Below are 1,093,435 nucleotides of genomic sequence, written 5' to 3' on the forward strand. Positions count from 1 at the left end.
GGCTCCCATTGCACTTTGGGAGGAAAGCCAGCTTTGCTTCGGAAATAAACAAGAGGAGTTTAGATGGCAGCCAACTGCAATACTGATGGTTGCTTTTATGAAAAACTCTCCACCAGGGACTGGAATAAGAAGATCCACCAAACTCTGGCCTCTCCTGAATCACTGTAAATGGAAACAATTTATAGTCCCTACTATATTGGATAAGACTACAAACAAAAATGATACTATTTATGGTTACTGGTTTAAGTATTAAAGAAAACATTAGGCAAAAATCTCAGAATCATCACTTTGGGAATGATGTAATGAGAAAAATAATCTCCTTGGGAAATAGTCAATTAGCTAGGAAGTATTCCCCTGGCAAGCAGACCTAGTAGGAGATGTTGGTTCTCTCTTGCCTTAAGGCAGATTTGCAAATAATTATACACTATTTGCCACCCCACACACAGATCTGCCCATTGTCCTTTTTCTCTCTGGAAATCCTAAACCCATAATTAGCATTCTTAGTGGTACTCTGGGGCACACTGGGCAACTGGCAGAGCAGCAAGAGAGCTCTTAGGCAAAGTATGATTTGTTTCCAGAATTTGAACTCCAAATGCACCCTTACTTCTCTGATCATTGAGATGAGGTATTATATATATATATATATATATATATATATATATATATATATATATATGTATATCTTTAAGCAAGAGGAGAGAACCCTAGTCTAACCTCTGGAAGGTCCATCTGGGCTTGAACAATGACAGAAGATACCTCATGTCCTCTATGAGAATTTACATGAGGGACCCAAAAACATTTAGAAGTTACATTAAAAAGTTTGGTGAACACTAAAGGTTGTAGCAATCTACAAGTGTGCTGAAGGAAGGCCCTGGAAGGAACCACACCTCCTTCACAAAAATCTTTCAGGCAGTCTTTCCTGGAAGATGAATTCCAACGACCCTTTGAAGTAGCAAGGCACACTCAGGATCTCATCATTCTACAAGGCTAATGGGTAAAAAGTGACACCTTTCATCTTTAAAGCTTTCAGACAAATGTTACATCATTCAGATTCCCCAAGCAGTTCCCTTTCCCTTTGGCAAAAATGGCCATTTCTTTTTTTTTTAATTAATTAATTAATTTATTTATTTTTGGCTGTGTTGGGTCTTCGTTTCTGTGCCAGAAACGAAGTTTCTCTAGTTGTGGCAAGCGGGGGCCACTCTTCATCGTGGTGCACGGGCCTCTCACTATCGCAGCCTCTCTTGTTGTGGAGCACAGGCTCCAGACACGCAGGCTCAGTAGTTGTGGCTCACGGGCCTAGTTGCTCCGCGGCACGTGGGATCTTCCCAGATCAGGGCTCGAACCCATGTCCCCTGCATTAGCAGGCAGATTCTCAACAACTGCGCCACCAGGGAAGCCCTTTCTTTGTTTTTAATTTAAAAAATTTGCATGTGTGTGTGACAGAGCAGATGGAACATCCTGGGTCTTTCCCTCTTTTGTCTCCAGGCAGTGTGTCAGAAGTGTCATTATGGAGAAAGGGAATCCTGCACATCAAATTTGGTCTGTCACACTGTGCCTTCAAAGAAGACTTAAACTGAGTTGCACATACTTTGGTTAAGCGAAGTCAAAGGTCACATATCATTTCTGAAAATACAGGTATCAAATACTTGATGGATTGAGAAAGTATGTGTCCATATAGCAATAGGTAGAGCTGATACTATGACCAGTAAATTCTTGATTCTTTGTCATAATTAAGGATATGGGCAGTGAAGGGTGCACTGAACAAATAGTTAGGAAACCTTGGCTTGAACCCCTGCTACTCCAATAATCTTATGAGACTTTGAGTCCCAGTTATATTGTCCATAAAATTTGGGCAACACTCCCATATTGGGCAACACGCCACGATTATTATGATGTTAAAAATGGAAAACAAAAGTGAATATATTTTGCAAATTAAAAAAAAATGTGCATATATTTAAAAGCACTCTGGTACTATCAATTAATGTGATTAATGAAAAGTTACTATTTCCAATTGTAACTTTATATTGGATTATATGGAGAATATATGAATCTCACTATTTTAATAAAAACCTCAAACTAAAATGTAAAAAATTTTTTTCCCAATTTTAAGAATACGGGTCAGGCTTCTTTCTTTCATTTTATCTAAGTACCTCTCTCCTACCAGCAGATAAATGCTTTCCAGGAGATACATACCCGAGGAGCAGGGACTAGGTCATTCCTTGAAAACTGCTGCCTTGGACAAGTTTATAACCAAGAAGAAGAAACACTATGTCCAGTGTTATTCTTTGCCCTGAGGACTTGGGGTGTAAGTAAGAAGACTGATTTGGATCCTCCCTTTGTCTTTTTTTTTTTTCTAAGTGAAAAATAGTTTATTAACATGTGCAGCATGCACACTTATGGGAGAAAGTCTTCTGCCAGTTGTTTACTTGGATGTTTTTGTGTTTTTTTTTTTAACAATGTAAAATTAATTTTTTTTCTTTTTTTTTTCCCTCCCCTTGTCTGAGTTGCCCTCATCTAGCTCCAAACACTTTTCTTTTGGATCTTTTGTGTAATCGTTTTCACTCCTCTCAGTACTTCAGGGGCCAGGAATTTTAAGCTCACATCTTTGGAGGAAGCTGGCTTTTCTTCAGAAAGTGACAAGCTGATTCTAACACTAATTTGGAAATTCTAGGGATATGGAATAGCCAAAACAATCTTGAGAAAGAAGAATTAAGTTGGAGTATTCATGCTTCCTGGCTTCAAAACTTACCACAAAGCTACATTAATCATGACTGTTAGTTACATAAGAATAGACATATAGATCAATGGAATACAATTGGGAATCCAGAAATGTACCCAATATTTATAGGAAATTATTTTCTACAAGGGTGCAAGACAACACAATGGGGGCAAGAATAGTCTTTTCAACAAATGGTGCTATGAAAACTTGATAATCACACGCAAAAGAATGAAGTGGACCACTTGATTTCATCATACACAAAAAGTAACTAAGAATGGATAAAGGCCCTAAATATAAGAGCTAAACTATTAAGCTCTTTAAGAAAATATATGTATAAATCTTTATTCCCTTGGATTAGGCAACCAAAAAACAAAAAAAGCAGATAAACTGCACTTTGCATACTTTAAAAACTTTAAGTGCCACTATTGAGAAGTAAAAAAAAAACCAACCCAATCACAAGTCTACTACATTCCATTCCTTCCTTCCTTCCTTTCTTTCTCTTTCTCACTCTTCTTTTTAAATTAATTAATTAATTTATTTATTTTTGGTTGTGTTGGGTCTTCCTTGCTGTGCTCAGGCTTTCTCTAGTTGTGGTGAATGGGTGCTACTCTTTGTTGTGGTGCATGGGCTTCTCATTGCGGTGGCTTCTCTTGTTGCCGAGCACGGGCTCTAGGCGCATGGGCTTCAGTAGTTGTGGCACGCAGGCTCTAGAGTGCAGGCTCAGTAGTTGTGGTGCACGGGCTTAGTTGCTCCCCGGCATGTGGGATCTTCCTGGGCCAGGGCGTGTCCCCTGCATTGGCAGGTGTATTCTTAACCACTGCGCCACCAGCAAAGTCCTTGCTCTTTCTTTTTTTTCTTTTTTTTTTTACAAATGCAATATGTGAAAAATGGTACCTCTTTAAATTTATATTTCTTTGATAATTTTAACCTAATATCTTTATATATTTGCTAATTTTATTTCCTCTTTTGTCAATTGATTGTACCTACCTTATTTGTATTTCTCTTCATTTTCTGTATTAATGATGACAAAGCATTATAAATTATATACTAATTCCAAATGTATATATTTAGAATTTTTTCTTTAATAAATATTTACAATTTTATTAAATATTTAGCAATCGAGTAAACATTTAGATTTTTTCTTTCTTGGAATGCATATTAGGTAATCTTAGCAGATACTTTTGGTGCTCTGCCCAGATTCCTTTAAATCCTTTTACCATTTTTGTGTGACCCTCCTCTGGTTGCCATGTGTTTTTGCTCTGGGTGGAGATACTGTTACTCTTCCTTGGGAGACAAGCCTCAAGGTACCAGAACCTCCTTGACTGAACACACAGGGAATCTGAAATCTCTGGGAATTTACATTCCCATCAGGGGTGCTGTTAACATGAAACCAGAGTTAGTCCACTTGTTTCTGGTTGGGACAAACTCTGGACCTAATTTACATTCCCATTTCTCCTACAGAATTTGGCTGACACCTTTTTTTCTGTGAGACTTGCTAGGTTCTTCCCTTTTCTGTTCCTGCTTCCTCCATTCCCTAACTAATCCTCCCTAGGACTGCACACAAATCTTCCTGGCTGTATGATTTATGACAGTAATGTTTTACTGTAAAGAGCGAAGAGAAAGAATGCTTTGGAAAAAGGTAAATTGTGGGAAATCAAAAGAATTAAAGCTACAAAAAACCTTTACACATTAACCTTCGAACATCAAGTGAAACTCATCCTTTATTTTTCAGATATGAAAGCTAATGTGGACTAAAAGAGAGCATGTAGTTTTTGCCTAATGACACACATGCTGGGCTAGTACTAATATTTTATTTGGCCACTTACAGGGGATCAGCTTAGTACATGATCCTGGAGACATACTGATTTAAATGAAGACTGGTTCTATTACTATGATCTATGTCATGATCTATGGTTCTATTACTATGATCTATGTCATGATCTATGTCATTTACCTAAACTTCTCTGCTTCAACCACCTTGACTATAAAACTACTTTATATAGTTAATGTCATTATTAAATGAAATAATACGTACTAAGGGATTAGAACAGTTACTGACTAATCATTACTAGAGAAAAAAAGCTACTTAATTCAATATTCTTTATATCATGTAAACTTGGGCTAATTAGTTTAAAATGTTATTGCAAGTTAACATTTCACAGAGTACTTTAATGTAAGTTCCTTTTATTCTCACAAAAACTTTTATATTTCAGAAGAGGAAGTTGAGGCTTCAAATGGAACCATCTTGATATCTTGCGACCTGGTAGAGTTATCATTCCCCCGTATCTCAGCTACAAATGACAACAAGCCACAAAGAACATAAAACACCAAGATACAGAAGGCAAGTGATGCCTTCTATGACAGATCCTAGGACAAACTTATTGGCACAACCTGGGACATCAGTAATGCTAAGTACAGGTCATGTAGGCCACTGCAACCCAAGCAATGGACAATTGGGTGGTTATGCTCAGAAAATGTATTACAAGGTCCATGAATTCCTCTTAGAAAATGAAGGAAAAGCTGGAATAATCTGACAACCAGATAATTCATTCTATGAGGGAGAAGAGACACAATGCGGATTCCTGTGTTTGTGAAGATGTCTGTGAAGCCAAGCCTGGGTAGTTTTTAATGAGATTCAGCGGATGCATCTCACATGAAAATTGAATATATGACCATACAATGTCCATTACAAAAAAGCACTGTCATAGGAACTAGAGAGTGGAAATAAGTACATTTTCCTTAGATACCCCGTCAATCCAAACTGAGATTGCTTTAACATTCAAAACCTGATTGAGGCCCAGTAATATGCCTGTTAAGGGTACCTGACTGCCAGATCCCCATTGTGTGAAATAGCAGCAAATGAACGCTGGAAGAAATGTTAACTTGCAGCCAGAAACAACACCAAATTGCCATTTCTAATGCTCAGGAAAGCCTAGTTCATGTAAGTTCTCAAACGACAGATTTTCATGGAGTCATGAGCTGTGTTGCATTATACAATTTTCCTTTCGTTTTCACTTTATTTATTTATTTTTGCTTTCATGTTAAAGATTTGGCTCATAAATAATACGTAAAGATGGAACAAAATTTTACCTGGAGGCTTCACTATCCAATAAGAAAATGCTACTGAGGACTTTCGTGGTAGCTGGGGAGGACATCTTTCTCACAAATATATGATGACGGGGCTGCCATATTCTAGGGGAAAGATGCTTTCCTGACTTCCTATTAGTCAAAATCCACGCAATTTAAAAATAATTCAAAGATGGTGGGTAGATCTTTTCAGCAGCTAAAATGGCACAGCCATGTTGCAACAGGGTGAATACAACTTACAGTTCACTCAATTCCTCAGCTTTGTAATTATGTAATTCTCAATGAAATTTTAATTGAATAAATTCACATTACTTCACATTTTGTGCCTACATTAAGGCTTTATTACTATTTTATATAGTATTATTTTGAATGTGCAAAAAATGTACTCACCCTTTATTAGGTAACTGTAGTCAGCATTAACCACAGGAGGCAATTTTTAGGATGCATTCAAGGCTTTCTCTCCAAACCTTGATCCCTCTTCTCTCACCACATAAAAGAAGGAGATTTTTATAGTTCAAGGATAAGTTATAGTTCAAGCTATTTTTATAGCTCAAGCACAATAAATCAGATATGAAGGGAAGGGAGAGGAAAGTGTCAAGGATGACCACTAGATTTCTGGTTTGGCTACCTGTTTATATGATGGTGCCTTCCTTGAGAATAGGGATATTGGAGGAAAACTACATTTGTGGAGTTCATAAATTTGGTTGAGGGAATATTGAGTTGGAAAGGCCTATGGAGCAGTATAGTAAGTAGGAGCAGTATAGTAAGTTGGATATAAAAGTCTGTGGTTCACAAAAAGTGTAAACATGTATATAAACTAAGAGTGCCAAATTAATGTTTTATTTGCGTTTATTATGTTTGGCATTATTCTTATACTCGAAAATGTGTCCTTGAAAAATAAAGGAATGAAAATTCTGAACATGCCAAGATCCACGTGAAAATTCCTCTCAATATAAATCAAATATGACTTTGTTGAAAAACAAATAGACTTTAATGGGACAAAATTTGCCTTCAAATTCTCAGGGACTCGGAGGTCTCAGAAGACAGACTATCACCTGAGTGAAGATTATGTACAATACGTACAATTCATCCACAGGCATTGCATCCTCACGGAGTTATGTCAAAACATCTGAAGTACAAAACAATTTCTTATCAAATATATCCTGAGCCATACGGAAAACAAAAATAAAACCAAAGTTTATTCCTCTAACCAAAAATGTTATTTTTATTGTTTAAAATGTTATTTTTATAGTTTAAGTTAGAGTCTGTCTATAGAAAATTTGGGAGATTTAAAGACTGTCTTATACTTTGTAGTCATATATTTTTAAGAACTGAAATTATAGTTTAAAGTATTTTATTTCTAAGCATTGCTCTGTCAAAAAAGAAAGTTATACCGTCTCAAAAATTTTCAACTTGTATACAACAGTCGTTATGATAGTTGGTATTTTCCTAAGTGACACTTTTTAAAATAAGTTAAGTCCCATCTTAACCCTGTTCTCTCTGTAGTGGCTTTTGTTCATAACCCATGTTAAAATAAAGCTACTTCATTTCTGTTGATGTGTGATGCTAACTCAGCCCTTCCAACCTGTGATTCTCTTTCTAGTATCAACTCTGTTCTCTGCCAAGTGATTTATAAGCATAAGCCTAGAAATCTAGACTCAGATTATGACCATTTGCAAGGCTAGTAACTTCGATAGTGGGACCTAGTGCACTAAATCAAAGCACAGAAGTGCAAGTATTTGCCTGACTGGACAGGGAGTTTTATAAATGCTGTATAATTACGGTGCCAAATAAGAAGATAAATGATTCGGTGTAAGCCAAATGTTACATTTTTGTTTGTCTTGAATATAAATACATGTCTGGGAGAGTAAGAGAAGTATGTTAGAAATAACTCCAAACAAAGGAGTGAGCTTGAATTCCAGCTCTGTTTCACACGAAGTGTGAAGCTGTGGGCAAAGAGATTGCATGTCTTTGAATTTAAGATCCTCATCTGTAAAAGGGGATAATCATGCTTTCCCCAGGTGATCATTGGGAAGACCAAATTTCATAAGCCTGACCTGTGCTCCCTTCGGCATGTTTGTGTGAGGATAAAATACCATGAAAATAATGGTTCCAGGAAAGACAATGTTTATAACAAATGTATTTTAGGTAAGTCATTAGGGGGGAAGAAATAGAGTCACAGGAACCATTACAAAGGTGACCCCTCACTCACTCCTCTGGAACTGCAGTTCCTTTCAAATTCTTCCAAAAAGATGTGTCACATATACAGGCATGTATCGTGTTAGATTAAATGCCTTTCAGATCCAGGGACAGAAATTCTTCTGCCTCCTTTCATGAATGAAGGTGCAAAAAATATCAAAGTGGCTCCGTCTTTAGGGAAACACATTTCTATAGGAATTCTTGTCCTTCATCCAAAGACAGTTTGTGTGGAAATACTCTAGAGACTGTATACCATTACATTCTCAGTCTGGCCCCTTCCCTCCAAAATTGGCCCATTATCTTTGCATGAAATCTGTGCATCTTGACCCTCTCATCCCTCCTGCTCACAGTAGGACACTTGATCCCTTTTGTAAATGAACAGAAGGTGGATTTTTTTTTTTTCTTCAATACCTGAGACCTGGAGTGAACAGTGCTTAGTTTTCAAGCTGTATCTTCTGGCACATATATAAAGCATCCCTGTCCATGCTGAAAATGGCTAATTATGACATCACTTTAATGATTTAGTTATAAGACTTCCCTATGAAACCCCCTTGCAACAAGAACATTTTCTCTCCTCAGCCATTAACAGCCATTCTTTATAAGAGATATAGCCAATATTTCTTCACTTGGCCTTATAGTATGGGAGAGAAAGGCTAAATTGTTATCTGTTGGGTCTTAATCTAAAAATAATTATTTTTTAGTTTTCTCTCCTCTTCTTGATAGACATGTAAAGAACAAATTTCTCTAGTATTTAATCCTATTTTTTTGTTTTCTAAGAATTTGGTCTTTTCTGGAATCTGTCATACATCCTTTTTCTCCTTGAAAACTAACAACTCATAGATAAATCTTGTCTTCAATTGCAGAAGCTTCCCATGGTCTTTATTATCTGATACATTTAATCTCCTTAATATTGTGCATGCTGACTTAAGCCATTAAGTCAAATGATCCAACAGTGCACGGGTCTGGGTTTAGCACAAGAAAGCAGAAGCACTTTCATTGGTGATAATGATCTAAGGACCCCCTTTCTCTCATCTTTTATTCCTATTTCTATCCTAGTCTACTCATCCCTGAGTAGACTAATTCCATTTTGCAATTTGTAATCGTTCCCTGCTCTTCTTTTTTTTTGCGGTACGCGGGCCTCTCACTGTTGTGGCCTCTCCCATTGCGGAGCACAGGCTCCGGACGCGCAGGCGCAGCGGCCATGGCTCACGGGCCCAGCCGCTCTGCGGCATGTGGGATCTTCCCGGACCGGGGCACGAACCCGTGTCCCCTCCACCGGCAGGCGGACTCTCAACCACTGCGCCACCAGGGAAGCCCCCCTGCTCTTCTTTTTGCTGACTTGATCTTGCCCCACTCCTGGGATTTTTTTTTTTACTATTTCTATTGCTTCTTTCCACTTCTGACTTCTTTAAGCAGCATCACCTGCCAGAGTGTCAGTTCCCCGGTGTTTAAATTCCCATCTGGAGAAGCATTCCAGCTGGATTTGCTGGACATTATTGAACTCTTGCTCTGTTACTTTAATAGTCTTATTTCACATTTTTTTAAATTGTATGCTGCCCAACTTTTTTAGAGGTAGGCAGCAAATAAGTAATAAAACATTTACTTTGAACATCAAATTCTTGAGCCAAAAATCACCCATCTAAATTCTAGTACAGGGCTTCCCTGGTGGCGCAGCGGTTGAGAATCTGCCTGCCAATGCAGGGGACGTGGGTTCGAGCCCTGGTCTGGGAAGATCCCACATAGAGCAACTGGGCCCGTGGGCCACAACTACTGAGCCTGCGCGTCTGCAGCCTGTGCTCCACAACAAGAGAGGCTACGACAGTGAGAGGCCTGCACACCGCAATGAAGAGTGGCCCCCACTCGCCGCAACTAGAGAAAGCCCTCGCACAGAAACGAACACCCAACACAGCCAAAAATAAAAATAAATAAATAAATTTAAATTCTAGTACAACTATGTCAAACTCTACCAATCAACATGTAAATAAAGAAAGATCACTAACTTAGAGAATGACAAGTTTGGAGAATGGAATGTTCACGAAATCACTCTCTTCTCCCTGCGGAGTTCAAAGGCCTGTTATTCTTTTAGGATGGCCTTTTTCCTTCAGGCCAGAAAGGAAAAAAAAAAAAAAAGCAGTGTTTAGTATAACAAAATCTCATGACAAGGAAATAAGGAAAAGCCCACAGAATTTATTATCGTATGGTAATACATTTGTGTACAGTGTACGCATGCAACTACACAGTACTAATTGGGAGTGATTGGAGAGGACTCCATTCCACTTGAATTTCAAAACTTTCAGATAATGAAAGAGTTTCAAAGAAATATAATTTTTATCATAATAAATACATTCACTGACACAAACTACTGGTGAATTGCTGCCAAACTGATTTCCTGCCAGACTTGATTTAATAATTAAAACATTCCTTATATTTAAATGTGTCTTTAAAACAACCAGGAAGATGAATAAAACAGCATATTTTCCTCAAACAATTCATAGTCCAGAAAGCAGAGAGAGAAAATTCTACATAAGCACACCAGCAGGGACAAAAGCTTGAGAGAGACAGCTGCCACAAGTGAGGAGCACACAGAATTCTATAAAAAGCCCAAGGAAAGTGACCTAACTTGCATGGGAGCTTCAAACTTACAGTAGGATGCATAGTCCTTGCACAATAAATGTTTGATTTCAGTCGCAACTTTGTGTTGTGTGTCAAAGTGTTAGGAAAGAGTTGGAAAGGGACTCAGAATTTTCTGTTTCAAAAATTCTCATTTTACAGATAAGAAGAGTTTTGAGATCAGCTCTGAAAATGGAGAGATGAAGAGGAAAAAGAAAGAATTCCAGGTAAATAAAAGAACTCAAGCAGAAGTAAATATGGAAAATAGAGATGAGAATTATTAGAGTTTTGAGGAAACAGGTCTTATGAGAACAGACATATTTTAAACACCTCGACTTTACGGGTTTCCTATGTCTTCTGATTCATCTTTGTAACCCGACACGAACAGTTTCAGTGAACTGGAGGAAACAAGCTGCTACTAATTTTATGTCAAGTTGGAATGCTTTAAAAAGGTATGTTGAGGCCACACCGTGGAATTCTGGTTTCATAGTCCATTGTGACATCAGTTACCACCACATTCTACTCATTGTTCATATTGGCTGAACTGGTCCAACCTGAGCTTTTAGGATGGCAATTGGTATTCATTCATTCATTCATTCATTCATTCAGTAACTGACATCTACTACGTAGTGGGCCTTTAACTAGGTACCGGGATAAAAACCAGTGAAATTAATAATTAAAATAATTCCAATCTTTAATTCGGATCTGTCAAAAAATCTTCATAATATTAAAATAAACTTGAAAACACTCATCTCTTTCTCTCCTTCACAGTTTCCTCTCACTTAAGGCTGCTCAAGAGCTAATGACTCACCACCACTCTAAAGCTCTCCCCCATCCCTGAAGCACCCACTCCATCCCTGCCTCTTTATTCCCACCTCTTTCCCCCAACCCTCTCAGATCTGTACCATAAAGATTCACTTAGCCTCATTGTCTTTCAGCTTTTTCTCTTTTCCCATTTCTCAGGCTGAGTCCTCCTTTGTTCATTTTTTTGGATACATCTGAAAGTTCTAAAATCCATTTTTGTAGAAAGCCACACATCTTAGAGGGTGGGGAAGATGAAGAGTCAAAATAGGCAAAGATAACATTGCCCTGAGGGATTGGAGGGAGGAGGTATGGCTACAGCACCGCGAGTCCCATTTTCCTTTCTCCCTCCCTTCCTCCTTTACTTCCTTCCTTTCATCTATATATGTTTTACCATGTCATAATGTTCTCCCGATCAATCTTTGATGACTCTCTTCCTATCTCTTTCTCTCTCTCTCACACACACACACACACACACACACACACACACACACACACACAGAAATATAATGTGGCTCATTGAAGTTACCCTTATTTCTATGAGAGCACACTTCTTTATGAGAATGCATGTAAATAATGTTAGATGCCTTTGAAGATACTACCAGGTATGGTTTGTTTATAATCTTATAAAAATCTTTTATATCTTTTTTAAAAACTTGAAATCGGTGGCTGACTGGCTTCCTGGAGAACAGACAGAACACCATCAGCACCTCCCACTCAGAATCTCTATGCATTAACCTGCTCAAGGTTATGTGCTTACCAGTTGACAACCCTCCCAGTTTCCAGCTGCCACTAGATGTCCCTCCTAGCCAATGCTGAAATGCAATCACACTTTCCATCCTTCCTGGGGTCTCTGAAGTGTAAGTGGCTAGATGCGTAGGTGCACCTGACCAGCTCCACCACAGTGATAGCAGATTAGAAGGGGCTATTTCCAACCTGGTCTTGATTCTGCCTCTGGGAACGTTTGTACGGCTCTGATGGGTATCGAGGAACTTGTTTATTCATACTAAATCAGACATGGCTTTTTGGTGATGTTTCTTTAAGAGAGTCGTATCTGCTTTATTTCAGTTCTCTCATGTCCTCATAGTGCCTCAGGTCTGAGCTTTATTACTCATCCCTGCTTCCCAGTCACTACATCTACCTTTGTCCCACGCCTGGCTTGATTTTATAAATGGGAAAACTTTGAAGTTCTCTGGAGTAATAATGTAGTCCAATATAGTTTATTGAATGACATGGCAGATATACCCTCTGGTAACCCATGATGAGTCACACCCCTGTGTCATCCTCTCCCCTTCTGTGCTGTGGAATCTGGGACTTTCTTCTAACCGATACAATATGGCAAAGGTGATGGGGTGTCACTCTCAGGGTAGGGTAAAGATGAAAGGATTTTACAGATATAATTAAGGTTCCTAACCTGTTGGTTTTGAGTTAATTAAAAGGGAGATTATCTTGGGTGGGCCTGACCTAGTCAGGTAGGCTTTTTTTTGTATTTATAGCTTTATTTTAAAATAACGATAATAAACTCATGACGTGGTAACATTTAACACATTATTTTTTTCCCAAAATCAAAACGAACAGATAAGTCAACTGGCATTGTTGCATTTTTTTTTACAGCTCTTTTTTCTCTCTCGCTAAGCAGAAGACAAGGCAGAAGTGTTTTTCATAGTTTTTTGGTAATGGTGGATATTCTTTGATACTGTTCCAAAACTCAACCAACGGTTGTCTTTTAAAGACTAGTTGCAATGTAGAATCTGAAACCATTATCAATGAACTTTTCATAATCTACTTTGGATGATCTTTTATCCATTGATGAATTTGTGAGAGCAAAAAGATATTAGTCTTTGGAAAATACTGATTCACTGAGCTATATAGATCTTCCAAATGTTGCCTAATTTCATTATGTAATATCTAGAAACCACATTTGTTAATATCACTAAGAGTATTCAGGCCTTCCCTGAAGTTAGGGGCTCCAAGTAGCAGAGACCTTCATTCATATTCTCTCTCTCTCTCTCTCTCTCTTCTTTTCTCTCTCTCACTCTCCCTCTCTCCCTCTCTCATTCATTCACTTGGATGAATCAAGCTGCCATGAAATCTGAAGTTGTATGACCCTGAGCCCTGCCAACAACCTGAAGGAGCTTAGAAGTGGATCCTTCCCCAGTCAAACCTCCAGATGGGAACAGAGTCTAACCAACACCTTGATGTGAGTCTTGTAAGAGTCTGAGCTCAGGACCCACCTCACTTGTGCCCAGACTCCTGACCCACTGAAACTGTGAGACAAGAAATGACAAATGTTTTAAGCTACTAAATGTGTGGTAATTTGTTATGCCAAAAGTAACATAACTACTCCTATTAAATGCACTCAAACATATTCAACCTCGCTGCTTGTGAGTAGCCAGAAGTTTTATCCTGCACCCCATCCAAATATTATGCATTCTTCCTGTTTTTTAGCCCAAGTACAAAAATACAGAACACTTATTCCTGTTACTGTCATAAAGTTATTTTTTGGCATTAGAATTCCATTACTATCATGAATTCATTTCAGTATTCTTCAGAAAAATTTCAGTCTTATGGCTCCTGAAAGATTTTTGCATATAAGCAATGACATTTCTTCCTCTCTGAGCCTGAGCCTCTTTACCACTGTTCTATGGATTAGACAGTTTTTGTTTGTTTGTTTGGCAGCAACACCTAATCCCAACAATAAACTGCAAGTTTTCTTTGTAGCTTTGCAGGTTGACTACCTCATCGTGCTACAGGTTGTGAATGGGACTCAGGTTCTAGGACCATCAGTCTTGCTGTGTTCTTCTCAAAGTGGACAGCATGTGTGGAGGAGAGAAAAAGTACACATGAGTGTCGCTTAACATCTTCACTCAGTGGTGGCACTCGATTTCTCAGAGTGCTGTGGACTGAATTATGCCTCCACCCATTCTCATGTAGAAGCCCTAACCCCCAATGTGACAATATTTGGAGACAGGGACTCTGGAATATGATTATGTCGTAAGGGTGGAGACTTCATGATGGGATTAATGCCCTTATGACACCAGACATGAGATACCTTTCTCCCTGTTTCTCTGTCCCTCTCTGCCATGTGAGGACACAGTAAGAAGGCAGCCATATGCAAGCCAGGAAGAGTTCTCACCAGAACTGAACCATGCCGGCACTCCCTTCTCAGACTTCCTGCCCCCAGAGCTAGAGAGAGAGAGAGAGCTAGAGAGAGAGAGAGAGAGCTAAAGAGAGAGAGAGAGAGAGAGAGAGAGAGAGCGCTAGAGAGAGTTAGAGAGAGACAGAGAGAGCTAGAGAGAGACAGAGAGACAGAGGCAGAGAGAGCTAGAGAGAGAGAGAGAGCTTGAGAGAGAGAAGGGGGGGAGAGAGAGAGAGAGAGGAGAGCTAGAGAGAGAGAAGGAAAGAAAGAAGAAAGAAAGAAAGAAAGAAAGAAAAAGAAAGAAAGAAAGAAAAAGAAAGAAAAAAGAAAGAAAGAAAGGAAGGAAGAAAGAAAGGGAAAGAGAAATAAATTTCTGCTGTTTAAGCCACCCAGCCTCAGGTACTTTGCTGTGGTAGCCAGAGCTAAGACACAGAGTAAGCTACATGGCAAAACCCAAAGCAAGCAGAGAAGTATATTCCATCCCACTGGCGTGGGAGAGAGGAGGAGTATATTTGTTAATAATACGATGAATGGTATTACAGATGTTGAGATCATGTTAAGCCCTTGGCATGCTACCTATCACTAATGTCTTAACTTTAAAGTTACAAGTAACCCATATCATCATCATTCCAGAGTCTGTTTAACTGATAAATTATCTGATCTTGATCATGGAAGCAAAGCAGAAGTCTTGAACAGATAAACAGGTAAGACCTTCTCTTGATATCCATGTGATATCAATTGAAGTTTGGAAAAATAAAACAAAACAAACCATACACTTCAGCTTTACAGTTCATGATGTGTAAGGTACTTTGCTGAGTTTTGCCTAAGTTATAGAGAACATACACAAGTTTGTGTATTTGGTTAAAATTTTAAGAAATAAATAGGGCCTTTTTACAAACTATGAAAATCGTACTAGGCTATCATCCTCTCAGGAACTCTTCAACATTTTTGCATAATTTCTGATTTGATGGACTCATCCTCATCAGTTTCATTGTTCCAACAGCTTAACATTCAGGATGAAAATACACTTTGACTCACATTTACAGTGATGACTTCCATCCTGACTGAGTATAGCTGGGTACTGGAGCTGAAATCCTGCATGTTAGTCCCACAACATGTTACCCTAGGAAACCAAAAAGATGATTCAGCCCCAGAATGATGTTATTTTGAGGAAACATAGTTTACCACCCAAAAGTATTTAAAGAAACATACAATTCTTTACTTTTGCTTCTCAAAGGACATCAGAGGGATTTCCTATATTAACTTTAGTCACATAAGCTTATACCAAACTATTTTCCTCTCTACCATCTGAATAACTCTCAGATGGTCTGGTTCACTTCTCTTCAACCTTCAGTATCTATGTCCCTATTACACTCTCATGACTCACCTACTTTTTCCTTATGCAGATTAACCTGTCCTCTCTTGTAGGAAAGTAGCATCCTTGCCCTTGAGGATGGGCAGAAATACGGAGCAAATAGGGCTACAGGCACATCATTATTTTAGTTGACTCAGGGTGTCTGTGAACATACTCATGTTCACAGTCCTAAGCACTGAGTTTTAAGACCTAATTGGCCATTTCTTATAATCTCAGAAACCAAATTCTGGAAGAGACTTTATTTATTTTTAAATATGTTCTACTTTCCATTTTTTTTTTTAAGATTTATTATTTATTTATTTAGTTTATTTTTTTGGCTGCATCAGGTCTTAGTTGCAGCACCTGGGATTTTTCGTTGTGGCACATGGGCTCCTCTCTAGTTGTGGTGTGCAGGTTTTTCTCTCTCTAGTTGTCACGGGCTCCAAGGCGCATGTGCTCTGTAGTTGTGGCACACAGGTTCCAGAGTGCAAGGGCTCTGTAGTTTGCGGCACGCAGGCTCTCTAGTTGAGGCGAGCGGGTTCAGTAGTTGTGGCGTGCGGACTTAGTTGCCCCGCGGCAGGTGGGATCTTAGTTCCCAGACCAGGGATAGAACCTGCGTCCCCTGCATTGTAAGGTGGATTCTTTACCACTGGACCACCAGGGAAGTTCCTGTAAGAGACTTTAAAGTTGTCTAGTCAGATCCCCATTGTATATCTCAATGTGCTCTGCCATAATATCAGTTAAGGAAATGAGGCTTAACCACCACCAGCAACACAAAACTAGATGTAGAGACATCTGGAGTCAGACTGTTTCATTATCTGTTTGGTTTGCTCTAAAGAAACGTCCAGCATGTATTCAGAGCTGACATCATCTCAGTGTAAGTTCTACCAACAATCCTAAAAGTATCACTTAAGAATATATTACCAATTTCTCTTCTATCTGACAGTCCTTTAAATATTTGAAGATGACTCACACGTATAATCGGACTGAATAATATTATTTCAAATGCTCTTGTATGGACTTAAGTGCCCTCATCATCATGATTGTCCTACATCAAAGCGATATTTTTCTGTAATTTTCATTGTTTGCCCTAGACTCTAGTAGTCTGGCAAGCAGAGTGTAGAAGGGGATCCATTAGGTCCATGTCCCCATACACTAGAGTCTCATTAATTCAGTTTAAACTTCAAAGAATTTTGGGAGGGAGAATAACATGGTTTTGTAAGAGCTCCAACTTGGAGTCAGACTACCTGGGTTCACAGGCAGAGTCAGTCACTTACTAGCTGTGCGCCTGGTTTCTTCATCAATAAATCTATTCAATGCAATTGTATGGGTTTTGCAAGATTTCAGTAAGATAATGCTCACAGAGAACATGCAAAATATCTGGCACAAAATAACAGCTCAGCCAGTATTAATTATTACTATTATTGTTACTCTGAAAACTCCCAGTTTTAGAACTTATAATCGACTAAATCTCCCAGCAACAGACCTTATAGTCCACATTTTAAAATACTGTTATTGCCTCTTTATCATGTCACATTTATGGGTAATTCTGCTTATTCAGTGACTTACATTGCCAAATTAAACCAAAGATCTCTCTGCCACAATGTCATTTGGTATCAAAGGCATCTATTCAAACGTGGACATTACCTTTGAAGAGCTAAAATTTGATCTCTTTGCATAGAACAGCATAAAAAGAGTAGCAGCAATAATAGCACCATTTATTGAGTGTTTTCTATGTGCCAGGCTTACACACAGACACACACAGACACACAGACAGACAGACAGACACACACATTATCTTGTTCTTGGTTTTCCCATCAATAATCTGAGAATAATGATCCTAACAGTGATAGTAATAGCAGCAGCTGCTCCACTTCCTTAGTCACAGGGACATTTGAGGGATAAAAAGACAATATCTGGATGTGTCTTTCCCAGGATCTGCCACATTTGCCAGCAGGATTTGCATTCGTGATTAGAACTGTTTCACAGGCAATTTCTTTCCCCATTGAAAACATTCCCACAAGGCCATTCCAAATATCAGCTCAGCTTCCATTTGGCAAATACATCACAACTCATAACATTTCTATAGAATTTTAATATTAAAAAGTGCTTTCATAAACATTATCTCATTTAAGCCTCAGTAAAGCCCTACAGCAAGGAACCTGTAAAGAGCTTAACAACACTTATAGTAAAGCATGCGTGGTCACCCATCAGTTGATGGAATTAAGGCTTGAATTCATATCCTTATGCTCTCTAGAATCTTCTCATCCCATTATTCAGGGTCTCTGAGAGCCTTGGCTTGGGAACCCTGTGGCCCAACCAGGAATCCTGTTTCTACCACTCAGCCTGTGTGCGACCATGGGAAAGTCATGTGACCTCTCTTAGAATCTGCTTCCAGTTTGGAAATGGTCAAATTAACCTCCATCCCATAGAGTCTCTGTTGAAGGTGACTGTGGATAAAAGCACCCTGCAAACTTTCAAGCGGTTAACAGGTTCATGGGTGTTCATAACACAAATATAGAATGTGAGTGTAATGTCTTCCAGAGATTTAGGACTGATTTCCATACTGTTAGTGTGATAGTTACAGGATAATTATTGCTTTCCACAGTCTGACTCACCATTTTGAAGTATATGTCTAATAAAAATGTACAGACTACTTGTAGAGTCATTGATAAATATGTAAATACAAGACCTGACTTTATTTTTTAGTTTGAGAAGTCATTTCCAATATCTGTTAATTTCTTTGACTCATCTTATTTCTTCCCTATACTTTTGCAGATGAAGAAAAGCCAATAAAATAAGAGCATTGCTTTTGCCTCCTTACAAATCAATCTTGAATAAATATATAAAGTTGCATAGTTGCAGTAGGTGATTAGTGTTGTTTTGTATTTCCTTGATGCTATAATAATAAGGTATTTTATCTATGTCAGCTTCATTTTCATTTTGTAGATCATGGGTATAGAAAAGATGTAACTATCAAATTATTTTAAAATTATAAGGTGTTATAACATTTATTATTGTTATTATTATTATTTCCAAGATTGCTTCCTAGTTTAATAAGCCTTGCTTGGGAACCTCAGACTTAAAAGAAAAGTTAACATATGTCTTCTGTAAAATTTGTTGATTCATTTATTCAAAAAGTTTTATATACTGAAGAAAAAACATCTAAGCATCAACCAACTAGTGCAATAGTTTTGATCAAGTAGTTCATCTGTACAATATGATTTATAGTGAATAAAGTAAAAACATTTTTTAAAAGTGCTTTGCAATTTTCAAAATGCCCTTATCATACACACATATTATCCACATACATAAAGCACACACACATATCAGGGAAAAATTATTAAATATCACAGTGTGAGAACTGGCTAGCTGTATTTGCCTTATATGGCAGTGCCGCTGGTAAAGTGCTTAGGATTTGTCCGATGCACCTCTTGTTTCTTAAGTCACAGTAAATGAGGCAAAACCTTAAATAACGCTTACCAATTCCACTAATCCCATTAAAGTTAATAAAGCAGGATTTCAAGATCTTTTGCACAGCAAGCATCAGTTACAGCTAACCAAATATTACTGAGTAAAAAGAAAAAATGTGTTTGTTATTCAGTTTTCCAGGTCTTTCTCTTTCTTTAACTAATCAGTTTATTCTCTTCCAGTATAATCCATCCCATGGAATTAGAGTGAATCAGTTTAACACTTCAAGCAGATTACAGGATCAGTAGAATTAGCAGAAGGAAAGTCAGTGCATTTGCTGTTTTCGTTAATAACTAATGATGGAGGGGCTTCCCTGGTGGTGCAGTGGATGAGAATCTGCCTGCCAATGCAGGGAACATGGTTTCGATCCCCAGTTTGGGAAGATCCCACATGCCGCGGAGCAACTAAACCTGTGCACCAAAACTGCTGATCCTGCACTCTAGAACCCACAAGCCACAACTGCTGAGCCCGCGCGTCACAACTACTGAAGCCGGTGTGCCTAGAGCCCATGCTCCACAACAAGAGAAGCCACCGCAGCGAGAAGCCTGAGCACCGCAATGAAGACTAGCCCCCGCTCGCCGCAAGTAGAGAAAGACTGCGTGCAGCAAAGAAGACCCAACACGGCCAAAAATAAATAAATAAAATAAAATTTCTTTAAATTAAAAAAACTAACTAATGATGGAAATGTAATGAGATATACAGCATAATAAGGCAGAGAACCACTAGGTTTAAATAAACTGAAGAGTGAAAAAATGTCTTAAAAAAAGCTATCCTGCTTTCTTTCTGTTTTTATGCTGAAATCTCTAACTTCATACATATTTTTCCCTCAACCCTCATACTACTTGGAGCAATCATCATTACTATCTCTGTTTTCTTTCACCCTAGACTTCTGAATCAGGAAGTTTTCCTCCTGACTGTCTCTGCATTCTCAGAATTTACTCATTCTCAAATTCCTTTACAATCCAGCTTCCAATAGTTTTCTCTCATTAAAATCACCAGCTTTTTACGTGGCCACAAAAAGCTCCTTTATGCTAAAACTATGATCTAGTTTCTATTCTCTTTCTCTTTGATCTCTATGGAGTTCTTTATTTTCCACATTTTTTCCCTTAGTATTTTTTACTCCCTTAGCTTAGCTTCCTTAGCTATACCCTCTCTTTACTTTACACTCCTACCACCTTTTTTTTTTTAACATCTTTATTGGAGTATAATTGCTTTACATTGTTGTGTTAGTTGCTGCTGTATAACAAAGTGAATCAGCTATACGTATACATATATCCCCATATCCCCTCCCTCTTGCATCTCCCTCCCACTCTCCCTATCCCACCCCTCTAGGTGGTCACAAAGCACCGAGCTGATCTCCCTGTGCTATGTGGCTGCTTCCCACTAGCTAGCTATTTTACATTTGGTAGTATATATAAGTCCATGCCACTCTCTCACTTTGTCCCAGCTTACCCTTCTCCCTCCCCGTGTCCTCAAGTCTATTCTCTATGTCTGCGTCTTTATTTGTGTCCTGTGCTTAGGTTCTTCAGAACCTTTTTTTCTTTTTTTTAAGATTCCATATATATATATGTTAGCATACAGTATTTGTTTTTCTCTTTCTGACTTATTTCACTCTATATGACAGATTCTAGGTCCATCTACCTCACTACAAATAACTCAATTTCGTTTCTTTTTATGGCTGAGTAATATTCCATTGTATATATGTGCCACATCTTCTTTATCCATTCATCTGTCGATGAACACTCAGGTTGCTTCCATGTCCTGGCTATTGTAAATAGTGCTGCAATGAACATTTTGGTACATGACTCTTTTTGAATTACGGTTTTCTCAGGGTATATGCCCAGTAGTGGGACTGCTGGGTCATATGGTACTTCTATTTTTAGTTTTTTAAGGAATCTCTATACTGTTCTCCTTAGTGGCTGTATCAATTTACATTCCCACCAACAGTGCAAGAGCGTTCCCTTTTCTCCACGCCCTCTCCAGAATTTATTGTTTGTAGATTTTTTGATGATGGCCATTCTGACCGGTGTGAGGTGATACCTCATTGTAGTTTTGATTTGCATTTCTCTAATGATTTAGTTCTCCTACCATCTTTTAATGTACTTCTTCTAGGCTTCTGGTCTGGTCCCTACCCCACAAATATATACCTCCACCAGAAATCAATTTTCAATTTTCTGCTTATAGAAGTCTATATACTCTTCCTGTGAGATTTCAGGCATCTATTAATTTTTTTCACTAGGTAATCATATTACATTGCTAACATGTTTAAGAATTGTGTTAAAAGCTATGGGATACAAAGATGAAAGTTTCCAAAAAAGAGCTTAATTATCAAATTACCACCAACATGATTATATTCTTTCAAATCTAAATATATTACTCTCACTTCTTTCCTGAGAATCAAAAGGTACTGTCTCCCTGGCCATCACTGCTATAGCTTCACTCTCAAAATAGACCTAAAAAAGAACTCATTCTCTTTCTTCCAACTTGTCTAATCCTCTGAACTCTGTTCTAAGATACAGCACTGTCCCTGTCACTCAAGCTTGATGTATTAAAGTCACTGTTGACCTTTTTCTCACATCCTCAACATACTTAAGTAGTTAGTAATTTCTATCAGCTATTTCTGAATCACAACTGTCGCATCTATTCCTTCCTTCTTAATTTTAGCGCTACTCCTCTATTGAGATCCCCTCACAAGAACTCAGAGCAATTACACCTGCAGTATCCAGTAGCTGCGCCCAAACCCAGCTCATCCCCTTCTTCTATTCTATTCTATTCTTTATTGCTAGAATTACCTAGATAAATAGTAATTAGAATCAATTTCTTCAAACCCTAATGATTCTCCACTGTTTAAATAATCACAATTTTGGGGGGCCCTCCATGAGCTAGCCACAGTCTACTTTCCCTTGCTCAAATCCAGCTGTTCTCTTTCATAAACTTGAAACTCATATTGAAGGCATTCTAGATCCTACCATTAAAATTCCATTCTCAGGTCTTATTCACATGCTGAGCCCCATGTTTGGAATATGCTTTCCTCCTCTCTGCTTTCTTGATCATATTGTTCAATCAAGATATACCAACTTGTCTTTTAGTAACTTATATATCATTTTTGCCAAATTTTACATCCTCTTTTTTTAAAAAAATATTTCTTTCTTTATTTGGCTGCACCAGGTGTTAGTTGTGGCATGCAGGATCTTTAGTTGCAGCCTGTGGTATCTAGTTCCCTGACCAGGGACCGAACCCAGGCCCCCTGCATTGGGAGCGTGGAGTCTTAGCCACTGGACCACCAGGGAAGTCCTCATACTTTTTTCTATTACACTTCAGCCATTGACTCTTTCCCATAACTGATGTCATACACTGCTTATTATTGTCACCATTTATTTGACCACTGCAATCATGGATTCTCAAACAGTTATTATACTTCAATCAAGAATTGTGGAATATAGAAAATGAAGAATATGCAATAAGCTAGACAGAAGATACAATAATAGCCCAGCCTCTCAGAAACAAATACAACCAACGTCTTTAGATGTCTCCAATATTTTTGCTCTACTATGCTTTCAACAATGTAAATATGTGATTCTCCATCTCCAGTTGGGCCGTAAGACTGCTGAAAGCTGGTCTAGGTTTTATTACCTTTGTTTCCTCAGTGCTTGACATCTAGAATGCACTCCATAAGGGTTGATTAATATTAAATACTGGATGACAATTACACACACAGCCAAAATTAAAATTATATATTCATTTTTGTGTAATGATCTTTAAACATTTATCCCAATAGTCAGTACATGTCATGACGGTAGGGGAATAGCAACTCTGTTTAGTACTGCCTACCTAACAGCTACCACAGTACCTGAAACATATCACACAATTGTTGAATAAAATAATGAATTAAAATCACACTCTAGAAGACATGTACTATAGAGGATTCAAACAGAAACCTCCTGTGAATCATCCATTTATATAGAATTATCTCTTTAAATATTACTGTCAGCTTATCATGTAGAATGTAGCCAATGTAATATTTTAGATGATAGTAAATATTGTCATAGCCAATATTTTGGTTATGAGAGAGAGAAAGAGAAGAAAAGAAGCAAAATTTCCGTTTTGGGAGCTTCAAAACCCACCAAACGGATGATGTTATTAATTAGGCATTGGGGGGATATGATTGCATATACAATTCATTGATAGATATATACCAACAGTGTACAAATCAGATATACTAAGCAAGGAATATTTATGTTCCATTTTGTTCAAAACAGTAGAAATAATTATGAAATGGATGACATTAATATCTAGTGAAAGCATAATCCAACCCTTGTGTTAACAAGCCTCTTGTGGTCCTCATTGTCTCAGATTGTGCAACAGTAATGCCTTCCACTGCCCATCTCTTCCATGAGAATGGCCGGAGCCCAGGACAAGGCCAGTCATTGGGCTGCAATTCTAAGGGGAACAAAGCTGAGTGTCAAGAGCAAAGGGTTAATGCTTTCTCTGCAGGTTTATTTTCTCATGGTCAACTAGTTCATCCACTCCTTTTGGTCAGCCTCTCTTGGAACTCATGATTTTGTGTTCTTTACTGTCTCCATTGCTCGTGAAAGCCCACTGTAGCGACAATTTCACTTTTGTTTAAATCCTTAAGCCTTCCGGCACTAGGTAGAATGTCTTTGATATATACAGGCAGGTAACTCAGATTTTTAGGGTAAACTCTGGAGGTAATATCCAACAATTCCTCCCTGTAGTTTGACTGGCCTAGCACTGTCCTATCTGTATCTCCTCTGTGAGATACAGGATACAAGATACAGTGGTCCTCCCATGTCTCTGTGACTGCCTGTGGCCATGGTAGTTGGCTCGTCTGCTTGAGGACTGATACAGGATTAATTCCTGAGAGCTCACCATTTCTCACGCTTCACTAGGGAAAAGAATATCATGAGGTACTAGTGGGATGAGAGCAGCATGTGTAGGAAAACAGATGTCTGACTTCATCAGGCTTATTCGTGTGGGTGTCTGGGTGCATGTAATTGCACCTGTCAAAGAGGCTTGAAAACTGCCTATTATTTGATGCATACACCTCAGAACAGTGACGATCAGCAAAGAAAATTTGCTTTCCCAGAACAATAGCAGCAACAGCAGCAGCAACAATAACAGAAAACCAACCAAATTATCGTCACGCCACTCCTAAATCAATGCATCTCAAACACTGTGATTACCTTTTTGTATAAAATTAATGTGAATTTTGGCCACAGCCATACTTTCCAAAACAATTATAAACCCAGGATGTCCGTAGGTAGAATAGGGCTAAAGCCTTATCTTAACTCAACCTCTTCATTTTGATGGGAAAAAAAGCCAGAGGTTTTAACTGGGGATGAGATTAGGCCAAACTTATGCAACTAGTCAGTGAAAGAGCTAATATTACACCTTGTTTCTTCTCTAAACCCAGAGATTTAGCCCCTTCACCAAATGGCTTTTTCCCCTTCCCAAATTATTCTAAATTCCAGTGGTCTTTCTCATTTAAATAACACATCAAAATTTAGGGACACATCAAAAATATCATACATTTTAAATGTCAATGTAGATGTCTCTCACACATGTATATGATATATCTATTATTATCTTTATTCAGTGTTCAATTTTATGCCCTAAATGCAAATCACTTATCATTTTCTCATGTGGCAGAACAAACAAGCAAATTACCTCAGAAACTAGTGCAAAGATATTTAGCTTTTCACAAATTAAATCTTTCTCTCTCTCTTTCTCATACACACACACACGCACACACACACACAAGGTTGTTGGTTGAAATTAATCCTCATTTTAATTTTCCAGGTCACTGAATATTTGTCCATAGCCTCCTGCTACTTCTCCTTGATTAAAAACTTCTTTCTCTGCTCGAATATTGCTTCAGTTTTCAGTACACATATATTTTGGATTTAGTCAAAGTTCAATTGCAGAGGCCTAGCAATTTGAATATTATATAAATGGAATGTGTATGTGAAATTTGGGGTAAATTCTGTGATAAACTCTTCTGCGGAGGTGAGACCTTCCCTTTTGCTCTGGCTGGAGTACCTGTAGGTTCTGCCATACATTGCATTCCAAGTGTGGAGGGTTTTAGTTAATTGGAGGCTTTTGTTTTGCTAAGAGGTAGGAAGGGCTAGGTTTATATATTAAATGGGACAGAAAAGAGAGAGAAGGTGTGATTTGCTCATGTTAAGAACTTTGAGGATGAAAGAATGAATATGTCTAATAAGGATTTTAAGTCTGTGCTGTGTGTTATACCTTTTCTTCCCCATCTACCCATGGGATAAATCTTCAGTAAAATATCCATATTTTAATGTGTTAAGGGTTTGAATCAGTTTTTGAGTTGTGCCAAGTGTTTGTCTTGTTTCAAGGTGAGTGGGGGAATAAGAACAGGAACAACCTATGCTTGCCCCGCCTTCCCTGCCCCACCTTCCCTGTCCCGCCCCGTGTGTGTGTGTGTGTGTGTGTGTGTGTGTGTGTGTGTGTGTGTGTGTGTGTGTGTGTGTGTGTGTGTGTGTGTGTGTGTATCTGCAATGACCTGTATTAACCAAAATCTCAGAAATGGAGACCTGATTGAAATACAAAGATGCCTAGTTGGGGTTTATTAGGACTGCAGCCTGCAGCCCAGGAGACACAGGTTCAAGAAGCACTTGGATTGTGTTCCACCCAACTACAAAATAGGGGAGGCTTATAAAGGCGAAAAGCATAAGGTTGGGACTTCCCTGGTGGTCCCGTGGATAAGACCCCGTGCTCCCAATGCAGGGGGCCTGGGTTTGATCCCTGGTCAGGGAACTAGATCCCACATGCCACAACTAAGAGCCCGCCTGCCACAACTAAATATCCCGCATGCCGCAACGAAGATCCCATGTGCCTCAACTAAGACCCAGCACAGCCAAAAAAAAAAGCAAAGTTACAGTCAGTTACATGAGTTGTTTATCAAGAATTATAATTGGAGCTGGCGAGAAGTAAGGGTGTTTGTTAAGTTAGGGTTGGTTAGGGTCTGAAATGGTTGCATAGTTACAAGGAGAGAACTTGAGACCATAAGGTTGCAGCTGGGAACTATTCTGAATATGGCTGGTGGTATCCTTGGTACAGTTCAAAGAAAGTTCAAGTTCTCAGTGATACAAAGATGAATCTGAGACCAGATCGTCAATGGCCGCCCAAGCCCGTTTTTGTATGCCTGAACTGCCATCACTCCATTATAATTTCAATTTGTCATCACCTGGAAACACCAGGGAAGATGAGTTCCCAGACATTGCCAGTCTGCAAAATCTAGAGGACTCAGGGGGTTTTAAAAAGCCCCAAAGCCAGGATCTGACCTCCATATTTCAAGAAGTATAGGATACCTTTGAACACATCCTTTATGGGGCTGGGATAGAGGAGAATATAGTAGCCACATTTTTGACCTCCTTCTGCCATATTTGCAGGCCCACCCCAACTTTACTCCCCTCTAGTTTGACAGGTTAGTTTTCAGGGGTCTGAGCACTACCTTCCATTGAATGCTAATGCTCTACACATCACCAACACAACATGTTGATAAAGCAAACTGAATGAATTACTTATCTCAGTGAAGGAAAACACCACCTCCACAGAGCTCTGTAGTTCTCAGAGGAGAAATGGCAGGACAAATTTGTTGAAAATAAGTTTAGTTTAAACTGAGTCTTTCAATGAGAGGACTAGATTGGGATTGGGAAAAGATCATGCTATAACAGTTTAGAACTGCTGGAAATAGCAAGCTGAAGATTTTGAGGTGAGGGATTCAAAACATCTGAAGACCTAAAGTATCTGTTGATACTTCCTTCTGAGGGGAAATTCTAAAGTTTGCAGAAAGTCTTGTAATGAAGAATGAAGTTATTTGCCTGCACAAAAGTTTCCTGGAATGGTAAAATTATGCTAATGAAAATAATGGAATAAATGGAATAGTAACATCCTGCTAATATAGATTATAATGTAGATGTTAAGCTGTGTGTGTTGCGGAGGGTAGGAGTAGGTAGCTAGTTTTGGAGTTTCGGTTTTCACATTCATATCCTGAGTATTAGAGGCAACCTTAGGAAAAAGTTCAAGAATTTCTTCCTACCTCAGCTCTTTTGATATTGTATTCTTGATTTGAAGAATTTATTTATTGATTATATCTTTATTCAAGGGGAAATTCTCTGCCTATAGTATTTTATTAAGTGCCTTATGAAGTCATATGTTTATGGTTCTGTTTGCACAGTTGAAGAGATGTATAATAGGATGGTGACACAGTCTCAAGTTTCCTAGGATCTCAAGTTCTTTTAAGATCTCATTTAACTTAGACTATGACTTGAGTAGCTATACCACCTATATTTAGAAAGAATCTCAGTCAAGATTTCTGCTTGTTAAGTCTGGTGGTGGTAAAAATAAGCATTTATTTCATAAACCTGAGCATATTTATTCATGTTCTTAAGTTTTAAGAATCAACTTATCATGGGCAGAGTTCTATCCTGAGAACCTCTGAAAATTCCAGATTGTGTGGAAATCTATTCATCAAAATATGTTTTGGGGATTTGCTCTGGAATGCAGAGGAATCTTATTTAAATCCTCTGTGTATAGGGGCCACTACTCAGCCAAGGTCCTTTTGCATCTATTGGATATAATCTGACATCTGTGGGAATAGAAATTATTTTCTAGGGCCTCAGCTGACTCCACTTAACAATATATCGCCTTTAGGAGAGCAAATATCAGTGTGTGGGACGGTGTTCATGAAAGTCTCAGGTGATTTTCACTATATCATTAGGCTGGCCTTATGATCTGAGGAGTTATTTCAATTGAACTGGGATCAGAAACTGAAGAAAGATATTTCAACCAATAACAAAGTCTATTCAAGGTACAGGGAAATTAAACATGGAGGAAGGACAAAGATTTGGGGAGAAGCCTATGTAAGAAGAGGGCTATACTGTTTCTTAGAGGGATTTGAAAGCCCATTTATTCCTTCATTTGTTCAACTTTCAACAGCAATGGCTTGAGGGCTAAAGGAGCTACTGAATCCTGCTGTGTTAGAGAAATAAAAAGAAGGCAGCTTGAGCTTGTGTTTGAGGAAGGCAAGACCATGAAATTTCTTGGAGCTTTGCCTGTTATAAATTTGGTGTAGGGAATGTAGGTTTTATCCTTAAACACAGGCCACTCGCTTTACTGTTAGGATGGTAGAAATGCAAGGAACTAAAGGAAGGATTTGGTGGTCAGTAAGTATATTTGGCACAGCGGAAGGAGAGAGCAAGTGATATTAGACATGTAGCTTGAGTGTTAATGGGAGGAAGGGAAATTCAGGAATTACCTGGGGATTGGGAGCTACCACCATTTAAAAATTGTGCCTGATATTTACTTTGTCATTCACAAAGAAGGGTCAGTCTGTTTGCATTATTTATAAAAATTATTTTCCCGAGGTATGGAAGCCATAGAATCATAATTAACCTCTTGCGGCGAGTCTGCAAAGATGGCTGCCATCAATTTCTTCTCTACGTTTTTGTGCGTGCTGCTTGTCACCTTAGGAGCTGGAATCTAGGTCATCTCCCCTTAAATCAGAGATACCTCAGTGATTCGCGTGACTGATTCTAATTTTAAAAAGTGATGTTATTATAGTTCTAAGGTAGGGTCAGAAAAGGCTTTACAGCTTCTTCCTAAGCCTCTTATAATGCTTGATTTGGGGACAGTTCTTCTTGGCTACAGCCACCATCCTGTGAGAAGTCCAAGCCACAGGAAGGGGCCACATGTGGTCCTCTGGTTAACCACCCCAATTCAGCTCCAAGCCAATAGCCAGCGTTTGACTACCTGTCCTGGGCGAGCCACGTCTTCATCCACCTCAGTCAAGCGTTCAGATGACGGCAGCCCCAGCCACCATCTCACTGAAGTCTCAATAGATAACTCAAGTGAAAGCTGCCGCCTGAGCTCAGTCAACCCACAGAACCTGAGAGAAAATAACACGTTGTTGCTTTAAGCCACAAATTTTGATGTAGTTTATTACCCAGCAATAGATAACTGTAACACTTCTCAATGTACTATTTATGCAGATTTCTGTCAGTTCACAGTAGGTAGATTCTAGACAATTAGAATGAATGAACAGATCTTGGAGATACAAAAAACTGAAAACACAAAAACGTCCATTGTTCCTCCTTATGTTTCCCCTGCCTACCCTATTTCCCCAGATAACACCATGCTCTGTGGTATGCAGCAATGAATTCAGACGTGGCAATATTGTGTTTTCCTTTTTCTGATGTTCCCACTTTATGATGGAACTTGTACTGCAGATTATAAACTGCTTCAGTGATCCCATTTATTTTGGGATTCTCATTGCACTGTCTGAATAATGGTGGTGGTAACTTGGTATACTAAATTTTTCTTATAGTTCCATGGAACTTTGTAAAAAGACAAAAATTAAGAAATTTGGGTAGGAGTAATTCATCTTAACATGTTAAAGGAGCAACATTCATTTCCGTGACACACCAGGTAGTGTGAAGAGGCTTAACCAGAAATAAGCTTTCCCACAGCTAGGAGAGTGGGAGGATAACACAAGCTGAAAAATGCTTTTTAAAATATTTCAGGATTCAGATGAGGGTATAATCACTTTGTTAGAATTTACCTACTCTGTGGCACCAAATTGTTAAATTGATAATAAGTTCAAAGTATGTTTTGCGGAAAAATTGAGAAATTTGGCTCATTTGACATCACTGGCACTATATGTTGTCATTTGATACACATTTTATACTCCATACTGGTAACTTTAGCTGGATATATGGTTAAGTGTGATTAGAAATGGGAAAGTGAGAGGTTAGTAACTGCTTGCCTAGTATGAACTATTGCTGAGTCTTCAGCAGTCCTATTGCCTATGCCATTTTCCCCAGATGGCCATTAAGAAATAATTTAAAGGACTGGAATAATACAGGAAAGGTCTTCTTCTCTCTTTGATATTATATTGTCCTCTCTGGAGGAACAACCTTCCTCTAACTGCCCATGGATAAGGGTAAGAAGAAAAAAAAGAAAAAATGCAGAGGAGAGTCACCTGCACACACCAACCTCACGGTTAGGGGAACTCACAGCTTTCTCTTATCCATCACATCTCCTCTGCCCCTTCCTCCACTACCATTCTCCAATAGCTCTTCTGATTTTCAAGCCAGTGCTTCTTCCACTTACATCACGTTACCTTGTTGTCACTATTATATTCACAATTTTGCTCACCATAAAATACTATCCCATATGGAAAAAATGGTTATCACTTTCAAGGATGTTAGAGTTAATACGTTATCCCTCATCATACATTCTCACTCTTGTCAGAAATCCATATATATATTCCAGATGTATCAGTATATATGTGTGTATATGTATATATATGTATATTCTTTATGTGTTTGTATGTATCTGTATGTACACACACAGTGTCAGTAAAGATGGGTTTCTCTTCTATAATTCAGTAGCGATGTAAAGTTGCTGCATAGTAAACAAAATTGCAGACAGAAGCTTAGCTGAAAAGCCACTTATTTTTAACAGAGATGCTGTTGAAACAACTAATTCAAAGAAATTTGCAGATAATTCATGCTCCCTCCTTGCAGTCACTGCCTGATCTACAAGTAATCTGAAAAATGAGACAGCCTGATAAATTTTTTTCCCTCCTGACAAATAACAGGGTATAATGTTTCTATAATTATCCTGAAATATTTTAGCAGTACAAACCAGAATCATGTCAAAGTAATTGAAATTAGGTTTACAACAGAATTCCAAAATAGCAGTGGTCTTTTAAAGGAATTTGGCCATATACATCTGGAAAAAAACAAATATTTAAAGCCTCATATTTCTGTAGTTGGACTAAGTTCACCTCAGAGAACTTTAAGAAAAGGTAGCATATATTCTATATATGACTGGATTCTTGACTAGCTAGTTCTCTCCTGGATAGAGGCAGCAAACCCTGGTGTTAGGAATTTGAAACGTACATTTTATAAATCTTAATTTTTATTTTGTCCATTATTTGCATTTTTAATTTGGGAAAATCTTAATATTCTCCATAGATGTATCTAATAATTATGTGATATCTTATGATTGGATAGCTATTTCAGAAAAAAAATATACAATTTTTATCACATTAAATCTAGAGTAGGGACTTCCCTGGTGGCGCAGTGGTTAAGAATCTGCCTGCCAATGCAGGGGACACGGGTTCGAGCCCTGGTCCAGGAAGATCCCACGTGCCATGGAGCAACTAAGCCCCTGTGCCACAACTACTGAGCCTATGCTCTAGAGAACGCGAGCCACAGCTACTGAGCCCGCGTGCCACAACTACTGAAGCCCACGCACCTAGAGCCCGTGCTCTGCAACAGGAGAAGCCACCACAGTGACAAGCCTGGGCACCGCAACGAAGAGTAGCCCTGCTCGCCACAACTAGAGAATGCCCGCCCACAGCAATGGAGACTCAATGCAGCCAAAAATAAATAGGTAAAAAAAAAATCATCTAGAGTAAAACCCTTGAGTAACACGTAATTATTGTAATCTTAATATTGTAATTCTTAAGAATTATTGTAATTGTAATACTTAAGACAAAGAAACTGAAAGTAAGAGAAATTGGGAAAAATTTTCTCATAACACACAATTTGAAAGTCAGGATTTAATCTAGGATTTCTGACTCCAAATCAATGATCTTTTCATTACAACAAATTATTTACTAACCACCCAAGAATTTATGTTGGGCTATTTTGCTACTTAAAGAAATACATTATAAGAATAAAAGTAGCATTTTAACTCTTTTTGTATAGGTTACATCTTTTAGAGTTCTAGTAATTGTATAAAACATCTCAGACAATGTCTGTCGGACATCCTGGTAGTAATTTTTAGGAATGATAACAAATGAACAGGAACATACATAGCCTACTTATTAGAGATTGTTAAATTATGAAAAGTCATCCTCTACATACGGTAGAATCTCCATAACTTACTGGCGTTCACAGTAACATCTGATAGTTGATGTTTCGGATATTCCCAAGGCTTAAAACAGCTGTTTGGCTATTATTTGATTAGGTTATTGGAAATCACTTTTCCAGGGTTTTGAAGAGCAGGTTTCAGCAATAGCTTAACCCTCTGAAGAGTCAGGGAATTTCTTCTGCCTATGCAGTGTCATACTAAAATAACCCAAACCAAATAACCCATACTAAAATGACACAAAAACCCTTTCACTGGGAGCATGTACTAAAATAACCCAAAACTAAATAATAAATGTGTATTAAAATAACCCAAGCCAAATAATCCATACTAAAATAACCAAAAAGCCCTTTCACTGGAAACATATAGAAACACATACTAAATTTTTTTCCCCTAAATTTAAACATACATAATTTAAACGTGTAACTGAGATTATTAGATTGAAAGAGAATTTCTCAGGTGCCAGGAGAAAGACAGAAGAGTGACGGAAAAACACTGAAATAATTGTGTGAGGAAGTGTTGCTGCTCTTCTTTGATGGAGGGAGGAGCTGGCGTTTGGGAGGGATTGTGATGAATAACCTAAAGCAGTTGTCCTCAAATGCGATAATTTTGCCACCCACTCCCCCTTCCTGTCCACTCCCTGCCTGGAGACATTTGACAAATATTTGGAGACATTTTTTGGTTGCCACAACTGTGAGCGTGCTGTGGTGTGGGCAGTGTTAATAGCATCTAGTGGGTAGAAGCTAGAAATTCTGCTAACCATCCCACACTGCATAAGAAAAGCCACCCAGAAAAAGGAATCATGTGGCCTCAAAGTCAGTAGTGCTCAAGTTGAAATATTCTGGCTTAATGAATGGGGGTTTATACCTATGGGGACATTGAGGGAAGACTTTGGTCCAGAGGTATGGAAGTTTAGAACTGAGACTCCCAAAATGAGAGACTTAATCCTGTAAGTGTTCTATCCCAAGTTGAAGAGAGAACCACAAAAGAAAAATCACAGAAAGTGCCAGGGAAATATTTTGTTCTTTTCCTTTTTGTCTGGAATATAAGTTAAGAAAATTCCCATGAACCTAAGCTGCCTCTCAGTTTGTGGTTCATATTTACCCCCAACATACCTTGGATTCCAAATATTTAGAAAATAAAATGAACATTGATTCTAAATATGTGATATTACAGGGGTTTCTTGCTGAAGGATACACAAAATACTCCCTGGCAGGACAATTTCAAAATCTATGCTACAGAAGAATATTCACAGAAAGAAAAGAAAAGAAGGAGAGAAATTAGCTCACAATAAAAATCTTAAAAGTTATGGGCTTCCCTGGTGGCACAGTGGTTGAGAGTCCGCCTTCCGATGCAGGGGACATGGGTTCGTGCCCCAGTCCGGGAGGATCCCGCATGCCGCGGAGCGGCTGGGCCCGTGAGCCATGGCCGCTGAGCCTGCGCGTCCGGAGCCTGTGCTCCGCAACGGGAGAGGCCACAACAGTGAGAGGCCCACATACTGCAAAAAAAAAAAAAAAAAAAAAGTTAATTTTAAAAGGAAAATAAACTAAGTTCAATACCATCAACATACATTTTTTTTTTTTTTTGGCAGTACGCGGGCCTCTCACTGTTGTGGCCTCTCCCGTTGCGGAGCACAGGCTCCGGACGCGCAGGCTCAGCGGCCATGGCTCACGGGCCCAGCCGCTCCGCGGCATGCGGGATCCTCCCGGACTGGGGCACGAACCCATGTCCCCTGCATCGGAAGGCGGACTCTCAACCACTGTGCCACCAGGGAAGCCCCCCATCAACATATTTTAAAATAATTAAAATTCTATGAAAATGCAGACACCATAAAAGAAGAATAAGTGGATCTGTATAAAGAAGCAAATCAAACTTCTAGAAAAATAAACTCAATGAAATAAAAAACTCAAAAATTTAAACAGCAAATTAGATACAAATGAAGAGAGAATAGTGAACTGAAATAAAACTTTGAGCAATTAGGCAGAATACAACAGAGATGGGGAAAATAAAACCTCAGTAATGTTAGAAAATATGAGAACTTGAGAAAGATGAAGTTGGGAATAAAAAGTGTCAAAATTCATATAGTAGGAATTTTTGAAAGAAAGACTAGAAAACTGGGTAGATATCAATTCAAAATGATGGAACTTGTAAAGATGGATTAGCCTCTTGGGACAAACTCTCATGTTGACAACTAAACCTTTTATATGAACTATGGGAAAACGTCTTTGTAAAAGTTTAGAAGAGCTAACATGTTACTGATACATTGTTGGGCAGAATCCTAGAGAACAGGAAATCCAGAGAGACAAACCAGTTACTTGGGAAACTCACTGAAGAGTGAGGATTTGCTGGTCTCAGCCAGGAGGCTAGGAATCTTCTAACAGTATATTTTCATTTCCCTCTTCCTTGTCTTTAGGCTATTGGTGTCATACATTTTATTTATACTTAGGTAACAAACCTCACAATATGTCATTGTTGTTACTGTATTGGTAATAATTTTAAAAGAGATTTAGGTAAGATGAACAAAATCTTATACATTATATGTAATCTTATATCTTAGGTACAGTCATAAATGCTGTTACTATTTCCTGTGGTTTCATCAAATTTGGGGAAATTTCACCCATTAGTTATTCAAATATTTTTTGGTCCACCTCTCCCTCTCCTTTGAGACTCTAATCATATGTATTTTAGGCTGTTTAAAGTTATCCCACAACTCACTGACATTCTTTTCATCTTTTGGATTCTTTTTTCCCTCTTGTGTTTTCCTTTGGGTAGTTTCTGTTACTAGATCAAGTTCACTAACCTTTTTTTTTTTGCCCTGTCTCATCAACGAATTATCCCAACCAGTATATATTTTTATTGCAGTTTTTTATCTCCAGAAATTTCATCCATATCTTTTTAATATCTTCTATCTCTTTACTTAAATTTTTGAACATATACAATATAGTCATAGTAATTATTATAATGTCCTTGTCTTCTGATTCTAATATCTTTATTAGCTCTGCATCAGTTTCAATTAATTGATTTTTTTATTATGGTTCATAGGTTATATTTCTGCTAATCTTTGATTGAAGGCCACATATTGTGAATTTTTTCTTGTTGATACTGGGTATTTTTGCATTTCTAAAATCTTTAGTTATTTTCTGTGATGCTGTTTAGCTATTTCAAAACAGTTTGATCCTTTTGAGTCTTACTTTTATAGTTTGTTACACATGTCCAGAGCTCTGTCTAGTAATTTCCTCATATGCATGTATTGGTCAGTACTCCGATTAATATTCAAGAAAAACTCTGAACATCTCCTGTATGAGTACCCTGTCCTGTCCACAATACCCTCTTTAGCTCCTTGGATTGTCAGCACTGTCTCTAAAACGTAGCAAGTCTGCTTAGCCCCTTCTGGATTCCCCCTGCCTGTACTGTGGCCCAGAAACATTAAGGTAGTGAGATGGGGCAGCTGTAGGACTTAACCTCATTTATTTCCTGTCTTCAGGGAACACTGTTTTTCATAGGCTACGTCCAGTGTCTTTAAAACTGTTGTTTCATATAATTTGTCTCTTTTTCTGGCTGCTTTAGACAGAGGTTATATCTGGTCTTTTTTCTTCTATCTACGACAGAAATGGAATTCCTATCCATTTTTTTTTTTTTTTTTTTGCGGTACACGGGCCTCTCACTGTTGTGGCCTCTCCCACTGCAGAGTACAGGCTCCGGATGCGCAGGCTCAGTGGCCATGGCTCACGGGCCCAGCCGCTCCACGGCATGTGGGATCCTCCCAGACCAGGGCACGAACCCTCATCCCCTGCATCGGCAAGTGGACTCTCAATCACTGTGCCACCAGGGAAGCCCCTATCCATTACATTTTAATTATCCTTTGGAGATAAACATCTAGGTTGCCTCCAACTCTATTCAATCAAAGAGAACCAAGGAAAACATTTTTGTACATGCCCATTAATGTTTAAGAATTTGGGGGGGAAGATCTGTATGCAGAAAACTATAGACACTGATGAAAGAAGTTAAAGACTTAAAGTTAAAGAAGTTAAAGAGATATACCATGTTCTTGGAATGGAAGAATCAACATTATGAAAATGACTATTCTACCCAAAGCAATCTACAGATTCAACGCAATCCCTATCAAATTACCACTGGCATTTTTCACAGAACTAGAACAAAAAATTTCACAATTTGTATGGAAACACAAAAGACCCAGAAAGCCAAAGCAATCTTGAGAAAGAAAAACGGAGCTGGAGGAATCAGGCTCCCTGACTTCAGACTACACTACAAAGCTACAGTAATCAAGACAGTATGGTACTGGCACAAAAACAGAAATATAGACCAATGGAACAGGATAGAAAGCCCAGAGATAAACTCACGCACATATGGTCACCTTATCTTTGATAAAGGAGGCAAGAATATACAGTGGAGAAAAGACATCCTCTTCAAAAAGTGGTGCTGGGAAAACTGGACAGCTACATGTAAAAAGAATGAAATTAGAACACTCCCTAACACCGTATACAAAAATAAACTCAAAATGGATTAAAGACCTAAATGGAAGGCCAGACACCATCAAACTCTTAGAGGAAAACATAGGCAGAACACTCTATGACATAAATCACAGCAAGATCCTTTTTGACCCACCTCCTAGAGAAATGGAAATAAAAACAAAAGTAAACAAATGGGACCTAATGAAACTTCAAAGCTTTTGCACAGCAAAGGAAACCATAAACAAGATGAAAAGACAACCCTCAGAATGGGAGAAAATATTTGCAAATGAAGCAACTGACAAAGGATTAATCTCCAAAACATACAAGCAACTCATGCAGCTGAATATCAAAAAAACAAACAACCCATTCCAAATATGGGCAGAAGATCTAAATAGACATTTCTCCAAAGAAGATATACAGATTGCCAACAAACACATGAAAGAATGCTCAACATCACTAATCATTAGAGAAATGGAAATCAAAACCACAGTGAGGTATCACCTCACACCAGTCAGAATGGCCATCATCAAAAAATCTACAAACAATAAATGTTGGAGAGGGTGTGAAGAAAAGGGAACCCTCTTGCACTGTTGGTGGGAATGTAAATTGATACAGCCACTATGGAGAACAGTATGGAGGTTCCTTAAAAAACTACAAATAGAACTACCTTATGACCCAGCAATCCCACTACTGGGCATATACCCTGAGAAAACCATAATTCCAAAAGAGTCATGTACGACAATGTTCATTGCAGCACTATTTACAATAGCCAGAACATGGAAGCAACCTAAATGTCCATCAACAGATGAATGAATAAAGAAGATGTGGCACATATATACAATGGAATATTACTCAGCCATAAAAAGAAACGAAATTGAGTTATTTGTAGTGAGGTGGATGGACCTAGAGTCTGTCATACAGAGTGAAGTAAGTCAGAAAAAGAAATACAAATACCGTATGCTAACACATATATATGGAATCTAAGAAAAAAAAAAAAAAAGGTCATGAAGTACCTAGGGGTAAGACAGGAATAAAGACACAGACCTACGAGAGCATGGGGAATAAAGACACAGACCTACCAGAGCATGGACTTGAGGATATGGGGAGGGGGAAGGGTAAGCTGTGACAAAGTGAGAGAGTGGCATGGACATATATACCCTACCAAACGTAAAATAGATAGCTAGTGGGAAGCAGCCGCATAGCACAGGGAGATCAGCTAGGTGGTTTGTGACCATCTAGAGGGGTGGGATAGGGAGGGTGGGAGGGAGGGAGACACAAGAGGGAAGAGATATGGGAACATATGTATAACTGATTCACTTTGTTATAAAGCAGAAACTAATACACCATTGTAATGCAATTATACTCCAATAAAGATGTAAAAAAAAAAAAAGAAATCTAAAAGTGAAACAGTAATAAGAAAACCTTTCTGTAAATAAATTCAAAGGCAGAAATCATATTTAAAATATTGATATATTCAAATATCAGCAGTTAAAAATATTTGTATTTCAAAAACTAGGGAAAAATAAACCAAAGTAAAAGGAATAAAGCTTGAAAAATATATTTGAAAATTTGACAAGAAAAAGTGGTTGTTTTTTATATAAGAAGAATTTTCATATATTAATAATCAACAGATTGAATACTCCAATAAAAATGGGTAAAAGACAGAAGTACATTATTCCATAAAAATATACAGATGGCCATTAAACTTTAGGGGAAAAGAGCTCAATCTCACTCATAATAAAAATGCAAATTTAAACGAAGAGGTTCTATTTTATCTTCCAAATTGGTAAAGATGGAGGGGGAGAGGGAATTATACACAGTGTAGCAGTTACCATTTTTAATATAATGAACATATATTACTGTTGTAACAAGAACATAAAGCAAAAACCAACAGTGAAGAAGAAATTTCAAGAAATCTCTGCTCTCCTTTCCGGACCGGGCTAGTCATTCATTTAATCAGTTAATGCATATTGGACAACTATTGCCTTCCAGGCAATGTTCTGGAACTCGAAGTCAAGAACCTCAAATCATTTTATAAGTGGATGTGGATGTGTGTTGGAGAGTGGGGTGAAGGGAGAGAGGCAAGCAAGGTCATATTTAGAACCTAGTATGATAAGTATAGGGGGCTGCAGGGAGACAGAGAAGGCCTATCACAAGGTCAGGGAATAGTCGATGGGAGGAGGTGCTTGAGCTAAGGCTCAGGACTGCCACAGACAAAAAGGAGCTACCAGTTAAGAGAGGAAGGGGAGACCTTTTTGAGGGAGGGGTTATGACAGGGAGGTGGAGAGAGAAGCCTGACCCGTGAGGGAACTGCAGGAGTTAAGTGCCCCTGACACACAGGTAAGATGACATACTGATAATGATGAGTTTGGCTGGTGTTGTCATGGAATTCTTGATTGCCAAGTTTAGGAGGTGGGTCTTTATTCTGTAACTCTTGGAGTTTCTCAAGGTGGTAAGATCTTACAAAGAGAGGAGCAGAAACTTGATGAATGCTGGGTTTATTCTATCTGCAAAGAAGAGTTTAAAACATTGAGAAAAATGTATCTGTGACTTTGCTCATGTATATCCTTCTATTTGTTTTTATTAATTCTTTATTAAACAAGGATTGTTGCACTCTCACTGCACTCTTACTGAGGAATTTGAGGGGGATTCAGCACAATCGCTGCCTGAGTGAACAGAGATAGAGAGGAGGCAGGCAAGCAGACAGGCTGCAGTAGAGTTACACTGTGTAACAGTGTAACAGATATACCCCCACTAAGAAGCGGGTGTTCGGCAAGGCTTCTTGGAAGTGGTGATGCAGTTATTACACATTTGTTGATCGAACGGCTCCATGTGTAGAGCAAGCAATCCAGAGGCAGGGTCCACACAAGGAAAAGAGCCACCCTGGTTAGATGCATGACCTCGCCCAGAGCTGTGGATCTTGAACTTTGAGAATGGATGATAGGGAAACATTTCTCCAGCTGCAGGTGCCCTGATGCCTTAGGGCTTCAGCTCAAACCCAATTAGGGCTGCCCTAACATTTTAAATTGTATTGAGGAATTCAATTGTTTTGTTCTTTTTCTTCCAGTATGTCTTTGGAAATAATTCTAGTTTTAAATACCATCCAAGGTACATTTTCAACAATGTTTATAATAATTTTCCTCCCTCTGCAAATAAACAGACTGTAAAAAAAGAAAGGAAGAAAGGAAATGGAAAAAGAAGGAGGAAGGGAGGGGAAGAGAGAAAAACAGGTGACAGAAGGAAGGAAGGGGGAGAGAGGGAGAGGGGGGGAGAGAGAGAGAGAGAGAGAGAGAGAGAGAGAGAGAGAGAGAGAGGAGAACCAGGAGTCTCCTGGGAACAGGTATCTGAGACTTTTACTTCTGGTTTTCTCTCCAGGCAAAAGTGGAGTTACTATGTTTGGAGTGCTGAATGGGGCCTCAGCCCTGGAGCTTGCCAGAGCCGGGAAATCAAAATAAGAGTCCTGAACAATAGTCTACATAACTCTCTGGCATGATGCAATTATTCCTGACTATTGTGCTGAATCTTTTTAAACATCATTTTAATACTTCTTAGTAGGAACAAAATACCTTGGTCTTTAAAAAGAAAAAAAAAGGCCCTCTCCACCCCCATCCCATTTGCCAGGTGTATTGTTTACCAGGAGAAACATAGAGATGCACGGAAATGAGGGTAAGGAATTAGCTTCTATTCACAGGCTCACTCTGGCTTGCCTCTGCCCTATGCTTCCACTGCAACCCAGAACACTTCCCAGCTGAGCTCCTGCCACCTCACTCTGTGAACAGGGTTGGCCTCATGATATTTCAACAGGAACATTCGGATCAGGCTCCCATAGAGACGCTGACATTTTTCAAGTTCATCAGAAAGGCAAACTCTAACCCCATAGTTGCTCTTTCCAGGAGCAATATTCGGTTTTCTCTGAATAGCTCAAACCTAAGTGAGCGAGAGCGAGATTGAGAGAAAATGAACCAATATCTTTCATTAGAAAAGTGAAGAATTAACCCATGCCTTTATTGATCGCCTCTCATCCACAAAGCATTCTCTAATCTGCTAGCTGGAAGGGATGTCTTACTCCACTGAACCTGAGGAGTCTTCTAACCTGTATGCCATTTATCACTTTTCCTTTACAATCTTGTAATACAGGTGTAATCCCAGTTGTACAAATCAGGTCCTAACAAAAAAAAGAAAGCACATTTAGCTGGGATGTTGAAAACAATTTGCTGAAGAGACTATTACAGAAGTATGGACAGGGTTAGGAGACCAGAAAGTGATACTGAGGTACCCAGGGACTAACCACAGCAAGAAGCCATTACCACTCTATACCTGAAGGGGAAGGATAGGGAAAGGAGTTATTAGATTCAGGGGAGACCAACAACTATGAACGGAGCTGCCATTTCTAGTTGCAGTCATAACCATTGCCAGAAACATAGTACTTAGACAAGGAGGAAGTACTGTGTGTGTATGGGTGGCAGAGTGGGAGTGGGGGATGGGTTGGGGATGAGGGGGAGGGGGATAAATATCCTGAAATCTTTCTCTTCATGACCTCTGATCTCCTGCTGGTGCCTTCTCTTCCCTTCTATTAACTGAACCCAATGAAGAACCACAGGAATGAAAGCCCAGAGTTGTAGATTCGTCAAAGTCAGTCTCTGGTGGGTCCAGAGTAGAAAAGAGATGGGTGGAGAATGGGTCAGGCATGGGAGCTGGCAGTCATAATTACCAGACCATCAGGTGAATTCCCTTAATGCATGGAATTAGTTAAAAATCCATAAGCAGGGCTTCCCTGGTGGCGCAGTGGTTGAGAGTCCGCCTGCCGATGCAGGGGACACGGGTTCGTGCCCCGGTTCGGGAGGATCCCACATGCCGAGGAGCGGCTGGGCCTGTGAGCCATGGCCCCTGAGCCTGCGCGTCCGGAGCCTGTGCTCCGCAGCGGGAGAGGACACAGCGGTGAGAGGCCCGCGTACCGCAAAAAAAAAAAAAAAAAAAAAATCCATAAGCAAATTTTCTCTTCTGCTAATGAGTCAAGCACACTTGTGCAGTCCATAGGGAAAGTATCAGGAGTAGCAGTAATCTTTGTGTAGCTATTGAGCACTATGATTACATTATTGTGATTATATAATTATGATCATTATCCCACTATTAAACTTCAAGTTAATTAAGGGAGGTATCTTTTCTTGGTTTATTTCTATATCTAATCCCTATATCCCTATTTCCCATCAGTGCTGTGGTCAGAGTGGGCACTTTCAAATATTTATAAAAGAAAACAAACATTTACAGAGAAGAAACTCTTAATTTAGCATTAGTAAGAGCATCTATTAACCAGTACATCCTCTTGGAAATATTTCTCTAAGACACAGTATTTCTGTAACTCATATCCTCGTAACATTTTGTAGGAATATTTTGATGCTTCGACCATGTTTGTTAAAGAGGACTCTGAAGGACACTTGAATCCTTGTGAAGATACTTTCAAGCAGAATAAAAAATAATGCATATGAAATCAGAAAAAAGGAAAGAAAGCCCAGTATGGAAATTATTGAAATAGACATACAAGAAATATAGATTTGAATATTTCGTTGTGAGAACAATTCCCATATTTGTATTAGAGAAACAATCATACTAATACCGTGTTATAAGTAGTTTCAAAGCACTTTCACAGAGAATAACAATTGGAAAAGAAAGTTGATCTAGATGTCTGTTAAACTTGCCCAACATCTCTGAGAGAAGTTGAGGGACACCCTTATTTTGATTGTTCTGTAGGGAAAAAAGATCTCATTAAATAATTTTGACCACAGAAAACACAGTGGGAGACAGAGAGGAGAAGCTAATAATAAATTTGAATCTTATCACACTCATAATCACTGGTCAAGACAATTAAATATAAGATCGTCCATTGATCAATGGGTGATGGATAGGAAAATGGGAATCCCTTGACCTGAACCCCAGCAAGCAATTAGAAAATTGATGCTTCATTGGCAGATAGGTTGACAGGAATTGCTATGGTTGGAGGTAAAATTCATCTGGATAGACAGCTAAGCCAGGTTCATCTGGGTAAATGCATCTGTGACCACCAAAATAATGGCATGTCCGAATGAAAATGATTAGGCAGATTACATCAGTATTAATAGTAGGACATTCTAGAGTCAGGATATGGTCTCAAAGCAGGCTTCCAGCATGAGTAGAGTGATCACAGGTAGTGATGTCTTGGATGTTATCGTTGACATAAGGGCCACATGAATATGTGGAATAAATGCAGGTGGCTGCATGAGTGTTGTACAGGTGTAACTTCTGGATGCTGGCCTCTGTGGCTGGGATGTATCATTGATACTTCAGCACGAATCGACTTTGTCTCTTCCATACTCCCACTCCTTGGTCCCTGGATCTCTTGAAGGTTGCACTTAGAGAGAGCCTACATTTATCTCCTACTTTGATCCATCAGCAACAGCATCAGTTGAAGATGAAAGGCTATGAAACAGAAGATTCATTTGGGTAGATGAAGTTGCACCCTCCAACTGGATACATTCAATTTCCTTGGAAATAATTTCTGTCCAGCCCTTTGGCTGCTTGGCACACATGACGCAGAAAAAGTGAAGGCTAAACAGTCTACTCTCTTTTGATTCTATCTGAAATATCTGAGGCTGTTGGTTCTTCTTGTTATCGTGTGGGCCTGAAGACAGTCTTAATGATAACAGCCATATGAACCGACTGCAGTTGGCTTTAGGGAGAAATAAGTGTAGAATCAATTTTTAAAAGGAAACTTTTTTATTTTGAGATAATTATAAGTTCATATGCAGTTGTGAGAAATAGTACAGAGAATTCCATGTAACCTTTACCCAGTTTCCCCCAATGGTAACATTTTCCAAAATGATAATATCACAAACAGGATACTGACATGATACAATCCACCACTCTTATTCAGATTTCCCCAGTTTTACTTGTATTTATTTATGTGTTTGTGTGTGTGTGTATGTGTGCATTTAGTTCTAGACAGTTTCATTACATGTGTAGGTTTGTTGTATATACCAGGTCAAGATACAGAATATTTCCATCACCACAAGTTTACCCCTGTTACTCTTTTATGACCACACCCACTTTCTTCCTCCCACCCTCTCCACTCTGGCAACAACTGGCAACCACTAATCTTTTCTGCCTTTATCAAATGTTATTATTTCACATTTTTAATATGAATGGAATCATACAATAAGCATTTTTGGAATTCACTTTTTTTTTTGGCCCAGCATAATTCTCTAGAGATTCATCCAAGGTGTGTGAATTGTATAGTTTTTCTATTTTATTGCTGATTAGTATTCCATGCTATGGATATACTACAGTTTGCTTAACCATTTACCCATTGAAAAACATCTGGTTTGTTTCCAGTTTTTTGCTATTACAAATAAAGCTTTTATGAACATTCATAAAAGTTTTTATGTAAATGTAAGTTTTTACTTCCCTGGGATAAATGACCAAGAGTTCAATTACCAGATCATTTAGTAGTTACATATTTTCTTTTTTAAGAAATTGTCAGACTTTCTTCTGGAGTATCTGAACTACTTTGCATTCCTACCAGCAAGGTATGAACATGTCTTCATGTCTCCAGGAATGCAATTGCTGGGTTATATGTAGTTGCATGTTTAGTCATAAGAAATAGCATACTATTTTCCATGCCAATCAGCAATGTATTAGTGATTGAGTTTCTCCGTATACTTGCCAGCATTAGGTGTTGTCAGTATTTTTCTATTTTAGCCATTTTGCATTTCTCTGATGGTTAATGATCTTGAATATCTTGCCATTTGATTATTTGACATCTGTATATCCTCTTTGTTGAAATGTTTGTGTATGTCTTTTGTCCATTTTTTTAATTGTTTCTTTTTCTATTATTGAGTTTTGAGAGTTTTTTACATTTTTTTACATTTTTTCCCCATGAAAGCTTATTTCTTCTTTTAAAATATTTATTTATTTTATTTATTATTATTATTTTCTGGCTGAGTCGGGTCTTAGTTGCAGCATGCGTGATGTTTTGTTGCAGCACGCGGGCTTCTCTCTAGTTGTGGCATGGGGGTTTTCTCTGTCTAGTTGTAGCCGGCGGTCTGCAGGCCACATGGGCTCTGTAGTTTGCGGCACATGGGCTCTCTCACTGAGGTGCACAAGCTCAGCAGTTGTGGCGCCTGGGCTTAGTTGCCCCATGGCATATGGGATCTTAGTTCCCCAACCAGGGATCGAACACACATCCCCTGCATTGGAAAGCAGATTCTTTACCCCTGGACCACCAGGGAAGTCCCTACATTTTTTTAGATACTAATCTTTTGTCAGATATGTAGCTTGCACAGATTTTCTCTCTTTCTGTAGCTTATCTTTCCATCCTTTTAATAGGGTCTTTAGCATAGTGAAAGTTTTTAATTCTGATGAAGTTCAACTTACCAATTTTTCCTTTTAACGATCATACTTTTGGTGTCAAACTAAGAACTCTTGGGACTTCCCTGGTGGTCCAGTGGCTAAAGCTCTGTGCTCCCAACACAGGGGGTCTGGGTTTGATCCCTGGTTAGGGAACTAGATCCCACATGCATGCCGCAACTAAGAATTTGCATGCCACAACTAAAGATCTCACATGCCGCAACTAAAGAACCCCGCATGCTGCAACAAAGGTCAAAGATGCTGTGTACTGCAACTAAGAACTGGCACAGCCAAATAAATAAATATTTAAAAAATCATTAACAAAAAAAAGACTAAGAATTCTTTGCCTAGAAATGATTTCCTCCTACTTTTAATTTATAGTTTTACGTATTAATTTAAGTTTTTGTTCGTCTTGCTTACGGATGTTAAACTGCTCCAAAATCATTTGTTAAAAAGACCATCCCCCGTCCACTGAATTTTGCACCTTTATAAAATTTTGGGGGGAATATTTGTGTGGGACTATTTCGGAGCTTTCTATTCTGTTCCATTGATCTATACATCTACCCCTCCACCAACACCACACTGTCTCGCTTACTGTAGCTGAATAGTAAGTTTATGAATTAGGTAGAATGATTCCTCTCATTTTATTCATTATCAAGATTGTTTTAGAAATTCTAGGGCTTTTGATATATTTTTAAAAAACTGAAGATCTTCTGTGATGGGATGAGTCTTGTTTTGGGGATGTTGGCCTGAGTCTGGATAAGGCAAGATCAGCGTACAGATCACAAAACATTTATGGTCACTGCTACTTGTCGTTTTTTAAATTTGTTTGTTTATTTTTGGCTGCATTGGGTGTTTGTTGCTGGGCACGGGCTTTCTCTAGTTGTGGCGAGTGGGGGCTGCTCATTGAGATGGCTTCTCTTGTTGCGGAGCACAGGCTCTAAGGTGCACAGGCTTCAGTAGTTGTGGCACGAAGGCTCAGTAATTGTGGCTCACGGGCTCTAGAGCACAGGATCAGTAGTTGTGGCGCATAGGCTTAATTGCTCCGCAGCATGTGGGATCTGCCCAGACCAGGGCTCGAACCTGTGTCCCCTATATTGGCAGGCAGATTCTTAACCACTGAGCTACCAGGGAAGTCCTACTTGTCATTTTTTATATTTTCTAAATTTCTGTTAAAAACTTCTAACTTCTAGCTCTGTGCATCCATTCTTCTCCCAAGTGCTTTGATCATCTTTACAATCATTACTCCGAACTCTTTCTCGGGTACACTACCTATCTCCACTTCACTTAGTTCTTCTTCTGGGGTTTTATCATGTTCCTTCATCTGGAACATGTTCCTCTGCTGCCTCATTTTGTTTAAGTTGCTATTTGTATTTGTATGTATGTGGTAGGTTAGTTACCTTTCTAGACCTTGGAGAAGTGGCCTTCTGTAGGAGGCGTTCTATGCATTCCAGCACTCCCCTCTTGTCACTCAAGCTATATGTTCTAGGGGTTCCCCTAAGAGGGCTGCTTGGGGCCTTCTGTTTTGGTGGGCTGACTATGTGGGCAGTCTTGTGGGCTTGGTTGGCCCCTAGCCTGGTTCGTTGTCAGGCTCTGCCTTGTGTGGACACTGCTGGCGGGCTGCTAGTTAGAAGGACCTGTTCAGAAGGCGGCTGACTACAGAAACCCAGGAGGCCCCAGGGCTACTGCTGGCTCACTGGTGGACGGAGTCAGGGTCCAGACAACTCCAGGGCTGTTGTCCCCCCACTGGTGGGTGGAGCTGGGTCTTGGCCCTCTGGAGGGCTAGGCTGTGGACTCAGGAAGTCTTTAGGCAGCCTGCCTGCTGATGGATGGGGCTGTGTCCCTGCCCAGTTAGCTCTTTGGACGGAGGCAACCCAGCACACCTGCAGGCTGTTGGCTGCGGCCAGGTGTTGGCGCTAATGAGCTAACTGCGCCTCCAGCACCGACTTCCGGGTGGTAGAACGAGCGCCGCTGCCGCTGCCTCAGCCGCTGCCGCAGCCGCTGCCGCAGCCGCTGCCGCTGCCTCTGCGCCGGCCCACCTCCCGCCTCTCCAGGAGACTCTCCTAGACCAGAAGGTAGGTCTGGCCCAGGCTCCTATCAAATTACTGCTTTTATGCTGGGTCCTGGTGCACGTGAGGTTTTGTGTGCGCCCTTTAAGAGTGAAGTCTCTATTTAATTCCCCACCCCCACCCCGTCCTGTGGGGCTCCCAAATTTAAGTTTGCCTGGCCTTCAAAGCCAAATGCTTTGGGGTCTCACCTTGCCGGTGCAGGACTCCCGGGCTGCGGAGCCCAAAGTGGGGCTCGGCACCCTGACTCCTGTGGGAAAACCTCTGCACTGTAATTATTCTCCAGTTTGTGCGTCACCCACCCGGGCTTATGGGACTTGATTATATCCCAAGTCTGCCCCTCGTACCTGTCTCCTTGTGGTTCCTTCTTTATGTTTCATTATAGAAAATCTTTCTGGGTAGGTTCTGCTCTTTTTCATCAGTGGTTCTGCAGATAGTTGTGATTTTGGTGTGCTCGTGAAAGGAGGTAGCTCAGGGTCCGCCATCTTGGCCGCTCTCTGAGAACGCCGACTTATCTGCTCCCTGCTGCTTGTTTCGGTCTCTAAGGTTCTGAGACAAATTCGGTCGTATAATCAAGGCTATTCAGGGATGTACTGATGCACTGGGTCCCATAATTTGGAAAGCAGTTGGAATAGCTAATGTTACCGAATCAGGTCGTAGGGACCCTGTTCAGGCCCTAGCCTGGCTGAGGCCCTCTGCTTTGGCAGGGCAGGGGGAGGGTTCTTTTTCCGCTTGGTTTCCGGCAGCCAATAAGGAAACAGAAGCTGAAATCAACACAGCACAAGCTTTATTCAGTGGTCAAAGAATGGAGAAGCGGGAACTAAGTTCACAGATCAACTTCTCACCTATATGTGAAAGGGATTTAATTTTAAAACGTAAAGACAAAGGGAGGAGGAGTGAGGCTAATGGTGGGGAGGTCTAGGCATTAGTTTACTGCGGAAGAGGCAGAGCTTTTTTGAGGGATTGGGGTGCCATCCACTTTTTATCCGTTTTTTGGTTCTTAATGTCCAGTCAAGGCCACTGGTGGGTGTGTCATTTAATATGATGATGTAGTAAAATCAAGGTATTGGGTTGGCCAAAACTTTCGTTCGGGTTTTTCCATAAGATGTTACGAAAAACCCCTAACAAACTTTTTGGCCAGCCCCAGTGAAATGAGACTCAGGGTCTGTTGGAGGTCAGATTCATGCCATCTTGGTCCCAGCTGGTTCCATCTGTTTTTATGTTGTTTATCTGTTTGTAGCTTCCTTTCTTATCTCTGATCCTTTAACGTAAAGATTTATGTTACCTGCTGCTGCAGGTGGGGTGTGGCAGGTTTTGAGCTAGGACACTCCCACTAAATGTGGGGGTTGATGGATTTTGAGCAAAGACCCAGAGCAATGCCAATTCTCTGGCAACGCTAAGAGAATTAAAGAAATAGCATTTGGGATCTAGGACCTCAAGCAGAAGAAGAAATTATTCTTTTCTTCTCTCTCTCCACCTTTTATCTCTGCTTATCTTTTCATGTTGAACTCACTTTTTGCTGTTGCAAAGAAGCTTCCTCTCTGAGGCTGGATTGGGTGTCTGACCGTAGACTTAAATTAATAAGCTTAGAATACCATGAACTCCTAGTGAGAAAGTGTATTGCTTGGGAATTCTGGAAGAAAAGTTCTGAAAAAAATTATGATTGGCTGGACTTTGGTCCAGAGATTATCCCTCAGACAATATCTATGGTGGAGGGATGGGGTATTCTTTTTTTTTTTTTTGAAATGCAAACCAGGTTTATTACTATGAATATATCAAAATCTTTTTAAAAGTAGTCATTGAATAGGGCTTTTCACTTAAAGAGAGGGATGGGGTATTCTAATTGGAATGGGGAGGTGTGACTGACATTATGATTGGCATCACACATGTCATAGTGCAAGTGGAAGCTTAATTCTGCAACCTCAGGGACGCTTTTTTCTTTCCAAAGATTGTTTTGAAAAATAACTTCTCTTCTTTAGAATATGAACCTTTTCTTGATTAAGGTACATCCCAAGTATTTTCACTATTTCTGACGTGTCTTGAAACTATCTATTTTGGTAATATAGTCTGCTATGAGAGCGATTGGTCTCATCAGTGGTCAACTGCCTTTAATGTAAATAAACAGCCCACCACTTGCTATTAAAGAAAAGTTACAGGTGAGCCCTTTAGGTGATATTTGCTCATTGTGTTGACACATGGGTCCTGGTGTGCAGAGGATTCAGGAAGGACTTGTCTGGCAGATGTGCCAACCAAAAGTGACAGCACCTGTCATAGTGACCTTTAGCACTTCCCTCCAGCTCTGTCTCTGCATGGATCAAGCTCAACCTTCCCCAAAGCCAGTCTTTGGCCTTCTCATATCTGCTGTGTTTAACATAAGGAATGCCCTACGCATCTCCCAGTTGCTGCCACTCTATCAAAGCCCAGATCGTTCTTCTCCTCTATAATCAGTCTTGTAAAAACTGTGGAATTCTTCCTCTGAATTCTGGAGTAACTTTATGCTCTTCTATCACTCTAGTAATCTGTACTCATGTCTCATACCATCCGCTACACACACACAGAGACACACATGAATATATTGTTCTTGAGTTCTTACATATTACATTTCTTGCAGCTAACAGCACGACAGATGTTTGAGGAGGAATCTATGAACTGTTGCTTTTCTTTAATTTCTTTAGAGATTCTTGAAACTCAGTCTTCTAACCTCCTAAATAGGATTGCTCCTCCCAGGCTGAGAGGGGTTAATTGGATCAGCTCTAGAGGGCAAATTCCTTTATCGTTTACCATACTCCACTAGGAGTTAGGGTGCTTAGAAGTGCAGATGTGATAGGAATGGTCCTAGTATGCCCCTGTTTCTCCCTTCTCTGTCGAAATTGTCCCAGTTTGGATAACAAAGTATATGGTCCTCTTGCCTGACATGAGGGTAGTGTGGGAAGGCCATCCACAAAAGCACTTCAGTGCCGGTCGGGCCTCATGTGGATGGGTGGCCTGGCTGGGCCGTGGTGCTGGTCTCTGCCATGGCTAATGACATAGATTTCTGCTCAGGCTGCAGTGCTTCTTTAAGGAGCAAAAGAAAAGATTCCCTCACTTAATGTGCCTTGTAAAACTTTCAGCCAGGTGTGTGTGTTCCAGCCAAGAATGTCTGGATCGGATAGTTAAAGATCTTTACCAAGCACACTTCTTTTCACCGGGGTTTACCCTGATTAGTTTCTAGGGTCTCCAACCTCAGAAAAACTTAAATCCTAAGATGTTTAATTGGCTTCCATTCTCACATATTTTATAATATCAGCTTTAGGGGAAAATCTTGATCTGTTGAAGGAACAAAATGTAAGAACTATTTACTCCAATGAAGTGCTTTTAGAGGGAGAAATTCAACTTTAACAATATCCCAAATATAATACCCATTTCAAGGGATGTCAATTTATAAAAATGTAGTATTTCATTCTTTTCTCAGCATAATGCCTAAGTCATACTTTGAACATTTATAAGTGACAACTTCGAGGCTGACTCGGTTATATTTTATTATCTAGAAGACATTTTTTAAAAACTTTATTGAAGTATAATTGATTTACAATGTTGTGTTAATTTCTAGTGTCGCCAGGTGATTCAGTTATACATATATGTATATACATTCTTTTTCATATTCTTTTCCATTATGGTTTATCACAGGATATTGAATATAGTTCTTTGTGCTATACAGTGGGACCTTGTTGTTTATCCATTCTGTATATAATAGTTAGAATCTGCTAATCCCAAACTCCCAATCCATCCCTTCCCCACACTCCCTAGGAGACATGTTTTTAATTTCAAAATGAGCATTTCTGGTCTCGATCTGTTCCCTTTGATAGATAAAATACCTTGAAGTGTTTAAGATTGTAAAATAATATTTACTGAAGTTTTCTGGGTTTTTTTTTAAGGGAACTTTGTTTAATTGGGCTTATTTACTCTAAACTTGCATTAATAATCTTATTTCCCTGAATCTTTTCATATAGCTGGTGGTTTCTCCTCTATTTGCACAAACTTACAAGTATAGTGCAATACTGAGACTTGAAATGAGTTCTCTTATGGGGTGTTTAAGTCTTGATGGAGAGAGAAGGATGCTTAAACTCAGTCAAGTTGTACTTGGCTAAATTAGGAACCGAGGTGCTTTTGGGAAGTCCAGAGAAGTTGGAGTGGGAAAAGGCTCCTTAAGAGCTCCAGGGCTATGTCACGCAACTCCGCACGTGAATGCCTCGTAGTCCTTACAGTCAGTTGATGAAGTGCCTATTTGTTTACTGGCCTGAGAGGCCTCACTATGCAGCAGCCACCACAGGTGCCTTCATAGTTTACTACCCGTATCAGCTGCTCTGGAAGCCCCAGCTCTCGGTACATTTGAGTACGGTTTTTATACGGTCATGATCTCCCACCACCTTGCTGACGATCATTCCTCACCATAACTCCTGTTGTTTGATTAGGGATATTAGCTGCATTCCTCCGGCTGATTAGTCTGTTTATTTAGTGCTTGATAATATTTTCCTTTGCGTGTAATCAGTAGGTTAGCCTTCCCTTTGGTGACCTTTGGCTATCACAATTTAATTTCATTATTAATCATCATCATAATTATTATTGTTAACAGCAGCTTTCACATATTGAGTTGTAGGTAAGTGCCAAGCAGTGTGCTACCAAGGTCTCGATGAAGTATACTGCAATCCAAACTGGATGACATGCTCAAGAAAATGACCTGGGACTTGGCACGTATGACCACGTGATCCCCAAGTTCTGTGTTAGAGTCACCTGTAAAATGGGCTTCAGTTTGTCTCCACCTCTTTATGCCCCAACTTGCAATACACAGTCTGCATCATGCTCATCTGATTTATTAGAATTACTTTTTTATTGGGGAGAGTATCTCTCATACAGCCTCCAGATTAAGTGATACAACCACTACCACAGCACTTAGAAGCTTCCAGCGTGCCCTCCACCCACAATCAGATGGCATCGTTTTCCAGAGATGATCAGTCTTTTTTTTTTTTTTTTTTTTTTGAGATGATCAGTCTTTGGATTTTGTGCACATCATTCCCTCACTGTTCATTGTGATATAACCCTACAGAATCATCTGGGCCATTGTGGAAAGGAAACTGAGAATCAAAGCTGGAGAGAATGTGTTTACGTGTCAGTGGCAAAGTGTATAAAAGCTGAAGTTTTGGGCCTTAACCTTGGTGTTGCCTGCCATCTCTGTGTGTTCTTAGATAAGAAACTTCACCTCTCTGAGTTGCCTACATGTAGAACTGACATACTGACAATGGTTACATAGGGTACCATGATAAAGCAAAGCATGTTTCAAGATCTTGCATCATGGCATACAATGTCTAACAATGAAAACCACTACAAAATATAAATGCTAAATCTAAAATGTTAAAAAAATGATTAAATGTAAGTGTATTGTTGTTTGTATTCTATTATTTTATTCCGTAATTCTTCACTAGTTGGAACTACAGGCATCCATCAGTATCTGCAGGAAGGGTGGGATTGGGTACAGGAGCCCCCACTGGTACCAAAATTCACGGATGCTCGAGTCCCTTACATAAAATGATGTAATGCAATGAATACAGTCTGCCCTCGGTATCTGTGGATGCCAAACCCGTGGAACCAGAGGCTGACTGTATTTTCATTGTTTCCTGTATAACTCCTCCAAATGGGCCTGACCAACCTAGCAACATATGTTGTCCCTGATGTAACAGGAAAGCTCTAGGATTTGTCATTCCTTTATGACCTCAGTAGTGAATCAGTCTTTCAGCACTGACATTTTTCTGTTTCTTCATCTTCCAGTAACCAGTCTTGACGTGTACTTTTTCCTTTTTCATTCTGATACGGTCATTCATTTATCTATCCCTTTATTCAACCAACAGATGTCTATTGAATTCTTGCTGTGTTCCAGGTGCTGTGCTAAGAGTTGAGGTTAGTTGAGACTAAGATCGACATGACCACTCTCTTCACAAAACTAAGCTTTTTATAAACTGAACAATTTATGATTTGACACAGCCCTGTTTATCTACCTACCATCTTGGCTCTTAACTAAGATGATTCCTTTAACTAACTCAGGTTGCTTTGAGGAAATAACCCTTTCTATTTGGGACAGTTATGGCCTTGGGATTTTTCTACTACAGTTAAAATACTTTTCTGTGAGGTTCTTTAATAGTGAAGGAATTTAACTTCACTAGCTGTTGGAAATTGTATAGTCATAGCTATACATTTACCTGAGTAACATAAATATTTTACTGTTACAGTGAATCATCTCCTTTCATAAATGCCTCATAAAATAAGAATGATAAAAAACCCAACTTTTAAAAATTCTAACAAAGAGCTTGTTTCAGGAATATGCCACATTAATTTTCTTCATGTTTGTATGAGCTCTGATCCTTCAGTTCCTAACCAATGTTGTTTCAAATGCTAGCTATGAGCTTACCTGTTCTTACGTCAGAATCCAGTAACTGTGAAGAATCATTTCTGGGTCCCTTTTACCATAGCTCTTTTAGGAAATGCCTTTTCCCTACTGAGCCTATCTTCAAAGGGACAGTAAGGACATTCTCTCCAGATCCCAACGTGACTTTTTAAATGCATGTTTTCATCTCTTTCTAGTGTCTTTCCAATAGCAGAATATCTCCTCTGCTGGAATTTGGCACCATGGTTTCCCTCTTAACTGTAAGGTCTTTGTTTGGTCTATATTTATTTCATGGCCTAAAAGCCTGCTAAATGAACCTTGGGTTATGCTATTTGCCTTACCTTTTCCTAAACTACCTGAAACAGAAACTAGTTTTCTTTTTTAATGGTTCAGAAACATGTAAATCTCTTTGCTTGAAACTAAATCTTAACTTCAGTAGAGGGTTTTGCCTTAAAATGCTGATAAATTTAAAACATTTCACAAAATAAAATAGCATGGTGTCAGATTTCCCTTGCATTCTATTTGTTTAAGAAACATACCCACAAGCTTCAATACATTTTAATAGGCTACTAAATTCTATTTTCTTGCTTTACGTATGCTAAATAACTAACCCACAACAGGAATAATGTCTTTATTCTTTTAGCTCATTAAGTAAGAAAAAGAAAATTGTAAAGGAATTTATAAAGAAAGTAAAACAGCACTAAAAATTACCTGAAATGTATAATTGACTGTTTGAAGTCTTGTTTTTGGCTATGAACCTTTATTTGTCAGTTCTTCTTTTAGCATTTAATTTTCCCAGCATTCATTCATCCAGTCTTTAAGTAAACATTTAAATATCTGTTATTCTGAGTCACTGATTTAGGCATTGTTGTAAAAGGCATGATGATCCTAGCCATCTAGGAGCTTAGAGAATAGAAAGCAAGATGGTAGATAAATCATAAATTGAAATATGCTGTAAGTGATATCAAGTCACTTACCCATCCATCCATTCAGTCATTCCTTAATTCATTATTTGATTCTTAAATATTTTGGAATTTACACAACATATCAAATATGAGCTGTACAAAGACAAATAAGACTTAGTTTATAACATCAAGTAACAGACAGTCTATAGGAAAAGACAGACACACATACACAAAAATGATGTTTCAAATATAATAATAGAGATATGTACAAGGCATTATCAGAGAAAAGAGAAGGGGAACATTCAACCTTATATGGGAGTTGGGGAAATTTTTCTCAACAATACCTGAGGGAAGAGAAAGGAGAATTTTCAAGGCCTGGAGTACAGTATAAGCAAAGGCAGAGGCATGGAACAATATGAAATATGTTTTCGTTTTTCTGGAACGTTATGCATAAAGGAGGGAGTGGTGAATTAGGCAGTCTTTCTTTGAAGTAGCCGTCCTTCTTTGTCATCTGCCGTGAGAACGAGGAGGAGATGTGATCCTCCTCAATTCCTACGGTCATCCTCCAAACATACAGTAAGTTCAGCCTCCCATTTCAGCTGTATTCTTCACATCCCTTCCTCACCTCTCCTCCACAGAAGAAAGGACAGAAGCATGAAAGCTGGCAGAATCTCGTGACTCCCCTTAAAGCTGCTGCTTGCATGTGAGGTGCACCAGGTCTACTTACATTCCTTTAGCTGAGGCAGTTTTCCCCATGCATGTATGTGTGAATCGTGCAGCAGTGATGATCAAAGCTCATAGAGCATCTGGTATGGCACGGGCACAGATCCATCAGAATGGATGCACTGGGATCAGGTTCTAGTGGCTCCTTGCTGTGCACATGTTATTACAGTAGTTGCTCACGTGGGTGGGATATTGGGGAATCCAGAGGAGAGGCTGAGTTAGCTCGAGCAGTGTGAAACTCTGGGCGACTCAAGACTGTGGGTGTTTACCAATCAGTAGAAAAGTATTTCAGTATTTCAGCAGTCATTTAAGCTACATTGGTGTGTACTGGATGACTATTAGCCTTGTAAGTGTGCATGCTTGTGTGTGTGTGTGTGCACGCGCATGTGTGTGTAGGCAGATTGAATGTGATGGTAAGGAAAATAGAGTATTCTAGGATTATTCCTGATTTTTGGCTTAGGTGGTAACTTAGTGAGGTGATGCTGAGCAAGAAAGAGACAATGCAGGAGGAAAATGATCAGAGAAAAGATAGGAAATTAGTGCTTCGGTTACATATTAATTATATATGTGCTAAAAAGTTCAATTGTTGGTTCCTTATGTCACTCAGACCTCAGAGGAGAGTTCTTGCTGGAGATAAACGGGACATTGTAGAATTGTCAAGAGGTCATCAAGACACAAAATGCTGAAGGCATAAAGGAAAGGTTGTTACAGTTGTACAATTGAAAATATACAATTTATGAATACCAAATACTTAAACTTTATAATAAAAGCCATAGAACACTTGAAGAATGTGATATATTATGGCAGATAAACTCTTAATTATTTTAATATAAAAAGCACATGCAATCTTAATAAAACACCAACCCAACATTAAAAAAATGATAAATATAAATAAATATGAATAGCTTATAAACCTATAGGATGATTCCAGCTCTCACAACTACATTAAAATGGCTTTGTAAATATTTGACTTATCAAACAGAAATATAAAAATATTTCAAAATAAATAGTGCTGAATGGGATGGAGGGAAATGCACACCCGTGTATGTTGCTGTTGGAAGTGTTAATCGGTGTTCCCTCTTTGACAACCAATTTGTTAATACCTATAAAATATTAAGTTAAAAAATTCTACAAGCAGAGTATCCTCTAATTTCTGCATATGAAAAGTGCACATACATGGAGACTTAGAAGTACATGTACATATTCTGATAGACTATTCAAGAAATTTTTGTTGTGATTGCTTCTTTGCAGAGAGACTTGGGATCTGGTGAAAGTAAAGCAGTTCATTTACACTGACATGAAACAATGTGTTTTATGTTTAAGTGTTCAAAATTTTATCATTTGCTTATGCTATTTTTACCTCTTAAAAAAAAACCATTTTAGGTACATGTAAATATTTGACAAAGCAGTGTGTGTATATGGATATTTAGATGTAGGAAATAATCATACAGATTTATAAACATGTTTCAGAAATATCCCTAACACATCAAGCAGTTTCAGAACAATGCTTCTAATCGTTTGTATGCAAATTACTCAAACGCAGATGAGCTTCTCCAGGGTCTGAAAATTTAAAGAAAGAAAACAACTTGCATGAAGATTTTTGGGTTTTAAGAGTCATATCTACACTTTAAAATGGAAAAAAACTATCTGTAACAGTATGTTCATTCAGTCTATAATGTGCCTAAGCTATCAGAAAATCTGGTGATTCTATATATTATCCCTGTGTCCAAACCACAATGAGGTTATGTATAAACAAAGTAAAAGATTAATCTCCCTGACTTTTCTGCCATGAAAACTCAAATATTTACTCTCTCCTTTTGGAATATATTTGCATAATAAAGATTTAATTTTTTTCCAGACTTCTTTAATGGAACTGGGAGAAAAACAGTTTTATCAGCTGTGAGATTTACATGTCAATATTGAATGAGGACAGAAGAAAATGAGCATGTTTACCTTATGTCAGAAATTTGAAGGAAAACAGTCTGAAAATGATCTGAATTTGGGTTTTTGGTTTTTACTGACTGGGGCAATAAAGGGAAGTTAGAAAATGTATCTCTCATTTCTCGAGTTACTCTTCAAAATTCAATACGGTGGAAATTTCATGTGAAACTTCATTTCTCTAGAAGCCATGATGCTTTATATTAAACATCCTTATTTCACCAGATAGGTTGTGCTTTGGCCAGAATGTTACAAAATCCCTCCCATTGTCCCTGATCCTGTGCTCCAACACTCATTCCATTTGCAGATTTCCACAGGCTCTGCAGATAATTGTTAGATTAGAGTTATATTATTTTAACATATATGATGTCAGATTACCACATATGCTTGTCAGGCTAGAGTTATATTATTTTACCATATGTGATGCAAATCCATAAATGATTTCCTAGGAATACGTAAATAGGTAAATTATTCCAGCCAAATGCAAAGATGACATTAGCAAATTATTAAGAAGCAAAAGAATCAGCTTTTATTTTATTTTTTTAACATCATTATTAGAGTATAATTGCTTTACAATGGTGTGTTAGTTTCTGCTTTATAACAAAGTGAATCAGTTATACATACACATATGTCCCCATATCTCTTCGCTCTTGCATCTCCCTCCCTCCCACCCTCCCTATCCCACCCCTCTAGGTGGTCACAAACCACCGAGCTGATCTCCTGCTACTATGCAGTTGCTTCCCACTAGCTATCTATTTTACATTTGGTAGTGTATATATGTCCATGCCACTCTCTCACTTCGACCCGGCTTACCCTTCCCCCTCCCTATGTCCTCAAGTCCATTCCCTAGTCGGTATGTATCTTTATTCCCGTCTTCCCCCTAGATTCTTCTGACCTTTTTTTTTTTTCTCAGATTCCATATATATGTGTTAGCATACGGTATTTGTTTTTCTCTTTCTGACTTACTTCACTCTGTATGACAGTCTCTAGGTCCATCCACCTAACTACAAATAACTCAGTTTCGTTCCTTTTTATGGCTGATTAATATCCCATTGTATGTATGTGCCACATCTTCTTTATCCATTCATCTGTCGATGGACACTTAGGTTGCTTCCATGTCCTGGCTATTGTAAATAGAGCTGCAATGAACATTTTGGTACATGACTCTTTTTGAATTGTGGTTTTCTCAGTGTATATGCCCAGTAGTGGGATTGCTGGGTCATATGGTAGTTCTATTTTTAGTTTTTTAAGGAACCTCCATACTGTTCTCCATAGTGGCTGTATCAATTTACATTCCTACCAACAGTGCAAGAGGGTTCCCTTTTCTCCACACCCTCTCCAGCATTTATTGTTTGTAGATTTTTTGATGATGGCCATTCTGACCAGTGTAAGGTAAAACCTCATTGTGGTTTTGATTTGCATTTCTCTAATGATTAGTGATGTTGAGCATTCTTTCATGTGTTTGTTGGCAGTCTGTGTATCTTCTTTGGAGAAATGTCTATTTAGATCTTCTGCCCATTTTTGGAGTGGGTTGTTTGTTTTTTTGATATTCAGCTGCATGAGTTGCTTGTATGTTTTGGAGATTAATCCTTTGTCAGTTGCTTCATTTGCAAATATTTTCTCTCATTCTGAGGGTTGTCTTTTGGTCTTGTTTATGGTTTCTTTTGCTGTGCAAAAGCTTTGAAGTTTCATTAGGTCCCATTTGTTTATTTTTGTTTTTATTTCCCTTTCTCTAGGAGGTGGGTCAAAAAGGATCTTGCTGTGATTTATGACATAGAGTATTCTGCCTATGTTTTCCTCTAAGAGTTTGATGGTGTCTGGCCTTCCATTTAGGTCTTTAATCCATTTTGAGTTTATTTTTGTGTACGGTGTTAGGGAGTGTTCTAATTTCATTCTTTTTACATGTAGCTGTCCAGTTTTCCCAACACCACTTTTTGAAGAGGATGTCTTTTCTCCACTGTATATTCTTGCCTCCTTTATCAAAGATAAGGTGACCATATGTGCATGAGTTTATGGCTGGGCTTCCTATCCTGTTCCATTGATCTATATTTCTGTTTTTGTGCCAGTACCATACTGTCTTGATTACTGTAGCTTTGTAGTATAGTCTGAAGTCAGGGAGCCTGATTCCTCCAGCTCCGTTTTTCTTTCTCAAGATTGCTTTGGCTTTCTGGGTCTTTTGTGTTTCCATACAAATTGTGAAATTTTTTGTTCTAGTTCTGTGAAAAATGCCATTGGTAGTTTGATAGGGATTTCATTGAATCTGTAGATTGCTTTGGGTAGTAGAGTCATTTTCACAAAGTTCATTCTTCCAATCCAAGAACATGGTATATCTCTCCATCTATTTGTGTCATCTTTAATTTCTTTCATCAGTGTCGTATAATTTTCTGCATACAGGTCTTTTGTCTCCTTAGGTAAGTTTATTCTTAGATATTTTATTCTTTTTGTTGCAATGGTAAATGGGAGTGCTTTCTTAATTTCACTTTCAGATTTTTCATCATTAGTGTATAAGAATGCAAGATATTTCTGTGCATTAATTTTGTATCCTGCTGCTTTACCAAATTCATTGATTAGCTCTAGTAGTTTTCTGGTAGCATCTTTAGGATTCTCTATGTATAGTATCATGTCATCTGCAAACAGTGATAGCTTTACTTCTTTTCCAGCTTGGATTCCTCTGATTTCTTTTTCTTCTCGAATTGCTGTGGCTAAAACTTCCAAAACTATATGGAATAATAGTGGTGAGTGTGGACAACCTTGTCTTTCTCCTGATCTTAGTGGAAATGGTTTCAGTTTTTCACCATTGAGGATGATGTGGGCTGTGGGTTTGTCATATATGGCCTTTTTTATGTTGAGGAAAGTTCCCTCTATGCCTACTTTCTGCAGGGTTTTAATCATAAATGGGTGTTGACTTTTGTCAAAAGCTTTCTCTGTATCTATTGAGATGATCATATGGTTTTTCTCCTTCAATTTGTTAATATGGTGTATCACGTTGATTGATTTGCGTATATTGACGAATCCTTGCATTCCTGGGATAAACCCCTCTTGATCATGGTGTATGATCCTTTTAATGTGCTGTTGGATTCTGTTTGCTAGTATTTTGTTGAGGATCTTTGCATCTATGTTCATCAGTGATACTGGCCTGTAGTTTTCTTTCTTTGTGACATCTTTGTCTGGTTTTGGTATCCGAGTGATGGTGGCCTCATAGAATGCGTTTGGGAGTGTTCCTCCCTCTGCTATATTTTGGAAGAGTTTGAGAAGGATAAGTGTTAGCTCTTCTCTAAATGTTTGATAGAATTCGCCTGTGAAGCCATCTGGTCCTGGGCTTTTGTTTGTTGGAAGATTTTTAATCGCAGTTTCAATTTCATTGCTTGTGATTAGTGTATTCATATTTTCTATTTCTTCCTGTTTAAGTCTTGGAAGGCTGTGCATTTCTAAGAATTTTTCCATTTCTTCAGGGTTGTCCATTTTATTGGCTTATAGTTGCTTGTAGTAATCTCTCATGATCCTTTGTATTTCTGCAGTGTCATTTGTTACTTCTCCTTTTTCATTTCTAATTCTGTTGATTTGAGTCTTCTCCCTTTTTTTCTTGATAAGTCTGGCTAATGGTTTATCAATTTTGTTTATCTTCTCAATGAACCAGCTTTTAGTTTTATTGATCTTTGCTATTGTTTCCTTCATTTCTTTTTCATTTATTTCTGATCTGATCTTTATGATTTCTTTCCTTCTGCTAACTTTGGTTTTTTTTTGTTCTTCTTTCTCTGATTGCTTTAGGTGTAAGGTTAGGTTGTTTATTTGAGATGTTTCTTGTTTCTTAAGGTAGGATTGTATTGCTATAAACTTCCCTCTTAGAACTGCTTTTGCTGCATCCCATAGGTTTTGGGTCTTTGTGTTTTCACTGTCTCTTGTTTCTAGGTATTTTATGATTTCCTCTTTGATTTCTTCAGTGATCTCTTGGTTATTAAGTAGTGTGTTGTTGTTTAGCCTCCAGGTGTTTGTATTTCTTACAGATTTTTTCCTGTAATTGATATCTAGTCTCATAGCGTTGTGGTCGGAAAAGATACTTGATACGATTTCAATTTTCTTAAATTTACCAAGGCTTGATTTGTGACCCAAGATATGATCTATCCTGGAGAATGTTCCATGAGCACTTGAGAAGAATGTGTATTTTGTTGTTTTTGGATGGAATGTCCTATAAATATCAATTAAGTCCATCTTGTTTAATGTATTATTTAAAGCTTGTGTTTCCTTATTTATTTTCATTTTGGACGATCTGTCCATTGGTGAAAGTGGGGTATTAAAGTCCCCTACTATGAATGTGTTTCTGTCAATTTCCCCTTCTATGGCTGTTAGTGTTTTCCTATGTATTGAGGTGCTCCTATGTTGGGTGCATAAATATTTACAATTGTTATATCTTCTTCTTGGATTTATCTCTTGATCATTATGTAGTGTCCTTCTTTGTCTCTTGTAATAGTCTTTGTTTTAAAGTCTATTTTGTCTGATATGAGAATTGCTACTCCAGATTTCTTTTGCTTTCCATTTGCATGGAATATCTTTTTCCATCCCCTCACTTTCAGTCTGCATGTGTCCCCACGTCTGAAGTGGGTCTCTTGTAGACAGCATATATATGGGTGTTGGTTTTTTATCCATTCAGCCAGTCTATGTCTTTTGGTGGGAGCATTTAATCCATTTACATTTAAGGTAATTATCGATATGTATGTTCCTATTACCATTTTCTTAATTGTTTTGGGTTTGTTATTCTGGGTCTTTTCCTTTTCTTGTGTTTCCTGCCTAGAGAGGTTCCTTTAGCATTTGTTGTAAAGCTGGTTTGGTGGTGCTGAATTCTCTTAGCTTTTGTTTGTCTGTAAAGCTTTTAATTTCTCTGTCAAATTTGAATGAGATCCTTGTTGGGTAGAGTAATCTTTGTTGTAGATTTTCCTGCTTCATCACTTTAAATATGTCCTGCCACTCCCTTCTGGCTTGCAGAGTTTCTGCTGAAAGATCAGCTGTTAACCTTATGGGGATTCCCTTATGTGTTATTTGTTGTTTTTCCCTTGTTGCTTTTAATATTTTTTCTTTGTATTTAATTTTTGATAGTGTGATTAATATGTGTCTTGGCGTCTTTCTCCTTGGATTTATCCTGTATGGGACTCTCTGTGCTTCCTGGACTTCATTAACTATTTCCTTTCCCATGTTAAGGAAGTTTTCAACTGTAACCTCTTGAAATATTTTCTCAGTCCCGTTCTTTTTCTCTTCTTCTTCTGGGACCCCTATAATTCGAATGTTGGTGTGTTTAATGTTGTTCCAGAGGTCTCTGAGACTGTCCTCAATTCTTTTCATTCTTTTTTCTTTATTCTGCTCTGCAATAGTTATTTCCACTATTTTATCTTCCAGGTCACTTATCCATTCTTCTGCCTCAGTTATTCTTCTATTGATCCCTTCTAGAGAATTTTAAATTTCATTTATTGTGTTGTTCATCACTGTTTGTTTGCTCTTTAGTTCTTCTAGACCTTGTTTAACGTTTCTTGTATTTTCTACATTCTATTTCCAAGATTTTGGATCATCTTTACTATCATTATTCTGAATTCTTTTTCAGGTAGACTGCCTATTTCCTCTTCATTTGTTAGGTCTGGTGGGTTTTTGCCTTGCTGCTTCATCTGCTATGTGTTTCTCTGTCTTCTCATTTTGCTTACCTTACTGCGTTTGGGTTCTCCTTTGCGCAGGCTGCAGGTTCGTAGTTTCCGTTTTTTGTGTCTGTCCCCAGTGGCTAAGGTTGGTTCAGTGGGTTTTGTAGTCTTCCTGGTGGAGGGGACTAGTGCCTGTGTTTTGGTGGATGAGGCTGGATCTTGTCTTTCTGGTGGGCAGGACCACATCTGGTGGTGTGTTTTGGGGTGTCTGTGACCTTATTGTGATTTTAGGCAGCCTCTCTGCTAATGGGTGGGGTTGTGTTCGTGTCTTGCTAGTTGTTTGCATGGGGTGTCCAGCACTGTAGCTTGCTGGTCATTGAGTAGAGCTGGGTCTTGGCGTTGAGATGGAGATCTCTGGGAGATTTTCACCGTTTGATATTACGTGGAGCTGGGAGGTCTCTTGTGGACCAGTGTCCTTAACTTGGCTCTGCCACCTCAGTGGCACAGCCCTGACCCCTGGCTGGAGCACCAAGAGCCTGTCCTCCACACGGTAGACCTCCAGTTGATTATAAAAGGATGTAAGTCAGGAGCAGGCAGATGGGAGAGATGCAGAGGGCAGGTATGGGGAGAGGGTGTGGACCTTCCATGCCCTCTCCAGGAGCCACTCTCCTAGCACCTCCGCGTGTTCACCAACCTGGAACAGAATCAGCTTTTAAAGTTTGAACACACTTCTGCTTCTAGGCAGGTATGTTTATTTTGCTGTTACATGTTTTCCTTAGGTTATTCAAGGCAAATTACCTAAATTTTCTTAATGCCATATGACTCTCTTTTTTCTAGAAACTTGTATTTATGTGTTAATCTGGAGGATATGTATAAAACTTTAGGTTATTTTAATTTTATTTCTTAGAAAATTTAACTCATATATACATATACCTAGGTTTTGAAATGATAGAGTTTAAATATAATACTATATTAAACTTTTTTCCAGTATAATTTTTCTCAATTTTCAGATGACAATTAAGAGAGTAAAATAACTTGCCCACGTATGCAAAGCTATTAAGAGACAAATAAGATCCCTGAGCTGCCTGACTGGGAAAACACCCTCTATTTTCACCACGTTGCAGTTCTCTTAATAGCCCTGAACTACCTTTTCTTCACACCATTAAAAGGAAGCTGCACAACTTTCACTAGGTGTTTTCATTATTTGGAAAGATAGTGTGTAAGTACTTCCCAAAACAGATCCATTGGGTTCACAGTAAGCTGTGATGAAATCCTAGAAATTAATGTGCGGTAAAGCTTAACAGATCTCAAGCCTCTGGCTGCCTTGAGGCTGCACAGTGCAGCCAAGCTTGTGTAATCAGAGTCCTCCTTCGGAACACTGTTGTAGCTACAAGGCTATGCTCCTGGGTGTAAGCTGTGGCCATGAAATTGAAGCAAGCTAAATGACCTACAAGGAACTCTTCCAGACCCAGCTCCATAAAACATTGGCATTGAGTAAAATTAATCTGTTTTCTGTGCCTCTTGCTATTGCGTTGCCAAGGAAGTCCCTGCAATCTTTTGGCCTAAAAAAAGGAAAAATGAAGCCATGGTTCTTATGTGAATCTTCATCCTTGGTCTGGTCATGGAAAAATGTCTCCTTATTCTTTTTAGCACAAAGCTCTCATAATCATTCTATCTTGGATGCCATACAGTTGAAATAGCACGCTGGAATCAGCAGGGAGAGAAATGTTTACAGTTGAAGCACTGTGTGATTAGGAGGTCTTGTTTTTACATGGGCATGTCATGAAAGATGAATTTAACTCATCTGTGCAATGGTGTTCTGAGAACCTCCTCTTCACCCCATTGGTGGAGGAGTCCTGTACCCTAAGTAGCATAAGGTGAGTAAACATGTGATGCCCAACAGTGGTCTGATGAGATTGGCAGTAGTTTATTTATTTAAATTTTATTTATTTATTTACTTTTGGCTGTGTTGGGTCTTTGTTTCTGTGTGTGGGCTTTCTTTAGTTGCGGCGAGCGGGGCTCACTCTTCATTGCACTGCGCTGGCCTCTCACTGTCACGGCCTCTCTTGTTATGGAGCACAAGCTCCAGACACGCAGACTCAGTAGTTGTGGCTCACGGGCCTAGTTGCTCCACGGCACATGGGATCTTCCCAGACCAGGGCTTGAACCCGTGTCCCCTGCATTGGCAGGCAGATTCTCAACCACTGCACCACCAGGGAAGCCCGGCAGTAGTTTATTAGTCACATATACTCACTGCCCAAACACACTGCAGCATGAAACAGAGTGGCCAGGGGAAGCAGGCTTTGTATTAACACAAGGATGGGATGCCCCAGGTTCCCATTGGAGGATGTGACTTGTTTGAATAATTTGATGGTTGGTAGGGAAGTGAAACCTATTAGGTTGTTGAGGAACCATCTGGAAGTGGGGTGCAGCTAGTCTGGCTGACAGGGGAAATAGCAGGGCTGGGGACATTTCCCACTGGGTGGGGCCATATCTGGTGAGAGCAGGGGAACGTTTCTGGTGAGACTCAAACATGTCAAAGCAGCACTTGAAATTTTAGTTTTTATGATACAAATATCTATAATAATTTTCTACCACACAGACCTCGGAGGGAAATCAGTGAGATACTTGTGTGAAAACAGTAAAATGAAATGTTTTAAAAATTCTTATTTATTCACATAAGCCTTTTAATCAAAACTTTAAAGCCTCATTCTTAGTTTATATTTATGACTCCATATCTGTATAATAGTTTATTACTAAGAAGTGGAGAATATACTTTAAATCTTATTTGTGGGTTTACCTCTGCTCCTTACCATTAATGATGAGGACAGTATATATACAGTATTGCTGTGTATAATGGCTGTCCTCCATTGGAATAAATTGGTGATGAGGACAGTATATATACAGTATTGCTGTGGATAATGGCTGTCCTCCATTGGAATAAACTGGAAATGGATTGTGTGGGTTATGCAAGTGGTAGTCAAGATAGTGACAGCCTACACTGTTGAAGAGTCTTCAACACTACTCTCAGGTTTAATAATTTGCTAGAAGGAATCACAGAACCCAGAAAAGCTATTATACTCATGGTTATGAAGTTTTACACCCAAAGAGCATGGACTAAAATCAGCCAAGGGAAGGGGACACCAGGCAGGATCCCAGAGTCAGCAGGTGTGAGCTTCTACGTGTCCTCTCCACGTGGAGTTGTTTGGATGGTGCCTATTTTTCCAACAACAACATGTGAAAATACACATGGAGTATTGCCAATAAGGGAAGCTCACCCCAGCTTTGGTTTCCAGGGTTTTCATTGGGCCTAGGTCATGTACACATGGGTGACCACCTGCAAGGCTGACCTTAGTCTCTCAACCCTTCAGAGGTTGAGCTTAGAAGTGTTCCAAGTTCCTCTGCCTTAAATTACATTATTAACATTGACAATCCGCATGTCCCGACACCTCTAGGCAAACAAAGCCACTCTTGTTGGACAGGGGGCATTCCAAGGATTTAGAGGTTACCTCCCAGGAGCCAGTGGCAAAGACCACATCTCTCTTTGGGTAAGGTTAATCCTTTTCTGCACGCTGGCATTCTCTTTCTAGCTCTACCACTAATTCACCAACTTTAATAGCATTGGACATGGGTTTCCTCACCTGTAAAATAAGAGGGTTGGACTAGATCAGTGTTTTTCACACTTAGCTTTGAGGAGGATTAGGAAACTTTTTTAACTGACTGAGATATTATTGAGTAAAGGAAGCTACTGAGAAGCTGCCTGAATCAAAGCAATTTATGTAGTGGACTTTTACCTAAGGCTTAATAGGAAAAAGTATTCTCTGATCACTTAGAAGTAGAAAATCCCTGGAAATGCATGGTTTCTAACGTTCCCTCCTTGTCTAGTATTGGAGGATATTATGGTTTTAAGAAAAGACAACCTGTTGTCAGATAATTATTTGGATACTTTGTATTTTAATGTAACATTATGAAGATAAAAATATTTTTTAATTCCAAAGTTATCCTGGACACATAATTTATTCTTCCAGAGCTGCACATGATTATTAATGATTATAATAACATTCTTGAATCGTGGTAGTTTACGTAACATAAACCTCTTTAACTTCTCTATAGATGTTTTTTGAACCCTATTATGTATGTGCCATTTTTCCATTTTCCAGATGAGTATTTGGTTTTCAAGTGTGTAAGAATTCACTATAGTCAGAGTACAATAAATAAATACGAGTACTGAATGCTTCTGTAAGAGAAATATTAGGTCCTAGTAAATTATTAGAAAATATAAAATAAATTTTAACTGGATACCTTAGCATAGGCTAAAGACTCAGAAGACAGAAGTAAATTTTTGTATTATCTGTTCCAACACCGTTCATTCAACTAGTTCAGTGGAGAATTTGAGGGTAGACCCTTGCTCGATAGCCCTTAAGTCTTTTGGACATAATTCAGATAACTTAGAATCCCAAGATGTTTGATTTGTAAACTGAAAAGAATTTGACATATTTCTCTCAAACAAAATTGCAAGCTACAGTACCAAGGTTAAACAAAATTTGGAAGACATTCTGAGGATGCATAGACTAGGAGTTAGTTGACTTGAGTGTTAGTTCCAGCTCTGAAACTCATGAATTCTGTGTCTTTGGATACTATAAAACTCCTTTCTCATCAACTTTTTCATGTGTCTAACGAGGGGATTAAGCTGAGTCTCCTGGTTTTTGCAGTGCCTGAAGTTGATTGCCTGCCCTTTTTATAGTTTAGCTAAGTGTTGGATATTTACAACCAAAAACTCAGGATGTATTTTTTTCCTTATTTTGTGAGAAATCATTTCATTGCAACTTAATGACTTGTCAGTGATTGCTTCTCACAGGGCAGCTGGGTGGGTTTGAAATCTGCTAGGACTCCACTAGTATGATTTTGTATATTTTATGCAGTTCTCAAGTCACTTTGCTTCTATCATAAAAATCTGTTTGACTGTGTAAAAGCCTTGGCATTTGTTTTCCAATTCATTTGACCTTTAAGAACAAGTACACATTCCCAGTTTTGCCACTTCTATTAAATTACCAGCAATAAAGGGCATGCATTTATTACTACTGCCAATGATTACTAAGAAACTATGCTCTGTGGTTCCAAGGCCATGCAATGTTACTGTTCATGTAATGTAGGCTATGACATCACTTCATGCCATACTCATGATGTGTCAGTCCTGTTTTGTTCCATAGCCAGATGGAAGTATGGAGGCGAGAACAGGCAATGCCTATGGTGTAACCAGATTTAGTGGTGGCTATTACAGAACCACACCACTATTATGTATTATAAAATGGGTTGTTTCACTGTAATGAGATAACATTCTTAGCAACAGTCATTCCCAAGCCCTTAATTTATCTTGTTTGTAAGCAGATGGGATTGTACATATGGATCATATCACTAATTAAGTTTTAACCTGCAAAGTGCATCACCCATTCCAGCCCATATGCAATAAATAAAACTTAACTTAAAACATGGATGTAAAGAACCAGCATGCTCAAGTGAGAATGCTACCTTGAAAGCAAGATCGTTACAGCTATCTCTGAATATATGAGCTAATAACCAATAAAAAACACAATTCTGTGTGGAAAGCTGCAATTGGTAACCAGTACTTCAATTTCCACCAAGTTATTCCATATTAGCAAGAAGTTCTGTATGTTCTCCAAACTGTATTATAAAAAGCTTATATTTAAGCTAAAATCACCACAGTAATTAAAATGCATAGTACATTTTGGGTTCATTTTGAATGAGTGAGATTTTTCAACTAACCTAAAGTAAAGCAAACCAATTAGGAAGCCATCTGGGTAAAATTAAATTTTAGGAAATGACAAGTAAAAATGTGAACCCTTAACACTGCCATGGCTTCCAGTGGTTCTCAGAAAGATCTACTGTAAATGAAGTAACACTTAACCCTTTAAATTGGCTAGTGTTTCTCAACCCTGGGTAAGTCTTATAATCACCTGTGCAAATTAAAATAAATACTAATGCCTAAGCCCATCACAGATATCTTGTTTTAATCAATCTGTTTGTGGGGTCCAGGCACTGGCATTTTTTTTTTTTTTTTTGCGGTACGCGGACCTCTCACTGTTGTGGCCTCTCCCGTTGCGGAGCACAGGCTCCGGACGCGCAGGGTCAGCGGCCATGGCTCACGGGCCCAGCCGCTCCGCGGCATGTGGGATCTTCCCGGACCGGGGCACAAACTCATGTCCCCTGCATTGGCAGGCGGACTCTCAACCACTGCGCCACCAGGGAAGCCCCGCAGGCACTGAAAAAACCTAAAAAGTTTTTTTCAGGTAATTTTAATGTATGTGTATAGTTAGGATTTATGACCCTTGACTATATGTACTTAGCATCAAATTCCCATTTTTCTCATTATGCAGTAACAAACTACATTTTCCATTTCCCTTGGTTCTGGAAGTTATATTACCAGTTAATTTACATGTTGCATATGGGCTTTTAGAATATTTTGATAAAATAAGGTAAAGTATTTTCTTAAGGCTTCTCTAAGAATGTCACCAAAATGTTAACATTCTCAAGTATTCTTACATGCTAATAATGGGTGCTTCTTTACTCCTCTTCCTCTCTTCTTCTCCTCCCCTGCCCCCTCCCCCTTCCTCCTCCCTCACGTTTCAATATTATGAGAAGAGTCCAATTTCAGAAAATCTATTTGTCGATTTTGAACTGCCTATTCTAAATGAACTCATCTCTACCTACTAAATCTCAAGCTCAACATTTTTGGATTTCTCTGAAGTATGGTGTCATTATGTCAGTTTCCTCTCCCTACTTCCTGACTGGTAGACAATAACCTCTCCAAGCCTTAATAATTATGGTTTAGGGATTTTTCCATTGCATTTCAGTGAATACATTTTGGGAGCCACTTACTGCTCTGCTGTTCTTATTTTTTGGTCCTATGTTCATTGTCAGATACACTCTTAAAAGGCTTTGAATGTTCTTGGCAAATGATATATTATTCCATGGGATGTTTGAAAGGGAACTTAGAGATTATCTAATTAAATATTGTTATTTCATTAAGGAGAAAATGTGGCTTCATTTTTATATTCAGGCTAAAAAAGAGAGGTTCCACCTTCCCCCTTCTAATTGGTTGGAATGCATCCATAATAGTTGTACTTGTGAGGTGGTGTTGGGATTTGAAGTTATTCATAACAGAGGGACAAAATAAAAAGAAAGTAGATCCCTGAGCCAGTGCCTTGCCAGTCAGCTCTGGAGCAACAATCTCTTGTCAAAGAGAAACAGAGCCAGACATTTGTTAAAGGCAACAAGACAGATTTTATTTTGGCTACTGCAGTAGGGGAAGAGACTTCAGTATAAATTGAGCTCAACTCCAATCCAGGCAGAAATGACTGGGAGTCATAGGGGAGAAAATGGGAACCGGGAGGAATCAGTAGGGTCTGGAGCAGTCAGGAGTGTGGAAAATTACAAAAGTTGGTGGGGCTGTTTTTTTTTTAATAACAGACAAGGCAGGTGTTGGCAGTTTGGTTTGGAACAAATGGTAAATTCTTCTGGTAGCCTTGAGCTTTCCCAAGCAGGAACTTAACAGGTCTGAGTCATCTTAGGATATGGCCTTGAGCTGCTGGAAATCCTGCTAATGTTTGTTCAAGTCAACTTCAGGAGTTGGGGACCAAGGAAATCTTTTGTGTTGAGAATCTTCAGTTGTTATAAGCCAAGATTTAGTCCTAGATGAGAAGAGGGTTCAGAGGAGCCTGATTAAATTTTGGTCAAGAAGAGAGTGTGTCACTTCTAGACATCTTGAATATGAAAATGAAATTAAATTCTAAGTTATTTAATACTATCGGGCTTGTTGAACAAAATTATTACTAATTGTAATGAATACAAGTTATTTTCTTTAAAATAGATTTTATTAAATATTGATGATGAGATATACCATAGCTGATGTCAGGCAGATAGTTCATATGTGATGCCGAATTTCAGGGAAAAGATCAGGACTGGGGAAGATTAACATGGATAGTATTGACAAATCTATGAAACTGAGTTTCTCAGCAAAGGATGAGAATGACTGGGGAAGAGAAAACAGCCAAGGATAAAATCTAGAGGCATGCCTACTTTTGCTTATGTCTTGAATTGTGAGGGGTTTACTTTGTTTTATTTATCTTTTTTTCCCCCCAGCTTTATTGAGATACAATTGACAATTAAAATTATATATATTCAATCTGTACAGCTTGATGATTTGAGATGTGTATGCATTGTGAAATAATCAACACAACAAGCTAATTAACTTACCCATCATTTCACATAGTTACCATTTTTTTTCTTTCTTCCTTTCTTTTCCTGTGGTAAGAACACCTAAGATCTACCCTCTCAGCAAATTTCAAGTATAAAACACAGTATTGTTAGTGTCACATTGTTGTACATTAGATCTCCAGAACTTGTTCATGTTGCATGAATTAAACTTTGTACCCCTTGATCTACATCTCCCCATTTCCCCTGCCCCCCCAATCCCCTGTTAACCACCATTCTACTCTGTGCTTCTATGATCTTTTAATCTTTCAAAAAAGTACAGGTTTTAATACATTTTTAGAGGGTGTCAAATTCAGAACCAGGCAGATCCATCTCCTGACCCGAAACATGGTCCTAAAGTAAATCGCTTGAGGAAATTGGATCCCAAAGACTACAGGTGGGGAATTTTGAAGTGTGTCCATATTTCATTGGAATCAAAGAAGCCTAACGAAAAGAACTGTGGGCTGACTCACATGATAACTTCTTTTTGAAAGGGCTATTTTATCTTGAAGATTATGAGTTTGGAGGAACTAAGGTGATTGGCAGTGGAAAGAATCAGAACATGTGAAATTCCTTAAAAATTTATTGACTTAAATAATTTTGTCCGTGTTACACATAATTTTAAAAAAACCTTAAAAAAAAAGAACAGGTTTATGCATAAAAGATGTACAGAATGTTTGATAAACACATTTAAGTGGAAGAATATCCTACCTTATTTTCTTCTCAAACCAATTCTTCCCACTTAATAGATGGAAAGCTCACTTCTCCTTGTTTTTCATTTTTTCTGCATTGTTGTCTAATCTGAATATTCTTTAAAGACTCTGGTTGCTGTGAAACAGTCTAATTTGTATTGCTTCTTTTTTATATCTAAGTGCTTCTAGTCATTGCTTTCCATCTATACGCTCCACTTGTGCTTATGTGAAAAGTGATAAATACAAAAGAGAAACTAGTTTTCATTGCAATATTAAAAAGAACTCCTAATTTGAAAAACCTTTGTATTACTGTATTGCAATAATCAAAGATGAAGCTTTATTCTAACATTATGTTGTGTATTTCTCTCAAATACCATATTAACTTTTTAATGTGCATTATTATAGTCAATGAATTTAACAATATGCAGACAGTTACCTAAGGTTAGCATTATAAGGGAAAAAAACCCTGAACATTTCCAAAGTGAAATGTGGTTCTCCATATGAACCTTCCCCGACACAACTGAAGGAATAATGAGAGTAGATATTGAGGCTTCTTAAGAGAAAACAAGTAAGCAAATAAACAACAACTCTATAGCAGTACCGTTTACATTTTTTCTAACATTGTTGACTCTGGGTGACTTGTTGATTTCTGGTGTTCAAGGCCCCACCTCTACTTCAGAGAGTTAAAACATGACCAGCCTGTTGAAGGAAAGGGATGAGGTCATCAGCCCGGAGAGCAAAATTTGGGACTCTTATCTATGATTGTCTCCTCATCTGCCCTATGGGCTCTCTAAAGACATACATTAAAGAATAAAACCATTTTTGAACGTCAGGTTTAGAAAAGAGCAATGGACCATATGGTTAATGGGCTATTGTTAATAATCCTAAATGCTTCTATTCAGTTCAATTCAATGCAATTCAATTCAGTTCATATCTTCTGAGTATTAGCAATAGGCTAAAACTTTGCTAGTGGTATAGAGATATTCACAATAAGACCCTTGTGTCTGAGTACAGTAAAAAGGAAGACTAGTAAATAACATGGCTGCAAATCATTGCAATTTGTGCTGTGTGTAGGACAACATGGTAACAAAGACAACTAACTCTTGACAGGTTTATAGAGAAAATGTGGCTTAGGGAAGAGTACACTGAAGAAATGATGCTTGGATTGAGTAGAAATGGGTGTATAAAAATCATCAAGAGAAGAGGAGGCAGTAAATGGGACAAAATGTGTGTGAGTATAAAGGAGCATGTGATGTTTAGAAAAAGTTGTCAGTGTTAAGGATAGCTTAAACAGAGATAGCATATGGAAGACAGGTAGGAGAGGAAGTTAAAAAAGTAGAAAGAGTCCATATTATTTATTCCATGATAAAAAATATACTCTAACATAAACACAATAGAAGCTTTTAAGTAGGAGAGTAACAGTTGAGATTTGTGATTTAGAAATATGATTCTGACATCATTGCAGATTAAGAGCAAGAAGAGTGGAGGGAAGAAGATGTAAGGTGGGTGTTAGGAGGCTATCACTGTTTGTAAAATTCGTGGGGGAGATTGATGTTAGTGTAAAAGTGCTCAAAGAATAAACAACTGAATTCATGTCATGGCAGTAGATATGGAGAAGGAGAAAAGAATTTGAGACACATTAAAGAGGCAGATTAAGAGAATTGATGACTGATGAAATGTGGAAAATGAGAGAGAAGCAAGTGTCTGGGATGATTATGTTTTGTGTTCGATAAAATATGATAGTCATTCAGTTAAAGACTGCAGAACAGTGAGAACTGACCTTTAGAGAATAAAGAGTATAAAAATGTAAGAAACTCATGAGTATCACAGTTTGCTCATGTAAGTTCCTTGGAACATTCTAGATAAAAAGACTAAAGCCATTAACGAAAAAAACGTGGAGAATTATTGTACAAGGTAATTCATGATGGGTTGTATTGTGCCCAGTTATTTCTGAATTTTTACAAAGGCAAATGAAGAATCATGGGGTTGTTTAACATAGTTGTTTGGTACTTGAGATAGTTAGAGCTTGTAATACATACCTTGTGGTTGACATGAACAAATAAGTTTTATTGCAAGTTTAACTTTGACATTTATTAGCTTTTACACAAATATGAACTCAAAATATTATATATGTGATGTATGAATTTGCTCTTTTAATGATATATATAATTTTTTTTCACTTTTTAAATGATATATTATTAAGTGTTTGGCACATGTAAATGACTGATGATATTCTAAATACCAGCATAATAATGAGAACTTACGTAAAGATTTATAGATGTTTATATTCAGGCACCAGTGTTAGAGAGTTTCTCAGTGGAATCTGGCAACATAGTTTCTTAGGTTAGCTTCCCTGAACAAGTTTGCAGATGGGGATTGCATGCACTTTGTTTATTGAGTAGTGCTACTGGGAACCATATCTGTGAAAGATGGGAGGAAGGATGGATGAGCATAAGAAGTTAGGCTATGATGCAATCCGAAGAAAATCTTCAGTTGATTCTACGGAGAGCTTTGGAGTTCATCCAAACTTTGTGTTTACTGTAAATTGTTCCTGATTTACATTGACGGAAAGAAATGTGAATTAATTAGATATTCAACTTTAGAGTGCAAATTTCTTATTTTTCATCTTTAAACATCTAGATCAGTTTACTTGAAAAGTGTTCTGAGACTACAAAATGTGATGTTAGAAAAATGCTGCACTTGTAGAGCTGTGTAAATCGAGTTTTCACTGGACAAGATGCAGATACAGATTGCCCGGGGAGGTTAATATGAACCAGTTACAGTATCTATTCCCCCACTTCAAATCTTTATCATTGAAGATTGCCTAAATTAAGGCAACAGATATGGGATGCTTGTGGGGAGGGATTAACCTTGATTCAGACAGCTCTCTTTGGCCATGGGTAATTTCTGGAAGGATGTAAGCTTTGGAGGAATGGTCCTGAAGGGGAGATCCGTAACAGTCCATTGTTTGTGCCTCTTGGTTCTTCTTTTATATATTATGTTCTCTCTATCTGGGAACAGGTCCTCTGGGGAAAGTTAAAAGAAGTTTAATGAAATGAACTACAGTCCCCATCACTACAGTTTGTCCTGGGGACACAACTGATAATCATTTATATTTCCTCTGCTGCTCATCTAGATTCCCCTTATCCTTCCAATAAATCCCTAGAAGGCTTGCCCAATCCAGTAACCTAGACCTTCATTTCTGAGAGGTTTGATTTCCTGGGTGATATAATCTTATCAGACCACTGTATTTGTCTATTTACCATCAAAATTAGGCAAGAAAGTACCAAGAGATGTTCCAGGGGACCACGTGATTACCAAATGTATTCTTCCCTTCCTCAGTGTGTTCTAGAAGACCTATCTTCTCCTGATGATAAGGAACAATTACATCTGACTTCTTTCCTGTCCTCCTGGTCTCTTGGCAATAGGAGCCTGAAGTGGTGGCAACTGTAGCTTTATGAGATGTTGCTGTATCCTTTGTGGAAGCATTTCTCTTCCAGGACCCTGTACTTCTAAAATGCATTGTCCAGATTTGGAGGTTAAAAAGCATAAATTTATTAAGCAGTCTATAGGAGTGATGTAAGAATTTCTAGAATTTTTATTCTAATTAACTGATTTACTCTTCAGCTATTTCACTAAATCCATTGTAATTAATACAAAGTTATGATTTACAGAAGTTATGATTTACAGAAGTTATGATTTAAATACATTTTATGTCTTCCTTGGTTTCTTTTTTCCTTTTTTTACTTTTTGTGATTGCTTTATTTTTCATCAAAGGAATTTTGCAACTTTGTTAATAATTCAAATGAGATATATCCGAAGGCATTTTTCCCATCCTTAAATTTAAACAGCATCCTTAAAGGTTTTGACAGAGGTATTTTTTTTTGTTTCTTTTTTTTAAACATCTTTATTGAAGTATAATTGCCTTACAATGTTGTGTTAGTTTCTCCTATATAGCAAAGTGAATCAGCTGTACGTACACATATATCCCATATCCCCTTCTTCTTGCATCTTCCTCCCGCCCTCCCTATCCCACCCCTCTAGGTGGTCACAAAGCACAGAGCTGATCTCCCTGTGCGATGCAACTGCTTCCCACTAGCTATCTATTTTACATTTGGTCGTGTATATATGTCAATGCCACTCCCTCACTTCATCCCAGTTTACCCTTCCCCCTCCCCGTGTCCTCAAGTCCATTCTCTACGTCTGTGTCTTTATTCTTGTCCTTCCCCTAGGTTCATTAGAACCTTTTTTTTTTTTTTAAGATTCCATGTATATGTGTTAGCATATGGTATTTGTTTTTCTCTTTCTGACTTACTTCACTCTGTATGACAGACTCTAGGTCCATCCACCTCACTACAAAAAAACTCAATTTCCTTTCTTTTTACGGCTGAGTAATATTCCATTGTATATATGTGCCACATCTTTTTTTTTAACATCTTTATTGGAGAATAATTGCTCTACAACGGTGTGTTAGTTTCTGCTTTATAACAAAGTGAATCAGCCATACATCAGGATACATATATCCCTGTATCTCCTCCCTCTTGCATCTCCCTCCCACCCTCCCACGTGATCACAAAGCACTGAGCTGATCTCCCTGTGCTATGCGGCTGCTTCCCACTAGCTATCTATTTTATATTTGGTAGTGTATATATGTCCATGCCACTCTCTCACTTCGTCCCAGCTTACCCTTCCCCCTCCCCGTGTCCTTAAGTCCATTCTCTACATCTGTGTCTTTATTCCTGCCCTGCCCCTAGGTTCATTAGAACCTTTTTTTTTTTTTTTAAGATTCCATGTATATGTGTTAGCATATGGTGTTTGTTTTTCTCATTCTGACTTACTTCACTCTGTATGACAGACTCCAGGTCTATCCACCTCACTACAGATAACAAAATTTCGTTTCTTTTTATGGCTGAGTAATATTCCATTATATGTATGTGCCACATCTTTATCCATTCATCTCTCAGTGGACACTCAGGTTGCTTCCATGTCCTGGCTATTGTAAATAGAGCTGCAATGAACATTGTGGTACATGACTCTTTTTGAATTATGGTTTTCTCAGGGTATATGCCTAGTAGTGGGATTGCTGAGTCATATGGTAGTTTTTTTTTAGTTTTTTAAGGAACCTCCATACTGTTCTCCATAGTGGCTGTTTGGCATAGGTTTTAAGATTATGTCTGTATATGTCAACCTTTCTACCAGACAATGCAAATAACAAGCATGATCTATAAACAATGGATTTGTTATACCACATTTATAGCTTGATTTTGGCATTAAAAGCAATGCAAAAACATGAAATTTTATCTAATTGTATGTTGTGTAATTAACCTGTAGGATGACATATCTGTTTCTTTCATTTAAGTAGAAATAGTGTGGAAATATGACATACAGTTGAACTAGAATCATGAATGGATCATGCTGATGAGAAGACTTAGAAACATATTCTAAGAAGAAAGTTTAAGGAAACTAGGGAAATGTGAAAATGTCTTCAAAAATCTCAAGGCTGCCAGGAGATGATTAAGTCTACTATTCCTGTGGAGCCCTAAGAAATAGAAATTCAGGTGGTACAATACAAGAAGTAATATTTTTAAAATTCAGAGCATGCCAAACAAAAAACAGTTGGTCAGCAGAAACTGTATGAATATGAGACATGCAGGAGAATCCAAACGTGGACTTGAGGACACAGGAAGTGACTAGCTGATCGTCAGTATTCTTTCTAACCATGAGCTGCTATGATTCTTCTTTTCCTCCCTTCTTTAATCCCAATTCCTACAGCAGGACTAAATTTCATGGATCTGATATGACAAGAATGACTGAGATACTTCAGGATACAAAGATAACTTTTAAAAAATGTGTGTTGATTAAAATATAATTTACATATTTTCATAACTGATGAAGAGTCAATACAAAACCTTCACACGAATGTTTGCAGAAGCTTTGTTCATAATTGACAAAAATTGGAAGCAACCAAGTTGTCTTTCGACAGGTAAATGGATAAAGAAACGATGGTACCTCCATGTAATGGAATATTATTCAGTGATGAAAAGAAATGACTATTGAGCCACAAAAGGACATGGATGAATCTTACAAGAAGCATATTGCTAAGTGAAAGAAGCCAATCTGAAAAGGCTACATATTTAATGATTCCAACTAGATGACATTCTGGAAAAGGCAAAACTTTGGCGATAGGAGAAAGATTGGTGATTGCCAGAAGGTTGGGGGTGAGGGGGGAGTGAGGAATGAATAGGTAGAGCACAGGTGATTTTTCGGGCAGTGAAACTACTCTGTATGATAATGATGGACACATGTCATTATAGATGTGTCAAAACTCAGAGAATATAAAACACAAAGAGTGAACTATATGTAAACTATAGACTTTAGTTAATAATGTATCAATATTGGTTCATTAATTGTAACAAATATACCACATCAATGTAAGACATTAATAATAAAGGAAACTGAGTGGAAGGATGGGAGTGCATGGGAACTTTCTGTACTTTCTGCTCTATTTTTCTGTAAACATAAAAATGCTCTGAAAATGTAGTCTATTCATTTAAAAATATGGATAACTACTTACATAACTTTCGTAACGGATGGAGGAAGCTTTAAAAACCCACGCAATAGGGCTACCCTGGTGGCGCAGTGGTTGCCAGTCCGCCTGCCGATGCAGGGGACACGCGTTCGTGCTCCGGTCCGGGAGGATCCCACAAGCCGCGGAGCGGCTGCGCTCTGCGCTTTTGGAGCCTGTGCTCCGCAGCGGGAGAGACCACGACAGTGAGAGGCCCGCGTACCGCAAAACAAACAAACAAAAAAACCCAACGCAATAAAAGTGATGAATGCAATATTAAATGGAGACTTTGCTTTAAAAGTTGAAAAGATAAAATACTGTACTATCCCGAGTGCTTTTTATTCTTCTTTCTTAACAGAAAAAGTCACAGGATAAATTTTACGACTAATCAGTACTGCTTCCTTAGGGATCAGTCTTCCTACAAGTTTGTTTTATGGTCCACCGTATTTGGCACAGCTAGCTAGGATTATTTACTTTTTTATTGAGGTGTGTTTTTTGTCTGACTTTATCACTTTTTTAAAATACAAGGCTCCAGGGCATATCTTGCTTTCTCTTCAATTTAGATTTCATTTTTATGTGGGAAACTCTTAATTGATGTAATTTATATCCAGTCTCATACACACACACACTAAACACTATATATATATATATATATATATATATATATGATTGTGTATTTATGCACACATGTACTAGCCCTAGAATCAGCCACGAATTACTTCGAAACTGCATTACTTCCTAATAGATGCTGTATGGCCTTCTTTCAAAGATATTTTCGATTGTGCATTTTGAATCTGCCTGAGGCACTTCTAACTGGAGGCTGGAAATCTGCTTCTCTCCTCCAGTTAACTCATGTGAGGCAGTAGTGATTGGAAATAATTCATTCTTTAAAATTATACAACATAATTGGTAGAATTTGTGCAGTTGGCAAATTGTTGCTCATACCTATTACTTTGTCTTCTCCTATGGTGGCCAAGGCAGATACACTATATTTAAACCTGGGCCATTTCTATTCTTGCCTTTGGGTGTAGATCCTGATGATGTTTAGAATTCAATTCAGCCCAAGTGAGGATTCAAACAGGAAATTTCTCTGTTTCCTTGGAAACCTAAAAGACACTTCTTTCTAACATGGAGGCTAGAAGCTTTTGGCATCAGTGTATCGTGCCTGGTTCTCAGGACCAGGCTTAAAATATTTGGATAAGTCTCTCACTTTTGAGAGTGGTGGGAGGCACTCTTTTTAACCTGATGAATTTCAACTACCTAGAACTGTGAGTTGTTGATACAGTCTAGGAGACTCACTGAAGTAAAGGTATTCACAAACATCAATGGAAAATTGTATGATTTGTCACATTAGAAAAAGGTGCTATTCCTTGGAAGGATAGCATAAGGGCCTAAAAAAAAAAGTAAAAGAGAGTAGGATATTCTTAATATCTTATTTTGTAAAGAAGTGTACTACATATTGACTGTGTTTATCTGAGTGTTCTATAACTTTAGGATCTACCAGAATCACCTGGAAGGCTTATTCAAACACAGATTGCTGGTCCCTAAGCTGGAAGTTTCTGATTCAGTATGTCTGGGTAGAGCCTGAGAATTTACATTTCTGAGAAGTTCTCGGGTGTGACTTGGAACTTCTTGAATTTCCAGATAAATTTATTCTTATTTTCTACCAGCAATAGTTGAAAGTATGTGGCATTCCATAATTGCAATCCCAAGCAATTAAATGATGGATAAGATAGTCTTCTACTTATAGGAATTCTTAGCCTTCCAGAATTGACAAATAATCATAGTTTAGTGTTGTTTTATTTACACACTCAATGCCGCTAGATTGTATTAAATGGTTATCTAATGCAGAATGGCTTAATGCAGAGGTGGGGACAGTTTTCTGGAGATTAAACCTACTAGTTTCTACAACTGTCGATTGGCATCTTCCTTCCTGCCTTGCTTCCTCCTATGGTAGAGGCCTGTTACCCTTTACCAATTCATGTGTATATGGAAAGAATTGAATCTATTTTGGACCTACCTATCTTGAATTCATAAAGCACTGAATACCTTGACTAGGATATGGCTTCTTTTTGTAGAAAAAGAAAAAACGGAAAAGAAAAAATATCTTTATTGAGATATAATTCATATACTGTGCAATTCACCCATTTAATTTATACAATTCAGTGTTTTTTAGTATATCCTCAGACTCAAGCATCTATTACCAGAATATAAGTTTAGAACATTATCATCATGCCCAAAAAAATCCCGTCCCCATTAGCAATCACTCATCGTTTACCATACTTTCAGCCCCAGGCAACCACTAATCCATTTTCTGTCTCTAAAGATTTACCAACTGTGGACATGTTATATGAATAGAATCATATGATATTGGTCTTTTGCAATGGGCTTCCTTCGCTTAGCATAAAGTTTTCAAGTTTTGTTCATGTGTTTTTAAAAATTTTTATTTTATAGTGGAGTATAGTTAATTAACAATGTTGTGTTAGTTTCAGGTGTACAGCAAAGTAATTCAGTTATACATATACATGTATCTATTCTTTTTCACATTCTTTTCCCATTTAGGTTGTTACAGAATATTGAGCAGAGTTTCCTGTGCTACACAGTAGGTCCTTGTTGGTTATATATTATATTTTAAATACAGTAGTGTGTATATGTCAATCCCAAACCCCCAATTTATCCGTCCACCCCACCTTTCCCCTTTAGTAACCATAAGTTTGTTTTCTAAGTTTGTGAGTCTGTTTCTGTTACGTAAATAAGTTCATTTGCATATATATTTTTTAGATTCTGCATATAAGTGATATCATATGATATTTGTCTTTATCTGACTTTCTTCACTTAGTGTGATAAGTTTCGTTCATGTTGTAGCATATATGTCAATACTTTGCTCCTTCTTTATGATTGATTAATATCCCACTGTATGGATATATCACATTGTGTTCATCTATTCATCAATTAACGGACATTTGAGCTATTTCAAAAATTTAGCTATTATAAATAATACTATGAACATGTACAAACAAATTTTTTGTGTTTTCATTTTTCCCTAGGAGTGCAATTGCTGGTGATACTGTAACTCTATAGTTAACATTTATGGAACTACTGAACTGTTTTCCAAAGTGACTGATCCATTTTAAATTCCCACTAGCAGTGAATGAGGATTCCAGTAATTGTCTATCCTGTTGATTATAGTCATCCTAATGGATGTGAAGTGGTATCTCATTGTGGTTCTGTTTTGCATTTGCCTAGTGAATAATGGCATCAAGTGTTATTTCATGTGCATGGCTATTTGTATATTTTCTTTAGAGAAATGTCTACTGAAATCCTTTGTAAATATTTGACTTGTCTTTTTATTATTGAGTTGTAGGAATTCTTTATATATTCTGGATACAAGTTTCTCATCAGATATATAATTTGAAAATATTTTTCCCATTCTGTGGGTTGTCTTTTCACTTTATTGATTGTATAATTTACAAAAGCAATCTCATCTGGTTAGGGAATGCATTCCATTGGTAACAGCACAACAGGGACACACTTCTCCTTCCGAAAACTCTCAAATCTTTGTACCAATTCCAAAGCATCCACATTCCTTCACAGACAGGGACTTTAATGAAAAATTAGTTTCTTTATTATTACCAAAGCAATATTTGATCTCTGTGAAAAATAAAAAAGTATATAGAATAAAAATTGAATTTCTTATCTTAATCCTGTACCCTCAACCAACCCCCTGTGTGTTTACAGACATATGATTTATTAACCAAAGAATGAGATTTCTTCTATTTAGCATTGTGATTTTAGATTTAACAAATTTTCATGCGTATTTTACACGGTAATAAACACATCTGATGTATCATAATTTATTTTGCCATCATTTTTTGATCAGTGTATTCATTTAAGATACTTTTTGTTGTAAGAAGTTGAAGTCATATTAATAAGGGATAAATGTTTTCACTGTGTCATTTTAATTCCTCCAGTAACTAATATTATTGGGCATTTTTAGTACATGAATTGTTCATATGTATTCTATGAATTACTTCTCCACTTTTGCCACTCTTTCCAGGTAGTTTGTCATTTAAATTTTGATTTGTACAAACTCTTAATATACAAAGGGTATTATTATAATTGTCTTGTTACATAACAAGCCACCCATGAAAGTAGTTGCTTAAAAAAATAACATTTATTTTATTCACAAAGTTGCAATTTGGGTAGGATTTGGTAGAGACATCTTATTTCTGCTCCACTCTGCCTAATTTGGTCTAAATCAGAAGTTAAGGACTAGAATCATCTTAAGACTTATTCACTTGCATATCTCTTGGGTGATACTGGCTTTCATCTTGGAAATTAGCTGGAATTATTGACCAGAAACCTACATACGGGCTCTCTTTGGGCCCTGGGCTTGCTTATAACATGGTAGATGAGTTCTAAGAGCTAGCACCTCAAGAGAGATTTGGGCAAAAACAGTACTGCCTGTTCTGCACTAGCCTCTAATGTCAGGCAGAGTCATTTCTGCTGCCCTCCATTTGTTAGATACAAGTATTTTAGACTGACCCATATTCAACAGGAGGATAAATAGACATTAGGCTACACCTTTTGTTGGAAAGAATGTCAAAGAATTTAAAGAACTGTTTTAAAGTCATCGCAGTTTCATCACAAACTGAAATTCATGCCTTTAGAAATGTCTCGGCTATTTCAGCTAGTCGAAATGGCTCATGTTCTGCTATATTCTTCCAGTCCCTAGGACCATTTTCATATGATTCGCACCCTCTTTTAACCTCTTCACATAATGTTAATGTGCTCCTCATTTGCCCAATACTTTCCTTCACAAGATGACTCTGGAAATCCAGTTTTTCCCACCTGTTTTGCAGAGTAAAGTTGTCCTCTTTTCTACTTGCCATTATGATTCTTACCTGAGACTCCCCATTTCACACCTAAAATGTTCATCTAAATTTAAAAAAATATTTTAAATACTTTAACATTTAGTTTTCTAGACAGTTTTAGAGTCAAGTTGTTGCATTCCTTTAAAACAATTGGGATTTGGATTTAGAATGTTTTATGTTTGGGGGTACATTTTATTGGCCATTGCCACCATTATAATCTTGCAACAATTTTTGTATATAAATCTTCCCAAGCATACCTCCTCCCGCCCTCCAGAACAATACTGTCTGTTGCTCAGGTTTTTATTGTCCTTTAGCACAATTTTATTGTTTTCCACCTTTTGGTTGTTAATCCTTTCTTAGCCCTGCTAGAAGGGTCCAACATTCCTGATTATAATAAGATACAGGGATAAGTTATTAACCAATAGGTAGCTGTCACTGCTTAGATCCCAAGGCAGGAGGACAATGTATTTTTACACTTTGCAAACCTTTGTTCTTCCCAGGTAGCAGTTACTCTCTAACACAATGGGTGGACAGTAGAGATAACCAACTCGTGAAATATCACTGGCCAGAATTAGCTGGAGTGCTTTTTGCCTCATGCAGAATTATTTTAAACATACAGGCTCAAGATACCTCTTATACTTGTAAAGGAAATTCTTTCCCTGCATCTCATCCTGTGTGGCATAAATCACTCTCAAACTCTTTTCCAGATACTCCTCAGGGTAAGGATAGCCAGCCACTAATTATTGTTTACTTCGTTGTCAAAGTTTAAGTTGATGATACTGTAATTAATGCAAAATGGAGATTCTAGTGCCAGAATAACTGGCATTGGAGGAGCTGAGTGTCAGCTCTCTTTTGAGGCACTGACTCTATTTTATTTCTTTATTTAAAAAATTTTTTTTCACATCTTTATTGGCATATAATTGCTTACAATGTTGTGTTAGTTTCTGCTGTACCATAAAGTGAATCAGCTATATGTATACATATATCCCCATATCACCCCCCTCTTGAGCCTCCCTATCCCACCCCTCTAGGTCATCACAAAGCATTGAGTTGGTCTCCCTGTGCTATGCAGCAGCTTCCCACTAGCCATCCATTTTACGTTTGGTAGTGTATATATGTCAATGCTTCCCCTTCCCCCTTTGTGTCCTAAAGTCAATTCTCTATGTCTGCGTCTTGATTCCTGCCCTGACACGAGGTTCATCAGTACCGTTTTTTAGATTCCATATATATGTGTTAGCATATGGTATTTGTTTTCCTCTTTCTGACTTAATTCACACTGTATGACAGACTCTGCGTCCATCCATCTCACTACAAATAACTCAGTTTCATTTCTTTTTATGGCTGAGTAATATTCCATTGTATATATGTACCACATCTTTATTTATTTATCTGTTGATGGACATTTAAGTTGCTTCCAGTTCTTGGTGGGGCTAATGGCGGACTCTGGGAGGGCTCACGCCAAGGAGTACTTCCCAGAACTTCTGCTACCAGTGTCCTTGTCCTCACGGTGAGGCAAAGCCACCCCCTGCCTCTGCAGGAGACCCTCCAACACTAGCAGTGACCTCGGCATATCCCACCTTATCCAAGGGAGGCAGGAGAGTCTAACATCAAGGGCATGGACCCTCCCAGCTCTGGAAATCTGTAGGGAGAAGCAAGAAGAACTACAATCCTGCAGCCTGTGGAACAAAAACCACATTCACAGGAAGATAGACAAGATGAAAAGGCAGAAGGCTATGTACCACATGAAGGAACAAGATAAAAGCCCAGAAAAACAACTAAATGAAGTGGAGATAGGCAACCTTCCAGAAAAAGAATTCAGAATAATGATAGTGAAGATGATCCAGGACCGCGGAAAAAGAATGGAGGCAAAGATCGAGAAGATGCAAGAAATGTTTAACAAAGACCTAGAAGAATTAAAGAACAAACAGAAATGAACAATACAATAACTGAAATGAAAAATACTAGAAGGAATCAATAGCAGAATAACTGAGGCAGAAGAACAGATAAGTGACCTGGAAGACAGAATGGTGGAATTCACTGCCGTGGAACAGAATAAAGAAAAAAGAATGAAAAGAAATGAAGACAGCTTAAGAGACCTCTGGGACAACATTAAACGCAACAACATTCTCATAATAGTGGTCCCAGAAGGAGAAGAGAGAGAGAAAGGACCAGAGAAAATATTTGAAGAGATTATAGTTGAAAACTTCCCTAACATGGGAAAGGAAATAGCCACCCAAGTCCAGGAGGCACAGAGAAGCCAATACAGGATAAACCCAAGGAGAAACATACTGAGACACATAGTAATCAAATTGGCAAAAATTAAAGACAAAGAAAAATTATTGAAAGCAGCAAGGGAAAAAGGATAAATAACATACAAGGGAACTCCCATAAGGTTAACAACTGACTTCTCAGCAGAAACTCTACAAGAAGGGAGTGGCATGATATACTTAAAGTGATGAAAGGGAAGAACCTACAACCAAGATTACTGTACCTGGCAAGGATCTCATTCAGATTTGATGGAGAAATCAAAAGCATTACAGACAAGCAAAAGCTAAGAGAATTCAGCACCACCAAACCAGCTCTACAACAAATGCTAAAGGAACTTCTCTAAGTGGGAAACACAAAAGAAGAAAAGGACCTACAAAAACAAACCCAAAACAATTAAGAAAATGGTCATAGGAATGTACATATTGATAATTACCTTAAATGTGAATGGATTAAATGCTCCAACTAAGAGACGCAGGCTTGCTGAATGGATACAAAAACAAGACCCATATATGCTGTCTATAAGACACCCACTTCAGACCTAGGGGCACGTACAGACTGAAAGTGAGGGGATGCAAAAAGATATTCCATGCAAATGGAAATCAAAAGGAACCTGGAGTAGTAATACTCATATCAGGTAAAATAGACTTTGAAATAAAGAATGTTACAAGAGACAAGGAAGGACACTACGTAATGATCAAGGGATCAATCCAAGAAGAAGATATAACAATTATAAATATATATGTACCCAACATAGGAGCACCTCGATACAAAAGGCAACTGCTAACAGCTATAAAAGAGGAAATCGACAGTAACACAGTACTAGTGGGGGACTTAAACATCTCACTTACACCAGTGGACAGATCATCCAAAATGAAAATAAATAAGGAAACAGAAGCTTTAAATGACATGATAGACCAGATAGATTTAATTGATATTTATAGGACATTCCATCCAAAAACAACAGATTACACTTTCTTCTCAAGTGCGCACAGAACATTCTCCAGGATAGATCACATCCTGGGTTACAAATCAAGCCTCAGTAAATTTAAGAAAATTGAAATCATATCAAGCATCTTTTCTGACCACAATGCTATGAGATTAGAAATGAATTACAGGGAAAAAAATGTGAAAAACACAAACACATGGAGGCTAAACAATATGTTACTAAATAACCAAGAGATCACTGAAGAAATCAAAGAGGAAATCAAAAAGTAACTAGAGACAAATGACAATGAAAACAAGATGATCCAAAACCTATGGGATGCAGCAAAAACAGTTCTAAGAGGGAAGTTTATAGCAATACAGTCTTACATCAGGAAATAAGAAAAATCTAAAATAGACAACCTGACCTGACACCTAAACGAACTAGAGAAAGAAGAACAAACAAAACCAAAAAGCAGAAGGAAAGAAATCATAAAGATCAGAGCAGAAATAAATGAAATAGAAACAAAGAAAACAATAGCAAAGATCAATAAAACTAAAAGCTGGTTCTTTGAGAAGATAAACAAAATTGATAAACCATTAGCCGGACTCATCAAGAAAAAGAGGGAGAGGACTCAGATCAATAAAATTAGAAATGAAAAAGGAGAAGTTAGAACAGGCACCACAGAAATACAAAGCATCCTAAGAGACTACTACAAGCAACTCTATGCGAACAAAATGGACAACCTGGAAGAAATGGACAGATTCTTAGGTATAACCTTCCAAGACTGAACCAGGGAGAAATAGAAAATATGAACAGACCAATCACAAGTAATGAAATTGAAACTGTGATTAAAAATCTTCCAACAAACAAAAGTCCAGGAGCAGATGCCTTCACAGCTGAATTCTATCAAACATTTAGAGAAGAGCTAATACCCAACCTTCTCAAACTCTTCCAAAAAATTTCAGAGGAAGGAACACTTCCAAACTCATTCTGTGAGGCCACTATCACCCTGATACCAAAGCCAGACAAACATACTAAAAAAAGAAACAAACATACTAAAAAAAATTACAGACCAGTATCACTGATGAATATAGATTAAAATATCCTCAACAAAATACTAGCAAACAGAATCCAACAGCACATTAAAAGGATCATACACCATGATCAAGTGGGATTTATCCCAGGTATGCAAGCATTCTTCAATATACGCAAATCAATCAATGTGATAACACCGTATTAACAAATTGAAGTAGAAAAACCAGATGATCATCTCAATAGATGCAGAAAAAGCTTTTGACAAAATTCAGCACCAGTTATGATAAAAACTCTCCAGTAAGTGGGCATAGAGGGAACCTACCTCAACATAATAAAGTCCATATATGACAAACCCATGGCAAACATCAATCTCAATGGTGAAAAACTGAAAGCATTTCCTGTTAGATCAGGAACAAGGCAAGGATGTCCACTCGCACAACTACTATTCAACATAGTTTTGGAAGTTCTAGCCACGGCAATCAGAGAAGGAAAAGAAATAAAAGGAATACAAATTGATAAACAAGAAGTAAAACTGTCACTGTATGCAAGCAACCTAAATGCCCATCGACAGATGAATAGATAAAGAAGATCTGGTACATATATACAATGGAATATTAGCCATAAAAGGAAACAAAACTGGGTCATTTGTTGAGACGTGAATGGATCTAGAGATTGTCATACAGAGTGAAGTAAGTCCGAAAGAGAAAAACAAATATCGTACATTAACACATATATGTGGTACCTAGAAAAATGGTACAGATGAACCGGTTTGCAGCGCAGAAGTTGAGACACAGATGTAGAGAACAAATGTATGGACACCAAGGTGGGAAGGTGGCAGGGGTGGTGGTGATGGTGGTGTGATGAATTGGGCGATTGGGATTGACACGTATACACTGATGTGTATAAAATTGATGACTAGTAAGAATCTGCTGTATAAAAAAGAAGTAAAATTAGATTTAAAAAAAAAGTTGCTTCCATGTCCTGACTATTGTAAATAGTACTGCAATGAACATTTTCGTACATGACCCAGTTTGGATTATGGTTTTCTCAGGGTATATGCTCAGTAGTGGGATTGGTGGGTCATATGGTAGTTCGATTTTTAGTTTTTTAAGGAACCTCCATACTGTTCTCCATAGTGGCTGTATCAATTTACATTCCCACCACAGTGCAGGAGGGTTCCCTTTTCTTCACACCCCCTCCAGCATTTTTGGTTTCTAGATTTTTTTGATGATGCCCATTCTGAGTGGTGTGAGGTGATACCTCATTTTTGTTTTGATTTGCGTTTCTCTAATAATTAGTGACTTTGAGCATCTTTTCGTGTGTTTGTTGGCAATCTGTATGTCTTCTTTGGAGAAATGTCTGTTTAGGTCTTCCACCCATTTTTGACTCTGTTTAAACCACACTGCCTTGCTGTTAGTACTTTTGTACTGACAGAAGGTAATCAAAGCATTTCACAGTTCTGTGCTTTCTCTCTCTTGCTTATAAAGTTTTGATGGATTTATACATTTTGCTAAGTTTTTCGGTAGCTAATTTCTCTTCTGAATGTTCTTCTTAACATAGTATTTCACATTTGTTTCATAAGATATTATATAATTTTGCTAGTAATTGATGGAGTTTTTTTCACTCTTTTAGGTGATTATTACATTTTTAGGTGTAAGGATTGATTTTTTGTTTGATTATCTTGAATATATATATTGATATATATGATATTGATATACCAATTGATATAGGTATACATGCATATATGTATTTTATATATATATCAACTGATTATGTACACATATATACGTACATATTACATAGTTTATACATGTATATATCAACTGATTTTCAAGCTCATTGACATAGAGTATTTGCCTTTTAAAGACATCTGTGTAGAGTTACATTAGCTTTCATGTTGCTATTGCTGTATATTATTTTTGGTCAGGTTGTCTGGATTTATCTTTATTGTTTTTATTTGTTTTGTTAAATTAATTAAATTTAAATTTTAATTTTTTAAAACACATTTATTTCTTAATTTATTGGCTGCATTTGGTCTTTGTTGCTGGACGTGGGCTTTCTCTAGCTGTGGCAAGCAGGGGCTACTCTTCATTGCTGTGCGCGGGCTTCTCATTGCAGTGGCTTCTCTTGTTGCAGAGCACAGTCTCTAGTCTTGCGAGCTTCAGTAGTTGTGGCAGGCGGGCTTCAGTAGTTGTGGCTCGCGGGCTCTAGAGTGCAGGTTCAGTAGTTGTGGTGCATAGGCTTAGGTTGCTCCATGGCTTGTGGGATCTTCCTGGACCAGGGCTGGAACCCGTGTCCCCTGCATTGGCAGGTGGATTCTTAACCACTGTGTCACCAGGGAAGCCCCAGATTTTATCTTTAATCTGTCTTTTTTTAAGGACTAGCTCTTGGTTTAGTTTTATTATTATTTAATATTTTCTTTTTTTAAATTTTATTTTGAATGTTTCATTAGTTTTTAGTACTCTGTACTATAGCTATGTATACTAGCACTCTGTATAGGGTAACAGAGTACTCTATAGAGTACTGCGCTTTATGAAAATGCTGTGTTATTTTCTAATAAGTGAACTGAATAGTGTATTTTTCCTCTGAATGCTATAGATGACATGTACAGAATGCTCTCAATTCTAATCATTTTTTTAAAATATTTATTTATTTATTTATTTATTTTTGGCTGCTCTGGGTCTTCGTTGCTGTGCACAGACTTTCTCTAGTTGCGGCGAACGAGGGCTACTCTTGGTTGTAGTGTGTGGGTTTCTCATTGCAGTGGCTTCTCTTATTTTGGAGCACAGCCTCTGGGTGCGTGGGCTTCAGTAGTTGCAGCACGCAGGCTCAGTAGCTGTGGCTTACAGGCTGTAGAGCACAGGGTGAGTAGTTGTGGTGCATGGGCTTAGTTGCTCCACGGCATGTGGGATCTTCCTGGACCAGGGATTGAATCCGTGTCCTCTGCATTGGCAGGCGATTCTTAACCACTGCACCACCAGAGAAATCCCAATTCTAATCATTTAAAAAAATCCCTTATTTTGGTTTTAGTTTCCTCTATAACCCAAGTTATTTAGAAGGTATACTATGTATATTTAATTTCCAAATTGGTTATTGTTCGCTATTCTTCTACAGTTAATTACATGTTATTTTATATTGTTTTACATAGTTTTTCTACTTGTTTCTTTTTTTTTTTTTTTTCTGGCTGTGCTGCACATCTTGTGGGATCTTAGTTCCCTGGCCAGGGATCAAACTCGGGCCCCAGCAGTGAAAGTGCCAAATCCTAACCACTGGACTGCCAAAGAATTCCCTACTTGCTTCATCTTTGCATGATTTAGTGCACTTTGTGTATTGCTAACAGTATAACATATATTTGTATTTAAATTTTTCTTGAGCGTCTGAATGTATTTTATTTTTACTGGATAGAAGGCCCCCAAATATAAAATATGTGAATCTTATTAAACTGTTATTCAACTTATTTCTCTATTTATTGTATTATAGCCACTTCATATATTACTTACTGAGATAACTCTGTTAAAACTTTCAGCTTATAATTGTCATTGTGCCATAGACTTCTATTACATATTAATTTTTATTTCTAACTTTTGTTTCCTATATTTATTTAGCAAGATATCTTTTAAATGGGATACCTTGTTGTGGTATAAGGAATATGTGAAATTAATGCTCATTTTTTCTAGTAAGTGATGGAAATAGAAATCACTTTAACCATATCTTTATTCTGGAAAACATTCATTTGTGTGTTCTTCTGTGTGTTTCAAGTGTAGAGTAAGAAAGTATTAACATTTTTTGGTAAGTATATTTTATTTTCCTTTAGAACAGCTTGAAAAAAACTACCTCAGTCCTTGTTATTCAACAAGTTTCACTGTGGAAGACCTGGGCAAACTTATTGAATTAACATCTCCAGTTGTGAAGTCCAAGATCCAAGGTTAGGAAGATTATTGCAATGGAAAAGTAGTTCTAACCAACCAAATTCTAGTGGTGAGGAAAGCTAGGGAAAATTCTGAAATAATATCATCTTGAAGAATGAAAGATGAGTCTAGGATAGTGATCCAGCTTTAAGACAAAAGATTATTTGTGATAGGTGGCAATACTGCAATAAGAGCATGTCACAAGACATCTGATCTACACTGGGGAGTTGGGGTAGGGGATCTTTTTTTGAGGAAGTTGAGATTTGAAGAAGAAGACCCATTTAACTGGCAGCTTTGTTTGCAGCATCATAATGCCAGAATTAAGTAGACTTTTTCTTACAAGTACATAAAATATGTTGAGCTAGCTATAACAACAAAAACAATAAAATAAATATGACGGATGTTGAAAGAAGGTTGTGGAATCCCCTTATAGCCGAAATAAAGTGGAATCTTAAAGAACCTGCTTGTGAAGTGATGTAGCAAGGAACTGGGGAAATGTCAGAAGAGGATTGAGTCTGAGGATTTAACATCTACAAAACTGGAAAGATGTGCCCACTGGGCCTTTGAAGGGGGCAGAGAACCTTGAAGGAAGTGGAATTAAAAAAGGCCAAGTGACAAAGAAGCTTGACTCTGTCCTGGAACTCTGGGTGACTCCTGTGAGAGACATTGTCATGGAGTCTTAATTTAAATACCAACATGTAGAATGTATCCTCAAGGTGGTGAAATTACTGTGAGATTATTCTAATCAATAAACAACAGCTGCAAACAACACACACACACACACACACAAACACATGCACACAAACACATGGCAGTTGGCAAGAGGAATTTAAAAACCATCTGTAGGAATTTTGTCAAAATAAAGGGCACGTTAGATTCCACATGAGGGGAATCAGCAATAGGAAGGAGATAAAAATTCAGAATACCCGTGGTGTGAGTGACTAGAACAATTTGAAAGGCACTATAAAGTAAATATGTTGAAAGGATTAGATGGATAAAATAAGGATTAGAAAAAATGGAAACTATAAGAAGAATAGCCATATTTTAAAAAGAATCAAATAAAACTTCTAGAAATAAAATTATAGCCCTTGATATAAAAAACCTCAATGAATGTTAAATAGCAGATTAGGCACATTTAAAGAGAGATTTAGTCAACTGAAAGATAGATCTGAGAATATTATCCACAATGCAGCACAGAAATGGAAAAAGGAAATTTGAGAGGTAAAAGTTATAAAGAAGAGATTGGGAACATATCTAAGAATCAATCTGCCAAGATGTACAAAGCTACTATACAGAAAACTTTAAAATTTTACAAAGTACAGACGCAAGAGCGAGGGGATATGGGGGTATATATATACATATAGCTGATTCACTTTGTTATACAGCAGAAACTAACACAACCATGTAAAGCAATTATACTCCACTAAAGATGTTTAAAAAAAATTTTTTTACAAAGTACATAAAAGAAGGCCTGTATTAATAAAGAGATATCTCACTTCATGGATGAAAGACTCAGTATCTTAAAGATGTCACATCTTCTCACATGCAAATAAACAACTAAATGTGTTTTTTTCCACAGAGCTTTAACAGAGTGATCTTAAATTTAGACAGATGATTTAGAATTTAGAATTTCTGATAACAGACAGACATGACAGTTTTAGAGCAGAATAAGGTGGGAGGTAGGTAGAAAGAAATTGCTGTACTAGGTACCCAAATATGTTATAAAGCTATGGTAATGAGAACAGTGTGATATAGGCAGAAGAATGGACTTAGAGGGAAACAACAGAATAAAGATTCCAGAAGCAAATCCTTTATGGGAACTCGGCATATACAAGTCACAGTTTATAAAACAGTAAACAAATGATTGACTAGTCTGGGCATTGGAAAATTTCTTTAAGATCCAGATATTAACTATTTTATGTATTGGGTGCCATATAGTCCCTGTCACAACTACTCAGCTCTGCTGTTGTAGCACAAAAGTAACCAGATATATAACAGGATGAGGGGTGCTGTGTTTAGTACAGCTTTATTTACAAAACTAGGCAGGTGGCCCATAAGCCACAGTTTGCCAGTCTCTGGTCTGTTTAATAAACTGCTTTCAGATATCTGACAATTTGATTTGGAAAATTATGAGATTAGATCCCCACCTTATCCTCCGGCACATAGGACAAATCCCACATGGTCTAGTGCTTTAAATACAAAACAAACAAACAAACAAAATAACCCTTTGCTTAGAGAAATATACAGGGGAGTGTCATGGTAGGATAAGGTTTTTTGAACAAGAAACAATCACAAAAATTAAAATGTAAAATATTGATAAATTTGGCATTATATTTTTAAAGTTTCTATATGTCTAAATATATGACATGAGCTAAGTTTTAAAATAGGCTACAGTTTGGAAAATGATATTAGCAACATGTAAAATGAGACCGAAGGATTCCCTGGTGGTCCAGTGGTTAAGACTCTGTGCTTCCGATGTAGGGGGCTTGGGTTCGATCCCTGGCCAGGAAACTAAGATCCTGTATGCCACTCGCGGCCAAAAAAAAAAAAAAGAAAAAAAAAACAACCAAAAACCAGCCCAGGATTAATTAAAAGAATGCTTATAGAACTTACAGATCAATAAGAAAAACTAGCCAAAATAAAAATAGAATGAGCAAACAACATCTAGAGTCTATTTAGGAAGAGGAAATTCAAATGTTGGATACATATGAAAATATGCTTAATTTCTAGTAATCAGGTAAATATAACATCTTCTTTAGCCATTCATCTGTCAGTGGACACAAAGGTTGCTTCCATGTCTCAGTTATCATAAACAATGCCATTTGCAGCAACATGGATGGACCCAGATATTATTATACTAAGTGAAGTGAGTCAGAAAGAGAAAGACAAATACCATATGATATCACTTATATGTGGAATCTAAAATATGAAACAAATGAACTTAATCTATGAAACAGAAACAGACTCATAGATATAGGGAACAGACTTGTGGTTGCCAAGGGGGAGGTGGGATGGATGAGGGATGGATTGGGAGTTTGGGATTAGCAGATGCAAACTATTATATATAGAATGGATAAACAAGGTCCTACTCTATAGCACAGGGAACTATATTTAATATCCTGTAATAAACAATAATGGAAAAAAATATGAATATATATATATATATAATATATATATATCTGAATCACTTTGCTATATACCAGAAACTAACCAACATTGTAAATAAAGTGAACTTCAATAAAATACATTAAAAAAATATTGCTTCCAAAATATATAAACAGCTCATGCAGCTCAATATTCAAAAAAACAAACAACCCAATCCAAAAATGGGCAGAAGACCTAAATAGACATTTCTCCAAAGAAGACATACAGATGGCCAAGAGGCCCATGAGAAGCTGCTCGACATCACTAATTATTAGAGAAATGCAAATCAAAACTACAGTGAGATATCACCTCACACCTGTTAGAATGGGCATCATCAGAAAATCTACAAACAATAAATGCTGGAGAGGGTGTGGAGAAAAGGGAACCCTCTTGCATTGTTGGTGGGAATGTAAAATGATACAGCCACTATGGAGAACAGTATGGAGGTTCCTTAAAAAACTAAAAATAGGGGCTTCCCTGGTGGCGCAGTGGTTGAGAGTCCGCCTGCTAATGCAGGGGACGCGGATTCGTGCCCCGGTCTGGGAAGATCCCACATGGTGCGGAGTGTCTGGGCCAGTGAGCCATGGCTGCTGAGCCTGTGCATCCGGAACCTGTGCTCCGCAACAGGAGAGGCCACAACAGTGAGAGGCCCGCGTACCGCAAAAAAAAAAAAAATGAAAAAACCCACTAAAAATAGAATTACCATATGACCCAGCAATCCAACTACTGGGCATACCCAGAGAAAACCATAATTCAAAAAGACACATGCACCCCAGTGTTCATTGCAGCACTACTTACAACAGCCAGGTCATGGAAGCAACCTAAATGCCCATCGACAGATGAATGGATAAAGAAGATGTGGTACATATATACAATGGAATATTACTCAGCCATAAAAAGGAATGAAATTGGGTCATTTGTAGAGACGTGGATTGACCTAGAGACTGTCATACAGAGTGAAGTAAGTCAGAAGGAGAAAAACAAATATCGTATATTAACGCATATAGGTGGCATCTAGAAAAATGGTACAGATGGACCGGTTTGCGAGGCAGAAATAGAGACACAGATGCAGAGAACAAACGTATGGACACCAAGGGGGGAAAGTGGGGAGGGGCGGATTAACTGGGAGATTGGGATTGACATATATACACCAATACGTATAAAATATGTAACCAATAAGAACCTGCCGTATAGCACAGGGAACTCCACTTAGCTGTACAGTAGAAACTAATACAACATTATAAAACAACTATACCCCAATTAAAAAAATTTTTTTTTTAAATTCACAATCTTAAAAGTTATTGTGTGTTCTGGCTTGAGAAGCAGTATACCTGAAACTAACACAATATTGTACATCAACCATATTTCAATTAAAAATTAGTTTCAGTTACAATATTTCTGTAAACAAAGTCAGTATTATAATCTTAATATAATACTAAGATATTATAATATCTGCTCATCAAACTGTAGAGAGTAGTGGAAGTAAATCACACTTAAGTTAGAAAGTGTTGAAGCTACCAGACATTTTTTTCCTCTTATTTAGCACAAGCCAAAACACTTTATCAAAGCTTGCTTTGGGTATCCGTATAAAGCTCCACATGGGCAAGCCAATGGAAAGGGGGTTTGTACAGGACCTATTTAAACCAAAGGACCTGGTTTCAGCATTGGAAGCCTAGAGTTGTATTTACTGGGAAAATGTAGAGGGGGGGAAACATATTGCTGCTTTAAGTGCCTACAACCATGGTGGAAAGCAATTTGCCAATATTTAATAATGCTGAAGTTGTGTGTACACTAATATCCATCAATTTCCAGTATATATTCAGGAGAAACTCTTACACATATGCATATGGAGACATATAAGGACTTTCTTGTGACCTTTTTTATAGTCGCAAAAAGAAAGGCAAGCAAAAAAGAAATATTCCTCAATGGAGGAAAGATGAATACTTCCAGTGTTAATGAGTACATTATTTTCACAGATATATTTTATGTATGTCAACATTATAACATTGAAACCTTGCAGAATTATAATATTACTTTTTCATAACAATGGAAAATGCAAAAAACAATGCAGTATATTGCTGTTTTAGTCAGAGAGAAAGAGGGGGAAAATAAATGGATTATAAATAGATAAGGATTTGTGGACTTGGCTGGAAAGGAAAACCACAAATTTCCAGAGTCTGCATGCCTCTTGAGAAATAGAGGAATGAAATTGGAGAGAAATTCCATGGGAACATTGTATTTATAATATTTTATTTTCTTAGAAGTGACATTAAGCAGTTTTGACAATGATACCTTTATTATATATGGGTGGTGGGTACAGCTGACATCACATCTTATTTATGTAGTTTTCTCCATGCTTAAATAATAATTTTCGAATAGGAAAAGAAGAAAAACAATGTGTGTTTGTCTTTTTCTATATGTAAACAGATGTATATATACACATATCCATACACATAAAAAGAGTGAGGAAGAGTGGTGGAGGTTTGGTTATTCAAGGCAAAAGTGTGCAAAGAAAGTAAAAAAATCGAGAAATTTCAGGGCTGCAGGTACAAGATAAGGTTTGAAATATTTGTAGGTAATAGATCATGCAGAGCATTGTTAGGCAACATAGAATTTCATTGAAGGTTTTTAAATTGAGGTGGGAGAGAAGTTGGTTATAATAAATTCTGTTTTAAAGGATCTTGGAGAATGCAGCAAAGAAAATATACTGAGAAGTACACCCAAACATTGCAGATTAGCTACTTAGAGATCTATTTCAGCGGTTTCAAGAAGAAACAATGGCAGCTTGTAGTAGTCGAGGGTGTAATATCAATAGAACGTGGTGATAAATTGGGTGAAAGAAATGAAAGTATCAAAATGGTTCAGAGTATTTAGCCTACACTGTGCCATCCCATTAGGCAAAGGATATAGGAAAAAGTGAAGATCATAATTTCAGTTTGAATATGTTTAGTTAGGTATGAACTTGAGACATGTAAGTGGAGATGTCAGGTCATCCCAGAGCTTAGCACAGTTTTGGTTGGAGTTTGCGAATTTTGCATATTTTGGTAATTGAAGTTATGGGCCAGTATTGTACAGCCTAGGAGAGCATAGAGTCAGAGGAAAAATGGCCCTTATCTTTAACCTTGAAGAACTTCAGTTTCAAATGTCAACGTGAAGAAGAGGTGCATGGGAATAAGACTGAGAAGTTGTCAGGGAGTTAGGGAGAAAAGCAGGCTACAGATATGTCAGTAGTATAAAGAGAAGTAAAAGGAAGACAGTGCTTCCAGGAAAAAGTAGTCAAATAGGATTGAAAGCTAGTGGGAGGTGAGATAGGATGAAGACTGAAAAATACCTACTGGACTCAGTGACATGGTTACCGTAGAACTCTTCTAGTGTCATAACAGAGGTAGATAACTGGTTTGTCTGAAAATTCGGTGAAGTATGGATAAATGAAGGTTATGAGTATAAACATTTTTGAAATTGGTTCATCTTTTTGGAGAGAGGGATGGTTATATCTAGAAAGGGCTGCTGGATCAAAATTTGATATAGTATATTTAACGGGAAATTAAATTGAAAGGAAGAAAGATGTTGAATATTCCAGGCAGAAAGGCAGACATTCTGACGTTAGTGAGAACGGGAATTCTACACATGGGTAGAGGAATCAGACTCAAATACAGGGAAGGACAGTTTATTTTCTGTAAAAGGAGGGAGGGGAGGAAGATTTGTTGGATAGTATATTCCTCAGAAAGAAGCTGAAGAATTCTGACTTTTCTCTTAAGGAAAAGTACACGCATCTGTAGGACTAGGGGTTGGGACTGAGGGGCAGAGTGTTTGAGGAGTGACGACAAGGTATAAAATTGTTACTGCAGAGAGTGAGAGAGCAGAAAGAACCAGAGTTCTTTCTTGCAGTTTTGCAGGCCCGTTTGAGAGCATGTTCATGAATTTATGGCTGTAAGGATGTGCAATGACAAGTGAAATTCTCTAGCTGCCTTTGACTCTTCAGATGTAGGCATAGACAAAGCATGCAGCTGCAGATATGCTGGGGGATGGGGTGCTTTTGCTCCCCTGGTGCAATAACGATTCAAGGTGTTTCTGCTTTGGGGCAGAATGGCCTGGAATCTAAGTTGTATACAGAGAAAGGACAGGAGAGGACTGACAGAATCTTTTACAACTGGTGCCTTCCTTTTCTGGGGGAAGATAAAAAACAAAATTGCCAGATTACATTTTTAAGGAAATTTTCCTGTAGTTCACGGATAATTAAATTTCTGAGCCCTTATTTGCTCCATATATATTTTTTTCCACACTGTGTGAACCATAATTTAATGAATTTTCAGAGAGTCAGCACTCATGTATCCACATCCAGACAATTAGAGCATTTCCAGTGCTCAGAAGAGCACAGTGTACACATCACAAATTATAGCCTCATTATTCTCCCCTAGAGATGATCATTATCCTGAGCTTTATGATAATCATTTTGTTGTTTTTCTTCATATTACTATCCATATATGTATCCCTATAAATTATAGGTTGGTTTTTTTCTGTGTTTTAAATTCTATTATATGGAATTATACACTGTGCATACTTTGGTGCTTTTTTTTTTTTTTTTTTTTTGCGGTGCGGGCCTCTCACTGTTGTGGCCTCTCCTGTTGCGGAGCACAGGCTCTGGACACGCAGGCTCAGCGGCCATGGTTCACGGGCCCAGCCTCTCCGCGGCATGTGGGATCTTCCCGGACCGGGGCACGAACCCATGTCCCCTGCATCGGCAGGTGGACTCTCAACCACTGCGCCACCAGGGAAGCCCACTTTGGTGCTTTTTGAGCTTCATTCATGCTTTGCAAGTGGCTATACCTTGATTATTTTCATTGCTATATAGTATTCCATTGTGTGAATATTGTATAATTTATCCGTTTGCTGTTTATGGACATTAAGATTGCATATATTTTGGAGCTACTGTGAACAATACATGTAATCTAATACACATGTGCTTGAGTTTTTCTAGGAGAAGTTGCTTGTGATAAGGTATTGTAGTCTTCTGATTTCTAAGCCCTTACGTATAGAAGAGTGAGAGCAAGGGGTAACTGTAAGAAACAGAGGGACATACCTAATGAACTTTTCTAAATCTGTTGGTTCCTTTGTACAATGCAGACAATGCAAGTTTATTATATCAGTAATGGACCAATACCTGTTATTTAGGAAAAAATCTTGGTGAGTTAAATAATTTTTCACTGTAAGGGATAATAAAAAATATTCTGGGCATCAACAAATAACACTTTTGCATGAATTGACTTTTCTTACTAAGACCCACTAGTTATAGTTTATTTGTTCATCTTAGTGACTTTGAGTTCTGTTTCCTCAATCTGGAGACCTCATTCATTGTAAAACATACCAGCAATTTAATAACAGCTCTTCAAGAAATAAAAAGAAAAGATATCAACACACTAAATATATACATATACTGTAAGAAATATTCCAGTCCCAGAATCATCAAGGTGAGAAATATGTAAATATTAAAAAAAAAGGAACTGTGGTGGGTAGAGGAACAGTAACCATGCTATTTCATGTGAGCAATCAGGTGATAACAGAGTTCTCTGTGGTTTGGGTGTGTGTGGGATATTGACTTCTCCCATTCTGTGGAAAAGGAAATTGAGGCTCAGAGGAGTTCAGTAATTCCCCTATTTAACAAATTGTGAAAACAGCATAGAAACATATGTCTCCATGATTTCCAATTCCAGGCTTGATTTGGTAAACTGTAATGCCTTTATGAGTCAAAAAGTATCACCACTTAATTCCACCAGAGGCATTGAATTTGGCCTACTTAATAAGTTTAGAAAAATAAACTTCATTATTTCTTTAGTGCTAACCATAGAAATGGCATCACTATTCCTTGGGTGTGAAATCAATCCCAGCTTCTCTTTGAGAATGTTTTTCAATCTTTATTCTCTAACAATTTAGCAAGCAAGGAAAATCCTTAATAACTTGGTGTACACAGGGAATGTAGACATTTTTTTCAACCTAATTGGAAGTGAATAAAAGTTACAAAGCTTTTTGTAAATCCATGTATTTTCTTTTAACTTTGAACAGAATTTACATTTAAGTACTTTTCTGCTTATCTGCAAAAAGACCACAGAACTTTTCTGCCTATAGGTAAATGCAGGTAGATTCGATGAGCTGATGGTGAACTACTGAGATTTCTCTTAGCTTATTCATGGTTATTCTGTATGTGGCTTCTAAAGTGTTCTTAGCCATTTTTTCTCTTAAGGAAAGTCATGGACCACTTCAACTAAAAGTATGCAGACACAGAGTACGTATTTTCTTTTGCTAATCCCAATTCTGAATGCATCGCTTTCCCTTGCCCTGGCAACTTGTATCACTACAAATGTGCTATTTCTCTGTTTTTGCTGCTGTCTGAACTCAGATTGTTACAGTGCTATTCGTAGAGTAATTCCTTAATAGACTATTGCTTAGAGGCATCATCATAGACTGGTGATAAAAGAATATGCCATGGAATAGACTGGGATGCAATCCAGTGTTTTCATAGTTGGTTATGTGTTCTGTCCCCTGCTAACTTCTACTTCTTCATCTCTGAGGTTGAAATAATTAATGAAATGATTACCTGTAATGAGAATTAAATGAGAAAATGTGGGAAAACTTTAACAAATGCTATAGCTACTTCTCAACATATTTCATTCTAATGAAAAATATTTTCCCTAGTCTTTAGCCTCGTTGCCTGGTGCACCTGTTAACTGACTTGTACACAAGTGTTTTACTTTCTCCTTAGAAAGGTAGAGTTTTACATCAATAACTGGGGTTTCTCTTTCCTCTTCCCTCCTCTCTCTCTCTTTCTCTCTATTCCTCCCTCTCTCCCTCCCTTCCTTCCTTCCTTCTTCTTTTTCCTTTCCTTCATAGGGAAACCAGGAGAAAGAAAAAGGATTAGGAAAATCTGGCAAATTCCAGATATTCAAGGAAAGGATTTCACGTGGAAAATGAATATTGTCTTCATCTCTAGTATCATACAAACAAAAATGAGTTATAATATCCAAATGAATTATTCAATCATTGGGAATTTAAATATCTACAGAGTCAATTCACACTCGGTAATAGATTATGGTATACTTGGATTCTTCTAGGCATAGTCTAAGTTTGTTTGGAAGTAGATGGTAGTTAGGAGCTTGGTGTAACGTATAGAAGATTTTAAAGATTTTACATGAAAGTTGGTTTCTAGCTGGGTGCTCAATAAACCCTTGCCCTAGTCAAGGCAGAAGCCACCTCCATAGGCTATGACCTTCTACTCTTTTTGTTCATTGATGACCCCCGTTTTATTCATCATTCTCTGTTGAAAACAGCTGGAAGCTTTTCACCCTATCCAATATTATTCCCCTGAGTTTTTCTTTTCTTTTCTTTTTCCCTGCTTCCTTCCTTCCATCCACAGAGGAATTGAATTGTGTAAGGAAAGAGGATTCTTTCATTGTTAAGTGGTCCTTGGGTTCTTCGGAGCCGCGTAATAGGTACTTGACCTCGCTAGTTCACTTCAATTACTTAAACTAATAAGAGACCTAGAGAAAGTTGTTTGCTAGCCTTCAACTTCTACAGTGTCAAAACCGTAGGCTTTACAAGATGATCTTTGATGCCTTTTGTAGCATACCACAGGACGACATCTACAGGTGGAGAGTCTCCCAACCCTGCATTTGTTGCTGAACATGGGTGTTGGGCATAGAGTTTAGCCACTTCCCATGTTCTTTAAAGAGGAAGTAAAACCACGCAACTAAGGTGATTGTTTATCTATATAGCTTTTTGAGCTACATACGTATCTTGAATGAATGATGATTTTTAAATGGCAGTTTAAGGACGTAAGTGATATGTGCTAAAAATGTAAATCATGAATTTTGCACAAAGTAAACTTGTAAGAATAAAATATTCTAAAAACCTATATAACAGGGCTTCCCTGGTGGCGCAGTGGTTGAGAGTCCACCTGCCGATGCAGGGGACACGGATTTGTGCCCCGGTCCGGGAAGATCCCACATGCTGCGGAGCGGCTAGGCCCGTGGGCCACAGCTACTGAGCCTGCGCGTCTGGAGCCTGTGCTCCGCAATGGGAGAGGCCGCAACAGTGAGAGGCCCTCGCACCGCGATAAAAAAACCCAAAAAAACCCCTATATAACATTAAAATGAACAAGGAATCGGAAAGGGCAGGCCACACATTTATAAATGCTGATTTATTCTTCTCGTGAGCATCGTCAGGGTGAATTTTTGAATCGAATATCAACCACACGGAGCCTCTTCCAGTGCTCTAGGATTCCAGAAAGTGGCTTGCTCACAAACAGTTAAAGAAGTTTTTTTTCTTGACTGTGTAAACAAAAGTGATCATAATAATGTAAGCGGATAGGTTAGGGGGTTCCTGGAGAAAGAGAAGCAGGAATGGCTTTCTTGACATAAGAGAAGCCATTTTGTGATCTACAACTGGCCATAATGCTTGCCCTTGAACAGGTCTCAATAATTAATGATCTTAAGGGAACAAAGGAATGCAGGAACAGAGAAAGGGCAGTCAAACAATAGTGTATTGATAAAGGAGAACCCTAGTTCCTCCTCAAGGGATATACATAATAATATATCTTTGAGTTCTTCAGTAACTAAGGCCCCCACCCAGGTGGAGAATGGAATGATGATGTTGACCCTCCTGACTTAAATCAACTAAAGCTTGGACTCTGTTGACCTTTGCCCAAATTCTATGCTGAATTCTCCTCTGGTCAAGCCCCTTCATGAATATTCAGGTACCCTTAGCTTAAAACTTCCTCAATTTTGCTGTTAAGGGGAGACACTGCTTTGGGAAATGTCCCCGTTGTTCTTACTTGGGGCAAGTAGTAATAAATCCTTCCTTCCTTCCAATCTTTGGCTTGGTTGTGTCTTTTGGCTAGACACCCACGAAGAGGCAAACCCAGTTTTCAGGTAACAATAATACCAAATATTCATTTTTTTATTTATAAAGCTTACAATATTAGTGTAATATGTGAATTTTCTTTAAAATAACAATCCAGTGTAAATATCTTATTTTTAAATAATTAGATGTTCACAGTTATTTAGTGACTCACTAAAATCACATAGCCAATTGGTGACAAATGTCAGAAGCCATGATAGCTTTCTTGAAAAATACTGTTTCCATACTAAATGCTCCCCCTTGACCCTTGGGTATGGACCTTTAGGTCATCCTTTTTGTTGTTGTTGTTTTCCCTCTAATGTTCCTTCTCCCTGGTGCTCCAAAGTGCCTACTGTTTGGATGTGGACTGAAGCAGATATTTACTGGGGACATAGTCCAAGGATCCTGACTTGGAGATCATTATGCTAGCCAGCTATGCTTTGTTAAAGAAACATTTTTTCATAATACTTGGTAAAGTCAGTAAGGATAAAGGACTCCTGCAATGAGGGTTTTGCAGTAGGGCGGAGAGATTGGGCTCAACTCCACATACAACAAGGGCTAGTGAGGATTTATAATGGGGGTTGGGTGAGAGGAAACATTGGGGTAAGGGAGATTATGGGTAAACAGAGTTGGCAGGATTCTTGCTGAAGGAAGGCCAGGGTGATAATACATCAAGGGTGGGGGATGAGGAATTTGATCAGGTGTCCAGAGTGAGGATGGGGGACTGCTAACTGAAGCAGCAGGATTCTTGCTAAAAATGGACTAAGCAGGTAAAAGACAGAACTCAGGATCAGGGTCTAGTGGAGGAGAGAGCTCCAAGGAGCCTGACTCAGGTAATGGCAGAGTCTTGATGCCAGCTTCTTTGGCCCAGTTGGAACAAAAGGAACCTTCTGTTCCTCGCTGCACTCCCAATATGGTTGTCCTTTGTCTCCATGGGAGGAAAGATGTCAAGCCAAGGGCCAAATGTTAATCTCACTTCAAACAAGCAATTTAAGATGTTCTGAGGAAAAAAAAAAAAGTCACTGCTTCTTTCAGTTGTTAGTGAACCAGTAACCTTTTTTCCTTGGACAGCATTTTAAAGAAGCCCAGGGCCGGGGAACGGCTCATTTGCCATAGGTTGGCCACAAGAACTGAAATATCCAGAGAGACCTTGAGTGTGTAGGTGAAGCTTAAGCTGTTCATCTTCCACTTGACATAGGTTTTAAAGTGCATTGGATACTTATGCAAGGGACATTGATTCTTTGTTTGCTTTTATTCATTTTTGCAAAAGATTAAAGAGAGACAAGTTGTTCTCCTTGTATTTCAAGTTACATGTATGGAATTGTAATTGTAATTCAGTTGTATTTAGTTACAGAGCCCGGTAAATTTTTGTTGTTGGTGGTTTTTCTTTAGAACCTTATATCAACATTACTCTGTGCTCTAGGAGGGAGGTTCCCCCTCTCTCCTGTGTTGTCCAGGCTGGCTCAAGCGGTCACCAACTCTCCCTGAGAATCACAGCTGAGTGGGAGTCCCAGCTTGTTATGCCCAAGTAATGATACCTGCTTGAGTGAAACTCAGATGGTCTGGGATTAGGTGTGGAGACTGTCTGCTGCTCAAAACATTCTCACTGATACTGAAACTATGTCATTAAACAGTAAATGCATCTTTACTTTTCGTTATTTTATTGTGAATTTAGAGCCTTCCTGCCGCTTACCAATTTACAGTGTTAGGGAAAGTTTTCCTTTTATTTGTCTCAAAACTGATCAGTGTCAAACCTGACCATTCATTCTAAAGTCTTAATTTTTAATCCTAGAAGATCTAGAAACTTTTGTGCTTTGGGGGAACTTGGTGGCAGGTTCCATTAAAGACATACATTTTTTGCAAATTAGATGTAGGGTAAATGTTAGTATTATAACTAACAGGTGCAGAGACATTTATCCAGTTTGGGTCTGTGCCTACAATAATGCTTTTTAATGACACAAATTATAGTAATTTTATTTGAATACATTGAATTTCACACGTGAACAATTCAGTCATGAATTTATTTGTTCATTTATTCAAGAAATATTAATGAATACCTTATAAATGACAAGCACTGTAGTGATGAGCAAAAATAAAACAAAAACAACCAACAAAAATCAGACACAACCCACAAATTGCTTATGATCCTAGTTCATTTTTTGTTACCATCTTTGGTGAGAAATAAGATAAACTGTATCAATTTAAATTGTTCATTTCAGTTGGTTTCAGTAGTTATAGAAACCTATGAAGCCACAACCACAGATAAGATACAGACCATTTCCATCATGCCCTAAAGATTTCCTGTGCACCTTTGCAATGCTCCCAGTCTCTGCTGTCATTCACAGGCAAGTATTGATCTACACAAGATTAACTTGCATTTTATAGAAATGGAATCATACAATATATACTCTTGTGTCTAGCTTCTTTCTCTAAGCATGATAATTTAGGGGTTCAGTTGTGTTGTTCAATGTATCAGTAGATGTTTCTTTTTATTGACGTGTAGTGTTCCAGCATATGGTTCCCCCACCTTTGTTTATATATTTCTCTGTTGATGGACACGTGGGTAGTTTCCAGTTTTTGAATTTTATGAACAAAGTTGTTTGAACATTTCTATACAAGTCTTTAGGTTAATGTATGTTTTCATTGCTCTTGGGTAAGTACCTAGGGATGGAATAGGTAAGTTATATGTTAGGTACATACTTAACTTTTTCAGAAATTGCCAAACCATTTTTTAAAGTGGTTGTACAATTCCACTTTACTACCAGAAACAAGTATGAATTCTAGTTGCTCTACGTCTTCACCAGGGTGTTGTTTTTTTTAAATTTTAGCACTTCTCTTAGGTATGTAGTGATATTTACGGTGGTTTACATGTGCATTTCTCTAAAGATTAATGATGAGCGTATTTACATATGTTATTTGAGTACTTTTTAATCTACCTTCTCTCATGAAATATCTGTCTAAATATCCATTTAAAAAGTTATGTTCTTTATGTAATGATTATATTATAAATGTCTTTATGATATTATACTATGTCCTAAAACTGGGTTACAAATATTTCCTCCTATGTTTTCTTAAAAGAGTTTTATAATTTTAGTTTTTACATTTAGGTCCATGATCCATTTCAAGCACATTTTTCTATATGATGTGAAGTAGTGTTGTTTATGCTGTGTAGATAACCAGTTGTTCCAGTACAAGTCTTTTTTTTTAATATTGAAGTATAGTTGATTTACAGTGTTGTGTTAGTTTCTGCTGTACAGTAAAGTGATTCAGTTATACATATATATATTCTTTTTCATAATGGTTTATTACAGGTAATTGAATCTAGTTCCCTGTGCTATACAATAGGACCTTCTTATTCCAGTACAAGTCTCGAAATTATGTTGTGTAGGTGTTCCAACTTCGTTTTTCTTTTAAAAAATTGCTTTGGGTATTCTACATTTTATGGATTTCCCTATATATTTTATTTATTTACTTAGTTGTTTGGGCTGCACTGGGTCTCCGTTGCTGCATGCGGGCTTTCTCTAGTTCCGCGAGCGGGGGCTACTCTTCGTTGCAGTGCTCAGGCTTCTCATTGCAATGGCTTCTTTTGTTGTGGAGCACAGTCTCTAGGCGCGCAGGCTTCACTAGTTGTGGCACACGGGCTACAGTAGTTATGGCTCACAGGCTCTAGAGTGCAGGTTCAGTAGTTGTGGTGCATGGGCTTAGTTGTTCCATGGCACGTGGGATCTTCCCAGACCAGGGCTCGAACCCTTGTCCCCTGCATTGGCAGGTGGATTCTTAACCACTGTGCCATGAGGGAAGCCCCTCCCTATATACTTTAGAATCAGCTTGTTAATTTTTATAAAAATGCATGTTATAATTTGTAAATTGCACTGTTTATGATGGTTATGGGCATTGTATGCCCATTTCCTAAGTAATTTGTATGTTTCAGTACATGTTTTAAAATTTTATTTTCCCATCGCTAGCTACATGTGCATAAAATACAACTGATTTATCTAAATTAACTTTGCATTCTGTGACCTTACTAACTTCACTTTTCAATTTTACTAGTTGATTTGTAGAGGCTAAAATTTCTGCGTAAACATGATGCCACCTGCAAATAGAGGTGGTTGTAATTCTTCGTGATCTTTATTGTCTTTATTTTATCTTTCTAGTTTTATGTACTGGATAGTACTTTCTCTTAGCAATGTTTTGTAGTTTTCAGTGTTTAGTTTTGCATGTCTATTATTAAATTTTTTTCTAAAATTTTATGTGTTTTGGTGGTATTGTAAATGTATTTTTAATTTTATTCTTCCATTGTTTGCAGTCATTGGTCTCTCTATTCTGTTCCATTAATTCATTTGTCTATGCTTTCACCAGTATTTTGTGGTTTTGATTACTGTAACCTTAAAAAAAATATTAAAATCCATACTGGGAGTTCTCTAACTTTCTTCTTTATTGTTCCTTTTTTATTATTTTTTGACTTTATTTTTTTAGAGCAGTTTTAGATTCACAGCAGATTGTGACATTTCCTGTTTACTGCCTGCCCCCATATATGCATAGCCTTCCTCATGATCAACGTCCCCCACCAGAGTGGTACACTTGTTACAACTGATGTCACCTTGCTTGGGTCTTACCCAGAAGTCTGGAAGTTAACTCAAGTCTCTTTATTTTGATCTCAAACTCCAGGCTTTGTCTCCATATTATGTAGCCTCTGAGATTTCTTTTCTTGGCAATTTTTTTTTAATCATTTTCTGTTCTTAATATTGAATTTTTGTTTACATTTTCAAATATTTATTGTCATTTCAGAATATTAATGGAGTTTCTTACATAGAGCCTTTTTTTTTCCTTAAATGCCTATTTTATATACTAATATAGATGCATTTTCACCGAAGTTTTACTTTACTCTCAACAGATCACTCATATTTTTCTTTCTTTTGAGTTTATTTCCCTTAGAAAAATATGTCCAGTCATAAAACAGAAGAATTTTCACCAAAATATTACTTCACTGTTCAGAGATCACGCATGTCTACTTTCTTATTGGCCATAAATTTGTGTTCGTATTACTTTTTCAATATGAGTGATGAATTAGTATTTTTAATCCATGAATTTCACACCAAAAACCATAATCAGTAGAAAAATGGGCAGAACTGTTTAATAGACATTCACAAAAATAATAATAAAAGAGCAAAAATGTACACTTTTATTCTTTAAAAATTTAAACTAAAATAATCCACATATTTTTTTATCTTGAGGATTTAAAAATTAAAAAATGTTAATATCAAGTGTTGATTCAAATGTACACCAACAGTGTTAAAGACTAGAAAGGGTATTAATGTCAAATATTTGAGAAATTATGAACTGCGTGATACGTTCACACAATGAAACATATGCAACTCTTGATAATAATAATGTATAGTTTAATGAACATAAAACACTTTTATTATTGTATTTAAAAAGTCAATATGTGTACAAAATATTGTTTACAATAAAATCCCATAAGTGTGTATATGCATCTTGAAAAATATGTGTGTAAATGTTAATAATGCTTATTTCTGGAGTGGTGGCATTTTAAACGATTTTTATTTCATCTTCCCTTTAGAATACCTTTATTTTCTAAATTTTTATAACAATCACACATTAATACACTACTGCTTTTTAAGTTATTAAAAATGTAAAGAAATTGGCAAATCAGTTATCACAGCTTTGTGTGTGTGTGTGTGTGTGTGTGTGTGTGTGTGTGTGTGAGAAACAGAAAGAGACAGAGAGAGAGAGAGAGAAAAATAAGGGAGAGAATTGTTCTGTATAAGTTTGACTCCTGGTCTGGTTGATTTTTTTCCCATTACAGTGTGCTTTCCTTCCTGTATCTGATCTGAATATTGTCATCAGTGTCAATGAAATCTGCTGATGGAAACTTATAAGTTACTTGAGATAACTTCTTGCATTGTGAAAGGGAAATTCTTTTTCCTCACTGTGCAAACCCTGGAGATATGTAGGCAACAGCCTTAAACAGAAGGCTTAATAACAATGGAGTAAGTCCTATAAATTTGCACATCCTAACCATAAAATATCATTGGAAAGTATTAGCGATTTTTCTGTAAATGGAAAACCCTCATTTATCGTTGCTCCATAGAAATGATGTTAAAAAGTTAGCACAGGGGCTTCCCTGGTGTCGCAGTGGTTGAGAGTCCGCCTGCCGATGCGGGGGACACGGGTTCGTGCCCCGGTCAGGGAAGATCCCACATGCTGCGGAGCGGCTGGGCCCGTGAGCCATGGCCGCTGGGCCTGCGCGTCCGGAGCCAGTGCTCCGCAGCGGGAGAGACCACAACAGTGAGAGGCCAGCGTACCGCAAAAAAAAAAAAAAAAAAAGGTTAGCACATTCGTTGTTTTATAGCCTCTATTTTTTATGACCATTTGTCCTTTCTCTACAGAAAGAATTGTTATATCAGCTGTTGAACTGTTTTCTTATGTCTGTTTCTCTGCTTTACTGTGGCCATACAGTCTTCATTCACTTTTATTAGATCTGCAGAAGCTGAAAAAGCCTGTCTAGTGTGAAAGTTCTTGTCAATTATTTAAAGAGGGAAAAAGCTAAGTTGGAAAGGCTTATGGAATTGTTCTGGTTTTTCTTACGTAGTTAGGCAATCCTTGCTGTCCAACCCCATAATTTAAGAGGACTCAGATTTTCTTAAACCCCATAAATCATGGCACAAAACCTTCCAGCCTAATTAAGAAGAGAGGGAAATTAGATCCAGTCCAATGGTTAATGAAGTGTGAATGGTGGTCTACATGAAGTAGAATGTAATGACCCATTTTAAAAGTTGGCCTTATTCAGAATTAGACTAATTTCTGCAGATCCAGATAGAGCACCATTCACCCTGGTTTTCTGATCTTAGTTTCTCAAGCCTGATAATAAATAACATTATTATATTTCCATTCTTTTGGGTTTAGCAACCAATTTCTTTCAGGTACGGCACTCAAGTGCCTAATCCAGAAAGAGAATGGTGCCTAGGGTATCATGCCTCATCAGTAGAGCTTCCTGAGAGGGCATAGGACCAATGTTTACATCTTGGAGCCAAGGTTAGTAAGGTCTGTTGCCTGGAAGGCAGTGAGAAGTGTCATACAAAGAGGAAGAATGTAATCCAAGAACCAGTAAGTGACACATGGATAAAGTGCCAACAGACTAATTAAGTAGACTGTGAGACTGAAAAATCAGAATGTCTGAAAAGCAAAGGGAGACTCCCAGACAGACAGAACGATCCAGCACTAATACCGCATACAGTACATTTAATTCCATATTTTTGTTGGGCTCTTAGTATTCTTTTATTTAAAACCACTTCCATCCATTAAACTTTATTAAAATAATCTGTGAAATATATACATAAAATTTACTGGTAAAAAGTGTTAATCATACTTCTGTTATACTGTATATGTAATTTTGTAGCTGGTCATGTAAGCATTATCCATAAATTTGTATTAATTAGCTAGATAAAGGTATAATCACATGGATGGTTTGATTTTTAGCAGTTTCCATACATTTGAGATATTTTTCCTATAATATATAGCACTGCCACGAACAGATTTGTGTAGGTACTTTACCTTAAAAATATTGCTGGACTTCCCTGGTGGCGTAGTGGTTAAGAATCCACCTGCCAGTGCAGGGGCCACGGGTTCGAGCCCTGGTCCGGGAAGATCCCAAATGCCGCAGAAGAACTAAGCCCGTGCACCACAACTACTGAGCCTGTGCTCTAGAGCCCACGAGCCACAACTACTGAGCCCGCATGCCACAACTACTGAAGCCCGTGCGCCTAGAGCCTGTGCTCTGCAACAAGAGAAGCCACTGCAGTGAGAAGCCTGCGCGCTGCAACAAAGAGTAGCCTCTGCATGCAGCAACGAAGACCCAATGCAGCCATAAATAAATAAAATTCTTACTGGTAAAAAAGAAAATATTGTTAAATTATTTTCCAAAGTCATTGTAATACATTGTAGTCTCAAAAGTAGAGTATTTGGCCAGTGCTTCTTGAATTTTAATGTGCATATGAGTCACCTGGGGATGTAGTTAAAATACAGATCCTGATTCACTTAGGTCTTGGGTGTGGCCTGAGATTTTGAAATTCTAACAAGTTTTCAGGTGATGCCAACATGACTGGTTTATGGACCACACTTCCAGCTGCAAAGTAATAGGTTCCATGTTCAATAAATCCTCATCCACTGTGAATATTTTCATTTTTTGAATGTTGGTTATTTTGATAGTTGATAAGGAATAATCACAGAATATTAATTCTCATTATTTTAAATTGCTGGAAAGAGTAGACAGTTTTGCAGATTCTTACATTTTTTTTCTCTTTCCTTATTTGTCTGTGTCCTTTTTTCATTGCTTAAGCAAGAGCTCTGACAAAGAACTCACTATTTTATGGATTTTAATTTTGTATGTGCTTGTCGTTTGACAACTTGCTTTAATCTCCAGAACAAGTTTGAATTTATTATAAATAAATATATTATCCATAAAATGGATAAATTTGAATATAATAATGTTAAGGAATTCTATTTATCATTTTACTTTAAAGAAAGTAAAAGATTATAAATTCTGAAAGGATTTTTAAAATGTATAATTTACAAAAGATTAGTTTCAAATATATAAATAACTCTTAAAATCAATAAGAAAAATCGAATAGAAAAGTCAGCAAAATAAATGAGCAGCATTTCAAACAAAAGAAAACACACATAGCTAAACATTTTTAAAAAATGTTATCTTCATTAGAACCATAAAAATATCAATCAAGATCCCAATGAAATTCCATTTTTAAAAATAAAATTTCAAAATGAAGCCTGACAGTGCCAATTATTAGAGGACTCATGGATCAGGATCCCCCTACACATTATTGATGGGAGTTTAAATTAGTGCAATTGCTTTGAAAACTATTCTAGAACTCTTTGTAATGCTGAACTTTCATGTATCATACACTTGGAAATTCCATTCTTGGGTATAAACTGATGAAAAAAAATATGCATATGTGTAACATGTGGCATTTACAAGAATGCTAATAATAACAAAAATTCTGGAAGCAACATACATCCACAGAAAAGAGAAGGGATGCCACAATATGTATAATGGCATATTCTTATAATGCAATACCCAAAGCTATCAAAAAGAATCACAGTCACATACAATATCATGGTTAAAGTTAGTAGTATTATATTGCATAAAAAGGAAAGTCAGAGAAGAGCTATATTACATGATATCTTTTATATACAATTTTCAAATGAGAAAATCTAAATAATTTATTGCGTAGGCATGTATATTTATATGAAGAACAGAAAGAAAGAAAGTACTCACAATTGAGTATACTTGTTACCTCTGAGCAAGGACATAAAAAGATGGGCTAGTGAAAGAAATGGGATAATCATTTTTTTGGTGGTGTTCCAGTTTATTAATTGGACAGTTTACTGTGTATTTTATTTTTTAATGTCAGGTCAAAATCTGGTTTTGGATTGGAGGCCCTGGATTACCTGGATCACAAAACTGGGCATAGAAAGGTAATGAGGGAGAAAAAAAAGAGAATTTCAATCAAATTTATAACACATGAGCTAACATATTACTCTAAGAGAGATAGCCAACAAAACCGACAAACTAATAACCAGATGATGAAGAAGATAAACTAGTATAAGAACCTAGAAAATAATTTAAAGCTGCTTATTAGAAAAAAGTAGGCAGAACTAAAGTGAAAATAGTTGGGTATAAAATAAAACCAATTAGAAACTTGTTTTAAATGCAAAACAGAAACTCTAATGAAAAATAAGGGCATTTGTTACTATTAAGTGGGTAGAGTATGAAAATATTTAACTTGTTCAGGATCTGTTTAGAAATATTGAATGATTATTAGATATATTAGAAAAAAGCATAGCTATGCATGTATATTAAGCATTTAATGACAAAAGATTCTAATATCAAACTCCTTTCTTCTATGAATTGTCATTTTATTATATTTTATTTTATTTACTAAATGTTTATTTGAAACATTTATGTTTACTTTCATTTTATTTGAATTATTTTTCATTTATGCTAATTACTTTTCATTTATGCTAATTATCTATCTGGAATATATTTTCACGTTTTACATGAAAAATGAATCTAATTTTTTAAGAGAATTTTCCACTTAAGAAACCAGTAGTCCTAGCATTGGTCAAAATAGTCCCTTTTCCCACTGATAATGACTCTACCATATATCAGTTTCCGATTATGCATAAGTTTTATAGGCTCTCTAATCTTTTCTATTTGATTATAAATAAACAAAGAAAAAAACTGTATTTATTACCATATCTTTGTAAAAACTATTTATATAGTAAATAGCAGGGCAAATCATTCTTTTTCTTTTTCATACTTTTTGTTGTTGTTACGCTTGACCCTGTGTCCTCATATTTATAACTTTCTCCATTAAAGCCTGGCATGTATTCTATTGGATATTCTTAGACCCACTGTGGATATTATGTTATTGTGAATGAAATGTTTAGTATATTTCCTAATTGATTTTGTATATTGATCTTTCATCTACCATCCCTGCCAAATTTTTTTAATACCTTAAGCAGTGTATAGATTATTTTATATTTTCTAATGTGGATAACTATATTGTTTGGAAATGAAGACAACTGTTTCTTTCTTTCCAATTCTCATACTTCCTTATTGGCTAGAATCTCTAGTAGACAATAGAAGTAGTTACAGTAGCCTTCTTGTCTTGTTCCTGACTTGTAAATTTTGATCCCTATGCAAGTTGTTTTCCTTATAATTTTCATACATACCACTTAGCACATTGTGAAAATTCCCTTCTATTCCTCATTTGCCAAGAGTTCCATTATGAATGTTTGTTGATTTTTTTATCGAATGATTTTTCCACATTATAGACACATTTTCTTCTCTTATCTATTAATATACATTTTCCTTTGTACATTGCTTTAACTATTGTGGAATTTGTAATATTCACAAATATTCACTATTCCCATTCCCTGTAAAAGGTTTAGAAATCTGCACCCATTGTCATGTGACATGATATTGCTATGCCAACGGTGGGAAGACTATATATCACCTCCTCCAACTTTGCTCTTGTCTAGAGGAATGTTTTGGTTAAAACTTGAATAGAAACACAGTCTGGAGCAAAGCTGCAGCTGAGAGCAGAGCCATAACTGACCTGCAGCCTACATGAAAAAAGAGTTATAGAGGAAATTGTCATTTTAAGTCACTGAGGCTGGAGGATTGTTTATGAGGAAGAGCTGATTAAAACAGACTTACTACGTAATATCTGTTCCATAATATTTTTTCTAGCATCATTTTATAAAGATTTTGCAAATTAAATTTTGATTCTTTTCTTATAAACATTTCCAATATTGGGGTTTATTTGTTTCCCCATTGAACTGCAAATTTCACTGTATTGTTTTAAAATATGTTGGGTTATATTTTTCCTATGAATTGTCATTTTATTATATTTTATTTTATTTACTAAAAGGTCAGTTTTAAAACAGTCTCCATGTGTGTTTGAAAAGATACTTCTGTTTTTAGAGAACATGCTAGTTATGTGTGTGTGTGTGTATTCTACACATACATGCTATATAAATCAAAATGACCATATTTATTATATCTTTTCACACCTCTATTCTTTTAGGTACTCTAATTTATCTCTGAGGTGTTGAAAATGAAGAATAAAAGTCTATAACAATCTGTAAATATCTATTTTACGCATCATAAAGGACTGACTCTAATAGTTTTTCTCCTTTTTTTTTTTTGCCTTGATTTTAATATCATGACTGTTCCTTGCTATTCATTTATAAGTATCTGTTCTGTCTTTGTCTATTCTTTGCTTTTAAACATTTATGACATCTTTTGTTTCAGATTATTTTTGTATATTTTAACACTATCTGCATTCCTTTCACTTTTAAAAGTTTTACTTTCATTTATTAATATGAAAATATGTTTAGTCTTTGTTTCTAGCATTTTCATTTGTTTCATTTTTGAGGAACATATATTCCACTTACATACTATACTTTGTTGTGTCATATGAGTTTCTTTTCTTTTTTTCTATGTATTTGTTTTCCTTTTTAGAGTTTAAAACATTTATAGCCCCTTTTTTATTTATAGCTATAACTTTCATATGTAAATATATTGATATATAGTTTTTAAACTTCTTTATTATTAACTTTAATCAGTGTGAATTTACTTGCAATTTCAATAAAAAATATAAAATCGGTGCTTTTAATCTTCCAGTATTCTCTCTCCCTAAATGCTTATCTTCCCTGGTTATATTGCTATAATCATATGTTTTTTTCTTCTGGCTTTGAATTACATTCATTTGAATAATATACTTAAACTGTTTGCTCCCTTATTTATCATATTTAGACTATATTATGTGGAATACACACTATGAAAGATGAGAGCTGTGCCCTCACTTCTTTAAGTCTCTTACCCATTTTAAAATTCTATTTTTACATTATCAAGGCTTACTAAATTTATATTCTATTTTGTCCTAAATATCCTAGACTTTTCTAGCCTTATATATTTCAATTGCTTTGGTTCTCAATAATGTTTTGTTATTTTTTTGTTTGTTTCTAGTAATAGCAACTTAAGTTAAATTTTAAAATTTGTCTTGTCTCTTGGCTAGAAGAATTTATTTTGGTGAATCTATTGAGATGATCATATGTTTTTTGCTCCTTTAATGTTGCATATGTTAAATTATATTGATTAGTGAATGTTTAATGAAACCTGTCATTCTTGGTCTGGGAAAAACTACTTGGTTATTGCATATACACTTTTTATATCTTGGGAATACACCTAGCTAATATTTTATAAAATATTTTAAATTTTGGCTCTGGGGGATATTTTTGTGGTGTTTTTTCTCCCTATTTTCGGGATCATGGAATTTCCTGCCTTATAAAATAAGTTGGAAAATGTGGTAGGCAGGATAATGGTTCCCCCCAAAGATGTCCATGTCCTAACCCCTGGAACCTGTGAATATGCTACCTTACATGGCAAAAAACACTTTGTAGATGTGAAAAAATTAAGAATCTTGAGATGGAGATTACCCTGTATTATCTGGGTGGCCCAAATACAATCATTGTTATCCTTATATGAGAGGGACATGTGGGTCAGAATCAGAGAAGATGTTAAAGAAGAATCTTGAGGGCAGCAAGAGATTAATTATGCCTTACCTATGAAACAATTTGAATGATGTATTTCTCAACAGAACCCATAGAGACCAGAAGGAAGTGGCACATTTTTTAAGTACTGAAAGAAAAGAACTGACAACCTGAAACCGTGTAACTCAGATTGGGACTTGAACCCACCAGCCAGAACTGGAACCCAGCCAAAACCCAGACTGGGGCTTGAACCCATGGTCTTTTAATTGAGATCACACACCTGGTCTCAGGACTTAATGAAGCTCAGGTTCTTCTTGTCTCAATGCAGAAGGAATTCAGCAAGAGGCAAATTGATAGGTAAGAACAACTCTATGCCAATAAAATGGACAACCTGGAAGAAATGGACACATTCTTAGAAAGGTATAACCTTCCAAGACTGAACCAGGAAGAAATAGAAAATATGAACGTACCAATCACAAGTAATGAAATTGAAACTGTGATTAAAAATCTTCCAACAAACAAAAGTCTAGGACTGGATGGCTTCACAGGTGAATTCTATCAAACATTTAGAGAAGAGCTAACACCCATCCTTCTCAAACTCTTCCAAAAAATTTCAGAGGAAGGAACACTCCCAAACTCATTCTGTGAGGCCACCATCACCCTGATACCAAAACCAGACAAAGATACTACAAAAAAGGAAAATTACAGACCAATATCACTGATGAATATAGATGCAAAAATCCTCAACAAAATACTAGCAAACAGAATCCAACAACACATTAAAAGAATCATACACCAACAACAAAAAAAAAAGAAGTGGATTTACTTAGAAACACACTCCACAGACAGTGTGTGGGCCATGAGAGGCGCCAGGGTATGGCATTGTCAGTTTTTATAGGGATGGGTAATTTCATAGGCTAACGGAGGGCGGAGTATTCCAGCTATTTGGGGGAACGGTTGGGGATTTCCAGGAATTGGGCCACCACCTGCTTTTTTTTTTTTTTTTTAACATTCTTATTTATTTATTTATTTTTGGCTGCCATTGGGTCTTCGTTGCTGGGTGCAGGCTTTCTCTAGTTGCAGAGAGGAGGGGATACTCTTTCTTGTGGTGCCCGGGCTTCTCATTGCAGTGGCTTCTCATTGCAGTGGCTTCTCTTGTTGCAGAGCATGGGCTCTAGGTGCACAGGCTTCAGTAGTTGTGGCACACGGGCTCAGTAGTTGTGGCTCGCAGGCTCTAGAGCATAGGCTCAGTAGTTGTGGTGCACAGGCTTAGTTGCTCCGCGGCATGTGGGATCTTCCCAGACCAGGGATCGAACCCTTGTCCCCTGCATTGGCAGACGGATTCTTAACCACTGCGCCACCAGGGAAGCCCCACCACCCACTTTTTGACCTTTAAGGTCTGCCTTGGAACTGTCATGACGCCTGTGGGTGTGTCATTTAGCTTGCTGATGTTTTGCAATGAGCATGTACTGAGGCTCAAGGTCTAGTGGAATTCGACTTGTCCGCCATCTTGGACCTATTTGGTTCTGATCAGTTTATGTCCTGTCCTTGGGCTATGTCATTCTTTTAAAGGTTGTGCCCTGCCCCTTTCCTGCCTGTTTCAAACCCAGAATTCTATGCCCAGAAAATATCTTTCCATAGTAAAGGGAAGACCAAGACATTCTCAGATGAAAGACAACTAAGATTTGTTACCAGCATACCTCCTCAAAAAGAAGGCTAATGAATTCTTTAAACAGGAAGGAAATGAAGAAAGAAGGCATTTTGGAACATTAATAAGGAAGAAAAAATATGGTAAGCAAAAATATGAGAATATACAATAACATTTCTCCTCTTGGATTTTAAAAATTATGTTTGTTGAAGTAAACATTATAATTCTGTCTCATGTGATTTTAAATGTATGTAGAGAATATATTTGACAGTTGTAAATGGGGAGGGCAAATGGACTAAAGAGAGATAATGTTTCAATATTTCATTCAGACTGATAAAGTCATACCATAGACAGTGATGGAAGATAATAAAGGTCTCAGTAATAGAAGTACACAAATTTGTCCAACTTATTTTTGACAAAGGTGCAAAAGCAATTCAATGAAGAAGAGATGGATTTTTTTAAACAAAGATGTTGGAGCAGTTGGCTATCCATAGGCAAAGAATGAACTTCAACTTACACCTCACACCTTATATAGAAATTAACTCAAAATGGGTCACAGAATTAAATGTACAATGTGAAAATTTAAAAAACACTTTTAGAAAGCAATATAGGCAAAATCCTTCTGGATCTGAGGATAGATCAGTAGTTTTTAAAATTGACCCCAAACCCACAATCTGTAAGAATAGTTTATAAACTGCACTTCATCAAAATTAAAACTTTTGTTCTGTAAAAGATTTTCTTAATGGTGTGGAAAGATAAGCTGTAGAGTGGGAGAAAATATCTGCGAACCACATATCTGACTAATCACTAGTATCTAGAATATAGAACTCTCAAAACACAAAAGTAAAAAAAAGAAAATCCAATTAACAAATGAGTAAAAAGATATAAACATAAATTTCACTGAAGTTGATATAGAGATATCAAATGAGTGCATTAAAAGACCTTTAACAGGCATTAGAGAAATGCAAATTAAAACCACAGTGTGATATCACTACACACATATCAGAATGGCTAAACTAAAAAACAGTGCCAACATCAAACGCTGGTCAGGATGCAAAGAAACTGAATGACTCATACATTGCTGTTAGATATGTAAAACAGCTCATCCACTCTGCAAAACCTTTTGGCAGTTTCTTAAAAAAAAAAAAAATTATACGACTACTATATGACCCTTCAGTTGTACTCTTGGTCATTTATTTTAGGGAAATGAGTATTTACATTTACACAAAAACATGTGCATGAATTTTTGTAGCAGCTTTATTCATAGCAGCTCCAAATTGGAAACAACGCAGGTATTCTTCAATGAGTAACTGATTAAACATACAAACTTTGCTACCATACCATGGTGTGCCTCTAAGCAATAAAAAGGAATTTTAGTTTATTTTAATTTTTTTTTAGCGGTACGCGGGCCTCTCACTGTTGTGGCCTCTCCCGTTGCGGAGCACAGGCTCCGGACGCGCAGGCTTAGCGGCCATGGCTCACGGGCCCAGCCGCTGCGCGGCACGTGGGATCTTCCCGGACCGGGGCACGAACCTGTGTCCCCTGCATCGGCAGGTGGACTCTCAACCACTGCGCCACCAGGGAAGCCCCCAGGAATTAATTTTTAATACATAGTTCAACCTGGATGAATCAGAAGAATTATACTAAGTGAAAAAATCCTATTGAAGTTATATACTGTATGATTCCTTTGAAGTTACATTTAAAAAATGACAAAATTATAGAAATGGAGGACAGATTAGAGGCTGCCTTGAAAGGCAAAAGTGAAGATAGAAGGGAAGTCGGTATAGCTTTAAAAGAGCAAAATGAAGAATACTTTTTAAAAAAATTTATTTATTTATTTGGCTGCGTTGGGCCTTTGTTGCTGCACGTGGGCTTTTCTCTGGTTGCGGCCAGTGGCGGCTACTCTTTGTTGCGGTGCGTGGACTTCTCATTGCGGTGGCTTCTCGTTGCGGAGCACGGGCTCTAGGCGTGCAGGCTTCAGTAGTTGTGGCACGTGGGCTCACTAGTTGTGGCTCGTGGGCTCTAGTGCACAGGCTCAGTAGTTGTGGTGCACGGGCGTAGTTGCTCCACGGCATGTGGGATCTTACCAGACCAGGGCTCGAACCCGTGTCCCCTGCATTGGCAGGTGGATTCTTAACCACTGTGCCACCAGGGAAGCCCTTGAAAAATACTTTATGTGGTGGAAATATTTTGTATCTTGACTGTATCAATGTCACCATCCTGGTTTAATATTGTAGTTTTTCAAGATCGTACCATATGGGGAAACTGAAAAAAGGGTATATGGATCTCTCTGTATTTCTCTTACAACTGCATGTGAATCTTTGCTTATCTCAAATTTAAAAGTTTAATAAGGTATAATGGAGGATGTTTTGAGCAATAAATTTGAAAATTTAGATGAAATTTTCCGAGGAAAACATGTCCAATTCATTAAAATTTAAATATCAAATTTAAAGTATCTTACATCTTCCAAAGAAACAGAATTTTAATAGAAATAGTTTCTAGAAATTAATCCTTCAGTCTATTTGTCTTCCAGGATGAATTTTTTCAAATTTTAAGCAAGAAATATTCTCCAATCTTATACAAACTCCAATTATAAGAAAGGAGGGAACACTTCCTCTGTTTATTTTCTAGTGCTGCCATAACAAATGGCCACAGATTTGATGGCTTAAAACAAATCAAATCATTCTTTCAGAGCCATGGAGCCCACAAGTATGAAATCAAGGTGTTAGCAGGGCCACCTTCTCTGAGGGCTGTATGGGAGAATCCCACCTTGCTTCGTCCAGCTTTTGGCCCCAGGGGTTCCTTGATTTGTAGCAGCGTAACTCCAGTCTCTGCCTCCATCTTCACATGGTCTTCTCTCCTGTTTTCTTGGACAGACAACTCTCCCTTAATTTAGGGCTCGCATTAAACCCAGGATGGTTTCACGTCAACATCCTTAATTACACTGGCAAAGACCTTTTTTTTCCAAATAAGGTCACATTTACAGGTTCCAGGCATGAGGACATGGAAATATCTGTTGGGGGCCATTATTCAACCTACTACATGTCCCAACATATTGTATGAGGCCAGAAGTACCTTAATACCAATATTTGACAAGGATATTACAAGAAACCTATAGGCCAATTTCTCTTAAATATAATTAAAATTTTTCTAAAGAAAATATTAGCAAATCAAATCAGTATGAATTAAAAGAAATATCACATGAAATTCTGTTCCTTTAAGGAATATAATATTAGCTTATATTTAAAAAAATTAATCATAACATTTGCTATAATAAAAAGAGCATATAACCATTACAACATTTATTTATTATAAAACCTCTTAGTAATCTAGGAATAGAAAGGAAATTCTTTGGTATAATAAAAAAAGAATTTCATTGAAAACTTTGAAAGCTTTTTCTTTGCTATCATAACTTTTATCAGCAATACAGTATAGTTCCTTGCTATTGTCATAAGGCAGGAAACAAACAGTAAAAGTCATGAAAAGGAAGAAATAAAATTGTCATTATTTCCAGACGACATGAATGTGAATGAACAAAATTCAAAAGAATCTACACTTAGGACGTAGGACTAAGTGAATTCGCAAGGTAACTGAATAAAATGTCAATATAAGAAATCAATTTTATTTAAATTTGCTGGTAATCAACAAAAAGAAAATTAAATTTAGGAAATAGTGCCAGTTAAAAATAGCATTTAAAAATCAAATACCTAAAAAAAATTTATTTCATTTTTGAAGATTATATGTTTGGTCCTGCAATTTCTGACAAAGAATGTTATCCAAAATGTTGATATGTGAAGAAAACATCCAAATCAAGTTTTTTAAAAGGCAGTCAACTAAATAGAGAAAAGAGGCAAACGATTTAAAGACATTTCACAAAGCGATCTATCCAAATGGCTGATGAACTTAAAAAATGGTGTACAACCTCATTAGTTATCACAGAAATATAAATTAAAACCGCAATGGCATAATGCCTAAAATGAAATGACTAACACCAAATAATAGTGAGGATTTAGAGCACCAGTAAGCATCAAAAGAAGCATAACTGTGGTGTGTAACTTTGTATAAACACTTCTTGACAATATTTACAGATCCCACGATTCAGCATTTCCACTCTGAAAGGTTATGAATAACCATATAATGCAGACATATGTTTATCAAAATATATGTACAGTGACATTCGCAGTGGCGTTATTTATAGTAAAAAAAATTGGAAATTGTAGAATAGATAATTTATGACATGTTCTTACATAGAATACTACAACAAGAAGAATCTAAAAACTTAAATTTGAGCAAAAGAGTCTTGGTGTAAAATGTTACAAACTGTAAGATCTCATTTACATAACCATCAAAAACTGATCAAGATGTTATTAAGAGTTACCATGGGAGAGGGATGGTGACTGGGAGGGCCAGGGATACTTCTGAGGGATAGATGCTTTTCCATCTGAGGTCTAGTTACATCCATTAAATAATTTCTGTCCATTATATGCATCATGCTTCGTTAAATGTTCACAAAATAAACACTAGAGATAATGCCAGCTATAGTTATCTAAAAACTTTGCTTTGATCTTCACATTTGAGAAAAATACACATTCGGATAAAAAAGAGCATTTTATACAAGTGGGGGGGAATTATAGACTTTCGAAAAAGTTATGTTGGAATTATTGGCTATCTCTTTGGAAGAGCATAATTTTGTTGTTCTGAACCTTAAATCATCCATTAAAATAAATTACAGATGCCTTAAAAAGATAAAAAGGAAAAGTTAACCATATAAGAATGAGAAAAAATATGAACAAACATTGCTATAATTTTGAGGTGAGGGAAGAATTTCTGAGCATAAAAGAAAAACAGGATAATTAAAGTGAATATACAAATTTAACTATATCTAATATAAATATTTTGAGTGAGTAATGAATTATCCTATATAAAATGAAAAATTGAATAATAAATAATTTATAGATTAGGCATAAGATTAACAACCTTGATATTAAAAGAGTTCTTCCAAGTCAATTAGAAATTAATAAATAGATACAAGGATATTTAGAGGAGAATCTCTCAAAGGAAAAACTAAAAATATTAATATTATAATAAACAAAGGAGAAAATGTTCACTTTTTGCAGTCAGATAAATTCAGATTAATACATGTGCTTCCAATAAACTATCAGATGCAAAACAGAGTAGAGACTGAGAGAGAGACAGAGAGAGGGAAAAGGAAGGAGGAGGAGAAAGAAGAAAAATGAAAATAACATGTCGAGTATTGTCCTGGGGTAGGAGGAAAAAAATCCCACATATGTTGGGTAGAATGTTTTATCCTTCCTTTTGTTTTAACCTTTTTAATGTAAAAACAAACATTTAGAAAAGCATACAAATGTCTAATTTAGTGGAATATTATAAAACAAACACCCTTGTAAGCACAATACAAGCCTAGCCATTGAACTCTGCCAGTCATTCCAGAAATTCTTTCTTTTGACCTCTTTTGACTTGTAAGAATCTTTTCATTGGCAGGACCCCCTCCCCCCACCCCCCCACCCCGACACACACCCCTACACCCCGTCCCTTTCCTTTCTTTATAGTTTACTAGTTAAAAATCTTGGCCTTTTAACCTGTAGGTTCCTACAGTCTTGATATTGCTGATTGCATCCTCAGTCAGGATTGCATCCTCAGTTGGTAGGACTAAAGGAAGGATAAAAACTTTGGATATCTGTCTTTTGTGATTTTAGTGACTCAGTGCCTAGACAAAGCCACAGTCCAGTAATCCTTTGGGAGGATGCCACATGGTGATGTTCAACTTTTATAACTGTTTTTTCATTTATTAGTTAGAATTATTTTTATAAAATAACACTTTCCTTTATCTACTACTATTTGATTATCCAATGGTATAATTCATAAAGAAAAGGCAGGAAAAATGTTTGATACTTTCTTGCATTTTCTTCTTTTACATAATGGATTTATTTCCAGTCATTTTCCTAGGGGGGCTTATTAGCTTTTGTTTTAATATTTTTATGAATTTACTGATTTAAACACATTTGGTGGGTTTTGATAAATCAAAATTATTAGCTGTTTGGGAGCTCAAATTGTCCAATTTCTGACCAGTCAAAGGCTCTTCTAACTAGATCTTGACATGACCATAGCAGTTATTGAGAGTTTCCTTGTTTCCTGTTATGTGAAAATTTACATTTCCTGCCTCAGACATGGAGTCAGCTCTTTCTTTAAGATGCCCTGGGTTTTTTAATAGTACTTGGTATTTCAAAATCATAATCCAGACACTAGGGTTCCTCATTACTTTTGGGTTGTTAATTATTATTTCTAGTCCTCTTCTGTTGTTAGAACAAATAAATTATACGTGCTAAAAATACAGACACACCCCCCCCCATAAATTCATATCGATACTCCAAATTCACATTCAGGATTAGAGAGATTTTAATGTAACTTCTTTTGTATTGTGTCTGTATCTCATGAGAATTCTGGTTCTTAAGGATACAATGGATGATAGAACATTTCATAATTACACATTTACCTTCTGTCCACTTACACACACATATCCATCTCAGAATAACATTGCTCATTTACCACCAACAATACACCAAAAGGAGTTAACATTTGTTTGCATATACTCTCCCAATTCTCCCCCATTTTCGTACTTGTATAATACCTACATTGCCTGAGCATGTAGCCATGACAACCTGTACTCTCTTTTTAATCCCAATTTATTCTTAGTTCTATAAGTAACTATGTTTAATGATCATCACTAGTTCTTATAAAAACTTTTAAAGTTGCTTTGTTTGCCTAAGCTCATTGTCTAACAGATTCTTCAGGAAGTGCTCACGGGAACAATATTACCAAAGTTTTATATGTTAATTAATAACAGTTGTTTTGTATGTGGTTTTTAGACTTGAAAGTCACATTTGCTGGATATAAAGCACTTGCTTCAAATTTTCTCTCCTTTAGTGTATAAATATTTCTGTTTTTTCATGTTGTTCATATGCCACTTTAGAAACATAAGATGATAATAAAATTTTCTTTCCCTTATAAATATCTTGTTTTTTTTTCTCCCTTGGTGAGAAATGATGTTTTTTTATTTCCTTTTTCTATTTCCTTTTTCTAATACCACCAGCTATATTCTAGTAAAACTTCTGGGTACGTTACTAGAAATTTTACTAGAAATTTTACTAGAATATAGCTGGTGGTATTCATCCCAGGTTGGTATTATCAACATGGGGTGGGCTCTTTAATATATATTGTAGTTTCAGGAAATTTTTTGTGAATTACAAGTTTTAATATTTGTTTTATTCCCTTGATTTGGTCTTATTCTTCAAGCATTCCTATTATTCATAAGATGGATATAGTATATTATTTGTAACTTTCAAAATTTTTGTTTTCTCTTTCTGCTTATTAAAAATTTCACCCTTTTCCACCTTCTTTTAAGGCATTGTCTATTTATTCACTCCTGTGTTCTTTCTAATTCAGTCTCCATTCAAGAATTTTCATTTATTTATAATTATTTTCTGACTTCTGTCATCTCACTTGAGGTTTTAAAATTATGATATATGTTGTTCTGTCACGTCTTGTAAGCTTTCTTAATGTCTTTTAGCTCACTTTTAAGGTGTGAATTTTGATGTTTTCTGTGACATGTCTTTTTAGTGTTCTTTAATTTTACATAGGAATGTTATTATTATTCTCCTCTTTCTGTTGTTAACTTAGTGTGGAATTTGACCTCAGTACTTTTCTATTGCTCATCTTTTGTAAAATGAATTATCCTTAACTTGTGGAAGGAGGCGTACTTCAGAAGAGCTTTTCTCATTTTTCGGAGCTCCTCTTCTGTTCTTTTCATGAAGATGTAACCGACCGTCTTGGGTCAGGAGGACCCCCAACTAGGTCCTTCCCTTGCCCCGCGCAGCTCGCGCCAGTTGAAGGAGGCCAGGTTCGGCAAAGCTGAGGAAAAAGTTTATGCCTTGATCAAGGAATTGGGAAGGGAGAGATCATGCTTTAAAGACCTCCCCAGAGGAGAGAAGAGGGAAACTTTTTATTATTTGCGGTACGCGAGCCTCTCACTGCTGTGGCCTCTCCCATTGCGGAGCGCAGGCTCCGGACGCGCAGGCTCAGCGGCCATGGCTCACGGGCCCAGCAGCTCCGTGGCATGTGGGATCTTCGTAGACTGGGGCACGAACCCCTGTCCCCTGCATTGGTAGGCGGACTCTCAACCACTGCACCACCAGGGAAACCCAGAAGAGGGAAACTTTAAAGGGGTAAGTGTAAGGTCGGATCTTAACAAACAGCACCGCGAAACAGAGGAAAGCTTCAAGTGAGCTTTATTAGGGAGCGCTCCCGGGCGAGGTTCACTGGTCCGAGAGAAAGGGGCCAGAGAAGTCGCACCCGGGCGAGGGTTGGGCAAGATTTTATAGGGGAAGAAGGGAAAGGGGTGTGGTGAATCTGGGAGGGTGCAGGGTATTCCTTATTTGGTGGTCTTTTCGGGTATCCTGGGGGACCGTTAGTCCCGCCCCTCGAAAGGCGGGAAGGCCGGGCTGGGTTCAAAGTCCCCAGGTCAGTTCCTGGAACTGGGTGGTCCGGAATGTCTCCAGGGCAGTTTCTGGAACTGGGTGGTCCGGAGAATTTCGGTCTGATGCAACCTGTGAATCTGATTGTGTTCCCCTGACTCGGGCCAGTTGGCCTTACAGTAAGAGGTGGGTACGCCATCAGAATTCAGGGAAAGGGATAGCAATTTCCTAGAAACAGCCAGAGAATGTGCAGTTCTTTGGGCTCCCTTGCACGCGGCGCTAATTGTGCCTAGCAAAGTCCAAATTTCCGCTTTGGGCGGAGATCCTAACATGGTAAAGAGGCAAAGGCAACTTTCGGACGCTCCGAGTCTCGTCTGCGCAGGTGCTGCCCTTGCGTCTCATCTGCGCAGGTGCTGCCCTTGCGTCTCATCTGCGCAGGTGCTGCCCTTGCGTCTCATCTGCGCAGGTGCTGCCCTTGCGTCTCATCTGCGCAGGCGCTGGCTAGAACCGGTTCAGGGCAGTTGAATGTTGCCTTCTCGGGCCGGTCTGGGGCCGCAGGTTTTGTGGTTTTGTTTCTGTGGCGTCTGCCTTAGTTTCTGTTAAGCCAGCATGCTGTGGGCATGGACTAACGATTGTGGTGCGGAAAAACGAAAGAAAGTAGGTCCGCCTCAGTACAGGTGTGGGTGTCTTCTTGGGAACAAAGACTTCAGAATCATGGTGGACTGCTTTATAGCATTTCCAGACTCTTACTTGGCTCATTTTTACCTGCACCTTCTCTTTCCTTTTCAGTACTATCTCTGGCCTGACGGGTTTTAATGCCACAACTAACCGCGTCTTCTGAGTGTGGATCCCTAAAGTGCCCTCCAAGGAAGGAGCCCCAGGAGGTCAGTCCTTGGGACCGTCTGGGAACAGACTGGAAACAACCGTCCAGCCTCTCCCGTCTCCATTCTCCTTGTGCTCAGCTTGAATTAGAAGCGCCGGTACCAGCCCCCAGTTTCAGATGCTGTTCTCCAATTGGTCGGCCATGTGATCCGGTAAGAATTAATGGGCTATGTTGAGAATCTATTATCCTCGCGTCTGTCAGCTCCTTCGCGGCTCCCTTTTGTTCACTTCACACGGACCCTGATGCCATGTACGCCTTGTAGCGACTGGCAGTTTGTCTTCTGCTTATAATTTGAGAGTTTTGGTTATAAGGTGTAACGTAGTTTTATTGTAAATGCTGTTCCCACGTCTTCGGTTTTTGCTGTCTATTTACTGTTTGCTTTAATAAGTGTATTTGGGGATATTCAGGATCTATGCCACCACTTCATCTTCCCAGGATACTCATGGGTGGAATTCTTAATTAATCAATTAATATTTTTACGAATTAAAGTAATTCAATAGATAATGCTTCCCAGCTTGGCCACATGCACAAAAGCCTTGGATACCTATTAGTAACCAAGGAATTTGACTTCTCAGAATTCATTCAAAGAACATAATTATGTAAGACTACAGTGATATCTGGGCAAGAGTTTCCACTGGAGTGGGTTTATAATTGCAAAAACTAAGCACAGTGTACAGTTACAATAACAGTTGAACGGTTCAAAAATAAATGAATAAAATGCTGTCTACTCATTAAGAATCTGATACAGAAACATGTTCAGAAATAAAGGTAAGTGAGAAATAAAATAAAAAATAGGCTCTGCAGTACAATACTCACAGCTTATAAATCTATATATAGACATATCTCTTTATATACGTCTATCTGAAGATAAATGTTACAGTGATTGGTTAGTATGGTGAACTTCAATAATCTATTTACACTATTAGCTTATATTTTTTAAAATGTGAATTGAGGATCCTGATCATTCAATAATCTGACCTGCATTTGGTTGTTAAATAGTCATCTAGAAGGAGTAGTTGCCAAGATGCATTAACATTGAAGTTGTAAATAAATTTCAGAAAGTCTTCTGGCATATATTACAAAAAGGATTTTCCTCTCTACTGACCTCTGCAACTTAGTTTATTTTGCAATTACTATAGAGTTACAGGTTTGCAATTTCTGATTTTGATTTGGGGTATGGAATTTGCCATTACTCAGCAAAGTCTGTGACTTTCCATTAGATTTTTGGAGGTGGAAATACTGAAGGGAATAAGATCCTCTAGTCCATAGGTAAACTGAAAGGAAATAAGAAAACAAAGTCTCTAATTTTTTTCTGTCATGTTTCATTGGTTTTTAATGAACTGTTTAATTTTATTGAGTAGCAAAGACAAGCCAGATGTTTAATGGTCCAATAAAGTAATTAATTGGTACTTCTCATTTAACAATGTTTTGCCTATCAGCCTCCCTGGCACAATTTCAAATACATTGGATAGTTTAATTGCACTGACCATGCCCAGTTAACTCTTTATCAACAACTAATGACAATGAAATATTTTTATTTATCACTTTTCTTTTACTTTATGTAATTATATATGATCATAGGAAGTTGGAAATTGAAACTTTATCAATTTCCCCCTTCCTATAACAGTTATTATTATTTGATTAATCATTATATCTTGTTCATTCTGCCACAGATTCTTTGCTCTTTTATCTATCTCTTTTGCCATTGTTGTAGCTCGGATACATGTTGTCTATATTTTGGGATCTTAAACTTGTTTTTCCTTGTTTTAATACATTTTCATGAGAATGTTCTTAATAATCCAGATCTTATATCACTGTAGATTCAAAATGTTTGATGGACCATGCATCATAACAGGGGTTGCACACCAAAAATGCCTTTGTGGGCCAGGCGGGTCAGTAGGTAACATGAACAAAAGGAGTGTCTAGACAATAGGTCCTAGAGTGCTGGGTGGCCAGTTAATTTAAAAACATCCTTCTGAACCGACGGAATGCATCTGCAGGTCAAAAAGCTACAAGTTTTTGCCCTCTGGGAAAATTGAAGTCCAAATCCAGATGCAGGCATACAGAGCACCTCATAACCTGTCCCACACTCATCTTCCCATTTGTCACTATTCTCAAGTATCGACAGTCACTGTTTCCAAATAGGCACCAACCCTCGTGCCTCCATGCCCCTGCCCCCAGTACAGACATACACTTTAGGATCACACCTGGTCATTTTTCAGTATTCAAATCATTTTTTTTTTTTCTTTTCTGAAGAATTCCCTGGCATCTTAGTATCCTCTGCAGCTGATTAATTATACTTTGAGCTGTCTCCTATTGTCCTTTGTTGATAACTCAGTTTGAATATATTATCCTTGCATTGTGATTATTTACTGATGTGAGCTTCTTAAGTTATGCTCCAAGCTTTTTGGGGAAAGGACTGTGGGCTCTTCCCCTGTTAATGCTCTATCCTTGTATCTAGTACATGCTTAATGAATACATCTGACTAAATTTATTCAGCCTTTTAATTTGTTTATAAGACAATCAATAACATTAATATTTTGTTTATTTTGTGTGTGTGTGTATTCTAAAACCTGGACTCCAGTGTGCATTTCAGAAAAATACTCACAGTGGTCCCCTATCTAATGTATGATTCTTAAGTTTGCTTGTAGCATTTGACTATTGAAAATCATCTCCAGACAGTAGGTTCATTTAGTAATAGAAGGACAGATTACGTGGATTGTAAACAGGTCAAAATAAAAACTTCTGGTTTAGTGGGAACATTTTATAAACTGCACCACAGTCGGTGGAAATCTTGGTCCCATCCATTTACTGTAATATTTTGGAAAGATGATTTTCTTTTTTCTTTTTCTTTTTCAGTCTATTCAAAGGAATTGACCATACACACTTTATCAAGTTGCTGTCAACATATAATTAGGTACTTGATACAAAGTGTTAGCACAGTGCCTGGCACATTGCAAGTATTGACCTTCTTCACAAGCCAAGAAAACGGCTTCCTCTTCCCTCCATCCCTCTGCTTGGGCAGCTGAATAGTAGCTCCTCTAACAATATTACACTGCAGTCATATCCTGATGAACACTTTCCTAGACATAATCTTTACTACATAATATCCTTGGGATCTAAGCCAGCTGTGGATATTTTTAAAAGTTTTAGAGAATGTCCAACTCTTCCTTCACCTACAAACCATCCGTCAGTTAGACCTAGTTTCAATTCAAGTGCTCTGTTCCACTTGAAATTCGAAATGTGTTCTTAATCATCTCAGGAATAAGAATCCCAGTCAGGACACCGAAATAGTTTTCACAGAAAAGGTCAGCATTTCTGCTGCACGGGAGAAAACAGGTATGCCTCTATCGCACCCTGAGCTGTCGTTACTTGTCACACAAGACGGGCACATTGGGTTTAGGACCTAAAGCAAGATGATGTGTTGACTTTTTGGACATCTTGAGTTTGAGTTGTTCACTGAACATCTTCAAATGCAGGAGTAGTCAGGGGAAGGCTTTTCACTAACACCCCTTGGAAAATAATATGAGGGAGAGAAACAGAGGATAGTTACTTATATAGAGGTGACATTTCTCATTGACCCAAACAGAGTTCCTCAGTCTTCACTGGTCTGAATTTTTCTGCTTTGGAGATTCATGAGGAACATTTGGATAATAAATATCAGTTTTACAAAACAAAACAAAAAACAGCTGCCAGCTGGTTTTAGGCTGAGGGAGGCAACCAGGTGCTGAGCACAGGTAACCAGAGCCCCAAATTCCAAGAGTGTCATGAATTCCAGTATTTCACTGTCTTGAGATTAGAGTATCTGACCACGCTATGTGTTTAAGCACACCTGAAATCCATCACTACATACAGAAAAGTATATCATGCATCTAAGAGCACCTTACGTATCATGAATATTTTTGCCACTAATTTTTGTTTCCATTTCCAAGCCAGAAATTCTTCAGCAATATGTCTCTGTATTCGTGAATAACAGAAAGAAAGCTAGCACATTCCTGTGACTCATGTTCCGAATCTGGCCTCAGTTCCCATCCTCCTCTTACCATACAGTGCCTAGCACTCTTGGTGTGACTTTTCAGTCCTGTTTTTGACTCCTGTGTCCAGTATATGATATTTCAGTCCGCTCTGACCCCAATTTAATATATCCAAAAAATGAAGCTCTGTTGTCACATACGAATATGAGATAGACAAATGTATTTGTTGTCAAATATATATCTTGGTTTCAATTTATTGACTTGCTAAGAGCAACTACCATGAGGAACAATTCAAATCTCCTAAGCATTCACATAAACAATCTTAGAAAATTTCTATTCTAATGCATTTCCTTTGTGGTAGCTTAATGGACTTCTTTGGTTTGCCTGTACAACTCTGGGAGGACTCGTCAGCTTTGTAGAAGAATAAACCTTTACTCAATTGTGGTTTATCTGTCATTCTTAATCACTTACCTTCTCTGACTGTTGCTTCTGGTTAGAATTAAGCTGTCACTTCACCACTTGATATTTGTATTTCCTATATTTTTGAATTTAGCATATTTTTCTGGAATCAAAATCAGCCACGTAAGCATTAAACTTCTCTGCTTGGGGAAACTCTGATCTTAGTATAAGGAACTCTTTTCTTTCGAGCATTTGGAGACCACACGTTTAGAGCCATTGGTAAGGTCTGTGTCAGTGCCCTTTGCAAATCAAATCAAATGTAATTTTTAGTCAAATTAGAGAATTAATTAGGCAGATGAGATTGCAATTTTTCCTTAGTATTCTGTCGAGAGCGTGAGTGGATGGCTGCCATTTGTCTTGCAATCTGTCTCTTAACCGTATAGTACCACAGATTTCTAATCAACCTTCAATTCAGTTATTCAATTTTGGAACTGATAATGGTTCTCAAAGATAGCCAGTCCCTCATTTTAGAATGAAGATGCTGAGAACTGATATTACTCAGAAGGCGAGTTGTAAAGCTGGCAACAGAAATCATATCTCCTGAACCCTCAGTTCAGGTTTAGGTTCTGGGAAGTTACTAATAAGTTAGAAAACCATCAGATTGTACTAATGCAGAGCACATTAAACATATATAACACAGAAAGATTTATAGCTACGATTAAAAGCAAAGTGTAGCATTGTTTTATTTGCTTAAGCTGTTATACAAAAGGAAAAATGAATGTTTTTATGTTTATATATGTACATCTGTTTGTGCATATGTGCCCAAATATTATCTAAAGAATGAGATGACTTAGAAGAGTGGTTTGAGGATTTCCACTATTAAAATTTAATGAGGAACATTTTCAAATACAGATGCCCAGAAATTTTTCTAGAGATTTTGATTTAGTAATATAGGGTAGAGCCCAATAATATTCATTTCCCCAAACCCCTGTCTGAATTCTGGTGCAGTTAATCATGGATCATACTGTTTTAAAAATTTTATTTATTTTATTTGTTTTATTTTTGGCTGTGTTGGGTCTTCATTGCTGCGCACAGGCTTTCTCTAGTTGCAGTGAGCAGGGGCTACTTTTCGTTGCAGTGCGCAGGCTTCTCGTTGCGGTGGCTTCTCTTGTTGTGGAGCACAGGCTCTAGGTGCGCAGGCTTCAGTAGTTGTGGCTTGTGGGCTCTAGAGCACAGGCTCAGTACTTGTGGCGCACGGGCTTAGTTGCTCCGCAGCATGGGGGATCTTCCCAGATCAGGGCTCGAACCCGTGTCCCCTGCGTTGGCAGGTGGATTCTTAACCACTGTGTCACCAGGGAAACCCCTTGGATCATACTTTAAATTACACTGATTTATAAGGTTGCTTCTCATTGTTATTGTGGACCAGTCTATGACTGTAAGTAATAGATTCACATTGCCAGCCAATAAGCCTTATCCTTAGATACCATTGGCCGTTGGCCATCCACGGAAAAAAACAAAAACACTGATGTGTATTTAGACCCTTAAGAATTCAGTAATGCTGCATTTGAGATTCAACTTGAAGAGATCTAGGAAGTCAGATTATCAGCTGAATCAGAAGGCGTCTTTGGGATCGTACCCTGATTTAATCCTGTTTCTGGGGCTTTAAACTTGAGGGGAGGGAAGGATGGAGGGGGACTTGGACTTCAGAAACTTAATAACACATTTGCTCTTTTTTTTTTTAAATAAATAAATTTATTTATTTATTTATTGGCTGTGTTGGGTCTTCGTTGCTGTGCGTGGGCTTTCTCTAGTTGGGGTGAGCGGGGGCTGCTCTTCGTTGCCGTGCGGGGACTTCTCATTGTTGTGGCTTCTCTTGTTGCAGAGCACGGGCTTTAGGCGCACAGGCTTCAGTAGTTGTGGCACGTGGGCTCAGTAGTTGTGGCTTGCGGGCTTTAGAGCACAGGCTCAGTAGTTCTGGCGCATGGGCTTAGTTGCTCCATGGCATGTGGTATCTTCCTGGGCTAGGGCTCGAACTCGTGTCCCCTGCGTTGGCAGGCAGATTCCTAACCACTGCACCACCAGGGAAAACTTGCTCTCTTTTTATAGTTTAAAAATGTACAAGCTTTCAGGTTTTACAGAAACCCTCCAAATTTTAGTTCTGGCCTTAACTTATTTAGTTTGGGTAGGGATTAGAGGAGGGGGTTGTATAAGGAGCTAAACCTGAGTCTGGTCTGTGTTTAAGGATTGGTGAGAATGAAAACTTAGAGTCATTCCAAGGTTGATTTTACCTCTGTTTATTCTCAAAATAGTTAGGAACTAGGATGATGGGTGTTAAAAGGTATAAGACAGGGAATGTGGCTCCCCATTGACTCCCCCACGAAGTTAGTATTCTTGTGGAGTTTGCCCAAACTTTGATGGTCTTAGTATTTTACAGAGAGGATACCCTTTGGGTACAGGGAGCTTAGATTGAGGGTGTGCGGTATTTTAAACTGCTGCAATATCTGTATCCACAAACTATTTATACAATACTAAAAAAATAAATAATTCTATTACTAAGCAAGCCCTGTCCTTCAAATATAAGATCAAGGTTCCAGTCTTTGAAATGGAAGCTGGACCAACACTGGGACAATCTCTTTTTTTCACCACTTGTGCTGTAAGATCTGGGAGTTTTCACTGTATATTAGGAATCCTGAATTGTGGAACACTCCTCCACCCAATTATAACACACAATTTTTCTTGTGTAGGTATTAATTCTTCCTGCTACCACAGATGATTTGTTTCTGAAACCTTACAGTGGGTGTGCCATGTCTGTGTTTGTGGAGGGAAACACAGTGTGGATGTTATAGAAGTACTGAAGGAGGGGACTCCAGTGGGACACAGGCTGCCAGGGCACTGAGCTAAAAACAACCAGGAAGAGAAAAATGAATGAATATACAAAAAAAATGAATAAAAATGAATGCTAATTACATAAGACAGGTTCATCAAGCCTGTTCCATCCATAGGAAACAAAAGGCACAAGGATTAAGACTTTTAAAGACATTACAGGTCCAAATGCAAGATTTGTGTGGAGGTGAAAAGACTAGGTGAGTTCTCATGTGTCTACAAGTAATGCTTCGAAATGAGCTGCACATGGTTATAACTTAGAAGTGAAATATGTAGCCTTGCTTTCTAAGTAGAGTTACTACTGTTATCAGTGGCATTGGCACTGTTTTGAAGTCTAAGGAAGAAGTGTATGCTCTTGTAGATGCTTGCTCAGCCGTGCCGTAGAGTTATAGATGGGAGACAAGAAAGAACAAAGGAGAGTCTGGAGTTTAAACCTGATGGGTTCATGTGGAACCTCTGGTGAGGCCACAAGGACTAGCTTACCATTCTGGCTAAGTGACATGAAGGAAGAAAAAAAAAGCAAACCTTTAATTCCCAGACTCTGGGTTATTTGAGGTTTATTATATTAACACATCCTCTGTAAGAGATTTCAACCATCGTGTACTGGTCCCTCATTCTAAAAGTGGAGAGTAGTATTTGTCATCCATATGAATTTATCTTGAAAACTCAACAGATCGCTGCCTCTTTCCTTTGCAAGTATCAAAGCATGAGGTTACACATAGACACACACTGTGGGAAAAAACAGTTGAGGGGTTCCAGACTTTAGACATAAGTACTTAAATCTTAAAGTACAAGAAGATTTCCTGAGATGCTGTTCGTACTGTTGATTGCTGTTTTATTCCCAATAATTGTTGAACTCTGTATATTTTGCATATATTTGTCATATTTGTGTATTTGTCATTGTAGGGGTGGAATAATGTTCCCTTCTTCCCTTGTAGACTCTTTGGCTAGTCTAATAATTCAATTGATATAAGACAAATTAACAGGAGAAAAACAAACAAAATTAGAAACATGCAGAAGCCCCATGGAGATATGAAGACTCAAAGGGCAGCCAGGTAATTGAAGCTTATGTTACATCCTGAGCTGAGGAAAAGATTAGGGAGGAAGGCCATTCACAGGAAGGGAGAGAAGATGTTTGGCAAACAAAGGTTATGCTGTTATGCAGATGAATTTATTAGTTAAAAAGGAATCTCTGGTATAGCTGTCTTACTGCTACGGGCCCCCCTTCCTGTGTCAATTTAGGCAGTTGAGAGGGAGGTAAAGAGCTTTTCCTGAATCTGCTGGGTTTTGATTGCCTTTAGCTCAAATAATCCTCATGCCAAAGTGGCATATTTTAGGGTGACAATTTTTGCTCCCCTGCATCATGTATGTGGCATGTGTGACTTTGTTTATAGTGTCTATACAGAAGTGTAACATATTTAGGTTAGATTTCACTTGATTTACATACTGATCCTAGCCATTATAAATTCTCCCTTTGTTTGTTTTGGGCATTTGGTTTAGTTATTAAAGAGCAGAAAATGCTGATGCAGCTACTTTCCAGCCCCTGACTTAATCTTAATTTGAGCAATTGACTTGATTTTTTTAAGCCTCTGGTTTTCAAACTATAAAATTGTGATAACAGTTGTATCCACTTCATGGATTATTGTGAAAATTAAATGAGATAGTTTATATAAAGCACCTAGCACATATTAAATGCTCATTAAATGGAAGATATTAAATATTATTAAATATTAAATATTAAATAATAGATTAAATATTATTTGAATTATCCATCACCCTGGACTATCTAGATTACATCTCCATATTATCAAAATAAAAATAAAAAATAATAATAATGACAACAAATGCATATATTGTTTATTATGTTCTAGACACTGTTATAAGAATCATGTTTACATATTAACTCATTTAATCATCATAGCAGTCCTCTGAGGTAGGAGTCTTACTGCTGGCATTTACAGATGACAGTGGAATCAGGAACCCCAAGCCATGGCATCTTTCTTTGAGAGCTTTTCTCCAGGCTTCTGCTTTGGCACTGTTGATTAAATGGTACTCTTTGTGGTCTTCAGTTATTTTCAGTTTTTGGAGTTGAGACAAAGAAACATGACAGGAAATTTTTTTCTTACAATAATAAAAAAAAATTTAGATTAAAATAATTTTAAAATATTTTTTTTAATTTTGAGAAAAATGTATTATTTGATTTTTCTTTCCCAAAGTTAGTAAGGATAGGGTTTAGAAACCAAATACCAATTTTCCTATTTGGGCCTTAATTTTTTTTTTTTTTTGTGGTACGCGGGCCTCTCCCTGCCGTGGCCTCTCCCGTCGCGGACCACAGGCTCCGAACGCGCTGGCTCAGCGGCCATGGCTCCCGGGCCTAGCCGCTCCACGGCATGTGGGATCCTCCCGGAACAGGGCACGAACCCGTGTCCCCTGCATCGGCAGGCGGACTCTCAACCACTGCGCCACCAGGGAAGCCCATGGGCCTTAGTTTTGATATATTTTGCAAGCCAGATTCAGTGCACTGATTAAATCAGTCTTGGTTTTGCTGCAGCAGCAAAGTGATGTCAAAACACACCTGCTTGACCTCAGTTCTACTGAAGCTCTTCTGTTATGCTCTGAAGACAAGGCTCGGACTTACAGTAATTCACCTCCATTTGTTTCCCTCTTGGGACAAGCCAGCTCCCTGAGCTCTTCTTCCTTTTCCTGGGCTCCAGGGAGGTACAGTCATTGATACCTTCCATTCATTGAGAGGGTATAGTTTGGAGTGAATATTGGTTATTATTTGAGCTGCTCCCTGGATTGGATTGCAAGTTTTTATTCATACCTTTTTAAAATAGTTTGCTGGAATCATGTGACTTAGATATTCTGCTTCTAATGATAGATTTCATGTCTTCAAAAATCTCCAGAGTGGTTACAGTGAAACTTGCAAAAACTTCAGGTTTTGCAGCATAATCTTTAGGAGTACATAGTTTTAATGTTTAATTGTGTGACACAAATGCAGTTTTAAAAGTAAGCCATATTTATCTCACCATATGGTGTGTGATGCCTCGGTCTCCTCCAGCTAGTTACTACTGCCTATAAAAGACCATGAAGCAAGACGTTTATGCCTGGGTGTCATCCGTATTTGATTGGGTTTTCATTTCATTTTAAAATGCCACCTGAGGACTTCCCTGGTGGTCCAGTGGGTAAGACTCCATGTTCCCAGTGCAGGGGGCCTGAGTTCGATACCTGGTTGGGGAATTAGATCCCACATGCACACCGCAACTGAGAGTCCACATGCCACAACTAAGACCCAGTGCAACCAAAATAAATAAATAAAATGCCATCTGAATCTCCTTAATTCCCCTTCATTAAAATGTGTCTATTTAAAATGCAGGGCAGAAATAGTCTTTATTGTTGAGTGTTGATTGGGATCTTATTCACTCACTGTTCATTTCAAGGAATAAATTACCAACAGATTAGGTCAAATAAGAAGAGACCCCACCTAAGTGACATAAAAGACAGCAAAGCAATGAGTTTGATTAATACCCACTGAGAGTCTGATCAACACACGAGGAGAGAGAAGCCAGGGATGGTTCTACACAGCACAAACGGACTAGGTGTGAAGTAGAGACAAGGTGTTCCCTTCTTTGGAACTACACCTCTGACGAGTACACCTCCTCCAAAAAAATTTCCTTGATTCCTTCACCCCCACTTTTTCTTTTTTTTATAAGCTTAGGTTGAAAATAACTCCTCCTTCTGCAAATATCCAGAGCCCAAAGATAATAGTCATAATAACAGTAACCATTTGTGTGCTTACTACGCACAGATCAATTATCTTATTCAACCAAATTTAAAATTTTATTCTTTTAAAAATTACTTCAAGTCTCATACCATGTGTCTGGCATATAGCTAACACTTAATAAATGATTGTTGAAAGAAAAAATAAATAGTGAGCCTCCATTCCATGGGGTCTTACTACTTCCAATTTAATCTGATTTCTGTTTCCAACACACAAGTTGGTTTTCTCCATTTATTTCTCCCCACATTTTGTCCTCTTCCATGATATTCTGGATTTATCATCTCTTTTCAGTTCCTGTGTCTCATTCCTAAAATGTGTGGAGCTTCGAGGCTAAATGGTGACTTCTACAGAGATCACCCAAATCCCTGTCTCTCTATTCCAGTTGAAATGACCAAACTCAGGAATGTAGCTGACCAGAATCTGGACAGTGCTCTCTCTACAACTTAGTTTGCTTATCTCATGAGTGTCTTCATTGAGCTACCAGCATGAGAAGAAGATCTAGGCCTAGAGGAGCCAGAGTTGGAGGACAGGAGGTCAAGATGTCTGAACACAGGGCGCATTACCCATGTATGTCTAACTGAAACTCCAGCAGAGCTTCCAAGCACAGGAGAGAGGCAGGGGTAAACCTTCCTGGGAAGAAGAAAATTCAGGAGTAATTTTGGTGTTAGATTTAAGTTTGATCACCTGTAAAATTGCTAAGTGCTGATGTCCTCAGGAAAACATTTTTAGGTTATGCTTCTTAGGTAATAAAATGAGGAGGAGATGTCCCAGAGTTGTAAAAGGGCTCAAAGTGATATGATGCCTATGATCATCAACAATAGAAGGGTGGGAAAGATGCCAGCACAAGAGAGAGTGAGGCTAGGGGTCTTTAATTACACTTGGTAGATTAAAAAAGATCATCATTTGCAACAGAAAAGGAAGCTCCCTTTAATTTCAGAGTAAAAGTAACAAGGTTAACATAATAGATTGTGTTGTGCCTAGTCTCGTATCAGCTAACATGTTTTCTCAAGAGTACACCCAAAATGTACAAAAGCTAGCATTGCAAAATGCAGAGTTTTTATAGCCTACACATCACTGCCTGGAAGAAATAGAAATTAATAACAAACCATAACATCAAAATCACACAACTTGGACATTTGTAAAGAACAGCATACAATATCTTAAATAAATGTTTGGCCAAAGGATAAATCAGATCCCAAAATATAAAAAACTACAAGATTCAAGAATAAGAACCATGTGCATAACAAATGCCTGCATTCTCACAGAAGCTTTTATTGGGCACAGATTCACAGCCTTGGGTATTTTACTGGCAAGCAAAAATAATGAAAATAAATTAAGTATTCAGTGTAAATAGTTGATAGAAGGCTTCCCTGGTGGCGCAGTGGTTGAGAGCCTGCCTGCTGATACAGGGGACACGGGTTCGTGCCCCGGTCCAGGAAGTTCCCACATGCCGCGGAGCGGCTGGGCCCGTGAGCCATGGCCGCTGAGCCTGTGCGTCCAGAGCCTGTCCTCAGCAACGGGAGAGGCCACAGCAGTGATGAGGCCCGCGTACTGCAAAAAAAAAAAAAAAAAAAAAAAAAAAAAGTTGGTAGAAGAATAAGAGAACACAAACAGAACAGGCACATTGATAAATACAGAGAAAAAAATAAAGGATTTGTAAAGAGAAAATGGTAAAAATTAAATAAAAGTATCCAGACTTATGAAGACAGATAAGAACATATCTAATTTTGAACTCGCTTCATCAAGAAAAAAGATGGAAAGAAATTGACAACTTTATAATATATGAAAATCTAACAATGTATATGAAAGGCAAAAAGATAATTCTATATATAAATTTATATTAAAAAAGAAATGAATTATTTTTTAGAAAAGTAGCACTTTAGGAAAAATAATAGTCATAACTCAAGAAAGAATTGAGGAGCAGGTAAGACTAATAACCCCAGGAGCTCTGTCTTGTCTATTTAACTGCCCACTTAGTGTCTCAAAGACATCTCAAACCAAACTTGGCCATATGGAAGGGCTGAGTTTTCTCCTAGTCAATCTGGTCCACCCACAGGTTTCCCCTACTCAGGAAATGACACATCTCCCATTATCTCAGGCTAAAAACCTTGAACTCATCATTATCAATTTTTTCCCTCATACTCAGCAAATCCTGTTGTCCTTGCCTTTGACTGCATCCAGAATCCAGACTCTATCCACCATCTCTATCCTACAGCCCTGGCAGTCTTTCATCTGGATTACTGTAATGAACTCCTTCCTGGGCTTAGAGCTTTGACCCTTGATTTAGTAAAAACTTGAATCAGATTACTGCTTACAAACCTTCTATGCTGCCCATTTTGCTCAGGGTAAAGGTCAAAACGTTTATCATCCCCTCTAGCCCTGATCTGCCTCCCAGTTTCCTCTCTGACTCCCCTCTCCTCCCACTTGCCCCGTTCCGCACACACCCATGCTTCCCACTAGCTGCCCCACTGCCTGTGGGCGTTGATATGGGTAAAACATTTTGCAGGCTAATTTGAAAATATGTATCAAAACCTTTAAAAATGCACATACCCTTTAGTGCAGCAGTTTTTTTCTGAATTGATGACATAACCACAAGTGTGCACAAATTTGCAAGAACAGTCATTATAATGCAATTTTAATATTAAAAATAGAAAACATCTTAAATATCTGGTAAAAGTAATGAGTGAATACTTTAATAAATTATAGTATATGCATTGAAAGGCACAATTAAAACTTATTTTATAATATAGGAGATTTTTACTATATATTTTTGTGACTGTTAAGATACAATATATACACTATAACCTTAATTTTAAAGACACATTTGTATTATATATATGTATTTTATATATATATATATATATATATAATCATCTGACAGAAATACTGCATAGATTTTCACCAACGTATTAAAGATATATGGCTCTTAATTATTGGATTAAGCATGAATTTAAACATTTTATATTCTTTTCAATATTTCTCCCACATTTAAAAGGAAATTACTGATTTTTAATCAGAAGATTATAATAAGATTAAAAAGAATTGAGGAGACTTTACATGAGAAGCTCTTTCGAAGTCTGCTGATATGTTCCTACCATTATTGACAATGGTAACCATTTATTGAGTGCTTATTATTTGTGACAACCACTCCCATAGAAGCTTCAGAGTTTTTTAAAGTGAACAGAGTTCTATTGTTTTGTTTCTTTAGCAGATGAGAATACTGAGGAAAAAGATAGCCCAGTGCATTATACTGATTTTCACCCTGGTACACAGCAGTTCTGACTTCACATGCTTGTGTGTCTATGTGTATGTATATCTTGACTTCACAAATAAATTGTGAACACTTTCAAAGGAGAATCGGTGTCATATGAGAACATCAAACAGCAAGCATTTTCAAGCATTTTTTGATATCAAAGCTCTCTTACTTTATAAGATGGTATCTTTTCCCCCTTCCTATCAGTCTTCTTTCATCTGTATGTATAAGTCATAATAGCTGTTTTGAAATCCACAATCCTGATTGTCTAGTACCTTCCTACTCAGTATGATGTTGGGATACCAGCAGCACTGGCCTCACTTGGGAGCTTGTTGAAATTCAGCATCTTCCTCCCTCCTCCTAGACCTGTGGAGTCTGAATCTGCATTTGGCTAAGGACCCAGTGATCTAGAGGCACATTCATGTTTGAGAAGCTCTGGTTTAAAAACTGTCTTAAAACCACAAGTGAAGAAAAACCTTTCCTTTTCTCTTGGTTTTACTTGTAAACTGATTCTGACTCATTGTCCTTGGGAGCACGAGAATTATTTTATTTTGTGATGCAGACGATCGCATTTAGATCTCTTCTGTGCAGTTTTGCTCTGTGGTGTCTCCTCCAGAGCATCTGGCTTAAAGTAATCTGAGGTGTAACAAATGAACTGTGCTTCTCAGTGCTAGGGAGACATGACTGATATTTTCGGTTTGCTGCTTTGCACATCTGTGAGTTCACCTTGATTTTTGGCTCCTTTTTTAGCTCCCACTACTTGTGTGGGCTTTGGTAGCGGGGAGGTGCACAGAGAGAGGGCCTCTGCTCCCTGCACTCTGGAGGTGGCGCGATGATACCAGCGCCTACACGACAGTGGTTGGCAGAGAAGCAAGGTATGCCTTAGAGGCTGCCAGTCATCCTCCCTCTTACATTATACCTGGCAGACTTGGAACAACTTCTTGTCTGAGGAAAGGACCAGGTTCTCACAGTGGGGGGATTCCCAGTGCCACCTTCCTGCATTTTCTCTGGACCTTGGACTGTAAGTGCCCAACCCCTCAGAAAAATTACCTGCTACAAAACAATTCACATAGTAACTTTACATAGTAACGTAAAATTTACAATGTGGTTCAGATGCTGATCTCATTTACACAGTCATATGAGGTAGGTATTATTGTTCTGTTTGCTAGATAGACCAGTTACGTCTCAGACAGTTTAGTTACTGCACTAGGTGTCACTTTAGTGAAGGATGGAATCCCATGTCCCATATCTAGGTCTCTGTCTGAGGCCCTGGCCCCAGGACTGGGAAGTTAAAGATAGCAAAAGTTGGTTAGGCACCTAAGGAATATCAGGCTCTGCTGCTTTTTGGTCACATCAGATCCCTCTCCATATCTATGCCCTCCTTTTCTCCTTTGTATAAAACTACACAGTCCTTAGGACCTATCCTAGCATCAGGCAGCTCATCTTCAGTCATGTATGGTTCCTTAATCAGCTGTTGTCCCTTAAGCTGGAGTTTCATCACCCTATAAAAGAGACATCCCTCTCGAAGAATGGAAGCATCTCCTCTGTCCCGCTCCTCAAACCTTATTGTGTCCCCGTTTCACTAACTTTGTAATTGCAAAACTCACCCATACTACCCTTCAATCCCTGTCTTCTCCTTCAGATTTGCTGTATTTTGTTGTCGTTTCATATCTTCAATTCAGCAATTCTTTCTTGGGTTTCCTAATATGCTAGGCCATACAACATGGTGTGATACCTTATATTTATCCAGAAGCCACTGCCCCAGGGGCAGTGGGTGCTACCAACTTGCCCTCTCACATCTTATAGGAAGCACTCAGATGGCTCCACCTCACACACCTGCAGCTCAATCAAAATCACATTTGTGCATCTATTTTCAAATCCTGGGTTTGTCTTTCTCTCTGTCTGATATCTTGTCTTGGTAGTATGTTTATTACCAAGAGTAGCATCTGGCCTCTGATTTCCCTATTGCTTCATCTTCTCTCTGCTCAGAGCTTGAAATCCAGGTTTGTGTCTTGGATCCCAACACTGGCTAACAGTGATGGCTGCCTACTGGTGAAGCATCCTCCTCTGTGTACCTGCCTCCTGCCTTGTGCTATACTCTCCCTCTGGGACACCTCAATCACTTTGTCTGGGTCCCTGATACCAAGGCTTACCTGTATTATGATTTATGGATGATGAGCATTTTGGATATTGTGTTCACATTGAAGGTACCCACCCTTCTTTCTTCTCCACCCAACTCCCTTATCCCGACCACTTCATGTTCTCTCCATAGCAAGAGAGTCTAATTCTAGTTCTTACTCTCTCATTGCCTGTAGTTATCCATGCCCTGACTGACTAGCCTGCTTCATAAAACAGAAGATAAGGAGAGAGAGAAACAAGTGTGAAAATATTTTAACAAACTGCAAACTTCACACTTTTTCCCTTCTGTTCAGTTTTGTGTCATGATGAATAGTAAGTTTTGATGAAAACTGAGTTACACTAACACGTCGTTGTCTGTCCTGCCCTTTTCAATCCTTGGCTGAAGATGGATGCCTGGGAAACAACTTATGTCTGGTGGGTCTTTTCCCATTTCCTTTTTCATATTCTCTCACCATTTCTGTGACACAGTGACCTGAGTGGGCATAATGGGAGGCATTCCTGTTACTCTGAGAATGAGAAAGATTGAGATTTATTGATTTTTTTTGCACTGTCACTGACTCTACAAAAATAGCCTATTCAATGTGATCAATTTTTTATCTCAAAGACGATAGCATGCATTAGGAAGCTGTCCTTTTTCTTCCTCTCCTCTTCCTTTTATTCTTTTCTTCCTCCTCCTTCCTGTTTTTTCTCTCTCTCAATAATGTAGTTGATAGGGATAAAACTTGTAAGTGTAATATACCAGAAATTTCAAACTGACTCTCAAACACGGGAGGGTATTGTACAAACCCATGATCATCTTTTCAATATACATAAAACCTGAGTCTTCTATGATTTTTCTAAATAGGTTAGCTTTGGAGAAATCAGTAGAGAAATAATTTGTTTGGAGTATTAGTTATTATCCTTGATTTCATGGTACTCATCATATGGGTATCTCAGGTTCTTCAGTTGAGTGGATGCTCTATCTTGTCAGTCCTGCTCTCAGCTATTCACTACAATAGCAGCAGCAGCAGCCTATACACTCAGCATTGACCAAAAGGTCATCCCTTAGCTCCTTCAGGGCTTCTTGCAAGATCATCATGCTTCTCTAAGTTAGCAGGCATTCTGTGTCCGAGTCAAAAATGTATGAAACCCTGTCTAGGAATCCAGATTCCTCTATAAAATCCCTGACTTGAGTATGGTATTCAAATGCATCATTTAAGTTCAGTTGGAATGGGAAACTGTGGTCTGTGATATGCTTGCTACCTTTGAGATCTTCCCAGGGTTTGAGATCCAGGACTCTAAATACAACTACTTCATATCTTCTTTTAGTTTAATTTTTGGTCTTCTGTGATATCACTGTGTTTTCAGTTATAGCAAGAAAGGTAAGTGTTATATCATCCACTCATAATATCCCACAGCTTCAAATCTTAAGTGAAGAGATGAACAAGATAAGACAGACGTATTCTTGAAAACCTGCTGTGGATTATAAGGCATCTTTGCAGTTATAACAAGGTTTTGCATAGCGACTTGAGTGTGGAGAATGATAACCCTCTGTTTTAGAGGATGTGGTGGTGGTACCTTACAGAATAAGAGAGCATATACCCATGATTTTACTAAATGAGATAGAAAACTGCCATTCTTTGTCTGTTTTATAAGATGTTATTTTTGCATGTACAATGTGTAACTTACGTATTTTTATTCCTTGTTTCCCATGCAAGGATTTGAGAACTTATTGTGGTAAATGAAAATCTTTTTAGAGTTGCTTTCATTCTGGATGACCATGGGCAAGTAACCTAGCCCTTTTTAGGCTCAGTATATTTTTAAAGTAGGGACCTAGAGCTATTTTCTTTGTAATGTTTTGTGAGAACTTACTTTGATTATGAGAGATTGTAGTAAAACCCAAAAAATGTTATGCAGCTCTCTTTCTCTTTCTCCTTCTCTCTCCCCTTCATTCACTCTCTAGTTTCTATTATTATTATTCATTTTGAGAGGAGATTATCTTCTGACAAGCATATAGTATCTGGTATAATGCTCAGTGCCTGATACATTATATAGATTGAGCATATATATTTGAATATATGCTGAATGAAGATTTGGCATCTAGATCAAGGGTGAGATGTTATATATTGATTTTAAATATAGTAACAGTATTTACTGAGCATCCACTATTTATTTGACGTGCATCTGGATACTTTATATTTTTTATTATTCTTGCTAACAAATATTTTTTATTATTCTTGCTATCATACAAGGTTAGGATTACATCCTGCACTTATCAATGGTGGAATTTGAGCCTAGTTTGAAAACTTATATATAGTCAGTAAATGTCAAAACCAGAATTTGAATTTGAGGACTAGCTCAGCACTACCCCAACTCCTGTTTCCCCACTACTCCATTCTGACTATCTTAGGAAGGTAATATTGGAAAGCATAGGTGTTATGACCACTTGGAGAATGTTTTCAGAATCTTCTTTAATCATCTGATTAATTTTGGCAGTAAACTTACTTCAGTGCATCTGGCAATAAAATTACTTTGATCAACCAAAATCCAATTGCCACGATATTTTTACTACTTTAGACTATGTTTAACATATGCTATTTAAAAAGATTATGTAAGATCTACTCAATGATATTTGAATCATAATTTCTAAAACTCCTAATTAATTAAAATAGGTGATATTTATATTGAAATCTGACCTTGGCTGTGGTGAGATGATTCAGTCACTTGCTTTACTGCCTTTTCCTGAGTAATTAGGGTCTTGCTTTGAAGTTAAGCTTTCACTGCTGGTGTCACAACTCTTCTGCCTGGTGAGACATGTCAAATAGGACCACCATATCTCTGTTCATGCTAGGCAAATATACATTCCTCATCCAAGGGGAAGCCAGTGTCAGGACATAATCTCATAAGAAGCTCTGGTTTGCAGAAGAAGGGGTGGGTAGAGCTTGGTGTCTCCCACTTGGAGTTCTCTTCAGGCGGGTTCCCAGTTGGACTCGCTGTAGATCACTGGATGGAGGAGAGACTGAATATTAAATGAAGAGAACTGTTTCATTAAAAAATCTCTTGGGATACTAAGACCAAAGACGCCCACAGAACAGTGGATGTCTTAAAGGGTGAGAGGTATTCTTCCCCATTTCTCATCAGTACACATCTACAATCACATCTGTATCTCCAGGACACCAGTATATTGGACACTGTTGTGCTCTGAGGCCCTATATGATATAGCAGCTGAGTCCAGATAACAGCCCCAAGCTAATATGGCATCCTCAGAAGTTCTCAGAGTGGCAATGTCTGATAAAAGCAGCAACAATCCCAGGCTAGGAGAGGTAGACTCTAGGAGAGGAGACTGGGCACAGAGGAAAATTTAAGAAATCACAGACCTCCAGGGCAACTGACCTGGTCATAGTTGCTTGAGATCACTGGGATGATGCCCTATCAATATCCCCTGAAGTCTCAGTGGATGCCTTAGGGCTTTCTCCTGGGCTTTTGACCCTCATTAGCAATTCATTACATGGAATTTTAGGTTGCATTAAATAACTTCATTTTTTTGTTATTTTCCTTCAAAAGTTAACAATATTATGGCTTTGGGCTTTTGGGGCCGTCTTTTTCTTTTGCTTTAGTTTTTAAATGCAGTCAATATTTCTGAACACGCCCCAGAGCACTGAATGCATTTACAGTGTATGTTGTAGCCCAAGCCTCATTTCCAGTGTAGAATTTATGATGTTATTTCAACCGAAATACAATTTTAGAAAATACAGACTTTTAGAAGTTAAAAATGAGCTGAGGGCCAGCAGTTGGTTTTATATCACAGGGTACTGTGTCACAGTTCGCCATCTTGTCCTGCTTGAGTGGAGGACAATGGACTCTATAAGCACAGTCCTGGGACCATGACTGGATATATTTCATGCCCATGAATTGGGGTGGTTCATGCTTATAAGGCTATACACCAATACCGAGAAGAATAATCAGTAACTGGTTATAAAATTCAAATGGGACAAAGGAACCATGGGGAGCTGTGACATGTGAACTATGGATGTGGGCAGAGGAAAAGAAACCTGGCTGAATTCTCTGGAGATCAGTTATCGACTGCAAAATATTGATCATCTGTAGGTTCAGCTGAGTGAAATAAGCCAATTGGAAACTGCTAGCAATGTGTTTAGGTACAGGAAAGTTAAACAACAGCATTACTCAAAGTATCTGATTCCAGCTCAATATGCATTTGACTCTTCTTTTCCCTGTAAAAAATTCCATCCTTAGTGCATTTTCCATTTCTGCAAAAACTCATGGGCTATTAACTGATTTACACATACTTCCCTGGAGCAAAGTGACTTGGAAAGAAAACCTTTAAGCCAGACTTCTCTGTCGGATATGCTGAAGTATTTTCCATACCAATAAACTACTGTGTGTCCAAGTAATTTCCTCCATGCAGCTTGAAGGTGCTCTAAGATAGGAAAGATAGTGATTTCCAGCCAGATGGATGTATAGTGATAGTAATCACCTCACGAAGATTAAACTCACTAGGGCTGCAGGGTGCTTGGTTAGAGGGTGAGTAATCTTTACTGTCACTCAGTGAAAAGATAAAGAGTAGCTGGAAGCAGGAATGGCTCAGAATCCATTACCACCCTCCAAAATCGAGGCTCTTCCTACGTCTTCCCTATTTCATTAGTAGTATCAGCTTCTGCAGTCTCCAGCCACAAATCCTGCAGTCATCCCTGTTTTCTCTATCACCCTTACCCACTCATCTAATGGGTCTCAGGTTGATCTCTAGCATGAAGAGAGCTGTGGAGTTTTAAATCATTTGGAGAGATGAGTGTTAAGGAGTTGATGAGCCAGAAAAACAAAACAAAACAAAAAACATATTAAAAGAAGAATTGACATAATTACCAGGACTGGAAGGCCTTAGTGACCTTAGTTATGGACCTCAAACATCTCAAAACATCTGTGCAGTCATATCCAGATTTATGTGGCCTATTTCAGTCTTCATCATTTATCATTTCCCAATGCTGCCAGATCCTTAAAAATCCAAATCTAAGTTAGATCATTAAAAAAAAAAAATCATCCAATGCCTATCATTTTCACACAGTGTATGGCTTCTTAGCTTCAACCCTATTCATCATCCTATTTTCCAGGCATAAAAGTTTATATATAGTTTTTAAGACAAGTAATTAGTTTTCATACTTGAATCATGCTGTTTCAGCTCCATGCAGTTTTCTTCCTTCCCAGTCACCCCTATTCACCTACCATCCTCATATCGTCTACCTTTTGCCACCTCCTGCTAGCTGACCTTGAAATTTTCTTCTCAACATTAGAGTCAACTCCTGACTCAATTTTTCCCCTAATTCTTCATGCAGAACTAAGCACTTCCATATTTCTGGTCTGATGATCATTTTATTGAAATTGCCATCACCATATGTCGTTCGCTGTATTATGATTAGCTCTGTGTATATCTGCCTACTCTGCTGGATTGTGAATTTCTAGGAGTTCAGACTTACAACTTTATCCCCAGCACCTAGCATACTGTTTGGCAAACAGTACTCAACACATATTTAAATGAATTAAAAATGATTGGTAAATTAATTGATCAGTTTACTTTTCAAGGATTTAACCCACCAGTGCTTGGTTAAATATGTATTTGGACTGAATGCCAAACCCAGGTAATGATTTTCAGACACATTTTTCTTGTTATCACTGCTTTTAGTTCCTGAGATTTCTGAGGACTGGTTTAAGTATGGAGGATTTTTCAGAGAAGAGAGAGAACAGTAGAACAGGTACAATTACCAGACAAATCACTTCTTCTTTTAAGTTCTTGTATTTAGAGAAAATGATAGTGCATACAAAGAAATGTAAATTTTTGCAACTGCTCTCTTATTGATGACCTTGGAGAAAATCAGCCCTACCTCTAGAGTTGCACTGTCCCATGTGGTATCTCCAGCAACATGTGGCTATTCAAATTTCAATTTAGATTACTTAAAATTATATAAAATGAAAAATTCAGTTTCTTAGTAGCACTAGCCACATTTCAAATGCTCAATAGCCATGTATGGTTAGTGGTTACCATATTAAACAGTGCAGACAGAGAACATTTCTGTCATCATCACAAACAGTTCTACTAGACAGCAGTGATCTATAAGATTGCCCAAACTACTGAAAGAGCCATCTTTGTTAATGCAGCATGTTTATGTCACTCTCATGCCTAAATCTTTTAGTGTCCAATATCAAATTCAAAAGCCTTAATATATATCCCTGCCCTCATGAACTGCCTTTCCTGATGATCTCTCCAGCCTCATGGCTTGTTGTAGTCCGACAATCACCCTGTGTGCTGGAGGAAATGGTGTTCTTACAAGTTGGTAAATTAGCGGAGCTCTAATCACCTATATCTACCTTTTGCCTGGAATTCCTGCCCATGTGCCTAATTCCCGCGACTTTTCCAGGCATAATAACGTGAAACTTTCCTTGACTGTGTCCATTGGTAATACCCTTATTGGTATTGCTGAATTTTCAGGTACAGTTTTCCCTGAACAGTAACAGTATGCCCTTTACCTCTATCATATGGTAAATATGGTTGATAAAGCATAATGATTATTGCTGTGGAATGAACCCGTCAATGTTAAATACAACGTCCTCTTACCATCCATCTTCAGCCTCCAAAATGGGTATAACACATAAATAGTTCCTAAATTTGGCAATATCTCTACATGATGACTGGCAGATATCTCTACATGATGACTCTACACTCTCTGGCTACACTCTTCTCTGATTTACAAATTTATGCTCTTAACATATCTTTATAAAAATAAAAACAAAGCATTTATTTTTTAGTTTAGTTATCCACTTATTTAATTTACTGATTTAAGTAGATTTCTGTTTTGCCTATACCAAGATTATGGTTACATATATTCAGAGATGCTTTTTTGAACACAAAGAATAACATAGGAAGTTAAAGAAATGTATCATGAGATGCAATATTCAGAGAAATTGGAGAATGTATTATATTGTCAACATTTAGCCATTATAATCAAATTTAATCATCAAAGCTGCCTTGGAGTCTTTAGTATCTTAGCATTAATTTCAAAATAATTTATTCTATTATTACACTGACTTTCATACTAATGTAAATGAGCTTAATAAGATGAAACTCAAATGTAATGTTAAAACAGAAACATAATAGAAATTGTAACCCAAATGAGAACACTCCAAAGCAGAGGCTTTTTGGCTGCCTTCTGTGGAGGAATTTTCATTTCCTTTAATCCATATCACAGCCGTCTTGTCACATCACCAAAAGGGGAGATAAAAATTCTAATGAAATCTTTTTGCATTTAAATGATAACTTGTGTTTTGTGTTCCTTTGCCTTTGAAATTGACTGAAATTGTTCTGAAAACGTGCATTCTAGGGTTAAAAGTACAATTGTGAGCCTGACTTGCTCACACACATACCTGCTCCCTCCCCTATATAGCCTTCATTCCACAGAGATTTTTCTGACTCTTCATCCTTATTTCTCAATTAAAGAGAAAATGATCTTTGTTTAATTTTAATTTTTAGACATTATAAGTAGTTCTCAATTAGTCTTTGTCATTAAGTTTAATCTGCATTGATTACCTGGGAAATGACAAAATTAAATGTGCCCGTTTAACTCTTGAATCCTGGATAAATACTTCTTGATGTTACTTCATTCTAATTAAAAGTGGTGAGAATATAAAACTACACCTTGAATCCAAGGCTATGCAGTGTGCGCATCTAACGTGGATTAGTCTTTGGGACTTCAGTCTCTCTGTTGTTCATCACTGTGCAAATTTCTAACAATTAGTTCATATGAACTGGGGTTAAAACTCTGGTGTAAAATATTAAATATATGAACTGTAATGTTTTGATACCCTGAAAATATATGAAGATAATATCATGACTATTAATAAATATATGATAATAGAGTACATTATTTCTCAGGTCAGGCTAATGGAAATACATTTAAGACTAATAAGTAAACAACCAAACTAAAAGAGAAAGTGAGTGATAGAACACATACATGACACAACACCTTTTATCCATTTTACTAATTGTGTCATTCTTTTATTCTGTGCGTGCATACACACACACACACACACACACACACACCCCCCTGTACAACCACCATGCCCCCCTGGACACTGAGTCATTTTGTAGGTCACCCTACCAAGTGTGAGACAATTAAAAAAAAATTGTTCTAGTCCTAATACCATTGGTTCCATGACAGGACTCAGTCACTTCTGTGTTCAAAGTGCTGATATCCGCAGAATTGCCTTTTATCCTTGTCATACTCTTTCTTCCATGGTATACATGTGTCTTTCCTTCTGTCTCTGTAATCATCACTTCAGAGGCTATGCTTGTAGATGAGTTTCCTTATATATATGCTCAATTACAATTCTTTCTAAGGTAGGAATTCCAAGAATTACAATAATCTGTGTATGCTTATAACATCCAGATCATCCAGGATACAGCTTTAAAAGCACAACTGGTTTGTAGTTACCATTTGCTGTAACATGGAGTATCTGCTCTTCTTTTACTTGAATTGTCTGTTTCGTCCTCCTAGGTAGGCTGTAATTAAGGCCCTTGAATACAAAAGGTTTGTAGCAAGAATCTATACTACTGCAATTGCTTCTGACTACAGTATCTCCAACAATAAGTTGGCTGTTTCACAAGTCCCACTTGGACTCTTATAGTTAGAAACTGTCTATGTAAGTCATATTAAACTACTTTTTTTGGAAAAGAAAATAGAATTCTTTGTATTAAGATTGGTTTTTGATGGACACCACACCTAATTAAGCACCATTCCTATAGTCTGTGGCTATTTCTTCTATATGGGTCATGGGTCACTTTGCACTAAATGTCATTAAAACATTTTGCTAAGACAGTGCAGAGTGTTGAAAAATTTTATGTCTGAAATCAGATTACTGGATTTGAGTCCTAATTCCACCTCTTCCAAACTGTGAGACCTGTATCACAGATTCCTGGGTTTTTATCAGTTTCCTTATGTAACATGGGGGTAATAATAGCACCTCCCACAGAAAACTGTGAGGATTAAATGAAATAATTCATAAAAATACTTAACAGAGTGCCTGACACAGAGTTAGCTTTCTATAAATGTTATTTATGATAATTTTGGAGAAGTGAAAAGGAAATTTCTAAGTACAAAACCTATCTACTATAATCGTGGATTTAGCAAACTGATTACATAAATGGAATTTTGCAAATGTAATTAAGTATTTATGTTAATTTGAATCAAACATATCTTATTACTCATTGCATTCCCGTTACTGGCATAGTGCATTGCATTGTACATAGTAGGTATGGAATAAGTTTTCTTATCTGACAGACACATAAATGATTTGATGGATGAATAAAAACATATGAGCACGTAGTTGAAACAATAATATAAATGGGTAAAACTCTAATAGTTTTAAAAATATTATTTTATTCATTAATCATATAAAACTAACCATTCTTCTTTTTAAATATTTATTACATTAAAATGAAGTGAAATACAGTTAGTCTGAAATCTCTGGACAGCATTGGTCAGACAAGGTCCACTGTTCTCAAACGCTTTGGCTCCAGTTAGAATCTTCTTGTCTTATCCTGTCTCCCTACACATGCCTTCTTGGCTGATTTGTACCATCAGAGAGAAATTGGGCTCTGAAGCATCCCAGTCGACAGGGTAAGGAGAAAAAAGAAGGGAATGTGATATAAAGTAGATATGTTGTTTATTTAGCATTTCTTCCTTGGAGGGACCACCTCTTTCCAAATCCATAGTCCTGGTAAAGCTATGAATACTATCCTGACCTCTGGCAGCCCAACTAAAAGGTAGACAGTGCCTCTCATCTGGACAGCCAGAGCCCTTCACAAGGCATTTCTGAGAGTGCTAGTAGGGAAGACTGTTTCCTGCTTTGGGGACATAAGGCTGACAGGATGCGAATTTGGGGCTGCCAGAGCCAACTTCCCTGACGACATGGAGGAAGCCCATATGTCTTAGGAAGGAATCAGGTCAGCCTTCAGAAAGAAATAGATCCAAGAAATTGAGGAAAAGAGAGAAACTTAGGAACTTTATTTGAAACCTTGAATGGAACTGTGTTTGAAACCATTTCCTACACCTCCTCCAGGAGCTTCCCACTTAACTGAAGCCAATACACTCTCTTTTTTAACTCAAGTTTATTTGAGTTATATTTTTGTCACTTTTCTACAGGAAGTGTCCTGATTAATTTAACTAGGGAGAAACATTAAGGTAACTTCGATTTTAATTATTCCCTAGTGTACAAGAAAAGGGAAGGAAAAATTAAAAGGGAAGCCATGCTCTAGAACCAAGATATTTTCTTCTTTCAGTTAATCATACATTTATTGAGTGCTTTATATGTGCTAGGCATTTTTTTCTTAGGTGAGATTAGTTGCTTAGGTGAGATCCATATACAAAACAGACAGATATTCTTGCTCTTGTAAAACTTACATTCTAGCAGGGAGAGGCAGGAAATAGTAAAACATAATAAATAACTATATTATTTGTAAATGTCATTTATTTGAAGGTCATATTTCCAGCAAAATGTGAAGTGGTATGGAAAAATAAAGTATAACAGGGTAAGATGTGGGTGTATTGGGGAGGCTAAGGTAGGAATTTTGTATACGGCGATCAGAGTAGGCCTATTTGAGAAGATGGGCATTGAGCAAACCTTTGAAGGAAGTGGAGGGGAAGAGCTTTCTAGTTGTAGGGGACAGCCACTGCAAGGGCCCAAGGTGAAAGCATACCTGAAATATTCGAAGGTGCCTCTAACAGAATCAGCACAAAGGAGAATAGAGGAGAAGATGCTAGAGGTGGTGTAGAACCCTCTCCCAGAAGCTTTGGCGGGCCATTTTAGTTTTATTCTAAATGGAATGAGGAATAGCTGAGAATTTTGAATAGAAGAGTGACATCATATGACCTCCAATTTAAAAGTATATTCTGCTGCTCTATCGAGATTAGACCTTGGAATGTGAAGGGCAAAGACAGAAGGAGGGAGACAGGAAGATATTGCAGTGATACAGATGCTGGTTACTTGTCCAGAGTGGACAACAGTGAAGGTAATGCGGGATCACTAATTAGCATGTATATTTGGATTGAAGAGCTTCCCTTATTTCCTTTCACATTTGGCATGGAGTGTGAAAGAAAGAGAGGAGATAAGGGAAATGTCAAGATTTCTGCTGGTATGGAGAGGCTTCAGAAGGAGTCTTTGGGGAAAGTTAAAGAGTTTAATTTAGGGCGTGTTCTGTTTGAGACGTCCAAGAGATTCATAAGTGGAGATTTTAATAGGCATTTAAATATATGTCTGTAGTTGAGGAGTGAGATCTGATCTGGAAACATAATAATGGGAATTGTTGACTCACAGATAGGTTTTAAGTCATAAGACCAGCCAGGATCGCCAAGAAAATATCATTTTTGGGTAAATGAAGAGGACCAGGGATTGGACCTTGGGGAATTTTACATAAAGAGTTAAAGTAGAAGAGGTGGGCCTAGAAAAAGAAAATGAAATATGACCGGTGAGTTAAGAAAAAATACAAAAAAGGGCACAGTATCTGAGAAGGCTTGTGGAGAAAGTGTACTAAGGAGAAGAAAAGAATGAATGAAGTCAAAAACTGATGAAGAATCAAGTAGATTAGGAGCTGAGAATTGAGCATTAGATTTAATAATGCAAGTTGTCATCTGGTGACCTTGACAAAAGTATTTTTATGGTGTGTGGGAACAGGAATGGCAAAAGCATGATCAGAGTAGATGTAGCAAGAATGAGAGGAGAGGACTTTGAAACAATGAGCATAGACAACGGATTCAAGAAGTTTCCTGCAAGGGGAGCAAAAACATGGAGTGGTAGCTGGTAAGTCAAGTGAGACTTTTTTTTTTTTTGCTTTTATTTTTTCTTTCCTTGTAAGATTGGAGAGGATAACAGATTTTTTTTTTCTGACGGGAATGACTTAACAAAAGAAAGAACAACTGATGATGTAAGTGAGAAAGGAGAAAGAGAAGTGCTGAAATGGTTTCCTTGAGTACGTGAGACATAGGATGGGGTCCTAATACAAACGTTAAACAATTGACTTTATAAAGGAACATGGGTGGTTAATTTATGGTAGCAGGTGAGAATGCAGAATATGTGGATATATGGATATAGATGTTAGTAAGTAGGTAGATTTGGGGATGGGGGTGTACAGAAGACTCAGTAGTCTCATTGAATTAGGTAGAAGGTTATCAACTGGGAGGGAGAATGGGGGAGGAGGTATTGGGGGTTTCTGTGAGAGCGGAAGATATGAGAAAGTCACCTAAGCAAGAAAAGAGAAAATGGGTAGGCTAAGCAGAGTACAGGCACTTGGTAGCGTTAAACGTCGATTTGAGATTCACAGCCATGCCTTCAAAGAGAGGTGATTAGTCAGGTTTTGAGCATTGTTCCAACTACATTCAACTTTATGAACACAGGCACGGAGCAGAAAGATTTGGGTTAATCAGCATTATAGTTTTACCAAATGAATACCGCAAAGTAAGAAAAAGTGGGGAAGTGTGTATATGCAATATAGTAATCATACTTGACCATGCAACATATCTAGGAAAAGAGGAAGCAAAGGATGTAAAAGGGACAGTTAAATTTTATAGGATCAATGAGTTTCAGGACCTAGTAGGGTTAAGGATAGTTGTAAGCCATTGTACTAGAGTTAGTGAGCTGGAAAAAGAAAAAAGGTACTTGCTGAGAGTACTCAGAGTACAACACAGATTATGGATGGGCAACTGGTATTGTAATGGTAAGATCTACCATGTATGACCAGGGGGATGCATGAATGAGGTGTGGTGGCAGAGGATCATTGGAGAGGTTGTTGAGGAAGTGGCAGGTGAAGGTACTGAAAGCATCATTTATTGTACATGTACATTGTAATTCCAAACAATTAAGGCAGAAGTGATATTAGTGAAAAATGGCAATAAGCAAGATACTGAAGTAATTGAGACATGAGGGGGAAATGGGTGTTCTAAAAGAGGAGAATAAGACAATTCCAAGGGACCCCAAACTCCATCGGGACCATTCTGAGAGGAATGCTCTATCATAGAACAATGATTTATGAGCGATATTAAAGAAGAATTACTTAATGACATTATATCTGAGTCTCAGTGTCAGTGTGGATTCTTTTTTTTTTTTTTTTTTTTTTGCGGTACACGGGCCTCACTGTTGTGGCCTCTCCCGTTGCAGAGCACAGGCTTCGGACGCGCAGGCTCAGCGGCCATGGCTCACGGGCCCAGCCGTTCCGCGGCATGTGGGATCTTCCCGGGCCGGGGCACGAACCCGTGTCCCCTGCATCGGCAGGCAGACTCTCAACCACTGCGCCACCAGGGAAGCCCCTGGATTCTTTTTTTTTTTGTTTTTGAATTTTTTTTTTAACATCTTTATTGGGGTATAATTGCTTTACAATGGTGTGTTAGTTTCTGCTTTATAACAAAGTGAATCAGTTATACATATACATATGTTCCCATATCTCTTCCCTCTCGTGCCCTGGATTCTTGATTTAAGATGAATTTAAGAAATTTGGGAAAATTTGGTTATTTGTGCATAATTGGCCTTAATGCTTCTTGGACCCAAAACCTCTGCCTAGATTTCAGGAATTGCTGTGTGGTTTGTAAGGGAGCTGGTGATCTTCTGTGTCAGGTTTAAGAACTGAATTGTTTTACATACTGATGGCTAATGAGGAAAAGAAAACAGCCAACATTTGTCCATTAAGATTTCTTTTTTCTTCCTTTTATTTTATTTTTTCTGTTTGAGAGAATGCTGCAGAGTATCTCTGAAGTCTTACGTAATTCATCAGTAGTTGATGAAGAGTGTAGTTGGGGATATGGACTATTTGGTCCAGTTAGCTACTTTAAATGATATAATTTATAACATAAATAAATAATAGCTACAAAACAGATGTGTATTCAACTGAAACTCTGTTTTTCTAACAATTTAATTTTCTTCATGAGCTCTCATGTCCACTTGGCAGGGAAAACTTTAATTTCAACACCTTCAGGAATACTCAATCTGATTCAGCAGGGTGTTCTTTTTTTTTTTTTTTTCAGTCAAATTAAGCACTTTTTTCTGATTCACTGTCTAATTCTACATTACCGCATCAATACTGCCTCTTCCCTTCCCTCCGGGTTTCCTGACATCCATGCAGAAACACATGTCACTATGAAGGTGTTGGAAGAGAAAAAGACGTATGTATGGTCTTGGGCATTGGTGGCAACTGATTCAGGTTTTTGGGATGACTTAAGGGAATGAGCGGCTGAGATAAGTGGAATGACAAGATCATTTGAGGAAGGCATTTCAAGGTACTGGAAAACTAGGATATTGTAAGAATCCTCTACATGTATGTTGAAATAGCAAAGAATTAATATTAGAGGTAACATTAGAAAAAATTATCATAGGCAGTATGTGTAGCTAACTTGGTTATCTGGAACTCTTGTAACTTTCTGGCACATAGATGGTTCTACAGAAGTTTGTGAATCTTCACTGTTACTCCAGGAAAGAGGACTGTTTCACAGAGACAGTACTTTTTCTTTTTTAACATCTTTATTGGAGCATAATTGCTTTACAATGTTGTGTTAGTTTCTGCTGTATAACAAAGTGAATCAGCTATATGTATACATATATCCCCATATCTCCTACCTCTTGCGTCTTCCTCCCACCCTCCCTATCCCACCCCTCTAGGTGGTCACAAAGCACTGAGCTGGTCTCCCTGTGCTATGCAGCTGCTTCCCACTAGCTGTCTATTTTACATTTGGTAGCAGCACTAATTTTTGATTGGGTTCAGTAATAGAGGTACTGAGAAAACTGTCCAATCAGTTTCACCTTCAGACCACTGACATTATCTCCAAAAAGAGGACTGGCCATTTAGAGGTATATAGAGTGTATTTATGATGGAATATGGCCTGCTATGAATCTTGGTCAGCTCCCAAAGACTGTGACCATGGAACCCATGAATTAATCAACCACAGTCCTTTAGCACATTCTCTTGTGCTGGTTGTATTTTGGTCAAGAAGTTATAACTAGGACAGATGTAAAGAGTAAGAAATGTTTAAATTATCAGAAATTTAAAATTTTATGGCTGCTTTTATTATCTCTAAATACCCACATAATTTAAAATGGTTTTGTTAAACCTACCAAGAACTTTCAACTCAGACAGAGGAGAGAGTGGAAATGATATTTGGTATTCCTGGTCCGTGACATTAGAAAATCCAGCATTTCTCTCACTACCTTGCTCATAGTGAGTGAGAGGATAGGGATCCCAGTTGCCCATTTTTCCTGCTTTTAGGTAGATGAAAAAGTGATTAGGACAGGTAGTGCTAATTAGTACTCACTTTCCATTCTCCTTCCTTTGTAATAAAATTCTCAGTAGAACATGGCCACCCAACTAAAGACTTTATTTCCCTTTATTGCTTGATATTATGTGTGGCTCTTCAGCTAAGTTTCAACCAATAGAATGTGAGCATATGTAATAAGTACCATTTCTGAGTCCTGCCCTTAAAGAGAATAGGCATGAGTTCCTTGGTCTCTCTCCCTTGTTTAGAAGGCAGTTATGATGATAGGAATTGAAGCAACCATTTAGACTATGAGATGGAATCCACATGTTGAGGATTGCGAAGCAAAAAAGCAGAAAGAACTTGGTCTGCAATATCAATCCTAGATTCCTAGTCTTGAACTGATGTGTGAGAAAGAAACAAACTTCCACTTATTTAAGCTGCAACATGTTATTTTGATCTCAGATGTAATAATTTAACTGATAATCTGACAATTATAGAAGAAAATAACTACTTTCTATGAGTATGTTTGAAAGGCTAATTGATTGGGGGTTATGGTACTCCGCATTAAAAAAAATCACTATGACATTCAGGTTCAGTGTCATGAGATACAGAATTTGGTGGTTTCAGACAAACATAAGCTAGCAAATTAAAAGTAGTTTCATATTTGAAAGTGAAGACTTTAGCATTCTTGTCTGTGAAGTATAGCTAATGGCCAAGGGGGAGGCAGTCAAGCTGATGCATTGAATTCATCTCCTATTTCTGTTTACTTGTTGGGGAGCACGCGGACAGGACAAGAAGACCCAGGACTTTGTTAACCAAGGAAGCTCCAAAACAGGTAAAAGGCACCTCACTTCCTTCCTTTCAGAAAATAGAAGGAGTGAAAAGTCAGTTGTGACTCTTAGAAGGTGACTAGCTGATGTGGATAGGGGCAGGAATCTCACAACACTGACATAAGGAGAACTCAAACTGTTCTCTATAGTCCTTCACAAAAACACATTAAGCATTTGAAACTGTAGAAACTGGTCAATGCAGGTGGGCAAGGCACACAGTCACTCATCCATTCATTCAGTTACATTTAACTCTGCACTTAATAAAGAATCTAAACTAACAAATAAGAATTCACTTCCATCCACTTCTTTGTACTACTGGTGGCTGGACTTGGGACCTCGTGGTTTAAAAAAATAAATTGTACCACTCCACCTTAGGAAGACTGTATTTTAGAGCCTTACTCTAGCTGTAAGACTAGAGAATTTACAACCTATTGTGTTAAATGTTATATTACTTCTTTAAATAAAGGAGATTTCTAGTTTTCATGTATTAACTGCTAATGTGCTTGGGAATTCCCATTTTTTCAGAGATAAGTAATAGACTGTACTTTTCTCTGGAAAAAAAAGTGAAAATGCTATTTCCTGTGCTTTATTTACTTTATTGAAGTACTGCCCATCTTCCCAAATACAGTTCTGTTAAAGGAATCTACTCTGCCGTTGGGACCTTTAGTAGAGCATTTATATTCACGCTATTCTGTACTAAACTAAGCATTTTGACAGTCACTAATGGTACAGTAATAAAATAATAGGTCCAATTTTCTGGTAAAGCAAAGGGAGAAAATTGTTCTACTTCTTGAAAGTGTTGAACTAAATGGGAAAAATACTTGTGGTAATCACAATGGCTTATTCCGATAAGAAGTTGGTTGCAGTGATTTTTTTTTTCTTTTACATATTGATTATCTCTGTGATGGTTAATGAGATCAAATACTCATTTAATGATTGATTGCATTTTATCACTTAACAAAAATATTTACAAGAGCTATCACAAGGAAATCTTGTAATAAATTATTTCATGTGAACTCTAAAGACATTTGGCTGTTTAGTTTATATAGCATGAAGAAAGCTAGTACTATTAACTTTGGATAGGATGTGAATATAAAGAAATCTGAGGAATTTAAATAAATCGATTAATGGCAGATTAGGATCTTTATGTAAAAAATTGTTATATTTTGAAAAGAACTTGAAATTCATACAGTCCCTATTTTACATGTGCTGAATTTTTCAGAGGGGGAAACTGAACTTAATTTACATGAAATTACTTTCTACAGATCATACAATGAGTAAGATTTGATAAGCTACAACTAGATATGATAGTGTGATAGTATTATAGCAACTTAATCATTCTCAAACTATTTCTGTTCTTAAAGTTGGAATCTGAGTTATTTCCTCTTGTCTTACAAGAATACTTTAATTTTTTTGTTCTGTATTTTCAACCAAATCTTTAATCTTCCTTGCAGAGGTCATTGGAAATTGGAATCATTATGTTTAGTTATTTCTAATATCCTATCAAAAGAATATTTCATTTTGTTTTTGTATCTGAAATTGTAATCCACTTTTACAGATGTGGAAACTATATCACAGAGAGGTTAAATAGTTTTCCTAAGGCCATACCTAGAAGAAGTTAGAATTCGAATACCAGTGTTCTGAATCCAAAAGTTTATTCTTTTAGTGCTAATTCTCCTATTCTAGAAGTCAAAGACCTAATATATTTCCAAGGTGGGTTGTGATTCACTGTTCATTTTTTTGGTCATTTTAAGTCTTTTATTTTATATATATGGTGATTATATTCGAGTTGTATGAAGACTGATAAATTTTCAGCAGTGGTCAAAACTATTGAAGTTTTGCTGACAACTAACCTATTTTTTTTTAAAGTGGATGTAAAGAGGATATAGAGCTAGACCTTCTATATTGGTGTCCTCCGTCTAAATTCCTAAATCTAAGAAAACTCTTGAGCAGCTTGGTCTACTCTCTGTTACTTATTTTCAAAAGATGCTGTCTTATGGGATAAAGAGAGCAGTCATACTGGCATTTCTCGACAGCAGTTTTCTTCGCATATGGTAGATGCCAGAAAACTACATGCTACTTGAAATGAGAGATATTATAAGCTATGATATAATGAAAAGGGTTTAGTAATCAAATAGACCTAGGTTCCAATGCTGGCTTTACTGTTGATTACTGTGTGTACTTTGATAAATTAAGTAATTTCTCTGACCTTGCACATTTAAGAATGGTAATATTTTTTAACTGTTACTCTTAAAGGGTCTATTCCAGGATTTCACAGATAATAAGTGGTCTCCATACGATTATTTTCTTTCCTAGAACTTGAAACTAAACATGAAAGGGCATCCAGGGATTGAAAGACAATGAAGAATCGATTTATCTATTTTTACCACATTATTTTGTTGCTTTTTATTGATATTTAAACCTAATCACACAGCTGTTGTAGAATTTTATTAAACTGGTCTCTAGTATCAGAAAGCTTAGGACTTTTTTTCTGGCTGTGGCCCTCTCCAACTTCGATTACCTAACTGTGCCGAGTTTCAGTTTCCTCAATTGTGAACTGGGAAATATCTTCCTTACAGTATTATCCAAAGGATTAATTATGGATAAGCATTATAAGAGTTGTAAAAACAAATTTTCAGTTATATAGTACAATATAAATGCACAGGGCATTTTTATTACTTTTATTATTACCATTGTTTCCAGTATGTACGACTTAGAAGATCTTTGAAAAGACACCTAACAAAAATTTACAGAACATTAGTGTGCTTCCTATTTTTATACACTGAAGTTGACAAAATCAAAAAACAGTCTAGAGGAAAACACAAATGCAGGACTAAGAAAGGCACTTGCATTTTCCCTGAAATAAATATGTAATTTAAGAATGTGCATACTGCATTATACAATGTGCAAATTTTTTAAAAAGAGAAAGAATGTAGGTTAAAACCTATCTTCTTTGCAATTCCATAATCAGCCTTTTCAAATATGAGAAATTGTGACATTCTATTCGATAGTGAGTAGTCTGTTAAGAATTATCCTTTCAAAATTCTCATCCTGTTTTCCATAATTCATAACAAATCACATCTATTTATGTGGGAGCTGTTTGCTCCAAATGCCACCTCTTCCTTCTGATCTCTTATAATCAGGCTGAGATGTGCTCATGCTAGAGCATCACAGCAGTAACCACAGCCAAGAGCTCAGGATTTCTAAACCTGATTAGTTTCTGCAATTTATATTTCATCATTGACATATCAGTCTTTAAATAGATCGAGGACTGTGCATGTTTGAAATGGAATTTATACATTTAACAACTGAAGATCATTTATTTCTTCAAGAAATTAATTCACTCCTAATGAAGAATGAAAGACTGTCTCAATCATTCATCAGTGTAACCTTTTTCATCTCCTAGAAATCAACCCTTCATTTATAGGGCTATACAGAGAGAGTATTATTTTCCATAAACTTAATAATTATTCAGAATAATTACTTCAACTTTTAACTGGGCATTTTGCTTTAAACATTTTATTTCACCAAGTTATTGAAACATGAATATTAGACAAATTAAGAATAAATACAATTGGCATTGAGTTAGTACTCCATGAGTCATTCTTTTGTAATTTCCCCTTAAACACTCTTAATAACTTACTGAAAGGAAAGCACCTTTAACAAACACTAAGACAGAATACCTTTTTATTTAAAAAAATTTGTTAAACTAAAATCTTATATAGGTAATAGAGTACTATACATAATGTTTTACAGAGAGAGAAAATCTGCTACATGAACCCTCTGACAGAATAGGCTTAATCCCTCTTTTACCCCCTATAGATTTAAGAGTCCAGGAATTGTACCAGTTTGAAAACTGGACCTGCATGTTCTGGTGTGTGTATGTGTGCAACTGTGTGGCCAGATGTGGTTCTTATCTATTTGCCCCACTTCTATCACTTCTCATTTTGCTAATATTTGGTAACAATATCAGCAACCAAAAAATAAGGCAGGATGTAGAAGGCCTTGGAGGTGGAATATTACCCTGTTTATTCCCTGTAATATTGGTCAGGAAGAGAAATGATGGTGCTTTATAGGGATTGCAGGTTTTATTGTCCATTATTTAGTATCAGATAATTCTAATTCATTTTGTTTCTTGATGTTCAAAAATCTGAACTGAATTGATCCAAATATTGGTCACATTTCATTAATGTTTCCATTTATAACAACTCATTTGATCTTCAGATTTGTAAGTTTAGATAATAAAATTATTATTTGATGAAAATGTTTGAATTTAAAATATTACATTTAGCAATATCATGTAATATTGAATATGCATTAAGCATGAACTAACAGGATGTCATGATTATTTTATATGTATTATCATTTTTAATATTCCCAGTAATTTTGTAAGAGAGATATGACTATTATACTTTTTCTCAAATGATGACACTTGGGTATGGAGAGGATAAATATATTGCCCAGTATTGCTACCCTGTGGGTAATGATAAGGGTAGTTCAAGTAGAGACCAAATTTGAGCCTAGATCTTCTAGTGCTCTTATCAGTGCTCTACTGCTTGTATGTTCTCTTCAGGGACACAAAGTTCTGCCTTTTATGACCCCATTATCTGTCTTCCACATTTATCAACTTCTCTGGAATATGTTTTAAGTCTTAGTACTTTTCTTCTACATTGTTACACAACAGCTTAAACTTTTCCTCCACATACAAATTCAATATTCAGAATTTGATACAGTTTAAAATCTTTGATGGCATGGTATTTTCCTTTACTTCATTTAAAATTTCAGCTTCATTTTTAATTACTTCCTCAAGAGTGGAAAGCAGCAACTTTCTCATAGTTTTTTCCTGTTTTCTGAATTATCATCATCGTCATCACTATCATTAACATCACCTTGTTACTTTTATGGTAAAACTAGTGTCTTCTATTGAGAACTTGCAATGTGTCTCATGGCTCCAATTGGAAATACCTCCATTTCTCTCATGATTTGCTGTGCGTTCAAGACTTGCCTCAGTTGGTCCCCAAACTCCATAATTCCTGTGGATGTTGTCATTTTCTAGTTGCAGTTATAATGTGTTTTCCACCCTGTTACTTTTTTCGTTTTGGTAATTTTAGTATGTTTTCACATGAGAGGGTGAGACACCTGCTTTTATGCCCCCATCTTTTCCTAAAGTCAAAGTTTCATGTCCTTTTGAAGCTTATTAAGAGTCCAGTTAGATTGCACTGAATTTTTTTTCTTCTTCCTCACAATAGAGCATTTTACGAAGGAGATAGTTGCAAGACTGTCTTGTCGTTTCAACTGATTTTTCTCTGTTTGCTCTTGTTTTTAATACATTGGGTTGGTGAAAGCTATTATTTAAATTTTACCATCCCAAATAGAGGCAGCAGGAGATGGGTTAGTTACCCTAGGGTAGGACAAATAACAAATAGACTCAAATGTGTAATTTGACAACATGATAGATATATTTTGATTGCTCCCATTAAGGTCCAGTGCAGTTCCATTTTGGAGCAGGAGAGTGGGGAGGGTGGGGAAGCTATATTTAATGTACCATTGGAGGACCCATGCTGGCAGTAGCTCTGTTACCTTTAACACATGGATTCCTGGGTTGCCATCAGTTAACAAGAAGTAGAATGATTTGGAGCAGCACAGGAAGGTTTTTTTGTTTTGTTTTGTTTTGTTTGGCTAGGTCTGGAAAAGTCACATATATCTGCTCAAATTCCATGTATTATAGCTGACTGCAAGGGAGTTTGGGAAGTATTGTCTAGATATATTCCCAGAAAGAGAAGATGTTTTTGTGGGAAATACTTAGCAGCATACTTTATTCTCACCTTCTCTATGTGGGTTTCATAACTATTTGCACAGGGTATATGCTGGGATCAAGTGCTTGATCTTCCCTTCTACTTGTAGCCTCTATTGTAAAAGATCCTTTTCATGGGGCCTCCACACAGGGAGATACTTTACATGGATAACGGAAAGATTCTCAAATACCATCCACTCCCAACTTCCAAACTCTGTTTCCAGTGTCTGTACATCATTTGTGGTTGTATTAGTTGTGTTGGGGTCTGCCCTCTAACTTTTCAGCACACTCCTTTTTCAAAGTTCAGAGACAAACATTAGTCTTTTTCTTGCAGAAAATAAGTTCTATATTTAGGAAAAATATTTAGAACTTTCTTGGTTTTAACTCTACAGTAATTCTTAGGAATAATAGAGTTTTCTACTTTTTTGATGTATCATTTAAGTGGAAAATCAGGATGGGGGTTAGTTACCTGCTCTCATTTTGCCTTCTTGCCTAGAAATAAGAAAGTAAAATAACATTTATGCAAAGGTTATTCTTGTTTTCTCAAGTTGCTCATTGTGAAGGATTTTATGATTGAAGAGTACAAGCAAACCTTCATATATCTTTTGTTTATATTTTCATTTAGGCTTCTTAATTTGCTTAAATTGAGATATACTTAAAGACTTTAATACAGATAAAAACTGGGGTCATAATTTTGTATTCTACAAATATGAGGATTTCCATTACTGGGAAGATACATTAACAAAATATAATATCCGAAGAATTTAGGAGTCCTGTGCTGCCATAGAAAAGTTTTGCCCCAACGGGCTGTGGAAAGAGATGTAGGATGAGTTCCTGTCTTCTCAGTGCAGAAGAGGTGAATGAATATGACACCCTCTGGATTGTAGAGATGTGAATGCTGCAGTTAAGGCTTTGCTCATTTCTTCTGACTTTATCTAGGTTATGCTGCCTTAGGTGAATAGCAAAGATGTGGTTAAAGTGTGTAATGATATTCATATTCAACCTTGGCAATGTAAACTCAGAAGAATTAGACTCTGATTTTTTGTTATCCTATTTTTTTGTTGTTGTTGTTATCCTATTTTAAAAGTACAAATACTATTATGCTTAAATGGAAAAGACTTCTCCATTTGATATTAATATGCATAGCATTTAAAAATTGTGTAATGTTGCAATATCAAGTACTTTTCCTTGGCAAACTATTAATAGCTTGGACATGTTTTCCAGATTTTAGGCATACTTTGTGTCCAGAAACCTTGCGTAGTCTCACACAATGGACACGCCAGCCTCGGGAAACAGTTTGGTGACCATTCTCTTTAAGGCCCCAAAGTAAACTAATCCTGAATCAACTTAATTCTGTTATTTCACTGTGTATCATATCTTTTTTATTCTGCAATCAGAAGCCATCAAAAAATGAGAATATTTTTATAGTAGCATGAACTTAATAGGCTGGGAGAAAGCCCTTGGGGATTCCTTCTGTTTGGCTGAGAGTTTTCTTGTCCGTTAATTTTTTTTATTTATTTATATTTTTGCGGTACGCGGGCCTCTCACTGTTGTGGCCTCTCCCATTGCGGAGCACAGGCTCCGGATGTGCAGGCTCAGCGGCCATGGCTCACGGGCCCAGCCGCTCCGCGGCATGTGGGATCCTCCCGGACCGGGGCACGAACCCGTGTCCCCTGCATCGGCAGGCAGACTCTCAACCACTGCGCCACCAGGGAAGCCCGTCTAGGTTGTCTTGACTAATTATCTGGCATCAGTTGGTGGGTCCACTGGCAGCTAAGTGATTTAGGATAGCCTTGCTTATATATAAGTCTGGTATAGGACAGCTTGTCAGTAGGGCACCTACATATCTATCACATGGCCTTTCCAGAGGCTAACTTGGGATCATTCGCATGGTAGCCTCAGGGTTTTAAACCCAGCAAGCAAGAAAACCCCAATGTGTAAGCTCTTTCAAATTAATATCCTGTTGGCCAAACCAAGTCACATGCCAAGCCCAGAGTCTGTAGAGTAGAGGACATTCCAAGAGAGTAAATAGAAGTAGGGGAGCATTTCAATCATTTCTGCAGACAACCTGCCATAGGCAAAACTACCTATGAGATTTTGGGGATGGAATTGAGGAAGTCAGAGAAGTAATGGGACATTAGACCCTTAAATAACTACAATAGATGTGGCACAGCCAAGCATATTCTCTTTGTGGGAATTATTGACCTCATAGGGGAGTTCTGAAAATGGAATGCATATGTGCGTTGCTTACTTCTTATTCCATGCCAGTTTTCTAGATTCTGATCTTGGTTATAGATATGCTTATATCGAGAATCCAAAACATAGTTTACTCATTTTATGACACCCATCTAAGATTCTAAATTCAAATTACATTCATATAGGTAAATAAAATGCAACTTAAAATTTTCCCACAACTGATTTGGTCTTCTTTATTTCATCTAATTTGTGTCTTTTTCACATTCCTTTGCCTTTTCTTCCTTTTCTAAATCAATATTGATTGACAGAGTTAATGTATGAATGAAATTGAGTGTCTGACAGCTCATTAAGGTAAATATAAGATTAAAATTGATGTGTTATATAATAGCATAAACATTTAGGAACTATTACATGTGTAGTATTATCACTACTCTTCCTTTCTTTTGCTGAAGAAAAAATCCTTATTTTTGTATACTCAAACACTCAAGCCTTTTAAGTGTCTACCTTTTCAAAAGTGTTCATTCTCTTTCCCTCCCTCCCTCTCTCTCTTTCTGTATGTGTGTTTCTAAAGTATTGGTAGTGTTACTTCAAATCCAGTTCAGTTCCTCAGGTTGGCACAAACCATCATCAATCATAAGAACTAAGATTTGTAAATTTGTATTCAGGGCATTGTGATGAGCTCCTTGTCCCAACGTTTAAGAGTCTGCATCCTTTTGTCAGTCATTTATACTCCTTCCCACAATGAGGGCAGAGAATTCCAGTGTATAATCAATTAGCATTTATAGAATATCCACCGTGTGCCTGGCACCATCTTTAGTGCTTTCACAGTTCTAACCAAATAACAACTCATTATAATGTTGTTGTCTTCACCTGTATTCACCTTATCCTTGTAGAAGCTTATATTCAAAAAGGTTACTTGTCTTGTTCATGGAAGGACAGAATTGATCGAGTAATATATGAAGAAATGTATTTTGAAGACATTAAGCTGTTGAACACTACTTATTACAGTACATTGGTTCCTCACTTCCTTATAAATTGTCATCAAGATAATTGGAATGGGCAATAAGTAAGCTAGGAGAAGACTAGTCTAAGAAATGGCATTCTAAAGGAGCTTTCCCTAGGTTGCTTTGCCTTTGGCTGTGATTTGGTTCCACTGACTACATAATGGGAAGAGGTAGATGAGTCTCTACTTTTCTCCTTCTGCACTAGCCACATGGTAGATAAATTCTAACATAGAAACTGAATTCAAAGAGAAAACAATAGGTCCGATCTATACATTGATCTTCTCTTAATTCTTCTAGCCAGCGTGTTCTACAACCAGCTACTCTAAGAATAAAGAATATAAATCCTAAAAACAAAAATTAATAATAATAATTATTATATTATTAATAAGCCGGGGTCCATCTATATCCAAGTTTAGGAAATAAAAGTCTCTAAAGAAAACATAATCTTCCAAGACAAAGTCTGCTGAAAGATACATTCAATTAAAATTGATAAACAGAATACAGTTTCACTCTAAGGATACAGACTCTGATAGTTTTATTGCACTCAGGTCTTCACTAGGAACAAAGAGCCCTTGCTTTACATTTGCATAATAAAAGGGCTTGCTGAAATGTACCTTCCAGAACAAAGGGACTTTCTGCTAGTGAGGAAAAATTCAGATTTAATATAGAAGGCAGATATTGGTAGAACTTTTTAAACTTCAGCTTTCCCTAATACTGGCTTTCAGTCCTCCTCAGATTTACTAGTCACACACAGGAGGGTCTCATACAGAGTATGTGTACATGTGTACAAATATGTATACAGGTATATGTAGTCTAACGTGCATGTGTGGGTATGTGACCATGTGTGTTATTGTGTATGGCTATGTGTACATGGGTATGGGTATGTGGTCTTGTGCTTGAATGTGTATGTGTACGTGTATAGGAGTGGATCTGCAGCAGTGCATTAATAGAGATCATCTACAGGTGTTAGAGTATTGTTGATTTTTTAATGCTTTTAAAAAAATTTTCTTTAAAGTGATCATGTGTTGCTTAGTTAATTAAACATTAAGAGCTATTTCAAAATGTTAAAAAAGATCTATTGGTTAAAAGCTTCCATCAACAAACTAATTGGGAGGAGTAACATTTATATAGCAATAGAACAAATTTATCTCAGTACCTCCTTCGGCAGTTAGGCTCTTCCTTTGGAGACTGGCCTCTAGCATCCCCTTGCATTAGGAGAAATTCTAAAATGTGCACTGGTAAAACTCAGCTCCCAATCTTCCTTAAAACCACCTTTCTTAACTTTCCATTCCAAATATTTAAAATATCTCAGTTTTCCTTCCTCTTCTAGCGTTTTGCATCCTGCTTCATTAGTAAGAGTTTATTAATAGATTTATATCTGCTAACTTGGTGAATGGGCAACTCACATTTCCAGTGAAGAACTCTGTAAGTAAATTTCTTCCCCAGAGACTCACATCCATTGCAAAATTCAAAAAACTTTATTACGTTTGTACTCTCAGTTTTTCTTAGTATCTGCTAAAACTGCTACACTAAATCTTGCTCCTAAGGGAGGTAAGCCGCCTCCTTAAAGAGAGCTGGAGCTTCTGGGACTTGTGGCTATGTCTCCATATAACGACAGCAAGGCTCAGTGAAGAGTGACATGTATTCCACTATTGCCTTCATCTCAATATCTTACCTTTCTTCCACTTTTGGATTCAAGGTCTGGATTCACATTTTCTACTTCAGTAAGAGTAGAAAGAGAGCTTTTTGTCACTTTTTTTTTTTTTTTTTTAATAAAGCAGAACCAACCTCAGCTTCCTCTGTGGTTCAGCTTTCTCTTTCATTCAAAATGTATAATAATATTTGGAAGAAAAAATGTCTTAGAGAAAGTTTAAGATAGTAGAATGAACAGATGAATCTAATTTTACTTCCTCCAGAAAACCACCTGACAATACAGTAAAGTGATTCTTTTCTAAAGGCATAAATTCACTAGGATGGAGAAAAAAAGAGAAGTGAGGAGAAAATTATAACAAAAGTTTGGAAGTTGGAAAACATATGGACAATTGTTACCTGTTGTATAATAAAGAGTTTGGCTGTCCTTTGTCCTTGGTTCCTGGGAGGAAAATTCTAAAACCCTTGGAATTTCCCAAATGAATACTTGTCTTCATTATTCATGAGCTCCTGTGATAACAGCAGAGTTTTTACTGATCTGGTGACCCATGATGGGCCTCTAGATAACTTCCGGATGGAGACTGGTCATCAGAAAGATAACTGTGTGGTTGGGGGTGGGATTTTGAGCTAGCCTAACCCTCCAGGGATGGGAGCCAGAGATTGAGTTCAAACATGTGGCCAATGAGTTAAACAATCACACCTTAGCTATGAAATCCCAAACTCTGGACCTCAAAGCTCATTGAAGATTGCTCTTTGGTGAATACATCCGTATGCCAGGAGGATGATTTGCCCTGATTTCACATGGAGAGGGCACAGGAGCTCTGCATTCTATGTGCCTTATTGTGTCCCAAGCACTATAAGGTAGTTTTTACTAGTTCCATTTTTTAAATCTAAAAAACACATTAATTAAATGGCTGATAACATTGCTAAGAGTGGAGTTGATCTTTCTAGACTCTAAACCTTATTCTTCTTGATTGTTTTATGATTTTTTTCTGGCTCCCTTGAGTATGATCAATAAGTATCTATTGATCTAATAAATAGGATTTAATTTTATCAAATATGCTTCATTAAACAGAATTTCAAATTAATGTTTCCTTCTCTATGTCAGAACGCTAGATCTCCATAGATTATCTATGAGATTGTAGCGTTAGTAAAAAATGATATATTCCACTGGGTGATATTTTGTTTTTTGAAGCCAGATAAATGATCGTCTCATTTTCTTTATTCGTTCTTTGAAAACAGATTTTAAATTCTCAAAAGATTATTTCAATTCCTTTAAGACCAAAGGAGAGTTTATCTCCCCACACAGTATTAGAAGTGATTCAAAAACATTCTGAGACATTGAGCAAGATTACTGAGAAATGATATAACTTACTATGCAACAGGAAGAACTCTTATATTGTTTTTGTGTCCTTAGAGCTAATTAAAAAACATTAAGCCTTAACCATAAATAGAAATATCTGTGACTAAAAGAAAGAGCAGCAATGCTGGCTATTTGTTGCCAGCTCACCTTAGAAGCTTTCATTTATTTGCCTAGAATGAAATATCTTGGAAGAAAGACACTCAAAAAAAATCCTTATTCCTTAAAATAACAAAAGATCCATATGAACAACACCAGAACAATAAGATAAGTCATACTAATAAATAGCATATTGTCTTGTTTTTGTTTAAAATAGTCAAAGAAAACATGCGGCTTTGTAAAAACCAAAGTGCGATACACTTTGAGAAAAGTTGTGTTGTCACTATAAACAGATGACTTTAAGCAATACATTGCTATTCAGTGGAAGTTCCTTGTGAATAGGCATAGGGAACCTTTCTCACTTGATGGGGTTCTGACAGCAATGATTACAGATGGGGAAAACCCACCTGCTGATCAGAGAGGTAATAGAAATTCAGCCAAAGAGGCATGGAAACAACTAAAAATCATGGAAATGTACAAATTTCACCACTTGTGGCTCTTGCAGATACTGTGATAAGTGTGCAATCAAGAAAACCAAAAATATATGACACTTTTGGTTTATAAAGGCCTCCTGCCCTGGGTAGCTCTCAGACAGGGATTGGCAGAGCATCTAAGGCAACAGAGGTCCAATCTCTAAAAGTACAGGTTGCCTCCTTGTGAGATCCATTTGCACTCAGTGGAATAAGCATTGTCATTAAACAAATCTCTCACTACATCACGCCAAGAGCGAATATTTTGCTATCTGTACACTGCCAACAACCAAAGTTTTGCAAACCTTTGTAGCCCTTGGTAACAATCATTCTTGCTTTTTTTTTTTCCTTATAGCCATGTAATTGGCAAGTGGCTGTAATCAGTTTTACAAGTGAAAACAGTAAATGCTTTACTTTGTGTATAAAGATGAGTTTTGCATTTTGAGGCACTTCTGTCAAATAGTAGGAATTATTCAAGTTGAATCATTTTTAGCTCTCCTATTTGACTTATTTATGCGCCGGTAAATATTATCTATATTCTTACTATGGATTTGCCTAGGATGCCCAGACTCCTGAAGCATTCACTCTGCCTTCCAGGAAATCATAGTTGTGTACAACCCATACACACAACAACTGTATGTAAAAGTTCTGTGCCAATTACTATGGGAAATCAGAAGGGTACCAAAAACATTGGCAAAGATAAGTCAGGGAAAGTTTCATAAAGAAATTTTCATTTGAAATAGGTTTTTTTTTAATTTTTAAGTTTATTTATTTAATTTTTGGCCGTGTTGGGTCTTTGTTGCTGCTCGCAGGCTTTCTGTATTTGCAGCGAGCAGGGACTACTCTTCATTGTGGTGTGCAGGCTTCTCATTGTGGTGGCTTCTCATGTCGTAGAGCATGGGCTCTAGGTGCGCGGGCTTCCGTAGTTGTGGTGCATGGGCTTAGTTGCTCCGTGGCATGTGGGATCTTTCTGGACCAGGGCTCGAACCCTTGTCCCCTGCATTGGCAGGCGGATTCTCAACCACTGCGCCACCAGGGAAGCCCTGAAATAGGTTTTAAATAATTAGTAGAAATATATCTCTAAGGGTAAATGAGATTAACATTTATTAACCTGTGCATACTTTCTGTGCTACAGGCTTTGTTTAAGCTGTTTCTGCTAATTTTCATGACATCCCAATGAGGAATCTTTATCTCCATTTTAAAATTAGGAAACAAATGTTCAGGTGGGCTAACTAACAAGAATGTATATAACTAATGCAAAAGTAGCAAAGCAGGGAAAGAGAAGAATCCTAAGTCCCTGCATGACCAAAAGGAGTAGGATGACCCTAATACCCTAGCCTTGTCAGACTGTTATATGAGAGCAAAATAAACCGCTATATCATTTAAGTAACAGTTTTCTCTCTTTGATATAGCAGCTAGACTTTTTCCTAATATATAATCTAACTGCTGTCTTCAGTTTCTTTTCTACGATGTGTCTTATTAAGTCTCTAGTTACCTGATGAGTAATCTATCATGACCTCACTGATTGCATCCTTTCAACAAGTTTAAGAAGGACCTGAGCATTTTGGTAATACATTTTCTTCCTCGAACTTCTTGAACTTCCAACAGTTGAAAAACACAGATTTTTGTTACCCTGTTGGTGCTCTGTAATTATGTGCAACATGCACTGTAAACCATCAAGATCTTGGCTCATAAACCAGATTACTTGGTCTTTCTGTGTAAGTATTAGCAGTGAGGAAAATGGCAGCAGATGGCGTTCCCCTGGCAACTGTATTTCTACCTTACCAGTTCCTGTCAGTACCTGTTTGAAGGTTTCAAACTTGTAGGCAGTTTAGTACCTTTGACAGACTTGTTGAAGAAACAGCTGAGAGTATCTCTGAGAGCAAAAGCTTTCTAAAACTGTCAGTTTACTGCATCCAGTTCATTCCGAGGGCATTTGGTTTTATCAGGGGTTCAGAATTATGATCACTTCTGATGCACCATAAACTGAATATAACTAGCCCTTTTTCTCCACTGGTTGGCTTGTTCAGGGAGGCAGTACTTAAAACTGTAGGGATACGAATTATTAGTGTAGTCAGTACTTAAGCTAGGTAGCCGTGTTCTGGTGGTAAGCACAAAGGATAAGTGGGTGACAGTATCTCTGAAATGTGTTGTTTGTACTTATCATCTAGTAAGATAGTAATGACCACCTTGGAAAAGTTTCTGCTCCAGTTTGGAGAAGCATCCCATCTCTGGCAGGTCAGTTCTCTAGGAAGCAGATTCTGAGGTGGTGAACAGGATGTTTATTAGGGAGTACTCTTCAAATCAACTTCATGTACAGGAAAGGAAGACAGAAGGATTGGGCAGAGGGAGAAGTTAAGTTGTGTGAACATCAAAAGCCTCATCCAAACCCACAGAGAGCTCTGAAGCCAGAATACCTGTATAGCTGACCTGTATTGTGGACAGGGGACTAGACCCCTCAACTTCTAGGTTGACTCATCACAGGATATACTCTATCGACCATTCTAAGCACCTCCACGGTGACTCCAAACAACAGATTCTTCTCTTAGTTTCAGGCCCTTCTCCTTACCCTTCTAGAAATGATGATTTCATCTCTGGAGTCATCTACAAATACCTTTTCACTATGGTACCAATGAGAAATGTATCCCAATCAGGGAGTGGCGTAGGTGACACTAGATGTCAAATAATCCCTTTACTCTGATGTTCTTAAATGTCACTAAAATGTGACATGCTCGTGTCTCTGTTCCAGTACTACCTGCAACTTCTCTTCCCTTGACTTGGTTATTCATTCTGTTATTCACCATTTACATGCCACATATTCTTCCTTGTTGAACAGTTTTCCTCCTTGAAACAAGGTTTTTATGCAAATTATTATTGGCTTCTGCCTGAACTTGTCAAAAGTATAGTGTTTCAAATCGAGACCTTTTTCTCCCTTAACACAGGACTGGTGTCTACACAGTCTGGCACCTAAGAACACAACAGTCACTCAGTAGGAGCTTGTTGAACTTAATTGAATCATATAGAATTTCTTCCCTGAAATGTGAGTGTCCAAACTATTTGTGTTTCATTTGCTGTTTCACAAATCTGGAAATGCATGAATTTCAGGAATTCAAAATGCCTTTGAAAATACCCCTTATGAGATGTCACTTTAAAAATGTCCTTTGCATTACTGAACTAATGTAGACTATTGTTATTGTTAGTATTAATAGTAGTATTATTATGGATCTTTGGTTTAAAATAAGAATCGATGTTGGCTGACTTAGGAAAAAAGATAATTTACTGTGAAATTATTGATTGACACAGAATCAAATGGTAGACATGAAAAACAGGCTGGGACATGGGCAGGGCTTAGCGAATTTCCAGCGACCCCACAAGCAAGAATTAATTAATCTCAAAAAGACATCATCATGGGAATACATGTATGCATTCTATTTTAATTATAAGTTTTTTCTTTTATGCCTTCACTCAAAATTCAAATACTAGTTTTGATTGATTCTAGTCTGATCAAGTGCCTATTCCCTACCCACACCATGATATGTCTCCTGATTCTTTTCATATTATTCATTCTGTGTTTCTCACCTCTATGGATATCTATCAATACTTATCCTCCTAGTTTTCCAAGTTAGAAATCTAGACATCCTATGACATTCATATATAGTTTTTTCTATAGGTATAAATACGTCTATTATAACATTTACATATCCTAATCTACTAAATTCTGTCCACCCTTCTACCTCTACCCTGACTCCTACCCTGAATACCCATTAGAGACTGCAAACTTTTTATAACATGGACTGTCATACCTTGTCTACTTTATTGAGTGTACATTATATGGGCACAAAAACTTGCAACAAAAACAAAAAATATCTTCCTTATCCCCAACCACTCAGGAGAGTTCAGTCACATTTCTTAACCAGAGCTTAATATTTATGCAGAGATAAATATTGTTTTCAGAATAATACATGCAAATATTTTTAAAATGTTGAATCATATTAAAAGACTCAGAGTGATGACAGGAGTTCTCTATATCATAATCCAACTACCTTTAAACAAACACTTTCAACTTTTATTTGCTATTTTTCTGACATTTTCCTGAATACATATTGAATGTGCTTTTACTAGCATTTCTCAAGTAATTAATGTTAGACTTAGGTACTGACTCCTATTATGTCAAATATGGGTGCACTTTTTCCTGGTACTTCCTCTTTCAAAATCCTCCTAATGTAGGTCTGCCCCACTTATATAAATTCCTTTGAAATCCCTTTATCTCTCTCTGTTTTCCTGAACACTCTCTCTTTTTTGCTTATTTATTTATTTTAAACTCATTTTATTTGGAGATTTCCCTCAGAAGTCCATTGCGTTTAGCTCTGCATCTTTAAGAGTGAGCTGCTGGCTAGAATGCTGACTGGAGTTGTTGTATCTATGTTCAGCTTGCTGACAGGATATGGAGTCAACATATCAATGCTTTTTCTGAGCACCTTGGTAGTCTAAATCAGTCTACCTCTCACTCCCTCTTATTTATTTAACACGTTAGAAGCTAGCTCATTCTCTAGACAGCTGCACTTTTTTCTGTGTATGTCTATTATTTTTTAAAATTAAAAAAATTTAATTAATACAGTTTTAAAGGACTTTTTCCATTTACAGTTATTACAAATTATTGGCTACATTCCCTGTGTTGTATAATGCTTCCTTGAACCTATCTTACACCCAATAGTTATTACCTCTCACTCCCCATCCCTGTATTGCCCCTCCCTCCCACACTGATAACCACTGGTTTGTTCTCTATATCTGTGAATCTGCTTTTGTTTTGTTCCATTCCCTAGTTCCTTGTAATTTTTAGATTCCACAGATAAGTGATATACAATATTTGTCTTTCTGTATCTGACCTATTTCACTTAGCATAATGCCCTTCAAGTTCATTCATGTTGCTGCAAATGGCAAAATTTTGTTCTCTTTTATGGCTGAGTAATATTCCATTGCATATATATACCGCATCTTCTTTATCCATTCATCTGTTGATGGACACTGAGGTTGCCTCCATATCTTGGCAATTGTAAATAATGCTTCTGTGAACATTGGGGTGCATGTATCTTTTCGAATTAGTGCTTTTGTTTTTTTGGATATACACCCAGGAGTAGAGTTGCTGAGTCATTTGGTAGTTCTATTTTTAGTTTTTTGAGAAGCCTCCGTACTGTTTTCCATAGTAGCTGCCCCAGTTTATATTCCCACCCACAGTGTAAGGCTCTGTTTTCTCCACATCCTCACCAGCGTTTCTTATTTTTGTTCTTTTTGATGATGGCCATCCTGAGAGGTATGAGGTGATACATCACTGTGGTTTTGATTTGCATTTCCCTGATGATTAGTGATGTTGAGCAGCTTTTCATGTGCCTGTTTGCCATCTACATGTCCTCTTTGGGAAAATGTCTATTCAGTTCTTCTGCCCATTTTTTAATCTTTTTTTTCTTTTTTGGTGGGGGACACACCGTGTGACATGTGGGATCTTAGCTCCCTGACCAGGGATCGAACCCACGCCCCCTGCATTGGAGTTGTGGAGTCTTAACCACTGGACTGCTGGGAGATTCTGGGTTGTTTGTCTTTTTGATGTTGAGTTGTATGAGCTGTTTATATATGTTGGATATTAATCCCTTATCAGTCATATCGTTTGCAAATATTTTCTCACATTCAGTAGGTTGTCTTTCTGTTTTGTCAGTGGTTTCCTTTGCTGTGCAAAAGCTTTTAACTTTAATTAGGACAACTGCATTTTAGAATTCTTTAGTCATTATCCAAGTCACAGACATATACCTCAAAATGGAAAAAAATTGAAATTAAAGTTTGCACTTGGTATGGGAAATGAGAAGTAAGAGAATGTCACAAAAATACTGTTAAGGTGCTTGATGTAACTGGAATGTGTAGATGTGAGTTTCTGAAACATTGTTTTAACTTCTTTGTGAAACTTATCCCTACACCTGTTGAACTGTACTTAACTTTCTTAGCCAGTTCCACACACCAAAAATGAACGTACTGAGTGATCTCCACAGAAAAGATGCAAACTGAGTCAGAGAAGTAACTTTTCAATTCTTATAGTTATTTTTGGTTATTTCAGCAGTGTACAATACTCAGTTTCAATGATCAATTACTGAATATTCTTTTTAAGGTTTGCCTTCTGGGCAGTCAAGGTGGAGATCTTGAAACACTTAGTCGCTTGCTCACAATTGAAAACCTGTTAAAATCTCTTCAGAATGCTTCCATACTTTGGCTTATGGTAGTGAAATATGTTAGAAATAAAATTTGGCCAGTTTGGCATGTTTTGGTTCGCCTACTTGACATGAAGGCATCAAAGCACACACATGATGGAGGCACATACGTGAAGCAGGAAGGTATCTTCCTGTCACAGTCATTGTGCTAACTTGAGCCCACATGCATATAGCCGTGAGCTATTCTTCAGTCACAGTTTCTATAGAGTAACATGGGTGTGGATATGCTTCCTCTTTTAGTAATGGCAAATAGAATTAAGAAGTGAATTAATTTTCTCCATTTAGAAACAATCTGCTAATATCATGTAAGTAAAGAGCAGGAGCTTTGACACTACTGAAATAAGTTAAAACTTCAGTTTTCTGCTATTTGGTCTTGTGGTGTTAGGGCAAATTACTAAATAGCTTAGGAATTGGAATTCCATGTGAAATGGAGGTAACTCAGTGTTTTGGCTATGCTTCTGTTTTTGTGTGAGCAGTTAACTTCCACTTACATCACAGTGCCTTGGAAAGAATTGGTACTTAGTCAATTCCTTTCCTCTATTTCAAAAATCCCAAATCCCTTCTGTATCATTTTAGACACACTTTTATTTTCTTCCTATCAAGGTCATAGGATCGATAGGCCATTGATATCAGCAAATATATTAGTCATTTTGGAAATATTCTTTAAATATTTCATTTTCAGTAGATCTTTCTTCATACAATATATGCAAAAATTTGGAAGAGAGGGACTCTCTCTTAGTCCTGTTGTAAATAGGATACAGTATTAGCAACAGAACAGAATATAGTACAATTTGCTAATGGAATCAATGAATTGAGCCTGAGAATATTCTTTAAAATCTCATTAGAGAGGATCTGAATCTTTTTGAGTATATTATAAAATAAAGTTTGTAATTAAATCTTAAAAAAAAACCCTCCAGGCCCAAACAGTATCATGGTAAAGTCTATTATATACTTAAAGAATAAATAATACCAACTCAAAAGTGTATTTCAATGAATGGATTAAGAAGATATGGTATATATCTATATCGTATCTGTATACACACACACACACACACACACACACACACACACACACACACACACAATGGAATACTACTCAGTCATAAAAAAGATGAAATCTTGCCCTTTGCAACAACATGGATGGATCTTGAGAGTATTATGCTAAGTGAAATAAGTCAGATGTAGCAAGACAAATACCGTATATGATTTCACTCATAATGTGGAATAAAAACAAACAAGCAAACAAAGAAACAAAATAAATGACCAAACCAAACCAAACCAAACAAACAGGTAGATACAGAGAACAGCATAGCGGTTGTTGGAGGGTAAGGGACAGCGGGGAGGGCAAAATGGCTAAAGGGGATCAACTACGTGTGGCGAATAGAAACTAAATTTTTGGTGGGGAGCCCAGTGAAGTATATACAGAAGTAGAAATATAAGGTTGTACATATGAATCTTATATAATATTATAAACCAATATCACCTCAATTAAAAAATTAAAAAAATCGTCCTGAGAATTGAATTGTCTAAGCAGAAAACACCAAATAATCTATAAAAGAACTCCTAGAACTAATAAGTGAATTTAACCATATTGTAGAATATATATGTATATATGTCACAACCATATACTTATATAACTGTGATGAATAAGTGGAAATTAGAATTTAAAAATACCATTTAAAATAGCACCAAAAATTAAATGCTTATATATGAGTCTAACATTATTTGCATAATTTGTATGTGGAAAATTACAAAACACTGATTAAAAAAAAATCAAAGAAGTCCTAAATTAAGAGATTATTAATTGGAAGATTCAATTTTGTTGAGATGTCATCTCTAACAATTTGATTTCTAGATTCAAGGTACTCTCAATTGAAACCCCACCAAAGTTTTTCTAGATATTGAAAAGCCAATCCTAGAATTTCTATGGAAAGAGAAAGAAAGGAACTAAAATAGACAATTCTGAGACTCTAAAATTCTGAAAATGAAGAACAAAGTCATAGGCCCCACCTTACCCAATTTTAAGAATTACTGTAAAGCTAGTATAAATGAGACAGCGTGGTATTGTCAGAAGGATAGGCACATAGATCAGTCAAACAGAGTTAAGAGCCTGGAAGTATACCCATATGAATATATTCAACTTATTTATTTATTTTTTTTTGCGGTACGCGGGCCTCTCACTGTTGTGGCTTCTTCCGCAGGGGAGCGCAGGCTCAGCGGCCATGGCTCACGGGGCCAGCCGCTCTGTGGCATGTGGGATCTTCCCGGACCGGGGCACGAACCCGTGTCCCCTGCATCGGCAGGCGGACTCTCAACCACTGCACCACCAGGGAAGCCCTCAACTTATTTTTGACAAAGGTGTAAAAGGAATTCAATAGAGAAAGGATAGACAGCCTTTTCAAATAATGAGTTTGTTTCATTCCTTACAAGCAAAACAAACAAAAAAACCCTCAAAATAGATCATGGATCTAAATACAACATATAAAATGATAAATCTTGAAGAAAACTTAGGAGAAATCCGTGTTGCAATGGGTTCATTAAAGAACTTTTAGAAATCAAAAGCATGATCCATAAAAGAAAATGTTGATTAATTGGACTCAATCAAACTTTAAAATATTTTGCTCTTTGAAAGACATTGTTATGCAAATGAAAAGACAACCTGTGGAATGAAGAAAACGTTTGCAAATCGCTTATCTGATGAATTACTTATACTGAGAAGATATAAAAACTCCCCAAACTTAATAATACAAAACCAACAGCACAATAAAAAATATTCACAACACTTGAACAGACATTTACATATATTTGGCAAATAAGCACATGAAAAGATAGTTGATATCATTAGTCACTAGAATAATGCAAATTAAAACCACAGTGAGATACCACTATACACATATTAGAATGTTTTAGAATTTTAAAAACTGGCAATATCAAATGTTTATGAGGATGGGGAGCAGCTCTCATGCATTGCTAATGGGAATTTGAAATGAGACAGTCACTTTGGAAGACAATTTGGTAGTTTTTTTTTTTAAAGCTAGTACTTCAACATCAAATTTATCTTTTAAAGATCATAGTTGTCATATGGCCCAAATTTGACACATAGGTATTAACCCAGTGAATTCTGAAATTTATCTTCACACAGCTTTATTTATGATCATCAAAAACTGGAAACAGCACTGTGGTGAACAGAATAATAATTGCCCAAAGATATCTACATCCTAATGCCTGAAGTCTGTGAATACGGTAGTTTACATGGCAAAGGGGTATTAAGGTTTCAGATGGAATTAAAGTTGCTAATGCACTGGCTTTAAAATAGGAAAATTATCCTGGATTATCCAGATGGGCTGACGGTATGGACAAGAGTCCATAAAAACGGAAGAGAAGCTGGAAGTCAGACCAGAGAACTACCAAGTGTGAGATGGACTCAGCTTGACATAGTTGACTTCGAAAAGGGAAGGAGATGGCCACAGGCCAAGGAATGTGGGTGGCTTTTTGAAGTGAAAATGGATTCTCTCCTAGAGGCTCCAGAGAGAAATGCAGCATTGCTAACATGTTGATTTTAGCCCAGTGAGACCCATTTTGGACCTCTGATATCTATTAAAAAAACTGTGTGCTACTTTAAGCCATTACGTTAGTAGTTAACAGTCTATTTACTTATTCATGAACACCATAGATGAAACGTAAAGGCATTTTACTGAAAATGAAAGGCATTTCATTTTCAGGCAAAATGAAAGTGGTAGGGATGGAAACAGGTAAGTGGTTGCCAGAGCTTGGAGTTGTAGGACTGTGTTGACTACAAAGGCCATGATACATGACAAATGCATTTGTAAAAACCCATGCAACTATATACCACAAAGAGGAAATTTTAATTGTGTACAAATTAAAAAGAAAAATCAATCAGGAAGTTAGGGAAACTGCAAAGGAAATATGTATCTTTCAATTTGATAAAAATATAAAAGCCAATGGAGAAATCACTTATATTCCTACCATGGAGAGAAGCATTGTCAACTGGTAGTGCATATATTCCCAGAATCTTTCTATTCATATAGATAGATAGAGATAGCTTGTAAATTCATGAATACATCCTGAACAAATTTTCGTATTATTTCAAAATCATTTGTGGTTTTTAATGTTTCAATTGTGCCATTTCTATGAAGTTTCAGGAACTGTCAAGTTCTCAAACTGTTTATTTGTTATGACTAAACTGGTGTCATTAATGCTGTCCTGTTAATGTTGAGATTACAAATTAGCAGTTGTCTAAAGTTGTTTGCTCCTATTAGTTAACCTATTGCTGTGATCAATACTACCACAAAGGTAGCAATTTTAAAAACATACATCTATCATAGTTTCTGAGGGTCATGAGAGGCATAGTTTAGCAGGTTTCTCTGTTTAGGGTAGCATAAGGCTGCAATCAAGTTGTTGGTCAAGGCAGAGTTCTCACCAGGAGACTTGGTTGGGGAAGGAACTGCTTCCCTTCTTGTGTGGTTGTTGGCAGTATTCGGTTCCTAGTGGTCGCATTACTGAGAGTTTTGATTTTTTGCTAGCTGTCACCTGGAGGCCCCCTTCAGCAACTAGACACCCTCTGCAGTTCCTTGCTATGTAGGGTTTCCAAACATTGCTACCTGCCTCCTTTCTGCCAGCCATGGAAAGAAAGAGAAAGATTTCAACCAGACAGATGCTGCAGTCTTATGTAACATAATCACATACATCTTGTCATATTTGCAAGTAACAGGTCCCACCCACACTTAATGGGAGTGGAACACACAAGGGTATGAACAGCAGAAGGCAAAAGGTGAGGATGATGGGGGCATCACAAATGTGTTTATCAAGAATCAGCTGATATTGGGACTTCCCTGGCTGTCCAGTGGTTAAGAGTCCGTGCTCCCAGTGCAGGGGGCATGGGTTCGAACCCTGATCGGGAAACTGAGATCCAACATGCCACACAGTGTGGCCAAAAATAAATAAATTAACAAAAAAGAAAAAAATGAGGAAATTCTGAACAGGAAAATATTCCAAATTTCTTAAAAAAAAAAAAAAGAATCAGTTGATATGGATGGACCTGGAGACTGTCATACTGAGGGAAGTAAGTCAGACAGAGAAAGACAAATATCATATGATATTGCTTATATGTGGAATCTAAAAAAGGGTACAAATGAACTTACTTACAAAACAGAAGTAGAGTCACAGATGTAGAAGACAAACATGGTTACCAGGGGGTAAGGGGCATGGGAGGGATAAATTGGGAAATTGGGATTGACATATACACACTACTATAAATAAAATAGATAACTAATAAAGACCTACTGTATAGCACAGGGAACTCTACTCAGTACTCTGTAATGGCCTATATGGGAAAAGAATCTTTAAAAAAGGGTGCATATAGGTATATGTATAACTGATTCAATTTGCTGTACACCTGAAACTAACACAGCATTGTAAATCAACTATACTCCAATAAAAATTAAAAAAAAAAAAAAAAGAATCAGCTGATGAAAGTCTCCGGTGGCATCCCATGTCCTGTGGCTTACAGTGCTGGTGTCCTCTCCAACGACCTCGAAAGAATTCTTTTATTGTCTTTAGTGCCCACCTTAGTTTCTAGTTTCTAGTTTACTTGTGGTAAGTAGTCTCTTTTTACTTCTTAGGGAAACTGCTTTCCACTTGGATCAAATAGCTGAGTGTTCCCTTCTTACTCATTTCTTATTTGTTCTTCATCTAGAAATGCCTTAAAATTTCCAGCATGTGTGTGGTGCCCAGATCTGTAGCTGATGAAACGTTTCATATTTTACAATCCTTTTTTTTTTTTTTTTTAACCAGGACTCTGGAAGGAAAGGTGATGTATCCAAATTACAATATTTATTCAGAATTCGTGGGCATCTTTTAAAGTCTTGTTTGAGAAGGAGAGGGGAGCAATTCTGTAATAAATACCATGTATCAACTAGGATATCTGCATCCCATAGTCTGAAAATCTGTCGAGTAGGGGTTAACATCTGGCTTGCAATCCCTACCCACTAGTGATGGTATGAATTTTTGTATTTGCTCGTACTTAAGAAATATCCCAAATTAAAAATATGTATATATTTTTCATATATATACACATATATGTATATGGAAATAAACAGTAAACATGACACTTCTGCACATCTTTCATGCTCTCTCATTGTTCTTTTGTGGCTAGGCTTGAGATTTTTGCTTGCCCAGAGGACCTGGTGGTAGGAAGAAGCCATCTCTGTTTTCCTCAGTGAGTCCCATTGCCTGGGACCTGAGAGAGTCTGTCAGCAGGACACATTCCCAGGGTTATCCTTGACTGTGCATCAGACAGAACTCTGTGTGTGTAGGTTGGGGGGTCAGTCAGCAAGCATGTGGGTTCTGCCAAGAGTATGTCTCCTCATGGAATTTGCAAGTCAGCTGTTTGATGAACATACAAATGACTATTTTTAACAGCATGTACCTGTGTAGTGTAAGTTAGGAGATGAAGGTAAATGTGTTTATTTCCATTTTTTGTATACCTATTAAAATTGTCCTTGACATACAGTGTCCAAAAACTGGTCTCAATTTCCAGTTTCACTTTGTTTACAAACAAAATATATATAACTCATGCAATGCTGATTACATTTTCAATGCCAGATAATGAAATCATGATGTCTGTTCAATTTATCTCATCATTTTATTTCCACTGGGATTATTGGAGGTTTTTTTTTAAAAAAAATTTTTATTGTTATAATGAGTATTTCTGTGGACCTTAGAAATATTTAGTTTTTCTCTCCTTCATCTATGTTTTCCCATTTTTCTGCCTTATCAGAAAGCCTGCATAGTTTAAGATAATAGCCACTTATGTGGCTTGTCTCAAGCAAAGCTTTTAATTTACTTTGCCATAAGAAAGCTAAGGTTTATCCTTAGGTTAAAATGTAGTTGCTTTCCTTGAAATAAATAGAATTCACCATATATTTGCATATAAAATATGCTATGAAGTATGAATAAATGCCACAGTTGAGATAAAAGCGTATCTTGATTAGATATTCATGCATATGGGTATATAATTATATACATACATCTAAATGCATATGTATCTGTATATACACAAACACAATTATATGCACTTATTTCTAAATTTACTATTATTTATGCCTTCTCTTCTGGTCAAGATTTCCTTTATATGTACTGATGGGGGGAAAAAATAAAAACTAAAGAACTATTGATTGGATTGTTTACCCAAGATCTGAAGCCCTCAGTTTGGAGCATTCCTCTTGCATTGACAGCAGCTTAAATTTAGTTCACAGTATTGGTTTTGCCACATGGAATTTTAAAGAAATACTATAAAAAAATAGTAAAATCTCTGTAAGTATTTATATTTAAGGCATTAATTCCTTATCTTATGTACCAAAACTCTGTGTCTGTTGTTCAACATTGAATCTACCCTATGTCTCTTAGTCAAATTAAATTTCACTTCTTCATCTTTTTAATGATCATCTCTGTCAGGCTTTGCTCTTGTCTATTATTAAAAACATTTCTGAATGAAAATGATACATACTATGAACTTTGTCTTCGTAGAGTGATTTCAGGTGCCTTCTCCTAGAATGAGTAGAGTCAGTGGCATACCGAAATAATCAGTTAACCTCTATCAGAAGTCCCTGCTGGGTAAGATTCTCTTTAACTTTCCAGGTCCCTTGGCAAGGACCTTACTCCTCTCTACTTGTGCTGCTTGAACGATGTCCACATTCCTTATGGATGCATTTAAACATGGTCAGGAAATGCACTTTGGGATCAATTACATTTCTTTTGTAGCCTCTTCTTTGTGAAGAACTAGTCATGAGTTTGAGAAATAAAATGGCTTCTCAAGCCTATGACTAGTTCTGAAACACTTAGTGTTATCTACTTGTTTTGTGGCTACATATCTCTTGCCTTTCTGTACTGCTTTTTCTGTGGTTTTATATTTTAAAGAAAATGGACCATAACATTGAATTTTACCATGTGTAGAGTGTTAAATATCTCTAGTCACACCATATATAATTTATAGGGTCTTAGACAAGTTAATTAAAATCTTAAAGCCTTTGCTTCCTTGTGAATAAAATAAGAGATAATTGCAGAAACTTTCTGAAAGAGTTTGAGGATTTAATTATATGTGAAGCACCTGTACACTGTCTGGTGCATGCTCACCACCTAATAAATGTTATCTATTGTTTGTTTTTTATGAAAAGGGACTTAAAGCACATGTTTATACGTAATCTCATTTGATTCACAAGTAACTTTGTGATACAGGAATTATCTTTCAAATTTTACATGGGAAATAACACCAGAGATACTAAGATACTAAGTGACAAGTTTCCACAGGAAGCGTGGAGAAGCTTGGACCATTTGCCTCTAATCTTGCATGCTTCACATTCTAGCATAGCTACCAGGCGGTCTAGAAAGGAGATATATCCTACAAGATGCTGCCTGTCCATCAGCTCCAGTTGTCAGCATTGTTTTCAAAATGTAGAAACTCCAACCCTTCAGTAATTTGATATCACTTCCACTCTACCACATTCATCTAAGGACCATTATCTGTCTATTGGATTATTGTACTGGCCTCCTTACTTGTCACTTTGATTCTGCCCTTGCCAGCTGTCACCCCAACACACAGAGTGTATCATCAAGACCTTAGATGTGCTTCATTTGTCATGATGTTTTGTAAAAGTTAAATGGATATAGGTGAGTACACAGTTAAGTGGATGTAAATGTCCTAAAATAATGTTTAGCATTACATATATTGCTGTATAATGCTATAATTGTGCATATACACATGTGTAAAACATATATATTTAGTAAAACATATATATGTAAAGCTAAACACCATATGAAGAACAATATATATATGTGTATTATATATATATGTATATATGTATATATATGTATATGTATACATATATATGTATATATATGTATGGGTATTTTATATATATATACACACACGCACACACACACGCACACACACATACACACACACACACACAGTTGACCCTTGAACAACATGGGTTTTGAACTGTGTGAGTCCAGTCATACACAAATTTGTTTCAATAGTAAATATTGAGAACTACACAATCTGTGGTTGGGGTGAATCTACAGATGCAGAACCTTGGATACAGAGGGCTGACTGTAAGATTTTCAACTCTCTGGAGGGTAGGTGATCTTAACCCCCATGTTATTCATAGGTCAACTGTATATATATTTCTCTTCCCTTTCTTTATAGCTCATACCCATCATGTAAAGAGTGTGAACTGGGGATCATTTGAAAGAACTTCCCTAATATTACAAGGGTAAACTGACTGAGACAAAAAAGACCAAAGATCTTATGGTTCCTGAACCAAAGCCCTTTTTACCACGTCACCTCTTTAGAAGAGTTATTCTTTGATTATGTTCCTTGGAAGTTGAACTTTAAATGTATGCTCTTAAAATAGGGATAAAATCTGGTTTGTTTTATTTTTGTTTTGTTTTGTTTTCTTTTTTTGCGGTACGCGGGCCTCTCACTGTTGTGGCCTCTCCCGTTGCGGAGCACAGGCTCCGGACGCGCAGGCTCAGCGGCCATGGCTCACGGGCCCAGCCGCTCCGCGGCACGTGGGATCTTCCCGGACCGGGGCACGAACCCGTGTCCCCTGCATCGGCAGGCGGACTCTCAACCACTGCACCACCAGGGAAGCCCTGTTTTATTTTTTCATGATCTAATGTTCCAGCAGGCAGTTGAGATGTAGGGAGATCTAGCTCATATTCTAGACTGTCATTTTCTCTGTTTGATTCTGAGTAAATTACTTCTACTCTCCGTGCCTCAGTTTCTTCAACTGAGAAAAGACTATATTATAATTATTTCCAAGTTGAAACATTTTGCAATTCTGTGAATAGCAATAAAGTTTAGCAAATCCTTGGAGTTGTGTTTATCCATTTAAACTTTGCAGTTCTGTAATTAAAATGATTAAATATGAGCATAAAAGAGACCTTTCCATTTACTAGGACCTTTCTTAGAGAAAACAGCCAGTCCATGATAAAAACAACAAAGCTGCTTACATTTACTGCAGAGGACTTTCAAAACGTATATTCCATATTCTTACTGCTTTACAAATATATCCTAGTTATTGTTTTATCAGTCTGGGCTCTACATTATACTTGGACTCAAACCCAGTGAGAACGTTCCTGCTCTCCTTCTATGGGATATAGCTTTGGTTTGGGGAGGCTTTGTTTTTAGCACTGATGACAACTCTAAATAAAGTCTATTTTACCTGTTTAGTTTGCATTGACTGACAGAGTCTGTGTAAGAGAAAAAAATTTCAAGGTTGCTTGGTTCAATGCTTTGGACCCATTGCTCATGGTCTGTTGGTTTCTTTGAAAAAGCCTTAACTTATTTAATGCTTGGACCACTTAAACTCACTGTCATTTCCAAATTAAATGCTTTAAAATGGAATATATGACGAATTAGGATTTAACTTCTGCTATTCCCTCCAGTATCTCTTCCCATCACTCATTTCAATGAACCTGACACTTGATAGGGAACCCAGAATTCAAAATGTGTTTTTTTCACCTTTTGTACGTGGTGGATCAGTCATTTGGTCTGAAAAGCCCAGTAAGCCTTCTCACTTTCTCGTCTCCCCCTACCCTAGCTTATTTTAGTATTTTAAAATTATATATTTGGGTGATTTCTGGATGCTCTACCCTTCCTTATTATACTGTAAGCTCCATGAGGTCAGGTAACATGTTTGTGTTACTGCTCATCACTTTAGAGTCACCATACTTTATACTCTCCCAGGACAGTGCCTATGTGCCCATGTTTATATGTACTTAGGATGTGTTTATTAAAAGGGTGAATGTGTGAATTAATACATTCTTCAAGATTAAGCAGAATAATTCTCTCTACAATACAGTCTTTGATTTTTTTCCCCCTATCTCTTCACAACTCTTATCAAAACTATTTACATCCTTCTCTGTTCTATGGGCATGTTATTTATATGCCTAGTTGGTACATTTTGTGTGTGTTAAAGATATTGGCTTAGGAAAGTGCCTTGTCTAATTTGGACTTATTTTGCTGACCACAATGTCTGGGTATAGTCATTCATGCAGCAAATATTTCTTGAGCAGCTGATATGAACCAAGTAATATTTATAATCAGAAGACAGTTTACCCATCCTTTCAAACCAGTATTTAGCTCTACTTCTGACTTACAAATAATACCCAGTGGTGGTGTGCCAAAGAAGGAATAGATGAGTCACCTTACCCCTCACTCTGTGCTAACACATTTCTACACATAAAGCTGAGTCTCTATACCACTTGCAGTAATTTAGCAAGATCGAAATAATTATGTTTTTAATGGAATTTGAAAATCATAGTTATGGTGCTTATACTAATGTTTAATGACAATCAGCTATTGTGGACCGAGTGACTTTGAAATCTGAGGTAGAAGGTACAAGGCAGATTCATCTGTGTAAAATCTTAACATTACTTAAGTATATCAAACTCCTTGTCAAATTAAAAAGAGTAAGTGATTCACATTTGTGTACGAAAATTTCTCTCTGCTTTGGTGATTTCAGTGTAGCTTATTAGTAAATCACAGTGATTGTGAGATAAATGGTGGTAAATTGATGTGGATGCAGTAACTGCTTGATTTTTATTGTTTTATTTAGTCAATAAATAACATAGTGGGTGTATGTTTTGTAGAAATTTTCTCCTACCTGGTGAGTAACACACTTCACTTTCTTTCTAAATGTATTACTAACATTGATTATAGAGCACAGCTTAATTTACCAGTGCAGGAAGCAGCAACCTACTATTTAACAAATCCAAATATACTTTCTCTCATTTAAATTTCTCTTCATACTAAATTATGTTGTATGTGTTGTTTCTGTAAAGAATTATCATCTATTTTCAGCAGCTCTCTTACAGGTGTGTAAGATCATTTTACCCCAGAATATAAATTATGCTGATATGTATCAAAATTGTGTAGATTATCAATTTTTTGAAGATTTTTATGATACTTCACAAATTAAAAAACCCATCAATATATTGTTAAAGGAAGTAATGATGCCCACATTGAGATACTGTGTTAAATAAATAAAATATTGAATTTAAATAACCAAACAGTATTTGAAGAATAAAGGCACTCGATTAATGTTACTTCCTTTATCTTCTTCCTGGGAATTATACAGCTACAAACACTTAAAGAAAAGGGAAACTAAACATGAAATAAAGAATATAATACAATAGAAATTATAATCTTGGATTTTTCCACCCACTTTTATAGCATTTTTACAATAGGAATTTGTTTTTAATTGTTATGTTAGTTAATATATAGAATTCCTAAGATACTAGTGAGTATTTTTTGCTGTGTGAGCATCTTTCACTGTGTTTGTTTTGTTGGTTAAGGATTGTTCTATCATTCAGTTTTTTTGGAATAAACTATGTAAAGCAGAAGGTTTTTTTCTCTTTTTTTTTCATAAATATTTGGTAGGAATCTCCAGTTAAACTGCCAAGGCCCTATACTTTTGTGTGGGAGGGTATGTTTGTATATGGGTATTTTGTCTGAAATACTAATTAAAACTTTTTAATGCACAATGAGCTAATCCTGTTCCTTATTTCTTCTTGATTCAGCTTCGGTAACATGCAGTTTTTAGATATTTCTTCAGTTCATGTAAGTTTCAGACTAGAACTGCTATTCCCACATTTTGATTGGAGCATGTAGTCCATTTACATTTAAAATAATCACTGTTAAGTATTTACTTATTGCCATTTTGTTCATTGTTTTCTGGTTGTTTCTGTAGTTTTTCTCTGTTCCTTTCTTTTTGTGTTCTCTTCCCCTCTGATTTGATAACTTTCTTTGCTGTTAGGTTTGTATTCCTTTCTATTTATTTATTTATTTATTTATTTGTTTTTTGCGGTACGCGGGCCTCTCACTGTTGGGGTCTCTCCCGTTGCGGAGCACAGGCTCCGGACGCGCAGGCTCAGCAGCCATGGCTCACGGGCCTAGCCGCTCCGCGGCATGTGGGATCCTCCCAGACTGGGGCACGAACCCACATTCCCTGCATCGGCAGGCGGACTCTGAACCACTGCACCACCAGGGAAGCCCTCTATTTAATTTTTGTATATCTGTTACAGGTTTTTGGTTTCTGGTTGCCATGAGGTTCATATATAACAATCTATGTATTTAGCAGTCTATTTTAATTAATTAATTTATTTATTTATTTTTGGCTGTGTTGGGTCTTCGTTTCTGTGCGACGGCTTTCTCTAGTTGTGGCAAGCGGGGGCCACTCTTCATCGCGGTGCGCGGGCCTCTCGCTATCGCGGCCTCTCCTGTTGCGGAGCACAGGCTCCAGACGCGCAGGCTCAGTAGTTGTGGCTCACGGGCCTAGTTGCTCCGTGGCATGTGGGGTCTTCCCAGACCAGGGCTCAAACCCTTGTCCCCTGCATTAGCAGGCAGATTCTCAACCACTGCGCCACCAGGGAAGACCAGCAGTCTATTTTAAATGAATGGTTTTTTAAGTTTGAGCACATTCTAAAAGCACTACATTTTAACTCTCCCACCCACATTTTATGTTTTTGATGTCATATTTTACATCTTTTTGTGTATCACTTAACTAATCATTGTAGTTTTGGTTAATTTTACTACTTTTGTCTTTTAACCTTCATCCTAGCTTTACTGGAGGCTGCTCCACTACCTTTATGGTATATTTATCTTTATCGGTGGGATTTCTTCTTTCATAATTTTCTTGTTTCTAGTTATAGCCTTTTCTTTTCCATTTAAGGAAGTCCCTTAACATTTCTTGCAAGGCTGGTTTAGCGGTGATGAACTTTTTAGCTTTTGCTTTTCTGGGACACTTACCTCTCCTTCCATTCTGAATGGAAACCTTGCCAGGTAGATTATTCTTGGTTTTAAGTTCTCTCCTTTCAGTACATTGAACATATCATGCCAGTCCATTCTGGGGCTGCCCCCTAGTTCGGGCAGGGTGGGAGCCATTTTGGAGGGGCTAGTCAGAACAAAAAAGTTAGATGGGGTGGTTCCTTCGGGGAATGCCAGGGCAGAGGTGCCAGGTGTTAGCTAGGTTGATGGAGAGTGACAGAAATGGCGCCAGCCAGTGTCAGGCCAGTTAGGTGGAGAATTTTAAAAAAAAGTGCCTTCCAATGCTTCTTTCCCCAGAGAAAATTCCATCAGATCCCTACCCCTTTGGCACACATCCTAAAATTAGTCAATTAATCTTATTCTCATATGACCCAGGCATTTTTCAAGCTACTGCTTCTGCACTAAGATTCAGAGTAAGTGAGTTTGTGCAAAATCACTTCAAGAAGAGTCATGATTTCCTACAGCCATCCAGTTCTCCTGGACATAAGCCCTGCTGGTTTTCTAAGCCAGACATTGTGGAGGTTTGTCTTCCCAGTGCAGGTCTCCTGGGCTAGGGAGCCTGAAGTGGGGCTCAGACCCTTCAGTTCTCATGAGGAACATATATGGTTGTGATATCCCTCCTGCTTTTGGGTCCCTGCACTAGGGGTGTGGGTTCTGGCTAGACCCTGTCTCTGCCTCTCCCACCTGTCTCAATATGACCTTTTTTTTATATATATCCTTAGTTGTAGGAAATCTCCTCTGCCAGTCTTCAGGTCATTCTCAGAGATAGCTGTTCTATGTGGAGCTGTTTTGGTATGTCCATAGAAAGAAGTGAGTTCAGGATCTTCTTACTCTACCATCTTGATCTGGACCCCCTCAATCATTTCCTACACACTGTCTCATTTGATTTCTTCAAGATTCTTAAAAATTAACTATTTTAGAGAAGTGGCGATCCTCATTCAAAATCACACTATCAGCCCCTAATGGAACCCATCTCTTTTGGTTTATAAGTCCATTATTCCTTCTACTACCCATACATAATTTCTATCTCTGCATCATCCAAATATTGTACTTGATATAAAAGACTAGATAATTCATGGTATGTGATCAGTTAAAATATTATACTGAGAAAAATATATAAAAAGTGGTGAACTTTCTCTTTTCTCACTAAGAAGCCAAGTCAGAAAAACAAATGTAGGGCTTGGTCTAGAATTCAGTGACCAGGAATATATTTGAAGGAGCATGAATAGAGTTTTTGTTTGATTGGTATGCATTAAGATATTGTATATTATGCCACAGATTATGTTTACAAGATCTAAAGCATGGTTTTTGATCCATTTTTTTGTTGTCTGTTTCCATACAGGAGGCACAGTTAAATAGTGGAAAGAACAAGGGTTTGAGTGATAGAAGACCTGAGTTCTGATTTTTGCCTCCCCCATTTGGTTGGAGTGACCTGGACAAATCATTTCTGCTCCCTGAGTCACTAGCTCTTTGATTTTTAATTTAAGGAGTTGAATAAGATGATTTCTAATGCTCCTTTAAGTTCTGGCACAACTAGAAGGATAGAAAAATGTTCTCAGAAACAAAATGGGAACAACAGCCACAAAAAATCACCCTTGCTTTTATGGCCTCCCTGTTGTGAGAGGGTTTCAACAAGTCTCAACTCTATCAAGCCAGCCTGAGTAGTTAGTAGTCACTGTTTTGAACAAAGTCACATTTAAGTATAATAAAAAGTTAATTTTATGTGTTTAAAATGTTTAAATGTGTAAATATATGAGAAACTGAAGAGCTATCCAGTGATGGGATTTTAATGAAAGTAATTAAGCTACTTCATCCTTGAAATATTTTTGGGGGAAAAATCTGTGCTAAAGCCTCTTCAATGACTATTAAGGGAATGCTAAGAATAAATACTAATAGGACTAAATGCCTGTTATATACATGTTTTTGTGTTATTGAAAACAAAAGGAAATTATCTTAGATTGATCAGAGAAAGATAAAAATCCATTAATTCCCTTCAGGCTCAGTGAACTGATATAACTGGTAATTTTTAATATTTCAGGAATATATCTTTCTTTTTTTCCTCTTTTAAAATTTTTTTTAGGGATTTGGGATAGCAAGAGAGTTAGATATCAATTAACCATTGATCCATTTTTCTCCTACTTTCTATATTTTGACATAGTTTCTATTTAATCGGTGAAACGTCATCAGAAATGTTTCTCAATTCTGTTATGTTTTTATAGCAATTAATGATTTCATCTAGATTCTTATGATAGTTTATTGATATGAGTCTTATTTCTCTGTATTTGTGTCTTCTACTTTTTATTAGTAAATATTTTAGTTGAAAGGAGAGGTTACATAAGCTACTGCTAATCAAATATTTAAACATCATATTTGTATTTGAGTGGGACTTTAATTTTTAAAAATTACCAGTTTTATTTAAATAACCAAATACATTAAATAAAGCATTCCATGGTGAGATCTAAATTCAGGTACAAGGAAAGTTCTATTGTATAATACTGTTCTAGAAAGCCTAAATCAGTGGCTTCCCTAGTGGAGCATCAAAAACTCGAGTCTTGGGCTTCCCTGGTGGCGCGGTAGTTGAGAGTCCGCCTGCCGATGCAGGGGACGCGGGTCCGTGCCCCGGTCCGGGAGGGTCCCACATGCCGCGGAGCGGCTGGGCCCATGAGCCATGGCTGCTGAGCCTGCACGTCCGGGGCCTGTGCTCCGCGACGGGAGAGGCCATGGCAGTGAGGGGCCTGCATACTGCAAAAAAACCCCACAAAAAAACCCTCGAGTCTTGGGTACAGTAGTGACAGAACCAATGACTCTCTGGAGTTATGTTCTATATATCTCCATATGTTTTCAATAATCCAAGGAACTTTTAATACATTGACAGAACTTTTTTTTTTGAATTTTATTTTATTTATTTTTTTATACAGCAGGTTCTTATTAGTTATCTATTTTATACACATCAGTGTATACATGTCAATCCCAATCTCCCAATTCATCACACCATTACCACCCCCGCCACTTTCCCCCCTTGGTGTCCATACGTTTGTTCTATACATCTGTGACTCAATTTCTGCCCTGCAAACTGGTTCATCTGTACCATTTTTCTAGGTTCCACATATATGCATTAATATACAATATTTGTTTTTCTCTTTCTGACTTCACTCTGTATGACAGTCTGTAGATCCATCCATGTCTCTACAAATGGCTCAGTATTGTTCCTTTTTATGGCTGAGTAATATTCCGTTGTATATATGTACCACTCCTTCTTTATCCATTCGTACATTGACAGATCTTAGAACTCTTATTCTGTAAAATAAAAAAACGAAAATAAAATGTTTAAAAATTATAATTTTAAATGAGGTAACTCAATATCCATTATATATAGGAGATATAATATTATATATAGTCAATTATTTTTCTGGAACATCCAATCAAATAAATTGAGACCTTTTTAGAAATTGCTAGGTGATTTTAAATGGTATGGTAAACTATATATGTATAATATATATATTAGAAGGTCAACATTTTTTATATAATCTAGTAAAAATGACTTGAAATTATTCTGGAAGATGCTTTCAATAATAGTAAGATTATTTTATTAAAACAAAAACATAAAGTACATAGTTACAAATACAATAAGAAATTTATGGAAAGCATAAAAAGAAAATTATAAAAGAAGACAATTTTTAAAGTCTTAAAAAAAAGAATGGTGTGGCATATACTTAAATCACCACATCACAAGCACATCTAAGCATTAGAGGAAAAAGAGATAATATTAAGACAATATTGATAAATCTTGCTACTCCAATTAAAAAATCTGTAATTCAAAAATTAACAGATAAATTTAAAATGAAAATAAAGATGTAAATAAATGGAGCATATCTTATAGAGGATAGAGTTTTAATAAAGCACTCTTAAAATTGCTAATCAGAAGATGAAAACACAACTGGAATTATTAACAAAGACTATAATAAGCCATTTACTAAAATAAATACAAATGGAAAACGGACATAGGCATAAATATTCAAACTCACTAGCAATCAAAAAATGCAATTTTAGCAAGAATGCAAACCAATTTTTTGCCTATTGATTTTGAAAAGAATTAAAAAAATCTAATCCACCAGGTGGAAGGTGAGGAGAAATGAGCACTCTGAGAAATCACAGCTGACAAGCATGTTAATTGCTAGAAACTTACTTTACTTAAATTTAGAAATATTATCAGAGGCTCTGAAAATGTTCTTGTAATTTTACTTAACAAGTCTACTTAGGGAAACTCATCCTGAGAGAGTAATCATAAATATGTACAACAATTTGGTATAATGGCAAATGGTATATAATATGAAAAAACTGGAATGAACATCCTAAATGTCTACAAAGAGGAAAGAAGCTAAATACTTTGTGAGTGTAGACACAGAAGTCCAAAACATAATGTTATTTAAAAATAACATACATAAATACAAATAAACAAACTTAATCAATAATAAAGGAAAGACCCAAGGATTATGAATAATTCAATTATCTAAGTCTGTGGGCTACAATTAAAAAACTCATTTTCTCAATTTTTGCTATCAAGAAAATAGATGACTTGGATATTCTTAGATGTACTAAAAGCTAGTTTCTTTTGGAGCATAGTAATGTATTTTAAAATAATATAAGTAAGGCTGCCTGCTAATATTTAACCTGGACTAACTAATATACTCCCCATGACAGCCCTCTAAAATCATAATGGTTTTTGTCTCTGCTGATAAATGAGAAACTTACCCATGAATTATAGATGGAAGTAGGATATAAAACTTAGTAGATTGTCTCCTGTATCTATGAGGCAAGGAGTGTCTACTGCACTATCAACAATAGTTTATCTAAATGGAAAATAAAAACATTCCTTAGAACCACAAATGGAATAATCACAGTATTCAATGACATATAAGCCAACAAAGGGTGCCTATATGTTACAAATAATTAACATCATAATACTATGTTCTAAGTCTATAAATAAAATAATGTATTTTACAATTATTTTATAATTCTATATATCATTTTTATATTTTTATATATTTGGAAAGTAAACCATAAGCTACTAAATAACATTTAAGAAAATAATTAAGAATAAATAATAAATAGTGAAGGAAATTACAATATATTCAGACATGAATCAAAATTATGTATTACATATTAAGCTCTGCATGTGTCAAAGTTTGTAAGAAACACATAGTGTTTAGAGAGAAAATTAAATACATTCATTAAGAAATATGAAGGAGGGGCTTCCCTGGTTGGCGCGGTGGTTGAGATTTCCGGGAAGATCCCACATGCCGCAGAGCGGCTGGGCCCATGAGCCATGGCCGCTGGGCCTGCGCGTCAGGAGCCTGTGCTCTGCAACGGGAGAGGCCACAACAGTGAGAGGCCCTCATACCGCGCAAAAAAAAAAAAAAAAAAGTATAAAAAGAAATATGAAGAAATGAAGGATTAATTGCAGACCAGATGAGAATTTAAATCTATAGCAGAATAAGTTCCAGAAATTCAAGTAAATTTAGAACAGATTAAAAGAAATGAGATTATAAATTAATAATACAGAGAAGAAAAATTAGAAAAATTAAATCAAGAGCTGTTTTTTGAAAATATTAGTAAGACACTCTAGCAGAAGGGATGACAAAAACAAAAATAATAAAGGAAAGAAAAAAAAGAAAAAAGAAAGAAAGAGATTATGCCATAAAAAATGATAAAGAACTATTTTAAAGACTGGACTATGTAAATTTTAAAATGTAAATAAAATCAATACATATTTAGAAAAATATAAATTGCCAAATATTGCCTAAATTTTAATTGAAAAGTTATAATTGGCTTCTAATATTTAAAGATTTTTAGTGGTAAGAATATTTCTCTAAATTTTCAGACCATGATGATTCCATAGGTGAGGTACTTTTAACTCATTCTAAAAAGAAACATTCCATAAACACACCATAAAATAGCCTTATTCATTCAAAAAGATTAATGTAACTTTAATTCCAAAATCTGGTAAAAATATAAAAAAGAAAATGAATTCTTATTCTTCACTGGTGGGAGTGAAAAATGGTACAGCCACTTTGAAAGACATTTTGGCAGTTTCCTGCAAAACTAAACATACTCTTACCATATGTTCCAACAATCACACTCTGGCATATGTTCAAATGAGTTGAAAACTTATGCCTGCACACAGATATTTGTAGCAGCTTTATTCTTAATTGGCAAGACTTGGAAGCAACCTGGATATCCTTCTTTAGGTAAATGATAAATAAGCTGTGGTATGTCCAGACAATGGAATATTATTCAGTGCTAAAACAAAAGAAAACAAAACAAAACCAACCAACCAACCAAACAAACAAACAAAACCCAAAAAACTATCAAGCCATGAAAAGACATTTAGGAACCTTAAATGCATATTACTAAGTGAAATATACTGGTCTAAAAAAGGCTGTGTACCATGTGATTCTAACTACATGACATTTTGGAAAAGGCAAAATTATAGAGACATTAAAAAATTAGTGGTTGACAGAGGTTAGGAGGGAGGGAGAGAGGGATAAATAGGTGGAGGATCTTTAGAGCATTGATACTACTCTATACGATACTATAATGTTGGAAACATGTCATTGTACATTTGTCTAAACCCTTAATGTACAACACCAAGAGTGAACCCTAAAGTAAACTATGGACTTTGGGTGATAGTGATGTGTCAATGTTGGTTCATTCATTATAATAAATGTACTGTTCTGGTAGGGGTACGTTGCTACTGCGGGCAGCTGTGCATGTGTACAGGTAGAAGTATATGGGAAATCTCTGTACCTTTCTCTCAGTTTTGCTGTGAACCTACAACTATTCTAAAACTTGAAGTCTTCAAAAAAAAAAAAAAGAAACTGAAAGTTAAATTTAATTACTAACAAAAATGTAAAGATCTTAATTTATTGAATGAATATTTCATGTAGGTAAATGTTCTAGGCTCTGAGTATAAAGCATTGAATTTAAAAAAAGATCAAATTCTTCTCAATGTGGAACTAAAAATCTAGTGAGAGAAAACAAATAATAAACCATCAGTAAGTATGCATCTGTTGGAATGAAAAGTTAATAGAGAAAAATACATCAGAGTAATAAGCATACCGGGGAAAGGATAGGTTTTTCTGTTTTACCACGAGCTGATTAGATGTTGAAGTTGATGCTGTGAGTGCCAGACACTAATCCCCAATCTAGTGATTAGGCAGAGGAGAAAGTAAACGATGAGTGTCAGTTATGGCCTTAGGATCAACTCTTGGAGTAAGGGCTGTAGTTTATCCCACTAACAGTGGTCTTGTATGTTTTCCCAGAAGATGTGACCAGCCAGATAGGTTCACTTTATCCTCTCTCCAGGAACAGTTTACTGTAATGTGAATAGGAGGTATATCTGAGCAGTGCAAGGGGTGGATAGTACTAGATGCTGTTGGTGATTTCTTAATATTCCTTCTATTAAGTGGTGTGCACATCCCCCAACTGCTAATATTGTCTAATAACAACTCACAGCTGCCTTCTTTTCTGGACAGTTTCTCTTAAACAGATGTGAGCTACCGAGTCTGAGAGGCAACCCTTGTTCTCAGGGAAGGACTTTAGCTGATGACTAACTGAGACAGAGTTGAGAGAACGGCTCCCATTCTCTCAAGGTGGGACTGATTCTATGGAGTAATTTGTGCTACAGAGCTTCCTGGTTTGAAGTGGGTACTGTAGTGTTCTGCCTCGACTTGGGACAAATATGAAGTGCCAGTCTCACTCCAGAGTTCCTCTTAAGGTGGGCGGAGGGGTTAGTTGCAATCATAGTGTGGATTACGTTCTTCCTCTCTGCCTGAATTTGAACCTTTCATTTTCTTAGAAGTGTATTTCTTGAGAGTACACACCAATAAATCTTCTGCAAGCTTTCATCTCAAAGTCTGTTTCCAAGAAACCAAAACAATGTGGGAACAAACTGAAAGGATTCTCATGTTCATTCCATATCTTTGTTTAGATGTTCCCCATCTTTATTTGGCTTCCTTCACTCCCCTTTTCCTGAGAGAACATCCTCAAGAAATAACTCAAACAAGGCTGTCTCATGCTCTACTTTTAGGAAACTGATATAAAAGAGAACATTTGATTTATGACCTGAACAAAGGGGAAAAGAAAAGAATCCTGTGTGTTTAGAGTATACCAGCCAAACAGAATGACAAGTAAATTAGGTGGAAAAACTTACGTTAAAAGAACAACTAGAAGAACAGTGTGGCTAGAGCAGAGTCAGTGAAATGGGAAATGGAAGTATTAAAAAAATGGCCTTGCAGATCTTTGGAAAGACTTAACCAAATAATTTTGGGAAGAGATTGTGATCTCAGGTGGCCTTAGCCTGCAGTGGCTTGAAGCAGGATTTAGGTTCCCGGCCAGAGACTGAGGTTGGGCAGCGGCAGTGAGAGTACTGAATCCTAGCCACTACACAACCAGAGAATGGTGGCCAGTGACAAGGCCCTGGCCTGTCAGCTGTGTAGAAATGAATTTCCACATAGGGATGGAAAGTAGTGAAACAAGTAAACTGTTTATTAGGAGGAAAAAGAGTACAGTACGTGTGGATAGACACACGGGCAGGCTCAGAGAGAGAGTTGCACCGTTGTGGTAGTTTGAATCACTTCTATGGGTCATTTCTTCTGGGTTTCCTTTGACCAATCATCTTGCTTTGCCTGGTTCTGAGTCTGTATTTGGTTTATGTCAGGGTCCCCCATGTATGCCTGCGCATCTCTTAGCCAAGATGGATTCTAGCAAAGAGGCCTATGGGTAGTTGACTTCACTTACTATGGGGTGGCACTCCCTCCCTTTTTCACCTCCAAGGAGCCTTTCTACGTATGTGTAGTCGGGAAGGTCTCCTTGACTTTGAGAATGAGGAATATGTGGTTTTTTATCTCTTATCTGGGTAGGGCCCAGCCTCCTCTCTCACTCCAGCTGTTATGGAGTTTCTGTCCACAGAGAAGAAACTTAAGCTGTTCATCCTGAGGCCCATCTGTCTCCTGCCTCAATTGGAAGAATTGGAGGTAAAAAGTTGGTTGGTATGTTTTATATTTGTAAAGGATCATCCTGGCTGTATTTAGGTTACTAGACTATAGAGGGACAAGAGAAAATGCAAAACCCTATCAGTGTGTGTGTGTGTGTGTGTGTGTGTGTGTGTGTGTGTGTGTGTGTGTGTAAATTCATCAGTACATTAAAAGATCATCCTCATATAGGATCATCCCCTGAATACAAAAATAGTTGGTCAACATCAGAAAGTCTATAAATCCAATTTACAATTTAAATAAATCTAAGAAGAAAAAATATTGTCTATTTCATTAAATCCAAAAAAGCATGATAAAGTTCACAGAATATTTATGGTAATAATTTTTGCTAGCTAAGATTTCAAGAGGATATAAAAATTTGATTTGTGTTAAATCTTGGAGATACACAACAAATATAGTAAGTGCTGCAAATTAAGGTATTTTAGGCTACTTAGTAACCAAATACTCCAAAATCTCAGGGGCTAAACATAATAAAAATTTATTTCTTGGTCATATCACATACTAATATGAGTTGGCCAACTCTCCTGAGCTATTATCCTGAGACCCTACCAGAGATGCTGCTTCCTTCCACCTTTTGACTCCAGGACCCATAAGGGATTTCTTAAAATCTTTCTCCCAGATCTCTGCATTTAGATATACAGAGAGGGAAAGAGAGAGTGGAAGATTGAAGGGAGCATTTTTTCTTTTTCTTTTTTTTTTTTTTTTTGCGATACGTGGGCCCCTCACTGTTGTGGCCTCTCCCATTGCGGAGCACAGGCTCCGGACGCTCAGGCTCAGCGGCCATGGCTCACGGGCCTAGCCGCTCCGCGGCATGTGGGATCTTCCCGGACCGGGGCATGAACCCGTGTCCCCTGCATCGGCAGGTGGACTCTCAACCACTGTGCCACCAGGGAAACCCCATAGTTTCTTTTACATCAGAAATGAGGGCATTTACTATATCCTTAACATTGTCCTGGAGGTTTGGGCCAATGCAATAAAATAAGAAAAATGAATAAAATATGTGAAGATAAAAAGGTGAGATATAGACATTTATTTTTACTCACTTAGAATAAAAGCAGTAGAATATATTGACAAAAATTGTGACTATTATATGAAAATTATACATTCAGCAGACACAGTATTCATTTCTTAGAATCAATAGTACTGTTAAAATTACCAGATATAATCAACTTGAAAATTATATAGATACATGATTCCATATGTAATATTAACTAAAAATGTAAAGTAGCTTGGAATTACCTTAAAGAGTATATAAGATACATGTAGACAAACTTGAAGCTCTTTTAAAGGGTCTAAAAAAAATCTAAAAAATGCCAATATAATAGTTATCAGCACTACATATGGCATGCATTAATATTTTAATGTTTACTTTTCTCCAATTTATTAATTTATCACAATCACAATCAGCTAATTTTTTTAAACTCTGTATATATAGATTTAAATTTATATTTATGTATACACACACATATATATATTAATACACACACAAGTACGTATCTACCCACACATTGGCATGGAAGATTAGAGTCCCATGGGGAAATAAATCAATTAAAAAAAATGGTGGGATAAGTCTATGAGATATTAAGACATACTACAAAGTCATAGTAGTGAAAACAGTAGATAATTGGTGCAAGTATAGACATGTAGACCAATGGAAAAGGATAGAAAACCCAGAGAAAGATCAGTATATGTTGGAAACTGATATATAATAAAAATAATATCACCTTTATTTTTAATTATAGAATTAAATATAAATTATATAATAAAGGTAATTTATTCAGAATTTTAAAATTCTTTGGAGACGGTAGTTTTCAATAAATTAACTCACTACAGGATAAAAATAAATGATTACAACTTTACACCAGATACAAAGATGGATTAAAAAACAAAATATAAAAAACATGTATATATATATATATATATATATATAAATTGAATAGAGACACTTAGGATAACATTTTTATGATTTTATGGTGGGAAAGAACTTCTTAAAGAAGATCTCTATTAAAACTTAGTTAGATCAAAATTAAGTGTTTCTGTTCAACAAAGGGTAACATTGACACAGTTCATGAGAGATAGATAAATAATACCTAGAATATAAAAAATATTTTACAAAGCACCAAAAGAGCTCAAAACAAAACAGGAAAACAATAAAAATAGTTAAAAGTTGGGAACAGGCAGCAAAAAGGGAGAAAACCCTTTTCTCTATAAGCATTTGAGAAGATATACTCATTTATAGGAAAAGAAATGCAAATTAAAACAACAATGGAGTGTCACTTTAGACCAATCTTACTGGAAAAATTGTAAAAATCAGATAATGCTGTGCTACCTGGTGTTTGGCAAAGCTACACAGGTTAGGGGGGAACAGTCCTTATAGATTGTCCTCACTTCAGACATCAACCATGAGTTCAGAAGTCCCCAGGGCTGTCCTCACTTCTGAGCAGCTGGCTACAAATCTGAAGTCTTGACAGACTTCCTCAGATTCAATAATTTGCCAAAACAGCACAGAACTCTGGAAATTTTGTATACTTATATACTTAAAATTACAGTTTTATTATGGAAAAGTGGTAAATCAGAACCAGCGAAAGGGAAAGATGAATAGGGAGAGGTTTGGGAGAGTTCCAAATATGAGGCTTCTGTTGTGCCCAGGGACATGTTTCTCTCCTGGCATATTGATGTGTGCTGGTATGAGGAGTGTTGCCAACTAGGGAAGCTCATCCAACTTCTGGAGTCCAGAGCTTTTTAGAGAGGCTTCATTACCTAGGCACAGGTGATTGCATCATTGGCCATGAGTCTGAACACAATCTCCAGCCCCTCTCTCCTTCCTGGAGGTTGGGCTGATATCACATGACTGAAAATCTCAACCCTCTAGTCACATGAATGATCTTTCTGGGGTAGACAGTCCCCATCCCAAGCCATCTTGTTAGCATAAGTTATCAGGTGTGGTCCCAGGGACCCACCATAAATAACAGATACTCTTATCACTCAGAAAATTCCTAGGATTAAGAGTTTACCTCCTGGGAATGGAGGGAAAAGGCAAGACAAATTCTTTTTCACACACAAATCTTGTCAGGGATATGGGCAAACAGGAAATCTTGCAAAGTGATGACAGGAATACAGACTGGTTACTCCAGTTGAGAGCCAAATTTAAAGTACTTAAGTTACCTGGATACAGGCACAAACTATTACTGAGAAATATCACTCTTGGATATATATATATTCCAGGAAAATTCTCAAACTGATCATAAACGAATATGTGTTAGGTTTTTCCCAGTAGTATTCCAAGTGCCTGGATTTGGAGACAATTTTTGAGTTCATATGAAGCAGATAGATAAAATGTGTATGCAGCAGTTGTAGCAATCATGTATATGTATAATCAGTAACATGAATTTATATTTAACACATAGGCCTGTATGAACAAAAAAGAAAATAAGATCTACAATAATTGTATACTTTAAAAACACAACAACAACAATAACAAGACTTCATATTTGACAAAGATAGCTTAAAATTCAAGCATGTATGCAAAACACATAGCAACCCCCTATGTTTGGGGGTGGGTGGCAAATCATATGGAGATGGATATAAAAAGAGGGATTTTTTTCTCTCACTGTTGTGGCCTCTCCCATTGCGGAGCACAGGCTCCGGACGCACAGGCTCCGGACGCACAGGCTCAGCGGCTATGGCTCACGGGCCCAGCTGCTTGGCAGCATGTGGGATCTTCCCGGACCAGGGCACGAACCCGTGTCCCTTGCATCGGCAGGCGGACTCTCAACCACTGCGCCACCAGGGAAGCCCTAAAAAGAGGGATTATAAATGAACTGTGAAAAGCCATTGGTGGACCAGTGTTAGTCACATGAACTGAGAAGTGTGATCAACACTGTTTTTATGATTTACCAAAAAAAGAGGCATTACTATCTCCATTCTCTTTTTGCTAAAGGGTTATTTTAATAAAGTAGAAGTATGACTACGGATGTGGAAGAAATGCATTAATTCAGTCATTCAAGAAATATTTCTTGATCACCTAATATGTGCTGGAATTCTGCTACTTGATGAGGATAAAACAGAAGTCCCATTCTCAGCCCTTGAAGACCCTAGATTCCTTGGGTACACAGACGTGTGCACCAGCCTTTCCAATACAATGAGACTCATCGCAAGGAGCTATACAAATGTGCGGGGACTGATGTATTCTCACTCCAGACCACACGTTATTTCACCACATACACTCTGTACTTTCATAGTCATAACACTAATTGTACTCATTCCAATTACTCATTTTTTGATTGCTTGAGGACAGGCACCTCGTCTGTCTTGCTTGTTATAGTATCATGAGTGCCTTACACAAAGCATAGGATCTAGTCAGTGCTCCATAAATATTCATAAAACAAATAAGTACACAAATGGCCCCTGCTGAAAATTCAGAAGTATAATTCTGTTTCTTTAGAATTTATTTCAATAAAAGAGCCACGGTTGATGATACAGAAAAATGCTGACTTGCCCAATTCTCAATAAACTAATAATGGCTGTGAAATTGCAAGTAAATTTTTTGTTGTTTTTGCCACTATCCCAGTATGTGAAAATTCTGAATTTAACCACTGTAGTTTAATGTATTCATTACTGCTAAATTGCCATACCAGCATATGATGTCATTCTGTAATTTATCTTATTTTCTTTGCCCACTTTAAAGACCATTTTCAATGCCCACTTGGAGCCAGGCATTGGGTTAGTTGCTGAGGATCAAGGGATGAGTTAAATACGCACACTGTTTTTAAGGGGCTCATAGTCCATTGATGGTGACATGTACATGAGTTCATTCACAGTATTCAGGTGTGCAGAAAGTGGTGCAAGAACATAGAGAAGGAAATGAAATTTGCTATGAAGTTGAAGAAGCCACGGGCAAGCCACAGGAAAGAGGATATTTGACTTAGGTCTTAAAAGCAGGAGTTCGCCATCTGGACAATCAGAAAAAGGCATCCAGGAAGTATAAACAACATATTTAGAAAAATAAAATCAGGGAAGAGAGCAGTATATCTTAGAAGCCTGGAGGAATCAGGTGTGGCTAAAACATAGGTTGTTCTTGTGGGGCAAACTCAGGATGAGCCTGCAAAGACAATATGGGCCCCAGTTCTGTAGAGTGGAGTTTCAGGTTTATTCAGTGGGCAACTGGAAGTTATAAGCAGCCTTAAAGTTCTTTCATTTATTTTCTTTCTAGAGTTGTAGCTTCCTGATTTACTAGGTTTCTCGTTCATGGGAAAGCAGCCTGTAAAATTGCATGTAAAATGGCTCAGAGTTCACACATCAACTAATCTCTTTTCAACCACATATTAGCACTTGGATTTGGCTTATAGCTCTAATTTCTTGCAAAACACTATTTTGATGTTCATATCTTATTTAGGGTTAAATATTCCAGAGCCACAGTGTTTGCTGAATCAGGAATATAACTAAACTATGAATAGCTCAACTTGACAAAATCTGTATTTACCCACTTGTATTCTGCTGAAGACATTAAAATTCTCTGTGGAGAATGGAAATTTGTTGCACATATATACAGTAGAGTAAATTAAATTAAAAAAGAGTAATGTGAGGCTGGAAACTCAAGATAAATGGTGTATAAATCCAGATATTAAATGTTTCACTGGGCAATGAAGAAGTGTTACACATTTGCTCTCTCCTGATGTATAAGAAATTGATTAGCTAAATTTCAGATTCACAAGGTAACTGACTGATACTCATTTTGTATAATTCCTGAAAGGGTGCCTAAGACACATGACAAAAGTCAACCATGATCTGAACGCAAAAAGCAATTTCTTGCCCATGTATTTTACACGTGAGCTGTGAGGATGCAAGAATTATGGGAAAACAGTAAGAACATGTCAAATGCAATAACTATCCTAAGAATGAGTTGCTTATTTTAATTGTCTTGCCTATTCTGTTAACATGTATATTATAGGCAATATGAATGTAAGATGCTGGCATTTTTGGTATCCTGTTATTTTAAAAGAAATATATGGTAACTATTAAGTGTGCATTATCTCTCCTTGTAGGTCTTTTAAGATATTTCCATGAGTAAGATGCTAACTCTAGAGTCAGTCCCATAGAACAATAAGGTTGGAGATATTGGTGGAGTGGGTGCATAGGGAACTGAGGGTCTCGTTGCTCTCCTAGCAACTAGTGATACAAAGTTTGGGTGTAAATATCACAGTCACTTACTTTCAGCAAGGCAATTTGAGCTCATTTATTTAACTCTTTTTTCCACAGTTCTTGTGAAATGAGTAAAAAATATGAAATAAATGTGCAGAAATAGGTATTGTTAATAATGAAGGGTTTCAGACATCAAACAGTAGCTTCCAAATTCAGGAATTGAATGTAAGTGGTAACCCACTACATAGCATAACACAGAACAAGACTGTGTGGAAAGGAAATTAAAGGAGTTCCTAGTGGATCTAGGTTCATAGGAGCAAACACAAAGAAAAAAATGGGAATCAGCAGGAGCTGAGAATCATGCAAAACTTTGGGGTGGTGAACTGAGGGTAGCTTGAATAACTTGAACAGTTCCTGACTGTACCACATCAACAACAAACCAATTTACCCTGGCACACATAGTAATTATTCTTTTAGCACAAATAAATAGATAAGTAAACACTGAAGATTACTACAACCAACTCCTAAAGGCTTAAAGGGAGATGAACAGTTCTCAGCTAACTCAGGCATGGTTGGCAAACCAGTGGACTCCCCAGTTGTGTGTCCCTCCCTTTGTGTTCTTCACAGCCATCTAGAATATCTACAGACTAGTCAAGTAAAAGTACAGTAAATGTCAGCTTTCCCATTTCCCATCTACAGTTGTGCAAACTGAGTAAAAACAGTAAACGTGATACAGTTAAGGAGGAAAATGAGGAATCTTAGGATTCAGAGGAAATATCCTGCTGTGAAATTATTTTAGTCTAAGAAACTGTAAAACATAAGGAAAACTCTAATTTGTATTAAGACTGAAGATTTTGCATTTTTAAGATAAAAAAATCAACAAAGAAAAGTTATGGATGAATGGGATTAAAATTTTTAAACTTTAAGAATTATGAACACAGAAAAACTAAAAAGCATGCTAGAGAAGTCTCATGGCTCACTTTCTCATGTCCCACTTCCTTCAGGTGTCAGCTCCAATATCATCTCTTCTGTATGACCTTTCTGATCTTTCTTTCGTAAGCTTGGAGCCCATTCTTATACTGTTCTGTGTTTTGTTCTTGTCACTCTCTAACATGAAATATATTTACTTGCTTATTGCTTGTCTTCCCCCAAAAGAAGACAGCTTTTTTTGGTTTGTTCATTGTTCTTTCACTCCATTATCAGAACTATCCATCACACGTTGCAGCTGCTCAAAAAATTGTGTGTACAACAAAGGAATGAGAGCTAGTGAGAGAGCTCCTCTGACCACAGAGGCAACTAAAACCATGGCATCACCAAAGGAGTTAACCCGTCCTTCCAGGAATGAAGGAACTTTTCTTGTTTTAAGAAGTGTATTTCAAGGAATAACAAACTGTAAACAATGCCCATCTCTCCTACCCTAGTTATTTAGGAATTGTATATTCATGTTAAATTATCTTGAGCTCCTTACATGAAATCACATAAGCTTCTCTGAGTTTTCAGTGCATAAAGCCCTAAACTTCATGTCTCTCCAATGTATTTAGGTTTCCTTTTATCGTCTTGACCGTAGTAATCTTAACCTGGGATGCACATCAGAATCATCTGTGAATATCTGACAAAGTTACAAAAGACCAGGTCCTCCCTACAGCAACTGAAATCAAATTTCTGAGTAGGACCTAGGTATTTGTAATTTTTAAGAAGTTCCCTGAAGATCCTCATATAAAGTTAATGTTGAAATCCATTGCTTTACCACTTTCCCTCTTCCCCCAGACAAGCTACTGGTTTTCTGTATTACTAGCAAAAGACAGCTGATCTCCATTCCTTGTATAGATTTTCAGTGATCAGTTTTTCTAACATGAATGCTATAACGCAACAGAGATATGATTGGGTATACCATAGAAAAGTTATTATGTTCATGACACATCTGGCTTATACAGAGATTCAGTTTAAACAGCTCTGACCTTTCTACCTAGGTCAGAGTGATTCCATAAGCTCTAGTCTATCTCAAAGTAGTGACAATTAAGATCCTCCTTTACATCAGGTAAAGAGCTCAGTGCTTTTCGAAAGCTTACAAACTGGTTTAAGGTTTTACTGAGCTGCCATCTCAGGCTGTGACCAAATGACTAGCAGGTGAGGACAGAGAAGATAACATTTCCATAGATACTGAAAGATAAATATCAAAGCACAAGAAAGGTAATGGGCCCACTCACCTAAAGGCCAGATGGGGCAAGAAGTCTCTCAGGTGAGGATTCACTCTGAGTGAGATGGTGAGGCCTGCTGCTGCATGGAACTTTCTCACAGCCAGTGGACTCCACTCCACTGAAATTTAGGGAGGCTGTCATTGGTAATCTCAAGTTTAAAACGTTATTTAGCTATTCCTTCTCTGTTTCTCTTGAGGACCCTAGAATGCTCCCTCGAAAATAGCAAACATAAAATAACCCCTTCATTCCTTGTCTTTGATGACAGAACGTGACTGTGGGAATATCTCAGACCTGAGATGCACAGACACCCATTTTACATTTTCCCTGGGAGAAGTCAGAGGGTAGGGAGCAAATTTTGGTAACTTCATTTTCCTCCTGATAAGCCTTTCTATTCATCTCCCTAATTTCTCGGTGAGTCACTCTACCAGTTAAGCTTTGGTAAGTTTATCCTGCTATATGTCTAACATACATTTTGCAGTTCAGTCCTACGCAGACTTACATATTTTATTTCTTAAGGAGGGATGTGCCAGTGGGGAAACCTAACAATACTACCTGAATCACCCAGGCTGCTTACTAAAAAATGGAAATTCTTGGACACCAAATACAGATGAATTGGAATCTTCAGGTATAGAGTCTAAGAGTCTTCATTTCTGTAAATCTAATGCACATAAATCTGAACTTCAGTGAAGTAAGGAAACAGATAAATGGGACGTCAGAATATAAATCTACAGATAGTGAAGTGCACTTGAAAACAATGTGTATTCCATATGCTAAAATCTTCCATGATGATTACTGATTTATCAGTTTCTCCATTTAATTCACTAGTTATTTAAATCTTTAGAAATTATTTTTCGTGAGAGAAAACAAGTTCAGAAGTGTTACAACTTTCTTATTTATTGACCCTTTTATCATTATAAAATGTCCCTCTTTATATCTGGGATTGTCTTTTGCATTATACAGTGATTTACTTTGGACCCTATTTTCATGAAAAGAGTTGTCCATTATTTCACTTTCAGTTATTTTATGTCCTTACATTTAAAGTGTGTCTTTTTTAAACTGCATAAATTGATTTTATATATGCATATGTATGTATATATATATATATATATACACACACACATATATATAGACACTACAATATGTATATATGGTATTAAACTATTTATATATAGTCAGACTGACATTACTTGTTCTTAATTTGAATATTTACATGGAATGTAGGCATTGATGTATTTAGTTTAAAATACGATGTTATTTGCTCTTTTTTTTTTTTTTGTGGTACGCGGGCCTCTCACTGTCGTAGCCTCTCCTGTTGCGGAGCGCAGGCTCAGCGGCCATGGCTCACGGGCCCAGCCGCTCCACGGCATGTGGGATCCTCCCGGACCGGGGCATGAACCCGTGTCCCCTGCATCGGCAGGCGGACTCTCAACCACTGCGCCACTAGGGAAGCCCCTGTTGTTTATATTACATATTCTGTGCTTCTTTTTCTGTCTTTTCTTGCCTTCTAATTGATCAGTAAGTATAATTATTTCCATTTCTTCCCTCTGTTGGCTTGCTAATTTACTAGATCTCAGAAGAATGGCAAAGAATATAGAAGGAAATGGATACAACTTGAGATTCTGCAGTCTGATAACAATGTCATCCTCAGGGAGAACAGCTCCTTGTGTACTTGAGTTTCAGTGAGGGTAGTGTCGAATCTGTATGTTGTTTTTGCATCTCCTTAGATTCAGGCATCACTTACAAAAAAAGAAAGGTGTTTGTCCTGTCAAACCAAGGTGATTAATATAGTGGAAACCTCTTGGGTTATTTTTCTAGACTGCTTGTTACTCTTACAGAGATGGCTCATTTCGGTCATGTTACTGCTGTGCAATCCTCCATGGAGACTGTGGCCTTTATCACCCCACCTAATTCTGCATATTGAAAAGACTGAGGAACTGTTAGCTTTTGAGAGCTAAGTTAGTAAAAAATCTAAAGGGAAAACACAAATTCCAAATGTTAGTGATCCTTATTCTAATACACCTTCAAGCCTCCTTTCTCCTTCATTCTTGCATTATAATACTCCCTCTAATGCATTTCTTTCCCCTTTTCTTTCCTAGACTAGCTCAAGTTAACAACTAATAATACAGAATTATTGGAGAGATCTACTATATTGTATGTCATTTTCCACCTACTGTGGAAAGTATGCTATACCAACCATAGTGTAAAATATATAATATTAACATAAGAGAAACTTATGAGCATTGTCTAGAAATCTTTAAAAACATCTGGTTTTACATTCCTGTATTCAGAGAATTGTGAGTTCACTCCCCATGTATATATGTATGTATACAAAGAGGAAAAAAGGGTGTCTATTCAAGGGTCCTAGGCTTTTTGTCTTTGAATTCAAAGAATTTTTTAATGAGTTAAATTATAATAATTTCCAATTGAGGAATACTCAAAAATATACTTGTCTTTTACTCTGTAAGTTTATATGTGTGTGTGTGTTGTGTTTATGTACATACACATATAATGTGTATATAAAATAACAATGTGGGAAAAGAGGAAATGTTCAATGAGAAACAGGTTTTGTATGTTAGTTATGTACATGTGTGTGCAAGAAGGAAGTAGCCACTTAATGTGCATGTATGGTAAACATAATGGCAATAGGTGCTGGAATTAATCATTTAAATAATGGGAGTTACTTTTCTAGATCCTAAATATCTATTTACAGATACTGAAAATAGAAGAAGACAAGTAATTAACAGCACTCTGATAGCTTTAATGATAGAAACAGATGTTCACATTTAAGGCATCAAATCTGAGTGGTTATCATTGAACTGCTGCTGCTCATGAGCAATGGTATTACGGTCCTTTTCATAGGAGAGAATATTGTAATGCAGATTATTGTGATTGTCTGAAAATATCTCCATGGCTGACAATACCTTTTTTTTTTTTCTTTTCTACTCTCTTCTTTGATAGTTAAATGGGGACGACATTTAACAAGCACAATTATGTCCTTTCTTGTCTATTTTGCTGCATTTAAGCATAATTGCTTGCAGAAAGCCTATAGAAGTGTCTTTAAACTCAAGTTTCTCATTTCCGTCAGAACCAAAGAAAATAATCTATATATTATGTTTCCTTTACATTTTATGAATTAAAAGTGAGATGAGTGATATATCTATTAAACAAGACTGAATTAAGGCTTAAAAAATAGAATCTAGGAATTAAATCTGAAAATTCTGATTCAGGCCTAGTTTGACTTTTTTTTTTTCATAGAAAAATCAAAGACTCACTCAATAACAGCTTACTTTTAGGAAATAATTATTCTATTAAATCCAGTCTTATACAGTGCAATTTTCAGTGGGTCAGAGTAGACCTCATGTAAGTGAACCAAACGTTTCTTTTTATTCCTGAATTCATAAGTACTCAATTAAGGCTTTTAAATATTTGAGGAATCTATTATGAGACAGTTTTATTTTAGTTATTCCGTTTGATATGCATAAAATAAAAATATGTAACAAAGTAACCAAAATTTAATATTTCAAGATCATTCTGAACATTTTAATTCATGTATGTGTATGTACACAGACATATTTTATTTTTTAATTAATATTACGTATTGAGACTTCCATATTAGTAATTCATTAACAGCCTAATTGTTAAAGTTTCACATTGTATCTTTATAAGTATCGTAAAATTTATTTAACCATCTTACTCTTTTGCTGGATATTTGGTTTGTTTCTCATTTTTCTCTGTTGCAGATTACACTAAGACTTGATTTTACATAAAATTTTTTTTAGCTTTGATTATTTTTTCAGAGTAGACTTTTAGCATGGCTACTAGTGGATTAACTATTAAAAATGCTAAAATCTGATGACTTACACTTAAAAATTATTCTTCAGGAAGTTTTTATAATTTAGTCTGCCAAATGAGGAGAGGAGATCAGCAATTTAATAGGTAGGAAAATATTTCATATTACTTAAATTTACATTTCTGTTGAATATGTTCAATCGGTTAAATAATTATTTAAGTTTTCCCTCTGTTATTGTTTCTTCCCTTTCATTGTATTAACCATTGATTGTTTTCCACTGTATTTTTTATAAAGGATATTGACAATCCTGAGTGTTACATCCTTGCAAATATTTTTCAGTGGTAATAGTTTGCCTTTTTATTTTAACTTAAAATGTATTTTTATAAATATGTGTGGATATTTTAAATTTTTGGTTAGCCATTTCTACTGAATTTTTATTATGTATTTCTGTATTGCTTCCCATTATTAAATACTCATTTTAAAACTTTTTTATGGAAGTAGTTAAAATGTAACACTTCATTCATTAAAAATTTTTAAACGGAGACACATAATTCTGCCTAAGCTCTCAATCTATAAAATATAAAAACAAGCTTTCATCATAAGAATGAAAATACTATTATCATCATCGGGCTTTGGTAGCTATATAAAATACCCCTAATAATGTTTCTACATAGAATATATGTAGATATTTCTTTAAATGTCACCATTAAATATGTCCTTTCACAATTTTAACAATCCATATAAATCTGTAAGCAACAGTGTTTCTATTTTAATGGTAAGATTTTTTATTTTTCCTACTTTAGTTCACTAGGTTTAGAAACAGATTTCCACTTATTATGTGAAGAACAAATGCACCAGACAGTTAAGGAGCTGGTTTTATTCAGGCTGTTGCGGTAGGATGAATGCTCATTAATGACAAATATCTCAAAGAATAGGAGGGGCCTGAAGATCTATAAAGGCAGGTATATAAGGGAGTCATTCGCCTATCTTGTGGAAGTCACAAAGAAGGATGGAAACAGGCGTTATCTTGGAATATGTGAGAGTTGGGGTATTGGAGGTTTCCAAAGCACAAAAATGTGGGGGCATTTCTTAACTCTTGCTGTTTTCCAGGAACATGGAATTCAGGTAGAGCCCAATGTCATCTGTTAGTATGTGGTATAATGTAATCAGAGACATATTTAAGTATTGACTGTTGAATTCTGTAATCACTTGTCTTGATGATGTGGAGAAATAGACAAACCTGATGATTAATTATAAATGGATAATTCTGACATTTTCAGAATCAAAAGTTTCATTAATTTTTTTTCTTTCCAGACTCAATAAGGTGTTTTTAAATGAACTATAGCTATTTAGAAAACCTTTATATATCTTCAAACATAGGGAAATTATTTCTCTTGCACCAGTCCAGGAAATTCCTGAGGGTGCTCAAAATACTTTGTTGAAGTATTCAGGTGAAGAAAGTATGTTCAGAAGGCAGGCTCATTAGTAGGCAAATTGTAGAAGGAACAACTACCACAGATTTTTGTTTGTTTGTTTCTCATGACAATGAAATTCTGCCTGAAAAATAGAGCTAAGTGACTAATTATGGCTGAAATTGGGCAATTACTCCTCAAATTAGCCAAATGCAGGTGTAATTATTATTTTAATAAGACTAATTGCTCAGTGGTAATTTGCAAAGGGGAGCCTACATTTGGTGGAGACACAAGAACTCCAGATCCTTGACATATAGAAATACGATATGATATTAAAAAATAAGGAGTAGAAATAAATTATATATATTTATATGTAGAGAGAGGCAGACAGAGACAGAGAGATAGACACAGAGAGAGGATAAACTAAAGGAAAGATCAAGAGAGATCTAACATCAAACTATCAAGTTTTCTTTGAAAATGTCCATGAAAACTTGTCAAATAGGGAACGATATTCTAGTATCTGAAGTTAAGAGAAGTATTCTGCATATGAGAAAATCCAAGCCTATTTCTAAAACCAGCCACACCTACCACAAATTATTTTAAAAATCACATCAAAAGAAAATTACCACTCTGCTTTCTCATAACCTAATACTTCTAAGCCATCATTATCCCTCACGTGGATCACTGAATTAACTTCCTAGTTAGCCTCTCTTTTCATATTTTTTCTAAAGAGTAGCCAAAATGATTTTTTAAAACTGTAGATCAGAGCAGATCACTCCCATGCCCAATACTTTCCAAAAATAACACACTTAACAAAAAACCCAAATTCGTTTTATGGCTTACCACCCAGTTCTCACTGAACCCATCTCCTACTTCCTGTATTACTTCTGACTTTCTCCTACACTACTTGACTCATTCTTTCTAGCCAGACCAGTCTTAGTATTCTCAATCAACCTGAGATTTTCTGCCCCAGGGCCCCAGGCAATCATTGTTTGTTTTATAAATAACTTAATGACTCTCTCCTCTCTTTTATTCAAATGTCATCTCCCCAAACAATACAATTCTGATGATATTCCCTAAAATAGAAACAGTTCTATAATACTTTATATTCCTTATCAACAAATAGTTCTTACTTCTTCTTTATAAGACTTAGCAGAATTTGTAATGTTCTTGCTCATTTATTTGTCTGTTTATATACCTTAGTAGATAAATGCTTGAAGGATGACGGCAGAGGTTTTGCTGATTTTTTTCATTGCTATATCTCTAGTTCCAGTAACCGTGTCTGGAACATGGGAAATTTGCAACAAATAGTTATTGAAGTATGAATAAGTAAAAGAAGTAAGTATGACCCAAGTTGGACTCTTTCAAACTCCTGAAGTTGGAGAAGAGAAAGATAGACTTTTGTGTTGAATGGAAGTACAATGCCCAAGTAAGTGGTGTGAAGTAAAGTTAAAAAACCCTTTTCAAAGTAGCAGAGTTTGTCAAAGAAAAACCAGAGCCAAACAGTAATTAAAGTGGTAAAAACAGATTTTATTCAGCAACTACTGCAATAGGGGAAAATAGACCTCAGTATAAAACTAAATTCAATCCCAGATACAGCATAGGCAAGGGATTTACAGCCAAGGAGCAGAGTCGGGGTCCTGGATGAAAAATTACTAAGAGGAAACATCAGGGGTAAAAGGGCATTCTGACTAAACCAACTTGACAAGGTTCACTGAATGTAAGCCAGAATGATCAGATACCAAGGGTAAGGGTTGAAGAATTTGATCAGATATAGAAGGTGATAAGGTATCCTATATTAAGGGTAGAGATTCTTGCTAAACTGATTTAGCAGGGGCTTTGAGGCCTCTTTATCCGTACCAAAGCAAATAAAGGCCTAAGGCCACTCTATGTGACTGTGCAGGGTGTGTGACTGCCTTTCCCAGCAGCCTACAATCACTCCAGCTCTGGACCTCCTACTGGTATACTGGATATACAGAGGATGGAAAAAAGTCATCAAATTCAGAATCTGGGTTATTCTACCAGGAAACTGACTGGACTGATATATTGTTTTTTAAGTTTATTGGTTTTATTTATATCCAAACCTTTCCTCCCACCCTCCAACTTTTTTTGTTTTTTTCCACCTCTTTTTGTAAGGCCAGCAAGCCAAACGTCCATAAAAAAGGTTTAATTGGAACAGCAGTCACATTCATTCGCTTACATCATGTTCTACATCTGCTTTTGCTTCACCGCAGCAGAGTTGAGTAGTTGCTGCTGAGGCTGCATGGCCGTCAAAGCCTGAAGTCTTTACTGTCTGAGATTTTATAGAAAAAAATTTGCTGACCCTGGCTTTAGGTTAGATAGCAAGGGGCCTCAGAGCCAAGTCAACACACATGATAAAAATGATAGCAACTTGTATTTCTTTAGCACTTATAACATCATAGGCATGTCGAACATGTTTTACATTGCATTATCTCATTTAACCTTGATATCAACACTCTGAGGGATGTTGGCCCAGAGAACAAAGGAGAAATGTTTTTTTGTAGAGGAGAAGGGTGAATTAGGAGGTGCTGTAATAAAGAGTCCATTGGAGGAAAACTGGGAATTTGAATTGTAGTGGCTTTTCATTGGTTGAGTGTGACAGTCTCTCATTGGCTGGGCTGTTGCTGGGCAAGGAGAAACTCTTCCTTCCTCTTGCTGGATAGTAAAGTAGTAATCTTTTTCCTGTTGGAGATGCAAAGGTATGTCTCTTTCTGTTAGGTCTGCAATTGACATTGAGGACTTCCTTGCACATTTATTTGCAACATCCTGTGAATCTATAATAACTTTTAAATAAAAATCTAAAAAAAACCCCCCACATTTTGCTGTAGAAATTAAATGTTAATGTTAAAAGTTTTAAACAGACAGAGCTGGATTCTTATCTGGAGCAGGACATGAGGAGCTGCTACTCAAATCTTAATCGCGTTATCCAATCTTTCTAAAGCTCAGCTCCATCATTTCTAAAATAAATAATAGTTATATTTACCTTGAAAATTAATCAACCGAAACCTCATTATAAAATGGAGTCGGGAGGCCAGAGAGGGAGCTCTCATGCCTTACCACTCAACAGTATGTAGCTTGTCTTTTCATATTTCAAACAGGTTTTTCTCAGAGCAAAGTTTTTAGTTTATCAGTTTATCAGTTTTCCCACTTACAGATCTTGCTTTTGTGTTAAGCCTATGAATTATTTGCCAAATTCTGTGTCTCGAAGATTTCTACTTTGTTCATTTCCTAGTTTTACAGTTTTATATTTTACATTCAATCTGTGATCTGTTTTTGTTGAGAGATGTACAATTGCTTCAGCACTATTTATTGAAATTAAAATTGTTTTGACTATTTTTGAGCTTTTGCCTTTCTATATAAAGTTTAGAATAAGCTTATCTATGTCTACTGGTAGAGATTTTGTCTATGCTTACAGGCTGAGATTTTGTAAGGAATTGTATTAAACTCCTAGGTTAACTTAGAATTGATATCTTTACTTTGTTCAGTCTTGCAACCTATGAACACAAAATGCCTCTCCAAAAATTTCAGTCTTTGATTTCTTTCATCAGCATTTTATAGGTTTCCTCATTCAGAACCTGTATATGTTTTGCTAGACTTATTTCTCTTATATTATTTTCATTGGAAAAACTAAATGGAACTGTGATTTTGATTTCTGTTTCCACATGTTCATTGTTGGTATCTAAAAATATAATTGATTTTTGTGTGTTGATCTTGTGTCCTGTGACCTTACTGAACTCACTTCTTAAGTCTAGGTGATTTCCTTTTTTGTAAATTCCTTGGGGTTTTCTACAGACCTTGGGGTTTTCTAATATCTGGAAAGAGAGATCATTTTATTTCTTCTTTCAAAACTAAGTTCAGTTTTTTTGTTTTTAAACATTGTTGAATTCAATTTGATAAAATTTTGTCAAGGTTTTTTGCATCTAAATTCATGAGATATAATTTTGTTTGTTTTTTATGCTGACTTTGTCTGGTTTTGGCATTAGGGTAATACTGGCCTCATAAAATGAGATGGGAAGTGTTTCCTCTTCTATTTTCTTGAAAAGATTGTGTGAAATTGAAGTGAATTTCTTCTTTAAATATTTGGTAAAATTATCCATTAAAATCATCTGGGCATGGAGATTTCCTTTTCTGAAGCTTTTTAATTACAAATTCAATTTCTTTAATAGTTATAAGACCAACACTCTATCTTCTTGGTGCTTTTTGGACTTCATTTATTTTGAGGAATTCAGTTCTTCTAAGTTGTTAAATTTTAAAAATGTCATGTTGTATTCCTTTATTATCCTTTTAATTGTTGCAAGATCTTTGTTTGCTATTCCCTGATATACATTATAGTAGTTACTTGTCTTCTTTCTTTCTATCAATATCTGTGTCAGTCTATCCAGATTTCATAAAGAGCCATATCTGATACAAGCAGGCAGTTAGTGTGTGGTCAGATCACCCAAATCAAGTCTTAGATTAAGGTGACAAGTCTTAGATTAAGGTGATTTTTAGTCTTTTGTGAGAACTATTCTGGGTAGTCCTTTTAATATACTTTCTGAGATAGATAAGAGAGATAGATAATCTAGTATAGATATTTCATATTCTGGTAACTTGGATGCAGTCATTACTTTCCTTTGAAGTTTTCCATAATGTTTGAATGATTTTATAATAAACACATGTTAATTTTACAATATGAGTTAGTGTTTCTTAAAAACCAGGAATTTTTATTGCCTTGAAATATGTAGTTAGAATTTTTAAAATTAAATGTTCTAAAATAAAGGCTTTGAAAATGTTGACTGCATTTTATTTTTTAAGCTGGCTTAGATTTTTCAATTTCAAAAAATTGCTGACTAACATTTGGGACTGATTACCAATCAGGCAGTATGTAATTTGGAAGTGAAATCCTGCTGTATTAAACTCTGACCCTTTTTAATAAGATGCTTCTAGATGAGCTCAATTGTACACTGTCAAAAAGGTCAGTATTTATTATGTAAGAGGAATATGTAATATGGTTTGAGAAAGCCAAAAGGCCAACTTGACTAAGATTCTGTCTTCCGATCAACACCCTAAATCCCCAACATTAGAGTCCCTCTGAAGACTTAAGCACTTTTTCCCCAGATGAGACAGGTAGCTCCAAGCAAAGTATAAATCAATGATGTGTGTTGAATTACAAGTTATATAGATGACAGTCATCAGCATTATCTAACATATAAATTTAAGGTTTATTTACAACTGCAAAGAGCATCACTGAGCTCGTAAATGTCCTGTCATTTGGCCTCAAATGGCAAGTATTTGCCCAAAGATTGCTCTGATTCTAAAAGATTCTAAATCTTCAGAGCTATATATGCTTTCAGCCCTTTAAGACTTGCAAAGGGGCTTTCTGTTTTGGACTGTCTCAATGCCGGAGGATATTATGACTCATATATTCCAATTGCAAATACAACCTATCTTTTGTCAAGAATTTTGGTTAACCAAGATAGTATTTGATGTATCACATCAGCCTTGATAATTAAATATCATTTTTTAAATTCTAGTTTTTAAAGATAATATGCACTAACATTGACTCTCTTTCTCTTTCTCTGATGAGAGGAGTCACAGTTCTATTAGTTTAAGCGCATTTATAGATTTGTTTAACTACCACTGCGATCATGATAGAACTTTCCTATCACCCAAAATATTCTCTCTTTGAGAATTCTTTGAAGTCACAACTTCTCTAACCTCTGACAATCACTGATCTGTTCTCTATCATTACATTTTGTCTGTTTGAAAATGTCTTACAAATGGAATCATGCATTATGGAACCATTTGAGACTGGCTTCTTTTACTCAACAAAATTCGAGATTTATCCGAGTTGTTGAGTATATCAGTATTTCATTCCGGGCTTCCCTGGTGGCGCAGTGGTTGAGAGTCCGCCAGCCGATGCAGGGGATATGGGTTCGTGCCCCGGTCTGGGAAGATCCCACATGCCACGGAGCGGCTGGGCCCGTGAGCCATGGCCGCTGAGCCTATGCGTCCGGAGCCTGTGCTCCACAATGGGAGAGGCCGCAACAGTGAGAGGCCCGCGTACCGCAAAAAAGAAAAAATTTCATTCATGTTTATTACTGAATAGTATTCCATTGCATGGCTACACCAAGTTTGTTTATCCATTAACCTCTTGAGAGACATTTGGGTGATTTACAGTTTTGACAATTATAAGTATGTGTATATATATATATGAGATATTAAGCAAGTGTGAAGATTATTTGTTGAAAGAAAAATAGTGTATGTGATTAATGGTACATGTAACTGATGGGAAGTAAATAGGTAAGAAGCATCCTGAGTTTTTTGAGGGCATTTCAATGCCAAAGAAACCAAGAACCTTATCTAACAAGCTTCTGACTATTTAAGGAGCATAAGAAGCAATCCGAGAATACTAGGCAGTGTCAAAAAAAAAAAAGGCATACACAGAAACGACACTTTAGTTGTGGCTGAAGAAGATAGTAGACAAGGAAGTTTTCTAGAAGTTGGAGCCTGGAATCTTAAGGAACAATGGACAAGACAGAGAGAATCAAGGTCTAATCAAAGAATTTTCCCCTCCTTGTTCCTGTTCTGTAGAATAATCACTAATACTGCTTTGTGTGTCCCATTCTTCTCCCTGGAATATTTATTATAGATAAGCTGTCTCTGTTCCACTACTGGATATTGGTTGGGGAGGGTGGATAGAGTAGGCGATACCTTTTGAATTCAAAGGTTACTGGGCAATGAAGACACTTTCATACTTAATGTAGAATAATACATATCAGTTGGAAAACCAGGACCAGAGCTGGATGCAGTTAGTAATGAGACTTTGGATTACCTCCGTTGTAAAGAGAGTAATGAGACTTTGGACTGCCTCCTTTGTAAAGAGAGTATATGTTCAGGGAAAGAGTGGAAGAGAGCCCTACCAGTACCACAGTCACTGCAGGATATCTGTGGCCATACTGAAAGCTGCATCTTGTTTAGGAGCAACATCAGGGATTTAAAAGTATGGGGGGAATATTTTCACTAAAATAATTCAGGCAATCAGTCAAAAAATTAAAAAGCAAATAGAATAACAAGTTCTGGGGGATTACTAGTATCCATACTTGCTACCATATATTACCTAAAATGTCCAATTTCCAACAAAAAATTATGAGCTATTCAAAGAAATAGGAAAGTATGACCCATATAGTGGGGGGAATAAGAGCAGACAACAAAAACTACCTGTGAGAGCAACCAGATGTTGGATTTAACAGGAAAAGATTTCAGTGTACCATATATATATATTTTTTCCCATAGAATGAAAGGAAAGTTTAATTAAGGACATAAAAGAAGGTATAATGACAATGTCATATCACAAAGAGAATATCAATAAAGAGATGGAAATAGAAGGCCAAGAGTAGACAACTTTCTGAAGAAGGACAACATGGTGGACTTATACCAGAAGCTAAAGCCGATTATAAAATTAGAGTAATTCAGGTAGTATGGTATTGGGGGCAGTGTGTGTGGTGGAGGATGGTAGGAAGGAGTAAGATATGATTTTAAATTGACCCATAATCCTGAATGGCACAGATTCACTCCAGATTATCTTGCATCTCTGCTACTAGCTGGTTCTGTAAATGCATCCACATTTTACTTTTCTACTCTTTAACTTTCCTACCTTTCCCAGTCATCTGCAAGACCCTTGTGATAAATGTGATTATACTTTTAAAGTTTCTTTGAAACCGTGAATTTATCTAATTAGATACTTGATCGTCACCTGAAAAATAAAATTCCCTAAAACAGAAAATTCTATAGGGGAGCCCAGCTTGAAGGCAAAAGCTTGTCAGTCTGTTCAGTAGCAAGCATAGACATGTTGTATTTATTAGGATTTGGACTTGGCTATTGATTCAGTCTGATTTCAGCCAGATTTCTAAATAATATATGCAAGTCTTTCTTACTGACTTACCCTCACATGGTAATAGAATTATACTGAAGAATGGGACAGCGTGCTGTGTATATATACTTTTTCTCTGTTATAGAGATGGAAGTATAAGAATTTGATCTCATCTTCCATATCAGAAATCAAGAGATATTACCTACAATTACAATCAGTAAAGAGAAAAGAGTATGTTATTTAGGAATATGGTAATAAGTGAGAATTAACAATTGAAAGAGCTTACGTTTTACCTCTAACTGGAATGCAGAGGTGATAGAGCAGTGGATTACTTTAAACGGTTATATATATGCAGGAATATTTTCCTATTGTATTATGTATATGCTTTATTTGCTAAAAATAAAAATTAAATATAAAAGTTAAGTTTAATAAAATTTTTAAGCCGTATACCATGCAAACACTATTTTCTAATTTATACACTTACTAAAATACCACTAGGCACTTAAGCCTGTGTGGTTTACTTCAAGGGGCACCTCTTGTGCTGATCACCCTTCATCTTCCCAATCACTAATTATCTGTCCTGTGTTTGCATGTCACATTGCTTCTCTCTATATTAACATCAGTTACATTATTCTACTTTAAAAAAAAAAAGCTGCTCAAATACCTGCCTCTATAATTTAATCACAAATTCCTTGTTGGCATACACCAGTTGGGGAATGCTCTCTCTTGTGAGAGTATTACAAGGATCTTTTAACTTATTAAAAATTTAAGTTATTTACCAAATTATGTACTCATTAATATCATTAACCTACAATTATTGTATTTTTATGAGGTCAAAGTTAAATTCAAACTGCATATTTAGATCTGGGCTAGATGTATAGTTTTAAATTTTAGATAGCTTTAAGTTTTAGATGGAGATAAATTGCCTGCCTATCATAGTATGGCCAGTCAAACTCATCTCTGCATCTGGTTACATGCACATTATACAAATCTTATGTAAATGTAATTAGAATACAAAGGATCAGGGACATTTCCATGACACTAGAATATAAAAACACTCATTTGATTATTTCCACATGGTTCTGAAGATTTTAATATTTTCAGATTATACAAAAAGCAGCAAGTCAAATTGTAAAAGGTGGGGGGAAAACTCAGCAGTGAATCATGATATTCATAATAGACTGTGCATTCATAAATTTGATCTAAAAATCTATTTTATAGCACAAGTTAGTGAGAAGATTGTAGATCAGGGTATTAGTTTTAGGTCTTTTTCCTACGGTTTCTGTGACCATAGACACTCATTTAACCTGATTCTGCCTTGATTTCTTCACTTACCATGAGGGTATGACACCAGATGACTTCCATTTTATTGTCTATTTCTAACGTTAATAGATACTAATGGCTGTAAATGTGTTTCCCCAAATAACATTTGTAATAAAATGTCATTAGCTTATGCAACTAAGGTATTAAAGTCTATTTAAAGATGTATATTTTGAAAATGATCACACCTGTTTTTAGTTCTATGACAAACTTATTCTCATGTCTTAGGGTTAATTCATTATTAATTTAATGTCTATACAGATAAGGAAACACATTAGCTGAGGAGAAACTAATGAGAAATTCACATTGAGCTAGTTAAATATTAATAATTCATTCACATATTGACCATATAATGATTCTTTAAGCTTCTAGTTTTATTGTGAGTCTGCAGGTTGGTTTTTCACTATATTTTTTCCACTATGCTGGGCCAATCATAAAACACAATGGAAGATTTTGGAATGAGAAGATTTAGAAATATGTGAGATGTCAAGTTTGCTTTACGGAAGGCAATTATTTTATGCATGGCTACATATGATCAGAGGTAATGTTTATCAGTTCTTTTGCATAGCATGCAACTGACAATTTAGATTTTATTACTATATCTAGTCTACTATAATAATTTTTTAAAGATACATATACTTAAAAGAGGACTCTAAGTAGGTTATTCACCGAGTACCTACTATGTGCAGGGCACTTGTGCATCTAGAGCTTTTGAAAAGCAATGTATTCTTCAAACTATCCCAGGTCATGATAGGGTTCAAGGGCCAAAAAAAGGGTACTTTTATTTAGGAGTGAAGGTATCAGTTTGCATCACAGTGGAACATTATCGGAGGAGGTCACTGAAATGCCTTGACCCCCAGCTAGATGGGCCAATCAGAATCTCCTTACTCTCTCTCCTGTCCTTGGAATGTGAGTTCTGCTTGCCTTCCTTGAGCTGGAAGCTGCCCCAAGGACACAGCCTTGAGAGAGTAAGGTGTTGTTGAAATCATCTGGATGGTATATTTGACTGAACCCAGTTAAGGCCTCTGTAAGATTTGTAACTTTAAGATTCCGGTGGGCAGAAACAGAGATCTACTCACCTTGTGGCCTCCCAACACAAGCTGTAAATTGCCTTGCTTATTAAAATTGCCACCCACCAGTCTGGAGTGGTTTGCCTCTTTTTGAGTCTCTCCTTGTCCTCCTTGTCCTAGGGCCAGTTTCACATTTCACCTGGGAAAGCTCTCAAGGTGAAAGCTCCAACAAACCTTTTTTATGTGATGTGCTTTCTCTTGTTGTTTGCCTGTTATAATAACATTCTCTCCCTCTCTCTCTCTCACCCACCCCCAACCCAGCCGTGTGTGTGTGTGTGTGTGTGTGTGTGTGTGTGTGTGTGTGTGTGTGTGTGTGTGTGTGTTGCATCTTTAGCACTTTATACTATATATATTATACACACACAGACACTCTTTTCAGCAGCCATAATTTAAAAAACTTTATGCCTAAATAATTATTTTTATTCTTCATAATAGCAAAATGAAGTGGAAAGGCTAGGTTTCAAATGCCATTTTCATATAATATCTGATTACTGTGGAAATGCATTTTAGAAGATTATTAAAGAAATAATTAGTGCCTTATTTCCTGGCTTTACATACTTCATCTAAGTAGATCTGATTTCAGTCAACATGGCAGATTTTTACCCCAACTTCACTTTTGCCTCTACCCTTGCTTTAATAGAATGCCTAATTTCTGATTTTCTTCTTTCCAAATTTTATTTTCTTCTTAGTTCACAAAGGTACTTACTGCACATGGGTATTAAATATATTTACCTATCAACTTGTCCGTGTGCTGTTCATCTCTGGCATTAGTAGTGATGAGCAGAATCACTTAATATTAGTCAGAAATTAAGACTGAAATAAGTATGGGTTAAACTGTAATATAAAATAAAATTAAGTTGAACTGATTTAAGCCAAAAGCTGTATTTCAATTCTGTGAAGCAGCCCCTTACTGTTTGCTGATGATTTGCTCTAATTTGCTATTGGTCCCTCAGTATGTGAGTGTTTATGTTCTTTTCTATAGTTAAATGCTTTCAATTCAGAGGTGCTACTTGTATTATAATGCAAAGATGATGAAGAATGCCTTGCCTAGAGTAGATCAAAGTGGTTAATTGCAAACCAACATCAGTATTTTGCCCGTTTGTCAGAAGAGGAAAACAGGTGGTGTGTGGTTCTCTGCCAGAACATTTCTATATAAATAATCATGCTCTTTGAAAATAATACCTGTAAGTCATTTCAAGATAATTTCTGTGTTTATAGATGTCTCTTCTGAAGGAGCCTTGAAATACTTTACATTTGCCAGCTTGGTGTTTAACCCTTTAATGTCAGTTTAATTTGGGATCATTGAGAATACTTCAAGAATCTGTTTAGCCAGAAGGGTATTGATAGTGGAACCAAATTGGAGTCAGAAGAACTGCTTTTAATAATGGCCATGGCATCTTACCAATGTAGTGAATACTATGAATATTTGCAAACCACTGTCACTATGTATTTTGTGATTTTTAAATATATTTTACATTCTTTCTCTTTATTTTACTCTTCAGTTTCTCTTTTCCCTTCCCTTCATATAAGAAGTTAGTAGATTCTATTCTCCCAACTGAATGTGAGTGAACAAGAACTGTGCTCCATATTGGTAGAATTGAAAGTGGGGTCTACAAGAGTCCCTCATGCTCCTAGTCAATCAGTCTCAGCCTCTCCCAACAGACCCTTTCTTATCACTTACAACTGCCTAAGAGACAAGGACCAAGAAGAGGCTACCATAGAACTGAGCATCCACCTTCTCCTAAGAAGCTCTCAGGACAAATCCCATTACTTCTCACATCTCTGGAGCCCTCAGACTCTGAGAGGAGGCCAAGCCTCCCCAGTCAGCCTTCATCACTGAAGATGTTGGGCCCACGTGGCTCGAACCTGACTCAGCTCTGGCCAGTCTCAAGTGCTTACTGGAAATAGATCTCTTTTTTAGCAAACCTTATCTGTATCCTCAGACTCTTCTCTGAACATCTTTTTACTTTTTTATTCTCTCAGAAACCTGCATGCTCCTGGGACACACTATTTTTTCCACAGTCCCTTTTATTATGTGGCTGTTTTCTTTCCACATTCTGTTTCATAACTGTTTATCACTAGCCACAACTATCCCTTGTCATCATTTAGGTTATTTCCATATCACAGATATAATTCATCCAACTCCCTGTCCTCTCTGTCTTGGACCTCCATATTGTACTTGTAATGCCCTAGTCCTCTATTCTAATTTTGGCTATCCTGTCAAACCCTAGAACTTGCCACTACCAAGTAATATAGACCTTCAGTTTAAAACATGTCAGTCTCTCACCACTTTCTCTTGTTTTTAACCAACTCTCAAAGACCTACAATTTCTCCACCCACCAGGACTTCCATTGACCCTACCACAGTTTTACTAATACTCACCCTCCTAACATAGTTTAGGTTAGATTATCCACTATTACAATCATTTCATTGTTTTCAGCCTTACTCCTTTGTTGTTTCCTTATTCTTGTTTATTTTCTGGCAAACTTCAGTCCTGGCTAAATCCATGTTTGCCTCTCTATTCCTCAGTATAGCTGACAAAAATCAAAGAAAGCTGCTGATCAATCTCTCCTCAAACTTTAAATGAACCTGTCAAGTCAGGTTCAACTTTCAAAGGGTAATAAGTGTCTACAGGATGGGGAATTGGGGATGGAGATGGTAACAGTGGTTTTAGCAGCAGATCTCAATAAGATAATGTTACAAAGCTTCACTAAGTAGGTAACATCTAAGAAAAGCCTTGAAGGAGATACGGACATCCAGGAGGAGAGTAAAGAACAAGGAAAGAGCCAGTGCAAGGCCAAGATTCAGGGGTGTGTTTGGCAGGTTCAAGATTTCACAAGAAGAATAGTGAAGCGGGAGTCAACTGAGTGAGAAGATAATTGGTCAGGAATGAGAGAAGAAATGATTAGCAAGGTAACTGGGATTTAGACCCCCAAAAGACATGGACATAATTGTAGGATTTTGGGGTTTAATCCAAGTGAGAAGAGAAAGTATTGTGGAGTTCAAGACGGAAGACTGACACGAACTAAATTACATTTTACAATGATCACTGCCTGCTGTGTTGGGATAAGACTGTGGTAAACAGGGGAAGAAGTAGGGTGATACATTCTGAGGTTACTGTAATATTTCAAGGGAGAGATTTTGATGAATTAGACAAGGGTGGTTGAGATGGGCTAATACTTATACCCCACATGAATACAATCCAATCTTGTGAATTCAAGCAATTTACTCCAGTATTTATCCTTTTTTATTTTCTATTTTCAGGATTATTCACATCAAGATACAGACAAGTTGTAATATTCCCTTCTAAACCAAAGAGTTTCAAAAATAAAATTAAATAAAATACCTCCCACTCCACAGTGCTCCTGTTTCTCTGCTCTTCATTATGTAAAAATTCCCCAAATTTCTCAGCTTTCTTCTCTTCTCCTGTCTCCTGCAAACAAGTTTGGCTTTGGTTTGTGTGTTCTCGCAGAAACTACTTCTCTCACAGGCACCAACTCTGAAACTTTTCCATTTTCCTCTTATATATATATAATTTTACAGCTCAATATTTTCAACAAGCTTTTTAACAAAAAGCAGCAATCAACTGCCCCACCTTGATGGCTACTTTCAATTCTTTTAGCTGTTTATTCTACTATTTGCCACCATGTTTCTAAATAACATGCTCTTTTGCTATTTCGTAATTATTTGTGCCACACACACACACACACACACACACTCAAGCACAATTCCACCTTCACTATCTTCCCAAAATAATCATGATTTTTGGGGAACTTCCCTGGCAGTCCATTGGTCAATACTCTGCGCTTTCACTGCAGGGGGCGCAGTTTGATCCCTGGTTGGGGGAACTGAGAGCCTGCACGCCACGTGGTGTGGCCAATTAAAAAAAAAAAAAAATCACGATTTTTGGTTGATTAATATTCACTAACATTAGTCTGGAATTTAAAATATTTATCACACTTGAGTCACTTTGCCTTTCTTAAATAACTTTTTGTTTTTTTCAGGAGCCCTTTCTCTTTCTGCTTGTTTGATCAGTTTTCTATGTACTTATTACTAATTATTACTAATTAATTCCTAAAATTAATGTACTTATTACTAATTAATTCCTAAATTAATTCTTATTACTTATTATTATATATTATTATTATGTTATTATTATTACTTATTATTACTACTTACTTATTATTACCTTATTACTAATTAACTCCTTATTACTAATTAATTCCTAAAATTAATGTACTTATTACTAATTAATTCCTAAATTAATTCTTATTACTTATTATTATATATTATTATTATGTTATTATTATTACTTATTATTACTACTTACTTATTATTACCTTATTACTAATTAACTCCTTATTACTAATTAATTCCTAAAATTAATGTACTTATTACTAATTATTACTAATTAATTCCTAAAATTTCTATCTCCTTTCAACATAATTAAAACATATTAGGAAAGTTGGCAAGTTCTAATATATTTCTCCTGGACCCTTCCCTCCTAGAATCCTCTTTGCTCCGATCTGGACTAGATGCTCTAGAATATAATGTTGTCCTTGAACATTTCCTCCACCATCTTCCTATGGATTCTCATCATCTCTCTGATGTATTGATCCTTTGTGTTTTGAATTTTATATTATTTTCTTCCAGTTTACGCTCTTATTTGAATGGAGTATATTCTCCAGATGTCTCTGGAAATAGGATGCATGGGAAATGATTTTTTAAGGCCTAGAATGTCTGACAATGCCTACAGTGTATCCTTTGTGGTGGTTTCTAATTGGGACAGTTTGACTAAACTGGAACAATGTATAAGAATTCATGTCCCTCACATTCCTAGGTACGTTTGGCCACAAGAAATATGTGTGTGAGATTTGGGAGAAACAGTGAAGAGCAGCCATTCTACTCTATGTCAGTGTAGGGTGTCAGGTGCCATTGCAGCTCACACACCTTGTCACTTATTTCCTGGCTCACCTTGTTCCTGTGGAGTAGCAGCCAGGTCTGCAGCTCCGCCAGCTCCCACCTGATCTCTCCAGCTTCTCAGAGTCCTGGGGCAGGTGCATGTGCAGATGTTACCTGAGATAACAGGTACCAACATCTTTTGTAGGTTATCTGTATCTAGATTGGAGGCAGTGAGAGACAGTGAAGGTTCCAGTTTTTCTCTTGTCCTCCTGTGCTTCATGTCCATCTTTTCTTCCTAACTGCCAATCCTATAGTAACTTCAGGCCCACCAGCAGACATAGAAGCAATAGTCCCCCATAAATTTGTTTACTAATTGTCTATGATATAATCCTTCTAATGTATCCCTTTATTTCATATCACTCAAGGGATTCTACTCCCTTGATCAAATCCTAACTAATACACTCACCAATTAAGTTGGTAGTTTAACCGGATGCTAGGCTGTACTTTCCTAGGTAAGAAATTCTACACTGAAAATGGTTTTATCTCAGATTTTCTGAAGCCTGCTCCACTGAATTTGATATCCAATGACCTCTTGAGAACTCTGATGTTTTTCTGATTCTCGATTTCCTATTTTTGCAAACTTAACATGATCTTTTCCTCCAAGGTCCTAAAATATCATGATTATTTGATATGTGTATTTTTTATTTATAATACTTTAACCACTATTTAATGCCTTCTCAATCTAGAAACTAAGGGCTTTTAATCCTTTACCCATTTTCTGTGCCAGCCACCATATTCTCACAAGTGACTGCTGTCTATAATTCCTGAGCTTTTAAAAAAAATTCTGTGGTACAAAACAGCCTGCTTCAGTCTTATTCACTGTTGTGGATTTGAGGTTTTTCCAGTATGCTAGTTCACTCTTTCTGGTATGCTAAGTTGCCTCTCATCTCTTTGCTTTCCAGCTCCTAAAATTTTGTTGCTGTTCTTGTTTCCTCTCTCATTGCTTCATCCTTGGAATTTTATGTGTTTTTTTGGTGTCTTTACTCCCATTAAGGCAGAGTTCCTGGAAAAAAAAAAAAAAAAAAGATAATCTCTCTCCTGTGTCTAATCCCAGCCTGCACTGTTTTCCAGGAACATTTTTAGCATTGAGTTTCCAGGGCACAACTCCTCAGCTGAGTTTCTCTCATCATATTGACCACTCAGTCTTTCTTGTTAAATTTCCCTGCTCTTTATATTTTCTTTTCTCTCTGGACTCCTCCTCATCCTGTCCTATGAACTTCAATAACAGCTATGGGACAGTGATTATAAAATTTACATCTCTAGCCCTGATCTCCCCAAAGAGCCTCTGACTTATATATAACAAATCAACACTTGGATTTTTCAAAAGCTTCTTCTTCTTTTCTTTTATAAATTTAATTAATTAATTAATTTATTTTTTGCTGCATTGGGTCTTCGTTGCCGTTCGCGGGCTTTCTCTAGTTGTGGTGAGCGGGGGCTAGTCTTCGTTGCGGTGTGCGGTCTTTTCATTGCGGTGGCTTCTCTTATTGCGGAGCATGGGCTCTAGGCGTACAGGCTTCAGTAGTTGTGGTATGCGGGCTCAGTAGTTGTGGCTCGAGGGCTCTAGAGTGCAGGCTCAGTAGTTGTGGTGCACGGGCTCAGTTGCTCCGCAGCATGTGGGATCTTCCCAGACCAGGGCTCAAAGCCATGTCCCCTGCACTGGCAGGCAGATTCTTAACCACTGCGCCACCAGGGAAGCCCTTCAAAAGCTTCCTGATCATAGTATTTCCATGGTTGATCTCTTGTTTATTTCTCCACCCTAATCTTATCCTCCCCAAATGGCAGCCTATCCGTCTAGTTGCTCAGGACATAAAGCTAGGTATCTATCTGACTCCTCATTCTTCAGGGGACCTCATATCAAATCCATAGCAAAACCTAAACACTTTTTACCGCCTCAGTGGCTCTCACATGAACTGCCAGGGCCCCTTGTCTGGATCACTGTAATAATGTCTTAACTGGTCTCACTGCTCCATTACTCACCTACAATCTGTTCTTTATAGGGAAATCAGAGGGATCTTTTAAATACCCGGGTCAGATCATGTCACTCTCTTGTTCAAAACCCTCCAACATTTTCCCATTGCATTTGACAAATGTCAGCTCTCACCATAAACTAATGTTTCATTAAAATAATTTGTCATCCCTGCAATATACCAAGGTCTCTCCCACCTCAGGACCTTTGCACTTGCTGGAGGACATTCCCCCATACACTCTCGTGTTTCAGTTACTCATATTTTTCAGGTCACTATTCAGTTGTGGCCTGTTCAGTCTTTCCTGGTCAAAGCAGCTAAAATAGCAGTCCTTGACACTATCTCATCTTATACACTGTATTTCTTTAGAGCACTTACCACTACTTAGTATTATGTATCTTGTTTATTTGTTATTGCCTGTCTCCCCCACTGCAGGTAAAGTGTTTGAGGTCAGAGGTGTTATCATGTCCATGCTAATAACTCTAGCTCTGGAACTGTGCCTGGTATATGGTAGAAATTCATTAAATATTTACTTAATGAATGAATATTGAATGACCAGAGTGCCAGGCACTGTTCCAAGCTGTGGACAAAAAACACTGAACAAGACAGACGAGGTCTCCTCTCTCATGACTCTTATATTCTAATGGTCAGTCATTCTCAATAGCATGTACCATGTTATAAATTTGCTTTTCATATGAGCCTATTTTTTTGGCTTGAAAATGATGTCCTTGAGATCATCTTGCTGTCCTGCACCTAACCTTGTACCTGGAACCTAAAGTCTTGATAAAATGTTTTCAGTTATCCTATATATTTCAGTTTGTTTACTTGTATTTATATAGAATATCTAGTTTATCACAAAATTTGCAATTGTATTTTAAAATTCTTAGGAAGAAACTACTATTGCGTAAGTCAGGCTTAGGAATTCAGTGGCAAATGGTTAATATCCCCATTTACAACTAGGAAACCACAAGAGTGTAGAAGTAACTTTCCCAAGGTTATCCAATGAATCATTGCCAGAGCTGGAATTAAATCCTATAACTCATTCTTGTTTAGGAAGCACTTTTATTCCTAGTTCTAAGATACACTGGAAGAACACTGTATCATCATCATTTTTCATTAGAGAGTGTAGAATAGACAAGGCCTAAATCAACTTCATAATAGAGGTCTTTATTTCATTTGTAATTTCAGTGAAATATGGTTAAGGATCATTAAATGTTACAGATTAGTTTAAGCTGAAATTGGCCTATTGATCATTAATCAGTAGTGAGTTCTTAAATAATGAATTCTACATATTGGAAAAAATGTTGTTAGTGGTTAACATTTGTTGTAACTACTATGAAAGATGTCTATCAATTGTGAAAATATAAAAACTATTATGTCAGCATCTGTATAATGGTTTTATTTTGCATTGACAGTTGCTATACAGAGATCAGTCATAATAAAAATTCATTTACACAAGGTGTCAGAACACTCTTAACAATCTGTAAATAATTTCCACCTCTAAAGTTGAAGGAGATATTTGTGGTAAGCATAATTACGAAACATATTACCTAAATTGAATTTTAGCTTCCTGAAATCAGCGAATACTATTTTAATCTGATTCTTCATTTTTTAACATTACATATTTCTTCCTTTTTTCTACTAGATCATGATAATTATGCCTTATAAATTATAAAATTAGCCTCTTTCCCTGGCTGCATGATTCTTCTTTTCTACCTTTTATATTGGTCAGAATGATTTTTTAACAATGTAAATCTTATCCTTCTTCTATTTAAAGAAAATTCTAATAGTTTTCCATTTTATTTACAAGAATATCTAAATGCTTTTCATGGCCTGTAATGCCCGATGTGATTTGGTGCTTGTAATTCACCCCAACTATTGATACATCTCCCACACTATACTGTTTGTTATGGTTCAGACTTGCTAGACTTCTTTGTGAATATCAAAACCTCAGACCTTAACACTATTGCATTAGTTCTTTCCTGCATCTGGAATGCTTTCCCTCTGTCTTTGCACTGCTCTCTTTTTATGGTTCAGGTCTTGCCAGAGATGACATATTGAATGTATTCTATTTAGAATATCACTTTCTATCTAATTGGTGTTTTTTGTAGGCCGGCCTTGTGATACTCTTTTTAGTTCCATACATATCTTCCCTCAACGCCTTCCCCAGAGCTCATTAGTATATAAATTCTATCAGGATTGTGCGTTGAAGTTTTTGCTCCCTACTTTTTCCCCAGAGCTTAGAAAACTGGTCCACCATAGTGCGTGCTCATTACACAGTTTGTTTGGATGAGTGAAAACTTTCTTCAGCATTTCTAGGTTTAACAGATTGAGGTAAGAAACTGAAATCCATGTTGATTTCGAATCATTAATATTATATGAATGCAACTCCGGGCCTTGATAATAAACTCATTATTTTTTTACCCTAATTAAAAAAAAAAGACTTTACATAAACTACCCTAACTGGAGACTTCTATAATTTCGTAATTCAGTATGCACAAGGCACTGTGCAACCAATGACAGAATTTAATGTCAGTATCTTGAGTCCTCTTCTAAGTTGGTTTAAATTAGATTATGGCAAGCTAGTGTACTTTGAAGTATGTAAATGCCGGCCTTTCCTAGTATCAGCATAGGTGTTTATGTTATCTTTGATTTATTTTCATGGAGTTGGGAGTTGGGCTGACAGAAAATTAGAATATTCACTTACTTCGATCCTTCTTGAAAGTCTAAATACCCTTTACAAAGCATTGTTCCTGAATGGAATGGAATGTGTGTGGCAGGAGGTCTTGTGATTTTTCAAGCTTATTTTGGCCAAGCTCCTTTCTCCGAAATACAAGACCTTCTGTAACTCCCTTCCAATTCTGCTTATCCTGTTATAAGCATTCGTTTTCATAATAGTGAGAACCATGATTATAAGCAGCAGAAAGGGTACATTTGCATTGAAGCATTAGAGGGCTTTTTGGCAAAAAAAAAAAAAAAAAAGTGAGAAAAAATTTTTCTCAATTTATTCAATAAAGTAAATTAAATCTTTCTGAAAAAATCCAGCATTAACTTATTGAAAAAATTAAAACAATGCTTAAGATTTTTAAAATCCTACGTAGTATTTAGGGAAAATAATGTCATTAACTTTCTTTTACCTTAATCACAGAATAGACTGTATAAATTATATCATCTAAGTTCAAAGAAACATCTCCAGAGGCACTCTCTCAGAAAATTTAAAAATTTATTGAGAGGAGATTTTCATTATATATATAATTTAATAGAAAGGGTAATGCAGCGTCAAATATGATATATTACCTTTAAGGGGTATTCATAGAAGCAAATCAGAGTAGCCCTGTTTGACGGCAGTTGTTTATATTTTGTCCCTTCTTATGACTGGCTCATAATAGAGCAGTGCTACTCAATGTGGTTCTTGCACCAGCAGTATCAGCACCACCTGGGAACTTGTTAGAAATGCAAGTTTTCAGACGCTACTCCAGACTTACTGAGTTAGACATTCTTTCTGGGGTGATCCTCCCTACAGGTTGAGAGCCATAGTCATATTCAGACCAACTCTGGACAATTTGTCAGATTGTTTTCCAGACCTGTCAAATGCTGACCTGTTCTAACTTGCGACATTTCTGGTAATTGATCCTATTAGAGTGTACTCATTGAAGAGAGATTTCACATCTTCATTCCAATATCTGTTTGCTGAAATATCTTTTCATGATTTTTAATTTAATCAGGGTTTATATTCTCAGTTACTTTCTATCTCACTGTGCTATAAACTTTCCTCCTACACATTCTCAATTTTCTTGTGTTTGCAAACACACAGAATCAAAATACATATAGTAGATAAGTATTGTGGAGACTAGAAGAATTAACAAGAAAATCTATTTTTCCCTTACCTCTTATACCTCTAAAATTAAAACTGCTGGATGCCATGCAAATTGCAATACATACAAATGCCACCACTGCAATTCATGGTAATATATAATAAAAACACTGGATTATACATACCAAAACTCATTTGCTGTCTTGATTGTTTTTTTTTTTTAACATTTTTATTGGAGTATAATTGCTTTATAATGGTGTGTTAGTTTATGCTTTATAACAAAGTAAATCAGTTATACATACACATATATTCCCCATATCCCTTCCCTCTTGTGTCTCCCTCCCTCCCACCCACCCTATCCCACCCTTCTAGCTGGTCACAAAGCACCGAGCTGATCTCCCTGTGCTATGTGACTGCTTCCCACTAGCTAGCTATTTTACATTTGGTAGTGTATATATGTCGATATATACACTACAACTCTCTCACATTGTCCCAGCTTCCCCATCCCCCTCCCTGTGTCCTCAAGTCCATTCTCTAGTAGGTCTGTGTCTTTATTCCCGTCTTACCCCTAGGTTCTTCATGACCATTTTTTTTTTTTAGATTCCATATATATGTGTTAGCATATGGTATTTGTTTTTCTCTCTCTGACTTACTTCACTCTGTATGACAGACTCTAGGTCCATCTACCTCACTAAAAATAACCCAATTTCGTTTCTTTTCATGGCTGAGTAGTATTCCATTGTATATATGTGCCACATCTTCTTTATCTATTCATCTGTCGATGGACACTTAGGTTGCTTCCAAGTCCTGGCTATTGTAAATAGAGCTGCAATGAACATTGTGGTACATGACTCTTTTTGAATTATGGTTTTCTCAGGGTATATGCCCAGTAGTGGGATTGCTGGGTCATATGGTAGTTCTATTTTTAGTTTTTTAAGGAACGTCCATACTGCTCTCCATAGTGGCTATATCAATTTACATTCCCACCAACAGTGCAAGAGGGTTCCCTTTTCTCCACACTCTCTCCAGCATTTATTGTTGTAGAATTGTTTTTTTTTTTTTTGCTGTACACAGGCCTCTCACTGTTGTGGCCTCTCCCGTTGCGGAGCACAGGCTCCAGATGCGCAGGCTCAGTGGCCATGGATCACGAGCCCAGCCGCTCCATGGCATGTGGGATCCTCCAGGACCAGGGCATAAACGCGTGTCCCCTGCATTGGCAGGCGGACTCTCAATGATTGCGCCACCAGGGAAGCCCCTGTTTGTAGATTTTTTGATGATGGCCATTCTAACCGGTGTGAGATGATATCTCATTGTAGTTTTGATTTGCATTTCTCTAATGAATGATGTTGAGCATTCTTTCATGTGTTTGTTGGCAATCTGTATATCTTCTTTGGAGAAATGTCTATTTAGGTCTTCTGCCCATTTTTGGATTGGGTTGTTTGTTTTCCAGTGGTAGTTTGATAGGGATTGCACTGAATGTGTAGATTGCTTTGGGTAGTATAGTCATTTTGACAATGTTTATTCTTCCAGTCCAAGAACATGGTATATCTCTCCATCTGTTTGTATCATCTTTAATTTCTTTCATCAGTGTCTTATAATTTTCTGCATACAAGTCTTTTGTCTCCTTAGGTAGGTTTATTCCTAGGTATTTTATTCTTTTTGTTGCAGTGGTAAATGGGAGTATTTTCTTAATTTCACTTTCAGATTTTTCATCATTAGTGTATAGGAATGCAAGAGATTTCTGTGCATTAATTTAGTATCCTGCTACTGTACCAAATTCATTGATTAGCTCTAGTAGTTTTCTGGTAGCACCTTTAGGAAACTCTATGTATAGTATCATGTCATCTGCAAACAGTGACAGCTTTACTTCTTCTTTTCCAATTTGGATTCCTTTAATTTATTTTTCTTTTCTGATTGCTGTGGCTAAAACTTCCAGAACTATGTTGAATAAGAGTGGTGAGAGTGGGCAACCTTGCCTTGTTCCTGATCTTAGTGGAAATGCTTTTAGTTTTTCACAGTTGAGGACGATGTTGGCTGTGGGTTTGTCATATATTGCCTGTATTATGTTGAAGTAAGTTCTCTCTATGCCTACTTTCTGCAGCGTTTTTATCATAAATGGGTGTTGAATTTTGTTGAAAGCTTTCTCTGCATATATTGGGATGATCATATGGTTTTTCTCCTTCAATTTGTTAATATGGTGTATCACATTGATTGATTTGCGTATATTGAAGAATCCTTGCATTCCTGGGATAAACCCCAATTGTTCATGGTGTATGATCCTTTTAATCTGTTGTTGGAATCTGTTTGCTAGTATTTTGTTGAGGATTTTTGCATCTATGTTCATCAGTGATATTGATCTGTAGTTTTCTTTTTTTGTGACATTCTTGTCTGGTTTTGGTATCAAGGTGATGGTGGCCTCGTAGAATGAGTTTGGGAGTGTTCCTCCCTCTGCTATGTTTTGGAAGAGTTTGAGAAGGATAGGTGTTAACTCTTCTCTAAATGTTTGATAGAATTCGCCTGTGAAGCCATCCGGTCCTGAGCTTTTATTTGTTTGAAGTTTTTTTTTTTTTTTACGGTATGCGGGCCTCTCACTGTTGTGGCCTCTCCCGTTGCGGAGCACAGGCTCCGGACGTGCAGGCCCAGGGGCCATGGTTCACTGGCCCAGCTGTTCCGCGGCATGTGGGATCCTCCCAGACCGGGGCATGAACCCGTGTCCCTTGCCTCAGCAGGCAGACTCTCAACCGCTGCGCCACCAGGGAAGCCCTGTTTGAAGATTTTTAATCACAGTTTCAATTACAGTGCTTGTGATTGGTCTGTTTATATTTTCTGTTTCTCCCTGGTTCAGTCTCAGAAGGTTGTTCATTTCTAAGAATTTGTCCATTTCTTCCAGGTTGTCCATGTTATTGGCATAGAGCTGCTTGTAGTAATCTCTCATGATCCTTTGTATTTCTGCAGTGTCAGTTGTTACTTCCCCTTTTTCATTTCTAATTCTATTGATTTGAGTCTTCTCTCTTTTTTTCTTGATGAGTCTGCTAATGGTTTATCAATTTTGTTTATCTTCTCAAAGAATCAGCTTTTAGTTTTATTGATCTTTGCTATCATTTCCTTCATTTCTTTTTCATTTATTTCTGATCTGATCTTCATGATTTCTTTCCTTCTGCTAACTTTGGGGGATTTTTTGTTCTTCTTTCTCTGATTGCTTTAGGTGTAAGGTTAGGTTGTTTATTTGAGATGTTTCTTGTTTCATAAGGTACGATTGTATTGCTATAAACTTCTCTCTTAGAACTGCTTTTGCTGCATCCCATAGGTTTTGGGTCATTGTGTTTTCATTGTCATTTGTTTCTAGGTATTTTTTGATTTCCTCTGATTTCTTCAGTGATATCTTGGTTATTAAGTAGTGTATTCTTTAGCCTCCATGTGTTTGTATTTTTTACAGACTTTTTCCTGTTATTGATATCTTGTCTTATAACATTGTGGTCAGAAAAGATACTTGATACGATTTTAGTTTTCTTCAATTTACCAAGGCTTGATTTGTGACCCAAGATATGATCTATCCTGGAGATTGTTCCATGAGCACTTGAGAAGAAAGTGTATTCTGTTTTTGGATGGAATGGCCTATAAATATCAATTAAGTCCATCTTGTTTAATGTATCATTTAAAGCTTGTGTTTACTTATTCGTTTTCATTTTGGATGATCTGTTCATTGGTGAAAGTGGAGTGTTAAAAGTCCTCTACTATGATTGTGTTACTGTCGAATTCCCCTTTTATGGCTGTTAGTATTTGCCTTATGTATTGTGGTGCTCCTGTGTTGGGTACATAAATATTTAAAATTGTTATATCTTCTTGGATTTATCCCTTGATCATTATGTAGTGTCCTTCTTTGTCTCTTGTAATAGTCTTTGTTTTAAAGTCTATTTTGTGTGGTATTAGAATTGCTACTCCAGCTTTCTTTTGATTTCCATTTGCGTGGAATATCTTTTTCCATCCCCTCACTTTCAGTCTGCATGTGTCCCTAGGTCTGAAGTGGGTCTCCTGTAGACAGCATATATTCATGTCTTGTTTTTGTATCCATTCAGCCAGTCTGTGTCTTTTGGTTGGAGCATTTAATCCATTTACAGTTAAGGTAATTATTGATATGTATGTTCCTCTTACCATTTTCTTAATTGTTTTGGATTTGTTATTGTAGGTCTTTTCTTTCTCTTGTGTTTCCTGCCTAGGGAAGTTCTTTTAGCATTTGTTGTAAAGCGGGTTTGGTGGTGCTGAATTCCCTTAGCTTTTGCTTGTCTGTAAAGGTTTTAATTTCTCCATCAAATCTGAATGAGATCCTTGCTGGATAGAGTAATCTTGGATGTAGGTGTTTCCCTTTCATTACTTTAAATATGTCCTGCCACTCCCTTCTGGCTTGCAGAGTTTCTGCTGAAAGATCAGCTGTTAACCTTATGGGGATTCCCTTGTATGTTATTTGTTGTTTTTCCCTTGCTGCTTTTAATATTTTTTCTTTGTATTTAATTTTTGATAGTTTGATTAATTCGTGTGTTGCCACGTTTCTCCTTGGATTTATCCTGTATGGGAATCTCTGTGCCTCCTGGAATTGATTATTTCCTTTCCCATATTAGGGAAGTTTTCAACTATAATCTCTTCAAATATTATTTCAGTCCCTTTCTTTTTCTCTTCTTCTTCTGGGACCCCTATAATTCGAATGTTGGTGCATTTAATGTTGTCCCAGAGGTCTCTGAGACTGTCCTGAATTCTTTTCATTCTTTTTTTTTTATTCTGCTTTGCAGTAGTTATTTCCACTATTTTATCTTCCTGGTCACTTATCTGTTCTTCTGCCTCAGTTATTCTGCTACTCAATCCTGCTAGTGTAGTTTTCATTTCAGTTATTGTAGTGTATTTCTCTGTCTGTTCTTTTTTTTTTGTGATACGCGGGCCTCTCACTGTTGTGGCGTCTCCCGTTGCGGAGCACAGGCTCTGGACGCGCAGGCTCAGCAGCCATGGCTCACGGGCCCAGCCGCTCCGTGGAATGTGGGATCTTCCTGGACCGGGGCACGAACCCGTGTCCCCTGCATCGGCAGGCGGACACTCAACCACTGCACCACCAGGGAAGCCCTGTTTTTTCTTTAATTCTTCTAGGTCTTTGTTAAACATTTCTTGCATTTTCTTGATCTTCGCCTCCATTCTTTTTCCGGGGTCCTGGGTCATCTTCACTATCATTAATTTGATTTTTTTTTCTGAAAGGTTGCTTGTCTCCACTTCATTTAGTTGTTTTTCTGGGTTTTTATGTTGTTCCTTCATCTGGTACATAGCCCTCTGCGTTTTCATCTTATCTATCTTTCTGTGAATGTGGTTTTTGTTCCACAGGCTGCAGGATTATAGTTCTTCTTGCTTCTGCTGTCTGCCCTCTGGTGGATGAGGCTATCTAAGAGGCTTGTGCAAGTTTCCTGATGGGAGGGACTTGTGGTACACAGAGCTGACTGTTGCTCTAGTGGGTGGAGCTCAGTAAAAGTTTAATCTACTTGACTGCTGATTGGTGGGACTGGGTTCCCTCCCTGTTGATTGTTTGGCCTGAGGCAACCCAACACTGGGGCCTACCTGGGTCTTTGGTGGGGCTAATGGTGGACTCTGGGAGGGCTCACACCAAGGAGTACTTCCGAGAACTTCTGCTGCTAGTGTCCTTGTCCCCATGGTGAGCCACAGCCACCGCCTGCCTCTGCAGGAGACCCTCCAACACTAGCAAGCAGGTCTGGTTCAGTCTCCCCTGGAGTCACTGCTCCTTTCCCTGGGTCCTGATGTGCACACTACTTTGTGTGTGCCCTCCAAGAGTAGAGTCTCTGTTTCCCCCAGTCCTGTTGAAGTCCTGCCATCAAATCCCACTAGCTTTCAAAGTCTGATTCTCTAGGGATTCCTCCTCCCGTTGCTGGACCGCCAGGTTGGGAACCTGACGTGGGGCTCAGGACATACATTCCAGTGGGTGGACTTCTGTGGTATAAGTGTTATCCAGTCTGTTTGTCACCCACCCAGCAGTTACGGGATTTGCTTTTACTGTGATTGTGCCCCTCCTACCGTCTCACTGTGGCTTGTCCTTTGTGTTTGGTTGTGGGGTGTCCTTTTTGGTGATTTCCAGTGTCTTCCTGTCGATGACTGTCCAGCAGCTAGTTGTGATTCTGGTGTTCTCGCAAGAGGGAGTGAGAGCACGTCCTTCTACTCCGCCATCTTGGTTCCTAATCTTGGTGGGATTTTCTAAAGCAGAATATCTTCATGTTGTCTATGGTACTTGTTCTCTTTAAGCTGAAGATTACTATGTAGCATGGTACAGCAGAATCTCTTTCCCTGATATTGACGAAAGTAATGAGATCCCAAGTGTTAAAGTTAAGAGTTGTGCTTAACTATATGAAATACAGAGTTGCAACTATCCCAACAAGCCACAGGGGTAGAGTGGCGATTAGTGTTTTGACCGTAGAGATCTATGTTCTTTATGACTATGTGTGAAATTTGGCTAAATTTTCGAATTTGGCCAAGGTGTCAGTGGCGCCATGCTCCCTCTGAAATTCTGGGTAGGGTACTTCCTTGCTTTTTCCAGCTTCTGGTGGTGGCAGTTAATCCTTGGCATTCCTCGACTCTCTGCCTCTGTTGTCACACAGCCTTTACTCTCTGTGTCTCTGTCTTCAGATGGCAATTTCCTCTTCATATCAGGACACCAGTCCAGTCATATTGGATTAGGAACCACTCTAATGACCTTCTCTTAAGTTAATTATGTCTGCAAAGACATTATTTCTTAATAGGGTAACATTCACAGATATGAAGGATTAAGATTTCAACATATCTTTTTATGGACACAATTTAATTAATAACTCCTCCCAACAAAGAGACCAACTGTGTGTTCTTCAAATTTATGGGCAACTTGGTAGGAAAGAAAAGAAATCTTCACATTCTATAATTTATTTAGAGAGATTATTTACAAAGGTGAGGCAGCATTACGAGTACCAAAAACAGCACAGCTAGCAGTAGCTCGAATTTGTTACCACCTCCAGGACTGTATGGGTAAGAGGAGGATACAATAACTATAATCTAGAGAGGAGCCATGCAGAGAACATACTCTGACAATAGCTTTAGTCTTTGATTGAGGGATTCACCCAGCCCCAGTCATCCTATCAGGGTGGCAACTGGGGGAATAAACACCTGGACCATTTATCTTGTAATCTCCTGCCATTGCCTCCTTTGGGTCAAACCCAACTGTCAGGTACCCAGGACATAGAACATGGAGAAAAAGGGTAGAAGGTTAATTTGGAGGGACAGAGAGAAAATACCCAGCATAACTCATGTAACTGTAGTTCACAAAATAAAAAAAATATAAATAGATGATAATTTTTTAATTCAAAAAAATTTCAGTGAATCTAATTATTAAGTCATAGATTGGCTGACATCATAAATTGATAATACAGATTCTTGGTAATATTGCTGGAAAAGAGGGTAATTCTGTCCGATATTTAAAGGCAAATCCATTTGATTCTGCCATTTTCTTTGTAGGAATTTTTTCTGCGTGTCTATTGGACATAGCATAAACACTCTTCAAGGATGTTCATATAAGCATTGCTTATAACAGAAGAAGCCAGACCAATAACTAAATGTTTATAAAAACAGTTTAGATAAAAATTAGCACATCAAGTTAACAGAATTTTATGAATGCACAAAAATCATAAACTAAGACATTTAGTTTAAATTTTAGGTGGGGTAAATGCGTTAACCTTCTCTCTAACCTGAAATAGTAGTTTAATTCAATAGCAATAAAAAGAATGGAATAAAGGAAAAAAATCAACTTCTATTTCAGGAGGAATAGAGGACCAAATGTCTAACTTTTCTTCTATATGAATACAATTTAATCATGAATAATTCATTAAATTTTCCAAGAGTGTTGAGTGATCCATAAATCTAAATTATTTTATACTGATTTCCACTTAAGTATAGGTCTGTTTATGAGCTCAACAATTCAGTCCTTTTTTTTGTTTGCTTGTTTTGATTTTATTTATTCTTTTGCCCATGCTTACATATGTTGCAGATATTTTCTCCCCATCTACGTCTTGCTTCATTTTCATAACAATATATTTTGATAAGCAAGGCTTTTTAATTTGAATGAACTCCAGTATACCTTTTTGTTTTATTTTATGTTTAGTGATTTTTGTGTCATCTATGAAACCTTTGACAAGGAAAGGTCTTGAAGAAACCCCTATGTTGTCTTTCAGAGCATTTATAATTTAGATTTTATATTTAAGGCTATGGTCCATCACAAATTAATTTTTGTTTATGCTTCAAGGAACGGATCAAAGTTTATTTAAGCTTCATTTGTGAGAAAGATTTTCTTTCTACTGTTGGATTGCCTCAGTGCCTTTGTGAAATAAAGACTATATTTCTCAACATTTCTTGCCATTAGTTATGCCAGTGGGGTAGAAGGATCTGGGAAGAGTCCTTTATTCTTTCCTCCCCTTTGCTACTGGAATGTGGCCACAAGGTTGCCATCTTGGGACATGAGGCAGAAGTCACATGTGATTATTGCTCTGCCAGCTTCAAGATAGGCAGAGTTCCCTGTTGATGAATGTGGAGCACATACCCAACTAACTCTGGCTACTTCCCACAGGATTTTGTTATTTTGGAGAAAGGTACATTTATTTTTGTCAAAAAAATTCATAAGAAGAGATAAAATGGAATACAAAAATAAACAATATTTTCTTTCCTCTAAATTTTCTCATTGCTTTCACATGAATGAATGTCCTTTGTACCTTTTAATATCCTTATTAGAAGCTGAAATCTCTTAGTTGGTTTTTAAATTTCAATAATTTGTTTTTATTTCTAAAATTATTTTCCTTTAAGGTAGCTTGGTTATTTTTTTGTAGTCTATAATTCTTTGATCTATTTTGTGATTCCATCTTTTACATATTAAACATCTGATATATAGTTACATTATCTCTATCTGATAATTGTAATATCTGATTTTCTTAAAGAGGTCTAAATCTTTTTTTTTTCAACTGGCTGTCAATAATGGTGGGTTCTTTACTTGTATGTTTTGCCATCTTTTATTGTGAATTCAAGTTTGGTAATCTTAATATGTAGCAGTAAGTCGGGCCTTAATGGGAGAATTATCATTCTGAGAGGATTTTAGTTTGCTTATACCTGGAACTAGGGAGCACCAATAAACTAGCACTCATCCCAGCCTCTTACAACATCCAGAAATACCCTGAATCCCACAGTTAGCACTGGATTTGGCATTGGAGAAATTTCTCTTGTAATTAAGCCAGATCACTGACTTCAGTTCCTTTGATATTCCCTTCCAGTCCGGTAATACAACTTTATATTTTATGCAACTTTAATTACTTTGTGACTAAAAGGCTTTTCAAATTTTTTACTTCATCAAATGGACAGAAAATGATATTTGAGAAAATAATTTTCAAAATAAAATATTCATTATCCAGTCAACCTGCAGTTTGATCCTTAGGCAAAATAAAGACATTTTCAACATGTAAAGCATCAGAATGTTTATCTAAGATTCTTTAACATACATACCAATAAAAAAAAAGAACTTAACCAAAAATGAAAATATTATATTCAGGAAAGAGTACGTTTATCTCTGTAGCTTAGGGATGATCTGTAACCAGAAATAGTTATACTTAGAGACAGGCTTTTCAGATTAATCCAGGCAAACAAAGAGTGGAAAGGAGTACGTTTTTCATAAGTAAGGGGAATGAATGGAACATGCAGAATAGACCTTGGGAGAAATTTGAGGTATGAAAAAAATATACATTGAGGTACCTGGTGGATGGTAAAAGAAGGGTGTAAGTTCATATTTGAATTTAGGAATATTCTCCTTATGGTACCCAGAAATAATGGCATGGATCTTCAAAAAAAGAATTATACTATAGTACACTTATTGGCTCTGCAATAAATAGATTTTACAGAGGAATTAACAGTATCTTTATTGATTTTCTACAGAAAGTATCTTTATTGATTTTCTACAGAGTCTACAGAACAAAAGCAGAAGACTTAATTATGGCTACAAAATAAAAAGTTAATTTCCACATAGAAGAGGAGAGAAATGAGGAAGGAAAGAAAACTGGAATAAAAGAATAGGTCTTAATCTCTTTGAATAACCTTCTCCCTGTGGTTGATGGTACAAAGAATGGGTGTTTCTACACGCTGTTATTAGTTGAGGGGTTGACCCGTAGAGATAAGGGTATTAATATTTAACTAACATGGGAGAATGGAAAACAATATGGTTAGTGGTCTAGATATATTAAACCTTACCATAACAGTAGAATATTAACCAAAAATAGCTAAAATAGATAAGGGAGTGGATACTAATAAAAATACATCATTTAGAAATAGAAACTTTATATTAGTTATTTATATGCATGTAACAATTTACCACAAATTAGTAGTATTATACAGCACCTACTTATTCTCTGTTGTTCCGTGCGTCAGAAGTCTGACTAGCCCATCTGGGTTCTGTGCTCAGCATTTCACAGTGCTGGAAGCTCTGTGGAAGAATCCACTTAACAAGCTCATTCAGGCAGAATTCACCTCCATGTCATCATAGAACTGCAGCCCAATTTCCCTGCTGGCTGTTGGTCAGGGGATGCTTTCTGCTCCTGGAGGCCACTTGTACTCTGTTTCAAAGGCCATCCCCATCTTCAGACCAGCATTGGGGCTTGAAGTCCTTGCTTTAAGAATTTCTCTAACTTCTTTTCTTTCTTCCCTTTGTGCCTTCCTCTTCTGCTACTAGTCAGAGAGCATTCTCTGATTTTAAAGGGTTTGTGTGATTGAATTAGGACCCTTTTCTTTTAAGGTCAACTGTGGAATATCACATAACACAATCACAGGAACTGAGTTTCCAGGAAATTTACAGGTTCCAGTGATTAGGGGCCATGGAGTCTTACGGCCATTGCTAGGAATTCTGCTTTCTACAGAATTCACTCTTAGAAATTCCAAAGAGAAATGGCTGAAGATATTTTTTTCCTGTGTGGAATATGACTGGAGTGAAGGTCCTCCAAAATATACTAGGAGTTTAACTTTCTGTTTTAAAAAAGGCAAAAATTGAATTCTGTGGTAAAATCATAAATTATCCAATCAAATTTGGATCAGTTGTATATGTTAAGCAAAAATATATTTAGTCCTCTTTTAACCACAAAAAATAAGACATAAGAATAAAATATGTTAGAAGATAAATCAAATATTTTAAAACAATTACCATAAATAAAGTTAAACAATCCAAAGCTAACGAGGATAAAGCTTGCAACTTAAAAAAAATTAATATACAGTATATCTTCCAATAACAAAAAAGACAAAATATATTAAAATATTAAAGTGACTTCCCTGGTGGTCCAGTGGGTAAGACTCCACGCTCCCAGTGCAGAGACCCAGGTTTGATCCCTGGTTGGGGAACTAGGTCCCACATGCATGCTGCAACTAAGAGTCCTCATGCTGCAACTGAGAAGTCCACATGCCGCAACTAAGACCTGGTGCAGCCTAAATAAGTAAGTAAAGAAATAAATATTAAAAATATGTATTATACAGATCATTAGAATAATGGGTCAAATATATTAACAGACAGTTCACACTGGGAAATAGAAGTGGCTTATAAATTTATAAAAAGATGTTAATCTTGGGCTTCCCTGGTGGCTCAGTGGTTGAGAGTCCGCCTGCCGATGCAGGGGACACAGGTTCGTGCCCCGGTCCGGGAAGATCCCACATGCCGCGGAGCGGCTGGGCCCGTGAGCCATGGCCGCTGAGCCTGCGCGTCCGGAGCCTGTGCTCCGCAAAAAGATGTTAACCTTATTGCTAGCCAAGAAAATGAGAATTAAGAGTAAAGTGAAATAGTATTTTGTTCAACTGATTAGCAATTAAAAAATATACACAATATACCATTTCAGGGACACTAGAAGTATTCTCCCTGACTGGGTCTATTCCTCCTAATTTGTACCTCAGTAGATTCTTGAATATTCACATTGCACTATTATTGAAATTGTAACTTTATATTTGTATACCATAATTAATATATGTCTTTACTACTTAATTTTCAGGGCTTAACATAATGTCTAGACTATTGAAACTGCTCCCTAAGCATATATTTGAATGAATAAAAAAGAACTGCTTATGAGAATATGGGATAATGCATAACCTCATGCATTTTTGTTAGGAAAAACTGCTAAAATCATTTTTTGAAATAATTTTGGAATACTTGATAAAATTATAATGAACAAACATTTGACCAGGAGATTTCATTTCTTTAAAAATTTTTTTTAAATTATTGAGGTATAATTGACATATTTATATTAATTTCATGAGTAAAACATAATTATTTCATATTCGTACATATTTTTAAATAGCCACCACAATAAGCCTAGTTAACATCCTTCACTATTCATGGTTACAGGTTTTTTTGTTGTGCGAGAACTTTTCAGATGTATTCTTTTAGCAACTTTCAAAATATACAATACAGTATTATTAACTATAATCACAGTGCTGTACATTACATTCCCATGACTTATTTATTTTATTACTGGAAGTTTATGCCTCTTGATGCCCTTCGTCCATCTTGCCGCCCCCACCACCCCCCCTTCCGCCCCCACCACACCTCTGACTCTGGCAACCCCCTATCTGTTTTCCATACCTATATGTTTGGAGTTTTTTTTTTGGATTCCACATGTAAGTGACATAATACAGTATTTGTCTTTCTCTGTCTGACTTACTTCACTTAGCATAATGTCCATTCATGTTGTCACAAGCAACAAGATTTCCTTCTTTTTATGGTTGAATAATATTCCACTGTGTGTGTATATGTGTATATATAGATATAGGTATATACATCGATATAGATATATCGATGTATATACCTATATCTATATCTGTAGCTGTATCTATACATCTTCTTTATTCATCCATCAATGAACACTTAGGTTCCTTCCATGTCTTGGCCATTGTAAATAATGCTTCTGTGAACGTGGGGGTGCATATATCTTTTCAAGTTAGTGTTTTCATTTTCTTCAGATAAATATGCAGAAGTGGAATTGCTGGATCACGAGGTAGTTCTACTGTTAATTTTTTTTGAGGTAACTCCATACTGTTTTCTGTACTGGCTGCACCAATTTACATTCCCATCAACAGTGCACAAGAGTTCCCATTTCTCCACATCTTCATCAACACTTGTTATTTCTTGTCTTTTTGATAAGAGCCATTTTTACAAGTGTAAGTTAATATCTTATTGTGGTTTTGATTTCCCTGATGATTAGTGATGTTGGGCATCTTTTCATGTGTCTGTATGTCTTCTTTGGAAAAAAGTCTATTCAGTTCCTCTGCCTGTTTTTCAGTTGGATTGTATGGGTTTTTTGTTTGTTTTGTTTTTTGGGTTTTTTTGTGCTATTGAGTTGTATGAGTTATTTGTATACTTTAGACACTAACCCTTTATCAGATATATGATTTGCAAAGTTTCTCCCATTCAGTAGGCTGTGTTTTCATTTTGCTGATGGTTTCCTTTGCTGTGCATAAGCTTTTTAGTTCTTTGTAGTCCCACTTGTTTATTTTTGCTTTGCCTTTGTGAGAACCAATTTTTAATATTTGAAGATAGGTTTGCTGACTGCATCATCTCATTATCTAATACAAAGGTAAAAACAATAATGTATTTATCAAAAGTAAGAGCCAAAGAGTAATTTGCTTAAATATTTAATATACTTTATATTTAAGATTTTAAAAAACATTCAGCATTTTATGCAGTATTTTGTCATTCAGTTGCTTTAACTTTGTTGTTTTCTTACCTTTATGAATGTTATGAACTGAACACTGAGAAATATTCTCAACTTGAAAGAGGTCAATAATCTCTTCTATGGAATTTTTACAAGTTATTTCATAAGCAATTCATCAAAACTCAGTTTTGTTCAATATCCTTCTAAATTAATTCAGTCTAGAAATACTGTCATTGCAGTAGAGAATGACATTTGATAGCTAGTTACAGTAATCAGATTTATAAAAATCCCAAATTTATAAGCCAAAGTAAGCTTTAAAATCTTCTTAAAATTGTACTGAATAAACAATCCCAACTGATGGTAAGTATCAAGTCACTTAGTACTGAGAGTCATATAACCAGATGCCATTTTGCTTCAGCATTTTTACACATTTTGCAATTAAACCTTGCACCACTTACCAGTGCCCATCTTGCTACCACATTACTTTAAAAACTAAGTAAAATAACAGAGCTTATATTTAAAGATATTATATATTCACCAATAAGAAAGAGATTTCTTTCTTTAAAAGGTAAATGAAAAGAGCTGGTGATAATTAACCATGGACTCTATACATACTGTATTTTGATTCATACTGGTTGTACTTACTGAACATGGCAACATTACACACTATAGTGTTTGTAAACTATTATATCTAACTTTTGAATAATACTGTTTGTAACTGAAAACAGTCACTTAGTAAATAGGCAAGGTGAAAAACTATACCAAGATGGAAATGCTATAAACCTTTGTTAAAAAAATCAGTATCTAACCATAAAACCTCTCCTCCCTACCAACCAATATGATCTGAAATGGCCAATATTCATAAAAAGAAAAACCTATATCAATATTAGAAATGTCATTAAATTTCAAAATGACAGGAAATAAAAGTTTCTGCCAGATGCATAGAAGTTGAAAACAGAGAGAAGAAAAACTATCAAATACACAATTAAGTGACTATGGCTAATTTATATCTAACCTAGCCAAGAATTCTTTTACTTTAAAAGTTATAAAGTACAATGTCTAACTTTATTTGTAGCATTTGGGGAATACAGAAGAGAGTTCCAGACATACTGAAACAGACACTCGGGCAATAGGGCCCAGCAATCTGTGGTTGATCAAGCCCTCCCAGGGATTTGGATGCACGTTCAAGTTTGAGAAACTACATTAGACAAATGTTTTCACTAATATTGTAATAAGTAAGGAAGTCATCATCACGTTAACTGAGGAGTTGCATTATTCATTAAATAGAATCAAATAGAGTTTAGTAAAAATAAATAGAGTGGAAACCTAGAATGGTTCCATATTCTGTTCCAATTCTGAGGTAAACAAAATGGCATATAAATCTGGCTATAAGTGACTTTGTCTTGGATACAAAAAGACCGGAAGCAGCAAGACCAGTTGCTATTAGTCCACACTGGCTAGAGATGAGAAAGATCTAAATTAGAGCAGTAGTAATGACAATGAGTTAAAGACAAAATGCCATTGAAGTGTGTATGGCACATATTTGGCAATAATTTATCATTGATTGAGTCCAAGGAATGAGTTGCAGAGCAACTTTTATAAGCTAGGATTTTTTACATTCTGCTATAAGGTGTATCCTAGGCACAAACTAAAGCTTTCCCTCCCTTTATTTATTTATTTAACAAAATTATTTAGTCCCTGCCATAGTATATGTGCTATATATTATGTCATTGTATTTCCTTTATCTTCTTCAATTGTTTAGCCATATCTTTCCTGAATTCAGATAATTTCTTTTGAACGCTTTGATAGTTTTGTAATATAGTTAAGTTCATTGATGTGACAAAGTGAGAGGAATAGAAAAAACACCAGTGAATGAACAAATTCCCTGCCTTCGTCCTTACCTTTTAATTAAGTAGGCAGAAAACAAGCAAATGAAAATATTTCAGAACGTCAGCTGATGACAAGTGTAATGAAGAAAGATAAAATCATAGGAAAGTAGAGTGATAAAGGGTGCTATTTTAGATAACAATTTGGGGATAGTTCTCTTTGAAGAGCTGACCTTTTAAACAAGACCAAAAAAAAAACCCCACAAAGGTTAGGTAAAGAACATTACAAATAGGGGAATTTACAAATGCAAATGCTCTGAAATGGACCATGTTGAACATGTTGAGAAATAGAAAGGAAGACAATACAGCTGCAGCTGAATGAGTATGGAGGAGAAAGATTGGAGATGAGACTGCACATCTAGACAGAACCAGATTACGTAGGGCCCTGAAAGCCATTCTGAGGATTCTGTTTTATGTTAAATGTGATGAGAATTCATTTAAAAGTGACTCTTAAATGATAGAAAACATTATTTAATGAATGATTGTAAAACTGTTTTAAAACAAAACATGGGAAAACATGAAGTACCAGTGTCCTGAAAAACAAAGCAGTAAATGAATCAAATTGATGGTAGGAATTGCACCAAAATGTACATGCAGTGGACACTTGAAAGATGTGGGAGCAAAACCAAAGCTGCTTCATATTAAGAAAAGGTAAATAGGAGGAAGCAAGAGCTCAGGAGCAACCAACAGGGCCATTAATTGCGGTACTGCAGCCTGAGAAGCCAAGTGAGAATGTCACTGCACATCTTCTTATCTTCTCTCCAGCCACAGATACAATTCAACTTAGTTTCTAGAGCTCATATAACCCTGGTACTCAAATTGGGCAAGGATGCAAGAGAATAAAAAATTATGGACAGGTTTCACCTATGAGCCAAGATTTAAAAACAAAAAATAAAACAGATTAAGTGCAGAGTATATTAAAAGAATATAAGTTCATAACCAATTAAGATTCATTTAAGAGAATAAGAATTATTCAACAACCAGACATCTATTAACATGTTTCAATAAATGTGAGGATTAAACATAAAAATGTATATCCTAATTTATAGAGTGGAACCATTTTAAAATTCAACACAAATTCATGTTTAAGATCATTTAAAATGTGAAAGTAAAAGTGGAATTCTTTATCTTCATTGAAAAAAATATTTATGTGAGAAAAGCATGTACACAAGAAAGCTTCAGTAAACACTATACTGTATTTTGAAATTTAAATGCCCTCTCTATAAAATCAGAAATGGGACCAGAATGTCCAGCATAGTATCACTATTCAGTTATGATTTGAATGTTGAATACAAATAACACAATGAGGAAGTGGTGAATATAGGGATGAGAAAGACAGAGACAAGACTACTATCTGTAGATGATATTGTCATCTTCCTAGATAATATAGGTAAATAACTTACAAAGTATTAAAACTAACATAAAAAAGCAACAATCTGTCAAATAACAATTAAGCATAAAGCAGTCAATTGCCATCTGTACATTTAAAAAATGAAAGAAAAAAGATCCTATTAACAAAGGCAGAGAAAAAAAGAATGAAGAAAGAAAGGGAGGAAGGAAGGAAGGAAGAAAGGTAGGAAGGAAGGAAGGAGAAAAGGGAAAAACACTTGCAGATTATCAAACAAATCTGTGTAAGAAAGTGGTGGAGAAAATTATCAAACCCTACTAAAGGACATAAAAGAAGATGGAAAATACAAGAAAACTGGATGTGTGAATAGGATGACTTAATATTGTAAAAGCGTCAAGTTTCCCAAAAGGTACTCTTTAAATTCAATTCAACAGCAGTCAAATTCCCAAACAGAATTTTGTTAGAAATTGACAATGTGATTCGAAAAGTTACCTGAAATGGTAATTGTAGAAAATTGCAGATAATTTTTCAATAGGTGAAAGCCACTTGCAAGGGACCTTGGGAAATATCGTTCCCAGTGATAGAAAACTAAGATATATATGAGAGTAGACAGGCAAATGTCCAGCACAGTCTTTTATCCTTTTAATAAAATATCCCTTTGAGTTTACACTGAAATTGCTTTATTCACAATAATATAATACATGAAACAGGGGGAATGAAAATTTGATTTTCAGCAGACTATCTTGTACAGTGATTCAATCTTTAGTGCTCGGAAGATCTGCCCCCACATCACTTGTAGCCTTTTTCAGTGATTGTTCTGAGATCTGACATCCTCTATCCTAGTTTATTTTTAAGTATTATCCTATCCTCTTTTTGTTTTCTAGGTAATTGTAACATAGCTCCTCTAGTAATAAGAACCATACTTCTTCCATTTCTTAAGAGTCATGTATGTATGTTTACATATATGAACATTTTCTATCTCGTTTTGATTGGATTTGAGGAGAAGGTATAGCTAACCATTTTCTTGCTTTATCTCTTAAAATAGAAATTCACAAAATTATACATCTGGATTTTATTTTCTGATATGAATATTTTACTGTTTAACATTTATATAACATTTTGTATTTCATACTTAATATTTTAATAGTTTATTTTGTCTATTTCTACAATGAGCATAGAGCAAAGAGCAGTATATATTTACATGTAGAAAACTATAGGTGTGCAACAAAAACATGAGTCAGAAAATTTTTTAATTTCAGTTTTCACGGAATTACTATCTTTAGATTGGTTTAATGTCAAATGCTTGAATGAATCCTGCTGTTGCTATGCTTTAGTCATTTATAGACACATTTTTATGTGGACCAAAACCCATTAACTTTATAGTGCCATTGGATCATTTGTATTGTTTAATAACTAACAATAATTACAAACATTTGCAAAATGTTTCACTAGCTTAATTATATTTTAACAGATTAATACCACATGCTCATACAATAAAATTATATGTAAGATTTGAAAAAGATGTTTGAAGTATAAAAGAGAAAGATGTCTGTTATGTTGTGTAGATTAAAAAATAAAAATGGAAACAAATATGATTCCATTTTTCAAATCAAAGGGCTGTCTTATTTTTTTCCACATCCAGACTTCAAATATCTGCCTTGAATATTTTCTTCCCTCAAATATATTTAGATGATCTATGGTATGTTATGTGAATGTCTCCAATTATACACAACCTCTACTCTGTCTTATTTCAAAACACTTAATCTTTACTTTTCCATGGAATGTAAATTTATTTTCCTTTAGACCACTCTTTGAAGTACAGTAACTACATCTCTTTAACAAATGCCACTGCTGTCAACATATTTAGCAAAAGCAGTCAGGGCAGTTTGGTTTGTAACTTCATTTTTTATATTCTACAGTATTTAAAGACAAAGGCACAAAAAGATGTAAATCTATGTTAATGGGTATACAAAATATAAAGATGTAATTTGTGACAACAATAAAATAAAGTGAGGGGGCAGCCTGTAAAGGAGTATAACATTTTTGTAAGTGACTGAAGTTAAGTTGTTATCAATTTTAAATGAAGTTTTAAATTTTAGAAAGCAAGTCCTGATAAGATGTATATGGTAAGTCCTAGAGTAAACTAAGAAAATAAAAATACAATAAAACATTAAAGGTATTAAAATGTTTGTTAGAAAATATTTGATTAATGTAGAAAAGAAATAAAAGAGGAACAGAGGAACAAAGAAGACATGAAAGATACAGGAAAATAAAATGACAGATATAAATCCAGCTTTATCAACAATAACAGTAAGAGAGAATGGATTAATAGGTCCAACCAAAAAGCAGAGATTGTCAGGCTGAATAAAAAAATAGCATACAACTATTTGGTGTGTACAGGATACACACTTTAGATTCAGAGGAACACATAGGTTAGAAATAAAAAGATGGGAAATGTATATCATGCAAACTAAGCATAAGAGGAATGGTATGACTAAACTAATATTAGACAAAATAGACTTAAAAAAATTTTATTGAAGTATAGTTGATTTACAATGTTGTGTTAATTTCTGCTGTACAGCAAAGTGATTCAGTTATAGACTTTCTTTCATATTTTTTCCATTATGGTTTATCACCGGCTATTGAATACAGTTCCCTGTGCTATACAGTAGAACTTTATTGTTTATCCATCCTATATATACTAATTTTAATCTGCTAATCCCAAATTTCCAATCTGCCCCTCCCTCACCTCCCTTCTCCCTTGACAACCACAAGTCTGTTCTCTAAAACAGACTTTTAAACAAACAAAAATGACTAGATTTAAAGAAACACCTTCTATACTGATAAAGGATCAGTCCATCAAGAATATAGAACAATTAGAAAAATATGCACCTAACAACAGACTCTCAAAATATATGAAGCAAAAATAAAGGGAGAAATAAAGAATTTAGCAATAATACTTAGAGACTTTATACCTCACTTTTAATAGTGAGTAGAAAAACTAGACAAAAGCTGAATAGGGAAATAGAAGGCCTGAACAATGCTGTATACCAGCTAGACCAAACTGGCATAAATTGAGCACTCCTTCTAAAAAAACAAAAGTATATACATTTTTCTTAAGTGCATATGGAACATTCTCCAAGATAGACCATAATCTAGGGCATAAAACAAGCTTCAGTAAATTTAAAGGGATTGAATTAATATGAAGTATGCTTTCCAACTAACATGGAATGTATTTAGAACTCAATAACAAGAGGAATTTTAGAAAATTTAAAAACATATAGAAATTAAGTTAACATTGGGTCAAAAATGCACAAGATAAATTACTTTAAGGTGAATGAAAATGAAACACAATGGACCAAAATTTATAGGGTGAATTCAAAGTAGTTACTAGGAAATTTAGAAATATAAATCTATATTAAAAAAAGAAAGATCTCAAGTCAACAATGTAGCCTTCCATCTTAACACACTGGAAGAACAAACTGAACCTAAAGCAAATAGAAGGAAGGAGATAGTGAAGATTAGAATGGAAATTAATTACACAGAGAATGGAAAAACAATAGAGAAAATTAACAAAACCAAAAGTTGGTACTATGAAAAGACCAAAAAAACTGACAAATATTTAGCTAGGCATACTTAAAAAAAAAAAAAAGAAGAAAGAAGATTATATACTATATTCTAGTACTAATACATGAGTTCAACCAGGATGCAGGGCCCAAGATCAGTATTTCAAAATATACAGTATTTCTGTATACTAGCAACAAAAAATTGAAATGAACTTAAGCAAACAACTTCATTTAAAACAACATCAAAAAAAAAAACAACATCAAAAGAGTAAAATAATTAGGAGACATAAATTTAACAAAAGAAGTGTAAAACTAGTAGTACTCTGTAAACTATAAAATATTGCCAAAAGAAATTTTAAAAGACCTAAATAAGTGGAAAGGCACCTGATGTTCATAAATCAGAAATCCTAATATTATAAAAATGTCATTACTCCCCAAATTGTTCTATAGATACAGCACAATCATTATCAAAATCCAAGCTTTATATTTTTTGCAGAAAATGACAAGCCGATTATAAAATTTAAGTGGAAATTCAAGAGACAGATTAGCCAAAACAATTTTGAAAAAGAGCAAAGTTAGAGGATTAATACTTTGCAATTTCAAAACTTAGTCTAAGGCTAGATAGAATTGTGAGTCCAGAAATAAACCCAAACATCTAAGGTCATATGATTTTCTACAAGTGTACCAAGAACATTCAATGGGGAAAGAATAGTCAAGGAAAATGCAAACTATGTCCACACAAAAAACATGTGTATCTTTATTGCAGGATTATTCATACCCCCAAATAGAAATAACCCAAATGTCCATCAACTTTTGAATGAATAAATAAGATATGATATATTCATTAATGAAATATAATTAGATAACAAAAGAATAAAGTACTGATGGATGATCCCAGAAAATTTTATGCTAAGTGAAAGAATTCTGGTCACAAAATATCACATATTGTATGATCCCACGTAAATGAAATGTTCGGAATAGGTAAATCTAGAGGGACAGAAAGAAGAGTGGTGGTTGCCTACATCTGGAAGATTGGGATAAAAGGGGGAGTGATTGCCAAGGAACAAAAATTTATTTTTTGGTGTAATGGAAATGTTTTAAAATTGATTGTGGCAGTGGTTGCACAGCTCTGTGAACATAATAAAACCATGGAATTGTACTCTTTAAATGGTGAGTTATAAAGTGTATGTATTATATCTCAACAAAGCTATTACCAAAAAAGTCCCACTTCTTTGTTGTTACTTTTAAAGACAAAAAAGAACATTTATACAATTTGTCTGACCATTTTTCTTATTGGTCTTTTAATCTCCTAAATGTATAAAATTTTCAGGAAGATAGACCACTTAAATTTGAGATTTTGTATTTTACAACAAAAATAGTATTTTTATATGCTCTTGATTATATTTAAATTCTTTCTCTATGTGAAAATAAGTCTGTGATTCATATATGTAGCGGAATGTCAGAAAAAAAGATGTTTCCTCCTATCTCATAGTTTTACTCAGCTGACGTCTCATAGTTGAAATAAGTGGGTGACAAGTGCTCACACAGTTTAAGGAGAGCACAAGGTTTCCAAAAGAGTTACTAAGATAAAAAAAAAAAGTTCTGAAACCTTTAACCCTTTATCCATCTCTTTCTTACATAAAAGATGACTAGCGGTTCAGGGGCTGCTTTGAAGAGAATTCAATGATGAGAGAAAACTATGTCATTCAATCTCAGAAATCTGATCTTCTGTTCAGTTTGTTACCTACATGCTTATAATTTCTTAAAAGTTTTTAATATAGTTGTTTTGAGTGTTTTTATTTTGTTTTATATTTTGACCACTTAAGATTTAATTGGTATAAAGAGGGATAGGATTTTTCTTGGATTGATAATGTGAAAAGTGCAATTCCAATTGACTGATGGAAGTTAGACACTGCTTCCTAATTCAGATTGTTACTGTTGAAAATACATTTTAACTGAAGAGAAGGGAACATTTCATTCAGGATATTAGCAGGAGTGAGTAGTAGTTGGGAACGCAGGTAATCCCTAAAGCCCTTTCCATATCTGTTACTCTATCACATATTTATTCTCTAAGCATTTATTTGAGGCATGTTTTATTTTTGTTTTGTTTTATCATGCCCCAGAAATGAATATTGAAAAATTATTAATCTCTGACATAGTTTCAGTTTCATACCATATAAATCAAAATCCCAATTAATAATACTATATTGCATATTTGAAAGTTGCTAAGAGAGTAGATCTTTGTAACTATGTATGGTGGCAGATGCTAACTAGACTTACTGTGGTAATTTGTAATACATACAAATATCAAATCATGTAAAAAATTTTTTTAAATCCAAAATAGGAAACACAAGGCACAATCAATTAAGATTTGAGAATAGTATAGTTACCAACAGATTAATTATAAAATAATGGGTGGATATAGGAGAACATCAAGGGTTAATACATAGTTGAAAATTATAGTAAAATATTTGACAAGATTAGCATATTCATAGCCAAGAAAAAAGACTTAATCCTAAATAAATGCAGCTGTTTTCTAAAGTTCTGGACAATAAATTTTAGATGGAATGCTGCAAACATTTCAACATCATATATAAGAATATGTTATGCTTTTATTGTGTTAATTGATAGAAGAGAGCAGATTAAGTCTTGGGCTGCTCGTGAGCGTGGAGCTTCCTAAAGGTATACTAAAGGTTGTGAAATGTGTTATAGTAATATCAAAATATTCCCATTAATCTAGAAAGCACATTGAAAGAATGAATAAACAGAGATTGCCAAGGGTTTAAAGGGACTAGAAGACTTGCATCCAGGTAATGCATGAATATGAATATGCCTCAAGGACAATACATTACAGTAAAAACTAGGTCGTTTTGCCTTTGTTTTGTATACTGGGAAAAGTGTGATGGTGAAGAGGGAAAGTAGAACCAGTCTGAGGCATCTCCTGAGTGAACATTCTGGGTAGATCAATCTTACAACGTCATTATATTTCCCCTATGTCCTATATCCATATGTTTGAAGACAGCTAATAAATGTACGCTTTTTTCAGCAGAAGAGCAGAAATTAGGAAGAGAAGAAAAGCTTGTTTCTCCTTTTACTCATTGTTTCTAGAGGCACCTTTGAAAGTAGTTGCTTCCCTTCTATGTTCCCAAATTCAACCACTGCTTCCTCTTTGGTGGACCATGTTGGGAGCTCCACTGTGATTTAAACCTAGCAGGGAGTGTTTTTCCTTCCCTGTTCTAGCACTGGCTGAGCAGAACACTGAGTAGCGCAGAACCAGGACCCTGCTGGCACTAACTCCTTGCTTAACCACATTCTCCAGTTCTAGGAATGGGAGTGGCTTCTAATCTCTAGGTATCAGTCTGCTTGTTTGTTTTATTTATTCTTCTCTAACAAATTTATCCTTTTCTTTCACACACCTTTTAATAGCAGAGTAACTGATTCCCTTTATTTAGAGAGAGTTAAAATTTTTAAAAATTAAAAAACTGTGAGTTTCATTCTATTATATTATTTTTCTGAATTGGATTCTGTCTGATCAACTAATTAATACAAAACTGAACAGCAAACACAAATCCAGCTGAGTAAGGAAAGAGTTAAGCTGATCAGAGTGTCTGGGTCATAGTTTATTTGCAGCTTCACTGAGAATTCTTCACTGAGAATTTAAAACTTCCCATTCTGGTCAAGATGATGTAAAAAGTCATGAGTGAGCTTTGGAAGACGTAGGGCCCACCACATACTGGACATCTGACAATTGAGGCACCCACATCCTTATTAGCTGCTTATGTATGATTGAGTGGTCACTTTCTTTTAAGCTCTTTTTCTTAATTAAATTTTCTGTTTTTATATTATTGTAGATTCCATACAGTTGTAAGACATAATACAGAGAAATCTCATGTGCGCTTTGTCCGCTTTCTTCTAATGATAACATCTTGCAAAACTGTAGTACCATATCGCAATCAGGGTATTGACATTGATACAATCCACTGATGTTGTTCAGATTTTCCCAGTTTTACCCATTGGGTTTATTTGTGGGTGCTTCGTTCGGTGAAGTTTATCACATTTGTAGGTTTATGTATCCCAAAACGCTGTTGCAATATAACATATTTCCATCACCACAAGGACTCTTCGTCTTGCCCTTTTGTAACCACAGTCACTTCCCTTCTGTGTCTACCCCTTCCTTAAACTCTGGCAACCACTGTTTGCCATTTTAATAATATTGTTTCAAGAATGTTATATACGTGGAATGACAGTATTGTTAGCTTTTGGGAATGGTTTACTTCACTCAGCCTAGTTCCTCTGAAATTCATCTAAGTGGCTGTGAGTATCAAGTGTTCATTCTTTTTTATTGCTGGGTAGTATTCCGTGGTTTGGATGTACCACCATTTGTTTATTTGTTTACCTGCCGAAGGGCATCTGGGTGGTTTTGGTTTTTGGTTCTTAGGAGCAAAGCTGTCGTGAACATTTGCGTGCAGGTTTTTGTATGAAAGTACATTTCCATTTCTCTGGGATAAATGCCCAAGAGTGCAATTGCTGTGTATATGGAGATCACGTTTCACTTTATTAGAAACTGCCAAACTGCAACCAGTCAGAATTTAAAATTTAAAATACTGAAAACACCAAAATGTTGGAGAGGATGCAATGAAACTGTTCACTCATATACAGCTGGTGGGAATGTAAAAGGTCACAGCCACTCTGGAAAATAGTTTGGCAGTGTTTTTTTTAACTTTTAAAAACTACTTGAAGCTAACTATATTGTGGCCTACTGCAGCCTTTCTTATACCATGGACCACACAGTTCTGCTACTCTTTCTCTTCTCCAACTGAATGAGTGATGACCTGCTAGCCAGCTAGCTCTAACACATGTTTCCAACAATGCTGACATGATAGAGAGGAAATCGCTTGCAATGTGGATATACATTAACAAAGCAGTTTTCACAGATGTCTTTGAGGAATCTTTACAGATTACTGTGGCCATTGTTAATACGCAAGAGAAGAAAATGCTAAACCTTCTAAAGCATGGGCTATTCATTATAAAATGCTTTTGTGGCGTAATGTTAGTGTGTATTTGAAAATGTTTTTAAGCAACAGAAAGAAAATGCTTTGCATCTGATGAAACAGAGAGGGTTATTAATGGGAGACTGAAGAATATAGAAAATAGCTGATTAAGGGAAAGCACTGCAAAATGCTTAAACTAATTTTATCTGCATTCTTCAGTTGAATTCTGTAGTAAAAATGCAGTTTGCTAAAGGCAAACCCCTCCAATAAATATTTTGAAAAATATAACCTATAAAAAGACATAAAATTAATCAAAAGATTATATGCTATAAATATATTTATGAATTTATATAAATTTCATTGCCAGGATTATTATTATAGTTTTTGCAATTTACATTTCAACAAATGATGAGAAGGCATGTAAACTAAGTCATTTATCCTAATGACAGATGTGGAATAAATGTCCTTAAAAGGTAAAAACATGCACATAGTAAAAGCATGTCATGAGAAGCAAATATTAACCCAATCCAAGACATATCATGAGAACCATTTGAATGCCTGAGATTTAAGCTGGAGAGAAAATTAAATTATGCCATATCTTTTCCCTTTTTATTGCAAAGGAAATATTCTTTCTAGACAAGTTTAAAATCAGATATAAGCAAAAGACTAATAGCAGTTCAGAGAAATATTAAGAATTGAGGAGTTTTGTTACATGCATTTTAAATAACATTATAGCAGAGACCTTAATATTTCCCTAAATCAATATGTTAAACAGTATTTTGAACAGCTACTTAATATTACATTAGTGGAATATATTCTAAATTAAATAAGCCTCAAGGGTTTATACTTTAGTTTACTTAAAATATTTTAATAACAGAAACACATTGCAGTAACCGTGTTTCACACAAGCACACACATACATATACCTCATTGTGTCCTTGGGTACCTGTCTAATTATTGGTTGGAAAAACTCCTAGCATAACAAAAATGGCACTACCATTTTTTCATAATTAAATTTTTGAGACACATTGCTTCCTTTAAAGAAAAGTGTCCCAATTTCCATTCCAGCTGGCGTCATGTATTCCTGTTAGTGGGTTCACATCTAAATAATCACTGGATATTTGTTTACTAATCTGATAGGGAAAACTTATTTTAATTCTATCTCTTTAATTAGTATTAAAATTAAAAATTTTCCTATGCTAATTGGACATTTTAATTTCTTTTTTTATAAAATTTGTCTAAATATTATTTCTCTAAAATGTCTTTATTGAGGTTTTATATTTTCAAATTTATAAAGGTTTTCCATATATTAGTTCACGTCCTTGTAAACATTTTCCCAGTTTGTTATTGTACTCATGGTTATTTCAGGCATAAAAATTCTTTAATCTTTCCATAGTAGAATAATATCTTTTTACTTTTTTTAATGTTTTGCTCTAGGAGTTATACTTAGAAGGCTATTTCAAAAAAAGAAGAAAAAGAAATACCTACAGTTATTTCTCTTCTAACTCCTTTGGTATCATGTTTTATATTTAAAATATTTCATTTTAAATTAGTTTTGGAAATGTTATGAAGAATTTTTTTCAGGTTTTATTAATTTAGACAAAGCTCATAATTAATAAATTTACAAGTCATTTTCTCTTTTGATTAGATGTGTATTAAAATTATAAAATTTGGTGGAGATAATAATATCTTTATAATTTGAATATTCACACTCAGGAACATTATTTCTCTCTAGGTTTTCATTCTTAAAATATATTTGTAGTGTTTTTTTAATACTGTTTAGCTACATATGCATTTAGTTTGTTCTATTGTTATTTCCTATTTTCCCATTATAATTAAAATTAATTTTTTAAAACACCAACTTTTAATGTTTGCTTTTTTGCTTTATTTATTACATTATTCAATTTTTAAAAGTAGACAGAATATCATGTAATTTTCACCACTTTTACAGAGGCTCCAGACAGGATTGCTTATAAAGGACAAATATAATGAATTGACTTAATATGTAAAATCAAAAAGTCATCCTAAAATTTTATTTCTTTCTTCTCCCTTCCCATATATAAATATTGGTAGTTTAGTGATGTATAATAAAAAAGGAAGTTCTTTTGATATGCACAGGTTTTGTTTGAATCACCAGTATAATACTTATTGATTATGTGAATTTAGACAAATATTTTAACCTCCATGGGCTATTCATTATAAAATGCCCATGGAGGTTTAGAATAATACCCATAGGTTTAGAATAATACACATAAGACAAGAGTAAGGATTAGATTAAAAAAATAAAGTATTGACTATAATATTTGATTTCTAGAAGACATTCTCTTACTTGTGAAAGATTTCATCAACACCAAAATTATTATTTTTTTAATCTACTAACTATAGGCCAAGGGCTACCATTATTTATTTTTGACATACAAGAAAACTGCATAATTAATATATACAACTTAATGAGTTTGGATATAAATATATACCCATGAAACCATCACCACAATCAATGCTGTAAATTATCCATCACCTCCAAAAGTTGCATCCCACTCTCTTACTTATTATTATTATATTATTATTTTGTGATAAGAATATCTACCATAATACCTATTCTCTTAACACATTTTTAACTATAGAATTCCAAATTGTTAAATAGCCACTGTGCTTACAGTAGATCTGTAGGACTTATTCATCTTATATAACTGAAACTTTGTACCCTTTGACTAGTATCTCTCCATTGGCCCCTCCTCCCAGCCTCTGGCAATCATCGTTCCACTCTCTGCTTCTATGAGTTTGACTATTTAGATTCCCCATATAAGTGCTATCATGCGGTATTTGTCCTTCTGTGATTGGCTTATTTCAATTAGTATAATGTCCTCCAGGTTTATCCTGTTGGCTGCAAATGGCAAGATTTCATTTTTCTTTTAAGGCTGAATTCCATTGGTGTGTGTATACCACATTTTCTTTATTTATCCACCGATAGACATTTAGGGTGCTCCATATTTGGCTCTTGTGAGTAATGCTACTATGAACATGGGAGTGCAGATATCTCTTCAAAATCCTGATTTCTATTCCTTTGAATATATACCCAGAAGTGGGATGACTGGAATATATGGTAGTTCAATTTTTAATTTTAGAAGGAACCTCTGTACTGTTTTCCGTAGTGGCTGTACCAATTTACATTTCAAGTAATAGTGTACCAGGATTTCCTTTTCTCCTCCTCCTAACCAACATTGTCACATGTTTTTTTTTTGCGGTACGCCGGCCTCGCGCTATTGTGGCCTCTCCCGTTGTGGAGCACAGGCTACGGATGCACAGGCTCAGCGGCCATGGCTCACGGGCCCAGCCGCTCCGCGGCATGTGGGATCTTCCCGGACATGGGCACGAACCCGTGTCCCCTGCATTGGCAGGTGGACTCTCAACCACTGCGCCACCAGGGAAGCCCTTTTTTTTTTTTTTTAGTAAGAGTCACCTTAACAGGTTTGAAGTGATATCTAATTTTGGCTTTGACTTGTATTTCCCTGATAATTAGTGGTGGTCAGCACCTTTTCATATACCTGTTGACCATTTGTATGTCTTCTTTGCTGATATATCTATTCAATTCCTTTGCCCATTTTTAATTGAGTTATTTGTTTTTGTTGTTGTTGGGTTATAGGAGCCCCTTATGTAGTTCGGATATTAACCCTTTATCAGACATATGGTTTGCAAATATTCCATTCCATAGGTTGCCTTTCATTTTGTTGATTATTTCCTTTGTTGTGCACAGACTTTTTAATTTGACATAATGACATTTGTCTATTTCTGTTGCTTATGAGAGTTTTTATATAAAGTGCTAAATTTTGTCAGATTTTTTTTCTGTATCCATAGATGATATAATTTTCTTTCATTCTGTTAATGTATTCAGTAGTATACCACATTCATTTTTTTTGCATGTATTGAACTGTCCTTGCATCCCAGGGATAAATCTCACTTGGTGTTAGAGGTAATGGTGTATGATCCTTTAAATGTGCTGTTGAATTCAGTTTGCTAGTATTTTTTAAGGAGTTTTTCATCCATATTCATCATTGGTATTGGCTTCTAGTTTTATTTTCTTGTGGTGTCTTTGTGTGGCATTGGTATCAGGGTGATACTGGCTTCATAAAAAGAGTTTTGAAGTGTAACCTCTTCTATTTTGGAGGAAGAGTTTAAGAAAGATTGTTATTTATTCTTTGTGAAATGTTTGATAAACTTCATCTAGAAGTCACCTGGTCCTGGGCTTTTTCTTGTTGGAACATTTTTGATTATTAATTTAATCTCCTTTTTTGTTATCTGTTCAGTCTTTCTATTTCTTCTTAATTCAGCCTTGGTAGGGTATGTTTCTTAAAATTATTTATTTTTTATAGATTTTCCAAAATATTAGTATGTAGTTTTTGTTTTTGTTTTTTTTGTTTGTTTTTTAGTGTATTTATTTGTCTGTGCTGGGTCTTAGTTGCGGCATGTGAACTCTTAATTGCAGCATGTGGGATCTAGTTCCCTGACCAGCGTGAACCCAGGCCCCCTGCATTGGGAGCATGGAGTCTTAGCCACTGGACCACCAGGGAAGTCCCCAGTATGTAGTTATTTATAGTACTCCTTTTGATGTTCTTTTAAAATTTCTTTGACATCAGTTTTAATGTCTCCTCTTCTGTATGTTTTTATTCATTTGAATCTTCACTCTTTTTTTCTTAGTTTAGCTAAGCATTTTTCAATCTTGTTTATGTTTTCAGGAATAAACCCTTAATTTTGTTTTTTTTCTGTTGCTTTACTATTCTTTATTTATTGTCTGCTCTATTGTTTATTATTTTCTTCCTTCTCCTAACTTTTGGCTGAGTTTGTTCTTTTTCTAGCTCCTTGAAATGTAAAGTTAGGTTGTTTATTTCAGATCTTTCTTTTTTTCTTAATGTAGGTGTTTATCACTAAAAACTTCCCTTTTAGAACTGCTTTTGCCATATCCCATGTTTTGGTATGTTGTAATTTTATTTTCCTCAAGATATTTTCTAATTTTCTTTCTGATTTATTGTTTGACTCAATGGTTGTCCAAGAGTATGTTTTCTAATTTCCATCTATTTGTTAATTTTTCTGTTTTCCTTTTGTTGTTGATTTCTAGTTTTATTCCATTATAGTCTGAAAAGGTACTTAGAATAATGGCAATCTTCTTAAATTTATTAAGACATTTTTACATAGTATGTGATCTTTTCTGGAGAGTGTTCCATGGAGCTTGAGAAGAATGTGTATTCTGCTGCCATTGTGTGGAATGTTCTGTATATGTCTGTTATATTCATTTGACTTATTGTGTAGTTCAAGTCTGCTCTTATTTCCTTATTGATTTTATGTCTGATCTGTCTATTATTCTAAGTGGGACATTGAAGTCTTCCACTATTATTTTATTGCTGTCTATTTCTACCTTCAGAAGTGTTAAATTTTTTATGTATTTAGATGATCTGATGTTGGGTGCATAATATTTATGATTGTTATATCTTCTTGTTTAATTGACCCTTTTATAATTATGAGATGAATGTTTTTTATCTCTTGTGGCAGTTTTTGCCTTAAGGTCTATTTTGTCTGATATAAATATAGCCACCCCTGGTTACTATTTATAAGTATAGCCACTCCCTTTTGGTTACTATTTGCACAGATTTTTTTAAGTCATCCTTTCACTTTCAATGTATTTGTGTCCTTAAATATAGAATTTGTGCCTTCTACACAGTATATTGTTGGATCTTTTTTTTAAAAATCCATTCTGCCAATCTATGTCTCTTGTTTTGTTTTGATTGGAGTGTTTAATCCACTTACATGTAGAGTAATTATTTACAGGCAATGACTTATAATCATTTTAAAAATTCTGTCTCTTTTGTAGTTCCCTGTTCTACTCCTCTGTTGCTATTTTGTTTTGTCATTTGATGCTATTCGTAGTCATATATTTTGATTATTTTCTCTGTCTCTTTTGTATCTTCTATATGTCTTTTCTTTGTGGTTGCCATGAGGCTTGCATAGCTTCTGATTGTTCTTATAGTCTGTTTTGGGCTAACAGCTTCAGTCACAGCCCAAACTCTATGCTTTTATTCCCCCTTCCCTACACTTTATTTTATTAATATGAGAATTTATTTATTTTTATATTGTGTGTCAATTGACCATTTTTTGTGGTTAGAGTTATTCTTAAAACTTTAGTCTTTTAACTTTTATACTAGTATTTAAAGCAATTTATGTACCACTCTTACAGTATTGCATTATTGTCTGTTTGTTTATATATTTACCTTTACTTGTGAAATTTATAATTTAATATGCTATTGTATTGCTCTTTAGTGTCCTTACATTTCAACTTGAAAAACAAAATCCCTTTAGCGCTCCTTATATATTAGTTTTAGTGGTGATGAATTCCCTCAGTTTATGTTTGTCTGAGAAAGTCTGTATCACGCCTTCATTTTTTTTTGGCGGTACGCGGGCCTCTCACTGTTGTGGCCTCTCCCGTTGCGGCACACGGGCTCTGGACGCGCTGGCTCAGTGGCCATGGCTCACGGGCCTAGCCACTCCGTGGCTTGTGGGATCTTCCTGGACTGGGGCACGAACCCGTGTCCCTTGCATCGGCAGGTGGACTCTCAACCACTGCGCCACCAGGGAAGCCCATGCCTTCTTTAAAGGCTGGTTTTACCAGGTGTACTAATCTTGGCTGACAGTTTTTTTTCCCTTTCAGTTCTTTGAATATATCATTCCACTAATTCCAGGCCTGCAAGATTTTTGCTTAGAAATTCACTAAATAGTTGTGGAGGGGTTTATATCGTATGTGACAAGACACTTTTGGTGTTTTCAAAATTCTCTCTTTGTCATGATTTTGTGCAGTTTAATTATAACATGTTTCTGTGCAAATCTCTTCAGGTTCTATATATTTGTGGTGTTTTAAACTTCATGAATTTGGATGTCCATTTCCCTCAAATTTTGGAATGTTTCAGTTATTATTTCTTTAAATAAGCTTTCTGCCCCTTTCTCTTTCTCTTCTTCTAGGACTTCCATAATGTGTATATTGATTTATTTGGTGATGTTACATAAATCACTCAGGTTTCCTTCACACTTTTCTCGTTCTTTTTTTCTTTTTGCTACTTTGGGCAATTTCAAATGATCTAGCTCTGAGTTCACTGATTTTTTCTTCAGCTCGATGAGGTCTGTTGTAGAAGTGCTCTTATGAATTTTTTACTTTAGTTATCGTGTACTTCAGTTCCAAAATCTGTTTTTGGTTATGTTTTGTCGCTTCTAACCCTTTGTTGAATTTCTTGCTTTGTTCATATATTGTTTTCCTGATTTCATTTAGTTATCTATCTGTGTTCTCTTGTAGCTCACTGAACTTCTTTAAGTTGATTATTTTGAATTCTTTGTCGGGCAATTCATAGATCTCAGTTTTTATATGTTTGTTTATTAGAAATTTGTTTTTTCCTTTGCTGGTGTCTATGTTTCCTTAGTTTTTTGTGATTCTTGTAGCCATGCATTGGTATCTGCACATTTGAAAAAGCAGCCACCTCTTCCTGTCTTTACAGACTGACTTAAGCAGGGACAGCCTTTCATCAGCCAGCCCAGCTGAGATTCTGTATGGACACCTGATGGGGTCTCTGGGTCGACTTGATTCCTGGATCTGCTGGGTGGGTTTTGAGCCTGGGCCTGCTGGTGCAAGTCTGGAGCATGTGTATGCAGAGGCAGAGGCCAGCCTGATGGCAGGGTACAGTATGGTAGCCGTGGAGCCTGTGTCCAAGGGGGTGGGCGTGAAGCCTGGGCCGGTGGAGTGAGACTGTAGCTAAGCAGCACTGGAGCAAGTTGCAGTCCATTAAGGAGGGCTGGTCCTAGGGTTCCTAATGGAGTCAGACACTCATTTCATTTTCATTCCCTCACAGGAGAGCTCCTGAGCAGAGGGAATCTCTCAGTGCTTCACTGTAAGGGCTATGGGAAAAGGTTATAAGAGTAAAGTGAAGCTGTCTTTTCTACCCTCCTCAATGCACCTTTTCTCATTTGTGTTCCACCTGAGTGTTGTAATCTCTCACCTGGATTCCTGAGCTCTCGTGAAGTTATTTTGTTCCATGCATGGATGTCAACTTCTTTTCTGTGTGGGAAACTATACTCAACCCCCTTTTTTGTCATCTTGCTGATGACACTCCCTCCAAAATTATTAAGCACCTATTTTATGCAGTCATTGGTAGAGCAAGTTTCTCCATTAATGGATTTAAGCTCAAATATTAAAGGTGGCATGGGTGGAGAGGAGAAAAGAAAGGTCATAAGTATGCTAATTAATTCATTAATCAATATGATAGCTCATGAACTGAAGATACTGAGAAGCATTGCAAAAATAAGTGGGTAATATATTGAGAGAGACTGGAGTGGAGGTGGCTTGAGTTGCAGTAGGGAAGCGCAGTTCCTTCAGTGTGGCTCAACTTTTATTAGGTATGAAAAGACTGAGCAACAGTAGCCCAAGAAAAGGACGATCTGGTGAACATACAATCAGGACTCTTTAAAGGGTAGGAAGAAGAAAAACTTGACTCAAACAAAGTGAAGAAATGTGCAATTTAGCAGGACTCCTATTGAAAATCAAATTATCACAATAATAAATTATCTGAGATGCTTACAGTGAATGCAGAGGAACAACAATTCCGATTAGTTAGAGATAATGTAGAAGATGTGGAGAGCAAACAATCACATTGTAAGATAGTTAACCTTAATTTTTTAAAAAACTCATAAAATGTAAGAAATAAGAGGGAGGCTATAATAGAGAATATTGTTTTAAAAAAAGTTGACTCTGTAATTCAAGAATATTATTTGTTCTAGAAAAAAATGTGACTAAGTATTATAGATAAGAAAAATATATTCTAGTTAAATTATTTAATTGTAAGTATTAAAGTAATGGGCACATGCAGAGGGGAAAAAAGTCATTTACCAGGAGAAAAAGTCAAGGTGGCATTAGAGTTCTCCACAAACATTCAATCCCAGAAGACAATTGTAAATTGTACAATATCCATAAAATTTGGAAGCAAAGAAGGGTGACCCAAGATAATAATTTATAGCAAAGCTGTCTTTTGCATACATACTGGCAAGCAGCCCATGTTCTCAAGCACTTAAAAATTAGAGATAATCATATAATATACATACATACATATATATATATATATATATATATATATATATAGAACTGCTTCTGGAGTAACAAGTACTTTATGAAGAAATTCAAGAAAATAAGGATTGAAGAAGTTGTGGTAATCAATAGGAGGTTAGCCTTCAGTTTATATTGATATGAAACTAAGGCTAAGCAACCAAGAAATTATGTTTACAAAACAAAATATATATAAATCTTGGCAATGAAGGAATAATGATTTACTAAAATCTTTGAAATGTTAGTAAAGGGAATGTTGAAGGAAGGATAAGAATGCTAATTTGATAATATTTAAAAGAAGAGAGTAAGTAGATAGTCTCAAATTAAACTGTGGTTTATTTTAGTTAAAACAATGATGTTTGATAAAACTGTTTTTCTTTCTTAACTTTAGAGCATCACTTAGCTCTAAGTGACAATGATTTATTTCGTTTAGTGATCACTTTAGTTTTTTTTTTTTTTTTTTTGCGGTACGCGGGCCTCTCACTGTTGTGGCCTCTCCCATTGCGGAGCACAGGCTCCGGACGCGCAGGCTCAGCGGCCACGGCTCACGGGCCAAGCCGCTCCGCGGCATGTGGGATCTTCCTGGACCGGGGCACAAACCCGCGTCCCCTGCATTGGCAGGCGGACTCTCAACCACTGCGCCACCAGGGAAGCCCTGATCACTTTAGTTTTACATCAGCAACAATTTTTTGTTTCTCTCAATTGGGCTAAAGCTGAATGTAAAACACTTTTCCAGAATTCTCTTTGTTGATCTTTCTGTCCATGTGCATAGAGATAGACCTGAAATAATATTCTTCTCATAATATTGATGGTCATTTCTGGTCATAGGATTTGGGTTAATAGGGTGCTTTCATTTAATGTTATTTCAAATTATACTAAACATATATAATTTCAAAATATTAGGGCCAATTTCATTTTTTCATTATAAATCAAGCTATCAGTTTCTTTATTTTTTTCTTGCTCCTGAAGGTATTGCACTGATAAGGACAGCCAGAAAGGTCAGCAGCCAATTTCCCCAGGTTCATTCTTCCTAGAGACGGAGTGCCAGCAATCATTCAAAGGCTAGCTAGGAGTAGCAGGAAGTCTTTTTAGTAATATCCCCACACATCCATCAGAATTATTGGTGTGCTGATATGTCCCAGGAAATCTTGTTGCTCCTCAGTGATAACAAGGACTCTGGATATGTCAATCAGATCCTGTCATTGTAATTATTTCCCATATTGTCATAGCTGAGTTGAGGCTGCAGCTCTACCACAATAAACATGTTATAATTAGTTCTGCTAACAGCATTTTGTAAAGAAGAGCTTATTGTTAAGTGAAATTTATTTTTGCATGGGTACCAAGTCATGCCTTCTCCATTTTGCCTGGCATTTCTTTGTTTATAATTGATAGATGAACATTTACTAGTTTCATGTCTTTGGAATTAAAGAATCAATGGCAGATTTTCAGCTGTGTGGATGATTGATGTAATTCACAGCTTGCATTTGTATAGTGTAAGGAACAAGGAGTGTTTGTCACACGTACTCTGCAAACCCCAGTCACATGGATTAGAGACATGGTAGGATGAAGAAGCATGTTGGGCATCTTAGATTCAGGAGTTCTTCATCTTGCATCCTAGGTCTTTGACTTACCTTGTAATCTTAAACAATTTACTCAATGTTTCTGAAACTCAATTCTAACATTTAAAGAAGCATAAATAAAATAAAAGTGCAGAAGTGATTCTTTCATATATCAAACAACTTTTGTTTTGACTGTGCTTTTGAAAGATTGAATTCCAGTTTCATTAAGAACATCATGACTAAGTATTTTAATTAAAGGTAGGAGTATATGATAGTGCTTCTTTATGTTGAATTTTAATGTCCACCTGGAAACTGTGATTTTTGTTTTAGAAAATGAATAAAAAGTTAAGAGACTGAACAGCTTTAAGGTACAATCCCTGTATCATATATTTGTTAAAATAGGAACACAGCAATGATTTAGGTAGACTCTTTTCTGATGATCAGTACATAAAGATACATTGTCAGCATAGTATAGTATTTAGGCCACTAAATATCCATTAGCATTTTAGTAAAATAAATAGTCCCTATTAATAAATAAAAGTGCTAGGATTATTTATTTCAAAATGCCAAAATAAACACAATGCTCACTAAAATATTTGGAAATACAAAGATGACAGATAAAAAACAGAAAAGCACATTTCCAAACCCTGTTGTCTGGACTAGATGTCGCAGCTGTGGCAGAGCCTCAAAGACTATACCAGAACCTGAACTCTAACCCTTTCCATTTTCCTTCCCCTTCCCCATGAGCTCCAAATTGGTGGCTGGAAAGAGGCAGCAGTACTTAATCAGTAATTCCTAATGTCACAGGATGCAGAACAGCTGACCCAGAGAGTGATTTTTCCTAAGTCTGAATTTACAGGTTCCAAGCTAGAGGCAAACTGCTCCTCACTGGGGGTTGCTTGCTTAGTCAGGGAGCATCCCCAGATGCAGCAGTTTGCACTGTACCTGAAAACACCGCAGAGCTTACTCACAGAATATGCACAGTCCCTTTAATCCTGGAACAGAACTTCACTGAAATATTTTGCAAAGTATCTGTCCTTCAAGAGGTGACAGAATACTAGTAGTACTTTTGTCCTTTGGTGATCCTAGATCACCTTTAACAGGATCACCATATGATCTATATTTTTAAATAAAATAATCCATCAAATCATCTTTCAGCCTTGTGAAGAATCTTCATGGTATTGAATAAAATCATAGAGACTGAGTCACGAGATGAGAAAAGATGAAGTTCTGTGTTGCACAAACTTCAAAATCCTATAATTCCTGTGTTAAAAGATTGCAAACACCAGAGTCTTTGACAAGAATAATATAGGCAATGCAGGGAGCAAGTCAAACAAAAATGGATATGCATACTACACTTTTGGAGATGACCCATTCCTCCAGAAACAAAATGTTCTGTGTCATGTCAATCAACAAGGTAAAGTGAAAGTATCATTAGGCTGAAAGAAATCGGATGCTGAAGTTCTGGTAGTAGCAGCTCCACTGGTTACTGGCAATATATCTTTGGCTCTAATTTCATAGTCCTAAATTTCCCCATTGTTTAGATGAGAGATTATTAGAGTTTTCAAGCAGGAAAAGTTATAATCTTTAGGGAATGGAGGCAAAATTCATTTTTTGCTCAATTTGAGATTCCTTTTCTTTTTACCATTATTACTTAAAAATTAGACAATCACTCAATCAGCTTCTCACTGGAACTGAGGACATTTAGATCAGATATGAAAAATGATAGTCTTTCAGGCTTCCCTGGTGGCTCATTGGTTAAGAATCCACCTGCCAATGCAGGGGACACGCGTTCGGGCCCTGGCCCGGGAAGATCCCACATGCTGCGGAGCAGCGAAGCCTGTGCGCCACAACTACTGAAGCCCCTGCACCTAGAGCCCGTGCTCCACAACAAGAGAAGCCACCGCAATGAGAAGCCTGCGCACCACAGCAAAGAGTAGCCCCTGCTTGCTGCAACTAAAGAAAGCCCACATGCAGCAACAAAGACCCAATGCAGCCATAAATAAACAAACAAATAAATAAATAAATAAATTTATATTAAAAAAAAAAAGATAGTCTTTCCAAAAGAATGCCAAAGCAGCCAGAGGAGTTGTACAGAAAAGACTGCATGCCTAGCATAAAGTAAGGCTTATGCTGAAACCCTGGTAACTTGGTTTACTCCTCTCTTTTTTTCTTGCATGCAAAACATCAGCATAGTTTGTTGGCTGTACCCTTACGATGCATCCAGGCTTCAGGCACTTCTGACTACTCTCACCATCCCACCTCAGTCCATGACCTATCATTTCTTGCCTGGATTCTTAGCATTGTTGGTGTCCCTGCTTCCACCTTTCTCCCCAACAGTCTAATATTAACACAATAGCCGGAGCCTTCCTTTAAAAGCAAAAGGTGTTATTTACTTCTTCGATCAGAATCCCTCAGCAATTTCCAGTCTTACTCCAAATAAAAGCTAAGGTCCTTACATTGACCTCACTGCCCCCTTGTTAGTTAACGCTATTTCTTCTACATCTCTGAACTCAACTCCTACCTCTCCCACTTCCATAAACTTTGCTTCAGCCACACTAGACGCTGGTTCTTCAACACGCCAAGCATCCTTTAACCTCTAGAAATGTTCACTTGATGTTTTCTCTGTTTGAACCTATTCTTCTAAATACAATTGTGATTTGTCACTCATCTGCTTTAAGGCTGTCTGTGTTCAGATGTCACTTTATGGACATACATGTGGTGGTGGCGGCCAGGAAGGAATGAGGGGCTTTCTATAATTACTTCAAAAGAAATAGCAACTTTCTACCATTTCTGTCAATATCTATCATCATTTCTGTCTTTATAGTATATACAGTCATCATTACATATTATCTTCATAATATATTTTGTCTATCTTTCCTCTCTAAGCTGAAAGGATCTTCTTTTGGCTTTACTGACTGGTGTATTTTTAATGCTTATATAGTATCTAGCATGGAGCAGATGCCCAGTAATGTCTACTGAACGAATGAACCCAGTTGGGATTGACATGTACACACTGCTGTATTTAAAATAGATAACCAACAAGGATCTACTGTATAGCACAGGGAACACTGCTCAATATTCTGTAATAACCTAAATAGTAAAAAAATTTGAAAAAGAATAGGTACATGTATATGTATAACTGAATCACTTTACTGTACCCCTGAAACTAACACAACATTGTTAATCAACTATGCTCCAGTAGAAAATAAAAATTAAAAAAAAAAACGAGAGGTACTAGGTGATGCATCCACTCCAGTCTGCTAGCCAGGGTTCTCCCTGTCATATGTCCCTTCTCTTCTTTAAGAAAAAGCTACTCTCATACCAGAATCACAACCTCCAGGAATTACTTTCAGGATATAGCAGAATTCTTAGAGTTTATATTGATAACCCATTTATTATTGTAAACCAGATGTCAACGGATTCTGATAAGTTCTTCGTCCTTGTATTCCATCATGTATATCCAGTGCAAACTCCTTCTATATTCTTTACCCCAACAAAACTCTCCACTAATTTACTCCTTCCTGAACCCTTCTGTAGTGTTGCTCTTTCATGATTGTCACACTGCTCTGTGTTCTCAGCCTACTTACTGATTGGTCTTCTTATCACCTATTTGTTTTTGCTGAAGACACTATTTCTCTCCAGTTTCCTCAAATGTGTCTGGTGTATTTTCTTATGTCCTATAAAGCAAGACTGAGGGAGCTTATCTTTCCTTTCCTTGTCCTTTTGTCTGACATTACCACTAGAAAATCATATCTCTTACATCATGTCCAACTTACAAGTCACACCATTTTATTTATGTTATAGTAAATCAGTACTATATTTCTTTCCTTTGTGGTTTCTATCAAAAATGTAATTATTTTATTAATTTTTATATAATTGCATTATTTCTCCTTGGATGTATATGACATACTGTAGGATTTAATAACTGTTTTATGAAATAATGACTTTTTTTTTTTAAAAAAATGCTTTGTGTTACTTTGAAGTTAATACTGTGAAACAACACTCTCCTTTGCAATATTGTAATTTATAAGAAACATATATTTGGTCATTCAGTTGAGAAGAATATATTTCTGATATATATTTGGTCTTTGTCCGTGGTTCCTGGCTTGCAGCTCCCAAAAACCTATGGTCAAACCCCCCAGATGGGATCTCCACATCTTTCAGAAATGTAATATATGTTCCTAAATTATTTAACTCTCCCTTTATCTGCAACAACTGTTTCCAAACTTTACTTTTAGTTAATAGGTATTTACTTTTTAATCTGAGAGTTCAATCATCATTTGCTTCAGAAAGCTCTTACTGGTTCCCCCTGGATTAATTTCCCTTGACATATATTCTCATAGCACCTTCAGTTTTTCTTTGTGGCTTAACTTATCACCCTATTGATTACTTGTTCAATGTTTAACTTTCCCATAAAAATTAAATCTCCATAAAGAATGGTTATTATATTTACCTATTTCATAGTTGTACCTTTAGTCCCAATACAGCTTTTTCTCATAGCACGTTTTCAAAAATATTTCTCTGCAATCAAAGACAATTTTCCTTTACAGCAGAAACAAGAAAGGATGAAAATGGCATCTTCTTTTCTCAACCTAATTGTCCTTTTAATCCTCAAAATCCATTGTCATCCAATTCATTAGTCAGGATGGTTTGCTCAGAGTAACCTACACTCATTGACCCTACTGTGATGTTAACACAGGCCTGTAATGAACTAAATGCACAAACTCCTCTTCCTATTTTAACCCATTCCTGCCTTCAGACTCAGTTCAAGACTTCGTTGTCCTAAGAAGAGGAAGAACAATATAGGAGGAATATTACAGTCTTGAAGGCAGATTAACTATGTTTCTAAACCCCTCTCTTCAACTTAATGGCTATGAACTTTGGAAATTTGTAATATATTGAGCCTCACAATTCTTACCCTTGTCCTGTATATAATTACAAAATCTGCCTTAATGTATTTTGTGAAGGCTTTTAAACAATACGTGCTGAAAGTGCCTGATAATATATGGACATACACTCAATATCTGTTAAATCCCCCTAGTGGAATAGGGACCTTTTCCTCTCCTCTTCTGACTTCCTTGTTTTAGCTCAATGCTGGGGGAATATCTGCCCATAAGATTAGCCCCTCTGTTTTGGAGGGCAGTTAATTTGATTGGAAAATTTTCTGGGCTAAAGTCAACTAAGGGCTGTGTATGTATGTATGTATTTATTTATGTTTACTGTGTTAAAGGAGGGAGTAGGCTCTGCTCTTCCTCTTCCAATTTTAGTTTTCTGTCATATGTGCACTCTGGGCAGTCTGTGTTCTGAAGCCAGCAATGCCATATTTGCTCATGTAATAGGTGGATTTACAGAATGCTCCATAGTCGCAACTGTTCTGAATTAAAGTAGGGCTCAAGAACCTTCTCTCAGGCTCGCAGGCCAAGGCTAGATGTGCCTGGCATTCTAGCTATGTGCTGATTTTTATTGTGGTATAGCTATTTTTCAGTTGAAGCTTTATTATAATATGTTCATTTTCATTAAAACTCTTAGCAAGTTTTTGTTCAGAGCTTCAGACGTAACTTCAGTTACTTTTTTAGTTCATTTTGGAGTTAGAAAGATTTGGGTTCAAAGCCTAATTATTTTTATTCTTATTTCTGTGAGGAATTTTTTAGGCTTATTGACTATATCACTTATGCCCTCTATGAAATGAGGAACATTACATCCACATCTAGGAAGATTTTTAATCACAGTTTCAATTTCAGTGCTTGTGATTGGTCTGTTTATATTTTCTATTTCTTCCTGGTTCAGTCTCAGAAGGTTGTGCTTTTTCTATGAATTTGTCCATTTCTTCAAGGTTGTCCATTTTACTGACATATAGGTGCTTGTAGTAATCTCTCAATATCCTTTTTATTGGATATAGTTGCTTGTAGTAATCTCTCGTGATCCTTTGTATTTCTGCAGTGTCAGTTGTTACTTCTCCGTTTTCATTTCTAATTCTGTCGATTTGAGTCTTCTCCCTTTTTTTCTTGATGAGTCTGGCTAATGGTTTATCAATTTTGTTTATCTTCTCAAAGTACCAGCTTTTAGTTTTATTGATCTTTGCTATCGTTTCCTTCATTTCTTTTTCATTTATTTCTGATCTAATTTTTATGATTTCTTTCCTTCTGCTAACTTTGGGGTATTTTTTGTTCTTTCTCTAATTGCTTTAGGTGTAACGCTAGGTTGTTTATATGAGATGTTTCTTGTTTCTAGAGGTAGGATTGTATTGCTGTAAACTTCCCTCTTAGAACTACTTTTGCTGCATCCCATAGGTTTGGGGTTGTCGTGTTTTCATTGTCGTTTGTTTCTACGTATTTTTTAATTCCCTCTTTGATTTCCTCAGTGACCTTTGGGTTATTTAGTAGTGTATTGTTCAGCCTCCATGTGTTTGTATATTTTACAGTTTTTTTCCTGTAATTGATATATAGTCTCATAGCGTTGTGGTCAGAAAAGATACTTGATATGATTTCACTTTTCTTAAATTTACCAAGGCTTGATTTGTGACCCAAGATATGATCTGTCCTGGAGAATGTTCCATGAGCACTTGAGAAGAAAGTGTATTCTGTTGTTTTGGGATGGAATGTTCTATAAATATCAGTTAAATCCATCTTGTTTAATGTAGCATTTAAAGCTTGTGTTTTCTTATTTATTTTCATTTTGGATGATCAGTCCATTGGTGAAAGTGGGGAAACATAGTCCCTACTATGTTTGTGTTACTGTTGATTACCCCTTTTATGGCTGTTAGCATTTGCCTTATGTATTGAGGTGCTCCTATGTTGGGTGCATAAATGTTTACAATTGTTGTATCTTCTTCTTGGATTGATCCCTTGATCATTATGTAGTGTCCTTCTTTTTCTCTTGTAATAGTCTTTGTTTTAAAGTGTATTTTGTCTGATATGAGAATTGCTACTCCAGCTTTCTTTTGATTTCCATTTGCATGGAATATCTTTTTGCATCCCCTCACTTTCAGTCTGTATGTGTCCCTAGGTCTGAAGTGGGTCTCTTGAAGACGGCATATATACGGGTCTTATTTTTGTATCCATTTAGCCAGTCTGAGTCTTTTGGTTGGAGCATTTAATGCATTTACCGTTAAGGTAATTATTGATATGTATGTTCCTATTACCATCTTCTTAACTGTTTTGGGTTTGTTATTGTAGGTCTTTTCCTTCTCTTGTGTTTCCTGCCTAGAGAAGTTCCTTTAGCATTTGTTGTAAAGCGGGTTTGGTGGTGCTGAATTCTCTTAGCTTTTGCTTTTCTGTAAAGGTTTTAATTTCTCTCTCAAATCTGAATGAGATCCTTGTTGGATAGAGAAAATCTTGGTTGTAGGTTTTTCCCTTTCATCACTTTAAAGATGTCCTGCTGCTCTCTTCTGACTTGCAGAGTTTCTGTTGAAAGATTAGATGTTAACCTTATGGGGATTCCCTTGTGTGTTATTTGTTGTTTTTCCCTTGCTGCTTTTAATATTGTTTCTTTGCATTTAATTTTTGATGGTTTGATTTATGTGTTTTGGCATGTTTCTCTTTGCATTTATCCTGTATGGGACTCTCTGCGCTTCCTAGACTTGATTGACTATTTCCTTTCCCATATAAGGGAAGTTTTCAACTATAATTTCTTCACATATTTTCTGAGTCCCTTTTTTTTCCTCTTCTTCTACTGGGACCCCTATAAATCAAACGTTGGTGTGTTTACTGTTGTCCCAGAGGTCTCTGAGACTGTCCTGAATTCTTTTCATTCTTTTTTCATTATTCTGCTCTGCAGTGGTTATTTCCAGTATTTTATGTTCCGGGTCACTTAGCCGTTCTTCTGCATCAGTTATTCTGCTATTGATTCCTTGTAGAGAATTTTTAATCTCATTTATTGTGTTGTTCATCATTGTTTGCTCTTTAGTTCTTCTAGGTCCTTGTTAAGTGTTTCTTGTATTTTCTTCATACTATCTCCAAGATTTTGGATCATCTTTACTATCACTATTCTGAATTCTTTTTCAGGTAGACTGCCTATTTCCTCTTCATTTGTTAGGTCTGGTGGGTTTTTACCTTTCTCCTTCATCTGCTGCGTATTTCTCTGTCTTCTCGTTTAGCTTAACTTATTGTGTTTGGGGTCTCCTTTTCACAGGCTGCATGTTCGTAGTTCCCACTGTTTGGTGTCTGCCCCCTGTTCGTAAGGTTTTTTCAGCGGATTGTGTAGGCTTCCTGGTGGAGGGGACTGGTGCCTGTGTTCTGGTGGATGAGGCTCGATCTTGTCTTTCTGCTGGGCAGGACCGTGTCTAGTAGTGTGTTTTGGCGTGTCTGTGACCTTATTATGATTTTAAACAGCCTCTCTGCTCATGGGTGGAGTTGTGTTCCTGTCTTGCTAGTTGTTTGGCATGGGGCATCCAGCACTGGAGTTTGCTGGCCGTTGTGAGGAGTTCGGTGTTAGTGTTGAGATGGAGATCCTCTGGAGAGCTCTTGCCGATTGATATTACGTGGGGCCGGGAGGTCTCTGGTGGTCCAACGTCCTGAACTCAGCTCTCCCATCTCAGAGGCTCAGGCCTGACACCAGGCCAGAGCACCACGACCCTGTCAGCCACATGGCTCCGAAGAAAAGGGAGAAAAAAAAAGAAAATAAGAAAGAAAAAGTAAATAAATAAATTAAAATAAATGATCCCTAAAATATTCCCTAAAATAAATAAAGTTATTAAAATTATTAAAAGTAAAAAAAAAATTAAGTAATTAAGAAAAAAAAGAAAGAAGAGAGCAACCAAACCAAAAAACAAATTCACCAGTGATAACAAGCACTAAAAAACTATACTAAAAAAAAAATTAAAAATCAACCAAAAAATAAACCAAGACAGACTCTTAGGACAAATGGTGAAAGCAAAGCTATACAGACAAAATCACACAAAAATGCATGCAAATACACATTCACAAAAAGAGAAAAAAAAATGTATATATATATATTAAAAAAAAAGGAGAGCAAACAAATCAATAAACAAATCTGCCAGTGATAATAAACTCTAAATACTAAGTTAAGATAAATGTAAAACTAGAAACAAATTAGATGCAGAAAGCAAACCCCAAGTCTTAAGTTGCTCTCAAAGTCCACCACCTCAATTTTGGGATGATTCGTTGTCTATTCAGGTATCCCACAGGTGCAGGGTACATAAAGTTGATTATGGAGATTTAATCCTCTGTTCCTGAGGCTGCTGGGAGAAATTTCCCTTCCTCTTCTTTGTTCACACAGCTCCTGGGGTTCACCTTTGGATTTGGCCCTGCCTCTGCCTGTAAGTCACCTGAGGGCATCTGTTCCCTGCCCAGACAGGACCAGGTTAAAGTAGCAGCTGATTGGGGGCTCTGGCTCACTTAGGCTTTGGGGAGGGAGGGGTATGGAATGCGTGGTGAGCGTGTGGCAGCAGAGGCCAGAATGATGTTGCAACAGCCTGAGGTGTGCCTGTGTTCTCCCAGGAAAGGTGTCCCTGGGTCACGGGACTCTGGCAGTAGCGGGCTGCACAGGCTCCTAGGAGGGGAGGTGTGGATAGTGACCTGTGCTTGCACACAGGCTTCCTGGTGGTTGCAGCAGCAGCCTTAGCGTTTCATGCCCATTTCTGGTGTCCGCGCTGATAGCCGCAGCTTGTGCCCGTCTCTGGAGCTCTTTTCAGTGGTGCTCTGAATCCTCTCTCCTCACACACCCTGAAACAATGGTTTCTTGCTTCTTCGGCAGGTCCAGACTTTTTCCTGGACTCCTTCCCAGCTAGCTGTGGTGCACTAGCCCCCTTCAGGCTGTGTAATCGCAGCCAACCCTAGTCCTCTCCCTGGGGTCTGACCTCCGAAGCTGGAGCCTCAGTTCCCATCCCCTTCTTGGCTGGTGAGTGCTGGTCGGCACCGATCCTCTGTGCGGGAATCTGTCCACTTTGCCCTCTGCACCCCTGTTGTGGTGCTCTCTTCCGTGGTTCTGAAGCTTTCCCCTGATGACCCCCTGTCTCCACCAGTGAAAGGGCTTCTTAGTGTGTGGAAACCTTTCTTCCTTCACAGCTCCCTCCCAGAGGTGCAGATCTCATCCCTATTCTTTTGTCTCTGTTTTTTCTTTTTTCCTTTTGCCCTGCCCAGGTACGTGGGGTGTTTCTTGCCTTTTGGGAAGTCTGAGGTCTTCGACCAGGATTCAGTAGGTGTTCCGTAGGAGTTGTTCCACATGTAGATGTATTTCTGATGTATTTGTGGGGAGGAAGGTGATCTCCACGTGCTACTCTTCCGCCATCTTGAAGGTCCCTAGGCTGATCAAGCATTTATTCTTTTATTTTTTAACATCTTTATTTGAGTATAATTGCTTTGCCATGGTGTGTTAGTTTCTGCTTTATAACAAAGTGAATCAGCTATACATATACATATAACCGCATATCTCCTCCCTCTTGCGTCTTACTCCCACCCTCCTTATCCCACCCCGCTAGGTGGACACAAAGCACCGAGCTGATCTCCCTATGCTATGCGGCTGCTTCCCACTAGCTATTTTACATTTTGTAGTGTATATATGTCCACATGCATTTATTCTTAAATGTGGGGGGAAAATGAAAAGAATATCACATTAGTGTGGGAAGAAACAAAGTCAGCTAGCCACTTGGTGCTCGTAGGTAATATATCTATGACAGAACCTCACAGAAAGGTCTGAAATATACAAAAAGAGACAAATGCCAGGGAAATACTAAACAAAATATAATAAAGTGGTGTGTGGGTACATTAATGTTAGACAAAAAAGAATTTAAGGCAGAAACAGTTTAAAAAGGACACTACAAAATAATGGAGTTCATAAATCAAAATTAAAAAGTCACATATGTAGCTAATAATATTAGACAGCAGTGTGATATACAAAGCAAATTTTCAGTGTTGCTGTCAGTTGTAATAAGCCTTCAATCACAGAGTTTGAACTAGCTATAATATCTTACAAATATAGAACATCTAGACAAAACTTAGTACAATTAAGAATGATTTAAAAAATAGTGAGCGATTATGTTTTCCACCAAGCTTGATTATATATGTGTATGTATACTCATATGTATATGTGTATATTTATTATGAATATATGTATACACATGCAATGTGTATATGTATGTGTGTAGTACAAATCCAAAACAGATCATTAACATTCTTTTCATTCACTGCATGATCAAATGTAAATTTAAAAAGTAAAATTGTCAAGCCAACATATTACAGTGTAGTGAATTTCCAAGAATTGATATCATAAAGGTATATGCTCCTGTTGATCATAATTGTACATAATTCATCCAGTAATATGATACATTTTACATGTACAATAAAAATATACATAACAAAAAGCATGCAAAAACATTAATATTTTATTAATTTATAATTAATTCATTTATTTGTTTTTGGCTGCGTTGGATCTTCACTGTGGCACGCAGACTTTCTGTATTTGTGGCGAGCGGGGGCTACTCTTCTTTGCAGTGTGCAGACTTCTCATTGCGGTGGCTTCTCATTGTGGAGCACGGGCTCTAGGTGTGGGGGCTTTGGTAGTTGTGGCTCATGGGCTCTAGAGTGCAGGCTCAGTAGTTGTGGCGCCTGGGCTTAGTTGCTCCGTGGCATGTGGTATCTTCCCAGACCAGGGCTCGAACCTGTGTCCCTGGCATTGGCAGGAAGATTCTTTACCACCGCACCACCAGGGAAGTCCTTAATTTATAATACTATAAATTTAAAAGTATTGCACAAACCAATTTACAATTATATATATATACTTAAGTGATAGCAAATTATTACACTTGAAAACTTAAGGGCTTCAGCGAAGTAGTATTTAAAATGAAGTTATTATTTGAAAATACATGTGTTGATAAAACAGTTATTTAAAAGGAATACTATAACAAACCTAAGAAAGATAGAATGGAGAATATAAAACTATGTCCAAAATTAATAAAATAGAAAATAAAAAAATAGGAAGGGTAAACAAAACTGAAAGAGGTTTTTTTTGGAGACTAGTCTCATCTTCCCCCACTTCACCCCAACAGATCAACATCCTACAAAACTTAAAAAATAAGAGAAAGATCCCAGATTGTTTGAAGTAATTCAATGGATATAGCTATGGCAAAAGTAAGGCTTTTTAAAATAATAAGAGAATAATACAAATAAAAGAATGTCAATAAATTTTGAAGAGATATATTATTAAAATGAACTAAAGAAGAGATAGAAATTCTGAATGAATAAAAAATGACATTAACATTGTAATCAGAATTATTCCTTCCAAAAGGCCACTAGATGGCTTTATATACAAGTTTGAGCAAACCTTCAAAGAATAAATAAACCCCATGTTATGCAAACTCAGAGAATAATGAAACAAGATTCTAATTAAAACTTTATGAGGTTAATATAAACTGGATATTTTATTTGGAAAAGTACACTTCATAAAATATGAATTCCTGTCACCTATAAAATATTTGGAATCATAAGTCAAATTCAGCAATGTAAGAAATGTATATACAGGAAAAGACGATACTTCGACATCAGAAAATCTTAGTACCAAACATTACACTGAGCCATAAAAGGGTGATAATCTTATGATAGCCTTAATATCTATATATTATCTATCTGTCTATTTATTTATCTATCAACCTACCTACCTAAGAGTTGAATAGTGGTTAATATCTAATATATGCTATATTATCTAGTAAATATGTGTAACTATGTGATAATTTTTATAAAACATTCAGCCCTCTATGATAAATTTTTTTTCTGGGAAATTGCTAACACGTCTCATGGATAACAGCAAGCGGCAACAGAAACATTCTTGCATATCTAGAGCAAGATAAGGCTGTTTCATATCATTGCCCCTGTAGTAAGCTAGAAAATACAATGGGAGGCTTAAAGTGTTGAAATATAAAACAAAAAAGTCATAATTTACAAAATAACTACCCATGTATGAATAACCCAAAAGTTATTGTAAACTATTAAAAGAGTCCAACATGGAGGCTGGATAAAATATTAACAGGTAAAATATATTTCCTCCTTTTCTATTAATATTTTATAAAATAGCTCAGAATATCAAGTAGAGAAAAATGGTATGAGTATATTTTACCCATCCTGTATCATAAAACTTCGATAAAATATTTGTATCTGCTTACTCCTTCCTGATCACACCAACATTCTTTCCTAAAGAGTCAAACACTTATTTTGAAAGAAGACTGCTATAGTCACACATTTTTAAGATTTTAATATGTATGTTTTTCATTTAACCAATATATGTTATTACTTTGAATGTGTTAAATGCTAATATACAGAATACTGTTGCCATCAACATGCCTTTTATTTTCTTAGTCTTCTGTTTAGATACCCATCCATGTTGTGATACTTTAGTATATTTGCACTGCTTTATGGTATTTCACTGTAAGGGCATATTGCAATATGTTTTTACATTTTCATGTTGGACATTTTATTTGATTTATATGGTTTTGTGATTAAAAACACTGCCTCTGTGTATATTCATATACAAGTCCAATTCTACACTTGTGAAATACTTACTATAGAGTTTAAATATAAATAATTGGTGAATCATAGGCTATATGCATCTTCATCTTTAGATATATTGCCAAATTCTGCCCCCAAATATGGATAAAAATTCACACTCCCAATGGCACAGTAAAATGATAATCATTATCATTGTATTGACAGATTTTAAAAGAACTTTCTGAATCTGAAGACTCTGTGGTATTAATTTTGCTTCTTTGATGATTAAGAAGAGTGAATATCTTCTCACATGCTTACTGGTCACTTGGATTTTTTCTCCTAAGATTTACTTAACTGTGTGTTTGTGTGTGTGTGTGTGTACTGAGGATTATCTTGCTCATCATACATTTCAGGTCCCTTCTAGTAGGCAAAGCCTGGGAAGTCAAATCAACAATTTCAAGATTCCTTTGGCTTGCTGGTTTCCCCCTGTCTTGCAGAATCTGACAGTTAAATGTATTCATACCACATTTTGATGTGGAAATAAATCATGTGGGGCAAGAGACAGTATGGGTTACATCATTTTGCTTATGTTGATTTTGACAAGGTGCTGAAGTTTTGAGGTCAGCTTTTTAATTTTCTCCATAAACTGCTTGTGTACTTTTAAAATGTATGCCCTGGAGTGTTATCTAGTTATTTTTCTATTGATTTATTTATCAACCTCTCCAACTACTTACCCATCAATATGTACTTCCATGTAACTTCTCAGATGACAGACGTTATCTTGAGCTCCACAATATATAGATATATATTTGTATACAGCTATTTAAAATGTTACATATATGATACATTTTCTAATATTTGTTGGCTCAATTTCACCGTAAAATAAACCAGCACAAAATACAGTCACTTATAAAACTAGGTATTTATTCTCATGCTCACAGATCTGCAGTTCAGCTGAGATGACTTCACTTCAGGTTGTATATCTATGGGTCAGCCAGGGCAGCTCTGCTTTCTGTGTTCATTCTGGAGACCAGACAAAAGCATCAGCAACAACCCAATTTGCCTATTTTGGTTACTGCACCATATCTTTGTTCAACTTTGCAGCAAAGTTCTTTGAACAGTTGATGACAGGAATTGGCAAATCATGAAAATACAAAGAGCACTGTTAAAGTAATTATGCAATTATAAAGAACAGTATACGTTTATATTTTTCTTCTTTCCTCCCTTAACTGATGTTAAAAGCAATTGTATAAAACAAATGTATGTAATTATATTATCAGGGACCGAACATATAAAATTATATTTGCTAATAAAACAAAGGAGTGGGTGGGAGCAAAGCTGTACTGCACTAAGGAAATTAAGTCAGATGATAACTGAAACCCACAGGGACAAATGAAAAGAACCATAAATGGTAAACAAGAAGATAAATATAACAAGCCCCATAAACATATACTTGCTCTCTTTTAATCTGAGCTTTAGTTAACATAAATAATATAATGTAATAATTGTAAAAATTATTACAATGTATTATTGGGTTTGTAGCATATATAAATGTAATATGCATAACAATAGTGGTACAAAAAAGAGGAAAAGGGAATTGATCTATATAGTAGTAACATTTTTTATCTCAGTGGATTGTTAACATACATCTGAAGCTGATTCTGATAAATTTAAATGTATACGGTAAGCCCTAGAGCAGATAACTCAAAAATATAGTAAAAAATGTCATTCAAGGAATTAAAATGTTACAGTAAAAGTATTTAATGCAAAAGCAAGTAGTAAAGGAGTAATAAAGGGTCAAAAAAGTCATGGTATATAGAAAACAAAAAGTAAAAAGGCAGAAGGAAATCCAACTTTATGAATAATAACATTAAATATGAGTTGATTAAATAATCCAACCAAAGGCAGAAGGAAGAAAACCATGAAAACTCCATACTGTCAAAAAGAAAATTTTACAGTCAAAGACACAAATACATTAAAAGTGAAATGATGGAAATAGGTAGATAGTAGTTACCAAAAGAGAGCTGGAGTGGCTATATTAATAAAAGCAGACAAAATAAACTTTGAAACAATGTTCAAAGCAGCATTATTCATAATAGCCAAAAAATGGAAACAACTCAAATATCTATGAACTGATGAATGGATAAACAATGTGGTATGAAAAAGTATTATTTGGTCATGAAAGGAATGAAGAATTGATACATCTCCAAGAAACAAAAACCTTGAAAACATTATGCTAAATAAAAGAAACCAGAACAAAAAGCACCATATTGTGTGATTCCATTTAGATGAAAAAACCCAGAATAGGTAAATCTGTAGAGACATAAAGTTGATTAGCTGTTATCAGGGTCTTGGGTGGGGGGGTTGGTGAGGTAAATGGGGAATGATTAGTAATGGGTATAAAATTTCTTTTTGAGGTTATGAAAATATTCTGGAATTAGACAGTGGTAATGGATTATACAGTGTTGTGTGTACTAAAGGCCACTAACTCATACACTATAAAATAATAAGATAAATCTTTAAAAATGAGCATGTAATTAAAAAGAATTGTAAAATAGAGCCATGGGGCAAATATAAAAGTAGAAAGGAAACAATAAATATAAAGTTATAATTCAGTGAAACAGAGACAGAAAAAGAAAGATAAAATTGAACGTGATTAACAAACCATTGCAAGACCACTCAAGGAAAAAGAGAGGTGATGAAAAATAGAAATAAGTACAGACATGGAAGAGAACTAAAATAATAAAAGTGTCTTAATAATCTTCATCAATTGTGAATACTCCAAAAGACTACCTGTCGATCAAGCAAAGCTAAATTTAATAGACTTACTATATAGTAAGGGAGAACAAAATCTGGATAGAGTCTTAGTAATGTCTGACTTAGAAAACAGAGGAGGGCATTTATAGGGTTTAGATCCTGGACTGAGTGATGTTGAAAGTGAGCCTTACAGGATGGGAGTGACTTGATATTGGGAAGTAATATTGGCATAATGACTTTGTATTAGTGTGCACGGTGAGGGTCTTGAAGCAAGTCTTGATGGGAAAGATGTTACTCCTGGTAAGTCAAATAGCGCATTTGTTCACACCTTAACTTCCAGGAACAGATATTTCCTAGAGCAAGCAGCTTACTTTTTACTGACCTCATTGCTGTTTATTGAAGAAACAAAAAAGTATAATTCATTCTAAATTTTTTGAGGACAGAATAGAAAATGATCTATGTCTCTAGTATTGTGCAACACAGGGACAGAAGATTATTTGATTTAAATCCTCAGACATTAGCCAAGGTAGTTAAAGGGCTAAATGAAATGTACACATTTCTAGAAAATGTAAGGAGTCATAGAGAGCCAATAAAAATTAACATCTAATAGGTCAAAAAAATTTTAAGTTTATAGTAGTCCCCTCTTATCTGGAGTTTGATTTTCCAAGGTTTCAGTGACCTTTGGTCAAACAGTCCAAAATATTAAATGGAAAATTCTATAAATGAAGAATTTATAAGTTTTAAAATTTCACCTTGTTCTGAATAGAGGGCTGAAATGTCACACATCATCCCGCTCCAAACTGGGACATGAATTATACCTTTGTCAAAGTGTATCCCACTCATTAGCACCTTAATGGCTCTCTCTTATCATATTGACGGTCAGTGCTTGTGTTCAAGTAACTCTTACTTTACTTAATAATAGCCCCAAATCACAAGTGTAGTGATGCTGGCAATTCAGATATGCCAAAGAGAAGTCAGAAGTAAAAAAGTGAAAATTCTCAACTTAATAAGGAAATTTAAAAAATGTGTACACTGGGTTTGCTAAGATCTACTGTAAGAATGAATCTTCTGAGAAGCAAGAAGAACTACAGTCCTGCAGCCTGTGGAACAAAAACCACATTCACAGAAAGATAGACAAGATGAAAAGGCAGAGGGCTATGTACCAGATGAAGGAACAAGATAAAACCCCACAAAAACAACTAAATGAAGTGGAAATAGGCAACCTTCCAGAAAAAGAATTCAGAATAATGATAGTGAAGATGATCCAGGACCTCGGAAAAAGAATGGAGGCAAAGATTGAGAAGATGCAAGAAACGTTTAACAAAGACTTAGAAGAATTAAAGAACAAACAAACAGAGATAAACAATACAATAACCGAAATGAAAACTAGGCTAGAAGGAACCAACAGCAGAATAACTGAGGCAGAAGAAACGATAAGTGACCTGGAAGACAGAATGGTAGAATTCACTGCTGTGGAACAGAATAAAGAAAAAAGAATGAAAAGAAATGAAGACAGCCTAAGAGACCTCTGGGACAACATTAAACGCAACAACATTTGCATTATACGGGTCCCAGAAGGAGAAGAGAGAGAGGAAGGACCCGAGAAAATGTTTGAAGAGATGATAGTCGAAAACATCCCTAACATGGGAAAGGAAATAGCCACCCAAATCCGGGAAGTGCAGAGAGTCCCATACAGGATAAACCCAAGGAGAAACACACCAAGACACATAGTAATCAAATTGGAAAAAATCAAAGACAAAAATTATTGAAAGCACCAAGGGAAAAACGACAAATAACATACAAGGGAACTCCCATAAGGTTAACAGCTAATTCCTCAGCAGAAACTCTACAAGCCAGGAGGGCGTGGCATGATATACTTAAACTGATGAAAGAGAAGAACCTACAACCAAGATTACTCTGTCCGGCAAGGATCTTATTCAGATTCGATGGAGAAATCAAAAGTTTTACAGACAAGCAAAAGCTAAGAGAATTCAGCACCACCAAACCAGCTCTACAACAAATGCTAAAGGAACTTCTCTAAATGGGAAACACAAGAGAAGAAAAAGACCTACAAAAACAAACCCAAAACAATTAAGATAATGGTAATAGGAACATGTCTATCAATAATTACCTTAAATGTGAGTGGATTAAATGCTCCAACCAAAAGACACAGGCTTGCTGAATGGATACAAAAACAAGACCCATCTATATGCTGTCTACAAGAGACCCACTTCAGACCTTGGGACACATACAGACTGAAAGTGAGGGGATGGAAAAAGATACTCCATGCAAATGGAAATCAAAAGAAAGCAGGGGTAGCAATACTCATATCAGATAAAATAGACTTTAAAATAATGTTACAAGAGATAAGGAAGGACACTACATAATGATGAAGGGATCAATCCAAGAAGAAGATAGAACAATTATATATATATATACACACAACATAGGAGCACCTCAATATATAAGGCAACTGCTAACAGCTATAAAAGAGGAAATCGACAGTAATACAATACTAGTGGGGGACTTTAACACCTCACTTACACCAATGGACAGATTATCCAAAATGAAAATAAATAAGGAAACAGAAGCTTTAAAGGACACAATAGACCGGAGAGATTTAATTGATATTTATAGGACATTCCATCCAAAAACAGCAGATTACACTTTCTTCTCAAGTGTGCACTGAAGATTCTCCAGGATAGATCACATCTTGGGTCACAAATCAAGCCTCAGTAAATTTAAGAAAATTGAAATCATATCAAGTATCTTTTCTGACCGCAGTGCTATGAGATTAGAAATGAATTACAGGGAAAAAATGTAGAAAAACACAAACACATGGATGCTAAACACTACGTTACTAAATGACCAAGAGATCACTGAAGAAATCAATAAGGAAATCAAAAAATACCTAAGAGACAAATGACAATGAAAACACGATGATCCAAAACCTATGGGTTGCAGCAAAAGCAGTTCTAAGAGGGAAGTTTATAGCTATAGAAGCCTACCTCAGGAAACAAGAAAAATCTCAAATAAACAATCTAACCTTACACCTAAAGGAACTAGAGAAAGAAGAACAAAGAACACCCAAACTTAGCAGAAGGAAAGAGATCATAAAGATCAGAGCAGAAATAAATGAAATAGAACCAAAGAAAACAATAGCAAAGATGAATAAAGCTAAAAGCTGGTTCTTTGAGAAGATAAACAAAATTGATGAACCATTAGTCGGACTCATCAAGAAAAGAGGGAGAGGACTCAAATCAATAAAACTAGAACTGAAAAAGGAGAAGTTACAACAGACATCACAGAAATACAAAGCCTCCAAAGAGACTAGTGTAAGCAACTCTATGCCAATAAAATGGACAACCTGGAAGAAATGGACGAATTCTTAGAAAGGTATAACCTACCAAGACCGAGCCAGGGAGAAATAGAAAATATGAACGTACCAATAACAAGTAATGAAATTGAAACTGTGATTAAAAATCTTCCAACAAACAAAAGTCCAGGACCAGATGGCTTCACAGGTGAATTCTATCAAACATTTAGAGTAGAGCTAACACCCATTCTTCTCAAACTCTTCCAAAAAATTGTGGAGGAAGAAACACTCCCAAACTCATTCTATGAGGCCACCATCACCCTGATACCAAAACCAGACAAAGATACTACAAAAGAAGAAAATTACAGACCAATACCACTGATGAATATAGATGCAAAAATCCTCAACAAAATACTAGCAAACAGAATCCAGCAACACATGAAAAGGATCATACACCATGATCAAGTGGGATTTTTCCCAGGTATGCAAGCATTCTTCAATATATGCAAATCAATCAATGTAATACACCATATTAACAAATTGAAGGATAAAAACCATATGATCATCTCAATAGATGCAGAAAAAGCTTTTGGCAAAATTCAACACCCATTTATGATGAAAACTCTCCAGAAAGTGGGCATAGAGGGAACGTACTTCAACATAATAAAGGCTATATACGACAAACCCACAGCCAACATCATTCTCAATGGTGAAAAACTGAAAGCATTTCCTGTAGGAACAGGAGCAAGACAAGGATGTCCACTCTTACCACTCTTATTCAACATAGTTTTGGAATTCCTAGCCATGGCAATCAGAGAAGGAAAAGAAATAAAAGGAATACAAATTGGAAAACAAGAAGTAAAACTGTCACCGTTTGCAGTTGACATGATACTATACGTATAGAGAATCCTAAAGATGCCACCAGAAAAGTACTAGAGCTAATCAATGAATTTGGTAAAGTTGCAGGATACAAAATTAATGCACAGAAATCTCTTGCATTCCTATACACTAATGATGAAAAATCTGAAAGAGAAATTAAGGAAACACTCCCATTTACCACTGCAACAAAAAGAATAAAATACCTAGGAATAAACCTACCTAGGGAGACAAAAGACCTGTACTCAGAAAACTATAAGACACTGATGAAAGAAATTAAAGATGATACCAACAGATGGAGAGATATGCCATGTTCTTGGATTGGAAGAATCAATATTGTGGAAATGACTCTACTACCGAAAGCAATCTATAGATTCAGTGCAATCCCTACCAAATTACCAATGGCATTTTTTATGGAACTAGAACAGAAAATCTTAAAATCTGTATGGAAACACAAAAGACCCCGAATAGCCAAAGCAGTCTTGAGGGGAAAAATGGAGCTGGAGGAATCAGACTCCCTGACTTCAGACTATACTACAAAGCTATAGTAATCAAGACCATATGGTACTGGCACAAAAACAGAAACATAGATCAGTGTAACAAGATAGAAAGCCCAGAGATAAACCCACACTCCTATGGTCAGCTAATCTATGACAAAGGAGGCAAGGATATACAATGGAGAAAAGACAGTCTCTTCAGTAAGTGGTGCTGGGAAAACTGGACAGCTACATGTAAAAGAATGAAATTAGAACACTCCCTAACACCATACACAAAAATAAAACCAAAATGGATTAGAGACCTAGATGTAAGACCAGACACTATAAAACTCTTAGAGGAAACCGTAGGAAGAACACTCTTTGACATAAATCACAGCAAGATATTTTTTGACCCATCTCCTAGAGAAATGGAAATAAAAACAAAAATAAACAAATGGGACCTAATGAAACTTCAAAGCTTTTGCACAGCAAAGGAAACCATAAACAAGAGGAAAAGACAACCTTCAGAATGGGAGAAAATATTTGCAAATGAATCAATGGACAAAGGATTAATCTCCAAAATATATAAACAGCTCATCCAGGTCAATATTCAAGAAAAGAACCCTGATCCAAAAATGGGCAGAAGACCTAAATAGTCATTTCTCCAAAGAAGACATACAGATGACCAAGAAGCATATGAAAATCTGCTCAACATCACTAATTATTAGAGAAATGCAAATCAAAACTACAGTGACGTATCACCTCATACCAGTTAGAATGGGCATCATCAGAAAATCTACAAACAGCAAATGCTGGAGAGGGTGTGGAGAAAAGGGAACTGTCTTGCACTGTTGGTGGGAATGTAAATTGATACAGCCACTATGGAGAACAGTATGGAGGTTCCTTAAAAAACTAAAAATAGAATTACCATATGATCCAGTGATCCCACTGCTGGGCATATACGCAGAGAAAACTAATTCAAAAAGATACATGTACCCCAATATTCATTGCAGCACTGTTTACAATAGCCAGGTTATTCAAGCAACCTATATGCCCATCAACAGATGAATGGTTAAAGAATAAGTGGTACATATATACAATGGAATATTACTCAGCCCTAAAAGGAATGAAATTGGGTCTTTTGTTGTGACGTGGATAGATCTAGAGACTGTCATACAGAATGAAGTAAGTCAGAAAGAGAAAAATATCATATATTAACTCATATATTTGGAACCTAGAAAAGTGGTACAGGTATACTGGGTTGCCAGGCAGAAATTGAGACACAGATGTTGAGAACAAACGTATGGACACCAAGGGGGGGAAAGCAGCAGGGGTCTTGGTGGTGGTGGTGTGATGAATTGGGAGATTGGGATTGACATGTATACACTGATGTGTATAAAACTGATGACTAATAAGAACCTGCTGTATAAAAAATCAATTTAAAAAAAATTAAAAAAAAAAGAATGAATCTTCTACCTGTGAAATTGTGGAGAAGGAAAAAAATTCACGCTAGTTTTGCTGTTGCACCTCGAACTGCCAAAGTTCGAGCGAAGGTGAGTGACAAGTGCCTAGTTAAGATGGAAAGGGCATTCACTTTGTACAGTAAGATATTTTTAGAGAGAAAGAGACTATATTCACATAACTTTTATTACAGTATATTCTTTTAATTTTTCTATTTTATTATTAATTATAATTATTAATCTCTTTTTTAAAAATTTATTTTATTTATTTTTGGCTGCATCAGGTCTTAGTTGCGGCCATGTGGGATCTTTTCCTTGCAGAGCACATCCTCTTCATTGTGGTGCGCAGGCTTCTCTCTAGTTGTGGAGTGTGGGTTTTCTCTTCTCTAGTCGTGTGCAGGGTCCACGGCACGTGGGTTCTGTAATTTCTGTAGTTTGAGGCCCGTGGGCACTAGTTGAGGCGTGCGTGCTCAGTAGTTGTGCTGTGCGGGATTAGTTGCCCTGTGGCACGTGGGATCTTAGTTCCCTGACCAGGGATCGAACCCGCGTCCCCTGCGTTGTAACGTGGATTCTTTACCACTGGACCACCAGGGAAGTCCCTATTGTAAATCTCTTACTGTGCCTAATTTATAAATGAAACTTTATCACAGGTATGTATGTACAGGAAAAAACATGGTATATACAGGTTTCAGTACTACCCACAGTTCCAGGCATCCACTGGGGGTCTTGGCATATATCCCCCTCCGATAAGGGGGGACTGCTGTAAGCTAAATAAAAGGTGTACATTGGGAAAGAGGAAATAAACCTGTCCCTCCTTCCAGACAACATTTTATATAATTCCAGTGATTTAAGAACGATAACAAACACTTGTAAAACTATACGTGAATTCAGTGAAGTCATAGGATACAAGACCAATATATAAACTCAGTTGCACTTCTATATACTCTATATTTAAAGTTATTTTCTATTTGTTGACCTGGGTATTACACGTAACACCTCTATATATCAATATAACAACCTCTTTCAGATTAATAACAATTGAATTTTAATAGTGTACAAAAACTTGGCTTCTATGTGATTCCATTTTCTCTTCACTCCTTTGTGCTCCAACACACACAGAATCACTCAGCACAAAATCGGAGATTTATTGGTACCAGTCACTTAAAAAATCTCCATCAAATAATTAGCTGATTACTAAGCTAACTGAACAGAGACTTCAATAGCCACAAATGGCAAAGAACACAGATTTTACAGAATTAGTTTATGTCAATCACTAAAGAAACAAACATCAACAACAGCAAAAGACAGCAACACCAAACTGTGGAGAGAGAATCTGATTTCCAGAGTTTCCAACTTATATTGTTTAAAATATCTAGTTTTCTGTTTCTTTTTATACTTTTTATCTCTTTGATGTTCTATATATTTTTTTTTGATGTTCTATATTTGGTGAGACATTATTGCACTTTTTTTGGCTCTTTACGCATGGTTTCCTTTAGTTCCTTTAGCATATTTAAAATAGCTGATTTGGAGTGTCATCTAATAAAAGTTCAACATCTGGGCTTGCTGAAGGATAGTTTCTATTGACTGCTTTTTTAATTTGTATGGGCTGTATTTTCTTCTCTCTTTGCATGTTTTCCTGATAAATAAATTTAGTACCTGATTTCTTAAGTTCTTGAATATTTGCAGTTTCCAGAAGCTACATTGAGCTTGATTACTGAAGTCAGCCATGAAACACTTAGCCATTCCTTATACCAGATTTAATGAATTAGGTACCGATTATTGACCCACTTTCCAAAATTTTCTCTTTGTTGTTGTGGATTTGTCTTTGAAAAGACAGTTTTCTGCCATCTAAATGACTTTCTGCAATTTCATTTATAATTGGCCATGAATAACTGAAATTTAATACTTTATTTGTAAAAACATGAAAATAATATGGAAAATAATTAATAATTGTTAAAACTAGGTAGTTAGTATTCAGTTTTCATAATCTTATTCTCTAGATGTTTTGGATTGCTATGTTTAATAATTTAAAAGCAGGTGTGGTGGTGATTGGAACTGACGTTCTTTGACTAGTTTATTGATAAAGTTACACCTTTCTTTAGATATTCAGTGATTTTTTCCCCATTGAATTGACATATGAATTCATTTATTCTACTTTAATGTCATTTCATAATCTAGGTTAAAACCTTTGTCATCTTACTCTGGGATCATTGTTTTATGTCTGTCTTTTGATCCAGTTGTTTCTTTTATTTTTTCCTATTAATTATAATTTATTCTCCACCAGTTTTCTTCTAACCTTCTCATGCCCAAATCACAAAACTTAGATTTATTTTCATTTATTTTCTTATATTTCAGTAACTCTATAATCTGTTCACAACCTGCATGTAGGTACGCACAAGTGTAAGATATTTCATATTCTCTTTGGCATCACAAACATTTCAATAGTTCTCTGAATATCCTTTTTGTTTCTGTGCTTTTCAGCTGCTCTATGCCTGGCATGCTTCCCCACCATCTTGGAAAACTTCATAACTTCAAATCCAGCTATTAAGTCACCACCCACCTCAAAAATTTACCTTGATAGCTCCCATCTCTGCAGTTTATTATTCATGTTTATTTCATAAATTTTACTGTAAAAGTTTACACTGTACTAGTCACTGACCTCTTTAATCTTAATGACCCATTATATTCATCTTTTAGCCTGAAACTTCAAAATAATATAAGTATTTTGTAGTCTTTCATGTTACCCAGTATAGTGCTGAACTCTGGAATTAAATACTTGTTAACTGATCTTCCATTTTATGGATAGATGAATCACACCATCATCAACTGATGAAATTAAATATTACTTGATAGATTATCTCACTCTTTATGTAGACTGATTGTACAAGTATTCAATATGATGGTAATAGATGAATGAAGCAAGTCACCATGTGACTTAACTGCCAAATAGCAATATTGACACTCAATAGACTAGGAGGACATATCATTGAATAATATTCCAAGTTATACCTTTTTCAGAAAAAGTATGTAATAACATATGAAGATCTATGATTTTAAGAATGTAGAGTATGGATAATTACAGGTGCACGGATAGCAAGGTATGGTTCCAAGGCTTTCCAAAAGATTAGTCTTTGATAATCAATACAGCAGATGAGTTACGTGAGTCTGGGTTGCCAGGTGCACTAAGACAGTTCCAAAAATAGCTATTATTGTCATGTAAAGTAAAGAATTAGCCTTTGTGCATTAGGAATAACAGCTGTCTGCTATCAGATCTGGTTGGAGATTGTTTTATTTCATTGGACACAGTTTTAAGAATTCATTGTATCATCTGTGACATCTGTTGTTATAAGAAGTGGCATCTGGTTGCAAGATCACTGGTCTGGTATAATCACATAAAAATTTTCTTTCATGTATTTAATATTGGTGAATTGTGTTGGAGATCTGACATATTTTAAACTATGTGTTTTTAAAAATACATGAGTACAAAATCATCTATGCTTTTAAACTTTCTGTTTAGCCTTGCTTCTACTAGGACCTGAGTGAATAATGTTTTAAAAGAGAAATTATCTGTTATCTCAAATAGAGCATTTCAGCTATTGGTAATAGAAAACAATGATCACTTCTCAAGCAATTAGAAAGTTACTTTCTCATAAGATGTCTGGAGGTAGGTCAGCTACAGAGTTGGTTATTTCAACAGGTCTAGGACATTATAGAATACCCCTTCATTTATTAATTCACTCATGTATTCACTCAACACATGTGTTCTAAGCACCTATTATGTGTCAGGCCTGCTTCTAAATACTTGATTTACATCATTAAATAAAACAGTTATAGATCATTGCCTTGTGAAAATTACGTTCCCATTGTGGATAAATGATGAATAATATACACTATACACATTAAAAAGTAATTTAGGTTGTTAGAAGATAATAAAAGCTATGGGAAAAAATGAACAGAGGAAAAAACGATTGAGAGTGCTGAGTGTGCAGTTTTAAGTAGGATGAGCAACCTTTGAGAAGGTGGCATTTGAACAGTCTTGAAGGAGGTGACGTAGTTTTCCAGGCACATATCTGGGGGCAAAAATCTAATTAGAGGAAACATCTAGTGTAAAAATCCCAATGTAAGATTATGTCTGACAAGGTAGAAGAACTCAAAAGATGTCAAGAGGCTATAACAAAGTGGGCAAACGATAGAGCAGAAGAAATCTAATAGAGAGGGAATCAGGGCTTTGTAGATAATTCTAAGTGCATTGGCTTTTTATACAGTTTGAAATTCTAAGCAATTGCCACTTTTTAATTAGAGAAATGGAATTAAATAATTCACTATTTTAAAGGATAACTCTGGCTGCTATGTAGACAGCTGACTCTAGAGGTAGGTAGAGCAAAGTTAGAAGTAGTGTTGCAGTAATTCAGCAAACAAGATGGGGCTCACAGCAGGGGGTTGGTGGTACTGTAGAACAGTCAGTGGAATCTGGGTCTCTTTGAAGGTAGAGGTGACAAGCTTTTTAAACAGGTGTAAAACATGTTTGAAAGAGAAATCACGGATGACTCCAGATTTCTGTATTTTTATTATTAATAACTTTGATCATTAATGATGATAATAATAACAGTCCTTAACAAATAGCATGACTAAATAACATATGCTTTATTATTCTGTTCTTCATAAAGTACTTCCCATCTACCTAAATAAATATTCTTATTTTAGAGAATAAATCAACCATTCAGCGTTCACCTACAAGATGATCTGGAGTTGTTAATTATTTATAAAATCTGCACAAAGTTTAAACACACGAGTACACTAGATAGCAGATGAAAATGAAAACTACACTTAGACAATCTATCTACACCCTTATTTTCATGTTTGGTTACCAAAAAAATATTCTTTTAAACAGTTTATATCTTATCATCATTCTGGATATTTTAAATATAAATTTTCTGGGAAAAACCATGTCAACAAAAACTTTATAAAATAAAACAAATAATAAAATTGCCTTACAATATATTTAAATTAACAATGCTCCTTTTACACCTAGAATTTCCCTTTCATGTTTCACATTTATAGCTTTCCCAAGGATCCGGGCTTTACTGAGTTTAATTTTTGATATTTTTCTTGTCTAGCACAATTGCAATTCTATTTCTTATTATTTTGCCATTTTTTAAGATTAAATATCATGAATATTTTCAGGTTTTCCATCTAATAATTCCTCTTCACATAAACTGATTCATAGAAGTTTATGTTTCTCTTAAATTAATAAATTACTGTGTCATTATATTATTTGCGTGTATTTTCTGGAGAGAGAGAGAGAGAGAGAGAGAGAGAGAGAGAGTGTGTGTGTGTGTGGGTGTGGGTGTGGGTGTGGGTGTGGGTGTGGGTGTGGGTGTGTGTGTGGGTGGTTCGCGGGCCTCTGACGGTTGTGGCCTCTCCCGTTGCGGAACACAGGCTCCAGATGAGCAGGCGCAGCGGCCATGGCTCACGGGACCAGCCGCTCCGCGGCATGTGGGATCCTCCTGGACCGGGGCACAAACCCGTGTCCCCCGCATCGGCAGGCAGACTCTCAACCACTGCACCACCAGGGAAGCCCCCGAGCCTATATTTTTAAGGGATAATTATAAATTTTCTAATTTGGATTCCTCAGATTCTTTCTGGATTATTACTTCTAATTTATTTTCAATATCACTTGCTACCCCAATCCAGATATGACATATGTGCCACTCTGGTCCATCTCAAACACAAGTCCAATCATGTTAATACTGTGAAATCCCAAAATGAATATTTATCACCACTATGATAAAAATTTTTCTTTTTGGCGGGTATCAAACATTGCCTTCAGAGGTGTTCGTTTCCATTGACTTTTTCAGCCTCATTTCTTTCTTTTTTTTTTTTTTTAGCGGTACACGGGCCTCTCACTGTTGTGGCCTCTCCCATCACGGAGCACAGGCTCCGGACGCGCAGGCTCAGCGGCCATGGCTCACAGGCCCAGCCGCTCTGCGGCATGTGGGATCCTCCCGGACCAGGGCACGAACCCGTGTCCCCTGCATCGGCAGGCGGACTCTCAACCACTGCACCACCAGGGAAGCCCCAGCCTCATTTCTTGCCATATTCTCTGGCCACTCTATTTGGTCATCCTTACCTCACTGTGTTCCTTCACATTTCTTGTGCCTCTTAGAAACATTTTCTTCACTAAACCTGGTTTGTCCTCTATCATAGCACTTTTCATACTGTACTACAAGAAATAAATAATCTAACTATTCATTTAGATGTAAACCATCCACTGAGGAGAGGAACAAGACATAGATATTTGTGATTGCTAATTACTCTCAAAAACAAATTGTGATTAGGTCACCAAATGTGATACACAAAATGAATATAATGGGAAATAGTTATGGAAAATAATCAGCATTGAGTACAAATGGAAGGTGGGACATATGGTTTATTTTCTTCAATTGACTTTTTTCTTTAATGGTTTAAAGCTATTTTCATCACTACCTACACACCCAGTGGTTGTCCTACCTTCGTTTCTTTTAAAGACTGCAATTTTCCTAATTACTTAATACATAGTCTAATAATTAAGCTAGTGTCTTAATATGAAATTCTAGCCTGAAATAATTTCTATTTTGTTATAAATTAATGTTTGATATAGTAGATATTATGTGAGGGAGAGAAAATCCATAGGGGACTATAAAGTCAACTCCTTAGTATCCTCATAAATAAATAGCACAGCTTACTTGGGGGCAAATGCTTAATTTATTTCCTCACACTCTTTATTATTTATCTTTTGTTTTGCCTTAATTAGCTTTTTTATAGATCAAAGCTGAACTCAGGCTTTTCTGACATTTTTCTCTCCCATTACAAGAAAGGAGTGGAAGAAGAGGAAAATGACAACTGTGACATCTTGATAAAGGAGATTTCAATGTTTAACCAATTTGCATGTCATCAGTAAATGCATTAGCACTTGAGCACCTGGCTTCTTAAGCAAACACTTTAAAAAGCAGATGGTTCTGCCTGAGTGACCATTTTAGACACTTTCTCCTTTTAAGCTTTGACAATTTGCTTGAGACAGGCTGGTGTTGCTCTTCAATTCTGTGGCATCTTCAAGACCAATCAAGCTATTTACTAGAAAAAAAATTTTTTTCCAAGATGTTAAAAATAAAATTTAAAGTATTCACCTGTATTTTCATTTAAAACCCACCTCTTTAACAAATAAGGATTTGTTCATTGCTTATGGTGTGGTATATGTGGTGTGCATGAATTACTTAAAATAATTCCTATCATGTTACCTCCCCTGCTCCATCTTAAGTAACCCTTCTGCCTCTCCTTGACATTTCCATGCTTTTCACCATGCTTTTGTCTGTATAATCCCTCCCACCTCTCCTTCTAGACATAGTTTTATCATTTACTGAGAGTTCACTGATACTTCCCAAGCCCAAATTAGCCATTCTTTTTCTATATTCCCATAGCATTTCATTCATAATGGCTATACTGGATTACAAAGCTGAATTAGAATGGAGGTAATTGCCTTTACCTGCCCGTTACTGATATGGGGCAGGAATTCCTTCTAAAATGGAAAGACATAATTTTATAATTCATATTTTACTACTTTGTTGCTTTGTGTGTGTGTGTGTTTAGAGAGATTAATTTAAACTAAGGTTTGACTTTGAGCATAAATTGAGAGAAGGGCACTGAAGAAAGGAATAGAAATATAGCTTCTTATTTTGTGTGAAGTGCAATTTATATACCAGAAAAAAGTGTAACTTCTAAGTTAGAGATGTCTACTATAATTTCATTCTTATTTTCAAGAACGTGTGTAAATCTAGAATTTTGTGCTAAGCCCACTATATGAAACTTGAGGCAGAATAAGTATAGAACTAATATTAGGTTAAGTAACATTGGTGTTATAAAATGCCTCATTCATTAATAAAATGGATTATTCATTAAGAACAAATCATTTCTGAATAAATATAAATAGAAATTCTAGAAATGTGGGCAAATGGATTAATCTCTCCAGCGAGGAAGAAACAAAATTTCATGTTTTATAATACATTTTTTACTCTTTCTAAGTGGTCATTCCCCTGGATTCTTCCTTAGAACTGAAACAAGTCACCTGGATTCTCAGAAATTTCAAGTGTTCAGATCAGAGAAAATTTTCAAAGGAAAAAATTAGTAAACACTGGAGCCTACACATGCTTCACAGCTTAAGTATTGTGTTAACACCTACCATTTATTGAACAACTACTCTGTGCTGGGTTCTGTGCTAGGGATACTTTATATTTATCCAACTTAATTCTTGCAATAGTCCTATACGGCTAAAAATAAGAAAATATAGGTTGAGAAAATATAGGTATTTTGTCGAGGTTCAAAGAGCCTTGAAATGTTATAATCAGGAGATACATTCATGTCTGAGTGAGCCCAGCATTTAGAGCTCTACTGAATCTGGTCTATGCCAAGAAGGAAATAAGAGTGATGAGTACTAATGTTTTAGAAAATATTATCAATTATATCCTTAGAAATTTATTTATAACCTATATTCTTGCCAGCTGTGTATGAGGGGTCTTGAATCTCCACTTCCTGATCTAGGCTGGGTATTTTCATATTATATTCTTACTTTTAGTTTATGAAACAGTTTTAAATGCCGATAATTGTAAAGATAAAATGATTATAAGTACACCACTCACATAAATCTTGTTGACATTACAAAATAAAAGTAAAGCGTGGATGTGGTTATAAAATTGAAATAGTAAAGGCATAACATAAAACCATGAAATTAAAAAAAAAAAAAAAAGAAACACTGGAACGGCTTCCCTGGTGGCGCAGTGGTTGAGAGTCCGCCTGCCGATGCAGGGAACGCGGGTTCGTGCCCCGGTCCGGGAGGATCCCGCATGCCGCGCAGCGGCTTGGCCCGTGAGCCGTGGCCGCTGAGCCTGCGCGTCCGGAGCCTGTGCTCTGCAACAGGAGAGGCCGCAGCAGTGAGAGGCCCGCGTACCGCCAAAAAAACAAACAAAAAAAAACATGAAATTATTCATTACCACCTACTTCAGAGTTCATCATCCCCCAAATAACTGTTTTTAGGAATTTCATGTAGTTTTCCTGAAAAATAATGCCATGACTGTTTAAGCACCTATTTCTGTAAATTACTGAAATTCAATTATCTTTTGTAAAGTTTATTAATTTCACCTACTTCTTCTACATTTGTCCAGCACATATGATTCTACCTCATTCTTCTCAACTGCTTTATTTTTTAATAACTATAGCTTCACTGATTAGCGTATAATAAATGTTTTGGTTGAGTCTATGATTTGCTGTTAAATCAGTAATGTAATGAATATTTTTGTATATTTTCCTTGGCTAATGTATACAAGTGAATTCTCAGGAAAAATTCCTAGTCATGAGGTTATCAGATCGTAGAGTCACATGTATTATCCAATATTCCTATAAAAGTATTTTATGAAAAATTATTGCTCCATGTGTGAAAACACTTGCTTCTGCACAGCCTCTGCACAGCCTTGCCAGCCTTGGATCATCAAAGAATTTAATATTTGCCAAATTCATGTGGTATTGACCTTACCTGACACATAAATACTGGACATGATTTCATATGTGCATTGGTTATTTATGATTAGTTGTTTTGTGCAGATCACTGTTTGTATTGTGAAGTGTGTGTGTGTGGTGTGCTTCTCTGTGCAAATTAACAATATTGAGCGTTTCCCGTCAACCTTGAGTCGAACTTGATTCCTCCCTTTTATACATAACACAATCAACCAATTCTATTGGCCCTACTTTCAATATATCAGAATTCTGATCCCAGGCAAAGGAAACCACCTTAATATAATCTGATTCTGATTATATCCAGAATCAAATCATTTATCATGACCTACAGTTATCATATCTCATCATATCTCATTATGACATCCTCTAACTTCTCTATTCTCTGCAGTGTATCTAGTGTGGTACTTTTAAAACATAAGACAAATCCTGTCATACTCTGCTCAAAATCTCATTCAGACTAAAACCTGGAATCCTAGATGATGTACAGGCATTGAGTCATCTAATCATTGGCTGTCCTTTTAACTCTGTGTCTCACTCTTCTTCCACTAGCTGGCCTGCTTCTTGTGCCACACCTTGTCAAGTACCCCTCCACTTCAGGGTCTTTGCAGTGGTGGTTTCCTTTGCCTGGAATGCTCTCTCAGATGCCCAGTCCCTCCCTCCCTTCTTCAGCCTTTCTAGAAGTCCTTCACCATCCTGTAAAAAGAATCAGCCTGTCAAGAATACACTCTTTGCCTTGCTATCCTATTTTTTATTATTTGTATAACAACTTATTAATACCTGAAATATTATGTGTTCTTTTTCAGATGAATTAATTTTAAAAACAGAATCATGAGTTCAAAAAAATATAGTAGAGAGGATATATAAATAACGTGTGAATTATTGAAATCATTGAGAGGTAAAGAGATTTCTAAGAGAGAATGGGATCCTCATTTATTAATATATTCTCTGTCACTGGTTATTGAATGAGCTCTCTTTTCACTACTGATTTGAAAATATTGCTTTCATTTTTACTGAATTCCCACATCTGTAGAAAACTATTTGGGGGCCACTTTATTTTAAACTAAACTGCCATGTATATTTGGATCTATTTAGGGGCATTACTTTGCATGTTGCCAAATTTCCCTTCAGAAAGATCATACCAACTTATAACTCCAACAAATATATGAGCAGGTATAGTTTCTCGTACCATTCACCAACAATCAGTAATTTACTCTAAAAAATATTTTCTATGTGCATATACGGATCATTGATTGTTTTAGGCAGGGAATTTATATATACATGTACACATATGTTTGAAAATAATATATATTTGAAATATCCATAATATATATTTATACTGACTTTTTTATATAGGTATGAGCTCCATATATACTAATCATAATTAACTTTGGTCTATTGTTACATTTCTTTAGTCAATTTAAAAATTATTTCTTTGAGTTCCTGTTCCTGATGGTTTTCATGACATAAAATTACAATATTTTTATAGAAGTTTTAATTTGATATCAGATATTTTCTGTAATTGGAACCTCCTCTTTACTATCTTACAGAATACATAAAATGTGTTTAGGTTCCTTCCTGTTTCTGGGAGTGAGACTGCTTTATTGGAGGCTACTACCACTGAATTTTCAGAAGTGTCCTTCTTTTAGGCTAGTGAAACTTTACATATATTTATTGAAGAATTTATAAATTGCTTGTCATATTGGTGTGGTTACATATTCATATGGGTTAGTCTAAATCAATGGGAAAAGAAGCTATTTACATTTTAGCCATTTTGTTTTTCTATATTGGAGTTCAGTTTCCTGGGAGGCAGTGAGGAAGTGGGCGACCAGGCAAGCCAGTTGCAGGGAAGTTCATTGATTCAAGAGTGACTGCCTTCCCTGTTAGCTGTGAAAAGCTAATGATAGTGGGGAGCATCTCACCTTCTCTGACTCCCACAACAGGTCTCACATACTACTGCCTTTGCACACCCACCCCTATTTGCACTAAATTTGGGTGGACACCTTGGCCAGTTACTTCACAAAATCCTTCTATTTGGAGCCTCACAGACTCAACTGGCACCTTCTGCTCTGAGCTTGGTTGTTTTATTGTTTTACATTTGTTTCTATTTCTGTTTAGTTTTGTCTTTGCCCTGAGATACTCTGTCTACATACTCTCCAGGCAGGATTTCTTTTACATGTTTCATGTTATTAGCTTCTCAGTTCTTCTTTCAAAGCAGCCTCCTCTGAATTTCAATTTTCTATTGATGACATCCATTCCTGTCTTCCATTTCCTTATAGAAAGGACAGATTTATTTTCAATTTTAAAATACATTTGTTATTTCAAAAGGAATATTTGAATGAAGTGAATTAGATGTATGAGTTCAAATGAATGCCTTTATACAAGTAACATGTTTACTAAATGTTAATGTACCTTAAAAGTGACATCCCCTTCCCTGGTGGTGCAGTGGTTAAGAATCCGCCTGCCAATGCAGGGGACATGGGTTCAAGCCCTAGTTGGGGAATAGGTACAACTGAGCCAGGTACTTTTTCTAAGATGTCAATCAGGGCTTCATACCAGTTACTTCAAATTTTTCAAGGTCTTCCTATCATTTTCCTCCAGACTACTTGCCTTGAACCATTCTCTTCTCATGATGTATTTTACGAAATAAGGAAGTTAGTTGTGTGTGGAACGTGATGCTTCTATAGTTTAGAAACAGGATAATGGAGTGAAAATGGCAAAACCTCTAAAGAGCGAACTTTGAATTTCCTTTTCACAATTTCATGTTTGGAATATTGAGAAATTTATTAAACTTCATAGATCCTCTTTTTTAATCTATAAAATGATGAGAATACCTAGATTATAGAAATTCTGGAAATTTAGATAAGGTGTTTAAAGTACTTGCTACGTACGTTGTTAGTTATTAATGAATGCCAATTTTCTCCTTTGTAGAAGCTTTAAGTTAAAATTGTGACTATTCTGTAATGCCTCTTATAGTTCCTTCTCCCTCTTTTTTTCTTCTTTTTCCCACCTGCCTCCTGCCTAAGGGTGAAAATGCAGCAAATGAAAATGATGTAAGTGCATTGTTAAATGTCTGTATATGGAATACAGGTAAAAGTGCATTATTATAACTGCAAGTGTGCAATGATAATGGCAAAAAGGTGCAGGGAATTGGAAGAATGATTTTTGAGTCAGTAAAGTTGGGACTTTCCTCTTTGTAGCAAATTTAGGAAGTGGGATTGAGTAAGTTGTTTGAAAGAATGGTTCAGCTCTCAATGTCACATTTCATTATATATAATTCTCTTTTTATTAATGAGGTCTTTGACTGACAACATGATTAAATTACATATGACTGTGATGTCACGTATCTGGTTGAAAACAGTCTTGATGTCTAACAGATGAGTGTTCTAATTTACACATAATGAGGCCACCTTAGACAGCTCAACTACTACAGTCTAACTTTTCCAGAATGTTGCTATTTCTTTTATTCTTCCCCAAGTTGACTCCAGCAACTTCAACAAAATTGTCCAACACTGTGTGCTTTAGAAAGACCATGTATCTTTCCATATCAAGAAGTATGTAGTAAAAAAAAAGAACACTTCCTCAAATATATTTATGAATCCCAACACTTAAACATGTTATATATATAGTATTATACATACGTGTGTATGTGCACATATATATGTGTGTGTACATATATATATAAAATGTCTCCCAAAAAATTGATGAGATAGATTATATATCCATCAATTTCTTTGGATCATTCTAAAGTATTGATATTATTAGGAATGTCAGTTTGGAAGAGGACCAAAATTGTATCTGATATCCTTTCACAACTCAATATTATTTGGAATTTATTGACCTTCCATTTTATTCTGGACCATATTCTGAACACTGTGCTGGTTCTTGAGAATTACAACTATAGGTAAATCATGGTACAAGAGATTATATGCAATCAGAATATTAATAGACTATACAAAGAAATTTTAATACAAAATTGCAATGGATAAAAATTGATGAAATAAGTGCTATGAGAACAAATAAATGAATATATTTTCTGACTGGATTATATAATGGAATAATTTGTGGCTGAAGCAGTATTTGATCTGAGCTTTGAAGAGTAAGAATTTTCCATGTAACATTGGAATAGAGAAACTATAAGCTTAAAAAGAAATTCAGGGGCTTCCCTGGTGGCACAGTGGTTGAGAGTCCGCCTGCCGATGCAGGGGACATGGGTTCGTGCCCCGGTCCAGGAGGATCCCGCATGCTGCGGAGAGGCTGGGCCCGTGAGCCATGGCCGCTGAGCCTGCGTGTCCGGAGCCTGTCCTCAGCAACGGGAGAGGCCACAACGGTGAGAGGCCCGCGTACTGCAAAACAACAACAACAACAACAACAAAGAAATTCAGTTAATAGCATAAAGAGAAACCCATTAATTGAAAGAAACATTGTGACCAGTTAGTTTAATATAAACATATCTGTATTAAAATAAAAAATATTCACTATGTATTAAATAAAATAAAGATAGTGCAGTTTCAAGAGCATATAAATTTTAGTTTAATTATTGTGAGTAATATGTGTACCACCAGTTTATCCATATAAGGACATTGACTGAAATCCAAAAGAAAATACACTAAAATATTAAGAATAACTGGTGTATCTGGTGACAATCTAAATATTCTAAATTTCTTCAGTAAACATGATGTGTTTGTGTCATAAATTTTTAGAAAAATTTTGTCACTTCATTTACTCCTTCCTTTGATCATGTTGTTTGAACTTGTGACTTTGGATAAGGTTCTAAAAGCTTGTAAAACCACAAAATAAAACATGATGAGTTCTAAATTTTAATAAGTGAGTGACTTCCTAGAGATGAAGTTTAGTTTTTAGTTAAAACTGTACAGCGAATTGAGTCAAAAGAAACAAAATGCTGACAGATGGCACAGGGGAGTAAGAAAGTCTTTTCAAGTATTTCAAACATAAAAGTAATTCAAAACATGAAGTCCCAAGTCCATTAATAAATAAAGAGCATATGAAATCTGCAGTAACATCGAAATAGCTGTGCTGTTGACCTGCTTTTGAGATGGGTACTTAATGAGTTGTTTCTTTTTAAAATGATGCAGCAAATGGTATTGCCATGTGAATTTAAAAGCTGCACAATGATGAAGATAAAATTGATAGAAATAAGCACTTTAAATATTTAACGCTAAAGAAATCATTATCTAGGTAACACATTCTAAAGGTGTTGAAAATTAGGCAATAAATGGCATTGATACGATTCTGGAAAAACTTGAATGGTCTTTCTAGTATTAAACAGATATGTAGAATAATGATTAACAAGTTGTAAGACACTAGATTTTAGGTGTGATTTTTAAAATGAGAAAGAATGTAGGCAGAGGTTTTTAAAAAGCACTGGTATGAAAATTTTAAAGTCACTTATGTTTAAGAAAAGCTTAAGTAATTTTTGTTAGAATAAGAAGTAAGATTTTTATTCGTAAATACAGATGTGGTGGTAAATGGAATTATTTCCTTAATTTTTCTTTCTGATACTTCGTTGTTAGTGTATAGAAATGCAACAGATTTCTGTATATTAATTTTGTATTCTGCACTTTGCCAAATTCACTGATGAGCTCTAGTAATTTTCTGGTGGCGTCTTTAGTATATTCTGTGCATATAGTATCATATCATCTGCAAACGGTGACAGTTTTACTTCTTCCTTTCAAATCTGGATTTCTTTTGTTTCTTTTTCTTCTTTGATTGCTGTGACTAGGACTTCCAAAGCTATGGTGAATAAAAGTGGTGAGAGTGGGCATCCTTGCCTTGTTTCTGATCTTAGAGGAAATGCTTTCAGCTTTTCACCATTGAGTATGATATTAGGTGTGGGTTTGTCATGTATGGCCCTATTATGTTGAGGTATGTTCCCTCTGTGCCTGTTTTCTGGAGAGTTTTTATCATAAATGGATGCTGAATTTTATCAAAAGCTTTTTCTGCATTTATTGAGATGATCATATGGTTCTTATTCTTCAATTTGTTAATGTGGTGCGTCACATTGATTGATAGGCAGATATTTGAAAAATCCTTGCAACCCTGGGATAAATCTCACTTGATCATGATATATGATCCTTTTAAAGTACTGTTTGCTAGTATTTTGTTGAGGATTTTTGCATCTATGTTCATCAGTGATATTGGTCTGTAATTTTCTTTTTTTGTGATATCTTTATCTGATTTTGGTATCAGGGTGATGCTGGCCTCATAGAAGGAATTTGGGAGTGTTCCTTCCTCTGCAATTTTTTGTAATAGTTCAGAAGGATAGGTGTTAAATCTTCTCTAAATTTTTGGTAGAATTCACCTGTGAAGCCATCTTGTCCTGGACTTTTGTTTGTTGGGAGATTTTAAATTACTGATTTAATTTCATTACTGGTTTGATCTGTTCATATTTTCTACTTCATCCTGGTTTAGTCTTGGGAGATTGTACCTCTCTAAGAAATCTTTCAGAATATATTATTTGACCACAATGGAATTAAATTAGTAACAAATAATGTATTGCTAAGAACTTTTATGCTCATAATGTTTAGTTCATAGTTAGAAATTTATTTTTTGACTTATGGACATTATTTCACTTCTTTCTTGTATAATATAATTTCATCCTATTATTTTTTCTGGTATTGTTAATTTTCTCCATTACTATTCAGATTGTCATTATTGTTCTTTTCAAAATATTTTGTACTCTATTGGGGAAGTTCATGCCAAATTTTAAGTGGTCTCTTTTTGAACATATACAGACATATTTATTCCTTGATTTAATCTGCTGCGGGTTAGATGGTTAGAATTTTACCTAAGATATTAGGTAAATGACTAGATGTGTTGACTTTTCCTTCAATCTGACAATAAATAAAGTAGCTGAAGTCTATAGGACTTGGAGATCCTCCTTCACTTATTTCTGTCACTTATATAGTTTTTTGGTTTTTATTTTAATGCTATATAAGGTATTATCAGACTAATATATAAGAAGGGGTTTTGGATGCAGTTGCTCAGTTTTCCATATTTTCTGGAATTCCCTTTATATTTCCACATTAAAAAGAAACTATTTACATGATCTATCTTATAATATTTTTATTCTGTTAAATATGTTACATGTATGTTGATTGATGCCTCTAGCTATCCTTCAAAGTAATGTGCAGATATAAAACAAAAAGTGTATGAAATTGTTATGGGAAAACGACAAAATGTACCACTTTTTTATATAACAAATGCTTTACGTGATTATAGAGGTTTTATTTTTGGGTGATCAAGAGTCTTAGTCATTGACTCAAGATTTTTTTCTGACTCCTAAATGATGTGATGATACCAATACACAAAAATTAAGTATCTTTAATATTTCTTTCCAAGAGTGAATCATTTTTTCCTAATTCTATGTGCTTTTGGATGTCGTCATTCCTTCATGGTATAAATATAGATTAAATTAGCAGAAAGAAATAACTTTCCATTCTGTGTTGGACTTAGGTGTTTCCAGAGGTGATCTTCCTCCTTGGAGGAAAATATCCTTCGTTCATGAATTTTTATTTGAGGTGAACTGTAGGTATATAGGTTTTGAAGACAGGCAAACTTGAAATAAAATTGCAGTTTTTCCAATTAAATGTGTGGATATTGACATTTCATACACTTGATTAGCATCAGTTTTCCCTTTTCAGAATTGAGAATGATAATGTCTATCATGGAATCAGGATCAGGAATTCTATACACACAGAACAGACGACTTACTAAAAAATACACAGCTTTGTATTGATACTTCATTCAGAATTGATACTTCATTCAGAATTTCTTTCAGATTTCCTGTATTGGTTAAATCAGTTGTTCTTTGAAGAAAGTTATTTTATTCTTTGTGTTAACCCTTAGAGTGAGGACAGATTTTTAAAGTTTGCTTTAGCTCTACCTAGGCTACTTCGTAAAGGTTTTCAGGCCTCTGACAGGTTAATACTTCCTTGGTCTCTGCATCACATCACATCAGAGGTGAAAGAACAAAGAGAATAAAGCATTTGAAAGAGAAGAAATAATCTAATATTCAGTGGTCCTGATTATAAGGAAATCATTTTGTTCTTGAACTACCTTATAAATTCTCCTGAGGATAAATTGAGTGTGTAACTTATCACAAGCTATTAGAAGTTCTATTAACAAATGCCATCAATTTTTCAGAATTGGTGTGAAAATTTCCAAAACATTTTAATGCTAAATAAACTAACCAGCAAGTAAACAAGCAAAGAGAAAAGCAAATACATTTTCTTTCTACTAAAATTTGTTTTCACACACTCCAGTTAGAGCCTTTACGTGTTATTTGTATTTATATATATAAATTTACGAATATTTTATAATTCATGAATGTATGTATTCATGAATCCATTCTGTGCTATGAGTAAGTACTGTCGCAGTCAATATAGCTATAAAATATATCTTAAAATGTTCATATTTTATTTTTTTCTCCAAACTTTTATAACTCTTCTTGTTTAAGCGCTCTTCCATATGAATTTTAGGATTTACAAAATAAGTTCCATAAATAATAAGATTAACTACATGTACATTAAATTTTAATTAACTTAAGAATATATGTATAACATTGAATCTTCCTATCTATCAGTATAGTTATTTTCAAATTTTCCCCATAGAGGTCGTTTTATAGATATCAAAAGGTCTTTTGTTGGGTCCTATAATAACAGACACCCTAAGGGATCAAACTTTCCATTATATTGAATTGGTTATCACATACCTATGCATATATGAATTAACAACGAAATGTAGTTGGAACACTATAGGTACTCATATCATTCAGTTTATCTTTCCAGAATACTTTTACTATGTCATTCATTCATATAAAATTTAGATATCACCATATCATAAGGAAATAATATATTCAGGAATGAAATTTCAGTTTTTTTCTGCAGGAGACAAATAGTTTAAGCAAGAATATTCTTCAGAAACTCTCCAAACACTGTTTTGATGGACCTAAACAGAGATGATACAGTAACACCTCTATCAAAAACTCATGTTAATATTTTGTAGATCTAGAAATTTAATCTAGTTGCCACGTATCTTGCCTAGTTTGGGTTATTCAGCAGGAGAGAGAAAAAGTCTCCCCATGGGTAATAAGGTACTAAATTTGTAGGGAGCTTTGTTGTCTAATGAAAAACATCTGTCTATTTAGAAACAGGCAGAACGCTCAAATAAATTTTTCATTTTTCATAAAAAGTGTCTGTTACCTGGCTGCAATCTTAGTATGAATTCCTAGAAAATAAAAAGCTTTCATTCATTCATATATTTAAATCATATGGGTGACTAAAGATTAGCAGAATCACAGAAGCCACTCCATTACTATGTTATATTGCAATTATAATTAACAAATTATCCTTGTTTCTTATCTGCATGTATTTTGTTAAAGTATGTATCGCTTCTTTGTTCTATTAGAAGATTTTAATTACCAGAGAAAACCCAAAAGTCCTCATTTATTTCTCAAACACAGGAAAGTAAAACAAAGAATTTTCTTAAAAATGTGTCATATATATTTTCCCTCAAATATTCTTTAAACTCTTAGAAGGAAGGTAGTGTTCAGAAACGCCTTTTGCAAAATGGCCAGCATGCCATAGATTTAAATCTATTTATATGATGAAATAGGTAATGGGATGAACATGATGATGAATTGAAATTATAGAGAATGATAGACCATAAAGTTCTAGATTACAGAACTAAGACTTTAAGTGTCCATTGGTTCATTTGAAAATACTTCATTTTTAGATGAATTAACTATACCATTTTAACTCCATTTGGAGGTTCAGTATAGTATAGGCATTCAAAATTAGGAACCACTATGGAAATTAAATATTTTACAGTTCTGTACACTATCTATAAAGAATTATTTGCTTTTTTGAGAAGAAATACTTTTATCATGGATAATTCCAAATACACAGAAATAAAAATAATACAGTGAGAGCACATGTACTTACCACTGTGCCTCATATATGATCAATTTATGGTCAATCTGTTTAATTTATGGCCCTCCAGAATCAAAACACTAGCTCATATTATCCTCTTGTTTTGGCATGGGGATATAATTCACAAATCATAAACTTTACCCTTTTAAAGTGAACAATTAAGTCATTTTTAGTATATTCATTAGGTTGATACAACTGTCACCCCAGAAAGAAATCCTAAAGTCATTAGTGGCAACTCCCAATTCCTCCCTCCCAGTAACCCCTGCAGCCACAGATCTATTTTTGCTTCTATGAATTTACCTATTCTGAATGTTATAAAAATAGAATCATGTGACATATGACCCTTTGTGTCTGACTATATCACTTAGTACGTTGTTTTCAAAGTTCATCCACATTAAACCATGTATCAGTACTTCATTCTTTCTCATAGTTGAATAATATTCAATTGTATGGATATTTCACATTTTGTTTAACCATTCAACTGATGGACATTTGGATTGTTTCCTTTTGTTGGTTACGTGAATAATGCTGCTATGAACATTTGTATATAGGGTTTTAGATGAATGTTTTCAGTTCTCTTGAGTATATTCCTAGAAGTGGAATTGTTAGATCTTGTGATAGCTCTGTGTTTACATTTTTAAGGAACAATTTTTCCATTTAATGGTTTTACACTGTTGGCAAAAACTAATTTGCTATAGACGTATCGCTCTTTTTCTGGACTGTCAATTCTGTTGCATTGATCTATATGTCTGTATGGGTTTTGCTCTTTATTCTGTTAATATAGTATATTGCATTGCTTGATTTTCATTTGTAGGACCAACCTTGCCTTTCTGGGTTAAGCCTCATTCTGTCATGGTATGATTTTTATTATATGTTGTTGGATTCAGTTTGCTAGTATTTTGTTGAGGATATTTTAGTCTCTATTCATAAGAGATATTGGTCTATAGTTTTCTTTCCTCATAATGTCTTTGTCTGCTTTTTTATTACCAAAAGGCTGGCCTCATAGAATGAGTTGGAAAGTGTTTCCTCCTCTTCTGTTTTTTGAAAAAATTTGTGAGAGATTGGTGTTATTTTGTAAAATAGTCCTGGGCTTTTCTTTCTGTGATTTTTAAAAATTACTAATTCAACTTCTTTACTTGTTATGTCTATTCAGTTTTTTTTTCTTTTAATTTGTGGGTTTTTTGTTTGTGTCTTTTTAGGAATTTTTCTGGTTATCTAATTTGTTAGCATACATGTTTTCATAGTATTCCTTCATAATCCTTTTTTATTTCTGTAAGTTTGGTAGTAATAGCCTCTTTTTCATTCTTGGCTTTAGTAATTTGACTCTTCCTTCCTTTTTCTTGGTCAGTTTAGCTAAAGGTTTGTTTATCTTATTGATTATTTTTGAATAATCAACTTTTTTGTTGTTGATATTCTCTATTTTTCTATTTTCTAATTTACTGCTGCTCTAATATATTTTATTTCCATCATTTATCTTTGGGTTTTGTTTGCTCTTCTTTTCCTAGGATTTTAGGTTATTTTGAGCCTTTTCTTCTTTTTTTTTAAAAAAAAATAGTTCACTGTTGTAAATTTCCCTCTAAGAATGACTTTAGGTTGTGCTTTAGTTTTTTTTGGTTGGTTTTCTTTTTTCATTTTTAGTCATCTCATCTAATTTGCCTAGTGATTTATTCTTTGATTCATTGGTTATTTAGGAGTATGTTCTTTAATGTCTACATAGTTGTGAATTTTCCAAATTTCCTTCTGTTGTTGATTTCTAATGTCATTCTACTATGGTTGGAAAACATACTTTGCATAATTTTAAGCCTTTAAAATTTACTGAGGCTTGTTTTATGGCCTAGCATATGGTCCATCCTGGAGAACATTCCTTGCAGTGTTGTTGGATGGTGGGCTCTATAGGTCAGGTTGGCTTACAGTGTTGTTCAAGTCATCTGTTTCCTTTTGCATCTTCTGCCTAGTTGTTCTAAATACTATGGAATTTTGAATATTGAAATCTCCAACACTTATTGTAGAAAAATTGAATTCTCCCTTCAATTCTGTCACTGTTTGCTTCATGTATTTGAGGGTTCTGTTTTTCTAGATCATCATGAAGCAAATTCTAAACAGTATATAATTTTAGCTATAAATTTCTTAGTAGTATACCTAAATGCTAAGAACCTTTTTAACATAACAACAATACCATTATCTTGACTGTTGAAATTGACAATATTTTTTAAAAATAATTGTTTATTCAGAGTTCAAATTGTCTAATTTATTTTTATTTTCATTCTATATTTTCTTTTATTTCTCTACTCCCTTTTAAAGATGCATATATCTACGTAACCACCAAGGTATGGAACATTCCCACCACCCAGATGGTTCCCTCATTCCCACTAATAAAATATTGGGTTAGCCAAAAGGTTTGTTCGGGTTTTTCCATAACATTGTATGGAAAAACCCAAATGAACTTTTTGGCCAACCCAATATCATATATTCATGTATAACTACTGTTCTGACCTCTATCACTACCTCATAAGCTTTGGCTATTTTTGAATATCAGATGACTGGAATCATATAGCTTTACTCTTTTGGGCTGGGTTTCCTTTGCTCAACATTTTTTCTTGGTGTTTTATCCATGCTGTTGCATGCAGTAGTAGTTCACTCTTTATCATTGCTCTATTGATTTCCATTGCCTAACTATAAAACTATTTATTTAATCTATTCTAATGTTTATAGACATTTAGATAGTTTCAAATAGCACTTGGTAATAGGATATACATAGAGGATAATCTCAAACATTTCCAAAGTGTTTACATTAATTTCTACTCTGGACATCAGTGTATAAGTGTTGCATTTAATAACCCACATTCTTGCCAATACTAGGTGTTGTTGCTATTTTAAGGACAGTAGGTCTTAAATTATGACTGCAGTGGTTTCTCTCTAATGCCTTCAAAGAGGTGTTGTTTTTTTTTTTTTTCCAGTTTTTGACAGGAACATTACTCCTACATAAGTATACACAATGCTTTTATACAGTTTATTTAAATTACAATCCAATAATCTCTATACATTGCAATTGATTGATTTGTCTCTTAAAGCTCTTTTAATCTACAGGTTTCCACTCCATGTTTCTTCTTCCTTAGCTATTATTTATTGAGAGAAAAAGTTCATTTGTCTTGTAGATTTTCTAACAGCCTGTATTTTACTGATTTATCCCCATGATGTCATTCATCATTTTTTCTTTCTGTTATTTGCAATAAATAGATGTATCAAGATTTATATAGCTCTGATTTGATTTTTTTTGGCAAAAATACTTTATAGGTAGAGTTACAATTTTCCAAAAAGAACATATCATCAAGTTGTCACATTTTTTATGATGTTAGTGTCTGTTAATGATTATTGCCCTGATCTTTTATTTCAGTAGGTATTGAAAATGGTGCTGTTCTTTTTTATTGTTCTTTCTTCATTTATTAACAGAATATTTCTTTAAGGATACATTTTTCCTCATCTTGCTAGTTACCATGAAGCACAATAAGGAAAATAAGGAGATATAAGTTAAACACTTGATATTTTCCCTTTATTTACCAGTTTTCTGACTGATAAGTTGAATACCTAATATCCTCCAAATATGACCGTGGGTTTATTATTTTTGTACTTTTATGGTAACCTTATGGATTTTGGTACAGATGTTTTGATTTACAGCAGTCTTTGAGAACATTCTTGCTGTGTGGTAAGACAAAATATTTCAGGCTCATCTTGTACATTACTTGTCTCAGACTTGGATAGGCTTTCTGTGCAAGAAGCTTTGGTTCCTTTTAGAAAAGAATGGTGTTTAGAGTTTTCAATATGGGCTCTAGGGATGTTCTTTGCTACTGGAATAATCATTATGTATAGGTTCTTTCTGGAAACAGTGCTAGAAAACAGAATTTTTAAGGATTAAATTTAATGTGTTAATAATGATACTTCCAAGTTGAATTCAGATATAGAATTTTAGTGTAGCTTCACAAATATTATTTCTTCTCTCCCTTTTTAAATGCTGAAAATTCTGCTTCTCAAGGGCACCAACATAATTAGTCATTTATTTTGTGCCATAGTATGCTCACAACAGTATCAGAATAACAATATTTTCGGTAACACCTTGAAAAGTATCCATATTGTAAATAGTTTCGAATTTTTTGCATGTTTTTCTTTTTGATTTTAGAATACACTTCACTAAGGTTATGCAGCAAACTTCAGAGATATAATGTCCTTTAAAGTGCTTATGCTTTCAACTAGATCACTGGTTCATTTGTTTTGTCTTTATTTCGGATTTTAGGGGTTGCTTTATAAAAGTAATTGTGTTAAATAGTTATGAAAAATATTTATATGGTTCCAAAATGCAGTTCTTTTCTTTTACATGGTATATGTCAGTACAAGTTCTGCTTATCATTTTTGTCTAATTATAATCTTCCTTATTTTATTGGAAGAAAAATTCTAATAAGTCATTTATTCATTAAGCATATATTGATATAAAAGTATTAGAATTAATAGGTAAAGATTAGAGCTTAAGGAGAAATGAGTGATTAGGTTCCTGATGTATGTAAGGAGATATATCAGGCTGTTTCCCCTACTTTCTCTCTTTATTCCCATAGAAACATTCTGATTATTTTATTTTAACATACTATTACTAAAGAATAAATTGAGGATAGAGTAGTTTAGGTAGTCCTAAAAATTCATGTAGTAGTGGGTATAAGATCCACATTTAAAGGCAGATATAATCTCAACCCTATCAAATTAAACTAATTAATATTTGTTTAATTTCTTACAGAATTATGACTTTTATAATTATGAACTTTTCTCGTGTTTTACAACAGTGTTGACTCTAAATCCTAATCTTTCTGTGTTACTTATATTTTATGTTTGTTTTCTACCTCCTTACTGACCAGTAGCATATTGGGTTGGATCTAAATTCTTATATATACAATGGGACAAAAAGCTGAGCAGAATGAGGGATTTTCTTATTTTTATATTTAAAGGCAGAGTGATATATTTTATTTACTAGGTATTCAGAAAATATTTCAGTATTCGTTTTTTTGAATATTCTAAATTGTTAAAGTTGCCAAGGTACACATGCTTTCATATGTTCCACTCTAAATTCTCTTAGTTTTTCTTCTATACACTTTAAGTAACATCACAGTTTTTTTGATTTCCATTAACAAGCACATTTCATTACAGGTGCAGTTTTTCTTTAAAAATGAGTAATGTCCTAATGACACTGAGAGCAGAAACACACAACAGATAAGATGGTTCAGTAAGGTATGTGCATTTGTTCTATCTATTGACATTGCAGAAAGAAAGTGCATTGGAAGCTGCTAATGTCAATTAGCTAAATCTAAAGGATGGCTGATTATCTGTTCTAACAGAGAATCATCCCAAGACATTGATTTAACAGCACAGAAAGCATGTGGATTTTTACCAGCTCCAAAACATGGTGCAGCAATTTACAAACAGTCTTACCTTTGTTCTCACAATGAGATTGTGTTGTTTAGCAATTGGTGGAAATACGTTCTGGCAGTCCCACGGTCCCTTGTTTGGATAAAATGAATTCCACCTTAGCTAAAGTGTTTTCTGAAATCATCACACAGAGTTAAGGATGGGTTTTTTTTCACCTTTATCAATCCTGAGCACAAAACAGGTGGATACTGAACGGAAGATACTGAAAGAGATGAATGGTTTTATAAAACCCCAATTTTCATATAAAAAAAATTCTCATTATTTTCAATATAAAACAACTAAAAAAGGAAAAGAATATCTTAACTTGAAAGTCAGACAGAATGGTTGAAAAGACATCCCAGGCTCTGCCTCTGATGTGCGAGGCCAGGCCATCAAGACCAGGTCCAAATCAGCCCCTTGTGGCCCTTTGCTTTGTCTTTGCAGGAGACAGGTTCTCCTAACATCTGAAGCCATTGAAGTGCATCAGCAGCTTTGGACAAATTTTGCAAGATCTTTGGCACACAATTCAGGAAGATTAGCATCTCCCCAGCCCTCTCATTATAGTGGCCATAGTGAATAGCATACCCTAACACTATGAAAAGAGACCTCACCAGACCTCTCTCTGCAGGATGCACACAGGCCCTAGGGAATCTGCATAACTTAGTGAAGGGTGGATAGATATGTTTCAGTTATCATCAAATATTTGGGGAGTTTAACTGGAACATAAATTGATGCTTAACTGAGGCACATTTGCTGTACACAGAACTTTATTGGAGGAGCAGTGGTTACTTCCATTACATTCAATAGAACCATCACAATTACTTTCTGAAATACGTATTCTTATTCTTTCTTTAAAAAATAAATGCATTAAATAACTTCCCCATGTTCTCATGTTTAGTTAAGTGGCAGGAACAGAACTTGAACAAAGTCTCTGTGTTTCTTGGCCCAAACTCTTTTCCATGTCATTTCATCACCTCCACTTACAGTGATTCTGTACTGAGTTATGTAATCTGAGTTGATAAACATGAGGAATCAAAAGGACAGTGACACTTTCACCTAAATAAAACAAAAAGCCACCACTAAAAAGGGGAAATTATAAAGGAAGAAGAGAGGAAGGGCCTTTGAATAAAAGCCTAAAAATGTGATTAGACCTCAGCACTCTAGTGAATAACTTCTATTATGTTGTCATTATACTCCTTGTTACACATAAATGTCAAAAAGAATTATGGTTCATTATAGTCATAATACCTTGTAAAATAATCAAAATGCTTCCGACACCCATTATCTCATGTTTACTTTTCAATAATTCTGCAGAATAGTCACTATTATTATCTTGTCTTTATAAATGAAGAAACCAAAGCTCAGATAGGTGAAGTGATTTACTCATGTACGGTGAGCAAGTGGCAAAGTCAAGATTGCAGCTCAGGTCTTCTGAATCCAAATAAAGTTTACACTTTACTTTCCTAAGTCTCCTTCTATAATAAAAGAGATTCTCTCAAGAGTGGAGACTAATATTTCCCAGGTCATAGAATTCAGTACAAGACAATAGGCAAACACTCCCAGCCCATTTTGCAGAAGTACTAAAGAGCTCATGCCGTGGGAGAACCATTGGTTGCGCAAGTCTTGATAAGAATAAAGAATTTAGGATTGAAAACTAACTTTTAAACGTGCTGGCAGTAAATTACATTGGAAATGTTTAGGTTAATTTAACTTTATATTTTGAACCAGTTTTTTTTTGTTTTAATTTTCTTTAGTGATAGAATAACCTATATGACAGCAAAGCTTTAGAATAATAAATCAAGTTATAAAGATTGTGATGTTTTCTAATCTGACTACAGTCCTTACAGTATAGAGTTTGACATGGTAAATCATTAAAAATATATAGGTGGTTCACTTTCCATATGCTTATACATCTTTTAAGTTAAAAGTCTCTGCTTTTATAAAGGATACTCTCAGGAAGATTATAGAACTGGGCATCCTGATATTCACATGAATCTAAAAAGATTTAAACTTTGAGCTTTTTAAGACGCTGTATTGGATTTAAAAGTGAGAAAAGATAGATAACACAAAACACACTTAAAGTTACAACTATCTTAAAAAAATTTGGTAACAGTCACTATGAGGATAATTCACTGTTTTTCCTTATCCGTTGTTTTAGTTTTTAACCTAAATCATAATTACATAAAAGAAAAAATTAAGAAATCTCTTGGGAAAAAAGCAGTGTATCCAAAACTTATATGGTACTATAAAAATATTCATTATTGATCTCTTAAAAACTGTTACAATGATGTGAAGCTAAGTGCAAGACCACTGCATGCTCAAAAGGCTCATTGTTTTCCTTGAGAGATGATGGTCAAGATGGTAATAACATGAACTTGGCCAAGACATTTTTGAATGAAACCTAATCATCTCAGATGGAAGTTCTTTTTTTAACTAACTTTTATAATAAAGCATTTTAAGTATATACATGAGGTTGCAAGGAAATGTAATAACAGCAATTAAAAGATTCCATTTAGAATGACAGAAGAAAAACTTTGTGAAATTTATTAATTATAAATTCTAGTCATGCTGTGAGGAAAAGCAGAAGGGAAGTCACAGTTCTTCTCAAATACGACTTTTTTCCTCCTGCAATAGTTGCTTTATTTAAAAAAATTTTTTTTATTAAACCTAGACAAAAAACATATTGCTTGTTAAAATATTGGGTTGTAATTTATGATATTAGATCTAACAAATGACATACAAAACTACAGATGTGGACAGCAATTTCTGAAAAAGCAATTTAAATGGTGATGATTAAATGTCATTACTGGCAGTAGTTCAGAAATAATTCTACACTTCTGCTGCTGAGAGAGTACACTGCTCTTGAGGAATTAAATATGAATGTTTGAATTATTTTGGTTAAACTAGAAATGTAAATTCTAACATCACAAGCTAGTGTCTTTATTTAAGCCTGTATACATTTGTAGTTTTATGGATTTCCAAATGATCATCAAACAAACTTGTAATATTGATTTCTTGAGGAGCAATGATATAACCCACCATTGAAATTTTTAGTGCCAGTAACATTAGATATCAATAAAAGTGGTTCTTGGTGCAAGTTTGCTGGCTTGTACACAACTTGACCATTTCTTAAGAATTAAGATGCTATTATTGAGAAATAAAAATTGGTAATTTTTAAATTACCTCTGAGATGTAGCTGACATCAGCCTAAGTTTATGATGCTATCTCCTCAACAAGCATTTAGCTTAATTTTTACTGTCAGTGTTTTTCAGAAAATATAATGCATGTTTCAACAGACATATAATAAGTGTTTTTCCTACAAATGTATACTTTGGTCAGTAGAACTCATTGGACATTGTATGGTTAAAAATCCGAAATGAAAGACTTGTTAATGTCTCAGAAATTAACAGACACTTGTCTGTGCCTCAGAAATTTATTTCTTTATTTAAAACTTCAACTTCAAATATATCTCTAATAAGACAGGACATTGTTAATATATGTCTAATATAATTCTGTTGCCTTAATAATCCATTCTTTTACTTAAAAAAAAGTTATTCTCAGATGTCTATCAAATAAACTCATATTGCCCTCACTAAAAATGTTAGAGTAGGAAGCTCCAAATCTTCATCTCCACTAAAGCAATGATTAAGTTGGCAAAAACTGTCAGGGTCACCTTCTTTGGAGCTCTAGAATTTATATCTTACTCTAATATTGGCGGAGAAAAAAAGGATGGTTAGAACATAGGTAAAAAATTAATCAGAAACAAGTACATACTGATGGAATAAATGATTTTATTTTAATCAGTAATTTTCAAGTTCCCTTCCGCTGTTAAATGGTTTAAAACATCAGAAAAACAACTAAAGAAATTAGAAAATCAAGTGACAATTATATACTTGTTAGAGATATTAGCCAACATTTTTGTGGATAAAGGCAGAGAAAATATCATCTTCACATATTTATGTCATAACATGCACATCCCTCAAAGGTAAAATTTAGAAAACAAGATATCTTTTTGATATTCCAAAAAAATAACCTTCTGAAAACTTAACGATGAAAATGGGGATTACTGTGGTTTGGGGTGAAAGAGCTAGGGTGCAAGACAATTTTTTAGGTACGTAAATAAACATGAGACTAGTGAGAATGAACAGTTAATGCTATCCGAAGGATTAAAAGTATAGGAAGGAGCTATATAAATATCTTAGGAGTAAAACACATTGAAGACAAGTAGGCAAGAAATTAATGATTATTTTTAAATGCTAACATATTGAATTCATTTAAAACCCTGACTTTAATAAGAAAAAAAGGCAAGAGCATTTTGCACAATTAGGTAGTAATGGGAAATCTGTAAAATTTATAAAATGTAACAAAGTGAATATTTTTTTAAATGAGCATTAAAAACCATTAGGTTTAGATAAAGTTATTTTAATGTGATGAGGAAATTATCTCACTAATTTGACAAAAATAATTTATTTTGAAATGGCAAAGTAAGGTAGAACAAGGAATGCAATTAGGAAAAATACAGGCAGTTCAGTTCTTTCATCAGAAGTGCTAGGCTAGTCTAGTCTGCAAATTATTTCTATTCACCCTACCAGAATAAAGATTTTAAAATAAACTGAAGTATTAAAGTGGCAAAAGATATTGATCATCATACAGTGAATAGAATTTATAAGTTAAAGTTGGAAGCTATCAATTGTCCTGTCTCACTAATCAGGTCCTCTTACTCCCATCCTGTCCTCTTTCTAGTATACTGTACAGAATTTCCAATGACATGCCCTCACATGTCATGGAGATGCCCCTAGGATCTTCTGTCTATAAATAAGAACATGCTGTATCTCCATAGCAGCCAGAGAAATTGTTTTATTTATTTTTTTAAAGTCCTCTGTTGAAAACGCTATGAAGATTTCTCTTAGAATAAAATTTAAAGTCCCGATTATGACTTACTTTAAGCTACCGTTTCAGCATCTTCTCTAACTATCCCTGTACATGGTTAGTAGGGCCATTCATCAGTACAGTAGAGGAACAATGTTTCCTGTGTTTTGGACTGTACTATTGCATCTGTGAAGGTGGAGTCACAGAGCTACTGTTGGAGAAACAATATGCTTACTATATAATTGCACAAATATTTTTGATGTCCATCCATGTTGTAACATGTAGAGGAATTTCATTCCTCTTTATTGCTGAATAATATTATATTACATTACTTTCTTTTATTTTATTATCCATTCATCAGTTGATGGACATTAATGTTTCTACTTTGGGGCTATTACGAATAACGCTGCTGTGAACATTTGTGTACAAGTTTTTGGAGCACATTTTTTTCATTTCTTTTTAGTACATACCTAGGAGTGGAATTGATGGGTCATATAGTTAGTAACTCTATGTTTAACAAGTTTAGGAACTGCCAAACTATTTTCCAAAGTGGCTGCACAAGCTTACATTCCCACCAACAATGAATAAGAGTTCCAATTTATCCACATCCTCACCAGTACTTATTTTTATCTCATTTTGATTGTGGCCATCCTAGTAGATGTGAAGTGGTATGTCCTGCTTTTAATTTGTATTGCCTAATGACTAATGATGCTGAGTATCTTTTTATACACTTGCTGGCCATTTGTTTACCTTCTTTCGATATTTATATCCATTCCCATTTTGCTTGGAATTTTGTTTGAGAGTTAAGGAGTCTTTATATTTTCTGGTTGCCAGACCCTTAACAGACATATGATTTTCAAATATTTTTTCCCATTCTGCAGGTTGTCTTTTCACTTTCTTGAATGTATTGTTTGCATTACAGATTTTAAAATTTTGATGGAATCCAGTTTATCTATTTTCTCTTTTGTTGCTTATAGTTTTGGTGTTGTATCTAAGAAACCATTGCCTAACCCAAGGTCTTGAAGATTTACTGCTATGTTTTATTCTAAGTTTTATAGTTTTACTTCTTACATTTAAAGCCTATGATTCATTTTGAGTTAGTTCTTTTTTTATATATAAATTTATTTATTTTTATTTTTGTCTGCGTTGGGTCTTTGTTGCTGCTCGCGGGCTTTTCTCTAGTTGTGGTGAGTGGGGGCTACTCTTCCTTGCGGTGCGCGGGCTTCTCATTGGGTGGCTTCTTTGTTGCAGAGCATGGGCTCTAGGCCCGTGGGCTTCAGTAGTTGTGGCTCGTGGGCTTTAGAGTGCAGGCTCAGTAGTTGTGGTGCACGGGCTTAGTTGCTCCGCAGCACGTGGGATCTTCCCAGACCAGGGCTCGAACTTGTGTCCCCCGCATTGGCAGGCAGACTCTCAACCACTGCACCACCAGGGAAGCCCTGAGTTAATTCTTCAATATGGTATAAGGAAAAGATCCAACATCATTCTTGTGCATGTGATTATCTAGTTGTCCCAATACCATTTGCTCAAAAGACTATTTATTCTTTCTCCATTGAATTGTCTTGGCACCTCTGTCAAAAACCAATTAACTAAGAATATATGGGTTTATTTCTCGATTTTAAATTCTATGTGATTTGCTGTATGTCAGTTTTATTTCATTGGTCTATCCTTTTGAAAAAAAACTCATTGCTTTTTATCTTTCTTATTTTCTGTCATCTATTTCTAGAAAATCCATTCCATTTGCCTGTTAAATCACAATGATTTAATTGTGCATATACATTATAATATCTGAAAGAATTATACTCCCTACTTTCATTGTTTCCTAAAAATTTCAATGTTTTTATTTCATGTAGATAAAAATTATTTCATTGAATTATAATTTTTTAATTGTTGAATTTCCAGAGAAATATTTCCCATAAATCAATTGAAAAAGAACTAAACATTCTGATGGCTCTCATGACATTCAGGCACACTATACACATATTCTCATTGTGACATTATTTATTCATCTATCACCAAAAGATATACTCTGCTATATATAAATAAATGTTTAACAATTATTTAATTTTCTGTCCTTTTATTGATTTCATTATGAACTTTATATTTTTCATCCTCTTCATTTCTGTCTTATCTTTAACTTAGTGTCTTTCATTCTCATACAGTTCCAAATCTGTTGAGATTGTCTGCAGCGTAGGCCTCTGAACTGCCATCACTCCCACTGTGTGACTGCTCCTGCTTTTTTTCCTTGTACCTAGCTAGTCCTATATGTCTCATCTTTTCTGGTCGGGACATTTGGGTAGTGCCCCAAAAGGCTGAAGAAGTTTATTGCCCATACCATTCTTCCTTTTCCAGTGATAAAAACTCTTTCTAGCTGGGAAGTTCCTTCTTGGTGCTGAACAGTGCCCTCTTGGAGAAGAAGATGATGCAGGCAAATGAAGCTGTCTTCCTTCTCTTCTTGTGCAATGCTCTCAGGCTTTTCGTTCCTCTGTGTTGCTGAAACTTCCTAAGTGGCCTGTACATGTCTTCCAGAGCTGTTTTTGTTTTTGAATAGCTGTCTAATTATTGATCTTTGTTGGGGGCAATGGAGGCTGGATTTTCCTATGTCACCATTTTGGTCTTCTCCCATTCTCATATATTCTCATTCTCTCTTTGTCATACCCACTTGGTAAAACTTCACACCTCGACCTACACTATGCCTGTGTTCTTGAAAATGAATGGTCCTAGAGTAAAACATATAACCATGCTGAGTGGACTCTAAATTTATGATGTGGGTCCTTAATGATGCTGGGGAATTAGATCACAACTTCTTAGCTGATTCAGTCTCCACGCTCGACTCTTTTGCATTTTCCCCCTTCTCCTCAATCTTCATATCTCTTCTTCTGGCGTGGCCACTCATAGCTAAAGAAGGTACCTCTTCTGTTAGGAAAATGTAAACAATCAGAACATATTTCCACAGCTACCTAAGACCAGATCTACCTATCAGCATATGTACCTATATATTTACAATTTCTTCTTGCTTCTCATGCCCAGTGAAATACTTATCATCTTCTCTTATTCTCTCTCCTCTCCAAGAATTTTTGTTTAATAAGTTTTTGAGAGCCTTTTCTACAAAGTCAGTTTTCCCACTCTATTGAATCACTAACCTTATAGGTCATTCACATAAGCTGACACATAATCTTTTTTAAATGCACCCTCCTTACCCCTTAATAAGAAGTTTCTTTCCTAAATGTAAAGTTAACTAAATTTGGACATTATATTTTGAGCAATCGTTGGTGAGAAAGAAATGTTAAAGGTACTATTTAAAGGGATAGTAGAATTCCCACGAAGTGAAAGAAAGCTGAACTAGAGGGACACTATTTAAAGCTTTTGCTATGATCCTATTTTTAGCCCCCACTTCAATTATGCCTTAGAAACATGTATTACAGTAATAACAGTAAACAAATTGAATTTTTATTATGGGTTTAAGTCCAATACAAAAAAACATTGCTTCCCAAATAATAAGAAACTTACCCTCTTGACTAATATTTCCTGAAAGCTTATTATAAAATTTATCTTTTTATTCTTTAATTACTTTGATTTTCTTTTCTTCCATTGCCTAAGGATTTCCAATCTTGACAAAAGTTTGTGGCCGAAAGCTTTCCTTACAACATAGTATAATAGAAAGAGCAGAGAAATGCAAAACTACTAGGCTAGCAAATATTTCAAATATTTACAACTTTGCATGTGAGTAAATAAAAGAGGATTTTCTCTATCTGTTTAATACTTACATGAAACAAAGTCTCAGTTGATTAGCTTTTTCAGAGTCAGTTCATTCCTTTGTGTATCATTTAATCTGTGTCCAGTGTTAATTACTAACAGATACGTGGTAGTATCCATAAAGAATCCAACTCTCCTATGAGCAGGCATTAGCATTCAGATATCTTAAAGAATTTTAAAAAATTGGTATAACAAACCCTATTAAAAGGTCAGAATTAATCAGTCTCCTTCATAATTCCCTTATGCAAAACATAAAGATATATTCTTCTTTCCAGCTCAATGGTTACTGACCATTAGAATTCCAAATATATGACACTTATTTAAATATAACTTATTGCTAGACAGGACATCTAGCAAACTCCTCAGTGGGAGATTGAATAGATAAAAAATAAAATCTAAGAGAAGAAGAACACATCTGGCATCAAAAATGGCTCAGTAGGATACAAATAAGTAAAACACGGGGATGAAATGAATTGGAACTGAATCTATTTGCATTAGGGATTGAACATGTTGTGTGCTCAGTAGGAAAGTTTGAAACACTTCACTGAACAATAGAAAAATAAGTTGAATATTTTAGCAATGTCTCAGTATTCCCCAAATGAGCTTTTATTGTACATCACGTTTCAGCCATTTTCCTTCCAAAAGTAATGGTCTTTTAATACATCTTTTTAAAAAAAATCTATGGTTTGTCCTTAACTGCAGTCAAAATTGCCAGTATGAATGAATTTTTCTCTGAGCAACCACTTCCTTTTAATGGTTTCTAAGGTTTTTTTTTTTTAGTTGATGCGGTGTTGGTAGTTTTGACTTAACTTAATTTTACCTTCCCTGGCTCTAATACAATCTATTCCTTTCAAAGTGCCTTCAAATGGGAAATTTGTGATGTGGAACAAGTTCATGATCGTTGAAGAAGATCTAACTGTGTCCTGATCCTCATCAAAGTTAATTGCGTGATAAGAAAACACTGCTTTTTGTATTTGTTTGCTTCTTTGTTTGTTTTGGCTAACAATCTTTATATATACCCATCTGTATTAATATGAAAGGCTGCCATAACAAGATACCACAGACTGAGAGGCTTAAACAACAGAAATTCGTTTCCTCACAGTATTGGAGACTAGATGTCCAAGATCAAGGTGTTGGCAGGGTTGGTTTCTCCTGAGTCCTTTCTCTTTGGCTTACAGATATTCTCCTTCTCACTGTGTCTTCACGTGGCCTTTTCTCTGTGGGTATGCATCCCTGATACCTCTTTTTGTGTGTCCTAATTCCTTTTCTTATATGTATACCAGTCAGATTGGATTAGGGCCTGCTCACATATCCTCCTTTAACTTTAATTACTTCTCCGAATATAGTTACATTCTTTTTTTTTCCCTTCTCCCTTCCTTCCTTCCTTCCTTCCTTCCTTCCTTCCTCCCTCCCTCCCTCCCTTCCTCCCTTCCTCCCTTCCTCCCTTCCTTCCTCCCTCCCTCCCTTCCTTCCTCCCTCCCTCCCTCCCTCCCTTCCTTCCTTCTTTCCTTCCTCTGTGTTGGGTCTTTGTTGCTGCACGCGGGCTTTTCTCTAGTTGCAGCAAGCGGGGGCTACTCTTCGTTGCAGTGCGTGGGCTTCTCATTGTGGTGGCTTCTCTTGTTGCAGAACACAGACTCTAGGCACGTGGGCTTCAGTAGTCGTGACACGTGGGCTCAGCAGTTGTGGCTCGTGGGCTCTAGAGCGCAGGCTCAGTAGTTGTGGCACACATAAGGTGCTAGGGGTTAAGGTTTTAAGATGTGAATATGGGGAGGATACAATTTAGCCCATAACACCATCTAGAATGAATTTATTGCACCGTGTAAATATTCAAATGAGAGAAGTACAGAAATTGTCCTAGAAAATAATTTAGACCATTATTTAATATATTATTCTATAAGGTTCTGTATGAGATCCAGCAAGAGTGGATTCCAGTACCTTATGATTGTGGCTACATACTCAAAATTTGACATAAAAAATTTCAGAAATATTTCCTTGGCAAATTTAACCTTGAATGATTTTGTAGAGAGATGTGACAAAGAGGTTGGTTATCTGTTATAAGACATAATGTATTATCAGTACAGATGTGTAAATAAAAAAGGGACTTTGCATAAGCAAAGAGATAAACAATAAACAGACTGTAGCATGAAAAAGAGGATTTAGCATTCCATGTAAACCTCATCTCTTGCCATGATCCCCATTTTGCTATTTAGAAAATTCAATAGATTGCTGCAGGTAATATACTTTCTTCAACATCCAGGGTAAGTCTTATCCAATTAGATGCTCATCTGGCCTTTTCTATCTCAACTCAGCTCAAGCAACCTCACTAGTTTGAATTGAAGCATTTCCATAGTTTAGACTACCAGGTAGAACTAACCATTCTGTCTCTTTTGCCTGTACTGTATATAAGTATGAATATATACCATGAAATAAATATAGAGAATCTGTTGACACTTTACATACAGAAACATATGTAATTCTTATTCCATAGTCAGTCTCATCTAATCCTTTTATTTTTGATAAAGCACAGACACTAAAATCAAATTAAGAAAATACCGTAAACTATAATGAAATATATATGATCTGCAAAAATACTAAATCACTGTGCTGTACACCTAAAACTAACACAATAGTGTAAATCAACTATACTTCTGTAAAAAAAAGAAAATACAAAAATTTGCTGGATTTGTAGAACTTTACCAACAATTGTATACTCCGTCCTAGTGTCAAAGACGGCATAGTAAGTGCAGAGACCTTTTCAAAGATTGGGGCTTACTCAGCCCTTGTTTTTGTTTAATAGAGTGACTTGTATATAAGTATATAAGTCCATATAATGTTCTTCTTAAATAAAAAATAACGTGCTCATTATTTCTCCATTTCGTACACGCTCCCTTCCCATTGATATGCATATGCATTTATTTATTTATTTATATGCATTTATTTATGTTTATTTATGTTCATGCCAACATATAAACTCACAAATTTTCTTTTTGCACACCTAACCCATATTTCCACCCATCTTTTATCAGCAGTAAGGCTGCTGTATTTATCTTCAACTACCTGATTTATTTGTTTCTCAAAAAGTTCAAAACTCAAATGGGAAAAACAGAGTATTCTTTATTGTGCCACTGAAAAGTAAGGGCTAACCTACTCATATTTATTGGTAACAGCAAGTCTTAGGATCATGATTACCTTGCAGCAAGTGAAAAAGTTGAATAATACCATAAGCTAAAGGACACAGGCAGAGCTGGAATATTTGTGAAAAACCCCAGTGATTCCCACTGATTCCTCACAAGCTGGCCTCTGAAAAACTCCGTAGAAACCAGGTACAGCTGAGAGTTTAAGACAGTCAGACCAACTTATGGTAGAAATCTGAAGTGGGTGTTCAGCTGAACTGGTGCTCCTTCAACCAAGAATACTGAGGTAACAGACCTGGGCTGCATACTGGGGTTCTGCCATATTATACAACTGAAGCCATATAATCTCAGGTTTGATGTCAGCTTCTTGATTTAGCCAGATGTTTGCTGACGTGATGACACAACGATGGAGCCAAGGCCCAGCTACACCTTGTTGATGGATCCACAAAGTTTTGACCCTAGACCTTGGTCACACCATGGGAGAGGCTTGTACTCTCTCAATCACTCCTAGTATGCCTTTTGTCTCTGTGAATCCCACCCACCCACCCTTCACATTTACCAGAAGGCCTAGTGTGTGTGTACGCCTTGCTTGGTCATTCATTTTTTTCTTTTTACCTTTTGACCCCCACAAATTAATTTTTCATTAGATCATAGCATAACCATTACACAACAACTTACATTTCTCATGTCCCTCTCTCCAGGTCAATTGAATTAAACAGTGGGAACCATTGGAGGTTTTCACAAATATTCCAGCTCTGTCTCCTTTAGCTTATGGTATTATTCAACTTTTTCACCTGCTGCAAGATAATCATGACCATAAGACTTGCTGTTACCAATAAAATATGAGCAAAACAAATTTGCATGTCACCTCTCCAAAGATGATTTAAGAGACAGTGGCTAAGAGAGTGAAGTTCACTTCATTCTCTCGTTCCTTTTGCACGGAAAGAGTCTATATTCTGGATGGTCACTGATACTCTTCTGCTGACATAGATGGACGTACATGGGAGCATTGTTATTTTTAAAACAATGAGATTTGGGGCATGTTACTGCAGTATAGCCAGACTATTCTGAGCCAATACAAATGAAAATGCAAAATAAAAGAAATGCAGAAATCTTTTATTTTAAAAAGTGCAGAATATGAATTTATAAAAATATATGTATTCACTTTTCAATTGATGAACGTTGGATTATTTTTTTTAAATCCCCGTATACATATATAGTAAAAATGAGTGGGTTTATTTGTATAGAGTAATATCCTTAAGTAAAATTTCTGAGTCAAATGGAATGGTTGAAGTATTCACCTTGCTGGAGCAATTCTCAATAGGAATGTAAATAGGTAATGGGCAAGGCAGAAAGACTGGAGTAATAACAATCACAAAACAATATGCTAACATATGAACAATTATTAAGGATAATTTGTTGTTTTAAGTACTTTATATGTTTGATAATTTAATCTTATTAGGTAGGTGCCAATGCAGTTCCATTTTACAGGTGACTTAACTAAACAACAAATTAATTTGTATGCCAAGGGTCACATGGCTAGTAAAGAGTAGAGCTAGTAATTGGAGACAGCTAGTAATCTAAATGAAGTAAGCAAAATGAAAAAATAAATTATGACTGCGTGGAAAATATCATAAATTATTTCTGATAATATGGCCATGAAAATTAATATGGTTGCCAAATTAAGAATTTATAAAATGAATGGGCATGCTAGTAAAGAAGAAAATACTTGAAATTGTGACTGGCCCACTAACAATAAAAGTTGTGGAGTAAATATTTAACCTTTTGAAGTGTATGTGGCTAATGTCTCTCTGCAAACAAGAAGAAAAATAGTGCTTCTTCATTTCTAACTTCAAGATTACTGCAAAGCCTAGCAACATAGAACATTTTTCCTCTACCTAAATGTACAAAAGGAAACGTGTATATCAAATCAGTTTATTAGCTGAGTATCTGCAAGCCGCTTTTGCAAAGTGAGAAAAATAATTGATTTGAACCAAATTTGTTGTCATAAAAGTTCCAGAGATGTATAAAATGCATCCCATTTTTATGACATTTAAAATCAATCAATTCAAAACTTTTTATCATAAATGCCTTAAGAATAAATTTTAAACAGTTTTATAAGAAAAGTATACTGTTTTGTTAATGTAAATGGTGTGTATAGTATACTGAAATCCAGAGAGAAAATACATAATCTATTTCACCTAAAAAAAAATCTATAGTAGCTAGACCAAGAATAAACAAAATGATGGCCATGAATACTTCTAGCATATAGAAGACTCGCAATTTATTGGTAGGTTCTCAAATATATATTGTATTGCAGAAGCAAATACTGTTACTGTCTCTCAGTAAGTTCTATTAGCTAATGAATAAATTGCAAAGCAAAATAATTTTAAATATGTTTTGATACAGTTCTAGGCTAAAAAATTGGGGGGAAAGAGCAAAATACTGAATTGAATAAATATCTGCATAGGAAACCAAATGTTCCATTAAAAATGAATTCAACAAGGCATAAAAGTAAACAGAGTTCTGAATAAAATATGTAAATTAGGAAAACAGAAGTTTCTCATTTCCAATTTCACTGTGTGGGGGGTGGGGGGGAACTTCCTAGCCTACTTCCCAGGGATTGAGGTTTGCACTTAGAGACTGTAGCAGCTCCTTAGAGCAGTGCAGTTAGCCCCCTTGTCCAAAGTACCAGTTCCTTTTTCATTGCCTCCTTAAGCAAAATTTTTAGAATGGCTTGTATCTCTGGGTGGTTAAATTTCTAGTTTCCATTTCAGTCTCCTGTTTCTCCCTGACCATTTTACCCTTTGGGTGTATACTGGATTAAGTCCTCGTGGTCTTCCTGCTACTGTTCATAAGTGGCACTTTCATTCAAGGGCATCCGATGCATAAAATATTTTTTTCCCTTTTCCCATGTCATAAGATTTTGAGCCACTTGTCTCCACATGTGTGTGCTCTGATAGTCCATCATGCCTAGGGATGGAGAGTGACAGGGACAAGGTAAGCAACAGCATAGAAACTACCAGCCCCAATAACACTTTTTTTGAGGTGCCAAATCAAATCCCATATCAAATCGCCCAGACTGGCTCCATGTACCACTCAGGGCTTTCAGTCAATCTGTGGGCAGTCTTCTGCTGCTACACTAAGTCAGGCAACAAGAAATTAGAATTTCAGGTTACAGGAGACAGTGATGTCTTCTCCCCAGGCTGCCTCCACCTTTTGGAAAATCTAATCAGTAATCCAAGAGCTGTCTAATGGCCAAAAAAAGGAAAGGCACTGATCTGACATCAGTTTGTAAACCTGAAAATTAAAGGAGAAAGAAAATAAATTACCCAGCATTATATATATGGAGACTACAGTATGCTTAAAATGCAGGCATGTCAGCTGTGCGGTGTATTCTTGGTTACCTAACCACCTTTATAGTTTGATCCTTATATTACTGCCTCATACCAGTCAATTCTACAGTGGACATTATAAATAATATTTAAATGCAAGCAGTACACAAGCTCTAATACACTAAAAATAAAGTCTGCTACAAAAATTGCCAATGAACTGAAAGTTAATTCAGTAATGGGTGTTACTCCCTGTTGAAGGCATTTAAGACCAGAGTATTTAAACAAAGGAGGAGATATAGACTCGCTCCTGAGAAACCATACAAAAATGAAAAGTTCCTACTGTTAAGTCTTAAATTTGTTTCATCATTTTGTTCAATAATTCTCTCCCCTGGAAACTGATTTCTAGAGCTTCTTAATCTTTTTTCTTTTATAATAATTTATTATTCAACTAGTAGAAGTTTACCTTCATAAAATAGAAGGAAATTTGGATAGTATGAAGCGTAATATCTAGCAATGACCGCTGTTAACATTTTAGAATGCATGCCTTTAGTCTCTTTCTTATGGAAATATGTATAGATATGTGTACATATCCAGATGTTTACAGGTGTTCATTTCATATAAACAGTGTCATAATTTTCTAGTTAAAAATATACTATGAAAGTATTTCCATGTCAAAAACAGATTTACAGATTCATTTTTAGGAGCTGAACATTCCATGATAGTATTTAGATTGTGTTCCATTAAAACGAATGTTAAAATATTCATAAACATGTTCCCTTTTTTCAACATCAGTGTTATATCCCATATGGTATGCTGGTCTAAATTCTTAGAAGTGTAAATTATTGACTCAAAGGAAATATGCCTTTAAAATTGCCATCAACAATCAGTGTGCCAACATTAACTGTACCAGCAGTATACAGAGAAACACCCAGAAATGCTGTGCATGTTACAGACCCACTAGCCATTTATGAGAGAAGTCTGGATTTATTTGTATGCTACACAAATTACATAATCTTTCCTTTTAATGTTGAGAAATTGTTTTTGGACTTCTTGTTTTTGATCTTTTAATGAAAGGATTTTGTGGGAGGAGTGCTAATTGCTAAGAGTATCCCTGGGTTCAGGAAAGTTCTGAGTCAGAGAAGAAATTGCATTCCCCAAGTAAGTGGTACTGTGTAGATATACACTCCAGGTGTCCACAAGAGGAAGAGACTTTAAAGGGACTGTAATAGTTCACTTCTCCCATTTGTCTTAAAAACCAGTGTAATCAGTCTTCATGAAGAATGTTGATTTTTATGGTAACACACTAGAAAAGAATACAGAAAATGTTGCTCATTTAAAACAGATCGGGGCTAAATAAAATCTCTCAAGTACTTGCACCTCTGATTTGAGCTTAGCCTGTCCCTTAACTATTGCTGTGTTACTGATAAATATCAAACTTCTTCACATCTAAAAGACAGATAGATTTGTATCTTCTCTAATTTAGCTAGCAAATTTATGGATATCCTGACTTATTGATATGAAATGGGATTGGGATTAGAGTATTCCATCTGGTAGAACTCTCAGTAAAATTGCATTTGGAACCAGACGTCTGTCATATATAGCAATGGAAATTTATATGCTGCATCATTACAGATGAGATTCCACAAATATCCTTTCCTGTATTACAGAGAAGGTATGCTCTGACTCTGGAGAATTTTGACTTTTGTTACTGACTTTTAAATGGGCATATGCATGTGATAGGGATTATTGTATGAATCTCCAAGCAAAGCACAGCACCAGTTGTCACTCTAAGTGCAATAAGTCAATGTATTCTATTGTTTTTTCAGGCAAAACATCAGGTAAATACTAATTCTACATAGATCACCGTTATATACAAACTTGCAGATGCTAAAGTACTGCATATTTTTCATAAATTCTATAAAATAGAGAAGAAACGAAAGGCTCTTTGAAAGTCTCTCAGCTGGGTTGGGGTTTCTGAAACCACTTAAAATACATTTTATATTGTATTTATCACATTTCAATAAGTTGTGCTCAAATCTGTAATTTCCGTTTTACAGCCATCACATTACCCAACTCAAAGGAATGTTCATGTAGTAGTGTAATTGAATGGCAAGGGATAGCCATTGGCCTGAGGTGAACGTGCCCTCTGCATTGTGCTCAAATGACTGATTACCTTATAGTTTTCTATATTCTCTTAATCAAACTATTCACATTGGTCAAATAAGAATATCCCATGACCCATGATTTTGTTTATTGCCTTTATACCTAGTGGAGTTTGGGCTTTAAATTCAAACAAAACAGAGATTGAAATAAGAATCTCAGACCTAAATCATAATAATCATCTTCAGTTCACGAAAGAAGATATTGCTGGCTCCCCAGTAGCCATTTTTAGACACCTTCTTAGTCATTAGCTTCCTCTTTTCGCAAATGTTATCCATTTTCCTGACTTTTATGATGTCACTCTTTGCTCTTCTTTGGTGTTTTACCACAAACGCTTGTTTCCCTAAATATTGGAGGGTTTTTTTTTTTCCTGTTATTTTTTAACTCTACATAAATGAAATATTAAAGTTTGTAGTAGTTGGTGACTGCTTCATGTAACAGTATGACTGTTGCATGTAATCATATTAATTTGTATTAATTTCATTACTGTATAGAATTCCATTGTATAAATACACCACTGTATGTTTATACAGTATATTGATAATTATTCTTTGGGGTTGCTTGGTTCTTATCTGTTACAAATAATGGTACTGTAAACATTCTTGCACATTTCTCTTGGTATTCATGTATATACATTTCAGGGATACATACTAATGAGTGGAATTGTTCCTCATAGGGTAGACCATTATCTACTTAGCTTTAAGTAGTTAACAAATTTTCAGAATGCTTCACCATCGTACATTCTCCAAGCAGTGAATGTGAGCTGTAGGGGATCCACATCAGGTGATCATAAGCAGTTGGTACTAGTGACCATTCAATTTTAGTCCTTCTGATAGGTGAGCAGTGGTGTATCATTAAATTATGAATTTGTACTTCCCTAATTACTAATGAAGTAAACACTTCTCACATGTTCCATATCTTCTTTTGTGGAGAGCATGTTCAATTCTCTTGCACATTTGTCTATTAACTTGTTTATTTCTCTATTATTTGAATAAGTTCTTCATGTATTCCTGACACGAGGCTCTTTACAGTTATGTGTATTGCAATGATGGTATTCCAACTCCTGCCTTTACTCCACATCTACCAGTTTGCACTAAGTATCTTATAAGCAAGAGTCCTCTCTTATCCCTTATTTGTTTATTTCTTGCTTACTGGGTGACTCACTTAAGTATTTATCAATTATTGTTTCTCATGGCTATTTCCCCCCAAAGGTCTATAATATATTACTCTTATTAATTATTTTGGCTGTAAGATTGCTTCATATATGGCTAATGGTAGCCCCTGTGTTCTTGTGACATGCTCAATAGCTTCCTCTCTCTATTTCTTCCCCCCACCCCCCGCCACACACACTCACATTTACATACACTTCCTTACCTTCTGGGGTGACAAGATCTTCAGGCTAATCTTATCCCTACACTGTCACATGTAGGATGTTTTATAATGACAATTATAATTTCATTCATTATTGAATAACTATTATGATATTCTACTTCTTGCCTCAATTTTGGTAAGTTCTACTTTTTGGCGTTAACACTAATTATATTAGCACATAGAATTTTAGTAGTAGTATATCTTTCTTATGAGTTTACATTTCAAAGCTATAAAGTGACCTGCTTTATATATAGGAATATTTTTCACCTTAAGTTTATTTTTCTGATTTTAATACATCTAAACTATTTTCTTTTGCTCCATGTTTGTATGGCATATTTTTCCATATTATTTGTTTTAACTTTCTGGTTTTTGTGTTTTATATATTCTTTTTAAAGAAGAAAATGTTATATTTCATTGGCTCTGGCTTTTTAATTCAGCCTGACTCCAGTGGATGTGAACACTCGGCTTCTGACTTAGAATATATCACAGAAAGAATAATAGAGAACAGAACACCATTCATATTGTTAGTTTATGAGGTACATGCCCTCCTTGTTCACGTAATACTTTAAAAACTAAATTTATAGTCTATTTATTCTAAGCAAATACCTTAAGTAACCAGAAGAGTTCAGGCTATGGTTATGGAGGGTTCTTTTTCATTCTGCCGTAATTTTTGTTCGTCTCAAGGTTGAAAACCTTGACTATAAAACTCTTTGACTTGGAATCAAGAGCAAAACATTTTGAGGAAGGTAACACACCCTCTTCTTTGCCCATGGAATCCAAAATAAATAGACATTTACATTAAGAGCTCTGGTGTTAGGACTGCATAATTTTATTTTAACATGGTTGATATAAAATAATTTATATCAATTTTCTCCTTTTAAATTTTTTACTCTATTAAACTTTGGAAACTTCTAGGAAAAAATAATTAACTTATTGGGAGTACCTTCTAGAGAACCAGCAAGGATGTTTATTCCTGTAGGATGAAATAGATGAAAGCAACAACTTAAGAGTGAGCAGAAACGTAGTGGTGGAAAAAAAGTAAAGGATAAAGTAAGCCAGAGTATTTTTAATTGCATGAGCTATTTGAAGTCATTAAAATGATGTTCTCTCTCTTACTAATCTACTGATTTGGTGTTTTACTACAAGACGGAACTCAATTTTATGCATAGAGGCTCGATGAGATCATATTTAAAATTCTTCAGCCTTAACAAAGAAGTGCTTTGTTTGCTAAATGGCTGGAATGGCACTAAACAACTACCTTTAAATGAAAGGAGGCCATTCCACAGTCACAGATGAGTATTTTAACAAAGAACAAAGAATGTTCTAAAATGAATTAGGCATTGAACCAGGTAAAAGTAATACAATCAGTTTAAAGAAATGCATACTTATTTATTCAAGGGCCATAAACCAGTCAATGTCTATGAAAACTGTTTAAGTAGAAGCAGAGTAATGCTGCAACTCTGATTGGTTGTCCAGTCTTAACTATAGGCAACATTCTAAAGGCATCTCAACATGAGCCAATGTGGTGTTATTTCATTAGTGGATAGCATTTCTTTTGCATGAAAGACATGACATGGGAATCTATTACTATGCTGTGTAAATACTATGAAGTTAATACTAATTTATAAAATATGAATGCATGATTGATTTTAAGTACAGTAACTTATTACAGTGAAAGTGGCAATTACATAGGGAGAGTATATTAGCAGGAAAAGACAGAAGCTCTAAGTATGCTGGAGAATGTAGAAAACTACCATAAGGAAAGCTGATGGAAAAAAAAACAAATTACAGTTTATTTGAGGACATTCTCCCAAAGACTGATTGCTAAAAATTTCCTATCAGAAACCCTGAAAGTAACAAAATATTTATAATGCAAAGGAGAGTAGATATTCTATACCAGCACCTATACCAAAATTGAGGCACAATGTGCCTGGAGAAATGGAATACAAAATAAAATAGCATGTATCAATTATACACCATCTGTTAAGTAGTTTGATAAGTATTTTAATTATATCATCTAATCTCACAAAGATTAAATATATAAGAAAGTAGTTCATATTCTATAGAATTATTGTACAGTTTTTATTCTAAAAATTATATTTTGTTGTTAAACATATATAACCGCTGAAAAGAGTCTATTCCATATATATGTGCAGCTGTAATTACACATGCATTGTGATTAAATGATTGTGATCTTAAAGATGATGATGATGATAATAGGTATATAGATAGATTTAGTTTCTGTTTTTCCTTAACATAAAGTGGTATCTGACTTGATGTTCCCCACTCTTCCTATTCAACTATTTCACTAAAACAGATATTAAATGCAAAATAATGGGGATAAAAGCAAGAAAAGAAAAACTCAACGATGTCAAAACCAAGAGAATATCTAATATAAGAAATTGCAAGTCATCTCCTTTAATTTTTAGTCTAATTAACTGGATTGAATAAAAGCTACTAAAAAGGCATCTCATGAGACAAACATCATGTAAGGGACTATGGAAAGATAGTAAATACTCCATCCCTTATATTAGAATTACTAATCTTCTGTCAACTAGAAATATAAGCAGAGAGTCTATAGGAAGTCAGGATTTATCTAGATGGGAAAAGATGAGAAGGTAGAGAAACACACAGCAACAGGTTTAAAGGAAATAATAGACTGTACTACAGTAAGGCATTGATAAAATAAGAAAATGAAGACTGGAATATTATTGTACACAATATGGAGAAACTGGACTACAATGAGGAACACTGTAAAAATAAAAATTTCATATTTAAGTTGATAGATACAAGAAACAATAAATTTGGCATAGATAAATCTAGTTATTTTTTTTAAATTTTACTGATGGGTGATTGACATATAAAAATTGTATATATTTAATGTATATAACTTGATGAGTTTAGAGTTATATACATTATAACTCTAACTCACACCCATGAAACCATCACCACAGTCAATGCTATAAACATATCCATACTTCCAAAAGTTTCCTCTCACCCTCCTTGGCTTTGTGTGTGTGTGTGTATAAGTTAAGGACACTTAACCTAAGATCTAACTTCTTAGCTAATTTTAAAGAATACAGTGTAGTACTGTGAACTGTAGGCACTATGCTGTACAGTAGATCTCTAGGACTTATTTATCTTGCATAACTGAAACATTGTACCCTTTGACCAACACCACACCATTGTCCTCTAACCTCAGCCCTTGGTAACCACCACTCTACTCTGTGCATCTATGGGTTTGACTATGTTTAGATTCCTTATATAAGTGGGACTATGTAGTGTTTGTTCTTCTGTGTCTGGCTTATTTAAATTAGCATGTCCTCAAGGTCCATCCATGTTGTCACAAATGTCAGGATTTCCTTTTTAAGGGCTGAATAATATTCCATTATATATAAATAATATATATGTTTTATATATATATATACAGGTTATATATACACAGATATATATATATATATATATATATATGTAAAAAATGCCATTGGGTTTTTAATAGGTATTGCATTGAATCTGTGTATAATTTAGGTAGTATGGACATGAACTCTTCCCATTCATGGACATGGGAATGAATATGCATTGTGGGAGTCCCAGAAGGAGCAGAAAAAGAAAAGGGGGCAGGAAACTTATTTAAGGAAATAATGGCTGAAAACTTCCCAAATCTGGGGAGGGAAATAGACATTTAGATTCATGAAACCCAAAGGACCTCAAATAATTAGAATCTAAGTTGGTCTACTCTGAGACACATTATAATTGTCACAAGTCAAACACAAAGAGAATTTTGAAAACAGCAAGAGAAAAAGGATTCACCACATACAAGAGTACACCTATAAGACCATCAGTAGGTTTCTCAGCAGAAATCTTATAGGACAGGTGAAAGTCGAATGATATGTTAAAAGTACTGAAAGAAAAATAAAATTGTTAAACAAGAACCATATACCTGGCCAAGCTGTCCTATCAAATGAAGGAGCCATAAAGACTTTCCCAGACAAACAAAAGCTCAGGGAGTTAGTTATCAGTAGGCCTTCCTTTTAAGAAGTGGTACAGGGAGTTCTTCAAGTTGTAATTAAAGAATACTACACAGCAAAATGAATGCATATGAAAGAATCAGTCTCATTCTGATTCTTTCTAAGTAAATATATAGACAAAAACAGAATAATGGAATACTGTAATGGTGGTGTGTTAATCGTTTTAACCCTAGTATAATAATTGAGAAAGTATTAAGATAACTATAACTTAAAAAAATCTGTTAATGAATACTCAATACAAAGGATGTAAATTGTGACATCAAGAAGATAAGTGTGGAAGAGAGAAGTAAAACTGTAGACTTTCTGTATGTGATCAAATGAATTTCATTCATTTTTATGGTCAAGTAACATTCCATTATATATGTGATACATATATATCACTTCCTCTTTATGCATTCATTTGTTGATGGACACAGGTTGCTTCCATATCTTGGCTATTGTAAATAGTGCTGCTATGAACATTGGGGTGCATATATCTTTTTGAATCAGTGTTTTTGTTTTCTTTAGACATATATCCAGGAGTGAAATTGCTGGATCATCTGGTAGTTCTATTTTTAATTTCTTGATGAACCTCCATACTGTTTTCCATAGTAGCTGCACCAATTTACATTCCCACCCACAGTGTATGAGGGTTTCTGTTTCTCCACATCCTCACTAACATTTGTTATTTGTCATCATTTTGATGATTGCCACTCTGACAGGTGTGAGGTGATAGCTCATTGTGATTTTGACTTGCATTTCTACGATGATTAGTGACATTGAGCATCTTCTCATGTGCCTGTTGGCCATCTGTATGTCTTGTTTGAAAAATATCTATTCAGGTCTTCTGCTTATTTTCTTTTACAGGTTGTTTGTTTTTCCGATATTGAATTGTATGAACTGTTAATATATTTTGGATATTAACCCCTTATTGGTCATATCATTTGCAAATATTTTCTCCCATTCAGTAGGTTATCTTTTCATTTTGTCAGTGGTTTCCTGTCCTCTGCAAAATCTTTTAAGTTTAATTAGGTCCCATGTGTTTTTTGTTTGTTTTTTTTTGTTGGTTTTGCTTTCATTTCTTTTGCCTTAGGAGAGTAATCCAAAAAAATATTACTACAGTGTATGTCAAAGAGTGTTCTAACCATATTTTCTTCTAGCAGTTTTATGGTTTGAGGTCTTACATTTAAGTCTTTAATCCATTTTTAGTTTATTTATTTATTTAATTTTTGAATTTTATTTTACTTATTTTTCTATACAGCAGGTTCTTATTAGTTATCCATTTTATACATATTAGCGTATATATGTCAATTCCAATCTCGCAATTCATCACACCACCACCACCCCCTCCATGTTCCCGCCTTGGCGTCCATACACTTGTTCTCTACATCTGTGTCTCTATTTCTGCTCTTCAAACTGGTTCATCTGTACCATTTTTCTAGTTTCCACATATATGCATTAATATACGATATTTGTTTTTCTCTTTCTGACTTACTTCACTCTGTATGACAGTCTCTAGATCCATCCACGTCTCTACAAATGACCCAATTTCATTCATTTTTATGGCTGAGTAATATTCCATTGTATATATGTACCCCATCTTCTTTATCCATTCATCAGTCGATGGGGATTTAGGTTGCTTCCATGACGTGGCTATTGTAAATAGTGCTGCAATGAACATTGGGGTGCATGTGTCTTTTTGAATTATGGTTTTCTCTGGGTATATGCCCAGGAGTGGGGTTGCTTGGTCATATGGTAGTTCTATTTTTAGTTTTTTAAGGAACCTCCATACGGTTCTCCATAGTGTCTGCATCAGTTTACATTCCCACCAACAGTGCAAGAGGGTTCCCTTTGCTCCACACCCTCTTCAGCATCTATTGTTTGCAGATTTTTTGATGACGGCTGTTCTGACTGGTGTGAGGTGATACCTCATTGTAGTTTTTATTTGCATTTCTCTAGTGATTAGTTCTCCTGCCATCTTTTGATGTACTTCTTCTAGGCTTCTGGTCTGGTCCATACCCCACAAATATATACCTCCACCAGAAATCAATTTTCAATTTTCTGCTTATAAAAGGCTATACACTCTTCCTATGAGATTGCAGGCATCTATTAATTTTTAAATTTTAATTGGGTCCCATGTGTTTTTGGTTTGTTTTTTTTGTTTGTTGTTTTTTGCTTTCATTTCTTTTGCCTTAGGAAGCTAATCCAAAAAAATATTACTACAATGTATGTCAAAGAATGTTCTAACTATATTTTATTCTAGGAGTCTTATGGTTTGAGGTCTTACATTTAAGTCTTTAATCCATTTTGAGTTTATTTTTGTATATGGTGTGTGGAAATGTTCTAATCTCATTCTTTTACAAGTAGCCATCCAGTTTTCCTAGCACCCCTTATTGAAGAGACTGTCTTTTCTCCATTGTATATTCTTGCCTCCTTTGTCATAGGTTAATTGACCAGAAGTGTGGGTTTTTTTCTGAGCTCTCTGTTCTGTTCCATTGATCTATGTGTTTTTGTGCCAGTACCATACTGTTTTGATGACTGTAGCTTTGTAATATAGTCTGAAGTCAGGGAGCATGGTACCTTCAGCTTCATTCTTTTTTCTCAAGATTAATTTGGCAATTCAGAGTCTTTTGTGGATCCATATAATTTTTTGGATTATTTGTTATAATTCTGTGAAAAATGTCATGGTTATTTTGATACAGCTTACATTAAATCTGTAGATTGCTTTTGTTAGTGTGGACATTTTCAAAATGCTAATTCTTCTAATCCAAGATAATAGAACAACTTTCCATTTCTTTTTATCATTTTCAAATTCCTTCATCAATAGTTTTCAGAGTATAAGTCTTTCACCTCTTTGGTTAAGTTTATTCCTAGGTATTCTTTCTGTTGCAGTTTTAGATAAATGAATTATTTATTTATTTAGTTTAAAAATTTACAGAAAAATAAAGGTATTTAAGAGGACTTTAGCCTCCATTTATTTCTCTTGTTTTTTCTTTATTTTTTCCTTCCCTTTTCTTCCCCCAATTATACTCTATTTCTTTAGTTTCAAGAACTCTATTCCTAGAGAACTCATCACCAGAATGAGAAGGGGCCAAAGATTAGTCTCATAGAAAAAATGAGGATCAAGGCAAAATTTTCATCATTTCAAAGAACCTAGTAAAACCTAACAAGAACTTATTTAATTAGTACCCTAATATATAAATATACATTCTCTGGAAGGACAAATATTTTAAAAATGAGATTGATAGAAGCACAAACATAAAAAGACAGCTGAGAAGTGAAAATAATCTAGTTTAACCATATGATTTTTACAAATGAGGAGTGCCCTAGGAAAGAGATTTTTTTTGTTCATTAATAGATTATTTATAAAGCCTGATTTAGAGCTCAAATCTTCTAATTTCAAATCCAGTTTGCTTGTTTATTTTTTTCCGTATGTCATGCGGTGTCTTTTCCCTTGTACTTCCCTACTAAGGTATTCTACTCCAGTAAAAATATAATTAAATATTTTGGAAATTTTCTATGTCATTATTTTTATTATACTTCCAGTCACAAAGTAGATGCATTATTCAGACCAGTTTTCTAGGATTGAAATTAATGTAACTTATATCTCTTTAGATGGGATCATATATCTTTCATAAAGGGGCCAGCCAACCATAGACTGTTACAGGACGAATTATTGGGAAAAATCATGTTTGTTGCTCTATGGACCACAATACACAAGACTGTTTGTTTTAATGAGGGAGGAGTGATCTACATGCATTGTTGGGTGCTCTGCAGTGAGCTGAACCAATACATCCTTCTCGAAGGAAAAGGAAGAAAAATAATCTATCAAAACTGCTTGACAGCCACCTGATCAATGTGCCATATTTGTTTAATGAAGATGCTCTAGCTAGTCCAGTCATACTCATCTATTTTCCACACACAAAAAAATTTCCCAACTTTCCCTTTGACTTTAGTGGGAGCTGGGACAATTAATGTGCAGCCTAGGAGAGCCCTACTGCTGAGCAGAACTAATCAGGGAACTCTTTTCTGAAGATGCAGAATTCTGAGCTTGCCATGTCTGATTAAGGTTAATGGTAATCACGCATATCAATGTCATATTATTTGTTCTTCTGAACGGCCTGATACTATTTGTATAAATAGCACTATCTAAAGGTTATAATCCACAGTTTGCATTTAAATTGAGGTGCATTTTTTTTCAACAAGTTAAAAAAATAGACTTGGTAATATCTACCTCAATGAGAAGCTGTTTATTCGTGTTTATTATTTTTATCCAAACAGGCTGTTGTAGCAAAACTACATCCATTTTGAACAATGACGTGGTTTTATTTTCTATTTTCTTGGGTCCTTTGGCAAGGAGACAGGGAAAGAGAGGAATGAAAGGTAGAATTTATTAAAAGCAACTTGTGATAGGTGCCATAGTAAGTGTCTTAAAATAGCAGTTCACTTATTCTTCATAACTGTGTAACAGTGCATCGTTTCCTTCCCCTTACAGAAATGGAAATAAGGTCTTAGAGAACTTAATTTATTGACAACATTCTCATAACTCTGAAATGTTAGAGCCAAGAGGAAAACAAAGTTCTGTTTAATCCACATCTCTCAGTGTTTGGATCCTGAATTAGACTATTTATATCAGGACAATCTGCTGGGGAGATGTTTCATTAGTTGTGTGGTTTTGGACAAGTCATCTTACGTTTAATGTAGCGATACTAAATCATGTATTTTCTAATATATATGTCATTAAACCAATCCAAAGAAATCTCTGAGCCTTTTTTTTCTTCTGTAAAATGGGGATAATTATAATTTCTACCTCATAAAACCCTATGAGCTGGCATATGTAAAACATTTAAAGAATTAGCTGGCATATTGCAAGTCTGTATAGATGTGGCAAGATTAAAGTTTATATAAGTAATTGGCAAGATTAAAGGCAATATAAGTCTGGTGTATAGCACAGCAAAAAGAATATATAGGCATTGATAATTTGGAGTAAACTGTGGCAGTGGCAACAGTAATAGTAGCAGTAACAGTTGAGTACCATATTACTATTATGTTAAAACTGATAGGCTAGTCTTGATAAATTAGGGGGTCCAATTTAATAAGCATGGGAAGAACTGGTCAATAGCTGGTGGCAAGATTTGAATAGTGAATAACTTTTATAGTATACAAGTAACAATCCAGAATCTCTGGGTATACACTGATTGTTTAATAAATTCTTCCATTAGGTTTGAGACTATGAGTGTATCACAGTGCCTTAGTTTTACCTTTCTCCCAATTATTTTTTTTCACTTTGCTCTCAGGCTGATCTTTCACATATACAATTTTTATCATACTCTTCACATATTTCTGTGTCTTATGATGATTTCTTCACTGAATCTTTAAGACAGTTTCTGTTCTTCTTAAAACCTGCTTTTTTCCCTTTGTTTCTGGAAACTATCCCATAGAATAGATAGAATTTCTTTAAAAAAAAAACTTAAATGGTATATTGTATTTAAAATATAGGCATGTATAGTATGTCTACTGCATTTGACTCTGAAATTTTGTTAGGCAAAAAGAAAAATAGTCATGAACTCTCATACTGATTTAATAATGACTGTAATTGCATATGCCATGCAGTGGGCTTCTTTCGAACTTCTGTATAATCACTCTGAGTCTTAAAATCTGGAAAGTAGTCTCCACGTGTGGATTTAATTTTCTAACTTACTTTCTGCTTCTACTAGTGTAACTTTACAAACAGCTGTGTCAGATATGGTTTTCCACTTGTCTTGTGGAGCTGCTCTATAATAGTGCATTGGTAAAGAAAAAAGATGCTAAGATAAACATTCATATCCTAGTACATATTCATATCCTAGTACTGATTGACCTCAGCAGGAAAATTTGTCCACACATTTTTAAAATAAAAAGCAGGTAGAAGATGTGTAAACTAAGTGGTTTCTTGTGAGATTGAAATAAGAATGAAGTTAAATACTCCTGCAGAACCATGGATAGTCTGAACATTTTAGTGTCTATTACAAGAGGAAGTGAAGTGAAGAATAGAGTTTAAAGTTGGAGAGTGGAAGGAGAGAATACACAAGTAACACATATTGCTGAAAATAAAAATCAATCCTTACATCAACCCTATTAACTAGGTAACATCATCATTCCTCTTTTATAGATAAGGAAACTGCAGATAAATTTGTTAAATAACTTGTTCAGAATTAAATATCTAATAAGTGGTGGTACTGGGTTTCCTGGCTCCTAGCACCATGCTCTTTACTACTACACCCCACTGCAATAAACAGTGCACACACACACAACAACAACTTATCTAGCAATACAAAAAGCATACAATACATTGTTATAAAGTATAGAAGCAAATAGAAAAAAAAACTACAGTTGAAATCGTTGCCTCAGGATGTCATGCCTACAGTGTCAGGAGATGTGAAGGAGGGTTCTATTGTTTTAAAATACTAGTCTTTTGGTAGTATTTTATTTTTTATTTTTAAATTAAGACTTTATTTTTAAAATAAGTTTTACATTTACAGTAAAATTGAGAGTAAGGTACTGAGATTTCCTATATAGCCCCTTCCCCAAAACAGGCAGAGCCTTCCCCATTATACAAATGCCACAATGGGATGGCACATTGTTTACAGTTGATGAGCATACATTGACACATCACAGTCACCTAGAGTCCATAATTTGCATTACAGTTCCCTCGTGGTATTGTATATTGTATGAGTTTTGACCAACGTATAATGACACGTATCCACCATTGTAGTATCATACAGTTCAGTTTCACTGCCCCCAAATTCCTCTGTGCTCTGCCCGTTCACCCATTCACCCCATTCACTCCTTCCCCGTCTGCCCACAGAAGGCAGAGCACTGAAGGCAGGTGGTGCTCTGCCTTCTGTGGGCAGACGGGAGGAGTCCCCTCTCCTCACCCACCCTGAAACAATGGTCTCTTGCCCCTTAGGCAGGTCCAGAGTTTTTCCCGGACTCCCTCCCACTAGTTGTGGTGCACTAGCCCCCTTCAGGCTGTGTGTTTGCACCCAACCCCAGTCCTGTCCCTGGGATCTGACCTACAAAGCCTGAGCCTCAGCTCTCAACCCACACCTGCCCTGGCGGGTGAGCAGAGAAGCCTCTTGGGCTGGTGAGTGCTGGTCAGCACCAATCCTCTGTTCTGGAATCTCTCAGCTTTACCCTCTGCACCCCTCCCTGTTGCTGCGCTCTCCTCCGTGACTCCAAACCTTCCCGCCCCCCCCCACTCCCCATCTCCGCCAGTGAAGGGGCTTCCTAGTGTGTGGAAACTTTTCCTCCTTCACAGCTCCCTCCCACTGGTACAGGTCCCATCCCTATTCTTTTGTCTCTGTTTTTTCTTTTTCTTTTGCCCTACCCAAGTACGTGGGTATTTTCTTGCGTTTTGGGAAGTCTGAGGTCTTCTGCCAGCGTTCAGTAAGTGTTCTGTAGGAGTTGTTCCACATGTAGATGTATTTTTGATGTATTTGTGGGGAGGAAGGTGTTCTCCACATCTAACTCCTCTGCCATCTTGAAGGTCCCCCCTAAAACATAAGTTTTTAATTTGATGTGTACATATTTTTCTACATGAGTTTTAAAGACTGGAAATCTTACATATACATTTATATATATATATATATATACACACACAAGCATCCATATATATTATAGTGTATAAACATATCTTATACATATCCATATGTTTTTTTCAGTGTCCAAAATTCCCCATTTAAAAGAAGCACTGTTGGAACTTCTGCTAGGAACATAACTGAGTGAGTCAGTATTACTCATTCGCTGCCTAAAAATCATCTAAAAGCAAATATCATTTTTTGTGAAACTGGGAGACAGAAAGAATCCACAGATTCCAACATCCACATAAGGGCTGCCAAAAGTATCTACGCTGGAGGAGTCCTCTTAGGAATAAGTAAGGACAAGAAATACAGAGGGTGGTGAGGGGGTGAAAATGAAAAGAGATATAAGTGCCAGCCTTCACGTACTCCTGCAGTGGTGGGAAGCAAGGGTATTTCTTTTGGGTAACAGTGCTATGAAGACTGTGGTGATCAGGTTGGTGTAAAAAGTCCTCCTGTACCTAGTTTTTAATTGATGGAAGCAGAGAGGGAAGAGGAAAAAGTGCATAGTGCTAGGATGTAAACATTTGCTCTTCTTGAAGATGCACCTGGGTGTTATTACCTCTCCTACACCACCATTTATATAAAAGACATGCCTGAGAAATTCAAGTTCTTCCGTGGTCAGTGTTAAAGTAGGAATTGGCACAGCATTGATACAAAGACAATGTATGGGAAGAAAAGGAAAAGTATTTTTTTAAAGGTAAATAGCATTAGAGTTTCTACTGGAAAAGTTTGGCAAAGAGAAGGTAATAATTGTGTCAAAATATATCATCAATAATACAAGAAAATTTCATGACACATTGCCTTTAAGAAGGAAAGTTTAAAAAGCTAGATCTCAGGGCAGAGGTGATGGGAGAATAAAATGAGATGAAACATGAATTGGCAAAATTTAAGAAAGATGTAGAAATAAAATCATCCCAGAAATGGGGGAAGGGGGGAGTCACAAGTAATACAAGGGAAAATACACACTGTGGAAAATATATCACAAAGCATATGGGATAGAAATGAAAAAAAAAAGACCTGCAAAATGGGAGGAGATTAAGTTGGCAGAGTAGGAGGATCCTGAGCTCACTTTCTCCCATGGGGACACCAAAATTACAACTACCTACAGAGCAGGTATCTCTGCGAACAACCTGAAGACTAACAGAAAAGATTTTCCACAACTAAAGATGTAAAGAAGGAGCCATAATGAGACTGGTAGGAGGGATGGAGATATGGTCCAGTCAGGGCACACAGACCCGGTTGCTGAGCCATGAGCAGGAGGGATATCACAACAGCAAGGTCCTCCCCTTACTGTGAGGTTACAAGTCTCACCTTGGGCTCCCCAGCCCAGTGTTTCTGCACTTGGAAGATGAGCCCTGAAAACATCTGGCTTTGAAATCCAGTGAGGCTTACATTCAAGAGAGCCAGAAGGCTGGGGAGAATGTGGAGAAACATTCATGCGCTGTTGGTGGGATTGTAAATTGGTGCAGCCTCTATTGGAAAACAGTATGTAGAGTCCTCAAAACATTAAAAGTAAAACTACCATACAATTCAGCAATTCCACTCCTGCATATTTACCCAAAGAAAACGAAAACACTAATTCAAAAAGATTTATGCACCACTATGTTTATTGCAACATTATTTACTATCAACAAAATATGGAAGCAACCTAGGTGTCCATTTATAAATGAATGGATAAAGAAGATGTGGTCTCTACAGGTATTTTTGGAGATATTTCAGGTTTGGTTCCAGACCCACAATAAAGCAAGTCACAGAATTTTTTGGTTTCCCAGTGCATATAGTGGTTACATTTATACTATACTCTGGTCTATTAACTGTGCAATAACGTCATGTCTAAAAGAACAGTGTACATACCTTAATTAAAAAATGCTTTATTCTTAAAAAGTGCTAACCATCTTCTGAGCCTTCAGAGTAACATCAAAGATCATTGATCACAGATCACCGTAAAAAAATAATAATGAAAAAGTTTGAAATATTGTGAGAATTATCAAAAGGTGACATAGAGACACAAAGTGAGTAAATGCTGTTGGAAAAATTGCTCCAATAGTTTCAGGATTGCCACAAACCTATTTGTTAAAAAAAACAAAGCAATATTGGTGAAACACAATAAATGAGGTTTGCATATCTGTATGTACAATAGACTATTAGTCATAAAAATGAATGAAATTTTGCCGTTTGTGACACCATGGATTGATCTAGACTAATGCTAAGTGAAATAAGTCAGACAGAGAAAGACATATACCATATGATCTTACTTATATGTGGAATCTAAAAAACAAAACAAAAAGAAAACAGAGTCATAGATATGGGGAATAAATTGCTGCTTGCCAGGTGCGAGGGGGATGGGAGTGGGGAGAAATAGATGAAGGTGATTAAGAGGTACAGACTTTCAGTTATAAATAAATAAGTCATGGTGATGTAATATACAGCATAAAGAATATGGTCATTAATACTGTAATAACTTTGCCTGGGCACATAATGGTTACTAGACTTACCGTGGTGATCATTTCATGATGTATTTAAATGTTGAATCACTATGTTGTCTACTCGATACTAACATAATATTATAGGTCAGCTATATAGCAATTTAAAAAAATATGCAAAACTGTATGGAAAAGAGTTGGAAAGTGTTAGGGAGCTAATGATAGATACAGTGGACAGGTACAGGAGAACCAGCACACAGGAGAGTATTCTTCCCTAAAAAAACCCTGGAAAATAGAAGGTAACTAAAATGTAAAGTTATGTTAAAAGAACATTTAGATCTGTGAACTGTAAAGAGTTCACCATGTGCTAGGCAAAACTGATTCAGAGCAATCTGTCCTGGATATATCCTAGTAAATATACAAACCTTCAGAAATAAAGAAATAATAATTTGGGCAGCTAGGAGAAAAGATCATGCAACCTCTGATTCTTTTTTCATTAAATACTAAGAGACAGTGGTGGAATACCTTCAAGATCCTCATGGAAGTAAAGTTGATGTAATTATTTTATAGACAGTTTTCCAAGTACAGAGGCTGTGTATTTTTTGAACAAACAGGAACACAATGCTTACATTTAGTGTGATCCCACCTTGAAGCAACTACTAAAGCTTAAACTTAATCCAACAATGAAGTGCCTGCGGAAGATATGGCAAAAGGACTAGCAGTGACACTTCATTAATAGTACCAATGGGATAATGCTACAACTAGGAAAAGTACTGTAATAAGCATCATACACAGATGGACTTTTCATATTTTTCATGAGTGTCATAGGTGTTTTCCCATTAAAAAATAAAGTTTTATCCATATTATATATGGATATTCGTGTTATAAAAATGCTATGGAAACTTAACTAATGATTTTTTTAATATTCAAAAGTAATAAAGTTAGAGAAAATAATAATGTATTTAGTGTTTTGAACAAATGGTTTGAATGAAATATTAATGTCTCTAGTCAATTTTAGGTAAAATTTATGAAACATTCAAACTGATAAATATGATAAAATTTATGGGTTCAAAAGCCTTGGTAGCAACTTCTTTATGACCTGAATCAATATTCTATTTTTACTAGATTTTCAAGAACAGTAATTTATCAAGGCAAAAAAATAGGGGGCAGAAAATAAAATTCACCCACTTCTGTTTTAATGTTGCAGAGACAGAAAGAAAAAAGGGCTTTCTCCCCCACTAGTTAAGAATCCCAAAGAAGAATGCTTTTAAAATATTTATGGATGTTCCCATGCTACCACTACCCACCAAGGGACATTATCAGATTTTAGGAGGAAAGGATAAATGCAGTCTTTTTAGCATTTTCTGTTGAGAATAAGCATACTGAGTCTCAGGAGAATAGATGGAAGTGGAGTTGCATGTTTAAGGCATAAGAGCCTGGGGAGCCAGAGAGAAAATAGAGATCTGGAGGAGTAGCAAATTTTCCCTGTTGCAATACGAATATTTACTAGAGGAACAAATACAGCAAGTTTCAGTTTGAAACATTGAATGATTGGGTCTGCAGCTATTTCGACTTACTCTGTCTTCCTGGCGCCCATCCAGTTGCATTCCAGCAAATAAACCATGAAGTAATGAATGTTTATGGAAGGGAATTAAGAGTAGCAAAGAAATAGATTGTGATTTTCAAAACCTTAAGCCCTAAGAGCACTCATGACAAAGGAAACCTGATGAATCAAAGGTAGGATTCCTACATCTGTTTGGATAGAATGACCTCAGAATGATGTGAGGAGGAGAAAAGATAAAGGAGAATCAAGATTGAGTTGATACCATAGGCCCTTTGTCCTCTGGGCTTTTCCAGAAATCTCACAGGGATGTTATACGTCATTTCCCATTGTGGTTCTGGGAGAATGCAAGGCCCCAGGAGTTAAATATCTCACTTCGTGGTCTGTCATAAAGGGGTTGAAGTAAATTGCGAAGTTTTCTACTCCATAGTCTGGTGTAGGAGAGGTAGAACTCGTTCTGTGTACCTCAGTTCCCCAAAGGGCCATAGATGGCCCCATGATTTTTCCTGAGGTTACTAGAACATAAAAACAAAGCTTTGAGCAGTGCATTGGAGTATGCAGAGAGGAACCCAAAACAAATGACCTCACAATAAAGATCAAGAGTCACTCAGTCATGTCCCAGGTGGATAGACTGCAAGCACAAGATCTGTCCAGGGAAACTGCCTGTCAGGGAGGCCAGCATGGGAAGAAGGTGGGCAAAGGGAAGCTTCCTTCCCTTATGCCTTAGCTTACGTGAGCTCGTACAATTTAAATGCTGTAATAAGCAAAGGAAGACAAGCTCCAAATTTACCTCTGTCAGATTCCTTCCATTGTCCAAACAGGGACTCATAATAGCATTATGTGATGAATATGAAATTGCCATTTCTTTAGGCTAATAACAATTAAATATTGGCAATTTCACAGGGTTTAACCTAATACTTAAGATCTGTTATAGAAAAATAAAGTTGCATGTATTTTTAGGGAAAGCATTCTTAACTTTTATTTTGAAATAATTATAGATTCACAGAAAGCTGCCAAAAGATTACATAGATTCTCACGATCCCTTCACTCATTTAGATTTGCATTTGAAAAAATAATTGCATTTCCACTGTTTACAGAACACTTGTGTATTTGTGAACAATTTCTGCATAATTTTCTAATACAATAATCCTTTCTGGCAGGTTTTCTATCATTTCTTTACATGTGAAAAATAAAAATTAAGTTATACAGCTACTAAGTGGTAAACTTGAAAACAGAATTTATATCTGTTTTAACTTTTATTGAATTCTACAAGCACCAAATTAATCTAGAATAATTCTTTCTGCCCCTATTTTAAAAAAATTTTATTTATTTATTTTTGCTGTGTTGGGTCTTCATTTCTGTGGGAGTGCTTTCTCTAGTTGTGGCAAGCGGAGGCCACTCTTCATCATCGCGGTGCGCAGGCCTCTCACCATCGCGGCCTCTCTTGATGCAAAGCATAGGCTCCAGACTCGCAGGCTCAGTGGTTGTGGCTCACGGGCCTAGTTGCTCCACAGCATGTGGGATCTTCCCAGACCAGGGCTCGAACCCGTTGTCCCCTGCATTGGCAGGCAGATTCTTAACCACTGTGCCACCAGGGAAGCCCTGCCCACTTAACTTCTAACTATAAGAGTGGCTGAACAGATGCAGATCTAAACCTAAATTTTTTCCCATAGTATTTTCATTTTCTCTTACTTTTTTTTTTTTTTTTTTTTTTTGCTATACGCGGGCCTCTTACTGTTGTGGCCTCTCCCGTTGCAGAGCACAGGCTCCTGACGTGCAGGCTCAGCGGCCATGGCTCACGGGCCCAGCCGCTCCGCGGCATGTGGGATGTTCCCAGATGGGGCATGAACCCGTGTCCCCTAGCATCGGCAGGCGGACTCTCAAACACTGTGCCACCAGGGAAGCCCGTTTTCTCTTTCTGATTTGTAAGAAGGATTTTTATAGTAAAGATTTTAGTCTCTTGTGTAATATGTCTCTTTTCTCAGTTTTTTCAATGTCTTTTTATGTTTGTTTATAATCATTTGGAATGAATTGATTTATTATTGTTGAGTGTATTGATGAATTCTTTACATTTTTCCTACCTTGAATTTTCTATCTTGAGTCAACCATATTTGTTTCTATTTTATATCATGTTTAATTTTGAAATTTAGTATCTTTGGAATATATATAGCTATTGGTTGTGAATGCTGTGTGGCAGGATTCACTGTTACTATTTTTTTATAGTTGATGAGAATCCCACCATCATTTATTAATTTGTTTGCCTACTAATTTGAATGCCTTTTTTCTATAAATTAAGCTGTTCTGTATAAGTATAACATAGAAGAATTTTCCCTGGATTTTTCTTTTGTTCCCATAATCTTTCTGTATTTATATTCTGTATAAGAGCCATCACAGTAAATGAATTTTTTCAACTCTAAAATGCTATAATGTCAGGAAATGCAAATGCCTTTTATTCTGTTTATTTTTTGTAAGAAAAAAGTTTTATTAATCTAACCCTAAATATACCTCCCGATGAATTTGACAATCATATTATTGAGATCAATAAAAACTAATTTGGGATTTTATTGGATTAATATTAAATATTTACATTGATAGGAATATAAAATTTGTGCCATTATAATGCTTGCCATCTAGGAGAACAGCGTTGGTTTTTTTGTTGTCGTTCCTTGATAAATGCTTTCCATTATCTATTAACTCTCTTTATGGCTTCAATTGTTTGTTTTCTTATTTAGAGATATTTTAAGCTTTTGCTTTGAAAGCATAGTTCCACATTCCCAAAAGCATATTCTCTGAGATATTAACCATGACTCTGACAAAAAATGTTTTCTGGTATTAGATCTGGGACATGCTGATTTAACTTTAACAGCTTTCTTTTCCATTTACTAGTCAGATCTTTTCATATACTGATTTTATGGCAAATTTTAAAGGAGTTTGGCTTTCCTCAAATTTATTTGACCACAAAACTCATTTCTCAAGGGTCATATTAGGGATCTCTTGTTAATGAGAATCCACTAGGACTGTTACCTTAGTTACATCTAGGATCACTTTCTTTCTACAAAAAAATATATCTCTTGGAATTTCTTTTGATAAGGATTTACTGGTGTCAAACTCTGTTTTGTTTTTCAAAAATTATTTCACTTCCGTTCTTGAAAGATATATTAGTTTGGAATATAAATGTTTTGTGTGGTATACAAGAAATTATTTTCTCTCAGCATGTTACAGATATTTTTTATTAGCTTTCATTGTTGGTGGTGAAAAATCATCAATCATTTTTTCCATTTGTACAAGTAGATAATCTGATTAGTCTCTGCTAGTTCCTTTGCACATATGTTTTATCTTTTATATTATGCACTTTTATTATATATTTAGGTGGAGATATTTCTTAGTCTGATCTGGTATTTTTTGGGCTTTCTCAATCTGAGAACTGATATCTTACCATTGCTCATGGTAAATTCTTTGCCAGTGTTTCTTTATGTATTTCACCTCTCCTATATTTTTTTTCTCTTCATTCGAAAATTTGGTAAAAATTCTACCAGTTGAGTGTATGTTGGAACTTAGCAGTCTATTCTCTACTGCATTTAGCTTCTTTTCATTACTTTCCGTATTTCTGTCTCTTTATATTGTTCTAGATAAATTCTTACTTTCTATCTTTTAGTTTTTGAATTTTCTCTTCAACTATGTGTATCTGCTCTTAAATATATCCAATGAATTTTAAATATCAATTATTGTATTTTTCTAGAAGTACTATTTTTTCTTCAAGCACTTATTGTTTCAATTAATCTATTGCCCTTTGCTCATATATTTTAATCTTAATACATGATTAAGGTTTATATGGATATATAAATTTTATACATTTATAACTTACATATAATATATAGTTATTATATAAAGTATATAAATATATAACATATATATGCAAATTAATTTTATATGTTGTCTCTGATGTTTTTAGCACTTGATGTCTGGTACAGTTGCCTGTGGTCTGTCAGGATTTATTTGCTGCAATCTCATTTCCTTGTGTGATTTGTAAGTTTTGGCTTGGAGCTCAAATTCCTTGGAAGTTTGTTTGTGGTAATTCTTTATTACTTGTATTGAAGATGGTTCCAGGGAACATTTTTTTTTTTTTTTTTTGTGGTACACGGGCCTCTCACTGTTGTGGCCTCTCCCATTGCGGAGCACAGGCTCCGGACGCGCAGGCTCAGCAGCCATGGCTCACGGGTCCAGCCACTCCGCAGCATGTGGGATCCTCCCGGACCGGGACACGAACCCGTGTCCCCTGCATTGGCAGGCGGACTCTCAACCACTGCGCCACCAGGGAAGCCCAGGGAACATTTTTATTTGCATCTTCCAGACACTTGAGGACATGACAAAAAGGGGATTTTCTTAAAGCTATATTTGGCCTAAGGTAGTTTGGACTACTCAGGCAATATTAATTTGAGTGTAAACTCATATGAGGACCATTTATGGTTACCAAATCCTATGAAACATAGATTTCCCCTTTTATTTCCTTCCACCTAGAATTATGTTTCCAGCCAAGCAATTTTTCTTAACTTTTCCTGTGAGATAAATTTACGGTCAGTTCAATTTTCTATGGTTCTATCTCTGTGATGAGTACTTCCTGTTAGGTATTCCAACTTGGTTGTGTCATGGTATCTTTTCCCTGTTTCCTGTGCCTTTCCAAGCAGCGGAAAGTAAAGCTGAAATTAGTCAGATATGGAAAATTTTTTCAGGGCACAAACTTACTTTAATAATGCTTTTCTCTTTAAGTTCAGTCTAAGACATGCGATGTCACTTCAGCTGAAACCACATAAAACCAATAATTCAGGTTTCATTTCTTGAGTGACAAGCCTAACCCCAGCACCTGGCTTCAAACAATAAGGCTGGCTCACATGGAAATTTTGGGGTATAATTATCCATTAGACTCTTATGCCCACTTCTTCCTTAGAATCTGAATCCTGGAAGGCGTCTAAATTCTGCAGTTTCAAAAATGACTTTCTGTTTTATTTCCTACCTATGGCCTATGCTTATTTTCGATGTATGGAGGCTACACACACACACTCATATATAGTGTATATATGTGTATATATATATACACATATGTACATTTTATATTGATATAAAAGTTTATTTTCTTATAGTTCACCTCTGATTTCTAGTTAGTTTGGTTAAAATGTTACTTCATATCATGAACTTTCAGAGCCATGTTGACAAGAAGTCCCTATTCTCAGTGTCTTTTATTTTTAAAACAGATCATAAAAAAACTCACAAATGCCAGCTAAATCCCGATAATAAAAAACCAGAACAGTCCACTACATATTTCAAATAGTATTTATGTAACTTAGTGGCCTGGCTGAAAGGCTAAAATTTATGGCCTATTTTTTTTTGTTTTTAAATTCTGATGGGTAGAAGCTAGGAATAAAAGATTAAAAAGAAAAAAAATAGAAATTCAGTAACCACTAAAATAATAAAACCTTGTACTAATGGTGTTATTTCAAAGGTATATCAGGTTATGTTTTCATTAGTTTGAATAATAAAATTCTCATTTGAGTAGTTATAGGGAAACATAAGGACAACACCAAGGCTGAATAATAATGCAAACTTTTTTCAAGTACACAAGAGGCTTCCCCTTGTGGTCACTCAGAAATAAATTTAGGGCACATGTGCTGATAAGAGATTTAAGTCTCCTTTACAGGACTTGGAGTAAAATAGGGTAGTATAGGAAGTAAGATATCAGTTTTGGGTTGACATACTGTAAATATTGACTATTTCAGAAAGAGTATACCTTACTAATTTGTTATACTACAATAAACTGAATCAGAAGTAGTTCCTACATCCTCTGTACCTAGTAGGAACCTCTCTCCCCCACCTGTCATTCCAATCCCAAGTCCCCACATATGCATTTTTAAAAGCACATCATAAATGTATTGATTTGCTCTCCCATAAAGAAGAAAGGAGATGGGTAACTCAGTATGAAACAAAAGGTCATGATGCAGGCAGATTTGCTAGGCTAGGGTATGCAAGGGAATTACAGAAGTTTCTCTATGGATATAGAGTGTTCAATATTCTGTACCTTTGGTAAAACACGGGTTTTATTCTGATTGCCTGAACGACATGTATCCCACTGATTCCAATCAATGGTTTGCAGGTGCTGAAAATATGCAAAGGGGGAAATAAAAAGCCTCTCTGAATAATTTATTGTCTTAGATTCCTTAAATTATCATCCATAATTCTGACATCATGATTAATAGTAAAATATGAAAAATTATTTCTTAATATATGAAAGGCTTGTTATAAAGAGTTCATTATTATAATTGAAGATAAACAATAACTCATAGAAGACAAGTTGGAAAAAATTGAGTTAATTAATTTGTCAAAATTTAATCAGCTTTTATTAGCAAGCCGTATGTAAGGGTAAATCTTTTTTTGCGGTACGCGGGCCTCTCACTGTTGTGGCCTCTCCTGTTGCGGAGCACAGGCTCCTGACGCGCAGGCCCAGCGGCCCTGGCTCACGGGCCCAGCCGCTCCGTGGCATGTGGGATCTTCCCGGACCGGGGCACGAACCTGTGTCCCCTGCATCGGCAGGCGGACTCTCAACCACTGCGCCACCAGGGAAGCCCAAGGATAAATCTTATATGAAGCTGTTTTCTAAATAATTTTTTAGGGATAAGATGTAAGGGGTGGGCAACAGTAGGATGACAAATGGCTGGAAGACCCACAAATATTATTTTTAAAAGACCTTATCAAACATGGAGTTGCTACCAAGATTACATGCTATATATTGACTTAAAATAATAAAAATATAATTTAAAACCATATTTTTCTATGCTTATTAAGAAAGATAACTTTTTATTCAAATTAAAGCCACTCGTACGTTCCTTTCTGACCTGATTCCTTCGTCACCCTGGAGATAAAGCTTCTTTTCTTACTTCACTGTGTATGTTTGTACTGCTAAACAATATATTGTTTACTTTACCTCTGAACTTTATTAAAATGGATTCATAGTTTGAAGAGCTTTTGCTCAAATAGTATGTCTTGAGATTTCTCTAGGAAATCTCAAGTTTATTTACTTTACTCTCTATTGTTCCATTTTATGAATATGATATCATTTATTCATCATCTTATCACTTCTAAGCATTTTCTTGCTTCTAAATTTGTCCTGTTAGAGAGTTCTCCTGTTTTTTATGATTGTTTATGCCTCTATTTAAAATAAGCAAGTTTCTATAATGTATATACCTTGAAGACAAAATGATGGGTCATAAGTTATTAACTTCTTCATCTTTATTAGTTAATGGCAAATGGTTTTTCAACATAGTTGTGCCAACCTGAACTAACTAATCTTATATAAAGTTTCACTAATATTTTACTACTAAAAATACATCTTATCCTTTATTTTTCAACTTTTCAAACGATAACACACAGCAGAGTGCATATATGAAAATATATAACTTAAGGTGATACGCAAACAACTGCCAGTGCAACCCAACCCATGACAACGTATAAAACATTGCAAAGAAAAGTCCCCCTTGTGACTCCTCCCAAAAACGATACCTTCCCTACCTCCCTCTAAAAAGTTATTAGCATATTGTCATTTATAATAACAATTTCTTTGCTTTTACTTTTATCACCTAAGTACACATCACTAATCGCTATTATTTTCTTTAGTTAGATTATTTATTTTAAATTTTGTATAGCAGGCATGATATAATATGTTTAATATTGCACCTAGCTTCTCTTGCTCAACTTATATTTGTAAGGTATGTTTATATTATTACAAGTAACTGTAGTTGTTCAGTTTCATTGCTGAATAAACCATACTGTGTATGTGTATAGTGCAATGTGTTTATCCATTCTATTATTATAGCTCTTTATTTGGGTTGTTTCTACATTTTTACCATTATGAACTGTCCTACTATGAGCGTTCTTTAAATATGTCTTTGTGTACAAACTTCTATTGGGTATATTCCTTCTATATGAATTGCTGGTCATAGGGTATGCAAATGTATAGTCAGCATAAATTGTTGCCAGACATCTATTTTCAAAATGATTCTACCTAGTTCCACGTGTTCCACTTTTTCATGAACACTTGGTTCAGCCAGTCTTTGTAATCCTAGTAACATTTGTGTGTGATTAATGGTATCACAATGTGATTTTAATTTGCCCTACTCTTAAACTATTTAGCGTTATCTGATTTACTGGCCATGGTTATCTGCTTATGTAAACTATATTTTTAAAACTCTACGATATTTGTGATTTTCATGTTGATTTATATGAGTTCTTTGTATTTTATGTTTGTTTTATGTCTAGAAGTATCTTTTTCCTCACTATGTCAGTTTTCTTTTTACCATTCTAATTATGTCTTTTAATCTTAATTTTAACCTAGCTCAGTTTATTAATCTTTACATTTCTGTTAGGTGTGATTTGTTTCCTTTTTAATAAAAGTTTTAACTCCTAGAGATCATGAGCATCATCTCCTATATTCTCTTCTAGAATTATTATTACATTTTGCTTTGAAACAGAATCAGATCTGCACTCCATATGGTGTAAATTTTTATGTATGACATATGGTAAAAGTCACATTTTAATTTTTACATATGAATAGCCAGTTGCTCCAGCACTACTTTTAAAAATGCTATCTTTTCTCCACTTTCTACAGTACACTAAATGTAATAAATAAATAGGCCCTATATATATGTATATATATATATACACATATATATATGGCAATTTTTTGACACCCTATTCTTCTCATTTTTATATTTAGCTATCCTTTCATCAATAACTCTTGATAAACTTCCACATTGTTTTTGTTATCATTGTTACATTGCAATTCCATATACATTTTAGAAACAGTTTACAAAGATTCATACCAAAAAGTATTGAATATGAATTGGGATTAAATTAAATGTATAAATTAATTTTGGACTGCTTTACTGACATATTCAAAATATTAGTCGTGAAATCTATAAAAATTTCCTATCTTCCTTTCCTGAACAATCTGGATAGATGATTTTTTAAGTAAATGGATTAATTCAAAGAACTGGCTTTTAGTGTCACTTTTTTTTTTTATTCGTTCCTACTTTTTAAAACATCTTATTGATTCTGATCTTAACCATTATTATTTCCTTACTTCAGCATACTTTGGGTTTAATTTGGTTTTTTGCTAGTTTTTTAAGGTGGAAACTTAGCTCTTTATTTGAGACTTTTTTCCTTACTAATACAAGTCCTTAAAGATAAAAATTTGCTCCTAAGCCCTGCTTTAGCTGTATTCCACAAATTTCGATGTGTTGCATTTTCATTACCTTCAGTTCACTATGTTTTATAAATTTCTTTTTGATTTCTTCACTGACCAATGGGTTATTTGTAAATGTTTTGTTTAATTTTAAATTATCTGGAAAATTTTCAGGTATCTTTATTGATTTTAATTTAATTCTGTTGTAGTCTGAGAACATACTTTGTATAATTTCATTCTTTATAAAATTTATTTTGTGCCTGAACATAGTCTATCTTGGTAAATGTTCTGTTTGCACTTGAAAAGAATGTTTACTCTGCTGTTGTGTAGTGAGTTTTCTGCAAATGACAATTAGGTCAAGTTGGTTAACAGTGTTGTCCAAGTCTTCTGTATTTTTAATGATTTTGTATCTACCTATCTTATCAATTAATGAAGGAGCATTGTTAAAAATCTCCAATGAAATTAGAGAGTGGCATTGACATATATGCATTACCAAATGTAAAATAGCTAGCTAGTGGCAAACAGCCACATGGCACAGGGAGATCAGCTCCGTGCTTTGTGACTACCTAGAGGGGTGGGATAGGGAGGGTGGGAGAGAAATGCAAGAGGGAGGGGATATGGGGATATATGTATACGTATAGCTGATTCACTTTGTTATACCGCAGAAACTAACACACCATTGTAAAGCAATTATACTCCTATAAAGATGTTAAAAAAAACTCTCCACAGATGGGTATTGCTTTTTCTATTTTTCATTTCACTTTTACTAGTTTTTATTTCATGAATTCTGAAGTTCTATCCCATTATTGTATTGACCACTTTATTATTATAAATGTCTCTCTTCATTCTTAGTAATATGTCTTACGGCAAAATTTCCTTTGATATTTATTGAGCTATTCCACCTTTATTTTTAACAGTATTTGCATAGTGTACATGTTGATATTTCTATCTTTTCACTAATTTATGTTGTTTCATTTAATGAGTTTTCTTTGTTGTTGTTGTTGTTGGCAGTATAGAGGAGGCTTGTTTTCTTATTTTACTAAGTATTTCTTCATGTTAATTGGAATGCTTAGGCCATTTACCTTGAATATGTTAAGTAATTTGGATGGTTTAATCTAACATCTTCCTATTTGTTTTCTTGTTTGTCTCATATGTTCTTTGTTCCTTTTTCCTCTTTTCATGTCTACTTTGTTGTTTGTGTTTTTAATAGTGTTTTTTCCAATAATACACATGTTTATTTTTTCCATCTTAATTTTGTTAAAGAAAAATTTAGAATAATTGACAAATGTAATTATATATATATTTAAAGTATACAATATAGTGATTCGATATATATATACATTGTGGAATGATTGTCAACATCAACATAATTAGCACGTCCATCACCTCACATAGTTACCTGCTTTTTCTTTTTTTTTTTTGTAAAGGTGCACTTAAGAGCTACTCTTAGCGACTTTCAAGTACACTGGCATATTATTAACTATAGTTACCATGCTGTACATTAGATCCTCACAACGTATTCTTCTTATAACTGTAAATTTGTATCCTTTGACCTACATGATGCCATTTTTCCCACCCCATAGCCACTGGCAACTACCATTCTATTCTCTGTTTCCATGAAATTGGCTTTTTTGTTTGTTTTTAGATTCCACATATAAGTGATACTGTATAGTATTTGTCTTTCTCTGGTTTATTTCACTTAGCATAATGACCTCCAGATTAATCCATATTGTTGCAAATAGGATTTCCTTCTATTTTATGACTGAATAATACTCCATTATATATATAAATATATACCAATTTTCTTTATCCATTCATACATCAAAGGACATTTAGGTTGTTTCCATATCTTGGTTATTGTGAATAATGCTGTAATGGACATGGGGGTGCATATATCTCTTAGAGATTCTAATTTCAACTCCTTCAGATATATACCCAGGAATGGGATTGATGAATCATTTAGTAGTTCGATTTTTAACTTCAGAGGGAAGTGCCATATTGTTTCCCACAATAGTATTTTGTTGAGCATTTTTGTATCTATGTTCATCAGGGATGTTGGCCTATAATTTTCTTTTCTTGTAGTGTCCTTGTCTGACTTTGGTATCGGGGTATTATTGGCCTTGTAAAATGAGTTTGGAAATATTCCTTCCTCTTAAATTTCTTGGAAGAATGTGAGAGGGATTAGTATTAATTCTTTTTTTAAATATTTGATAGACTATACCTGAGAAACCATCTGGTCCCAGGCTTTTATTTACTGGGAGATTTTTGATTATTGATTCAATATCCTTAGTCATTATTAGTCATTCAGTTTTTCTATTACTCCATGATTCAGTCTTAGTAAGTGTGTTTCTAGTAATTTATCCATTTCTTCTAAGTTAGCATATTTTTTGGCATATAATTTTTATAGTATTCTCTTATGATCCTTTGTATTTCTGTGGTATCACTTTTCATGTGTCCTCTTTTATTTATAAAAGTATTAATTTGAGTAATCTCTTTTTTCTTAGTTAGCCTAGCTAAAAATCTTTAGTCCAGTCCCTGGACTGCCAGGGAAGACCCCTTACTTGGTCTTATTTTAGGACATCACTCCTAAAATACATATGTTTAAATTATCATGTCCTACTTTCAAGGAATACTTCATGCATATTGTAAAAACCTTATAACTATATCCTTCCATTTCTCCCAGCCTTCATATATCATTTACTTGATTTCTACTTTGTTATAGCCCCAATATATTATTTTTTGCTTTAAACAATTGTCTTTTTAAGAGGTTAAAAATGAGTATCCTTGTACCACATATTTACCTTTTCTGATATTCTTTATTCTTTGTATAATCACAATTTCCATGTGATATTGTTTTCCTTATACAGTTGACCCTTGAACAACACAGGTCTGAATTGCTCACGTCCACTTATCTGTGGATATTTTCCAGTAGTAAATACTACAGTACTACATGGTCTGTGGTTGGTTGAATCTGCAGATGTGGAGGAACCATGGGTATGGAGAACTGACTACAAATTATACACGATTAAGCCCCCCTTTTTTAAGGGTCAGCTGTACTTGAAGAACTTCCTTTAACATTTATTTAAGTGCTTGTCTGTCAATGATGAATTCTTTCAACTTCAGTTTGTCTGAAAAAAATATATTTTTCTTCTTCATTCCAAAAGTTAATTTTGCTGGACGATGTATTCTAGATCAGCAGATTTTATTCTTTCATTACTGAAAAGACTTCAGTGTCTTCTGACTTGCATCTTATCTAATGAGAAGGCTAGTGTAATTTTAGCTTTGTTCTTCTAAACTTGTCTTCTTTCTTTTGACTTCTTTGAAGATTTTCTCTTTATTTTTAGTTTTCAGCAATCTACTTATATATAGTAGTGTGGTTTCTTTTATACTGATTGGAATTTTTTCTGGCCATTAATTCTTGAATATTCTTTTTCTTCACATTGCTTTTTCTCCTTCTAGAACTCCAGTTGCATGCATGTTTGACTCCTTGATATTGTCCTGAAGCTCAGATATTCTGTTCAATTTCTTTATTCTTTTACATTCTGTTTCATTTTGGATCATTTCTGTTGCCATTTCTTCATTCATTAGTCATTTTTTTATTAACCTCAGTCATTAATCTTTTCTTAATTGCCATGTAATGGTGTATGTGTGAGTATACTCATTGATATTTACATAATATTTCACATAATGAAATTACATTATGTAATTACATTACATAATGATATTTCATATAATGAAAGTTAAATTATATGTGGGTCTTTTTATATCTTACTTTTATTTTTTTGCTCTTCATGTTCACATATTTCCCTCCACTTTCTTGTATATATACAGAATATTTAAAATAGCTTTTTAAAATTGGTCTGCTAATTTTATTAAATATATAATTTCTCATTTGTTTCTATTGATTGATTTCTCTCATAATGAATGTATTTTCTTGCTTTTTGAGTGCTTGGCATTTTTATTGGATGCTTTATATTATGTGCTGGATATTTGTTCTGGGACACATTTAAATTATTGTAATCAGTTTTCTTTTGTTTGTTTGTTTTTCTTTTCAAAGGTTGCATTTAAGCATTATTAGGGTGGTACAGCCTTTGGTCTAGGGTCAGTTGGACTCACTACTAAGGCAGTGCTTTCTGAGAGCTTTATCTGAGTACTCTACCTTCATATATTTGGAAATCTTTGCACTTTGAACAGTGGAAAAACAAACTATTCCCAGGTCAATGTGAGGTTAAGATATGGTTCTGCTTCCTTCTTTCTGATTGTTCTTTTTCTGACCTTCAACGTTTTCATCACATCCATACTCAGGTCAATACCCAGCCAAAAAAGCTAAGGAATTATTTGCATATCTCTCAATTTCTATATCTCTGCAACTCCCTCCTCTTCTCTATGTTACTTTATACTTTTAGTTCCTTTGGCATCCTTGAAGTCTGAAATCTTGTCTCCTTAACTCAGTGAAAACACCTTGTTCTGTCTAATTTCCCCTTTCCTATTGAAATTCCAGGCAGCAAGGTCATAAGTGCTTCTCATTTATTTCCCTGAGATTGTTGCTCTATTGTCCTTATTGCACAATGATTGAAAACTGATGTTTCCTGGTGCATAAGACAGGAAGGTCATTCTGTTCAGTTTTCTAGTATATAAGACAAGAAGGTCAGCCTGTTTCCTGGGATATCATGGCAGAAGGAGAGATTCCAATTGGTTTTTGAGTATTGTTTGTATGCAGCATACTTGAAAACTTTTAATTTTAACTGTAGTTTGGGGGAATTTTCTTTGTTGTATATTATATTTCCTGGAATAATCTAAGTTTCATCTTTTCAATTAAACATTTATTTTTCTTATTTAGGTGAAGTGTTTAGGATCTCCTTACAATGTAGAATAAAAGTAGTGCTATAAAGCATACTTCTTTTATCATGAATGGAATAATTTTAATGTTTCAACTTTCTTTTCAATATTATTTAAAGATACCCTATATTAGTTCAAGGAAGTCCCCTCTGTTTCTAATTTTAATGAACATTTTTTCCTGAAAGAATGTTAGATTTAATTGTGTGCTTCCTTCTTTTAAATCGTAATTTTTATTTTCCTTTATGGGCATGATATTTTTTTATTATGTCCTTGTTTCAAATAGTCATTTAAGAAATACTCCTCAGTTTTAAAAATTTTGGAAGTTAGGGAGTATTTCTTTCAATAATTATAGAATCCTTGTACGTATAATAGTGAATATTTGTATATTTTTTTTCTGTTTTCTAGAATAGTTTTTTTTTTTTTAAGAAGGTGTTGGGGATAGGAGTTTATTAATTAATTAATCTATTTTTGCTGTGTTGGGTCTTTGTTTCTGTGCGAGGGTTTTCTCTAGTTGTGGCAAGCGGGGGCCACTCTTCATCACGGTGTGCAGGCCTCTCACCATCGCGGCCTCTCTTGTTGCAGAGCACAGGCTCCAGACGCGCAGGCTCAGTAGTTGTGGCTCACGGGCCTAGTTGCTCCGCGGCATGTGGGATCCTCCCAGACCAGGGCTCGAACCCGCGCCCCCTGCATTAGCAGGCAGATTCTCAACCACTGTGCCACCAGGGAAGCCCTAGAATAGTTTTTTTTTAATCAAATTTAAATTTGTTCTTCCTTGGTAGTTCTTAAAACTTGTTATCTAAACTATCTAGGACTGCTGCTTGCTTTCTCAACAGACTTTAACTTGCTACTCGTTTTTATTAATTGATCAATGCAACAAATATATTTTGAATGCCTATCCTATACCTGGCATTGTTCTAAATACTGGTTATACGCTAGCATAAAACAAAACAAAACAAAATCCCTGCCTTATGGAGGTTACATTTCAGTGAAAATGTTCAGATATGAAAATAAATAAATATATACAAAAATAAATTTACCTACTTCAACTATTAATTTGCCGGTTTCTCTTGGTAGTTCCAATAATATCTACTTTACATATCTCATCATATGTCATGATTTGCATATAAGCTTGGAATTTTTTGCTTCTGAACCCATTGACCTCTTCAGCAATAATAATAATTTATGGTAATATATTTATTTATTTTTTCTCATGTTTATATTTTAAATATTCCTCATGAAAAACATATACCTGACTTACGGATTTTCAACCTGCCTCATATTTTTTTGTTGTTGTTAAGTAGAAGCATTTAGTTCATTATCATCTATGATGTTGGGAGTTGTCTTTTTTTAAACCTCCTATCTTGTTTTATCTTCCTATCTTATATCTAGGTTTTATCTTCAGTTCCTCAGGCCCTAAGTGTTTGTGAATGAAGTTCGGCACCATCAAGGCTGAAAACCACAATGAATGTCTAGTTAAGCTCTCATTTTTGCTTTCTCTTAATTTTATCCCATAAAGTTAACTAATTTCTTGCCAGAAACTTATAAATATACTTAAATATTCATTCTTTTCCTTTTTCCTCAGCTTTTAGGACTTCAGAGCAGATGCTTAAATGACCCACTAGAAAAAAGAAAAAAAAACAGGAATAATGTCAACTTTTACTAAAGAATCACTTAAATAGAAATTACTGTGTTCCAGTAACTTTCAAAGTATTTTATAAATATTAAATAACTTAGTTTAGTTAATTTAATTAACAATTTAAGTCTCATAACAAACTTATGGGAAAAGTACTCTAGTTAGTTCATTTTGAGATGAGCAAACTGATACCTGGAAAGATTAACTTGCCCCATATTAGAGAGTTAGTGTGACATGAGGTTGGTATTCAAATGCAGGAAGTATGTGCTTTAAACTCTGTGTAACTCCATTCCTCCCATGATATCCCTTGAAGGTTCACACAACACACACATACACACACACACACACACACAGATGATTACCTGTCTTTTGTGCCTTATGTTAGGAATTGTAGTGAAATTCTGCTACTATATTTTATTGAGAAATAAGAAGAGCCAAGGAATGACTAAAATATGACTTGGCCCATCTAACTATGAAGAAACATCAGAATTTATTGTAAGATTGAACTAGAGAATAATGTAGGAAATAAATGATAATCACTGATAAGATTTGATTGTGCAGTCCTTCATCCCTAAACTTTGTCACCTCTATCCATTAACATATGAAATAGGAATTTTATATATATATATATATATATATATATGTATGAATGCAAGAAATAGAAAAAGTCAGCTTTCATAGAGAAGAAAGAATGAAATAAAAAAGAATGTTGTCGAATAAAGAAATATAAAATATTTATCACAGTTATTTCACTCTAAGCTTCTCATGTAGAAATCAACCACATACTCTCCCATCATATCCATTTATTGCTGGAATTCTAGTGAATAGAAGGATCTCTTTTTTATTAATTTTTACTATTGCCTCATTCTAACCAATCTTTCTTTCTCTGGTTTTGCTCCATCAGTCTGTTTATTAATCCATATTTCAGGTTTAATAAAATTAAAAACAAATCTATTCAATTAAATTTGTTCATTAGACCTGCATTTCCCATCAGATATATCAGTTCATATAAAGTGTTTAGCACTGCAAGACAGAAGCTTCCTGATCTTGTCCATTACAGTCTTCCTGTCATCCTCACTCACTCATCTCTCCTTGTTGTCCTTATGTGTGAATGATTAACTAAATAAGCAGATACTGCTACAACTCTGTAGTTTTTCTGACAGCAAATAGAGTTAATGATTAGATGATCATATAAGCAGTATATGGTATTCCTGAGTCTGTTTTGCATGAACCATGTTAAGTGCTTATGGCAATAGTATGGTTTAATATTCCATGATTATAAAGGTTATGGAGATGTGGAGGATCTGATAAAATTATCAATTTAAGGCAGAGAATATTTGAATGGTTTACCTGTCACCTAGACCAGAGACAAACCTTTATAAAGGGAAAAATCTTTTTGATGACCTTTCTCTTGTCACAACCCTTCACCCTGAGAAAATGTTCCTGCCAAAATTAAATCAGGACTCACTTTTTTATCAAATGCCAGACGTTCACTTAATGGGCAGTAAAGATTGTGTGCCCCAAAAGATGTCACCTTGTCAGTATGACCATGTTTATTGGCTTTATTATTCTCTCATTCTCTCTCTCTCTCTCTCCACACACACACACACACACACACACACACACGGAATTTCATTTACTAATTACTTATTGATCAATTAGGTAATACTGATAGTGAAATCAACTTCATAAGATCATTAGGACAGATAACCGTAATAATAATTTAGTTGAAAGAAAACCTAGTTTGAAGCAGCTTAAGAGTGTCGCTCAAAACAATAATATTTAATAAACAGAGTGCATACTTAGGTCTACTGAATTCAGATTTGGAGCTATTGTTCTACCTATATACTACTACATATATATAATTCATGTGACTATAAGGAAAATTGAAAATAAATTCAGTGTCGATATTCTCAGACAATTGTTATAAGGTCAGAAAGCAAAACATGTAGGTAATCTGACATTTTCTTAATTATCAGCTGCAGATGTAATAGTATGCTTTTATAACTTTGACATTCTCTGGAAATAAAATAGGTATGGTAAAATTTTTATCTAGAATTGCTTTCTTTTTATGAACCTTTCATATTTATTTTGGATTTCTGGCTGCTTCTCTCTTTTTAAGGTCTACTTTTTTGGTATAAAAATGTGGATTTTGTATGATCACTTTTTGTTTACTGTTAATTTTCAATATGGCTTTAAGATTGTGATCCTATAGAACAAACTAAGCAGAAGATTAACAGCTAAATAGAAGAATTGAACAACACTATAAAATAATTAGACTTAGGCATATGACAAGACTCTACTCAACAAAAGTAGATTACAGATTCTTCTCTAGTGCCCAAAATAGATCAACTGCAAAAATAATATATCACATTAATAATAAAATTTTAAAAATGTAAATTTCTGTAACCCTCTCAGAAAACAACTCTTCATATTCTTATTTCAGTTTCTTTACAGAATCTTCAAAATGTTCACTATTAAGTCATGCATAATATGCCATCAGGTTGTTGCCCCATAGTTTACTTAACAGCTTCTTTTGCTGGGTATTAGGGTAGCTTATAATTTTTAACAGTCATGAATAATACCGCACTGATTTCAATGCAACCTATATGAATAAAATATAATTTCAAGTCTTTATCAATATGCTTCTATTGGGATAAAAAGGACACATTTTTTTCCTTTATTATTATTCTTATAACATTAAATTATGATGTGCTAGAAATGATGGGTGGACAATTTTACTGCACCTCAGAAAATCTCTTTGAATACTGAGGACAGTGTAGCTAAAATATAAACTATTAATTTATGCTTCATTCTTTGTCAAAGTTTGTTGGTTTTTATGCATCTTAAATGCACCTTAACACATATATGCATCTCCAACACATCTCATATTTAATTAGTGATTTTTTTCATCCCTGGAAAATGAGCCTAAGCATTGTTGTGGAAAATTGTGAACAATGCAGTTTGGTAAAAATAACCCAGATTCCCTTCAAGATACATTCAAAGGCTCTTACTACCTGACCAGGTGTGTGGCCTTAAGCAAACCCCTTTCCTTTTCCCTTTATTAGCTGTGATTTCACCTCCTGCATAATAAAGTTACACAGGCCATCCTCCACACAATTCTGTATTTTTTTGAGAAAACCAGATTCAGACGAACCTCCAAGAACATGGATAACCATATATTTATTAGAACTAGAATTTGGAAACTTTTTTAGGTTTTAAGTATTTATTGATTAAATTATGTTATAACTGAACATTGCATTAAAAAATCCAGTGGTAGGATTGCGGGGAGATGAGTCGGGCTCTAGGGGAAACAATATTGGTGACTGTTGATAGTATTGAATCTGGGGAATGAGTACATGCATGACTATTATATTGTTTTATATCTTTGTCTGTAATTTAAAAATGGATTATTTCTTGGACTATTCTCATCTAATTACACCCACCTTTGTTTCTTATAACAAGATTAGCCTCTTTCTAAATTGACTAATAACATATATACTGCTTTTAGTGGAGACACCATTATCCACGGAGAGTAACCTTGCTCTGTGGTCCCAACAATCCCATCAAATTTTTAAAAATAATCTGCATCGTGTATGTGAGCACAGGTTCTGGAATCAGACTGCCTAGTTTTGAATCTTTTTTCTACCACTGTACAGCTATGAGAATCTTTCTTCCACCACTGTTCAGCTTCCTTTAAATGTTCCCACATTTAAAAGGAAGATACTAAAAATAATCCTATTTTGTTTGTTGTCACGATTAAGTCAATTAATCCACATGAAGTGCTTTGCATAATATCTGTAATGTAGTAAACTCCAAAAAATGTTAAAAATCAAACTTACCGAAAAAGAAAGTCAAACATTAAAATGTTCGTCAATTCCAAGTCATTCCATCTTAGATAACACATGTGATGCATGAGCACCACGGTACAGGAAAATCTCTCTAAATCCAGCTCATTTTCTGTTTTGTTTTGTTTTGTTTTGTTTTGTTTTGTTTTTGTTTTTTTGCGGTACGCTGGCCTCTCACTGTTGCGGCCTCTCCCGTTGCAGAACACAGGCTCCTGATGCACAGGCTCCTGACGCGCAGGCTTAGCGGCCATGGCTCACAGGCCCAGCCGCTCTGCGGCATGTGGGATCTTCCCGGACTGGGGCACGAACCCGTGTCCCCTGCATCGGCAGGCAGACTCTCAACCACTACGCCACCAGGGAAGCCTCCAGCTCATTTTCTTTCAATGATTGATCCTCTAGTAGGATATGAGTCATTCCTGCTCATCCTTCCTGCAAACTTCAGGTTTCTCAGTCCTTGATTTCTTTTGAGTCACTTTCTGAACCAGAACATACACATATATCCACATAGATAAGAAATAGATGCAGGTCAGGCACAGATTAAATGGTGCTTACAAGAGAAACATTTCTCCAAATAAAGAATAGTGACAAGCGATTCAAGACTGTCTACAACGTGTATTCCTGCTTCTCATATATTTTCAGTAAGGTGATAGATTTTTGTCTCGTTTTCACATAAGTAAGTGAGCTGTTCAGGTAGTTTTATAAGAGCAATTAAATAGCCTGCATAATAAGTGTATTCTATTTGAAGTACACTAAAGAGTATGAAGTAGCAATTTATGTTTTCTACAATTCTTATTCCACTTTCAAGTTCTTAACATCATTTTAGCCAAGGTTCTGACTCTACCTCTTTCGCTTCCTCAGTGACACACAAGAAGGTTCTTATAAAAGATATCAATAGGGCTTTCCTGGTGCCGCAGTGGTTGAGAGTCCACCTGCTGATGCAGGGGACACAGGTTCATGCCCCGGTCCGGGAGGATCCCACATGCCGTGGGGCGGCTGGGCCCGTGAGCCATGGCCGCTGGGCCTGCGCGTCCGGAGCCTGTTCTCCGCAACGGGAGAGGCCACAACAGTGAGAGGCCCACGTACAGCAAAAAAAAAAATAAAAAAAAAAAGATTATCAATATAAATTTAGTTTGAGGATCATGGCATAGGGGATTTATTTTCCCTGGACCTTCCCTTGTCTACCTTTCCAGATTCTCCAAGAATCTGCTGTTTCCTAGACACTATTTTTCATAAATACCTATGCAGTCGTGAGCTGTAAGTATGGGTATAAGAGGTAAAATTAAGTTGAAAGGCATAAGCAATGAAGGATGTTTATATTCAGAACTAAAAGAAAAATTAATTATTAAGCGTACCTCACCTCTTTATGAGTTGTAACATTACACTTTATCAGTGATCATTCACTAAATCATTAACACTGCAATGCATAACCATCTTAAATATTTAAAAATATGTAAATCTCATTATAGGTGTTTTTCATTTTCATTGAATACCTGTGGATTCAATGTCTTAATTTTTAAAAGCTGTCATCTAACTAAAGAATGCAATATACATGATAGAGAAGAAATTATTTCATGCCACAGCAATGAGTTAAAATGGGATGTTATTAAGTTACTTCAGATGATCTAAATTTTTTCTATAAAAGTATTGTTGCAATTCTCAGGAAGTAGTCTGTAACTTGTGAGAAAATATATCCTATATCTTTAAGGAAAACACAAGTCAGTTATTTGTAGCCCTGGCACATACTTCATATCAAATCATCTGTGGAGCTTTTTTCAATTCTGTTTTTTTTTTTCTTTTTTTTTTCTTTTTTTTTTTGCGGTACGCGGGCCTCTCACCATTGTGGCCTCCCCCATTGCGGAGCACAGGCTCTGGACGCGCAGGCTCAGTGGCCATGGCTCACGGGCCCAGCCGCTCTGCGGCATGTGGGATCTTCCCAGACCGGGGCACGAACCCGTGTCCCCTGCATCGGCAGGCGGATTTTCAACCACTGCACCACCAGGGAAGCCCAATTCTGTTATTTTTTAAAAATGATTAATGGGGAAAAATTTTAGGGTATAATGCAGAAAATGTGAAATTTCAGAAAAAGTCTCAGAGATACAACTCAGTTTTTGCATGTATACATACATAAATGTATGTATATATACAGTTACTGACATTCAAAGCTCTACTAAAATGCATTAAAGACTTGAGTAATTTATAAGGCAATTGCAACTATTTTGAAAGAATAACAGTCCTCAAAAAGCTAATACAATTGGAAAAGCAAGAGCAAAGAAGGAGGATTTGTCCCATCAAGTGATACAACATATTACAGAGCCATAACTTCACTCATCCTCAAAAATGTGACACTGTCACTCAAAGGTGCATAAAATAAATCAATGGAACAAGTAGGTGACCTCCAAAACAGACCAGTGTACACTGAACACTAGATATATAATAGAAGTAGCATCATAAAACACTGGAAAAATGCTAGATGCTTTTAATCATTTTAAAACTTGGATAAAAGTCTAGGACAAAGTTAGAGTTCTCATACCATATACGGAAAAGAAAAGATCTAAAACTACGAAGGTAATAAAAGAAAAACGGGGACTTCCCTGGTGGTGCAGTGGTTAAGAATCTGCCTGCCAATGCAGGAGACATGGGTTCAATCCCTGCTCCTGGAAGATCCCTCGTGCCATGGAGCAACTAAGCCCATGCGCCACAACTGCTGAGCCTGCGCTCTAGAGCCCGTGAGCCACAACTACTGAGCCCACGCACCACAACTGCTGAGACCCACACACCTAGATCCCGTGCTCCACAACAAAGAGAAGCCACCACAATGAGAAGCCCGCACGCTGCAACAAATAGTAGCCCCTGGTTGCCACAACCAGAGAAAACCCACGCGCAGCAACGAAGACCCAACGCAGCCAAAACATAAACTAATTAATTAATTAAAAAAAAAAGAAAAATAACAAGAAAAAAAAGTAGAAGAAAAACTAAGGAAACAGCATTATAATGAAAAGGAAAGGAATAATTTTTAAACAAGGGAGAAATGATAAATATGAGTACCTAAAAGTTGAATTGTTTAATTCATCCGCAAACACCATAGACATTTAAATATGAGATGACAAAATTTAGAGAAGATACCTCAGTGTTTAAGAGTAACATGAAATAAAAACTTCAAAATATTCAATGACTTTGATAAAGCAGCAAAGACAGTAAGTCATACGAAAGTAAGAGAAAGAATTAAAATAGACACTCAAAGAAGAGGAAATCTGGATTATTAATCATATGAATAAATGTTCATCTTTATTAATATTCTGAGATATGCAGATTTTTAAAAGAATGAGTGTCTACAACCTTGATAATGGCAAAAATTTTTTTAAAATTAAGATAACGGGCTTCCCTGGTGGTGCAGTGTTTGAGAGTCCGCCTGCCGATGCAGGGGAGACGGGTTCGTGCCCCGGTCCGGGAAGATCCCACATGCCGTGGAGCGGCTAGGCCCGTGAGCCATGGCCGCTGAGCCTGCGCGTCTGGAGCCTGTGCTCCGCAACAGGAGAGGCCACAACAGTGAGAGGCCCGCCTACCGCAAAAAAAAAAAAAAAAAAAAAGAAAAGAAAAAAATTAAAATAACATGATATAAAATTAAATAATGTAAAATTCAATTGCTAGCCAAAATGTGAGGAAACAACACCACATGCACTTCTGGTAGGAGTGTAAACTGGCACAGAAGAGGGCAATAAATACTTATTAATCACTTAGCTATCCCAGTCCCAGTCTTGGAATCTTTTTAACCTTGAGAAACTTTCCCAAGGATCTGTAAAGGGAAATAAATACACAAGGAGGTGAATTGCAACAAGGTGTTACCTAACATGTGGCATTCTCATTTTATTAAACCATACAATATCCAGAGTGGATTTGCATAGATCTTTAAAAAGACGAAGTTGAGCTTATCAAGTAAACAAAAGAAAAACATATCTGTGGAACATTATCATTGAAAAATTTAGCACACACAGATACATTTAAAAAATATGAACAGAAAAAAAGCGAACAAAAACCCAAAACAAATAGAAAGGAAGTAATAAACATTAGAACTGAAACCAAAAAAATAAAAAATAAATCAGCAAAGGCAAAAGATGGTTCATCAGAAAAAGCAACAAAATTGACAAACGTTTAGTTAGACTAACTAAAAAAGAGAGAAGACTCAAATTACTAAAATCAGCAGTAAAAAAGGAGATATTACAACCAACCTTACAGAAATGAAAGAATTGTAAAGGAATACTGTGAAAAATGTTATGCCAACTAATTAGGTAACCTAAATGAAATGGACAGATGCCTAGAAAAATACAAAACGCCAAAATGAGTTCAGGAAGAAACAGAAAATCTGAATATATCTATTACATGTAAAAGTATCACAATGATAAATTTTTTAAAAAATCTTCCTACAAAGAAAAGCCCAGGACTAGATGTCTTTACAGGTGAATTCTATCAAATGTTAAAAGAAGAATTAATATGATTACTTCACCATATCTTGTGAAAAATAGGAGAGAAAGAAACACTTCTCAACTCATTCTATAAAGTCGTTATTACCTAGATACCAAGACCAGACAAAGAACTTAAAAGAAAATTGCAGACCAATATCCCTTATGAATATAAATACAAAAATCCTCATTAAAATACTAACAAATGGAATCTGGCAACATATCAAAAGGATTATACACCATGACCACGCAGGATATAACCCAAGAATGTCAGGATGACTGAGCATATGAAAATCAGTCAAGGTAATATCGATAGAATAAAAGATAGATACCTTCATATGACCATCTGAATAGATGTAGTAAAAACATTTGACTGATCACTTCATGATAAAATCACACAATAAATTAGGAATACAGGGAACTTCCTCAAACTGATAAAGGGTATGTATTAAAAAAAACGTAGCTAACACAATAATTAATGGTGAAATTGAATACTATCATCCTAAGATCAGGAACAAGACAGGATACACATTCACCACTCTATTACATATTGTACTGAAGGTTCTAGCCAGGGAAATTCAGCAAGAGAGAAATAAATGCATCCAGATTAGGAAATAAAAAGTAAAACAGTCTCCATTTGTGGAAGTCATGGTTTATATACAAAAATTATAAGAGAAAATCTTGTAGGCAATATGTCTGTATCTTAAACTAAGCTTATTAAAATAAAGTTTTTCGTATCACTAAAATTTCATCTGGTACAATCAATATTAACAGTTTCTATTAAGGCAAAATTTTAACTAATTATATTTTAGAGAAGTTTCATAAAAGGCATAATTATAAGTGATTGTCTAAAATGCAGATTCATTTAGGAAAATAATGTGTAAGAATATGCATTTCCTAAAACGTTCTACCTTTATTTTTAGATCTATTTATTAAAATTCTGTTAAGTCTTTATGAATAGTAATTATCTTTCATGTGAACTAATTATCTTCTGGAAAATCCTCCATGTTTCTAAAGAGGCAAAAAAAATCAGTAACATTATAATAAAATAGAATTTTAGTACTCTTCCTGTCAAATAGGTATGCAAAAATTTTGCAAAATATTTGCTGAAAAAGGGTCATGTATAATAAAATATAAACGCACAATATTTTATGGGTTATTGGCTTGATTAGGTGAAAGTTAAAACGTAGAGTATGAATCAGCATGTTCCAGTAAGACTCCATTGTTGGAGAGCAAACTCATGCAGAGTCATTTGAGAGAACTGTGTCCAACCAAGGAAGAGAGCATTCATAACAAAAAGAGAATTCCAAGAATGAATACCACCATAGACAGACGGGAGTGAGAACTAGAAAGTCATTATACAGAATGGAGCAGATCCGAAAGACAGGAGTCCTGTAGGTAGGAGGAGGGTTAGGGGAGGAGATGGCAATTAGAAAACTAGAGGTGATAATAGATACTAAAAAGTTCAATGACTTGATTCTAAATCAGTACATTTTACTCTGATGATGCAAATGTTCATAATCTTCACTGTCCAATAGGGTAGCCACTAACTCCATGTGGCTAATGAACACTGAAAATGTGACTAGTGAGACTAAGTAACTAAGTTTTGAATTTTCTTAAATATTAATTATAATTTAAATGGGCACATGTGAAGATTTAAACAGGCTACCATATAGGGAAGCACAGATGTAGAATGTCCAGGGTCAGGAAGTAGTCTCTCCTAGGAGAAAAGAATTGTTTATTATTAGCTTTTTTTTAATGTACATTCTCAAGTCTATGAGGTTGTCTACACTGCAGTTTTGTAAGAAAACATTAGTACTTTCAGACAATGTAGAAGCTAAAAGGAACATGAAGGTTGAGTGTATATGTAACCCAGGCATTAACATAATTTGTATCAGCTCCACATAATGTTCATCATACTCATAAGTGACCTTCATCTTTATCTTGTAGGTGTTTAGGAACATTGGAGGTCTTTAGGCAGGATGTTATGATCATATTTTTATGTAAGATATCATTCTACTTGCAGTGTAGAGAGGCAGCAAATTCTTTGGGTAAAAAGTCTAGCTTTCTACAGGTCACTATTAATCTCTATCCAATCCATAAAGCAGAGGCATCTCTCTCTGATGTTATATCAGACAATTGACTGTCTCCTCAACATTTGCTCTGATTTGCCTATGTGGTTATGGCCTGTGACACTGCAGAATCACCACTGAGGGATTCGCTCCTCAAAGGAATCCAAAATTCTCAGACTACTTTCATACTGAAAGACCCAGGTATATTCTATTAAATTTTTTTTGTAGCAATAACTATTTAGATAGCCTTAAAAAACATGGTGCTATAATTAAATAAATGTCAGGATGAAATCGTAGTAGGCCTGAAAGAAAACTCAGTTGGCAAAATAATTTTTAAAACTTTGTTTTCCACCATGAGAAGCTGAATTTGTCATGTAGAATTTAATACACCTTAAATAATTTGGTATCCTATGCAAAAGAAGGTGTGTATTGACTTACTGATGACAAAAGTACTGTAGATATAAGTTCACATATGGCTAGTGATCCTAATGAAGCCTCTTTGAACTTTCCACTAATTATGTCACAGAAGAATTTTAAAACACAGATTATTAGTGAATACAAAAGCTAAAAAGTTAACTAGTCTGTGAGTAATTGTGGAATCTCCACTGAATCATATTGACAAATACTTGTATAGATGCACCTTATGGTATAACTAGATTTTACTTTAGAAAACAAACAACTGTCAGGAAAAGTAATATGGCACTTTGCCATTTTATTGTATCTCCATATATCTGTCTTTCATTCACAGACATAGGGACCATAGCTACTAGAACTTATGAAGCTCTCCTCTGACTCCCCTGGGGCACCTTTTAGGGTGGTTCTGTCCACCATGACCTGCTTTGCTCTGAATTTAAGAACTGCGGTATCCAGAACACAACTCTTCAGAAATTGAGAAGACAAAAGAAAATATACTTTATTTTCAAGAAATGCTGGACGATTTTTTTCTTATCTTAAAGGAAGAATGAAATAGATGAATCTTTGCCAATAGTAATCTTAACTTTGAAAAGACCACACTACAGTTTAGGATTCTTTTTTTCAATTAATCAGCTAACACTTTCTTTATTCTACTATTTTATTTCTGGGTTAAAATTAAATCCCATCTACACTTACTCTTAGTAACTTATTCTCTTGTTCTTAAGTTTTTTTTTTTTTAAATCAATTACATTTCCTAATTCTTGAGTTTAAACTTTAGGCCATTTATATTTATGTATTTTAGTTTATTAATGACAGGCTTTTATACTATTAATTTACCTCAGAGTATACTTGAGCTTCATTTAATAATCATCAACGGTGTCTGTTCTCCTAATCATCTAAATATTCTTAAATTCAGTTTGTTATAGTCTCCTTGACATCAGTATTATTTTATAGTTTTGTTGTAATCAATGTAATTTTTATTATATTTTTACCCTAATCTCTTTTTTAGCACTGTAGTCAGATACTATGGCCTATAAATTAGGATTATTTTTCTGCATTTTCTTTTATGGCTAAGTTTTTAGAAATCTCTAAAAACTTGTCCATCATTTCTTGAAAATAAAATATATTTTCAATATTTGTCCATTAAATTAATCTTACTGTGCAATTCAGATACCCTTTCATTTCTAATTTATGTTCTTGTGTTTGGTCTGTCAAACCCTGATTCTCATATGATTATATTTAAATCAATTTTTCTCTGTTTTTATTTCTTTCCAAAATTTTTTTCTCTATTACCAAAAAGATAATAAATTATTTACTTGTCAACAGACAGAATGTGAACCTGTCATCTCACTTTGATCATTTGTATAATGGATAAATGGTCCTTTCATATCTGGATCAGAAGTCCAGCTCCCATTCAAGTCTTTGTTAACATCAGATTTTGCCAAGTATTGCTCTGCTACTCAATCTGGCATTGTCTTTTGACCCATTGTGTGGGCCTCTTCTATACTCAGCTGTTCATACTCAAATACACAATTCAAGCATAGTCAATAATTTCATTACTCTTTTTACTTAAAAAATTGGGACAAAAAATAATTTTGTTAATTATCTCTAAGTGTCTTTTTCTAGATGTGATGGCTCCGTGTAAAACCTGACTTGTCACACCTCTTCCACTACACCCTGATGTGAACAATAGTTATTTAATTAACAAACATAAGTGCAATTACAAAAATAATGAATTGGAAACACAATTCCAGCATTGTTTTTTAATGAGTTGGAATATATTAATACTTGTATGTATTTACAGTACCAAAATTGAAAGTGCCATAAATGGGGAAAACAAAAATGAAGATGGGGGAAATATACTAGCATGATCCCCAGCAGTGTATCAGTTTTTTTCTCCCTGAATAAAATCTAGCTAGCATTTTCCTTTTCATTTGAGCCTCTGTCACAAATTAACCCTGCCTCATTAAAATGATGTATAGCCAAAGCAGATTTTTTTTTAAACATCTTTATTGGAGTATAATTGCTTTACAATGGTGTGTTAGTTTCCAAAGCAGATTTTAAGATGATGAGAGAGGCTGTAGCATGACAGTTACTGAACCAATGAGCTTGCTGACAGCTTACAATAAAATGAATGCTTTCAAATAGAACATGTAAATGGAAGTACCTAAATTTTAGAGACCCACTCAGATACATGTGAGTATGCCTATTCAGGCATATTAGACTAAGTGTAAAGACCTGACAAATTGGTAAGCTCACATTAATTCTATTTTATTCTATATTTAAGCAAGGGCAAATGACTAGTGCAATCTTCACCAAGCTTATTCTAGACTTCATACTGTTCGCTTTTAATTTTGAGGGAAGTAATTAAACCAAAAAAAATTCTCCATTGGGAGAACAAACACTGTGAGGAGAATGGAAGAAAGATTTTTTAAATGGATGGTGTAATATAAGAACATTAGACAGTACTCTTCTACATTTACTCAACTAGATAATGCTGTTTTCATAAATCTGCTACTGACCGTGCTACAAATGTCTCTCTTGCCCAGGACAATGAAATGAACCCTCTTATCAGAGTTAGCTCTGCTATTTGTTGTTAATTCCATCCCCATCTTCTTTTCTGGAATATCCCTTCATGAAGTAGCCCAACTTTTAAAAGTCTTCAAGACTGTGGCTGTGTCTCTTTCTGATTAATGATATTATATATACTTTCTCTATTTTTCTTTACTACTTCACCAGAGATCCATCAAATTTGTTTATCTTCACGATGAACAAGTTTTTATTTTACTTATCCTGTTACTTAGCTTACTATTACATTAATTTCTAATATTATTTCCTTTCTTCTACTTTTTTCACTATTCTTTTTCTAATTTCCTAAGCTACATGCTTAGCTCATTTATCTGCAGTCTTTCTTCTTTCCTAATATGTATTTAAGGCTATAAATGTTCCACTAATCATGGTATTACTTGAATTTTATGTTTTTGTATGTATTATTTTTATAATAATTTAAGTATGCTAATTTGTATTACTTGTTTCTTAGATCCCTGAATAGAAGTATATTTCATAAATTCCAAACACATGGGATATTTCCAGCTAGCTTTTGTTGTTGTTGTCTAGAATACTAACTCTGCAGTCAAAGAACATAAAGTTGTATTATTTCACTTCTTTTAAATTTATGAAATTGCATTATCACCAGGCATATGGTCATTTGGTTTGGTATGTAACCCATATGTAATTCAACAGTTTTGTTTTGTTTTTTTAACCTGCAGTTTGGGGATGCAATGTTTTTTATAAGTCAATTAAATCAAGTTTGTTCACTGGAATAATCAAATCTCCTAGATGCTTACTAATTTTTTTGGTATGCATGTGCTATCTAAGCATAGTTGTGTTAAATCGCTCACAATGATTTTTTGATTTATCAAGTTCTCCTTTTATTTATTTTAAATTAGTTTTATAAATTATAAGAGTATTTATCAGGTACACTAATTGTACATTTTTGTTGTCCCATCTCCATTCTCTTCACCTATCATTTTTCTCTAGTTGTTTCTATGTCAAATGTAGCCTGGAAGTACTTTGTTTAGTAATATAATGTATCTCTTAATATTTGCTGCAAACTTTCTCTTTGTCCATAAAGTGTCTCACCTTTAGCAGCCCACAAAGCCATTTTGTTGCATACGCAAACTTGGAATCACAAAAAAGTTAACATCTCCAGAGTTGTCTGTTGACAGAAATTCAGAAGATGCAATTTTAGCATACTAAAGTCTGTTACTAATTGGTATTTTACTTTTTTTGGACAGAGCAATGATTTTAATATAGTATAATATCATTTACCCCATCACAACTTAGATATAGTTTCTCATGAATTTTAATTGTTTGTATGTGTATTATATATGTCAGTTTCCTTCAAATTTATCTCTATCCATCTATATATCTACATACACACAATATATAGATATAAAGCAATCCCACTAAAAATCCCAGACTTTTATTGTGGAACTTGAAAAGTCACTTTGAATTTTATTTGCGAGTGTAAAGTGCCAAGAATAGCCAGGCAACTCTTGGAAAAGCACGTGTTGGGGGGACTCAAACTGTAGCAATGAAAGCATTATGTTATGAATGCAGAGATAGATAGATAGCAGCCAAACTAATGGAAGATAATGGAGAGCTCTGAAAAAGATCCATACAAGATAGCACCCAGAGGTCACACAGCAGATCAGCAGGTCACTGGGGGTGGCAGGTGGGAGAAGGGGAGAATAGGCTTTTCAATAAATGGTAATGGATCATTGGGAATCCATTTTTAAAAGATTAAAGAAATTGTATCTCTCGTTACATCACACACACACACACACACACAATTTCCATGTGTATTAAACAATGAAATGTGAAAAGGAACCCTATACAGCTTTTAGATAAATATACAGAGGTGAATAGGTCATATTAGCTGTGAGAATAAGTTGCTTTAAGTCTTTGATAACAGGTTGCTTCTCTAAAATATAAGGCTGTAGGTTAAGTATCATTCTTCTCTTTTTAAAAATGTTATTCTGAAATAAAGTTGGTTTGGAGAAGTGTTCCTTTAGTAATAGAAATCAGTAATTTAGCAAATGGAGAAGAAATAAAATGTACTTTTTCCTGCTGAGTGACATAGGGCAAAAATGCCCTGTGGTATTTATGGGATGGAATCATAAAGTCCAGTTTCTGCCTTTTGATAGATTGTTTACTTATTCACATTAAATGTAACTGTCCACATGATTGGACTTAAATCTACCATTTTGCTATTTGCTTTTATATGTCTCTCTTGTTTCTTTGTTCTCAGTTCCTCCTTTACTATCATCTTTTGTATTAAACACATATTTTTATACGCCATTTTATTTTCTTTATTGACTTCTTAGCTTATTTCTGTGCATTTATTATGTTTTAGTGCTTGTCTTGGAATTACAATGACCATCTTTATTTCAAATTAAAATTTATATATTTCTGGTAAATTATAAAAACATTGCACAAGAATAGTGCCAACACTTCTTTGAAATATTATTGTTATACCTAGTCCATCCATGTATATTGCAAACCCAAGAATATAGTGTAATAAATTTTGCTTTAAACAGTTATTTCTTTTTAAAAAAAGAAAAAGTATATATACCGCATAACCATAGCACATACAGCACATACATATAATTTTATTTTTAGCCAAATATTTACCATTTCTGTTGTCTATTATTCCCTTCATAGATTAGCACTGTCATGTCATGTCATTTCTCTTCAGCCTAATGGAATTTCTTTAGCATTTTTTGTAGTCCAGGTCCACTAGCACTACATTTTCATAGTTCTAGTTTATCTAAAATTGTCTTTGGAACTTCCCTGGCAGTCCAGTGATTAGGACTTGGTGCTTTCACTGCTGTGGCCTGGGTTCAATCCCTAGTCGGGTAATTAAGATCCCATAAGCCATGTGGCACAGCCAAAAAAAAAAAATTTGCCTTTAATTTGCATTTATTTTGGAAGCATAGTTTCACTGGATATGTAAAGCTTGGATGACAGTTTTTATTTTTTTTCTGGTTTCCACATATTTAGTAATTTATGATTCAAAACTGTACATTTTAAATAATATATTTTAGTGATGCTAAATTTCTTTTTAATCTTATGTTGATCTAGACAATTAACTTGTATAGACTCCAACTCTGAAATTTCTCTACCCTGGAGTGTGAAGCCACTGATATCTCTACATAGATTTTGTTTTATTTTGAGATTGTGTAAATATTTGGGCCTGGCTCTCTAGGAGGTTTTTCCTTGAACCTGTGTATTTTGCAGTCAGTCCATGATTTGCAGAGATTATTCTTAGACACCTAAAGTCGATAAAACTATTCTGTACCCTCTAATCTTTTGTGGGTTAGGGAACACATTAAAAAGCACAGTAAAATTGCAAGTCTCCTTAGGCTTTCAACTTTTGGTACACTCCCTCACAGAGTTTAACAGGTGAGGGATGTGTGGAGAGTATATTAACTCAGTCTTTCCATGGTTCTCTCACTTCCAAAAATGTCCTCAAGAAAGAATGCTATTCAGTTTGCTGTATCCAGACTATTTTTGACAGTTTTCTATGAGTAAACACTTTTGATATTGTTGTCTACTTTTCACTGATTCCCTGAAAAGGTTGCTTTTAATAATCTTGTTTTATTTTGTACATATTTTCTATGGAGGAGAGTATCCTAAACTCCTCATGTTGCCTTTATCATAAAGACAATCCCATGCATTAAATTTTTAATTTCTGTTATTACGTAAATCAGATCTACACTTTCCAGAGTTTTTTAATATGGAGATTTCAATTCTCTGATGAAGTTGTTAAAATTGTCTTGTACATATTAATAATAGTATTTTCATATCCGTATTGATAACTAATAATTAGGCCATCTGGTTCTGTGTGTCTATTTTCTATTTTTTCTTTTGGTTCTTTTTTTGGAGGGGGAGCATGTCTGTTAATTTTTTTTACTAAATCCCAAGTATTTTGTGTAAAAAAGTGTGAGGACTTATAGATGCTCACTTTTTTGGTAGGTCACAGCAGGGGAATCCCCTTAATCACATTAGGGACTGAAATAAGCTGCCGATCTGCCTTTTTTATAAAGCCCAGCTCCTGGGGGAAGGAACTTCAGGATTTCTAATCCTGTGGAATTTACCATGGCCTGTCTTCCTTTTAAGTTCTGAATTCCAGTTTTGAGGTTCTCAGAAGTAGGAAACTGCTAGAAAGTCTACTCTGATTTTTCTAATTCCTTTTATCTAGCTCAATTGCAGAATTTTTGAGTTTCTATGTATAGGTGTTTTGCCCTTACTTTTAGGCTAAAAATGTGCAGGGATCCCAAGTGAGAGCCTGTGAAATTTACTATGACCCACTTCCTTATATGTCCTAAACTCCAACTTTTGTTTTCTCAGCATTGGGAAACTGCTAAAAGCTCTACTCTGCTTTTTCAGTGGTTTTCTATTTACCTTCTTAGTCTTTGCCCTTCACAGTTTAAAAATTTAACAAATATGTCAAGCTAAAACTACCAGAGTGTTAGTCTTACTTCTTTGTTCTTCTTTCTGAGAACTTGGATCCTCAAGTCCTTACTGTCTTAGCAGTACCAAACTGAAATTTTAAAAATCTCGTGCTTTGAAGGACTAGGGACTGCCAGAATGTCTGCTGGTTTCTTTTCCTGCTATTTGCAGCCGCTGGTAACATACCAAAAATTGGCAAATTGTTCTAAGGAAAAATGCTTAAAGAATGTCATCTCTTCTTTCTGTAGTTCTCTTCTTTCCAGAATCTTGACTCCCCAAATCTGGGTTGACCTAGTAACTCTCATGCTCTCAAAATATTCTCTTTTTTTAATGCTTTCAAAATATTCTCTCTTTTTTTTTTTTTTTGTATTTTGGTATTTTCTTGCTTTTTCCTAAGACTTTGTCAAATTCAAGCTATAACATCATCTCAAAACTAGAAGTCATAAACATGTATTAATCAGTGATAGTGAAAGATGCTTTTCATTGTTCCTTGGCAAAATTGTTTTGAATATTTTGATATTTATATTAGTTGGGTTAATTTTTAAATTGGATTGTCAAATTCCTTTTTAAAAAATCCATTCATTTCTTAGTGGATTTGTTTTGAATATTGATCACTTTTTTAAGAATCAACTTTATAAATATTGAGACTTAAACTTTCTACTCATGACCATATTATGCATTTATTCGTGTATTTATCTGACATGTGAATTTTATGTTGGCTAAATAAGATATGTCATTTATAGTACTTTTCTTTCAATAGTTTCAATATGCTATTCTGTGGTTTTCTAACTTCCTGTCTTATAGTTTAAAAATACATATATAAGGTAGATTCTCTTTTCTTTGTTAGTAATTAGTTCAGTCTTTATCAACTTTGTAATATTAATTCTTTATTATTGGAATTCAAGAGGTTCTCCAAGATACTGCTACTTTAAAATTTTTTTCTGCCAGGGGTTAAATGAGAAGTTTTAATCTAAAGTTTCTAGTCATTATTATGTTCAAGTAATTTTTCTTCCATTATTTCTTTTATTATTACTTCTCTCCTGTTTTTTGCATTATTTCCTTTCCTTAATAATTCTGCCCCCCCAATTTAATTAAGAAAAACTTTAAATACACAAAAAAGTTGAAAGAATTACATAATGAACACCACTTTACCATGCATATTTTAACTAATTTCGGTATTTGCTTAAATTTATTATCATTAATATTGAGGTAAATTTGCAGGGAAATGGGCAAGTCTTAAGTGTACTAGTCAATAGCCCCATTGTATATCATTAGTAAGAGTCACATTCCCATTATCCAAGATGACCATTTTTTTTTTTTTTTTTTTTGCGTTATGTGGGCCTCTCACTGTCGTGGCCTCTCTCGTTGCGGAGCACAGGCTCCGGACATGCTGGCTCAGCGGCCATGGCTTATGGGCCTAGCCTCTCTGCGGCATGTGGGATCTTCCTGGACCAGGGCACGAACCCGTGTCCCCTGCATCGGCAGGTGGACTCTCAACCACTGCGCCACCAGGGAAGCCCCAAGATGACCATTTTTAAACTAGTTTTCTCTCCTCAAAAATCCCCTTACCTCCATCCTTACCTTACCCTCAGCTAATGAGTAAAAGAAGTAATCATGTATTTCTCTGGACCTGCTGTGACATTTCAATTCACTAGAGATGTACCAAGCTCTTCTGAGAAGTCAAGCTATTAAAAGGACAGGATGTAACTGTATGTTTAGTAACATGGTAGGTATAACTGATTTAGGTCAGAGTACTTTTGGTAGAATGAAGGGAAATAAAGAATTAGGTACAGGGAAGTAGACAGAGCTGTTATACACAAGTCTTTCATCCAGTTTTGCTTTGGATAGGAGGAGAAAAATAGACATGTCCTTAGGGATGGAGAAGAGGTAGTGACAGATTTTTCTCAAAGGTGAATGACACCTTAAACAGTATTCATACAGATGGTCTAGTAGGGAATATGAAGTAGATAAAAGATAAGGAACAAAGGGAAAGGAAGTCCTTGAGTCAGCAAGAGGAAGACATCACCGACCACGTGGAGAATTTGCCTTTGATAGAAATAGAGAGAGTTATTCCTTTGGATAGGTACAAAGAAAGTAATGGACGAGTGGTGTGAGGATTTACACATCCAACATGGACTGAGGTAAATATTAAGTGTAAGGCACATGGTGGGATTCAGCTATAGCTGAAATGTCCAATATGGTGACCACTAGCCACATGTGGCATTTAATTATAAATTAAAATTAATTAAAATTAAATAAAATTAGAAATTTAGTTCCTCGATCAAACTAACCACAATTTTATATGCTTAATAGCTACATGTGGCTTAGTGGCTACCATATTGGACAATGCAGATATAGAACTTTTTTATCATTGCAGAAAATTCAATTGGACAGCATTAGCCTAGATTGTCTGTTATGAAAGATTGGGCATACAGTTCATTATTTAGTCCAAAATGTAAAGCTGACAGGTAAGAATATATGTAGAGACTTTTTACTCTATACTCTCAAGTTTGAGAGGATTGAAGAGAATGATCTTGCTGGATATAAAAGACAGAGTCAAATTTCTCTTTCAGCTAAACTCTCTTATATCTGCAGAACTGGCTGCCTGGCATATGGCTTCCTTTTCAACGTTGCCAGATAGTAATTAATAGAGGTTACCTTGCTGCTGCTTCAATTTACTTCTTTAATAACTAATGAGAATGAAGTTTCACGTTAGTTTGTTTCAACTAGAGTGATTTTTCGTTTTTTAAATCCTGTATTTGTGGCATTGACAAATTTTACATTTTCAAAGCATGTTTTTGCTTAAGGACAGAAAAGATCTCTCTGTATTAGGATTTTAATACTATATTTGTTGGTTCTGAAGAACCTAGGGGCAGGACAGGAATAAGACACAGACGTAGAGAATGGACTTGAGGACATGGGGAGTGGGAAGGGTAAGCTGGGACAAAGTGAGAGAGTGGCATGGACATATAAACACTACCAAATGTAAAAGAGATAGCTAGTGGGAAGCAGCTGCATAGCACAGGGAGATCAGCTTGGTGCTTTGTGACCACCTAGAGGGGTGGGACGGAGGGAGGGAGGGAGGGAGATGCAAAAGTGAGGGTGTATGGGGACATGTGTATGCATATGGTTGATTTGCTTCGTTGTGCAGCAGAAACTAACACAGTATTGTGAAGCAATTACACTCCAATAAAGAGCTATTAAAATAAATAAATAATAAAAATGTTATTTTAGATATGCATGATTTACTTATATAATTTAGTAACTTTACATAAAGGCTATAATAAATATATGTATCATTCTACAGCTTATACTTCATTGATTTTTAAGAATTAGGAATGTTAATGTATAGAGATCTAGATTATTCCTTGTATCTAATGTCACATTTTACTATTCATCTTTCTAAGGATGGGCATTCAGTTACTTCCATTTTTTTCTGTGATAAATAATTAAATATTAAGAACATTTACATATTTGTATTTCCTTGTACACATGATCTCCTTTATTAAGGTATTGTAGCTGACATTATCAGTGCCCTACCCTTATTCTTTCAGTCCTCCTTTCTGTATGCTGAGGGCTGCTTACTATGAACACCTGCTTGCTGTGGACACCATGAAGATAGTTCCTGGATAAGAGCAATTCAGCTAGCAAATAGGGCAAGCTGGAAGTGCCTGAGTCAATGCTCCCAGAAGTAGCCCTTAGTGATGCAGAGAGTAGGGAGATAAAAACCCCAGATTACTCACCCTTGACTAGGATAACTCTGAGGGCGTGTTCTACAGTGTCCCCTACAGTTCCTCAGTCAGATGGAGCTCCAGGTGCCCACAGCCTTTCACAACTTCCTTCCCTGTCTCACTTCCCCACTGGCATTTTCTGGAACCATCTCACAAATACACTATTTGCACTGAAATTTTAGTCTCCAGGCCTGCTTCTGAAAGCATTCAAACCTAGGAACAATATACCTCGGAGTGAAATTGTTGGGTTGTGGAGTATGACTATTTTGGATAAATATAAAGTCAAAAGTGTATGCATGTATGTATGTATAATATATATGTATGTATTGTCAAGTTGGCATCCAGAGTAGTTGGGATTCTTATTAACACTGAATGACAGTTGTCTTTTCAACACTTGATATGATCAGATTTCCTTTTAATTTTTATCCATCATATGAGTGGGAAATGGTATCTTGTTATTTTTATTCCTTCATTATTAGTGAGTCTCGTCTTTCCTTATGGAATGAGTATTACATATACATGTTGAGTTAACTAGATGTGTCCTCAATATTTCTCATTTTTAGTTAATCATATTTCTCTCTTAATCTTTTCCTCTGAAAGTCATGGAGAATTCATCAGTTTTCTAACTCACTGATCTGGTTTTCTGACAAAATTAATATGCTACCACTGGATTTATTGTTTTTGCTTTTTGAAATCTGTGTATGTCTTCCTGAAATAATGCTTTCTTGAAGATACAAAGTATGTTATTTAGTTGTTTCATTTTTCTTACAACATGTTTACTTTGGTGGTGGGAGGGAGGCTTGCTAATTTACCTACAAGATGTCTCATTGCTTGAATTACTTCAACTTCTGATGTATAAGTTTTATTTGCACTAAAAATGGAAGTCTGTGCCTGTGCGTGACCAGATTTAAGAGAAACTCTTATTTGTATTAGACGGATTACTGTCTAAAACTGTGATTTGGGGACAATAAGAAAAGAACATTTTCTCCAATTTTAAGGAAAGAGACAGTTGGAAATGTATGATGTGGTTTTTAGTCCTGCCAAAAATGAGACAGAAATCCTGGTGAAGACAGCTGTATGGCAGAGATTTACCAGTAGGAAGTGTTTTCTTTTCCATATTGGTCATAGTAGTTCATCCTTACGTGGGATACAGTCCTTCTTCAGGTAGCAAAACTGCTCTTGTGATCTTGTAGACAGGATTCTTTCCTGATTTCTAATCTTGAGAGAGACTTTGCCCAATTTACCTTTGTTGTATTGGTTATTTTCCAGTGGGAAGTTGTGAAGCAGGGAAATAAATGCATGGGCTCAGAAAGCTATCTTTGAATAAATGTCTACATTTTTGAAGCAAAATTTCTACAATAATAAAACAATGATGAATGCATTTAAAATTCCCTAAGAAAAGGTAGATTTATTTTATTATTATCATTTTCTAGAAAAAATTATTAGCTCTGAATTCAACTGTAATCTAATTCAATTATACCTAAACCCTAACAATTTGCTATAAAGCTTTAAAAATTATGCCTTTTTGACATTGTCAGTATTAGCTTCTTTAAAAATCCATTTTATCTTCCTTTTGACATTGCTTTACTCCAGACCAATTACAAATGATGCAGCCTCAACAAGATTTTAAAAGCTCAAACATACTATGAAATGATGCAGAACAGAAACTAAAATTCATGTATTAATTTTCTTTTTTATTTTCATAACTATTTCTACCTAGTATGCTACAGAGACCTTAATATGAAAAATTTAAAATATTTTTCTCTCTTTAATGACTCTTCGTTCTCTAATGACTCTTTGTTATATTGGCAAAATAACATTAAAAATCAGTTGTTTATTGTAGGTTATAATATTCTATACAACTGTCAGCGTCACTTTCAATCTTTATGGTAAATTCAATGAAACTTCCTTCCTTGACCCCTCAGGAATAGTCAGCGTTTAGATAATGGCTAAAACAGCTAGGGTATTGCTCGAGAAAGAGTTCATCTGGTAGTGGGAAAAAAAGAAACTTTAATTTCTCCCAGTGCCCCATGGAATGTTCTCTTTGGAGGCCTTCCTTTGGATTTTGGTGTCTAGGGATGCCTTTCTTGTGTTCTCCTTTTCTTTCATGCAGCTGTTGCTGTAAGAGGATATATGAGACCCCTCCTGGAGGAAATATCAAGTTCTCCACCTGCCTCATTATCTTCCTTGTGAGGCTAAATGGCTATATCTAATTAAATTACATGGGGGAAAATGACACTAATTTTCACTATGAGAATTTCCCTTAACCATCATGTTGGTCCTACCAAAGAGTACCAAACAACTTGGAGTCATGAGAACTAATTTTATTAAGAAATGGGCAGACTTCCTTCTATCCTTCTGCTGTGGATATGTTTCTTCCCTGGCAAACAGTCCTCCACCTTCTTTTGGTAAGAATTATTCTCTCTTTTATGGTGAAACCATTCTGTGTCATTTAGGAGAAACTTAGTCCCTCCCTGCCAACTGCACATCATTAGGAAGTTGATTTTGACCTCATTAATCAGAGTGCCCAAATCCCAAGGCTGATGAGTGGTTAAGGAATAGAAATGTCATCAAAAGGAGGCAAATGGAGTTCTCCCCACCCAGGATACTTCATTGCTATCACGGAAGAAGCTTTCCTTATGCTGCGATTAAAACACTATTAGGATTGAAGTCTCAGGCTGCCAAGAGCCATCATGCATATCACATAGAGAAAGCTTGTCTGAGAGACGGAGGTACAGAACTTAACAATCAAACCGAGCCTGAAGCTAGCTAATGTTGGAAATTTTGATTGGGGCTAAAAATAGGTATCCTTTAAAATTAAGCCAGTTTAGATTACCTATCTCTCTTACTTAAACTGGAAGAGTCCTAAGACAACTTTGGCTTTGAGGAAGATAATATACAAGAGGAAACCCAAGGTAAAGTGCACCAAGTTTATAATTGACTATATTCAATTTTCTACATAGCACATGGAGTGACCACCTGAAAATGTAATTACACTCATGTTACTTCCTCCCTTAAAACTTTCAAATTATTCTCATTGCCATTAAAATATTATCATCTCCTTCAAAGTCTCGTTTACCTCTGCTACCTTATCTCATTCCGTTACCCCTTTTTCTCTGCTCGGCTTTTTCTCTGTGTCCATCCATTCTTATCTCGTGGCCCATAGGATTGCCCACAGTTATTTGTATGGTCCGACTTATTTGGAGGGTTGAGCTCAACTGTCACTTCACCACCAAGTGTATCCTTGATGACCCTATCTAAAATAACCAATGCACTTTCTAACTTGTTGCTTTATTTCTACATATCACTTTTACATGATGAAATTATCCTTTAAAAAATTATGTTAGGGCTTCACCCTAACACAGTGACACAGTGATTAAGAATCCACCTGCCAATGCAGGGGACACGGGTTCAAGCCCTGGTCCAGGAAGATCCCACATGGTGTGGAGCAACTAAGCCTGTGTGCCATAACTACTGAACCTGCGCTCTGGAGCCCGCGAGCCACAACTACTGAAGCCCACGCACCTAGAGCCTGTGCTCCGCAGCAAGAGAAGCCACTGTAATGAGAAGCCTGCACACGGCAACGAAGAGTAGCCCCTGCCCGCCGCAACTAGAGAAAGCCTGCACGCAGCAACAAAGACCCAAAGCAGCCATAAATAAAATAAATAAATTTAAAAAAATTATGCACTTAGTTGACTCTGTTTGCACCTGTATAAATGTAAGTTCCACGAGAGCAGAGACACTTTCAATTTCGCTCATTGCTGCATCCTTGGAGGTTATAATGGTGCTTAGTAAAAAGACACACTAAACGCAAAATTGTTCAATTGATAAATGTTCAAATACCATTTCCCTAATTTTGCTCAGGAGTATTCTGTCATTCTGACTTTATTCCTTTGTAGGTCTTTCTCGGTCTGGCTCCTTTCAGGATTTCTCTCTGTCTCTCTCTCTGTCTCTCTCTCTGTCTCTCTCTCTCTCTCTCTCCCGGGTTATCTGTAGTTTCACTAACATACATTCAGTCATAACTTTTTGGGTTACCAGCTTGGGCTGAAGTCTCATCAGTTTTGAAAAATTTGAAGTCATTTATTCTTTAAATAAAGCTTCTTCTCTATTTGGATTTTACCCTTTTGTGTTGCAAACTTTATTCTATCCACCATGTCTCTGTGTTGCTCTTCCACTGTCCTCATTTCCTCATATCTATTGCTGCATTCTGGATAAGTTTTATAAATATGAAATGCAATATATATGTATATATATTTTTATATATATTATATCTATGTAAATATATCTCCAACCCATATTATACTTCTTTCTTCAATTACACCTAGTCTGCTACTTAACGTATCTCTTGAGTCAGATATTTTTTCATTGACTGTTGTTCACATTTAAAACTTCCATTCTGTTTGCTAAAGTCTGTTTTTCTGATTTTTTGGTTTCCTTTGTAATTTTATGTATTTCCTTAAGCAGGCCATATCCAGATATTTTATATTTTAATCTTGAAAATTCCAATGTCTTCAGTCTTTGGGGATTTAACTCTGCTACTGCTTGTTTCTGTCACTTATGACTCATGGTGGTTTGCCTTCTTGTGCATTTGGTGTTCTTTATGCAGTTATACTTATGTCATCTGATGCAGTCCTATTGGCTATTAACTGAGGGTCTCCATAGAGAAGTTATCCTCTGCGGTGGCATGGATGCTGGCATTTCTTCTGCATCATTCTAAGTTTCCTACATCCAAGCAAAATTTTGTTCTGTATCCTTCTCTTAGGTCTTTTATTTTACCTTACTGTAGTGTAATAATTTCTCCATGTTCATACAACAGCTACATGCAATTACATTACTTGGAGGTTCCAAAACTTATTGAAGTAATGTCCTATTTATTGAACTGATGTCCTGTTAATAAGCATTTAGATTACTTCTTGCCATGCCAACAGTAATACACACATACCAAAGAAGTAAAGAATGAATGTTGAATAAATATGTAGATGATAGATTAGACAGATAGATGATAGATAGAGAAATTGATAGACAGAAAGGTATTTAGATAAAATTATAGTAATATTGGAACTTTCCTTCCAGACACCTGTGTGTAGGAATTAAGTATATAAAATAAGTAGATACTTATTTTTTTCTGAGTTCAGAGCTAGCTGTATCCCCTACATTTTGCTATGTGTTGTCATTTTCTTTAATTAGTAAAGAGCTTGTAATTACAGTTTTGATTTCCTCTTTGACGCATGATATTTAGAAGATTTTTTAAATTGCTGTGTTACTGCTTTTAAATGTTAGTTAAACATTTATTTATTTATTTAATTTTATTACCAGAATTATAGAGGCAGAGAAAATGGCCCATACAATTTATGCTTTGAAGATTTTATTGACATTTCCTTTGTGGCCTAACATATGTTAATTTTGAAATTATCAATTGACAGATGAAAAATGTGCATTTTTCCTACTGTGTAAAATGTTTAATTAAATATATAAGGTTAACCTTAATTTGTATGGAAATTAGATCTTTTATATTTTTGAAACTTGATTTGAAAAATTAGAGAGGAAAACATCCTGCATTATTATTTTTTTGATATAATTTTTTAGCACAGAGAGACTCTTAACAGTTACAGCTTCCTTGTGAATGGTACTCTAGTAAATAAAATGATTGACTTTGTCCCGTTTAATGCTTTTAGCTTTGGATTGTACTTCATCTGTTTTTATAGAGGTTGAGAAAAGTTCTCAAGGGGAGATAGAGTATACATCCCTTCCTTTGAATCTGGATGGACTTACCTATGCTTCAACCAATAACATTTGATAAAAATGATAGTCCATAACTTCTGAGCTAGATCATAAAAAGCCTTGCACCTTCTGCCTGGTTCTCTTGAAATTCTTGCTTTTGGAACTCTCCTTCTCATAACCCAGCCATCTAACTGGGAGAAGCCTGAGCCACATGGTGAGGCCATATATGTATACCAGTGATGGTCCCAACTGAGTCCAGTCTTTCTGTTTTCCTAGCCCAGGCTCTGCAGGTATAAGTGAAGGAGCTTCCAGGTGATGTCTGCCTCCAGGCAAGTGAATGGCCTCCAACTACTCAGGTCTTCCCAGCTAAGGTCCCAGACATCATGGAGCATAGATGAGTTGTCCCAGCTGTGCCTTGGTGACTCCTGACCTCAGAATCTGCAAAAATACCAAAAAGCCTTTTGCTTATGCCACTAAGTACAATACTAACAGGCACAGACACTAATCTTGAAAACCCTACTTTATTATTGCTTACATGTGCTTTATAAAACTTATTTATCCTTTTACAATTAATGGTGTATCATTTTAGGCATGTCTTTTGATAATATCATACAGCTGCTTACCTTTTAAAAATTTTATAAAGTCTTTGTTTTGGGGTGAGATTTTGTATTTGATAATGTATTTTAATGGAGCTATATCCTATTTTAAACTAATATACACTATTTTGGGGGTCATACTGCTTCTTACATCTATTTAATTTTGCCTTTGTCCAAAGCCCTTTGAAATATCTTCCATTCACCTTTATTTATTCAGAACTTTGGTGATACTGGGAAGATGATATGTATTTGCCTACTTCATTTTCATCCTCCACTTGCCCTGCAAACATGATCAGTGTTTCCTGGACCCTAACACTAGCTTTTCTCTCTACCTTCACTGTAATATGGTGGGTAGGCGCTCCAGGAGGCACTGGTGGTCCTGCCAGTGCAGGTGGTCCTGGCGTAGCTTACGGCCGTTCATCGTTTTCTAGTCTCTTAAAGGCTATCATCGGTGTGGCTAAAAATACTTTTAAATCAGGAATTGTTGAATATTATGAGTATTATTTGTTACCCAAAGGTTATACGAACTTTCTTTAAAACTACCTTGAAGCAAATTTTTATAGAGATTTCTAATCTTTTTTTTTCAGTTTACTTTATGGTTTGGAGTCTATCAGGTTCACTTTTCTTTTTTTAATCAATGATAGTTATTTATATGTTCTTTGAATGCCGTTCATTTCATCAAGATATTGAAGCATAATTACTATAGAACTTTATATAATATCCTCTTGTGAATTACAACCACTTTCTCATTCTCAATATTTTTAATTAAATATTTCTTTATTTTGTTGGTTTATTTAAAGAACCAACTCTTATGTATTCGTCAATACTATGTGCAGTTTTCTAATTAATTTGTTTCTCTTCTTATGTATTCATGTCTTTTGTTTCTTTGGTATTATTTTATTCTGCTTTATAGTATCATGATTTTTTTTCATTGTCTTCCCCAAAATAAAACAATTTTTGTATATAACTCTTCCTGTAACTCTTTTTTTGTTCAAGATTATTTTTAATGCTTTTGCTTAGACTTCCTCACTATTTCACATCAGTCTTGCTAGGCTTATGTGTATGCCTGAAAAAAATTTCTCAGCTTTACCTCTGATGCTTCACCTGCTGTTTAGATGAGCAAGCCCCAGGCTGAATTCAGGAGTTTTGATCTTTCTTGCTATATTTGGGCCTTCTGGATGACCTGCTGGGGATGTGTAATGTGTATGGTCAGGTACTGTGAATAAAGCACCTCCCGATATGAGCTGTTTGTCCAAGTGAGGCTTCCCTCGGAGTGGTAGTGGCCTGGAGAAACTTTGTACAGCCTGAGGCAGCTGTCCTTCTTGAACCTAATGTTTTCATACCACCTTTTCTCCAAGAAACTCCTAAATAATTTTTGCATATTTAGCACCACTGTGCTCTGGAGATGCAAGTGGAGATCCAGCAGGATTACTTAATCCAATATTAAACATACAAGCAGTCTCTTAGGAGGGTTTTTTGCAGCTGTTTAATAGAACATATTGGCCTCAAACAGTGGTTTAAGATGACCCTGAAAGATACGGTTGCTCTTTAATTAAGCTTCTGGGAGTGTCTGGAAATGCAGAAAAAGTTCACAACACAAACTGCATCCCAGGACTAATACGTTAACGGTTGCAGAATCAATTTCTGGAGATTCGAATGATCTGGGGACAGCACTGCCATAACAGAGGGGATCTAAGGACAACCTCATGGAGTTGGTAGAGAGGTAGCCACGGTGGCAATATCTGGAGCCAGTGAATGTGAGACCACATGGTTGGAGCCAGAGATAACATAGACCTACAGTTAGAGGATAACTGTACAGGAGAGGTACAGTGAACAGAGTTAGGCAGAATCAATTAAGCATCCTGGAATTCAGGAGGAAGCCAGTTAGACTGCATGGAGAAAGCATATCATTAATCCAGGTCAAACTGGGCTAAGTTTAGGGTCTGAAGGTAAAATGGGTATCAAAGATAAAGGGCAAAGGAAAAGTTCTATTTGCCTCAGACACTACTATATCCTTAGCAGAACTTTGCTTCCTCTAGAGCTATGCTGTCTAATAGCCACTAGCCATTTAGGCAGTTTAAATTTTAAAGAAAATTTAAAATTCAGTTTTTCAGTCTCACTGGACACATTTTAAAGACTCTATCTGTGGACAGCACAGAATGAGCATTTCCAACATCGCAGAAAATCCTATTGGACATCAATAGCAGGGCTGCTCTTCAGCCGTGGTCCACAAATAGAGATGTAAGACCATCTGCTGAGGATAGTATTAGAACTGCCATTCATATTTATTTTCATCTAATCTTTTTAATGTTTATTTTGTGTATATTTCATGATGCGCATAATTATTGATATACATGTAAATTCTAAAAACTGACATTTTATATTTAACTTCATTGCTTTTTCCTCCTTAGTATTTACCATAATTTAATATATATTTTCCTTATTTATCTTTTTTTATTATTTTTTGTGATTTCTACAAAGTCTAAGCTCCATGAAGGAAAGAAGTTTGGCCTTTCTTTTTTGTATTTACTGAAGTTATCATAGCACATAGATGTTCAATAAATAATTGTTGACTATTCATAGCCAACCCTTTGGATTGTTTAGGCCGTGTACTGCACAAAAGCAAGGCATTTGTATGACAGACAGGGGAGATTAGTATATTTGTTTCAGTAAGCAAATGACAAAAAAATGAATTGTTTTATCGAAACTATTACATTGGGACAAATTTCTGACACAAAAGTAAAGTCAAGGGAGAGATTCCTTTCTAATTTGCACAAAAGATCAGAAAGGCCGAGCATATATCGAAAGTATAAATACAATAGATTTTTAAAAAATGGGTCCATGATAGACAAAGTTGATATTCCTATTCTGGAGGATAGAAATCTAATAGGGGCAATGGTATTAAAAAATTCTACTCAAAAGAGCAAGTGGAGGTGCCAGTGTAAAGAAAGCCTGTGGAGGAGGACTTCGTGTCGGTTACTGTAATCAAGGTCTAAATTAGGTTGAGGATGGGAAGTTATCAGCACATCTCAGGGGATAAAAACAGGTTTGCTCAGATGCAGTCAGACACCATAAAAGCTGATAGCTTGCCATTCAACCAGCAGGTAACAAGTTCTCAATAGCACCTGTTGGCTCAAATTCATCACTCAAATGTACATTTGATTGCCATTGTGATCAGCTGTTCTAAAACACACTAGAAAATGACTCCAAAACTTATCACTCATCAGTCAATAGCAGTGCATTCTGCTGATCAGCGCGTGATTTAAAGCTTATCAGTAAGGCATGGGAAATAGTAAAATAAAATTTGAAGTCAAAAAGAACTGGGTTATAATCTGGACTCTTTCTCAAGTTGAACATGAGTACATGGCTATATATTAACCTCCGTCTGTCAGTTCCCATATTTATAAAATGACATTAGTTGTATAAAATTTTACGTCTTTCACAGGGCTGTGGAGGGTTAATTTGACCATGTAAGTTCTCTAGGGCAGTCTCTGGCATATGGTAGAGGCTCAGTGATTGAAGATTTCCCTTTTTCTTTCTCATTCTTAAAATTCTAATGTGAACCTAAAGTCTTTCTTTTGAAGTCTTCACCTCCCTTCAGAAAGATGATAGTTATAAAAAGCATAGCAATTGATATGCATTGAAATTTTACTATGTCAGAGCCTCATGCTAAGTGCTTTACACGTCGTTTAAACTACAAGCACAGTGTCAAGTTCCAACCACTTCCCAACCCTGCTGCCCCCTTGTGATGCCAAAAATCCCCTCATGGAGTTAGCAACATTGAGAGCACTAACTTGCAGGAGAGTTAAAATTTCTCTACTGGTATGAGAGAGTTTTCGTAACCTTGTGCACATCGATTTCTTAATATTATCCCCAACCTTACTCTAATCTTTTTAAAGGATTTTAAAATAAATTTAACAGACTCTAGCATCAAACTAAGGGGAAGGGGAGGTGTTAGGAATGCTTGTCCAAGGATGATGAACTGCCCTCAGCCTAGCACCAAAGGTCAATTCAGAAAGCCTGCCTCTGAGGAAGTTTACATTTCAAAAGACACACTTCACTGACTTGATAATTTTGTTGTGAGCCAACTCCAAACTTCCCATGTTTCTCTGACATGTTGACATGACCTAAATTTATAGTATATCTCAGGAATAGTAATTTCTCTCTATTTATAGAAGAAAAAACCCAGAAAATTTCAAAACATCATAAAGCGTATTTTCAGAGCTTCTGGGACGCAGGTGACCTAGAACTCCAAGAACAAAATCACCCTGTCCTTATTCTTCTGTGGTGTAAAAAGAATGCCACATAGAGGAATAGAACATGCTTATAAATGCTATTCTTAAGAATCAAATCTTCATTCTAACTCTGCTCTTACTGTTTCTTGCCCAGGGGCTGCTTTTGTGCCAAGAATGCACTAAGAAAAAGAAAACCCTGGTAAATAAAAATCCAAAGATTTCTAAAGCTGGAATAAGTAATATTTTCCAATCCAGAAAATCACAGCTTGACTCACATCTCCAGAGAGCAAATCTCTGAGATTTTAAAACTTATTTCCACATTCTTACACCTAACACTTCCGCTTTTGTGATGTCAGGCTATAGGAAAAACAGTTATATTGTCACACATTTTATCTGACAGCCAGGAAACATTCTTATTACGTGTATTGCAAGACTTTGCTGAAAGTACACTGCGTTTTACTTTAGCTTTGCATATTTAAGGAGTAAAAACTGGGCCTGGTCGGGGGCAGGATGGGGTTTCGGCTGATGAGGTTGGGTGAGGCGAAACACAATGTGTTTCCTGCCCAGAAAGATCAATTTGATATTTGTGTCTTGGAATAGATTTGTTATTTATTTATTGGCTGCGTTGCATCTTCCTAGCTGCATGCTAGGCTTTCACTAGTTGTGTTGTACGGGGGCAACTCTTACTTGCGGTGTGCGGGCTTCTCATTGTGGTGGCTTCTCTTGTTGCAGAGCACAGGCTCTGGGGCATGTGGGCTTCAGTAGTTGTGGCATGCGGGCTCAGTAGTTGTGGCTCGCGGGCTCAGTAGTTGTGGCTCGTGGGCTCAGTAGTTGTGGCTCACAGGCTCAGTAGTTGTGGCTCATGGGCTCTAGAGCACAAGCTCAGTAGTTGTGATGCATGGGCTTAGTTGCTCCACGGCATGTGGGATCTTCCCAGACCAGGGATCGAACCCATGTCCCCCTCATTGGCAGGTGGATTCTTAACCACTGCGCCCCCCAGGGAAGTCCTGATTTGTTTTTTGAAATAGCTCTCAAAGTAAGTTTACTGGTCCAAGGGGATGGAGGAGGGGATTTTATACATTGTGACTACTTTTTAAAAAAGATTAAATGTCAATATCTAACTTGATTACCCATTATTTCCCCAAATTTGATTCCGAGGGTAAACATTAAATCAGTTATGCAAAGGTAGAGATATACCGACATTTGAGGGCATTTGCAAAAAAACCAGCATTGAGACTTTGAAGGGAGGACCCTCTCCAAAAAAAGAGTTCCCTGGTAATTTGAAAATGACTAACTTGTTAGTGATATAATAAGCATTTATTGAGTTATTTCTATGTCTGTTATAACAAGCCTAGAGATGTTAGGCTTATCTTTTGAGGATGTAGCAATCAAGTATGTATTTATCTGTTTGAATTCTAGGCCAGGGAGGACCTACAGAGATGACTCAGAGCCAGAGATTGGGATTCAAAGTACCAGGGGTGAGTACAAGGGCCAGCTGTCCTGCTCATGCCTCTAAAAGCAAGATTTACACAGTTTGATCAGAACAGGGATAAATCTGGAAGACAGTTTCAGAGGTCAGAATTTAGGCAAACTTGGAACAGAAAAGAAACAAAATCAGGAGTAAACTGAAGTTGGTCCAGAATTGTAGTTGGTTCTTTTAAAATACCCACAACCTGCTTCCTTTTTTTTTTTTTTTTTTTTTGTATGGATGGTATAAGGCCAAGGCCTAAATTTTAAAAAATTTTTTATTGGGGTATAGTTGATTTACAATGTTGTGTTGGTTTCAGGAATGTACAGCAAAATGAATCAGTTATACATATATAATATATCCACTGTTTTTTAGATTCCTTTCCCATATAGACTGTTCCAGAGTATTTAATAGAGTGCCCTGTGCTATACAGTAGGCCCTTATTAGTTATCTATTTTATATATTGTAGTATGTATGTGTCAATCCCAATCTTCCAATTTATCCCTCCCCCACTTACCCCCTGGTAACCCGTAAGTTTATTTTCTACATCTATAACTTTATTTCTGTTTTGTAGATAACTTCATTTGTAGCCAAGGCGTAATGTTTTCTTCTAAGTGTCTACTGTGAAAAGGGAAATGAAAGATAATAAGATTCAGATGATGTATATGTACATATTTTAGGACATTTGTAAATATAAAATTCCGTGTAAGAGGGCTTCCCTGGTGGCGCAGTGGTTGAGAGTCCGCCTGCCGATGCAGGGGACGCGGGTTCGTGCCCCGGTCCGGGAGGATCCCCCATGCTGCAGAGCAGCTGGGCCCGTGAGCCATGGCCGCTGGGCCTGCGCATCTGGAGCCTGTGCTCCGCAGCGGGAGAGGCCGCAGCGGTGGGAGGCCCGCGTACCATAAAAAAAAAAAAAAAATTCCATGTAAGAATATTTCAGCCTCTACTTGACACCAAAAGCTCAAGCAACGAAAGCAAAAATAAACAAGTAGGACTACATCAAACTAAAATGCTTCTGAACAGTAAAAGAAATAGGAAAATAAAAAGGCAACATATGGAATGGGAGAAAATATTTGCAAACCATATATCTGATGAGTTAACGTCCCAAGTATAATATTTAAGGACCTCATACAATTCAATAGCAAAAACAAACAATCTTATTAGAAAATCAACAAAGGACTTGAATAGACATTCTTCCAAAGAAAACATACAAAGGCCAACAGGTATGTGAAAAGATACTCAACATCACTAATCATCAGGGAAATGCAAATCAACACTACAATGAGATATAACCTCATACCTGTTAGAGTGGCTACTATTAAAAAGACAAAAACAGTAAGTGTTGGTAAGGTTGTGGAGTAAAGAGAATCCTTGTGCAATGTTAGTGGGAGTATAAATTGGTACAGCCAGTATGGAAACAGTATGGTGGTTCCTTTAAAAATTAAAAATGAAACTACCATATCATTTGGGTATGTATCTGAAGGAAATCTGCACCCCATATTCATTACAGCATTATTCACAGTAGCCAAGACATGCAACCTAGGAGTACAACAGGTGAATGGCTAAAGAAGACATGACATATATATACATATATATATGTGTGTGTGTGTGTGTATATATATATATATGTGTGTGTGTGTGTGTATATATATGTGTGTGTGTATGTATATATGTATATATATGTGTGTGTATATGTATATACACATACACACATAGAGAGAGGAGAGAGGGTCAACTGGGGAGATGCTGGTACGGGGTACAAACTCCCAGCTTTAAAAATAAATAAGATCTGGGGATCTAATGCACAGCATGGTGGCTATAATTAACAATACTGTATTATATACTTGAAAGTTAAGAGAGTATATCTTAAATATTTGGTAATTTTAAATAAAATTATGTGAAGGGTGGAGGTGTTAAATAACCTTATTGTGTTAATCATTGTGCAATGTAGTTAACCCTTGAACAACATGGGTTTAAACTGCGTAGGTCCACTTACATCAGGGTTTTTTCAATAAAAGCATACTACAGTACTACACGGTCCGAGGTTGGTGGAATCTGCGGATGTGGAACTGCAGATACAGAGGGCCAACTGTAATTATATTCAGATTTTCAACTGCACAGAGAGTGGGTGCCTTTAACCCCCATGTTGTTCAAGGGTCAACTGTATATATGTGTATCTAATCATCACATTGTATACCTTGTACTTGCATATGTTATGTCAATAATGTCTCAGTAAAGCTGGAGGGAAAAACATAGTGGTTATACTTGAGTCCATAGCCATTTCCTCAATATTTTCTTTTACCTCCCACCCCAACACACAGACATGCACACACACACTCAAAGAGACACACACAGGCTGAACCAAAATAAAAATCAGTGTTGCTATCAAAAAATTCCATTGGAACTGGGACTTCCTTGGTGGCACAGTGGTTAAGAATCCGCCTGCCAATGCAGGGACATGGGTTCGAGCCCTGGTCTGGGGAGATCCTACATGCCACGGAGCAACTAAACCCGTAAACCACAACTACTGAGCCTGCACTCTAGAGCCCGCGAGCCGTAACTACTGAAGCCCGCATGCCTAGAGCCCATGCTCCACAGCAAGAGAAGCAACTGTGATGAGAAACCCGTGCACCGCAATGAACGGTAGCCCCCCACTCAGCACAACTAGAGAAAGCCCGCATGCAGCAAGGAAGACCCAACACAGCCAAAAAAAAAAAAAATCCATTGGAACTAAATATGAGTCTCCTTATTTCTTAGAAACAAATGCTTAGAATATTTATCATTCTAAACCATTTCATTGATATAAACATTTTCATATAATGTCATGTTCAGCTGATGCTGTTGGATCAGTTATATCTGCTTTGATTTTTCATCACCTTCACTAATCCCAATCTTTTCCCTCACTTGGATTAATTTAGTACCTTTCTAACAAGTCTTCTTGCATTTAATATTACACCCTTAAAATTGATTCTCAACACTGCAGGCAGAATGATCTTTAAAAAATTATTTAGACTGTTCTGATCTCTATATTACCCTTCTCTCCAAACACTAAGTTTCTATGCCCGACGCTTCTTGCTCCATATATACTTCAGCATCTGTTTATATGTCACCTCTGTAAGAAAATTTCTCTAGTCACACTATCTAAATTATACTTATGCAATATTCTTTTCCATCAAAGCATTGTGTTAATTTTCTTTCTGGCTCTTCCTAAAATGTATTTTTAAATTATTAAATTCTGTGACTAGTAGTTTATAGTTTTTTATCCACTAGACTTTCTTTTTCTTGAGTGAAGGGGCATGTCATTCCTGTTATTTTTTACAACACTAGTTAACACAAATTTCTCACATTAAAGACATTCGGTAAGAATCTGTGGAATGAATATATGAATTAATATTTTTACTTTTTACTTTACGAAAATGCTTCCAAAAAGGGTAACAAAAACATGGGTAAAAGTTTTTATAAACCAGATATTCGTAAAATCTCTAAGACAAAGAGTATTCATTAATTGCAAAAGAGAAAATGCAGTTGTTTTATTAACATCTTTATTAGAGTATAATTGCTTTACAATGGTGTGTTAGTTTCTGCTTTATAACAAAGTTAATCAACTATACATATACATATAACCCCATATCTCCTCACTCTTCTTTCTCCCTCTCACCCTCCCTTTCCTACCCCTCTAGGTGGTCACAAAGCACCGAGCTGATCTCCCTGTCCTATGCGGCTGCATCCCACTAGCTATCTATTTTACATTTGGTAGTATATATAAGTCCATGCCACTCTCTCACTTCATCCCAGCTTACCCTTCCCCCTCCCCGTGTCCCCAAGACCATTCTCTACATCTGTGTCTTTATTCCTGTCCTGCTTCATAACCACTTTTTTTTTTTTTTAGTTTCCATATATATGTGTTAGAATACGGTATTTGTTTTTCTCTTTCAGACTTATTTCACTCTGTATGACAGACTCTAGGTCCATCCACCTCACTACAAATAACTCAATTTCGTTTCTTTTTATGGCTGAGTAATATTCCATTGTATATATGTGCCACATCTTTATCCATTCATCTGTCAGTGGACACTTAGGTTGCTTCCATGTCCTGGCTATTGTAAATAGAGCTGCAATGAACATTGTGGTACATGACTCTTTTTGAATTATGGTTTTCTCAGGGTATATGCCCAGTAGTGGGATTGCTGGGTTATATGGTAGTTCTATTTTTAGTTTTTTAAGGAACCTCCATACTGTTCTCCATAGTGGCCGTACCAATTCACATTCCCACCAACAGTGAAAGAGGGTTCCCTTTTCTCCACACCCTCTCGAGCATTTATTGCTTGTAGAATTTTGATGATGGCCATTCTGACCGGTGTGAGGTAATACCTCATTGTAGTTTTGATTTGCATTTCTCTAATGATTAGTGATGTTGAGCATCCTTTCATGTGTGTTGGCAATCTGTATATATTCTTTGAAGAAATGTCTATTTAGGTCTTCTGCCCATTTTTGGATTGGGTCGTTTGTTTATTTTGATATTGAGCGGCATGAACTGCTTGTAAATTTTGGGGTTTTTTTTGCGGTATGCGGGCCTCTCACTGTTGTGGCCTCTTCCGCTGCGGAGCACAGGCTCCGGACGCGCAGGCTCAGCGGCCATGGCTCACGGGCCCAGCCGCTCCGCGGCATGTGGGATTTTCCCTCACCAGGGCATGAACCTGTGTCTCCTGCATCGGCAGGTGGACTCTCAACCACTGCATACCAGGGAAGCCCATGCTTGTAAATTTTGGAGATTAATCTTTTGTCAGTTGCTTCATTTGCAAATATTTTCTCCTATCTTGAGGGTTGTCCTTTTGTCTTGTTTATGGTTTCTTTTGCTATGCAAAAGCTTTTAAGTTTCATTATGTCCCATTTGTTTATTTTTGTTTTTATTTCCGTCTCTCTAGGAGGTGGGTCAAAAAGCATCTTGCTGTGGTTTATGTCATAGAGTGTTCTGCCTATGTTTTCCTCTAAGAGTTTTATAGTGTCTGGCTTTACATTTAGGTCTTTAATCCATTTTAAATTTATTTTTGTGTATGGTGTTAGGAAGTGTTCTAATTTCATGCTTTTACATGTAGCTGTCCACTTTTCCCAGCACCATTTATTGAATGGGCTGTCTTTTCTCCATTATATATTCCTGCCTCCTTTATCAAAAATAAGGTGACTATATGTGTGTGAGTTTATCTCTGGGCTTTCTATCCTGTTCCATTGATCTATATTTCTGTTTTTGTTCCAGTACCATACTGTCTTGATTACTGTAGCTTTGTAGTATAGTCTAAATCAGGGAACCTGATTCCTCCACCTTGTGATTACTACAAGAGATTGCTTGTAGTAATCTGTCATGATCCTTTGTATTTCTGCAGTGTCAGTTGTTACTTCTCCTTTTTCATTTCTAATTCTATTGGTTTGAGTCTTCTCCCTTTTTTCTTGATGAGTCTGGCTAATGGTTTATCAATTTTGTTTTATCTTCTCAGAGTACCAGCTTTTAGTTTTATTGATCTTTGCTCTTGTTTCCTTCATTTCTTTTTCATTTATTTCTGATCTGATCTTTATGATTTCTTTCCTTCTGCTAACTTTGGGGTTTATTGATTCTTCTTTCTCTAATTGCTTTAGGTGTAAGTTTAGGTTGTTTATGTGAGATGCTTCTTGTTTCTAGCGGTAGGATTGTATTGCTATAAACTTCCCTCTTAGAACTGCTTTTGCTGCATCCCATAGGTTTTGGGTCATTGTGTTTTCATTGTCATTTGTTTCTAGGTATTTTTTGATTTCCTCTTCGATTTCTTCAGTGATCTCTTGGTTGTTTAGTAGGGTATTGTTCACTCTCCATGTGTTTGTATTTTTTGCAGTTTTTTTTCCTGTAACTGATATCTAGTCTCATAGTGTTGTGGTCGGAAAAGGTACTTGATATGATTTCACTTTTCTTAAATTTACCACGGCTTGATTTGTGACCCAAGATATGATCTACCCTGGAGAATGTTCCATGAGCACTTGAGAAGAAAGTGTATTCTGTTGTTTTTGGATGGAATGTCCTATAAATATCAATTAAGTCCATCTTGTTTAATGTATCATTTAAAGCTTGTGTTTCCTTATTTATTTTCATTTTGGATGATCTGTCCATTGGTGAAAGTGGGGTGTTAAAGTCCCCTACTATGAATGTGTTACTGTCGATTTCCCCTTTTATGGCTGTTAGTATTTGCCTTATGTATTGAGGTGCTCCTATGTTGGGTGCATAAATATTTACAATGTTATATCTTCTTCTTAGATCGATCCCTTGATCATCATGTAGTGTCCTTCTTTGTCTCTTCTAATAGTCTTTATTTTAAAGTCTATTTTGTCTGATATGAGAATTGCTACTCCAGCTTTCTTTTGGTTTCCATTTTCATGGAATATATTTTTCCATCCCCTCACTTTCAGTCTGCATGTGTCCCTAGGTCTGAAGTGGGTGTCTTGTAGACAGTATATATATGTGTCTTGTTTTTGTATCCATTCATCCAGTCTATGTGTTTTGGTTGGAGCATTTAATCCATTTACATTTAAGGTAGTTATCAATATGTATGCTCCTATTACCATTTTCTTAATTGTTTTGGGTTTGTTATTGTAGGTCTTTTCCTTTTCTTGTGTTTCCTGCCTAGAGAAGTTCTTTTAGCATTTGTTGTAAAGCTGGTTTAGTGGTGCTGAATTCTCTTAGCTTTTGCTCATCTGTAAAGGTTTTAATTTCTCTGTCGAATTTGAATGAGGTCCCTGCTGGGTAGAGTAATCTTGGTTGTAGGGTATTCCCTTTCATCGCATTAAATATGTCCTGCCAGTCCCTTCTGGCTTGCAGAGTTTCTGCTTAAAGATCAGCTGTTAACCTTATGGAGATTCCCTTCTATGTTATTTGTTGCTTTTCCCTTGCTGCTTTTAATATTTTTTCTTTGTATTTAATTTTTGATAGTTTGATTAACATGTGTCTTGGTGTGTTTCTCCTTGGATTTATCCTGTTTGGGACTGTCTGTGCTTCCTGGACTTGATTAACTATTTCCTTTCTCATATTAGGGAAGTTTTCAACTATAATCTCTTCAAATATATTCTCAGTTCTTCTTCTCTTCTTCTGGGACCCCTATAATTCACATGTTAGTGCGTTTAATGTTGCTGTAGAGGTCTCTAAGACTGTCCTCATTTGTTTGCATTCTTTTTTCTTTATTCTGCACTGCGGTAGTTATTTCCACTATTTTATCTTCCAGATCATTTATCTGTTCTTCTGCCTCTGTTATTATGCTATTGATTCCTTCTAGAGAATTTTTAATTTCATTTATTGTGTTGCTCATCATTGTTTGCTTGCTCTTTAGTTCTTCTAGGTCCTTGTTAAATGTTTCTTTTATTTTCTCCATTCTGTTTCCAAGATTTTAGATCATCTTTACTGTCATTTCCCTGAATTCTTTTTCATGTAGACTGCCTATTGCTTTTTCATTTGTTTGGTCTGGTGGGTTTTTATCTTGCTCCTTCATCTACTGCATATTTCTCTGTCTTCTCATTTTGCTTAACTTGCTGTGTTTGGGATCACCTTTTCGCAGGCTGCAGGTTCGTAGCTCCTTTTTTATTTTTGGTGTCTGCCCCCAGTGGCTAAGGTTGGTTCAGTGGGTTGTGTAGACTTCCTGGTGGAGGGGACTAGTGCCTGTGTTTTGGTGGACGAGGCTGAATCTTTTCTTTGTGGTGGACAGGTACACTTCCGGTGGTGTGTTTTGGGGTGTTTGTGACCTTATTATGATCTTAGGCAGCCTCTCTGTTAATGGGTGGGGCTGTGTTCCTGTCTTGCTAGTTGTTTGGCATAGGGCGTCCAACAGTGTAGCTTGCTGGTCATTGATTGGAACTGGGTCTTAGTGTTGTGTTTGGGATCTTTGGGAGAGCTTTTGCCATTTGATATTACGTTGAGCTGGGAGGCCTCTGGTGCACCAATGTCCTGAACTCAGCACTCCTGCCTTAGAGGCACAGGCCTGACACCTGGCTGGTGCACCAAGACCCTGTCAGCCACACAGCTCAGAAGGAAAGGGAGAAAAAAAGAGAGAAAGAATAAATAAATAAAATAAAGTTATTAAAATAAAAAGTAAAAATTATTAAAAATTTTTTAAATTTAAAAGTGATAATAAAAGATAAGAAAAAAAGAAAGAAGAGAGCAACCAAACCAAAAAACAAATCCACCAATGATAACAAGCACTAAAAACTATACTAAAAAGAAAAAAAAGGACAGAAAGAACCCTAGGACAAATGATTAAAGCAAAGCTCTGCAGATAAAAATCACACAAAGAAGCATACATGTACACATTCAGAAAAAGAGAAAAAGGAAAATATTATATATATCTATATATATATATAAAAAAGGAGGAAGAGAGCAACCAAATTAGTAAACAAATCTACCAATAGTAATAAACTCTAAATACTTAACTAAGATAAACATAAAACCAGAAACAAATTAGATGCAGAAAGCTATCTTGAAGGTCTCGAGAAAACGCAGTTTTATAATGGAGTGTTCTATAAGTCACCATTTTTCAACGTGATTAGATTTAGTATCACTGATTATAGAACAATCTGACATTATTTATCTTTTAATATATTGCACAAAGAAAGATATAACATCCTGTGTAACATTTGCAAAAAACGTTTTACTCAAACCTAATCACAAAGAAACAGCCAGACATACACAGAATGTGCAACATGCTACCACATTTCTGGAATTCAATGTCATGAAACACTAAAAGGTGGAGGAAGGACCAGATTAAATAAGATTTTTTTTAAATAAAATGAATAAGTACAGTACATAATCTTCTGTGGATCCTGTCTATAAAATGTTCTTAGGACAGTTGGGGAAGTTTGAACATAAAATGTACGTTAGATACTAATGAACTAAAGTTATTTTTCTTAGGAGTGGTAATGACATTTTGCTTTGGTAGAAGTACATTCCTATTTTTAGGAGATTATTGTGCAGTATTTAGGGGTGAAATGTCATGATGTTTACATCATGCTGAAATTGCTCAACAAAAAGCAACTTTGTGTGTGCTTTATATGTATATATATAAAGCATAAAAAAATAATATGTAAGAACATAAAGAATAATAGATATATACATATAAATAATATATTCATGTATATACAAATAAAAAGCATGACAATATTAATGACAGAAATCGAGGTGAGGATTCACCTAGGTGTTCATCAAACTGTTCTTTCAACTTTTCTATAGGGCTTAAACATCTATTAATTCATGAACTATGTGGCATTCTGTGAAAAGAGGAGATATTTCATTCACAACACTATAGATAAGACAATTCTAAAAAGAATGGCTTCCTTATTCATTTTGTGAGAAGCAATATTGTTACACCATAACTCTATTTATGAGTTATGCATATAAAGGAAGGTGATTCATTTTGAAATAATTAGGAAAAGTTAAACACAGTGCTTTAATTATTCTTTAGTAACCAATATAGTATGGTATGAGCCTGACTGTTGTCTTAAAGGCTTCACTGTGATATGTATTCTAATATAGACAGAAAGGAGAAAGTTTTTTTAAAAAGCATGTTAATTTTAATTGTTGCAATCAACTTGGCTAACCAGTGTTGTAAAATAAGGCTTAGCAGGCATATTTGCCATGTGCTAGTGAATAAATCATCTGAGACTCTGGGTCTGCCATCTTGTGGACACTTCAGTAATTATACAGTATCAAAATTGACCTCATTTATCATAGCCATGCTGTGCTCCAAGATAGATAAGGCAGCTAAAATTTTTACCTGGAAATAGATTGTCCTGTCTCAACTCTTCATTCCAGGCTGTGGGGTTTTACAATCCTCATGATATTTTTAAGATAAAAGCTAAAAATATCAATTAATAATAATATAAAAATGAATCATAGTCATTTAATACCTATAAAAGTATCCAATATGATTAATTCATTATCTTAACAAAAATTTAAATGTGTCCTTCTATAGTATGATTGTATATACTATTCTCACATTAAGAGACCTAGTTATTGCTAGAAGAAAAAAGGAAATGATTGTCATATGCATATGTAAATTCAGTTAAAGATAATAATAGGTACCTTATAAAGAAGACAGCATTGTGCAGGGATGTGACTTTTAAGCTGTATCTTGGTTTGTTTTCCTGTGTTTATCATTTGTTTTTAATTTATTTAAAAAAACATAAATTTAAGCTGAGTTAAATTAGTCTGGGGATATTGAATCATATCCCCCTTTTCCTTCCTCTCACCTTCTCAACTCCTGTGACAACTCCCACAAGGAAACCATGGAACTTTGGACTGCAGAGCATCATTCTGCACTTTGGAATGCAAGAAAGAAAACTGCACTGCAGTTGTACTGGTCTGGAATGAAGGTTGTGTGACTTTAGCAAATGAATTTCTTCCTCCAGATACCTGCCTCAGCATTTATAAACTTAGCATATGTATGAGTCATTCTTAGTCCAAATGATCATTCTGTAACATCTACTGAGCACCTAAAAAAATTCTAGACACTGTGGAAGGCAGTGGGATTACAGTGGTGAACGGGTCAGGAATGATTCTTGCTTACAGACTACTGATGACCAAGTCAGAAAACCAGAGTGCAGACATCATCTTTGGAGCCAGAAAGAAAAACTCATCTGTGTGTACTTATTTTTCTAAAACTGTTTGGAAAGAATTTGAACTTTATTAATATTTAATATGTGCATTAATAGTACTATAGACATAAAATTGTTAAATAAGTATTTAATTTTTTGAGGTAAATGCTTAGAATTTCACTGATAAATATGTGCAATAACAAATGGAGTCTACTGGTCAACCATCTTCAAACCATATGTATGTTTATGCAAATACGTAGCTCTATAAAATAACAACTGGAAACAAAGTAGCCAAGAGTTGCAACTATAGTTATAACTATATATGTATTTATAGGTTTCACATCTGTTCATGATGAATGAGTCCAGAAGACCTAAATGTTAGATAAAAGTTTAATGTGATCTAGATGAAAAAAGTGTTTTAAATTAAAAACTAAAAAAATAGGTGATATTATACTTGGAATCAGCAGTTGAAAAATCCTTCAAACTCTTATTAATTTGCTATAAAAGCAACTCTTTTTAATGCATTATTGGAAATTATTAGAAAAATAATTTTCTCACATATTCAAGGACTCAAAAAGCATAGCAGGTATTCCCATGGCATAAAAGAAAGAAATTCTTGAATACATACTCTGATCATCAGAGAAAGATTGAAATAATGAGATAAGTCACAGGGAAGTCACAGAAATGATTTTGAAGTGAACTCAAACCACTTAAAAGCAGAAATAATTTTAAGTCTTATAAATGCGGTTGTAAAGCTGAAGAATATGGTCTAAACATTCTTCTTTAAAGATATATAGGTCAAGAGCAGTTATGTTATAATTGTGTGGAAATAAAACACAGATTATATTAAGAAACACTTGAAGTTAGGAGAAGGGAGAAAATGTGTCCTGGATTTCAAACTTCAACTCGGAGACTTCAAAGATGGAAAGATATCTGTGTTCTTGGATTGAAAGAATCAATATTCTTAAAATGACCATACTACCCAAGGCAATCTACAGATTCCATGCAATCCCTATCAAAATACCAATGGCATTTTTCACAGAACTAGAACAAATAATTTTAAAATTTATGTGTAAACACAAAAGACTCCAAATAGTCAAAACAATCTTGAGAAAGAACAGAGCTGGAAGGATCATTGTCCCTGACTTCAGACTATACTACTAAAGCTACAGTAATCAAAACAGTATGGTACTGACACAGAACCAGACACATAGATCAATGGAACAGAATAGAGAGCCCAGAAATAAACCCTTGCACTCATGGTCAATTAATCTATAACAAAGGAGGCAAGAATATACTATAGAGAAAAGACAGTCTCTTCAATAAGTGGTGCTGGGAAAACTGGACAGCTACATGTAAAAGAATAAAATTAGAACATTCTCTAATATCATATATGAAAAAAACTCAAAATGGATTAAAGATCTAAATGAAAGACTGGATACCATAAAAATCCTAGAGGAAAGCATAGGCTGAACATGCTTTGACACAAATCACAGCAATATTTTTTTTGGCTGCAATGTAATTATAAAAGTTTTGAAATAATCTAACTCATATTCACCTATCATTGATAGATAGAATGAAAAAAGAAGTATATAAATTTATCTGAATGATATCATAAAAGTTTAGATTCAGCTAACATTGTTCTAAACCCTTACTATGTATACATCAGAACTAGCTGATCAGCAGTACCCACCCCCCAAAACATTACATTACTATCTCAGTCTTTACACAGCAGAATATTTCCAATGGAACAAAAACTTAAGCACAAAGCACACAACTATAAAAATACTTGAACAAAAAGGGGGAATAAATTTATAAAGTGTAAGTAGAGTCAGTCTTTCTAAGCAGAATATAGCAATAGAACCCAGAGGCCATAAAGAAAATTACTGATGAGATTGAACACAGTAAATTAGAATATAGAAGTTGAAAAAACAAATGGCAAACTATGTGTCTGTTTTTAGGAAGGGGAGATGAATGTTTTCAAAGCATAAAATAGGTAAATAAGAAAAAGACATACCATGGAAAGACAAACCAAAAGAAGGCTGCTCTAGCTATATCAATAGCAGGCAAAGAAGAATCTAAGGCAACAGTAGTATTCAAGTAAAAAGGATATATCACTATTACAAAAGAATCGATTCAACAGAAAGATACACAATCTTACATTTGTATGCAACTAATAACAGTATCAAAATGTATTAAGCAAAAGTTGATAGAACCAAAAGGAGAAATAGAAAAATGTACACCCGTATGTGGAGATTTGAACTCATCTCTCACAGTAACTGACAAAAAGTCAAAGGCCTAATTTTCTCAATTTACAAAATGTAAGGCATTCTTCTTATTTAGCTAATGTTTTACCAACATTAAAAAGTAGGTATCACAATGGATAAATGTAGTGTTTAGGTGAGGTATATCAAAAAAGAAAATGTTTTATGACTGTTTTGCCTCATTATAAAGGGAAAAGTAATATAAGTGAAACTTTCAACTGAAAGCATAAGGAGGAAAAATAAAAGAGGTGTCAGTAATATCTGTGCCTTCCAGCTGCACTTTGGTAAAAACCAAGGTCCTTGCTGTAGTTTGTGGACCCTGTATTATATAACCCATCCTAAGGCTCTGACATTGTCTCCACCTGTCTCCCATCCTTCCCAAAAGTTCTAATCTTACTACAATTTCTTATTTTTTTCTTTTCTTTTTCAGGTTTTTTTTAATGTCACTGTTTGAATATCACCTCTTCAGAAAGTACTTGACACTTCATTTGATGCTACTCCCTATTATTTTAATTATCAAAACCTTATTAATTTCCTTCATAACACATCAGAATTCGTTATCTTTGCTTGTTTTCTGCTCTTTAAAAATCTGTGTCTACCATAAGAATGTACACTCCATTAGAGAACAGTCTATGTCTGCCTTGTTAACTGTTGTATCTCTAGCCTTTAGCACTGTGCCTGACACTGGAAAAATCATCTATGCATGTTTGTTGAATGAATGACCTAGTGACCTCAGACAGATGTAATCAGGAGAGACCGCAAGTATTTGGAAAGAGAAATGACATGTATTCAGATGTAAAGAAAATTTTAAAGTATAAATTTATACAGTCCACACCCATATAACACATCTGAAAATCTAGATAACACAAAAAATCATTTCTGAATATATATTATCGTGGTTTACTCAAACATTATTTTATATACTCCCCTACAGAAAGCCTGGGCAGTAGGCTATCTTATGCCTCTTTTGTGGATAACAGTGCTCAAAGCTCAGCATTGTTTAACATTGTTTCATAATAATGAAAAAATTGGAAACGACTTAAGTGCCCAATAAAAGTGTTTGGAAAATTAAATTATGATCAGTCCATTAGAGAAAATAAACTAAAATCATGAAAAATGATGTACAAACACATTTACTTGGAAACATATCTAATGTATAGTGTCAAATGAAAATAATACCTTACAAAACAGCATGTAAAATATCCTGCTCATTGTAAAACATACACACACTTATTTTTCTAAGGAAACACATAGGAAGGAAAAAGAAAGTCTGAAAGGAAACACCAAATGGTGTTAGCTCTTGTGAGCAGAATTATGGATGATTTCACTAACACCTTTATAAATTTCTTTATTGCCTAATATTTTTACACCGTTTATATAACTCATAATCAGGATAAAATTTCTGCTTTAAAAATTAATGAACAAATGAATAATATATCTGTGTTTCTAAGACCTTACATATTACAGTCAAATAAAAGAACATACATAAAAAGGGCATACTTATCGATCACTTTTCTTTTTGTAATCAATTTCAAACCTGTCTCTATGGAAACAGACAATGTTTCAATCAGTTTTGAAGGAATGATCCCTCCTACTGTGGGAACATGATAAATTAGGAAATTAGGGGAAAGCGTAGATAAATATGGTTCCTTTGATGATGAGTAAGCCATCGCTCCTTATGGTTCCACATCTCTTTCTGCCTCCTTGTTTATTTGAACTGAAATGTAAGTGGTTGACATTAAGCTTTTCTTCGCCGATTATCATTTCAAAACACACCCATCTTGACTAAATACATTGCCAGCTGTATGACACAGTACTAACAAAACAACCAGGTAAGGAACTAGGCCACTCTTACCCATGAAATTCCCCTGGGTGACCTAGCTAACTGACAGCTCGAGTGACTTCCTCTAGTCTGTGTTCTGATTCCCACTCTTATGCTTCAAATTAGCCCATAATGTGTGATCCTGTGAAACTCCAAGAAACCCAACCATTGGACCCTAATAAAGGTAAAGCCCCAGGTCATACCCCCATCCCCACCCCCAAAGCTACCTTGCTGTGTGACCCTTGGGCATGCTGTGTACCCTCCAGAATTTGTGAATAATAGATCTTGTTCCTCAAAGTTCCCTGATGGCTTTTTGCTGAAGTGCGCCCTGTAATCATAATAAGAACCACAAAGGCCAGCCTAGCCACAACATTGGCTCCAGTGGGGGAAATGTCTATGGGGCTCCTCCAAGTAATATGGCAGAGCAAGTGCCTCAGGCATTTCTAGCAGGACCATTACCAAAAATAGGCTGAGACCTATACAATATGAACAAAGAAAAGATACCATAACATTTTCTAAATGGCTCTAGAGAAGTGTTAATTGTTTCATAAACATGAAAGATTGCATAACTAATAGATAGACAATTTCCCCAGTAGTACAAAAGAACAGAACCAAAGGTATTAGCAAAGAATTAAATCTAATTACATTTACCTTAAATTTTCAGTTTTTTAGTTTCCATTATTTTCTATAGAAGAGGCAGCAGTTCCGAACCTAGAAAATTACCTTAATACTATAATATATTTTAAAAAGACTAATTGAAATGTGAAAATTGCCTTTTAGAACTGTCTTTTTTTGGCTGCATTGGGTCTTTGTTGCTGCGCGCCGGCTCTCTCTAGTTGTGTGCGGCGAGCGGGGGCTACTCTTCGTTGCGGTGCGTGGGCTTCTCATTGCGGTGGCTTCTCTTGTTGCAGAGCACAGTCTCTGAGTGCACGCGCTTCAGTAGCTGTGGCACGCGGGCTCTAGAGTGCAGGCTCAGTAGTTGTGGCGCACGGGGTTAGTCACTCCGCGGCATGTGGGATCTTCCCAGACCAGGGATTGAACCCACGTCCCCTGCATTGGCAGGTGGATTCTCAACCACTGCAGCACCAGGGAAGTCCCAATTGTGTCATTTTTAATGAACAAAGCAATGAGTCCACAGACCTGCACCAGAAAGGCATTATACATTCACAACACTCTGTAATCCTCAAAGCACTTTTGCGTGTTTTATTTTATTCTCCCAATGACTCATGAATCAAAGCTTATAAGCGCTTTATTGCAATTGGGAGGCAGATAGGTTTAAATAACCATGCCTTACCCTTGCATGCAGGCTGAAACTCAAATCGAAGTCTTTAGGTTCCCAGGGAAATGTTCTTTTCACTAGATTGGACCATCCAGTCTCTGAGGTAATTGGAAAGTCTTTTACTAATCACGGCTAAGCAGTGAAAATAAAGAAGCAAACATGGTCTTTCTTCAGGAAATCTAGATACAAACATTTCAATTATATACATAAGACCTAAGCTGTATGTTTCAAAACAACCTATAAACAGATACATGGTGCCATGTATATGTTTGCTATGACTAGTATTTAACACAAGGGAACGGGAAAGAACAAGAAAGCTAAGTAATTTAGTCAAGTCTTCAAGGAAGAGAAGGGCTAGATTATGAAAAAGATAATCTTATAAGGTCCAGTGTTCTGGTTAGTACTGTTAGCAATTCCGGTAGTAATATAGTAACTCAGTGTATTCCCAGTGATGTGCACTTGAAATTCTGCCTCTGATTATGATACATTAGCTACTACTACTTTTTTGGAGTCACATTCTGTCATATATTGCTCTCACTGTTACCTCAAAGCTTGCAGCTGATGAAGCTAACTATTTAATTAGGGGGCTTCCCAGCCAGACTGATGTTGAAATAGAAATCACTCCCACCAGGGAGTAACAAAGATGAGGAGGAGGCAAATGGTTTTGTGGGGTTTTTTCTTTTGTTCTGATTGCTGAGCTTTTATTTGTGATTTCCTCATCTTTTCTTTTCCAAAGTCAAATTTAAATCTAGGGGAAAGTTGTGGTGATGGGGAGAGTAAGGACAGGAAATTCACAGATGAACACTCAGATGATGTAGCAGAAAGGAGTTTGGCTGGATCTCAGGACTGCCTCCAAGCCTGTAGCAGCCCAAGAGCCCTAGGTTATTGCAGAGGCCTGTAAATGAGGAAGTTGTCCTGGTCCTTCATCAGCAGTGAGCATCAGAATTGGGACAATTTTTGTAACTTTAAATGCTCAAGGCTCATCCTGGGTCCATCAAACTTGGAGCATTCAGGTATATTTGACTTTAAACAATTCATAGATGATTATGATGTGCACCTCTGGTTCAAAGTTATTGGACTAAAAAAATTAACACTCCCCTTGGCTCAAAACCTGTGAATTTCATATGGACTTTCTTACTACTTCATTTCCAGAGGTATTTCTGAAGGATAGCAGAATTTGCCACTCACAAATATGCCACTTTGACATAATGATTATTTTGAGCTGAAAGCAATTAAGAAGCTAGTATAAGAAAAGCTCTCTGCCATCCCTCTATTTGCCTGAAAGAAGGATATAAATTTATAAAAGTGTCCATCCTCTCCTATTTACCAGGAAAAACAAAAGTTAGTCATCAGAGACAACTTTAGACCCTAATGAGCCTGGAGATGGCACCAGAGGAATCTAGATAACAAACTTTACTAACGAGCCTTTGTCTACTGTAAATTTCCTATATATTTGCCTTCCCACTAATTTGCAAATAGTGAATGCACATAGTGAATGGTGAATTAGTGGGAAGTTCCTTTTCCTTTGTCTCTAAAAATTTATTGTTCCTTTGCTAAGATGCCCAAGCTCTAGCTACCCTTTGGGTTTCTCCCATGTATATATGAGGTATACATGTTTGTTAATAAGCTTCTATTTGTTTTCCTGTTGTTAAATTGTCTCTTGTTGAAGAGCCCAGCCAAGAACCTAGAAGGGTAGAAAAGGGAAAAGATTTTTTCCCTTCCTACACTACCTTATACTAGAAAATTATAAGAAATTCCTTAGAGTTATATATGTCAGTTTATAGTCATCTTTAAAGAGAGCACTGATACTCAACTCTCCAAATATTTTACTTCTAACTGCTGCGTATTCGCTTAGTGACAATATTAAAGGAAAGCTGCTGGTGTCCTGATTATAAATCAACATGTCAGAAACCTGGAGGATAAGATGATCAAAATGGAACTACCAAAAAATTGAGGATAACTTAGGAAATTAGCTTTTTGCTATTACCTCACACTATCCTTGTTTACCATAAAAGCTCTGTAACCACACTCTAGTTGTCACCTTCTTTATGCCTAGAAGAGAGGTAACCACTATAACCAGAGTCTTATAAAATCTCAAGATTTTAATGCTTGATAGCTCCATAATTCTGACCACACTACCGATATCCTGGACTGTGAGAAGCTAGGTTCATATTCTTTTATTGTAATACCTGTATACACACACACACACACACACACACACACACACACACACACACACACACACACACACACACACACACACACCCTGAAATTCTCCTTGACATATTAAAGATAGTTTTCTGTTCCCTCAAGACTGGCGGAACCATCCTTGACTTAGCTTATTTAAATATTTATGGACACTGTATGAGTTTACTAGGGCTGCCCTAACAAAGTACCACAAACTGGGTAGCTTAAACAACAGAAATTCATTTGCCCACAGTTCTGGAGGCTAGAAGTCCAAGATCAAGGTGTTGGCAGGGTCAATTTCTTCTAAGGCATGAAGAAAGATGTGCGCCAGGCCTTTCTCCTCAGCTTATAGATGGCCATCTTCTCCCTGGGTCATCATATCATCTTCCCTCTGTATCTACATGTCTGTGTCCATATTTTCTCTTCTTCTAAGGACACCAGTCATGTTGGGTTACGCCAACCTTAATGACCTCAGTTTGACCTATTTACCTCTTTATAGATCCTGTCTCCAAATACAGTCACATTCTGAAAGTTAGCACTGGAAGTTAGGACTTCAATGTTTGAATTGGGGGGTCAGCTAGAGGGACACAATTCAGCCAATAACAAACCCCTTTTTCAATGACATCTTTCTCTGATCACTTTGGTTAGTGGTTGAATTGTCCTGATAACTTGTCATCTGAACAGGTAAATCATTTGGGAATGAGAAATTGCAATGAGCACAGTGCCAGAATCTTTATATCACTGATAATTTTGACTTTAACGAAATATAATTTCAACATTACTTTTAATCCTTTTCATCACTGTTCCTGGGACACATGATGAACAGAAGGTTCAGTAGTGACAGTCAAAAATTCATGGATTTGGAGACAAGTAATCTGGAATATGTCCTGGTTTCAACTCTAGGGAGCTTTTGGTAGATTCTCTTGTTACTAAATCATAGAAAATATCAACTCAATAGAATATTGTGAGAATTGAATAAGTTGATTATGTGAGAGTGTTCTGTAAACGGTAAAGTCCAATAGAAATTGTTTGTGAAAATATGGCTTTTGGAGTTAGCCACTCTGAGTCCAGCTCTTATCGTGGCCACTTACTTGTTTATTCTTTGGGCAATTCACTTAGCTTCTCTGAGCCTCATTTCCTCATTCAGTAAAAAGGGAGATTGTTGATGTCTACAATCTCTAAGACATATGTCTCTATAAAGGAAAAAAGTAAGGTACTGGCAATTGTAACTTTAAGCATATTAAATCTTATACCACTAAAATTGTTCCTTTTATGAGATCTGGGACTCTATTCATGAAGACAGTAAAGCCAATGAAGCCCCTCCCACAACTATCATGCCTGCGTTGAAATTTTGCTCCTTTTAATGAGACTGTAGCTTGCAACTTTATGATCCTTTCCTTTGACTAAGCTGGACCATTTGTAATACTAACCAATGAATTTAGGATAGCTGCTGTTATGACTTCCCATGAAGGCAGTAACCGCTGTGTGTGTGTGTGTGTGTGTGTGTGTGTGTGTGTGTGTTATTGCTAGGGATGGGGTGTGGGGTAGGTACCAGAGTTGAGCCTAGTGCTATAGAGTCCATCAGTATATCAAGATGCCATGTCTGAAAGGATAAAACTTCCTGAAGATGAGAAAAAGGAAAATCAGAATTAAAGAAATAATCTGGAGAATATTTTAAGCTGGAAAAGAACAAAGCAATAGAAAGTAAGAAAGTGATATTGGAAACATACAGCCAAAGATGAGATGTGGTTCACGTGCACAGAAGGATTATTCAGGAATAAGCTCTTGAATAAAGTCACCTGACATAGTGTCCTGCCAATAACCATTTTAGGACAGTTTGGTATGTTTCTCAGTACTAACATAGGGGAAAATTATCACAATGGCCAGCTTAAAAAATTGCTCCTGAGTTCTTACTGGGTAAAAGTTAATAAACAGAACTCTTTCTAGCTCTAGGGGAAGACTGAAATTAGAGACACTCAATTTATTCCTGTTAATTCCCTTGGCAAACATATATTGACTAATACAGTTTGCTACATGTGTTGTGAGGAACCAGATAAAAATGATAAATAAAGGCACAGACCCCACCCTTGAGGATCTCACAGACTTGAGGTGCGATGACCCCATAAACAGAACATTGCTGTCAGTGTACCAAGCACTCTGACTGAGCTGGTAAAGGAGGCTGTGGAGGTCAGAGTGAACTCCCATGAGCTGTCTTTAGAACTGGACAGGCCAGAGTTTCAGTTCCATACTTCAGAACCATACTTCTACTGGATGGCAGTGCTGGACTAAAATACAGGCTTTGGGGCCCGGTTTTAAATCTCTTTGCATAGTTACCTTTTAACTCTTCCTATCACAATATTATCTTCTAAGCATGCCTCTCAGTCAAGAGGAAGAGACTGCTTCTCCAAAATGATCAGTCTTGCACATTTACTTGGCTACTACTTGCAAATTTCCATGAAAAAGACCAAGGTACTAAACAAACAGGAATTATCTAAAATTCTAAAGAACTTCTTCCTAAATATCTACCAAAAATACCAAAATAAATAGGAAACATCTGAAATTATAAAAAAAATTCTGCAAAATATACTGAACATGGGACAATACTGAAGAAAATGCAGGTAAGAGATTTCACATATATGAAGAAAAAGCCTTCTTAGAAAGGAAATAGGAAGATAACCCAAGAAGAACGCTTAAATAATCAGGTTTAAAGAAGTTGAGGTTGACTACTACAGAAGTTGAGAACAGACTATGGGGCTCCTGGATAAAGAACTGGCAAATTGATTACTGAGGAAAGTTTACTGTAAGTTTTCCAAATTGACAGAGAGGAAGAGGGAGCGAGGGAAAGAGAGAGAGAGAGAGAGTCAGACTTTAACGAAAGGGATTTGGCACCAAGACTTCTGAAAAGATAAGTACTCTAACATTCTATAAAAGACCAGGTGAGAAATTTCTTTCCAAACTTAACTTCATCAATATATAAAGGCAACCATGATTACCATGCTCCCCAAACCTCACAGCAACAAATTGGAAGAGGGAAGAAGGGATGAAGTTTATAATATGAACAGGTAGACTTTAAAATAATAGCATAAAGGATGAGAGTGAGTCATTCAGTTGGGGGAAGGAGATGGTCCCCAACCAGGTTGTTGGTATTTAAAGAAGGATGCATGAATAAGATGGAAAATAGTGGGGACTTCCTTGGTGGCGCCGTGGTTAAGAATCCACCTGCCAATGCAGGAGACATGGGTTTGAGCCCTGGTCCAGGAAGATCCCACATGCTGCAGAGCCACTAAGCCCGTGCACCACAACTAGAGCCTGCACTCTATAGCCCGCAAGCCACAACTACTGAAACCTGCACACCTGGAGCCCATGCTCTGCAACAAGAGAAGCCACTGCAATGGGAAGCCTGTGCACCACAACAAAGAGTAGCCCCCGCTCACCGCAACTAAAAGAAAGCCCGCGCACAGCAACGAAGACCCAACACAGACAAAAAAACAAAAAAGAAAATAGTCATATGTGGGTATTTACAAGAATGAATATAACAGAAAACACATCCAAACTGTTTCTGAATTCTGGCATTTCATTTACATAGCTATCATCACTGTTAGGAAGCTCAAAGTTGGGTTTTATTTTCAATCTTTACAATATACTTGGTTTTGCATATTTTTCTCTTCTTACTTCAACTGTGTTTTCTCCCTTTATCCTTACTGTAGTTATTTTTATTGTTTTTATATAATGAACAAATCTACATATGTATATTGGAAATTCACATCTTCTGCATGATGCACTATGTAAATTAAAAGCAAGAGACTTGTTGCAGAGTATAACTTGAATGTGAAGAAGCAAAATACTAATAGATTCCATTTATTAATACATCCTATAGTTCAGACAGTATCCTGAGGATTTGATATTATTTCACTAATGAAATAAGTTAACAACCCTATGCATTTTATAACTTCAATTTTATAGATGAAGAGAATGAGACTTATCAAACCTAAATAACTTGTCTCAATTTATAGCTAGGAGGCAGTGAATCCCACATTGTAAGCCTATCCTTTTGACTCAAAGCCCATGTTCTTTCCTCTATTCCAGAGGTCCCCAGCCCCCAGACCACAGACCGGTACTGGTCCGTGGCCTCTTAGGAAATGGGCTGCACAGCAGGAGGTGAGCGGTGAGCCAGTGAGCGAAGCTTCATCTGTATTTACAGCCGCTCCCCAACACTCGCATAACCACCTGAGCTCCGCCTCCTGTCAGATCAGCGGTGGCATTAGATTCTCATAGGAGCGCAAACCCTACTGTGAACTGCGCATGTGCGGGATCTAGGTTGTGCGCTCCTTATGAGAATCTAATGCCTGATGATCTGAGATGGAGCTGAGGCGGTGATGCTAGTGCTGGGGAGCGGCAAATAAAGATTATTGTTAGCAGAGAGGTTTGACTGCACAGAGACCAAAATAAATCAGTTGCTTGCAGACTCATATCAAAACCCTCTCAGTGAGTGGCAAGGGACAATTAAGCTGCATCAGGTGGCAAGCTTTAACTCAGAATCCGTCACACTTTATTATTTTTTAACATCTTTATTGGAGTATAATTGCTTTACAATGGTATGTTAGTTTCTGCTGTATAACAAAGTGAATCAGCTATATGTATACGTATATCCCCATATCCCCTCCCTCTTGCCTCTCCCTCCCACCCTCCCTATCCCACCCCTCTAGGTGGTCACAAAGCACCAAGCTGGTCTCCCTGTGCTATGCGGCTGCTTCCCACTAGCTAGCTGTTTTACGTTTGGTAGTGTATATATGTCCATGCCACTCTCTCACTTTGTCCCAGCTTACCCTTCCCTCTCCCTGTGTCCTCAAGTCCATTCTCTATGTCTGCATCTTTATTCCCGTCCTGCCCCTAGGTTCTTCAGAATCTTTTTTTTTTTTTTAGATTCCATATATATGTGTCAGCATACAGTATTTGTTTTTCTCTTTCTGACTTATTTCACTCTGTATGACAGTCTCTAGGTCCATCCACCTCACTACAAATAACTCAGTTTCATTTCTTTTTTTGGCTAATATTCCATTGTATACATGTGCCATGCTTTATCCATTCATCTGTCGATGGGCACTTCGGTTGCTTCCATCCGACACTTATTTCAGTCTGCACATGGACCGCCCATTATTTTATTTACCACTTCTGTCCGCGCCTCTTTCCCGCACTGCACACTTGTCTCAGTCACCGTTTTGGTAAGCTAACCCTAGCTAAAATGAGTAAAAAATAAACGTCGCTGGAGAGCTTCTTTGAAAAGGGGCAAAGACCCAATTATGAGACAGCAGAAGACTCTGAGACTGCCACCAAAAAGCAAGCTGCATTTAAAAGAAAATACCAAGAGTCCTACTCAAATTACAGGTTCATTGCAACAGGTGATTCACATTCTCCGAGTCCGCTTTGTATAATATGTGGCCTCCGGCTATTCAATGAAGCCATGAAACCTTCAAAACTGCTTCGCGACATGGAGACCAAGCGCCCTGCATTAAAAGACAAGCCTTTGGAGTTTTTCAAAATAAAAGAAAAACATTAAGAAAAGAAGCAGTTATTGAAGGCCACCACTTCAAATGTGTCTACACTGAGAGCATCATTCTTAGTGGCTAACTGTGTTGCTAAAGCTAAGAAGTCCTTTACTGTTGGTGGAGAGTTGATCCTGCCTGCTGCTAAGGACATTTGCCGTGAACTTTTAGGAGAGGCTGCAGTTCAAAAGGTGGCACGTGTTCCTCTTTCGGCTAGCACCATAACTAGACAAATTGATAAAATGGCAGAGGATACTGAGGCACAGTTGTTTGAGAGGATTAATGAGTCACTGTGGTACACAGTCCAGTTTGACAAGTCTACCGATGTTGACGATAGGCAACAGTGCTTGTTTCAGTGGGGTGTATTTTTCAGGAGGATGTGCATGAGGATTTGTTATGTGCACTTTTGTTGCCAACCAACACCACAGCTGCAAAACTATTCAAGTCTTTGAATAATTACATATCAGGAAAACTGAATTGGTCTTTTTGTGTCGGTATGTGCACAGACGGAGCAGCTGCCATGACTGGACAGCTTCCTGGTTTCACTACTCGGGTCAAAGAGGTCGCTTCTGAATGTGAGTCTATGCACTGTGTCCATAGATAAATGCTGGCTAGCTGAAAAATTTCACCTGGACTTAACAACGTTTTGCAGGATGTGATTAAAATTATCAACGACGTTAAAGTACATGCCCTTAACTCACATCTGTTCACGTCTGTTCACGCAGCTCTGTGAGGAGATGGACGCAGAGCACACGTCTTCTCTTGTACACAGAAGTGAGATGGCTTTCTAGAGGTAGATCACTGGCCAGAGTTTTTGAGTTACGATAGCCGCTCCAGAGATTTCTTTCAGAAAAACAGTCACCACTGGCAGCACATTTCAGTGACACAGAATGGGTCGCAAAACTTGCTTGTGTGACATATTCAGCCTGCTCAGTGAACTCAATCTGTCACTTCAGGGGAGAACGACAACTGTGTTCAAGTCGGCAGGTAAAGTGGCTGCATTCAAAGCCAAACTGAAATTATGGGGGCAATGAGTGAACATTGGGATTTTTGACATGTTTCAAACATCAGCAGAGATTTTGAAAGAGACTGAGCCAGGGCCTTCTCTCTCCCAGCTGGCGCATGATCACCTATCTCAGCTTGAGCATTACTTCCCAACCACAAAAGACCCCCAAACTGGGAAGGAATGGATCCACTACCCATTTATGAATAAACCAGGTGAATCGACTTTGTCTGTGCTAGAAGAGGATCAACTGCTTGAGATCACAAATGATGGTGGCCTTAAAAGTATATCTGAGACAACTTCAAATCCCCATACGTTCTGGATTAAAGTCAAGACGGAATAAGCTGAGATTGCCACAAAAGCACTGAAAAGCCTGCTTCCATTTCCAACCTCCTGTCTTTGTGAGGCAGGGTTTTCTGCAGTGACAGCAACCAAAACGAGATTACGGAGTAGACTGGACATGAGCAACACACTTCGGGTGTCAGTGTCTCCCATCACCCCCAGATGGGACCATCTAGTTGCAGGAAAACAAGCTCAGGGCTCCCACTGATTCTGCATTATGGTGAGTTGTGTAGTTATTTCATTATGTATTACAGTGTAATAATAATAGAAATAAAGTGCACAATAAATGTAATGCGCTTGAATCATCCCGAAACCGTCTCCCGCCCCCCGCCACCACCGGTCCGTGGAAAAATTGTCTTCCACTAAACCGGTCCCTGGTGCCAAAAAGGTTGGGGACCGCTGCTCTACTGTATGATATTTCAGAAAGGACATTTTAAAGTAGAAGAGTCAATAAATACCTCTCTATGCAAAGCATTTTGACTTTAGCTTTGAGAAGTCTGATCATAAGGAGAAATTAAAGAAATACATCAGTTTCTAAGCTTAAAATGATCTTAAATGGTCTGAGCCCTTTCTACTTATAAAATATTTACTGCTTTTCTTTCTTTTATTTATCACATATTTTAAACAGAAAGTTTCATTTTGGTTTACTTCCATGTCTATACACTAGAATTATTAATTACAATGTCAATAGTCATAGATAGAGTGGAAGGAAAGTGGTGTTTGTTTACGATCTAATCCAGCAATAATTGAACCATGAAACTGAAAAACACAATATCTGCTTGAAGAAAAAGAATCTTTCAAATATCTCTTATTCATTATCCATCCAAATGTTTCATGAGCTGCTGCTCCATGCCAAATGGTCTGTTCAGCACGGGAACAATCGAAAGGTGATAATATTTATGTGCTTCCAAGGACTTAGAGTGCAGTGGAAAATGAAATCCCTTTTCAAAACAATAGGATGAAGACTACAATAACTTTTATCTAAGGTTTGTTCACTTGGCCCCAAAGAGTGACTATTAGTGACTATTACTTACAATTTCAACTGGTATTTGACTTCTTTTCTATTTCCATCTCACATAGTTAAATCTTAGTACTGTATGGAAAGTCATAAGGCAAAAATGATAAGTGATTTAAGAGTGCAAGTTACATCAAGAAAGTATATATAAAAGAAATTAAGATAAGACCATGACTCTTATGAAACATACAGTTTACGTCCGAAAAATGTATGTCCATTATTGCAGTAACAACTAGATGTAATGTTAAGTGAAGAGAAATTGAACCATAAGAGCAGCACAACATAAAATGCTGAGATAATTTGGTTCTAGAGAACCCAAGATATCCCCAAATTCAAAACAGGGTGCTATGGATGTGGGTTTAGAAACAGAAAAAAGATAAGCGGGTGTTTCTTAATGGTAAGGGAGGATCTCTTGATTTGTGTTCCCAGACTTTTTTTTTAAATAAATTTATTTATTTATCTATATATTTTGGCTGCATTCGGTCTTCGTTGCTGCGTGTGAGCTTACTTTAGTTGTGGCGAGCGGGGGCTACTCTTCATTGCGGTGCGCGGGCTTCTCACTGCAGTGGCTTCTCTTGTTGCGGAGCACGGGCTCTAGGCGTGCAGGCTTCAGTAGTTGTGGCCCACGGGCTTCGTTGCTCCGCAGCTTGTGGGATCTTCGCGGACCAGGGCTTGAACCCGTGTCCCCAGCATTGGCAGGCGGATTCTTAACCACTGCGCCACGAGGGAAATCCGTGTTCCCAGACTCTTGATTGATTCGTAAGTAAGATCCGTGGCATGCTTCAAACCCTGAAATCGTTTGCAAAACATCATGTATGTCCATTTTTTCCAGGATGAAGGGTCCAGAGCTTTCATTAGATTCTTTTAATTTACCCTCAAAAAGTTAAAGAATCAGAGAACAAGAGGAGGAAAAAGTGAGCAAAATACAGCACCTATTCAAAGAAGAATAATTTATATATTTTAAGATATTTTTCATATGAGTACATACACGATCACTTTCTCATCGTATATAAGCAAGGAAGGAAATAAGTTTTCAAATGTATACATTGAGTGGATGGCATTAAAAATAAACAGAGGTAATTTTATCAAACAGAAAACCTCAAAATGATAGAGACAAGTAGTAGGAAATTGCAGTGTTGGCCCCAAAATAATAATGATGTTTACTCTGCATGATTTGAGCTTTATGTCATTTCTACAGATTATCTGGATGTAAATAATAAAATAAATGCTTTCAGATTTGAGGATATGCACCAGTGATTGGATAAGATTATGGAGATGAATCAGTCATGAAGCACAGCTGAAGCTCATTGGTTTATTTAGGGGAGGAGTAAAAAATTACTAGACTGGGGCTCCATTCTCTGTCTCAGCATGGGCTTTAAGTTAAATTTTTTAAGTTATACAATAAGTATTACCAGTTCAGGTATATATGTTTCATAAGTGGTGGAATAAAGGCAAGTTTCCCAAGAATTTGAAAATGAGAAGTATCATGTCTGTCCCTTGGAGATTATTTTATTTATTATATAATACATACTGAATACGTCAGTAAAGAGATATGAGAAGTCACACTAAAGAAACAAAATGACCCTCCAGGAGAGTAAGTTGATGAATCCTGGTTTGCAGGACATCCAAATATGCACCAGTGGTGGACGTATTTGGAATTGTAAATTACTCTTGTGCTCTGTAATCTGTTATCTGTGCCCGCTGTTACCTATTTTGATTTACTCTGTAACTTGCCATACTTGGAGGCAAAGATACACTGACCAGGCCCCTGCCAACACTTTATCCATCTGCTATTTTCTCCACTGGCATTCTTATTTGGACGTGGTAGAACAGAGAGGGAAAGCAATGTATATCCTTGGGGTGCTGAAGTACTCAGTTATCTTTGCTGAACTGATGGAGGTCAGTCTACTAAAAGGCATTTCTATAAGGAACAGAGGAACTTCACACCCGAAGAGAGAAACATTAGGCAAACAAGCTTGCCTCCGTGTTTCAGGGGAAGAGCATTATTGTTTGTCCCCAGAATCTGTCTCCTGGCCTAGGCCCTTAATACTCACATGTGAGTTATATAGAAAGGGTTGGTAGCTATAACCAAAAACTTCAAGATCTGGTTTCCTAAATCTATGTGAGACATTAGGACACATGTGAGATTACTTTATTACTCTTTCTCAGAGGGTCACATAAATGTGGATTTGACCACAGACCACCATTGTCTTGGACACTCCAGTGAAGGAATATGCAGAAACATGGCAGGAGTGTGGTGTCATACCTGAGTGAAGATGCTGATACTGCCACAGTATAGTTGAATGGTTGAAGCAATGGGACTGCTACCCAGTCAGTGTCATTTACTTGCTGCAGTGTTCAGTAAGAAAGGTGGAGTCAACTAGGAGTTGGTATTCTATAATGGAAGCTGAAGCAGGACATGCTGGACAGGGCAGTACCCATCAGAAGTGGCTGTGGGTTACAGCAGTGGCGAACTGGACACGGCTATATGCAGAAAAAGGTGCAGCAGTGACCAGAGTTTACTGCTGTGTTCAGCACATGAGACTGTCAGAGGAAGGCTGGAATAAGAAGGAAAAGAAAATAAGAATGAGAATGAGAATAAGGAGGGGGAGGGAGAGGAAGAGGAGGAAAGAAAAGAAAAACTTTGGGAGGAACATGTAAATTATATGAGTCCTTTTGGAAACCTCTATAGTACTTGGAGATATACAAAAATATAAAATCCAAGGAAAAAATGAAAGATGGAAAAACTACTAAAACAGAATGATAGGGTGACTATCATATAGTCTGTCTCTTCAGAATATTCCTATGCCCAGATATCTTTACATGTACCTTTATCAACTTTTCAAGAAGAGTTAATTCCAGTTTTAAACAACATATTCTAGAAAACAGAAAAAGGAAAAAACAATTAGTAAATAATTTTTGAGACTAATACAATTTATTTCAAAAATAAAATAAAGAATTCCAAAAAGAGATTCATTTTGTCCATTTGCAGATTATATAACTAAAATATTAGATAACTATAAATAATAATTAGTGTATTTTAAGAAACATCACTACTCAAAAGTTAGTTGTTAGTACTGCAGCATGATTCGATAACAGAATATAATGCACCATGTTAATAGACTAAATTTTAAAAATCATATGACTATCACTAGAGGTATAAAAATAATTCTATAAAATTCAACAAGTTATAAAAATAAAAAAGCACTCATGAAACTAGAAAGCAAAAGGAACTTTATTTGGTTAAAAAAAAAACCTACAAAAAACATTATACCTAATGAAGAAATCTTGATATATTTCCGTAGAGTCTGAGAACAAGGCAAGGATGCCCACTAACACAGCAGCTATGGAACATAAAACTGGAGGTTAGAGCCAACATAATAATAATAGTAGGACAATAAATAAGAACCTAAAAAATCAGAAGGAAAGAGATAAAACTGCCATTCTTTCAGACAGTGTGGGTTTTCTACATTGGCCAATCAACATAATCAATACATAGGAGAGATGAACAGAGTTGCAGAATATAAAACCAACTGATAGAAATAAATAACAGTGGTGGAGTTAGAGGGAGGATGATGAAGTGGGAAGCCCCAGGAATTGTCTCTGCCTCCACAAAACAATTGTACTGGCAGAATCTACCACATGTAAGTATTTTAAAACTCTAAAGTTAGTTGAAGGCTTGCAACTTTCAACAACAGGCTTCAACTATAATAATTTTAGTTGATTTTAGGTAAGATAACTTTGAAAATGAAGAGCATGGAGGTGGCAGGGGGGCTTGCCCTTCAAGATTAAGACATGTTACGGCATCATAGAAAGATATATTATGGTAGAAATAAAGAGGTACTGGCATAAGAATAGGCAAATAGACCGATAGAGAAAAATTGACGTCATAAAGGTAGGCTCCTGTCAATGTGAAAACTTCTATAAGAAAGTTGACCACATAAAGAGGAAAAGAAACCCTGTTTAGTAAATGGTATTATGAAAACTATTCACTAAATGGAGAAATATATTAATGAATCTCTACCTTTTACAACATACAAAAGTAGATTCCAGATGAATTAGAGACCTACATGCAGAGGATAAACATAAGAAGATAATAGGATATTATATAGATTATGATCATTTTGAACTAGTAGAAGTGACCAACTTCTTAAAAAACACTCAAATTGTTTAAATTGTAAGGCAAAAAAATAAATTGATTTTATCAAAATTAATGGTTCCATTCCAATAATGGACACCTTGGATAAAATCACAGATAAATTATAAGAAAATATACTTTCATATCTTGAAAAGAAGTGAGCATCTATACCTAGAAAACACACGGAACTCTTAAAAATCAACAAGAAAAAATTAGGAACCCCAATAGAAAAGTCGGAAAATTATATGAACACACAAATAAGAAGAAATGCAAAGCACGTTAGTAATCAAAGGAGTAAAAATTAAAACAACGAGGTACCTCTTTATACTTATTAGATTTGAAGAAGAAGAACAGCGCGTTGGATAGTGCTGGTGTTTGTGGGGTAAAGTTTTGTAGGAATCACTTGCCCTGCTGGTAGGAGTGTGGACTAGGGCCACCATCCCAGAGAGCGACCTGGTACTATGGAGTCAATACATGGGCACGTCACTGACTTTCAGCTGGATGTACAGGAACCATGCGTCTGTTGTTAACATTCTGAAATGCTCCTGCTCTGATTGGTTAATAGCTGCTTCCTTTCAGTCCCCTAAATTGCCTCCTGCTACTGCAAATGACTTGGACCTTCCCCTAGGAAACTCTAGATCATTACATAATCCATTGTAGTGATCAGTAGCAGAGCTGGGGTCCTCCAGGAACTTGCTCCAGAACCATAGGCAGTGTCCATTCTTACTAGTCATTTCCTTTGTTATGCCAGGAATATCATTCTTGAAAACACAAGCAATGCATATAACCCAGCAATTCTTCTCTAGATTATATGTCCCAAAGAAGTCTCACACAGATCCATAAAGGACCATGTATAAGAATGTTCATTACAGTGCCTAATAGAGAGTTATTCTTAATGTAAGTGGCTATCATTTGGACAAGTTAAATGTGCTGGGTTTACACTGAATTTCTTTGTAACCACTAGAAGCCATAGATTATATGTACAAACATGGTTCCATACTAATAACATGGTACTGCATAAAATAAATTTAAAAAGAATGAGATACATATAAAAATACCAAATAACATATCAATTCTAACTTTAAAAAACTCGAACTTCTCCCCTCAAAAGAAGAGAAAAACGACCACGTTAATTAGAACTCAAAATTTTCCCACAAGGCCATAGAGAGAAATGACAATGTGAAATGAAGAAAACAAAGTAAGTTAAAACCAAAAATAAAACCAAGAAAGGCCTTGAGCAGACCAGTGATCATAGTGTGTCTTGACATGAGAAATGTGCTTAAGATCCATTTCAAAGCATAGGAAAGGAACGAAAAACAGGAAGGGGTGAGAGGGGAGGAAAGGAGGAAAAGAGAGCAAAATGCAAGGTCTATTTTATTAACAGTTTTTAAGCGTAAGCCAGAATCCAGGAGGCCAAAACACAAAATTCTGGGGGCATTGAAATCGTGGGGTCATGGGCCTGAATGGCTGACAGTGAGCACATAGGCAGGGTTGATGGATGAAGGTGAAGGCTCCTGGTGGAAGCTTGGCTGGGTCACCCTTCCCTGTGCAGCTCCTCTCCCTCAACCTCACTGTGGCTCTTCTTCACAAATCTGCCACTGGCATACATATAATATTTTTTAATAGATCTTTATTGGAGTATAATTGCTTCACAGTGCTGTGTTAGTTTCTGTTGCACAACAAAGTGAATCAGCTATATGCATACACATGTCCCCATATCCCCTCCCTCTTGAGCCTCCCTCCCATCCCCCCATCCCACCCCTCTAGGTCATCTCAGAGCACCGAGCTGATCTCCCTGTGCTACGCTGCTGCTTCCCACCAGCCAAACTATTTTACATTTGGTAGTGTATGTATGTTGATGCTGCTCTCACTTCTCCCCAGCTTCGCCCTCCCACCCCATGTCTTCAAGTCCATTTTCTATGTCTACCTCTTTATTCCTGCCCTGGGAAAACTGGACAGCTACATGTGAAAGAATGAAATTAGAACACTACCTAACACAATACACAAAAATAAACTCCAAATGGATGAAAGATTTAAGTGTAAGACCAGACACTATAAAACTCTTAGAGGAAAACAGGAAAAAGACTCTTTGACATAAACCACAGCAAGATCTTTTTTTTTTTTTTTTTTTTTTTTTTTTTGCGGTACGCGGGCCTCTCACTGTTGTGGCCTCTCCTGTTGCAGAGCACAGGCTCTGGACGCGCAGGCCCAGCGGCCATGGCTCACGGGCCCAGCCACTCCGCTGCACATGGGATCATCCCGGACCGGGGCACAAACCCGTGTCCCCTGCATTGGCAGGCGGACTCTCAACCACTGTGCCACCAGGGAAGCCCGCAAGATCTTTTTTGACCCACCTCCCAGAGTAATGGGAATAAAAACAAAAATAAACAAATGGGACTTAATTAAGCTTAAAAGCATTTGCACAGCAAAGGAAACCATAAACAAGATAATTTTTAAATAGTCCATTTATTTAAAAAATAATTAATAGGGACTGGACCAATTTCTTCAGGAGAGGTCAGTTATTGCTGAAGCATTGCATAAAAGTTGTTTGAGTAAAGAAGTTGGGGGACCGCATTCTAGGAACCATTATCCCCTATAAAATTTCACAGTTACATTTTCAAGCAGCCCAAAGCCGTATTTCATGCAGATACTATAAGCACAAAGGCAGCATATAAAGCATAATTGTTTATTGTATAGGCTGATGGAGAAACGAGCATTTCCACCAGGGCAGACGGCCAATTCAGAGCAGGCTCCCAAAGAACTTTACAGGCTCTGTGGGGCTGGCCAAGTCAGCAGAGGACGGCCAGAAATCCTGCCTTCTAAACTGAAGTTTGACTTCCCAGGTGTGAGGGATCTCTTCTGACTCAAAACTCCCAACAGACTTTATCTAACTCTCTTTGCAGATGAGCAGTCTTTTAACATAACATTTATTTGTGTCTACGCTCCCTTAAGAGACCAAGAATTTCTTTGATAAGAGAACTTGTATTTCATTCAGCCTTGTTTCTAGTATACGGTCTAGCACAGACAATAAAAGTTCTGTGTTTGGTGGTATTGACTGAATACGTATCTCTGAGGGAAAATACGCAGTTTAACAGTTTTTTGGTAACACATTTCTATGAACCAACAGAGGTTCATGTTAAAATTTACCAATCAGAAAATCATTTAATACTAAAGGTTTTTATTTCTCAGAATCTATAAATTTAAAGCATAAAATTTTAAGAAAAAGTGATTTATACCTCCATTTCCCAAACTCTGTTCCAAGGAATTCTAGCTCTTAATGTTCTGGAGAATCATAATATGCACTTACATACTGAGAGATTTTTTAAATAGTGCATTTTTTAAACAGCTTTTTTTTTAAACTTAGGTTTTTATAAATTTTATTTTATCACTGAAACTTTCTATCTAACACCTATTACCATCCCCTGTGGAAGTGATATTTCCAAGCACACACTTTGGGAAATGTTGCTCTGACAGGGGATTTCATGGGAAAAATAAAAGAAATATATTTCAGCTTGATTCTTCCAGATGTGTTTGTTTTGACAATCTTCAATAAAGAATTTCAAGATTACACTGATCCTCAGTTTACTTTTGGTAGTTATAGAACAATAAATATATTTATTTATTTAAGTTAAATAGATATATTTATTTCAGTTAAACATATATAAATGTTTGTGAAACATGTATGTGAAACATAACAATATAACAATAAAGTTATGAAAATAACTTTGGGTGGTTCTATAACATGAAAACAAAATAAAATCATCATTTGCCTACATTTCTGGCAAATTAGATTACATTATTAAATTAAATGTATTCTTGTTCTGCAATTATTTGCACCATCCCCCAAGCAACTTTCCTGGAGAATTGGTTTTTTTGGAGATGACTTGCTATTTGGTTAATGGGTGGTGGGCAGAAGTGACAGCAGGTCTGTTTTAAGTCTAACCTTAAGAAATATCATATATTTCTACACCAGGAGCTCCTGGCCTCCGCAACAGAAGAGCATGCCTCAGGTGGCCACTTCCACACCAGTGACATCTCCAGAAGGAGACACCTGCTGCAGGGCCACACCAGGCATCTGGTGGACCTGTATCCTGAAATTAAACTGCCCCAGCTGACCCACAAATGCACAAGTAAGAAATAAATAGAAATAAACATTTATTGTTTTATGTTGCTAAGACTTCATAGTTGTTTGTTAAAACAGTAATAGCTAAGGCACTGTCAAATGTACATGATCATTAACTTTTCTAAGAAACTTGTCTGTGGAATCTGTCTCCTCTTCAAGTACTCCAATGCCCCACTCAACCAATGCAATTCCTGTTGGGACTCTTGAAATGTATGTCAGCATCACCTGTTCCAGCCTTTATTTTGCCAAACCCAAAAAAACACCTGTCCTCATCTTACTCACCGTTAAACACACTTGACCTCTCAGTGCTTCTGTAAACACTACTTTCCTCTCTTGGCTTCCTTGTCACCCACTGTCCTGATGGTGTTGTTTGTTTGTTTATTTTCTTGACTTATACTGAGCACTCCATTCTGGACATCTTTGTTGGACCATTCAACTCTGCTTTACCTATTGCGATATTTAAGTTTTGGTCTTGAACTCTCTTTTTTATCTCTATCTACACTTCCTCTCTAGACAGTATCATCCAGTTCCAAGACTTCAAATATTGTGTTTGTAATCCAAATGCTAAATTTTTATCTCAGCCTCCAAAGTCTAAACTTGTATGTATAAAATGTCCACTCAGCATCTCCATCAATATGTTTAATAAGTGCCTTTACCACTGAGGGTGCTTGTTGGCAAACAGAACTGTAGCTATTTCAACAGGAATGTATTAAGGATATACATTAGCTCACAGAATCTCTTTAAGGACTAGAGAATCAGGCATGAGAGCTACAAAGTCAGGAATATGCAACATATTACCATCTGGACTACTCTGCCTTCGCTGTCACTGGGCAGCAGCACCTGAGTCCACCAGTAGCCACTGACACTCTTGCATGGACCAAGGCCAGTGTGGCCTCTTATCATTAATGGTTATTGAACAGCATGTCCTTCTCCAGATGGTTCTTTTTCAGATCTAAATATGAAGATGCATTTGATTGACAATACCTAAGTAACACTTGTGTTCCTACTGCAAAAAAAAGCTGGAAAAAGGACTTACGACTTCTAGCTTGGAAAGTCAGGACTCATATAGCTGGAAATTTCATGAACATGATATGTCAATCAAGTAGTCTAGATAATGCTGTAGTAACCAAAAAAGAAAAATCTCAATGGCTTAAAACAACAAATGATGAGGGAGTACATGGAAGGTGCTTAGCATATCTGAGACATTCTGGAATTAAGGCTGATAGGAGGCTCCAATCTCAACATATGACCTCCAAAGCAGAATAAAAGGGCGTGGTAAATTGGGAAAGGGCTCTTAAAACATCCACCTGGAAGTAATACACATTACCTCTTCTTGCAATTCATTTGTCAAAGCAAATCACATGACCATGCCTAATATTACAAAGGATAGGGAGGTGAGATCCTACCCTGTTCCCAGAATGAGAGAACTGATTTTTTTGTGAACAAGCCTCATGATTACAACATACAGGAACAGTTGTTACAAAGAGACCACAGAGCCCCTTCGACGTGTAAGTCATATGGTGAAACTTCTTCCACTTGAAGTCCTCCAATGTCTTGGCATCATTGAGAATAAAAGTCAGATTCCTTGTCATGGCCTTGATCCAGCCTCATCTCATAACAAGCCCCTTGATCACTTGTCTCCAGCCGCTCAGCATTTCTGGTTTGAAGTCTTTGAGCTTGTTTCTTTGCCTTAAGTGTTCCCCCCACAAATTTTACCTGCCTTAATCTTTTTCATCGCTCAGTTGTCAGATCACGATTTACCTTACATTCTATTAGGTAAAATTGATGGTTCTTTAATAGTACTTTTCACCAGGTTAAATGATCCTGTTTATGTATTCACTTAACTGTGCCTACCTAATAGAACACCCGACAGATTGTTGGTGCTTATCAATATTTGTTGAATGTGTAAATCAGTGACAAACTGAATGAATAAATGAAACGCCTTATTCATTATTACCACACTACCTCTAAATATTTGGACTGAGGACATTAAGTTACAATGAGCACAAAGTTTTTCAAACTTATAATTGTTGGAATTTTGGCACAAAACATTAACTCTGATATTAGTAAATTACTCTCTAAAAACTTTCAGTGATGCCCCAGATCCTTAGAATAACATAGAAAAGAACTTTATAAATCTGGAAACAACGCATTTTTCTAGATTAAATTACATTAATCTTTACCTCCTTATCCACACTAAAAATTAACCAGAATGGATAATTAACCATTTTTCTAACTTCATACAAAAATATACTCCATTGAAGGAAAAATTCAATCTGCAGGAATCATGCCTAGAGATATTTATGCATATTTGCTATTACAATGAAAGATCTTGCTTCCTTCTCTTCTCTAAGTCCGGTCCCTTCATATGTGCTCTAGATCCATCTCCTTTTTTCTTGTTGGGAGTTCATTCCCTTATGATACCTGTATCTATTTCTTTTTTTTAAACAGTAATTTTATTGGAGTATAATTGAAACACAATTAACCACACTTGTTTAAAGTGTACAATTTGGTAAGTGTGGTAAGAGCACACTTTTACACACCTGTGAGGTAACCAGGACCATCAAGGTAGTCCACATATCCATGACCCCAAAAGCCCACTTTCCTATTGCACTGTCTCCCTGGCTACAGGCAGCCACTAATGTGCTTTCATTCACTGTGTACTAGTTTTTGTTTTCCAGAACTTTAGATGAATGAAATCATACAGTATGTCTCCTTCTATGTGTGGCTTCTCTTTACTCATGATTATTTTGAGATTTGTCCATGTTGATCCATGTTATTGTTGAATAGTATTCCCTCGGTTGGATATGCCAAGGTTTGTTTATCCATTCACCTGATGATGGGCATTTGGGTTATTTTCAGTCTTTAACTATTACAAATAAAGTTGCTACGAATATCTGTGTACAAGAACACATATGATTATATGTTTCATTTCTCTAGGGCAAATATCTAGAAGAAGAATGGCTGGACTATATGGTAAGTGCACATTTAACTTCTTAAGAAACTGCCAGACTGTTTTCCAAAGTGGTTGGAGCATTTTACCTTCCACCATCAGTGGATGAGAATCTCAGTTCCTCTACAGTCTCACAAACACTCAGTACAGTCAGTTAAAAAAATGGTGGCTGTTATAATTGGTGCATAGTGGTATCTCATGTTTTGAATTTAAATTTTTCTAATAATTGTGAGCATTTTATATGTTTGCCATCCGTTTATCCTCTCTGTTGATGTGTCTATTTAAATAGTTTGCCTATATTTTCCATTGAGTTGTTTAAGTCTTCTTAGTAGTTTTAAGAGTTATTTTTGTATTCTAGCTATAAGTCCTTTATCAGACATATGATTTGCAAATATATTTATTTTTATTTTATTTGACCTCCTAGACAGCCCCATTCACTCTGCCCCCACTACTACTACTATGTTCCATAGCTTCTTACAGATACTACCTCAAAAGTATTATCCTTTGTCCCTTCCTTTCCATCCGGAACTAATAGTAGCATCAATTATTATTATTTTCTGTACTCCCTCCTGCTTATCTTATTTCCCCACTGGATTGTAAGCTCTACCAGGACATAGATTTTGTCCTGTTCATCACTGGAATCCTGACACCTGGAATAGTGCCTAGCATGCAAGCATGTATATCCTTAAAGGCCAGATAAAAAGCACCACTTGTGTAAAGCCAACAAGAAGCTCCCAAGCAAAGTTAATTTCATCTTTATCTGTTCTCATGTAGTACTCTGTGTATCCTGCTATATCAGCAATGCTTTGCATTATTATCCTTACTTTCTACTGCTGAAGGAGTGTTGCTAAGACAAGCACAGTGGCTTACTTGTTCCATGAGATACGATCTCTAAAAGTCCCTAGTGCACTACCTTCATGCATTTTATTTCCTTTATTCTTTCCATAATTTCTTCCCTTCTGTACTCATAATAAGCACATAATAAGCACCATCAATCAATTAAAAATTGATGGATATTATACATCAAATAAACAGAAACTATTAAATTCATCGAAACACATGTCCATGCATATTACAAACAGATAGGGGGTTCTGTGTATCTATATAACACATTTTCAACAAAAGCACATTTTTAAGTTTAAATTTCTCATGGATATCACATGTGAACCCAGGCAGACACTTCTGTATAAATAGTTGGATACATGTTACATTTCTAACCTATAGTTTCTGAGAGGGTGAGTATTATTTCTATATATGTATAACTATATAGAGACATCCATATAATACTACATTCATATAGCAGCCTGTAAAGCTTTAAGATATAACAAGTTGCACCACAAAAAATGGAAGATTTTAAAAATAGAAATCACAGCTTTTCACTGAAGGGAAGGGATCACACACAGTGATTTCATGAACACGTTGTGACAAGCATAGGTTTTTCTTGTGTAGTCAAAGAACTCCTGGGCAGTATACTTGATGTTGCATTTCTCAAAGTGGAGCCCAAGGGCCAGCTACATAAGAGTCCTTCTGTGTGTGTTAAACCTTCAGTATGCAGGACACCTCCCCACCTCACCGCATCAGGGTATCTGGGGATCAGACCCATGAATCAGGACGTTTTACAAGCTTGACAGATGATTCTGTTGCACACTGTATTCCGAGAATCGTCGATCTAAGGCACCCTGCCTTGGGCAAACAGCCTTGGGTTGAAGAATGAGAGGCACGATGGGAGAACAGCTGTGAGTGGGAAGTTCGATAATCTGTGTGAGGCACAGAAGGCTGGTTGCGTGGTGGGTGCTGGCATGCGCTGAGTGCTGGATTCAGCAGGGTGTGGGTGATTACAGAACAAGGATTGTTTTAACGAGGACCTTATGTTCCCCTTCAAGGTTAAGGAAGCAAGACTCTCAGCTGTCTGCTTTTCCATGTCTCACTTCCCTTTCATTCTCCACCTGTTCTTTGACCTTCCTGTCAACTGTTTCCATCAGAAATATGTTCTGAATCTTGGCAGAGCTCAGCACTGCCTCCCTCTGTTGTGTCTTGTCGTCACCTTGCTTTAGCACATCCAGACTCGGTTATGGTCAGGGGCACAGAGTGTCAGCCACTACCCAGCGTCTTAGGAAAAGTCACTTCTGAAATCTGGTGACAACTTCTCTGCACACAGAGAATATTAGAGATGAGAGGCATTTTCGAAATCACCTAGGCTACGGTAGGTCCCTCATTTTAAGCTACGGTAACAGCTTTAGAAAGCAGTTAAAAACCTGTAGGATCATAAAGCAGCCTAGCAGCCAACCCGATCCTGTACCCAGGTCTCCGCTCTCCCACATGATCTTCCAGAAATTCACTGTAATACATCTTTAAATAGAACTATTATCTAGGGTCTTCAGTGAACACCACACAAATTTTAATGGATAAATGAAGCACTGGGTGATTAATCGATCACTGACTGAAAGATGAATAAACATATTGATGAAAAAAGAGAATTAAGAATGGGTTTCAGTATCAGGTAGACAGTCTATGAATGCTAGAAACCCAAATGTAGTCAATAAACTGCATTTTAGAAAAACATTTTGTTAGCTGTAATTTGTTATTTTGTGTTTAATAATATCTACGACACTCAACCTCACAAGACACTTCCCATGTACAATCCCATTTGACACTTTAAAAAATGTTAACAGATATTCATAAACCTGTCCATAAGCTTTAACAAAAAGCTTGAGGTTGTGAGATGTTAAGAAGTTTGACATTTTATGCAGCTAGCTACAAGCAGACTTAGAATACAAATCCAAATCCATTGCATCCTTTTCATTGGCAATGAAGGAGAAAAACTACATACAAAAGCCCTTCTCAGAAAGTTTTTAAGGAAACTCAGATAGTCTGACTCTTAGATTATTTAAGCCAAATATGTTAAAAAAAAAAAAAAAAGTAAATTAACTACATTTAAAAAAAGAGCCACAGTAGCTGAATCTAAAATTTAAGAAGAAATAAAGATAGAAATGGAAAAAAGCAGTGCTGTTAAGGACTGGAATACATGATGATTGTGGTGTGCTTTGCTGTTATCAAGCATCTGGCTCCACCACCAGCTCATGCATAGCTCCCACTATTTTAAATCCAGTCCTTAATTCTGGCCACATTGGGCTACTCAGAGTCCATCAGGAAATCATAGTAGAGGTTGCCTTCTGTGTACATACTCAATTGTTTATTTAATGATATTAAATATTATTTTTTACTAAAAGTTAATATATTTCCAATATACATATGTGTTTTATGTGTTTATTTTAAAATATAGAAAATATAATTGAAATAATATATATATATAGTTTATTTATAAGTGACACTTCAGAGTTGTATATGACAATTTTTGACTTAAATATAATATAATTTTTGGCTTAAAATGATATCTTCTTGAAAAATATTTTCAATGGTGACGTGGTATTCTATCATATAGTTATTTCATAATTAATATAACCAATTCCCAATTGTTGGAGTTGCCATTTATTTCCATAATTTCACTCTTATGATAAGGATATACTAAGGATCTTTATATATAAATAATGTATCTGTTTGTAGCTATTTTCACAGTATATATTTTGCTAAAAATAGAAATACTGAGCACATCAACTCCCTATTCCCTTCGTATCATGCTGAACCTATTAACATGTGACATTGACAAGGCATTCTCTTTCACCTGAGATTGATTATAATATTTTTCTTTTGTTTGACTAAACTTAGACTTACCTTGAGCCTATAATTTTTTAAAGGTTAATATGCTTTAAATAAATTTCTTGATTTAATATAGAGAAGAAATCTAAAACTTAAAGAGATAAAAATTTTGAAGTAGATTTATCATTTGCAATCTATTTACCCACCCACTAAATATCACTTCAAGAGTATACCAAAGCACTTCCTTTACCAGTCATTGATGAAAACATTGGGGGGGTGGACCAACATTCCCAAACATGACAACGCTATTCTTTGAATGCAAGGTAAGCTGGTGGCAAATGTTGCTTTTGAAATGGGCTCCTTTATCTCACTAGAGATTGGAGAGTCATGGTTTTCAAAGGAAATATTGGAATGTAACTCAGATCCAAGGTGAGAGTGGTTAGCATATTAGGCAGCAGAACTAGACTGGCAATGAAAATGGATTAACTCACAGAGGTCTTTGGTAAAGGCTGATTGATCAGTGATTTGAATAAATGAAAAACACTCTAGACGAAGTAATCAAAATCTGCCTTTGCCAACATAATGCAACATGATATATTAAAGGTCCTCTACCAATTTCTAGGCTTGAGCCAGTTTAGAAACCCAGAGCCAATTAAATATTGGAGAGGCCAAATATCCTTGCAGGAAGACCATGTATAGCATTTCAGATGTGAACTGTGAATCTTTTGTCTATATATTCCCAAAGTCACCTTTGGCTATGTGGCTATGCATTGGGGAAGAGGAGGAGAGAAGGAGGAAGAGAAGGAGAGAAGAAAGAGAAAAATGAGAAATATCCTGATGTTTTAGAAATGATTCAACATTGGCTGTGAACTGACACTAATATTTGCAGATCCAGAATTTCAAGACATTCAACTGGCAAGAGTGGGGCTTATTAAGGTTAGGTAATCAAGAAAGCTTTTACCTAAGTATATCTCGTGGTAGGTCTACAGGAATACATAAGAGATATGAGCCAAAGGGCCAAACAAAGCTCTCTAGAGTTCCTTCACCTTGAAATAATAAAACAGTACTGTGTCCTTGGGGAAAATTCAGAGATTGGTCTCAACTTCAGTGACTTGAAAGGTACAGGTAATTGCTATTCTAACTCCATTTAGCATTAAAGTTAGATTCAAGAAAGATGGATTGAGCAAACCCCTCCTGCTAATAATAATCGTGAACCCTAGAAAGTGTTGGAAGATACTGCAACTTGACTAAAAGCATCCATAAACTAGACAGGAAATAGCTATTGACGCAAATTAGGTCAGCTTGACATTTAATCGATTTCCTTCCATGGGAAGGAAAGTTTGGATGGTGCACAGAGCATAGAGGTTAAGCAGAATTTAGAGCATAGAGCATAGAGGTTAAGCAGAATTTAGAAGTTTTGCTAGGCTGATGCATTAAAAGTTAGAGTATAGGACTGCCCAAGTGTGGAAATTGAGTAGGGAACCATGGAGAAGGAAGACTCTAGAGAAGGGAACCATGAGGTCTACATACAAATTTCTCTCATATCCTTGCTGGACAACTAAATTACATGTGGATAAGGCAACACTCCCAAAAAACCAATGCAAAGCAAAAGCTGGATGAATTGTAGAGCTAAGCAGAGATTTCAGCTGCTGCTCAGTGCTGAGGAAAGAGAAAGTACTGGTAGTAAGAGAGGCTTTTTAAACAACTTGGACTTTCCATTGAAAACTCTGAAGGGCCAGGTCTTAGGAGTAAGAACCTACTATACTACAGCCTAAAACCAAGCCTCCAAAGAATTAAGTTAATGCGCTAGTAATTTAACTCCCTGCCAAATTCAAACTCAGTATTCTTCAGAGGTAAAATTAACAAGCATACAAAAAATAGAATCCAATCTCTAAAATATGTAACTTACAATGCTTTGGGATGCAATGAAAAATTCTAGTCATGAGAAGAAGCAGGAGAATGTGAACCATAATCAAGAGAAAAATGGCCAACAAAAACAGATTCATCTGTGACCCAGATATTGGAATTGGCAGAGAGGCAATTTAAAATCACTTTCATAACTATTCTTTAAGATGCACAGGGAAAGGTAGATATAATAAGTAAAGAGAGACTAACAAAAAGATATGAAAACTTTAAAACTAAACAAAAAAAGAGAATTGATCATTATAATCTGAAATTGAAAATTAATTGAATGAGCTCAACAGAAGTTTGGATACTACATAAAGAAGTTTCAGTAAACTTGAAGTCAAGTTTCTATAAGAAATTATCCAAATCGAATCAAATTTATGCACAGTGGAATAAAAGATTTAGAAAATTAACAGAGTCATAATGACGTATTGGACAAGAGAAACCAGGCTAATGTATGAAATCTGATCTTGAGAAGATTATTAGAGAGAATAAAACATAAAAATATTTGAAGAAAGAACTTCTGAAAATTTAACAAATTTGGTGAAAAACATCAATTCACAGATCTAAAAAACTCAGGGAATACAAAGGAAGATAAATACAAAAGAAACCACACCTAGGTATATCCTGATCAAACTTCTGAAAATTAAACATAAAATGAAAATCTTAAGTCTGAGTAAACTAAAATCACGTTACATATAGACACAAACAATGAGAATATTGGCTACACCTCATCAAAGCAAAGGAGGCCAAAGACAATGGAGATATGTATTTAAAGTGGAGGAAGGGAGGAAAGGAGGAAAGGAAGGAAGGAAGGAAGGAAGGAAGGGGAAGGGAAGGGAAGGGAGACAAAAGCCCTTTTGTTGCTGGATATAGAACTTCAGAAGTCCTATATCCAGCAACAAAATCCTTCAGAATAAAGGTAAAATATTTTCAGATAAACAAAAGTGAAAAATTTATCAGCACAGTGACACACTATAACAAATGCCAAAGCAAGTTCAGTCTAAAGAAAAAATGACATCAGATGCACATTTGAATCTACAGAGAGAAGTAAAGAGCTTGTCAAATGATAAATATTTGAGGCAATGTAAAATTCTATTTTTTCTTTTCCTGAGTTCTTTAAAAATCAATTAAATAATCAAAGCAAAAATAATGCATATGAAAATTTTCAACATATGGAAAAGCAATGCATGTGAAAATAAAGCAGAAGATGGATAAATAGAATTTCACCTATATTGTATGTGAAGAGATATAATTGAATAATATTAATTCAAGGTAGACTATTTTAAGATGAGTGCATATTATAATCAGTAGAACAACCACAACAACAATATATTAAATAATATAACTAAAAAAATTAAGATAAAATGGAATACTAAAAATATTTTTTGGTGTAAGCATAACTTTATTAAAAAATTTTTTTTAATTTAAGTACAGTTGATTTACAATGTTGTGTTAGTTTCAGGTATACAGCACAGTGATTCAGATATATATATATATATATATATATATATATATATATATATACCTTTTCAGATTCTTTTCCCTTACAGGTTATTACAAAATATTGAGTAGAGTGCTATACAGTAGGTCCTTGTTGGTTATCCATTTTATATATAGTAGTGTGTATATGTTAATCTCAACCTCTTAGGAAGACCATAGTACTTTGTACTTGAATGGCTAAAATTATTTTAAAACTAAAACTGACAATACCAAATACTAACTAGCAAGCACATGGAGCAGCTGGAAAATCAGCATTGCTGGCCAGAATGTGAAGTGATGAAACAACATTGTAAACTGTGTGCCTTTTATTTATCAAATTAAATGCTCAAGTTTCAACCAGGATCCAGTCAGAGTTAGAAACCATGCCAGTAATCTAGATATGGAAAATGTGATACGGAGAATTGTTAACTGTAAAAGGCATTTAACTATTAAAAGGGCTAAAAGAGGTTTCAAAGGGGTCCATAAGCATCAAATGCCAAAAGCAGCTACTACGACAGATGGAGAGAGATGTGAACAGCAAAAGAGCTGGAGTCTTAGAAGAGGGCCACCACAGCCACTCCCTCACACACAAACACTGAAGGCACACAGGCAGACTTTTTTTTTTTTTAACACCTTTATTGGAGTATAATTGCTTTACAATGGTGTGTTAGTTGCTGCTGTATAACAAAGTGAATCAGCTATACATATACATATATCCCCATATCCCTTCCCTCTTGCGTCTCCCTCCCACCTTCCCTATCCCACCCCTCTAGGTGGTCACAAAGCACCGAGCTGATCTCCCTGTGCTATGCGGCTGCTTCCCACTAGCTATCTATTTTATGTTTGGTAGTGTATATATGTCCATGCCACTCTCTCACTTTGTCCCAGCTTACCCTTCCCCCTCCCTGTGTCCTCAAGTTAATTCTCTACGTCTGCATCTTTATCCCTGTCCTGCCCCTAGGTTCTTCATATCCTTTTTTTTTTTTTTTAGATTCCATACATGTGTGTTAGCATACGGTATTTGTTTTTCTCTTTCTGACTTACTTCACTCTGTATGACAGACTCTAGATCCATCCACCTCACTACAAATAACTCAATTTTGTTTCTTTTTATGGCTGAGTAATATTCCATTGTATATATGTGCCACATCTTCTTTATCCATTCATCTGTCGATGGACACTTAGGTTGCTTCCATATCCTGGCTGTTGTAAATAGTGCTGCAATGAACATTGTGGTACATGACTCTTTTTGAATTATGGTTTCACAGAATCAGACTTCTTAAAAGAGGATGTGGCTGATATGGGGACACAGTATTGAAGAAACTTGCCAGAGAGCTAAACTGCGAGTCTGTTGTGGGGGTGACAAAGAGAGATGCCAGAGTGTGTAAGCACTTGGGCAGATGATCTCAAAGACTTGTCTTCGATTTGGTGTATTAGTTATCTACCACTGCATAACAGATTAGGTATCTACTGCTGCATAACATGAGCTTGAAACAATAAAAATTTATTATCTTATTATTTCTGTGGGTCAGAAATTTTGGGAGCACCTTACCTTGGTCTTCTGGCTCAGGTTATCTCATGAGGGAGCAATCAAGACGTTTGCTGGGGTTGCAAAGTTCAATTTAGGGAGGATTAGCTTAAAAGCCCACTTATGAGCCTATGGCAGGTCTCAGAAGATTCGATTCCACAATCACTGGCTGTTGACTGGAAACCTCAGTTCCTGGCCATATGTGCCTCTCTATAGAGCTGCTCACAACATGGAAGCTTGCTTCCCCCAGAATGAGGGATTCAAGAGATAAATGAGAGAAGAAAGCTACAGTCTTTTTGTATCCTAACCTTGGAAGTGACATCCCATCAATTTTGCTGCCTTTTTTTTTTTTTTTCCTAGAAGTGAGTACCTAGGTCCAGCCTAGAATCAAAGGGAAGGAATTCCATAGGGGAGTGATTGAATACTAGGAGTCAGTGATTGAATACTAATATTCTAATTGAATATTAGAAGCCATGCTAAAGGCTATCAATTTAGAGCTTGAGGGAAAGAAATCTTTCTAGTTAGTATAGCCTGCAGAGCAAGGAATTCTTTCTCTTAACCCTAGGGACCTAGTCTTATCTAATGATATACAAAGTATCTGAGTCAGATCAGGATGCTCCTTCAGTAACAACAGTAGGGGACTCACAGTCAGCTCAGCCAAGATCTTGGAAAAAAGTTAAGCTTCTTTAACAATAGACTATTTTCCTTTTCTTAAATAGCTCATAGTATTCAGTTGGATCTTGGTAGAGATTGAACACATGATCTTGAGAGACCAAATGATCATGAGACCAAACTGCTTGCTCATGATGAGCTGGAAGTTGATTCAAATATGAATAAAATTAGGAGTAACAAGCAGTCTTCCTTCATCAAGTGGAAATAAATAGTATATTGAGGGCTGTGAATCAACAGGCCCTGAAGAATTGTGACTCTCTTCATTGATTTTTAGCTGAAATAAAACTTTTCAGACTTCATACTGAGATTTTAAAAGACATATTGATTTATTTAATTTTCAGGAAAGTTCTATTCTATTATGTGTGCTGTTGTCACTTTGTTCCAGTGTCTCTGATTTTTCTTCAGGGAGACATGGATATAATATTTTATCCTCATAAGTATCATTTTCTTTCTCATACTTTTTATTCATTTCATCCTTTTGCATTGAATTCTTGGGAGAACCTCCTGATGTTTCCTTCAATGTCATTGGTTTATTATTTCAAAGTGTTGATTCTTATTCTGGATGCTACTGATGGGATTTTAATTCTGTGACTATGTTTTACTTTTGTTGCAATAATTCTTTATTCCCTATAACATCTTTTTATTGCGAACTGCCTTTTTAAAATTTCATCATATTTTCTCCTTATGACTTTCCACTCCTATTTCATAGAAACTACTTCTGTTGTATTCTGCTACATATATAAGTTTTTAAACTTTGTTTTTTAATTCTTTTCATGTTCTAAAATATTTTGGTCTTAGGAATCCTTTACACTCTTAAAAATTATAGAGGACCCCAAATAGATTTTTATTTTGCAGATTATACCTGTCAGTGTTTGCCACATTAGAAATTAAAACTAAGAAGTTTTAAAATATTTGTTTAATAATTTGTTTGAAATAATATAAACCCATTACAATAACAGCTGACCTAATGGAAGAGAGATATATATTCCCCTATCTGCTCCTACATTCAGTCTATCGCAAAATCATGTTATATACTCTTTGAAGAGAGAATGAAAGTACAAAGTGCAAATAACATCTGAGTATTATCATGAAAATAGTTTTTACATAATGGGCCCTCTGAAATGGTCTCAGGGACCCCAAGGGTCCCCAGACCACACTTTGAAAATTGCTGCTCTCATATATTTTTTCAGAGGTTAGCTTTTTTTCTGAGTCAATACTATAATTTTTCATTTCACTTCATGTCATTTGTTCCTTTACTATTATATTATTGCTTGATAGGAGATGCTTTTATAACACACCATTCAAATAAATATGTTACCGAAATCATTTCAAGTTCACATGGCCAACAGAAGATGTGGTAAATTGCATTCATGTTCCCCACCAATGCTTCACATTTGTCCATCTCTGCATCCTTTGCAATATAATCTTTCAGTGCCCTCATAGGAAGGAAGATTGTGAGGCTCCTGAATCTCGGTTCTGCCATGTGACTTGCTTTGGCTAGAGGGATATAAACAGAGGCTTGAAATAGGCAGTGCTTCTGATGTCACCGTGAAAAAGACATGCCTGGGCTACTTCCCTGGTCCAAGAAGGAGGATGAGAGAAACTTGGCAGAGTTGCCAAGACAATTTAGACCAGTGAAGTTGCAGGCAGCCCACAGAGCCATGAGCTATATAGATAACTTATTATTGTTACAAGTCCCTGAATTTGTGTTTATTGCACAGCAGTTGTTAACCGATACAAAAAAGGACAAGCAAAAGGGATTGGTGTTATATTACTTGTCGTAAATGTACAAGACACAGTGCTCCTTTTCAGTCAATTAATATCATCGGAGTAGATAATTATGTTTCCCAGGTTTTCCAAACTAGAAAACAGGATAAGAAACAAAACCTAGGTCTGTATGAGGACAGAAGCCCTCATTGTTTTTCTAGAAAAGTTAATGGGACTCTATAGGGACCGTTATCAGCAAACAACAGAAATGGTGTGTGTGTTTGGACCATTAAGGATCTCTCAGGTAGTTAGCTGACTTAGCAGTCGATGTCTATGTGCTGTTCAGCTGGCTCTTTCCAACGAGATTTAGAACATGTTTCTGTGTTATCTGGAGGGTACCTACCCTTGGCTGTCCGTCATTCTTATTCTATGTATTATTGCAGCCGTAGGAAGCTCTATCCCTGACATTTCTCCTATCAAATCTCAAGTGTTTCCATCAAGAACTATTTTATTGTTTAAACTTTTGAACAACGGATCTTACCATAGGCTTAAGAGTGAATTGTTGTAGATGGAGTTGTGATATTTTTGTTCTTGTCCAGTGGGTTTTTAGAACCAGGTTTTAGTAGCTGCTCTCTGAAGGAAGTTCTGTTATTACTTGGCTAACTCTGCTAATGTCATCCATGAAGAACACAATGATTGTCTTTGATTAACTGAAGAGGAATATGTGGGATTGATATTAAACTTATTCAGTATAGACGCAGAGAGCTAAAGGATTGCTAAGAAAGGAAAGGTACAAAGGAGCAGACTTCAGATTAACAAGAGAAAGATGGTTTTTAAAGTTAACATACATCAACTAGTGAGATTCCTGTTAGTGGAGGCAATTAAGTCAAGCATGAATGATCAATTATCAAAGATATTGCAGTAAGGGGCTCTCATTCTGCTTTTATGGATTTTGGAAAAATCCCTGATGTCCAATATATGCTATCAGAAGGTCTGTGACCATCTGCCCACCTCGTAGAATCATATGACTGTAAGGTCATATGTACTTTTCTTGGAGAAGATCCACAAATGCATTATTCTCAAAGGATCCCTAAGCCTCCGAAGATTAACAGTTAGAAAAACACCCATCCATATGAAATGAAATTGGACTAGATGAACTCTGACATTGTATCAAAATGTAAATATCCTATACAGTAAGCAACTGTAATTTTTTTGGTCAACACAGTATCTATAACTGTGAGATATATATGTGTGTGTGTGTGTGTGTGTGTGTGTGTGAGATATATATATATATATATATATATATATATCACATTTTCTTTATATATATATCACATTTTCTTTATCCATTCATCCACTGACAGACATGTAGGTTATTTCCATACCTTGGCATGGAAATCTTGGCAACCTCCAATTCATATATATGGCCTTCTTAGTCCACCATCTTCTTGATGTCCTCTTATTTATTTTCTTCTGAGAAAAACAGCCAGAAACCATGGAGGGTTGTATATATCTGAGGTCCCCCTAGTACTATTTTGTTTTAAATGATGGGGCCTCCTTCCTCAGTTTGCTGTTAAGGAAGTTGACCATGCAACTCATAAGTTTAAATCAAGAATTGTAAACAGATAAGTGGAGATTTCTGTATATTAGAGCAACAAACAATCTACAACATTGACATGCTATATGGGCTTGGGTAAAGAATGCTTCCAAATACTTGGTAAAAGTGTATACTTGACTAGCCCAGCTCAGAGATGCATAATATAATACTGTGACTTAAAATAAAGCTGCATTTTTAATGTAAATTGAAGTGTTTTGTTCAAACCTAAATGCCTAAATGTACCTTGCAACAACATCTTCCCAAGGAATATTTTCAGATTGAAATTGCAGTTGTTTTTACTTATATTTTTGTTTCTAAAAAATGCTCATGTAAAAATCGATATAACTTGCCATGTCCTTTGTGAATATTCACAATTGTTTTATTTCTATAACATACAATTATGAACAAAAAGTAGATATTAAGCACTTATGCTCTTAATTATACTGCATTATATGAAGTCCTTACCTTTTCATCCTAGGCAGAGGAGGAGTATATAGGTAATTGATCAAGCAGAAGAATTAAAAAGACTGTTCTCGCCCTGAAGGATCTAGTACAAAGAGAATATAGCAGAGGAGCATGTGATGCCTTACCTTTGGTTCCACAAAATGTGCAGGAATAAATTAAGAAGTATGTACATAGTTGTAGCATGTGAGGAAAAGGCTTAAGGGTTTTATGAAATTTTAATTTTGATAAGAAGCAACAGTATGCTAGGTGCAATGAAACTGCACAATGAAGTTACAACTGTCATGACTCTTTATGCACTGAATACTCTTACATCAAAATAGATTTTTAAAAATTACACATGCAAGAAACAAACTGACAGAAAAACATTAGAATTTAGAAACATGGTAGACTTCCTTAGCTGTTGCCATGTTAAGTAGGCAAAAAAATAGATAGTAAACATTTGTATAATAAACCTTATAAAATATAAAAATAAAACTGCTGACAAAATGCATCATTATAGACCTAAAATGTCTTAATAAACATAGCAATTATATCCTAAAGGAAACTAAGAAATATATTATGAATAAGAAGGATTAATTCTAGGTGTGCACGGATGGCCCAGTAGTGGAATATACATTAATATTCTTTCTGAAAACAATAGATTAAAGAAGATACATGTTAGAATTACACCAATAAATGTAAAAAGGCACTTGCTAACATTTAGCCTACATTCTTGGTTTTTTAAATGTTAGAACAAATAAGAAGACTCAATTTTAGTCAATAACAAACTTTTAGAATGTGAACTATTGGCGTTTCATTTTGTGACTCACCGCAGTTTTCTTATACCATTCTCTTGGTTTAATTTTACCTCTTTTATAGTTGTAGATTACATTACCACTTTTTTACTTGCAAACTCTGATTATCTTTTCTCTTTGGGGTATTACATCCTGAAAACGCAGGTCTAATGTGCATGTTTGAGGAACTGTGCAGAGTGCCCTGTGGCACAGGAGGGAGGAAGCACGTGGTTTCACAGTGGGCTGGTCTCTGGTCACCGATACCCGATGAGAGGCTGAAGCTCGAGTTAGAAAATTGGAAGAAGGACTGAGGTTAGAGAAAGATGCGCATGTGTCCACTACTCTGCTCGCGTCAGGACTGGCAGGCAAGGTAGGAGAGCAGGATAGTTAGCTGGAGACCTTAACGTGCTGTTTTGCAAAACTAATGACGAGGCTTGATTGTAACACTAAGAGGTGGAATCCCTGGAAAAGTGAGGAGAGCAAAGAGGAGGATGTTGTGGTGATTGACCATGAAACAGACGAAGCACCCCTTGCTGTCTGACCCTCATACAAGGAAAGCAAAAACACAGCAGCAACAACCCCAGCTAGCAGGGCAGCCCCCAGTTCAGGAAACATTCATGATGAGAGAATACACTCCCACTGAGCTTATTGATACAGCTGCCAGGTTCCAACCAAAGGCCAGGGAAAGTATCCAGGCATGGAGAGTGCGGCTGTGAGATAAAGGTGACAATGGCAGAAGGCAGAGAAAATGAGCAATATCACTACATGCTCTGCCCTCCAGCAGTGCCTGCATGGTGCTGGGCGTGGGGGGCACTTCAAGGTACTCTCTCCCTTATAGATTGGATTATTCTAGCTTGCAAGGAGCTTGGCCCAATGTGGAGGCTCTCCCGGGGCATGTGGGACCCTGAAAATCTATAAAGGATCTACAATGAATTCTTAGGGAGTTGGGAGTGAGACAGGCCATCTATGTCCCTGCCTTTGAAAGCCCTGATCAGGCCACATTCACTGCATGAATGAAAGCCAAAATACTCCAGACCACCCCTAGTACCTGGTATGGAACACTGATATCCGTGCTGTGCTCAGCCATGGGAGAAGACATTTATGACATTGGGTTATCTGTTGCTGATCTGGGAGAAACTGACAAATCCCAGGAACAGGTATAGAGTGTGGGTAACACATGAGACAGAGAGGGAGCTTGAGAAGCCCAAAATGCTATCCCAATCAACTGTAAAGGGTCCAGTAAAAGTAACCCGGAAGCAAATGTGGTTTGACCTCATCACTACCAGGACCCCACTTGAAAAGACAGACCAACAAACCATGCTATGTTGGTTGGCGTGTGGAAAATCTTCAAACCTGAAGAATGTTTCAGACCTGCTCCTACCACCCCTAGTGCCCTGTCTGCTCCAGCAGAGGCCTCAGGCATACAGTCCTATTCGGGGTGGGTGTCTCCCATGCCCCAGGTATAAGATGTAGGCCAAGATCACCTCCAGGTGAGCACCATTGGAGACCTCATGTTGAGCTCACTATTCACTGGTCCCCTAGAAATAAACAAAAGGTGATGGCTTTGGTTGATACTGGAGCCAAATGTACTCTAATACCTGGTAACCCTCAGAAGATTTCTGGTCCCCTCAGCAATATCGATGGTTACAGATGGCATTCTGGATACAAGGCGTTTATCAGATATATGGTTTGCAGATATTTCCTCCTAGTCTGTGGCTTGTCTTTTCAATTTCTTAAGGGTGTCTTTTGAAGCACAAATATTTTTAACTTTGATAAAGTCCAGTTAACTGATTTGTTATTTTAGAAGTTGTGCTTTTGTGTCATACTAAGTACTGTTTACCCAAGCCAGGGTTATTTAAACTTTCTCCTTTCCCCCCCTATGTTTTAGTGTTTTGTCTCTTATATTTCAATCTACAGTTCACTTAATTTTTGTGTGTGATGTGAGTTAAGGGTCTGGATGTATTTGTTTTGCATGTGGATGTTCACTTGTCCCAGAATTGTTAAAATGACTCTCCTCTCCCTACTTGATTGTCTTACCACCTTTGTTAAAAATCAAAAGACCATAAATATGAGGATTTGTTTCTAGACTCTCATTTTTTGTTTCATTGTTTTCTGTGTCCATCCTTATGCCAACACCACATTATTTTGATTATTTTGGCTTTAGAATATGTTTTCAGATCAGGTACTGTTAAGTCCTCCAGTTTTGAAATTGTTTTAATTACTTTCCATTCCTTGAATTTCCAAATAAATTTGAAGATCAGTTTGTCAAATGCTACAAAAAAAAAATGCTTTCTGGTATTTTAACCATTAGACAGACTTCCAAGTCCAGATTTTCTCTCCTGCATAATCAGAACAATATGTAACAATGCCACTCAATATATTGGACATCAGGCAATGTAGGACAGTAATCACTAAGATATGGGAAACAAATGAAGTGAGCCCTTTTGTTGCACCAAATCACTGCCTGGAGAAAGTTTCCAAGTCACACAGTGGGAGAACATACCCAGGAAGAACTCAACGTACTCTCTGAGTTGAGGAGATGGAGTTGGGGGTCTGGTGATACCCAGACAACTAGTCTTTGAAGGACAGAGTACTGACGAGGAACAGTGTCACAGAGAGAAAGCTCCAGAGATCTATAGAAGGTCCTTCTTTAGTATCTGGTTGAATATTACTAATCAGCTTTTGAAAATAAAGTGAAACCTATCTCAGGTTGACATCTATATTTATAAGCCCCATTTGTTACTTTTATTGAAGTACAAAAGCAACAACTGGTGGCAATACTTAAATGACAATATTAATTAAGAATCAAAAATATAAGAATATATATTCTTATATATATAAGAATGTAATACATATTCTTATACAAATATATAAGAATAAAAGTAGAACTTTATTTTTATGACTTTATGAAATTTAGAAGATGGAAGACAAAGGAAAGGTATATAAATTTAGAAATCATTCCCCAGATCATCTAGACAACTGAAAATACAAATGAAGTAGTGGCAAGAAAAACATTTGTTGTCACACTTCCCACCACGAAAATTAACTACCCATTAACCTTTGATGAATCCAGATCTCCAAGGAATTTTTATGAATGTATAACTCATGCACTGAAATTAACAGTCAATGATATATTAAATAACTAAATACAAAGTGACTGTGCTTACTCTTCTCATTTTTTGGCTTCTGTAAAAGTAATACCTTTATGTATTTTTGAAAATGAAATCTGCAGCAATGCAAAATCAATTTTAGAACATCAGATTTTGTCCTAGCATTGCTTTATAAAGACACATTGTCATTATCAGAATGTCAAAGATGTTTTTCTATATTAACTCATTTGTCCTCCAACTGCATCTGCAATCCTGAATATTTAATGTCCTGACATTACTTAAAAGACTTTTTATTTTTATATGAGCAGCATAAAAATGGAAATGCTGGCATACATTACAAAAGTCCTGTACTTTACAGCCGCTTTGACACTAGAGAAAATTTTGTAAAATGAATTCTAATTAATTTATGGATTTCCATTATGCAATTTAAATAAATGCAATCACACTGAGGAAGAAAATTAACTTAGACTCCTACCACACTTGCTACAACAGAATAATATCTAGATTGATCAAAAGTTCAGACCTAAGAGGTGAAATATGAAGAGTTTAGAACTAAACATAGTTCAATATACTTATTCTCTTGGAGTGGCTAGAGATTTCTAAGAATCATATTAAAACCATAATGGAAAATTTGGAGAAATTTAAGTATATTAAAATAATTAAAATTGAAAAAGATACCATAAATAGAATGTAAAGAATAAATGGCAAACTGGGAAAACATATGTACAATACCCATGAAGGTTAATGAGCAAAATAATTTGCTAACTAGCTCATAAATCAATTACAAACTTGAACCCCATTAACTTAACAGAAAAAAAATTATATATATATATATATATATATACCTCTGGGTTAAGGAAAGACAGTTTATAGGAAAAGGACTAAAAATTGCATGACAGCAATAGCTTTAAATGTTCAGCCTCTCTTATTGTTGAAATACATAATGTAAACAATTAACTCAAATGTCAGCTTTGACAAGACCGAATGCTGGCAAGGGTCTGGAAAAACGGGAACTCTCAGACACTGTTTATGAGTGTGTCGATAGGTGAGATAGGCACAACTGTGTTTAAAATATTATTTTGCTTATCATTACTTCTTGCACTTTATTCCTTCTTTGTTTGATTCCTTCTCCCTGAAGTGCATTCTCAGATGTCCTTACAGCAACACAGATTTTTAGTGGTAAATTCAGCCTTTGTTTAAAAATATCTTCATTTCACCCTTCAACTTGAATGGTCATTTGATTGTAATTTTTAGATAAATATTTTAAGTTGGAAGTTAATTTTTCTTATTTGTTGGAGAAGTAAAATCTCCAGCCTCATTATTATTTTTCACATTTTATTATGAAAATTTACCAACACACAGCCAATTTGAAAGAATCGTGCAGTGAACACTCTTACATTCACCACCTAGTTTCCACACATCACATCTGTCTATCCCTCTATTCATCCATTAGTTCATCTTATTGTTGATGCATTTCAAAGTATATTACATATATCAGTATACTTCCTCCTCTTTAAACATGCATATTATTATCTAGAGCTCAATATTTGTTTGCAGATTTTTTTATGCCAAATTTAATTCAAGGGCATACACAAATCTCAAGTGTACAAGCAATGAGTTTTGACAAATGTACACACCTGTGGAACCTAAATCACTCTTTGGCCTCAGTTCTTGATGTAAAGCTTTATTATTGGAATTTTATCTCTGGTTGCCCTTACAATACCATCTTTGACTTTGATGTTTAGTACTTCACTGCAATGTGATGAGGAATAGATTTATTAAGAATTTTTTTACTTACTAATCCTCAGGTTTTGTAGCTTTTATAGGTTTTGGAAAATTTCCAGTCATTTTTTCTTTAAATACTACTTTCTGTTTTTCTCCTTCTGTAATTCATGTTAGATATATTTTTTGTCTTTTAAGTTTTTTAACCACTGATTGTTCTTGGGATTATTATATTGAATGAATCAGTGCCTTAAAATAAATCTTCTCTCTCTATATATAGCTTACTGGTTCTGTTTTTCTGGAGAACCCTGACAAATACAATTGCTCAAACCACAAAACGTTCATTTGTTTAATGTGTGTATCCCACCCCACACCATCACTAGAATGTAAGCTTTATGAGGGCAAGGATTTTGTCTATTTTGTTCACTGCTATTCTTCCAGTACTTACATTAATTACTTTCCATCTCTTGATCTCTCAGTACTGCATTCTGGATAATTTTCTCTGACCTGCTTTCCATTTAACTAATACTCCCTTCACCCTTTAAACTACTCCCTTTAAACTAATTTTAGAAGCTCTAACTCTTTTTCAAAACCTTTCCTTATTTAATTTGTGTTGTCTTTTTCTTATATTACCAACCCCTTTTGTGTTTTTAAGCATTTTAAACATTTATTTTTCTATTTCATATTTTATTATCAGAAATTAATGGTAGTCTATTTCTACTCTTTGTTTTGTCTACTGGCTATTGTTTCTGTGGATTGTTTCCCTGGGTTTTTTAAAATTTGCTTTAAATGTCAGCTAACCTTTAGTAGATTCCTGTTTTAGATTTAGGAATCTTTTGGGAATATCTTTCCTACAGTAATTTTCATTTGATTTTACCAGTACAACACTGGTGTTAATTCGTCAATTTGAAAAATTTGGACCTTTGTAAATAGTATAAAGTTTCATCTCAATCTTGCATAGGGCCAGAGTTTGACTTTCCCTGGAGTTAGAGTCATAACACAGACGTTTCATTTTCTTCTCTTTGTGCCAGTAGATGGATTTGGACCATTTTCTTTGAGGATATAGTCCCTTGAAGTTTCCAGTTTATCACAGATTGTCTCAGATCTGTCTCTCTAATTTTTAAGAGCCAAATTTGATCTCCTCATCCTTCTGGGCATTATATTCAAATCCCCTATGTTACTATGGCCACACCATTAACTCCTCCCATACCACCACCAAAACAGCGAAATTTTGAGCCCTTATTTTTGTCCCTATGTTTTTAAGTTTCTTATTAGTTTCTGGCATTTATATATATTCCTTTCTTTCCTGTGGGAGATACCACAGGAACTGAAGCTTTACCCAGGATCTAAGGTGTTTAGAGTGAAAGTATTTTCAAGTTATGTTATTCTACCATCTTGCTGGATCTAGATTCATTTCTTTCTTCCATTTCTTCTTTTTTCCCCCAAATTTGCATTACAGTATTTTAGTTGTAAAGTAGTCTATCACTGGATTTTGTTATTTTAATCCAGTTTTAGAACCTCCATCTTTTTACTACTGAGTGTGATATGTTGATATTTACATTGATTACTTACAAATAGGATTTATTTCTACTGTTTTATTTTGTTCTTTCTATTTACCTTACATTTTCTTTGCTGCTTTTCTTTTTTCTTTTTTCTTCTTTTCCTGACTTGGATATAGGATAGGTCAACTTTTTTGTCTTCCTGAGCATTAGTGTCTCTCAGTCTTTAGGATAATTATCAGTTTGAGTCCCATTCAAGTTCCTAGTTTGAGAATTCCTACAGCACCAGGTAAGGATGCATAAACTCAGCATAGGCTCAGGGCTTTGATTTCTCATGGATTTTTTAATTTTAATGTTACAATACCAAAAGGACTCTTTTGTCACTCAAAGGGCTATTTTTCAAAAGTTTCCTTTTTCTCCTTTTCCTGGAAGTACATCTCCCAGGTGTCCTGACTTTATATGAGAGTCTTAGTCCCAACTTCCCATAACTTAAAGGTCCAAGTCCTAACTTCTGTTCCCTGCATGGAAACTAAAGTCTGATTCTCTAGGATAGGGCCTAATTTGGGGTTTGATAATCATCTACAGGGGCAACATAACCTCAGTTTACTGGCTTAGTGCTCTGGTTTTCAGTTCCTTCTTTATTTCTGGCAAATGGAACTTCTGTTTTATCTTATGAAGTGAGCCATGCATTATATTTAAATCTGCCATTTGTTCAGTTTATAATTTAAAAAGTTATAGGCTTCCTTTTCCAGCATGTTGTCAGAATAAGAGAACCATTGCATAAAAATTAAAAGCTTTGTTAAAGAATACTATTTTGTTTACAAAAAATATATAAAGTGCTTACAATAACATGTACAGATGCTTTACATCACGTGGAAAATATATTAATGCTTCTACAAAAAAATGGCTGATGTATATGAGGATTTATGCACAAAAATTAATATGGCTAAAAATTTTTTAAATATATATAGTTAAATAATACTACAAAATGGAAATTAAACAGACTTTTGTTTTTCAACTCACATTGACAAAAGTTAATACAATCAATAATTATCCATATTAGTGGATATTTTCTGAGATAGGTACTCATATATTACCAGCATATGTTCCAAATTAAAAATGTATCTCTTTGATCCAGTAATTCAATTTATAATATTCTCTCCTAAAGATTTACTCAGATATTAATTACTCTTATGTTCATTGTATAACCAACATTTTGAAATAAAATGAATATTCAGAAATAGGGAATACATACCTCTACCTTCTTTGCTCTTTCAATGAGGGATCCTGAGGGACATGTTCTATCCTCACTCCAAAGATTCTGACTTCATTAATAGGAAGAGTTTTATTTATATAGTGATTAACTTGATAAATATATTCAACATTATGCATATAGGCTGATAATATTATTTGTATTATTGATCCTTTTACCGTAATCTTAATATGAGCATATTAAACAGCTGGAGTTTGAACTGGTCTTTAAGAGAAAACCGGAAAAAGAAAATAAAAAGGCAAATTTACATTTAGTCAGTGAAGGTGATTTCTTTACAATTTTTTTTCTCCTTTCAATCTTTTAGCAGCATTCCAGGAATTTAAAAAGGCAGGGTGAGAGCTCTACTGTTTTGCAATCAAGACTTGATCTCATTTTGAGTAACATTATTTGAGCATAAAAGTAATGATTTTCTTTTAAACATAGGCTTTTCAAAGATTTTCTGTACACGTTAGTGTGATTTTATTACATCTAAAGGCTATGTTTCCCCTCTGCCCCAAGAGAAACAAATTTCCATTTTATGAAGTCAGCAGGGAGCCAGGCTCAATTTATAAAAATTAACTTCACAGGGAACTTTTCCTAAGACTAACTATTGCCACATGAGGAAGTTACACTCTGGTAATCAAAGGCTCACTTGCAGAAACAAATTAACCCTCCAGCATTAAGAAACTGGTTTAAAAAAAAAAACTGAGAAAATGATGAATTATAATTTCTTTGAAAAAAAACCAAAGACCCTCATCAGATTGAAACACAATTTTGACATTTTAGGAAGGTGGTGCTCAAAATCTGTGTGCCAGGTTACCCATTGGGGGTCCAAAAAGAATATATTTTAACTTTAATTTGCATTTATTTTTCATCGCATCCCTTATATCTATGTTTTTGTGTGTGTATATATATATATATATATATATATATATATATATATATATATTAGTACAATACTACATACATACATTGAGGATGCATACTCAAAACCATTTTACATGTAGTGACATGTAAACATGAAGTGAGGCTTGATCTAAATGTTTGAATACCACTCCAAGGCTTCTAGGGAACAAATAATTGAGAAGGAGCAATTTTATACAGATGGCAGTACATTCAAATAGCGATCACAAAATCTTGCCATTCTATATATTGAAAAAAGTGACATTACTTAAGAAAATAATTCTGCATTCATTGACTAATTTTGTTTCATGTCTTCTATTTTCTAATTTACTATTGTGATGTTTTGTTCAATAGAAGAACTACGGAAGTGTGTTCGGTAGTAATCTTGTCATGTAAACAGAAATCCTAACGATTCAACTATCACAGTGGCAAACCATTTCACCATATTTGGTGGGCTAGAACCTTTCTGAAAGCTTTAAAGAAGAATTTTTGTATTTTGCCTTGAAAAAATAACATAAGACGAACACTAGGTAAAAGGTCTTCCTTTTTAATTCTGTAAAATAATTTTCCTGTTATGAATCCATTTTATAACAAATTACAGAGACTATTAATTCCCTGTTTCATTGGTTCAGAGCACATATTCTTTTTAAACATTTAATATACTGAAGGTGAAGTGCCTGTTACAATTTATGGCATCTAAAGATAGTTGCAGGCAGGTGGCCATTACGATGTAGTTGCCATTTCTTTGGCTTGTGCAAACATGAAGAGTGGCCACATCAAAACGTGCAGAATGGATTTGAGTATCTTGGGAGAGAATTCTAGAAACAAGAGTGGAGTGCTCTCTCAAGAAATGTTGCTTCTCCAATGCTCTTGATGTCTCAGTCCATGTTGGAAAAATACGTGGGCTTGATAACCCTAAATTAGGAATTAATTCAGGAAAATCATACTTTGGAGATGAAGAAGCTTCAGGAATACTTCAATCCATTTATTTTACTTTTACTTTCTTTTGCATGCATGTCCAAGAGTGATATGTAATAAAAGTCTATATTTAAATAAGCATGAGTTCTTTCAGTAAGTATAAAATAAAAATTCTAAGTGATAAGAAAACATTGCATCTTTTAATTGGTGGCACAGTTTATTTTCTTATTGGTACATTAAAATGATGATTGTACAGTCTACAGTATCTTAGATTCAATGAAATATGATACACCCACTGTAGCACATATGCACTAGATAATGAAGGAGAAACAGTTCTAGTATTTGGCTTCATTTCTTGGCTTTCTTCTGCTCTTTTCAGTTTCAGTTAATATAAGTTAATGTAAACTTCCTCATGCTGCTCCCTATGTATCATTTTTCGCGTATTGGGAAGTAAGATAAACAGAATAGAGCAAGCTATAAGACTCCCCAAGGGGCTTCCCTGGTGGCACAGTGGTTAAGAATCCGCCTGCCAATGTAGGGGACACGGGTTCAAGCCCTGATCCGGGAAGATCCCACATGCCGTGGAGCAACTAAGCCCGTGTGCCACAACTACTGAGCCTGTGCTCTCGAACCTGCAAGCCACAACTACTGGGCCCATGTGCCACAACTACTAAAGTCCGCACGCCTAGAGCCCATGCTCCACAACAAGAGAAGCCACCACAATGAGAAGCCCATGCACCTCAACAAAAAGTAGCCCCTGCTCGCTACAACTAGAGAAAGCCCACGCACAGCAACGAAGGCCCAAAGCAGCCAAAAATAAAATAAATGAAATAAATTTTAAAAAAAGACTCCCCAGGAAGAGGCATAGATAAATAATAATCAAATCAATATAATATACACTTACATAATGCAAGCAACATCAAAAAGATGAAACTGCCAATTAACCATGTCATAAGTGGTCATCTAAGCTGCAATAAAAGACATATTTTACAAAAGATTTGGAAATTAGTATAATAGAAGTGAATGTCTCCAGGTAGTTATTGTTGCAGATCTTAAAGGCATATGAATTGAATATCTTGTAGCTGATGTGAATAAGAAACTGCAAATTTTGGCATGCAAGCTTCCATCATGATTTGGAAAAATAAATTCTGATGATTTTCCATCTCCCAACCTTAATGTGCTCAAGGCACAACATTTTACACAGTTTAAAGGTATTGGGGATGCTCCTGCAGTCATCAGCCAACTGTCCACATTGGACACCATTGACATATCCATCATCCCTGCACTCATGGGTCTCTTGGGGTCCAGTAATTCTGATGATCTTTTGACACATTTGGGGTTCCTACCCTAGGGCTGGGCTGTGAATACTTGGGCTCTGAACCTAGTAAGCTTGATCTTCACAGCCAGCTCTAAGACAATTTTCACCTCCCTAGTGCACAGCCAAGATGCTGGGCACAGTTCTCTGCTACTCATATTCTTCCTAGGCTGGGGGAGAAAACTATCTCTTACTCTTCTCAAGTCACTCTCTTTTACCCCATCTGTTCTAGAACACCTGCAGTCTCCCTCCAAATAGTTTTGTCTTTTATAAAAGGCTAGAAAATTCTTAGACTTACAGAGACGCTGAACTATAAAAGGACTCTGCTAGCTGCTTAAAAGGAAGGGGGTTCTAGGAAGATCTAGGGATGACACACAACAATTACAAATTATTTTGCCACATCCACACCAGAATTTCTTACCTTCAGCTAGGGCATCTCTGGTAATTTTCAGTTAATTGCAACAATAGCGAAGAAAATTGCAGGCCAGTATGAAATGTACTTTCTCACAGACTATATACCTGCCCAAGCCACAGAATACACCACAGAACCATTATGTTTATTATCATAGAAAGTGCTCAATCATTAAAATATTTTTAGTGAAAATTTCAAATGAGGAGGTACTTTGTTATGCATTATCTAAATGTGCATTCTGTCTTCTTAAGCCCTAGATGTTATTTTGTACTTTGCATCATTTTACCACTATAATCGTCAGTGAAACAACCAAGGGGAAATGGTACAGTATGAGGAGGTTGTAGAGTACCAGTTTATGAGTTTGTTTATTCTGCAGAAATTTTACTGCTGCTCAAACTGACTGCTTCTTTAGTGCCTTAAATCACACAGCATAATCTGTGGACTCGAGATCAGAACAATAAACTTCACTGAATTTACAGACTCAGGAGAACAGAATTCAATAGGGCCTTTTATTATGACCATATCCTGACAACGTTTTCCTGACTTTCAAAGCTTCAGGAATTCATAGGAGAGATGCCAAAGCAGTATGCTGTTTTGAGTGTGGACCTTACCCCCACTGTCAATAACACCAAATCTCGAAGAAAACAACTCAGATAGGAAAAGACAAGACAGAGGGACCTCTTATATGGGTGCAGGAATTTGCTCCAATACATGTTAACATACACATTTTTTTTTTTTTTTTTTTTTTTTTGCGGTACGTGGGCCTGTAGCTATTGTGGCCTCTCCCGTTGTGGAGCACAGGCTTCGGACGCGCAGGCTCAGTGGCCATGGCTCACGGGCCCAGCCGCTCCGCGGCATGTGGTATCCTCCCGGACCGGGGCACGAACCCGTGTCCCCTGCATCGGCAGGCGGACTCTCAACTACTGCGCCACCAGGGAAGCCCAACATACACATTTTTTAAATGGAAATATAGAGCCATTTAATCAAAATGTCTAGCTTTCTCACTTACAGACAGTTGCCCATCAGAATTATTACTCATCACTGAGGTGTTGATGGATCACATACACAGCTGCTTTATAAAAGAATATAGAATCCAGCATGGCGAAGGCAGGAAGGTGTAATTTAGAATGTTTTCTCAGATTTTATATGTCTACAAAGGACATATGTCTTTTAAAATCTGACTTCCCATACCTAATTATTAATCATATATACACATAAATATATTATTGTATTAACATTATATAAATTACGCAACATACAATAGCAATGAATAGGAAAAATAGATAAAAATAACTACAAAAATATTTCTAATAATTTCTCTGGTCACTGGCTATTTTCTCTCTGTTGGATAATTGGACATTATCCAATTGGATAGTTGGATAATTTCTATTGCTCTACTTTCAAGTTCACTGATTCTTTCTCCTCTGTCCGTTCCATTCTACTGTTGATTTCATCTATTGTGGTTTGTTTGGTTTTGGTTTTTTTTTTTTTCAGTTCTGAAATGTCCATTTGGCTGCTACATAGCACAGGGAGATCAGCTCGATGCTTTGTGATGACCTAGGGGGGTGTGATAGAGAGAGTGGGAGGGAGGCTTAAGAGAGAGGGGATATGGGGATATATGTATACATATAGCTGATTCACTTTGTTGTACAGCAGAAACTAACACAACATTGTACAGCAATTATACTCCAGTAAAGATGAAAAAAATTAAAAAATAAAATGTCCATTTGGGTCTTCCTTCTATCTTATTTTCTTTTGTTGATATTTTCCATTTCTTTCCTGAGAGCTACTAGATTTTAATTTGTTTCAAGTGTGTTTATAATTACTTGGTAAAGTAATAACAAGCCAAAATAACAATTGTTATGAAGATAATAAACAGGGCTGTGCGATACAATCTAAAGAGTAGGTGTCTCTGATTTTTTTACCTTAACTGGGAAACCTAAGTTCAAATTTGTTTTGTAATTAGTGATGAAATGTCACAAACCACAAAAAAAATAATTAGTTAATCATTAAATGTCAATATAAAACATTCTTTGTCCGTTTTAATGCTTTTTGGTTTAAATTCTACTGTGATAATATAATCGCAATCTCTATTTTTAAACAGATGAAGCAATATCTGTAAGAAATAGAAACAGAAATTGGCAAAATCACAATCAGTGTAGGAAACTTGAGAATACTGCCCTCACCTTTTGACAAAACAGAAAAAATAAGGATATGGATTTAATTAAATAATACAAAACTTTAATAAAATTGTATATTTTATGTACATATAAAATTTTCTTCTGAAAGTTTCACAGAACATTTTACATTTTATCACTGACTATGCTACAAACGAAAATTTTAACAAATTCCAAACGTTAGTCATTCTTTTGCAATTAATATACATATTAAAAATCACAGGAAAAACACCACCACCTCTCAAATAAACAAAACAGCATAGAAATATGAAAACATCCTCTAAAATCATTCTTGTTCAAAGTGTAAATCAAGCTGCAATATAGAATTTAGACAAAGCTGTACACAGAGGACAATCAGTAATTCAAAATATTTTTATTATTGAGCATAAACGGCTACCAAAAATGAATTGTTTTAGCAAGAAGTTAATTTTAAAAATCTTAAAGAAAAGTAGAAAGATAGTCAATAAAACAAATAGAAATCAACTAATTAGAATACAAAAATAGGATTTATTTTGCATTTTTTATTTTCTTGCAACTTTCTGTATCTCATTTTTAACCTTTTCAGTACTTCCCAATGCTTTTTCTTCATTGAAGAGACCTTTTTCCTTCTGATTCTCAGAATCCATTTCTTTCTGCATTCTCTTAAAGATACCAGAGGTTCTGTTTTAGTTGCTTTGGAACTAAAGATGTGTCTAGAAAACATGGATTATTATTGATTATTTTGTGATTATTACTAAAACTAACTTTGTCATATATAAAAGAAAGTTGTTAAAAAATATGGTCCATTTTGGGAGTCAAATATGTTAGGTATGCAGCTATTCAATGAGCTATTACAATGCAAACACTTGAATAACCACCACCAAACTTCAAAATATAGACTGTTGCTAGTATCCCAATTGTCTTCCAGTGCTCCCCCACAAGCACTACTCTATCTTCTTTCTAAATGTAACCAAGTCCTGATTTCTATTCCTATAGTTTATTTTCTTTCCCCTTTTGGAACTGATATAAATGAAATAGTTGAGTAAATATTTTTGTGTCTGGCTTCTTTCCCATAACGTTATCCATGTGAGATTCGTACATGCTACTCTATATAATAATAGTTTATTCATTTATATCACTGCATGGGATTCCACTGTATAAATATAACACATTATATACTGTTGATGGATATTTGAGTAATTTTTAGTTTGGAACTAAGAGAATAATGCTTCTGTGAACATTCTCATGTGTGTATCTTATCGCATATATATACACATTTCTCTTAGAAATTTAATTGTTGAATTATAGAGTATGTATCTTAAACTAAAGCAGTAAATTATGAATAATTTTCAAAAGTGGTTGCAAAAACTTATCCTTCTATCAGAAGTATATGACAGTTCCCATAGCTCCTTATCCTTACCAACACTTGGTATTATTCTTCCAAGTTTTAGCCAAGTTGGTAAGGGTATGGTACTATCTCATTGTGGTTTTAATTTGTATTTCACTGATAAACAGGTGAGAGTGAGTGCCTTTTTCATATGATTAATGGCCATTTGAATGCCCTATTTTGTGAAATGGCACATCAAATTCTTTGCTTATTTTTCCATTGAGTGGTCTTCTGTTATCAAAAGGAAGGAGATCAGTTAGCTTATGCCAAATTTGTGGTGAATATGGGCCTCTTGAGTGTTAAATCACTGGATATATGAGGCTAAAACTCAGAAACAAGATCTGGGCTGCAGTAATACCAACATACGAAATTCAGTCTACAATACTTGCTTTTTTTACAAACTCACCATGGTGCTTTGCCAATCCAGTTACATATCATGTGGCAGTATTAGTGGCAGCTTTGTGGCCCAGCTCTCTGTGGATTATGCTGGAGACTCAGTGAAATATAATGACAGTAATCTCTATAAACCTGGGACAGTTATCAGCATAATTTGGAGACTGTTAATAAGCCAAATTTCCATCAAAATTTATTACTCCAACAGGGCCACCCTTGACCTGAAGGCAGACAACCAAGTAATGGCTTGTAAAATGACATTTTTAAACTAGAAAACACATTAAATGTGATTTACAGTGAAATTGCTGGAATCAGAAACTGGATTTTGTGATTCCATGTGACTTAAACCTTTAAAAAGATGTTAATGGTCTACAAATACATTCTTTTATTTAGCTTTTAGTCACAAGATGCATCCCAAATCATTAACAGATAGGATTTTACTACATATCAGAAAGGTCTTCCTAGATGTCACAAACTGAAATTCTTTCCCTGAGCCTTAATAAATTAATTCAAATTTTTCCATAATCCCAATTAAAACAAATAAGGATACTCCATTTTAAACTCACATTACTTGAAGCAATCTGTTCCTTAGAACTGGAAAATTTGTATTGCAATAGGACAAAATATTGATATTATGGAATATATTCTTCCTATCTCTCTCTCTCTCATACACAGACACACACACACAGTAAGACAAAACAAATGTGGAATACAAAAATTTTCAATATTGACCTAATTATAATATCTCTGCCTAACTGTCAAATATGTAGTTGGAAAAATCTAAAGAGGGATTTAGTATATTCTAAATTAAGGGATATATTTTCATAAGTATACTGACAATCTTATATAAATACTTCCCTTATAAATTTTCAAAAATTATATTTTTTAAAAAAAGTTTTTATAGCAGTGTGTACATGTCAATCCCAAACTCCCTAATTATCCCTCCTCCCCACCTTACCCCTCTAGTAACTAAGTTAACTGTAAGTCTGAAATGTAAGTTCAGACTTCATTCTGAGTCTGTTTCTGTTTTGTAAATAAGTTCATTTGTATCATTTTTTTAACTTCCACATATAAGTGATATCATATGATACTTTTCTTACTCTGTCAGACTTACTTTACTCAGTATGACAATGTCTAGGTCCATCCATGTTGCTGCAAATGGCATTATTTCATTCTTTTGATGGCTGAGTAGTATTCCATTGTATATATGTACCACATCTTCTTTATCCATTCCTCTGTCGATAGACATTTTAGGTTGCTTCCATGTCTTGGCTATTGTAAACAGTGCTGCAGTGATCGATACTTCTAATTGATTTAGAGAAGTAATATGGTGTAAGGGGAAGCATTGTGATAATTGGAAAATAGCCTTTTGTTGGAGTCAAAAGGCCTGGATTTAAATCCAGCTCATGATTTTCAAACTGAATTGCCTTAAATAGCTCTTGCAAACTTAGACTCTGTATTTCTAACTCATAAAATAAAGATAAAATTTTCTGCTTTTTTCCTTTTGGATGCTATGAAAATAAAATAAATAATTGTTTCTGTAAAAATTTTGTCAAGTGAGATATTATACCAATCCAGTTATTTTTGTCTCCCTTATCAATATAGGCCACTCTTGCTAGCATTTTTCAAAACCTCTTCATACCTGAAAGAACTTTCATGGCTGTGCTCAAATGTAACCACCTCTGGTTAGCCTTCCCTGGCACCTAAAGAGACAGTTAAGATACGACCTTCCCCATATGTCCATAGCATATTAAATTATCACTGTTATAACTCTTGGTTCATAGTAATAGTAGTAGTTTAGCAGTCATAGTAGTCATTTAACAATAGCAATATTAGTAGTAGGAGTAGCAGTAGCAGTAATAATTTCTGTTTATTAAGTGCATCTAAGGAAATGCATGAAGCACGAATTTAAGCTTTGCAACAATTTGATAAGGATAGTGTGTTTCAATATACGAAAACAAATTTTAGAAAGATCAGCAAACATATCCAAGATCCACAGTTCCTAACCTCATGTATCAGTTAGCTACTGCTGTATAACAACTCACCACAACATTTAGAAGCTTAAACAACAACTATTCTTTCAGTTTGTGATTCTGTTGCTTGGAAACTCTTACTAGACTGAGCTAGGAAATTCTTCTGGTTTTAGGTGGTTTCCCAAATCTGTGGTAAACTTCAGCTTGTCTCTGCAGGACTGCATCTGCTTTTGACAGTTGACTGACTCTCAGTTGGGCCACTGTAGCTTCTCTCCATGTGTGTCTGATTCTCCAGGTGTCCAGGCATGGTCACATGGCATGGACAGGGGATGAGAATGAGCAAGAAAGGGAGGATCTAAGCAGAAGGATGCAAGATTCTTGAGATGTAGTCTTAGAACCACACCCTATCACTTCTACCACATTCTATTAGCTGGAGAAAGTCACAAGGCCAGCCCAGAGTCAGAATGGGAAGGAATTAGATAGTTATAAAACAAAAGCATAAACACAGAGATAACATTAATTAATACCATCAACAATCTACCACAACCTACATCATGCTACTTCCCTAGTTCTAGATTTATGTGTCTTATTTGCATATAAGATTGAAATCACTTCAGGAGCAAAAACCAAGCTATAGGATCCCAGCACTTATTCCTTGCCTGGGGATTTATTTTAAGTTTTAATTTTTGTGTGCAGAGACAACACTTGATCCAACTTACAAAGCTAATTGAAGGAAATATTTACAGATCTATTCATTTGACTTTTACTGAGTTACTACGATGTACTAAGCAAATCTTTCTAAAGATGACTCTTCTAAATATATGCAGAATTATCATGGTGTTTATTAAAAGGCTCAGAAACACGTTTCTAAGCTTAGAGTTTGTATTTCTGTTTAAAAGCAGGAAAAAATAATCTTGGGTATTGTTAAAATCCTCATAGCACAGCTACTTAAATTCTAAGACATTCAAAGAAGCTTTGTCTCACTACATTAGGCATCAGTCTTGAAAATCCACAAAAAAATATTAGTGAAAAGATTTGCTTTTTATGATATTTTGTTTGCCATCTCCTATCCCAAATCAGCTAATCTTTATAGAAAAACTGCAGGTTAACATAGTCAGATCATAATATCAGTCTATAATATACTTTATAAGAAATCCTTTATAATCCCTAGAGATGATTTTGGAATTCAAAAGTTTAGTACTCAGTGAGAAAATTCTTGTTGTGATAAACACTCAAATAATATTTTCATAATTAAAATGAACATTGAAAAGTGTATAAATTTCTAACACATTTAGTGAGAACCTACTGTGTATAGAACTCTGTGGATATATGCCCTAGGGGGTGCTGGGTATTTTCCCCAATTGAAAGATTTGTATTCTATTGAGAATAATAGAATGCACATAACTATGAAACTTTAGTAAATTATCAGGAACCTCCATATATGTGCAGAATATTTTTTATAAGGAATAATTCACTTCACAAATATTCTCTCCCTCATAGTTGTACCTCAGCTTTTTTTGTTTGTATGTCAACAGGCATGGGCAGGAGCATTGTAAAAGACAAATTAAATTCATGATAAGAAATTGTACCCCCAAAATACCACTCGAAGTACTCAAAGAGCATGCAGCAAACATTCACTCAACCATGATTGAAACATTTTTGCAAATATTCTATGGCTTAAAAGGACTAAAATAATGGGCTAAAAAATCTTGAGCATAGTTTTTGCCTTCTATTATTATATTCACTCAATTCACACTATTACAAGGAAGCCCTCACTTAGTCTCTCTCTAGTCTACATTACTTTGCTTCTAACATCACAGTCTTACCTTTCCTCTGAAGTCTCGCCCTACCCCATTAAATGGAAAATAAGATCATTATTAACTTCAGAGCTTGTAATAGACTTTGCCCTCTTTCACTTCATTATCATTCATTAGCAGCACCTCCTCCTCCCCCCATATTCTTACTGTTCCATGTTTCTTGTTGCCTTTGGTGTGCTGTCTCCACTGTTTCCTTGGTTTCTAAGAGCAGAGGTGGCATTTGGTGACCTACCCCGGTATTAACATTCAGTTACTGCTTCCATTAAAGATGGACTAATTAGAGTAGGCCATGTGTCGGCCCAGAATTAATGAAAGGGAATGCAGGAATCAAAGCAGGGCATTGATTATCCAGGACTCTGAAATACGAAATCAGCCTCACATTTTGGAAGTCTGGGTTATGATTATTGACCTAGTTATGCATTAGTAGTATTTTCATATCCAAAGTCAGTGACTAGATCCATTTTTATCAGTGCTGTGCCAGTGTGTGTATGCACATGTATGTGCATGTATGTGTTAGAATTTATTTGATTTCTCCTTTGAAAAGAATTCTATGTGAGCAAGCATGAGAAGATTTCATTAGTGAAAATCATTAACAATACTAAGAACAAGGGAATATCAGATTGCTTGCCATCAGACTCCTTATTTTGATTCGATTCATCTAATTTTTTAAAACACTAAAGACCCTTTAATTTACATTAAAGGTCTTTCTAGGAATAGAAATGCTTGACAAGGGTCCTCGCTACCATCTCCCCTACATAATTACCAGCTACCACATTTCTAGCCTGACCTTTATTTTTTGCATCCGTTCATAGAACCTGCCTAATCAATGTCTGGGAACATCTGTCAGACACTGAGGAGAGCTCCACCCTTTTAGATGTCAACTCACTGAAGAGATTAAAGATCATTCACCATGCCCCTCAGATTTCTTCTGGGTGCTGACTCTGTCCATCCTGTTGGCCATCAAAATGCTATGAGCCACATAATGAAATGACATACAAAAGAGATGGTCAGTTAAGATGTGAAAGATGAAGATGTGGAAATTAAGAAAGTCTAAAGATTATACTTTTTTTTAAAGGAGAAGGAGTGTAAAGCTGTATTAGAGCAGTGCTTCTAAAAGTTCAATTTTCATAAGAATCACCTAAGGAGCTTGTTAAAATGCATTTTCTGATTCAGTAGGTCTGGAGTGGGGCCAGGGATTTTGCATTTTTAGCAAGATCCTAGGTGATCTACAAACTATATTTTGAGCAGCAAGATGCTAAAAGCTTTGGTGACTTGGTCGAGCAAATCAACATATTAAGATCTATTTCTTCCCCTATATTCTCCATGGTTTTATTGTAAAGAGGCATTATACTTCCAAATGAAGAATAAAAATATTGCAATCACTCCCCAACCCTGAGGGTGAGGTTCCTAAAATTTTAAGTTTTCATAAATGACAGGAGAATTTAAGAACTTAAGGTAGGGGCTTCCCTGGTGGCTCAGTGGTTGAGAGTCGGCCTGCCGATGCAGGGGACACGGATTCGTGCCCCGGTCCGGGAAGATCCCATATGCCGCAGAGCGGCTGGGCCCGTGAGCCATGACCGCTGAGCCTGCGCCTCCAGAGCCTGTGCTCCGCAACGAGAGATGCCACAACAGTGAGAGGCCCGCGTACCAAAAAAAAAAAAGAAGAACTTAAGGTAGGGTGTAGAGAAGAAGATGGATATTCACCACATGAAAATATTTATCATTATAATTTTATTACATACATAAAAAGAAAAAGAGAATAGCAGAATAAAAAGAAAGAAAATAAATTGCACCCACATATCTTAATGAGTAATAATGACCTCTGTTAAATAAGTTCTACTTAGCTTTATCTCAAGATGACTTCTGTGACTTTGATAATATTTTTAAATTGATGTGATAGTGATGGTGTTTCTAAGGAAGGAAGATAGGGAGGTGAAATTTTTTTAGGAAAAGAAGTCTTGGGAACTCTCTTTCCCTCTAATTCATGGATCTGCAAGCTCTTTGGAAGCCCAGTCCTTCTTTATCCCTCTAAATGGAAGGTGAAGTCATTCTTTGAAGCCCACTTTGCACCTCTTGGTCAATTGTGTCAACTAACTCCAGGTTCGGTTAGGACTTATGCACTTTCATAAAATATAGTCCTTGAGTACCAGGTCATAATGAACTCATTTTCAAAGAAAAGTTTGCTTCCTTAGGGTTTGTTCTGTATCAGGCAGCCTGATAGGCAAAACGAAGTTTTTGAGATGATGCAGCTATAGGCAGATGCCTGTGTTCATGCTGTCTACAGTGTGAGTATTGCCCTTCTACTGTTCAGGTCTGGACATTTCACGTTCCCACTAGTGAGAAGAATTACCTTCTGTTTTCAGTTGATCACTATTTCTTCAAATAGTATTTATGCCCCATTCTTTCCTTCTTCTCCTCTCCTTTCTGAACCAAACCTACATATATGTTAGAATATCTGACACTGACCCAAAAGTACCCAAATCTTTGCCATTTTTGTTCAGTCTCTTTGGTTCTCTGTCTTTCAGATTGAATAGTTTTTAATGATCTATCTTCATCTTCACAAATTTATTCTTCTATAACCTTCATTCTGCTAAGCCCAACTAGTGAATTTCTAATTCAGATACTGCATTTTTCAGATATAGAAATTACATTTGGTTCTTCTTATACAGTTTGTATTTCTTTGATTCAATGTGAATATGTTTTCCTTTACATCACTGAGAATAGTTTAACAGCTACTTTAAAATCCTTTTCTGCTGATTCCATCTGGGTCATCTCACAGTTGGATTCTTTTGAATGTTTTTTTTCCTCTTCCTCTCTAGACTGGTTTACATTTTCCTGCTTCTTTGTGATTGTGGGTCATATCCTAGACATTGGCAGTGTTATGTTGTGGAGACTCAGGATTCTGGCAAATTTCTCCAAAAAATGTTATTTTTGTTTGTTCATTCATACTAGCAGGCAATTAATTTCTGTCGACCCAAACTGCAAACATCTCTTCAACATCAGCTCAAATCTAATTTCAGTTCTTTATTCTTAATTCTTTATTCTGCTTGCAACCTGCCCCAGCAACTGAGGTCATTAGTCAGCCATAGATTGGGCAGAGAAAATACAGAGTTTGGGTCTGTCTTCCTCTCTCTGTCTCTTTCTCCCTCTCCCAGTCCTCACTTTGTAGCTGCTATATTACTCTAATTCTTGTCCTCCAGAAAGTCTATTGGGGTTTGAGCTACCCCATGCTGTACCAAACATGGATATCTTTCAGGCTAAAAGCTACAAAAAATGGGGAAATCACCCTGTGATATTCGCTCCTTCCAAACGTTGACTCCCCTTTAGAACCTTTCTGCTTTTGTTTGTCTTCAAGTAGTTTTTCTTTTTAATTTCTTCTCCTTTTTTTTTGGTATTTTGTCCAGATCAGTAAGAGGGTTGGTCTTTAGGAGCTTACTCAGCCATATCAGTAGTAGATTTTCAATTTATTATATACTTAGATCTATTTGTTATACAAATCTATCATTAATAATACAGGAGTTTAGACCAGAAGTTGGTGCTTCCAAAATAATACACAAAATGTTTAACATTGGCTTAGTGGTTGGACACAGATATTGCAAGTTGGAAATCTGATAACTCTTGGTATACTTCAGCATAAATAGGAAGACAAGCAGCCTAAGCATACTGAGGCTGTTGATCTAAACGCTGTAGAGAGTGGTTGCCAAAGGTAAGAATGTCAGTGTGTGTTGAGGTTCACAGCCAATTTAGGAAAACTCTCACAGGAAAGGGATAAACTTAGGCAAAATTTGTCCCAAACTGAATCAGTTATAAGAAGCAACGTAGAAATGGGGTGACTATATAATTTATCATCCAAACCAGATTATAGTTGTGAGTGAAAGGAAACATTATTAATAATTAATTGGGACAAAAGGAATAAACAGGCAATATCTACTACACACTGGCCACTAACTCTGAAGAGACAATCTTGGAAGGAAATAAAATTGTAGTATCAATCCCTTTCGTAACATTTCTCATTGATAGTCTTCTGTCAGAATGGGAGGCAGTCCAGTAATAAAAATCAGATTAAGAGGATAACCTTCTGACCCAACCTACTGCATCTATCTTCGTGAAACTGAGAAGAGAGGGATAGGCAATCCATAGAGGACAATAATTCTATTTCAAGTGAGTCTTCAGGCTTAAGAATCATGTCCAGATGAAATCTTAAGCTCTGATTTTTTACATGTGGAATTGAATAAAAACAAGTAGACCAAATTGGGCTAAATTTTGAGAGATTATGCTATCTAATAGTCATGAATATAGACAATAAAAAACTATGATTTCTCTACCTTAATGAAACACTTGAGTCTCCAAACCTATACAAGGTTATGATTTCATGGAGTGTCTGATTTGGTTTTATTTGTTTTATAGAGTTTCATGTTCAGGGTTTTGATCAAACATAATTATAATTCTGGGCTTAATTCAATTAGTTAGAATGCAGGTTTTCTTTTTTGGTGAAAGATAAGCCTTTAGGGCAGTATAAATCTGTTTGGTCACAGATTTTAGCCCTTTTACTCCTTAAAACCCTATTTTCTCAACTGCTTGCACTTTTGAGGATAATGAGGACAATGCTATAATTAATTAACATTAAAATTTATTAGTTTGTTTTATTGCCTGACCTATGAGATAGTTTTTCTCTTGTAATCATGTAATTTCCAATAGGGAGTTAAATCATTTAATATTTCCTTTGCCAGTACAATTTAATCAGTACTTCCAGAAATCCAGAAAATAAGCATACTATCACTAAACCATATTCATCTCCAATACCTTGGGATATTGAATGAAATTCTTTGGTAAGTTTAGAAGAGTAGAGATTGGTCACATTGTAACAGCTGTCCTTAACAGGATTCCCTACTTTGTAAGTTTCACAACTAAGGCCCAAGGCATGTTAGTGGTTAGTCCTAACAAATTTACATAAGATTTGAAGCAAACCAATGCATTCCATTCTGAATGATCACCTTTCCTTCATTCACCTGAGACAGAGAACATGTGAATCAGAACAGGAAAAAGGGCAACCATTCTGTCAACTACTCCTCATCCTCAGAGATTGCCTGGGCATAAAAATTCCCACAATTTTTGTTCCTATTTTGGATATTGATTTTGCACACTTGCCACTTAGAAAGGCAGAGCATAGGTAAAGGCTCCCTTATTTTTTAAATTAAAAAACAAACTGAGCTACCAGGGAGAAAATAAAAAGCAAAAGACAAGTGCCTGAGTTGCAAAATCAGCCAATGTGATTCTTTCTGAGAAGTTGGTATTAGTTTTTCTTTTAGTCCAAATTCCCTTTAACTCATAATTATATAGGAACAGAGGATACTTCCTATTAATACAATAATACAGTATTAGCAATCTTAAAAAATAAGAAAAGAATTTAATCTCCCCAAGGGGAGATATATTAGAGACCATAAGCACAGAATATCTAACAATTTGGATAGAATTTTATACAATAATTGACAACAGCAATGGAAGAAAAAACACTGACAAATAGAAGTCTTTGATCCATTGTATATTCTGGCTTCCTTTGTTATAGATTAGGTGACCATAGGTGTGTGGGTTTATCGCTGGGCTTTCCATCTTGTTCCATTGATCTATATTTCTGTTTTTGTGCCAGTACCATACAGTCTTGATTACTGTAGCCCTGTAGTATAGTCTGAAGTCAGGGAGCCTGATTCCTCCAGCTCCGTTTTATTTCTTAAGATTGCTTTTGCTATTCGAGGTCTTTTGTGTTTCCATACAAATTGTAAAAATTTTTTGTTCTAGGTCTGTGAAAAATGCCATTGGTAATTTCATAGGGATTGCATTGAATCTGTAGATTGCTTTGGGTAGTATAGTCATTTTCACAATATTGATTCTTCCAGTCCAAGAACATGGTATATCTCTCCATCTGTTTGTGTCGTCTTTGATTTCTTTCATCATTATCTTACAGTTTTCTGTGTACAGTTCTTTTGCCTCCTTAGGTAGGTTTATTCCTAGGTATTTTATTCTTTTTGTTGTGATGCTAAATGAGATCCTTTCCTTAATTTCTCTTTCTGATCTTCCATCATTAGTGTATAGGAATGCAAGAGATTTCTGTGTATTAATTTTGTATCCTGTGACTTTACCAATTCATTGATTAGCTTTTCAATAAGTGGCACTGGGAAAACTGGACAGCTACATGTAGAAGAATGAAATTAGAGCACTCCCTCACACCGTACACAAAAATAAACTCAAGATGGATTAAAGACATATATGTAAGGCTAGACACTATAAAACTCTTAGAGGAAAACATAGACAGAACACTCTTTTTTTTTTTTTTTTTTTTTTTGCGGTACGCGGGCCTCTCACTGTTGTGGCCTCTCCCGTTGTGGAGCACAGGCTCCGGACGTGCAGGCTCAGTGGCCATGGCTCACGGGCCCAGCCGCTCCGCGGCATGTGGGATCTTCCCGGACCGGGGCACGAACCCGTGTCCCCTGCATCGGCAGGCGAACTCTCAACCACTGCGCCACCAGGGAAGCCCCATAGCAGCATTATTTACAGTAGCCAAGATAAGGAAGCAACCTATGTCCATCTACAGGTGAATGGATAAAGAATATGTGGCATATATATATATATTTATACAATAGAATATTAGTCTTAAAAAAGAAGGAAATTCTGCCATTTGCAACAACATAGATGGACCTGGAGGGCATTATGCTTAGTGAAATAAGGCAGACAGAGAAAGACAAATACGGTATGATATAACTTACATGTGAAATCTTAAAAATAAACTAGTGAATATAGCAAAAAAGAAACAGACTCACAGATATAGAAAACAAACTAGTGATTACAGGTGGGGAGATGGAATAGGGGAGGGGCCAGATAGGGGTAGGGGATTATGATGTACAAACTACTATGCATAAAATAAATAAGCTACAAGGATATATTGTACAGCACATGGAATATAGCCAATATTTTATAATAACTTTAAATGGAGTATAATCTATTAAAAATATCGACTCACTATGTTATACACCTGAAACTAGTATAATACTATAAGTCAACTACACTTCAATAAATAAATACATAAATAATAAAAAGAAGAAATGAATGGCATGTTTGTAACTGGGATATAGCTGGTGTTTAGAGGCTCACAATAAATATTCCACACCCAAGACACATTTTCTCTTATTAATATTTGAATTTCTTATGCCTAACTAAATCCTGGCATATAGCAGATATTCAGTAAAACTACTCAGTTAAATGAAATAATGAACCATGTAACCTACAGGCATTTACTCACATACCCAACCTCTCTTCTAACCTGCACAGATTATCAACAAGCTCATGTCAAACAACACATTTGACTTCCCAGTAAAAAATTGCAAATATGGGCCACTGAGCTCCAATGAGAGAAATAAAAAGGTTTACCATCATCCAAACATGATTTCCTTCAGTCATCTCCTCAAAAGATAACCTTCAGGCCCCTCAGGAAAGAAACTGTCCTAAAAGATCTGCAGTATGATGGGAAAATTTACACATGGGTTGGGTAATGCTTTAGCTCTCAGCTCAGGAGACTGGAATTTCAAATCCCATGTATTCCCCCTAGACATATATATATGGCTTTTCTATCCATTAGAGAAACAAAAGAGGAACAAGGTGAACTCTAAATTGAGTCTATTTAATGGGCTGCCGCTTACAAACACTGAGTGGAAAAGTGAACTCCCCCAAGTCAGTATTGAATGAGTGGAGAGCGGCAGCTGGTAAAGATTACAAGCAATTTTTATGAGATTTATAGTAAGCTAGTGAACTGCAACATGACAGAGGCTGAAAGTGAAATTAAACCAGGTCGTATATCAGTGAAGATTTTGTTTTCAGCAGCTATGAACTTTAAGATGATTAACAAGACAAGAAGTATGGATTCCAGGGGCTCTTTGGAATACTCTAGGGCAGACAAAATTATGAACAAGCAGAAGATGGGAACAGTTAAAACTGGAGTGGGAGGGGGAAGAGAGTTCATTGTCAACATGCGTTAGAGAAACGGATTCAGTTACAAAACCGATGGGCATGACTTGAGTGTTTTGTCTCATCCCCAGGTTTGCACCCACCCTTTTCAGGTCTCCTGCCCAGTCTACAGAATCAAACCTAACCCAAACCCTTCTGCATTATTCCCCCTGGCCCAGCCTAGCTAACAGTGCATATGCCATGCCCTAGTTTACACACATGAACCACATTGACCCTCAGCCGTACTGCAGCAGTCCATATTAGTAACTTCCTGGATGCCAATTTCCTGACTGTTATTTAAGCCATATGTCTAGATTTGTTTTTTTACCCAGGACACTCCATTCTCCTGAAATAAGACTTCCTAATACTCAACTTGGGCTCTTTTCGGACGGGAGGCTTTGCCCAGTGACCAGACTTCCTCCAAGCATATGCCCTGGGTCTATTCCCCTTTTGCTCATCTGACTCTTGTGAAGGGGTTCTAGTTCTATATTTTCACTCTTCTCCTTCCTCCTTTCCGCTGCAGTTTACCCAGCACTCTGGGTATAAAACATGCTAATTCTGGCCCAGACCTGGATCAAATTGCCTGTTTACACATTACTGCAAGCATTGTAGATAATCTTCAGATACACTATCATTTCATGGCTTCCTATATTTTGTTCAAGCAGCTAAATCTATAACCCATATACAGAAAGACTAGCCAATGAATAAAATGGTCAGGCCAAACAAGCTTGGTGATTTGTAGTGAGAAAAAAATATTCTGCTTTTCTAAACCAAAGGAAGCCATCACTACAGTTTTCTAATACAAGCTTCTCTATGCTCTCATGGAGCCCCACCTATCCTTGTGCTCCTTTTTTTCTGAGTTCTAAAGTGTCTCACTTCTACCCTCTGAAGTCCCAACTACCTACAAGAACCATACTCTGAAACAGGAAAAAATTCAACTCATCCCGAGGTCCCTGGACCTCTTCCTTGTACAGGGTCAGTGCCACCCAGGACCACTCACCCTGACCTGTTGAGGCTGTGTGCAGCTATTCCTTCAGACCTGGAATGAGGAAAGAAAAAGCTACTTGTATCTTTTTTTTAATACTGTCTGCTTCTAAAGATGCCAAGAGGATGATAGATGGGATTTACCTAGTCAGTAGAGCTCCAGAGACACCCTACCTGCACCTGCACCTGCCTCTTCATCACCAAAGGCACCATCTTTCACTATTCAGAGCCTCTGAATCAGTCTTTTCCACAGCCCAGCATTTCTAAATGCATGATCTCAACTTCCTCCATCAGAACCAGCTGAGAGATTGTTAGAACACCTCACAAAGACTGATTCAGACACTCTAGAGCTGCACTTCACACATCTACATTGTCAGCAAGATCTCCGGGAAGAACCATAGCTGAGTACCCTGAAGCAGAGGGTTGTCACCAAGTGGTAATTTCAGTCAGGAGGCCAGGGTACAATTATTCATATTTTGGACCTCCAAGAGCTTAGCAGAAAACAGTATGTCTTCTAAAGAAGCTTGAGAAACTCCCTAAAATATGACAGCTGGGGTCCTACCTGTGTTGCAATTGGGGACTTGTGCTGGGAGTGGCCAGGTAGATCTTTGCATGGATGTCTTTGTAGTGATGGAAGAGCCACACAGAGGCTGAGTAGGGATTCTTGGACAGTCAGAGTGCTCCCCCTAGTGAACAGGAAGTGGTATTTTTATGGAGTTACCCTGTGCCCTTGGAAGAGCATGTACACACCTTCAAGGACCAACCTTGATTTCCAAATTTTTACCAGTTGACATGTCCAGCCAATCATATATACTGTGCTGAGTGTGAAGTGGCTTCCCTAAAGGTTGATCCATGTTTTGAACCGGAAACTCTAAGGGTCTTCAAGAGTAATCATATTGAGGTCATTTGGGACAATTTTGGAGAACCAGAGGCTGCCCAGATTTGCTGGAAAAAGAATCCTATATTGATTCTTTTTCTATATTCATCCTATATATATATATAATATATATATTAATATATATAATATATTATTATATATATTATATATATTATATATAATTATATAATATATAATATAATAATATATATAATATAATAATCCTATATTCATCTATATACACCCTAGGCAGATGCTGATGATGATGTCTTTTGCACTAGAGTCTGAGAGGTCCCAGACCTAACTGGGAACATTGGGATCTGCCTTGGAGAGGCCAGCTTTCATGGGATTTCAGGTAATTCTGTGAGAGTAGAACATTTTCTATGTGGAGTGATCAACGAAGAGCTTGTTGCCAGGTTACCACCTGAAATCTTGGAGCTGAGGAATTTTCCTTACTGGTGGAAGAGGCAAGACTGCACGAATGGTTATGTCACTAAGGGTATAAGATAGTAAAGACAGTAAATATTCCTCTCCAGAAAGCTAAGCAAGTCAGGAAGGAGCCATGTAGAGCTTATTTTGCTGTCAAAGTAGACAGAAAGAAAGCGTATGTGATTAAACAATCTCTTTGGACTAAAGTGGCCCATGGAGAGAGATCTGATATCATAAAAGATGGGAAGGATAGACAATAAAAGTGAAAAATATCTGAGGGTTTCATGGTCTATCTATTTTCTGGGTCTCAAAAGCACAATATTGGCATTTGATGCATGAGAGTAGAATGGATGGCATTTCCTGCATTGTAGACAATGCCCAATAAGTATTTGGTTAGAGAGGTAGAAAACTAAAAATAAGTCCAAGATTTTTGAAAATTGAAAGAAGTTTGTTCTCCATCTGTGTAGCAGTAATTTAGGAAAATTCCTGCAGCCAAATGTACAGCGAGGTTTAGGGATGGAATGGTATTGGAGCAACTGAGGTGGGGGACAAGAGAAAGGTTGAAGGAGACTAGAGGACAGACTTCGGTAAGAGCAAATGTAAAGCAGATGTAAAGGATGGGATAGAAATAAAGTCTACGTGTATGTGTGTGTCTTAGAAGAAAGTTTTTTGAGTGTCAAGGGGACCAACAAATTAAATGTAGATAAGGGAAAAGCAAGAAAGATATATCAATAATAATTCCAAATAATGTGAGCCACAGAGAAGAGTGGATTTGTAATGTCATTTATTTACTCATTTGTAAAACCAAAAACTTATTGAGTTCCCAGTATACACCAGGCAAAGGGCTTGAAGCTGGATGTTTGGAATGGGGGGAACTATGTGTGTGTGTGTGTGTGTGTGTGTGTGTATATCATGTGTGTATAATCCCTATTCTCATTGTACTAATCTAACCTATCCAAAAGTAAGTAATGAATTTAATATTTCCTTTCTGGAGCTTTTTAATATTCAAACACTGTTTCTATTTTTACTAATTACTAAATAGTCATAATTCAAAGATTATTATTTAAATCGAGGGTCAGCAACCTGTGGTCCATGCGTCAAACTGGCTCACCAACTCTTTGTGATTAAATGTCTACTGATACACAGCCATGCCCAATTTTATGTCCTATTTATGGCTGCTTTTGTGAAACAATGGCAGAGTTGTATAGTTGTAGCAGAGACCAAATAGCCTGCAAAGTCCAGCAAACTTACTATCAGACCCTTTACAGAAAATGTTTGCCTGTCCCTTGTCTAAACCACTATCACAGACGTGTCCACAGTTAAACCTGACAGCACATGTCAGACTCAGGACAGCCGCTTTTCCTTCACCTGCTGCCCAGGCTCCAGCTTTTCTTTCTGCTGCAGACTACCTTATGTGCTACTCTAGCACCCGGGCAGGAAGTGGGGGCAGAGGTCTCCCTCTAAACCAGACTATATAGTGGGACACAATTACACTCATTTCTGGGGGAAAAAAGACATTAAAAAATGTTTTTAAAGTCAATACTGAGAGGAAGTACAGGAAATAGCAAAAGTAACGTAAAGGAAAGTTACAAAGTTTCAGACAAACTATCTTTTTCAAATAACATGTATTCAGGTTTGTAGTAACATTAAATACCAATAGAGCCTTATGGATTTGATAGGTCTGAGAACATGGAATCTGAGCTGTCTCTGATGCCTTCTAAAATCCTCAGATGAATAGAAAAAAATATGAAAGAAATGGTCAACAACCCTAAATTGAGGGAAAGATCCCACTCACATGTGAGAAGTGTTGTGAGAAGTAGTTTCCTAGATAAAAGACAAGGGAAATCATAGCTGCAACAAAAGCTAAGGAAACAACTTCCTTTTAGAAAAAAAAAATATGGAGCTATATCACAGAGAATAAGCAGATACCATCCAACTTGGAAGAATTGTATTTGGTGATGTGGGAGACCACAGAAAATTGGATCCACCTCCCTGGCATATCTTTATGTTACTGAAAAATCAGTCAAGAGCACTGAAAAGTAGAGTTGATGGTGTGTGCATCCCCCAAAGGAGCCTGGTGCCTGTACCAAAGATGCCAAGGTGTAGTTTAACTTGTTATTTGAAATAAAGAAGAAAATAGGAAAGTGCCACGTATATGTATGGCAATTATCTGCTGATCCCGAGTAAACTCATCTTTGCTGGAGAAATATATGGCAGTCTGTTTATTTCAGATCAACCCGGAATATATGAGTTCACAGGTCTAGAACACACACTTGAGAAGTCTTCCATAATTAGGGTTGAAATTTAAATGCCACGCATGCCTGGTAGAGAAGCTCTCAGGTCACAGGCACCTGGAAGATAGAGGGGGGTGCTCTGCTCCCAGGCCTGGGGGTCAGGTCAGCCTGCCCTGGCTAGAGGAAAGCAGGAGGGCAATCTCAATGTGTGATGACCTCAGAGACCAAGGTTGGGGTGGAGAGTGCTCTCAGGAAAACACAATTCTGCTCTCAGCCATCAAAGATAATGAGGACAAGCATTCTGTACATACGGAACAGACCTTGTATAGGACAGTCCTGCCACCTATATTGACTTTGTCAGATGCCCTACATATCCTGTCATCAGATTTTTTTTTCAATAAATTACAAGAATTCAAAAATTAGATACTTTTCTGCCAGAGATTTTGGCCCTTAAATCACTTAAATACCAAGAATAGTGAAAAATCATACCTCTACAAATAAAGATCTGAACAATCCCCTAATGCCTCTCTTGCAGGTTTGGCTAAGGGACAACCAAAAAGGGGGTTGTGGGAGATGAAAAGGAGAGAGGTAGAGAATTAAAAATACTTGTTTTTCAAGAAAGGACAAGATTCTTCTCTGACCAAAGGACCAAGTCATAATAAGCAACTGCTATTAGAGAGAACTTGGGAGCAGTACACACGCTCTGAAGTCAACCTATCAGCCATAGCCTCACTCCTGGTAACTAGTTTCTGAAAGACAGCCGATCAAAGACAGTTCCACACTTCTAGACAGCAACCAGTCACCAAGTGCCTCACCCCAGTGGCCACACTCCTAAAAGCCAGGCTGTCAACAGCAGCCTTAATCCAGTGACCACACTAACACAGGTGGAAATCCATCAACCCCTAAACACTCTTGCTTCTGAAAATCAACCAATCAATCCCTGAACACCAGGCTTCCCGAAACCTTCTATAAAATCAGCTCTCGCTTTGTTAAGGAAGTTTATGCCTGACTAGTACAGCTCTCCCTTGCGGATGATCAGGAAGTTCACCTTGTTTAGCATCAGTTGCCTAATTTTTTGTTCACAAATTTTCAATCCTTTCAGCATCAACCTCTGTTAACTGTCAGATATAAATTTGGATTTATGAGTGAGAGATAATACTATAGAAGAAATGAGATTAGCAATCTTTTCAGTTCTGAGTGATTGTTATCACCTATTCTTTATTTGTGTGTATTTGAACCCAAAACACAGGTGTAAATTTTGTGATGAACCTTCTGAACAATGATCATTTATTAAATGAGAGAAATGTCATTTTATAGTTCTTTGAATAGTATGCAATTGTTATTCAGTGAGGAAAACTGAAAGTCGGTTATAAGCCAGCATATAGTGACAGCTAAGTATAAGAGATGTATGATGTCCTCAACTACTACCAAAGGCAGTGATAAAACAACGAATTTTTTAAGAGAAATTCAGATGAAGATAATTACGGTAGAAATTGTAATGGCTTCCCATGCTGTATATCATTATCAGTCTTTCAGCTCAAATGACTGTTTGAACATACTGCTACCATAAGTATATTCGGATTCCAAAATTGCAAGTAAATTTTCAAGTGCCAGGACAAAATCTGCTGCAATATAAAAAATGTAACAGCTCCTTTTACTATTACAGAGATTATCAATGATCTAAATGTCTCACCTTTTTTATGGTAGAGCCATGATTGCGAGTAATCACAATGAAAAAAATATTTTTTTCCATTGCCTGTGCAATATTTTTCTCATAGGAAAAGCTGACTTATAAGTAAAATTCCTTCCAGATGAGACTTCAGAAACAAAAGCAGATATTTGTAGAAAAACCTTATTTAATTAGGAGGTTTTTTTTAATTGTACTCTTTTTGATGGAAGTAATAAAAATACAAATTTGGGGTAAAGATGCAAACAATTTTATTCAAAGTTGAAGCTAGGCCTGACTGATTCTGTGGGAGGTGTTTGCTGTCCTGTCCATATTCTGCATAATGTTACTCAAACCATATCTGTGTCCTTTCTGTTGACTTTCAAGCAGCAGCCATAAAATTGTTCTTACTTCAGCACTGTGCGAGCTGAACAATTAAAGGGTTTTTGTGTTTTGCTTGTATTTAGTATTCTTCAGTTCTCCCAAATTCAAACACCTGTTGGTTCTCATTAACAAATCCAGTTGAGAGAATCCTCAGTTTATTTGAAGCACTGAAACCATACTAAACCATACTTCAATTCTGATGGCCCAAAACATTCTTATTGACTTTCTAAGTAATTTCATTGAGTGAAGCCTGCTTATTTCTTATTCATAGTTCTCAAGATCTCTTTAGCAAAAGCATCATGCAAATTGAAAGAAGACAGTGTTATTGAAGTACTCCATTGCTTAAAGGAATATGCTGAATGGGTTAAAGAAAGATTGATGAAAAATTTATTTAAGTGTCAAGGTTTTTCTTACTAGGCATAACATTACATATGAACAGGAAAAGAAATTCTTATTTGAAGAGGATAATTATTACTGCATTTGCCCTATCTTTTCAAATGGATTTTATCTCTTGAAGAATTCAGTTATTTTACATGGATGTTACTAAATACTGTTCCAACATGGGAACAAGTGGATTCACAATGCATAGTATTGAAGAAGAAGAAGAGAAAAATGCTCTTTTTTTCAGTGAAAAATATTTTTAAAATCCATTAACCCAGAGATACAACATGATCCTGAAAAAATGTAAAACCAAGTTATGCCATGAAATATGGCATTATAGACTTCAACACATCTAACATGAAGAGCTTTCTCAGAGTAGAAACTTTTATGACTGTGAGTATTCAGTGGCTGGCTCATAAGGCTAATGTTGAGTATATTTTCTCATTAATGAATATTGAATGGACAAAAGAATGAAATAAATTGTATGTGATAACTAAAGAAGCTGTGTTACAATATAAATGGAACATAGGCTATAATTGCAAGGAATTTTATAAACAAATTCTGCAAAACAAAGAACTATTAAAGTCAGATCATCAAGGAAATGTAATTAAAGAAAGTGTTATACAACTTAGAAATTTATCATTTATTTGAGATGAACAATTAATAATTTTTAATTTGATTATTTAGATTAATATGCCAATGTAATATTTTTACTTTATTTCAAAGTGCATATGCCATTAGAAATGATTCAAATTTAAGTAACATTCTATATTTTTATTTGCTAAATCTGTTTACCCTAATCAGAGATCTGGGCTTGCCTCGTTTGCCCAAGGTTGAGAGAGCTACCTCTATAATGTTTTCAAGAATATGTACAAATTGACTTGGGACACAGGGGTCTAAGAAAAGCCCCCTCCTTCAGAAGCCAAAGCTCCAGCTGTTGATCCAGCCAGGTTGGCATAAGAGGACAGAAAATATCATCCGCTGGAATTTCCATTAAGTTTCCCATGTTACAGATGAGGAAATGGAGGCTTAGGCAAGTAAGATCACTCACTTCTCAGTAAAGAGCAGAGCCTGTGCTGTGGTGGAAAAAAAATGCATATGCACCTAACAATAGAGCACCAAAATACATGAAGCAAAAACTGACAGAATTGAAAGGAGAAATAGACGATTCAACAATAATAGTTAGAAAGTTGAGCATCTACTTTCAATAATGAATAGAACAAGTGGACAAAAGATTAACAAGAAAATAGGACCTGCGCAAACTGTAAACCAACTAGACCTAATAAATACCTACAGAGCACTCCACCCAATGACAGCAGAGTTTACATTCTTCTCAAGTACATTTGGAATGTTCTCCCAGATACCTGTTATACTAGACCACAAATTAACCGTTCGTAAATTTAAAAAGATCAAAAACATATAAAGTATACTCTTTGACAACAATGGAATAAGATTGGAAAACAGTAACAAAAAGAAATTTGATAATGTCATACATAGTAACATTAAAGAAAAAAAAACTCCCAAACAATCAATTGGTCAAAAAAGATTCACAAGGAAAATTAGAAATTACTTGGACCTGAATGAAAATGAGGACACAACATACCTAAATGTATTGGATGCAACTAACTCAGAAATTAGAGGAAATTTTATAACTGTAAATTCCTATATTTAAAAAAAAGATGATCTCAAATCAATAACCTAACCTTTCAAATTAAAACACTGGAAAGAGAAGGAAAACCTTCTTTTTGGATAGACCAATTACAAGGAAAGAGATTGAATTAGCAACAAAACACAACCCACATAGAAAAACCCAGGCGCAGATGACTTCACTGGTCAATTCTGCCAAACATATAAAGAATTAATACAAATTTTTGCAAACTCTTTCAAAAAAGAGTTTCATGAAGCCAGTATTACCCTGTAAATAAAGTTCAGCAAAACACAGAAAAAGAATTGTACACCATGGCCAAATGAGATTTATTCCAGGAATGCAAATGCAAGATTAGTTTAACTTTCGGAGATCAATTAATGTACTATACCATATCAATAAAATTTAGGACAAAAACCACATAATCATCTCATAAATACAGAAAAATATTTGACAATTTCCAACACACTCCCGTGATAAAAAAAAAAAAAAAAAAAACAGTAAACTAGGACTAGAGAAAAACTCTCACCCTGATAAAGGGAGCCTATGAAAATCCCCCAGTTAGCATCATACTTGATGGTCAAGGCAGTCAGCGACCCCAGCAGGTGCAGGCCCTGGCCCCACAGAACAATCCACCTGGTGGCTCAGTCCTCGCAGTCCTCCAGGCAAGATGCCCCCACCCCTGCTCTGATCCTGGCTGGCTTGTGTGCCCACCCAAGGTCTGAGCCTCCCCCATAACCAGTCTGAATGCTCAGATCAGGCTGTCTCAGCACTGGTCTCTGATCCTATCGAGTTCTCTCCTGGCTCCTGTGTGGGCTCCTGCCCTTCCTTCCCTGAGAAGCTTTCTGTTCCTTTCCCATATCATGTAGTGGTTCTGCCACATCCTATCCTGGGGCAAGGAATTAACCTCTCTGAACCTCACATTTCCATAGGACAAATGGGGTGATTGCAATATTTGCTGCTAGGTGGAGGGCTTTTTTTTTACTTAGAAATTTCCTTTATTATGCACAATTGAGTTGTTTATCTTCCAGGAGCATATGTGAGAGAAAATAAGAATTTCTATTCCATTGCTCAAGAGGACCTAATGATGAGTGCAGGCAGAGAATAAGGATCAGAGATGACTGTAAGTGACTTTGAACAGTGTAACTAGAGGCAAGAAACCAAAAGATCACAGGCAGATGGGTGCAGGGAATGCATATATTATTGCACATTCTTCAAAGTTGTGCAGGCTGAGTTCTCTGTCACCCGGGAATGATGATGCTTTCTGAGCGGCTGCAGCACGTACATCGAAAGATATACTCCCCCCATCATTCAGTATTAATTTGATACCAGCTTCCTAGGTCATTTAGGGAGACAAAGAAAAATCAAATGCAGAAGAGAAATGGAACAAAAGTAATTATAGAGGTTTGAAGAAAAAACTATAACTCAGGTATTCAATAGTCAACTATATTGCGTTGCTATACTTTGGTTACTTTTAAGACGACAAGAATACATTTTTATATATAAAAGGGGAAATAAATATTCTACTAGTATTCTTCCCTTTAAAAAGTTATACTAACTGAGAGATAAATTAAAATAAAAGTACAAGTAGGTGAAACGTCTTGGCCTAAAAGAACTAGAGTGCACACGGGAAGCAGGGAAACATAAATTTAAGTGTAAAAGTAGCTATAACTATGGGTAGAAAGTGAACATCTTTGCGCAAATAATTTGTGAATTGAAGGAACAAAAACGGAGCATTACAAAAATCATATAAATTTAACAATAATAAACTGGGTCTAAAGTCACCTAATCACTCAGAGGAAGTTAAGATGAATTCTGAGAAAAGAAAGTAGAATGAAAAACAGGAAAACCCATGAAAGTAAATAAATGAACCAAAATACAAAGAAATGGACCAAAATACAAAGAAGGCATATAGAGAGAGAGCATAGAAACAAAACTAAACTAAACTAAACAAAAATAACATCTAGGAAAAAAATTGGGTCATAAGCCCAGCATTTGATCTTCTTCATCAACCAATTTTAAATGTTCCTACAATAGGAATGGGGAAATTTCTGGAGATCAGAGGGCCCTCTTATTACTTAAAACTTCAAGAGCAGACATGGGAAGGTATTCCCAAAGTATAATTTAAATAAAAATATAGGTTATCAAATGGAGTGAAGAATGACAAGTATTCCACCAGCACATCGATGTGCCAGGTACTGTTCTGTGTGCTTTACATTTTAAATTCACTTAATCTTCACAGCAACCTCATGAAGTAAACATTTTTTTTCCCTCACAGGACAGGTGAGAAAACTGAGACATAAGGAAATTAAGTTACTTTATTGAGGCCATACAATTAATAAATTCTAGAACTGGTGTTTCAATGCTAATAGTTTGATTCCCGATCCAACCAGTGCCATTTTTTCTTGTTTAGAAAGACTGGAACAACATCAAATGCTGCGAAGTTAGAAGAGCAAGGCCTATAAAGAAATAAAAGAAATGGAAAGATTGTTTACCCTGGGAATTAAAAAACAAACAGTGAAAAAATCAGGAACAACCTTGCTCATGATCAAAAGGAAAGCACCATCTATATACAAAGACCTTAAACAGAAACTGCCAAATCCTGCTGAATTAACTACTTCTAGTGCTAGTAGTGCCCTAAATCAGCTTCTAATATAAGTGCTTTTCTCCCATAACCAGGGTTCATGTGTCCAGGAATCAAGGGGTGGGAACTGGAATGGCACCACTCACCATCACCCCTGGCAAGTCTCACTATATAGCCCAATATACAGTCAGTTTTGGTAAATGTTCCGTAGGCTCATGGAAACTATATGCATTATCTCATTGGTGGGTGCAACTCTCTACATATGTTTATTAGTTTAATGCAGCTATGTATCCTTTTCTTGGTATTTTTCATGTTTTAATTTCTAAGCATTGTTGAATCCCTAGCAAGGTTTTTTGGGTTTTTGTTTGTTTTTTTTACATTTTTAGAAAATGCCAGTCATTATTTCCTCAATTAGTCCTTCTGCCCTGTTCTTTGTTTCCTTTATCTTTGGGACTCCAATTACACATATATTAGACTTCCTCACCGTATCTCACATGTATCTGACACTCTTCTTAATTTTCTACCCTTTTTGCTCTCTGTGTTTCAGCCAGGATATCTCCCATTAACCAGTTTATTGATTCTTTTTTCTACTATGTGCAATCTTCTATTAAACTCATCTGTTGAATTTTTAATGTTATTTTTATTTTTTGATAATTAAATTTTCATGTTTTAATGATATTCTCTATTTTCTTGAAACTAATGATCACAGCTATTTTAAAGTCTATTTGTGATAATTCCAATATCTGGATCATCTGTGGTTTTATTAATTGTGTTTTTTTTCCTTGGTCCTACTTATTGGAATGCTTGATAATTTTTATTAATTGTTGGACATTTCACATGATAGACTGTAGAGGCCCCAGAAGGTATTATCTTCCCTTAGCTTTACTCTACCTCTGGTAGACAGAGTGTGGGCAGATCACCTTCATCCAATCAGGGACTGGGTTGACCTAATTTGAGTTTCAGTCTTTATGAAGTTTTATTTTCTCTGTTTCACCTCTACCCCTAGACTGTAGCTTTCTCAGAGGTTTTACAAAGCCCCTCCTTTAAGTGGATTCTGAAATACAGTTTTTGTCTTCTTGCTACCATGAAATGGTAGAAAACTCTACTCTGAATTTTATGAGCTTTCTGGCTACCATTTCACATTCCTGTCCTGTGTAGTTTAAGAATTTGGCACATGCCTCAAGGACAAAACTGGTTACATGTTGATCTTACTTTTCCATACCTCCCTTTCTACCAATATCTTGCTCCACCCAACGGCCTGGCTCTCTTGGTATCACTCAACTTCCATTTTTGTCTCTTTGGCCGTGTGAGATTGCTATGGGTTCTGCTGAATTTTCTCTCTCTTAGCTACAAACTTTGTCTTGCTCTGTACCTGAATTCTTAACTACTTGCTCGGAACCAAGAATAGTCAAATGTCCCGAGGAAAAAAAAGCAGGTACAAATGTCACCTCACTCCTCCAAGGTTTTCTTCTCTCTGAGATCTTGGACCTTGAATCCTGATTGTTTTGGTGGCTCTCTGATGCCTCCAAGCATGTGCTGTTGCTATTTCATATTGCTTCTCACTGATCTCAGTAGGAGTGTTTGCCTTCTGCAAGCTGTTCCTTCAAAGCCCCAGAGTCTTATTTTAAAGGAACTTTTCAAATCCTCTACATGGATCATACTATGAACACTTTTCAGCCAATTACCATTTTTACTTGAAATTATATCTAATATTTAGATCCACACCAGCACAAACAGATCTACCTTCTTTTGTTTGACAACTACATAATATACCATTGTATAGCTAGACCATAATTTATTGACTCAATGTCTTACCAATGTACCTCTTTTCTAGCTTTTTACTATTAAAGTTTTCAACATGGAGAAAAATAAAAATAGTATGGTCAACACTGACAAAGACCTTTTGCTTGATCAAACTTTAGACAGGCTCCTGAAACTTCTCCTGCACCTATCTGTGTACTTCTTGTAAAATCTAGTTTTAGGGAGAACACCCCAACCTCAATATCTTGATATCTGATCAGGTTCCTTATCCTCTACCTTCCCCCAAGTGATGTCTCATCACCTTGGCCTGTCTTCAACAACAATCCTGTTAGATGGGTCTGGCCGTAACCCCCCTTACCCTTGATGTTTCCTCCTGGTAATTTTCCATTCACTGACCCCGACCCTGCTTGTTGGCTATAAATTCTCACTTGCCTATGTAGTATTTGAAGTTGGACTTGAGCCCAATCTCTCTACCCCTCTGTAAAATCCCACTGCAGTGGTCCCTATATCTATCAGGATGGTCCTGAATAAAGTCTGCCCTACCATCTTTAACAAGTATCGTTGAATGTTTTTTCTTTAACAACACTTAAATATTCATCTAACTAGCTTTTACAAAATGACATTTTGTCACTTTTCTGTTCTTCCTAAGCTCTTCAACATGTGTCTCCTAAGAATAAGGATATTTCTCCTTTATTACCACAATATATTGAACGGTTTTGTTATGTCTGTTGTTTTGCTGATACAAATAATGCTTTCAATAATATTCATGCATATTTTGGCTAACATGCCACGTGATAGTCTAAAAAATGGGTTTACTGGTTCAAAGTGTAGGTGCATTTAAAAATTTTGTAATAACTGGCAGATTGTTCTCCAGAAATGTTACACCAATTTGCACTCCCAACAAACAGTGTATGGGAGCTCCTTTGAAAGAGACAACTTTTGATGTCTCTCTTTAGGTGTCTCATCTGGTGATCTTGGCATCCTGTGATTTATAGAGCGTGTCAGTTAGTACTTGAAAGTCACCAACTGTATGAAGGCACTAAGGGCTTCTTAAACTCAGGGATGCTTTTCAGAACCTTAAGTATCCTGTAAAAGAAGGCAAACACTGAGAAAACATAAATGCTAAAATTTCAATTCTGATTATCTAACTATACCTAAATCATGAAAGGATCTAGTAAACCTTTCCTAGATAAAAGAGAATTTAGTTTCACAGAGGCATGATCAAAAAGGAAACAAAAGGAAAGGAGCCAAACTTGAGGATATCAGGTATAAGTTAGCCAAAATCTACATGGATATTATTTAAAGCATTATTTGTATCAGAAAAATAATAGTCACAGCAAAACTGTTCAATACATTGTGGTAATGAAGGAGAAATGTCCTTATAAGTAGGAGAATGCAGAAGAGCTCAAGAAACATGAAAAAATGTCAAATGTTTCCCCAAATTAAGAAAAAATTATAATAGCCACAAAAACATTTATTTTAGGTAAAACTAATGATTAGTAAAGCTTATTCCACTTAATTCAGATAAAATTAAGTTGGCAGACAGCAGAAGCAAGAAGAACTACAATCCTGCAGCCTGTGGAACGAAAACCACATTCAGAGAAAGATAGACAAAATGAAAAGGTAGAGGACTATGTACCAGATGAAGGAACAAGATCAAACACCAGAAAAACAACTAAATGGAGGTAGGCAACCTTCCAGGAAAAGAATTCAGAATAATGACAGTGAAGATGATCGAGGACCTTGGGAAAAGAATGGAAGCAAAGATTGAGAAGATACAAAAAATGTCTAACAAAGACCTAGAAGAATTAAAGAACAAACAAACAGAGATGAACAATACAATAACTGAAATGAAAAATACACTAGAAGGAATCAATAGCAGAATAACTGAGGCAGAAGAACGGATAAGTGACCTGGAAGACAGAATGGTGTAATTCACTGCCACAGAACAGAATAAAGAATGAAAAGAAATGAAGACACTATAAGAGACCTCTGGGAAAACATTAAACACACCAACGTTCGCATTATAGGGGTTCCAGAAGGAGAATAGAGAGAGAAAGGACCCAAGAAAATATTTGAAGAGATTATAGTCGAAAACTTCCCTAACATTGGAAAGGAAATAGCCACCCAAATCTAGGAAGCACAGAGAATCCCAGGCAGGATAAACCCAAGAGGAAACATGCTGAGACACATGGTAATCAAACTGACAAATAGACAAAGAAAAATTATTAAAAGCAACAAGGAAAAACAACAAACGACATATGAGGGAATTCCCATAAGATTAACAGCTGATTTCTCAGCAGAAACTCTACAAACCAGAAGGGAGTGGCATGATATACATAAAGTAATGAAAGGGAAGAACCTACAACCAAGATTACCCGGCAAGGATCTCATTCAGATTCAACGGAAACATCCAAAGCTTTACAGACAAACAAAAGCTAAGAGAATTCAGCACCACCAAACCAGCTCTACAACAAATGCTAAAGGAACTTCTCTAAGTGGGAAACAAAAGAGAAGAAAATGACCTACAAAAACAAACCCAAAACATTAAGAAAATGGTAATAGGAACATACATATTAAAAATTACCTAAAACATGAATGGATTAAATGCTCCAACCAAAAGACACAGGCTCGCTGAATGGATACAAAGACAAGACTCACATATATGCTGTCTACAAGAGACCCACTTCAGACCTAGGGACACATACAGACTGAAAGTGAGGGGATGGAAATCAAAAGAAAGCTGCAGTAGCAATACTCATATCAGATAAAATAGACTTTAAAATAAAGAACGTTACAAGAGACAAGAAAGGACACTACATAATGATCAAGGGATCAATCCAAGAAGAAGATATAACAATTATAAATATATATGCACCCAACATAGGAGCACCTCAATACATAAGGCAACAGCTAACAGCTATAAAAGAGGAAATCGACAGTAACACAGTGCTAGTGGGGGACTTTAACACCTCACTTACACCAATGAACAGATCATCCAAAATGAAAATAAATAAGGAAACAGAAGCTTTAAATGACACAATAGACCAGATAGATATAATTGATATTGATAGGACATTCCATCCAAAAACAGCAGATTACACTTTCTTCTCAAGTGCGCACGGAACATTCTCCAGGATAGATCACATCTTGGGTCACAAATCAAGCCTTAGTAAATTTAAGAAAATTGAAATCATATCAAGCATCTTTTCTGACCACAACGCTAGAGATTAGAAATGAATTACAGGCAAAAAAAAAAAAGTAAAAAACACAAACACATGGATGCTAAACACTACATTACTAAATAACCAAGAGATCACTGAAGAAATCAAAAAGGAAATCAAAAAATACCTAGAGACAAATGACAATGAAAACACGCCAAACCAAAACCTACAGGATGCAGCAGAAGCAGTTCAAAGAGGGACGTTCATAGCTATAGAAGCCTACCTCAAGAAACAAGAAAAATCTCAAATAAACAATCTAACCTTACACCTAAAGGAACTAGAGAAAGAAGAACAAACAAAACCCAAAGTTAGCAGAAGGAAAGAAATCATAAAGATCAGAGCAGAAATAAATGAAATAGAAACAAAGAAAACAATAGCAAAGATCAATAAAACTAAAAGCTGGTTCTTTGAGAGGATAAACAAAATTGATAAACCTTTAGCCAGACTAATCAAGAAAAAGAGGGAGAGGACTCAAATCAATAAAATTAGAAATGAAAACAGAGAAGTTACAACAGACACCACGGAAATACAAAGCATCCTAAGAGACTACTACAAGCAGCTCTATGCAAATAAAATGGACGAACTGGAAGAAATGGAGAAATTCTTAGAAAGGTACAACCTTCCAAGACTGAACCAGGAAGAAATAGAAAGTATGAACAGACCAATCACAAGTAATGAAATTGAAACTGTGATTAAATATCTTCCAACAAACAAAAGTCCAGGACCAGATGGCTTCACAGGTGAATTCTATCAAACATTTAGAGAAGAGCTAATACCCATCCTTCTCAAACTCTTCTAAAAAATTGCAGAGGAAGGAACACTCCCAAACTCATTCTACGAGGCCATTACCCTGATACCAAAACCAGACAAAAATGTCACAAAAAAAGTAAACTACAGGCCAATATCACTGATGAACATAGATGCAAAAATCCTTAACAAAATACTAGCAAACAAAATCCAACCACACATTAAAAGGATCATACACCATGATCAAGTAGGATTTATCCCAGGGATGTAAGGATTCTTCAATATACACAAATCAATCAATGTGATACACCATATTAACAAATTGAAGAATAAAAACCATTTGATCATGTCAACAGATGCAGAAAAAGCTTTTCACAAAATTCAACACCAATTTATGGTAAAAACTCTCTAGAAAGTAGGCATAGAGGGAACCTACCTCAACATAATAAAGGCCATATACAACAAACCCACAGCAAACATCATTCTCAGTAGTGAAAAACTGAAAGCATTTCCTCTAAGATCAGGAACAAGACAAGGATGTCTACTCTTGCCACTATTATTCAACATAGTTTTGGAAGTCCTAGCCATGGCAATCAGAGAAGAAAAAGAAATAAAAGGAATCCAAATTGGAAAAGAAGGAATAAAACTGTCACTGTTTGCAGATGACATGATGCTATACATAGATAATCTTAAAGATGCCACCAGAAAACTATTAGAGCTAATCAACGAATTTGGTAAAGTTGCAGGATACAAAGTTAATGCACAGAAACCTCTTGTAATCCTATACACTAACAACGAAAAATCCGAGAGAGAAATTAAGGAAACAATGCCATTCACCATTGCAGCAAAAAGAATAAAATACTTAGGAATTAACCTAGGGAGGTAAAAGACCTGTACTCAGAAAACTTTAAGACACCGATGAAAGAAATTAAAGATGTTACCAACAGATGGAGAGATATACCATGTTCTTGGATTGGAAGAATCAATATTGTGAAAATGACTATACTACCCAAAGCAATCTACAGATTCAGTGCAATCCCTATCAAATTACCAACGGCATTTTTTTACAGAATTAGAACAAAAAATCTTAAAATTTGTATGGAGACACAAAAGAACCCAAATAGCCAATGCAATATTGAGGGGAAAAAATGGAGCTGGAGGAATCAGACTTCCTGACTTCAGACTATACTACAAAGCTACAGTAATCAAGACAATTTGGTACTGGCACAAAAAGAGAAATATAGATCAGTTGAACAGAATAGAACGCCCAGAGATAAACCCATGTACCTATGGTCAACTAATCTATGACAAAGGAGGCAAGGATATACAATGGAGAAAAGACAGTCTCTTCAATAAGTGGTGCTGAGAAAACTGGACAGCTACATGTGAAAGAATTAGAACACTCCCTGACACCATACACATTAATAAACTCAAAATGGATTAATAAACTCAAAATGGATTAAAGATATATATATGAGACCGGACACTATAAAACTCTTAGAGGAAAACATAGGAAGAACACCCTTTGACATAAATCACAGCAAGATCTTTTTTGACTCACCTTCTAGAGTAATGGAAATAAAAACAAAAATAAACAAATGGGACCTAATGAAACTTCAAAGCTTTTGCACAGCAAAGGAGACTATAAACAAGATGAAAAGACAACCCTCAGAATGGGAGAAAATATTTGCAAATGAATCAACGGACAAAGGATTAATCTCCAAAATATATAGACAGCTCATGCAGCTCAATATAAAAAAAAACAAATAACCCAATCAAAAAATGGAAGAAGACCTAAATAGACATTTCTCCAGAGAAGACCTACAGATGGCCAAGAGGCACATGAAAAGCTGCTCAACATCACTGATTATTAGAGAAATGCAAATCAAAACTACCGTGAGATATCACCTCACACTGGTTAGAATGGGCATCATCAGAAAATCTACAAACAACAAATGCTGGAGGGGGTGTGGAGAAAAAGGAACCCTCTTGCACTGTTGGTGGGAATGTAAATTGATACAGCCACTATGGAGAACAGTATGGAGGTTCCTTAAAAAGCTAAAAATAGAACCAGTATGTGACCCAGCAATCCCACTGTGGGGCATATACTCAGAGAAAACCATAATTCAAAAGGACACATGCACCCCAGTGTTCATTGCAGCACTATTTACAATAGCCAGGTCATGGAAGCAACCTAAATGCCCATCGACAGATGAATGGATAAAGCAGATGTGGTACATATATACAATGGAATATTACTCAGCCATAAAAAGGAACGAAATTGGGTCATTTGTAGAGACGTGAATGGACCTAGAGACTGTCATACAGAAAGAAGTAAGAAAGAGAAAAACATCGTATATTAACACATATATGTGGAATCTAGAGAAATGGTACAGATGAACCAGTTTGCAAAGCAGAAATAGAGACACAGATGTAGAGAACAAATGTATGGACACCAAGGGGGGAAAGTGGGTGAGGTGGGGTGGTAGTGGGATGAATTGGAAGATTGACATGTATACAGTAATATGTATAAAATAGATAACTAATAAAAACCTACTGTATAAAAAATAAATAAGTAAAAAAAAATTAAGTTGATTGTTTCTTAGGTTTTAGACCCTGCTGAGTGTGAAAAGTGAAACATAACCACTTGATGAGGTAGTTAAAGCCCTCTAAGTGTTGCCAGAAGGATGGCAGAGGGAATTGGTGGAGCAGGCGTACCTTCTGATTATGACCAGCTATGCAATGAATAATTAAGTGAGCAGGATCTTTGTTTTGTTTTCTAACTTATGAAATATTTTCAACCATCACTGAAAATGATGCTCTCATGTAAGTTTATAATAACATCAGCAACTAACATTTGTAATGAGTTGACAAAATTGTCAAATGATTTGTGTATTTGTTTTTAATTTTGTCCTCAGGTTTTGCAGAGAAGCAAACAAAGGCTCAGAAAAAAATATTTAAATAGACTAGTTTCACATAGCTAGAATTTTCAAGGCTGAAATTAAACCCAGAATATGCCAGTTTATAATTTAAATATTAATGAAATTTTATAGAAGATACAGAAAATCATAAAGACTTAAATAGTACTTTTATACTTAAGACAGAATGCATACTAATATTTTTCTATATATACATGTATGCAAGTATCTTTAATAATTGTTTTCCTCATGTGAAAATAATTGTTATTTTATTTTAAAAATTTGTAGAAATAAAGCAGACCAGAGAAATAGAACTTCCAAGAATGCCACTATACAGAATTAATTAGTGTTTATATGCTGGCATATAGCTTTCCAAATTACATGTATGTATGTATACATGAATAGTAGAATGAATAAATATTTACTGTTGTAGTCTGTTATTTTCACTTAGGAATATATTGAATCGCTTCTCGGCCTTTTGGCTAAGATCAAGTGTAGGAATATATTGAGAGTGGTTTTCCATATCAGTAAATATTTCCTGCTTATATTTACTATGACAGTGCTTTTATCATTATAAAAATAACAAAGGACTTATGAATGCAAGTAGTTTAAAGAATTTCTTGTATTCCATCTCCATCAATAACTCCCATCAACAGTTATATATCCTCATATATAACATATATCCTTTCTTTTTCACATAAATGCAAACTTAGGTTATGCACTGTTCTGCATTTCCCTTTGTTCACTTAATAATGTATTATTGAAACCTTTTATTTCAGTACACACATAGAATATGCCACTGAATGAATATATCATAATTAATTTGACTGGTCTCCTACTGATAAAAATTAATGTTTCAGTGGTTGTTTTTCAGTATTATAATGTTGCAATAAATACAACTAATACTAGAAGTACCAGTAGTATTGTTAATGTTATTATCATTATTATTATCACTGTGCCAGTCACTGTTCTAAGTAATTTATGTACAATTACGTGCAATAACTAGCTTAATCCAGACTCCAACTTTACGAGGTAGTTAATATTATTATTATGCTTTTACAAATGAGGAAAATGAGGCACATGGAAGTTAAATTTTTCCCATATTACATAGATGATGTATATATTTCCACACATGTTAATAAACATAGGATAATTTCTCAGATGTGTGAATCAAAGAGAATATTCATCTAAAGTTTCAATTGATATGGTCAAATTGCCCTTTAAATGGGGCTCTATAAATTATATACTGCTTTCAACAGTATATGTAATTTTCAGAATCCTTCCACTCAGTGGTGGGTATTCTGAAACTTTGTTAATTTGTGCCAACATAATCGGTGGACAAATCAAATTGCTTTTTTTTGGTTCAGATTGCCTTTATCATAAATGTACGCAGGTTTTCATATAATTATTAGATATTTATAATTCTTTTCCTATGAAATATCAACAAAAATACATGTTTACTTCTTAAGGGCTAATACATTTTAAATGTCTTAATACCACTAAACAAGTTTTAACGATTAAACAGGTGGCATGAACAAGGTGGAGGTGAGGGATGAGAGAGAGTGGTAGAGATGAGAGCCTCTGAAGTCTACAAATTCAGATTTTTAGGAGAGCAATTTGGGGGTTACATATTAAATGGGTCCTCCAGAGCAACTGATCTAAAATGAAATATGAGCTGAGCACTGGCTGTTAAGAATCAGCACAGTGTCAAGAAATGCTATTTGGATTGTAGGACTCAAATTAAAATATCAACCCAACTTTGCTCCCTCAGTATCTGAACAATGACTTGCTTGTTAAGCCCTGTTTTCTCTCAGATTGCTGAATTGTGATAAAAAGGAGGATTTTTGGTGGAGGAGATGAAGATTTCTCTCTTGGCACGTGTGACTTCATCTGTTTGAATGAATTTTCAGTTTGTGTGACAATTTATCCCTTCCCTTATATAAATCCACATCTGAATGATGAAAAAAGATGGGTCGACCCTACTCAGGCTCCATTAGTATTGAAATAGTCTGCTTACCTAGTCCATTTAAAGAAGAATCTCTGAATGTTGATTAAAAATGCTCATGGGTTCATATATTTCAAGTATATTTTCTCCTGGAAGACGGTTATATAACTGTCATACTATGTAGATGGAAAAGTTATATCTATATGCTGATGACTCCTAAATCCTATCCCCAAGTTAAAACTCTCTTTCTGGAGCTCAGCTGATATAAATCAACTTACCAACTGGCACTTCAATTTTGGTATCTTAAAGGTACCTCGAACTAATTGCATTCTATACTGAACACATCACTTTCCCACACAAAGCTCCTAGTCTTCAAAATCTCTATCTCACTGAATGAGACCACTATCTACGCAACTTCCCAAGCCAAGGCATCCTTGGTTTCTCCTTCTGTCTCACTGCCCACAATCAAACATTCATCAAATCCTGTTGATTATGTCACTTATGTATCAGTTAAATCCATCCATTTCTCAATACCCCTTATCATGGGACTTAACCATATTTGTTATAACTGAATTTTTATATGTGAGTCTGATTGCAATTCTTAACAGTAAGCTCTTCATTTTCCCAGCATGTAACCCAAAGTCTGGAGTATATTAAGAATTTCATAAACATTTTAAAGTTATTGAAAGTTTTAAGTGAGAAAACAAACATAAATGTTAATAGAAGGTAAGGTTCTACTAAAATGTAAAATATTTTCAGAAGACTGGGAAGAGAGGTGAACATAGAATCCATTTATTTCATTTTAACATTTAAATGAAATATGTGTTTAACTCCTTTTTTGTGCTAAAGACTGTGTTGCGTACACCTGTAAAGTTACTTGTTTCATTATAAAAACCTTGTAGGTTCTTTACACATAAAATACTAAAGATTGAAAAAGATTACATACCTTATAAATAACAGAATGTCCAGTATTATCATACTTGTCTTTCACTAAACCCTTAGGAAATAAACAGAGATTTTAAAAATATCATCGTTTTCAGATAAGGAATGAAGATTCAGAGAAGATGAAACTCAAATCCCGGTTTTCTTGATTTTCATTCAAAGTTTTCTACACTATATTATGAAATGTATAAAAAAGATTGTCAAAGAGCTGGCTAACTCTAGCCAAAACTATCTAGAAGATGCTAGAGAGAGAAGACCACTTCTTGTTTCATTTTAAAGAAGAATCTATGAGTCTATGAGTCTTAACTACGATTGAATTTTCCAAACAAACAAAACCTCTAGATGCTTTACCTAAAGATATTTTATCTAACATATCTATTGAATTTGCCTTATTGTATTAAAAATGTGATTTAGAATTGACTTCTTAGTTTTTGAGTGATAACAAGTGAAGATAACAATTTAAACGGCCATATCTGAATTTTTGCATTACTCTACCTTGAGTAAAATTAGATGAAGGGATGTTAATTCGGGGGGTGGGGGGGATGCTCTACAAAATGAAAGGTTTAATCACCAAAACCCAGGGATATTTGGGTTTTGATTTATATCTATCCTCTACCAGAAGCTTCTACTAGCAGCCTGAGTTCAATCTATTGGAAATTTGGTGAAAGACTACTGACCAAAACTCAGAATACATTGTTCCTGACTGTGACTCTGAATAAGAAATGGATCTGCAACGCTGACACCCATTCCCATGGATGTGTGTAGCAAAGTGATTCAGCCCATAGCTTTAGAGACTGGCATCTTTGGTGTCTAACTTCATAATGAACTATTTTATTATCCCTGAACAAGTTACATAAGTAGACTAAACCTTAGTTTTATATTTTATAGATTTTCTGTGATTATTTGAAATACTACATGTCATGCAGTTGACAAAGTGCCTGGCACATTAAGAGTGATTCATAAATATATTAGCAGTCCTTAAGAGCAGAATTACAGACTGTCGAAGGTGGGAGAGGCCTTAATAACCACATGATCTGATGCTGCATTTTATAGGAGGGTAAACTGATTACCAGAGAGTGGAGGTAGTTGCCCAAAGTCCCAAAGACAGGTTTCCAGTACAGCAGTGGGTCTCAAACTTTGGAGGGCACCAGAATAACCTGGAGGACTGACTTAACCACTGATTGCTAGACCCTGTCCCTGGAATTTCTATAGCTCTAACTCAGGTCCAGAGATTTTTGCTTTTCTACCAAGCACCCACATGATGCCAGTGCTGTTAGTCCATGTACTGCACTGAAAATCACTGCAGTACAGAGATCTTTGCACAGTACGTTCTGTGCTACTCCGTACCTCTGTGGCATTCAGGGTGGATTGGTGTCCGTCACCAGTCGGCCTAGGGTGTGTGTTTCATATATGCCATAGTTGAAAAGCACATTTAATACATGAAGTAGTTTTATTTCATAGTAACACATTACAATCGTCAGCTTCAATATTAATAAAGTCTAAGTGGCTTCCCTAAGGTCTTACAGATGCAAAGGGCCAAAGTGTGACTGTGAGACCAGCCCATCTAACACCATGACCTATGCTCTTTTTTTTTTTTTCATGGAAAGGCATTTTATTTTAAATGTAGCAGTGTGTACATGCCAGTTCCAAATTCCCAATCTATCCCTCCCCTGTGCTCTTCCCCCGGTAGCCATAAGTTTGTTCTCTAAGTCTGTGAGTCTGTTTCTGTTTTGTAAGTAAGTTCATCTGTATCATTTTTTTTTTTAGATTCCACATATCAGTGATATCATATGATATCTGTCTTTCTTTGTCTGACTTACTTCACTCACTATGATAATCTCCAGGTCCATCCATGTTGCTGCAAATAGCATTATTTCATTCTTTTCATGGCTGAGTCATATTCCATTGTATATATGTGCCACATCTTCTTTATCCATTCCTCTGTCGATGGATATTTAGGTTGTTTCCATGTCCTGGCTATTGTAAACAGTGCTGCAGTGAACATTGGGGTGCATGTATCCTTTTGAACCATGGTTTTCTCCAGATACATGTCCAAGAGTGGGATTGCTGGATCATATGGTCACTCTATTTTTAGTTTTTAAGGAAGCTCCATACTTTTCTCTATAGTGGCTGTACCAATTTACATTGTCACCGGCAGTGTAGGAGGGTTCCCTTTTCTCCACACCCTCTCCACCTTTTACTGTTTACAGATTTTTTGATGATGGCCATTCTGACTGGTGTGAGGTGATATTTCATTGTAGTTTTGATTTGCATTTCTCTAATAATTAGCGATGTAGAGCATCTTTTCACGTGCCTCTTGGCCATCTGTATGGCCATGACCTATGCTCTTAATCTTGATTCAAATCTGGCATTTTTTCTGATATTCTACATGGAAAAACACCTTACTCCTATAAAGGAGCAAAGGCAACATGATGGAGCAAAGATAGTCTTTTCAACAAATGGTGCTGGAACAACTGAACGTTTGAATGCCAAAAAATGGCTCTAGACACAGACCTTACACTCTTCATAGACCAAAATGTAAAATGCAAAACTGTGAAACTCCTAGAAGATAACATGGGAGAAAATCTAGATGACCTCGGGTATGGTGATAACTTCTTAGTACAACACCAAAGATATAATCCATGAAAAAAATAATTGGTAAAATGGACTTCATAAAAACTTAAAACTTCTGCTGTGTGAAGGGCAATGTCAAGAGAATGAGAAGACAAAGCACAAGACTGGGAGAAAATAGTTGTAAAAGACATTGGATAGAGAACTGTTATTTGAAATATACAAAGAAATCCTTACTTTGTAAGAGAAATATGTGCATATTCTGTAATTAGTGCTAGACTTAGAGCTTTAACTTGCAAAGGAAAATCTCAAGAGTTGTTTGGTGTGGGGTAGAAGTTTTTTAGGCTTGTTTTTTATTTTTCATTTGCAAAGTTGTAAAGACAAAAGAAAGAACACCAAATTCAGGCATGGACTTTTCATTGTGTTAAAAAGCCTCTATGTAATATTTAATGTGCTTTATCTTCTTATTTGACTTTATGGGCCCAAAAATCGTGAGGGAAATCAAACTTTATCTTTTAATGGGTAAATGCCAAAGGAAGTCCCTTATCAGTTTGTCCTACTAAAGCTTTGGATATATTTTCTGGAAGTACGTAGAAAGCTGATTTAGCTAGAGCTCATAAATGAAGTTTGGATTTTAGTTTCCAGTGAGCCTATTATTCTGTGCTTTCTTCACTGCCATAGAATTCATTTTTAACCAAGCCGTAGCCTGAAATCTCACTACAAAATAAGCCATGTGAGTCAATAACAAATATTTCATACATTTTTCTCATTCATTCATTTATTCCTGTTTAGTAACAAAATCTTCCTCATATGGTTTAGAGTAGGGCCCAAGGTGTCTTCCTATGATTCTGTGAGAAAGAAACAGATGTGTCCAAAACACTTTTCATGAACTGTCTCTTCTTTTCCATGACTGCAACCAGAACTAAATACTGTCTGTAGAAATGACTTGTGGTGATTAAAGCATTTGAGAATCCAGACTGATGATTAACATCCTACCAAGACAAACTCTTCATGCAAACTCTGTGAAAAGGAGTTCTTGTGATGGGCTGAGGGAAAACCTCTAGAAGGAGGGCTTTGGTTGCCACTCATCCATCCCACCTTTCATCCACTCATTTATCCATTCATGTGTTCTTTTATTCAAGAAGAATTAATTGGCTTCTATTTAAAATAACATCTGGTCATCTATCTGCCTATGACACTCTTTTCCTACAACAGGTATTTGAAATTTAAGATGGTTCTCTTATTTTATTTAAACATAAATATTTCCATTATATTATGTTTGTTCCAGTTATTAAGTAACTCTTTCAACTCTACAAGAATTCTTCTATCTTTGCTCAGTAAAGCTGGGCTGAAACCCTGCAAACCACGTTCTTCCTCTGTCAGCTGCCTCTGAGTCTGCCAGTAGAGGGCAGTAGAGGGTGACTGCGTGGCTTGAGGAAGAGGTGGAGATGTGCTCCTTCCTATTTGCTCCCTGACTGCCTAATGTTAGAAAGAGAGACACCCAGGCTTGCTTCTTCACCCTACTAGCAGCAGTGGCAGCAGCTCAACTCAGTTTGCCATTTTCCCATCACTCACAAAACCAGCCTCATCTTTCCCACAACCTTAGAGACACCAGCACTAGCCAGCCAGTGCTCCCTCTTTCAGAGGTCTGAGTTTCAGCTCTGAGAGGCTCCTCTTCTGGGTTACTAAGTTTTAATAATTCAGGCTGCTTTCCTTTGCTCCCCCAGCCCTAGGAGTGAGAGTTGTTTCCTACAACTGCTACTACCCTGATACTTTAAAGGGTAAAAGGCTTTTTACCCTTTTAGTTTCCTGGTAAATGCCATTGTATTTAGTTCACAGTTCTTTCTATTAAATTATCTCTGTTCAAATAACTGGTATGTTCTCTGTCTCCTGATTGTGCCCAGAACTAACACAATAATGGAATTTGAAACAATGAATTAGATTTTTTTTGAGGTATAGTTGACATATAACATTATATTAGCTTAAGATGTACCTATAATGATTCAATATTTTTGCGTATTGCAAAATGATCCCCACAATGTCTAGTTAACATCCATCACCATACAAAGTTACACATTTTTTCCTCGTGATGAAAACTTTTAAGATCTACCCTCTAAGCAACTTTGAAATATGCAGTACAGAATTATAAACTATCATCACCGTGCTGTGTATTGCAATGCTATGATTGATTTATTTTATAACTGGATGTCTGTACCTTTTGATCACCTTCACCCATTTCTTCTACCCCCTGCCTCCTACCTCTGGCAACCGCCAATCTGTTCTGTGTAGCTATGAACTCATTTTGTGTGTGTGTGTGTTTTGGGTTTTTTTTAGATTCTACATATAAGTGAGATCATAGGTATTTCTCTTTCTCACTTAATGTCACTTAGCACAATGCCTTCAAGGTCCATCCACGTTGTCTCAGATAGCAAGAATTCCTTCTTTCTTATGGTTGAATTGTATCTATCACATTCTCTTTATCCATTCATCCATCTGTGAAAACCTAGGTTGCTTCCATGCCTTGGCTATTATAAATAATGCTGCAGTGAACGTGGTGGTGCAGATATCTTTTTGAGTTAGTGATTCTGTTTCCTTTGGATAAATACTCAGAACTGGAATTTCTGGATCATGTGGTAGTTCTATTTTTAATTTTTTGAGTAACCTCTATTCTGTTTTCCATAATGGCTGCACCAATTTACATTCCCACCAACAGTGTCAAGTGTTGCCCTTTCTCTCCATCTTCACTAACACCTGTTATTTGTTGTCTTTTGACAATAGCCATTCTTACAGGTGTGAAGTGATATCTCATTGTAGTTTTGATTTGCACTGAATTAGATTCTTATTTAAGAAAAACACATCTGAGATATGACTTTAGCTATTCAAATATTAAAATAATATAAAGCCAAATAAACTTACAGAATAATGATGCATTTCAAGAGATGAGAGAAGTTGGAATTATTAACATTCTGAGAGAGCAATGGACTTATGTTGAAAATTTCTCAATTCACATGAATTGTAACTTCAAATTGCATGACACCTTTGATACGCCAAGACTGACCAACATGACACTTGAGAACCTGTGATGGGTGAATTTACTAGAGGAATAACTTAGATCACAAAGAAGAAAAAAGAAGGAAAAATATGTACATTAAGTAACCTATATTTTAAATATAACATGCCATTGCTTTTTCAACTATAAAAGCAGTTTATATTCACGGCACAAAAATTGGAAAAGAAAGGCACAAAGAATAAATTCAAAATCTCGACAGCCTTCTTACTGTGCAATTGAATTTAACTTTTTAGTACTCAGGTTTTCACATTTTTTATATCATTGTTTGCATACTGTTTTGTAACGATTCTTTTATTTAATAAGATATAATCATTTTACTATGATCATAAGTAAGTAGTTTTAATGTGTTGGTATTTCGAACGTTGTTAATATACTTTTTCTCTTACCTTATCCATCTTCCTGCAGGGAGTTGAGCATATGTTTCAGAAGAAATGAGGAAGAACAAAGCAATGTACAGCTTCTGATAAGAAAACTAGTATGTTGCCACAAGAAAATTAGCTTGAAAGGTGAGCTCAGTTGAGGTAGGATTTTCAAACTTCCTTTATCTTTCCCCCATTTAAAATTGCAACAACAATGCCTCAAGGATGCGTACTTACAGAGCCCTCCCAGAGTTTGGCAGAGATATGCCTTCTACACATGCCAATAAATTCAGAATGCTTTCTTCCTGATGATAGGAGGATATGACATAGGGGATGTAATAGGAAAGGAGAAAGGTGACACAAAAGGACGGGACTGAGACAAGGAGATAGTTATATACTCTGCTTTTATCTCAGGATTGGCCCTGTCCTCGCACCAGAGAGATCTTGCTTTTCCTTGCTACCTTTAGTTTCTATGTGATACAGACACATCCACAGATGCTGCGCATCCTGCTGTGGAGCCTGTTGAAGGTGTACCAGAAAGGGAGTGAGGGGGGATCTCTAGCAGTGACCACAAAGCAGTTTTCTCTGAGTTAAACTAAAGCAGAGACATAGGCAGACCATGAAGAGTCTTATTCTGCCAGGGAGACAAGGTTGGGGGAAAGGCATATGCAAAGTCAACCAAAATGCTCTGTCCTGAAGCCCAGCAGGACCATAGAATCCAGGCAGAAGGAACGCTGTCCCAAAGACCAGCAGATCAAGCATAGATTAAAAGTTACCGTGAAGATAAGAGGACCTCGTCCCCTTCCAATGCCATGAGTTCTCCTAAATCATCCAGTCTGGTGTCCTTTCAAATACATAGCAACTTAGAGACAGAAGCAGGAGAAGGGGAAGAAATTGTGAAACTGAGTATTTTTATGAAGGAGTGACTGAATATTACCCAAAGTGACCATTTAAGTTATCAGACTGAACTGGCTTGGCTTAAAACTAGACTGAATACTGGTCATTCTTCCCACTAACCTGTGGGAGGGGACTTGAGAGAAAAGGCTATATAAATTATAGAATAAAATTAAGAAAAGTACATTTTCTCTATACTTCTGAGTCATAATTTCAGTTTAGTTTTTCAGTCCCTTTCATCATTATTTCTAACATAATTTTAGGAGAGATATGATATTTCACAAGATATATTACTTATCTATTACTGCCATAACAAATTACCACAAACTCAGCAGCTTAAATAACACCCATTTATTATCTCACAATTCCTGTGGGTCTTATACGACTGAAATCAAGGTATTGGCAGGGGCTGTAGTTCTCAGCTGGAGCCCAGGCTCCTCATCCAAGTTCACTGGTGGTTGGCTGAATTCAGTTCTTCGCAACTGTAGGAATGATGTTCCTGTTTCCTTGACACAAGGGTCCCCTTCATCTTCAAGCCAAAACAGTGCATCGAATCCTCGTGCTTCAAAATTCTTTGTCTTCCTCTCCTGCTTTTAGCTGCTGGGCTTGTGTGATTACATTGGGCATCCCCACATATCCAGGATAATCATTCTATCTTAAGATAAACTGATTAGTAACCTTAATTATCTGCAAATTTCCTTTCGCCGTGTAACATAACATAACCACAGGAGTACCACCAAGGGTGCAGAGATTGTGGGGACCATAATTCTGCCTACTACATCCAATTGCATATAGAGTAGTTTGTTTTGCTGATTTCATACCATTATCAATTCAGGCTCTTTGTTTCTTTGTTTATAATAAACAGTTGAGCAGTGAACACCCTTGTATAAAGCTTGAGCACAGGGTCATGCCTAGGAACTTTACAGAGGAGTAGTTGCTGATCATACCCCCAAGAACCATAATATATGTTAAGTATTCACCGACATTCAGCTCCCGGGGACCTTCCATGCATGCAGATAACTGGGAGTCCGTGAGAGCTGTGTGAGGGTATAGAAAATAAAGCACTACACAGCAAAGTGACTCAGTTATACACACATATACATTCTTTTTTATATTCTTTTCCATTATAGTTTATCCCAGGACATTGACTATAGTTCCCTGTGCTATAGAGTAGGACCTTGTTGTCCATCCATTCTGTATGTAATAGTTTGCATCTACTAACCCCAAACTACCAGTCCAGAAAAAAAAAAAAAGAAGAAAGAATAAGTAAAGCACTGTGCTATCAAGCACTATGGATGCGCACTCCACCGATGTCTTACAGGCTCCAGTTCTCCTGGGAGATGACATCCTGAATACAACTGCTGCCTTTTTTGCCTGTGGCATAAATCCAGAGAAAAACATCTTTTTCAGCAGTCTCTGGTGCCTGACCATACAGAATCAAGTTGGAGCTTGGTCAGGATGCCATGGTTACAATACTTGCACCAGACAAAGGCAAAGCATGTTAACCAGAAGCGCCAGGGCCCAGTGGGCCCACTGGCACCTCAGTTTCAGGCTACATTCTGTCATTCAGGCTCATACACCTGCAGGGGGCGCTGTGGAGGTAGGGAACTATTCAGGATCTCACACAAAGTTTGAAAAAAGTTTTGGGAAATTCCTTCCAACCTCCAATTTATTTTAACTTCAGTGAAGTAAGTAAAATCCCTTATGATCCTTCTGCCAAAATCTTTGTCAGTACTAAATAACCCAAGCTGGAAAATTTTTTAAAGTGTATATAATCACAGATGCTGAAGAAATTGTTATATGTAAAACAGAATTCTATATACAGCCCTATGTTAATAAATTTTAAAATCTCAATTAAGTGGATAATTATAAAGAAATTTTTAAATTATAAATTGCACTCAAGATGAAGCAGGAATGTGAATTTATCAAGTTTAATGCATATAGATGGCATATCCAATCATTAGGGAAATTATAAAATTCACTAAATGGACAGTGATAATAATTATTTGGAAAGATTTATATTTCATCTTAACTAGCATTTAGTCCACGTGGATTAAAAAAATACAATCAAATATAATACCATGAAGTACCTGAAGATGATAAACATGACATTTAAATAATCTCATGGTACATCTGTCCTTTCGAACCAAGTGAGAGGCAACCAAGTTACTTACAAATCCCTTTCAATCTGATGATGAAGAAAAAACAGTCATTTTTGGTTTACATTTCATTTAATTTTCGAAGATGATACAGCATCATGTTCACAATCCTGAATTTAGATCCTTGTCCATTCTTGTGTCTCTTGGGCAAATTCCATAATTTGTCCAAGGTGCACTTTGTGCCTAATTTTCTTCAGCTGTAATGGGGGAATAATAATAGCATTTACCCTGTAAGATTGTATGAGAATTAAGTAAATACATGTTGAGAATTTAGGACAGGGTCTGGCATGTAGTAACCACTCAATAAATGCCTGCTTTTACTCTCCCATCCCTCTTGTTCTGTGATTCCAATGACAAATAAATTAAAAATTCTGGATATATCTTCCATGTCATTTTAAATCTTTTCCCCCATTTATTTACCTCATTCTTTTCCTCTGAACCCAAGAGAACTTCTTACTTTGTCATTACATTTTATGATTTGCTTTTCTACTGAATATAATCTGCTTTTCTCTGTTCCCTTTAATTAACTTTAAATTTTTGGAAACCACATTTTTCATTTCCAGGCAAACTTTCTGGGTGTCAGATTATTTCACTTTTATTCATTGCAATCTTTTCTCTCACTCTCTTTAACTCATTCAAATTAGACTTTCTCATATTTCCTTCTTTTACATGTAGCATCCACTTCAAATGTGCCATTCCCCTTGATTCCTTGAATTGAGCCAGCCTTTTCAAACATTGAAATGTTTCTCTCTCTGGTAATTTTTTCTGTTTGCCCATCTGTACAGACGGGAGGCGGGGGAGAGCCTACGATTGACTGAGATGATCAATAAGATGATTGATCTTTCAGAGATCCAGAAATAATTTCTTTCAGGGATACAGCCTTTCCACAACTTTTAAACCTTATGAAAGAATAATGTCAGTTTAGGTTTTTATTTTTCCTTATTAATTCTAAGCCATTGCATGGAGTAGGGAAGAAATATGTATTTCAGTAGTTTGCCAAAGTATTGTTTTTCTGAACATGCTATGAAAGGACGACGTTCATGGCAGCAACGGTCCTTTCTTCTAGCTGGCAGCCTCCAAGTTAGGAGGCAGCTGTGGAGTCCCCTTTTTACATAGCATGACAGTCTTGATGTACTTGTCAAAAGCATTAGAATAGGACTCCCCTGGTGGTGCAGTGGTTGAGAATCCACCTGCCAATGCAGGGGATGTGGGTTCAAGCCCTGGTCCAGGAAGATCCCACATGCTACAGAGCAGCTAAGCTAGTGCACCACAATTACTGAGCCTGTGCTCTAGAGCCCACGAGCCACAACTACTGAGCCTGTGAGCCACAACTACTGAAGCCCACGTGCCTAGAGCCTGTGCTCTGCAACAAGAGAAGCCACCGCAATGAGAAGCCTGTTCACTGTAATAAAGAGTAGCCCCTGCTTGCCGCAACTAGAGAGAGCCCACACGAAGCAATGAAGACCCAACGCAGCCAAAAATAAATAAATAAATAAATATTTTTTAATAAAGCGTTAAAATAATTTTTTCCCCAAATCTGTCCCATGGCCCACCTTCCTCTTTTTGACACATAGTAGGTGCTTAATAAGCATTTGTTGAATGAATAACTATTTCTCAAGGGGTCTTTTTCTCCACATAAAATTAATCTTATTCCATTAGTTCTTTCCTCAATATGTTTTCCTGGTATATCTGCTGGAAATAAATGACAACCAGTAAAGCAGTCTTTATAGCACTATTTTTTGAAGAAAGTATTATTTCTCTCTCATCAAAAGCTAGTTGACCATAGATATATGGGTTTACTTCTGGTCTTTCAGTTCTATTCCACTGATCTGTCCTCATGCCAGTAACACACTGTTTTGATCACAGCAGTTTGTGGTAAGTTTTGAAAATGAGAAGTGTGAGTCTACCAATTTTGTTCTTTTCTAATATTGTTTTAACTATCTGGGGACCCTTGAAATTCTTCATGAATTTGAGAATCAGCATTTCCATTTCTGCAAAATAGGCCATTGGAATTTAATAGGGATTATACTGAATCTGTAGATCACTTTGTGTAGTATTACCATCTCAATAATATTAAGTCTTCCAACCCATATTCACAGGATGTCTTTCCATTTGTTTAGATCTTTCTTAAGCAATATTTCATACTTTTAACTTTGTATTAGTTTGCTAGGGCTGCCATAACAAAATACCACAGGTTGGGTAGCTCAAACAATAGAAATTTATTTTCTCACAGTTCTGGAGGCTGGAAGTCCAAGATCAAGGTGTTGGCAAGGTTGGTTGCACTCACTTCTTTATTGATGCTTTAAGGTTCTCTCTTTGTCTTTGACTTTCAGCAGTTTGATAATATCTCTTGGCATGGATCTCTTTTTCGTTTATCCTTCTTGGAGTCCACTGGGATTCTTGGATGTGTATGTTTGTGTCTTTTATCAAATTTGGGATATTTTCAGCCATAATTTTTTCAAATATTCTTTCTTCTCCATTCTCCCTTCTTCTGAGACTCCAATTTTGGGTATATTAGTGTGTTTGATAGTATCTCACAGGTCTCTTAGGCTCTTGTTTATTTTTTTATTCTCTTTTCCTTCTGCTCCTCATACTGGATAATTTTAATTAACCTATCTTCAAATTTGCTGATTTTTTCTTCTGCTTGCTCATGTGTGCTATTGAAACCCTCCAGTGAATTTTTCATTTCAGGTAATATGCTTTTCAGCTCCAGAATTTAGGTTTGGTTCCTTTTTATAATTTCTGTCACTTTATTGATAGTCTCTATTTGGTGAGACATTGTTCTTCTGGTTTCCTTTAGCTCTTTGAGCATATTTAAGACAGTTGATTTAAAGTCTTTATCTTGTAAGTCACACCATGTCTGTGATTCCTTAGGGACAATTTCTGTTAGTTTCTTCCTGTGCATGGGGGGACGTAGTTTTTTGTTTCTTTGCGTGCTTCAGATTTTTTTGTTGAAAATTGAATATCTTGAATGTTATAATGTGGTAACCCTAGAAATCTGATTCTTCCTCCCTCCTCACAGTTTCTTTTTGTTCTTTGCTTTGTATGTAATTGTTTCTTTGTTTAGTGACTTTTCCAAATTATTTTTGTAAGGTCTGTATTCTTTATCATTTGTTGTCTCTGAAATCTCTGTTCCTTTAGCTGGTGTTCAGCTAGTTTTTTTACCTTGAACCCCTGGAAAGAAGAAAGAAAGAGAGAAAGAGAGAGACAGAAAGAGAGAGAGAGGGGGGAAGGTAGGAAGGAAGGAAGGAAGGAAGGAAGGAAGGAAGGAAGGAAGGAAGGAAGGAACCTCTCCTAGCCTTTGCACATTAGCTCTGGGCTGGGTACTTCTTTACTGCTTAGCCAGGCTATTTTGAACTCTGTCTTAGCCTTACTTTCTGCTTGTGCTGAGCCTAGAGATCAGCAAGAGTCATGGTTTTCTTAGGCCTTTTCTGAGCATGCATGCTGCCCTGGGATTGTGTGTGACTTTCTAAATTCCCTGTTATACATGGGTGAGTTTCATTTCCCTAATTCTCCAATGAATCTCTTTCTCCCAGACTTTCAGTATGTCTATTGTTATGTCAACTATCATCTTTAGCCCCATGTGGGAGTGGGTTGTTCATTTGCCTTACAATGTTTTCAAGAAATGCCCTTCTCTGCCCTAAAAAAGTTCCCAATTATGTAAAACAAAGTGCCTTTTATCAGTGCTTCAGACAGCCCACAAACAGGTCAAAACAAACAAAATTCTTTGAGAATAAGGTCTGCTCTTTTCCCTCCAAAACCAAAGACCAAGCAAGCCCTCACCCTGGAAACCTGCGCTACTGCAAGACCACTGATAGCCAGAGGTGGGGGAGGGGCAGGGGCAGGTTAAACTGCCACAAAGCTTTCCTACCATTTTTACGTTGCCTTTTTCTTGCTTCAGTGTTTGCTTGTTTTCTGTAAACTTTCGACTGTTTTTCAGAGTTCTCACACAGTTGATTATGAATTTTTGCTCAATTTGTCAGTGTTTCTGTGAAGAGACAGACCCTTGGAGCTGCCTACTCTGACATTTTCACTGATGTTACCAAACTTATGATTTCAACTCAGCCATGCTGGACCTGGCTCTTTTTTTGCCTTTGCTTCTCAGCTTGAGGAGATTTTTCAACAGTGTGAAATTTTAAGTAGAATCATCTGGTTTTGAATTGTAGCCTGGCCACTTACTTACTAGTTGTGTGACCCTCAGTGAGTCACTCCATGAACCTTGGTTTCAGTATTTGTAAATGAGAAATGATAGCAACCACCTTTGAAGGGGTACTGTGTGTACAAAATGAAATAATCTATATGTATTTGAAAATGTTAAAATATAACATATGATAAAAATACCAATTACATTAAAATGCAAAATTTCAAAAAGCTGCATTTTATCTCCCATCTCCTCTGCCATTCAACTCTATACAAAATCTTCCCAAGTATTTGATCTTCATTTGATGACTTTTTTGTCAGTCTTTCGAAAGACTATAATACTCTTGCCACTTATTTACCATAAAAAATATTTTAAATGGGAATGTATTTGTGAGGAAGATAAGCCACAAGTATCTCATAAAATTGTTGAGTAGAATAAGATAATTCACATCTTAATATTACTTGAGGGAAAAATATATCTGGTATTTCTTACAATATTTGTTCCATTCCAAGACAGTCAAATAAATGATTCTGCTACTTCAGAAACACAACCACAGGAATTTGCTTTCCCCATTTCAGTTTCATGAGTTCAGTGTTCTCATTATTAAAATTACACATGAGAATCACCTGTAGAGGGTTTTTTCCTTTGAAAGAAAAATACAAATCCTCTTCTGAATCTGGAATGAGAATGAAGAGCCAAGCATATGTGTTTTTTAAAAAGCTCTGTAGAAAATTATAAGCAGTCAGGATTGAAAACCGTTGATTTGAATGTTTCTGTTTTCTAACATAAAGAGGATCAAGAGTGATACGGACATAGCATCCCCTGGGCCATAAGTACACCAGTCTTACATCTGCATAAAACATCATCACACCTGTTATTTTCCTTGAGTCTGATACCAACTGAATGCTATAGAGAAGTAAATGTTTGCATTTTACCATTCATCTGAATTCAGAGGCAATGAGTGATTCATCAGAGGTCAGCCAGCTAGGAAGTGAGAGAATCACAAGTCAGATCTTAGCTTGATTTTAAGACAGTTCTCCTTCCATAGCACCAGATGTGAGCTTCTGTATCATCCTGCCCATCCAGCTTTCTTACCCCTCACTCCCAACACTCCTGCTGTTGATACTTTCTGGAAACCCATGTCTCTTAAGGTATTTCTATTTCAGGGCCGTGATCTAGTCAAGGAATCATGGTTTTTTCCTTATCCAATGTAAACATTATGATTCAACACACCAAACAAACTCTCACCAAGCTCTACAATGGTTTTATCTCTTTGTTTATCTAAGATTTCTGCTCTTAAAATCTTCCTCCTTGGATCAATGCAGTCTTTTCTTCTCTGGTAATTTTTATGGATGTCTGCAGACCACTAGAGAAAACCACACTGTGAATTGCTTCTTACTCTCCATCCTCATCAAGAATATCCATGTCACTCAGCAATCCATTTCAGTATTCATGCTTTATTCACTCCCCAATGCCTGATACTTCAAAACTTATCTCACTTACTAGTCACTTTTCAACTTACTGTCAGTAGGCTTCTGTCCCAATGGTACCACTGAAAGTACCATTTGGATGTTGGTACCCTAACATACAAATCCAGTGAATCGTGTGTATTTCTGGCCTTACTTAACTTCTCTGTGGAATCTGATGCTGAACCGTTCCATTTTTTTCCTGAAACTGCCTCTTTCCTTTATGCCATTCTCAACTGATTGTCTTATTTCCTTCTTAGTGATTTTTTCAAGCTGCTTATCTTCTTCATGGCCATCGTGTAATGATGTTTCCTGAGGAATCTCTAAGGTTTTGTCCTTAACATCTTCTTACTCTGTATGGTCTCCCCAGGAAAAATCACCCCCTCCTTTGACGTTAAACATCCCACATATGCCAAATAAATCTTGCATCTGTCACTGTTGAAGGGATTGGGGAGCTGATCAAGGAAAAAAGATATGACCATGAGGTGGCAGTAGCACCCACAAGCTTTATTTTGGTGATATTTTGATAGATTTCATATGGGGGACGTACCTCACAGCATGAGACACTGGGGATGAAGGCAAGGGAACGCTTAGGGAAAAGAAGGAGGGGAGAGGGGGAACTTACCCTCTAGAGATGTCTCTCAGCATTACAGAAGGGAATCTGTGGGGCAGAGAATTCCAAAGGGCTGCAGCAGCTTGGGGCTTTAATAGCGCCAGGGGTTTTATCTATAGCTGGCAGATGTTGGGTACAGTTTCGTGGGGTATGCAAAGCAGGCAGGCTCTAAATCACTAGAAATTTGCTTGCTTGGGTTATATTTAAAGCAGTCAGATGCGTAAAAATTTGATTTTGGCATTGGCAGGCTTTTGTGCTAATGGGTCTCAGCCTGCTGTGAAGAATAAACAAGGGACTAATATACAGAGACCACTTTGGTTCCTTTATGTAACAGTATCCCAGATTTCTGGATAAACTCCAGGAACCTCAGTATCTTTCCACTAAATGTAGTTTCTTTTTCTCTTATTCTATCTCATTGAAAGGAATAGTGTGTCACTGAAGCTAAAGCAACCCTCCTTATCTTTCAAGTACTCTAACTAATCCATGACCATTTTATTAACTGTACTCTCCTTACATCTTTTATTTCATCTCTTGCACCCTATTTCAATCACAAATGCCTTAGGTCATAGTTTCTCTACATCTTGCACAGATTATGGTCAAGGTCTCTTAACTAATCCTCCTCTCTCTAGTCCTACTGTTTCCTGATACATTTTTGCACCACCATCAAGGTAATTTTTCTAAAACTCAGATATGCTGATGTCCATTTGCTTGATTAAAACCCTTTTTAAACTCTTTATAGTATAGAAGAGGGTTTGGCAAACTATGACCTACAGGTCAAACCCAGCCCTCCTCCTGGTTTTGTAAAAAAAAGTTTTATTAGAACACAGCCATTCCCATCAACTACATATTGCCCATGGCTGCTTTCACACTACAGCAGCTGAGTTGAGTAGTTGTAAACAAGAATATATGGCTCACAAAGGCAAAAATATTTACTATCTGCTCATTTACAGACAAAGTTTGTCAACCCCTAGTCTAAAAGGTAAAGTTCAGAAGCTTGGCATGACATAAAATCCCTTCATAAGATGACCACTCTACATCTTGGTTTTATCCTCACTATATCCCTCATTACTATTCTAAATCATAGCCATATGAAACTACTGGTAGTTTCCAGAATGTACCAAATGGATAAGCATGGGAAATATTTCATGGGCAGAAAGAACAATGGCATCAAGAATAAAGCATCCTGGTACAATTGATATAAACTGCTGTAAACATTTGTGTGCAGTTTTTGTGTAGACATAAGTTCTCAACTCTTTCGGGTAAATATGAAGGGGTACAATTGCTGGATCTTATGGTAAGTATATGCTTAGTGTTTTAAGAAATTGCCGAACTGTCTTCCACAATGGCTGTACAGTTTTGCATTTCCACCAGCAATGAATGAGAGTTCCTGTTCCTCCATACCCGCACCAGCATTTGGTGTTATCAGTGTTCCAGATTTTGGTCATTCTGATAGGTGTATAGTGGTATGTCATTGTTGTTTCAATTTGCATTTCCCTGATGACATATGTTATTGAGCATCTTTCCATATGTTTATTTCCCATCCTCATATCTTCTTTGTTGAAGCATCTGTTCAGATCTCTTGCCCATTTTTTAAGTGGGTTGTTTGCTTTCTTCCTGTTGGATTTTACCAATAACCTTTTACTGTTGTTATAATTATCATAATCAAAATTACTAATAAGGAGACAAAACACTTGTGAGTGTTTACCAAGTACCAGATAATGTGCAAAGTGTTTTACAAACATTATCTCATGTAATTCTCATAATCACACTAAGTTTATCCATGGATAAGCAGCTGAGAGAGATTCAATAACTTACATAAGATCACACAGCAAATAAGCAATAGGTTTGGAATTGCTACCCAATCTCTGAATCTCCAACCAGAACCTTAATCACTGCACGACATTCTTTTCCTTCCTTCTACTGATTGTGACAGGTTTGCTTCTTCTGGTTAAGCTAAAAACATCAGAAGGATAAGGAGAGTAGTATGTTAGATGTCAGGATCAGCGGATACATGAATCAATGTAATAATCAATATATCTATATCTATACGGTATCTGATTAGAAACTTGAGACAAGAAACGTACCTACATTTAAAGAGAAAACAAAAAGCCTGGGAAACAGTTCTTAACTTTTCCACTTAAAGTAGAGTACTCTGAGTGGTATTTTTTTTTTCCATTTTAAAGAAATTAAATTTCCTCCTACAGTCAAGGAGGTAACAATTTAAAGTGTAAGGTTTTTCCTCTCCCAAGTCACTAAAGACCAATTAACAATTTCTCATTTGGTCTGCTGCTCCCTTTCATGTGAATCAATTACTAATCCAAGTAAGGCGATCATCATAATCCGTTTAGTATCCTGAGGTCTTTTTCTCTTGGACACATCTCTGGACATTAAGGCGATTAGTAGAAGTTATAAATGTTATATACATATTATGTAAAAGATGAAAGTAAGGCAGTTTATTAAACTGAGCAGAGTTCTTGTGCTTATACTAACGCAGAGTGATTAGAATTCCATTTCTTGGGATGAAGACTTTTAAACCTTCAGGCTGACACTACAGCCCTTCTGGCAGCTTCAGGCTGGGCGGCTGCTTTCGCTTCTACACCTTCTTCTCTGCCTGAAAAGTGTGGTTTTGCCTGATTATTAAAAGTTCACTTCCAGAATGGAAACCAAATTCCCTTTAGCTTCCTTGGGAATGCAGGAGTAGGGAAGCCTCTCCAGTGGGGTCAGGTCACTAGGAGAAGTTTCCAGCTTTTACCTGACATCGCAGGCCCCCCAGCAAGCCCCCCAGCAGGCCACTGCTTGAAAGCCACGTGCTTTCTGATCTAATCACTGGGTCACATCTCTGTCTCACTCAACTCACTTCTCCCCTGTGCCTCAGGTCTTTCTCTCTGTGGTTACCTTTGCCTTTATTCTAAGTCTTAAATCCTCCTGCCCTTTAGTCTTCCCTCTCCACCAACCCTCCCTCCTTCCTTGTTATGGAGTATAAATGCACAGAATTTAATTATTCAACTCGTTCATTGCTGTTCTCTCTGAGAAAAGAGATGGAGAAGGATATGAAGAGAAAGTATTGAAAACCAGCGCAGGGAAATGACAAATGTCTGACAATCCATGCCATCCATGTTTTTGGAGTTCTCATCTCTGATCTATGGTCTTTGACCACTTGACCTTACATACAGAGAACCTGATGGTCTTGCATTCTCTTCTTTCCATCGGGAATATGGCTCTCCTAAACTCCCCTTACCCAGACATCAGCCCTTTCCTAAACTTCACCCTAATAAACAAAACTATTATCCTTGAACACCTACTAGGAATAAGGAACTGGGATATTGCTTTTTGCTTACGATTTCATTTTAACTTTTTTGCATATCTCCATTGTACAGACGAGAAAACTGAGGTTCAGAAACATTAGTCATTTGCCCCAAACATAAAATGCTCGTACAGTACAGAACAAGGATTTGAAGCTATGTCTTTGATTCCTCAATCTACTCTCGCTTTACTACATTATCCCTTCTCTCCAGAAATTATGTTGGAATCTTAGGTAAGAATGAGTTGCTCTTCAGATGTTCTTTAATCCTACATAGGTCATTTACTCTTAACCAGCCTGATGATACAGTCACTCTCTGTCACACCCTAATATCCCGACTCTTACAGACACGAATAGGGGACACAGTCTTGCTGAGTTCTAGTTCAGTAAGGGAATCAAGTCATTTCCTTGTCTATACTATGGACTAGTAAAATCTCTAAGGTCCTGTCTTCTAGATTTTAGGTCTTTATAGAACAGAAACTATGCCTAATTCATCACTCTCTATACAGCACACTCTATCTAGAGCACGTAAAGAACTTTGGATGCCTAGCAGGTGCTCAAGCATTTTTATTAAAAAGCTGAACTGAACTATGCACATCTATAATTCAAGGATGCTATGTTTCGTCATTTTCACAGTCAATAATAATAAAAACAATAACTGGAAAACATATTCCAAATTTAAGTAGCATCTAATTTAATGCAGACATTATGGAACACTTCTGATAAAATTTCTCATTAATTCTTCTTCCAGCCTGTCACTTAGCAAATAAGAAAATAATGAGAAAAATGAGGTCTTGCTGAATTGTCCAAAATTGTGAAGTTCTGTAATATAGATTCAAATCTATGACCTGGTTTCCTTCAACTTTTTGTTTAACAAACAGGGCTTCATTACTCTGCCTCAGAGTAGCATTGACAGAAAGGAAATAGAAGCGTCAATGCAAATTGACCTATCATACTACTTTTAGTACTGGCAAACAGCAGGATGAACTTAAAAATTTATCTCAAAATATAAATAATTTAAAAACACAAGTATGTGCTTGCAACAAATACGTTCTTTTTTATTGAAGTGTAGTTGCTGTTCAGTATTATATGTTACAGGTGTATGATGTGGTGATTCGCAATTTTTAAAGGTTATACTCCACTTATAGTTATTATAAAATATTGGCTATATTCCCCATGTTGTACAATATATCCTTGTAGCTTATTTTATCATACCTAATAGTTTGTACCCATTATTCCCCCCCCCCTATATTGCCCCTCCCTGCTTCCCTCTCCCCAGTGGTAACCACTAGTTTATTCTCTATATCTGTATCTGCTTCATTTTTGTTATATTCCTTAGTTTGTTGTATTTTTTACATTCCACATATAAGTGATATCATCCAGTATTTGTCTTGCTCTGTCCAACTTATTTCACTCAGCATAATGCCCTCCAAGTCCATCCATGTTGCTGCAAATGGCAAAACTTTGTTCTTGTTTATGTCTGAGTAGTGTTCCATTGTATTTATATACTAAACCTTCTTTATCCATTCATCTGTTGATGGACACTTAGGTTGCTTCCTTGTCTTGGCAATTGTAAATAATGCTGTTATGAACATTGGGGTGCATATATCTTTTTGAATTGGTGTTTTCGTTTTTCGGTGTTTCTTTTTTTTTAATCTATACCCAGGAATGAAATTGCTGGGTCATTTGGTAGTCCTATTTTTAGTTTTTTGAGAAAGCCTCCTTACTGTTTTCCACAGTGGATGCACCAATTTACATTCCCACCAACAGTGTACGAGGGTTCCCTTTTCTCCACATCCTCTCTAACATTTATTATTTGTGTTCTTTCTGATGATAGCCATTCTGACAGGTGTGAGGTGATACCTCATTGTGGTTTTGATTTGCATTTCCCTGATGATTAGCGATATTGAGCATCTTTTCATGTGCCTGTTGGCCATCTGCATGTCCTCTTTGGAAAAATGTCAGTTCTTCTGCCCATTTTTTAATTGGGTTGTTGAGTTGTATGAGCTGTTCATATATGTTGGATATTAATCCCCATCAGTTATATCATTTGCAAAGCAACAAGTACGTTCTTAATCTGAAATATCCCTTACACCTGAAAAACCAAATTGTCAGGAGTCACCAATTAAAGAACAACTAGTGCTCTCCTGATTAAACTTTTCTCTTCTATAGCACTTCTTAAAATTACCAACGAATTTGTGATTTAAAAGCAGTCACACAGAAGGTGGATTAAAAACTCCTATCAGGGATTTTGTAACTTTCAAGATTTGCTCAGTCTACATACTTTTATGTCATAATGTCAGGAAAGTGGTGGCCACAAGAGATGATGATACCACATAAGTCAGAATTTTTAAGTACATTCCTTATAGTACATGCAGAATCATTTGTTTATTGATATTTTAATGCTCTAGATTTATATTTTTTAATTCCTTTTGTTTTAAGCAAAGATATATTGTGATCAAGGTACTGTCTTTTATTTCTCACTAAACATAAAGATCCTCAAAGCCACTATAGTTTTAAATATAGGTCATTTAATGAAGCTGGTGCAGTGATGTCAACATACAGACTGCTCAGCTTCAAGAAAATACTTTCTGGCCCTTATCTTTCCTGGGATGAAAGGACGACAGAATTACCTGTCTCTGAAACATTTGTTTGCCTCATACAACAGCTTCTCTATTTTCCAACTTGTCTGAGGCAGGCTGCCCAGCTCTGACTGCTGAGGTAAATTGACTGAGGGGGCAGCGAGCTCTGAGTTTATCAAGGCCAGGCCTTCTATTAGCAACACAGGTGTGGTGGGACCCAAACAAAGCCCTGGCCACCAGCTTCACATAAGCTGCTCCTAAAGGCTTCACTGTAGGCAGAGCTGTGAGCTGAGCTTCAAGCTGGGGCTGATGGGATGGCTAGAAGTAGTGGTACAGGTAGCTTTGAGTTCCAGTCTAGGAAAATGCTAGATGTGACCACACTTGCATGTGTCTTTCAGTGTACTAACAGGGGTAGCCAGCCTTGGGATACGAGTCAGGAGGAAAGTAACAGGATGCCATTTTATCATCTAGAATATAGCATATATATACAAACACACATACACACACCACACCCATATATTTCAAATATATCACATCTTTTTTATAACTTATTTTCTTCACCTGAACAACATATTGTTAGCATGTTGGCATTTCTACAACAGCACTTTTAATGTCTACGTGGTATTCCATTATATGGATGTATTTGTTTATTTAACCAATCTGAATATTTGATAATTTGGTTATCTCCATTTTGAAGTTACTTTTAAATTCTGTAAGGAATAGAAATGGGAAAATATGCTTGTACACATTTCGAATGATTTCCTTAGATAAAATTTGTGGAGGTGGAATTATTAGTGACAAGTGACAAGTGTTTAGACAATTGTTAACACAGTGCCATGATGCTATATAGGAAAGTTCACACCCAACGGCAGAGAATGATAGCACGAGTTAGAGAAAACTGCCTGCTTAACATATTGGAATCTAGAATATCTTGGACTGAATAGAATTTTATTTGGGCCTTAGTGAGATCAAATAAGATTTCATAAATTCATTGAGCTCTTTGTGTCCCATCTGTTATTAATTCGTTGATTATGACTGTTACTTATATTCCATAGGTTCTTAGCCTTTTATTGATTGATAAAAATTCTGTATAAATTCTGACAAAATAACCTTTTGTCAAAGATTTTACAAAGTATTTTGCCACTTTGTAGTTTGTCTCAGATTTTAATGATGTTTTAGGATATATGAATTTTTATGTGATCAAACGTGTTAATAATTCCTGTGTGATATATGATATATTTTCTTCCTCTAATTATAGGCATAGAAATTCCACTACCAACAAGAAATCACATAATTAACATATTAAGTCTGTGTTTTACATGGAATCCTTTGGTCAATAGAGAATTCTCTCTCTCTCTTTTTTTTTTTTTTTGGTATGATGTGAAATATGACTGTATCCCCAAATTTCATCACTTGCAGAATTCAGAAACATGAAATCTCTCTAGATTTATTTATAAAGCAAATTAATGTTCTGTTTTACATCATATATGTCCATATCATTTCTTTTTAGATTTGTTCCTAGGGGAGAAATGAGAGAAGGAGAGAAATCGGGTGCGATATTTTTAAATGCTTCCTGTCCCCTTACCAATAAATGGGTTTCTTGCTCCCTGTACCCTATCTATCATTAATTTACTTTTGAGTCTAGATTTAGGAGGAAGGAGATTTAGGACTTAGGGAGGATGAAACTAGATAAGAGAAACTAAGAGAAAAAAGACCACCATCACTTTTGATCCCAATTGAATTCTACAAAGATGAGGCAGACAGGAGGAGAAAAACAATGTGAGAAGCCATTTCTCACTGCCTCTACCACCCGTGGTTTAGCAGATGGATGAGACGGAGGCAGTTCTAAAGCCCCTGGTTCCCTTCAGCCTGAATGCACATGCAGGAGACCCAGCTGCGTCCCCAAATCTGGGAGAGGATGTGAAGATACTAAAAGGGTAGGTAGGCCAGAAGTATTCTGATTTCAGGCAAAGACCCCTCAAGATATGAGGAATTTGAAACCAGAGGCAAATAATGTTGACTACAGTGGGTAGTTTCATCATATCTCCTCAAAAAGTCAGATGGAACCAGTCATGCCACAAAAGTCACCAGGGAGAGATCACTCCTGCTTGGTCATTCCATGCGTCACACAAAATGAGCCAAATAACATTGTGTAGGTTCAAGGAACCTACCTCTTCTATCTTCACAAAGTCATGTCATCTAAATTACCCCCCTCCCCTGAAATACTACTAGGAGTGATCTTGCAAAACGCAAGCATGAAAACAATCATTTGCCTGAGTCATCCAAGCAGAGAGACTCATTTTCTTTAAAAGGCAATTTAAAGTATTGGAAAGAACACAGATTATGAATTTGGACTAAATACAGTTATTTTCTTTCTTTACCCATCCCACTGGAGGATGGGAGGGAAGTCATGTAGAAAACAAGGACAGTTATAAAGGAATAAATTCTAAACTGCTTTGTACACCCCAGTTAATGAGATTGAATTTGTTACACTGATACAACACATACAGACATATGCACACACACACACATTTTCCTAACTTTTTATTTTTCCAGTCGTTTTATAATGATAACATACTGTATTTTCCTAGAAGAGAAGGAACATTCATTTTTGAAATCTGACCCTGTCTTCTTGACAGTTCCTCAGCAACTCAATACACTTCAAAAGCAATTGGAGCATTTTACTTAAAGCAATGCTCCTACATTTTTACTTCACATCCTACTTGGTAAATCTGAGTTTAACCAACACAAGTATTCTTACATCATGGGCTGCCACTGTTTATAATGCATATCTAAGATCTTCCTCAAATTTTCCATCTGAAAATTATATTTCAGAAATGAATTGGACAAGGTAAGAAAGGCGTAAACATTTTACCTTACACCTAGGTGTGATCTAATTCCATTTCTAAAAGAACATATTAGCAAACCTATTGCTATTGAAAGGGACAATTAAAACAATAAATTATTTCAAGGGACTTGAAAATATAAAACCACCTTTTCCAGACCCTTTATGAGTCATTCCTAAATGGATTTATTTCATCTTGAATTAGACTCAAAGTTGTCTTTAGATAAAAATAACATTAAAGATAAGATGATAGTGAAGTTGAAGGGCTCACATTTATTAAGCACTTACTGTGTGCCAGGTACTTAAAATGCCTTAATAGGACTTAATTCTTCCAACAACCCTTTGAGGAAGTGCTATACTTATTCATATTTTAACAACTTTAGCAAACTGGGATTCAAGGAGGTGAATTAGCTTGCCCAGGTCTGCAGCTAGGGAGCAGCAGATGTGACATTCAAGTTTGGGTCCTCCAAAACCAGAGCCCATACTTGCCCTTCTGAGTTTATCCTCAGAATATGTTCGGGTCTATGTAGCAATGGAAGCAGTGCACTTAGAGACTGGAAGCCCATTTCATGTTTTACCTTTGCTGGGACTTTGTTGCATCATGCTAAGCAAATGATCTGTTACGTGCTTTGAAAAACAAGGGTTTTTGTGAATATTAAATGGATTTCCATTTTCCTCCTCTCATAAAAGAAGGTAACACTACCTAACTCACAGATTTGTTTTGAAGATTTTGTTAGATAATACAGTCATCCCCCCTTATCTGTGGCCTTGTTTTCCTCAGTTTCAGTTAAGCATGGTTAACTGTAGTTCAAAAATTTTACTGGAAAATTCCATAAATAAACAATTCATAAGTTTTAAATTGCCTGTCGTTCTGAGTGACATGATGAACCTCATGCCATCTGCTCCATTCCATAAGGGGACGTGAATCATCCCTTTGTCCTGCACAGCCCCCCCCCCCTCGTTAGTCACTTAGTAGCCACCTTGGTTCTCAGAATGACTGTTTCAGTGCTTGTGTTCAAGTAACCCTTATTTTACTTAATAATGGCTCCGAAGCTCAAGGGTAGTGATGCCGGCAATTCGGATATGTCAAAGAGAAGCCATAAAGCGCTTCCTTGAAGTGAAAAAGTAAAAGCTCTCAACTTAATAAGGAAAGAAAAAAAATCATACGCTGAGTTTGCTAAGATTCACGTTAAAAACAAGTCTTCCATCCCTGAAGAAAGTAAAAGAAATTCACACTAGTTTTGCTGTCACATCTCAGAGGGCAGAAGTTACAGCCACAGTGCATGATAAGTGTTTACTTAAGTTCAAAAGTCATTAAATTAATACCATAAGATATTTTGAGAGAGAGAGAAAGACCACATTCACATAACTTTTATTACTGTATGTTGTTATAATTATTATTAATTATCGTTGCTAGTCTCTTACTGTGCCTAATTTATAAATGAAACTCTATCATAGGTATGTATGTATAGGAAAAAACATAGTATACATAGGGTTCGGTACTATCCGTGGTTTCAGGCATCCACTGGGGGTCTTAGAACATATCCCCCATAGGTAGGGGAGGACTATTGTATTTGGACAGCTCAGAGTATGATATTTTCCATATACAGCCAAGTCCTTGCAAATTATAGCAATTATTATTGGATTTATGTATTTAAAACCACTTCAGTTTTAAAGCACTCCATAAGTATAAGATGATGCTAGCTTTCCAGAAGTAGGCCATAGAACAATGAATGTATCCTTGAAGTGCACAGACAATGATGAACAATGTACAGTGCTTCCAGTGAGACAAGCCATGCCCTCTTGCCCTCCATGAGCTTTACCGAACCTCATGTCCCATGACCTCCCAAAAGACCCATTCTGTGTGGCCTTCAGAAGCACGAGGGTCATCCTAGACCATATTCCTTTCTTCCTGCGCTCCTTACCCAACTGGAAAGGCTCTTCCCTGTGACAAGACCTCCTCATAGCACAAGTCATGGGGCTTTGGGAACAACAGAGGTCTGGGACCAAAATGCCAGGCTAAGGACCCACCTCTGACTGAACCTATTATAGGAGTCCAGGAGACTCAGTGCAGCTCACTCAGCGGGGACAAGGCTTTCATGCTCCTAGTGAGTTTTTCCCTTCAGTGATATTCAGAGGACCTCCCTTATTAATGCATGGTAAAAAGTATTAGTTCCAGTGCAACTCAGCCCAAGAGGACATTGGAGTAAGACTAGTACAACTATAAGTACAGATTCCTATAGGAAACGTATGTCTCCATCAAAGTTACCCATATTAAAATATGTGGCTCCTTTCACTGAATCCACACATACACAGGCTTTGAAAAAGAGACAGCAGCCAAAAATTTTTGCAAATATTTCTGATAAAAGAAAGGAAAGCATTTAGTTGGGCATGCAGCAATAGTGGAACTACTCTGGAAAGCTTCTAAAGAAGTTCATTTGCACAATCTCAAAACCTGTTTGCAGCATGGAGATAAGACTCTACACACACTCACTGGCACCTACCTCGTCATTGTGCTCATTTCTAACAGCATCTGCACATGAAATTATGCCTGGGTTCTAACTAGACACGAGACAGCTGGGAAACAAAATGTAATAAAATATATAAGAAGGTCATTATGACATTCATGTCTTTATTCCCTTTACTATTTAAACAGGAACACTAGACAAGCTCGCACATACAGTGAACTTCTACCAGGGTTGATAAAACGTGCACCAATGTCCGACCAGATGTTTCACTTTCTCTTTTACTTTTAGAGTCAGTTTTTAAAAGTATAATCTCCAGTGCTCTCCTAAAATAACAATAATTTTATTGGTGAGTATCTTATGCTTATTCAAGCTTATTCTTTTCATATGCCTTTGGCTGTGGTATCATGAGGAACACTATTATTAAAAGATTCCCATGCTATTTGGGCTCTTTAAAACAAGAAATATACTGCCCATACAAAATTTTAACTAAAGAATCATGTTTTACAAGCATTATAAACCTTTATAGGCACCTTGAATTATCTTGTTTATTCAAATGTCCAAACTATACCAACATAAAATAACTATTCCACGTTTCAGTTTTTCAAGGCATCAGAAATTAATATGGTGGAAAGACTGACATATTTCTACCAGCAGGGATTCTAATATCAGATACTCCCACAAATTTACAAGACCTAATAATTCACTAATTTTAAAACGTTCACATTTGTTGTCATCTAATTTACATAGTAATTCTCTTGCACCTCACTGGGAATCATCTATGCCGCAAATAAGTTTATACTATTAACTCTCTAGAAAATCATTGTTGATGCGTTCTTTACTCACCCAATCACTTAACAAATATTTATTGAGTGCCTACTATATGCCAGATCAGGCACTGAGCTAGTTGCTAGAGTGAAAGCAATGAACAAAATTAATAAGCTTAGTTCTCATTCTTTATAACAAGTTACACATTCCCTTACTCCCCATCTCAGGGCCTCAAATCCAATCCGTAATAGCACAAGTAAAAATGAAAGTTTCAAAACATATAAAATTAAGTCACAGTGTATGTTCTCACTGTTCTGAGCTTAACAAACTCAATGTTGAATCATATACATCAAATCTCTTACCAGTCTTAATTTTTTCAGCACACTTATGAAATTACCTCCTCAAGATGTGTGTTATTACAGGAGCAACTGGATGAAAACAGTTCAAAATCTCCTGTAGAAAACAAAAAGCTATTCCCATAAGAATTCTCCTATCCCAGCAAGTATTAAACATCATGACTTTTAGGCTAGGGAAGCAACTACAAAAAGGTACATATCTCATTCCCTAGATGGATAAACTGGGAGGCTTGGGGTCCAGTCCTGGAGAAGTAGGGTGACTTATTTATTGTCCAAATCTGGGCACATATGAGAGTAAATGGGGGCACTAACACCAGGAACATAAGCCTAAACTAAGACATATAGTTACCCATGGATAAATCACTTAACCTCTTTGGCCATTGTTTTCCCTGTCAAATGGTAACAATAGCACACAAGTTTATGAAAATATGAAATATGAGAATAGGCATAAGAAACCACTTGTATATAGTGCTACACAAACTGATTTTACTGTTAATAAAAAATAATTTATTTTCAATTTACCCTGCAAACTGACTTTGAAGAGTCTTTTTTTTTTTTAATATAGATAGTATAACATCTAAGAACTGTAGTGAAATACCAAGGAACATCCTTAAAAAGTTACCAGGGCCTGTAGTACCTTTTCCTAGCTAATCAATTAGTAGCACTACTACTTTCTAATCACAGCCATTCATCAGTGAGAACAAGGGAAATAGGGAAAAGTAGCACCGTGGATGGTGATAGGAACTTGCATCCCAACAGGTGGCAAGCTGAAACACCCATGACAAACAGCCAAACCACACTGCAGTTCTAGAATGCTAAGTCCTAATTAATCTTTGGGGAAATTTTTCAATCTGCAGCTGTGAGTCTGACCTAAAATATATTTTATCTGAAAAGAACAGTACAGTAGCTTTTCAGATAACAGGCATTATTTTTTCTCTCCATAAATCATTCACTTTTATCCTAGGAAGTGCAAAAAAAAAGACCTAAAGCAGACATAAAACATTTAATTCTTTATTAGGAAAGGAAAAACAGGATACTGATATTGATGTAATCTAAAAAATCAGGATGAAGCATTGCACAAATGGAGTTCTTGTCACAATGTGCTGTAATAGTGAAATAAACTCCAATGTAGGAAGCCTATACAGGAGCAAAGGAGCAAAATGGATACAACGGCAATTAAAAAGTACTCTCTAGGAAGGAAAACAAAAAATGAAAGAAGTAAAAAATACAATAAAATAGGCAAAGAGAAAATGGTGGAAAGGAAATTAAATTACATCTTATGAAATAAAAAACATTCCTATTTGTAATCATCAAGTTTTGGGCAATTTACAAGACTGCAAGGATTTTATATGGCCTCTAGATTTATAAAATTGAAGGATTGGAAAGAGATCACAAGACCTTCCAAGAAAACTGGGTAGTCAAAATGGGAGAGCTTCCCTCCTCTTTAGTTCTTAAAACAAGATGACATTACTATCAATGTCAGAAATATGACAACATACAGGAAGTGGTAAAAGATATTCCCCATATCTCCATAACAATCACAAACTATCTGGGAGAAAAACTGCTAGTTTTTGCTCCCATGTTATTTCTCATTATCTTCCTTAGTAGTAGAACTTGATTACTGGCTAGGTGCATTGCAGCTGAGAATAAAACTACATTTGTCAGCCCTCCTTGTTAGTATGGCTAAATGCTAGACATTGGGTTCTAAACAGAATTGTCTTCAAGAATCAATCCTAACAAGAGGACATATCCAAATTTGCCTCTTCCTTCTTTCCTACTGTCTAAGATGTAGTGTGATTCCTGAAGCCCATGCAACAATGGTCCTATAAATAAATAAATAAATATATATATATATATATATATATATATGGTTGATGTTTAAAATGATGAAGCAAAATATAGAAGTGATAGTGAAGCAACCAGGATAGCTCTAAACTACAAACCCCCAGACGTTATTTACATGAAAGAGATTAAATCACTGATACTTGGGAGTGTTGCTAAAGCTAAAAATTACCCTAGTGATAAAGAATCATTGAATTAATATTAAAAGTTTATTCTTTTATGGATGATTTATAAGTATAATATTGTACAAGTGGCATTTTCCAGATGGAGTTTATTAGCTATTTGCAAATACAATACATGCATGCTAATTTGGATTCTTCATTGAACCTTGTAAATATTTGCCCCATTTGCTTGTGTTCTCTCTCTTTTCCCCTCTCCTTCCCCCCTCATTCACCACCTCCTTCCCGCCCTGCCCAATACTTTATGATATTCATCACTCAATACTTCAGCCTACATCTCTTAGATATAAAGATATTCTTCTATGTAATCAAAAATACTACCTTTATGGCTAAATTAATTAAGAATAATTCTGTAAATTATCTAATATACAATCCATAATAAAATTTCCCCAATTATGCCAAAAATATTTCAAAAATATTTCAATGCAAAACCTGTGGGATACAGCAAGCCTAATCAATTTAAAAAAAAAGAGAGTACCATAAAAAGTAAACTATATTGGGAGTGAAAAAAGTATTTAACTAGATATAAACATTTGAGATGTAAAAAAAATAAGAGTATTATGAGAAGCTCTATGATAATAAGGTTGAAAACAGATAGAATGGGAATTTTTTATAAAAATAAAATTTTGTATATCAAGAAAAAACAAAAACTTCATTAGTCCAATAATTATTAAAAATATGGAATTGCTAATAAAAATCTCCCCTATCCCTGAAAAAGCATGGGGTTCAAAAAATTTCAGTACTATTTCAAGGAACAGATAATCCTTATTTTATACAAATTATTCCAGAATCTCAAATTAGAAAGCTTCCCAAACTCTTTTATAAGGCACGTATAACCTTAATACAAACAACTGATGAAAGAAAGTAATAAACTATAATCATGGACCAAGGTTAACTTAGAAACAAACACCATAAGTAAAAATATTAATTAATAACTTGATTCTAGCAATGTGTTTTAAAAATAATAGGCCATCTATAAGTAATCTTTTTCTCAGGAATGCAATTTTAGCATTAGAAAATCTATCAACATAATTTAAAAATAAAATGAAAATGCTGTTATTTTCATGCATGAAGAAAGACTATTCAAAAAATCAACATCTGGTTATTTTACTAAAAACAAAAAGAAAAATTTAGCAGACTAAGTACAGAAGAAAACTTCCATAAACCAATAAAGAATATCCACCAAAATCCTATAGCAAACACACACTAGATACCAAAACTGTAAAAGCCCCCTGAATAAAGGAATAAAGGAAATAAAGGAAAAGGTTTCTTCACCCAGGAGAAAAGTAAACTGAACACACAAAAAGGATACAAAAACAAGACCCATATATATGCTGTCTACAAGAGACCCACTTCAGACCTAGGGACACATACAGACTGAGGGAATGAAAAAAGATATTCCATGCAAATGGAAATCAAAAGAAAACTGGAGTAGCAATTCTCATATCAGACAAAATAGACTTTAAAATAAAGACTGTTACAAGAGACAAGGAAGGACACTACATAATGATCAAGCGATCAATCCAAGAAGAAGATATAACAATTGTAAGTATTTATGCACCCAACATAGGAGCACCTCAATACATAAGGCAAACGCTAACAGCCGTAAAAGGGGAAATCGACAGTAACACAATCATAGTAGGGGACTTTAACACCCCACTTTAACCAATGGACAGAATGAAATATATATTTTTTCATCCAAAATGAAAATATCTAAGGAGATACACACTTTAAATACACATTAAATAAGATGGACTTAATTGATATTTATAGGACATTCCATCCAAAAACAACAGAATACACTTTCTTCTCAAGTGCTCATGGAACATGCTCCAGGGTAGATCATATCTTGGGTCACAAATCAAGGCTTGGTACATTTAAGAAAATTGAAATTTTATCAAGTATCTTTTCCAACCACAACGCTATGAGACTAGATATCAATTACAGGAAAAGTAAAAAAATACAAACACATGGAGACTAAACAATACGCTACTAAATAACCAAGAGATCACTGAAGAAATCAAAGAGGAAATCAACAAATACCTAGAAACAAATGACAATGAAAACACAACAATGCAAAACCTGTGGGATACAGCAAAAGCAGTTCTAAGAGGGAAGTTTATAGCAATACAATCCTACCTCAAGAAACAAGAAACATCTCACATAAACAACCTAACCTTACAGCTAAAGCAATTAGAGAAAGAAGAACCAAAAAACCCCAAAGTTAGCAGAAGGAAAGAAATCATAAAGATCAGATCAGAAATAAATGAAAAAGAAATGAAGGAAACAATAGCACAGATCAATAAAACTAAAAGCTTGTTCTTTGAGGAGATAAACAAAACTGATAAACCATTAGCCAGAATCATCAAGAAAAAAAGGGAGAAGACTCAAGTCAACAGAATTAGAAATGAAAAAGGAGAAGTACCTGACACCGCAGAAATACAAAGGATCATGAGAGATTACTACAAGCAACTATATACCAGTAAAATGGAAAACCTGGAAGAACTGGACAAATTCTTAGAAAAGCACAACCTTCTGAGACTGAACCAGAAAGAAACAGAAAATATAAACAGACCAATCACAAGCACTGAAATTGAAACTGTGATGAAAAATCTTCCAACAAACAAAAGTCCAGGACCAGATGGCTTCATAACTGAATTCTATCAAACATTTAGAGAAGAGCTAACACCTATCCTTCTCAGACTCTTCCAAAATATAGCAGAGGAAGGAACACTCCCAAACACATTCTACGAAGCCACCATCACCCTGATACCAAAACGAGACAAAGATGTCACAAAGAAAGAAAACTACAGGCCAATATCACTAATGAACATAGATGCAAAAATCCCCAACAAAATACTAATAAGCAGAATCCAGCAGCACATTAAAAGGATCATACACCATGATCAAGTGGGGTTTATTCCAGGAATGCAAGGATTCTTCAATATATGCAAGTCAATCAATGTGATACACCGTATTAACAAATTGAAGGGTAAAAACCATATGATAATCTCAATAGATGCAGAAAAAGCTTTCAACAAATTTCAGCACCCATTTATGATAAAAATTCTCCAGAAAGTAGACATAGAGGGAACCTTCCTCAACATAATAAAGGCCATATATGACAAACCCACTGCCCACATCGTTCTCAATGATGAAAAACTGAAACCATTCCCTCTAAGATCAGGAACAAGACAAAGTTGCCCACTCTCACCACTATTATTCAACATAGTTTTGGAAGGTTTACCCACAGCAATCAGAGAAGAACAAGAAATAAACAGAATCCAAATTGGAAAAGAAGAAGTAAGCTGTCACTGTTTGCAGATGACATGTTACTATACATAGAGAATCCTAAAGATGCTACCAGAAAACTGCTAGAGCTAATCAATGAATTTGGTAGAGTAGCAGGGTACAAAATTAATGTACAGAAATCTCTTGCATTCCTATACACTAATGATGAAAAATCTGAAAGAAAAGTTAAGGAAACACTCCCATTTACCACTAGAACATAAAGAATAAAATATCTAGGAATAAACCTACCTAAGGAGACAAAAAACCTGTATGCAGAAACCTATGACACTGATGAAAGAAATTACAGATAATACAAACAGATGGAGAGATATACCATGTTCTTGGATTGGAAGAATCAACATTGTGAAAATGACTATACTACGCAAAGCAATCTACAGATTCAATGCAGTCCCTATCAAACTACCAATGGTATTTTTCACAGAACTGGAACAAAAAATTTCACAATTTATATGTAAACATAAAAGACCCCAAATAACCAAAGCAATCTTGAGAAAGAAAAACAGACCTGGAGGAATCAGGCTCCCTGACTTCAGATTATACTACAAAGCTACAGTAATCAAGACAGTATGGTACTGGCACAAAAACAGAAATATAGATCAATGGAAGAGGATAGAAAGCCCAGAAATAAAGCCATGCATATATGGTCACCTTATCTTTGATAAGGGAGGCAAGAGTATACAGTGGAGAAAGGACAGCCTCTTCAATAAATGGTGCTGGGAAAACTGGACAGCTACATGTAAAAGAGTGAAATTAGAACACTTCCTAACACCATACACAAAAATAAACTCAAAATGCATTAAAGACCTAAATGCAGGGCAAGGCACTATACAACTCTTAGAGGAAAACACAGAAAGAACACTCTATGACATAACTCACAGCAAGATCCTTTTTGACCCACCTCCTAGAGAAATGGAAATAAAAACAAAAATAAATCGGAACTAATGACACTTAAAAGCTTTTGCACAGCAAAGGAAAACATAAACAAGACAACCCTTAGAATGGGAGAAAATATTTGCGAATGAAGCAACTGACAAAGGATTAATCTCCAAAATTTACAAGCAGCTCATGCAGCTCAATATCAAAAAAACAAACAACCCAATCCAAAAATGGGCAGAAGACCTAAAAAGACAGTTCTCCAAAGAAGATGTACAGGTTGCCAACAAACACATGAAAGGATTCTCAACATCACTAATCATTAGAGAAATGCAAATCAAAACTACGATGAGGTATCCCCTCACACCGGTCAGTATGGCCATCATCAAAAACTGTACAAACAACAAATGCTGGAGAGGGTGTGGAGAAAAGGGAACCCTCTTGCACTGTTGGTGGTAATGTAAATTGATACAGCGACTATGGAGAACAGTATGGAGGTTCCTTATAAAACTAAAAATAGGGCTTCCCTGGTGGCACAGTGGTTGAGAGTCCGCCTGCCGATGCAGGGGACACGGGTTCGTGACCCGGTCCGGGAAGATCCCACATGCCACAGAGCAGCTAGGCCCGTGAGCCATGGCCGCTGAGCCTGCACATCCGGAGCCTGTGCTCTGCAACGGGAGAGGCCGCAACAGTGAGAGGCCCGCGTACCGCAAAACAAAACAAAACAAAACAAACAAACAAAAAACTAAAAATAGAACTACTTTATGACCCAGCAATCCCTCTACTGGGCTTATACCCTGAGAAAACCATAATTCAAAGTCATGTACCACAATGTTCATTGCAGCACTGTTTACAATAGGCAGGACATGGAAGCAACCTAACTGTCCATCGACAGAAGAATGGATAAAGAAGATGGGGCATGTATATAGAATGGAATATTACTCGACCATAAAAAGAAATGAAATTGAGTTATTTGTAGTGAGGTGGGTGGACCTAGAGACTGTCATACAGAGTGAAGTAAGTCAGAAAGAGAAAAACAAATACTGTATGCTAACACGTATATATAGAATCTAAAAAAAAAAAAAAAATCGTTCTGATGAACCTAGGGACAGGGCAGGAATAAAGACACAGACGTAGAGAATGGACTTGAGGACACTCGAGGGGAAGGGTAAGCTGGGATGAAGTGAGAGTAACATTGACATATATCCACTACCAAATGTAAAATAGATAGCTAGTGGGAAGCAGCTGCATAGCACAGGGAGATCAGCTTGGTGCTTTGTGACCACCTAGAGGGGTAGGATAGGGAGTGGGGGAGGGAGACGCAAGAGGGAAGGGATATGGGGATATATGTATATGTATAGCTGATTCACTTTGTTATACAGCAGACACTAACACACCATTGTAAAGCAGTTATACTCCAACAAAGATGTTAAATAAAATAAAAAATAAAACACTCATTTCCATGTTTAAAAAAAAGAAATGTTATCTACAAATTTAAAATTACCAAGGTTATCCCCAAGCTGACAAAAAAAGATAATTTAACGGAAATTTAAGAGCGTAAAAGAGAATAGGAAAATTACTTAAAACAGAATAGTACATCTATAAGATTGATCTAATTAACTAAAGAAATAAAAACATAAGACATTTCCTCAGTGTTTAGGAACAACTTGAAGAGTTAAAAATAGAAATAATTTTATATATGGCTTCCTCTGATTATTGCATATGTTTCTGTACACTGAAATTTTTCACACTTTTTTTTTTGCTTAATATTAGCCCATTTTTGTTGCATAACCTTCAGTTCTTTCTGTGGGTGGCATATATTATATTATATATTTGAATATCTTACACTGTCTTAAGGAACATTTTTCTTTCAGAATGTTCTTTTATTTTCATTTCCTCAGGACGTGATTTTTAGGCCTTTTGAATTTGTTAAACGTATTGGTTACCTTTCTTTACATACCTTGAAAATTTATGTATCTTTAAATGAGAGCATCTTCTTTATCACTCCTTTAGCACCTGTTTCATGTAATCGCCAGGTGCCTCAACACAGGCCAGTAGTGGCCCAAGATCTAAGCCAGATCTTGCCCAGGTGATCAGAGTCTCTTTTTCAACAGGATATCAAAGATCAACTCTACTTAGTGCTCTGTGGTGGCCTAGATGGGAAGGAAATCCAAAAAAGAGGGGATATGTGTATACATATAGCTGACTCACTTTGCTGTACAGTAGAAACTAACGCAACATTGTAAAGCAACCATACTCCAATAAAAATTAAATATATTATATATATAAATATATATATATTATATATATTTATATATAATATATATATATAAATCAATGTCCTAAGGTCAGCACCAGACTCATTCTGTTTCCTGGGTATGTAACTGTTCTTGTTCATTCCAGCCACTCTGTCTTGGTGAAAGCTCTAGCAGCTTCAGGTTCAGGAAGCATTCAAAGATGTTTTTCAGACTTCAGTCATTCTTGAGGGTCATACCTCACCCACCACCACCCCATTTCACAAGGTATCTGGCTCCACTCCTCTGCCATATATGTACCATGTTTTATTCCTATTTCCCACAAGAGTTAAACTCCTTGCTATCACTTTCTGTGTCCATTCCCAAAATCCAGTGGGTCTTCAGCTTCAGGACCTATGCCCCACTCTGTGTTTCCTTTCTGTTTCTATTTTATGGAAATGTTTATCCTTTTTGTTAACCATTTTTAATCTCTCATCTTAATTGCCAGATGTTTACACAAGGGACAGGGAGGGTTATGGGAACTCACACTGTCATCTACTGAAAATTCACAAAAATACAAGTTTTTCCAAAAACGTATATGCTATTGTCCATGCATTTTGCAGCATGTAAAAGAAAAACCCAACTCAAAGCCACTTGGGTCATTTGGGTCACCGTCCCATATTTGCACAAGTTCAGAGTAGGGATGGCTTCCATATGGATTCATCTAGCAGTTAAATAACATCATCAAGGACTAAAGTGTCTTCATTTCTCCTCTCCTACGTGCAGAGTTAATAGTCAGTTTAAAGCTGGTTTTACCCTGGGTCACAAGGTGAATGCCAGAAGTAAATGAGGCTGTATACTTATTGGTTCACATCTGGCAAGAAGAAGAGATTCATTCCTATGTTTCTTTTGGTGTGAAGAAACTTCCCCCACAAGCATCCACAAACCTTTCCTAACCCTCATTGGCCCAAATTGTACTAACCTCTGGAAAGATAAACATGCTTGACATAATTGGGTTAGACCAGTGGTTCTCAAATTGTAGCCCCAGAAACTCCTGGGGATCCGTGAGTTCATTTTAGGGCTTCTGTGGGGTCAAAACTATTTTCACACATGAGGTGAAAAACCCAAAAAGACTGCCCAGCTCACTTGCCATAAAACGAATCTCGTGTACAGCAGCTGTTCTAAATTGTGAATGTCTAAGAGACAGTACATAATATGTAGAAGTCATAGGAATACTGAATATTAATAATAAGTGAAATAAGGACTGAAAAGATGAAACCGTTTAATTGGGTTCTATGCCCAAACCTTCAACCCTCGCTCTTACTTTGCTCTGATTGGCTTCGACTTTCTTTTTGTAATCTAGGAACTATCTTCAGATTGAAAAATAAAAGAGATTCTTGAAAACCAGAAGAACCCAGTCACTTATTTCAAATGAAATAAGATTTAAAACTTAAATATCATTTCCCCCTGACTTTGAGATATAATTGGCATGTAAGATTAGTGTAAGTTTAAGGTGTACCACGTAGTGATTTTATATGTGTGTATATTGCAAAATGATTACCATAATGAGGTTAGTTAACAAATCATCTCATATAGTTGTAACTTTGTGTGTGTATGGTAAGAACCTTTAAATGTTCAAATATGGAATACAGTAAACTATAGTCACCATACTGTACATTATATCTTCAGAACTTATTCATCTTATAACTGAAAGTTTGTACTCTGATCACCTTCATCCATTCCCCCCGCCCCTTATCCCTGCCTCCACCCCCATCCCCACCCCCTACCCCTGGAAACTGCCAACCTGCTCTCTGTTTCTATGAATTCAGTTTTTTTGGATTCCACATAAAAGTGAGATCATATAGTATTTGTCTTTGTTTGAACATAATACCCTCAAGGTTCATCCATGTTGTCACAAATGGCAGGATCTCCCTCCTTTTTATGGCTGAATAATACTTGCATTATTCATTATATATATAATCTCATATCTTCTTTACCCATCCATCCATTGATGGATACTTAGATTGTTCCCATGTCTTGGTAAATAATGCTGCAATGAATGTGGAGGTGCAAGTATACCTTCAAAGTAGTGATTTCATTTCCTTTGAATTTCCTTTGAACCAGAAGTGGAAGTGCTGGATCATATGATAGATCTACTTTTAATTTTTTGAAGAACCTCCGTACTGTTTTCCACAGAGGCTATACCAGTTTACAATCCCACCAACAATGCACACATGTTCTCTTTTTTCCACATCCTCACACTCACTTGTATCTTTTATCTTTTTGATAATAGCCATTCTACTAGGCATGCAGTGATATCTCATTGTGGTTTTGATTTGCATTTCCCTGATGATTAGTGATGCTGAGCACCTTTTCATGCACCTGTTGGTCATTTAAATATCTTCTTTGGAAAATGTCTGTTTAGGTCTTTCTCCTGTTTTTAAGTCGTATTATTTGGTTTTTTACTATTGAATTGTATGAATTCCTTATATATCTTGGGTATTAACCCCTTATCAGATATGTAGTTTGTAAATATTTTCTCCCATTTGATAGGTTGCCTTTTCATTTTGTTGATTATTTCTTTTGTTATACAGAAGCTTTTTAGTTTGATGTATTCCCACTTGATTTTTGCTTTTGTTGCTTGTGCTTCAAGTGTCATATCCATAAAAATCATTGTAAAGACCAACATCAAGGAAATTTTTCCTTTTTTTCCCTCTAGGATTTTATGGTTTCAGGTATTACATTTAAGTCTTTAATCCATTTCATTTTTGTGTATGGTGTAAGATAGGGGCCCAGTTCCATTCTTTTGCATGTGAATATCCAGTTTTCCCAGAACCATTTATTGAAGAGACCATCTTTCCTCCTTTGCACATTCTTGACTCATTTGTCAAATACTAGTTGACGGTATATGCATGGGTTTATTTCTGGGCTTTCTGTTCTGTTCCATTGGTCTATATGTCTGTTTTTATGCCAGTATCATACTGTTTTAATTACTATAGCTTTGTAATATAGTTGTGAAATCAGGAAGTGTAATGCCTCCAGCTTTATTCAACTTTCTCAGGTTTGCTTTGGCTATTTGAGGTCTTTTGTGGTTCCTTACAAATTTTAGGATCATTTTTTTCTAGTTCTGTAAAAAATGTCAATGGAATCTTGATTGGAATTACATTGATTCTGTAGGTTACTTTGGATAGTATGGACACTTTAACAATATTCTTCTGATACATGAACACAGGATATCTTTCCATCTATTTTTGTCTTCTTCAATTTCTTTTGTCAGCATGTTATAGTTTTCATTGCATAGATCCTTAACCTCCTTGGTTAAATTTAATCCTAAGTATTTCTTTCGTTTTGATGGGATTGTAAATGGGATGATTTTCTTTATTCCTTTTTCAGATAATTTGTTGTTAATGTATAAAAATGCAACTGATTTATCTATACTGATTTTGTATCCTATGACTTTCCTGAATTTGTTTATTAGTTCCAACAGTTTTTTGGTGGAATCTTTAGGATTTTCTACTTATAATATTATTTCATCTGCAGACACCGTTTTACTTCTTTCTTTCCAATTTGGATTCCCTTTATTTCCTTTTCTTGCTTGATTGTTCTGGCTAGGACTTCCAGTACTATGTTGAATAGGAGTGGTAAGAGTAGGCACTGTTGTCTTGTCCTTGATATTTGAGGAAAAGGTTTCAACATTTTACCATTGAGTATGATGTTAGCCGTGGGCAACAAATATCTTTTAAATGGTGTAGACTTGCTGTGAGTCTTGGGTGAGACAAAGACTAAAGGAGAAGGTAGAGTGTGCCTTCTAGGTTCTGGTGACTCAGCAGAGCAGAAAAGGAGAAGCAAATATTTAAATGCTGAGATTAGGAATATTACTAAATGAAATCAAGACCTTTACAGCCCTAGGTTTCCTGAATGGCCTAAAGGCCCCCAGGAATTTTCTAATTCAGCATATGCAAGTGGAAGTGTATACAAAGTAATTAAGTTATGAAAATTTAAAAGATACAGAAAAGGTGCTGAGACCACAACTTGAGCTGTGATATACACTGTTGAAAACTGGCAGCTGCTCTAAAGACACCAAGGACGTTTTAGCAAGTTTTCTTCAAATTTCTTTCCAATATGGGCATGGTAAGTATAATATGGTCAGCTACACAAACCCAGGGAATCATCCTGGTGTTAGAGAAGTTGCAAGCACACTGAGGTCAACTAGCAAAATTGCTCAAAGGTCACACACCCCAAACCCAGCTGGGTCTCCCACACAATTAGGTTAATGCCCATGTGGCAGCATCTCTGGGCACCTCTACTACAGGCAGAGGTTTGAGTAGCAGTAGTAGGAGAACCAAGCCAGGCTGTGCTGAGTATTGGTACCCAAATACTTCCATAGATAAAATCTTGCCCACTTTCTATGGCAAGATGTAACAGAACTATCTCTGGACTGAATGTCCTTTATGTGGGGTGCAAGGTGGCAAACTCCAAAAAGAAGTGGAGTGAAGGCTGCAGTGCACACTAATTCTGTGGCATACTTGGATCTGACCGGACAGGTTTTCTGACCTCAGCATGATTGACATTTGGGTCCAGATAATTCTTCGTTGTGGGAGTTCTCCTGTGCATTATAGGATGTTAACAGAACCTCTGGCTTCTACTCAGTAGATGCCACAGCACTTTCTCCCTAGTTGTGACAACCGAAATGTCCCCAGACATTGCCAAATGTTTTCCGGGTAGCAAAATCACCCTCAGCTGAGAACCACTGGATTTGACTGGCAACAATCGTCGGGACTATCTCCAGCCTCATGTTGCTGACAGTAATTGGGGAAATGTATTTAGCCAACTTTCTGCTATATTATATTGCATGTATGCATGCCACCACATAGAGACAGAAGACAGCTTCCTTCACTCCAGCTGACAGGTTTCCCAGAGTCGGATCTAGGGAAACTGAGTTTAAATCACTCCAACCTCAACAGATTTTCAGCACTTGAAGTGGGAAAGCAGAGGTTAAGAGGAGCTTTTAGGCTAGGAGCAGTGCTGTGCGGAGCCAGCTCACATCTGTTCTTGCATCTGCTTTAAGAGACAGTTGCGTCCCTTCCCAACTCTGTGTTCAGTGATGTCACATTGGTAACCTGAAATCAGCCGTGGTGAGAGTATCTATACCACAGAAACTGGCAAATGCTATAACTTTGGGATTTGTTTGTTTGTTTTGGTTTTATTTTTCCATCCAGAGAGCCAATTGGTAAGGATTTACCAACACATCACTGGCTAGGAGTGAGGTGCTATATACCCATGATGGGAGATACGGAAAAGAACAGCAGCACGATCCAGTTTTGCAAGATCCTAGACCTTTTAGGACATGCTCTTTTAGAAGGATGGCTCTGTCATAGATTAATGATTTTGGAGACCATATTAAATAATTTTTAATCAATAGCTTTATAGCCAAGTCTCAGAGGCCCTGTTTATCCCCTGTCATGGAGGCACAGCAAATCTAAAGCGAAGTTAGAATTGGTTTAGATCAATGCAGGCAAAATAATTATACCGAAGTAGATCAATACACTGTCCCTGGAATATAAGCTGCTTGGTAGTTTATGAAGGGACTCAGTAGTATTCAGAATTGGATTTAAAGAGTGGCTGGGTGAGGAGGATGGAGAGATACCCGTGATGATCAGTTGAACAGGATGCCTCAGGGTATTACCAGGGCCTCAGCCCCCTTCCAGTGGCTAAAAACCAAAAGAAAAAAGAAGGAAAAGAAACAGAACTTATATTTAAATTTATAGTTCAAAAATACTTTCCCTGAAATAAAAGAAGATTTGAATCTTGATTTTGAAAAAGTTTTATAATATCAGTAAAGTTTATATTTTCAAATTTATATAAAATAGTGACTTTGAAATACCTAGAGTATGGAAATAAAGTTTCATAATTTGACTCAATTGAATTATCCAGTCAGGTGAAGAGTAATTCCTTTCTCAAACATACATATAACCTACTGACACACAGTGTATATACACACAAAACACACATAAATACATAGCACTCACACACACACACACAATTGATCTGTTGCAGTTGAAGATTATAAATATACTGAAATGTTCTCTCATTACTGACTCAGACTTTACCTCCACAAAGTAAAACTTTATAGGTTATTGGTTTTAAAGCATGTTAAATTCAAAGTAACTGCTATTCTCCCACTATTTAAAAAATAGCAGATCAGCTCATCCCAGATAACTCAAAATCCATTTCTCCCCAGGTACCCTACATTATGAACTAACAAGTCCTATTCCATTTCGCACTGGGAGAGTCTTTGTTACACGCCATTAGCTAAGCTATTTGTTCTCCTTTGAGATTTGACATAAACATTAGTATAGCTATTATTGCAACCGTATGATACATATATGATTTATCTGCTTTTTATCTTTCAAAGAAAAAACTTCATCTCTTGACTAATATGATATTGGTATGTGTTTTGAATTTTAATCATATATATCTGGAGGACAGCCATATTTTAAATCTGTGATGCAGAAATTAGATCATAGATTTGGAGTCACAAACAAGGGCCTAAATTGTGGCAAGCAGCTGTTTGAACTGTCCTCTAGCCATGCGGATCTGCAAAGAAGCGAGAGCAGAGGGCACATCTCCCATGCGAGCAGGTGACAGTTCTCCAATGATGCACCTCACAGCCAGTTTCCTAAGCAGACAGCACCTGAGAAGAAACAGGCAAAACTTTGTTTCTCTGCCATGAAGAGTGTTATATGCAGGTTCATCCCCACAAGCAGAACTGGGGAAAGCCCTGCTTACAAGGGAGATTTCCAAGGGGCAGAATAACTGAATTGGAAAAGAGACAGCATTTAAATGGAGGGTTTTGTTGGAAAATTACGCTGAACCCACCCAATTATAACCTACCCACTGGCCATTATTGATAGGTATCCATATCTAGTGGAGAACATAATATCAGCAATGCAAGTAAAATAAGAAATGTGAAAGCTACTAACTTCTGGTAGAAAAACAGTATTATTCAGATTGGGTGTGCAAGGCCAAAGTCTGCAGTTCCTGCTTGGTTCTCTGTACAGCTGTCATATCCCTCCCACCTTCCCACCCTAGGGGAGCCACTAACATCCCTCTGGCAATCTCACCTGCCCCAGACCCCAGACTCCTCACCTGTGAGGGACTTAAAGAATGCTAGTTCAGCCCAGGTTTTATCTCAGCCCCCGGTGATAGAAATCGATTAGTCCCTCGTTCTTATACTCCAGTGACAAAAGGCCCCCTGCAAGGGGCCTCCATAGTCCCTACAAGGGTAGCTTCCTCTGTATTCTTTCCCACCAAGACCAAGTACACTGCCTTATTCATCTCATGATTTCCAAACGTCACTGATGTTTCTGAACCCTATCCCTTGTCTGGGCCCTGCCTTCTCCTACCAGGCTTCTCTGTGGCTGATAAACAACCTCACAGTCGCACATGGCCTGCCATCAGGCTCCCTAGCCATGCCAGCTCTCATCCTCCCCACTACTGTTGGGTCTATCCCACCCCATGCAAAATACCTTTCATAACTTGGTGGGCATGCCGAATCTTAGGCCACAGCATCCACTCAGTTCCTTACTTCAATACCAAATAAATTCTTGACTCAAGGATTATGCCAAAAGATACACACAAATCATCTCACGTAACCCTCACCAAAGTTCAGTGAGATGTATATCTTATCCGGGTGTCAAATATGAGAAACTCAGGCTCGAGGATACCATGTAAGCTGCTCAAGGTCTTGTTGCTAGGAAAAGGGATCCAGGAGTCAAACCCAGGCCTGTATAGATCTCTAAGCCTAACCACTATACCACGCTGCCTGTAAAAAAGACAGGCTTGGATTCTCTCCAGGCAAAATCATTCTCCAGAGACCAAGCCTCCACTCTGATTTCCCTCTGTCTTCTCAGTCAACGTGGTATTTTGTGACAGAGAACAGGTGAATTCCCCTCCCGCTTCCACATTATAAATCCTGGCCAAAATATCTATAATAAAATGCAAGAAAAAAGGTGAGTGCTGATCTGACAGCTGGAGACCGCCAGGAGCATACGCCTTTCTATAATGCCAAGGGGCTTTGCTTGAGGGCTGCACTTTTGAATTGGCAGCTGTTTCATCTTAATGTGGAAACAGCAACCACAAACAGGAGACCAACATCTTCACATGTACCAATGGTATTCTGGTATCCAGATCAGATTTTTTCCTTGAGCGAACATGGCCTTGCTGTTTTCCACAAGTAGTCATTGACCCAGGGAAAATGAGAAGTTGCTAAAATAAAAAGTTGAGAAGCTGTATAGTTTAGTCAAAGATGATGAGTTGGGAGATTTTTTCCCCTGTCTCTTTTAATATAAAATACTCACATCCTCCTTCAACCTTAGTTTCATCATTCATAATATGAGTAATTTTTTGCTTCCTGCCAAGTATTTAGTGCAAACAAAGGCAAAAATGGTTGTAGATTCTAGAATGAATGACATAGTAAAAGAAAATGACTACACAAAAGATTGTAAACGTATTCTCTATATAGGGTAGATTTGTTTGAACAATAAAATTCCAAAGGGAAATGATATAAATAGTGTCATTTGGTGAAAAAACCAGCCTTTCTTCACTGTGGACTTCGGTCACAACAGAGATTAGAGGTAAAAGTTACCAAACTTAGTGCCGTTCATTATATTGGGTTCTGTTTTGTTTTTAAGAAACTTCTAATGTCTTTGTCATGTTGGGAACTTACAATTCCTCTTGTAATATGTTAGGACACATCCACTGACATCCATCTCACGCCATCTTTCAATGTAACATCAGCTCCAAAAGATGAGGGGAGAATGCCAATGTAGAATTGTTTACCAAGAATATAATTTAATAAAATCACTCTAAATTCTTAGATTTCCAGCCAACATTTAGGGAGAGCCCTTGTCCTTTTTCTTGATTCTTGTTTCTCATTGGGTTTCAGTTTGGATAATTTCTGTTGGCCTGTCTTCATTGTCCACTGTTTCTTTCTTCACCTGTGTCCAGTCTATGGGGGGTGTGGGGTAGGGATCAAGTCAGTCTGGTGAGGAGTTGAGCAGAGTTGGGGTTTTTCTTGCTAGGTTATGGTCAGTGCTCTGTAGACCTGAATTCCCCTGGTGGTTGGCTGCTGCTACCTGCGCTTAATGTGGGTTTAGGGTGCTCCGGGTTTTTCTCAGCACAGCTTCCCTGGGGAGGCTTCAGAGGTCCCTGCCTGCCTGCCTACACCACACAAGGCCCTCTCTCCTCGGCTTGCGCCTGCCTGGCAGCAGCCTACTGGTGCAGGTGACATGAGATGCTGGGCTCCTGGTGGAGCCACGGGGTGCGGGGGGCCCTATTTCACCCTCAGTCTCAGGCAAACCAAGGGCACCAGGACCTCAGAGAACTAGCTCACCGATGAGCTCAAGAAAAATTAGGACCTTGTAATGTACTGGCTTTTCCGCTTCCTTACAGAGGGTGGAATGTGGTCTTTCGAATTTCTACATCCTATGGAAAACACAAGTCCTCTGTCCTATTTAGAGTAAAATTTAAAGTAATGCACTTTCCACAAGGGTTAAAAAAAATTCCTCTTCCTTTCTTCCAGGAGTGTGTGCCTGGGTGTCTCAAGACTCAAAGTCCCACGGTCTGTAAGTAAGTTCCCATGTATAATTCTCAAAATCTCAGCTTGAGATAATGGTCGAAGAATTTTACAAAAGCAGCATTTTCTTTTCTTTTCTTTTTTAACATCTTTATTAGAGTATAATTGCTTTACAATGGTGTGTTAGTTTCTGCTTTGTCACAAAGTGAATCAGCTATACATATACATATGTCCCCATATCTCCTCCCTCTTGCGTCTCCCTCCCACCCTCCCTATCCCACCCCTCTAGGTGGTCACAAAGCACTGAGCTGATCTCCCTGTGCTATGCGGCTGCTTCCCACTAGCTATCTATTTTACATGTGGTAGTATATATAAGTCCATGCCTCTCTTTCTTCACCTCAGCTTACCCTTCCCCCTCCCCGTGTCCTCAAGTCCATTCTCTAGTAGGTCTGCATCTTTATTCCTGTCCTGCCACTAGGTTCTTCATAACCATTTTTTTTTTTAGATTCCATATATATATTAGCATACAGTGTTTATTTTTCTCTTTCTGACTTACTTCACTCTGTATGACAGTCTCTAGGTCCATCCACCTCACTACAAATAGCTCAGTTTTGTTCCTTTTTTTGGCCGAGTAATATTCCATTGTACGTATGTGCCACTTCTTCTTTATCCATTCATCTGATGATGGACACTTAGGTTGCTTCCATATCCTGGCTATTATAAATAGAGCTGCAATGAACATTGTGGTACATGACTCCTTTTGAATTATGGTTTTCTCAGGGTATATGCCCAGTAGTGGGATTGCTGGGTCATGTGGTAGTTCTATTTTTAGTTTTGTAAGGAACCTCCATACTGTTCTCCATAGTGGCTGTATGAATTCACATTCCCACCAACAGTGCAAGAGGGTTCCCTTTTCTCCACACCCTCTCCAGCATTTATTGTTTGTAGATTTTTTGATGATGGCCATTCTAACTGGTGTGAGGTGATACCTCATTGTAGTTTTGATTTGCATTTCTCTAATGATTAATGATGTTGAGCATTCTTTTATGTGTTTGTTGGCAATCTATAGATCTTCTTTGGAGAAATGTCTATTTAGGTCTTCTGCCTATTTTTGGATTGGGTTGTTTGTTTCTCTGATATTGAGCTACATGAGCTGCCACTAAATTTGGGGATTAATCCTTTGTCAGTTGCTTCATTTGCAAATATTTTCTCCCATTCTGAAGGTTGTCTTTTCATCTTGTTTATAGTTTCCTTTGCTGTGCAAAAGCTTTTCAGTTTCATTAGGTCCCATTTGTTGATTTTTGTTTTTATTTCCATTTCTCTAGAAGGTGGGTCAAGAAGGATCTTGCTATGATTTATGTCATAGAGTGTTCTGCCTATGTTTTCCTCTAAGAGTTTTTATAGTGTCTGACCTTACATTTAGGTCTTTAATGCATTTTGAGTTTATTTTTGTGTATGGTGTTAGGGAGTGTTCTAATTTCATTCTTTTACATGTAGCTGTCCAGTTTTCCCAGCACCACTTATTGAAGAGGCTGTCTTTTCTCCATTGTATACTCTTGCCTCCTTTATCAAAAATAAGGTGACCATATGTGTGTGAGTTTATCGCTGGGCTTCCTATCCTGTTCCATTGATCTATATTTCTGTTTTTGTGCCAGTACCAGACTGTCTTGATTACTGTAGCTTTGTAGTATAGTCTAAAGTCAGGGAGCCTGATTCCTCCAGCTCCGTTTTTCTTTCTCAAGATTGCTTTGGCTCTTCGGGGTCTTTTGTGTTTCTATATAAATTGTGAAATTTTTTTGTTTTAGTTCTGTGGAAAATGCCAGTGGTAGTTTGATAGGGATTGCATTGAATCTGTAGATTGCTTTAGGTAGTAGAGTCATTTTCACAATGTTGATTCCTCCAATCCAAGAACATGGTATATCTCTCCATCTGTTTTTATCATCTTTAATTTCTTTCAACAGTGTCTTACAGTTTTCTGCACACGGGTCTTTTGTCTCCTTAGGTAGGTTTATTCCTAGACATTTTATTCTTTTTGTTGCAATGGTAAATGGGAGTGTTTCCTTAATTTCTCTTTCAGATTTTCCATCATTAGTGTATAAGAATGCAAGAGATTTCTGTGCATTAATTTTGTATCCTGCTACTTTACCAAATTCATTGATTATCTCTAATAGTTTTCTGGTAGCATCTTTAGGATTCTCTATATATAGTATCATGTCATCTGCAAACAGTGACAACAAAAGCAGTATTTTCTAAAGTGTGTCTTACAGGATTCTCCTTCCTTTGGATTATAATGGGTATTACTGTTAAATCAGAAGTCAGTGACCAGTTTTCAGTAAATGCTAGTATTATTTTTTAATTTTTTAAAGTTTCTTTACCACAAAACTTCTCAGAGCCTTACATACTGTGTGTCCAGTCCTTTGGGAGCACACACACAAAAAAAGAAAACGTGCAACGTGCTTACACATAAACCTCTTGCATATGTACAAGCATATCAGTAGATCAGTAGAGTCTAAGAAGTAGAATTCTTGGCTCAAATGGCATACTCATTTTTTGAATTTTAATTAAAACTCACATTTTGCACTGCAACAAAAATTATACCAACTTACATCCACAAAGAGTATTAATATTCCCATTTTCTTATACACACTCAGTGACCTTGTGTATTAACATCCTTCTAATATTTGCTAATTTTATAGGAAAGGAATAGTATCTCATGGTTCACATTTGCAAATAGGCAATGTGTATACGTGTGTCAGAAGTACTTAGTCTGGTCATTTTTCTATTGGGTTAATCTCTTATGTATTTGGAAAAGTTCTTCATATTTTAAAGAAGTTGGTCTTTTTCTATGAATTACAATTTTCTTCCTATTTTGCCCTTTGCCTTCAAACATTGTTCATGAGATTTGTTCTTGTTTGTAAATGTTAATTTGTATGTAACCAAATTCAGCAATTTTCTTCTATGCTTTCCAAGTTTCATGCCATGCTTTGAAAGACTTATTCAACTCTAAATTTTTTTAAAAAGCACTAAAGTATTACATGTCATAAAATTAAATTCTACACAACTGTTAAAAACAATAAGATAAATCTATATGTAGTATCCCAGAAATAGGTCCGTTACCTGTAAAGTTTTTAAGAATCTTTACCTGTGTTTCTTTTAAGGCTCACAGCACTGTAAAGTTGGTATTGTTATTTTTCCCAATTTTTCTAATGAGGAAACTGAGTTACAAAGATTTTAAGTATCTCTTAACTTACGTAAAGTTTCATAGCAAGTAGAGAAGGCAGGATTTGCTCTGGGCAGACTGACTAATAGCCAGACTGTGCTATCAGCCAAACTATTTGGGTCTACATGTGGAATAGGAAGAACCTGGTTTGGTTGTTTCCTGTTCCTGAGTGGAATTCAGCAATTAGGAAGAAACTGCAGTTTTCCAAAGATATCTTTAGATGGCTTTCCTTTCTGTTTGCTGGGTGAGTTTTGGTTGTTCACCCACTCCCAGCAAGAATGAGCCTGTCTTGCTTTTGTAAGGATAATTTTTTTTAAAAAAAATCCATCTGACATTAGAGAAAAATCCACTGCGTCTCTCTGAAAGGACAGTTTTAGTATTAAATATTCTCCAACCTTCTTTGAACCTGTAGTTTTGGAGAGCATTTTAAAGAACTAGTGTTCTTTTTAAAGTAATACATTTGGGAGAAAGAACTAAAATCGTAGAATTCTCTTTCCCAGTTTCCTTCACTTTGCTGACAACTGTGTGACCAAGCCCACTTCCTCAGTAAATAAGCCTGAAAACAACACCCTTTTAATGTTTACTGAAGGTTTAATGTATGTTTTAATTATTTTTTTAACCTTGGCCCTTTTCAGTTACTTGTGCATGGGAAAAGGTTTGTTGTTGATGTAATTTACTTTTTTAAATGAATTAAATGATTATGTGGCATTTTGCATCATTCTATTTAAGCACTTAAGATAGTCCACATTTCATTACAAGTTATGCAAGTTGCAGAGGGACCTATTTCCCTCCATCTGACTCTCCCTGTCTGTTGCTGATGTATATGACTGTGAATGAGGGCTTTCTCTTCCGCTCTCTGTGTTATCCCAGCTCAGCCTGAAAAAGTTTATATACCTTAACTGCTGCAAAGTGTTTGTGCTAACAAAATCCAGAGCTTAGGTTAATTATTGGGGGAAGTCCCTTTCCCTGGGCAATCTGCACATCTATTAAAAAATCCTTATGACGATTCATGCAAGCACAGGCTTTTTTTATAAAGGGCTTATTCATCTGCATTGATTAAATCCTACAAAATTAGACTCAGTTCAAGGTCACTAAGTACAGTGATATGTTTCTACAGAAACATTCATGTTTTTTTCACCTACCATCCATTTCATTTCTTTCTTTCTTTTTTAAATTAAGAATCGCTGCATGCCCTGTGGGCTGGAGAAACTTCATAGCAGTGTCTGCAATTCTAAGAATAAAAGCTTAGTTTAAAAATCTGCGACATTCATTTGCCCATCAGACAATTAAGAACATACTATGGGCCAAGTCATGAGGATTTTTTTTAAATAATAATAAATATATAAGACATACTCTCTTCTCAAAGAAAGCTTCAGAACCTGGTGGAGACCAGAGGGCCATAAGATATTATTGAAATTCAGGAAAACTGGTGCTATAATGGAGATAAAACCAACTCCATGGCACCAATGAGGACAGAAGGAAACCTGGCAAACTTTCTTCACATGAACTGCACGTTCCATGATAAGGAACCCAACAAAAAATCTTTCACTCGATAGGCAAGTATGTGTACAAGGTCATTTCCTCAGCATTTTCAAATGAAATCTCAATTCATTCAGCTTCACATGCAGTTTTTACTATGTTTCCATGCCAGGCCATGCACTGAAAATACACAGTCACATATATCACACTATTTAAACCTAAGGACTTTATGAGGTAATTTACTGCTCTATTTTCACGTAAGAAAGCTTATGCTCACAGAGATTAGTTTTCTCAAAGCCACAGAGTTGGGAAGAAACTGGATTACACTTTAACCTAATTTTCCTGCCTTGAGACCACTGATTATCCTGGGGTACCATGATTATGCTCTATACCAGCATCTTTTGTATGAATGAATCTGTGGATCAGGCTAGGAGAACGTAAAGTCATAGCTGGGAGACTCCTCAAGAGCTGCTTGACTTTACAATCTATTCTCCCAAGGTAGCTGGTTATATCCTTTTATTTATTTGTGGGTAAGATTCTCTATCACTCAATATTGCAAACTAGCTATATTTTCGGAGAGAAACCAGTTTTCCAAATCATAAAAGTTCAATTACTTTTTTAAAATTTATTTTATTGAAGTATAGTTGATTTACATACAATATTGTGTTAGCTTCCAGTGTACGGCAAAATGATTCAGTTTTATATAAATATATATATATTCTTTTTCATATTCTTTTCCATTATGGTTTACTACAGGATACTGAATATAGTTCCCTGTGCTATACAGTAGGACCTGGTTGTTTATCCATTCTGTATATAATAGTTTGCATTTGCTAAACCCAAACTCCCAATCCATCCCTCTCCTGCCCCCCTCCCCCTTGGCAACCACAGGTCTGTTCTCTATGTCCGTGAGTCTGTTTCTGTTTCATAGATAAGTTCAATTGTATCATATTTTGGATTCCACATATAAGTGATATCATATGGTATTTGTCTTTACCTGACTTACTTCGCTAGTGTAATAATCTCTAGGTTCATCCATGTAGCTGCAAATGCTATTATTTCATTCTTTTTTATGGCTGAGTAATATTCCATTGCATGTGTATAGATAGATAGGTAGGTACACATCTATATATATATGTATAGATATATATACAACATTGTCTTTATCCATTCATCTGTCAATGGACATTTAGGTTGTTTTCTTGTCTTGGCTACTGTGAATAGTGCTGCTATGAATATAGGGATGAATGTATCTTTTTTTTTTTTTTTTTTGCCGTACACGGGCCTCTCACTGTTGTGGCCTCTCCCGCTGCGGAGCACAGGCTCCGGACGCGCAGGCTCAGCGGCCATGGCTCACGGGCCCAGCCGCTCCGCGGCATGTGGGATCCTCCCGGACCAGGGCACGAACCTGTGTCCCCTGCATTGGCAGGCAGACTCTCAACCACTGCGCCACCAGGGAAACCCTGAATGTATCTTGTTGAATTATAGTTTTGTCCAGATATAAGTCCATGAGTGGGATTGCTGGATCATATGGCAACTCTGTTTTTAGTTTTTTGGAGGAATCTCCATACAGTTTTCCATAGTGGCTGCACCAATCTACATTCCCACCAACGGTGTAAGAGGGTTCCCTTCTCTCCACACCCTCTTCAGCATTTATTTGTAGACTTTTTAATGATGGTCATTCTGACGGGTGTGAGGTGATACCTCATTGTAATTTTGATTTACTTTTTTCTGATAATTAGCAATGTTGAGCATCTTTTCATGTGCCTATTGGCCATCTGTATGTCTTCTGTGGAGAAATGTCTATTTAGGTCTTCTGACCGTTTTTTGATTAGGTTGCTTGTTTTTTGGTATTGAGTTGTATGAGCTGTTTGGATATTTTGGAAATTAAGCCCTTGTTGGTCACATCATTTGCAAATATTTTCTCCCACTCCACAGACTTTTGGTTTTGCTATGGTTTCCTTTGCTGTGCAAAAGCTTATAAGTTTGATTAGGTTCCGTTTGTTTATCTTTGCTTGTATTTCTATTGCCCTGGGACACTGACCTAAGAAAACATTGGTACAATTTATGTCAGAGAATGTTTTGCTTATGTTCTCTTCTAGGAGTTTTAAGGTATCATGTTTTAGATTTAAGTCTTTAGGCCTTTTTGTGTGTGGTGTAAGGGTGTCTTCTAACTTCGTTGATTTACATGTGGCTATCCAACTTTCTAAAGTTTAATTAGAAATGAGACTGTCTAAAAGTTTAATTATTAACTGGAATATAAATCAATAGGGCTCTTTGTTATCTTAATTTATTTCAGTTTCTTATGCACCAGTCTCATAGTCACAACCCGTTTTGGGAACCAGACCTCAGAACATATAACTAGAGGTAAAGGGTTTTGCATGGAATGTTCTACCTCTGCTTTCTTTTACATTTATCCTAAAACATTTTTAATCTTGAAACTCTGTGCCATTCCAATTTGTCTAGTATAATTAAATTGTGTGGCCAGTATTCAAATAATTATAATAAGGTATCACAAGGTAAGTGAAGCTAACAAAAATCACTACTGCCTACTGAAAGTTAGCCACTTAGAGAAATGACCACACCAAAACGGTTTAACAGGTGTCTCTGATTATTCTGGCACTTCCCTCAAAACAAGAAACAAAAATCTAATCTAATTGACTAAACTGCAATAATAATAATTTCTATGATTTATTGAGTACCTTTATGCTGTGTTGGTTGTCTATTGAGGCATAACAAATTACCCCAAAGCTTTGTGGTTTAAAACAACAAACAGTTATTACCTCATAGTTTTTGTGGATCAGAAATTCAGGAGTGATTAAGTTGGGTGGTTCTGCTCTGGTCTTTCATGAGGTTGGTCATCTGAAGGCTTCACGGGGGCTAGAGGCTCCATTTCCAAAATGGCTCACTGACATGGCTATTGGCAGGAGCTGTAGGTTCCCAGACATGCCTCTCCATAGGGTTATTTGAGTGTCGTCTGCCTTCCTCCTGAGCAAGTGATCGGGCAAGCAAGATGGAAAGTACAATGTCTTTGTGATCTAGCCTCAGAAGTCACACCCCATCATGTCCACACTATCCTGGAGTTTACACAGATCAGCCCTACTGACTGTGAGAGGGGACTGTGGTGTAAGGACGTGAATACCAGGAAGTGAGGACCACTGGGGCCACCATGAAGGCTGCATACCACACATACTTAGCACTTCACAGAAACTGTTTCTTTGGATCCTAGTATAGCCCCATGAGATGGGATATTTACTAATACGACACCCATTTATAAATGTGGAAACTGCAACTTAGAAAGGTTATGAAAATGTACCCAAAGCCTCTGGGGAGTATGTATTAGAATTAGGTCAACCAGGTCTCCTTGTCTGAGCACTTAACTATGGACTTTGTACCCCTAAGGGTACAATCCTAGAAAGGTATGAGTGTGGTGTTGCTGATGAAAAGCTGAAGACCATTCTTTGCACTATAGTTGTGGAATCTATGTAGAAGTGAAGGTTTCATGGAGTAGAGCCAGAATTCAAGTGCATGTGAGTGCTGCTTCCACAGTGCTGTAAAGGACATAGAATCCCCATCAGCGGAAATGGACCCTTCTGTTTGTTGCCCATATCCTGCAAGAGTATCGCAGTCTCTTTACCTGGAATCCACTCCACTAGGCTCTACTACTGACTCCTTCCTTAAGTAGAGCTGCATTTCAGAAAACAATGCTCAGGATAATAGACTTAAATGTTCTAGAACCCATAAAAGAGAACCCCCCACTGTAAATTATTACATCAAGGTCTGGTATTTGCAAATCTATTTCTTAGTTTGGGCACTGTTAGGTAGCACAAACCTAAGGACAAGATCTTGCTGGTTTGCTTGGTCAAGGTCCTTCTCCTCTAAAGCAGTCAGCCAACGAGCCAGATTTCAAAACTCCGTCTTTTAGTTAAATAAAAACAGATAGCTTTAGATATACTTGCTCACCTCTAATCGTGTTATAGTCGTACCTCCTTTTTTTTTTTTTTGCGGTACGCGGGCCTCTCACTGTTGTGGCCTCTCCCGTCGCGGAGCACAGGCTCCGGATGCACAGGCCCAGCGGCCATAGTGCACAGGCCCAGCTGCTCTGCGGCATGTGGGATCTTCTCGGACCGGGGCACGAACCAGTATCCCCTGCATCGGCAGGTGGACTCTCAACCACTGCGCCACCAGGGAAGCCCCAATAGGATGTTTCTTACTTCATGGAGTACTAGTACCCAAGAACTGGAGAGTGATGACCACAATCAAGAATTGTGCAGGAAGAATGTTTTACCCTAAGACAAGTCAGCATCTTCCTAGGAACAATTCCCCCTTTTTTGAGCTTATTTAAGAAATTTCATTTTTGAAAAGTAGTTATGAACTTCAGCACCAAATCCAACTTTACTCTTGAAATCTAATCTCTGCCACTTTATAAATAACAACCAAATGAGTAATACAAATGCAAATTAAACTGCAGGGGAGGACTGATGGCTGGAGGGGAAGAAATCCATAGAGAATTGGTTTATCTCCTAGGTAATGAAGATGACAGACTGGGGTGCAGATTAGTTTGTTCTCTCCTAAGCCATGGGGAAAGCAGTGATGAGAATTGAGTGCACAGCTGTGGAATATATCCTGAAGCCCATGCACTTGGGCTGCCAAGGTTGTTCCCGGGCTTTCGCACAATAGTGTTTGATTACTACAGTAACTGAGGACTGTTCTTATTTGTTTTCCATAATGCTATGACAGTATGCCTGCTCAGCTCAGGACTGAGGGAAAATCTTTAATATGGACTGCTCTTTTCCATAAGAATGAAGCTAACCTCACAGGGATCAGGTCCTGGAAAAGCAGGTTTTCTGAAGCAGTCTAATATATTCACAGCAGTGGTCCCTCTGCAGGGCTCTTTTTTGTATTTTAGGGAGGCAGCTCTGGAGCTAGGAGTATGGAATTAAAGTATGAACTACACTGTGTCACTAGGACACAAAAGCAGTCAATATCTCTTTGCATTCCTGTATGTGCATTCCTTCATGGAGGGGGGAACATTGGTCCTCTGGACGTGTCTGAGTTCCAGTAGTGGCCAAACTAGGTTTCCTCAAATATCCAAAAGAATAAATACGTAAAATTCAAAAGTAAAATTCTGCACTTAAGTACCCCTTCCCCATCAAAAAAAAAAAAAAAAAACTACTTAAGTAAAGAGTAGTCAATAGATGAATTAATACGATATTATAGAAAGAAGTGTGGGTCAACAGCATGATGTAACTACCAAAAATCATGCCCAAAACACTGGGCAGAGCTTACTGCCCAGGGAGAGAGTGGTGTCCATGCCCCTAGACCAGCTCTATTCACCTATACTCTATGCATTTTTCTGCTCACTTCATTTTTTTTTTTTAATCAAACTTAAATTTATTCCATTTAAGAATGTAACTTATGGCACATACCTTGGTTTGGGTACCACCAAGTACAGATCCTGTGATAGAACTTTGGTGCGAGTGGTTTATTTGGGAGGTGATCTCAGGAAGCACAAGTAGGGCAGTGGGGAAAATGAGACAGGGAAGGAAGCTAAGCTAAACAGGGTGCATTAATGAGACAGGTAAATGCTGTGGGGCATCTGGGCTTCAGACCCAGAAGGGACACTAGGAAGAACCATATGAATGGAACTTTATGAAGTACCAGGTGTTTCCCTCACACAGCCGTCTCTAATCTTATCCACCCATCACTGGCTTCTCAGGGATTGCAGACTAGAGTGAGGACTTAGGTTCTGCCAATTCTCGGGTTAGACACTGCAATTTCTACCATCCCCTGACCTCATATCCCACCTACTGTGAGAGGCAAGTCCATGCACTATCACTCTTCAAAACAGTGTTCTCTGTCACCTTCAACCTATAGGTTATTTTTTAATTGAACTATAGTTGATTTATAATGTTGTGTTAGTTTGGGGTGTACAGAAAAGTGACTCCGTTTTTTATATATATATATAAATTTACTTATTTATATTTATATATATATATAAATATATTTATTTATATACTTATATATATTCTTTTTTAGATTCTTTTCCATTAGAGGTTATTACAAGATATTGAGTATAGTTCCCTGTGCTATACTGTAGGTTCTTGTTGGTTATCTATTTTATATATAGTAGTGTGTATATTTTAACCCCAAACTCCTAATTTATCCCTCCTCCCCTTCCCCTTTGCTAACAATAAGTTTGTTTTCTATGTCTGAGTCTATTTCTGTTTTGTGAATAAGTTCATTTGTATCATTTTTTTTAGATTCCACATATAAGTGATATCATATGATATTTGTCTTTCTCTGTCTGACTTCACTTAGTGTGATAATCTCTAGGTCCATCCATGTTGCTGCAAATGGCATTATTTCAGTCTTTTTTATGGCTGAGTAATATTAAATTGTGTATATATGTATGTGTGTGTGTGTATATATATATATATATATATATATATATATATATATATATATATATATACCACATCTTCTTTATTCATTCATCTGTCAATGAACATTTAGGTTGCTTCCATGTCTTGGCTATTGTAAATAGTGCTGCTGTGAACATTGGGGTGCATGTATCTTTTTGACTATAGTTTTCTCTCGATCTATGCCCAGGAGTGGGATTGCTGGATCATATGGCAACTCTATTTTTAGTTTTTTAAGGCACCTCCCTACTGTTCTCCATAGTGGCTGCACCAGTTTACATTCCCACCAACAGTGTAGGAGGGTTCCCTTTTCTCCACACTCTCTCCAGCATTTAATAATTATTTGTAGACTTTTTAATGTTGTCCATTCTGACCAGTATGAGGTGATACCTCATTGTAGTTTTGATCTGCGTTTCTCTAATAATTAGTGATGTTGAATATTTTTTAATGTGCCTGTTAGCCATCTGTATGTCATAAGGGCCATTTAAAGTAGAATATGAGAAGATAGTGATAAGCTAAAGAAGGGACTATTATACAAAAAGAACCAGAACGTTTTAGTTTTAATTCCCAGCTTCATCAGATGTCAAAAGGTACTAAATTTAGGAAATGGCTCCAAGCAAAATCAAATCCAAGATGCTCTCAAGAAAACATGGTTTAAATATGAAGCTGAAGGAGTGCACATAAAATTCTTTAAGACTTCAGAAATATCAAAAGTGCTGCTTCAGAGTGTTATTCAGTCAGATGAAAAATCTCTCTTAAGGCTTCAAGAGAGTAACTCACAGGTCCTTTAAATCAAACAATAGAGCTTCTAAGAAGCTTAAGAGTATTGTTCCTCGATAGAAGCCCACAGTAGAAAAGGGCTTATCTTGAAGAGATTTGTCATTATTTTTTATCTAATGGCAAGAACTCAAAAAAGATGCATAGGAGACCCACAATGTTTTTAAGAGAATGATATATGCAGAAGCAGCACCAGCTTGGACTGAAGGAGACAGAGACAGTACAAAATGAGAAGAGGCCTTAGGACCCTCAACATCTACAAACAGGATGCAGACTAGAAAGCTAGTCGAAGGCTACCTTTCATAAAAATGAAAGGATGACTCGGAGAGTGGAATCAAGAGCCTGGAGAATACAGCCAAGAGCCCTAAAAAAAAAAAAAACTCTGGAACAGAAGTAGAACTGCATTCTAATAAAGGAACCTCCAAGTTACATTTGCTCAGCTGTGTTTTATAATTACCATTATCTAATGACTCTTCATGCCTCCCATTTCCCCCTTTTTGAATAGGAATGCCTACAAAGGTTACCCTACACGTGTACCATCTTTAATGTTGGGTATGTGTGAGACAAATAGTTTATCTCTCAAATTTTGTAGATCAAGAGGAATTCTACTCAAAGAACCATACTCAAAGTACTACATCCAAGGAGACTTATACTTACCTGAACCTGGCTTAGATTATGATATTCTGTATTTTGAGCTGATGCTCAGATAATACCAAGCAATAGCAAGAATGTAGATAAATAAGAATCTTTATGCATTGTTAGCAAAGAAGACTTTTTTTTTGTGGTACGCGGGCCTCTCACTGCTGTGGCCTCTCCCGTTGCGGAGCACAAGCTCCGGACGCGCAGGCTCAGCAGCCATGGCTCACGGGCCCAGCCGCTCCGCGGCACGTGGGATCTTCCCAGACCGGGGCACGAACCCGTGTCCCCTGCATCGGCAGGCGGACTCTCAACCACTGCGCCACCAGGGAAGCCCAAGAAGACGTTTTTGAAGGGAAAATGGGGAAACTTGGTAAAATTAAGGAGGCTCATGCTTATAACCTTAGCCATCTTACTCCTCAATAGGGAAATTCTCACATAGGAACATAAGGAGGCATGTACAAGGATGTTCATTAAAATATTGCTCATATTAGCAAAATTAGAAGCAACCTAGATGTCATCACTAGAGTGATGAATAACTAAAATGTGGTGCAGATTTTTGATAGATTATGATGTAGCAAACAGAAGAAGCTAGAGATTTACAAACAGCAACACTATTCAATCTTTTAAACAATAAGATTGAGTAAGTAAATGAAACAAAATAAGTTCTGTAACATAACACCATTTGTATAAATTAAAAGACCCACTTGCCAAATAAAACTTTATGGTTTTCACTGAAACTATCTAAGTATAGCATATTAAATTCTCTAGAGTGGTTGTCTATGGAAGGTAGAGAAACAAACATAAAGATTGACAATAAAGCAGAAGAAGATAAAATAAAACAAAAGAAGTTGCATGCTAATGAACTATGAACTGAGAAACATGATTAACTCAATTTTCAATGTCTGAGGCCCGAAAAAAAGAAAACAGCTATAGAGAAAGGAAGAAACAAACCAACTAACCAAGAGACAAAAGGAGGGCAGAGAGGGGAAGAAGGGAAAAATGGAAGTAAAGGCAAATTAGCTAAAAGGTATATAGCTAAAAGGTACTTTTAGCTGAAGAACTCGGGCACCACAGGGAGGCATTAGCAGCTCTAGGCTCTAGCTAATCTCTTTCATATTTGACAACTATTCTGGCCCTTTTTCAGATTTTTTTGATCTGCATGAGACAGTGTCAGGAATTACGAGTACCTCAAGCTGAAGAAAAGATTTACTTTAGTTACGTTTGTTGTTTTTCTAGCTTATCGATGGAAAGAAATAGTAATAATAGTAATACCTGGACTTAGCATTATTATTATTACTGGAGGTATTATTTTACTGGAGGAAAAATACTTGAGAACCTTTATGCTCAATCAAATTTCCTGGCATAGGGGTGTCTTGAGCCTCCTGGAAAACTGACCTCATATTCTGTCCAGGGTATTGAGTCATTTGGAGTATCTGGCTCCTGAATCCCTTTTCAGTACATCAAATTCCCTTTGAACACAGGTCTGAGGGCATTTTTTAAATGACTAATTAGATAAAATTCATATCACATTCAGAAATTGTGTTTCATTAACACAGTATGAGAAGTCTACTATTAGCCACATTTATGCCTTATTAGCAGCATAAAAGCACTTAGGTAACTTGCTTGGGCAGCCAGTAATACTGCTAGCCTCTCTTGCCCATATTAATTATGAATGCATCTTGAAAGGCAGCATGATAAGGCTGGCTGAAGATGAATAGAAATATAGGACTGTGTTATTCCAATTCTCTCAGTCCTTCTTCCACTGAAACCTTGATTGTACTTGGATAAGTGGTATTCAAGAGCAGCCATTTCTGAGACCCTTAATGAGAGCATTAAAAACCAGGGAGGGGAAAAGTGTAGGTTACAAGAAACAGGCAAGGAGAGATGGCTCGTGCCCAGTAAAAAATAAAAAACGCATTGCTTGCTCAGGAAGCCAGGTGTGAAGAAGGAATTCAGTGTCCATCTGGACATTTAAATCTGAAAATAATGTGAAGGAGGAAATTCGTAGAACTGACAATGAAGAGGAGAGCAACAGATGCTAGACTGGAGAGTGAATGTGGATAAGAATGACTGTCCTAGCCTATGGAATAAAGAAAACATCACTAGGCTGAAAGATTTAGAGAGATTAAAGGCAGAGAGTCATCAAAAGCCATTTTGCACATGTGTTAACTGTGGCGATTTTTATTGTTTATGAAACTCTTCCACTAGTGCATGTCAGAATAATCTAAGATTTTGTATATTGACCATCTTTGGATTGTATTTTTATGTTTCTAAAGGGATGAGATCCTGTGAAACAAAGCAGTGCATTTTGAGGAATGCACATGAAAATGAGCAAGAATCATCTTGATAGCTTTTCTAAGGAGAGGAAAAACTTGACTCTGAAGAGTGGATAATAAGGCTCATGCATCTAAGTTCCATTCTTCAAAGCAAACGTCAGCCATCATAAAAAGCTAACCTCTTGGCTCAAGATATAATTGTGTCTTTCTAATTTATTCAGCCCAGACCCTGGACCTAAGTTGCTTGAATTATTTTTCTGCAATTTACCTATTCTATGAAAACCTTGATCTTTGGCTCTGCAGAATAAAGATAGTAGTGACCATTTGGCAGAATTATTGTGAGGATGCCAATAATAACTGCAAAAAAGAACTTAACCCGGGCTTCCCTGGTGGCGCAGTGGTTGAGAGTCTGCCTGCCGATGCAGGGGACACGAGTTCGTGCCCCGGTCCGGGAAGATCCCACATGCCGCGGAGCGGCTGGGCCCGTGAGCCATGGCCGCTGAGCCTGCGTGTCCGGAGCCTGTGCTCCGCAACGGGAGAGACCACAACAGTGACAGGCCCGTGTACCGCAAAAAAAGAAAAAAAAAAAAAAAAAAAGAACTTAACCCAGTGCCTGGCACGTGATGTGACCTTAGTGAATTGTCCCTAATTGTACTGCTGTTATCATTACCATCAGGAATAGTACCTATGCCTATAACATGCTTGGGATCAATGTTCACATTACTTGGACTTGTGATTTGAATAATGAATACTTTTTTTGAGGGCTAACATCACACTATTTTGGGAACACTGTGTTTTGGGATAATGTCTTAATCAGGTTAAAGGAAAAAGAAACTCTGAGAAGTACATCTAGAGCAGAAAAAAATGAGCTGTGAAAATTACTCTCATGCCCAAAACTACCAAAATTAACCTGTGGATCTAGGGAACCACTAGAGAATAAAAAGCACACAAGTTTCTCCAAACAGCACTTCTCTTTGATGTATCCATGAGTGACTTACCTGGTGTGTGCCTCAGAGAGAAAGGATGCTCTGTGCAGTTTGAGCCTCTGCCGGTATGACGCAAATGAAAAACTGAAAAAGTTCCAAAGCACCAGTACAGATGATTGGTGTTTAAAACAAACAAATAAAAAAGCTGGAAAAGCAAAAGGTAAAGATCCCTGGGACACATAAAAATGTTCACCTAAAGGAAAAAAAAAGATGCTCCCTCCTTATGTTGGAATCAACTTAGATGAAGAAACACCTTCCTCTACATGTTTTCATTTTTGTCACTCAAAAAACTTTGGCAGCAGGTGAGCTACTGTTATCTCCATTTCACAGGTGAGGAGATGGAGGCTCAGCAAGCTGGGGTGAGAAGGTGGAAGACCAAAGTTTGAAGCTCAGCCTTTCTGACTAGCCTGCCCTGTTTCCACCTCTCACACTCTTGACACTCCGAGACTCAATGGAATCTCTTTCTCTTGGGAACTCCAAGAATAGAGTTCACCTTTGAGAAATGCAGTTCTCTCTGGAGGGAGAATTAATGATCTCTCTCTCTGTCAAGATTCCTTCCAGCCTTTGATTCATCTGCATCCTCCTTCTCTGAGCCTGGGCTACTGGTTGACCTACTTTGGAAGCAGAAGAAAAGGAACCTGTAAGAGAGGAAGGAGTCAGCACTGGAATGTCATAAGTGCTTCTGGATTTTAATGAGGCGGATATAAAACCAAAATTTTGAATATGATGACAACACAGTGCCGAGGGGGTTATATGTAGACTGATTGACACTATTGTCAAAAACAAACTCAGAATAGAAAGTGTATACCTGTATGTCATTAACAGCTTTGAAATAGGCTTCATCTCAGTGCACAGTGGCAGCCTGTGAAACGGTTTGACCCATATGAATCCTTCATAGATATTTTTGGCATTTTCTGGGGTGTCTTCCTCTGTTGTCTGTCCTTCATACTTGCCTGGATTCAAATCAAGGCCCTACCATTTCTCAATCTCATAGTTCCCTAGTATTTTATCCACAAATAAGGATAATAGAATCTACCTCATAAGTTATTTACAGGAATAAAATCATGTTAGTATAGGGTTTTGATGATGTTCATATATATAATTACCCATTAAATGTTAACTGTTACTACTAGCTATTCTCATGGATGCCAAGCCCCTGAAACTTTCCTCGCTCTTCAGCTTAATTAATTCATGCCTCACCTACCAGGTCAATCTGATCCCAAGTTCTAAGAGCTGACTTGGCCCTGAGCACCACTGTCCATCACCACAGAAGTCAGTGTCACTTGCTGCTGTTCAGGTGTAACCTTTGGTACCAGCTCCAATAGCTATATGTATATTAGTTTCCTAAGGCTGCTGTAACAAGGTACCATAAACTAGGGGGGCTTAAAACAAAAAATTTTATTTTTTCACAGTTCTGTAGGCTAGAATTCTGAAATTAAGGTGTCTACAAAACATGTTCCCTTTAAGACTCAGTAGAATCCTTCTCTGCCTTCTCCTGCCTTCTGGTGTTGCCTGTTGTCTCGTGGTATTCCTTGGCTTATGGATGCATCATTCCAGTCTCTGCCTCTGGGGTCACGTGCCTTCTCCTTCTGAGTCTCTGGCTTCACGTGGCATTTTCTCTTCTTATAAGAATACCTGTTATATTCAATTAAGATCCACCCTAATGACCTCATTTTAACTTGATTATATATTCCAAATAAAGTAACATTCACAGGTACTGGAGGTTAAAACATTAACATATCTTTTGAGGGGACACAATTCAACCTGTAACACTGGGTTTCTACCTTGTTCATTTATTCATGCAGGTAAATTTTTTTTCTTATCACATCTTATGCAACATGCTTGTAAATAAGACAAATAATGGTTCCTACGCTCATGGAAACACCAGTCTAAGGAGGGAAACAGATATTAAAGAAATAACTTAAAAAGTGAGTAACTAACTACAACCGTAGTGAATGCCAAAGGGTGTTATGAAAGCCTATAACAAGGAGCCCTGACTAGCCCTTGGGAACAAGAAGGCTTCCCAGAAAAAGGGAACTGGAAAAAAGAACAAGCCAGGTAAGGGGTCAAGTGGGTTAGGCAGCAATCCAGGCTCAGGTAACAATACATGCAGATTTCCTAAAAGCAGAAATGAGACAGATACTTGGGAGAATTAAAAGAAGGTCAATGTGGCTGGAACTAGGGGCCAGGGTGTAGAAAGCAGCCAAACTTCCAAGAAAGAAAGAAAATGGCTATAAAGAACCTGACCTGTGGCATCCATGGAAGAATTTTAGGTAGAAAAGCATTGTTATCAGGTTGGTATCAGTTACTATTTCTGCTGAATTAAACCACTAACAAATTTTCGTAGCTTCATAACCCCCATGTATAAGCAGGATACACAAGCGTCTCTTTGACAAGCTCTCCCAGATTCTGAGATGTTCTTTTCTATTTCGTTGTCATCAATCTATCATCATTGGTGTCTGCTCATTCTGTCTAGCCTGCTTCCATATCCTCTCTATGGTCTTCTCATTCATATTAGCCAGATTGGAATCACCAGGACACTAGCTAGACCTCAAGTAAGAGAAGGTATGGAAAACTCGGTTCAAAGGCCTTTACCTTTCCATGTGCCTGATCTCACTAAAGAAGACTCAAATGAAAATCCAAAGTAAATAAACTTGGAGAAAAGTTTACACACACACACACACACACACACACACACACACACACACACACACACACAACTTAACTTGGAGTTAGCGCTTCCTTTAACAGAATGTGAATGAAAATATGAAGAACTAGAGAAATTATGTTAAACCTCATGGTTGAAAAAGATAAGCTCTCTTCACCTGATTGAAAACATCATGAAATTTTCCCAATGAATTCTGCAAAACCAATTTTTTTTCAAGTTTATAATTTGGTGACAGTACGTATACACATTTGTGTCTTGATGCTCATTTTCATTAAATGTTCATTTTATTGACTCGGAAACCTAACTAAGTGAAATCTACTTCACTTGCAACTGTCAAGCTAATGACAGACAAATTGTAGTGGTTTATCCAAACATTTGATTCACTCTGAGATCTATTAAATGTTTCAAGTGCAATGGGATCATATTCAATTCTGGATTCTAAAATACAACATAGTACTTCATTCCACTCTCCGGTCTAATGCACAGTTTTCTTGTTTAACCAGGAATCATAAATACCAAGGATTTAGTTTGAATTTGAGACCACCCAATGCCTCCTGGATTAATGCCTCCTGGCATTAAGCAGGAATATTAAATTAAGGAAAATGCCAGTCTCATAGCTTCGCTCAATGTAATTTATAGTTTAACCATCATATTAAATCCTTTAATTGAAATCTGTAAAACAAATGGCAGTATTAGTAATTCCTTTATCAGCTTCCAATTCTCTGCGTACTTCACACCAGCCTCTAACCCAGGGGAAATAAGTTCCCAAAATGCAATCCTTGAACTTGGGAAAATGTCACTGAATCTTCACATTGTGTAACCTTAATGTTCACTATTCCTGCAAGATAACACACTTTCATTTATCATACAAATGTGCTCATTTCCTTTTTGTGCTTCAAATACATATTAACGAGGCCTTTAGAGCTTACTGTTATCTGGACTTCCGGCTTACTCTGTAATTATACATAAAAAAGAATAGTCGTTCAAACAGAACAAGAAACAGAAAAACAGAATCAAAATGGCAACTAACGAGGTTAACAAAACTACAGAATAAGAGTAAAGTACCGAGTGACAGAGATGATAAGGAAAAGCTAGAATTAGCAGAATATCATTATTGTCTTCCCTAATACATTCCTTTCTGCAAAGGCCGTTGTTTGTTTTTTATAATTGGTACTTTCCAACTCAAGTGTGCGCTGGACTTTGTTTGCTACCATGTGCCTATATACAATTTCTCTATCTAGAACAGCAAGACTTGTCTAGATGTTTAAAGGTAAACACATCCTCCCACGTCCTTAAATCCTAAGCCAGGAATGCCAATAAATTCTGCTAGATAGAGGGCAGGCAGGATCAGATTGAGGGAAGGGTCGGCCAGTCCACGGTGTGTGAAGGAAAAGCCTGCCTGGGAAAGTAAGAAAAGGGACTCGAGGAGAATCCACTTACATCTATTTGCTTGAAGGAACCAGGGCCAAGGGAAAAGTGGCAAGGGTGAGGGAGGGGAGTCAGGAGGTGAGAGGGCACAGATCTGACCCTGACCCCTAGGTGGTCTTCAGCTCCAGTGCCCAGCCGCAGGAAGGAGCCGAGTGGTGCTCCCTTCAGCTCACTTCCAGTGAGGGCAGTGGCTGGATTCTAGAGAGCTGACTGCACCCAGTGGCTGTCAACAAGGGGAAGATCCAGTTAGAGAAGGTGAGCGCTGTCCCAGGCATGGGGCATTCAAGCTTTCCGCTGAAGATGACTGGGGCTCTCCACCTGTCCTGCTTGGCCTGTGAGTGTCCGTGGGAAACTATCTTCCTTCTGGCTCTGAGGGCAGGGACCCACAATGTCTCCAATATGACACAGCTTACCTCCTTACACTGTACCAACATTGCTTTTCCTCCCCACAGCGGCATAAAGACTCTCCAGGAGTATTGTTTTCAGTTTGTTACCAGTTACTATTTCTGCTGAATCAAACCACCAACAAATTTTCAAAGCTTCATAGCCCTCATGTGTAAGCCAATTTTGAGTCTCTTTGCTGAAGTTCTCCCAGATTCTGACCTGGTTTTCTTTTCTGTTTCATCTCATTAACATCATCCTTGGTGTCTGCTCATTCTCCACCCTGCTTTCCTTTTCTGTCTATAGAATTCTCATCCCTATTAGCCAGAATTGAATCACCAGGACACTATCTGGACCTCAAGTAAGTGAAGGTGTGGAACCTTGAGTCAAGTGTAAAAGGAATCCATTCAAAAGCCCCACAGTTATTGCTAGAAAACTAGAAAATGTGTTTGGAATGTCACTTGAAACCAAAAGTATGCTGCCAGAGGGTCAGTTACACACTCAGAGAGGGGGGCAGGGGGCGGGGATAGGAGAACTGGGTGTACAGCGGTGGGAGGGAGTCATGGGCGCCCCTGCTTGTTGTTACCCTTTGTGCCTCTTCTTAGCATGCAGTGAGGCTTACGTTACGGGAAGGTGCAGGAGCCAGCAGGGCAGGATGCAACTGTCCCTACCTGTGGCCCCTTCCCACCCCACACTGAGGCTGCGCCTCCCTGCACAGCACCCAGATTCTACCCAACCTTGATTCTGGGCTTTCTGCAAACCCCAGTCACGGCTGTGCTTATGTTCAGTGCCAAGAGCAAGCCTCAGAGTCTGCAAAAGCCTCTCATTGCCGCTGCCACCTGCTGATCATCTGCCAGGGAGTCAGGAATTGGGGCAGCCACCCCTCCCGCCCCAGGCTTCTGATCCAGCCCCTTGACTTTCTCAAGCTTCCTTCGAGGTCTCACCACCCTTACTTGGAAGGAAAGCCTTTAAACCTGTTAAAAGGCATCTGCTGCTGTTACATTTACCTGACAGTTGCTTCCAGCCTCCAATCTGAGGGACACATTCCCTTATATTTCGTGGTCTGACTTTTTCCTCCAACTCTCTCTCTTTCTTTCTAGAATGTCTGAGTTGCCCTCTACTGAATTCCCTTGAGATCATACCACTTTCTTCAGCAGAGAATTCACAGCCAGCCTTTGGGTCCATTTTGTCACCTGGTCCCATGTGTAGTACAGCTAGTTCTGGCTGCAGATGGCACCGCTCTCTAACTTAAAACATACTTACATTGCCTCCGTCATTTTGGTCAGGGTCACTGGAGTAGGAATGGAAGCATATGCCTTTGTTGCTGTTACTTTGTTTCATACTGATTTTCTTTTTGTTTTTTTTTTTTGCGGTACGCGGGCCTCTCACTGTTGTGGCCTCTCCCGTTGCGGAGCCCAGGCTCCAGACGCGCAGGCTCAGCGGCCGTGGCTCACGGGCCTAGCCGCTCCGCGGCATGTGGGATCTTCCCGGACCGGGGCACAACCCGTGTCCCCTGCATCGGCAGGCGGACACTCAACCACTGCGCCACCAGGGAAGCCCCATACTGATTTTCTATCTTGGTTTCTCACAGCCCTTGTTTTTAAGAATTTGAGAACATTTTCCCCGGAAGTAAGACATCCTGGCTTGTTTATCCCTGAAGCTTGAATAGCTAGTGGAGGGCAGGTTTTTAAAATGCTTCTCAAACCTGCATGAGCTGAGATTCATCATAGGGCATTTTGATGATCTCACCAAGTTATTACACCAAAAGTCATTACAGCCCACACACAATCAACAATCACCCTTGGGTAAAACACAAGGACTTTCTTCTGCATTCTCAAAGCAAGTTTCCTGCACTCTGTGGACAGGTCCTAAAAATCAGGAGCAACCTTTGCCTTCTCTCCTGTTGAGTGCCTGAATCCAAGTGATCTAGAGCCAAATCACAAGTTCCAGAGATTTCTTCACCATTTCTTGGGTCATTATGTAAAATTAGACTCCTAATAACCTTTCCTAGTAAAGCCAAAGTTCTTAAGATCATTTTGCATATTAGGCAAAACTGGAGTTGATTGTTACCTAATTTAGATTAGGAAAGGAAGGAAAAGGAGAAAAATAGAAGTTTTTTCTAATAAGAGTTTTTTTAGCTTTATTCTGTTTCTTTATTTCCTCCCATTTGACATTTTCTTAAAAACAGAGAATAGCAGAACAACCACTTTTCAAGAGCCTACCGTGTGCTGGGCCTTGTGTTGGCACTTTCCTGAAATTACTTCATCTAGTTCTCCTAAAAGCCTTGCCAGACAGGCATTTTAGATGGTTAAACTAAGGCTAGGCCAGTGAAGGAACTTGCCTAAAATCACACAACAGATCAGCAGATTCAGAATTCAAATGTGGGTGTCTGACTCCATAGCTAATCTCCCTTTCTGCACCCCACTCTATCTCTCAGAAGTTTTATCTTATCGTTAGTCTTCAGTCAATACATGGATCATTGCATGACCAAATTAAGGAGGCGGCACATTGCAGAGAAAGCCCATAGTACCCACCCCAATTCAGGAAGACTGGGCTTTTCTTTTTCGTTCCGCTAACCAGCTGTGTGACCTTGGACTATTCCTGTGGTTTGTCTGGCCCTCTCATTACAACTATAAAATTTATTTCAATAACTGGATTATCACTAAGGTCTTTTTGACACTAATATCCTATGATTCCTATATATAATTAGATGAAACTATTTGAATAAATTAATATATTGGAAATCAAGACACAATTCTTTCTGCCTCTTCCCATAATATCTCTCTCGAAGAACTCAATTTCCAGGTACTCGTGTTCTCATCATCATAGACATTACTGCTTTGACAATGCCATTTCATTCACCTTTAGAATTTAAAAATCGTCTACCACAAGCACATTTCAAAAATCACTCACAGGCAAAGGTTAAAAAGTGGCGGCTACATATAATGAATTTCTAAAGAGCATTCAGTCCCTGCTTCTAGTACAGGCACTGCTTCTCAACAATAAAGGGCCAAGAATAATTGGAAGCAGAGTCCTTAAAACACACACTTCATATTCATCCTTCATCTTTGCAGCAGTCATATTGCAACTGTACAAGAGCCTTTTCACACTTAAAGAAAACTCATTTAGCCTCTTCATTCAGGTTTGATCTTAAGAAGAGGAAACAATTAATAGCCATTCTGATACCAACCAGAGCCCTCACTTGAGTTCTTTGTTGCTAAGGTGTGTGGGTGCCCTGTGGGCCTTAGGCAAAGAGGGAAGAAATTCAGGGCAGCTGTTTTTCTTTTATCTGCCATACAGTTCCCACCGTAAATTAAGCCATTTTCAATCTTCTTAGTCCTGAGTTTCTGTGGCATTAGCATCTTCTGTCTCTACGTTCATTATCATTCCTGACAAACATTTCCAGAGAATATTGTTTCACTGTAGTTCTTGTGGCGTTTTCTCTGAAGATACTTTTTGAAGAAACTGATGCTCCAAAATGCGGAAAGGGAAAATACAACCTGAATGTGATAGAATTTGTGTTAGACACATACACACACAATAGCACCACTGTATATATTTTACAGCCATATTTATGAACACAAATTTGTTGAAACATATCTGGAAGGAGTTACAACAAACTGATAATGGTAGTTTCCTCTGAGGAGTGGAGTGAGTAGAGGGGACATGGGTGAAAGGGATATTAGCATGGTCTGAAATGTCTTAACATTTTGAAAAGATTTTTTAAAATTTTTAACTCTAAAATAATTGAGTTTAAAGCAAATGAAAAACATGTACTAGCCCCCTTTACTCTCAATGGTTAGGATGGTTCTTTGATTTCTGTAGCCCTGATGAACCATGGACAAGTTTGCTTAAGCTGTCTGCCATTTGGGGCATGACATCATCTACCTCCCCACCCTTCACCAGGAAAGTCAGACTGGCAACCCTAAAGCAAGTCCAGTAACTGTTTTACTTCCCATCTGATATAATAGAACATAAATAGGACAGATTCAGAATCTGACTTGGGCATATGTCAGGAATGGCACCCTTGTTCTCGCCCACCCTGTCCTTGGTCCTATACCCAGGTGGAGGACCTCCTGCCCATGCATTTGGGTTTCCTGCAAAGTCAGTCCTGGAATTGATGAGAGTGGCCCCTGGTTTTTGCCTCTGCCTCTCACTGCCTGCTTTCTCTTCTACCATCTTCCAACACTCCCACTGACCCTTGTACCCATTGCCAGTCTTTTTAGTCCTTCCATGAGGTCCCCATCACCACTCAGTCTAAAGTAGTATCCATTCCCCCAGCTGCTTCTTCCAGTCTTGGAACACTGTAGATCCTTCCAGCTCAGAATGTCAATATGGTAAACAAGTATATGGGGAAAAAAAAAAAAAAAATTCTACAGTACTCATCACAGCTAATGGGGAAGTATTGAACACATTGCTCCTGAGGTCAGGAAGAAGACTAAGTTGTCCATTATCACCAGTTCTGTTCAACATCGTGCTGAGGTCGTAGCCAGGACAGTAAGGCAAGAATAAAAACTTAACCATGAAAATTGAAAAGGAATAAATAAATCTGTCATTATCCTAGATGGTACAATGTTGTATGTAGAAAATTCAAATTAATCTAATTTACAGGTAAATTACTGGAATTAGAATTTAGCCGTGATTGTAGCTATGAAATCAGCAGAGAAAAATAGTTGCCTTTCTATGTAACAATAAAAAAGAGATTGTAAATATTCAGAAAGGCACCATGTACATTAGCATGAAAACTATGAAGCACCTAGGGAAATTTTTTAACAATTTTATAAGTCCAAGGAGAAAATTACAAACAGAAAATAAAAAACATATTATTTTAAAGTGATCTATAAAGTAGTTGGGAGTATTGAATATTTAAAGGAAAGGTTCCAGAGGTGACAATGAAAATATTATTCTTCAAATAACAGAAATGTCATAGGAATCATCTGTTTGTTGAAGCTGGTACATTTTTTTGCATAAGCATCTGCAAATTTTCAAATGGAAAAACAAATATAACCTATTTACCTAAAACAGTTTGGTCTCCTCTCTCTCTCTCTCAGACCAAGGTAGCTTTGAACTAAGCTGGTCCCAGTGGCTGGAGGAAATGAGTTTACCTTCCTGATTAACTGAACCCAGTCAGTTCTGAGGGCGCAGCTGAACAGGTGGCAAAGGAAGTGACTCTGGAACAATCAAAGCTCAGTGTTTCCTCAGATACACACACTTCTTTGAAGATTCTTTCCTTGAAAAATTCCTGCCATATATTTTTTAATGTAGAAATACATGTTTGCGTTTAGGAGACTAAACACAGCCCGTGTGTTTCCCTCCCATCACTCCCAAATCCCTCAAAATGACAGCAAAGACATACGGAAAGGAATTAACCTGTTACAGCTGGTAAGAAAATTGGAACCCATGAGTTAGCTCAAGACATTTTGATGAATTTCTAAGGACAAGAAAGGGGCAAGATGTGTATCAGAGAACAGATGCAGGGAGCTGATGCCTGAAAAATACAGAGAAGGTTCACGGGGATTCAGAAGCGATTCTGTGGGTACCACCTCCAAGTCTCTGATCGGTAATCAAGATAAATAGGGGAGGACTTATGGGACACCTGGGACATACATCCTACACCCCACACATGGAGAGACTGGCAGTGGTTAATATCTGTCCCCACGCTGGAGTCTAAAATCTTTTCTCTGATGAAATTACATGATCTGCCTGAAAAGAGCCAGAGCCAGTGTGGGTGTGGGTACCACAGGGTAAAACTCGTGTTGGTTTTGACACTGAGGGGAGGAAGAGGGCTGCCTATGTGCTGCCTGAACACATGCCCTGAAACAAAACCTGCTGGTTGGTTCCCGCCACACACAGAGAGAACTTCTGTCTGGTTAGCTATTGCTCCTTAACGATTTACCCCAAAACGTTATGACTTAAAATAGCAGCCATTTTATAATAGCTCATGATTGTTGGCTCAGTAATTCAGGCAGGGCTCAGCTGGGCAATTTTTCTGCTCCAAGTGGCTTTGGCTGAGGGCACTTGGTGGTATTCAGATGGAGGGTGGCTGGTCTGGAGGAATCAAGGCAGCTTCACTCATGTCTGGCACAGCTGGAAGGCTGGGCCCTGCTGGGATCGTCCTCTGGAGCACCTACATATAACCTGCCCAACCTCGAACTCTCAGAGTAGCTGGACTTCTTACATAGTTACTCAGGGATCCCAGAGAGTGTGTTCCAAGAGACAGGAAGAGGAAGCCTCCAGTCTCTCAAGGGCCAGACCCAGGAACCAGCCCATCATCACATCCACCATATTCTGTTGGTCAAGCAGTCAGACTCCATCCAGATTCAAGGAGGGGTAACATAAACCTCACTTCATAAACAAAAAAACCCACTAAGTAGATACTCTACAGGAAGGTGATTTGAGTTGTAATGAAAAAGCAGTTAAAGGGGATAGAGAGTGTCAGGAAGTTGGGAGAATACTATTTATATAGGGTGGTCTTGGAAGTCCTTACTGTTTAGATGACTTTTGAGCAGGGGTATTAAGGAAGAGAGGGGGCAACCATATGGATTTTGGTTTTTACTCTGAGTTCAGTGGGATATCACAGGGTTTTCAGCAGAGGATTAATATAATCTGACTTGAATTTTAAAGAGATACTCCGTGCTATGTGGATAATACACTAAAGGGAAAATGAATGGAGTAGTAGGGATACTAAAAGGCTATTTTGATAATCTAGTCAAAAAGTCATGGTGGCTTGGACCAAATGATACAGCAGTGGATGTATTAAGTGGCCAATTCTATAAAGATACTCTCTGGATATAGACATAGCTACAAATATCTTTTTGGGTTCCTGCACCCATTTCTAACATGTGTGGATGTGGGTGTGGGCATGTGTAAGCTTCCACACACCAACAAGCATTTCTTGGACACCAGCGGGGAATCTGAGAATTCAACTCTATTGTGAAACTATCTACTCAGAGACGGCATTAGATTCCGCAGGCAAAGGGCTCAGTCCTCCAAGACCACCCTCCACTTCAGACACCAATCACAAGCCCAGGTTGTTACCTGTACTTCCGACCAACTGGCTATAAATCAGAGGTTTCCTTGACCCTCTCCTTGGGGTCAATATGTTAATCTGAATTTGCTAGAACAGCTCACAGAAATCAGGACACCCGTTTACTCAATAGATGACCGATTTATCATGAAGGATGTTAAAGGATATGAATCAACAGCCAGATGAAGAGATACAGAGAGCAAGGAGCCAAACAAAGGTCCTCATGGAGCTTGGGGCCTGGCACCGTGGCACAGTGGCACATGGAAACATTCTGGTTCACCCACCTGAAAGGCTTCTGAACTCCATCCTTTGGGGGTTTTATGGAGGCTTCATTACATAGGCATGATTGATTCATTCATTAGCCATTGGTTAGTGAACCAATCTCCAGCCCCTCTCCTGTCCCTGAAGGTCAGGAGAATGGGACTAAAAGTTCCAACCCCCTAATCACATAGATGGTTCTTCTGGCCACCAGCCCCCATGCTTAAGTAGGGGCCAATAGTCGCCTTTGTTGTTCTCATCACTTAGGATGAGAAATTCCAAGTTTTAGGAGCTCTGTGCAAGAAATGGAGACAAAGACCAAATATATATATTTCTCGTTATAAATCACAAAGTATACTTTCAAAGAATTAACTTTTTTCATCTTATACATCATCACACATCTGTAGTCTGTGAATTATTGGTAAGAAAACAATAGTAATATTTCTTTTTTATTGAAATATAACTTATATACATTAAAGTATGCAAGTCTTTAGTGAACTGTTTTATTAATTCTCACGTATGTATCTACTAATGTAACTCAGAATCCCTCCCGTCCCTGTCAGTACTCTCCCCAGAGATAACCCTATTCTGACCTCTATCACTATAGATTTGTCTGTTTTATGCACTTCATATAAATGGAATAATATAAAATATATCTTTTTACCCCTGGCATATTTCACTTCATATTATGTCTGTAAGATTCATCCATGTTGTTCACATACACAGTGAGTTCATTCCTTTTCATTGAACATGGCATGATTTATTTATAAAGATATAGCTGAGAATATTTGCTGATGGTTTGGAAATAGGGTCTGAGAGAAAGATAGGAATCATTTTTAGTCTGAGCTTCCAGAAGACTTGGAATTGCCAGGAGGAAGGCTGTAGGAAGCAATTTTAGGTGTGGGGAATGGGAAAGAGTTCTCTTTGGGGCACGCTGCCTGTGAGATGCTTGTTAGACAACAAGTGCAGAGACTGAGGAGGCAGTTGGATATGTTAATCTGAAGTTATGAGAAAAGTCTGAGCTGAAGATCTCAATTTGGGAGTCATCAGCGAATACAGATGTTATTTAAGACCTTGGGACTGGATAAGATCTATGAGAGAATGAAGGTGGCTATCCAATAAAGTAAGCTGAGGACTGAGCTCTAAGCACTGTCAGGAGCTCAGGGGGAAGGATGAACATGGAAAGGAGACTGAGGAGGTGTGGCTGATGAGCAGAAAGTCTAAAAGTAAAACAAGAAAGAATTTCAAGGCGTGAACGGTGGCAAAGGCTGATAATAGGTCAGTAGTGTCTGGGACGAGTTGACAAGAGCTGTTTCAAGGGAGACTGGAGAAGAAACCTGGCTGTATTCTTGTGGAAGCAACTGCTAATTCCCACCCAACAGCCAGGCCCTGTTCTTCTTTAGTAACAAGAACTCTGGTTTTATTTAGGGTAAAATGCATCCAGCTATACTTTCTAATCTCCCTTTCATCAAGATGTGACCGTGTACGACAAATAAGTAGAAGTGTTTGTGGTATTTCTGGGAAGCCAGCTGAAAGGGAGCTGATTCAGCCAGGCAGCACCTTGTGTATTAGTCACTTTTGCCCTCTGTATTGGTCAGATTTTTACTGTGATAGTTCTATGAAACAAACAACCCAAAAATATCTCAATGACTTACCACATTCTCTTTTATGCTTCTGGGTCAGCAGTTTGGCTGGCTTGGCTGAGCAAGCCTGCATTCTAGGCTTTGGGTCAGGTTCAGGGCAGCTTCAGTTCCAGGCTGAAAGAAAAATATGCTGTTCCCATGGTGGGATGGGAGCTTCAAGAAGCCTTGTGGAAATTTGCCACACCTCCTAGTGCTTCAGCTCAGAACCCAAAAGATCACTTCTACCCGTTGGCCAAAGAATTTACATGATTGAGCCCAAAGTAAATGAAGAGGGTTATTATTCTTCACCAACCATGGAGAAGTAAGAAAAATTGTGTACAAATAGTAACATCTACCACACCTTCTTTTATTCATACTTTCAATGCACTAAAACCCAAAGTGATGGCTAGAGCACCAGCAGCCTTTTTGGGTCATGTGACATTGGAAGCACCAAGCTAAGGTGGTAGAGTAGAAAGATGTGACCCATTTGTCCATGGAGTCACCATATCAACCATGAACAGGCTAAATCTGACCTTGTTTTACATGGAAAAAAATAACTGCCATCTTTTAAATTTATTTTTATGTTATATTTTCTATTGCACATAGCCAAAGCTAATACTAATGGACACAAGTGGGTTTAGGTGTATGGACAATACCTTCAAGGAATTTTTCTATGCAGCATAGCAGAGAGATGGAATAGTACCTGAAGACGCAAAGGAACAAAGGGAGTTTTACTTTTTATTTTAAGTTGGAAAGTATTACAGCATGTTATATAATGATGAGAAAAAACCTAATAAAGAAAAAAGTAATTGATACAAGAAAAGGAAAATTATCGAAGTACTATCCTTGAGTAAGCAAGAAAACCTTGCCATGTGGTACTTAGAGGTGCTTTTGTTTTGATTTAACTACGGGTCAATTTATACCTATTATATGACCTAAACTATTTAAATTCCATGAATTTTTCCTGAATGTTTTCCAGGCAACTCCATATATTAAAAATGTTTTGGGCTTCCCTGGTGGCGCAGTGGTTGAGAGTCCGCCTGCCACTGCAGGGGACACGGGTTCGTGCCCCAGTCTGGGAAGATCCCACATGCCGCAGAGCGGCTGGACCCGTGGGCCATGGCCGCTGAGCCTGCGCGTCCAGAGCCTGTGTTCCGCAACAGGAGAGGCCACAACAGTGAGAAACCTGCGTACCGGAAAAAAAAAAAAAAAAGTTTTATTCATGTTTTTAATTTTCTGTAAATAATAATTGAACCTTTCCAAACCCTAACCCCACCCATGCCCACATTGTTTTTCATTTTGAATTACGAAAAGAAGTAGAGAAAAAGTTTATACTGTTTGGAATTATATGAATGATCGGAGGATGGTCCAATAGCCTAAATTTAAAGAAATAACATTAAATGGCACAAATCATCTTGCAAATAAAAGTATAAGACACAGAAAGCTGATAAAGCAAGTAAGAAAAATCCTATTTTTTCTAAGTTCCCTGTCAAAGTGGAATTTTTAAACCCACAGATGTTTAGAGGAGGTAAAAATATACTTCCTTGTTTGATGGAGCTGCTACAATTCCAAATATATAAATCCACCCACAGCATTAATTAAAGTTTAGATTTTTTTCTCTCTTTAATATGAGTAGCATAGTGTTTTTACCTGAATAAGGCACTGCTTTTCTTCCCTATTCTGCCAGATAAGATGCAGGACTCTTTTAAATACATATTTTTTTCCCAAAGGGAGCAGCTTGGGGAGAAATATCTAGAGTTCTATTTGAGACTTGTTAACTTTGAGATGCCTATTAGACATCCCAATGGAGATGTTAAATAACAAGCTGGTTATACAAGTCTGGAGTCCAGAGAAAAGGTCTGAGCTAGAGACATAATGTTGGAGTCATCAGCATTTAGTATGTTTAAAGGCATGGAGCTGTATAAGATTATCTAAGGATTTAGTGTATATAGGAAAAAAATACAGATCTTTAGACTGAGCCCCAGGGTACAGCGTTTAGAGGTTAGGGAAATGAGAAAAAATCAGCAGAAGATACTGAGAAGGAGCAGCTGGTGAGGTGGAAGGAAAACAGGAAGAGTGGTACCCTGAAGGCAAGAAAAGAAAGTGTCCAAGAAGAGATTTATCTATTTTGACTAATAAGGTGGAAATGGGGATGCAAATGAAATTGGATTATGCAAATGACACTGGAGATCCTTAGTGATCCTGATAAGAGTGTTTAGAGTGAAGGGTGGGATTGAACACCTGTTTAGAGTGGATTCAAGAGAGAATTGAAGAGAAATTAGAGACAACAAGAATAGACAACTCTTTCTGGAGCTTTGCTGCCAATAGGAAAAGAAAGAAATTGGATGACGAGGTCACGGAATTTTGTTTTTAAGTTGAGAGAAATAACAGTATGTTACTATACTTATGAGAATGACCCAGAAGAGAGGGGAAAGCTGATGATGCAGGAGAGACATGGGAAACTTACTGGAAGGTTGTAAGCTAGAGAGGATGGGGTCTGTTGCATAGGAAGAAAGCTTGGCTTTAGCTGGGAACATTAACAGTTCATCCAGAATGACAAAAAGTGTTAGAATATGTAGACACCAATGCAAGTAAGGAGTTAGATATGATGGTGGGCGTTGGTGAAGCACTTTCTGATTTATTCACCTTTTTTGGTATTACCAGCTAAGTGAGAATGGGGAGAAAATATGAGAGGTTTCAGGAAAGTAGAAAAGTAAGAAATATCTATCCAGGATAGTAGGAAAGAAAATAAACCTGGAAAATACGATGTGATCACTTGGCAGCTTTAAAGGTCCATTTAGAGCCGTCAGCATATTTGTGTGTTTTACTACAGCCGTTTTCAGCCGTGGATCCAGGTCTGGGAGGAGTTTCATCTGTGGTTTCCCCAAGCAGTGTGACAAACTGAAAAGTGTCAAGAGAGTTGTATACAAGGAAATGGTTAAAATGATTAACCATAGAATTTAAGCTGAGGTCACAAGGGAGAGGAAGACATGAAGGGGGATGAGGGGGATGGAGAATGTAAAGATGGTAACATCATGGATTGAAGGTCCAAGTGGAGACTAAAGATATTGAAGTCAGGTACTAAAATGGATGAGCAGAAAAGATGGCAGAAGAGTTGTAGAGTACCTAATATTGACATTTTGGAGGAGACACAGTTTCAGCATAAGAGCAAGGGTTACCATGAAAGCGAGTGCCGAGGCAGGGTAAAGGGCAAATCACTAAAGGTGAGGTTGAGGAACCACAGCCCAGGGGATTGGAAGGACTATCCAAGCGTCCATGTAAATCACTAAGACTTAAAACAGCAGAACTTTGGCAAGAATGACAATGAACCAGAAGCCAACACCTTCACTGAAGATCACTGGTCAGCGATAGACTACAGTGAGGATGAGTACTGATTGGCTAATCACATAATCTAATGACGTGAGATGCAAAGCTCAGGGGTTTTATGGAAGAAGCTGGGAGAAAGGCAGCAAATGCAAAGAGGAGCAGGAAGTGCACTTCCCCACCTATAAGAGCCACCTCGGGAGGGCTGCAGGGGAAGCCTTAGCTTGAGGCAAAGTGTAGGCTTCAGTTTTAACAGGAACACTTTGGTAGGGGTGTTGAGAACGGATTGAAAGAGAGCAAAGGGTGGAAGTAGAGTAAGTTAGGAGGCTACTGGGAAAATATAGGCAAAAGACGTTGGATGCTTATCCCACGAAGATAGCAGTAAAGGTGTGAAGATATAGTCAGCGTCTGAATGTTTTTAAATATACTGTAATTCTTTGTACCGTTGATTTTAAGATTACCCCCTATTTCTTTTTTTTTTAACATCTTTATTGGAGTATAATTGCTTTACAATCGTGTGTTAGTTGCTGCTGTATAACAAAGTGAATCAGCTATACATATACATATATCCCCATATCTCTTCCCTCTTGTGTCTCCCTCCCTCCCACCCTCCCTATCCCACCCCTCTAGGTGGTCACAAAGCACCGAGCTGATCTCCCTGTGCTATGCGGCTGCTTCCCACTAGCTATCTATTTTACATTTGGTAGTGTATATATGTCCATGCCACTCTCTCACTTAGTCCCAGCTTACCCTTCCCCCTCCCCGTATCCTCAAGTCCATTCTCTAGTAGGTCTGCATCTTTATTCCCATCTTGTCCCTAGGTTCTTCATGACCATTTTTTTTGTTGTGTTTTAGATTCCATATATATTGGAATTGGATTCCAATATATTGGAATACCGTGTTAGCATACGGTATTTGTTTTTCTCTTTCGGACTTACTTCACTCTGTATGACAGACTCTAGGTCCATCCACCTCACTACAAATAACTCAATTTCATTTCTTTTTATGGCTGAGTAATATTCCATTGTATATATGTGCCACATCTTCATGTAACACTAAGAGAAAAAGCAATGCTACCAGTTAAACAGTGATATAACTTTTTTATGATTTCAATTTTAAGATGCATCCAAATATCAGAGATGTTAAAATATTAAAATGTGCATCTGTGAACAGATGAAACATAATATATTGTTACACTGGTTGAATGTACTACTGTACGAAGGAAGAAAGTCTTTTCCCAAAAAACTAAGAATTAAGAAAACTGAGTGTTTTAGAGCATCTTAGAGGGCTTGCTAGAGAAACTCCCTGACAGCTGCTTGAGGAAAAGCAAGGCTGTGCTCCTGTTAGGTGACCTTCACTGGACACATTTTGCCACCTGTTTACTAATTGGCTCCTGTCAGAGAGTAACTCCGTGTTCCTTGGTATGTCTAATTAATAGCCACACATAAATTTACTCATCATTTGTGTCTCCATATACTACTTGTTATTTCTAGTTAATGGTTCATGTCTGATCGCTGTGAGAAGGTAGCTCAGATTTGTTCAGGCTGCAAATTTATCCCTGTCGCTGATGAATATTACATTATGGCCACAGGAAGTAAAAGAGGAAAACAGCAGTCTGTGCTAAGTTAGAAGTCTTTTGTTCTCCTCTCTTCTCCCATGTTGTATCAAACCAGCATATCTTTCTCGTTGGTTCGTAATCCTGACTGCACATTAGAAACACTTCAGGGTGCTTCTTAAAAATACTTATTCCTGGACCACAGCCCAGACCAGTTAGATCAGAATCATTGGAGGTGAACTTCAGGCATCCATATTTCTTAGAAAAATACAAGTGATTCAAATATCCCACCACCACTGAAGTCCATGGGTGTTTGGCAGTCTCTTCATTAATAAGTAATAAACTTTGACGAGCTCAGATCAAGTTGTCTAAGAGATATTGCTTTAACAATATAAGCCATGTAATGGTATATGGCAGGCATCAGAGATGAATACAGAATGATGTGGAAAGTTACAGTGTGTCACTCATGAAAAATAAGATTGTAGAGAGTATTATCTTAATTGAAATAAGTTGTGTCTACATATTTTTGTGTGCATGTATATCTAATTAATATCCAGAGATCAATTTACCTATTATTTTCTTCTCCATATATTGCTTGTTATTTCCAGTTAATGATTCATATCTGACCATTATGGAAATATGATTCTGAATTGTACATAATGAAAATTTAACCCTATCACTGATGAATATGACATACACACACTGATACATATACACACATGTACATATGTATCTATACACATGTATGACACATACCCATATATGGTGATGGAGTATTAAAAAATGTTTATGGTTTTAACTGCTCAAGATTACAGGAGATTTTAGTTTTCTTCTTTCTTTTGACCTCATTTTTTGCTATGTAAATGCATTTACTTTGTAATAGAAATTCATTCAGAAACAATAGCCTTATCTATTCGTTGGAGAAAATTTGGAAAATTCATAAAACCATAAGTAAGAAAATTTAAATCATTCATGGTTCCACCAGCCAGAAATAACCACTTTGGACATTTTGGTTCATTCTTTCCAAAAAAATTTTTTTTCTTTATATGAGAGTGTGTGTGGTGAGTATGTGTTTGTATACAGAATTATATACTTATACTGAAAATAAAATTTTTAAGTTTTTAACCTTTTTGTTCTCTTAATAAAAGATTTTACCATGTAATGAACTACATAGTATTTTACAACAAGATTGAGGAATACATGCAATATAGGTAGGCTTTAAGCCATAAAAACAAAACAATCCAGTAGAGTTTGGGAGGTCAGAGAGCTGTAAGACTTAACAAGCAATGCTGTGAGTGTTTGTCTTGAGTGTCCTCTGCAAGGCTCTCTCAAGAACTTGAGCAAGGAGGGCTGCAAAGCAGGTGGCACTGACATTTGTGAATTGTAGTCCTGGGTTTATCACCATATCATTACAGTGAATATCTGAGTTAATTTAGCAAAGTGAGATGGGTTAATGATAAGAGATTAAGATATGTGAAACTAACTTAGGTAGTCAGGATGCATTCATTTCTAAGGCATTTCCAAGTCCAGGATACTTACATAACAAGAACAGCATTTTATCTGGTCATCAGCACCCATGAAAAGTAAGAGATTCACCAATAAATTCAGCAAATGTGTACGTATTTGGGGGGTAAAAGCAAGACCTTTTATTGGTGCCAGGCACTGGTGGATGGAAACATTTTTTTATACCCCAGATTTTCCCTCATTAACCAATTTCTCAGCCATAGACCAGCATCATGATGAATATAAGGCCATAAATTTGCTGTGGGTTATTTGTTATTGATACGTGATTTTCTGCTCTCGTGACAGCAGAGGCTGTGTCTGTGGAAAAAATCCCAAACAAGATTAGATTGGGGTTCCAGAAGCAAAGAGGAATGAATAGGAGTGGAAATGTGTACAAAGGGAGAAGTAGAAAGAAACAGAGAAAAATAGAATAAGATGGATTATTCAAGAAAATTCTGGAGATCAAGAGTGAAATCATTATGAATTTCTAAATTGTGATTCTACGTAAACTCTTAAAGAGAAGGAATCTGGCTAGACTGAGGATTTTTTTCCTTGCTATGGGAATTTTAGTTTCCCAATTACATCTCAGTGGGAGACTTCTTGTAATTGAGTTTTAAGTTCACAGATGGTGGAGTCTGGAAAACTGTCACAAATTGACCGACACTAACAAAACTGAAAATCTCTAGCCTGTCTTTTTTTCTATTCCATTTTCTCTGCCCTCTTTCTTTCTCTCATGACACTAAATCTCTGCCAATGTTTGTCTGGAAACAAAATGTGAATCAGAATTTCAAGATACACTGAGTCTGGAAGCACTACTACTGTTCCTTGGTTATAAGGACTTACAAGGATAACAGTGATTTACCTGTTATTGCTATAGTACTCAGACTTTGTTTAAGGATTGTTGTCATTTGTTGTATTATTTTATGGTCAACTGATACATTTTAACACCAAATATCATACATTTTGACTGTTGGCACTATATTCTATTATTCCTTATGCCTCTTCAGGAGTTTAGAAGGAAGAGACTGTAAAAGACATGGAATTTAAGTAATACAGCTTTGCAGATGCTAGGGGAACATGGGGTGAAAGATATCCCAGAATACAATTCCTGAAGAGACCCATCCATTTACCAAGTCCTCGTGGAAATCTAGCCAAGACTGAGGAGAAAAAGAAGTAAAGAGTGAAATATTTTAGTAAACACTTGGGAACTCTTTAGGTTTTTCTGAGGAAACAAGAAACCACCGTAAGAAAGGGGTACTTGTAAGCGTTTAATTTTATATGTTGGGGTCAAATATGGAGCATTTTATATGTCTAGCAAAGAGGCCATTGGGTTATGCTGTCATCTGGGACATTATATAAGTCTATTGGCTGAATTTGTTTAGACAACATAGCTGAGAGTTCTTTAAGACTGGGAAATAAGATAGTTGCTTTCTTGGTTTAGTATACAAAGTGACAGTGAAGTAAAATTGACCTAAGCATTTTTTGGTCGTATTTCAGAAGCATTTCATAGCACCCTCCAAGAAACTGCCTTGAAAGCCTGCATCCCCACAGCATTGGTCTCAGATGGGCATAGAAAAACTAATAAGGTTAGGAAAGTATTGTAATGAAAGCTTACACTGGAAATTTCTGACACTCTTCCAGTCCCTTTCCTTGAGAGGAATTACATCACCACTGTTTTACATCTTACTGTTGTCTCTCACTGTTAACTCTATTCAGTTAACAAGGGGAGAACATCTGTATAATCTAGCTACATGATCTAGCATCCACCAAGAATTCAGACCCTTTTTTCCATCTTCACTGCTCTCCCTGCTTCACCAAGAGGAGAGTTTGTGATACAGACCAAGCCAAAACGCCTTTACTTCTGCTCCTGGAATTTCATGCAGGGTTTTGGGTCTCATCCTGTTGCAAATGAGGCACTTCATCCAAAGAGACCCATGGCAGGATGGAGGGAGAGGCAGAGGGGTCAAGCCAAGTTCATAGGAAACTAGGGCCTCACCTCTTAATGAAGAGCATTATCATGTGAATGTGTATATGTGTTCTCTTTTGAAATCCTTTAATATGAGGGCTTTCCTGGTGGCACAGTGGTTAAGAATCCTCCTGCCAATGCAGGGGACACGGGTCTGAGCCCTGGTCCGGGAAGATCCCACATGCTGTGGAGCAACTAAGCCTGTGCACCACAATTACTGAGCCAGTGCTCTAGAGCCAGTGAGCCACAACTACTGACCCTGTGTGCCACAACTACTAAAGGCCGCACGCCTAGAGCCTGTGCTCTGCAACAAGAGAAGCCACTGCAATGAAAAGCCCGGGCACTGCAATGAAGAGTAGCCCCCACTCGCCACAACTAGAGAAAGCCATGCACAGCAGCAAAGACCCAACACAGCCAATAATTAATTAATTAATTAATTTAAAAAATCCTTTAATATGATATAATTTCTTTAATTAGGCAACATATTTTCCTTTTAGTGGAAGGTGAATGCTACAAAAGAGAGAGATTAAAGTTTCTGTGTCCCCACCACATTAACAAAAGAAAGGGGGAAAAAGCACATGACCATCTCAATAAATGCTGAAAAAGCTTTTGACAAAATTCAACATCCATACGTGACGAAAACTTTCATCAAAGTTTGTACAGAGGGAACATATCTTGACTTAGTAAAGGCCATTTATGACTAAACCTCAGTTAACATCATACTCAACTATGAAAAGCTGAAACCCTTTCCTCCAAAATAGGAACAAGACAAGGGTGTCCACTCCCACCACTTCTATTTAGCACAGTATTGGAAGTCCTAGCCACAGCAATCAGACAAGAAAAAGAAGTCATCCGATTTGTAAGGGAAGAAGTAAAACTGTCAGTTATTTGCAAATATCATGATAGTGCACATAAAAAACCCTAAAGCCTCCACCAAAAAATTGGTAGAACTAATAAGTGAATTCAGTAAAGTTGGAGGAACTGCAAGCCAGGACATTGTCCCAGGCGAACATTGTGAACCAGCCAGTCAATGACTTATACAAGCTTCAGTGGTACCAAGTACCTTACCTACAGAGCATAATGGCTACTTCATTTTCTGTTTAAAATCTCACACAGATTGCTCTTGTGGCCAGTCCTAACCTGGAACCATAGAAGGAAGGGAATTTTGGGAAATGTAGTTCCACTTTTAGCTAAATAGCTCAAAACTGCTGCAATTTCCCAATAATGCTTTACAATTATACCCTTTCATTTCTAATCTCCATCTCATTATTATATGCTTTGTCCAAAATATAAATTGACTTTGTTAGCTATTTGTTATCTGTCAGTACTGAATACATTTCATTTCTCTTTAAAATGTATTTATTTAATGAGATGCTTTCCATCAGTATGCCTGTCTTTGCAGCCTTGTTTTAGAGTCAGGCGTGGAGTAACCCAGACTTGATGGCTTTCCCTGTCCATTTTAGACCCTTCTGTAACACACATTTCTCTTTCCTTGGGTCTTGACTGAGTACTTCCTATCTCAGCTCGACTTTGCTTCTAAACTCTGATTACAGACACATTTCTGAGCATCCTTATTTTACTTTTCTATTATCATTTTCTAATTTTTAAAAAATTAAATATAGTTTCATATCATCCATGTATAGCAAACTCATCAACTATCTCTTTGGGAGAACTGAAGGTGCATGCTGGCTATATTCTGGTAGATACTCATCTTGTCTAATTAATAAATTGTTAAAAATGAATAATAGACTATGATATATAGAAAGTTTTCCTTTTAAGATAGAGGCTTTTTGTTCAGCAAAACGGCTGGTGGGAGGGGGTAGAATTGGGGTACCTTACTATTTAATTTTCCCTCATGATTTTTCAGACTTAAAATAATCAACAAGATCTTGCTGGTCTACTTGTTATATTCCAGAAGAATAGATTTCAATAGGTAAAAAGCAACTTAGTAACAAGTGAATTGTTCACATTCACCAGATCAGCCTATTTTGAACATTCTTTTATGTTTATCCATTATTATAGTACATAAGAAAATGTCAGATATTCCAAATTACATTTCTAAAATTATACAGAGCACTTGTACTACATTTGTTTTCTTCCAGCATTTTTCAGTATGATTCAAAATCACATGCTTCTGGTTAACATTTTTCTAGTTGATGTCATTGAAGATTTCCTTGGAAATCATTTCCTAATGCCTGCAGATGTTTTATTTCTGGCCTTCTACCTCTAGGATTAAATTTCAGACACTAACCTTTCTTTGTAGAATCAGTAATGAGGTATCTGGCAAAACACTCATGATAACAAGTAGATCAAATATTTCCTAAGTAGTAAATAGGAAGTAATATTTTGAGGGAAAGAGAGCTTAATGCAATTAAATTACAAACCTTATATATGCTCTAGAGCATGTACTAGGCCTTTTTTCCATTTTCCTCAACTACTCACGATCTCACATGCTGTTGGAAGTTAATAAATATTCATCAGTGATTGATGACATTGAGCATACTCTACTCAGAGACTAATACCCTCAGATATTTACCAAGCAGCCAACATCAGTGAAATTTTCATCACATTGCTCAGCTGGGTTCCATGCCTCCGGGATATCCCTGCTGCAATCTGCCCTGTGTTCTAATACTAAATTAATCTTTCTGAAGCTCTACTTTTATCATATCACTCCCTTGTTAAAATATATATATAACGTATACTCTTTGCCAACTGAACTATGTCCACACTCCTTAACATTACTGACCAAATCTTTCATTTTTCTGGCACCATCTCCTCCCAGCCACCGCCTCACCAACCTCTCCTAGCCTCTCAACTCTACTCACTAGCCGTAATCCAAGCTGTCAAGTCTTCAAATGTACCAAATAGGTGAAGCATGCTCTATCCTTTTTCCAGGTCTTTGCTCCAGCTGTTCATTGCTTTGAACAGCCCCCCACCCAACTCCATCCCATGGTCCCCGGTGCCTAGATAATTTCTGTTAATCCTACAAATTTCAGCTGTAATATTTCTTACTCCTTGGGAAGTGTCAGGGAGGAGAAAATTTCCCCCACTACCCCTCTTGAGTTCTTGTGGCTGGACTGATAATTAAATTGACCCAAGACAGATTAACAGAAGAAAAAAACATTTTAATTCATGCACACAGAGGTCTCATAGAAATCTGGGACCTAAGAACTGGCTAATGCAGGCAGCTTTTGTACTTTTTAGACAAAGAAACAATAAATTTGTGAGGAATTGGCAGCAAAGAAACTTAGGTTTAGGGTGCTCAATTAGTGAAGAATCTAAACAGAGTTTGGGCTTGGGAAAGTAAATTAAAGAAGTAGCAAGATTTGTTTACACAGGCTTCTCTGCCCAAATTCCTGTCTCTGGTGACAAAGGTGTCCTACCTCCAGATGCAGGGAGTGCACCTTTCACATGAAAGATTTCTTTCCTGCTTTTAGGGAGACAGAAAGGAGAGTCAAGTGTCCTTTTTGCATTGGCCATTTCTTAATTAACTTTAACTTTCAAAATAAGCAATATGCCATCATGGTATATTCGGCAGCAGTCCGCCCTGAGCCCCAACAAAAGGCATCCCTGGACATCCTAGACTGGTTGGGGTGTCTCTGCTTGTGCTTCCCTAGCACCTGTACTCCCCTGTCTGAAGTAGGCTGAAGAATGACCCCTCAAAGGATCAGATCCTATTCTCTAGAAACTTTAAAGCTTGCTTTACAAGCAAAAAGGGTCTTTGCAGGTGTGATTACATTAAGGATCTTCAGACGGAGAGATTATCCCAGATTTTCTAGGAGGGTCCTAAATGCAATCACAAATGTCCTTATAAGAGGAAGGCAGAAGGAAATCTCATACAGTCAGAAGAGGAAAAGACACACAAGAAAAGGTGGTGTGAAAATGGAAGCTGGAAGAGGGAAGAAACAGATTCTCCCCTAGAGCCTCTGGAGGGACCATAACCTTGCAGCACCTGGATTTCAGCCCAGTGATACTGATTGCTGACTTTCGGCCTCCAGGACTATAAAGAGAACACATTTCTATTGTTTTAAGTCACCAAATTTGTGATAGTTTGTTGCAGCAGCCTCGGGAAACTAATACAGTATCATAGTTCTATCAGTCAGGGGTCCGTCAGACAACAGATGATAGTCAAACTGGTGAACAAGTCAAATAAAGGGAGAGTGTAGTAACACAGGGCTAATAAAAATAAGTTGCCTTTATCATTTCTGAGAGGACAGGGGAAGGGAGCCGTTTCCAGATCTCAACAAATAACTGAATGGAGACGGCTCCCCAGTGGGAGCTATGGCCTTTAGTAGGGGACCTGGTCAATTTAAAGTGACCCAGCAGGGAGAAAACCAGGGGAATCAATATCCCAGCCTCACCCTCTCTCTACCCTCTGATATCCCTCTTTTTGGTTAAACCCAGAAGCTAGGGATAAGGGAGTCTTCATACATTCCACAAAATGTATGAGTCTCTCAGAGCAGAGAGCCAAGTGGAAGGAGGTGGTAGAGATTGGCTGGTAGGGGAATTATCCTATGCAATTGCAATGGCTCATTTAGTTACCTAACTCCCTCCCTGTGCTTTAAATGCCAGCAACTACTCCATCTGTCCTCTTTATTATGAGTTCCAGTGCCTGACCTAGAACTTTACAAAATATTTGTCAGATAAAATTAATTAACAAAACAACACCCCGTAGAAGAATTAGAGACCCTTCACAATTGGGATCTAGTCTCCTGTTTCCAGTTTCATTTTCCACTATTTGCCTTTAAGAACCCTCTGCTGGAGGCCAGGATGGACCACGAAACAGTAATGAAGCATGCTTCACCCTCTCCCACCTCCACACCTCTGCTCATGCCTGCTCATCTTCCTCAGCCATCCTCACCGCCTCTACTGAATTTCTGTCGTTCTTTGAAGGCCATCTTTTAGGCTACCTCCTCCATGACATCTGTCAGGACCACCCTGTCGAAAATGATCCCCTCCTTCTTGGCACTCTTTCACCTCTCGTTTATATCTCCCTGGTAGCAGTAACTTTTTATAGCTGTGTTCTTTTGACATGTGTACACATGTCATAACTTAACATGAAGACAGTAATATCTTGAGAGCTGCCTCTTCATCTCATAAAATGACACAGGATTCTAAACAGGATTTAGCAGTGACTTAAAAGTAGGTGCACCAAAAAAAATGTGAAATAAGTAAATTAACTGTAAACTTTTTGTTAATTAGCATATTTCATGGTCACCTAGTTATCCTAGCCTCTCTTTGTTTTTCCTACTGAAAGCTAAAAGAATCTTCTTGGAATGTCAACTTTATCTCTTTCTATAATAGTAGTTTCCTCATTTAATAAAAGTCAGTCACACAAGAAAAGTCCCCACTCTTGACTTACGAAGTTAGTAATTCAGAGTAGTACTGTGTTGTACTATAAAGCATCATTAGGAAGGATCTGCCCTCCGAGGTGATGGGGGGTAGTAAGAGATCTTCAGGAATCCCTCTGGCATTTCTGAAGTTTGTCTTGAGGTCTGAATTTACCAGATTTGGCACTCCTCAGAACCCAGGGCAAGGTAAAACTGATTTTAATATAACTGCTTGTAAAAGGGGAAAAATAGAAAGAAAACAGTCATCAGGATTCAGAGGAGTGGCATGTATGCGAACCAAGTTCTATGACATTTTAATAAAAGTCATATTAGAGGAACAAATACTAGATTTAAGAAAGCTAAAATGATATATTCTGCTGCAAAATTCTGTATCTCTTAATATCAGAATAAACATTTTAAAAAATCCTTATTCACGATTACCAGGAATATTTAGGAACACTTAACAAAAGTTTATGAAATTTACTGTCCCATTTCACTATAGTATCACCTAAAAAGAGAATATAGAACTGAGTACATTTCCCCAAGGACTATTATAAAGGATGGTATGAATACCTAACATGTTGATTTTATTGCTGTCAGAAACACATACTTCCATACGTAAAAGCAATGTCGTTCAGTAACTATGTTTTGCAAATGACTGCAGCACCATAACTACATCCCAGAAACACTCATATGTGATAATGTTTGGAAATATTTAAGCTCTTTAATATTTGAATTGCTTATAAATGTTTATCTGTGCTGTGTTTTCCTTCCCAAACCTACCAAGCTTGCGTCGTTGTAATGCATAAGTCAATATTTGCATATGGATGTGAGTCAACACAGCTTTGCGATAGATTCATTTAGATGCAGTGGGCAGAATAAAATACATGTTTTCTAAAAGAATAGCTCCTCTTGGCTATTCAAAAGCAACTGAATGTTCAGTGTTTCACAGCTACTTAAACCAGTGGAGAGTTGATAGCTAAATTCTGAAAGAATAAAAAGTATTTGAAAAAGAAGAACACCATGCATTACTCAGAACTGAAGCAGCTTCCCATTCTTTCAACATGGAGATACCACACATTCTGCTTTTCAACACTCCGTACACGTACTATTACAGAACTGGGACCTTTAGACTCAGTGGCCAGGGCATCTTTTGGGTCCTAACATAACTTAGATAGGACAGAGTTGATGCTGACTAGTAGTACTAAGTCAACTTATCAAGTCAACTGCACCAGAAAGCATTAAGGAGACACTCCAAACTCAGATCAAGGAGCATTTTTGTCTCAAATGTACATAAATTATATAATCCTCCTTCCTCTACATTGGTTGTGGGCCAAATGGGCCCTCCATATCTTGTAAACTATCTTGGATTTCTAAATTAAAAGCTTGCATCTTGCTTTTGAAGATTCAAAATTTCTCAACATTTAAATACCAAGACATAGTCTCAGCTACTATGCCCATGAATGATACAAGGGACTAGCAGAGATGCCTAAAACAATTAACTTGATAAAGGGAGTGAGGCGAAAGAGCACTTGCATTTGAGATTCAAGCCCCAACATCTTAAGATAAAGTTAAACCCCTAGCAGCAAAGAAGAGAGGGAGAGATTTCCAAGGTTTCCTGCTTGCCCCCATATTTTCCTCCTTTTTCTGTTAATATGAAATTTTAGGACGTGCTAACAGGCACAAGGAACAAATGCTGGATCAGAAGTAAATTCCAATTACTCAGCCATAAAAAGAAACGAAATTGAGTTATTTGTAGTGAGGTGGATGGACCTAGAGTCTGTCATACAGAGTGAAGTAAGTCAGAAAGAGAAAACCAAATACCGTATGCTAAAACATACATATGGAATCTAAAAAAAACATGGTTCTGAAGAACCTAGGGGCAGGACAGGAATAAGACACAGACATAGAGAATGGACTTGAGGACACGAGGAGGGGGAAGGGTAAGCTGGGATGAAGTGAGATAGTGGCATGGACATATATACACTACCAAATGTAAAATACATAGCTAGTGGGAAGCAACCACACAGCACAGGGAGATCAGCTCGGTGCTTTGTGACCACCTAGAGGGGTGAGACAGGGAGGGTGGGAGGCAGGGAGACGCAAGAGGGAAGAGATATGGGGACATATGTATACGTATAACTGATTCACTTTGTTATAAAGCAGAAACTAACACACCATTAGTATAAAGCAATTATACTCTAATAAAGATGTTTAAAAAAATAATTTAAAAAAATGAAGTAAATGAAAAATGAAGTAAATTCCACACTCAGGAGTTCCCAAGCCTACTAGTGGAAACAACACATGAGAATTAAGAATTATAAATTTTCGATCAGTGGAGCTTGCAGTTCCGGGTGAGTGATCAGGCAATGCTTCATGGAGGTGGCATCGAGTTAGGCCTGGGGAAATGGGTAGTACTGGGGCTTATGGACATAGGGAAAGATTGCTACACATTGTGAAATGACTACAGAGCTTCTCTGCTTCCTTGTTCCCATGCCAACATGCTGAGCATTCTCATAAAGCACGTTTGTCCATTCCTCCTCCTGTGTTTTAGTATTTGGCCCAGAGGATTCCTAAATGATTGCACTGAAATCGCTGTGGTCCAAATGTGGCTACGTATTCACTCAAATTTTCACTCTCAGTGGCATAGTTGTGCACGTGTCTTTCGATCTCTGTTGCTGCCTCCTGCACCCTTGCTCAGTCTGTCATCTGTTCATAGTTTGTTTTCTTATACTCAGTAGTTGCTCCTTTGCTGTTGTTCTGTTTACAGTTTGCATTTTGGGTGATTAGTTGGGGTTACCAAACATTTGTAAAAGAAAAATTATCAGTAAATATTTTTTAATTCTAAATTGAAAAGAAATAGACCCATGTACATGACAAGGATGGATGAATATCTGCAAATCAATGTGATATACCACATTAAAAAAAAAGATAGATAAAAATCATATGATCATCTCATTAGATGCAGGAAAAGCTTCAGACAAAATTCAACATTGATTTATGATTAAAAACTCTCAACAGGGCTTCTCTGGTGGCGCAGTGGTTGAGAGTCCGCCTGCCGATGCAGGGGATACGGGTTCGTGCCCCGGTCCGGGAAGACCCCACATGCGGCTGGGCCCGTGAGCCATGGCCGCTGAGCCTGCGCGTCTGGAGCCTGTGCTCCGCCATGGGAGAGGCCACAACAGTGAGAGGCCCGCGTACCGCAAAAAAAAAAAAACACAAAAAACAAAACCAAAACTCTCAACAAAGTGAGTATAGAGGGAACATGCCTCAACATAATAAAGGCTACATATGACAAACTCACAGCTAACATCATACTCTGGTGAAAAGTTGAAAGCATTTTCTCTATGATCAGGAACAAGACAAGGATGCTCGCCACTTTTATTCAAGGTAGTCTTGGAAGCAAAGATAGCCTTTTCAACAAATGGTACTAGAACAATTGGATATCCACATGCAAAAAAAAAAAAAAACAGAATCTAGACTTCATACTCTTCACAGAAATTATCTCAAAATGGGGACTTCTCTGGTGGTCCAGTGATTAAGACTCCATGCTTCCACTGCAGGGGGCACCGGTTCCATCCCTAGTCAGGGAACTAAGATACCACATGCTGCATGGTGCAGCCAAAAAAAACCAAAAAACAAACAAAAAATTATCTCCAAATGGATTATAGACCTAAACATAAAGTGCAAAACTATAAAATTCCTAGAAGATACCATAGGAGAAAACCTAGATGACCTTGGGTATGGCAGTAACTTTTTAGATACAAAGGCATGTGAGGGCAGAGGTATATTGAAATTCTGTGTACTTTCTGCTCAGTTTTGCTATGATCCTAAAACTGCTCTAAAAAATACAGTTTATTTAAAAGGGGAAAAAAATCCTAGAAAGCCTACTGATGGTTAGTATTTGATTCATAAGTAGTGGTGATCCACGGAAGATTTCTATAAGCAGGGGAATGATAGAACTCTGCTTCCAAAGGTTAATCTGGGGGGCAAAGCACAATAAGGATGGGAGGGGAGAGAGTGAAAAGGAAGCTGAACCCCATGTGATTGCTCACTGGGTGGTGTATTTGGTAGATAGCAAGGAGCTTGACAATGGCAATGGAGGGAAGGGAAGAGAGATCAACGCTGTCATGGTGAAGGGACCCACATGGTTTGGCATATGGTTAGATGCCACACTTTATTAGATGCTATTTGTAGATGAGGATGAGAGGAAAAGAAGAAGGTAACAAAATGACCTGAGGGACTAGAAGAAAGATGATGCCATTAAAAGAGGTAGGAAACATTGAAGAAAATAAAAGGAGGAAGGATGTAGTACAGTTTCAGATTAGCACACATTCTATGAAGGACCTCTAGAGCATAATTCTAGATTGATACACCTAAATCATATTGTCAGAGTACACAGGCAAGTTTTGCAGATGTTTTCAATGATTGCCTAACAGGCAACCAATCTTCCCACTTGCTCTGTAGCAAGAATCCCTGGAAACAGTGTGTGATGCTCTAGAGGAACCAGTTCCTCTGCCTAGGAGGAAGAAAATTGGTTAAATCAATCATACACAGTTAATCTAAGAAGCTGTGTTCAGGAAGAAAGCTGTGCTGTCACGGAGAGGGGCTTGGGTTTTAAATCAAAGAACCTGGGTTTTGTGTGCCATTTCTGCCACTTAATGAACTTGAACCTGGAATAAGTTATTCTTCTCTTCTCTTTAGTTTTTCATTTAAAGTGTGTATACAATAACATGTACCTCATAGAATAGTAATGAGAATAAATGGAGTAATCTATGTGAAGGCATTTTGTAAAGTGCTCTGCAAAAGTGAAGGATTTAAAGTTATTTCTCCTCAGCAGAGTGAGGATCCCATAAATGATCTGGGTGGAAAAGATTTTACCAAAAGGAGGGAAACCAGCGTTATACCAGGTCATTTTTTGGTAATTGAAATGGTGATACTATGGTGGCATGTAGCCATGGGGACCAGATGAAAAGTGTCCCCTGGACTAGGGCTGCCCCACCCCGGGCATGGAGTCCTACCCTCTGCTCTGAACAGGCTCCCCTGGTACCCACACCGTGACATCTCACCTCGGTGCTACTGCCTCTCCTCTTCATGTTGCGTCATCTAAAGATTTAGATATCAGAACCATCACTCAAAACCATCCGGTTCAGTTAGCACTGATGCACAACAAACTGCCCCAAAACTTAATGGCTGAAACCAGCAACCATTTCCTACTTCTCACAAGTCTGTGACTCAGGGAGCAGGTCTGCCGATCTGGGCTGGGCTCCCGTGATCTCAGCAGGGGTCACCGATGCCTTGGGATTCAAGGGGAGGGCTGCTGGGGTCTGGCTGGTCCAGAAGAGTCTTGACTGGGACCTCTTGGCCCTCCTACACATCTCACATGACTCTGGGAGGCCAGCCTGGGTGTTTTCTCATGACAGGATCCAGGATATGTGGACATTTCAAGTGGAAATGTGCACGCACTTTTTCAAGCCTCAGCTTGTGCCATGTTTGCACTGTCTAATTTTCACTTGTAAGCACTGATGTCTGGAGTCCTGACTTCCTCTCCTTTCCAGGCCAGGCCGTAGAACAGCACTTAATTTTTTTATTTAGAAAATGGGGAAGATACTGTACCTATTGCTTCATACGTATTTTTATCATTTATTAGTACGTGACAAATTTATTTCCTATGACAAAGTATCTCTGTAGCAGGGATCAAATCCTGCCTGCTGCATGTTTTGGACAAACTGTAAGTGAAGAATGGTTTTTACATTTTTAAGTGGTAAAGGAAAAAAAAATCAAAAGAATATTATTTTGTGACACAAGAAAATTGTATGAAATTCCAACTTTAGGGTCCAAACTAAAGTTCTGTTGGGATATAGCCACACTCATTGTCTATTATCTATGGCTGCTTTTGCTCTACAGCAGCAAAATTAAATTGTTGCAATAGGGACCATATGGCTCCCCAAGCCTGAGATATTTACTACCTGGCTCTTTACAGAAAAAGTTTGCCCGGCCCTGTTCTATAGCGTGGCTTCCAAAGGCTGAATAGTGATTATTCTCTGCGGCCGTACTGTCAAGATCTAAGGTATAAATATTGAATATGGAGGTTATACTCAATTTTTAGTATAACAGATAACAACTTTGAAACAGAAATACTGTGTATATTTCTAAATTATTCCTTAGATCAGTTCTTAGAAATGGAATTGTTGAGGCCAAAGATAAGCACATTTTTAAGGCTTTGATACATGTTGCCAATTTGCCATACCTTTAAGATAGATAAAATATCATTTAAAGTATAATTTTAGGCCCAGTTTTTAAGAGTCATTTGTATTAGAAATGGATATGGAACTTGCTCAAAGAACATTTTGATCTCTAAATTCATTTGACTTTTTTTTCCCATAATGATGTAATCAATTTTGTAAATGTTCCCTTGGTCATACTGGTGGCCTAGGGATTCCCAGCCTCTCAGGCAGGGGAAACTGAAGAAGGATATCAGATCCCACCGTATCCCTTAATGTGTGTATACTAAATCATAAGACACTCTCTTTTTTTTTTTGTGGTATGCGGGCCTCTCACTGTTGTGGCCTCTCCCGTTGCGGAGCACAGGCTCCGGATGCACAGGCTCAGCGGCCATGGCTCACGGGCCCAGCCGCTCCGTGGCATGTGGGATCTTCCCGGACCGGGGCACGCACCCGTGTCCCCTGCATGGGCAGGCGGACTCTCAACCACTGCGCCACCAGGGAAGCCCGACACTCTCTTTTTTAAAAAAAAAACCATAATTTTCTTAAAAACTAATTATATATCTATAACAGTTAAGCACAGAAAGGGAAATTTTTCTCTTGACTTTGTAGGCCAGGTATTACTGTCTACATATTGATGGCCTGTCTGATAGCAAGAGACTTCTCCATCTTTTACCCACGTTCCTAGTGTTTTATTTTATTTGCCTCTTACACCAAGTTCCACCTGTTATCCCCCTACTGTTTCCATTTCAAGGCCCTGTACTTTTTCTGCAGTACCCTGTAGATTATCTACAGGTATCCTCTCTTTAGTCTGGGTTGTAGACATGCTCAGAATTCAATCCTCCCTTTGCCCCACATAGGGAAGAGGTAGACCCAACCCGGACATTTGTTAGAGGAATGAACATCAGGATCCAAAACAGAACAAAAATATGTCTGAGCTAAAGACCCAGAAAGGAAGCCCAAAATCAGAGTTTGGTGAGGTCTTGTACAAATGCCAAGTCCAAAAAGCAGATGAGTCCAAAATCACAAATGAGGTTTCCAGGCAAGATTCATGAGCCAGACAGAAAGTTATAAGAATGAGAGGCATTCCTCCCATTCAGATATTACAGGTCAATTTCTGTTACCCTCTTTAGAGTGAATATGACCTATCTTTTTTGGATACTGGAGGTGTCAGACTATTTTAAGAGTAACGACAGAGAGTAGCCACAAAGGTTCAACTAAATATAATATTTAACAAATTCCAAAAGATAATTTATAAATTGGAATAACCAATAAAGTTTCTATCTATCATTTCACTATATGGATTAAAATTTATTTCAGGAATATTTTGTACAGAAAAGTCTTTTTTCACCTTCTGTTGGCCCACATGGAAATTACGTTTGCTGTCCTTATATATTTTAAAAGGTTGAAAAGATAAATACCACTGTGAGTTCATTCAACTAAAAGTTAAGTATGTATATTACAACCACCTATTAAAAGCCATTAAGATGTAATTAGTCTGTTTAATAATCAAGTATACAGTGCATCAAAGATTCGGTTTCCTTAAGGATCAATCATAAGTATATTAACAACTCACAGGCTTGCTTAGACAATTAGATAAAACACTGAACTCTTTAACAGATATCTGTTTAAAAGAGTGCTGCAAATGAAGTGATGAAAGGGGAAGAGAGAACAAAAAACAATCCAAACCAGATAAGATGATGTCACGTGTGGAAGGACATGTCAAAGCCAGATTTATTCTCTCTCTCTCTCTCTCTCTCTCACACACACACACACACACACACACACACACACACACACACACACAGAGTAATTGTAGAACATAACCTGGAGTGATAAAGATGATCATTTCAAAGACAGTCTAAATTTCCTCCCAGGAACCAATTAAAATGGACCAAAACAGAATTAAATATAAGAGAAACATTTATATGCAATGTAAACAAGAAACAGTGCCAATTACATACTGCAACCGGGAAGAAACTTCAGCTAGGTGTAATGAATGGCTTAAATTGAAAGAAGATTCACAAGACATAAATTCATTTCTCAAGATAACAGCACTGTGGAAAATAAATGAAAAATTTCTTGAAAGCACCTAATTACTGCAATTTGGAGAGAGAAGAAGAGATACGGGTAGTAAGAGAAAACGTGGGACTATTCTACATGGGACCTGCTGCTTCACTGTAGATTCCTGGAATTCCATTAGTGGGGAGCTTAAAAATGGAGTGATTGGCCCTCCTATATAGATTCTCTCCAACCTGAACCCTTACAGTTCATGAACTCAGTCGGCTGGGGAGAGAGGCCTGCAGCACAGAGGGACAGGGTGTGAGGATAAAGGGAAGAACTTGGAACATAGTAGTTCCTGTGTTGTGAGGGAATGGAAACAACCCCCCAAATGGAAAAAAACTAGGTCTCAGGGCTTTAATCTGAGTTTTCAGAAACGAGGCAAGTGCTCCCTGACCCAAGGGAGCATTTTATAAAATCTTCCTCACATCCCCCGCCCACTTCCATCAACCTTAGTTCTTGTGTATGGTATGAGGTAAGGGTAAAAGTTCATCTTTTTGCATATGGATACCCAATTGTCCCAGCACCATCTGTTGAAAAGACTGTTATTTCCACAGTGAATTGTCTTGGTACCTTCCTCACAAGTCATAAACATAGTGACTTTTTTCTGGTCTCTTAATCCTGTAACACTAACCTATATGTCTCACCTTACAGCAGTAGCACACTGTTTTAATAACTGTAGCTTTCTCTTTTTATTGAAGTACATTTGATTTACAATGTTGCATTAGTTTCTGGTGTACAGTAAAGTGATTCAGTTATACATATATACACATATTCTTTTTTATATTCTTTTCCATTATAGTTTATTATAGGATATTGAATATAGTTCCCTGTGCTATACAGTAGGACGTTGTTTATCTGTTTTATATATAGTACTTTGTATCTGCTAATCCCAAACTCCTAATTTATCCCTCCCTAACCCCCTTTCCCCTTTGGTAACCGTAAGTTTGTTTTCTAAGTCTGTGAGTCTGCTTCTGTTTTGTAAATAAGTTTATTTGTATCATTTTTTAGATTCCACATATAAGTGATAGCATATATCTGTCTTTCTCAATCTGACTTACTTCACTTAGTATGATAATCTCTAGGTCCATCCATGTTGTTGCAAATAGCATTATTTCATTCTTTTTTATGGCTGAGTAATATTCCATTGTGTGTGTGTGTGTGTGTGTGTGTGTGTGTATATATATATATATATATATATATATATATATACACACACACATACATATACCACACCTTCTTGATCCACTCATCTGTCGATGGACATTTAGGTTGCTTCCATGTCTTGACTATTGTAAATAATGCTGCAATGAACATTGTGGTGCATGTATCTTTTCAAATTAGAGTTTTGTCCGGACACACGCTCAGGAGTGGTACTGCTGGATCATATGGCAACTCTATTTTTAGTTTCTTAAGGGCCCCCATACTGTTCTCCACAGTGGCTGCACACATTTGCATTCCCACCAGCAGTGTAGGGGAGAGTTCCCTTTTTTCCACACCCTCTCCAGAATTTGAATAAATGTATATAGTTAAGTTTTGAAATCGGAAACTGAAAGTCCTCCAACTTTGGGGTTTTTTTTCAAAATTGTTTTGGCTATTCTAGGTCTTTTGCATATTTATGTAAATTTTGGGATTTGCTTGTCAATTTCTGGCAAAAAAAAACCTTCTGAAATTTTGATAGGAAATGCATTGAATTTATAGGTAAATTTGGGGAAAACAATATTTTACTAATATTGAGTCTTCCAATCCATGTAGAATATTTCTCCATTTATTTAGATCTTCTTAATTTTTCTCAGCAAAGTTTTGTCATTTTCAGTGCACAATTTGTACTTCTTTCATAAAATTTATTTCTAAGTATTTTATTCATTTTCATGCTATGGTGAATATAAATGTATTAGTTTCACTTCAAGATTATACCAGATCTTCTTATGATAGATTTTGCAAGGGGACAAGTGGAATAAAGGAGGCTTACCTTCTTGTATCATTCAAGATTAAGATATGGCTACTGATTAGCCCAAGGTGTCAATAAATATTGTGAATTTAGCTATGTACGTTAAAAAAATTTAGGAGTAACCTTAAAAATATTTGAAATAGGACATATAATTTCCAAATTACCAACAACAACAACAAAAAATAAATGGAGCAAAGCCACACATAACAAAAGATGGGACAAAGAGGAGAGAAATAAATAGTAAGAAAGAATAAGTAAATGCTTTACCACTAAGGTCTGGAACAATGCAAGGATGTCTGCTCTTACCATTCATATTCAACGTAGTACTGGAAGTTCTAGGGATTACAATAAGGCAAAAAGAAAGAAAGAAAGAAAGAGCATACAGATTGGAAGAGAAGAAATAAAACTGTCTCTATTTTCAAATGATATGATTCTGTACATAGAAGTTCTCAAAGAATCTCCCCAAAAAACTCCAAAAACTAATAAGTAAGTTCATCAAGGTCACAGGATAGAAAATCAACGTAAAAAATCAACTGCATTTTTATACTTTAACAGTAAATGTGCAGAAACCAGAATTTAAAAACAATACTGGGGTTTCCCTGGTGGCACAGTGGTTGAGAGTCTGCCTGCTGATGCAGGGAACACGGGTTCGTGCCCCGGTCCGGGAAGATCCCACATGCAGCGAAGCGGCTGGGCCCGTGAGCCATGGCCGCTGAGCCTGCGGGTCCGGAGCCTGTGCTCTGCAACGGGAGAGGCCACAACAGTGAGAGGTCCGCATACTGCAAAAAAAAAAAAAAAAAAAAAAAAAAGAAATACCATTTACAATCACTCCAAAGAAAATTAACTACTTAGATATATACTTAACAAAGCATGTGTAAGATTTCTATGCTAAAAATACTGGTGAAGGAAATCAAGGACCTAAAAAATGGGTTTAATGTAGTTCCTATCAAAATTCCAGCAATGTTTTCTGTAAGACATTTTTATAATTTTATATAATATATATAATTTATATTTTATTTATAGACAAAGGCCCTAGAATAGCTAAATAATCTTCAAAAAAAAAGAAGGCTTACGATCTAGCCAAGTAATGCTAACAATGTGCATTGGCAAATGGATAGACATATAGGTAAATGGAACAGAGAGCCTAACAATAGGGCCACAAAAATATGCTCAACTGGTGTTTTACAAAGGTGCAAAAGCAATTCAAAGGAAAAAGAATAGCAGATGGTGCTAGATCAATTAGACATCCATAGCAAAAACGTGAAAAAAAAACCCAAGTAATTTTTATTTTTGTTGTACTTTTATGTGTTTTCTGAATTTGTGCTTAGAAAATATCTTGGCTGAAATGACAACTCTGTTTTCTGAATAGGAGAGAAAAAAATCACATTTATATCTCATGAAAGAATATGTAAGAGTACATTCTATTCATTCAGAATTTTGCCTCATGAGATAAACTAACCAAGGAGTCTTCAGCACAGTTTTAGGGTAGAAATAAAGGAACATTATATCCTGGATCTCTATGCCAGTCACATACTTGGTTGCAGTAGATTGCATTAGAGATTTGTTAATAATATGCCTTGTAGGAGTCAACAGAACAGTTAGATTTGTGAAAACATAATTAGCATCACAAGAAAAACAAAACATAAAAGCAATCAGAGGTCTTGATCCTTTGTACAAAAGTAGAAATGCAATTGTTTTCCCTGGAAAATGTTTAAAGGCCTGTTGTGTCTGCAAGGCTACTGTGTCTCAACTTGTTTGGGTACAACTGGGCTGACGATGAAAAGCAAGATGTCATTCAAGGGAGCCAGCTGACTTCTCTGCAGAAATACTGCTGAGTTGACAGACAGGGGCTGCACTGGCACACCAGCAAGCTGGCAATCAAAAGCCATATCTGTTAGGACTTGATGTAGGAAGTAGTTAAGTAGTTACAGTGTGCATTTCTCTAAATTCCACGTTTCCTCTAGCCTATTACTACTTAAGGAAAACTGAGAAATATGAACAGAAATAGCACTGGAGAAAATCAAAACCTACTGTTATAGGCTGAATCATGTTCCCCATCATTCATATGTTGAACAAGTTCCTAACCCCTAGTACCTCAGAATATGCCTGTATTTAGCGAAAGGGCCTTTAAAGAGGTAATTAAGGTAAAGTGAAGTCATAAGGGTGGGCCTTAATATGGGTGGTGTTCTTTTAAGAAGAGATTAAGATGCAGACAACACGTAGATGGAGAGGCAACCCTGTGAGAACACAGCAGGAAGGTGGCCATCTGCAAGCCCAGGAGAGAGGCCTCAGAAGGAACCAAACCTGCTGACACCTTGATCTTGGGCTTCTGTCCTCTAAAACTGAGAAAATTAATTTCTGTTGTTTAGTCCACCCAGTCTCTAATATTTTGTTATGGCAGCCCTAGCAAATTAATACTCCTAGGAACAATTGAATTTCAAAAAGCTCCTAAAGTCCTTTCTTAAAAATAAAAAAAACTCGTACTCAATATATATCAAAGAACAAAGGGATCTTAATTTATCTACTGTTTTTGGAACACATCTAGTTTTCTTGAAAATAAAATAGCAAAAAAGAAATTACACACACAGACATACACATGTTGGAACGTATTTTATACTTAGAAAGCAATTTGCCCTCCCTTTCTGATAATACATGGAGTGCTATGATCCTTGCTGAGTGCAAACCCTTATTCCCAAAGCTGCAAGTGGTGAGACTTGAAACCCCAGGAAACCCCCAGGCAAAGCTGTGTCACCGTCTTTGAAGTTTTGCTTGGAAGAGACACAAGAGGTCACATCATCCAACATCCCACCAGTGAGGGAATCTTTCAGGAGTGCCCCTGACAGGCAGGTATCTCAGAGTGTACGGGGGCCAAAACACAGGAGACCGCTTATGTATCGCAAGAATTCCAGCTGTTAGATAGTTCCTTCTAATATTCAGCTGAAACCTACATCAGTGACCCCAAGTTCTACCCTCAGATTTGTATTTGAAAATGTCGGTAGAAGAGCTGGGCACTCCCGGCTTCGATGGCAACCCCTGCGTCCCAGGCTTCTCTGGGTCCTCCTGAGATTCTTTCATTGACTCACAAGAGGGAGATTAGAAGACCTGCTTTCTCAATCTCCCACATCTAAAGATGCGAAAAAGATGATACTGACATCAGTATCAAAGGATTCTGACTCAGATTGAAATCCTTTCACTGTGGTCAAGTGGAACATTTACAGACACACAGACTTATCTAAGTTTCCATTTGCTGACGTGGACCCCAGGAAGGAGCAGCTCCGTCTTGGACCTAGAATGTTATTTCACCACTGGAATTCCATGTGGCTGACAGGGTCTTGGTGCTCCGGCCGGGTGTCAGGCCCAAGCCTCTGAGGTAGGAGAGCCGAGTTCAGGACATTTGGACCACCAAATGACCCCACATAATATCAATCGGCGAGAGCTCTCTCAGAGATCTCCGTCTCAATGCTAAGACCCAGCTCCACCCAATGGACAGCAAGCTTCAGTGCTGGATGCCCCATGCCAAACAACTAGCAAGACAGGAACACAACCCCACCCATTAGCAGAGAGGTTGCCTAAAATCATAATAAGGTCACAGACACCCCAAAACACACCACCGGATATGGTCCTGCCCACCGGAAAGACAAGATCCAGCCCCACCCACCAGAACACAGGCACCAGTCCCCTCCACCAGGAAGCCTACACAACCCACTGAACCAACCTGACCCACTGGGGGCAGACACCAAAAACACAAGAACTACAAACCTGCGGCCTGTGTAAAGGAGACCCCAAACACAGTAAGTTAAGCAAAATGAGAAGACAGAGAAATATGCAGTAGATGAAGGAGCAAGGTAAAAACCCACCAGCCCAAACAAGTGAAGAGGAAATAGGCAGTCAACCTGCAAAAGAGTTCAGAGTAATGATAGTAAAGATGATGCAAAATCTTGGAAATAGAATGGAGAAAATACAAGAAACATTTAACAAGGACCTAGAAGAACTAAAGAGCAAACAAACAATGATGAACAACACAATAAATGAAATTAAAAATTCTCTAGAAGGAATCAATAGCAGAATAACTGAGGCAGAAGAACAGATAAGTGACCTGGAATATAAAATAGTGGAAATAACTACCACAGAGCAGAATAAAGAAAAAAGAATGAAAAGAATTGAGGACAGTCTCAGAGACCTCTGGGACAACATTAAATGTACCAACATTCGAATTATAGGGGGTCCCAGAAGAAGAAGAGGAAAAAAAAAGGGACTGAAAAAATATTTGAAAAGATTATCGTTGAAAAATTCTCTAATACGGAAAAGGAAATAGTCAATCAACTCCAGGAAGCACAGAGAGTCCCATTCAGGATAAATCCAAGGAGAAACATGCCAAGACACATATTAATCAAACTATCAAAAATTAAATACAAAGAAAACATATTAAAAGCAGCAAGGGAAAAACAACCAAGAACATTTTAAAACTTTCCTTCATACAAATTAATTTGTAACTTGGTGGTTGCAGAACCTAGAATTCTGATCATTTCCAAACTATATACCAAGACAGACCTCCACAACCACAAACTCTGTTGCCTCCAAAGGATTTAGGAGGAAACCTGAGAAGTTAACTGCTTGAAATATTTCATCAGAGAATGGAGAATTCATCCATTTTCCTTCCCTTTTCTTCCTGTACCTTTAAATCCCAAGATCAACAAATCTCTAGTGTTTAATATTTTTAAATAAAACTCAAGGAATCAATGTGTATAGAAAGATTTGGGGCCAGAAACCCTGGATTTGAATTCTAGGTCAGTTATTGACAAGCTAACCTTGGGAACTATCTTCCTCTTTAGAATCTGCCCTGCCTGCCTCCCCAAAGGGTGACAAGTTAACATGGAAAAGAAGCAGGAATTTTTTGGGGGGAGGGAGTTGGAGCTGAATATATGAGTTTTATTTTAGACATTTATGACTTTATGGCAATATATATTTGATGTGCTTTACGACATGCAAGGACTTGTTAGATAAGCAAATGAGGAAAAAGTTAAGGAAAGAGTAAAGAAAAGGGGAAAAGTAACAATCAATCAACAGGGTGGAAGCAAGATGCAAAAGCTATTATAATCATTGTAGAAAGGAAAGACTTCCCAATGAGTAAACACACACATTCACAAAACTATATATTTGTTAAAAGATGAATTCCTTCCCCCAAAATGAAGCATAAAATTTTATTTTGATTTTGGTGCCAACCCTTTTTCTCTTACCCTGCACCCAGGCAGCTAAATGCTTCCAGAGAACTCAGACAAAAGGACAAATAGGAATCACCATCAATTCAGGATTGCCTCCCTCAGACGGGCCCTTGGCACCCCACATTCCTGACTACAGTTCTCTGGTCCATTGTCTCTTCTATGAACACTTCAGAACTCATCTAACCTGCACTATTGTTATGGCTAATTTTATATGTCAACTTGGCTAGGCCATGGTATCCAGATACTTGGTCAAACATGTTTGGATTCTGCCGCAAAGGTATTCTTTAGATGAAATTAACATTTAAATTAATAGACTTTAAGTAAAGCCAGTTACCCTCCATGGTGTGGGTGGGCCTCATCCAATCACCTGAAAGCCTTAAGAGAAAAGACTGAGGTCCCCAGAGGAACAGGGAATTCTGCCAGCTGATTGCCTTCAGACTTAAACTGCAACATCAGCTCTTCCCTAGGTCTCTACTGCCAGCTTACCCTGCTCGCTCTCTCTCTCTCTCTCTCTCTCTCTCTCTCTCTCTCTCTCTCTCTCTTTAGTAATAATATATATATATTTCTGGTTCTTTTTCTCTGGAGAGCTCTGACAACTACACCCATCCTCCCCAATCCCTGCTGCCATCTTTCACGCACACGGTCTCTCATCAGATGACCTGATCCTTTATTCCACATACACATAGATGCTGTGAAATTCAAAGAATATTTTTAAGTTTCTTCCTACTTGACTTCCCAGTGGCATTTAATACAACTCTTCTTTCTTGAAACACTCACGTCTGGATATCCAAAATACTCCAGAACCCTGATTTCCCTCCTCCCTCTCTGGAACCTCTTCTCACAGTGCTTTGCAATTCTTTCCTCCTCAGAGCAATCCTTCTCGATGCTGGAATTCTCCTGGGCTCAGTTCTAAGCCCTCTCTTTGCAGAGCCTACTCTCTCCCCAAGGGACTTCATCCACAAGCACAGTTTTAATTATCGCCTGTGCAACTGCTGACACCAGTCCAGATTTCTCTGAGGTCTAGATTCATGTAGTCAACCTCCCCTGACAGCTCCACCTGGATACTAAAATGTTGTAATTTTGTTTTGTTAGGTCAGAAGACTAGTTTTCTGTGGGGAGAAGGGAGCTAGCATCCAAAAGAGGCAGCTGGGTAACATTTTGCTTCACCTTTGTGCAGAAGGGTTACTTCTCCTTGTTGATCACTGCAATCTGAAGATCAGTGTGCTCCTTCTCTGACTTGGACAACGTGCTTCCAAAAATTTAGTCATTCCTATGGCCCCCAGTTCACAGAGAACCTCAGCTGAGCTCAGTGAGAGTGAGCCCAAATCCAGCCATCTCATGTACCTCCTCCAGTACAAGTTTGCCCCTAAGATTTTCAAGTAGAATTGAAAACCATCTCCAAGTGCACCACAGGCCCCACTTACCTCTGGCCCCTCTGCTCTGGTCTTTCTCTAATATTAGAGTTGCTACTAGAAGTCCCATCCATAAATTCTCGACCGATTTTGTTTTTGATGCCGCATCCATCTCATGATTTAGTCAGACTCTACTCGATGTGGTCTTGGCTACACTTTATCATGCAAACATTCACCAACATTCTGGCAGATGGGCAGCACCTTTTGATGGTTTCCTGTACCCTATTAGTCATTCAGTGGAATTCAGGATTCAGGGAGAATTTATTCAAAGGATTCGTATGCCATCTTAAACTGGAAATTCAAATTAGATTTCTAAAGATTATCCTCACTCTGATTTTTCTGAATTAATAATTCTTGCAACTTTTTCAATCCCAGTTACCTTTAAGGGGTTCCCCATTTTCCTTAACTCAGGGACACACCCATAATCTGGAACACTGGCACCTGGGAATACACTAGCCACAAAGCATTTCTAGCAAATATTATGATAAAGGACACCAATGACCTTTAGCTTTAAAAATCTTTACATAGTAGGCAAAGCCCAGTAGGCCAACGGCCGTCACTTAGTGTTCTGCCTTCTGCTACAATCCCCCAACCTAGGGCTGGGATATCTGCTGCCTGGATCTCCTCATTGCCTTCTGCTCTTAACTTTCCAAAGCATCTGCATGTTTCAGGAAGCGAAGTCTGAGTAAAATGGTGAGCTCTTTAGTACACGAAAAGATATGGAATTATCTGGTCTGGGCAGATGAGGAATCCTGATTGTGAGAGGTAGCAGCAGTGATGAATGTCTGTTGAGTTCCACATAGAAAGCCCCAGTAACTGATCAAGGGCACAGTCGTAAATAGCAAGTCTTTATCTTCATGCTTTAGAACAATCTTGCTTTCTTAGGCAGGCTATGAAGATGATGGAGATTTCCCAAGAGTGACGTTAGTTTTCAGTTACTATGTATAATATGCAAACAATTTTTACTCTTAACTACACCTTTCAAGTCCCTTTTTTTTTTTTTTTTTTTTTTGTGGTACGCTGGCCTCTCACTGCTGTGGCCTCTCCCGTTGCATGCGCAGGCTCAGCGGCCATGGCTCACGGGCCCAGCCGCTCCGCGGCATGTGGGATCTTCCCGGACCAGGGCACGAACCCATGTCCCCTGCATCGGCAGGCGGACTCTCAACCACTGCGCCACCAGGAAAGCCCTCAAGTCCCTTTTTTAATAAGAAAATATCAAGGCATGTTATGAAAATTAATCTGCATTACATTGGCCGAAAATAACCTTTTTTGGGGACAGTCACAAGGGTCTTCTCATTTTTTCTATTTATTGCTTTGGCTTTAGATTTTTAAAAGTAGCTTTGTGTCGTTTTGAAATTGGAAGCGTGAATCCTCCAAGTTTGTTAGTATATTGTGTGCTGTTATATCCTGTAGGCTTAAAGAACGGCTGATTGATCAAGCTTCATCACCAGGATTTCAGTTGAATGGTATCTATGAAGATATTTGCTTTTAGACTGCTTAGTCTCTAGCTCTTTTTTTTTTTTTTTGGTTGAAAGAGAGAATGTTTATTTGTCTCGTATATTATTTTTTAACCCCTCACCTTCACAAAGGCAAAGTGTTCTATTTAGAATGTTCTATTTGCTACTCAGAGTATAGTTTGCAGAACAGCAGCAGCAGCATCACCTGGGCGCTTGTTAAACCTACTACTCTCAGGCCCACCCAGATATGCTGAATCAGAATCTAAGAACTTCAGGAGGTTCTTGCTACATTAAAATTGGAAAAACGCTGAATTAAAGCATTAAACATCTTCTAGGTATCAATATCATGAACTGTAAAATGGGGGTAAAACCAATGGTGTCTCTCACAGGATATTATAAGATTCAAATAATACGGAATGTGACAGTGTTATCCAGTTGACAAGTATTAATATTAGTCAATGAATTAAAAACTTACAGAAGTATAGTAAAAATTAAGTGAAATGTGCATGGCTCAGTACTTGGAATACTGTAAGATTCAATCACAGAATTAATCATCCATTCATTTATCCAATAAATATTTACTAAGCTCCTATTAGATACCAGGCACGGATCCTACCTTTGCTCTCATAGATTTTAGAAGTGACAATTAGACAAGAGGTCCATATCTAGAGGAATTCTTCAGGGTGGTTAGAGACCAGCTTCTGTGGTCCAAAGCCCTTTCACCCATCAAGAGACTAGAAAGGTGTGCTTAGAGCCTAGTAAAGGTGACTTTGAACATATCCTGAGTCAGATTCCCTTCCCTTCTCAGAGTTGGCAAATCCCATTTACAGTTAACTCTTGTACAGTGATTCGGAGACAACCTAGAATGAATAGTGCAAACTAGCATGTGAATCTAGGAAAATAAGATATCTATTATCCCTTGACACTTACTCTACTCTTATGATGCATGAGGTGACAAAAGTCCATCAGACACAACCTTAGTTAATGGACATTTTCATAGAAGCAAACACATCAGGCCTGCAAGCAACGCAACAGCAGGTCAAACTGAGTAGACCTGTGGTTGGAAATGACTTTCAGAAGAAGAAATGCCATCAATTCTTGAAAAAGGAGGTTTTCTCAGAATGCTAACTCTTCATGGGATCGTAGTCTTTTAAAAAGCCTGTGGAACCGGAGAAAAGATCTAGTCCAGGTGACAGCACAAATGCAAGGAGAAAAAAGGTGGGGGAAAAAAAAAAAAACAACAAGGGAAAGAGCACAGCCAGTAATCACTGTTGAAGGGAGTAGAGGGGGACAAGTTCTCTGACTAGTTAATCCACATGCTTTTCCCACCCCTTCATTCACAGAGGGGGAATTGAGTCCCAAGAGATTAAGTCCCTCCATTTTCCATTTCACTGTTGAATTGAAAGACACTCTAACTACACTGAAAAATTCACCATCTACTTTATAAATAATCCATGTTAATAAAAACATGTCAGGTGGTACCTGTGACCTGGGGGAAAAGAAAACACTGTGATCAGGGAGTAGGAGAAGATGTCAAGAGGTGGATTCTGCATAAATAGAAAAGCTGATTCTAAAATTCATGTGGGGGCTTCCCTGGTGGTGCAGCGGTTAAGAATTCGCCTGCCAATGCAGGGGACACGGGTTCGAGCCCTGGTCCAGGAAGATCCCACATGCCGCGGAGCAACTAAGCCCATGCACCACAACTACTGAGCCTGCGCTTTAGATCACGTGAGCCACAACTACTGAGCCCACGTGCCACAGCTATTGAAACCCACGCACCTAGAGCCCATGCTCCACAACAAGAGAAGCCACCGCAATGAGAAGCCCACGCACCGCAAGGAAGAGTAGCCCCCACTCCCCAGAACTAGAAGAAGCTTGCACGCAGCAACAAAGACCCAATACAGCCATAAATAAAAATAAATAAAATAAATAAATTTATTTTAAAAATAAATTTAAAAAAAATTTTTTAATAAAATTCATGTGAAAATTCGTATGGACCCAGAAGAGCCAAAATAATCTTGAAAAAGAACAAAATCGGAGGATTAACACTTCCTGATTTCAAAATAGTACAAAGCTACGTGAATCAAGTGTGTATAATGCTAGCATAAGTATAGACAAATAGATGAATGGAATAGAATTGAGAGCCTAGAAATAAACCCTCAAGTTTATAGGTAATTGATTTTTGACAAAGTTGCCAAGATAATTCAATGGAGAAAGAAAAGTCAAAAAGAGTGGTCTTTTAAAAAAATGGTGCTGGGATAACTGAATATCCACATGCAGAAGAATGAAGTTGGACTCCTGACTCACACCAGTTAACTCAAAAGGGTCATAGACCTAAATGTAAAAGCTAAAACTATAAAACTCTTAGAAGAAAAAATAAGAATAAATCTTTGTAATCTTGGTTTAGGCAAAGATTTCTTAAATACTACATCGAAAGCCCAAGTCACAAAAGCAAAAAACAAGTAAATTGGACTACTTTAAGATTAAAATGTGTTTAATAGTGATCGCCAAACTCCAGACTAACTGCATCAGAATACCCTGGGAAAAAGGAAAGGGAGGCTATACAAAAATACTGAATCTCAAGTCACACCCTTAGAGTATGGAAAGTTGTGCTTTTTAAAAGCTCCCCAAATATTATTGACTAACGTACAAGAAGAGTTGGAACTCCTGATCTAGAGATTGAAACAAAAGTTGTAAAACAAAAGGAGGGGAAAATAGGGGGATATTTTATCATGTCAGTATGAGAAAGCATTTTAAATATGTAAAAGAAAGAAATAAATTATTCTTTGATTCATTAAATAAATATTCATTACTACCAGGCACATGCATTTTGGCTACATGAAATGTTTAAACTTCTGTATATCAAGAGTCATCACATACAATATTTAAAAACAAACTAGGAAAAATTTTTTGGAAAAATTATTTCTAATGTCTATGGTAAAGAAAAGATGTCCTTAATAAGTTAAAAAAACCCAAAAACTCTTACAGTTCACTAAGAAAAGGCAAGTGATAAAATAGGAAGTTGACATAGTCCTCAAAAGAAAGTAAGTTGCCTAAATTAAAATGCAGGTACGTGAAAAACTGTTTGACTTTTCTAACAATCATAGAAATGAAGACTACTTGGATAAAATACTATGTGTGTCTATCAAGATGTTAAATACAGAAACAAATGGGACGACACCAAGGTTGGCAAGAGTACAGTGAAAGGAGTGCTTTCTTGCATTGCTCTTGACTGTCAAAATTGTCACATATATGAGTCTCATTTTCTTTGTCTGCCAGCTTTCATTAGGTTATGGGGGTTTTTTTAACATCTTTATTGGAGTATAATTGCTTTACAATGGTATGTTAGTTTCTGCCTTATAACAAAGTGAATCAGCTATACATATACACATATCCCCATATCTCCTCCCTCTTGCGTCTCCCTCCCACCCTCCCTATCCCACCCCTCTAGGTGGTCACAAAGCACCGAGCTGATCTCCCTGTGCTATGCGGCTGCTTCCCACTAGTTATTTTACATTTGGTAGTGTATATATGTCCATGCCACTCTCTCACTTAGTCCCAGCTTACCCTTCCCCCTCCCCGAGTCCTCAAGTCCATTCTCTACATCTGCGTCTTTATACCTGTCCTGCCCCTAGGTTATTCAGAACCTTTTTTTTTTCATTAGGTTATGTTGTGGTAACAAACTACCCCTAAATCTCGTGGCTTACAACAGTAAAGGTTGACTTATCACTCATGGTCCATTTTAGCTGTAGGCCGGCTGTGGCATTGCTCCACGTGTCTTCTTCATTCTAGGTTCCAGACTGCTGGTAGGGACGTGCTGTTATCTGGCATGGAGAAAGCACAGAACTGGAAACAACAATGGCTCTCAAAGTTTCTGCTAGGTAGGAACACACACCACTTCTACTCACAATCCGTTAGCCATTGCAAATCATGTGGCCAAGCCTGATGTAAGTGGGATGGAAGAACACAAGGAAAGGGCTCTGAAAGAATGGACCAAAGGGAAGACAGCAAGTACTGTGAACAAATTATATAACCTTCTATGATCTTCCTCCCTTTGCATGAAAAATACACTCTACACCCCAAGGAAAAGTATCTCCCAAAGATCTATCTAGTTATGGCTTCTGACCCAAAGTCCAAGATATCTTTCGATAGTTTCTATACCTGGTCTATATATAGCCTCCTTTGGATATGGAGACCTGTGAACTAAAGAGACAAGTTATCTGCGCGACCACCCACCCCTGCACGTGCGTATGCACACGCACGCGCACACACACAAACACACAGAGCCTACAGTGAGGCAAGAGGGACAGGATAACCAAAACAAATACTCCCACGACATGGCAGGGGAACTGATGAGAGCCACACATCAGTTACTGATGTTACACTTCCCTCCCACTCCGTGTTTCTTCACAACGCAGAGATTTTAGCATTCTATGACTTTGTCAATAGTGTCTGCAACCAGTGAATGAGAACAATGAAATGAAAAAGGTAATAAAAATAATTATCAGAGTATTTCTTAATTTCCAAAGTGGAAGATGTGTAGGAAATGCTGATCCTGGGTATGACCTAATTTGCCTATCGTTATCTTGTAGAATTTATGGAATAGCCTTTTCTATAAATTTAATAAATATAACTTTCCAGAAATTTAATAAGTATGTGCTGTGTGTCTGTTTTAAAGTCAGCACAATAATTTAGAAATCCAGTTGTCATTAGGGTTTTCTCTGGTCATTATTGCTAACAACCAAATGTGCTGTCTTCTCTTAAAAGACCTTACCCTGAAACAATCTGTGCTAGCAAAAAAACTAAACAATTTCTAGACTATTGTTTGATTATATCCCAGCCATCATTTGCTTTATTTCCTGAATGACCTCTTTCGGGTCACTGCCCATACATGAACCTCCGTCATGCAATGACCAAAACAGCTGAATTTCTGTGGCCGTTTTTCTCTGTAAACGCATTAGTAGAGCTTCCAATAAAAATAACCAGAAAAGAAACTGCTGAAGCGCAACATTTTTCCAGGGCAATGTTACCCACCTATGTATTAAAAAATTTTCTCATTACTGAGCTTTACAGTATCTTTATGGAAGGACAAGACATTATTCATCCATTTCCTCCCTCTCTTCCTTCCTCCATGTTATTCAGCCGGAGGATGTAATCATGGGTAACCCAAGCAGGCAGGCTTTATTTCATTTACTCTCAAGAGTCCCTACATAGCTCTCTAATAAAGATAAGGCTCCCCTACATAATTAGTCATTTCCCTCTTTGCAAACTGTAAACAAAGCCAGATTCGAGTTTCGGTTGTGATGACTGTTTATCTAAACACTTGTCACCATGAACCTTTGAACAAACACAGATGCCCCAGTGACGAAAGTCACACCAGCTGGACTAGAAGCTGGAGGAGCAGCAGGGGCCAGAGTCGAGGATACTGGGACCGACTGGGCCTAGAACAAAGTCTGATAAAAGGGCTGGAGACTCACATGCAGACCTGAAGCTCCACGTGAAATGAAAGCCCTGAGGACTGGGCACAGGCAGCCTTTGCCCACGTGTCTCTGGGCCATGGATGTTCTCAAGCCAACTCGTACCAGCCTGGAAATACTGATTGTTAAATTTTTAGGAATTTTTCAAACCAGGTGTGAAATTGTTGGTAGCTTGGAATTGGCTATGGTAGGGGTATTTACACCACTGAAATTGATAAATTCTACAAACCAGGGCTCTGGTTTTCAGAGAGCCAGTTGTTAAACATTCACCAGCACACCACTGGGCCTTTGGTTACTGCTCTCAAGCTGAAATCCTTCACATCTCCCTCCTTTGGACATTTGCAACCAGATTCTGTTCAGAAAGCAGCAGAGAACATTAAGAAAGTATGACCATCAGGACCCATTCACTGATCATCACCCACAGTGTCTGTTCAAGGTCTGTTTACATATGAAGGGATGCTCAGGAGAGGTCCTCCACTGACGTTCACAGCCAGGCCACCATCTGAGGACAGCAAGTGTTGGTTCTTGTTCCAGCTCTTTCCTGTTGTTTACACTGAGCAAGAGGGTTTGGGAGAAGAGTGAGAAAAGTAAGGGCATGAAGAATATGGGCCTGACATTTGACTTGCCTGTGGTACAGCGGGTTGTGTCAGACAAGAGGAGGTAGTGAAACTCCTCCACAATGCTGCTTCATCTCTCTTTGGCCTGACACCATCGCAAGAGAAAAGACTCCCGTGTGGAAACGAGACCAGAAAACTGGGTCTTGCTCCACCTTGGACACTGACTCCCAGTCTGACCTGGAAAAAAAGACACAAACTGCCCTTGCAGGGGACCACACTGCCCCAGTGATTGTCAAACGGTGTCTGCTAACAGACCCGCCCACTTGTGGAGGTGCTTTGGGGATAATGGAAAAACAAATAAAACTAAACTGGGAGGAAAAAAAAAGGAAGAAGGAAGGAAGAGAGGAAGGAAAAATAAAAAGAGAGAGGAAGGAAGAAAAGAGAAAGTAGAAAGAAGAAAGTAAAAGAGGAGAAAGAAGTTAAAAAAGAAAAAGCAAACAAAAAAATTAGAAGCTGAAGCTAAAATAATAGGTCTTCTCAACCATAGGAACTGAAAAAAATGTTCATTTTTCCAAGATCTTCCTGAACTTAATAAATGACTTTAAAATAAGTAAACATCACAAATGTGAACTTAATAAAATAACTAAACACTAATAAAATGTCACTTTTATATATTTCTGTATTGGGTACTTGTATGTAAGGTTTTATTTGGGGAAAAAAAAGTTCCAGTGCTGAAGATTAAGTTTGAAAACTACTCAACCAGATGAATTATTTATTCAAAGTTTGATGCCAACTCTATACATTAACAGATAGGGGGAAAATCCAAACCCTCTGTTCAAGAAACTCAAAGACAGAATTACAGTCAAGGGTTCATGCTTTAAACTACCCCCTCCACTCTAAAAAGAGCATTTATATTTGAATATTCTTCATTGGATTTTTTTTTTAATTAAGACAAAACCCTTTTCAAAGAGAAAAGAAATTTCTTGGTGAACCAAAAACAAAAGACAAACCAAATGCTAAGGCGTGGAGGCCATGACCTTGTTGATTTCAGATCAAAACTATGAGTGACTGGGATTCCACTGCGGGGAATAATGGAGATCCCAAACCTCAATGGTGACGGAGGGAAAGAGCCATCCTGCCATATAAAGCAGGGCTTGGACCAACACCCTCATGTGAAACAAACTATGACCACTCCTGGGGCTGCAACTTGCAACAGCAGCAGCAGTTCTGGGAGGGAGAAGAGAAGGCTGTTGACACAGGACCAACTCCTGGGCATGCAATAGCTCTGATAGGATGGTAATACCAGCATGAGATGATAGGGCTACATGTGAGGTTCCATTTGGCAGGATGGAGACAACCGTACATCTGCTGGGCAGGGAGGAGGGAGTACAGAGGGAAGGAAAGCAAAAACCCCCACTCAGTACGAGCCCAGAGGAAACTAGAGCTCCAACACATAAAGGGAAAGATAACACTAAGAAGGATGACCAAGGAAATCAATAATAAGGGGACACATTCACTCTCAACAAAATGCAAAAACTTAAAACAATCACATACTGACTTTACAATTGGTATATTTAAGATCCTCAAAGAATTAATGCAAGAATAACATCCAATTTGAAAAGAGCAAAAAAAAATTTAGAAACAAAACAGAACAAGTCACCACAGATAAGGAATGGCAAAAGTGCCCAAGCAAAGGATCCTCCATTCCTGGCTCAAAGTCCCCGCAGAAAGCTCATCACCTCCCCAGCCCAGCACGTGGATGAATTTGAGCGCCCTCTAGGGATGCCGTGTCTTCCAGCTCTCACCCTATGCAGTGCTCAGCCCTGAGCAGAACGACTCTGTGGCAATCAAAGGACAGTCTCACAAAATCGTCGCCAGCAGAGTCATGCCGTTTCACCTGATTCAATTTTTTATCATGGGCAATAAAATTTGAAAATATTGACTCTTCTCCTTCCAAGTCGGATGTTCCAAATATGAAGAGAAATGAGCATCACCTGATTTGCACTCAGGACGGTTACTGATATGGATCTGGTCCCCTGAAACCCACCCTGAGATAGGGATCATGAGTAAGTGATTTGTTCAGGACCTACTCCATGGAGACCCTACAAGGGAGTAGGGGGAGCAGGATAGGAAACGAGAAGCCACAAGACCCAGGTGCAAGTTCAGACAAAGTCTCAGCCTGTTCTCATGTAAATTTGCATCTAAGTGATTTGCCTGCCCTGAAGTAGGGGAACTGGGTTTTCACACTCCTGTACCTGTCAGTCACTGGCATAAACTCCCAAGCACTTTCCTCTGTCTGTGCCTATGGCTAAGGCAGCTACCACAGCCCCGCAGGGAGATCTCCAAAGAAGTCCCAAGCTGTTAGAAGCAAAAGTGCCCAGAAGCCCAGGGAGGGAGTCACAGAAAAGGTAAAAGGCATCTCAGGGGGTTTAGCAGAGCTCAGGTATTCGTCTGCTGGAGTTACCTTTTCTTGAGGTCAGCAACTGAGATGGTTCGTGACGATTTTACACTTCCAGAAGATGAACTGGACCAAGAATAGAAGGAAAACACAGCATAAAATGTTTAGGTTTCATTCATGTGTGCAGCGAGTGAAGGATGTGCCATTGCTGTAAAGCCTGAATATTAATAGGACGACTTCAGGCAGGAACAAATCACTTAGGTCTAGATAAACTACAGAACTTATATTTGGTTGAAATTATCATCCAAACAATGGCTTTCACAAGCAATCTCATCTGTTTCTGAATTATTTGAAAATAATGCAAGATGAGTTTTGGAAGCAACTGATAGTTTTAGAAATTATAAAGATATATAATCTTTTATTAATTTTGTAGATGTACTTCAAATAACACTCTTGTGATTAAGAAATCTGACAAAATAATTTCAGCAAATGTGTTTCATTTGCTTAGCAAATTATTTATGATTTTTAGCTCATTGACAGGCTGGGATTGAAACAATATAATTTAGAGTCTAGTAATATTGATATCTATAGATAAAATTAGTGCACAGCAGTTTGAGACTTAATAACTTAGAATAAAAGTAGAGTTATGGATTGGAGTTTTCAGAGTTTCAACTTGTGTGCCCCAGGCATCCTTCCTAAAATAAAAGAGAGTAAAAGAAAAAAACATTATCAAAATATGTGAGTTGCTTTGGTGACCATGGACAACTCCCTGTAGTGACTTTGCCAAAGTACTGGCATAATGAATATACCCTTATATTAATAAGGGTGTGTCAACCTATGGCTGACAGAAGAGCAGTGACAACGTAGCATGGATGTTCCCAAGTCAGGCTGTAGAGAGGACACAAGGAACTATGATGAAGGCAATTGGTTAAGGTTTTCATTTAAGGCTTTTTATAATCCAACTAAAAAGTAAACATTTTCCATTAAGAAAACAGGCATAAGAGATTAATATTTTAAAAGAACCAACTATAAGTCCTGGGAAATAAAAACATGGTCAGTAAAATTGTTTTAAAATGGATTGATTCAAGTTCAATAAACTCCAGATCGGACAGAGTTCAATTAAACTGGTGAATTAAAGTGGACATCAATGAATTGGAAGCTCTCTGAGGATTTTACCCAAAGAGAGATTAGAAGATTAAAAAGTATGAAAAAGAAAGTAAGAGATATGGAGACTAGATCGAACGGCTCCAATATATGTCTAATAAGAGTTCCCAAAGTAAAAAGTAGAGGGAATGGAGAAGCAATATAAAGAAACAATGGTCAAGAATTTTCTAGCATTAAAATAGACAGGAGTTTTTAAAATCAAAAGCAAAATAAGAGGAAGAGATATAAATACACCCCTAGATAAGCTGCGATGATGATGCAAAAATCAAGAATACAGAGGAAGCATAAAAGCTATAAGAAAAGACAATTAAGTTGCTCTCAAATTCTCATAAGCAACAACAGATCTCAGAAAACAATGGGATGGCATCTCTCAGTGCTAAAGGGACATAATTGTCACCTGGAATTATATATTTACAAACCTTCAGTCATAAGTTATGGCAAAATAAATACATTTCAAGACTTAAGAAACAGAAAGCCTACCATTCACACATCCTCACTGAAAGAATTACTGAAAAATATATTTCAACAAGAAAAAAAATTGAACACACAAGTTCGTTATACAGAAAACAATAGTGAGTTAAAAAAAATGACCAAAATTTGTCTGTAAATATAATAATGAAACTATTTGTATTAAAAATATGGAAACAAAGCATTAGAAAACAATAACAAGAGAGGCAGAATAAAAGAACAGTATGTAATAAAGTGTGCTAAAGCCTTTTTCTACTTTTTCTATGTTTGAAAGAGAATAGAGAGATATTAAAATGCATAAATACACAATTAATACATATGTTCAAACTTAAGAGTAACCATTACAAAAAATATAACTAACATTGGCTTGCCAAACAGAAGGGAGAATAAGAGAAAATTAAGAAAATGTTATCAATTCAGATGGCAGAAAAGGAGATAAAAACAAATCCAAAAAGAGTTATGGTAAGCAATAAAAATTAGATGTAGAGATAAGGGTAAACAGTTCAATAATCATACAAAACATAAATGCATTAAATTTGTCTGGAAAAAAGATAATTATAGGAATTTGGTTTTTAATCTATATATATGCTGCCTGTTAGAGGTACACATAAAATAATGTAACACAGAAACCCAAACCTAGGAGGAAAGATGATCCATCAACATAAATATTAGACGAAAGATATGAATTACCAGAAATACAGATCAGGCTTTGTGAAAGTTCAAAAAACAGAGAGACTAGAGAGAGAAAGAACCCGTGAAATACAGCACTACATCAGGAAATTCTTCCTGGAAGAGGAGACATTTGAGTTGAGTCTTGAGGAATGGATTGGATCGGGCTTGGTAGGGATGGAAAAGAGCATCCATGCTGAGGAATTATGGGATTTGTAAATGGAGGGGTTGACAGCCATATGGGACTTGCCACATTAGTTTTAGGCAAAAGGAGTCACTGAAATTTTATGTATCAGGAAATAACATTATAGTCTCAAATTCCAAAGATTTTAGGTATCAATGAGTAGATGGAAGGAGGGCTATGAGAAAATGAATAAATACACACTTTGGGAGGTTCCTGATGTCACAGACTTCCAGTACAAGTTTTGGAGATTAACATGCTTGCAGGTCCAATAGAAAGTGACCTATTTTCCTAGAACTTTGTTTTTCAGCAGGACAGTTGGGAGCCTGGGTTCTAGTCTTGCTCTACTAATATGGTACAGGGTGTGAACCAGATTCCCATCCTTAGGAAATCACCGCCATGTGGCATTTCCCATACAATTCCTCCTTCCTCTAGCTTTGGTAGGGGCAGGATGAATTAGAAAAGTAAAGCTCTAGGAGCAGAGAAAAAGATACCTTAAGCTCCTACCATCTTCAAGAAACCATGTAAGCACTTCACTTCTGTATTGTGGGAGAACTATCTAAGATTGTCCTCTACATCCGTGATTATGATTTCTTAATCGTTATTTCTGTTCCTCATAGTCTACAACCAGATTTTCATCTGGCTCTGCATTTTTATTTTCCCAGAAGTCTTTTTTTCTCATTATCTTTTTATTATGATATGTTTTAAATACGTACAAGAATAGAGCTATTATGTCATCTGTAAGTATTAATGGTTAACTGTGTATCTCTAAAAGGTGACTCCTCTTTTGAAGAAATATCAACAATTCCACAATCATACCTAAAACAGTTCACGATAATGCCTTAGCATAAACACATATACAGTCAGTGTTCAGATTTTTCCAAACATCAGGTTTTTTTTAAACAGTTGGTTTATTTGAAACAGAAATCAATTTGGTTGATATGAGTCTTAAATCTCTTTTAATTTGTCGATTTCCTCTATTTCTCTTATTTTCCTTGAATGTTTATGTGCTTTGGTTTTTTGCTGTTGTTTTGTTTTGTTTTTCTGTAGAAACCAGGTCATTTGTTGTGTAGCATTTCCTACACTTTTGGATTTTGCTGATAGCATCCTTATGGTATCATTAACATGTTCCTTTGTCCCCTGTGCTTCCTGAAAATTGGTGTTTGAGCTAGAGCTTCATCAGGGTCAGAGTTAGAGTGAAGTTCTAGGAAAATAGGTCACATTCTAGTGGACCTGCAAGCAGGATGATCTACAAAGCTTGTACTGGAAGACTGTAACATCAGGAACACCATGAAGTGTATATTTATTCCTTCTCCCACATTCCTCCTTTGTGTGTTTGCGTGTGCATGTACATGCATGTGCACATACATACATAAGCAAGACTGTTTCAAAGGTGTTTATTTCCATCAGGACATACATAAATATCTGGTTGTCTCTCATATTGTGATGTTTGCCTTTTATATGCATTGTCTGACTCCATTGCTTGGATTCACTAAAGCTTTAGAGATCACAAAATGGTTTAACTCTGTCATTCTTTGAATATCAGCTGAAATTCTTCTATACAGGGAAGCCATTTCTCCTCAACCCATTATCCGGAGGAAGAAATCCTAAAATAAAAGCAGGATACATGTTTGATATTTTCCCTTTATTTTCCAGATTTTAAAGCAATAAGGTGATTCCCTAACATCTTTCAAAAGTTACTGATGAGTTTTCCATTATTATTATCATTATGAACACATGCATTGAAACTTATTTGATATGTTTTAATCCATTGCAATTATTATCCTTCTGGTTGACCAATTTGTCCCATCTTTAGCCGCAAGAACTTATTCAGGTAATCTCCTAAGTACTTTGACACATCTCTAGTAGTATTTTATAGCTTCTTTGCTATCTAGTATGACAAATTATTTTAGGCTCATCCTGAACCTTTTCTTCCTCAGAGCTGGAATCAATCAGTTCCCCAAGAAGCTCTGGGTCCTCTCAGTGGTAAATGGTATTAGAAATGACAGTCTGAACACTAGGAATGCTCACTGCTTACTGGGCTGGTCATTACTTCTCGGTCTTCTTAGTCAACAGATAGGAAAATAGTTTAAGGTAAAATACAGTTCACAACGACAATTCAGATACAGAGTTTTTACTTAACCTCATCCAGGTAACATCTTTCTCTCCTTTCAATCATGCCAAAAATCTCCGTTTTCAATGTCAATAACAGAATCACTCATTTGATTTATTCCATGATACACACACAGTCTCAGAATAACAATACTAACACTACTATCACCAGTATGATTACTGAATAGGATTTAAGATATTTTGCAGTTCTTTTTGTCTCTAGAGAAGAGACAAAATTCCTTTACAGACGTAGAAGTACTGTGTTTTAGTGTCGCTTGGAATGGTCCCTTTCTGCATTGTTATACCAACAACTGGATCTACAGTTAGGTTGATTTGTTTCGTTTTTCTGAAAATCTTTTTCAAGTTCAATTAGCTTTATTACCATCTCATCTGTTGACTTTGCATCTCATTTTCTTACCTCCCTTTCTTTGCTTATTCTTGTTTCAGAACGGCCATGCTTTCTGAAATGCATGTGTTAGGTAAATGGTCTTCTGTACCCTAACGATAAATCATTTCTGCTTCAGGACTCTTTGAAAGGCCTCATTCTGGTTGTCGTTTGCTTTGTTTTCTTTTTTGCTATTTCATCCTTCAACATGGTTCTTTCCAGAGAAGCCTAGTGTTTATTAACAGAGTGGATGCTTGCCTTGCCTGTCTCTTCTCCAACGTAGACACTGGATTAGGCATAATAATTGTTAATAATTATTGAGGCCTTGCTATGCACTAAGTATGAACTAAGAACCAAATACTATGTGCTGAGGACTAACTTAATCTCCCTTACAGCCCTATGACATGGATATTGCTATCTCTGTTTTAGAAATGAGAGATTCAAGGTGTGGAACACTTTACCAAAATAGCATAGCTATAGCAGGTGCCAGAGCCAAGAAGAATCCCTTCTCAGAGTTAAGTCTAGACGAGAGACTGATGTTCACCTCCGTGACCCCAAATTCCAGCATCTACTGTATTTCCTACTGCTCTGATTTTAGGCCTGCCTTTAAGGCAAAGAATGTAATCCCTAGTAAAAGTGAGAGTAAGTTGGGGGTTTTCACTCAACCAAATGCAGTTCATAAAAATCTGTAAACTGCTGTCTGCTCCCAGCATTCCCCATTCCCAGGGCTCACCTTTTCTCCATCCTTGTTCACAACAGCCCCCACGATGCAGTACATGACAGCCAGTCCCTCCCTAGGTGGTATATGGAAATTATAGACTCTGAACAGAACAGAACTGATCCAGTGGAAGTAGGAGATGGTGGGCAAGACCCTGGCCCCTCAGAAAGGGACCTGCCAGTTTCATGATTGTTCTTCCTATTTATCCCCCCAGCAGCTGGCACCATCCCTTACAGAGGGGACAGTGAGCAGGACCTGTGCCACCCAAGAAGCCGAGAATTCTGGGACCATTTTGGCATGCCAGGTAGGAATACTCAATTATCAGGCAATGTTATAAACACTTGCATTGGTAAGAAAAAGAGGTCATGAGGCAATAAGTACCTGGTCAATCTTTCATCAGAATTGTAGTTAGGGAAATTTCCCCCAAAACGTTAAGATGATTGACTGTTCCTATTTTCAGAACTGTTTTTCTATAATTTCATTAACATTCACATGGGAACTGGGAGAAAAATCTTTAAGAGCCGATTGCCTGAGGCCATTTAAAGTAGAAGTCCTCTATATGTTAAATAATTTAATCTTCACAACAAACCGACAAAGCAAAGGTTAATTTTCCATGTTGTCAAGTAAGGAAACTTCAACTGAGAGAAAATTTGGCCAAGGTCACATTGCTATTGAGCAGTGGAGGCTGCATTCCAGAGTGATGCCACTACACCACCCTACCAAGAAGCATCCTTTTGTCTAGAAGGAAAGCTTTCCAGGGAATATTGATCCCCGATGTCCAAGAGAGAAGCAGTTTTGAGCTTCCAGGTACAAGGCCTCATATGCTGTTAGTTATCTACTTAATCTCCAGCCTGCTTTGGAACAAGGCACTTTAATTCACAAAGACTGCCCAGCCCTGATTGTGGTGATGTCCTTAATGTCACCTACACTTCTCCACGTGCTTGAGCCCCTCAACACCAGGTACTACCTACCTATGGTCGCAAGTCTTTTCTTCCCAGTATCAAAGCAAAACACTTCCCTATCCTTTGTCAGTCTAGCTCCCACCACACTGAGCAGGAACCTGTTTTTCCTTTACCCAGTGAGATTTCACTGTGAGAAAGCATCATCTTTGATGAAAGAAAGACACATGCAATAAACCGTGGCTACTCTGGTCTTAGGCTGGTTAGTTTCCCTTGCAGGACCTCAGTTTTCCCCAAATGAAAAATAAGGGGCACATCCTACTTGTTCTCTGGTAGGTGAGGTCCTTCCCGAGGAGAATTCTGTGCCTCAAGGTACAGAAGGGGGCAATTTTAGGAGGAAGGTGCTTTCATGTCAGCCCTCTGAAAAGCGTGTTCCACTTGGCTTCAACCCAGCTGGTCTTTTCTGGTTATTAGGGGCTACGGCAAAACCATGTTAGCTTCCCCATTCTCTCCCTAAAGGCATCGGGCATATCAACAAACAAGGACAGGGGTTCCACTGAGAGAAGATAAATATTGGAATGTGCATTTGTTCTATATACAGGAATTTAAAGGCCATAACGGGCCTGCTTCTAAATGAAAGCAATAACTATGCAACCTCGAAATATTGGGGCCTGAACTTCCGCTTCCCCTCCCTTGACCCTGGCTCAGACTCCACCCAGCACAGGCACAGTATGAACGGCAGCTGCTCATCCCAGTGTGCTCAGCCAATGCGTTCAGTGTCTGCTGGTAGAGCTCTGAGTACTCAGGAATGCACTCCCTCATTGCCTGGGGTGGAAAGCCCAAGGACCAAGGTCGCAGTGAGCTGGTGGCTGGGCTAAATCTCCAGCCAAGAACAGCTGGTTCTTTGGCCTCCTCCCCCTTCCACAGTGCATATGACTCACCTGACTCGCGTCCCTCCTTAATTCCTCAGCAGAAACTTCTCAATCGATTTAACTTCTTTTTAATCAGGTCAGATAAAAATGTTTTTAATTAACTGCCCTGGATTTTATGCTGCACACCCAGCTGCTTTGTGCAGGCTGGCAGGTCCCATCTGTCTGTGTTTCAGCAGGCTGCTTCTGCATTCGTACTCCTTTCCCATCCTTTTGTTGAGCAACCCTTGGGCACTCACATTATTCTGGGTGCCGAGGAGACAAGACACATGAGGAACTACAGTCCAGAAGGGGAGGCAACACATCAACAGAGAACTCAGATTATATCCACAGGATGTGAAAAACCAGGAGGGAGTGATGACCACACTTCAGAGAATCAAGAAAGTCTTCACAGAGTAGATAGCTTAGTGCCTTAAGAACTATATTGTCCAAATGGGGGGGTGATTATTTTGTAAAAGGCAGAGAACAGAAACCTTCCTAATGGTAACCAAAGGAAGGAAGGAATAAATAAAATACTCTTCCTGTGTAATGAACAAAAAACTTGGACTTGACAGACTTCCCCTTAGGGTCTGCAAATCCCCTCTATCAAGACTGAATAAACTGTGTTCATATGTTAGTGCTAATTCCCCACATCTGGCCGGCACCAAGTTCAAACAGTCTCCAGGGAAGGGAGTTTTGAAGGAGGTGTGAGTGACAAACCCCACTTCATCTTTAGGGCACTTTGTGGGAAGGAGCTTTGGCAGAGTGACCAAGAGGCAGGGGGGAGGAGGAGGGATGAGAAAGGTGTCTAGATGAGTTGATTTCTGCTCAGGCACCCAGAGGTGGTAAGGGTGGAATGAAAGCAGCCCAGGAGTCTTCCTGTGGAAGCCATTTCCTGAGTGTCTTCAACCAGCTAGCTTCGCAGCCCAGAGCTCAGCATTTAGCCCAGCTCGTCAAATGATCTAACCTCCGCTGCCTTCTAGATCAAGACAGTGACACTCCTCTGGTATCTGCCTTTTCCTGAAGGCTGCAGAGAACCTCAAACTGAACTAGATGAGGAGGAGAGGAGGGGAAGGGGAAGAGACAGAGGGAGAAAAGAAAAAGTGTCATCTCTATTGGTTTCCACTGTAAAAATTTGCAACCAACTTAATGGCTTAAAACAATACAAATCTGTTACCTCACGGTTTCTGTAGGTCAGACATCTAGCACAGTGTGACTGGGTAATCTTCTCAGTGTCTCATAAAACCAAAGTCAAGGTGTCATCAGCCAGGCTGGGCTCATATCAGGAGGGTCAGTGGGAGAACCCACTTCCAGGCTCGTTCAGGTTATTGGCAGTTCCTGGTGGTTGTATGACTGAGGTCCCCAGTTCTTTGACATGAGAAGCCAACATGGTGTGTTGAGTGCTTCTTGTGCTTTCAATCTCTGACTTCCTCCTCTTCCTCTGCTTTTAGGGGTTCATGTAACTACATTGAGTCCACCCAGATGATCCAAGATAATTCTCCTATCTTAAAGTCGCTGATTAGTAGCCTTAATTCCTTCTGCAAAGTCCTTTTTTCCCTGTAAGATAACATATATGTAGGTATGATATCTCATCACATTTGCAGTCCCAGGAAGTAGATAATAGAATCTTCTTGGGAGTCGTAAGTTTACGTAATATACCATCTTTCTCCACTTGAGTGTTCATCACCATGCTATCTAACCTTATTTTTTTTTTAATCTGTGCCAAGAAACTTTGCTCTAAGACATTGTCTTGACCTTTAAGGAATATCCACCTTAGTTAGGGAATTTAAAACAAGACACAACAAATAATCACAGCAATCATCACAACCAGTTTATCTGTGACACCTAATAGTTCACAGCTGTCTACCCGTATTCCCTAAATACCGTGTGTCATTCCACCTTCTTGCCTTCTTTGTTCTTTTGTACTTTTCCATAACCCTCAAAAAGCCAGGCTTCATGATTTTGTCCAGATATCTCCTCCATAAAGGCCTCACTAAGGTCCTCCCAGGTCTGACCTATTGAAATGAATGTGCCCCTCTTACGGGATGACTGGCAGTGTACTTTCGAGTGTCAGCACTTGTCATACTCACCCTGAGCTCTAGCATGTTGCTGACGTTCCTGTCTCCTCCACAGTCAATGCACAGGAAGCCCTCATGGCTTACACCCACTCCCTAAACTTGGCAATGAGTTACGCTAATGAAGCTGGTACTGGATGGAGGAGATGAGTTATCTGTAGGTCACTATGGAATGTCTGAATCCTCTCAAGTCAAATAGGATATTCAATTCTGATCAAGACTTGCCTCAATATGATAGTCAAGACCTTTATCAATAGTATTAATATAGCTGGGGGGGAAAATGCATGTTCAGAAGCAGGATCTGCATGATCCTTGGAAAAGAGAGTGCAAAAACCGAAAGTCAGAGAAGTGTCCAGGGGCCCCTAAGCTGGGATGGATCGCCAGTGTTTTTCCACCTTGGATAAGACATCCCTCAAGGATCCTTATGCCCCTTCCCTGAGCCCGGAGCTCAAATTCTCTGACAAATAATTCAGCTTCCGGTGCTTTGTTGAGGGAAAAGTAAATATACCATCGTAAATAAATATATCAATAGTCTAAGCTGCGCACCAGTCTCCTGTGAGCTTTGTTTGCTTGAATAAGTCCTTGAGAACTTAGAAAAATGCCAGCTGCCCTAAGAAAAGTCAAATGTGAAGGACTTCACACCAAACAACTGCATTGATAAGGGGTCCTGTTGGGCGGCCGATCTACTTGTCGTCAGTGGGTTTTCCAAAACTGTGACTTGCACATTTCCCCATCACCAAGAGGCTGCTGGGGAAGAGCCCTGCCGCTGGGGGTTTGGGATATGAAAGATCACCCCAAACATCTCTGCCTTCCCTTTAAGGAGGTGGAACTTGTGCCCCTCCCCCTTGAATCTGACCTGGGACTGGGACTGTTTTGACCACTGGAATGTGGAAGAAGCAATCCTGAGACTGGCAAACTCCAGGCACTGAGGACACCTGAACACTTCCAACTCCACCTCTTGGAGATCCAGGCTGACCATGTAAAATGTCCAGGGTAGAGAGAGGCCATGTGGAGAAGACCCAGAGGACAAGTTACCACATGGAAATAGAAGCCTCATGGAGTAGCACCGAGAGTCCAGCCCCATCTGACAGCAAGTACATGAGAAATCCCAAAGAGACAGTAGGGGAACCAGCCAGCTGAGCCTCAGTCAACCCGTGGAATTGTGAGATATCATTAAGTGATTGGTGTTTAAGCCACTAAGTTTGGGGATGGCTTTTTAGGCAAAAATAGATCATCAAAACACCGTGTAAGCCAGTTCTTCAATCCTCCTTTCAAATGAGCCTAATAACCTGTTCACTAGATTGAGTGAGTTCAAAGCTTTACTCTGTAGATCTCACTGAATTCTCTCCTTCTGTTTGAGACCTATTTAACAGGGAAGAAACTGAGACTCAAATTAGTTAAGCAACTTGCCCAACATTGCATAGTTAGAAGGAAATTGAAAGAGATGCAACCCAAATGCTGACTGCTGTGCTGTTTCCCATTCAACAGCCCAGCGCAGGCCTGACACTCCTCTCCCGCCGCACTGTCTGGTCTTCATGCACGCTCAGCAATGGGCTCTGAAAGATTTCTCAGAACACGCACCAAGGAAGCCGTCATAAATGCAGGGACAGCCGCTCCTGATCTGTAGTCCCCATAGCTTCTAAAACGGCACTGAGCACACAGTGTGGACCCAGTAAATGCCTGCTGTTGAAAACACAGATCCATTGATTACAATAAAAATAGAGCAGATTGAAAATTTCCAGAAATGGGCCCTACCCTAAGGTTTGTTTCTTGTGGGGTTTATTCTGGTCACTCTTTCTGCAGAGGCTTGTTGTAGGGAGAACTGTTTCCATGCATTTCCTAGATTAATATAACTAAGTCTCTGATGCATGAAGTGAGTTGTTGCAAAAAATTTATTCAGCTTCCAGAGTTTTCTAGAAGAGGAAACCCCAGATCACAGGCCCACCTTTCCCACACCAGCTTTGCCCTGAAGCGCATAGCCTGAGATTGGGGTTGCATATCCTTAGCTATTTAATTAAATTGACAAAGTCAGTTCTTTTTTCGTAATCAGTACTGTGATTATGTCAGTTACCAAAGCCTGCAGTCCTTTTTCCAACTTGACAGGGTAAGAAAGAGAATAGTGCAGCCCATTCATATGGAAGCGCTGCTGTGACATATGTCCCCAAGTAGGACAGGAGACGAAAGTTCCGATCTCCTTCTGACATGAACTTCATTTAGGGTCTGGAGTAAATCAAGACTGAAGTGCACATATTTATTAACCACTTGCTGTGGGTGAAGCACTCTGCTTGCTAAGTGCTAGAAGAAATGATAATAATAAAAAAACATCTAACGTATACATTATGTTTATCAGCTTAGAAAACATTTTCTCATATCAGCTCATTCAATCCCCATAATGTTCTTGAAAAGCAGATAAACTGATCACTGTTTTGCAGAAAACTGAGGTCATAAGAGGCTATGTGATATGTCCATGGTTGCTCACCTAGTACCCAGCGGGGCCAAGACTTTAAGAGGATGTGGTGATTCTACGTTTATCACCCTTTCTAGGATGTGATGAACTGGCAAATGAACAATGTATAACAGAATCAATATATGCAGATGATAAAGGAAGGAAAAGATCGTGCGGTCTGATCGTGGGGTCTGGTTAGGCTTCTGGGATTCGGGCCGGGTTTAGAAGACTAGCCTGCCCACTGAGTGTGTCTGAGAGCCGTGGGCTGCGGGGCTGAGCAGCAGGGCTCCTCATGGACGCTGAGACCTTCCTTCCATCTGAAGAGCAGGTTGGAAAGTCCTTGAGGCTTCACATCCCCTAGACACTGCATCCTACAGACGAGCCAGGAGACGCTGTGATTATGCCCTTCCCACAGAGGAAGACCTGAGGCAGCAGGTCATCCAGGGCTGCACAGGTGGAGCCACCTGAGGCCCCTCGAGAATTCTGCCTCCCAAGCCATACTGCTACTTGCTGCATTTTCTTTCAGAAGCCCCAGGGCCTTAGTGATGCAGCCTTGTTAAATACATATTCTCCTTGTCCCTGTGGAAGACTTTCCCAGGACACACTGCCTCTTTTACACCCAGCCAACATGTCTACTGGGAGGGGTAATGACTGTAGAGGGGGTAAGGACTTACAGTCAAATCCTGTGTGGCCATTTGATAACATAGCCATAAATTCTTTTGACACTCATTCCATGGAGAGTGGGGTCTGTGTAATATGGGACTGAGTTGTGACTGCTTCAACCAGTAGAGAGGAAGTGATGCTAGGTGACTTGTTAGGTCAGAAGAAACCTTGCAGCTCCTGCTTTGGTCCTTAGGAAGGATGGGTCTCCAATAGTCCCTCTTGGGACACTTCCTCCAGAAACCAAACACACATTGGGATAAGCCCAAGCTACGTGCAGAGGCCACGTGTAGATGCTCTTGGCAATAGTTCCAGCGAAACGAGCCTTCCAGATGTGCCTCCAACCCAGAAGCACCTACAGTCATTGGAGTCTTTGGTGAAGTAGAGACAAGCCATCCCCTTGCCCTGTCCAAAGTCCTGACCCACAGCTTTGTGAGCAGAATGAATGGAGGTCATTTTACAGCACTAGAAAGTGATTTGGAGATGGTTTGTTAAACAGCAAAAGAAAACCTGATGTCTCACCTGTAGGTACTGATTGTGTGACTTCGGGAAAAATAGTTATTCATTTTAAAGAGCCCTCTCTATATAATATTGATTTTAAAATAAAATTCTTCACGTGATTTTGTCAGGAGTCAATGAGACAGAGAGAGTGGATCGCTCGGCACAGTGCACATTACAGGGCCCGACCTTATATGTGTGAGTTTCCACGGGAGGTGAAAAAGAGGCTTCAGTTTGTCCTGACAAGTGCACTGCATCTTCCCTCTCATCAGACATCCTCCCTCACATCCTCCCAGGGCTCACACTACCCATGTTAGACCTTGCAAGCCCACTTCCTCTCAGCCTCACTGCAGCTGATTGCCAGGTGGGATGAATGGACCCAGGGCAGAATGGAGGTTTTTCATGTGTGACACCGTCCTTCTCTGTGGAGAGTCTGATCTTGACAACTGTGGGGAGGGGGCTCCTTTGCTGCAGCCCACCTGGCTCCACAGCAACTCAGTGCAGGTGGACGCCCACATTCATTATAATGACCAAGTAGGGGGGCTTTGGTGCCTCTTCAGCCAACACTTCTCTCCACGTTGAATCCTGCATGAGTCTCATGATCAAAGTTCCAATACGTCAGGCATATATGCACACAGAGTGTCACAGAACTAAGAAATAATTGTATGGGTCTCTTCCCTCCTGAGGACCAGCATGAGGAAAGTCCTTTCAAGACAAGAGGAGTTTCCAAGCATCCTAGGAGGTGATAATTAACTTTCGGCCACCACAGGTTTGAGCCCATGAGTAAAGAGGGGAAGGGGAGCCCCGCTCCCTGTGTGACCGGATGGAACACTGCCACACACGCTCCGAGAGACCACAGCTCACAATTCTTAAATGCAGTGCTGAGGCGTCCCACGCGCAAGTCTCTTACTCTTAGAGAAAAAAAAAAGTAAACTTTTCTAAATCAGACTGATAACTAAATCAGAGAAACTTTTTCTCCAAGACCAAAAAAAAAAGCAAGAAACTGCAAGTAAGAAGGGCCTGAGTCTGCGTCTCCATGGTGACCGGCTCAAAGCTGGGCTCCTCCAGTGACACTCTCTTATGCTGTAGGATCAGGGTTGGAAGGTAGGGGTTTCCTTCCAAGAGACTGCTGCTCCTCCTGGAATTATGAAGGGCTAAGACTATCAGGAAGAGGTCCAGTTGTTCCTGTGGATCCAGTTACAGCAGGTTCATTACCAGAGTCAACTTCAATTTAACAGATGTTTATTAAGCAATTACTATATGTTAGGCACTGCTCTGGAAGCTGGAAACAACTGAGTGGAACTAGAGCCGACTCTCAAAGAGCTTACAGTCTAGAATAGGGACAGGCTGGAAGGGGTGAAGAGGAGAGGGTCATTGTAAGTCCTTGGCCTTGGGAGGGGTCCTCAGGAATGACCGGAGTCTTATTCCGCATTTTATTTTATTTATTTATTTTTTTAATTTAATACAATTTTTTGAAGGTTACGCTCCATTTACAGTTATTACAAAATATTGGCTCTATTCCCCGTGTTGTATAGTACGTCCTTGTAACCTACCTCACACCCAGTAGTTTGTACCTCCCACTGCCCCACCCCTATTTATTCCACATTTTAGATGAAAAGTTTCTTGGCTCTGAGTTTCTGAATTTCCACAGATCCCAGTGTAGTGACATTCTACTCATTCCTGTAGCCTACCAGTTTCAAAATACCTTGTCTACACTAGTCATTTCTTAGAGCCCTTTTCAGAAATTTTCCACATGATTAATGTTCCATTTAAAAACCTCCGTTTAGCATAGGCTTGCGGTAGATGCCACAGAGCTGTAGCTGTCAGTGGGTCACACTGTGTGATAAATTAGCCAAAACGGAACCCTTGAAACACTGTCACTTTCCTCCATTAATGCAAGAGCCTCGGAGAGTCCCTGCATCATTGCTGCTCCAGATTATACCCGAGATCAACAACAGGGCTCTGTGTACAGAGAATTCTGATCAGAGACCTACCGCTTGCTACCTCCATGGGTCAGCTATGTTGTTTCAGGATGTGGTGCCTCAGTGTCTCCATCTCTCAAACAAAAACATAAAAATCCCACTCCTTCCATTAAAAAATTCTCTAAAGACAACACCGTATAGCAGGGGTCCCCAACCCCGGGGCCGCTTAGCGGTACCGGTGGCCGCACAGCAGGAGGTGAGTGGCGGGCGAGCGAGCGAAGCTTCATCTGCCGCTCCCCATTGCTCCCCATCGCTCGCATCACCGCCTGAACCATCCTCCATCCCCAACCTACCCCCACCCCCCGCCAATCTGTGGAAAATTTCTCTTCCACGAAACTGGTCCCTGGTGCCAAAAAGGTTGGGGACCACTGCCGTGTAGGGTTCTAAGCACTGGGCAGAAGGTAGGAATACATAGGGGTTTCCTCCCACCCCTATTCCTACTTGGCAAGATAATTGACCTCTCTGGCCACTATTTTCTTCTATATAAAAGGGAAGGTCTCTTACTATTCTACTCTCTATGAATTTATAGGTATGGAATGTACACCTATTTTTGAGTTGAGGTCTTGTGTAGTTTTTCAAAGTTGTTTTATAGGCATTGTAGTAAGTCCTTCCATTTAACACCTTAAAAAATTATGTTTGCAAAAAATTCTGATAACATGTTTATAATTAGATGCACTTGTGAACACAATATGATCACAGCACTGAGACAAGATGATCTCTCCACTATTTCAATAATAGGAAATAATTATTTCCTATAACACTAAAAAGTACAGTTTTATATCTCAAAATGCAAGTGCTTTAATGGACTAAAACAGATTGTTGCCCCTTGGACTCTACTACACGTGTTAAATTATTATTATTCTGATTATCACGCCATGATTATAATGTATTCCATTTAGCACTGTGGATTGTATTTGCTAAGTAGTTCTAGATCATTTATTACTTATCCACTCAGTGGTTCTCACACAGCACCTGAGCAAAAGTTAAGGACAAAATGTAAGGCTTTAGTCTAAATAGATTTAATATTCAAAGTTGAGCCTTAGTCTGGCTGAACAGAACTGAAATGGCTTAATTCCTTTTGTCCTAGTCCCCCTGGATAATAATTCCTTAATTGCTTCTTAGATGGAAATATTAATCATGGGGCAGCCTTAAGACCAAAATTATGGTGTTTTTTATCCCCAAAGGTTAACGGGGAAAAAAAATTATTCTTCTCTTCCTTTCTTCTCTTTCCTGATACACAGCTTGTGTGACACCAATCAGTTTGCCATTTGAATTCTATTTAAGCAAATGTGTCATCTATCCTCAGAAATTCAGAGTTCCCTGAGCAAGGGAATGGTGTTTGATTTATCTCAGGATTTGCCACAGAATCTACATTCAATAAGTGAAATAGCCTGACTCTGTACAAACACAACTGATTTAAGTAAATTTGGGAAATTGCCTTAGCAGTTGTGTCACTGCTTCTGTTTGATTGTGTGATAGTTGGTCAGTTTCATGGTTGGTCAGTAGGTTGTTTTGGGGAGAGAGAGTGGGGCTTAGGAAAGCTAATCACTCAATATAAATACTAATTAAGCCTCAACCACGTGGTGGATTATGTGCTCTGCACTGGCGATGTTTCCTGCACTCCAGGAACTCACAGTGTGTTGAGCAAGATAGACTTATAAAAAGATAGGTTGACAATTAACTTATCTATTAAACTATTAAACACTATATTATAGGTAGAAACGCTGTGTTTGACCCGCAGATATTGCCCAGAATGGCTCTCTTGGTTTGACAAGTGTGTGAAAAGTGTACGTTCGTTGTCCCGGTGTAATGGTGTAAGAAACCCTTTTGTGAGCCTATCCAGCCTGTAGATGCTTAAGACCTCAGGTGTGAGAAGTTTGTTCACAGAGGAGGGAAGCAAATCTACTTGCATAATTGAGGTGAAAGTAAGATGGGTACCACACACAGAGACCTTTCAGGCAGAACTACGTCATGGTTCTTGGCTAAACATGGAAAGCAGCAGTCTGATCTACTATTGAGTTTAAGATGGAGAAAGAAGATCTGTGACAGGGTTTTGTATGTTGCAGAGATTTCAATGAAACACAGGAAACACAGTTTTGGAGAAACTGATTTAGAGAATTATCTAAATAAGACAACTAATGTGAATTGCTGGGCAGGGGTAGGTCCTATAACACAAAAGTAAGAGATCAATGTATGAAAGGAGGCAGCCGAAAAGAAAACAAAAGACAGCCAGGAGAGAGAAAATGTGTGTATGTATGGGGGAGGGGGGGAGTATGTGTATGTATGTATGTGTTAGAACTTAATATTCAACAAATATAAGAAGGGAGGAACTCGTCAAAAATTTGTATTGGTTATGAATTTGGGGAAAAAATTAACTTTGAGTTTCTCCTTAAACCATATACTAAAACTTCTAAATGAATTACAGAGCTACATATTAAGATATTAAATTCCAATTATAGAAAAATTAGACTATAAAATTGAATATCAAGAATGTAAATTTAGAAGTAATAGAAGAAATCACAAAGAGTAGATCATCAGACTTCATTACATACAATTAAAGTTTCTGCATAGTAAAAGAACCCAAAATAAAAAGGCAGATGAGAAAAGAAATGCTTCTGTAAATATGTTTTTAGAAAAAACATAGAGGTAATGATTTTATTCTGTGAAGAACAAAGGAATATCAATTTTTAAAAGGAAAATAATTAAATAGTAGATGAACGCGTAAAATATTCTCAATAAGATAAAAGGTATTTTATCACTATTCCACTGCTCTTTATTTTTACTAAATAACATTTAACAACGATTACTGCCTGGAATTATGTGAAGTGTTGAACATTATTCTGAGCCTTTCTTGTAAAAACTACTTGAAAATGGATTTACTTCCCAAGAAATGATCAAAATTAAAAATCAGATATGAAAACTGCAGGGATGATTATTTAATCTATTTGAATATGGAACTAAAACTAAACGGTTATGGAATTTAAAGACCAGAATGCAAATGTTATAAACCTTAACCAAGTAAAAGTAATAACATTACAAACAAAAATTAAGATGTGAAGGAAATGGAGATGGGAAAAAATGAAAAGTGCTAGTTTTTTTTTTTATCCCCTATAGCAAGGAGTTGGTTAATAATGTGTCTGTTTAAAAGATGTAATTTTAAAAGCTTAACTCCTACCTGTTAATATTTTATAAGCTGTTTCTTCTAAATTTCAGAAGGATCCTTTGGGAAAGGAACAATGGCATGTGATAAACATTTATCTGAAATTCAGTTCTTCCTTCAGTTCTTTCTTCTGTAATATTGAAGGAAAATTAATTTTAATGTTTTTAATCTAAAGATGGCAGCTTAAGAAGAGGCCTCTGCTTTTCTCTACTCTTAAGAGTTATAGGACAGGCAGACAGGACAGGGTCTTCCCACAGGCAGCAAGCTGTCAGGGCAGCCCTTTCTGAAGAAGAGTCTTCAAACAAAGGAATATTTGGTATGGGGAAATTTTATGTAAAGCTGGAATTTTAAATTATTGAAGTAGCTAAAATAAACCCAGTATCTCGAGAATAAAAGTAGGAGGTGAAGGAGAGGAATAGAAAAATTAAAGGGAAGGGAAAATTAATATTTCTTTTAAAATACAAAAGGGAGAAAGCAGTAGAGAAGCATAAAGGCATATCAGACCTTCCTAATTAAAACAGGGCAATAGGAGAATAAAAATATATTCTATCAAGTCAGCAGAAATAAAGACTGGGAAAGAGAGGAAAGAGTAAAAGTAAATAATGGTAAACTTTAAATAAAATGAACAAGGATAAAATCAAGGCTAACACATATTATCCAGAATTTCCAAATCAATGAACAGACTACTAGACTGTGTTAAAAAGAACACTGTATTCTGCGGTTTTTACAAAAAGGTACATCTAGGGTAGAGTGACAAGTGCTGAAAATGAGGGAGACACATAGAATACCAGCAAATGAAAATAAGCAAGCAAGCAGACAAAAAAAAAAAAGGAAAATAGCAATAGTCTCAATATCAAGCAAATCTCAATTTAAGGTCAGAAACATGTAACAGGGTAGATGGTGTGATGATAAAAGATATAATGAATGATGGCATTATAGTAGTCATATACACTGTATACCAAATAACATAGCAGCCAAATAAACTTTCCTGTAATTCAGTATAACTCGAGGCAAATACAATTTGACTTTAAAATATGAACGCACTTTTAAAATTTTATAGATCAAGTTGGCAAAACATAAAGAACGAAGATTTGATTAAGGATATCAGCATTTATTGATTACTTGGTTGATTAACTCCATTCTTATAGGCAAGGAACTTTTATAATATAATATTGATTACATCTTTAGCCAAGGAAAAAGCTTTGTCAAATTCAAATATCTACAAGCTGCAGTCTGACCATGATTCAGTTGTATTAAGAACCAACAATGACCCTTTTTCCCCCTTTTATTGCCCCTCCCCTCTTCCCTCTCCCCACTGGTAACAACTAGTTTGTTCTCTATATCTGTGAGTCTGCTTCTTTTTTGTTTTATTCACTAGTTTGTTGTGTTTTTCAGATTCCACATATAAGTGATATCATACAGTATTTGTCTTTTTCTCTCTGACTTATTTCACTTAGCATCATGCCCTTCGAGTCCATCCATGTTGCTGCAAATGGCAGGTCTTTATTCTTTTCTATGGCTGAGAAGTATTCCATTGTGTGTGTGTGTGTGTGTGTGTGTGTGTGTGTGTGTGTGTGTCTTTATCCATTCAGCTGTTGATGGTCACATAGGTTGCTTCCATACCTTGGCAATTGTAAATAATGCTGCTATGAACATTGAGGTGCAGATATCTTTTTGAAATATTGCTTTTGTATTTTTCAGATATATGCCCAAGAGTGGAATTGCTGGGTCATATGATAGTTCTGTTTTTAGTTTTTTAAGAAACCTCCATGCTGTTTTCCACAGTGGCTGCACCAATTTAAATTCCCATCAACAGTGTACAAGGGTTCCCTTTTTTCCACATCCTCGCCAACATTTGTTATTTGTGTTCTTTTTGATGACAGCCATTCTGCTAGGTATAAGGTGATATCTCATTGTAATTTTTGATTTGCATTTCCCTGATGATTAGCAATATTGAGCATCTTTTCATGTTCCTGTTGGGTTATTATGGATTATATGAAATCAGGTGTGTGAAACTTCTGAAAATTGTAACACACTGTAGAATTTAAAAAATCATTCATTCAATAAAAAAAGTCAAGGGCTTCCCTGGTGGCGCAGTGGTTGAGAGTCTGCCTGCCGATGCAGGGGACACGGGTTTGTGCCCCGGTCTGGGAAGATCCCACATGCCGCGGAGCGACTAGGCCCGTGAGCCATGGCCGCTGAGCCTGCGCATCCGGAGCCTGTGCTCTGCAATGGGAGAGGCCACAACAGTGAGAGGCCCGCGTATCGCAAAAAAAAAAAGTCAAAAAAATTACCAATGAAAATATTAAAAAATAAAGTTCTTAAAAATTAAGAAAGTCAGGCTAAATTACAAAGGAAATCCAAATTACAAATTATTTTTAAAAGAATGCAAAGAAGAACAGAACTCAATCGAACTGATGTGGGAGACAGTATTGTTTGATGCTGAGACAGGCAGCCTGGAGGTGTATGATTCTGGAAACACTACTTAACCTCTCTGTGCCTCAGGGTTCTCACCACTGCAGAATAGTGATAATGACAGTACTCCCCCAGAGGGACGTGGTGAAGATTGAACAGAATGCACATAAAACACCTAGAAGTTGGGCACATAATAAGGGTTCTTGAATAGTTTGTATCTAGTTGTCTTCATTCCTCCCTCTACTTACCTTCTTCCCTCATTCCTCTCCTTCCTCATTTTTTAAATTCTCTCAATGTGTTTCTATTACCTTTGTGATAAAAAATACGTTAAAATATCTACTGGAGCTATTTCATGGCAAATGACATTATTAATGAAAGTCAAAGGAAAAAGACTTCAACTGAATAAGAAATATAATCATTCCTTAGGTCAGCATATTCTGATATTCATCCTCCTTTCTGCTGGTGGAGGTGTGTCTGAGTGGGGAGAGGGTGCAACTCAACACGGAACTATTTGATTTTGCCTATCGTAGACAGCAAAATGACCCAGTTTCTGAGAAGGCGGTCTACTGGGACCTACCATAATTTCTACAAGGAGGGCTACAGTCTCCTTTGTCTCAGGGAGAGATGTAGCAGGATGGAAAACAAAGATGTGAGACTTACAGCCTTTTATTTCCAAAAGTCTAATTTCAAAAGAAGGAAGAGAAGATACTGGTGTAGACTTTTCCCCAAACCTCTTGTGACCACCCCCAAACAGGAAACAGAGTCTGCAGAAGATGAGCAGTGAGAGAGAGCGAGGGGGGGGAGAACATGATCTGTGGGTCCCAAGACAGGAAGCATCCAGGCAGCATGTTCAGCAACTGAAAAGATCCCAAAAAGAATTGTCTTGGGGGCACACCAGGGCAGCACCCAAGAGGACCCTATGCCCCAAGGGGCACGTAGGTGTAAGGCAGAGTGCAGGATTCAGAGGCCATGCCAAGTGGAAAGGTCAGTATCCAGCAGTACCTGACCTCTAAGGACAGGGCACGTGAGGATCAGGTGGGCACCCATTACCGGACATTGGTCCTATGGAAGCCCTGGGATTTTGACACTATCTTGAGTGTCAGGAAACTCCAGGAAAGAGTGATATCAAAGTTTCCCAGTTGCCCAGCAGAACAAAGGCTCAAAATAAAAATTAATTTGGAAAATAAAGTATCGCTAATACTTTCTTTCACACCTGAGTTTATAGTGAAACTTATACCTGCCACATTACTCTTCCCTGCCTTCAAGGCAAACCCTTTGCCAAATCGTGGACCCATGTGACATGCTACCTAGTCCTGGTGTGAGCTCTCCTCTGGGGTCCACAATCAGCACTTCCTCAACAGGGGTAATTGGTGTGTGGAAAAGGTGGGGCTTTCTCTCTAGCGTGTTTTGCAACCCCTTCTAGGAGACAGACCTTGGAGGGTCATGATCAGTTTTGTTGCTTTGTGCTGTAATTTAAGACCACTTCTGAGTTCCTTCCATTTTCCTCCCCTTCCCTTCTCCCACTTTACAGATGAGGAAATTGAGAATGAGCATAGAAATAACACCCCCAGGCCACACAGCTAGATAGAGTGGCACTGTAGTTGCCCAGTGGGGCTCATGAATGGAGAGTCTTCTCTCTTCCCAGGGCAAGGCAAGATGGTCCTTCTCACATCCCTGGGGACTCAGCCTGCCTCACCCTCCCAGGAGCTGAGGTCACCAGCCCACAACACACCCTGGACTGCTGCATGGAACAGTGCCCCGAAGACATGACTCCAGGCCCTTAATATGTTCAGGTTTTACTGCTGGTCCCCTGAGAGTAACCTGTTTGTTGCATTAGGCACAGCTCATGAGATGCAATCACAAAGAACCTTTCCCTCTCTCTCTCTCTCTCTCTCTCTCTCTCTCTCTCTCTCTCTCTCTCTCTCTCTCCTGTAGACTATCATATCCTCTGAGCTGTCCTAGGGCTTGGAATATAGATTGTACTCAATATATTTTCATTGACACTGATTCTGTTGATTTGTAATTATTACATTAACATAATAACACAATAATTAGATTCACAATAGCATCTACATATACAAAGCACTTTGTGTATGTCACCGCTAACACAGTGACCTTCTACAGGCATCATCATAGATGCTATACAGATGAGAAAACCGAGACCCAAGGTTGCACAGCAAGCAGGGTTTTGAATCCACACTCTGTCTGAAAGCAAATCAAGACCTCACTGTATAAAATGGTGATTGCTTTCCCCTCGCTAAAATCGTCTAATGCCCTTTAAATTTGCTCTGTGGGATTAGTTTTCTTCATCTGCCCCTAGGATTAATTTCCAGGACTTCCCTAGTTATTTCTGGTTATTATAAAGTCCTGTAGTCATTTGAAGTCACAAAGCTCAGTCTTGACTGTGAAATTAGAAGGTCTGATTCTGTGTAATAATCAATACTTCAATCTTAATTTGAAAATAAGATTCACCCGCGGCTAGGGTTTCCCACAGTTACAAAGCTTCTCTCTTCCTGCTCAACTCTTCTACCACTTGTTATCTGCTGTTTCTTCTAACTTTTAACATTTTGAATATGGAAACTTCCAAACTCACACAAATGTCAGAGTAGAATGATCAATCCATTACTCACCTTCAACAATTATCACCTCGCCATCCCATGGCCAATCTTGTTGCAACTATAGCCCCACCCACCATTATCTGGCCGATGTGACAGCCCCACCCCCAGTGTTGGCCAATGGAGAAGCTTAAGGGAGGAGGAAAAGGTCTTACCTGAGTATGAGGTAAGCTCTTTTGTATTCTCTGGGCCTGGCAAGTGTTTGAAGCAGATATTTTCTTTAATGGGGGAGATTTGGTGGGTTCTCTAGAGAGTCCTGTAGGTATCTCTCCCCTGCTGCCCCCTTGATGTGAACAGACACATCTCCGTTTTGGTGAGTGGCTTAACCAGGAATCCAGTGGTCCATCTCTAGGGATTTTTTCTGCTGAGGTCCCATCAGCCCTGCAGGCAGCCCTATTACACAGGAATGAACATGACCCAGACCCTCTACCTCATCGCAGAGCCTTCATCTGCTCAGTGGAAAACACTCAGGCAGCCCTTGCCCTAATAAATTCCAGAAGCACAGGCAAGTGTCAGCCTGATCGCCTCTCCTTCAGCTGGTCCATCCTGCTGCAGGCTTCTCTCCCATCCTTTAGGTTTTTCAGTGGGACCCTTACTAAGGTCACAGAGTAGTTCCATAGAAGTACCTGTTGTCATTCTTCATGTGAGGAACATAAATCAGTATTGCTCAGAGTGTGGTCCTGGCAAACTAGATACAGAGTTTGTGCTGGATTGTAAATCAATGCACTGCTTCCTTCAGCAAGAAAGTCATGCTGTTTACAAAGAAATGTCAGCCGAACTAACAGTCGAGTATAGCCATGTACTCGATTTACTTCCTGGTTCAAGTTCCTTATGTCATTATAGACTGCGAACAAACAGCTCATGGACTGGCTTGAACAGTTCTTGGCCATTTACTTTGGAATTTATCCACAGTGGAAGCATTGGAATAAAGCATTTGTTATTCCTGCCAAAATCTGTTCCTCAATCAAAACTGAGGCAGGAAGAATCCTGTTAACAATCCTGCGGTATATAAGAAAGATCGAGGACTTGGACCTACACAGATAAATTACAAAGGTCCAAATTCTAGAAGGATTTCACAGGCGTGGTTCCTGGTCTTGAGCTCCTGTTCCTCTGAGGTGGTCACTTGCAAATCCTGTGAAGTCATCTATTTCCAGTTTGCAGCTAAAACAGACCACACAGCCATGTCCCTGGTTCTTACCTCTTCAGAGCGAGCGGGCCTGAGTTCCAGCCTCGAGTGCTGTCTGCAGCCTTTCTCTCACCTAAGAGGCTACTTTGCTCTTCCAGCACAACAAAATGACTGAGGGGCTCATATATAAAGATTCTGTCTCACACTCTCCTTAAGGAGATGCACATCCTGCACTGGTGCTCAGAGTTTCCCAGTAAGGCACAGGCAAACATTCACCACATCCTGAGAGTTCTTCAAAGGGAAGATCCTTCCAGCTGCAACTTCTGGAAGGAAGCTCGCCAAGGAGCCTGCGATGCTGGCGCAGCTTGGCAACTAGGAAGCTCTCAGAGGAACATCGCGGACAAGGTGTTGCCTCTGCTTGCTTGCCCTGTGTCTGTCTCATCACCATGAAGGGCACACTACAGGCAGAGGGCCATCAAGAAGCCAGACTAGGAGAGGTATGTCCCTCGGGTCATCATAATCTTTCCGAAAGGATTCAAAGTGGACCGTTAGAAACCGCTTACCCAGCTCTTCCTGGACCACCCACTTGGGCTTCCTGTAATCCATGATCCAGGTCATTCATTGCTGACCAACAATTCCAAAGAGCATCGGAATTCTGGCTCTCACGCCCCCCCTTGCTGAGGTGATGAGTCACTCCACGGTGCAGAGACTGGCCACGCTCTTCTACCCTCTGCTGAGTCTGGTCTCCCCCTCAATGTGCCTGCCAGGTGCCGGGGGCTCCTGAGCGAACTACGCAGGTGGGCAGCACAGGATTCAAGCGCTGTGTGCAGAGACGACGAGGCAGAGGCCGTGAGTTAGAAAACTCACGATCTAGTGGGGAGACTGGTGAGAAGACAATCACAGGCAAATGTTGTGTGAATGAGTGCACGAACGACTGAATGGCAAATTGATCAGTCAGTCAAGTAGCCCACAGTATACTCTCCACACCCCGCGGAGTGTTTAGAACAGTAATAGGAGAAAATGGATACCGTGCACTTTGTAAAGTGAGGCTGATTCAGATTTTTAAGGCAGGAGTGCTGGAATGACCCAGGGAATCTCAGTACACAGTCTTACAGTGTGTCAGAAATAACTTCACCCAAACTGGAGCCTTTATTCTTCCTTCGCCTAGATGCTTAGACCTTGGCCTTCATTTTTTTTTTCAAGCATCCTGAATGGACGAGCTCCATGGTCGCTTCTGCTCCCACAAGGACTCCGCAACGGCAGGAATCCAACTCCCCACCTCTCTGCTCTATTTATACTCCTGGTGCCTCTTTATGAAAGTTAAAGTCCTCAGAAGCTGAGAGAGGCACAAATGTGCAGATAGCACTGTTGATCCCCCCCGGGAGGGGCGAGGCTGCCAAGTTGTGCGGCTACAAAGCAGCCGAAATGGCCTGGCAGGGGTCCCAGTCCCCTCCACCACCGCCCCCCCCACGGTTCTTCTCTGATCCCCACCTCCCACCACCAAAACCTAGAAGACCCTTGTTTCTCCCTCCTGTGCTGTGGACCTTCCAGACCCAGAAGCCGTCACAGCTGCGGTAACGAGCCCAGCAGTTGGTTTCTGCCATTTTTATGTTTAGGCCCAAAGAGAAAATGAAAGCAAATAAAATTCAGGCCACTGCTGTTGATCTCCAGTCATTTCTGAGTATTGCTACAGCGACCTGCAGGGGGCTTTGCAGCCACTCTTTGCTTCCTCGTCACACCCTCCTCCACCTGACTGTGTGGCCCAGGCCATCCAGACAGCATCAGCACAGTGTCCTGTCATGAAAAAGCTTCTGTCCAAGGCTTTGGAGGAAAGAACCACCCAGGATCCAGGGCCAGGCAATGAGCTCTGTCCATGTGGCCCATTCCCTGACAGGCCAGCCCCACAGCCAGGCTGGGTCCTAAGATGACACACAGAGGGAGGCTGAGCAAGAAACCGATTGCTGTTAAACACTGTTGAAAATACAGGGAGAAGGAAAGGAAAGAGACCTGCAACATCTCAAGAACTTTTACAGCCTGGACTTCCCCTGCTTCCGTCTGAGGAACTGGAAGTCAGGGAGATTTGATTTTGGTGGCTCCGCCCCCTTCCCCTCCAGGCTTTTCACGGACCCTGTGTGTCCCCACCCCCCGCTCCATCCCACCAGGGACCTGGCTTCCTGCTCAGTCCAGTGCTATCATTTTCTTTTCCTGTGATGCATCCCAGAAGGAATGGAGTTAAAATGCATGTGCTTGAAAAGCTGCTTGACATCACTAATTATTAGAGGAATGCAAATCAAAACTACAATGAGGTATCACCTCACACCAGTTAGAATGGGCATCATCAGAAAATCTACAAACAACAAATGCTGGAGAGGGTGTGGAGAAAAGGGAACCCTCTTGCACTGTTGGTGGGAATGTAAATGGATACAGCCACTATGGAGAACAGTATGGAGATTCCTTAAAAAACTAAAAATAGAATTACCATATGTCTCAGCAATCCCACTACTGGGCACATACCCAGAGAAAACCATAATTCAAAAAGACACATGCACCCCAATGTTCATTGCAGCACTGTTTACAATAGCCAGGTCATGGAAGCAACCTAAATGCCCATCGACAGATGAATGGATAAAGAAGTTGTGGTACATATATACAATGGAATATTACTCAGCCATAAAAAGGAACGAAATTGGGTCACTTGTAGAGACGTGGATGGATCTAGAGACTGTCATACAGAGTGAAGTAAGTCAGAAAGAGAAAAACAAATATCGTATATTAACGCATATATGTGGAGACTAGAAAAATGGTACAGATGAACCGCTTTGCAGGGCAGAAGTTGAGACACAGATGTAGAGAACAAATGTAAGGACACCAAGGGGGGAAAGTGGCAGTGGGTGGGTGGTGGTGGTGTGATGAATTGGGAGATTGAGATTGACATGTATACACTAATATGTATCAAATAGATAACTAATAAGAACCTACTGTATAAAAAAATAAGATTCAGGAGAAAAAAATAAAATAAAATGCATGTGCTGAGTTACAGGTGACAGTAACATACGGGCCTGGGATGGGGAGGGGGCGCTCAAAGCTCAGCTCAGGTCAGCTCTGGGGGCTGTGGGGGGCTGGAGCCTCAGCCCCTCACACAGCCTGTAGTCTAATAACAGTTGCAATCATGAGAGCAGTGCCCATCCATTCCAGCACACGTGGGTACAATGGGTATTGACTAATACCCACTCCTGTGTGAGCACAAGATGGTTGAACAGCAAAACCCTCAACTGCTGCTGGAGCGCATGGTGGATGGCGCGAAAAACTTTATGGGAAATGTCTTCCAGGCAATAGGTAGCAAGTTCAGAGCTGTTCTATTTCCACCCGAATCAGAGTAGTCTGTAAAAGCCTTCACACGCCAGCAGCACAGGGAGTGGGAGGTGTTTGTCATAGGCAACCACTGTGGCCATTCATTGCTGAGTGTATTCTGACTGAAGGCTCCTGCAGTGTCCTGATCTCTGCAGCAGAAAATAGCCACAGATGCAGCTGGGCCTGCAGCAATGTAATTCATGAAAATGCACAGCAACGGGGTCCCAGTGGCAGCCTGGTGCTGGCCCACCACCAAGTTCTCTCCACCCCTTTTACTTCTCTCCTCAGATCCCTCTAGTCGTGACGTAAATCCTTCTCTCTCGCGTGTTTTGTCCAAGATGCTCTCCTTGTCTGCTTCCAATCTCCCTGCCTCTTTGAGGCTTAGACCTTGAGAAATAAAACCATGAAGACTGCTGGCTATTTCTGCTTTCAGTTCTCCCTCACCCTTGTAGATCAGAGTCCGAGCATCCACTTAGCTGGAAGAAGGAGAAAAAAGAAACTGGGTTACTACAGGTTCTCCTACTAATCATTCTCATCATCACTGATCTGATTCCAGGTTCACCAGTTCATACCCCACAGGAGCAGAGAACTGCCATGTTCCTTCCCGAATGCATATGTGTCCTTAAGGCCAGAGACGATGTAGTTTGAGATGCGATGCAAATTTAACATGTACTTAGTGATTAAAATTAATGCTTATTGAATAGTTCTAAGTACTGTAAGTATGAATAGTTATAAGTGTTCCAGGTACATTGCATGCATTGTTCAGTTCATACTCATAGCATCTTGTAAGGGAAGCACTGTTATTGTTCTTATTTTAGAAAGAAGTCGAGACACAGAGAAGGCAAGTAATTTTCCCAAAGTCACACAGCTTGGAATTGGTGGAATCATAACTCAAATTCAGGCAGGCTGAGAGCAGAGCCTCTAGCTCTTCACCACGAGGTTTTATCACCAGGCCCCCATCCTGTCCCACCCTATCTGAGATACACTCCAGATGCCGTGGGACTAAGATAATGCAGAGGTTAGGCAGTGCCTTCCTTCCCTGCCCTTCCCAGCTGCCTGCCCCTCTGGACCCTCAGTGGGCCAGTGAGAGTCCGGTGACTGCAGGGATGGAGGAGAGGAAGGCCAGGGCTGGTGCTCAGCTGAGTTACACAGGCACAGACATGGCTGGTTTGTTGAATTTTTATAATACTTCCAAGCTGACAGAAAGTCACTGCCCAGGCCCCTCCCTGAGAACTGCTCCTCTCCCCCCCACTCCGGATCTAGCAATTAAGGGGTAACCCCTGGCCTGGTATGGGACCTCTAGAAGGCACCCCCTCATCAGGCTGCCGGGGCCCAGAGAGGTTGTTCCAGATTATCCTCTCAGCCCCACCTTGGCCCACCACTCTTCCTGAGTCAGGTGTCAGGGGTGACAAAGGAGACTGAAGCCCTCAGTGGCCTCCTGAGTGCCCAGCTGAGCCTCTTTGCCTGCCCTGGCCATGTGCGGCCTGACTCCTGACCAGCTTCGGTCTCTGGTTCCTGGTTTTTCCCAGCCCAGGCTGGTTGGCCAGGTTCCGAGGGGCGTGGCTCCTGCCAGCCCTTCTCTTGAAGCTGAGCTCTATTCCTGTTTCTCAGGCATGGATCCAGATGGGTGCCTCAGTCTGCTTCTGGCACCCCAGCTACAAGCTGCAGCTCTCAAACCTTCCCCCTCCCCCTCCCCCTCCCTCTCCCATCAACTCTTCTGCCCTAAGTCTTGGTGGCATGAATAGCAGGTCCCTCTTGGGAAGGGGAGTGGGCACCCCTGTGGCCCTCCAGCCACTAGTATGGACTGTCCCACTCCCCATTCCCTGCTAGCAGCTCTTTTTTCACCTGGTTAAATCCAGTTCAGCATTATTGGGAAGCGACTGTGTGTCGGGTGTTAGTGTTACATGACCTAGCTGAGAAAACTGTCCTATGCTCAGCTGATGGTAGTAACTGCTTAGCTATAAGAACTGTGCATCCAACACTGTCCCTAAGTGCTTTAAGTTTATTAACCTTAATCCTCATGAGATAAGAACTGTTACTAAAGAGGACTCTGAGGCACAGAGAAGTTAAGAAACTTCCCCAGCTCACACAGCAAGTCATGGAAGTGTCTGGATTTGAATCTAGCATCTGTAGCTGCAATTGCCATGCTGTGGCTGACGTCCAATAGCAAAAAGGGATAAGTACCGGGACAGGAAAGACCTAAGTTCTCCCCAGTCCTTTAGACATATGAATTCAAATCCAAATGGGCATATTTAAGAAAATGCTTAAAATTGATTGGTTTATCCCAAGACTTCTCACATCTCAAGGGTAGCTTCAGAGCAAATGGAATTGGCCAGCTGCTGGATGAGGAGCCCAGGTTTTCAGGGAGAATGTTCCTTTCTTGGTTACCCGGGAGCCTTTCACCCTGTTTCAGAGAGAGCTCCAGGCTGCTGGAGGAAAGCAGAGCATTCCGGTTAGCCCTGGAGCAGTGCCCACTGGCCACCCCTGCCAGCAAACCCAGGGGCCGCACAGAATTTTTCCTTCTCTCCAGCGAGCCCACAGGTAGAGGCCAGATTTTCTAGGTGATCACAAATACCCTCTTTCTCATGCCCCAGGAGAGGGAGCCAGGACAGCATCCTCATGGTGCAGTGGCAGTTCCTGGGGGACCTGCAGTTTGGGAACACCTCCCGCAGACAGAGCCAGCTCTCTTCAGATAACCGGCTAGATGGCGCCACCTGCTGGAGAAATGGAAAGTCTTCTCTCTGGCCACAGCATCAGTGAGCGCTGCTTCCCGTGGCCCCTTGCCCTGGTCGCTGCCTACCTCCTCCACCCCTGACCCTGGCCAGAGAGAAGCCTTCAACAGAAAGCTCGTGCCAGGAACACAGGTGTCCACCTCTGGATCTTCCACCGGATCAATCAGCACACTGTGCATTTCTTTATCTGCCCCACTTTCTTCTTTCTGCTTCTCAGGGCTCTGACCATCCTCCCAGACCATCCTCACTGTCACTCCGTGGTGAGGAACTCTAACTCCTTAAACTCTTTGAACCTCAGTTTCCTCATTTATTACGATGCAGGACTGTTATGAACAAGATAGTGCATCTGTTCCAGGCACTCAGCAAGGTTGGACAGGGGACCAGTGATTGTCACACATCGGCCTAAATGAAGCCATGTGCTGAACATACGTCATGGCTGGCCGGTGACATATGGGAAACGTATGTGGGTAGATATTCTCAGGTTCTCAATATTACTGGACGATACCATTTCCTCTGTAAAATATCTACAGAAGAACAGAGCCCTTTTGAGATAAGCGTTCTGGACTGTTCATTAACTACCTATGGGCTTGCAGGGTGCAAGTCTCAAATTGTAGCCCCAGCAAGGTAATAAATTACTAATAACACTGGGACCATAGAGGTTATAACTGGAACACTAAGTTCTACTATTTCACTTAATAAACGTTATTTTTCTTCCTTTACTAGTTTGCTCCTTGTTCCCTATAAGCTTAGTCTTTTCCATCTGTTAAGGGCTGAACTGTGTCTCCCCCTTCCACTCCCCCCCCAAAAATCATATGTTGAAGCCCTAACCCCCACGATCTTAGAATGTGACTGTATTTAGAGATAATTACCTCTGTAAAGGCCCTAAGTTAAAATTAGGGTGGGTCCTAGTTCAGTCTGACTGGCGTCCTCATAAGAAGAGAGAATATGAAAACACAAGGGGAAGCCACAGACTGAAAACAATTTTTCAAAACAAAGAGCTTGTATTTAAATTAGTTAAAGAACTCTTACAGCTTAGTTTTTTAAAAAAAGGAAAAAAAACTAATAAAAAATGGACAAAAGTTTGGGACAGACATTTCCCAAAAGAAGATATACAGGTGGCCAATAGCACATGAAAAGATGCTCAACATCACTAGTCCCCAGAGAAGTGCTACTTAGAACCAGAATGTGGGGCTTCCCTGGTGGCGCAGTGGTTGAGAGTCCGCCTGCCGATGCAGGGGACACGGGTTCGTGCCCCGGTCCGGGAAGATCCGACATGCCACGGAGCGATTGGGCCCGTGAGCCATGTCCGCTGAGCCTGCGTGTCCGGAGCCTATGCTCCACAATGGGAGAGGCCACAAACAGTGAGGCCCACGTACCGCAATAAAGGGAAAAAAGAAAAACAAAAAAAACCAGAATGTGATACTACTACACACGCACTAGAATGACTGAAGACATCAATAACAAGTGTTAGTGAGGTAGGTGAGGATGTGGGAACTCTCTCCTGCATGGCTGGTGGGAATGCAAAAAGTTACGGCCATTTTGCAAAACGATACGACAGTATTTTATAATGTTAAAAATTCATTTACCATACTGTCCAGCAGTTCTATCCGTAGGTATTCACCTTACAAAAATAAAAATATATGTCCCCATGAAAACATGTATGTGAATAATTATAGCATTATTCATAAAGGCTCCAAACTGTAAACAACGTTAAGTAATATAGACTTACCATGGAATACTACAGAGCATTGAAAAGAAACAAAATATTAGACATGCAACAACATAAATGAAACTCAAAAGCATTATGCTAAATAAAAGAAGTCAAGCAGAAAAGACTATGTACTGAATGATTCCATGTGTGAAATTCTAGAAGAGGCAACACTATAGTGACAGAAAGCAGATCAGTGGCTGCCTGGGGCTGGGGTAGAGGAAGGAGATCAAGAAAAAATGGGCACAAGGAACATTTTTAGGGTAAAGGGACAGGGGGTTTTTTTGGATTTTTATTTATTTATTATTTTACCTCTTTTATAAACATCTTTATTACATGTATTTTAAATTGAAATATATTTAATGTATAACCTTGTATAAATTTAAGGTGTACCACATGTTAATTTGATACATCTATACATTGTGATGCGATGGCCACTGTAGTGATAATTAGCACCTGCAACACATTCCATAATTATCCTTTCTTTTTATTGGTTGGAATCATTAAATTCTCATCTCTTAGTAAGTTTGATGATTATAATACAATATTGTTGTCTGTATTCACTACACTGTGCATTTGATCTCTAGGTCTTATTTACTACTTATTGCCAGTTCGTACCCTTAAACAACCTCTGTCCTAAACACCCGCCTGAAGGATTTTTAAATTAATATTTTTAATCTTGAGATTTTAAACAAGGGAAAGTGAATAAAAAATCTGTTCCATTATATGTATAACATGCCTCCAAAGGGTACAAAGAAATTAATAAACAGGGACTACCTATGGGAAGGAGGGCTGGAGGAGATGATATATTTTTATATATACGCTTTAAAAATCTTTCATATTAGAAACTTTTGAATGTATTTCCTAAAGACAAAATAAGCTTAAAAATAAGCTTTAAAATAAAATAATAAAATTACCTTTTTTTATAAAAAAGGGGGGAGAATATGTAAAATTTAATTGTAACTGGAATCACGGGTGTACAAAGAACGCCACATGGCACCTTGTTCTGATTCCTTAAAATCTACTTATTTAGAACACTTTTAGAATAGAAACATCCTCCAGTATATAGTAGCCTTCAATGTAACATTACCAAGAAAACAGAATCGAGGAGAGCGGAAGCTGAATATTCTATCATGAGCAGGCAGTGTTAGGTACAGGGAGAGCCTTGCCTCTCCTCTCTGAGCTCTCAGCACGCTTTCATACCCTCTTTCACTCAGCTCCAGCCACAGTGGCCTTCTCCCCGTTCCTCAGTCCAGCCTCAGGCCCCTTATTTTGGATGTAAAGGGACTACTGTTAATATTGATTAGGACGGAAGTAACAGGATTGTGTATACTTAACAAAATTCATTAAAGTGTATTTTTGAAATGGGTGAATATTATTATATACAACTATAACTATTTCCATAATAAACAAAAAGAGGACAAAAAAAGAGAGACACCAGGAGTGCATGCACGGAGAAAAGACAGTGTAAGGACACAGCAAGAAGGCAGCCATCTGCAAGCCAAGGAGAGAGACCTCAGGAGAAATCAAACCTGCTGACACCTTGATTTTGGACTTCCTCACCTCCAGAACTGCGAGACAGTAGATTTCTGTTGATTAAGCCACCCAGGCTGTGGTGTTTTGCTATGGCAGCCCTAACAGACTAAGACACCACCTTAGTACAATAAAGACAGCAGCTGTTCCAGGAGATAGGACTTCCATCCATGTGGAGATCAGCCAGGAGGCAGGACTCGGGCTGGGATGGACTCGCACTTACAGCCAGGCAGGGCCTGAGGACACTGGGCAGCCTGGCAGGACCGGCCCAAGGGCCCTGGAGGATGCCTGCCTGGATTTCTGCTTCTCTCTGTCCTTACTAGAGAGTCTCCGATTCCCCGTGCAGAGGAAACGACTCATAAACCACAGTGCCCCACTTTGGGGGTCACAGCAGGGCAGGGTCACCCCTCTGCGGGGCTTTAAAGAGAGGCTGAATTTTATGGCTGTGTGAGGTGTTTACAACAGGAACATTTGTGTCTCCAACTGCTCTCAGGTTGCTGAACTAAATTTCCTCTAAAACTGAAAAGTACCCATCCATCTGCTTGATGGTGACTTCCCCGGAGGCAAAGAGAGCAGAGGCTTGGGCAGCTGGAATGGGGCTGGGCTGGGAAGGTAATGACAAGTCAGGCCAAGACTGGGGTGGTACTGTGGACGTCCCTTTACAGGCAAAGCAACTGTATATTTGATCAGAATATAGTAAGAAAAAATAAAAATGTTAAAAATTGTCTCTGATTTGTGAATTCATTTGTATGATAAGTTTTACAAAGATTTATAAAATCAATAACAGTTAATTGCACATTCAGAACATTTTATATTGAACATAGTAGGTCGAGAAAGCATACAGATATCATTTTAAAACTTTTATCAATTAAATCAAGAGTGTCAGGTCTCAGCTTGAGCCTAAGCTGGATCCGGATCTGGTTCAAAAGAAGCTGGTGAACAAGGACTGGGGGCTTCCCGCTCAGCGACGGGGAAATGGACCAGGACAGGCTTGACCCAGGATCAGAGAGAATGGTCCAGGGATGTGGGAGGAGCGACCACACAGATGTTGCAGAATCCGCCCACAGGCCAGTCCCAGAAACTTGCTGGCTCCTAAAGGGAACAAAAATCAAATCAAAAAGCAGCCTTTCCCTTAAAAATGCTGAAGACCCAGGCGTGGGCAGCACCTGCATTTGTCCCGAGGCAGGTTAGACTCCAAGCATACATGGATTTGTTTTCTGTGTGCTTCCTTCCTTTCCCCCAGTTACCCTGGGAGCACCGCAAGATAAAACAAAGACTCCAAGAGACAGACACCGATCCTGGTAAAAGACAGCAAGTCTCCAATGTGTTCTTCCCAAACCAGGAGCTTTGATTTTGCTCCCTGAATTTCACTTAAGACTAAGGCTGGAGAAGGAAGGGAGAGGCTGATGGAGACAAGGACAGAGGAGAAATGTGGGGAGGAAGCAACATGGGAAGGAAAAGAAAGACCAGCAAAAGCAAAAGCCCCAGGAGCCACAACTGAAAGGGCCCCGGCACAAGCTGTCCTCCAATGCGACTCCCTCGCCAGCCCATCCTTGGACAGCAGCCCTGGACTCCTGTAAACCCCTGTGAACAGCTGCTGTGGGCCTTGGGCAAAGCTGGTGGGAGCGCGAAGAACAAACCTCGGCATGACCATCATGGAATATTCCTATGGTCCAGGGCAACGGGAGGACACAGTCCTGGTGTGACAATATTGTCTAATGCCTGGTAGCCAAAAGGACAGGGAAGCACCCATCCCATCTTGCCACAAGGTACTGCAGCGCTGGCCGGCGTCACGAGGCCTTCAGGGCCCTATGCGTGGTGTCTGGCAGAAGTGGACAGCCCCCAGTGGGAGATGCCGGCTCCTGGTGAGAGCCGGAGGGAGCAGAGAAGCAGAAAGGTCTGGCAGAAGCAGCTGCGCAGCAGAAAATGGCCAGGAGCAGAGCCAACCGTTGGGGAGCACCCTGGAGCTCCAGGAGCGCCTAGATCGAGGAGGGAGGGCCCAGGCCCTGGGTGAGCAGGTAGGGCAGGTACCCTGGAATCAGATGGCTCAGGTTAGTGTAACCCCATTTGTGCTCCCAGCCAGACTAGTGAGGAACTGGGCTGATCCAAGACACGGCTGAAAATGCAACTAGCATCTGGCAAAATCCGTTTGTCAAGTTTATGACGTATCTGATGGAGAAAAAATGATGACAGGTTCACCACAAATTATGCACATAGAAAAGTAGCGTACGGTTTTTAATTCCGGGAAAATGAAAAGCTGTACAAGAAGGAGGATGTAATCATAGGACCAACTTGACCTTTAGTGAGCAGTATTTTTCATTAAACTGAGAGGACTTGGGTGGTTGAGAAGAGGACTGGGGGCAGGAGACAGGACAGCTGACTCTGCATCAATTATCTACATAGATAATTGCCTAACACTGAGAGGTCGAGAGATAGCAGTCTAATCTTGTAATTCAGAAAAATAAATACTAGGAAAAATAGCTAAAGAATTGAGGCAGGTTGTGTTTAGGGAGCTGCACTGAGTGGAACAGGAGAAGGGGAAGCAGGGGCCTGCTGGGTCCTGCCTCCAGGCCTGTGAGTCATCTTGGACCCGTGAACTCTCCACTCTGGGACTCACTTCCCCATTTGTGTCATGGTGGTGCTGTGTAAGTGATCTCTAGTGGCTGTCCGGCTCTGGGGTGTGGGGTTCAAAGCATATGGCTTTATGGGGATGGATGCACGTGGGTACTGGGCGTGAGAATAAATGCACTTTTCATGATCATAATGACCTGAGTGTCACACAGAACTGGAGCAGACCAGCCCCAGCATGCCTCTCAGAATGGTGCTCAAACTACAACAGGCGGCCTCAGCACTTCCTCAGCTCAGCCAGAGGAAACTCTGCCCACCTGCTCCCAGGCTCAGGGCCCGGCCACAAGAAGGCACCTCTGGAGTCACTGAACCCCATTCTTTAGTGCAGATACTGACAGTCATCCCAGCAGGACCCATCTCTATCTCTGCAACCTCCTCTTCGTACTCCCAGCGCCCGCTTTGACCTCCTCCACCCCCATCCCATATTTCATCCCCACAAACAGACCATATTAGCACCCTATCTGGTGAACAGGACATGCATCTACATGTAGAGGGACCGAATGAGTGAATGAATGAATGAAATCATATACTAACTCCCTGTGCATTGAATGTCTTTCCTATGCACCAGAAGTGAAGGAATTATGGCAACGAAGAGATACCAAGCAGATGGAAACTGACATGCACACTCCACTCAGAGAGAAGAGGGAAATGACAGTGAAAAAGACATCGGATTCCTTGTCTAAGCTTCCTCTAGAGGCAAAACTATTGTGGGGAAATGAGGGAAGCAGTCCCTGTAGAAAGTAACTTTCTACAAATCTTCCAGGAAATCTTCCAGGACCTGGTACCCAGCAAAGGTGCATGTGGCCATATGGCCAAATGACCCTTTCTTTTACGCATAAGGCAAGTCAGGATGGAAAATGCTGGTTATCTTCAAGACTGAAGCTCTGAGGGGAGAAGAGAATTAGCATGTGTTTAGGACCTACTCTACGTCACCAATTTTTATGTATTTTCTCATTTAATCCTGACAATGACCTTGTGAAGCAGGAACCATGACCCTGATTTACAAATGAAGAAGCTGGACCTCTCAAAGCTAATTTCTCTTCCTTTAGTTCACATAGCTAGTGAGTGTCATAGCTGGGATTCAACCCAAAGGCCAGGTCATGACAAAACACACTGTTGTCCCTTATAAGTACCGACTTGCACAGACTTACTCCACGCGATTCTTGACCTGGCTGAGGCGGGGCATGCGGTGTGAGGCCCCGAGAGGGAATGTGTGCGAGGTGCCTTCTCTGTGCCTAGCTGCCACGTGCAGAGACTAAGCCACATTTTCCAGGCTGTGGTGTAGGTGGAAGGTCACAGAAGTTTGTTGGCCAGAGGGGGACCATGTTGAAAGGGGCACAGGAGAGGGGAATTGGTGCAAGTGTATTCCTTTAACAAATGAGAGACTCAGTCACATTATATTAGCTCTATTCCCTACCAAATGGATCTGTCCGTTTTTTCCGTTTCTGTGTATTCTAAATGCATTTAAATGAACTGATTATTTAACAATTTCTATGGGTTTTCTGGTGTTTGTTTTTGAAATTTTTGTTTTTGTTTGACAGTGTTGAATCATCACAATATTGTAAAGCATTTTTCTGGCTCACTAATTGCTACACTCCTGCCTAATTGCCTGCTGTTTCATTTCTTCTTTGTTAAAATAACACAAAGTTTTCTGTTTTGTTGCTTCCCCAAAACAAACGGTGCTGCTTCACTACCCCTCCATCTGTGCCTTCACCAGGATAACAGCACACACAGAAAATTACACAGACCATCGGTCCTGGGCAGGGGCTGGGGAGCAGGAACTGGGAAGGACGCGATGGGAAGCACAGTGGCCGGCCTCTTCCCTGCATTCCTGAAGCTCCTTCCCCAGCCCCCCGCCTCACATTATCTAATGGATCTGCTGACATCTTCAGCACCTCTTAGTTGCCTATACACTCAAGTGCCCTATGCCATGAAGCTGGTGGAACCTAGAAGCCCCTGCCTTTAGTTATAGAGATTCCACATGTAGCTCTATTTATCCATCCAGAAACTACAGCCTTAAACCAACTAGCCTCACCTGTGCCACAGAACTGTGCTCCGTTGACACCTGAAGTATGGGTCCCACGTGATGCGCAGCACATGGGCTCTTCGTAGCATCCCATGTTTCTGACCTCTCCCTGAGCCTCCCTTCCCCAATAGGAATGGGAATTGGGGATATGGATACATTTTTCTAAGCACACCTCTGCCCTTTCCATAGAACCTTGCCAAAACCAGTTGTTGGTTGGAAGCCAGTATTATGATCCTGGCCTTCTATTCTTATGGAAGAGAAAATACTGAGGCCCAATGAGGGAAAGTAGAGTCCAAGGTCACAGTGTGAGTCAATGGCAGAGCTGGGACCAGACCTGGGAGCTGGACTTCAAAACCAGTGCTATGCTAATTCTAGACTTTACTCCTGTGAGAGAAAACTCAACACCCTGATGTTCTTCTAAAGACCTGAGGATGCCTGGAAAAGTGGAGAATGTTAGCTGGGAGACCTGGCTTGTCAGCAGCATTTGTGCAAAGGGTCAGGGCTTTGGGTTGCCTGGAAGGGTCTATGAGTCAACACTATGATAAACCTGCTATAAAGTAACCAACAAATGTAGAATCAAAGTATTAATACACTATCTAATGCGACATATATATGTTATATATATACTATACACACACACACACACACACGCACACACGTGTATACATTTAGCTTAACAAAATTTTGCTGCCAGAGTAAGGGACATGATCATGTTTCCTAACCTGACCCCACGTGGAGGGTTGTGTTCACTTTAAGAGGAAAATTGACAAACTGGAGCATTCCCAAAGAAAAGCAACCGAGAAGCCAAGCTAACTCAATAATAATAATGTAAATTATTAATTTAATAATTATTAAATTAATAATAATTTAATACAATAAACATGTACCTGACCTCAAATAGCTGAAAAATGTGAAAAAGAAAACAGAATTGTTCTGGTCATTTTGGAGAGCCAAGCTGGAAGCCAAGCTTTCTCTTTGGAGAAAGATAAAAGTGAATTTTAACCACTGGAACTCTTTAAAATATGAAGATTATCATGTAAAGTAGTGAGTTCTCCATCATTTCAGGTGTCCAAGCAGAGACGTCTCCAGGGAGACACCAGAGGACTTACCGAGTGTGCTTTAGAAGGAATTCAAGCAACAGAGATGAGTTTGAACTAGATCAAGTGTATCCTGCCATCTGATAAACTCTACCTTCCTTTCCCTGAGGCTCAGAGCGAGAAGAGGGAGGAAAGAGGAGAGGGTAGTGGAGCTGAGCCTCCTTTTGGAGGTAGGGTCAGAGCAGCTGCAGGTGTTTTCACCAGTCTGTGTACCTCTTAATATCCTTCTATATTAGCCAGGATTCCTCGGTTGCACAATGTAGAAGCTCATGCATTTTTAGGCAAAATACAGGTGTTTATTGTAAGAACACAGGGTGTCTTGTGAAAACTGGAAAACTCTCTCTCTTTCCACCTCTCCCAGAATATCATCCATCCTCTCTTTCTGCAGACCACTTTATTGCATTCTCCAGGAATCTGGTAACATCATCTAGGGATGGAGAGAAGGGGGCATGTTTGAGTCAGATCAAGGAGACAAAAGTGACAGTGCTTGGCTACGGATTGGATATAGGACTTCAGGGCTGACTCCCACTTTCTGGGGTGAGTGACTGAACGGATGAGAAGGCCAGTCATCAGGACAGAGCATCTACAAAGAGAGGATGGGGGTAGGGAGACAATGAGCTCAATTGGGGACCTGTTGAGGTGATGCTGCCTTTTCAGAAACCTTCTCCTCACCACTTAAATCTTGTCTTGATTTTTATAGGGTGCCTCTTGAAACCAGCTGTCGCTTACCTGCCTCTGTTGTTGGCATGTCATGGCAGCTCGGTTTCAAACATGTGGCGATTTAGGGAAAGTATTTCATGCACTAGAAGAAAGCCTGGAGTGAGAGCAGTGTTGGGGAAATGGCACAGGAGTTGAAGAAGGCAGACTCAGTGCACCAGGAGTTTTGGTTGCTCAGGTCCTCAGGGAACTCCTTACAGGGAAAGTAAGTGAATTCTCCGTGGACAAAGCCTGCTGAATCTCTGCAGTACGGAGAACCTGCGGGGACAGAGGGAAGGAGGAAACCACAGCCAGAGGTCATGCAGGAGACGGCTGTGAAACGGTGGGAGCCCTCCGGCCAGCGTTCAACCCCAGAGGAGGCTGACTCTGGGGGCAGAACGAGTGATTTCTCCATAAGAGCAGTCGAGTGGGGTCCTCAATGCCTTCTTGCTGTCCCACTGGGCCCACAGGACAATGATGGGGGTATTTGTCCCAGGGTGGGAAGAATGAGAGGTGGAAACATGAGGATAAAGGCAAGGCGGTGCCTGGTAGGAACCACCCAGGAGGAGCCCTGTGGTCCCCAGGTGAGGTCGTGCCTTCTCCTGCCCCTCAGGGCCCCTCTCTGCGCCCCACACTGACCTCCAGTCAGGCTCGCCTGCCACCCTCCCCTGCCCCGATTCTCTTCCCATGGGAAAGCCACTACATTGGTGGGGAAAGGAACACTGCGGAAGGAAGATCTAAGGAAGTCTGTATCATTGCCTATCTGAAAAATGAGCTAAAGCCCTAGTTTGTAGTGCGTATAATCTGTGTTTTAATAAAGGTTCTATAGATAGGATTTCACGCTACAACCGAGATCCTAGAATTCTGGCATTTTTTAGGTGCTTTTATGATATGGGAGGGCATCTGGTCCTGCAACAAGATGTCCTTGTTTGGGCTAATGCCCTTGTTGACTTTTTCAGTTTTGTGGTTATTCAGCTGGGAATGTGCTGTGACATTACACAGGGGCGGCACAGACCAATTACACATAGCGCTCTACTCGGCTGGTTGGAAGTCTGGGAATTAAAACACCCTTTACTGCTCTTTATTTGATTGATTAGGGAGGTAATTTATTTATGAGGATTGCTTTAGCTGCAGTAGCATGATGGCTGGTTTTCTAATGAGACGATGACAGGATATAGAATTTTCTATGTGGTGGGGCAATGTGGTGAGGGCCAAATGCATGGGTTTTAGATCCAAGTGACCTGAGTTGGAATCCTGCCCCCATCATTTACTTGCTGGGTGACCCTGACCTCCCTGTATCTCAGTCACCTCACTTATAAAATGGGGGCAATGACATCTGCCTCATGGGGCCACTGAAAGGATTAGATGAAGTAAAGCATGTAAGATACCTGCAACATAGTAGATGCTTAATACAGGTGACATTTTGTCCCTCCTAGAGAAGCTGGATTGGAAGGACAGCAACTAGGAGCAGAGAACCTGGATCCAAATGCCATGGCCCATTCTTCCAGCTCTGAGAAGCTCTTAGTGTCTGAGGCTCACCTGCCTCATCTGTAAGAGAGGATTAGTATAATTGTCCTCTCCAGTGACTTCTCACAAATGCTATGAGGCCCTCCACTTATATGGCTGAAAGTCCTTTAAGAGCCACGAAGCCCTCTTAGTTATTGTGATGTAGAAGGATGTGTGTGAAGGGTCAAATGGAGAGCGGAGGGCATGTGTTTGTCTATTTAGGATTTGTATGTGAAAGACAGTCATTCAATATTCAACAGATAATTGTTAGTGTGAGTTTCAGCTATATCGACTCTAGGAGTTAGCATGGTCCACAGGACTGTATGGAGGTGGGATTTGACCCTGCGTTAATTCAGAGGAAGACATTGGGAACACTCTTGACATGAAGTCCCCCGGGGGGGAGACAGAATTGTGGTGCACATGCCTGGCTGCAGGCCAAGGGGCCACTATGGGAGAGGTGAGGTGAGATTCCCAGGAAGACTATCCTTCATCCCAGATGCTTGTGACAGATGTTTGAGCCTTAAAGTAAGTGAATCGGAATGGGCTGTATCTTAATGATCTTCTACAACCTAGCAGTGGCCCTGGTACCAAGCAGACCCACAGTAGTATATTTTGAATGAATAAATGTGTTAAGTGTGTCTCTGTGGGACGCAGAAAAGACAAGGCACAGATAGATTTGGAATCTAGGATGGCAGCAACATTGACTTTTAGTGCCCTTGGCATTGAGCTTTGATGCCTAATGAGCAGCAACTGGGCTTAGATGGGCACTGGGTCGTGGCCCTCACTTTTTGAGTGGGTGAAGGAAGGAGAAATCCCCATAAAAGCTGCTGGAGGACAAGAGGTAAAGTGCAGATATGTTATGGTAGCTCAGAGGTCTCATTCTCAACACTCATGTGGGAAACCTTCTGGCCGCTTCAAGAACTGGCTAGAAGGAACTTGAGAGGAATCACCGTTTCCATGGAACAAGTAGTTAGCGAAATACTTTTTGATGCCCGGGCTGATGTATATGTGTAAGGAATGTTGGATAGGAACAAAGATGCATGAAGTAGAGTCCTCATTCCTAATAGAGTTTATAGTCTGGTGGTGAAGTGGACACATACATCCTTGATGTAGGATGGAAGGAAGTATTGTAATTAGGGTCAGAAGAGAGGCCAAGGACAGGTGACATAAGTACTCAATGGAGGGTAAGTGTCACCTGGCTCAGGACATCTGTATAGGGGTGGGCTTTGACCTGAGAAGGACTGGACCAGGGAGATGAGGTAGAGGGTCATTCAGTTGTCATTCTGAATCCCTGTGAGGGAGGATCCCAGTTGTCTCCACCAATGTCATGTGTACACGTTGTTCCTCTCAACAGTAGCCAGGAAGGTGGGATCATGAGAGGAAGACTTGGCCGCAGGGCCTGTGCTTCTTGTCCCTCCACTCAGATCTTAGAGATACCATCCCAGGTCTCCCTTATCAGAGCTCTCTGCAGCTCGATACTGACAGTCTGGCTTCTACAGAGCCACCTAATTAATCTCCCAGAAGCATGACTATTTATGTCATGACTCTGCTTTCAAACTTTCAATGACTCCCAGTTGCCTCTGCAAAGATTGTCAAACTTCCCTGATGATAAAAATCACTGGAATATCAGGACTCCCCCGCAGAAACTCCACATCAGGAGTTGAATCCATTTCTGAAACAAGCACTCCAGATGATTCTTAACCTCAAGTAAACTTGAGAAAACTGCAGAATAAATTCTAAACTCATGCACCTAAGACTCCCAACCTAAGTATTGGCAAATGGCACAAGGTACCCTGAGACTAGCAGGAAAAAGAAAAGATGAAGAAAAGCTATTGTATGGGGCAGAAATCATGGGGTAAGCCAAAATATAATAACTTTTATGGGAAATATTTTTGAATGTTATTCTAAAGAGTAGGATATGATTCCTCAACAAAGAGGAAAATGATCAGAAAAATGCATCAAGTAGCTACCATATGACAACCGTTTTGTTAGCACTTTATAAACATTTAATCTCACAACAGCCATGCAAAATGTGTGTCATTAGCCATTTGTAAAAAAAAAAAGAGAAATTAGGTTAAAAATAGAAGATATTCCTAGTTTTATGCTAATAAATGACAAAACTAGAATTCAAACTCAAATCTGACTAATTCAAAGACCAGCTTCCCAGACAAAATTTTAAATCAAAATAAAGAAGATAATCTAATGATAATAAAAAATCCAAATGGGTCAAACGTACCAATTTAAAATGAGACTCCCACATTGGATTCATTAAACAATATGCATCAATATCTTGTCTTAGACACCTTTCAAACCAAAGAGCAGAGAAAACCTTAAAAACATTCTAATGGGGGAAAGACACACCAAGCAAATATTGAAGTCAAAGAAAGCTGGGAGAGCAATCTTCATACCTGACAGAATGGAATTCAAAACAAGAAGAGTAACAACGTTATATATTGATCAAAGGCAGTAGCAAAATAAGAGAATACAATTAGGAATATCCATGCACTTTACAAAACTTCAAAATATACAAAGCAATAACTGACAGAACTGTGGGGAGAAATACATAAATCAACAGTTGCAGATGAGAACTTAATACCCCCTCCCAGAAATTGATAAATAAAGCAGTAGAACTGGAGCGAAAGCATGTTGGGTTGTTATTGGGTTGCGTGTTTATTCAGGAAATGCCCGAAGGAACCTTTTGGCCAACCCAGCAGAATATCTGAATAACGCGATTATTGAATATAAAAGACTTCATACCCAATAAATACAGAGTATGCACTCTTTTTTAGTTGAACATTTAACATACGCCAAGAACTGAGCATGTATTAGGCCATGGAAGTGTCAGTAAATTCTAAGGACTCACTATCACCAAGGAATGTTCTCTACTCATAATACAACAACATTAGAAATTACCCACAAAAATGTAAGTTCAAAACCTTATGTATCAGCAAACAGGATTACATATTACTAATAAATTGGGGGCTGAAAAATCATAACTGAAGTTAAAAACTCAGTAACAACTAAGACACTCCATTTCAAAATTTGTGGGAACAGCGGAAGCAGAACTTTTCAGATATTCATAAATTCATCAAGAAAAATTTGAAAAGTGAAAGCAAATATTCAATTCAAGAAGTTGCAAAAAATATAACAGAGCAAATAAAAGAAATAAGAAAGCAGAAAATGATAAAGGCAAAAATAAATGAAATTAATAATTTAAAAAACAGACATTTAACAAAGCCAAAAGCTAGTTCTTTGAATAAATTAACAACATAGACCTTTGGCAAGACTGATCAAGATAAAAGGGGGAAAATGAAAATAAACAAACAACAGAATGAAATAGGAACTACCAACAGACACAATATAAATGAAATGATAATAAATTGAACAACTGTACAGTAAAAAGTCTAAAAACCTAGATAAAAGGAGTAGATTTCTTACCGATGCTTCTGGCAGGGGCAGAGCATGGCCCTGACCCAGTGAGCAGCATAGTCCCCCTCCCCAAACCCCTGCCCCACAGACTAATGATCTGAGGCCAGATACCAGCAGATACCCTGAGACCCATCTCTAAGAGGGCACCCACCTTCCATCACTCTAGAGCCAGAGTTTTCCAAAAGCCAAATCTGACCAGATTTTAAAATAATTTTTAGGGCAGATAATAACGTGTGAACACCCTGTCCTTAGTATTTTATTCAGCACTCTAAATAAATTTCACAATCCAAAAAAAAAAAATTCTGACCAGATAACACCCCTATTTAAAAGCCTTTGGTGGGTCTGAGAAACTGTCACAGCCAAGGGCAGCCAATGGAGACATGGCAACTAAATGTAGTATGATATCCCTGATGGGATCCTGAAACAGATCGGGGACATGAGATAAAAACTCAAGCAGTCTGAATAAAGTATGGACTTTTAGTTAATAATGATATATCAGTATTGGTTCATTCACTGTGACAAATGTACCATACTATTGTATGATGTTAATGATAGGGGAAATTGGGTGTGGGGTTCACCCAATGAATCCTCTGTTCTATCTTGTCAATTTTTCTGTAAATCTAAAAACTATTATAAAATTAAAAATTATTGAATTATGAAGAAGCTAATAGAGGAGAAAAAACCTTCAGTGGTTCTCCATCACTTCTAAACCCAAATTCCTTATCTTGGGAAACGCAGCCCTTTGTGAACTGGCATTCCCAGGGGGGCAGAGACCGGTGGCCAAACCAGCAAGAATGGAGAGAGACGGGAAGCCTGCTTCTTATCAGGCTGTGGAATAGGATGGAACATTAAACAAGACAGGGCCCAGCAGAGGCAGAAAAGAGAATTCTGAGAAACGGCTTGAGCTTGGGAGGGCCCTGGTTTTGATCAGCACAACAGCAAACGTTCTACAAGGTTCCCCAAAAGTAGCTTTGGCATGCCTTGGGGACTTGTCGTCACCGCTGGAGGGACCCCTGCTCCCTAATCTTGAGACCTAAGGAGGTGCAGCAGCCCTGGCTGGAACCCCAACATTGGCCTAATAGGGGTGCCCCCACCAACCAAACCATCTAGATATGGTCAGTCATGGTTGGTCAGATCTAAATGGCCTGCCTGGATTCCTCATCATTGCAGCCACAGATCATTTTCAGATGTCACCCTCAACCCTTGGGTCTTACCAAGCACTGGACAGTAGCCCCAGGGGTCCTTGCCCAAGCTTGCCCCTTCCAGGTCAAGTTCCCAGGGCTCAGTCCAAACTAACTCAAAGATTGCCACAATGTTGTAAGGGAAGGCTGGAGTAGAACTGATGACTTCTAAGAACATTTCCAGCTCTAAAAATATTCTCTGTATTTCTCCACCAAATCTGCACAGCTGGATTCTTAAATCCTCTTGTCCTTCCTTCTCCAGACTCCTTATCTTCAATTCCTCCATAGCCCTGCTGCAAATAAATAAAACCCCCTAAGAGCCTCCAGCTTTCTTATCACCCAGACCCCCATGAGAAGAGGATGTCTGTGCTTGAATACCCAGTGTGGGCTACAGAGGAAAAGCCAGGTGGTCACACACAGAAGCTACTTTGCAGGTTACAGACTACATTTCCATCCATATCCCCCCACTCATCTTTTGGCAAAATGCAGAGAGAGGGTTAAGAATGAGGAGGAGGGCTTCCCTGGTGGCACAGTGGTTGAGAGTCCGCCTGCCGATGCAGGGGACACGGGTTCGCGCCCCTGTCCGGGAGGATCCCACATGCCGCGGAGCGGCTGGGCCTGTAAGCCATGGCCGCTGAGCCTGCGCATCTGGAGCCTGTGCTCCGCAACAGGAGAGGCCACAACAGTGAGAGGCCCGCGTACCACAAAGCAAAAAAAAAAAAAAAAAAAAAGAGGAGGATTCCATCAAGTCAGGCAAAATTAATTAGCTGCAATTTCACTGTTGAGCTGCCAGGTAAATTTCACAGTGTGATCACTCTGAGCTTCTGCATTAACGCGACAATAACTTCTTATAAGCATTCAATATCCCATTTTACTCCATGCATGGGCAAGTCTAAGAATTAGGTACTAGTCCAGTGGCCATGCTTCGTTTGGAGCTGGGGATAATCAAATTTTATAGGCTGTTTCTCAAAGAGAAACACAGTAGCTGCTGTCGCTGTTTTTTCTCCTCCCACCTTTAAATGGGAATGATAATGTCTACCTCATTGGATTGTTGAGATACTTCTAACACAGCACCTGGCGCATAATTAGTGCTCAGTATAGCTCTATGTGGCAACCACCTCATGGCACGCACCCAACTGCAGTGAAGACATCAGAAGAAAAACTTTACAGGAGTGAGGGATGGTGGTATTTGGGTTACACTTAATGATTCAGAAAGCATGGAAGGAAACAAAGCTTGGACCCCACATATGAGGAGCAGCAGGGTGAACTGGAGAAAGGACACACGTCCCCGCTCTGTGAGCATGGCTCACCAGCAAGCACATGTCCCACACCACCTGAGCCTGACTCGGAGATCCCTAGCCACGGGAAGTCTTCTCTGTGTCAAATGAAATCTTCTTCTCAGTAAACCCGGGTGGACCCTAGCTCTTCCCTCTGCTGCTACATAGAGCAGTTTTACATCTACTTTCAAATGGTGGCCCTTCAAGAAAGCACCTCTTGTCCTCACTAAGGACCCCTCATTCCTTCCTCAGTCCCCAGTGCCCAGACTGAAGCTGTGTTGCCTTGTGCTTAATTGCAAGGGCTCTGAAGTCAGACAGATGTGGAGAGAATCGAGCTTGACGCTGGTCCAGTCATTTTACATTCGTAAGACTTAATGCCTCTTCTGTAAAATGGAGAATTAATAGAGAAGATACCTCATAGAGTCTTGTGCATAACTGAACACCAGTCTTAACTCATATTAAGCGCTTACTAAATGTTAGCAATTTTCATAAAATGGAGAATTTAAAGAAGATAAAGAGTTTTGTGCACTATGCAAGCATAAGTCTTAATGCATATTAAGCATTCCATTAAATACTAGTAAATTATCCTTCCTTTAAACTCTCTTGTATCTATGATTCTGACACCTTTAACCATTTTGATAGGTAGGTAAGTAGGTAGATAGGTAGATAGATAGATAGATAGATAGATAATAGAGAGATAGCTATACCAGAGGCTCTCTGAAAGTGTCTAGTTTTCTCCTACCTCACTGGCTGATACCAATTGGTGTCCTTTGTTAATTCAGGCTCTTTGGATACTTCCAAATGGTGGGTGCCCAGGCTCTGTTCAAGGCCCTCAAATTTCCCATATCTACCCCTGGCTTTTAATAGCATCCCTGTGCTGAAGACCACCTCCCAACCATTTCAGCTCAGATATTTCTGTTGAGCTCCAGATTTGTACATCCAACTGTTTACTTCACATCTCTCTTTGGATGTTGTGAAGTAAAGAATTTAACCTTGCCCAGAAAGAGGTCTAGTCTCTGCCCTTTGCTTCTGGGAGGTTATCTCTAAGCCTTTGAAATGTCACGCCTGACATGAGTGTCTTTATTTGCCTGAGAGTCTTGGGTCATGCAGAATAGTCTAACCATGTGATTTAGGGCAGGGGATTTGAGTTCCATGGTATCAGTGAACCCCAGAGACTGGAAGTTAAGATCGACCACATGAGCAATCGATCATGCCTACACAGTTGATGCCAGGAGAGACTCCAAACACCTAGGCTCAGATGAGCTTCCCTGGTTGGCAAAACTCCGTGCATATCGTTACACATTAATACCGGGAGAGCAATGCTCTCCTGACTGCGTGAGGAGAGGACAATGAAAGTTCCATGTCTGGTAGTTCTGGGCTCTGCTAGGAGCTTCTTCTCTTGGCTGATCTTAATCTGTGTCCTTTCCTTGTAACAAACCATAAATATGAGTATAACAGCTTTCAGTGAATTCTGTGAGTCCTTTTAGTGAATTATCAAACAAGGCAGTTTTTGTTTTTTGTGGGTTTTTTTGCTGTACGTGGGCCTCTCACTGTTGTGGCCTCTCCTGTTGCGGAGCACAGGCTCTGGACGCACAGGCCCAGTGGCCATGGCTCACGGGCCCAGCCGCTCCACGGCTTGTGCGATCTTCCCGGACCAGGGCACGAACCCGTGTCCCCTGCGTCGGCAGGCGGACTCTCAACCACTGCGCCACCAGGGGAGCCCCCCGCAAACAAGGCAGTTTTTAAAGTCGCCGAGCTTGCAACTGGTGTCAGAGTGAAGGTGGTCTTATAGACTGTGCCTTCTAACTTCACAGTGGGCAGATTCTTGTGGAAGTCTAAATGGCCTCTCAAACCTAATGTATCCAAAAGGAATCTCGATCTGCCCTTCTAAAAAATAAACTAAGGATATTTTTTAAACCTTCAAAACATGGCTCCTAATGTCACCCACCTTGCTCATTTCCATCAAACCAGCAGAAGGGACAAGGACATGGAGCGGGCATGGGGGATTTTCAGAGGCCAGGACTGGGCGGGGCGTCTGTTGCTTGCACTCACATTCTGTTGGCTGAAATGTAATCAGACAGTCACACCTAATGTCAAGGGTGGCTAGAAAATATACAAGACTTGGGCACCCAGAAGAAGCAAAAAGCTTGGGGAGTAGTTAGCCATCCCTGCCATATGTCACGCTAATAGGACTAAAGCTCAGTTCCTTATTTCTGTTCTTCAAACACACTAGGTTGATCCCTGCCTCAGGCTCTCCACTGCTGCTCCCTTTGCCTGGACCTCCACGCCTGGCTCCTTCTTGCCATTCAGATGTCAGCTCAAATGTCACCTTCTCAAAGAGGGCTTTCCTGGCCACCCAATCAAAAGTAGCCTCCACCCACCAGTTACTTTCTGGCATAGCCCCTGTTTCAATTTGGTCACACACTTAGGTCAGCATCTGAATCAGTCTTGTCATTTCTGCATTTGTTTATTATCCGTCTCTACATTAGGAAATCCATGAATGCCTGACCCTGGCAGGTGCACACTAATATTTCTGAACAAACGAATGAATGAATGAATGCTTCTGTATGCATATTCCAATTGACCAAACATCATCTCAACCATGCAGATGAGATCTCCACAGAGCAAAAACACCCATCTTTTCTCTGGTTCTGCTGTTTCTCCGAGTAGAAACCATGCTGTCATGAGCCCTAAGACTAAAACCCTCCAGCCTTTCTGAGGCAGGTCCTAAAGCTCTGCCCCTTCTGGCTTGCACTTGTCTACCTGATATTACGGTTCTAGTGGTGAACTCAGGAGTTATTCCTGTTAAAACTCATTTTATTTTATCCAAATGATACAGTTTGTCTCTGGGAGTCTATTTAATGCCCCACTGTATTTGTTCTTTCATCCAAATTGCGTCAATACATGAATGGATGCCCCCCATAGAGAATGGGAAGGTAAACAGTGTTCTTTCATCTCCATCTATTAGCCTTGCCCCAAACTTCACATTTCAGATGCTGTCCTTGTTCAACTAACTGCAGAAAAAATGAATAAGCCCTTGAGCCCACCTGTCCTTATTCATTGTGAGTCTCAGGCTCTCAGCAGCTTTGTTCCTCCTGACACTGCCTGGCAAGGTCGGCGTCCTGCCTGCGCACCTCTCCTCCCATCTCTTATGTACACATGTGCCCTGAGGAGCCTCAGGAATTTCTTCAGAGCCTTTGGGTGTCAGCCACTGGGCTTTGCATCAGACACGCCAAGATCTTAAGCACGGCTCCTTCACTTACTAGCTGTATGAGTCTGGGCCTCTATTTCCTCTTCTCTAAGATGGGGTGATCGTGCTCATTTGCAGGGCTGTTGTGAGGATTAAAGAAAATAAAATGTGTAAAGCACCGAGCCTAGCACAGAGCAGGACTCCGACAGAGAAAGTTCACATCCTCAAAATAAGATGCCCCGGGCTTCCCTGGTGGCGCAGTGGTTGGGAGTCCGCCTGCCGATGCAGGGGACGCGGGTTCATGCCCCGGTCCGGGAAGATCCCACATGCCGCGGAACGGCTGGGCCCGTGAGCCATGGCCGCTGAGCCTGCGCGTCCGTAGCCTGTGCTCCGCAACGGGAGAGGCCACAACAGTGAGAGGCCCGCGTACCGCAAAAAAATAAAAAAATAAGTTGCCCCTTATGGGTTCACTGGGTCCTTTATGGTCCTAGCATCCAGCACAGCGTGTGTTGAGGAAGGACGGTTGACTGCCCCCTTCCTTAGAAAGGTTCCACGTTGGGCACACCTCAGCCATCATCTGGTGCACTCACTACCTCAAACAGGGGTAGAGCACTTACACCCCATCAGGCACGGGCTTACGGTTCATGACAACGTCTAAAAACAGGGTTCAGTAGCCTCAGTCCCTGCCTGGGCGAGGGCCAGGGGTAAGGGCGCGGAACAGACTGCTGACCCACGCGTTCCTACTGAACTCTTCACCCCTGTCCTACAGGCCTGACCAAAATCAGGTTCCGAAGGCTCCCATAGAGCAAACAAGAGAACCCGCCAGCCACCCAAGGCATGGTCCTACAGACAGGCCCATAGCCACCATCCCTGGCTGGAGGGGGCCTGCCCTGCAGGAACATGAACTGCTTTCTCCTCACTGACTAGAAGAGAGGTGAGAAGCCTGCAGGTGTGCGGGCTGGTTAGGCACAGCCGGGGTGAAACCAGCTCAGGCCAGGAGTTGGCATACAGCCAACTCACATCCATGTTCCCCCCCAGCTCAAGGTGTCTCTGTCCTGGGGGATTCCCTTCTGTACCGGTTGCAGAGAAAAGACCAACACAATAGTGAAAGAAAAGGCAGCTCAAAGGTACTCCCTCCAGGAATAAAAGGAGCTGGAGAAGAATGAAAGAAATCTTACTCTTTTCACTGTGGCATTTTTTTTCTTATAAATCCTTGTATGGGAAGGATCACTCTTCGAGGTTGATGGCTTTCATCACAATGCGCTTTCCTAGCAGCCGCGTAGCACAGGGAGATCAGCTCGCTGCTTTGTGACCACCCAGAGGGGTGGGATAGGGAGGATGGGAGGGAGAGGCGAGAGGGAGGGGATATGGGGATATATGTGTACGTATAGCTGATTCACTTTGTTATACAGCAGAAACTAACACACCACTGTAAAGCAGTTATACTCCAATAAAGATGTTTAAAAAAAAGAATGCACTTTCTTCCCACTCAGTCGTGGGGTCTGCAGGTCACAAGGTAGAGAGGCTGACAAGGTGGCTACTCTTCTAAAATCTTAAGCTGCAGCCCTGTGAATAGCTAAAATAAAGCCTTCCGGGGCTCTGAGGCTCTGGCCTTTTTAAAAGTTGAATTTATAGGCTGCTCTGCTTCCAGATGTCCCTTGCCAATTCTAGCTTGCGCAAAGAACCATAAACCTTGAGTGAGAGGCTGGTATTCCAGAGCCTCTCAGGAGGCAGCGATTCCGGTTCATCCGTCCATGTACTCATCGTGTATCCACGCACCCATCCATCCATCCATCCATCTAGGCATTCGTCTGCTCTTGCAACAGTGATTGGCTGAGTGCCAGCCTCTGGCCTGTGAAGTATCAGTATAGCAGGAAACTCACAGCCGTGGCCCCTGGTCCTGTGGAACTGGCGTTGAAGGTAGATGGACAAGTAAACCAGTGTAGCAGGATGATTTGTTAGAAATACACTATAACCTCGTTTAGAAATAACTGTGTCTTATCCCCCTGAAGAGATAGCCAGGGCTTTCATTCCTGAAGTTTTGGGCTTCCTTTACCTGTGGCTGGCTATGTACATGAATAAGCTTTTGTTTTAAAAATTCTGGGTGAATGGTCCCTCACTGGCCACTGAGGGCCACCCTGCAGCCACTGTTTGCAGCCTGCACAGGGCTTTTAAAGACACTGGATCTGGGCAGGTGGGAGACCCCAGGTAATCCTGTGTTGATGTTAACCACTCAGCCTCTGAAGGCAGCTGGGTCTGTGCCTCTTCTCTACACGCAGTAAAGAGAATTGGGCTGGCAGTGCTTCTCGATCTTGGCTGCAAGTCAGAGTCACCTGGAACTTATAAAAATCACTATGCCCAGATTTTATCCAGACCAATTAAGTCAGAGAATCTGGAGGTGAGAGCCAGGCATCAGTTTTTACAGTTCCCCAGAGGCATCCAATGAGAACAGCTAGTCTTAGGTGAGGCGTTTTCTGCCTTGAACGTTGGGGATTGAAAGGAGTCTCGTTTCAGCCCCTCAGGATGGGCTGCAGAAGGGGAGGGTCTGGGTTTCTGTTCCTAGTGGGAACCAGACCATCATCACAGGGTCCTTCCCAGGGAAGCAGTGACAGCCATTAACAGAAGGAGCAGAGAAAAGGAAACGGGCAGCCGCCGTGGTTCATGGAAGCATCAGGGCGCTTGTCTGAGGAGAACGCAGGAATGGCTGGGTGAGCAGAAGCTCAGAGCTGGATTTTATATTGTTTAGAAAAACTAGGAAATGTGTCACTTTTTGTACCTCAAGTATCACGGAAATAATTCCTCCCTTTAGCCCACTCAGTGGTCACACAGGGTAGCAAGCGCTAAGAGCGAGACAGACCCCTGCTTGTGGTGGCAGAGGGTCACCAAGCTGGTTGGTGCTTCTCTTCTTTTACCAGCACCCCTCAGCCACCCACACCTGCCCCACCCGGCTCCCAGCCACGCCTCACTGGGTCATGTCCTCTGGGCACTTTAACTCCAAGGTAGAGGGAGGTGGTAGGTTGGGGACCTGAGGCTCCAGGCAGCCAAGTCCTTCTCAGACTGTGTTCGCCTTGTACCTGTGAATCTCAAGCCTGATGCTCTTCCTTAGGCTCCCATTCTCCTGCTCACCTGCCTGCTGTCCCACCCCCCACCCCATGCTCCAGCTCCTACCCCAAACAAGGAAGGTGAAAGCATCTGAAATGATTGCCCAGCCCCTTTCCCGTGTGCAAAAAGACCTCTCTTCCACCCCTTTGACTTTCTCCTGAAGCATGTGGCTTTAAGAACCTTCCCTTGCATACTGTTGAGATTATTTACTGTATTTCATAGAAATAAAAAACGGTAAGCTTGTTCTCTCTGTTGGCACAGCCAACAAGGAACAGCTGGCAGCTTTGTAAATGACTCCGTTAAATCCCAGCTCTGTAGTGGGCCAAAGATTTCCACAGCCCAGTGCCTCTCAGCCTCGGCTGCAACTGGAATCACCTAGATGGATTTTTGAAAATAAGGTGGCTGGGTCCACACCCCATCCCCACAGATTTTGTTTTAATGAGTCTTCAAGGGACGAGCAGGGCTGTACATGAGGATCGACTTTTCAGCACCCCAGGTGATTCTAGTGTGCCCCGGGTTGAGAACCCCTGCGGTGGAGCAGACCAATGTCTTGCCTGCCAGGACTCCCGCCTCATCATCCAAGAGAGCATCTTTGAAGTGCTATGATCGGGATGGGACATGATGAAATAAAGCCACATCCCTCATCCTCCAGGGGGCCTGCAGGTTCCCATCTGGTACTCTCACTGCCTCCAAACTCACCTCCAGTTGTTAAGGCACTAATGGGGGCACCCCATCTCTATGCAGATATGCTTTCCAGGATAAAATATCTTTGCCTGGTGTGCTTTTCAGTAGCAAACCTTTTCTTAGCATGTAGAATAAGATGGGTGCAGCACACATGAGGCCCAAGTCTGGCCAACGGGGGAGATAAGCAGGTGACCAAAGGTGACCTGTACACTAATGCCCGTAAATTCAAGGTGTACAGTGGACTTTCAGAGAAGGGACGACAGTGGGTGCTGTGGTGGAGACAGCTTCCGGGAGCAGGCAGGTCAAAGGTAGGGTAGAGTATAGAGAAGGGTAAGGCCAAAAGGAGGGCTTCCTAAGAAGAGGCAACGAAGTAAAGCCCGAGGACAAGAAAAGGTATAACAATGGGAGGAGATGATGGGAGAAACTGGGCGGAGAAAAATGGTTCTGTGGTTCATCCCTTCCCACTAACCTACCACCACCCCATGGACTGAGGCCACTGCCATTTCGTCTTCGGATTTTTGCACCTGCCTCCTCCTTCCCCGTAGATCCCTCATGGTTGGGGGACATGGGTCGTAGGAGAGGACCATGTGCTGAACCATAATCCAAACTATCGCTAGCTCGCACCCAACCAATTAACAAGAATTCCTTAGTATCAGCTGATTTCCAGACCACGTTCAAACGTGCCATGTTTCACAAATGTTCTTTTTATAGGTGATTGGTTCAAATGGAGATCCAAACAGTGTCCACACATGGCATGTGGTTGATATGTCTCTTAAGTTTCTTTTCATCCAGAAGTTTCTTTCCCACCCCTGTTATTTTGTTCATGCCTTTTCTTTTTCAAAGAAGTCAGGTTATTTGTCCTATAGAGTTTCCCTCATTCTGAATTTGGCTCTCTACATCCTCATTTGAGGTTTAATTTAAAAACACAGACAAACAAAAACTTAGGCGGAGAATCACCAGCACAGGCAAGAGGCAGGGAAGCCTACCTAAGGAATACTCTCTAGAAAAAACAGGAATAACCAAGCCATTAGCTTCCATTTAGGTTAATGTCTCAATTTGTGGTTTGAAGTGAGAAGGAAAAGTAGGATTCAGCTATTGAAGCCTACTCATAATTCCAGACTTTCGGAACGTGGTGAGAAAAACAGTGAATGGAAAGAAAGGACGCATCAGATAGGAGGAAAATGGCACTGAGGTTTGAACCAGCTCAGAAGAGGTGAAGAAAAATTAACAGCAGTGAAAGAAGTTTTTCTAGTCGCCCCATCCTCCACGGACACATTTTGGGGGCAGATGAGAGCAAAGCCTTGCCCAGCCATAGCCCGTGGCCTGCATCACTCCCACCCCCTGGCATGTTAAAATCCTTCAACAGCAGGGATGGGATCTCACCCCCAATGGAATCTCAGCCCCAGTTTCCTCCAGAGCTTTGGATAAAGCAGGAGTGTAGGAACGGCTTCCAGGAATACTCTGCACGCGGACTCATTAGGCAACCTGTCATGAAAGCATAAGACCCCCAGGCCTGTCACCGCAGGAACATGTCCTACTGCACCTGGCACCAGAAGTAAATGGAGAACGGAGGAGATGCAAGGTTTAAGATGTACTGAGCCAGAAGTCAACCTGTGAAGAAGTCTTCAAGTCATCAAAGGTATACAATTGATGGTGGCGGCCAGAATTCTCACTTGACGTTTAGTCAAAATGCAAGTTCTCTCCTCTCAAGAATAGACTCAAGAATACAGCGTATAAGTTATAAATGCACCATATATTTTCTCTGGGTTGATGGGAATTGGGTGAAATACAGTTTCTTCTGTTTTCCTGTTTGTATAGCACAATCCTGTAGCGAGACTACAGTATGTCTGTGTCTGAAGACGTATGGTTTACACATCCCAAATATCAAGACTAAAACATAAATTTTGACCAACTCTGTTAGAGGAAACAATAGCTTATCTTTTTAATTCTTTGCTTGCAAAATATTATCAAATGACAATTTTACAGAGATATGATCAAAGAGTATGAAGCCAAAAAATGTAGGAATTTGAAAGCACTATAGAGATGTGTTAGAGAGTTATTTAGTGAAAATATTATACCGTCTTTCTGAATTTGAGGCTGTTTGTGGTATTTGGCAACTTATTCAAATTTGTGTTTTGTTGTGATTTCTTTTCATATTTTAAATATTCACTTCTGTACCAGAAAAAAAAAATCTTAGGCAGAATAAAAGTGAAAGTTATAAAATAGATGAATTAAGGAGTGATAATTAGCTTTGCACAGTTTGATTTGACAAAATAATTCTTTTAAATAGAGAGTGTTCTCGTGGGGCGTTTTAATTATGACTTAGCAGAATGTTGCAGCTTGAATTGACCCGAGGTGATCTTATGCACCTTATTCCTCAGCTGAGGGAACTGAGGCTGAGAAAAGGAATCCAGGCCGAAAATCACACTGGGAGTTCGTGGCAAAGGCAGAATTAGAACCCAGACCCCCACCCCCGACCCCCAAGCCCTGTCCACATGCTCCTGCGTCCATGCGCAGGTTTACAGGCTGCGGAGAGGTGCGTGGGCTTTTCCAAGGGGTTAGTGCCGTCACTTACCCCGAAACGCACACGTTGACAAAAGCTGCCTCCACCTCTGGACCACAGAGCTAGGTCCCCCAGGCTAAGCAAGCGGAGAGTAAGGCTTTTTCACCGTAGTATGCCTACATTACACCCTCCCTATTGCCATGGTCTGAGCTTCCCACCCGTTTTTCCTGCTGCAGGGGACGCTGCCTAGGCAGATACTGCAGGTGCCCCCTGCTGGCCAAACCGAATATCACAGGCCAGTCCGCCCTCCCTTTTACAGATTCTGGCGCTGTCTCCAGCGGTTTAAAACCTTTTCGTCGATATGGGGCTGAAGTAGAGCAATTCTCTACATAGAGGAGAAGGAAGATGCTCCATGAGACTTTGTCCTGTTCATGCTCAGTTGAGACTATGGCAATCAGAACTGCACCCACAAGATCCTGAAAATATGAAGCCCAGGTAGTGAAGCCCAGAGCAGTGCCTTGAAATTTAATGTGAACAGACATCACCTGGGAATCTTGTTCAAATGCAAATTCTGATTAGCCGGGTCTAGGATGGAGCCTGGGATGCTGCATTACTAACAAGATCCCAGGTCATGCCGGTGCTGCTGGTCCAAGGACCACACTTTGAGTAGCAAGATTGTAGATGGAAGTGCTTGGACTTTGGAGTCAGACAGAATGGTCTGAACCCCAGGTTTTCCACTTACCAGCTGTATGATCTCAGACAAATGTGGTTAAGTCATCTTGAACCTTGACTTCTATGTCTGTAAAATGGGCATGCCCACGCCTACCTCACTGGGTCTTGCGTGGATTGTACAAGTGCCAGTTACACCTACCTAGGATGGTATATGCAGTACGTCATGGATGCTCGGTAAATAGTGTCTATTACCATAACGTGGGTTTTCTCCCAATAGGTTCACGTCCTCAGCAGCTTACTGCTCGTGGATACTGCTAAAAGGCTTTGATTTACTCAAACATGTAAACCATAGCATCTCAAACTTATGGACATCACAGTTTCATTTAGTAGACCCTCACTGCCAAGGTTAGATCTACTTGTAATTGTAAACCCTGAGGCTTTTGGTCAGTTAGAGCTGAATCCTTAACAGTCGTCTCAGGCGTCCCTGATGAATGTACATCTCTCACATCCAAACCGGAAAGATACAGAAGAAGTAAGATTGATGCCTCCTCGCGATACTGGAGGTGAGCCGTATTTCACATGTGCTCTAGGCAGACACTGGAACGTGACCTGCAGATAAAATCTTAAGAGAAGTGCGTAGGAAGAGACTTAGTGCTGTGAGCGGGAGGGTCTTGATTCACACACTAGCATCAGTGTTCTGTCACGGAGCCACCTCAAAAAACCCTCTAAGTTACATGAGCCTTAGTTTCTTCATCTGTAAAATGAGGTGATGAAAATAATGCATCCAGATTAAACGCAGAATGTGAACTGCTTTGAAAAGGATCATCCCACTTACCTTGGTTCCCCTTATGTGAGGGGAGTTAGAATTCAAGATAAATTGGGACCCTTTCTCTACAGTTAGTTCTGGACCCAAGGACCCAGGAATTTAGAAGCAGCAGATGTTACAGAAATATTTGTTTGTAATTAAAATATACTATGGTTTATTTTACATCAAAGAGTTTAGGTCACGAAGCGTCAAAAGCCCATTCCCCCCATCTGGGTTACATTTTGAAGCAAAGAGTGATTGAACCAATGGAACCCCATCTCCATAGCAGAGCCCGTAAAAGCCTTCTGCCCTGGCGCTCTCCATCCCATCCCTGACTCCATCCCCAGTAACTCCAGACTCCCAGATCCTCGTGCCCTGTTACACCTCTGCACCTTTTCACGTGCCCCTCCCTTGTCCTTTTCCTCAATCCTCCCCAAACTTCTGACTCAAGAACCAGTCAAGGATCTTGGTTTCAACAGAATCTTTCCCAGGTGACGTAAGCAGTGAAATCACATATCAGAGGCTATCAGGGAGCTGACAGAACCAGCTAGAAGGCGGGAGAGAACAGCTGGGCAGGTGGGGGGAAATTGAGGAAATCACAGTCAGAACCACAGCCAAGACTTCAGAGCAAAACAGCCAAGGGACGACCCCTCTGCTGCCACCAGCAAGCACTGGAAGCCGTAGGTGTGTGCATCACCCACGCCACCACCCTGGAAGGCTGGCCCTGCGCCCGCACTGCCACCATCACCGACCCAGGAAATGAAACTCAGCAGCTGCAGTGCAAGTCCCAGACAGATCTGTCCAGTTGGGGGACTTTGCCCTTCTTACCAGGAGGGCAGGAAATGGGGGTATTGGGCTTTTCAACTTCTGTGGTGGAATCCTGTATTCCAGCCAGACACACTCAGGTAAAGGGCTCAGAAGCCAGGCAGCCAGATGGATGACAGACACAAGGCTACAAGTCTGGCATCACAGTGGTGCCGAAACTTCCCCGACACACTTTTCTCTGTGTTCCCGAGCTGTGCTCCCAGCACCCCTTAAACTTGATTGTGTGGTTTTATATTTTTCTGACTAGGTTTCTGCGCCTGCCTTAGGACAGACTCCCCAAAAAAGAAGACCTTGGGAGGAGAAATCACATACAAGTAATTTATGAAGGAAGCTCTCCAGGGAAGGTATGTGAGGGAGTGGGGAAACAGGACGGGAGGAAGAGAAAGCCAAGCAAGGGGGAGATCTTGGGTGAAAGTGAAGCAGAGGTGCCTTCAAGCTGACCCCCACAGGGGACCTCAAGAGCACAAACTACACCTCAGAATTGCCTCAAACCAAGGCAAGGGGCTGGGTTCCCACACTTGATGCGCAACAGGCATGAGTTAAAGGCAGCCAGGGTTGAAGAAGGAAGGTATCAATATAAATCCAAGGCACGTCCTTGCAAGGTGGCTTCAGTTGCCCCAGCACAGTCCTCCAAGAAGAGCGGCAGGCGCGAGCTATTGAAAGCACGATGTTGACAGCAGCGACAGTCAAATGGGGTCTGAGGGGATGGGACGGAGCTCTGATGCCATCTGCTCCAGTGACCCCACTAGACTGGGAGCCCCCTCGACGGCGCTGCCTGTGGCTGATTTGTCCCTACGTTCCCAGCACCCAACACAGGCAGGAGCTTAGGAGGCACCGAGGAAGTGTTCGAAAAGTGAATAAATGCTGGCTAGAAGGGGCATCTTGCTTTTGGGCTGCAAAATGAAGCAAAGGGATGAGTGCAGACCCTGACGGGAGGCAAGCAGGCAAGGGTCCGGGAATTCCAATCTGGGATTTATAATCCCTTCGTTATCTTGCAACTCCTGGCCACAGGGTCTCAGACAAAGGAGAGAAAGAATTCATGGAGTTCGCAAGGTCAGAGGGCCTTCGTCGTCAGAAAGGATTCAATGTCGGGTGAGCACTTGTCTCTAGAAGGGGAACAAGCATTTGGAGTTCTCAGACACTGTGGCCCACAGCTACCCATTCCCTTGGGAAGAGGCTAGAAGCTGGAGCTGACACAGATGGCTTCTGAAGTCATGTATGATACCCAGAGGACATGGGCGATTTGCCACAGCAGCTCACTTCTTGTCGCCTACTAGCAGGGGGAAGGCAGGACTGGACAGGCCTGTAAGCCCCTGACGAATGCGCTTTCACAGTAGAGTCCCCAGAAGAATTCATCCAGGCTGACTCTGGAGAGAGGGCTATTTTTAATCCTATGCCTTTGAATTGGCCAACCTCAGAGAAAGAGGGCAGAGCCAGTGGGGCAGGGGGAAGGGGCAGTCTCCCTCTCCCATTTTAGGATAAGAAGAGGGTGGAGTGATTTAGCAAAGGCTTGATTTGTGATGCTAGAGAGATCTGGGTCCTTCCAGTCTGAGGCATAGATGGTAGCCCCGGGAATGTGGCAGGGCACCAAGAGAAGGGACCACCAAGTAAGGCCCTGCTTAGGGTCACCATGGCCCAGGTCGTGTCATCAGCAGGCCAGTGCTTAACACCACCATTGGCCTCTGGAGCTAAGGGCCACCGGGATGGTTAATTTTATGTCAACTTGGCTGGGCCACAGTGCCCAGATATGTGGCCAAAGATTATTCTGGACCTTTTTGTCAGGGTGTGTTTGGATGAGATTAACATTTAAATTGGTGGACCTTGAATAAAACTGGTTGTCCATGATGTGGAGGGGCCTCATCCAATGAATTGAAGGCCTGGATGGAATTAAAGCCTGACTTCCCCTGAGCAAGAGGGAATTCTGCAGCAGACGGTCTTTGGACTTGAACTGCAACATCAGTTCTTCCCTGGGTCTCCAGCCTGATGGCCCACCTTGCAGATTCACATATATAAGTATAAAGGCTACATGGAAGTGCCCAGAAGGATGGGGTCAGGCAGTGTCACAGAGTGTCCACAGACCTGGATAGAGAGAGTTCAGAAAGCAGGCAAACGTCTTCCTGTGTGGCTTACCTAGAGGGGCTCTGAAGCCAGGGCAAGACTCTCAGCAGGTACAGTGTGAACCTTATGGCTGGGAACTCAATGGAAATTTCTGCCAGGGTCCAGCAGGAAGACAGGACAGACCTCAGAGGTAAGGTAGGTCTAGATACACCAGTGGGTATTGACTAGGATGGAACATCTCCTGAATGGTAGACCCCCAGCAGCCCCATCACACACCAGGGTAAGTCACAAATGCCCCAGTGCTGTAAATCCATCCTGGGAAGAAAAGGGCCTGTGAATTGACTGACTTTAACCTGAAATAACCACATTTTATTCAGAAAATGGGAACTTGATATAAATTAGGTTCAATTACAGAAAATTAAAGTGGCATTTCTTGCACAGCTACCTGAATTATGAAGGTTGTAAGTGTCATCCATCATCACAAAGACAGCACGTCCACACTGTCCTGTGCCCCACAGGGGGTGGGGGGGAGTGGGGACACTTAACCTCAGCAACGTAGACTCCATTTCCTTAAAATAGACTAATGCAGAGGCCCCAGCCCAGACCCAGGTGTCAGCATCTCTAGAATAGAAATATTATTGTCTATTTGTTTGTTTGTTTTTAAGATCCCTGGAAACTGCTTTAGATCTTCCTATTCATTCCCACCATGTAATTCTGTGCATAGACAATTTACTGGCTGGGCAGACATAAGAAGACAATTGAGGTCCTTTCCTCTCTTTGCTAGTTTGTTTCCTTTTTGTTGTTGCAAAGTTGCAAATACAGTCAAATTAGACTCTCCCTCAAGTCCAAACTGTAGTTGGGCTTCACTTCTTCCTTCTAATCTGCCAGAAATTACACTAGAAATTTCATCCCATGCTCAGATTAACCAGTGAGGAAATGACAGCAGTCATTTTGAACGGCCATCCCCTCGTTCTGCCAAAACCATAAAATAACTACACAGAGAAACTGGACAGAGCTGCCCGGTGGGTGGGACCCAAAGTCTCCACAGTGTCCCAGCAGCAGACCCCTGGCTTCCAGCCCCAGAAGGGCCCGTGCAGGAATGCTGAGCCACAGGTCCAGGTGAAGAACCCCTAGGGATGCTCAGAGTGTACTGACTCCAAGTGTGTGCTTTTCTGATGAATCTCCCATGTCACCTACTGTTACTTTGTCTTTGGAGACCCAAAAAATGAGAAACTCTACACTGTGGGAAAAGTGAAGAAAGTTAGAAGAAGTGAAATAAACCTTTAACTAGAGACTTCAAATGATCACAGACAGAAATGTACCAAGAATGGGCTCATTGCTAAAAATGAAACTGAGATGCTGGAAAGTCCATCAAAAGCAGCATAACCAAGGAATGTCAGGACGTAGAGGATGCCGAGGTCCTCCATCCTGGGGTCCAGTGACCACCACCAGGCTGTCTACCTCCTCGGGCACGGAGGGAAATGTGAGGGTCACCTCGTGGTGGAGGCACTGAAACACTACAGCCAAGTTTAAAAGCTGGAGGTTGGGTAATGAGATATGGCTTCTGTCTTCAAAGCAAGATAAAGAGGTCCATTAACAGACTTTGCAAATGGACCTAGAAAGGTGCCAGTGGTGGATGGAACAGGAGAGCAGGCAGAGACACTATCTCTGAATATGTGAGAGGACCCATGGCTGGCAAGAAGAGCTGGGACACCCTCGGACTAACTTTGCCCCCAACCCAGTACACTCTTGGCCCTTCCACCTTGGGGGACTGACTTGGGTAGATTTCACCAAGCATTTCAGACCCTCTGGATGTAGGCTGGTTCAGCCACTGGGGTGCCCAGCAGAGATTAGAAGGAGGGAGGAGGGTGAAGGTATTTATTTCTTGCCCCAGCTGCCTCCCTGCAAGGTCACCTGAGGCTGGCTCTGTCCCTGGACACAGTCCTGACCTGCTCAAAATGGCCATCTGTATGCGTATCTCCCTCCTCATGCCGTAACTGCTCTCCCACACACCCCACCATCCTGAGGGGCTGTGGGGTAACAGCTGGGACGCCACCAAGGCACACACAAGTCACTGCACTTTCCACTGTGGGTCCCCTACGCCCCCCACTTTTGTGAATGAAACCTCATCAAATGGCCCTTTGTTGAGGCCCCCTCTTCTTTCCTGTTGGGGCCCCAGCTAATACAGACACCAACAGCCCCTCAATCTTTTCTTGGCCATTCTCAAGTGTCTGTGGCAAAACACAAATTACATATGCAATGGAACCAAAAAAAAAATGATTCCATCTGAAGAAGAAAAAGACAAGACAAAAAGCTTGTGAGAACCTATGAAATGTGTCTCTAACTTTTTCTCCCTTTTAAGTTACCATTGTACTTTTGAGTACAATTGGTTAAAAATTAGTGTTAAGAGGCTTTTTAAATTGCTGGGAGAAATGCTACCTCCCTTAAACCAATAATTGAATTGCTTAATTGAGAACATAAATCTCATTGTGAATACTGATCGTTTCTCTTAAGGGCGCTGTGTGCTACACCTACCAGCCTGGGCTCCATTGTTTTATAGACGTGTCAGGTAAGTGCTTTTAACACAAAGTATTCCTCCCTTGGTATTACTAAGTAATAACAGTTAAGTTGTTCCTAAAATGATTTTTGCGTTTCTGTTTCAGCTATGAGTTAGCGTCTGCTTTCTAAGGTTAAGAATGTTTCTAATGCAGAGCATCGTTAACTAGTTTTCCAATGGTGCACATGTTCAGGGAGCCCATTGGTTCAGCTTATCTGTTTTGCAAGTTACAGAACAGTTTTGCCAAGATGGGATTTTTGTTTAAATTCTCAGTTCCCCCACTTCAGACTAGCTGTTAGCAGAGCTTTTTTGACTTTATCAGTCTCATTTGTTTGTTTGTTTATTCCTTGTTAACAACTGAAAGTAGTGGATTCAGGATTCCAACCCAAAGTAGTCACGATGCCCAGCCTGGGTTTTTCAACCATAGGGCTCCCCTAAAGGTGAAAGCAGCCCTTTGAAATTCACACAGCCCATTTGTCCCCAACCCATAGCAAATGCAATTCGACAACATTGACTATTCCAGGCACCATAAAACACATTAGGTAAATGGCATGACCTGGCCTCCAGGACCTCACAGGCTGAAGGGCAAAACAAATACATACACAGTTAAGTGTAGGGAAGTATGGTACATTCTAGAAAGCAAAAGATCCTGCGCTCTTGTAAAGTATCTGTATAACCGTGATAGTACTTGCTTACATTTGGTTAAAATTCTTTGACAAAGAAACCAGCCTCCTTTTTAACTACTAGAGATGAGATGAGTTTCAAATTTAAAATGTAACACATTTACTTAGGTTTCTCTGACATATAAATGATGGTGTCAAAATCTTTCCTAAGGGTAGAATTTAGATAAAGCAGAGAAAGAAAGCAAAAGAATTCCTCACCTATGCACCATAATTTAAAGCCAGGGTCGGCAAACTTTTTCTGTAAAGGGCCAGATAGTAAATATTTTAGGCTTTGCCGGCCATATGCAGCCAAAGACTACGTAAACAAATAGCAAAGCTGTATTCCAATAAAACTTTATTGGTGAACGCTGAAATTTGAATTTAATGTAATTTTCACAGGTCATAAAATATTATTCTTTTTAATTTTTTCCAACCATCTGAAAATGTAAAGACCACTCCTGGCTCTCAGGCTGGAGAAACACAGGCAGAGAGGCCGGATTCGGCCTGCAGCTCTAATTTGCAAGGCTTGTTCCTCGGCTTGTGGCTGACAGTCACGCAGCATCACAAGCACCCAGGAGCTTGTTAGACATGCACAACTTCAAGCCCCACCCCAGAGCCGCTGAAGGACATTTTAAGAACATCAGCTGTGTTCGTTTGCACACCTCGGTTTGAAAAGCACTGGTGTAAGTTCTCTGCAGACTCCAAAGCCAGCCTGATGAATCCCAGTGCTGTAATACAACTTCCCAGAGAATTAAGTGGCCCTGGGAAAGTTCTGGACTTCTCCCTGCCTCACTTTCCCCAAAGGCAAGATGGGGATGATAGCATTGTCTCCCTCATGATAGTTGTGAGAATCACACACACGAGCCGCGCGCACACACAGAACCGAAACAACATTTGTAGTTTAATCTCAATCTCATGTTACGTTATTTTCCCAGCCACACTCTGAGACAGGCATTGTGGAGAAACTGTGGCCCAGAGAATTGGAGACACACGCTTAGCGTCACAAAACAAGAGTCTTTCTGCCTCCAAATTTATGCTGAGGGTACAGGAGGGGGCATACTCCCCAGGCACTCAGGTCTTCCTGCCCCTGTGTCCCTTCTAAGGATCCCCTCTCAGTAGCCCTTTTCAGCCCATGCTTCTTAGATATCCCCCCCACTCCCCAAGTGTGCAGGTCCAACTCTACCACACAGGGACCTCCCCAAATCTATACCCCAAGATACCCTTTCAGCCCTTGAAATTTATCTTCCATTAAGCTGCACAGTGTTTTCTACACCTCCTCTTTCTGGTTATAGATTGTAAATTTTCCCTCTGCTGCGTCTTGTAGCTGGCTGACTGTTCTTCATTATATTTGTCGGGCTCAGGGAAAAAAAAAAAAGACAATTCCTTTATTTGAGTATCCTGACATTTATTAGCATAATAAAACTCTCAAGATGAGATTGCAGTTTTCCAGACAGTAATTTCATTTGCAGGACAACTTACAAGGAATTTATTTTAAAGCCAGGTAAAACCTAAAATCTGTGAGACGTGCAGAAAGTGCAGGCCCCAGATAAAAGGAAATAAATGTATTAGGCGTGGAAAAGCTCAGCTGTTGTCTCTCACATGTTAATTAGGGGTGACAGGAACACCAGCTTGGGGAATCAGGTTCTCAACCCATCTCGGTCTACTTTCAAAGCTGCTTTGGAGTGAGAACTTTCTTCTTGTTAGTTTCTTCTAACACCTTGAAAATCATCACATCACATCCCCCTGACACGTCCCTGCTAAGCATGAAACTGTTGCTGCCGTTAAAGCGGTCGTCATCAGCGATACCCTCCATTTGACAGAGCTTTCGTATTTATCATTTAACTGACCTGCCAAAAGGCCTAGTGTCGGCCATATAGAAAATTCTCTCCTCAGTTATACTGAACTTTAGTGAGGTTAAGTAACAGGAACAAAGTCACATGGTTGGTAAGTAGCAGCCAAAGCTCTAATTTGATTTCTCTGAGTCTAATGGAAAGAAGGTAATTTTAATAATAATAATCAGGTTTTAAAGCACTTTACAGTTCAGAAAGCAGGTTCCCTCCATCACTTTATTGCATTCATCCAGGGGCCCTGTGAGGCAGGTAGATAGGAGAGAGGACATGGAGTCAGCATGCAAATTTGATAGTATTGAGCACGTTTGTATGATGGGTCCTTACCCTGGCTTCCCCAAAAGGCTGAGCCTGCAGCAGGTGCTTATGTGCTGCTGCTTCACGCAGGAGCATAGTCCCAGGGGAGCAGGAGAGAGCGAAAGGGGAGTGAAGCAGAGAGGGAGGAAGAACACACAGGAGGGGGTGGTACTGATCTGGCCGCTGCTTGGTTTCATCGTGACTAGTTGCTCAGTCTTGCAGGACTGTCTTGATACGTCTTGCATGTGAAGAACTGCCTCTCAGAACAGTCCCTCCGGAAGGGAAGAGGAAGGGAGAAGAATTGATCACCATCCTCTGTCTCCCATTGATCAAAGGTTCCCCTCATGGGGAGTTAACCTCCAGGCTCTCCTTGGCTGCATGGCGTCTTAATGCCTCTGCAGTAACAGAAGAGAGGCCCATAGCACCACACGAGGCAAGGCACCATTGGCCGATCAACACGGTGGGAGAGCCATGCAGATCTGGTTTCAGCGGTGGCAACTGGAGTGAAACAAGTGGCCAAGGTGATCTGAGGAACAGGTGAGGCAAGGAGTGGAGTAGAACATAAGAGATGCCTGATACAACTATCAAGTAAGGTAACCAGTTCATTGATGGCCACAGAGTCCATTCATCCTTTTATTCCCACCAAATACAATGCTGCCAGCATTATTATACTAGTCAGTTTCAGGGTGAGATTTGAACCCAAGTCTTCTTGATTCTAGAGCCTAAAATAATCCCATGATAACATGCCATATACAAATATATATTTTTTATATATATATATATATATAATCCATAAATATAAAATACGAGTATGCACAAATAGACACCATCGCTGAAAGTTACTGAGTTACTGGGAGAGTCTTCTTGTTAATATGAAGAACACACTCAGTATAAATGGACAGTAGAATCAAAATCAAAAGAAGTAGGAAGGCAGAGGTAATCATTTGAGTAACCTGCATAAACAGGACCACATCCTAGAAAGCAAAGGCCTTATCAGATGTCTACAAGCCATTCTTGAATTTCTAATTCCCCCTGGGGCTTAGGCATATCTGTAGGAATACATGAAACCACTGCCTCAATATTGCAAAACCAGGGCCAAGATATGATTCCAAGACAGAGGAGGGATGGCAGAAGAGGGAAATACGAAGGCAGGGCAGTATCAGTCATCTCTTCTGGAAGCTGGGGCTCAGACGCCTTAGGTAATTCCACTGATAATATCAATGAGAGTGACAATGAGTATCATTTAAAACACAGTATCTATGCCTTCCATATAAATCCTTTACAATATTTCTTCTCTAATCCCCATGACTTTATAAACAGTGACAAATAGAAAACAACTTACTAGAAATCGTTGCTGATGAGTGTTGGAAAACTTTCAGAAGAAGTGCAGTCATTCAACAAACATTTATTGAATGTCTACCATATGTTAAACTCAGAGTTCGGCACTGGAATTAGTTGTATAATTAAAACATGATCCTTGTATTCTAGGAATTCAGTTTAGGGCAGCCATGACAAAAAGGCTTCATCTTCTGAGGTTGTATCTAAATTTTTCAGGAAAGAGTTGCACCAGCTGTTAGCAATTTCTGTCCTGGGCACTGGGTCAGGAACCAGCAGCACGTACACCATATATTTCATATTCCTTGAAATATGCTAATCTACTTGTCCCTGTGGATGATGGTGGATCTTCCAGAAGGCCATAAGAATTTGAGCTGGGAAGTTCTTGAGTTCAAAAATAGGATGCCCCACGGAGTCCGATTGAGAAGGGGAAAAATATCATTCAAACAACAGATGGTAGTCTGGTGGGCTGTCCCTCTGTCCACAGGGTTCCTGCAGCAACTCTCCCCCTGAAACAGTGATAATTTCCTCCTAAAAGGAAAAAAAAACGGAAAATTCACTTATAATCAAAAAAAGGAAATAAAGGTCCACCAGAGAGAGACCAGTTCGAGATAGAAAGACTAAGAATATGTATCTGCCTCCTCTGCATTCAAATTTATAGAAATGGCAGGGGAAATTTGCTTTTAAAAAGAAATAAATCCATAAAAGCATGGGAAAATAAGAAGGAGGACCACCAACAGAACAAAAATGTTGGCGAACACTTGAAAACCAAAGGCAATACAGGATGAGATTGTCAGAGGAGTGAATGTGAGGCAGGGGCAAGAACAAGTGTCAGTGGGACAGGCTGGGGAACTCCAGGTGGCAGAGGGCTCTGCCTCAGGCAGGTCAGGAAGTGAGGAGAGGCACGCAGTTCCTTGGGAAACCAAAGAGATCCAACTAGTTCAGACATCTCCACGCCCAAGGATGAACTACTCACCGTCAATTCCGTCCCTCACTTCATGAACAGATTGGATTTGGGAAACAGGGACTATATCCACGGATGAATAAACAGGAATTTCAAAGTTCAAAGATCCCCTCAAAGCCCCAAATTTATAAACATTCAAGGAAGATCATAACCATAAAAGAAAGATGCCAAACTCAACAATCGAAATGACTCCCAAGAAAATATCAGGTTTATAAAGCAAACAGAAAGAGTCTTTAAGAGATGCGTATTAATCTCCTCACTGGAATAAGAAGATAAATCGTCCATGAAACAAGAATGGACTATTATAAAATAGAAGAACCAGTTAAAAAACCTGGAAATGAAAGGGATGCCCATTTAAGTTAAAAAAATTTTTTTCAGTGGAAGACCTGGAGAGCAGAATGGACGTAACTAAAGAGCAATTTAGTCGCCAGAAGAATTGACACATCAATAAGAAAGAGACATCTAAGGAGAAAAATGGACAAAAGACATTAACACAACTCACAGAAGAAATCCAAGTGGCCATTGAACACATGAAAAAATCCTCAGCATCAGTGGTAATCAGAGGAATACAAGCTAAACAACAGTGAGATACACTGCCCATCTTATAGGAAAACATTAAAATGACTGATAATCCCCAGTATTGGCAGCAGTGTGGGGAAACAGCCTCATAGAGTTTGGGAAGAAGCATGAATTGGCGCTACATTTCTGGAGGGCAATCTGGCAGATCTTTTCAAAATAAAATGTGCTTAGTCTTCTATCCAGCAATTCCAGTTTGAGGGATCCATCCCAGAGAAAGACTTGCACATGTGCCCAAAGTGACACATGCAAGCAAGTCTCTGCAGCACTGTTTGCGATCACGAAGACCTGGAAGCTACATAAGTGACAAGCAAGAGGAGGATGGAGCACGAAACTGTAAGATACATCCACACCAAGGATGCGGTGGGACATGAGAAGATCCCACAGGTGTATGTCATAACAGCCAGCATGTCCTGACAGCTTACAAATGTCAGGTGTGTTGTTTTAGTGCTTTACACAGTGATATCTTATTGAAACCTCCCAGTGACCCTGAGAGGTGAGTCCTATTCTTCAACCTACCTTACTGAGGAGGAGACTAAGGTCCCAAATTTGAATAGTTGCCCAAAGTCACACACAGTAATGAAGTTGGGATTTAAAACTTGGCAGCCCGATCTCGGGGACCATGCTTTCAAAAAATACATTCTATGAAATATTAAGCAAGTTTTAAAAAATCCAATTGCTAAGCTCTTGGTAAAGGATTATCCAATTTGTGTGAAAAATAACAAAACTATGGACATACATTTTGTTATATGCATAACAAAATTCATGTACATAAATTTCTACATTAATGCCCAGGAAATACCTGGATAGGGAAACAGCAGACTGGTAATTCAAGATGGAGGATAAAAATGGGGGCTTGAAATGAACGAGACTTTCGCTTTTTACTGTTATTTGATTTTTCTTAGAATGAAATCATAAATTAATTGTGTAATTAAAATGTTAATTTATAAAAGCTGACCACCAGATCTACACAGGGGCATAGACAAGATCTCTCTTCAGTGTTAGAAACTCAGTTGCCAGCCTCAGACCCTACATTTGGGAGAGGGTAAAGACCTCCAAAGACATCTGGTCTAGCCTTCCTATGCAGGAACCTGTCCATAGCATCTCTGAGAGACGGACATTCACCCTTCCAGGGACAAGGAGATCATCACTGCTAAGCAGCTTGTATTGGACAGAGAGAGCACACAACGCAGCTTAGAGGAACAAGCATAAGCTTTAGACGCAGACAGCCTGGGGCTTATCTCCTGGATCTAGCTGGTACCAGCCATGAAAACTTAGACAAGTTACTCAAACTCCCTGACCTTGGTTTCCTGATCTATGAAATGGGACTAATATGCCTCCCTCCCAGAGCCATGGTGAAGATTAAATGAGAACACGGATGAGAGCAACAGGCAGAGCGATCGACACAGAGAGGGTACCAATATCCACGCACCCCTCCTTCCTCTTTCCTATAGTTGTTAGAAGGCTCTTTCTGATGCAAGTAGAAATCTGCTTTGATCCTGGTTAGCCTAGTTTTCTGAGCAGTCCTCTCCTCCCAGCATCTAGGTATTTGTAATTGGGGGTTTTCTATGTGCTTTACTTATAAGTTCAAGTTAAGAGCTGCCCTAGAGCCCTGGGGACATCCATGAAGAAAAAGTAATACAAATCCAAGAGTCTCTGTTATAGCAAAAGCCCAGTGAGGCGGTCAAGTAATGCTGTGAACATTTCTACGCCTGCAAAGCTCAGGGAGATGGGGGACCCCTGAGCTGCCACAGCTCTGTCTCCCGGAATCCTGAGCCGCCCCCCACTTCCGGGTCACTGAGCTTCACCTCTGGCTTTCTCCCAGTTACTACTAATGCCAACAGCCACATTAACACAAAAGTTGTTTCTTTTTATATACATCGTTTGGAAGAAAACATCTTTCACAATGAGAGGTCCACGACAGGGGACCAAATAAGAAAAAGAGTTGTGGGAAACAAGAACATGCATACATACCACTTCACAGTTGGCGCCGTTATGTACATCCCCCCATTTAACACTCACAGGATCTGAGTTAAGTATTATTTACATCCATTTGCCCGGTTAGCAAACTAAAGCTCAGTGAGACTAAGGAAGCTGCCTGAGGTCACACACACTCTAAGTGGCAAAGCTATCGTTGGAACAAGAGGCATTGTAACTGAAAAGCTTCTCTAACCACAGGGTTGCCTGCCCAGCTAACTTGACGAAGCTGTTGAAGGCCTGCCTAGAATGTCCTCAAGAGGGACACCCTGGAAAAAGCTGGGGCTGAGACATGGGCTGGGACAGAAGGCAGGTCAACCAGCCCCTAAGTGTTGACAGCAGGCAGCACTCAGGTACTCAAGGTGAGAAGCGGCTTGGAGACGGGCGTTTGAGGTGCCCGCATGAGTAGAGGGTCAGCCAGAGAAGAGCAGTGGCCCCAGAGCCTGGTCTAGACCACCTCTTGTCTCTTCTACCAGCATGGTCTAGATCCCTGTGACCCTAAGGACCTTCTGGGGCTGCTTGCTCACTCTCCATCCCCATCTCTTAGAATGCCCACAGCCTGCCTCTCCCTGCCCACCCCCATCAGCACCCCTAAGAGAGATACCTTGTGGAAATCAATGAGATCCGTGAGCGTTGCATGGCGATTGGGGTCCACTCCCAAGAAGCTGTAAAAATCCCCAGAGGCATCCACGAGAAAATGCTTGAACCCTTTCTGCAGGCGGTAGGAGAGGGTGTAACCCCAGATTTTCTCACTGACCCGGACCAGAAATGCGCCCTCAGTCATATTCTCAAGGAGATCTTCAGCATCTTCTCGGCTGATAATTCCTGTTTTTTTTAAAAAAAGAAACAAGTCAGCAGATTCTGCAACCCCTTCCCCAGCCAGCTACCCTCCCCAGATCATTCCTGCCCCTCAGCCTTGGTCAAAGGTCTAGAGAAGGGAGGGGCCTCAGGAGCTGTCCAGCACTTCACTTATTCTACTGAGAAGACACCTTGGCCCGGAGCAACTAGCAGTGAGCCTGGGGACAGAGTTGCTACTCGGACCCCAATTTAGCAAGCTTTCCCCCAAATTAAGCCACACTAATTTGGATTAATTGGGTAAAACTGGGTAAGCAAAGAATTAGTAATGAGCTGGAATTATAGCACCTATCGATTACAAATACAAGTCAACAAGAATTGCCCTGTGGAGAGTCTTAAGAGTACTGCTTTAATGACCAGACCGGAATGACTTACGATTACTGCCTCAGTTATCTCTCTCGTACCCATGAGTGAGCACCTGAAAACAGTATTTCCTCTTAAGAAGTAAAAAGACTTCCTCTGTCTACCTGTGGACACCAGGCAAACAGTTTCTTAATAGGGGCACATAATTAAGCTCCACTTCGGCTCAAAGAACAAAACGTCCTCAGGTTCTGCAGTCCTACACAATGTGATTTCACCACAGTTAGGAGAGTCAGGTCTGACCTTGGAGGTGTTTGTACATCAGGGTCAGTCCCCCAAAAGGCTCTTCAGGAGCTGCTCTCCTCTAGGGAGTGAACGAGAGGCCATGTGTCTGGTAGGTCAGGCTCTAGAGGGGGCGGCGGTGGGAAGAGGAGGGGTGTCAGGAGACCTAGATGACCTGCCCACCTCTGCCCTCACCTGCGCATGGGACCTTCAGCCAAGCCCTCAACTTCCCCAGTGTCCTTTGACGTTTACGTGGCAATCTTAATCTACCTACTTCAAGGGCGCATCACGACTTTCAAGTGAGACCAAGAATTGAAACTAATTTCATAAACAGAAGAGCTATAGAAATGTGGGCTCCTGCTCTCAGCTGTTATTTGGGGGAAAGGTAAATTGCAACACAATGTCCTCTTACACACCTACTTGTTTGCCATCTGCATTCATTCAGCGGGATTATTTATTGCCAGTCACATAGCAGAGGGTAGAAGGTAGATGGGCTGCTCATCATCATGACCCTGAAGGCACTGCACGCTGTGACTCCCCCGCACTGCACCCCTGGCGCCATTGCCATGCTTCACTGTAGGGACACTCCCTTCCCATATCCTTCCTACTTAACAGGAGGTGTGGCAGGACTTCCTTGTGCCCAAAGCAGAGGACACAGAAGCAACCACACTGGCACATGTCCCCCTTTTAAGACAGCCAACACAAATGGGGGCCACCTCTTTCCTCCTTGCCCAGGACTTACCAAGAGGCAATCAAGCCAGCCACCCGCTCCCCAACCAGGCTGTATAAGCAGAAAACCAGGGAGAGAGAAGGAGAGAAGAGGGTGGGAAGCACTCCCACCGCGGGGTGCCCGAAGAATCACACATACATGCCATGCAGGAGGGAGGATGCTCCTTGGATGGCCTCGGTGGGTTCAGCCAGAGAGGCAGGGACAGCCAAAAGAGGACCAGCCGAAAGGGCACGCCCAGGGTTTGTCAGAAGACTCAGCACTGTCCCCCACCCTCCTCCCTGGCCCAATACCAGAGGACCTAGACCCTAAAGGTGTCTAGGGCAAGGAGGTAAGTAAGGGGAAACAGAGATGGAGCCAAGGGCTGTGAGGAAGAAGGACCAGAAGATGTCACCTCTGTCCCAACTCCAAGTACCTCAAGCTGAAGCCCAGCCTAGACTTGGGAGTTGGAGAGGAGGGGAGTGTTACAATGGGCGGAGGACTGAACAAACTTAAATATGACCTGACTTTTTAATACGCAAAAGTCACCAGTAACCCCAAAATGACAATGCCATGCATCTCTGCCATCTAAAACCCTTGAAGGGCTTCCCACTGACCTCCGTCTGGCAGAGCCTGGCTCAGGAACAACGGACACCAGGCTCTGAATGCCCGATTTGTCCCAGCTGACCCTGAATCCTCATTGAAGGATTCCTCTTTTCTCCCAGGAATCACAGGCTGCTGGTCACCTACACTCTACCTTTGTGTGGGTTAGAAAAAGATGTCCCTCTGGGTGATTGAACTAGAAAAAGGTGCCTCCCTGGGCCAAAATGGCTAAGCTCACTTTTCTGTATTTCAATCCATTCTCCCCCCAAACTAGCCCCCTTGGCTTCCCTTTATTCAGTGTACAACTTGCTTAACCCCGTCAGGAAATCATTTTTATCCCAGGAGGCTCCTAGAACGTCCCACCTCTGGACTTTTATAACCTTCTGTCCAAACTCTATGGTATATTAGTAAAGTGGCTGGGAATAGCTCAAGGACAGAGCCTGTGATGGCCGTGGGAGTGTTCTGTTCAGCCTCCCTTACAGAGAGACCCTGCTTCAAGGAGCAGCAATGCTGGTGAGCTGACAGCCTCCAGCTGCTAGTCCTTCAGGATCCACTGTGCACAGGGGGTACTATGTGCCTGACTCGGACAAGGGGTACTATGACGGAGCCCAAGGGGTACCAGAGCTGCCATGCCTACCCAATGTGGGACTCCTCTAGCAAGCAGTCTTTCCTCAAGAGCTTCCCATCAACCTGACCAAGATGTTCTCTGAGCTGCACTCCCACATCAGGTTCTTCCTCCCAATAATCTGTCCTTCCTTCCCTCTGCTCCTTCACAGGTGTCAGACCTGTACCATGTTCAGAAGACTCTCCCCATCTGTCCTGCTCTGTCTCCCCTTTATCCTTCACAGACATTTCCTCCAATAAAGCTCTTGGACTTCTGCTTCTGGAAGACCTGAACAGACACAGAAATCTTATCTTTGTATTCCAAGTGCCTGGAATGTTGGGGGCTTGTTTGGAGCAGTGATCGTGCACATGGACTAAAATCACAGCTCAAGGACTTGATCAATAGGTGGCTTTGGGAAGGTCACTTAAGCCCCTCTGAAACCCAGTTCAGTGACCTCATCTATTAAGTGGTACTGATTATAACACCTACATCATACGGTTGTTTGAGAATTCCTTACGTTAAGGCATAAATGTGCTTATCACACATGTGAATGTGCCTGAGAACATAATGACTACCCGATACAACGTAACTCATTTGCACTGGATACACTGAGTACACTACACACATGCTAGTGTTGGATGTTACCTTGAGCTGGTAGCAGCAATGGTCACAGTACTGCCAAGCTGTGCTGCTCACTACCCGCACGCACAGTCCTCTCAGACAGAGGCTGCTGAAGGTGACTTCCTCTGAAGGGGACCACTTGGGTCCCTGGGCCCCAGCCTGGGATATTCCTGGGAGACTCTCCAGATATCTCAAATAGTAAGCATCTGTGAACTCTGCCCCCTCTTTGATACCTACCTGGGGATCAGAATTGTAATTTGGCCCAAGACCAAAGGTGATACAGCCTCATAGTTCAGGATGGCAAAGAATTTCACAGAAAACCTGACTCCTAAGAGAATTAATTGGTGGCTGAGGGCCGTGTAGGATGATGGTGAGGAGAGGCTGTTAGGTTTTCCTGCCCCGTTCACTCTGCTCTCCATCGCTCTCTCTCTTCTGGATCACCTCGAAGCCAAGTGTACTAGGAATTAGCATTAATCATATCCCATCCCATCCCACCTCCTCTCTGAAATACTCTACAACCTCCTGGCCAGGGAAAGAGGGGAGGGCCTCACCTCACCACTTCTGGCTGGGGAGTGAGCTTACCGTTGGGATCATGGAAACTTTCTAACTCTGCTAATGACTAGGATCTTCTGCTGAGGGGGATGGCCTTACCAGACGATGTTCCAGGGTAAGTTGCTCTGGAATGATTATTGGAGTATGCAGCTACACGTTCTTTCTGAGCCAATTCTCACCCCCAGACAATAGGAAATGTAGTTTTTCCAGAAACACTTTCTCTCCTTCCTTCCTTCCTTCCTTTTTTCCTTTTTCCTTCCTCCCTTCAGTAAACATTCATCAAGAACTCTCTAGGAACCAGGTCCCATGCTGGGCACCTGGGAGTCAGTATTAAATGAGAAACAATTCCTGCCTTCCAGAATCTCTGACTCTGGACTGAAATCAAGATTAGCAAAATTTTTTTAAGAGCGGGCGGGGGAGGGGTGGTGCTCGCTGTAACTAGTGGCAATAAAGGCTATAGGGCGTGGGCTCAGGGAGGCGACCCACCCAGCCCTGGAGCCCAGGGATGGAAGCTCCAGTTAGACTGAAAACAGAAAGGTTAAAACAGAGAGGCAAGGAAAGGAGGGCAGTTTGCAAAAGGAACGAGCAGGCGATTCTTCATGGCTGGAGGGAAGGCTAAAGTAGGAGCTGGGGGGAATTCCCTGGCGGTCCAGTGGTCAGGTCTCTGCACTTTCACTGCTGAGGGCTCCGGTTCAATCCCTGGTTGGGGAGCTAAGATCCCGCAAGCTGCGCAGCGCAGCCAAAAATTAATGAACTGTTTTAAAAAGTAGGAGCTGGGCAGTGGCAAGATGTGTAGAGGCTGGCAAGGGTCAGGCCCCAAAGTGCTCTCCATACCATTAAAAAGGATTATGGACTTAATTCTGAGGGCAATGGGGAGCTACTGATCTTCCCTAAACAGAAGAATGTGAGAATGTTCAAGGGTGGAAAATGGATTGAAAGGTATGGATTGGAGTCATACAAGCCAGGGATTTCAACTCACTGAGGGCTTTTTCACCTAAGTGTTGCTTCACAGCTCCATTTCCACAGTTGTGATATTGGTATCCAGCTCCCAAGCCACTAGGCTACCAGAAACGGTTTCTGTTTTGAAGCAGAAAGGCAAAAGGATACACCAAGGGTCACATGAGAGGCCTTCTATCAAAGCCAGCACTGGGCAGTATCTGGGGACTCAGTGGCCCTCATCTCATTTAGCCTTCCTAACAACCCTACCGTCATCAGTTCATAACTGAGGACACTGAAGGTCAGCAAGAGAAGTGACTTACCCAAGGTCACAGAGCTATTAAGTGGTGGAGCCAGAATTTGAACTCAAGTCCTCGGACTCCAAGTCCAGTGCTCTTTGCTCTACACCAAGTTATCTCATGCAGAGGACAGCAAGTGCTGTGAAAGACACAAGAAGGAGGAAATTAATGAGGCCTGTAGAAGTCAGGGCAGGATTTATAGAGGCAATGAAGGGGGATGGGAAGTGCACCTTGAAGGCTGGGTAGATGCTAGGTGAGCAGAAAGGAGTGACGATGAGGTGAGAGGAGAGAAGAAGGGGTAAGTGAGTGAAGCGTCACAGTGAAGACCAAGAATGACACAACCATGGGATATTTATATAAATGTGACATAAGTTTAATCTACATCTCAGGAGCTTAAGAGACATGGAGAATGGAATGAAAGGTCTAACACATGTATAAGCTGAATCCCAAAAAAGAGAGAGGAGAATGAAGAGGAGGGAATATTAGTCAAAGACACATAACAGTGAAATGGCACAAAGCTACTCAATGTCTCATTTTGTCAACCGGAGAGAAAAGGCAGATTACCTGCAAAGAATAAAAAATTAAACTGATGGTTGACTTCTCCACTGCAACAATAGAAGCCAGAGGACAATGAGATAATATTTTCAGAGTGCAGAGAAAAAAATAATGGTGTTTAATGAAACTCTTTCAAGGTGAAGGGGAAAATAAAGACGCCTTCAGAAAAAAAAATTTTGAGATTTGACTACTAAGAAAATTCTAGAGGATATACTTCAATTAGAAGAAATATAATCCTACACAGAGAATCTGAGATGCTAGAAGGAATGATGAGCATGGCTACTGTAGGTCAATTTAAAAATATATATTGACTTACATTAAAATTGTAAGTTCAACATTAGTGTATCTATAATTATAATTGGTAAAGTCAAGATTATACATGGTGTGAACAGAATACTGTATAGAAACTATATGTAAGTTATTTGTCAGCATTTCATGCAAGTGTGATTATTTTCTAAGGCCCTTCTAGCTCTGGTTTTATGAAATATGTGAATGTAGTATTTTCATCAATAAAGTTTAATACGCTAAGCATTAGTTTAAAATTTGAATGAGAACAATGTTAGGTAGATATGAAGTTATTTACCACATGTTGTAATGATCATGTTTTGAATTGATTTCAATATGCAGTATTTGAAAAATGTCAATACATAAAGAAAAGGAAATGAGTGCAATTAAGTCAATATATTTTTAAAGCAATTTTTATAATTTAGCAGACATTGCATCTTAATATAAGTAACTATTAAAATCGTGTCCTTGTGAAAAAATAAATAAAAATATATATTGACTTACAAAATAATAATAATAATGGGTAATTTGAGGGTTTGAATAAGATAGAACTATAATACTGGACAACATCTTATCAGTTGAGAGAAGGGTGCTTGGAGTTTAAAAAATCTGTTTGTTTAGGAAGAGGGTAAAGATATATATTAACTTTATAATATATTAAGTATGCATGTTAAATCACCTGAATTAACCACTAAAAGATAGGCATTGTTGTTCTGTTGTTCTCCAACAACAGAAGTGGGAAAATGCAGTGAGAAAAAAATTTTTTTTTTCAGTGAAGTGTGAAACGAGCCAATAACTGAAAAATAAATACACTATAGTTCCGTTTATATTAAATTAAAAAACTCACAAAGCTAAACAGTCTAGTGTTTGGAGATCAATATATAAACAATACATGAAGCAAAGAAATGATGGACAAAATACTGAGGACAGGGATCGTATCTGGTGGAAGGAAGAGGGCTGCCTGGTGAGAAGCACACGGGCTTCCAAGGATTGGTGATGTTTCCACTCCTTAAGTTTTCATTCTGCCCTGCTTTTCACCAGGGTCAGCGGCAGAAGCAAACAGAGGTGTAACCTGGAAACTGAGGCAGAATCCCAGCATACAGATGGAGGCCCTTGATGGGGACTAAGGGGAACAGGGCACTGGACCTGAGCGGGCCCACAGGTCCCTGATGTGTCCAAGGCTTCTCGGGAGGTCAGAGGCAATCCGACTAACTGCAGCGCCCTCTATGGGGACACTGCCCAAAAAGACAGGGCCAAGGTCAGGGGATAGAGGCCCTTCAGGGCAGCAGCCCCCTTCCCCACGGTTGCATCAGGCGAGGGTGAAAAGGTGGGGCAGGCAGATGGCAGCATGTACGCTGGCACAGCAAAGGAGCCCAGGCTCCCATCACCCCCACATTAACATCACAGGCAGGAGTTTGCAGCCAGCACACCTGTGAAGTGGAGCCAGTGCTCCTGACTTCTGTCTGTTACTGCACCTCGAGCACAATTCCCGAGCATTCTTCCTGCCACCTCGCCTAATCATCTCCCTGGATTCCACACACATGCTCTCAAACACCAACTACTCCACGTTCACTATCAAAATACTCAATATTTGCTCCATCAGTGCTAACCGGTGGCAGCCCCAGGAAAGGAAAGGCACTTTAAGCATACTTGCAAAAGACCCTCTGCTCTAATGGACCCATAAATCCACATGTTAGCAAATCCTAAAGCAGACCCGGGATTCAGTTCCCAACCCCTCTGCCACCTCCGTACCTCCGTCCCTGAAATCGTTAGCTTGGAATTGAACCTCAGTAACCAAATGAGCTCCTTTTATTTCTGTTAGAGCTTCTCCACTGAAAAGAAAGGCAGGCAGGCCAGACAGGACGTTTTACTTTTTATGGTCTCAATTTATCTGACATGCGTATTTCTTAAAGCTTTCACCAAAGCTACACCTCACCAGCCAACAACTCCTCCATTACCTTTCTCATTTATTTCTGTGACTTTCCTTCCCCTTTCTTATTGCCGTACTTTCCAGATGGTATCATTAAGGGGGCTGGAATTATTAATCGCTTCATTCTCAACAGTTTCTCAGAGCATCCTAAAGCCACACAGATTGTGATGAATGAGTTCAAATGCCTTCATTTTTTATAACTCCAAATGAAATTTAGCCACAGTTAACTGCTGAGACGAGTGTTTCTCTGGACAAGCATCTTGGTTCCAGATATATTATGCACAAGAGGCACCATCCCATGCCCATGACTGCCTGCTCCAAGCTGACATGCCAGGTTCAAATCACTGATGCCGCTGTTCATGACATTGTTGCAACCACCCAGCAAAACGACTTCTGAAACTGGCTACACAAGGATCCTGTGTAGCACTAACCTCAACTGGAAGCATAAATTCATTATTTGATTCACGCCAGTCTCACTTACTGTGAGTTCCACTAGGCCAGTTATTTTCCTCAATATAGTGGACATAATTGGTCTTGCCCACTCAGGACCATTTGCCCTTCTTCTGGCAAGGGAATGGTGAGCTTCCTTTGTGAGGCCACACCATCCCACTCGGTCTATACAGTTGCAATGGGATAGACTCTTCCCTGCTCTGGGGATGGTCATGTGACTCAAGCCTAGCCAATCAGAGAGCTCATCCCTCTGGCCATGGTGATTGGTTCAGGAGTGGGCATGTGACCAAACCAGAGCCAACAAGGCAGAATAATGGGACTAATACCAGAAATTATTTGAGAGAAAAGTATGCCCTATCTTCTGTTGGATTCGAACCTAGGAGAATGAACGCACACATGCAACCACAGGCTGATGCATTGCTTGAGAATAAAAACAACATGGAGAGCAACAGAGCTGAGCGATGGAGAGAGGCCAGTTGCTAAAAACTTAAGCTCCCTGGATCAAGCAAAGCCTGAAGCTGGCCTGATGTTTGGGTTTTTCCAGTCACATAAGCCAATAAATTCTCTTTTGAGGATACCAGTACGATTATTTTTCTGTTAATTGCAAGTGAAAGTAAGCCATTCGGGGAGGGAAGTTGTCAGTTTTGTTCACCACCACATGCCCTGTACTTAGTACAGTGTCTCACAGACAACAGAAGCTTAATATTAATAATCAACAAATGATTTAACTGCCTTACACAGGGAGCCTGCTCCCTGGTGCCCCTGCCCAGGGAATTCAACAACCCCAAACTCTGACAACTCCCTGTTTTACTGCATTTACTCCATGAGGACTCCATTTATTGCATTTATGGTGGAGACTGGGATAGCATCCCTCAGAAAGTCTATGGGAGGCGGCCCCAGCTGCACGAGGAGCAAACACTTGCCCCAGCCAAGAATAAGGCATGGCAGCTGAAACAGCTGTCCCTACGGCCCAGAGATGGCTGGATGTCTCCTAAAGGAACAGCCATCTCTTCATCCTCAAGGAGACATCCTGGACTGGAAAGGAACTGACTCTCCTGGGCACTGCGTGCCCCAGGGCAGTTTCTTAACCTTTGGAGCCTCTAGTTCCTTACCTTGAGATGGCAGCAATGCCACAGTGCGTCATAGATAGGAGCGTGGACTGTGGAGCCAGACCACCAGGGCTTGAATCCCACCACCCCCACTTACTAACAGTGAACCGCAGGCAAGTGGCATCACTTCTCTATGCCTCAGTTTCCTCATCTGTGAAACGGGGCTAATGCTAGTAGCAAGCACACAGTGTTAGTATGAGCATCAAAGAAGTTAAAGTATGTGATGTGCTTAGAAGAGGGCCCCACATACTGTAAGCACCATGGACCTAACTGCTAGTATTATTACCTCTTCCAGAAAGTTGTGCAAAGGGTAAATGACATACTGGATGTTCGATATTTACTGGACACAAAGCTAGCACAAAGGAAATGGTCACTGAATTACCAGGTAAAACATAAAAGCCAGTGTGAGCCCACACGAGGCCAACCAACCACACTTTGTGGATATAGACCAGTGCACACCTGACGGAGGAGTGGTACCAGGTCAGGTACCCCCTGCCCAGGGATGCCACCAGTCCAAGTGGTGCCTCTGGGCACCTCCACAGCCCCATGCAGGGGACAGGGCCTGGAAGCAGGGAAGAAGGAGTTGGTGATAACTTCATGAGATCAGAGAAATTATAGAAAAATAAAAGTGCATTTTCTTTGTGCACTTAACTAAACTTGAAATGTGGCTACACAAATGTTGGTAATGCCTTACTGTCTGCAGGGGGCGGACAGCATATTTGTGACGATTACAGGAGAAAACACACGTTAATTGCAAGCCATGTTGATCCCCTGCAGGAAGTGTTTCCAGGAGGTTGAATCCTAAAGCAGGGGACACCCTCCTGCCCCGTGCACTCCCGGGGGGCTGATGAGGGGGAGTGTGAATCACAACACCCAAAAGCAGCATCACTATTTTAAACGAAAGCTGTAAGCAAATGACGCTGACACGTGAATGTATAAAGAACTTAAGTACTAAACAGAAGGTAATTTGGGTCTAATAAACTTTTTTTTTTTTTTTTTTTTTTACGGTACGCGGGCCCCTCACTGTTGTGGCCTCTCCCGTTGCGGAGCACAGGCTCCGGACGCGCAGGCTCAGCAGCCATGGCTCACGGGCCCAGCCGCTCCGCGGCATGTGGGATCTTCCCGGACTGGGGCACGAACCCGTGTCCGCTGCATCGGCAGGCGGACTCTCAACCACTGCGCCACCAGGGAAGCCCCGGGTCTAATAAACTTTTAATAATTAAGCATAAGTGTTACATAAGTCATTTCCAGAAAGCTTCTCAACTACTGTAGTGACCATACTTTATTCTCTAGCAAGTGTCAAAGCCGCCATATTTGTTTCTCAGATAAACAGAGAAAGCAGAGCTCACAGTAGGAAGGGGTGAGAGAGAAAAGTCGTGTCATCTGATCTAATCCCCATCATACTGGACAACGCACGCTTTCACTGTCTTGACTGAAGAGCCATCTGGCCTCTGTTTACACATCCCAGCAGTGGGTGCTCCCAGCTCCTGGAGGTAGTTTATCCCATCTCAGGACAGCTAACTGCTAAAAAGATGATCAGACTGAACCAAAGCCAGCACCTTGTGATTTTCACCCAGTGTTCCATTGCTTGAGGCCGCTGACCTTGAGGACATTAGTGGTTTGAAGACACAGCAGCTGTGCCACCCACCCCAAGTCTTCCACCTCAACCCCATGCCTGTTGTCACAGAAATGTGAGGCCAAGGGCTCTGGCATGAGCTGGAGCCCTGGGTGCCAGGGCTGGGATGAGCTTGGGGCTGGGGACTGGTGGGAAACTAGACTACAGGTCCCAGAGCCAAAAAAACCTAACGGCAGTTTCCTGGGTCTAGCCTATGATAGAAACTTCCCGGAGTTAGCAAGGTAGGAGGAATCTCTTGTAACCACCAGAAATACGATGAGACTGTCAGAAGTATATTAAATCAATTCCATCAACAGAAATCAAGTTTATTGTCACTCTGTGCTTCTATTTAATCCCAATAGAAAATAAAAAATCAGTTCTATCAAATCCAAGCCATCTAGGTCCCCCAACCCCTGTCCCTTCCCACACATTTGAGTTACCCACAGCTGTGCATCAGAAAACAATCTCAGCAAAACATCCAGACTAAAAGCGTTAGGTAGACAAGACACCAAGGGTCTGAAATCAGAAACACGGAATTATAGAGAGCAGAAAGGAAAGAGTTACAATCTTGGGAACACCATTACAGTCGATGCTTTCCTAAAGCAAAAAATAATTTCGCTCTCTTTGTAATCTTTTTTTTGATACCCTATAGCCAGTGCACAATTCTTTTAAAAAGAAGGAAAAAGATTCCTTTATTTCTTAGTTGAAACAGCTTAAGCAAGAACTTAAGAGAAAAGTAGGTCAACTGACCTACTTCTTTTCTTCTTTAGAAATGTTTGCATTTGGGATCAGAGTTGGTGGAAATTTTCCATTCCAAATTCTGCTCAGGAAAGGAAAATGAGCAATCTGACTTGACGAGATGGATCATGACATGCTAATCATCCTTCCAAATGACCCACGTGTTACCCCTCACAGCTTTTAAAAAAATTTCAAGATGGGTATCATATTTAGAATGAAAAAAAATTCAGACTTTTACTTTTTGTGGGGAAGGCTAAATATGTACCATCTTCCTTTTGTGCACAGTCGTTTGATGTCATCATTCTCTTTACTTCCAAGTGAGAGCAGTGGCATACTCTCAGGGTATGAAGCCACATTTACATGCTTCAAACCCCGATATGCGTCTCCAAAGGCTACCGTGTTGATTTATTCCATGTAACAAGTGGAAGCATTTAGTGCAAGTTCTGAACACTTTATAAAAACCATACATGTAATCCTTATAACACCACCACCACTTTCTCTACCCCTGGTTTCTTCAGCTAGTCCTTGCTTCACATGGATGTGGTGCCTGGGTCCACACCACCCGGGTCCCCCATTCCGGCTGCCACCTCTCAACAAGTTCCAAAGCCTCACGTAGTTTCCTATCCTTCCACTGATCTTGAAAGCCGAGGACAAGAGCCTAGCTGGCTCACTCTCTCCATCTCAGCCCCAGACACTCTAGCCCCTGAGAATGACCCCAAAGACCAAACAGGGCGCTCCCAGATTTCCCCTCAAGCTGGGCCAGGAGACCAGTGGCAGCTCTGCTCTGGAAGGCCCACGGATTGAGGAGGGGTGAGATTTAAGAGAAAGAACTCGGGCCGTGCGTAACAAAAGTTCAAGTGAATATACAGTAAGGGATTGTGGATCCAGAGGAGGCGCTTTTTCGCCCCAAGCTCCCTGCCTGGCGAGCAGCATATTCAAGGGGCCACCAGAGTGGAGGAAGAAAACCTGGGGTCCAGAGGCCCTACATCTTGTCCCAGCTCCCATGCTTACTGCTGGGTGAATAAGGGTGACTTCTCAAGCTCTCTGGTCATCAGCGTCTTCATCTGTAAAGGGCTAACCATGACCAGCTCGAGGAGAAGTTGAGAGCACCTGTGAGATGGTGCACGTCAAACCACCCTGCACGTCTACACAGCCAGGCAAACACACAAGACTTCACGGCAGCAGCCAGTGATGAACACTGATCAGCCAGTTCAAGCCTTTCCTGCTCGGTGCAGCTCAGAGAGGATGTGCTGTCCCGGTGCATGCAGTTGTGGGGGACCGGGGCCGGGGGCAGCGAGCGAGACCCCATTCCCACTCAGCCCCGGCCTCCCCAGGCACAATCCTTCCCACCTCCTAGGGGCTGCCGCCCTGCAGGACTCCTGGAAGGGTCATCCAGACGGGGTGCCCACTGCTGTGCCTCAGTTCCTGGACCGCAAACAACATCAGTAATAGGGACACAAATAAGGAGAAGAAGCACAACAGTCGCTGGGAGAAGAACACCTCGCTCCACAGCCCGCAGACTCCCGCCCGGGCGCCTGCTCTGCGGCCAGCCTCACGCCCTGGCCAGCCTTCCCCATTCTCCTGACCGCCTGAGAAAACTTTGGAGGTCCTGGGGCAATGCCAGCAGAATCACACTGCATCCCAGATGCTAAGGAGAGAAAGCTCTCAAGGGCCCTCGGGCCACCCATCTGAGGAGTCCAGTAGCCATCCTGCTGCCCAATAGTAGCTGCAACCACCTTTCTTCTATTTAAGTGAAATGTGTCTCTTTAGAACTCCCAGCCCCCGAGCCCCTTTAATAATCTCCCTTTCTCCAGACAGGACTCCAGAGATTGGGGAGTAGTGGCTCTGTTCCCCCCTTCTGCAACACAAACATTTCCCCAAATAATCACTAACAATGCTATGACTTCTACATTCTCCCCCCTCCCCCCTTCAAAGACATTCGGATGCGCTGTGGTCAAGAGCAAGGTGGACAAGGAACCTGAAGGGAGGGACCCAGCCTAGAACCCTGCAGCCCTGGGACCTTCAACACTCCTCTCCTCCTCGTGTGCCCTGAAGTCGCAGCATGGGCAGGTAGGAAGCAGTGCCCATTCCACTTAGGAGCTCTGCTTTGCACGGAAAGCCACGCCCGGCTGCTGGACCCCCGCAGGCTGCACCATCCACATGGTGCTTGTCAGAAAAGGCATGATGGGAACACCCCACCCGAATGCAGGACAGGCCATCAGGAGATCCACTCCGGAGCCCCAGCTCCACCATCGACTGCGCAGCCGGGAATCTGCCCCATCCACTCCCCGCCAAGCCCTAACTAAGGGCCAGTCACAGACAGCCAGTGGGTTGCTGCCAGGACAATGAACCATGGACCAAGTGTGACTGTTTTCTAGACTGTTTTCTTTTCTCAGGAAAAGAAATGGGTTCTGACTGAGCCAGTGTTCAGACAGAGGATATTCTTAATAGTTTTAGATACATGGTGAAGTCCAAAAATAGATACTTTTTTCCCCCAACGTCAAGCTTATATGCACTAGCTTTTCCCAGGAGTATTTTTGTATACCAGAAGTCTCTCTTAAAACCACTGGAACATAACAATGAACCGAGGAGAAACGAGGAAGGACTTTAACATCTTCTCTCTCTCTTTAACAGAGGGGACTTTATCAAGAACCCCGTGGTCCCAGCGGGGAGCCAGTTCCTCCTTCCCTCCCGGTCTGTGCTCTGAGCCCACGTCCCCGAACTGTTTCCCCGGGGAGGTGGGGTCTCTAGTGGCCCACCTCAGAGCGTCAGCACTCACGCCAACGGCTCGTTATGGCGGACAGAGCGCATTGTTGGCTTGATCTTCATACGTATCCTGTGGAGTCAATGTTATCATCACAGATGGGGAATTTAAAGGACATACCCAAGGTCACAGAGCTGCGAGGTTCTAGAGGGGCCCCAGGTCTTCAGACTCCTTGCCCACATTGCTCTTTGGATTACACCTCGACACATCCAAATAACGTTTGATAGAAGGGAAGAAAATAGAAGTCACAGCAGTCCTTTTTAACCTGCATCTAAAATCCATCTAAATTAACTAGGAAAGCTTTCCCCAGGAAAGAAAAGATTTATATTGGGATTGCGATCGATGGCATTATCGGCTCAAATTCTCCTCCCCTCCTGTCTCCATACCCTTTGACGCATGGCTTTGCAGTTCCTCACACGAAAGGAGCAGAAGATTTATCCCAGCGCCTCAACTCTGTGACGTATTGTGGCCAATGGCACGAGGTGAAAGTGACAGGGTGCTGGTTCGGAGGCTAGACTTCTGGAGCCTAACATGCTGCCACGTGCTCTCTGGTTCCTGAGAAGCGCATGCCTGGGCTAGCCTGCCAGTCCCAGGAGGAGCCTGAGAGATACACGGGGCAGAGCCGCCCCAGCGAAGACGCCCAGCCTAGACCAGCTGAGAGCAGAGCCCCAGCCAACTGGCAGCGGACTCCCTACCAATTAGACTGTGGGGCAGAAGGTTTCTTCTCCTGGACAGATTAACATGGGGGGGGGGGGGTCCCACCAAGGATGCTGTAGGGAATTGCTATGTCGGAAGAGAAGTTGGACCATACCAGAAGTTCCAGACTTTGGGGTTTTAGGTATAAGTAAAAAGGGTGGAAACCAACATGGGGCCGCTCCCTTTTTGCTCTTCTGAGCAAAGGCAATATATAAAAAAAAAATACTGCTTACTATCACCATCAATTCATAAGACATAGGACATTTTAACACTAAAACTGAGGAGAGGATATCATCTTCGAGTACAACACAGTCCTTTTCAAGCAAAGATAGTTGGCCACCCTCCATATGTGAGCCTTTTCCTTTCATCTTGTCACAGATCAATGAAAACTTCGACACATAGCTCTCGTCCGTGGACTAGCAACGTTCCTACACGCTTTATGGTGGAACTGTGAGAAGAACACGAAATCAGTTACGTAAATTTCGAGACTTAAATCATGGTTCTGGGGCTTCCCTGGTGGCGCAGTGGTTGAGAGTCTGCCTGCCAATGCAGGGGACACGGGTTCGTGCCCCAGCCCAGGAGGATCCCACATGCCACGGAGCGGCTGGGCCCGTGAGCCATGGCCGCTGATCCTGCGCGTCTGGAGCCTGTGCTCCGCAATGGGAGAGGCCACAACAGTGAGAGGCCTGCGTACCACAAAAAAAAAAAAAAAAAAATCATGGTTCTGTTTCTTCTGTGACAATATAAAAAGTACATGTCTTTTTCATCAGGATAGAAAATAAAGCTAAAGATAAATGTAAGCACCTCTGCCGTGCCTTCTCCGTTGGCTGCCACAAGTGCAGCAGAGCAGCCAGTGGTTCTGACAAACCCCAACCGCGACAGAACTTTTAAGTTGCACTACGCAGGTGCCCAGGATGCTAGTTCTGTGTTTCCATGATTATGATAATATACAAATGAACAGGAAAGCAGTGATGCAAATGGAACCTCTCACAGGGGCTACAGGGACACATAACAGGGACAGAAGTTAGAGGCAGGGAATCCCCGGGACCAGCTCCCGGGACACACAGCTAGGCCACACGTGAACGTCGACTGTCGACTTTCTGAGCCATAAAGAGCTACCCCATCCTTCTGTTAGGTTTGTGGAGGCCCAGGAGAAGGAAGGGGTCTGAAAGTGGATGGTGGTCCCAACAGATTCTATTACCATTCCAAACTATCCGTACCACAGATGCCAGGCTGGCTCTGGCCAGAGGAATGTGAGCAACCATGGCACACGTCAGTTCCAGCCAGAAGCTCCGGGAGCCAGTGTGTCGCTGGCCATGCCCCTCGTTTTCCCTCTGTCATGAGATCACTGGCGTTTCCAGTAGAGGCAACTCCTTCTGTCTGAGGCCCAGATTAAAGTTCACGACCAACTCCCACTGGGCGTGTCACATGGGTAAGAAATGAGTCTTGGCTGGCAGACGCCACTGAGACTTTGGGATCATTTCTCACTGTAGCATCACTAAGCATAATCTGACTGACACGATGGGGATGCTACTGAGGTGAAGAACTCAACATCAGTGGCAACAGAGAAAGAGGGTTCATTTGTCTTGGATGCGTTTCTCTACCTGATCCCTGAGCAGGTAAGAAGCGGAGGTGAGGGCTGAGTACAGAGATGCCTAAGACACAGGGCCCCGGCCCCTTGGAGCCCATGGCTAACCAGAAAGGCTAGCCTCACCTCTCGTGTGGCTGGGTTTTCTCATTGCTCCCAGATGAACCTCACTCCTCAGGCCCTGAGGGGACTCACACACCTACCAGGCCCAATGCAGAGACAGAAGATGCCTCTGAGGAGCCCTGGACGGCCAGGGAGGCTGTGAGGTGAGGGCAGTAGGCAAGAGCCACGTTCATGCCTTCCCAGCAGAGAGGGCAGTGCACGTCCAGAGCCCTGGGGCCTGCAGTCCCCTGGACTCGCACTCACAGATGTTGCGCTTGGTCTCTGACCATCTCCATCAAGGTCACTCAGTGTTTCAGCGCACGCCCTGGGGAGATCAAAGCTTGTGCCTTGAGCTCAACACACTCAGTGAGCAAAGAAAGGACAGACGTGGGCCCTCTCTCTACTCCACCCCAGGCAGGTGAGCCAGGAGCGCTGAGCCTTAGCCCTGGGAGACCGGCCAGTCTTCGTGGGGCCGGAGCGGAATTAGCGGAGTCTAAAGTCCTTGACTCCTCTGATTGTGGTGGCCCTTCAGGACCCCGCACCAACCCCAGAGGGAGGCTGAGATGTGGAAGTGATCTGCCCCTGCCCCAGGGATCCGGAAAGCCACCCTACCGTGGAACCAGGGGGCGATGGCTTTGGTGCTCCTCTCAAAGCCCGCGCGGCGAGGCAGCTGCTCCTCCTTAAACCAGCGCACTATGACTTCTCTGGAGACGGGACACAGGGGCCGCTCCCAAGTCCTGCTGAGACAGAGACCGAGTGCGGCAGAGTCAGGGAGAGAGCAGGGGGCCGCGAGAGGGGAAGGAAGGAGGGGGAGGGAGTGGGGGAGACCACTGTGAGAGTGAACAGTCCCGACGCCCACACTCACGCCTGTGGACAGGATTAAATGAGTCCAGGTACTTGAAGGCGCTTTGCAGGTCATAATGTACCAGCTGTTATTGTTTTCCCCAAAAGAAAACTGTTGTCACTTAGTTTGAAAAAAAGCCACGCAGGTGCGAGTGCGAAGTAGGATAGGAGGGGATGTCAGAGGGAGAGATAAGGCATATTTGCCCTCTAGAATGGCCAGGGCGTAAACAGCAGCGTCTATGAAGAAGGATCGTAATGTAATCGGAGCAAAATTATTCACACGTGCGTGTCCTCCGCCCTCCCCAAACCCGCACTGAAGAGAACTCTCGTTTTGCCCCTCCCCGTCTCACCCACCGCTGCCGTCTAAGGGGACACCTGGCTTGACCAGCTAGCCTTCCATGTTTTATGAGGCAGAACCAGGACAGTGAACAGCCTCAATCTGCTCTGGAAACGGCTGAGCTTCACCACCAAGAAGTAAGAGGGAAAAGGACAGAGGAAAGGGAGAGGGGAGGAAAGAGTCGCTGCACGGGCTGACTTTTGATGGAGAAGCAGGTGTGGAATTGAAGATCCTGGGAGGGAGATGAAGAGGGGCACCTGAAGAAGGTCTGAGTAATAAATTAGCTGCTTTTTGATATTTTCTCATAAGTAAGCCCAGATTTTACTTGTTATACTGTGGCTCCTGAACGTATACAGAGACGGGGCCACGTGAGACCCCGCTGCACTAGAGCCCCACTGACATGAAGCCCGGTAAGGGTTTGACAGCACATTCCCCGTAACAACACACACCACTGTGTGCTGAGGTGATATGCAGCAAGATCACACTGCACTGCTGTGTGGGATGAAAACAGAGCTTCAGCAGACTTTGGGCCCAGCATGAACAACCACAGCTTTCTCACCCTTCCCCCTGAGCGACAGCAACCTGGCACAGGCTCACACTGTCACTGCTGTCTGTCCACCTCACAGCACTGGCATTTAGAATTCACCACCGCTGTCGTCGTCTCTTATGAAATAAACACCAGCACGATGTCCCCAAGTCTTTGCATTTCCCCCGCACCAACCAACACTTCGATGCTGAGCCCAGCACTTCCTGGCAAACCCCAGAAGGAGCCCCTATTTTTACCTGCCCTAAGATAAATCCACACACACACACACAGTAGTGAACACTGTAGATTTTAGAAAAGATGCAATAAGACAGGGGGTGAGGTTCCATTGAACAGCCTAAAGCCATCATCAGTGGAGTCTGTTCTCCAAACCCCTTGCTTCCCGCTGCCACCTCTGCAGGCTTTTTTTTAACACCCCTCCAACCAGCTTTGCTCCTCTGTATCTGCCCTTGAGGATTTCCCTCTTCTCAGGAACCTCAGGTGCTCTTCCTCTTTATGAAGCGGCACACTGCAGCCCTGCCCCAGCCTCTTCCTTCACACTTGCATTCCCCAATAAATAACTGTGCTCGGGGGAAGAAATATCCTCTGGTTTCTAGGACTCATTCTCCTTAGAAGGCAAGAGGAGGTTATAAATAACAGCAAGGAAAATTCGTTCACTCTTGTCCCTCTGTTTCTAAGCAGAGAATCTGATTCCCCAGAATATAAATGCTAGGACCAAGTGCTCCAAGAGGCCACCTGGCCAGAAGCCTCACTTCTGCACCTGGAACTCTCTCCCATCAACAATGTGTCTGCCCCCGGAATAACCGGGCAAGCGTGGGCTGGCCGCCGGTGCCAGCACCACAGTGCTGAGGGCAGTGAGGCCACGGGGACCTGTTCCATGGGGCAGCCACAGGAAGGAGGCTGAGGCATGGCTTCTGGTGCCTGGGTCTGCCGCTCCATCTGCATGGTCCCTGATCCCCCTGCTCCACCCAAGGCAGCACACTGTGGCTGTCACTTCTTCTCCTCTACTGACAGCCACACACAGCGAGCCTGGAGCCAGACTGCAACACAGTTCATGCAGCTCTGTCTTCTGGGCCTGAAGGACAAATTATACGTCTCCTTTAAAAACAAAAGCACAAGAGGAAGAAGGCTTTTCTAACTATGTCTCCAAATCCAGGAAACATAAAAGAAAATCTGACCTCATAAAAATAAAGAACTCCCACATGACAGAAAACATCATCATAAAAGACAAATGACAAATTGAGGGGAAAAAATGTTTATCACAAAGAAAAGCATCCCTAATATTTTCCCTAATACTTAAGGAGTTCCTAGAAACAGATGGCGAAAAGACCAATAACACAATGAAGAGGCAGGAAGGGAAATGAACAGACAGATAGAGAAATACCAAAGGCCCTTAAACATATACAAAATACTTCATCTCACACATAAACAGAAATGCAAATTTAAATTTTCACTGAGATATTATGTCTCATACAAAACAAAAATCTGACAACGCACTGCTGGCAAGGCTAAAGGATGAGAGTGTTCCTTGGTACCACCCCTGTGGAGGGCAAGTTGATGAGAACTATCAATACTATAAGTGCATGTAGCCCCTAACCCAGTGGCCCCACTTTTGGGAATCTCTCTTGTAGATAATAGTTGCGTGTCTACAAGGTTACTCATTAAGGGCACTGTTGGTAATAACCAAAGATTTCAAACAACACCAATGCCCATTAATAGAGGTTTTGAAAAATAAATTAGAGCACAGCCAGGCAGTGGAATACTATGCAGCTGTAAAAAGAAAACTAAATAAAAATAATCAGGTAAGAATCGATATGTAAAGACCTCCAAAATTTATAGTTAAATGGAAAAAAAATCAAGATGCAGAACCATGTGTATGATAGGCAAACTTTTATGCAAAAAAAAAAAAAAAGAAGGAGATACAACTTTTCACCTTGGCAGTTGCAAAAAGGAACTGGGAGGACACATAAACTAAGAACAGTGGTTGCCTGTGCGGGGAAGAGGGAACTGAGTAGATGGACGGCAAGGATGGGAGTCAGCCTTTCCTCCATGTATCTTTTTAAACTTTCTGGTTTGTGAATCATATAAATGACAAGGAAGGAGGAAAGGAAGGGAGGGAAGGAAGGAAGGAATGCAGATGTCAGTTCTCCCTAGGCTGCAGGGAGAGGGAGGGGGTTTTATGAATAATCCTAGATCCCAATCAAAGCAAAACCCAGACAACCCTCTGTCATCTGGGGCTGAATGGACTCTTCTGCAGGTTTATTGTGGTTCAGGGAGCAGCAGGCACTCACCATCCAGCCTCTGAGCCCTCCCCCGGGCAGCAGACAATCAGCAATAATGAGGAGGGGAACCAACCTTAGGGCTGGCCTGAGGTGGGCACAGGCGGCAGGTCGAGAGGCTCCAGGCAACCTCTTGATCCTCCGTCCCAGCAATCATGGGCAGTCAGTCACCTGAGCGCCCTTGCCAAACCACTCATCAGCCCAGCGTGTAAGGACCCTCCTGCACTCAACTGCGTTCATCTGCAACCGGCTATCAGAACCCGGGATGCACCAGCATCACCTGTGGTTACAAAAAGCAGCAGCGAGTTCTGGTTCCAGGCTGCTGGGCCACATTTAACCCATTTGAGGTCTTACATTACAAGTTCTTAACCTGGGGTCTACGGATCTTTTAGAGCTTGAAATTATATGCAAACGTTTTGGGGTATTTACATATGTGCATTTCGCAGAGAAGAGGGTACACAGCTTTCTTTAGATTCTCAAAGGAATCCTAGACCCCAAAGAGGTGAAGCCTCCCAGAACTCCAGAGTTGGTAGAAATCTCCAACCCCGACTCCTCTCCCCAACTCCTGCCCCATTACACAGACTAGGGCACTGAGGCCAACAGAGGGGAGATGACTAGCCCCAAATTAAACAGCAAGTCGGAGGCAGAGCCGGACCGGATCTCTGGTGCCCTACGCCCCAGCCGGAGGCCCTCCCCCAGACACACCGCGCATGCGGATGCGGGATGCGAGGTCCGCGACTCACCTGCCAGGCACGGCCAGGGGTGAAGGCGGCCCCGGGCCCAGGAGGTGGTGGTAGAGTCTCGCCTCCTGCTCGTGGCTCTGGCCGAGCTCTCGGAACCTGGAGCTGAGGCCAGCGACCGTGCCCTTCTGGATGGCACGGAGGGAGTGGCGCCGGTACTCGTCCCGGGCGCGCTGGGCTCGGCGCCTTCTCTCCTCATCAGCCGCCTTGGACCGACGCACTGGAAAGGAATAGAGAGCGTGTTCACCCAGACCTGCAGCCCAGGCCACGCACTGAGCAAGCCAGTACATGGCCAGGAGCCCTGGGACTCACCCAGAATCCCAGGATTCATCCGGATGCACCCACGTGTGCTGCGTGGAGGCTTGGCACCCGGCAATGGCGGGCCCAACCTGAGCCAGCAGCCCTGGGTTAGCCTGTCCCTGTGGGATAAAGACACTCATGACAGTTTGGGGTGGTCCAGCTGTTCCTGTGGCCCTGTTCCAGAATGAGCAAGCAACTTTTGGATGGAAATTTACACCTCCATGTGTAGTTCTTCCTGGAGTGCCCTGCTCAGAGCAGCTTCTCAAACCCTGTGCCCTGCCTCAAGGACACCTGTCCACCTTGAAGTGGTTAGCATCTCAAATACCACTGCCACCACCCATGCTGATTACAGCTTTCTCTGTGCCAAGCCCTGAGCTCCGGGCCCTCCCTGCAATATCGCATTATAGACGCTTCCTCCAGCCACCAAGGGAGGAGGGCACATCACTATGTTTGCACAGAAACCCAGCCTCCGGGAGGTTAAGCAACTTGTCTGAAGTTAAACAGCTAATAAGGGGCAGAGCCAGGGTCGGAACCCAGGTGTGTCTGGCTCTGAAATCCATGCAGCTCTCTACGCCACTCTACCCCACCTCTCAAGCTTCCTTTCATTTTAAAATCAGGTGTATCTGATACCAGAGCCCCTGCTCTTTCCTACAAAAAGCCACAAGAGCATTTAAGACCATCCCATCCAACCTCCTCATGTTATTCACGTGGAAACTGCTTTCCAAGGAAGGACGCTGACTTGCCCAGCTGGGTCAGTGGCCAAGCCTGGCCGGGAACCACCCTGTCTGCTACCACAGGATGAGTTGCTGGAAACTCTGGAGTCCCAGTTACAGTGCCCTTTCTCTTTGGTTTCCTGTGGCCTTGACAGCTGGTGGGTGAGTGTGTTGGAGGGAAAGGAGGGGATCCTTTGACAGCTGTGTCACGCCACAGGTTCCAGAATGCCACAAGGCCCCTCTCTCTGGCCTCTGTCTTTTCATGTTCCTCAAGGCAGTGTGGACATCTGCAAGTTGCTGCTTCTAAAACTCAAAAGGGAGTCCTGGGGCTGGGAAAGTGCCGAGAGAGGGGACAAAACCTGCTGCAGGTACGGTCTAGAATTAAAACCAATTATTTTGTAGTCTGATTGCATCGTGTCAGGCCCCTGTCTGCCTCTAAAATCCAATCCTTTTGTAGAGAACTCGTGGAGCTGGCCGTGTCCTTCTCATTGTGCAAGACCTGGGATTGCCCTGGCCCAAGCAGGTCCCCCTCCCCCCGGGAGTAAAATCTTACCCACAGTCTAATTCTACTCCAATCTCCATCCAATACCTGTGCAGCGAGCACCTACAACCTACCAGTCAGAGAACTGTGTTCTGTTAGCATTTGGAGGATACAAGGCACATGGCCCTCATGCTGAAAGAAAGCGCTTCTCCTTCTCAAGTTGTCAAAGTCCACCCTCGAAACAACATCCCCCAGATCTGAGGAAGGCAGCGGGAAGTCTGTCCCTCAGAAGGTATTTATGGATGTGGAAGTCACATGCAGAGGAGCTAATAAGCTGAGAGCTCCAGGGCAGGAGGGGAATTTTCTCTGGTCTATTCACTGATGCATTCTAGTGCCTAGAATACATATGTATCAGTCAGCAGGTGATAATATGCTTGGACGACTGTGCCCAATTAAGTACTTAACTCTGCCAGGCCCTGAACTGGATATAGAGACAGCAAAGACCAGACGCTTCCCTCAAGGCACTCAGAGCCTAGCTGGGAAAATCAGACAAATAAATATCTCTAGCACAAAGAGAACAGGGACTGATCAAGTACTGTCAGAGTTTAGGGGCGGTAGCACTCACATTCTATGAGGAAGCCAGGAGCCACCAAAGGAGATGGAGCATTCCACTGTGTCTGGAAAGGTCAATAGGAGTTCTTCCAGAAAAAGAAGGAGGAATCCACCCCAGGGGGAAAAAAACCCTATATTTCCACTCTAGGTACTAAGAACACCATAGTGCCTGCTACCACAGGCTCAAACAAGGCCAGGTTTCCCAGCACAGGCTTTGCGGTCACTAGACTACAAACTAAACATAGAAGCTTGTGCCCTCTAAGGGCCAGTGACCTTTGAGTGTTGACAGCCCGAGAGACAGTCACACTCAGTGACAGAAGGAAGTCACATGCAAACTACGAAGACAGATTTTTGGAACTTGGCTAGGAGAGTGCACAAGCTGTGGGTCACAGAGGGACTAAACCCAGCCTCCTAAAAGCCAGCTCTAGTTTTGCCACTGTCTGCCTCAGAAGCCTTCAGTGGCTCCCAATGCACACAGGACAAAGGGCAAACCCCTTGGCCCCTAAGGAGCATCCTGCCCGCCCCACTTTCTTTCCCAGCCCAGTGGGCCTCTGAGCTCCTGCCCACACTCTGTGTTCAGGCGCCACCAAGCTCCCCACCATTCTGCGAACTCTCCCCTGTGCAGCTGTGTCCACCGACTCAGACCAACCGTGATGCCCAGGCAGAGGCCTGGAGGGCACTTGGAGGTGAGGATGCAGCTGAGGCTGCAACAGGAAGCCAGCCCTGCCGCCCAGGGGCTGATGTGGAGTCAGACAGGTTAACGGCAGCTCCGAGAGGGCTCTCTTGGGTCCTTTTCTTTTCTCGTGTTCTTTTTTTGAGACATAATTGACATATGTAAGCTTAAGGTGTACTATGTGCTGATGTGATACACTTAAAATATTACAAAATGATTACCACCATAGCATTAGCTAACACCTCCGTCAGGTTCCATAGTTAATTTTGTGTGGTGAGAACATTTAAGATCTAGTCTCGGGGCTTCTCTGGTGGCGCAGTGGTTGAGAGTCCGCCTGCCGATGCAGGGGACACGGGTTTGTGTCCCGGTCCGGGAAGATCCCACATGCCGCGGAGCGGCTGGGCCCGTGAGCCATGGCCGCTGAGCCTGCGCGTCCGGAGCCTGTGCTCCGCAACGGGAGAGGCCACAACAGTGAGAGGCCCGCGTACCGCAAAAAAAAAAAAAAAGATCTAGTCTCGGCAACTTTGAAGCATATAACGTATTGTTGACTGTAATCCCTAGGCTGTGCATTAGATCCCCAGAATTTATTCATCTTCTAACTGCAAGTTTGTACCCTTTGACCAACATCTCCCTAGCTCCCCCACCTCCCCCTTCACACCCCGCCACCCCCGGCCCCTGGTAGCCACCATCCTACTCTCTGTTTCCACAAGTTCGGCTTTTTAGATTTCACATATAGGTGGTATCGTGTAGTATTTTTCTCTGACTTTTTTCAGTTAGCATAATGCCCTGAAGGTCCATGTCTGTTGTTGCAAACGGCAGGATTTCCTTCATTCCCGTGGTCTTTATCCAATCATCCGTTGACAGATGTTCATGTTGTTTCTATAGCTTGGCTATTGTGAATAATGTTGCAATAAACACGGGAGTACAGATATCTCTTTAATAGCCTGATTTCATTTCCTTTGGAAATATACCCAGAAGGGGGATTGCTGGGTCATATGGTAGCTTTATTTTTAATTTTTTGAGGAACCTCCATACTGTTCGCCATGGCGGCTGCACCATTTGATATTCCCACCAACAGTGCACAGGGTTCCCTCTTCTCCCATCCTCACCAACACCCCATGCCAGCTTTCTTAAGAAAGCTCTATGCCTCTAGGCTTCACTTTACACCTCTGTCAAAATGAGAATGACATGAATGTCTGCCACACTGAGTTACTATGAAGATTCAATGAAACATAAAATTCTATAAACTATGAAGTACTTTTTTTAAAGCAATGTCTTACTAAATCAGGCCTCTGAACTTGATCCTTTCTTCAAATTTCCCAAAGCCTGATTCTGGAACCTAGCTGCCTGGGTTCAGATCTCAACTTCATTTACCAGCTGTGTGACACTGGACAAGTTACTTAATCACCCTGGGCCTCCGTTTCCTCAAAAGTAAAATGGACATAATAAGAGTCCCTACCTCATAAAGTTGTTATGAGTTGTTAAGAGAGCTAATAATATAAACCACTTAGACCTGTGTCAGGTACATTTTAAGCACCATGATAAGCGTTAGCTAAAACTTTTATTTTCATTAGCCCTGGCATTCCCATGTTCAAAATGTAGTCATAGACAATTCTTGGCCAGTCAAGGAGGGGGCACCCTTGATGCTCGGTCACATGAAATCTGGGTCTGTTTACAAGCAGTGCGAGATCTTAGTTCCCCGACCAGGGATTGAACCCGGGGCCACAGCAGTGAAAGTGCCGAGTCCTAACCACTGGACTGCCAGGTACTCCCAGCTTACCCTAAATTAAGCTTTGAAATCTTAAAAGGTTGCTTCTGTTCCTTCTCTGAATCCGGGATAGATTCGAACTGTATCATATGACTGCCATGGAAACCCTCAGCCAGAATCTGAAGTTTTTTCTTCTATCCCATTGAAAACAACCATAAGCATCTGTGCCCTGAAGCAGCAAGTATCGGACAGTCCTTGTCCCCGGAGGGCGCACTGCAGAGACGAGGGCCCCAACCGAGTCACCGGCTTCCTCCCACGGCCCAAGTTCCCAGGGCCTGCACTGCATGCAGAACAAAGGGGGGCCATGGCCATCTCCACTTCTAAGGTAGGTTCCAGGGTCTCCTTTCTCCATCTCATCTCTCAGAAATACATAAAGGCAGCTGAGCAGCATGAAAACACTGAGGACCAGAAGAAAAGCTGAATTTAGAGACTGAAAAAATGGACCAACCACAATAAGATTCCTCTTCACACCTATTTGGATAGCTATTATTTTTTAAATTTTTAAATATAAAAAAAGATGAAAATAGCAAGTATTGGCAAGGACATGGAGAAATTGGAACCCTTATGCATTGTTGGTGGGAATGTGAAATGGTGCAGCTGCTGTGGAAAATAGTACAGCAATTCCATAAAAAATTAAACATACAATTACCATATGATCCAGCAATGCCAATTCTGGATATATACCCAAAAGAATTGAAAGCAGGAATTCAAACAAATATTTGTACAGCCATGTTCATAACAGCATGATTAACAATAGCCAAAAGGTGGAAATAACCCAAATGTCCATCGATGGATAAATAAAGAAAATATAGGATACACATACAAGTAACAGTATCCAGCCTTCAAAAAGGGAGGAAATTCTGACACATGCTACAACATGGATGAATCTTAAAGACATTATGCTAAGTGAATAAGCCAGCCACAAAAGGACAAACGTTGTATGATTTCACTTACACTCCACTTATTGCACTTAGAGTAGTTAAATTCACAGAGTAGAAAGTGGCGGCTGCCAGGGGCTACAGGAAGGGTGAAATGAGTTTTAGTTTAATGGGGACAGAGTTTCAGTGTGGGAAGATAACCAACGTTGGAGGTGGGTGGTGGTCATGGTAGCACAACACTATGAATGCCACTGAACTACACACCTAAAAATGGTTAATTTTAAGTTGTATATTTTACCACAATTTATTTGGTTTTTTTTACTTTTTTGGGGTGGGGGGAGGGCCGTGCCGTACAGGATGTGGGATCTTAGTTCCCTGACCAGGGATCAAACCTGCGCCCCTGCATTGGGAGCACGGAATCTCAACCACTGGACCACCAGGGAAGTCCCCTACCACAATTAAAATGAAAAAAACAAAAGGACATTCTGGCTTGGGGAGCACCAGGCTGAGAATGAAGAGGCCAGAGCACAGCAGGGTGTCACCATTAGCTAGAAATGTCCCCAGCTGTGTCCCTGCTGCCATCCCTCCGTTCTCTCACCTGCAGATCAGGGGGAAAGATCCCTTCCATCTCTGCTCTCCTAGCACGAGGATGCACCCACATCTGCCCAGCGTGGGACCACCTCCCAGAGCTAAGACACCACCCTCCAGGACTGCCTGGCCTGCAGCCCTGCTACGCGAAAGAAACCAAGTCCCACAGTCTGGGGAGTCCAGCCACACCCATGCCAGAGTGGGAGTTTCAGCTGTCCCAGGCTCGGGGGTGGGGAGACAGCTGAGCATTCTGCTTTACTTTGCTCCTAACTCTCTATATAGCCCAGGACAAGTTTTCATCTCTCTGGGTCTTAGTTTTCCCTCCATGGAAAATAGAGACCACCCCCTGCTTCGTCCAAGGGCTGCCAGAACGGCCAGGCTGCTCTGGAATCACGTCCTTGCCTGTGCCCCAGGCTCCTGCTCAGTTCTCCAATGCTGAAGAGAAACAGCAGGAGTTGGGTTTCCTCTTGGCAGCATCTCTGGGAGCAGTTGCATAGCTCCAGAGATGTGGCCAGGCTCGTCATTGCAAGACGCAGGGTTTTTAACACTTTAAATAACACATTCGGGCACTAAAAACACACTTATTCAGCACGTGTGTATAGTGCCTCCCTGTGCCAGCTCCATGCCGTGCAGGCCCGAGCTGTGCATTGCACAACTCCAGGGGGCGCTGTCGCCCATGACCATCATTGATATGTACAGATGTGACAATTTCCTGGTAGATGGCAGTGTAGCGTCTTACAGAATCAGTGCTTTTTTCCACCGTATCAGCTGGCTGCCTGGCTAGGGGATGTGGATAGAGCAACCAGCAAGACACAGTCCACGCCCTTGGAGAGCTTACTGCCTGGGAGAGGAAACATGCCAGCAAATGGTGAATGGAGCTGTGTGGGGTGTGCACAGGGTGCCGCGGGGCCCCAGAGAGGGGACACCTCATCCAGGCAGAGAAATCCTCTGGAGAAGGACATCTAAGCTGATGCCTGGTGGACACACAGGATTCAACAAAGAGAGGCCAAGGAGAGGCTCTCCTAGGCAGAGGAGGCTCAGGGGCAGAGGCCCAGAGGCAAGCGGGAGTTGGAGCATCCCTCTTAGAATGGCTGGGGGGAAGCTCCTGTGGGGAGGGGACAAGAGGTGAAGATGCAGAAACAGAAAAGGCCATTTAGGAGACCAATAAATACCGGCTAATTAATTTTAGTGCTTTACCAAAGGGTGATGGACGCCACTGAAAGGCTTTAAGCAGGAGAGCAGGATGCCCGTTTGCACTTTTCAAAGACTGACTTGGCTATGGTGTTGGAAATGAATCTGACAGGAACAAGAATAGAGGCTTGGAAACCAGAAACCTAGGCAAAGAGCAATGGGGTTAATGTCAGGACAATGGGAAGGAGGGGAGTGAATTCAGAGAATATTGAGGAGGTCAGATCTTTACAACTTGGTGGTTTGGGGATTGGCAGCAAAAAGAGAGACCGGAATGACAGCCAAGTTTCTGCCTCTGACAGTCAGGTGATGAGGCAGGTGGGGGAAGAGGAGGATGGAGTTTGGATGTGTGGAGTGAGAGGTGCCTATGGGATTCAGGGGGAAAGGTCCAGGGGCCACAAGGTTCTGGAAGATCATTAACTGTTGCTCATCATGAGACCCGTCTCTAGAGCACTTGCCCATGGTTCTCCCTACCTCTGCCCAGATCGAAAAGACTCAGTGCTGAATAGAATTCAGATGAGCCAGTTACAGCCTGCCGAGAAACCAAACGCTTCAAAGCAACATCAATTTGTAGTAACCCCTTGGGTGAATAGCACAATGTCTCTGAAAATTAGTGACTAATCCTATATACAGGAAAAGGCACCAATAAAGATTTAAATTGTGTATGTGTGTAGATGTGTTTAAATTCTGCTCCATTTTCTGCTTCATGGGAACCTTGGACAACTTGAATTACTATACCTACACTTTATTTCCTCATCTGTAAAATGAGGGCCTCGTAGGGTTACTTTGAGACATCAATGAGATTGTACATAGATGGGGCTTGGACAGTTCCGGGCAAATGAAGGAGGTTCATTAAATATTATCTATTGTTGTTGTTATGATCATGTTGACTGTGAGATAAGGGGACTGGAATACCACCTTTAGGATGGGTCCAGCCCCATTAAGGCACAAAAGGTGGGGAAGTGGTGTAAGAATGGGGGCTGGGTAGAGTCAGGAGCTCTTGTCAGGGAAATGGGAAAAATGAAAGTTCGTGAGAAGGGTACGTTTCCTGAGCCCTGGGAGAAGGGAAACAGGTGGTCCGGATGCTGAAGGATATACATACAGGCCTCTGGTGACTCAACCTGCCGGAGCAGCCGTCACCTGGGGAGAGGACGTGTTTGGTGCCAAGACAGTGAGCTCTGATGAGCCTCGGAGAAACCCAGTGAGGCTCACCAACAGCTAAACAAGGCCAAAGTAAGGGGCTGTCTCTACCTGCACCCCGAGGCTTCTGAGATCACCTGTCAACCATCCTTGTTCTGCTTGCAATCCTGATTGCTGCCAACAGTGGCCCCCTGTGGCCACCAGGAGGAACTTCAGGGGTTCCTTAAGACCAGAGCGCTCCCCATGCCAGCGTGAAGCTCCGAAAGACTTCACTTTGGGGACAATATAAAGTGCCCAGGGATTCCTGAGTAGTTCAAGAGGGGAGCAGGACATGAATCAGGCATGTGGGGACTCACGCTGGCATCATTCTGAGCTGTAAAGCCAAAAATACATGGCACCTGGAGTTTGGGGATCAGTTCAAACTTACGTCCAAGGAGCAACTACACAATTTCCCATCCCGTCAGCAGAGAGAAAAAAAATCCTTCCGTGCCATCCTTCAGCTTTCCTTCAAGCCCAAAACTCTTCTCTGCCCACCCCGTCGGCAGACCCACACCCCATCTCCACAGGCCCCTTCAAGCTCTGCCTGTGTCAAGCGCACAGCATTTTAGAATCACTGACTTTAAACCCAGACTCCAGAGCACATGCCCTTTTATGAGCGAAGAGAAGAGAACCAGCATAACTGGACTCCCTACTGGGCCCGAGCACATATTTTCTCAGCTCTGACCGAAACCCCACAAGGCGTGCGACACTAGAGTGCTAGTTATGGGTAGGGGGGGCCCACAACCGGGATCACACAGCTCAAAGAGGGAGGGGAGGAGTGAACAGTCACACAGCTCCAATTTTTGTAAATGATACCGTTAACCAAGTCAGGCCGGCTCATCTCTAAATCTCTGGATGACTAAAGGTTATCTAACTCGCACTCTTCCAAATTCACAGTTGAGAAATTATTAAGTGAATTTCTGCCTGATATATTCAGAGCTTCTCAGAAGCCAGAGCCTGCTCCGCTGTTTGAACTGAATAACTAACTCTGTATTCAAGTGATATTAAAGGGAACAATTCCCTTTTTTTCTAACTTGGAGAATTTAATTTAGGTGTTTTATCGAAAACTGCTGCTCCCAGTAGATTAATGGCCCACTATATCTTTCATATTAAGTTAATTGAGTGCAGAATGGCTTTGCTGGATTTGAATGACAGCCTCCAGGGTTTAGCTCATCATTCTTTAAGAAAGCATAAAATGAGGAACCCAAATCATGGGCCTGAATGATCACATCTTTTCTCTGTTCAGGGTAGGTTTTTCCATTTTCGGTTGCCACACAGTACATTAATTAGCAATCAGGCAGCACTGGGGCCAAATGATTTCCATCCTCCGTCACCAATGAAACACCAGCCCAGCCCATAACTTTCCATCTCATTGTGTAGCTACAAAAAAGAGGGACACTTCGTGAGTGACAGCCCTTCACAACTTAGAGAGCACCTGTGCTTCCTCCCTCTCATTTCACCCTCAGCTCTCTCTGATTACCCTCAGCTCACAAATGAAGAAACTGAGAAACGGAGCAGAGCGAGAACTTGCTCGAGGTCACACACCAGGAAGTGGCAGAGCTAGGACCGGGCTCCCAGCCCATTGCTCCTTCCCCAGACCACAGTAGCCTCGTGTGACTTCACTCTGTGATCGTTCACTATTTTTTTCAGTATAAATTTTGTCCTGCCTTCTTTTTTCACCCATCTCTTCATCCATCCCAAATTTAAACAAATGAATTCTTCGTTCGCTCTTGCCCATCTTATCTTTCTGGCCTCATTTCCATCATTACCCACCATGAACCCCAGGCTGCAACCACATCAAAGCATGTGTCGTGTTCTATGCACGTTATGACCTTGCTTTTGCTCAGAACTGTTCCCTCAGCTGCAATGCCCTTGCCCGCCTTATTTACATCCCCACATTTCCCAAACCAAATGCCATTTCCTCCAGAAGGCCTTTCCAAATGTACAAATATTCTGTAGCAAAATATTACAGGATTCTTGCATCTATGTTTATCAAGGGTACTGGCTTGTAATTTTCTTTGCTTGTATTGTCTCTATCTGGCTTTGGTATGAGATGATGCTGGCCTCCTAAAATGAGTTTGGAAGTGTTCCCTCCTCTTCAATTTTTTGGAATATTTTGAGAAAGACTTGTATTAATTCTTTTTTAAATGTTCAGTAGAATTCATCAGTGAAGCCATCTGCTCCTGGACTTTTCTCTGTTGGCAGATTTTTTATGACTGATTCAACATTCTTTTTTTGTTTTTTTCCAAGGCCAGTATGTTTCTTTTATTATTATTATTTTTGTCTGACTTAAGATGGTTGAATGATTTCATTTTCATTTATAAGCATTACAAGAATTCCCATGCAAAAACCAAAACCGTATATGCCTAATTCCAATCGGCCAAATTCCAACCCATGAGACTGGACATTCAAGATCAAAATCAAAATGTTGCTTGACCTTTCCAATAGTAGACGTCACGGTCATCCTTTGAGAGATCGGCAGGCCGCTGAACTCCCAAACGCTACAGTATGCCATGAGTTCATACCAAAACAGGGAGCCAATCGATGCCTTGCAGCACCTAAACCTGGCAAGTAATTTCATTCATGAAGAAAGGACACCGCTACACCAAGGCTGCCACCCACAGTTATCTCCTGGTTCCTGCTGTGTAGAAAAACCTTCTTTTGAACAGGCATGGCATCTTCTATTTGGGGACTGATATTAATTTTTCCTTCCAGTTTTCCTCAAAACTCTCAGTAGAAGCAAAGAGACTTTACAAAAAAGCTTACCTCTATAATGTCAAAAGAAATACAGTTGACCCATGAATAATGCGGGGTCAGCGGCACCGACCCCTGTGACGTTGAATACCCGTATATAACTTTATGATTCAATATTCTTATTAGTAACTGGACGGTTCAGATTTTCTATGTCTTCATGATTCGGTCTTGGTAGGTTGTATGTTTCTAGAAAGTTATTCATTTCTTCTAGGTTATCTAATTTGTTGGAATATAATTGTTCATAATAGTTTCTTATGATCCTCAGTATTTTTGTGGCAGTCGTTAGGTAGCTGCAAATCAAAGTCACGATGAGGTAGCACTTCCTACCCATTAGGATGGCTATAAAGCAAAACACCACGAAAAACAAGTGCTGACAAGGATATGAAGAACTTGGAACACTCACACATTGCTTGCAGAAATGTAAAATGGTACAGTCACTTTGGAAAACAGTATGACAGTTTCTCAAAATGTTACACATAGAGTTATCCTATGACCCAGAAATTCCACTCCTGGATATATATCCAAGAGAAATGAAAATATATGTTCACACAAAAACATACACAAATACTCAGAGCAACATCACCTATAATAGCCAAAAAGTGGAAACAACCCAAATGGCCATCAACTGATAAATGGATAAACAGAAATGTGGTGTATGCACACATTAGAATCTTATTCAGTCATAAAAAAGAATGAATGACTGATCCATGCTACAATGTGGATGGACCTTGAAAACGTGCTAAATGAAAGAAGTCAGACACAAAAGGTCACATAATGTATGATTCTATTATATGAAACGTCCATCACGGGCAAATCCACAGGGACAGAAATTAGATTAATGGTTTCCAGGGGTGTGGGGGCGGGGGGAAGTAACAGCCAGTGCACAGAGTTTCCTTCTCTGGTGATGAAAATATTCTAGAATTAGACAGTGGTGATGGTTGCACAACTCTGTGAGTCTACTAGAAACCACTGGATTGAGCACTTTTAAAGGATGCATTTTATGGTACGTGAATGACATCTCGATTTTCTTAAGTCTGTTTAATGAATCTGGCAGGTGACTAAGAAGTGCTGAGGACCAGAATGCTGGCCAGCAGAAAGCACCTCACATCTCTGCTCTCCCTGCTGTGGCCCGAGGTCCTCTCACTCCCAAACCCAGCCTGAAGCATGTCACTCACCTTTAGAAGCTTCCAGTGTCCACCCATATTAATCATGCCTTTTTATTTTCTGTATTTTTCGAAGTTTTGACATCTGGGGCCTTGCCGATCCTTCAGAGACTGCGCCTCCAAGAGCTAGCCAATTCTAGTAGAGGACTCACCGGCAAGTGTGCCTTTCAAATGCAAACTAACCAATGCAAAGCCCACCTTCCAACCATCTCTTTTATCTAGTTCTTACACTCCACAATCTATCCATCTGCCGTAATCACCCCAGGGCCAGGTATCAGAGAACTAGAGGCAGCCCCTGGACCCCAGAGCCTGCTGAAATTATTCATACTAGCCAATCCTAAGCCTGTTTACCCTGCCCTACCTTACCTTTTCCAAAGAAACCACAGTGAAGGCTCTTGCCCACTTTTTCCCCTTGCTCCCTCTGTCTCCTGACTCACCCTCGTGTTTCCCCATGTGGCCCTGCTCGGCATGCCATGCTCTCCATGTCTAGGAATCTGTGAGGAAAAGCTTCTTCCTGCAAGACAGTCATTTCCATGTCTGAATGTCTAACCATACCTGATTAAAGCAAATCTCAAGAACATATTAAAACACCACCCTGCAAACCTGGCTCCACCCTCCTTTCCCACCTAACTTCTTACCACCCCTGACACTCTACAAGTTTAAGAGTCACCCCATACACCTCTAAATTCCTAAGCACACCACATTTCTTTGTCATATTCTGGGTACTCCTTCCCAAGGGCCCTCTCCAGCTTCTTTGTCTGTTACCCCTACACCGCCATCAAGCCTCACTTCGTAACTCAACTGGAACAGCACCAGGATAGCCACCATGTGCTCCAACAGAACGTGTGCATTTTCCCTCAAAGCCCTTAGCCTGTGTGTCTATCTCCTGTCTGGCCAGTGACTTCCCCCAAGATAAGGACCGTGATCCCTCATCTCTGGATCCCCAGGGCTTAGCACAGAGTCAGAAAAATATTGGTAACTCAGTAAATGTAGGGTTTTATTCTTTAGTAGAAGAAACCTCCCCAACAGGCAAGTAAGTTCCTTGAGGATGGAGCCCGTACCCCCTGGGTCCTTAGCAGGACCACACACATGGTTGACCCCAGGCAAAGGCTTCTGGGCTGATTGAGTGAACTGGAATGATGACTGAGCAAACAGACAGGTGGGAGGAGAGTGGGTGAAGAAGGCAGGCCAGCCCCCCAGTCCCCAAGAGACAAGCTCTACTCACGCTGTTCTTCCCACTCGCGTTCCTCTTTCTCACTGGGGTGGCTCTGCAGCTGGGCCTGCTTCAGGGTCCAGTAGAGTTCCTTCGCCCTCTGCTCTTCCTGGAGGCGAATCTGCTCTTCTCCTCGCTTCCTCTCCTCTTCCTCTTTCCTCTAAGATACCACGGGGACAGAATGACGTTAGGTGACGGTGACAGGGCACGGGCAGGGAAGGGCTGAGCTGTCACGGGAAGAGGTGGGCCAGTGGTGCCCCTCCAGGCTCTGTCTCTACGCACATGAAACAGTGATACTTACACCCAATCAGCCCATGGTAAGGATCAAGTGGCCTGAAATATGTGAACGATTTGTAGACTCTAAAGCTTTCTGCAATAGTAAGAGGACTTTGGGCCACCCTTGGTCACACTTCCATTCTGGGGGAAGAGGGGAGGGGAGGCATGGGGAGGGGCCAGTTAAGCCCCTCTGGGGCTTAACTGGGGGCCAGTTAAGCAGGATATGATTATATCTTAACCTTATTGTCAGCGAAGATATTTCAGAGAGAGAGCAGGTTTGGGGGCCCCAAGTCTCCAATTATTATCCTGCTTTCAAGCTCCAAAAAGGCCGTGTGTGTATTTTCCTCTACCTTTGTTTAATCAAAGCAACATGAACACACATGTCAATCATGCATTATATGCCAAAAGGCGTGTTGTAAAAAAAACATCAATTCTTCAATCCACTTCACCCCAACCTACCCCGCCCTCATCTACTGCCCAGAGGTCACCATCCTCGATTATTTTAGCTTTCCTTCGTGTGGTTACATCCGTGTCTGAATAATGCTGCTAATTCTTGATTTATCAATTCTAGACATTAACTACTACCTTTCTTTTTTGGTACATGAGTATTTAGCACTTATATTTCCCACACAGGTTCATACCCATACTTTTCCTCTCCTTTACCCTCACAATAGATTTACATCACAATTTGTGGTTAAATCAAAGATGGGTGCAGAACTAAATATAGTTCACTGTAACGCCAAATAGGGTGCTATTTCCACCAATTCTAAGAATTACATTTTTTAACTTTCTAATATCTCTAAAATATGTATGTCTTACAACTTACTACTTGCCTTTTTCATAGCCAACAGTTTTTTTCTTTCTTCTTAAAATAATCATAGATTTTACAATTAATGGCATGTGAAATTCAGTAAAACATGGCAGTGTGATGATTTTTTCTTTCGAATAATTTTCTTTCCTGAGTTACTAGTTGCTTTATCTTGAAGTAGAGTGTTGAATTTTTGCCAAACTTCTCTAAGATCTGCAGTAAATCTTTCTCTGTGTTTAACCAAGTGCTTTTTTTTATAACAGGCAATACAGCAGTGATCTTTTCCAAGGGACGCCTGCCCCCCAGATGCACCTCTCCTTCCCCATCTCAGCTGGCTGCCATCTAGGTCTCCTGTCCGTCTGTCCTCTCAGGACTCGCCTCTCAGCCTCCTGTGAGTTGAAGCCCCTGTTTCTTTGTTCCATGTTTTCTTTCTTGTCCACGTCCTCATTTTGCAGCAACATAGCTCACAACACCTCTCAGAAAAGGATGCACAGAGAGACACTTGTCTGAATACATATTTATATATATATGTATGTATTTATCTATATATATCTATAGATCGATCTATATATAATCTATACGTCTATATAGAGTCTTGTCTGAAAATATCTATATGCTACCTTCACATGTAACTTCTAGCTAAGCATAGAATCTGATTAAAAATAATTTTCCTGGGCTTCCCTGGTGGCGCAGTGGTTGAGAGTCCGCCTGCCAATGCAGGGGACGCGGGTTCGTGCCCCGGTCCAGGAAGATCCCACATGCCGCAGAGCGGCTAGGCCCGTGAGCCACGGCCGCTGAGCCTGCGCGTCTGGAGCCTGTGCTCCACAACGGGAGAGGCCACAACAGTGAGAGGCCCGCGTAAGGCAAAAAAAAAAAAAATTTTTTCCTGCAGAAGTTTCAAGACTTTACTATCTTGTCTTCCAGCATCCAGTACTGCACTTGGATTCTCATTCTTCTGCAAAAGGCACTAATTTTTCTCTTTATCACTGAATTCTGAACCTTTTTTTTTTTTTTTTGGCTGCGTTGGGTCTTCGTTGCTGCGCGCAGGCTTTCTCTAGTTGTGGCAAGTGAGGGCTACTCTTCATTGTGGTGTGCGGGCTTCTCGTTACAGTGGCTTCTCTTGTGGCAGAGCACAGGCTCTAGGCGCGCGGCTTCAGTAGTTGCAGCGTGTGGGCTCAGTAGTTTTGGCGCACGGGCTCTAGGGCATGCAGGCTTCAGTAGTTGTGGCTCATGGGCTCTAGAGCGCAGGCTCAGTAGTTGTGGTGCATGGGCCTAGTTGCTCCGCAGCATGTGGGATCTTCCTGGACCAGGGATCGAACCCATGTGCCCTGCATTGGCAGGTGGATTCTTAACCACTGCACCACCAGGGAAGTCCCTGAACCTTTTTAATAGATGTGCCTTGATGTGGATTTTCTTTCATTGATTGTGTTAGGCAATCAGGATGCTTTTGATTGGAGTGTCAGGTTCTTCTAGTCTAATACATCGCTGCCTAGAATTTTTGTGATAATTTCTTCTCCTCTCATTTTGCTTTTTTCTTTTTAGAACCCCTATGTGTCAACTGCTGGACTGCCTGATTTGACCCTATAAGTGCCTTATCATTTCTCTTTTATTTTCCGTCTCTTGTCTTTTTGTTCTACTTCCTGGCTGATTTCACTGACTTTATCCCCCAAACCTTCCACTGAATTTTTTATTTCAGCTAGCACATTTGTAATTCCCAAGCCCTCTTTCTTATTCTTTGGTTGTTTCTTTTTGCTTCGTTGCATCCTGAAATTGTGTCATGAATGCAATAGCTCGTCTCTGAGGATTTTAGAGATTTTTCTCCCCCATATTCTGATTTAGATCTGTTTCCTCTCTTCTTTGCTTTTTTGTTTTCTTTTAAGTTTGTTTTATTTGGCGCCTGTCATTCGTGTTGGAGGCTTTCCTCTGATGTCTGATGTTCCCTGACTGCTCACATTAAAGAGAAAAAGTAAGTATGTATCTGAAACAGAGACTCAGAGTGCGTAGTCAGGGTTTCCTTGAGAGATGGGCTTAACTCTAGGAAGACTGGATGAAGGATCAGCCATTTCATTGAGGACCCTCAAATGTAAGTATCTGGAGGTCCTTCCTCTGAGACTATTCATTGTCTTCTCTGTCCTACCTGGGTGGTATGAGACCACCAGCATCCCAGGAGTCTGTGGTGGGATGCAGGCTGCAGGTAGAACAGCCCTTAGACTCAAGCAAGCAGGACCCCTAACCTAAGCCCCACACTTCATGGGAAACCGATGCTTTGAGGTGTCTTTTTGCAAATTTCCCTTGCAAGTTCCCCCAAGACTGGCCAGAGATAGTACCCCCAGGACTGGCAGGGGCAGCAGTGTGGTCCAGGTAAGATGCCCCAAGCCCAGACCAGGTCCCACATGAGTCCTAGTGCCTGCTTCTCCCCTTCAAGGTGCTCTCTGACCCTCTCCTCCATGCAAGGGGTTAACCAAGTGCCCCAAGGAGCTCCAGGATTCATATTTATGGAGTCATCCTGGGGCCCAGTGGCCAGGCCCTGGTTCCAGAAGGGTGGCCCAGCAAGCAGATGAATCCTATTGGCCAACACAATATTTTTATCATAGGATCACATGAGATTGGGCCACCAGAATAGAGCTGATAGGCTGATTTTATGTAGTTCAAGTTCTTAATTTGCTATAGACAAAACCACCACCAAAAAAAAAAAAAAAAAGTTGCCAGCCCTGTACACCCTACAGGCAACCCTGGCTGCAGGTCCCACTGTTCAGAGTTCAGACCTTTGCTTGCTCCCCCTGTTTCCCACTTGGCCCCCATCTGCTCTCTCCACTCAGCCTGATATGCTGAGCCCCAACCTTGCCCTTGCAACTCCCCATCTCCTCCTGGTTAGAGGAAGGGATGAAGTAGCCTGGAAGAAACAGGTGAAAGCAGGGACCTGAGGGTCCAGCCACTCCACATAGAAACTTGCCACCAATCCCACATTCTCAGCGCCATCCTTCATGTATCTGCTGCCCCCAAGTCCCGAGCCTGTGGGGACTCTGGACTGAGTCGGTTCAGTGCCACCAGCCCTCTTCCTGCAGGAGCCCCGCTGACCCCCGCACCGCTCTCCCTCTGTCTTCCAGAAACCAAACTTCTGTGGACATTTTCTCATCTGTTCTTCCCTTCTCTCATTTTCTCTGTTTTTGTGGCTCATAACTTTTTCAGTCCACTGATATTTTAATGGATCAAAAAAAAAAAAAAAAAAGAAGACAGTAACTGTGAGTTTTGAGTCCCTCATTTAAAAAAAAAGGCAAGGATTTTGTTGCTTCTGAAATGGCACAGATTGAGGACTTTTCTCCAATTCAATGATTTTTTTAAATTCTAAAACATAGACAAAATTCCAGCTTCCTATTGACCCACTCTCTAGGAGTCAGGAATTAAGGGCTAAAGAACTTGAGCGGCTTCATCTAGTCATTCACCAAATCCTCACTGAGCACCCAGGAGGCTCAGCCTGCTCCAGGCACGGGGGATGTAGCCATGAACAAGGCAGACACAGCACCACTCTCTCGGAGCTTGCCTTCCAATGACAGAAAAACACTCATCAAGTAAAATAAAAAATATATCAGAAATAATAAAGCGTGCAGAGAATTAAAACAGGGTAAGTGATAGAGTCTGGGAGGCTACTGTAGGCTGCGTGACCAGAAGTCCTCTCAAAAGGGACTGATCTGAGACCTAAATAATAAGAAGGCTGATGAGTGAGTCTCAGGGAGAAGAAATTTCCAGAGCAAGGGAACCACAGGTGCAGTGGCCCCAGCACTGGAAACAGGTTTGGCATGTTTGAGTAGAGAATTATCCACTGTGGCTGGAAGGAAACCAAACAAAATTCTATCTTTAATGAGTTTGAGACGCCATCTGACATCCAAGAGGCCTGCCGTGGGCAGTGGGACGCGTGATCCCAGGACTTGAGGGTGAGGGCAGGCTGCAGATGTTGACTGAGAGGTCCTCTGCTCGGGGGTGATGTTTCTCAGCCATGGACTTGATGTTATCAATGTGAGAAAGAAGGTAGATCAAGAGAAAAAAGCCAGGGTGTCTTGGGGCGCTGAGCCATTTTAAAGTTGGGAGAAAGAGCTGGAGCCAGAAAAGGAGACTGAGAAGGCAGACCAAGGGGTAAGATAAAAACCCAGAAGGGGCGACGTCCGTGGGGGAAGCCAAGGGAGGAACGCATTTCAAGTAAAAAGGGAGTTGTAAGCTGAGCTCAGGCTGCTGAGACATCACAAAAGATAAGGATAGAGAAGCAACAAGGGACAGCAGGACGTGGTCTCAGGACGTGATGGGAGATCTTGTCAACAGCAGCCCTGGTGGTGCGATGGGCAGCCATCCAGGCAGCGTGGCGGAGGCAGGGGAGTGACCGCAGACAACCCTTTCAAGACATTTCCTGTAAAAAAGGAGCAGAGACAGGAAGTGGCAGCCGGAGGGGAACGTGGGGTTAAGATAGAAATGGGGAGGGACGGTGTGTTGGTTGGCTAGTTTTAAGATGGGAAATACTAGAACAGAGAGTCAATGACTGATGCAAAAGTGGAACCAAGGTCTGTCTGACTCCAAAGCAGAAGTTGAATCTTATCCCAAAGCTGTATTTCACCTTCATCAGTCACTAGCATCTCAGAAGCACAAAAATGAAGCACCACACTGGCACGGCACTTCACAGTTTATACAGTAGGTTTCTATTCCTCCCCCGGGAATCCCCAACCTGACTGTGGTCACCACATCACGCAATACACAGGGCACCAACCAAGACAGCTTCCACCCGGGGACTATAGATCCATCATGTGCCCCCAGGAGTCTTCCAGACAGGCGTGGATTTCAGGGAAAATCCAGGCAGTCAAGGCACGTCAGAGCCAGAGGGGCTTCAACCCCCTAGTCCTACTCCCTTGTAAGGATCAGGGGTGTATAACAAAGTACTTATAGATGGCCATCTCCTCCCTGTGTCTTCACATGGTCTTTCCTCTGTGTTCATACATGCCTGTGTCCAAATTTCCTCTTCTTTTAAGGATACCAATCATAGGGAATTAGGGCCCACCCTAAAGACCTCATTTGAACTTAATTTCCTCTTTAAAGACCTTAGCTCCAAATATAGTTACATTCTAAAATACTGGAGGTTGGGACTTCAACATATGTATTTAAGCGGACACAATTTAGGACCCTGAAGGGTCATGACTGGCGTACCGTAGATAAATAGCATCTGACCAACCACCTCAAATTAAATGCGGTGTTCCTACTCCAACCAGCTGTGCTGACATGAAGCAGCAAGGTCAATGGCAGTGCCCACTGCCCCGACCCCAACCCGGCAACCTCCATTCTACTCTCTGCTTCTACGAGTTCGACTTTGTTAGACTCCACATTTAAGCGAGCTCATGCAACATCTGGCTTTCTGTGTCTAGCTTATTTCACTTAGCATAATGTTCTCCAAGTTCATCCGTGTTGTCACAACTGGCAGGATTTCCTTCTCTTTTAAGACTGAATAATATTCCACCGTATATACATATATACTACTTCTTTTATATATTCTTCTGTCTATAGATACTTAAGCTGTGTTTGATGAAAAGGCACAAAGTTTCAGTTATGCAGCATGAATAAATTCTGGACATCTAATGTACAGCATGAGGACTATAATTAACACTGTATTGTATATTTGAAATTGTCTCAGGGTAAATCTTAAGTGTTCTCATCACACACACAAAGTGTAACTAGGTGAAGTGATGGATATGTTAATTAGCTTGATTGGGTAATCATTTCACAAGGTACCTGTATATCAAAACATCACATTGTACACTTTAAACACATACAATTTTGATTCGTCAATTACACCTCAATAAAGATGGGAAAAATTACTCCCAATAAATAAATAAATAGACAGATAGATAGACGGATGGCAGTGCCACTGTTCACTCAATCCTTTCCTCCTGAGATTGAGACAACACCTAAGAGCCAGAAACCTGCACCAACCTCCATCTCAAAGGAAAGCAGCTGGTACGTTACCGTGACAAAGGCAAGCTCTTCACAGAGATGCGTCGACAAAAGCAAACGCTTTCAATTACAAATAAAGAGTCCTACATATTCTCGCCCTGGTTTTGCTAAAATGCTCAACCTTCACAGCTAAAACTGCCTGAAAACTTTCACTGTTGCTGCTTTCAGAGTCATTTGGCGCACCTGTGATGACTGAAGAAAAGGCCATCTTTCTTAGGCTTGGCAGCCAAAGGCCAATGCAGCCAAAAGGCAGATAGGCAAAAACACCCGCCTTCCACCTTAGGAGTCGATTGCTTTTTTCTGGCAAGCCCAAAGCCCTCTGAGCTGTCCAGCTTATTCAATCCCCCTTCTCCTGATAACCCATCAGTAACAGCACACCGCAGGAGCCCACAGAGGCCTGGCCCGTCTCACCCCAATGGAAAATGTCACGGAGACAGATGCTTTTTCTGGAAGGTAGAGTCGTTTTCGTTTTTAGCCTGGCCCCAATGATACCATTGTGCCTTGTGGGATGATGTACTCCCAAAGGACAGGGCCAGGCCTGTGTCGTTTACTCCTCCATCGCCAGTTCCCAGCACAGGGCCTAGCAGATACTGGGTGCTCCACAACACTGACCGAAAGAGTGAGTGAATTAACGAATTGATGAAGAGAGGGTTTGTGACGATCCGTGATGGGGAAAGGGTAAACCACACCACGCTGTCTGGTTGATGCCAGCCTTGTCCAAGAGAAACTCAGATAAAGCCTACAATTTTCGAGAGAAAATGGAAATTGGAAGGTTTTCCCACCGGTTATAACCTGATTGGGAATAAGGCAGCGATAGTTTCTCTAGTTGTGGAGGATGTCACGAGGTGGCCAAAATGAACTCCAGCCTTAAAGGAGAAAAAACAAAAAGAGAGTGGCCTTGAATAGAAAACAGAGAAAAATGAAAGGACAACTTAGCTGTACGCTGTCTTCCTCATCAGGGAAACTGGGAGGAGGCGGAAGGGGGCAGGAGACTTGGAGGTGGAGAAAGGAGGTCACAGGCCCTGAGGGACAGGGAGAGAGCGGGATCCTTAACCCATGTTCTGTGGTCGGAAGCAGAGGGAGAAGCATTCAAAATCAGTCTTATGGGTTAAGAAAGCAGGGGAAAAAATGCAAATTTTATCTGGCCTCATGATCTCCTTTTTTCTAAAAAAAAAAAACTTCTATGTAAATCTCATTCAAATGGTACCAGCCACAACAGAATGGTTTTTAAACATGTTTTTAGCTGTCTGTATCTCCTATTTTGAAGTTCCCTCTTTAACCCTACACAAGGTTCTGAGATTGCTTTCCCCCATTTTCTAAAAGGAATTTCCTATGACCAGGAGAATTCGCAGAACACGTCTACATCCTCAGCACAGGCTGCCCAAAGTGAGCCCAGCCAACCTCCCTCCACCACCAGGCTTCTCATCCAGGTTCTCTCCTCTCCTCTAGCCCCCACCCCTCTCCCCCTTCTGGGTGGTAAAAAAATAAAATAAAACAAACAAACAACAACAAAAAACCCCCTCAGCACAGCCATTCCAAGCACATTCTCTCTCCTCCAAGTCTGCACCTCCTTCCCAGGTCCCCACGGTTAGAGGGTGGTGCCCTGTACCCATCCCTCAGCCTGGGGCTCAGACACTTTGCTCTCTGCTTTCCCTCATCCCGACATCTAATTGATGCCAAGCCTTGTTGATTTCACGACCTCCGTTTCTCTCTGCCCATCCCCTTCTATCTCTCCATAGTCACAGACTCTGTCCAGACCCTTATTTCCCACTTTGACCACTGCAAAGATCTCCTAATTGGCCTCTCTCTCCCTGCAAACTTTCATCACTTGAATCACACCATCCCCACCAGTTATCCTCATAAAACTTGACCCAACCATGGCCCTCTGTATCCTCGCAGGTCTGCTTTGCCCACAGAAAACAGTCCACCTCCTTAGCGTAGCATCCAAGGACTCCACAGCCTCCCTTTCCACGTTTACATCTGGCTCCACCCATTGTGTGCTTTTTTCTCTGCCCCCAGCGGACCATTCATCGTTCCACAGATCTCCTTTCCATTTCCCATCTTTGCTCGTGCAAGACTCCTGGAGAGACCTTCGCCCTCTATGGTCCCCTGGGCGTGGTTAGGGCTGAGGGCTGCTCATAGAGTTGCCTCTCCCCTGGCGCCCTGTAAGCTTTTTGAGAGCAGGGAGTTTATTACTACCACCACCACCTTCCCCCAAACAACCTGCACTTAGGTTCTCAGGGGGGAAAAAAGTATTAAATTAGATGAATGTTATCGCTGCATTGCTGCATGCAAGACTCACATTATGTTAGAATCTTGGTGTTGAAAGACACATAAAAACTATCTAAACCAATTTCTAGCCCGATGCATAAATCCCTTTGGCAAAGCTGTTGCAGTTATCTATTGCTAAGTAACAACAAGCTATCAGCAAATTCAGTGGCTTAAAACACAACCGTTATATGTGCTTGTGATTCTGTGGACTATTAATTCGGGTGGGGCTTGGCTGGGTGGCCCTTCAGCCCTACATTGTGTCAGCCAAGGTCAATCACTTGGTTGAGGTCATTGACTGGAACAACCATGAAGGCTTCACTCACGTGCCTGGTGCCTCGGTGTTCCTCCACGTAGCCTCTGTTTGGCTCTAGCCTGGGTGTCCTTGCAACTTGGCAGTCTAGGGCAAGGAGGGCTTCTCATGAGGCAGCTTCCAAAAGTGAGCATTGCCAGAGGGGCAAAGGTAGAAGCTACAAATCTCTTACAGCCCGTCCTCAGAAGTCACCCAGAGTCACTTCCACTGCATCCTACAGACCAAAGCTCGCCACAAGGCCGGCGGAGACTCAGAGCATGGGAAGCAGACTCCACTTCTCAAAGGGAGGTGAGGCCAAAAACTTACCGAGAGGCATATTTAATCCACCACAGAAACCTTTTCAGATACTTTCAGCCTACACGTAACCATTTCCTGTGATGAAGAGCTCGTCACAATACACGGGTAGTTCATTTACAGACAGCTCTGACAGAAAATATCCCAGCTCATCAACATGGACTGTCCAATGCCAGAGTCTGATCTGATGTTCCTTAATGAGCCCCTCCAGGGCCTCAGAGATGCTACCTGCACTTCTGAGGCTCCTCAAAATGTAGACATATCCGTCAGGGTTATTATGTATATTAAACACATCCACACTTAGAAAATTAATTTTTAAAACCCAAACAAACACATAATAACAACAACCTTCTTTGGAAATAACACCAAAGCCTGCATTTGGGTCCCTCAGTGAACCCGATGCCTGGCCACAGAGCTTTATGATCCTTCCATGAACCCCGACACACAGCCAGCCCACAATTTATATCCGTCGATCACTGAGGTCCTCAAGAAGAACATCAACCAGAAAATCTCTGCTGGGAACTGAGCCCCAAGACCCCAGCTCCACTGAGCTACCCTCCCAGCATCTGGGACTCAGCTCACCTCTAGGGAGGAGGGAGTCCAGAGATTGGAACAGGTGACTTTCGCTGTTGGAGACATATAAAAAGTATTGTTTTTCTTCCCCAGCAGATTTAAATAATCATATGCAAAATCCAACAATACAACCTAAATACCTCTCCACTGTGGCTTAGATCTGAGTTACTATTATGGAATCATATTGTTAATTTCAATCAGTGTGATAATGATTATTGTGGCTATGACAGGACATGTCCTTTTTCATGGAAGATCCTTGCTGAAGGGTTTGATCAGGAGGCAGCAAACTGAGGCTCCCAGGCCAAACCTGGCTGACATGCATTATTGAAAGTCTCACTGGACCACAGCCACACCCTTTTGTTTACATATTGTCTGTGGCTGCTTTTGTGCTACGATGGTCTGGGGGAGTAGTTGTGACAGAGGCAGACCCAAAAAGCCCAAAATATTGATTATCTGGTCCTTTACAGAAAATAGTTTGCTAACCGTTGGGTTAGAGTTACTATGTCTGCCACTTTCTCTCAAATTGTTCAGCAAAATGACAGCAACCAAAAAGTGCATACATGTATCTGTATGTGTGTGTGTGTGCCTGCATGCATGGAGAGAGAAGGAAAGAGAGTGAAAATGTGGCAAAATATTAATAATTGGTAAATTTAAGTGGATAATATATGAGTATTCATTTTATTTTTCTTTCCACTTTTCTTCAAGTTTGAATTTTTTTTTTAAATAAAGTGTTTTAGAGTAAATATTGCTTCACTTAAAAACTCAAAAGATGGGAATTCCCTGATGGTCCAGTGGTTAGGACTCCGTGCTCTCACTGCTGAGGGCCCGGGTTCAATCCCTGGTCGGGGAACTAAAATCCCACAAGCCATATGGTACAGCCAAAAAAAAACAAACACTCAAAAGAATCTCCTAGAAAAAAATGCAACTCATAGGAAAGTTAACTAAGGAGACCAGTAACAATATATAAATATATAATAGCAATTGCAATAAGTTTAAAAATAATGAGCACAATAGCAATAAAAAATATTAAGCCTAAAATTTAATTAGGAAAGAAATGTAGGGCACCTAAATAAAACAATAAATTTTACCAAAGTCCAAAAATTAGAAGCCCACAGGTACGTATGTCATTGAGAATGTTTGGGATTGGTGGCCAGTGCATTAACAGGTGTTTAAAAAAAAACCTATATCAAAGACAAAAAAGAAGCTTTGAATAAAAGGAAGAACATACCACATTCCTGAACAAGAAGATTTACTTGTTCATATTATAAAAATGTTCATCCTCCACAAATACAGCAATAGCATTGATGCAATTCCAATAAAAACCACCACGTTGCTTTTTTGATGTTGGGGGGAGGGGGATAGTGAGAAAATATTTCAAAAGTATCTCTAACAGGAAAAAATGGATGAGATTAGCCAAGGACATTTTAGAAATGAAGAGTAATGATAGACTCTGACTTTAATAGATGGTAAAATTTATGTTAAAGCTGCATATAATTAAACAATTAAATCTGGCTCAGGAATAATCAGTCAAGGAAGAAAAATCCACGAAAAGATCCCAAAGTAAGTAAGAATCGAGGCAGCAAATCCAGTGAGAGGAGAGAGGATGGTTTACACAGTAAATGATGTTAGGATAACGGGCTAGCCATTTGGAAGAAAATAAAGTGAGAGCCATACATCATACCACACTCCAGAGTGAAGAAAAATTAAGTGCAAAGAAATGAAATAAGGAAAGATATATTAAACAATGTAGATTAGTATTTTTATAAGCTTGTGATGGCACAGATCTTTCTATGCATAAAACAAATAATAAAGAAAATGATCGATATAGTTGGCTAATAAAAATTTTAACTTTCTGTACATCCCAAACCACTATAACCAAAATTAAGAAAATAGCAACAACAACACTGAGAAAAAATATTTGCAATAGAAATGATATTAAGGGGTCAATGTCCCCATTATCTAATCATTATGGGGGGAAAAGTTTTTAAAAATTCAAAAATGAGCAAATGCCATTAATATACAATTCACAAAATAATACAATTGTTGAGATTCAGCATGATTATCATTTTTTTCTTTTTGTTTATAGTATTTTCTGAGCTTCCTATCCCCCCAAAATGTATTATTCCTGTAGGAAAAAAAAAAATCTCAAAATAGGAACCAGGAAAAAATTTTTTTCTTTTTCGGGAAACCTAAGCTTCTTGCCAGAGGACAGTAAAGCTCCTTTAACAGCTCCAAACTCTCTCAGAATGAGTAGATATGCAAGGTTACAAACAATCTCCTAACGTGGGCAAAAAATATACATTTTTCATCTCCTCGAATCCTCCAAAAATCTCAGGTAGGGTGTTGTTACTACCCTAATATTACAGACAAGAAAGTGAAGACTCAGAGAAGTTCAGCAGCCACACCCTTTTGCTTCCTAAGCTTCCTAAGCTTCCTAAGGTCACACAGCAGTAAGCAATAGAGTTGGAACTGGATCCCAGGCTGGTCTGACCACAAACTCAGCTCTTTTCAGGCCTTGTTTCAGGACCCTTGGGTTGGGATGCAGAGGGATGAGTTCTGATCCTGGCTCTGTCCCCAACCACCAGTACACACAGCCTTCGCAAGTCTCTTCCCCTGTCTGACCCTGATTTCCTCATCTGTTCAAGGGGAAGCGGATTGGCCCAAATGGTGTGTCAAGTTCCTTCCTGCTCAGACATGCCAGATTTTTGTTCTCATAAAGCACTCATTAGCCAAGGACCGGTCGAAACCAGGGATCAACCCCAGGGGCCTGGGGGCTAGAACAGGTGGCCTCACACAGATGCCCAGGCACTGGCCCACCTTGAATTCTTCATGGATGCGCTCCTCCAGGATTTTGGCAGCCTTGCGGTCCTCCGTCTCCACTTTCCACTTCTCCACCAGGATCCGGGCTTTCTCATTGGCCAGAGCATCCCGGAACTTCTTGGTGATCTCTGCCTCCTTCTGTCTCCTTCCAAGAGAACACCAGCAGGTATCAGGAGGTATGGGAAACTGAAGGACCACATGCCAACAGAGCTTCAAATAAAAACCATGCGCAATCATTCTTGGTCTATCAGAACGGCAAATATCTGAGGTTCACAAAACTCAGTGTTAGCAAAGGTGGGGAGTATAAATCACCAGAATTGCTCTGGAAGCCAGAAGATAAAACCTCAGAAACCCCATTTCTCACTCAAGTTTACAAAGGTGTAGGGAAAAGCTCATCAGAGGGTTTTTATAACATAAAAAGTGGCAAACAACCCAAATGTCCCTCAACAAGACCAATAAATTGGGTTTCTCACGTAATGGGATACTATACAGTAATCTTAAATAACACTGTGGATCTATGTTAATCAATTTATGAAGGTGTGAATAAAGCAGCTTGCAAAGCATGTATTGCCCAAATGCTCACCATGGTTATCTTAGGTGGTGGGTACTGAGTTGTTATTTAATTGATTCTTTACAGTTTTCAATGTTGTTTACACGTTACAATTTTATGATTAAAACACTGTCATTAAAAACTGGGGGAAAAATGTTGGAGTCAACTTCATACAAATTTCCAAGTCTGGCAAAAAATATGTCAAATGTGGTTTATGAAAGAAGTCTGACCCCCCAGTATCAGTAGGGGCTCAACTGTCCATCTTGTGTGAGAAAGGGAGGTAACATGACGAGGAACAAGCAGATTTTAAAAGTGAATTCAAATTGCTCTGCTGTCCTTGGGACAACTCGGTGAGGAAAGAAGCAAAAGGATATCATACGCATTATCTCAGTAAATCCAACTACATCCATATAGAAAAGGTGTTGTGATGCCCAAACCACAGATGTGAAAACTGAGGCCCTGGATCAGCTCACCACGAATTAGTGGAGCCAGGATTTGAACCCAAAAGGTCTACCTGATGTAAGACTAGTGCTTGGGTCCCCTAATCTTAGCAGAGCTCCAAACAGCCAGCCAGCTGCCTGGCGCCCCCTCCCTCCCACCCGTAACCTATTGTCCTTAATGTGAACCCACCCCAAGCCTCCGTGTTCAGGACCCGCCCCAGTACCCATTGGCACCTCTCACCAGAGCTCCTCCGCCTCCCTCTGTGCCTGCAGCCGCGCCCTCTCTGCAATCAGCTCCTCAGAGATCTCTTCGTAGGGCTTGTCTCCAGGACCTTCTCCCATGACCCAGACCCAGACTTCGCCATCTGCCCCCAGGAGCCACTGGATGTGCTTGTCACTCGCTGCCTCACAACACAGGAAGAACAAGGAAGGAAGGAGAAACAGGTCTGAGTTGTACTGAGTCAGGAATGACCTGGGCTGGCCAGGGGTGCACAACCACCACGCCACCCTACAAAACGTGGTCATCTGCAAAGAGGATGCCAGAGAGACATTGACCTGAGTGCAGGTCCACAGCCATCTCCCTCTCCCACTCCCTCTAGGGAGCAATATGTCAGCCAAGTCAGTCTGCTGGAGCAGGTGTTCAAAGCTGGAACTGGTGTCCGAAGCCCAGAGACCCTGAAATCTTCAGCACAGAAGACATCAGGTGACAGCACTCGCTGAAGGAAGACTTGTGTCACTCCCAAGCCAAGGCAGTTAGGAGCCCGGGAGTCTTCTCTTTCTCTCTCTCTCTCTCTCTCTCTCTCTCTCTCTCTCTCTCTTTCTCTCTCCCTCCCTCCCTCCCTCCCTCCCTCTATCTCTCTATCTATCTATCTCTATCTCTATCTCTATCTCTATCTCTGTCTCTATCTCTATCTCTATCTCTCCTGTCCATTGGCTGGAAATAAGGAATTGGAGATGGTGTCATTGCAAGATGAAGCAGCTGGCCCCTGAGTCTCCCTGACCCACATCAGCCTGTAACCTGAGCAAGAAATAAACCTGTGTTGGATTAAGTCACTGAGATTTTTCAGTTTGCCTGTTCTAACAGATTCCATTGATAACCATGACTAAAATGGAAATCTAAAGTGGCGTACTGGCTGAATCAGGAATATCAACTAAGTGTCACTGCCTTACCAGTGACGTTTAGAGGCTGAATGGCTGGAGATCCACGTGATGCAGGAGCAAAGCACCTGGTAAAGTTATCAGACACTATCACTTAAAAGGCAGACCCTCCTGCCTTCTGAACCTGTCCCCCCGCTAAGGGAAGATACTGGAAAATAGAACTTTGGTAGTGGGTTGGTTGCTAGGAGCTGTGTTTGGCAAGATGTTAAGTTCAAGGAAGAATTGAGCATTTTGCAAGTAGAAATGAAAGAGAATAAAGAGAATATAGAAATCCGGGACTTTGTAGGTTTGGAAAAGCCATCTCTTTCTAGGGCCCAAACTGCAAGAGATGGGATTTTTAAAGGTTTTGCATGAGTGGCCCAGTAAAACTTTTAAGGTGAATAAAGGGCCCTAGGACACAGATCTCTGTGATGGTCATGAGAATGTGCTCCATGGACATCCCACAACAGGGAGCATAAGTGACTGTGCACTTCAGCTCCTATGCCCTTGTGTTTGCCCAAGGCCATGCTTCCAGAGGAGGCTCCCAGCATTTGACTGAGCATGGCAGGCTGGTTCCTGGGAGACATGGGACTCCACTGATGGGCAACTCCCCAGAGGCCTTGACAAACCTTCCCTGGACTGCGTGGTTACCTGGAACACCTCCAGCCAACCTGCCGTCCCCCTCTCCTTCACTCAAGGTCACGCCCGCAGTGCCATGCCACGGCTCTCCCAGCCTGCTCCTTTTTCTCTCACAGGCATTTCCTGAACAACAGCCTTGTGTGATTTTCTCCCAACCCTGTCTCTGCCCCTCACAAGCACTCTCAGACTGCAATCTCTCACACTTATTTTTCGAAGAGCCTAACGTAGATGACCTTCAGTTGAAAGGTAGAGGCATCAGGGTGAAGAGGCAAAGAAAAACAGGCAATTTGCGAAATACGTCTAGAGAAGAATCTTCGCTGTTGCTCCCGGCACATGGAAGCAAACAGATCAGAAGCTTCCCAAGTCTCTGAGTCTGGACTAAAAAAGCCTCTGATTGTTCAAGACTTAAACAACCATTGGGCACCCAGCCTCGATGACCAGGGGGCAGGTTTCAAAGGCTATACTGGTCCAAGGAGGATGCGACCCTCAACACTCACTCTGGATGTGGCCAAGGGGCATAATGAACAAGAGGAGCCTCCAGGGCACAGACAGCATCCATTCAAGGCCATCCCTTCACTGCCAGGGCAGGGGGACCTCGCAGAGCCTGACCTGGAGGATTGCAGGATGCTATAGACTAGTGACTGAGTGGGGCTCACACTCCCCCCTTTTCCATAGCGGATATTCTGACCCTGCTCCCCCACTGTACATCGTGTCTTAAAGGTGGGCCGTGTTAGGATGACATGTCTTTTTAGCCATATCAGGACCTTAGAGTGCCTAACGCAGAACACGTGTAGACTGTGAACTTCGGGTTGATGCAGTGACCGGGTGAGACTTGCGGGCATCCCCTTAAGGAGGTGGTGAGCGTATTTATGCAGAGAAGAACAAAACAAGTGAGTAACCAGAATGACAGTTTGTGACAGTGACCACGCTATGTCCAGCACCCCAGCTCCACTCCCCGAGCCCACCAGATGACCACTTTTCTCAGGTTCCCTTCAATTCCATGGGGCCACGTGACTGAATTCTAGTCTGTGGAGCGTCAGGGGAAGTGATTTGTGCCACTTTCAGGCTGAGGCTGGTTGCAATCGGAGTGCCTTTTCCACATTCTCTCTCCCATCCCTTCAGTGGGAAATAAACGACTCCAAGATGGTGGAGCAAAAAACAGCCTGATCCATGAGTCAGTGTTCGAAAGCAAGCCAGGCAGACTGCTGCTACCTAATCCACATCAAACTGTGACCTAATCAGAAATAAACCTTCATTACGTTAACCCACTGGAATTCCAGCATTTACCTATTGCAGAAGGCAGCATTAATTCCCCCGGCATTGGTATATTTTTAGTATGTTAAAGCAATATAGTAATAGAGGAATATAAGTTTAATTATGACTGATAGAAGCAGGGAAGCAACCACTACTAGAATTGTAGAACTTCCAAATTAATAGTGGGCAAAAGTAAATAAGAGGCTTACCAATCCTGCAAAAATACTTAAAGGGAAAAGAGAAAACAACAGAAAATGTGTACTTATTATAGCAGGCACCGTCAGTTACTTCCTCTTCACCCACTCCAGCCACCTTCCTGCCTTACTAAAAACCCCAGTTTGTTTTGGGGAGTAACAGAGATCCCTTGGTTTCAGGAGAGGCAGGTGTCTACCCCAGCCTCAAAGGACAAATAAAATTAGTCTAAACCCATCATGTAAATTTATTCTCCTTGGCAAGTAATCGATCTAGGAGTGACCAGGCATCCCCGTTCTTGACAAAGGAGATGCAGGCAGAAGTCCCAGTGACGGGGACTCATTCTCGAAACAAAAGGTGAAGACTTCTTAAGGTTGCTGACAAATACTGTTTGATTCCACTCATACAAGGGACCTAGAATAGTCAAATTCGTAGAGTCAGAAGGTACATTGGTAGATGCCAGAGGCCGGTGGAGGGGGCGGGTAGGAGGAGTGGGGAGTTAGTGTTTAAAGGGGACAGAGTTTCAGTTTAGGAAGGTGAAAAATTCAGGAGATGGATGATGGTGACAGTTGCATAACAACGTGAATGTACTTAGTGCCACCGAACTGTACAGTTAAATATGGTTAAAATAGTATGTTTTATATTATGTGACTTTTACCACAATAAAAAAAAACATTAAAAAAAAAAAAGGTGAACACTTCTTAGGAGAAGCCCCTTCACTCTTTACTCGTTTACCTCACCTCCTTCTTCCTGCGTGGAATGAAGAAGTGATGCCAGGAGCTGCTGGAGGACTTTTGCAGCCATAAGGAGAAAAGCCACATACTAAGGATGAGTAAGCAGAAGGACTGCAGGAGACGGGGCCTCGATGATCTTGCTGAGCAGCTAAACTAATCTATCCATTGCAGTACACCTCCAGAATTCTTATCATTTGAGAAAAATAAGGAACTCCAAGGAATAAAGTTCTGTAGTTATTCAATGAAATGTGGTAATATAAATAAATATGAAAGATTTATTTAATTAGGCAACTATTAATCGTGCATTCTGTTACTTATGGCCAAGCACATCCCTAAATGATACAGATAACAAATGAAAAATAACACAGAATCCCTAAACCCTAAGTATATTAATTAACACAAAAATGGGAAGAGAATTAATTTCCCTATTAAAGATCTGAGACTGTCAGATGTAAATAAAAAGTAAAAGATAAACACTGCTTTGGGAAAACCCTAGATGTTCTCCTTACTGGCTGCAAATAATAATAAATCCTTCCTTGGGGGTAGTGGGATGAATTGGGAGATTGGGATTGACATATATACACTAATAAGTAAAAAATAAATAACTGATAAGAACCTGCTGTATAAAAAAAATAAAATTCAAAAAAAAAAAAAGAAAGGAAAAAAGTAAAAACACACTATTTCATGTCATTAATTAAGTCATCACTTTTTGACCCTACTTCTAACAAGGCATATTTCATTATAGCTTCAGTGTCAATTTTCTCTTCTTTTACTAAATTAAAATTCCACTAGAATGGTCACTAAATTAAATCTCTACTGGTGAACATTCTAACCCTGTAATTCTGGGCATAAGGGTGTTTCACATGAGAGCTGTCCATAGAAAATGCTGCCAGTTATATATATATATATATATATATATATATATATATATATATATATATATATATATATTTTTTTTTTTTTTTTTTTTTTTTTTTTTTTTTTTGCTGTATGCGGGCCTCTCACTGTTGTGGCCTCTCCCGTTGTGGAGCACAGGCTCCGGACACGCAGGCTCAGCGGCCATGGCTCATGGGCCTAGCCGCTCTGATCTTCCCGGACTGGGGCACGAACCCGTGTCCCCTGCATCGGCAGGCGGACTCTCAACCACTGCGCCACCAGGGAAGCCCCGCCAGTTATATTTTTGAATTTAGGTTAGATAAAGTATTCCCAAGTTTTCTCCATCATGGAAAAACAATAATAATAATAATAAATCCTTCCTTCTCTTGATGGAGAAAAAAAAGTAAAATCCAATTCTGTACTATTTAAATAAAACACACATGTAAAAAAGACAAAGTTTAAAAATAAAGATCTAGTTAACAAGAGACCATACAAAGGCAAGCAAAAAGAAAGCAGAAGTGGCAATGTCAGACAAAGTAAATTCAAGGACAAATGTGTTAGACAAGACAAAAAAGTAGATTACGTAATTATAAAAGAGGCAACCCACAAAGAAGACATAACAGTTATAAAACTTTATACAACAAACAACATAGCAGACAACTGCATAAAACAAAAACTCCTAACAACACAATGAGAATTTCAAAATGTATATATACTCATGGTGGAGAGTTTCGCTATATTTATTTACGAGGCTGGTAGACCAAATAGATTTTTAAAATTAATAATATAGAGGATTTGAATAATATAGTCAACAAATTTTACTTAAGAACTACAGAACTTTACTCCTTAAACATTGACAATATACTTTTCTTCTTCTGATCTTGCAATTATGAGAAAATTTTATAGACCGCATCCTCAAATAATAATACAAAACTTAGAAATCAATGGAGTAAAATAGCCATCAAGAAAATATCTCCTAGAGGGCTTCCGGGAAGATGGCGGAAGAGTAAGACGCGGAGATCACCTTCCTCCCCACAGATACACCAGAAATACATCTACACGTGGAACAACTCCTACTGAACACTGGCAGAAGACCTCAGACCTCCCAAAAGGCAAGACACTCCCCACGTACCTGGGTAGGGCAAAAGAAAAAAGGAAAAAACAGAGACAAAAGAATAGGGACGGGTCCTGCACCAGCGGGAGGGAGCTGTGAAGGAGGAAAAGTGTCCACACACTAGGAAGCCCCTTCGCGGGCGGAGACTGCGGGAGGCGGAGGGGGGAGCTTCGAAGCCGCGGAGGAGAGCGCAGCAACGGGTGCGGAGGGCAAAGCGGGGAGATTCCCGCACAGAGGATCAGGGCCTACCGGCACTCACCAGCCCGAGAGGCTTGTCTACTCACCCGCCGGGGCGGGAGGGGCTGCGAGCTGAGGCTCGGGCTTCGGTCCGAGCGCAGGGAGAGGACTCGGGTTGGCGGCGTGAACACAGCCTGCAGGGGGTTAGTGCACCACGGCTAGCTGGGAGGGAGTCCGGGGAAAAGTCTGGACCTGCCGAAGAGGCAAGAGGCTTTTTCTTCCCTCTTTGTTTCCTGGTGCGCGAGGAGAGGGGATTAAGAACGCTGCTTCACGGAGCTCCAGAGACGGGCGCGAGCCGCGGCTAAAAGCGCGGACCCCAGAGACGGGCATGAGACGCTAAGGCTGCTGCTGCCGCCACCAAGAAGCCTGAGTGTGAGCACAGGTCACTATCAACACCCCCTTTCCAGGGAGCCTGTGCAGCCCGCCACTGCCAGGGTCCCGGGATCCAGGGACAACTTGGGAGAATGGGAGAACGCACGGCGCGCCTCAGGCTGGTGCGACGTCACGACGGCCTCCGTGCCCCTCCCTCCCCGCCGGCCTGAGTGAGCCGAAGCCCCTGAATCAGCGGCTCCTTTAACCTCGTCCTGTCTGAGCGAAGAACAGACGCCCTCCGGCGACCTACACGCAGAGGCGGGGCCAAATCCAAAGCTGAGGCCCTGGGAGCAGTGCGAACAAAGAAGAGAAAGGGAAATCTCTCCCAGCAGCCTCAGAAGCAGCGGATTAAAGCTCCACAATCAACCTGATGTACCTGCATCTGTGGAATACATGAATAGACAACGAATCATCCCAAATTGAGGAGGTGGACTTTGAGAGCAAGATTTATGATTTTTTCCCCTTTTCCTCTTTTTGTGAGTGTGTATGTGTATGCTTCTGTGTGAGATTTTGTCTGTATAGCTTTGCTTCCACCATTTGTCCTAGGGTTCTATCCGTCCGTTTTTCTTTTCCTCAATAATTATTTTTTTATTTTAATAACTTTATTATATTTTATCTTACTTTATTTTACTTTATCTTCTTTCTTTCTTTCTTTTTTCCTTCCTTCCCTCCTTCCTTCCTTCCTTCCTCCCTCCCTCCCTCCCTCCTTCCCTCCCTCCCTCCCTTCTTTCTTTCTTTCTACTTCTACTCATTCTTTCTTTCTACTTTTTCTCCCTTTTATTCTGAGCCGTGTGGATGAAAGGCTCTTGGTGCTGTAGCCAGGAGTCAGTGCTGTGTCTCTGAGGTAGGAGAGCCAACTTCAGGACACTGGTCCACAAGAGACCTCCCAGCTCCACATAATATCAAACGGTGAAAATCTCCCAGAGAGCTCCGTCTCAACACCAGCAGCCAGCTTCACGCAACGACCAGAAAGCTACAGTACTGGACATCCTATGCCAAGCAACTAGCAAGACAGGAACACAACACCACCCATTAGCAGAGAGGCTGCCTAAAATCATAAGTCCACAGACACCCCAAAACACACCACCAGATGTGGACCTGCCCACCAGAAAGACAAGATCCAGCCTCATCCACCACAACACAGGCACTAGTCGTCTCCACCGGGAAGCCTACACAACCCACTGAACCAACATTAGCCACTGGGAACAGACACCAAAAACAATGGGAACTACAAACCTGCAGCCTGCAAAAAGGAGACTCCAAACACAGTAAGATAAGCAAAATGAGAAAACAGAAAAACACACAGCAGATGAAGGAGCAAGATAAAAACCCACCAGACCTAACAAATGAAGAGGAAATAGGCAGTCTATCTGAAAAAGAATTCAGAATAATGATAGTAAAAATGATCCAAAATCTTGGAAATAGAATGGACAAAATGCAAGAAACATTTAACAAGGACCTAGAAGAACTAAAGATGAAACAAGCAACGATGAACAACACAATAAATGAGATTAAAAATACTCTAGAAGGGATCAATAGCAGAATAACTGAGGCAGAAGAACGGATAAGTGACCTGGAAGATAAAATAGTGGAAATAACTACTGCAGAGCAAAATAAAGAAAAAAGAATGAAAAGAACTGAGGACAGTCTCAGAGACCTCTGGGATAACATTAAACGCACCAACATTCGAATTATAGGGGTTCCAGAAGAAGAAGAGAAAAAGAAAGGGACTGAGAAAATATTTGAAGAGATTATAGTTGAAAACTTCCCTAATATGGGAAAGGAAATACTTAATCAAGTCCAGGAAGCATAGAGAGTCCCATACAGTATAAATCCAAGGAGAAATACACCAAGACACATATTAATCAAACTGTCAAAAATTAAATACAAAGAAAACATATTAAAAGCAGCAAGGGAAAAACAACAAATAACATACAAGGGAATCCCCATAAGGTTAACAGCTGATCTTTCAGCAGAAACTCTGCAAGCCAGAAGGGAGTGGCAGGACATATTTAAAGTGATGAAGGAGAAAAACCTGCAACCAAGATTACTCTACCCAGCAAGGATCTCATTCAGATTTGATGGAGAAATTAAAACCTTTACAGACAAGCAAAAGCTGAGAGAGTTCAGCACCACCAAACCAGCTCTACAACAACTGCTAAAGGAACTTCTCTAGGCAAGAAACACAAGAGAAGGAAAAGACCTACAATAATGAACCCAAAACAATTAAGAAAATGGTAATAGGAACATACATATCGATAATTACCTTAAATGTAAATGGACTAAATGCTCCCACCAAAAGACACAGATTGGCTGAATGGATACAAAAAGAAGACCCATATATTTGCTGTCTACAAGAGACCCACTTCAGACCTAGAGACACATACAGACTGAAAGTAAGGGGATGGAAAGAGATATTTCATGCAAATGGAAACCAAAAGAAAGCTGGAGTAGCAATTCTCATATCAGACAAAATAGACTTTAAAATAAAGACTATTAGAAGAGACAGAGAAGTACACTACATAATGATCAAGGTATCGATCCAAGAGGAAGATATAACAATTGTAAATATTTATGCACCCAACATAGGAGCACCTCAATACATAAGGCAAATACTAACAGCCATAAAAGGGGAAATTGACAGTAATACATTCATAGTAGGGGACTTTAACACCCCACTTTCACCAATGGACAGATCATCCAAAATGAAAATAAATAAGGAAACACAAGCTTTAAATGATACATTAAACAAGGTGGACTTAATTGATATTTATAGGACATTCCATCCAAAAACAACAGAATACACATTTTTCTCAAGTGCTCATGGAACATTCTCCAGGATAGATCATATCTTGGGTCACAAGTCAAGCCTTGGTAAATTTAAGAAAATTGAAATTGTTTCAAATATCTTTTCCGACCACAACGCTATGAGACTAGATATCAATTACAGGAAAAGATCTGTAAAAAATACAAACACATGGAGGCTAAACAATACACTACTTAATAACGAAGTGATCACTGAAGAAATCAAAGAGGAAATCAAAAAAATACCTAGAAACAAATGACAATGGAGCCACAACGACCCAAAATCTATGGGAGGCAGCAAAAGCAGTTCTAAGAGGGAAGTTTATAGCAATACAGTCCTACCTTAAGAAACAGGAAACCTCTCGAATAAACAACCTAACCTTGCACCTAAAGCAATTAGAGAAAGAAGAACAAAAAAACCCCAAAGTTAGCAGAAGGAAAGAAATCATAAAAATCCGATCAGAAATAAATGAAAAAGAAATGAAGGAAATGATAGCAAAGATCAATAAAACTAAAAGCTGGTTCTTTGAGAAGATAAACAAAATTGATAAACCATTAGCCAGACTCATCAAGAAAAAAAGGGAGAAGACTCAAATCAATAGAATTAGAAAGGAAAAAGGAGAAGTAACAACTGACACTGCAGAAATACAAAAGATCATCAGAGATTACAAGCAACTCTATGACAATAAAATGGACAACCTGGAAGAAATGGACAAATTCTTAGAAATGCACAACATGCCAAGACTGAATCAGGAAGAAATAGAAAATATGAACAGACCAATCACAAGCACTGAAATTGAAACTGTGATTAAAAATCTTCCAACAAACAAAAGCCCAGGACCAGATGGCTTCACAGGTGAATTCTATCAAACATTTAGAGAAGAGCTAACACCTATCCTTCTCAAACTCTTCCAAAATATAGCAGAGGGAGGAACACTCCCAAACACATTCTACGAGGCCACCATCACCTTGATACCAAAACCAGACAAGGATGTTGCAAAGAAAAAAACTCCAGGCCAATATCACTGATGAACATAGATGCAAAAATCCTCAACAAAATACTAGCAAACAGAATCCAACAGCACATTAAAAGGATCATACCCCATGATCAAGTGGGGTTTATTCCAGGAATGCAAAGATTCTTCAATATACGCAAAACAATCAATGTGATAAACCATATTAATAAATTGAAGGAGAAAAACCATATGATCATCTCAATAGATGCAGAGAAAGCTTTCGACAAAATTCAACACCCATTTATGATAAAAACCCTGCAGAAAGTAGGCACAGAGGGAACTTTCCTCAACATAATAAAGGCCATATATGACAAACCCACGGCCAACATCATCCTCAATGGTGAAAAACTGAAAGCATTTCCACTAAGATCAGGAACAAGACAAGGTTGCCCACTCTCACCACTCTTACTCAACATAGTTTTGAAGGAAAAAGCAATATTTGCTTAAATTTTGGATATGAGTTGTGAAAGAAAAAGAGCAAGAAAACTCTAACTTTTCAGCTTAAGCAATGGAATGGATGGTCATATTACTGAAAAGAGTAACATGAAAGAAACTGCTTGGATAAATCAACATTTCTGTTTGGGCTAAATTAAGTTTGAGACGTCTATTAGACATCCAATAGGCAGTTGAATAAAACAGACTTCAGAGGAGAGGCTGGAACTAAAATATAATTTTTTGAAGGCATCAGTGTATAGATATTTAAAGCCACAAAACTGGACGAGAGCAGGTAGAGAGTGAGTGTAGACAGACAACAGGAGAGGTCGAAGGACTGAAGCCCAGCACACTCCAACACCTAGATAGGAGGAGGACTCCCAAGGAGATGAGGACAAAGAAGCCTGCGAGGCAGGAGAACAACCGAAAGACAGCAGTATCCCAGAAGCCAAGTGGAGAAAGAATTTCAGGAATTAAAGGGAGGTCAGCTGTGTCAAAGGCTACTGATGGGTCATTGGGATGAAGACTTGAGAATTGACCATTGGATTCAACAACATGGAAGTCACCAATGACCTTGACAAAGGTGGTTTTATGAGTCTGTGAAAAGGAACATTTGGACGCTTGGAAACTCTTAGAGGAAAATATAAATGCATATCATTATTACTTTGGGGAAAGGAAGAATTTCTTCTATGAGACATAAAAAAATAAACTATGAGAGACAATGTTGATATATTTGAATACAGATTAAAGCTTAAAATTTCTACACACAAAAAATGCCATAAAGACAATTAAAAATCAAGTCACCAACTGAGAGAAGATACTTGAATACACATAACTGTCAAACGATTGCACCAATTAATAAAAGCAATAGTAACAGCTAACATATACAGAAGGCTTATCTGCTAATCATGGTTCAACATATTTTACATGTATTAACTTATTAATGTCTAGAACAATCTTTCTCTACTAGGGTCCTGTGAGAGAAATAAGCCCTATAAAACATAATTTGAATGGTCATTTTTTTTTCTCAGTTCTCCCAAGAATGGAATATAGATAGTACTAGTCTAGATGCATTGTAGAAAAGCTAACTCATTGCATACAGTGTATCCTTTAAAGCATCTGTTATCAAATAATTTGCTCTCAAGACCCCTTTATATTCTTTAAAAATATTGAGTATCTCAAAGAATTTTTGTTTATGTGGGTTATATCTATCAATATTTACCATATTCAAAATTAAAACTGAGAAAATTTTTAATATATATTTACTTAAAATAATAGCAACTTGGGACTTCCCTGGCGGTCCAATGGTTACGACTCCGTATTTCCACTGAAGGAAACGTGGGTTCAAACCCTGGTCGAGGAACTAAGATCTCACATGCCACAGGGCGTGGCCTAAAAAAAAAGTTACTTCAAAATAAAAAGTTTAAAGATTTTTAAGCAAAATAAAATTAAAACCCAGGGGCTTCCCTGGTGGCGCAGTGGTTGAGAGTCCGCCTGCTGATGCAGGGGACACGGGTTCGTGCCCGGGTCCGGGAAGATCCCACATGCCGCAGAGCGGCTAGGCCTGTGAGCCATGGCCGCTGAGCCTGCGCGTCCGGAGCCTGTGCTCCGCAACGGGAGAGGCCACAACAGTGCGAGGCCCGCGTACCACAAAAAAAAAATAAAATAAAAAAAATAAAACCCATTGGTTTATTTTGCACTTTGAATGGATCTTTTACTCATGTGTGGTTTTGCAACATTCCTCATTGGTCCTTGGAAAATATTGGTTCACTGAATCAAGCAGATCTTCCAAATTTATGATATTATAAAATAAAATACCTATTTTATTTTATAATATCATAAAACTGTTTGTTAATATTACTATGAACCTCAGAGAAAAGCCTTTATGTATTGGGAATCTAATAAGTTCATTGTAGCTGATACAAGTTTTCCAAAAATTCTAATTTTTGCTTGAAACCTGGAATTTTATCACTGGAATAAATTTTATCCATTGTTTTCCTTGAAGTGACAGATTCACTTTATTCATCTGCAAATACCCAAGTCTGAAAAAAGACATAGTTTGTCAGTCTTCTTTCAAGTAAAAATGGCATTCCATGAGTAAAGAGGCTAGTTCAGCACATAACTCAAAAAATCACACAGTGCCTTTCCTCAAGACACCCATCATACTTCAGAAATGCTTTATGCATCCTTCCATTTTGTCATACAATAAAATGAATAAGGTTTACTGTTTCATCAAGCAGTGAAACCATCATTAATTTTACTGTGAGTGTATGATGATGAAAAAATACAGTCATTTCACTCCTACAAGACTGGAAAGAATAAAAAAGTGTGATGACAAATTCTGATTGTTGAAAAGGATATGGAGCAATGATAATTCTTATAAATTGTTGATGGCTGAAGGCACTGATACAACCACTTTGAAGATATTTGGCAAATATTTAGTGAAGTTGAACATGCTACTCATTTTTACCAAGGAATAGCACTTCCAAGTACACACGTTGCCCAGAGAAACCTGAACAAGAAGGTTCATGGAAACATTGTCCAAAATATTAAAAATCAGGAACAACATAAATGACTAATCAAGGAAAACAGATAAATAAATTATCGTATGTTCTTATAATGCAGTACTCTATAGCAAGAAAAATAAATAGGTTTGAACAACACAAACATATCTCCTTAAAAAATGCAGAACCAATAAATTAAGTTAAATTCAGATTGCATACAGTATAATGTCATTCATATAATGATTAAGCAACCTATTGCTTACAAAATATATATTAAAGTATGGAAAAGATATAAGGATGATACATGTTGAATTTATAATAGGCTTGCTTATGGGGAAGGAGATGGGGAGTGAAATTTTAGAAAGGCATTAAAATGGGTCTCAACTGTATATGATGTACTTAAATAAAAACAAAGAAGGCACTAAGTTAACACTTAATAAAGACATTATGGGTCCATAAGTACTTATTATATTATTTTCCATTTTACCTATATGTTTAAATATTTTATAATGAGATATTTTATAAGCTTTATTTTTAAAAAAAGATGTGGGACTTCCCTGGTAGTCCAGTGGTTAAGACTCCGCACTCCCAATGCAGGGGGCCCGGGTTCGATCCCTGGTCAGGGAACTAGATCCTGCATGCATGCTGTGACTAAGACCCGGCACAGCCAAATAAAATAAATAAATATTTTTTAAAATATGAAATAAAATTTTTTAAAAAGATGTAACATGAATAAACTAAGTTCTCAATCTAAGACATAAAAAGAAGAACAATAAAATAAAAGCAGGAGAAAATAATTAATGAAAAAACTAATATTAGTGAATGCAAAGCATATACATTATAAATACAACCAAACATTTGTTCTTTGAAAAGTGTAATAAAGTAAGAAACCACCTAGCATGCTTAAATTAAGTTAAAACATATATATATGTTATATGTCATATATATGTTTATATATATATATGGAATGTGTATACAGTATATATAATATATATGGCATTAGGAATAAGAAGACAATGTAAAACAAGAACTGATTAAAAGAGAATATCATGTGCTATTCTGTGTTAACAAATTTGAAAATATAGATATAGGTATAAATCTTCATGACCTTAAATTAGACAATGGTTTCTTAGATATGATACCAAAAGCACAAACAACAAAGAAAATATATATCAATACAATTTGGACTTCATCAAAATTTGAAATTTAAAACTTTTGTGTTTCAAAGGATGCCATCAAGAAAGTAAAAGGGCAATCCAAAGAGTGGGAGTAAATATTTACAGATCATATATCTGATAAGGAACTTGTGCCCGGAGTGTATAAAAATTCTTACAGCTCAATAATAAAAAGACAACTCTGTCTAAAAATGGGTAAAGGCTCTAAATATACATTTCTCCAAAGAAGATATATAGATGTCCAATAAGCACAAGAAAAGATGCTCAAAATCTTTACTCATCAGCGAAATGCAAATCAAAACCACAATGACATAACACTTCACATCTCCCAGGATGGATTTAACCAAAAACATAGATAATAACAAGTACTGGTGAGAATGTGGAGAAATTGGACCTCTCATACGCTGCTGGTGGGAAGGTAAAATGGTGCGACTGCTTTGGAAAACAATCTGCCAATTCTTCAAGTTATTAAACATAAAGTTATCAAATGATCCAGCAATGCCACTCGTAGGTACACACCCAATAGAAATGAAAACATACATCCACACAAAAACTTGTACGTGAATGTTTATAGAAGCATTATTCATAATAGCCAAAAGTGAAAACAACCCAAATGTCCATTAAGAGATAAATGGACAAGCAAAATGTGGTACATCCATATAATGGAATATTATTTGGCCATAAAAAAAGAATGATACTGATACAGGCTACATTGTGGATGGACCTTGAAAACATTATGCTAAGTGTAAGAAGCCAGCCACAAAAGTCCAATACTTTATTATTCCACTCATATGAAAGTCCAGAATAGGGAAATCCATAGAGACATAAAGTAGATTAGCAGTGGACTTCCCTGGTGGCGCAGTGGTTAAGAATCCATCTGCCAATGCAGGGGACACGGGTTCGATCCCTGGTCCAGGAAGATCCCATATGCCACGGAGCAACTAAGCCTGCGTGCCACAGCTACTGAAGCCCGCGTGCCACAACTACTGAAGCCCGCACGCCTACAGCCTGTGCTCCGCAACGAGAAGCCACCATAATGAGAAGCTCGCACATCGCAACAAAGAGTAGCCCTCGCTTGACGCAACTAGAGAAAGCCCACTCGAAGCAATGAAGACCCAGTGCAGAAAAAAAAAAAAAAGTAGATTAGTGGTCGCTAAGGGCTGGAGCAGGGAGAAAGGGGTCTGGCAAGTACTAGTCAAGGTGTATGGGTTTTCTTGAGGTGATGAAAATATTCCAAAATTGACTGTGGTGATGGCTGCACATCTCTGTGAATATATTAAAAACCATTTAGTTGCACACATTAAATGGGTGACTTGTGTACACTTTAAGTGGGTGACTTGTATGGTATATGAATTATATCTCAATAAAGCTGTTTGTGACAACAAAAACTCTCCTGGTAATTTATATGATAAGGTAATTTATAGGGAAAAAAATCAGTTAGGGTATAGGGGTCTAAATAACATAGTGACCAACTTAACCTAACTGACGTCTATAGAACGCTCCACACTGCAGCAGAATACTTTCTTTATCAAGTGCACACAGAAACAAGGTTGACTACATTCTCAGCCATTCAATTTCAAATGTTTGAAATCAGTTATGGTATGTATTGAGAACCCGACCGTGGTGGCCAGACAATAAGCACATCCGTGAGATGATAGGATAAAAATAAATGCTCCCTGAGGTCCTGTCATTTTGAAAGGACATGAGGGAAACAGGTGTGGAAATGTACCCAAAGAATTTAAACCCCAAAGTTGAATGCAAAATCTGGTTCCAAATGCAAGAATCCTAGGAAGCTTTGCTAGTTTTTACGTGAGAAAAACCTTGAAAGCAGCGATGCTACTAGCCACTGGGAGAGATAACAGAGGGGCAGGCAGCCGCCTGCAACCTGCTGCTTCAACCCAGCTCCCCTTAGTGGGGCTGAGACCTGGCGTCAGGTTACAGGGAGTCAGGAGATAACCAGCTGGTGGCCTTTCTCAGAAACTGCCCCTGCTGACCTCCAGGTGCAAAGGGAAGCAGTGAGGTGGACAGTTAGGGAAGGAGGGAGGTGGCAGGCATGATCACCCCTGAAGCAAGGGGAGGAAATTACACCTGGGCAGCTCAGCCCAGCATCCCCAGCTGGGGCCTTGCAACAGGCAGGAGAAGGGCTTCCCTCCAGCCAGAGCTGAGCAAAACTCCATCTGTTTAAAGAGCCCATGGGCTGTAGAAAACAAACATGGTTACCAGGGGGGAAAGGGGGAGAGGAATAAATTGGGAGATTGGGATTGACATATACACACTACTATATATAAAATAGGTAACTAATAAGGACCTACTGTATAGCACAGGGAACTCTACTCAATACTCTGTGATGACCTATATGGGAAAAGAATCTAAAAAAGAGTGGATATAAGTATAACTGATTCACTTCGCTGCACACCTGAAACTAACACAACATTGTAAACCACCCATACTCCAATAAAAATTTAAAAAATAATAATAATACACAGCCCATGGGCTTTTGGCAGCAGCCAGGAGAAAGTTGCAGGGACAGGAGAACCCCATCCCCGTGGGCCCAAGCTCCTCGGGAACCTGCAGAAAATCTGTCCCTCCACAGCCATGCAGGAGAGAGAGTATCTCTTTCTCTGGATCCCCATCAACATTACTACTAGCAAACTTCTTTAACTTTTGCTAGTATTATTGTTTTAATTTGCAGTGACGTACTGATAGTTCGCTAGTGAGGACGAACACCTTTCCACATGGTCATTGTGACTCGAAGTTGCACTCCTGTGAATGGCTTGTTCATGTCTATTCCCCACTTTTCTACTGTTTGTCTTCTGCTAACTGACTTAGGAAGTTTCTTTATTCTCTGGATACAAGTCCTTTGCCTGTTATAAATGTTGCAGATATTTTTCTCTCATTTACCTCCTGCTTTGTTCTCTTTTTAAACTCCGTTCGGTGTCTTTTATCAAGAAGATTTTTAAAATCTAGTCATATTTATCTTTATTTTTCCTTTTATTTTTATTGCTGTATCTTATTTTAAGGACACCTTCGCTCTCCTCACTATTCTCTCATATTTTCTTTGATTACTTCTATGATTTTGTTTTTGCTTTTTCTGCACTGGTCTTTAATCACCTGGAATATGTCATTTCACCATGGGAGCAGCTGTGAGGAGGAGGAAGATGTGTGCACTGCAGTGGGGGGAACTGGAGCCCCAGCAGGCCTGGACCCGATTCTAACTCCACCTCGACTCAAACGGAGATAATAACATATTTCATTAATTTGAAGACACACACCTTAACATTTCTGAAACCAGGATGTATCTTACAAACAATGGTGTATCATGGTTTAATTTACAGCTTTCTTAGTAATATATAAAAATAGTGTGTCTTTCAAGCTATGGCATCTTAGATTTCATGAAATACAAAGAACCCAACCTCAGGTCCCTAAGGGGGTGGGATAAACAGGCACTTAAAGGGCCCAGGACAGGTCAGACACACAGGAGGCAAGGCGTTCCATCTGGGTGAGTTCTCCTTCATTCCAAAGAATGCAGCTGCTCTGAGGCTTCATTCTTCCTGCAGCCCTGGCCCTTCCCCCTTAGCTTCCAGAACCTGAGCCTTCTCTCTGGGAACCTCTCCAGGCTCCCCTACCAAAGGCCTTCAGCTGGACAAGGCCACACCTTCAGTTCTCTCCTTCTAGATACAGGATGCTCAGAGCTGACAGTTAAGGGCTCCACATAAGGCTGATCTCCCTCCAGAGCCAAGAAAACTGCACTCTCACCCCTGGGGACACCCACACCTGCTGGGCACCAAGAGCCCCACATGCTCTCATGGCAGCTTCTGCCTGGCTCCTCCCACTGCCTGCCTGGTGAGTCTGGGGCTTTGCAGCTTCTGCAAATGCCGGCACTGGAGATGGGGAGCCGTGGATGCTGGCAGAGCTGCCTCGGCCAGAACCACAGCGCCGGCCGGGGGAAGGCAGGGAGGAAAGGAAGTGAGCTGGTGGGCTGCAGAGGCCCCCAGCCAGGGCCAGCGTGGGAACTTTGCACAGTGGCTCCTTCAGTCTTACAGCCACCCAGAAAGCCCTTCCCTCTTCACGGAAGAAGGAACTGAGCTGCAGGGGAGCAGAGTGACGCCCTCAGCAATGCTGAGACTGTAACACGGAGGACCTCACTCACCAGCACTGCCGCCCCACCCTTCTGTCCACCATATGGAGGCCGAACAGGGCTGAGGAGACAGAAAGTGGGCTCTCCCCCTCAAGGTCAATTCCACACACCTGGGCAGAGCACCAACTGCGTGCCAGGCCCACACTGGGTCTCAGAGTCCAGGCGGGGGTAGTGGTCTGGCCCCTAGCCCCTCTCTCCACGCCCTCAGGGGTCCCACACCCAGCTGCACAGTCACAGCCAGGGTGGTCCCAGGCCACACACTGTGCAATTCCCCACGGACTAGTCCTCCCACCCACCATAATGCCACATCTTTGCTTCACCTGTAGGAAAGGTTATCAGCACCCAAGAACCAAGAGTCTCCTTTTACTGGAGAAACTGAATTTCTTGCAATTTACCCTAAGAAGTAACCACACAAGGAGGAATGATTTGACAGACACGGGAAAAGTCCCATCCCCACCCTCATCCCTGAGACTCCAGAAAAACTGAGGTTGGCCAAGCAGTGGTGGAGCTGGGCCCATAGTCTGGGTCCCATGGGAACATTCAGGAAGAGGCTGCACAGATTCCAAGGGCATCTGCCGCCAGAGGCAGACGGAGGCAGTGAGGAAAGGAAGGAGGTGGACGTGGCTTGGCTCTTATGTGCTCCGCATGGTGGCGGGAGCTTTCCCACTTGTTGAAGAAGCTTGTTGAACCCTGCCAACAACTGCTGGGGAAGGGTTATTATTCCCATTGCACAGGTGATGTTCCAAGGTCAACCCAGTAGACCAAAGATGACAATCCAGGGGACTTGCTTCTATTCCACCAAGCTAGAGACATGTTGAAAATAGCATCAACCCAACCAAAAGGTGGAGAAGTGATCTGTGACACTGTCATTTCCCACCCTTGAGCCCCTCAGGAAATGAGCTAATGGAGCATCCCTTCGGGTGTGGAAGTCTGGAAGAGCAGGCAGGATCTGAGAGCTGCAGTGCCTATCTACAGGTGACGGACACTAGGACACCTCTCTGGGGTCAGCTGGATGGCCTGGTGTCACCACAGATACACTTCTCATGACGTTCCTCTTGCCTGACTCCAGGGCTCTCGCTGGGAAGCTGGCAGCACCCCCATTGCTCATCTGTTGCCTTCACTGGTCCCTCGGACACACACTCAGCCCCAATTTACCAATTATCATGCCACAGGGGACTTTTTACCTCTTGTCTACCTTGCACAGGACTCTGGACACCCTCCTGCACCGCCAGACACCTCTTTTTCTCTCCCCATCACATATACTCTGTGAAAAAGATCATTCTCCCTCCCCAAAGAATTGTTCTTTGAATATTTGCATATGGACAGGAAACATCTTCTTGACAGAAGGGATGGGACACTACTGGTGGATAATCCGGAACCGTAAGAAAACAGGGGTGCTAGATTCCCCAGCCCCCGCCCCGCATGGCACTGTCCTAGAAGCACTGTTCCACTGTGCCCAGGAAAGGGGCCATGAGCAACAGCTCCAAAGAGCTACAGTCCAGAAATCCAGGGCATCCATGCCCCTGATTCCCCAATGTTCCTACACAGTCACCACCCTCTAAGTGGATCTACTGGAAAACTGTTGGAACTAACAGAAAAATTCACAAAGGGAGTTGAAGAAAATCAGCATGCCTACCACCATATGACAGCAAGAACAGGGACGGTGCAGGACACGGCTTCAAATGTGGATTTCCCTTGATGTTTAATAACTTCTGTGTGACATGCTGAGAATCCGAACAGCAAGGGGTGTGCTGCTGGGTTGGCCAAAGCATTCGTACAAAGGGGCAAAGGGGGAATGAAATGTTTCTCACTTTCCCCTCAGAGGGAAAAATGTGGGGTACGAGTAATACAAAGTGGAGTTAGTGTCCAAGTAATTACTGTTATTATGATTTGATTATGAAACCACCACTGGCATAAAAAAATGTCTTGAAAGATAAGTAAACAAAAAAATCTAAAATTCTTGATTATGCTAACAAAATCATGGAGACGGATATTAAAATATCCTTAAGTTTCTCATCTTCAGTAGATAATGTTTCATTCCTGATACAGGTAAAGAAAATGGGTTCAACTCTATCTTTAAAATAAGTTCTAAACTAACATATGCTATTTAATATACATGTTTCAATAGACTCCCTTAAAACAAAATGGTATCAAAAGGCGGAGTGAGGGGAAAGAAAAGATACAGGGAAATGTACACTAAGTGGATGCAAAGGAAAAAAGTAGCATTGGTCAAACTAAAATCTAAGTCAAAATCCTAACACAAGAAATGAAAAAGAAATGAGTTGTAAGTACGAATGACAAGGTGACAGAATTGCCATTACTTACATATTATAGATTGTAGTTCAGCTTCTACAATATATCCCAAAGCACAAGTATACTGGGATTTTTAGACTTTTACTGAAGATTTTCAAGGTCTAGGGAAGGGGTCACACTGCGCAGCTCACAGTCTTCTACTCAAAAGGGAAATCCTTTGATACCCGTCTCTTCTATCAAGCCCCACTGACACACCACGCATGCAACGGTCTTAGCAGCTCCCTGCCCACAACTGCCCCCCAACCATATCCCTCAGCCTTGTTCCAGACGCTGGGATGGAGGCAAAGCAGCCGCAGCCATGGTGTCACGGCACGTGCAGACTAACGGAGGAGACAGACCATAAACAGGCAAACAGATACATGAGAAAAGAGGAAGATGACGACCACAAAGGCAAATTCACAGAGACAGAAAACACATCAGTGGTTGCCAGGCGCTGGGGGAGGAGAGGATGCAGAGGGACCGTTGAAAGGATACGGGCTTTCCTTCTGGGGTGATGGAAATGATAGAGGTGGTGGTTGCACAACATTTTGAATGTACTAAATGTCACTGGATCGCACGCTTTAAAATGGTTCAAATGGTAAATTTTATGTTGTGTTTTCTTACCGCAAACAAACAACAACAAAAAACACGATACTTTCAGATGTGGTAAGTGCTTTGAAGGGAATCAGGCCAGATGTTGTAAGAGAGAGAGACTGGGGTGGGGTCCTTGAGAGCAGGTAGTTAGTGAAGAGCTCAACATTTAACTGAGAAACGAATGAGGGGGAGCACCCAGCCTCATGAGGATTTGGGAAAAGAGCATTCCACACAGAGGGACCCAAAAGGGTGGAAATCGGGTTGGAAAGTAGGCAGAGGCACCCGAAAAGCATTCGTGTTTCTTTGAGTGCAGTGGACGCCACGGAGGCAGGGAGATGCCTGAGCTAATCAGTGTGTTAAAAGGACACTTTGGCTGCTCTGGGGAGAAAAGTCATAGGACGTGAGCCTGAGGCAGGAGACCACTGAGAACATGGGTGCACCGGGAATGTCTGCAGGCAAGTACTGCTTCCCACGCCCGGAAAGGAAACACACCGAGGCTAGGAGGGCCTGGGCCCAGCGGGCAAGGTTGCCGTGGTTACTGGATGGTTCCCAGGAAACAGAGAGAAGGCAGATGCCCAGTGAGAAGGACTGTGTCACACAGCTTTCATTAGAGCATGGACCAGCCCCACCTGGGCACCCAGTCCAGGGCAGACGCCCAGCGGGAGTGGCTGAGAGCCGAGACAGGATGCTGGATCGGGTGTCTCCCTCCCGCCCCAGGTCAGGGCTGCTTGGAGCGCCACAGGCTGGGCGGGCAGAGAGAGGCGGGCCTAGCAGGTGGGAGGTGCCTCTTGACCCCAGCTGTGGGGAATGGAAGCAGTGAGGGCTGGACAGCTGGACTTAGAGCCCTCCACTGGCTGGACTGGGGCAGGCACGGGGCTGGCTGTGAGGGTGAGAATAAGGCACCTCCGTGAGGCTGCAGGTTTGGTTTGTGGCGTGGCCAGTGTCAGCCACGCTAGAGAAGAAAGCAGGAAGGAGGGTGGGGAAAGAGGTCTTGTTCCCAGGCAGATGACGTCCAGATGGATAAGAAGATGGTCACCGAGGAACCAATTTAACACTGACAGAGACTGCCAATCACAGCAGAGCCAGCAAGACCAGGCAGGGAAGCTTCCTGGGTCACAACAGCAGTAGGAACACATGTGTCCTGAGTCCTGTGTCCCAGGCAACACCCAGCTCCAGCCCCAAAAAGCTGGGATAACTGGGCCAGCCCAGAAGGGGCCAAGGGTTGTAAAGGCTGCAGCTCCTCACACAGGGTGTGGGTTCCTGCGGTGGCAAAAGGGCACGAAAAGGGGAAACAATGTTGAAGGTCATGGTAATGCTGGACGGGCGTGGCTTAAATCTAGCGAGAATGTAATGTGATAACCGCCTTCCCAGAGTCTCAACAAACAACACAAATTCCCACTGGACCTCAAGTGTTGTCAGAAATGTGACAAACAGCAACCATGACGGCAGATGGGAAAACAATGTAAGCTGAGGGTCTGTATCTTCCATGATGCGGCCGAAGACCAGAAGCTTCTCAGCAAAATATAAGGTGAAAACAAAAAGACACACCTGCATGGTCAGGGGAGTGACGTGTGCCCAGCCACGACCGTCATCTTTCACCCCAGCTTACTTCTGTGGACCCCAAATGTGTGTCTCAGGACCAATACAACCCCTGAAGTTCTGTAAAGTGGAATAAGCCCTATCACCAGTGTTTACACCTACCCTCTGCAGGAGAAGCAGAGAAGTTTTCAGGGACAGGGTGCACCTTGCCCTGCTAAGCCCTCAGGTCAGGCCCGCTAGGAGCTGGGAAGTGTCCTCAGAAGAGAGAGGGTGGCAGAGAGGTCTCAGGGGACAAGCAGGACTGGGGAGATGGATGGACAGGAGGAGGTGCAAGGTCATTCCAGTCTGACCGGAACCGAGTAAGCTGTGCTCAGGGATCCCAAGGGGCTGGCACACACATCAGGACACAGCAGATGCTTCCTTCAGGACAGACTGGAGGGAGGGAGGCAAAAGCTGGGGAGGAAGTGCCTGTGAAAGGAAGGAAGAGAAAAGATCCAGCCCATGGAGTCTGTCCCCACACACCCTGTCCTGAGCTGCTGTGCGGCTGCATTGCCCCAGGCCACCCTCCTGTCACTCCCGTTGGCATGTTCCCTGGGATCTGATCTGTCTACCTACGGACTCAAGGGCCAAAGCTCTGTCCAGTTCACCAAGGTCAGCGCTTAGTAATGTTGGCTAAGGGACTGAATGAATAAATGAATGAATGAACAAATGAACACATGAACAGATCGTCCATCGAATGGAAGTCCCAAGTTCAGGAGTGAATGAGTAGAAAAACATCAGCCACTGGACCAAGGTCAAAGTCACGGGGGGACATCCCGTCTCCATTCTTAGCAGCTAGGTGACTTTGGATGGAGTGTGTCACCTCTGTGAGCAGTGGCTTCCTCATCTGAGATGGGGTCACAGGGCTATGGGGGCATTCAGTGAGGACAGGCACAGGGTAAATATTAAAGGTCACAGACCAGGTGGAGGGTTGTTGCAATCCTTCATTGTGATCCTAGGACAGGAAGCAGGCACTGTGCACCCCAGGCCCACACTAAGAAGCTCTTCAGCCTCTGGGGCCGCGCCTGCCCCTCAGGGCTTCCCCATCTGCCCAGCTCCACACCAGGACGGAAGCAAAGAGCTGAGATCTGAGCAGGATCCTGATCTGGAATACACACACTCCTCCTCTTATCCATGCTTTATAAATCAGAAAATTAATTATCTGGAAAAGAGTCTTCTGCACCAGAAACCCGAATGAGTTTAATGTATAATTTATACACGAAAATGTAGATGTCAACGTGTGACAAATCGCTGTAAAAACATTTTTGCAGTTAAAGCTTTAGGCGTCTGTCCTCCTCGCAGAAAAGCCACCTGACAGACAGCATGAGGCCCCAGGGCTCAGGCCGGGTGGGGCAGGAAAGGCAGCCTGTCATTTTCAGTGATGCAGCTGCCAGTGCAGCCCCACCCTTGGCACCAGCCACACGCAGTCACGTCAGAGCTCTCCCTCCTTGGGGTCCTACTGTGTCCTGTTCAAAAGGGGATTCCGCGCTCTGTGCCAGCTCTGTGCTGGACCCAAGGATGGAAGACAGAATGGAGAATGTGCTCACTCCTGTGGCTTTGCGTCCCCTGGGAGAGCCAGGTGAGCAGATGATGCATGACACTGACAGTGTGGCAAGTGCTAGGGCAAAGACGGGTCCTATGTGCCGAGGAGCAAGTACTTCCCTATGCCAGTAGCATCCCCAAGAGACTCCAGGAGGCAGGGGCTAGAACTGAAGGAGTTTGTCAGGAGGACGAAGGCGGGAGAACATTCCCAATGGGAAGACTCACATGTGTAAAGACAGAGGCTAGAGCAAGGTGTCCAGATGGGTGCCAGAGTGGCCTACGGCACATGGCAGGCGCTGTCTAGCAGTGAGCCTGGAGTAGAGAGAGGGAGCCAGGTCACCAAGGGGCCTGTATGTCCAGTCCAGAAACAGGACTTTTTCCTGGACTGAAAACTTACAAACAGATCAAGTCTGCACTTCACTCTGGTCAACAGTATGGAGACCAAGAGGAGGGTTGCTGTGGGGAGTGAACGAGAGAGATGAATGGGCTTTGCAAACTGTGAAGTGCAGCATCCACGTAAAGTGCCCTTCCCGGCAGGACCTTGAGTCCCGCAGCAACTCAGCAGCCTGCCTGCGTCAGGTGCGCCGTCACTCACAGGCGCCCCGGCGACGGCCTTGACTGGCACGTCACTGTAGAATAACCACCGGAAACGTGGGTTGAACCCTTGCTTCTTGTCTGCAGTTGCTATCGCCATTGGGGTTGGTCACTCTTAGCGCGGGACATTCCCTGACACCCTCTCTCCAGAGGCCCGCTGGGGCTCCAGCACAACCCACAGCATCCTCGCACACAAGGACAGGGAGGAGGGGCACGGGCACTGTGCTGGAACCGCTATGCCGCACACGCAAGTGAGGGACGGGCGATGTGTCTTTGCTGCACCCTGGCCCTCTGTCCGGAACCACCAGTGAGGTTCAAGAACATGGCCTCGGGCTTCCCTGGTGGCACAGTGGTTGAGAGTCCGCCTGCCGATGCAGGGGACACGGGAGCGGCTGGGCCCGTGAGCCATGGCCGCTGAGCCTGCGCGTCCGGAGCCTGTGCTCCGCAATGGGAGAGGCCACAACAGTGAGAGGCCTGCGTACCGCAAAAAAAAAAAAAAAAAAAAAAAAGAACATGGCTTCTACCCACCAGGCAGTCACCAACAGGGTCTGAGCACAGTCTGAGATCCCAGTGGTGCCTTCCCAGAACCTGGGCCCTCCACAACAAGACAAAGCAAGTCCCCGTGCCCCAATGCCATCAGGGTCCCCAGGCAGTTCCCTGTGCGGCCTTGGAGCCCTACAGACCTAGTCAAAAGATAGACGCCCAGGCTAATGGGAAGGGATGCTCACAGAACAAGGGTTTCAAGCCCCCAGCCCTCATCACACCAGTGCCCATTTTGAAGAAGAACGTAGCCTGACATCGATAACTCTTCTACCTCCCGGGAGGCCAGGGGTCAGCCCCTTGGTGACTCCCACCCACATACCTCGCTTGACCTTGGGGGGCCTGAGTCCCTCGAACTGGGCCAGGGCCTCCCAAGCCTCACGCTCCCTCCAGCGTCTCAGCTGCTCCTCTCGCATCTTGTAGAAGAGGATGTGCTTCTGCACATCACTGAGCTCGGCCAGGAGCTCGGGGTCGATGTACATGTCGTGCAGGATCTGCTGCAGCATGGTGCCACCTGGGATGCACACGCCAGGAGGGACACCCCAGGCCGCTCCTCGCCCCTGGCTCCTCACGCCAGGGTCACTCCCAGAGCCTCTTCTGTGTGCAGCACCATCGCTCGGCCTCAGCTCCCGGCCAGCCACGAATTCATCTCCTCTGCTCAGGACAGCCACAGGGATCAGGCAGCAGGAAGCCAAGAGGTAGCCAGGACCTGCAAGGGGGATCCAGCACCAGGAGCTGTCCAGTCCTTCTACTGGGTCACCAAGAGCCACATCCCAGCAGAGCCTGTGTCTTGACCTCCCCTGGGCTCTGGGACAATGGGAGAGTGAAAGCCTCCAGCTCTGCGGGCAAAACCCAGGCCCGGCCCTTCCTGGCCCTGGCAGGTGTCGAGTGATCTGTTCATGGAAGGTAACGATGACACCAGCTATATCAATGACACTGCCCCAGCCAACCGGGAACCGATCTCTCCTCCACAGGTAAGAGGAGGAGGAGGAGGCAGCTTTGCCTATTAATTCCATGTCTTTTGAGCCAACGTCAAACAGGCCAGAGGAGCCAGCCAGGAGCTTCTAGGCTGCCCGGCCTCTCGCTCTACCTGCTCCATCATTGCCAAGCTTCCTCTTTTCCAGGACGTTGGGCTACTGAGGTAATGCTTCTAACACTCGGCCTTGGAGGAGAAAAGAGCTTTCCTTCTTTCTGCGTTGCAGCCAAGGAAGAAAGCAAAATAGAACCAGTAGGGCCACCCGAGGGGCTTGATCATGGAATTCAAGGACATGAAGGAGGCAGACATCCTCTGCCTTCTCCCTATAATGAGGTTCTAAGGCTATGCGTGTGCTGACAGATTAACCCTCAATTTGGGGTCAATTTTCGTTGTTGCTTATCTTTTTGTTGTTTGCAAGTACCTGGAGATGATCACAAACAAAGAATGCAAGTGTGTCTTCTCTGTCGTCTCCATGCCCTGAATGCGAAGCACCCTGGACAGAGCAGGATGTTGCTTTCTGCTTGGAGGGAGCCCACCTGTCTTTGGCCGTGAGGATGGGCAGGCGCTGCTCGTGCTGAGACCCAAAGTTCACCCTACCAGCTGCTCAGAGCTACTCCCAGCTGACCCTGTATTCAAACTGGGGTTCAGAGAAGGTAAGCAACTTGCCTATGGCTACCCACCCTGGGACTCCATCCAACTTTCAAATATGACAACCACTGGGTACTGTGAATCTTTTGATGGTTTGTAGCACTGTGGCCTAGTTGGGCTGGTGACCTTCATGTCCCCTTCCCTCCCCATGAGGACTAAAGGTGGATCAGGCACCCAAAACTGATGGAACCCGGGTGTGAGTGGGCGGTCTTCTCCTGCAAGGTAGACCCACAACAGTAAGGATTAAGCGGGTTCAGATGAGCTTTAATCCCACGGGGTCACAAAAAGTGCGGAGGGCCAGGCTGCCCCTCCCCCAGGTCTGGCTGGCTTGTCCCCGGGTGACCCAGACCTTGGAGACTCCACACAGAGGCTCTTGCCATGCAGCGCTGTGGCCCTGGACCCCACCCGCCCTCTTCTCTCTCCTCCCCACCGAAGACCTTTCAGGGCTCGGCGTCCCGGCTCGCTCAGTTTCTTAGACTGAGACCATCCGAGCCTCCGGCACAGCTCTAATCTCCCTTGTCCTAACTGTGGCTGGGTGGGAGCCCGGCGTCCAGAGAGGAAACAAGGGGAGGAAGGGCACGAACGGCACGAAGGGAGTCTAGCTTCCCGCGGGCAGCTTCTTACTTTCTGGGTCCACCAGATGCCTACAAGAAGAGGGGAGAGACAGCACAGTACGGGGCCGTAGGGATGGGACGACTGCTGTGGGTGTGAGGTCCAGTCCTCTGGCTGAGCGGTGAAGGTGTCATCCTTGCGGTGGTGACACCGTTGAGAGAGGGTGGGTGGCGGCCGGCTGGGAAGGGGCCCGCTAGCTGCCCGTTTTGTGGCGCAGCCGGCGGAGCGCTCCCTGGTAATCCCAGGTCAGTGGGGCAGGAGGCCGAGTGCGCAGCGCAGCCGGGGCGCGGGCTGGATCCGGTTTCCGGAAAGACGCTCTAGGGCCGGCGCCGGTGGGAGCTGCCTGGCCCTGATCGGCGCCACCTCTGGGCTGGCGTCCTCCCGCCCGTCGCCCTCCCCCGGCGGAGGAGGCCGCTCAGCCCGGCCTGTGGCACCCCCTGGCGGCCAATCCGAGCGGGAGCGGCAGCACGTGGGAGAGCCGGGCGCCGGGAGCAGCACAAGGTCGGCTACGCCCGCCGGGATGCGCCGGGATCTGGGTGCGGGAGGACCGGCGGTGCGGCGGGTACACGATGGCCGTCCAGGGCCCGGACCCCGGCCCGGGAGGCGCGCAGACCAAAGGAGCCCGCGGCGGTTCCTGCCCAGGCAGCTTCCGGCGACTGCAAACGAACGAGATGAGGGGCCCCGGGGTATTCACACACGCTTTTCTGCCGCCTTCCAACTGGTTTTATTTTGTTTTCATTTTTTATTGGCCGATGTGATGTGTTTAACTTTGTATGCTAAAGCAGTTCCCTCTGGGGGCGGGGTACACGCACGCAATGTTGTTATGAAAGTGACTGGAAACCACCTGAATGTCCCTCAGTGGGGTGGGGCGGGGAGGGCCCCTGGGGAGGAACACTAACATTTGTCACAGAGAATGAAGTCCATCTGTCTGCTTTGGCCGGGGAAAATGTCCAGGGCAGGAAAATGAAAAGGCGACACGCAGAATATTGTGCACGGTGTAATCCATTTTTTAAATTCTATGTTTGATTATTTTTGTATGGGCAAAGGAAAAAATATGGAAGAACACACACATGGTTTCTTTCTTCTTGGAAGGGGGAGGAAGCCCACTTTAGACAATTCTGTATTGCTTTATGCAGTGACTAAGATACATAATTCACGTGGCTGAAATAAATGTATTTCAGAAGTTCTAAAACGTGACCCAAGAAAATTGGCCTCTGGAGTTCAGTACTCATGGGGCAGGATGTGCACAGCCTCGTCCACACTGGCACCCACCCCCAGAGAGGGACATGCAGACAAAGCCAGACCTCCGTAGCCTGGGAGGCTACAGCGTTGGCAGGGATAAACCGTTCATGTTGCCAGAGTTCCTAAACTGGAGAAGGACTCGGAGACATTTCTCTGAGACAGGGGAGCAGGAGGCGGGGAGAAGAGTCAGCAGAGTCTGGCCAGAGTCTAGGAGGGAGGTGATGAGGACTGTAGTGGCATTGCCAGTGGGTACCAAGAGGGCAGAATTGGGGGACATTTCCTCCTCCCAGAGCCTCCTATCAGGTGTCTCTGCTTCCATCAAAAATCATTTTAAAACTTAGATCATGTTACTCCTCTGCTCAAAACCCTACAGTGGCTCCCATTTTACTCAGAGAAGCCCAAGGCTCACAGGATCTGCCTTCCACCCCCTCAGATAGCCCCTGGCGCCACCACTCCCGCTTCCTTGTGCTGGCTGTCCGTCTGCCCAGAACCCGGCTAGCTCATTCACCCTCTTCAAGTCTTTGCTCAAACTTTTAACTCCTCCGTAGTCCTGATCCCCCATTATTTGGCTCTATTTCTTCCCGTATCACTCACTTTGTAAAATACCATTTTACAGTTTGTTTGGTTTTGTCTCTCTCTCCCAACTTGTAACAAGCACCACAAGGGCAGGTGCTTTGCTGATGTCCTCAAGAGCACTGTCTGGCGTGCAGCAGGTGCTGGATAAATACTGTAGCTACTGGAAACAAGAACGGATGAAGGAACGTTCATACCGGAGTTGACCAGAGCCTGTGCAAATGCTGGGGAGGCATCCGGAATAGGGCTCTGGAGAGAGGTTGCTGGAGACTCGTACCTGGAAGTCGTGGGCAGATGGGCTAAGTCTGTGGAGCATTAGGTGGACTGGCCCTGACACAGGCCGCCTCCCCTGGCTGTCCCCCCATGCCCTGACCACAGGGCTCCCTCGAAGTTAGGGTCACGTGTTGGCCAGAGGACCCTGTCACCTCGGCCTCAGGCAGCCCAGAGCACAGGCACCGCGAAAAGATAGGCTGCAGGAAGGCCGTCCTTACGTTCCCCCCACCTCCCTGGCACACAGTCACTTGAGGAAGCTGGTCCCAAGAGCACATTTAGGATCTTACCTGGTCTCAGTTTTGCGATCCAAGGGCTCAGTGAAAGTCTAGAGGAATTTCTGCTTTGTCACCCGTTAAGCTCCACGGAAGAATCATGGCCATAAAAAGCAATAGTGTCCCTGTATGAGTGCAACAACTACTTAGAAAATACGATGTGAAAGAGATCCCGTTCACAATAGGAACCAGATATAAAACTCTGGGAATAAATTTGATAAATATTGTGGGGGACCTATATGAAGAAAAGTAAAAATCCTCATTGAGAGCATACCTAAGATTTAAGTTGATATAGAGACACACCACATTCACAGTCAGGAAGACCTATTACCATAACATGTTCAATTCGCCTCTGTGTTACTTAGCCTCCAAGATGGTTCCCGATGATCCCCGCCACCTGGCAGCTGTGACCTGGCGTGGCCCCTCTCACGCATATCCGGGTTGGTCTGTGTGATCAATAAGATACGGCAGAAGTGATGATCTGTCACTTCTGAGATTAGGTTATCAAAGACTTTTCTGCTTCCCCCTCGGTTTCTCTCTCTCCCTCTCTCTCTTCCCCCCTCTCTCTCTCTTTCTCTCGTCATTCACTCTGGGGAGACCATGTCATGAGACCCCTATGTCAAGGAACTGAAGCCTCCTGCCAACAGTTACGTGAGTGCGGTTGGCACAGGACCTGGTCAGGGGAGACTGCGGCCCCAGCCGGCAGTTTCAGTGCAACCTCATGAGAGACCCTGAGCCAGAATCCCCCAGCCAAGCTGTTCCTAGATTCTTGACCCTCAGAAAGAGTGTGCGATGTATATGTGCTGTCATGCAGCAATGCGTAACTAATACAACCTCAAAGAAGTCATCCGTTTAATACAATTTCGAGCCAAACCTGAAATTTAATTGGGACGTGGAGGAGAGACTTAATAAAATGATCCACAAGTTAACTGAAAGAATGAACGAACGAGAACGGCCTAGAAAATATTGTGGAATATTGAACTCCATACTGCCAGTATTCAGACTTCTAAAACAAACATTTCGGTTCTGACAAAAACAGGTAGATTGAAGTGAGAAAGTCCAGACAGTGATCCAAATACATATGTAATTATTTCGTATGTGATCAAAAGAAAGTTAATAATGGGGTGGGGGCTTCCCTGGTGGCGCAGTGGTTGAGAGTCCGCCTGCCGATGCAGGGGACGCGGGTTCGTGCCCCGGCCCGGGAAGATCCCACATGCCGCGGAGCGGCTGGGTCCGTGAGCCGTGGCTGCTGGGCCTGCGCGTCCGGAGCCTGTGCTCCACAGCGGGAGAGGCCACGACAGTGAGAGGCCCACGTACCGCAAAAATAATCATAATAATAATAATGGGGTGGGGGAGAATGGATATTTGTTCAATAAACAGAGTTGGGTTAATAGATCCTTGCCTATCACTTGTGATTCTACTATACAGCCATTGGAATTAATGTTGAGAATATCCGTTGGCATGAAAGTGTACTCATGATGTATTACTTGGGAGAAAGCGTGTGTAGGATAGTCCCAGTTTTACGTATCAGGAAAAAGAGTATTTTAACCCTCACTGCCTTCTAAGGAGAGTAAGCAGGTCCTGTTAAAAGAAAAGGCCTGTGAACTTCTGCAAACCATGCTAGGTTTGGGTATGCATATTTGGGAGGCCAAGCTGAGGTGAACTGCGTTACTCCATGTAACACAGGACTGAAAATCAGGGTTCCTGAGCCCAGAGATGGCAGTGGAAGAAGCGAGGGGCACAGCCACACACCCGAGACTGTGGACCACCCTGCCCCAGGTCTTTATCAAAACGATTTAACTCACAAAACGCTTGCTGTGAGGTTTCTTATTTAGAAAAGAAAAAAAGTGAACTTTATTCAATTCTGCCAGGACAGATGAGGGACATGAAGGGGACCATTAAGGGACATAGGAGTGGGAGGCACAGGGGCACGAGTTCCAGGAATTAGCAGAGTTCGTGGGAGAGGGCTTGGGGCTTTCCCCACCATGGAATTGCTGGGATCGGAGTACCTGTGCAGGGTGAGGACACCAATGCTGACATTTGTAAACAAAAAGACAAGAGCACGAACACACGAGTTTATGAGCTCAGCTTCAGAGCCCAGGGTTGCAGCCAGCCAGGTCTGACCGCCTGGGCAGAGCTTCTCAAGTAATCAGGGTGCTGCACAGGGCTTTTGTCAGAATCATCTGGCCAGGTTCACGGTAGGTAACAGTGGGAGTTGTTTCCTGCTCCTTCATATGGGACCTGGTTCCTCACTAACTTGGTGAGTCAATATATTAGGCAGGGGTTGTGGGTGCCGGTAGCCAATTCTGTGTCCCCAGACTCCTTCTGGTTTAAAGGAAAAAGTCCTGAGTCCCGCACAATCCCTGGGCCAGGGATTGATACACAAACACTGGCAGAAATCGGCTGATTTTCTGCTACGGTTCTAACTTGGGGCTGCTGGCTCTTGCGTCTCCCCACAGGGGTGAGGGTCTGTGTGTAGTAGGGGAGATGGGCCAAGCTGAAGAGAGGCGGAGACACTGATGGAGAGAAGAAAACACTGGGCAGTGTGAAGTCTGTTCCAGCCCCCAATGCCCCGCTCCTCTCTGTGACTGTCCCACCCTCCCTCCCTGTCATAGGAGTCCCCTTCTGCTTAACCTTGTCTGAGTTAAGGTCATTGCAACCGGCGTGTCCTGACCACCGCAGTGGCTTGGCTCGCCCTCCAATTGTCTTGCCAAGGATGCTGCGGAAGTGGACAGGACGTGACACTAAGGACCTGGGCCAGACCCTCTCTCAGGGCCCCTCCTGCTGGCCCATTTCCCACAGGAGGTCCTCCTGGGCCCCGATCTCTCTCTGATTGCAGCCACCCCATCTCCTTGCTGCCCAGCACCCCTTCCATCGCCTCCCCCGGGAAGCCAGTGACACAGCAAAGAAAAGGAGGTTTCCAGAGAAGGCCAGTCCTCTGCTCACAGGATGCTGAGTCCTTTGGCCTGCACACAGCTGGTGCAGTAGGCAGCTCCGGGTCCTCAGGTGGAGGGAGTATTGAGCCAGCCGCCCCCGTCTCCATCAGCCGGCACTCTGATGCAGACAGATGACCTATACTCGCCTGCACCCCTGCCCCCAAAACCTCTCCAGGAGCCCCAGTCCTGCTAATTAGAAAATACTCTACTCCGTCCAAATTCCCCTGGAACCAGGCCACTCAGCACAAGTATAACAGATTGACTCAGTCTCAGCCCAGGACAGATTCTTATTAACTCAAAGGGCAGGAGGAAACTCTGAGGCTGCAGACGGCAAACAGGCTTCAACGCTGGTAGCCCCCCACACAGCCCTCCCCAGGTCCCCTGGCACCTACTAAAGACCACACAGTCGGCCAGCCCTGCCTGCTGCCCCTCTCAGCTGCAGAGTCACCTCCAGACCACAAGCCCAGCCCCAGCAGGCCCCAAGGCTGTTCTGCCCGGTAGAGAGGAGAAGCAGTGCACTTGCCCTGTAAGCAGCTGAGAACTCCAGTAAGCCCTGGGCCCCCCATCCCCAGGCCCTCCTCAGAAGAGCAACCAGAGATTACTGCTAATATTTCCTACACACCCACCGTGAGGCAGCAGGCACTGTGCCAAGGGCTTTCTTCTCCTAGCTTACTTAATTCTCAGAACAAGATTATGAAGCAGGCAATTTTATTATCCCAAGGTCAATTTTTTTTTTTTGCGGTACGCCGGCCTCTCACTGTTGTGGCCTCTCCCGTTGCGGAGCACAGGCTCTGGACGTGCAGGCCCAGCGGCCATGGCTCACGGGCCCAGCCGCTCCGCGGCATGTGGGATCTTCCCGGACCAGGGCACGAACCCGCGTCCCCTGCATCGGCAGGCGGACTCTCAACCACTGCGCCACCAGGGAAGCCCCTGCCAAGGTCAATTTTATTGTCAAGGTCAAACAGCTGCTAATGCTCCAGGACTTAAACCCAAGTCTTACTGAGCCCTAACAGGTTCCTGCCCTCCCATCCTCCACTCCCACCCCGTGGACTCTTGTTCTGAGCTGGACAGCCCTTCTGGGGCCACGCAGCGGTGCCTTACCTCCCCAGTGGTCACATCTGGAGGGCACAGACAGGAGTTCGTGTGCCGTCTGCCCCCTCATCTGCTCACAGACCACATCTCTAGCCCCGTGGTATCCCACACACCCATCCACAGGCTGGGCCCTCAGTTCCCTACAGAGGGGGATTCCAGTCCCACTCTTCACTTCCCTAAGCTGTGGGTCTCGGGGCACAGACCACTGGTGTCCTCCGATACCTGGCCTCGCCTCTTCCTCCTGCACACACAGCGAGGCCTTTTCCAGCCCTGGTAGTTTGACATGGCTTCTGAGTTGTGGCCAACAGAACGTGAGCACAAGTGATGTGCAAGCCATCCAGGCCTCTTTCCTAAGATTCTCCCTCCCGGGATCTTCACCCTCTTCCCCAGCCACCAGCTGACTAGACTAGAGACTTCAAAGACCTACCAGAGGGTGGAGTCACAAAATGGAGGGAATCTGGGTCTCTGAAAGACTGCGCAGAGTGTTTGCCAACCCAGCCCCTCAGCCTTCCGCCAGAGACTGTGATGTAAGCAAAAGACATTTATTTTTCAAAGCCATCAAAGTTTAGGGGACATTTGCTATGATGGTTAGTCTATCCTGACTCTAATGCAATGGTCCTCTAACTCGAGCTTGCATTCAAATCATCAAAGGGCTGGTTCAAACAGAGACTGCTGAGCTCCCTTCCCGAGTTTTTGATTCCACGGGCCCGGAGTTGGACCACAGAATTTGCATGTTTCATAAGTTCCCAGGTGACACGGTGGCTGCCGATCCAGGGAGCCACACATTGAGAACCACTGCACTTTCAGCCAAGCTGCAGTGTAAGAATCACTATCCCCACTTTACAGAGGAAACAGTCCCAGGTTCCTGGCTCTTTCACTAGCACTGTGCTGCCTTCACACTGTGCCACATCAGTGCATGTCCCCCACACACCTGCCCGCTTCTGTGCTCACTGATTGTGTCTTTTGAGTTAGTATCCTCAGCGGGAGAGAGAACAGTCCTTGGAGTAGACATCCTGGGCTGTAAACCCAGCTCTGCCCCTCACCAGCTGTGTGGCACCAGGCAAGTCCCGTTTCCTCTCGTGTCAAAAATACCACCCCCCTGCCCAGCAGTGTTGCCCACAGTAGGTTTTTTATGAGGCTGTCTGACTGTCGCACTTCAGTAGCAGATACTTGGAACAGCAGGAACAAACGTGGGTCCTAGATGAGCCCATTCCAGCCTCACCTGTATTGCTACCTCCAAGGCCAGTGGCTGACATCTATCCTGGCACAGCCTTGGGGTGGAGGAAGGGGGGGTGGGGATGTAGGAAAAAAAACCCACACACAATCAAAAACTTTAAATGCACCTTTGCGGGGTGTAAGAATTGTGTTGCAGGGAGGAAGGAGGGGAGTTCACCAGCTGGGGGCTGGGCCGCACACCCTAGTTTCTTAGAACATCGTTACAGATTCATTTTTATATGAGAATCCTACAAAGACCCCCAGGCCCTGCAGCTTCCAAGAATGGTTTTGAGATCTGCAGAGAGGGGAGGTAAGCTCCCTTCAAAATGCAGTTATTTGAATGCACACGAAAGGTTTAACCTTTAGAAGAGGTGACTGGATGTTCTGTTGACTGTGAAGGAGCCGAGTGATACCCACACTCCTGGATTTGGCCCCTGGGTGGATGGTGGTCCCCTCAGCTGAGATGGGCGAGACGGGGAGGAGCCGGCTGGGTGTGGTTGGGATTTAGGGTTGGAGGAACAGAAGACAAGTTCAACGCGTCTGCAGGAGCGTACGGAGACATGGGGCTCTGAATAAAACCCACATGGTCTTAGACACAAAGATTTTCTCCTGGGGGGGGGGGGCCTGGGCTAGCACAGCAGGGCTCCATGCACACACACACACACACACACACACACACACACACACACACACACACACTTCCAGTCCTGCTGAGGCTGCCCTGCTTCGGGGATGCACACCCTCACTCGTCAGAGGTGGGAGATGCACAGACCACCTCCTGGACTCAGCGCCTCACTCTGAGGCCTCGGGTGGGTCCCAGCACTTCCCTGAGCCTCTGTTGTTCTTACCATGAGTGGGACCAGATGGGGTCTCCCCAGCCAAGACCCTCCCCATCCTGTCCAAACAGGTCATCTTGCTGGTTTCAGAGCATCTATTCCAGCCCTTTCTTCTTTCCTATCCAAGCTCCTCTAACCCCTGTTCTCCCCCAGATCATCCCCCCTGGAGCCCTTGAAGGCAGGCTGTGGCCCTCTGTTGGCTCCCTCGGGCAGCCTCTGCAGATGGCCTGGCCCCCTCAACAGGTGAGGACCACTCTGCTTCCTCTGGGGGCCCCAGGAACGACTTCTCAGGCTGTGTTGATTTCTGGCAGGATCCACACCCCAGGCAAGAAGAAACCCCTTCTCCCCCCTCCCCACCGCCATGACACAGAGAGCAAACAAACAGACCTTGAACTCTAGATGCCTGCGGAGCTCCCCACAGATCTAAGCCTTGCTCCTGAAAGGACAGGGAAGTGGGTCTTTTCATTTCAGTCTGGCTGGGAACTTGAGCTGTATTTCACATAACCCAGGCAGCTAAGCCTGGTGGGGACTGGTAGTTCCAGATAAAATTTCTTCAATAATTGCATTAGCAGTAATTTTGGGGGGTGCCTACTAAGTAATCTAGACCTATGTCAAAACGCTTTACCCACCTCAACCCATTTAATCCTTGAAACAACCCTGTGTTGGGGTGTTTTTACCCCAATTTTACAAAAAAAAAAGACTCAAAGAGGTTTAAGTAACTTGCTAAAGGCCACAAGGCTAGTGAGTAGTAGGTGGCTGCGGAGTCGGTAACACCTGCCAAGTTTACCAAGCTCTCATCTACACGAACTCATCAAATGGTTCCAGAAACTTTGTGAAATAAATAAAATGATCTCCACTTGACAGATGAAAAATGGAGGCACTAAGGTGTTTTGGGTTTGCGCGTGTGTGCGCGTGATTTTTGTTTGTTTTCGAGCCCCAGCTCAAACTCAGGCTCAGTGCTCTTCCCACTGCAGCACAGGCCTCACTTAATCCTTAATCCAAAGCAGTCTGCCTGGTGCTACAGAGGAAACAGATACACCGCAACCCCACCCGGTCTCCCTGGGAATGCAGCCCCACAGGGCCAACACCCCCTCTTCTCCCTTCCCCACTTACCCTGGGTTCACTGTCTAGGCACGTAGCTGCCTGTCTGGGGAAGTGGCCACGTGGGCAGGCAGAGCCCACCCGAGTGTGCTGCCCTTCTCCAGCAACCAGGCAGTGAGCCGTCTGGACCCCAAAGCCCCATCGCAGGCTGGTCTGCCGGGCTCTGCAGCTCCCTCCCTGGCAACCTCGGGGTGGTACTGGATCTCCAGTGCATGTCTTCATCGGTACACAGGGATGCCACCCAAACCACTGCTCTCCCACATGACCAGGTATCTCCGAAGGCAAAGGCGGACTGCAGGGCCACCTTGCTGAGCCTCCCTATGGAAGCTGTGCTGTTGCAGGCCACAGGCTACTGGAGGAGACGTCACCGCACCACTCCCAACTACCCCTCTTGGCCCAGAAACAGCCCGTACATCCCTGGTGCTCAGGCCGCCGTCACACACACCAGCCCCGAGTAGCCGCTCACTATGAAGCCAGCCCACCTCCCTGGAGAACTTGTTTAAAAACATGTTTTTCTTATAAAAACTTCTAGGAAGTAATTCTAATAACAAAATACCGTGGGGTTCTCATAAGCCCTTGTAAGAGCAAAACACCCCGTAACTGAAACGTCCACCCACAGGAGTTAATGGGGGTGGTTGGCAGCCTTCCCCATGTCCATCTCCTCCCACAGGAGCCTGGTTTCCCCACCACGTGGTTTCAGCGGGATGGACAAGCACAGGGGGCTGGGGCGGGGGGGGCTTCCCTCAATGGGACCACCATGCCGTCCTCACCAGAGGCTCAAGGTGGTCCTTGGTGGGGTCTTGCCTCCCTCTGCCTTGGGTGATGGGAACACTGTGACAGGCAGAGCAGACAGGGGAAAGGAAACCGGATCCTCGGCATCATTGAGTCACTCGGATCAAACCCTTAAAGTCACCCCACCCCCGGACTTTCCAGGTTCAGGAGCCAAAAGCCTCCCTTCATTGTTTAGGCCAGTTTCAACTGGGTTTTCTGTTACCTGTGACTGTAAACATAATCCCCGTTCCAGAGCAAGGTTCATTCACTCATGGCAGTCCTGCAGTGGACTGCGAAAACACACGGTGGATGCGTACGCGGCCACAGAGAAACATTTCTGAGATACACCGAGTAAAACTCATTGTAAAACACAGTTCTCATTTGTGTGGAAAATTCTCATTTGAATATGCATGGACATTTCCTAGGAGGGTACTTAATGGTGGATGCCTCTGGAAAACAGGACACATACTTTTTACACTCTGTGCTTGGATACTGAGAAAAACAGATTAGTTTAAGAGCCCTTTGAGGTAATAAAATTACAGTCCGAGGGGATAATATAGTTTGGTAGTTACTAAGCCATGGTTTTGAAGCCCCTGCTGATGTACGAGACGCAGAGCATGGGAAGAAAGCAGAGTGAAGAAATAACTCTTCCAGACCTTTACAAGGCACACAGACTTCCTCCTTTTACAAAGCTGGAGTCTCTAAAATTGGCAAGTACACCAGAACAGTATCCATTTGAATGTAGCCTTAACTTTCTCCTTCCCAAAGTTTTACTGCCACTGCCATTCTGTAGTGCCCACATCAGGTTTTCCTGAGGTGTCCTGGAGACCCCAAAAGCATTCTGAGAATGAATCTACCTTCACTGTAGCCTTTGAGGAGGAAAAGCCAGGTCTTGCTGAGTTTACAAGGAGCTAAAAAGGACCTAAAGTTGTATAATTCTCTGGATTTTTGGAGAGCACCCAGATGAAGGAGAAAGGAACTGCGGGAGGCCCAGTCTGCCCTGGAAGGCTGGGAGGCATCCTCTTGGATGACAGACAAGCACGTGGAAGCACCTGTACCAAGATTCAACCCTGGGGACAGGTTACCACAGTCTGGGGGCCCATATCCTACAAACCCTGTGGCCAGACACCTCACATGACCCCAGAGCTAGAAAGCGCCCACCCATGCAGGTCATACAGCCACCGGGGACAGCTGAGGGCCCTGGACCACAAGGTGACAAGGCTGAGCTCCTGACACCTGAGCAGGAGGATGCCCTGGGTGCTGGGACCACGGCAACAGCCCCTCCCCTTTCTCTGTGCCTCTGCAGTCCACACTCTGAGCTTGCTGGCCGAGAAGCGATCAGGTGGTCTCTACTGCCAAGACTGAGTCCCTCCGTCCTCTGCGGGCCTCTCACCCCGCCTCCTCTTCTGGGGAGCTCTCCCCTGGGGTCCCTAAGATGGCAGTAGCCTACACTCACAGGCACGCCCATTGCTGCCCCAGTGGCAGCCCCCAAGTAGCGTCTCCTGAAGAGAAAGCTATGCCCAATCCCTCACCGCCCAGCAGGCTTGCTGGGTGGACGGCAGCTCTGGCCATGCGAGGAAGTGAGCGCGCTGCTGCTCAGAGCTGGGGCCTCCAGCACAGGGTGGGGCTGAGCTCCTTGGGGATGCCATCATGCTCCCCCAAAGGTCCCCCCAAACCAAACCAGGCACCCAAATCCAGGTACAGAGACGGGGATCCGCACCCTTCCTCCAGCTGCTTGTCGACGTGCCTCAGAGCCCAGTAACTGGCTCATCCTCAGGACACCGATGCTTCCCAATCGTGCCCTTGGTGCTGGTTTTGCTCCGCAGGCGCCAAGCAGAGGTTCAGAATCAGGAGCTGGCAGGCACCCAACCTCCTATTCTAGTTGCAGGTGCAGGTTCAGGGGCAAGAGGCTCCCAGAGTTTCAACCCAGCTCTTCCAAATCCTCGATCAGCAACTTACCTCATGTTTTTAGCATAAAAATGGCTTCCCCGAGCTCTTCTGGTGACAATCTGTTTTTTTTTTTTGCGGTACGCGGGCCTCTCACTGTTGTGGCCTCTCCCGTTGCGGAGCACAGGCTCCGGACGCACAGGCCCAGTGGCCATGGCTCACAGGCCCAGCTGCTCCGCGGCATGTGGAATCTTCCCGGACCGGGGCGCGACCCCGTGTCCCCTGCATTGGCAGGCGGACTCTCAACCACTGCACCACCAGGGAAGCCAGACAATCAGTTTTTAAGTGTTAGGTACTCTGTGTACTTCCTAGGTTCCAGGAAGTTCTGGATCCATTAATTTTTATTGTTATTCATGTGGAGAAGACCAGCTCAGTCTCGTGCACCAGCACAGATGGCTTTCCTGCCCGGCTCACAGCCCTGCCTTGGGGGCACGGGAGCCCCAGGAGATAGGTGAGCCCTGGCAGGTACAGCTGAAGGTGGGACAAGGATGGGCCGGAGAGCCCTGAGAGCCCTGGCGGCAGCAGAGGACTTTGAGGATGGGGTGGTCCAGAGTGCCAGGTGCTGCAGAGGTCAAGAGAGGCATGGAGGCCGGTGACTGGGGTGTGTGGCTTTCAGTCAAGTGAGGAGAGTACTGGGTGGTGGTGGGAGGGGACAGAGCCCGGACGAGCAGCCGCCTGGGAAGGAAAGCAGTGGTGGGGCGTGGGCCGGTAAGAGGGCAAGAGGGCCAAGGCAAGCTTTCTGGGATGGGGATACGTGGGATGGGGCGAGGACAGCAGGTGGGAAAGATAACAGTGCAGAAGCCCCAGGAGGAGGTGGGCAGGAGGGTCACAGGAAGGATGAGCAAAGACCCTGAAACTTCAAAGCGAGAGTGTATGGGGGGCCAGGAGGGGAAGTGCAGAGGCACAGGTTGGCCTCTATCCCAGTCTGAGAGGACAGGGAGTGGCTGGAGACTCAGGGTAGGCTGGGCAGGGAGCGACTGGGAGGGCTGCACTGCGGCTCCACGGAGGGAGCCCAGTGTGCTGGAGATGCCACGTGAGCATCCCTTATCCTGCACTTCTTTTCTATTCTCATCCAACTCAGAGTCAGATGAGATGGCTGAAAGTGGCCAGCAAGTTCGTAAACTAATTGGAAAACAAACCCAAACTCTGAAAAAGTCACAGCTAGACTTCACCCTGAACTGGGCTGTGACCTGTGAAGACACTTGCAAGGGGTCCAGCCACCAGGTCCACGTGAATAGATGGGACAGCAGGAGCTGTTGGTGCCCACACACCAGCGGTGAGGGCCTGGGGCCACCGACTCCCCCAGGGCAGCCTGGGTCAGAGGTACCTGGCACTGCCACTAACCTCCTCCACAGATGGGCCAGCAGGTCTAAAACACACAGCTCATGCAGTGGCAGTGCCCAGATTCCAACCCAGTGTCCCCAAGCTCTTTTGCCTGGACCTTACTGCCTGGGGCTGTACAGTTATAACCTAAAATAACATTTCCTCCGGGCCTGTGGAGTCAAAGTTCTACCTTATGCTTCCAGCTGGGCATAACTAAGCCACAAGCCAGCTTGTTCCAGGTGTAACCTCCACACAAAGAATCACTGAAAGTGGCACACAGAATCTAAAAAAAAAATCACCCGATGAAATTTATTTCAGATTGTGCCAACCACCTACCTTCCCGTCATGCCTACCCACACCCGATCCCACCGTTTCCCTCGGCAGCCGAGTTCACCACTGAGATGCTTAATGCCATCTTGATATGACCCAAAACAAAAACAATCACAACAACAGCATTAATATAAAGATATATTCCATAAAAGAGTTTGGCAGTCAAAGAAAAGCATCACACTTCCTAAAAACACAAGCATTCTTCCCCTAGTCTACAGAGAAAATTGTAAAAAAACAAAACAAAACCAACATCGTCAACAAACACCCACCAGTATATACCACATTAGCATGTACACTTCGGCAAGTATGTGAAGGTGGCACTCCATCCCTGAACGACGAGGACAGAACGGGTACGAGAGCCAGAGAGGCGTTAGAGTGTAGACCAGCCAAAGATGCACGAACGCCCCAGCTCCGCCTGGGGGGTGATTCAGTACATAAGACAGACTTCATTTCCAACAGCAAGCCCCCAGTAGCCCTGACAGGAAAGGTGGACATGGTGACCACAGATATCCCCGTCAGGGGTTGGAAGGTCACCATGAAAGTGAGCAACGAAACGTCTGAGCCTCTACGCAGCTGCAGGCTGGGGTCCGTGGCTCGGCCCAGGGGCCTGGCTACGGGGCTTCTCTTTCCAGGGAGAGGCGAATGCCAGGCCGGCCAGCCGGCCCTCAGCATGTGGCCTGGAGAGGAGCCCTGGCCAAAGGGGTCCAGCTGGCCATCTCTGGCTGGGGCTCCCCGGCCTTGCAGTGGGGGAGGGTCAGGATCACGATTCAAGTTCCGGGTAACAGTTTCAGTAGCACCAAGACCAGAAGACAGTGAGGCCAAGTTGGGAGGGGAGTGGGGGTATGCATGTGGGGGGTGCACAGACGAAGGGGGAGCATGTATGTGCAGCTGGGTTACTAGGGGTGATATGGAGAAGCTGCTGGAGCTGGTTCGTGGGACACTCAAGGGAACTGAAAGGGACGGCGTCAGTCCCAGACGCCGCGTAAGGCTGTTGAGAGGAGAATGCCAGAGGAAATGAAGATGTGGTGTGAGAACATTCTTGCCCTATAAATAAACTATTTACACACTTCAGGAAAAGGAGAGCTGACTCCGCAGGAGAGCCATGCCCACTGCCCCCTCGTGCCCTCAGGGCATAATGCTGTTGAGGCTGGAGACAGTTCCCGCCCTGGGCGCCGGGGGACGACGGACGAGGCACTCCCGTGGCACCAGCCCCCGCACTGGCTCAGGCTTACTTCACTTGACATGGCCGAGGATCCTGCCAACACCCCGACCTGTGCAGACACTGCGGGCCCCCCTGGCACTCAGAGGGCCACAAAAGGTGTGGCTGCCCCCTAGGCCAGCACCAATGACATGAGCGGTGAGGAGGCCAGGGTGCAGCCACCAGAGCCGTCTGTCCCTCAGAGTCACCTCCCCCACTTAAAGACATACCCTCTGATTCCAGGCAGACCCCAGCGGGGCTGCTGGTCACAAGTCTGTGCAGGTGCGAGGGGGCCCCTGGGTCTCCAGCACCAGCAAGCAGAAACAGAGATCATGTCACGCGGATGCTGAAGGCGGGGTGCTGGCTCAGGCTGGGTGCGTCCGTTTCTCTCCCTCTGGACGTGAAGTTGATGGCGGTGAAGGGCTTCGGCCTCCACGGCGTGGCTCAGCTCTGCTCGCCCACCTGTGGCTCCTCAGAAGTGGTGGCCTGCCTTCACTGCCTCAATGTCCGAGATCAGGGTCCTCGCCAGGAAAATGCCAAATATCTGACAACAAAGCCGGCAGAGGCAGCGGCCGTCAGCATCGGGGCCGAGGGGGAGGTGGGGCAGGGCACCCCGCACTTCCCATCACCTCCACGCCCACCCGCAGAGGCTGCAGCTGGGTACGTGGCCAAACGAGACCAACCCACAGTTAAAACAAATGAGCCCGGGCTCTGCTTTGCTGCGTGAAAAACAGTGGGATCTTCCCTAAAGCCTTGAAGGGGCAAACAGCAGGCACCACAGAAGCAAAACGGACGTTCTGCCCTGCCTGCAACATGACCACGCACATCCCATATCACAGGCCGCGACTCGCTTTGTACCCGGGGTGAAACGGAAAATGACAGGGTCACCCTGACTGGTTCTGATTCCCCAAATACCAAATCTCGAATGTTTCCTGCAAACCTGGATTCCACCATAAAAACAAGACTGTCCCCGATTTGGGCCATGCTGGTGTCTGAAGCTACACCCCGACCTCAGTGACCAGGATAATCACGTGGGAAGGCTGATCTTTTCCTACCAGAAACAGACTAATGTGAACTTGGTGACCTGAGGAATTCTGCTCCCCTCACCCCCCACTTTCAATCCCTCTTGTGGCTGGTAGCTGATGGGCCAGGCCTTCTGAAGTAAGAGATCCTTGCCTGCTTTGCAAGTAAATTTTTTTCTTTCTTTTTCCAGATGCTTCTGTCTCTCGGCCTTCCTTTGAGATCAGTCAACCACTGAGTGAAGGAGGAAAAAGGTGCGTGGATGGCTGGTGACCCCGAGTCCACCCCAGTCACCCTCTTCGAGGCAAGGTCAGAGCCGAACATTTTCTAAATGGTGGGTTTTCCACAGAGCAGCAGCCTCCGCTGCCTCCGAGGCTGCCTGGGGGGCTGCCGGCTTCTCCTCCCAGCCCTGGGCAACCCTGGAAAAACTCCTGGTTTTTCTGATTCACTGAATTCTTGACTTTCTCCCACCAGTTCTTCTCCCGGGAGACACTCAGCAGCCTACTCACCCTGGGCCTCACGCGCCCTCGGCCACCGGCATCTTTCCCGGTGTAAAATCTGGCTCAAGGGAACAGGTGCGGCCACAAGGGGAGAGGAAGCCACGAAGGGCAGCGGGGGCAAACCTGCAGCAGTGAGATGGCGATGAAGACGCCGGCCACGATGTAGATGTTCCGTGGGAGCCACCCCTCCAGCGCCTGGATGCAGCCTTTCGTGAAGATGGACTCGTCCCATTTGCTCTTCAGCTGCAGGGAAACAGGACAGCGGCCTGAGCCCGAGACACGCAGGCCGTCCCCACCCTGGATCCCCAGAGGGCTCCCGCCGGGGGCAGAGCAAAGCTCGGCGGGGGTGGGGGGGAATGAGGGATCCGGGAGGCTGGTGCCGAGGACAGACGGACAGACAGAACTCTCCAGGAGAAACACGTCTATTTGCCTCGGTCTCTGCCCCTCCCCGGGCAGTTCGCATTTTATAACCTGTCTAAGCAAAGGCTCCCTGGCTGTGATCTTTAACCCCTTTCTCTTAGGGCCTCCACACATGTCAAGGTCAGCTTGTTCAACACACCTCCACAGCCCACGTCTGGAGAAAGGGGAGGGGGATGAGGGCTTGGGGAAGGAAAATGTGCCTTAAAGAGAGAAACTGGGGAAAGAGGGTTCAGCGTCTTTTGAGTCAGGAGAGGGAAGGGACAACGGCTTCTCAGAGTGTGCCCCCGAGCCCAGGTGAGCCTGGCTCCAAGAAGCAGAGCCAGCAGGAACAGGCTGAAGTCGACCCTAGCAGAGGCTCAGTCAGCACACAGGGATGTGGCCTCGGCAGACACCGTGTCCTCACCCACCCCGAACACAGCAGTCAGCCCCGGCCCCCCTCCCCTATCAGCCTCACCCATGAAACACTGACGGAACATTCATTCGTTAGCAGCGTTAGGGGCTGAATTATGTCCCCCTAAAATTCCTATGTTGAAGTCTTAACCCCCCAAGACCTCAGAATGTGACTGTATTTGGAGAGAGGCTGTTTAAAGAGGTAAATAAATTACAATGAGGTCATTGGAGTTGGCCCTAATCCAATAACACTGGTGTCCTCGTGAAAAGAGATTAGGACACAGACAGACACAGAGGGAAGCCCATGTGAGGACACAGGGAAGAGGAGGCACCATCCAAGCCAAGGAGAGGGGCCTCAGAAGGGACCAACACTGCTGAGGCCTTGACCTCAGACTTCTAACCTCCAGAACTATGAGAAAATTAAATCTCTGTTATTTTAGCCGCAGGGCCTGGGTACTTTTTTACAGCAGCCCTAGCAACTGATGCAAGTGGCGAGGAAATTGGTCACTGAAGAAGCTGATGCTGACATAGGCCCACTGCTATGAAGCGGAGCTCACTGCAGAGGGAGTTGAGGTTTCCCAGCCTGGAGGGTCACATCCCTAGTGTCCACGGCCAACAGCAGGGTGCCTGCAGTTTCCCCGAGATCCCTCTCCTTCAGAACAGCTGTCATTCACATCACCAGAGGCCACCAGAGCAAGGACTGGGGTGGGTCCTCGCCTCTTCACGTGCAAGCGCACACTCCGTACGGCCTGAGGAAGCCCTTAGAGGGCTGAGCCCTGCTCCTGCCCTGAGCCTATCTCCCTTCCTGTCAGCATGGCCTCCATAATGGCGGCTGGACCAAGCCATGTGCCTCCTGCAACTCCACCCTGAACCCCTACATAACAGACACCTCCTGGGACCCCAAGGGTCTCTTAAACATGTCGCCTTTGTTCCCCCAAACTTTCATCCATCTTCTTTCCACTAACGTAGCAACTGCTAGATTTTGTGACTGTGGTTCACAGAGCTTGAAATCACACCCATTACTGTTCCCATGAATCTCGTCTTGCCAGCGGCTCAGGGAAGGCGTGTGTGTGGCCGTGTGCTCCCGCTTGCCTGGTTCCCAGCTTCGGTGGCCTCTCTGAGCTTAGTCTCCCCTGGCTTTCCCACTCCAGTTTGCACTTGTGCTAAATCGGGAAGGTGGACCCTAGAGAATAAACCTGAAGAATTCAAAGTCATATGCATTGGAGCTCTCACCTGAGTCCTGACATCATAGCCACACTGTGTGTTCACAACTTTTTGCTGTAAGAAAAGCAGAAAGATTAGTCATTTTTGTGCTCCAGAAGCCGGTGGTAGACAGCTCTAGAAAAGTCACAACCAAACACCAGCAAACACCTGCACCAATTCCATTACAGCTCATGCCTTTCCATCATGCTGCCAACTAACCTTCCATGCTAGGACAAAGGTTGGCACATTTTTTGTGTGAAGGGCAAGATAGTAAATATTTCAAACCCACCTACGTAGCTACTATTCAACTCTGCTGTTGTAGCATGAAGGCGGCCATTGACAATATGTAAATGAACAGGTATGGCTGTATTTCAATAAAACTTTATTTATGGACACTGAAGTTTGAATTTCATGATTTTCACGTGGCACAAAATATTATCCTTCTTTTGATTTATTTTCAACCACTTAAAACGGCTGAAACCATTCATGGCTCACAAGTCATCCAAAAACAGACAGCAGGCCAGATCTGGTGCAGGGGTTGTAGTCTGCCAATCTCTGAGCTAGAAGGGAAAAGCTACACTTGCTAAAGATTTCACAGTCACGGTGGAGAGGTCAGACACCGCTGTGCAGCCTCTGCAGACCTGAACCCCTCCCGGGCTGGGGAACGCGCCTAGAGCCCCGTGGCCCAGCACCAGGCAGTGTGATGGTACTGACGGCCGTAGGGGCTCCCTTCTGCTCAGGCTAGGTTTGGGCAAACATTCAGTGCTCCTTCAAGGACACCCAAGGGAATTCCCTGACAGTCCATTGGTTAGGACTCGGCGCTTTCACTGTTGTGGCGCCAGGTTCAATCCCTGGTCAGGGAACTAAGATCCCATAAGCCATGCAGCGTGGCCAAAAAAATGGGGCGGGGGGCACCGAAGAGCTCAGTTTCTGGAACCCAAGGATGTGGTCTGTGGCCTGGGGATGAAGACAGGTGAAGAAGAAAGAACAGTGAAAGAATTCTGCACCACCCCCGGATGGCGATGTATGCCACCGCCCAGGGCTTCGGAGGACTGAGTGTTTGTTTTCTCCAGAGAAAGGAGACCAGGCCTCATTATATTCACAGCATCTTGTCCAGGCGGCCCTGAGTGAGAGCCCCTCACGGGAGGGGGACCACTGTTTTTTGCCTGCTTCACCCAGCACACCAGAGCCAGGGTGGGCCATGCAAAAACATTTATGGAATTTATAGGTATAGGATTTCAGAGCTGCAAGAGCCCTGAGGCGAGTGGAGGGGGAGCCGGGCACTCAATCCATCCGCAGAAGAGAAGAAGCCAGAGTCCTCAGGGAGGCAGGAACTGCTCCGCTCCAGAGGGACCGTCCATGCTTGGGCAGACTCACCGCGGGGTCGGGGACACAGCAGGAGAAGGGCACCCCACACTTCTCGCGGCTGTAGCTGGCGCCACTGCAGTTGAAGTAGACGTTGAGGTCCCAGTCTTCAGGGCCATATGCCCCACAGCACTGGTTCTGCAATCATAAAGCCGAGAACGGTCGGGGCTCTGAGCCAGGGCTGTCGTTGCCCCACGTAGAGTGTCTGTCTTAGGGACACGGGGTTCAGTGCACCTCTGTGTATCACACAGAGAAATCGAAGCCCGCCCCACGGACCTCCCATCACTGAGATGTGAGCGAGGTGACCCAAGTGGACCCTTAAGAAGGAAACTGTGTCCAGGTCCTGTCTGGGCCCAACACACCAGGCCGGCTCGGCAGTGCCCTGGGAGTCAGCTCTACTCCCTCCTCACCCTGGAACTTCCCCTTCCTTTCCAACTGACCCTCAACCCGGGAGAGCGGGCTTCTCGCTCTCCTTCTGATGTGGTCCTCTACTGCCCGCCGAGAGAACACCTCTTTGTGGGCAGTGTGCTTTCCTCCCCAGGAAAGGTCCAAGCTGACCCCAGTCACCTTTCGTGCCTCTTTACAGGAAACAGCTGCTGAAGTCTACTCCCAAGGAGAGTTATGGCTGGGGTGAAAGGTAACGCAAGCAAAGCTCTGCCCCTGACCCGGGGTCTCCACCCTCCCTTCCCAGAACCCCCCACTATCTGGTGAAGCAGCAAAGAAAAACCCCATTTGTCTAAAAAATCGTAAAACCAAACACAGTGAAAGCGGCACTGTGACGTCAGTGGCATCCCAATCCGAGAGCAGATGTCGTTTTCACACTTGCCCTTACAGCTCTCACGGTTATGGCCGTAATCACAGGCCCACAACCAGGATTTTGGCTTCACTTTCGGTTCTAAGGTAAAAATCCCGCCTCCCCTGCCCTGTCCTCCGTGGTTCCAGGTGCTCTAACGACTACCTGATATTCTACCATGAGGAAGCTCCATCATTTACTGAATCTCTAAGGAAAGGTATTTTTTAAAAGGAGAGGAAGGCAGTGGAGAAAACTACAATGTCGTTGAGGCCAGTGCAGAGAGGAACCGCCTTGGCATCCTTGACACCAGCAAGCCCAAGGTTATGTGGAAGTGAAGAGAGAATGGCAGCCTTGAACAGAAAAGGAAAAGGCACAGGAGGCAGTGATGTCAGCAGAGGGTGGGATGGGGACTTTCGCAGACGAACACGGAAGAGATCTAACAACAGAGGAAGGATCTAACGACACAGGAAGGATCTCTGATCACATAAATGGGTTTTGAGGGATCCTACAATACATGAAATAAGGGGTAAACAAGTTCTGGTTAATAAGGAGAACAGCTCATAGTTATTTTTAATGCTCTTCTATTTTCTCCTCAGAACAAAAGGGTTCCATATAGAAAGTTCCTGAGGAAGCTAGGTTTTCTGGCAGAGCACAGATCAAACAACAGCCTTGCACAGGCTGGCATGGTGGGGAGCTGGTTTCTCCTGGGGCCGGGGGGGGCGGGAGGGGTGGCAGGGATGGGGGACAGCAGTGGTCCCAGCCTCCAGGTACAGCCACACACAAGGCGGAGGAAGGCCTGACAGAGAAAAGGCCACGGCCTGGGACTGCTTAGACAAACCCCCAGGAACAGAGTCCAGGGAGGTCACATTCCTCTCCATATGAAGAACCTTCCTCCAGGCAGCTCTGCCCTCCCAAACAGGAAGGGGAAAAGGTCCCGAGGAGGAAGGGGACAAGAATAGCCTCAGTCGGGGAGTCACGCGCCCAGCTCTACCCCTCAGCACACACAGCACCTAGGAGACTGCAGCCGCCCGCGTGGCCAGGGCTGGAGAGACCCGGGCCCTGCGCGGGTAGAGGGTAGGGTGGCCGTGGGTGCAGCTGGACTGCCTGCCCAAAGCAAATGGGGGAGGGCGCCCTGGGAGCAAGCCTGGCCCGCCAGCAACCACAAGCAGACAAAGCTAACCTGACCAGAGTCGGGGGGGAGCACCTCCCCTGGCCTCCCGGCTGTGGGCAGAGCTGAGAAGGGAAGGCCCAGTGTTCCCCACCAGCCTGGCCCCCGAGCCATGCACACAGACTGAAGCCAGAAAAGCCAAGCTCTATCAGGGAGAAGGTGGTGCTTACAGCTTTCTGAAGGGAGTCGATGAGGTTCTGCAGGTCAATGTCATCCCGGTAGGATCTGATGTTGCTCTCGAAGAACTCCCGGAACCGGTCCCTCACCCAGTCCTGGAACAGGAAGGCCAGCACGGCCACGGCCAGCTCCAGGAAAAAGATGAGCACAATGGCACTGCAGAACTGCAGGGGGACAAGCACGGGAGCAGAAGTCACTACACCTCTGGCCTCCCAGCCAGACGCGCATCCTTGTCCGACCGAGAACCTCTGCCTGCTGCGAACAGCACGAGCTCGGCACCCAAGAGACCCACGTTGGAGTCTGGGGAATCCCACGTTATTAGCTGGGTACTCTGGGCAACTCATCCCTACTCACACTGCTGCATCGTTGGTAAGAGTCAGATGAGTGAAAGTATGAGAAAGCTCCAAGACAATGTACCAACCACCTCCTATGAAGTAGCCCCCACTCCAAGGAAACTCCATCACGGGAATGAATGGCTATCCCACCCCACCAGGTATCAGCTCCTTCAGGGCAGAGACTGTGCTCCAGACACGCTATCTGACCACTCTCCTCGCACATACAACCATCCCAGTTGCTAGAAACTTGTTACTCCTACTTTAGGGATAAGGAAGCTGAGGTTCACTCGGGTTACATACTTTAGATACAGGACATCTGAGTTCCCTGGCAGGGCTCTTTACAACTCTGGAGTTGCTAACGTTATCAGTACCTACTCTGTATGTGTGTATATGATAGTCAACTGCATAAAAACCTCTGCAGAAGCAGAGCTGTCCCTGGCCACGATAGTGGTGGAATTCTGTAAAGGCCACTGCAGTCACAGGTACACACCCCCTCCCATCAAGGTGGGGCTCCAGCCTGTAGAGCTCAAGTTATCACAGCCGTTATCACTGGCCATACAGCACACTAAGCAGCTATGCAACAACCAACAATATCTCAAAATAAGACAGGCACATGTACAAACATATACACACATAAGGCCCTCCAGAATGAAATCTCCATTCATAGAGAAGCAAGGTAACCAAACATAATCTTTAAGAGAAAAAACAATGAGAAAAAGCCCACGTGTTTTGCTTTCTAAATGAAGCCCAGAAAAAAAGGCTTGATCTAATAAATCCAACAAAAACTATAGTGCAAAACACAATTATGTGTTTTCCCCACCAGGTGCTATTTAATTTTAGCTGAATGCATTTCAAAATGAATGTGTACCTAAGTATAAAACTAAACTCTTAGTAACTCGAAGTTCTGCCAGGAAATTAAGGATTCTGCATTGCACAGCCAACAGTTTCACACACCCTGGAGGAGGGAAAAGATTTCCTAACATTACTGACATCTTTTGATCTTAGCCAGGAAGGGCAAAGGTGAGTAGCAAACAAACAACTGGAACTTCTTAAGGGAGATGAAAGGCAAGGGAAGGGGAGGAGAGCAGGCCAGGGAGCAGCCGACTCTGCCCACTAGGAGATAAAATCCACAGGGGCCCAGCCTCTCCAGAGATGAGGATCTGGTTCATCTGACTGTTCCCTGAAATCTTACCTTTCGTTAGGCAGCAGGGCACCAAGGGCTGCCTCCTCCCCGCACTGCCAGATCCTGGGGGAGGCTCATAAGAGCTGCTACCCACCCCCCAGATAAGGGCTAGGCCTGCCCGGCAGAGCCCACACCCCTACCTCCCCATCTCCTCCCACCACGTGTCTAGGGCCACTCACAAAGTTGAGCAGGCAGATGTTCTCCCGCAGGGCCCCCACACAGCCAGCGAAACCCAGCGTGAACATCACCACGCCCACCATCAGCACCAGAACCACAGGGTCAATGCCATGCATCCGGGTCACTTTGGTGAGGTCGGACAGCACCCCCTGAAAGAGGCAGAGAAAGCAGGGTAACATCAGCTTCAAAGAGAGTCGAGGGTGCCCTGGGGGGCTGTGTCCGGACCTAAATGAGGACAGGGACCCGCCTTCCAAGGCTCAGTCTTGTCATTAAAAGCCACGGCATGGCACGGCCCCTCCCCACCTACCCCCTCAGAGGCCCCTCTGCCCAGTAGATCTTTGCCTACGTCAGCCCCCAGCCACTCTCCCGTTCCTGGTCTCCATCTAGGCTGTGACCGCCTCCCAGGCAGACCCCACACTTCTTTTGTAGCCTGCAGGGTACTGACGCCAGGCCTGGGGTGGAAGAGGCCCTGAGGGGCCCTCTGGTCCGTGGTCAAGGGCACCCCAGGGCCCTGGCCTCTGGCCATCTGGTGGTTGACGTGGCACTCAATTCATGGAGCACCCCACTATCCTGAGATGAAAACAGCTTCAACATGAACACGCTTGTGAACAGCACACCCGCCAAGGACAGGCGAAGGCAGCGCCATCCACTAACTTTCTGTGATGATGTAGATGTTCTATATCTGCACTGTCCACAATGGTAGCCACTGGTCACATGTGCTACTGAGCACTTGAAATGTGGCCTGGTGGAACTAAAGAACTGAATTTTAATTTGTATTTCATTTTAATTAATTTAGATATAATTAGTCATATCTGGCTAATGGCAACTGAAATGGACAGAGCAGTTCTACAGGATTCAAAGGAGGATGGAGAAAAGAGCAGCTGGACCAGGCACCCAGCTAGAATCAGGGAGCCAGGGTAGCCCGGCCTAGGCTCAGGGCTCCGTTGGCTGAGATGCTGCTGTTCCGGAGGCGGTCACACGGTGGCACTACGAGTCATGGTTTGCACCAGCTTCTTGGTCACTAGGGCAAAGTGACATTGCACTACAAGCTCTTAAAGGGGCCCAAACCCAAAGGCAGACCTTATCCAGTTCCTAAGGCCATGGCAAGAAAGCCCACAGACCTAAGCGCTCCTGTCTCCTCCTCCTGAAAGCAGAAAGAGATTCCACTGAAGGAACAGAGGGCCCTGGGCCTGAGACTCGAGAGGAAGCTTTAGCTCCCACTGTTTCCAGCCTGGTCTCTCTACTTCCCCAGAGCCCACCTACCTGCAGAGCAAAATGTGGCACCAAAGCTCCACCCTGCCCACACCCACTCTAGTCCCATCCTTGGAGTTCCAACTGCTCCTTGTCCTTCCGGACAGTAAGAGCCTGGTCTTCTCTCCTCCTCTCTCCTCTACAGGCTGGGCAAGGAGATTCAAAGGTGCCTACAGGGCGCCCAGGGGGCACGTCCCAGAGCCCTGCTCCCTGACTCAGGGGTCCTTCCCGTGGACGAGAACAAGAGCTTCAGGAATCAACACAACTGTGTTCAGGGTCCTGCTGGCTCCCAGAGGCACAGACAGGACCCATTCCAGAAGGTAGCCCCAGGCCTGCCCTGGACACAGCTGTAGACATGCCCCAGGGTGACTCAGGGCTTCTGGGAACAGGAGAGAGGGCTCCCCACACTCACAGGGCTCAAAATCCCAACCAGCCCAACCTTGACCTCTAGCAGCGACCCTACCACGGGGAAACAGGGCCAGCAGCAGGACCCCAGGAGTTTTCATCATAAGTTCAGTAACTTCCAAGAGCCGGCTCTGTAAAGATTAATGACTACGAACCTCGTCAGGGAGGAGTTTGGAGGAAGGGACAAACAAACCTGGCGGACTGATGCTCAGGGTCCTAGTGACAGTCACACCTACCTTTTCGCTCCACGCCCATAGTCCGACACCCAGGAAGACAACTCCAGCCAACTGAGCAGGCACAGCGGGAAGAGAGAGAGAGAAAGGTAGGTCAGAAACCAGCTCCACGAACATGCTTCTCATAGGAGGGACCACACTGCTAGTCAGGGCGTGTTCCTGGCTCGTGTCCAGGCTGGGCAGAACCAGGGCAAGGCGGCCCCCTTGGCCCCTGCAGATGACAGGGACTCTACACCAGCACAACAGGACGGTGAGGCTCTTCAGATAACCCACACCTATCTTCCCAGACCATTGGGACCAATTCCTTCAACCCCAGAGGTCCCCATGCTCTGGAGAGCAGAGACAAAGATCTCGGAGCAGACTCTGTCCAGGAGAGACTATGGAGTTAAGAGACGTCAGGCCACGCCCCATTTCTTCCCCATTCCACAAGCCCCCTACTCATTTCAATGCACTCTCTGGTGTGTAAGAAGACATCACCCCTCATGATGGCTGCCCCAGGAGCCTTCATGGGCTCCCAGTGCAGGCGAAGCCCTGCCTAGGACAGAGCACCCCCTGTGCCGCCCACCTCGGGCCTCCAGCCCCGGAGACAGACTCCAAGCACAGACAAGCAGCCGCCCAGGCCATCTGCTGGCAAGGCTCAGGCTCCTCACTGTGGTGCCTACACTCGGCACTGCAGGGCATGCCTGCGCTCAGGAAATGCCTGGTTATGTTACCGAATTAAAAGAAGCCTGCACCAGGCCAAGTGCTCACCCCAGAAAAGCAGTGCCCCCCAAACCTGACCTCCTACACACAGGAACCCACCGGGGCTAAGGTGCCTCACGTGCACCATGACAAAAAGGTCAATACAAAAAGGCCCAAATACACTCCACAGATTCCTACACCCCAGAGGATTGTTTCATAGAAAACAGACACCACGTGGCCTCTACAAATTAAGCAGCCCCGCATCTTTCTGCTTAACTGCTTTATACTCTGCTGGCATTTTGCTGCCGTTTATCAGGACCTCTCGGTAAACAACAGGGCAAGGTTCTCTGTGGCTGCAACTTTCCCAAGTGTATTCTCCAGCTTTAGGATACTCCTGTCTACTTCACTGCAAGCCCGAGCAGGCTGCACTCGGAAGAAGGGCCTTCAGAGAAAGCCCCGGAGTTCCCAACCTCCTCTGGGTCACAGGCCACTTTCAGAAAATGTGCACATGCCCAATGTTTTGGAGGGAATTTCAGAGGGTTCTCAGACTCCTTACTGCGGGTTCCCACAGCAGTCTGTGGACCCCAAGTGATGGAGTCCTGCCAAGCCCTGATTCCCCCACCTAACAAAGCAGCATGAGAGCTGAGAGGGCCAGGACCAAAACTCTGAAACCGAGTCCCTCTGAAACCGAGTCCCTCTGAAACCGAGTTCCTCTGAAACAGAGTTCCCTGACAAGTTGATGATTAATCTCTCTATCCACAACTTTATTCCCTTTCTCGTCCCGCCCCTGTTTCCCTCAAGATTGAGGAATATCAAAGAAAAGGGGTGACTGAAACCGAGCAGGACCCTGCGGGGCCTTCTTGGGTACAATGAGCCCCTCTGTGCCCGCTGCTTCTTGTTGGTCTCCCCTCCCCTTCTCCCCCCATTCCAAAGAGCAGACTCAAGCAGCTACTGATTAGAACAACAGAGTCACAGGACTCCTGGTTCCTCCAGAAGGGATTTAGATAACAATATGACACTATCTTTGAGCTGTTCTGCAGAAACTAAGACCACCCCCCCCCCCAACCCTGTAGAGGATGGTGATTACCCGCTGACCTGAAGAGGTATGTGGATCCCAGACTGACTGGAACCGGAAGGCAGATGATTCAGATTCCCCAACCATCTCCCTGTTACATCACCACTAACCAAGCAGAAGGAAGTCCACAAGTTAATCATATACCCTGTGACTCTCACCCCTAACATTTCCTTTAAAAACCCTTGACTGAAAGCCATCGGGGAGTTTGGGTCTTTTGAGCACGAGCTGCCCGTTCTCCTTGCTGGGCACTCTGCGATAAACCTTGTACTTCCCTTCACCACAACCTGGTAGCAAAAGGACTGGCTTTGCTGCAAGTCGGGTGAGCGAACCCAAGTTCAGTTCAGTAACAATCCCAAGCAGTAAGTGAGAAGGCCCAGATCCCAAGTCTCTGTTTAGTTCATTCATTTACTCACTCACTCATTCATTCAACAGGCATTGAGTAAGTGCCAGGCACCATCTCAAGCACTGGAGACAGCACTGCGCCACGCGGGCAAAGACCCCTCTGCTGCCAGAACTTAGGCTCTCCGGAGCCGACACGTGGTCCTTTCCACCACATTGTGCTGATTTCCCACTTTTCCATCCTCCCATTGGATTAATGAGTTGATGAAGAGGGCTTCGTTTGCCTTGATGGGGTACACGACCAGTTCCCTTCCCTTCCCGAGTGTCTGACACTGCACGGTAAGCAAGCCTGAAGGTGACCAGTCGCCACCTGCCGAATCCCCGTAGGCCTCTCTCCCCACCATTCCTCAAGGTCTCCAATGACTCACTTCCCTCTTGCCAAGCGGGGGGGGGGGTCACGTCTTTTGCCTCAGTTTACCTGATCTCACCCAACACAGCTGGTCATTCTCTCTGTCACTGAGGCACTCAGCTTTGGGACACCAAGTGTACACACACAATTGTCTTCCACCCTCCCTGTTGTTTCTTCTCGGTCTCCTTTGTGGGTTTGTCCTCATCTTTCAGAGCCCTCTAAATGCTGGAGAACCTCACTGCTCAGTCCTGGACCCCTGCCCTCCCCTGATCCCTCTAGATGATCTCATAACTAACACGGCTGACTCACAAATCCTAAACTCCAGCCATAGCTGCTCCCGAGTCAAACACCCCAATGCCTACTTGACTTGTCCAATGAATATGACTAGTAACATTTCAATCTTCACGTGCCCCCAAATGGAGCTGTGGTCTCCCAACACCGGAGCAGCTCCTCCCCACCTCTCCCCTTCTCACCAAATGGCACCACTGACCATCTACTCATTTAAGACAGAAAACCTAGACCTCAGGCTTGACAGCTCTCTCCCTCCAACTCCACATTCAACCTATCAGGACCCCTCTGTTAGTCCTACCTTCAAAATACATAGCATACCCTCTCTGCTCCCACCTGTCCATGCTTCATCCCTGCAGGGGCCTCCCCACCGTCTCCCCACAGGTCCCCAAGCAACTAGAACAATCCTTTAAAAATATGTCTAGATCACTCCCCTCCTCAAAATGCTCCGATGACTTCCTTTCACACTTAGAATAAAATTCAAACTCCTTGCCGTAGACCACAAGAACATGGGCAGCCATGCTGTGGCGTGCGTCTCCAACACCATCTCCGACCCGGCTCCCCGGTCCCAATCCCCTTCTCTGGGCCACCCTGGTATTGTTACTGTTTCTTGAACTCACCAAACTCATCCCTGCCTCAGAGCCTTGACTAGATCCCTCAGCCTAGAACGTTCCTCCTCCATATCCCTTCCTGGCTTCCTCCCTCATTCCATTCAGGTCTCTTCAAATTTCTCCTCCTCAAACACATCTCCCTTTGCCATGCTATGTGGACGCTCCCCATCCATCACTCCTGATCTCCTTCCCTGCTAGATCTTCTTCATGGCACATATCCTAGACCACATGAGCTGTCTGTCTGTCTACTGTGCCTCCCCCCCACTTAAGCCCTCTGAGGGCAGCGGTGTTTTCTATTCTGTTCAGGGTTGCTAACCACTTTCCATGACAACCCACCCACCACCCGGTGCCAGGAGGGACAGTGAGGAAGGTCTGCCCCTCGGAAACCCTTTGCCAAATACAGTCAGCTTGAGACACCAGCTCCCTACCACCGCAACCCAGTTCTCCTTCTCTCACAACAACGGGGCTCTAAGAATGAGAGCTTGTGTTTTTTTCCATTCTGTTTTACAGGAAGAACTAAAGTTAACTTTGCACCAGAAAGACAGGAACTGGGGGGGCAGGGACCCATGTCAGATCATGGGTTCAGTGAACAGTGGTCCAAGGCAGGACCTTCAGGGACCAACAGTTGTTTTAGAGACAAGGAGACTGAGGGAGAACCAAACTGGGGAAGTGACCTGTCTGGGAGCTCACGACAGCCCCCTGAATGATCCAGGACTCTGGCCAGCTTTGCCTGGCTCCCCGTGGAGACCCTTCCCTGGACCTCCCTGGGACAGATGGTCTATGGAGCTGGGCTGTCCTCCTGGCTGCCAACCATCTGGGAGTGACAGTTAAGGTGCCTTCCAGCCTCAGAGTAACCTCCTTTGTCTCTCTTCTATGACCTGATTAAATTCCTTACCAAAGAATGGAGCCCAATTCCCACCAAGCCCAAAGGGAGGCCAGCCTTGGACCATCAGGTGCATACCCTGCGGTGGTCACCAGGGCACCACCCCTTCCTGGGTGCCAGGTGCTGCATTAAACACAATACACCTAAAGAGGCCCTCCACACCCCATAACACTGGTACTATTACCCCCATTTTTCAAATGGGAAAGTTCCGATGTAAAACGATTTGGTTATTTGCCCAAAGTCAGACAGCTAGCTGGTGGCAAAGTCAAGAAACAAACCTGCGTGTCTCTGTCCTGACATCATGTCATCTCATTGCCCTCAGGGCAGCCACCCAAGGCAGGAAGAGCGGGCACCAGCCTGTGCCCTCCACCACACGGGGCAGTCACAGTGCCCGGCGGCGTGGCAGTCCGCAGGAGGGGCTTCTAAGCTGTGCAACCCTAAAGCCAACGTCCCACATCATCAGGTGGGGAGGATCACTCTGTGTCCAGTCAGGCCCTCTTTGGGGGTCACTGTGAAGATTCAGTAGTGACCTCTCCACCTTAGGCAAAGGCCTCTGTGAAAGAAGGTGAGAGGTTTCCTGGGGGGCATTCTGGGCTGGTCCAGCCCTGCCTTGTTCCGGAAGCCACACGGAGTCCACTCACCAAGTGGGCAAGCCTTTACCCAGCAGGTCCCAGACACAGCGGAAGTGTAGACATGTAGCCAGGCCCTGCTGGACTGGAGGAGGATTTCAACGCCAAGGAGGTCAAAAGCAGCCCCTCATCACCCACGATGTAGTGGGCTTGGTCTCCTGTAAGATTTCACTTCAGTGCGCGAACGCACTTAGGCAATTCTTGCGGGCTCCAGAGGACTTTCCTCCACAAGCTCGAGACAAACCGCCAGCAGCCGCGAAACGCTTTCAGGCGTGCCCTGCCGGCCCCTGATTCTTGCAGACTCCCCTGGCTGAGGAAGGGTGACATTCACAGAACCCCTGCCCCTGGGCCACCAGAGGGAGCCTCAGAAAAAAACAAGAAGGAAACCCAAGAGCAAGCACCGAGACCCGAGGGAGTCCAGGGCAGCGCTGAAAAAATAGCATGGGTCAGCCAGTCCTGGTTCCGGCTCCACCCTGCAACAAATGACAGGACTTGTGCGAGTCCAGAAATTTCTCTGAGCCTGTTTTTCTTTGCAAAATGGGGATGACCCTTCCTGGGTCATAGGAGGGTTGTAAGAATTCAAAGAAGTATCCCGAGTGATGTGCTTACCCAGGAGCACTGAGCGAGCCCTGCCCTGACATGGAGGCAGAACAGCGGCCGCGAGGACCCTCAAGACGCCACAAGCATTTGCTGGATTGAAAGCACTCTGCGCACCATCCCCCAACGACTTGCAGCTTTGTCCTGAGACAAGGTCCTCCTTTCCAGAGGCATCTGTTTCATTGGGCTTCTGGAGACAAGAGTAAAGCAGAGTTTAAGGAAACAGATGCCTTCTGGAGGCTTTTCAAGTGAGGTGGGGAAAGGATGATGGAAAGAAAACAGGGCAGGGAGTGGAAGAAGATAGAACTGTCTCAGTTCTGTTCCTAACTCACCCTGTGGCTCTGAGCAAGCCATCCCTCTCTCTTGGACTTCAGTTTGCCAACCTGCAAAACTGAATAGGTAGAGACCAATGATCTCCAAGGGCCTCTGCACCTCCCACTGCCTAAGCTCCGCCACCATAAATCATGCCAGGTGGAAACCCAACAGTCCTTGGCACTCACTCTCCAGAACTGGAAATCCGGAGTCCAGGTCTGGGGAGTCCAGGGAACACCAGAGATGCTCATGGTCACTTGAAAGGACACCAGAGGGCACAGACCCTAGACCCAACCTGGCCCTGAGAGCCAGTGCACTGAGGGGGAGTCCCAGGCCATCTGTCGGGATCAGGAGGCCTTGCCCCTCCAGACTGCGATCACTCTGGACCCTAAACAGAGCATAAAAGGATCGCCTCTTTCAAAACAGTCCCACATGAAAAAAAAGCTTAAACCAAGCCAGTTCTTTGTGGGAGTTTGGAAGTTCTGGGAGCTGGAAGGGACGCTAAAGCCCAGCTTCTTTTCCCGGAGGGAAATGGGCCCAGGGCAGGATGGTGCCTTGCTCAGGGTCACACAGCTATCACACACCAGCTCTTCCTCCTGCCGGAAGGGTGGTTCTGAAAACCAGAAGCACATGTGCCCTTCCCGCAGAGCCAGTGAACTCCTGCGAGGGGCCCGAGGAGGAGGTGGGGAGGACTACCCACAGGGCTCTGGGGCAGCGTCCACATAATCTCCGTGCTCCCTGATAACAGGGAGCTGACGCCCACCACACTCTGCCCAGGAATCTGACTGTATCAGCCTTTGAACGAAAGGAAGGCAGGGAGGCAGAGTTCTCCAAGGGAGGTTACAGGCAGCGCCCCACGCAATGGAGAGAAGGAACCCCCACCCCAGCCTCACCCCACCCCAGCCCCTGCCATCGCTGGCACAGTTCAGTGATTAACAGTGAGTAGAGAACAAGATACTAAGCTAGGGGTTGACAGTTCTGTAAGCCAGATAGTGTTTTCAGCTTTGCCTGCCAGAAGGTCTCTGTTTCAACTACTCCACTCTGCTGTTATAGCAGGAAAGCAGCCACAGATAGTACGTAAGCGAACGGACAGGAGTGTGTTCCAGTAAAGCTGTACGTGCAAAAACAGGCAGACAGCCAGGTTTGGCCTGCGAGCCGTAGTCTGCCAAGTCCTGCACTAAACTATCACACTGAAACCATCTGGACCTAGACAGGATTTCCTTCAGCTCAGCCACACGAACCCCAGGACATCCCTATAATCCGGGTCCCCAACCCTGGTAGGTTTTTATATTACTTCAACAGGTCTTAATAGCCTAAAACTGCAAATAACCCAAATGATATATTCCCACAATGGGATATTCCACAACAATGAGAATCAACGATCTACAATTACGTACCACAGCACGAATGAATCTCACATACAAGGTTTAACAAAAGATGTCAGACTCAAAAGATGTCCCTCCAAAATTCATATCTTGAAGCCCTAACCTCCAGTGTGATGGTATTTGGAGGTGGGGAGGTAAGTAGGGTTACATGAGGTCATGAGGGTAGAGCCTCCATGATTAGAGGAAGAAAGACCAGAGCTTGGGTTCTCTCTCTCTGCCACATGAGAAAACAGCAGGAAGGCAGCCATGTGCAGGCCAGGAAGAGAGCCCACACCAGAACCTGACCATGCTGGCAAACTGATTTCAAACTTCCAGCCTCCAGAAATGGGAGAAAATAAATTTCTCTTGTTTAAACCAAAGAGCCTGTGATGTGTTGTTATGGCAGCCCAAGCTGACCAAGACAGGAAGAATACTTCGGCAGAAAAATTAGATCTAGCATCCAATCAAAAGTTACTAGATAGGCAAGAGGGAAAATAAAAACATGACCTATAACAAGGAAAGAAATTCAGTAACTATAAGACACAGAAATGAGATAGAAGATAGAATCAGCAAAGACTTTAAAACAGATACTGTAAATATGCTCAAACATTTAAAGGAAAATAAACATAATGAAGAGACAAATAGAAAATATAAAAAAAGATCCAAATAGAACTATTAGAAATAGAAAATACAACATTAGAAATGAAGAATCACTAAATGGGTTTAATCGCCAATCAGGCACTATAGAAGATGAGTGAACTTAAAGAAAAAGCAATAGGAACCTTCTAAACTAAATGGTAGAAGGGGGTTAAAAAAAACAACAACTGAGCAGCACCTCAGTGACCTGTGGGACAACAAGGAGTCCAAGGGAGGGGGGGTGTACGTTTGAAGAAATAATGATGGGAGTAATCACATATTTGATGAAAAATACAAACCCACAAATCCATAAAACGCAATGAACTTCAAACAGAGCACAGAGAAAACACACCAGCACATATCATGATAAAATTGCTGAAATCCAGTGACAAAGAGAAAATCCTGAAGTAAGCCAGAGAGGGAAAGAAAAGACACATTATATCAACAGTACGCATATACAAGACATTTAACCAAATGAAATGAAAACATATCAAAATGTGTAGGATGCAGAAAATGCAGGGCATCAAATATAGGCATACCTTGGATGTACTTGGGTTTGGTTCCAGACCACCGCAATAAAGCAAGTCACACTAATTGTTTGGCTTCCCGGTGCATAGAAAGATTATGCTTACGCTATGCTGTAGTCTATTAAGTGTGCAACAGCATTATGTCTAAGAAAACAATGTACAGACCTTAATTTAAAAATACTTTACTGCTAAAAAATGCTAACCATCATCTGAGCCTTCAGTGAGTCATAGATCTTTTTACAACAGTAACATCAAAGGTCACTAATCACAGATCACCATAACAAATACGATAATAATGAAAAAGCTTCAAACAGTCTAAGGATTGCCAAAATGTGACAGAGACTCAAAGTGAGCCAATGCTGCTGGAAAAATGGTGTCAACAGACTTGCTCAATGCAGGCTTGCCACAAATCTTCAATTTGCTAAAAATGCAGTGTCTGGGAAGCACAATAAAATGAGGTATGCCTGTACTTATACTGTAGGAAAGAAGAAAGATCTAAAAGCAATGACCTAATCTTCTGCCTTAAGAAGCCAGACAAAGAACAAAATCATCCCAAGATAAGTAGAAGAGAGAAGATAATAAAAAGAGCAGAAATCAGCGCAATAGACTGGAGGTGGATGGTGGTGACGGTTGCACAACACCGTGAATGCACTTAATGCCACTGAACTGGGCACTTAAAAATGGTTATAATTCTAAGTTTTGTTATGTATGTTTTACCACAATTTTTAAATATAAAAATATGATTTTTGAAAAACTTTTAAAGAAATTAATAAAATAAAAGCAGAAAAACAACAGAGAAACATCACCTAAACTAAAGGAAGTCAGATCGGAGAGTGAAATCTAATTTATATAAGTGACAGGAGGCAAATCAGTGGTTGCCAGAGGAAGGGTGGGGAGGGAGTGACTACAGAAGGGCATAAGGACAGTTTCTAGAGGGATGGAAACGTTTCACATCTTCATCGTGGCGATCATGATGAGAGGGGAGGGAGGATACAGCTGCCAGCTCAGTGCACTGAACACTTGAAATGGGTACAGGTTCATCCTTCCTTCCTTCCTCCTTCCTTCTTTCTTTCCTTCCTTCCTCCCTCCCTCCCTCCCTTCCTTCTTTCTATGTATGTATGTATCAGTATGTATATTAGAAGTGGATTTATTTATAGAGATACATATTCCATAGTCAGAATGCAGTCCGTCTCAAAAGGCGAGAATGGCCTTGGGAGAAATACACTCCACAGACAGAGTGTGGGCCATCTCAGAAGGCGAGAGGCCTATTCTATTTAATCTACACTTCAATAGAAGTGATTTTTTTTTTTAATTTATTTGGCTGCGTCGGGTCTTAGTTGTGTCACGTGGGGTCTTTTCGTTGCAGCGCGCACGCGGGCTTCTCCCTAGTTGTGGTGTGCCAGCTCCAGAGCGCACGGGCTCAGTAGTGGCGGTGTGCGGGCTTAGTTGCCCTACGGCATGTGGGATCTTAGTTCCCTGACCAGGGATTGAACCCCCGTTCCCTGCACTGGATGGCGGATTCTTAACCACTGGACCACCAGGAAAGTCCCTAGAAGTGATTTTTTTTAAAGCATTTCTAGGAAAAAAAAAAAAAAAAGGTACAAACAAGATGGGAATAGGGTACTCCCCCATAGATGACAGATCACCCCAGCAGACTGGGCCACGCTGACTATTTACCGGCCAAGGAAGCAGAGTTATACACACCACCAGTTACTTAGACCTGACGCCACCCTGTGAGTGTGTAATAATCATATGTCCTGGGGAATAATCACAGTGCACCATACGGCCCATCCTCGCAAATCCCTCCTGGTGGTCCCAGCCGCAGATGCGCCTGAGCCAGTGAGATCAGGAGCTGAGGCCCTAAACGGATCAGCAACTCCTAGTTCTAGCGGAGTCTCTAATTAAGCAATCCTCGCCCTCCGTCTTGGCAAGACAAAATGTGGAAAAATACACAAACACACACCCCTATGAGCCAAAAGATAAGGCGGTCTATTTCCTATGAATTGGGGCAGCCCTTCTGGAGAATATGACCATATAAATGTCAGGATGGTCAAAACGATGGACACACCTTCTGACTCATTTACTCTCACTCCTGGGAATCTATCCCAGCAAATAATTTCTCCCCTTTCCCCAAAGGGAAGAATCTGTGTTACAAAAGCTAATCACCGCTCCTTATCTAGGATAGTAGAAAAATTGGAAACAACCTAAATGTCCAATATAGGAATTTCCAAAAATACAATCAGGAAGACTGTGCGGCAACCTGGAATGTTCTACACTAGGTGATGCTGATACGAAAACGCACACTTCAAGATCACGTGGATACTCTCACCAAGATGTGAAACTATGTGTGACTGCAGACAGGAAAATGGAGACTGAAGGAGGGAACACAGTCAGGTTGGGATGCCTTGTGTAGTCTTCTAGAATTTCCATGCAGTTACAAAAGTTTAGTAAATAAAACTGGAAGGGAAAAAAGGTACCACCTCTCAGCAGTGGAAGTGAAATAGTCTACACATGTTATTAAAACACTAGACTTTCCCTTTCTGATTGCATTGAGTTACCAAGAAATGGAAACAGAGAAACCATCTGCGCTCAGACCTAGGGATCAGGCCTTGGGGTCTGATATCACATGAACAGAGTTCAGCTCAAGTAAGGGCAATTCTCTAACGGTTAGAATGATCCAGAGTCAACAGCCCATTGTGGGGCCAGACAAAGAGAGTTATGACCATCCACCCACAAAAATGCCACAAACGGGAGCAAGGGTAGGGAGCTGCCGTTAGGTCCTTCCACATCAGACTGGCTTTGCCTCTCTCGGGAAGGGCTAGGGTTAGGGACTGTCCTGGTTTGCCTGGGGCAGTCCTGGGGCACATCTGTTGTTCCGGCAAAATTCTTAATAATCTCTCTTTCATTCTTAAAAGTTTCCCAACTTGGAGCACAAATTACATGCTCACCCTACTCGTGGGAGGCATCTGTTACTTCGAAGGAAGGGGCCTCAAGCCATGCGGGTCACAGAGCACAAATGTCCATGTTTCTCACCCAGAAACAGGCTGCACATTAGGGTCAGCAATGAATTCCCGCATTTTGCAAGCAGGGAAGCTGTGGCTCAGACCTGCCCTTGTCACTGAGAAGGTCCACAGCAGAGTGGGGGGCTCTCTGTCGTCTGTGCCTACAAGCAGTCTCCGTTTTTCACTTTCAATCCACCTCTGAAATAAATCCAGGCAAGGGCTTTATCAGAATCTTTGCAGATTAAACTCAGTGTCTGTGGTGGGAGCTGCAGGCATCATCGGAATCATCCCTCGAGAGGATTCATTCAGCAAAACCAGGGAAGCTCAGATTCTCTGTGGAATCAGGTGGGGTGAGAATGAACAAAGACAAAGGCTGTAAGCCCCTCCCGGCTTCCTTTCCTCTGCAAGTCAAAGTGAGATATTTTTAAGAATTTTAATCATAGTAAAGTACACATAATATAAAACTTACCACCTTCACCATTTTTAAGTGTACGGCTCAGTGGCATTAAGTACATTCGCAGTACTGTGAAACCATCACCACCGTCCACAGAACTCTTTCCATCTTGCAGAACTGACACTCTGTCCCCATTAAGCAGTAACTTCCCATTTTACCCCCCCCGCCAGCCCCTAGTACCCACCATTCTACTTTGGGTCTCTGAAGCAGACTACTCTATGTACCTCATATAAGTGGAATCATAGAGTATTTGTCCTTTTGTGATTGGTTTATTTCATTCAGCATAATGTCCTCAAGATTCACCCACGTTGTAGTATGCATAGGAATTTCCTTCATTTTTAAGGCTGAATAATATTCCACGGCCTGTATAGACCACTTTTTGTTTATCCATTCATCCTTCGGTAGACACAGGGGTTGCTTCTAGCTCTCAGCTATTATGAATAACGCTGCTACGAACAAGGGTGCACAAATATCTATTCAAGATCCTGCTTTCAATTCTTCTAGGTATATGCCCAGAGGAGAACTGCTGCATCATATGGTAATTCTATTTTTTACTTTTTGAGGAACCGCCATCCTTTTTTTCATAGCATCTGCACCATTATACGTTCTCACCAACAGTGCACAAGGATTCCAGTTTCTCTACTTCTTCACCAACATTTGTTATTTTTCTGGTTTTTAATAATACCCATTCTAATGGGTGAGAGTGATATCTCATTGTGGTTTTGATTTGCATTTTCCTGTGTCAAAGTGAGATTTTGCCCTAGAAACTGGTCTAACACATCCAAGGAATGATTGTAATTTTAAAAAACCAGGCTTCCCTGGTGGCGCAGTGGTTAAGAATCCACCTGCCAATGCAGGGGACATGGGTTTGAGCCTTGGTCCGGGAAGATCCCACATACCACAGAGCAACTAAAGCCCGTGTGCCACAACTACTGAACCTGCGCTCTAGAGCCCACGAGCCACAAATACTGAAGCCCGCGCACCTAGAGCCCGTGCTCCACAATAAGAGAAGCCACCACAATGAGAAGCTCGCGCACCACAACAAAGAGTAGCCCCTGCTCGTGGCAAGTAGAGAAAGTCCAGCGCAGCAATGAAGACCGAACGCAGCCAAAAATAAATAAAGAAATAAATTTATAAAAAGAAAAGAGAGAAGCCACCGCAATGAGAAGCCTGCACACCGCAACGAAGAGTAGCCCCCGCTCGCCGCAACTAGAGAAAAGCCCGCGCACAGCAACGAAGAGCCAACACAGCCAAAAATAAATAAAATAAAATAAATTTTAAACTAATAATAATAATTTAAAAAACCCGAGAAAGGGTAAAAAGTGCTAGTGCCCTCAAAAGGCTGTGGTGGCAGCATTTTCCTGACATCCCTGTGATAAGATCCCCAGGAAGCCCAGCTCCATGTACACCCAGTAAAACATGCAGTTCAGAACACACACAAACACTGCGGGCATCCACATCTCTCGCCTCAAGCAAGTATTAATGGTCCCTTGGAAAAATCTCGGCCTTGAAGTTGGAAGGAGACAGCTTAAAAAGAAAAAACACAAAAAAACGGTTAGAGTGCTACAGGTGTTTGCTATAAAGAACGTTACTGTGAAAATAATTCTGGGTGGAGCAAACTGTTAAATAAAACCTCTGCTTGTTCCAGCACCTAGAATTGGTCAAAGAATTCAACAGGTTGCTTCTGCATATTCAAACCTGCCTAAGAAGCCCAAGTCCACCGTCAAGGCTGTCATCCTTCTGCTCCGCTTTCTCACTGTTAATTCATCGAAACCAAACAAAAACTCTCTGCAAAATGATCCATCTGTGCTTTGCTTCAAAATAATCCAAGGTGGGGGAAGATATAAATTAAACATGATAGGCTGAGTTGGTAACTTCTGAAGCTAGCTGATGGGAACATGGCAGCCGGGGTGGGGGGTTCATTATATTCCTCTACTTTTGTATTTTCTCCATTTAAAGAAGAAAACTTCTCTGAAGAGGTAAGGGCTTGGCACATCATCTTACTCATTTTCAACAACCTTGTGAGGCAGGCAGCAGGCAGGTGACAGCAGTATTTCACAAAGAAATCAGCTCAGGTTGAGAGTCCAGACTGGCACCCAGGAACCCCCGCTGCACCATGCACTTCCCTAAGGGCTCTGCGCCCCAATTCCCAAGCCTCATTCCACATTCCCAGCTCCTGTGCAGATGAAGACAGCAAATCGCCGCCTAGAACCCAGCAGGGAGGGGCCGGGCAGCCTCCCCCTCTCATTTTCCCAACAGAGCTCTCATGCCTCGTTTTCCTGACTGTTCCTGTTTGTCCTGTCCTGTTCTGCCCCAGTGCACACTAACTGAAAAATGATTAACTCTCGACCACAGACACTGCCAATTCTGCAAAACTCCGATAACGCTGTAGCCCCCTTGAATCACCAAGCAGACTTGCTACAATTCTGGATTCATGAACTCTGCTATGTGAATCTGGTGCTGCAAATGTATTATATTGGGCAAGTTAGTAAAGCTTCCCAAGAGCAAAGAATCTATCCCGAAGACGCTCTGAAGAAACAGAGATTACCAGGGCCCTGGGCCACAGCAGCAGCAGGAGAGTTTCACCCCAGATGCAAAAATCAGGATGAGAGTCAGAGGTCGGGATGTAAGGCCAAGCAAGCACAGCGGGCCACCGGGCAAGGGGTACAACAGGAGGGTGGACAAAGTGTCTAAAGTGTCAAACCACCTGCCTAAGCCAGGTGGCCCTCAACTGTGCACCTGGCTGGGGGCTGGGGACTCCAGGTGAGGCCAGAAGGCTCTCCTCCAGACAGGGAGCAATGCAGGTCTGAGAAGCCACACATCTTAGGGAAGGGGCAACCACAGTCCTCCCATTAGGAGGGGCCCACAGGAACCACCTCAAATGACCAGCACTGCCCTACCTCAGGGGCAATAATGAGGCTGCTGGTGAAAGGTTGTCTGGGCACCAGAAAAGTCCTGCGGTGAATGGCCAAGCCACTGAATCCCACCCTACTTCTCCAGGACAGAAAACCCCCCAAACTTTGAGATAAATCATCAGGGGGTGATGCTGGAAAAACAAGGGTGAAAGGCTGAGAGATCCTGGTAAGTCGGCCTCGATGTCAAAAGTTCCAGTCCAAATAGGAAATGCCAAAATCCTCAGTAGAGGCAAATGTGGCATCATGACCACTTATCCTGTCCCTCCTTCTCCATCAGGCCCCACCCAGACACTAGCTGCAGACTCGACGCTTGTATTAAATGAGGTTTTAAAACCCTCTGTGCACGGTCATGTCACCGTGCTCTCCTGCACAGAATCAATGTCTGCCTCCCCCTGGACCAATGCCACTGACATGCTCTGATATCTCCCTTAACCCCTTGACCAGTTCCAGCCAGTACCCATTGCTCCTCTTTAAGGCAAGAGTCCTTGAAAGAACTGTCATGAGTCACTGGTCTCCACTTTCTCATGTCCCATGGGCTCCTGGACCAACTCCAGGTGGGTTTCCATCCCCAGCAGTTCTGGTCAAGGTCATACCCTCCACCTTGTCAAAGCCAATGTCAATTTTCTGTCCTCATCCTACTCCCCTCTACATGAAGGGCTTCCTCTCAAGGCTTCCACGACACAAAATCTCCTGGTCTTCCTTTTACCTCAGGCCACTCACTCACTCACAGCCAACTTTGGAGAGGACTTTCCTCCTCAACCCCACCTCTAGCATCCCCACCTCAATATTCAGACCCCTCCTCTCCTCAGTCAATACACTCTCCTTCGATGATCTGGTCACCCCTTCCTCTGATGGTGGCCAAGACTTTCATCTCCAGGATGGCCACTGGTACGGGACACTGACATGTCCATGTGGCTGGCTAAGAGACCATTCAAACCCTTCTGCCCCAAATGCCCATCTCAGAACATGGGACCACCATCCATGCCTTCACTCTGCAGAATCACTCCAAAATCAGATGATACCATCCAACTTATAACCTACCAAGAGTTACTGACAGAAGTAGAATTCCAGCTACTTACTGGGAACCATACAGTCCTGCATGACCTGGCTTCTTCATGCCCGCGTCCTCACCTGTGTCCCCTGTGCCCTGTACTCACTCAGCTCCAGCCACATGCCCTTCTTTTTGCTTCTTGCACATGCCAAGTTCATTCCTGCCTCAGGACCTCTGCACATGCTGCTCTCCCTACCTGGAGCTTTCTTCCCAAGACCCCATATAGCTGTGTCTTCACTAGTACTCAGGTCTCAGCCTACAAGCCACCTCTCCTTAGAATGTGCTTCCCAACCACCCTGGCCAAGCAGCTTCCCCCTCCCTGCTCTGAGGCTCAGTAGGCTAACACCCCTTCTGATTGAACACCAGCACCACAAGGACAGAGTTTACTCCCCTTGTCCACCCTTACCTCCCAGAGCCCAGGACAAGGCCTGGCCCACAGTCCAATGTGCACAGAGGACCCGGCAGCTGATGTCTCATTGGGGCATTCCTGGGGTGTGGATGGAGGGAAACCGACACGCATCTGGGTCAGAGCCCCATCTTCCTAAACCCCCACGGTTGGGGTAGGGCCCCTTAATCTAGTCTTCAATCACCTTGGCCTTCCCCATCACAGCACCTGACGGTCTACTTTATAATTTATTGGGTTGGCAAAACAGTTTGTTCTGGTTTTTCCGTTTTGAACGGAACTGGATTTTCCAGTTTTTTGAACAAACTTTTTGGTCAACCCAATACTTGTCACTGGTTTCATGAGGGCAGGACCCTGACTGTCAGCCACCTCACCCAGAGCCTCATGGGGCTCTGGCAAATCAAAAGAACATGAAGAAGCATGATTTACTAATTAAGGACTACGCCAGGGAACATGGCTGCTCTCATCCACTCACCCAGAAGACGATGTTGTAGCTGAAAAGGAGGTACTTGTACCAGCAGCTGACCTCGGCGTTGGAGTATCTATAATAGTGCATCTTCTGAGAAGCAGGATCTGTGGAGAGAGGAGGAGTGATGAGACAGCTGGTTCAGTTTGGAAACATCTCCCCAAAACCTGCTCCCCAAGGAAAGAGCAAAGGCAAGATACAGACTCAGGCTCCAGAAATCCCCAAATTGTCCCCTGTGCTCTTTTACTAGTCCAGACGTGGGTTTACTATCAATGGCAGCTACAGGTTAGACAAAAATCAGGTGAAGTCAACTTTCCATAAACAGTCAAAAGAATAAGAGGAGAATTTTTGAAAGAATGGAGAACGGTGATTTTTAAAAAGTGTGTTCTAAATACCAGGACTTCTGCTGGGAACCTTCCCAAACATTATCTCATCACCTCTCCATTGGGTTGATTTCCCCACTTCCTGATGGGGAAACAGGAGTTCAGAAAGGTCATGTGGGGCCCAGGATCTAAACCAAGGCAGGGAGGTGGGGGTGGGGGTTGGGGGTTCCCCACAGTCCACATTCTTTCCACCCACGGCTACCTGGGGCAGAGCAGCCAGGAGTCGAGGGAACCAAAGGAAGAAATGAGGGCTTGACCACTGAGAACCGCGTTTAGGAAGAAGAGATGAAAGGGCAGGTCTGGACGTGACCTAACAGTGACCAGTCAGGAAAAGCCATATTTGTTCATCTAACATTTTCTGAGACAACCTCCCAAGCTCACCCTCAAAGGGTAAGGAAGGCAGAGCACCCTGGCCCGGGCAGGGAGATCCTGTGAGCCCACAGCAGCCAGCCCTCACCCTATTGCCCCTTCCTCTGCCTAACCTCCCACCTACCAGGACCACTGTTTTGGCCTCTTGGGGCTGCAGTAAAGCTTGGATTATAGAACGCTGAACTGCACAGGGTGAAAGAGGGGCCACTCTTTTTCATCTGTGTCCATCCGCCAAAGCCTGCACAAACGAGGGTGCCCTCAAAGGGGAGTGAATTCCGAGGGCCTGGTCCACCTTTACTATGTTCCTTTTTGAACCCCAATGGCAACCTAGGTGAACCCTTAACTCCTCCATTATCCCCTGCTGTCAAACAGTGGCTGAATGGTGGGGAAGGAGGCAGGTGCCTGCCTCAAGCTGACCCCCAGGGTGGGATCTAAGGCTCACGGGGAATGCTCCCCCCCCCCATTCCCCAGGGTGAGGAGAGGAACAAGATGTAACCCAGAGCCTAAGGCAAAAACGAACAAGGCTACTCTGGCAGTGGGGAGACAAACCACCCGCAACGGCAAAATCCCTTCCTGTAAGGTGGCCTCGGTGGCCTGGCCACTGGTCTGTAACGTTCTGAGAAAGTGTTGCCAAGCAGGGACATGAAAACCACATCCTTCTGGAAACGGGTGCTCTGACTGCTCCACCATCCTTCCCACAGAGCAGAACCAACAGGCAGAGCCTGGACACCACCATCCACTGGCTCCCCTCCCTCCAGGAGCAATGGGAGCGTGGTCAAGGCCCAGCTGGGAGTGTAGGCCTGCCTGGCCTCAAACCCAGCCAGGGAGGGGCAGTGACCCAGCAGCCCCATGCCCACTTCCCCATCCCACCAGCAGAGCAAAACTGCCCTCCGAGAATGCGTGTGAACACAGCCCCAGGTAATGAGGGACAATACTGGACACAAGGACACACAGGAGGCCTGAACACAGCCTGGGCCGCACAGGGTGGCTGCAGGGAGAGGAAAAGGAGCTCTCAGGCAGAGATTCCTTCCTTCAGCGACATGACCTGACCTGGGCAAGCGTCTGCCTCTCAGGGCCTCAGCATCCTCAACTAAAATGGGGCCTTAACGACTGATTCCTAATGTCACAGGAGATCAGCCGGCAGCATCAAAATGACTTACTCCAAACACAGATTTCTGGAGATTCTGATAAGCAGGTCTGGGTTGGGGCCAAGAATCTCCAGTTTTGACAAATTCCCCAGGTGATTCCTGCCATGCCTAATGGACGAGGTATCAGCTTGGGCACAGAAGGCTGTGGTCCCTCTGGGGATCTTGCAAAGGCGGAAGGACCTTGTCAGCTGTGTTTGCAGCACAGAGACTGGAGTGCAGTAGTCATGGCTCCTGGTAAGGAATTAACTAAAAGTAACCAAAATTCACCCACTTGTGTTTTGCAGATTACAAAACCCCAAAGCACTGGTTTGTCTTCCTAGCTGCAGATGAGTGAATTAATCCACACAGGAAAAATTTTTTTAATCTAAAACTCAAGTAAGTTTAAGAAAGAGAACAGCCAGCTTGGCTGGAAATGACCTATGAGGCAGAAAAATGTTTAAGTGGTAGAAACCCCGTTCTTTGTATGGACAAGACAATCCTGCTCCCTGGAAGGCCAAATGCACCTCCCCATCTGTGCATCCTAAAGAAGCCAGAAAGTGGATGGCCGTGCCCTCCATGGAACTGGGCCCCAGAGACTGGGGAGGGCTGCTCAGGCATGGTACCCGAATGTTCGGGAATCCAAGAGGGCGCTCCTTGGACATCATTTAACCTAAGCATAGTAAAGAGCTCTCCCCAGAGCTCTGAAGCAGTAAACAAAGCCAGGTTCCCTTCTTTCTCCTTGGTCTTGGCTCCACAAAGAAGCCAGCTAATTAGCACTGGCCTGTATGCTTTCCACAGCACTGCAGACCTCATCCCTACCCGCTTGCCCAGGGCCTCTGAAAAACGATGACCCTGAGGTGACACAGGGACTCTCCATGTGGAGATCCCTGGTCTCCTTCAGCTCCAGCCAGGTAAGCAGGGAGAACATGGAAAGGCCACAGGGATCTCCTTGGCACACAGGCTGCAGGGAGCCTGTGCTCTGGAATGTGGATTCTCTGCAGCGGGCTGCTTTTCTCACCATCTGCTCCCCTCTCCTCCACTGGGCTCCCAGGGTCTCACCCCAGCAAAGACTCACAACCAGGAAATAACTCTGCTTTCACAGATGTCAGGGTCCGAATCCACACCCGGAGAATCTCAACAACCATGACGTAAACCCCAAGCCCTCACTCCCTGGTAACTTAAACACTCGAAACTATACCAGCCAGGTCCATGCCAGGGAATGATCAGAGAGAAACACCCTAATCATCCATCAGATGGTGTGTCACACTCAGATATGTCCCCTTACATGCCTGCCACCCCCCTCCCCCGCCAGAGCACTCGCATGAGGACTGTGCCATTTGTGTTGGACCAAAATAACCTCATGAGGTCTTGGAGCAGGGTGTCTCAATGACACTTATTTCCCCATTCCAACCCACAGAAGAGGAAACTGTTGACAGGAAACCGTTTAGTCTTTCTTCACCCACTTGTTTATTCCTCCTCCCCATGGAAAGAGAAGGCACTCAACGAACCAGGAGGTGAGGAGAGTGACCCCAGCCCATACTTCACCTAAGGAGCAGGGAGGAAAGGCTGCCTCTCACTCCTGACCTGCTCGCTCTGTTCTGGGACCAGGAGGTGGAGAAGCAGGTCCTGAACTTCAGCCAGAAGATCCAGGTCTCCACACAGGCAAGTCCCAGAATTTAAATGGAAGGCGGTAACAGTTAGACCTGTTTGGACCCTAGCCTAAGCCACATCCTCCAACGCAGGGCCTTGGGTTTGGGGGGGAATGAAGCCAATGAGCATCTGAGGTCTGGCTTGGCAGCTTCAGAACCTCAGTGAAGGAGAAAAGACTGTGGAGTGCTCCGCAGACACCAGCCTGAGGTGTTACCCGAAATTTACCAAGGACCAAAGAACAGAAGGCGATGAGGACAGCGGCGCTGAAACCAAAACCAGATCTGACCCAAAAGTTAGCCAAAGTAACTCCAGAGTGACTGTGGTCCCTGACTTCTCACCTTCTTTGGTAACCCTAGTCACGTCAGAGGAAGGCAGAACTCAGCTCTCTACCAGCTGACCAATTAACACCAAGACCATTTACCCTAAAATACATACACAGACTAAGAACTTTGCCTGCTAACAGAAGATGAATAAACTTTTCACAAATACTAATTACCACCACAATTGAGAAGAATCTCCAAAAGCTATTTTGTGGTTTTTGCATAGAAAACAATTATCAGAAAAATTTAATTCCAAGTTCACAAACTGTCTCAACTCCAAAAGTTATCAAAACAGAATAAAGCATTTGTGGCAAATAGGAGGCATGTGTTTGTCAAAACATCAGCTTCTTAAAACAAGGGGGAAAGTCAGAATTATTTTAAGTGTTGAGATAGCTCGTTTGCGATCAGAGAGGAACTGAATAACACACTAAAACCAATCTAAATATTAAAGGCTACATGTACACACACGCACACGCACACACACACGCACCAATCTCCTTCACTTTTGAGCCAACAGGAAAACACAATCAAAAGTACAAAAATATCAATATAAAACAGGTAAGTTTTTAAATTCCCATACAATTAAAAGTAACATTAAAATTAAAAAGGAAACACAAATGATAAGCTACCTGCAGCTGCAGCTATTATGACAAAGGGTAAATACTATCTGCAACATATAAAAATTCATACTTTAGTCGATTTACAAAGTTGTGTTAGTTTCTGCTGTACAGCAAGGTAATTTTCCATTATGGTTTATTGCAGGATATTTTCCATTATGGTTTATTGCAGGATATTGAATATAGTTCCCTGTGCTATACAGTAGGACCTTGTTGTTTGTCTATTTTATATGTACTAGTTTGTATCTGCTAATCCCGAACTCCTAATTTATCCGTCCCCCACCCCCTTTCCCCTTTGGTGAACATGAGTTTATTTTCTATGTCAAAAAAAAAGAAAACAAAAAATTCATACTTAACAAAAGATCCTAGTTTTAGACAAATAGACAAAGGATACGGGCGTTATACTGAAATGGAAGGACAATACAATTCATAAATGGAAAAATATTCATAGTCACTGGAAATGAAACTTAAAGACAACCCGCAGATAGTGTTTTACACTTTTTAGTTTAACAAAATCACCACCACTATTGCTGGCAAGCCACGGTGAGGCTAGTGCATGCATACCTTGCTGGCATGGGAGTAAACTGTTACTAACTCTTTGGTAAGCAATACAGTTACAGACATTCAAATTCAAAAAAAAAAAAGTCAGACCCTTAATCCAGTAAACTCATGACTCAGAATTTGCCTCAAGAAAAGAAACCAAAAGAAGAAAAACAATATGAGTTCAGTATGAAATCTAAACATGCTGGTTTGCAATTATGAAACAATTTGTAAGCATGCGGTCAAAGGTCAAAGTGGAAACTAAAAGCGTGAAAATGGTTTCATGGGTTGGTAGACATACAAGTGATTTTCTAAAAAGGTTTTCATCATCGCACTTACCATTACCACCTTTGTATTAAAAATATAAACTGAGGGTCTTCCCTGGTGGTGCAGTGGTTAAGAATCCGCCTGCCAATGCAGGGGACGCAGGTTCGAGCCCTGGTCCGGGAAGATCCCACATGCCGTGGAGCAACTAAGCCCGTGCACCACAACTACTGAGCCTGCGTGCCACAACTACTGAAGCCCACGTGCCTAGAGCCTGTGCTCCGCAACAAGAGAAGCCACCGCAATGAGAAGCCTGTGCACCGCAACGATGAGTAGCCCCCACTCGCCCCAACTAGAGAAAGCTGGCACGCAGCAACAAAGACCCAATGCAGCCAAAAATAAATAAATAAATACATTTATAAAAAAATAAAATAAATAAAATTTAAAAGAATAAACAGAGGCCACTGCTGGTGGAGGATGCTGGCCCCCCAAGTGTGATGACCTCTGTAGGCAAAGTAAACAGGGCTCGTCTACTTTGGGATAATATTAACTTGTAAGATTCCTTCCTCTTCCCTCTTCCTCCCACCACTTTATTTAATTTAAAAAGTAGCACACGCTCAACTGTAAAATACTTGGACAATTCAGAAGTGTGCAAAGGGAACTGGCAATGAGAAGTCAATGGCTTTCAAATTTTTTACGATGGCCCACAGTAAGAAGCACATTTAACAATCAATCCAGGGCACACATAGTTACATGCACCCCTGAGTTTTGTGAAACAGGACTTCCCCTTATCACAGGCCATGTGTTCTAGATTTGCTGTTGCTTTAATTTTTTTCAAAATTGTCCCTGCACATAATCTACGAATCAGCGACTGTAAAAGCTGTGTTGAGAAAAACAGCAGATCCCAGGTCGCAAGGCCAGGCCTTGCCCTTTCCAGGGACTCCCTCAACTTCTAGCTGGTCTTGACGTTAACTTCCCAAATATCTCTTAGAAATTTCTGTATATGATATGTTTGTCTTACCATGATTACTTTTCCTAGACAACTTTTTGTTCTCTGGAGTTAATAATTCTTATTTTTCTGTTTGTTTAATTTTCTATGAATTTATTAATAGTCAACCCCCAATTCAATGCCAGTTGTCCGAATCTCCTCTCAATAAGTTCACTCACATAAGATGTCCTACTTCTAGTTCTTCTTCCAGAAGGAACCTCTCCTGGAATCCTCTGAGCGGCTTTAATCTGGACTGGGTCCCAGAACTCCCTTTTGCCTCATTTGGAATACAGCCTACGAGAGAGCCAGTCTTCGTTCACCTTTGTGGAGGAAATCTTCAGGGCAAAAGGGAAGTTTTTCAGACCCTGTATGTCTGAAAACATCTTTATTTTACCTTCATTTCTGAATAAAAGTTTGGCTGTGTATAGAGTTCTAGGTTGGGAGTCAATTCTACTGAGAATAATGAAGGCGTCGCCCTACCTATAATCCAGGGTATTGAGAAGGCTGAAACCACTCGGATTCCTGATCTTTGTGTTTAACCTGTTCCTTTCTCTCTGTAAACTTGCAGGATCATCCCTTTCTCCCCAGCACACTGACATTTCAGGGTACTGGTCTATCTTCATCCACTTGGCTCAACATCTGATGAGTCCATACAATATGGAAACCTATATCTTTCTAGGAAATTTTTTTCTGGATGATTTTTCCCACTTGCATTTTTCTCTGTTCTCTCCTTCTGCAGCTCCTATATTAATGGATATGGGAACCCGGGCTGATTCCTTAAATTTCTTACCTCTTCTGCTCTATTATCCATCTCTTCATCTTTCTTGTCTATTTTCTGGAAGACTCTTTCAACTTTATAATAATTCTAATTATTCTAATAATTCTGATATTTTTGCTCTGCTTTTACTCTTTTAAACTTTTAATACTTTTTTGTTTTCTAAATGTTCCTTTTGTAGAGTATCCTATTCATATTTCATAGATATAATATTTCTCTTATCTCTCTGAGAAAATGTCTAATTTTTTTCAAAATATTCTCTCTAAATAGAATATTTATTTCAAGTTGCCTTTTCCCCCCTACTTGTTTTGCTTCCTTTCATGTTAGGTACTTTCTTCAGATATTAGCAATCTTTGGTAATCCTCATGACTAAGAATAGATGCCTAAGAACTGACTAGTAGCCCTGAGTTCTTGGGCAGGTGAGTTTCTGTGCAGGGAGATCTGGCTGGGCCATCTGCTAAAGATGTCATCAGCATCTTTAGTTCTTTCCTCTTAGGCCGGTCAGGTTCCCCAGTGAAGTGTCTTTTAATCTCCTGCCTGAAAGGTAAGGGGCTGGCTGTCAGTGTTTTAGAAGCCAAGTGGGATAAAAGGCTGGGGAATGGAGGTAGTCTTCATATGAACCTCCCAGAACACCTGGAGTCTCCCAGGCCCTTGGTTTCTCCTTCAGCAGAAGGAATCTCCAATGTCCAGCTAAAGGGAAGAAGCAGTCACCAAGCACCACTGAGAAAGGAAAGGGCTCTAACCACATCAACTGCTTTCAAACAATTCTTATATTTAGCCACCTCTGATGCTCCTCCCCCGCAAACCCCCCTAAAATAATAATATGGTGACACCAACTCCTACATTTCAAACTGAGCCCCTCACCCATCTAATGATTGGTTTGCAAATTTTTTCTTGCTGTTGTTTCCTTTCCCATTCTCCCTGTCCTCGTAGATTGATTGCTTTTTTAAAATTCCCTTTATCTTAACTTTTGTGGGGTTTTAGGATAAAATAAAATTAGGTGTGTCCACTCAATCCACCATTTTTACATGGATCTCTAGGATGACTTCAACATTTTTTTAATTGCCATCTTTTTACTGAGCAAAGCCAAAAAACAGGAAGTATAATTTATAACCATATAAAAGAAAGGACAAATGAGATTTTGCAGATGTAATCAAGATAATCAATTTACTTAAAATAGGGAAACTGAGTGGGTCCAATGTAATTACCTGAGCCCTTAAAAGCAGAGCCTTCTCCCAGCTGAGGGCAGAAGTAGTCAGAGAGATTCCAAGCATGAGAAGGATGCAATGCATTGTTGCTGGATCTGAGACAGAGGAGCCACATGCAAGGACCAGAGAGAGGCTCCAGGAATTAAGGGTAGCCCTGGTTGACAGCAAGGAAACAGGACCTCAGTTCTACAACAAACAGCAAGGAACTAGGTTCTGCCCCAGAACCTCTTCTGAATGCAGCCTGCCTACCCCTTGATTTGGGCCATGTAAGACCCCTAAGCAAAGAACCCAGCTGAACTATGTTGACCTGGACAACACCATCCACCCATATCCCGAGATAGAACCCAAGTTATCCTGCTGGCTCCCCCCTGCCTCATTCTCCAGACTCAGCCATTCACCAAGATTCAACCTTTCTACCTGGCCTTCGAGGCTCCCAGTACTTGTACCTGCCCACAGGCCCATCCCAGGGAAGGGCAGCCATATTCCCAATGGAGCTGGGAACCCTGCTGCACCTCCAAACAGCACACCTTAGGCCCTGGACTTTCCAGGTCCTCAGTACCCACTGAGTACTGGCCACAGGAACAGGGAGGCCCAAGGGGAGAAGTCTAGGAGGAGACAGGTGACTTTCAAGGGAAATGGGTTCCAGTAGGAGAGATGGTCACAAAGGCAGGCCAGAGTAGGCTGCCTCACTGCCCATGGGAATCACACACAGGAAGGACGTCATGCCTCAGCCCTGGGGCACCGCCACCCTGAGAGGGGAAGGAGGGGTCAGGTCCACGGGCTCCCCACTCAGCTCTGACTCACCCTTAGAAGTGTCTAAGTCCTCCCCTAACCCATACCCCTCAGGACCCAACTCCCCATACTCAGAGTCTGCCAGAAACAGTGCAAGGTTGGACATGGTGGCAGCAGCCACTCACAGGGGTCTGGAAGTTTGACTCTTCACTATGGGAAGACACTACAAAGCCAGCCAGGCGTTAGGGTGGGCCACCGTCCCTTATCACAGGGTCACAAGCACAGGCCCTGCCACACAGGTGTGGGAGAAGGGAGGTTCCCAGAGTTCAGAGACACTCAGGCCCTTGACTGCCGGACCTGGGATAGCCTCCAGGTGGAGGTCCAGGAAAGCCTAGGCCACCAGCTCTGAGCCCCACCAGGCTCTCCAACGGGCCTAGGATTCTAAGTGCTGTATGAATTGGCTTCCTGTATGAAACTCTGTTCTTAGCAAACACGGCATTATGAGCTTCCACCACCAAAAACCCACAACCCCAAACCTGCTGAGTTTGAGGAGCACCAAGGGGCCCCTCACTAATCTGGTGAGGAGACATCTGTCTACCTCAGTGCTGTCACCAGGGAAGAAGCTGAGGGAGCGAGGGATGTAGGTCAGAGGAGGGAAGTGGGGAGGTGAGGGCTCAGCGGGAAAAATGCTGGGCCTGGAATGGAGGTCACCTAATGCAGCGATTTTCAAACTTACTATTTTTATTACTTTTCAAGCTACAAGAGCTTTTGTACAAAGAGACTCTGACCCAGAAACCCAGCATGGAGGTGGGCATAGCAGGCCTCTTCAAGTGGCTGGTGGAAAGGGGAGGCTCCATGAGCTACACACTTGAAAATGACCGGCCTGGTCCAGCTGATCCCAAATTCCACAGAACAGGAGAATCACTCAAGGAGCTTTTTCCAAACTGCACATAGAGACTAGTTTAATAGGACTGTGACAGACCTGGAAATTCACATTTTTAAGAGCTGTCCTTCACAGCCGTCAGTTTGAAGGGACCCCCGCTGGCCCAGTCTGGAACAATGTGAGTGTCAAAATAAACAATAATACTAATACATTTTAACTCATTGAATAAAGTAAGAATCCATGAGTCCATTCTAATATATATAAATGGATAAATAAACAAGTGGAGGAGAAGGGAAAGTTCTTTACAGCAGAATGATAAATGTAAAATTAATGTAATTAAATCATTGCCACTCAGCAACCACAACAGAAATAACTGATAATGGGTTTTCAGTCTGTTCAGGCTGTTATAACAAAACACCAGACTGGACAAAATACCACAGAGCAGGCAGCTTCTAAAGCACAGAAGTTTACTCCTGACAGTTCTGGAGGCTGGGAAGCCCAAGATTAAGGTGCCAGCATGGTCAGGCAAGGGCCTCATCCTGGTTCAAAGCTGGCACTTTTTCACCATGTCCTCACAAGATGGAGCAGCAAGGGAGCCCTGTGGGGTCTCTTGTAAGGGCACTAATCCTATTCTTGAGGGCTCCACCACCATGACCTAAGCACCTCCCAAAGGCCCCACATCCTGACATCATCAAACCAGGCACTAGAATTTCAATATGTGAACTGGGGCAGGGGATGACACAAAAACATTCAGTAAACAGGTTCTAAAACCAGTTGATCAAAGTTTGATGAGAAAGCAGCATGTTTACCTAGTCTCAAAGTATCTCCCCATAGGACACTTACTAATTACAAAGAACATAATAGTAGCTCAGCAGTGGAGAAACCCAGCAGATACCGCCTTAACAAAGTGACCACCACTGTCATCACTAGTAATGAGGTCCTCAAGCCAACATCCATCCCTCCTGAAGGGATACACTGAGGACACACCACAAAATGCATAACCCGAGTCTTATCTTGACGAAAGATCAAAAAACAAACAAAACAAATGAAGGCAGAGTCTACCAAATAACTCACCTCCAGTAAAATGTAGAATTTGTGGCCATTTTCCTTTAAACAAACGAACAAAAAAACATTTGGGCAACAAACAAGTCTGGGGCCCAAACACAGATCTTGAAGATGATTCATCAGGAAGCTTACTCAACTGCTCAGGCAGCACCAGGGTGGTGCCTGCCCACCCAGATGAGGCAGGGCCAGGTCACCCACAGCTGCTGCCCCCCAGCCTCTCAAAAGGCTGTGGGGAAGGAGGCCTGGCACCGTCCTGGCCTCCCAGCTGCCCTCCCTCTGCTGCTGCAGGTGAAGCCGCCTGCTCACGTGAGGATGGGGAGCCCTGCCGTCATGGTGTACGGCACCTTGTGCCCCGATAATCACAGCAGGCCTGTTTCTGAAAACCTAAGTGCACACAAAATGTCTACACCCAGAAGCCAGGTGCACACAAGACGTGGTAATCTGGACCCAGTTTACAGCAACATCCTCAGCATGGACAAGAACCCATGAGGCCTATGTGCTGTGACCTCCAGACCTCAGGACCCAGAGGCCTGGACCCTCTGTCCACCCTGAGGTTCCCCACGAAGGGCCTAAGCCAAGGCCAAGGCGCGACTGAAGCCGAGGGCACAGCAATCCACCAGTGCCCTAACTCACTCTGCGAGCCCCTGGGGGAAAGGCTTTTGCTGTGGGAGATGAACACCTCAGGACCTGTTTCTACATGTCCCGGCACCTGCTGCGTGCCAGGCACCTAGAATGGGGCTGTGGACACCAAGAACTCGAGTGAGACCCGTGCCCGACGCAGGGGGCTCAGGACACGCTTCCCTCTGCTAAATGCAGTCAGGCAGGGGCAGGAGGGCAGGATGGGGCCCAGGAAGGAAGGAACGAGGAGGCGGGAAGCTGGTCAGGAAATGTTCCCCACAGCAGTGGGTTTAACCGCTACAACCCAGCATGGTGGCAGCCGACAGTCTCAACAGAGCCCCAGTGTGGCCCCAGCTCTGGGCCAGGCCCTGAGGATGGCACCAAGACCCCACCGGTGTGGCTGCCCTTGCAGGGCTGACACAGTTGCGGTAGGGGCCACTCCTAACAGCAGCAAACATACTGAGTGACAAGTGGGCCTGCTCTTGGAGAGGAGTAAATTCTGCTCCAATAGCTGAGGGGAGCTGCTCCCTCAGGGGAGCTGCTCCGGTGCGAGGATGTGACCTGCCCGTCTAATGTAGGTGGGAAATGTTCTCTTTGCAGGGGTTGCCCTACCCCCACCCTCCTCTGCCCCAACACAAAGAAACTATATAGGAGAACTTAGAATTACACACATTTACTCCTTTTCCTCCATTTCTCCACGCCTGAAAGGCATAAAATACTGTGGCTCTAAGATAGTCAAAATCTTTGTATCCAAAATTGCACAGTTCACTACAATATACTGTGTTGTAAGACAACCAAGCAAGCCACTTCACTCCAGGTCAGCATTGGGAGCACCCCCTAATCCTGCCCTGGGCAGAAAGGGGCTCACCAGGCCAGGGCAGAGCCTGGCTCCTGGCCTCCGAGCAAGGCAAACAGCCTGGGGTCAGGCTCACAGAGGGAGGAAAGCAAAAGGTGAAGCCCGCTGGAGAAAAGTAAATAAATATAACAAAGTGCATTAAAAATGTAAAAGAGAAGAGGAATAAGAGGGGTGGGGGAGGGAGAAGCAGATTTTTTTAAAAATGCAAATCAATGGTGGAACTCTACTGAAAAAAGCTGAGAAGAATCCACAAAGAGATAGAAGATTACCGGCTTAGTCTCTAAAACAGTCCCGGAAAGCCAGGGCATCCCCAGGCCTGGGGGCCCAAGCTCACACCCACGAGCCCTCCACCCACCTCAACCAGAATGCAGGGGGAGGGCAGGCAATCCTAGCGAAATCAGGAGAGTCATCTCAAACATTTTTCCGCTAAAAAAAATTAATTTACAATCCCTTTTCTGGACTATTTATTTGAACTTCAACGTCTACCAAAACATCTTTATATATAGAATGCTTTGTGTTTCTACAAAAAGCAAACAACATTTACAACCTGATTTTGATCTCCTGTCGCCCAGCTGGACGGATGGGGCGGGGCAAGTGGCACCAGATGGCCGAGGGAGGCTCTGCACCCCCTTTCACAAAAGAGGGCTCCAATTACCTCCTCGGCACAGTGCCCCAAAGTTGACCTCGCCAGCAGGCTTCAGGGAGCCAGCTGCCCGCCAAGGCTGCTTCCACGATCCCCAGACCCACCTCCCAGACACCGCCAGGGCCCAGGGCTACCTGCTGCAAACTGCGCGCCCGAGGGGGTGGGAGCCACGGAGCCGGAGCTGGCAGAGCCCTTTAAAGTCGGCAGCTTTAAGGAGGGCAAGAGGGTGAAGACAGCAAAACCACAAAAGAGACAGAGGAAGGTGCGAGAGTCTCAGGGTGGTGCAGGGCGGGACGAGGTGTCTGAGCCAGTGCTTCTCAAACTTGAAAGCGCATGAAATCACCTGGGAATCTTGTTCAAAGCAGATTCTGCGTCAGCTGCTGTGAGGCAAGTCTGCAGCGCTACAGGCTCCCAGGTGTTGCCAGTGCTGCCCAGTGGGCAGTACTCTGAACAGTGGGGTGTAAGGGGCCCAAAAGAAAAGCAGTAACACTGATGGAGGGAAAGGACCTTTAAGGCAAGTCATGGGGGAAAGCCCACCCACCTAATCGTGCGTCCACTGACAGGGATGCAATCAGCTCTCTCGGAGGAATGCTTTAACTGTGGAATTTGCTCAGTATTTTAGTGCATCCCACTGGATCCTCACAGGTTATTTTTATTCCCATTTCACAGCTGTGGAAGCTACTCTAAACCAAATGTTTATCAAAGCTGGACTCCCTGCCCCTTGGATATCTTCCAAGACCACAGACCTCCTGTGACGCAGGGCAGAAACACACAGCCCAGAACAGTGACAAGGCTGATCCCAGCCCAGCAGACAATGGGAGGAAAGCCATGGGGCACAGGAGGCCTCCCAGGGGGTGGAGGCTGGGTGGGGAAAGGCAGATAAAGGGCCAGAAACCCGTTTTTGCCTCCTGGAATTTTTAACAAAATAAAGACAAAATGTAAATCTAGCCGCCACCCCCAGGACCAAGTTGGATATTTAAGGACAGATGGTATCTCTGTCTTACAGGTTTTGTTTTTACTTTTAACAGCCTGGCCTCACTTTGGTGGGAGGTAAAATAAAGAGCTTTCTTTCCATCCCCAGAGGTTCACCAAAGAGGGAATGTGGGATTTCCAAGAAAAGGGTCAATGCCATTGTCTGAGGCAGGACTATTTCTCAGTGGGCTCCTTGGTGCCACACTCAGCCCCTGAGGACTGGCCGTGTGCTTTTGGGCTCAGGATGGGTGGGTTTCACCATCACCAGCCCCTCAAGAACCTGAGGAAGAAATGCCCCGGGGAAGAGATGCCCTCCGTTAACCCCATCTGATGACATTTCCTCCAAAAAGGTACCCTGAGTTGGTGCGAGGGGCTCAGTGTAGCGACCAAGCATTTTGGACTTAGATTCATAGAACTCAAAGAGTCACGGCTCAAAAACGTCCGAAGTTCATCTGAGCAACCCTTCCATTTTCCAGAGACCTACCCCCATGGAAGTGAATCGCCAAGGTCACCCAGAGGGCCAGTCGCACAGCTGGGACCCAACCTCAGCCTTCTCCTTACTTCCCTGCGCTTTTCCGGAGCAGCGTGCTGCCTCAGTCACGACCTTTCCCACACTTGTTTGGGCCCAACTACCCTAAAAGCTGCATCTGTGTTTCAATGCATATGACTGCGAACGCAGCTATTTTTGCTGAGTCTTGTACAACATTTGCTGAAACAAGGGCACTCCAAGGGGCAACCCTGTCCAGGGCTGGGACTTGCTTCCTAATTTGCGAGGTTGGCTGATAAGAGTCAGATAAGACAGCCAGGCTGATCTCAAGATGGATGGGTTTTGAAAAGATAAAAAAAAAAAAAAAAATGCTAAACTAGTGAGAGCTCCGGAGCTCTCATACCAAACAACTCTTATGTCAAAGGCAGGGGGACTACATTTCAGATTCCGGCTGCGGTTTAGAAAGCTGGAGATGTACGAGTTGGGGCGGGCACACTTCCGGAAAGAGATGCCAGAGAGTAACCCTCAGCTTGGCCTGTGACCTCACACTGGGTGAAATCAGACCCCCAGGAGGAAGCTCCTTTTGCCCACCAAAAACTGGGAATGAGAGACATGCAGATGCAAAGGGGCAGGGGATGGATGGTTCCCCTCAGTTGGAGAAAAATTCCCACAACCACAGAGACCAAAAAAAAAAACCTACTGTTTTCTCAACTACCCCTGCCACTAAATGCTAAGAGCTTTTCCTACACGACTCTTTCATGGAGAAGGACCAGGAGGTAAAGGGATCAAAATTTACACTTGGGAGTGGCTTTTTCTGCCAAAGACCAGGAGGCTGGTGCTCCCAAAGGCATCCATGAACTCGCCCTCCCCCCCATCCTTCTCCCTCTCACACACCCTCAGTGGCACAAACAGGCAAGCCCTCTCTCTGTCCCCACTGTACAAGTCAGCATCACTGTGATCCAATAAGATGCAAGACCCTCTTTAAACAAACGGAAATCTCAGCACCACCGGGGAGCTGGGGGTACAGCTGGGGGAAGTGACGGTACAGCCGGCAGACTGCACACCATCGGCTCAGTGGGAAGATTCATGTCGTGAGGGCTTCCGCTGGTGCTGTGCACCCGCTGCCTGCTGCCTGCCCAGCCTGCCGCCGCCTGCCTGAGATTCAAGAGCCCGGAGATGGCAGAACAAAGGAAAATGGCCGTGGCTCAGGCAGCGGGGTGGGGGGGGGGTGGAGAGACTGCAGGCCGGCCTGCCAGCAAGCAGGCTTTTCTACAGCTGAGTGCTCCAGCGAGGCACAGGGGACACCGGGCTGAGCGCTGAGGTACAAAGGAAAATGGGGGCCTCAAGACTGACAGCTACCCAGGCACACGCCTGGCCCCCACCCAAGGGTGCAGCTGGGCCGGGAGAGCTCAGGCAGACACCACTCCCAGAGGCAGCGGGCAGGTGGCTGATAAGACAGGCACTGGGCACCCCTGCTCCTTGCCCAGCTGCTCAGAGCTCTCACACCCAGGGGGGTTCCAGGCACAGCTAGGGGGCTTGAGGGGGGAAGGGAAATCTTGACAGAGGTACCCACAAAGGGCAGGGCTCCTCCAGATTTCCAGGGATGGGGAGCACTGGGAGAGGGCAGGGTTGGGCTAGGCAGCTCACCCAACATCAGAGAACATGAGTGGGGCCCTGGAGTGGCTAAGATCTGTTCACTAAAGGACTTCTATTAGCATAATGGGCTCCCGCTACCAGCAACAATGGAGCCACTGGCCACCCCCCTCCTCCTCCCCTCCCCCCAAAATAATTCACAATGGGAGGCAGCAGGAAACCGGGGCAGAGCCCATGAATAGCTCCACTGTCAGTTCCCAGGCGCCACCTCCTCAGCCCCACAGGTCAGCCCTAGCTGCCACCCGGCCACAACAGAAACTTCTGTGCTGCCAAGCTCCAAGCCCCTTACAATAGAGCGGTGGGCATGGGAAGCTGTGGACTTCTCACAGGGGCGGCATGTAAGGGCAATGGTGGGAGAGACAGGGCAGGGACGCAGGCCTCAAACTCACCAGGTCAGGGTCGTATCGGGCACCTTTCTTTTTAGGGGGGCTATCTGCCAGCCAGCCCTAAAATCTCCCCGCTTCCTGCCCTGCCCTTTGTAGGCACGGGGTGGCCAGAGCCAGATAGGGGAAGATTATGGTCCTTTCTGGGGTACACGGTGGCCACAAGGATGGGGAAACAGCCAGAGCACTCTCAGGACTCCCAGAAGGATCCCAGTAGATGGCTCCAACGTAAGCCCTCTCTCACATCCCTGCCTCCCTGCCCCAACCCATCCCAGGAAGAAAACCTCATCTGCCCTCACCCCCTGCTTCTGCTCTGCAAGGAAGCCGCCTGCTCAAAACAGAAAAACCCATCTATTATTTACACCAGGTGCCTTGTACACAGGCTTTTAAAATCACAGGGTGGCAGTCAGGCCCAGAGCCCTGAAGCGGTACAAAGAAGGCAGAGCCTCTGGGCAGGCGGGAGATGGGGGATCCCAGAGCTGCGGAAGGTCCAGTGGGGCCTGGACAAGAGGCTTCACACCAACCCCTGAAACCCAGGGAGAATCTGCTCTTCTAAAAACTGATTCCCAATTCCTTGTTTGTTTCTCAGCCAGGATGCCGGACCTCACACCTGGCCCAATTCCTGCAAACTCCCAGGGCCGCTCAAGCCCAGGTACGAAAAGCCTCCCCACTCCCCGCCTCCCCAGAACCTCCCTAGACCCCATCTGGCTCTGACTGCCTCTTCACACTCTTACATCACACTTTTGGACGCACAGGCAGGCCCACAGGGCACAGCCAAGAGCTGCAAACACCAGGTGCCCTGGAAGCAGGCTGACCTGAGCTGAAACAGACAGGCTCTGACTGCAGAAACACAAGATCCCTCCAAAAGAAAAACTCTGAAATGTTCATGCTCCCTCTTGGAATCAAAACAGCGTGTTTCTTTTCTGGTCAAGCACCCCATGCCTGGATTCCCCGTCTAGCCATCTCTACGACAGACCTCTGAGAATGTACATGTGAGGCATTCCTGCAGCTTGGCTTGGAGGAACCAAACACTGAAAGCAACCTCAATGTCCATCCACAGGGGGCTGATAAAGTGAATCATGGTTGACCACACAGAGGAATAACATGCCGCCGTTAAAAAGAATGGCCTGAACTGCGTGTGCTGAAATGGAGCAATCCCAAGATAAACTTTAGGGTAGAAATCAGAACACCCTAAGTAGTGTACGGCATGGTGATAAACAAGAGGAGGCCAGAGACGCTTCACTAGACACCCAACACCTGGTGATGGTGACAGGGCCTCAGGGGAGCAGAACTGAAGGGGTCAGGGGTAGAAATATTAATTTTTACTATATATTTTTATGTATCTTTCATTATGTACTTTTTTAAAGAAAAAAGTTAAAACTAAATTGACATTTAAAATCCCTAAACTTCGTGGCACAAAAAATTTGGCTTGTAGCTCTCTGCAGGCAGTTTCTGGCATCTCCCTAGAACAAGAAGAAGGGGGGAAAAAGGGGAAGAGAGTGCCAGCCTCTGGAATAAAGACAGACTTACCAACTCAGAGAGTTCCCTGTTCACAACTCCTCCCCAAGTCCCAAAATAGAAAGCCTTCCTAGGAAGACCAAGAGCCGCTTTTGACCAAGGCAGAAGGGAAACCTAAGTTATTCCATACAGAGGACCATCTGTAGCCAGGTCCACTCGGTCCACGATGAGACTGTAAGACCCCCAGGTTCTGGGGGCACTGAGCCGCAGGCATCCCAGGCCTCAGCATGGACCCTTCTCAGGGCCCTCCCCAGTCATCAGTGAGGCTCAAGGTCCTAGTGTTACAAACTCATCCCAATTTTAGCAGCTGAAGAAAGCTATTTCAACAGATTTCTAGGCCTGGCCCAACTCCAAGAACAGGCTAAAAACAGTTTCTCCAAAATCCCAGCTCTAAACTCCAACCCCTTAACCACTAAACTTCCTGTACCTTTCAGGAAATGCAAGCTGCAAAATGGAGCTGTGAGATGGGTTTGCACACTTGTTCCTTACTAAGGGAGTACGCACATGTTGTTTAAAAGCCTACTTTAACTGACGCGTCAATAAATACTCTGCACTCAGAAGCACTGATGTATTTCCTCCAAGTGATTCTCCCCCTAAGGAACAATATAATAACCATCCCAGTCTCTCTCCTGCTTCTGAGGGGTATGACACAATGCCTATTAGAACCAGGACTGGCCAGACCGTTTGGGTGAGACCACTTGGCGGGGCGGGGAGTGGTTCCTGGATGGCGCTCTCTCTACCTAGCAGAGGTTCCCTGCCCCACCTCGCAGCCCACCACAAAGATCTCCTAATGACTCGCAGACCACCCAGACCACAGAGAAAGGCGGCTGGAAAGAGGGAAGATGTTAAGTTTGGCTCCCCTATCCTATTAGAGGCTTTCTGATGAGTGTTCAATGTTCGACAAGCAGCCCCCAAATTAAGGAGCACAAATGAGACTCCACAACAAGTAGAATCACGCAGGCACTTGGAGCCCTCAGACCTCAGCTGCTGGAGACAAGTTCCTGGGCCCTCAGGGGGCCCTCAGCACCTCCGGTGCAGAATCCTACAACCCTCCATCAACCCAAGGCCGGCCCCTCTCTGACCGCCTTTCTGCATGAGCGGGCAGTGCCCTGTAGGCACTGACCCTCAACACAACGAATCCTGCAGCCCCCCAGCTGGCACTTGCCCCACCTCCCCGCATCTGTCTTCCCACAGAGAGAGCTTCAGGACTCCCTAGCCCAGAGGGGCCCCCGACAGGCCTGCCCATCCCACCCCTCCACCAGGGCACACACCACTCGCACCTCGCTGCTCCCTCGGGAATGAATGAATACCCCATGGCTACCACCAGCTCTTTTGTTGACAGGCCCCCTTGTCCATGTTTATATCATTACTTGTATTTCACAGGAAGCAGCTAGGACACCAGGAGACGATGACAGTGGAGGTAGGATGGCTGCACAGAGCCACCGTCCCCTGCAGGGGTGGAAGCCAGCCTTCAGGAAGGGGGGAAGGCCCGAACCCGCAGCCGTCAGATTTTCTGCACACACCCTTTTTTCTCACAACAGGGTCTGGTTCCTAACAAGCTGACTGTCGAGACAGGTGCCCCCCCAGGAGTAGCAGACACACCCAACAGGGTCATCTGCGCAGGGTGTGACCAAACAGACAAGGGGGGCAAAGAAAACCAGGAGGATCGAAGGCCTTGGGCAGCGGAAGGAAGCAGCGGGGGATCAGGCCAGAAGGCCCCTGGAGCGGCATTGCGGGGGAGGGAGGGGATCACCCACTGCACCTCCCTTGGCCCAGCTCAGGCAGATTAGACAGTCGGGTCCCAGGCCTGTGGGAGAGGGAGATCCATAAAGTTGTCAGACTGGTTTGCCCAGGATGCAGTGAACAGGAAACACAAGGTACACAGGCCAAGGAAAGAGGGTCAAGTAGGGAGGGCTGTCCAGAGTCAAATGGCTGCTATCTGGCTCCCAACAGATCTGGCAACAAGGGCAGCCAGCACTGGCCTGGGGGCGGGGGGCGGGGGCACAGGGAACAAGGCCACAGGTCCATACTGTTTCCTGGATGCAGAGGGCGGTCCAGGGGCCAAGAGTGAAGGAGCCAGGGGCCAAGGAGCCAGTAGGTGCTGAAAAGAAAAGGACTAGGTTTCTGGAAGCAAGGGAGTGACGTCCACAAAGCGGGGCACCACTCCTGAGCGACAAGCGTGAGTGCCGATGAGCTCAGGCTAGTGCCTCGTACACCGACAGTGTCCTTTTGACCAAACTAGTCAGGATCCTCTGAGCCCTCTGCCCCACGAGGCCCAAAGCCGGGCTTCTGTCTCTGTCCCTGTAGAGTCCAGTTTTAGCAGGAATCCCGCTAAGGCAGTTTAGCCAGGATCTCCCACTCTCCATAGCTGATCACCTTCCACATCTGACCAAATTCCTCCTCCTCCCCGTGTAGCACCCGCCACATGACACCTGATCACCCTAGCCTGCCTTCAGCAAGAACTGTCAGGTCAGTTAGCAAAGAATTACCCTACCCTCCTATAAATTTACCATCCATCCACCCACCCACCTCTGCTCCCTTGTAACATCTGGGGTTGAGCCCAATCTCTCTCCCCTACTGCAAAACCCCATTCCCCACTGTTGTAGTCCTTATACCTATCACGACACTCCTGAATAAAGCGTGCCTTACTGTTTTCACGAGTGTCAGAATAATTTTTTTTTAAACAATATGGAGCTCCAAGTCTTCCTGGACCCCTCACCCAGAGCGTGAGAACCGCTGGGGCTGGGGCTGGCCTCCCCGACCAAGCCCTGGGGGACAGACCCTGTCTGTCTGGCGCAGGGGTGAAGGGCTGAAACCAGACAGCCAAGCTGCAGGGTGGCCGGACATTAGGGAGGTCATCTGGAGAGGAAACAGGGTCTCTTCGTGGCAATGGTCACTCAGTGGGCAACCAGGGCCTTTCCTTGGAGCAGCTGGTGGCAGCAGCCAGAAGCCTGGAAAGAGCAGGGACCTGAGCAAGCTGAGTGGGCACCCCAGACTGGGGATCAAAACACTCCAAAAGCTGAGAGTCACACATGGCCCGAACTGCTGCAGTGGGTGTGTAGGGCCCAGTCGCCCATTCCTGGGAGGCCAAATCTGAAGCTGGGGCGGCCATATCCCTTATTTCCACCTGCCACTTTCCAACAAGCCCGGTTATCCCATGGTGCCCTGATGGGCTTCTGATGCATCAGCACAGACCCTGCCTTGGAACTGTGTGTCCTGGGATATGCTGCTGCCCTCGACCCTCCCAGGCTCACCACTCAGACTTCAGGGTGTGGATGAAAGAGATACAGGGGACACTCATTTAATTCCAGCTGCTGTGAGGGCCCCTCTCCAGAGTATCAGGACGACAAATTCCTCAAAGCCGCTTTTTTTTTTTTAACGCTTCCTGGGCCCTGCAGAATAGACTGGCACAGGCCCCAGCAGCTAGTACAGGTAAACAGGGAAAACACAGAGAGAGGGTTCATCGAACCTCTCCTCAGGGTCAACCTCTGCCTAGCCCCACGTCCCGACCCCTCCCCAAACCTTACCCATGCAGGAAAGCCCAGCCTCAGCTCTCCCAAATTCCAGGACATACGCAGAGTCTGAGGCAGCACCAGAAGTGTAGCTCTGACCCAGGATCCTGATGGCCCCGCCACGGCTCGCAGCCACGCAGCACAGGCTGACAGAGCCCAAGAAGGGAGGAGCTGGTCCCTCCAGCTATCCAGCTGATAGACATCAGGGCTCTAGGAACTTCTCCCTGGCTACTGGGCGAGCGAGACGTAACAGACCTCCAGGAGCCTGCCCAGGCCCACTTACTCTCAGATTACCAGCCTGCGGCCTCCTGAGGAAAAACCACAGCAACGCCCAGCCAGGCCCAGCCCTGGCCAACCCCACCAGGCCCAAGAATGGAGGAAATGGGCTTCCCAGAATCCTTGGCTGGTGAGCACTTTGCTGAGAGCCGTCAGCGTGACGGCAGCAGTCCCAAACCGGGGTATCACCCTAACTCAGGGGCTGCACACACTGCTTCTCAAACCTGAAGGGTGTATGCTTCACAGTAACCCCACGAGGGACAGGAAGGGCAGATTCATCTCACTTCACAGATAAGAAAACCAAATCCAAGAAAGAAAGAAAGAAAAAACATCAAAGACTTGTCTAGGTCACTCAGCTAGAAAGTAGATACAACTCTAAAGCTGGCCTCACCACTCTCCACTCTAGGTGCTGGACAACATTACTCATCGTTATGTTTCATCGGCACTAAACATTTCCTACTAGCCAGGCCCTTTGCTGGTCCAACACAGCCACTTGCCCTGTCTGAACCAAAAAAAAAAAAAACCATGCCCTTAAGGGAGAAAACAGATGTTGAGACATTATGAATATCCCACTGCTATAATGAAGATAAGACAAATCAGGAATGCTGGCATTCACTTAGACCAAAGATTTTCAAAGCACGGGTCTACACAGTCCCCTGAGGACTCCGATGACCAGCCAAGAATGGGACCACTGCTGTAGACCACCATTACCTCTCTCTCTACTCCAGGTAGGAGAGAAAACAGAAGCCCTGAAAAAGGAGGAGACAAGCCTAAGGATAGTACGTTAACCACGAGCAGAAGAACCTGAAGTCCCACCACCTCCACCAGTGTTTCTTGACCCTGCTGGAAGTCACCAGGGACAAAGCCGGTGACAAACCACAAAAGCAAGGTCCACAGGGTAGCCAGCTCTTTGACACCCTGCAAGCGTGGCCCGGGTGGAAAAATGCAATTAACAAAGGGGTTCTAAACCACTTCGCAAGACAGAGAACCACCCCAGCCCCATATTCAAGCCTGTCCTCGTGTGGCTCCATCCTTTAGTAACCTCACCACCTTACCTTTCCATACCCCTAGGCCTGCAGGCTCAGCCCCAGAGTCTCACAGGTGGAAGGGGAAGGGCAAGGCCTATAGAGGTGCTTCTACATGCTCCTGCTTCCAAGAAAGGTGGCTGCCCCTACTCGCCACATACAGATAGAGCATGAGGAAGTCCAAGAAGTCCAAGGGCTCATGTGCCAGGGCAGAGAGAAAGAGCAGGAGCCTGCTTCGCTTCCCATAGGCAATAACATCCCTCCTTAAAGGCCACCAGGACCCAGCAGCAGGAAACAGGAATCCTGGAACCCAGTGTACAGCCCCTAGCACCAGGCTAGGAGCTAAACAAGTGCTTAGTAAGAATCCCTGGCCTGGGACTCATCACTAGTCCTTGGGCTCATAAACTAATGCATGAATAAATGAATGAGCAAAAGAAGACCCAAGGGGCTCAAATAACTTGCCCAGGGTCAGAGGAGCAAGCTGCTTCTGCAGATAACCTCTAACTACCCTAATAAGCATTTTTGTTCACCATACCTCTGCCCTTCAAATGTGGCACCTCAATTCATCTTTAACCTAAATGACATTTCTTTGACTAATTCATGATCGATTTCATGGTGACACAGAAACATACGACACTCAGACCCAGACCTTGGGAAGTCACAGAGACGGCACAGTGGTGGGCAGGTGGCAGGCATCAGTGCTGTTCACCAAATGTTCCCAGTCCTCTTTTGCTCCCCACCCTGCAGGGAAGTACGTGGCCATGTGACTGCTTCGACCATTGAAATGCCACTTCCGGGTGGAAGCTTTAAGAGCCAGGGTGAGATTCATCATGTTCTCTGTCCGTCTGTCCAAGTGACCAGGAACATTTCACTTAATCAGCATGGGTCCCACGGTGAGAACAACATAAAACAGACATGCGATGGATGTGGTATAAGAAATAATCCTTTGTTGCTTTAATTCTCCGAGATTTGAGGATTGTTACCACAGCAAACTCTGATCTATCTAGACAGATACAGGCAATGACTCGCTCTTACTGTGCATGGCCGTGCCGGTCTTCCCATTCCCTGGCCTTAGGGAGACAAAAGCTACATCACCAGTCAACCTGCTATGTGCCCAGATAGTTGAGATGCTTTCAGAAGAGGGAACATAAGGGCACCTGCACTGAAGAACTTACTAGTTCCTCTGTGGGCCAGGCTTGTTCAGTGTATTAATCAACTTTATTCACTTCTGAGAGGAAGGCATTATCTAATTAGGTATGAGGAAACCCGGTTCACATTCAGACCTTAAGCAAGTTACTCTGTGACCTCTCTAGGCCACAGTTTCATCATCTGTAAAATGGGACGTTAACATTATCTACCATACTGTGTCGTTTCACGGATTAAATGAATGAATACAAGTAAAGCTTCTAGGATAGTATGTGGTGTAAGTCTCAATCATTAAGTCTCAATCAACTTAACTATTACTACACATTTTAAAACCAGCAAAGGTTTCCCAGGACCGGCACAATGGCACTTTACAGGCATTGCCAAACTGAATTCTATCTCAGTTGAAGTTAAACAAGTAACAAGTCAAATCCCTGAGCGCACTGCAACCTAGAGTGAGACCTCAGGAAATGTTTCCACAAGCCAGAGCTTCCAGAACTCCCTGCTCCCTCCCCTCCTTGGGAATTCACTACCACCAGGACCTGCAGGGCAGGGCCCCCTCCTCTCCCACACAGAACACCTGCTTTGTCCTCCCACTCCCAGTCACCGGAAGGGAGGCGCCCTCACCTGTCCTCAGAGATTTGCACAGCTGCCCAGCTGGTAAAGGGGGGAACTTCCCTGGGCAGCCAACCCTTCTGCAGCCCCTTTCTTCCTAGAGGCTGCCACAAACCTCCAAATGCACCAGTGGCCTTGAACTCCTGTTTGCCTGAATAATGCTGCTAAGCAGGGATCAAGCTCAGATTAATAAACGCTACAGAGCATCTACTACATGTCCAGCCTGGGTTCTAAGACCACACAGAGCTGACAGCCAGCTGTGAGCCTGGAACAATGCTTGCAACAGCTCCTGGCACCCCACAGACTCTCAACCATGCTTTGTTGAATGAACTGAAGACCATGTTTGGTAGTCCAAAAGTGGAGTTCAGAGATGTGAGGATGCAATAAGAGGGGAGGGGAAATCCGTCTGGTAGCCTGGGCTTCCAAGGCCTGACCCCCAGACGTTATGGATCCTCAGGACGAGACAAAGCTTGGAGACAGCTGAGAGAGGAGGTGAAAGGGCAAATGGGGCCATCATGGAGGAATATGCGCTTCATTCTGAGGGTGCCAGGGCCCAGGAGGATCCCTGGAAACAAGGGTGCTTTGGCCTTCCACAGGGCTGACTGAATGTAGAGGGAATGTAGGGGTGCTGGGGTGCTCTGATGGCCTAGGCCCCAGGTTTCCCTTCACCAACAGGGAGGGGTGACCTGAGCACTCTGCAGGCACTAACTTACCCTACTTTGAGGTCAAGGGGAAGGGGGAAGGCTACTTTTGAGGATTTGGCAAGCAGCTCCACCCACTCCTATCAGCCCCAAGGCAACCCCCATCTCAGAAGAGAGAAGGACTCCTACGGAGCAGGCCACGGGAGAGAGCACACCTGCAAAGGCTCCAATGCAATGCCCTGAACTCACGGCCCAGGATGGCCGGATGCCCCCAGACCCCAGCGCGCTGCTACACAGCGCCGCAGCCAGCCGCCAGGGCAGTACCGGGGCCAACCATTTCCCGACTCCTCACAGCACCGACCCCTTCTAGCCTGAGACCAACTTCTTCGTGCCTCCCGGATTCGTGTCCCAGCAGTCCCGGTACCCAAGTGTTCCTACACACACACACACACACACACCCCATACCCACTGGCGGCAGTGTCCCTACACACACACACACACACACACACACACACACACACACCATACCCACTGGCGGCAGTGTCCCTACACACACACACACACACACACCCCATACCCACTGGCGGCAGTGTCCCTACACACACACACACACACACACACACACACACACACACCATACCCACTGGCGGCAGTGTCCCTACACACACACACACACACACACCCCATACCCACTGGCGGCAGTGTCCCTACACACACACACACACACACACACACACACACACACACACACACACCATACCCACTGGCGGCACCACCACTCCTCCCCGCAGGAGCAGTGGCCCCGGGACAAGCCAACTCCGCAGCCACAGACCCAACTCCGCAGCCACAGACCCAACTCGACCAAAGCTCCAGTTAGATCAGGAGTCGGGCTTTGCTCCAAAGCACAAACCCAAACGACCAGCACGGAGAAGCTGGATCACCACCTACTCAAACTCCGCCCGCCCCAAACCCGTGCAGGGCAGAGTGGTACACAGCGCCGGGGTGGGCGACTTGGAGCACACTCGAGGCGGGGCGGGGAAGGGGACCGCCCTCCCCAGTCCGCGCCGCCCTCCACCCCTGGCCCGAGCTCCGGGCAGCCGAGGGTCCGTGACGGAAACGAAAGGAGTGCCCAACCCAAGGCTCGAGGCTGGAGAGAGGGGCAGAGCCCAGAACCGCGGCGGTCCGACCCCTCCCTCCCCGAGTGCTCCCACTCGCGCCCGGTCGCAGCAGGCACCCGTCAGGGGACACGGACAGGGCGAGGGCCGCAGAACCCCGAACGCCAGCCGGGTCGCCCGCTGTGGCTCTCACTCCGCCCGGCGCCCGAGTTCGGCTCAGCGGGGTCCGGGCCAAGGCCTCCGGCCCCTCACGGGCGATCTGGGCAGACAAAGCCAGCGCCGCCCGCCGGGCCGCCCCCGGGGCAGGGGCGAGGGAACCGGAGGGACCTATCCTGGACATGGGGAGCAGTCCTAGTCCCCAGAGGGCGCTCAGGGGGATCGGCCTCAGACAATGAGGGCGGCAGGGCCCGACGCTCCAGCGGGGACTCCGCGCTCTACTCACCCGGGCGCGGCAGCGGCGGCGGCGGCGGCGGCGGCTACGACGACTGCAGCGGTGCGGCCGGGCTGGGCCAAGGAAGTTAGAGCAAGTTCGGCGGCGCTGGGCGGGAGGGCGCGACTCAGGCCATCCGAGCGCGGGGGCGGGGCGCGGAGGGGCGGGGCCGGGGGCGCGGCGCCCGGCGGCGGCTGAGAAAGGGGCGCCACTTCCCTGCGCCGCCTGGCGCGGCCCCGCCCTCCACGCCCCGCCCCCACCGCTCGCCCCGCCCGGCCTTCCAGCCCGCGCCTGGGCAGAGCCCGCGGCGCCCGGTCCCCGGCCCGCCCCTTTGTCCCGCTTTGGGCGGGGCCGCAGGCGGGGGGCGGCCCTGGTCGTCGCTCGCCCCTTGGGTGAGCGGGGCAGGCTGAGGCCGGACCCGCACCCAGCGTTTGGGGGCCGGAGCAATACGTGGACGCCACGTCGGCCTTGTCACTGACCCCACCGGAACCCAGCCTGAGAGAAGCGCGAGTTGTGGGTGTCACAACTCGGGGCTACGGGGGTGACCGGGTAGAGAGGTGAGCGCAGGGTTAGAAAAATGGCTGAATTGAAAGTGCTGGAAGGCATTCCTGCCGGGCCTCGGAGACTGGGGTTGGGGTTGGGCTTCAAGACTGGGTTAGTAAATTAACATTTATTCTTTGTAAACCGGCCGGTAAAGACTGGCTGCTTGTAGCCTTCGTGCTAAAAATACCACGCTCTCTTTCGACTACCTGCCGAGATTCGTCCCTCACCTTCATCCTGACAAGATGGCTGAGAGGATTCTTGCGGGGGGAGGGGGTACTGAAGGTACAGCCTGTGTTAGAGAGGTATTCGCACCGCTGGCTGGGCTCTGATGTTAAAAAGGCTGACCTCTGGGGTCTCAATCCACCTATCTGAAAAATGAGGCCCGGGCACGCCTCATTTTTTAAGGAGCCTTAAACTCATTCAGATGGAGGAGGGCTAAGCGATTTGTTCTGGGGACAGCAGGAAACTCGGATCTGTTAAAATTGGGTCAAGAGACTAGTTGCACCACATTCTAGTAAAAGCAACCAACAGGTTAAGTCCAATGTAAGGAGGAGATCTTGAACTGTTCAGTCCATTCCCAGTTTTTTCTTATTAAGGGGGATGCAGTCTGCTTGTGACACCCCAGGCAGCTCAGAGACCCCCTTGCAGAACCTGTCTGTCCATTCATCCTCTAGCAGATAGTGGGTGCTTGACTGAGCGCCTGGTCTGTGGCCAGGCCCTGTTTTGACGCTGAGGATTCAGCAGTAAACGAGACAGCTGAAGCCTCTCGCTACATAAGGCTGATTTTCGGTGGAGGGCACATTATTGCAGGTTGAAATAAATGCTGGGACAAAAACAAAGGACTGGGATAGAGAACAAGAGCTGTTTGTACTTTAGGTGGAGCCAGCAGGGAAAATGTCTTTGAGGAGGTGATGGTGAAGTTGAAGTCAAGAAAATGAGGAGATAGCTTTGGGAAAAGCCAAGCAGAGACATTCCAAGTCAAGAACTGTTTGTGCCGAGGCCCTGAGGAAGGTAAGCTGTGAATGTGTGAAGGAGCTGAAAACAAAACCTTGTGGCTGGAGTTCAGCAAGCCTGGGAAAAAGAACAAGGATGAAGTGGGGAAGTGGGCAGGGACCAGGCCATGCAAGACTGTGTTTAGGAATGGAGACTGTTTATTAAACCATCGAGGGTGGGCTTCCCTGGTGGCGCAGTGGTTGAGGGTCCGCCTGCCGATGCAGCGGACGCGGATTCGTGCCCCGGTCTGGGAAGATCCCACATGCCGCAGAGCGGATGTGCCCGTGAGCCCTGGCCGCTGGGCCTGCGCGTCCGGAGCCTGTGCTCCGCAACGGGAGGGGCCACGGCAGTGAGAAGCCCGCGTAATGCAAAAAAAAAAAAAAAAGTAAAAAAAACCATTGAGGGGTTTTATGCAGAAGACTGTGTTTTGATTTTCTGCTGTGTGAAAATAAATTGGGTGGGTGGCAGGCACAAATAAAAGCAAGGAGATAATTAGACTGTTATGGCAGGCCCGGCCAAAACTAATGGTGGTTTGGACCAAATCGGTGGCCACACTAAGGTGAGTAGTTGAAAGATGCTGTTTTGGACATGGACATTGATAGGATGGATATAGGGGCAGGGAATAGAGAAACCAAAGATAACTTCGAAGTTTCTGGCTGGAGTAAGTGGGTGAACAGTGTCTCATTTATTGGGTGGAGTAGCCTGGAGGAAAGGGACTACAGTTCAGGGAGACACATCAAGAATTCTGTTTTAGGGGCTTGCCTGATGGCGCAGTGGTTAAGAATCCGCCAGCCAGTGCAGGGGACAGGGTTTCAATCCCTGGTCCGGGAAGATCCCACATGCCTCGGAGCAACTAAGCCCGTGTGCCACAACTCCTGAGCCTGCACTCTAGAGCCCGTGAGCCACAACTACTGAGCCCACGTGCCACAACTACTGAAGCCCACGCGCCTAGAGCCCATGCTCCACAACAATAGAAGCCACCGCAATGAGAAGCCCACGCACAGCAATGAAGACCCAACACAGCCAAAAATTAATTAATTAATTTAAAAAAAAAGAATTCTGTTTTAGTCATGTTGAGTTGAGATGCCCGTCAGAGATCCAGTTCAATTGTCCAGTCACTAGGTGCTCAGAAGAGAGGCCTGGGCTGGGAGTGGGGCTTTGGGAGGCATCATTTTAATGATGGTAAACACCTTGGGATCTGAGGGAGTCACCTAGGTTGAGGAGGTAGATGCAGAAGAGGAGAGGGTTCAAGAGGGACCCAGAGGAGTCAGACAGAGGAGCCAGAGCAGGAAAGAAGACTGAAAAAGAGGCTGGGGAGGCGAAAGGAGAACCGGGAGAGTGCTATGTCCCGGAGACTGACAAAGCAGTGTTTCCAGAAAAGAGTGGTCAGCTGTGGTAGATGCTACTTCCAGCTCAGATAAGATGAAGAAGGGGAAAGATCCTTTGACTCTGGCCCCATGAATGTCATTGGTGCACATGATAAGGACAGTGTTCCAGGAGTAGTGGGGTGGCAGCCAGACCATGGTAGAGCTATAGTGTTTGGACAGCTTGTCCAACAGGGAACACAGAACAGGGAGAGGTCTGGAAAGGGATGTGGAATCATAGGAGGCTTTGCCAGAGAATGCTAGATGACCCTAATAGCCATTCTCCCCCATTTCCTTTATTATAGACTTTCCAGTTCTAGCTGGCCACATGGCTTGCCTGAATAAAAGCAAGTTTCTAGGACTCCCTCATGGCTGCGTGTGGTCACATGACTCAGTTCCAGCCAACAGGAAGGAAGTGGAGGTGTCCACGTGCAACTTTGGAGAAGTAGCTTTAAAGGGAAGTGGTGTGCTTATCTCAGCCATTGGTCTCTCCTGCTCACTGGAATATGTAAATAGAGCTGCAGACAGCCTATTGAACTTTGAAGCCGTAGCCATGTGTTGAGGATGTTAGTGCAACAAGTTAGAATAAATCCGGGTTCCTAATGTTTAGGGAGCCACCGTACGTGCTCTGGGCTATTACCTCTTGATTTTGTATTTGAGAAAAAGAAATTTCTGTCTTGTTTAATCCTCTGTTTTCCAGTGCTCATAGCCATATCTAATTTTTACTTCTGTTAGGATACAAAGGGTTTTGTTAAAATATGGAAGTTATTAGGGCAGGTTTGAAGAGTGATAGGAATGATGCAGGAGTGATGATTCTGAAGAAAAGGTGGAAGGAGATGTTATGTGAGCATGAATGGTGAGGACACCTCTGGTAGAGGGATGACTCCACCATTATTAAAAAGGAGGGTGTGGAGACAGAGAAGATGTTTCCAGTGAAAGTTGCAATTGGGAAGATGGTCATCCACACCTGATGATTTCTGGTTAACCCTGGATGTGAAGGAGGTCATGAGCCTAGAACAAGGAGGAGAGAGTAAGGCCAGCTTTGTGAATCATGGACCCGATGATGTTGGAGGTCCTGCCAGCCTGAGCAGCCTCAGGGAGACAGCTGCTTTCTGGAACAGTTGGCCACACTGCTGCAGGGCATGAAGAGGGTGAGGGGAGTGCCCACAAAACCGGCAAGGCCTCCACCCCTCCCCGACCAGGCCTCACTGACAGTTACTTATGACACTCGCCTGCCATTTCCAGCTGCCCTTTGAGACCCACCAAGCTTTACCTGACCCATTTTTACAATAATACGGCTTCAGAAAGCATCAGGGACACTCAAAGCAGGGCAGGCCCATTTTCTCTTCCTTTCTTAAAAAGTAAAAAGAATTGCAGTGGTGATCGTTTTGAAATGTATAGAAATATCAGATCTCTATGTTATGCACCAGGAACTGCCATAGTGTTGTAGGTCAGTTATATACTTCAAAAAGCAAGCAAGCTCATAGAAAAAGAGATCAGATGTGTGGTTACCAGAGGTGGGGGGGTGGGGAGAAGGGGAATTGGATGAAGGTGGTCAAAAGGTACAAAATTCCAGTTGTGAAATAAAGAAGTACTAGGGATGTCATGTACAACATGATTAATTAACACTGCTGTATGTTACATATAAAAGTTCAGAAAGTAAATCCTAAGAGTTCTCATCATAAGGAAAAAATTTTTTTTATTTTTCTTTTATTTTGTATCTGTATGAGTTGATGGATGTTCACTAAACTTATTGTAATCATTTCATGATGTATGTAAGTCATATCATTTTGCCATATACCTTGAACTCACACAGTGCTGTATGTCAGTTACATCTCAATAAAACTGGAAGAAAAAAAGTACAACGTAACCAAAAGACAAAATAAATTAAAAGAATTGAGATATGGACAGTCCCAACTCATAAGAGGGCTGTATTGTAAACAGTGACTTAGTTTCCGGGCTAGCCCCCAGAACTGTAATTGCCAAGAATATAACTGAATTATTGCACAGACTGCAAGCCTTAGGTATAGATTATGGGAACAAAAAACATTACAAGGAGGGGTAAAAAGAAAGAAGCTGAGAGTTTCTTCTCCTCCTGGACCTGGAGTTGGCTATAAATTTTAAATGGAGGAGCTTGGCCTTTATCATCCTCAGACTTCCTCCTTACCCTCCTGTCCCAGTCTGCTCCCTATCCCAGTGCTGCTTTTACTCTCCCTGGGCCCCGCTCTGTAGCGCCTCTGTGTGTGTGTGTGTGTGTGTGTGTGTGTGTGTGTATACAAGCTGGGGGGCAGGGGGGCGATGAGGGGAAGCAGCTTGAATAGAAGAGGAACTTGGTGTCCAAGTGCTCCTAATTCTCAGCCTCTGGATCTTGAGCAAAATACTTTACATCTCTGAGCCCTACTTTTCTTATCTGTAAAGTCAAGATAATAATAAAACTCACCTCACGAGCTTATAGTAAGAATCAAATGAAATAATGTTTATAAAACATGAGCTGGAAGGAACTCTTATGTGTTTTCTGGGAACCACCAGACAACCAAGGATCTTCACTTTAGTCAGGATGTTTTGGTTGGAAGTGAGAAAAACCTATTCAAATTAGCTTAGGCCAAAGGAGGGAAGATTACTGGAAGGATACTCAGGTCACACACAGAATCAAAAGACGAACTGGAAACCAGATTGACTCTGAACACTAGGGGCTGATCCTGTGGGCTGCCCAGTCCAAGACCCCCTTCCTCTGCCTCTCCTAGTGCTCAGAGTTTGCCCCATGTTGGAGATGTGACTCCGAATAACTACACTCTAGGTTGGTTTGAACAAATCCCAAGGGAGGCCTCTAATTGGCCCAGCTCTAGTCACGTGCCCAGTCTTGGACCAATCACTGTGGCAAGGGAGAGAGGTTTCCGTAACTGAACCAGGTGTAGGTCAATATTTCCATCCCTGTGGTCTGTAGAGCAACACCTATGCCAAAGAGGTGGTGTTGCAGGACCAACATCATAATTCCGGCAAAGTCTTACAGTATATGCCTGGTATTCCTCAGGCCCTAAGCTATCTCTGAAAGGTTTTAGGCAGAGTAGTAACATTATTACATTTGTGCTTTTAGAAGATCCCTAAGGCTGCAGTAGGGAGAATGGATTGGAAGGAGCAAGATTAAAAAATAGGAAGGAAACTGTTACAATGGTTCAGGAAGTCGGTGATGAGATCTAAGAGGTGAACAGATTCAAAATATATTTAGGAGGTAGAATTGAGGGGTGACTAATAGGATGGTGACTGATAGGATTCTGGCTGCATAGATGGTGATGCTGTTTACTGAGACCAGGAATCCAAGTGATTCTGTGTGTGTGTGTGTGTTTCGTGAGGGGTGACAACTTGGACCTCTTCCATTTGAGGTGTCTGGACAGAGAAAAGAGGTCCAATTTGCTGTTTGAAGTTCAGGAGAGACATATAAGCAAAAACTGTACATTTGGGAGTTGTACTAATCAAAACTTGTGTTCAGCTCCTGTAACATCAACCCAACCACATTGCTTTGACTAAATAGGGTTTGTTGCATTTTGCTGCTATACTCATTGAAAACTCTGACATAACGCACAGTCTGAAGGTAAGTAGAGTAAGGCTGGTCAGCAGTGCCACAGTCATTCAGGTCCCAGGTCCGCTCTGTCAGTCTGCTCTGGCTCTCCTTACTGGGAAGCTTGCATCCTCAGAGCCAGCTGTGGTCATACCATGGCTGCTCCAGCTCCAGCTTCCTACCTTCATTCCATATAGGCAGGAGAAAGAGCAAAAAAGGATGAAAGAGTAGCACCTATGTTAGGACAGCAAAACTTCCCCAGAAATCCCTGCCGACTGCTGCTTATGCCTCATTGGCCAAGTCTGGTCGCATGGCAATCCATAGCTCCACAGGAGGCTGGGAAATGTAATTTTTAAAAATTAGGTTATATATGTTATATATATTTTACCACAATAAAAAAACACAACATTTTAATGCTAAAAGAAAATTAGGTTCCGAGCCTGTTTGAAAGAAAGAAGAGGAGAATGATTATTGAGAGAGCTGCCCAGAGATGATGATTAAAACCATGAAAGTAGAGGAAATTATCCTGGGACTGGGAGTTGAGAAGGAAAAACAACAGAGGCAGAATCCTGATGAATGTGGAGACAACTAGGAAGAGAAAAAGGAGAGGGATTAAGGAGCCTGAGAAAGAGCAGCCAGTGAGATAGAAGCAAAGCCAGAAGGATGGTGTGTGTGCAAGTCAAGAGAAATGAATGTTTCAGGAAGGAAGGAGTGGCCCCCAGTTTCCAGTGCTGCCAAGGAAGGCTGCGAGACAAGGCTGAGGAGTGACCACAGGTGTCGGGAGCTTCAGAGAGCTGGGCCAGTGGATAGTTGGGTCACAAGCCTGTTAAGTGGGGTGGAGAATAAATGAGGATCAGAGTGAGGTCTTTAGCTGGAAAATGATGAGGGTAAGAGGCTGAGGGAGAGGTTTGTTTGTTTAAGAAAGGAGAGACTTGAATATGTTTAAATGATGTAGGGAAGAGGCAGTAGAAGAAGAGAAATTGAAGAGTCTGAAGGAAAAAAGATGATGCTTGCTGGAGAAGGTGGGAAGGATTGGGGTCCAGAACAAGAGGGCAGCCAAAGACTGGAGGACAGATAGGCCTCCATGGAGACAAGAGGATGGCGGAAGAGCTGAGTGAGATGCAGATGTTTGTGGATTTAGTGGGGGTTCCTGAGTGAAGGCTTCCTTTTTTTTTCTGAAAATAGGAGGAATAGGTCACCTGTTTAAGGAAAGTGGATGTTTGGTGGGATCCAAGGATTTCAGAGAAACTTAGTAGAAAATGGGAGAGGCTTCTGAGGAGGGGCAGACAGAAGGATTTGAGGAAGGATTGGGAGCCCAGGTGAGGATGGCGAACCAGAGTCAGAGTTACAGCTCAAATGGCAAAGCCTTCATCGGTCTTCAGCGGCTGGGGTAAGTCCAGGTGCAGAGAGCACAGGCAGTAGGATTGATCAAAGTTTGAGGGTCTGCTAGAAAGGCATGATAGAAAAACAATAGTGCAGAGGATTGAAGAATATTGGAAAGAAAGCACTGAGGTGTCGTATCATGAGTCTTGGGTGGTAGGGGAGAGAAGTGACAGCTGGAAGGGCCAGTAGATGGGAAGAAAGGAGAAGGTAGGGGTGAGGCAGGAGGGCCCTCATTGACCGCAGAAGACAGGAATGGTTGCACGTGGCTACGGTCAGACAGAGGGATGTATCCACGGGAGTGAGTGATCAGGATGAAATGGAGGAATCAGTGGCCCTTGCAGTGAGGAAGTCAGGGCCAAGAGGCCAGTGGGAGGATGGGTCACCCCAGGAAGTATGGCAGGACTTGGCTGAGCCAGGTGCTAACGTCTTTGGTAGACCTTTCACTCCGAGCTGTTTTGAATTGATGTTGCCTTTCTTGAAAAGATCAGGGAGCCCTAGAGAAAGGTGAACAGAAAAGAAATTAATTTCTTGGCCTGTCACCCAATGCCTGCCCTATTTGTTCCAGAACCATCTATTTTTTAAAAAATCTGCAGGACTTCCCTGGTGGCACAGTGGTTAAGAATCCACCTGCCAATGCAGGGGACACGGGTTTGAGCCCTGTTTCGGGAAGATCGCACATGCCACGGAGCAACTAAGCCTGTGCACCACAATTACTGAGCCTGTGCTCTAGAGCCTGCGAGCCACAACTACTGAAGCCCGAGCACCTAGAGCCCACTGAAGTGGGAAGCCACTGCAGTGAGAAGCCCGCACACCGCAGTGAAGAGTAGCCCCCACTCGCCTCAACTAGAGAAAGCCCGCGCACAGCAATAAAGACCCAACACAGCCAAAAAAAAAAGAATAAATAAAATAAATGAAATTTTTTAAATGTTAAAAAAAAATCTGCAATTTTCCAAGGGCTTCTTGCTCCTATTTGCATCTGCAGCCACAGCCCTGAGACCTCTGTCCTCAGACAGTGTCCCCTACCACACTGTAAAGATTTGTGATAGGAACCCATGTGTTAGCACACGACACAGTGGAGCATACTTTAATGATGGAGGCCAGGACTCTTATAGATGATGGTGACAAGGAGTCTTATCACCCCTTAGTTGTCCAATCCATAAACTGAAGGTGGGAGGGAGAGGACAGTTGTTTAGTAGGTAACCTCCCAGAGCCCTTCTAACCCTGACTGCCTGTGAGTCAACCCTACTGTTATTTCTCCAAATGGAAGAAGACGGTTTTGCCAAAGAAGGAAGTCCAGATGTGGCCAATAAGACAGCAGAGGGAGGAGGCCAATCAGAGAGGTCGAGAGCAAGGTCAGACTGCCTAGGTTCAACCCCAGCTTTGCCCCCTGAAAGCTCTGTCCACCAGGGGAACTGTGGACTATGTGCAAATGTGAATATCACTTGACAGTGAAAATTTTTTTTCTTCTGAAATAATCTCATGTGAACTGACTTCCACAGAGCTATGCATTTGTAGGACAAATGTGGAAAGTAGGCTCCGAGGGAGTCACTCTCCGCATAAGTGGTAGAATCAGAAGTGTTAGCTTTATGTCCAGACCTTTGTGTCTCAGTCTTCCACCCAAGACTGTAGAGTCACGAACACACGGATTTGGGGGTCCACTAAGCCCCTGGGACCCCTATGTTCAGGCCCTGCCAGGAAGGACCCTGATAGGAACCCCTAGGAAGGGGAGAAAGAGGCACCAGCCCCACCCACCTGAAGCAGAGCAGAGCACAGGTGGATGCTGCAGGCATCACAGGTGCCTCTGCCTGTCCCCCGCACGGCTCTGGGGACTTTTCCCTGGTCCCCTGGGAGAACCTGGCCTTCCCTGGGGAGCAGTGTGGGACAGCTGCTGCCGCATGCACACACTGCCATCTAGAGGCAGCCGGCTGAACTGCGTTTACGGAGCCACAGCTGGGTGTGTTGGGGCAGGAGAAAAGGTCTTTCAGTCTTGGTCTGAAGATTCCTTCCTGGAGCACTTGTTCTCCTGGCTCCCTCTTCTAGTTACCCACTCAGGCAGCACCACATATTGTAGTGGCAGGACCACGCACCTACTCCTCTGAGTGTCCTGATCTCCCCTCCCTGTAATTGTTGCTGCTCTTCCCCATGCCCCCATCTCCACAGGGCCTCTGAGGTCTCTGCTGTTCCTGTGTCTTTAGATGCCTTCCCTGGCCACACTTCATGTTTATCACCAGACTTGCTCTCTCTCCTGAGCCCCAGCCCCAGTCTAGAAGGAAAATCTGATCCCATCATCCCCTTCCCCCAGACCATGAGAAATTCATTTCACTGAACATTCTTCAGAGGCCGACCACACCTGGTCACTATAACCACATCTGAGCAGGTCTCTGTAACCACATCTCTGACCACAGGCCTCCTTCACACTCGGTCACCCAGTCTGTCACCTCTAGTGTAGTGGTGACCACACAGACTTCAGGACCAGGTATGGAATCTGATAGGGAATTGCCCCGGGTAGAAGGGAGCTACCTCAATCAGGGTTCTTGGGCCCAAAGCTCACCAAATCCCCCTTTGCTCATTTCTGGACAACTAATGAGTGATCCCGGCTCCAGCCTCCCCATGAGGTCAATTGAGGCCTCCCTTGGAATAACCTCACAGTTCAATTTCTCCCCCCACCCTGTCCTGCTTCCCTCACTTCCTGAACATAAATCTCCGGATCAGCTTCTGTTTTCTGTGCACGTAGCCTCAGCACATGTCATCACCTGAGCTCAGAACATCTTTTGCCCATTCCTTTTGCCTGTGTGAGAACACTCAGGGAAGTAGAAACTAGGCAGCCTAGCCCCTCAGCCAGGCTCTTCAGGAGAATGGGCCTGGGTGTCCCCATGTCACCAGCTCCCAGATGGTCACTCATGCTCTGGCACCAGTGTCTCACTTTGTTTCTCCGGCTCCAGCTGCTTCTGGCCAACTGGTCCCCAGCTTCCCCTCGGGCCCTGCCTGAGGTCTGCCTACTGTCTCCTCTGTGAGTCTTCAGCCCTTGCCCCCTTCATCTCTCAGAGAGGCACATTTATGTACCCCAAGAGTGAGATGCTGATTGCTTTGCTCAGCTGTCACCATCCACATCCCTTCTTGGGCAGAACTTTTGTGCCAGCCTTGCAGGTTGGCATGCCTTGCATGTCTGGCCAGCCTATGAGGTCCTGACTCAGAGTCCAGGACCAGTGACTCTGGTCCAGTCACTCTGCCCAGGACGGACAGTTTGGGGTACAGAGCTCTGGTGAGGCCAGAGCTGCGTGGCCAGCTCTCTGAGATCCCCAGGAGAGGGCAGTGATGGGTGACAAATGGGCACAGAGTGTCGTGTCTATCCAGTCTGCTCCTGACTCGAGATAATAAACAAATTTAGACCTACACCTTAGCATTTGTCATTTTCGGGATGAGTTTCGGGATGAGTATGCAGATCTGGTTTTGTGATGATTATATTCTTATTTGTCGATTTTTAAATGTGTTTGAAACATTTATGAGACTGAAGCATTAGAATTGGGAAGAGTGTAATTGATTACATTTAACTTCAATTGTTCAGGGAACTCTACGTTGTTAAAATTATAAAAAGTCAGTTTGTTAGTTATACCAATAGTATGTGAATATTTAGAGAAATGTTAACTGTTTCAGTTTTGCTACATTGCACGTGAGACAAGGTGCGGAGTTGGCTATGTTTCTCTGTGGGTAAAGAGCTCCTTGGGCATTAAAGAGCAGCTGTGGGGAGCCCATGGAGTGCTGGGAGCCAGTCCAGGGAGCAGGACCTTCACTGTCTATGCACCAGGAGGTGGGAGGGTGTCTGTCCTGTGCTCTGCCCCATGGCCCAGCTGGGGCCGGTGAGGGGCCTGACCCTGTGCACTAGGGTGAGGGGTTCACTGCTGGTGGCCCCCAGCCCTCACCCCACATAGGCCCAAAGTTACCCCAAGGTTCTCTTGAGTCACAAATGTTGGGATAGAAATGAGAGCCAGATAAGGGCAGCCAAGGCCTCTGCCTGGCAGATGCTTCAAAGGCTTTCTGCTTGAAAGGGCAAGCCTCACGGCCCACCCCAGGAGTTGGCTGTGTCTCCAGGCCCAGCTCCCAAGCCCCTCCTGTCCGGAGGGCGCTGGCCGCCTCCTCCTTTTGAGTATGATCGGTGCTGGAGTAAGGACCTGGTAGCAGAACTGGCCTTCTGTCCCCCTAAACAAGCACAGTCAGGAAGGGCACAAGGAAGGCCCAGTGCCAACTGGGTCCACTGTCAGGGAGAGCAGCTCTCCCAGCTGCTTATCTGAATTTGCATTCCTCTCCAGGCCTCTGCCTGTGCAGGCCCACAGGGCTTCCCTGGCTCCTCAAACCATACTGATTTAATAGAGCTTAATGTGGCCCAACTTTCATGCCACATCTAGAACCCTCTCTGAGGGGCTGAGGGTGAGGGCACAAAAAAACTTCTGATCAGTGAATCAGATATGGAGGTTTACTAAGTGCATAGGATAATGCTATTTTATTACTTTGTTAAAAATATTTAATTAGTTAATGCATTCACATGTATTAAAGTTCAAAAGGGCATTAAAAGGGACATTTTCCTCTCACCTGTGTTCCCAGCCACCAGTACCCTATTCCTAGAAGCAAATACTGTTACTGGTTTTTCATGTATTTTCCTATCAATATGTTATGGCAGACACTGTTGGTTGAACCCTAAAATCCATTCTGTTTTCTTTTTTTAGGGATAGAGTCACCAAAGTTTGGCAACATAGAAAGCCATCCATGAGAAAGACTACATTTCCCAACCACTCTTGCAGTTAAGTACAGGCATACCTCATTTTATTGAGCTTCACTTTATTGTGTTTTTTACAAATTGAAGGTTTGTAGGAACCTGCATCCAGCAAGTCTATAGGTGCCATTTTTCCAACAGCATTTGTTCACTTTGTGTCTCTGTATCACATTTTGGTAATCCTAGCAATATTTTAAACTTTTTCATTATTATTATATTTGTTATGGTGATCAGTGATCTTTGATGCTACTATTGCAGAACGATTATGACTTGCAGAAGGCTCAGATGATGGTTAGCAGTTTTTGGCAGTATTTTTAAATTAAGGTATGTACACTGTTTTCTTTGACATAATGCTACTGTCCACTTAACAGACTACAGTATAGTGTAAACATAACTTTTGTATGCACTGCAAAACCAAAAAATTCATGTGACTCGCTTTATTGCTATATTTACTTTATTGCAGTAATCTGAAGCTGAACCCACAATATCTCCAAGGAATGGATGTACGGCCCTTAGTCCTGGCCAAAGGGATGTGAGCAAAAGTTATATGTGCTTCTTCCAGGTCATACCTTAAGGGAAAGAAGTATGTTTAGCATTTGACAAAATTCAACATCCTTTCATGATAAAAACTCAACAAATTAAGTATGGAAGGATTATTCCTCACCATAATAAAGGCCATATGTGACAAGCCCATAGCTAACATCATACTCAATGGTGTAAAGTTAAAAGCCTTTCCTCTGAGATCAGGAACAAGACAAGGATGCCCACCATCACCATTTCTATTCAACATAGTACTGGAAATCTTAGCAATTAGGCAAAAGTACTGGAAGTCATAGCAATTAGGCAAAAAAAAAGAAATAAAAGTCATCCAAATCAGAAAGAAAGAAGTAAAAGTATCTCTGTTTGCGGATGACATGATATAGAAAACCCTGAAGACCACCAAAAAAACTTCTATAACTAATAAATGAATTCAGTAAAGTTGGAGGATACAAGATCAACATACAGAAATCAATTGCATTTCTATACATTAACAACAAACTATCTGAAAGAGAAAGAAAGCAATCTAAGCTTTCTAAGTTAATACACATCTAAGCTAATAGACATCTATAGAAAACTCCATACAACAGCTGCAGAATACATTCTTCTCAAGTGCCTATGAAACATTCTTCAGTAGAGACCATATGTTAGGCAATCAGATAAGTCTTTAAAAATCAAAAGAATTGAAATCATACAAAAAGTTTGTTTTCTGACCACAATGGAATGAAATTAGAAATCATTACCAGAAGGAAATTTGAGGAATTCACAATTATGTGGATATTAAACAACATACTCTTAAATAACCAAGAGGTCAAAGAAGAAATCACAAGGGATATTAGGAAATATTTTGAGATTAATGAAAACAAAAACACAGCATACCAAAATTTATGCAACCAACACAGTGCTCAGATGGAAAATTATAGCTGTAAACATCTATATTTTATTTTATTTTTATTTATTTATTTATTTATTTTTGCAGTACGCGGGCCTCTCACTGTTGTGTCCTCTCCCATTGCGGAGCACAGGCTCCGGATGCGCAGGCTCAGAGGCCATGGCTCACGGGCCCAGCCACTCTGCGGCATGTGGGATCTTCCCGGACCGGGGCGCGAACCCGTGTCCCCTGCATCGGACTCTCAACCACTGCGCCACCAGGGAAGCCCAACATCTATATTTTAAAAAGAAAGATCTCTAATCAATAACCTAACCTTACACCTCAAGACACTAGAAAAAGAAGAGCAAACCAAACCAGACACAAACAGAAGGAAGGAAATAATAAAGATTAGTGCCAAAATAAATGAAATAGAGAGTAGAAGAAATATAGAGAAGAAATCAACAAAACCAAAAGTTGATTCTTTGAAAGGATCAACAAAGTTGACAAATCTTTAGCTAGACTAGTAAAAAAGTAAAAGACTCAAGTTGTTAAAATCATTAATAAAAGAAGGGCCATTATTTTATTTTCAGAAATAAAATGATTATAGCAAAAAAATAAAGCAATTGCATTTACAATAGCATCCCCAAAAAACAATAAAATATTTAGGAATAAATTGAACCAAGGAGGTGAAAGACCTGTACACTGAGAAGTATAAGACATTGATGAAAGAGACTGAAGAAGACACAAATAATAAAAAGGAAAAAGAAGACACAAATAAATGGAAGGATATTCCATATTGCTTGATTGTAAGAATTAATATTGTGAAAATGTCCATCCTGCCCAAAGGAATTTACAGATTCAATGCAATCCCCATCAAATTTCCAATGGCATTTTTTAAGGATATAGGAAAAACTATCCTAAAACCCCAAATAGCCAAAGCAATCCTAAGAAAGAACAAATCTGGAGGCATCACATTTCCTGATTTTGCACTATATTACAAAGCTATAGTAATCAAAATAGTATGGTACTGGCATAAAACAGGCACATAGACCAGTGGAACAGAATAGACAACAGATGACATGATAATCTGTGTGGTTTTAAAATAGATATCAAGTTGAGGAAGATCCCCTCTTTTCCTGTTTACTGAGGAGTTTTGTTATGAGTAGGTTTTGGATTTTGTCAAATGCTTTTTCTGCATCTATTGATTTGATCATGTGGCTTTTTTCTTTAGCCTGTTGATATGATAGGTTACATGAATTGATTTTTGAATGTTGAACCAGCCTTACATACTAGGATAAATCCCACTTAATTGTGGTGTATAATTCTTTTTATATATTGTTGAATTTGATTTGCTAATATTGTGTTGAGGATTTTTGCATCCATGTTCATGAGAGATATTGGTCTGTAGTTTTCTTGTAATGGCTTTGTCTGGTATTGGTATTAGGGTAATGCTGGTATCATAGAATGAGTTAGGAAGTATTCACTCTGCGTCTGTCTTCTGAAAGAAATTGTAGAAAATTGGTATATTTTCTTATTTATTTATTTATTTTTGGCTGCGTTGGGTTTTTGTTGCTGCACGTGGGCTTTCTCTAGTTGCAGCGAGCAGGGGCTACTCCTAGTCGCGGTGCATGGGATTCTCGTGGTGGTGGTTTCTCTTGTTACGGAGCACGGGCTCTAGGCACGTGGGCTTCAGTAGTTGTGGCACGTGGGCTCAGTAGTTGTGGCTCACGGGCTCTAGAGTGCAGGCTCAGTAGTTGTGACACATGGGCTTAGTTGCTCCACAGCATGAGGGATCTTCCTGGACCAGGGCTCAGACCCCTGTCCCCTGCACTGGCAGGCAGATTCTTAACCACTGTGCCACAAGGGAAGCCTGAAAATTGGTATATTTTCTTCTTAAAATGTTTGGTAGAATTCACCAGTGAACCCATCTGGGCCTAGTGCTTTATGTTTGCAAAGTTATTAATTATTGATTCAATTTCTCTAATAAATATAGGCCTCTTCAAATTGTCTGTCTTTTCTTGTGTGAGTTTTGGCAGATTATATCTTTTGTGGAAATGGTCCATTTCATCTGGTTATCAAATTTGTGCATATAGGGTTGTTCATAGTATTTCCTTAATATCCTTTTAATGGCCATGGGATCTATAGTGATGTCCCTTCTTTCATTTCTTATGTTAGTAATTTGTGTCCTCTCCCTTTTTTTCTTAGTTAGCCTGGCTAGAGGCTTATCAATTTTATTGATCTTTTCAAAGGATAAACTTTTGGTTTAGTTGATTTTCTCTATTGACTTCCTATTTTCAATTTACTTGATTTCTGTTCTAATTTTTATTTCTTTTTTTCTTCTTACTTTGGATTTAATTTACTCTTCTCTCTCTAGTTTCTTAAGGTAGAAGTTTAATTATTGATTTTAGATCTTTCTTCTTTTCTGATATGTGCATTCAGTGCTATAAATTTCACTCTAATCACTGCTTTCACTGTACCCCACAAATTTTGTTAAGTTATATTTTCATTTTCATTTAGTTAAACATATTTTTGAGAATTCTTCTTTGACCCATGTATTATTTAGAAGTGTGTTGTTTAATCTTCAAGTATTTGGGGATTTCCAGCTATCTTTGTGTTATTGATTACTAGTTTAATTCCATTGCAGTCTGAGAGCAAGACACTGTATGATTTCTTTTCTTGAAGAACAGAAGTTACGTTTGATGGCCCAGACTATGCTCTATCTTGGTGAGTGTTCCATGTGAGCTTGAGGAGATTGTGTATTCTGCTGTTGGACAAAGCAGTCTATCAGTGTCCATTATATACATTTGATTGATGACTGTTGTTGATTTCAACTATGTCCTTACTGGTTTTTTTGCCTGCTGGATCTATCCATTTTCTGATAGATGGGTGTTGAAGCTTCCAACTGTAATGATGGATTCATCTGATTCTCCTTGCAGTTCTACTGATGTTTGTCTCATGTATTTTGATGCTCTGTTGTTAGGCGCATACGTATTAGAATTGTTTTGTGTTCTTAGAGAATTTACCCCTTTATCATTATGCAGTGCCCTTCTTTTTCCCTGATAGCTTTCCTTGCTCTAAAGTTTGCTCTGTCTGAAATTAATATAGATACTTCTGCTTTCTTTGGATTAGTGTTAGCATTGTATGTATTTCTCCATCCATTTTTTTTCTTTTAATATTTTAAAAATAAATAAATTTATTTATTTATTTATTTTTGGCTGCATTGGGTCTTTGTTGCTGCACGTGGGCTTTCTGTAGTTGCGGCGAGCCGGGGCTACTCTTTGTTGAGGTGTGTGGGCTTCTCATTGCGGTGCCTTCTCTTTGTTGCAGAGCACGGGCTCTAGGCACATGGGCTTCAGTGGTTGTGGCATGCGGGCTCAGTAGTTGTGGCTCGCGGACTCTAGAGCACAGGCTCAGTAGTTGTGGCGCACAGGCTTAGGTACTCTGTGGCATGTGGGATCTTCCCAGACCAGTGCTCGAACCTGTGTCCCCTGCATTGGCAGGCGTATTCTTAACCACTGTGCCACCAAGGAAGTCCCCATTTGTTTTTAATGTATACATGTCTTTATATTTAAAGTGGGTTTCTTGTAGATAACATATAGTTGGGTCTTGTTTTTTGGTCCACTCTTGACAATCTTCTTTTATTGGTATATTTCAAACATTGACATTTAAAGTGATTATTGATATAGCTGGATTAATTTCTAACATATTAGTTTTTATTTGTTGACTTTTTTATATTGTTCCTATTTTTGTCTTCCACTTTTTTTGCTGTCTTTTATAGTTTTAATTGAACATTTTATATGATTCTGTTTTCTTTCATTTCTTAGTATATCACTTATCCTTCTTTGTTTACTTCTTTTAGTGTTTGCCCCAGAGTTTGCAGTATACATTTGCAATTAATCCAAGTCCACTTTCAAATAACACTATACCACTTCATGGTGCAGTGTGAGTACCTTGTAATAATAAAATAATTACAATTCCTGCCTCCCATCCATTGTATCATTGCTATCATTCACTTCACTTATACATAGCATATATATAAGCATACATAATTGAATATATTTTTACTATTATTATTTTAAACAAACTTATCTGTTAGATCAATTAAGAATAAGAAAAATAAAAATTTTTGTTTTCCCTTCACTTATTCCTTCTCCAATGCTCTATTTTCTTTATGTAGATCTGAGTTTCTGACTATATCATTTTCCTTCTCTCTGAAGAACTTCTTTTAACATTGATTGCCATGCAGATATACTGGCAACAAAGTCCCTCAATTTATGTTTGTTTGAGAAAGTCTTTATTTCTCCTTCATTTTTGCCAGATACAGAATTCAATGTTGGTGTTTTTTTCCCCCACCACTTTCTTTCTTCCTTCCTTCCTTCTTTCCTTCCTTCTTTCCTTCCTTCCTTCCTTCCTTCCTTCCCTCCCTCCCTCCCTCCCTCCCTCCTTCCTTCCTTCCTTCCTTCCTTCCTTCCTTCCCTTATTTATTCTATTTTTTTGGCTGCACTGTGCAGCATGTGGGATCTTAGTTCCCTGACCAGGGATCGAACCTGCACCCCCTGCAGTGGAAGCACAGAATCTTAACCACTGACCATCAGGGAAGTCCCTCCCCCAACACTTTAAAAATTACACTTAAAAATTACACTCTACTCTCTTCTTGCTTACATGGTTTCTGAGGAAAAGTTGGATGTAATTCTTATCTTCATTCTTCTATAAGTAAGGTGTTTTCTCCCCTGATTTTTCAAGAATTTTTCTTTTTGATTTTCTGCAATTTTAATATGATATACCTAGGTGTAGGGTTTTTGTTCTTGTTTTGTTTTTGCATTTATCCTGCTTGGTGTTCTCTGAGGTTCCTGGTTCTGTGGTTTGGTGTCCGACATTAATTGGGGGAAATTCTCAGTCATTACAGCTTCAAACATTCTTTTGTTTCTCTATTCTCCTTCTGGTATTCCCATTATGCATATGTTACACCTAACTTTTAGTTGTCCCACAGTTCCTGGATATTCTGTTCTACTATTTTCACTGTGTGTGTGTGTGTGTGTGTGTGTGTGTGTGTGTGTGTGTGTGTGTTTGTTTTTGCTTTGCTTTTCAGTTTTGGAAGTTTCTTTCTTTTTTTTGAATTTTATTTCATTTATTTTTTTATACAGCAGGTTCTTATTAGTTATCTATTTTATACATATTAGTGTATATGTCAATCAAAATCTCCCAATTCATCCTACCACCACCACTGCCTCCGCCACTTTCCCCCCTTGGTGTCCATATGTTTGTCTTTACATCTGTGTCTCTATTTCTGCCCTACAGATGGGTTCATCTGTACCATTTTTCTGGGTTCCACATATATACGTTAATATACGATATTTGTTTTTTCTTTCTGACTTACTTCACTCTGCATGACAGTCTCTAGATCCATCCACGTCTCTACAAATGACCCAATTTCGTTCCTTTTTATGGCTGAGTAATATTCCGTTGTATATATGTACCACAACTTCTTTATCCATTCGTCTGTCGATGGGCATTTAGGTTGCTTCCATGACCTGGCTATTGTAAACAGTGCTGCAATGAACATTGGGGTGCATGTGTCTTTTTGAATTATGGTTTTCTTTGGGTATATGCCCAGTAGTGGGATTGCTGGATCATTTGGTAATTCTGTTTTTAGTTTTTTAAGGAACCTCCATACTGTTCTCCATAGTGGCTGTATCAATTTACATTCCCACCAACAGTGCAAGAGGGTTCCCTTTTCTCCACACCCTCTCCAGCATTTGTTGTTTGTAGATTTTCTGATGATGCCCATTCTAACTGGTGTGAGGTGATACCTCATTGTAGTTTTGATTTGCATTTCTCTAATAATTAGTGATTTTGAGCAGCTTTTCATGTGCTTCTTGGCCATCTGTATGTCTTCTTTGGAGAAATGTCTATTTAGGTCTTCTGCCCATTTTTGGATTGGGTTGTTTGTTTTTTTAATATTGAGCTACATGAGCTGTTTATTTATTTTGGAAATTAATCCTTTGTCCATTGATTCGTTTGCAAATATTTTCTCCCATTCTGAGGGTTGTCTTTTCATCTTGTTTGTAGTTTCCTTTGCTTCGCAAAAGCTTTGAAGTTTCATTAGGTCCCATTTGTTTATTTTTGGTTTTATTTCCATTACTCTAGGAGGTGGATCAAAAAAGATCTTGCTGTGATTTATGTCAAAGAGTGTTCTTCCTATGTTTTCCTCTAAGACTTTTATAGTGTCTGGTCTTACATTTAGGTCTCGAATCCATTTTGAGTTTATTTTTGTGTATGGTGTTAGGGAATGTTCTAATTTCATTCTTTTACATGTAGCTGTCCAGTTTGCCCAGCACCACTTATAGTAGAGACTGTCTTTCCTCCATTGTATATCCTTGCCTCCTTTGTCATAGATTAGTTGACTATAGGTGCGTGGGTTTATCTCTGGGCTTTTTTTTTTTTTTTTTTTTTTTGTGGTATGCGGGCCTCTCACTGTTGTGGCCTCTCCCGTTGCGGAGCACAGGCTCCGGACATGCAGGCTCAGTGGCCATGGCTCATGGGCCCAGCCGCTCCGCGGCATGTGGGATCCTCCCAGACCGGGGCACGAACCCATGTCCCATGCATAAGCAGGCAGACTCTCAACCACTGCGCCACCAGGGAAGCCCTATGTCTGGGCTTTCTATCCTGTTCCATTGATCTATAGTTTTGCTTTTGTGCCAGTACCATATTGTCTTGATTACTGTAGCATTGTAGTATAGTCTGAAGTCAGGCAGTCTCATTCCTCCAGCTCCATTTTTTTCCCTCAAGACTGCTTTGGCTATTCAGGGTCTTTTGTGTCTCCATACAAATTTTAAGATTTTTTGTTCGAGTTCTGTAAAAAATGCTACTGGTAATTTGATAGGGATTGCATTGACTCTGTAGATTGCTTTCGGTAGTACAGTCATTTCCACAATATTGATTCTTCCAATCCAAGAACGTGGTATATCTCTCCATCTGTTTGTGTCATCTTTGATTTCTTTCATCAGTGTCTTATAGTTTTCTGAATACAGGTCTTTTACCGCCTTAGGTAGGTTTATTCCTAGGTATTATATTCTTTTTGTTGCAGTGGTGAATGGGATTGTTTCCTTAATTTCTCTTTCTGATCTTTCATTGTTAGTGTATAGGAATGCAAGAGATTTCTGTGCATTAATTTTGTATCCTGCAACTTTACCAAATTCATTGATTAGCTCTAGTTTTCTGGAGGCATCTTTAGGATTTTCTATGTATAGTATCATGTCATCTGCAAGCAGTGACATTTTTACTTCTTCTTTTCCAATTTGTATTCCTTTTATTTCTTTTTCTTCTCTGATTGCCATGGCTAGGACTTCCAAAACTATGTTGAATAATAGTGGCGAGAGTGGACATCCTTGTCTTGTTCCTGACCTTAGAGGAAATGCTTTCAGTTTTTCACCATTGAGAGTGATGTCTGCTATGGGTTCGTCGTATATGGCCTTTATAATGTTGAGGTAGGTTCCCTCTATGCCCACTTTCTGGAGAGTTTTCATCATAAATGGGTGTTGAATTTTGTCAAAAGCTTTTTCTGCATCTATTGAGATGATCATATGGTTTTTATTCTTCAATTTGTTAATATGTTGTATCACATTGATTGATTTGCATATATTGAAGAATCCTTGCATCCCTGAGATAAGTCCCACTTGATCATGGTGTATGATCCTTTTAATGTGTTGTTGGATTCTGTTTGCTTGTATTTTGTAGAGGATTTTTGTATGTATATTCATCAGTGATATTGGTCTGTAATTTTCTTTTTTTTTCTTATCTTTGTCTTGTTTTGTTATCAGGGTGATGGTGGCCTCATAGAATGAGTTTGGGAGTGTTCCTTCCTCTGCAGTTTTTTGGAAGAGTTTGAGAAGGATGGGTGTTGCTCTTCTCTAAATGTTTGATAGAATTCACCTGTGAAGCCATCTGGTCCTGGACTTTTGTTTGTTGGAAGATTTTTAATTACAGTTTCAATTTCCTTACTTGTGATTGGTCTGTTCATATTTTCTGTTTCTTCCTGGTTCAGTCTTGGAAGGTTATACCTTTTTAAGAATTTGTCCATTTCTTCCAGGTTGTCCATTTTATTGGCATAGAGTTGCTTGTAGTAGTCTCTTAGGATGCTTTGTATTTCTGTGGTGTCCATTGAAACTTCTCCTTTTTCATTTCTAATTTTATTGATATGAGTCCTTCCCTCTTTTTCTTGATGAGTCTGGCTAAAGGTTTATCAATTTTGTTTATCTTCTCAAAGAATCAGCTTTTAGTTTTATTGATCTTTGCTGTTGTTTTCTTTGTTTCTATTTCATTTAATTCTGCTGTGATCTTTATGATTTCTTTCCTTCTACTAACTTTGGGTTTTATTTGTTCTTCTTTCTCTAGTTCCTTTAGGTGTAAGTTTAGATTGTTTATTTGAGATTTTTCTTGTTTCTTGAGGTAGGCTTGTATTGCTATAAACTTCCCTCTTAGAAATGCTTTTGCTGAATCCCATAGGTTTTGGATCATTGTGTTTTTGTTGTAGTTTGTCTGTAGGAATTTTTTGATTTCGTCTTTGATTTCTTCAGTGATCTCTTGGTTAATTTAGTAACGTATTGTTTAGCCTCCATGTGTTTGTATTTTTTACGTTTTTTCCCACATAATGGGCTTCTAATCTCATAACGTTGTGGTCAGAAAAGATGCTTGATATGATTTCAATTTTCTTAAATTTACTGAGGCTTGACTTGTGACCCAAGATGTGATCTATCCTGGAGAATGCTCCGTGTGCACTTGAGAAGAAAGTGTAATCTGCTGTTTTTGGATGGAATGTCCTATCAATATCAATTAAATCTCTCTGGTCTATTGTGTCATTTAAAGCTTTTGTTTCCTTATTAATTTTCAGTCTGGATGATCTGTCCATTGGTGTAAGTGAGGTGTTAAAGTCCCCCACTATTATTGTGTTACTGTCTATTTCCTGTTTTATAGCTGTCAGCAGTTGCCTTATGTATTGAGGTGCTCCTATGTTGGGTGCATATATATTTATAGTTGTTGTATCTTCTTCTTGGATTGATCCCTTGATCATTATATAGTGTCCTTGTCTCTTGTAACATTCTTTATTTTAAAGTGTATTTTATCTGATATGAGTATTGCTACTCCAGCTTTCTTTTGATTTCCATTTGCATGGAATATCTTTTTCCATCCCCTCACTTTCAGTCTGTATGTGTTCCTAGGTCTGAAGTGGGTCTCTTGTAGACAGCATATATATGGGTCTTGTTTTTGTATCCATTCAGCCAGCCTGTGTCTTTTGGTTGGAGAATTTAATCCATTCACGTTTAAGGTAATTATCGATATGTATGTTCCTATTACCATTTTCTTAATTGTTACGGGTTTGTTTTTGTAGGTCCTTTTCTTCTCTTGTGTTTCCCACTTAGAGAAGTTCATTTAGCATTTGTTGTAGAGCTGATTTGGTGGTGCTGAATTCTCTTAGCTTTTGCTTGTCTGTAAAGCTTTTGATTTCTCTGTCAAATCTGAATGAGATCCTTGCCGGGTAGAGTAATCTTGGTTGTAGGTTCTTCCCTTTCATCACTTTAAATATATCGTGCCACTCCCTTCTGGCTTGTAGAGTTTCTGCTGAGAAATCAGATATTAACCTTATTGGAGTTCCCTTGTATATTTTTTGTCATTTTTCCCTCGTTGCTTTCAATAATTTTTCTTTGTCTTTAATTTTTGTCAATTTGATTACTATGGGTCTCGGTGTGTTTCTCCTTGGGTTTATCCTGTCTGGGACACTCTGCACTTCCTGGACTTGGGTGGCTATTTCCTTTCCAATGTTAGGGAAGTTTTTGACTGTAATCTCTTCAAATATTTTCTCGGGTCCTTTCTCTCTCTCTTCTCCTTCTGGGACCCCTGTAATGCGAATGTTGTTGGGTTTAATGTTGTCCCAGAGGTCTCTTAGGCTGTCTTCATTTCTTTTCATTCTTTTTTCTTTATTCTGTTCCACAGCAGTGAATTCCACCATTCTGTCTTCCAGGTCACTCATCTGTTCTTCTGCCTCAATTATTCTGCTATTGATTCCTTCTAGTGTATTTTTCATTTCAGTTATTGTATTGTTCATCTCTGTTTGTTCTTTAATTCTTCTAGGTCTTTGTTAAACATTTCCTGCGTCTTCTCGATCTTTGCCTCCATTCTTCTTCTGAGGTCTTGGATCCTCTTCACTATCATTATTCTGAATTCTTTTTCTGGAAGGTTGCCTATCTCCACTTAATTTAGTTGTTTTTATGGGGTTTTATCTTGTTCCTTCATCTGGTACAAAGTCCTCTGCCTTTTCATTTTGTCTGTCTTTCTGTGAATGTGGTTTTCCTTCCACAGGCCGCAGAATTGTAGTTCTTCTTGCTTCTGCTGTCTGCCTTCTGGTGGTTGAGGCTCTTCAGTTTTGGAAGTTTCTATTGAGATATCCTCAAGCACAGAGGTTCTTTTCTCAGCTGTGTCCAGTCTATCTGAAAGCTCATCAAAGGCATTCTTCGCTTCCGTTCCAGTGTTTTTTATCTCTAGCTTTTCTTTTTTATTCTTTCTTAGAATATCCATCTCTCTGCTTACATTGTCTATCTGTTGTTTCATGCTGTCTACTTTATCCATAAGAGCCCTTAGCATAGTAATCATAGTTATTTTAAATTCCCGATATGATAATTCCAGTCATCCCTGCCATATCTGAGTCTGGTTCTGAGGCTCATTTTTGTCTCTTCAAACTATGATTTTTGTCTTTTAGTATGCTTTGTAATTTTCTTTTTTTGATTGCAGGGCATGGTATACTGGGGGAAAGGAATTGCTGTTTAGCAATTTAGTAATGTGGGGGTGGGGTAGAGGGCGTGTTATTAGTCCTGTGATTAAGTCTGAGTCTTTTACTGAGCCTGTGTACCTGGACTGTGAACTTCTCAAGTGCTTCTTAGTATCCCATCCCCGCATAGGTGGGACAGGTTGGCTAGAGTGGGCTGTAGTTAGGGATTTCCCTTCTCCTACATGGAAGGCTAGAGTCTGCTGGAGTAGGGTATTTCTTTTCCCCCATGCCAGCTAGGCTCTGGTTAGATAGCTCTGGCATAGTTCAAAATGGTTGCTTTTCCCCTCCCCCTACCAGAAGCATGAGGGGATTTTTCTCCAATACTTACTGTGAGAACCTGGTCAAGTTTCTGGAGGTAAAACTCACAAAGGTGTGGGGACTCCCTATGACTTAGTCCCCTGGAGTTTTTGACTCGAAGACTTGTCCACACTGCGCCTCCAGCAATTCATCAGTTACAGTTTAGGTATTCCTGTCCTAGAATTGGTGCCCACAGAGGTTTCTACACATGGATTTGTGCTTCAGTAAGTTGTAATTCTCTGTATTGGCCTGTTGGACTCTCCACTTTTGGGGCCAGCAGTTTTCCCTGTTGCCTCATGTCTTTTAAAGATCTAAGAAGAGTTGTTGATTTTCTAGTTTTTTACTTGTTAGGATAGAGTATTAACTTCCAAGCTCTTTACCTGGGGGGACTGGAAACTGGAATTCTGTTAACCTTTTATTGATTTGTAGGAACTGGTATTTGAAAAACCATCCTTTTGTGGTTTGAATTGCAAGTGTTTTTTCCCCGTTGTTTATTGGCCTTTTGACTTTTCTTATGGCTGTTTTTGCCATCCAAGGTCTATTATTTATTGAGGAACAGGCTCTATACTGGGTGCTGAGGAAACCAGGATGAACAAGATCAACAATTCCCTGCTTTCCTGGAATGTCCAGTCCATTGATCCAAGGAGGGCTGGTTCTGTAACAACAGCATAGAGATCTGGGCTATAGGTTTGACCTGATGAACGAATTATATGAACTATACAGGGCTTGTAGCTACCAAATCTAGAATAGCCCATAGATGACACAGATGAAGAAATAGGCCTAGAGAAGGAAGAGACCAGCACAAGGTTTCCTAGCAAATTGGTGTCCCAGCTCTGGAGGCTTAGTTCAGAGCTCTTTTCTCTCCATCAAAAAGCTGCTCCTGACCAGTTCAGGTCCTATAACATCATCTCCCCAGAATTCTGTTTTCCCCCATAAAGTGAGGGGTAGGATCAAGATTTTAACTGACTCAGTCTGTACTGAGGGAGCATTTGGAGTAGGAAATGGAACCAGAATGTCTTGCTGGACGTAGAGAGTAGTTCGAGGCATCATCTGCTAGGAGGAAGCTTGTAAGGAGCTGCCCTATGGACTGAGCCAGAGAGGCATTTCCAGGGACTTGGCCTCTCCCACTGGCCACACCGCAACCACTCCCATTCTAACTAGGCTGGACCAGCCCTGAGCAAGTACTTCTGTAATGAGAAACTTCTCTCATCAGCTCTTTGGTTACTGTGAAGCAACAAAGATAGGATAAGTGCTTATTTCTTTATTCTTTTCCAGGTTTTAGTATCATCCAATGAGTTTTTTATTTTTTAAGGATCATTATGAACCTATGGATATCTGATGTGTTTTAGTCCATTTTAACTAAAGATGCTCATATTGTCCCATCTTTAGCAAGAAAGAACCTTTTCAAGGTGGATCCTGGGTCCTTTCTTTCTACAGGCCTTCAGTAGTGTTTGGGAGCTTGCTTGACAACCGATATGACAAGATGTTCCAGGCTCATCTTGTACATTCGCTGCCCTAAGCTTGTAATCAGCCATTTCTCCGAGATTGGATGTTAGAAGACCACAGTCTGGGCTCATCTGCCTCTTGGGAGAGTTTCTTCTTGTGTCCTGGCTGAACAACATGGAAATTAGGGCATGGGTGTCTCTTGCCTAGCTCTAAAACAGATACTCTATTCAAGCCTTAGATATAAAAGGGGAAAACTCCTTGTACTTCTCTAAGATATCACAGTTGTTTCTCAATTTAAGGCAGTGGTTTTCCACCTTGCCTACATACTAGAACCCCCTAGGGAGCTTTAAAAAAATACTGGATCCATCCTGGATGCATGCCCAGAGATTCTGGTTTAACTGGACTAGGATCTGGCCTGGGCAATAGAATTTGTAAAAGTGCGAAGCAGCCAGATGGTGTGGAACCCTGGCTGCACGTTGTTTATCATGCCATATGTGTTGCTACACTTTACTACCTTGTGTATGGAGTTTTAAAGGTTACTGTTGTGCAGTCTTAAAAATCTATATGAATTGTATCCTACTGAGTATGCCACTGGGAGCTTGTTTTTACCTAGCATTGCTTTGATGCGTCCCAGTTGATACTTACACCTCGGTTCATTCATCGTAACTATTATAGCTGGTTAAAACCTTACTTCTACACCATCATTTTCTGCTCTCTTTTACTGCAAAATTCATGTGCAGTTAGTGGTTCAGGTCAAAAACCTTGGAGTCATCCTTGACTCCTCTTTTTTTAATGTCCCAAATCCATTCATTTGGAAATCCCCTTAGCTCTGTCTTCAAATATATCTGACAATTTCTCATCACCTCCACTGCTACCACTGGGTTCCAGCCATCATAATCTTTTGCCTGGATTATTGCAGTAGCATCCTAAGTGGTCTCCCTGGTTGATCTCCTATAATTGATTGTCTCAAAGCAGTCAGGATAATATAAATCAGATCATTCCTCTTCTCAAAACCCTCCAATGGATTCCCATCTCTCTCAGTAAAATCAAGTTTTACCTGGGCCTGCCAGAACACGGCATGCATTTCTACCATCTCACCACCTTCTGATCTTGTTACTGAGTCCAAGATCGTACCGCTCACCGCCACATGTCAGGCCACTAAGTCGAGAGAGGAGTTGTTGGGGCAAGGAATAGCAACTTTATTCAGAAAGTCAGCAGACCAAAAAGATGGTGGACTAGTGTCCCAAAGAACCATCTTACCTGTTAGAATTTGGGCTTCTTTTATACTAAAAGGGGAGGCAGGTAGCTGGTTGTTGCATACTTCTTGATGCAGGAATCCTTTGTTCTTGCAGCTGTCCACAGAGGTCTGGTTACACTGTTCCTATAAATTTCCAACAAGATAATTGCTATTTTCTATTCTGCAACTTTTTTTCTTAATTTTTTTAAATTTTTGTTGCATTGGGTCTTTTTTGCTACGCGTGGGCTTTCTCTAGTTGTGGCAGGCAGGAGCTACTCTTCGTTGCGGTGCGCAGGCTTCTCATTGCAGTGGCTTCTCTTGTTGCAGAGCATGGGCTCTAGGCGCACGGGCTTCAGTAGTTGTGGCACATGGGCTCAGTAGTTGTGGCTCGCGGGTTCTAGAGCACAGGCTCAGTAGTTGTGGTGCACGGGCTTAGTTGCTCCGCAGCACGTGGGATCTTCCTGGACCAGGACTCGAACCCGTGTCCCCTGCATTGGCAGGCGCATTCTTAACCACTGCGCCACCAGGGAAGTCATATTCTGCAACTTTTTGAAGGTCAAAGCCTTAAGAATGGGCTATCCTGTATACTTCAGACTATAGGCAACATTCTTTTACAACGGTGCAGAGCCAGCATGACTAAGCACAGGCCACAGAGCACAAGAGTTAGCACTAAAGGAATAGATCCAGTATGGAGTCAGGCTTGTTCTTCTGTTACAGTCTCATCTACCTCTGCTCCTCACTCATGTTGCTGTAGCCACATTTGCTTTCTTTTTGTTCCTTGAACATAATCCCATCCCCACCTCTGGACCTCTGGATTTGCTGTTTCCTCATTGATCTGAAAAGGGTACTGCTTTTGAGAAATCAGTGTATTGGGGAAAGGAACACAGAATCAGGAAAACAAAACAGACCCGCCTCTCACCTGTTTTCCCCATGCCGATTCACTGTTCCTCTGGTTACCTCTTGGTTCAGGGGCTTGATCCTATCTGAAATGACCTCTTTACACTGGCCACCTACCCAAATCTTCTCCACCTTGAAGGTTCAGTTCCAGCCCGGGCTCCCTCTACATCCATGTCCATACCATCCCTGAGCCTTGCCATCCAAACACTATTTTCCAAAACTCATCAGAGATTACCAGGGGCAGCCTGGTTCTGGGTAAGTTCTCTTTAAGTTGTGAGTGCTGGTCTTCTAGACTTGATGCTAAATTCTTTTAAGATGGTTCTCAACTTTGGTTGCATATTGGAATCACCCAGGAGGTTTAAGAAATGTTGTTGCCTGAGTCCCATCCCTGAGATTCTGATTTAATGGGCCCGGGTGTGTGACCGGGACATCAGAATTTTTTAAAACCCCCTCAGGTGATTCTACTGTGCATCCATTTTGAGAACCATCAGCTTTCCTACAAGGACTGTCTCGTGTATTCTCTTGGTAGTTTGAATTATTATGGATTCTCGATTAGTTTATAAAATAAAGAAAAGAGAACCTGCTAATGCTTGTCAAAGGCTAATCACAGCGATCAGTCCCCCCACCTGCTTTCTGTAATTTTCCACTACTCTGACTCTGCTCAAGCCCCCGCTTGTCTCCCCTCCCACTTCTTCATTTTCCCTTTAAAATTCCAGTCACCTTTGTACAGAGCCTGCCTGAATTCAGTTCTATACTGAGGGCTCTCCCCTAACTACAGGAGTTACCAAGTAAAATCTGTCTACACTGCCTTTAACTAGTGTTTGGCTTTTCTTTAACCATCTCCATTTAACAAGATCCTTAGGTGATTTGCATGTATATGAAAGTTGGAGAAGCACTGTTTCATAATATTTATCATTCCCTAAATGACTTCTAATAAACAGCCCTCAACTATAGACAGGAATTATTATGCCCATTCTACCATTGAGAGATTAGGGTCAGAGCTTTGCTCAAAGTCACACAGTTAAACTAGAACTTGAACCCACTACAGAACTCAGTCTGGTGTTCTTTCCATAATGCCATGCTAATTGGAGAGAGAAGACACAATGCACATAAAGACCCAGGAGTAAAACAGCTGGTGAAGGAGATCACAGTAAGGTTCCTCTCTAAACATCCATTGCAGCAGTGTCCTTGCAGGCTCTGCTCTTCTTTGGTTGCAGGAGAACTGTTTCAGAATCAAGTGTCTTCCAGGCACCAAAGAATTCTCATCTGGGGGCTTACCTGTTGGCTCCGTGGTTAAGAATCTGCCTGCTAATGCAGGGGACATGGGTTCAAGCCCTGGTCCAGGAAGATCCCACATGCCGCAGAGCAACTAAGCCCGTGCGCCACAACTACTGAGCCTGCACTCTAGAGCCCACGTGTCACAACTACTGAGGCTGCGTGCCTAAAGCCCGTGCTCTGCAACAAGAGAAGCCACCGCAATGAGAAGCCCAGGCTCTGCAACGAAGAGTAGCCCCTGCTCGCCACAACTAGAGAAAAACCCGTGTGCAGCAACAAAGACCAAACACAGCCAAAAAATAAATTAATTAATTGATTAAAAAGAATTCTCATCTGGGTTATCCTATCAATAGCTGGAGTCCCAGAGATCACAGCTACTGGGGGCTGAGTCACTGTATTGACCCTCTTCAAGTACTAAAGAGCACTGCCTCAACGTCTGCAGGAGCCCAGCACTTCAGGGGCCCCTGCACATACCACATAGCCGCCACCACATGAAGTCAGACCCAGTCCTGGTCTTAGTCTTGAACTAGCTGCCCCTACTTACTGTACACTCAGTGTCGACACGCCTGCCTTCCCAGCTTTACCTCCAACCTCAGTCTTCATCCTTGCTTTCCTGGATAAACACTGACTCCCCTCCTCCTGGCTGCTTTGGTTCCTTGGGTAAATACAATAGTTTCCCCTTATCTGTGGTTTTGCTTTCCACCCTTTCAGTTTCCCACAGTCAACTGCCCTCTGAAAACATTACATGGCAAATTTCAGAAAAAAACAATTTATAAGTTTTAAATCACACACCATTCTGAGTAGCATGATAAAATCTCGTGCTGTCCCACTCTGTCCTGCCTGGGATCCCCAGCCATCAACATCGTCTGCTGCTGACATCCAACCACTGACATTGTCATGGCTCAGTAATCCAGGATCACCTGAAGCAGACAATCCTCCCTCTGACTTAGCGTCAGAAGGTCAGTAGTAGTCTAACCCTACATCACAATGCCTACATCATTCACCTCGCTTCATCTCAGCACATAATCATCTCACGTCATCACAAGAAGGAGAAGTATGATAGATGTTTTGAAAGAGACCACAGTCACATAACTTTTATCACAGTATAGTATTATAATTCTATTTTATTATTAACTATTGTTAATCTCTTATTGTGTCTAATTTATAAATTAAAATAATAGGTACGTATGTATAGGAAAAAACACAGTATGCATAGTGTTCAATACCTTCCATGGTTTCAGGCATCCACAGGGAGTCTTGGAACATATACACATGAGGGGACCACTGTACTCCTCTTCTCTGGACTCCCATCCCCGCCTTCCTACTCCTGGGCCAATTCGGTGCCTTGAGCAGACTCCCTAAGGCAGAGCTCCCTTCAGGCTCTTGCTGACCTCATACTTACTCACATGACAAAATTTCAAAGATAACAAACCAATGAACTAAGTTACATTTCATCTTCTCTGTCCTTTTTCCTCCTCAGTCACCAAATTAGGCTAGAAAACCATCAACAGGAAAGCAGCTACCAGTTTTAAATGCCAAGTCATTCCTCTAGGAAAGTCAGTAAAATCACTACCATGAATGACAGGATGAACTTTTCTGGGCATTTGGAAACCTCTTAGATCATTAGAACTAGAGGAACTCCTCCCCGACCCTACCCCATACACATGCAGAATACTGATTTTTCATGTTCAGTGTCTTTGGCCCCACTGATTTAATAAATTCAGCCGTTATTACGGTAAATTTTTTATTGTTAGTTTTGTCAAAAACATTTGTACATATGGGCAATTTCTGATGCCTGATTTTATTAGAGCCTAATTTTACTGATCATCTCTTCTAGAAAATCAAATCTCCAAGATTAGAATGGAAGACAATGAAAAAATAGATTTCCCTTTATAGTTTACCTTTATCGAGCCATCCAAAGTACAGTCCTTTTATACGAGTATTACTTTAACATAATATAATAAATCATAACAAACCAGTGAACTAAGTTACATTTCATCTTCTCTGTCCTTTTTCCTCCTCAGTCACCAGATTAGGCTAGAAAACCATCAACAGGAAAGCAGCTACCAATTTTAAACGCCAAGTCGTTCCTCTAGGAAAGACAGCAAAATCACTAACGTGAATCATTCACTTAAAACACAAGCCAGAACCTTATACCGTTAATCTTCAAGTCAATCACCAACTTTTCTTAGATTTTTAAAGACACGAAAATGAAAATCATTTCAAATAACAGCACTCAAACACCATATATGTTTGTAATGAGGTGTAGCAGTCAACTTTAAGCCTCAGATTTTCCAGGTTTTAGCTGAAATAAGCCTTATTAATTAGCTTTTTAGATTTTTATCAGTCTTGTTTGGGGGTTATTTTGCCTTATTAGGCCTAAACAGAGTACAATATTAAAATATGTTAATTGTCTATACTGAGAATATGGCATAAATGGGTTTCTAACTCCTTAGGGACAGCAGTGGAAACACAACACATCCCATGAACACGGGTGAGAGCCCTAGTTATCCCTGAGCTGGGCAGTTTCACACAATCATTTCTTCTCTGAGGCTGCAGTCTGTGGTTTGATCTTCTTAGCAGCTTCCAGAACAGAAACTAGGTTTACTTTGTCTCCAAATTCTTTTTCTCGGTGCTCCAGAAGAATGCCCTGAAAGGAGACAAGAGGGTACATCAGTCCTCACTCTGAGTCATTCATTCATGAGACAGACACTGAGCGCCAGCTGTCCATCAAGGCCCTTGCTTGGGCAGCAAGGAACAGAGATCCGAATCGGTCCCGGCTCTGCCCTTGAAGAGTTCAGTCTTTTGGGGAAGGTAGATCAGGGGAGGCTCCTCCGCAATATTTGGACTGTACAAGCAGCACTTTGGGAGCCGGCAGTCAGGAGGCTTCACAGGTGATAGAGCACGTCTACAGGTAGAGATGCACGTAAAAGAACATTCCAGGCAGAAAGAACAGAATGAGCTTGCACAGAAAAGCCTGGAGTTGTGGAAGTAGAGCTCAGAGGTCAGACCTTGACAGGCACTAAGTGAACAGCTGAAAAGGGAGACGCTATCTTTAGTTTTCCTACGAAACTGGAGGCCACTCACTTCTGATACCATGAAGCAAAATGCACTAAGACATACTACACCCCAAAATACCCTAAAGTTGTAAAAAAGATAAAATGAGTTTGAGATCAGCATCATTTGATAGGTGACAAATTAAACTCAAATTGAATTTAAAAAATAAACATTTATAAACATGTTCTTTGTACCATTATTTATAAAGACTTTTAAAAAGAAAAGTGCCACCACACTGTGGTGACCACAGAGAAGCAGATCAGGAAAGTATATTCACTTGCTCATTAGCGCGGTTTGCAGACGTTAAAAACACTGAGGAAGAACATATGACGACATGGGGAAATGTTCATGACACGCTGTTAAATGAAAAAAGAACATCTAGTTTAGTAAGGTACCGTTTTCTTAAAAAAAAACAAAAGGCCTGGCAGCTCAGCTGTGTCCTAAGAGGTTGTCCCTGATAGCTGAGCTTATAGAATGGCTCTCCCCACCTTCTCCGTTTTCAAATTTCCTATGTTGAAAACACACTGCTTCTTTAAAGTTAAGTATGCTTTAAAGATTATTATGACAAAGGAAATCCCTACTGAGTGGCACCTGGCACAGTGGGACTGCAAAAACTCTGCTCTGAAGAAACACGGAGGTAAGCCCTGAGGCCAGGCCAGCCTGGTCAGCCTTCCACCAGGAAGGAGGAAGACAGGAGCTCCAGGGAGCACCAGCAAAGTCAAACAACACCCCAGGAGCGAGCCAGCCAGGCTTGGGCAGCCCGTGAGCACCAGGTGAGTCACTGCCAGGCAAGAGGAGGCTGGCAGGTGAGCCAAGCCCTTCCCTGGGGGCTGAGGAAAGGCAGAGATAGGAAGGGGAAGGAATCCCAGGGGCCCGGAGTGGGAAGAGGCTGAGGGATCCTGAGGAAGTGGCCTGCCCAAGTGCAAGGGTACCTGGAAGGGGTCTTTGGGAACCACCTCCAAAGAGGGGCTATGGGCAAGGGAAGGGCAGGGTCTCTGGAGCAGGACAGATCGGAGTTCCTGAGTTTCATTCCCTTTGCACCACATACTAGCCCCATATCTTTGGCTGAGTTATTTCATAGGCCCACTTCCTTACATGTAGATAGGAATAAAAATACCGACCATCCCAGACTGGTTGCAGAGAAGACAGGAGATCACGTATATGAGCACCTGGCACAAGGCAGGCACTCGCTGGCAGCCGTTATCACTAAGACATTTCGATACATTACCAGAAAGTTAGCAAACAGGTTTATGTTATATCAGACACCAATTCATGCTAGATTCTCACACAGACAAGCAACTGCAGATACCAAGGTTTAAAAGGAAGAGATTCGAAATACAGCTTAAAATTGAAGGCATTCTAGTCCCACTAGCTTTCCTCCCCAAATGGGGAAAGTATGCAGTTATCAACGTCAGTGGTGAGTTCCACCATGCAGACCAGCCCTGTCTTCTTTTTTCTTTTTGGCCGCACCATGCGGCTTTTGGGATCTTAGTTCCCTGACCAGGGATCGAACCCGTGCCCCCTGCAGTGGAAGCACCGAGCCCTAACCACTGGACCACCAGGGGATTCCAACCCTGTCTTTTTACAGACAAGCTCAAATGTTAATGTCATGCCCGAAGTTGGTGAGACGAGCCTAGAAATCAGACCATTGGGTCTTCCTGCCAGGCCTTGAGCCTGCACTCACTGTACCCTGTCCTTTCTCTGTGCCCACCCAGCCTCTGCTGGCACTGCCGTGAGTCTGACGTGGAGCATCCACCCACCCGCCTCCTGAGCCCACAGAGACCTCATCTCTCCACACCTTCCCTTAAGCCCCCGTGCTGACTCTGGATCCCCACAGCCAGGGCCTGAAATAGAGTGTGCAGAGGAGTCTGCTGCCCCTCCCGAGACAGCCAGGCCACCAGGACCCCCGCAGGGAAAGCACCACCCAGCACAGCTCCCTGCTGCTCCCCCAACAAGGTCTCTTTCCATTCCTTCTCTCCTCTTCACTTTTCTCTACTGTCCATCCTCGATGACAGGGAACACTGCAAGGGAGTAAATTCTTCACAGAGTCAAGACTCTGCTTTTGTTCTACTGTAGAAAACAGAACTTGACATCAGGAAACCCGGGTCCAGGCTCCTGAAGTGCCACTGAGGAGCCGTCCTCCTCGGTGCAGTCACTTGCCCCCTCACAAGTTATTTACCTGCAAGACTCAGACTGTGTCGCCATGTTACCGTGACGAGGGAGGGGGTCGTGTGTGAGGTGCCGAGAGAGCAGGCATGCAATAAACCATCATTTCCCTCCCTTCCCCTTCCTCATGCTCCCTGGCTTTCTGGAAGGAAGGCTGGGAGACTCCGAGCAGGGAAAGCCACCCTCCCACCCGACACATCAGGGTCTTATGCTCACAGACCCACGAGTGAACACGCTAGCAATTTACCTGCTTTCCTGGTCCCACCACAAAAACTCCCCCAAGGATGAAGCCCTCGCCTTCCAGGTTTCCAGAAAAGCCTCCACTCCGGGCCCGGAAGAAGTTGTACCAGACACCCAGACGGACAAATCCCATGAACATCATCTTCCGCCTTTCCGGACCATAGAACTTCTTCTGTAGGAGCGAGGAAGACAGACCCCATATGAGTAGCCCATATGCCTGCCTTCCCCAGGGAGGAAAGTTCCCAGCAGGGCATCTGTTTTCAGACAAAGACCCAAAGGCTGCTGGTTCCTGTCCTCCACCACCCGACACACAGCTGCCACCCAGGAGCGCTCTCAACTGCCCGAGCTAAAGAGAACCCTGTGGCCTGCCACCCTAACTCTAATCTCTTGCTATGGACGTACAGGGTTCTTGGGCCTGACAGAGTGATAACAGTCCTCCATTCTGCAGAGGTTAGTAGAGGGGAAAGAACTATGGCTGCAATGAATTAAGGGACGGGGGCTTGTGCTGGGCAAACCCCTGCAGCGCAGGGAAACCGGTGGAGCTTTCAGCTAGTTCCAAGGCTCCCATTCCCGGGTCACAAGTCAGGAAGGGCTCAAGTAATAAATGAAGGACAGCTCTTAAGTTTTTTCACTCATGCTCTGCTCAGAGGGCTAGGGGCAGCTGAAAGGGAGGCCGACTCCAACTCCTGTCCAGACATGCTTTGGGCCACCGAACTCTCCACACACCAGCGCAATCCCCAACGGTCTGTGTCCGACAGGCTCACAGCACACGTACCTTTTCATCCAGGAAGATTTCTCCTTTGAAATAAGGCTGGAAGTCCTTCACTTCAGTCTTGACGTGCTCCTTTACCACTGCGTAGAGGGGGATGCCCAGCTCGTCCAACTTGGGCTTCAGGGAGGACAGGTCTGCAGCCTCCTGCGGAAGACAGGAAAGGTCAGGGGCATGAACTCTCGGGGCTCTGCAGCCAACCAACACCCTCTTTCCTACAGGCCCAGAGCGTGGCTGGCACCGAATGCAGAAGAACAAAGGCAACAAAATGCCAAGAACAATTAAGGCCTGTGTAGACCAGCAAAAGACTGTCCCAGCTGGGCACGAGGCCTCAGGATAGAGTGTCAGGTCCCCTCCTCAGCCCAGGTTCCTGTCCTGTCCATGGAGGGAAGGAGAGGCTAGTCTCCTGTTCTGGGTGTCCTAACCATGGCCTGGGGAGCATCCGATAACTAAGAGCTTGCACCCAAACTCAGTCCTCCACTCCTAGCCACAGTGCTTCTCTCCTAATCTCCCAGCCCCTCCACTGCACTAGAGCAAACTAGCACAAGGGCCTAGCAGTCGATCTCCATGCAGGCCATGTGAACAGCTGCCTCCACACCTCTGCTCAGCTGGCCCCCTCTCATTGCAATAACCTTCCTTCTTTCTCCAGCTCAAATCCTACCCTCCAGAAAAGGATCCCTGTTCTAAAAAGTTCTCCCTGGCTAGCGCAGCCTGGAGTAAAGGCCTGATTCTCTGTGTATATCTAATCTTTCCTGCTTGGCGACTTTTTCTGTACTGAGTCCACTGGGTTCCACTAAGTTGAGCTTTGTCCCTTAAGTTCCCAAATGTGTCTCAGAGTCAGAAACTGCCTTCCATTTCTTGTATCCCTCAGTGCCTAGCACACGGCTGGATATGCAGAAGGTACTGGGTACCAGGAGGAAAGATTCCAGGTGAAGGTGGACAATGGGGAGACTGCAGCTGAGCTGGGAAGTATGGACATCCCTGATTCTCAGGAACTGCGGGCTAGATGAAAAGATGAAACTCATACATCAGGGTAGAGCTTCGATGTTAAGAACAAACTACTTTTTCACATTTGGTGTCAGAATGAAAGAAACAGCAGGAAATCCTATCAGAAGCAGCCTACTTGCCTCCAATACATTGCTATACGGTGGCAACTGCATTTAATTTTTCATGTATTTTCTAGAACAACAACAAAAGGATAGCTAATGAAGCAGAATTCATTACAATGCATTTGTCCAGAGGTTCAGTGAGTGGCAGACTCTGCCCAAGAGCAGAGAGGACTACAGGTCTGATGTGGTCAAAGAGCACCTGTGTGTGAGAGGAAAGGTTTTACTCACTTTCCCTGGGCTTTACTCAGAAAAAGTGTGAAGTGGAAACTGAGTCACATGTCTCCCCCCTCAAAGTAACTTTGCCTGCCATCCAACCATCCTTTTAGAAACGTAAGTTTCCATTAAATGCTCTACCAGGGTACGGACCAGAGCCCAGAAAAACAGGTTGTAATTAGAGCAGGTGCTCCTGGAACCTTGGGGTTTAGCTGGCCTTCAGAAATCAAGTCACAACAGGCTTCCATGTTGGTATTTGGAGGCATCAGAGATTGGACTCAAAAGCCCTGAGTTTAAATGTCACCCCCTGTGGTAGGCAGAATAATACCGCCTAAGGATGGATGTCCACATCCTAATCCCAAGAACCCGTGAATATGTTTTGTTACGTGGGAAGGGGGAATTAAGGCAGCAGATGAAATTTAGATTGCTAATCAGGTGATCTTAAAGGAGATTATCCTGTTTTATCTGGGTGGTCCCAATGTGGAATCACTAAGGTCCTTAAATGTGGGAGAGGAAAGCAGAACGGTCAGTGTCATAGTGACACAACGTAAGAAAGACTTGGCCAGCTATTACTGGCTTTAAAAATGGAGGAAGGGGGCACGAGCCAAGGAATGCAGATGGCCTCTAGAGGCTGGAAAAGACACAGAAATTATTTATCCCCTGGAGCCTCCAGAAGAATTACAGCCCTGCTGATACCTTTATTTTAGCTCAGTGAGACCCATTTCAGAATGCTGACCTTTAGAACTGTAAGAAAATGAATCAGTGTTATTTAAAGCCACTGAGTATGTGATCACGTGTTACAGCAGCAATAGGAAATTAATACACCCCCTACAGCAGTATGACATTGTCACTACCTCTGTACCTCAATTTCCTCCTCTGTAAAATGAGAATAACAACAACAAGCTGTATTTTCCAGGGATGCAGTGGGGAACCAATGAGGCACCGACGGAAAGTGCCCTGAATGTATAGTACGATAGTGCACCATGCAATGTAGGCAGATTCTCAGCCAGCCCAACCACACAAGCAGGGGAGAGCTCTGCAAGGCCGAAAGGAAATGCCTCAGGATAAGACAGGACAACCAGGGGAAGGAGGATGGCAACTCGGACAGGACCAAGACCATGACCTGAAAAGCAGGTCAAGCAGAAAGTTTTCTCAAGAGGTGGGGTACTGTCGTTCCCAGTTCTCCCCCAGGCAAAGCCGTGAACCTCGGGACCTGGGTCTTCTGTCACTGACTGTATGACCATGGATAGGTCAACAAACCACTCTTATCCTCAGTTTACCTATGTGTAAAGTGACAAGGCTGGACCCTGCCTTCCCTTGACAAGCTTCCTCACTGAACAGACGCGATGGCCTCCCTTTGAGGGGCCAACCTGGAGACCTCCCAGTCAGTGAGCCCCAAATTGCACCAAGCTCTCATGCCCACTGCACCCACACTATCGGCATGACCAAAATCCCCTGGGCTTCAGATCCAACGCCGAGAGCACAGAGAGGCAGCAGAGTCACCACATGCGGCTCTCAGCCGTCCAGCAGGGACACCAGCGGGCTCCCCAGGAAGAGGCAGACAGGCAGGTCCATTCTAAAGGTGTGGCCCTGTGCTTCCCCGGGTGCTGTAGCTGCACCACAGGCGAGGCTGCCCATGCCTGTACCAGTGACGATCCAGGCACCTCATTTCAGTAAGCAAACCCCTGTGCTGAGAACCAGGGACATGCAATTGGACCTGGTCCAGGACACAGATACTACAAGAGTGAAAGGCCTTGGAATGCCAAAGAAAAGTCAAATATGTTGCTAACCCTAGGATATGGTGAGCTGTTAAATGAACAGAAGCAGAGAATTAGGCAAAAAACAAAACAAACCTAGAGTAAATAACATAATGGGCCACTGTTGGTCCTGGCTGGAAATGCCCCGGTCCCCCCTTGCTAGGATCCCTTCCTCTGAACAGATCCTCAAATGCTCTCACCTCTCGACAGAGGAAACAGCCTGGCCTCCGCACAGCCATAATCACAGCTCCATTATTTTCCCAGAGCGCCTTTGCTTTAAAAGCCACTGGTTCTGAGGAGAAGAAAAGGGAATTCAGTATCATTTCCTCTCAGCCTGGCCCCAACCTCTAAGCACCTCATAAACAGCACCAGGCCAAACAGAGGACCTGCAAAACTATTTCACATGTGGGAAAAAGCAAACAGGAAACACGGGTAGGGAATATTCATCTTTCCAAGGAAAATGAATCCAGTGTAAGGGTCCTACTGTATAACCAGAAGGCCCCTCCCCCATAAAAATCTAGTTGTGAACTTGGACATCCCAAACTGGAACATTTCTGGAAAAATAGCATATTCCTTTGCTGTCTCAATGTAACTTGTAACAATCCTTTAGGGCAGATACATGCCCAAAACTTGAACGAGATCTTGCACTTTGGCCAAGAAAACCCCAATTCTTAAAAAAGTATTCAAAGAAATTAGGTCAAAAGAAATTAAAAACAAAAAACAATTTAACCTAAATATGTTAACTGCACCATTATCCACAGGAGAGGGTAGAAGATGTCCAACAAGGAAATTCTTTGGGTAGCAGAGTAGTGTAGCTCAAGCCCGGCTCCAGTCACGCTGAGTCCGCATCTAGGTGTGACCCGGGGCAGGCTACATCTCCGCCCTGAACCTCCATTTCCCCATTTGTAAATGCAGATGCCTAGCAGCTCCACTTTGGGCCACAGGGAGTATTAAAAGATGGATATAAAAGTGCTCTCCAGGTAATACAGAGTCAGTGAGGGCTCAGTAAGTACTATCCCTTATTATTTTAGCATTTCTCAGAGGAATCCATGTCCCTGTGGGATGTTACATAGGAAAAAAAGAAGGTGGGAGGGGATCGAAATCAAATGACACTGGGAAACGCTGGGTCGAACATAGCTAAATAGGACTCTCTCTGCAGGGCTTCTTAGTCCCTTACTGAGGTGACCTACATCATAAATCTGCAGTCACAGTTCCTGCCTTCCCTTGACAAGCTTCCTCACTTACTGAACAGACGCGATGGCCTCCCTTTGAGGGGCCAACCTGGAGACCTCCCAGTCAGTGAGCCCCAAATTGCACCAAGCTCTCATGCCCACTGCACCCACACTATCGGCATGACCAAAATCCCCTGGGCTTCAGATCCAACGCCGAGAGCACAGAGAGGCAGCAGAGTCACCACATGCGGCTCTCAGCCGTCCAGCAGGGACACCAGCGGGCTCCCCAGGAAGAGGCAGACAGGCAGGTCCATTCTAAAGGTGTGGCCCTGTGCTTCCCCGGGTGCTGTAGCTGCACCACAGGCGAGGCTGCCCATGCCTGTACCAGTAACGATCCAGCCACCTCATTTCAGTAAGCAAACCCCTGTGCTGAGAACCAGGGACATGCAATTGGACATAGTGTTTCTCAAATTTATTGGACTCAGGAGCTCCTGTCTTTGAAGATCCAGGAGCCTGGAATTCCTCAGAACACACTCTGGAACGTTTGGTTGAGTAAACAGTGGTACAATTTTACTAAATATTATGGAACGATTATCATTATATTTAGAGAGACAACATGGGAAAACGAAAAATGCTTTTGATAAGAAAAAACTAATACTCAGCCATAAAAAGAAACAAAACTGAGTTATTTGTAGGGAGGTAGATGGACCTAGAGCCTGTCATACAGAGTGAAGCAAGTCAGAAAGAGAAAAATACCACATGCTAACACATATATATGGAATCTAAAAAAAATGGTTCTGAAAAACCTAGCGGCAGGACAGGAACAAAGATGCAGATGTAGAGAATGGCTGAGGACACGGGGACGGGGAAGGGTAAGCTGGGACGAAGTGAGAGAGTGGCATGGACACATATACACTGCCAAATGTAAAACAGATAGCTAGTGGGAAGCAGCCGCATAGCACAGGGAGATCAGCTCGGTGCTTTGTGACCACCTAGAGGGGTGGGATAGGGAAGGTGGGAGGGAGACGCAAGAGGGAGGGGATATGGGGATATATGTGTACGTATAGCTGATTCACTTTGTTATACAGCAGAAACTAACACACCATTGTAAAGCAGCTATACTCCAATAAAGATGTTAAAAAAAAAGAAGAAATAGATTTTATCTCTTAAAAAAAAAAGAAAAAGCTAAAATGTAAAAGATCAATATACAAGTACACCAAGGTCATAACTACAGATTATTACGTGTACACCTGGAAAAATATGTGTGAAAATAAAAGAGATTATTGTGTTAGGGTAATGGAATTATCAGTAATTCTTAAAGTGTTACTAAATTTTTCCTAATGTTGTATTGCCTTTTCAAGTAAAAAAAAAAAAAAAGAACTACTTAAGAGAGAAAAAAACTAAGTAAGCCTGCATCCCAGCATCTTGGAAAAGTACTGACACCAGTGGAGTCACTGCTTACCCTTCTCCAGTGTTTTCAGGTCTATATCCTCCAGATACTCCAGCGTGGCTTTCTGGGGCTTGGGCAGAAATACGTCTGTGTTGGCCAGGAACAGTGCCAAGGCAGCAGCCCCTAGGGCCCCCGCACCAATGGACCACATTCCCATGGTGAAGAAACTTGGATCCTGGAGGAAAGACATTTCTGGGGATTGAGAGAAAGGAAGACGACGTTACTGCTCCCACAGGACAGCCGGAATCTGATCTCCCGGACAACAAGGCTCTGGCTGGGCAGCCAACCAGGGGGCCAGAGGCAAAGGGAGGAGAAGCAGCAGTGTCAGAGATGGGACTGGACAAGGGCTGCTAACTGAGCCCCTGCCCACCTGCCGCTCCAGGAGCCTGGGAATACAACAGACATGTGGAGGTTCCTGCCCCAGGGAGCTCACTAGCGGGTCAGCAGCCACGACAGAGGCGACAGCCTCTCTTGCTGCTCCCTCTCCCTTGCTCAAGGCTGTGTCCTCCCAGCTTGATGGCGCTCCTCCAGCCTGTGTCACTGCCCTCCTCATCAATGTCTGCTCTCTTCCTTCACAGTCCAGGAGTGGCAGCTCCCACCTCCCTGGGGAGGCAGCAGCCTCTCTGTGTGATTAGATCACTTAGAGACCAACCACCCTGTTGTAACCCTACCCTTCCTCCTCGCTGTGAATCCCTCAGACACAGAGCCCAGGTCCTATTCATCCAGCCCCCAGACAGTGCCCAGCAGGGCCTCACTCGAAGTAGGCAGGCAATCCCAGTACATTTCTCCAACTGAGAATACCTTTATTTTCTACTCATTATGCAAATAAAACAGGCTCACGGTGAAAACAAAACAAAACACCAAAAAAGAAGCAATACATAAAACCACAGCTGACAAGAAAGCAAATATCCTCTCAACATCTACACCTATTAAATTACACAGTTTAATAGAGATGGCCACTATTAGTCTGACATTTTTCCCTGTGAACAGAATTATACAGATGCCTGTCCAGTGAACAGGTAGAGAGACTGAGAGAGAAGGCAACATGTAAGAAAGAGCACGGTGCTGGGGTGTCTGCTTCAGAGGACTGGGCAACAGACAGTCTGCACTGGGCAGGGGGCTCTGTAGTTGAAACGGAGGTCCAGGCAGGTCCTATAGCATCCGGCCTCCTCCCCAGCTCATGCTTGGGGGCCTCGCCAAGGCTTCCTCCAGTTGGGAAGCCTTGTGCTTCTGAGTGGGAGCTCCTGGAAGCAGCCCACCCCTGTAACCGCAGCAAGTACCCCACCCAGGCTTTGTTTCTTGACAACCACTTACAATACCTGTCTTTCCATCTGGCCCTCTCGCCATCCTAGGATCTGACTTACGCCGGAGCCTTCCTCCCCAAGTACCTGCACGACTCTATGTGCTCGGATCACTGGGTACCGACCTGAGGTGTGTGTCTACGTGTATGTGTGTGTGTGTGTGTGTGTGTGTGGCCCACCTGACCTCATCCCACCTAACCAAAGGCTTAATTCTCCCCTGCAGGACTTGACTCAGGAGAGGACCTCTCCAAAGGATTAAGCAAAGGCCCAGAAATCCGCATGTCACTGCCAAGGGAGGGGGCTGTGAGGGATCCACTGCCATGAGGTAGGGTTGGGAGTAACTTGGTGGTGATAACTTTGGGAAGAAAAGGGTAGGCCAGACTAGTGTTTAGGCCAGCCCGGGAAGTTCAGACAAGTTCAGAAATAAAAGGGAACTTTCAGACAGGGGATGTGGAGTGTGTACTGGGAATGACCAAATGAAAATAGCCTTTAAGAAAGAGGAATTTGGCATCTGTACACTAGGGGAGAGGAAAAAGAAGGGGACTGTGTGTGTTGGGGGAGGAGGTGAGCTGGGAGAGAAGAGTTTCTTATAACCTCAAAACGTGCTCTCGCGCGCTGGCAGCATTGGCATCGTGGAGAACTGCAGAATTTCCAGCCTTACCTCAGAACTAAAAAGTCATAGCCTGCGTTCATCAGACACGGCAGGCAATTCACAGGCACACAGTAGTTTCAGAAGCATTGTCTTGGAACAAAGAATTCAGGTTTTGTGGTTGGTTGGCCATAAGCCACAGAACAAAGTACAGCCATGAGCGCAGGCTGGCCTTGGAGAGCTGGGCCTTCCTCAAGGGCCAGCTTCTGTTTCCTCAGCTCATTGTGTGAGGGCAGCCACGGAGACAACGAGAGGCAAAAACCAGGGCACAACTCCACGCCTCTGCCCGGAGTGTCCTTCCTCATTCGCTCTATTCTGCATGACTCAGACGCCTCTTCCAGGGGTCTCCTTGGATGCTCTGCCTACCCCCGTCCCCCAAGAGGGGATTATTCACCCCCACCTGTGTCCAAATCACAACGATCCTTCTGATGTGGACCTGTTTGCAAGTTTTCTCTCTTTTGACTCTTCCTCAGTTTATCTCTGAATTCCCCCGTGCCCAGCACAGGGCCTGTTTGTGGTCCACAGTGGGCTCTCCATCAATGTGTGCTAAAATGAATTCAGTAGGATTGAGTGATGAAAATGATGACTTATGGAGGACCGAAGCACTCGGGCAAAGCAGGAAAGAACATTCCACAGGCCAGCTTCCAGTTCTTTTATGTGTCAAAGTTACACATTATACTGCATTATAGTTCACAGAACAATCAGGAGGAAAACCACAGCTCTCACCTGCCTGCTGTAAACAGGAGATTCCCCGGAGCCTGGAACAATTTCTGTACCTTGACACACTTCCAAAACCTCCCTGGACTGCTGACATGTGTATATGATTAAGGCCCACATGGCACGGTCTCTGATCACAGATTTGCTAACATTTCTGCATCAGTTCGCAAAGGCCAGCTTACACCTACCCTCCAAAAGGACTCACTTCAATTCCTGGGACACATCAGAGCGTTGCAGGAAGTCCAGGGACCCTTCCAGTCAGCTCCACACCCTTCTAACACACCACTGGCTGTTTCTGGAGGCAAACAGGCTCCGGCTCCCCACTGCCCATCAACAACCATCGAGCCTGTTTGCTCGCGAGCACAAGGGAATCAGACTCAAACAGACTCAACATTTATTTCCAAACATTTATTCAGCACTGACCTGTTGAATAAATGGCAGTTTGGGATGACATAAAACTAGGTGATAAACAGTCCTCAAGGAGATACAGGCCTAGTACACAGATAACAGAAATTCAAGTGGAAAGGTATGAACACGGGGCTAAGGCAGTGCAGCGGTGAGAACCAGTTACATCCGATCTGGGCAGCCGTAGAAGAGCCCAGAAGGAAATGGCTTTGAAGCAGGCATAGGATTCAGAGAGCAGGATGGAGCAGCTAGGCCAGGCTTGGGCTCAGTAAGCCTGGGAAACAGCGGCCTGGCGGGGATGAACGTCCCAAAGGCGCCCGACACCCTACCTCAAGTTCACAAGATATGGGCTTCAAAAGCCCCAGGAGCATTGCTTAGCACCCCAGCCCCCGCCTCCAGCTGTGATCCGGATGGCATAAGCACAGAGTCACCCCTCTGGGGAGCTTGGCCCCGCGGCACTGAGATGTGAAAACACTGTCAGCACCAGAGGTGAGAGGCTGGCCTCTCCGTGAACATATCCTCCCAGCGGGCCTCTAGCAGCTGCCTCTTCTGCCAGTGGGAAGCAGTGAAAACTGACTTCCGGAAACACCTACAGAGTGTATAGATCTGGCCTCTCAGGCAAGGCCCCCTGAGCTGCAAAGCAGTTCCCATCCCAGCATGTCTTTGGAGCACGTGCCATGCAACTCGCTGGCTCTGCATCCTGCATCACAGCTATTCCCACCCACAAAAAAGGACTGGAGGTAGCAGGAAGCTTCATATCTACACGGAACAATGCATTTTCACATGGGCCTCTAAGGCTACTAACTGGAGAGATAGGGAGGCCGGTAAACGAGCACTTACTCAGCGCCACTCGAAATGCCTGCTTTCATTTCACACAGTCGTATGAGGCAGATGGTATCCTGTTAGGCAGCTGACAACACTGAAGTTCAGAGAAGTTCAGTACCTTTTCCAGTGTCACAGAGCCAGCAGGACAGTGCTGCGTCCTGGACCCAGATCACTAGGACCCCAAAGCCTGTAGTCTTTCTACTCCACAGGCCTCCCCACACATGCACTGGTGGGTTTCTGGAGGTCAAGAGGCATGACCCCTTTTGTCTTAAAAGAGAATTTTAAACGATCGACCTATTTTTTTTCAATCATCACATACAGTCAAACCATGTTTACTCTAAAGGAAATGTACCGTGTGACAGATGTCCCTTCTCTTTCCTCCCCTCTCTATCCCCTTCTGTTAAGGAAAGGGTCAGTTTCTCTGAAAGATAATAGCAAGGCTGTTTACAGAAGAGCCAGCCGCCACCTGACACAGCCATAGTATTCGGTTCCCCACTGTGGCACTTATCTGATCAGGTCTCTCCCACAGAAGAACGTGAAGCCTGATAAGACCACAAACAAGCAACAGCTGGGGCAGCTCAGAGTGGCAGCGCTGGTCTGGGATAAGCGTCTCAGGGCAGGAGACCCAGCTGGGCTCCCTAGGCCCAGATGGCTTGATCCCTCCCTCAGCCTCATTTTCCTTAACTCCAAAATGAGGGGGTTGGATGGGGTGAATGGCAAAGCTTCCAAAGCACCCAGCGACATCGTGGGATTCTATCAAAAACAGCTCACTCTGGAGCCTGCACATTCTCGGTTCCTCATCACAACTCTACCCCACCCCACCCCCATTTCAATTTCCAGAGTGTTTCCTCCCCGCTGCCCAGAGCGTCACAAGCCACCTCCCCTCCCCCACACATGGTCCCTCATCCCCAGCCTCGGGCACCAGGCACTCACCATCCGCACTCTTCTGCTGACCCACGGGGAGCTGGCAGCAGGGGAGGGCTGGAGGTGGGGCTCTGGAGTCCCGCCTATGGTCCTAAGCTCACTCCATTGGCAGGACCGGGCCACCCAGAAACCCTGGGGCTCCTTCTGCTGCGGACAATCTCCAGAAAACATCAATATGGACAGCTGCCAAGATCCCCTAGCCCTTCAAAACGCGGAGCAAATGTTGAGTCATTTGCAGTCATGCAGATTATAACATTTATCAAGCGCCAACAGACTCCCTCTCTGCTTCCCCGGGCAGGCTAATGAAGTGAAGCCCTTAATGTGGCCCTTAATGCAGCCCAGGGGTCACACTAACTGAAATCAAAGGAAGATGTCCCTTTCCCCCTGGCCGCTTGTGTAACAGACAAACAAGCCTGACACCATAGTGGATCTATTCCTTTAGCTCTAACCCTTGTGCGCTGCAGCCTGTGCTTAGTCATGCTGCCTCTGCACCTTTGTAAAAGGATGTTTCCTAGAGCCTGAAATATACATGATAGCCCATTCTTGAGGCTTTGACCTTTAAAAAGTAGCAGAACTAAAAATAACAATTGTCTTGTTGGAGGTTTATAGCAACACTGTGAGGAGACCTACATGGACAGCTGCAAGGACAAAGGATTCCTGCACCAAGAAGTATGCAACCACCAGCCACCCGCCTCCCCTCTCAGTATAAAAGCAGCCTGAATTCTAACTCGGGTAAGATGGTTCTTTGGGACATGAGTCCATCATCTTCTCGGTCTGCTGGCTTTCCAAATAAAGTCGCTATTCCTTGCCCCATCACCTCCTCTCCCGATTTACTGGCATGTCGTGTAGCGAGCAGTATGAGTTTGGACTTGGTAACACTTGTGCAGCCTGCTCCCTTGCCCTGCCCTCCACCCCACACCACTGGGGCCCCTTACCTGCTGTCTATTCTTTACCTCCCTCTGCCTTCCCTTCTTTTTCTGCCACTTCAAGACTCCTCTCAATCCACACTCCCTGCCTCCGTGACCTCACCTACAGCCAGCACTTCACTCACCACCTTGGTAGTGACTTCCAGGTTCCAAGTGCTGCTCCGGACTCAAAAGTTTCCACTTGGGGGTTCTCTAGGTTCTCTGTTGCATCATGACCAAAGCTGAGTCAGTTTCTCTTCCGGAGTTCTTTTTCCCTAGCTCAGTGAATGACACAAGCATGGAGCCAACTGCTCAAGCCAGAGACCGCAAGTTGCATTTTACTCTCTGTTCTCCCTCATTGCCCACATGAAGTCAGTCAGGAAGTTCTGACCATCCTATGACATGGGTTCGCTACCCATCCTCTTCTCAGCCTCACTGCTGCTGTCCACAGCAAAGCCCCTATTACTCTGTACCTGGCCTATCTCAGTAACTACGGAACTGAGCTTGGCTGGCTCCAGCCAGGTCCTCTTCAGCCTATTCTCCATGCTGTAGCCAGAGCGACTGTCACACTCCCTGGCCTGATCACGTGCTTCCCTTGCTTTCAGACCCTCACTAGCTACAAACCTCTCAGCACGCCGCCAGGGCCCTTGACAGCTCAGCTTCAGGCCACCATCCCGGCCTCATCCCTGGCCACTTCAGCACCCTCATCAGATCACTCAATGTGTAAGGACTGTAACATGTTTTGTTAGGCCTTTGCACTGTTGCTCGTGTTGTTTCCGTTACCCAGAATGCCCTCCCCGCCCATGCCAACTAGGGAAAGGCCCAAGCACATGTAACACTTTCTCTCCGGAGCCTTTCCTGAAAGCCCCGAAAACTGACTGCTCCCTCACCTCTAGTCAGATAGCAGGCACGTATGTGCAAACACACACATACCTTTGCACAATGCACAAGCAGATGGACTTAGTGCATTTAGTTATTTACATGTCTGTCTACACAATACGGTGGAGCAATCTGAGGGCAGGGGCTGTTGTCTTATTCATTCCTGCAAATTCAGCATTTAACACACATCTTGGCAACAAGTAGGCATTCAATCTCTGAATGAAATGATCTGAATTTTACTCCTTAAACTCCGCAGTGAGGCAGAGCTGGAACTAATTTGCAGCTGGTTTGACCTTAAAGAAACACTCAAGCCTGGGGCTTAGGTGACCTTAGGTTGGGTCCTACCTCCACTGCTCGTCGGCAGGGTGATCTGACACAAGCTATGAAGACACTGGGCCTGGGTCTCCTCATCTGTACAGAGGAGAGAACTAGAAAATCTACAAGTTCATCTCAGTTCTGACATCCAAAGACTCTGAAGTACTGCATGATTGCAACTCCAGGGTTCTGACATCCAGAAAGCCACGGGGACACCTGCCACTACTGCTCTTCTGCTGGGTGTGTACAGTCTCACCCTCTGCTTCCCCAGGCCTCATTCTACCTGTTCAAGGAGCTGCGTCTGGGCAGGAACTGATAAAGTCTTACTAAGACAAAGTATCAGCCCTGGGTGGGTTAATTCATGCCTGAAACAAGTAGAGACAGCATCATATTCCAAACATTAAGGGTACACCTGCCCAGCCAAGCCCGACCCAGGGAATCCTCCCTCCTCAGAATGAGCTGGCTTGAGGCAGACACAGGGCAGAAGGAAGAAAGGGGTCCTGAGGGAGACAAAAGGAACTAGGAGTGTACATGGGCTTTCTTGTCTCAAGCCCTCAGTGAACGAGGCTGGAAAGGATGCTTCATCTTCTTTTCTTTGCTCTCCTCTGTTCCTTCAGAGCTCTAGTTCAGCCCCTCCTTCACTGAGCAAAAGAAAAAACTAAGGCCCAGAGATGGGACCAGCTAGTCCCAGGTCACTTGCGGGGAGGACTGGTTAGTGGCTGTGCCGGGACTCAGGTCTCCCAACTCCCAGTCCATAACTATCTATCCTTCATTGGACACTCCTGCATAGGCTGAAACAGTGTGGGATCAGAGCCCAGGAAGAGGGCCTGCAGGTCTTCAAGTCTGCTCACTGGCCTGAAGAAGGCTGAAAGCAAAACTGCTCCTGGACAGAGCCTGGGAAATCGGGTGGCTAGAGAGAGCACTAACCTTTCCCAAGCCCAGTACTTTGTGAGCAGTTTATAATTCAAAGCCAAATGTTTTAAGGGTCACGTTGCCCATTCTCAGCTGAGAAACCACTCCACACCTCTCTTCCCCACAGTAACAAGGTCCTGTCAATTCTGGATAGACAGCCTTGAAAATGTGGTGACACGGGCACCCAGGGCCCCACGAGCAGTAGGACATACACTCCCACCCACCCTTGTTGTAAGCCCCATGGAACTAGCCAGTTGCAAGGAGCTCTCACCTACTTGCCTCGGTCTCTGACTTCCTACTTGGCATGACTGCTTAGCTCTTAAATGCCAGATTCAGAAAGTTCTGATCAGATACTGAATGTAGAACAAGAGGACTGGGAAACACTGAGTCACTGCCAGTGTGAGGAATATGGGGGCTGGAAGAGGTCTCTTCCTCTGATCAGCTACCCTGCGGCTACAGAGCCCCACGCAAAATGCCTGGCTGTTCTGCCCCTTGCTTGCACAGCCTCCTGTCTGGGCTCAGTGACATGAGTGTGGGTGGAAGGCAAGGGAGATACCACAAAAGAAACTGGGATTCAGGACAAAAATCCTGGGTTCTCACTCTTCGATTATGAGAGGTCAGGTCGTCCTTCTGAACCTCAGTGTCTTCTTAAAAACAGGGCACTTTGGGCTTCCCTGGTGGCACAGTGATTGAGGGTCCGCCTGCCGATGCAGGGGACGCGGGTTTGTGCCCCGGTCCGGGAAGATCCCACATGCCGCGGAGCGGCTGGGCCCGTGAGCCACGGCCGCTGAGCCTGCGCGTCTGGAGCCTGTGCTCCGCAACGGGAGAGGCCACAGCACTGAGAGGCCCGCATATCGCAAAAAAAAAACACAAAAGAACCCAGGGCACTTTGAAGGGTTGTTGGGAAGACTGTATACGAGCAATGAGGAACAAACTGTAAGGCAGCAGCATCTTTCTCTTCTTCGCAGGGCTCAGATTCACTCATTCTCCTATGAGGGCAGGAGATCTGAAGCAGAACAGACACAAAACACTGAACAACTTCTTCAGCTGTGTCACTGCAGGCCTGCCTCTTGGGCGGAAGTTCTGGATCTGGAGGGAACCCTGGCTTTTCTCAGGCCCCTGTGGTCTAACTGCCACCCCACAATTCATACTCCATGCTGCCCTTCTGCAGCCTGCCAGCACCAGAGAAGGCAAACAGCCCTGCCCAGTTGTAATCTCCCTGTGTCAGAGGCCACTGAGCTCAGGGGTGGGCTGGCTACCGCTCAGTCTCTCCAGACAGTTCTTGCCACACATGCCTCAGCAGAAGGAAGTTTGGAGTGTCTCTGCTCAACATTTCACAAAAAGGCAAGCACCCAGCTGGCAGGAGAGCTGCCTTATTTCTGGGATACTAATAGAGGCTGGGGCTTTGAGCCTCAGAATTCCAGTCCTTACCAAACTTTCCAAGCACCATTTAAGTGACAGAAGCAGATAAGACAAAATAAATGTCTTCATACCCCTCAGGAACAACACATAAGATGTCAAATGAATGGCATGCCCTTATAAAGAACAGCAATACAGTAAGGGCCACACCAAGAATAGCTCAAACCTAATTCAAATTCCTACAAGCTGTTAGAACCTGGACAAGGCACTGTTTTTGTATCAGTAAAACAAGAATGATTCCCAAATTACAAAATGTAATCTTCCACAGAGTTGTAAGAATCAAAGGATTAAATGTATACGTGGTGCTTTGTAAGCTACCTTACAAAGAGTGACATGATGTGAGGTGTAATTCTTACTCATTTCTAGATTAGTCAATGATTGCCCCTAAAATGTTGTTTGTACATGAGATGGAGGGTTTCTGATGACCGGGTATGTTCCAAGGAGACGGGGTTTCTGATCTCCAGGACTGGGCTGGAGCACAAGCATCGGAGCCTATACAAGCTGGCTCCCGGACCATGCTTTGCTAAATAAATCCCAAGTAATTATTTTCTGTTTTTAACCACCTGACAAGTTCAAAGGAAAATGCATTAAAACAAAGACAAAAACTACACAGGGTTAGAGAATTGGGTTGTTGAAAGAGCCTCGTGTTGGTAAGGAAAAGAGGCCCAGAGTCAGCTGGGACTGGACCCCAACCCGGCTTCTGGCCCCCCCCGGGGGTGCTGCCTCCCCACGGCCCTGGCCAGGCTGGGTCTTAAACATCTTCTCCAAATGCTTCAGCTCCGATCCCTGCAACAACCTCGAGGAGAAACTGTCCGATCATCAGTGCCTTGTCTTTTCACTCCCAGACTTCAGCACAGTGTTTTAAAACGTACGGCTGAGCTCTTTTCAAAAAAAGTTGCCAGGGGTTGTAACCTTTGGGTAAGGGAGGCAAAACAGGTGCCTCTGAGATGATGAAAAACGCGAGAAATCGCGGCGCCATAAAACACAGGACCCTAAGCAGGCACAGAGCCCAAGACGACCAGGCTCTTGGCCTCCACCCGCACATCGCCCATCGCCAGCTGGTCGGCCCGCCACCCACAGGCAACCCCGCAGGCCCATCCCGGGCTCGGCCCCGCAGAACAGACGCGCCAGGACAAAGCCCCTTTCTCAGTTCTTTGTCCCAACAATCCAGGCAAGCCGGTGCCATTAGCCTCTCTCAAAGCCTGGGGGCGGGGAAGAGGGGGGTTTCTCGGCCGGTCAGATCAGCGCAGGGTCCCGGCCCCGGGTTTTCTGACCGCAAACGCTGGGTTTTTCCGCGGAGCGCGGGGCTCAGGGGCGGGAGGGGCGTCGTCCTCCGAGGGAGGTGGGGGCCGCCTCGAGACCCGCAGGTGTGGCCGCGCCCTGCCGGCTCTGAAGCAGCTTCCCGCGGGCTCCGAAGCTGACCGTGGGTCTGACCTAACCAGCCCCGCATCCGGCCAACCCGCGCGCGCCCCGACCTGCATCATTCGCCCCTCCCTGCCTCAGTTTCCTCACCTGCCTTCGCGGACGTCACGTGCCCCGCAGAGCCCTGCGCGCCGCACTTACCGCTCGCGCTCCCCTGCAGCCCGCCTCTTCTCGCGCCCGACGCACGGTGGCTGGCGGATGGAACACTCCCCGGCCCCAGGGGTCCCAGGGGTGGCCCCAGCGCCTGCGCAGGTTCGCGCCTGCGTCTCCCCGCGCGCCACTCCCACGTGACCCGCCCAGCCCTCCCCCGCCCCCCCCCGTGGCTCAGTGCCAGCTCGGCTGTGTCGCTGTCGCCAGCTCGGAGCGCGCGTCCAACCCTATGCGGCTCTCGGGACCCGTTCGCATGCGGTCCCTGGTTCTCACAGCTCCAGCTGCTTTCAGTCCTTCACGAGTGGTGACCCTAGGCTCCTGATTCATTGTCAGGGGCGCCTTCTGGAGCAAAAGGAGGCTCTCGACTGCCCTGCTGGGACCTGGAAGTCCTGTAGCCAAGGACAGTCCCCTTTCAGTCCTCAGCGAGTTTTTGAGCAGTTATTTTTTCACGGTTTTTTGGCATAGGGAGGGGGAATCTTTAGGACCGACACACTTTAGCAACAAATTCAGAATTGCCAGCCTCTGACCCCCATCCCACATCCTCTTTCACCCCAAAATGCTGGCCATTGGGCAGAGCGTGGTGAGTGGAGATGGCTGGCTACTGGGATGTTGCCTGACTTCACAGATTCTGAAGTCGGGGTCTAGTTTGACCCACATGGTTCTTCCACTCATTCATTTACTCCTTATATTTAAGTGTCCACATTGTTTTATAAAAGTAGGCAGTTGAGAGGACACCTTTTCAGAGACAGGAAGACCTGATTCACAATATAACACTTAAAGTAACACTGGGACAACTGATCAGTCACAGGGCAGTGTGCAATGAAATAGCAAAGCAGGGCTGCCACACCCACTGGTCAGAGGTAGCTGTCTGCCTGCAGTTTGGCCCCTGAGTTCACCTGGCACCGCCTCCTGGTGTACAAAGTCCAAAGCGTTCCCTGTCACCTTCCTGACCTCCCACCCAGACTCCAAGCTCCTTGTAAATTTATGGGCCATTTAAGAGATCTCTCCTTCACCAGATTGTGAGTTCCTTTGCTCCATCTCTGGGAACCCAGAGCCTGGCCCAAGGCCAGCATGGAAGTATACAGGGGAAGTGCTGTGAAAGAGAGGATGTTTCTAAATTGGAGGTGAGAGGAATCAGTTTGAGTGATCATGCAGCCTTCTTGCAGGAGTAGGTATTTGATTTGAAGGCCTGAAAATATTTGGTATAATTTGGTACAATGTGGGTGTAGTCATAAGAAAACAATTTACCCCCAGAGGGCCTTTCTCACTGCTGCTTAATACCTTCTTACCCAGTGAAGGGGAGGGGGAAAAGGCTTATTCTATCCATCCTGAAATAGGATATTTGGTCAACAGGGAGAAAGGTTGCAGGGGAAAAAGCCCACTTAGAACAAAACAGGAAGCCATTTCCCTTGAGTTTGGGTCCCCGGAGACTGACCATTAATGACAGAGCCATTCAGGGATCACCCGTAGCAGAATCCTGGGGTGGCAGGCTCCCTGAGGCTTCAGCTGTGGTATAATTACCAAATACAAAAAGCCATGATTATATTTATATTTTTGTAGCATTCCAAAGCTCTGGACTTCAAAAGCCAGGCTAGATCTGATAGCTAATTAACACACTCTTCACACTCCCAATTTGTCCAAGAAGGCGCAGGCTGAACTCATTAAAAAGCAGTCATCAGACCAGAAGAAAAAGTAGACACAGGAAAATTTACAAACTCAGGGATTAAAAACAAAAAAATCAATCTACCAAGTTTGAAAAAGAAGAGTACTTCTGGTGTTGTAAAGACCATGACATAATCTAGATTTTAATTTAAGGGGGTAGAAATTAAGGTGGACTACTACGAGCTTTGTGACAATTTAGGTGTGGTACCCTCTCAGCAGGGGCAGGGAAACTGCTCTGTCCTTCAAAAATCCCCTGGGGCAGGCAGAAAACATTGCTAACAGCAGGCAGTTTGGGTAAAGATTTGTGATTCTTTCAGTGTCACAGACACCCCTAGATTCACCTAGCTTCATCTGCTCACTCAGCAGTGACCCAGGCCAGCATCATAACATGATTTTTTAAGCTGATGGTCCTGCAGTGTGTCTGGGCTCATTGGGGACAGTTCTGGAAGCAGCTAGCATCAACATGAAAATAAAGTAAAAATAGGTGCTTGATTTCATTGTTTCAAGCCTAGGTTCTTGTTCTGTGAATGTATAAAAGTCAAATCAAAATCTGGAAACATGTATGAACCACAAAAACAGATGTGCACGGATCAGCTCCAAATCTCTTTCTACTTGTCAATATCCCTGAATTCTTCTTTCTTATTTTATAAAAGCATATAAAGATGCTCTACTTCCACAGCGCACCTCACAGCAAAGCCTTTCTGGAGCCCTCAATAGACGTGACCAGAGGTTCACCAGATGGACCAGTGACTGACCCAGAGCTGGATAGTAGGATAATTCTGTCCCCAGGTTGGGGAAGCAGGGCTGCCTTGAGTGTCCTCACTCATTATCTTTTTCTCTATCCACTAACATTCATTTAGGAAGCTTTAGTGTGCAAGTAACAGAAACCCAACTCAGACTGCCTTGAGGTGATCCTATGATTCAATAAAGTTATCAACTATCCAGGTCCTTTTGCTTCTTTGCACTGTTAGCCAGGTGTTGGTTCATGTTAAGACTGGTTCATCTTGTGGTCACAGGATGGCTTCCAAGAGCCAGCATGGGGAGGGGCCAGTTAGACTAAGGAGTGAACAAAGCCCAGAGCCAGTCAGCCACTCTGATTGGCCAGTCACTGTGGTCAGGGTATTGCTGCGCTCTGATTGATCTAAGTCTGGGTTAGTGCCCATCTCATACATTATTGCGTGCATAGTTAAAAGGATAAATAGAGGTGAAATAAATGTCTTAAGATATTCCTAAGACATTTTCACATCCAAAGTCCAACTCTTCTCCATCATTTTTGGACTCAGAATCACTGATGTCTGCATTTATCACACAATATTATCCTTGGGCTATTAGAAACACTGGTGATGCAGCATTTCTTAAAGAGTGCTCCACTACACTGCAATGAGAAGCCCACGCACTGCAATGAAGAGTAGCCCCCGCTCGCCACAACTAGAGAAAGCCTGCATGCAGCAATGAAGACCCAATGCAGCCCAATAAATAAATCTTTTTTAAAAAAAAGAGTGCTCCACTATTGTCTTCTGCTCAAAACCAGCAGGAAGTTTTGATAAATAGACGTTTTACATCTTAATGGTAGTCCTTCAAAACACAGGAATTGGGCTTCCCTGGTGGTGCAGTGGTTGAGAGTCCGCCTGCCGATGCAGGGGACACGGGTTTGTGACCCGGTCCGGGAAGATCCCACATGCCGCGGAGCGGCTGGGCCCGTGAGCCATGGCTGCTGAGCCTGCGCGTCCGGAGCCTGTGCTCCGCGATGGGAGAGGCCACAACAGTGAGAGGCCCGTGTACCGCAAAAAAAAACAAAACAAAAAAACACATGAATTGTGATGACAATCTCTCATTGCTTTGGAATTTCTTTCATCTATTTCAAGAGATTTGGGAAATTTTCCATTGCATTACAATCCTTTTGCATGGATCTTGTAGTAAAAGATAATAGACTTCATATGTGTGTGAAGGGGGATTGGGGGTAGCTTTATTTCTTGGTTCTATAAACCTCTTGATTTTGCTTTGCAAGAAAACAGAAAAATGAAGTCATTCCTTTGATAACAAAATTCCCTTTACTAATATAAATTTCTTTTCCACTTGCTGTTTCCATGAATTTCTGTGTTCACAATAACTTTTTCACTTTAGTGCCAAATCCTAATGTAATCTCTTAGAAGATTTTTATACAGCAATTAAACTCAACTCATGGAATATAAACAATGTGCACTTGCAACTGGAGGCAACTTAACAGAGAAGCCAAGCTTTATAAGGAAAACAAATGTCTGAAAGTAGTTGTGAAAGTTACATGAAAAAACAGACAAAATTTGCCTTACCAAATATCAAAATACACCATAAAGTCGTTGTAATTCAAATAAATACGGTATTTTCTAAAAACTCTGCTTTATCTCTAACTATATCCCAATTTTCAATCCTGGTATTGATTTCCTTCTCACTTCTTTTGCTGGACACCAAGGTCCAGGTGAGCTGCTCTGGTTGCCAATACTCTGTGCATATTGTCACACATCACTGCTGGAAAATTAACACTTTTAATGACTCCATAGTTAGAGGAAGACCAGAAGTTCTGAGTTTGGTACTTACTCTGCCCTGTGCACTTCTTCCCTTGGCTAATTTCAATCTGTATCTTTTCCCTATAATAAAAATATAACCGTGAGCATAATGGCATTCAGTGAGTTCTATGAGTTCCCCTAGTGAATTATCAAACCTAAGTGTGGTCTCAGGGACCCTCAACTGGAAATTGGTGTCAGAAGTCTTGCTTCCCTCAAACTCCTCACTGTCCTTGACAGGTTTAGGGGCACCTGGGTTATCTAGCATAGTAAAACCTGTTAAGAACTTTCCTGTTGACTCAGTTTATTGTTATATTTTTCTGAAAAATTGTCCATTTCAACTAAGTTTTAAGATGTATTTATTTAAAGTTGTTCCCTAGTGATTTTCTAAAAACTCTGCTTTTCCTGTAGTTATAGCCCATTTCTCAATCTGGTTATCACTTTCCTTCTCACCTATTTTTGCTTGAATTAAAAAAATGTTTTGGGGACTTCCCTGGTGGCGCAGTGGTTAAGCATCCGCCTGCCAATGCAGGGGACCCGGGTTCGAGCCCTCATCTGGGAAGATCCCACATGCTGTGGAGCAACTAAGCGCATGTGCCACAACTACTGAGCCTGTGCTCTAGAGCCCAAGAGCCACGACTACTGAAGCCCGTGTGCCTAGAGCCCGTGCTTCACAACAAGAGAAGCCACCGCAATGAGAAGCCCACGCACCGCAACGAAGAGTAGCCCCCGTTTGCCGCAGCTAGAGAAAGCCGGCGCGCAGCAACGAAGACCCAACGCAGCCAAAAGTAAATAAATAAATAAATAAATTTTTTTAAAAAGTTTTGTCAGCTTTAGTAAAGTACAATTTTTTATGAAGTTAGAGTTGAGGTAAAATTCACCAATTTTAACTGCTGAATTTGAAGAGTTGGAACCCACATATGCAGACATCTACCATCACCACCACCATCATCATATAGAACATTTCTATTACCCCCAATAGTTCTCTCATGGCCCCTGTGATCAATTCCTTCCCCAGATCCCTAGCCTCAGGAGATCACTGCTTCCTATAGCTATAGTTTTGCTTTTTGTAGAATCTCATATAAATGGAATCATGCAGCATGTAGTATTTTGTTTGGCTTTTTTCACGTAGAATAATGCTTTTGAGATTCATCCATGTTTCTGTGTACAGCAGTTCTTCATTACTTCTTATTGCTAAGAAGTATTCCATTGTATAGGTATGCCAAATTTTGTTTCTCCATTCACCAGTTGATGGATATATTTGGGTTGCTTCTAGCTTTTGGGCAGCTATGAATAAAGTTGCTGGGAACATTTGTAGGCAACCTCTGGACATATGTTGTCATTTCTCTTGGATCAATGTCTAGGAGTGGTCATATGGTCAGTGTATGTTTAACTTTATAAGACACTCTCAAACTGTTTTCTAAAGTGCCTATATGATTTTCATTCTAATTCTAAGAATTCCAGTTTCTCCACATCCTCACCAAATTTAGTATTTTCCATCATCCCCTGTGGTTTCCTCCACTGACAGCACACTTGCCATTAGACCCTTGAGGGCACCGTCAATGCTTTAGGGCATATGGTCAAGTTTCTACAGAGATCCTGCAGCAATCCAGGGACAGAGAGGGCTCAGGCCCTCCATCATGTCGGGTAACCCTAGACCCATCTCTTCTGTTTGTCTTAGAAATCTCAACATCACCATGGGTCTGGCTTCTCCAGCCTCTCCTTCCTCCCAAGTATTGGCTTGTCTCTCCCAGTGTAACTGCTCAGCTGGCTGGAAACAGAAAATGTGTACTCCTCACTCCCTGTTCCCAAGAGCTAAGCTCTTCTGTTCTCTGTTCCTGATGAACAGGAAGGGCCAACTGACATCAGCTGTGTCTCTATCCTTATCTGTATCCCAGTTCCGGTCCTGTCCGTCTATTTCTTCATCTAGCTGTGTGTAGGTCTGTATTGACACATGCTGATGCCCTGTGGGCATAGAACAAAGTCTAGAAGGAAACCCCACAAACTGATAGCAATTGTTCCATTTTGGGAAGGAGGAAGATATACTTTTCAACGTGTAGACTCATGTTGGTTTTTTTAAAGCAATATAACTAAAAACAAAATAGCTACAATGCTGAAAAAAACTGTTTCCTCATACCCCACACTTTGGGCATCCCCCTGCTCTGGGAGTTCTCCATAGTTCTGCCCAGCTCTGCCTACCTCTCATTAAATCATTCATTATTATTTTAAAAAATCACCTACAGTTTCTGGAGGCTAGAGAAGACACTCAGAACTCCCAGACAAAGAGAAATCTGTCTAGTGAGACAGGCTGCTCCATATTCATTAGAGGCTCTCCCAGGAGATGCAGTTTCAGTCTAAAAATGTTTAGAAAGAAGAGCACCCCAGAGAGAGTCTAGGTTTGCCTAACACTGTCTAATTTTTCTCTCTTTTCCTAGTGTCCCATTCAGTATAGCTTGTGTCCCAGATAGAAGAGCCATGGTTGGGATGATAAAAAGCATTGTCTCCCAAACCACAGGTAACCTGCTTTGGACAATACCGGGCTGCCACCAGCCAGTCCTTCTGAGAGAAAACGAAAGCTTCCTCCCCGCCTGCAGTCACCTTGCCTTAGGTTCTCTTGCTGCTATCTCAGAGTGTCACCTTCCCCTCGCTGGCATGCTGCCAGGACACCCAGGGACCTGGCTGGAGCCAGTGGATGCTGTTTCTGCATCCCAGGAATGTTGGTGAGTTCAGGTCACTGGCTAGGATGGCCAGGGCTGCTGCAGAAAGGAGCCGAGAGGTGAGTGTTCTTCACACTCTCCTCAGCCTCACCGGAGGAAACATCCCCTCAAAGCTGGCAAGGTCTCCTCTTTGGTGATTGAGGGCCTCCTCCCCACACACGGCCATGAACGTGGTGCCCGTGCCACCCGTGAAGCAATGCCTTCTCCATCCTCGGTTCTGGGCACGCAGCTGCACAGTGTAAGCTGTGGTTTCTCCCTGGTCAGACACTGTGGGCAGCCAGGGAGACCAGGAATGGCATCGCATCCCCCCAGAGCTCCTGGCAGGGGTACGACGGGCCTGTTCTGGAGTTCTCACACTTCGTTAAGAGGCCTTCCCAAGTCTCAACCTCACCCTCAACCCTCTGCTATTCAGCCATCCTGCCATTCTTACGCACGCATGCTGTTTCCCCCGGCCTAGACTGCCTTTCCTTATGCTTTTCTGCCTGTAAGACTCCTCATTCTTCAACACCCAGGTCAGAAGTAATCTGTGCAATGCTTTTCCTCTCACTCTGCCTGAGTTAGCTCTGCTCTTCTGGGCTCCCAAGGCTTGTTCCTACTTCTGTTCCCACACTGCCTACCTCTCTCTGTCTCCCCCACTGGACTAGGACCTCGAGGGCAGAGACTGTGCTCATCACAGCCACACTCCCAGCCAAGGGCTTGGCAAGTGTTATTAAGAAGAACGGCTTGGCTCTCCCCCTACCATCCTGAGAGAGGCATTCTCATTGTGGCAAAAAACCCAGGGCGGAGAGTTTCAATGGACCAGCCAGGTTTCACTACAGTTTTCTCTGAAGAGGATTCTGCGATTAGCGATTTAAGTTACTTCTGTGCCCCAACCAGCAGGCACACCTATACTGAAACATTAATCATCTAACAAACACCCACCACCCCACTGAGTCATCCTGCTGAAAGCAGAGGTTCCAATATTTAGTAACATGCCTGCCAGCCTGATTGTTGGCCAGACCTTTCAACCATGCTATTCAGGAGCGGAAAAGCAAACCTTTATTTCAAGGGAAACTGTATGGATCCTAAATGTTTTCCCCTGAGGGTATAGTATACGTGACTGAATTTGAAGAATGTTTTTCCTGCACACCTGGCATGTAATCTCCCGTATTTTCCAACAAGTCAATGCATAACTCATCCAGCAAATGATTTATACGGATAGATCCCCATTATCTCTGCTGAAAGGGTTTCCTAGATAATGTTGTGACTGAAGAGCATAATGATGCCAGGGCTTTCTCTGCAAGGCCCCAGTTTAGGGCTATTCTAGCTCCTCCTGGTGCTGCGGCTTTGGGACTTTGTTGAGTGCCAAAATCTTAGCTTTGAGTGTTTAAACTTCCCAAATTAATGTCACCCTGCAGCATCTGAAGTGTTCATCTCAATTAGTTCACTCTTCAAAAGGCTCCATGTTTGTTTATTTGTTTAAAGAAAGCAGTAATAAAACACACAACCAAACTAATTGCATCTTAAACCTGAGAGTCAAGCTGGGTCTTGAAAAGATGTTTGCACACCCATGTTCATAGCAACATTATTCACAGTAGCCAAGAGGTGGAGGCAACCAAATGTCTGTCAGCTGGTGACTGGGTAAACAAAATGTGGCATATATATACAATGGAATGTTATTCAGCCTTAAATGATACTGAGCAGGGCCCTTTGGGGCTCCCAGGCACAAGCCTTTCTGTGTTCCCCCATTTCTTTGATTACAGGAAATATCCTTCAATCAGCCTACATGACCTTCCCTGAGTTCCAGTGGGCAGATTCAAGCAGTTGTTAATTAGGGAAGGGAGGGGATGTGAGACCAGGGAGAAACAGTCAAGAGAAACAATAGGGCAACCTTGGGACAAGGTCCCCCCCCCACCCCGTTCCCCATCAAAGGATACACACAACAATATCCTTGAGCTGTTTTGCAGATACTGAAACCCCTTCCAGGTGGGAGAGGTTAACGATTAACGATTAAGGATGGTATGCTGCCCACAAGCATGTAGACCCCAGACCAGTCGGAACCTGAAGGTTGATGATGCTGACTCCTACTTACCTCATCACCAACCAGTCAGAAGAATGTCCATGAGCTGATCATGCCCTCTTTGCTATAAAACTTCTCACTATCCTCTCCAAGTGAGGACACATAGTTTTTTGAGTCAGGAGCCCGCCGTGTCCCCCTTTGCCTGGCAAATTAATAAAGCTATCCTTTTCTCCTTCACCCAAAACTCTGTCTCCGAGATTTGATTTGGCACTGATGTACAGAGAAGCTGAGCTTTAGGCATCAAAAAAATCCTATCTCATGCTACAACATGGATGAACCTTGAGGACATTATACTAAGTGAAGTAAGCCAGCCACAAAGAGACAAACATTGTATGATTCCACTGATACGATGTATCTAAAGTGGTCTAACTCACAGAAACAGAACATAACATGGTGGTTACCAAACAGAAGGGGGCTGGACATGGGAGTTCTTGTTTAATGGAGTTTCAGTTTTGCAAGAGGAAAAATTCTGGAGATCAGTTGCACAACAATGTGAATATACTTAACACCACTGAACTGTATACTTGAAAATGGTTAAGACAGTAAATTTTATGTTATGCATTTTTTTAACAACAAAACAAAGTTTCTTCAGGATCACCTGGTTTGTCCTACTGTTTTACAAATGGCGCAAAGATTTGCCCAAGGTCATCATCCACATTCAGGGTGACCTGACTCACGGCTGGATGCTTTCCATGCTCCAGCAGCTCTAGTGAGTTTCCCCTCCTTCATTAAGGAAGGGAGGAGCCCAAGGCCCCCCATGGTGGTCCCAAGAGAGCCAGGGCAGTAGGGGAGGCCCTGCGAGACACTAAGTTCTCATCAGTTCCACTCTCTTCTCCTCATCAGCCTCCTGGCTGGCTCATTTTTACTGGGCACAAATGTGTATAACCATGGAAACAAGTCACGTGGCCCTTTGGGTCTAAAGATGACAGAAGCCCAGACTGTTGTCCAAGAGTGGCAGAGTGAGCACACCCAGCACCTGGGGAGACTTCCTCTGTGCCCTGGATCTGGAATCACACTCCCAGCAGACACCACCTTACCTCAAATCAGTTTTTCTGCTCCCCAGGTTCGGTTGTGCGTAGGCTTGGGTCTGCATGTACCTTTCTGCTCAGGCTTAAGGAGATTCCACCACAACCTCGGATATTTCCAAAATGTTCTCACTCCAGAGCTTGAGCTTCCCTGAATGCAATGTTCTTTGCTAGGTATTCAAGGCCCTCTCTCACCCAACCCTAAGGTACTTTTCCAATCTTATTGGAAGCTAAGATTGCACAGTGACTTAAGTCTTAGGGTCAGTGCTGAATTCCACTTTAACAGGCTTTATCTCTGTAGCCTTAGATAGTCACTTATCTCACTCAGACTTTCTTAAAGAAGAACACAGATAACAGTATCTAGTGTGTGAGGACTTGATGAGATAAGGTATGCCGGACCTGAGCCTAGAACCCCGTACAATGTAAGCACTCTCTGAAGCACTTGGAAACTGGACATATTGTCAACAGTACAGGTGTCCTCTGCTCCAGCAGAGTAGGATAATTTACCAGATGTACACTGTACACATGGTCTGTGCATTCCAGTCTCTGCCTCTGTCTTACTTCTCTCTTCTCTCTTTCTAGAGCATCTTCCCCAAATCCCCCCAAGGCCCAGATCAAAGTCACCTCATTCTTGAAGACTTCATTGACCCTCCCAGAAGGAAAGTATCTGTGCTAGAGGTCGATTTGTGTAGCTCTGGGCTATAAAGACACTGTGTCACAGAGGCGGTTTGCTGAATGTGTCCTCAGGTGGTCATGAATGCAGGAGGCTCTAGGACCTGAGACAGGGGCTTAGTCTTTCTCTGGCACTTTGGAAATTTCTGTGAGCAGACCCACAGCTTCTCTCTTCACAGGATGTCTGTGAGACCTTAAGGGGGCACTTATATGACCCAGTTTGTCAGCTACTGCAAGCCTTGGAGAAGAAGGAAGCTTTCTTGAGGATGTTGCATGGGCACTCCTAGTAGGCTGCCGCCTGCGTTCTGTTTTTCCCAGTAAAAGCAACCCTGGGTGGTGGAGTTGGCTCCCTCTGCACCATCTTGGGTCCATGGGTCTGACCTTTGCCCCCTCCATCCCCTACTTGTGTTTAGATCAAAGGTCTAGGCTAATTCTCCTTTCCTACATTCACAGCAACTCTCCTGCCTTGGATTCTCTTACAACTTGTGGTTCCTCTCTTGGCATGTGATTCCAGTCAGTCTGTATGATCATTATTTGGTGTATAATTTGCTCCTCTATTGAATTAGAAGCTCTTTCAGTGCAAGGATTATGTTGGATTGATTTCTCTGCTCTGTGCAGAGCCAGGCACGGTACCTGGCTCATACTTGGTACCTGGTGGTTTTGGGTTAACTTAATTGTTATAATAGGGAAGCTAATAACTACCAATTACCATGTGTTCATGATCTGTCTGGCCCAGTGCTAAATGGTCTATATACGTTATCTCAGGTAATCCTCATCTCAGTTCTGTAAAGAAAGCCTTGCTATCCTCCACTTAAAGATGAGCACTGAGGGCCTAGAGAGGATAAGTGACTTGGCCAAGGTCATGCAGCAAGGAAAAGGTAGAGCTGGGGTTTTAATTCATCTTCACATGACTGGATAGATGCACACATGACCAAAGGAAACACACATACAGACACATCATAGCATTTGCAAAATTTTCACCTCACATCTGAAACAAGTCACACAAGCCTGAGGATATCTGGCTCCCCCTAGACAACGTGACCCAGCATCATGACGTGGGCTGCCTGTTTGGGGGCTGCTATCGGTTCAGACCCAGGTTGGGGCTGGACAGATTTGTAAGATCCTGAACTATACAAGGTGATCTGCACCGTGGCTTCTGTCCTTCCTCTAGCTTCATCTTCATCATTGGCTCAGCTTACTCTGTAAGCTCCAGGAGGGCAGGGACTTTGTCTCTCCTAGGACAGTGCCCGCACCTGGCAGGTGTTCAATAAATTACCATTATTCTTTTCAAGTTGTTCCTTGGTGTGCTTCTATCTTCTCAGCATAATTAACAAGAAATATGGAGGCTAAAGCAGCGGTACGTCACACAAAATTCAGTGCTAAGTACATCTCCATGAAAACAAACATATAAAGGAAATGTTTCTGCCATCCACGGAAAGATCTGTCTGATGAGGCTTGGCTCTCTGTATAAGCAGAGGCATGATCCTGTTGCTGAAATGAACAACCAGCCACTTCAGATGAACGTTTGTGAAGCGCTGGTGACACCACATGGCTGTGAAAGGAAACACAGGCTGGAACTTTTGTAAAGGGAGAAAGGAAAAGCGTGGAAGTGGTGGGGAGCTGGGGGAAAGCCCCCGCAGCAACACAACTGCAGGTTTAGAATGACATGGTTCTAGCACAACAACAACAATAGTGACAATAAGAGCATCAGCAGCTGGTGTTATTGAGGAGTTCCTATGTTCCAGGCACACCAGTCTAGGAGATTTACGTGAATTAACTCATGTAAGTGTCACAGAGGGTACTGGAAGTTGGAGGTGGATGTTCATGGGCGGAATAACCAGAGGCTGACTTTTTAAAAAATTTATTTTATTGAAGTACAGTTGATTTACAATGTTGTGTTAGTTTCTGGTGTACAGCAAAGTAATTCAGTTTTATATATATACATATATATATTCTTTTTCACATTCTTTTCCATTATGGTTTATCACAGGATATTGAATATAGTTCCCTATGCTCTACAGTAGGACCTTGTTGTTTTTCCATCCTATATATACTAGTGTGCATCTGCTAACCTCAAATCCCAATACATCCCTCCCCCACTGCTCCCCCCTCTTGCAACCACAAGTCTGTTCTCTATGTCTGTGAGTCTGTTTCTGTTTCATAGATAAGTTCGTTTGTGTCATATTTTAGGTTCCACATATGAGTGATATCCTATGGTATTTGTCATTCTCTGTCTGACTTACTTCACTTAGTATGATAATCTTTAGGTCCATCCACGTTTCTGCAAATGGCATTATTTCATTCTTTTTTATGACTGAGTAGTATTCCATTGTATATATGTACCACATCTTCTTTATCCATTCATCTGTGTATGGACACTTAGGTTGCTTCCATGTCTTGGCTATTGTAAATAGTGCTGCTATGAACATTGGGGTGGGTATATCTTTTCCAATTAGAGTTTTCTCTGGATATATGCCCAGGAGTAGGATTTCTGGGTCATATGGAAACTCTATATTTAGTTTTCTGGGGAACCTCCATACTGTTCTCCATAGTGGCTGCAGCAATTTACATTCCCACGAACAGTGTAGGAGGGTTCCTTTTTCTCCACACCCTCTGCAGCGTTTGTTATTTGTAGACATTTTAAATGAAGGCCATTTTGACCAGTGTGAGGTGATACCTCATTGTAGTTTTGATTTGCTTTTCTCTAATAATTAGTAATGTTGAGCACCTTTTCATGTGCCTATTGGCCATCTATACGTCTTCTTTGGAGAAATGTCTATATAGCAGAGACTGACTTCTTGAGCATGAGACCCCTGAAGGACTATGCCTGGTAGGAAAGAGTTAGAAGCATTTAGCTAATGATGGTTGTATTAGTGATCATTATACTTGTCATGAGCAATGGATAATGACAACTTCAAAGGCCATTAAAATAATAATAATCTGAAGGGCAGTGTTATGACAAGAGAGCAGTTTCAATGGGTTCTCCTTGCATTTCAGTGGAATTATAGTTTATTTAAGATTGTGTTCAGAGATAGGTAAGCTGCTAAATGAAGAATGTGGTAGTGTCTCCCATCTCCCTCCACAAGCCTGACTTTCCCACCAAATTGTAGGTGGAGAAGCTGAAACCAAGAGCGTGAATACCTGCTGAGCCTCTGACAAGTACTGACAGGTTCAAGGGGCCAGGGAGGAAAAGAAATCCCAAGCAGTGTGACATTTAATACATTCCCTCTGCCCAGCAGAGAAATGTGACCCCAAGACTATCAGGCGCCAGACGATCTCGACAGCCAGAGAGGTCAATTCTCCTCCTAGAGGGAGGACTGGTGGAGCAAGTAACCAGAAGAGTTCACTCCATTACTGTCCCATCTGGAGGTTGGTCTAGAAGAATTCTAGAGGACTGGGAATTAAGCATTAAGCATCATTGAATTAAGAATTCAAGGACTGGGAATTAAGCATCCATTTAGCAGTCACAGTGAAAGCTCAAGTTTAAATGTACATTTTACACTTAAAAAAAAATTGGGGCTTCTCAGGTTCATATTGATAAATTTTACTTTTAAAAAGTAAATTTTGTTTCCCCGATGGAGAAAATAGTTTTATTTCTTTTTTTTCTTTTTAATTTTATAAAAGATTTATGATCATTATAAAGAAGTTTGTGATGCAGAAAAGTATAACAAAATATAAATTCAGCAGTATTCCTATCACTTAAATGACCACCATTCTATATATTTCTCTATGCATAGACACACATGCACACTCTAAGATAATACATTTGCTATGCCAACACATATCTTTCTACATTATTGCTTTCAATGGCTGCATAATAGTCATCGTGGAATGTTTCCATGATGAATTCCAGTAATGCCTTTTGTGCTATCTACCTTTTATCTATCTATCTCTGAAATATACAAGAAATTAAATACCAAATCAAAGTACTCTTTTTGTAATCAGCTCTCAAAATTGTTGTCAGTCTATGTTTGTGTGTTTTTGTTTTTGTTCTGTGAAGTTGTTTGGGAAATGTTCAAATATTTAAGAAAAGTTTAGATGCTAAGCAGATTGGAACCGGGGATAGAATAACATAAGATTCTGGAGTTCATTTGGCCACTTATGTAAAACGAAACCCTTAGATGGAAAGGGGGGCAGGCAGGGCTTGAAAAAGTTCAGAAACGTGGAGCTCCTCGCAGGCCCCCCTGCCCTTGTCTCTCTGATGCTGCCCCCTGGTGGTGGGCTATCAAGGTTGGGCCCTGCAACCTCCAGTCATGTCTGTCTTTTAACCTCTTCCCCTTCCCTTGGGTTCTTGAAGGGCACTACCTAGGCAGGAGGAAGAAATATTAAAAAGGAGAGAAGCTTTCTTTTTAGTCATGTAGATTCTGAGTCTAATAAAAATAGTTTTTGAATAAGGAGAAGAAATCCACCCTTTTTTACAGCATCCTTTCAAACCCCTCTTATTTCTCCCACCTTCTCTCTCTCTCTCTCACACACACACACACACACATTCACACATACATAAAAATCATGTGATCATTTAGCTGTACCACATTCTCCCTATTGGTGGACATTCTGATTGCTCCGGGTTTTTCATTTTTATAAACTTATCTTAATGAACAACTCTGTACACACATCTTTATACAGCTTGATAAATTAAAAAGCTCTTTCTCATGTCTTACTTACTTTGTGAGAGCAGAGGGGCTGCCATCAGAAGCTGCAAGAGCTATTTCCAAAGAGACTTCTTCCAGACTGGGGGCAACAATGACCAGGTGAAAACGGGTGGCACAAAGAGGCAAGAGATCCACTTCTGCCAGAAGGCCCCACAGCCCAGGGCTCTGCCTCTGGGGACGCGGCGCTGGGTTGGCCCTTGGAGGGTGAGCAGTGCGGCAGCAGCCGTCATGAGGTGGAAGGGCGCAGCAACTGCCTGGTGGCAGAAACCTTCAAACCACTCCTCAGAGAGTAGAAGCCTGCGGAGCAAGCTCACTGAGTGGGAGAGGCATTACATGGCATCGTGTGTGAGCTCACCTGGCATATCATTAGAGATGACAAAAATAAGCTAGGGAAGAGTCTGAACTAATAGGTGGAATAAGACACTAAAATAAAATATGCATAATCACTTTTTTTTTTTTTTTTTTTTTTGGCGGTACGCGGGCCTCTCACTGCCGTGGCCCCTCCCGTTGCGGAGCACAGGCTGCAGACGCGGCATGTGGGATCCTCCCGGACCGGGGAACGAACCCGTGTCTCCTGCATCGTCAGGCGGACTCCCAACCACTGCGCCACCAGGGAAGCTCATGCATAATCACTTTTAATGCTATGGTTTTCAGAGGCCAGTTTAAGCTGCAGAAACATGGCCAATAGCTATTGTGTATTGTATGTACTGCCTCATGGAAACCCCAAAACAACGTTACGTGGTGAAGCTTATTAGAATTCTAATTTTAGGAAGGGCAGGCATATGGGGCCCAAAGTGCTTAAGTAACTTGCTCATGGCCATACAGCTAGTAAGTGCCGGGGCGTGGATTTGCACCCAGCTCTTGTGGAGGCCAAAATTCTTGCTCTTAATCCTTAGGTTATGCTGCTTGCTTTCCAAATAAATAACAATTTACTTGGGATGAAAATCAAGTAGAAATTGGCCAATCTTATCATCAGTTTTTTATTTTTTGTTTTGTCTCCATTATTCACTGAGAGAAGGAGCTACACTCCTCTCATTTATCCGTTAGGTACTTCATCCCGACTGACCTCATTCTCTGATGCTGTGACTTTCATTTCTGTTTGCCGTTATCTATCAGCTTTGTTAACCTTAGTCTGGAGTTACCTCTCGTGAAAACTTCTGAAAAGATTTCTTTTGAATCACTAAAGGCAAGTAAATTAAACTTGAAGTGGAGAAAATCTTCATGCCTTCATGGCTTTCCAGAAATGGGTCATAGAATACAAAAGGAAGACCTAAAGCTTTAGCTTGGGTGACACTGACTACAGGGTTTGCACTACAAGATGACATCTGTGGAACTACTTGGCCTGGATTTACTTTACCTTGGCTATCTGTTTTTTCTGAAAAGAAATGAATTGAGATAACAGAGTTTACCTCAGGAGAGGTCATTTCTGCAGCAGAGAATGTGCAGAGTACTTCTTTCTGATGGGCTACAAACATAGGGCATCATGAGCTCGTGTCATCTCAGCCTTGCTCCAAACTACTCCCAATTCCTAAGACGTTTTGTCTTGACTACCTGTTTCTAAAGATTTTCTTCCTTTGAATCGTGTTTGCCAGGGAACTTCACTGAGTTGGATCCTCTCCATAGATTTTCTGACAGCATTTGCTGGGGAGAAGCTCCTGGCTCAAAGTATGCATTACTTGTTCCTCTCCTAAAGAATTGCTTGCAAGATTTTTATCCTGACTAATCATATGCTTGAACCTTTTTTTTTTTTATCTCCAGATGGCATTATTTGACTACACTTACTTACTATTATTTGTGATGACATTTGCTGAGAAATTTGTTCCTTATTTAAGGTTCTTTATTTGGTTTGGTAGCTTTACCCATGACAGTGATAATTCTTTTGATATTTTGTGTTGAAGGGATCTAGTGATGAATACTAATGTACCCCAAGGCATGTTCTCAGGAATATCACCCTGCAGAACCCCTTCAGTAAACCTGACTACTGACTGTTCTGAGGAATAACCCTAACAACCTCTGCCCTGGGGCTTGCCCTTAAACAATTGTTAGAGTTCTCCAGATTTCAAGGTTTTCTTTCTCTCTCTCTCTTTTTTTTTAATTAATTAATTTATTTTTGGCTGCGTTGGGTGTTTGTAGCTGCGCAGGCTTTCTCTATTTGCGGCGACGGGGGGGCTACTCTTCGTTGCAGTGCATGGGTTTCTCATTGCGGTGGCTTCTCTTGTTGCAGAGCATGGGCTCTAGGAGTGCGGGCTTCAGTAGTTGTGGAGTGTCAGCTCAGTAATTGTGGCTCGCGGGCTTAGTTGCTCCTCGGCATGTGGGATCTTCCCGGACCAGGGCTCAAACCCATGTCCCCTGCATTGGTAGGCAAATTCTTAACCACTGCGCCACCAGGGAAGTCCCTCAAGGACTTTATCATTTCTCATTGAGTCAACAAACCATTCTTCAGATCCTGCCTCTTTTGAGGGTTTTATTCTAAACATCTTGACCTTTGGGCATTATTTTTCTGTATGACTTTTCTGAACATCTATTCTGGTCAATCCTCTTGATGGAAACTTCTCTTTCTAAGGCCAGCAACTGATTTTTGAGGCATCTCATAAACACTGGTTTTATACACTGATTGTGACAGTGATGAATATTGAGGAATTTTTCCCCTGGCTAACTGTTCTCATGAAATTGCTTTCTATTGGCCATTATTCATGAGGATTTTCCTTAGCCAGGCTCATCTGCAGAATTTATCTCCCCTAGTGATAATTCTTGCAAAGTCTCTCCTCAGCTAGTTTTGTCCATGTAGTTAGTTTTTCAGACAAATGATCTGGAGGTAATTCATTCTGGCGCGTTATGGTCTTGGAATACGTCCCCAATGGTGACTTTTTTTGGGCTGTAGGGAATCATTGCAGTCTGGCTTAAAATAGACTTGTGTTTCATCATTAGGGGCAATGATTCCTGACCAGTTTCTCCCTTCTTGGCCTTATGTATGTGGACTTTTCTTTTCTGGTGCCTCTTGTGGAGCAATTTTTGCCCCGATAACCGGTATCTGTGAACTGTATTTCTCCTGAAATTTTTGATAATTCCATTTCACTTTAGCTAAACTTATCTATGAGTGTAATATTTTTAGACAACATCTTTGGTTACTATCTTTTTAGTCCTGAAGGTCATCCTTTTTGACAATGGCAACCAACTTTTTTTTTCTTTTCTAATAATTTCTTTGAGGTGGGAAGACCCAAGATATCCCTGACACTAGGGAGTCAGGATGACTTCTGACCATGGCTTCCAAAAGTCTGCTTTCTGGGAACACTTAATGGGACTTTCTGCCATCTGTGACGTTTGGACTTGCCTTTTGTTGAAAAGCATCAGAAGAAGTTTCTTCTTGACAAATAGAACTCAAACATGAACACAGAAAGACCCAGAGAACTTTCCCTTTAGTAACATGAGACATGCAACAGGGTTCAGAGCTGTTCCTTGAGGAACTGTTGGCGTAAGCATTGAACTCTCTTCATACACATCATAACTTTTAATCCTGTCCAGAAAATCACTCACTAGTTTTTCTTTGCTGACAAGCGTCTTCTTAGAACCACATTTTTAGTTGATTTAAGCCATTTCATTCTCAAATTCTGAAAATATCTGGTTGTGACATCACAGGTTTTGCATTCGTTCCCCCAAAGTCATTCTTCGTGTTCTCTTTCCAAAGATAGAAAAGTGAGATATATTCCACCCCACAAGATATTATTCAACCTTTTGAAAAAATTTACAATGTACATAAAAATATAACAATGATATTATTAGGTACTAGTTATTCAAAAGAATATTTTCACTGGATGGTATTACTCTGTCACTGGGAAAAGCTTTAGTGATGGACTTCATCACTTATGTGGTTATCACAGTGTTCCTAAAGGGTCTAACATGAATTTTTGAAGTATCCTGCTTGGGATTTTAAATGCTTAAGAGTGTTGGTTAATTTTGGCTGATAATCAAGACAATAAAATATGAATGAGTGAGGTTAAACGCCTCCGGATGACAATGATCATTTGAAAGCTCTTTGAAGATTTGATTTCATCTGAGAGGTAAGAAAAAGACTGTAATTGGGCTTCCCTGGTGGCACAGTGGTTGAGAGTCCGCCTGCCGGTGCAGGCGACACGGGTTCGTGCCCCGGTCCGGGAAGATCCCACATGCTGCGGAGCGGCTGGGCCCGTGAGCCGTGCCCGCTGAGCCTGCGCGTCCGGAGCCTGTGCTCCGCAACGGGAGAGGCCACAGCAGTGAGAGGCCCGCGTACCGCAAAAAAAAAAAAAAAGACTGTAATTGACTTGAAGCAAAATATCGACTGACAGAGGAATTAAAATTCCTTCATTAGAAAGTATTAGGCAGCACCGCCTGGCAGTCAAGTGTGTGGGCTCCTGACAGACAGACCCGAGTGCCACTGCCTTGCTGTCTGACCTTGGGCCAGCCATCAGCTTCCGAACCTAACTTGTTTCCTCATCCATAACATGGGGATTATTCAAGTATCCAACTTGTGGAGTATTGTGAGAGGTAAATGAGGTAATGCAATTAAGCACTTAGCATAGTGCCCGGCTCATATTCAACGTCCAACATAAGTCAGATATTATTACTGACAATGAAGATCATGCTTTTAAACTATGTCCCTTTCTTTCTTTAAACATGTGTAGAGGAATGAACTTGAGTGGAAAGTGGGAATTTCCATATTCCCTTTTGAAGGGTATGGAAAGTCTGATGAGCACATACCCTTCGGGGGAAGATGTGCTCCATCCTAGACCCTAGCTCTTTGGGAGACGTCCTGATTTTAAAGTCCCTCCAAAAGCAGACATTATTTTGGGGTGAATTTACTCAGCCCCTTAATTTCCCCCTAAACAAATAAAAGCTGGAAGCCGTTTTGGACTTCTCTCCCACTCACTGTAGATTCCTCTAGGATCCAGCCCTTTCCCTGCACCCTGAGCCTCTCTGGCAGCTCCTCACACACACCCTGCTTATGCTTCAGAGTCTTCACTCCTGTCTTTGTGCCTTTGCACGTGCCCTTCTCCTGCTCTGAAATGCTCTTTGTGGTGTCGTTCACCTGCTTTTGTTTATGCCGTCATGTCCCCCTGCACTGGCCCGTTACTGTGGTCATTGAAGTTTCCCATGCACTCAACACTGAATCCCTTACTGCTTCTGTCCATCACAGCTGCTCTTGATCAATAGACAGGATAAGTGAGGAAAGCTGCCAACCACAAGAACTAGAGGGTGAGGAAAATAAGAGAGTCTTTCTTCAGTTGCTTGTCAATTGCTCAGCAAGAGCAAAGCAAGCCTGGTCAGAGGTGAGACACATAATGTAAGCTTAGAGGGAGAGGCGAGAAAGACTCTAACCGGAGTGAAGGCATTCAGCTCTCTTTAGAAAGAATGTGTGCATCAGAAGGGGCAGCACAAGCGCTGGCAGTGACCTCCAGGCATTGCCGGGTGTCGGAGGGGAGAGGGCTTGGTCATTTCACTTTGCCATTTTCAACCCCTGGGCCAGGCTAGCCCCGGGAAAGCCTGTGAGAGTCTGGTAACCAGTCATGACTTGGTCTGTCCTGGACTGCAGGGTAGAGCCATCTCAGCTGGGAGAGGATGAGGCTTCTGAGCCAAGTGCCCTTAACCCTTTGTTTCTAAGCCTGCTTTTCTGAGGACAGTGCTGGTGAGTGAGCTCAAGCCCTCCCTTTGGAACCAAAATGTTGGGATTTGAACACTGGCTCTCCCACTCCTAGCCACATGGGCTCAGACAGGCTACCTAATGTCTTTGTGCCTCAGTTTCTTCACTGGTAAAATGGGGATAACAACAGTATGTATTTGCAAAACATATATCTGATAAGTGTTTAGTATTCAGAATATACATAAAGAACTTTACTATTTTTCATGTATGACTGGCAGAAAATAAAAGTAAAATAACTAGCTCAGCCTGGAGCCACAACTAAGAAGCCCACCTGCTGCAACTAAGGAGCCCACCTGTTGTAACTAAGACCCAGCACAACCAAAAAAAAAAAAAAAAAAAACTAGCTCAGTGTAGCAAGAGTATAAAGAAATGGCCATTTTCATGTAGGAGTGTAAATTAGTCTAGACTTTCCAGATGACAACTTGGTGAAATTGATTGCAATTAAAAATAAAAGTTTATTTTTTAAATAAATAATAATAAATAAATAAAAGTTAAACTACATTATGGGGATAATTGAGGCTGTTTGAAAATAGACTGTACATAAGGTAAGAATTTTACAACTTTTAAAATTTTAAACTTTTAATTTTGAGATAATTATAGATTTACATACAGTTGTATGAAATAATATAGAGAGATCTCATGTACAAAAGGTAACATCTTGCAAAACTATAGACTACTATGATACTGACATTGGTACAATTTACCAGTCTGGTTCAGATTTCCCCTGTTTACCTGTACTTATTTGTATATGTGTGTGTTTAATTCTAAGCAATTTTTTTCAGATATGTAACTTTGTGTATCTATCACCACAATCAAAAGATGAAACAGTTTTATCATCACAAGAATTCCTCTTGTTGCTCTTTTATAACCACATCCATCTCCCTCCTTCTCCAACCCCTGTCCCTAAGCCTTGGCAATCACTAATCTAGTCTGCATCTCTGTAATTTTGTCATTTCAAGAGTGTTATATAAGTGGATTCCTATAGCATGTAAAAACACTTAGCATAATTTCCTTCAGATTCATCCAAGTTGTTCATGTATCAATATTTCATTCCTTTTTACTGCTGAGTAATATTCCATGATATGAATGTACCACAGTTGGTTTAACTATTCACCCACTGAAGAATACTTGGGTTATTTCCAGTTTTTGCCTATTACAAATAAAGCTTTTATAAACACTCACATAAGGTTTATATGTAAACATAAGTTTTAATTTTTCTGGGATATGTGCCCAAGAGTACAATTGCTGGGCTGTATGGCTATTAATCATATGCTTAGTTTCATAAGAAACTGCTAAACGATTTTCCAGAGTAACTGTATCACTTTACATTCCCACCAGCAAAGTGTGAGTGACCTGGTTTCTCCTCATCCTCGCCATTGACATTTGGTATTGTCATTATCTTTTAACTTTAGCCGTTATGACATATGTGTAGTAATATCATTGTGATTTTAATTTGCATTTCCCTAATGGCTACTGATGTTGGACATATGTTCATGTGCTTATTTGTCATGTGTCCATCCTCTCTGATGAAATGTCTATTCATTCCTGTCTTTTGCCCCCCAAATGCAAATTTTTTTTTGATTTAGCAATCCATAGATATATCAGTGGAGATTTACTCAGATACGTGTACAAGAAAGTTCACTGTAACAAGTTTTTAGTAATAAAACAACAACAAAAAAGTCAATGTAAAGAACATTGGTAGAGATTGATTAAATTATCACCGCCCAGTGATATAATCCAAAATTGGAGCCAAATAATGTAACAAAGGCAAAAAAGCATGGAATCCTTTAAAGCAGGCAGAGGTTACACTTCCCTCACACAGATTGTGATGTCCAGGAGACAGCAGCTCCCAGATGGAGGACAAACTACCTGGACTTCACCTTCCCACTGAGGGGCTGCAGACCCACCAAGGAGTCCAATAGGTCTTCTACAAAGCTGTTTGCTCTGTGTGGGGTTTTGGGATTCCCTGACCTTTTTCAGCTACTCTGGAAAGCCTGGCTGCATGCCTTCCCACCAGGTGCAAATTAGATGCAATGACCTCAGCACATGCCTGGAGTGCTTTACTAAAGATGGAGCAGGTCAAGGTCACTCAAAGTTTCCCAGGGTTGCCCTCTGTAGTGGAGTCTGGCTCCATTTTTTTTAGTAAATTTATTTATTTATTTATTTTTTGCCTGCGTTGGGTCTTCGTTGCTGCTCGTGGGCTTTCTTTAGTTGCGGCGAGCGGGGGCCTACTCTTCGTTGAGGTGTGCTGGCTTCTCATTGTGGTGGCTTCTCTTGTTGCGGAGCACAGGCTCTAGGCTCGCGGGCTTCAGTAGTTGTGGTTCGCGGGCTCTAGAGCACAGGCTCAGTAGTTGTGGTGCGTGGGTTTAGTTGCTCCGCGGCCTGTGGGATCTTCCCGGACCAGGGCTCGAACCCGTGTTCCCTGCATTGGCAGGCGGATTCTTGACCACTGTGTCACCAGGGAAATCCCTGGCTCCATTTTTTGATGTTCGACTTCTGACAGCTTTTGGCTTCAACTCTTTCTCTTCTCCTTGTGCCTGGCATCACCGGGCCAGCTGATAAGCTCAGGTGCTCCCAACTTTGGCACAGCAGGAGTTTCAAACCACACAAGCCCCTCCCCATGTATGGTAGCTCCTACCTGGGCCCCTCCCCTAAACACAATACAAACCCCAAGCCCGTCTCCTTTCCTAGCTGTCTTAAGCCATTTTCAAACCTGTTTTGGGAAGCCCGGAAGCCTCATTATGTGAGTAATAAACCTCTTCATGCCTTCTTGCTGTGTGGCCACAACATCCTGAAGGTGTTAAGTCCATGCCTGAGGCCCTTTTCCTATAACCCATAACTGAGATCTAGTCCTATAACCCATCCCTGACCTAGGATTTAATACTTTTTCACTAGGAACCAGTAGGTCTAATCATTTTTACATTTATTTATTTACTTTTATTTTTTTTTAGAAGGAGGCAATTCTTTTTTTTTTTTTAATAAATTTATTTACTTATTTTTGGCTGCCTTGTGTCTTAGCTGCTGCATGCGGGCTTTCTCTAGTTGCGGTAAGCGGGGGCTACTCTTCATTGTGGTGCATGGGCTTCTCATTGCGGTGGCTTCTCTTGTTGCAGAACACGGCTCTAAGCGCATGGGCTTCAGTAGTTGTGGCACGTGGGCTCAGTAGTTGTGGTGCACAGGCTTAGTTGCTCTGTGGCATGTGGGATCTTCCTGGACCAGGGCTCGAACCCATGTCCCCTGTGTTGGCAGGCGGATTCTTAACCGCTGTGTCACCAGGGAAGCTCCTGGGTCATATTTTAGATTCCACATATAAGTGATATCATCTGATGTTTGTCTTTCTCTATCTGACTTAACTTCACTTAATCTCTAGGTATGGACCTAGAGATTTATCCAGGGGTATGGGGAGATGGGAGCTTTCCAAGTGGAGAGAAGAGAAAGTAAAAGTTCTGAGATTGAACCATGCTTGGCATGTTTGAAGAACAGGAGGTTGGCATAGCTGGCATGGAGAGAACGATACGGAGAGTAAAAAAGTGATGGGGAATCACTCTTATAGTCTGGTAGGTCATGGTAGGGGCCTTAAATGTTTCTGTGACTGAGATGGGAAGCTGCTCATTAGACATGATCTGACTTAACGTTTCACCAAGATCATCCTGACTTTAATGTTGAGGATAGACTAGAAAGGTCAAGGGCAGAACAAGGGTGTTCAGTTAACAGGCTATTGTAATAATTTAGGCAAAAGATGATTGTGGCTTATGCATTCAAGTGGTTGAATTCTGTCTTTATTTTAAATGGAAAGCCAACAGACCAGATTTAGGGCTAACAAAAAAGAGTAGAGCCAAGGATGGCACCAGAAGTTTTGACTGAGCAGATTAAAAAAAATGGTAGAAACCAATTCAGGGAGGATATAAAGGATTCCATTTGGATCGCAGTTGATCCTTGAACAACATGGCTTCAAACAGCACAGGTCCACTCACATAAGGATACTTTTCAATAGTAAATACTACAGTACTATACAGTCAGTGGTTGGTTGAATCCCAGGGTATGGAGGAACCTCAGGTATGGATGGCCAACTATAAGTTATATGTGGATTGAGCTCTGTGTTGTTCAAGCGTCAACTGTAGTTAGGTTTGAGATGTCCATTGGTTATCCAAGGAGAAATGTCAAACAGGGGGTCAAGTTCAAGGAAATTCTGATTAAAGATATAAATCTCAAGCCATCAGCATATAGATGATATTTGCATGAATACAGATAGAAAATAATTGAAAAAAAAGTCAAACTCCTAACTTTTACTGTCACTGGAGCTGTTTCAAAAATAAGGACATGTATAAACACTCCAAGAGGCCTGATTGCAAAATTCAGCTAGAGTTAAGATATGAACACATGAGATGGATGTGTTTTCGCTGTCTAGTCTCCAAAAAAAAATGATAAAGCAAAAGGAAAAAGTCTCATCAGTTTAGTTCCTTATTATTATTTTTTTAATAACTATTTTATTTATTTAGTTAGGCTGTGTTGGGTCTTCATTGCTGCGCGTGGGCTTTCTCTAGTTGTGGCGAATGGGAGCTACTCTTCGTTGCGGTGCGTGGGCTTCTCATTGTCGTGGCTTCTCTTGTTGCAGAGGATGGGCTCTTGGCACACGGGCTTCAGTAGCTGTGGCATGTGGGCTCAGCAGTTGTGACACACGGGCTCTAGAGCGCAGGCTCAGTAGTTGTGACGCACAGGCTTAGTTGCTCCACGGCATGTGGGATCTTCCTGGACCAGGGCTTGAACCCATGTCCCCCTCATTGACAGGAGGATTTTTAACCACTGCACCACCAGGGAGGCCCTGGTTACTTATTTTAAATCCTTATTATGAGTTATTTTATCCTATAAGTAGTTCAAATCTTCACATGATTAAGGGGTTTTCATGGCTGTCAGGACAGGACTTGGGCTGGAGAGTCCCTGCAGACATCTCCTTCCACAGCCTCTCATATCTTGGTTTAATCCACATAGTTAATCATCTTCAAGTAAGAGCTCTTCTAGCTGGCCGTTTTCTCAGCTTGCAGCTTTGAGAGAAGCATCACTAGAATCATCCACCTTCTATAACCTAGGGAGGAGATGTGGAGCTAGGATGCATTTCAGGAGCAATTTCATGCTAAAAAGCCTGGTAATTTATGTCTTGTGAAGTTTCAATGTTCCAGTCAACCTGGACAGATGGCTCTGAAGAAGGAGTCTGTTGAGGCATTCCTGGAATCATACTGGAAATTCCTGGCAGGGATTCCTGCTTCAAGGCTTCCTTCTCAAGGGGTTTTGTGTTCTCCTGCATGAACACGGTCTTCTTTGTGGAACTCGCTACAGATATCAGTGGCTAAATAGAAAACAGAAGAGAAAACAGTCATTAGCAGAGACTAAACATACTGGGCATGGCAAGAATACAATATTGCCATTTTCATGCCCAAGACTGAACAAAACTGAAAAAGACCTAATCCAGCAAAGCATGAAACAAATCTAATTGGATCAAGATAACTCACCAATAATGTAACTGCCTGACAGAACAAAATTCAACACCTTTTAAAGGAACACTACACAATCTAGATGCCCCATGAAGTATCATCTACAATGTTTAGCATACAAGTAATAATTACTAGACATGTGAAGAAGTAGGAAAATGTGAACCATAATCCAGAGAAAAAGTATTTAATAGAAAGAGACCTCAAAATGACAAAGACGATGAGACTGGCAGACAAGAACTTAAAACAGTGATTATACATATTTTTTAAAATTGAAAGGAGAAAAATGGCCATAATGAGTGAAAAGATAGGGTATATCAGCAGAGAAAATGGAAATCATAGAAAGGAACCAGACAAATTCTAGAATTGAGAAAATATCTGAAATGAAAAAAATTCATTGAATTCCTAAATAGGATTGGACATTGCAGGAGAACGGATCAGTTAGCTTGAAGACAGATCAATGGAAAGTATCCAAACTGGAGCACAGAGGAAAAAAGATGGAAAAAACGAATGCAGTCTCAGTGACCTATGAGATGATAGCAAGCATCCATGTAACTGCAGTCCCTGGTGAGGTAGGAAGATTGGAGCTTGAGCTCTACTGGCCATCTCTACCCCATCTTTGTCCATTTTCCACTCAACAGTGGACCCTGTGGGGCACTGCAGCGAGGTCTGTGGAGTACTTGCCCACATGATCTCTAAGACCTTCTAACTCCAAAGTGCTATGAATCTATGCAGCAAATCTATGTATTGTTTCCATAAAAATTTATTTCTAAAACACCTGTATGGCCCAGATCTTTATATCAAAGGGATTGCTTTCAGACTTAGAAACAGAATAATGGTTTACTTACTCAAAGCTGCCTCTGCTTAATGAAGAGAAATCACTACAAGGGCAACTTCTGCCAGCTTTCTTCTAGGTCTGACTCAAATGTTATCTCCTCTGTGAGTCCCTTCTTGATTCCCATAATTAAGTATGATCTCTACCACACATAGTGCTGTTTCTACTCCCCTTTGGACACATCCACCGGACCAGCAGTATTCAATCTGGGGTACTAAAAGCAATGATGGTTTTAAGATATTAAGGAAAATCTTGCAAAGCTTTTAGTATACGTGTAAAAGCCCATCAGCTAAATCAGCAGGCCTGCTGAAATCCTGTGCAACCTATCCTGGGGCTATTTCAGATAAGTTTTAAAGCTCTGGTGATGAAATCTAAAGATGACAGTAGCAAGGAATAATTTGCTATTCACCTTGAGCCAACAAGAAACCAGAAGTTAGAATCTCATCTTATTTGATGTACCTCCACCTCTTTGCCCTTTATCTAGCTCTTTCAATTTATACTAGGAGAGCAACTTGCTCTTGGAAGATGTGGCTCTCCCTTGCCAGTAAGCAATAAGCTTTGTTTTACATCACTGTCGGGTTCCCTTTATTTCCTTCTAACAAAGGGAATCGATTTCCATAACCACAATTTGCCCATGAATTCTTTTCTAAAGCTGAGAACTTGCACATAGTGCAGGCATCAGGCTGGCTCTCATTCCTCAACTTCCCTTACAATCGCTGATTGTCTCACACTTGGCAAAAGAAGAGCAAACCTTTTACTCATCCGAATCTTCCTAAGAAATACTGCTTCAGGGTATAAAATCTCCTGAGTGTAACACAAAGGGACAATTAAAAAGGTTGATGTGAACAAAGTGTTCTTTAATAAAGGCATCATAAAACCAGGGTAGAGTTTTGGGAGTCTTTCCCTGCCTTATATATTTATATTTCTATTAACAGTGAAGCATGGTGTTAGAAAAGGATTAGAGTGGGCAGCAAGGTGACGATGACAACTTTTGCTTAATGATCTCAATTCTATCATCTCCCAACAACTGTTCCAAGAATGAACTGTTCCTGAGGGAGAGTTGGTTCAACTACTATTTTCAGACTGTAGTAGGAAACTATCTTTCTTTTGATTTATTTATAAAACATCCAGACTTAAAAATATAAATCTATTATGAGGAAATCTGAGAATATTGATATAAATGTACATAAGCTTAATCTTTTCATGTCTTCATCAAAGGTGGCTTTGAAACTAGCAAAAGCTAGTAAATTGTATAGGACTACATTAAAGATTTTCATGCACAGGACAGAGTGATAGTTAAAAAGATGCCAGATATCAAGTTCAATAAGTGAATGACCGCTATTAGAGCAACACAGAGGAGACATCTGTGGCTTGATACATAAATAAACAGCATATATTAAATTAAATATTTAAGTAAATAGTATATAATAAATTAAATAATATACCTGAAGTATATACTAGAAACCATATTTGGTTTCTGAAAAATATTGAGTAATGTTTGAAAAGGATTCAAAGGATCTTGTATAGAAATATATGTTCCAAGTGACACATTAGATTTTTCTTAAAATCTGATTTTTTAAACCAGTAACATGTAATTTATTCCCTGACATCGTAAGTGGAATTGCCTTTAAGTATTTTCTTTATTCATTACAAGGATTTTATTGACAAGGATTGTCAATAAGATTGATTTACATACAAACATATGAACATGGAGGAAAAAGTAGGTTTTGGGAGCCTCAGGGCACTGTGCACTAGGGTTGAGCTGTCTTGCAGGTTTCCTGGTACCCACCACGGGATGACGCTTTTCACACTTCTGTTGAATCTCACACTCTTCTTGCATCAGCATTTCTGTCACTCTGGTTTCTTTGAGGCTATTTTCATATTCTTCTTGCAGTTGGATCTTCTCTTGCCTATCCTGGGGCGATATGACAGAGTAGAATAAGGTCAGTCCTCGGAAGCAGGGACCCTCCCAGGACAGGCCCCGGGCCCTTGAGCCCTCCTGACTTTGCTCCTGTAACTAACTAGCTTCAACCTGCTAGTATCTCCAAACCCACCAACCCCACAACTCCTCTGAGTTGGATTCTCTCTTCAGCCCCCAGACTCCCTATACTTCAGGGATATCTGGGCCTAAGCCATCCTCAAAAGTGGAATAAACCATGACACTCCCCAGGCCAGCTCCAGCGTGGTACCTTGGATTTCAAATTCCTCTGGGAAAGCTGAAAGCCCTCCCCAAGTCGACCCTGTGCGCACACACACCTTTTCTTTTGCCATCGCCGTTTTCTTGTAATGATAAAGCCAGTGAGCCAGGTACTCTATGGGGTCACTGGGCTGAACCTTTGCCACTTCTGCCAGCGCCTGAGCCAGGCAATTTCCAAAGCACCTCTTCAGGTATTCGCTTTCCATCCTGGTGGGTTTGGAAAACGTCAAGCAGGGTCACACTATTTCACAAATCTAATTGGACATAAAAAATAGACACATTCTAGCCAACGCAGGTTCATTTCAGGACAAATATGAGATGTTTCTGGAGCCCATCCTTCCCCAAAGAACCAATAAATACATAAGTACTTGCCAATAGCTCTTACATTCAAATGGACATTTTTCTAAAGCTCTCCAGCTCTCCCAGGTCAGTAAATAGGTCCCGGGGCTCATCAGGCCTGAGAGGAGCTTGGTGGATTGGTGCTTAAAAGAGGCTAAGGCCTCCACTACACGACTCTACCCTTGACTAGGGAGGAAATAACTGAGCAGGCAGGAGGGCCCAGGAGGGGCTCTGAGCACCCAGCAAGCTGCACTATTGTGAGGTTGGGAGCTACAGTCATCTGTGACATAGATAAGACAGGCTTATCTATTTCACAACGGACCATTGAGAAGCCCTGAGGAGGAGAGGGACGGAGAATGCCCAGCACTGTAGCTAGAAAATATTTCATTTTCTATTGCTTAAGCAAGAAACTACTTTAGGTTGAGTTGAGCCCCTGGATTTACTCTTAATCAGATGTCAAGAATTGGAGGGAATGAAGCCTGAGTTAAACCATAGGTTAGGAGTGGAGGTGTAGTGTAGCAGTAGGAATGTAGAATTTGAGATCAGACAGACCAAGTTCCAGTCCTGGCTCTGCTTTTTATTAGCTGTGTGATCTTCAGCAACTTACTAAGTCTCTCTGAGCCTCAGTTTCCTGATCTGTGGAACAGAATAACAAAAATATGTATCTCATAACTGTGAGGATTAAAAGAGATAATAAATCCATGTGAAGCACATAGCCTGGCGTGCAGTACATGTTTAATAAATATTAGCTGTTACAGTGGAAGACTGTGACATGAAATGGCCTGGCACCCAGCCTATGCCTGAACATCTCTATGCTCCTGAAGCTGACATATTTTAACTCCAAAAGAGCTAATAATAAAGTGAATAATAAAGGCTTAGATCAATTCCTAACATTTTCTGGAGGCATTTTTCAGTTTAAGAAGGGAAAGATAAGTAGATAGATAGATACGAATACAGAAAAAAAAATTCCCAGCTCCTTCCACTGCAAACGCCTAGAAGCAAAAACACCTCAGTAGCAACGAACACACAGAATTTGCTTTTTTAAAAAAATTGAGGCATAGTTGATTTACAATGTTGTGTTAATTTCTGATGTATGGCAAAGTGATTCAGTTATACATATATATGTATTCTTCTTTATGTTCTTTTCCATTATGGTTTATCACAGGATATTGAATATAGTTCCCTGTGCTATACAGTAGGACCTTGTTGTTTATCCATTCTATATATAACAGTTTGCATCTGCTAACCCCAAACTCCCAATCCATCCCTTCCCCACAGAACTTGCTTTTATTTATTTATTTTTAACATCTTTATTGGAGTATAATTGCTTTACAATGGTGTGTTACTTTCTGCTGTATAACAAAGTGAATCAGCTATACATATACATATATCCCCATATCTCCTCCCTCTTACGTCTCCCTCCCGCCCTCCCTATCCCACCCCTCCAGGTGGTCACAAAGCAGGAGCTGATCTCCCTGTGCTATGCAGCTGCTTCCCACAAGCTATCTATTTTACGTTTGGTAGTGTATATATGTCCATGCCACTCTCTCACTTCATCCCAGCTTACCCTTCCCCCTCCCCGTGTCCTCAAGTCCATTCTCTACGTCTGCGTCTTTATTCCTGTCCTGCACCTAGGTTCTTCAGAACCTTTTTTTTTTTTTAGATTCCATATATGTGTGTTAGCATACGGTATTTGTTTTTCTCTTTCTGACTTACTTCACTCTGTATGACAGTCTCTAGGTCCATCCACCTCACTGCAAATAACTCAATTTCGTTCTTTTATGGCTGAGTAAAATTCCATTAGAATTTGCTTTTAAATAGGCTTCACCACTTAAAAAGAATCAAGGTTCCTTGGAGAAATGACTAATTCCAAGATCAGGGCAGGAAATGTCTAATAACCCTGGAATGTTTTGTTGTCCCAGAAAGGAAATGCTAAAAAATAAAATGGTTGGGGACACAGGAGCCAGCTTGAAGGGGCTGCTACTAGCCAAACCTGGTGCAATTTGGCCACCAGAATTAATAATGACTGTAATGGATTACAACCAATTGAATAAAATAAGAATCCATGAGTCCATGTAGGAATAAACAAGTGAATGGGAGAGCAGGTAAGTTCTTTCTTAAAGTAGAATGCCAACTAATAAATGTGGAAAGAATAATGCAGTTAAAGAAACATTTTGAAACCATCATAATATAACTGAAGCAGCTATCAATGAGCACTAAAACTTGGTGAATATTTGGCAAGGAATAGGATATTTATATATATTCTCAAAGTTTCTCCCCACAAATTATGGATTAATTCCAAAGTAAACATGGAAACTTTACAGTGGTGAAACCTGGCCGACACAACGTTAACCAATTGATCAAAGTAAGCATCACCAGTAAAGGGACAAAATAACATCATGTGTCTCCTGATGCAATGCACTGCTTAGAAGGACATAATACATTTCTGTAGATTCCTGCTCCAAATGCAAAACTAGAATCTGATTGAGGAAACATCAAACAAAGCCAAACTGAGAGACAGTCTACAACTGGCCTGTACTCTTAAAAATGTCAAGATCGGGCTTCCCTGGTGGCGCAGTGGTTGAGAGTCCGCCTGCCGATGCAGGGGACGCGGGTTCGTGCCCCGGTCCGGGAAGATCCCACATGCCGCGGAGCGGCTGGGCCCGTGAGCCATGGCCGCTGAGCCTGCGCGTCCGGAGCCTGTGCCCCGCAACGGGAGAGGCCACAACAGTGAGAGGCCCGCGAACCGCCAAAAAAAAAAAAAAAAAAAAAAAAAAAATGTCAAGATCATGAAAGACAAAAAAAGATGAGGCCAGGAGTTCCCTGGTGGCCTAGTGGTTAGTAGTCGGTGCTGTGCTGTCCCTGCTGTGGCCTGGGTTTGATCCCTGGTCGGGGAACTGAGATCTGCAAGCTGTGTGGTGTGGCCAAAATATTAAAAAAATAATAATAAAAATAAAAAAAGATGAGGCCCCAGTCCAGATCAAAGGAGCCTAAACAGCCATCACAACTACATGCAACACATGATCCTGGGTTGGATCTGGACCAGAAAATAGAATTCTGTAAAGGACGTTGTTGGAAATACCGAATGTGAATTGTAGATTACATAATAGAATTGTATCAGGGGTAAAATTCCTGGTTTTGGTAATTGAAATATGAGTAAGTAAGAAAATGTCCTTGTCCTTAGAAAATACACAGTGTGGTAGGGCTGAATAATGACTTTCCAAAGTGTCCACATCCTAATACCTGGAACCTATGAAATATGTTATCTTATATGGCAAAGGGGACTTTGCAGATGTGATTAAATTAAGCATTTTGCTTGGGGGAAATTTTACTGGATTATCCGGGTAGGCACAATGTAATCCCAGGGGTCTTTATAAGAGGGACACAGTAAAGTCAGACAGGGTAGAAGGAGATGTGGTGATGGAAGCAGGGGGAGAAAAGGTGATGTGATTCAGGGCCACGAGCCAAGGAGTGTGGGTAGCCTCTAGAAGCTGGAAAAGGTAAGGAAATAGATTCTCTCCTAAAGCCTCCAGAAGGAGCCAGCCCTGCTGATACTTTGGTTTTAGCCCTGTAAGATTCATCTTCGATTTCAAACTTCAAAAACTGTAAGATCATAAATGAGTGTTTAAAGTCACTACGTTTGGGGTAATGGTGGAGGGTGGGGATGGGATGTGTGGTGGCTCCTTCTGCCAATCTGGGGCCCACCTGAACCAATGCACCTGAATAAACTGTCTTCCACACCCCTTCTACTCAAAGTGTGGTCCACTGTCAGCAGCACTGCTTCAACTGGAGGTTGTTGAAATGCAGATTCTCAGGTCCCACCTCAGACTTACAGATTGAGAGTCTGCATTTTAACAAAATCCCCAGGTGACACACAGTTACAGATGTCCTCTGCCTTTATCACAGTAGAACTGCCCTTCCCAGAGGGCGGAATCACCAACTCTGCATTCCCAGGAAGCGTCTTCACTGCCTGGTCCTTGGTGGCGGCCACACTGCAGTAGGTGTGGCAAACCCTTTCTGGAGAGAGCATCTGCACATTTTCAACACTGGTCTCAACAAAATACACTGACCTGACCGTCACTAAGACTTGATGTGAAAACAGCAGAGCCAGAAAAAAACAGCCACCATGTGAAGCCTGGAGAGGGAGGAACCAAAGGGGTGCATTTTATAGCCCACTCCCACCAAATCAAGCCACACTCACCAGTGAGGAGGGGGCTATTTTTCAGTTTCCCAGGGCTCCTCTGAGGGTCTGCTTATACTGGACCTCCTTGCTCATGGCCCTGCATTCAGTAAGCGGGGTGCTAAGTATAGGGATTGTCTTTGTTCACACCACATCCTTAGTGCTGGGCACTCAGTACTTGCTCAGCAAATATTTCTTGACTTAAGCAGTGAGGGCTCTGATGTTTGCGGGCCCAGGCAAGAGCTCATGCTCCCTTCCATTTGTCAGTGCCCGCACTGGCACTTACTAAGTACCTCGACTAATGGTTAACGAGGCGTCTCCTGCCCAGCACTGCCCCACATAAATTGAAACAGCCCATGGGAAATGCTAGTTGAGGACTGTGCACAAACCACTAGCCCAGGGAAGACCGCAAATGGCAAAGGCTAGAAGGCTTCCTGGAGGTGGGGGTACCTGTGCTTGTTCTGAAAGGAATGCCAACTAAAGAATGTCCCCAGCCAGCTGGCTACGCCAGGCTCAAGTCATTAGCCACTGCAGTTGTTGAGTCACTAACACACCCTGGAAGGAGTTCAGGGTGGAGATCAGGAATGTGGAACTCTGCTCTCTGGGAAAATTGACAGAACAGACCTTCAAATAGAAATTTCCAGGAGAAAATTATATAAACCCAATTTCTTCCATCTTCACATACTTAGAAAAGCACTAAAATAATTAAGCTATCTGTGCCTGGTGGCTAGCAGTGACCTTTTACCTAGATATGTTTGATTGCAGGTATTCCTTCTCCAAAAATCACATACATGCTGACCTCCCCCCTTACCTCTTCCAAGCAGAAGCAGTTTCTCAGAGTTGTCAGAGCAGCTGTCTCCAGGGCTAGAGTCCTCAGTTAAGTCCCCAAATAAAACTGAACTCACAGCTCGCAGATGTGCGATTTTTTTCAGTGGACAGGAACCAGGCAGAAGTCACCAGCAAATGCAAAGGTGCTAAACTGGGAAAATACCAGGCTGCTCAGGTAGCTAGCCTTCCCTGGCGTAAGGCTGTGGGGCTTCACCTATAGGTAGTCTCTGCCCTTTCTCTCTCCCAGTATGCGCCCACCTGCCGGCCCCGCTCGCTCGATTCCCCTTTTCGGCAGCCCGTCCTCACAGCCTCTAGGTTGCACGTCCCTGTTCACCTACCCAGGTGCTCCCTGCTCTCCATCCTGCACCTTGCACACCTCGCGCGCCCCCGCTCTCAACTGCTCGTCCTACCCCGCCCCGCTCCGCCCGCCTCTGCTCTTTGCAGCACATCCTCTTCCGGACCCCGCCTCCGATCAACCCCTGTCCGCGCGCCCCCCCGCCCCCGATCCCCGCCGGGCGCAGTCCGCTCAGCTCTCCGCGGGCGCCCCTTCCTCTCTGCCCCCGGCCGTCTCCCGCACCTGGAGCGCGCACGCTCGTTGCCTAGCGACGGGACGCGACTAGCGGGTAGGTAGGCGCATGCGTCAGCCGCCTGCGTTTAGAACGCAGGCGCCGTCTTGGAAGAACGGCTTCCGGTGCTAGGCTGGCTTTCGGCGGACGGAGGCGGTTTTGACCGTTGGACCTTGCGAGTGGTGTAGGGCTCAGGCGACGTCCAGACTCCAGAGGCGAGAGAGGGTTAGCTCAGCGCCGGACTCCGTGGGCACCTCTGCGGCTGGGTCCTCCTCCTCGGTGGTGAGCGGCGACGCGCCATTTGGGAGGGGCAGGGGAGGCGGGCACCCTTCCGCCGACCCGGGATGGAAAACCAGCCGAAGCGCTCGGAATCCAGGGTTGCCAGATAAAATTAGGCGTACCCAGTTAAATCTGAATTTCACAGATTTTGTGCTTTTTAGCACAAATATAGTATAATACAAAATTAGTCATTGTTTATCTGAAATTTAAATTTAACTGGGCATCCTGTATTTTTATTTGCAAAACTGGCAGCCCTACCTGATCCCTTCCTTTGGTACTCGGCCGGCTTTCTCCCAAGCATGAGCGAGGAACCGCCTTCTATTTCTTCTGACAGCTTCTCCAGGCTTGAGGCAGCTGTTTCTGTGGGAAGGGGTTTCTTATGTATGAGCCAAGAAGCCTGTTGCTGTGTATGAAAAATAATATTCCTTACAACAGGCTTTTGAGATGGGTATTGTCGCTGTTTCATGGGCAGGAAACAAACCAAGCGAGGTAACGAGTTTCATCTGGGTTCCGCTGTTAACGAGATGCAGCCTGCGTAGGTTTGAGACCAATCCTACTTGGGAGGTTTCTCCTTACGGACCACGGTACCCTTCCCATGTGTTTGTTATCTTTCTGGATTAACAGCAGGAATCTGTTCCCTTTTTAATTGTTACTATTTCAAATGACATTGAGATTTGTCTTTAGAGTATTATCCCATTGAATTAGTACGATGAGGATACCGTGTTCCATACTCAGTTGTAATGATTCTTTTCTCTGTGTGGTTAAGGCACACAGCTTGATAAGGAATTAGGTTCGTTTGTGCCGGTTTTTAGTTTGCTTTTATGACTAAATTTATGTAGACACACATACACATTCCTTTCCCCACTGCTGTTGCTAATACAAAAGACTATACACAAGTTCTTCATCTTGCTTTTTTTCACTTCACATTGTGTTCTAGAGATCACTCCCAATTTTGGAGATCTTCCTCATTCTCTTTTTATCTGCACAATAATTCATTGTGTAGCTGTATCTCATTAATCCTTTAATGATGAACATTTGGATGGGGGTCCCAATTTGGCTCTCCTTAGTAATAGTGCAAAACAACCCTGTGCATATATCATTGCATATTTTTGCAAGATAGGATCCCAGGAGTGAGATTGATCAGTCAAAGGGTAAATACATACGTAATTTTCTAGATATTTACAAATTTTTCTGCATGGGGTTCTGCCGTTTTGTACTCTACCACCATCATATGAGAGAGAGTAGTATTGGGGTCTATGGATGAAACTCAGGAGGTCATTGTTTCTGAAACTTTGTGCAGAATGTTAGGTGGATTTGTCCAGGGACAGGTCTAGACACTGGCAGTCTGTCCCCTATAATTGCTCATGCCTGACATGTAAGGTACTCAATATATATTTGTTGAATAATGAGTACATTTCATCAGATTCTCAGAGGAGTCTGGATTCCATAAGGGTAATTCGAAGGTGATCAGTTTTTTCAAAGCACCTTAAATAGAGTAGTTACTGCATTTCCTTCTCTCTCTCTCTCCCTCCCTCTCTCCCTCCCTCCCTCTCTCCCTCCCTCCCTCTCTTCCTCCCTCCCTCCCTCCCTCCCTCCCTCCCTCCCTCCCTCCCTCTCTCCCTCCCTCTCTCCCTCCCTCCCTCCCTCCCTCCCTCTCTCCCTCCCTCCCTCCCTCCCTTCCATCTCTCTCTCTCTGTCTGATCTGAGATTCCTGTCCATATTTGTAAATAAACTGGGACATTACTGAGAGAGTGGAGAAACTCATTCAGTTGCCACCATGGAGAGCAAGCTGTGTCCACGCTGTGATTGAAACACACTTTTTGAGGAGCTAGAGAAGTTTGTCCTCTAGCAGGAGGACAGACATGTGCATACACAAATAATGCTCAGATAGTGTGAAAAGTACTGTGTGAGCTGCTTGGGGAAGGAGGAACGTCTTCGTGTTGCCTGGGAGACGGTTGTATTAGCCACAGCGGTGAGGAATTGGAGATGATTGATACCTTGCAAATGAGGAGATATTTTCCAAGCTGAGAGTGAGGGGGCCATCATGTGCAAAGTCATGGAGATGGAAACATGCAAGGTGTGAGCAGCAGAATGGCAGGATGTTCTGTGTAGTTAGAGCCCAGAACATGTTAGAGGCAGAAACTATATCGAGAGGTGAGCCTGGAAACAGAATTGGGGCCAAAGCATGAGGAGCTTCATAGGCTGTTCTTTGAAGGTTGAATTTTTTATTCTTTGGCCTTGAGATACTTGGATTTTTAAAAAATTTGAGGTGGTCTATTGTGATATTTTCTAGAAACGACTCTCATGGCTTGGGAGGAGCATCTCAGTAAGTCACTTAGGGTAATGACTCTGGAATCAAGAGTTGGGTATGAATCCCTCTTCATCATACACCACCTGTGTGATTCTGGGCTGTTCACGTATGCTCTTTGGGCCTGGGCGACCTCATCTGCACAGTGGGGCTAATGATACCATGTTCAGGTATGTTGTAAGGATTTAGTAAGACATGCATCGCTTGCCATATAGTCGTTTCACCATCAATAATGACAGTAACCCTTTTCTGACACTTGGACTCCAGGGTCCTTCAGGTTTTTGAAACTATTTTAGTTGTAGTGACTTCTGTGGAGGCTTTTTGGACACTGCTAGAAGTGTCCTGGAGCCAGCTTGCTTGTGCCATCCCTGATGGCAGGTGCCCATGACTGGTGACAGGATGTAATGCTTTGTTGGCCTCACTGAACTCTACTTCGATTGTGCCTTCATTGAAAATTTCCTGCTCTAATGCAAAATGTTCATCTTTTAGAGGTTTTTATTTAGCAGTTAGAAATGGAGTCGGCATATCTTCAAAAGAATCTTGGGACATGTCTAACTCAAGGTCTTGCAGAAGTGGCAAGGATGCGCCCAGTGGATCCAATAGAATACTTAGCATTGTGGATTTACAATTATAAGAACAATGTGACCATGGAGCAACAAGTAAGTATGGATCTTCTTTTTTTTTTAATTTATTTTTTATTGAAGTATAGTTGATTTACAATGTTATGTTAGTTTCAGGTCTACAGCAAAGTGATCAGTTATGCATATATATGTGTGTGTGTGTGTGTGTATATATATATACACACACACACACATATTTTTTTCAGATTCTTTTTCCATATAGGTTATTACAAAATATTCAGTATAGTTCCCTGCACTGTACAGTAGGTCCTTGTTATTTATCTATTTTATATATAGTAGTGTATATATGTTACTCCCAAATTCCTGATTTATCTCTCTCCTCCCAGCCTTTCCCTTTTGGTAACCGTAAGTTTGTTTTCTAAGTCTGTGAGTCTGTTTCTGTTTTGTTAATAATTTCATTTGGATCATTTTTTAGATTCCACATATAACTGATATCATATAATATTTGTCTTTCTCTGTCTGACTTATTTCACTTAATATGATAATCTCTAGGTCCATCCATGTTGCTACAAATGGCATTATTTCATTCATTTTTATGGCTGAGTAGTATTCCATTGTATATATGTACCACATCTCCTTTATCCATTCATCTGTCAGTGGACATTTAGGTTGCTTCCATGTCTTGGCTATTGTAAGTAGTGCTGCAGTGAACATTGGGGTGCATGTAGCTTTTCAAATTATAGTTTTCTCCGGATATATGCCCAGGAGTGGGATAGAAGGATCATATGCACTCTATTTTTAGTTTTTTTTAAGAAACCTCCACACTGTTCTCCATAGTGACTGTACCAATTTATATTCCCACCAACAGTGTAGGAGGGTTCCCTTTCCTCCACACCTTCTCCAGCATTTATTATTTGTAGACTTTCTGACTGGTGTGAGGTGATACCTCATAGTTTTGATTTGCATTTCTCTAGTAATTAGTGATGCTGAGCATCTTTTCATGTGCCTTTGGCAATCTGTATGTCTTCTTTGGAGAAATGCCTATTTAGATCTTCTGCCCATTTTTTGATTGGGTTGTTTGTTTTTCTGATATTGAGCTATATGAGCTGTTCGTATAGTTTGGAGATTAATCCCTGTTGGTTGCATCATTTGCAAATATTTTCTCCCATTCCATAGGTTGTCTTTTTGTTTATGGCTTCCTTTGCTGTGCAAAAGTTTTTAAGTTTAATCAGGTCCCATTTGTTTATTTTTGTTTTTATTTCCGTTACTCTAGGAGATGGATCCAAAAAAGATATTGCTGTGATTTAGGTCAAAGAGTGTCCTGCCTATGTTTTGCTCTATAAGTTTTATAGTATCCAGTCTTACATTTAGCGCTTTAATCCATTTTGAGTTTATTTTTGTGTATGGTGCTAGAGAATGTTCTAATTTCATTCTTTTACAGGTAGCTGTCCAGTTTTCCCAGCACCACTTATTGAAGAGACTGTCTTTTCTCCATTAATTGACCATAGGTGCTTGGGTTTATTTCTGGGCCTTCTATCCTGTTCCATTGTGGATCTTCTTTTATAAAATTAGAGGAGTGAAATAATTGGTCCAGCTTCTTTGCTTTTTAAAAAAAGTTCAATATTATCATTTCTTTCTATTATAAAAATAGTATGTTTATTATTACAAAACTTAGATAACATGAAAAAGTAGAAAGAAGAAAATAAAGAAGACCTCTATTTAGATTCTTAGGTATTTTTAGGTATTCTAGTCTTTTTTCTACACATTTGCCTGGAGATTTTTTTTTTTACACAATTGTGATTGTATTTGCTGTGTAATTTTAATTTTGTGTTCTTTGTTGAAATAAAACACACATTTCCCCAAATTATTATACAGTTTCCAAATGGATAGACTATAATTTGCTTAATCCTTTCCCTACTGTTGGAGATTAAGATGCTGTTAAGATTGTTTTTACAGATTGTTTTATCTGTAATTAGTCACATGATGATTTTTTTTTTTAAACCATGTTAGAGACAAGAGGAAATGGCCCAGTTGGAGCAGGAAAGAGAATTAGCTGTGATGGAGCAGGAAATGATGGAGAGACTTAAAGCAGAGGAGTTCCTGTTTCAGCAGGTGAGACAAGAGAGTTGGTGATTGGAACTAGTGGAGTCACCCTTGGTGTGGTGCAACCCAGGTGTTGAAAAACTCATCTCTTGTGCTTAGATGTAGCTTTCTTATATCTTCATCTTTATGTCTGTATGTGGCTTCTTTACTGGAGAAGAAGCAGTGATGAGGTAGGAGGAAAACCCAGAGAGTCTGCTGTCACAGAAGCCAAGGGGACAGCGTCTCAATGAGACCTGAGTGGTCAACCATGTCTGTGGCTGGTTGAGTGGGAACAGAACTGCCAAGTCTCATTTAAGGCCACTGGTGACCTTGGTGGGAGCACCGAATGTGGGGTGGGGTAAAGCAGGGGAGATGGAGATGGTGAGTACAGGTAATGCTTTCAAGGAGATTTTCAGGGAAGGAGTTTTCTTTTGTTTATTTGTTTGGTTTTTTTAAGGAACTGAGTGGAGGGGAGTGGTTGATGTAAAGAAATAAAGGGGATGATTACTAGAGTCAACTTTTCATGGAGACCAGAGGAAATTGGCTCTGGAACACAGGTTAGGCGGGTGGAGGGGCCCTTCTTTGATTCTTTGATTCAAGGAAAGAGAGGACGGTGTTAGGTACATGTGGTGTGTAGATTTTGTGGCAAAAGTTGAAAGCAGTTTCTGTGTGACTGTTTCTCTTTTGTAAAGTAGGGACCCTGATCATCTGCCCAGAATGAGGTGGTAAGGTAGGAGGTGTGGGGAGAGTGGTGAAGGTTTGAAACAGTGGCTTTGGAGAGGTAGAGTTGACCAAGGAAACTTAGCATCCCTCGGTAGCACTGAATTCCCTGAGACCAAGCAGTCATAATGGGGCCTTTTGGTTTGGTTTTGTGATGATGTGATTTTCTCCACCTAGGGCTGGATATTTGAGTGAGGATGTGGAGGAGACAGACCTTTGACTGAAGTGAGTTTGGGTTAGCAGGATTGGGGAGGTAAAGATGTTGGTTTGAAAATGGTTGAAGAGGTGGGTCATGGAGTATAAACCAGAGAGGGGCAAGTTCTAGAGTGGCTTCTGGACTAATTTAATTTATGGAGCTCTTGTAAACCAAGTTGGAGCCACCCTATACTTCTGTCATATGGTACTTAACTCTAGAGTCTCAACTCCAGTTTACATATTATAAAAAGGGAAAGAAGCCTGTTATTTGGGTGTGTGGATAAAAAAGGAAAATGTAGACATGGGAACTAGCTTCTCTGTCTTGTCTCCCATCCTTGATACTGGGGTAGATCATTCTAGGCACCTTAGATGGATATGGCTATTCTAAGCACCTTTACTGCTTCTGAGTCTCCATCTTTCAGTCATTTGGCTTATTTTTGTGGGGTGGTTGCACAGTGTTGAGTTGGATGTTAAATGACCATCCAAATGGGCAAGTGTCTGCTGCAGTCGCCCCAACTTTGAGTGAGGATCTGCCCTGCCTCTTCCAGCTCCTAGAGCTGGCATCTGTCCCCTGTCTATCAGAATAAGAACTTCTCAGCAGTTCTCCTTCCCTAAGATAGTTAGATCACAGATATGGAGATGTTTAATTTGCTTTGACTCATCTTCTTTACCTTACTTCAATAAAATTTGGCAATACTGGAACCCAAACGTCTTTCTAGCTGTATCAGTATGAAGCCATCCCCTGTGCATCAAACCCTAAGCATTGTATTGGGGGTGGAAGACATAGTGATATCCTGCAGAAGATGTGGTGGCCCATTAAAGAAGTGGATTGGTGGGCAGAGATAGATGAGAGGAGGAGAAGGGACGGGTAGACCAACAGATGAAGAGAAAGAGAGAGGCCTCTCCGTGTCCCCCGAGTCAAGTGAGCTGGAAGGTCCCGATTCTGGTCACCTGCCTGTTGGTTGCAAGAGCAGGTGTCCTCATAAATTCAAGGACTTGAAATTCCTTGAAATTTTAGGCATTCTCCAGCAAGCCTGGGTCCTTGTGAGCAGGGCAACATTTTTCTTGCTGTTTTCTGCTTAAGAGTTCATTTTGGAAGTACTGGCTTTTGTATTTGTTTGAATGTTTTTCTAATGGTTTGACACATGTGTGAAGAAAGCGATTGGGTTTCGAACATTTCCTGAAAATGTTAAGAAACCGGTTATGTTGACCAATGTGGTTGGTATTTAGCAACTGCACTTTGTGTTATTGTTGAGAGGTTAATTTCGCTTCCTCTACAAATATCTGAAAGCTGATTGAATGATAACGTTCCTGCATTTTGGCTACGTAGCCCATCACTTTTATCTTAGTGGGGATGATATAGGAATATGAAGAAATTACCTTAAACAGCCCTTTGTGAATAAATATTAATCACTGTTTATTATCTCTTTGTAAAAATGTATTATTTTTTTAAAATGCGTTTAAAAATATAGTTTTAAAGTGCTCTTAATGGAATGAGCTTATATTAGGTCGTTTATGGGGTGGCACTGGACTGATGGTGAGAAATTATTTTCTGGCTGAGGTTGACAGACTCTTTCTGTAAAGGTGGATATTTTATGATTTTCAGGCCAAGAAGCAAAATTGAGGATGTTATGTAGGGATTATGGTATACTATGTAGCTATAACAAGAGAGAAAATAAATTTCTACAAATGTTTTATTGGTGAAGTAAAAATTTAAAAAAATCAAATACAGTTTTTTCTGCAGTGTAGGCTTATTATTGAGAAGAATTACATTCCCTTTTTAAAGATAACGTTTCACTTAGTTGGAGTTCAAAGATAATGTTCCCTGTCATCAAAATGTATTGAAAATATGTATCTGTTAATGCTGATCTGTAATGAGATTTTATGTGTATCATCTTTGAAAAATGTCTTTTCCCTCATAGGTCCTGCCAAATATTGATATCAGTTCATGTGCCTATAATTTTGAGTGTATTCATCTCTTGGAAGGCGCTCGTAGAATTCTATTAGATTTTCCTCTTGATATTTGTCTTTTAGCCACTAGCTGGTAGGTTAATCCCTTCCAGTTGAAGGTTGGTGAAAACTTCTCAGTTACACAGTTAGATGGATTTTGAAATGTGGGAATTTCCTTTGCACTTACGTCAAGGCCTAAAAACACTCTGGAACTATAGTTTGAGCTTGGAAAATGTATCTGTCACAAATTTGTGTGGGAATGGAAATCCCGTTTCTGACAGCACTGGGAGTGTATAAAGCAGCTTGACATTGTGATTCAGAAAATTAGTTGTTGCTGAAATGACTTTCCTGCAGTGTAAGTTTTACATATGATGCTGTTTTGCCTTGTAGGCAACTTTTAGGTTAAATTGATTTAAAATCGTTACTAAGTCTGCAGCGGAAGCTAATTTCCAAAGCTATTTAATGGTTGATAATGGTAGTTGAAAATGGTCTTCTCATTAAGAAAAACGTCAGTCTTGTCCCTGAGCTCAAAAATTCACAATAAAACATTACCACTGTTGAGCCATGGAACTGTGGGGTGGTAGGGCAAGTCAAGATATATTCAGCTTCTATTTCTGACAGAAATTCACCAGAAATGATGCTTAAGTTCATAAGGGTAAATGAAGGTCACTGTTGACACTGTTACTGAACCAAACGGGTCTGCTTGCCCAACGCACAGCAAAGCCAAATCTATTGACAGTGGGTTCTAGTGAAGGAAAGTACAGAGTTTACTGCAGGGCGCCAAGCAAGGAAGTGGGAGACAAGCCTCGGATCCACTCCAACTGAGTCTTTGAGTGAGGGGTTTTCTTAAAGGGGAAGAGCAAAGAGGCTAGGATTAATCTTGTGATGTTTCTGTGACATTTCTTTGCTTTTTTTTCATTGAAGTATAGTTGATTTACAATATTGTGTTAGTTTCAGGTGTATAGCAAAGTGGTTATATATACATATATATGTATATATCTGTGTTCTTTTTCATTCTATTTTGTTATAGTTTATTACGAGATATTGAATATAGTTCCCTGTGCTGTACAGTAAATCCTTGTTGTTTATTTTATATATGGTAGTGTGCATCTGTTAATCCCCTACTCCCAGTTTAATCCCCACCCCCTTTTGGTAATCATAAGTTTGTTTTCTATGTCTGTGAATCTGTTTCTGTTTTTTAAATAAGTTTATTTGTACTGTTTTTCAGTTTCCACATATAAGTGATATATGATACTTGTCTTTCTCTGACTTACTTCACTTAGTATGATAACCTCTAGGTCCATCCATGTTGCTGCAGCACTTCTGTTATATTTCTTAGTCATTGATTTTTTTCAGTCAGTGATGGATTTTTTCAGTCATTTTGAACTCAACATTGACTCCTTTGGAAGTCAGGTTGTCTCCAGTTTACAGTTCTCCAGCCAGGTGGTCCATGGCTTGCGGGGGGTCTGTTAGCTCATCTTGTCCTAGAGAAACAACCTGAGTTTGTACATTAATGATTATATCTATAATAGCAATTTTAGTACATTAACTATGCTATTGACAACAGTAATTTTAGTCATCTGACTCTGGTTGATTAGTGTTCAGTTAGCACAGGATTGAGGTCAGAGGGGACAAGAAAGGGAATAAAGTTTTGGATAGAGAGATTAATCAGAAACTCAATAAGGGAACTCAGCTTTAGGGGGGACTCGGTTTCAACACTGCTGGCTCAATAACACATGATAGAATCAGATATTTTCTGCAGAGTAGCTGCTGTTGAATCATAAAATGAGAACTCATAGGTTTTAAACACTATGTTTTCACCAACTTTGTAAATTTTGTCCAATTAAGCCTTTTTCTGTTCCATACACACTTTTATCACTGTTTGTTGTAACACATCTGAGCAGATGTCACATCTGGTTGTATTGAATTAATGTTCCTCAACGTCTTTGAAGATGTTCTTGCCTGTAGTACTGTTCATGAAGACTGTTCATAGTGGTTGATTTTTCAGTCACTGCAAACTCAACATTGACTCCTTTGATAAACAACAACTAAGCAGTGTTGGGAGCGTTTGTCTACTCATCAAGAGCCAGGGAAAACCACTCAGAACCCTTTGCCTTTGCCTTTAATTGACCATTGAGTTTGCTCCCCGTGTAATCGACTCTTTGAGCAGCGGTTCTCACCAAAAGGATAATAATCTTAAGTTTATGTTTTTTCTGGACATTGAATTCTCACTTGTTTTAATTGAATCACCATTGATAAATGTACTTCTTTGCTTGGCTAACAAAAGAGCCACTTGGGATCTTACTTTTGTTGCAGCCTCCGTTTCATTTTTAATTTTTGTGAAGAAATCCTGCTCTCATGAAGTAATTCTGTTTTAAATTTCTTAATACTTCTGACCTTTGCATTCGTGTGAATTGAGAAGATCGTGATGAGTGCGTCCTCTGGTAATGCTGATATTTACTGTATTCTTTTAGTACAGTGTCGTTGCATGAGAAACACTGTCCTGTGCTGTTTAATCTGATAATAAAGTAACCCACACTCCACTGTGTCTTAAAAGGACAACATTCAAAATCCACTTCTTTTCTTGTTTTGTTATGATGGGTAATGCACTGACAAAAAAAAAAAAAAAAAAAAAGTCCCGGTATAGTGGTACCGTGGCACTCCAAACGCTGTGAGTTATAATGGTGTCACTGAACTTGCAGTGTGCTGAGCAGCAGTGCAAGGTAGTGAGAGTACCGCCTGTGGTCTCTGTTGCGTACACTCAGCTGTGCTGTCATGGGGCAGAAGCAGTCACACTAAATGAGTGAGCGTGAGCGTGGCAGTGTTTTAATAGAGCTTTATTTATAGACACTGACACTTGAATTTCATATAATTTTCATGTGCAATGAAATATTATTCTTTTGATATTATTCAACCATGAAAAATGTATAAAAACCATTCTTCACTCGTGGGCTGTACAAAAACAGGCGTTGGGTTAGGCTTGGTCCAAGGAGTTTAGTCTACCGACCCCTGTTCTCGCGTGGCTAGGATATATGTTGAGTTGGGACCAAATATGTTGTTGATCATCTCTGGTTTAAGATAATCTACTTAAAATGTTCTTATCTACTATTTTACAACCAAGGTTTGGCTATTTGAAGATCCATCTGTGCTTAAAGAGATTTTATCCAAAAAAAAAAAAAAAACCACTGCAGTCTCATTTGTAGCTTCAGGAAGAACAGAGAAAACGACTTGATTTTGTACAAATAGTGCTTTTCTAAAATTAGCAATTAAGGAAGCTTCCTTTTTAATTTTCTACTTCAGGAAATATTTGTAAAAGCTAAAGTATTGGGTGGTTGTGACCATTTATTTTTGTAAGTTTCTGAAATTTAGGTGGGCATAAACTTAATTATCCTGGGACACTTTAGAGTAATAGAGTGAATTCCTTGCAATTGATCTGACTCTAATATGACTTATTTATTTCTGAATGTTCAGCAACAGTTGGCATTCCAGCTGGAGTTGGAAATGCAAGAAAAAGAGAGACAGAGAATAGAAGAACTGCAGAGAGCTCAAGAGCAACTTGAGAAGGTAATTTGAAGTTTTATAAATGTCTCTTTTACTCAAAACCTCTGAGAATCCTCAAACTGTTTCTTCCAGCTGTTATAGCAGGGGATTCATAGTCTAGAGACCTGCCAGGAAGGTCTAATGTTGCCAGGAAGCCCTGGTCAACATTTTAGTCAAGAGATAGTTGTTCCTAATTATGGTAGCTGATACTGAAGTTCTTTGTAGTATTGGGGGTATTCTGATCTCTGAGGCAATAGTTTGTTTCTTTTCTTAATGTTAGATGTATTACCAACAATACTTTACATTTAAAACTATGTTTGGGGGACTTTCCTGGTGGCACAGTGGTTAAGAATCCGCCTGCCATAGCAGGGGACATGGGTTCAATCCCTGGTCCAGGAAGATCCCATATGCCGTGGAGCAACTAAGCCCGTGCGCTGCAACTACTGAGCCTGCGCTCTAGAGCCCGTGAGCCACACTGCTGAGCCCACATGCCGCAGCTACTGAAGCCCACGCACTTAGAGCCTGTGCTCCACAACAAGAGAAGCCACCACAATGAGAAGCCTGCGCACTGCAATGAAGAGTAACCCCTGCTTGCCACAACTAGAGAAAGCCCGTGTGCAGCAACGAAGACCCAACGCAGCCAAAAATATATATATATATGTATGTTTTTATTTGGATTTTTCATGTCTTTCTTTAAATAAACTATTCAGTAACTTATGTCAAAAAAGTCCATCTCCATTGACTGTGTCTGTGTTTTTTTTAATAAGTTTATTTTATTATTTTATTTTTTTGGCTGCATTGGGTCTTCATTGCTGCGCGTGGGCTTTTCTCTGGTTGCGGTGTGTGGGCTTCTCATTGCAGTGGCTTCTCTTGTTTGTGGAGCACGGGCTTCAGTAGTTGTGGCATGTGGGCTCGGTAGTTGTGGTACACAGGCTTAGTTGTTCCGCAGCATGTGGGATCTTGGACCAGGGCTCGAACCTGTGTCCCCTGCATTGGCAGGCGGATTCTTAACCACTGTGCCACCAGGGAAGCCCCCAGACTGTGTCTGTCTTATGTCAAGCCTCTTGCTTGGCTAATGTTTCCTTGTATCCGAAAAGTATGTGTCGTATAGACCAAACTTCTGCATGACTGAGTTATACTTTTCAACTGGATATTTCATATTGTATGCTTATAGCTAGTATCTGTTACTCAAATGTTACTCCTCTATTTATTCCGAAAATAAATTTTAAAAAGAAGCAGGTTTTGTAGAAGATGTTTATTAATGGTTTAGATGAAATCATCATTATTTAAAGCAATTTTAAAAAGTTGGAAGGGTAAATTAAATTTTTTTAAAAGATGAGATTATTTAATTAGTTAATTTTTTAACTCTTGAGATAAATTCAATTCTTTTCTTCTTGTCAATGTACTATGCTCTTCATTCTATAATAAGAGATTAATCTACTAAGAATTGTTCTTGACAAAGTGAAATCATTTAGTCCTGTTGTAGCCCAAGTGTCAGAAAACTACTTTTGTGAGTCAAAAAGATGAGATTTTAAAAGGATAAATTCAAACCTCTATACATAGTTTTAAAAAACACCGATGCTGATCTTTGTCTGAATATGGTAGGACACATGGATACCCATGCATGCACACACACGTAAATGCATACCCCCTTCCTCTTCAGTTAAGATTCCGTGATTGCAAAAGGAAGAAGAACCAGAATACATCAAGAAGACGGTGATCAAAATAATAAGAGAATTGAAAGTATTTTTTATTGAGATGCCTGATAGCTATATCTGAGTGCTGGGAAGTCTGTGATTTATAGAAGGGATTGGCTCCAGAGGGTCCCATTCATGTTACTGTATGGCCATTACCAGACTATGTGACCAGAGCCACTGTAGCTTTAATAAGTCATGTTCCTACTGGCTTATCGCCCCTCTCTTCCCTGCAACATGCTGCTGCTTGACCCCTTGCTCAGAGACAAATTCACCCATGTCTTTTTGTCCTCGCCTTTTTATGGCTTCAGAGACATAACTTAAACTGTCAGTTGCAAAAGGAAGTTTATTGGAAGGATCCTGGGTTGAAGAAAGGGTTTTACAACTAAACTGTGAAGGGCTCTGGTTGAGTTGGGTCTTCCAGACCTTTGGGAGCAAGAGAATCAGTGCTGCCAGGGCTCTTACCTCTGCTGTTGTCTCTCACTGTGGCCTGGTTTGCTGCACATGGGTGAGGATCACGGTCCTTAATAGTTCCTGGGTCTTGTAATGTGGCTCCTACTGTCTGAGAGGAATAGATTCCTTTCTTTTCGGTTAAGAAAAGAATCTTGGGGAAGGATTCTGACTGGCTTAGTTTGTGTCAAGTATCCATCCCTTGACTGGGCAACAGAGTCCTGTGAGAATATATGCTTTCACACCAGAGCCATGTGGTTGTGGGATAAGACATGCCCAGGAGAAGGGAATGATCTTGAGAAAGCCATATATGTACGATGTATGTCCCCAATAATCAGGGTGACTGTATGTGATCACAAGATCACTAATCTTTTTTTTTTTTTTTTGCGGTACGGGGGCCTCTCACTGTTGTGGCCTCTCCCGTTGCGGAGCACAGGCTCTGGACACGCAGGCTCAGCGGCCATGGCTCACGGGCCCAGCCGCTCCGTGGCATGTGGGATCTTCCCGGACCGGGGCACGAACCCGTGTCCCCTGCATCGGCAGGTGGACTCTCAACCACTGCGCCACCAGGGAAGCCCGATCACTGATCTTTGAACAGTTGAAATGAATCAGCTCAGGAGCAGTTAAGTCAGCCTGCTGCCTTAGAATGAAAAGATAGAGGCCACAGCAAGGTTTGGCTTGGTTAGCAGATTCTACGTTTTCACATTCAGAAAGCAGTCGCCCATGTGTTCAGAGCATTATAGAGGGCATTGTCCAGGTACTGTGGAGAGGTGTCATGTATTGGATAGTGCCTTGGGCCAGATTAATTCCCTCAGAAATATTTGCTTCTTTTTTACTATGTATAAAATTCTACATAACTGTCAGTTCTTTCAAAATCTCGTATTCTAAGAGTTTATTAAAATTATTATTTTGTCACTTTTCAAATTTGCTAGTAATTTGGCTTCAGGGTTAGTGAAATAGTTAGCCTTTTTCATTTTTTAAAAAGTTCTATTTAATTATAGACAGAACATCGTAGTCACCTCTTAATAGAGTATTAAATGAGACTATCTGCAGTTTTGTATTCACATTGCTCCTTTGAGGGACAGCATTTTTGCTGTTAAATTGATCATAATGTAAAAATAAAATGCTTGAAAATTAAACATGGAATCAAAATAAAAAGTATATTAAAAGTATTTTTCTTCATTTTTTTGTATTATAGGAGTTGAGAATGAATATGGAAAGTATAGCTAAGGGTGAAGATATTTCACATGGAGAGGTGAGAAGAAAAAGTTACTCTATATTATGGGAAATGAATAAGTATCCTGGAATGTAAAGCTTAATTTTGATGCATTAATAGCTAAATTTTTAATAAGGAGATTATCAAAACTGATAGTCCAAATACATAGTCTAGTAATAACAAGTCACAAATATGATGTGCTTTAAAGCAAAATCTCCAAGTGGGTAGAACTGGGAGATTCGGGTTGTTTGGTATTTTTAAAAACCAGAATATTGTGAGATTATTGACCACATGATTACATGCAATGATATGTTTTAAATTTCTGATGTATTTTTTTAAACACGTTTTTGCGTTTATTCCTGGAATTCTCTTGTCATTAACAGGTATTGGTTCGTTCCATTAACTGACAGTGTTGAATTTTGATGTTGTAATACAGAAGTGTCTTAGCAAAACTGAAAGCAAATTAATGTATTAATCTCAAAATCATTTGAAAGTGAAAATGAGCTCTGTGATTGTAGGATGAAGCCGACTCAGGCAGAACACTAGCTGAAATTAGTGATCGATATGGAGCGCCGAACTTGAGCAGGGTGGAGGAACTTGATGAACCGATGCTATCGGATGTGAGTATCCTTAGGAAAGTGTTTTGTGAAAAGCAGATTTTTTTTTTTTTTTTACTTTGGGAGAGCCTAGTGTATCTCAGGCCAAGGTTGGATGGCAAAATGGGCCTTTTGTTTCATAGAAAGAAAACCAGTGTTCTGGGTGCTGACTTATCCCTAATTTGCCTTCTGCCCTTCTGTGCACTGTGCTACTGGCCCTGAGGGTGAGAGTGGGCACTTGTCTGGCTCCACACAAATGTGTGGGCACTGATGGGGAGGTCACTGGGCATTAATGTGGATGGAGCAGTGTGCCCTCCTGTGTAGAGGGTGATATGTATATTTGGAAATGAGCCTTTGAAAATTTCAAAATCTCTTCAAAATACGTATTTAGAATCGTGGTGAAATACATAATCTTTCAATTAAATTTTGGGGGCCAACATTTTGGTTCTCAGTAGCAAACCGTGAAGCCAAGTAAATATCCTAATGAGGGTGCATGCTTTTAAAGTATATAAGTCCATTTGCTTATTTAATAAACATACAGTGTTTCCTATGCACCACATAAACTGTGCCCGATGCTTTTATGACCGAAAACAGGTCCTTCTTGACCTTGTCTAGGGAAGAAACAGACAACTGGACAAGCAGTTGATAGTCATTGTTAGAGTGAGCAGGTAATGTCTGGTCCAGAGCATTATGCTTGGAGAGCGAGAGGAGGGGCTGTTGCTAACAGGCCCATCAGCAGCTGTAACCCGGGACTGCCCTGGCAGAGGGCTGCACTGAGTCACCTGCATCAGTGGGCACTGACAAAGCGGGACAGCCACCCAGTTGAGGACCCTTGGTCAGGGAAGGCTTCCTGGAGGAAGTCAGCTTTGTCACTCAGTGGTGGGATGGGAGGCTGGGGAGGGGAGAAGAGAGAGTGGGAGATAGGGAGATATCAGAGCTGAGGCAGTGGAGAGCAGGGGCCAGACCATGAAAGGACTTGTAATCTGTGCTCAGACGTTTATATTTTATCCTAAAGGCAGTGGAGGCCAACATCAGAACTGTGTTTTAGGAAGGCCATCTGGCTATAGCGTGTAGAAGAGAATGGAGTGATCGATTTGAGGAGACCCACCGGGAGGCTATTTGTAATCTACAGAGGGATGGCACTGATGGCCTGAAGTAGTGAGTGGTGTTTTTAAGAGCTGTTCAGAAAGTGGAGCCGGGAGGATTTGGTGCTAATCAGTCAGTGGATACATTTTTGTTTAATGGCTGCTGTGTTTTGGTGCCATGCAGGGAGCTAGAAAATACCAGTGAACAAAACAAATAGGGTTTCTGCCCTTTGGGGACCATGGGCCAGCGGGGCAGGTGGTCTGAGAGGACAGAGCAGGGAAACCTGACCTAGCCTGGGTGAGTCTTCTCCAGGAAATGACGTTTAAGGAGTTAGCCTGAGATGAGCCCAGTGGATGGAGAGAGCAAGATACTTTCAAGGAATGCACATAGTCCAGTATTTTGGCTGAGTTGAATGGAGCTAGGAGAATGGTGTGATTTGAAGCTGGAGAAGTGGATAAAGGCCAGATCACACTGGGCTCTGTGTGTCCTCTTAAGGATTTTGGACTTATGTGCAGTGGGAGTCATTGAAAGGGTTTATGTAAGGATTAGATATGTGTTTTTAGAAGGTGGAGAAAGGATCTGAGTGGACAGGAGTGGAAACAGGAGACCACTTAGGAGGTTATCACAGTCATCCAGATGCAAGATGACCAGGGCTAGGACCAGACAGCAGAGATGGGGACAGCTGAGTGGATTTGATATCAGCTGGGAAGATAAGGGAGAGAAAGAAATTAAGGATGAAGCCCAGATTTCTGCCTTGGGCAACTGAACTCTTCACCATTTTTTGAGCTTTACCATTCGTTAAATTGAGGAACATATGAAGAGAAAGTAGGTTTTGTGAAAATGATGTCTTCAGTTGTGGACATGTTGATTTCAGGTCACTCTGAGGTATGCAGGTGAAAATGGCCAAAGACCCCTTGAAGTATGTTATGGGTCTGGAGGAAGGAGAGAGGTCCAGGCAGGAGAGATGAATTCAGCAGTCATCAGCATATATGCTAAGTGAAGCTAGGAGAGTGAGTCAGGTTACCTGGCTCACAAGAGAAATTTCAACATTTAAGGGATGCATACAGGACCCCTGCAAGAAGGATACGGATAACAATAAGAGAGAATAGCAAGAGAAGTAGAAGAAAGGATGGGTTGATAAATACATTGAGAACACAGTTAAATTATTATTATATTGACTTCAGATTTTATTTGAAATAATCTGAAACTATCAAAAAGCTTCATTTACATAGTCACATAGAAGTTACCTAAGCTTAAATTTTCTGTGGCTTGTACATTTCACAGTTCTAGTTGTATTTTAAAACATATTTACTTTTTGTTTTTAGGTTGCATTAAACATTGATCAAGATTTGTAGGATCAACCAACCAAAGAACAATAAATTTTTCTTCTTCTTTCAAGTTTCAAAATAGGAGGTCGCCAATTGTTTTTTTCCCTCCAAACTTGAACTCTGCTTTTCCTCCCTCTAAAGACAGCTTTATAAATGGGCTTCAAGAGTGGCCTTAAAATACTGTTTTGATTACTTGTATGACACCATTTTGATTACTTGTGTGATGCCAGTGAGAGAACAGGAGAGAGTGTTTCCCAAAGCAACGAAAAGGGGCAAATGGGAGACAAGCTGAAAAGAATGTGTGCATCTATGTGAGAACAAGATTTCCTGAGTTGAAAGTTACTGGTTCTATGAGAAGTGAAAGGGGCTGCCACTGTGTAGAGCTCAGGAATTGTCAACATGCTTTAGATACGGTGGTTCCTCCTGGGAGTGCACTGCAAAGATTCCCCCAGTTTGCTGGGGAGTGATGCTTTGTAGTACCACTTAATCCATGCTTATTGATGGGGCTGGGATGGGGAGGGATGCAAAGGTCCCAGGGACAGGGTAGCATTGTTTTTTCTGGAACAGTCACTGGGCAGAGGCCCTGTGCTGCTGTTGAAAGGAAGATCTTAGTGGACACAGGCCGTGCAAGGTGCTTCCTTCAGGGGATGCTGGGTGGTCTGTGGACCTTGACTGCACTCTTGGCCTCCTGGAGGTTTCAGGTCTAACTTTGAGCTTTAGGGAGAATTTTGCTTCTTTTATAAAATTCTTCCAAACCTAAGTCTATGTTATGAGTCCTTTCTGTTCTTTAAGGAATGGTGGAAGCATAAATGCCAGGAAGAGGCTTCTTTAAAAAAAAAAGAATTCTGTTTTTGGTTATAACATAACCTTTCCCGAGGCAGTGAGAACAGAACAGCCTAGTTGCTTAAGTGGGAAAAGAAAAAAGAAAAAAATAATGGGAAAAAAAGTCTATTTAATTAAAAGAAATGGGGCTTCCCTGGTGGCACAGTGGTTGAGAGTCCACCTGCCGATGCAGGGGACGCGGGTTCGTGCCCTGGTCCGGGAAGATCCCACATGACGCAGAGCGGCTGGGCCCGTGAGCCATGGCCTCTGAGCCTGTGCCTCCGGAGCCTGTGCTCCGCAATGGGAGAGGCCACAACAGTGAGAGGCCCGCGTATCGCAAAAAAAAAAAAAAAAAAAAAAAAAATTGAAATGTTATATCAGTTCTGTACATTTTTTAACAAGGTTTTTTTTTAATTTTTATAAATTTATTTATTTTTGGCTGCATTGGGTCTTCATTGCTGCACACGGGCTTTTCTCTAGTGTAGCGAGCAAGGGCTACTCTACGTTGTGGGCAGGCTTCTCATTGTGGTGGCTTCTCTTGCTGCGGAGCATGGGCTCTAGGCGTGCAGGCTCAGAAGTTGTGGCTCACGGGCTCTAGAGCACAGGCTCAGTAGTTGTGGTGCACGGGCTTAGTTGCTCCGCAGCATGTGGGATCTTCCCGGACCAGGGCTTGAACCCGTGTCCCCTGCATTGGCAGGTGGATTCTTAACCACTGCGCCACCCGGGAAACCCAGTTCTCTACATTTTTTTTAATACATCTTTATTGGAGTATAATTGCTTCACAGTACCATGTTAGTTTCTGTTGCACAACAAAGTGAATCAGCCATATGCATACATATGTCCCCATATCCCCTCCCTCTTGAGCCTCCCTCCCATCCTCCCTATCCCACCTCTCTAGGTCACCGCAAAGCACCGAGCTGATCTCCCTGTACTATGCTGCTGCTTCCCACCAGCCAATTATTTTACATTCAGTAGTGTATATATGTCGATGCTACTCTCACTTCGCCCCAGCTACGCCCTCATACCCCATGTCCTCAAGTCCATTCTCTATGTCTACATCTTTATTCCTGCCCTGCAACTTGGTTCATCAGTACCTTTTTTTTTATATATTCCATATATATGCGTTAGCATATGGTATTTGGTTTTCTCTTTCTGACTTACTTCCCTCTGTATGTCAGACTCTATGTCCATCCACCTCACTACAAATAACTCGATTTCGTTTCTTTCTATGGCTGAGTAATATTCCATTGTATATATGTGCCACATCTTCTTTATCCATTCATCAGTCAATGGAGATTTAGGTTGCTTCCATGACCTGGCTATTGTAAATATTGCTGCAATGAACATTGTGGTGCATGTCCCTTTTTGAGTTATGGTTTTCTCAGGGTATATGCCCAGTAGTGGGATTGCTGGGTCATATGGTAGTTCTATTTTTAGCTTTTTAAGGAACCTCCATACAGTTTTCCATAGTGGTTGTATCAATTTACATCCCCACCAACAGTGCAGGAGGTTTCCCTTTTCACCACACCCTTTCCAGCATTTATTGTTTCTAGCTTTTTTGATAATGGCCATTCTGACCAGTGTGAAGTGATGCCTCATTGTAGTTTTGATTTGCATTTCTCTAATAGTGATGTTGAGCATCTTTTCATGTGCCTCTTGGCCATCTGTATGTCTTCTTGGTGAAATGTCTATTTAGGTCTTCCACCCATTTTTTAACTGGATTGTTTGTTTGTTTTTGATATTGAGCTCCATGAGCTGTTTGTATATTTTAGAGATTAATCCTTTGTTGTTTCATTTGCAAATATTTTCTCCCATTCTGAGGGTTGTCTTTTTGTCTTGTTTATGGCTTCCTTTGCTGTGCAAAAGCTTTTAAGTTTAATTAAGTCCCATTTGTTTATTTTTGTTTTTATGTGTTACTCTAGGAGGTGGGTCAAAAAAGATCTTGCTGTGGTTTAAGTCAAAGAGTGATTTTTCCTTTGTTTTCCTCCAAGAGTTTTATAGTGTCTGGTCTTACATTTAGGTCTCTAATCCATTTTGAGTTTATTTTTGTATATGGTGTTAGGTAGTGTTCTAATTTCATTCTTTTACATGTAGCTGTCCAGTTTTCCCAACACTAATTATTGAAGAGGTTGTCTTTTCTCCATTGTATGTTCTTGCTCCTTTGTCATAAATTAGGTGCCCATATGTGCATGGGTTTATCTCTGGGCATTCTATCCTGTACTGTTGATCTATATTTCTGTTTTTGTGCCAGTACCATACTGTCTTGATTACTGTAGCTTTGTGGTATAGTTTGAAGTCAGGGAGCCTGATTCCTTCAACTCCGTTTTTCTTTCTCAAGATTGCTTTGACTATTCGGTGTCTTTTGTGTTTCCATACGAATTGTAAGTTTTTTTGTTTTAGATCTGTGAAGAATGCCATTGGTAGTTTGATAGGGATTGCATTGAATCTGTAGATTGCTTTTGGCAGTATAGTCATTTTCACAATATTGATTCTTCCAATCCAAGAACATGGTATATCTCTCCATCTTTTTATGTCATCTTTGATTTCTTTCATCAGTGTTTTATACTTTTCTGAGGACAAGTCTTTGGCCTCCTTAGGCTGGTTTATTCCTAGGTATTTTATTCTTTTTGTTACAATGGTATATGGGAGTGTTTCCTTAATTTCTCTTTCTGATTTTTCGTTGGTGTATAGGAATGGAAGAGATTTCTGTGCATTAATTTTGTATCCTGCAGCCTTACCAAATTTATTGATTAGTTCTAGTAGTTTTCTGGTGGCATCTTTAAGATTTTCTATGTATAGTATCATGTCATCAGGAAATAGTGACGGTTTTACTTCTTCTTTTCCAGTTTGTATTCCTTTTATTTCTTTTTCTTCTCTGATTGCCGTGGCTAGGACTTCCAAAACTATGTTGAATAAGAGTGGCAAGAGTGGACCTCCTTGTCTTGTTCCTGATCCTAGTGGAAATGCTTTCAGTTTTTCACCATTGAGTATGATGTTTGCTGTGGGTTTGTCATATATGGCCTTTATTATGTTGAGGTAGGTTCCCTCTGTGCCCATTTTCTGGAGAGTTTTTATCATAAATGGGTGTTGAATTTTGTTAAAAGCTTTTTTCTGCATCTATTGAGATGATCATATGGGTTTTATTCCTTAATTTGTTAATATGGTGTATCACATTGATTGATTTGCATATATTGAAGAATCTTTGCATCCCTGGGATAAATCCCACTTGATCATGGTGTATGATCCTTTCATTGTGCTGTTGGATTCTGTTTGCTAGTATTTTGTTCAGGACTTTTGCATCTATGTTCATCAGTGAAATTGGTCTGTAATTTTCTTTTTTTTGTGATACCATTTTCTGGTTTTTGTATCAGGGTGATGATAGTGGCTTCATAGAATGAATTTGGCAGTGTTTCTCCGTCTGCAATTTTTTGGAAGAGTTTGCAAAGGACTGGTGTTAGCTCTTCTCTAAATGTTTGATAGAATTCGCTTGTGAAGCCATCTGGTCCTGGACTTTTGTTTGTGGGAGATTTTTAATTACGGTTTCAGTTTCCTTACTTGTGATATGTCTGTTTATATTTTCTAATTCTTCCTGGTTCATTCTTGGAAAATTGTACCTTTCCAAGAATTTGTCCATTTATTCCTGGTTGTCCATTTTATTGGCATATAGTTGTTTGTAGTAGTCTCTTATAATCCTTTGTATTTCTGCAGTGTCAGTTGTGATTCCTCCTTTTTCTTTTGCGTCCTCTCCCATTTTTTCTTGATGCGTCTGGCTAAGGGTTTATCAGTTTTGTTTATCTTGTCAAAGAACCAGCTTTTAGTTTTATTGATCTTGGCTATTGTTTTCTTCGTTTCTATTTCATTTATTTCTGCTGTGATCTTTATGATTTCTTTCCTTCTACTGACTTTGGGGTTTTTTTGTTCTTCTTTCTCTAGTTGTTTTAAGTGTAGGGTTAGATTGTTTATTTGAGATTTTTCTTGTTTCTTGAGGTGAGATTGAATTGCTCTAAACTTCTCTCTTAGAACTGCTTTTGTTGTGTCCCATAGTTTTTGGGTCGTCGTGTTTTCATTGTCATTTGTTTCTATGTAGTTTTTAATTTCTTCTTTGATTTCTTCAGTGATGTCTTGGTTATTTTGTAGCACACTATTTAGCCTCCACGTATTTTTGTTTTTTACAGTTTTTTTCCCCTGTAATTGATTTCCAATCTCATAGCGTCGTGGTCAGAAAGGATGCTTGTTACAGTTTCAGTTTTCTTAAATTTTCTGAGGCTTGATTTGTGACCCAAGATGTGATCTCTCCTGGAGAATGTTCCATGTGCACTTGAGAAGAGAGTGTATTCTGCCACTTTTGGGTGGAATATTCTATAAATATCAATTAAATCTATCTGGTCTACTGTGTCATTTAAAGCTTGTGTTTCCTTATTTATTTTCTGTTTGGATGATCTGTCCGTTGGTGTAAGTGGGATGTTAAAGTCCCCTACTGTTATTGTGTTACCGTCGATTCCTCCTTTCATGTTGTTAGCATTTGCCTTATGTATTGAGGTGCTCCTATGCTGGGTGCATAAACATTTATAATTGTTATATCTTCTTCTTGGATTGATCCTTTGATCATTATGTAGTGTCCCTCCTTATCTCTTATAACTGTCTTTATTTTAAAGTCTATTTTATCTGATAGGAGTATTGCTACTCCAGCTTTCTTTTGATTTCCATTTGCATGGAATATCTTTTTCCATCCCTTCACTTGCAGTCTGTATGTGTCCCTAGGTCTGAAGTGGGTCTCTTGTAGACAGCATATATATGGGTCTTGTTTTTGTATCCATTCAACCAGTCTGTGTCTTTTGGTTGGGGCATTTAATCCATTTACATTCAAGGTTATTAGCAATATGTATGTTTTTTTTTTTTTTTTTTTACCATTTTCTTAATTGTTTTGGGGTTTTTATTGTGGGTCTTTTTCTTCTCTTGTGTTTCCTGCTTAGAGAAGTTTCTTTAGCATTTGTTGTAAAGCTGGTTTGGTGGTGCTGAATTCTCTTAACTTTTGTTTGTCTGAAAAGCTTTTGACTTCTCCATGGAATCTGAATGAGATCCTTGCTCGGTAGAGTAATCTTGGTTGTAGGTTTTTATCTTTCATCACTTTAAGTATATCCTGCCACTCTCTTCTGGCCTGCAGAGTTTCCACTGAAAAATCAGCTGATAACCTTATGGGGATTCCTTTGTATGTTATTTTTTGTTTTTCCCTTGCTGCTTTTAATATTTTTTTCTTTGAATTTAATTTTTATTAGTTTGATTATTATGTGTCTTGGTGTGTTTTTCCTAGGGTTTATGCTGTATGGGACTCTCTGTGCTTCCTGGACTTGGGTGACTATTCCCTTTCCCATATTAGGGACATTTTCGACTATAATCTCTTCAAATATTTTCTCAGACCCTTTCTTTTTCTCTTCTTCTTCTGGGACCCCATAATTCGAATGTTGCTGCATTTAGTGTTGTCCCAGAGGTCTCTGAGATTGTCCTCAATTCTTTTCATTCTTTCTTCTGCTCCTTGGCAGTTATTTCCACCATTTTGTCTTCCAGCTCATTTATTTGTTCTCCTGCCTCAGTTATTGTTATTGATTCCTTCTAGTGTATTTTTCATTTCAGTTATTGTGTTGTTCATCTCTGTTTATTCTTTAGTTCTTCTAGATCTTTGTTAAGATTTCTTGTATTTATTGTCTAGATTTCCTGTATTTTCTCAATCTGTGCTTCCATTCTGTTTCTGAGATTCTGGATCATCTTTACTGTCATTACTCTGCATTCTTTTTCAGGTAGACTGTCTATTTCCTCTTCATTTACTTAGTCTTGTAGGTTTTTCCCTTGCTCCTTCATCTGTGACATTTTGTTTTGCCATCTCATTTTTTTTTTTTTTTTAATGAGTGGGATTGTGTTCCTGTCTTACTGGTTGTTTGGCCTGAGGCTTCCAACACTGGAGTTTGTAGGCTTTTGGGTAGAGCTGGGTCTTGGTGCTGAGATGAGGAACTCTGTGAGACCTCAGTCCTATGAATATTCCCTGGGGTCTGAGATTCTCTGTTAGTCCAGTGGTTCAGACTTGGAGCTCCCACTTCAGGAGCTTCCGCCTGACTGTGGGCTCGTGAATCAAGATCCCGCAAGCCATGTGGGGCAGCCAAAAAAAAAAAAGAGCAATGACGAAAAATAAAATTAGACTAGGAAACTAACAGATATGTGAGAAAAAATGTAAAAATAAAAATACAGATGAATCAGCAACTGGAAGGTACATCAGTACCACAACAGTAAAAAAGAGCAGGAAGGAAAAGAAAAAAAAAAAACCAAGGGCAGGGTGGTGGGGGAAAGTCTTGGCTATGGAGGGTGGGGCCTAAGCAAGGGCAAGGTTTGTGCAGTGGGTGGGGCCAGTGCTCAGCACCCACAGGGCTGGAAAAGGCCCTGGGGGCTGTGGGTGGTGGGGCTTAGGCTCAAGGGACAGAAGGGACCCAGGCGTGCCTGGTCTCGAGGGCAGGGGACCTCATCTGGGAGCCCAGCAGGCTTCCTGGGCTCGAATGGGTGGGGCAAATGCCCTCCTCTCCTCTCCTGCTCCTCTGGTCTGGGGTCTGGGAGGGCCCCTCCCGCCTTCCTCTCCTGATCACCGCCCCCCCCCCCCACCCTGCTTCCCTCCTATGCCCCCAGGACCAGTGCGGCTGGGGCGGGGTTCTGGGGGGAGGGAGGCCTTGGAGGGCAGGTGACTGGCCTGGGATCTCCTTAGGCTCTCCTTGCCTGAGTGGGTGGGGCAATCGCTCCTCTCCTGCTCCTCCCAGAGGGCCCCTCCTGCCTGCCTCTCCTGGTCTCCCCACCTCCGTCCTATGCCCCCAAGGACCCATGTAGCCTGGAGGGGTGTTTGAAGGGCGGGGGATTGGCCTGGGAGCTCAGCAGGCTCCCTGGGCCCAAGTGGGCAGGGCAGTGGCCCTCTGCTCCTTTCCCACTCCTCCTGAGGGCCCTTCCTGCCTGCCTCTCCTGATCTCCCTGGCCTCCCTCCTATGCCCCCAGGACCCATGCGGCCTGGAGGGGGCTTTGGAGGTGGGGGAAGCAGCTTGGGAGCTCAGCAGACTCCTCGGCCTGAGTGGCCAGGCAATCGCCCTCTGCTCCTTTCCTGCTCTTCCCGGAGAGTCCCTCCCACCTGCCTCTCCTGATCTCCCCAGCCTCAGGGGTGCTGATCTTGTCTGGCGTCCACTTCTCCTCCCCTCTGGGTCCCCCTGCGTCCTGCCGGTTCACTCTGGGCTTCCTCCTGTCTCCTTGGGATTCAGAGTTCCCCACCAGCAGCCGGCAGGCACCCTAGTTGAGGAGAGACACTAACTCCGTGTCTTTCCATACTGCCATCTTGACTCCTCTCCAGTTCTGTACATTTTTGAGAAAAAAGTCTCAGGTGTCCTGGAGAGATGACTTATGTGTCAGTCAGTCTACCGGGCACTGTGCCCCCCACATGGATGCCCTGCATTCACTTCACCCAGGTAGGAGTGTCAAAGGCAGCAAGAGAGTGTCCTTCAAGGCCTCGGTCTCAGCCTATGTGGTACCATTGTGGAGGGCTAGGTGTGGAAGGGAAGGCTCCGAGGGCATCTTGGGCTCAGCACAGCCCATGCTGGTCTGCGAAGGATGCAGTCTGGCTCTGGGATTTGACAGCAAGAGTCTCTGAGTGTTAGCCAGCACTCAGAGTGTTAACCACTCTTGAAGCATTGTGATTCTGGGCAGAGGGTAGTCTTGTATGAAGAGCTCCCAGCCAGAAATGGACATAAGAGTGAGGAGGTGGAATGGGGTAAGAAAGGAGATGAAACATGTTCAACCTCTGTCTGGAGAGAGAGTGCTCATGAGGATTTAGCTGGTGATCAGGGTGCCTGGGAAGAGGCTCCTATGACCCCAAGGAGATGACTCACAGATGGAGCAGATGCCCACTGCCTGCTGGGACTGGGGCAAGCCTGTTGTTTTCGGGCAGACACCTATGCTGAGTCTGGATCTAGGCCTTAGCGTTTTTGGCCATTGGCAGCAAGACTTATTTTAGACCCACCCAAACGACGGGGTGGGATGGCTCCTGCTCTGGCGGGCCTTTCTGTAGCTGGGTGGCAGCCTGGTCTTGGCTGAGGTATTCTGGATTTCCCTGTGGATCTGGTTCTCGTGGAAGGCAAGGATGACAGAAGGGGAGGAAGAAATGGATGAAAGAATGGAGAGACCTAAAGGATCTAAACATAGGTAGTTAAACTACATTTCTCACTGCAAAAGGTGAGACAGAACAAACTATCAAAATACAGCTGCACCGAATAGACATTTTTTAATGTATTTTTTGTTATTGAATGAAAGAGTCTTTAAATTCTGTAGTGCTTTACAATTTTCAAAAGTTTCACACAAATTATTTTGTATAATCCCGTAATAACCCTTCTTAAAAAAATCCCCTACCCCTATATCGCCTCTCCCCACTGGTAGAACTAGTTGGTTCTCTGTATCTGTGAGGCTGCTTCTTTTTTGTTTTATTCACTAGTTTGTTGTATTTTTTTAGATTCCACATGTAAGTGATAACATACAGTTAAGTAGATGTTTTGGTTGAATCTTGCATGACGGAGTATTTTTTTTTTTTTTTTTTTGCCTGCCAATGCAGGGGACACGTTTATTAATTAATTATTTTTGCTGTGTTGGGTCTTCGTTTCTGTGCAAGGGCTTTCTCTAGTTGCGGCAAACGGGGGCCACTCTTCATCGCGGTGCGCGGGCCCCTCACTATCGTGGCCTCTCTTGTTGCGGAGCACAGGCTCCAGACGTGCAGGCTCAGTAGTTGTGGCTCACGGGCCTAGTTGCTCCGCAGCATGTGGGATCCTCCCAGACCAGGGCTCGAACCCGTGTCCCCTGCATTAGCAGGTGGACTCTCAACCACTGCGTCACCAGGGAAGCCTGAATGACGGAGTATTAATCTCACTGTTCAGCCAGAGTCAAGGCTGAAGTTATATGTTAACTTCTGAGATACAACAATTTGAAAACTACACTTTTATTAAAATTTTGGTAGTTTAATATTATGGTGCTAGAGCAGTAATTTCTCAACATTTTTAACTGCTGTGGAACTTTTGTGGTCACTGTGCCACACGTTTGTGATACTATGTAAATGTTTATTCTCAGCTAAAATGGAGGAGATACTTCTCAGTACTTTTTTTCTCTAGTGTGTTTTTTTCTTTAGACTCTCTGTTCTTTGTGTTTGATACTTTTGGGTACCTAATTTTTCTCCAATCCCATTTTCTTCTCTGTAGATGCTATATGTTTAATTTTGTTTGGATTGAAAATACTTTATCCTGGATGTAGCTGTATATGATTTTTTGGGGGTGGTAACAGCTTTATTGAGATAAAGTTCACACACACACACCACCCGTTTAAAGTTTACTATTCATTGGTTTTTAGTACATTCACAGATTTGTGCAACCATCACCACATCAGTTTTAGAACATTTTTGTCACCCCAAGAAGAAACTCCATACTCTTAAGTGGTCACCACCCCCCGTCCTTCCCTCTAAACTCTAGGCAACCACTAATCTAGTTTTTCTGCATTATTGTACATCAGAAGACACAGTATCTGATCCACTATGAGTAAAGCTAAGATTAACCACTGGGTTAAGGTGATGACAGTCTGTGCTTTCCAAGCTTTTGTGGCTCCCCTTGCAACTCCAGAGTAATTTGTGTGGTGCTACAATATGACCGTCCAATTCTAATTATTTTAATACCAGTTGCTAATTTTTACCCACATCAAAATTTGCATCGGAATTTGTGAAATGCATTTTGTTAATTCTGTATTCATTTTACTTTTATGTCTAGCATTCTTCTGAAAAGCTTTTCTTAATCATTGGGAATTACTGGGTTACTCTAAAATGTAATTCCTCCTGAAAAACAGATGTTTCTTTTCCCTTAATTACTAATGTTAAAAGTAAGGAGTTATGAAGTAGTTATGAATAGTGACAGTTTTTCTTTTCTGGCTTTCTTTTAATTGATTGTCATTATGGACTCATGGTATTTCATTCATTTAGTGTTTTTCATTCCATTACAAATATTTTTTATTGTCATAACCTTGGTAAGTGGGAGCTCCTTTATTCCTTATTTACAGTATTGTCATTATTCAGGACCCTGAATAATTGATATTATTCCCTATTCTACAGATGAAGAAACTGAGGCACAAAGAGAGGAGTTTTGTCTCATTTTATACAGTTGGTAAGTGACAGGGCTGACCTGGACTTAGCCTTTGTTGGGCCCCAAAGTCACAGTGGCAGTATTTTGTCACTTCACTATATGGCTTCTGGGTAGGGGCAAGAAAATTGAAAGCAATAATTTAAAAAAAGACCTGAAGCAATTATATTTGTATAGATCAATGTTCATAGAGAATTAGACTTTTTAAGTATATGTTTTATTTCTTACTGTGGTAAAACACGCATAACATAAAATTTACCATTTTAACCATTTTAAAGTGTACAATTTAGTGGTATTAAGTACAGTCAGCCATCACCACTATCTAGTTCCAGGACTTCTTTATCATCCCAGATGCAGACTCCACACACATTAAGCAGTTACTCCCCATTTCCCCCTCCTCCCAGCCCCTGGCAACCACTAATCAGATTTCTCTCTATGAATTTACCTGTTCTGGAAATTTCAAATAAATGGAATCATAATATATGACCTGGGTTCTGTCACTTCCATAATGATTTCAAAGTTCATCTAAGTTGTAGCATGTATCAGTACTTTTTTTGTTGCTGAATAATCATTTATTGTATTGATACACCACACTTATCCATTCATCAATTCATGGACACTTGGGTGGTTTCTACCTTTTGGCTGTTGTGAATAATGCTGCTGTGAACATGTGTACACAAACTTTTATGTGGACATATGTTTTCAGTTCTTTTGAGTATATACCTGGGAATGAGTCGTACAGTAAATTCTATGTTGAAGTTTTTGAGGAACTGCCAAACTATTTTCCACAGTAGCTCACCATTTTACATTTGTACCAACAATGTATCACCCCCACCCACACTTGGTGTTTTCCATTTTCTTTTTTTTTTCTTTTTTTGGCTGCGTTGGGTCTTCACTGCTGCGCACGGGCTTTCTCTAGTTGCGGCTACTCTTCGTTGCGGTGCATGGGCTTCTCATTGCGGTGGCTTCTTGTCATGGAGCATGAGCTCTAGGCATGCAGGCTTCAGTAGTTGCAGCATGCAGGCTCAGTAGTTGTGGCACGCAGGCTTCAGTAGTTGAGGTGTGTGGGCTCAGTAGTTGCAGTGCATGGGCTCTAGGGTGCGTGGGCTTCAGTAGTTGTGGCGCGTGGGCTCGGTAGTTGTGGCGCATGGGCTCTAGAGCGCAGGCTCAGTAGTTGTGGCACACGGGCTTAGTTGCTTCATGGCATGTGGGATCTTCCTAGACCTGGGATTGAACCCATGTCCCCTGCACTGGCAGGCGGATTCTTAACCATTGCACCACCAGGGAAGTCCTTTCCATTTCTTTTTCGTTTTTTGTGGCCATCCTAATGGGTGTGAAGTAGTATGTCATTGTGGTTTGGTTTACATTTCCCTAATGACTAACGACTTTAAGCATGTTTACATGTGCTTGTTGGTCATATGTACATCTTTGGAGAAATGTTCATTCAGGTCCTTTGCCTATTTTTAAATTTGGTTGTTTGTCTTTTTGTTGTTGAGTTTTAAGGTTTTGGGTTTTTTTAATATATATTCTGGATTCTAGAGCCTTACCGTTTATATGATTTGCAAATATTTTCTCCCATTCTGTGATTTGTCATTTCACTCTCTTGATAGTGTCCTTTGATGCCCAAATGATTTTCATTTTCACGAAGTCCAGTTCATCTATGTTTTTCTTTTGTTACTTGTGCTTTTGGTGTCATATGTAAGAAGTCATTGCCAAATCCAAGGCCATAAAGATTTACTTCTATAGTTTCTTTTAATTTTAGCTTTTATTTGGGTCTTTGATCTGTTTTGAGTTAATTTTTATATATGATATGAGGTAAGGGTCTGACTTTCTTCTTTTGCATTTGCCTATTCAGTTATCCCAGCATCTTTTGTTGAAGAGACTGTTCTTTCTCCATTGAATGGTCTTGGCACTCTGTTGAAATCAGTTCACCATAATGTATGGGTTTACCTCTGGAATGTCCGTTCCATTCAATTGATCTATTTTTATGCCAGTACTACCCTCTTTTGACTACTGTAGCTGTGTAATTTTTGTAAGTTTTGAAATTGGGAAATGTGCTTCCTCCAACTTTATTCTTTTTCAACATTGTTTTGGCTGTTAGGCCCCCTTGCAATTACATATGAATTTTAGGATTGGCTTTTTCATTTCTGCAAGAGAGGACATTGGGATTTTGATGGGGATTTCACTGACTCCTTAGATAGGTTTGGGGTGTATTGCCATCTTAACAATGTTAAGTCTTCTAATTCATGAATGTGAAATGTTTTTCTGTTTATTTAAGTTTTCTTCATTTCTGTCAACAATGTTTTGTAGTTTTCAGTGTACAAGTCTTGCCCCTCCTTAGTTAAATTTATTCCTAATTATTTTTTAATGCCATTATAAATGGAATCATTTTCTTAATTTCCCTTTTACATTGTTCATTGCTTGTGTATTGAAATATAACTGGTTTTGTTGTTGGTCTATTGTTGAATTCATTTATTAGCTTTAGTAGTTTTTTCTTTTTGTGATTCCTTAGAATTTTCTGAACACAAGATCATGTGATTTGCAAAGAGAGATAATTTTACTTCTTCCAATTTGGGAACCTTTTTACTCTTTTTTGTCCCCTCTAATTGCCCTGGCCAGAACTTTCAGTATAATGTTGAAAGAAGTGTTGAAAGCAGGAATCCTTGTCTTGTTCCTGATCTTAGGGAAAAAGCTTTCCATCTTTCACCATTAAGTATGATGTTACTGGGGTATTTCATACATTTTTTTTATCCAGTTGAGAAAGTTCCTCCGTATTCATGATTTGTTAAATGTTCTTATCATGGTATGATCTTTTTTATGTGGTTCTAGAGTCAATTCACTAGTAACTTGTTGAGGATATTTGCATCCATATTCAAAACAGATTCTGGTCTGTAGTTTTTTTGTGATGTCTTTGTCTGGCTTTGGTATCAGGTTAATACTAGTTTCATAGAATAGGTTGGGAAGTGTTCCTGTCTCTTTTGTTTTTGAAAGAGTCTATGAAGGATTGATATTTATTATTTATTATTCTTTAATTGGTAGAATTTTTAAAAATTGGTATAATTCACCCATGCAGCCATCTAGGCCTGTCCTTTTCCAGGATTTCTATTTCTATTTCTTCTTGAGACAGTTTTTATAGTTTGTCTTTCTAGGAGTCTGTCCATTTCATCCAGGTTATCTAATTGGCATACAGTTAATATACAATTATTTATAGTATTCCCTTATAATCCTTTATGGGGTGTGTATATCTTCTTGAGTTATGTTTTCATTTTCTTTGAAAAATACCCAAAAGTGGATCATATAGTTTTATTTTATTTTTTGAAGAACCTCATACTGTTTTCCATAGCGGCTGCACCAATTTACATTCTCAAAAATAGTGCACTGAGGACCACTTTTCTCCACATCCTCACCCATACTTGTTATTTCTTGTGTTTTTGATAAAAGCCATTCTAATGGGTGTGAAGTGATACCTCATTGTGGTTTTTATTTGCATTCCCTGATGGTCAGTCATGTTGAGCACCTTGTCATGTTGGCCATCTCTATGTCTTCTTTGAAAAAATGTCTATTTGGAGCCCCTGCCCATTTTTTAATTACTGTTTTTTGCCATTGAATTGTATGAGTTCTTACCAGATATATGACTTTCAGATATTTTCTCCCATTTGGTAGGTTGCCTTTTCATTTTGTTGACGGTTTCTTTTGCTGTGCAGAAGCTTTTTAGTTTGATGTAGTCCCACTCGTTTATTTTTGCTCTTGTTGCCTTTGCTTTGGTGTCAAATTAGAAAAATAATCGCCAAGACAGATGTCAAGGAGCTTACCACCTTGTTCTAGGAGTTTTATGGCTTCAGGTCTTATGTTCTTTAATCAATTTTGAGTTAATTTTTGTGAGTGGTATAAGATAGTGGTCCAGTTTCATTCTTTTGCATGTGGCTATCCAATTTTCCCAGCACCATTTATTGAAGAGACTGTTCTTTCCAAGAAATATGTTAATATATAACACTCTGCTTTAAAATAATACCTACTTAATTTTATTTATTTACAGAAACTTTGCTGCTAGATAGCTCTGTTCCCTCACTCCTCTTTTGTGCTATTATTGTCATAGAAATAACATCTTATAACTTGTATACCATTAACACAGATTTATAATTGTCGCTTTTAAATAATATAGGAGAAAAAATGTTACAAACAAAAATATATTTATATTGTCTTTTATATTTACCTACATAATTATGTTGATCAGTGCTCTTTATTTCTTCACGGAATTCAAATAACTGTCTAGTATCCTTTCATTTCTGCCTGAAGAATTCTCTTTAGCATTTCTTGCAGAGCAAGTCTGCTAGCAATGAATTCTGTCAGCTTTGTTTACCTGGGAATGTCTTAATTTCTCTTTTTTTTTTTTTTTGGTCTGCCTAACATTTATTTATTTATTAACATCTTTATTGAAGTATAATTGCTTTACAATGGTGTGTTAGTTTCTGCTTTATAACAAAGTGAATCAGCTATACATATACTATATCCCCATATCTCCTCCTTCCTGTGTCTCCCTCCCACCCTCCCTATCCCACCCCTCTAGGTGGTCACAAAGCCCCGAGCTGATCTCCTTGTGCTATGCGGCTGCTTCCCACTAGCTATCTGTTTTACATTTGGTAGTGTATATATGTCCATGCCACTCTCTCACTTCGTCCCAGCTTACCCTTCCCTCTTATTCATTTCTGAAGGATGGTTTTGCTGGACATAGAATTATTGATTATCAGCGTTTTCTTTCAGCACTTTGAATATGTCATCCCCACTGCCTTCTAGCCTCCAAGGTTCCTGATGAGGAATTAGCTGTTAGTCTCATTGAGGATCCCTTGTATGTGATGAGTTGCTTCTCTATTGCTGCTCCCAGGATTCACTCTTGGTCTTTGGATAGATTGACTGTGATTTCTCTCAGTGTGCATCTCTTTGAATTTATTTTACCTGGAGTTCATTGAACTTCTTGGATATGTAGATTAATGTTTTCCATAAAATTTGGGAAGTTTGGGACCATTATTTCCTCAAATACTTTTCTAGCTTCTGTGTCTCTTTCCTTCTGCACCTCCATTATGCACATGTTGGTATACTTGATGGTGTCCTATTTGCCTCTTAGGCTTTGTCATTTTATCTATATTTTTTCTTTCTGTGTCTCAGTGAAAATGTCAATTGACATATCTTCATAATCATTGATTTATTCTTCTGCCAGCTCAAATCTGCTGTTGAGTTCCTCTCTTGAATTTTTCATTCTAGTCATTGTATTTTTCAAATCCAGAATTTCTATTTGTTCTCTTTAGTTTTATGAATGGTTTATTTTAACTCTTTGCACATATTTAAAATAGTTGATTTAAGGTCTTTGTCTAATAAGCTCCATGCTTGGCCTTCCTCAGGAACAATTTCTTCCTTTTTTTTAAAATTAATTTTTATTGGAGTATGGTTGCTTCACAATGTTGTGTTAGCCTCCACTGCACAACATGATGAATCGGCCATGCACATACAGATATCCCCTCCCTTTTGGACTTCCCTCCCATTTAGGTTACCACAGTGCACTAGACGAGTTCCTTGTGCTATACAGCATGTTCCCATCAGTTGTCCATTTTATACATAGTATCAATAATGTATATGTGTCAATCCCAGTCTCCCGATTCCTCCTACCCCACCCCTTTCCCTCTTGGTATCCATACATTTGTTCTCTACATTGGTGTCTCTATTTCTGCTTTGCAGCTAAGGTTACCTATACCATTTTTCTAGATTCCACATATATGTGTTATTATTACAATATTTGCTTTTCTCTTTCTGACTTACTTCACTCTGTATGATACTCTCTAGGTCCATCCATGTCTCTACAAAATCACCCAATTTCATTCCTTTTTATGGCTGAGTCATATTCCATTGTATATATGTACCACATCTTCTTTATCCATTCCTCTGTCGGTGGACATTTAGGTTGTTTCCATGTCCTGGCTGTTGTAAACAGTGCTTCAATGAACATTGAGATGCATGTGTTTTCTTTGAATTATTGTTTTCTCTGGGTATATGCCCAGTAGTGGGATTGCTGGGTCATATGGTAGTTCTATTTCAGTTTTTTAAGTTTTCCATAGTGGCTGTATCAATTTACATTACCTCAGGGACAATTTCTAATAGTCCTTTCTTTTCCTGAATATGGGCCATCCTTTCTTGTATCTTTGCATACCTTGTAAGTTTCTGAAAACTGGATATTTTAAGATATATATATTGGCAATCCTGGAAAACAGATTCTGTCCCCCTTCCCAGGATTTCTTATTATTGCTATTTGTTCTTCTTGTTCCTATTTGTTTGTTTAGTACCTTTTCTGAACTTTGTAATGTCTGCATGTTTTATCATATGTGGTCATTGAAGTCTGCTTGGATTGCTTAGTGGTCAGCCAGTGATTTGACAGAGATTTCCTTAGATGTCTGGAACGAATAAGTCTTCCAGACTTGGTTGGTGGCATACATTCAATGCTTAGGCATGTATTGGGTTGAGCAAAAAGTTCATTTGGGTTTTCCATAAGATGTTACAGAAAAACCCAAATGAACTTTTTGGCCAACCCAACAGTTTACAACTCTGCTTTAACCTTCACTTTCTGATTGTGTTGAGGCCTCCAGTTCAGCCAGAGATGGAGCCTAGGGTCTTCTTCGGTCTTTCTCAACTGTGCACATAGCCTTAGGCACGTGTACAACCCTGCAAATATGTGTGGCCTTCTCAATTCCTAGCAATATGCCAGAGATTTTGAAATCCCCTTATGGAATCTTATTCTCAAGCTTTTCCACTTAAGTTTTTGGTCATCTTGTTCTTTGTCCCAGCTGTTATCACTGTCTCAGGCAGACATGATGTTAAAAAGTTGATGCTGGGCTTCCCTGGTGGCGCAGTGGTTGAGAGTCCGCCTGCCGATGCAGGGAACACGGGTCCATGCCCCAGTCCGGGAAGATCCCACATGCCGCGGAGCGGCTGGGCCCGTGAGCCATGGCCACTGAGCCTGCGCGTCTGGAGCCTGTGCTCCGCAACGGGAGAGGCCACAACAGTGAGAGGCCCGCGTACCACAAAAAAACAAAAACAAAAAGTTGATGCTGATTTTTGTTGACAACACCCCCGGGAAAAAGGCTGGTTGCAATGGGTGAACTCTGAGTCATGTCAAATACAGTTTTTCAAGTGGGAGTTTCCATGGAACTTCCAGACAAGTCAAATAATGACTGTTTTCTGGGAACTGGGCTTTAGAAGAGTTGCATCCTGATTCTGACTTTTTTACTGGCTTGCAGGTCACTGATTTTCATCATGGTTTCAACATGAAAGCCCTGTTGGTTTTCAAGGCTACCATAGACATGGGAGTAAGGGAATGGGAATAGAGAAAAGTAAATAGCCACAAAGCTAATGCTGTTCTTGAGATTCAGCTGTTTTTTTGAATAAATATTCCCTGGATTGTTGCAAGCCTTTGGTTAATTTTAAGAGTTCTGAAAAAGTTGATATTGACAGTTTGCACCATTACTATCATTGCTTTTATGGAGGAGAGGATTTTTAGAGATCCTTATTCTACCATTTCTGCTGACATTATTTTACCTTCATTTTTTAATTATTTTTATTCTTCTGCATCCTAGTGAGATAAGGCCAAATGGTACATTTCTTGCTAACATTAAATGAAATCTGTAATCATCTATCATGTAATGATATAAGACACAAGTCTTTGAATTTTGTGTAGTTTTTGAATTTTGTATATAAATACATTTTCTGGATTTTTACCTTTGTTTTTGAAGGCGTTTTCCACTGCTTATAGAATTGTAGGTTGACAGTTTTTTCTCTTTCAGTATTTTAAAGATGATTCCTTGCTGTCTTCTCATTTGCATTGTTTTTGATAAGAAATATCATCCTTCACTGTTCCTATGTAATATGTCTGTTTCCTCTGATTTTAATATCTTATCTTTATCACTGGTTTTGAACAATTTGATTATAGTGTGCCTTGGTGTGGTTTCCTTCATGTTTTATATGCCTTAGGTTTGTTGAGTTCCTTGGCTTATAGGTTTTTATCAAATTTGAAAAAAAATTTAATCATTATTTCTTCAAGTATTTTTTCACTATCTTCTCCCCATTGGGTGAACTGAGCTCTCACTGATGCTTTAATTCCTTTCTTTTTATTTTTTTTCTCTCTGTGTTTCATTTTTGAAAGTTCCTGTTGCTGTATCTTCAAGTAAACTTAACTTTTTTTTTTTCTGCAATGTCAAATCTGCTGTTAATCTTGTCTGGTATATTTAACATTTATATTTATTATTTTTTTAAAATGTCATCCATCCTCTACTTAATATGTTCATTCTTTCCTCTAGCTTCTAAAACATAGAAGACAATTAGAATGACTGCTTTAATGTCTTTGGTTACTAATTCTGTCATTGTATTATTTCTGAGGCAGAGTTTTTTTCTCATTATAGGTCATTTGTTTTTCTCTACTTTTTTCTATGCCTGGTAATTTTTGATTAGATACGAATTTTATCTTCTTAAATGTTGGGTATTTTTATTCCTATAATAAATATTTTCGAGTTTTGTTCCTAGGTGCAATTAAGTTACTTGGAAATAGTTTGATTTCTTTTCTGATCTTAGTTTTAAGAAGCTTTGTTAGGTGGGACTAAGGGAGCATTCAGTCTAGGGCTAATTTTGCCCTACAATTGAGGCAACCATCTCTGGGTGTATGCTATCCAATGCTGAGTGAATTATGAGAATTTCCACTTCGGCTGTGGGAAGATAAATTATTTTATTGTATTTTTATTTTTTTAATACATTTATTTATTTATTTTTGGCTGAGTTGGGTCTTTGTTGCTGCACGCAGGCTTTCTCTAGTAGCGGTGAGCAGGGGCCACTCTTCCTTGCGGTGCGCGGGCTTCTCGTTGAGGTAGCTTCTCTTATTGCGGAGCACGGGTTCTAGGCATGCAGGCTTCAGTAGTTGTGGCACGTGAGCTTCAGTAGTTGTGGCTCGCGGGCTCTAGAGTGCAGGCTCAGTAGTTGTGGCCCACGGAGTTAGTTGCTCTGTGGCATGCGGGATCTTCCCGGACCAGGGCTTGAACCCCTGTCCCCTGCATTGGCAGGCAGATTCTTAACCACTGCGCCACCAGGGAAGCCCTATTTTATTGTATTTTTAAAACCGCTTTATTTTTCCAATGGAAATCTATTATTTTTAAAAAATTATTTAATTTTATAGGAGTAGAGTTGATTTATAATGTGTTAGTTTCAGGTATACAGCAGAATGATTCAGTTTTACATATACATGTATTCATTCTTTTTCAGATTCTTTTCTCATATAGTAAAACCACTTTATTGATGTGTGATTGACAGGAAGAGATATTTTTCCTGGCTCTCTTTGAGCCATGGTAATGCCCTCTAATCACTTCAGGGGGTTCTTTCCTTAGCTTTGTGTCATTTCCTCATGCACATGCATTTATCACTCAGCTGAAGACTCGAGGAGGACCCTCTGTAGGTACCTCTGTGCTCTCAGCTCCTTCTCCTTAAGTCGGGGAGACCACCAGGCTTTGTATACATTCCGCCTCCCGGCACTGTAGCTGGGCATCACTCTCAAGGAAGTACATTGGGGCAATTGTAGGGAACACTTTAATTGTTTCTCATTTCCCAGGGGTTATTGTCCCTTGTTGCCTTATGTTCACTGTCTTGACAAGTATTGTTTCATGTATTTTGTCCTGGTTTTAATTGTTTCACGTGTAAGTCCTATCCCTTTTAGACCATCCTGGCTTAAAGCCAAAGATCAAACCCTACAGACTTTTTCTCATGGAAAACTATTCCTTTGCTATACTCAACTTTCCTAATTTCATGAAGTTTAACGTGATTATTTTCTGAGAAGAACTTCGGGGTCCTGGAGGTACCTAATGACTTATATCTCTTATCCTGTTTGGAACCAGGCATAAAGGGCCAAATGCGAGTCAAAGAATCAACTTTACAAACGTTAAAACTTCCACAGAGAGTGCACTTTGGACACTGGGCCCAAACTGAGTATTTTATTGCTGCTGGCTAGTCTCAGGAAAAGCATTTGGGGAGCTGCAGTTCTCTCTGTGTCAGGTGGAGAGCCCGGTCTGCTCTGCTTCTCAGAGGGGAGATGGAAGCATGGAGGGTCCATGGTCGGTTCTGCTTGCTGAGACATTCAGGGGCAAGAGCTCAAAGGCCCGGTTGAGCCCGGGACCTTTACCCCAGACCAACTCATCCTTCTCTTGGGAGGAGCAAGAGAGGAGGGTGCAGAAATAGCCTGGCCTCCTCGTCTGCCACACCATTCTCTTCTGGGAAATTATACTGTATTAGTCTTATTTTGGCTGAAATAACTAAAAAACCCAGACTCAACTGGCTTTATAGATCAAATGACTTAATGTCTCCTAGGAGAAGTGCAGAGAATGGGCAGGTCATAAACATGACAGATCAGGGCTCTAGCTGCCCCCTCTTGGCTCCGTCTTTCTCTTCTATTGGTTTCATCCTCGGGTTGCTCCTTGCATGGCTGCAGTAAATAAATCCAGGTGTTATATTCAGACACAACAGCATCTTGTGTGAGAAGTGGGGAGGGTCTTCCTGGGTGGTAGTATTTATATTCCTAGAGACTCCTCAGCAGACTTTTCCTGTCTCACTGCTTGTGATTGCACTATATGCCTATCATCTCCAATCTCATTCCCAACAAAGATGGGTAGTCATCACCCAAAGTACTTACACTATCACCTTATTGATTCATTGGTTTAGATTCATTTATCCTCAATCTGCGTCAAAGAGACGTCACTAGTTACAGGGCTGGGCCAGGATGAGGCAAATGCGGTAAAAGTTTAAGTGCTGACTCTGTAATTACAGGAACCTGAGTGACTGCCTCAGATTTTGCGCCGTAGGCACTCCGTTTGCCTTGTCCCAGTCCTATCCCTGCTAGTTACTGTGGGAAATAAGAATAAGGCATGACGTTTGCCCTTACAGTGCTTTTGTGTGGTTGAAAAGCATAACTTGTGTGCACATATAATTTGAGGCAGTGTGCATGAAGAACTATTAACTGTCACAAATAGGAGCTAAGGATTTAGAGGAGAGTATGATTTGAGCAAGGTTTATGAAAGAGAGAACCTTGGAAAAAACCTTAAAGGAGAGGTAAGTTTTGAACACGTGAAACCCATGGGGATGTGAAGAAAACTAGCCAAAGAGAGGGCTAGAGGGACCGTTAGGGGCCAGATCATGGAGGCCTGGGCGCCAGCCTCAAAGGTCTGGGCTTGCGACGCGGCAGTGATGTGTAGGAAGACTCATGATGGCTTTTGAGGACTTTTTACAGTCTTCATTAAGGCTGTGGAGGTGAAATTCAGATCATGTGGTTAAGGCGTGAATTTTGGTAAAGAAGGGAAAGATTGTAAAGCTATTCTTTGGAGAAATTTGGTGATGAAGAGGAAGTGGCTTGAGAATTTTGCAGGGTTGAGAAGGAATTCTTTTTGTGGGGAGAAATGAGGTTTTGTTTGTGGTTTTGGCAATAGGAATGTTGGGGAGTTGAGAGAGAGAGGCTAAAACTGTGGTTCAGGAGGGTTAGAGCAGGGTTCCAGAAGAACTGGGTGTGGAACAAAGTCACAGAGGGAGGAAAGCACTTTGGGAATTACTCTTTTCTCTCATCCAGGGGTGGGAAATATATAGAGAGAGAGATTTTGAGGGAAGGGGATGAAATTTGGGACAGTGGTGCATTGCAGAATTTGCAACATATACCTCTGATCCTCTTGGTAAAGAAGGAGAGAAGGGCAGAGGTTGGTCAGGTACTTGAGTGAGAATGAATTTTAAAACATCTGCTGGCGGAATGGATGAATAAAATAATTGTTGGACAGCTCTGTGGGCCCTAAACTTAAATGAATTAAATGACTTAATTCATGTAGAGCTTTTGTAGCAGTGACTAGAATTTAGTAGGCACTCAAGTAGTGAAGTTGTTACTACTACCACGTTATTACATGCTGGGTACTGGGCTGGGTAAGTAGAGACCTCATCAGAGCTCTTAAATCATGTTCTCCAGTAGCCCGTAACGAACTCAAAGGTAGAGCAGTCAGTAGCTAATGGCGATGCCCTAGAGCTGAGGGTTGGTAGACTGTCACAAGACCGTGGGATCTGGAGTCCAGCAAGAGCAGCACTGGAGTGTGCGGCTCCCAGGCCCACTGTCAGCTGGATGACCGCACGGCAGCTCTAGGGCAAGAGGTGAGTGGCCTTGTTCAAAGCAAATTCCCGGTCAGGAACAGAGCAATAGTGGGAGGGAGATGGGGGCAGGGGGGCAAGGTAGGAGAGGAGAGAGCAAACAGCACAGCTCGTGGTAGAGTATTTTGCAAAGATTTGGCCCAGCCAAGGAGTCAGTGTTTACCAAGGCGCTTGACTATAAATCAGGAGCAGGACCAATGCCCATTGTCCAGCCTAAACACACACTGTCAGGATTGGGGCAAGATAGAAGTGGGCTTGTGAGTGGGTGGAAAGGGGTCAGGTGTGAAGTTGGTGAAGGAGAGAGAAGGGGGCTAACACTGAGCCCTTCTTAATGCTGAAGGCTCTACTGAGGGTTCATGGGATTGTTGATAGGAGCCTGGATTTGAATGTATTAGAGAAAGGAAGTTTCAGAAAGTCACTGTTCCGAGCTGTCCAGCTAATGTGCTGGAGCTGGCCTCATTGCCCAGTTCTGTGTGAAATATTTAAACTACTGAATGTATTTGTGTGTGCTAAGAATGTTACAGAAACAGCTGTGTCTGAAACATAGTTGACTTTATTTTCCTAGACACTCTCTCCCCTCCTCACCTCTGCAGTATCACAGGCGGCTTCATTACTGTACAGCTGCCCAGTTTATAAGGTGGGAGCCTTCCTCAACCGTCTTGTGGTTCTCATACTTCTTGTCCAATACAAGGAGCCTGATACTCGCTCCTCTTTTCTCTCATGTTCCGAAGCCACCGGTGATAGGTTTTTTAGCTCATCACCTTAGTGTCACTGTCGTCAGTCCCTCATCAAATTATAAGAGACCTGCTTGTTTAACACATTATTCAGAATCATGTGCCAGGTTCCTCCAGCTTAAAGATGATAAGGGCTTATCCTAATTGCAGTCAATGGCCTCCCCCCCACTCTACCTGACTTACCTCATTTCAACAAGTCTCTCTAGGTTGGCTCCCCTCTGAGGCTCCCCTCTTAGCTGGTCTCTGAGTGCACAGACTGGTGTGAGAGGTGCTCAGTGCCACTGCAAAGCTCTCCCCTGCACGGTGAGCAAGGGCACGGGCGAGAAGGTAAATCATGATGGAAGTGGCAAAGGACCAGTTGGTAGTTAGTGCTATGAACTTTTTACATGGACAGAAGTCAGTTAGAGCTTCATGGAAGTGAGAGATCAAAACATACAAAACACATAAAAAACAAAGAAGAAAGGTTCAGAATTGATTGTGGGTGGGTAGGAGGAGAAATTGAGCAGAGAAATGAAGGCAGGAATGCCTGCAGGCTGCCTGAGGAGTAGCAGATCCGTGCAGGGGTGAAGTAGGAGGGAAGTTCAGAAAAGTTGATCTGGATCAGATTATGAAGCATATTAAAGTCCAAGCTAAGAAGTCTAGGCTGAGAGAGAGAACGGAAATGAGAAGTGTACGTTGAAAAACTTTATTAGGAACAGGGTGTGAGAAAGGGGTGTTCTTTTGCAGAGAGACGTTTTAAGATGCTTAATTGGTGGTGTTTAGGATGGTTTTGGCTTAGGATGCTGTTATCTTAGTCTAGGCTTCAGGTAATGAAGGTCGGGACCTGGGTTGTCGTAGTGGAAATTCATCAGTAACATGTATTGTGTACCTACTATGTGCTAGGAACTGTTCTAGGTTCTCGTGGGGAACATCTGTGCTAGACGTGGTTCCTACTCTCAAGTCACTCACAGTTTAGTGGGGGATGTAAAGCAAACAAGTGTAGACATGGCACATTCTGTAAGCCAACTTGGAAGCTGATTGTGTGGATATGAAGGATGTAGGAAGAGCCTGGGGCCTGGAGTAATGGTGGAGCAATTGAGGGCTTAGAGGGATCATGCAGGAGGTGTAGGTCCGGGGCAGAAAGGATGCCTGGCAGCTGGGTATGTAGCAGGGTGTAAGAGAGAAGCTCAGAGCTGCTGCTGCTGCTGTCACTGACCCAGAGAACGGGATGGCAGGGACGCCCTTGTTTGGGGGACACTAGAACTGATGTAATTGACACATTTTTCAGGAGACCAGTGGCTGAGCCATATAATTAATGAATATGAGATGATAACCTTATTCTAAAGTGTCATACCCATTAAAAATATTCAAGTACAGACCACTGAAAACAAAAATAGAAACAAAAAGAACAAGTATTAAATTTTTTGTGAAATTTAATTAAACCAAGAAATCAGGTATTAATACATTGAATCAAGTTTGTTTCTAATTGTGTATTAAATTGTAACTATTACTACTACCACTAGGTGTCACAAAGATTCAGTTTTTAAAGGCCCTACACCTCTTGAGGCTGTGGCTTTGAAACATTTCTTTTTGTACAGAAATGCGGTTTTCTAGTATTAACAAGTATAATGAAATGCTACTTTAAATTTTTTTAATTATTATGAAATACCCCAAATATGCACAAGAATACACAGAATAATGCAAGCAGTATCCTTTACCCCAATCCAGATCTAACAAATACTAACTTTTTATCATATATTTGACAGTTAAAAAAAGACTAAAATCTTACAGTTGATGTTCTTTTTGTCCTCCTCCATCCCATTCCTCTCATTTCTTGCCCACAGATAACCATTACCTTGAGATCAGTAGATGTACTTCCCAGATACACCCCTGATGTTTTCACACAAATGCTAATTTATTTATTCAAAGATAGCATCAGTATTTTGGGGTGAGATTTTAACAGTGTTAAATGGTATCATCCTATAGGTGTCGTTCTGCAGCTTGCTTTTTTCATTCATGTTATATTTTCAAGATTTATCCCTGCTGGTTCATGAATATCTACTTCGTCTGTTTTAACTGCTGTATAGTGTACTGTCGTACCTGTTCTTCTACAGGCAGCTGTTTAGACTATTTTAAATGCTTTATTTGTATACATACGTGTTTGTATGTACCTCTTTGTGCAGATGTGTGCCTTTGAGGAAATCTGATTGTCTACACACTGTCCTTTGACTCTCAGCGACATGCTGTCCTGGTAAACCAAGGTCTGTCTGTCAGACCACCTTCCCAGAGAATGTATCAAGGACCACGTCCCTGGTATTCTGACACAATGTCCTGATGAAACAGGTAAGGACGAAATGTGTGAGAAACTCGAGCATGCACCAGAACCTTCTGGAGGGCTTTTTATTTATTTATTTAATCTTACATATCATCTTTTTTTAAAAAAATTTTTTTAACAGCTTTATTGAAATATAATTGCTTTACAATGGTGTGTTAGTTTCTGCTTTACAACAAAATGAATCAGTTATATATATACATATGTTGCCATATCTATTCCCTCTTGCGTCTCCCTCCCTCCCACCCTCCCTGTCCCTGGAGGGCTTTTTAGAATGCACCCCCAGTAAGGCAGTAAGTCTGGGCTGGGACTGGAGAATTTGCGTTTCTAACAGGCTCCCAGGTGGTGCTGCTCCAGCTCAGCGATCACACTTTGGAAAACGCTGCTCTAGGGGAGATGAGGCCCCCCTGTGTGGTGCCGGTGCCCATTCTCGAGCTTCTGGACGAGGGTGAAATTGCTTCCCAAAGCGGTCATGTGAGTTTACTAGACAATCCTACCGCCAGGATATGGGGTTCCTTTTGTGCCATTTCCTTTCCAGTACTTGGTAATGTCACACTTCAACATTTTTGCGCATAACCGAGTGTAATGTGGTACCTTCTTTGTTAATTTGCATTTTCCCTGATGTTAATGAGGTTACAGACCTTTTCATGTTTATTGCACAATGGGTTTGCTCTTCTGGGAGTTGCTCGTTCATATTGTTTGCTTATATTTGTTATTGATTTGTTTGTCTTTTTCTTATTGATTTTCTTTGTTGGTTGTATGTGTTGGGAAATCTCTCAGTTGATGGGTTGCCTTTTAACTTGGTTTATGGTGTTTATTGTTAGGCAGAAATGTTGTTTTATTTTAGTTAACTGTACCTTTTTTTCCATTCATGTTTTGTGCTTTTTTTTGGTCTTTTGTTTAACAAATTAATGAAGCATTATTAATTCTGAAAAACTTATAAGCCCAGTCTGATTTAAGGATTATCTTTAAAAATTATTTCTGTATTTTAACTTAGATTTTTTCAAATTAATTTCCTTCAAGTATAATCAGTAATCAAACCGACAGTTTAAAAATCAGGCTAGGGGGCTTCCCTGGAGGTCCAGTGGTTAAGACTCTGTGCTTCCAATGCAGGGACATGGATTTAATCCCTGGTTGGGGAACTGGGATCCCACAGGCTGCACGGTGTGGCAAAAAAAAAAAAAAAAAATCAGGTTAAAGCATGATTTTACCAGTTATATTGAATAATAAAAACAATTCTAGTTTGTAACTTGTCCATTGATGATATTGCTGAAATGATATTTTAAGTGCTAAAAATGAGCTTATTGCCGTTTAAACTTAGTACTTCCACCACTACTAATACTTTTGGCCGTTTTATTTGATGATTAAACAGTTTTTCCAAGGAGAAAGGGAGAAGAGCTTTTGAATCAGAGGACTCCAAAGTATAAGTTAGTGTAGGAGAAGTTACCAGGTAGGAGAGGTGTGGTGTGTGACTTCCAGGCTCGTGACGGTCGGCTGATGCGATTTTCCATGTCACAAGAAATGCTTGCCTACTCCAGAATGTCCCCTGTGTGGCTACACTGGCCGGAGCAGCACCAACTAGATATTTATTTGCATCAACATGATTTTGAAATTCAGTTTTCTCTGATGTTACTGGCTCATTCATTCAAAAGGAAGAGAGCACTTACTATGTGCCAGGCAAGGTATGCAAGATGCTTTGCAGTATGTCTACTCCCTTTGTAAGGCAGGGATTGTCCTTATTTTACAGAGGCAGCAATGGAAGTTCAGAGAGTTTTTAAAGCTTCCGAGACTCTCACAGCTAATCATTGAGAGAGCTGAGATGCAAACCCAGATTTCTCTGACTTTACAACTTTCTTGCTATCACTGTGTTCTCTCAGTAACATTCTATCAGAGCCCACTGTTTGTAGGCATTATTAGCTATTCATACTTTAGTGTGACTGCTTTGCTAAATATTAAGCAGGTTATTTTGCGGAACCGTGAAACCTAGCTGAATTGGATATACTGTGGGAATAGATGAGCTGTCGCTGGAGGGTTTGAACTTGGCCATAACACCTTCTTAGAGCCTGAAATACTGGTACCCAAGGGCAGCACGGGGTGACAACCAGACAGGAGGAGGTTCACTTGCTTTGTCCTTTTTCCTAGGGTAGTGCTTCTCAAATTTTAATTTCTTATAAATTAATGGGGGAGAGGGGATTCTGTTAAAGTGTTGATTCTAATTTCCGAGTCTAGGGTGGAGCCCCACATTCTGCATTTCTAACAAGTGGGCAGGTGATGCTGAGGCTGTTCATTAGGGAACCACACTGAATAACAAAGGCCAAAGTTATACTCAGAAGGTGTGTGTGGAGGAGAACGGACTGGAGAAGAAAGAAAATGTGTTTGGTAGGCACATGGGTCACTGGAGGAGTTTGAGGGCCGAGCAGCAGTGCAGCAGTTTTAAGGAAGGTGAGGAGGCTGCTGCCTGGGTGGGGGTGATGGGAGAGGTGGGTGGTGGGCACTGTGCCTGCAGTGCCTTTAGTTCATGCTGTAGGTTCAGAGCCCAGGCTGAGCACAGTGTCACTTGCTCCATTATGGTGTCTGGTGATTCACTAGATATGGTGCTGTAGTACAAGTGATCCTCATGGCTCAGAAGCCAGCAAAAGCAGATCACACTGAGCGGTGGAAGTAGAGATGTGTTTGCCTCATTGTCCAAGGACCCTTCGGTGTAATTCTGTAGTATTCAATAGCAAGCTTTCTGCATTTGAGGCTGAGAAAGGCTTTTTTCCTGAGCTCTGGTAGCAGAAAGTATTAGAGTAGCTGGCAGCAGCTAAATAAGTAACCACACTTTGTGGGTAATTACTTTTTTATTATCTTGAATTAGGAAAAAAATGAAGTGCTTTTAACTGGCAGCACAGTGGGAAAAGGAGAGAATATTTGGAGTTGGAAGGACTGAGTTTGAGGATGGTGTCACTTACCAGTTGTGTAACCCAAAATAAATCACCGAATCTCTCTGGGCCTGGGCTTCCTCCTCTGTTAAATGGGGACAGTACCCTGCTGAGTCATTGTGAGAGCTGACTGAGCTGACACTTGCAGGGGTGCTTTGTAAACCGCAAGACTTTCTATATGTATTTATTAATATGGAAAATTGGCATCAGAGACAGTGTATGAATGGGAGGCTGCTTCCACATAGGTTTGTGGGGTTTTTTTCACATAGTTTTTTTTTTTTTTAATTGAAGTATAGTTGATTTAATGTTGTGCCAGTCTCTGCTGTATAGCAGGGTGACTCAGTTACACACATCTTTACATTCTTTTTTATATTCTTTTCCATTATGGTTTATCCCGGGAGATTGGATGTAGTTCCCTGTGCTATACAGTAGGACGTTTTTGTTTATCCATTCTAAATGTAATAGTTTGCATTCACAAAGGTTTTTAAAATCTGTTTTCAACCCCCCAAATGAGACAATTTTATAGACATTTCAAAACATGAAATACTTCTGACCAAATTTTATTTATTTTTGTATTGGAGGGTCAGTTTGGCCTAAATTACCTAAATAATGATTTTAGTTTCTTATGTCATTTAAAATATTTAGACCTCAACAACACTATTCATTTATATAAAAATATTGTCTAGAGTAAACAAGAGAAAGGCAAAATATCAAGAGAAGACTAAAGCCAGATGACTTCATGACTGTAATTTTCTTTCTCTACAATTTTTGCCTCTGAAATGTTCACCCTCCCTGTTTAGGTGTTTGAGATGGGGATTTGTTTAGTGAAGAAACTATTCTGGGAAAAAGGTGACGACTTCTGTCTCTGCCATACCTTTTGGCTGTATTGTGAAACCGTAGGTCAACGATTTAACTCCATTTAGTAAATTGTGGACTGAGGTCATATAGTTCACTGTCAATCCATACACTTCCCAGATTTCCCACCAGTGTTGATGAGTTTATGGTGAGTTGACTTAGAGGGAAGGATGTGATATTTTAAATTTCTATAAATGTAATAAGGCCAGTTGGGATAACCTTCAATTTTAATTTATTTTTTAAAATTTTTATCAGAGTGTAGTTGCTTTACAATGTTGTGTTAGCTTCTACTGTATAGCAAAGTGAATCAGCTATACGTATACATATATCCCCTCTTTTCTGGATTTCCTTCCCATTTAGGTCACCACAGAGCACTGAGTAGAATTCCTTGTGCTATACAGTGGGTTCTCATTAGTTATCTATTTTCTACATAGTATCAATAGTGTATATATATAACCTTCAGTTTTTAAAATAAAACTGATTTATAATGACTGGCTACAGCCATGATGATTCTGTTTCAAAATGGAAGTTATGTGCATATGTATAGTCTTTAGGGGTAAGCTGACAGATGTCTAGACACATCCTAGCTATCTTCTAAGTTTAGAGTTGAGAGGTGATGGCTAATTCCTTGAAACCATGTATAGTATATTTAACATTCATATTGATTGCTGTGAATTGACTCATAGACTTGACTCAGTGTTTTTCTACTTTAAAAATATGAAGTCATTCTACAGCAAAGCTATTTTAGCCCAGCGGAGGATTCCATAGAAGCACTTTGAATTAGTGATTCCCTAACAACATTGGGCTTGTGTAGGCCACCCCTTCCTTCCCTCCACCAAGTTTACTCTGAGTTGGGAGATCAGCTGGCCAATCATAGGCTGCCTTTCCATCCCACCCAACTTTCTGCTTTTTCCTCCAAAATTACTGGCTAATTTAAACACACCCATGTCGCCTCCATTTTTACTTCAGTTGGATATTTACCTTGGCGAGTGTGTTTGCTTACATAAAAAAGAGTAGTGTTTACTTCGTGATAACAAGAACCTTCAGAATATTGCTTTTTTTAAAATATGGAATCACATATTTGTAGAAATCCTTACAGAAATGGCTTGTTCAGGGTGTGGGGTTATTTTCAAATTTTATATCTGTAAATACTGCTTCAACTTTCTGGAGGCTCATTTAATACATCCTGACCTGTTGAGTAAGACCTGGGGAATGACGTAAAGGCAAATACGCCAGCATTTGCAGGGTAGGAGACTGACACAGGTCCCTGAGAGCACCCAGTCCTCCCCAGAGCGCCAGCACTCACTCACCTCCTGGCAGGGTCTGACTCATCCTGGGAGCACACAGTGTTTGTGTTTATTGTCATTATTACTCTACTCTGGCATCCCATGAATTCACCCAGGTCAGACACGTGGAAGTCATCCCTGAATCCTCCCACCTTTTTGCTTCCTACATCCAGTGAGGTATCAAATCCCACTTCTGCTTTCCGCCTATGCCATGTAATCTCTTTGCCTCCAGGGCAGCCCTCTCTAGTCTGGTCACCATAGAACAATAGCAGCAGCTGGCAAAATGGTTTCTGTAAAAGTCTGCATCTGATCATATGCCCCATCCAGGCACGTCTTTTGCTTGAAACCCTTCACCAGCTTCCCTTTGTCATCAAGAAAAAGTCTGAACTCCTTATAGGACCCACAGAGCCCTTCACGATCTGGCCTCTGCCACCACCTCTAGTCTTCTCTCTGACAGTGCCCCAGCCCACGCCCCAGCTTCACTGAACCGCTTGAAAAATCATGAAGGCTTCACGCTCTCTCTAGCTTGTGGGTCTCGGTAAATGTTCTTCCCGTTGCCTAGAACATTTTCTCCCAGTGTCTCCTGGAATACCTATGTTTGTCCTTACTGTGGAGGGCCTACCCTATTCCTGGTATACAGTAGGTGTTTAGTTCATGTTCAAAGAAAGAATGTGTGGCGTGTGAGCATGGGAGGAGGGTGGATGCGTGGATCCCTGTGTAGCTGAGGTGGAGACTGTCCTGGTCATGCTGCCCAGCTGCCTTCCTGCCACTACTGAGACTGCACCCCAGTAGGGCATGTGGCTTCCTATCCATGTCTTGTCCCCAGCACAGTCTGGCTTGCAGAGAGCCAACAGCTAGCCTGGCCTTCTGGTGTAAGCCTAGATTCAAAGTAATTGTTCCTGCTAAGGCCAGGGGCTGGGCCGCCTGCTAGGGATTTGCCTTGTTTGGCTCCAGAACTGCCTATGAGTCCTCTTTGGAAATCCTGCTCGTTGATTGTCAGTTGACAGATTGTACGGTCTTCAGCCTGGGCTTTTAACTTCTCATAGATTTTTCTTCTACAATGAAGACTCAAGAAGATAATTTTTAATTTTGAAGTGGTAACCTTATTTCTATGGCTTGGCAACCACTTATTATTATTTTTCATTTTCTGCTGCAAACTCCTTGATGGCAGGAATCATGCTGGGTTTTGTTTTGCTGTTTGTATCTCCAGAGAATAGACTAGTGCCTGGGACACGACATAGTAGGTGCTCAGTAAATAATTCAGTGAGTAACGTGAATGAACATAAGCGTGAAGGAGCCAAGGTAAATATTTAGTTTAAAAAAATTTTTAGAACAGTTTTTTTAAAAAGTAAATTTGTTTATTTTATTTTTAGCTGTGTTGGGTCTTCTTTGCTGCACATGGGCTTTCTCTAGTTGTGGCGAGCGGGGGCTACTCTGTTGCCATGCACAGGCTTCTCATTGCGGTGGCTTCTCTTGTTGTGGAGCACGGGGTCTAGGCGCATGGGGTTCAGTAGTTGTGGCTCACGGGCTCTAGAGTGCAGGCTCAGTAGTTGTGGCACACAGGCTTAGTTGCTCTGTGGCATGTGGGATCTTCCCAGACCAGGGATTGAACCCGTGTCCCCTGCATTGGCAGGCGGATTCTAAACCACTGCGCCACCAGGAAAGTCCCTAGAACACTTCTGGATTTACGGAATTATTGCAAAGTTAGTACAGAGTTTCTGTGTATTCTGAACCCAGTTTCCCCTATTATTAGCATCTTACAGTGTTATTGGATCTCTTTCTGAGCTCTTCCCTCGGTGATCTTTCCAGTTTTTTCCCCACTCTGGGCCTCCCCTTTTTGGTCTTTTGTCCAGAAAGCTGGGTTTCAGTTACCCCATTCTGCTGTACACTTCGTATGGCCAAGCCTGTATCTGAAGCCAAGTGGCAGAAGATACACACAGAAAAAACAACAGGGATTGGTTCCACTTTCTTGGGATCACAGCTTCTCCATTCAGAGAGGAAGTTTCCCCTCCCTTAGAATTTTAGGTGCGCACGGGCCTCCACTGCCAATTTTGTCACCATGGAATTGTCTGGGGGCTGGGGCTCAAGAGAATGGAAAAAAGAAAAAGAAACCCAAAGGATTTCCCTCCACTCTTGCAAACTTAGGGAATCCCCTTTCCTGCTCTTGATCAAGTCAATAAAAGGGCCTCTCCCAGAGCTTTCTCTGTGTGGGCCCTGGCACCCACTTCTGAGTTTTGCACTGCCTTGGGTCCAGGATACAGGAGGGGGGGAAAAAAGGGAACCTCACTGCCTTTTTGGTCTCTTCCCCTATTTGCCTACTACTGTTTACTTTTCAGAATCCTCAAACAGCTACTCCATGCATTCTGTCCAGATGTTATAGCTGCATTCAGTGGGAGAGACAGGGTGGAGTGTGCTTATCGTGCTTATTCCATCTTGTTTGGAACTAGAACTCGACAGGTTTAATTAACTCTCAATTTTTTTTTTTTTTTTTTTTTGCGGTACGCAGGCCTCTCACTGTTGTGGCCTCTCCCGTTGCGGAGTACAGGCTCTGGACGTGCAGGCTCAGCGGCCATGGCTCACAGGCCCAGCCGCTCCGTGGCATGTGGGATCTTCCCGGACCGGGGCACGAACCCGCATCCCCTGCATCGACAGGCGGACTCTCAACCGCTGCACCACCAGGGAAGCCCCAACTCTCAAATTTTTATCTAAGTAACACATACAGGGGACTATACCTATATAGATATATGGATATATTTCCTTCAAGAGAAAATATACCAGTGTATGAACTATGCTCATCAAACTATGAGTGGAAGGATGTACTATATTATTTTTCTTTTCTGTATTTTCTAAAAATTTCCCACAGTTACCATAAATTACACCAGAATAAAACTCAACTTTTTTTTTTAAAGAAACCTAATACAATTGAACCTTGTAATTAGAACCTCACAGCACCATTTAATATGAAACGTTTTGCTTTTATTTCAGTATGAGAAACCAGCCTAAGAAAACCCAGAGGTTTGGGGATGTTGTATTGCTTTCTAGTTTTGGAAACATTTTGCTTATGCCAGTATCAGATACTGTTTTGATTGCTGTAGCTTTGTAGTAAGTTTTGAAATTTGGGAAATGTGAGTCCTCCGACCTCATTTTTCTTTTTCAAGATTGTTTTGGCTATTTGAGATCCTTTTCAATTCCATATTAATTTTAAGATAAGCTTTTACATTTGTGCAAAAGAGGCCTCTGGGATTTTGATAGAGATTGCATTGAATCTGTAGATTGCTTTGGGTAGCATTGCCATCGTAACTGTTTGTTTTCCAACCCATGAATATGAGATGTCTTTCCATTTACTTAGGATTTTTAAAATTTATTTCAGCAATTTTTAGTTTTCCAGTGTAAAAATCTTGAACCTCCTTAAATTTTTCTAATTATTTTATTCTTTCTGATGCTATTATAAATGGAATTGTTTTCTTTTTTTTAATTAATTTATTTTGGGCTGTCTTGGGTCTTTGTTACGGTGCGTGGGCTTCTCATTGGAGTGGCTTCTCTTTTTTTTTTAACATCTTTATTGGAGTATAATTGCTTTACAATGGTGTATTCGTTTCTGCTGTATAAAAAAGCGAATCAGCTATACATATACATATATCCCCATATCCCTTCCCTCTTGCGTCTCCCTCCCACCCTCCCTATCCCACCTCTCTGTGGAGTGGCTTCTCTTGTTGTGGAGCACGGGCTCTAGGCTCATGGGCTTCGTAGTTGTGGCACACGGGCTTCAGAAGTTGTGGCTTGTGGGCTCTAGAGCACAGGCGCAGTAGTCGTGGTGCACAGGCTTAGTTGCTCCACGGCATGTGGGATCTTCCCAGACCATGGCTTGAACCCATGTCCCCTACATTGGCAGGCAGATTCTCAACCACTGCACTACCAGGGAAGCCCTGAAATTGTTTTCTTAATTTCCTTTTCACATTGTTCATTGATCATGTATAGAAATACAACTGATTTTTGTGTGTTGATCATGTACCCCAAAGCTTTGCTGAATTAGTTTATAAGCTCTAATAGTTTACTTTTGTGTGGATTCCTTAGGATTTTTTATATGCAAGATTATGTTATCTGCAAATAGAGATAGTTTTAGTTCTTTCTCTCCAATTTCAGTGCCTTTTATTTCTTTTTCTTGCCCATTTGCTCTGGCTGGAACTTCCAGTACAGTGTTGAATAGAAGTGGTGAAATGGGCATCCTTCTCTTGTTCCTGATCTTGGGGGGTGGGGGGGAAGCTTTCAGTTATTCGCCTTTGAGTATAACATGAGCTGTAGTTTTTCCATAAATGCCGTTTATCATGTTGAGGAAGTTCCTTCTAGTCCAAGTTTGTTTAGTGTTTTTATCATGTAAGACAGTTGGATTTTCCAGATGCTTTTCTTGTATCAAATGAGATGATCATGTGTTTTTTCCCCCTTCATTCTGTCACTATAGTGTATTACACTGATTTTCATATTTTAGTCACCCTTGCATTCCTGGGATAAATCATCTTTGTTCATGATGTGTAATTCTCTTAATATGTTGCTGGAACTTGTTTGCTATTATTTTGTTGAGGACTCTTTCATCTGTATTCATAAGGAAATACAGTATTGGTCTATAGTTCTTTTCTGATGTCTTTGTCTGGCTTTGGTTTCAGTGTAATGCTGGCCAAATAGAATGAGTTAGGAAGTGTTGCCTCCTTTTATTTTTTGGAAGAGTTTGAGAAGGATTGGTATTAATTATTCTTTAATTAAGGATTTGGGGGACTTTACCAGTGAAATCATCTGGATCTGGGCTTTTCATTATTGGAAGGTTTTTGATTGGTGATCCAATCTCTTGACTTGCTATAGTTCTTTTCAGATTTTCTGTTTATTTTTGGGTCAGTTTTTGTAGTTTGTATGGTTCTAGAAATTTGTTCATTTCTTCTAGGTTATCTAATTGGCTTACAATTGTTCATGTATACTCTTATAGTCCCTTTTATTTTAAGGTCTGTACTAATGTCACCAACTTTATTTCTGCTTTTAATAATTTCAGTCTTCTCTTTGATGTCTTTTGGTCCATTGAGCTCAATGTTTATCAATTTTGTTGGTTTTTCAAAGAAGTAACTTTTCATTTTGTTGATTTTATTTTTTCCTAGTCTCTATTTCATTTATCTCTGTTCTAATTTCTATTATGTTATCCCTCTGCTAGCTTTGGGTTTAACATGTTCTTCCTAGGTTTTTAAGGTGTAAAATTAAGTTATTGGTTTGGGATCTTTTAAAAAATATATAAGCATTTACAGCTATAAATTTCACTCTGAGCACTGCTTTTGCTACATAACATAAATTTGGTAATGTTTATTTTCCTTCATATCAATGTATTTTCTAATTTCATTTATAATTTCTTTTTGACTCATTTTTGAATCAAGACTGTGCAGGTTAATTTTCATGTTTTTGTGAATTTTCTAGTTTTCCTCTTGTTACTGATGTCTATCTTCATTCCATTGTAGTCAAAGAAGATACTTTGTATGATTTCAGTCTTTTCAAATTTATTGAGAGTTTTGTCACCTAATATATGGTCTGTTCTGGAGAATGTTCCATGTGTAGTTGAGAAGAATCTATATTCTGTTTTCGGGGGGACCTTTCTATATGCATCAGTTAGGTCTAGTTGGTCTATAGTGTTGTTCAAGTCCTCTGTTTCCTTATTGATCTTCTGTATAATTCTGTCCATTATTGAAAATGGAATATTGAAATCTCCAACTATTTCTACCTTCAATTCTGTCAGTTTTTGCTCTATGTATTTTGGTGCTCTGTTGTTAGGTGTGTATATGTTTATATTGGTTATATCTTCTCAATGGATTTATCCTTTTATCAATATATAAAGTAATTATTTTGTAACAATTTTTAACTTAAATTCTATTTTCTCTGATATTAGGTTAGCCATCCTAGCTCTCTTCTGGTTATTATTTGTGTAGAATATCTTTTTCCTTCCTTTCACTTTCAATCTATTTGTGTATTTGGATCTAAAGTGAGTCTCATAACAGTATATAGTTGGATCATGTTTTGTTTTTAATACATTCTGCCTTTTAATTGGAGAGTTTAATTCATTTGTATTTAAAATAATTGTGGATGAGAAAGGACTTCAGCCATTTTGCTGTTTCTTTTTCTGTATATACTTTAGGGTTTTTTTTTTTTCCTTAGTGCTTACCTTACTGGATTTTTTCCTTAGTGGATTACAGTTAACATCTTAAATTCATAGCAATCAAGTTTGAATTAATACCAACACAGTTTCAGTAGTATACAGAGACACTGCTCAGTCGGTCTCCTCTGTCATGTTTATTGGCCCTAATTGCAACTTTATACATACTGTGTCCATTAACAAAGGTTTATAATTGTTTTATACATTTGTCTTTTAAATACAAAAAGTTATGAAAGAAAACTCCAATAATACTACCTTTTATGTTTACCTATGTACCTGTGTGTGTACCATTGTTCTTTCTTTCTTCGTGTGGCTTTGAGTTACTGTCTGCTGTCGTTTAATTTCAGCCCCAGAGCCTCCCTTTAGCATTCCATATAGGGCATGTCTACTGTGACAAACTCCCTCAGTTTTTATTTATCTGAATATCTTAATTTCCCCTTCATTTTTGAAGTATAATTTTGTTAGATGTAGAATTCTTGGTTGACAGGTTTTCTTTTTTTCCTTTCAATACTTTAAATATGTTATCTCATTGCCTTCTGGCTTCCACAGTTTCTGAAGAGAAATTGTCTGTTAATACTATAGAAGAGGGGCTTCCCTGGTGGCGCAGTGGTTGAGAGTCCGCCTGCTGATGCAGGGGACGCGGGTTCGTGCCCTGGTCCGGGAAGATCCCACATGCCGCAGAGCGGCTGGGCCCGTGAGCCATGGCCGCTGAGCCTGCGCATCTGGAGCCTGTGCTCCGCAACGGGAGAGGCCACAACAGTGAGAGGCCTGCATACTGCAAAAAAAAAAAAATACTATAGAAGATTCCTTGTATGTCATGAGATGCCTCTCTTGCTGCTTTCAAGAATCTCTCTCTGTCTGTCCTTCAGAAGTTTGACTATAATGTGTGTCAGTGTGGATCTCTTTGATTTTATCCTGCTTAGATTTTGTTGAGAATCTTGAATCTGTAAGTTTGTGTCTTTCACCAAATTTGGGGAGTTTTTAAGCATTGTTTCTTCAAGTATTCTTTCTGCCCCTTTCTCTCTCTCCTATCCCTGTGAGATTCCCATATGCACATGTTGTTAAACTTGATGGTATCCTACGTGCTTCTCTGACTCTGTTCATTTTTCTTTATTCTTTCCTATTTCTGCTTCTCAAACTGAACAATCTCAGTTGGCCTATCTTCATATTCACTGACTCTTTTGTCTGCCTGAATCCGCTGTTGAACCCCTTTAATGAATTCTTGATTTCTATTATTATACTTTTCAGCTTCAAAATTCCTAGCTGGTTCATTTTTATTACTTTATTGATATTCTGTTTGGTGAGACACCATGCTGGCTTCCTTTAATTTTTTTGTCTGTGGTTCCTTTATACCTTTGAGAATATATGACAGTTGATTTTAAATCTTTGTCTAGTAAGTGCAATGCATGGGCTTCCTCAGGGACAGTTTCTATTAGTTTCTCTTTTTTTTCTCCTTGCATATGGGCTATACTTTTTTGTTTCTTTGCATGCCTGGTAATTTTTTGTTGAAAAATGGACATTTTGAATATTATAATATGGCAACTCTGGAATAAGATTCTCTTCTCCCTGGCATGTGCTGTTGCCATTTGTTGTGGGTCACTGTTGTTTAATACTTTCCTGAACTATTTTATATTCTTTTTGTTGTGTATGAGCACAGGCTCAGTAGTTGTAGCGCACGGCCTTAGTTGCTCCGGGATCTTCCTAGACCAGCACTCGAACCTGTGTCCCCTGCATTGGCAGGCAGATTCTTAACCACTGCGCCACCAGGGAAGTCCCCACATCTTTTCTATTCATCTGTTGATGGACACGTAGGTTGCTTCCACATCTTGGCTATTGTAAATAATGCTGCTATAAACATTAAGGTGCATATATCTTTTTGCATTCGTGTTTTTGTTTTCTTTGGATACATACCCAGGAGTAGAATTGCTGGATCATATGGTAGCTCTGTTTTCTTTCTTTTTTTCTTCCTTTCTTTCTTTCTTTCTTTTTTTTGAGGAACCTCCATACTGTTTTCCCTAGTGGCTGTACCAATTTACATTCCCACCAACAGTGTAGGAGGGCTCCCTTTTCTCCACACCCTCTCCAGCATTTCTTATTTGTAGACTTTTTAATGATGACCTTTCTGACTGGTGTGAGGTGGTACCTCATTGTAGTTTTGATTTGCACTTTTCTAATCAGAAATGTTAATCATCTTCTCAAGTGCCTGTTGGACATCTGTATGTCTTCTTTGGAAAAATGTCTATTCAGGTCTTCTGCCCATTTTTAAATCAGGTTGTTTGTTTTTTGGATATTGAGTTATAAGAGCTCTTTATATAGTTTGGATATTAACCCCTTATCAAGCATATCATTTGCAAATATCTTCTCCCATTCAGTAGCTTGTCCTTTCGTTTTGTTGATGGCTTCCTTTGATGTGCAAAAACTTTTGAATTTAATTAGGTTCCATTTGTTTATTTTTGCTTTTGTTTCCCTTGCCTGAGGAGACAGATCCAAAAATATATTGTTAAGACTTATGTCAGAGAGTGTACTGCCTATGTTTTCTTCTAGGATTTTTATGGTTTTCAGTCTTACATTTAGGTCTTTAGTTCATTTTGAGTTTATTTTTGTATATGATGTGAGAAAATGTTCTGATTTCATTCTTTTACATGTAGCTGTGTTATGCAATCCCTATCAAAATACCTATGATGTTTTTCACACAACTAGAACAAATAATCCTAAAATTTGTATGGAACCACAAAAGACCCCAAATAACAAAGGCAATCTTGAGAAAAAAGAACAAAGCTAGAGGTGTCATGCTCCCTGACTTCAGACTATACTACAAAGCTATAGTAATCAAAACAGTATGGTCATGGCACAAAAATAGACACATAGATCAGTGGAACAGAATAGAGAGCTCAGAAATAAACCCACACACATATGGTCAATTAATCTATGACAAAGGAGGCAAAAATATACAATGTGGAAAAGTCAGCCTCTTCAATAAGTGGTGTTGAGTCAGTTTTACCTTTTTTCATGAATAAGTTATTTGTGTTCCAGGATGACATATGTGATAAAAGTTTGTGTTTAATGAGGGCAAAAGAAGCAAATATTCCATGTGGTTATTATGCCATTTAAGTTAGGGGAGTTTCTCACCAAAGTTTAGAAATGTTTGCACTTAAACAGCATTTAAGAGGTGGATGCACACTCCACTTCTGCATCAGAGTTTTAGGTCATCAAACTGACCTTTCTTCTGCCTGTGGCATAGCCATCATACATGGCAGTGCAGGGGCAGGCAAAGGGCACCATTGGCCAGCTGCTTTCCACTAGTTCTGCTGCCTCATGGTGTTATGTGGGATAAGGTGCCCTTGAGCTTATTCCTGAAACTGGTCAGTGTGGCTTACATATACTGTTCATCGGAAACATGGTTTTCCACTTGATATTTTACATTTAGAGATTCCCCAGGGGTAAATCTAACTGAAAGTGATATTTTCAAAGGCAGGTTTCTTCAGAGATTAGTCAGCAGAGGTTTAGAGTTGAAGGTTGCTACATGGAAGTGAGATCAACTCTGGGCCTTTGACACGTATTGGACTTAGGTAATCAGTGGGGCTGGGTCGGGGGACATTAGGACAATTCATGCGTAAGGGAGAACGGGACAGTCTTTGCGTAAGGGAGGCTTTAATTTGAGTTTATGATAGCAGATTAGGGCTATGTAGTTCTCGTAGGTTCAGCTCTCTAAGTAATTATGTCATTGCCAAGGTCTGCCAGTTATATCTGAAGGGGGCAGATTGATGCTGCTGTTTTAACTCATTGTTGAAGTGCTGTTTCTTTTCACTAACTGGGTAAAATTTATTACAAAAGGGCAATCTTTGGTCTAGTTCAGCATTGCCAGGCCCTTGCATTTTGTCTTTTTATAAAAGGATGCCAATGATTAGTGTCTTCTCTGCAGCATTATGGTAACACTAAATAATTAGAAGTTGAAAATATCCAGCCATTGGGGAATGAGTGGTTAAAAAATTTACGGTATATCCTCATTGTGAGATATTAGTCAAGTGCTAAAAATGAGGTCTGCCTATATGTTGAGATGTAAAAAGAGAACCATAGTATATTGTGAAAAGCAAGATGCAAATAACATGTATATGGTGAGCTATTTTTTTTTCAGAAGAAAATCATGTGTATGTACATAGAAGGTGCTTAGGTAATATTTTATTAAACCCTTATTGTGTGCTAGCACTATGCTCAATACTCAGCATACGCGTGTGATCTCTTGTAGTTCTGACAGCAATGCTCTGAGGTAGGTAATTATTTAACCTGCTTTAAAGATGAGGAAACAGCAGCCTAGAGAGTGTAGGAAGCCTACCCCAGGGTGCATAGTGGGTTAGAGGCAAAACAGGACTCCAGCCCTGAAGCCTGCACTCCCAGCCACCGTGTTTTGTGCACTTCTTGTTAACATTTATCTGCTGAAAGAGCGTACGGTGGCCTAGTAGTTAGTAGGGATGTCATATGAGACTCATAAGATGGATACTCAACTAGGTGCCTTCCAGATCCTTCCCTCACTCTGCATTTATGTCCAGGCTGCAGAAGCCTCCTGCATACGTTTCTGAAAGTGCCGCTTCTCTGGACCCGACATTGTCCCCTCCATCCCACCCACTCCCCCACCCCCGCCCCATGCCTCTTCGCCCCATGATGCTGTTATTCATTTTGGAATTCAGAGGGCAGTTAGGCTACTTTGTTTTCTGGCTTCTTGCAAGCTCTAGGAATCTGCACGAGTACTTGAAACTTCATCTTTCTCTTAAAGCACATTTAGAACATAATGGCTGTCGTTGTAAATGCTGCGGTAACCTAGGTCTACAGTTCACATTAAACATTAGCTCACATTGCCTCCAGGCTTGAAACCAGTGTACCCAGAAGAAATTTACAAAAGGACAGTGATGTTGAAATATTTTAAGTGCAAACAGCAGGATTCCTGTGTGTTGACAGGGACAAGGCTATGTTGTCTAAAGTCCCTGTTTGATTCCTCATTTTCCATCCCTTCCCAGTGGCCTCTTCCTCTTTGGACCTTCTGCAGTCTTGTGACTGAGCATTCTAGCTCCCTCTTTGTAAAATGCCTCTGATTAAATGTGTATATGTAAAATCTCTTACTTTCTCCCAGAAGACATCGCTTTAATATGGTTTTAATTCCCTGGAGGGATAGTACTGCCACTGTTGACCAGTTGGAAAACTCAAGATTTGGGAAAAAAAAAATTTTAAATGCTCATAAGTACAGAGGGGATTTGGTTGCCGGAACTGTTCATTGGGGCAATTGTGTCCTCCCTTTTGCTTCCCACAGTCCGGTGCTTGATGCACAAGGTTTTGGTTGATTACTTTGTATTGCATTCTAGTGGGAACCAGTTTCTCCACCCATTCTCACTCTCTGTGATCTCAATTCCCTATTGTTCCTTGGGCTTGAGGATGCAGCTAGATCTGAGAGTGGGAGGGAGTGAAGTGAAAGATGCTGTCATTTAGTGTAGGAATTGGTTCAGGATATAATCCTGTCCACTTCTTTTCTTGGTCAAAGCAAAAATAATGCAGGAGTCACGTGAGCAGGATGTTTCTCAAGTGTATAGGACCAATTTATCATAAGAAGCTTTGGGAAACTGGACTCTGATGATTTCCCCATAATGAATCTGCCTCTCAGGAATCCTTTTCCAAAAATCATTGTTCTCTGTAGCCCGTTGCGGATACTTTTTTAACATTTTGATTGTCAATGTGATTGCTAGCGTCTTAGAGAAGTTGACAGTTTCTGTGATTTCTATGAGCAGAAAAATGTGGGCTCAAAAGCTTTTCCTCTAAATGAATCTGTTGTGTAACATCCAAGCTGACTCAGAATATAGGTGCATACTCTTGCTCTGAGAAGGTAGAAGAAGGGGAAGAGCCCAATTCAGACAAGGTGTGGGCGAGGAGGCAGGGCACCCAAGAGCAAAGGCGTCCTGTGCTGTAATCTCAGCCTAAACCATATCTCTGGGCAGGAGTTTTTTGCTTCCTATTTATTTGTATCCCTGAGTAACCACAGACCCCCGCCTCCAACGTGGGATGTTAACCTTGGTGCACTGAGGAGATGAGCTGCAGAGCTAAAGCAGAGTCCGAGAGGAGCTTCACTTATGCAGAATCTGTACAACCTTCTTTGCCATACATTGGCCACATGCTTAGGACTTGGGAGATGAGAGCTAAGGGCTGAAATTCCTCAAGGTGAGAAGACACACACACACACCCACCCCGGAAGTGGACTCCTCCAATTTTCTCACATGATTATTCAGGCACTTTCACTTTTCCATATATAGGAGTCACTCAGGAGCAAGCTCTGGCCAGTTGGAGGGAGTGACACATCCTTCTCCAGTCCCTCCCTTCTCATCCCTCCGCACCTTTACTCTCACGTGCGCTTGCAGGCACTTAGGCAGAAGTGAGCCCTGTGGCTCTGCGGAGACGAGCCTGTTGGGTTTAAAGAAGGAAACAAACAAACAGAACCCTCAGGCCGAGTCCCAGCATTAAAATTGTTACCTTGAAGAAGCCGAGTGGACAGTTTGAAGAGATGAATGGACCGGTGGATGGCTTGTGTGACCATTCTCTAAGCGAGGAAGGGGCCTTCATGTTCACCTCGGAATCTGTAGGAGAGGGGCACCCGGGTGAGTAGGTGGTCCTGGTTGGATGGTGACCTGTACCGGGGGGTCGCTGTTACTGAAGGCCTGGAAAACGGTGTGGGTCAGTAACTGTAAGGGATCTTGGCAAGAACAATATGCAGTAATTTTTTATTCTGTTAGTTTGCAGTCTTGTAAAACAGTCACTTGTTATGCAAATAATAGGTTGTAAGTTAACGAAGCCGAGGATCTGTGCCGCAGCCCACCACCAGCATCTCCTCACAGCGGGACTGCGACAGAGAACACACGGCTGGTTGGATAAACATATGTGTAAAATGTATCATCAGGTATTAACTCTATATATAGAGTTTTTTTTTTTTTTTTTTTTTTTTTTTTTTGCGGTACGCGGGCCTCTCACTGTTGTGGCCTCTCCCGTTGCGGAGCACAGGCTCCGGACGCACAGACTCAGCGGCCATGGCTCACGGGCCTAGCCACTCTGCGGCATGTGGGATCTTCCCAGACCGGGGCATGAACCCGTGTCCCCTGCATCGGCAGGCAGACTCTCAACCACTGCGCCACCAGGGAAGCCCGAGATTCTTTTTTTTTGAGTAAAGCTTTATTATCAATGAGCAGCTTAAGTCAACAGAGAATGTTCCCGCAAGCAAGACCACGGGTCACTAAGTTTTGCATGTAAAGCATGTGCGGTTTAGAAGTGAACGGCAGTGCGTTCTAAACAGGGGCTGAGACAGATCTCTGGAAGAAAATTCCAGCATTTTATTGGGTCTCTGAAAGGTAGGAGGACTGTGATGTGGGGAAACGAGAGAGGCTTCCGTGAAGACCACAGTGGGAGCCTCAACTTTCTGGGACAGTGGTTCCCAGGCTTCAGGGCGCATCAGCGTCACCCCACGGGCTTGTTAGAACACAACGTACTGGGCTCCACCCCCAGAGTTTCTGATTTAGTAGATCTTGGGTGAGGCTCAAGAATTTGCATTCTTAAGAAGTTCCCAGGCGATGATGCTGCTGCTGATGAGGGAGCCACACTTTCAGAACCACTGGTCTAGGGGAACCTTGGGGGCCAGACACACTGATTTATGTATTTAAGCACCTCTTCACAATTCGCTGGAGTATTTGAAGTTCTTGGTCACTAATCATCACCAAGTCTAACTTTTTTTCATCTTCCTCATCCTTGTTCTTTCTCAAAGAGCTTTAACTTTTATACCTCGTAGCCCAGCTTTAGATACCTCAGCGCGCTGCTCCTTCCATATGCTTCAGCCGCTGGTTCTCAGCTGGGGAGGGTGTGCCCTTTTCCCGCAAGGGCATTTTGTGGTGTCTGGAACGTTTTGGCTGTCACAGCTGTCGGGGGGTGGGGTGGGCGTGGGGTGAGACTGGCATTTAGTGGAGAGAGGCCAGGTGTGCTTCTAAACACCCTGCGTGCACAAGACCATCCCCCACAAAGAAGAAATTTTCCAGCCCCAAAGGTCAGTATTGCCATTGAGAAATCTTGGCTTAAACTGAGTTTTGTATGTGACTTAGCTCAATTCAATGTAAATAGCATCTTTAATTCTGCATGACTTTATGAAGTTTCTAGGTTTACTGTACTCATAATCTCAGATCCATTGCTATGTCTAACATATTCTGGACAGCTCCATGACGTACGTATGAAAGCCATATACAGGTTAGGAGATGGCCGTAGATAGGATTTGCTCCATGCAGCGGAAGTGGGTGCTTTGTCACGCAGTGGCCAGTGGTCCCATTGTACACACAACGATGTGCTCAATGGACAGAGAATGAAAATTCCAGCCGATCAGTTGGCTGTTCTGTCTACTTAATGGCAGCCCTTCAATTTGTCTCATTCTCCTTGCGCTTGCCACTATAAATTAGCCATTCATGTTAAGACAGTTTCCTTGGTGGCTTTCTGCTTGTCATTCCAGTGCTGAATTCCTCTCCATCAGAAAGATAAAATTAATGCTTCTTTTTCAACTTCCAAGAAAACCAACTATTGGCTGTCTTAAGACTACTAAGTGATACTGATAGAAATTTCGAAAGCCTCAAGAAAGAGTTCAGAAAGGACCTCCTAAGGCATTATCTTAGTCTGTGAAGCTGTCTTAATACCCTTGCTCAACTCCAGCTTTATCCCTAATATCCCTTATCCTATTTCCCTGTGTGCACTGGAAACATGTGACCTGTGTCGTCTAAACGAGCAGAGTCATCCGTGGTCATTGTGTGAGTGGCTCCTAGGAGGCCTGATGGCTGGGTCTAAAGTGGACATTTGGGCAGCAGGAGGCCATGATTGGTAGGGGGTTGCAGAGGCATGGACTCAGGCAAACCTAGATTTATGACCAGGATCTGCAGGAAGATAGAAAAACTCAAATATATGTTTAGTAGCAGTTTCTGAAGGAAAGATTAGAGAATTCACCTTCAGATTAACTAACATTTTAACTACAGAACTTAATAGGCACTTTCAAAAGCAGAAATGCTTGATTCTGGACCTGCGTGCTTAATTTAAAAACTTAAAAAACGACAGGAGGGACACAAGGAGATTTTAGAGGTGACGGATGTTTATTAAACCCTGATGGTGGTGATGGTAATACAAGTATGTACATGTGACCAAGCTTAGCAAATTACATACATTAATTATATGCAGATTTTTATATACCAATTATACCCAAATAAAGCTGGAAAAAAACTTATTAATTTACTAAGAGCAGACTCTATGGGTATTTTTGAACACTAAACGAGATGTAATATGTGTAAATAGATGTCACTTTTTTTTCTGAATTTGTGAACATAACGCCAAAGCAAGAGTGGATTTTTCCACAGTGTCTACATACTCGACCATGGGGAGTCTTTTTTAAAAAATTTATTGATTTACTTGTTTTATTTTTGGCTGTGTTGGGTGTTTGTTGCTACATGCAGGCTTTCTCTAGTTGCGGCGAGCGGGGGCTACTCTTCGTTGCGTTGCGCGGGCTTCTCATTGTTGTGGCTTCTCTTGTTGCAGAGCACAGGCTCTAGGCACATGGTCTTCAGTCGTTGTGGCTCGCGGGGTCTAGAGCGCAGGCTCAGTGGTTGTGACGCACGGGCTTAGTTGCTCCGCGGCATGTGGGATCTTCCCGGGCCAGGGCTCGAACCCGTGTCCCCTGCATTGGCAGGCGGATTCTTAACCACTGCGCCACCAGGGAAGCCCCAGGCCATGGGGAGTCTTTAAGGCAAATCGTAGAATAAGATGAAATGCCAGTTCATGTTGGACTCTTTGTCAATCCCACCTTGATTGAGGAGGTCAAACCCAGCTGTTAGGATATCCGGCTTTCAGGAGGCTGAGTGACGGCGGGAAGGATCTGAGAGCTGCTTGTGGAAGTATTCTGCAAAACAGCAGTGGCAGTAATGTGCAGAGGTTCTCTTACGCGATTCTTACAGGTGTAGTCCCAGAACCGGGTGTGGTATTTTCTACACAGCGCACTGCATCTTGCGGGACCAGCGGTACCATGTGTCTGTCCCATCCTAGTCCGCCTCTTGGCACCTAATCTTACTGATGTCATCAGTTAGTATTTTAACTTCTGTTTCTAGGACTTTTCTAGATGTTAGAATTAAAGGGAATATGCTGAGGGATGGGATACTTTTTAGTTAGAAGAATATGCGTGTGTGTGTGTGTGTGTGTGTGTGAATTGCTTTAGGCTCTTGTAACTGGTTTTGGAATATATTTCTCTTTTTAGGGAATTCTATGACTTTATATAATATACATCATCCAATATTAAGGCAGAAATGGGAAGAAATTAAAATTCCAAAAAATTTATAATTTCTTATATTTAAAAAGTGTCCTCTTAGGTAGATTCGATATGTAAACTGACGAAGTATCTAATTATTTTAACATTTCAGTTTGCTAGGCTTAATATTCCTGTGATTCTTACACATGTTCATTCTCTTCCAGATAAGATCTGTGACCAGATCAGTGATGCAGTGCTGGATGCGCACCTCAAGCAGGACCCCAGTGCCAAGGTGGCCTGCGGTAAGAAACGCCTAATCCCTCCTGCTGGAGACCTGAGTGGGCTGAGCTTGAAACCTTTGCCTGTGTTGAAGTCTTCAGCACAGCAGAGAGCCGGGGGCTTCAGAGCCTGGAGGGCTCCAGGGGTGGTAGGTCTAGCCCCCTCACTTTACTGAGGAGATCTTGGGTGCAGCTTAATCAGGGCCTTGGCCAAGGTCATGGGGTAGGGGTCCCGGCGTGGAGATCAGAGCCCCGATCTCCTCACGGTCAGCACCCTGTCCTTTTTGCTGTACAGAACCGCCCTTCCCTCTCCAGGGCCACCCTAGCCCCCAGAATGACCACTGTAGTCCACCCCTCTGAGGGTGGACTTCACCCTGACGTCTTTACAAATAACCTGCCTTGATTCTCTGCTCAGGACCCCATGCCTAAAGCCTGCAGTGGAGTTTTAGCAATAAGGGGGCGGGAGAGGCCTCACGTATGTTGGCTGCATTCTGCATTCTCTATGACCGCATACAGCCAGCGTCTCATTCTAATCCCCAAAGCAGTCTTATGATTATCTTCACCCAACAGCTGAGGCTGAATAAGTAGTTCAGGGTCAGGCAAGTGTGCGACAGTAAGTGCGAGGTATGAAAACTCGGGTGTGACCAATTCTCTGCGAGCCGCAGTTCTCCGGGTGGCCTGTGAAGACGGTCAGCACTTGTGCCGGGATTTACTCTCCTTATTAGCGTCATGAGTTTTCCTTCTGGAGTCCATTCCTTGTGCGGCTCCTTGCGTGTCTCTGTCTCAGCACTGTGAGAGGTCCAGGTGTGGAGCCCCCTTCGCCAGCACATGGCCACTAACATGTCTCCTTCCCTTCAGAGACGGTGTGTAAGACGGGCATGGTGCTGCTGTGCGGGGAGATCACCTCCATGGCCATGGTGGACTACCAGCGGGTGGTACGGGACACCATCAAGCACATCGGCTACGACGACTCGGCCAAGGGTGAGGCCAGGGCCCCAGGGCTGAGTCCCACCTGAGGCTCTCCATCTCCTGGAGGAGCAGATACCTCCCAGGGGAAGAAGGCTCCTAGGCCTGCCTGCCAGGGTCCAGGGCTCCCAGCCTCTGGCACAACAGTGTGGCAGCCCAGGGGGATCAGCCCCTGTCCAGCCATGGCTGCCTCTGGTCTTGTTTATGGTCCTGCCATCTTGGAAGAGGAGGAAGCTCCCAGTACACGGAGCTGCCCTCTGCTGGGGCCGTGTTCTCTGCCAGGCTCTGGGGCTGGTCTCTGTGTGCATCTTCCTACCTAACTGTTCAAGGAGCTCTGCTCTGCTCCTTATGCAGATGAGGAAGTTGAAGCTTCCTATGTCGGTAACTTGTGTAAGGTGACACGATCAGTAAGTGGCTGCCCCCCGCCCCCCGGTTGGGACTCCTGCACTTTCTACTAAGTTATGCTGCTTCCCCACATAGACAAAGAAGAAGGTGACTCAGTCCAGAACGGGTGCCGAAAGCAGGCAGAGGAGACAGGCTGGCCCAGGGTAGCTCCAGTGCCAGGCAGTGTGGGAGCCTACGACCCAGCGAAGGGGCCCAGGCCCTGGCGGGAGCTGAGGAAGAGCTCTGTGATGGGGTGGGGGTGAGAGCTGGAGAGAAGCAGACTCCCGCAGCGGGGACCGGGCAGGCTGGGAAGGGGCCCAGCCTGGAGGGCGTGAAAAGACAGGGTGCGAGGGCCAGATGCTAGGACCAGTGTACACTACATTGTACTTATGGGTTGTTTGGGCTGACGTGTAGCATCTTTGTGGGTCAGGGCAGGCTGGGGTGACGTGCACGCATCTCCATAAGTGAGAGAGGCTCTCTCTGCGTGAGGGCGCGGACACACAGAAGCTCAGTGCAGCCACCTTCTGGCTCGCTCAGAGGACTCGCTTGAGCACACGAAAGTTTTGGGGGTATATCAAGAATCGCTGGGAGGAAACCAGTGAGTACAGGTCGGTTCTCCCAGCCAGCATGTGGGGTGTCCGCGGAGGAGACGCGTCGTCCCAGAGCAGCAGCCTCCTGACACGTTACCACGCAGAGCCTTCGCCCTGTTCTACCAGGAAGAGCCGACTTGTTTATGTACACTTAGACCTTGTTCAAGAGCGAACCTTGCTCTGCGTTAGGCAGCAGGAACGTTTCCCAGAGGTACAACGTCCCCCGGAAAGGGAGGAGTGGGAGCGCGCCCACCTGTGCCTGTCAGTGCACCTGCACCAAGCGGCCGGCAGGCTGCGGGCTGGCCTGCAGCCACAAGGCCCTAGGCTAGTGGCTCCCCCTGCCCCTTCCAAGCCCTCCTCCTCTCCCCTTAGTCCCCTGAACTCTGTTCTCCTGAGTCACTTGGAGCCTTTAATTTTCAGCGCTAAGAAGATTTATTATTTAGACCCGGAGTGAGGAGGTGAGTCCTCGGCAGCTAAAGATTGTTCCCTAAAGGTTGTTCCTTGGTTTGTGCATTCAGAAACGTGCACTGCGAACAGGGGCTGCAGAGGACAGAGGTGGCCTGATGGCTCCTGAGCAGGGGCACTGCCTGGCATTAGTGATACAGTACAGGGTGCCCGGCGGCCAGTCGGAGGCAGAGTGTGCAGTGAAGAGCTGCGGGGGGGACCGTCCAAGGACGTTTTCAGAGAGCTAGATGGACTTGTGGAGGGGGATGGGAGGCAGAGGAGGAGCATTCTAGGCAGAGAGCCCTAGTGGAGGTGGCAGAGGAGGTTGTGTTTAAGGCTCAGCCCGAGATCCCGTGGGCTGAGAGCTCTCAGCCCGGAAGGCCTGGCTGGAGCCGAGCGGTTTCCGGTTTACTTCCTTTGGCAGCAGGTCCCCACTTGAAGCATGAGCATAAACGATAGATCGAACCTAGGCTTTTTTGTGGTTTTCTTTGTTTTAATAAGCCCATTCTGGCCACATGGGTAGGAGGACAGACTGGAAAGAGGGTGACAGTCATCTCGTCACTGATACGTGTCCCTGTGGTGAGGCCTCTGTGCGTTTTAGCTCCTCATTTGTGTCCGTCCTGTAGCTGAGCCCAGTGAGGACCAGTGTCGGAGAGGTTGTGCTGTCTGCCCGGCGGCTCCCTCGCAGGGCTCCTTGGCCTGGGCTGCTGCTACCCAGGACTCCACGTCCCAGGCCCCAGCCCGCTGTGCCCACCTGCGGGGGACTGGCTTCCATCTCTGTGCTTGAGCTTTGGGGATGGCCTGAAGGGGCCTCGGCCTCCAGAGGTGTGGTTTTTCCATTTTGCTCCAGGCCGCGGGCCCGTCTCGGGCTCAGGGGACTCTGGCTCCGGGAGTGTCTCTGGATGGTTCACATGCACCGTATTGTTCAGTATATTTGATGCTTGGGTTTGGCGTGTGCCTGGGCTTTTGAAAGGGCCCTTGATGTTCATTCAGTGCAGTAATTTTCCACCTGGGTCCTGGGAGGTGCCTCTGGGAGAGGCAAAGGGGGCAGGGCCGTGAGTCACCCACCTGCCCTTCAGCCAGGGCAGCTGTAGCTGCTATTTGGTCTTCATACTGCCGCTCTGTGTAGGATATATATTTTTAATCGAGGTGTAATTTAATACTCTGTGGAGGATTTTTTTTGGCTGAAGAGTTGCACGTGATAGGATGGGAAGGATACTGATGTTCCCCGTCCTGGGCCTCAGCTCTGGGCCCAGACGGATGGTAGAGAGACCACCCATGCCGCTAAATGCCCTGTCGTGTGCCGAGCAGTCCCCCAGGAGCTCCAGCCTCCCTCTGCTCAGGCCTGCTCTCCTTGTGCCTAGGCTTTGACTTCAAGACCTGCAATGTGCTGGTGGCTTTGGAGCAGCAGTCCCCGGATATTGCCCAGTGTGTCCATCTGGACAGAAACGAAGAGGATGTCGGTGCCGGAGATCAGGTCACTAAACGCTGAGCGTTGGCCCTGCGTCAGGACGGTAGTGCAGTGTGCTCTGTGTGAGGGGCTAGCCGGGGAAGTTCATGCGTAATGGACTGAATGCACTATGGGGTAGACCCCCGTCCCCATGCCTGGAGTGAGTCACCCCTTCTTCAGGGTAGCGACTTGAGGGCAGGGAGGGTTGGGGACGCCTGGTGTGGGCTTGTCTCCCCTTCTAGAGTGTTGAGTTCGGGGACCACGTCTTCCCCTCCACAAGTGCCCAGTGCTAAAGTTACATACCCGCGAGGATGGAGGGCCAGCGGGGCTTTAGATTTGAGGCGGTTGTTGCCTGTGGTCTGAAGCAGGTGTCTGCTGCAGGGCCTGATGTTCGGCTACGCCACAGACGAGACGGAGGAGTGCATGCCCCTCACCATCGTCCTGGCGCACAGACTCAACGCCCGCATGGCGGAACTGCGGCGCTCGGGGCAGCTCCCCTGGCTGCGGCCTGACTCCAAGACGCAGGTGAGCCCCTGCCCTCCGCCCCCTGTGGGGCTCCAGACGCGTGCCTCAAACACCACCCCCCTTCCTCTTGATTCTGATCGTTGTTAGATCCAAGTGTTCCATCTGGGCATTCAAAGAATTGTTGATTCTGAAAAGAACTATTTGTTTCAAAAATCTTCAGCTCCAGATCTTTTCTCCCCTGCCCCCAACGCTTTATTATGAAAAATTTCAGAAGACACAGAAAAATGAAAAGAGCAGTTCTAGGTTTTTAGTGCGGGGGCTTTCTTAGCATAAGTTGACTCTAGTAATATGATTCCCCAATTCCTGCCACAAACCTCCTCTGTAACAGGTTTCAGACTTTCGGTCGCTGCCTATCAGGTCTCCACGTCTTGAGCAAACCTTGAACACGCCGTGAACAAGTACTGTCTGCAGCTCGCTGTGGCCCTTTCGCTTTGTTTCTCATAAAAAGGCTTTGCCGATTCTGACTGTCTGTGGCAAAGCCGCCCTGACCCCTGTGCTCCCTGCAGTGAAGAAATCCGCACCGACGTCTGTATTGTTTGAAGGCCGGTGGTGATGCATGTGTTGGCACACGCAGAGGCCTCCTGTCCGCCTCCTCTCCCCGCACCCTGACGGCCCCGATGGCCCCTCTCCTCAAGGCTTCCTTCCCCAGCTCCTCTTCCACACTCCAGCGGGGTCTTGGCACTTCCTCTTCCACGCTCTTTCCTCCTGCCCACGCTTGTGAATCCAGCCTTCACCTCTGCACGCTCCGCTTCCAGATCTTCCCCCTGCAGGTCTAACTGAATCACCAGCCCCATTTCTCATTCACCCAGCAAACACCCGGGCCCTGGGAGCTCTCCTCAGCTGAAGGAGTGCGATGGAGCCCACCTTTTCCCGGCCCTGTCTGTCTCCACTCTACCTGGGCTCCCGTTTTCCCTCTAGTGCATCCCGTCCGCTCCAGCCCCTTTTCCCAGGCCAGGCCCAGGAACAGTGCTGTGTCCTCCCAAAGGTTCTCCCTGCCTGGAAACTTCAGTTAATTCCCTTTGGGCTTCACTTTTAATTTCCTTGTATCTGCTCAGAGTTGTCTACAACTTTCTGCCTCCTTCCTACTCGTTATTCTGGTATTTAACGCCTTGTATGATCTTCCAGCTTTACCTTCTTCTGTCCCCACCCCCAGTCTTTGCTTAAACCATATCCTTTCACTCATGCTCCCCTTTTTTCTCGGTGCTTTGCACCTGCGCTCCCACACTTCGCCTTCCTTGGAAGCTTTCTCCGGCCCCCACCTGTCCGTCAGTGGCCAGCGTGGTTCCCACCTCCTCGTGGTCTTCTCTGGCCGCCCTCAGGTGGGACCTCCTCTTGACCCCGCACTTGGAATTTGGCTCACGTGGTTTTATAGCTCAGCGCGGTGCACGCAACTCTGTCCCGTTCCTCCAGCTTCACGAGGTACATCCTTCTCACCGCAAGTGTAAGGCCACACAAGGCAGAAGTTGCATATCGGCTGTACCTGGGGCAAGGGAGTACCTCTGTGGCCTAAAAGAAACCCACCCTTTGACTTCTGGTGTTACCCACATGACCCCCAAGGTGAGAAGTGGAACCATGAGCATCCCTTAGGTGTTCTCTGAGGTTGTGGGCAGGAGAGCTGAAACATGTAGATTGTGATGGTACCGAAAGAAAAGAGCCCTCCCCGTCCTGTGGCAGAGCTGTGCTGTGATGGGAAGCAGGTTGGAGATTCACAGAAAAGGAAATCCTAGAACAGGGATGGGAGGAAGTAAGTGGGGTGACTTGGGTTTCCTTCTCCCCGCCTGAGGGTAAGGACTGGAGGGTCCACCTACTGGACCCGCTGAAATAGGAAAGGCCTCCTGTATTTGCTTAGTAATAGAACGTTTCTGAGTTCAGAAGGCAGTGAGGGAGGGAGGGGAGGATGGGCTCTTCCAGGCTTTCCCTTCTTGCAAGGAGACACTGAATTCTCTTACAAATGCTACTTTGGATACCAGTCGGCCTCACTCCCCTGCCGCAGCCAGCGGGCATCAGAGAGGGTGCGGGGGTCTGCTGACGGAGCCTCTCCCTGAGGCCCTCGGCCGGCCTCCACGCAGCTGCTGCACTGGGACGGGCACCCTGCCAGGAGCAATGTCTGGGCCTTCTCCTCTATACCTTACTGGTAAAGGATTTTCATCATCTACCCAGAGTGTCGACTGTGAACAGGAGGAACCTTTCCACCTGAGCAAATTCTTGCTGCTGATACTGAGAATTGAGTGGCAGCGCGGACGGCTGTTTTTGTACCTGGCCAGAGTTGTGTTTTCCACGGTGTACTTTTCCCCACATCTTGCTAACGTGATGAGATAAGAGCGATGCTTGGGGCCCTTTGCTCTGCCACAGCTCTGCTTGGGGTTTGTGGCAGGGCAGGGGAGTCGGTAGCAGAGGAGATGGGCCTCAGCAGCTGCGCAGGATAGGAGCCTTCTCCTGAGGCCAGGTGCAGCAGGTCTGGTCCCAGAGCCGCCACAGGGCCTCCCCTCTGGAGCCCGCCAAGCCCCCAACTCCAGCTCCCTCTCACAGGGCCCTGTGTGCACGCAGCCCAGAGCACTCTCAGAGCACAGGCGGTGTGCGTCTGCCCATCTCACTAGGATCAGGCATCGTGGGGTCAGGGCTCTTTCCCTTCCTTCTTCTGGATCCCACCCTTTGGCTCTTTGGACCAGGCAGGACATAGAGTAGAGTTTGATACACATCCCATGTTTGATGGATATCTGAGGGGCCTTTGGGCAGGCCGGGACCTCGCCTCAGGCATAGCCCCAGGGACCATTGTTTGCTGCCCTGTGGTCCTGTCAAGGCCCTTGGGGTGGGGAGCAGTCATGTGCCTGCCGGCCAGTGTCCCTGCCAGACCATGCAGCATAGCTGCACTCCTGCAGGCGCACAGCCCCTCTGGGCACTGCCCTTGTGGGTCCATGCTGCCTCGGGTAGTGACGGGGCCTGTGGCTCCAGCCTTGAGGGTCTTGGGTGACGACCTTGTGCTGGGCAGAGCTGCAGGCACCGGGCCGCACAGCGCACGGTCACAGCCCACCTCTGCTGGCTGTGCGATCTTGAGCTCTAGAGTGCTTATGTTCTGGAAGCTCAGCTTTCTTGTCTTTAAAGTGGGGCTGGTAACAGCTTCTCACAGCTTTTGGCATGGCTTGTCGCGTACGGTACACACTCGGTCTGGCTGAGTGTGTTTTGCTGGCTTCTCTTTTCTTTTCCCAGCCTCATCTGCCATCCTCACCATCCCTTTCCCTCTCGCTCTGTAAGCCCAGGGTGCCCAGGCTGCTCTCCTTCGTCACCGGACAGATCAGGCTGTGATGTCGGGCTCTCGCGCCCTCCTGATGTGTCGGTAGAGGACAGAGTGCGGAGGCATTTTCTCTGTGCTGCTCTGGGCGGGACACAGCGTTGGGGGCAGGCAGAGCAGTGTTGGCTCCTGGGCTTTTCACCGACTGGCGTGTGACTTCAGGGAAGTTGTTTGACTTCTCAGAGCCTGGTCTTCCTCATTTGTAAAGTGGAGACAGTAATGCCGATCTTGCTGGGATGGTTTAAATATTCATCGGTAATACATAGAGTGGGCACAGAACTGACCCACGCTGGAGGGAGTGAACCCCCGCTCTGTCCCTGTGGCCTGCCCTGCGCGGGAGCTGCAGGCAGGATCCTTCCCTCCACGCGCTCTGCTTTTCCTTGCTTTTGTGCAGACACACAGAGGCTGGTGACCCAGAGCTTGCTGCTCCCTCCACTTCAGTCCTCCTGGCTCGAGTCCCTGTCACCCTGTCCCTCCAGCAGGCAAGGCCTCTGGCCCCATATGCTTCCAGAGCTCCTCCACCGAGGGGGCCGGGGCAGTGGGTGTGTGGCCTGTGGACTCCTGTGTTCCTTGGTGGGAGCCGGGGTGTCTTGGGCCTGGGCCACGGAGGGTCAAGACAGGGCTTTGGCAGAGGGACATTTTCTGGCACCCAGAGCCATCTGAGGTAGGAGGAGTGGAGTCTAGTGGGTCACAGAGCGGAAACTCTGTGACACCCGAGTCTCCAAGTGGCACTGATTGTGGTCACAGGTGGGAATAGCTTGTGCCTCGTGCCCAGTCGTCTCACAGCGCCAGGCAGTTATCCAGTTTAAGAATGTGTCAGATGAACTTGCCTGAAGGCCCTTTGGGGACAGGGGGTCCCTCTGGCTCCTGGGAGCCCTGCCTGCCTCCTGGGCACCTGCGCCTGGCAGCAGCGTGTCCTCAGCTCAGGGCAGGGCCTCACGACGTTGCCTCCCTCCCTGCCCCCCGCCAGGTGACAGTGCAGTACACGCAGGAGCGCGGCGCGGTCATCCCCGTGCGCATCCACACCATCGTCATCTCCGTGCAGCACAACGAGGACGTCACGCTGGAGGACATGCGCAGGGCGCTGAAGGAGCAGGTGATCAGGGCCGTGGTGCCGGCCCAGTACCTGGACAAGGACACCATCTACCACCTGCAGCCCAGCGGGCGGTTTGTCATCGGAGGCCCCCAGGTGCGTCCCCGGCTCTGCGTGAGGCCCTGCCGTTGCTCACCTCCCTGAGGGCAAAGGCCACAGGAGGGTGCTGGCTTTGTGTGGCTCGGCCAGGTGGGTCTGGCCCTGGACGGAATGTGAAGCCTGCTGTGCGCCCTTGAGTACAGGAGGAATGGGGACATGTCCCCAGGAGGCTCCCCCTCAGTGCTGCCTGGCCCTCCCGCTCGAGACGTCTCACACGTGTCCAGCTGCCGCCTGACCCTGCCCGGGGCTAACTCACCATCATGGGCGCTGAGCTTGCCCGGGTGGCGCTTCCTGGGTCTCGGCCACGCGTGACCTGCAGCTCTTGTGGGCACCAAGGTGGGGCTGTGTTTTAGATGGGGACGTGGGGGGTCCCTTTCTCCCGTGCAGCCGGCGTGAGCAGTCGGAGAGTGCCCTAGACCCTCCGAGAGGCTGCTGACCACCGCCGGGGCACCTCCCTGTGGACGTGTTGCCGCAAAGCGGAGTCCCTGGGTTGGGTGCTCTAGCCAAAGTAGCGCAGAAACCCAGGGTGAAGGGAAGGCGCAGCTCACTGTGTTTTCCTGCAGGACTTCTCAGGGCCTCGGCATGCTGCTGTGAACTGTGGATCTCTAAGCGGGGCAGGGGGGATGGTATAGTACGCAGACTTCCCCCACATCATTTAACAGAGAAACATAGAGACCCCCCCCCCCCGCCCCCAAACGTCTTTGTTGACAGAGATGCACAGAGCAGACACTTGAGGAAACGGGCAGCTTAACGTTTGCCGGGTGGCACCAGCCGGGGCACAGCCCGGGGTGTATTTGCCACAGCGCGGTTTCCTCCTGCACTTGGATTTCTCCGTTACGATCGACTCCTACAAACAAAGGCTTTACGAGCGGGCTGTGACCCCAGCTGGCCCACCTTTTGCCCTTTCTGACGAGGCTCTGACAGGTGACCTGACTTCTGTGACTAGTCAGTGATTGAACTGGGATTAGAGCCCAGGGTTTCTGGCTGACTCCAGCCAAGGGGTCTTTGGAACGTGTGCCCCCAGAAGCTTCGGGGACCATCTCCAAGTTGTGGTCCAGCGGCCACTGCAGTGCTTTGGCCGCCCCCTCCTCCCACATCCTCCCTCTGTGTCTTCCTTTCCCTCCACAGGGGGATGCAGGAGTCACTGGCCGTAAGATCATTGTGGACACCTATGGCGGCTGGGGGGCGCACGGCGGGGGCGCCTTCTCCGGGAAGGACTACACCAAGGTGGACCGCTCGGCCGCGTACGCTGCCCGCTGGGTGGCCAAGTCCCTGGTGAAGGCGGGGCTCTGCCGGAGAGTGCTTGTGCAGGTGGGTCGGAGCCCCCCGGCTCGGACCCCCAGGTCTACCCTGAGTAAGGGCACCCTGGCCTAGGGGAAGGCCCACACTTTGCCGGAGGATGCGACTCTGTGTGTGTCGTGTTGGGCTCTGTGGCCGGTGCCCTGCAAACCTGGGAGCGGGAAAACAAGTCTTCAGGCAGCGGGGCACGTACAGAAACTGCCCACCGTGAAGATGGCAGGGATTTCTAGGCAGATGGGGGGCTGGGGGAACGTGTTGGGCAGGGCGTGTGTGGTTTCAGCATCCCCTCCCTGAGGATGTCAGGGTCTCTGCAAGGGGCCCGTCCTTGACCCTGGACTCTTCTGGAAGGTGTCCTATGCCATTGGTGTGGCCGAGCCACTGTCCATTTCCATCTTCACCTACGGAACGTCCCAGAAGACAGAGAGAGAGCTGCTGGATGTGGTCAACAAGAACTTCGACCTTCGGCCTGGCGTCATCGTCAGGTAAAAGGACCGCCCCCTCTGCTGGGCAGGACCCTCTTCCCTCACCCGGTGGTCAGCTCACTGGAAAGGGAAGCAGAAGGAAGGATGTTCAGCCTCCCAGAAGCAGGAGGGGCTTCCGGCTCTTGGTCCAGCACAGTGCAAACCCCAAATGCAGGATGTCTGGTTTTCAGGTTGAAGGCAGCTGGGTCGGGTCCCTGCTGGCCCAGCAGACCCTGACCCCAGGGGGGCCATCTTTGAGCAGCTGGGGGATCTTAGGAAAATAATCCCAAGGCCCGTTGGCTGGGAATTCAGTCGGCAAGTCCAGCCCCACCTGCTCTCGTTTCTGATGCCACCCCTGCTGCCTGGAGCTTGGCGGTGTTGATGTCGGTCTGGGCCAAGTGAGTGGAGTGGAGAGTAGGCCAGAGTTCACATCCCGGGTTCCTGCCGCATTTGTGTGGTCAGTCGGGCTGTCCCTGAACTCTGAGCCTGTTTGCTAAGCACCAGTGGCAGTCACCTCGTAAGACGTGGCATGACGGAGACAGAGCACTTAGAGGGAGTTAGTTGTTCTCGGGTGGGTACCACCACCACACAGACTGTCGTCGTCTCTTAATTGCTCCTGTGCCCAAATTCAGAGGAAGAAACTCTGCTCCTTTTCCGTTAGAAATGACCTTTTTTCTGCTGAACACACAGGGACTTGGATTTGAAGAAGCCCATCTACCAGAAGACGGCATGCTACGGCCATTTCGGAAGAAGCGAGTTCCCCTGGGAAGTTCCGAAAAAGCTTGTGTTTTAGTGCTGGTGGGACCAGGCCTGGCCGCACCGTGGAGGCATCTGGGTGGAACAGAGCCGTGTTCCTCTTTTCTAGGACCCCAACTCTCAGATCTCCCGGACCCCGGGCTGGGCCTTGCCCACCCACTGCCGCCTCCCTGGCAAAGCCAGGCCCCTCTGATTTAGCAGGAGGAGGGGGCCTCCTGGTGCCGGGCTCAGATCTCCTCGTGAGGACAGTCACGAGGTTCCCCTGCCTCTCCCTCAGGCCAAGACGATGCGAATTTAGTGGAAATCCAACCCGTGGTCGGCAGTAAATCCCCTCGCTCACCTTCCGCCACGGCCTGGACGCTGACCAGCCCCTGCCTCCCTGGCGTGTGCCGAGGGCAGCACACGGCACAGATCTCAGGGCTCCGTGTGGGCCTGGGTGTGCCGGGGCTGCCCCTCACGTCTGTGGCCATGCGGTCAGCGTCCTGAGCCCAGGCCTTCCAGAGGCCCTCCCAGGCTGGGTTTGTGGCAGGGGTGAGAGCGTCTAGTGTGTAAGGGACTGAACTACTCACTGATCTCATTTCTTCTTCACTGCAACACAGTGAGGTGACCCCCTGTGTTACCTGCATGTATAGATGGGGAAGCCGAAGTAGCTTTCACAAGGCTAGATGTGAGAGCGGGAGCCCATACACCGTGTCTCCCCCCGCCAGCACCCCCATCTCATGCCAGAGACAGGTCTGAGCGATGACCAAGTGCATTGAGATGAGGCTGTGACCTCTGTCCTGAAGACTTGAGGTCTCTGGGAATTAGGGGATTAAGCCCTTGGTGAGCCCTGGGCCATGATCTGCAGAGTCAGGACAGACCCAGAGGGGTGTTTCCTTTGCCTCTTTCATTTCAGAAGACAGTTCGGGGTGCGCTGGCTATCCTGGCCCACAGGGCTGGGCTGGAGTTGGGAATTAAGAGGCAGCGGTATAATCCCAGCCCTGACCACTCAGGGACATGCAGGGCTGGGCCTGTGGACCCCTGGGGAAAGGGTCCAAGGCCAGTCCTGTCCCATCGGGCTTCCTAGAGCAGGAGCCGTGTTCCTCCTGCTTGGCCCTTAAACAGGTGGTGGAACCCTGTGTCCTCCACGGCTCGCTCTCTCTCTGGCCCCTCTGTAACCCCTGCAGTCTGACTGCTGTTAGGATCAGTGGGTGAGCCCCTCAGACCCCACTTCCAGAGAGGACAGCCCTAAGGCCTGAATATCAAATGTTAAATGGTGACTCAAAGTGGCAGGGCTTGACTCCTAATGGGAGATAAGTCAGGATGTCAAGAGGCGGTTTCTGCCTTTACCAGGCAGCCTCTGGGGGCAGCTCTACCCCTGAGGTCCTGGGTGCTCCTTTGCGCACCGGGGTCTTGGAAGCTGCGCATTCCCCAGCCTTTCCATCTGTGGCTGGTACCCACTCCCCCCATCCCCCTTCCTCAGCCTGGGCCTCTGACAGCTGCACCTCTACGTTCTCCCCAGACCACAGGCTCAGGTAGGGGCCTCCATGGGCTTCTGGAGAACACTGGGGACTGGCCTTCTTTCTGGGGCACACGGTGCTGGATCTGGCTGGGAGACACAGCCCAGGAAGCCTCATCTGGGTGGCAGGCGGCCAGCAGCTGGGCTCTAGGCCTGAAGCACGAAGACCCTCGGCTTTCTCTTCCCCTCAGGGAAAAGGCAGCTTGTTCAGGGCAGAGAAAGAAGCCCAGATCTCCATAAAAGCCTAGAGCTGGTGTGTGTGATACGGAAGCTCAGGTCTCTCTCAGGGCTCCAGGTCACCCAGGAAGCCTTGAGTTCCTTTCGGGAGAGGGAGGCTCAGCCTTGCAGGTGGCTGAGTTCCTCTAACTTGGGCCATATTCGAAGTGAAAATTCAGAATTTTATACTTTCCCCACCCACTGGAGAAACAGGGTTTTTTTGGGTCAACACTGTTTATATGAAACTAGAGTCTGTTTGTTAATAGTGCCTGCTAAACCGGTGAATAAAAGCACAAGGAGCGACTACTCTATGCTTAGTTTTTGTCTGCACCCTCCACTCCAAGTAACATTACCTGATCCCCGTCCCGCAGCGAAGCAGGTGTCCTGCCCTCAGGGTTTGCCAGCCAGGGTCCCTCCGATCCCGTGCGTGTGGGGTCCAGCCAGCACAGGTTAAGGCATCTCGTGCCACCTCCTGCGGCATCACTGCATCGCCATATTCATTCTGCAGCACGCCGCCCAGAGGTAGGCATTCCTAGCAAACCCATGTCACACGTGGAGACCCTGAGGCCCGAAGTGGGATGGGAGTGTGGCCAAGGGCACCAGGCTGGCAGGTGGCTTCAGAGTGTGCCCCCTTCATCATCTGGCATTTGTGCCCCTTGTCCTCACCTGGTTCCTTCTGCTGCCCCTCCCTGCGTGTTGTCTGCAGTAAGCCTGGCACGAGGCGGGCGCTCGTGCAGTATTTGTCAGCCGGTTCAGTGACTGAAGTGAGGTGAGTGAATGAAGGGGGTTGGTTGGCAGAGAGACGAGCCAGGCCTTCAGTGGGTGCACGTTTCCCTTCACACGTCTCGTGAGGAGAGTTAACAGACCATCGTTTGGATGAGAGATTGTCCCCGCAGGAGCCCCCGGAGAGGTCGTCCTGGGGCATGGTCAGAGCAGGCGGTGGGGAGGGGGTCAGCTCTGGGGAAACGTCCGGAGGAGGGGGAGACTGCGGAAAGAGGTTTCTGGTGACACCCCGGCGCAAGACAGGCTGACCAGGGCGCCAGGAAGGACAGACCTGGGAGTGCGGCAGAGAGAGGAGACCTGTGCTCTAGAGGCTATTGCCTGGGCTGTGCAATGACTACATTTCCTAGAAAATAATACACATGAGAACATATAAATAAAAATATGCACGTGAGCCGTGTTAGGATATGTGCCCGGGAGGGAAGGTGGTAGAAGAATGGCTCTGTAGGCATCAAAGGCCGAATAATTAGTGAAAGCATGGAGGGGAAGCCCTTTCTGGGCCATGAAGTTCCCAAGTGTCAAGGTGTCAGGGAAATGAAATAGCAAAGGAGACAGGAAGGGAGCCGCGGGAGGGGGAGGGGAAGCCAGGAGAGTTGTGGGAGTGGGGAGCGTCCTTCGGAGCTAAGCGAAGACGAGTGCGGGTCGCCCACGTGGAATGACACCAGCGGCTTACGTGACATGAGGCCTCCGAGTGCCCAGGGACTTCAGCCACATGGAGGTTGTCGGTGACCTGGGGAAAGGAGACTCCTTAAAATAATGTGGCCGTGTTTCGCACCCCAGTTGTAATCCTTGAGTACCTCTAAATACACCAGGTATTAGCTGTCAGTGTCCCATGTGCCTGCCCACTACCCATCTGTCTGCCCTCATTCTGGGCTCTCCCACCCACCCCACTCCAGACTCCCTGGCTTCTCTGGCTTCACCAAACAGGACCCACTCACTCCTGCCCCAGGCCTTTGCCCTCCAGGCCTTTCTTTCTGTGATACACTTCTTCTGTCTTTGGCTGGATGCTCTGTCTCATCCTCTAGGTTTCAGATGAAATTTCTGTGTTTCTGAAAAACCCCTTCCTTGGTAACCTCCCCTTTCTACTCCCATGTTTTGTTTCTTGTTCAGTGTGTATAATGTGTAAATATGTGATTTCCTCGTTTAACCTTGGGGCCCAAACCCCTCGTGTCTCCTTCTATACCCACCCACCCTCTCGTCTCTTCACAGGTGGTTCCTCCGAACCCTTCCAGTCTCCGTTTACTAATCACCCTCCAGAAAGACTCTCCCAAACATCCTCCATGAATGATGGCCATCTTACTCTGGTCCTGAGCCATCAAAAGCTGTAACTCCTTGTGGGTGGCAGTGCTTGCTTGTTCGTGCCTGTCGCATCCATGGGACTCAGAATTCTTTTATTTATTTATTTATTCATTCATTCATTCATTTATGGCTGCATTGGGTCTTTGTTGCTGTGTGCGGGCTTTCTCTAGTTCCGGTGAGCAGGGGCTATTCGTTGCGGTGCGCGGCAGTGGCTTGTTGCAGAGCACAGGCTCTAGGCACATGGGCTTCAGGAGTTGTGGCTCGCAGGCTCAGTAGTTGTGGCACACAGGTTTAGTTGCTCCGCGGCATGTGGGATCCTCCCAGACCAGGGCTCGAACCCGTGTCCCCTGCATTGGCAGGCGGATTCTTAGCCACTGCACCATCAGGGAAGCCCCAGACTCAGAATTCTTGAGGTCTTGCCTTGGCTGCTTTGTTTGCCATTTCATACCTGACTCCAGTGCAGGGCCTGGCACAGAGAAGGTGCTCGATGTAGTCATATCAGAATGAATCCTAGGTGTGCCCATCTCTCCTGCTCCCTGAGCTCCCCTCATCAAAGAGGTTCTGCAGGCGCTGAGAATCCTGCTTGCCCTCCGGTGGGTTCTGTGCCAGGCTCAGGTGCCCAGAGATGTAGATGTAGATTACCATCCTTCATCAGGGTCGTGTGGGGGTTTTGGGGGGTTTGTTTTGTTTTTTTGTATGTGTGTGTGTTTTAGCACTTGTTGAGAAGTAGCACTGTAACCGTGAGTAGTTATACAGCCATCACTTGGCAGTTTAATGTTTCAACCCTGGAAGTGAACAGGGAATGAATGACACGATATGGCAAAGCCCATTTCCCACAGAGGGTCCAGAGGAAGGTGACATCAGATGGGGAGGCACTTGGAGGCGGGTATCGAGGAAGGGGAGTTGGGAGTTTGGTCTGAGAGGTGGTGGTGGATGGAGGGGTGGGGGAATGAGAGGCGAATGGGAGAAACAGCAGTGGGTGGCTGGGGTGAAAGGCTTGGAAATTGAAACTTCAGGAGAAATTTTGGCCTGGGACAAATTCCCCAGAGCAGATGTGACCCAGGCACAGTGTAAGAAGCAGTGACACGATAGCCAAGATATGGAAGCAACCTAAGTGTCCACCAATGGAAGAATAAATAGAGAAGATGTGTCGTAGATGTACAGTGGAATATCACTCATGAGCAAGGAGGAAATCCTGCCGTTTGCAACAACGTGGATGAACCTGGAGGGCATTGTGCTGAGTGGGGTAAGTCGGGGAAAGACACACACCGTATGATGTCACTTACGTGTGGGATGTACAAAAGCCGAACTCACAGAAGTGAGTAGAATGGTGGTTAACAGGGGCTCAAGGGGGTGGGAGGGTGAGTGGATGGGGGAGTGGGGAGATGTTGGTTAAAGGGTACACACTTCCAGTTTAAAGATAAGTTCTGGGGATCTAATGTATAGCATGGTGATTATAGCTAATAACACTGTATTATATACTTAAAAAGATCTAAGAGAGTAGATCTTAAATGTTCCCACCACAAAACAGAAATGGTAACTATGTGACATGTTGGAGGTGTGCGCTAGTGCACTGGTGGTAATCATTGTGCAGTGTATCAAGTGTATCAAATCAGCACTTTGCACACCTTAAGCTTATACAATGTTATACGTCAATTATATCTCAATAAGTCTGTGGGGAAAAAAAATTGAGACAGACACCTGGTTCCTGGGCTCTGAGGTCTACTGCCTTGGCATCTTCATGAAAGAGGTTTTGGAGAAATAAGGAAGAGGGGCTGTGTTCTGAGTTCAGTTCGTATCAGCCCTAGATGCAAAAAAATGTGGGTAGGAAAATAATTCATTGGAAGAGGAAACCAACCAGGGGGAACAGGGGAGTTTACAACCCCCAAAATCTGTGTCAAAGGTGGCATTGGACGTCCCCTTACAATATGGGAGGTTACAGCAGACCCATTTGATGTGACTGTCACAGGACAGTGTGAGACTCAAAAGGCATAAGGGAAATAATTCGCTAAATCTGATGTCATAAAAGAAATTCTTGTGCATTAGGTGAAAAAACCCACAACGATAAAACATAACTGACAAATGGAAAATATTTACAATGTCAAATTTAATGAACCACAGATCAATAAGAAAGCAGCCCAAACCCCAGAAGTAAATGGACAAAGTATAAGGACAGGAATAAACATGTAATTAAAGAAATGGAAGAAACCACAAGAAATGAAAGTTGCTCAAAGGCGCACATTTCAAGGAATAACTTTTAAAAAATGCAATATTGTATTTTGGCGAACAAATGGCTGGGGGGGGAAATGTTCTTAAAATCCAGGGCTGGCAAAGATGTAAGGAAATGTGCATTTCCAAATATGGTCGGTGTGACTTGTTACAAACTTTCTGGAGGGTACTTCGTTCTTTTTTCTTGAAATTTAAATGCCATGTTTGTCAGGTTTGAGCCTTGGGTCAGAGGTGCCGTCAAGATAGGGAGGGAGAGCTTTGCTCCCAGACCTGTGGGTCAGGTGGCCACACCCTGTCCTGAGGATGGCAGGAGGGCAAGGTCGGTTTGGGCTGACTGGATCAGGGTGGTCGGGGGGAGGGGGGACTCTCAGGAAGCCCACGTCTGCTCTTGGCCTCCTAAGAGCAGGACTCCCCCCCTTGCTGCCAAGGCTGAGGGGGCTACCTCTAGGGGGTTTTGTGGAGCCCCCAAAAGATGGCCCTGGGACACGGGGGCTGGGAGGAGCCCTCGTCCTGCACAAGCCAAGGCTGCAGCTGCTGAGGCGACCATGGCAGCCTAAGAGGACCATTCAGATCCCCAGGTTACAGAGGACGAAACTGAGGCTCAGGCGGGTGAGGCCACTTCTGAGGATCCCCACGCAGTAAAGGGCAGACCCCGTCCCCGGGCAGGATGGGAACCACGGTGTGGCGGCATGATTCCCCTTCCCTTCGTTGGGAGAAGTGGCTGGATCGTGTCCTCACCCAGCACTGGGCCTCGTCCTGCTGCTCTGGAGGGGTGTGAGGACCCTCGGAGCTGTGCATGTTCTCCAGCAGGAGGGGCAGCCCCTAGGGGAGGAGTAGGAGACCGCTTCCCCTCAGTCCTGGACCCACCCCTCACCTCCAGGGGCCCTGACCCCAACCACTGTGCTCACCTCCCTCCTCCCGAAAGGAGGTTGGATGGCTTGTTCTAGTCTCAACTCTGGGCTGAGGGATCCCGTAAGAGTCCCAGGGGGAGCACCTGGCCAGGCTGACCCTGCCCCCTCCCCATCACCTCCTCCAGGGCTGCTCCAACCTCCCAAGAGGCACTGTGGGACCATCCATCTCCCCGCACAGAACTCTGAAAGGCAGCTCTGAACATTCTCCCTTTAAAAAAAAAGAAAAAAAGAGAAAGAAGGAAGGAAGACAGAAAGAAAAGGATGGAAGGGAAGAAAGGAAAGAAAAGGAATATCACCTTGTAATTAGCTCTGATTTTGGCATCAAAGCATCCCGAGGTTATGAGTTCTCAGATATTTCATTTGTTTTGACCTCATTTCTATTTCTCTGCTTTCCTTGTGTTTCATTTTCCATTTCTAACTTTCTGAGCTGCATGTAGGCTCAGCTGCTTCTAGATCCAAAATTTACCCCAGAGGCAGTTCTAAAATTTCCACATGGTTGTTTTTGCTTGAATTTTTTCACATGTTCCTAGTTTCACTGACAGGCAATTACAGAAAATAATCTCTGTTATTTGTACGTTTCAAAAATTTTTGAGGTTTTTGTTGTATAACAGTCCAAAATGGTGACTTCTAATGTTATGTGGTCACCTGATGTTATTAGCATATAGATTTGCATTTATTTTAATTTGTTGAATATTTAAATTTATATAACACGTATTTCTATTTTAAATTATGTAATTTGTAATTCAGATACTCCTGTGGACAGTAATTTTAAGCTTTCCTTAGGGAAAGCCACAGACAAGAGAGAACAAAAATGTGTGAATACTCAGGAATGGCAAACGGTGGTTTCCTCCCTCCCTCCTTCCCTCCCTCCCTCCCTCCCTCCTGCCGTCCAAGACTTGCATGGATCATGGAGCACCGTGCCACGGGCCCTGGGGACATGGGCCGGGGAACCCAGGGGTTACATGTGGGAACGTGCTCACAGCATGAGCAGTGAGAGGAAGGGCTCACCAGACAGAGGGGACAGTGCGGGCAGAGGATGGGAGATGGGTCCTCGGAGACCACAGAAGCAAGGCTTCAGCAGAAGGCAGGAGGGTTGAGGGTGTGTGCCTTTATTGTTGCTGTCCTTCCCTGCCCCCCTGTAGTGCTGGTCTGCCCTGGTTACCAGGCACAGGTGTGTCCCCTGGTCTCCTCCCTGTTGTGGCCCAGCAGACCATTGAGGGTGGGGGCCCTTCATCAGCCTGGGGAACTAGGGAGGACTTAGCCTCCCATGAAGCTGTTATAGCGGCAAACCTAGGAGATGCTGCAGAGTTTCATGGCAGGAGAACCTTCCGTATGATATGAGGCCAAGTCTAACTCTCCCTGGATCTCAGTGGGAGATGCTGTGGTAGGTGTCCTGATAATAGTTCTCTTGTTTCTGATGGACTCGTTCAACCAGTGGCAGACATTCTTTACAGGGAGCTGAGAAGCATGCCAGTAGCAGTTCAGCACTAATTCTAGGAAGATGTAAAGCCCTCATCAAGTTTTGTCCTGGAATAGAAGACCAAAGCCCAGAAATGTCAGATGTCCTGGACGTGTCCAAAATGGATCTGGAGCTACAGAGAATGATTCAGAGATCTTGGAACATCCCAGTGCAGGGGGCCCGGGTTCGATCCCTGGTCAGGGAACTAAATCCCACATGCCACAACTAAAGATCCCGCGTGCCACAGCTAAGACCCAGCGCAGCCAAACAAATAATTAATTAATTAATAGTTTTTTAAAAAACACACAAAGCTCTTGGAACAAAGCTGGAAAGATCCGTTTCTTCTTCTGAAAACAGGATTCTGTCCCTTGAACTGAAAACTCATGTTCATTGAAGGCTGAAAGAAACAACATCACCTCCAGACAGGAGGTGCAGGCCCAAGACAAAGAATATCGGAAACAGCGATTACACCAGAGTTTCCAGCAGGGAGATCAGGATGGCGGAGGAGGAGGACACTGAGCTCACCTCCCCCCACGAACGCATCTGTAATGCATGTGGAGCAGCTCTCACTGGAAACTAACAGGACTTGCAGAAAGCCTCTTCCCCAGTCAAGGCTGTAAAGAAAGGTCCACATGGAGTTGGGCAGAAGGGAGAAGGGATCAGGTCAGGAGCTGTGCCCCTAGCAGGGGACGCGGAAGAGGAGGAGGACTGCATGGGCTTGGAGATCCTCCCTGGGGAGTGAGGGGTTTGAGCGACACATTGGACGCCCCAGCTCTGGGGTCTGATGCGGGGAAGACGAGTACCCTTAGCTGGTTTGAAAAGCCGTGGGACTTACTGGAGGGCTGTGAGAGACCTAGACACCACCCTTGAAGAGCACACACATACTCGTGCTTAGTCCTGGGAACAAGGCAGAGGAAGCAGATGGAAACCTCCCCCGGGCTCTGGCCAGTTTCATGCGTACCCCAGCCCACAGCGGGAGCCTGCCCAGCCACTCTTGGCTCTGGTGCAGCTGTCCCCCAGGGCAAAGGCTGCCATTGCTAAGGAGAGAGCACACTTGGTGGGGGGATGAAGATGGCTTGAACCTGGCCCTGGCTCCAATAGGGTGAGGGCTCCTGTAGGTGGCGAGCGTGCAGAGACAGCAGATCAGCAACGACCGGGGCTCTGACGGGCTTGCTGGAACTGTCCCAGAGCGTACCCCAGCCCACAGCGGGCACCTTCTCCAGCCTGTCTTGCTCCAGTGCTGGAACCAGCTGGGACCTGACCCTCAGGGCTTCTGCACCAGCACCTGGGGCCCTGACCATGCCCCCAATAGGGACTGATGGCCACTGAGCAGAGGAGACACCCCTGCTCACAGCTGGCTCCAGCTCTAGCCCCTCCATCTCCAGCCCTACCCCCCACCGAGGCGGTAGCTGCCAGCACACCCTGAGGGAAGATGTGACCCACGCTCACTTCCACCAGAGCCACTGGGCACACGCAAACTGCTTAGGAGCACTCTCACACAAGGACACACCTTCAAGACGGGGGTAGGTTACTAACTTTCACCTAATTTTATAGAGACGGTTAAACAGAATGAGAAGACAGAGGAATTTGTTTCAAACAAAATAACAAGAAAAAAAATGCTGGAGAAACAGAGAGATTTACCAGATAAAGAGTTAAAAGCATTAGTAATAAGAATGCTAACTAAACTAGGGAAAAGAATAGATGAACACAGTGAGAATTTTAACAGAAAATATAAAAAAGAATCAGTCAGAGAAGAATACAATAACTGAAATGAAAAACAGAAGGAATTACCAGCAAACTAGGTGATACAGCAGACTAGGCGATACAGAAGAATGCATAAACAATCTGGAAGATAGAATAATGGAAGTCAACCAATAAGAACAAGAAAAAGAAATTTTCTAAAAAGGAGGATTGTTTAAGGGGGCCTTAGGGACAACATCAAGTGTACTAACGTTCACATTATGGGAGTCCCAGAAGGAGAAGAGAGAGTGAAAGGGGTAGAAAATGTACTTGATGAAATTATGGCTGAAAATTTCCCAAAGCTGAAGAAGGAAACAGATTTCCAGGTACAGAAAGCACAGAGGGTCTCCAACAAGATGAACCCAAACAGACCCACACCAAGGTATATCAAGATAATTAAAATGGCGAAAGTTAAAGAGAATTTTAAGGGCAGCAAGAGAAAAAAAAGATTCACATACAAGGGAACCCTCATCAGGCAATTTTTCTGCAGAAACTTCACAGGTCAGAAGGGAGCTCTTACAACTCAATATAAAAAAACCCAAACAACCCAATAAAAAAAATGGACAAGACCTGAATAGACATTTTTCCAAAGAACACATACAGGTGGCCGACATTCACATGAAAAGATGCTCAACATCACTAAGCATCAGGAGATGAAAATCACAACCACAGTGAGATATCACCTTGAACCTGTCATAATGGCTATGATCAAAAAGAGAATAAATAAGGAGTTCCTTGGTAGTCCAGTGGTTAGGACTCGGTGCTTTCACTGCCATGGCCCGGGTTCAACCCCTGGTCCGGGAACTAAGATCTCGCAAGCTGCGCAGCATGACTGAAAAAAAAAAAAAATCCACAGAGAGAGAGAATAAATAATAAATGTTGGTGAAGATGTGGAGAAAAGGGAACCCTAGTACATATACCATTTGTGGGAATGTACATTGGTATAGCCACTGTGGAAAACAGTATGGAGGTTCCTCAAAAAATTAAAAATAGAACTACCATATGATTCACCAATCCCACTCCTGGGTTCTTATCTGAAGAAAACAAAAACACTAATTCAAAAAGATATGTGCATCCTAATATTCAAAGCTGCATTATTTACAGCAGCTAAGATAAGGGGCAAATGAAGTGTCCATCAACAGAGGAATGGAAAGGAAGATTTGGGACGTATTTACAATGGAATATTATTCAGCCATAAAAAAGGATGGAATTTTGCCATTTGCAACAACATGAATGGACCTGGAGAGTATTATGCTTAGTGAAATAAATCAAACAGAGAAAGACAAATACTGTATGTTGTCACTGATATTTGAAATCTAAAAAACAAAACTAATGAATATAACAAAAAGGAAATGGACAGATACAGAGAATAAACTAGCGGTTTATTTATAGTAGAGAGAGGAGCGGGGAGGGGCAAGATAGGGGCAGGATTAAGAGGTAAAGCACTATCTTTAATATAAATTGGTGACAAGGGAATATTGTACAGCACAGGGAATACAGCCAATATTTTATAATAACTTTAAATGGAGTATAGTCTATAAAAATATTGAATCACTGTTGTATACCTGAAGATAATATAATGTTACAGATCAACTATAGTTTAATTTAAAAAAAAACAGAGCTTCTAGAGTTGGGTCACACATCTGATGATCCAGATGGAGCACTTATCAGGGAGCACATGCTACCCGAGCCCTGGGCCCTTGTTTTTCTCCCCCCACTTTTTCCCTCCGTGGCTGCCAGGCGTTCTCTGCCCCTCCTCTTCCTCCATGCTGTCCAGTGAATCCACATGTGGAGTTCATGGTGGGAGGATGTTCTCTTCCACCCCTTCCTCCAGGAAGCCCAGGCGGGGCCCTGAGCTGGCTTCTCACCAAGGGGTCTTTGTCCTCCCTGTCGTCCTCCCTCAGGGGCTGGGTCTTCCCTGAACACGCTCATCCAGAACGTGCAAATGAGTTACCTCCTAGCTTCATGACCAAATCCCAAATCACCCCAAGGCCCACTATAATAGCTCACCTTTGTCCAAATGTAATTTTGAATTATCTATATTTGTTTTTAGTTTAAAGAACTCTTTGTACATAAGTTTTTTACTTTTTCTCAGATTGTATCTCAATAGAATTATAAACAAACTTCTGGATAGTATTTAGTAAGTAGTGGGTTTTTTTTTTTTCTTTGCGGTACGCGGGCCTCTCGCTGTTGTGGCCTCTCCCGTCGCGGAGCACAGGCTCCGGACGCGCAGGCTCAGCGGCCATGGCTCACAGGCCTAGCCGCTCTGCGGCATGTGGGATCTTCCCGGACCGGGGCACGAACCTGCGTCCCCTGCATCGGCAGGCGGACTCTCAACCACTGCGCCACCAGGGAAGCCCAGTAGTGGGTTTTTAAATGATTCTCTTCATATTTTAATTTCTAGAAAATATAACGGGTTAAATTTAAGTTGATGACACAATTCACTGTTTCTTAAACAACTATTCTCTGGGAGGAGTTCAACCACCAGAGACATTGGAAATATCAGAACACCTTCTCTCTGCCGATGGCTTCTGTGTTGCTGGGTAATAAGAGAACAGTGGGGATGATGTCATGGTCTCTGTAGTTGATTAAAGAATGGCTGGGCTGTGCTGATTGTGTGGGGAGCAGGTGTGTGGAATGAGGGGCCCAGGGGGCTCCTGGTGTTCTGGGCCCAGTAGAGCTGCTGCCCTCTGGTTGTCAGGGCCCCTGGCCAGGGCTGGACTGAACTCAGTTACTCAGGGCTGCAGAAGGTGGGTACAGGCTGGGATTCTCAGCTCTGTTCCACCTCTCCAGGGCATCTGGGTCTTTTCAGCTAGAGGAAAGAGCCTGCTCCAGTGGCACCACCGGCTGTGCAGTGCACCTGCTGAGGGCCTTGGGGGCAGCCTGTACCAGGCTCTGGGCCAGCAACCTTGGGGCCGAAGGCTGGGGTATAAGTTGCTGAGCTCAGTCTAGCTGAGCCAGGATCAAGCATGTCCAGGGGTGGATGTGGATTCTAGGCAAAGAGCAAGGCTGGAGCTTCTGGGGGATACAGTAAGCCGTCCGGGCACCTGAGGCTTGGATGAGGTCCACCTTGCCAGAGTGACAGTCCAGGAGGAGCCCATCCAGGGCCTGAGCCGTGGCTATGGGCAAAGAATGCACTGGATCTTCAGGGAAGCCATGCCTAAGATGCTGTGGGATCAGATGGAAAGACGTTTAAACCAGGCTCTAGAACCTGCAGGCTGGACCACTTCTAGTAAGTTATGGGAACCTCACTGAGACTCAGTTTCCTTCTCTGCTCTACGGGGGTAAAGATGGGCCCTGTCTTCCAGTGAGCCTTGGAGGGATATGGTAGATATAAATGTACCTAGCACGTGCTCAGGAATGGACACTGGTTTATATCAGCCTTCTCTGGGGCACAGCACTGAGTCAGCCTCTGTGGACAAACAGGGATGGGACGATTAGCAAGAAGAGCCCTGACAAAGGGAGGCCCACAAGGGTGAAGACTCTGTCTCAGACTAGGTCAGGAGGAAGCGGGGAATAATCCTCATGGATACAACCAGGGGAGTCAGAGGATTAAGTCAGGGCCTATCACAGCACCTGATACAAAGTAGCCCCCCGTGAAGGTGGAATCAATGAACCTGGAGGGTGATGTGCGATGTTTGTCTGCACATCCTCGCCTTTGACTGCAGTTTTTCATTCAGCCACCAGAGGGCAGAGCTGACCCATACATTCCTCGTGGGATCGAGGCCAGGCTCCCTCTTGTGAGTTCTATTGGGGATGGTAAGCCTCAGAACGCAGGGACCACCGTTCCTCTCTGTAGGTACGGAAGCCATTCACAGCCCCTGAGAGTCAGAACCCTTTTCTCAACATTCCATCTCTCTGGAACAAAAAAGTCCAGTTGAGGCAAATGTTCCTGCGCCAGTCTGATCGGATTTCTCAGGGCTTCGGTGTGCCTGTGCCCCCCTCTCATCCCAGGGAGTACCCCCTTCTTTCTCCTTTGTTAGGGGTGTACTGTTCTGGGGGTGGGGAAGGATTATGCACATGAGAGACTGACCCTCAGGTTCTTCAGGAAACCAGGGGGGACACAGATGCCATCCAACATTTATGTCTGCTCTCAAGTGGAACTTAGAAGGGAATGGGAATTCCTGATCAAGGACACTGAAGCCCCGGGCCCAGGCGCCATCCCCCACCCTGCAGCGAGCCAGGCCTCAGGGGCACAGCTGGGAACCGCGGGCTTCCTGAGTGAGGATTCTCCCCAGGGTCATGAGAGTCTGAGGCACAGGCAGCAGCATTTGTGGCACTGTGTCCTACCACTCCCTGGCCTTTTGTGACATGTACCAGCCTGGGTCTCCTTCCCCCCGTGGGCCCCTCTATTCCTCCCATGTGTCTCTCCCAATCTGGCTAACTCTCCTTGGTTCTCCGGGGTGGACCTCAAGCTGTGTGCAACCCTCTGCTGGTCTCTCAGTTCCCTCTGCATTCGCAGGGTGTGCTTGCGTCCTTGTGGGTCTCTGTGATGAGTCACCTGCTCCCTTCCCTGGTTCATGTTTATCCGAGACACTCATCCTCAGGTTACCCTTCCACACTTCACAGGCAGAGGCTCTTTCTCCTCCAGCTTCAGTATCCCTGTTGCTCCTCGGACCAGGCTGGATGCTGGGTCAGGATCTCATGCAGATTCCGTGTTTGTCCTATGGATGTCTGCAGGGCTGTGTACAGACAAACCATGGCAGTGGGCACAGCCCCAGGACAGTACCGCTGGGTTGCTGGGACAAGGCTTTGTGGTGGAAGCAGATGTGGCTGGTGGCCAGTGGCCCTGCAGTGGTCACCTGCCATAGCTGCACTCCTGAAGGCCCTGCCTCTCTGAATATCCCTGCAGGCCTGGCTCCTGACCTGGGGCAGTGTGGGGTCCATGGCCCAGCATGTGCCCTCTGGTCTTGAGTTGGGGCACAGCCATGTAGCTTAGGAGAGTCCCAGCTCTGGCACATGGTGGGGCTGTGCTCGCTTTGCAGAGGGCTGAGTTCCTCTGGCTCGGGTCATATATGAAGCACAAATTCAGTTTTTTATATTTATACTCACAGTCATAATTTTTATATTAACACCATCTCCCAGTAAACCAAGATGTGTTTGGTTGAAGCTGTTTTAAATACATGTTGACTGGAAGCTGGAGTCTTTATTTGTTCCTAGTCAGTTTCTCCCGGGTCAGTGAGTAACAACTCCACCACCCACCCAACAGATCCTCTGCTACAAGGGGCCTGGAAAGCAGCAGCCACACACCAGGGGGTAGTTTCGGAAGAAGACCCTAGAGTTAGGAGTGATGCAGATGCCAGGGAAGCCCTGCCTGCCCCCGCAGAGGGCGGGCATTGGACGGGTGCCTGAGGAGCTGGTCCCTTCACCTCTACAGAGGTGGGACACTCCGGCAAGGATCAGATTTTCCCCACACCAGTCACCCTGCCAGGAGCTCTACCTGAACTGTCATCTTTCATCATCTCTTCAGCCCAACGAGGTGGAGCAGCCTGTGGTCTGGCTGCCCTTCAGGATGCCCTGAGGGAGCAGGGTGGGCGGTGCTGAGACCTCCTTCTCGGCCCCATTCTTGAGCTGAAAGCTCCAGAGAATGCCCTCTCTTCTTGAACATTCAGGTCTTTTAGAAAATGAAACCCAGACCATAGCCAGTCCTAGGCCCACAACTTGGTCTGAGGGGACATCGCTCCGACATCCCAGATCACTGGGACAAGCGTTGCAGGCCTAAATGCCGAGAGGCTTTGGTCCCTTCTGAAGTGTTTTCAAAAGTCTAGAATGAGTGTGTTGAGGTATTGTTGCTGTAATCTGAGGTTAATTAAATATAGGAGGACTCACAGAAGGGCACTGCACACGAGAGAGTAGAACACATCCAGGCTGTAGGACCAGGAAGAAGGAGCCTCTTTACAGAGCTCTGTGGACATGCCCACAGCTGACACCAGGGTGTTCCAGGGCCTGGCTCCTGGGTGAGCCAGGAGGGGGCCGAGGCTGTCACGGGAGGGTCACATGGGTGTCAGGATGTGGGCTCAGGTGTCCTCTGAGGACAGTGGAGGCACCGGATGAATGCAGTGAATGTGGGGGAGGAATGGGGAGATCCATGATGGGAAAAGTCCCTTCAGTTCCAGTGAAAACACGAGGCTGGGATCAGACCAGAAGCTGGTTGTTCCCTGAAGCAGGGCGAAAAGAATCCCATGTTGTCCTGAGCCTGGAATTCCTCCCAGGGGAAGAGCTGTGACTGCGTAGAGCACATGCTAATGTACCTGTTTGATTCTGAAGACCAGGGCCTCCTTGATCCCGTGATGCACTGGAGTTAAGCTGAAGTGTTGTCCATGAAGAAGCTTGCAGGCCATTGAGAGTTCTCTCCTGTCGCAGTGTAGGTGGCAGACGGTTTCTCTAGCTCCCTCCGGCTGGGATCCAGGCGCAACCCACCCTGCATCTTTCCTGGGGAGAACCCCAGCCTGCTTGCTGCCAACCCCTCCCTGCCCCCGCTGTCTGCCTGTCCCGTCCCATCCCACCGGCTGCTCTCAGCTTTGTCTCTACCAGGCAGCCTCATGTAAACAACCACCAGGGCCTGAGCCCTGGCTGGTGCCTCCTCTCTGGGCTCTGCACGTGTTTGCAAGGCATCTAGAGCCCACTGCCCCAGAGAAATGGACACTTAGGCTCTGTGAGAAGCCTGTGCACTTGGTCACCATCCCTGCTTTGATGGACACTCATCCCCAGGAAGGCTGGTCGGGACCTGCAGCCACACCTGGTCCCTTCCTTTGCTCTGTCCTACTGGGTCTTACCTTGCTGTCCTCCCTCCCAATGTAGCCATGGAAACTCCTCAGGAGAGTCATTCTAGTCCGGGTGGAGGCAGGGATAAAGCAAATCCTGGGCTTTCTCACCCCCGGCTCCTGGATGTTCCCTGCCGCTTCAGGAGAGCTGGGGTTTGTTTTAAATACCAGCCCCATTTGTAACCCATACACTCCACACTTCAGCCCCTGCTCAAAAGCCACACAGAGGTCAGGAAGACTTTTCATCTGTATCTGAGCCAAAAATCAGCAACTTTGACAATGTGGGCCCAGACTAAAGCCATAAGATGACAGCAAGCCAGAGGAGGTCTCTCCTGCCTCCCCCAGAGCCTCTGCTTGATGGTACCTGCAGGTAGGTTTGCCAGATAAAATATAAGATGCCCAACGACACCTGAACTTCAGATAAACAATGAATAATTTTTTAGTATAAGTACGTCCCAAATGTTGCATACTTACAGTAAAAAATTATTTGTTCCCTTGTGCACTGTTGGTGGGATTATAAACTGGTAAATGGGTCTAGCCACTATGGGTAACAGTATGGAGGTCCCTCAAAAATTTAAAAACAGAACTGCTATATGATCCAGCCATCCCAGTTTTGGGTATATATCCAAAGGAAATGAAAACAGGTTTTCAAGGAGATATCTTCACTCCCATGTTTATTGCAGCATTATTCACAAGGATGGAAACAACCTAAGTGTCCACAGATACATGAATGGATAAAGATGTGGTGTATACGTACAACGGAATATTATTCACCCACGAAAAAAGGGAAATCCTGTCATTTGCAGCAACATGGATAGTCCTTGAGGACATTATGCTAAGTGAGATAAGTCAGACAGAGAAAGACAAATATTGTATGACATCCACCCTTTGTTGTGTGTGGCAGAAAAGGCAGTCAGAACACTCCAGACAAGAGAAGAATCATGCTCAGAGGAAGAGCGCCGTGGAAAGCACCCCTCAGTTCTGTGAACTTGGGGCATCCTCTTAGAAGCTGGAGAAGGAGAGTGGTGGAACACAGGATGAAGAAGGAGGTAAGGCCAGGTAAATAATTAATTAGTCATTTTATTAGAATTTTTATGACATACTTTAATATATTGGCATTAAGCCATGTGAGTGACTTAAGTTAAACAGGTGACTTAAAAGATTAAATAAAATACCCCGTGATACTCTTTCATGTTTTTAAGTAAAAATAATATCTGAACCAGTGTTAATTTCTTGATTTTGATGGTTATATTGGAAAACATCTTCATATGGAATATAAACTAATATACTAGGGTGATGGAGTGTCATGTTTGCAACCTACTCTCATAGGTTCAGAAAAAAATTTGTAGTGCACCTGCCTCTTTCTTGTAGGTTTGTTATTACTTCAAAATAATAATGTCAAAGAACCCCAGAAAACCATGGCTCAGGAAGTTATATAACCTGACCTAGGCCACAGGGATAACAAGTGGCAGCTCCAAAGTGCAGCTCAGGTGTGTCTGACTCCTTAGTCCACACCCTTCCCCACCATCCGTGGCCCGGACCTCCAGGCTGCCTCCCCCCAGACCCTTTAAAATCTGCCCAAGAAGACCCCTGCTCCCATCCCTTCACCTGCAGAACCGCATTGCCTCCAAGCCGAGTTGTGGTCCTTAAGCTGGAGCTGCTCCCCAGTTGCCCCAACCCTGCGCTGGCCCTGGCTCCCCATCCTGTGCCTGACAGGGTCGCAGGGCACGTGACAGGCGGCAGCAGGGCAGCTGAAAGCACTCAGGGCTCCAGCGAGGCTCTGACAGGCTCCCTGCTCCTGGGAAAGGGATTCCATTAGCTGAGCTCCCACTCTCCCTGAGGATCTCAAGATTTTTCAGACCACTCACAGGTAAGCATGGCGATTTCTTCCTGTCTCTGTTCCCCATCGTTACCATCCCTACGTTAGAGATTCCCTCCTCATCAAGTGGCTTGAAGAGGGAATCTTATCAATTAAGGCTTCACGTGTCATTCCACTACTTAAAGAAACCACCACTGCAGGTCGTCAGACATCACCAAGGCCGAGACAGAAACTGCTGTCCTCCTGTGACCTTCCAGCCCCCGCCCTGCTTCCCCACCTCTGAGCCTGCCGGGGCGGAGGGCTGGGGAACCCGCCCAGGGTTCACCTGTACCGGTGAACCATGCTCCGTCAACTCAGCTGCAGGCCCCGGAAGCAAGAGCTGGGGGCTCAGTGGGGAGCCACGCCCCATGACAGACAGTTTGTTCCAGCTCACCCTGACCACCCTTTGGCTTCAGACGTGACCTCTGCACACTCTGGAGCCCTATGGACACTTCCAAGAGCCAAAGAGGCTCTGGAGCTGGAATGGCTCCAGGAGGAAGCCCTGTATGTCACTGACCTGCCTCTTTGCTCCCCTGGGAAAAGAGTCCAGCCCTGGTATGTTCTCTCCAGCTGGCGGGCTTTTGGGGGATCGTGATTCTGGGGCTGCGAACGTATCACGAGCCAGGACCGGGAGGCCAAGACCCAGGAGGGAGAGGGCTCCCTTTGCCACGTGGCTCCATCGGTTCCCGTATAAGCGCTCTCGTTCTTCACTGCTTTGGGGACAGTGGGTGGAGGGAGAGTGGGTGGCCTCCGGTCCGTGGGAATTTTCCCTTCTTACCGATCTGGAGTTTCTCTTTAGTGGGTTTCCTAAGTGGCCCTCCAGCTGAGTGCCCTGTGGGGAAAAGTACTGGGTAAACAAGATGACAGCTTCCTGCCTGGCTGTCCTGGAGTAGAGGCCCTTGTGGCAGGCCCCTCCCTGGGGTGGAGAGGAAGCCTGGTAGCCTACGGTCAGTATAAATGTTGCTGTCCACCTCGCCACCTGGAGGCAGATCTGGAGGCAGAGAGCCACATAGGCTCTGTTCGTGTGGGTGAGTTTAGCCCCATCCCCTGGGTCTTTCCCAGGGTTGCAGCAGCATGAAGCAGCCCAGCAGCCACAGGCTTCACTATGGGTCAGGCAGGGAAGGAGGGGCCCTCCCTGGGTACCACTGGGACTTGTTCCACAGAACCCTAACTATGGGTACAGGAAGGTGGGCTTGCGAATATCCTCATACTTCACTGTGCGCCTGGGCCGGGCCCATTGGCCCCAGGGATTCAGCAGGGCCTGCAGGGTGGAGGCAGGGGGAGAAACAGCCTGCCAAAGAGAAAGCGTCCCGAGAAAGCAGGGAGGAGGGGACTCCCTATCACTGACCACTGTGGGGGGCCCAAGACGTGGGCCCTGGTCATCTCTGCTCATCCTCAGGATCACGATCCCTTAGAACTCAAGAGGAACGGGTAGCTGAGAGGATGAGGGACAGATGGAGCGAGTGGATGTTGACCACATCCTTCCTCCCAACAGCCTGGGAGGGACAGGCCAGGATTGCCTCCAGGACAGAAGTTTCAGCTGAAGCCAAGAGAGGTGAAGTGAGTTCCCCACGGTCACACAGCGAGGAACAGAGACTCCATTAGAACCGAGGTCCTCTGACTCTCCAGAGCTCTTTACCACTGCTCACCTGCCCAGGTACCACTCCACCTCCAGCCAGAGGGATGGGGCATGAGACCATGTTAGATGCCAGATGATGCTGGGAGTTTCCAAGGATAGTATGGGTCTTTCCAGAGCTCCTGTCTGTACCTGCCCTGGCCCTCAGGCTCCATCATGTGCCTGAATCTTGACAAAGCACAGCAAGGGGAGACCTTGGCGAATGCTTCGGGTGGGCCACAGCCTTTCCCTTCCACAGAAGGAGCCGCTGGAGCAGGCACCATGCTGCTGTGCTCTTTGACCCTCACCCTCATCTGGATGGCGGTTTCTGGCCTTGACGACAACATGAAGGAAGTTTGTCTTGGAAGCCCTGGCACCCCTGGTACTCCTGGATCCCATGGCCTGCCAGGAAGAGATGGGAGAGATGGCATCAAAGGAGACCCTGGACCTCCAGGTACTGAGTGGGAGCTGAGGGACAGTGACCTGTTTTCAGGGGGACTTGCTGTCCAGGGTTCTGGGCTGCGTTCAAGGGTCAGCTGGATGGTGGGAGTTTCCGGGGACCCATAGACTGGAGCAGCCCTGGAGGGTCTACCCTCAAGGTGCCCGTGGAGTGACAGGTGAGTCAGCCTGGCTGATAAGGGAGGTCCAGTCCCATCAGCCCCAACCCACTGTGGATGATAGATAGCATACATCCTTGTCCCCCTCTCTCTGCAGGCCCCATGGGCCCCCCTGGAGGAATGCCAGGCCCGCCTGGGCGTGATGGGATGATTGGAGCCCCTGGCCTCACTGGAGAGCGTGGAGAAAAGGGAGAGCCTGGTGAGAGGGGTCCTCCAGGTGAGCAGGATGTGGCCAGTGGACAGAAGCAACTGGACACCGTGCCCATGTGGTCAGTTACTTGAGGGATGAAGGGGAGCAGACAAAACCACTGAAGTCCCCAAAGGGTATATGTTTCAACCTAGATAAGAGAATATGAGGTTGAGAAATCAGAGGGGTCTGGGCCGTGGGCCACAGCGCAGGGACTGGTGGGTAGTGGAAGTGTTCCACGCATCACAACAGCTGATGGGGAGACACAGGGCGTCAGGTGTGGGAACTGGGACAGCACTGCGAGGAGGCGAGGCACTTCCTAGTGCTGAGGCATAGGGGCATTCTGAGGGCGCAGGGGCTTATGTGGACCAAGGACCAGACAGATGATATCACTGGGAACCCCGCATGTCCAGGGCAACTCTGCAGCTCTGAGCAGTAATCAAGGTCCATCAGGAGAGTCAGAGAGAACCACATTTGCTCTTGTGGTTGGAAGGTGGGGAAGGGGGCCCTGCCCAGAAACTAGAAAACCCCGCAGAAGTGGACAGACAGAGCCATGAAAGGATATGGCAGGAAAGAAGAGCAGAGAGGGGGCTGAGCAAGTGCGAGGCTGCATTAAAGGACAAGTGTGTAGGGAGTAGGAAACACACTCCAACCTCGGGGACCCTTATGACCTGGGGCCTGGGCAGTGGCTCTAGACAAGTGAAGGGCAGAATGGCAGGCTTGCAGCTGGCCTCACACCTGCTTAGCACAAGTGGGGGTTTTTGTTGGCCTGCCCCTCTTCTTGCTGGGGATCTCTCTACAGGGCTTCCACCTTATCTAGACGAGGAGCTCCAGAGCACACTCCTTGAGATCAACCATCAAATCCTGAAGATGACGCGCGGTAAGGGGATCCCTTGGGGCCCTCTAAGGGTAGGGGGTTCCCATAAGTTCTCCTCGTTCTCAGCATCAGGCTCCAGACTCTAGAGACTTGACAAACAAGTGTGGACATGGAGGTCCTTGTTCAGATGTTCCTGAACGGCTCAGAGGAGACCGAGGTAGATGTGGATTCTCTCCCTATGTCCTGGGGAAGCAATGTTCCTGGCTGTACTGCTTTCTATTGAATCCCAGGAAATTGCACAGTTTCAGGCACATAATAGACGGTCAATAAGTAATTGTTAAATGGGTGAATGGATAATTAGATGATGGGAGCATGGAGGGGAATCCAGAAAGACTAGGATTGGAAGAGGGAGGGAAGAAGGAGAGAGAGGAAGAGGTGAAGAGATTGCAAAGCGCATGAAGGCAGAGAGCATAAAGGGAAGGAAAAGGACTTGGAAACAAAGAGGCCTGTGGCCTGACCCGGATTCCTCTGCTGTCAGTCCTCAGTCTGCAGGGGTCCATGCTGGCAGTGGGAGAGAAGGTCTTCGCCACCAGTGGGCAGTCGGTCAATTTTGATGCCATTAGAGAGTCGTGTGCCAGAGCAGGTGGACGCATTGCTACCCCAAGGAGTCTAGAGGAGAATGAGGCCATTGCAAACATCGTGAAGAAGCACAATACTTATGCTTACCTGGGCCTGACTGAGGGTCCCACTGCTGGAAACTTCCACTACCTGGATGGAAACCCTGTGGATTACACCAACTGGTACCCAGGGGAGCCCGGGGGTTGGGGCAAAGAGAAGTGTGTGGAGATGTACACAGATGGCCGGTGGAATGACAAGAACTGCCTGCAGTCCCGACTGGCCATCTGCGAGTTTTGAGCAGGCACCACGGCCACAGGATGGAGAGGGTCCTGCCTTGCCTTTCAGCCCACGTCCTGGGGAATCCACCTGGTCTATGAGGTGCTGTAACACCTTTGTAGCTATAAGAGTTGGAGGTATCTTAGCCACGGCACTCCCCGCTGGGCCCTGACTCCTCCCCCTTGATTACTAATCAGTCTGACTCCCCCCGGAGCCCCTTCTCAGCTTTGCACTCTAGACAGCCACTCTAACTTCGCCCTTTGGCAAGAGAGGGAGGCTTCTTTCTTCCTCTTCTTGTCCAACTCCTTCATTTATAGATGGCAACAGTGAAGTCCTGGGATGGAGCTTCCCTCCGAAAGCACACACAGGGTGCCTGCTGCCTGGCCCCTCTACTCTTTCTTTGCAGCCCACTGCCTGCCCAGCCTTATCAAGACTTAGCAGTGCCGCTCAAGCATGATGAGAGATGGGTGGACTTCTGGGAAATCCCGAATGTATGGAGCTAAGGATACATTCGGGATTGTCTGGCAGCCTGAGGTCTGTGGGGCACATCTGCTCAGGCTCTCCATGAGGTCAGAGGGCCGGGTGGCGCCCCAGCATGGAGGAGGCCACCCCACCCCTAGTGATTGGCATGTATTATCCACTCCCTTGACTCTGGGGGTACCAACTCAACTCCCTGGCCTAAAAGCAGCCAGTCTATGCCTCTAGGGAAGATCTCACTCCCACCTCAGGCATTACCCAAGTAACTTCCTGCTGATGAACACATCCCCACCACTTCAGACCTCAGTGAAGTGTTTATTGAGCATATACTATATACCAAGCACCTTGACAAGCACTTCCAAGACATCTTATAAACTACGATTTAATCTTCACACAGTGCCATGGAACGAGCATTATTTTCCCCATTTTTTATACAAGAACACTGAAACTTAAAGAAGTTAAATGTTTTGAGTTTTGTTACACGGAGCAAGTGACAGAGGCTGTTTTCAAACCCATCTACCTGAACCTGAAGCTTATGCTCATCACCACCCCATCCTCTCACTGAGCAGAGATGATTCAAGTGTAATAAATCATGAATATGTTAACATGAGTTTCCATTGCTTTGGTTTCAAGAAATATTTCTGTGATTTTAGAAATCAAGTTAACTCTGGCTCTGAGGCCCCACTTACCTGAAAAGTGGAAAGTTCAATCTCAGGTTAAGCTTTCTTTGTTGGGTGGAAGGGGCAACCTGCTCCCACCCTCAGGTTGTATGGGCAGATGGGGGGTTACAGAAATGTCTGGAGGAACAGAGGAGCATTAGTGTTGATGGCTGGCATCCAGATAGCTCCTGATCTAAGTCTACATGTTCCATTTGAGGGTGGTGATATCATGCCTTCCGTTCCCCACTCAGCCCCCTGGATGTTTGCCATGGCCCAACAGTGGTGGCATTCAGGGCTCTGTGAGCCACCTCAGTCTCAGGACTGCATGGAAAGGGACCATGGCCCCCATGTCCCAAGGCTGTGTGGGAATTGGATCATGTCTCTACTTGCTTGAGGAGGTGACCATATCTATGTCCCATCTCCAGAAAGGTCCCCACTTCTCCCACCTTCACGTAATGCCCTCCCTCACCGCATATACTTCTTTTTCGGGACAAGAGGAAGTTCTGGATCACAATCCACAAAACCAGATGGGAACGAGCAGAACTATTTCTCATTCTTTCATGAATGTCAATTTTTAATCTGGTCACCCTGCCACATGAGCTTAGGGCCCAGCACACAAATTATTGAGCCTTCCCCAAAATTCAAAAAAGTACGGAGAAACACATTTCCCGTATTTTACGGAGGAACAGTCTAAGTCTCTGAAAATCGTTGTCTTCTCATTTCTTGTTAGGTTTATTTTTACTTCCTTTATGGTGTTATTTGCAATTGTTATTATATTATTTTTATCACATTTTAAATTAATTATTGCTGGTTTATAAGAAAACTATTGATTTATTTTTGGTTGATTGTATGTCCAGCCATCATTTTGGATTCTCACTTTCCCTCTAATATTTCTAATAATTGATTCTCACATTTTATAAATATATGCTTATATTTACAAATGACAGAAATTTTGCCTGTTCCTCATGATATTTATATTTCTTATATATCATTCTTATCTTTTTGTAGGGGCCAGGAGACCCTATATATTGTTGAAGACACTCAGTGATAAATGTTATCGTTAGGGGCGCATTGAATGTATCATGAGAACATTTCCAGTATTTCAGCATGGAGTTGCTTGTTTTAGGTTTCTGATGCCTTTTATCAAGGCAAAGTTCCCTCTTTTTCATAGTTTGCTGAGATTCATTTTCATCATGAATGTGTACTGAGCTTTATCGGGTGATTTCTTTGGCATTTCCTTTAAGCTGTTAACATCAAAAGGGTGTCAAGTGTGAGCTGAGTCATTTCTTGTTCCTGTGTACTGGCATCTAGAGCCCACAGGTGAGAGTAAAAGGGTCATCTTTTAATGAGTCCAGGGGGTTCCAGGGACCCCACCATGGAACCTGCAAGGTGAGGGCCATTCAATGTGAGTGGTTTAGTAATTCGCATTCTGTTGGTCAGTATAAGGAAGACTAAAGAGACGAAAGCAAGCTGACCTTCCATGGGTGACATCTGTACTCTCACAATGGAATTTATCCCTTCCTCTCCTCTCCCTGTGGCATGGAGGAGGGGACTGTCCTATCCTCCTCCTAATCTTTGCAAATAGGGATGCCCGAATTACTTTGCCTTCCTTCCCTCATTAAGTCACCTAAGGCAGGAATCTCCTGTTCTAAAATTGCTGAAGAGCTGAACCAGCAGAGGGCCTGATCTTGCTGAGGCATGGAGAGATGGAGAAGGGGGAGAATAGAACTGTTAGCAGGTGTGTTCTGGGGCAATGTGGATTTCCACCACTTGGATGGAATTTCCCAGGGGCTGCCAATGTCGATGTCATGGAAGCTAGCCAGAGTTTAAGCCCTACTCACGAGCAGATTGCTTCTTGGAACACAGGGACTTGAAGAGCAAGAGACTATGAAGTGGCGTGTTCACTGATGTCATGTTGAGGGTAGGGAGCAGGCAGCTGGAGGCTTTTACAGAGCCCCTTATCTGAAGGACCAGCTCCTGGGAGGAGCTGTCATTTATAATCAGTCATACAGAGGGACCCAACAACCAGTTAGGATGGGCCGAGAAGCAGCAGTGTTCCCACTGATATATGGTGCCTCCTGTGAGCAGGTATTGCCACCCTGGGCACCATCACTCTCTCTACCAACCATACATGCAAAAAAAATAAATAAATAAATAAGAGAGGAGGCACTGTCCACCCTTCACTTCAAGAAGCCGCCACTCTATGGCCAGGGTGGTGATGAATCAGAGATAAAACAGATTTTAGTGACAAAACTAAGGGACAATAATCATTTGGACTATATTTTAACTCAACCCTAGAAAGTTTGTATTCCAAGGGAAGAATAGGTATGAAGAATTTTGAGAGCATGTATTAGTTTCGAGAAAAGGGTGAGCTTCAAGCCTCAAGATTGTACATATCTGCATTAAGATTCTTAAACTTGTTATATATTAAATTAGTGAGTTAACTGGACTATGTTTTGATGTTGAACCATCTTTGCATTCCTGGGATACCCTACTTGGTCTAATGGCTGATACTCTCATCACACTTACCACGTACCAGGTATTATACTTCCATTAACTCATATAATCCTCATTAACCCTATTATGTAGACGTTATTATTACGCCCAATTTACAGATGAGAATATTGAGGCACGTAGAGATTAAAGTGATTTTCCAAAGATCATGCAGCCAGTTCATGGCAGAAGTGGGCTATGAATACAGGAAGTCAGATTCCAGGGACTGTGCTATTAACCATGGATGCATGGCTGGACTTTAATAGCTCTTTTTTTACTTCAAGCTTTCAGGGCAGTTCCTGTTCGCTCCACATCATTTCATTATTCTGATATTAGTGGCTACTGGGGACATATTCTTCCCACATTTAAAGTTGCTGCTCCCTTAGTGTCCGCTCACGGTCACATGGCCAAGGCAAATATCAAAGGGGTTGGGGTGTTTACTCCACATACTCCAGTGGGAGGCATTGCAAAGTACCTTGGCAAAGGGCATGGGTATATATTTCTATGAAAAGAAAATGTGGAAATCAGGAGAGTAATTCAAACCACCAGGGTTATGTTTGCCAAATTTGTTTATTTTTGCAAAGAACGAGAGTTTCTGAAATTTTATTAATAGCTCTATAGTTATTTCCTTATTGTAGTTCGAGTTTCACTGTTTAATTTTTATTTATTCCTTATTTATTTATTATTCCTTCTTTATTCCTTATTTATACTGTCTTTTTAAAAATTAAATTTATTTATTTATTTTTGGCTGTGTTTGGTCTTCGTTGCCTTGAGAGGGCTTTCTCTAGTTGTGGCGAGTGGGGGCTACCCTTCCTTGTGGTGCGCGGGTTTCTCATTGTCGTGGCTTCTCTTGTTGCAGAGCACAGGCTCTAGGCACGCGGGATTCAGTAGCTGTGGTGCGCGGGCTTCAGTACTTGTGGCTCATGGGCTCTACAGCGCAGGTAGTTGTGGTGCACGGGCTTAGTTGTTCTGCTGCATGTGGGATCTTCCTGGGCCAGGGATCGAACCCCCGTCCCCTGCATTGGCAGGCAGATTCTTAACCACTGCGCCACCAGGGAAGCCCTATACTGTCTTTTTAAAACTATCAATTTATCTGTTGTCTAGAGTTGACAGCATTCCGAGGCCTAGTTTTGAGTCTTGTGTCAGTCAGATTTCACTCTACTTATTTTTCACTGTGTTCAGTAGTTTTTATAAGGTGAATTCTAATTTACCTGATCTTCATCTGAGAAAATCCTGAGGTGCCTGGGTTAAGGGTAAGGTCCTCCATTGCTTTTACGTCCCCATGCTACACTAGATTGTGCTGAGCTGGGACCCTTGAAAAACAATTTTTCATCTTGGCATGAAGGGAAAATTTTAATAATAATAATAATAGCAAAATAATACTAATAAGCATAAATTCAAACCCCAGATCTATGACAGGACAGACCCAATGGATACGCATCCTCGAGGGGGGGCTTTGTCCCACCAGAGTCAAGTATTTCTTATTGTCCCTTTGCTCGCAGTACATATCCCTCCCTCCTCCCGTTCTATCCTCTTCCCTCCTTCTAAAGCCATCTTTCCTCTAAGTCTGTAGGACATATAGGGTCCTGGTTGTATGTAAATCTCTCGGCTTCAGATTTCCACCTTTCTGGGAGGTCTGCTCATTTGCCGTAGGGTTTGAGAGTTCTTTGTCCTCTGAGCCTATGGGCCCTTCGGAGTTGTGTCAATGGCATCAGGAAACACAGCCCTGAGGGGGGGTCTTCTTTACAAGGGGCCCCTCTCAGTGCCTGTCAGCCTCCTTGATAAGAGGAACCTGGAGGGCTTGCTGAACAGGGCACAGTGACTTGAGTACACAAGGGCCGATGACTCTTGAGGGTCGAAAGCAGCAATCACAAGGCAGAGTCCAAGGGAAGCGGCCCTACCCCTGCTCCACCGCAGGAAAAAAGCAAACCTCTAGAGTTGTTTGGTGAGACTAAGTGTTTCAAAGAGTGGGTGTAAGTTTGGGGGAAGGCAGGAATCAAAAGTTATATCAGTGACTTGAAAAAGACCACTTGATCAGCCTCTGGAGATAAGAACCAGACACTCCTGGAAACCCAGGCGTGGAGGAGCCGCAGACTGATCTGGTGTCTGCCCTGCTCAGCGTCTCTGCTTCCCTTCTCACTCTCTCAGTGGATCCTCCCCAAGTGCCCAGCCCTGAGTTACACCCTGGAGACAAGGAGGGGAATCAAATGCAGCTCCTGCCCTAGAAAAGTGGACACGATGCCACTTTTGAGGACACGATGCCGGAGGATTCCTTTGTTCCACAAATGTTTGAGCGTTGATTCCGTTTCCAGGCCCTCTTAGAGGTGGGGAAGCAAGATGCCTGTTCTCATGAAGTTCCTGTTCTAAAGGAGTGGGATGGTCAATAAATATGCAACCAAAGAAATAGGACAATTTTACATAGAGAAGAATTATAAGCAGATAACTAAAACAGAGAATTATAATTTTGTGATAGAATGGTTAGGGAAAGCCCTTTCTCCAGCAATAATATTTAAGATGAAATCTGAACGACAACAAGCAATTATGCAAAGATGGAGAGAAGTGTCCTAAGCTGGAAGAGCTAGTGCAAATGCCCATGTTCAGCTTTGAATTTGAGTTGTCTACAAACACTTCCTTTCCTTGTGCCTAGCGCTGCGACGCACCGACAGGGCAGCTGACGAATGTTCTGAATGACAAGGGAGGAATGAGGTGACTCAGTGCTGTAGGTGTTTAACTCCTTCCCTCCCGCTCCTAGTAAATTAAATATGAATGGAAGGGGGAACTAGGCAGAACAACTGATACACAGGTGTACGCCTGTACATGTGTGTCTGCATGAGCACGTGTTTGGTAGGATGTCTATGCATGTCCCTTCCAGAAACAAATATTTGGAAAGAACTGTCCTCTGGGATTCTGATCTATGACCTGGGAATCTGTGATTCTAGAGGATCAGATAGCAGAGCTATAGAGACAGATGCACGGGAGGGAGCAGTGGGAGGAGTCTGGGGTGTTGCAGTAGAGAGCTGCCCAGTGCTAAGCTGGAGACCCCACCAGCAGCCCTGGAGAACTGCCCAGGATACAGCGGTTCTGAGGATGGTTGTTTATTAATCTGGGGTTGAAGGCCAGTCCAGCACTGTCCCTGGTCACCAGACTAATTGGGGCTGACATTGCTGAGGCATCTGCCAGAGGCCTAGGCTGGAGGACCAGCTTCCCTGCCATAGCCTCTGTGCTCTGAGGAGGCCCCTAGTAAGTCATTTCTGAGGACAGAAGAGGAGGCCTCGGCCAAGAGTCTGGCCACTTGGCTTGACCCTGGTGAGTTCCAGGCAGGGGCTGTGGTGGGGTTGTCAGGCCCCCTGAGGGCCTCTGTCTCTCTGACCTGGGGCCTTGTGCCCTTCCTGGATCCAGGTTACCATCTGCAAACTAAAGGTGGTCTTTTCAGCCAAACAGAAGAATGGAAGTGGGGTGTGTATGCCAGCAACATGTTTAGCTCTGGCTTTGGCCTCCCACATAATCAGGGGAGCTTAAGAGAGAGGGAAGGTGGAGAAGATTTGATCAAGAAAATTCCCTTCCGGGACTTCCCTGGCAGTCCAGTGGTTAAGAATCCGTGCTTCCATGGCAGAGGGCACGGGTTCCATCCCTGGTCAGAGAACTGGGATCCCACATGCCACACAGTGCAGCCAAAACAAAATAAACAAACAAACAAACAAAAAACAACAAAAAAGAGAGAGCACATAAATAAATTTAAAAATTAAAAATCCTAAAAAAAAAAAAAGAAAGAAAGAAGGAAAGAAAGAAAATTCCCTCCCAACTTCCTACTTCTCACTGAGTCCTGGAGGGAAGGAAGGGTTAAGGGAGCTGACAGGCCAAGGTGGCCAAGGACAGATGCAGTAGTTATGCAGGGACGTTGGAATTAGAGGTCAGAGAGGAGCAGACGGATAGGCCCATGGGGGCTGGGCTGTGAGGCTTCCTGGAAGGGGACCAGCTCGAGCAAAGGCTGGATGGGAATCTGATGGCTGGGTGGGGGCACAGAGCCGGAGAAGCGTCTCGGAAGCATGCAGAGGATCCTGCCAGGAGGAGTATGAGCTGACCCTGCTGGGCCCAGGGTGAACAGAAATTTTAGGAGCCTGGGTTCTGGCTGGAAAAATGGCCTCTCGGTGGAAAATCTCAAAGCAAGGGAAGGAGGTAAATCTAAGTGGCAACTGGCCAGGATCAATGACCAAAGAAGGTTCCATTCTCAGGGTCAGAACAAGTTTCCATACCTCAGGGTACTCTGGGTCCCGAGTCCCAGCAAGTGCCTGTCACAAAGTAGAGACTTTATGAAACAGGATGATTGACAGGTTGTTGGGGAAACAGCTGTGATTCTGGGGGTGGTTGGGGCCCTGTGGTGTAAAACAGATTTTTATGCGACACGGGACAACGGATGTTGTAAAACAGGTCCCGCCAAGCAATGGGTCACATGCTATAGTTTGAGTCTACCTTTAGCGTCCATAGGAAGGAGAAGAAGAGGGAAATTTAGGCTACTTAGGCCCTCAAGAAAGGGAGTTGAGAGGAGAGTAGCCAAAGGTCATGCAAGAAATGAGCTCTCTTTGCCGGGCCATCGGGAACAGGGCTTGCGTGGCATTTGTAGACCCTGTGGGCTTTCGTGCTTAGGGCTGCCTAACCAACTAAGCCTTGGGCCCACAGGGCATGAGAGCCCCAGGGAAAGTGGGCCCCTGTGATATTACTCTTGCATCTATATTTGTTTTAGCACTGATCTAACTCTAATACATCTTGCCTGTGCTAGTAATAGTTTTCCTAGTAGCCTGGGAGTAACTCAGGGCCAAGAGTTGTGACATCCCCCTCTGTGTCAGCTGCCCCGAGCACAGGGTCCAACACATCAGAGATGGTAGCAAACCAAATGAGATGGAATTATTTTCTTTGACTTTCTCCACTCTAAGGTAAGGACCATGTTCCTGTTTTTGTCACTTCCTGTCCTCCTTCTGTGTGTGGTGACAACATCCTGCTCAGAAACAAAAGCCTGTGAGGATGCCCAGAAGACCTGTTCAGTGGTGACCTGTGGCATCCCGGTCACCAACGGCACCCCAGGCAGAGATGGGCGAGATGGACCCAAGGGAGAAAAGGGAGAACCAGGTATAGGACAGGCCGCTCTGACTTCTTCAATCTTTTACCCCAACGGGAGGGTGTTCTCTATAAGGGATCTGGCACAGAGACATGAGGAGGCTCACCTTTCATTATGGTAGGTGACGATTCACTCAGAAAAACTCCTGTAAAAGGGCATTCTCTCCAAAATAAAGATGCTTCTCTGGCTCTCCAGGATCCCTCACTGCCACCCAGGAATTGGTGATGCTCAGGGAGCTGGCCCTTAGGACAGGCCATCCCCTGAGACGCAGGAGGATCTTTCTTCTTTGGATCACTGCTAGCTGAGTGGTGGTTTCTTGGGGTCAATCAAATATTGAGCTTTTGGAGAAAGAGAATGAGTGACAGACACTGGGTCACATTTCCTTCCTCTTCCAACAGGGCCAGGGCTCAGAGGTTTGCAGGGCCCTCCAGGGAAAATGGGGCCTCAAGGAAATATAGGGAATCCTGGGCTTCCAGGACCAAAGGGCCACAAAGGAGATCGTGGAGACAGTTCGGGTAAGGAGCTCACCCCAGCAAGTGATGTGGGCTGTGGGGACCCAGGACCTGGGAATTCCAGGGCCAGGTGGGAGGTGCCCCGTCTCCTGCTGCCCCACTGGAAGATGCTCAGCTCTGCTTCCTGACCCAGCGCCCTCATTCCTCTCAGTTCCTTGGGGCCCAAGGGGATTCCCACTGGTGCCCGGGTATAGACTTCCGAACCCTGCCCGCCTCACCCTCAGCAGACCTCTGTAGGACATGTGCCCTGGCCCTTCTTCAGCTGCAACAGTCCAGTACGTGGTTCCAGGCTGCAAGGGAGGAAACTGGTCCTCTCTGCTGTTGGATTTTGTCTGTTGTCACAAGAGTGGCATGAAAAGGGTTGGCCTCATAGGACCCCTGGATAATGGGGGACATCACAGCAACTTAGTTCAGAGTAAAATAAATTCAGTAACAACAAAACCAAAAGGATGACCTCTTACTTATATTTGTCCACTGGCCTATCAGAATAATAAACGTATTAAAGAGTTTGCCTAGAATAGGAAATGAAAATATGATTAAGAAAAGTTTTCAAAAAGGAGAAAAATTAGCTGGGCCTTTTCTTATAAATAATTATAATATTGCAATATTTAAGCAGTATATGAAGAAAAGGATCCAGAGCTATAGTTTATGGTATTATTATTATTATTTCCAGAGTTATAGTTTACAATAGTTACTAAGTATATCTGAGAAGGCAGGAATACAGTTTTTTTCCCCTTTTGCTTCTTTTTGTTTTCTTATTTTTCTGGAATACGAATACTTTTCAGTAAGCTCATTTTTTTTTTTCAAAATACTCTGCTCTCCAATTGAGGGTTTTCTTCTAAATAAATATCCTCTCCCTATTGCTTTATAGTTGCCGAGGCTAAGCTGGCTGACTTAGAGGGACGGATAAGGAGCCTGAAATCACAACTGGATCACATCAAAAAGTGTAAGCTTTTTTTCTGTCCCCAATGTGTTCTTGACTCTAACTTTTTTCTCCAGAATGCTCTAGGTTTTGGGGGGACGGTGGAAAAGAACTTACACTTATGACAACTTATTATATACTAGGTGGGAATTTTCTCATAATTTGGTTTTATTCAATCGTCTTGCCATCCCTATTTGTGGGTATTACACCCATTTTATTTACAGGTGAGAAAAAAATAGGTCCGGGAAGTATAGATAATTCATTCAACAGCATACAGTTAGGAAGTGGGAAGGAGGATGGCGTGGAGGTCTGCTGACTCTGGAATCTTTGCTCCTTCCTTAGCACCCACGGGCCTCAGATGGCGGTCCATGCCTCTTTCTCATCCTGGGGCCCATGTCTGGCAGTGGGGCTCAAGCATGTTTCCCTAGGTCCACCTGTACTGGAACAGTTTTTAACAGATATTTGTCCTAAGGATGGGATATGCCAGGAGAGCCCCGGCTTGCTGCCAGGGACTTGCCTTCCACCTTCTTACTAGGATCTCACCAAAGGTGGTAGAGAATGGGGCTCAACCCCAGACTCCCAAGTTCCCAGAGAAGGGCTTTTTCATCTGCTGTCCCAGGCTGGGCTTGAAGCCAAGTCAACCCCACCTACATTTTGTGATTTCAGTGCAAAGCTTCTCCTTGGGTAAAAAGTCTGGAAAGATGCTCTACGTGACCAATGGTGAAAAGATGCCTTTTTCCAAAGTGAAGGCTCTGTGCGCTGAGCTTGGGGCCACCGTGGCCACCCCCAAGAATGCTGAGGAGAACAAAGCCATCCAGGACATGGCCCCTGACATTGCTTTCCTGGGCATCACAGATGAGGTGACCGAAGGCCAGTTTATGTATGTAACAGGAGGGAGGATGGGCTACAGCAACTGGAAGAAGAATGAGCCTAACAACCATGGCTCAGGGGAGGACTGTGTCCTCCTCCTAAGAGATGGGCTCTGGAATGACATCTCCTGCTCCTCCTCCTTCTTGGCCATCTGTGAATTCCCAGCCTGAAGAGGCAGGTTCCTCCGCCCCCTCCTTGGCTCCCTGCTGAGGTCCCTGCTGCTCTGAAAGAGAATTCAGTGCCAGTTTCCCCATGTCCAGTGTTGATTCATTCCTTCATGGGGATGGGAGAAAAGCAAGGGGACATATTTGACTGTGGGGGGATGAAGTGAAAAGAGACTGACAGTGGGGCATGAGGGTTTCTGGTCCAGTCCAGTCCATGGCAAAGGACACCTTCTGTCCTGCCAAAGAGCACAGCATTGGGTCAGAGTCAATCTCAGAAAAAGCACATTCAAACCCTCTCCTTTTTTAGTGAGGACACTGCAGCCCAGCAGATGGATCAATGGAGGTCCACATCTGTGTCCGAGCAGGCAGTGTCTCAGCTTCCAAGAGATCCAATTCCCATTTTTCCAAGTTGCCACTACCTGGTGTCAGAGTCTCCTTCCCATGGCTAGCCCAGCCCTGTCTACGACATGCGTGTTGTTTTTAGCTGTTCATGAGCTATACACTGAAACTGTGACACCTGGCAGTGTCCTACATGGGTGACAGCGAATAGTCCTAGGAATCCCCTCACTTGCCCAAGTGGCTGTGGCCTCCCAAGGGTCATTAGGGTGATCTTGAGAACAAAGGGCAGCCTTCCCTTCCCGCATGCTTTTAGGAGACTCTTTTGATGTTGTGGCCTATGCCGGTATCGCGGGAGGAGGCAAATGGTCAGGCAGGCTGGGTCCTTCCTTACAGGGCATCATCGGTCTTAATGCCTCCATGTTCAACATCCCCTTTCTTCTGTGACATCCTCATCCCATTATAGGTCAATGGGTCCATTATTCTTAGAGACAAGAGGGAAGATCTCCCTAAAGGTGCATTTCACACACTGGGGGGCAAAGGATGCAGCCATCCAGTCAGCACATAAAACCGCCCCTCTGAGCAGAGTTCTGACACCGTCTTGGCCCACAGTCAAGCTCATGACCATGGATGTTCTCGAGAAATCTCAGGGTGGACGGAGCTGAGATTCTATGGAGCCCAGGCAGCAAACTGGGGGAAGAGGGTGAATTCCGCTTCCAGCTGTATGCCAATCACAAAATGAGACTGAAAATATTTCATGAATGGACTAAGGGCCACTTTAACTTCATGAAATATCTTTGCTATATTAGTTTTCCATTTTATTTTTCTTTGTATCCGAACTACCAGAGGGAGCGCCTCACACTTGGTAAGTGCTTGATGAGTGTTTGTTGCATGGGTGCACCAAAGAATTACCAAATGGACGAGTGGGTGGGATACTGCACATGGAATATTATAGGGTAGAGTTCTCTCTGAGGTGTGCTTCTTCTGTGAGGCTGTCGGGGTAGGGGTGGGGTGTGCTGAAGACATTGGGGCTGGCAGGGGGAGGAGGACAGTACCTGTGTCCTCAGCCTCTGGCCCACTTAGACTGTCACATCACTGAATTTTCAACCTCATGAAGCTCTTCTTCAGGCACTGCACTTGGGAGCAGTGAGAAGGGTACTTTCGTGATGTACAGCAGAACAATTCACTCTCTGCACTTCAAATCCAGACTGCTTGCCAAAGGAGTGGGAAACTGCCGAAAATTTAGAGGCACATATGAAACCTAGGTAACATAGGTTATGGCAAATAGAAAAAGGAAAGACCGGAAAGTTTTTAGAAGGAAAGAAGATACATGTAAGACAACCCAGAACAAGAGAATTATCAAAATCAAGCATGAAAGTTGCACCTGAATTTTCTCATTGCCAAGACAAAAATGAGAAAATGGACAGGTAACCATTACATAATTTTTTCTATTTTATGTAAGGGGGGACGGGGACCATGTCTACCCTGAGATGATTGTCTCCTTTGTTTATACTGTGTATAAAGGTCAGTGTACAAGACGCAGTCATGTGCTTCACAGGAATTGTTTCCCAGCATGTAATGAGTGCCCCCTCAGTCAGGGAAATGCAATAAAAATCTGTGGATGAGCTCAAATTCTTCCATTTCCCTTTCAGTCTTCTCCTAGTTCCTTCCATGGTGCTCCCTTCCCCCTTCATCCCTCAATCACTAGAGCCTCACATTCCTACTCTGAGTGCTTTCTATGCCACCCAAAACCTGACCCTGCTCCTCTACCTTTAAGTCATCCCCAGTGGACATGACGCTTTCTCCCCAGGCTCTTGGACATGTGGAGCTGGTTCTTCCCCTGATCTAGCACCTGATCGTCTTTTCAGATCTCCTCTCTCTAAATGTATCCCCTGGCCGGCATTCTTCCCTCAGTCTAGGATTGAGGCAACAACCTCCCTGTATTTACTTCCCAATTCTTATCAGCAAGCAGTGGGCAAATCAGCTCAAGAGAAGGTGGAGTTAACCTAAAAGTGAATTCTCATGAGAGTCCAAGGATAGAAACTACAGTTCATCCAGGCTTCCCAAGACCTAAAACAAGAGGGAAATTATGGATTCAAGAATTCTGTCCAGGCCATCTCTTTCACTCTCTCAAGGGCTGAAGGCAGGCTGTTTTCCTTTACTAAGGGACATATGATGATTGACATCTTTTGCACAGGGGACCTATTGAAGCCAGGTGCTCCAAGGACAGACCTCAGGGGCCTCGGACAGCACATTCCCCTTAGGACTTCAGGACTCTGAGCAACTTCTTGAGCCCCGTTGTTTGTTCTCGTGAAATAGGAGTCTTCGCCATGGCATGCTGGCTCCCTGGGCCTCAGTTTCCCTATCTGTAAATTGGTCAGTAATGGCTTCTCCCTTTTAAAGCTGGATGAATCAATGATCACACACAGATGCAGACCTGCAGGGCCCTTTCGGGCGCAAAGCTGCAGGATCCGAGAACTGTCTTCCGTTTTTGTTACCTGCCAATTTTTTCCAAACTCATTGTGCCCTGAACACTTATCACCAATTTCTCAGTTCTATAGAAAGTCAGTCTGAGTGAGTCAGAATGGCAAACACACCCTGCTCTTGAGATGGGGACTTTGAGTTTAAATTATGTCTATAAGTCAACAGTCTCCCATGAAGGTATATAGATACAGCCAATGTGATTGCAATTTGCTTCCTGTACTAGAATGAAAATAACTACCAAAACTTGCAACATACGAGGCCCAGGCTCTGGCCTGGATTCTGGATCCTGGTACGGCAAGGCCTTGTTCCCGCAGGACAGACTTTCTTTGGAGTCTTCCAGCTCTACTGTTCTCACATTTTAGCCATGCCCAAGCCAAGAGGACAGGGGCTTGGGGTACCAGCTGAAGGCCTAGCACTCACACTCCTCAAATCCCCTTCCTGCCCAGGACCAGCCTGCCTCCCTTCTCTGGCTGTCAGAGGTGGGCGGGAACCAGGGTTCACAGTTTGCTCATTGCTGTCAAGGTTGTTTGCTCATTATTGTATAACTGAACTATGCTTTAGAACCTGCCAGGAATCAGGGATTTTTTTTTCTTTCTTTTTTTTTCTCATTAACCAGGAAGGGGTTGAACATTATCGTGGAGTGTGGGCTGGAGATGCCGGAAAGTGGACTTTGAAAATTGATGTTGTCCTCCTAACCCTAAGTGGCTGGTGGGGTGCTGGGAAACGAGGAGGATCTCAGGGTGGGGTTCCACCTGGACTGGGTGCCCTTAGTCATGGTGGCAGCCTGTGCGGGAAGGAGAACAGTATCTCTAACTATGGACCCGTGATTTGTCCAAGCAAATACAAGTGTCATGCTCAAAAGCAGTGACATGCAAGTAAGCATTCATTAGCCTAACAAACGCCTTGGGCTGGGCCGACTGTCACCGACCCCAAACCCAGCCTGCCCTGTCCTGGCAAGCACAGCGCTTATGCCACCTCATGCAGCTCTCAGAGCAGTGACCCACAGAATTGCCTGGAATGCTAGCCAAAGTCATAGGCTCTCAGCTCCACTCTGCACCCAGCGAATCAAAATCTCAGAAATCTGTTACGTTCACGAGGCCCCGAGGTGACCCGGGTTTTTTGTCAGTTTGGGAAACGACTGCCCTAAGAAATATAGTCACCATAGCTGCTTTCTGCCTCCCCCTCACTTTCGCAGGAGGGCCTAGAGCCAGGAAGCCAGGCTTCTCCTTTCCTTGTAGACCCTTCATGAGGTGAAGGGCGTCCTGCTTCCCTCTGTACACTTTTTCTTCCATGTTTGTTGAGGTATAACTGACATATAGCACTGTATAAGTTTAAGGCGCACAGCCTGATGATTTGACTTACATACATCATGAAATGATGATCACAGCAAATCTAGGGAACATCCATCATCACATATAAATAGTGCTTCACTCTATATTGTCAGACCTGAAATAATCTCCTGTCAGCTGATCGACGTCACTAGTAAAAAGCAGCTGCTGACTGAAATCCTTCCCTGTGCATTTCCAGGGTCTTCTTGTGACCCCTGGGAGTGGGTCTGGGCCTGGAACAGCCCTGGGGAGCATCAGAGAAGGTGAGGCCCTGGGCAGGTGAGACTCTGGGTGGGGAATTGTGTGTACATGGACTTGGGGGTATTCACATGTATTTTTGGGCGTGTGTGAGCGTCTGTAGGAAAACCAACAGACCCAGAGCTTGAAGTTCCCAGCATCCTGTTGTTAGGGGGCTCAGCCTCTGCCCTGCCCCCAGCCTGTGTCCAAGCTGCTCTCTGCACACCCTTCACTGAGGACCATTGGCTCTGAGTAGTTCCAGGGGCTCTGGGTAAGGTGTGTGGGTGCTTGGTTATGGACTCAAGGGTCCGCAAGTGGCTGTGAGTTGTGTCCTGGGACCCGCTAGGGCTCAACAGAGACCGTCTGGGTGCTAATATGATCCTCCGCCCCTGCCAGGTCTTAGATTGTATGTCACCACTACCCCCTACCCCCAAATCCTTATCTGACCACTGAATCAAGGTTGACCCAGCCCCAGTCACCATTATGATGCCCTATTTTATTTTCTTATTAGCAATTATAGTCACCTGAAATCAACTTGACCATTTACTTGTTTAAGTTATGTCAGTGTAGCAAAGTCAACGAAGAGCCAGACCGCCTGGATTCAAACCCTGGCTCTACCACATTGTAGCTGTGTGACCCTGGGCAAGTCACATACACTCTCTGTGCTTTAGTTGCCTTCTTGGTAAAATTGGAATAATAACAGTGCTCACCCCACAGGGTTTTCATGAGGGATAAATGAACCAAACAAATAAGGCACTGAGGTTAGCATGGCCTGCAGTAACTGCAGGCAGGCGTTCATTCTTGCTGTTCTTGTGATTATTATGAAATTCGATCACTCACCTCTGCAGTCCCAGGGCCTAGAAAAGGACTGGGAACCACATGCACACTCAATAACTGTTGAATAAAGAAAAGAATGAACAAATGAATGACTGAATCTAAGTCCTCCCCGCAAATGAGTGTGACCCAACTCCCTTCTCTGGAGCTTGACTCAGCTCCAAGCTGGATCAATGAGAGAAGCAGTCAAATTTATTTTGGAATACGGCTGTGGGCACAACCTCCGTTCTCGGGTTATCGGGTTCAGTGGCTTTGTACCCCGCCAGCTACAGCCTCCTGCTGCCCTCTGCTGGTGTCTCTAAGACAGGGCCAGCAAACTCAGAGCTCATATGGCGAGCCAGGTGAGAGGCGGGGTCCCGTGAGCCCCTTGTCTTCGACTTCAGATGATCCTGTTTTCCTCTCCTCCCTCTTTCCCCGGGTTGCTACACTCCCTTGGAATGCCTTTGCCTAAAAGTCCCTACCCTGCAGGGCCAGATGTCCTCGCCCACTGGGGGACCACACGTCTCTGGCACCCTGGACCCAGACAGCTTAAGACCATGCTCACAGTTACATGGTCATTCTAGATCAATGCACTGAGGCTATGGGCTAAATTCCAGATAAGAGAAAAAGCAGTGCCACTTCCCTCCTCCCTGACCAGGGAGCTGTCAACCCCCTGGAGCCCCAGGGCAACAGGTGTCAAATCTGACCCCAGGCCACAAAGTAAAGGTTAAGGGAGGGCTGAGGAGAGATGCCAAATTCCCTTCATCCTTGCCCTGTTTAATTATGACCAGTGCCTGAAAGGAGATGAATATATTGTTTTAAAGTTCTCTTAATCTTTCTCATGTTTGTGGTTATAGCACCTGTTTTATTTCTACTACTCTGCCTGTTGGTGTTTTGTCTTTTTGGGTTTTTTTACATAGATTTATCAGGATATATTTTTCTAATTTGCCTTTTAAAACGTCTGGTTTCTGGGTTAATTGATCATTTCTTTTATTTTTTAAATATTTCATTAATTTCACTTTTATATTTATTTGTTTTGGCCTTTATTTTTTGTTGTTTTTAAAATTTGTTTTAAAAAGATGAACACTCAATTCAATTATTTTCAGTGCACCTTTTTATGGTTTTTTAATTTTTAATAACAAAAGTAAAGTATATTTTCCTCTGACTATAGCTTTAACTATAGCTCATAGATTTTGGATACTTATTACTGATTAACTTGATTAATTAAATTAAATTAAATTAATTACTACTAAGATTGTGCATTTTTTCATATTTCCGTACTATTGGCCATCAGTATTTCTCCTTTTATAAATTCCCTCGTCTCATTCTTACTTATCCCATTTTTTCTACTTAGATATTAATTTTCTTATTGATTTATCTGTTATGTACTTTGCAAATAAATCAGACTTTTCTGATTTTATGTTGTGTTTTACTTTTTGACAGAGACGTTTTCTATATTTTTGTGTGTAGATATATCAATATTTTATTTGGATTTTCTTCTCTGATAGTCTTAGATAGCTCTTTTCCCTTCTAAGACTACATAAACCATACTTACATTTTCTTCTGATTTTGATTTTGATATATAACTAAAAGAATCTGACTTCATTTTTCTTCCAAATGCTTAACTTTTTAATTCAGTATTACTAATTGAACAATTCATTATTCTCCTACAATTTGGGTATTCTATTTCTATTTTTATCAGGCATATATAAGATATATATGTATATATATGTATATTTGGACCCGTTTTGAGAGTCTGTGGTTCTTTACATTGTTTTGTCTAGTCCTGTGTCAGTAATACACTGTTGTAACTATGTTAGCTTTCTAAAACCCTTTAAAATAAAATGACCACGTCCATTCTCCTTATGTTTTTAAATTAATGTTTATGACTGTTCTAGGATGTTTCTTCTTTCATCAGAGCTTTGGAATCATTTGATGAAATCCTCACAGCCTCAATCACTCTTTTTTGGGGGGGTTGAATCTTTGGAGAATTCACATCCCTCTCAGACTCTCTGTAGCTGGGGACCAGGCATCCCAGGCTTGCACAAAACCCACCACTGGTTTTCTTCCCTTTCCTGCCCTGGGCCATCTTTCTGGTCACAGGATGCGTTTGCTTGGCCTGAAGTTGTCATCTGACCTTTTGGCCCTGGCCTGGCCCCAGCCACTTACCCCTGAAGTGAATGAAGTATTCAGGGGGTTAATAAACGTGCAGAAAGTCTGGCAGTGAGGTCATGGTGCTATTTCCTCATATCAAAGAGCCTGGAAGCATCTTGAAGGCACTTTCTTCAGGCCTACGAATAGACTTATAAGCAGGAATTAAGGATTTCATTCATTCAACTCTTCTACTTATTCACTTGATTCATTCTGTCTCCTTACTAAATAAACAGGAAAAGTACCATTCTGCTCAGGCAGGGCCCTCTTGAGTCCTTCTGTGCCTCCAGGCAGTCTGAGAGAGACTATACTGCTTAAGTAAATGGAGATCAAATATGTGAGTATTCAAAATGTATCCAGTAGGGATGGGCTACACATGCTGCAGTAACAACCCCCAAACCCCAGTCAAAATCCAAGTGGATCTGGGTGATCCCCAAGGGCAGTTGTTTTCCATCCATTTGCTCAGGTGTCCAGAATCCTGGCTCGTCCAACTTAATAACCACCAACACTTCTGTGCTCACCAGGGCAGCAGAAAATTGGGCATTTCAGAAATGTGCACTTGCCCTCAACTGCTTCCATCCAGAAGGGATACATGTCACAGGGTAACGCCTGCCTCCATAAGGCCTCTCTTATTGAAACAGTGAAAAACAATAAAATCTACCAAAAGGTACCAGTTATTAGCTATACAGAGGCCTAATAGTCACAGGCAATTAGATTGAACAATAATAAGTGTCTTGGTCTCTGAGTATCTTGGTGCCTTCACAGGAAGATGGCTCTCCTCTATTCTCCTGGTTAAAAGGCTCTATAATCCATCCACTCATTCCCAATCTACCCCTCGAGCACCTTCACTGCCCGTTGCTGAAGCACAATTCTACAGCTGACCTCTAATGTTAAGGAAGTGCAGGGCTGTAGCATATGTGAGGGCATGACCAGCTGTTTCCATCTGTGTATTCCAGTGCCTGGATAAGTCTTTGGCATATAAATTAATATTTTATTTCTTCTGATAGGTACCTGGTATCTTTGCTCTACTATATAAAACACGAGTAACCCAAAAAGATCCAGTACACGATTAAACTTGAATTAAGGACATCTGGAAGGTAATAGTGATTGAGAATGCTCTGAATGTAAGCAACTCAAATGCCAGTGATTTATTTATTTATTTATTTGTTTTTTAAAGTTAAGTATTCTTTAAATTAATTAATTTATATATTTTTTGGCTGCGTTGGGTCTTCGCTGCTGCACGCGGGCTTTGTCTAGTTGCGGCAAGCGGGGGCTACTCTTTGTTGCGGTGCGTGGGCTTCTCATTGCGGTGGCTTCTCTTGTTGCGGAGCACGGGCTCTAGGCATCTGGACTTCTGTAGTTGCGGTGCGTGGGCTCAGTAGTTGTGGCTCGCGGGCTCAGTTGTTCCACAGCACGTGGGATCTTCCCGGACCAGGGATTGAATCCGTGTCCCCTGCATCGTCAGGGGGATTCTTAACCACTGCACCACCAGGGAAATCCCAATACCCGTGTTTTATGTCATTGGAATTCAGAACAAAGATAGAATCCTAGAAAAGTAAACATCAGAGGGCTTCCCATAGGCTGCTCAGTATGGGATGTGGGCTGATCTGGTGACAGGAGGGTTGAGAACCAGGACGCAACTTGAGAATATACTATAAAACAGGGACTTCCTCGTGTGGTTGTCCCCTCTCCAGGTATGGAAGGCTCCCAGCTTGCTCCCATGATGTCACCTGGCATTGCGAGTGTCATAACATCTCTTGAGAATAAGGGTCACACAGCTCTGGCTTCATTTGGCACCTAGGCTACCAAACTAGGGACACGGCTTCTATGGTTGGGGTGGGGCTGACATTGTTTAAGTTCTATGTTGACCTTTGCCCATGAATGATGGTGTAGGAGAGACCTCTGTGCTCAAGAATGGGTAAGGACCTGCATTTTCTGAAATACTTGCCTCGATCCTCTGCTTTAATCGGGCTGTGTCTGCAGAACCCAAATGACCCACCTTACTTATTCTCTGCGCTGGAAAGCCAACCAGAGCCCCGCGGCCCGTGGTGCAGGTTGATCTGAAGCTTCCTCCTAGGCTTTGGGGTCTCAGCGTTCCCGGCCTTCAACAACACAGGAGATTTTTTTTTCTTCCTATGCAGTCACATAGTTCTGCCACTCTTTCCTTCCCTCTTGTCAAGAAATAGGCTTGGCTTACATATTGGGATGAGTAGTGATCACCCATAGAGCATTGTCCAGACCACCATGACCTCGCAAGGATCCCAGTGGCCATACTGTACAGTGTGGCTCCTCCCCAGCCCCCAGGGTGAGCTGATTGGATCAGAGGTGGGCATCTGAGACAAGTAGGTGCATTTCTACATAGTTTTGAATTGATATCAAGCAAGAGTTTCTGATCTCTGGGACACACGAGAGACCTGGACGTGGGTGGAGGAAGCTGGTGTGTAAAGGAGGGAAAGAGGTGAGGATGGGCAGAGAGAGGCAGAAGCCAGGGAGGTGGCACAGTGGTGCCTGTGCACCCCCAGTCCTTCGTAAGTCAATTCAGAATCCTCTGTTCTTTAAAAACACCCTCTTTTTGGCTTAACTAGATCCAGTTGTTTTTCTTATTTGCAATAAAAGCAAATAAGTCTGTTCTAAGCTCCAGGCCTTTGTACTGTAGAGTTGTTTGCTCGTTATCGTGTAACTGTTTATGTTTCAGAAGCTGCCAGGAATTGGGGATTTTTTCAAGTAACGGGGGAAAGATACGAACAGGGAGGCTGAGCTGCATGCTGTTGAGACGTGTGGCTTTTGTTTTCAGATGTGCCGTCCCATATGTGAAGTGTGGCTGCAAGAGTGTTGGGAAGACAGGTAGGGCTCGGGGGTCGCATTCAGAAAGGGCCAGAGAGGGCAGTCCTCCTGGTGCCTGGGAGCAAAGGAAAGAGTGGTAGGTTTCCTGTCTGGGGGAGGGGTATTCGTTGCCCCCTCCCATGAGCCTATGGTTCATCCAGGCGTCATTCCAATTTCTTAAGCACAGACGTCATTTAAATCTTCCTTTGCAGCAGTGTGTCAATAAAATCAACTAAATATACAGAGGCCTTTGGCCTAAAAATTTACAGGCCAGAAGTATAAGCTCTGGGGTCAGATGGCCTTTTTCATGAGCTGTAGCACCGGTACTACCTGTGCAAGTTCCCTCCCTCTCTGTGTCTTAGTTTCCATGTCTGTAAAATGAGAAGGGTTTGAGTAGATTATCTCTGAGGCAGAGTGGAGAACATTCCCGGAACTGCCAGGCAGGAAGAGGTTTGGGGATGAATTTGAACATGGCTGGGCACCCTCTGTGTCTGACATTTCAGAAGGGATTAGGACTGTGCAGATGGTATGTTCTCCCCTGAGCCAACCACAGTCATACTGTCATGGGTAGAGAGAGATCCTGGGCGGTCAGGGGTGAGGGGAGTCTACTGGGTGTAAGGCCACTCAATCTGGCCAGAGAGGAAGGTGCCTCCCTGCCAGGTCATCCCTCTGTAACTGTGCAGTTTCCTAGGCTCAGGGCTTGAAGCAAGAGGCAGACACTGAGACCTCCCAGCCCCGGGGTTCCAGATTGCATTGGCTGGAGGAGTCTGGGGTTCGGGGGGAGGTCTTGAACAGGGTTCTACATGGGGGAGGTATCAATAGAAAGGATTTGAAGCCGTGGGAGAGAATGAGCCCAAGCCTGGAGCGAGAATAAGGAGAGAGGGGAGCTGGAGCTGAGGCTCCCGAGCTCCTCTGTGGAGCAGTCCAGGAGAGGAGGAGGGATGAGACTGATGCAGAGCAGCCAGAAGGATAAGAAAATTGCAAGCAGAAGAGGAAAAGGGAAGGAGGAGGCAGTGATCAGCTGGGTCAAATGCGGCCGATGGCTGGAGGAGGTGGAGGGCAGAGGAGGAGATGCTGGATTTTGCAACAGGAAGGTCTTGGAGATCTCATTTTAGCCCTTGCCCTGGGAAAGCAGGCTGGCCCCCTTTTCCTCTGATAGGTCTTCCTGGTGTGAAGCCAGTTTCAAACTTTATTCTGAGGGAGGCATTCCATAGCAGCCCTGCCTGCTGGGCTCACCCATGGCTCTGTGGAGAAGCCTTGGCCAGCAGAGGGTCACCTTTTTTTTTTTCTTTTTTATAAATTTTATTTATTTATTTAGTTTTGGCTGCGTTGGGTGTTTGTTGCGGTGCACGGGCTTCTCATTGCGGTGGCTTCTCTTGTGGCAGAGCACAGGCTCTAGGCGTGTGGGCTTCAGTAGTTGTGGCTTGCGGGCACTAGAGCGCAGGCTCAGTAGTTGTGGCGCACGGGCTTAGTTGCTCCGCGGCACATGGGATCTTCCCGGACCAAGGTTCGAACCCGTGTCCCCTGCACTGGCAGGTGGATTCTTAACCACTGCACCACCAGGGAAGGCCTGAGGGTCACCTTTTTATTGGGACATGGGCAGCACACAGCTCTGGGCAGTGCCCCACCCTCCCCGGGGGCTCAGAACTCGCAGATCACGAGGCACTGGTCTCCGCAGGCCTTGTCGTTCCACGTGCCATCGGGATAGATCTCCACACAGTTCTCTGTGTCTCTGTTGTTGGGCTCCCCGGGGGCCCAGTTAGAATACACCAGGGGCTCCCCTGTGGGGTAGGTGAACGTGCCTTCCTTCTTGTTGTCGGTCATGCTCAGGAAAGCAGACTTGTTCCGGTCTGCGACCAGCTGTTTCAAGGCCTCGTTCTCAGCTGCAGAGCGTGGGGAGGCCATCTGTCCCCCGGCCTGTGTGCATATCTGCTGTGCATCCTGAAAAGTTTTTTCAAAACCTCCCGTCTTGAAGATCTTCTCCCCGACACCCCGGCCACTGGGAAAGAGGTCCACTAGGGGAAGAGGAGAGTCAAGTTGGGGAGTGGCAGCACCTGGACCTTTGTGCTCCAACCAGAGCCCCCCAGCCTCCCATCCAGGGTACCAGGGCACCAGATAGGATGGAAGCGAGGCACTGGTTCCAGAGCAGCCCTGGCTCCACGATGCGCCCTGTGAGTGGTGCTGTGGTCTCCAGTTACAGGTGAGGACCCTGGAACTCGGGGAGCTTACGTAAGAGGCCCAAAGTCACACAGACGTCAAACGTAGAGTGAGGATCAAACCTTGTTGGATGTGACACTAAAGCTTAGACGTGCACTTTCTGTTCCTCCCCATGTCATATGCCAGAATTGGTTTTTCAATTACTGTGTAGATTGGAATGACTTTGGCCAGGGAAATGACACGGTGCTGCCCAGGGCAGTTCCTAAGAGTGTGGGAAACACCATGCAGGGGGCTCGCTCTCACCCCTGCATGATGGCTGGGCATGTGGGGTTGTCAGAAGGGGGTCTGTGCTGTGTGAAGGGGTGAGGGGAAAGGAGAGGAGAGGGTGGGGCATCTGAGAGCAGCGACATGCTAATCTCTGCACTGGGGGCAGCCCAGTGTTGGCCTCTTGATATGCTTACGGGTGATGCCCCAGCCAGTCAGCCTCCCTGGACCGCTGGGCAGGGGATGAAGGCTTCTGAGAGGTGTGTGTGGGAATGGGGGGCAGGAGTGGGATCGGCGCTGGAGAGACCCCTGTTTGGGAGTCAGAAGGCCACGTGTTCAGCCCCAACCTGACAATGACGGTCCAGGTGGGCAAGGGAAAGTCACTTCCCTTTTCAGGGTTTCCCATTCCTTATTTCTAAAGCAGGTGTACGCTACATAAAAGCATCGCCTGTGTGACATGTTAAGTATCTCTTATTACTCCATCCTATCCCCATCCCTGTGACTTCTAGGCTCATGCATGGAAATCTTCAGGGCTCCTAAGAGGGCTCACTGGACTGGGTAGGAACCCAGACTACACCCTGACCCACTGCCCTTCTCCTCTGAGTAGTTTCAACAAGGACTCAGAGGCCAGATTCTCCACGGGGTCAGGATGGCACCCAGAGCAGCCCTGGACAAGGTCAGTGCAAGTTCATGCGCCATAATTGGGTTTATGTCCCATGCATCTGGGTGGGTGTGCCTGTGCATGCGTGAATATGCCCATATATCCATCTGGAGGTACACAGGTGGAGTTAAGGTCCATCTGGATGGGTGTGCATATGTGTGTGTGCATACGTGTGCCTGTGTGCACATGTATGTAGATGGTGTGGAGTGAGCGATGGTGTTTAAGTACCCACACGTGTGGCCGGTGCCTATGCCCATGTTCTCCTTTGTTTACATCAGTGTGCATATGAGCAAGGGAACGGGTAGGCAAATATGTTTGTAGAGGGAGGAGAACGTCAAACGCTGGAAACTCTCATCCTTACTACTTAGGTACTTAGTTGGCTTGAGCCCTTAGGAACCAACCCTATATCCCACCCCTTTATGCTCTACTCCTTCAGAAAACTCTTCTTTTTTTGGATCATGAGGTTTGATGAATGATGTGGACTCAAAGCTGATGTCAGGGAAAGCAGAGAAGGGGGAGGGGCAGTTGGGGACTGAGGCAGAGAGTCCCAAAGGCACCGGGCGGTCAGGTGTGCACTCCAGGAGGCCTCTGCCTCCTTAGGATTCCAGGCTTAGGGAAGAATCTCTGCTTTAAACACCCAAGGAGATGCAGGGAGAGTCCAGCACTGGCCAGAGACTGGAGGCAGCCTGCCCCTGCCAGACCCAGGGGCATCTTTAGGATGAGATACTCAGTGGCCACCCAGCAAGGTTGGGCCCCACCAGACTTGAACCCCATGAGCAGCATCCCAGCCCCTGCTCACAGGACTATGTCTGGATTCTCTGCTGCCTGGGCTGTGCAGCTGCATCTCTGGGTACTTGCATACCTGGCTCCACAGAGGGAAGAGATGCATCGTGGGTTGGGTGTCCCCTTGTCTATCATAGGGACATGCCCAGAGTAGGCAGGGGTGAAGGTCTCCTGCATTGGTGACAAGAACTGCATTCTCCTCCTTTTCCCTTGCATCTCCTTGCAGCTCCTGGAGTACGTGGCTGCACTGCTGTGTCCCAGCCCATCCTTAGCCCCACTGCCTGCCCCAGTTCCAGGTCCAGTCCTAAACATGGTCCCAGCCAAGTTCAATTTTAGACCCAAGCCCAGCCAACTCCAAGCCAAGACCCAGACCTAGGATGAGGCCCACCGTTGGTGTCTGGTTCAGGTCCAGGTCCAGGAACTCACCTTTCTTATAATGAGAGAAAGCATTCTGGAGGCGTTGTAGCTGTCCCTGTAAGGTCTCCATCCGCTGCCGGAGAGCAGTGATGTCTGCAGGGCAGAGAGGTCAAGTGAAGAAAGGTCCAGCACAGCCTGGGATCAGCTCAGAGCCCGGGCCTCAAGGGAAGGGTACCCAGTTGCAGACACATATTGGGGGTGGGGGTAAAGAACTGGGACGGAGCCCTAGGAAGCCCACATCTGCTGACATAGGTGGACCTGTGCTGCCCACAGGATTTCCTATGTTTCTGCTATGAACACTGTTCCCTGAGCAGGTCCCTGCACCACACTGACACTGAACCAGGTGACACTGTAATTCCAAATTCTAGGAACCTGATAACACTTCCTTTTGGGGGATGGGAGTAGAGGAATACATGTAGCTCAAGTACTTCCCATCCACTGGGTTATTTGAAGTTCAAAGCTATCTGATGAATTGGGAAGGGAGGTGTGCTCGTCCCAAAGATCAGATAGAAAAACTGCTCAGGTTGCCCTCCAGCAAGTCATAGAGGCTAAGACCAGCGTCCGCTTTGACTTCCAGTCCCCGACCTGTAACTAAGGGGGACACCTCAGAGGAGGGCCCGGGAGGGCCTCCTCCCACCCTCCGTCCCCACCCGTGCCCTTGTGGGGCCCCCAGATCTTCCTTACCTTGGAGTCCACTCTCTCCCTTCGCTCCTCTGTCTCCAGGAGCACCTCTGTCCCCCTTCAGTCCTGGGGGGCCCCTGGCACCTGGAGGTCCCTGTGGACCCATGGCTCCAGAAGGCCCTGGGATCAGAGAAGAGTTGGGTGAGTTCTGAACACATTTTCTAGCATTTTCACCTCCCCCAGTACATGGACTATCTTATCGTCCAGCAATACGCCCTCCCCATATACATATGTCCCTCTGTGCCCTGAACCCAGCCTTGCATCCTCTCTGTGTACTGACTGTCCCTGTCACCCAAAAACCAACCTTCCCTGTACATAGACGGTCCCTGCTACTCGCCCTACCCTCTCCCTAGAGACAGACAGTTCGCAGAGCCCAGCACTGGCTGTCGCCCTGGAGTGCTAGCGCTGACCTGGCGCGTGGTGATGGTGGGCACAGGGGAACAGGAGCCCAGCCCAGCTTCCATCACTCACCTGCTGCCCCAGCACTTCCAGGGGCTCCGCGTTCACCGGGGGCACCTCTCTCTCCTTTAAGACCTGCGGGGCCTCTTGCCCCTGGGGAGCCCTGCATGCCCGTGGCACCCACTCCTCCTGAGGAAGGAACAAATTGGGACGGACACGGCTGAGAGTGCGCTCAGCACTTAGCATTGCCTCGGAAGTGGAGCTTTTCACCCACAGCTCCAGGTGAGAGAATGAACTGGGAGACGGTGCTCCGTAATGCCTGGCCTCCTCTGGGGAGGGCATCGGGGAAATACGGTCAGTGTGGGAATCTGTGGAGAGAGACCCTGGCAAGGCCTACCCGCGGCAGATGGTCCGGGCTTTTCCAGGCACTGTGCGCATGCCTTAGGCCCCATCACAGACTGCCACGCCTCCTTCCCACACCCGTCACATACCAGACACCTACCACTGGGTCCAGTCTCGCCTTTGGGGCCTGGTGCACCTGCAGGTCCTATGTTCCCCTGCCTCCCTGAGGGACCGTCTCTTCCAGCTGGACCAGGCATACCTGGAGGTCCTGGAGGCCCTGGGGAAAAGGACCAGCCCAATTAGTGACACTGAATCTCCTTGGAAGTGGGAGTGCATAAAAGATGAGGGCAGTAATAGAAGTCTGAGAGGCAGCATCCTCCTAGAGGTGCTGCCCCACAGCAGTCTTCCCTGAAATAACCCAGCGCCACCTTGAGAACAGCCTCTGCCTCCTTCCTGGGTTAGAATCTGTGCATGCCTACCGGCATGTCCTAGCGACACCACACCACCTGCAGACATCTGCATTCCATGCCCAGCTGCTCACCAGGTGGTCCGGTGTCTCCCTTTGGCCCGGGTTCTCCAGCAAAGCCATTGTCCCCTTTGGGCCCAACTGGGCCAGCTGGTCCAGGCATCCCTGCTTCTCCTACAGGTCCTGGTAAACCTGTGGCAGCAGAAAAAATGGGCATAAACCTGGCCCCAGGCCCCGGAGGAGCCGGAGGATATTCCTTCAGGTTTCTATAAGGTGTAGACACTTCACCTCCACAAGACCCGGTCCAGTGGTGATCCAGGAAATGGGCATCCACATCCCCATTTTACAGGTGAAGAAACAGGCTTGCCAGAGCTGGAGGCAGATCAAACCAAGACCTGTCCTGACTTTCCATACAACGCACCTTCCCCTGCCCCAAGGCCACAGTATTTATAGCAGGCAAGCCTGTCAGCTTTTGCCCTTGATCATGGACTCCTTGCCCTCCCCCTTCCCAGAACCAAAGTTTATATCAGAAGTGACACCAGATGCTAATCACCAGAGAAATATAAATCAAAACCACAATGAGCTACCACCTCACACCTGTGAGAATGGCTATTATCAAAAAGTCAGCAAATAACAGGTGTTGGAGGGTGTGGAGAAAAGGGAACCTTTGTGCACTGTAAGTGGGAATGTAAACTGGCACAGCCACTGTGGAGAACAATATGTAAGTTCCTTAAAAAATTAAAAATAGAACTACCATGCAATCCAGCAATTCAACCTCTGTGTATTTAACCAAAGAAAATGAAAACACTAACGCAAAAAGATTTATGTGCCTCCAAGTTCATTGCAACATTGTTTATAGTAGCCAAGTGGAGGTGGCCTAGAGCCTAGGCATTCATGGATAGATGAATGAATGGAGAAAATGCAAGGCGTATATACAATGGAACATTAGTCAGCTGTAAACAGGAATGAAATCTTGCCATTTGCAACAACCTGGGTGAACCTTGAGGGCATCATGCTAAGTGAGATATGTCAGACAGAGAAAGGTACCATACGATCTTACTTACATGTAGAATCTAAAAAACAAATGAACAAAACAGCGTGCTCATAGATACAGAGGACAGATTGGTAGTTGCTAGAGGTGGGGTTGGGGAGTGAGCAGAACGGGTGAAAGTAGTCAAAAGGTACAAACTTCCAGTTATAAAATAAATGAGTCCTAGGAATGTAATGTACAGCAAGGTTACTATCGTAAATAATACTGTGTTGCACGCTTGAAAGTTGTTAAAGGCGTAAAAGTTCTCATCACGCACACGAAAGATTGTAGCTCTGTGTGTGGATGGATTTTCATAAGCCTTGTCATCATTTCACAATATATACAAATATAAAATCATGATGTGGTTCACCTGAAAGTAATATCATATTATATATCAATTATACTGTAATAAAAAGAAGAGAAAAAGCTATGTAACATGCTCTTAAAACGATAGAAATTAGACCAAATTATTATGCATCATTAAGTGATAAAAGTATGCTATAAACACTCTATTTAATATGATTCTGTTTCCTAAATATGTCCATGAATGTGGAGGGCGTGTGCACACGTAAAACACATTGGCTAAACCACAAGAACAGCACATACAAAAGTGTTAACAGTTGCTGTTTCTAAGTGGTACAATTAAGGTACTTTTAATTTTCTTCCTTTTATCTTTAGTGACCACTTATTATTTTTTTTTTACACATATTATTTTTTATTGGAAAAATGACCAAACATTTTAAACTCGTTACCTCAAGAAAGACTGCCCAAGTCTGAAATTATATGAGATCTACCTCGATTTAAGAATTTTACACTCTGTGTAAAATTGTGAGTTTGGTTATTCTTTCACTGAGATGAAATTCACATCATATAAAATTAACCTTTTTTTTTTTGGCTGCGTGTGCAGCTTGTGGGATCTCAGTTCCCTGACCAGGGATCGAACCTGGGGCCTGGCAGTGAGAGGGCTGAGTCCCAACCGCTGGGCCGCCAGGGAATTCCCTAAAATTAACCTTTTTAAATTTTACAAGTCATTGGCGTTTAGCACATTCACAACGTGGTGCAACTACCACCTCTATTTAGTTCAAAAATATTTCATCAACCCCAAAGAAAACCTCATATCCGTTATCACTCTGTCCCTGCTTCTTCCCAGGCCCGGCTACCACTATTCTGCTTCTGTCTCTATTACTTATTCTGGACATTTTATGTAAATACATACAATATATGAGCTTTTGTGTCTGGCTTTTTTAACTCGGAGTGACGTTCTTGAGGCTTATCCAACTTGTAGCACGTCTCAGCACTTCATTCCTTTGTGTGGCTGAGCAATGTTCTAGAGTATGAACACAACACGTTCTGTTTATCCATTCACCACGGATAAACGTTGATGGACACATGGGTTGTTTCCATCCTTTGGCTGTTGTGAATAAAGCATTCATGTGCAAAAAAACAAGAGAAGAAATGACACCTGTCAGGTGCTGCTAACTTATTCATTCACTTATTTGTTCATTTCCTCATTGTTTCATTTATTTGTTCGCTGGGAAACGAACTATGGAACATAACTTTCTGCTTAGCACTGAGCAGGTTGTAAATGTTAGCACCAGGTCCTGGTCTGCAAGGGATTTGTCACTGAATTTTAAACTGTGAGGCATGGGTAACGAGCGAGGAAGACAGTTTATGAGATGTCCCTCCTCCCATCCCAGCACCTCCAACCCCAGCACACACACATAGTCGGAGGAAACAGGACTTCAAGGAGAAGAGAGGTGACATTTCAGATTTGGAAACTGTGCCCCAGGGTAAGAAAGGCCAGGACCTGCCTGGGCCAAGCATGTGCTGGTGGTGGGAGACTGTGCATTTGATGGGTGGCTGAGAGCTTCTGTGCTGGGCATTGTGTTCTGCTTTTAGTTACAATCCTCACTAGGCGTGAAATGGAAGCATAGAGGATGGGCCCCGCATCCCAATCCCACAGTGTGCCGTGCTCAGGCAGAGACGTCCTGGCCCCGGGCCAAGCCTCTCTTGGGCTCCCCACTGGCCGGGGTGGCAGCAGGTACATGGGAAAAAAGCCACTCCTTAGAGGGGAGCATTAGAGGTTACCCATCCTTGTGCACAAACTGTGGAGGCCATGAGAGCACCCTTTTCAGCAGCAAGAACCATGCCTCCCAAAGCACTCATTTTGCATCCTAGCATCCCCCGAAGTCCTAGCCCTGTACCTTACTGCCACCCGAAGTGAAGTTTTATGCACCACTGATTTGGCCAGTCGTAACTGTATTAAAATTCCTCCTGTCTTGGCAATTTACATTCATTTATTCCACAAGTATTCACTGAGCTTCTACTAGGTACAAAGCACTGTCCTAAATGCTGGGATTTTATTAGTGAAAAAAAACAGGCAAAAACCAAATCCCTTCCTCATGGAACTTAAACTCAACTGCATAGAAATAGATAATCAAAATTAAAATGTACAACATATGATAATTTATAAGATCAGAATAAGTGCCACAGAGGAAAAATAAAGCATAGAGTATTGGTGGGGCCGTGCAGTGTTCTCTCTCCAGTAGGAGGGCCAGAGAAGGACTCTGTCTGTGACTAAAGCCATGAAGGAGGTGAGGAGTGAGCCATGGGGATGTGTGTGGAAAGAGCAAGGCCCTGAGGAGGCAGGGGGCCAAGCGTGCTTAGGGACCAGCGACAAGCCAGTGTGGTCAGAGCCCAGGGAGAGTGGGAGGAGTGGAAGGAAATGAGATCAGAGAGATCAGCAGGGGTGGAGGGTGGTCTTGGGGACTGCTGTGGGGTGTGAGGTTTTACTCCAAGGGAGATGTGCGCCCCTGGGAGGACTCTCTCACCGAATCCTTTCGGGCGGGGGTCTTGGAGGTGCTGAGGAATGAGGGAATTGTCCTTGGAAATTCAGCCCCCCAAGCAGGGTCCGGGTCTTATTGGCCCTGCATGAAATGTCTGGAGCATCACCAAGTGACCCAGCTCCACCCTCTACCTCTGCCCAAGGGTCTCTCCTCTCAGGCCCATCTTGTCCTTTACAGCAGGTTCTTGGGACCACATGCATCAGAATCTTGTCACCAGTGCAGACTCTGGCCCCACCCAGACCTACTGGGTCAGGATTCTGAGGATGCTCTGATCTCCAGGAAATCCTCAGACCCATAACAGTTGAATAACTAAAGTGCCTGGGACTGAGGAGCCAGAGAGGAGCCTGGTCCTTGGTCCAGCTGTGCAGTGTTCTCTCTCCAAGCACCGACCCAAGGCCAGGCTTGGAACGCACAAGAAGCGGGGGGCTCAGCCACATCCATGCTGCTCAGAGAGCCACTGTAGGAAAGGCTCCCTACCCCACACCCTGCCCCGGGATTCAGTTCAGGGCCCCACTGGGAGCTAGAGAGAGCTGGCACCTTGAATACCACCCTTCTCCTGAGTTCACTTCCAGGCAACCTTCTCCAAGCCCCAGCCCAGTTATGTTGGGAACTACTTTCTGTCTGTTAAGGACAGACCGATAATTGTCCCTTATCCTACAAAGTCTGGGGATGTTACCTATTCTCCCCAGCTTAAATGCTGCTCGTTTTCTTCCTCCCCAACCAAAATGCAAACTCCAGAAAGATAAAGACCTCAGTTGATCCCTGCATAGCCCTGGCCTAGTGCCATGGTGGTCCCCTTGTTCTTGTTGCTGGTTCATTGAATTCTCACTTCTTGCCAGTAAGACCCAGATCCTCCCCTGTTGGGCAGTATTTCTCGGACAATTCCCTTAATAATCAGTACCTTTGGAAACCTCAGGAGAATTCACCTGATTGGTACAGCAAGAAGATGCAACTTTATCCTGAAGACTCAACAGGAAAATGAAGCCCTGGCTCAATTATTTGTTGCTGTGTAGTAGATATTATTCCCATCTACAGATGAGCAAACTGAGACTCAAAGACACTGAGTGGCTTGTCTCTGGGGGGGTCCCTGCTGTGGAGCTGGAGCTAGCAGTCGAGCACAGATGTGTCTGATGCAGAAGCCCATGTCCTTTTCATCTTCCACGTTGGGTTTCATATAGCACCTTTGTGTCACAATTTTCCTACCTATCAAATGAGATTAATACATCCCTTGTAAGACTTTTGGTGGGATTAAATAAACCACTCAAGTGAACACCCAAGCACGGGGCTGAACAAAGAAATGTCAGCTGCCTTTCCTTCTCTCCTCTCTCCATAATGTATTTAGGGAAAATCCTTTTGACCAGGCCTGAGTATGGGGCCACAGAGCCTCATCCTTTCCCACCCCTCATGGAGTAGAGTTTAATTGCATATTAAAAATATTTAACATCCTGCAGAGGCACCATTTAAGCAGAATGAACAACAGTTAAGTTCTGGAGTACGGTTCTAGAGGACCCCAAATACCAGTTGTTTACTCACTGTTTGCTCCTTCTTGGGTGGATGGAGTCAAGATCCTAGGGGAGGAATCAGAGCAGCTGCTGACGGAGCTGGGGGCTCGGGGCAGCCCGTCTTTGCCAACCAGTAAGGCTGTGTTTTAAGTGGGCTGGATATCTGGGGGAAACCACCCATGCGGGATGAAGAAGACCATCTCCAAGGTTTACACAGCGGAAAATCCAGAGTTTCTGGGTTGGTTACAATTTCAATGCCCACCCCTTCCCACCAGGACAAGCCCATGGTCCCAGCTCTACCTGGATCCCCCTTCTCGCCCTGGGGGCCTTCTCTCCCATCTCGTCCATCACGACCAGGCAGGCCCTTCTTCGGAGGGTTACACATGACCAGGGTGCAGGCGTTGGCCAGTGTTTTCTGGGAATAGGTCTTCATTTCTTCCCCCAGAGACCTTGGGGGCTGTGAGAGCAGAATCAGCGTGGAGAGAGGGAGGAGAAGCATGTCCTAGGCAGAGGAACAGGAAGAAAGGGGCCATGCTTTTGGTGCGAGGATGTGGATTTTAGGGCTTGGCCTAGCTCCTGGAGGTGAGGAGAAGCACTTCCTCAACCTCCTCTCCTCTGCTCTGGGGCCAAGAGCAGCGGGGCTCTGAAAGCAGTTTAGGGACAAGGTGGGCATAAGGTCTGGCCTGAGAGGACATGAGTTGACCAGCTGGACTTCTGACGGGGGTGACCAGCAGCATGAACCTATTCTTAGATGGTCTGTGTCATCCCTTCTTGTGCCTCCCCTTGGGCACTGCCATGGGCACTGTGGCAAGGATGTAGAATTCCTCACTGAGGCCATCTGTCACATCAGGAAAGACTCACTGAGAGCTCTCGGGCGGGCCCCTTCCCATCTCTGGACCTCCTTCTCCCTTTCTGTACCAGTAAGTTGGTTGACTTAATTCTGACAAGGCAAACTCGTTTCCTCTCACTTGCTGCCTTGGATGGACTAGTCCTGGTGGGCTCAAGGGCTGCCTGAGAAAAAGCCAGAGTCCCGAGCACTGGATGGGTGAATGACTGCATGTTTGCCAGGTGATCTACTATTCCCGGGCTCCATGAGGAAAGTCCATGGGACACCTAGAGTCCTGTCCAGGCCTCCTGAGAGGACTTGGAACAGGGGCCTCATGGAGGAAGGGTACGTGTGAGACGGGCACAGTCCGGGGAAGGCTAGTCTCTGGGAGGAAAGAGCAGATGTCCAAGAGCACATCCGGTTACCATTGGAAAGGGACTCAGGAATTAAGTGAGGTCAGGGTGGGTGCAGGACCTGGGCCCAACATTGGGCTTCTTTCCTCTCTCAGAGAGAAACTGTAAAGTTACGAGCATGGAAAGGGCTCATGGGAGTTGCAGAGGCTGGGAACAAAGCCTGAGGACCAGTGCAAAGGACAGGGGGTCACCAGGCTGGCTGAGGTAGTGGGAGGGGAGAAGCTTCCTGGCCAGAGAAGTACCTCCTTCCAAGAGGAAGATGAGCTGCATTTTCCACAGGGGCTTCCAGACAATGGCATCTGAGGTCTGGTTGGATGTCACATCCAACTCACCCAACCTCTCCCAGCCCAGGAAATACATCTCCCACCGAGCAAAGGGAACAGAATGAAGAGCGCTCCTTAGTACTCCATTGTGCCCTCACCTGCAACAGCTACCCTCCGAGACGGGAGCAGCTGCACAGACCTGCCTTCCTCAACACCCCTAGGGTAAACCACCCAGACAGGCAGGAAGATATTCACCAGACATTGGGAAAACAGAATGAGAGGCAAGGACAGAGACTCACTGTTGCTTCCTCTAGGGCTCCAGAAGCTCCAGGCAAATAGAGTTTCCTGGGCAGGCACTGGCTTTTTATACACGCCCTGTAATGTAAGCCTCCCAGCCCCGGTTTTCCGAGAACTCGCATCAAGATGCGGGGCAATTTACTTCCTTGTTGACACACTCAATTTCACCCCACCTGGGTCCTGGACACGTGTCACTGATGTTTGTAAAACTACACACACATCACCTTAGAGTTCATAGAGCACCCTCAGCCCACGATTTCATCTGCACCTCACTGCAGCCCTGTGAGTTCAGTGGCAGCATCAGTGTCTGTATTTCACAGATGTCCGGGAATCCAAGGTCCAGAGAAGACCAGCAAGTTGTACAATGACCTCCACGTCTTGCAAAAGCAGCTTGTGTCTGCAGAGTCCACTCTTTTGCTTCCTGCTCTAGATGTAGGACAGCCTCCCACTTGCCTTTTATGGGATGGCCTCCCCTTAACTTGGTTGCCCGAATCTCTCCACCTTTTTAGCCAGTGTTTGTCCGTTCCATGGCTCTAGTGGCCAGTTTGGATCCCTGAGCTGCTAATATACTGTTGCAACCATCCCCAAGGAAACTCTAACTTCCAGTGACTGTGGGGCAGCTGCTGGCATCTCTGCTTGCTTTTAGATCCCTGTGACTTTATCTCTTCCATCAACCCTTCGCCTAGGTCTACACACCAGCCACCCCAGGTCTCCGATCCTCTCCTTTGGCCACCCCACTGGAGGTGCTGACTTGCTCCTGGGTTTTGATGATCCCTGTATATTATGGAATCTATAATGCCAGCTTTCCTCAGTTGGTAGGGAAAGGTCTTCTCTTTTCGATCCTGCAATTTTTTGAAGGAGGATCCCATAGTAGAGAACATGGGCCCCTAATGCTTGAGCTCTTCCATTATTAACACACAGCCCTCTCTATTCTAAGAGGTTCATGTGCCCTGCCCCCTAGAGATGTAGGTCAGCATGGAGGTTGAACTGAACATTAGCTCTCCTCTCCCCACAAAACCTAATTGTCAAGTCTTATCCCGGTGGCTAGACAAACCCTCCTTATTTATGGTGACTTTTATTTCAGAAGTCCTATACTTTGTTCCTTCCTGCAAGCTGGATTCTACTAACTACCACCTCCTAGACTGTCAAATACATCCCTCATGATGCCCTCAGGCCCCATTATAGCCCAGAATATGGTGTTTCCTTTGTCTAACTTCACATTCCAACAGAATCCAGTTCTATTTATGATCAAGCCCAGACACTCGTGTTGCAATGATAACCTTTGCTTTTCTCAGTTCCACCAACACAGGTGAGAAGAATCACAATGGCTTTCACGCAGAGGGTCACTGGACCACACTGTCTTCCCAATACAAAGTCCAGGATGACTGCACAGTTTCTTTGGGAGCTGGTCACTGGTGCTGTACTGCAGCCGCAGAAGTATCTGCACCCCGTGGTGGACTTCATCAGCTGCACTTTTGTCAGAGCTAAGCTGTAGCCTCTGGTATTTTACCGGCTGCTCGTCCACATTACTGTTGAAACACCCAGCTCAGTGGGCCCATGTAGGGTTAGGCCATTCAAGATGGCTGTTCTCTTCCTCTCTCTACATCCCCCTGCTCGACCAGTCCCTGCTTCACTCACATGACTATCCAATCCTTTTAATTATAGGGCTTAATTAGTAACTGCCTACCCACTGCCCCAGCTGTTGGTTTCCTTGGTAACTGATGAGCCAACCTGACGTCAATTCCCCCTATAAATGGTAGCCTCCTCCCCCGCCCCGAGTGGCGATTGTTACGTTCTTCCTGCTCTCTGCTGAAGGTGGTATGTTGTGGCTCTAGGACCCTTGTGCTTTGGACGTGTAAGATCCCTTGTCCAATAAGCCACTGATGTCTTTGTCACTATCTCCGGGCACTTTCTTCGGTCACAAGGCTGGGCGTCAACAAGGCTTGCAGGCCTGCGGGGTGCAGCTCAACAAATGGTGAGTCAGCCGAAATGCTGAGGAAACTCCCGGGAGAGCCGAGATTCTGGGGAATAAGGACGGGGAATGGAAAGTTGCGGGGTAATCCTGGGGTGGCCGTCCACCGGCATGTGGGGCCCCACGGCAGCTGACTACTGTGAGAGTTGTCTTTCTGTCCCGTTGTATTGATGACATCCTGTTAACCTTAGAGCCCCTTTCCAGTTTAAAAGCAGCAGCCCAGTGCATGAGGAGGGCTGGTGAATACAGACAAAACGCAAGAGACTTTCTGGGTTTTTTTGTTGTTGTTGTTATCTACAAAATACAAACATACCCCTGATCTGCCACCCCCAAACAATTACGGACACAGGCTTTAAGGATATTCACTGAGGGACAGGCTTGTGAATTGGACGTGGCCAGTTACCCTGAAGGGTTTGTTTGAGGCCTGTGACAACGGCAAAACAATAAAGGTACCCTTGGGCTTCTGGTCCCAGCTATGGCAGGGCGCAGAGCAGCGATACAGTGTGATGGAGCAAAGCTATATGCAGCCTACGAGGCCTTACAACAGGTGGAAGGTATTACAAAAGGCCTACCCGCGTTGTTAAGCAATGCAAAAAACCCCACTTTAGCGGCCATGAAGTTCAGGCCTGGGCCGACAAAATGCTATACCTGGCATTTTCACCTGCTCTTCAGCCCCACTGCTGCCAGGCTAATTGAAGGATGAGCGGCCTACTTAAACAACAATTGAGGCGGGAGACCTGCTGTCTCAACCTGTGGACCAGGAGGCTAACGCAGCTCATACAAATTTACAGCTAAACATCCCAGCAGCAATCATCCCAGTGCCTACGCCGTGTTAACCCAGAGGCAACTGGTCAACACTATCCGAGTTCAACTGTTGAGCGGCCCAGGACCATTGCCAACTAATGATCAGGACAGTAACTCACTTTCGCCCTTCCCACAGAATCTACCCCCAGGGGAACATATTATAAATGGCCCTGGGACTGGCAGGTAAGTCCCCTGGCGGTTTGGGTTTGCCGTCCCATGGAGATTAGGACTAAAAAGGAATGAATAGATTTCACCTTTCTTCTACCCAGCCCCACCTAAGACTACTAAGGTAATAAATCCAGGCCCCTTACTGTAGAAAGACGCCATTATATTAACCCTATGGTCTGTTAAACCCTCTCTAGTATTTGGCACCGGCCGTGGGGACTGAGGGTGGACAGGTGGTATGGTACTGCAGCTCAGGACAAAAACCACAGGCAGGGGTGGTGTTATGTCAGAATGCTGTTACTGGGCTTCCCTGGTGGCTCTGTGGTTGAGAGTCCGCCTGCCGATGCGGGGGACATGGGTTCGTGCCCTGGTCCGGGAGGATCCCACATGCCGCAGAGCGGCTGGGCCCGTGAGCCATGGCCGCTGAGCCTGCGCGTCCGGAGCCTGTGCTCCGCAATGGGAGAGGCCACAACAGTGAGAGGCCCGCGTACTGCAAAAAAAAGAAAAAAAAAGAATGCTGTTACTGCTTGTATTTTTGCTTAATGGTCATGATCTTCCCTGTATCGAGTTGGTTAGACATCTTACATTTCGTCTCTAGTCTGAGCGGAGGGAATCTGTTTGCAGACTGGGTGACAACGGTGGCCTCACTGCAAAATGAGTCTGATTGGTGGGTCTACAGTGAGATACCACTGTTGTCCTCCTCTGGAATTCCATGAACAACTGACCCGATAAGCGCCTGGCCCCAAAGTTTACCCACCTTTTGGACTCTCAGTACTCTCTAGCTGCTGTTGTCTGTATCGAATTTGTGGTATCTGGTAGCAGTGCACCTCTACATAGCTGACCCCAGGGATATCGTGGAAGAGGGGCAGACCAAGATTACAAGGGTCATGTGGGATATGTAGGGGGGCAGTGTATGGTCAGGTCATTCAAGATGGCTGTTCTCTTGCTCTCTCTACATCCCCCTGCTCCAACAGGCCCTGCTTCACTCACATGACTATCCAATCCTCTTAATTATAGGGCTTAACTAGTATCTGCCTACATGCTTGCCCCTGCCTAGCTGCTGGTTTCCACGGTAACTGATAAGCCAACCTGACATCAATTCCCCCTATAAATGGTAGCCTCCTTCTCCCCCAGTGTCAAAGATTGCAGCCATGTCCTACTGCCGTACATGGTGGGGTGTTGCTCTAGGACACTTCTGCTTTGGATGTGTAAGATCCCTTGTCCAATAAGCCACTGAGGTCTTTGTCACTATCTCCGGGCACTTTCTTCGGTCACAAGGCTGGGCGTCAACAAGGCTTGCAGGCCTGCGGGGTGCAGCTCAACAAATGGTGAGTCAGCCAAAACACTGAGGAAACTCCCGGGAGAGCCGAGATTCTGGGGAATAAGGACGGGGAATGGAAAGTTGCGGGGGTAATCCTGGGGTGGCCGTCCACCGGCATGTGGGGCCCCACGGCAGCTGACTACTGTGAGAGTTGTCTTTCTGTCCCGTTGTATTGATGACATCCTGTTAACCTTAGAGCCCCTTTCCAGTTTAAAAGCAGCAGCCCAGTGCATGAGGAGGGCTGGTGAATACAGACAAAACGCAAGAGACTTTCTGGGTTTTTTTGTTGTTGTTGTTATCTACAAAATACAAACATACCCCTGATCTGCCACCCCCAAACAATTACGGACACAGGCTTTAAGGATATTCACTGAGGGACAGGCTTGTGAATTGGACGTGGCCAGTTACCCTGAAGGGTTTGTTTGAGGCCTGTGACAACGGCAAAACAATAAAGGTACCCTTGGGCTTCTGGTCCCAGCTATGGCAGGGCGCAGAGCAGCGATACAGTGTGATGGAGCAAAGCTATATGCAGCCTACGAGGCCTTACAACAGGTGGAAGGTATTACAAAAGGCCTACCCGCGTTGTTAAGCAATGCAAAAAACCCCACTTTAGCGGCCATGAAGTTCAGGCCTGGGCCGACAAAATGCTATACCTGGCATTTTCACCTGCTCTTCAGCCCCACTGCTGCCAGGCTAATTGAAGGATGAGCGGCCTACTTAAACAACAATTGAGGCGGGAGACCTGCTGTCAACCTGTGGACCAGGAGGCTAACGCAGCTCATACAAATTTACAGCTAAACATCCCAGCAGCAATCATCCCAGTGCCTACGCCGTGTTAACCCAGAGGCAACTGGTCAACACTATCCGAGTTCAACTGTTGAGCGGCCCAGGACCATTGCCAACTAATGATCAGGACAGTAACTCACTTTCGCCCTTCCCACAGAATCTACCCCCAGGGGAACATATTATAAATGGCCCTGGGACTGGCAGGTAAGTCCCCTGGCGGTTTGGGTTTGCCGTCCCATGGAGATTAGGACTAAAAAGGAATGAATAGATTTCACCTTTCTTCTACCCAGCCCCACCTAAGACTACTAAGGTAATAAATCCAGGCCCCTTACTGTAGAAAGACGCCATTATATTAACCCTATGGTCTGTTAAACCCTCTCTAGTATTTGGCACCGGCCGTGGGGACTGAGGGTGGACAGGTGGTATGGTACTGCAGCTCAGGACAAAAACCACAGGCAGGGGTGGTGTTATGTCAGAATGCTGTTACTGGGCTTCCCTGGTGGCTCTGTGGTTGAGAGTCCGCCTGCCGATGCGGGGGACATGGGTTCGTGCCCTGGTCCGGGAGGATCCCACATGCCGCAGAGCGGCTGGGCCCGTGAGCCATGGCCGCTGAGCCTGCGCGTCCGGAGCCTGTGCTCCGCAATGGGAGAGGCCACAACAGTGAGAGGCCCGCGTACTGCAAAAAAAAGAAAAAAAAAGAATGCTGTTACTGCTTGTATTTTTGCTTAATGGTCATGATCTTCCCTGTATCGAGTTGGTTAGACATCTTACATTTCGTCTCTAGTCTGAGCGGAGGGAATCTGTTTGCAGACTGGGTGACAACGGTGGCCTCACTGCAAAATGAGTCTGATTGGTGGGTCTACAGTGAGATACCACTGTTGTCCTCCTCTGGAATTCCATGAACAACTGACCCGATAAGCGCCTGGCCCCAAAGTTTACCCACCTTTTGGACTCTCAGTACTCTCTAGCTGCTGTTGTCTGTATCGAATTTGTGGTATCTGGTAGCAGTGCACCTCTACATAGCTGACCCCAGGGATATCGTGGAAGAGGGGCAGACCAAGATTACAAGGGTCATGTGGGATATGTAGGGGGGCAGTGTATGGTCAGGTCATTCAAGATGGCTGTTCTCTTGCTCTCTCTACATCCCCCTGCTCCAACAGGCCCTGCTTCACTCACATGACTATCCAATCCTCTTAATTATAGGGCTTAACTAGTATCTGCCTACATGCTTGCCCCTGCCTAGCTGCTGGTTTCCACGGTAACTGATAAGCCAACCTGACATCAATTCCCCCTATAAATGGTAGCCTCCTTCTCCCCCAGTGTCAAAGATTGCAGCCATGTCCTACTGCCGTACATGGTGGGGTGTTGCTCTAGGACACTTCTGCTTTGGATGTGTAAGATCCCTTGTCCAATAAGCCACTGAGGTCTTTGTCACTATCTCCGGGCACTTTCTTCGGTCACAAGGCTGGGCGTCAACAAGGCTTGCAGGCCTGCGGGGTGCAGCTCAACAAATGGTGAGTCAGCCAAAACACTGAGGAAACTCCCGGGAGAGCCGAGATTCTGGGGAATAAGGACGGGGAATGGAAAGTTGCGGGGGTAATCCTGGGGTGGCCGTCCACCGGCATGTGGGGCCCCACGGCAGCTGACTACTGTGAGAGTTGTCTTTCTGTCCCGTTGTATTGATGACATCCTGTTAACCTTAGAGCCCCTTTCCAGTTTAAAAGCAGCAGCCCAGTGCATGAGGAGGGCTGGTGAATACAGACAAAACGCAAGAGACTTTCTGGGTTTTTTTGTTGTTGTTGTTATCTACAAAATACAAACATACCCCTGATCTGCCACCCCCAAACAATTACGGACACAGGCTTTAAGGATATTCACTGAGGGACAGGCTTGTGAATTGGACGTGGCCAGTTACCCTGAAGGGTTTGTTTGAGGCCTGTGACAACGGCAAAACAATAAAGGTACCCTTGGGCTTCTGGTCCCAGCTATGGCAGGGCGCAGAGCAGCGATACAGTGTGATGGAGCAAAGCTATATGCAGCCTACGAGGCCTTACAACAGGTGGAAGGTATTACAAAAGGCCTACCCGCGTTGTTAAGCAATGCAAAAAACCCCACTTTAGCGGCCATGAAGTTCAGGCCTGGGCCGATAAAATGCTATACCTGGCATTTTCACCTGCTCTTCAACCCCACTGCTGCCAGGCTAATTGAAGGATGAGCGGCCTACTTAAACAACAATTGAGGCGGGAGACCTGCTGTCTCAACCTGTGGACCAGGAGGCTAACGCAGCTCATACAAATTTACAGCTAAACATCCCAGCAGCAATCATCCCAGTGCCTACGCCGTGTTAACCCAGAGGCAACTGGTCAACACTATCCGAGTTCAACTGTTGAGCGGCCCAGGACCATTGCCAACTAATGATCAGGACAGTAACTCACTTTCGCCCTTCCCACAGAATCTACCCCCAGGGGAACATATTATAAATGGCCCTGGGACTGGCAGGTAAGTCCCCTGGCGGTTTGGGTTTGCCGTCCCATGGAGATTAGGACTAAAAAGGAATGAATAGATTTCACCTTTCTTCTACCCAGCCCCACCTAAGACTACTAAGGTAATAAATCCAGGCCCCTTACTGTAGAAAGACGCCATTATATTAACCCTATGGTCTGTTAAACCCCCTCTCTAGTATTTGGCACCGGCCGTGGGGACTGAGGGTGGACAGGTGGTATGGTACTGCAGCTCAGGACAAAAACCACAGGCAGGGGTGGTGTTATGTCAGAATGCTGTTACTGGGCTTCCCTGGTGGCTCCGTGGTTGAGAGTCCGCCTGCCGATGTCGGGGACATGGGTTCGTGCCCTGGTCCGGGAGGATCCCACATGCCGCGGAGTGGCTGGGCCCGTGAGCCATGGCCGCTGAGCCTGCGCGTCCGAAGCCTGTGCTCCGTAACGGGAGAGGCCACAACAGTGAGAGGCCCGCGTACTGCAAAAAAAAAGAAAAGAATGCTGTTACTGCTTGTATTTTTGCTTAATGGTCATGATCTTCCCTGTATCGAGTTGGTTAGACATCTTACATTTCGTCTCTAGTCTGAGCGGAGGGAATCTGTTTGCAGACTGGGTGACAACGGTGGCCTCACTGCAAAATGAGTCTGATTGGTGGGTCTACAGTGAGATACCACTGTTGTCCTCCTCTGGAATTCCATGAACAACTGACCCGATAAGCGCCTGGCCCCAAAGTTTACCCACCTTTTGGACTCTCAGTACTCTCTAGCTGCTGTTGTCTGTATCGAATTTGTGGTATCTGGTAGCAGTGCACCTCTACATAGCTGACCCCAGGGATATCGTGGAAGAGGGGCAGACCAAGATTACAAGGGTCATGTGGGATATGTAGGGGGGCAGTGTATGGTCAGGTCATTCAAGATGGCTGTTCTCTTGCTCTCTCTACATCCCCCTGCTCCAACAGGCCCTGCTTCACTCACATGACTATCCAATCCTCTTAATTATAGGGCTTAACTAGTATCTGCCTACATGCTTGCCCCTGCCTAGCTGCTGGTTTCCACGGTAACTGATAAGCCAACCTGACATCAATTCCCCCTATAAATGGTAGCCTCCTTCTCCCCCAGTGTCAAAGATTGCAGCCATGTCCTACTGCCGTACATGGTGGGGTGTTGCTCTAGGACACTTCTGCTTTGGATGTGTAAGATCCCTTGTCCAATAAGCCACTGAGGTCTTTGTCACTATCTCCGGGCACTTTCTTCGGTCACAAGGCTGGGCGTCAACAAGGCTTGCAGGCCTGCGGGGTGCAGCTCAACAAATGGTGAGTCAGCCAAAACACTGAGGAAACTCCCGGGAGAGCCGAGATTCTGGGGAATAAGGACGGGGAATGGAAAGTTGCGGGGGTAATCCTGGGGTGGCCGTCCACCGGCATGTGGGGCCCCACGGCAGCTGACTACTGTGAGAGTTGTCTTTCTGTCCCGTTGTATTGATGACATCCTGTTAACCTTAGAGCCCCTTTCCAGTTTAAAAGCAGCAGCCCAGTGCATGAGGAGGGCTGGTGAATACAGACAAAACGCAAGAGACTTTCTGGGTTTTTTTGTTGTTGTTGTTATCTACAAAATACAAACATACCCCTGATCTGCCACCCCCAAACAATTACGGACACAGGCTTTAAGGATATTCACTGAGGGACAGGCTTGTGAATTGGACGTGGCCAGTTACCCTGAAGGGTTTGTTTGAGGCCTGTGACAACGGCAAAACAATAAAGGTACCCTTGGGCTTCTGGTCCCAGCTATGGCAGGGCGCAGAGCAGCGATACAGTGTGATGGAGCAAAGCTATATGCAGCCTACGAGGCCTTACAACAGGTGGAAGGTATTACAAAAGGCCTACCCGCGTTGTTAAGCAATGCAAAAAACCCCACTTTAGCGGCCATGAAGTTCAGGCCTGGGCCGACAAAATGCTATACCTGGCATTTTCACCTGCTCTTCAGCCCCACTGCTGCCAGGCTAATTGAAGGATGAGCGGCCTACTTAAACAACAATTGAGGCGGGAGACCTGCTGTCAACCTGTGGACCAGGAGGCTAACGCAGCTCATACAAATTTACAGCTAAACATCCCAGCAGCAATCATCCCAGTGCCTACGCCGTGTTAACCCAGAGGCAACTGGTCAACACTATCCGAGTTCAACTGTTGAGCGGCCCAGGACCATTGCCAACTAATGATCAGGACAGTAACTCACTTTCGCCCTTCCCACAGAATCTACCCCCAGGGGAACATATTATAAATGGCCCTGGGACTGGCAGGTAAGTCCCCTGGCGGTTTGGGTTTGCCGTCCCATGGAGATTAGGACTAAAAAGGAATGAATAGATTTCACCTTTCTTCTACCCAGCCCCACCTAAGACTACTAAGGTAATAAATCCAGGCCCCTTACTGTAGAAAGACGCCATTATATTAACCCTATGGTCTGTTAAACCCTCTCTAGTATTTGGCACCGGCCGTGGGGACTGAGGGTGGACAGGTGGTATGGTACTGCAGCTCAGGACAAAAACCACAGGCAGGGGTGGTGTTATGTCAGAATGCTGTTACTGGGCTTCCCTGGTGGCTCTGTGGTTGAGAGTCCGCCTGCCGATGCGGGGGACATGGGTTCGTGCCCTGGTCCGGGAGGATCCCACATGCCGCAGAGCGGCTGGGCCCGTGAGCCATGGCCGCTGAGCCTGCGCGTCCGGAGCCTGTGCTCCGCAATGGGAGAGGCCACAACAGTGAGAGGCCCGCGTACTGCAAAAAAAAGAAAAAAAAAGAATGCTGTTACTGCTTGTATTTTTGCTTAATGGTCATGATCTTCCCTGTATCGAGTTGGTTAGACATCTTACATTTCGTCTCTAGTCTGAGCGGAGGGAATCTGTTTGCAGACTGGGTGACAACGGTGGCCTCACTGCAAAATGAGTCTGATTGGTGGGTCTACAGTGAGATACCACTGTTGTCCTCCTCTGGAATTCCATGAACAACTGACCCGATAAGCGCCTGGCCCCAAAGTTTACCCACCTTTTGGACTCTCAGTACTCTCTAGCTGCTGTTGTCTGTATCGAATTTGTGGTATCTGGTAGCAGTGCACCTCTACATAGCTGACCCCAGGGATATCGTGGAAGAGGGGCAGACCAAGATTACAAGGGTCATGTGGGATATGTAGGGGGGCAGTGTATGGTCAGGTCATTCAAGATGGCTGTTCTCTTGCTCTCTCTACATCCCCCTGCTCCAACAGGCCCTGCTTCACTCACATGACTATCCAATCCTCTTAATTATAGGGCTTAACTAGTATCTGCCTACATGCTTGCCCCTGCCTAGCTGCTGGTTTCCACGGTAACTGATAAGCCAACCTGACATCAATTCCCCCTATAAATGGTAGCCTCCTTCTCCCCCAGTGTCAAAGATTGCAGCCATGTCCTACTGCCGTACATGGTGGGGTGTTGCTCTAGGACACTTCTGCTTTGGATGTGTAAGATCCCTTGTCCAATAAGCCACTGAGGTCTTTGTCACTATCTCCGGGCACTTTCTTCGGTCACAAGGCTGGGCGTCAACAAGGCTTGCAGGCCTGCGGGGTGCAGCTCAACAAATGGTGAGTCAGCCAAAACACTGAGGAAACTCCCGGGAGAGCCGAGATTCTGGGGAATAAGGACGGGGAATGGAAAGTTGCGGGGGTAATCCTGGGGTGGCCGTCCACCGGCATGTGGGGCCCCACGGCAGCTGACTACTGTGAGAGTTGTCTTTCTGTCCCGTTGTATTGATGACATCCTGTTAACCTTAGAGCCCCTTTCCAGTTTAAAAGTAGCAGCCCAGTGCATGAGGAGGGCTGGTGAATACAGACAAAACGCAAGAGACTTTCTGGGTTTTTTTGTTGTTGTTGTTATCTACAAAATACAAACATACCCCTGATCTGCCACCCCCAAACAATTACGGACACAGGCTTTAAGGATATTCACTGAGGGACAGGCTTGTGAATTGGACGTGGCCAGTTACCCTGAAGGGTTTGTTTGAGGCCTGTGACAACGGCAAAACAATAAAGGTACCCTTGGGCTTCTGGTCCCAGCTATGGCAGGGCGCAGAGCAGCGATACAGTGTGATGGAGCAAAGCTATATGCAGCCTACGAGGCCTTACAACAGGTGGAAGGTATTACAAAAGGCCTACCCGCGTTGTTAAGCAATGCAAAAAACCCCACTTTAGCGGCCATGAAGTTCAGGCCTGGGCCGATAAAATGCTATACCTGGCATTTTCACCTGCTCTTCAACCCCACTGCTGCCAGGCTAATTGAAGGATGAGCGGCCTACTTAAACAACAATTGAGGCGGGAGACCTGCTGTCTCAACCTGTGGACCAGGAGGCTAACGCAGCTCATACAAATTTACAGCTAAACATCCCAGCAGCAATCATCCCAGTGCCTACGCCGTGTTAACCCAGAGGCAACTGGTCAACACTATCCGAGTTCAACTGTTGAGCGGCCCAGGACCATTGCCAACTAATGATCAGGACAGTAACTCACTTTCGCCCTTCCCACAGAATCTACCCCCAGGGGAACATATTATAAATGGCCCTGGGACTGGCAGGTAAGTCCCCTGGCGGTTTGGGTTTGCCGTCCCATGGAGATTAGGACTAAAAAGGAATGAATAGATTTCACCTTTCTTCTACCCAGCCCCACCTAAGACTACTAAGGTAATAAATCCAGGCCCCTTACTGTAGAAAGACGCCATTATATTAACCCTATGGTCTGTTAAACCCCCTCTCTAGTATTTGGCACCGGCCGTGGGGACTGAGGGTGGACAGGTGGTATGGTACTGCAGCTCAGGACAAAAACCACAGGCAGGGGTGGTGTTATGTCAGAATGCTGTTACTGGGCTTCCCTGGTGGCTCCGTGGTTGAGAGTCCGCCTGCCGATGTCGGGGACATGGGTTCGTGCCCTGGTCCGGGAGGATCCCACATGCCGCGGAGTGGCTGGGCCCGTGAGCCATGGCCGCTGAGCCTGCGCGTCCGAAGCCTGTGCTCCGTAACGGGAGAGGCCACAACAGTGAGAGGCCCGCGTACTGCAAAAAAAAAGAAAAGAATGCTGTTACTGCTTGTATTTTTGCTTAATGGTCATGATCTTCCCTGTATCGAGTTGGTTAGACATCTTACATTTCGTCTCTAGTCTGAGCGGAGGGAATCTGTTTGCAGACTGGGTGACAACGGTGGCCTCACTGCAAAATGAGTCTGATTGGTGGGTCTACAGTGAGATACCACTGTTGTCCTCCTCTGGAATTCCATGAACAACTGACCCGATAAGCGCCTGGCCCCAAAGTTTACCCACCTTTTGGACTCTCAGTACTCTCTAGCTGCTGTTGTCTGTATCGAATTTGTGGTATCTGGTAGCAGTGCACCTCTACATAGCTGACCCCAGGGATATCGTGGAAGAGGGGCAGACCAAGATTACAAGGGTCATGTGGGATATGTAGGGGGGCAGTGTATGGTCAGGTCATTCAAGATGGCTGTTCTCTTGCTCTCTCTACATCCCCCTGCTCCAACAGGCCCTGCTTCACTCACATGACTATCCAATCCTCTTAATTATAGGGCTTAACTAGTATCTGCCTACATGCTTGCCCCTGCCTAGCTGCTGGTTTCCACGGTAACTGATAAGCCAACCTGACATCAATTCCCCCTATAAATGGTAGCCTCCTTCTCCCCCAGTGTCAAAGATTGCAGCCATGTCCTACTGCCGTACATGGTGGGGTGTTGCTCTAGGACACTTCTGCTTTGGATGTGTAAGATCCCTTGTCCAATAAGCCACTGAGGTCTTTGTCACTATCTCCGGGCACTTTCTTCGGTCACAAGGCTGGGCGTCAACAAGGCTTGCAGGCCTGCGGGGTGCAGCTCAACAAATGGTGAGTCAGCCAAAACACTGAGGAAACTCCCGGGAGAGCCGAGATTCTGGGGAATAAGGACGGGGAATGGAAAGTTGCGGGGGTAATCCTGGGGTGGCCGTCCACCGGCATGTGGGGCCCCACGGCAGCTGACTACTGTGAGAGTTGTCTTTCTGTCCCGTTGTATTGATGACATCCTGTTAACCTTAGAGCCCCTTTCCAGTTTAAAAGCAGCAGCCCAGTGCATGAGGAGGGCTGGTGAATACAGACAAAACGCAAGAGACTTTCTGGGTTTTTTTGTTGTTGTTGTTATCTACAAAATACAAACATACCCCTGATCTGCCACCCCCAAACAATTACGGACACAGGCTTTAAGGATATTCACTGAGGGACAGGCTTGTGAATTGGACGTGGCCAGTTACCCTGAAGGGTTTGTTTGAGGCCTGTGACAACGGCAAAACAATAAAGGTACCCTTGGGCTTCTGGTCCCAGCTATGGCAGGGCGCAGAGCAGCGATACAGTGTGATGGAGCAAAGCTATATGCAGCCTACGAGGCCTTACAACAGGTGGAAGGTATTACAAAAGGCCTACCCGCGTTGTTAAGCAATGCAAAAAACCCCACTTTAGCGGCCATGAAGTTCAGGCCTGGGCCGATAAAATGCTATACCTGGCATTTTCACCTGCTCTTCAACCCCACTGCTGCCAGGCTAATTGAAGGATGAGCGGCCTACTTAAACAACAATTGAGGCGGGAGACCTGCTGTCTCAACCTGTGGACCAGGAGGCTAACGCAGCTCATACAAATTTACAGCTAAACATCCCAGCAGCAATCATCCCAGTGCCTACGCCGTGTTAACCCAGAGGCAACTGGTCAACACTATCCGAGTTCAACTGTTGAGCGGCCCAGGACCATTGCCAACTAATGATCAGGACAGTAACTCACTTTCGCCCTTCCCACAGAATCTACCCCCAGGGGAACATATTATAAATGGCCCTGGGACTGGCAGGTAAGTCCCCTGGCGGTTTGGGTTTGCCGTCCCATGGAGATTAGGACTAAAAAGGAATGAATAGATTTCACCTTTCTTCTACCCAGCCCCACCTAAGACTACTAAGGTAATAAATCCAGGCCCCTTACTGTAGAAAGACGCCATTATATTAACCCTATGGTCTGTTAAACCCCCTCTCTAGTATTTGGCACCGGCCGTGGGGACTGAGGGTGGACAGGTGGTATGGTACTGCAGCTCAGGACAAAAACCACAGGCAGGGGTGGTGTTATGTCAGAATGCTGTTACTGGGCTTCCCTGGTGGCTCCGTGGTTGAGAGTCCGCCTGCCGATGTCGGGGACATGGGTTCGTGCCCTGGTCCGGGAGGATCCCACATGCCGCGGAGTGGCTGGGCCCGTGAGCCATGGCCGCTGAGCCTGCGCGTCCGAAGCCTGTGCTCCGTAACGGGAGAGGCCACAACAGTGAGAGGCCCGCGTACTGCAAAAAAAAAGAAAAGAATGCTGTTACTGCTTGTATTTTTGCTTAATGGTCATGATCTTCCCTGTATCGAGTTGGTTAGACATCTTACATTTCGTCTCTAGTCTGAGCGGAGGGAATCTGTTTGCAGACTGGGTGACAACGGTGGCCTCACTGCAAAATGAGTCTGATTGGTGGGTCTACAGTGAGATACCACTGTTGTCCTCCTCTGGAATTCCATGAACAACTGACCCGATAAGCGCCTGGCCCCAAAGTTTACCCACCTTTTGGACTCTCAGTACTCTCTAGCTGCTGTTGTCTGTATCGAATTTGTGGTATCTGGTAGCAGTGCACCTCTACATAGCTGACCCCAGGGATATCGTGGAAGAGGGGCAGACCAAGATTACAAGGGTCATGTGGGATATGTAGGGGGGCAGTGTATGGTCAGGTCATTCAAGATGGCTGTTCTCTTGCTCTCTCTACATCCCCCTGCTCCAACAGGCCCTGCTTCACTCACATGACTATCCAATCCTCTTAATTATAGGGCTTAACTAGTATCTGCCTACATGCTTGCCCCTGCCTAGCTGCTGGTTTCCACGGTAACTGATAAGCCAACCTGACATCAATTCCCCCTATAAATGGTAGCCTCCTTCTCCCCCAGTGTCAAAGATTGCAGCCATGTCCTACTGCCGTACATGGTGGGGTGTTGCTCTAGGACACTTCTGCTTTGGATGTGTAAGATCCCTTGTCCAATAAGCCACTGAGGTCTTTGTCACTATCTCCGGGCACTTTCTTCGGTCACAAGGCTGGGCGTCAACAAGGCTTGCAGGCCTGCGGGGTGCAGCTCAACAAATGGTGAGTCAGCCAAAACACTGAGGAAACTCCCGGGAGAGCCGAGATTCTGGGGAATAAGGACGGGGAATGGAAAGTTGCGGGGGTAATCCTGGGGTGGCCGTCCACCGGCATGTGGGGCCCCACGGCAGCTGACTACTGTGAGAGTTGTCTTTCTGTCCCGTTGTATTGATGACATCCTGTTAACCTTAGAGCCCCTTTCCAGTTTAAAAGCAGCAGCCCAGTGCATGAGGAGGGCTGGTGAATACAGACAAAACGCAAGAGACTTTCTGGGTTTTTTTGTTGTTGTTGTTATCTACAAAATACAAACATACCCCTGATCTGCCACCCCCAAACAATTACGGACACAGGCTTTAAGGATATTCACTGAGGGACAGGCTTGTGAATTGGACGTGGCCAGTTACCCTGAAGGGTTTGTTTGAGGCCTGTGACAACGGCAAAACAATAAAGGTACCCTTGGGCTTCTGGTCCCAGCTATGGCAGGGCGCAGAGCAGCGATACAGTGTGATGGAGCAAAGCTATATGCAGCCTACGAGGCCTTACAACAGGTGGAAGGTATTACAAAAGGCCTACCCGCGTTGTTAAGCAATGCAAAAAACCCCACTTTAGCGGCCATGAAGTTCAGGCCTGGGCCGATAAAATGCTATACCTGGCATTTTCACCTGCTCTTCAACCCCACTGCTGCCAGGCTAATTGAAGGATGAGCGGCCTACTTAAACAACAATTGAGGCGGGAGACCTGCTGTCTCAACCTGTGGACCAGGAGGCTAACGCAGCTCATACAAATTTACAGCTAAACATCCCAGCAGCAATCATCCCAGTGCCTACGCCGTGTTAACCCAGAGGCAACTGGTCAACACTATCCGAGTTCAACTGTTGAGCGGCCCAGGACCATTGCCAACTAATGATCAGGACAGTAACTCACTTTCGCCCTTCCCACAGAATCTACCCCCAGGGGAACATATTATAAATGGCCCTGGGACTGGCAGGTAAGTCCCCTGGCGGTTTGGGTTTGCCGTCCCATGGAGATTAGGACTAAAAAGGAATGAATAGATTTCACCTTTCTTCTACCCAGCCCCACCTAAGACTACTAAGGTAATAAATCCAGGCCCCTTACTGTAGAAAGACGCCATTATATTAACCCTATGGTCTGTTAAACCCCCTCTCTAGTATTTGGCACCGGCCGTGGGGACTGAGGGTGGACAGGTGGTATGGTACTGCAGCTCAGGACAAAAACCACAGGCAGGGGTGGTGTTATGTCAGAATGCTGTTACTGGGCTTCCCTGGTGGCTCCGTGGTTGAGAGTCCGCCTGCCGATGTCGGGGACATGGGTTCGTGCCCTGGTCCGGGAGGATCCCACATGCCGCGGAGTGGCTGGGCCCGTGAGCCATGGCCGCTGAGCCTGCGCGTCCGAAGCCTGTGCTCCGTAACGGGAGAGGCCACAACAGTGAGAGGCCCGCGTACTGCAAAAAAAAAGAAAAGAATGCTGTTACTGCTTGTATTTTTGCTTAATGGTCATGATCTTCCCTGTATCGAGTTGGTTAGACATCTTACATTTCGTCTCTAGTCTGAGCGGAGGGAATCTGTTTGCAGACTGGGTGACAACGGTGGCCTCACTGCAAAATGAGTCTGATTGGTGGGTCTACAGTGAGATACCACTGTTGTCCTCCTCTGGAATTCCATGAACAACTGACCCGATAAGCGCCTGGCCCCAAAGTTTACCCACCTTTTGGACTCTCAGTACTCTCTAGCTGCTGTTGTCTGTATCGAATTTGTGGTATCTGGAAGCAGTGCACCTCTACATAGCTGACCCCAGGGATATCGTGGAAGAGGGGCAGACCAAGATTACAAGGGTCATGTGGGATATGTAGGGGGGCAGTGTATGGTCAGGTCATTCAAGATGGCTGTTCTCTTGCTCTCTCTACATCCCCCTGCTCCAACAGGCCCTGCTTCACTCACATGACTATCCAATCCTCTTAATTATAGGGCTTAACTAGTATCTGCCTACATGCTTGCCCCTGCCTAGCTGCTGGTTTCCACGGTAACTGATAAGCCAACCTGACATCAATTCCCCCTATAAATGGTAGCCTCCTTCTCCCCCAGTGTCAAAGATTGCAGCCATGTCCTACTGCCGTACATGGTGGGGTGTTGCTCTAGGACACTTCTGCTTTGGATGTGTAAGATCCCCTGTTCAATAAACCATTGATGTCTTTGTCACTGTCTTCTGGCTCTTCCTTCAGTCTCAAGGCTGAGTATCTACAAGGCTTGCAGGTCTGTGAGGTACGGCCCAACAATGGTGGACAGGTTGCTTTGGTTTCGGTCCCAGGGAACAGTCAGGGGAGGTCTGGCGTTGCGGCCTTCTGCCGGGGCGTTCACGGACCCACTTCTGCTCTGCTCCGGGTGCTGAGCTCTTTGGTTCTAAAACCATAGCTAGGGTAGAAAAAAGGAGACATGGACCTCAGAAGAAGTAAGATTCCAGCTCAGTTGCCCCCTGATCTGTCAGGCAGAGGGCAATGTCTGTTAGGCCTAATCTTGGGGATCCTATTTATATCTTTCACCTGGTCCTTGCAAACTAGGTGCAAATTCAGGGCAGCTATCCACACCTGGCTAGGAGTGGCTCCTACATTGGTTGGCTAGAATGCTGGGCTCCTCACACACTATTACCTCTCCTGCCCTTTCCCTGAAAGTTGATGTCTTAATATCTCCCACTTAATGAGTCCTAGGGCAAATAGTGATCTGCTTCCCCTTCCCTACCCAGAATACTCAAGTCCTCAGGTATACAAGCATTCCTTAAAACCTTTCCCCCGTCTGCTAAGAGCTGTGATCCAAAGGAAAAATCACCTTCTCTGGCGCAGATGGATGTCCCAGTTCAGGCATGGGTAAAATCATGCCTTCAGTGAATGTGCCCACTTGATATGACTGCAAGCCCATCTCTTATGGACAGACGTTCAGACACAGGCAGCCACCAAGTCCAGATGAAAAACACCTGAATCTAGAATCAACACTCTTCTTTCAGGGTTGTATCAGGAAAGGAGCTCTCCTGATGAGGTTGAATTTCCTCTCCATCCATGGAGAACAGAGGTAAGAACACCAGGTCCTGCAAGCCAGTTGAAGTGGAATCACAGGTTCTTGGATACAAACGAGTCTTTTGAGACTCTGATATACCCAAAACCACTATCTTCATAACTTATGGAGAACAACAGTTCTCAAGCAGGGGCAATTGTGTCTCCACCCCCAACCAAGGATAAGGTCAATGGCCCTATATGATTAGGTTACTAGGGGTAGGGGAGGATGGATGTGGATTTTGGGCAGGGTCTGTGTGGGCCTCTAGGCCCCTCAGGCACAAGATGCTGATAAACAAATGTTACCTCTGCTTGCATATTAACTTCAGAACTTACCAGAGATGCAGTCTTCAGCACAGGTAGTACCTTGGAGATGGACATATTGTTTATTTCTTTATTCCTAAGCAGCCTGATCCTTCATTATTTCATGGACTTTCCTTTTGGACCATCCATTCAAATGGGCCTGGAGCCATCAGCCACCTATGGCCACGTGTTCCCAAGGGATGCACATTCACTACTAGGATTTGAGTAAATGCTGTCTCAGACACCCAAAAGGGAAGCATGAAGAGAAATACATCATCTTGGGAGTTCCCTGGTGGCCTCGTGGTTAGGATTCCGGGCTTTCACTGCCGTGGCCAGGGTTCAACCCCTGGTCAGGGAACTGAGATCCCACAAGCCACGTGGTGCAACCCCACCCCCATCCCCCCAAAAAACCCCAGAAAAGTCTTCTTCCCAGCATGCCCTCAGATGGAAGTTCCTGTAACCCATAGCTTATTGGGAACTATAACATTTGAAAAAACCCTATATCTAATAAGTTGCTTCACTTTATTTGTTGGTAATCTGAATATGGCTTCTTCTAGAATAACTATTTTCTTTCTAGCTGTCTCTTTGATCTCTAGATGCATTGTTTTCTTTCTTTTTTATATTGATTATTCCATTCAAAATTATTCTACTGGTCTGTAAACTGTCCTGTGTCAAAAAAGTAGTACCAAAAAAGGAATCCTGGTCTGAAAACTGGAAATATGGGTATTATTTTCATCCAGAGTCCTTATACTATATATTGTTCATTATTCTGTAGTATTGATTGCAGTGATCAATGACAATGTACCATGATCAAGTTGACCCTATTGCTTACATTCTCTACAGTGTCCACATGTGACTTAATTTTCTATTGTGAAGTGAATATCCAGTACAATTCCCTTCCCCCATCGGTGAATGCCCCAAACCAGGTTTTCCTCCATTGGTAGAAGATATAGACAAATTTATTTCTTGTATTTAATCCTTCACATTGTATGATATAACGTGCAAAAATTTCTTAGCAAAATACCTGATATAAGGTATTGAGTCAAAATTGCTAGCCCAGGTTGTCTCTTTATCTTGACCCTGAGACATAATGAAAGAGAAATTCAAGCATACCTGGATTCTAGTTTCTGGAATGCCAATTTTTTTTTAATTGAAATATACTTAACATACAGCATTGTATAAATTTAAGGTGTACAACATGTTAATTTGATACATTTATATATTGTAATATGATTACCATTGTAGTGCTAATTAGCCCCTTTAACATAAACCATAATTATAATTTCTTTATAGTGGATGGAATATTAGGTTCTAGTCTCTTAGCATGTTTGATTAAAATATACTGTTGTCTATATTCACTATACTATGTATTTGATCTCAAGGATGTATTTACTCTTGTTGCAAGTTTGTACCCTTAAAAAAACATGTTCTAACTCCCCCCTCATTATCCCCTAGCAACCATTTACTCTGTTTTTATGAGTTAGGCTTTTTTTAGATTCCATGTGTAAGTGATATCATACAGTATTTGTCTTTCTCTGTCTGACTATGTCATTCTGCCTAATGTCCCCAAGATCCATCCATGTTGTTGCAAGTGGCAGGATATGCTTCTTTCTCATGGCTGAATAGTATTTCATTGCACACATGTGTATACCTCATCTTCTTTATCCATTCATCTGTTGATGGGCACCTAGGTTGTTTCTATATCTGAGCTATTAAGAATAATGCTATAAAAAACATGGGAGTGCATATATCTCTTAAAAAACCTCTTTTCATTTCCTTATGACGTGTACCCAGAAATGGAATTGCTATATCATAGGGTAGATCTGTTTATTTTTTTGAGAAACGTCTATATTGATTTCCATAGTAGCTGAACCGACTTGCATTCCCAGTGTACACGATGTGTTCCCTTTTCTCTTCATCCTTGCCAACACTTGCCATCCCTTGTCTTCCTGGTGATAGCCATTCCTAAAGGTGTGAGGTGTTAGCTTATTGTGCTTTTGATTTATATTTCTCTTTTCATGTACCTATTAACATGCACATGTTTCATGTACATCTTTTCATGTACCTACTATTAACCATTTGCATGTTTTCTTTGGGGAAATGTCTGTTCCATCCCTTTGCCTATTTTAAAATCAGATTGTTATTGAGTTGTATGAGTTCTTTATATGTTTTGGATATTAACCCCCTATACATGGTTTGCAAAAATTTTCTCCCATTCTGTAGGTTGCCTTTTCATTTAATTGTTTCCTTTGCTGTGCAGAGGCTTTTAAGTTTGATGTAGTCACATTGGTTGTTTTTTTTTTTGCCTTTATCGTTTGTGCTTTTGGTGTTATATCTAAAAAATCATTGCCAAGACTGATGTTGAGGAACTTCTACCCTATGTTTTCTTCAAGGAGTTTTATGATATCGGGTCTTATGTCTATGATTGATTTCAAGTTAATGTTTGTGAGTGTTGTAAGATAGGGGTCCAATTTCATTATTCTGCATGTGTTGACCCAGTTTTCTCAACACCACTGATTGAAGAGACCATCGTTTGCCCATTGAGTGTTCTTCGCTCCCTTGCCAAATATTTTGACCATATTAGGAGGGTTTCATTCTGGGCTCTCTATTCTAATCTACTGGTCTGTGTGTCTATTTTTAGTCTAATACCATACTGTTTTTATGACTATAGCTTTGTAGTGTATTTTGAAATCAGGAGGTGTGATACCTCCAACTTTGTTCTTCTTTCTCAGGATTGCTTTGGCTATTCAGGGTGTTTTGTGGTTCCATACAAATTTTGGGATTTTTTTTTTTCTATTTCTGTAAAGAATGCCATTAGAATTCTGATAGGGATAGAATTGAATCTATCGATGGTGACCTATATCTATAAATCTGTTATCTATATCTAAATCTATGACCATTCTAACAATATTAAATCTTTCAATTCATGAACATCAAATGTCTTTCCATTTGTTTTTGCCTCTGATTTCTTTCAACAAAGTCTTGTACTTTTCATTGTACAGATCTTTCACTTAAGTGGTTAAAATCTTTGCTAGGCATTTTATTGCTTTTAAAGCTATTAAAATGGGCTAGTTTCCTTCATTTCTTTTTTAGATGTTTCATTATTCATATATATGGAAATGCTGATTTCTGTATGTTGATTTTTTTTTCTTTTCTTTATCTTTCAACTTTACTGATTTTGTTATTTCCAACAGTTTTGGGTTGAGTCTTTGGGATTTTCTATATGTAAAATTATATCATCTGCAAATGGTGGCAATTTACTTCTTTTTTATTTGGAAGCATTTCATTTCTTTGTCTTGCCTAATTGCTCTAGCTAGAACTTCCAGTGCTGTATTGAATAAGAGTGATGAGAGTGGGTATCCTTGTCTTGACAATGATCTTAGAGAAAAATTTTTCATTTTTTCACCATTGAGTAGATTGTTAGCTGTGGGTTTGTCATATTTGGCCTTTATTATGTTAAAGTGTGTTTCTCCTATACACAGGTAGGTTAAGGGTTTTTGTCATGAAAGGATGTTATATTCTGTCAAATGCTTTTCCTGCATCTATGGAGGTGATCATGTAATTTTTATCTTTCATTCTATTAATGGAATGTATCATATTTATTGATATGCATATATTGAACCATCCTTGCATCCCAGGGGTAAATCTCCCTTGCTCATCATGTATAATCCTTTTAATGTGTTCTTGAATTTGGTTTACTAATATTCTTTGCATCTATATTCATCAGGGATATTGGTCTGTAGTTTTCTTTCCTTGTACTGTCCTTATCTGGCTTTGGTATCAGGGTAATGCTGGCCTTGTAGAATATGTTTGGAAGTATTCCCTTCTCTTCAATCATTTGGAAGAGTTTGAGAAGATTTGGCATTAATTCTTTAAATGTTTGGTAGAATTCATCAGTGAAGCCATCTGGTCCTGGGGTTTTCTGTGTTGGGTTTTTAAAATTTACTGTTTCAGTTTCTTATTACTGGTCTGTTTAAATTTTCTATTTCCTCCTGATTCAGTCTTAGTAGGTTGTGTGTCTCTAGGGATTTATTTATTTCTTCTAGATTATCTAATTTGTTGGCATATAATTGTTTATAGCCTCTTATGATCCTAAGTATTTCTATAGTGTCAGTTGTAATGTCTTCTCTTTCATTTATAAGTTTAGTCGTTTCTTCTTTAACTAAATGTTTATTGATTTTTTAAAATGTTTTTGAAAAACCAGATCTTTGTTCTGTTGACCCTTTTTATTGTTTTTCTGGTCTTTATTTCATTTACTTCTGCTCTGATCTTTATTATTTCCTTCCTTCTACTAACTTTCAGCTTAATTTGTTCTTTTCTAGTTCCTTGAGGTGTAAAGTTAGCTTGTTTATTTGAGATCTTTCTAATTTCTTAATATTTGCAGGTATCTCTAAAACTTTCCTTTCAGAACTGATTTTGCCACACCCTCTAGGATTCAATATGTGTGTATCTACTTTCATTTGTTTGGAGATAATTTTTTATTTCCCTTTTGATTTCTTCTTTGGCCCATTGGTTGTTCAGAAAGGTGGTGTTTAGTTTCCACATATTTTTAGATATTCCAGCTTTCCTCTTGTTGATTTCTAGTTTCTAACCACTGTGTCAGAAAATATAATTGGCATAATTTTTTTAACATCTTTATTGGAGTATAATTGCTTTACAATGTTGTGTTAGTTTCTGCTGTGTAACAAAGTGAATCTGCTATATGTATACATACACGCTCATATCCCCTCCCTCGTGCATCTCCCTCCCACCCTCCCTATCCCACCCTTCTAGGTGATGACAAAGCACCAAGCTGAGCTCCTGGTGCTCTGCAGCTGCTTCGCACTATCTATTTCACTTTTGGTAGTATATATATGTCCATGCCACTCTCTCACTTCATCCCAGCTTACGCTTCCCATTCCCCCGTCCTCAAGTCCATTCTCTATGTTTGTGTCTTTATTCCTGTCCTGCCCCTGTTTTTAGATTCCATATATACATATGTTAGCATACGGTATTTGTTTTTCTCTTACTTCACTCTGTATGACAGACTCTAGGTCCATCCACCTAACTACAAATAACTCAATTTCATTTCTTTTTTTTCTTTTCTTCTTTTTTTTTGCGGTACGTGGGCCTCTCACTGTTGTGGCCTCTCCCGTTGTGGAGCACAGGCTCCAGATGCGAAGGCTCAGCAGCCATGGCTCACGGGGCTAGCCGCTCCAAGGCATGTGGGATCTTCCCAGGCTGTGGCACAAAACCGTGTCCCCTACATCGGCAGGTGGACTCTCAACCACTGCGCCACCAGGGAAGCCCCAATTTCGTTTCTTTCTATGGCTGAGTAATATTCCATTGTATATATGTGCTACATCTTTATCCATTCATCTGTCAATGGACACTTAGGTTGCTTCCATGTCCTGGCTATTGTAAATAGAGGTGCAATGAACATTGTGGTACATGACTCTTTTTGAGTTATGGTTTTCTCAGGGTATATGCCCAGTAGTGGGATTGCTGGGTCATATGGTAGTTCTATTTTTAGTTTTTTAAGGAACCTCCATACTGTTCTCCATAGTGGCTGTACCAATTTACATTCCCACCAACAGAGCAACAGGGTTCCCTTTTCTCCACACCCTCTCCAGCATTTATTGTTTGTAGATTTTTTGATGATGGCCATTCTGACTGGTGTGAGGTGATACCTCATTGTAGTTTTGATTTGCATTTCTCTAATGATTAGTGATGTTGAGCATTCTTTCATGTGTTTTTTGGCAATCTGCATATCCTCTTTGGAGATATGTCTATTTAGGTCTTCTGCCCATTTTTGTATTGGGTTGTTTGTTTTTTTGATATTAAGCTGCATGAGCTGCTTGTAAATTTTGGAGATTGATCCTTTGTCAGTTGCTTCATTTGCAAATATTTCCTCCAGTTATCAGGGTTGTATTTTCATCTTTTTTATGTTTTCCTTTGCTGTGCAAAGGTTTTAAGTTTCATTAGGGCCCATTTGTTTATCTTTGTTCTTATTTCCTTTTCCCTAGGAGGTGGGTCAAAAAGGATCTTGCTGTGATTTATGTTGTAGAGTGTTCTGCCTATATTTTCCTCTAAGAGTTTTATACTGTCTGGCCTTACATTTAGGTCTTTAATCCATTTTGAGTTTATTTTTGTGTATGGTGTTAGGGAGTGTTCTAATTTCCTTCTTTTACATGTAGCTGTCCAGTTTTCACAGCACCACTTATTGAAGAGGCTGTCTTTTCTCCATTGTATATTCTTGCCTCCTTTAACAGAGATAAGGTGACCATATGTGCATGGGTTTATCTCTGGGCTTTCTATCCTGTTCCATTGATCTATATTTCTGTTTTTGTGCCAGTACCATACTGTCTCGATTACTGTAGCTTTGTAGTATAGTCTGAAGTCTGGGAGCCTGATTCCTCCAGCTCTGTTTTTCCTTCTCAAGAGTGCTTTGGCTATTCGGGGTCTTTTGTGTTTCCATACAAATTGTGAAATTTTTTGTTCTGGTTCTGTGAAAAATGCCAGTTGTAGTTTGATAGGGATTGCATTGAATCTGTAGATTGCTTTGGGTGGTAGAGTCATTTTCACAATGTTGATTCTTCCAACCCAAGAACATGCTATATCTCTCCATCTGTTTGTATCATCTTTAATTTCTTTCATCAGTGTCTTATAGTTTTCTGCATACAGGTCTTTTGTCTCCTTAGGTAGGTTTATTACTAGGTATTTTATTCTTTTTGTTACAATGATAAAGGGAGTGTTTCCTTAATTTCACTTTCAGAGTTTTCATCATTAGTGTATAGGAATGTCAGAGATTTCTGTGCATTAATTTTGTATCCTGCTACTTTACCAAATTCATTGATTAGCTCTAGTAGTTTTCTGGTAGCGTCTTTAGGATTCTCTATGTATAGTAGCATGTCATCTGCAAACAGTGACAGCTTTACTTCTTCTTTTCCAATTTGGATTCTTTTTATTTCTTTTTCTTCTCTGATTGCTGTGGTTAAAACTTCCAAAACTATGTTGAATAAGAGTGGTGAGAGTGGGCAACCTTGTCTTGTTCCTGATCTTAGTGGAAATGGTTTCAGTTTTTCACCATTGAGAACGATGTTGGCTGTGGGTTTGTCATATATGGCCTTTATTATGTTGAGGAAAGTTCTCTCTATGCCTACTTTCTGGAGGGCTTTTATCATTAATGGGTGCTAAATTTTGTCAAAAGCTTTTTCTGCATCTATTGAGATGATCATATGGTTTTTATCCTTCGGTTTGTTAATATGGTGTATCCACTGATTGACTTGCGTATATTGAAGAATCCTTGCATTCCTGGGATAAACCCCACTTGATCGTGTTGTATGATCCTTTTATTGTGCTGTTGGATTCTGTTTGCTAGTATTTTGCTGAGGATTTTTGCATCTATGTTCATCAGTGATATTGACCTGTAGTTTTATTTCTTTGTGACGTCTTTGTCTGGTTTTGATATCAGAGTGATGGTGGCCTCATGGAATGAGTTTGGGAGTGTTCCTCCCTCTGCTATATGTTGGAAGAGTTTGAGTAGGATAGGTGTTAGCTCTACTCTAAAAGTTTGATAGAATTCACCCGTGAAGCCATGTTGTCCTGGGCTTTTGTTTGTTGGAAGATTTTTAATCACAGTTTCAATTTCAGTGCTTGTGATTTGTCTGTTTATATTTTCTATTTCTTCCTGGATCAGCCTTGGAAGTTTGTGCTTTTCTAAGAATTTGTCCATTTCTTCCAGGTTGTTCATTTTATTGGCATTTAAAGCTTGTGTTTCCTTATTTATTTTCAGTCTGGATGATCTGTCCATTGGTGAAAGTGGGGTGTTAAAGTCCCCTGCTATGAATGTGTTACAAAGTCCCCTGCTATGAATGTGTTACTGTCGATTTCCCCTTTTATGGTTGTTAGTATTTGCCTTATGTATTGAGGTGCTCCTATGTTGGGTGCATAAATATTTACAATTGTTATATCTTCTTCTTAGATTGATCCCTTGTTCATTATGTAGTGTCCTTCTTTGTCTCTTGTAATAGTCTTTATTTTAAAGTCTATTTTGTTTGATATGAGAATTGCTGCTCCAGCTTTCTTTTGATTTCCATTTGCATGGAATATCTTTTTCCATCCCCTTACTTTCAGTCTATATGTGTTCCTAGGTCTGAAGTGGGTCTCTTTTAGACAGCCTGTATATGGGTCTTATTTTTTGTATCCATTCAACCAGTCTGTGTCTTTTGGTTGGAGCACTTAATCCATTTACATTTAAGGTAATTATCAATATGTATGTTCCTGTTGCCATTTTCTTAATTGTTTTGGGTCTGTTATTGTAGGTCTTTTCCTTCTCTTGTGTTTCCTGCCTAGAGAAGTTCCTTTAGTATTTGTTATAAAGGTGGTTTGGTGGTGCTGAATTCTCTTAGCTTTTGCTTGTCTGTAAAGGTTTTAATTTCTCTGTCGAATCTGAATGAGATCCTTGCTGGGTAGAGTAATCTTGGTTGTAGGTTTTTCCCTTTCATCACTTTAAATACATCCTGCCACCCCCTTGTGGCTTGCAGAGTTTCTGCTGAATGATCAGCTGTTAACCTTATGGGGATTCCTTTGTATGTTATTTGTTGTTTTTCCCTTTTAATATTTTCTCTTTGTATTTAATTTTTGATAGTGTGATTAATATGTGTCTTGGTGTGCTTCTCCTTGGATTTATCCTGTATGGGACTCTCTGCATTTCCTGGATTTGATTGACTATTTCCTTTCCCATATTAAGGAAGTTTTCAACTATAGTCACTTCACATATTTTCTCAGTCTCTTTCTCTTCTTCTTCTGGAACCCGTATAATTCGAATGTTGGTGTGTTTAATGTTGTCCCAGAGGTCTCTGAGACTGTCTTCAATTCTTTTCATTCTTTTTTCTTTACTCTGCTCTGTGGTAGTTATTTCCACTATTTTATCTTCCAGGTATCTTATCCGTTCTTCTGCCTCAGTTATTCTGCTATTGATTCCTTCTAGGGAATTTTTAATTTCATTTATTGTGTTGTTCATCATTGTTTGCTCTTTCGTTCTTCTAGGTCCCTGTTAAATGTTTCTTGTATTTTTTCCATTGTATTTCCAAGATTTTGGATCATCTTTACTATCATTACTCTGAATTCTTTTTCAGGTAGACTGCCTATTTCCTCTTTGTTTGGTCTGGTGGGTTTTTACCTTGCTCCTTCATCTGCTGTGTGTTTATCTGTCTTCTCATTTTGCTTCAATTACTGTGTTTGGGGCCTCCTTTTTGCAGGCTGCAAGCTCATAGTTCCTGTTGTTTTTGGTGTCTGCCCCCAGTGGCTAAGTTTGGTTCACTGGGTTGTGTAGGTTTCCTGGTGGAGGGGACTGGTGCCTGTGTTATGGTGGATGAGGCTGGATCTTGTCTTTCTGGTGGGCAGGACCGTGTCTGGTGGTGTGTTTTGGGGTGTCTGTGACCTTATTATGATTTTAGGCAGCCTCTCTGCTAATGGGTGGGGTTGTGTCCCTGTCTTGCTAGTTGTTTGGCATAGGGTTTCCAGCACTGTAGCTTGCTGGTTATTTTTATTTTTACATCTTTATTGGAGTATAATTGCTTTACAATGGTGTGTTAGTTTCTGCTTTATAACAAAATGAATCAGTTATACATATACATATGTTCCCATCTCTCTTCCCTCTTGCGTCTCCCTCCCTCCCACCCTCCCTATCCCACCCCTCCAGGCAGTCACAAAGCACCGAGCTGATCTCCCTGTGCTATGCGGCTGCTTCCCACTAGCTATCTACCTTATATTTGGTAGTGTATATATGTCCATGCCTCTCTCTCACTTTGTCACAGCTTGCCCTTCCCCCTCCCCATATCCTCAAGTCCATTCTCTAGTAGGTGTGTGTCTTTATTACTGTCTTAACGCTAGGTTCTTCATGACATTTTTCTTTTCTTAAATTCCACATATATGTGTTAGCATACGGTATTTGTCTTTCTCTTTCTGACTTACTTCCCTCTGTATGACAGACTCTATGTCCATCCACCTCACTACAAATAACTCAATTTCGTTTCTTTTTATGGCTGAGTAATATTCCATTGTATATATGTGCCACATCTTCTTTATCCATTCATCCAATGATAGACACTTAGGTTGTTTCCCTCTCCAGGGTATTGTAAATAGAGCTGCACTGCAATGAATATTTTGGTACATGACTCTTTTTGAGTTATGGTTTTCTCAGGGTATATGCCCAGTAGTGGCATTGCTGGGTCATATGGTAGTTCTATTTATAGTTTTTTAAGGAACCTCCATACTGTTATCCATAGTGGCAGGACCAATTCACATTCCCACCAGCAGTGCCAGAGTGTTCCCCTGTCTGCACACCCTCCCCAGCATTAATTGTTTGTAGATTTTTTGATGATGGCCATTCTGACTGGGGTGAGATGATATCTCATTGTAGTTTTGATTTGCATTTCTCTAATGATTAATGATGTTGAGCATTCTTTCATGTGTTTGTTGGCAGTCTGCATATCTTCTTTGGAGAAATGTCTGTTTAGGTCTTCTGCCGATTTTTGGATTGTGTTGTTTGTTTTTTTGTTCTTGAGCTGCATGAGCTGCTTATAAATTTTGGAGATTAATCCTTTGTCAGTTGCTTCATTTGCAAATATTTTCTCCCATTCTGAGAGTTTTCTTTTGGTCTTGTTTATGGTTTCCTTTGCTGTGCAAAAGCTTTGAAGTTTCATTAGGTCCCATTTGTTTATTTTTGTTTTTATTTCCATTTCTCTGGGAGGTGGGTCAAAAAGGATCTTGCTGTGTTTTATGTCATAGAGTGTTCTGCCTATGTCTTCCTCTAAGAGTTTGATAGTTTCTGGCCTTACATTTAGGTCGTTAATCCATTTTGAGTTTATTTCTGTGTATGGTGTTAGGGAGTGATCTAATCTCATACTTTTACATGTACCTGTCCAGTTTCCCCAGGGCCACTTATTGAAAAGGCTGTCCTTTCCCCACTGTACATTCCTGCCTCCTTTATCAAAGATAAGGTGATCATATGTGCGTGGGTTTATCTCTGGGCTTTCTATCCTGTTCCATTGATCTATCTTTCTGTTTTTGTGCCAGTACCATCTGTCTTGATCACTGTAGCTTTGTAGTATAGTCTGAAGTCAGGGAGCCTGATTCCTCCAGCTCCGTTTTTTGTTCTCAAGATTGCTTTGGCTATTTGAGGTCTTTTGTGTTTCCATACAAATTGTGAAATATTTTGTTCTGGTTCTGTGAAAAATGCCAGTGGTAGTTTGATAGGGATTGCATTGAATCTGTAGATTGCTTTGGGTAGTATAGTCATTTTCACAATGTTGATTCTTCCGATCCAAGAACATGCTATATCTCTCCATCTGTTTGTATTATCTTTAATTTCTTTCATCAGTGTCTTAAAATTTTCTGCATACAGGTCTTTTGTCTCCTTAGGTAGATTTATTCCCAGGTATTTTATTCTTTTTGTTGCAATGGTAAATGGGAGTGTTTCCTTGATTTCACTTTCAGAGTTTTCATCATTAGTGTATAGGAATGTCAGAGATTTCTGTGCATTAATTTTGTATCCTGCTACTTTACCAAATTCATTGATTAGCTCTAGTAGTTTTCTGGTAGCGTCTTTAGGATTCTCTATGTATAGTAGCATGTCATCTGCAAACAGTGACAGCTTTACTTCTTCTTTTCTAATTTGGATTCCTTTTATTTCCTTTTCTTCTCTGGTTGCTGTGGCTAAAACTTCCAAAACTATGTTGAATAAGAGTGGTGAGAGTGGGCAACCTTGTCTTGTTCCTGATCTTAGTGGAAATGGTTTCAGTTTTTCACCATTGAGAACGATGTTGGCTGTGGGTTTGTCATATATGGCCTTTATTATGTTGAGGAAAGTTCCCTCTATGCCTACTTTCTGCAGAGTTTTTATCATTAATGGGTGTTGAATTTTGTCGAAAGCTTTTTCTGCATCTATTGTAATGATCATATGGTTTTTCTCCTTCAATTTGTTAATATGGTGTATCACGTTGATTGATTTGCATATATTGAAGAATCCTTGCCTTCCTGGAATAAACCCCACTTGATCGTGTTGTATGATCCTTTTATTGTGCTGTTGGATTCTGTTTGCTAGTATTTTGTTGAGGATTTTTGCATCTACGTTCATCAGTGATATTGGCCTGTAGTTTTCTTTCTTTGCGACATCCTTGCCTGGTTTTGGTATCAAGGTGATGGTGGCCTCGTAGAATGAGTTTGGGAGTGTTCCTCCCTCTGCTATATTTTGGAAGAGTTTGAGAAGGATAGGTGTTAACTCTTCTCTAAATGTTTGGTAGAATTCGCCTGTGAAGCCATGTTGTCCTGGGCTTTTGTTTGTTGGAAGATTTTTAATCACAGTTTCAATTTCAGTGCTTGTGATTGGTCTGTTCATATTTTCTATTTCTTTCTGATTCAGTCTTGGCATGTTGTGCATTTCTAAGAATTTGTCCATTTCTTCCAGGTTGTCCATTTTATTGGCATAGAGTTGCTTGTAGTAATCTCTCATGATCTTTTGTATTTCTGCAGTGTCAGTTGTTACTTCTCCTTTTTCATTTCTAATTCTATTGATTTGAGTCTTGTCCCTTTTTTTCTTGATGAGTCTGGCTAATGGTTTTTCAATTTTGTTTATCTTCTCAAAGAACCAGCTTTTAGTTTTATTGATCTTTGCTATCATTTCCTTCATTTCTTTTTCATTTATTTCTGATCGGATTTTTATGATTTCTTTCCTTCTGCTAACTTTGGGGTTTTTTTGTTCTTCTTTCTCTAATCGCTTGAGGTGCAAGGTTAGGTTGTTTATTCGAGATGTTTCCTGTTTCTTAAGGTAGGATTATATTGCTATAAACTTCCCTCTTAGAACTGCTTTTGTTGCATCCCATAGGTTTTGGGTCGTCATGTCTCCATTGTCATTTGTTTCTATGTGT

At 40.9% G+C, this 1,093,435-nt stretch overlaps 10 protein-coding genes and 1 long non-coding RNA gene across 30 annotated transcripts; 6 read left to right on the plus strand and 5 right to left on the minus strand.

The window, feature by feature from the left end:
- Positions 1–47,128: 47,128 nt before the first annotated feature.
- LOC307174904 (uncharacterized protein) lies at positions 47,129–683,324 on the plus strand. 7 transcript variants are annotated; one of them, XM_079899421.1, is made up of 10 exons: positions 127,149–127,295; positions 127,428–127,672; positions 403,250–403,308; positions 437,464–437,620; positions 440,554–440,589; positions 509,971–510,071; positions 549,538–549,584; positions 625,063–625,152; positions 678,825–678,921; positions 683,150–683,324. In XM_079899421.1, the coding sequence occupies exons 3-6, from the start codon at positions 403,270–403,272 to the stop codon at positions 509,976–509,978; spliced, it is 240 nt and encodes a 79-aa protein (XP_079755547.1). In that variant the 5' UTR covers positions 127,149–127,295; positions 127,428–127,672; positions 403,250–403,269; the 3' UTR covers positions 509,979–510,071; positions 549,538–549,584; positions 625,063–625,152; positions 678,825–678,921; positions 683,150–683,324. The 7 variants fall into 7 exon arrangements, 6 of the variants coding, with proteins under 6 accessions (XP_079755543.1, XP_079755547.1, XP_079755544.1 ...); XM_079899417.1 differs by lacking the exons at positions 127,149–127,295; positions 403,250–403,308 and adding an exon at positions 47,129–47,236; XR_013824198.1 differs by lacking the exon at positions 437,464–437,620.
- Positions 683,325–685,139: 1,815 nt separating this feature from the next.
- Positions 685,140–768,839, minus strand: SH2D4B (SH2 domain containing 4B). 3 transcript variants are annotated; one of them, XM_079900950.1, is made up of 8 exons: positions 767,111–768,839; positions 741,265–741,424; positions 740,031–740,178; positions 726,706–726,853; positions 713,187–713,403; positions 709,053–709,180; positions 691,455–691,675; positions 685,140–687,864 (listed from the first exon to the last, which is right to left on the minus strand). In XM_079900950.1, exons 1-8 carry the CDS (start codon positions 767,802–767,804, stop codon positions 687,772–687,774), a joined length of 1,809 nt encoding a protein of 602 aa, XP_079757076.1. In that variant the 5' UTR covers positions 767,805–768,839; the 3' UTR covers positions 685,140–687,771. The 3 variants fall into 3 exon arrangements, with proteins under 3 accessions (XP_079757076.1, XP_079757075.1, XP_079757077.1); XM_079900949.1 differs by having other exon boundaries at positions 709,053–709,177; positions 767,111–767,338; XM_079900951.1 differs by lacking the exon at positions 691,455–691,675 and having other exon boundaries at positions 709,053–709,177.
- Positions 768,840–782,900: 14,061 nt separating this feature from the next.
- On the minus strand, positions 782,901–838,274 carry TSPAN14 (tetraspanin 14). Of its 3 annotated transcripts, none has more exons than XM_079900300.1 (9): positions 838,216–838,274; positions 811,405–811,502; positions 794,757–794,807; positions 792,867–793,013; positions 791,163–791,333; positions 789,044–789,169; positions 787,697–787,741; positions 785,777–785,896; positions 782,901–784,677 (listed from the first exon to the last, which is right to left on the minus strand). In XM_079900300.1, the coding sequence occupies exons 2-9, from the start codon at positions 811,483–811,485 to the stop codon at positions 784,606–784,608; spliced, it is 813 nt and encodes a 270-aa protein (XP_079756426.1). In that variant the 5' UTR covers positions 811,486–811,502; positions 838,216–838,274; the 3' UTR covers positions 782,901–784,605. The 3 variants fall into 3 exon arrangements, with proteins under 3 accessions (XP_079756426.1, XP_079756424.1, XP_079756425.1); XM_079900298.1 differs by lacking the exon at positions 782,901–784,677 and adding an exon at positions 784,719–785,387; XM_079900299.1 differs by lacking the exons at positions 782,901–784,677; positions 838,216–838,274 and adding an exon at positions 784,719–785,387 and having other exon boundaries at positions 811,405–811,658.
- Positions 838,275–838,567: 293 nt separating this feature from the next.
- LOC307175302 lies at positions 838,568–851,118 on the plus strand. 2 transcript variants are annotated; one of them, XR_013824299.1, is made up of 3 exons: positions 838,568–838,760; positions 839,623–839,757; positions 850,764–851,118. It is a non-coding gene; the product is annotated as an uncharacterized lncRNA (long non-coding RNA). The 2 variants fall into 2 exon arrangements; XR_013824300.1 differs by lacking the exon at positions 850,764–851,118 and adding an exon at positions 841,409–842,604.
- Positions 851,119–869,841: 18,723 nt separating this feature from the next.
- On the minus strand, positions 869,842–891,024 carry PRXL2A (peroxiredoxin like 2A). 6 transcript variants are annotated; one of them, XM_079900446.1, is made up of 6 exons: positions 890,940–891,024; positions 880,138–880,317; positions 877,704–877,795; positions 874,431–874,571; positions 873,663–873,827; positions 869,842–870,842 (listed from the first exon to the last, which is right to left on the minus strand). In XM_079900446.1, exons 2-6 carry the CDS (start codon positions 880,313–880,315, stop codon positions 870,729–870,731), a joined length of 690 nt encoding a protein of 229 aa, XP_079756572.1. In that variant the 5' UTR covers positions 880,316–880,317; positions 890,940–891,024; the 3' UTR covers positions 869,842–870,728. The 6 variants fall into 6 exon arrangements, with proteins under 6 accessions (XP_079756572.1, XP_079756574.1, XP_079756571.1 ...); XM_079900448.1 differs by having other exon boundaries at positions 880,138–880,300; positions 890,889–891,018; XM_079900445.1 differs by having other exon boundaries at positions 890,889–891,002.
- A 25,410-nt stretch (positions 891,025–916,434) lies between these two features.
- DYDC2 (DPY30 domain containing 2) lies at positions 916,435–925,916 on the minus strand. The gene is made up of 4 exons (XM_079900301.1): positions 925,798–925,916; positions 920,527–920,721; positions 920,060–920,185; positions 916,435–917,293 (listed from the first exon to the last, which is right to left on the minus strand). Exons 2-4 carry the CDS (start codon positions 920,671–920,673, stop codon positions 917,081–917,083), a joined length of 486 nt encoding a protein of 161 aa, XP_079756427.1. The 5' UTR covers positions 920,674–920,721; positions 925,798–925,916; the 3' UTR covers positions 916,435–917,080.
- A 612-nt stretch (positions 925,917–926,528) lies between these two features.
- DYDC1 (DPY30 domain containing 1) lies at positions 926,529–970,630 on the plus strand. Of its 3 annotated transcripts, XM_079900096.1 has the most exons (8): positions 926,529–926,662; positions 929,457–929,626; positions 931,559–931,660; positions 937,967–938,059; positions 941,378–941,434; positions 941,914–942,015; positions 955,384–955,435; positions 970,503–970,630. In XM_079900096.1, the coding sequence occupies exons 2-8, from the start codon at positions 929,480–929,482 to the stop codon at positions 970,514–970,516; spliced, it is 567 nt and encodes a 188-aa protein (XP_079756222.1). In that variant the 5' UTR covers positions 926,529–926,662; positions 929,457–929,479; the 3' UTR covers positions 970,517–970,630. The 3 variants fall into 3 exon arrangements, with proteins under 3 accessions (XP_079756222.1, XP_079756223.1, XP_079756221.1); XM_079900097.1 differs by lacking the exon at positions 955,384–955,435 and having other exon boundaries at positions 970,503–970,624; XM_079900095.1 differs by lacking the exons at positions 955,384–955,435; positions 970,503–970,630 and having other exon boundaries at positions 941,914–942,336.
- Positions 970,552–1,005,828, plus strand: MAT1A (methionine adenosyltransferase 1A). The gene is made up of 9 exons (XM_079900094.1): positions 970,552–970,662; positions 992,407–992,484; positions 993,319–993,441; positions 996,209–996,321; positions 996,676–996,819; positions 1,001,079–1,001,297; positions 1,002,429–1,002,611; positions 1,002,948–1,003,081; positions 1,003,751–1,005,828. The coding sequence occupies exons 3-9, from the start codon at positions 993,339–993,341 to the stop codon at positions 1,003,851–1,003,853; spliced, it is 999 nt and encodes a 332-aa protein (XP_079756220.1). The 5' UTR covers positions 970,552–970,662; positions 992,407–992,484; positions 993,319–993,338; the 3' UTR covers positions 1,003,854–1,005,828.
- A 17,187-nt stretch (positions 1,005,829–1,023,015) lies between these two features.
- Positions 1,023,016–1,027,700, plus strand: LOC307175569 (pulmonary surfactant-associated protein A-like). Of its 2 annotated transcripts, XM_079900782.1 has the most exons (6): positions 1,023,016–1,023,125; positions 1,024,066–1,024,227; positions 1,024,445–1,024,639; positions 1,024,900–1,025,019; positions 1,025,792–1,025,869; positions 1,026,345–1,027,700. In XM_079900782.1, exons 3-6 carry the CDS (start codon positions 1,024,468–1,024,470, stop codon positions 1,026,719–1,026,721), a joined length of 747 nt encoding a protein of 248 aa, XP_079756908.1. In that variant the 5' UTR covers positions 1,023,016–1,023,125; positions 1,024,066–1,024,227; positions 1,024,445–1,024,467; the 3' UTR covers positions 1,026,722–1,027,700. The 2 variants fall into 2 exon arrangements, with proteins under 2 accessions (XP_079756908.1, XP_079756907.1); XM_079900781.1 differs by lacking the exons at positions 1,023,016–1,023,125; positions 1,024,066–1,024,227 and having other exon boundaries at positions 1,024,283–1,024,639.
- A 7,569-nt stretch (positions 1,027,701–1,035,269) lies between these two features.
- Positions 1,035,270–1,037,916, plus strand: LOC307175220 (mannose-binding protein A-like; the record flags this gene model as incomplete). Its single annotated transcript, XM_079900130.1, has 4 exons — positions 1,035,270–1,035,453; positions 1,035,841–1,035,957; positions 1,036,826–1,036,900; positions 1,037,543–1,037,916. The coding sequence occupies 4 exons, from the start codon at positions 1,035,270–1,035,272 to the stop codon at positions 1,037,914–1,037,916; spliced, it is 750 nt and encodes a 249-aa protein (XP_079756256.1).
- An 11,748-nt stretch (positions 1,037,917–1,049,664) lies between these two features.
- Positions 1,049,665–1,060,144, minus strand: SFTPD (surfactant protein D). Its single transcript, XM_079899326.1, has 7 exons — positions 1,059,931–1,060,144; positions 1,054,328–1,054,444; positions 1,053,947–1,054,063; positions 1,053,517–1,053,633; positions 1,053,049–1,053,165; positions 1,052,374–1,052,457; positions 1,049,665–1,050,097 (listed from the first exon to the last, which is right to left on the minus strand). Exons 1-7 carry the CDS (start codon positions 1,060,127–1,060,129, stop codon positions 1,049,724–1,049,726), a joined length of 1,125 nt encoding a protein of 374 aa, XP_079755452.1. The 5' UTR covers positions 1,060,130–1,060,144; the 3' UTR covers positions 1,049,665–1,049,723.
- Between the last annotated feature and the right edge of the window lie 33,291 nt (positions 1,060,145–1,093,435).

Source organism: Stenella coeruleoalba (assembly GCF_951394435.1).
Source record: "Stenella coeruleoalba genome assembly, chromosome: 16".
Classification (NCBI taxonomy): Eukaryota; Metazoa; Chordata; class Mammalia; order Artiodactyla; family Delphinidae; genus Stenella; species Stenella coeruleoalba.

Coding starts and splice junctions, on each gene's coding strand:
- SFTPD (XM_079899326.1), bottom strand. CDS start 1,060,129: ATGCTTCTCCTCCCTCTCTCCACGCTGATTCTGCTCTCACAGCCCCCA. Junction 1,054,445..1,059,930: donor GGGCGAGAAGGGGGATCCAG/GTAGAGCTGGGA, acceptor CTGCTGCCACAG/GTTTACCAGGACCTGTAGGA. Junction 1,050,098..1,052,373: donor TTTCTCTCATTATAAGAAAG/GTGAGTTCCTGG, acceptor CTCTTCCCCTAG/TGGACCTCTTTCCCAGTGGC.
- DYDC1 (XM_079900095.1), top strand. CDS start 929,480: ATGGAGTCGGCATATCTTCAAAAGAATCTTGGGACATGTCTAACTCAA. Junction 938,060..941,377: donor CTCAAGAGCAACTTGAGAAG/GTAATTTGAAGT, acceptor TTTGTATTATAG/GAGTTGAGAATGAATATGGA. Junction 941,435..941,913: donor AAGATATTTCACATGGAGAG/GTGAGAAGAAAA, acceptor CTGTGATTGTAG/GATGAAGCCGACTCAGGCAG.
- MAT1A (XM_079900094.1), top strand. CDS start 993,339: ATGGTGCTGCTGTGCGGGGAGATCACCTCCATGGCCATGGTGGACTAC. Junction 993,442..996,208: donor CTACGACGACTCGGCCAAGG/GTGAGGCCAGGG, acceptor CCTTGTGCCTAG/GCTTTGACTTCAAGACCTGC. Junction 1,003,082..1,003,750: donor CGGCCTGGCGTCATCGTCAG/GTAAAAGGACCG, acceptor CTGAACACACAG/GGACTTGGATTTGAAGAAGC.
- PRXL2A (XM_079900446.1), bottom strand. CDS start 880,315: ATGTCTTTCCTCCAGGATCCAAGTTTCTTCACCATGGGAATGTGGTCC. Junction 874,572..877,703: donor GCTGTTTCCTCTGTCGAGAG/GTGAGAGCATTT, acceptor TGTCTTCCGCAG/GAGGCTGCAGACCTGTCCTC. Junction 873,828..874,430: donor AAATCTTCCTGGATGAAAAG/GTACGTGTGCTG, acceptor TCGCTCCTACAG/AAGAAGTTCTATGGTCCGGA.
- TSPAN14 (XM_079900298.1), bottom strand. CDS start 811,485: ATGCACTATTATAGATACTCCAACGCCGAGGTCAGCTGCTGGTACAAG. Junction 789,170..791,162: donor TCGACTCCCTTCAGAAAGCT/GTAAGCACCACC, acceptor TTATGATTGCAG/AACCAGTGCTGTGGGGCATA. Junction 785,388..785,776: donor TCGCCATCTCACTGCTGCAG/GTTTGCCCCCGC, acceptor TCCTTCACTCAG/TGGTTGACTGATCTCAAAGG.
- LOC307174904 (XM_079899417.1), top strand. CDS start 127,454: ATGCCACAACTAACCGCGTCTTCTGAGTGTGGATCCCTAAAGTGCCCT. Junction 127,673..437,463: donor TTGGTCGGCCATGTGATCCG/GTAAGAATTAAT, acceptor TTTCTACACCAG/GAGCTCCTGGCCTCCGCAAC. Junction 437,621..440,553: donor GCTGACCCACAAATGCACAA/GTAAGAAATAAA, acceptor TCATTTCTCTAG/GGCAAATATCTAGAAGAAGA.
- SH2D4B (XM_079900950.1), bottom strand. CDS start 767,804: ATGGAATTAATAGGCAAAGCTGCCTCCTCCTCCTCCTCTTACCTGTGG. Junction 741,425..767,110: donor GCCCCCCAAGGTCAAGCGAG/GTATGTGGGTGG, acceptor GTTGTGAGGCAG/CGAGTGACAAGCACATCCAG. Junction 709,181..713,186: donor CCCCTGGCCGTGCCTGGCAG/GTGAGTCGCGGA, acceptor TCTCTGTCTCAG/CAGGACTTGGGAGCGGCCCC.
- LOC307175569 (XM_079900781.1), top strand. CDS start 1,024,363: ATGTGCCTGAATCTTGACAAAGCACAGCAAGGGGAGACCTTGGCGAAT. Junction 1,024,640..1,024,899: donor AGGAGACCCTGGACCTCCAG/GTACTGAGTGGG, acceptor CTCTCTCTGCAG/GCCCCATGGGCCCCCCTGGA. Junction 1,025,870..1,026,344: donor AATCCTGAAGATGACGCGCG/GTAAGGGGATCC, acceptor CTCTGCTGTCAG/TCCTCAGTCTGCAGGGGTCC.
- DYDC2 (XM_079900301.1), bottom strand. CDS start 920,673: ATGGAAAGCGAATACCTGAAGAGGTGCTTTGGAAATTGCCTGGCTCAG. Junction 920,186..920,526: donor CGGCGATGGCAAAAGAAAAG/GTGTGTGTGCGC, acceptor ATATCGCCCCAG/GATAGGCAAGAGAAGATCCA. Junction 917,294..920,059: donor GTGAAAAGCGTCATCCCGTG/GTGGGTACCAGG, acceptor TTTTCTATTTAG/CCACTGATATCTGTAGCGAG.